Source organism: Epinephelus fuscoguttatus, linkage group LG1 (assembly GCF_011397635.1).
Source record: "Epinephelus fuscoguttatus linkage group LG1, E.fuscoguttatus.final_Chr_v1".
In the NCBI taxonomy this organism is placed as follows: Eukaryota; Metazoa; Chordata; class Actinopteri; order Perciformes; family Serranidae; genus Epinephelus; species Epinephelus fuscoguttatus.
In genome coordinates this window covers 44,645,764-45,652,998 of record NC_064752.1, presented here as the reverse complement: position 1 = coordinate 45,652,998, position 1,007,235 = coordinate 44,645,764, and the positions used below count along the sequence as shown (strand labels likewise).

Sequence of the window (1,007,235 nt, the reverse complement as noted above, 5' to 3'; positions counted from 1 at the left end):
TCATTTATGGGATTTTTGTTTTAACTTGATGGTCATGAAACAGTTTGCACTGTGGGAACAAAAATTAAACTATGAGCAAAATGTCTTAAAGCTTAATTGTGAGAGCTAAATAATGAAGACTTATGTTGACATGACATACGACCAATGTGCAAACCTCTTAACATGACTTGTAAATTTATAAAGTCGTATTTCCAAATTCGCAGTTGAAGACTTGGATCATAATTGGGAAATAAACACACACTTGGACAGCTATGAATCTAACTTGTGAAGACTTGTGAGAAACAGCACTTGACACCACAAAATGACATTCATAAATGCATATTCAAATGACCATGGCTGAAAGCTATGTGGCAAAAATGAGCTGCTGGGTGCCAGTTAGCCCCGTGCTTCTCCCAATGTCCACGTTAACACAGAAAGAACATGCTCACTCTACACAGAAGGTCCTAAGCTGGCTTGGAACCCAAAACCCTCTTGTCACCTCTGGCTGTGAGGCAACAGTGCTAACCACAGCTCCACAATGCAAACTCAAATATTCCAATTACATCTTTGAGTCTTGTGATTTGGATGACAGGACACATTAAGTCACGTTCAGGTACCTCTACTCCTTTTTTTTCAGTTTAGTGTTGTTGGGATGGCTGGGGCCTTTCTGTGTGAAGCTTGGATGTTTAACAGCTTGGCTTTTTCCAATATTATCCTGCAGAGCCAGAGAGCCACTGTTTTTGTGGCCACCTGTCTTTCAGAGACTATAGATGGGTAAGTATTTAAGCTAGTGATGATACTGGTATCATACAAAACTAGAAGACCTAAGGAACCCAGTGGTATCAACCAGGTTATAACACCTTCTCAGGAAGGGGGTTAAAAAACTCTCTAAATTTAGAATAAATTTTGGCAAAGGAAAAACAGCATAGCCATTTTCACAGAGGTCTCTTCAATCAGTCAATTTTATTTATAAAGCCCAATATCACAAATCACAATTTGCCTCAGAGGCTTTACAGCATATAACATCCCTCTGTCCTTTGGACCCTCACAGCAGATGAGGAAAAACTCCCCCCCAAAAAACCCTTGAACGGGAGAAAAAAAAAACCTTTAGGGACCTAAAGGTCCCACTTCCATGTAGCATATACTGTTGACCTGCTATCTCCCCCAAAAGATCCGATGACTGCCAGCATTTGTAAGCCTGATCAGCACCGGTGGAAGTATGAAATTGTACATAAAAGAGGTTGAACCCTTTTTCACGGCCTCTGGGGGAGAGACGTTCACCTTCAGTATGGTAAAATGTGTGGGTTCCACTTTCTTCCTTTTTTTTAAAAGATATTTTTTAGGGCATTTTGCCTTTAATGGACAGGACAGCCAAGTGTTAAAGGGGGAGAGAGAGAGGGGATCACATGCAGCAAAGGGCCACAGACTGGACTTGAACCCGGGCCGCTGAGGCAATAGCCTTGTAGATGGGGCGCCTGCTCTATCCACTAAGCCACAGACGCCCCATGGGTTCCACTTTCTGGTCACTAAGTGTAATAACACCCTCTGCCTCTCTAGTGTTTTATGGACAACTTTGCAAGTTTTCAGGGTTTTTTTTTAATCTTACAAAAGGTCAGTTTTTAAAACACAAACAAAATCAAAGGTACAGAACATTTAAAAGATACAGATAAGTTAAAAGCAAGTTTTTTCAAGCATTTTCAAAAGTATATTTACAAAATATCATTTCATGAAGTATATGATTAGTGCCATTATCACACAGCAGGTAAACCCTATGTTCAGTGTTGGCCGCAAACTGCGTCCCTATAGACCAGTCATCAAGAAGGAAATCAAATGCAAACAGGCTCCGGCCTGCAGTCTAAAACTGAATGTGATTCAGGTTGAATTTGTTGCTGATTATTAAAATAAAAACAAAAAACAAAAAAACAAGCCAATGCATTACACAGAAAATGGAGGGGCATGAAAAGAGAGTAAGAAGGATAAACACTTACAATGATCAGGCCCTTAAGAGCCAACAAAAGCAGCAGTAGCTTTGGAGTCATTAGTTCAATGCATAAAAATACAGCAGCAGACTATCTGGTCATTTAATCTGTCAGCACTTCTATAGCTCACTAACATCTGTTGTGACTGACAGAACTAGATAGTTTCTGTAAAAGAAGGCAGCATTTCCTACAATGCTACCTGCCCAAAATAAAAGAAATGAGCCACTTCAAACTTCAGTATATCTTACATGATACAGTGAGCTGTTTAAGGCAGGTAATCGGGTGACACATTTACATGCGCTACATCAGTGTGAATACACAGTTTACGTGAAGATACACTGGTTTATCTGCAAAACTGTTTGAAGTAATAATGCCCCTTGTGTGGAGGTGGTGGTGAAAGGCATTCTGGGAAATTAAACACTTCTAACCAAAGGAAGCAAGGCAAGTTAAAGGAAGGTTGGTGCATAGGAGTGGAGGAAGGCAGTGGACATCAGAGACTGACGCAGCCTCACTATATGTGACTAAAACTTTGATCCCATTCATTATGTATAGGAAGCAACTGATTGCATGCAGTATGCTGGAACACTTGTGATACAGACCGTGCTGGTGTTGAGAGGAGAGGGTGTGACAATTTGAAACATTTAAACAGTGCTCACATCATGACAGCCAATCACGCTGCAGGCACAAGCAACTGGTGAGACAGGGCGTACAAGAGTTTATTAGGACTGGGGGGAATAAAATTGATACAGTATAGTATTGTGATATTTTGTTTGGCAATATTGTATCAATACATGGATGTCAAGTATTGATTTTTTATTAAATAAATTATTAATATTCCAAACACAACTAAAACTTTTGATGGCTTACTAGAATAATTACATCAATTGCTTTTTCAGTCCTCTGGATACATTTTGCTGCAATAAAAATGACTTAAGTGAGAAACTTTATTATGTTGACAAATAATATTGTATTGTGACTTTTGTGTCATGATAACATCGCATCTTGGGGCCTCTGGTGATACCCACCCTTAGAGATTATGCGAACTGGTTGCGTATAGTGGGGCTGCACGATGACTATGAATACAAGATTATCAGAGTAAATGTTTCCTTTAATGTCCATAAGTCGAGGCTCATCAGCCAATCAAATCAGATTTTCAACAAAATATTTTACTCTATATTCTCTATAACAGTATCTATTTGAATTATTCCATATAAGGACATCTTACATAGTCAGCTTCTCCAGTACAGATCCAAATTGTTTAACACTGACTACTCAAGCATATCTGACATCTGGTTTATTGTGCTACATAATGCAGTCATTGTAGCAGTGCACAATATCAGGCCTGCATTAGATTTAGTAAAGGCAGTTTGATGTCCAGTCTGTCTCCTAATGTTTATCCGCACCACAAATGACTCAGTATAAAAAAAAAGTACTAACAGCTAAGGATACAAATAATAAATAAATACAAATCACCTTTAAATAAAATTCTGTCAACATTGTGACTCTGTTTGAGTTGAGTGTTTGTTTTCTTTTGGTTCAAACTTCAGAGAAGAAATTCCCAAACTCTTGATGTTAAAATCACAAGCATCATCACTAAATGCATCATCGCAGCATCAGTCGTGTATGTTAGTTACTGAAATATTCAAAACCACATGATCAAACTAATATTTATCTGGTCAATTTACAAGAAGCTGAGATGGTATTGTTGTTGCACCCCATTCAACACCGTTCAGCCAATCACATGACCTCTGTCTCGTAAGAAAGATGCCTCATCAATTGGGGTGGCAGTAACTGTCAGTGGGGAGTTGGCTTAGGGTCCTGAGGTTTGCTGGTTCAAGTCCCAGTCTGGATCAAGTCTGGAATTTTGACTGGTAGCTGGAGTGTTTGTCTCCTGGGCACTGCCAATGTGGCCTTGAGCAGGGCACCGAACCCCTAAGTGCTTGGGGCTCCATCCTGTGAGGCAGCCCACTCACTCTGACGTCTCTGATGTTCTGTTTGTACATGTGCATATTTGACTATACAGTGTATAACAACAGAGTTAAAGAAGTGGCTGTTGTAAGTGGGCCCAGTGCACTGACACAGAAACTCCCACCTCATATTATTTCTGTGGTCCCTAGCTATCAGGAGCTAACACTGCTAACACTGGCTCCTCACTTTGATGCTAACTAATTATCCAAGCTATTTAATATACCAGAAAAAGATTTAGTATGTGCCAATACACAATTGGTCCAATGCAGTATGCCAAAAATACCAGGATGTTCTGCTGCATCTGGTTGCATTTTACAGAATGCAAGCCCGCATGCTTTTCTGGCTATTCTGACCCACAGTCCTCAGGGCAGCGGAAGATGCGTCACATCAACGGAACCACAAACAGATGACAGCTCGAGAGCTTGTTGAAAGCTGACAGACCGACGGATGACGGCACATCCAAGTGACTGATGACCAGTTGAATAATAACAACAGGAATATTAACTGTTAAGTGAACAAAATAGCTAATTATACTACTAAAAACAAAATGACATAACTATGAAAAAACAACTACAGAGAAATGTTTATGTAATTTTACTATGGTGAATAAAAATATTTTAGAATCTACAATGAATGCATTTATCAATTAAAACTTAAAATTAATTACATTGCAAAGTATCAACAGCAGAGCTCTCAGAGTTGACCTCCATCTATGGCGAGCTTTGGTAAATGGCGTTTTCATATCCAAGTTTTTATCTCCATGGTAACGAACATGTAAGCAAGAGGGTCAGAACTCAAGGCCCAATGTCAGGATGAAGTAGTGTGATTATGTGCATACCGCATGCACCAGTATGTACTGTGTTGGGGCAGCTGCCGTACTGCAGGGAGAAAGTGTGTGATTTGGAGTACAGCTTTAGTTACTGTGTTTATCTGCAGCAGCAGCCTGTAGTAATGATATGAAATATGATAAGGAATTACTCTGACATTGTTGTTCATTCTCAAACTTTGTTCCACTAATGTACCCTCTTTGAAATATATATGTTTTTTTTAGGCAAGGACCCTCTGACCAGTGCAAAACATTTTGGGCAAAAACAGAGAGCACCAATGTAAATGTGAAGGTGATGGCCTTTGATGCAGCACTTGACAGTTTATGGCAGTTACTGAAAACAGGAATACTGAATATAAAATGTGGTTTATTAAACTAGGAATTATGCATTACTCATATTTTTAAATGAACATTAAAAAAAATCTCAAGTACCCCCTGCAATACACCAAAGAACCCCTAGGGGTACCCATACCCCCATTTGAAAAACAGTGCTCTAGCTAACAGGAGCTAGCTGGCTAAATGTGGCCTCAGTAGTTGAGCTTGCTGGCTCAAGCAGGGGATATGTGATTGGCTGAAAGGAGAGAGGGTGGTGACATCACGATTGTCATGAAAAGTGACTGCGATTGATTATGAAATACAAAAAAATCAATTAGGGAAAGGGCATTTAGAAATAAAACATGTCTGTAGTTTAATCAAATGAATAAAACTGATGATTAATGATGAAATTACATCTTTATAATAATAAGTTGAGTTTCAACAACCTTCAATTATTTCACAAATTATTGGTTCATTTATATATTTTACACAATGTATTCATAGGATTATTCATTTCATGATATATTTTTTTATTTATTCAATACTAAACACTGGGGTTTCATAGTGTGCTTTGTGGGCCCAGTGGCATCAGAAATCAGGAAATAGAACAGGTATGGCTTCATTGACTTTGTGATTTTGTCCAAACTGAGGCAGTGCAGCAGAATCTGCACTAGTGATGTGATGTCTTCATTTACAAATTGTACATGACTTGTGTTTCAAAAACACAAACCAAAGAAGGGCTGCAGCAATATATAACTGTGCTGATATATGATGCTGACAGTGACCTTTAATTAAATATTAGATATCAAACACTAGTGCTATCATTAGCAAGTGTAACCCATACTGCATGATTACTATAATCAATAATACTGTTCATATTTTGTCATAGTAAATGTTAGTGTCTTGTGAGAAAACAGCTTTTCACTCCCCGTTAACATGTTCAGTTTATACTTGGATGGGTGCCTTTTGAAACCACTGCAGTGTTCATTTCACTGCACCCTGTTAAAACATTAAGTACTCTATGCACTGTGAAAGGCTCTGTGGTTGATCTAATGAATGCCGTTGATGATGTGATTGTGCAGCAGCTCCTTTTCATGGTTGTGCAGGGTGGGGTTCACCTCCTCATCCCTCAGCCGAGCGTTCTTCCTGATCTCCTCCAGGGAGTAGTCCAGCACCAAGCTGCCATTCTCAAAAACAGTCACCAGCAGGTCCTGAAGAATACAGAGCCCACACGCACGTGCACACGTGCGCGCGCACACACACACACACACACACACACACACACACACACACACGTATCAACTGTAAATAAAAACAGAACACAAAGTACAAAGAAAAGATATTACACAGATATAAACACACATTGTTAGTCAGAGTTAAAAACAATATTGTCTGACTAACCTCCTCAGGCTTGCCTGCTCCTCTCTCTATCGTCTCTAAGAAGCCATCTGAGTTTCTCCTCAGTGATAATCGACCCCTCTTTGACCCCTTGGATGGATCAGTCACCGGCTGCTTGTACACGTCCATCTGGAAGAACACGTGCAAACAAAACTAGTTAAAAAAACTGAGGGAAATCATCTGCACCAAATTCTCATGAGCACATTGACAACCAGTCTCTGTGGGGGTAACTGTATATGTGCCATACAAGAAAACATCTCTGGTCTTTTTATTCATTTTCTCCAGATTTCATTTTCTATCAATATGCCCATTACAGATTGTACAGACAGTATATTAAGAATTAATACCATGAAAAAAACATGGTGGGTGTGGAAGGTAATGGTGTCTTTTAGCCTAATAGCGATGTATTACAGTGCCACACACAGACAGTACAGTAGCTTTAGAAGTGACAAATATTTAGTCATACAGGGAAGATTTTTTTATTGCTCCCTATTAATCTCTATCAAAAAATACTCACATGCCCATATATACACGAAACAGGTAAATATTTTCTTGTTCAGAAATGAGGGTTAAACTATAAGAGCCAGGCCCAGGTTAAAGGTCAAGTTACAGACTTGTTTTAGTCTATCAAGGATTTTTGTTAATTATTTCACTGGGCAGATGATGTCAGCAATTATCTGTAACTGTTCATCTGTTAAAGTCAGTAAATTAAGCTTGAAAATCACTCAAGCATGGTTAATGCTGCAGCGTCCATGTTAAGTCAGAACCCTTCCACTCACCCCCTTGCCGTTAGTCTCCACATAGCTGCACTTGAAGGCACAGCTGAGCGTGTCTCTGTTGAGTTTCTGAAGCAGAGCACTGCCACAACCAAAGAAGACATTTTCAGCACTCCAGCCTTCATCACTCAGCTTCTTAAGGATCTACAGAAAACAGAAAAAGGAAGACTTCAGATTTCTTAATCACTCATTTGCTAAACCTATAATTAAAAACATATTTAGAGATTATTTTTCTGGGCTTTTTGCCTTTAATTGACAGGACAGTGTGTGAAATGGGGAGACAGAGAGAGAATGGGGACTGACACACAGCAAAGAGTCGCAGGCCGGACTGAAACCCGCGACCACTGCACTGAGGCAATGCCTCTGTACGTGGGGCGCCGGCACTATCCACTACACTACCGACGCCCCATAATTAAAAACATTTTTAAACAAGACAGTGGAACTGTAACTATCTAGCTGGCAAGAAAACTGCAAAACTTTGCATCAGATTGACGTTATAAAACATACAAACCTTGATTTGAATCATTGTTTGGACCATGACAATCCTCTAAGTACATGATTCAAATAGACTTTGGATCTCGAGATCACGATTCAATTCAATTTTCTATTAAAACTTTTTTTTGTCAGCACTGAATGCTATGCCATTATTATACAACAGTTAGTTCCGACCGAGTAATTTGATTGGACGAGAGGCATTCCCTGAGTGCTGATATAGAGTATAACATCACTGGGACATGTAACAGTAAAATCACCCCGCTCACAGGTGTTATAAATATAAATACAACCGTTAATTAACCAACTGTCACACTCACTACATTGACACAAACTGACACTAGCGTAACACCAAGAAGATGGATATTTTTCCCAAAATTACATTTGAATTAAATTATGAGTGGTTGTCAGGAGAGGACGAGGAAAAGGAAAGCCAGGACTCTTCTGTGCAGACCTCCAGGTGTGTTTGAATCCGGCCGTGCCAACATCCAGGTTTGCCAGCGTTTCATCAGCCGAACTGGACGAAGTTACACAGTTGCAGATCAGCGTAAATACAAAGTAGCTTGTGAGTGCCTTGGGTGTGTGCTGCGTTGCCTGGCAACAGACTGAGGAAACTGTTTTTTTTTCACGGAGCTACATAACATACTTAAAATAATTTATTTCATCACCTTTTGTTAACATTTCCTTACTCAGCATTGCTGTTTAAGCTGTTGTTGAGGTCACGACGTTGTACTGTATATCGTCACGGCTGTAATTGCGGCCTCGTTCCTATGACCGAATCACAGCCTACGATATACAGTACAACATCACTCCCTCTCGTGTGATATTGCTTAATTAGACCGGAGTCTTGATTCTAAAACTGGCTTTTTATGGCTGGCTGGTTATGTGTCACACTAAGGCCATATGATCAAATTTAAATAATATATTTAAAATGTAATAATAGCTGATTTCAACAGTCCACTGGCAACAAAAAGAAGAGTCTGAGTTTTCTGTTTCAAAAAGGGAGGTAACTCACACCAGAGAAAGAGGGGTAACTCTAGCCTGTTTCAAAGAGAGAGGTAACTTAAGCTCTCGGTCAGTTACCGTCGTAACAGACTCTATGAACCTAACCTGGTCGGGACCAGGTTTTTCTCAATGAACCTTGAGTTTCTCTCTGCCCTCTTTCAGAGCCACACACATTTGATTTCCTCATTCATTCAGTCAGCAGGTGAGTTTTGGCGTAGCCTAGTTCTGCCGTCTGTCTTTTAAAAAAATCATTTAAAAAAATCAGAGTCAGTATATTAGAAGTCCATTAGGCACAGTAGGTGGCGACTTTTTTCACTAACATGGCATGTCCTTTTGATAACGATCCCGTGGATAAAGGTGCAGCATTACTGCGCAGAGAATTAAATATTCGTCGGGAGATGGTTATCAGACCGCGCATAGGTGTTCTAGCATTTCCACACAATAATCTTTTTGTGCTGTACGGTTTCACGTCACAGTCCATCATCCACATACACAACCTAATCCGTCCTTACATTTGCAACATTACCAATCGTAGTCATGCTCTCACACCCCAGCAGATATTGTGTGTTGCGCTCATAGACTGTATAAAAATGCGCTGTGTTTCTTTGCAAATGGAAGTTTTTTGTACAATGTCGGAGATGCTGAGCACTTGAGTAAGGCAACTGTATGCAGGGCGGTCAGAAAAGTGTGCTCGTTTTATGGGCATCTGCCTTCTTTCTGTTGGCTGAGTAGTAGTCTGTGTTAGTTTAAATAGGCTTAATTATTTAACAGAACATGATATAGATGAGAACACATTTATGTGTGTGAAAACAGCATTATGTTGGGGATAAAACAACTGCACAGTCAAACAGCCACTTAATATTTACTTTACAATGTAAAACATGATCAAAATGAAGTAACCGCATGAGATTATGCCGAGGTCTGTTTTTATATTTCATCCTAAACTGCTGCCAAGTGCACTTCTCCCCCGCGGGATTGCACCTAAATGAAATAAATTAATAGGCTACCATTCAAGCAGTTTTCCCCTGTAATATTATTGTGATTGCAAAGGACTACATTTAAACTTAATCACTGACCCGAGCAGCAATGTTCTCCCACGCCATCTCCCTCTCTTTTGCAGCTGCAGCGGTGTTGCACTTCTTTTTGAAAACGTGTGCAAACTCGCTGTATGAGCGCATTAAGATTTCTAATTCTAGTGGGGTGAAAAACGCAGCCCTCCTCTTCCCCGTTGCCATGGTGACTCATCGAATTGGGGCTCCATTGATGCTGGCTTTTTATAGTTGTGGTGCACGCGCTTAACTCCAGGTGAAACTACTCCGAGTTGATTACACTGATTCAAATCAGCTGTTCTGGAAGCGGAAACTCAGAGTTTCCTATCTCAGAGTAGATCAACTCAGAGTTCAGGATTAGACTCAGAGTTTGTTGAACCTGCTTTGTGAAACGGACCCCCTGTCAATTCTATCTGTTTACGCCTGAGGTGGCAGTATCATAACCTACAAACTGTAGTTTTTCAGTCAATCACGTGGTGGTTGTCTACATAACACATGGGGAAGGAAAAATGTTGCCATGCCGATGACTTCAGAGAAGCTACTGTTAACCTAGGCTGTGTCGTCTTCAAAGTACTGTTGTTGTTATTTTGTATTTTTTGGACGTGTGCAAGTAGGTGGTGGGAGAGGTCACGGATACTGCTTTTCATTTTGATGATTACAGATTTAGCATTGAAATTGTGACACCCCTTCTTTCAACACACCATCAAACGTAAAAATGCAGACCATTTAGAAAGACCTTCAAATAGAAATACAACCTGGGTTTTATTTTGACAGTTTAGGTAATCTTTTGTATGAGTTACATTTTACCTAATAACTTCTGTGCACAGATCTGGGACACAGAGACTATCTCAGACAGAGTTTCACATTAAGTAAGCTAGGGAGGTGCGTGATTAGTTGAGCAGTCACTTGAACGTTGCTTCCCTCACTAGTCGGCACCAGAAATACTAGTTGGTAAACATATTATTAAGATTAGGGATGCATGATATTAGATTTTTTTTTTTTTTGCTGATATCCTATATATAACATCTTATCTGGCCAATAACCAATACCGATACTGATATATTCCCTTTTCCCCACCTAATTTTACTGTTCATCAAGTCTCTTCTGTAATGGAAATAACATATTATGCATGCATACTCTAGTCATGATGGCCCACCAGCAGAAGGAGAGATGAAACACAACACTTTTCAATGTATGTAATATTCATTCAGAACAAGCATGTTGGCCGATTTTAATAGTTCATTTTAAAGGACAGGAGGGAAAACAAAAATATAATATACTACACTGAACAAATATTTAAATGCAGCACTTGTTTTTGCTCCCATTTTTCACAGCTTTAAGTGAAATTTTAGAGACCTTTAATGCACTCAATAGATAAATTTCCTACAAGTTTTGGTCACAAATTTGTTAGCGAACACACAATCAGCATCTTGATAAGCCACACTAGGCAGGAGGATGGATTAACTTGAAAAAGGAGAAGTGCTCACTAACACGGACTTAAACAAATCTGTGACCAAAATTTAAGAGAAATATATCTATTGAGTCCGTAAAAAAATTCTTAGACCTTTGACTTTAACCTGTGAAAAATGGGAGCAAAAACAAAAATCCTTGGTTTAAATATCTGTTCAGTATAAATAAGATATAATTATAAAGAAGAGTTAACCCTGGCCAGTACAACAACAAAACTTATACTCACCTCATCTACGGAGTTGAGGTCAATGCCATCTCCTTGAATTATTCGCAGGTAAGAAGGCAGCACCTTGTATCCCACAGAATTCAGAGAACAGCCAAAACACTCCTCCAAAATCTTGAGGACCTACAAGTGGCATCATAAATATATCCATTTTGGTGTTTGATTCATACAAGTAGGTATCAGCCATGTTTAGATAAAGCAGTCTGAACACCTTCAAACCTCAGTTTATGTACATTAAATAATTAATAGTAATGATTACAATACAAAGGAGGGCCAAGACGAAGCAAACGTTCCAAAATTCAAGTTAAAATACACTTTCATAATGGTTTCATTGCAGAAGAATTTCCAGGACTAACAGTAAGATAAACTGACTTGTCAATGACTACTAATTACCTACAGTGTCTAATTTAATCGATTCAAATCTTCACAGCCATCCATGGTTGATATAATGTACAAACTTAACAAAATCTTAAAAGGTAAAGGTAAGATAAAACGTTATGTGTAAACACAGTAACTGCAACTTGGTTGGTTGGAAATTTCACAATCTGCCACCTGCTGTCACCAAATTGAAATACCCCCTTTGCTTCAAACGTTTTTACAAAAACAATCGTTCATCCTTAGTCTGTGCTTCCTGACTGCTGAAGTTAATTCAAATGTAGAAAAGAAAAAATGAGGAACAATAGAAAAGTGGAAAATTTCACTCTTTGATTTTACCCAGTAGCTGAAAAACAGGCAAAAAGGTCATTTTATACCTTAAACAAGTGCTCATAGCTCAGTTAAAACATAAAAAATATCTCATATTACCTTGAGCAAACACCAGCAGGCTCTGCCGAATGTGCTGCTGATGTGTCATTAGTGGACACAATGTGAAGATTAAAGGATTTACTGAAACGTTAAAATGCATATTTTTGTGTTGACCAAAGAATTTCAGGTGTCAGTGTTAATGGGAGTGAATGGTAGAAGGTGAAATCATTTGCCGCACTTTGATGGTCATAGCTAATGACGTGTATTGTATGTCTTACTGCTTAGCTCGAGAAAAAGAAGATTGAGTGAACATTTTGAGGCGTAATTTGTGAATGAAGGACAGAGTTAAAAGTTTTTTTTTTCCTCATTTGCAAAACCAAAGTAATGCCCACATTATGCCTTTGTCATTGCAGGTGCAATGGACACCTGTCACTAAGTGCAAAACAGTATAAACAAAATTAACTTTTAAAAAGAACTGAAAGATAGCAAAAAGTGGTGGCCCCATTTTAGAAAGTATAATTGGACGTTTCTAGCTTCATCTATTAAGAATACTTCAAAAGTTTGAGAAGTCTCTCAGATCTTCATTGTTAAAAATAGCCACAAACATTTTGTTCTAAAAGTAAAATTTCAAGCCAAAAACCGCACCAATATCCCAAGATTTAGAAGATTTTAGATAACTGTTTTTCTGTGGATGTCCAACAAAGTGTAATCCAGCCCTGTTATTTACCTCGATAAGGGTCTCTGCAGGGTCTCCGGAGTCCGGCCGGATGACGAGGCATGAGTCCTGGCTGCGCTCCATGACTCGCTCCTTCAGCTTGTCTCCCCAGATGTGTTTACAGGCGTTAAAGATGTCGTAGCTGTCGCTGACCACTGACACCGGCCCTGAGGAGAACTGATCAAGGACTCGCTCAAACGCCTCTTTCTCCCTGCTCCTCCCCCAGGAGATGATGGTACTGCATGACAGGAAGGAAGTAATCAAATCAGTCTTGTAGGTCTATAGATATTAACACCAGTCCTAATATCTGAAGATACAATCCCTGAAGGTGTTCCCTCACAGTTAATTGACAACTCAACCAGCAGATTAGTAATACTGATTCTAAATCAAAAGTCAAAATAAAATAAAAAGGTGCAAACAAGTATTCGACCCTTTGGTGTTTTTTTCATATTTTGTTGTGTTACAACCTGTAATTTAAATGTATGTCTTTATTTGGATATCTTAAGTAATGAACCTACACCGAACAGTCAAAATTGCAAGTGAAATGGGGGAAAAAAAAAAATAGTTTAAAATTTTCAACAACAACAAAAAAATAAAAGAAACTGAAAAGTGGTGCATACATGTCTTCACCCTCTTTGCTATGACGCCCCTAAATAAGACCTGGTGCTACCACCATCAATAGGTACATAATTTATTACTCAAAGTCCATCTGTGTGCAAACTAAGTGTCACATGATCGTAGTACACCTGCTATGAAAGGCCTCAGAGTCTGCACCACCACTAAGCAATGGATACCACCTAGTAAGTAGCACCATGAAGACCAAGGAGCCCTCCAATCAGGTCCGAACAAAGTTTTGGAGAAGTGCAGATCAAGGCTGGGTTATAAAACGTCCCACTGAGCACCATTAAATCCTTTATTACAAAATGGAAAAAATTTGGCAGCAACAACAAACCTGCCAAGAGAGTGTCGCCCACTGACACTCAAGGACCAGGCAAGAAGGATATTAATCAGAGAGACAACAAAGAGACCTAAGACAACCCTGAAGGAGCTGGAAAGCTCCACAGCAGAGACTGGATTATCTGTTTAAAGGACCACTTTAAGCCGTACACTCCACAGGGCTGGACTTTATGGAAGAGTGGCCAGGAAAAATGCATTGCTTAAAAAAGAAGTTTGCCAAAGGCATGTGGGAGACTCCCTAAACTTATGGAAGAAGGTACACCGGCCATGTGAGGCCAAAATTGTTCCCTGTGGCTACTCTTTCATATTTTGTAATGGATTTAATGATGCTCACTGGGATGTTCAAAGTTTTAGATGCATTTTTATAGCCCAACCCTGATCTGCAATTTTGACTAAATAAATAAATAAATTCAAATAACCGGTTGTAATGCAACAAGATAGAAAAAAGTAAGGCGCTGTAGAATACGATGTTGCTGCAGACTACATTCATGATGTTCACTGTCTTATCTGCAATTTACATGTGTGTGTGTGTGTGTGTGTGTGTGTGTGTGTGTGTGTGTGTGCGTTATACCTGTGCTCTGCTGCTGGAATAGAGAAGCCAGCCATTGGGCAGCCATAGTATCGCTGAGCCATTAGCAGCCCAGCCACTGTGTCTGTACTGCAGAAATTAACCAGGTGAGCTGCTCCACCTAATGCTGCAGACTGGAGAGGAGAGGACAGGTGGGTTGATAAGTCACTGCTGTTTAAATGTTTTTTAGGTTCAGTTCAAAACACGGCACAGTGTAAAAAGTTAATAATTCAGCAACCACCAATCTATTACAGGATTATTATATCCTGACCATCATACTACCTGTCACTGTGACTTGGTGTAAAAAAAAATGTTAGGTTGGTGTAGTATTACAATAAAAACCCTTTACTCCAACAGACAGGGGGCGATTGACATTTCAGTCGATATAAACCAAGTAAAATCACAGAAGTGCAGAGCACATTATATTCATTTGAGTCATGCCCGCATTTTGGTTACTTTACACACGCTTGACTTGAATTTTACACCTCATGAGTGAGTATGAAGGGTTACCATTCAAATCTAGCTACAATGAAGAGGGAGCTGAGCCGGAAGGTCCATCTACATCTCAACCCTCATCCATGGTCATGAGCTCTGGGTAGTGACCAAAAGAATAAGATCACGGATAAATGTGGACGAAATGAGTTTCCTCTGTAGGGTGGCCAGTCTCAGCCTTAGAGAGAGGGTGAGGAGCCCGGACATCCGGACGGAGCTCAGAGAAGGGCCGCTGCTCCTTCGTGTCAAAAGGGGTCAGCTGAGGTGATTCAGGCATCTTATCAGGATGCCTCCTGGGCGCTCTCCGTTAAAGGTGTTCCAGGCACGTCCCGCTGGTAGAGGGTCCTGGGGCAGACCCAGGACACGCTGGAGGGATTACACATCTCATTTGGCCGGGGAACACTTTGGGGTCCCCCAGGAGGAGCTGGAAAGCGTGCTTGGGAGAAGGACATCTGGGGTGCTTTGCTTGGCCTTCTGCCAATGCAACCTGGCTACGGATGGATGGATGGATGCATGGATGGATGGATGGATGGATGGATGGAAATGTGCATAAAAAAGGTGGATGGAATTGCACCTCTTGTCTTCCCTTCAGTAATTTTGTATTTTTCATATTTATCAGCAGATCTTCTCAACAATTCTTACGAATGACTGCGTGACTGAAAGGTTTGGGTCCCTCTCATAGCCATCAGGGCTGAGCTGAGCTGATAAAGGTGCCTTCAGTTACCAGCGAGAGGAGCTCCAACTCAGAAAGCTACTGATTCTGTCAGCGACACTGTTGAATCAGTACATAAAATTCAGCTTCAGGAATAAGTGTTCAAGATTTGTTCCTGTATGTAATCAGACAGACATTAGGTTAATATTGCATTGACACTAGTCTGCCTTCATGATATAAACCCACTGCTGCTGTCTGCTTTAAAATATGTTCAATCAACCTTTCAGTTGTAAGTTGACCTATAAGAATCTCATTTCAAAACCCTCTTTCAATGAAACACTTTCACCAGCTCAGTGGCTCCACTGTACAAGAGCTTCATGCTTATTATGTAAGACTCTCCCTCTGACTTTCATTGAGTTCTCTTAATCTAACCTTAGGGCCTTTAATCAGTAACGTGACCAGTAAGATGTCATGCAGTCATTTGATATTAGCTACTTGGCCATATAGACCAAGTAGCTAAAATGCACACCAGTAACATGACACAATGATAAGAATGTTCTTTTAAAGAACTTCCCCTTTTCCAAAAAGATTCTTATTCTTGGTCATGCTGACAGTGATTACTAAGAAATAGTGCTGCACGATTAATCTAATCGCAATCGCGATGTCAGGCTGTGCGATTACATAACCGCATAAAAGGCTGCGATTTGCGATTTAATGTAGGCTAAATAAATGTTAACGTGTGCCTGTGAATGTGACTGCCTCTCCTGTACTGTGTGGAGTTTGTTGACATCACGACCACAAGCTATCCTGGTGCGTGCAGCTGGCGTGCAGCAGTGACCAACACAGACGCTGAAGAAGAGCATGAGCTCGACCATGAACAGGCTGAGTTGGTGGCGAAAAAAAACGTCTGTTACATGGCGATACTTTGGATTCAGGTACAGCGACATTGAACAGAAAGACGTGCTGTTTAAGTGTAAAAGTAAAGTTAACGTCCCGTGGCAACACGACCAATCTATATCAGCACTTGAGACGGGACGTGGCGACTTTAACTTTTAAACTTTTACACAGCACATCTTTCTGTCCAACGTCGCTGTACCTGAAAGATGTGCTGTGTAAAAGTTTAAACGCTAAAGTCGCAACGTCCCGCGGCAACACGACCAATCTATATCAGCACTTGAGACAGCACAGCACAGGGAAAAGTAGGAAGAGTGCATGCGAGAGAAAGCCGAGCCGTGTGACGTTAAAGACAAAGAGACAACTGAAAGCAGCCAGAGCCTCATAAAACAACATCCAAGCACAGTTAAGCAAACATTTGTCAGTGTCACAGGGAAATCATGGACTCCATAACAAATGAAAAATTGAGCAATTTTGCTCGGTTTCGGCCCACATGACATGCTGCTGTATTGTGCTATGGCCCTGGAATTTGTCATTTACGTGACAACGCCTGAACGCAACATATGCTCGCTCTGCTGTGTGTACAGTTTAAGTTTAATTTTATTTACTTTATTACTTTATTAATCCCCCTGAGTGGAAATTCAATGTTTTCACTCTTGCTTGTCAATTACACACAGGTCCAAAAGACACACACATCCACAAACAGGACCTATTCATGCACAAAGTGGAGAGATGTCAGAGTGAGGGGGCTGCTGGTGAGGCGCCCCGAGCGGTTGGGGGGTTCAGTGCCTTGCTCAAGGGCACCTCGGCAGTGCCCAGGAGGTGAACTGGCACCTCTCCAGCCACCAGTCCACGCTCCATATTTTGGTCCGGACGGGGACTTGAACAGGCGACAGTCCGGTTCCCAACCCAAGTCCCTATGGACTGAGCTACTGCCGCCGGACTGAGTTCCGTGCTGCGCTGCTGTGTGAGCAGCGTATTTGACTGTCCTCAGTCTGTTGATGGTCATTGACAAACTGTCTGTCCATAACAATAACTATGTCAGGTCAGTGCCCCCTAATATAATGTAGGGAAACACTGAATCAGGCAAAAAGACTCATGATACCATTTGTTTATTACATTTTATTGTAATTATATTGTAATCACAATCGCAAATCGCGATATTGTCCACCATAATCGCAATCGCACATTTTTACCAAATCGTGCAGCACTGCTAAGAAATTCTTTTAGTGCAAACACAGTACCCGTACATACACAATATCAGTAGTAGCAAGGTGCAAGAGACAGAAATTAAATGAGAAACTCTGTTAGGTTTATCAACCTCAGTGCTGGTTTCTCATTAAATAAAAACAAGGACAAAAAGTCCTCCTGACCTCCTGTGAAGAGACTCCTCTGTAGCCAAAGTCATGCAGCTTCAGGTCCAGACCTTCCAGGCTCCCAGAGGTGGCCTTCAGGTGCTTGGCCAGGATCTTCTTGAACTCTCTGGATATGGTGGCCACTGTGATAGGATACCACATCTGGACCAGCATGGTCTGCAGTCAGCAGATTGGGTTGGTTAAAAATAGCATGGGTGTGGGGAGAGAGGAGAACAGATAGTGATAAGTTGATGAGAAAAAAAGAGAAAGGGCTGTTGTTAATGACAGAAAAGGGAAGATTTAATGACAGTGCTGCAATACTGATTTTCAGTTTTTTTCTGATTTTAATCCAATTTTATTCACCATCATGATTTTGGCTTTCCACAATTAAATGAACATGACTGACTCCAATATTTGTGATGAAAATGCATGCTCCACTAATAGAAAACTCTTCAGCACATCAAATGGAGCGCTTTATTACATTGTAGACCTGTGAGCACTAAATTCCTTCGCCAAGCGCCTCCTTCACTGCTGTTGCTCTCTCTTTGTTTGTCTTGAGACTACTGCTGAGGAAGTGTGACTGCGCATCAGGGACAGTTGGTGGGAGTCCGCACCCACAAAACACAATGACAGAGCTAACTGTTAGCATCACACGACTAACATTACCTCATAGTTATTAATGGGTTTAATGACAGAGGCGAGGAGTTTCAGTATCAGTGTGAGTTTGTTGGGACTGTTAAATGGCTTGGTGTCAGGTGTTGGCCACTGCAGCTGTGTTAGCTTGGGCAGATGTTGAACTGACTGAGAGGAGAGAGGCGACGATGATGGTCCTTCAGCACTGTGTCTTACCTGTGTAACGGCAGCAACAGAAAGCTTGTTGATGTCTCTTAAGTTAACTTCAAACTTATGGTTGAATAGGCTAATTAAAGCTTGGTTGTTCAATTAATGAATTTCCAATGGATCTGTTTTTTGTTGTTGGCCAATATACATTTCTATTCTTCTGTAAGATTTTTTTTTGTTGCACCTACTCTAACTAACCCTATATTAATTTAATGTGAGTACTTGAATATGGAAATTACTTAAAATGCCCATCCCTAATAGCATCTTTATAAAGACTTTGCTTTGTCAAACAGGGATGCATTTTTTAACCTCAGTGATGAGTCTCTCCACAGTGTCATTTGCCATGTTGAACCTAACACCTTGTAAATTCAGAGAGATTTCGATTTGGCTGTCAGTGATTCTATCGTTAATCAAATCGCTCTGAAAGAGATCCCAACAATACAGTCACCACTGTTGTTGTTATTAAGGCCCAGACAAGCCAAACCGCCTTCAAAGAACTAGCGGCAATGAAAGCCAACTGTTGCGTTGCCTCCCGTTGCCTGTGTCTCAGTCATTCAACACGCTGAATTGGCTGAAAAAAAGCTGACAAAGACTGACGAGGGCTAATGGTGCTGGACACACCACAAGACTATGGCAACAGATGCTCACTGAAGGCCCAACATTGACTGATGGCCGATCACTGGCTTGGTGTGTCAGGGCCTTTATACTTGTAATTTTTAAAACAATATATTTATGGTTACTGTTATTAACATTCTTGATGTGGACAGCCCCTTAGTGTGTGAAACATTTTTTTGGTGAGATTAAATGGAGTGGACACTCCCATCTCTGTATATCTAAAGAGGTATTACTGGGATCTTTTATCCTGTGCCATTTAATCACTGATAGTCACATAATCAACATGCAATTTTTTGTGGAATTCTGTCTTTGAAATGTTGGTGTAGCCCCATAGGTAGTATGGAATATGTTATTTGACTGATCTGCTAATTCAACCCTTTCATCAATTGAAAAAACTAAAAACACATTCTGGGTTTACCTCAATGTAGTTGGTGAGCCAGTAGAAGTTAGGATCTGTGTTTTCCACAGTGAAGAGCACGTTGCCTCTCGGTATAATCCTTCCCTCGGGGACAGCTTTGATCCGGATAGGAAGACGGCCATCATGTTTCTGACATAGTAACACATTTCCTTCAGGTTAGATATACACTGATGAATCTGTCTAGACAGACTGAAAGTTGAAAATCTTTTTGGATACCTCAAGGATTTTCCTCCAGCTTTCCTCATTGAACACAGCCTGTTTGAAGTGCATCTGGTAGAAGAGCTTGGCTTCCTGAATCTTCTCTTCTGTGACCACTGGGCCTGAATAGAACAAACCAAGTTACTACAACCTCTGTCAAATGCAGAAAACACAAAGGGTTAACTCAACATCCAGCTTATTTTAAAGTGTACAAGTGTAGTTGATCTACTGCTTTATTTACACATGATGTTAGATTTACCAAACCATTTCAGCTGACACTTTTGAGGGGTGAGAGACAAAGTACAGCACAGACTATTTCTCCTGTGTCTACAGCAGTTTTATTACAAGGCACTTCATTCCCCAATTATCTCCCTAACAGCAAAGTGCCATTAAACAAGCACTTTTCTTTCCTCTATGGTTCTGTCAATTTATGTCTTAGATCAGCGGGGACGATGTGAACATACCTATGAGGTATTTCTTCAGCAGGTACTGAAGACCAAAGAACACCACTTCACTAAACTGGGAGCCTTTCTTGCGTCTGCATTCAAAGTAGGAGTAGATTTTGCTGACATTTGGAGGATACTGTTTGTAGTGTGTGATCTGAAAGGCAAGAAACAGAAGTCAAGCATAACCAGCCTGCAAGCAGAGTCCCCAAACAACTTGAGTTCTAATTAAAACACAACACAACGTAATCTTAAGAATCACCTTTAGTATGGGTAATGTTTATTCGTCACTTTTTAATCTTTTCACACCAGGGCTGAATTGTGAAATAGCATGAAATAAACCCCCAGTAAGCACACTAATGACAAGCAGAAAACTGTAGGATTGCTTGCTCAACGTGATGCTTGCGTTTACAGTAAACATATTTCCTGGATCCATGTGGGAGGTAACGATGACAGCTTAAAGCACAAGTCTCTCTTTGTGCTCCTGTAGCACTAATTGAATAATCAACAGCAACAACCAGTCAGTCACTGGGAAAAAAATAGCTTCAAGAGGCTATCCCTCTACATTCTTTTGCCTCATTCTGCCTCCTATTTCAGTTCCCTCTCCCTCCTCTCCTTACTTTCAATACCAAACAAGGAAAACAGGCGGTGTTTTTACTGAAAGCTATATCAAGATAAGTCCTTTTAGTAGGATTGATCAAGTAAAATGACAGAGCACAGGAGGGTATGAAAGCAGTATTTTACTTTACTTTAGTGGCAGGTTTATAGCTGACCGACGCGTTACATATTGTTACCCTAAGAATATGTTAGGTTACTCAAAAAAGCCATTATGTGGCATGGCAGTGGTGCTATACATGTCCTTTGACAGTTTTAATGAAAACAAAAACAGAAAAATAAAGTTCTGCGCAATGTGAAGTACAACCCCAATTCCAACAAAGTTTGGATGCTGTGTTAAGGGTAAATCAAAACAGAGTGCAATGATTTGGAAATCCTTTTTGACCTGCATTTGATTGAATACAGTCCAAGAAAGTTCAAACTGTTCATTTTTTTTTATAAATATCCACTCATTCTGAGTTTAATGCCTGAAACATATTCCAAAAAAAGTTCGGACAGGAGCATGTTTACTACTGTGTTATGTCACCTTTTCTTTTAACAGCACTCAGTAAGTGCTGAAGTGAAATTCTTTCCCATTCTTGCTTGATATATGACTTAAGTGACTTCAGTCTGGGTTCTCCATTGCTGCATTTTGTGCTGCATAATGCACAACACATGTTCAGATGGAGACAGGTCTGGACTGCAGACATGCTAGTCTCTTATCCACACTCTTTTATTGCAAAGCCAGTGTGTGAGTGTGTGTCATTTTCTTCCTGGAATAAGCAGGGACATCCCTAAAAAAGATGCTCCTGGATGGCAGCATATGTTGCTCCAAAACCTGTATGAACCTTTAAGCATTAACAGAGACTTTACAGATGTGCAAGTTATCCATGATGTCATGGGCACTAACACCCTGTCATACCATCACGGATGCCGACTTTGAAGTGTGTACTGGTAACAATCTGGATGGTCCTTTTACTCTTTAGTCCGGAGGACACGACATCCATGATTTCCAAAAACAGTTTGAACACACACTCGAGCTTGGGTCCAGAAGTCTGCAGTGTTTCTGGATGTTGTTGGTAATTTGCATGGTAGATACCTAACTTGCATTTGTAGATGGAGTGATGAACTGTGTTTACCAAGAATGGTTTTCAAAAGTGTTCTTGAGCCCATGTAGTAACACCCTTCATACAATCAAGTTAGTTTTAATGCAGTGCTGTCTGAGGGATCAAAGGTCACAGGCATTTAATACTGGTTAAGTGAACTTTGCTGGTTGCAGCAATAATGCACATGTTGTTATGGTTTAATCGGAGTTCATCTGAATTTTCATAATGATCTTTCCCAAGTAGCTCGAAAAGTACTCTAAAACATTCTAAAATAAAGTACGCTATATTTGCTAGTGTCAATTAATTAATTAATTTGTTGATTACTATCAGATTTGCATTGTTAAGCATCTGTGTTTTAGCAATTACAGTGAATTTTGTGACATTATTTTCATATAAAAAGTGACAGTTCCAGTATGAATGACGGGATTTTTGGTTTTGGAAAATTACAGATATGGCTGGAAACAGCAAATGAGGGACTGCATAAGTAAATCATTTGTATTAATCTGATCTATAGAAAACATTGTTCTTAGCCACAGTGGCTGATAGGTTTGACAGATTAGTAGCAAACAAAGCTAAGCACCGGTCACGGGTACTCATGATTATGCTTGGAGATGCCAGAATTATAAAGGATAAAATACCGGCTGCTCTGAGTCCTTGTGGCAGTGTGTGGTGTGTTCATGTGCTGATGGAAAAGTCTGGACATCTGCAAATCTTGGCTGCAGAACAGCATCGCAATCAACAGCTACCCAGTCACAAAATGGAACCCAAGACAAACCATTAGCAAACATGAATTTTATAAGATGGTATAATGTGGATTTGTAAATCACCAATTAATCTGTGGAAGGCTTATGAGGAGGAGGCTGTCTGCCTTTTAATGTGTTCTGGGGAACATATTATACATTAACAGTTCAATACCAAAAAAAAGTAATATTCATTTTTTGTAGGTTTGTTACATTTGTTACATAATTTATGCTAACTTCCCGACTGGAAATATAATTGTGGTTATTGGGCCTCTTGCTCCCTGATCATTTCAGATGTTTTTCAGTCTATCAAAAGTCAGTAATCAGTGATGTACTGTGGCACTTATCTGTCCTCATACTGATAATATTGATACTATAACTGCTTAAACTTTCAGTTATCCTCAGACAGTGTTTTTGGGGCACCTCAGGTGGGCTGGTGGGGGTAGGACCCTGAACACATCACAGAGACAAAGCACTGCTTAAAAAGAGTAGCAAGCAGCAGGTGTGTGCATACACCAGCATGATTATGGTATTAGCATGCTGTTAACAGCATGTCCAGCCCAGGGGTGTAGTAAAGGATTAAGAGCTGCACGGAGCAAGGCACCAAGACATATCAGACCTCAGAGAATTCCTCAGAAACTGTAAAACTGAAAGCTAAAGCTCACAGTGCTCTAAGACTGTGCTGCGGGTGCAGGCTGGATATAGTCGTTAATTATTACACAAGTTATGCAACCTGGAGTTTCAGCAGAAAACAAAACACACAGCCAAGTCACATGTAGACCCTGGCTAGTGCTAGAGTAAAAAAGCATGTAGTGATGGCATACGTCATAATCTGCGTTATACAACAGTAAGTCCCAAACAAAAAATTTATTTGGACAAGAGGCATGCCATGATAGCTGGCATCAGCTGTGGGACATTTAACTATGCACTGTAAACACTCCGCTTTACAGGTGCTCTAAACATTTTATTACATTCACTGTTAATTAGCTTACATTAACAGTCATCATAACAAACTTTGCACCGCAGTGATTAACATATTTCCACAAATAACATTTGAACGTCGTCAAAAGAGAGCATAGGGAAGGAAAAGGGCCTGGATACTTCATTGCAAACCACGAGTGCTGTGTAGTATGCTGCATGCTTGCAGTTTGCCAGAAATAATTAATTGATCACTTGAATACGGGCAGTTCTCTTCTGCATCCAGTGTAATTTGGTTTTCAGGCTCACCATTCAACAGAATCAGCCATCAGTGTCTTCTTAGAAAAGGTTAAAAACTGTCTTGATAAAAGTGCCTGTGTAGGAGCCGTCTTTCTGGATTTGAAAAAGGCTTTTGACACAGTAGATCATCAGATTCTCATTGCTAAACTGAAGGCCTTCTACTTTTCTGAACATGCTACATTATGGATGAAATCATATCTGTCTGAACGAAAGCAATATGTTTCTGTTGATGAGATCAAATCATCTGATCTTGAGTGTACAGTGGGAGTTCCATGGGATCCATACTTGAACTTTTTTCTTTATATATTAACTAGTCCAGTAGTAGGATGATTTGCCAAATGTCTGTCAGACTGTGGATATTTTGGTGTACGTGGATGATGCAGTGATCCTGACTAAAGCTAAAAGTCCACAAGAGGCCTCTAACATTCTGACTTCAGCACTGATCCCTATACAGAAATGGCTCACCAATTCATGTCTAATGTTAAACACTAAAAAGACTGTCTGTATGATGTTTTCGAAAAAAAAACCAAAAAACTGACATCCACCATTCTGGTATTTTCTTAAAGGGTGAAGAGCTTGAACTCGTAAATGAATTCAAATATCTAGGTGTCATTCTAGACCCAACTCTGTCTTTCGAAAATCATGTGAAGAAAGTCATAAGAACAGTCAAATTCAACTTGAGTAATTTTAAACACATAACATCATCACTAACTGAAGAAGCAGCGAGAATGCTCATGCACTCTATGATCTTCTCACATATTGAGTACTGCTTCACAAACTTGTCACTCACAGGCAAAACAGTACTCAAACCTATTGAATCTCTTTATAAAAAAACTTTGAAGATCTTTGATAAAAAACCCTTCTCTTATCATCACTGCAACATCCTAGTGCGCCACAATCTCCTGAGCTTCGACAATTTTACTACCTTCAAACTTGCATGTTCCGTATATAAGATCTTGAATGGACTTGCACCTCCACCTCTGAGTCAGTTTTTTAAACGGAAATCAATCAGTAATGCCTCCACTAGAGCAAGCTCAAGAGGAGACTGTGAAATCCTGTTCAGACGCACTTCCATTCTCTCAAACTGTTTTATCTGTCAAAGGTAGTAAAATCTGGCATAGCCTGCCAATCTCCATAAGAGATTTCTCCAGCTTTTCCATATTTAAAAAGCATTTAAAAGACTGGCTCAAGCACAACCAGACCTGTAACCATTGTTAATGTATGTAGCACCTTTATGATTATGTACATTAACATGGGCAAACTAGCACTTTAGTATGAATACTACACCGCTTTAAAATTATACTCCCTCTTTCCATTCCATCTCCAGCATCTTCATTATCCTCTAAGAATAAATGTACTGGTCTCTGCATTGTTGCAACCCCATTTTTCATATTCACCCCCAACAGATTTCTCCCTAGTCTAATTTTATTTAACTGACATCGTGGTAACTCAACTTTTTATATCAATAACTGAGCACTGCAGCACTCATACCAATACTCCCATAAATTATGACTATAATCATGAACAGGTTTTGCATTGCTTTGCCTCACTTTTTACCACACATTAAAATCATGCTGCACTGTATTATACTGCACTAAATGTATTGGTCACACTGTTTTGCACTAGATGTGTTGTCCTTGTTTTGTATTACTGTCTGTTTTGATGTCATTCTGTAGTGTTATATGGTTGTCCATGATTACCTGTATTTGTTTGATCGATTTTAATGACTTTGAGGTTTTTTAACACCATGCCAGAGGACCACAGTTGTGAATTAGCCTTTGGCTAAAACTGACACATTTAAAGAAATGTCCATTAATGTGCACTGTCCTCCTTCTAAATAAACACACAAATAAAAGAAGAAGAAATGGATTGGTGGGGATAATGTTATAGAACTGACTATAAACAGCAGGCCACTGTCCTGCCCCAAATATCAGCGACAGCTGCGGCTGCAGGGCAAACAGCTTATTTTCACACCTAAACTGGTGAATTAAGGGTTTATTATTTTTTATTTCGACCAAACTAGAGTTGGTGATGGTCAGAACAGTGGACTAAGTAACTTAACAACTAACAACGATAACCAAGATGGTTTGGGTGAGTTTTATTTTGTTTCTGTAAAGTTTGAATGAAGTGTGTTTTACAGTGAGTTAACAAGGAAATCAAGTTAATCTTAGTTAGGAGAGTTAAGAGAGAAACAAAAATTCAAAAAGGTGTACAGCTGTATTTCACTGTTTAATGGGGCAAAGAGGTGTAAGAATATCACCTTCTTGACATTTTGTGAGTTTATTTTGTTTACTTAGTAAAGCAAAAGAGCTGTGTGTGAAGCTGCCAGTCTGGGGTAAACCAGCATCGTGAACCCCGATAAAATTCCAGGGAGGTCTGAAGGTATGAAAAAATAGATGCTGCCCAAGCCTACAATGTAATACGTTCATGTGTACTCACAGAAGTATCGGATTTGAGACGCAGCACAAGTTTGCTTATATGACATCAGCTGATGTTGCAACGCACATCAAGCTGTTAACTCATCAGAATCACACATGCTACTAAAGTGACTATCAACAGATTTTTATTTTCTGGTTGCACAATGAATGGCAACAAACAGATAAATATACACAATACACTGCCTATGATCAATCACAGCCTTACTGATATTCATTACAAAAACACTCCCTCTTGTATGATACTACTTAATCATCCCTGCTGTCAGAATCCAATTTTGCCCTGCTGGCGGGGCTGGATGAACAGTAAGGGGATCACCAAAGTCATGAGGACGCGTGTCATGAATACCAAATTTCATGGGATTCATTAAATATTTGTTGAGATAATGATACTGGATTCTTGAGGGCGATACTGACACAGATATTTGTACCAATTTTATTGGGGAAACTGGTTAACAAACAAAGAAACCCAGTCAGTGATGCAGAGCATCAGCTTACTGCTGTGCATGTGGTTAAAACCAAATCAAGACCATGTGCTGTAGGTATGACTGAAGTACTGTGCTCATTTAAACAAATATTGCAAGATGAGTTAATAAAAAGCTTTCATCGTTAAGTCGTAGAAGCTGCTCAGTTTTCAAAATGAATGCCAGATACAAACATGAATTACCAGTTTTCAATGAATATACAGTATTTACTTTTTTAAAAATTCATGTGAAGTGCTGCCCTGTAAACCCAGTAAACCCAGTGGATTTTCAAAAGAGCTCATCACAATGTACTAAATCAGATTCTATTATGTGATTGTGATGACAGACACATTGGAGGAATCCTCTTGGCTGAGCTGCTGCTTTGGACTCATTTTCAGGGGTCGTTAGCACTAATAAAAAGACTGGTTGGTCATCATCCAGGCCTTTGCCATTTGGCAGCAGTGCAAACCTTTGAATGACATCTAACAGTGACATCTGACATTTAACTCCACTGAGCTGAGCATAAGCTACTGTATGTACCCACACAGCCAGGCGAGTCAGTGGACTGACTCACAACTGGGTTTAGGTTACAAACTGTCTGAAATGAAACTAAAAGCTTAACAGCCAATTACAGGTTTGGTTCTGTGCATTGCAATGTAGAAAAAAGGGACTGCATTGCAATGCAATTAATCACACAATGACTTGCACTTTAGAAGTTACGTTCACTATTACTGTCACTATTACATATGCATGTAAAAATCACTGTTTCAACTTTTGACACTGATTTCTTTCTATCTTGCTTTCTTTTTATCCAATTACATCATTTGTCTTTCACCTACTACATATACACACTTCACTTTACTGTTCTTTCCCATACATAGGAGGATGAACTGCAATTCAGTGCCAGGTTAAAGCAGTTTGGAGCAAGATTTCCATAAACCCCTGCATGTTAAATCTGAAAATGCCTTTAAGTGTTACAGCCCTTATATAATCCAAAGCAGACATGGATAGCAGGACAGACAGCTGACATACATCTGGTTCTGGTTATACTACCTTGGGTGTCTATATACAAAGACATGCACACATACAGTCATGCATTGTAACTAAGTGTACATGCCAGGCTCAGTATTACAGTATACCAAGATAATTACAAATCCCGCCGATATGGTTTTGTGTGTGTCCACCTCAGGTCCCGTTTATACGACAACGATTTCAACTGAAAACAGTAAACTTTACTTGCGTTTTGGCCGATTGTTTACACGACAGCGGCGTTTTGGGTGCCTGAAAATGCAACGTTTTGAAAACAGGTTCAGTGGAAGTTACTGTCAAGTACAGCAGGGTACACACATAACACAACACACCATTAAAAACATAGGCTTGGAACCCTAAATCAAAGGCCAGAAGGAGGCAGCTCAAATTCTGAGTATAGCAAATGCAAGGGATCTGCAGTTAAATGTTCAGCCTTCCTACAGTACAGCACTGACAAATATATAGTTGTTTCTGTGACTTGCTCATCACTTTCCCTGCAATGTTTAGAGAGCTTGTTTTAGCTCCTTGCACTCAAGTTGCTGTACCATGCTGTTATGTTATATGATAAAATGCTTTAAACCAGGCTTCTGAATGCCATTTCAAGTATGTGTTTTCCAACACCAAAAGCTCTTCAACTTACTGATTAAAAGCAATTGCTGACTGTCTCTCTTAAAAATGCTCACTGAGTTCTCATTAAAAGTTAGGGTCTGATAATTGTGCCCAAGTACTTAAAATGTTCAATTTTTCCTACAGGCTGGTTACAGAGTATGACAGGGAGTGTGTTATAGGTTCCTTCTGATTTTGTTTGTATACTAAGTTCTATTGCTCTGGCCATATTCGTTTCCAGATGACTTGCCTAACACCAGTCCTGTGGTACAGTGACCTGTCTAAAGTAAGCCACCTCATGTATGGCATTGTCTTTCAGAAACAGACCAACAAAAACCATCTCATTAGTACAGGCTGGTAGTCACAACTCACACCATTTAGTAACAGGACAATCCTGATTCATTTTAAGAGCCCTTTGCCATACTGGGCCCCTGAGCATGGAAATTGTAGATATGACATTTAACTCTACTGGGCGTGAGCTACTGCATGACACAGCCTGCTTAAACCGTGGACCGACTCACATCTGAATTTCGGTTGCGAATACACTAAAGTGAAACTGAAAGTTAACCAGACAATGAGGGGTTGGGCTCTGGACACAGCTACGCTGAAATGTAAGAAACGAAAAGGTGTGGATTACTAGCTATGCATTACAATGCAAAGAATCACAGGACAGGACATTCACAATTCATTTTAGGGCCCCTTGCCACACTGAGCAGGTGGCCCATGCACCTCGTTTATCTGGCCCTAACAGTTACATGTAGTACCCAGTCATCAAATACTCTAACGTTACTGAAAGTTGGCACCAAAATCTTGGTCAAACTATAAACTCCTTGAGCAGACACGATAAAATCAAAACTAGTCTGTTAAACACTGGTGCTAAGATAAAGTATGGTAAATGAGTTAAATAAAATGTTAATAATAGTTTAGGTATGGTGATTTCGAAACTTCGACATTAGCATCGGTCCAAATGTGAAGAGGTAACTTAGCCTAACGTTACTCAAGTTGCCGTGTCGTATCTTTTCAGATTAGGTTTCACGGGTTAAACTTGCCTATGGCTGGGACTCCAACGCTAACGCTACCCCATGTAACCCCTGCTCCTGGTTTCAACAAAATGTAGGGAGCACTTAACGTTATAAGACCATACATTACTCATAATACAGTGTCTGGGACTACTGCCGGTGCCTTCACTTACTGTAAGTTTACACACGGTCAGGTACGACCTGAAACGTCGTAACACAGTCAAGACATTTTATTTACCTAAAATGCAACGACTAACTTTACTCGTGTTACGCGATGGTTTGTGGTGAAACAGTGGAGGAATGCGTAGCATACGGTATCCTAGCACAAACTGGTTTCACTTCAATTTAATGGAGAGAAAACAAAAACAAAACCCGAAATACAACAGAAAGGGGAGAAAGGCAAGAAGAACGGCTCCACTCACCTTATAAGAATCCGTCGCGAGCAAGAAATTGAAATCCTGTGCTGCCATTGTTGTTGTGGATGAATGAATCAACGTAAATGTCACTTGAGTCTCCTCCTAGCAAGTTAACAAGAGCGCGACCCAGAGCCCAGACCAGTCAGCAGAGAAAATAAACCTCAACGTCGAATTATTATGATTTTAACACCTAAATTTCTCCAGTGGACTACTATTCGGATGCTACGGCAAAGCTAATACACTCAGAGGTACAGCAGTAGTCATTATGTAGGTTGGGGGTTATTGTAAAGGGGCGGGTTTCGGTACGCAGAGCCACGCGCATGTCCTCTCACCGCCTTTCTGATCTAGTACGTCATGGTGCATTCAAGGACAGCAGGTTTTTTTTGAAAGAAGTGAAAGGAACACTCCGACATTTTGGACCGTATGCTTCATATACCGTAGCCTATATAACGAACAATATGGCTTAAACGTCTTTGCTGATATCAAAAGGATGCATAGAAACTACACAGAAAAACAAAAAAGAGATAAATCAAAGATAGACAAGAGGCTAAAAATAAATGAAGGACTTAATTATGCTAAACAGTTCCACTGCAATTTTGTTCTTCACGAGTTTAAGGGCCCTCAGCTAAGAAAGAAACTTGTTATGAAACACACTAAACTTAGGCTTTACCTTCATATATTTGGATTTCTGTGGATAAAAACTTCCAAGAATGAGACTGTTGCTGACCAGATAGTCATCCTTGCTATTGTCGTTGAGCAGTCCATGAGTAATGTCCTTCAGAGATGTAAAGTAAAAATTCGATAGGCCTACCTCCCAAGTATTAATTAATTAATTATTAGTATTAAATACTAAGTACCTCAGTATTTATCTGGGAATATGATACCAAAAGTTGCTATTGTTCATAAAAGATTTTAACCAATTAATTTTCAAGGTTCCATTGATAAATTCCAAATTGATAGCTTGAAGGCCTCCATCTTTAAACTTGTTGGTCATCTCTGCTCTTTGACAGTGATTCATTTTTTTCCAAATATAATCAAAATGTATGTGATTGATCTTTTTGATAGCTCTCTTAGGAACAGCCATTGAGTATGCCGGATAGATACATCTTAAGATGATCTCTATTTTAGTCAAAAAGATTTGACCCCATAAGCTAGTGTCTCTCAGTAACCATGAGTTGAGTCTGTTATGTTTGCATCAAACTTGATGTCATACCTACGTTTATTAGGTCACGCAGTATAGTTTGCAGTGAACCTATAAGATTGCTAAAATCTCTCAGTCTGTAGGAGGCTTTACAGACTGGACGAGATTTAATTGTCAAAAAATCAATTTACTCATTTTTGTCAAAACAGCACATTTAAGTAAATCAAAAGAAATGGCTGGTTAATAGTGTAATATGTAGCCTGTGCTTGTACTCCTCTGATTTCATGTTTCTTATGGACCATTTTAAATCCTTAATGATAATGTAGTGTTTCTGTGTACATTTAGACTGATATGCTGGGCTGAATATCGATGTGCTAGTTCACCTTATTTATTGTTTTGTTTTGCTTTGTTTTTTCAAACACTCTCTGGCCTAGGTAAACCTGTTTTCAATGTCACAACGCTATGAATTGTGGAAATTTCCTCAGGCCAAGTCTGCAGAAATTCAGATTTAAAGGAAGTATGCATTAAGAGCTAAAAATGTCTGCAAGGTAGGCCCTATGTTCTTGACGATTTGACAGCTGGACAGCCCTAAGCGCTTACGCACTTAGCGGGAACGCGCCTCAATCTCTTTGAGTCCGTGAATGTGGAGGTTGGGATTGGGCCATACAGCGATGATCTGCTGTCTTTTATCTGCCAGCAAAGCACTTCATTAAAAAGGTGTAATGCCTGGGAGGTTCACAAAATGACTCAATCAGTTCCCTAAATGACTCATTATCTGCTTCCTACAGTAATAATGGTGTATTAGGCTTAAACATCTGGGACTTCTTGGTTAAGATTGGGGAAACATTGGTCAAAAAAAATAAATGTTGCTGTGTCCCATTAAGAAAGTCACATGTTGTTTTGACCCAATTATCCACCAAAACTCTTCCCTAATATGTTTTGCAGCAGTATAATGTCATGCTGCATCTTTGCTACATACAGCAGGTAATGACCAAGTGGCAATCTCGGGCTAAAAAACTGAAACCAACGCAGAAGTGAAAAAACTGCAAAAAGTGCAGTTCTCTGAATGGCCACCGGAGGCTGGCTCCTGAAGTGAGTCAATCCCCATAGGCCCCCATGTTAAGAGACCAACTTAAAAGAGGAAATAAACATGTTTACAGTCTTGTACAAAAATGATCTTTGTACATACAACCAATCTCCCTGATCATGACAACTGTAGAGTGGTGGTGGTTATATAACTCTCCTGTTCACATTTTACTGAGGCATAATGTTACACATATTTAATGCCAGGTTCGCTTTGAGTGACAGGCTATCCTCAGCTTCTCAGCCAGAGCCACCCCCTCACTCTTCCACAGCGCCAGCCTCTTGTGTGGTCAGTTGTGGCTCCAAAAAAAAACAAAAAAACAAGATGGCAATGGCTGACATGCCGAACTCAAGGCCTGTAAATGGGAGTCCACAAACCAGTGGGTAACATCAATACATCTACAATATCAGCTACATCCATAATTTTATTATTATTATTATTTTATATGGATGTTATTTTTATTCTATGGTAATTACTGTCACAACCTCAAGAAAGTGCTAATTGGGAAAAAGTAATCAGACCATTGACTGTATAAAAATAATGGCTGTTGCCACTGTGACATCACCCAATTGCTTGTTTCTAAAGCCTCAAATTTGGCATTTTGTCTGTCCCCATCTTGGATTTTTGAAGCCAATTTGACGCAGTGGCCAAACCGTGTAACTACAACATTTTCACAACCCCTGCAAAAATACTTCTTTCTCAACTGGGATTTGATCCATTTGGTCCAATACCATTTCAAAAGTCCAGAAGAGCCACATATTTAAATCACTTTGTAGAAATTAGCTGCTCGTCTGCCAGATGTTAGATGCTTAGCTGATTAAGTCTCTCTAGAGTGCTTGCTCCATAGGCCCCACAATTCAAAAGATTTTTATACATCCATAATGGGGATTGACTTGCTCTTGGTGCCAGCTTTGAGCGGCCATTCAAGGAACTGGGCACTTCTGCGCTTCATTTTTCAGCCCCAGACGTTGCTGCTGGAATCATACCAGAGGTTGTTAAATAACCTATGTGAACAGATGACTAATGCTGACATTTTTCTCCCTGTGGTGGCGGTGTGAAAAAAAAACAAACTAGGCCTCACAACTTCAGTTTCACTCTGATCCATAGCTCCTTCAGAGGAAACTCGGTGAGTATTAAATTAGACTTGGATTAAACCCGAACTTGAGTTAAGTTTAAAGTCTCTCCTCTTTTCTCCTTTTTTGTTTTTCATAATACTGGTCAGTGGAAGCTGGAAACTGCTTGATGATCCACTTTCAGCCAGTTGCGCTTGACTAGAAGTGGATTGGTCTGATGGTGGTGCAATGATTACCTTGTTTCAGCTATTTGTACATCAACATCACAGAAAACACAAAATAATCCGTGTGCAAACACTCAAAATAGTAAGATAAAGGGTAGGACAGCACTTTGTTTCACCAAATGTTACCTTGGGTAAAGGAATTTCTGTGACCAGCAAAGAAATATAAATTCCTGCTTGTACAATCATTTAATTTGTTTTTTTTTAGTTGCCCATACCCTGGAAATTAGTAGCCTATGTTGATGTTTAAAGCAGGTAAAAACATTTTAACATTTTTGTTTGTATCATGTCATGGGGTATAGTTTCTGTAAGATTGCAGCCTTAGCAAGTGTCCTTAAAGGGCTTAAAAGGTACACAAGAGATCCCTTGAGCACATGTTTTATTGTGAGAGAACTCTGAGTCAAAGCACTAAATTGTCTGAGTCCACGGGTACAGATACTGGGATTGGACCAAGTGCCTTTTCTAAACCTATAGTGACATCACAGAGTATGGGACAAAGAACAGTGATGCAGGTTTCAACACAATATTGGTGACTTTATTCCCTGCTACCCATTTTTCTTTGGGAGTACAAACAAAAAAATCAAATAATAACAATAATGATAATAAATTTTATTTGTAACACACTTTTCATAAAAAACAAATCTCAAAGTGCTACAGAAGGCAGTGCAGATATGCTATGCTAAGAGTTAAAAACAAACATGATAAAATACACCAAAAGGCTTTAGTAAAAAGGTAAGTCTTAAACTTGCGTTTAAAAGCATCCACAAGTCTTAGGTGCTCTCAGGTGGTCAGGGAGAGCATTCCACAGTCTGGGAGCAGCTGAGCAGAAGCCCCGGTCTCCCATGGTGCAGAGTCTGGTCCTTGGGGGGGTTGAGGAGGTTGGCAGTGCGGTGGGTGCATGAGGAAGTCTGAGGAGTGAAGAGTTCTTTGAGATTGGAAGTACAAACAAAAAATCAGATGTGAATTGAACACAGAAAACAAAAATGAGTAGATGTTTGTTATAAAACAAAGCTTGGAACATTCCAGGTGGGGGACAGAATTAGTCATCTAACAAGACGAAGAGTCTGCAGCGGTGCCAGTGGCTCTGTGAGGCTATACTTAGGCACAGCAGAGATTTGAGGAAAGTGCTAATGTCAGCATGACAACATTATAACAGCAACAGTGCTAACATGTTGGTGTTTAATAGGCAAAATGTATACAATCTCAGTTTTTTAGCACTACTGCCAAAGTACACCTGAGGTTATTATTGAACAAAACGTTTTGACATGTTTACCCTGATAATGGGGTGTTGGGATTCACTGGACCAGAGATGATTTGTCATTTGTGCAGATCTAAACTGGACATGTAAAGGTTCCTTGTTCCTTGTTCATCAAACAAAGAGCAGCCATTTGGCCCTTATCTCCACAGGATTCAAAAATGATTGGACAGTACTTTACAATGACATGTGACCCTGTGATGTCACCAGGCAAACGGTAGGAAAAGTTCTGTTGTCTTCACTCTCAGCCTCTTCCTTCCGAGCTGCCAACCGGCTCAGACCCCTGCCTTGCCCCTTAACCACTGAAGGGGGCACTTGCTCACCGATTCTTGCTCTCCTGCTCCTAAACCTGCAGACCACACAGGAGGACCTGCTACACCCTTCCCTGTTCTCTCCTCTACATGCAACAGCAGGAGCAAAACCTGGAGACCAAAGAAGTTAATGTGACCGACACAAGGTTTGCAATTAACTTTCCAGCAACAAGGAGAACCAACTTGAGTTAGCACTCCAACGTCTAACTCTGCAAGGACCCCGAGCGACCAGCCTCCTCGGATCTGCACCTTTGGAACAAGGACACAACAAAGACTGTACCTGGAACCATAGCTCTTCACAGCTTTCCTCTGCTGGCTAACAAAAGCAGCACACCACAAAGCATCTCTTCCCTACATCCATTCAAGGATTGGTAACGTAACAACTGGGCATAGCTTGATTGCAGTTGTACAGGCTAAGCAAGACTGTTTAACTTTGTCAGTTGTGATTTAATGCTGTCTATTGAGTCATTGCCATGTGAGACATAGTACTGTTGTTATCCACAACAAATGGTGTGTGAGGCATAGTATTATACATAGTTTTCAACAAATGGTGTCCCTGTGTGACATAGTACTATTGCCATTTCCTGCTATTTCGTACGGGTGCTAGATAAAAAGTCAGGGGATCACCAGAGCAGTTTATCCCGATGGGGACTTGGATATTGTATCAGATACCGTGGCAATCCATCCGATAGTTTACTCAAACCACAAAGGTCAACCTTCTGATACAAGAAAAGTCAGGTGATCACCAAAGTTATCAGGATACATTGTATCCCCACTCACCTAATAATTGTAGAGATATTTCAGTCTGGATTAAAGTGCTAGACATTCCAACACATTCTTACTCCCAGCTCGTCAAATATGGATGCTTGGTCAGTGACCTTACATGTCAAACCATGTCGGTCTAGGTACTCCACCCCACTTTTTTCCATGACAAACACGAGACGACGATAAGCTAATAATAGGTCTTGATAATAAAAACTAAGAAGAAATTTCATTTTCTCAAAAAAATGTTAGTGATGGACTATTGGATGCTGAAAGCCAAGAACGTCTGTGCTTGCAATAATCAGGCTGGTAAACTCCAGTAAGTAGTCTGCACCAGGATGTTTTGCTAGCCAGCAAAAACACTTACACTGAAGCAGTGTCGGCCATTGTTTTAATTTAGCAGTAAATAATCAGCTGTGTGTGTGTGACTGTGGATTGTGGAGCTGTTAAATGGTGTTGTGGAGTTTGGTAGTTGTAGCGGTGGCTGTTAGCAGTTAGCTCTGTTTGACAGACACTGAATGGTAGCAGAGCAAGCAGCCATCAGTCAGCAGTCAGTCTTCACAGCTGATCCCCACAGGAATCCACTCAGATGTGGACTGTCTCAGGAGGGTTTATGGGTTGACTGCTATTTGACAGGCAGGTAAGAGGCTCAGTTATCTGTGAGTGTGGCTGTGCTTTAAGTAAACAGTCTGAACTTTTCTCTAACAGCTGAAAGTTTTGTCTTAAACCACCAACTCTTTGAGACATGAGTGTAAACCTCCAGACTAACATGTTGCAGATTAAGAAAGTAAGTTATTTTTCTGCTTCTAAACAGTGAGATTGATAAATCAGAGTTTACAATGAACCTGGGTACAAATCCTAGTTGTCTCATATTAGTTATTTGTGGTGTCAAAGTTTTTGAGAGCATAAATAGAGAGATGTCGAGCATTTCAAATGATGATCAGTAAGTGTGTGTTCGTAAATCAGCCCTTAAACCTGTCAAAAAACTGCTGGAGAAATGACAGTTTGTAAGTGTGTATAAATTATTTGTAGTTGTAGAAAAAAACTGCTTAAAACTGTCATAATGATTCTAATTTCTGATACATGAAACTGGATTAGTTGAAGACAAAAAACAAAGAAATCATAATAACTAAAAGTTGACTAATAGGTTCTGAATTTTCGTTGACTAAAACCATGGGTGCAGATCTGATGACAAGTTTGGGGGGGACACAATCAGTTGTGATTTTTTTTAATTGCACGCATGCAAATCATGCCCACAGAGCACTTGAGATTGCCAGCATATTTCACGATTTCATAGAGGCTCATCACCATCACCAAGTCATTCAAAAAGCACTACAAAGAGAATCATATGCTTACCTTTACTGTTTATTTCTCTTAAACAGCCAGTAGTACATGGAACCAGCCATCACCCTCCTTTTCACTGCTTCGCTGTTAGTTAATGCTACTTCTAGTTTCAGGGTCTCAGGCATGTTATGTCCACTCACGTTCTCATCTCTCGCCTCTCACGGATTCACATTTCTTCTCATCATCCTCCCTTTCTCCCAGTATATAGGACTACTGTATACATTTGTTCAATTTCAATCATTTAGGCTATTTAGAATTGGGGGGGGACAATTTGTGTTTTTCAGAATTTGGGGGGGACATGTCCCCCCAATCCCCCCTGGGATCTGCACCCATGACTAAAAACTAGATTAAAACTATCACTATAAATATAGAATTAACTTAGAACATAGGTTTACTTCCTTAGGTTTAGGAAACAAAAATGTGTTGTTAAGTTTAAAGAAAAACCTTACTTTTGTTGATGTAATGTCACATGACATACATCACTAGTGAAGTATGCTACACATACTAGCACACTATGTTGTTAATAAAATCACCCAAATTTTGGTGTTACATGGAGTACAAACAGTGGTCTCTTAAGTGAATGTCCAGGAGTTTGTTTGACCCATCCCCCTCCTCTTCTACCTGCCCTATGCGGACTCTTTGTACTACCACAGTTCCTCGGAGCGTCAAAAAATACCAATGCCTGGTGCATCTCATATCGCCGTTAAAGGGTGCCTTGGTGCATTAGTATGTGATGCCAAGTTCCAGTAAATGACCAATAGGGAGTGAGACCAGCTTGGAAGTGGTGACAAGGCAGTGACAGGCTGATAGACACTGCCACTCCTAGAACCGTGCTGCTACTTTGGCTAAAAATTCATTTGTTACAATCCACATAGATCACTATTTACAAAGTGATGATCAGGAATTCTACCTTTGCGTATTTGAACAGGTGAAATGAATATGCATTCCATTTTAAGTGTAGTTATAAACCTATGCACACAGTCTCAATAGTTACACCGTAAGCTACGCTATAGACCAGTGGCTCCCAAATGGTCCAGCCATGGGGTTCAGATTTCTCCTTAGTCATTAGTTCAAAGTCCACACAGTCTAATATATTAAGTGTCATACTACCTTTGGCCATGTTGTCGAGCTAGCTGGCTGTCTCTGTCAAGTAGCTGTCCATTAGTTACTCACTCTACAGCAGGAAATAGCACTTAAGAATAAAAGCTCAGTGCTGAAAATTCACTGTTTTTCAAATTAAAGTGTGTTTTTGTACAAACTTGACACATTCATGAGTCAGTTGTGGTCCATTCAGAATGGACCCGTGACTCACTTTTGGACCACAGCCCATATGTTGGGAATCACTGCTATAGTTACTCCATGGGGACCACAAGGACTGTGATTGGTAAGCCTGGGCTGTGTTTACATGCTGGTGACTTAAAGGGTATTGGTATCTTTTGGCAGGACTCCTGTTAATCCTGTGCATTTATTCAATCTCAGTATAAAACCAAAAGTGAATTTCATTTTGTTTGGTTGTTATGTCCTTTTTACAACCTGCATATAAAATTGAACAAGTGAGGTGAAAAGGGATTTTTCAGTGATGGGCAAAAGATTGATTGGCCACCTACAAGCCACCAGCCAATGTCAGACGGTCAGTGCAGTACCCTGGTCTCACCAAGGACATCTGGCTTCAAACACATTGAGGTTTTGTCATTCATTAAAGCTGAAATTGCAGTAAACAGAAAACTAACCAAATGATCTTAAAGCTGCAGCGATGACAGCAGTTATTTTTAAAGACTGTGTAGAAGCCTGCTGTTAATTTGAATCAGCCACAGCAAAACTGAACAGATGCACAGGCTTAGTATAATACCTCTGTCTGCTGATGATTTAATATGAGAACAGTCAGGGATGTGTGAAACCTGTTACTTTAAATGCACTGCTGATTGAACAGACTTTATTGCCATTGTCAACTGGACAGTCATAAGGAGCATATGAGCTCCAAGCTGTGTGCCTATACCTCTGCAGCTTACTCTCTGTCTCTCTCTCCCTCGTTCTTTTCTCTTACTCTATTCTTCAGTCAAGACCAATGGTAAATCAGTAAATGCTGCTGTTCAACTAAGCTACATTTCCTTGTCTAAGTCAACAGAACATGGAAGCAAGCTAATTTTAGCTTTGTTTGACTCAGCAACAGTGTTGTTTCCTCAGGGCGAAGACCCACTGGTTTGTTTGTTCGCCTTTTGTTTTTCATGTCAATCCCACACACCAGCCGCTTCTTGACACATGGTAACTCTCCAGAGAAGGAGCAATGTTATCACACTCTGGCTACGGTATCTTGATTTCTTGTGTCTGTATGGTGTGTCCACTGTGTGCTGCACGCATGAATTGACTTGTGTCAAATACTATGTGATATGGTTAGTGTGGGGGGCACTGAGAGCATAGAGATGCACTGTTGGCCATTCTAAAGTGCAGCAGAGAGAAGTGGTTACGGAATAACAAGGGGCAAGGAAGAGACATTGGTTTGGACACTGGATGAGTAAAAAAAAACAAAAAACAAAACAGACCTTCGCCCAGGACTTTCCCCTGGAGTCCCATGTTTGGATCCGTGTGAACTTCGGGTGAACTTTGAGTCGTTTTAGGGTACGTCCTCACTATGTTTCTTTTCCTAAACCTAACCTCAGTAACTTTTATTGTCTAAACCCAACCTCTGTAACTTTATGTTATCTATACATCTGTATGTTAAGGACATAACGTCATTCGTGAGAAGCTAATTCATAGGATAATGTACAAACTGTGGTGCATGTATTTTCCATAGGTTATCATAAAAAACGTTCTATGGAAATATGCTGAAACATAACAGAGTGACGGCCCCAGGGTTGGCCAGTTGTGGCCCTATCTTTGTTTGCCTTCTGTTGTTGACTTTGCTTTTTTGTGTTCCAGGCAGTCAGAGGGCGGAACTGAAAACTGGTCAGAGATGCAATACACTTGGTAGGCTGATACATGTATACCAACAGTCGCACATGAAATCTACGCGACTGGCTCCTAAACAACTGCACCCACCACTAATACAAGACAAACCCACCAACACGACGTTGAACCCTGCTACAATGCGACGTTGTAGTGAATAAAGCTGAGGCCAAAAGCAAAGAGACACATTTAAAGTAGGTTAAGGGTAAAGATTACATCTTGTTACTTGTAAGACAAATCCAGTCTTCATGTATAGTAAGTAAACAAATAAAGTGGATTAACAACTTCTGGACCAAGGGGCCAAGGGGGCTGATGGTGTAGGTATGGTGGGCAAGTCATGTAGCTACTGTGCAGTTCATGTAGCTGCTCCAGCTGGAGCTATACCTACTCAGGTAGGCTGAGCTTAAGAGTCTATGGGCTTTTCTCATTTCCCAGTTTCTACCAAGGAGGTTAAACAAAGTAGACATCATGGCGTCATATTGCGTCATATAACTGGGGTACGACACATGCGCAGTAAAATCTGGTCTGCAATTGCTGAAAGGCTCAATAGCTGGCCCACTGATACATCATAGAATATAGGAATGATTAATTCATGTCACTGGGTGTCCTCAGTCGGCTTTAAATCTGAATATATCTTGCATGAAAACTGAAGATAAGGGTGAGAATTACAATTCTGCAATTATTAAAAAGGTTCTTAATAAAAGACAATAAACAAATGCTTTCTATATGAAAACACTCTGATGTATGGTATATCTGCCACCATCCATTCGAGTGCACACAAAAACTGCTATCAGGCGGAGCGCCCCCAAAGAGGCTAAAAAGAGCACATTATGACCTGACCGCAGGAGGACATTGTGACCACTGACATATTAACAATATTGTGTATGTATAAACATTAATGTGTGAATTTGTTTGAGTTGACACATGTGATATACACTCATTCTCAGATGCTCCATCCTTCTTCCTTGTCTCTATAGACATTCCTTAACCATATCATCTGTTTCATTTAGGCGGTGCCAGATTAAAAAGATTAATACATTCATTATAGCAACCTGATAAGACATTAAGAAGAAAACTCATTATAAAAGATAGCTTTTTTATGCCGAGTGTGGACTGTTGTCTGCTAATATTTTATCTACCTCCAGTACAGTTGATGTCTTTCCTCCTGGTGGGTGTTTTTTCACAAGATAAATCAGATGCTTTACATCTCTGTAATGGAGCAAGGTGGGCCCTCAACATGTTACACTGCTGCATTCACATATGACATGGCCAACTCTCACCTATCCAATGCACTCTTACAATTAATCTGTCTATTGAAGCAATCAGAAAATGATCAGCCCATGATGCTGCTTCATCTTTGTTTGGTAAATGTTTCCCAAACAGTCATTGATGCCGATGAGATATAACATCACTACCCAATCTTCCTCTTTGCATTTAAATCTATGCTGTGGGGATTAATGAGAGCACAGCCAAAATGCCAAACATGAAGTACACTACTGTACAGTAGTCTCATGTCAATAAACTTATTTTGTAAATTGACTGATGGATAGTGCTTATCTGATCTTATTCGCTAGTAAGTTGTCAGGTAGTTCTTCTGTTTTGTCAAAACTGATACTGTATGTGTTTTCTCAATTTCTGATCATTCACAGTGATCACGCAATCTGCCAAGTAAAGCTAAGTAATAATAGAGTTTGCTTTGTGTCCTGTGTTGAAGATTTGACATACCTCATGTGAAATTTTTTTTCGGTGGTCGAGGAGTGGCTCTTCTTTGTGGTTTCTTTGTGGCGTTAAAAGTAGGGGTGCAACGACACATTGCTCTGGATCAATATATCATTTAAGTGATTGATGATTATGGGCTGAAATATGTGCCACCAGAAACTGAATTTGAATCATTTATATTTGAATTTGAATGTCTAAACTTGAATAATTGCATTGAAAAACTGAATTTGAATCACTTAATTTGAAATAATATTGTTAATTTGAATCATTGCATTGAAAAACTGAATCTGAATAGTATAATATGAAATTGAATTTATTTCTATATATCTTCACATTCAGTTCTCACAATTCAAATTCTATCTATCTATCTATCTATCTATCTATCTATCTATCTATCTATCTATCTAATAGCAAGATGCATGTATTAATAATGTTAACATTATATGATATAAAATCATATACATTGTCATTCATTCATCTTCTAATCGCTTCATCCTCTTGAGGGTCGCGGGGGGGCTGGAGCCTATCCCAGCTGACATCGGGCAAGAGGCAGGGTATACCCTGGACAGGCTGCCAGACTATCGCAGGGCTGACACATAGAGACAAACAACCATTCATGCTCACATTCACACCTATGTACAATTTAGAGTTATCAGTTAACCTAGTCCCCAATCTGCATGTCTTTGGACTGTGGGAGGAAGCCGGAGTGCCCGGAGAGAACCCACGCTGACACGGGGAGAACATGCAAGCTCTGCACAGAAGGGCTCCCACACCCGGGATCGAACCAACAACCCTCTCCCTCATTGTTATGATTTATCATTGTCTTGCCTAACCAACCCAACCAACCAATGAAGGCAACAGATAGTAGCCAATCAGAGGGAGAGTAAACTGCAACAGGAGAGATCCTGGGGCTGCTGACAGCAGCTCTCCCTACAAATCCCCCATCATCACATGTAACTCAAAGCTTTTTATGTATAACTTAATATAAATATATTGATCACTATTATCCAGTGACTTAAAATTAGATCATCTTAACGTTACCCTAGAACAGTTCTTCTCAACGTCAATGTCCCAATTCACCAGAGCACAGCCAGTCAATACATGTATTGAGAGTAGATTTAGCACAATTTATTTGTTAGGAGAGGACTTGACATTAGCATTATTCCAGAGAGTAAATACAATTGAAGCTAGCCACATTAGCTGCGCAACATGCTAACGCCAAGTTCAGCAGGCTAAGCTGCAAAATTAACAGTAAAACAGCATAAAAATAGTGAAACTTACAGCCTCCATGTTTAAATTGGGGTCACAGACAGCCTGTATCGAGCTTCAGTGTTGAAGTGAATCCTGTTTTGTACTGGTACTTGTTGAAAAACTGTTTTCCAGTTGATGTGGAGACATTTCAGTTAGAAATAAGGTAATCTACTGGGTGTTAAGATATGATAAGGTCACATATACTTTAATGTCCCTGTAGGAAGATTTGACCCAGACTTGGTCCTGCAGTTTCACAGAAGCTAAAATCTGCATGCTACATAATAAAAATATCTCAAGGTCATATAGCTTCATGTAGGCTAACAATTTGCACATAAACACACACACACACACACACACACACACACACACACACACACACACACACACACACACACCTTCTGACAATGGTGAACTATTGCACAGCCTCATGGCCAACATCCTACATTACCTGTTAGCATTGACAAACTGAATGGACAGGAGAAGGAATGAATGCTTGTAATGGTTCAGCCCAGTAGAACCCTGAATCCCCTCCCAGATGGTAAGAGGGGGGACTCTGGATGGAGAATCTGAGCTGGATCAGATATTATTTTCCATGCCTGTCTGATAACTGACTGCTCATAGATTGTTCGTATGACCAAATGAGCAATCTGTGATTTCAGCTACAAGATACCATAGCAGGCTATTAACCCTATCTTCTAATGCTCTCTACGACTGTATGGTGAAACAGAAACATAAACTTATGCTCGACTTCATAGACCCTGAGTCTACATAAAAAAGTATATTTGCTGTTGCAGTCTAGAGCAGAGACTTTCAGCATGGACCCTCCATCTGAGTTTGTTTTCAATATGAACCGTCATCTGAGGATGTGAAGATCACACACCTGTAATAAGAAGGTCACAAAGCCAGCTGGCATCTCTGCATTTTTCCCAAAAATATGCGCAGAGGATCTGACTCAGCATAGTGCATCATCTTTCAAAAATCTGTGAATGATGATTTTAGGCTTTTTGAACTGACATCAATTATTATGAAATGCTTTGAGAGGATCATAGTGTCCTTGCTTAGATGGGAGGTAGATGTGTTATTAGACCCCTTCTAATTTGCTTACAAGCAAGGTTGTGGCCCAGATGATGCTATTAGCTGCACCACACATCTCGTCACAAAACACTTGGAAGATGTCTCAAGAACGCTTACTGTTTGTTGATTTTAGCTCAGCTTTAACGCTGCAGCTGCACATGTTGATTTCAAAATTGAAACACACAAAGGTTAATCCCTAGGCAGCGGTTGCTCAGTCCATAGGGACTTGGCTTTGGAACCTGAGGGTCACCAGCTCAAGTCCCCGTACAGACCTCCCGGGGTCCCACCAAGGCACCCTTGAAAAAGGCACTGATTCTCAGGCAGCCCCCTCACTCTGACATCTCTTTGTTTAATGAAGTTCTAGCACAAGTTCAGTCAGGAAGACAAAACTTTTCATGCTCAGGCTGTAAGTGTCTTGGTCACCCTGCCATTCACTCCTTGCATGCATGCTCACTCACTATCTCTAGGTGCCATTTTGTGGGTAGGTCAATTGAATCATCAGCTGATTCGCAATCAGCCAATAGCACAGCGACACACCTTCCCTGTCAGCCTATCATCTTACTGCTCCTCATTTTAAATAGGGTTCTTTCTCTGCTGTAGTTCTGTCTTGCTGCCCTTGAGCACGCCCTCCACCTCCCCATCACCACCTAGTCATTATGGATTCATCAGCCTCATACGCCTCAGCAGCCTCAGACTCAGCAGCCACCACCAGCACAAATCATCTGTTAATTTGTACACTCATATTCTGTATTAAATGTTGTATTCACTTCATTCTTCTGTCTCTCTTGATTGAAATGCATGTATAGGTCCTGTTTGATCATTTGTGTGTATTTCGAGTCTGTGTGCAAAAAAGTTTTATTTCCCCACAGGGATTAATATAGCCAATCTTCTTCTTATTATTATTTTAGTGAAGTGGTAGAAAGTGACAACTTTACTCTTATTTTTCTCTCTGCTCCATTGCTTTCTCTCTTGACCACACACACTCTATCCCCACACTATATGCTGAGCTGTTCCTTAAAGAAGCTACATCTTAACACCTGTTTCACAATAAGCGTGTGTGTTTTGTCAGATTATATAAATTGGCAGGCAAATTCAATTCAATTCAATTTTATTTATAAAGCCCAATGTCACAAATCACAATTTGGGCTTTACAGCATATGACATTCCTCTGTCCTTTGGACCCTCACAGTGGATAAGGATAATAATAAGCAAAATGCTAACATGCATCCCTTTTTAGTGTCCACTGGAAACAGTTTCTGGTGTCATGTGTTGCCACTTGCAGAGTGTCTCTGTATTGGTTGTGTTTTCTCTGTTTGCAGTTATGTGCTGTCAAATAGGTGAACATGTTTTCTTTTCTGTTTTTGTAAATAGCAGTGCACTGAGCTCTCAGGGCCACCATAGAAACTGGACTGTAGTTCCTCTATGAGTCACAGGTGCACAATTCATTTGATAATTTGCACATAAACACATCACCTAAACATATGTTGATGTAAACATAATGGCGCAATAGATGTTTTTCTTGAGCCAAATGTATGACATGATATCTAAATTTAAAAAAGACTAACTAACCGACTAACCAAGTACATTTGTGTTATATAGCATTGTAGTGTTTGTTGTGTTGGATTCATGCATCCTATTAATATTTAGCTTTACAGATACTGAATATTGTAAACAGTTAGATCTCCACATCCTAACATAACTGATGATAGGGCTTGATTTGGGACTCATACTTGAATCCCAGTCAGGTGAAGTCTATTGAAACATCATAGCTTTGCTCAATACATATTTTTAAAAGCCTTTTTTCCAGTATTTTTTCTTAAAATTTTTATACAAATGTTTGTGTGCAAGAGGTTCAGGCAGTTAATTAAGGTTTATATCACAGCACCCCATTCTAAGTAAGCAAACGGACAGACAGACAATTTAACAGATAATACGTAAAATTATTCGTTTAGTCACCATTCATTCGGTTATTTATTTGAAATCAGTGGTAAAGCTTTTATTGTGAAAGCCAAAGCGCTTTTATTCCGGTCTGGTGCTGTAACCTGTCCTCTTTTGACTCAGATGGATCATCAGGTGGCCGTTCATCTATTGTGCTCACAGCCAGATCAAACTGATCCCAGAGCAGTCGGGGATCAGGTTTCAGCACCGCGGTCAGCTCCGGGCCCAGCCCCCCCCCCCCCCCCAGTCAGCAGAGCACCAACACATCTACGTTTCCTCTTGTTTTCCCTCCCTGCGACCCCTCCCCCTTTATATCTGCTCTCATGATAAATCCCTCCTATGTGCCACTGACTGGTAGACTTGAAAGGCTTGGAAATCACGCAGCCAACTAGACTCTACAACACTTTCATTTTTCTTGCTGAGATTGACACGTCTGACGGCATTTTTTTTTCTTGAAAAGCAACAGTCATAGTCGCTCATCTGTCAGGTTTCTCGTCTCCACAGCGACTTCCCCTGGATCTCTCCCTCTGTGGCTGACACTCAAGCTGATCGGCATCTTTTTTTTCTACTTTTACAGTTTTACCTTTGCAGCAGGTAGCCTATATTCTCCATCCAAGCCTCGCCAGCATGTTGGACCCGTCTTCCAGCGAGGAGGAAGGGGATGAGATACTGGAGGTGGAGCGCAAAGAGGTGGCGGCCCCGAAGAGCCTCGGAGGAACCCGGCTGTCACCGGGCCGAGCCTCCGACGGCAACGGCGGCGGAGGGCTCCAGCCCAGGGGCCGCGGGAGCGGCGGTGGCCGACCCTCCAGCCCCAGCCCGTCGGTGGGCAGCGACAAGGAAAAAGAGGACCTGGAGAAGATGCAGAGAGAGGAGGAGGAGAGGAAAAAGAGACTCCAGCTGTATGTGTTTGTGATGCGCTGCATCGCCTATCCGTTCAACGCAAAGCAACCTACTGACATGGCCAGGAGGCAGCAGAAGGTAAGATCAGTGTGAAAAACGAGAATAAACCCAGACCCAACTTCAAAGCTGTTCTTTAAATACATCCTTCACTTGTAGAAGGTATCAGTGAGATGCATGACACCAACTGTTGCTTCTACAGTCGCACTATGTCGCCGGATGGTCGAATTTTCAAGAATGAAAAAATAGCCTGTAACTCAATTTACTCAACAGTCTCAGATCACCCCTCACATATTCAATTAATTGCACAGCACACGAAGATTTATACTTTTATTAAGGAGGTGAGTTGACTGTGACGGATGAAGTGCAGTCTGAGATGATAGTTACACTACCTCACTGCACATACAGCAGGAGCAAATGTCCACTTGATGTCTCTTTGGACTGAAAATATTTTCTTTTCTCCATTCACCCAACATCCCGGAACGATGACGACAAAGCTAAAAGGTACCAGAAAGATCTGAGACACAACGAAATGTGTTAATCTAAACTGAAGACAGACAGGGCTGGCAACAAAAAGGAGAGGCTGGAAGATGACATGAGAGAGATAGGGAGAGCGAGAGCGTGTGTGTTCATGTTGTTCCCACCCATTATAGTAGCTCTTGCATATGTGAACAACCTCTGAGCATAGAAGCATCAGCCGAGCTCCTATTACAGCAATCTGTTGCACCACTGCCACTGAATGACATCCTCAATATGAGAGGAATGTTTCCTCTTAGCCTACAGTCTATCAGCTTTGATGCAGCCATTCAAGAATAGCACTAACACCTATCTAACACAACCTGAGGTATATCAGACCAAAGTGACCAAAACCTGACATTTGTAAAGATACACTCTGTGACTTTGTTGTAGCATTGTTTCTGGGGTCCACAGACTCCCAGTGGTGTTTACTGGTACTGCAGGCCTTTTGAGGCAGCATGGCCTGCAAAGTGTCAGCATGCTTGAAATGAACTAGTTTGAACAATATGTCCTCTGACCATGTTGGAGGCACAAGTGTTTATAAATGTTCCAAACAGCTGCACAGAAGGGTGGAAAGAGAGGTATTGTGGAGTGGGAGAAGACATGATTGACATTCAGATAGGCAGACACAGACAATCATAGTCATAGTGTCGCATTACACGTAAAAAGTGATGGATGTAGTTCACACTGTTCTGAACTGGGGGACCTACCTGTGCTGACATTACAGGCATTCAATGACAGTATGGGTCTGAGCCTTCACCTTGTCCACACCAGTTGCGTAGTGAAAGCAGCATGTCAGCAGCTGTGGTCCTCTGTAAGTGTCTACGTTTGGCGAGCCAATCAACCACAGTGCTGTTTTGCTGCACTGCTTCACACACTCAGTCCAATACAGTCACAGTAGTCATGTACGTATTTCTGGCCATACACAAAACAACTTTTCAAGTGATTTCACTGTCGCATGCAAATTTCCAATGCTGGAATAAAATCCTGAGAGTTATACCTCAGTTGTTGTGCTCCCCTGGTCTCGATCGTTTGGTGTAAGGTGGTCATAAAACTCAGTCTAAGCTGTTTCAGGTCAGTCTTTCTCTTGTCTTGATTTTCCAACAGAATCAAACATATTTAATATTATTATAAATTTTTTTGCCTTGGCTTGTGCAAATAGTCAAGTTAAGTGACATGAACATTGTTAGGAACCAATAGCTGCACTCTCTCCAGCACCAAACAGGAGGCAGCAAACTGGGTAGGTGGTAAACATGGAGGGGACTCTGGGGAGGCGCACAAATGTGAACAAGTCTTGATTCTCTTTTAGTGTGAAATTGGAGGAGAAACTGGTGGAGTTGTTGCGTAAACAAGAGTTGGTGTTATGTATCTGATCCACCAACCTGCACTTATTTTGGTGAGAAATATTTGAATTTTTGAAATGGTTCGTCTCTCATTCCCACGGTGTCCTCCCTCTAATATAGCACAGCTAACAAACGGGGGCTGGCAGCAAGCTGAGGCGACAAGATCCAAAATAAGTTTGTACATGAATACAGTTTATCTTTATGGATTATATTGATGTGGAATTGACAGAAATACTGTCGAAATAGTATGCATTTATCTTGTGTACTAGAGTTATGTGTTTTTGTGGACATGGGGAATAGTTAATATGTCATATTTCTTAAAAGGAGCTTGGTGTAATGTTTTCCCCCAAGAGCAGGATGGGAAATAATCTCAAAAGGTAGCTAGAGTGACACTGCAAGATCCCCAGTCTTTGCAAAATCGTAAAGTGTGTGACTAGAAACTAACATTGTCTTTAGATGTTAGAGGGCGTCCGACCTCAGTCTTTTAGAAGTCTTTTCAAAGCCTTCTAGTGCATGGTAGGCATAAGTTGAAAGAGAATTACGTTAGGTTGCAGTTGTGGGTGCAACACGTGGTTTATTACAAGGCTGATGTAAGACAGCTATAACATATCCGTTACAACATATGCGCATGTGATGGACAACTGAAACTTGGGGGTGAAACATATGTGGTGTGTCTGCTGGATGTGGTTACATTGAACATTGCTGCCATGGTACCAAAGTGCACTGGAAGCATTTAACAAGCATATCAGTGCATCTGCAAGCAGACTGAATCTCAGGATAGATTCTGTGGTATTTTGTTAATTTTAATGTGGCATTTATTCTCTCTCTCTTCTTTCCTTCACATCGTATATATATTATAAGTATTAATGTCCTCCTAAGCAATCCCCCATTCAAGGAGGTCCTCGAGGCATTTTAGCTCATCACAAAGGGGTACATTACTCAAAGGTGGTTGAGAACCACTGTGTTACAGTAGCCACAGAAATATTTTTGACCATTAATATAACTCATTGTAACAAGTGATGATTGGCAGCCTCTAGTGGCTTCAGCAAAACACTTTACACACAGGCAGTATGAAATCTGTACGCCTCCAGCTGTAACCTGATTTATGAAGTCATGTGAAACCATATTTCTTTCATCAGGTTAACAGATAATGAGAATCTATGTTAACACACAACGGTTGGGCTTAAGGAAGTTGGTTATTTGGCCATGAACGTGTGTTTATTCCCATGACAAAGACCCAAGACAGGGAAGGGAAGGGAATTACTTTGGTAGCCAATAACTGAAATAAATGAAAAATCAATGTTTGTACCTTAGTGTCATTGTGTTGAAAATAATTCAACTCCTCCACAGTTTGAATTAACCCAAACAACGTTGTATTGATTCTGCTTTTCAACTGAAGCTGAATCAGTAATTCAGTTCAAAGCCCAACACTCAATGTATTTGTAAAATTAAACATGTGAAAAGTAAGTTTAAGCAGGGCACTCTTCCACATTGCAACAGCAGGTGCCATATCAAGTCTATTGAAGTCAAAGCTACGAGAGACACCTAAAAGATTTCTCATGTAAGAAGAAATAGATTATTAGAATAATCACAGTGTTGTAATTTATGTAAATAGATTATTTTGCGCACAGTAATATTGCTTTACAGGTAGTAGCAACATATGCACAGGATTATACCAAATTATATGATACCATAGTATAATAATAATCAACACCTTGTTGAAAATGGTAAAGGCATTAAATTGAAGATCGTGATCCAGCATCTTTGTCATAAACAAAAGCAAAACAAAACAAAAACCCATGAGTAGTGACCCTCACATACACAGATCAGTCAAACTAAAACAGCCTGTTTATTCTGTCCACACATCAGACAGTCACTCGTAAGTCATCAGTAGCAGACTTGTTTATTTTGTGCATAGTGAAGAAGATGTGACATCAGACTTACTGTAACTTTATAACCACATTTTGAGACTGATCAATAAAAACAGTTATCATTTCCAAATCTTCATCCTGTATCATAAGAACTGATATTGCTGGTTATGTTGGTACATGTTTTAAAAATTCATAATAAAAAGCAGAAAAACGGAGGCGTCGTGAGAGCTGAATGTTTAAGACACACATCACATCCCTGGTTTGATTCCAGTCAGGGACTTTGGTTGCATGTCATACCTCACCTCTTCCCATTTGTTTCCTGTCTGCCTTTATACTGTTTACTAACAATTGAAGGCAACAATGTAAAAAAAATAATGAAGAAAAAGAGTAATAAATGACCATGTTTGCAGCTGGAGGTGTCCTGTCAGCAGTTTCATAGCACCCTGATATTTATTTAGTGGACAAGAGCAGGATGGTAACATTAGGTAAGGCTGCCAGAGAATACTGGCAATAGTAATGGTAGACGGCATTGCCGTTTAAAGTTGAAATATTTTTACTTTTTGCCGTCCTCTGGGACAGAATTTATAATTGAATGTTACATAGCTCCTTAACACAAGAAGAACTTGAAGAACTACTGGACATTACTAGAAAAATTACATAAATTAATAAGCACAAAATAATTCTGCAGTGGATCCTTTCTTCCATAATAATCCGGATACCTTATTACTTGAGCGTTGTGTAGCCCTGATTGAGCAACATTATGCGCTCCAGTTGTTACACATCCGAAAAGACGGACAGGTCAAGGAAAGTCTCCAAAAATAAAATCCATCCACTTGGGACTTGTGACATCTTTCTCATTTGAGAGGCCGTGCAGTGATCTGTTTGATGCATTGCAGCCAGGAATGATGCATTTCATGGCCGAATTTTTTAGAATGGCAATCTAAGGGCAAAATATTATTTGTTGCAGTGGCGCTGTTGGTTACTGGAATAAACTGGCAGCAATGGTGACTCACCATGCTGTGTCATCACTGTGAGGTTGGCAACCAGGCAACCTCCAAGACTGCAGGAAGTCACCATGCTTGGTTGCAGTTTGCTGAGAAATACTTCAATGCGTAACTCTCAGAGAATCCATCAATTATCACTGAATTGTCTCTCTTAATGTTCTGATTTAACAAAATGAGATAATAAGTGAGTAACTGGTAGAGGCGTTGGTAGGTGTGTTTTTGAACTTTAGGCAGAGCCAGGCTCGTTGTGTTACCCTGCCTGCAGTCTTAACGCTAAACTAAGTTAAGCTAAGCTAAGCTAAGCTAAGCTAAGCTAATCATCCTCTAGCTCCTGTTCCAACAAACCGACACAAAAGTGGTATCGATCTTCTCTTTCAAGTCTGAGCAAGTAATCATATTTGCCAAACTGCCTACTCCATTAATATCAAAGAAGTCTGCGAAAACAATGTATATCTTCATAGATAAATACCTCGCGCTAATTACCTGTTTGTGTCCCACAGCCAGTTGAGCTTGCTGAAGCAAACTGATAATGGTCAGTCAATTGTTTGATCACCTATGTATATATGGCTGCATTCACTGGTTGGTTTGTACTATGAATATAATCCTCATCCAAGGAGGAATTCATAATTAGAGCACTTGCTTGCATAACTATCCATTATTTCCATCAGCATATAATGAAACCGTGCTTTCTAAAGCATGAAATAATACAATGGAAAGTAAATGGAATGTTCTTTCTGCATCTTTACCAGAGCATACCACAGAAAGCTCAGTCTCAGTCAGTTAGGGAAGGAGTGGTATAAATCATCCAAACTGAGGTGTCAGCCTGACTTGTGATTCTCATCGCAGAGAACAGGCAGTGACTGGCCATGAACAGACTGCTGTGTGTTTCTCAGAGGTCAGCAGACAGTCCTGGTTGGTTATATTATTCCATAAGACATCTAAGAATCTAACACTGAATTCTTGTCATACTAGAGTAACAATAGAACCAACCTGACAGCGTCATCATCACCTCGCTTCTGGGTTGTGCCAAAAATGGGAAACACACATGGAATGCTTGCAGTTTAAAAGTTTTTATTACAATAAAGATGCAAAAGTTAAAGGCAGAATGAGAAGGATTTGTCAAATACGTTTTTTAAAATCAACATTCAAATTTGGCCCCTTCTCATCGGATCCTCTTAAATGAGTGCTAATGATCTGGCACCTGGTCACCACCCTCCCTGCACGCTATTATTGACTTGGGGCTACACACCACTGTGTAAAGGTTAGTGCCCAGAAAAGTTCTGAACACTTTCAGATCACCCACTTCAAATGTTATCAACCGAAATGGTCCATATCAGCTGTCATCACCACCAATACGCTTTAGATGGGGCAAACCGCACCTTGACAGCAGTTTTATTATGTTGTAGTTTTAGTCCTGCCAAAACTACTTGGTTAGGTTTAGGGAAAATCATGGTTTGGGTTAAGATAAGTATGGTTGTTAGCGGCATGGTTAATGTAACTTAAATTACATACATAGGTTATCTTAGGCTACATACATGATGCAAGTTAAGTATACTGTGTAAGATAACCTACATATGAGAGTCAACACTGACTTTTGATTTCATACAAGACACGTACAACATTTTGGGTCAATGGCCTGTGTTTATTTGGCTATTCCTTTCAAAAAACTGGTAACAAAATAAGAAAATACAGGCAGAGGGCAGGGTCTCTGCAGATGAATGAACCGCTACTCACCTCTTGTGGGTCATAAGTGATGACTGGGAGGGATTACTTTTGTATGAGTCTTTACATTGTTTAATAGGAAAATCCTACTTTACCTTTAAGCTGTGAGGAGCATTAGTTAGTAGTTTAAGAGAGCTCTACTGTCTTCAAAACGGCCTAGTTCAGTTCTACTGCAGTTAAAAGGGATTTATAGTACATTAAGGAGCTGTCATTAACACCATGCATAAGTTATGAACCCATGCTACAGCCGCTGTAGCCATGCCATAGGCTATGCTATATCAAAAATTACTACATGCCAGAGCTATGGCACAAGGAGACCACAAGAATTCTGAATAAAACGTCTTTTATGTCTGGCTGAGCTGGAAGAGTTGGTTTATGGATGAAAGCAAAATTTGGGACAGTGCAACGGAAACAGATTAAGTGAATAAATCCCGATGTACTTAAAACTGTCACTAAAGCTTCGGTTCAACTGAAGAGACAAAAAAATCACGACCCTCCTCAAATTAACAAATGGAATGCACATTATGTCATGTTTCCATCACCCTTTCCACATGGTTTTGACTAGCACTCTTTAAATTGGTCACCTTGTTGTGCTGTCTTCTTCTGCATTTCCTAATATTTGCACAACAGAAGTGGATAGAAACACACAATAATTCACTTTTTTTAATTTTTTTTTGCTGATTTTCTAGAAATCAGTGAAAACATTTGGATGGAAACTTGACAACTGATCAGCTCGAGCTGCTTGTGTTTTCTCCTACAAGTTTCAGATGTGGATGGAGATTGGTGAGAGTAAAGACAACATTTAGCAATGGCTCGGATATTACGCATGTTTTAAGTAACAATCATCTAACAAATGTAAACCCTCTGCTCACCACAGTCACTGCTCTGTCCCAGTGAATGACAGAAAAAAAACTATGGCGGCTGCACGCATGCAGTCTCCTATACAGTAATGAGACAAGGCAGAACTTCTCACTGTTGCTTTATTTCAGAAAGCGCAGGAAAGCATGAAAACACAATTGCTGTTGGGAATAAAATAAAAGCACAACATGGGGTGGTCACATACAAACATCTAATATTGCCAGAGTTCTATGACTGGACAAAATCTTTCTGACACTGAACTATAAACCAAAAGTTAGGCTGTAGGTATCTGCAGTGGGACTGCTGTTAATCCCATTCACCAAGTCTAAGTCAATGAATATCTTTTATTTCTGTGTGCGTGTGTGTGTGTGTGTGTGTGTGTGTTTTAATATAAATATAGAAATAGCTATATTAGCCAAGACTCATTAGCAATAGCTTTGCTAGTAACTAAACATCCAGCCTTTGAACAGAGCCTTTCTCAACAGTAAGTTATGTGGCTCAATACATAGGCTTTTTTTTATTTTTTAATGACAGTAGGCTAGTTGTTTATTCAATGTATGTTTTTTAGTGGCCCTCCATTTCCCACAAACCCTAGATGTTTGCAGGCTAAATATCAAAAGAGACAAGTTCAGGGATGCTTCGACATGTCTGTAATAATAGTACAGCAGAGTGTCCATGGTAAGCCAAGCATAGAGCAGACCGACTTCTCTAGCACTGTATGCAACGTATTCTCATAAAGTAGTTAACATGATATCCTACGAATTAGCACCCCATGAGTCCATAACATAAAGTTACGTAATGAACATAAAGTTACAGAGGTTAGGTTTAGGAAAAGTAACGTGGATGGGCGTCTTCAGGTTTAGGCACGTAAGTTACTGTGGTCTAACCTGGAAATCCAGATGTCCCGCCCCTAGATAATTCTAATTTGCACTGCACAGAGATCTGGCCCCAACGAGCAGAGCCCGCTGAATCGCCTATCGGACAATGAATATGTCACCTTGTTTTTTGCTCTGATTGGCTATCATGCTATCCAATTGCGTGCGGCGGCATTTGAAATGCCTCAGTTAGTGCCACCCCTTGGGTAGGAAGGGTGTATCGGTGAGGGCCAGTCTCAAAATCTTTGTAGATTTGAGTCTGGATTTCCAGGCTAACTATGGTCAGGTTTAGGTCAGGTGTATACGAAATATAGATATAATATAATTATGAGGATAAATGTAGTATTAATAATTAAAAAAAAGCTACAAATCTTTGATCCATGTTGTTCAAAACTGGATTTTGAACAGTATTAACTTTGTCTGCAGGCTACAGCACAACAAAGTAGAAATTAACAGTAAAATAGACCAAAAAATAAACCATTTAATTATGTAACCAACTTACTCACTTAGGACAGAAGCACAAATATCAAATCAACAAAATGTGCAAGTCCACAAACCTGGGCAGGGAAAACACTTCACTTCTGAAATGCTCCCAGTGTCTTGGAAAACTTGTGGCCCCTACTGGCTGACTGGAAGGAGTGAGGAGTCAGCAGTCAATGATGATATAAAACAGTCAGTAAAAAAGATTTGTTTTTAACAATGTGAATCACCACAACCATGAGAAGTCCCTGAGTGAATAGTAGGGATGCACCGAATATTCGGTAACCGAAAATATTCGGCCGAATATTGCAAAAAACCACACATTCGGTATTTGGTGGAATAAGTGAAAAGCAAGGCCGAATAATAGCGGCGTGTTTGATGACGCAATCAAACAGCGTGCGGTGACGGACGGAGTAAAATGTTGGCAGTTTGGTGATATTTCAAAGAGTTGGGGAGTGATAGAAGAAAAGTGGTTTGCAAAGAATGTAATACTGAACTAGCTAGAGTAGTGTTGCAGGGTATACTGGTACCAACGGTAGACCTCGGTACAAAAACACCACCGTACATATGATACCATAATGTTGGAGTACCGTAGTACTACGGTACCTCAGGTACCACTATTGTGGGATACGTTCAAAGTCCAATCACAAGAGGGTGAGTGTCCATGCGCCGTCCAATAATGGCGTGCGCTGGCCACCTGGCACTTGATATGCTGCTGCGGCCATAATGCTCCGCGGTGCAAGATAATGGCTTACCGGCAACGGAGAAGGCTCCAGGTCTAATAATTTCCTCTTCTTGGTGTCATTACTGACCAAAAGTACCTGAACAGCCGAGCCGTGGCGGCACACAGGTATATGACGTGTCAGAGGAGAAACGAGCCATTCACATTTCTCTTTTTGTGGCAGGTAACGGTCCACAAACCTCACCGCACTTTAGGGACTGTTCTTTACTTGTCAGGGGAGGAGGGCGGCTTTTTATTTTATTTTGATCCCCCCTATGTTAATCACTTATTGATGCTGTTTTTGAAGTATGAATAAGTCAATAAGTAATTTATTCCATTGAAATATCATTGATGTATTATAGAAAAGTGATTTATCATTTTATAAATGACAAAAGGCACATCTGCCTAATTTTTGCTGTGGTATCGTGATACTACTCAGAACCATGATACTTTCACTGGTATCATACTGTGGGTCCCAATTTTGGTACCGTGACAACACTAATCTGGAGGGTGCAAAACCTAATGAAAAACTAAACAACGGCATTCGGTATTCGGTACTCGGTACTCGGTATTCGGTATTCGGCCAAGCGTTGAATTTTATTTGGCTTTGGCTTCGGCCACAAATTTTCATTTTGGTGCATCCCTAGTGAATAGTTTTAAATGTGCACAAAAAGTGTTAGGCTAATTGGTCCAATAGTTTGTAAGATTAGCTGCGGACAGACAGATGCACACACACGCTCACGCATGCAACAAAATGTGTGATTCCATAATAAAAGCAGTACAGTCAATAGTCTGTGTTTGGTTCACATCTGTAATGATGGACGTGTCCACCATTTTCAAAAATTGTTGCTCCTATGAGTCATTAAAACATGAAACATGGGAAAATAGGGTCTAGTTCCCCTTTTAACTTAATTAAAATCACAAAGATTTCAATGTCTTACAACTGCTATAATGGAGCCAATATAAAATATAAACCCCAGGAACATGCTTAATTGATTTAAGAAAGACAGATGAAAGAGCCTCCTCCTGTTTACACCATATTTCACACAGTGGGCACTGGTGAGAGCAGATCACCCCCACAGTGCGCACCAAAGTTCTTGTTATTTTCTGTTTGTGTCAACATGTTATTTTGGTGTCATCATGTTACTCTTCATCTACTTCATTGTCCCCATGAGATACTCCTCCACTCTGGGGAGTGCATGATGAAAGACACTTTGGTTTCATGTGCAGTGAGGGGTTTTCACTTCACTGTCTTTATGTATGAAATGATGCTTGAACTGACTGTAGTTACTCGCATATTTGTTGACTACACCCACTTGCAATCTAGTCTTTTAAAAATAGCGATAGGCTTTGTAATAGCACTGTGACAAAAACTGAATTCAAATGACACATTTCAACATCAAGTGCAATAGTGAATTAAATAATTAAGTACATGTACATCATCAACAGGGATAATCAACAATATAAAATACGTACAGTCACAAGCAACATGAGTTTAAAAGTCAACAAGGTAATGGCATGTATGTGCCTGTATAGCCTACACTCACTACAGTTGATATAGGGCATTCAAAACAGTAGTTTCCACAGTGCTGCTTATGTTTTACATCAGTAAGTCACTATTTCAGTTTCTGTTATGATTTTTGAGTTCCCAGTGATAACAGACCTCCCCTACTATGATTTCTTTTCATCATAATTAATAATTTTGTTCCCACACTGAACTAGCTCATATGAGAAATATTAGAAAAGCTGACTCATAGGTGCAAATACTCTTACTAGCTCAGGTAGACATGATGATACACACATAAGTAGCTTTCATTCATCATTTGTTCATTCATCCCTGACAAAAGACGAAACTGACTGATCTGGATTTTAGAAGCGAAGAGGAGATGCAGGGACAAAAAACATTTTTATCATCAGGTCACTGATCACTGCTATGAGTGCAGAGAACAATGCAAAAGGCTTTGAAAGGCAAGCCATTCAATAACACGACACATCACGGTTCAGACACAATGTCAGAATCAGTCTGTGTGTTACGAGAGGATATGTAGAGGTAGACAGAGAATGAAAGTCTAATTTGACATTCTGTGTTTAGATCACACTTTGGAGCTCATACGCCTTCTCAAACACATTTGCCAGTCAGCTGGGAAGTGGGTGGTACTGCGCTGGACTTGAGATGCTGTGGGCTGAAAAGAGATGAAGCCATGGCTGTTCCTTGTTTGAAAGACTTTTTTTAATGTTCAAACCTGTCCTCTGATAACTTGTAGTTTTAGGGCTTTAGACACTTCAGGGCTTCAAATATTTGTTGCAGGTAGAGTTGCTTTGAGAGCTGAAATAATCTCAGTGTCGAGCTAAACACTGATAAATCCAACACATAAAGTTGTTATGGTGAAGATGCTAGCAAACTCAGTAGCACTTTACATTACAGCTCAGCAGTAACATGGTAATAGTGGGATCATGGTTTGTTAATAAAGAGGTAATAATTAAGTAATAAAATGTAATTACCAAAGTAACTGAAATTTATGTAACAGGGTAATAAGATTTATATAAGATGTAATAAGATAAAACATTTACATTTATTTAAAATAAATTCTTTATATTGTGATACTACTGGAGATAACATACAATTGAGCCAACAGCAAGTAGCCTAGGTTGTTATTAGTGATGGTCATTTACCAGAAACTCCCAGCTCTCTGGGGATCTTGCACCAGCCAACTACCACCTTATTCTGGTTTTTGTAGGTATCGTATAGATATTTCCACATTTCAACTTCATGAATCAGCCATTCCTCATTTTTTCCAGTGCTTTCAGAGTGAACATGAGGAATAAATAGAAACAGGACAAAAGTTCAGCTCTAACTGGCAAAGCATGTCATTTGCAGCCAGTTAGGATACATTTTTGTTGGCTTCAAATCCAAAATGCTGCCATGTTGGCGCAGTTTTAGTTTTCTTGAGAGACAGACTCTGCCATGTTTCGTCTCATCACCCCAAAAACACATGAACTTTATAATAAACAAACACAATGTGTACCATTCATCCTCCCTCCCACCTCTACTGAAATGTATCTCCTTTACACACAACATTATGTTAATCATGTTGTCATATTGCTTATTACTAATGCAATACAAGTTGGATTTAGCGCTGTGATGCTGTCAGCACAGGTAACTGATGTACACTACTTTTAAAGTTGCCAAAATGTGTTATAATGACAAATGCCGGTTCAGCTGGTTTGCAGAAGCTTGTACACTGGACAAGACTGGCAAAACAAGAAATCAACCCAACTTTTCTATGTCTGTTGACATGAACTAGCATTGTTAGAGAATGCTGGACTGCAGTTCAGATTGCAAAAGAAATGCAAATGCAGTTTGAATTGTAAAAATCCGTTCAGCTACTGTGGAGGGTTAGGGTTAGACATCAATGTCTACAACAGAAAATTGTCTTGTGGGTGTAGGTTTCAATGAGTATAACATCAGTAGGCTATCTGTAGGTGGGTAACTTTAACATATTGACTAGGGGAAACATACATTGAACATCTGACCTAGGGAAAACATTGGTGAGAACATAAAACCCTTTTAAAGGTCTACTTAGTGAGTCATGTTAAGAGGAAATTCATAAGGACTTTATAATCATCTTAGCCTGAAGATGCTTTTGGGAAATGAGGCCTTGACTCTTAAGCTGCTAAATGCTCCAGTATGTTCACTCAATAACTTTGCCTGTTTGCCATTTGGTGCTGCACAGGTAGTGTACAGAGATTAAGCATTAACAGCTGCCTGCTGTGCCTGGAAATGAGGTTGATGATGGCTGTGAGAGTGAACCAAGTGGGCTGTAAAACTAAAACAAACTAAAACTAGAGACCATCTTACAGTATGGTGGGACACCCCATCTGTAACTCAGCTATCTGTGACTTGAAATTAACATTGATCAGACCACACCTATCTCACACCTATCTATCAACTCAGCTTTATCTTGATGTCAGCCACACATCTGTCTGTGACTGTATCTTGCACAATGGTGATACTATCACAGTGACAAAATCTGTCCACAGACAGACAGCCATATAAACAACTGGCAAAGTACTCCCGCCAGGATGGATGTCTCCAGGACCATGTGCCATGATGACACACACACACACACACTCACACACTCACACACACACACACACACACACACACACACACACACACAACATACAATGGGAAGACAAACAGCCATCGCCGCTTTGTTGAGGCTGGCTAGCTGGCTTTGTCATGGGTCTCTGTGAGGAAAAAAAAGGGTTAGGATAAAATTCATTTAAAAATGTGCTACTTTGGATCTGATGCATGAATATAGCCTAGTGGCTGCTGAGCCACAGACAGACTAAGACAGGGGTCTCAAACTCACGGCCCGGGGGCCAGACACGGCCCTCCGGACCATTCTATACGGCCCGCTATGTGATATCAATTCATAGTGAAATCCGGCCCGCTGTGGCCGTGAACGCAGCGGACCTTGAATACAGCCTTGTCACGACTGAGGAAAAATGCCAGATTTGTCTGTTTTTGACCCTTCAGCGCATCATCCTAGGACCCTTGAACGCATCACCACACCTGAAACCAAGTAGAAAAAAACCAAACATTTGGCATGCTGCTAACACTATGGCCAAAAGAAAGGTTGACGCTGAGTACAGAGTGTTTCAGGAGAAGTGGGAGACTGATTATTTCTTCGTCGAGTTTGAGGGGAACGCCACCTGTCTGATCTGCAATGAGAAAATTGCCGTGTTTAAGGAGTACAATCTAAAGCGGCATTATTCAACTAAACATGCAGAGCAGTATGCTAAGTACCAGGGAGATGAACGGACACAATGAACTGCACAGCTAAAGAAAGGACTGTCAACGCAACAAAACTTCTTCCAGAGAGCAAGAAAGGAGTCCGATGCAGCACTTGAAGCAAGTTACGTTGTCAGTGAGATGATCGCCAATCGAAATTCAATTTTTTTCAATCATTTTTTGTGGAATACTTGAAGTGGCCCCCTTGGGACAAGACTGGATGCTCAGCGGCCCTCAGGTAATTTGAGTTTGAGACCCCTGGTCTAAGAGAACTGAGCTGCTCCGAGCAGAGCTGTGAGATGAGGGAAAGGCAGCATACTTCTGAAGTAAACTTACACAGTGGACAGTTTTGGTCCTTTTCTTGTTTTAACATTAAACCAGCTAATCCACCCATAGCCATTTTGCTGGACTAGGTTTGGGCCATTCTCTTGTTAGCCAGCTACAAATGAAAGGTTGTCAGTGAAAGCTAATATGTGTGATGTCAGACAGAATTCTCAACTAGCTGACTTGATGGGGTGGGCGGATTCAAAGGTCTGGACAGTCTGCAACATAACCATGCTGGTGTATGCTTGCAGTGAGCTGAGGTGGAGTCTGCGCGGCATTTGATAATTATCATAGCCGACAGATGCCCCAGATCTGCGGCTAAATTTCAGCCGTGGACCACATGGCCAAGACAAAGGAGACTGATAAGGAAGAAAACTGATGAATGTCATTCAGGCTTACATAAAATCATATTGTGAACATAACTGTTCATATCGGCAATTTTTTGTCAACTAGGAAAGCTGCCATGGCTTTTGCCCTGTGGGCTGATATTGTTGTTTGTGTTGCAGCTGACAGTCTTGTGGGTGCTCCTGCTGACTGACAGATTACACTCCATTTAAACAGCTCTCCTGGCTCTGGGTGTTACGTGTTAAGTGGTGTACCGGTGTGCTGAAATGGAGCAGACCCACTCACTGGTTCTCATTCAGCCCTCACTAGCACAGCGCACACCCTTTGAACTGAAGAACGAGTGCTGCTGCACAGCGACTTATTAGAAGCCAACCCGCAGCGACAGACTCCTGGTCAGCAACAAACAGCAGCTAACCTTAGCAGAAAGCACACACCCATAGCAGTGAGCAGTAGTTGCTGATGGGAGGGGTAATAATAATAGCTTTATTTATATAGCATATTTCATGCAGAGATGCAGCCTAAGGTGCTTAACGAGACAAAATCAGATGAAAATAAACAGTAACGACAAAAAAGAAGAAAAATTGGAAAATAAAGCTACTGCATTAAGTGAAAGAAAAACAATCAAAAACAATCTGGTTGCAAAATAACACAACTTTAACAATGATATCAATAAAATTAGCTCAAATTAAAAGCCAACTTAAAAAGATAAGTCTTCAATTTCTTTTTAAAAATCAAGGGAGTTTGCCAGTCTAAGATCTAAGGGGAGGGAGTCTGTACCAGCTGACATTGGGCGAGAGGCAGGGTACACCCTGGACAGGTCACCGGACTATCACAGGGCTGACACATAGAGACAGACAACCATTCACACTCACATTCACACCTATGGACAATTTAGAGTCACCAATTAACCTAGTCCCCAATCTGCATGTCTTTGGACTGTGGGAGGAAGCCGGAGTGCCCGGAGAGAACCCACGCTGTCACAGGGAGAACATGCAAACTCCGCACAAAATGGTGAAAAACTCTTTACAAGATCTAGTCCACAATTCAGTACTACACAGTTTAAAGTCCTTTCATGTTTTCAACAAGCATTCTCTAACATGTATAATGTGCTAAGAAAGAAATCACTGATTTTGCTTTTCATAAACTTTAAACCGCATTCAAATAAACACAAGAAGTTTGTTCTCTAAAAAAAAAAAAAAAAAAAAAAAAGGGATCAGCACTCAGTGAATAACCTCCTAAGCCCTACGACAAGCTATTATGGCAAGGCTTAACTATACAGACCAGTGAGCAGTGATAACTAACATGTCTTTGGGGTCATCAGGTGGGAACCTCCTTTCACCAGTGTTTCGTCTAGTTGGTCCCACGACACCTCCAGGAGGCTAGACAGTGATCTCTGGCATCCCAGAGACACTCCCCTAATGCCAGGTCTCACTGCTCCCCACACTAACCGAACAACCTCCTTTACCTTACCTATACTACCACAGAGGAGGTAGACCCAGGGAAGAAAGCCTTGTTAGGCTATCACACTCCCCCGCCGGGTTAGGCTGTACAGTCTACCTCCCCAAGACGAGCCCTCACAACCATGACACCTCCAGGAGGCTAGACAGTGATCTCAGCCCAAACAGCACTGCCACCTTCAACCAAACTCAGGCTCCGTTTATGCGAGCTCCAGGCAGAAGCAATGCTGATACTACCTTTACTAGCACATTCACCATACTCTATTTCACACGCTACATAGCATAACTACAATGTAAGCTAAAGTTAAAGGAGATAAATGAACTCACAGGATCAGCAAACACACTCACTTTGCAGCATGGTCTCAAACAAAATGGATTCAGATAGGCCACTCCCACACTTAAATAACCTTCCTCTTCCTGGATTTCCTCCTTACTTACACATGGCTTTCTCAGCCCAAACAGCACTGCCACCTTCAACCAAACCCAGGCTCCGTTTATGCGAGCTCCAGGCAGAAGCAATGCTGATACTACCTTTACTAGCACATTCACCATACTCTATTTCACACGCTACATAGCATAACTACAATGTAAGCTAAAGTTAAAGGAGATAAATGAACTCACAGGATCAGCAAACACACTCACTTTGCAGCATGGTCTCAAACAAAATTGCAGTTCCACTTGGATTTCCTGGATTTCCTCCTTACTTACATATGGCTTTCTCAGCCCAAACAGCACTGCCATCTTCAACCAAACCCAGGCTCCAAGACACAGTTAACGCCCTGATGGTAAGCCGATGGAGCATGAAGAAGCAGATTCCTCTCAGGACCAAACCAGAGCTAAAAGACAAGTAAATATTGGAACTTTTTTAGTCGGGTGTCCAGAAATGTGTCTTCAAATAAGTGTTAATGTTGCTTTGTGTCTGTTGGATGTTTGTCATATCACTTTACTAACTAGAAGAAGATGATGCAACAGTGTTGGTGTTACAGCTTGTTGTGCTGTTTACAAGTGGCCAAAAAAATTATAATTAATACAGTGGTGTCTGAAGTCAATACTTAATCTGAGAAAATGGATAGTAGAGCCCCGGAACACAAACCGCATACCCTGATAAAGGATCAAAGATTTTTAAGTTTAGCATCAAAGAGCAGTAATAGTGGTCTTTGACGAGTTCAATTCTGAACTCCAGTGAAGCTGTGGTGATACTCCTACTTGACATTCTGTCTGATGAAAACATCTCCTTTAATTAAGCCCCCATGATGCCTCTGGTTCACTAATGTAATAAACTACCTCTAGCACTGCTGATTGTATTTACCATACCAATTATGTAAGACCTGGAAACATAATGATGATGCTAAAGATAAACTTCATAACAATGTGTCATGGATACAAACCAGAACTTGATCATAAAAGATTTATATAACTTACATTTAAGATTTTTTTTGTCTATAGATAATACACAGCAGGCCTACCTTAGGGTTTTCTCAGTGTAGTACATACACTACAGTACCATCTATTTTCTCTCTCAGGTGTCAGATGAATTCTTAATAGGACAAGTAAACATTTGTAGGCTAATGCTGTCTGGTTCTCTTTTGTTTTTTATTCACGTTGCTTTTCTTTCCTAATCAGGCCAGGGGGGATTAGTATGCCCAGGTGAGGCACTCAACGCCAACACAATCAGGCCATCTGTCTGCTTGTTTTCTGCACTACAATAGGTATTCTGATGAATCCACTCCACCTGTTCTGCTGCTCGACACCTCTTCTTCCTTCCCCTCTCATTCTGCTTTTGTCATTTTTCCAAATCAGTGTGGCCTTGAAGGGGACCTTCACAGATTTTACACATCAAAGTCTGTTTACAGGTATTAGGGAGTACCGCTGCCTGTTGTCTGAGTCATGACACTTGAGTCAGTGTTGGTCAGGGCTGAAGATTACAAGTTTGCTGTCTGAAGCGCTGCTTATGTCAGATTTTCCTGGATAACTCTTCAGATCTTGTGTAAGGTGTAATTTACTGTATATCTAAACTGATAGCAATACTAAAAAGATATGATTCTCTGGTCTACACTTTTGTGCAGTACTTCTTTCAGTCCAAGTGGCAACCTCCTAGGCTGAATAATGAAGCCAATGTGGAAGTGCCAAAAATTGCAGTTCCTTGAATGGCCACTTGAAGCTGGCTCCAAAACAGAGTCAATCCCCACAGACCCTCATGTTAAAATGCCCAACTTTACAGCAGAAATAAACATGTTTACAGTTTGGTAGAAAAAATAGTTTTTGTCTTCACCCTCACAGAGGGTGATTTTTTTATATATATAACTCACTGTTTACATTTTATAATTGCCCAAAGTTACGCATATTTATGGGACACTTGAGTGACAGACTGTGTGCAGATAGTGTCCTTGGCTTCTCAGTCAGATCCACTCCTCTACAGAGCCACTGTCATTTCTGGCTCCAAAGAAAACAAGATGGCAATGGCCAAAATGTCGAACTCCAGACTTCGGAATGGCAGACCACAAACCAATGGGTGACGTCACAGTAGCTACGTCCGTGACTGTGTACAGTCTGTGTTTTAAACACGTTTTGGTTACATTAACCCTTTTTACACAGAGAGCTCACTATGGGGCAGCTACAAAGTCCCTTCTTTATGCTGTCTTTGCATTTTTTCACAGCACTAAACAACAGCAGCATCATGCTGCTTGAGTGTGTGATTTTAGACAGCATGCTGGCATCATGGAAGCAAAAAGATGTGATGGGTGTGACATGTAACACGTCAGCGTCAGCCTCTAGTGTGACATATAACATACATGACGACAGTTCTGTCAATAACAATTGCATTGACATGGCAATATCAATCATTTACTGTGTCTGTCATATTGTGGCTGATCTCATCTTCTGCTTCTGGAGCTCCTGGAACCTTATTGTTTTTCCAATTTGTGGACATTTTCGGCTATTGTTCTTCTTTGAAGTAGCTGCTAACTGCTATCAGCTACTTTTTAAATCTCCAGCAGTGAGTCAAATGCATAACAAGCAGACATATCTCAGATGCCGCCTTAAAGATGAATTCTCATCGGCAGGATAAACATGAACTATAGTACCAGGCTTAATACATTCACTGAGAACTAACTGGCAGCAGGTACAAGCCTGAAGTAATCACAGAATAAACAACTAGCTGAAAGTTAATACAGAAAGATGTGCTTTGAGTTTGGATTTAAAGGCCTCAGCAGAATCATCTGATGTCAGCAGGGAGGTTATTCCAGAGAACAGGAGCTTGATATGAAAAGCAGCCTGCTGACAGCTTTTTAACTCTGAGGACAGCAGGAAGCCTCTATTCTGAGCGCGATGAGTCCTGACTGGAATATAAGGTTGAAGGAAATCTGATAAGATGGAGGGGGTGTGCCCATTCACAATTTTTGAAATCACCAAAGGCTAAAATCTTAAGTCTGATCTGGCACAGATAGGTCAGTAAGTGGCCCGAGCAACATGGGCATTCTTTAAGTCAGGTGGGAAAGCCTCATTTGATGGTAAGTCATGTTTCACATAAACCAATCATATCCAGGCCCTGTTGAAGAATTAAATAATTTCATCTAATATTTTGAAAACCAAATGTGAAGGTCTTGTTGGGGCCGCAGCTTTTATCAGTACAGCTGTATGAACTGGAACAAGAAGCCTGTGGTTTCTTAGCTTTGAGTCTTTCTGCTAAGCTGGCTAAACAGGTCCTGGACCTATATCTGCACTTGGCCCAGAGAGAGAAAAAGATATAAATCTCCACCTCTGACTCTGGGTACGGCAAAAAACAAAAATGGATTTAAAGGGGGCTCTATGCGATATTCCAGGCTGTTCCCGCACATTTTTAGTATGTTTTCCTATGAAAAGCAATGCACCCAAATTTGTACATATCCCACATATTCTGAGAGGCTGTGATCATGTGACCATCATGCTGATGGCAGTAAACAAGGAAGCAGTCCAGAGAAAAAAAACAGACTTTCATCCAGGACTTTCCCCTGGAGTCGCCTGTTCAGATCTGTGTGAACTTTGAGTTAACTTAAAGCCATTTTAAGGTATGTCCTTACCATGTTTCTTGTCCTAAACCAAACCACACTAATTTTCATTGCCTAAACCTAACCTCAGTGCCTTTATGTTAATTACATAACTGTACATCAAGGATGTAATGTCATTTGTGGGGTGTAAACTCATAGGATATCATACAAACTGTTCTGCATGCATTTTTCGTAGGTTATCATACGAACCGTTCTATGAGCATATGTTGAATATTCAGAGCATATGAGTTGCCTTAACACAGTTCTCAGTATGGAGGTGACTGAGCTGGCGGGTAGCAGCTAATGGTACTAACTCCATAAACATTGCTAAAGAAAGGCAACAGTGCCGGCAGAGCTGACAGCGTCAATTAGGGGGGTACCAGAGGGTGGGTGCTACGCTTATGCAACGATGCCATCATGATATCAGTGGGAACTGCGGTCCAAACGCTTTGTCAGTGAATACACACATGCAGTGTATAGTGGAGGGTGTATACAGGGTATAGCCAATGTTTTTTTCTGGCTGTTTACAGTAAACCTATGTATCAGCCCAAAAGCCCTTGGAATATAATGGAGGGTATACCCACTTCTTCCCCTGTAACCTACCCATCTACCTAGTAGCACACCCGTCTTATCAACTACCACTACACCTCTGCACACATGCATGCATGGCTGGACTGGTTTCATACAACAAACCACCTAGAGGCTCTGATTACAACACACGCAGAGGTAGTGCAACTTTATTCTCTGCTCAGGAGGCCATTAACCCACTATATCTTTACATAGCAAAAAGTGGTTTGCTGCTATATTATTGCTCTGAACATGTCATACAGAACTTTTAAAATTCCTTCAAATGCTTTGAATATACAAAAGGGAGAACCACAGTATTTAAAACCTATGAAAATGAACTGATTTTGGCCCTGGGTTTACAAAAAAGCTTTTCCACATCATTACTGGAGAACTTGGCTCTCACTTCCCCCCAGTCATGCAGAAAGGGACACAAACAAGGAGCAGGCCATAAAAATACACCTTTAACGAGACATCACTTCCTGGTCAACTTGCGAATTTTTGCCTCACGCTAACTACTTCACACTGCTTTCATTATCAGTGTGCATGGCAACACAAAACCAGCCAGTTAAAGAAAAAAACCTTTTTGAATTATGCCATCAAAGGTTTCCAGCACACTTGTGTGAATGTGTTGTAGAAACAGATCAATAGTGTCTGCATAATTCAAGAGGACAGCATGTAGGCTGCTAATGATGATGAAAGCCTTGTCACTTGGCCTGTTGTGTTCATGTACAAACACACCCACACAGATAAACACACACACAGCACACACATGATGCTTCAGTGTACGGGCGTCCTTTGACACATCCACTTTTAGAAGCAATGAGTGCAGTGTAATTAGGCTGGGGGTGAGTCATCATACCAATCTAATCTATTGAGACTCTAATATGATACTCATCATAGCTGTCTGCAGGGCTACAGGGCAATTAGCATGATGAGACCATGGCTTTTTAGACAGCTGGCCAGAACGTTCCCCACAAATTTTCTTTACCAAGAATGGAACTGGAAGGATTACTATTACAGAACTTCACTTTCAGCATAAACCAAGCAGCAGTCTCTGGGGCTGAAATGTGAAGCAAATGTAGACTGCTGTTCCTGGACTGGCCACTAGAGGCTGGCTCTAGAAGCCAGTCAATCACATAGCACCCCCATGTTAAATGCCCAACATTACAGCAGAAATAAATATGTTTACAGTCTGGTACAAAAAACATTTGATCTCTATAGCTAATTCTCCTATTCATGACAACTGTATGTGAATTTGTAACGAACTTACCCATTGAAATGTTATTAGCTAAAGTTACATGTTAAGGGTGTGCTGCTTTGAATGAGAAGGGGGTACAGTCTGTTGACAAGTCACTACCACTGTGACAGTCTTAGTTAGGTGATGTAACCGTGGCGTAACCAGAGATTGACAGTATAGGCCTAGCTGTAGCAGTTGTTTATTCAGTGTGTTTTCATTTCACGAAAGTTCATTGTGATATTTTGGTCCCCTCAAAAAGTCTTGTTCAGTATTTGGTTGTACTGAAAGCCCCTCTAAGGCACCAGATATTAAGTTTTTTCTGGTAACTACATTTTCTTTAAATTTAAGCCTGCCTGTGAAAAATTAGCACTAGCACTAGCATTATCACAGTTAACCTTAGCTGTATGTACCATGCTAACAAAGCTAGCAGATAGTGTTAGGGTTAGGTCCATCGTCTTGTTTAAATGTAGTCACTTTCGGCGACAACCAAAATGTTAGACTTTAAGCTTCATAACAAGAATCCACAAACCAATGGGTGATGTCATGGTGGCTTCTTTCATTATTTTATACTGCCTAAGGCATTTAATCACTTCTGTCACATAATCTGTTATATGTATTCATGTATGTATTCATGCATTCATTCAAGAAAACAGCACTCAAACGTTTTTGAGTTGAGAACAAAACCTAGGCTAATTAGTGCCCAGCTTTATTAATACAAGACAGGGTTCCTGCAACTCCTTAAAAAGTCTTTAATTGTCTTAAATCAAGGAAATTAGAGTCATAAATTTACAGTAAATTTGCTGTGGTTATTAAATTTGCAGATGGTGCTTTTAAGGCTAATGCTTAGTAGCATGTGCCTATTTGTCTGATCAACCTTGAGTTAGACAATGAGAGACTCCGCCATTATTAGTTAGATGTAGAGGTAAGTGTGTGGTGTGTTGTCAGTTGTGGTTGCTAGCCACCTTACAGGCTAGAGATGAGCCAAGATTGGGAGATGGAAGTTTAGTGACAAATGGTGGGAGGATGATAAGTTTCAGTGATGGTTGGTGGTGGCAGAAAATGAAACACAGTGTAGCACAATGTATGCCAAAAGATTTCATAATTTTTTTGGATCTTAAATTTGTTGAGGTCTGAAAAAGCATCGAATTTGACTTTTAAAATGGTGTAAATACCCTCAAAGAACATTGCTATTTGTTCTGCTTGGTATGGCAGAGTTGTAGTTATATCAGCAGCTTTAAAACCAAATTAGAGATGAGTAAAAAAGCTATCAAGCTCACTCTAGGTTTTGCACTGTACATCCCCTGATTGTAATTTCCCTAAATTTATGTTAATACAGTGTTTGTAATATACTGTTGTACTTACTGTAAATTCTCAAATACAAGCTGGTACTCAACAGAGGTGGGATGAAGTCATTGTTTTGAAAGCCACGAATAAGTCTCAAGTCCCAAGACAGGCAAATCCCGAGTAAAGACCCAAGTCAAGACTGACGAGTCTCAAGTCAAGTACCAAGTCCTTAATGCTGAGTTCTTAATCCTAAACAAGTCACAGTGCACTCTTCAACAAATGTAATGCCATTTTGAAAACACAGTAATAATATAATGAATTAACAAAAATCATGAATGCTTTTTACAGTTTGTATGTATTAGTTAAGTACAACCTAATCATAAAAAAGTAGTGCTGACATTTAACTTTCATAGCATAAAATACAATTGACCAGTACAACAGAATGCATTTTGTATGTTTCTGCCCTGCCTTACTGAATTTAGCTCATCCCATATTGGAAAAATGTCAGTAAACAGTAAACTTTTCTTCCCAAATTGGGAAGATACCAAGTATTTTCAAGTCAAAAGACTCAAGTCCACACCTCTGGTACTTATCACTGGATCCTACATTTCCCATAACGTGTATCACCTTTTTTTAGACCCCCCCCCGTGCCTGGTAAGTGCTCAATGTCAAGCTCCATACCCCAAGTTTGTAACGCAGGCTTTCTGTCAAATGTAGTATTCTCAGATTTGTAGAAGAGCCCCTTTTAAATGGCTGTCATCTGTTCTTAGACCATTGAGGGGCTTCACTGAAATCACACAGCATTATGGTCCAACTTACAACAACAAGCCAACCAGGTTGCTGAGACATCTGCAAACATCAATATAGCCAAGGTGCATTTCTTTCTGTAGTAATACATCTGTTAAAACCACTTTTAAATAACTGAGGCAAAGTCCATGAAGCAGGATGGTGTGGAGTCTAGAGAGCAGAAGACTAACTGACACAGGCAGATTTCCAAGCTGTCTGTGCCTCTAATTACTGATGACTCCTTGTACTAATCCCTGATCTGTCAGTGCTAGATTAGTGAAATCTATCTAAACCGAAAGGTTGACAATTCGTCTACAGTATGACATGAGCAGCTCAAGAAACTTATCACAAAAGGTGAATGCTACTGAATGGGAAAATTACAGTGTATTTTTTGCATCAAACGCCTGTTGGCAAGTGAGGAGAAGTTGGTTGCAGTTAAACTTTTGAAGAGTGACTAGCTAGCAGTTGATCCTGTGCCAGTAATGAGTGGGCGGCGTGTTTTGAAGCTGTCTTTATACAGCGTCTATACACTTTCAATCACAATGTCATTGCTCCAAGAGGAGGTTTTAGACAAGTTTCACATGAAAGATTGTGGTTTTGCAGTTTTTTACAGAGTGTTAAGGGCCCAACAGGGAGGAGACACAGCTGTGTGTGTGTGTGTGTGTGTGTGTGTGTGTGTGTGTGCTGTAAGCATTTGCCATTGCCCTGTATTCAAGTGAAAGCATGTGTGTGAGTGTGTGAACCGCAGCTCTCACCCTGATGAGCACTTTCTCAATCCTTTGTTGTTCTGCGGCACAGTGTGTAATCTGGGATTAACTATCCATTTGCTGTTACGTCATCACCAGGGAGCAGGAGCATATTCCCAGCAGCAGGAGGGAGAAAGGGTTAATGTCTGCGAGAGCATGAGTATGTGTATTTTGAACGCATATGTCCTTTTATATGCCTGTGCCTTTGTGTTGGTCTAGTGGATTTGACCTGGTAACTGTGTCCAAAACTGAAATATTTGTTGTTGTTTTTTTAATCCATATGTGTATTGGCCTGAGAGCAAAAATTTGTAAGATTTTTTTTTGTGAAAAGCTGATCAAATTTTGAGGCTGAAAACACTAAACGGGTATGAAATTGGCTGAACAGTATTTCAAATCACCTCACAGTTTAGTGGCAGGCAATTCGATTTTAAGCATAATTAAGCATGATGATTTTGTTTTGAATTCATTTTGTAAATTGTGCTTTGTCGATAACTGGTTATTTAGCCATTAAAATAAACATTTTATCATGAAAATACTGTAAGTGTTAAATCTAATGTTGATATAGCCTAGTATAGTTTAAGCTGACTTGGCAGAAAAAATGTTGGTATCATATATTTCGGCAAAACACGGGTAGGTTACACTTGTATGTTATGCAGCAGATTCGTTCAAACTTTACATTTCTTTATGTTTCAACAACACTGTGGTCAACATGCAGTACGGATTAAGGCACAAAGGCCACATGGTTATGGTTTAGAAAGGATCATGTTTTGGCATAAAATAGCCAGTTTTGGAGGCATAGTACCTGTGAAACACAGTGATGTCTTGGTAAAAAAACAACTGTTTTTAATGTTACTTTGCCTTGTGGATCAGCGACAGCAGTAACAGATTGCTAAAATACACCTACATTTGGTAACTAAAAAGACACTTGTTGGTCTCTCTCAAACAGTGGTCTGCAGCTTGACAGGCAGCTCACCTAGGTGTCATGCCATCCACCATCCTCTTCACCTCTGTAGCCTATGAAAAAGTCAGTTTATATATTTTGTCACTTTGGAATCATTGATATAGTATGTTTGAAATGTACAAATGTGATGTATTACTGGTTTGCAGAAAGGCACAATACCAACATTTTCTTCTGGCGACTGGGCTGTTTAGTTTTGCTTTTTGAGGTTAGATATCAACAAGTGGAACATTAGAAATGTAAGCAGATTTTGTCAGAGCCCGTAAGATTGCTTCTTCAGTGCTGTGTCATTTTAGCTGTGGGTTAAATAAGCACCACTTTATGCAATAGTAATGACAGCAATCCTACCAGGCTGGACCTAGTAACAGGACAAGTGTGAATGAAATGCCATCAGATTAATGTAAAGGTCACTGCAGCACAAAATTAAATAGACTGAGAGACATTAAATACACATCTCGTTCGTGTCATTGATGTCACTGTAATACATTTCCCATGTATCTTAGGCGTCTTGTGTCGAGGCACAGGTTCCTAAGAGCACAGTGGCCTTCATAACTCTTAAATGGGTGAAGTTTAGAACAACTAGGCCTCCTCACAGAGCTGGCCACCCTGACCAATCAGGAGAGAAAGACCTTGGTAAGAGTGGTGACCGAGAACTGGATGGTAACTCTGGCTGAGCTCCAGAGATCCTGTGAGGACATGGGAGAAACTTCCAGGAGGACAACCATAACTGCAACCCTCCACCAGTCTGGGCTTTATGACAGAATGGCCAGACGGAAGATTTTCATTAGTGAAGACACATGAAAGCTGCACACAAACGCTGCTTGGAGTTTGCATTAAAGCATCCAAAGGACTAAACCAAGATTGAACTGTTGGCCCTTAAGTCTATGTCTTGAGGAAACTAGGCATGCCTCATCACCTGCCCAATCCTCATCAAAGTTATTATTATTATTATAACTGTGAAGCATGGCATGGTGGTGGCAGCATCATGCTGTGGGGGTGTTTTTCAGCAGCAGGGACTGGGGGTTGAGGGAAAGCTGAACAGATCAAAGTACAGGCGTATCTTTAATGAAACCCTGGTCCAGAGTGCTCGGGACCTCCGATTTAAAGGTACACTTTCTAAAAGGATAATGACCCTCAGCACACAGCCAAGACAACACAGGAGTGGCTTCAAAACAACTCTGTAAATGTGCTTGGGTGGTCCAGCCAGAGCCTGGACTTGAACCCAATCAGTCATCTCTGGAGGGACCTGAAAATAACTGTTCACCGCCAGTACCCATCCATCCTGATGGAGCTTTAGAGGATCTGCAGAGAGGAATAGCAGAAAATCCCTCAGTCCAGGTCCTTGAGGCCGTGATCACTGCCAAAGGTGCTTCAACTAAGATTCAAGATGCAAGATTAACTTATTCAATCTGCAATGAGGCACTCTAAATCTCCTACCAGAGGGGCAGCAGCTTGTACTCTGTATGCAGAACATGAGATGAGTCATTGACAATCTTATTGGCTTGACTTAGAGTTGCCTATTCATAAATAGTCTGCAGGGAAATGTGCTCTTTGACACAAATGATTTACCATGCAGTATGGATCAACTGGAACAGTTTGTTTTTTAACTACACAAAGAGGTTACCGAACTAGCTGGGATACTGTACCTGGTTAGGCTCTCTAGAGGCCCGTTTCCACTGCAGGAACTTCGGGGCAATTTTACGTGGCCGGGGCCGTTAATGCGTGTCTCCACCGCAGGAACCACCCCCGAAGGACAGAGTTCCGGAACTTTTACAGGGGCTAAACAAGTCCCTGCCTCAGAATATGTACTCAGAACGGCCCTGAAAAACTCCTGGCCAGGGCTTGGGGTTTACTTGGTGCTGACTGGATATACTCAAAGAGGGATGTGACGTCAACAGAAAGCGACAAAATAGCGGGCATTTTTAAAATTCAGCAGACGAGGGTAAGCTCTTTCATGGCTTCCACCGCCATGTAAACGAAGAGACACGCCAGAAACCCAGCTCCTTCCATGTTGATTAGCGTCTTTCTTATGTCTGCTTTCTTCTTCTTACTTCTGCTTCTTCTTCTTTGTTTGTTTATTTGCCGTGTCGCCCCGGTTAAAATGGCACAACGATTACGTCACATCCAGAGCCCGGTAACTTTACAGGAACCTTCCTCCTACTCTGCTGCACAGTGGAGACACGGCGGTTGAGAGGGCCGAAAGAGAGGACGTTTCTGTAAAGTTCCTGCCCCCCAAATCGTACCAGGAACTTCTTCAGTGGAAACGGGCCTTAGGACTGCCTGATAAAAAATTAACATACATTTTTGATCAACACCATGAACTTTCAGATGACATAAGAAATGCAACCGTTGATGTAATCTGCCACAGACACTGTCAATATGCGTGTTTCAGGTTAGTGAGTTGTCAACAAAGATGATAAGATGTCTCTAACTACTGACTAAAGGGTCTGAATACTTATTTCAGTGTGATATTTCAGTTGTTCCTTTTTAACAAATTTGCAAACACTTCTAACATTCTGTTTTTGCTTTGTCATTGTTGCCTATCTATCATCTTGAACCAGTATGGCCATTCTCCTCTGATCTCTGGCATCAACAAGGCATTTTCACCCACAGAACTGCCCCTCACTAGATATTTTCTCTTTATCGGACCATCGTCTGTAAGCCCTAGAGATGGGGGTGCGTGAAAATCCCAGTAGATCAGCAGTTTCTGAAATAATCAGACCAACCCATCTGGCACCATCATCCATGCCACGTTCACTTAAATCACCTTTGTTCTCCATTCTTATGCTCAGTTTGAACTTCAGCAGGTCATCTCGACCATGTCTACATGCCTAAATGCATTGAGTTGCTGCCACGTGATTGGCTGATAAGCTGTTTGTGTTAACAAGCATTGTGTTAACAGCAGGTATACCTAAAAAAGTGGCTACTGAGTGTATGCTTTAATGCCTTCTCTCTTCACCCTTCCTTCCTGTTATATTAAAACTGATTCATTAACAAAAAGAACAAAAGAAAATGTCCACATGCAGTTGCATATTAATCATCAGAGTCATGCAGCGGTTGGTAACAGTCCCGTTATTTATGAGACTGAGGCACGTCATGATAGTATGCATTTTTACTGTAGACTTACAGCAGGGTGAAACCTCGCTGACCCTTGATATTATGGTCTTGTTGGAGCAGAGCCAAACTATGACACCTTTTAACATTTTTTTCCTCATGGTAATTCATTCTTAAAAGTGCCTGATCACTGAATGGCTGCATACAAGGCCATATAAGGCATCAACATAAATTTGAAGATTTCTTTAGAAGAGGCTTTTATCTCTGACCTCTAAGTGGTGGCCCAGGCGGTGCTCTAATTTACAATTATTTCTAAAAGCTCCCTCAGTAAAGCTGCCTTCAGGAAACAGTCATCTTGGCCCTAAGATGAATGTTTCAATAAAAGATTAGTATCAGACTGGTATATTGGCTTAGTCAAAGTTATCGGACAAAGTGAATTTGCTCCTAAAATACCCCCTGCTTTCAGGTCTGATGTCAGTGTGACCTCAGCTACGTGTAAGCCAGATCCAGCTTCACTCCGGCAGCCACACTGCCTGGAGCAATTACTGGCAGGTAGATAGTACACACACACACGCACGCACACACGCAAACACGCAAATATGCACACACACACACACACACACACAGCAGTGTTATCTCAGTTTTCTAGCTCCCAGATGGCAGCAGTAGTGACCGACCATCCTCCACTCACACCAGAGACTCTGCTGACACACAGCACTGCTTCTGCCTCTGTCTGTCTGTCTGCCTGTCTGTCTGTCTGGGCAGCAAATTGGAATATTAGGCTTTCATATATTTCCTGAAGGCAGAAAAAAGGAGCTAACATAGCTAACCTTTGATATGTTACAGTTTTTTCTACAATTGGTCATGCACATTTCTCAATACTGAGTGCACTTTTTCAACTGTTCACACAGTCACCACAACAGAAGTCAATGTGGACTAATTTCAATAAAATAGAGGGGATAGAGGATCAGGACGGGCAGGCTCTGTCGCTGACCTTTGGGCTGTCCACCAGAGGGCTCCCATCTTTGTCGCCGACCTTTGTGTTGTCCACCAGAGGGGTTCCTTCTGTCTTGCTGTCCTCCACGCTTCCCGCCACTGGGGTCTTGTCTATATTACTGTCCTCCAGTGGGGTCTCATTTACATCGCCGTCCACCACAGGGATCCCATCAATGTTGCCAACCTTCAGAGCGGCCCCACTTATGTTGCCGAGTTCCAGGTCATCCTCTAGAGTGGTTCCAAGAGCTTCTGGATCTTGACACTGTTGGGGTCAACATATATTTACCTCACTCGGCGGCACCATAAATGTTGGGGTCAACACACTAGGCTTCACACAGAGGCACCAAATATGTTGGGGTTTAATTGGCTATTGAAAATAATTAATAATTATTATTAATAATTAATAATTATGTTAAATAATGTGACTTAATTAACATTAAATCACCTCGTGGGGCACCATTCCCGTAAAGGGAAAAATAATAGCCAGTTAAAGATATCAGTCTCATAAAATATGCTAAACTATTAATTTGTTTGATTAATAATTAAATTAATGACAACAACCAAAATTAACAGTACCGCCTGAAGGATTTTGGAGTTCTTGACGCAGCAGAGGTTGACTATTCATTCACTCTTGTGCAACATTAAACAGACAGCAGGTATGATTCCAGAGAATTATATTTATTCACAAATTAGCAAAGCAAACCAAAACACACAAATTCTAACTAACTATCTACAAGCTTGGTGTGTATATATGTGTGTGTGTGAGAGAGAGGGAAAGAAAAGAAAGACAATGGTGGGTGTGGTGATCGAGGAGCCGTTTGGCCTACAAAACAAAATGGCTGACAACAGAGAACTACCAAAATGGCTGAATCAAGGCTGCTTCAGTTTTCGGGGGAGGTGTTTGTCTGACCGTGTGGTCAGGACAAAGACAAAGGAAAAGAAGTTTGAAATGCCTGTTTGGGTGTAGCTCTGGTGAAAGCCTGTTTATTAATGAGTCAATTTGTCGTATGTTGCAAACGGTCTGGATTAGTGCAGAGATTGTTTAGTTGTGTGCGAGAATCTGTTGGTGAACAGTATTAGCAAACTAAACACTTAGCTTTGGTGAATCCAGCTAATCAATGACCTAACTGCAACTATCACAACAATAACAAATCAAATCAGGTACAACAAGTTAAACAGTCTTGCTTAGCTTGTAAAGCTGTGATAAGCTATGCCCAGTTGTTACATTACTGATCCTTGAATGGATAGAAGAAAGAGTCACTTGGTGGTGTGCTGCTTTGTTAGCCGGCAGAAGAAGGCTGGGAAGGTGTGGTTTCAGCTGCAGTCTTTGTTGTGTCCTTTGTTCCAAAGGTTCTGATCCGAGGAAGCTGGTCGCTCGGGGTCCTTGCAGAGTTAGACGCTGGGTGCTAACTCACTTAGTTCCTTGTTGCTGGAAAGCTAGTTGCAAACCTTGTGTTTGCAAGAGAGTCTGTGATCAATTGCCCTCCCTTTAGTGGTTTGGGCTATGGAGCAGGGGTTTGGGCCTCTGCTGTTCCAGGCCCAGCCAGAAAGAGATGTTAGCTGCTACAGCAGCTGGAGCAAGAAGAGGGAGAAGGCTTGGAGGGAGCAGACCTTGTACAGATGCCTGTGACATCTCAGAGTCACATGTCACTGTAAAAGTACTGTCCAATCGAGTTGTGAGACTTGTGTCTCACTGAGGTGAGGTGAGACCTCCTGTGGAGATGGGTGTCGCATAGCCCTCTTTGTTTGAAGACAAAGAGCATGCAGAGGAAAAAGCCTTTAAATTGTCCAGTGATGATTTTACCAAATGATAAATCATCTGTGGTCCTGTGAATCCCAACAACACTCCAGAAGACAAGTTGCCTTCATAAGCGCATGCTTGTTTTATAGGTCTAAAAGCTGTGCTTTACTCTTCAGAGAGTGGTCAAAAATAGTGTGAAAGTCACCTAGTTGGCATATCTGCTAACCTTTTAACCATTTTGCCCTCACTCCACATTCTCATAGCTCCATACCAATCGACTGGCCCCTGTCAAGCTGGTGATATTAAACATGCTGCAGTCCTAGTTATATGGGTACTTCAGCCATCTAAATCTACAATATGCATCTTTTGCTTTTTATCATTGTCTCTTCTTTCCTTTCCATATTTCTATTTTTCTCTCTGTCAAATTACTCACTCCTTTCCACTTCTTTACTTTATTTTACTATCTACTCCCTTCCCTTTTTCCTTTTGGTGTCCCTCTTCCCTCTTCTTTTACCCAGAGAATGCTCTACCCTTCCCCCTCTCTTTCCTCCTTTTTTTTTGTATTCCCCTCTTGTATTTTCTTGTATTTCTGTTCTCTCTGACTTGTCATCTTCTCCTTGGAGTGGCGGTGGTAACAGAGCATGGCATTATAACAGATGCCTCTTGACATGCACAACTGGAGTGGAATGATATCTTCAGGAAAGAGAGTATAAAGCCCATGAGTGGTAGGCCTAAGGGGAAAATGGTTGTTGGAGAATAAAAAGTGCACTGCACACTACTATGTGTGTCGTTATACTATCATACTACTATGCGCTCAAGATACTGCATATATTGAGAATTAAAACCTTATATAAAACATATAACACCTCAGCTTGCATACTTGATGACTGCAAAACCCATTAACTCTTATAAGCTTAATGACTTACAAGTTTAATAACACAATGGATTCCAGCACTGTCTGCAGGTAATGGCTTCCTGGCTAACTAATCAAATCTTAATTGAACAAATAGCAGAGCTTACACTTAATAAACCAGTTTGGAAAATTCTGCTCCCATAAACATTTTTTTGTCAAAAATGTATGCAATGCTAATAGTTAGCATTAACTATTAGCATTGCATCTGGTCATTGGGGGGCAGCACAATAAGCTGTTATCATGACACTGACACATTATCACCTTATTGCAAACATGTTAGCCATCTCTTTTCAGCAAACATTGTAATCTGGTCTCATATGAAGTCATCAAAAACTGGCGCTTGGTCAGTGATTTCCAGCATCAGATACAGATGAAAAAAGCCATCCTTCCATGCTGGCATCATATGCGGCTGGTCACTGTTATTGTTAAACAGTGGTGTCAGGGGGAAATGCAGCGAAACAACAACATAAAGCGGCATGGTTGTGGATGGGTCCAACAACCTTCGACTTTCACCCGGGAGGTGGGTGTTTGCTTCCCATATGATTGTAAAACTGTTAAACCAAACCCTGATTTTTTTTAATCAATCCTAACCATGTGCTTTTGTTGCCTAAACAAAACCTAACCACTTGCATTTGTTGTTGAAGGAAAAAAAAGTGCGGTGTTGTATGGACATAGTGTTTTAATTTTGAAGGAGACTGTAGCAAACTATACATTTCCTTTGAAAACAGAAGTATATCTTGAAAACAGACAATGCATGTAACAAGCAGAGGTTGACACAGCATCTCGGAACATCAACAGCCACCACGGCCAGGGTATCTTGCATGTCATACGTTGATGTGGAAAGTCAGTGACCAAAGATTGACATGTGACGAGGTCGTAGTGGGAATATCTTGAACACTAACATAAATTAGGAGTTGTGTTTTTAACCACCTCAAACATGTGTCCAATATTTTCTCTCTTTGTAGCTCTGGTTTGGTTCACAGCATAAACTGTATGAAAATGATGAATGTAGCCACTGAGAAATCACCCATTGGTTTGTAGATTCACGTTTTGAAGCCTCCAGTTTAGGGAATTGGCCATCGTGAGCTTGGATTTTGGAGCCAGACTTATAGACTGTGGTGACGCCTTGCAGACAGTCTGTCTAAAAGTGGCTAATTATGCATAATCTTAAAGATGTGTTCACGCCAAATGCAAACAAATTTTTGTCTTGCATTATTAGTGCAAATACTGCTGGAGTGTTTCATGGATTGACAATGGTGACAATGAACCTTTATGGTGGGGAACCTTGGAGGACTCGTCCGGCTGAGAGCCTGGACCACCTTGAGAACCAATGGGATGAAGACGTAGTTGTACATGTTTGTGAAAATAATGTGTAAAGCAGTGCACAGCAGTGTAGCACAGCAGAAAGGAAACTTTCCTTAGGCCCCGTTCAGATGTAGCGTCTAAAAGCGTGTGGAAAACGCCAGCTGTGCCGTTTCCATCCTTTTATCCAAGGTGCTTCAGAGGTTGCGCTACTGTCGCGCCTGCCGTTACTAAGCAACCAAAACCGCCTGTCACTCACAGGGGGAGTAAAAAAGTTACAAAGTTTACAAAAAGTTAGGCTAAATGAAAAAAGAGCGTATCATCATGCTCACCAGTTATCCCAAGCTCCAAGCTGATAATTCTCCAGGCATTGTTCCTTCTGTTGGAATGAAAGTAGTACGAAAAAACAGGCGTGTCGCACTGAATGCGTGCTGTCTAATGGATTTGTGCGTGCAAAAGACGCTACATCTGAATGGCCCCTTAGGCCCGATCACACAGAAAGCGTTCTAGCAGCTTGAGGTGGCTTTTTGTTATTGTTTTTGATAAGAATTAAGCTTCTTGCACGTTGTTTTTGTTTTGCTACATGCCTCGCCTGTCTGCACTCTAGGCGCCTGGTGCTTTTGCTGGAGTGCTCTGAACTCCTTGAATTGAAAAAAAAAAAAAAAAAAAGTCAGCTCCCCTTTTTTCCAATTTTCTAATCAGATGATTTGAGAGGTGGGCTCTCTGTGGGTGTCACGACATCAAGTTTGCCGCTAGTAAACAATTGGAGGAGAAACTGATGGTGCTCAGTTGCTCGGCAGGACCAATGGACTTCCTGTAGTTAGTGTTCATTTTTGTTATGCAAGGCCCGACGATAGACAGCAGGTCATCCTAAAATACGCCTGGAAACAGTCATCATGGAGGCGAAGCTCCTGGACCAACTGTTGATACTCCCCTTGATCTACCCTTTTTTTCAGGGTCTCATGTACTCACACGGATCTCTGTTTCCCTGAGCCCAACAAACTATTTGCTGACAGCCTTTCACCCTCAACCAGAGCTACAGCAAGTACCATCTGCCCGTCCATTTTCATAAATAGCTACTAACTACTTTCAAATAAACTGAATAAATAGATGAGATAAGATAAGATAAGATAAGATAAGATAAGATACACCTTTATTTATCCCCCAATTGAGAAATTCCAGTGTTACAGCAGTCAAGAAGGGAAAGAATCAGATTAAAAATTTAAAAACAAGGCATGCAAAAAATACAAGATAATAAATAATAAAATAAAAATAAATAATAATGAGCAGCAATAAATAAACTGATTGATTACATGGGAGTGTTAGGGTACAAAAGTGATGGGGTGGTTGCCTGGCAACAATAAATAGGCGCAGCAAGCGTTTTTTACCAGTGGCATTCAATTTGAAAACCCCCCAAAACAAAACACACAGTGCGGTGCGCATCACACTCTCTGTTTCTCAAACACGCACACACTGATACTGATAATACAGCAACTTACTGTAGGTCTTGTGATTGGAGCCTGGAATAGAAATAAGGTTCCAGTCCATGCTGGCATGGTTGCAGCTGAGGCCAACTGACTTAGGGAGGTCACAGAAATGTTGGTCATTATTATTTGCAAAAAATCTTTTTAGATGGGTGAAACGATCCATTTTTATCATAAAGCTGTAATCTCTAACTCATGATTCCCAACAGTTCAAATGTCCTTTTAAATGACCCATGATTTCCTGAGAATGGATCTCTTAAGCTGCCTTCAGATAAGAAAATTTGCTCTTCGCTCACTGTGAGGGAGGGTGAAGTGCAGACATTTGCAGAGGCAAAGCGCAGCATCGGTATGGGTATGAGCTAACTTTAGCATTGCATTTAGTTTTTAAACTATATGCCTATTCACAGACCTGGGATGCCAATCTGACTACTGAATGCATTTGGTCATGCATTATTTTTACCTGCAAGATTGTGGTATGAATTTTTCTTCCATCACTCTCTGCTGTCCCTGCTTACATGTGTCGCTTCTGGCAACACCACATACAGCTGTGGCAAACAAGGTTGTAGTCCTAATATTTTGAAATTTGAGTGAAGTGTTTGCTGGCAATTTAGAGCTCCAAAGGTAGCACTTCTGCTTATTTGGGCGCTACCACTTTTCCCACAATACAATAAAAGCACAGCTAGCACAGAACAGTGTTAGCGCTGATTATGTGTGGGCATGATGATGACGGTCTTTCAGAAGCAAAGTTGTGTGAGGTTGTTATAGTGCTGTAATCCTTGTTGGGCTAGGTGACTTGTTGATTATTTTCAGCACATCTACAATGGAGTAATAGCAGTGTTTCCCACAGGTGTGAGATATAATGAGCCTGTGGAAAGGGCCAGCTTTACCTGCTAGCGCAAAAATAGTCCACTACATGTGCAACAACAACAAAGAAGTGTTAATTGTTAACAAACTATTTAGAGTTATTGAATATCTCTATTAATTTCATATACCTTACATCATTATGCTTCATTTCTAATCACACATAGAGCTAGTCTTTATGATATTTTTGTCCTTGTCTGTCTGTCTGCGTGCTACTTTGTGTTTCCCCCTACCTAAATCTAAACCAACGACAGGCACAGAACCGGCGCTTTGAGGCGGGGGAGAACGAAAGAGGGGGAGAAAGAGAGAGGGTTTTCCACAAATTACATAATTGCAGATGGTGTTGTTCTCTTGGATGGATAAAAGAATTAATATAACCAATGCTAAAATGGCTTGCTAAATATACTGAAATACACTGAACATCATTCAGTGATCTTAAACATTATTTAGGCTATGGACACTGGAAACTGAATAAGAGATGTAGTGGACCTGTCTTTGACTTGGTGGTGATCAGGAGCCTTTCCCTTTTGAGGTGATTCAGGCAGTACTTTACTGTGAGAATTTTTAAGTCATGACAAAATAAGGAAGGGGAAATTGAAGTACATCATGGTTACGTTATGCACCACAGGATGTTTCCCTGCTCAGGTTTAAATTCAAGGTAAAAGTTCTTGCAAGAGTTTGGTGCCCTGATACGACAGCATGCTGGTGTGTCTATGCCAACTAAAGTCACGTCACAGAAAACCTGCATCTGTATTAAGCTGCTAGGGTTTTTAAGACACATGACTTTCTTAAGTTAAACGTGTAGAGTGTAGGATTTAGTGGCTTCTGGTGGTGAGGTTGCAAATTACAAGTGTGTAGGAGCACCATGGTGGCCAACGCGAAACGCTAACAGCCCTATCTAGAGCCAGTTTTTGGTGTATTCTGGAAAGTAGATGTAAACAGCTTTGGTCACAGAAACACAATGATTCTTATTTTCAGGTGATTACACACTAATGAAAACATATTTATAAATATTCTGGAACTTTAAAGACAAAACTGAGGTAGTAACTAAACCAAGTCAGACAACACACTGACCTACAGTCTGATCACCAGCTGTACATACACCTCCTCTTTAACAATATATAGTCATGCACTGAATTATGGATCAACATTAGCACACAGCTGGCTCCACATCCAAGTTAATCTGAACTGTGAACTTTGACCCCCATTATGGAAGCTTTAATCTCACACTGCTTCCTCTGCTGCAGTGGCCATGGTAACAGTTACCAGGGCTGTGGGTGGAAACTGGCCAATGGGTGTGGAGTCTTCTAGCAGGGAGGAAGGCTCTTACGCGTCATATCATTGTAGAGCTATTGTCTTTGCTGAAGGATGACGCAGTGTTACATATGATAATGTATTATTTTGTAACTTCATTTATAAAACATGACAGCATGCACATGTATGATCCCACAGTATGTCTGTGTCTATGGTCTATGGTAGTTTGTAACTGGGAGACCATCACACAGTGAGTTGTAAACTATCATCACCTGTAGAAAAGCAATAGGCCAATGAAGACAATGCATAGACGGCCAATCTCTAAGGATACTAAAGCTCCAAAGCAGAAATTTTAAAATAAAGACTCAAAGCACAAAGCAGTTTTGTACAAAAATGTTATAATACTTATTTAAAGCATGCCTCCAAAAGGAGTAATCTTTAATATCAGCTACACAAAGTTTAATTATTAGGTTAAGCCTTTTTACTTACCTCTTTTTCATTCATTTGTCATTTGGATTTAGGTGACAAATCATACACTGGGCTCATAAAAGCTTAGTTTTGTAGTGAAGTGAACGGAACAGTTTGAACCAGCAACAGACCAAACAACCAGACTGAACTGAAGGCAGTCAGAAGCAGCGCCTTAACATCACACTGTTATGCAGGGTTGTGGGTTTCTTTTCAACATTGAGGGGGGGCACATATGAAACAGGGAGTTTGGGATCCTCAGCCAGAAAATTTTGAGCTTCAAACACTTATTTTCCTCCATTCTGGTTAATATTTATGCACCAATTTTGTGCCTTTCTGCATCAATTTATGGTGTAAATGTCTTTAATTTTGTCAAAATAAGAGTCCTCTTCTGTTTGGAATATTGAGAGAGACATGTACCCTACATCCCACTGAAATCTACGTCCGTGCTCTAAGAACAGTGATTTGATCGCTTAAAGATAGTGTTTAATTGGTGATGTAATAGCTTAGCAAAGTGGGATAAGTAAACAACAGCTAATACACAAATAGTACATTTTTCCATCTGTTACAGGCATTGCTCATACTGACACTGTGTCACCATTGCAAATGCTTAAGTCTATTGCTGACAAACTATATGTTAAAGTGAAAAACCACAGACTGTATAAAATAATGGATGTAGCTACTGTGACATCACCCATTGGTTTGTGGACTGCTGTTTGATGCCTTGGGTTCGACATTTTGGCCATAGCTATCTTGTTTTGGTTTTGTTTGTTTTTTTCGAGCCAGAAATGACCATATATAGACAAGAGGGTGGAGCTGTGGAAGAGTGAGGGGTAGATGTAACTTTTTTACACAGAGATTACACTATAGGGTGGCTATGAAGTCCAAGCAGCAGCATACCGCCCCAGTGTGTGACTTTAGACAGCATGCTGTCATTGTGGACGCAAAAGACAGGCCTCACATGTAACACAACGGTGTTGGCCTCTATTGTGATATAACAAACGTGTCCACTGTGCTTTATAAACAATAACAATGATTAATAGGGCAATAACAATCATTTCTTTCTTATTCTTTGAGTTAGCTGCTAACTGCTAACACCTACTTTTTAACCTGGCAGCGAGTCGCTCATATAACATGTCTTCAAAAATTCCCACCTATGGTCCCATACTGCTTGCTGCCCCTTTTACGCAGACATCATTTTGGTGCTGTTACAACCTGCGATGCTGGCGTAAAGTCAAGATCACTCTGTACCCCCATTCCATGATTGTACCTTTTAAACAGAATGGTGAGGCAGAAAAATGGTGTGAAATTCCCGCCTTGAAGAAGCAGTGTAATAGAGGCTATAGACTGTAGCGACGCCTTACAGACAGCCCGTCACTCAAAGCAGCTGTGTTAGATATGCATAACTTTAAGCCTTAATAAAATGTAATCTGATGAGTTACAATAAAAAACACCCCTGCACAGTTGTCATGAATGTGAAACAATGAAACATTTTTTTGTACCAGGCTGTAAACATGTTTATTTCTGCTGTAAACAGGCATTTTAACATGGGGGTCTGTGGGGATGAACTCTCTTTTGGAGCCAGCCTCAAATGGTCATTAGAGGAACTGCAGTTTTTGGCACCTCTGCATTGCCTTCATATAGTGAAAACTGTCCTCAGACCTGTACACCTGCTTTAACAAGAACACTGCCAATTCTCTGTGACAAAACTTTCTCTGTCACATTTGTTTTAATTGTGTTGACAGATTTTAGTACTTTCAAAGATACACTTCAGTTGTCACGCTGCACAGTAGCTCCCGGTACCACTGTTCCTCCCAGCTCACATTATTGTCTTCAAACAAAATTTTTAACTGTAGTGAATTTGAGAACATCAACAATTTGTTAGGAGGTGATTTGGGAATTTTTAGGTGCAATTAGGCATTTATAGAAAACCAGAGCGCCTTTAAACTAGTATTACTTTCCTTACTCCTGTAGGGTTTCTCATTGAGCAGATGCTGTCAGCAGTGGTGCTTCTCTGTTCTTGTCCCCGCTGGCTCCTTTCACTACAGTAGCTTTACTGAAGCATGAGACTACAGTCTGTTTCCCAGTTCATGCTGGCTTTGATTATCTTTTGGGCACCTCTGCAGCCAACATCTTCAGCTGAATCTCTGTAGACATGTGAGGTGTGTTTGAACATGTTTTACCTTTTATAGAAGCAGATTAGGGATTTCTGGCACAACTCCACCTACTTCCATTGTGCAGGGAGAAGGGAAGAGCTACTTTATTAGACCAGTGTGTTTTGGCTTGTGGCCTTCATCAGGGTGACCATAAAACACTTGACAATTTTTTTTAATAAAATGGGTTTGGAGCAAAATCATTTAAAAAATGTAAAAGACAAATAATCATATATACACACATACACATTAGTCAAGCATTAGTCAGACTTGTAGAAAGTGATTGGAAATGGTAAATAGACTTGCACTTCTAGTCTTCCATCCATTCAAAGTGCTTTTACACCACATGCTACATTCCCCCCTTCACACACATTTATACACTGATGGCTGAGGCTACCATACAAGGTGCCACCTGCTCATCAATTAAACATTCACACACACAGCCATTTAGTGCGACGTGGGGTTCAGTATCTTGCCCAAGGATACTTCCACATGCAGACGACCCACTCTATCTACTGAACTATAGCTGCCCTTAAGATGCACAGAGGATGTCAAAAGCCAAAATGTGCATATTTAATGGCATACTTAAAAATCACACTCGCGCACACACGCACACACACACACACACACACACACACACACACCACATATGTGTTTATAGCTGTTAATGCCGTTTGAAGCAATGCTGAAGGACCATCCCCATGAGATCCTAGCGTGAGGTAACACAGCACAATGTGATCATATCACTGCTCATCATATTTTGCCACCTTGGCAAAAGCCTTGTGGCAGTAATTAACATCTGCTACCAAACTGTTAATCTCACACTCTCACACCGACTTTGAAATGACTTGACCCTGTCATAAACCCGTTAATAACTGTTGGATAACATTAGCTTTGTCATGCTAACAGTTAGCCATGTCACTGTGTGTGTGACACTTTTTCCCGCGCAGAGCTCTGGTCCTGCAGCAGCAGCCTCATGAGAAACACAGAGAGAGAGGGCCTGAGTAAATCAATACGCTGCATGAAGCTCTACAATGAAATTAGATTTTTACTGGTTTTAAAAAGTCAAATTTGTGGTAAAGTTGCGATGATTGGGCAAAATCACAAGGTTGTGCAAAACTCAGGGGGTCAGTCAGTGTGCTCGTGATTAGAGGTTCTGCTCGAAATTGGGTCAAGTGTAGGGACCCTAGATGTATGGAGCAGGAACTTGATACTGAAGCTCTAATTCCAGATCAATGCGCAGACTGACTCCAAGAGTGTTAAATATCAATGCCTGTGCCTGGGATATTTTGGCTTCGTTTTTGTACAGTGGGAGGAAGTGAAGCAGTGTTGTCTATCTTTTATATACAGTGTAGGGGACCACAGCAGGCCCAGAGAAGCAAAGTTCAGTCCTGCTTCCAATTTTTTTCCCACTGGCCATATGTGGTATTGCAGTGAAAAAATCCGCTGTGGCCCAAAAAGCATTTCCCTATAGAATACCTTTGTATAAGATTGTAAAACTGTTGGCAGGACACCTAGAAATTCAAACAAGGTCAATTATAACTCATTCTATTATGAATTTTTGATCCATGGAGTTTTTTGGTAAAACTTTTCTTGAGCCAACAAAGAGCGATTTAAAAATCTGTGGCATCACCACAATGTAAAGTCTATGAGCACGGAACTCATGGACGGAGCCAGCAGAATAAACACTACTGCACATACTTAGCAGGCAACTCCATACGAGTAAATAGGCACCATCTTGGGGTCTGGTATGTAGTTATGAATATACATTTATAGACCACCATCAAACCAGGCATATTCTGCCCCACTTGAGATGTTCCCTAAAGGCCTCCCAAACACCACAAGCCAGGAGAGCACAGCAGATGTGCAAGGCAGAAGCGTGATTAAGTTTATAAGAGTGAAAAAAGACATTTCTTACTTAAGATATCAAAGACAATATTGAGTGGAGCTGGCTGTTTTGCCAGAAAGAGAAAACTGCAAGCTGTAGAGAAGCTGTTGAGAGAGAAGTCAGAATGAGCTCTGTCTGTTGTTTCTTTCCACCTAAGTGGATTATCCTGGTGAGCTGGTTAGCATTAAGATTTTGTTGCAATATAGTTGAATTGTGTGATATTTTACTTTGAGAAACCAGTCCTGAGAATGTGTTGTCCTGAAATCTGACTGAGTAAAACAAGTCAGGATACATATTGCAATATCTTGAAAATGTTAAAAATAAGCCAAAGGAAAAAAAAAAAGTCATAGAATGCTGTACCCCAGTGCCCACAGAAGAGGAATACCTCTGTTGCAAGGAATGGGACCGGTTGCAGCCTTATCTAAATTGTAAACAACAAACATGGCAGCACACCGGTAAGGTAAGACAACACGTTTACATGTCGTTTTTTATATATACTCTCTGACATTTATCCTAACGATATGAGGCGGTCTTTGTGGAGAAAAAGCCTGTTTAGTGGACTAACTTTGCACTGGAAAGGATGCCTGTTCACTTACGTTTTAACAGGTCTGACACTACGGCCGTATCCAGGCTAACTGCTAACATGCTAACTATTATTTCTATGTCACTAGTGACTTGAAACAAATTTAGGACGATAGGAGACGGGTTGAAATAAACCGAAATTTCCCTTTAAACAATGTTGCAGTGATATAAAATGTCTTCATATGAGGTTTTATCATCTTTCTTTACTTATAAATCTAAATAGGTGATGAAAGTAAATTGTTATGATGTATTATAGTCGTGAAAATCATATTTGATGTCTGCAGTGTACACAGGCAAAACTGTGTTCGGAAGAATCAGTGTCCAAACAGAATTCAATAAAGGACTGCCTATCAGCTGTCAGCTACAGCAGGTGATTATGAAGAGAGACTACACATCTGTTGGTCTTAGATGTATAAGCATACAACATTTCCACCGTAAAGCCATCAGTCTGCTCCTTGTGTCAGCTGTCATACCTTAAAAAGGTGCTTCCTCCTGACCTGTTTCTGTACAAAACTAACCACAGGATTGAAATCTAGGACTCTAAAGTAGATGACTGGATGCTAATGGCTATTTCTACACTCTGATCTGGTGGGGAGGCTTTGTTTTACAGATATTTAGAACACTTTTCAACCATAACTTCTGCTATTTGTACTTCTCATGTTGATCTTTCCCTTCCTGGTTTTCAGAACATTCCTCCATATTGCTCTCATGTGTCAGTACCATTAATTTGGGGAATCCACACCATCAAAGGTTCTGTTTTCGTGCTATCAGCTGTAACTGTTTTATGTCCTGTTGGTTGAGTTGCTAGGGCCTTTGTACGTCCACATGATTGGAAATTGAAATTCTTCTGGAAGTCAAGGATCAAGACTAATAAAGTGAAGAAAGACAGAAAAAGGAACAATAATAGAATGTTTTAGTTAATTCTTGATGAGCTCATATAATCTTTGCACAATCTCTTTTTTTTTATCTGTGCTTTTCATAAACTATAACAGCCTCATTGGCTCTTGTTTCCCACTGTCTCCTTCAGATCAGTAAGCAGCAGCTGCAGACAGTCAAAGAGCGTTTCCAGGCGTTCCTCAGTGGAGACACCCAGATTGTAGCTGATGAAGCCTTCATCAATGCTGTCCAGAGCTACTATGAGGTGAGTCTGTATCATCTGTCACACTCTGTCACCAGTATACTCACAAAACACACATTGAATGTATTTTTTTACCCTGATATAAAACCTTTTGATTAAAAGTGCACATATTGCTGGGTTTGTCAAGCCATTAACCCAGTCTTTGTGGCCTTATGCAACCTCTGACCTCCCCATAGAAGGCAAAAAAATACACTTTCTATGTACACTGTAAACCCCAATTCTGTCACTCAACTTAAAACATTTTTGGAAATGGCCTGCACTCAAAACTTTGAGTTTAGCACAATGCAGTAAGATAAAGGTTTTGAGTACACCAGACACAAAGTAAATGTGTCACATGACCCTTGTCTGAAAGGAATTTTATATCAGTTTAACATAACTTTTTTTGTTGTTTGAGCATTTTACTCTATGTTATATTACATATTTGTGTCATGGATGGATTAGGGTTTGCTGTGTAGAATCAGTTAAATACTTGATGTTAATTTTATATTATGATTTATAAATAGCAAATTTCTGCAATCTAATGCTGTTTCGGATGCCTAAACTACCTGTTAAGTTCCCCTTGCAAGCCTCTTCTTGTTTCAAATGAATCTGTCTGAGCAGGAAAACTAATAATGGGTAGAAAAGTGTCCAAACCTCAGCGGAGATAACTTGTCTTGGCTCTGATAAATGATGCAGAGTGTGCACTGAGCTCCGCAGGGCAGTCTTAATAATATGCTCCCAAACGACCAGGATTCAGTGGGCTGGATCTACCAAGAATAGAAGAGGGAAATAAAAAGTGATGATAGCAATACCAGCGCCTTCTCTGCATCTCACATTTCTTAACAGTCTGGTTTGTACTGCATTTACAACTCGACATTTGATACACAGTATCCGCAGTGACTCACAGTGAGTAGAATAACCTTCAGTTCTTGGATTGCCCACATTACAAGAAGCCAGTAATAACAAGTCAAAGCTCAAAGTGCTGTTACTGTAATACTGTGAATGGATAATTATGTTGAAGCAGGCAAAGAGACTGAGTGAAGGCTAAAGAGACAAAGAAATATAACTTTTGAAGTTGTTTTTCCAAGTTTACGTGTTGATTTTGAGATATTCCCCACAGATAGTACAAAAGCCTCATGGTCTGTTATATTTTGAGCATCAGCTGTCAGAGTAGCAACAGAGATTCTCTCTGGCACAATAGCTGAGTCATCAGCATCAGTCAGTTTACATAAGTAGTTTGTTGAACTCATGTATTATGTTATACAGAGGTCTTTCTAATGTTTATAAATAGCAAACATAGAGAGTTACTTGTGTTATTTAGCTTACCCTCATCAATATAAGTGGGATGGACACAATAATAAGAACACGTATCAGTACAATGTGATACAATTCAACAGCACCAAAAACGGCATCCTTCAGAATGATCAGTAAAGTCTCTCTGAAGCAGCTTCAAAAAAAACAAAAAAAAACAGACTTCCTCCCACCACCATGGTCGGGTATGGCGTTATCAGTGGTAACCAGTGTATGAGCACATACATAGCCATCATCTATCGCAACAAAAAACAGAGAAGCAGCTTGGATAACAACACATACACATAGGTTGTGGGCCTTTATTCACTGCTTAGGACACCCTTTTTACAGTGGCTAATGTACCAGTTTTGCATTTTTTGGTCTTATATACTTTCATTGGCCCAGCAGCCAAAAAAACAAAACAAAACAAACATTTTTCCTATAATTTTAGGTATTTATTTGTATTCAGTACAAAAGTGAAGTACCCCTTAGATTTAGCTGTTTTCCTTTAGTTATTGATTTGTAATGGCAAGGCAGCTTTATTTATATAGCACATTTCATACACCAGGAAAATCCAAAGTGTTTTACAAGGCAATAAAAAAGGATACAGATTTACAGTAAAAGAGTAAAGAGAAAAAACTTATTAAATGATTTACAATTTAAAAAATCACCATCAAAAATAGCAAAAATGCAGACAAGAATGTCTGTAATATTGATATACAAAGGTGTACAAAACATACCACAGGTACTATTTGTTTGAATGTCATTATATATGTTACTTATAGTTATTATAAACAGAAAAAGGTTAAGAAACTGCGCACGGTTGTTAATAACATTAAAAGCCTTGTGTTAACAAATGAAAGGATTCTGTTTACAGAAATGCTAATGGGCTTTCAATCTGAAATGAAAAAAGGAGGTGTTAAGTTAAAAATAACTCCTTATATATATTCTGTTCATTCATGTCTGTGGCATATTCTACACAGTAGATGTGTTGCTTTATTGACGACAACCATGATATTTAAAAATTAAGAATTGATATTGTGTAATAATAAATATACACATATGACATTGTGTCATAGTTTTGTGTAAATAATCCAGCGCCTCTTAAATCATTTCCCTTTCTTTCCGTTCTCACTTTGTCTCCCTCCCCCAACACCATCTGGTTGCTTTTTTGCTATCCATTAAGTTTAATTGCTCTAATTTTTGTGTGCTTTTGTATGGTTATGGTAATAGACTCTCTCTCCACCTCCCTACACTTGAGTGTAGTTCATTTGCCAAAAATGAGACAAAGGCAAGATAAACACATCTGAAGATGAACTTGACTAATAGCATCTTTAGATATCCTGATAATATTGTTATTGTGCACTCTTTTGGCCATGATAATCATATAGTGAAAATCTGATATTGGGCCAGCCCCACTACAGATATGGACATTAAAACTGTAGTGAAAGGTGTGATGTGCTTATGAGGGCAATGGATAAGAAGTGTTGTTAGGTCTCTGTGTTGTTCACATACAGGTAATCTTTGGATACTACAACTGTACTGTAGTGAAACTGGACTGCAGTGTTTCTGGTGAGATGACAATGTGTCAACAGGTCATTTTCACTGTCTATTTTTGCTGAGATTGAGAACAGTGCGTCACATGGAAAAAAAATAGGTGTCACACCGGCCGAAGGTCTAGATGAGCCACGCTGCTTGCATAAGCTGTGTAGTTGTTAACATGGGTGCTGAGATTCTGTGACGCACACACACTGCTCAGGTAGGCAGTGTTGCCTGTCTGCTGACATTTTTTTCTTTTGACTGCAGCCATTAACAGAGCAGAGATACTCCATCTCTGTAAAAGCCCAGTGAGCTAAGAACGCATCCCTCAATGGATTTTGCCATACCCACATGTATTTCAGCAAATCACAATGGATTTCATCTGTCACAAATCACTTTAAAACAATGACGCTGCTCACGTCACAGACTCTAATTCACTGTCTGGCCAATCAATTTCCTGGCATAAACTTTAACTGACCAATCAGCAATCAGTTTTGTCGACCCCTGGTGGCAGATAGTTGTTTGCTGCGATATTAATGCTCTGAATTTTGTATACAGCACATTTAAAAAAAACAAACAAAATAAATTCATACTATGTTTACTTGTTAAGCAGTTCCTCCAGGATTTTGTGGGCTGGTTTTGTGATTGTTGCAGCCTGAAATGCCGGCAGCTTTTTTAAAATAAATGTAGGCATTTTTTGCAATAAAATATAAATGCAATAAAAAAGTGAAAACTGCAAAAATAGTTGTGATGCTGAGCCTATTATTAGGAACATTCATTGTTTCCCACAGAATTAGAATGTATATGTGATGGTAGGTGGGTGGATGTAGCGCTGAAGGAACATCTCCAGGAGCTACTCTTTTCAAGTAACATCCAGCACTGAAACGTAGATGGTGACTCTGTCATTAACCCTGTATAAAAGATGCTAACAGTTAACCCCGTCACTATGTGTTTGACTCTGTTGCAGGCACAACAGAAGTCACATGATAAACAGAGAGAGAGGGTCATGGTGGGGCTGAGCGAATCATTAAGTTGTGTGCAGCTCTAAGACAGAAGAAGATATAATTTATTTTAACTGGTCAAATTTGCTGTAAAGTTGTGATGATTAGACAAAATTGCACTGAATGCAGAGGGGTTGGCTGAAATAATTACATTGTTGTATAATCCCTGCATGTCTTTTAAAAGCTGATCCAGAAACAAGTGTTGCAAGGAAGGACATTTGGAGATTTAAGGCTGCAGTTTGGTGCTAGAACAAAACAAAGGGGTGTATCTGTTGGGTTTGTGGCACTGACACATTGACTGACACTTCCTTATCAGTTAATGTGACAGCCCAAGCAAGCCAAATGAGAACGCTGTGATATTTAACAGATGAAGCTGGTGGCACAGGTTATCCAATTCAATTAAAACCCATAGCTCTCAGCTCGGCTTTAGCTTCAGGCTAAAACTGACGTACAGAGAGAGAGAGAGGGAGAAGGAGGGACAGAGTCGGGGAGAAGACAGAAATAGAAAGATAGAGAAAAACAGAGACAAAGGGTTACAAAGAGCATGGCTGTGTCGACAGTGGGTGACAGGTATTTACCACCCGTCAATCACAAGCTACTGTCCTTCAAATGTGAGTCAGCTTTCAGTCGATGTAAAAATGTTTGGTTTGTGATCGAAATTCTTTGTTTCTCTTTTTGGTAGAAATTTAACATGAAACAAAAGATATTAATGTGTAGGATATCTGGGTAGTGTTTCAGTTAATAAACAGATTTCCTCACTTCCTTCTACTGGTGCCATGTTTTGATCTGATTTTACCAGGTTTTAAGATATTTGTCTCTGGGATTTCTCAATACGATGGAGATGGAAATAATATTAAAAAAGATCAACAGCAGTGTGTCTTTCCAGAAACAGTGTCCCTGGGATTCTGTAAAATCCATAGATGTCACTGTCAGAAGTTTCTACTGACAAAGTTGCAAATGACATGCAATTCCTCAAAGTCTGTTCTGTCCTCTCATTCTGAAAATATGCCCTCTGCTGCACAGTGAAGTAGCACTCGGACACATTTATCAACTCCTTGATTCATAGTACAATATGTATATATTACTGAAGTGTATGTACTTATATAGTAAAATAGAATTTATTGGGAAAAATACATAAGCGCAAAAAATAAAGATAAAAATGCCAATGGTACATATAAATGGTAGAGCAGGGTTCTGGTATGCATGCAATAGATAACTGCTGTATGGTGCATCAGTGTTACTATTATTGGACAAATATCCCATCCCAAATGTTGACTGGACTGAGAGAAAACTAGACTTCTTCACCCTATATTGGCTCTGTTTTTAGGCTTTAGAAAATTAGTCACGACCAGGATGATAGCCATGAATTGACTGTACTTACAGGTTATTGTGTGAAGTGCATGTGTATATGCCTGTAGGAGGAGGGCTGTATTGTTTGTTTGTTGGTGTAGTGCTGGCTGATAGCCAGGATGGAACTCATTCACTGGTGAACTGTGGTGCTTAAGATGTTACTGTGTTCTTTCAGAGAGGCATTAAGGGGTTAAGAGGTATTTGTGTGTGATGCCGTAGCTTTAGCAACATCCTTCTCTCAAGATCAGCTTCCAGAATGGAAGCAGCTTTCTTGATGACTTAAAAATACATATACAAAATATGTAAATCAGAAATCCTTTCTTTAACTTCTTTTCAATTGATTGCAGGTCTTCCTGAAAAGTGACCGTGTGTCCCGGATGGTGCAGAGTGGCGGCTGCTCAGCCAGCGACTCTCGGGAGGTTTTTAAGAAGCACATAGAGAAGCGGGTACGCAGCCTGCCTGAGATCGACGGCCTGAGCAAAGAGACAGTGCTGAGCTCCTGGATTGCTAAATTTGACACCATCTACCGAGGCGAAGAGGACCCAAGGAAGCACCAGCAGAGAATGACGGCCAGCGCTGCCTCCGAGCTCATCCTCAGCAAGGACCAGCTGTACGAGATGTTCCAGCAGATCCTGGGCATCAAGAAGTTTGAGCACCAACTCCTCTATAACGCCTGCCAGGTCAGTCTTTAACTGTATTATATATAACTTTGCATTCTGGAATATGTGTGTGACGTGTCTGTCCCCTATATATGCCCAATCCCTGACCTAATAACTTTCTAAGAACTTGAGTGTGTCGTTTGACTTAAATTCTCAATGTTTAGGAACAAATCAAGATAGCTGTTTTACCATATTTTTTCACTTTCCCTGGGAAATTGGTGTTTGCGTCCCATAAGATTATAAGGCCAAACCCTGTTCTTTTTCCTAAACCTAACCACATGCTTTTGTTGGCTAAACCCTACCGCGTGTGTCCCAGAACATCAACAACCAACAAACCCAGGGTACCTTGCACGTCATATCTGGACGTGGAAAATCCATGACCAAACGCTGATATGTGATGAGTTCGCAGTAAGAATGTGTTGACCAGGAACCATCTTGCTGTGAAGCAACAATGCTAACCACTACATCACTATGCTGCTGCAAGGCCAGCCCTATAAATGCAAAAGTCTGATCATCACTGAGTGAGTGAGTGAGTGAGTGAGTGTGCGATGAAGTTACACCAAAGGTTGGAGTGCATGATGATAGTTGTTGTTTCCCCATTGCCTGCTGACAGAGCTGTGGGTGCTGACAGTTCTGTATTACTGTATTCTAGGGATGCACCGAAATGAAAATTTGTGGCCGAAACTGAAGCCGAATAATATTAAACGCTTGGCTGAATACCAAGTACTGAATACCGAATATTGTTGTTTAGTTTTTCATTAGTTTTTGCAGAGGAACCCCCTCCAGATTAGTGTTGTCACGATATCAAAATTGGATCCCACTGTACGATACCAATGAAAATATCATAGTTCTGAGTAGTATCACGATACCACAGCGAAAATGAGGCAGATGCGCCTTTTGTCATTTATGAAAAGATAAATCACTAAATTACTTATTGACTTATTCATACTTCAAAAACAGCATCAATGAGTGATGAACATAGGGGGGATCAAAGTAAAATAAATAAATAAAATAAAAATCAACCAGCCATCCTCCTCTCCTGACAAGTAAAGAACAGTCCCTTCATAAGTAAAGAACAGTCCCTAAAGTGCGGTGAGGTTTGTGGACCATGAATTTGCCTTTCGTTTCTGCTGCTGGTTGAAATCTGTAGGCTGCTCGCACAGCGTGCTGAATGATTTAAGCCTATTTTGCTCGCTCAAAATTATTTTTAGTCGCAAATGCGAGTGTCGTGACGGGCGGATCGCCACACTGCCGACATTTTACTCCGCGCGTCACGGCACGCTGTTTGATTGTGTTATCAAAACGCCGCTATTATTCAGCCTTGCTTTTAACTTATTCCACTGAATACCGAATGTGTGTTTTTTTGCAATATTCGGTCGAATATATTCGGTTACCGAATATTCAGTGCATCCCTACTGTATTCCTCATTTTCTGTAACCACATTATTAAGCTAGCTAGCTAACTAGCCAGCTGCAGTTGAAGTTGCAGTTTTGGACAGAGGAAAGAGAGGATCGCCTCATCATATTTGAGGAACATCTCTATCTGTATGACACACAAGCCTTAAAATGTAGATGTGATGTTACTGAATATTATGAACGGGTGCTGCCATAGTTATGAGGAGAAAGTGGAAATAACATGTCCAATTAATTAGTTTGGCCAATTAATCAATGCCAAAGACTGTTTTGCAAACTGTTGTTGTTCGTGGACCTTGGCTGTGCCACCAGTCACTCACTCAGTTGAAGAGGGGAGGGTTGTGTTAAATGGTCAGTGGGTACAGCTCCAGAGAAGGCAGGTCCCTTCTGCTGTGCAACTGTGTCTAAGTGTATTGTTCTTCATTTTAAGATGGCACTTCCTGTTTCATATTAAAAGCCCTCCAGTGTTTCATACACAATCCAGCCATATACTAGGTTCTGAGCTGTCTTGGTTTCATTTAAGAACTCAAAAAATAGCTTGGTAATCAGCTTGAATTTACATTTTATTTCGTTTCAACATTCAAGGCTGGCTAGTAGAGGCTGTTAGTTTGTTGTAACCAGTCAGTAGTGGTTGACATATCCATCCAGTTGGTGTTATATTCAGTTATTATAGAGGCTGTGGTGGTGGCTGGTATGAGCAGTTAAGGTTGTTTATGAAAGAAATCTGCTGATACAAGAGTTATTTCTGTAAGTGGACTAACAGCAGTAAGGCTCTGGCACAGGGAGATGACATCTCCATTCATAATCCTGCCTACAAACTCTGAATGGCTTGGCGGTCAGTTTACACACCGCCAGACCTATTAGAGTCAATAAAAAAAAAGAAAGATGTAGTCAGCGATTCTGAGGTCTGGAACCAGGCTGCTCCAATCACATAATTTCTGTCCTCTGGAGATGGAAAATGTCATGCTCACTTTTGTACACTGTTACTAAGATCACTATAACACTTGTGATAAGTTCTTCAGAGGTAGCCAATTATTGATTTATATTTTGGCCAAGCATTGTCTTGGAAGCCTGAAAGCTCTTACTTTAACTGAGAGAAACAGTGAAGGCTCCTGACAGCTAAATGTGCTGGAGTTGTGTTGGGTTCATATAATAAGGCTTTTCTTTTTATTTACTCTGTGGCAATAGCTTATTTCATACTGTAGAAAACTTGGCTTGGGAACTGGAAGGTCATTGGTTAAATTCCCCATACGGACCAAGCATGGAGTATGGACTGGTAGCTTGAGAGGTGCCAGTTCACCTCCTGGGCACTGCCAAGGTGCCCTTGAGCAAGGCACTTCCCCCGAGCTGCTCAGGGCACCTGTCTAAGGCAGCCCCCTCGCTCTGACATCTCTCTTTTTAAGGCGTGTATAGGTCCTGTTTGTGCATGTGTGTATTTCAGGCCTGTGTGTATATGACAACAGAGTGAAAAAAACTGAATTTGCCCTCTGGGATTAATAAAGTATATCTTCTTCTTCTAGTTCTTCTTGCGAAAACACTGCCTTGGAACTTGTTAATTTTTTAAATTCAGAGCAACCACTCCAAACTTCTGGATGAGTTTTTTAAGGAAACAAATCCACATTAAGGAAAGCTAAAAGAACCAGAGAATGCATATCAAAAGTAAAACATGAGTAGTGTGTAAGCACTACTGAGGCGTTCTGTCTGTTCAGTTTACATGGGATCCAACCTCCGTTTCATAGTTTCTATCCTCAGAAGCAGCTGTCTGTCAGCAGCAGCTCCTGAGGAGCTGAAAAGACAGCAGCTGGCCGAACAGTCTTCACCAGGCTGTGGTGATGTGACATGAAATAGGTAGGGTTGCAGAGGTAGAGAGTGTGCCAGGGCTGACATCAAAACCCTGAAGTTTAGCATCGCGCTGGTTCCCAGAAGAGAAAGTGAATGTGATTTTTGCATTGCGTTTTGGATTATGTCAGAAAATAAGCTCTGTGGCTAACACAAGTTTATGATACTTACAGGTTTTGTTCAGTAAGATAATCTTCACATATGAACACCTTTCATACCGCATTTGAAGCTTAAATGTGATCGCCAGAAGTAAAAAGCTAACGTTAGGCTTTAACGGACTACATGACTACTCCACGGTCGCATGACTCTTGATGTCACCGCCACTAAGCTTTCAACTGATTTCGGCCACTTTATTTTAAAAACATTGTATAATGGGGAAATCGGACTGTTTAAGCTAAATAAGAAGCTGTAATGGCGGACTCTTGCCTGTTCGGGGCTGATGACATTTAATGTCCCTGACAGGGTTTGTAGTCGTATTGAGCAACTTGTTAGCAACCGCCTTTTTTACGACACGTAAAAGCTTCAAAATTCACAAGTAGGGTATTTACTGACGTGTTTTATGTCGTAGAACAAAACCTGAAACTTGCTTAAGCTTTTGTTAACCACAGACCTTATTTGAGGCATTATACCAAAATCCCATTCAAAAAACGTTTTGACTTTTAGACGAGAGTTCCGGGTTTACCGGCACACTCTATATGGGGTTTAAGGTAAGACATGATATTAAAATTGATAGTTATCATACTGCGAACATTTGCCTATTTACGATATTGGAAAAAATGTAACTGGACAGAGAATCTCAACTTTATTTCAGTTATTTTCGAAGGGAGACTTTTTGCACAAACATACATTAAAAAAATGGTTTGAAGGACGGTTGCAGCGCTCAGTCTCAACTTTAGTTTAGTGTAGTTTGTTCAACCAGAAATAACCCTCTGCTTTCATTCCTTTACAGGCCAATTTGACTTATAATTATAATAATGATTCTTTTTTTTTCTTTTTTTTTTAATGATTTAATGATAATGATTCTGTAATACTGTGAAACAGTGAAACTGTGATATTTTCTGGGATGATTATCCTACCCAGAAAACATGTCACTCTTTTTTCTGTTTAATAAAGGGGGAGGGTTTTATATGATGATTTAGAGAGGAGTGTTATTGGTCCAGATTTGAAAAGTCACATGACACACATTTCGCTGCTGTGATTATATTTAATTGTGTCCAGTCTGCTCCATCCAGTGCATTGCACCAGGCTCACAAAGCACAAATCAAACTGTCAAACCAGACAGCGCTGATCAAATATAAATCAAGATTCTGTTACTGCACTGCATATTTCTTGTCTCACATGTTTTCAGAAATATATCTAGTGCACAGTTTAGATGTAAAATCGGAAAGTTTGTGACAAGGCCACCATTTTTTTCCTGCTTGAAAACTCACCGAGCACCACTACAACTTGGATGTTTTGCTCAGTGCTACGTCACACGTCTCGCTGCTCTGATTGGTTTTAGGTCACTTTTTGTTGGTCTGAGTTAGACTCTGTACATCATACCATTCACCCCAACTTCCTCCCCAAGATGTTCGGTGTTGCTTTATTAGCATCTTTGCTTTTGAGAAGGAACTGTCTGTATTCGTCACAGCATGCATGTGAACTTTTAGATGTGAAGCTGATGTGAAGCTTTCAGCGAGGAATATAAACTATAAAATGAAACAATTCAAAAAAGGTGGTAATTGTGATGAAACAAAAGAAGTCTGAATACAGAGAAGCAGGCTGAACACAGAGGAGGAGCAATACTAATGACAGGCTTCTATACATAGAAGATCCACTGTTTAAGAGCCAGGTATTGCATCAACGAAAAATGTGCTGCTGGATAGAAAATGAGTTATTAATATATGCAGAGTGTAATGATAATAACAGGGCAGAGAGCTGGGCTGTAAATGCAGATTGATGGTGTAATAATGTGTCCAGTCGTCAGCAGCTGGAGGCTGGCCTATAGGTACTCAGCCAGACTTTTGTCAGAGCTGAGTCCGTCACTGAGGATGCTGTTGGGGGTGAATCCTGCTCACTGTCAGGGCTCCTTTATCCCTTTATCTGTCTCATTCTGTTTCATTCCAAAACTGGTGGAAGGGGGCTGTCTCAGAGCACAGTAATGTCCACTTTAAGCCGACTAAATCAGAAAACACATCTCTAGCTCTTAGTCTTTCACCATGTGCTAAGACCAAGCCAGGGTTTTTTATACCCAGGTTTTTCATGGCACAAACGACAAAGGTGAAGAGGTTTAGCCATTTTTGTTTTGTTCAAATGTTTGGTGCGGACCAAGATCTTTAGAAAAAATGACCTGAAAATGCATACATTTTGTCTGCAGGCATAAACAGTGTTTTCAAATGACTTCGCCTATTAACCAGTACAATGCCACAGGAAGTGATGCACTCAGAATCAGAATCAGAAATACTTTACTGATCCCCGCGGGGAGATTGTTATTCGTTACAGTCACCTCGATGTAAAGAATAGAGAATTATAAGAAGTAAAAGTAGGAGTATGAAATAGAAGTATGTGAATTTAAGTAATAAAATACAATAAATAGCAAATTAGAGCAAATTATAACTTCCTTCATTTTTAATGTATTGATTAGTTTTTGATCAACCCATTATGAAGTAATTCAACACCCACCATCAGTTCCCATTAGTCCAAAGTGATGTTTTAGAGTAATTTTTGTTTGACTTACAGTCCAAAAATCCAAATATGTTTGAAATGCATCATGCAACGAGTCAGAGAGAATCAGCAACCCTCTCATCTGAGAAGCTGGGACCAGCTAACGGTTAGGATGTCTATTGGTTAATGCATTATCAAAATTGTTAACAATTTTTGATAAATGAACTGAAGCTCTGTGGAAGATAGGATTCAAAGATATGCTATAACCGTATACATGACAGCTAAATATGTCTAGTTCATCTCTAAAATATTGGGACCTGTAATGGGGTAACAGGTCCATTAGGAAAATAATCTTTGTAGTAAATGTAAATCACATTTGATTGATTGATAATCTCTGAACACCATCACATAGGCATGGTAAAAAATACCATATGTCTTGCCATATTTAAGCAATAAATATAGAAAAGAGATACAGGAAACTAATATTACACAATTTCAACCTTCAAGCCTGTTGTATAATTAATGTGACACAACAAACTGTGAAACGTTTGTAGGCATAAGCTGAAAAGCTTGTGGGAGGGAGAAAAAAAAAAAAAACACTAGAAATCTGGCAAGAAAATCCAAGGCTTAAATAAATGCTTTCCTTTTAGGACTACAAACTGTTACACTCTAAATCCTAGAATGCCAGCTTTTCTTGTGGTGTTTGCTGTTAATATCAGTACACTTCATTTGGATTTGGAAGGTATTTAGAATTTTTAGGATTTCGATACACTACATACTGCATTGGCAGCCAAAGAGATGTGTTACAGAGGAAACCAGTGGTTTGTCTGAAGTAGCATGGCGATGTAATCATATAGATAATTAGAAAAGTGCACTCAGCAGGGTGTGTCTGGGGGCATGTGGTTGGGGAACAGTGAGTGTAGTGCAGGCTGTGTGTCCACTGTATATACATGACAGTAGTGCAATGAAGGGAAGGCACTATGTAGGTTACATTATCAAGCTGTAACCAGAGTAGACAGGCTAAATGGAGACAAACCCCTGACATGATGGGCCATATTTAAACAATCTGTAGCGCATGGTCTAAAGTGGATGACACAAGTGCATTTAGGGCTCGTTCTTCATTAAACGGCACATAATCTGGGCACAAAGTAAGGCACAAGGGGCAAAGGGGTTGTAATCAGTCTCTTACTTAATCATAGGCGCAGTCTTCTGCTGAGAGTATTGCAGTAAGAGCAGTAATGTCACTGCAGCAAAACTGTAGTTATAACAGAGAAAACAGAACTAAACTTCTGAAATAACAGATGAAGTTACGCTGCTCCTTGTCTGTAAATACACACAGTGTGTCTCTTAATGGGGAGTCGGACAGCAGCCCTACAACTCTGCTCTGCTCTCTGCTATGTTCACATTTTAGAAAATTTAACTAATATTTTCCTCATTAATGATATTGTATGTTACCAATCCTCACGTCCCTGTGTGTGTGTAACAAGCAGAATGTACATGTGTTGTAAACCCACCTATGTAGGAGCATCTTACTATCTGAATAATGCAGCATTTAAATAACAGGAAAATACTGCAGCATTCATTCACTTTAGATTTTAGGTTTTCTTTGGTCAATGGCTCAATTGCTTTTTGCTGCCTCAAAATAGCAATACACAAATAATGCACCTGACCACACTTCCGACACACCCATGGGTGCACAGATGGGCGCACATAAATTTGCTACTAATGTCTACACACTACACAACATTTCTGCCCGTTCTGACAGTCACTATGTTACCTTGCGTGATTTTGGAGTCAGTAGTGGCGGTAGCTCAGTCCATAGGGACTTGGGTTGGGAACCGGAGGGTCGCCTGTTCGAGTCCCCGTCCGGACCAAAATATGGAGCGTGGACTGGTGGCTGAAGAGGGGCCAGTTCACCTCCTGGGCTCTGCTGAGGTGCCCTTGAGCAAGCCCTCACCAAGGGCAGCCCCTTCAATCTGACATCTCTCCACTTTGTGCATGTATAGGTCCTGTTTGTACATGTGTGTGTCTTTCGGACCTGTGTGTAATTGACAAGCAAGAGTGAAAACATTGAATTTCCCCTCGGGGATTAATAAAGTAAATAAACTTAAACTTATAAAATCGTGCCATGACTTGGCCAACAGACATGACACACTACACGATGGATCACTTTGATGTACCGTACGCAAACATACAAGTCACTGAATCCTCCGGAACAAGTTCCTTCAAATGTTTCACAATAAAAGCCTATTTAGAAAATGGAGGGATTCTCTCAGCCGAAGTTACAAGGGGCTTTTAATTTGAAGCAAATTCAGGAAGTCTTGAGTTTGAAATGACGGCGCGATACATTAACTTTATGAAGACAACGGAGCGGATAAAAAGTTAATATATAAAGATACAGATGGATTAATAAATAACGGACCGTCTATAATGTAGTTTGTTTCAAATGAAGCTGGGAGCCTCTGCAGTTGTGGTGAGTAAAAGCCCCGCCGCTATTTGTTAATGTTATTACTTTATGTCTGTCTCTATTATGAAGACATAACATTGTTTGCTAGCTTGATGCTAATGGCAGTACTCACCGGGTTGGTAAAGTGCCTCTGCTGTTTGACACCATCATTTTTCCCTTTTTACTCTGTGTGGTAACATCCCTAGAGGAAATATCAAACAGCCTGGGCTGTTGTTGTCGTACAGTTGTGCACGGCAGCAGATATCTCTGTGTTCCTATTGGTCAAAGTGACGGCTGTGACGGGAGCGGTCGCGAACGACAAAAAGAACATCAAACATGCTAGACTTTTTGGCGGAATGTCGTTGGTTGACGTTAACTATGACAAATTACATGAGATGAAACAATGGATTGTCGTGTATGACACTCATTGTTGTTTATGATCCATGCCAACATCGTACGTCACTGCGTTGTGCTAGAATTGGGCTGTATAACGTATAGTGTGTACCAGGCATTACGCAACGTGGGTGTTGGCCGTGAAAATAACAATTGCGTCACTCTGACATGAGAAATGGCACTGTGTGTGTCATGGTGTGCCTGGTTAAAGATAGGGCCCAGTATCCAATAAAATCAATATCATGAAACTAGGCCTAGGCTATATTCATCAATATACACTGATATCATGATATGAGACCAGATATCGTCTTAGGTTTTGGATATCGTAATATCATAAGTATTGTCTTTTCCTGGTTTTAAAGGCTTGATTACAGTAAAGTGATGTCATTTTCTGAACATACCAGACTGTTCTAGCTGTCTTCACCCACCTAACTGTGTAAATATTTTGTGAAAGCACCAGTAGTAAACCCACACTATTGTCGCAATACTGATATCGAGGTATTTGATCAAAATAAAAATAAAAAATATAATATGATATATATTTTATTTTCTCCATACTGCCCAGACCTAGGTCAAATACAATGCTAACTCCATCCACAGTTTCAAACCGGTTCATAGAACTGTTAAACTTATTCGTACATTAGTCTTAACAAAAGCAGTATCATTCTTGTAGCACATCCAACAGGTGTTATTTTCTGGTCACTCATGTGTCCTTGTATACCCTAAAAAACTCTTTCCATGTCAGACTTAGACACAAAATAGAAGGTTTTTTTTTATCTTCTCCTCTTGTCATGGACAATTGCCTTTTCTGGAGTAACCACTCTGAATTAATGAGCTGCAGGCTGAGAAATCTGTTGCTGTCTTTTGCAATACAGCTCTGTATGGAGACATGGGGGAAGGGATAATAGGAGGTCTTGTTGGCAAAGGCGAAGCTGTTTCTCTGCGTTTGTGATGCTGCTTTGCAATCCTGAATGAGTTATCACTTTAATGTGTGCTATTTTTATTTGTAAGTTCTCATGCATACGGTTATGTGAAAGGTTTTCTGTCTCAATCTATCCAACAGCTGTGCAGTATTCTTATTAGCCATATGGGCCTGAACTTAGGATGAATGAAAGGAAGCAGGCTGTTATTATAGAGAGGCTTTTATTTCTAAGTATTTTTATCATATTTAAGTAAGAGGCCTTATTTGCCATTGTTGTTGCTGCAATTTGCTTTGAATACATTGTTTTCAGATAAAAAGTGCATTCAAGCAGACATCTTTGAGTAAACTTATATTTGTGACCACTGTAAACACACATTTTAAACTTCCTTAGAATGATGTAGTCTGGACTTTTTACACAGCTACTGTACTTTCTTCCCTGAAGTGTGAAGACAACATTCTGTTGAAATGATAAACTCAGTGCAGCAGTGGTGGCTCTGTGTCATGACTGTATTATTAAACTGACGGTAGTGTATTGATGGAATTACCCATGTGACCATGTAGTAATTTCATTTTATACCCTGTTTTGGCCCAGCCTTTATTGAGGATGCAAATTCATTAACAGCCTGCATCCAAGTGTGAGCCATTTGAACCATCACTTGAACAGAAATAATTTGGCTTAAACTTAACCAAGCAAAAGCTAAAACAGAACTAAACAGTATATTTGACAAAAATACAGATTCACATGTATAGTGGTATTCTTATGCAGTTTTTGATAGGCAGCCATGGCCAGAGGCATTATGTTTTTGGGTTGTCTGTCCATCCATCTGTACACCTGTCCATCAATCCATACATTTGTCCGTCCCATTCTTGTGAACGTGATATCTCAAGTACGCCTCGAGAGAATTTTTTTCAAATTTTACACGAATGTTCAATTAGACTCAACAATAACTGATTAGTTTTTTGTGGTCAATGGTCACGGTCATGGTGTCCTTGAATGTCTCATTCTTATGAACATGAAAACCTAAAGAACAGCTTGAGGGGTATTTTCTCAGATTTAGCATAAATGTCCACTTGGACTCGAGGATGTACCAATTAGAATTTGGTAGTCAAAAGTCACTGTGACCTTGCATCCCTTATAATATCTCAAGAACACCTTGAGGGAATTTCTTCAAATTTGGCACAAATGTTCACTTGGACTAAAGAATTAACTGATTATAATTTTTAGGTTGATGGTCAAAGGTCAAAGTCAGAGTGACCTCACAAATATGTTTTGGGCCTTAACTCCAGAATTCCTACACTAATTATTACATTAACTTCACACAAATGTCTAATAGGATAAAATAATCCGCAAAACACTTTACTAGCCATTATTCAATGTCATATCTCAGTAACAGAAGGGGAAGTATTTGGTCAGAGAATGAATTGGGGACACTAATCCTGAGTGTCCACCTTGAAACTCCACTGATTGTATAGATCTGCTGTGCTGCCAGAGGGGGAGGATGTGTGCGAGGCATTCGTGTGTTCACAGACATGGATGTAAACTGTAAGAAACTTGACTGGTGCATGGAGGCATACCGTGGGGTGGTAGTTCTAGTTTTATTCCTGTAGCTTCTTGACCAAATCCACATTATATGACCATTGTTCTTTCTCTTAGAGTTGTGCAAAGTCATTCTAAGATATGCTATAGTATACAGAGATGATAAAATGGCTTTCAAAATAATTCCTATTAAACTACAATAACTCGTGATTAAAGCTACTTTACAAACAACCAATCAGAGCTAAGGGGTCTCTAGTGCAGCTGTCAATCATGTGAATTACAGTTTGTGACCCGACCACCAAGTTAAACAGGAGTACCAAGTAATGCCCACCAGGCAGACCATCTTTCACATTTTACAGCTTAACAGTCACTAAAATATGTTTCTGACAACATTTGAAATGTAATAGGCAGCGAAGTCCATTTTTGAAAACCCACACCGACTCATACACATATATATACAAAGCTCAGTACCAGAACTGATCCGTTACCCGTCACTATGTCTAAGTCAAAGTCGCACCTGCCTGCACCACTTGATAAATGTCCTGTGACCTGACCAACAAACACACAGGCTGCAGCCACTCACATTAAAGCCTCTGGAAACCCAAATCCACAATAGCCTTCTAACTATGTAATTTAGGGTCTTATGGGTCTCTTAGGGTCTCTTATAATATTAAACATGTAAAACAATTAGAAATCTGTTTCCATCCAAATTCGAAATATCTGTCTTTTAAGTTTTTGTACATTCTTGAAATTGGGTTTGATTTGGCTATGGTTATCTCTGAGATTTATTACGCAATAAATTCCAAACCAATCAGTCATCAGTCAGTTGTCTCATCCCGCCCCCCAGTGGCAGCGCAACAAAACCTTTCCGCTCCAGCTAAATATAGAGAGACGGCTGGCCGGCACCGGTCTCTCCCGCTTTGATGGTCGGTGTGTGTGTCAGAGTAAAGACATATTTAATCTATTAAGACTGGATGTGTTTGAATGAAAAAGGCTATTATCAGAAAAACGGAGCAGATTTATGTTTTCAATGAAAACATATCTCAATGAAGAAAGGCAAAGCGCTAGCCTCCCGTTGTCATTCATCTCAGCTAACGGCCGGGCTCAACCGGGCACGTCTGCAGCGCGAGCCCCGTAGCAGCTCGCCCCCCTGTTAATCAATTACAGCGGCTCCACCGGCAACGGAAGCAGCGCGACAACTCTATTTTACGCGGCTCTTCTATTGTTTATCCGTGACACTGTGTCCGTGGCAGACATTTGAAAGCGAGTAGATAATAAACAGGACAGTAAACTTGTAGATAACTCAAATATATGTAATAACTTAGGTGGAAAATGCTTTAACATTTCATGCAGCCTACATGTAGCCTCTCGGCTCAGCAAACGGTAAACAACCCCGCTGGCGTCTCTATGTGTCGCTTCCGTACGCAGTCAGTGGAGCCCAAATGAATACGCCGCGACGCTACGCTGTACGTTTGCAACCGGTGGAGCCTGGCCGTAACATTGCATGCTTATGTTATGCTTAAGTTATGCTAACTATTCTACGAAGTAACATTAATATGAATCACAAAACATTTTGAAACTTACCATTCAGTGACCACCTGAAAGGAATCATTTTCAGCTACTGCTTCGTCCTCTGAATCATCAGAGGGCTCAAACATGTACGGCTGGATTAAATTTGTGGCAGCCATTGCTGAGCCAGGGAGATGTCAATCAAAACGAGGGAGCTGTCAATCAGAGCGTTATCTGCCACGCCCACTCAGTCCTGGCATGTGGTCTAAACAGCAAAATGAGCTGTTTTTAAACCAGGTTTTCTAATAGTTATTAATGGTTATTTTCACTCAGACTTTTTTGGATGATTAATGAGACACTCGACTTTGATATAATATATGCATTTTTACTATTTCAAGCTGTGTTTCTAAAGGCTTTAAGCTGGGTTCTCTGCAGTTACAGAGTCTTAATTCATATTTGATCAGCACTGCCTAGTTTGACAGTTAGACTGGCGTTAACAGAATGACTGACATGATTGACAGTTGTGTTAGCGACTCCTCAACTCTGATTGGTTGTGGCGGATCATGCTGCTGTCTGATTCAAGTGAATGCCATTAGAGGCAGTAGCACGGGAGGAGGTGTATGATTTTTGCTTCTTTTAGAATATCATTACAGTTTCAGCAAATATGACACAAAGTTATTTTCAAGTTACCAACTGTCGCTTTAAAGAACATCTAAAGAGAACAGAAGGTCCAAAAAGCTATAATGATTCAACACAGGGCCTGAATCTCAGCACGGGATTGCAGGTATTGTACATAATTTCATTAATTCCTGCAAATGCTGCACTTACAATGCGGGAAATTCCCTCAGACATTCATGGCAATGTCTAATACATTTCAGCTGTTTGCACTGGTGTGTAATGTGGGACGACTGACCAGAACACTATGTAAGACACACCGACTTCTGCCCTTGACAACACACCTGATACTCTCTCTCCCTCTCTCTACAAAGCTCCCTCTGCTGTTGCACCATCTCTCAGCCAGCATCTATCATACAGACAGGTTTCAGTGATGTCAACTTGAAGGACTGCTGGACCCAAAAGGACTAGTGCAAACAGCAGTGCTAGTGATGTCAAAATAAACAGTGCTAATCTCCTCAGGCAGGTAATGTTACTACAGCAAAGCAGTAGTCCAAAGAAATGATTCAGGCTAAGTGTCTCGGAATAGATCTGTGCCTGGAACTTAATGGTGAAATGAGTTGCTTGATTTGTAAATTGTACAGTGCTGTGCCAAATGGAACAAAATGGAAAATGTACGTTGCCACCCAGATGGCGTCTCTCATACAGCAGGGAAAGGTAAAGAATAGAGCATGGAGACAAGAGAGAAGAGGGAGCCACCAAAAGAAAGACTTAGGGCAGTGATGCAGGTCAAAGAGATGACCACTAGACAGGAAAAGGACAGACAGACAACAAATTACAGTAATGTATACAGTTCAGAGAATCCTGAGGAGACTGATGAAATCCTAGGTAAGAATAAGACAAGTAATAACTGCGGAAAAGAAGAATGAGGGAAGGAAAGAGGAGAGAAAAGGGACAGTAAAATGATAATTAGGGTGTGGAAGGGAGAGTAAAATGAAAAGAGAGGAGGATGAGAGAGCTGAACTGTTTAAACAGGGGTGGTGATTAGAAGGAGGCAGGCAGGAAGGGAGGCCCAGGCATTACAACAAATAGAAATTTCCACCAAATGAGCCGTTTGTTTCCAGTTATCAGTGCTGAGAGTAAATATTGGCTTCTTGGTGCAGGAGCTGCACTCTGTGGCTAATAACTGCCAATTAAAATCTAACAGTACCAAGCCACAGTTAAATAACTAATCACACACAAGGCATATGGTTACTCTATAACTGAGCATTCATTGGGAATAGAGATGGCAATGATTGTTGAGACTACAGCAAGAAGTCATTGCACAGGATGTAAATCCTTCTGAAAGCACTGACAGATGGTTTGCTGAATTAAAAGATGATATGACACCAAGTAACTTCTGTGCAAATATTTTCTTACGTGCATCTAACACATGCACATCATTTAAACATGCTCTGAATCCAAACCCACAGCATATGAGGTAATCCTTTAATCCACATTGTGAGCTTGGAAATCCCTCTACTTAACGAGATGTTGCAACATCCTTTGCCACACGAGCTTATGTCTTCACTTTGGTACTACCCAGCAGGGTAATGCAGCGTGTGTGTAGCCTGGCGATGACCCTGGTTGGAACCAGTTAAGCACAGATGCAGGTTACGGCAGCTGGAATGGGATTTGTCCCCTGCTGTCATCTTTTGCTGCCTGTGGCTCTGGTCGTATGCTTTTGAAGAAGAGCCAGACAGCGCTCTCCCCCTCCCAACGTGTTTCAAAGCAACATGTTGCTGCCCTCATTAGTGGAGTGACTGCTGTCTGATCCATGCACAATGAGCCAGATGCTGAATGTCTCAACACAGTAGCTCAACCCAAGGGACATGCAAATATGGCCTGTGATAGTGTAAGTTTACTTAGTGCACGTTACTGTCAGCATTATCAAGCTCTTTTGCCAGTTAGTACTGCATGGCTGAAGCTGTGTTCCAGTTAAAGGAGGAGAAGATGTATTATTTTCTACAAGATTGTTGAAGTCTAACACTAGCTATGTTTACACTAAAAATGTGTACAATTCAAACAAAACTCCGTCATTTTGCCAAATTAAAATGCAAATGTATGCATGTTATTATCAAATGCCAATAGTCCTCACCACTAAACAACACATTGTGTTCTTTATCACTGACTTCAGTAATTGCCTGTATAAGCGTTTATCATCTGGTGCCCCTACCAGCAGGACAACAATGTTTGTCAGTGCATTCCCAAATTGCACGTGGCCATTACAAGATTTAATATATTGTCTTTTTTTGTATTAATGGGCAGTCACAGCTGGTATGTGATGAAATTTAAGTCTTGAGCCGTGACTCCTTCTATTCTGGCACCTAAACACAGCAAAACGACATTTATTTTTTATATAGCCACCAGCCCTGTGGTGGTGAGTTGTGTTTTGCCTCCAGCTAATAAAATTGCATCATTGTGATGTCAGCCCAAAGAGGGTCTTTTGGTACATCACATTTGAACATTAGGCAAACAGTTGGTGTGGAGAGGTGGAACACACTGGCTGAAATGTAGTCTCAAAACCCATCTGCTATCGTCTGAGGACGATTAAGCTTTATATAGCTTTTTTAAAAAATCCATCTGCATTCATGTGCAGAGATCTCTTTAAAGAGATTAGCCGAAATGGCCGGCAGACAAAAGAGGAAATCTTGGCTCAGGTATCAGCTGCACCAGATCCTCCCAAAATATTGGCCCTTGCCCCCAGAGGCCATAGTTATCAGATGATAGTCGATGGGTACCAAGATTGATGCTGCACAAATTAACACTTTTATCATAACAAAGAATCAGATGATTGTGTAGAATGTGAAATGTGTGACAAACCCAGCTCATTGTTTGGATTTAATGGTCTGAAACTTTACTGTCTTGGTTCAGTCTCATTTCTCTCATCATCCTGGTTTCCTGCTGTTTTTACTGAAAAAGCTCTGATAAACCGTCCACTACCTGCCCAGCGCTAAACAACAGACAGACCCAGTGGAGCAGTTAGCAGCAAAGTAAAAAGCTGTTTTTAGGAACATACTGTCGGATGAAAAACAGTTTAAGTGTAGAGCCTTATGTGAAGCAGAACCTAACCAAAAATTGTGGTCTGTTTTTTCATTTTCTAGAAATGAAGATGCTGAAACTTGTTTTATAAAAAAGTCTGAATGAATAACATTAGCATTTTGAATTAAACACATTATTTTTTCCAGAGTTGGAAGTACCTAACGAGTGAGCCATTTTGCCTCCTTCTCTTCCTACTTAACACAGGAGACTGCTGTACATGTCCCATGTGAAACCAAAGGTCAGTGTTGAGTTATTTTAAGTCAGGTATGTACGCAACGTCACTTAAGGTACTAAATGGCATGTGATGTAACATTAGGGCACACAGGGCGTAACTTACAACTTACTTAATTTGTGAGATACGAAGTGATGTGTCAGGATACATTGACATTTTTTGAAACACTTTGGCCATATCATCTTGAAAAGGTGATAAATGTCAGTATTTCCAAGTGGCCAAAAAACACATACCTCAGCTTTCAGGGTAGGAAGGCATTGTTAAAAGAAACAAATGTCGACTACAGATGAGGAGTTGATCCAACATATCCTCCTCCCTAAGAGGCTTTGTATTTCATACAACTTCTGCTTTTGTTTCTGAGAGAAAACTTTCATACTTTGCACTGCCACAAGAGGATCTTGTCAGGAAAAAGTAAAAGTCTAAAACTAATCGCACATACTGATAAGGTAGGTGTTGAAATACGCTGCTATAGTCACCTTTATTTTTATTTTTATTTTTATTAAAATATTGGCCCTTAAAGATATGTCCTAGATTTTTGTCAACTTTGTCAACTTCCTGGTTTCCAAAAAGGCGGGAAAGCTGCTCAAGTACTGGAAAGCGTTCTATTTTTTTTATTTTCATATATTCATCATATAATATTGCTATAGGATGTGTCTCAACCATAACAGGTCAGATTAGTAGCCCTTTCTAAATCCAAACTAAGAAGAATTATGGTTTTAAAATGATTATTTTTATTAGCATTAATAGAACTCTTAACAAATGTGAAAAATAGAATGGCTACTCACTACGATGGCTTTGAACTTAATAAATATAGAACTTTTTGTCAACTCTGTAAGACATCAACCCTTACCTCTGACATCCATCATGTATGCTATTTAAGAGAAAATTAAATCATTGGGAGGCTGGCCCATTACAAGGTTTAACAGTGAAGACTTTGATCTTTTAAAATATATTTTCCTAGCCTAATTAAAGAGTAAAAATCCCCCCCATTAAAGTTTTGTCCCAGTCCTCAAGGATGAGTGATGTAAATGAGTGATATTTGTAGAGGATTTGAAAAGATAGGATGGATAATCAAACACCACTTACTGTAATATGGTATAGAATTTTTCATTGCTGCCGTAATTGCTGGTGTTTTTCTCAGCCACAGCATGGATGGTGCCAAAGAGGGGTGACATGCAACAAGGGCACCTGTAGGAGAGTGAACCCTGAACAATGTGGTGACACACATCCCTGACACCCCAGCTCTTTCTCTTCTTTATTCTTTGTCCTCTCTGGAGGAGTGGAGCCTGTAACAGTGACTGGTAGAATGACATGACCATAACCAAACGTCAAAATGTGACATGTTTGGAGTTAGAATGTGTTGAACCTGATACTGCCTGATACGTCATATTGTGACTTTTATCCATGGAGTGGGCTTTTTTTGTATTGCCCTAAATCCTGACAGCAGCTTAAGATTATTCTGATGACTGACATCAAATCAGTTAGTTGTGCTTTTATTCTTTGTTTCGTTTAGTGGTCACTGGGAGCTGAGGAAGCTCAGAGAGAAATAGTTGTTTATGAGTCTAGCTACACTGCAGCCGGACTTCATCTGTCCTGTAAATACATTTCAGAAAATAGATTAAAAGTAACAATAACAGATAAAAGGACACACATAACATACATGCACATCTGTATGCCATGTTGGCTGTCGTAGTAGTTCAAGCAGGCCAGTGAACGCCCCAGAGCAGCAGCAGATGAGATGATTGTTCTCTAACAAACTGCACACATCATATAAAGAGCAGCGGGGTCAAAAAGCAAGGCACATCTCTTTTGATGAATGTGCCTTTGGCAGTAATGATGGCTGGAGCCGGGAGACAAATTGAATTGCAGGCCAACGCAGCGGATGTGTAGTGAGGGAAGAACAGAGTGGGTGTTCTTTCCTTTTATCAGATGGGTTTTAGCCATTAGGGCTGTGGTGGAGTCAGCAGCCACTGAAAGCCTCTAACTGGCCACAATGGACAATGGACTGGAGACAACACACTGTAAAGCATGTTGAGTCCTGGAACAGTCAATCCATGAACTGATAGAAGGATAATCAATGATCATTTCAGTAATCAATTCAGTTCGCACGAATTACCTCAGCAGCAGCAACTCTTTTCAGAAACAGTCCCTTTGCTACTAAGGATGAACCACCGTAAACTATTTTCAGTGGAACTATTTCATACTGAAGAAACAGACCTTATTGAAAACCCTATGAGTAACAGGGATAGTGACGGACATATTGCTGTTGAGTTTCATAAATGTCATTTTTCAATGCTGTGAGCACAACAAACACTTCATCTCCATTATATTTGGCTGGAGGCAAAAATCTCAGACACAGATATCAAATCTAGGCAGAGCAAACTAAACTATCTGTACAGTATAGATCAATACCTGTAGCATAAGGTAGAAAATCTGGTTTCAAATTTGGGTAAATTTACTCCTTAATCATTTGTCATTTGTCCAGTAAAAGTATCAAATATTAGACAGTTCCAGCTTCTTCCAGTGTAAAGAGTTGCTGTTTTTACCCAACAAACCTGAGGATTTTAGCTGTGTTGGCAGCATGCCTTTAGGGAATGCCAGTTAGTCCATCACTTTAGTCCATGCAGAAATAGTCTCGCCACCAGACAATCAGAGATCTCCGCCTTCTGATAGTCTGGGGACACTCCTTTCTAAAGCGTGTTTAACACACGGATGAAAACGGCTGGTAACAAAGCAACGCCTCTTGCATTTTTGAAAAGGACACGCCTTCTCAGAAATGTTCACTCCCCCTTTTCTCTTCCGCAAGGAAAAAAAACACACAGAGAGCTTGAAAATGGATGCCGAGAGATTTAACTCCGTTTTATCAAACGTGTGCTCAGTCCACAAGATTGTGGAAATGAAGGACTTAAGCGACTTGAGCCATTTTGTACCGCTACACGTGTTTCTAGTTGGACTATGTTTACAAGCACAGGAGTTCAGCGAGCCACCGAAGGACCGCCCTGCAGATTTACTGTTGGTTCTGCAACGTAGGGAGTTTTTTTAAACTCTGAAATTGTATCTGCCCATCTAAACACAAAATCAGGGAGAAAGTCATCAGTCTTTAGTTAAAGGCGCTGTATGTAAGAATGCGGCCAAAACGGTTACTGTGCTCAAATTCAAAATACTGCCGCGAGTCGTGTCCGCCACCCCTCCCCTACAGATTCAACGTTGCTGGACAGCGGCACGCTGGAGACTGATTTGTTTGCCCACGGACGGCTGCCGTGGCAGGGCCGTGTCGTCGCATCCTTGATCTTCGGTTTTCCAGCGGACCATTCGAGCAAGTCTGGTTTCTCTGCTGCTAACACTGCTGCCGGGATACAGCTGAGGAGGAGCTGGCTGCTCATGCTGGGACACTGCTAATGCTGCTTGCCGTGCTGCTGTAGCTCAGTCGTAACTGTAACTGATGCTGAGACTCTACTGACTGCGTGACTGGTAGATGGCGGTGGGTGGTGCAACAGGCCAAAACACAAATTCAAAACATAAACATGATTTGCAGACCGTAAAATATTTTTTTAAATGCGAATATTCTGGTTGTACTATTGTTGTCGGTGAGATCAGTATGTTATATGAACATTATTTCTTAGTCTCTGTGACATATTAGGAGGATTTTACGACTATTTGCTTTAGCTTTCTTTCTTAGCTCCTTTAAGCAAAGCGTCTAAAGACTGACTTGTGAGTCTAATGCAGAAATATCTGAGCAGTTATTGGACAGATTGCCATGATATTTTGTTGAGAAATTAATTATTAGAATAAGCATTTTAATAATGAAGGGAATATTGATCTGCAACAGTTCTGATAATCAGTTAATGGTTTATCTGGTTCCATCATTTCAGATGTCAGGATTTACAGATTTTACTGCTTTATTCCATTATAAATGTAACATCTTTTCTCAGTTCACGGGAAGCACTTACATATGTAACAACTAAGTATTAAAAAAAGAAGATAATTAGACTGACTAGGCTGTCCTCCCAAGAAAAATTACAGGATCAGGATGTTTATGTCTAGTGACAGTTCTACTTTGGACGCTGGAAATTATTTTTTCTAAACCAGTTTAAAAAATCTGTCACAAAATAAATAAATAAATAAATAAATAACAAAACCACAACAGTACTGTGAGACCCTCTAAAGGTGCATGACTCTGTACAGCCACACCATTCATACATCCTGTGCAGCAGTTCTGAGGAGGGGACAGGACTCTGTGAACTTTTGCTGAATTAAATTTAGAGGCAAGGTGCAGCTGCAAAGGCTGTGCCCTTTTGTCTATAATTTTCCAACAGCATCTCCCATTTATCTGAATGACAGAAAATGCAATTGCAAATGTGAGCCTGCCATTACCTGCAATTTTCTACAGCTTTTTCCACTTTGTAAGCTTAAGTTGTTTTTTTTTTATCTCATTCTGTCTATGTGTATAAATGATCTCTCAGCTTGCTGTTTGTAGGGGTAGACGGGGTAGGACATGTGCTGTGGTTGATAATCCAGTAGAAGCGCACAGTATTGCTGTGAAACCCTTGAGTTATCTGTGCATATTTGCTCTGATAAAACAAGTGACGGAAGGAAGACCAAATAACCTGCAACTGTGCTTCATCAAAGAACTGCTGCTGTCCTGGTCAAATGGAGACCCCGAATACTTTGAAGTGCATCTCCATGGTTAAGCGTGTGTGTGTGTGTGTGTGTGTGTGTGTGTGTGTGTGTGTGTGTGTGAGAGAGAGAGAGAGATAAAATGTGTGATGACGACGTGTACCTCAAACTCATTCCTAAAACATTTAAATGGTTGTATACACGCAGGCCCGGCACAGACACAGACACACAGACATGCACAAACACTCCCCGGTGCCCTTTATCCTCTTGTATGTGGTCACCATGGCAACTGTACACAGAGGCTACCGCTTATCCCCCTCCTCCTTTCCCTTGCCATGCCAACTCTTGTCCCCTTATCTGAATTAAGGGCGAGTGATTGCTTTTCTTGTAATCAGTATCAGGGTTTGGGCCTGTTAATCCATCCAGAGGAGATAGAAACTAGTTTAAATCAATGGAGAGAGGAAGAGTGGATTAGGAAGGAGGGGGACTGACTGTGGGAGGAAGGATGGGGAAGCAGTGAGGTTATTATTCTAAATTTGATGCTGATCATGGAGATCTATCAGTATTCATTACCTGTTTTGAATATTATCAGCCCATTAAATGCCCATTACCATTATAATACTTCAGATGGCGCAAACTATGCCTTCCAGTAAGCCAGAAAGTGCATATCCATTGTTAAGAAATGGTCACAGTTTAGGTTTTGCATTTGTTAGATGTAGGCACCAAAACTATTGGGTTAGGTTCAGGAATAGATCTGGTTTGGGTTAAAATAAGTATGTTTGTTATGGATCTTCAGTTATGAACATAAGTGACCTTACGTTACGTTTGTGATTCAACTTAAATACATTACTTAAGTGCATTATTATGAATTCCACTGCTTTTCTTAGCAAATATCTTGGGGTGTTAATTGACTCTAACCTTTCATTTAAGTCACACATTAAGAAAACCTGTAAAAGGGTATGATTCAATCTTGCACTCTATGATTTTCATTCATTTCAGTTACTGTATAACAAGCTGGTCACAGGCTAACCATAGCACTTTGAAACCACTTTCATTATTTTACAAACAAGCACTCAAAACAGTAGACAAAAAAACCAAAGCACTTCCATCACTGCCCAGTTCTAAAAAAAAACAAACAAACAAACAAAAAAAAAAAACAAGAAAACATCAGAGTTTAGGTTGGGATGACTTAATGAAATACGCATGTGTTTGATGCACAAAGTTTCCCATGGCTTAGCTTTACCAACACTTGTAGCTTATATCAGCAGAAGAACAAACATTAATTGTGTCAGATCAGAATTCACAACTGATGAACTTGTAGATGTATTACATATAGACTGGCAGTCAGCAATTGAATGGGTAATAAATAACACACTGGTTCTTAATGTCTTGCAAAAAGCATTGTACTGTATGTGGGACAAAGCATCTATTAAGACAAGAGTCTAAATGAAAGTTATATGTAAAAGATGTGGCAGTTGAACAAAATCAAGAGACCCAACTTTTAGGGGTAACATTGGATAGTTAATAATCTTGGTCTATGCATATTAATAAATTGGTTAATAAGATGGGGAGAGGTCTCTCAGTTATTAAGTGATGTTTTACATTTTTACCCCAAAATGTTATTGAACAAATAACCAAAGCACTAGTTTTATCTCATCTGGACTATTGCTCAGTAGTATGGTCCTGTGCTTCTATTACCCAGATAAAGGAGTTACAGATCGCTCAGAATAAAGTCATACCCTTCAATGCTCATACAGAATTTGTGTAGATACAGGGCATAACTGTTTACTATATAACTATATGTACTATATAAACAACTATGTTTAAGCTCAGATATGTACATAATTATCATGCCAGGCATGCAACTGGAGGTAGACTGACACTACCCAAAGTGAAAACCATTATGGTAGAGAACACAGCAATGTACTGAGACATGGTTACATGGAACTCTCCGTCTGTGCACATCATTCAGGAAAACAGTAAAGATAGCTTTAAATGATCACTTAAACAGCATCTCCTGGCTGAACAGCTCTCTAATGACATATAGTTAGTACCTACATGATTTCATATTACACAATATACAGTCAAGAGAATCATACAGTATACTGCATTGGGCATTAATATATGTTGGTTTTTGTTTATAGAATATTGGTGTGAGTTACTATAATGATGATAATGCTTTAAGATAATGGAAATACCATGATACTATTTTGAAATATCAAGGTCATTTTTGAGCACCATGATGATATTTGTCAGAGCTATTTATATATATATATTATATTGAGCTAGGTCTTGTGTGGTGTTGTATTGTGTTTTGTATGTTGTGGTTCCTGATGTTGTGTGATGGGTGTGTTTTTTTGTCAGTATGTACTGTCATGTATAGAATGTTGTATGTGCTGTGGACCCCAGCAAGAATAGCTGTTACTTTGGCTACTACTAATGGCGATCCTAATAAATGAAATGAAATGCTCTTGTGAGGCAATTCAATAGTGTTGATTTTGACCACAGCCGCAAAGCTTTTTCACTGCAGGTACTTTAATATATCAAGAAACATCATATTTTATAAACTCTTCATATGTGTTTTGTCTGCAAAAATATGGATGTTTTACTGAGACTGGAGAAGCAGTCATAGTGGCTGAGAGGAGGGCTTGCACAGCATGTTGGAGGCTCTACATCTACGGGTGTGTGGACACTGGAGGACAGCTGACAGTGGGGAACTTGGCCGTGGGCGCTTACCCCACGGACTTCCCACTCTCCCTCTGGTTTTGCAAAATGCTCTGCAGGCTCTGGCTCTTCTCTTACCCAACATGACTGCTTCTACGTCCAGAATGTGAAGCTTCCAAAATGGCCCTGGCTTGACTCTCAGCTTACTGGCTTGGTAGGGACTTTGCCCACAGCCAAGGCCCCTCTGTCGGCTGGCCATGCCCCAGCTCTTTTACCTTTTGTTCGCTTTGATTGGATGAACATCCATCAACCATGATCTTTGTCACATATTATTATACATCACCTGTCTTCCTCCTGTTATTATTACTACGGTTGTAGGAGGTAGCGTAGGGCTATACTACCTCAAGTCTTTACTCCTGATGACAACTGATTGATCTGATAACATTTAAACCAGGTGGCTAAATCATAAATTTTTGGGTTACATATGTTACAGTGACCTGTCAATCTGCTTAACATAGCTTTGCACCCAAACTATGCAACAAATAATTCAACAAATAATTTATTTAAACCTAAAGTCACTAGACTTACCTTTAATATTTGTGGGTTTAGTTGTCATTTTGGCCTCATAAAAATCACACAATGCACGGCCATAAAACACATGATAGAAACAAACAAAAGTTTGATATAGCAGTGATATTCTAAATTAGAGTTCTGTATCAATATCAGATCGTAAATATATACATACGTGCGCTTTGTCATCACTACCTCACTCATCCTCATCATCCCTGGCATGTGTACTGTCACATGCATCATTTAATGGCAAAGCAAGTTGTGTACATGATACTCCACATTTTCTATTATTTAGATAATACAGCATATTTATTTCACACTGAGAATTTGGACCCTCAACCAAAATGTCAGTAACTGAATGCAGTACACTATAGATAGCATACAGGGAGTGATTCCAGACACAGCTATGGTGTACAATCTAATACGCAACTGAGATACCAATCAGTTTGTCATGAATGCACACATTGCCATTCTAAACTGATTTGATACAGTCTGAGACAACTCAGATTTAATTTTGATCTATATCAGATATCATGTCACTGTACATAGTAATACCAACAACAAGGTATGAAATAGATTCAGTGTAAGTTGCTACTTGCCTAGTGTTGACTGATGGTGCAGGTGGCATTAATGTCCTGACATTGCAATCTTAATATGTAGTGCGTTAATGTGCAATATGCGGAGTATTGCAAAAACATATATTGCAATTTATTGTGATTTATTACTTTTTTCCCGACTGCAAATTATGTCCCCATGTTATATCTAACAATAAAGTTTTCAGTCTGTTCACCTCATCTTGATCATTGTTATTGCAGCAAAATGTATCTAGTGGACTGGAAAAGCAATTGATTTTATAATTGAAGTAGACTACCAAAAGTTTAATTTGTATTTGCAATATTAATCATTTATGAACTTAAAATATAATTGAGGGCAGCACGGTGGTGTGGTGGTTAGCACTCTCGCCTCACAGCAAGAGGGTTGCCGGTTCGATCCCGAGCGTGGGAGCCCTTCTGTGTGGAGTTTGCATGTTCTCCCCGTGTCAGCGTGGGTTCTCTCCAGGCACTCCGGCTTCCTCCCACAGTCCAAAGACATGCAGATTGGGGACTAGGTTAATTGATAACTCTAAATTGTCCGTAGGTGTGAATGTGAGTGTGAATGGTTGTCTGTCTCTATGTGTCAGCCCTGTGATAGTCTGGCGACCTGTCCAGGGTGTACCCTGCCTCTCGCCCGATGTAGCTGGGATAGGCTCCAGCCCCCCCGCGGCCCTCAAGAGGATGAAGCGGTTAGAAGATGAATGAATGAAAATATAATTGGTGTAAATGTATTGATACAGTATTGCCATGCAAAATAAAACAATACTATGCTGTATTGATTTTCGTGTGTGTGTGTGTGTGTGTGTGTGTGTGTGTGTCTACATGTACATACACGTCTGTGATAGAAAATATCTTAGTCTTAGCTTTAGCCTACATCTTTTCTTCTTACCAGGCTGTTCCATGATGATTACCAACACTATACGCATTTTTGGAATGTCATTTCAACATAAGTTATTTCAGGAATATTTTGGCTGCTGAAACTGAGACTGTTATCAATTATCAACTCAAAACAACAACAGCAACAAAAACAAGAACAACAACAACCTCAATTTATCATTGTTATCTCTAATAGACATATGCCTCAGCAGAAATTGAGTTGTCAAGTGGAGGAGTAATTATGTTTGCATTTACATTTATATGTTGCAGTTCCAGCCACTGGCATGGCTTACTAGCAGGCTATATGGTTACACCTGTGCTTTTCCTCCTATAACAGGTCTTCAGGTAAAGGTCAACTTCTTCATTCAGTGAGACAACAGTAATAAGCAGCTGCCATACAGTAATATAACCTGTTACTATCAGTTACCAATAATTAAGCAGTATTATCCCTCTATTTAAATGTAACGGTTGGTCCCCGAAGGAGAAGTAAGCAAGCTGACTAAAATCACTGACGGCTGCAGCCCATTTAATCTGTTAGTCTTGAGCATGTTGACTCACTGGCATGACTTACTCAGACAACACTCAGGAGCCATCGTTAATTTTAATTAGTTCCACCTGTGCTCTATCTGCACTGTAAAGTGAAAAAGTCTGACATGACCAATGCTTATTGTGCACAGCAAACTCCAACTGACCTATGGCTAAGCCACGCCCCCCTCCACTCACTCGGACAAACTATCAACATTCAGTGACCAGGCGCTATGGGAGGTGCCACAGTACACGGCATTTCACAGGAGGCAACTGATGGTTTTTGGAGATATAACGATCAGGTGTCATTGAGAAGTAACCAAAAGGGCCTAAACTACACACTGGAGGGATATATTAATCATTTTATTGTTGAGAAGGTCGATGAAAAGCTTAAATTACAAGCCAGAATTTACAGGTCCCAGTGTAAGCGTGATAAACCGCATCTCGTTGCCGCCACCATCAAAGACAACAAGATAGAGGATCAGCATTGTTCCACTGAAGTTAAAGCTTTTGGCTCAGAATATGAGAAAAAGATAACAGCCTTTTTACCATCTTTACCAAGAGTGTCTCTCCGTTAGTTTGGTGCTACAGTATTTACATTGAATCATTCAGCATAATGTTTGCCAACCTTTGTTATCTCTGCAATTACAGATAAATTAATGAAGCTAAGCTCCAGAAGTTAACGTTAGCTTAACTAGAGTCCTATGAACAACAGCTAACAATGATGTACGATCACCAAAGTACAAAACTAGAACAAAATAGGCTAATGAACTCCCAGCAAACAAGGTGACATGATGAACAACGTTAGGCTAACTAGCTAACATTAGCTAGAGATGTTAAAGATAACTTTATATTTCTTTCCAGCAAAGTGACAATATGTTGCCTCAAACACGATGTTGACTTACCTTAGAACAGATTAAGACATCCTTGTTAATCTTATTCACGTTGAGTTGATGTTGTGGTCTAACACAGAACTTCATCCAGAGGAGACACTTTTCTTGGTTGAGATGTGGTTTAGGAAAGAGTAAACAATACACCTCGTTGCCCAGCCTCTCAGGATACCTTGTGTCAGAGTTGCATGTACCCCATGCACACTGTTTCACCATTGTTAAACTTCAAATCTCTGAAAAAGCTCATAAAACTGAACAAAACTGACTTTCTGTAATGCATTTCAATGAACGTCCAGGCAGAGAATGTCTGAGTGTATGAGAATGGCTGTACGCACTGTGATTGGCTCATCGCGTTTGAGGACGGGGCTTAACCATAGGTCAATTGTTTAACATTTAAGCATTTTGATACAATAACAGAGTATGATATGTATGCTTAGGCATTAGCATACCAAATGACAAAATAGGTTCATGTTTATTCCTTGTTTATTATACGTAGCAGATCAAATAAGTACATGCAATGTTAAAGGTGTTACTCATAGTGATTAACTCAAAGAGCATTATCACCTCTTTTTGTTGTTCCCTTCACACTATAAAATGTTTAGGCATCTTTTAACTTATTGTTATGGTTTTTCAGCCCATACACTCTACTTCCATCAAACTCATTCCAGCAGCAGCAGGATGCTTTTAATAAACCCACTCTGTGCTACCTGCTCCGCACCGAACAGCAGGCAGACACAGTTAGAGACAGGCTGGTGAGCAGAGTGGTGCATTTAGCAACTAAACAGCTGGATTCAGGAGTTGGCGGAGAGCACGTCCAAGCCAAAATAAGAGGTAATATTAGACTTACAGACAAACAAAACCAAATGAATACTAATATTGTTCTGTGTCTGCTGAATGTGTAAATAAGCAACATGCTCGCCAGATTAACTTAATAAGGTGATAAAATGTCAGTGTTGTGTTTACAGCTTTTTCTCTCCAGTGGCCAAAAAAAAGAAAATCAATTAGAGCTGCACACTCACACGTCAGTGAAGTGGTCAGTGCAGTAATGACACATGCTTTAATCTGCACAGTATTTGTGTCAGTAAAAATCCCTCTGGGACCACTCTGCAGAGCTTACTGCGTTCTGAATGTTACAACATGTAGAGACAGAGGGAGTTTAGGCCTTTCAGTGTACACAATGATGCAGCATCAATCCAGGACATCTCATACAGCTATCAGTGATTGCTACTCATATGAATGCATCACTTTGTACCTATCTTTTTCCATTCAAGACAAAATCTCACAACAGCCCAGGACATCAGCAACAGTTACCCAGTGGTCCCTCTTGAACAAGTGACTGTAGAGGCTCTAGAGGGATGAGTTATTACAAAAGGAAGGTTATAAAAAAAATGCATAAGGTAGCAGCATTGACAGGCAGCATAGGAGAGTATGGGGTAGCAGCTTGGAGAAGCTGTTTTTCATTTGGATGAAGAGGCCAGCTTGCAAAGGCTCTACTGAGGGAATAAAGACAGCAGGCTGGTGGCACTCAGACCCAGGACTGTGGGGTAAAATCAGGACACAGGAACCAAAGGCTGACTTGATGGTGCCAAAGAGAGTCATTACAGTTAACAGCATACAGATCATTTTTATGCCTCCACACAGGTGACAGCCATGGCTGGAGGCATAATGTTGTTGTGTTGTCCGTCCACTGTCAGTCTGTTGCATTCTCCTGAATATATCTTAAGATCGCCTTGAGGGAATTTCCTAAAATTTGGCTCAAACGTCCACTTGGACTCAAAGATGAACGGATTCGATTTTTGTTGTCAAAGTTCACTGTGACCTGACAAAACATGTTTTTGGCTGTAATCCAAGAATTCATACACTAATTTTGACAAAAATATCAAACAGGAAATATAATGAAAAGTGATGACTAGGGATGTCAGTTTCAGTTGATTTTGGTTTCAAAAGGCTGACGCCCATTAAGCAGTAAATAACTTAATTTTTAAGATTAAAAAAACAGACATGAAATCATGGGTGCAGATCTGATGACAAGTTTGGGGGGGGGGACACGATCAGTTGTGATTTTTTTTCATGCGTGCAAATCATGCCCACAGAGCGCTTTAGATTACCAGCATATTTCACGATTTCATAGAGGTTCATCACCATCACCAAGTCATTCACACAATTATTGAAAATTTACATTAACCCTTCTTTCATCCATTTTCCACGAGGACTCAAACAACTTACTACTTGTAATATTACAGGGGTCACGTTTTTTTACTTACACAATGGCGTTTTGCCCCAAGAAAAAATTCCTGATGTTCTGTGGCTGTTTCCTTTTCTTTGCCATGCTTTCTGCCATGCTCTGTCATACTCTGACCTGGCTCACACACAAACAGGACACAAGTTAATGAAACAATATACTTTAGCTAACCCAACTTCACAGTAATATAGCTAATATAAACAAACACCTGAACAATTTAAGTTACATTATGTAACATTAACTAGCAGGCAACCTAGAGCAAGCTAAGCAACTACATTAGCAAACTAGCTAACTGCAAGCTAGCTAACATTAGCTGTGTAAACCAGAAGAAGGTCCAATACTAAGTAGCTAAAAGGGGGCATATCACCACCTATTGTAGCAGAGTCAAACATCAGCCAAGTAACTCAATTCCCCTCCCGTGCTTGTATACTGGGATAAGGACAGTATAGTGCAAGTAAATGGCCTAGTCGAGCTATAACCGTAACTCGACTTAACTGTGCATGTTGTACTGTTTAGGCTGTGTGTGTGTGTGTGTGTGTGTGTGTGTGTGTGTGGAGCAGGTGTCAGGGGTATGAGTTTTGAGTTTTGTTTCACTCGATATTGTTAACTGGTCAACTTTGGCAGCTGTACACATGCTGCTGTGTAAAGTAGGCTACGTAGTTCAAAATAAACAGTGAAAGGTCATGGACATTCTGAATAACTGCTTTTATTTTGGACTGAGATATGTGTAATCTAATTTGACTTTTGGCTGTCAAACAGTTTGTTGTTTTAGACATCTTTTTATAGGTGGTGAGGTTTATTTATGCTCTTAACCTAATAGTCTGAAAGCACAAAGTAATTTAAGGGTATAAATGACTAGATTGAGAGGATATATAAATATTTTAACTAAATATTGTGCAGTAATTATCAAAAAAATGTATCCTTAATGCTCTGTGTGTGTGTGTGTGTGTGTGTGTGTGTGTGTGTGTGTGTGTGTGTGTCTCAAGAAAGCAACTGGGGGACCTGTAGTCATGACAACAGGTTTAGGTTGTCTGTTATCTATTGAAGCAGAAACTCTTTGAGCTGGAGTTCCTCTGTCGAGGACCCAGCTCAGCTCACTGACCCAAACACTCCTGTCCCCATCATCACCTCTAGGTACAATGTTCTCGCATGCTGGTCAAACATGACATGGACAAAGTGCAGGCACCGGTAGCTCTGATGAAACAGAAAACTTTATGATCTAAGAACACTATTGTTTTATTGCTTTGGTTTGGTTTAAGCACAAACACACTTGGTTAGGTGCCAGGAAAGATCGTGCTTTGGGTTACAATTACTGCTTCATTAGAGCTTTGTAAGGTTAGGGGACCTACATTGTCATGGTTACAATAATAAAACAGGTTGTGAGGTTAGAGAATGGTCATGGTCATGGTAAAAAAAAAAATCCAACCTTGGCTGTCCATTGGAAGCACAAAACAGCGTTAAAGTCTGACATTTCTGTTGTCCCTTCATCCACCATGACCTCCTCCTCTGCAGACTTTGTTGCTCTATAGTGATGTTATACCACTTTTGCATCCAGTGGATGGGAGTCATAATTCTTATGGCCACTGGAAACAAGACTGATGCTGTGGTTTTTCTTGGGAGGACAGTCTCAACATTGCAGCTGCTTGTAAAGAGTGCACTGAGAAGGAAAATAAGGTCACTTTAGTCCACTACAATTCAATGAATGGCTTCCACTACCATCCTCGGAAAAAGATTTTCTGTCCACTGAGATCTTAGGTCACATAAAATCTTATCAGAGAATAAACTGCTGTTGGCACTGGCCGCTTCTTTCAGAGTATCCTTCAATGACACATTCAGATGTTGATGCTTTTGACAACAGTTGGACAGAAATAAAGTCAAGGTCCTCTTTGTGGAAAAAAAAACTGCAGTTTTGAAGAGTAGCAGAGGAGCTGAGCTTAGTCAGTAGAAAAAAGGCTCTGCTGGAATTCAAAGGAACATATTTGCAGTTACACAGGGGACTACAGAGTAACTGGCTTCGTTGTTTGGAGGCTTTCAGCGCGCTCCCTTTTTGTTCCCTGCTGATCAAGACTCAACAGAGAGCAAAATATTTGGTTGAGAGGGTTTACTGCACTTCACTGAACTTCCCTTTCTCATGGGATAGTCTCAGAAACTGTTACAGTAAGTGAAAAATGTCCTCTAAAGAAGTGCTTTGTGCTTTCTGTTTGTCTAAAGTGATCAGGTATCAATTCAGAAAGTGATGGCTTTGTTTGGAAATCATGAATGCAGCTCAACAACAGTGCAATAAACATAGAGGAGGGTGAAGTCTTGTGCTGTTTTGTGAAATTTACTGATATTGAAGTATGACACAAGACACATGAGAGAGTCAGGTTGCAGCAGTGAGACTGAGACTGAGTGGGGCAGAGAGACTATCAGAGCTCTCGAGGGAGTTGAATATAATTTGTTGGAAACGTCCACTTAGACTCAATAATAAAATGATTTAAATTTGGTTATTCAAGGTCAAAGGTCACTGTGACCTCACAAGACATGTTTTTGGCGATTACGCCAATAATACATATGTTATTATGACCTAATGTCAGACACATTTTTATTTATCTAATTTTTTTTCTTTTTAAAGATATTTTAGGGCATTTTGCCTTTAATGGACAGGACAGTTAAGTGTGAAAGGGGGAGAGAGAGGGGGATGACATGCAGCAAAGGGCCACAGTCTAGATTCAAACCCGGGCCGGTGTGGGAACAGCCTTGTACATGGGGCACCTGCTCTATCCACTAAGCTACCGACGCCCCCCTGATGTCACACAAATGTCCAATGGGATAAAATGATGAAGTGATGACATTTTATATTCAAAAGGTCAAAGGTCAACTTCTCTCTGACATCATAATGTTCTGCAAAAACACTTTTCTGACCATTACTCAACACCTTAACTCACAAGTGAAACATTTAGTCAGATATTGAATTGGTGACTCTATATTTGGGTGCCCACCCTGAAACTGCTGATTGTATAGATCTTCTGTGCTGCTGGGGGGAAGATGTGTGTGAGGCATCCATGTTTTCACAGACATAGATGTAAACTTTAAGTGCAACTTTACTGGTGCACTGAAGCATACAGTTGCAAGGCAGTAACTCTAGTTTTTGCTATTCTCCACCCAGGGAATGGGAGAAACAGCATACTCACTCTAACATATTTTAGATATTTCAGGACTGAGAGTTCGTCTCCAGAACCATTTTCCTCCAGGCGAACGGTCAGTTTAACATCTGCCCAGTTAGCTCAAGTTAACACAGCAGCAGAGGCTAACATCCAGGTTCCCCAGTGTAGAATTAATAAAGTCTTGTCTTCATTTAACTAACTCACACTGACACAGATAGGGCTTGACTATGTTGTTTAGTCTGTTAATAACCATTGGGTAATGTTAGCTGTGTGTGTGTGTGTGTGTGTGTGTGTGTACTGAGCAAATCAATACCACGCAGCTCTACCATGACATAAGATTTTACTGATTTTAAGTAATAATGTTGATATTGTGGCAGGCAGCCCCAAGTAAATCAGTATCTGGAAAGGGCTTAATGTCTGTTTTTCAAGCTGAGGGGCTCCATTTCTATTAAGAGAAATGTGTGTAAAGGGTCTGACAGCCAGTCTAAGATGAAAGGAGATGAGCAGGAGATTACATTTTTTCAATACCATAGATAAGCAAATGTACAAGGTATGATAACCGTCAGTTTTCATACCACAGGATATCCGGTTTCATGATATACTGCTGCAGCCTGACTCATTACAAAGTAGACAGAAAAGCAGGAAATATTTGCCGCACTTCTTTGAGGTAAAGGACAGGCTGCAGCTTCACTGTCATCTGTGTGATGTGAGCATGTTGCTTTCTCTGGATATTAGAAAATAACAACATGAGAGTGCATACTTGCTCTGCAAACTTTTTGGTGTGCATATTCTGTGGCGCAGATCAAGGTGTGTGTGTGTGTCTCATGCATGCCTGGAAGACAGCAGTAATTCAAACGTGCTCCTCAGTCAGTGGTAACAGTAGCGGTGGGTGTTCTGGCAAGATGTTAATGCAGGCAGTGGGAGAAAATCAATAGCAAGGACAGACGGGTGAGAGAAAGAGAGAGAAGGAGACAGAGTGAGAGACAGAACAAGAGAACAATTCCATCAGCCTTCTGTATGTACCTGTTCTCTTTTCTACTTACCTGTCTGTCACTACACTATAGCTGAGAATGTAGATTCCTTAAAGAAAAGTTCATCAGTGAATGGATATGAAACAATTTCCAAAGCAGAATATGAGTCCAGGAGTCCACTAAGGGGCGGCACGGTGGTGTGGTGGTTAGCACTCTCGCCTCACAGCAAGAGGGTTGCCGGTTCGATCCCGGGCGTGGGAGCCCTTCTGTGTGGAGTTTGTATGTTCTCCCTGTGTCAGCGTGGGTTCTCTCCAGGCACTCCGGCTTCCTCCCACAGTCCAAAGACATGCAGATTGGGGACTAGGTTAATTGATGACTCTAAATTGTCCATAGGTGTGAATGTGAGCGTGAATGGTTGTTTGTCTCTATGTGTCAGCCCTGTGATAGTCTGGCGACCTGTCCAGGGTGTACCCTGCCTCTCGCCCGATGTAGCTGGGATAGGCTCCAGCCCCCCCGCGACCCTCAAGAGGATGAAGCGGTTAGAAGATGAATGAATGAATGAGTCCACTAAGGTGAAAATGAAACATATATGGCACATTTATAAATCTGACCACAGCCTAGTACTGGGCGGTATGACCAAAAATGTGTATCACGGTAATTTCTAAGATTCTGGTGGTTTCGCGGTACGTCATGATTTTTTTTTTTTTTTTCATTTTTTGCATGACTGTGCATTTGTATAGATTTATAGTGGCTTATTATACTGACAGGACTACTGTACATAAAATACATATAACAACATTTTAATGCCATCATATGTATATTGAAGGCTTTGATTACTATAGGATTTGCTTGGCCCTGCAAAATTATACAATGATGAAGGAATCAGAATCGGGTGCAGAATGTAAACCGTTTTTATTGTGCAAACTACAATGTTGTAAAAACTGAACCTAAAAAGTGGATATGCCAAAAGCTTCAACACTAGTTCTTTTTCCATCCATCCATCCATCCATCCATCCATCTGGGGCCAGGTCACAGGGGCAGCAGGCATAGCAAAGCACCCCAGAGGCCCTTCTCCCCAGCAACACTTTCCAGCTTCTCCTGGGGGACCCCAAAGCATTCCCAGGCCAGATGAGATGTGTAATCCTTCACCATGTTCTGGGTTTACCCCAGGGCCTCCTGCCAGTGGGACATGCCTGAGATGTGCAACATTTAACATTTAGGTGCCACATTTAATATTTAGATTTAACTATTTAATATATTTCTAATTTAACAAATATTGCTGTAAATGTGGTAAAAGGTGACATTAAAAAAATCACAATACTTTTTTAAACATTGTTTGAAGCTAAATGTGGCAAAATGTTGATGTTATTTTCAGCGTGAGACACTTTACAAACGGCACCCCATAATGTCTGACACGCAGGTTTCACCATTGCTCTGGCACCACTGACGGCCTCAAATCTGACCACTGTACTCGCATATTTTGACACACATTTTTGGCTGAGGTGATGGTGCAGTAAGTTACTAGTGTTACCACCACTGTTGGAATATTTCTGATACAAAGCAGCAGCAGAAGGAAATGTTGTCCTCACAGGAAGCGTTACAGACACATTTTTCAGTTGTGTGTGGCATGTCTGACGGAACAGATATGCTTCTATTTTAATAAATATGGCTGTCTACCCAGGATCTGCACCAGCTCACATTTCACCTGTGCTATGTATGAATAACCACAGCCCCAAAGCATATTCTTACTCAAGTTCTTCTGTCTTATGTTTGAAACTGTGGTGATGTAGTGATGGCTCTGAGTGAAGCCAAAGTGTGGGTTACCTCCACCCAACGCTGTGCCTGAATGTGTCCTCTGTAGACCCAGATGGAAGACTGAAGCTGCTGCTGCTGATATGCTGCCTTTGCTACACAGGCTATTGAGCCAGTCAGTTCTGGTGTGAGACATGGCTTGGTTTACCCCTGACTGGTTGCCTGTTGCAGTTTGACAGCTCATCCATGATGCATCTCCTCAAAAGTTGAACTATTTTCACCCCACACTCTGCAACAAAAAATGTGACATGTTGCTGGAGCATTACATGTCGCATCCTTCTGCTCAAATACATGACTCAAGAGATTTTCTCCTCACTGTCATATCTGTGGGTGAACAGGCCATTAAGGAGGGTTCCACGGCTGTGGCAGTGGCAGAAGGTTTCTTGGGTAATCCAAAAATGAGCTTTTTGACCCTCCTAATAAACACTGTGTTTACTTGATATCAGCCTGGTGGTGGCAGCCTCATACAGTGGGGAGGCTTCTCTGCAGGAGCATTTGGAGGGGATGTGAAAGTAGGCAGTGATATAAAAAACCTGCCGCAGTCTGAAAAAGCACAGGACTTCAGAGAGATGTTACGACTCCAAACGTAAAGCCAAAGCTCCACAGTAAATTACTTCACATGTCCTGGAGTGACAGTCGAGAATTCAATTGAATCCAGAATTTGGCAGGACTTGAATATTGCTGCTCACTCACAGTCCCTAGACAGCCTGACAAAGACAGTTAAGAAACATATACTTTTTTTTATTTTTCCCCTTTTTCGTCCGTTGACTGTGTTATAAAAATGACCTGAACTGGATTTTTCTATTAATCTGTAATTTATTTTGTCTCAGTGTCGGTTGTGTGACGCACCGTAACACATGCTCAGACGGTGTTTGCTATGGTACCCTTATTGCCCATCAGCAGCAGCTAAAATTACTTTATTGACTCTGTGACTATGAGGGTCTCCAGGGCTGGCTTGGGAGATAAGCTGGATCTCAGTGACTGGACTTCACTGCTCTGTCTCTGCTCTGCCCTCTCGTCATACATCCCATCGTATTGCGTTTAATCAGTCTCAAAACCTGTGCACATAAAAACCATAGACTGTAAGAAAATAAAAAAAAAACAAGCATGTGGATGTTATACAAGTGCACAGAGCCATATTTGCAAGCGGAAAATTATAAAATGGACTTGCATTTGTATAGCACCTTTCTAGTCCACTGACCACTACGCCACATATCACATTCACCCATTCACACACACACACATTCACACTATGGTGGCAGTTTAATCATTTACACACTCACACATTAATGGCACAGCCAACAACACAATTTGGGGTTCAGTATCTTGCCAAAGCCACTGATCCTCCAATTATTAGACTACCGCTCTACCTCCTGAGCCACAGCCATCCCCCAAAATGTATTTAATGAAATTACAGTCATCAGGTAATTTTGATAAAACTGTAAAGCACATGTATTATTATGTATTCAGGGTTTGTCTCTTTACATGTTGTTCATGGTGGGTCATCTGTCAGTTAAAACAGTTCCTGGCTTCAGGTTGTTTCATCTTCCTCCCTGTCTGCCCACGCTTCCTGTACCATCTGCCCCCCATGAGGACACGAGGCAGTTGCTTAAATAGGAGGCAGGGAGAAGGCAGCAGCTCATAACACTGATGGTCAGTGGGACCTCAATTCTAGTTGAATTTATAATAAATACAGACAGTATTTATTTGTCTTGTGATCTGCTTTATTTCAAGAACTACAGCATTATTCTACCCCATGTTAACAGAAAATGTGCACTGGATTTATTAAGACAGTCTTAACAGGTAGAAGTACTGTATTTTACCCGTAATTCCTTCATTTTGCTCTTGAATGAAGGCTCTCCTATTCACCTTTTCCTTAATGTTTGACTCTATCACATATATTTTGGAGACCAAAACCACTATTTGTTTGTCAAACACCTAAAATGACCTGTATTTATGTTTTCCTGACCAGCAACCTCTTGTGGTCTTGCAGACATAGCTGGATGTTATCATACTGCTGCAAAGCCTCTTGGGGAGGATGTCAGGTTGGATGGTTGAATGTACAAAGTGACTTTGACACCAGATACTTTTGTTGACATTCCCCTTTTTTACCAGCAGTAAACACTGCTTCCTTTTAACCACGAGCACTGTCTGTCCCCAGCCTTAAACCTGCGCTAATCAATATTTTATATTTTATTATTATTTAGTATTTACTAATTACTATTGAAAGGTTCATTTGTAATGGCATACTAACAGACAATTAAAACGTCTTGAGTTCCCAGCTCAGAGAGATGTATTCAAATTGTTTCGAATCCAGGGTGCGGGGTTCGAACCCTGGGGGGGGGGGAGAACTTAGGTGTGGAGTTTGCATGTTCTCCGGGTACTCCGGCTTCCTCCCACAGTTCAAAGACATGCAGGTTAGGTTAATTGATGACTCCTAATTGTCTGTAGGTGTGAATACGAGCATGAATGATTGTCTGTCTCTATGTGTCAGCCCTGTGATAGTCTGGTGACCTGTCAAGGGTGTACCCTGCCTCTCACCCAATGTCAGCTGGGATAGGCTCCAGCATCCCCGCAACCCCTAACAGGATGAGCGGTTAGGGGAAATGAATGAATGGACATATATGTATATATACATATACACACACACACACATATATATATATATATATATGTATAAGCAACAACAAGCAAAATATATACAAAGTGTTAAGAACGATTGCTATCAGCATATAGTGTGTTATGAAGAAAAAAAAGGCAAGAGTGTTAAGTGTGCAATGTGTGTGTGTGTGTGTGTGTGTGTGTGTGTGTGTGTGTGTGTGTGGATGGTTTAGTGGGATTATTGTTCACAGCAGTCAGTCTTTTTCAGTCTTTGGCAGTGGGAGGTAACAGAGGGTACAGCTCTTGGAAAGTAGCTGTTTTCTGTCTAAATATTCTGCATTTTATTGTCCTGTACCTTTTAATACAGAGGAGGGGGTGGGAGTCTTTTATGATACAGCCGGCTTTCAGTCAGTTGGTATAAATGTCCTTCAGAGATGGTAGTGTAGTCCCATTGACTTGCAGAGCAACCTTTATAGCCAGTTGCAGCTTCTGCCAGTCTTCTCCAGTACAGCTGTTGTACCACACTATGCAGCAATAGTGGTCGAGGCTCTTGATCGTTGTTTGGTAGAAGTTAACCAGCAGCTAGAAGTAGAGTCTCTACTGGGCCTTCTTCCCTTGGTGAGAGATGTTTACAGAACATGGCAGATCTTCTGGGATGTAGACTCCCAGGACATTGGAGTTCTCCACCGTCTCTACCTCCTCTGAATGTATGCGGAGAGTAGAATGCTCACCTTGCCTTGATCCAAGTTGTTATGTCAACACCACTCAGCTAGATGATGGGGCTTTGACCCGCCATTAAATGCGTAGCAGAAGAAGAAACATGGCAAAATCTACATCCAGAGCCATGCATTTTTGGACGGATGAGGAGACACAGTTCATGCTGTATCAGCTGAAAGAGTTAAATATTTAAAATACATGGATGGGAGGAAAACATTGAGTGGTGATTGTATGGTCAACTGGAAAAAGGTCCAATACTAACAAGCTGAAAGGGGGCATATTACCACCCATCATAGCAGAGTCAGACATCTGCAATAAGTCGATTCCCCTCCCATGCTTGTATTCTGGGACAAGGACATTAGTCCACTTAAAAGGTCTAGTCAAGCTATGTCATCTGTTTCCTAGAAAGTGCGATGTTCCGTACTGTTCAAGCCCAAGTTGTGTTGGGGATTATGATAATAAATGCTGAGCTATAATTTACAAACAGCATCCTTACATATGTGTTCAGCTGTTCTAGATGTGTAAGGGCTGTGTGAAGAGCTGTTATGACTGCATCATCTCTTGATCTGTTGGTCCAATATGCAAACTGATGTTCTGAGCAGGGAGGATCTGACCTTGCGTTGAGGTGGTTTTATGGTCTGGTCCTTCCCTGTTGGTGCACGTTGGGTGCTTACCTCTCTGTGCTTAGCCAGTAACTGTCCTTATTCCCTTTCACTAATGCTGTGAGTTGTTGTAATAAAAGTGCTCATCTATTCATGTATTGTGCCTGCACTTGGCATTTCTGATGCTCCTCCTCAGCTTCTCTCATGCTTGTTTGGAAGCCTGAAGCCTGAACGCTAGCGCTGTTCATTCATGGTTTCTGGTGTCTAGCCATGGTTTCTTATGGCATTTTTGTTTTAAAGAGAATAAAGAAAGATTAACCATGATTTTTGTGACAGCACAGCCTGCTCCAGCCCCCTTCTCATCAGCAGGCAGGGCTGCAGAGGGAGTCTTGATCCTGCATCCAAGGGGGGGAAGCATCTGATGCATACCACATGGTGATCAGATTGATTCCTGCTCACGTCTATCAATTTGCCAACCCGCTTTAGATGAAACCATGCCAAGTTCCACATGACAAAAGCAGGCTGCCAGATGTCAAGGCCTGAGGATTGGCTGCCAGCCTACTGCTGCTATCAGCATCATTAACAGTGACTGCTTCTAGCATACCCATTGATGTAGGCCATGGTCCTTCTGCCTCTTTCAAGACTGCAGAGACGGAAAGTCTGCTGATCTTGCAAGAAGTTGCTCTGGCTATATTTGAGTTGCCACAGCCATGAAAGGTCTGTCTCCACCAAATATGACAGCTACAGCTTGTAATATGGGTAGTTAAAGGGAGACTGCCATTTTTTCAACCACCTCTGTGTCATTGCAGTGTGCTCTGTATGTTGCAGATAAAATGTGTTTGACCTTTGCCAGCGGACGAACAAAGAGCTTTAGGCACTGGTGTCACAGCACTAGGGCTGTAGTCTCCTGGTCGACTAGTCGATTATTTGGTCGCTATGCTCTCATCCGACCAAAGTCTCATTAGTCGAATAATTGCCATGTTACTTTCATAAGGAGGAAAGTGCTACATCAGTAGCTTTCCAGGATTAAGCCATTATTTCCTGTGGCGGGGGGACAGGCTAACTGTCTTCAAAACACCCCCGTTGTTGACAGAAAGTTGAACTCGCCCACCCTCACGCTCAGCGTCGTGACGCAGACCTCCTGTCAGTTTCTGTAAGCTGAAACCATTTCCCTAAGTGGAAACGAAGCTTGTATTTACTTGTATTTCACAGATACAAAACAATAAATTGTGAAGACAGTAAAGCCTCCACTAAAATAGCATTTTAAGTCGTGTGTGTGATTTTTCCTTCAAGGATTTATACGTGGGGATTTATCCTGGCTTCATATGAGCAGAGGAAATCTCCGCTCGTCGCTAGGCTAATTTAACATTGTGAAATGCCATAGGCTGGCACTAATACGTTAGCATGTTGTATATGCTTGGAAAACGTGTTTAGTATAACACACTTGTTTTGTCGGTGAATGTTGTGAGTTGTAATGGAGCCACACACACATTTAGGGCTTTTTGCCAGAAAACCCATGCTTGGTTAGGTTTAAAGATCATGGTTTGCCCTAACTGGTCCCATGCCCTAACTTGTCCCATGTGTCTTTGAGTCAGCAACTAACTTGTGCGCCACAGCAGTAGGCTGGCAGCTGGGTTTCATCATGCAGAAGAGGTTGTGGTTTCATCTGAGGGAGGTTTAAAAAATGATAGACAGTTTCCACAGTACTGTATCACCGGCCTCTTTTGTTGCCCCATGTAAGTGTTTTGGCCAAACATAACCTTGTGCAACCTTGAAAGAGAAAACATCAATTTGCAATGTTGTACCGACGTTGTGCATTTATTTTAAAGAGGACATGAAACAACGGAACAGACACCAGCATAGGAGATGTGTGCATTATCAAGACATACTGATGAAATAAAAAGTTGGAAAAGTCAGCCTATTTTAGAGAAAATCCACTTTTTAAATGCATTTACGATACGTTTTGGGCCGTGCTCAGCGCCATATTTATTTTACGTCACCTCCTACGTCATCGGAGTGGTTGGTTGGTTTCACGACAGTGTCTGTAGGCGGAAGAAGAAGAAAAGAAAGAAAGTCACAATTTTACGGAGGAGGCGGCAGCTGCTCTGGACGAGGATGGCAGCCAGGAGAGGGTCGGCAACACTGCATGGTGCATGTGCCAAAATTACTGTCCGAAACTAAAAATGAACCACAACCCATATAAACATCCGGGCCTGAGAGTTTTCACCTAAAACTCATGTTATCCCACACCATACAGTCAGCGGTCATAACAGCTGATGCAAACCGCTGAAGAAACACTACTTACCGTGACTCCACGTTTTCCAAAGCAGTCAGTGAGGAATCCAAACGTAATAAAATCCCCATACGTTAACTCCAATCCCCTTATCTTCCTCACCGTCATCCTGTGTATTCCTCTTGCCATGCATGCACTAAAGTTTTTTCTAGCTAGCTTTTCCTTCATATGGCTCGGCTGCCGAAAAGCCATCACACGCGTCTAGTGGTAAATTAAAAAATAAATATACATATACATATATGTCGGAGCCATCACGACACATCGTAAGGCACAATAATTTACTTTTTCAACCTTTTGACCGTCTGTCCAGCAATCCGCTTGAGGCCTCACTTGATGTTGTGTTTACCACCGGACTGGAATTGGCTCACAACAAAATTAGCATTTTTGATTGGCCGATGTTAGCGCTATCCGCTCGCTACTGCTAATGTTTAGTCATGACCAACATTACCATAACACTAAAAAGTCAACAAGAATAGTCGCGGTGGCAGGCCGCTCTCTTTTTAGAGAGCTGGTTCTTTTGGCTCGGCTCACTAAAAAGAGCCGGCTCTTTTGGTTCTCAAGTGGCTCCTCAGATTTTTGTTGCTTAAATGAATTAATTACCAACAATAATATAAAATAATTTACGAATGTAAAAAAAAAAACAAAAAACATTGCATCAAATGTTTACTATTCATATGGCATTATATACTCTACAGAGTGCTACAAAAATAAATTATAAAGTACAAGAAAACTTTTAACTATTTTAAACTTTTAGCTTTTTACTACACTTAACTATCTTAAACTTGTAACTATTTACAGTGAAACAACATAGAGAAATTTACAGAATCACACAACATAATATAACTAAAACTGCAGCAGCAGTTGCAGTAGACACACTGGCACCTTCATTAATAGCAGGTTTGCTTGCTTCCAATTGCACTGATGGATGAACAGTTCTCATGTGCCTGTGCAGGTTGTTTGGATATGAGATTTTAATCTTGCAGACTCTACACTCTGCCCTTGTATTGTCAGTGTAATTGAAATGATTCCAAATTTTACTGCTTTTCCTGCTGTATTCATTTTCTCAACTTTTTTTTTTTTTACCTTTCCAGTATGTTGTCTCTCTCTGTAGCGCCTGCTCTCTTTCTCTCTTCTGTCTCCCTCCCTCCTGTTCATGTGCTCACTGTGTTGTGTGTCCCTGTAACCCCCGCCCCTCCCCCTTCTGCTCACCGTGGACAGACAGACAACACCACGTATACTGACCAATCACGTGCGGCTTGAACAGAAAAAAACAAACAAAAAAAAACCCAAAGCAGCTCCCAGTCAGGAGCCGGCTCCCGGCTCCCGTCGTTCACTTCAAAGAGCCGGTGTTCTGAAAGTGTTCTGAAAGTGCGCTACTAGTCTGACAGACTTGTCTGATGAACTAAGCCTCTCACTCGTAATGACCTACCCTGGCAAAAACATTGTTTAGTAGCTACTCAGGTCAGATATGTGTAAGAAGCAGACATACAGCCTATAAATGTGGTTATAAGTAGAGTAGCTCATTCTGTCAGGTAGGAAATATCTATCAGAATGGACTACTACATATGATAACTATGTTTAGTGTTTCATGTCCTCTTTAAAGGAGACCGTATGCACACTGTACATTTCCTGTGAAAACAGAAGTGTATTTTGAAAACAGAAAATGCATGTAACAGGCTGAAGTTGACACGTCCCACAGCGTATTAACCAACACACCCAGGGTACCTTACAGGTCATATGTCGACATGGAAAGTCCAGAGAATGTGTTGGTGCAGCAAGCCTTCTCTCGGTCAACTGAAGGGAAGGTACTAACAGAAAGCAGCAATAATGTCGCCTAGAGGACATTCTTCACTGTCACTGGTAAAAGCTTGCTTGTGGGACAAAGCCCTTTGAGAAGAAAAATCACAAATTAACACTGCACTACACATTTAATGTGTCATTAACACACCTGTCTAATAAATATGAATTATTTGAAATCATCACATGGACATTGAGCTGCTGAAAGGTTAATCTGTCCTGTTTGTACAAAATATTCTTGTAAAAAAACAAAAAAATTAATGAATGGGCATCACAAGCCTCCCAAACATGTTTTTGTCTCAATTCCCTGTAACATCTGGCAACCCAAATGAGTTGCTAAAAGGACAGGTGCCAGACTGTTTAGGCTGTGTAGTTTGATTTGTGCTCTGCAGGGTTTTGTTGTTTTGTTTGTGATACTGATGCAGATCATAAGTCAGAGATTGTGAAGACGTTTTTTTATATCTCTCTAGCTCACCCTGTGCTTTCCTGAGCAGGCGGTGGGTTCAAGTTAGGTGACTCTTTTCGGGGCCTTTTTTTTCCCTCTGTTTCATTCCATTCATATTTTCATTTATAAATGCCACTTTTTATTAATGGACCCCAGCCCACAGTGCTCCTTTAAGTCACTATTAAGTAATACAAATCAGCAACCCACTCAAAAAAAATTGCTCCATTGCACTACAAGCGACCAAAAACTCTGCGTAGTGCCTTTTAAACACAACTGCAAATACATAATTCATGCCATTATGAGTGGATGTAGAGCAGAAAACATAAAACTAATGACAGTAAAAAATTCAGATACATTTTACACGTTTATTATGTAGGCATCACAAAAAAAGTTGACAGCAAAATTATGAGTGTGTAGTAGATTTGTTAATAAAAGAATATATTAATCTCATAGAAATTTTGTTAATAAAGACACTGCTTGAATCTGAGCAAACAGGTGCTACAGCAGCTGCATGCATGTGGGTTTTACCTTACATACGATATTCTGGTACATAAACTACTAACCTGCTCCAGGTATCTGGTGTCAGTTTTCAGTTCAGTTTTCCTTTTGTTATTAATTTTGCTTTTATTATTATTTTAGTAATTACTGTGATGTAAGAACATATATTGTTGTGGTTTGGCTTGTGAAGTGTACTGTGTGACTGTCTGTGTTTCCCCAGCTGGACAACCCAGATGAGCAGGCAGCTCAGATAAGGAGAGAGCTGGACGGACGACTGCAAATGGCAGACCAAATAGCTCGGGTAAGGGACAAGGATGAATGGACGGATGGAGGGAGGGATGAATGATGGATGAATCAGAGGTGGAAGTAGTTCACACATGCAAGTCATAAGCAAGTCTCAAGTCATAACTTTCAGGTGTGAGACTCCTTGCTACAAATCAAATAATTTGAGTCAAGTCATTAGTCAGGTCAAGCAAGTCACAAGTCAAGTCATACTCACAATCTCATAAAGATAATATAACATAAGCTGGACCCTGTGATAGAATGTAACTAAACACATTTACTCAGGTACTGTAAGTACAAATCTGAGTCTTTTCTTCTCATGCCACCTTCTACCTCTACTCCACTACATTTATCTGACAAATTAAGATTTTGCATTTGAAACATATGAACATATGTACAAGTACAGCTGGAACTATGAGTAACTTGAATTGTCAGAAAATAAATTTGCCACTGTTTTCATGATCCTCTGAGTTGTCTTATAATGCAAAAACATTTCATGGTTCCATGATGTTTTTTGTTTTTTTTTTCGCTGCTTTTGCTTTTTATTATTTAATCATTGTAATGTTGAGGTCTGAATTGTGGGTTGGACAAAATAAACATTATGACTGTCACTTTGGGCTCTGGGTAAATGTGATGCAATCTCTCACTATTTCCAGATTTTTTTTACAAACCAAACAATCAATTGATTAATGGAGAAAAAAAATCAATTATCCCATAATGAAAATAATCATCAGTTAATATTTTAAAATAAGCTCCACCTCAACCAACTCCAACAGTAATGAGATCATATATAGTGGTAGACTACAGCAGTCACAGTGCCACTGCAATATTAGCCAGCTGGCTAACATTGGCACATTTACAGAAATGTTGATCAATGTGTTCTTATAAAACAAATGAAATAAATTAAATGATATAAGCGTCATCATATTTTGAAAACAATAAGTAACTTCTCAATATCTAGAAAAATACAAATATTAAATAGAAAAGTCAAGTCCTTTCAAGTCATCTGTCTCAATTCAGTGTCAAGTCTCAAGTAATACCAAGTCAAGGTCAAGCTGAGTCTTTCACCATTGTAAGTCAAGCAAGTCTCAAGTCCTCAAATTTGCGACTCAAGTTGAACTTGAGTCAAGTCATATGACTCGAGTTCCCCACCTCTGGGATGAATGGATGAATGGGGAAAGATGGGTGTATGGACAAATGGACGGATGGACTTAACTAGATTATAGAATATTAAATATCAAATACTTTATCTGAGTATTGATTCAGGATTGATTTAACAAAAGTTTTAGACCTACAATATTCTGATTTTCTATATGATTAACTGATTCATTTTGGTGTTTACTCTTAACCAGAGTTGGGTATAATGCGTTACAAAGTAACACGTTAGAGTACTTTGATTACTTTTTGCAATAACGAGTAACCTAACGCGTTAGTTTGCTGTTTGAGTAATCAAATACTTAAGTACGTTTCCAAACAAGACATCAGTTACTTCCGTTACTTTTAGAACGCTGGTCCTTCAGCTCCGAAACAGCAATGGCTGTCTTGGTTCTAATAAAGGAGATAACGTTAAACCTATCAGTCCGAAAGAAGTCATGAAGCTTGTGGCTCGCTACCTGGTAGAAGAAATGCTGCTATTGTCTACGGTGGAGTCTAAAAAAAGGTGGAGGAGGACTCGCTGACAGACAGGTCAGACTCAGGAGGACTTTCATTATGCCTGGTACACACTACACGCCTTTTCTGCCCGTTCTGAATGTCACTATGTCACATTACACGATTGTGGCGTCATAAAATCGTGCGTGACTTGGCCGACAGACATGACACACTACACGATGGTACTCACCAATTATCCCCGGTCGTCTTTCACGACGTTTGTGATGTCATTGGGTTATTCTTGTCCTATTTTTATTACTGTTACTATTATTTGAGTCACTGTGTCTGTTCATGTGCCAGCCGACATGTTGTTGTAGTCACCTGAAAGCGTCAGCAGATGGCAGGAGCTCCATTTGAAGTATCGTAGGGAAACATTCAAGCTACTGTATCCTCCACAACCAAGTTCTTACAAATGTTTCAGAATAAAAGCCTATTTAGAAAATGGAGGGATTCTCTCAGCCGAGGTTATAAGGGACTTTTAATTTGAAAGAAATTCAGGAAGTGTTGAGTTTAAAATGACGGCGCAATGTGTACTTCATAAAGACAACGGGAGCGGATAAAAAGTAACTATATAAACACACAGAGGGATTAATAAATAACAGACCGTCTATAGTGTAGTTTGTTTCAAATGAAGCTGGGAGCCTCTGCAGTTGTGGTGAGTAAAAGCCCTGCCGCTATTTGTTAATGTTATTACTTTATGTCCAACCGTGAGGATGTACCATTGTTTGCTAGCTTGATGCTAATGACAGTAACGTTAACTCAGCAGGTTGACAAAGTGCCTCTGCTGTTTCACACCATCATTTCCCCCTTTTACTCTGTGTGGTAACATCCCTAGAGGAAATATTAAAAATGCTGGGGTGTTGTTGTCATACAGTTGTCTACGGCAGCAGATCGTTCTGTGTTTCTACTGGTCAAAGTGACGGCTGTGATGGGAGAATTGGATCTCAGTGAAGGGCAAGTGGTCCATAACTTTAATTTTGGAGACAAAAAATGTAGGCTTAGCGCCCTGTGGTCCATTGCCCAATAGGAAATGTAGAGTACTTGAGTTACTTTATTCAGGGAGCAACGCAGTAAAGTAACTGGTTACTTTTTTAAAAAGTAATGCAGTAAAGTACTTTGATTACTTTTAAAGTAACCCTTACCCAACTCTGCTCTTAACTTAATGTCAAAGTATAGAAGTCAGAAATGCCAGTACAGTATTTTCTTTTGTTTTTTTAATGTTGCAACACAATTGATAACTGGTGCTGTTATTTTTGCTCATTCCGTGGATCATGCTCATTAACGAATTGGCTGCCTTCCTGTTTTGGTCAGCACGGTGGAAGATTTCCCAGGTTTGCATCCAGAGAGATGGAGGCCATGTTCATTGAGGAGCTGCGATCCTCTGTCAATCTGCTGATGGCCAACCTGGAGAGCATGCCGGTGTCCAAGGGAGGAGAGTTCAAGCTACAGAAGCTTAAACGAGGTCACAACACCTCCATTATGGACATGGGCCAGGAGGACGAGAACACGCTGTCCAAATCTGACGTGGTGCTCTCCTTCACCCTGGAGGTGAGTGGACTTGGATGAACTTGTTAATGATGGTGGCTTACTTGTTAATTCAGTTGCATACATTAAACAGTGTAAGGACAATGGTCATTTGTGAGGGACATAGTTTACATTAACAATCGTCATGTGGTAAAAAAGAAAGGCACTCTTGCGCTTCAGCCAAAAATAAAACTGGATCGGTGCTCACAGCACAGGACAAAATAGTAGACAGTACGTCAAGTGGGCCACTTCAAAAATGACTGAACCCAAATGAAAGGAGGCTGGAGCACTTGATAAAATTGCAGAGCTTTTAATAAGGTGCAAACAGACTGACGTTTCGACGCTACTGCGTCTTCTTCAGAGTCAAACAGGTATTGGTAGAACAGTGGCAGTTAAATACCCACATCCTGAAACTCAAGCAGTATCTCACTGGTAAATGAGGATGAGGGAGAAATTAACCAATCCTGTTGAGGCACTCATCAAAAACAGGGTGTAAAGAATCAGCAATCCATAAACAGAAAACACTCACCCTAAGAATGATGAATATGAGAGAGGGAAAAAAAAAATATTTATATATATATATATATATATATATATATATGTATATATGTATAATAATTATAATAATAATAATGATATTTAATAAATAAAATATAGAAATAATAATATAAGTTATAAGTTCATTCACAATTCAGCCAGCAACCCATTTAACTCTATGATCCTCCTATGGAAACGGTACATTGATGACATTTTGTTTTTGTGGATGGGCACCACTGATGAGCTTAATGATTTCCTTGATTTCATTAACTCTACCACGGAGCTTCTATGGTTTACAGTTGAACAATCCAAACAAAAATCAATTTTTTAGACTTGACCATTTACAAAAACAAACATGGGGGTTTGGACACTACAATCTATCGCAAACCATTAAGTAGAACCACTCTCCTGAGAGCGGATAGCCATCATCCCAAGCACTTAATCAAAAATATTCCCACGGGACAGTTTCTGCGACTGAAAAGGAATTGCAGCACTGAGGAGGAGTTTGAGCACAAGGCAGTGGAAATGACGGAGGGCTTCCTGGAAAGAGGCTACGCTGAGAGGGATATATCGATAGCCTATCAGAGGGCAGTGCGCACTAACAGGGCCAGCCTTCTTGATAAATCCAAGCGCTCGTCTGCACCACGTCTCTGCTTCTCCACCGAATTCTCTCCTATTGCGGGAGAAATTAAGAACATTATGAAAAAACACTGGCACGTCTTACAAAGCAACCTTGCCCTCAAAAAGATCTGTGCTGAACCCCCTCTGATCTCTTTTAGAAGAGCGTGCTCATTAAAAGACAGACTGGTCCATACTGTCTTGAGTGTTCCCTCTCCCAGGTCTACGTGGTTACCCTCCCCACCTCTAGGTTTTTATAGATGTGATCACTGTACCCACTGTTCCAACTCAACTGATTCTAAATATTTTTGTCATCCGCGCACGGGGAAAAAGTTCATAATTAACTCATTTATCAACTGCAGCACAACCCATGTTGTTTACATACTGAAATGTCCATGCGGCAAGGTTTATGTGGGACAGACTAAACGCCCTCTTAAAGCCAGGATAGCTGAACATAAGGCTGCTATTCGCAATCATAACATGGATCTTTTTTTTTTTTTTCTCTCATCTTCATCATTCTTAGGTGAAGTGTATTCTGTTTATGGATGATTCTGATTCTTTACACCCTGTTTTTGATGAGTGCCTCAACAGGATTGGTTAATTTCTCCCTCATCCTCATTTACCAGTGAGATACTGCTTGAGTTTCAGGATGTGGGTATTTAACTGCCACTGTTCTACCAATACCTGTTTGACTCTGAAGAAGACGCAGTAGCGTCGAAACGTCAGTCTGTTTGCACCTTATTAAAAGCTCTGCAATTTTATCAAGTGCTCCAGCCTCCTTTCATTTGGGTTCAGTCATTTTTGAAGTGGCCCACTTGATGTACTGTCTAATCGTTATGTGGTCTTTGTTTTTGATATCTTATCTTTGTTGGCGCATTGCTGCGTTTCTTGGCATGTTACTGCCACCCACTCTCAGTCGGAGAGCATGAAACCGTCAGCATGAAAGTGTATTAATCATCCATGCCACATTAGCATGATACAAACAAAATGGGGACACATACATTAAAAACATTGCTCGGTAGTGCTATTACTGGTTAAAAACTTCCATAAGGTAATTTTGATGGCAGGTGAAAAATGAGCTTCTATTTCCTCCTTCTTACATGTACAGTCTTTCCACACTCATACAGTATTCTGCAGAACATGTGGCAATCATAACACCATAACTAATTGTACTTACATAGAAATGTGTTACACATTACATATTTCTACACACATTTAGATAACACAAAGGCCCTTAAAGGGCCAGTAACCCCAACAATCAAAAATACATATTTTTTTCTGTAGCGGTATTCGTTAGTCTAGATTGTTTTGGTGTGAGTTGCCATAGATAGGAGATGTCAATTGTGGGAGATGTCTGGCTTCTCTCCAGCTTAATGGAACTAGATGGCACCCAGCTTGTGGTGCTCTAAGCACCAAAAACTGTGTTTGAAAAACTTAACAGCAGTGTCTCTTTCCAGTAATCATGACTCGGTTATTCAAGATATTCCACAGACCATGTTGTGAGCAGTTTCATGTAGGAACTGTTTTCTTTCTACTGAACTACGCCTGCAAATCATATCCCTTCACGGAAGACAGCATGCGAGAGGCTTGTGCCCATAACAGTGTGAGATGTAAACATTAATGGCATCCATTTTGGCTGAGCTGTAATAACTCAGTGGTGCTATGTGAGCTAACAGTAGATATATGCCTTTGCTGTCAGACATTGCTGTTGAGTTTTTCAAATGTATCTTTTTTTTGGCACTTTGTAACCACAAGCCAAGTACAATCTAGCTCCATAGTATTGGAGAAAAGGCAGACATCTCTATGGCTGATATCTCCAACACTCAGCAACTCACACCAAAACAATTTAGATTGATAACAGCAACAGATGAAGAAGAGGAAAAATATGTATCTTTGATTGAACTTTTCCTTTAAGCAGGGTACTGACTGTCAGGTTGGGCCAGGAAAGCTGACAGCTTTAGACATAAAAGACATGTAAAGTGGCAATTTTGAAATCAGCCCAACTACTGTCATATTAACCCACCTCACAGTGAACTGTGGATGGATTCTCAGGATTAGCGTCTGGAGTTGCTAATGAGACGAAATGTCTCCCAGGATTTCCACTGACTGACAGACTTTCTGAACCTCACCTTAATTGGTTGACAGACCATTTCTATGTTGAAAATGAGATTGGGGCAGAGTGCAGTCTCTTCTTAACACCCACATGATAAATTACCTGTCCTAGAGTACCTGTTTATCCTCCACAAGGATCCATGAAGCCTAACAGTCCAGCAAAACCATTATTGTTTTACTGCCTCCCTGTTGATGGTTTCTAGCATCTCAGAAAATAGAGGCACTTTTCCATCTCTTCTAAATTATAAAAATACAATGTGGGTGAGGTGGGAGAAATTCTATCTTTTATACAATGACTGTTCTCTTTAGCCTGGCAGCACCTGCCCACAAATTGTGCCTCTCTCACTGGAGTCTGGCAAGGCTCAGTAGACATTTACTCAAGACAGGCTTCAGTTTCAGTAGGTCTGGACAGTCCTCATTCAGGTATCAACTTGTATCATTACTCCACCCCACTGGACAAAACATGCGGATGCTTACCAGTGACAAAAGTACTGAGAGAGTAGAAAAGCTTAAATCAATCTGCAAGATTTAAAAATTGAGAAGGTTGAGATTTACAAATGTAAAAAGTGGGTTATTTTTATTGTAGATTATGACGTGTTTGGTAAGTTTGAAATGTATTCTCACTCTAAGTGTGTAGCTGCTTGGGCAGATTCTGTAGGTGGAGTCAGACGGATTGACAGTGGAGCTCAGTCTGTTCTTGGTACTTCCAAAAAATGGCACAACTGAGTCTGAGCAGCTTTGAAGATAGCAAACAAATAAAATCCTCCTGCTGACTCAAATACAAAGACATAGTTACCCCAGAGGCTCAGCACATTGATTACACTCAACACTCCTCGCCTGCTCTCTACAATTGTTCTGTGATTGCATAATGCTGGACCATCTGTTTTATTTTTTTCTGGTTTTTAAACTAGAAAAACATTGTAGCCTTTGTGGCTACTTGAACACATTTCTTTCCTAAAGTAAGTCTCTACATGTGAGCTCAACAGGCAAGAATATAACCTTTACAGCACCATAGTTTAAATTGTTTTTTTCACAAGTTTAGAAGCTTCAGGATGGCCAATCGTGCTTAAATAATGAGAGTTACCCCTTTATTTTACTAAGAGGTGACACATATCTTGTTTGACTCAGTCAATCCCAAGTGATTTCATTAAGCCCCCAAGGCCAGCACAAGCAAAACGTATGTTATGTCTATCTTTAAGATGTATAAAACTCATAACATTTCAGCCAACAGCAAATTTGGCATAAATGTCCACTTGGACTCAAGGGTGAACTGATTAGATTTTGGTGGTCAAAGGCAAAAGTATCTGTGCTCTCACAAAATATGTTTCTGGCTATAACCCAATTAATTATGACAAAATTTCACACAAATGTCAGGTTATAATGATGAAGTGATGCCATTTTATATCCAAAAGGAAAATGGTCAACTTCACTGTGACATCTTAATATTTTCTGGCCATTACTCACTGTCATAACTCAGGAACAGAAGAGGAGACATTTGGTCCGATACTGAATTGGTGGCACAAATCTTGGATTTCCTCCTTGAAACTGTGCTGATTGTACAGATCTGTGCTGCTGATGGGTTGAAGATGTGAGTGAAGCATCCACATTTTAGAATTTGTAGCTTGTGGGGTGGGGCGGCTGTGGCTCAGGAGGGAGAGTGGGTTGTTCACCAATCAGAAGATAGGCTGTTTGATCCCTGGCTCCTCCAGCCCTCATGTTGAAGTATCCTTGGGCAAGATACTAAACCCCAAATTGCTCCTGATGGCAGTTCCATCACAGTGTGAGCATTGGTGAATGGTTACTGAGTAGCAGGTGGCACCATGTGTGGTAGCCTCGGCCACCAGTGTGTGAACGTGTGTGTATGAATGGGTGAATGTGACTCCATGGTCAGTAGAACAGAAAAGCAATAATGACAACATCATGAGTACATATGAGTCTGAACAGCAATGGATGGCAGTAGTTCTTGTTTAAAATATGTGTGTGTGTGTGTGTGTGTGTGTGTGTGTGTGTGTGTGTTGCAGGTTGTGATCATGGAGGTCCAGGGTCTGAAGTCATTGGCTCCAAACAGGATTGTTTACTGCACCATGGAGGTGGAGGGAGGACATAAACTGCAAACGGACCAGGCTGAGGCCTCCAAACCCACGTATGTACAGCACACACACACACTTTATGTGATCTTATTTTTCTGGAGCTTTACAGTTCAACTGCTGTGTTGAAAATGAATTTAGTAATCAGAGCTTTAATAATACCATACACTGCCATCTGCTGGTCAAATGCCTGTATCTACTCTGAAGACTATGCTGTGTGAACATGATATAATACTCTATATGGTGTGCTATGCATGTAGTGCAGGCGTAAAAGTCATTGAATACTTACATGTTCCATATACTGTCCAATCATATATGTCCATATCTTATCATATTCAACCTTGCAGTCCATGCAGTCAGGTTGGGGCTCATTGCATATACTCACAATTCTCTTTGACAATCCTGCTTTGCTACACCAATCAAAGTGGCAATGCTTCAGTGTCAGTTGTAACATCAGAGGTCACATCCTGTCTCCATGGTAGCCACTAATTTATTGTCTTGTCACTTACACTTCCTGTTTTTTTCTGGATTCAGTCTTGTTTGCTACTGTTTAATAGTCCAAGCTGTTTTATTAGTATAGTCAGAGTAAGTGATGGGAAAATGGCCAACACGGGAGAGCAGATCCTGGCTGGAAACTGTGCTCATTTTTCTCAACAGGCCAGCTTTAATACAGCAGAGCTTAACAGAATCTAGCTTTGTGTTCTGGCACACATGAGGACTGGGTAACTGTAACACAAATGGACCTTCTGAAAACACACTGCAGCTTTGTTGGCACTTTGGTACTTAAATTTGGAGAAATTTTATTAACATTTATACATGTACATTTACAGTGGCATGCAAAAGTTTGAGCACTCCTGGTCACAGTTTCTTTCACTGTGAATAGTCATGTTAGTAGAAGATCAACTCATCTCCAAAAGACATGACGTTAGAGATTAACCGTGCTTTTCAATATTTTAGTGTATTCATTTTGTTTTGTACTATTTTACAGTGAAAATGGGGAAAGGGGCACCATACAAAAGTCTAGGTACCCAAGACAGGTCTAAAGAGCTGCGTAGCACTCTGAAAACTAAAATAACTGATACCCACAAAGCAGACAAAGGCTACTAGAGGATAGCAAAGTGTTTTCAGGTAGCTGTTTCCTCAGTTCATGATGTAATTAAGAAATGGCAGTTAACAGGATCTGTGGAGGTCAAGTTGAGGTCTGGAGGACCAAGAAAACTTTCCAAAAGTGTGCTGCTTGTAGGATTGTTAGAAAGGCCCCCGTTTGACTGCAAAAGACCTGCAGAAAGATTTAGCAGACTCTGGAGTGGTGGTGCATTGTTCTGCTGTGCAGTGACACCTGTACAACTATGACCTTCATGGAAGAGTCATCGGAAGGAAACCTTTCCTCCTCACAAATTTAAGTCAGATGTTTTCAAAGGAACATCTAAACAGGCCTGATGCTTTGGCAGTGGCGTGGGGAACATTTCACAGGTAGAGGGAAGAATGGATTCAGTTAAATTCCAGCAAGTTCTGGAGACAAACTTTACACCCTCTGTAAAAAAGCTGAAGATGAAGAGAAGATGGCTTCTGTAACAGGATAGTGATCCAAAACACACCTCAAATCCACAATGGACTACCTCAAGAGGAGCAAGCAGAAGGTTTCGTCCTAACAGTCCCCTGACCTAAACATAAATAAAAATCTGTGGCTAGACCTCTAAACAGCAGCGTATACAAGACGGCCCAAGATTGTCACAGAACTACAGTAGAAGCCTTTTGCAGGAAGAATGGGTGAAGATCCCCCAAACAAGAACTGAAAGACTCTTAACTGGCTACAAAAAATGTTTAGAAGCTGTGATACTTGCCAAGGGGCAGGCCCTTTTAATTTTTTGTTATTTTGAAACTGTAAAACACTGAAATAAAAAAAAGCAATCTTGCTTAAAATATTGAAGAAATTAGTCATCTTTAACTAATTTTATACCAGCTGTAAAGTTTGGCATTGTAACATCAGGGTTTATGGAGATGGATCCCCTTTTGAGCAAGCCTCAAGTGACCACTTGAGGAACTGCACTTTTTTGCACTTCTGCGTTAGCTTCGTTTTTTAGCCCCAGGGTTTGCCGCTTGGTTGTCCACTAATCAGAATAGGGTTGGTTCAATCCCCGGCTCCTCCAGTCTGCATTTCGAAGTATCTCTGGGCAATTTACTAAACCCCAAAACTGCCCCCTATGGCTGTGTCGTTGATGTGTAAGTGTGTGAATGTTATACTGATGAGCAAGTGGCACCTTTAATGGTAGCCTCTGCCACCAGTAAATGGATGTGCAAGTGAATGTGGCGTGTAGTGTAAAAAGTGCTTTGAGTGGTTAGAAGACTAGAAAGGCATTAACCACATGGGAATCCATTTACCATAACTTAACATTAGTTCTACTATAGAACTCTACTCTGTACTCTCTAATCTTGGTGCTGTGTACTGTTTGTCTAATCAAAGGTTTCCATATTGAGTGGCACATTATACTATAGGCACATTATTAATTCCGATAGGAATTTTAAAAGCATATTGCAAGGACTTGTTCATTATCAGTCCCTGTAGGAACATTACAGGGACATTTTGTTTGGTAACAGTGACACAGCTTTAGGAAGTATCAGTATAATAACTGTTATCTGCTCATTTCGAATCTGAGTGGTAACATAATAATAATAATGTCTGCTAATTACAAATGATCACCACATTAGAGGCTGTAATGATCAGGAAAAGACAGCGTGTGATTTTATCTAATAGTCATTAGAGAGCAGTTTGGGTTATGTCAGTTATGAAATAACAAAGCTTGTTATGTTGAGATCCTTTGGGGATTATCTCATGATCAAATGAGAAAATAAAGGCTGTTAATGTTGAGATGACAACATAGACTGTTTGTTTTAGAAGACACAATCCTTAAGACAATCATAGACCTTAAGACAGAAACCTAGGGGTAATGCCACAGGCACTGCATCCATATTTTTCTACACTGGATGATTCAGAAAACATTTATGCGCAGATGTTTCTTCAAGGGACCTTGCAGACACCAGGCGAGGTTAATAGATTAAAAACAACCATTAAATCTCTACTGGTCTCTTCTCTAACTTTCACTTCACTGCCTTTTTCATCCACAATATTTATGTTACTCTTCGTCTCTGGTCATCTGTTTTCCTTGACTTTCTGTGTCCTTTGCTCAGTAGAGGATATGAGTAACATCTGAGGGGTGTGTGGGATGTTTAATGGATTTTGCCAGTGGAAACATCATTACGCTGCACAACCACAGGCCTCACACCAACATCTCTGCAAACAACAGGAAGCGTGGCACTGCTGTTCATGAAAAGCCTCAGTGGCTGTCTTTCTTTTTTGGCATTTTCGTCTTTATAGGACAGTGAAGAGGCAGAAAACAGAGGGGAGACAGAGGGGTATTAGAAGCAACAAAAGTCCTTGGCTGGAATAGAATCGCCTGCGGTTATGTTGCATGCAGTGTTACCACTACCAAGGCACTCCAGTGGCCGTATTTCTGATGAAGCACATACTGTTTCATACTGTAGGATTAACACACTAACATGGGTGCAGCAGCACACACTGCAACTATTGTGTTTCTCTGACTTATTACTTTTAGTCACTAGGGGCCATATTTATCTTATCTTACCACTACGCATCCTTCAAGTTCCTAACTAAGAGCTTCTTCTGGAGATCTACTCACAGCCCAGTCGCCAGAGGAAAATGATGGCATTGTATGTTTCTGTAAACCACGGATACATTACATTTGCATGTTTCATATCAGTTTTTCAAGTAGTGTAGTCATTGGTTGGTGGAGGGAGTGGCTGATGGCTTGATACCAATTCATGACACCTGTCAAGCTGCACACCACTGTACAAGACCAACAAACAAAACCAATTGTTTTTTTTTAGCAAATCATTGCTACGGTTTCAGTTGCTTGTCAGCTCCCTATATGGGTATTTTTTTTTTTTTTTTTTTTTGGCAACCCATCGCTGTGTTTCCTGCCTGACTTGTGCCACCATCAGTGGTTGTATTTTACCAGGACATTACTAAAATTCCAGCCAAGATTGTGCCAACAAAACTGGGTGTTTTAAGCCATAACATGATTTTTTTCTTAATCATAACCAAGAGGTTTTTGTGCCTAAACCTACCCACACATAAACCACACCACAGCTGACATGTTAAGTGTTAGTGTATACGCTACATAATAACATACAAATCTAATATAGCCTATCAGTGGTTTGTAGGAACATACAATGTCAACATTTTTTTCTGGTGATTGGGTTGATTATAGTTGGTTAAATGAGGTGTCCTTACATTTAGCTTTTCCTTATCCTCCGATTGGGTTGCTGTTCATAAAGAGAGGGGCTAAGAAGAACTTTTTAAAGGGAATAGAGAGAACTCTCCAGCTTAAAGAAGAGATGGTTTGATCCTGTTGCCATGGATAACATCCTGTTCCACTGGTTGACAGGTAATTGGTCTGGGTCAGTCAATTGATTGTGAGTAGGTCTTAGTGATCCACAAGTCATTGAGGCTACCTGTAACTTCCCACAAACTTGAGAGCTGGTTTATGTGCTAAAATAATTATAATAATAAAAAAGGTATTGAATTATTAGCTGTAAACATGACATTGACATATAATCCCCTTTCTAAATTGATATGACAATTGTTTTAGAAAGAAGTGTCTTATATACACACCCAGCAGACAGACAGCATCAGAATTTGTGTTTCCGTATGTAAGTCCAGTGTTCTTTTAGCTTCTGTTTTTGTCCACCATCTCATGAGAAAAATATCTGGCTCCTTACCTGCCAACTGACTTTGTCTGCTCTTTGGTGCTGGACCAGTAGTGTACACTGTACAGAGGGTTTATCACAGCTTTTTCATTAAAAACAGCTTGCCGCTGTAGCTGAAAACTAAGTTGATGAAAGTTGTAAGTTTGAACAAAAGCTGTAAAGATGTGATCTGTAAAAAGAAAAAAGCTGAATAATGCCAAAACAATCTGTAGAGCTGAGGAGTCAGGTGAGAATTCTTTGTGGGTTTGTCACTATGAGTGACACCTTTCACATTACACATAGTCATCATCTGACCCTTTGTTAATATGGCACTGCAATCAAACTTGATGATTGAAAACTAGATGGTATTTAATTTTTTTTACCAGCAGGGTGCAGCCATCTTTCAAAAAGCTTGCTGGTGTTATCATGAGAAGGTTGTTTACTAGGAACACTGAGCACAACGCTGTGCTTCAGAGTAGTTAAGCGTTGATACAACAGTGTTGTAGAGTTTTGATGAGATACAAAAACCATGGAGAAAGTCAAAAAACAAACAGCCTATGCTTTAAAGCCAATTAGACCAAGTATAGTGGTAGCACCTGTTCTCATGGAGCCGGACAACAGGATAGCAGAGTAATGTAGCGTATGCAGTTCAGTGCAGTCAGGAATGGACAGATTTGTGCACAGGGAAACAAAACAACTTGTCCATAAGCACATGGCACAGCACAGGAGAGCCAGGTCCTCAGGTCAAGACTCAGCTGTCCATTTACATCTGAAGAAGAAGGGAACAGTCCTTCGAGGACAGCAATGTACACATGTTGGCGACATAAGACAGATGGTTTGAAAGAACTGTGAAAGAAACCATCTATGCCAAACTGGAATGACCATCCTTAAACAGAGGAGGTGGTCTACAAAATCACTTATGACCCATTTACAGTGTGGTCTTGAGTTGCCTCCCCAGACAGCTTGACTGTTGGTCAAGAAGAACTGTTGGGGTTAAGTGCCGCTTGAACTTGTCCTTGACATGGAGACACTACCAAGGTCTTGCTGGCTCCCAGGTAAGATTGGTTGATGATGTTAGCCTCACCTTAGATTAGAAACCCAAAGTTTTACAGTGGTTACTCCCCACTGCTTTTGTATTGGCTCCTGTCATGCTTTTGCATATCCATAATGGTAATTCCAAACTCCAATTCGTCCATCAAAACTACAAGTAACAGTTGACCTGCACCAGCATTGCAACTTCTGTACCGCCTTTTGGATGCTACTGCTGAAAGGTGACTTCTGTACTTCCGTGCACTGCTCTACTCAAAACATCTCATAGATAACAATAACCATGTTGTCAGAGAACAAAACAGACATCAAAGGTGAAAACATGTTTTACAGTACCAAGGTTATCAAACGCACCTCAACAACTCCTACTGGTGAACAAAAGAGACGAACAATTGTCATGATGTCACCAATTAACTTGTTGAAAGATGGATGCGCTCTGCTGGCGGAAAAGTGAAATACTAGCTGGTTTTCTAGCAAGTCTTTGTGAATATCAAGTTTGATTGCAGTACCAGATCTTGTCTTAGGTAAAAGCAAACCAACCACAGTCATATTGTTTAATGACGCATCACCACTTTAAGGATTAGAACATCTTGGATCCATATTCCAAATAAATAACTAGGCTATGTTTAGTTCAAATAGTTAATTATCACATTTCCAAAGCATGAGATACAACTGCACCTTAACTTGCAAAGTCACCCAAACACGAGTTGTTTCTCCATTGTTAATATAGACTGTTAGACATTAATCACATGTACACACACTGAAACAAGCTGCAGTGAATAACAAGTGTGATCGTGTCTGAGCCAGTAAATGGACCCTTACAGCAACAATCAGCTGCTGTAAGTGTCAGTGCTGTGTCACCTCTCTCATCTTGCTAATGCATTTGAAACTGTTTTTGCACTTGATTGTAGGATGGCACAAAAATAGAAACTCGGGATGTAGGATGTAGTGGGTAAATAATAAAACAGTGTCTCGGTTATTTTCATAAAACTGTGCACATCATTTGGAGACTGGGCCTTTAACCGCTACAACAGCAGACTTGTAGCACTACAGTGGAAAAAGAGAGTGATTCATAAGATGACTCAGCTACTCTGAGAGTGAAAGAAAAACTCCACTCATCATACTTCAGTTCTTACTATTTACTTCAACTGTGTCTGAAGTCAGGGTCCTTTGCTTTTATCAGCAACCCTGACTGAAACAGGTGGAGGAAGTTTTAAACTAGTTGCCCTAAACCGCAGTATGTTGTCTTTAATCACCTTTGGTGTGAAAGTGCGATTTGTCAAAGCTTATCTCCTAAGGGCTTTTCCTTCAATCGCATGGAAGTCATCCTGAAGGGGTGAACAACAAAGGTGATTATCAACTTGTTTGTTAAAGGTGTAGTTTGGATCTTTTGAAGTTGGGTGGTATGAGGTACTTATCTAAAGTCAGTGTATTACGTGTTTGTCAGCACTACAAACACATTCAGTGGTTCGATAAGAGCAAAACCAACCTTGCAAATACTCACATTTTCTGCATCAGGAGTTCCTGTGGCAAACAACAACAATGTTTTGCACACAGTTTGTGCTGCTGTAATTGCACAGCTTTGTTGGGTGACACTGCTAATGTAACATTAGGCTCACTCATATTTAATTGTTTCCCTCTGCTAAGAATTTGCATCACTTATAGACTGACTATAAAGTATTATTAAACTATTTCCGAATGATATAGTGAAAGCCATGTTTTTCTTGCTGAGTTCAATCTATATAATCTGGTCCAGATAAGGTTAGGTCTGCACTGCATTTTGAAGTTACCATGCAGTGATAATACTGACAGCTATTGTAGATTAAGTCTTAGTCTTAAGACATTTTTTTTATTAGTTTAAGTCACATTTTAGTCATTTTCACCCTTTATAGTTTTAGTCTAGTTTTAGTTGATTAAAATTCAAAACATGAATTCTTGTCAACTTAAAAATTTTGAATTTTCGTTGACTAACATGACATTTTAGTCATTACTTTTAATTATTATGTTTTTTATATATGTTTTTCCTTAAACTAATCACTGTGAGGCAAATTCATGTATCAGAAATTAGAATCAAAGTGACAGGTTGTACCCAGGTTCATTGTAAACTCTGACTTTTCGATCTCACTGTTTTCTCACTGAAAAATAACTTCTGCAACATGTAAGTCTGGAGGTTTCAACTCATGCCCTCTCACAGAGTTGGTGATTAAAATTAATTTTCATCTCTGTTAAAGTTCATACTGTTTACTTACAGCACAGCTACACTCACAGATAACTGAGCCTCCTACTTACTTGTCAAACAGCAATCAACCCATAAACCTTCCTGAGATTGTCTGGACTGAGTGGAGTCCTGCGGGGATCAACAGATGTGGCTGCTTACTCTGCTGCCATTCAGCAGCTAACAAGCGAAGTTAACCACTAACAGCCACCGCTGTAACTAACAAACTCCACGAATTCATTCAAAACTTCCACCATCTATAGTCAGACACACCCAGCTAATTAATGCTGAATTACAGCTCACAGCTCGCACCAACGGCTAACGCTGCTGCAGTTTGAGTGTTTTTACTGGCTAGTGAAATATCCTGGTGCAGACTATTTACTGGAGTTTACCAGCCTGTCGCTCATGTGACATTACCCTCAGCTTTCAATGTCCAATAGTCCAGCACTAACATTTTCATGATGTCTCATCTTGTTGAGGAAAATGAAACATAGATCTTATCTTAGTTTTTATCATCAAGACCTAATTTTAGGCTGTCATTGTCTCGTTTTTGTTACAGGGACATTTTATTTCTTGTTTTTGTCAACAAAATTAACACTGTTACCATGGCGATCTATCCAGGTTATGAGAGAGCCACCATTGTGACCTTGAAAACTCTGGCTTTAGACTCAACATACCTCACTAAATCACTAATTCATGGTACAGCCCTCAGGTCCAGTTCAACATGCTGCTGCAAGTTCCAGTTAAACTCAGTCTGTTGTAAACGCCAGCTAAAATGTTTGGATGCTAAATGACAGAGCAACAGTCTCAGAGACATCATCGTCTCTAACGTGGTGCTTTCTTTCTTGTGTAACTGGCTGTTTTTGTGTGTGTGTGTGTGTGTGTGTGTGTGTGTGTAGTTGGGGTACCCAGGGTGACTTCACCACCACCCAGCCATTACCTGCTGTGAAGGTGAAGCTGTTTACTGAGAGCACAGGAGTGCTGGCTCTGGAAGATAAGGAGCTGGGGAAGGTATGAGATGACAATATAATGATACATTTTGGTCATTAAACAATTATACAGTATAAAGTGTACAGCATGCATTCATTATTATCATGTGACTGTTCCCAGGTTGTGCTCCACCCGACTCCCAACAGTCCCAAGCAGTCTGAACTCCACAAGATGACAGTGTCTAAAGGCTGTCCAGACAATGACCTCAGGATCAAACTGGCCATTCGCATGGACAAACCACAGAACATGAAGCATTGTGGGTAAGTAACAGTGAGATACTGCATGCTTATAGCCCCAGTGATTCTTATCAGATTTTCAGTCTAACAAATTTTACAGTTGTTTGTGTCATCACGGTTCTGTACACTACCCTAATGAAAATACCCTTGATCACTAATGTTTCAGCTGGATAAACTGAGACCTTTTGCGCACAGTTTGAAGTGAAACAGATTGAAATCAGAGCAGGGGCGGAAATCCCGGGGGAGGGGGGGGGCATGACTCCCCCTTCAGTAAAGCTGTACCCCCCTAGAATCATTTGAGACACAATTAATAATTTTTGAACAATGCAGCAGTATTTATTGAAAGCACAATGTAAGCGGTGCTCATTATAATCGCGCAATAATGTGCTATTTAAATCTTAAAAGATTGAGTCCCCCCTTCCCATTCCTAGTAGTGGTATATCCCACACTCTTTCCAACGGGCGGGGCTGCTTGGCAGCAGCAGCGTGTGGCTGGAACCGCTGTCCACATCGCGTATCGCAGGGTAAGATGTTCACTCACACAGACACAGTTTAACTTACACATGTTACAACACATCCCATTTACTGTTACAACAAGCCCCAGGCCCAGGCTGATAATATAAACTGTCTGCAACATTTCTCCTGCATTGTTCAAAAGCCTACTCAATTACAAGTGCTGCTAAGCTAAAAGCTAATGATTAAGCTCAGAGTTTAGTGATAGTCAGAGAGGACAGGAGAGGACAGGACAAGAGCAGTCAGTGGCGGAGCAATGGGTACCTGTCTGTAGGCTCTCCACCTGTCAGTGAGACAAACATGAGAGACGTGCAGTCTAACTGACGAGGAGCGGTCATTATGCATGACTATTACACACGGTTGTGAGGTGCGCAGCGGCAGATCTCACAGCACACTGTTTATAAACCAGTTTACCAGTTTAATTGCAAGACATGTTTAGTTGTTAAGCCATTTCTCATAAGTATAGACATTCACTCTGCCTGTTGGAGAGATAGAGAGAAGATTAAAGTGTCAAATTGCGGTAAAAGATGCTGTATAAAAGACAGGCTACAACTTTTTTCCCTTGTCCCCCCCTAGAATTCATTCATTCATTCATCTTCTAACCGCTTCATCCTCTTGAGGGTCGCGGGGGGGCTGGAGCCTATCCCAGCTGACATTGGGCGAGAGGCAGGGTACACCCTGGACAGGTCGCCAGACTATCGCAGGGCTGACACATAGAGACAAACAACCATTCACGCTCACATTCACACCTATGGACAATTTAGAGTTATCAATTAACCTAGTCCCCAATCTGCATGTCTTTGGACTGTGGGAGGAAGCCGGAGTGCCCGGAGAGAACCCACGCTGACACAGGGAGAACATGCAAACTCCGCACAGAAGGGCTCCCACGCCCGGGATTGAGCCGGCAACCCTCTTGCTGTGAGGCAAGAGTGCTAACCACCACACCACCGTGCGGTGGGATTTTCACCCCTGAATCAGAGACATTAAAGGGTGTTAATTTCACCGTAGCAAGACCACAAAATTCACACCTCCATTTTCTAACCGCTTATCCTTTTTAGGGTCGCAGGGATGCTGGAGCCTATCTCAGCTGACATTGGGCGAGAGGCAGGGTACACCCTGGACAAGTCGCCAGAATAGACACTCAGTGCCTTGTTATGCTGCCGGTCTTTGTAGCAGAGTGTAAATACACAACACTCCCATTACAAACACATAATGAAATATGCTGGCTTTAGGCAGGCCAGCCATTAGGAAATATGAGCAGGGTATCCAATGACTGAAAAAAAAAACTACTCAAATATTGGTAAAATTGTGTGCGAAACTGAAATAGTGCAAAGAGAATATGGCTGTCAACTCTCAGTTTTCCAGTCATACCCAATCTATGTCATTGCAAGACTGTTTAGGGGCCCTAGTATGCAGAAATATTTTTTTTTAAAACACAATGGTTCTTCTTCCCTTGCCAAAATTTAGCCTAACTTTGGAGCATTATTTCACCCCCTTTCCAACAACATAGCTTAACATGGCTTAACCTGCCCTCAGGAAAAAAAAATGTTTTGTTTTTTCAAACGACTCAAGGCAGAGCTGTGTTTGCAGCTGCACTTGTTGTCAGACAACAACACGTCTTCTATTATCGTGTCATTGTTCTTCCATGCTGGTAGGCCATCTCCTTCATCCTTTGGCATGTATTGACAGAATAGAACACTTGTAGCCTTATTTGCTGCTCTGTCTGGTCCAGAAGAATTGCGTCCCTCCCTACAGTAGTGGAGAAAATTGAGTAACATCACATTCGTAGAATGTTGGCATCGACTTGGTACCAATGGTTCCTGTGACATCTCTTGGTTAAGGTTAACCTCCAGTACCAAGGAATATATTAGTAGGTGACAGCATCTAGTGTTAAGCAACAAAAGTTACCTCTTTTGGGGGAAGTAGAACAGTAGGGGTCCTTGAACAAAATAAACACAACTTTTGGTTATCAACCTAAGAGGGTATTAAATTTTTCAGTCCTACGGTAACAAGACCACAAATCCATCTTGGTTTATTTCAGTTAGTTTATTGTTGGTTGGGGTCAGGAGGTCACTCATGTGAGGGAAAATCCCATAGAAACAAGTTTTCCTATGAAGCACTGATGCCTTTATATCTCAGAAGTATGTCAGATGCAGGCCTTACACTGACGTAAAAGTATACCATTTGCAGAGTGCTTAACTATCACTACACCTTTAATCGATGTGCACTATGTAATAGGTGCTCTACTGGAGATACTTTGTCTAAAACATAATGTTGTGCTTCCCTCTTGTGGTCAATTGCAGTTACTACATTGGCTTCTCTTTCCACTGCAGTGAAACCATGACATATGTTTAAGCCCCACTCCACTCTAAAATATATTTTTCCTTCTGTCTATGTCCCCTATACTGACTTATATTTGTGCAGTGTCCGCCACTAGAGAGATGTTCTCACATTCCTGTACTGAAGGGAGCAATGTCTGTGCACTTCCCTTAAATCTGAGATTCAAACACACACTGGGAGCCAGATGAGGTATGTCAATAATCTGAGAGCCAATCACGTTCTGGTATGGGAAGGACTCAGCTCATGTAATGACAAGGGTACAAAAGAAACCTGAAACCTCCAGCATTGGGCGTTAGTACAGAAAGCAGTGTTTGCAGCAAACATGGTGGAGTGTGCAGTCTTTGGATGTAAACCAGACCCTGGAGCTTCCTTCCTGATCACAGCTGGATCAGCCATCAGTCGGCTTTATTAACAGCTGTAGAGACTTTATGTGTCTGCATACACATAATGTAATATATAGACCTATATAATTAGCCTATACAGTTATCAGAGGCAGAGCAGCTGTGTTTGCTCTCTGTTTAACAAACAGCTGCACATTAATAACAGTCTGTGTTCTGTATATGTACTATACTCTTTCCCTCTCAGAGACACAGAATGCATTTATATGATTTATTAATTATTTGCATCTGTATTTATTGATATTCTAATTGTGAAGTCATTATTCAATGACCTGGAATATGATTACCATCTTATTTAAACATTGGAAATTATTTATTAGGCCACGTGTTCCAGGGAAAATCGAAATTCTGTAACTCATCAAACTGGACTCTAAGGAATGTTCAGCCTCGTGTGACTGAATGGAAATCACAACCAGTGATGTAAAAAGTGTGTCTTACTAACAGACAGACTCCCTCTGCATTTAACTGTCACCATAATAAAAGGTAATGGGGAATAGAAAAATCTTGACAAATGAAGAAAGTAGCTTGTGGTCCTTGCTCAGATTTTTTACTAGATGGTGAATCAGAAAATAAAGTATAAAACATTGGAGCGATACACTTGAGTTTAATCTCTTATCTGTCTTCCCTCCAACATGATGTGATGTATCAGATCAGCTGCAGCATCCAGTTAACAGCTGATTTCCAATAAGAAGTCGTGGTGGTCGGTAAAAGGTTTCTGCGAAGGCTGTCCTCATGTATCCTTGCTCATCGCTCCTCAGAGATCCCTCCTCACTCCTTGATGCTAGACTCCTCCAAACGCATTTAAGGGATGGGGACATCCTTCAAGATGGCGGATCTTGACTGATTTTGGGTCAGTTGATCAAGGATAGAGGAGTCGAGGAGGGATATCTGGATGGACCCTGAGTCTCTCAGATGTTTCCTCTCACACTAATGCTAGCTGTCTTGGTGCCCATAGCACTAGTGAACCTAGCACAAGCAGCGGTGGTGAGCAGAGTGCAGGCCAGATACAGAATTTCTCAACCATAGAGAAAAGGCAGATCTGCTTTCAGCCCATTTCTTTATTATGTGGGAAACCATTCTAACCAAAAATATTAGTATAAGTATTTTAAAGCATGTCTGGAGGGGGACTCTTTTTTTTTTGAGGATAAGCCTTCTGCAGAATTTAAGTGGTGGATCCACGGCAGACCAATTAAAGGCCATTTGGGCATTTTCAGTCATAGAACTGCCTACAATTTACATTGTGAGGCAAAGATGGTGACAGTGAAATATAATATCAATACTGACGATACTCATTCTTATACATGCTCAAATATTGAGATTTTCAAGGCAATAGACCTTATTTACTGCAGACATTCTGACATGTCATTGCAGCATCATCGCTGTGTTCCGAAACTGAAACAGCTTACTGTAACTCTTAATGCAACAGAGCCATAGTAATTATTTTTTTCTGTGTAGTACGTCTCAGATTTCAGAGCTTCTCATTATCGGTCTGCAGTAGACTTTACAAATGAACCTGCACTTTGCAACGGTGTTACCCAACCATGACCAATATATAAAACAAGACAATATATTCCCTGTGATGGGTTACCTACCTAGTGTACTGAAATAAAGTGAACCCAATAAAACAACTTGACACAGAAGTAAGTGTGGACTAAACTGTGGATCACTTTTCAATGCTTTGACATAAAATGCATTCAATTCAATCAATCAAGCAATCAATTTTATTTATAAAGCCCAATATCACAAATCACAATTTGCCTCACAGGGCTTTACAGCATACGGCATCCCTCTGTCCTTATGACCCTCGCAGCGGATAAGGAAAAACTCCCCAAAAAAACCCCTTTAACGGGGAAAAAAAACGGTAGAAACCTCAGGAAGAGCAACTGAGGAGGGATCCCTCTTCCAGGATGGACAGACGTGCAATAGATGTCGTACAGAACAGATCAGCATAAAAAATTAACAGTAATCCACATGACACAATGAGACAGAGAAAGAGAGAGAGAGAGAGAGAGATGCAGGTAATGACAGTAGCTTCCAACAACATTATTGAAAGTAATGATATTATAGTTATAGTTCTGGCTACTGTGGTACAATATGTTGAAAGTATGTATTAATATCTGGCAGTATACCTGTGTGACAATAGTCATATGTGTATAATAACAGTAGAAGTATGACTAATGACTAATGATGGCAGCAGCAGCTGGAGGCATCTGGCAGGACCACGGCAGCAGCACAACCACACACGTCACGCTGTCCAGGCACCGCTGCGATATGAGTTAATCTGAGAGACAGTGGAGCACAAAGGCTCCGGAGAAGAAGCCGAGTTAGTGACATCCAGGATGGCCGGGTTAGCTAGATGCAGTAATAGGATACGAGAGAGAGAGAGAGAGAGAGAGAGAGAGAGAGAGAGAGAAGGAGAGAAGGTGCCCGGTGTATTATAGGGGGTCCTCTGGCAGACTAGGCCTAAGTCAGCCTAACTAGGGGCTGGTAGAGGGCAAGCCTGAGCCAGCCCTAACTATAAGCTTTATCAAAGAGGAAAGTCTTAAGTCTAGTCTTAAATGTGAAGACGGTGTCTGCCTCCCGGACCATAACAGGAAGATGATTCCACAGGAGAGGAGCCTGATAGCTAAAGGCTCTGGCTCCTGATCTAATTTTGGAGACTTTAGGGACCACGAGTAACCCTGCGTTCTCAGAGCGCAGAGTTCTGGTGGGATAATAAGGCACTATGAGCTCTCTAAGATATGACGGAGCTTGACCATTTAGAGCTTTATAAGTTAACAGTAGGATTTTAAATTCAATTCTGGATTTTACAGGGAGCCAGTGCAGAGAAGCTAAAACAGGAGAAATATGATCTCGTTTCTTAGTTCCTGTTAGTACACGTGCTGCTGCATTTTGAATTAGCTAGAGAGTTTAAAAGACTTACTAGAGCTACCTGATAATAGAGAGTTACAGTAATCCAGCCTTGAGGTAACAAAAGCGTGGACCAATTTTTCTGCATCTTTTCGGGTCAGGATAGGCCTAATTTTCGCAATATTATGCAGATGAAAAAATGCAGTCCGTGAGGTTTGTTTTAAATGAGAATTAAAAGACAAATCTTGATCAAATGTTACTCCGAGGTTTCTTACGGTAGTGAGAATATCTTTCCAAATTCATGAGCAGTTTTCTGAATCAAACTTAACCACCACCAAACGTCTGTGAATTTACACTCCATTTCTCACATGTTAACAAACTACTGTAAAAACACAATATTACTTTAAATTAGACTGTAATTTGCTACATGCTGCTACGTGTACATCTAAAGAGAAACAAAAATTTAAAAACACAAACTCCCAATTAGGACATTAGTGATGCGTAAGTTGACCCATAGCCCACAGGGACCGCATTTTGACTTATGGGTTGGGCAGTTTGGGTTAAGTTTGTTAGAAAATGTTGCAGGTTTTGGGCAGACCAGTCCACCTGAAAGTGGCAAAGCAGTGTTCTGAGTCAGTAATTAATATCCTACAGAAACATTGTGCAGTTGTTCAGCTTCCACCCTTTCTGTCTCTCACACATCAAGTATCTTTATCACCAGCGCCGCTGCGCTTAAATGCTTTCTGTTATCCATCTGTTAAAGTCCAACATATTTCAGTTTTCTATTTATTTGTTTGTTTAAGATGGGACAGTGTATGTTAATCCACATTTTGAACAAAAATAAATGCACCTGAATTAGCTGGAAAGGTTGTTTTCATCGGTAGTCCCTTTGCCTGATGTTAATAGGGATCCTATGATAATAAAAAAAAAAAATACAATATGAAGAATACATTGTGTACAGTGGTTAAAGACATATAATACAGTTAAACATTAAACAAGATAAGCATATACATCACAATTAAACAGCGGGATTTACATTTATCTGGTCATAATGTCTGGTAAAAGTATTGCATATAGAGAATATTTAGGCCTTACACTGTGTCCTAACAGCAACCATGCAAGCTTCTGCAAGCTTCAGTCTGTTAAATATGCATTTCTGTAACATCATGTAAACAAACCACTGAACCCATCAGCTGTGCATTTATATAACAAACTATGTAGGAAATCATAAAGGACTGGGTTGGTGTGGGTTTTGTAGAACACTGACTGGCACATCACTAGCACCTATTACATTTTTTAGTCCTTAAAGACTTCTAGGGAAGACTTGCACCAGGTGAGGAAAGCGAGCATTTTGTAATTGACAATGATCAACAAACCAATAATATTAATGCAAAGTGAAAACATTAATACATACAGTATGGTCATCTTTAAGATGTTCCTATTTTCTTTTTTAAATATCTCTTGGCATGTCTGTGTCACCATTTCCGACCCAGTACACCTCATTCCTTAACATTCAAACAGTGTCAAACAGACCTAGCTCCAGACAGATAACGGTAAACAGCCAAGAAAAAGATGAGGAGGATATTCACGTACAACGTCTCATATCGATCACAGGCCCCTGAATTGAAGCAAATCAGAATCTAACAGCCGCAGACTTTGTGATATCAGCATATATAGTATCGTTCAAAGACTGGATATAATGTTGTATAGTGATGAAACTAGTGATGTACACCCCCAGTATGGCACCATGAGGTGTTTCATTGTTCTTAGCAATGACAGCCAATGACAGAGTGTCACATTTCCCTCCACCTTACTCTCCATTGCTCAGTCCCACAGAGGAAATCTTTTCCTCATGGAGGTTGAAAGTTTATGACATCCAGTCACATGATCAAATGTCCCACTTGGACGCAATGAATGTTGAATGTCTGGATATAACTGCACAGGATTGCCAGGGATGAAGCAGACATGCAAAAATATTCTTTGTCAGATGTGTTGTACATAAGATCTTTCATTTATTTCTGTCCTGTACTTTCAAACTGTACTGGGGGTACATTCTTGAAGTTTGGGGATTTAAATGTGTTTTCATCCTGGCCAGCTTCAGGACAGAGATTTAAGTTGGGTAAATGAGCTGGTTTTTGGTGGAACAAAGTCGAGGCATGCCCAGCCTAAGATGCAAAGACACATTTGAACAAGCAGCAACTGCAATTTGCATTGGACAACACGCACTATCCACCTCACGAGTGAGCATAAGCCTGACTGTAAGCCTGCAGTGGTAAACTGGACTGGAAAAGAAATGCTAACTCAAGTCATGAGGCAGTGTTTTACACACGCTGGTGCACACACACTGCCTGCTTCAGAGCATTGCTCCTTTGTCTGTAACCGTGTCCCTCCCTCCATATGCTTTCTTTTGGGAGCCTTGGAGGAGGCTGCTGGGCTGCCCTGTAAGATGCCCACACCGCCTCTGTACCATGTTACTGGCCCCACTCTCTGCACGGCACACCGGCAGGGCCCTCATGTGTCACCTCACGGATGCTGGTTTATTTAGGACGACAGGCAGAAGCAGCTCTGGGAGGGACCGGGGGGAAAGGCACACTGAGGCAAACTGAGGCGGGCTTACCAGGGAGACCCACAGCGAGGTTGGGAGCAGCAGAGCAAATCAAACTGGGGTCCTCACCCTCAGATGTTCTTTTACAACAAAAGCCCTTTCCCTGTCCTTCTCCTTCTGCATCATGTTTAAAGTCAAATCTAAAAGAAAACAACAAAACACACTTCGGCATACTAGATATAGCTTGCAGACTTATAGCTTTGGTGTTGTACTTCTCAATGAAATAATGAGAGAATCATCAGGGTGATTTTATTGAAGTCAAAGGTTCTGAGCTCGCAAGATTAGATTTTAGAAAATATCACAAGCAGAAGACTGATGCCGGTCTCTGTAGCTGTCATTAACTTTGATATGGTGTGTTTGATATGACTGCAAATACTACTTTTTCATTTATTTGTTTTCAAATATTAGTCTTTACTTAAGTAACCTAATTACAGTGCCTCTAAATTGTCATCATTTTAAATCAGTCTAGTCTAGATCTCAAGGTTTCCAGAGATACTGAAAATGCTGATTTGATGTAGAAAATGACATAGAATTTCCACCAAATGCACATTGATGCACCATAAAAATTGTGTTTTAGATTAGAATAAATCACATATCTGCAAATTCTATGCAGTTCTTAGTACTTTTAAGAGGAGATTTAAGAGAAATATATTAGCAAAGTGATTTGAGTCTGGGATTTTGACCAACTGTTTTCACCTAACTGACAATGTGTCAACGTTATGATTCCTGTGGTACATCTTAGCACTATGATCTTATTTTGACCCAAATTCGTGTTGATTGTTAGGCAGCAGTTTCTAGTGGCCATGTTAATTTATGACAGGAGCAAAGGAGGAAGTCAGGTGATGTAGTATAAAGACCAACAAAGTCAGTGTTGGGAGGAGATTGGGGTGGATGGAAGGGTCAAACAAATGCAGGACTTTGACCGAGGAGACTGCTGTTCATGTCCTGTGTGAAATCAAATGTCAGTGTTATTTTGAGTCATAATTTGCGTTATTTTCATTATGTATGGTACATGCATATTTGTTACTACCATTACAAACATAACAAATATACTTATTTAACAGGAACCTTGATATTATCCTAAACCTAACCAAGTAGTTTGGTTGCCTTTGGTTACCACGTGTAAAAAATTGCAACCATTTCAGTCATATATGTCTTTTTTGTGTTGATCTCCTGCCACTGGTGGTAGGGCTAATTTGGGAAACCCTCCTGTGGATCTTACTAGAGGGAAGAAATGACTGTTGGCATGTCACATTCGTCGGCAGCTAGAAAAAAATGTCACTAGTTAACAATGCTTCACGTAGCTGTGACTCCAGATATGAGATAATATGTGTGGTTATTTTATAACATTTAGCTTCACTGTGAGATTTCACACAGCCTGTATTAAAATAATACCTCACCCTTCAAATAACTATTTCTGTATCAAGGCCTAACCTCCAATTTAAGTTGAATTTGTGAAGAAAACTGTTATTCTCACATGCTTCCATGGTGAAGGAAGAAGCCAACTACTACTTAAAGTCTTGATGAATTAAAGTGGGTTCACATTTAACAACAACAAAACTATATCAACACATCCGTTTACAAACTCTCACAAAGCTCAGCTTTGGTGTTTTAAAGGGATGGTATGGATTTGCCAAACAATAACAAACAATTGCCAAACAATGTGTTCAGCGAGGCAATGGAGTCTGGCTTTGAAGAGAGTATAGGTAAGTTTAATTTTCAGTTCAGCTCCCTGTTGGAAAGGGCTGTCTTCATGGGAAGTACTGAGTATATGATTGGGTAAATGACACTAGGATTATACTGCACGAGTTTTGTGAGAGTTTGTAAACAGATGTTTTGATATAGTTTTGCTGTTGTTAAACGCGGACACCTGTGTCTTCAATTGATCAAGGATTTTCAGTTTTTTGATTCTTTGCTCACAGTGGAATCATGAAAAACAGTCTTTTTCACAAATTTAGTGCAACACAGGATGAGTAATCAATACAGACAGTCATTTGGGGGTTGAAGTACACCTTTAAAGTGAATCTTAACTTTATTTGAGTTATTACCGAATTAGTGCTTCTATCTAGTTATTATAACCACATCACTACTCTGCTGATTTCTCAAAAATCTCTTTGGTGCAGATAGTCTCTGAAAGTCCTTATAGCTATCACTAAAATTACTATGATGGGTATCATTGTCAAGGTACTAGGTCAAAAGTATCGTGAGTGATTTTCATAATACTACTAATAAGTTAGGAAGCAGTTCTTTCATTGATTTATGTAAATAAAACTTAATGTTATTAACTGCAGTTGTGCTTCCATCCATCACACCTCTGTGAAATAGCTCCATGAGAAGAAAATGGACACAGTTTGTACAGTCCACAGGTTTTTGTGACTTTATCTGTTCTCCAGAGGCTGCTTTACTCCAGTTCATGTTATACTGTCAGCAATCTAACAGCCCAAAGTTTTCTCTAAATGTCTGTTATTTCTCACAGCAGACATTTTCACCTATCTCACACAGGTGCAAGAGATCTGGGCATGCTGCCTGATAGATGGCCTACAGGCATAACTAAATGGAACAGAGGCACTATTAGTGTCACTGGTTATAGTACAGTGCTTTTACTGCCATGACAAATATCTGCCTCAGGTAAAGCCCAGCAATGTGATGCATCGCTCTGGGATTTTTCCATATGTGATGTATCTGGTTGCAGTAATCAGATTTCACCAGGAGAGGTCAGTGATGCACTACACCATCACTCTGTGTATGCTCTTAGCGCATCAGACTTCTGTCATGGCAGTACAGAAAGTAGCAAACACATTCCATTCAGGTTACAACAGCTGCTTAAAGGCCACACTGACAAATCTCTCAAATCTCTGTAAAAGTGTTTTTTCTAGATGACTGATTTTTAATATCCCACAGGTACCTCTGGGCCATTGGCAAGAACGTGTGGAAAAGATGGAAGAAAAGATTCTTTGTGCTGGTTCAGGTAAGCTCAGAAAATAAATGTATGCTCTCACTGGATTTTTTGTTGATTTTTTTGGTTCCTACAATATACAGTTTACTCTAAGACACAACCAGCCACAATAAATGGTACATCACATTCAGTGGGTTAGATGTTTTAATGGGCAGTAGCGTCACTTAAGTCTTTAGGCTGTCACTTTGACAGTCAGAAAAGGAAAACGTATTTCTAATGAACTTGGAGTCATTGCAGCTATGTTAGCAGTGCTCTCAACCTGAAGTTCTAAATCCTTTGCAATGCAGCATTGTGTCTCGTAATCAATTTGGAGCGGACTTAACATGGTATTATGCATAACCATACTTGATCCAAATACAACCTGCCACAATACCACTCATCCTCTTCCTCTGTCAGCTCAGATACACATTTTACAAAGATGAGTTGTCAGTTAATCAATTAGTGAAGTTAGGGCTGGGCAATTAATCAAATTTGAGTTTCAATAACAATTTCGGCAGACAGTTAGTTAAACAAGATAAAATGTGTGCCATGTTCCATCTGAAATGGCTCGTTCTGTCTTGTGTTATATCTTCAGCACAACCCTTTCCTTTACAGCTGTGTATTTTCACCCCTCCCTAAAAGCCCAAACTCACTTTCAGCCAGTGTGTTTTTACTTTGCACCTGTTTTTCATTTGAAATATATATATATATATATATATATATATATATATATATACAAGTTATATATATATATAAGAAGAGGATTTTTTTTTTACATAAAAAAAGCATGTTTCCACAGTGAATAAGTAAACATGTTAAATAATAGTAATTTCAGTACTGACTGAAATATTGTGATTATGATTTTTTCCATAATTGAGCAACCCTCAGTCAGGTGACAGAAAATTAATTTAATTAATTTTGAAGCCATTTTCTTATTTTTCTGTGATATTAAATTGAATACATTTGGGTTATGCACTGCTGTCGTGTTAAAACAAGGTATTTTAATATATCAGTTTGCACTTTGGAAAATAGTACTGTTCATTATAAATGCCAGTATTTCATAGACCTCAAAATACTTTTTAATGAACATAACTGGCAGATTCTTTGACAGTGAAAATATTTTTTTTATTTGCAACCCTTTATACTATTGGATTATATGTAAATTTATACACATTATTATTTTTGGCCAAATGTACATCTCAGGTTATTAAAAATGCGGGACTTTAAACTGAGGCTAAGGCACCAGAAATAGCTGAGAACTCAAAAAGTTGAGTTCAAGTTGTTGCAGATGAGGGAGGGTCATTACTTTCAATTTTTCAACATCTGCACAACCCTGTTGAGGAATTAGGATGTCTAACAAAATTATATCTCCCACAGCTGGATTGAGGCTTCTTAGATCCAAGTAAAGGCAGATATTTTGTTATATGTTGTCTGAGAGGCTACAGTGCTGTTTAGCAGCTTGCCCAATGTGACAGAGTAAATACATTTTCATAATTTCATTGTTGTTGTTATCTTTTATTATATATCCTTCTAGTCGGTATGAATGTAAAGTCAAGGCATTGCTGTAAAAGAGCTTTAATGCTTAGTTAGTTTCACTGAATAAACAATGGTTGATGATGATGATGATGATGATGATGATGATGATACAGTCAGAGGTCCAACCAAGTTTACAAGGTCACAGGTTTGGATGAACAACAACAGAAATAAATCCATGGCTTTATTTATTATAGCCCTCATATCTTGATCTATAAAAAGTGGAGAAGGTGCATCACTGACACACTGGTTAAGGTAATATATTCATATTTGTGGTGCCAATAATTATCATCTTGGAGGAAACTTCTGAACAAATGCTTGAACATGTTTTCTTGAGACTCAAAACCACAAGATCAAATTTGAATGGTGAGTTACAAAATGTGATCGCACCCAAGAGAGCACCCTGAGCAGCCTCCGCTCTGCTTTATCGCTATAATATTTTCATTGGCCACATGTTGTGTGTGCAGCGGGAAAGAGAGATGCAGCCAAGCTGTCTTCCCTCGGCTGTCAGAGGAATGATGGAGAGGCCAAGCAGGCTTTTGTCAGGAGATGGGGTGGTGGGGATGTGGAGGGTTGGCGGTAGCGGCCATTTCCTGGTGGCTCTGTATTAGGAGGTGGGCAGCAGGCGGGGTGGTGTGGGTGGAGGGGGGGCGGCCTGTCTCTTGTGCGTTGCAGAGGATATGTCTCAGAGCTACAAGTTGACAGGGGATTGACAAAGTCGAGTGAACACTAGCTGGCCTAACACTCGCAGCTAGAAAAGCCTGAGCGCCGCCAACTTGAAGCCTCCCACTTGCTCCCAGCTAAATATATAGCAAGTGACAAATACTGGTCAATAGACTGCGCACTCGTGTGTGTGTGTGTGTGTGTGTGTGTGTGTGTGTGTGTTTGTATTTATGTCTGTCTGTGTATGTGCATGGATGTTTGTCTTGAGGAGCAGAGACACTATCTGGTTATTGCTGTGTGTGTGTGTGTGTGTGTGTGTGTGTGTGTGTGTGTGTGTGAGTGTGTGTGTGTGTTTGAGTGAGCATGTACTTTTTGTTGCTGTTTTAGAGATATTGCATCGTTGAGATAACTGTGCAGTGTATTTTTTTCTCTGCTCACTGTCTGTTTTGCTCATGCAAAGTCCTGTAAGTAAGTACCGACTGTTGGCATTTCGTTACCCATGTTGGCCTTAGGGTTAGGGGTCACTGCACACTTCCTTTCAGACTAAAAGTTTTAATAGAAGTCAGTGTGGTCAGATCTATAAAAGATTTCTTCGGTATATAATGATATAAGGTATCCCACACTGGTTACTTCTAGTGTAGATAATAAGGAAAATACACTAACACAGACCCTCTTTCAAACAACAAGCTATATAGTACTGCAATACTTATCAGAAACATTTAAAAACATTTAAGCGTAGACTTATGAGAAACAGATAGAACAAACTACTATAATAAAACCAGCTAATTTACTACAAATCTAACAAATTATGTCAGTGACTGTGAAAGACAACTTCCAGATACCAGTTTTGATCAGAAGATATCCAGTGAACCTACTAATCCTTCATCAGTACCACAAGAAGGGGGCATTGTAACTACAGTATAATATATTTCCTGTTTAAATGTGAAAATGAAACACCTTGAAAGTTATGTATCACAGCTTTTATTGAAATTTCTTTTAAGGATGATTTCTTTCAATGATAGGAAATTGTTGCCACGAGACATGCAGTTGCATCATGTCTTGCATGTTTGAGAAGGCTTTGTCTACAATCAAAATTTCTTTAATACAGTAATTTTTGGACAACAAATCTGGCCGAATGTTTCTGTATATTCAGAGAAAGCAAGACTGGACTTTGACTTATATTTAGATGATCAGTCTTAAAAGGAATCAGTCAGATGTAAGATGTCTTCCCTTTGGGGGACTTTTGGGGAATAAATGATGTGGCAGTACAGCCTTTCACACCATGAAGGAGTCGTTAGATATTTTTAACAGTCGTGACAACTTTGCAATGTTTGGTATTGTTTTTACTTTGTGAGTCTGTGTGTGAGTGTGAGTGTGGGTGTATGTGTCTGTGTGTGTGTGATGATGGCAAAATGTGGTTCTGGTGGCACCATTGTAGCCTCAACTATCGCTCCAGTTTGAGTGTTTTCTCAGGTGTTTAGATGACAGTCTGTGGACAGATTTTGTCAGTGTAATAGCATCACAACTCTGCAAGATGCAGTCGTGAAACCTTACAGGTGTGTAGTTAAAAAGACCAAATGAAGGCAGAGTTGCTTGTTCAGCAAGGGGGCCAAAGTTGTTGGGGTAGGAAGTAGGGGAAAGGGTATGCCTTTACGATGGTGTATTAGGGCTATCGTAAAAAAAAATAAAGATACAGGGCCTGAACGAGGGGCATACATTTGTGAGAAAAAAATAGTATTTTTGTTTTATTTTAATTTTTTTTAATCTATTTTCTTTGGTCAAGGAGCCAAATGGCTTTACTTTGCAAGGTTGAGTCACCCTCGTCACATCACAGACACCACTGGTAAACAGGGTCCAAGCAAACATTGAGACTTTGAATGACCGTTGTCTGAATGTTTCATCAATATGTACAGTTAGAGCTGAAAAAAAGTTCCAAAATGAAAATCGTGCTGATGTGCAGGATGTTACTGAGCCATCAGTTGGATGTCTTTCCTGGATGTCCTAGCAATGGCAAAATATCACATTAACAAGAACAGACCTGTTCAGCTACTCTGAATTTCAGCTACTCTGAATAGGTTTGTACATTTAGCAGCTTTATAGTACCCTAACACCTGAAATAAGTCAACTAAGTCTAATTAACAATAATAAGACACACTGACTCACACGGGACACAAACCCCAGTCTCCTGGGTGAAAGTCCAATGCTTGAGCCATTTATCCAGCACAACCTCCTCCCTATGTGGGCTGCACTGCTCTTTATAATATATCACCTGACTCTGGCAGTTAACCTCAGAGAATATCTGAGTCTCTCACTTCGCATATTTATGACTTTATAATCTCAGAGAATATGCAAGTTTTTTTGTAGATTAACTCAGTTAATCTTGGAAATTTGGATTTTTTTCAGGGGTTTTTCCTTTGAATATTACACAATACATTTATGGAGCTGTTTGGTGGTACAATAGATACATTTACATACATTAAATTCATGGATTTGTTTGTGTAGTTACCTAAATCACTACAATGGCCTTTCTGCCTGAAGCCTTTCTGCCTGAAGCCTGCGTGCAAACAACATAAAAATACATTAAAGATGCTTTGTGATGGGATGTACAACCAACATGGTAAAGAGTCCATATTAAGCTTTTACAAGTTGACAAACTGAAAACACTGAGCTTTTAAGTTGTGAGGGACAAGATAAGCAAGGGGCGGAGAAGATGACACTGAGATCAGGTTATTAGATTTGTCAATGTAACTTTTACTCTCAGGTAGACATAAGGCACTAATCCTTTGGCATGCTGATATCTAATGTTTAAAGCAAGCTACAGCCATTTTGTTAGCGTTTAAGCCCTTGGTTGTATATTGATATCGAGCCGTTCAGCACCGCGGACAGTCGGACTAATGGGATGTCGAACCAATGGGCTGTCGAACCAATGACCTGGACCCGTCTCTATTGTACAGCAGTGCCAATGTAAAGAGAACTCTAACTTTCATGCACAATTACTGATTCTGTAGTATACTTAACTGTACATCTTGTTAGAAGTGAATATCCTCTGTAGTACAACCAAAATAGTTTGAAATAGGAGTCTACGACTCCTTCTACATCATAGCTATTCTTTTCCCACTGTACATGTAATCCCTCTGTCTCTTCTCATTCCTCCTCCTCTCTTGGTCCATTTCTCTTTCGTTCCCTCCTCACCATCTTCTACTTCCCCCGCATTCTCTCATCTTCCTCTCTCTTCTCCCTGTTGTTTATCACTTGCCTGTCATCTCTTCTGTTTTCCATCCTCCACACTTTCTCTCTGTCCTTAAATTACCTCCTCCTCCTCCTCCTCCTCATCCTCCTCCATCAGTTCATCAGTACAGTGGTTTTGGCCTGGGCCGCCCCTCCTCAGAGTGTCCAGGCAGATTACAGATCAGCTAAACCTTGCGTGTTTATGGTGGACTGAATTTTAATTGCACATGCGTCCACATCTGTCTTCCAGTTTGATTCAGGTGAATTCACTTAAGTTCAGTTCAGTTTAGCCAGTGAACTTGAGATCACTTTAGTTCAGCTCGGTTCACTTCAATGTATTTAAGTTCACTTTCATAGTGCAGTTTAATTCATTTTATTTCACTTCACTGTAATTAATTTCATTTTAGTTCAGGCAACTTAATTTGTATTCACTGCAATTCAGCTTCAATTCAGCTTCAACTCACTTCAGTTCACTTTAAGTTAATTCAGTTCTACTTCATTGTCATTTTACCATCCATTTGTTGAGCTGGTCAGAACTGCTACATACAGTTCAGTTTACGCCATCTATCTATCTATCTATCTATCTATCTATCTATCTATCTATCTATCTGTCTGTCTGTCTGTCTGTCTGTCTGTCTGTCTGTCTATCTATCTATCTATCCATGTGTTTCCTGTAATGATGTGAAAATAAACGACTGTACTAATCCCTAACACTCTCTCTCTCTCTCTTCACTCTTCCTTTCCCATTCTTCATCACCGTCTCTCCCTCTCTCTCTGCTCTGCTGACTGACAGCTGAGAGACAGAGAGAGAGAGCAAGCTGGTGTTTTGGGGAATGGGTGGAGGGGGGTCGGTAGTTTAGAATCTGATTTGCCTTTGTGGTGTCCTGGAGGCCAGGAAGCTGCTGGAGAGTGGGTCCCGTTCCCTCCACCCTTAACTTGGCCTCAGGTCTCATCAGTGCTGTTGTGGGGAATCTCATTTGTCACACACACACACACACACACACACACACACACACACACACACGGAATGCAGCTGCAGCTAGAGTGAGAGCTGCCACTTGCAGCGGCAGAGGTGGCGACAGCGGCAGATTGGCCAGGCCTGGTGATCTGTGACGACAGGCCGGTATGACTGGCAGCTACAGTAGCATCAGTCCAGCTACAGCTAGCAACAGTGTCACTACACTTCGTGTTGCCAACACAGGGAGCCGTGACAAGACCAAAGCAACCAACCTAAACCAGGGTTACACTGATATATGGGTCAACACTGGCCTTTTTTTGAACAAGACCAAACGTGTTAAGCCCGGTTAGCTTCCAATGGAGGTTACGTTATTCCACTCAGTATGAGAGTGTAGGAACAAACAACTCATTATGGTTTTCCTGAGGGTGGTGTTAATGGAATGTCCCCAAGCTCATTAGAATGAAAAATCCATCCTGTGGGAACTTGAATGTGTTCAAAATATGAGATACATGATCTTATTATCTACATTATCTTGTGGGTGGAGTTCATATGTAAGTATAATGGAGGTGCTAGCGAATACCTCATGGGAGTGTCCAAAATAGAAAGGGTCCATCCTATAGGGGGCATGAATGTGCTCAGTCAAATTCAGATCTTTTTAAATGTGATATTTTTTGGGGTGAGTTTGGGGTGATGATGACTTTGGAGGGAAGGCCAGGGAGCTGCTTAACACATAAAAATGTATCATCTGCGGTATGCCTGCAACACCAATCAACAAATTTTATGATATCATCCCTTAACCTGGATAATTGTTAAGACCTGATGAAGATTCAGAGACAATGGAGTGTATATTTGTTCATCTGGTTAGTACATTGACGTCAACCATTAAGATTTAAATGAATCCATGGGTGTTTTGACACCCATCCAAGAGGCCTCAAAAGTTTTGCTGGCTGAGTAAAGGTGTTTAAGTTGTACTTATGTACGGATGCCCTAAGACAAAATAAATCTGGTTATCCATTTTCGTTTTCTGTTTTGTGTTTGTGACTCAAGAATAGGTTTAAAGAAATGTATTTCCAGGATAATCTTTCTGAGGTCTTAAATTTGTTTTTTCATCTGTGAAACTGGCGGGAAAAAAGTTTTGTCAGGGTAATTTTTTCAAGTGTTTGTTGTTGTAATTTTGTCATACTTATTTTGACCACAAGAGGCTGAAGTGCACCAATACCCACCACTACCCCAAGTTCTAACATTGAAAAGGCCTAGAGGCATTTACGTTTTCTTCTGGGTGAGTTTTGATTCATCCATGCATTAGAAACAATACATATGTGTGTATATATATATATATATATGTATATATTGCGTTTTAGCAAGTTATGTAATATTGTCTTGTCTTTCTTTTGGCTAGAAATGTATTTTAATTGGTGCTAATCTGCTGTTAGCGTCACTGACATTAGCTGTCAGCCCACCAGCTAGCGAGCAGTCATAGTAATACAAACACTGCACCCCTTGTGAGTGGAATGTTTTACCAGTAAGGATAAAAAAAATTAAAAATACAAATAAAACCGTAATGAATATAACATTTGGGTAATCTTGTGTCTTTCATGATAGCTATACACAACAGAACAAGAACTTTTGATACATTTGGATTTGGCTATTCAAACATGGCTGTTAAAACTTGTTCATACACAATATCTGAATCGTGTCTTTAGAGTGCATGGAGGAAATAAAACACATCTGGAAGAAAACATGACTCATTTAAGTCCTATTTAGGACATGGGATAGTGATTCACTTCAGCCTCTTGTGGCTAAAATGAGTATTACAACAACAAATACTTGGAAAAATGACCTTGAAAAAAAGGGCCTTTTTAAAAAAATCTGAAATCAGACTTAGAAAAAAATTGATCATCTATTTTTTTTTCTCACTTGCCTTATAGGGCTTATGTACTCACATCATACAGAAGTGAGTCTAATTAGAATTTTCCTGGCCTTAAATTAGCATTAAAGTCAACATCTACCATAAAACTTGGTGTATAAGTCGCACTTTTTTTCCCTTTTCATCTAAAAAGTTGGGTACGGGTTATAGACCGGTGCGACCTATAGACCAAGGTAAATGCTGACATAGGTAATTTGACCCACAAGATGGCGCTACGTTAGGCTAACCAAACGTCCTCTTTTGCCCGGACATGTCCACTTTTCACGTCCCGTCCGGGGCGTCCGGGGGTCTTTTATAAACTGATGATAATGTCAGGTTTTCCATGTGTTTGTGTGTGTGTGTTAGAGTGCGGCACGGGCAGCATATTTCTGTCCGAACCGAACCGAGCCCGACATTATTTAATGACCAAAGCACTGAGTTTGTGTCACACAGTGGTTACAGGCTATTTAACAGGCCGGGCGTGCGCTGTGGGTGCTCAGCTGCGGAGAGGGAGACCTCCATGTTTGAGACGGGAGTGGGAGGCGGGAGGTCCGACGTTTCTAGTGAGAGGAGAGGGAGACATAAAACAAAATAAGATAAAATAGGAAAAACCTGTCTCCCTCTTTTATTTTATTTTCAGCGTTTAATCAAGGCTGAGAATAACGTAAATAACAGTGCCCAAGCAATAAACAGGACAGACAACAGGATTTTATTTATTTTTACACTACATTTTCACTGAAAGCTGACCGAATCCGACCCGAGCCCGAATACAATTTATAGCTACATTTTTGACCAAACCCGGCCCTATCCATACATATAAATTTTGAATATATTAAAATTATAAGGCATCTTTGAGTAAACTGCGAGTATCATTTAAGTAGGCTATGTCGTGGCCGGCCGAGTGTCCTCTTTTTTGGAAATCAAAATATGGTCACCCTACGCTACGTAGTAATTTAAACTCATTCATTTTTTGGGATTTGAGTAAGCATGTATAGTTACAGCCCACACTGTAATAAGGTACTGTAATGCTGTCTTCTTAAAAAAGAAAAAAGAAGTTTAATGTTAATTTAAACTCATTTTTATGGCTCAGATGTTGTTATACCCTAATTTTATTTCCTGAAGAGGTTGTTTGGAAAACTGCAATCTGAAAAGTAACCAAAGCTGCTTAAGAGGTTATTGTGTTTTCAATGTGTTTCAAATTAAAAATAAAGGGAAACAGTGTAGGAATAACTTGTATAACATTTTTATAAACAAATAGTAATATAAAACCTTGCTTTCCCTGTTTGAGACCTTAAAAAATAGACTGCGACTTACATGCCAGTGCGACTTATATTCCGAGTTTTACGTTAAGTCCTAACTAGGGAACGTCTGCTAAAACTCATAGTTTTCTTAAAGCTCTGATATATCCAACTGGATACTTTAAAATATAGACGTGCATGAAAGCTAAAAGCAGCTTAAGATTGTCAATCAAGGTTGTTCAACTTTATGTTATTATAGCTCTATACTGGCAATGCACAGTATTTTTTAATCCTCACAGCAACAATTCTGGAAACATACAACTGGCATGAGCTGTCTCTGTCTGATGAAACAGATAAAAATTGAATCTCTCATTGCAACATCTTGAACGTAAGATAAAATGAAAAACGAGATAAGTCTGTTCAGGTCATTCACACCAGGGTGTCACAGGACAGTCATTACCCCTTTCATTTCCATTAGAATACACATTTGCATTTGTATTAAAAAGTATGGTATTCTCACCATACTCACTGTCTGTATATCCACTCTCTCTGTTTCTCCTCCTCTCTGTCACACACACACACGCATGCAAGCACACACACACACACACACACACACACACACACACACACACACACACACACACACACACACACACACACTCTTGTACACATCCCCTCTACTCATTATTGCTGGTCATGAACGCACATCTGCAAGTTCACCTTCTTATTCAGCCACTTGACTTTATTATAATGTGATTATAATAACACACATGCACACATATTAAGAGGTAACACAGCTGTCACAGACAGACTCTCTCTGGCCTCATGCTTTCAATCATCCCTTTTAATGGATGCAGCACATATAAATAGTCTGAAGATCCTAATGATTATGTTTAGTTTGAGATACTGGTCTATCTCATCAACTATGGTTAGCCTTTAAATTTGGTAAACACATTCATGTACCCCTTAGGATTAAGTGTAATAATTTTGGTGTTCCTCTGACTTTTAAATACAGCGCCACCAGCTGGTCATTGTGTGAATTTATCCAACAACCTTGGTTTATGACAGAATATTTATCAAAACTAATGACATTCCCATCAGCCTCAGTTGTACTTTGTGTTTAGTGCTAATGATGGCAACCTAACACAGTAAACTAACCTGTCAAACTACAGCATTTTAGCATAATCATTGTGAACACGTTAGCATGCCGATAATGTGATTAAGTATCGCCTCACAAAGAGCCTCGGGCATGGCTGCAAACTCTTAGGCTGCAGCTGAATAGTCTTTTTTGCTTAGAGAGGTTCATAACGGAGTGAAACAACCTGGAAATATCTTATATCGCGGCAGCCGTGATAAGAGCTGGTAGAACTATCTAAATGCTAAGGAAAGGTAGCTTCAGTGCTTCCTTGTTTAACTTCTTTAACATAGGGTCCACTGGACCATCCTTTTGGATAGAAAGGTGATAGGCCCAATGCCATTCCACAGTTCCTTGCAGTAGCATCATTTAAAGAGATGCACCATTTGGCTGTTTATGAAAACACACACACACGCACACACACACACACACTATGCGTATATGCATAAATTTAACAATTATTTTTATGTATATGATGACATATGAGTGGACAGGAGGCTGAGTGTGAGAAGTTATCAGTGTGACAACCATTTTGTTTCACTTTTGTGATTGTCAGTCTATATTCATTTATGATTCAATTCAATCTTTATATAGCCTACATTATAAAGAATACAGTAAGAAAGTACAGGGCAATAGATCTAAGATGTGCTCTTAGTAGTCTATCTTCCAACATTGTAGCTTCACCACAACAGACTCATGTCAATAACATCTGCCCTCACATATTTATGTATGTGTAAGTGCAGTAGGATTCTTTATGCACTGTGGTTGTATTTTCCGAAGTCCTTGTAAATTCCATTACATTTTCCATCAAGGTCAAGTTGAAGTGTTTAGGAAAAGACATCAGACATATTTTTTTTTAATATTCAACCGCGGCCTAAGCCTTGATATTTCAGTTTCACTTCAGGAGTAAAATCAGGTTTGGGAAAGACACTTGGGTCCAACAGGACTGAAGAACAAAGCCTGGGCTCTTGATGCACAGGTGAATAATGTCAACAAAAAGGACAAAGGTGTCCCTGGAAAATCAAGGCAGCTTTATTGATGTAAAAGTAAAAGAATAAAATGTCTTCATTTACATTACTACATGAGTAAAAAAATAGACTGAGGTATTAACTGTATAGTGGTCTTACACCACTACATCATTTACCTCATGTTTAAAATGTTTCCTGATTCTTCCATATTCAGTAATAACATTGTTGTACATCTGCTAACCACTCAAATCCAGAATACCAGCCTTTAAACTAACTACAAACACATCTAGACATTTAATATTCTTCACATGCCACACAGCACACATATTTTTCACAGGTAAATTTCACTTTTAAATTAATAAAATAGCAACAAACAAAACTACCTAGATACAGATATCACACATATTAACACTGATGAATGCATTTCCAGCTTCTCTCAGACTTACAAATACTAAATGTTTTATGCACATGACAGATGTGAAAACAGAAATGTGAAACAGTTTCTTAACAGGCAGTGTTTAGCAGTAACGCCAAGTGTGAGGGTAAAAAGATCTAATGAGCTCCCTCTAAAAGTGTAACACAGGTGCTGAGATAAAAAAAATAGATACAATAAAATGTATCAGTGCAGTTTTCATTGCTAATTGTTTAAAGATGCAATATCTAAAATAATATGCGCTGCGAATAATTAATGGATACTGCACTGCATAAATTTTGTCTGGTATTCAACATTATCATTATTATTATTGTTAGAATGTTACTGCATTCTGGTGTTTGAAGGAGAGGTTTCTCCTCTCATGGTGTGTTTACATGTCATCCGATATGTAGGAAAAAATGAATTTCCTGTTCCTGTTATGTTTAATGGATGTAATGTAACGATTGGAGTGGTTAACAGCCAGAAAAAAACAAACAAACAAACATACCAGCATACATGCAGGCATTGTTTAATATATTCCTTCCTGAGTTGGCTGATGAGTAAACATGTCCTCTCGCTGTGATTGGTGCAGGTGAGTCAGTACACCTTTGCCATGTGCAGCTACAGAGAGAAGAAGGCTGAGCCTGTGGAGCTCCTGCAACTGGATGGCTACACTGTGGACTACACTGACCCCCAGCCAGGTAACAGCAACATATATCACACAGCTGTGCAGTGCATTGGTTAGTAGTTAAGTGCCAAGCGTAAACAAGATGGCAACACTCTTCATTTTTTTCATGAGCCGCATTTCCACCAAACAGTATGGCGTCGTTCGGTATGCGTTTTTCCGTTTCCACTGTGAAAAGTTGTGAATGGTACCAATGGAGCGGTTTCTTACCATCCCCATTTTTGGTCACCCCTCTGTTGGGGTACCTAGCACACAGATCTAGAAGGTGGAGCTAAAAACACTGCAGTCCGTTGACTGGTCAACAGAGAATTGTCACTTTTGCTCGACAAAGGACTCAATGCACAAAGCGCAAACCCAGCATCTTTAAATATCAAATCGATTGCAACGTACTGGAAAATACTTCAGCCTGTTTTTTTATTGCAAAATATTTGTGCACAATCCTGTTTTGTGGTCAATCAGCAAGGTGTAGACGTTTCTCTTCATCATCTGTGAAGAGGAAATACAGTGGGAGCTGGACAGAGCTGTTAGAAACTGTCAGTGGCAGCACATTATTGAGTCACTCCTGTTGTTCACCTTCCCGAATAAATAAAAAACAGCTGAAGTTACTCAGAGCTTTTTGCAAAGAAACAACTCAACAAAATAGCTCACAAAAGTAATGAATACATATTTTCAGAACTTACAATGTAGTTCTATGGCTTCGCTCAGTAATCTTCGACCCAGCTCCTGCTTTTCTTCTGTCTCTGTACAGTCCTGATGTTGAGTCAAAGAGCTCTGGGTGCCCACAGAGGACGACAATAAGTTTGTCCTCCATTATGGCTTTGGCATGTAAATTTCTTGTTCAAGTTGTTTAACTTTCACGTGACGGGCGAATTGTGTATGTTTGCTTAGCGTTTGATGTGACTCACTGATGCTTCCGGCACCTTTTCCAAGATCAAGGCGGGTTGGGCGATGGTCATCCACCATTATCTGGTTTAAAACAGTGGTTCCCAACTGGTCCAGCAACAGGGTCCAGATTTCTCCTTAGCCATTAGTCAAAAATCCACTCAGTTTTATACATTTGGCGCATAAACTGTAAAGATGGATGCATCTCCACTAACCCCCCTAGAAGTGAAGCTAAAATATCCTGGATATGGACACACCATCTTGTTCCGGTGATTGGGTGATTCCCAATTGTGGGCAGAAACAGAAACCATATTTGGGAAAAAAGTTATTTGATGTGTACTTTGAGTTTTTAGTTTGGCCCATGTCCATTAACAATGGAGTGGGCGGAGTTTATGACCTGTACTGCAGACAGCCACCAGGGGGCGATCCAGATGTTTCAGCTTCACTTTTGGATAGCTGTTATGTCGTTCATCTTTATATCACTTTCTATGAAGCAGCCTCATGCTTGCATTGAGCCATGTCGTCGAGCTAGTTTGCTGTCTCTGTCAGGTAGCTCTCCGTTAGTAACTCTCTCTACAGCAGAAAATGGCACTTCAAAGTAAAAGCTCTGTGCGTGAAATTCACTGTACTTCAAAATAAACCACGTTTTTGACAAATTTGACAAATTTGCGAGTCACTTGTGGTCCACTCAGAATGGACCCACAGTCAACTTTTGGACTGCGACCCACCAGCTGGGAACCACGTTTATAGCATTCAAAAAATGAACTAACATGATCAACAGTGTGACATTTTGCATATTTTTGCCCTGCTGTTAGTGTATACTTGGCGATCACTTCAGAGCATGTGGCCAGGCAGTACAAACTGCTTGTTTAAGTCAGAGAAAATAACCCTCATGATGTCATCAACACAGCTTTATAGAAGTGCAGTACTAACTCACTGGAATAATCCTTTCTGTTATGAGACAATAATAAAAGCAACAGTAATCTAATAAATGCTTATAAATGCTGTAAACATGCAAATAGTAATTTCTGTGCTGCTGCATTCAGTCAGATCAGCATTTTAGGATCACAAAGCTGTCAACCAAATTAAATACAAGTTTCTCACAACACCCACCAGTTCAATACTGCTTGTGATTAACTCATGACTTCCTGTGGCCACCTCATAATTAAGATTTATACTTTACAATTCATTCATGTGAAATGAAGGACCCACTGGATATTCATAATGGGTTACAAATAGGAACGTGCTATCCTGTGAACACATAAAACAATAACTACCTCTTTCTCTGTTTATTCTTCAGGTCTAGACGGCGGTCGGACGTTCTTCAACGCTGTGAAAGAGGGCGACACTGTGATTTTTGCTAGTGATGATGAGCAGGACCGGATCCTATGGGTACAGGCCATGTACCGAGCTACCGGCCAGTCACACAAGCCAGTTCCTCCCACCCAGGTCCAGAAACTCAACTCAAGAGGGGGCACAGCACCACAGCTCGACGCACCCATATCTCAGTTTTGTAAGTTTTCAACTCTTTGACTCTCATGTTTTCTTTTAGTTATTCTCCCACACAAATGCTTTGCCCTAATCAAGATGCGGCCATGCCATTGTCTATGATTTTTTTACTTTTTTTGGCTAACTTGATGATATAGCATCCGTTGTAGTTAGCAGTTAATCAGTATTTTTTTAGGAAAAATTATGGGTGTCAGGCAAAGACGCCAACAGCAAAGACTATAGTGTTTGATGGAAGGATATCACATTACATCGTGTATATATCCAAGTAAAACCCAGTTGCCAGAAAAAAAAATATTGGCATTGTACATTTGTACAGACCATACATTTGTTATATTTGTACATTATCATGTAGTAGATATGTTGAAGCTTTACATTTCTTTATGTTTCAACAGTGCTGTGGCAACATGTGGTTAGGTTTAGGCACAGAAAACTCTTAGTTATGGTTAGAAAAAGATGTTTCGGCCTAAAATACTCGCTTTTCGTGGTGCAGTTCTGGCTGGAAAAATGTGATGGGTTGCTAAAAAGTACCACATGTGGTGCCTGAAAAGCTGCTTGTGAAACAGCAATAGGCATTGCCTAGGCGTCACGCCATCCAACATCCCCTTCACCTACAGATTGTAAAGTCAGCTTATATACTACATCACATTAGAAACAATGATATGACACATATGAAACATACAAATGTAACGTATTTGTGGTTTGCAGAAATGTACAATGCCAACATGTTATGGTTAGAAACAACTGGGCTACCAAATAAATAACACCAAGTTACTCCAGGGTGGCACGGAGCCTTAAAATATAATAGAAACAAAGGAATGTTAGCCATGACCTTTTCTAGCTAACGATAATTCATGCCATCTTAAAAACATGTAACCAACCACCCTGTCCTTTCTTTTTAATGTTACCACAACAATAAGAGGAAGCAAACCATGTTGGTGATCTGACATTAGGCAAACTCCTCTTGATGTGACTATATGTTTGTTAGCTAGCTAGTTAGCTAGCATTTTGCTGACGTTAGCTTACTTAATATGTGACTATATGTAATGAAATGTATAAATGTCACTTTTACATGTCCCCCAGCAACACCTTTTAAGCATCTTCAAAATTTGGTTTTCTTTTCAACATACACAAGCCTAGCACATAGCATATCTAAGTATACCAGGAAAGGGGAAAGTTGGCCAAGGTTCTGCCAGGTAACAAGCTTGCTCAACCGTTATTGGAGCACAGAGTGATGGGGCTCATTGCAGCCTCATTTAATGTTTTTACATGAAGATAAATCATATACTCATAGAACGGTTCGTATGGTATCCTACATGTTTATGCCCCATTAATGATGTTTCGTCCTTAATGTACAATTATCTAATAAATGTTAAGTTATGGAGATCAGGTTTAGGCAATAAAAGTTATTGTGGTTAGGTTTAGGACAAGAAACATGGTGAGGACATACCTTAAAATGACTCAAAGTTGACACGGATCTGAACACGCAACTCCAGGGGAAAGTCCCAGTCGAAAGTACATTTTTTTGTGACCCATCCACATCTCAAACCTGCTTCCTTACAGGCGCTTGGGACTGCTTTCTTGTTAACTGCTGTCAGCACATTATGTGATCACAGCCTTTCAAAATACAAGGGGTATGTGCAACTTTGGGTGCATTGCTTTTCGTAGGAAAACATACAAAAATTTGTGAGAACAGCCTTAGAAGCCTACTCCAATTATACTCTTCATTCATATTGTAAAATATTAATAGGTCTAGGCCCTTATGTTCATAACTCACAGCTTCTTGTTCATGTGCTCTTACTGTACAGTTGTCCCTGCAACATTGTTTTTTTTTTTTTTTTACATAATCAGCCAATGATGTTCTTAGTTTGTCCTTCCCCTGGTCATTTAATGTACATGTGTTCAACTGTTACTGTTATTCTTTCTCTGTTTGCTGCTTCGCTCTTTGTTGTAGAACTGCTGTAGTGTTAAAGTGTTGGTGGCTTTGCTGTGTGTCTTTATGTTTCTCTGTTTGTTCCTTCTTCCTTTTCTTCTTCTTCCTTTTCTAAACCCTGACCCTGCTATCTTGTAGCTGGATTAAAGGGTAAGTGCTTTCCTCCCCTTTCTTTCTCTTCCATCCTATTGTTGTCCATCGTTCCTCCTCCTTTGATAACTTTCTGTTAGTTGTTTCCGTGGGAGGACAGAAATACAAGACATACTAACATGCATGCAGAAATATTTTGCTTTGGCTGTGCTTCTGTCTGCATATCTGACATCTGTACAGTAGGGATTGACTGGATTCATATGTCATGGATTAGCCTACAAAAGCATTGCATTGTAGGTCAGGGTTCAGTTTAAAAAAAAAAAAAGTGTTTTTGTTTCATGGGAATTTCATGTTTTTGATTGCTGCAAAGCTAAAGCATGATTATTTTTTAACAATGTGTGATGTTGCCATATCACTGCCATTGGAAAAAATCCAAAGAAGTCTGCATCATTCAGGATAAGACTGTACCATTTTGCAGTTGTGGTGTATTTTTATTCATGGAAAGGGTGTTTTTGATTTTATACATGAATGTTTAATTATTTTAAAGTTGCTTGCTCTGCAGACAGGGGGCTGCATTAGTCAGGGGCATTACGTAGGGTACTCTCTTTTTTTTAATTTTAGCTCAAGTCAGTCTAAATGTGGCCTATATGTTAATGTATCCATGTTTCATATTTGCTCGACATAAACTTATGACCAAGCAGTAGGCCTAACCTCTGGGGCTGAAAAATAAAGCTAACATGAAAGTGCTGAAAACTGCAGTTCCTCAAATGGCCACTTGACCCTGGCTTCAGAAGTCATTCTCATCTCCATAGACCCCCATGTTAACTTTACAGAAATGTAATGTTACATGTTAACTGATACAAAAAGCAGCTTTGGTCTCTATGGCTAATTTCCCCCTTCATGAGAACTGTATGGGGGATGAATTTTTGCATTACTTGCCCATTTACATTTTATGAAGGCTTAAAATTATACATAATTAAGGGTGGGCTGCTTTTAGTGACAAGCTGTCTGAAGATAGAGTCAGTTCTGGCTCCAAAAACCCAAGATGGCTATGGACAAAATGCTGAACTTAAGGCTTTAAAACTGGAGTCCACAAACCAATGGGTGCTGTCATTATTTTTACAGTCCATACTTATGACATGCATATATTGTCTCATTTATGGAGGTATTATCAAATTGCTTCATTTAGTTCATTTAAAGGCTACAAATAAACTTGTGCTGGAAGGCAGAAACTTAATTTTAATTTTCAAGAAAATTTAGATGGACTGTGTCCATAGAACTCATAATGCACAATATAATATAACTAAATTAGAGTTTATGTCCAGATAGTGTTTTTCTTCAGCAGAAAAGCGGTGACAGGGTGCCGGGGGGTGCTTCATCCCAGCGTTTCATAAAAAATAAATGAAAAATTTAAAAAAATGAATGCTCCAAGTGCTTTTTTTTTTTTTTTTTTTTAAATGCTATCGTATGCTTTTATGACAACAATACCTTGACACTGACATTAGCTAGGTGGCTAATGCAATGCTACATTAACAGAGGGTTGACCACAATCAGCATCAAGCTTATATAGCGAACAGTAACATCGGCAACATCTTGGGTCCACTGGCTGATCTGTTCCCAAAAAATGAGCTTTGGTGATAGTAGACACTAGCACATCTAAAGAGGTGGCAGTGACATCATTGGGACCTTTCTGAAAAGTTCTGAGATATTCAACTTAAAGCGCTTGGAGTGGCCGCACAAAAAATGCAGAGTGCTCTGAAAAATTACACTGGGCACCGTGCTTTTTCTTCAGGCGACTGCATATGCTCTGTCCTCATTAGGAACAATTGAAAAAAGACGATAGCACTGAGAAAAAAAAGGCTATGTAGACACAGGCCATTAAATGTCCAGTGTGTAGTATTTAGTAGCATTTAGTGGTAAGTTTGCAGAGCTGAGACTTCTCCCAAGTGCCAAGTGTGAAGGCCAAATATGGTGACCGATGCTAAAATGCAAAAACATGAATTGTTCTATCTAGAGCTAGTGATTGGTTTGTCCGTTGCATACTGATTGAACAATATGGTGGACTACGGAGGAGGACTTGCTACATATGTGGATATAAATGGCTAAGGAAAGCACAACAATTCCTATTTTCAGACAATTACACACTAATGAAAACATAATATTATATACCATTTCTGCCAATGTATCCCCCTAAATCCTACTCACTTAACCTTTAAAGGGATAGTTTAGATTTTTTTGAATTGGGGTTATATAGGATACTTATTCATAGTCAGTCTATTACCTTCAATAGATGTGATCGGCATGCCCTTGGAGAAACAGCATAGGCGTCATTTAGGTATGGCGAGGTATGGCAGCTGCCGTACCTTGGAATTGGGAGAAAAAATAAGAGAGAGGTTCTGTAGTCATCTTACTTGTGAGTGTCCTTCATATTTGCTGCAAGTGATCAGATGTGATATGTTAGATAGTCCGAGGCGGACTGGCTGGTTGTTTTCATCGTATTGCACTTAAATACTGTATATTTCCAAACAGTTGCCTGGTGGCAAATAGCCGCCGGGCACCTAATAGCTGCCGGGGGTTTGACCCCATTTTGCATATTAAACGCCGGTCCGATTAAATGCCCGGGCGATTATTTCCTCATTCATTGCCTCATGGCTGTCCCTCCTTGAGGGACTGTTTGCACCTTTACGCACGGGTCGGTGGTGAAGTGGTGCACATGACTCGTTCTATGCACGGACGGACGGACGGACGGACAGACAGCCACATATCTAAAACAGGTAATACATCTGGCTACATCTTTCCTACATCAAATATCCGTGATCACCTTGACCCGCATGTGTAGAAGCACACGCAATTCTGTGTCCTCTCCCTGGGGATGCTGTGATTTGATGGCCCGGTACTCATTGTAGCCCACACTTATAAGACCCAATAATAATAATAATAATAATAATAATAATAATAATAAGTTACTGTGAACCTGTATGCCATGCCTTTTAATAAAATTACTAGCAGAGTTCGCTGAAAAACAGGTAATGTCATGAATTACTCGCCTGAATTACTCACGTGCGTCCCGGTGAAAATCGCTGACTTGCATGGGGAATACAGCTTCTGCAGGCTCACCATAGCTTACTGTCAGGACTCAGGGACCAGAATTCGGGATGGCGGACCGTCGGGATGGCGATATTTTGGTGTGGCGGCCTGTAACTGTTGGTTAAATGGCCTGTTTGGTTGGTATTCGGATAACTGGGGTTTTACTGGTATAATGCAATAGCACCACCCAGCGGTGAAACCCATGTACACATGTCCATGAAAAAAATGACCCACTTTAAACGTTTAGTGATTTTTGTACACAAACTCACCCCTACCTTACAGTATTTTTGTACTAAAAACATACTGGACAGGAACTGCAACCAAATAACGGCCTGGTACAGGTTGGTGCAAAAAAAATAAATAAATAAAAAAAAAAAGAAAGCCTTGAGCAAATAGCCCCTGGTTCTTTTAAACGCCTGGGGTCAAAATCGATTTTGTGAAATAAACACCCAGGCTACTATTTGGAAAAATATGGTGGGTCAATAATATGCTCATCAGTGAATACAAGTGTTATTGAATCAAATTGTTCGCCACTTCGCTCCTCCGCGAGTTATGAGTTGTGTGAGTTATCTGTGTGTTGTAAAAGCATTTTGCTCTGCTGCTGTAGACAGCCTGTCTAAATGATGTCTTAAAGCCTGTCTGATTGTATGTGGGTTTTTTTCTTCATGTCAGCATGTTAAGCTTGTATTTTCGGTCTCTGGAGACACTCCAATAAATTCGCCTCTACAGTATTGTACCAAGTTGGCCTTCGTTTTACTGTGTTACATACACCAGACCCCTTGGTTATCTTCTAGAAATGAGCTTGTAATTAATTTATTTTCTTCATTTTCTGTGAAGTTAAACACATGACTAATGATAATTAAACGCCCGCTCACTGTCCGTGATGCTGAAATATGCACCGAAATAGGTCCAATGTTTTCACTGCTCTCACCTAGTCATGCATTACATGCAGACATGAGGTATTATGAATGTGAGAAACAGCCTCATGTCCTTTGAAACAGTTTTTAATAGCATAGTATGTACTTCTGACAGGTCAAAGACCAAAGTGAAGTTTTATATAAGTTCATATTTTTGAAACTCCATCATCAGTGGCTCTGTGACGTCATATTGCCATACCTTAGCTTTTGCTGAAATGATGCCGCTGAGAAACAGACAAGAGTACCACCATGGAAGCTATACAATGTACTGCTGTGGACGGAGGTAGTATTTTAGCCACCTAAAAACCTCTGTATCAATGTATCAAGTGTATGTTAGATTTAGAATATTTTACCTTGCATTTAGACAGGCCTTTCAACAGGAAACTAAAGTCATTAAATTGCTCTCTTCAAGGCCACTAGACTCCTTTGGCAATAAACAGTTATTTTACCTCGCAAAACACAGGAGTTGCTGGTCCACTGTTAGTGTGTTTGTCTTATTGCGTGACTTTAGTGTTTGAAAGGGTTAGTTTGGATTCACCAAAGTCACAAAATAACACAGACAAATTAAGTGATGACTGCAGTGGTAGATCAGCAGATCCCATGTTCTGCAAGGTAAAATGGCCATTTTTGTCAATGGGATCTGATGGTTTTGACGAGAGCATAGGTGTATTTGACAGCTTTAGTTCCCCATCTGAAAGGGCTTTCTCACCACAAGGTAACCACACTTAATCTGATATTGATATTATGAGGTGAGACTTCTTTTAGGTGACTAAAATACATTTTTGTTGACCCCTCCACAGCAGTACATTACAGAGCTTAAATGGCAATACTTCTGCGTGCTTCTCCAAAGTGGGGGCGTACCGACCACCATCTACTGTAGGTAATACACTGGCTATGGATACGTACGTACCTTATACAACCCCACTTCAGAAGAAATGAACTGTCCCTTTAAAGAAAGATGGGTGCAGACCAACAAACCCAATAAATGAAAAATTGCTTCCCGCATGCATTTGTGTAGGTGAATTTACTGAGAGAGCTGTTTTTTGACACAACCACTGGAGTCCTACTGTGTCCCAGCAGCTGGTAATTACCAAGTTAAAAGTGCCAGGCAATGAATAATACAGTGTGGTTGCTGCACAATTAAATCAGGCAGCAATCAGTCAATGTTACCAAATAACTACTTGTCAGTTCACACCTGGATTGGTGCAATGAATAATATAACATCATGTCACCGACACCCACCCACCCAAGTCATATCAAAATAGACTACATTAAAACATTGTAACAACAAAGACAGAATTAAGAGTTTTGTTTTCAGCTGCTTAGAGGTGAAGCTGATCTTCACAGTTTTCTCTTTCTTTTTGTGAAGACTGATAGTCAAAACAGTGACATAGTTTAGTAGTAGCTTTTTGTTCTGTCCAATTAAGCTTTGAAAGTATTCCTCTTTTAACGTTCATTTTGACTGATAAGCACATGGACTGATGTGAATGCTAATTCTTATATATCCTGGTTCTCCTATTGAATTGTACTGTGTAAAACTTTGTAGCCCTAAAACCATAACCCCACTACCAATGACATACATTTATATACATTGCATTTGCACTGGCCAACACATTTTGGAGGTGTTGTAATGATGCCTGGGTTTCCTTTATTTCTACACAATAAAAAAATGCTTATACTAAATGTACTGTTTTTGCAAAACATTCACTATCCTTATGTTTTATTAGATGTCCTACATCCACCTCTGGCAACTAAGGCTTGGTAAAGGTTTTATGGTTCTGTTTAGACAAAGGAGGAATGGGATAGATTGGCATTTTTTCACTCACTGCCATATTTCTCTGGCACAATTTTTGTTAGAACATTCTAACCAGCAGCAAATGAAAGGTTACTGTCTCAGCAATAAATGAATTAGTTTTAGTGTACACATATGTTTTCTAAAAGTAGGTGATTGGTGATTAAAGTCATGTTGTTCATTTCTGCCAACAAGCCCCTTGTAACAAGGCTTGTAACATGCATTAGTTACAAAAAGATAAATAGATAATTTTTAAAAAAAAAAAATGAAGCAACTAATAGAACCAATAGAAGCAATTTGAACATTTTATGCAAACAACAAAAAAACATTAACAATATTGACATTATTTTAAATCTGTCAAAATAGTTTCAATCTCTCAAAATAGAGTTACAGTCACAACTTTTAATTTTACAATAGGTTTACACATGTGCCAACCAACCCCACCAACATTTGACCCAACTTTGTGATGAAATTATGTCAGCCAGCTACCATAACTCATCACAGACTTTCAACACTTTGACGTTGCATTTTTGTTTCTGTGACTTTAAAGGACCAGAAATTAGCTATGTGCTGACCATCACCAGTCTCTCATACTGAAAGTGCAAAGGAATATGCTAGTCTTTGTTCATTATTAAAATAATCAACATTCTCTTTAACATATTACCCAAAGTAAATTAGCTTGTTGGAGTCAGGAGTTGGAAACAGTCCTCAGACTGTCAATGCTTTTCTACTAAAGGCCTCTCACTTTGTGTTGAGAATGACTGTACATTAAGATATACAAACATTTTACATTCTATGTCACAGTAGGCCTATCTCAACTTTGAATTTTGAAGACATCTAAATTTGTACTTTATTTATCCTATTTGGTTGACGGTAATGTGTGTTCAGATATGGTGCTCAAATTCAAGTTGCTGTAGACCTTAGTTTATTCACTTTGAAAAATTCCTTCCTTACGGAAATCTGCCTTTGGGACAGAATAGAGAGGGGCTTTGAACAGTTTGACCAGCAGTTACACAGCTGCTGTTTCTTTCACTCCTGTCTTTCATGCTCTTTCTTTCAATGTTCTTTTACATTCTTCATTGGCTGGTTATGAAATTAACGTCTCAGGTAAAGGTCAACACACACCAACAGTGGTCAAAACACCTGCACCCATTGTTTTCTTTGTAGGTCTGTGCATCAGCAGTGTGGACAGAATGGACCGGATGCTCTACTGTCCTATTTTCTATCTTACATATCAGTCAACTTATGGGAAGTTTACAAACATTTTTATTTCACTTAAGGCACTTGAATGACAACTCAACTTCCTTTCTGTACAATTAAAGGGATAATTTGGATCTTTTGAATTGGGGTTGTGTGAGGTACTTGTCCGTAGTCAGTGTATTACATACAGGAAAATGTCTGTTGGCATTCCAATCATTTGAAGAAGTAGACACGAGTCTGACATATTGATTTTTTTAGGTGGATAGAACACATTTTGCTGCTGCCCCCATCCACAGCAGTGCTTTGCTGCACTTATATTATTCCAACTCTTCAAAGTCATCCAGCTGCTCCTTTATACAAAGTTGGGGCAGCAATGCAGTTCAGCTCCCAGTCATTTCTAAAGCAGTTCTGTTGAGGTCCAAGCTGTGCATAAAGCAGTGAGGCTTAGCATCAACTTTTCAGCTGCAAGCACTTACTGTTGATGTTTTACAAACAGTTGTGTTGACTTTGAGCTTCAGCTGAGAGAAGCTTTGACAAAATGAGAGTATCTTCATGATTAGTGGTGCAGTGGTGTGGATTAGAGAGGTTACGGCATCAATGAGGATCTTCACAAGTGTAGTGACAGAAAGATCTAGATGTGTTTGTGGTCACTCAGTCCACAAAAAAAGCAAGCCACGTGCTAAATAGCCCCAAATGCTCTTGACCATCAAACCCAGGACCAGCAGTGTGTCCGCTGCCTCCCGGTTCCTCTCCTCTGGATCTATAAATGAATAGCAGCCATCAATCATTGTCAGGGCCGTCCTTCCCCAGCCCAGACGGACGGGGGTGACTAATGTCACTGCATGTTACTGTCCAGCCCTCCCGCCTTCATTCCCGCTCACTCACATCAAACAGACCTGACAGGCCACCAGCTACAGACCAAAGGGGCACCGCAATGTCACCTTTTTAGATTTTTGGGGGAGGGTGGGGGGAGACTTGTTGAGGGGACACAATCAGCTCCCAGCATCCCACTCTTTGTTTTGTTTGTTGATTGACAGCTGGGGTGCCTGCGTTGGGCAGCGAAGAGGACTTTGGCTGACAAATCTCTTGATAGCTGTGTAGCTCTGTATAACCTTCATTCACATCTGTCCCAGGTTTGTCCTGACTGATGGGATCAAATGTGTCCACACTCCACTGTCCATTCAAGATCAAAGTTTAATCGAATCTATGAGGAGCTGTGCAGTTATTGGAAAATAAGTACACCTTGTGGAGTATGTTATTCTACTAGTGTTAAAGCTTTTGTTTTGGGAAACACACTCTGTCGGTTGTTTCTGTGGCTTTGTACAAAATCACTCCCTCATTCACTCGTTCACAGCTCCCTCCCTGTGTTTTTAAAACCTCAATTACTTTTATTTATATAATGATAATTTAATAGGTTTAATTAAATGACCACAAACCAGTTGCCATACTAAAAAACCTGTGCTTTGACCAGATAGCTCAGAGTACTGGTTGGCCTTGGGTCTTAAAATATCTGTAACATGCTGCGTGCACTGGACTTGAAGAGAACTTGAACACAACAGGGGCCCAACAGCAAATCAGTGCTGTTATTGCACATTAAATTCATCTGTTAGTATTAATATTTCTTAATACTAGCAGTCCAACACATTCTCACTCCGACCGTGTCACATTGAAGTTTGGTCATGGGCACTTAGAGATATGACTTGCAAGGTACCCTGGGTGCGTTGGTTGTTGATGTTCTGGGACACCATGTCAACTACAGCCTGTTACATGCATTGTCCATTTTTAAAATACACTTCTGTTTTCACAGGAAATGTACAATTTCCATGCAGTCTCTTTTTAAAATAAACACACTATGTCAGTACAACACAGCAAATTGACTATTTTTTCCTTAAACAACAAATGCACGTGGTTACATTTAGCCAACACATGCACATGGTTGGGTTTAGGCAACATAAGCACATGTGTAGGTTTAGAAAAAAAAGAACAAGGTTTGGCTTTACAGTCATACTGGAAGCAAACACCGGCCTCTTGAGTGAAAGTCAGTGGTTGTTGGACCCATCCACAAGCCTTTCCACCTGCCTGTCTAGGACTTTCACCCTCTTAACTTTCGTTGTCCAGCGGCATTTCCTTCCGATGCCGCCCGGCCGGCCGCATATCATGCTGGCATTAAAGGACGGCTTTCTTTGTCGGTGTCACTGAGCAAGTGCTGGTATTCAATGATTTAGAGTGAGACCGGGTTGAGCAGTCTGGTTTAAGGTAATAATGCTAGTGTTTGGTAAGCAGAGTTGTGTGTAGGTTTCCTGGCTATGACAAATAAAACAACCATGTCTCTCTTAAGCTTCTACTCCAAAATGCTGTTTGAGCTGTAGGGCAAGAGCTATAATATGCCACACTGGCTCAGCATATTATCATCATCATCATTATATAAGATTTTCTAGTGTAGCAAAGCTTGACTTTGTACCCCAGCAAAGCCAGTTGGAGCCAGCCTGCAGGTTTACATGGATTTACTATCAGCAACCCTGCAAAATTAAAAAGAGAGATTCCTTAATCATCTCTAAGGTGATGCAGTATATGAGCTGACTTTGCTATCAGGAGCTGCAGGGCATTGTGGATAGTGTGACACCTTGGCTAGATGATAGGGTTGGGCCAGTGTAAAGTTTTTCAAACCGATTTGATTTGATTGAGAGGCGGCACAGACTGGACCAGTATACTGTATTTTCTGAACTTGATTCAGCAGACAGTCCTGAGTGGAACATAATGACACCAGCAAACGAGCATTCAGCTACCATCATGTTGCATCATGTAACATCAGAGCTCTCTGTCCACATTAAATACATAAATATACACTCCTGTTACATCATGTAAACAACCCACATAAATATCAGCTGTGCTCTCGGGATCAGACTGGATTTGTAACCACTTAATAGATGGGTGAGTAGCCTACTTGCTATCTTTCTGCGTTTGTAGCATTACTTTTTAAAACAAAAAACATGTTTTTATATCATTATAATTACTGGAAAAGACACACATTATAGGCAACAACAAGTAGCTTAGCTTGTTACTAAAATGATCATTACCTTAAGCAGTGACTTTCAACTCCCTGGCAACCGCTCTCAAGCCAGCTGACACCTATACTGGTTTTTGTAGTGAAATCAGAAGGTACTATGTAGATAACTCCTCAATTTAACTTTATGATTTGCTCAATCCTCATCCACTGTAGTGCTTTCAAAGCGAGCAACAGGTAGCCATGGTGCACCGTGTTGCCTGCAGCCAGTTAGGACACCTTTTTTGTCAGCTTCAGATCCAAGATGTTGCCATGTTGGCACAGTTTTAGCTTTCTCGAGAGACTAACTCTGCCATGTCTCATCTCGTCACCTGAAAAAAAACACAAACTTTTCAAGTTAACAACCACACGGTGTGCAGCTCTGCCCCTCCCACTTCTACTGAAAACTGATCTCTGTTGCTGTGCGCAGTTTACAGCTTTTCAGACACTCTTATCTCCTTTAGTCCCTTTATAAACAAACAAAAAATAATATTATGTTCATCACATTGGCACATTGCTGATTACTCAACCTCAAACATAAAGTTTCAACGCATCCTCCAACAATAATGTACTAATGTAACTTATCTGTGGTTTTCAGAAATGTACAATGCCAACATTTACTCTGGCAATTGGTTTGCTCATGTAAACATAGCACACCACCAGGAAAGCATGTAAAAACTTCAAAAAAAACCAAACAAAAAAAAAACTGTGTTAATCGATATTAGTGTGGGGCCACAACAACCTCTCCTCATTCTGAGATGTTCAATACAGCAATTATTCAGGAGCCACACAAGGGGTCTGGGGCCACCAACACTGCACTGAAGTGGCATTAGAAATGGGGACCGTTAATGGGAATCGTGAGAGTCAAGGTGGGTGGCTTAACACACAACTGGCCTATTAGTGGTCAATGCTATATCCTGTTTTATAAGGCAGTAGACTTGTAGAGAAGTGATAGAATTAGTCTTGTAAAGGCAGTCCATTTAGCTGTACAACGACTCCAAATCCTGAAGGCTTCTCTTTTATTGGCTATTAAAATGCCAGTAATTGCATTTTAACGAGTCCACTGGGAAAATAACTCTGCTAAGCTCTCACTACAGAGTGCACAGAAATGCTTTGAAGGCTTTTTGATGTCTCCTTTTTTTAGTAAAAGGGGAATTGATCATGTTGGTTTGCTGTTAATAAGTTATCACCAAATAAAAATAAAACACAATAATAGTGTTTGATGGTACTAGGGCTAATTGTGAAATAAAACTGCATTAAAATGGTGCTGAAATTGAAAGAGTATATGATTCAAAAGGGGAGTGATTATAGATCATAAACTATGTTTAAAGCCACACATATAACATATTAAACGGATTAAATAATGGAGTTGTTGAAGAAGGAATGTTTGTATATATTGTACTGTTCACTTATAATGCCATGTATGTCCTACTTCTGTTTGGGGAAATGCATATAAAACAATCATAGACCCTATAATTAAACTTCAAAAAAGAGCTTCTAGAGCAGGGGTCAACTTAAATTCAAAGAGGTCCAGTTAGAGAAGATTCCCTTAGACAAAGGTCCCGAACATGCCTAACTTGTGATATGATTTAGTTTGATATATAGAGTAATACATAATGCTGGTTATCGTGGATCTACTGATCAACTGTTGATTCATCCTATACCTGAAACCCTGATGTCTTAAATTTGAAACTATCCTCTGATCTTAACTACTTACATGACTGATTAAAACATTATCATCTAACTATCAATGTCAAGAAAACAGAATGTATGTATTTTCATGCCCCCCAAAAAATAAATAATTGTCTGACCCTTTTCATTTAGCAAATAAAACACTAACAATCACAGAAACCTACATATATCTTTGAGTATTCCTTGACTCACATCTCTCTTATCATCACCACATTCAGAACCTAACAAAAAAGGTCAACCAGATATTGTATGTCTATAACAAGATTAGACCATATCTCACCCCTGCTACACAAATAATCTAGCCATTAGATATTAATTTCAGATCCTAAACAACAACTCTAATCCTACACTTATTGCTCTACATCTAAGTCACAACACAAGACAGGAACACAACACTAGATTAATTTTGCATGCACTCATTCCTGTACCACCCTACAATATACATTATGGTCAGAGATCATTTTGTCACACTTTCATTAAAATCTGGAATGAGATCCCACACTACATTAGAGCAATAAGCTCTATTTCACATTTCAAACATACATATAAACACTATCTGCAACCTGCAACCACTAATTTAAATCTCATATCCCATTTTGTTCACTCCACTTAAGTCCTCTATTCTGTATTTAGCTGCTTATAATTTGTTGTTTTGCCTCTGTTGATTGTTTCTGTTTTTATGTATTTTGTATTGTAATGTGTTTTTGTTGCATAACAGGAACCTGCCGAAAAACCAATTTTTAACTGAGTCAGGCCAGTTTTTACAGTTACACAAAATGTTACTTTTTCCTGTATAAATGAAATTAAATGAAACTATCTGACTGACTGTCTGAAATGATGGTCTGTATTCTTTTATTTTTTATTTTTTTCATTTATGAAACATGTGAAATGAGAACCAATGTAAAATACAGATGTTTCAGTTTTGGGAGTCAAACTATGGAATGGACTCAGTGCATCTGTTTCGAAAAAGCCTTATAATGTAATATAATTACAAATCATAATGTAAAATTAATAAAACGTAAAAAAAAATAAAATAAAATTGAGGAGTATAATTTGGAGTATAATGTTTGTATTTATTAATTTCCTTTCTTTGGTTTTGTTGATATGCTGGGTTATCCTGATAGGCAAAAATAAGTCTTGGGCTTCAGCCTGTTTTTAAGATGTATGCAACCAAAATAAAAATTCATTCTTTTAAAGGTAGTACCCACTATAAGAGACTGTTAAGAGCTTCAAAGACTGGCGCTGATGCATAGACATGAATGTCTGAGTATGCATGAACACAACATGAACGTGACCCCCAGTACTCAGAACTAACCACTGACCTCCAGATCAGGAGTTACATCCTGAAAGCTGCCTGGAAAACTCTTCTATCCACCTTAACTCTACCCTACCTGTTGAGTCAAAACTGGCGACCCTCATGAAGGGCCCATAATGGTGTCAATGCTGGAAACACCACCTAATAACTGACTGGCACTTTTTTACTTGAGTGAGTAATTAAGTGCTGTTACATCAAAACTGAGATCTATCAGCAGTTTTACAGAACTTGGTCTCATTATAAATTATAGCTGTGGTGTCTTCTTACACTTCTCACAGTTATAAAAGTGTGTACAGCATTTCAGTATTGTGGGCACTTCATAAGATTATTTGTTTCATTTTTTGTTTCACATACAAATTAACTGAGTGCCACAGTTAACTTTATTCTTGTTTTTGACGCTGTCTTGTGTCTCTGTCTCTCTCTCTCTGTCTGTCTCCTCATTGGATTGGTAAATGGTTGTATACAGATGCTGATCGAGCCCAGAAGCATGGCATGGATGAGTTTATTTCAGCCAACCCCTGTAACTTTGACCATGGCTCGCTGTTTGAGCTTGTACAGCGCCTCACTCTGGACCACAGACTCAACGACTCCTACTCCTGCCTGGTAAGGAAAGGCTTTGGAATGTGACTGAGAGAAATTCACACCCTGCCTGCTCTCTCACCAGCCCAGTCGGCAGAAGAAAATGTTGGCATTTTACGTCTCTGCAAACAACTGATATACAACATTTACATGTATCATATGTATGTATCATATCAGCTTTTTGAAAGTGACGCAGTATATGGGCTGAGGGGTAGGGGATAGTGGATGGCACGTCACCGCAGTTGTCTGCCACGCACTCTCTCTCTGCTTTATTATCACTGCAGTGTTTCCTTTCTTTGTGATTATATGTTTTACCTCTTCATAAGTGTCCATGATAAGACGCTGTATGCGGCACCTGCCTTCTCTATTGCTGCATTGGTGAATCTGTGATCGATTTCAGGGTCTATTTAAGAAAGCACACTCACCTGAATAAGTTACACCTGGCTTATTGTGTTTGACAGAGCTCTCAGCTAATAATAGCCTGGCTCTTCATGCTCAACAGGGATGGACTTAGGGGAATTTGTCCAGCCTCGCTTATCCTGGATTGGTTAATTCTACTTTCGAACAGCATGTGTATTACATTGCTTGATAGTGGAATTTGCGGTGTCATGTGGATGGAGGTATTTTTATTACATTGCTCGTATGGACGCAGATTTTTTAAAAACTGGAGGCCAAAAAAGTTCGGTTTTAAAAATACCCATGCTCGTGTGGACTAGGCCTTAGAGAGACATTACTGCGTTTTCTGCTGCGATAGTGCTTCGAAAATGGAGTATTATTTTCATAACCATAACCAAGTGGTGTTTATACCTAAACCTAAACACATGTTGACCACAGTATTGTTGAAACACAAAGTTTCAGTTAATTCACTACATAATGATGTACAAATGTAATGTATCCGTTGTTCAGAAACATACAATGCCAACATTTTTTTTTCTGGGTTTTCAGTTGCTATCACCACCACCCATCTGACCAATCACTGTGCAAAGAGGGCATGGTCATTGGATTGTCATGATTAATCTGTTAGAAAGGTGTGGGAGAGGGGTTTCAGCAGTTACTGGACGATCTAACAAGCATTTAGTCCAAAGAACTAAGGTTCTAATACAGCTACAACTACATGTAACCTCTGTACGGTCTGTAGATTACACACAGACTGAACAAACAGTCCAGTGGCCAATATCGGGTGTATAAACCATGGTGAAGATATCAGTATTGTGAAACATGCTGCTCTTGCATGGTATTTTGTATGCAGCATTGTATGTGTGTGTTACCCACAGGGCTGGTTCAGTCCTGGTCAGGTGTTTGTCTTAGACGAGTACTGCGCTCGCTATGGTGTTCGAGGCTGCCATCGGCATTTGTGTTACCTGAGCGATCTGCTGGAGAGGGCAGAGAACGGAGCCATGATCGACCCCACCCTGCTACACTACAGCTTTGCCTTCTGTGCCTCCCACGTCCATGGAAACAGGTACAAATCAAGGCGCTTGCTAGTCTGGTGTCCTTCACTTTCCCCTCCAGTACAAACTATCCTTGGATGCTAAAATGATTGAAACAGAAAATATATATTCTTTCATCATCAAAACTGAAGTTGGAGCAGGAGCCCCCCCTCCCACCCCGTTTTTATGCTTTTAAGTTTTATGCTTTAAATTGTTTTCACTTTGCATGATGTTTGCATGTTCACTTTTCTTCCTTCTTTTGTCTGTTTTTTTCTGTACAACCTCCTTACCTTGTTCATTTTCACAAAATTACCTTCCCTTCACTGTTCCTAAAAACTTGCACTTTCACACAACCACACCTAGTCAGCGTGTGTCTGAGTTGTTAAACTGGCCAGTATGTGAGGCTGAACTTGAACGAGCCCTGTTCCCCTCTTACCCTGACCTCCCTGCCCAAACTGCTAAGAGAGAACTCAAAATCATTGAGTTCATGAAGAAAAAGGAATTCAGGTCCCCACTTTTCTCAGGAACTAGAAGGTAAGTTATCTCAGCAGTCTGTGTGGTGCAGTCTAACCAAGGGGAAAATATTAACACCTTCTTTTGTTTTTGCTATGCTAATGACAGTTTTCTAACAACACGAATGATCAGACAAGTTTTGAAACAAATCAGGTTTAATGTGATCATCAAAGCCAGGTTATGGATTGTCTGTACACACAGTCCCGTACACACAGCTTCAGTGAGTCCACGGTCTCGGGAAGTAGCTCTGCAACATGTAGTGGACAGAGCCCTTAGGTCAGGGCTGTCCAAATTTTTCTTGCCAGTGCCAGGCAACATAAAGATAAAAACAATATAGTCCTGGGCTATGAAGCTTAGTTCTGAAAAATGTATATAATAAGCTGTGGAAGGTTAGTTTAGGGTTAGTACTGTTGGAGTTAGATTAGGGAATATCAGCTAAACATACATTTTCTGGACTGGAAAACAAAATCCAAGTTCCAACACTATTCTCCCCTGTCATGCAATACTGTGGGGACACTGACTAAATGGAAGTTTGATCATGTCATCATTTTAAATAAAAAATATTAATTTGATGTCTTAATTATGCATTTCAGATAGATAGATAGATAGATAGATAGATAGATAGATAGATATGAACACAGCAGTGAATGGCTGTGTGTGTGTGTGTGTGTGTGTGTGTGTGTGTGTGTTTTCATAGCTTCCACCTTGACACCACAGTCCACCTAAAACTTAACCACTACAGTATTACAGCCTGCATGTCAAGTCTTTTGTGTTCCCTGTGATTTGAAATCATCTGATATGCACATCATTACAGAAACAAAAAAATTGCGTCCTGGTCAGACTTAAACAATAAAAGCTATAGTGCTATTATGGAATGAAGAAAAGACAGAAGAGAGTAGTGTTACTAGTGTCTGGTTTGCAAGTAGTTTGGCTGGCTTTACTATCTTCCAGCACCAGAACTGAGAGCAGCAGAGCAGCGAAGGATGAAGATAAATCACCCTTCTCTATTTCCATTAACTTAGGTTTACAGTAGTGTTGATTTTGATAGCTGTTTTAGATTGAGTCTTAGTCTTGAGATGAAAATGCTTTTTAGTTTAAGTCACATTTTAGTCATTTTATCCCTCATAGTTTTAGTCTAGTTTTAGTCGACAAAAATTCACAACATTGTCAACTTTTAGTCATTAGGTTTTTTATGTGTTTTTGTTTTTTTTCAACTATCCAGTTAGGCTACTTCATGTATCAGAAATGAGTTGTATTTTTTTTCTAAAACCACAAATAACTCCTGCACACTGACAAACTGTCATATCTTTAGCAGTTTTTGTCAGGTTTAAGGGGTGAATTACAAGTACACACTTCCACACACGTTTTTATTATCAAGATCTCATCATCTCATCATCATCTTGTTTTCATTATGGATAAAAAGTTTGGTCATTTTAGTTTGTGTTTGTAAAAGTTGTAGCTTGTCATCCTTTTTTCTTGTTTTGATCTTTGTACAAAATCGCGGTGACTAAAGGCAAAGGGTTAAAAAGTAAACATGGGAGTGAAATTGGGGGTTACTGGATTGATGACGTGAATCATCAAGGGAGCATCCCTAAAATATACCTCGTGCACTGACTTTGGATTCAATCAAAGTCTGATTTAAAATATGATAAAGATAGTTACTGTATGTGATTTTTACAGGTACCTGCCAATATATATATATATATATATATGTATATATATATATATATATTATAGATTCAAAGGTTTCTGGTAAATGCAAATAATTAGATCAACTAAATAAACATTTAGCAATTATAGCAATACAGTCAGATCATGAGTCTCCCAGCCATGCTATAAGCAAAAATGTGGTCCCATGATCTCCCAAAGTTCTCACCTTTATCATTGGCTCTAGCTAACATCTGTTCATATGACACGATATCCAAGATAGATTCATACATTAACTAACATACATTATGTTTTCAGGTTCATTTTCGTGTCTGTCTGTCCATCTGTCCCACTCTTATGAATAGAATATCTAAAACATACCTTGAGGGAATTTCTTAAGATTTGGTGCAAATGTTCACTTGGTCCCAAGGATGAACTTGATTAGATGACTAGATTTTGGTGGTCAAAGGTCAAAGGTCACTATATGCTTGTGTCTGTCCTTTTCGAATGAAAGTGATATCTCAAGAACACATTGAGCAAATTTCCTCAAATTTGGCACAAACGTTCACTTAGGCTCAAGGATGAAATGATTCGTTGTGGTGGTCACAGGTCAAGGTCACTATGACCTTTGTGTGATTCTCATGAACTCGTTAACAATGCCTTGAGAGTATTTTCTCAAATTTGGCACAAACATCCACTTGGACTTAAGAATGAACTGGTCAAATCAGTTTGATCCCCCAGTAGGCATAGTTGATACTGTCAAACCTACCCACTTCCCTTTGTATTGTAGTACTGTCTCCCAAAATGAGCAAATACATTTACACTTCCAAATTGCATGTAAATATGTCCCTGTTTCTGTCTGACATTTCAGTAGAATATCCTTAAACTTGGTTTTACATTATCAGTTTTCAGTCAGAGATCAAATAGTGTCATTTCCTGAAGGTTCTGTGGTATGTGACACAGGAGTCATCTGGCTTTCATTCCAGTATGTACCCTGTTATCTAAGTTGCAGTATTTACCTCTCGTCTAATCCGCCGTGATGTGCTCAGACATCAAATCTGTCAACATCGCAGTCGGCCGTCTGCAGATGAAGCGTAACAAAGATAGACGAGGGCCACTCCAGCGCTGAGGGCAAAGGTCAGGAAGGGCTGTCTGTCAGTGTCCACCACACACACACACACACACACACACACACACACACACGCACGCACACACCTCCCCCCATCCCTCCAAGTAACCCCATCCTCTATCCATCTATTCACCCATCCATCCCTCTGTCCAGCTGACAAACAGTAACTGAGGACTGAGGCCTTTCTGATCAGCATGGACAGATGGACAACACTTGCTCCAAGAGCAACAGAGACAAAAAAGAAACAGAGGGACAAATATGATGAGAAACTGAGTTTGATTGAAAGTTTGTGGAGAGAGAAATAAGAGGGTATGAAACTTTTTTTTTTTACTAAAAAAAAGGACATAAATGAGGAGCAGTTAAACTCAGACATGAAAAAGTTTGCTGCCAGAGGACAGAGTTCAGCACAGTTTATTATCAGTGTTGAAAATATATATACACACACATGTAAATTCACATCTAAATGTAAATTTTTCTTTTCAGAAAATCCAAAAATAATGAGTCCTATTTATTTACATATCCACATCCACACACATCAAACAGAGACCTGCTTTGCCAGTCCAGCCGACGCGCCTGGAGGTCAAGGCATGACAGGTTGACAGGTTGTCATGTGTGACGGCCGAATGTCTCCACTGCCAACGCTGCTGCGTGTGCCCCAGTGCACACACCTCATCCAAACCACCCCCCCATCCAAACAAGCACACACACACACAAACACCCCACCCCCACCCCTGCCTCCTAATAGCCTGCTGGCCTGGAGGTGTTGGTGCACCAAGTTGGACTCGGTTGCCCGGTCGCCTGCTAAAGTGTCAGGATTTGACTTCTGTCCAGCTAAATGTCGGCTTGGTTTAGATCGACTGTTTGTGAGGAAATGGCTTTGTAATAAACAACTAGAATATGAACTGCTCTTTATTTGATCTAAAATAAAGGTTAATTCAATTAAATTTGTTGTGACACAACAATGTATGTTTAAAATTTGCTATCTCACAGTTTCTAAAGCTATGGATTATGCTTTGGGGTTTTAAAGTGAAGCGCACTCTCAACAAATGGTGAGAATTCATGGCATTTTAAATTTCTCATGTACTGCAGGCGTTGAATTTTAAAGATTGTATCAGTCTAAGGATCAAAGAATTTTAAAACACTCATTACCTCGGTGAAAGTAGTAATGTCAAAGGTTGGAATCAGAGATGCAACATTTATATGTTTTTTTCTATGTAAAGTTTACCACTCATATGGATGGCATACAAAATGTGATTTGGATTTAAGAAGAAAATCCACAATAAGTCAATAAAATAATCCCAAAGTCAGTTTTAGTGCATTTCAAATGTTTTATATTTAAAAATAATCTTCATTTCAAATCATTTTTAAACAGATTTAGAGCAGCAACTTACCAATTTTTAAAAAATATTTATTTTTGAATTTATCAATTAATTTGAAAGTTATGTCCTCCAATAGGTGCATAAAATGTCAGAAAATCTGGAGTAAAACATGTTCATCGCAGGTCCCAGGAGTCCAAGCTGACATATTCAGATGTCCTGGGGTGTTGACCAACAGTCCAAACCCAATCAAAAGACAGACAAAGCCAGTAATCATTATACGATAGAGATAATAATTTACATTTTTGCCTAGAAAATGGCTTAATTATCAAAATAGTTAATAGATCATTTCAGCTCAAGACTGTAATTTTCCAAAAATTAAAATGTACAGAAAAAAGAATACACTCTGAAAATGACCAATTTAGGATTGCCCATGCTACGCATGATTCAGAGTCATTTCTAGTTAAAGCTGGATTTTTTTTAAATTTTTTTTTTTTGTTGTTTTTACTTTTTTAATTGAATTAGCTATTTCTAAAGCAAACATGTGACATGGTAATCTACCTCAAGGACTAGATGTGGTTGTCCCCCCTGCATGTAAAAGGAGATGTGAAAGTGTTGCTGGCTTGCCGTCTGTCTGTCTGTCACTGATGGCTCATTTGCTTGTTGTCGTCATTGGAGCTGTGAGGTCAGGAGGTCAAGCAAACATGAGGAGGCTGCCAAGAAACAACACTCGGCTGGAAGAAAAAAAAAAGAGAGCCCTGCAGGACTTAATTAGTGTGAAATTTTCCTCTTTCATTTTCTGTCACAATGTGAAAGGTGAGATGGCTTTTTTACTGCGAATTTTTATATGATGATTCCTCTCCCAGTTTTGTGTCATGCTTGTACAAAATAATATATATTTATAATGCATATAATCATCAGCCACTAAAAAATACCAAAGTAAAAATTATAAACTCAATAAATTGATTATTAGGTGTGGGAAAAAAATCAATCAACTAAAATTCAGTTGCAGAGGTGGAAATAAGCTTCCACTTGTATTATGGTAGCCTGTGAGTGACATCACATCCATCTAAAACAAAAACAAAAACAAAAAAAAAACAAGCCGAAGCAAGAAAGCAGACAATGGCAGACAGTCCAAGGAGACAGACCTTAAGCTGCTTGAATAACAAACTGAATTCAGCCAGCCCAGCACAAACTCCCTGCTGCATCAGCAAACTTTCTGTTGCTGCCGTTACACAAATTAAAAACATCCTACTGTGACCCCCAGCACCACTACGGATGGTCCGTCTCTAGAGCTTTTGCCCGCTCTCCTCCTCTCAAATAGTCTCCAAGAGGCAGGGAGTGAGACAGAGGGACTGTGGGGTGCATGCGATAGCCAATTTGTCTCATTTATGGTGGTCAGTGTTGATATTGTGGCAGCTGCCACAAATAATTCAATGTATGGAAAACTCTGCAGTAACATTTAAATGTAGCAGTTTAAGTTTACTTTAAAACGTATGTATTTTTTATGTGTTCTAACGTATATGTACATTTGATCAGGTAAGTAAAGTTAATCTAAAATAGCACCTTTAGTGGAGCAAGGTTACAAAGTGCTTAACTGGGCCAAAAGTTTTTAAAGAAAGATCATGAAAAAAGTTGTTAGTTTATTTACCTCTTTTCAGTTTAGTATATGATGCTGAAATAACAGTCAGAAAGACTGACTGATGTGATGTGCATTGTTTTTGAAATATGCTTCATGACATACAGTCTATACAACTGTATGATTTAACTTTTCCATGGTCTAGTGTTAAAAATTGTAATAAATTTTAATATTAAATCACAATACTTGTAGAATTGCAAACAAATGTTATTTAAATAATTTGTTTATAGTAGTGAAGTAACCTAACCACCATGACACTTTACTTTGCAGTAATACATCTGCTTCCAGTTGGCTACCTGAGACTGGTGCTGCATGTACACTGAAATAGTGACAGCAAAACTAATAATTTTCTTTCAATGAAAAACATAGTCTCCTTGAGGAGTATGACAAACTGCCAAAAATGGGCCAGCGAGATGCAGCAGTGTAACTTTATATGTGTGACTTTATATTCAATTGTGTGTAATATAAAAATGTCAGTTAGATGGTAATCCGTCTGAATAATTCATTTTAAACTGTAGTATCGAATGGGGAGGTAAGCATATTGTCCCAGCTTGACTAATTATATGAAAAACAGTCACCACTGAACCCAAAAACTCATTAAGGATCATTCAATTTAATTTCACTTGCCATCATTTTAAAAAAAAAATTAAATAGGCATCTCTTGTTACTGTTTTGGTTACTCCTGTAACTTTATACCATGCTGTTAGTGTTGTGTCTACTTAAACAATTATAATAATAAATAAAGTTTTGCTGTTTAATGGCTGGTGACATCAAAGCAACCAGTCTACAGACTCAAAGACTTCATGCAGTCATGTCCTCCTCAGCCTCATGATTTGCAGCAGCATGCAGAGGTATACATGTGACTGTGACACACTGACAGTGTCTGTTCAAATGCCCATGAAAATCGAGAGGAGTCTGGATGAGATGATCGCTGATGCTAAGCAAATTGGTGCTCTTCAAAATCTAACAGGCACTCATGGAGCAGTGCAGCAAATATACTACCCCCCACCACCACCACCAACACCACCACCACCACCAACACACGCATACACATACACACACATACACGCACACACAAGGAGAGAGAGAGAGAGAGAGAGAGAGAGAGAGAGTGTTTCTCACTGTCTGCTGAAATGACATGTCAAAAGGGGGGAGAGTGTCATGTCTCCTGCTTCTCATCATGCTGTCATGGCCACCAGTCCAACGCCTCTTCTGTCACATGCACTCTGCTCACACTCCACCCAGACCCAACCATGTCACAAATGATAAACACATTGCTCACATACACACACACACACACACACACACACACACACACACACACACACCTGCTTGAAAGCTGTAATTGCTATGCGTGTGTTCAAATAAGAATAATCTAATACTGATAATACATTTCAGCTGAGCATAGCCTATGTAAGTGTAATTACAATATGAAATTTGGCAAGCTTGCAAACACATTTTAATTGACTAATGATATTATTGACAGAGAGTAAATAGTGTGCATTTGTGTGAGTATGGCTATCTTTGACTGCTGGAATGTAATGTGTGTGCAGAGATGTAACAGGGAGCATGCCTCAACTTGCACTGCTATTACAGTATGCTACCTTTTAGAGGCCATGATACTTATGAACAGTCACATAGCTGCATTTCCTTATTGGCAAGAACTGCAAAAACTTAATATTCTTCTCTACTGAAACATCCATGAGACATTTGGTAACATTCCCAGAGTAATCCATTGCTAAGAATTTAAGAATGTCATTAATGATGTTAGAATATCCCCCCATATCCTGTGATGGTATGGACTGTGGTCAGTGGAACCTGTCTGACACTGTTTCATATGGATGGAATCAGGTTCAATTTCTTGGTCAAAACCAAAGTTCAGGGAAAGTTTTCTTATCACCAGATTTTAGGGTGAATCATGCTCAGATTTATACTAAACTGCCAATGTTAAAACACCCTGAGATAAGTGCTGAAGACTGCCCCAGGACTCACATTCTGAAAGGATAAACTGAGGTCCTGGATATGAACTAATCCTCACAAGCCTACCAAGAACAGCGCCAGGCTTTGAAGCCAATTTGACACTGGCCAAACCATGGAATTACAATGTCCAGGATGCCATCAAGACTTTTTCCCATAAACTTACACTGGGAAAGAAACATCCGTAAATTAGTGGATGCATTTTTTGTATGTGTTTTTGAGGGTCAAAACCCCTGTGAAATGACTTGTTGATTTAATCCCATTTGGTCTGACAACGTTTCAAAAGTCTGTAAGAGCCATTTGATTAAATCATTTTGGCCTCATTCAAGTGCTAAACTATCAGTTAGCCACTTGGCCGGCAAAAGTCTCTAGTGCGCCTGCTCCATGAGCCAAAAGATGTGGAAGCAGAGCAGAAGATCTGGGTTATTTTACACATGGAAGTCAAACTTTTGTGGCTTTCTGTGCCAATTTCTGTGGGCAAGTTCTATAGCAATGAACAGGGACCTGCCTCCAGTGTTGTATCCAGTTCTCTTTATACATCCATGATCTTAACCCAGGGCTCCAGGCTGTGACCATTTAGTCACACTTTGTGAACATTTTTGGAGTCAGTATTACTCATTTTTTAAGTAGAAGCACCAGTGCAACTTGCAAATTTCCCCCCCATTTTTCCCATCATGTATCGTAAAACATCAGGAAGGAGCGAGAATTGTCGTGTTTGTGTTGCTTCACTGGTGTCTTCTCTGCTCTACTCACTGAGACTGCTCTGCTCCGCTTGTTTCAGTCTCCAATTAAGCCGCGACTGGTTTGACCACAGAGATGCAAGTGATGGTGAGCTTGACTGCAGCCATTTGCTTGGTCAGCTGTGTTTCTCAGGTGGTTCAGTATTCTGACCTTTATGATTAACTCGATGAAGTGGTCCAGGATATTTGTCACTAAGCCTGCTTTTCAAAATATGGTTTTAAGGAAGAGTATAGAAAATACATATATGAATATAAGATTTATTTGATTGTTGTCACAGGACCTGTAAAACATGCTCCCTGTGCCCCTTATGAACTAAGGAATCCCACTAAATTCTGAGGAAAAATTACTTTGTTCCTTGATTTTGGGTTGCTGGAAAAACACCTTGACAATGATTACATTTCAATAAAGGACAACCCTGACAACTTACAGAGTCAAAATCGAGCATTTTTATTGTATAAATTTGGAAAATTGCCAAAATTAATGCCCACATTAGTGCAGCCTGAAATAGCTGCATTTCTAAATACTTGAGGTGTAAACATTGATAAATTGAGCAGCAAACAACAGCAAACTTCAGAACTAAGTAGCGAAGTGTTTGTGACTTTTTCCTTTTTAATAAAAAGTACATTATTTCTTTAAATAGTGTTTTTATTACCAAAGCATTTATTAGTAATACAGTGAAGACAGAAAAATATGGACATGTTGTCAATTTAAATGGTGCTCCTAAATGTAGTCCTAGAGCCCCTAACATTTTCAGTAGGGAACACCAGTGCTACAAGTGGAAAAAGGCACCCTGGAGGTCTGCCCTAACCCCATGGTGCTGGAACCTGGCTGCTGTTTTGGTATACTGTGTCCTACAGTGGTTTGTTGTGTTCCTAGAACCTGTAGCGATTCATAGAGGCATCAATAATGTGTAAATGTACATTTACTATTTTCACCAAATGTTTTAAAAGTCTCTCTTCTGTGCTCAGTTGGTACTGTAGACTACTCAACTCCCCAGCTCTGAAAGACAGGCTGCCTGGAGAGACTGCAAAACCTTTAATTGCTAGTATTTCCTCTTGTCTTTCAGGCCTGATGGTATTGGCACAGTGACTGTGGAAGAGAAGGAGCGCTTTGAGGAGATCAAGGAGAGGCTTCGGGTGCTTCTGGAGAACCAGATTACACACTTCAGGTAGGAACTGCGTACAACAACCATGTGCTGATCTCATGCTTAACTGGACTGATAAAGGTTAACATGAAAGTCCAACCTCTTCAACAGGTACTGCTTTCCATTTGGACGGCCAGAGGGAGCACTGAAAGCAACTCTGTCCTTGCTTGAAAGGGTAAGTCATCTTTATTGCTGGACAGATCCATTCAAGTTTTTTTCCAATTAATTTAGATTTCTATTATGAAATAAACAAGCTCAGAAAAAGTTGGCGTATGTGTAGCGGACATACTCTTGACTCCAAACGTCAAATAGCCTACTGCAGCTTGATCAGTGGCTGTAAGTTTCAAACCAAAGACACTTGGTTAAGTTTAGAAAATGATCATAGTTTGGGTCAAAATAAGTATGTTTTTTACACAAGTTCACTTTCATAAGTAAGTTAACGAGTATGTCACCTAACACATCATGTTAAACTCAAAATTGAGTCTTAGTTTCACACGGGCCACGAACAGCAGTCTTTTGGGTAAAAGTCCTGTTTTTGTTTCATCTTGGGAGTCGCTCCACCATCTGCCAGGTTAGCATGAGCTAACACAACAGTAGTGGCTAACATGCATCATTGAGCCATGCAACAATTCCAACAAACTCCCATCACCACCAGAATGGCTCAACTTTGTCAATAAACCAGTTATTAATCATTAGGTAATGTTAGCAGTGTGATGCTAACAGTTAGCCCTGTGTGTGCGGGCGGACTCTCAATGAACGAATATCCAATCACAGTCAAATATTCAGGTCAAGCCCTGATGTGCAGTTAGTTCAGAAAACAAAAACTTAATATCAGTGCCAGTATTCTTATACACACAATAAGTGTGTCATTATTTATTCATATAAATGTATAAATGTGTCTTCTGTGTGTGGCCCACTTTCCTTCTGATGTAATAATAGTTTTTCAGTCAAACATGTTGTTAGTGGTTGACATTTGTCATTATTTGTCTTGTCACGATAAGCTTTGCTGTACGCTGAAAATAAAAACTCTTGCTGTGTCTTTCTTAGGTTCTCATGAAAGATATTGTCACTCCGGTTCCACAAGAGGAAGTCAAGGCTGTGATCCGTAAGTGTCTGGAGCAGGCAGCTCTGGTCAACTACCAACGTTTGTCAGAGTACGCAAAACTGGAGGGTAAGTTCACACTGCTCCCGTGTAGTAGTGTAGTTAAAACGCAGCATGGGTGTTCTGTCTTGATTTGTCTCTTAATGTAACAACTCTAAGCCTTATCAGTCAGTCAGAGTTACTGCAAGAGTTTCCTGTCACATAAGAATTCAGATGTGAAAGCTCAGTGGGACAGAGTTTGTTAAATGTGGTTATATAACGTGGTTGTTACAAGAAAGCCAGTCAAAAGTGTTCTCCAAATGTAACCAAGCAAGGATAAAATGAATAACACTAACAAACACTGATGAAAATACTACTGTTTTTAGTACTGTTTTTATTGGCCAGGGTGTGTAGACATCATTGTCTTCCGACTGTTAGAATGAAAAGGTGAAGACATTAACTGTCTCTGGTTTGCTGCTTTGGGATTCACTTCTATAAGTTACAACTAGGGATGTCAAAGGTCAGCCATTAATCTGTTAACTGCTGAGAATATGGTTATACATTGGTCTATAAGTTAATTTTGCTACTCTTAGTAATAGCACTAGCACTATGCTTTACCACATTAAAGAAGCTATAAGGTATTCATGCTACACTGGTTAGCTAGCCTTGACCTCTCTGCACTTTGGACCACACAGCTTGGCTGAGCTGGCTAGCAACACTGCTTATTCAGCGTTTACCGCTAGTAACGTTGTCCTGACTACATGGTGTCAGGATGGCTTTGTTGTAAAAACATTGTCCCCATCCTTTGCCCCCCCCCCCCAAGCTGCCCTGGTGAGTAAGCAGTTTAATACTGTACTGCAAAACCTCTTAAGCATTGTTAAGCATGTTATTACTGTTAGCTCTGTTAACACTGTTAGCAGTGTCAACACAGCTAGTGATGCTAACATAGACTAGTTAACAATGCTTAAGAGGTTTGGGGCACAAAATGAAGCTGCTAACTCACCAGGGCAGTCTTGGGGGGAGACTGGGGGGTGGGCACGATATTTACGCAGCAATGCTGTACCGGTTGGGTCAGGACGGCATTACCAGTGGTGATCACCGAGCAAGCAGCACAGCTAGCAAGCTCCCAGTTAACCCACAAGGTGTGCAGTGCAGAGTGGCCAAGGTTGGGCAGTGGGCACCATGTTTCCACAGTTAAACTCAGCTTGTCACATGAATGACAGCAAAGCAAACAGAAAATAGAGGGCAAGACATTTACATCGCAATATTATTTAAATTTCACCACTTATTAATGGTTAGCGTTTTAAAATGTTGCACTAAAGCTCACTGAATCAATAAAGCAAATGACAACAAGAAAGCACCACTTGTACTTCTTGTTATTTTGCTTTTTTTTCCTTAAAAATTAACCACTTATTTTCCAGTTAATGGGTAACTGAAACTGACATCCCTAGTCACGACTAATGTACATAAAGCTACTTGCTGCAGATGTACGTTTTCAGTAGGGATCCTTAGAGTGAAGCAGCCATACAGTACTGTTGTTTATTTTACTGTGTTTACTAATTTTAAGTCTGAATTTCAAAACAAAGCCTAACTTCTAAGTTCTTCTTCACAGCTGCAGATGGCATGACAGTTGTTTTAATCCAAATGCTCTGTTTATTTTGCCTTACCTTCAGCTTATTTTAGTAGCAAATGTACAGTAAGTAAAAATGCATTCAATTCAGTCTTTACGCTGACTCCGTCCACCATGCCTCAGCTTCTTTTTCAGCCAAGTCCTAAACTGCCTCTGTCTCCCACTTTGACCTGCCTGGTAGCCGAAGTGATGCTCCTTCTCTTCCCTTTCTCTGCCTTCCTCTTCCTTGCTCTGTGATGATTTCCATACTCACTTTTCTCTTTCCTTTGTCTATTGGCTTTTGCTGCTTCTTGAAAACTGCTGCTGTTTGAAAACAGGAAGGCCAATAAACAAGACATTATGGGACTGCTTCTTGTGGCAGTTCAGTGTTTTTTTTTCTGTTGCATGGTCCAGGTTTACTTTTATAGGCATCATTAACATTTTGCAGACATCTGAAACATTTTATCCTAAACTGAGTCAGAACACTTATCTGGTATACCTATTTTAGTGCAGATTTTTTTCTCTTCTGTCATTTTTATGTTTTCTTTATTTCTTCTTTTTTTGTTACAGTTGTGATAATTCTTCAGATTGCACTTAACCTACTGTATCTGTGACTCTAAAGTTCTTTAGCATCACTGGCATTTGGGAAGTATGCTTTTTTGCTGTCTTAGCCAAAGTGATATCAGTTTCATACCTGTGTGTGCGGTACAGAGATAGGTCCTGTATGTGTTTAGACTAGCTTAGCACAAAGCTCAGCTGAAAGTAAAAAGCACACCATTAACAACTCCTGTCTTATTTACAAGTTGCATCTTGTTAATTAGGAAGCTAATCACCAAGCCATTCAAGAGCCATATAATTTGTTCACAGAACCAACCTCTAACCGGCCAAACTCTCTGTGAGGACTGGCTTTTTGAGATGCTGGGTGTAGTCACTGTGTGGTATTGTAATTTTTGACTCCATGCCAGCAATAGCGGTGGCACAAAACATGTTTTTTGCCATAACTCAAGAATTCACATGCTAATTCTGACAAAATTTCACATGGATGTCTAATAGGATATAGTGATGTTGTAATGATGTTTTATATCCAAAAGGTAAAAGGTCAACTTCACTGTGTCATTTATATATTTACAGAAGCACTTTTCTGGTCATTATTTAGCATCATAACTCAGGAACAGAAGGGGAGACATTTGGTCAGATACTGAATTAATTAACTAATCTTGGCTGCTCACCTTGAAATTGAGCTGATTGTATAGATCTTCTGTGCTGCCGGGGGGAATGTGTGTGTGAAGTGTCCATATTTTAACAGATATAGATGTAATCTTGAATTGCAACTTGACTGGTTCATTGAGGCATACTGTTGTATGCAAAGTGTCAATTCTAGTTAGAAAAAGACCTTGAAGGCTAAGTCTTTCTGAACTTGAACCTGAACCTGAACCCAAGAAGTGCATGCAGTCTATGTGCTAAGCTGGGCTAAACATATACAAGCTCTACCTGTACTGGACAAACACAGGTAAAACTGGTATCACTTGTCTCTGAGTAATATCCCTGTCATACAGGAGCGTGTGTCACTAGCAAACATGTTGGATTGCATTTAAATGAGATTGGTTTCACAAATGAATCCTGAAAAGTTGTAGAACTACCAAGAGTCACATTGCAACAATGAGGGTCAGAGGTTAATTTCTCTTTCTGACTTGTCCACCTATGCACTCCCTGTTTCTCTTAATCTCTAACTGTATGAAATGTCAATTATAGTAGAAAGTCTTGTTGAAAGCCAATAAGTGCCTGACCTGCATTCAGGTCACATCAGAGGCAGGTTGCCTAGCTAAAATCAGCTAATGCATTAAAAATAGTACAAGACAGCAAATAACTATATTTCCCAAAATACTGTTGTTCAGTTACCCTAATTGATCTACTTAAAATGGTCAATTTAAGACGATGTCTGTAAAGAAATCATTACCTCCCTGAAGACACTAAGGACGATGAACCTTAGTTTCTCAGTTGTGATTGTTGATTATCCCCAAAACCTCTTTCCGTCATACTGGTGTGCTTTTTGACCGATGGGAAAAAAACCTCTGGTATTTCAGATTTTACCTCTGCTTGGCAGAACGAATGGTTAATCCAAAGTAGACTGCCTGTAGTCTTTGAACTGTTGACTTTGGCGTATCAATAAAAATCCTGGTCATGGATCAGTCAGTGTCATCCAACTCAGATATGAGATGTGATGACCTGATGAAGTTTAAGGACGTGTTTGTGAGGAAAGCTGTCAAAGGTGCTTTATGTAGCATTTTAACTGATTATTACAGTGCTAGTACTCGACCTATTACTTTAGTTTGACACACCAGTGTTACTATGGTAAAAAAAAAAAATCATATAGTAACTTTAATCAGTTTCTTGTAAACAACATTGTAAAAGCAGACAAATAGTTAGTAAAACAAACAAAATAGAGTCATTACAGAGATATGTATCACATTACATCAGCTCAGTGTCTGTCTGTGGTTTAAAGCTCATCTGTCACTTTGTTGACAACAACTGTAACTTTTTTTGAAATCAAAAAGCAAATTAGATTTTGTTAATGTGTGATGTATTGATAATTCTGAAATGTTAAAAATTAGCTATAAAAAACTGTAAACAAAAGTACTACCTAGAGTATCCTAAAAATAAAGGAAAGTCAATATGATTTAATAGGAATCAATTCATGGGACAGCTGTAGAGAGTAACCTGAAAATGATTGGCACACTAAATAATTTTAAGGTAATATTTAACAGATGTGTATTAAAATGTACAGTCAGGTCCATAATTATTTGGACAATGATACAGTTGTCGTCATTTTGGCTCTGTACACCACCACAGTGGGTTTTAAATGAAACAATGAATACCTGCTTAAAGTGCAGACTCTCAGCTTTCATTTAAGGCTTTTTTTCAAAAATGTAGCATGAACCGTGTAGGAATGACAACCATTTCTTCACACAGTCCCCCAACTTTAAGGGCTCATAAGTATTTGGACAAACTAACATAATCATCAATTAAACAGTCAGTTTTAATACTTGGTTGCAAATCCTTTACAGTCAATGACTGCCTGAAGTGTTGGACACATAGGCATCACCAGATGCTGGGTTTCTTCTCTGGTGATGCTCTGCCAGCCCTTTACTGCAGCCATCTGCACTTCCTGCTTGTGTTTTGGGTGTTTTGCCCTCAGTTTTGGCTTCAGCAAGAGAAACGCATGCTCAATTGGATTCAGGTCAGATGATATGACTTGGCCATTGCAGAACATTCCACTTCTTTGCCTTTGTCTTTGGTTGCTTTTGCAATATGCTTCAGGTCAATGTCCATCTGCACTGTGAAGCATCGTCCAATGAGTTTTGAAGCATTTAGTTGAATGTGAGCAGATAATGTAGCCCCAAACACTTCAGCTTTCATCCTGCTGCTCTTCTCAGTAGTCACATCATCAATAAATACAAGAGAACCAGTTCCACTGGCAGCCATACATGGCCATGACATAACAGTACCTCCACCATGCTTCACTGATGAGGTGGTGTGCTTTGGATCATGAGCAGTTCCTTCCCTTCTTCCTTCTCTTGTCTTCCCATCATTCTGGTAGTTGATCTTTGTTTTATCTGTCCATAGTATGTTGTTCCACAACTGTACAGTCTTTTTAGATGGTTTTTGACAAACTATAATCTGGCCTTCCATTTTTAAGGCTAACCAATGGTTTGCATCTTGTGATAAACCCTCTGTATTTATTCTAGTGAAATCTTGTCTTGCTCACAGGAGCAGCAGGATGAAAGCTGAAGTGTTTGGGGCACCATTGTCTGCTCAGATTCAACTAAATGCTTCAAAACTCATTGGACGATGCTTCACAGTGCAGATGGACATTGACCTGAAGCATACTGCAAAAGCAACCAAAGACATTTTTAAGGCAAAGAAGTGGAATGTTCTGCAATGGCCAAGTCATATCATCTGACCTGAATCCAATTGAGCATGCGTTTCTCTTGCTGAAGCCAAAACTGAGGGCAAAACACCCAAAACACAAGCAGGAAGTGCAGACGGCTGCAGTAAAGGGCTGGCAGAGCATCGCCAGGGAAGAAACCCAGCATCTGATGATGCCTATGTGTCCAACACTTCAGGCAGTCATTGACTGTAAAGGATTTGCAACCAAGTATTAAAACTGACTGTTTAATTGATGATTATGTTAGTTTGTCCAAATACTTATGAGGCCTTAAAGTTGGGGGACTGTGTGAAGAAATGGTTGTCATTCCTACACAGTTCATGCTACATTTTTGAAAAAAGCCTTAAATGAAAGCTGAGAGTCTGTACTTTAAGCAGGTATTCATTGGTTCATTTAAAACCCATTGTGGTGGTGTACAGAGCCAAAATGACGACAACTGTATCATTGTCCAAATAATTATGGACCTGACTGTAAGTATAGCAGGGATAGTGTAAAATTATGTTAATTTTAATATGAGAAATGTTGTGTATTGTAAAAAGGGTAGACTGTAGCCTGACCTTGCAGCTTGGTCTAGGACTAAATACTACTAAAACAATATTCCTGTAAAGTTGCATTGTTGTCAAAGTACTCTTTTGTTGGGAGCAATTTTCTTTCTGATTTGCAAATAGTAATTTAAGATCTCAAAATGATACCAACAAGTCCTCCAACTCATATGACCTCATTGGTCACATGTTCCCACCCTTTCATGCAACCCACAAGAGTGGTTATTAGCGCCCCTTCTGGTGAGGTTAGATTTTAGCAAAAGAATCATGGTTGGACATCATCATGTTAGATACTTATTGTGAGATTATGTATTCAATGTAATGTGACTATGTGATGTTAAGTAATATGACTTCAGGTAACGTAATATTATGTATGTAACTAGAAATAATTTAACACCATACAAGTACAGCAGTCTGTTGGGTGAAAGTCCTGCGTCTGTTTGACCCATCAACCACTGTGATCTCCACCCTACTTTGTTACTCTTTATACTATGTCACCTGACTTCCTCCTGTGCTCCCATCATAATTTCTATGGCTGCTAGAGTTCACTGCCTACACTAAACATAAACATGGGTCATAATAAACTGCTCGTACAAACAACCTATGGGGCGTGTTTTCGGAATGGATGGGCTCAATGATACATATTGCACCTTTGATACAATACATTTAAGATTTTAATTAACTGAACACTAATACACCAATATGCTTTCATGGCTTGAAATATGTGAAATTGTAGGATACTAAATAGCAGCACAAGCAATGCAGGTAATGGCCCTGAAAACCTCATATTGGTCGAACCCTGGTGATCTCTGTACTCGTCTCTCTGACCCTGGCCTCTCGCATGCCTCGGTATCCTCCCTCTTTCTCTGTAGGGAAAAAGAGAGAGATGTATGAGCATCCTGTCTTCTGCTTGGCGTCTCAAGTCATGGATTTAACCATTCGTGAGTACCTTCCTCATTCCCCAGCCCCACCCCCCCCACCTCTGCACCCTTTTATTTTTCTCTACAACCAGTATGCACGCCAACCACAACAAGCGTTTTCACATTTTTGTCATCCCGGATGTCATTTGGTTCATTTGTATCTGTTGTTTTAGTCTGTAAAGTCTACCTGTTACAGCTTCTTGATGTCTTTCAAGATCAGTTTGTCTCTTAGTCACTTTAAACACATTCTAATCTTTCTGTGAGCTTTTTTCCGTCCTACCCAAACCACCTGTTCTTTGTCTGTCTGCGACTTGAATGCATTTTTACTTTGCTTGTGTGTAAATCTTTTAAGTGTTTAAGATCATGGTACATTCAAACAGGACACCTACATAATGCAGTTAATGAAAGGCCATCTTATTTTGTTCTCAATCATTTGAGTGACACATCTTTGGACTCAGGTTTAGATGAGTTGTCAAAGGAAATGTTACATGTTCCTATTGTGGACGTGCCTCTGTCTTTGAATGAAAACATCTTTAAGTGCTGATACTGATGGCATGTACAATTTTACAATGATTTTCACAGGTTTTTATGATTTTACAGATTTCATCATACTGGATTTTAGGTCAAAGTGATGGTTTGTTTCATGTGTTTTTTTCCCCCATGCCCCCTCTAAAGTTTTCTGTTTCATAAATCACACTGAAAGATGAAACCTTTTGATCTGAGGCTGAAGATATATTTTGAATGTGTTGTTATTGAACAGTCAGTCTAACCTCTACCTTCATTTCTGACTCGTCCTGTCACTGACCTCGTCTGTCCTCTATTACTCAGTTTATACTACCTATATTGAATAATCTCTTCTCTCTCACCCCCTCTACCTGACACTTTCCCACCTCTTTCTGCCTGCTCTCCATCCTTGCAACCTGTCCTTAAATTAAAAAAACTTTACTTAGTGGAGAAATCTCAAGAAAAACTGAAGGATCCAGGTGATGTTGTACTGTATGTCTAATCTCTGCTGTTAGCTCATTTCTCAGTCTATCTTAAACCATACCACCATAGACCCTGTCACTACCTTCCTGATCCCTGCAGCGAAACCTCAAAGAACATGTTTCAGGAACGCTGTGACCACCAATCTTCACACCCCCTTTGCGATATATTGCAAATATTTAACTGAACTGCAGTTTCGCAATGATAAAATAAGAATATTAAATACTACTTTAAACTGGACCTTGCACAAATGATACACATTTTTTAAAAGCATAAGAGCTGGTATAACATTGACAAGACACAACAAGAGAGCAGAAATGAATTAATGACTGACAAATGGAAAGAGCAATATTTAAGATGATTCACACGTTGTGAGTAAAAATCGCTTCTGCCAATGAGTAACCCAAGAGAGCCATAGAATGTGAGCATCCACACATGGTAGAAAACACTGTTTGAATGCAAGTGACATTTAAAGTATTTTAATCATAATAATAATAATAATAATATTAATAATAATAATAATAATAATAATACATAGGCTTTTCTTTCAGAAAGGTGTAATATACAAGAAATTGGATGTGGCTGATACTGAATTATTATTTCTAAGGTCACTTAAGATCTTAAACAACATCCTAGATTTCTGCATTAAAGTAATGGTTCACCCCAATAAAAAATATTTTCTCTTACCTGTAGTGTTATTTATGTAGAACTTAATTTCTTTCTACCAAACTATAACTGCATACCATATCACTGTGGAGAAAGAAGCATGCATCTACTGCTAGCTCACCTTGCACCACTGAGCTAGCTCAAGACCCTGACACACCAAGCCGACGGTCCGCCGTTGTTCAATGTTGGGCTGTCGGCATCTGTCGTTGTAGTCTGTGCTTTGTGCCCCGCACTGTTGGCCCTCGTTGGCCCTCGTTGGCCCCCATCTGCTGTTTTTGGCCGATTCAGCATGTTGAATCGACATTGGAGATGGTAGATCCTGTTGGTGAATGAAATCACTCTGATTTGCAGTTCAGCTCATCGCACAAGAGGAGAAACAGAAGTTAGGAAAGTAACCAAACAGCTAAAGTCAGGAGTGAGTGAGATCAAAACAAATTTGTTACATAAGGTAAGATTATTTTCTCTTGCCATTGAGCTCTTTAGCAGAAACTTTTCCTGATGGTTTGTGTTATTGTTCACTGGCTCACGGTATATATGATCTGTCCATTCAACATTGGATTGTGTTGTTAATGTGCTAACTAGCATCAAGACAGTTTTCTGGTTTTCCTTTTTGAATGACAAATACCAACTTCCGCCATCTGCTGGTGTGAAGAGTTATTTCCTCTAACACAGGCACAGAACACACATACTGTTTGGTTTTTGGCTGTTGTCTTTGCTTTGTGCATCTTTTTGGCTGAGACACAGGCGATGTGACGCAACAGCCAATGCAACAGTTAGCTTTCGTTGCCACTAGTTCTCTGAAGTCAGTTTGGTGTGTCTGGACATTGACATTACTGCTCAGACGAGGAGAGCACCTCTAGTCCGTGAGTAGATGCACGTTCCTTTCTGTGCAGTGATGAGGTTAGCATGTTTAGTTCGGTTGGAGATAAATAGTTCCTACACGTAACTGCTCACAACAAGGTCTGTGGATTATCTTGAGCAATTAGGTCATGATTTCTGGAAAGAGACGATGTTAAGTTTTACAAATAATGGTTTGAGGCATTCATAAGCTGAATGCCATCTTGTTCCGTTATATTGGAGAAGGCAGACATCTCTGTGGCCGATATTCTCAAAACTCTGCAACTCACACCAAAAGAATCTAGACAGATAGATAGCAGTACAAGTAAGAGCTATTGTTTGGATTTTTGATTTTGGGATTAATGGTCTCTTTAACATACCTAGCATGATACTAGAGCCAGTAGATCCTAAGTGTCTACTACACAGCAGTGACAAAGCACTTGATTCACTGCAATTGGACTTGTCAACAACTTAGACAATCTGTGGTCAAATAATACCTTTAAACTTCCAACATGCCAGAAATATCTGTATTAGTCATAAAATGTCAAATATCCCAATGAAGCATTTAATAGTGATAACCATCAAAACCTGAACTGTCCTGTCTCAAGTTGACATAATGACACTGTCAACTTGCTGTCCTGATTAGATCTTACAAGGTTGGAATCCATTAGTCTGACATTGCCAGATGAAATCATGAATGTGAGTTAGTCGGGAAACTTTCCGTTCATTTTCAAACTTCCAAGGGGTTCAATGGCTGTAGGTCAAAATGCCTTGGGACACAATCGAACAGACCTACAACCTATCAGAGCAACAACAGCATCAGTATTTTTACCATCGGAATTTAAAAATAGTACTTCAACAGAAAGTTCCACATCAGCTGCAGCCATCTTGGTCGGTTTCAAAAATGCCTCAATGGAGCTTCTCCTGGAAATCTGTCCGGACAGGAGGGGGACCTGACTGACAGAGCTAATGAAACATGAGTTTGCAGATTCGTCTCATTCCCAGGCTAGGAGTCCATTAAAAAACAAAAGGTAATCAAACAAAGTATAACTTGGTAGACAACAGTTACCCCTTTGTTGTCAACCCCCGCCCCCTTTAAACCAGTACAGAAGTCCTATTCTGTGGAATCTTTCACCCATGCAAGCATGACTTAAGCTCCAGCAGGCAATCGTCCATCATCCTGCTGTGTTGTCCACAACATCACTGAGCCACAAGAGCTCTGCCAGTGGGTGGACTGAACATAGTCATGACTCTGACGTGGCTAATTCAACCCCTGTAACACAGTGTGTATGTACGTGTTCTTATTCAGCAGGATGATGGTGCTGACATTAGAGTGAGACAGCATGAACCACAACATATACACAATTTGGAGTTTTTAGGACATGCACTGTCATTTCATTCTGCTCTTCAATCCTACCAGGACTTGGGTAATAGATACAGTCTTTTGCATCCTTGCAGCTGCTTTGTAGGATGGGTAATGCTTCAAATCTTAAAGTGATTAACTCGGACTGCTGAATTAATCTGCCACCCTCTAAAAAGCTCAAGCACTAATCTTATCCTGCCATTACTGTAAGTGATAAAGCACAGCAAGGTATCCTGGTATATGACAATGATGGATGAAGTGGAGGCACTATGCTTTAAGTCATGTTGTTTCCACCTCAGAATCAATTATCTTCCATATCAGACAGCCTTGGAGTGCATTATCATGCTTATACCATGGTCTCTTCCTAAAGTCTACCATATAACCTCCACTCAGTTGAACCCATCATAAGTTGCTGCCATTAAGCATCTGTCACCTAATTGGAAATGAGTATATCCTGCGGCTGTGGTATAAATTCAGTCCTCTCACTCAACATACTAAAGGAAATAGTATGCAAGTCAAAATTACCTTCAGTGCAATCTGTATTTACTCATAATCCAAGTACAGTGAGATGCAACTTCACCTCCCACACTGTAAAGTCAGATACTGTGGAGATAAGCAACCACCACATTACTGCATGATGAGTGTTTAATGTACATGCTGTTTGCATCCCTCATAATGTCCATGTTTTCTCTGGATGACATCATCACTGTTGTCACAGTGACAGAGATGCAATGCATTTGCTACATACCCAAAGCCATCACCACATCCAGCCACCTAACAGTGCTTTCAGCACTCATGGGGATAGTCTTGATTGCAAACATGCTCTAACAATAGGCTGCTGCAAGGATGAGTGTCTATTTCTGTAGGCTAACCCAGATGTTAACATCACCCTGGTTCCCTTGACAAAAAGCCAGTGGTATTTTTCCCTTGGATTTTGCAAATTAAAAGAAAGGAAGCTCTGCAGCAAATGAAAGTTTATGATACTTTCACGTTTTGTTCAGCAGGATAATATTTACAAATTAACATCATGATTTTGAAGTGTAAATGCAATCACCAGAAGTAAAAGCTAACGCTAGGCTATAAAAGAGTGAGACACTACAGTTGCATGACATCAAAGACTGAAAATACATAATTAGAATGACCACAAAAGCAGCTGTAAGTGATGTCATAACTTCCTCTCTCACTGAAGCCGTGATGCCTTTGTGTTTGGTACTGGGATGCACACGAGCAATGGGTCTTGCTTGTTCTTTCACTTCCTAGCTGATAAAAAGATTAGTGGCTTGATAAAACACATCAGTTAAGCTAACGTTACATTTGTGTGTGCTAAGTTACCTAGCTAGCTAGTGATGTATATTGTGCAAGACAAGAGATGTAGTTCATTCAGCAGTTTCACACCAAAATAAATTGTAGTATGACAAACCTATGACAAAAAAGTGCAGTTTTCTTGACTTGCAAAATTATCTTTTAAATGGACAAATAAGTATAATTCATAACACAATTCAAACAAGATCAGAATATTATTTGTCTCTCGGCAGTGACTTATGTTAATATTTTTCCCAAAATAAGGTTGAACTTCCCTTTTCTATAAAAACAGTGAGGCAGTAAATGTGGGCTAGTGAGCAGATGACCTTCACTGTTTGGCGTGATGACATTTAATGTTCCTAACAACCTCTGTAGTCTCATTTAGCTACTTATGAGCTACTGAGACACATAAAAGCTTCAAAATGCACGAGTAGGGTAATTACCTATTACTAATTATGTATTGGATGCTGTAGAACAAAACGTGAAAATATCTTGTGTTAAACAAAGACTCAGACATCTAACCAAAAACCCATTCTAAAAATCCATTGATTTTAAGACAAGAGAACCAGAAGTGCTAAAATGCCAACTCATTTCTGGGATTTAGGACTCATTCCTGCAGCACTCTATATGTAGTAACCCTGGAATTGCAATATAACTAGGGCTAGGCACAATGTGTTTAATGTTGCACTTGAACTTTGCTTAAAAAAGATATAGTATACAATTATCACAATTATGATTTCAATCAGCCAAAATCTGACCTTAATTCAAACTTTTCTATACTCCATGCCACAAACACAATTCAGTCTTTAGTCCAAAAGTACTAAGGTCTGATACCCAGCCCTAATTATAACAAGTTGATATTTCATGCTTGTATTTTTTATATGACCATGAGATTGTCCCAGTGATTTAGGCTGAGACTGTAAACTGGGCTAAGGATCACTTTTGCGGCAACAGCTATATCCGAAATTTGTGAGTGACTTTATCCTCCAGCTCCAGTGGTTAGGAGTAAGCAGGATAAGATGCATGCTGTGTACTTTTTTTTTTTTTTTTTTTTCTTTACAATCTAAGTACGCTATGAAACAATACACACTTTTCTATCTCAGACCAGGGATGTTCTTGCATACCTCAAGTTGCATGCATACAGTAGTAACAGGAGACAGGAAAAAGGAACAGATTCTGATCAGACTATGAGGCTGCCCATACTGACCTTTGACCTTTGTGCTCCAGAGAATGTAGGGCGGTTAGTCACCCCGGCTAAAAAACTGGAAGACACTATTCGCCTGGCTGAGCTGGTGATTGAGGTGCTTCAGCAGAACGAGGAACACCATGCTGAGGTCAGTGTGCCGCTACACGTGCATGCATCACAGACACACACACAGGCCTACATTTTTATGACAGTATGGGCTGGGGTCTGGCTGAAAAAGGCAGTGACAATGGCTATAGAAACATAAGCCCCATTTCCACCAAGCAGTTTAGTTCAGTTCGGTTCGCATATTTTCTGTTGTGGATGGTACCAATGGAACCATTCCTAACTATCCCCATTTCCGGTCATCCCTCTGTTGGGGTACCTAGCATGCTGATCTGGTACTAAAAGGTGGAGCTAGAAACACTGCACTCTGTTGATATGTCAATAGAGGATGGTCACTCTGCTCAGGTCTGAGTTGTTGCTGGTTTTGAAGCTTATGTAACCACAGTTCATACCGTGGCAAGTCTTACATATATTAGTAAAGTATTACTATAAAATGAAGGGATGCTTGTAACGTCTTTCAGCAACTGTAGTCTGGGAAAAAAAAAAACAAACTTGATTCACTGGGCCGACTCCCTGCAACTTTTAAGGTGGAACATTTACCTCAGTGCATGAGATGATGACATGAATCCATCAACGCACCTTAAATTTCAATATTAAAACTTTGACTGTTCCATTAGTTTTTGTTGCCTCTCTTGGATGGCATACACTTTTAATAATGAGTGGATCTTCAAGCATTTAAAAATATGCAGTAATTTCAACTGGGTTATGTGAACTGCATGTATTGTAATCCTTACTTAAAGTTAAAAAGAAAGAGGCGTGGAGTGTCCTTCCTGTGGGCTCTGACATTACCAAACCCATGCGCTTGCCCGAGAAAGACTAAATGCACAAACCTGCTGTTTTTAAATATCCCATGGACAGAGCAGTGATAGTTTGTGGTGGAAACACTAAACAGACCTAGGGCCTAGGTACCATTTCTGAGGAGTTCCTTTTGGTTCCAGAGGTACCCGATCCGAAGTGTTTGGTGGAAACAGGGTTATAGATGCCTCAATGGTCACTGAATCGTACGTCAGTGTTGATGCCATATTGGAGAGGCAAGACTTGCATATAAACAGATGCAAGTAAACGAGGGAGCTGTGTTTTTTCTGGATAAATTTTTTTATATTCATGGGTTTATGATCCACATGTAGTACTAAAATTGAATTTTGTCCCCACTTAATTAGAATCATGATAGTTTGGCTATAATTACTGCTGAGGGATTGTAAAACTCACATTTGTCAGGCATGGATTTATTTTTCCTTCATACTTGTGGAGACATCAATATATATATTTAATACATACATACATACATACATGTATATATATATATATATGTATACACATACATACACACTATGTATATATTTATATATATGTATATATATATTAATGTGGAAGTAGACAACTTTTCCGCTAGCTAGCTAACACTGACTGCTTATCCACTGATTATAACAGAATATAGTAACTTTTGCCATTGCTCATTTTAGAAAGGCTTCTGCATGATATGCTTGGTACTCCAAATTAAATCCATTTTTTTCCCCATGTTTTTGTGTGTGTAACTCATGGGAACGGCGATATTTGAAATTGGTCCAGTAATAAGAGAGGCAAAACAAACTAAGGAGGCATGTGCACACCATTAATGTACGTACGTACACTAAAAGTGTTTGTTTTTGCCACTGGGTCCATGTCATTGGTTCGACATCCCATTAGTCCGACATCCCATTAGTCCGACTGTCCGCGGTGCTGAACGGCTCGCGGCGGGCGTATGGTGCGCCGCAACCGGCTTGAGGCGGAGCAGGCTCACGGCTTATGAGTTTGTCACTTTCTTTTTCATTTTAACCCACACCATGATCTTTTCCTGACCCTAACCAAGTGGTTTTTGTGCCTAAACCTAACCAGACCTTAACCACAGGGCATCATGATGATTTCGGAACGGACTTCGGAACAATGAGTTTAATATGATCGGAACAATGGGATGTTGAACCAATGGGCTGTCGAACCAATGGGCAGTTCCCTTTGCCACTAACAGGCTCACATTGTTAGTATGAGTGTCTAACAACATCACGGAAAGGGTCCTACAGAGAAAAAAATTCTGTACCTTTTGCTTGTTCCACTCGTTGTGTGCCCAAGTCTCCCTAAAGGAGAAGTCTTGTCCTAAAATCAATGTTGGAGGGGCAGTAAAAGAAGTTGTCCATGCCAGCCTGTTCACTGTAATGAGAGCCTCATGCTGCCCTTTTTCTATATTTTGTTTGGTTGGAAACCTGTGTAGATATGCGGAATTTAATTTAGTGCAGTGTATTCCAGCAGCCATGGGGAGTGTTGTCTTCCAATTTGTTACATCAGATTTATCAGTCACAGAGTCTGTTTTATATTGGGGATATTGATTGACTTCAGAAATCCCATTTGTGGACTTTCCATTGAATATGTTTACCGTTGTCTCCAGTACAGTTTTTAAAATTATCAATATACCTAAAGGGGATCTAAAGATTAGTTTCAGAAGATGAATTGAACAAGTTATTTTGTATTCCTCCTGACTGGGGGTCTCAAAGGTTCATGTTCATTCATAAACACAAAGTCCCTCACCAGTGACCACCTGCTACTTTAAATCATCATACAGTGTCTTATCTGCACAGCGGGCCATGTCTGACACGAAGTACACACTCTAAAATGTAGGCAAGTTCGTAGTAGCAGGGGAGCGTTATCAATCAGGTCTGTCCTTATATCACAGCAGAGCAGCTTTTCTGTTTATCTGGCAAACACTGAGCTGTAAAGATACTGAAGGATAAGAGAAAAAATCATGAAGGCAGAGGGCAAAGAGATGCACATGAGGGAAACATGAATTTTAAAGGGTTGTTTAAATTTAAAAGATCTTAGTCTATTTAATCTTTCTCCTCACTTACTGTGAATGCTATGCCTTTTACTTGACTGTAAATCATATTATTTGTCACTTCGTAATTCAAAATTGACTTATTCCTTCTCTGCTTTTTATTTCAATGATTTTTTTTGGTTTGCTGGGAAATGTTTGAACAGGGAAAAGAGGTATGTGATTGTCTTAGTGCCATATGCCCCATCTCCTACCCTACCCTTACTGTAAGTCCTGTGCATGCACTCAATGATACGGCTATTGTTGTAGAGGATCATTAATGTTTCCCTTCTCAACAATGACCCAGAACCCCTTTCGGCTTGTGGTCACTGCTAACCAAGTGCTTGTGGCAGTGCTTGTTAGCTTCAAAGCTAGCAACAGTTTTGTCTTTGGTGACGAAGAACAGAGACAAGCACTTAAGCGATGTGTTTTATTTGTTGAGCTCATTAAGCCGTGCTCTGAGAAAACAAAGTGCAGAGTTGTGTCTTTTGACAGTGAATCTGTTAACTTTTTGTCTCAAAGAGTGCAACTCTGTACCTTGCTTTCTAAGAGTCCACCTCAGACCATCCCTGAATATGCGTTTTCCTGTGTTTAGCTATGTGTCATTTATTCTACCAAGTCCAGTAAGTAAGCTTGGGGAAGGTGTTGTGTCACCTTTCCTTCCCTTAAAGAAACCCATTCCTCTCCATTGGATCCTTGGGCACACACAATGGAGGAAATGTGAGGCATGTTTTTTTTTTGTGATCGCAGGTAACGTGATCACTCCCCTTGCATTTCAGTGACATGCTGCTGCTCAAATTATATGAGCAGATTGTTGAACCAGCCTAACCAGCGTTAGACTTCAGCCCTGGCAAATATTGGTATCAATGGCAGTTTTATTTTGGTCAATTTACAATAAAAATGCATCAGAACATGATTATAATTCAGTGCAATTTGCTTTTACTTATGTTTTACTCTAAAGCTGGTTATTGCTCATCCTTTATACTAGCCCCATGCTGTGGCACTCATGTGATCACCAATTTTAACTTCAAGACTTTCACGAGGATTACTACATTCAACCTACACAAATTACCTACAGTTTGGTCAAAAACTGAGGAGTAAAACTGCAGCAGATTGTTGAACAAAACTTGTGTATTTGTAATCCTATAAGACTCTTCTGTCCTGCCACTATAAACAAATATTCCTCCTGGTGTACAGTGAGTTTCATTTGGGGCATCTCGAAGCAAAATGGTGACAGGAAAGCAAACAAAGACGGCAACTGGACTAGCAAGCAAAATGGGTGTATTATCAGTTTTTGACACAGTGTCGTAACTGCTAAGTAGCTTTGGTGCTGAAAACATTGTTTGCTTTGAACATGAAAGTTTATTTTGAAAAGACACTGTATGCATGAGGTTGAAGTTGAATCCTTCAGTTTCTGCTGCTTCTTGCGGTGTAATGGATAAAGTATTTGAGTTGTTTCTTCTGAAATTTCAGAAATGTAACCAATAAAATCTGCTTGTTCATGACTTTATGTGATTGCGGGTGAGATAACAGCATGATATTGTCATAGTTAACATACTTCATTGATATCTTACTCATCAAGTCATCAAGGAACATTAAGGGTTTTTTCAGTTAAAGACAAAAGACTTACTGGCCCTGAAAACATCTGAGGACATTAGAATCCTGCCTGAAGTTGGTGAAATGCAAGATTATGTGTGCCCAATACTCTTTTTTGGTGTTGTTAATATATTGTCACATGCAAAATATCAATATCACTGCCAGAGCTCAGAGATGCAGTGCAATAGCCAGAATAATCTTGGCATTGTATGCATCTGCCAACCACAGATATTTTAAATTTGTATCTTTCATGTGTAGGTGATATGTTTAAACATTAAATTTCAATTCTCAATTTGATTTTGTAACACACTTGGATTGGATTAAGAAAACATCATGTTTTGGCTAAAATGCGTTACAGTAATGGGATTACTTTTTCCAGTAACGAGAAGTGTTACTAGTTACTATCGAAATTTCAGTAATAATAATACAGTTACTCCTAAACCAAGCAACTCGTTACGACATTACTTTTGTTATCACATAACTACTTACTTGAAATACAGCATCACATCAGCGCACTCATATTAGTAAACGTCCTTGCTGCGTACGCATGTAAGAAAGCAGCAAGCTAGTTGGAAACTCTTACCCTAGTGGCTGGAAATATTCCTATTACTTTGATTCTGTCGGGAGGAAAGATGACAAGAACACTGTTGCTGCAGGTACATCACACTAAAACTCTTTCCACTGCAAAAAACAAATCCTCAAACCTCCGGTCTGAAACACCTCTACTACTACGACCGACAACACAACAACATGAAGCTACACCCCACCAAAGGTGAGCCTTAAGTGGCCGTGGAGGTCGGCTGTAGCCCTGCGCTGGCTAAACAAGCAAAACTGGATTTCAGTTGTGGACAACTGGTACAAGTGATAAAGGTTGTGGCTGGAGATGTTGTAGATGAAATGTTGCTTTTGGGCAAAGCCTTCAGAAAATACTGGTCACAGGCAACTGAAGACCCCCAGGTAAACAGAAGCTACCTTGCCTTAGCTACACTTAATGGCAGTTCACACAGAGGCACACATCTGAACTTTGGGAATCAATTACCAAATTTATGGGTTGTAATGGAGAAGTAGTATAACAAGTAGTGTAATGAATTACTGTTGGCAGGGAGTAATAAGTAATTACTTTTTTCTTTTTTTTTTCTTTTTTTTTTTTAAATGTATCTTTATTTGGAAAGACAAGATTATAACATGACAGTAGCTGCATCTTCATTCACAGTGTAGACCTTCCCAGTTTTTAGTATATAAAATTTGGAGCAGGAAATTACACAAGAAACTATTTACATGGAACAGTGGGAGATAATGTTGCCAGCCAGGTCAGCTAATAGAGTGACAAGAAGTAATAAAACACAAGAAAATAAAGTCTAACGGACCATAGGCTCAGGTAAAGTCAGCTCTAATAGGGGTTATATATATGCGATCCATTTGTTCCAAATTAGATAGAATTTATTATTTTGGGTTCTTAAACAATATGTTATTTTTCCATTTTGAATATTTCTAAAACTATTCCAAGCCAATCATCTATTGTTGGCGTTGCTGGATTTAGCCATCTCCTAGTGATAGATTTTTTAGTTGTCGTTAAGAGAATTTGTAATAATCTTATATCCTTCCTTTGGTCCAAAAAGGAAACACGGCCCAGATACAAAGTTTCAAAGTCCAGAGGAACCTGTGTGCCAAGCATTTTACCTAGAGAGTCATGAATACCCTTCCAAAACAGTTTCAGTTTGGGGCAGTCCCAGAATATATGATAATGGTTTGCCAACCGTGAACTGCACTGCCTCCAGCATGGCATATTAGCATCTCTATATTTCTCTTGGTTGGGTGTCTTAAAGTACCTGGTTATGTTTTTCCAACAATGTTCTCTCCAGTCCATGTAGTTAGTTGAGGACCATTGAAATTGCCAAATATCCCCCCAGGCCTCTTCTGACAACGTAATTACTGTTTTCAAGAGTAACGAGTAATAATTAAAACATTACATTTCTAGAGTAACAAACCCAACAATGCCCCCATCACCTCCTTCTTCTGATGAGAAACTCATCTCATAGACATGTACTCTGAGGACATGCTGATATGTCACATATGAAATGTTCAAATCTAACATAGTGATGGTCATGGACATACAATGCCAATATTTTATTCTGATGACTAGGCTGAGAGATGTCATCACTGACCAGCTGTGCAAAATAGGAACACAATCAACTGTACAAATTAATGTCTGACTTAATGTGCAGTGTTTCTGTAAGGCTTTATTCACACAAATGTATCTGAATTTCACATCAGAATTGTGGTGCACACCCTGTGTACAATGACTTCAGTTTAACTCATGCTTAAAAAAAAAACTTTCTTCACAGTTTTACAGCTGTGCAGCCTGGCAGATTCATGGGGGGTGATAAGCAGCTATGATTTCTGGTTGCCGTCTTTGTTTGGGTTAGTAAATGAAAATGCAATTCATGAAACAAGTTGAAATCTGAATCTTTGCACACTGCAGAGAATTGGTTTGCACTGACCCAGACTAACCCAGAATGTTGAAAGAAGAGTTCTAAGACTTGGTAAGGTTTAAGAAACATCCTGATGCATCTTTCCAGTTTTACTTCTTATTTCTCAAATGTAAAAATGCTGATTACATGAGTTGGCACCAACTAGATATACCTTCTTGCGAACTATCTCACACCTACTACCCAATGCTACGAGCTCCCATGGCAAGTGCATGCCCCCACCCCTCCACCCCCTCCACCACCGCCACCTAAGCCCATGGGTACATTCACATTACAGTGTTGACAGCTTGATGTGAATGAGCAAACACCATGGTTCCTCAGGGGTCCCTCTTAAGAGGCCTGGCAAGAGTGGGGGTGCATGGAGGAAAGCGAGTGTTTTTGATGTGCATGAGAGAGCCCGGTCCCTAACAGTCACTCCACTGCGTCTATTCGATGGGGAGATATGAGCTTGACGCAGCTCGCTAGCTCCTTTCTTCTGATTGACTCACTGAAGGAGCTGCGGGTGAGTGTTTAAGTAGCTCCCTGCCATGCCTGTTAAGGAGCTGCTGCTGTTTCCTCTGTGGGCCAACAGAAAAGTGTGTGATTTTCCGTGCCCAAGCGCTGTTTTTTCTGCTTTGAGTTGTGAAGAATGCATCCCCGGAGATCACGCTGCGGGAACAACTTGATTTCATATGGTGAAAAGTGTGTGAGAGAGAGACAGAGAGAGCCAAGAACATTTGCTATAGATCAGTGGAGTTACATTACATCGTCAGCCTTTATGGTAAATGAGATTCAATTTGTTTACTGTAATTTCCTAAAGACGTACCTACAGGGAGCACATATATGTCCCCTCTCTTTGTCTGATTTGTCTCATTTCTTTCACCCTCAACCTGTTGCTTTTCTTCCACTCCTTGTATTCTGTCTCCCTTTCCTCTCTGTCTGTCCTTCTTTCCACCTCAAGGCCTTTGCATGGTGGTCAGACCTGATGGTGGAGCATGCTGAGACCTTCCTGTGTCTCTACTCGGCCGACATGGACGCAGCTCTTGAAGTTCAGCCGCCTGACAGCTGGGACAGTTTCCCTCTCTTCCAGCTGCTCAACGACTTCCTGAGAATGGACTGTGAGTAAGAAGTTATTAAAAAAAAACAACAACAACAATGAGCATGGGGACTGAAGTAGCTGAACGTGCCTTTCATTTGGTTTAGTCAGTCCTTTAGGGTGTTGATCAGTGAAGAAGTGATCACACAGGGGATGTAGGCTGATGAAGGGTGGAATGGAATGGAAAGTAATATCCACTTGCCCAGGTTAATGTAAATTGTGACAAAATCTCATAGTACACATCACATGTAAAAAAAAAACAAAAAAAAACACACTCCTTAGATGATCTCAGTTCCATTCAGAAATAATGCCAGTGATACAGAGTCAAAAACACAAACCTAAAAATCAATGTAACAGAAAAGTGCACATTAAGACAACACAACAAAAGTTCCCTAGGCCTCCAGGGGGAGCACTAAGTGGAACAGCTTGATATTTGGCCCAACAGAGAGGGACTACAGTATTATAGAAGAGCAATAGATTTGAGTAAAACGTCAAGGTTTGAGGTCAAATGTTACAAAAAGTGTGCATACGTTTTTATGTTACCTCTTAGCTTTCCATTTCAAAAATCTCTTGTCTGGTCTGTTTTCTCCCTTGGGTTGAAAATCAAGGTGTGGCACTTAGCGCTGCCCCTACAGGCCTGAAAAATGTCCATTGTGTTGACTGGATATGCAGTGTTTTGTGTTGTAATTGTTTTAATTTCTTTGTGCCTTTGACTTTGCATCTTCTCTGTATTCGCAGCATGTTTGAGTTTTGGTTTTCTGCTGTAGATTTTTTAAAAGTATTTAATTACATTTTTTTAATGTTTCTGTTTGATTTGGATTTAGTTTTAATGAAGTGTTGTGGGTAGTGTGCCCTTGTCAGCCACCGTAGGTTACGACCCCGGAAAAGGCATACCCAATGTCAGGTTTAGGGTAAAGCTGTTGCTTGACTGTGGGCATGTACTCTTGTGTTGGTATGCTTCTTGCTGGCACTCAGGCTGCTATCATGCACTGCTTGTATTTATACCTACCAAAAGAAATGCACTAGAATTCATATGTAAGCAACATAATCAGAAAGACAGCATCACATGACAAATGCACTGACGGGAGTGAAGATGGAAGTAAAGAGCAAAAGTCCATATAAGAAATCAGGTTGAGGTGGGGTATGGGTCAAACAAACATAGGTTTTTACCCCAGGAGACTCGTGTTCAGGACAGTGTGAAACCAAGTGAACTCTAAGTCATTTTAAGGCACCTCCTCATTTCGTCCTATTATGTCAAGTACATAGCTTTACATTAAATATGTAACTTGACAAAGACAAACCATATTTCTTTTCCTAAGCCTAACTTACCCTTTGGACAGTATACAGAAGTTTCTCATTTTATCATCAAGAAAATGTTTCAATGCTTATGTTGTTTCTAGCATCCAGCTCTATTATTATAATTAACCCCAAAAGTCAGGAACATTCCTAATGAAGGTTTACAGCTGTTGTTGCCTGTGCACTCCAATCCCCCTGAAACATCTCTCAAATGTCTCTGAAATCATTGCTGTCAATGTGAGATGTCTACTTTGGCCTGGAGCGGTTTACATACAGTACTGAACTCTGTGTGTGTGTGTGTGTGTGTGTGTGTGTGTGTGTGTGTGTGTGTGTGTGAACAGGGCCAGGAGTGTCTGATTGAAGATAATAGTCAGGTCTTGATGCTGGTTGCTGCAGGCCAGCCATCTCTCTAATGAACTGCATGCACTTGCCTGCAGGAACACTGTGGAGCTGTCCATGGTCTGTAAAGGAAACACTTCAGTGTTCACAATGCAGACTCAATCTGCGGGGCGCTAATTGTCCCTGGGGAATGCTTCCCCTTTTCAGTTTGTCAGTCGGGCGTCAAGGAGAAGGCAGAGCGTGGTCCACATATTCACTTGAACAGAGATGACTGCAAATAGCTTGTTATGCTCACTTGTTAGTGTCATCAAATTGGCCACCTTCTCATTTGCTACATATTGAGGCAATTGAAGTGCATTGCAGTGGACATAGTTACATCGGCCGGCAGTCAACTGCGGGAGGGAAGTTGTACAGCGCTGGCAATAACACAGTGACTAAAACAGACCCCTACTGTCTGTGTCAATTTTCCTGTGTGCTACAAATTGAGTGTAATTAATATAGATGGGCTCATGGATGCAAGATATAGGCAGTTAACCATTTCCTGTCAGAGCACAGTATTAATGATTAATAATTTTGTCGATTGCTTTGAGACATAATGACATTATGTTCTTTGTCAGCGTTAAAGGAATAGTTTAGATTTTTGTTAGTGGAGTTGAATGAGGTATTTATCCATAGTCAGTGTATAATCTACAGTAGATGGCAGTCAGCACCCTTCCAATTTGGAGAAGTGGCAGAAGTGTCAAACTTGAAGCTAAGCAATGCACTGCTGTGGATGAGGGTTAGCAGCGAAATGTATTTCATCCACCTAACAAAGACTCACCTAAAGAAATCTATATTCAGAGTATTTTCAAAGCTTTAACTTTCCGGCTTACAGCCAGTTCCTATGGGGAAGCCATCAATGGCTTCAGATCCACATCTATGCTATCTTCAAAGCCACCAGACCCCATTGACAAAAACAGCACTTTTGGCTTGCACAGCATGGGAGCTGCTGGTTTACAGCTGCCTCAATCAGTCAGTTAGTTTTGTGGTACTGTGTGATATAAGTGAATTCAAATGAACCCCTTTAAATGGCAAAGTCACACAACACACGCAAAGAAAAACTGGCAGTGGCAGACCAGCATTTCCTGCTTTCAGCTATGTTAAATCAGTGTTTTTCTCAGTGGAGTCTGTTTTTGTAGAGAGTGATAGACTTTCCTTCTTCATTGGTAGGTAACACAGTCAAAATACTCTCATTCGGCAAACACTAAAACTGATACTGCTTGTTGTGGGTGGGATTCTTTTTAGGTGACTAAAATATGTGTAACTGCTGCCCCTGTCCATAGCAGTATATTGCTTAACTTCTGTGCCTGCATCTCCAAACTGGAGGCATGCTAAGCACCATCTACTGTAGGTAATACGTTAGCAATGGATAAGTGCCTCATACGACCCCACTAAAAAAAAATCTGAACTATCTCTTTAATTCAGTCTTTCACCTAACCCAGTCTTCTTCCATTCCCACTATATTGATTTTAAGTGACACATTTATGTTATTCTCTATCTCTTTTGTTTCCCACTGTCAACAAGTCCCATGAAAAATACAAAACCAACCATGTGATATTTCATATTTTGTATTTTCTGACTTCCCTACCCTGTCTGTAGCTCTCAGCCCTGATCCCATTGGCTCCTACTGATGATGCAAGTCTTTAAAAACGAGTCACTCAAACAGAAAGAAATAGTGCATTTGTTTGGGACTATTTTAGTGGGAGATTAATCTGCATTTGGTGCTCCAGTAAGTATTAATGGCAGCAGGACGGTGTATATGGGATTAAGTCAAAATAAACTACAGTGTGTGTTAGGGGTGTAAATAACCAGTTCAATCTCAATACAATATTATATCAGTTCTTTGGACAGTGATACAATATTTTCCGATATTACAGAGTCTGCCACGGTACAATTTCGGTTCGATACAATTCAGGGATCTGTGATCTATGTTAGGCGAGATTAAATGCCCAATGAACACAGTGTTACAGAAGATGCTGCCACCCCTTTCTTTTTTACTTTTGGCCATAAGACACATAAACAACACATAAATAATAAGTGCAGTAAAGTTCACTTTAAACTGACTCCACTAACACAAATAAAACAGCAAATTGGACAAGTTAACCTACAGGGCTTTCTGTCAGAGAGACCTTTCTGGAAGAAATCTTTTGTTTTTAACCCAAATCATCATCTTTTTCTCTCGCAGATTAACAACGAGATCATTCAACAAAAGTATTAAATTCAGCTCAGTAATAACTGTCAAGGTTCATAGACAAAACTATTGTTTATTTCCAGTCACCCATTATTACTGTAGCTGTAGCATGTTTACACTGCATCATCTAACTTAGCAGCTAGCAGACATTTTTCCTCCGCTCATAGTTTAACAAATTACATGCAGCGTTATTACTTTTCTTACTTATTGTTGGTTTAAGTCACTGCATCTCCCGACAGAACAGCACAGTTGAATTTCAGCCTGCATGCACGTTTTTCAGCCGAACATTGTTAAAACAGAGCAGCTAATGTTGCTGTAGTGAGAAGTTAGCAGAGTGAGACACTTGTCTCGGCAGGTAATGTTACATCGTGTTTTATCTCGGAACATCATTGTTTGCATACGCCATGTGCTCTGTCTGTTGTCCTGCATTTTCTCTGGAATCCAAAATATTTCCACTCTGCTGATTTATTCCCGAATAAATAACGTTATCCTCATCCTCTTTGTCTTGGCTGCCCGCCATCTGCCTGCTGCTGTTTGACAGTGACACAGACTTTCAAAATAAAAGCCTATGCCAAAGATGACGATTATGGATTAATGTTTTCACTTCAACTTTCGTTGATCATTAAATTGATATATCAATCCAGATCAATGGATCGTTACACCCCTAGTGTGTGTTCATGGTAATGAAGAAACATGTCACCCAGTACAACAGTGTGGCTCACTGATGTGCTCTGAATAGATTTTTGACAACAGTGAACCTCTATGGCATAGAAGAAGAAGATATCCAGCTGTAGATTCACACACAGATAAGTGTTAGTAGATACATTATTGTTGGGATGGGTCTGTACATGAGAATAACACACAAATTGAGAGTATTATGCTTTAAAAGTATGCTAAGCAGGACTGTCAGTTACTGTTTGTAATCACACTGGCCAGCCAGCCAAAGTGACAGTAAAAGCCAATCCCAGATCAGACTATTGTTTGGGGTTTTGCCTCACTATATTTGCATTTTTTTCAGCATTGTGTCTCTTGGATGCTTGCTCCTTATGGTCTGGAACCTGGTCGTTACCATTTTATTAAGCCTTGACCTCACCTGTGCGCTGTGTGGATGCATGCCCATAAACATCCTGAACACAAAAACAAGAAGAAAATCAGAAGATACAGGTGGAGGGCAGGGTCTCTGCTGATAAATACACTGCCACACACATCTAGTGGGTCATAAGTAATGATTGAGAGGGATCACTTCTGTACGAATCTATACATAGTTTTATAAGAAAATCCTGTGTAGTACATCTTTAAGATGGTCATGTGTTCTATGCAGATTTTGGATATTTAAAACACAAGATCACAACCACATATGTCATATCATCACTGAATGTAAAGGATACATTACATACACTCCGTAGTAGTTTTAAATGTTTTTAAACAAAATAAGAGTCAATGCGCCTCATGCAACAAACAACATACAAACAAACTCTCTCATATTATTATCAGTATCCACGATTTGTTCTTGTTCTGTAAGTACTGACTGATTTCTGGAATTCACCAATGTTTTCTTATTTTTGCTCATCTTAGCTAAGAGAAAATTTTACAAGTGGTCGAGAGCACTCTTGCAAAGAAAATAAAAACAATATCTTATTTTCACAGTCCACAAATTGTTGCCCAGTAAAAGGAAACACAAAAAAATTGCATGAATTTCATATAATCAAACTTAGATTATGTTTTAGACAAATTATAATAAATTGGATTATTACATTTCAGGGCTTAAGGAATACTAGCCTACTGTATGTGGTCCATTGATCCCACATACTGTAATTTCAATGATTGTAAGTCCCTCTGCTGCCCAGTGCTGGAATGTAATTCAAGTACTGTACTAAAGTACAAATTCTAGGTACTTTAACCGTTACATGAGCATTTTAATGTCATGCCACATTTTACTTCACTTCACTTCACTTCACACAGAATATTGTTATGTTACTCTGCTACAAATATTTTTCATATAAAAAACATTTTACTGCTCCAGCTTCTCAAATGAGGGTTAAGTGCTTCTTCTTTTAATTAGTTTTATTTATTACAGTGTGGTATTAATACTTTTACTTAAAGGGGCAATAAGTGAAATTCATTCATTTCTAGATTGAAGGAATTAAAAAATCATTATGTGAAGAACTAGAGGTGTATAGCATGACCTCACACAACCTCTCTCTGTGTTGATCTCCAGCCCCTCGTTTACAAGCCGAGGCGAGGCTCAGTGACTAGAAGAGCTGGTAGAAGCGCTCCATAGCTGTAAGTTACTCCAGTAGCCGTAGTAGCTCTAGTGTTAACTCCAGGAGTAGGAACGTTAGCGTGGCAGCCAACTAGTGCCCACTTTGTTTTGGTCTACAGGCAGTGCACAACAGCAAACCTAGCGGTGAAACGATTTCGCTTTTTGCCCCTTTAAGTAAAGGACCTGGGGGGGGGGGGCTAATAGGTTACTTATGATCAAGTGGGAGCAGATTTAGATGGTTAAGACGTTTGGTGCATCTGGACTTGACGTCTCTTATTTTTCCACTCAATAGTTTTTTTTTAATTTTATTTTCATGTATTAATTTTTTTCTTTTAAAGAGAGAAATTCAAGATAATGTTGCTGCATGGGGCCTAATATTAGCCAGTATAATTTGTTAAAATGGAGACTGTGCAATAAGCAACTGTATAAAATGAAAAATAATAGTGAAATAAAGAGCAGAAAATAAGAATGACTAAATAATATTTATCAATAAGAAAGAGTGACATAGAATCAGGTTTCTACTGCACTTCCACAAAGAAAAAAATGCACGGCAGAGATTGACATATTCAGACTTATACTAGTATGGGTCAAGCTTCAAAACCACTAAATTGTACAATTCCCATAATGCACCAATGGCATCTTTTTGGTCAAACCCTCACTTCCTGTTAAAAGCTGATATCTTTTAAATTCCACTCCTCCAGTTTGTATTGAAGGCCTTCTGTTATAAATTTGGAATCTCCAAGCTAAAGTTAAGGTGACCCTGATGATGATCACAGAGCACTTCCAGAGTGACACGTGTTCACGATAGTGGCCCTCATGATGAGTAAACTGACTTTTGTGTGTAAAATCAGTGTAGTGCCCCTTTAATTTGGAATAAATGCAAGGATGCTATGTAAATACAAACAAGCTCATCACGTCCATGTGCCATCCTTCCTTTCCTAATGACAGCAGTCCACGCTGTTATTTTGTAGCGCAGTAAGATCAGAGGGTCCATCTTCAATATCAATATAAGACCCAGCAGAGTCCCCACTGCCCACACAGTGTAACAAGCACACACTTTAGTAAAGCGTATTATCATGGGGGCATCTTTTCCACAGAAGGTCATCTGCTCTGTTGCCCCACAGCGGTGCACTTATGTAGCAGTAAATAGCCTTAGCACTAGACAGGCGCCAAAGTCAGGCTGCCATTCGAGGAGTTAATGAGGTCTAAAGCAGTGGTAGCTGGGCCGCGGCAAGCCCTGCGAACACACTCCTGGACACAACACATCCAAGTGGACAGCAGCCGCTCAAGTGGCTAATTGGGAGAGTGGTAATCAGGGAACACAACAAACATCGCACCTACTGTGTATCATCGACCTTGACTCCAGTGCCAACACACACAAACACAAACACATACATGCTCAGAGGGGGAGAGAAAAACAAAGAGAGAGAGAGGGAGAGGAAAAGCAGACGCACTGCATGGAGCCGTGAGGCATCACATTAGCACACACTGGCCTCCATTTTATCTCCTGTGGTCTTTGTCAGTGTTGCCTTTTTACCAGTTGGGAGCCGGCAGAGACTGGGGGAAATGTGTGTGACGGGTTGGATTTAGAAATACCCGGAGACTCCAGCCTTTTGTCTAGAAAGACTGGAGAGTGGATGTGCTGTGTCATACCTGCTAATGAAAGTGTCAGCCAGAGACACTAACCTCACCTGTCATTGTTCATTATCACCATCTAGGACAGGGCTTTTCTATTAATTTTCCCATTGCCCTTCAGATTTATCCTACAACCCAACATACACATAAACACATAAAAGCTTAAAAAGCTCCTTTGGGTCACTGTTGCACACATCAAACATGAGTAAAACTTGTGGTGTTACACTGCACCTATGCAAATATCTGTAATGATTAATTTAGAGGTGTAACTGTTTAGTCAAATGCACATAACCTTAACCTGTGCCCATAATGCTGCACAAGAAGAAACTGTGAAGCTGGAAATGAGAACTCCTTCTTTATACCCGATGCACAAGGATGCACATGATGCAGGACACATTTCTGCCAGTGGTTTCACACTATTTTACTAATCAACAGGTGGCAGTAACATGCTAAGAAACATAGTAATGCACTAACAAAGAAGGGGAAGAAAGACTGCCAGCCAGTGAACATAAACACACACAAAATACTTTTAAAAATTCAGGTTTGCAAATATTTTATGAGGGAAACTATTCATTTTGACAGCTATTTTAGATTTAGTCTTAGTCTTGAGACAAGCTTGTTTAATGGTTTTAGTCACATTTTAATCATTTTTATTCTTCATAGTTTAAGTCAACAAATATTGAAAATGTTTTATTCAATGAAAGTTCATGACATTTTAGTGGACTTTTAGTCATTAGGTTGTCCATACTTTTTTTTTCAATCTTTAAACTAATCCAGTTAGGCTAATTTGTGTATCAGATATTAGAATCAAGGTGGCAGGTTGTATAAAATGTCATTTAGACAATTTTTTTCAGCTACAAATACTTTATTTATACTGCCAAACTGTCATTTCTCCAGCAGTTTTTGACAGGATTAAGGGGTGATTTCTGAGTACACACTTACTGATCATCATTTGAAAAGCTCAAGATCTTTCTCTTTATGCTCTGATTATGATTTGTACCCAGGTTCATCGTAAACTCTGACTTCAGAATCAGAATTTAAAAAAAGAGGAAAAAGAACTTAATTAACGGCTGAATTATTTCCTAATCTGCAGCATGTTAGTCTGCAGGTTGCAGGTGATTAAAACTAAACAACTGTCAGAGAAAACGCTGCTGAATTCAGACTGTTTACTTACAGCACAGCTACACTCACAGAAAACGGAGCCTCCTACCTGCCTGTCAAACAGCAATTAAACCATAAACCTTCTCGTGTCCAGACTGAGTGGAGTCCTACAGGGATCAGCTGTGAAGTCTGGCAACCGGTGGCTGCTTGCTTCACTGCTGTTCAGTGGCTAACGAGCAGAGCTAACTGCTAACAGCCACCACTGCAACTAACAAACTCCACAAATCCATTCAACAGCACCACCATCCACAGTCAGACACACATGGCTGATTATTTACCGCTGAATTAAAGCTCACAACTCACAACAACGGCTGACACTGCTCTGGTGTGAGTGTTCTTGCTACTGGCTAACGAAACATCCTGGTGCAAACTATTTACCAGCCTGTTGCTCATGCAGCATTTTAAGATAATTACAAGCATGGCCATTTTCGACTTTCAATGTCTGCTAGTCCACCACTGACAGACATTTTCGTCACGTGTATTCTTGTCAGTGAAAATTAAACATAGATTTCGTCTTAGTTTTTGTTATCAAGATCTATTTTTAGCTTGTCATCTTCTCATTTTTGTCGTGGAAAAATGGTAATTGACAAAAAATTTCTATCATAGTTTTCGTCAATGAAATCAACACTGGAGGGAAATGCATTCATTTGTTAGACCCTCTGGATACAAGCAATGAGTTGTTGCTGTGTAACACTGAATGTACCCCGAACTTTGTGTAGAAGAAAACTCCACAGGGCACCCATTAGCAAACTTAAACAGATTAGTTTAGTACTGTTAATTTTAATTGTCAGAGCCTGTATCACAAGACTGTTATGATAGCACACTGACTGAGCATTGTCTGCTCTGTGCTTCGGTTTACTCTGGTACTTCCATGTCTTATTTTTCCCATCCCATGCTCTCCCTCAGATAACCTGTGCAATGGGAAGTTCCACAAACACCTGCAGGACCTGTATGCTCCCCTGGTGGTGCGATACGTGGACCTGATGGAGTCCTCCATTGCTCAGTCCATTCACAGAGGCTTTGAAAGAGAATCCTGGGAACCTGTCAAGTAAGGATGCCTTAATTTACTTTAGCTATATTCACTTACATTAGGGAGGTCTTGTGTGGGATTTAGCCGTTTTCACTTTGCACATCTGTGCAAACATGTAGCTTTAGTTTGGGCTTTTTAAAACTATCACCAATTAATGTTCTAGTCAAGGCTTGTTGACAGTAGAGTTGAACAGGTAGGATATCAACAGATGGTTGATGAATGACAGAGGTAGATTTGCATTTGGCCATTTATTTACAATTTGTTCCCATGTGCTGGCAATAAACAAAGTTAATGAATGATGAAGAACCATCTGAACCAATCTTTACCCTCAGATTATAATTATGTTTTTTTAAAAAAGTTAATAAATGAGGTTCACTGTGATTTAAACATCCCTAATGAGACTATAATTAAGTTAACCTACTTACAGGCATATTCATTTATGTGTTGTTCGCATTCAATCTTCCATTGTTCATTAACAAACATGGCTAATTATACAAGATGACTTAGTTGAACTTTCGCTAGTGCATTCTCATGCGTGCACATACACAGGTTACTCAGAAGTCGAGTGAGCGAGCAGGAAACAGGAGAGATTGATTCATGTATAATTTGCACTTACGTTAACAATACAACACCACCATGAAACCCTGCCTACCGCACACATTTCACAGACAAGCCAACAGACTTGATTTTGCTTAGGTTCAGCACCATGGATAGCACCGCTGTCACAGTAGGTGGGGAGGAGGAGGGGAGAGGAAAAATTGATCAATTTCACCTTGCCTCTCAGTGCTTTCATAAAAACTGAATTGTAAAGTTTCAACACATCGTATCCGTGGTTTGCAGAACCAGAACGTACATTGCTAACTTTTATTCTGGCAACTAGATATACTGCTGTCTGCCACAGGGACACAAGTGTGTATCTTTACCTACAGTGTGACTTTATCTTCACTTTGTTGCTTTTCACAACTCATTTGCATCAGCTTTCATGTGCAATCTGTGTTTTCTGTCTGCCATTACTCTGTTTCTCCCCACAGGAGTATAACGAGTACTCTGCCCAGTGTCAACCTCCAAATGCCCAAAGTACCAAATCTAACAGTGTCAAGTGTTAACCTCCCACAAATGCCCAGCTTTACTCCACCTGACTGGATGACAGCTAATTATGACTCAGAGTGTGTATCAGCCTTGTACAGCCTGAGACATGCACACATGTGTTTGGCATGAATGTGGCATCTGGCATAAGACCCCAGTGCAGCTGGATTATATGTATTACTTTTATATATCCAACACAGGTTTCCTTAATTAACAAATAGTAAATTCTGTACAATACTTGCAATAATATTCAGTGTTCCATCATGTGTTCGAGTTAAAAATCAATAATACCATTTGTCAAAGAACACAAGGGTTTTTTAAAATATGTTTTCTGCATATTTGTAGCTGTAGATTGTGAGATTTGTACTCTAGATCTGTCAAATTAACTCAGCATCTGTATGTGTTTTTTGTAATTAGTTTTATCATGATTCAGGAAATGTATTACAGGTAAGCCTGTCAGTGCTTAAAGAGTGTCTAAAGAGAGACAAAAGGAAGAGGCAAAATGTTTGTAGAATGAGCATTTTAAGATGTTCATGCTAAGAAGTGTTCCAGAGCTGAGTAGCCACATAGCCCAGAGTCATTTTAACAGCATTTATAAGTAGTTACACCTTTTCATGAAGAGGAATAAGGAATTAACATTAGTTATTTGTTTAAACAATGTGTAAAAGCCTCCAATTTAAGTGAGGGCTTTCTATTAATATGTGTGTGATCTTGTGAGTGCTATCATTAAAAGCACTTTGCATATCTCTGCCAACACTTGAGACATTGTCTATAACACTTTGAAAACTTAAGCGAAACACACCAACAATGAGATTCAAAGGTGTAAAACTTCTTCATATCATCCCACAGAGTGTGACTCCGTCACCGTAGCACATTCATCCCTGTCTCCTCTTGTGGATACACATTTAAAATCAATACCAGCCCTGAAGTTTTCATTGTTAAAAAGACATAATGAGAACTGCATTTCAGCCTTCTCTTTATATTTAGCAACTTCCCAAAGAGAAAGTGCCAACAGAGATGGCAGACTTAACTCATTTGTGCTCTCCAAGATCAGGAGAGTTCTAATAAAAACTGGCTATCCAAAAGGACCTGTGGAGGCAAGTTTAGGAGTGCATACATTAATATTAAAGCACATAGCTGTGACGGTGTGTTGCCAGTGTTGGGGTTTTACACAGGCCCAAAGCCACGTTCATGCCAATGTCATGGCATGGTGTCTGTGGATGGATGAAGAAGGCAGTGACTTGAAAATGGATTCCCAACATTTTCACTCCCACAAATGTATTTCTGTATGGACTGAAAAGATGCAAAAGCATAACGAGGAGACACAAAGTACCATAGAGCAATTAAAAGAGAAATATCGTCCATGCTAACACTGAGGATATACTGTATGTTCTGCATGCTGCCTTCATTGATAGGAAGTGTTCTGTAGAGAAATTACCAACTAGCAGGTGTGTTGGTTTACTGTGTCATCATTTCTATACACATATCTGTCTTTATCATTTACTGTTTCATATGTATTTAATTCATAATGTTTGCCGTCTTTGCACTCAATTTATTTCATATTACTGTCTGTTCGGTATAGAAAAATGTTTTACAGATACAAACAGGCCTAAGTGTCTAAACCTTGCTGATGGCTCTGTGGGTAGATTAATGTTAACATCAGCATGCTTAAATACAATACTAACACTGACAACATCTGCTAATTAGAACTAAACACAAAGTACAACTGAGGTTCATGGGAATATCAATACTTTTGAAGGTATTTGGTCATAAACCAAAATGTGACAAGTTGAGATTTTGGTGTTACGATGGCACTATATTTACTGATATCTATACTAAATTTATGTGTTACTTGTTTTAACTTTAAGAATTATAACAAATTTGCTGGCTTAGACAATGTGGAAAGTCCATGACTAAACGTCGATGCGTGCAAAGTCGGAGTGAGAATGTATTCATCCACTGACTTCATCATAGATAACGTTATTTTAAGTCCTTTTTCCTCTCCTGCTGTGAGTGGCTATGAATGTCCACATTCATGCAAACATCAAAAACAATCGCTCAGCAACCATTTATCTGTTTTTTTTTCCTATTTATACACCAAGCAGCAACTTCCAGTATTAAAAAATTGAGCCAACATGGAAGTGCCAAAATCTGCAGTTCCTCTAATGGCCACTTGAGGCTGACTCCAAGAGCGAGTCCATTCCCAGCAGAAATAAACATGTTTACAGCCTGGTACAAAATAGTTTTGGTTTCTAGGTAATTTCCCTGTTCATGACAATTGTACAGGGGTGAATTTTAGAGTAAGTCACCTGTTTAAATGTTCTTAATGCTTAAAGTTATGCATAACTCAGGGTGTTGCCACTTTTAGTTACAGATTGGTGCTGTCTGTCACTACCACAGTGACAACAGGTAACCTAGTGTAACTGTGGTGTAACCCCAGATTCATAGATTCACCTATTCAGTGTTTGGTTGTGCTAAAAGACCCTATAAGGTTTCAGGCCTGTTTTTGCCAGCGAAGATTAGCATTATCACAGCTAACCTTCACTGTAAATGCACTGTACTAACTAAGCTAGCAGCTAGTGATAGGGTTTTTTTTCCACCCTCTCATCCAAATATGGTCACTTCTTGCTCCAAAAATCCAAAATAGTGACAACCAAAGTGCCAAACTCGATGCTTCAAAACAGGAGTCTACAAAACAATTGGTGATGTTGCATTAGCTACGTCCATTATTGTACAGAGTCTGTGGTTTACACAAATAAACCAAACTTCATTCTCTTCAGCCTCACTATTGCTGTTGTTGATACTGGTTAATTAATTTAGAACTGCAAACAAAAACCTGTGTTTTAGGTTTCGAGAATCCTCAGTGGCTGAGGTTTAATTTGTCAATACACACAACTAAGAGGATATGACATAGGTCTTTTCTAAATCATCTGATACATCTGGCAGCATGTTTCAACAACCAAATTTCCACCAAAACTTGAGGTATTTACACTGTAAATGCTCTGAAAAATATGCAAAGAACTGACCTCAGTGGTAGCTGCTGTCCTGGTTATAGATTTGCATCTTTTCATCTCTTTCCATTCAAAAGTTGTCCCCCCTCTTACCTGGTGTTGTAGCACCCTGGCTGTTCTCTACTTGCTGGGGGTAGATGGTTGCAGAGGGGCCCCTTGTGTCTGAATTTCTCCTTGCACTGTGGTTCAGTCTGCTGGGACTGGGCTGAGTGTGGAGCTGCTGCAGGAAGTAGTGCTGTCATTCAAGTTGTCAGTGGCAATACCATACCAGCAGCTGCATGGCTCTTGTTAATCCTGGTCCTAGCAGTCCTTCACTTTACCCTAACATGTGACCTCTTTTCCCAACTGAGATTAACAAACAAAGGGTTCCCACTCATCCCTAAAAATCTGCAGTTTAAATGCAGCATAAGTCTTAATAAGTGATCCAGTTTCACAAAAAGTAAAAATGACCTGGAAATGGATGACTTTAACTTTTAGGTGCAGATTATGAAGTTTCATAGTAAACTGCAGTTTCCACAGTGACTGATGTGTCTCTTAGAATACAAAATATCCCTGAAATGATTTCTGGAGTGGGGACCCTGACTCTATCCAGTAATATTTAAGACATGTATCATTTCCTCTTGTTTCTGTTTTTGTTAACTGAAAATGAAATACATATGCAAAGCATACGCAATCTTTTTTTTTTTTTTTTGAGCACACCTTCAGATGCTGTTTCCTGTCTGTTCTATGCCAGTGTTTTCACATACACTCACACACACACACACACACACACACACACACACACACACACACGCACACAGTACAAAGATGTGTATCCTGCACCCACGTATTCACACAGTCTAAGCTAATATTGCTTGGTGTGTAAATGACAGGATGGAATACATTTTCACCTTTACTCACAGTGCAGGGTGTACAGGAGTGTTAGCAAGGATCCTGATTCCCCTCAGCTCAGACTGTGTTGCTAAATGCTTACAGTCTGCACATGATGATACACGGTGTGCAAAGGTCCACCTGAGCAGAGTATATATAAAAAAGAAATTACATGTTTTGCAATGGTGGAATGTAGCTAAGAACATTTGCTCAAGTACTGTACTTAAGTACAAATTTGAGGTAATTAAGGTTTTTTGTTCTTATGCCACTTTCTTCTTCTACTCCATTTCAGAGGGAAATATTGTCCTCTTGACCTCACTGCAATTATTTGACAGCTCAAGTTACTTAACAAATGAAAATGTAATACAATACAATGAATGAAACAGTACCCAACAGTACTGCTGGAACAATTACTTGATAAATTAATCATGTGAATTAACTTGCAACTATTTTGATAGTAATTTCAGTCATTTCAATGCAAAATAGGAGGATTTGCTGCTTTTCCTTGTAGTTATTTTAATTAATTTTTATTAATTTAATATAATGTTGAATTTTGTATCATTGGTTGAACAAAAGAAACATTGTAAAGGTGTCACTTTGGCCTATGAGACCTTCTCTCTATTTTCTCAATTTTTACAAACTAGACAATCAGATCAATGAAGAAAATATTTAGCAGTTTAATCCATAGTGAAAACAATTATAGGCTAATAGTTAAAAACAAACTAACTCTGCCTGAAACAACTACAACAGTAAAATCCTGCTTTTACATTAATTGATGAGTCATAATAATCTAATGATAGTATATAATAATAAGACACATTTTTTTTACATTGACTACTTTTAATAATTCAAGTAAATTTTTGGCTGATCATACTTAACAGTAAATACTTCTACTTTAACATGCAACATTTTCAATGCAGGACTTTAAGTTGAAACAGAGTAGTTTGATATTGTGGTCAGGGACGGAAATTTGATTTCAATTTGGGGGAACAGAGTTGGTACAGACACAAATCCTCCAAAGGGCTTTGGTTTTTCAGATAGCCCTAACCGAGGCAGAACAAAATACAAACAAGTTTTCTTTCGGAATTTTGATATCACTCCTAATGAAAAGATGGTTTTAAAAAAAATATTATCATACTGTAAAAAGTGAAATTGATCATGATATTGACTTACTCCAAATGTGTAAAAGTGCAGAATAAAATCACCCTGGAGATGGTGGGCATGTTAATGTCACTTTGATGTAGTTCAAATTTGCACTGATATCTGCCCTTATATCTGCCATAGAGCCTTGAGGCTTAATACAAAGTTATCATAGAAATTTTACATGGACAAGTTTTTAAGAAATTGTTTTTAAAAGACTTTACTAAAAATAATATATGATGGTGTGTTGGCACAGTTCAGACCATCACACTGATTTAGAAACTTTAGAAACTTGCACAGAAACAATAAAGATGGTGCAATAAAACAAAATGTGTAAAGTGAGGATTAAATTGCATTTTTTTTATCTTAATACTTAAGTATTAAAAAAAATATACTCCAATAAGTCCAGCGGAGCTCTTGATATTAAAATGATCTCCTCCTACAATGTTTAAACCAGACACTCTACATATTTCACAGATTTTTTTAAATTTAAATTTCATACCTTTATTTTTCCGTACAACATTATTTTTTGGACTGTAAAAGTGGAGTTTTCCATATCTGCCCTCTAAAAAAGTGCTGGGGACATGTCTCCTGTGTGGCCTGATTTATTCAAAAACTCCAAGAAGCTATTTAGGCATTTGATTTAGGACCAGCATCTCTGTTTCCCCCTGGTTTTTTTTTAAAGCTCTTGTCTCTAAAATGCTTTTTTCTGCCCTGTGGCCCTGCAGTAATGGATCAGGGACGTCAGAGGATCTCTTCTGGAAGCTGGATGCTCTGCAGACCTTCATCAGAGATCTCCACTGGCCAGAAGAGGAGTTTGGCAAACACCTGGAGACCCGACTGAAGCTGATGTCCAGTGACATGATTGAATCATGTGTAAAACGGTAAGATACTGTTTAAAAACACATGGGTCTGGTTGCAAGCCTGTAGCATTCATAAATCATATGAATGTATTCCAGTAGTAACATGACTTGTTGTAAACTGGGTTTCAAAACTTCAGCAGAGAGCTTGGAAGACATATTGGGATCCAGTGAGGGGAGTGTGTCTTTAAAGGGGAACTCAACCCAGACTTTTTAACCTAGATTCTGTGCCTTAGTGACTTGTAGGAACAATTTCTGAAATTATTCCAGTATTGACCGCGTGTGCAGCAGCCAGCAGGGGCAAACAGGCTGCAATGTAACCACTTGGGGCAGGTGCGTCCTGTCAGCTTACATCCATTAAAAGTGCTTATTTTTGCCACTGACATGCTCAGATTGTTGTTTTGTGTACCTGACAACATTACTTAAAGGATTCTACAGGGAAATAAACGTTTTTACGTACCTTTCACTTGGTCTGCTCTGCTTTGTGTCCGAGTCTCACTAAAGAAGAAGTCTCTTTGTTTGAAATAAAAAGCCCTCTATTTATGTACACTTTCCAGCCGTATACTAGGTTTTGACCTACTCATGTATCTAATATTTTATAAATCATGGAGAAAGTATTTTGAGTATTAAAAAAATGCTTCACTGTAAAGTGTCTTGTTTCAAATTAAAAATGTGATTTTTTTTTTCAGCTCTCTCAAATATCATTTACAAGATACTCAAAAGTAATTGAAATACGTATTACAAATACAAGCAACAGAAATGCTGCTCATCTCTGAGCACAGTATAGCATGGAGTCCCCATACACAAAGTTAAGATAATATCATGTGCCTCAGAATCTCAGGCGTGTGTGGGGGGTTAAACATTCCACCACTGGCTACCACAGCTGCCACTGACACTATTTAGGTTTGTTTGTTTTTTTCTTGTTTTTGTTTTTTGGGTGGGGTCTACATTTTTCTGACTAAATATATTCAAATTCAACTAATTTAACTGAACAATGTGGTTCTCTGCAGTGTGGAAAAGGCTGTGAAACAGCATCTATAGCTTTATGTGTGGAAATAGGATCTAGGAGAAAGTATAAATGAACATTTTATTAAGGGCGTAAGGTGGGTTGGGAGACTAGTACGTACAACCTCAGTAATTCTAAAATCCTAGCTACAGCCCTGCACATTCCTTTCCTTCTCCAAAGGACACGAGCAGCGTTTGAAGCCAAGCTTCAGAAGAGCAGCCGGGCCACAGACTTCCGCGTGCCACAGTCCATCTGCACCATGTTCAATGTCATGGTGGATGCCAAAGCCCAATCAGCCAAGCTGTGTGCCATGGACCTAGGGCAGGAGGTAGGAGACGCTAAATATGTCATGTCAAATTCATTTTCTTTAACAGGTTGGGGGCAAATCATTTTATCTTGCCCAAAAGGTTAAGACCTGTGATGGACTTCTCTTTGACATCATACAGTTTCCCTGTTTAAATCTCGTATAATTTAATAATCACTACGCTTTGGAGCTGAATGAGAGTAAATTATTTGTGAATGGTCTTTTTTAAGTTTTTGTTCCTCAGATACTCCAGTTTTCTTTCTTTGTCTTTTACTTCCTTTGCAGTATTCACATCATTTTACATGTGCTATGTCACCTCTGTCTTTCTCCTTCTCTGCTGCTTTATTTTTCTTCTCTGTGTCTTGTGAAAGTTTGTTAGAGACTGGGTAAGTGTGGCTACGAATTCAATTGAAATCTCACCTTCCAGTTCCCAAATGTATAATTAGTCATCAGTTTTCCCTGTCTGTCTTCCTCCACTTGAATTGTTTGGATTTCATTAGCATATGTGTAGATAGTATTGAATATACATGGGGTAGAAGTGAGAGATCTCATATTTCGCAGAAGCTGGAGACTGATACCAATTACTGACAATGAATTAATTACTGCAAAGTCCTTCACTGTTCTGTTGGTGCTACAAGGCTAAACAAAAGGATTCCTCGTAGTAATACTGCGTCTGAGTTTCCATGACAGCAGTTCTTTAGCAGGAGTAATCATCCCAAAGTCCTTCAATGGGCTTTGCTTTATAAGGAAGGTCCTGAAAATGGTTCTATAGCATTTCATTCATTTACATGCGACTAAGAAAAAGGGCTTAACAGGAAAAAAGATTTCATAAATAAACAATGTAATGCATTTATAGGCATAAAATGATAAAGAAATGGATTAATCAATGAAAAATAATGTTTCAAAAGAAAAATTAACAGAATACAGCTGAAATCCTTCAACATTTATTCATTTAGGGGTTTGATTTATAATGACTTTTGACTGCAAAATCCAGTTACTGTATGCACTTTGGAGCATTACATACACTATTTATGTAGTGTGTAAGTGAAGAAGTGTGTGGTATTTATATGCACTAAGCTTACTCTAATCTGAAAATCTACAAAATCTAAAAACAAAAGGAAAAAAAAATGAAGTCACATTTAAGTCAAACCCTTTTTTCTTTTATTTTTTTATGCCTAATAAAATTATTGTAAACAATTTGTGTGGTGTTAGTGCTCTTGTTCAAAATCAAAACTTCATTTCCCCCAAAATATCCCAGTTCATTTGCAATGCAGGACGATATTGCTTGCCTCTGCCAAGTCTGAAATCTTTCTAGAACAGCTGGAGGAACACAACATCCTCAAAAAATTTTAGCGAGTCAAATTTCCCCCCAATTTTTCCTGGATAGACTGGTAGACGCTTACATTGTCCTCAGTGATGTTTTTTTTTAGTAATTAAATGTATTTCTCAAAAATAATGTCATGATATACTGTATTGATATTGCCAACTTCAAAACTGTTGACCGCTTTAAAGTAGGGATGTCCAATCTAATTTTTTGTTGTTTTTTATTTTACCTGATTAGAGTCTTTTAATATTGCCAGTAACTTATATTTGCCTAACAACAGAGCAGCCCAGTGTACACTCAATGAAATGGAAATGAAATGAGATAAAACTGACTTCATCAAGAAAGAAATGTTTTTGCCAAAGATGCTCAGTATATAAATACCTGTACATACAGTGCAGCAAAAGATATGTAACATTGATTTCATATGTATCTGACACATTGAACTAACAGCTGTAGCTACTAAATCTGCCACATTTTATTTTTCCTGAGCTACTCAATCCAAATAAAGAAGGTTCTGGTTCAAAACTATAACATTGATCAGTTTAAGTTACTGATGTATGAATTAAAGTTTATCTGGAGAATGTTACTCCTGAAACTCATGTGATGCAAACTGCTTATTGCCTCTGAAACTTGAGCAGAATGAGTTTATGTGTTAACTGTAGAGGGAAATTTACATGTATTTCAGCATTCAGCAATATGTTAGTAGCTCAAACATATACAACATATACAAATGATGAGTGCAGACATTCCCAGCAAAAGACAGACTGAAATTTCACCTGTCATAAAATTACTCACAGAATAATTGGTTATTTTAAGCATTTCAAACTGAAAGCGATGATCAGTGCTGGTTAAAAATAAAAAGCTGCTACCTGAAAATGTTATATACTTAGCTTTATTAATAAAAGAGGGAGCAGAGACAACAGATTTGGTCAGATTCTTCAGAGTGAATCAGTGTCTTGTCAATCTGGATGTCAAACTTTGTCACATTTCACAATGTTCACTTGCATATACAGCTAAATGCTGTACTATAGAGCCTGGCTGTATTAAAGGAGAGCAGCTTTGCAGCTGTTCCATGAAAATATGGCTTACTCTACTTGGACATTTTCAACTATTTACAACTATTCAGTAATTTTTATTGTAGCAACCATTAGTCCTATGCCAGCCCTGCAAAGATTTCAGACACATGGCAAATGGCACAAGCCATAGTTCTTTCCTTTCTACTGTTCTATCCTGGGTGAATTTTTCAATCTAATCAACAGAGTTAATGTTGGCATTGTAAATTTATTCTGCAAACCATGGATACCTTACATTGGTGTGCTATTATGTAGCAAAAACGTTGAAGCTTTCATCAACGCTGTGGTAAACTTGTGGTTAGGTTTTGGCATAAAAACCACTTGGTTATGCTAATAAAAAGATTATTTTGTCTTAAAATACAGGTTTTTTTGGTGGCACACTCCTGGCTGGAAACGCAGTGATGGCTCAGTATAAAACAGCCCCTTTTGTTGTTTGTTGTTCTCAAACAATGGTCTGCAGCTTGGCAGGCATCTCGCCTAGGTGTCACACTGATTCGATACATATGAAGTGTACTGTGGTTTGCAGAGATGTACAATGCTAACGTATTCATCTGACAGATTTTTTCTCATGATCTATTTGGTTAAATCTCCATCTATGAATTTCTGGTTGAAATAAATATCAATGTGTTTAAATGAGATAATGTTGAAATCACAAGCATTTATAAAAGTGACTTGTTCCAAAAGGCCAATTTACTGAGTTATCTGGATAACTTTACATTCTGAGTAATACTATGTGCTTTTTTCCCATGTTATCCAGAGTAAGATGAGAAGAGTGATAAAAATGTTATGTGCAACCGGTAGGTCTGGTACGTGTTTAGCCTAGCTTAGCATGAAGACAGGAAGCAAATCCAGGGCTGTCCAGACTAGAAAAAAACTTAATTCAGTACAAATGAATATAAATAGGATACTAATATATAATATATATAATATAAAAATGTTGAGTAATTTTTCCCTTCAATGTCACATTATGATAGGTTTGCTATGTGTGGATGAGATGAGTAACATGATGTTTTTCTTTCCTCTGTAGAGACAATACCATTCCCAAATTGACAACCTAATTGAAGAGACGGTGAAGGAGATGATAACTCTGCTAGTAGCTAAGGTACAGAATACTACAGTTTACATTTACACTGTAAATGTATTGTATTGTTGTGTATTTTGCATTTTATATTTATATTTCAAGCACAGGGCTCCATTTTTTGTATGCATAATATGTCGTTTCATTGTTATGCAGATGACATACAGATTTACCTCCCTCTAAATATAAATTGTAAGAACTCACTAACCCCTCTACTGGCCTGTTTGGCTGATATTAAGACTTGAATGAGCCAAAGTCATCTCAAGTTAAATGACAATAAAACTGAGGTTATTGTATTTGGACATCCACCATGTAGCATTAAATCTGTTGCTGGTATGGGCCCTCCAAAACCATCTTGCATATCAAAACCCTTGGTGTGACTCTGAAAACAACAGTAATTTCCACAAAATAATTGCAAAGGCAGTTAAGATGAGTCAAAAGGACTCCTAAGAAACTCAAAACGACCACAGAGAGACTCAAAATGACTACAGAGAGACTCAGTGAGACTCACAGCTACTACAGAAAGACTCAAATGACCACACACAGACTCAAAGAGCCTAGAGAAAACTGAAAATGACCACAAAGAGACAAAAAACAACAAGAATATCTAACAAGAGAAATATACTGGAGTATTTTCTCAGTGGATAGAGGACCCTGTAATCTTAATCTGATTTGAGAGTATGAAAATCTTTAAAAAGTGAGATACATGGTTTTAGGGTGACATAGACAATATGACATACAGCTGTATTTTAAACCAAACTGTAGAAGAATGAAGACTATTTCCATAAATTAAGTAATTCCACTACTGCTTTTTTCGTCTTCTCCTCTTTCTCAGTTTGTGGTCATCCTCGAGAGTGTGTTAGCCAAGCTCTCCAGATATGATGAGGGAACACTCTTCTCTTCCTTCCTATCTTTCACAGTAAGTAGCAAATATACTTCCAACACCATCGCCCCTTCTTTCTAAAACACATTCTGGCAGATACTCACCAGTTTCATCAGGAGATATGACAAGTTTTCAGTGCAGTGAAACAGATGACCATGAGTGATAAAACTACTTTGAAACAAGCCGACAGTGTATTCCTGTTATTTTAATTATTGATTAAAAGTGAAAACAACACAACATTAGAATTCAAAACTGTTGTAAATGTTTGATTTTTCTGAGTTAACTTCTAAGGTTCTTTATTAAATAAATGTGTACATAAATTGATGATGGTCTTTATTTATTACATTACATGAGATACCATGATTTTAGTATGGCCCTCAGCAAAAGCTCTCCTGTTCAGTCTATTCTGGATCTTGTTTGTTGAATCACAATCTTAACAAAAATGCATTCAAATTAGAATACCCCCCACCCCCCATCCACCCCAACTTTATTCTTTAATAGTCATTTTGATACAGTTTGACCTTTTTTGACTTCTTCCTGAGCACCAAATAGCTTAACACCTCAGCTGGTTTCCCACAATATTACAAAAGCCAGGTTATTGAATTTGTGAGTGCACTTTTGCAGCTAAAATCACCACATGAGTCACTGTTGCCACTTCAGCACTGAACTACAGGCTGTACAGTCTCACCACGGCAGCCTTTGTTCTGAAAAATGGTGCCACAGCTGGAGTGCTGACTGTTTTTTCACTCACTTCTCTCTCCTTTATGTCAAGGTGAAAGCTGCCTCAAAGTATGTGGATGTACCTGTAAGTGAGACTTACTTACTTTCTCTTTAATCTGTGTCTATGTTGTTAAGGCCTCAATGTCTTAATCAATGCATTTGCATTTATAGGAGACAGGCGTGCATGCATTTATCTATGTCTGCTTTTCTTTTGAGATTTTAGGTTAGGTTTGACAGCTAAAGCACTCTGTTAAGGTTTGAGAAAGATGTTGACTTTTATTAAAATATTTAATAAGTCACTATGCTGTCATCTGTCTAAACAGAGCCACAAAATCAATTCTGCTTTAATTTCCATGAGTGAGGAAGGAAAACAAATAAAATAACATGAGTAGATGACATGACTCACAGTGCACTGGAATAAGAGCCTGAAAATAGTGTTCCTTTTCTATTTATAATATTAAGAACTGATTTTGGTATCAAGAATCAAAATTGAATTGTGAAGCTGAAAACACACACAGTGCCGCAACGCGTCATATGGTGAGCGTCAAGTAACACCTATCGTGCCAATAGGAAGCGCCGTGCTGCAGTGCCTCGACAGAAGACCCCGCACAGTTATTATTGCATTTACAAACAGATCTGTAGCCTTCTTTCACCTCTAGGGTAAAATAATGTTTGAAGAGTCAGTCTCCTGAGCTGTGGATTGCCAGGAAATATTTGTTTTGCCATTGTTTTTACACTAACCAAATTGTGGGTTATGGTGCTTTGTTGTCACTCACTGCTCTGTCCAGCACTCACTGTATTTCCGGGCTCTTCACCGGTGATACAGAGAGAAGCCTGCACCTCGTTTATCATCCACAGAACGGGGTTGCACACCAACATTTTCAAAACAAAATAGGACAGGCTGCAGTGAAAGTCTCTCTCCATGGGATATTTAAAATAGTGGGTTTGTGCATTTAGTCCTTGTCCTTGGATTAGAATATATGCAGTTCATATCACCCTGGTCAAAATTAATATACCGTATTTTTCCAAATAGTAGCCCGGGCATTTATTTCACAAAATCAATTTTGACCCCAGGCATTTAAAAGAACCAGACGGCTATTTGCTCAAGGCTTTTATTTATTTTTTGTGGCAACCTGTACAAGGCCGTTATTTGGTTACAGTTCCTGTCCAGTATGTTTTTTAGTGCAAAAATACTGTATAATGTAGGGGTGAGTTTGTGTACAAAAACATTTAGAGTGGGTCATTTTTTTCGTGTACACGTGTACACAGGTTTCACCGCTGGGTGGTGCTATTGCATTATATCAGTAAAGCCCCAGTTATCCGAATACCATCCGAACAGGCCATTTAACCAACAGTTACAGGCCGCTACACCAAAATATCGCCATTCCGACGGTCCACCATCCCGAATTCTGGTCCCTGAGTCCTGACAGTAAGCTATGGCGAGCCTGTAGAAGCTGTATTCCCCATACATGTCAGCAATTTTCACCGGGGACGCATGTGAGTAATTCAGGCTGACATTAACTGTTTTTCAGCGAACTCTTCTGGTAATTTTATTAAAAGGCATGGCATACAGGTCCACAGTAACTTATTATTATTATTATTATTATTATTATTATTATTATTATTATTATCATTGGGTCTTTTAAGAGTGGGCTACAATGAGTACCGGGCCATCAAATCACAGCATCTGCGGTGAGAGGACACAGAATTGTGTGCGCTTTTACGCACGCGGGTCAAGGTGATCACGGATATTTGATGTGGGAAAGATGTAGCCAGATGTATTAACTGTTTTAGATATGTGGCTGTCTGTCCATTCGTAGCACGAGTCATGTGCACCATTTCACCACCGACCCGTGCGTGAAAGCGCAAACGGCCATTGACATGAGGCAGTGAATGAGGAAATAATCGCCTGGGCGTTTAATCGGACTGACGTTTATTATATATATCACCTTTATTTATTCATTATGCAAAATGGGGTCAAACCCCCGGCGGCTATTAGGTGCCCGGCAGCTATTTGCCACCAGGCGACTATTTGGAAATATACGGTATGTAAACGCTAGAAGGTCCACTCATTACTAGGTATCCCAACAGAAGGGTGACCAGAAATGGGGACGGTAAGGAATGGTTCCATTGGTACCATCCACAACTTTATACAGTGGAAATGGAAAAAAAAGCGTACCGAACTGAACTGAACCAAACCATACCATACTGCTTTGTGAAAATGGGGCTTTTGACTCGCCCTGATGGCAGGCCTGACAACAAGCCTATTTAAAGAACAATACATTGCCTACACTTGTTTATACAGAATACATAACACATTAAAACGGGATTGCTGTGGAACTCAAAATTTTACCTGTGCTGGTATTACTCCATGCACATCAGATAATTAGTAATAAAAACTGTAAAATTAGAAACCAAAGTATATCAGTATGTGATTCCTTAACTCTCATATTGACACAGTTTTCAACTCGCCTATATACGTTAACAGCATAATTGAATTAATGAAATACAGTTCAGGATTTTGGTTTTGGTGGCCTCATTTGGCTACCCCAATGAAAAATTTCTGGGGGCAGCACAGCAGCCAGGGGTTAATCCAGTCTATACATTTTTTTTTACAATACAAAACAGCAGTTTAAGGATCCCTTATAGATAAATGTTTCTGTTAAGTTGATTTAAAAAAATAGAATAGTGGCACTTAAGATTTCTACAAAATATGTTTGCTTATTCAAATTATAGGTGAATTTAATGGCTTCATTTTATTTTATTATGCAAACTAATTTAAATTTGCTCAGTAGTTCAACCTCTTTAGAATTAATGTTACATTAAACTGACAACCATTGGTCAATTACATTTCTCTTAAATCTTAAAATGAAAAGTTTAAAATGTTTTTAAGGATTAGAATGAAGGCATTTTGTCCCCAGTACTGCGTGTGTGTTTGTTTCTTGTGCATGTACAAATATTTGACCATGCTTTCACATGTAGAATCATAATCCAGATGGCTTTGGTTGTCATATTTCCACATCAAATGTCCCCATGTTTTCCCCCCCAAATGTCCATTCATATGCATGTGGCCAGACACTGACAGGCAGCCATGCCTCGTGCCTCGCTCACTGTGCAGTACACATTTTGTGGCCATGTTGTACAACACATGCCCATTCTGCTGTCAGGGTGGCGGTGGTGGGTTGTGTGTGTGTGTGTGTGTGTGTGTGTGTGTGTGTGTGTGTATGTTTGTGTGTACGCATCAGATCTGTATTAGCTGCCAACACTTAGACCGTAGCAACATGCCAAATTTCAAATTAATGCCTTGTCAGTGAATTTGACGAGGCACTGTGTACACTGGCAGGGGTCGCAGTTTCCAGCCCAGCATGCTAATTGTGTCCTTAATGTACAAAATTAGAGTTTCACTGGTAAAAAGACACTCATTTGCACATTGTAAGTGTCATTGCAGATGTGTTAACTAAGTTTAGGAGCAGTTAGCAATGAGTTCTTTGCGTGACTTTTTGTCATGAGTTGGAGAAAGGAGCGAGAAACTGAGACAAAAAGGTTTGTAGAGTGTTATCTTATCTTGAAAATGGTTGATGTAAGAAAGAGAGCTAAAGTGCGGGTTACAAATGCATTGTCCTCTGTGAATATTTTAGATGTCAAAATGGCAGGCCTCCTAACAATCTGCTCTCCCCATCAAACCCAACTGAGTGTCCCTAGTGCCCCTATTCACTTTGCACATGCCCAGACTGTGAGTGTTGTTTACCAGCCAAGCCGAACTCTGAGAGGAGCTGACTGAAGAGCACGGCTGCCCTGTGGTCCTGAATCTTCATCCTTGTAAATGAAACACTTCTTTGGATATTTCTCCAACTGAAAACTGAAAACAATAGAAAAAGATCTAATTTTATTTTTTGAATTTATGTAAAATTTGCTTTAACTTAAGTGATGTGAAATGCATTTGTCACCTAATGTACCTTTTCACAAGAGAAAGGGGCAGAGATACATACCACACTTAAATCACCTGGAAAATGCAAGTTCAGGCGCTGGGTGCTTCTCTTGTGGCTACTCTGTGCCACCTAGGTCACGTCAGAAGTTGCTATGTGACCATACAAGCACCATATCATAGCCTACTTACCAAAAATCCCAAGTTTGGAGCTGCTCCTCTTCCAGGTTTTTTTTTTTTAAGTGTGTATTTGGCCTAAAATGTCAGACAGATGTAAAGCTTAGAGTTGCCCTACACTAAAACAAACAACTTCTTCACCATATTTATCATAGACTAGTATTTACAGAATAAAGAGAAGATATCTGCTTGCTGTGATTGGTTGCTGCTCATCACATGACATGGTATGCATTGCTACGTTCTAACTGTCTCAGGGCATAGTGCTTGGGAATGCCTGTGTGCCACAACAGCATCCCTTTCACTTTGGAGTGTACCGACCATACGTCTACATTAAAAACAATTGATTTGAGGGCACAAACATGCTCCATGCGTACAGGTCCATACAGTCTGCAGGCATGCTGGCAGCTCTGAGTGGATGTAGTTAGGCACAGCACTGCTTTGAGCAAAATGCTAACATTAGCATGCTAACATACTCACAATGGCAATGCAATACATTTGCTAATTAGCACTGAACCAAATTTCAGCTGGTGGGTTGTCAGTTTAGCAGATATTTGACAAAAGGACAAATCAAACCCAGGTAGCCAAAATGACCTAGCCCAGCTTTGGACCTAACTCAACATGCCAGAAGGAATAAGTAGGTGACACCTGATTCCATCTGCAGACACCGATGTTACTTGGCCACTATCAAAAATGACCTGGCTCAGCTTCGGCCCAAACTCAGCACACAGGAAGATTTAAGTTGGGCTGCCCTCAGTTGCCTGATTCAACTGAGAGTCAGGATGAAGGATTCCCCCCAGAATCGGCCGGAAACTGGCCGGATCACTGGGAAATGTTGACCTGATGACGGCGCTGGATGAACAGTCAGAGGCTATTGCAATTCATCCTGAGGGGAACATGACTGTCTCAATCAAATCCATTGCAATCTATCCAACAGTTGTAATTTTTCACTCAAAAGTATGTCAATAACATGTCAACCCCCAGGTGGCGATAGAGAAAAATCATAAATTTGCTAAAGTCTTTAGGACATTTTGTCTGGGTGTGTATATATGTGTGTGTGTGTATATATATATATATATATATATATATATATATATATATATATATATATATATATATATATATATACACACATATATATATTGTCTGGGACAGGAGGCTGGCATCAGCAGACCTGAATGCGGGAGGGAGTCTACCGATGGAGGAGCTCAGACAGGTTGGGGGGAGCCAGGTTGTGGAGGGCTTTAAAAGTGATGAGTAGGATGCCTGTGGATATTCTCATTTATCAGGTCATAGTAATCTCAATGCAATTGAATCGAACGCAGCTAAGTCCAGTTGCGTTCGATTCAATTGCCTTGAGATGATGAGGAGGAGTTTGATGACCTCCTGACCCTTCCTTGGGCATCAAAGATTCTTGTGAACAAGATAGCTTGTAATCACATGGGCAGATTGAGATAAAAATTGGCTGAACATGTTCAGCTCCCCACTTCATTAACCCTTTTGATTTATTGACCCCCTCATCTCATCCTCTGGAGCCATTTCACATTTTCAGGAAGTTATCAGCCTCTTGTTCATTCTGACTGACACAGTGACATGATGGGATGCAATGAAAATTTTAGCCTCTAGGAGCCACTAGCACAGCTTTAGACCTTGAGTCTTGTTTTATCTGTTGCAGAGAGTGTGCCAAAAATACAAAAACAAAAATAACATATCTTGACATCCTCAGGATGATAATTGAATGCAAAATACTGAAATCAAAATATTAATGTGGACAGCAGGTTTAACAGCATCCCAACAACAACAGCTGGGAGAGTAATTCAAAGAGCATTTTAATAGTTTTTCATTGCTATTAAAAAACATGATTTAAAAAAGTAAACAAGCAACATTTTTATAACTCCCTCTGCATTCTTTTCTATTATTCATTTAGTTGGACATATTTGGTATCTTTGGCATCCCCACTAGGATTCACAATGAAGTTATTGGTTTTGTACTGATTCTTGTACTTTTTTCACTTTTGTATGTATAACTATATTTTCAACTTGTTCTCATCGCAACTTGCTGCTTTGTTAGTGGACTTTCATGTCCACATATGATACACTAAGTATCCTCCTGCATTTGTTGTTGACATTCCCAGACGCCAGATCGATTTACATGTGCTACATGCATTGTGTCTTTTTAAAATACACTTCCATTTTCACAGGAAATGTAGAGTTTCTGCTTGTTAGATGCATACAGTCTTTTTCAAAATAAACTTACAACACTGCTAAAACACCTTGTATTTATAGTTTTTTCCTTGTGCAACAAAAGCTCATGGTTAGGTTTTTTATCAACATCGTGGTTTGGCTCAACATTCACAGGGAAGCAAATACTGGGCTCACAGGTAAAAGGTTTGTTGGACCCATCCACTGCCCCTCCCGCGCACCCAATAGGGATTTTCCAGCTCCTTATGTAACGTTGTAACCAGCGGCATTTCAAACTGACTGAGTCTGGTTACATTTTTAATTGACACTACACTGCAGTAAAGGGTGCTCTTTTGTGTCAGTGTCTCACTCCTAAATCACTGACGGAGTGGCACTATTTGACAAGTTGTGAATGAGAATGGGCTGATATTTTTCATGTTCAGTCAGTAGCCCCTGTGTTTAGTCCCTGTTAGATCAAAGCTGAACAAATATATTTAAAATGTAATACAAACTATGGCCTAAATGGTGATTTAATGGACAACACTGATCAACACTTTATTGTGCTAACTTCGTGTCACTTCTTCCTGCTCTGACTCAGGCTCGCTTTTATAAAGATAGTTCATTAATAGCTCTACTTCCACCAGATTGAAATGGAGGCTCTGCCTTTTATTTTGCTGTAGCCATGATGAATTGTTATATTGGAGCTCCATTGCTGATGGCTTTTTTCTTAACAGCACACCTCAGAGCAAAACATACTCAGACTGAACAAACTCTGATGAGCTGTTCTAGAACCAAAAACTCTGAGTTTTCCATCTCAGGGTTAGTCATCTCAGAGTTCAGGCTTAGACTCAGAGTTTGTGAAACCTGCTTTCTGAAACAGGTCCCAGTTGTCTGAGCAATGGCTTTTTTCTCCTTTTGTCCTCTGCAGAAGCCAGGGATGGATGTTGCTGACGGTTATGTGACGTTTGTTCGTCACTCCCAGGACATGCTGCGGGAGAAGGTCAATGAGGAGGTGTACATAGAGAGATTGTTTGATGTAAGTAACACACAGCACCTCCTCTTCTGTCAGTGGGAGGCTTAGTAACAACAAGGTTTCATTTACTCCACCTGTGATCATCTGTAGGAGGAGATTAAAAAAAACATCACAAAGGAGAGTGAACCAAAGTCAAATGATTACAGTCATGTGATCTCCTCAATGTACACATGATCTTTAATCTGAATGGAATGCATGTGAGTTCAACACAGCCAGAGTGTGTACTTTTGCCATTTTCATATTGCTTAAAAAGCGCCATTTCAGTTATTTGAGTCATGGGTATTTATGATTCCTGAGCAAAAACTGATTTTCCAGTATGCATGTAACATGACTGAGGATATTGGTAAAGTTAAATCAAACATAGTAACAGTAAAATGAAGTAATAAAAAATAAAAAAAAAGTTTTCAGGATTTTTCTATTGCTGGATCATATTAACCAAGTGGAAATACTGTAGATCTTGTTTGCAAATTTTATAAGTGTATTCTGGTATCTTACATCTCTGCTACACTGTAACATAAAATTCGGTCCGTTCCGATGGATCTGCAGGTTTATAAATGTGAAGGCTGTTTTATCTACGAAACTCTAAGTACCTCACTCTGGTGCTTCGTGTCTGTCACTCTGCCAAGTTCTCGTGCAGACTCATGTCTTTTTGGGTCTTTGCGAGTCACTTTGTGAAGCTGACTGTACTTACGCATCAGTGTCCTTCTCCATAGCTGACAAACTGTAATCAACTCAAGCTGTAATCAACTTGCAAAACAGTCCCATGACACTGTTTGCCTCCATTACATGAGATGAGGTCAAGCAACACCAAAACAATTAGTAAATCTCTAAGCCTGGCCGCTGAGCCTCCTCTCAGCTCAGACTGGCGGATTTCTTCTGAAAATGTGCTAAAACAATCACTGCAGTGGGATGAGTTGCACATTGGGCTGTAGCTCTCTATAGATCCGCTTCTGTTTCTCTTTTCAAAGTCAGACGTATTTATACACCACTGTCCTCTGCTGCCTCGGCGTTTACTCTTTGTCTTGTGGTGTTTGTGTGCAATTCGGGCCGATCTTGAGGAGGGATTATCCTAAGCGGCGCTCTCTCTTTCTTAGTCAGCAAACAACAGTTAATCAATTGAAAAAGGGGCACAAAAGATCACTTTGTAAGATGGCTTAGCAGCCACCAACACAGGGCTTACAAACAGGTTGTCTCACCAGCTACCTTTAACAGCAGCATTAAATCTCTGGGGTCAGTCACTCTGGATTATTAGACAGAGCTGGTATGTTTGTAGTAAAGCGGTACAAAGTTTGACACACCAGCTGTAGCACACATTGGACACACCATACAGGCAGAAGAAGTACCTGAGGCACAGCACAACCCAATCACCAGAATAAATGTATGTTACTGCAGACCACTGATACATTACATTACATTGGTTATGGTTAGGAAAAGATTATGTTTTAGCTGAAAATACCTGGTTTAGGTTGCACAATTTCTCAGTGAAAACAACTGCTTTTTGTGCCACTACTCCCCAAAGTTGACCCTGGGTAATCGAGCACACCCTAAGGTACAACAGAAATGGGCTATAGAAAACCATTGGTTCTGGTATTCTGGCGTGTGTCACACATCACCAGTGTGTGTTGCTACAAAGATTCATTGATATACTGGATAATAGCTCTGGCTGAAAGTCCTGTGTTTGGGTTCCCAGCCAGCCAGCAGCTGGCAGCACCCAGAACAGAAGATTAAACATTTAATAAATGAAACCAGATCTCATAACAATCCACAATACAGTGCTCACTGCTCACTGTCACGCCTATCACTGATTCATGAGGAGTTTGTTTTAGGTCCCAGATTACTAAGTGTTTAGGCCATCATCTAGTACTTAAATTGATCAAGGGAGCGGATGTATCAGGAGCTGGCTGTCTAACCCCGTCTGAGGGACACCATGCCATGCAGTAAGGATACTGTCTGTACAGTAATCTGGAATTACTGACAATCTCCAAATCTCCAAATGAACAAAATCACACAAACATGTTTTCTTCAACTCCAAATCAAGCCAAAATCAAGTCCTTTCTAAACTTAATAGATCTTGGAAAAAATAAACACACCCTTAGAGTTTGCTTTATCCAGGGCTCAGACAGGACGCAGTCTCCTTCTTTAAGATGATCCAAAACACTTCTCAGTTGCTGTGCTGTGTTTTCATTTGATTGTGCCTTAATGTACTTCCATTCTAATTTCATCATAAAAGCAGTAATGTAAAGCTCATTGCCGTTAGATCTCAGTTTTGAGGGACTGCTTATTTCTGAAAACCGTTGCTTAACATATTTCTGACAGGTCAAGAAACATAAGCAGTCAGGTTGTAAACACAGCCCCAGCTTAAACTTGTCGATCCCAGCAATTGACTCGGTGAGTTAATGTGACCATAATCAATAAGATGATGGCCAAAAGTATGAGCATCAAGTGGAATAAACCTGGATGATCCTTCAAATGATTAATAGGGCAACTGAATAAATAGTTTAATGAATTAGCTTCAGCTTTAATTATTTTTTTTCTAATACAGGCTAAAGGAGTAGAGGACAGGGACAGGGACATGGTCCAAGTTGTGTAATCCTCTGCAACTAATGTAACCATCACCTCTTTATCCCGACAGTGTGTGCGTATTCATGTTTGAGTCTCTGCAGATTGAACAGTGTAGGCGTGTATACAGTTGCATCTATCTGTCTGTGCCATTGTGTTGAATCAAGGCCTTGAGGTGTAATCCGTCTCCTATCCTCTTCTTCTCTGTCCGTCCTGACAGAGGATGACAGAGAGGTGTCCGGTGCTGGATGTTTGCTGTTTGTTGCTGCATCTTGACCCGTTGCTTTGCCATGTATCCTCTTTTCCTCCACAAGAGCATTTCTGCTGCGATTTGTCTCACCCTGGCTCCTCTTTGTTGTCATTCCGTATTAGTTCTCCCCGCGGCATCACCGAGGCCGATGAAGGTGTCTCTGGCTGCTCTCTGCAGCTCTGTTGTGCTTTTCTTGTCACTCCACCCTTTTTTCATCTACTTCTCTCTCTTTCTTGTCTGGTGTTTTTTCTGGTGGCAACCTACAGCATGGAACATTAGTGCTTGAATCTGGTTTTCAGGCAGAGTAGTTTTTCTCTGTCTGATTTAAATCATTCATCAAGAATAATATTCTGTTTCATGTCTTTAGTTCTGCATCGTGTTCCAGTTTCTTTCTATAAAACAAAAGAACTAGAGTGGACACACAATGTACTAATGTTGACACCACACTATTACGGAACTACATTAACATATTTCACACTTGAGTAAGACTTTACCATGGAGATAGAGGATGCTAGGGCCCAAAAATGCTGAACTTAGACTGACATTTATTCCACCAAAGAGAAACGTTTAAGTATATAGTGTTTTCTTTTGTATTGTATAAGTAAAGTTTATATTGTGAATATGGCACAAGACTTTGGTTTAGTAAGAAAAGCTTATCCAGAAAATACTGTTCCTTTGCCATGCATAAGGATCTTAGTGTAGCAGGAGCAACAGTGTTTTCTTGATAAACTAACTAATGCCTGAATTTTTGTCATTGTCCTGCAGCATTTCCCCCTAACACTGTAAACAATAAAGGCGCCGATGTGAAAGAACTGCTTTTTCTGTCGGCATCTGACGCCGGAAGTCACTTGCCAAGTGCTGGTATTCGACAACTTTGGAGTGAGACCAGGTTGGTCACGCAACGTGGCCATACCCTTAATTACACATAAGTTCATTCCTAAATACCTAATAAATGGGTAAATTGTATATAAAAGTTGTCATGAATGTTGAATTTAGCTATAAAGACCAAAACCATTTTTTGTACCAGGCTGTAAACATGTCTATTTCTGCTGTAAAGTCGGGCATTTTAACATGGGGGTCTATGGGGATTGAGCCTCAAGTGGCCATTAGAGAAACTGCAGATTTTAGCACTTCGGTGTTGGCTTCATTTTTCAGCCCTGGAGGATGCCGCTTGATTCTCACCAACACAAGTTTTTATCGTATTTCATACATACTTTTTAAAAGTAGTTCAGAAACAGACAGTAAACACTATAGAAGTAGTGAACAGTTAAAAAGTAAAGGTTCATGAGGCCCCCGCAAATCAGACTGTCACAGGCAACTAAAGCAGATACCCCAGTGTGTGTGTGTGTGTGTGTGTGTGTGTGTGTGTGTTGGGTTTGGGGGTCGTCGTGCTCTTAAAATAAGGTCAGGATGGACTCCCCCTAATCTTTGCTTTGTTAGGCGGCCCCTCCCCTTTCCTTGGTGGGCTGCTGACTTAATTTATTTATCTGTTTTGTCCATCTCCCTCAGTGAGGATTACAACAATAAGGCAGCTCATTACACAAAATATTACTGATTATTGGTTTTGCTTAGGTCCTTTCCTATAATTATACCTCACCATGAATTTGTTGTAGACATGCTCTTGGAAAGTTTACAGTTTTGAAATATAGCTCATGCAGTCTGTTTTAGCAAGGCACTTTGTCTATTATTTAATCTTGCGAATAAAATTTGTCACTGGGCTAAGATTTCTATAATTCCTTAAAAAATGAAACAAACATAAAAATGAAAAAGGTGTAAACGAGAAAAAAAGAAGAGCAAAAATAAACAGCTGCAAAGACAACAAAGTGCCTGAAAAACAATTTTCACTTGTCTATGTATAATCCATTTGCTTTTTCAAGACTAGAGGGACATTTTATGATGTTTTGGTGACCCGCCAGGACACATCTTTTATGCCGTTTGACAAGATTAAAGTCTTTATATCTTTCAGTGGGCCATAATGTAGAATGAAACAACTCCATCAAGTCTCCCAATACCATAACAGTTCACTGTAAAGAGATTACATTTCAAATCACATCAACAAATCAAGTCCTTTAAGCATGTTTCATTTCACACATCCCTGCCAAATCTGAAGATGAACAGCAAAATGTGTTTGGTCCGGTTATAGCCGGCTGAATAGAACAGAATAGAGTATGATCCTGCCCATATAATATTGAAGGTTAAAGGTGGGAGATGAAACACAGGCTTAGTGAGGACACTTTGCACGTGCCCAGAAGTAATTTAGGTTTCTTAAACATGTTTGGCTGTGATTTTCCTTGAGAGACAATAAGCCTTAGGTCATGAGTCATTTTAATTGGGGTTATGACATGCATTTAGATGCCTTCTAATATCAGCGACAGTAAGCAGATTATTTCACCATGGCCGTATAATTTCAAAATATGTGTCAGCACTCACAATTTGACGTCTGGAGTGTCAGCAGACAGGCCCATATGTGGTCTAATGCTGATAATGTTAAACAAACAACAACGTCTCAAGAAATGAATCATAACTTAAGACAAATTAACAAGTGCTAATACCCTTGTTCTAACACAGAGTGGCGGGTAGGGGGGCTTGTCGGATTAGGACATTTTTAATTGATATTTGACCCACCCTTCTCTGACAAATCATATCGGGTTAGGGTGGGCTGGGGGTGTCCATGTGTTATTTTTGCTTCTTTATAAGCATAGAATGTGTTACTCTTTGGTGTTTAAATCAGATTTACTTTATGCTTTTCTTACTAACCACAATCTCGATCAGCAATCCAATCATGGAATTGTTTTAGTATTATTTTTTCTGCTGTTGTGGAAATTGCTCTGAAGGCAGGTGTCCATGGCATCATGATTAAACTTGCATGGAAATCCCCTATTGAGAGGAAGCTGTTGTGAAGTTGCTTGTATTTTCTGACCTGCGGCCGCCTCAGGTCATGTCTGTATTAAGCACATACATTTGAAAATATCTTGCATCTACACTAAGACAGCATTCTGCCTCACTGCAAGCAGAGCTCTCTCCAATGGCTTTTTTAGGAGCAATTTTATCTACCAGGTTTGTCAAGTCCATAAAATAGACTCAAGACCCTCTCCCTCCGACATGCACCGGGTTGAATCTGTAATATCTTGGGCAAAAGTCGTTTGGATATACATATATATATATATATATATACTCTTTAAAGTTACTGGGTCCAGTCAGAGATCAGAATGAATTTCCTTGGTCATTTAGGGTTCAGGTCTGTCATTTTAGACCCATGAAAACCTCTAATAGAGAGCTTTGTCTGCATTCTCCACAGCAATTAAAGCATGTCCTCATTGGGCTCTACCATGCAGGGTCATACTTTCTGTTCTGTTTTTGATTTTTATGGACAGAATCTGGAGGCCCAGCTGACGAAGGCAAAGTGATGGAGTTTAAGTATGTCAGTGTCTTTTTCACAAGTGAGGGGAAGACAGTACACATGATGGACAAATTGGTTTGTGTGGCGTCTGCAGCAATTTAGGTGCTGCACAGGCCTGTTGTGGAGAAAACGAGCCAAGCCTGAAGGTGAAGCTCTCAATTGAATGGTTGGTGTACTGTACACAAATGACCTTAATGAGTGCATTATGGGTGAGAGACAGAGAGGGGAGCACACGAATCTAGGAAGAGCTTGCCGTGAACCCCTTCTCCTTTACTTTGAAAGAAGCCCGATCAAGGTCTGTAATTAGTTTGGAGGAATTCTGGTCACATCTGTTTGAAACTCAGAGGCAGACCCAGAACACACTGGAGGAATTACATATACCATCTGAGCAGGTATTGCCTTGTGATGCCCCAGGAGAAGCTGGAGGGTGTATGTGGTGAAGAGGTTGTATGTGCCACCCTGCTTAGTCTGATGCCACTACAACCCAGGCCCAGATAATTGGCAGGAAATAGACAGATTGATGGAAGATCTCAGTTCATTTGTCCAGCAGTTATTGTTATGGGTTCATGTGCCTCAGTCAAATAGGTAATCAATACTTCTACTATACTGCAGTTTTGTTTTGTAAGTCACAAGTAAGTCTCAAGACCTCACAACAAGGTCTCAAGTTAAGCAGCAGACAGTAGCAGAGAGAACAGATTTTCAGTATGGTAGTAGCAACATAAATGGCTGAAGGAGCACCTGCAAAATTTGATTGGCTAACTAGGAGAGGGAACACCCATAATCAGGTTAATGGAGGAAGCTGTGAGGGTGGGATAGAGAGAGAATTGTGACTGGATATTGCATAAAGACAGTCTTCCTGACTGAACTTATGCTGAACTTCATTTCTTCATGCTTCTGTCCTACAATTTCTTTGGATGCTGTTGGATTGGTTCAAACAAAGTGATTCTTGAAAGTGAAGTGCCAGAATGAATAGTGTTAATCTTAGTTGATTCAGGAAATGAAAAGAAATGAATTTATTCGTTTAGGCTTGTGGGAAGGTATCGAGTATTTTCAAGTCAAAAAGTTCAAGTCCAAGTAAAGTCACAAGTTTTTGGGATTAAAGTCAAGTCGAGTTGCACGTCTGTTTGGACTTTGTTAGTCTAAAGTCATCAAATTTGTGACTCAAATCAGACTTGAGTCCAAGTCATGTGACTGGAGTCCACACCTCTGATTATTAGTGGGTTCATCAGTCTTGTTCCCAGAAACTTGTGTTAGGTACACTTTACAGTGTTTCTGTATTACTTATGTTTTCCCTTATTTGCAGTGCATTTATTTATGCTGTATAAACAGTATGTTGACAAATCAGAAAGATGGTTTCTTTATTTGCTTGTGTTTTGTCTACTTGCACTTATTTTATTAAGTTTCAGAGCACTGCAATCTCTCAGCTATACAAATGCATTGTAAATTACCTGTAGTTTGACATTTTCTTAGGTATGATGAGACGGGTGTGTGTGTGTGTGTGTGTGTGTGCGTGCGTGCGTGCGTGCGTGCGTGCGTGCGTGCGTGTGTGCGTGCGTGTTAGGGAAATAGCAAAAAATTAATTTGGTTCCCCCGGCACCCTCCCCCCTCCCTTTTGTGGTTTAGTTCTTGAAAGAGTGGCTGAAGAGGCCCGGATTAAGACAGATGTGCTTAAATGATACTGAAGGGGGGACTTAGCACGGCACAGCCTGGGGATCATTGATTAAAAAAAGCCATGTCTTTAGCCTGAGCCAAATCCAGTCCTGCACTGATATACCACAGCTTCCTGCCTCATGACACTCCCCCTGTACCCATCCCAAACAACCAACACACCAGCTAGGTTGGGAGGAAGTGGGGATAGGAGTGTAGAAAGAAAGAAGCAGACAGTGATGGTGCTGTAGAGCTAGTGAGTCTTGGAGCCACCTCCCCCTTTCCCCTTCCTTCCCCCCGGGGCTGGAGTTGCAGATACTGGGATTACACAGGTCAATTATACACTTAATCTGCCTTTGCCCGGAGGGGATTAGGAGCGTGGCTCATTGATTGATTTGAAGTATTTCCGTTGACCTTGGGTAGTTATCAGATTCACAAGCGTGGTGAAATTGCACTTCTGTGTGACGAAAGTTAAAGCGCTTTTTAATCGCTGCTGCTCCTCCCGTCTCGCTCTGCTTACCAACTGCTGGACGGCTGTGATGGAGCGGAGCGAGGGCAGGGGTCAGGTTGAGCTGCAGATTGGGGGATTTGAGAATGTTGTCGCCGTCGCCGCCGTTGTACTTTGGTCGCGGCTGCTGGATTTGTGGATGGGTGGGGTGTGGGGGGTTGTCGTGGTGACAGAATGCCTAGCGAGTGATGAAGCTGCCGTCATACCACTTGGCTGTCCGTAGACGTTTCACCACTTTGCTGGCTCCGGTCACGAACTGCCAGCCCCAGGGCCATGCCAAGTGAACAATTTAATCAACACTGAGCTCAGGCAACACGCAAACTTAACTCCTGCAGCCTGTCAGATGTCTTCTTCTGCTCAAATGACTCATTTATGTGAGGATAGATTAAAGAAAACAAGTTATTTTTTCTTTTAAGTTTCAACATAGAAAAAGTGAAACTATTATTCAAAACTCTGAGAAATAAACGAGAAGATGGAATCATTATTAACACTACTTATTAAGGTTTAAATGAAAGTATGATAATGGAAGTTGAAAAAGTTTATGATCAAATCATCTGTTTAATCAAAAGATTTAGATCAAAACAAGATAGATAGATAGATAGATAGATAGAAGGTACCTCGACAAAAGCTGTTGATTGACTGCTGTGGGTACAGTCATTGTCAAACACTGCACTATGTTTCATATGTATTAAAAAGTAGAAAACTAGAATATACTATGAGTGTTACCAGTCTGTTCTCACTCCCAACTCTTCAAATACCTCTGTTTAGCCAGTGGTCTGTTACAGATACTTCAGATACAGACACCCAGTATAATATGTGCAGGGCGGAGGCTATTTCTGATGCTGTCCAAATGTCTCCACTTTGTCAGTGGATGTCGGCATCAGATGCTGATGCACCCAGTCATTCTATGGTGGTATGATACGCACCAGGTAGCGGCCAATACTGACGCTGACGGCCACTACCATACTATAACACGTGAGGAAGTCTGTAGAAAGTGGGTGGAAGGGGAGGTGGATGGGTCAAACAAACACTGGACTTTCACGTAGAATCTCCCTGTATGTTTCCCATGTGAAACCAAAAGTCAGTGGAGTTATTTTAACAACAACGTAGTGTGCTAGTATGCGTAGCATGGTACACTTGTTACATATGTCACGTGACATGAAAAAACATAATAAGAGCCAAAATTTTTGAACCAAATCGTGATGTCTTTGTCTGAGCCTAACCATGAACTTGTGTTGCCTAAAGTAACCTTAGGTGTTTTACCTATATGTTGAAAGTTTATTGTGAAATAGACTGTATGCATGTAATGAGCAGAAACTGTACATTTCCTGTGAAAACGCAAGTTTATTTTGAAAAGACACAATGCATGTAACAAGTGTCAACTGAGATACTGTCCGTGAACGTCCAGAACTTAAGCAGCGCATCTTATTTAGCGTTTAGGTCCTCTGACAAAGTGGCAGTATTTGCCCAGTTGGGGTGAGATTGGGTTGGTGTTACATAGGCTGTATCACTGTCAATTGTGAAAGTTTTCGTTAAGTGTTAGTATTTCATAAATTTGAAAGTCATAGTGTATGCACAGAACCCAACCCAAAGTTAAATTAGTGATTATAGCCCTGGTTGTGAAATAATTACTTTGATCTGGTCAGACAAGACTTCCAACAAACAACCAAACTTTAAATAATGTTATTAGTTCTTCAATTGGAATTTGCTACAAATTGTTACTTTGTACAACAGAAATTTGTGAAATGACACAGAATATAATATAATAATGTCATTAAGATGCAGTTCCAATGAAGAACCAAAGTCTAATCATATATTGCATTTATAGACAATGAAAAACTTCATTATTGCCTGGAAACATCTGATCTGATCAGTTATTCACATTTTTTTCTTGTTGATACCCAATAATAAAACTATAACCACTGCAACCCATCACATTGACCTTTACGTCTGGAAAGTTTTGTTGTAGGATTGTCTTTTTCCGATGCTGTTGAGAAAATGACCAGATGTCCTTTACCTGTCATCCACAACAATATGAGTGCAATACTGTATTAACATCCCCTTGTTGTTTTTTATGCCAGTCAGTAATCTCTTTTAGGTTAAAGTAAAATATCTGTAAAAGGATTACACAACCAACAGGGAGGAAAATAATGGCCATAGTCATGGGTCACAATAATAACAATAAAAAAAGACCAGCCAAGCAGGATAGGTTAGATTGACTGTGTGACTGTTCAAAACATGCTCAGAAAAGGTTTCACTTCCGTTTAATGAAGTCTGTAAGCAGCTTAGAGTCCTTAATAATTACTGAGAGAGAGCATTTTGTTTCCCCGCTTCGTTCCTTTCGGGTCTAAATCCTCTGTTAGCATTCCCAGCGCCGTGTTGCCAGGAGGAAACGGCAAAGGACACTAAAGCCACGATCATCCCGAGAGGAGGGAAATACAAGTTTAATGGAGACTTCTCCTTTGTCAGGTCCCGCTGGTTTATTGATCGGGGCCGGCGGGGTGAATTGATCGAGGACACACATGTCATCTCTCGGGTCTCTATCACCCTTTTACAGCCCCCTTCTATCCCTCTTTCCCTCTGCCTTGTTAAAAAGGGAGGTATGGTGGCATTTGTTTGATTAACTTGTCTGACAAAAGTGACAGCTGCTCACGGGCGTATGTGGATGAGTGGCCCAGCGCCGCTCCCTCTTTGTACATCTGTCAGAGCCGGAGCAGGGCGAGCAGGGTGAAAAGAGACAAATTGGACCCAAAAAGAAGGCCATTCACCTTCCACAGACCCCCCTCTGCTGCTCCACCCCTCTATCCCATTCAGGTGCTCGGCGGGACCCTCAAGTGCTTGCTGGCTTATTCCATTTTCACTCCCCCTATAGAGTTCCCTGAGCCCACAAGTGTTTTAGCCCTCTTTTTCCTTCCCTCAATCCACCCCTAAGCGGCTCTTTGTAAGTAGAATGGCTCACTTTTCTCAGGGCCTGAAGCCGGCGGCTTTTTTTCTTTTTTTATTGTCCACCACAGAGCTTTTCTGTCGCTCATTGTATGTTTACTCAATGACTGGTCGCTGACCGTAATTCCAACTGTTTAGTTCCTCACAACATGGCCCCCTCCACCCACCGCCCCAAATATACACCCATCCCTTTTCCAAACCACCATGTTTTTATAAAGTTGCTCCTTATTTAGTCTCGCTTGTCTGTTGAACTGACACTTGCGGGTAGAAGGAGACGGGTGTTTTGTAAGAGACCCAGATTGCTGGCGTGAAAAGAAACCCAGAGCTGAGATAAACATTTACCTTTCTCCTGTGATGCTACGCCTGCGGTTGACTGCCATCCTGTTCCACAGCACTCCTTTCTTGACCAGCTGCCTGGTTGAAATGCCCACTGAGCCCGTTTTGTTGCTGTCCCAGCTGTGCTCAGACTGCGGTCAATGGTCAGCCGGGGTTTGCCTTTTGTGTCAGCGGCACAATCAAAACAGTTTGAGACCTGTGAGCTCGTTGAGCCCAAAACTTTACTTTAGTCCTACTTTCAGAGCCCCTCTGCTCCTTCCTCCTCCTCCTCTAACATACCCACTTCTTTCAATGAAAAGAGAAGGACAGAAAAAGGGTGAGAGAGAGAGAGAGTCAGAGGATGACAATATCCAAAGATGCTGAGCCCCTTTGAGCCTCTGTGAAAAGCCTCTTTCTTGTCTGTCCACACAGAGGCAGATACATTTAAAAACATGTTTATGTGTCCCTTCACACTTCCACTTTTACATAATTTTCTAACACACCAATGACCAGACAGGAGGAAAAGGGTTAAAAACGAGGCAAAAAGCTTGCTTGATCATCCTACTACAGTATGTCTATATAGGGGGAGGCTGAGTTAGATTTTGTAACTTTGCAACAAAGACAATCAGTCACTTAAGCCCACTTTTCACAGCGATCGGCCAGATGTGCGGAGGTGTTAAAGTGGTAGTGGGATGCAGCCAGGAGCACTCTGACAGCTAGTCTTTCTTCTTGCCTTTGAGTATGCTCAGAACACAAATATATCTTTCAGACAAGATTGGACTACATGTAATGTAAACTGAGGCCATAATGCAGCTCCACTGTAAGAAATAGGAGAAATAATACATGAATCCCCAATAGCTGTGTGTTACAAGACACCTAACGTTATACCTGACTCGTTACCTGACACTCGTAACGCTGGTAACTGTAACCTTTAACTAAGCTTTGTTATTTCCCTGCGGTGTGCAGTTGGACTTGAACGTATGTCTCACTTACCTAATGTTTGTTGATCTCTGAGCTGTCTAGGGGGTAAATGGGTTACTCACCCTTCATCAGACCCGACCGCTACTGTAGGCAGCCACCCTGACCTGACACTTCAGGCGTCCCCTCCAGTTGATGGCCAGGCTGGGCCAGCACAAGCAGCGTTGTTGTGATTTTAGTTCATGGGGGGGGGGGGGGGGTGTTGAACGCGACCCCAGATCAGGTGAGGTGTGTAGTGGCGTTCCCGGATCGGTGGATTTTGTCTCCAGATTTCTGAATGTCTGTTGGAATCTTCTGCAGAAATGTGGCGTGGCAGTCTGTCGGCGTCTCCAGCAGCCAGCCTTGACTCCAATCAACCGCCGCCTTTTCAGGTGTGTGAGCTCCTAGGAAGGGGAGTTACCCAACACCCCAAGTGGAACATCAGCCTCTCCCTGCTTCCTAACTCCACCCCTAACCGTACACCTAGGCCTCCTAATTATGTGCCATAACATCCTCCTAGTTATGTGGCATAACATCCTCCTAATTATGTGCCATAATACTGCAGACTTTATGCTTGATTTCAGCCTCCTAGTGCAAAAACTTTGGTTGCCATGGGTGTGTAGGTTTATTGCAGGTTTTGTGTTGCAGAAACAACTTTCATATCGCAACCATGATGTTTCTAGTTGGCGAACACAATTAGTCCTTTCTAAGTCCTGCCCCCTTTTGTTCTCTGCTCCAATAACTATTGAGCATGCCTTGAATCCAGCAGAACCTCGGTCAACTTTACCCTATCCTGTTATACTTAGATTTGCTATACGCAAGGCTCTTCTGTGTTAAAATGAAAACCTTATTTTGAAGATGGTTAAAACATGCGTCTGGGGGACTGTCATACACTTGACCACCATGAAGCCGTGCACAAGGTTAAATACACATTTCCTTAAGCTTAGCGTCTTGTCATTTTTAACTCTGCTGGGGCGCTGTCATATTCTAGGCTGTTGAATACGGAGGCGAATTCTATATTGAGCCCAATAAAAGATGTTATTAGTAAGACCTTAAATTAGGATCTATAGTGTTGATGAGATGTATATTAAAGACAGCAATACTCACAGTGTCACATCTGAAAAAGCTTCATTTACTATTGAGCACTTATGCAGTCATTTGACATGTCAGGGACAACACTTGGGAGTGTGTGATGAGCTATGCTAACATATAAAAAGAGTGATCACTAAACTGGAGGGGATACAAAGTTGGCTCTTTAGGGCCCTGACACGCCAGGCTGATGGTAGGCCATCAGTAAGCATCTGTTGCCAAAGTTTTTTTTCTTAAAGCAGCATGTTGAATCAGCATCAGAGATGACGGAGCCTTTCAGTGAATGAAATCACTCTGATTGGCAGTTCAGCTCAGAGCATTAGAAGAGAAACAGAAGTGAGGAAAGTAAACAAACAGTTGAAGTCAAGAAGGAGTGGGATTGAAACAAACTTATTTTATTAGGTAAGATTATTTTTCTTTAGCCATTGAGCTCTTTAGCACCAACATTTCCTGATGGTTTTTGTTATTGTTCACTGGCTCATAGTAAATATGCTCTGATCTTTCAAACTTGCATTGTGTTGCGAATGTGACAACTGGCTAATTAGCGTCATGACAGTCTTCCGGTGTCAATTTTTGAATGAGCTATATAGACTACTGCCGTCTTTTGGAGTGAAGAATTATTTCCCCTCGTGCAGGGGCAGAATGCACGTGCTGGTTGGCAGTGGTGTGTTCATGTGCAACTTTTTGGCTGAGACACAGCCAATGTTATGTTGTGTTCACACCAGGCGTGAATAAAACAATTTGCGTGAGTGAATTACAAGCAAAGTCAATGTAAAGATACCATGAGACGCAAATTCCCACCGTGTGGCACAATGGCTCTGATGGACGCAAATGTGATATACGCAAATTAGACAGCGAATGCTTTTTCGCAAGAGTTAAAAAATCTGAACTTCAGTGACCAATTCGTGCTGCGATAGCCAATCAGCGCTGAGATCCTCTGGGGACATATGACGTGGAAGACATACTGGCGGAAGTTCATTCATCAATTCAGCAATTTCACACATGCATGAAACAAGTTATTCACACATATTAAGCGAGTCAACACAAAATACTCTAGCATTCAAACTTGCGTGAGTAATGCCATGCAAAATTTTGCATCGCGAAAATTGGCGTCGCGTTTGATGTTAACACAACATTAGGCAATGTAACAGTCTGCTTCCATCGTAGCTAGCTCGTCGATGTCGGTTTGGTGTGTCCAGGCCTTAGGTGCTATGCGGTAGTACCCAATCACATCTGTTCAGTCTGACAGCTGTGTATTAGCATCCACATTTCAGCACAAGACCTGAGTTTTTAAATGTATCCACCTTGAACCAATATTTGCGTAAGGCTCTGGTTTATGGGGATGATATGCCATCTTAGTGCAAATAGAAGGTCAGGGAGGAAAGATGCATTTTCACATTATCTACATTAATGTGGACATAGCCTCAGAGATGACATCATCCAGTGCAAGATACTGAGCCCCATAAGCCTCCAGTGAAAAGCTCCATTTGTTCTCTGGGGGTCAAGCCCTCCAGCTCTGTGGTCAAGGTGAGCAAGGAGTTGGAGGGATTTGGACATGGTGGTGTTGGTACTGAGACTGGGGTTTGGGAGGGGGGCTTCCGACCGACCGTGTGAGTTACTATGGTAATTGAGTGTCGTCATCAATGGGCCCTCTCTGCTGAGCTGGTGAGCAAGACAAGAATAGGCCAGCGGTGGGCTCTGAAAAGCAGAGCAGGTAGGATTAGACGAGCCCTTTGTCCAAAATGCATAATGTCTTGCAGTCAGATTTAAAGCCTCCCACCCCACCCCACCTTCATATTTGTTTCCTTGTCTCTGTCTGTGTGTCATGTATGGGCTATGTGTGTATGCCAGTGTAAGCATGTGTGTTTGAAAGAAAAAGTAGTGTTGCTGTATGGCACTCAGTGGCCTCCCTTCTCCTTCACAAGGAAGACTGCCACTTGGCATTAGTGTTGCCGCACCAGCAATCATCATTCCATGCCTCCTGCTAATTGCAGACACAGCTGGGTCTCAGCAGGACACTCTCTCTCTCTCTCTCTCTCTCTCTCTCTCTCTCACTCACTCACTCACTCTGTCTCTCACATACACACAAAAACACACACAAAGTTTTCAGCTAAATGGTCATGTGGCAGTTAAAGAGGACTCCCAATCAATAGCCATTATTTCTTATTATTGGTTGGTAGTTACTGGTAATTAAATTGTAATGATACGATGAATGTACTTGGAATATGTTCTTTAATTTGTTCCACATTTATTTGAACATTTGCTGATATTTAAAGGGGAACACCACCTAAATTAAAAATTTCAATGCGTTGTTTAGGAGAGTTCACTCAGTATTTCTGAGCATGAGCTACTCTCTCTCAAAGCCAGAAACTAGAAAAGTAAGTCTCAAATTTTTTTTCAATTTTGTGGCCCCACGGAATGTTTGTTTTCTTTCTTATATCCAAATGATCTTTATTCTGTTGTAGTGTTCTCAGTTCTGAAACATAAAATGTACCCATATATTCATACATACATATACATTTATACATCTTTCCCAATTCATTGTCTACTCAGCAGCTCCAGACTTTATTCTTGATGACATCACAAATTTGAGGTTTAGTCAAGGGGTGTAGATTTCATTCAACATTGGTGGGGACACATATTAAGGGTGGTGGGGCAGGGATCCTCCCCCAGGAAATTTTGAGGGTCAAACACTTTATTTCCTGCATTCTGGTAAACTTATAAACACCATCATGGTGGAAATGTCTTTATTTCTGCCTTTGTGTCTTTTCTTTGGGGAAGTAACCTCTTTAAATGTGCATGTGGCAGTTATTCACATCAATTACATATCTGTGTTCTCTGAGAAGTCGAGACTGAAGTTATATCTGTTGCAGTATTACAGAAATAAACTAGTTATTTAATGTGAATATAGTAATAATGTACATGCCTTACTGTTCATTACATTATTGCTCTGCTCTCGAGTATCCCTTTCAGGCTGTCCGACAGATAGAGCCCCGTTTAGGACTCTCTCTGGATGGGACAAAGTTTGAGCGGCTGTGCTTTACTCCTCATCAGAGGTGGAATACTAAAACTAACTGAAAACACTTTTGATCAGGTGTAATACGTGACTGTTCCATACTGAAAAATAAAATGTACTGTCCCTCACTGAATTAATATAAGGTGCAATTTTTCATGCACAGAGCTGTTACAATAAGGATAATGTAAATGAGGGTGCTAAAATATTGATAGGGAAAATTCTGTCATCCCAAAATACTGGTAGGGACATGTCCCTACCGTCCATATGCAAACCTACGCCCATGGTTTCAGTACTCTAGCTTCTGGACTTTAGGAGAGTTGGTCATGTTTACCAATATTTTTGGACTTTGTTGGACCCTAGGAATAATTAATGCATTTTGACAATGGGCATAGTTCCCCTTTGAATTTTTGCAATCAAACACCTCACTAAGGTGTTGAAGCACTTTCAGGAGGGAATTGGACATATATGGAGGTGATGAGGCATCAGTTTCTTGTCATATCTTTCAGTAACAAAATACATATGTGCAAACCTCCACTGACTTTCTACAGGACTGTTATCGAGACCTCTTTTGTCAGATAAAAAAGAATGCTAATTAGCTAGTAGCAGTTCTTGTTTGCAACATACCCATAGCTGTACAGATAACTGTCACTGTATTATTTTAATGACGAGAACTTAAAAATGTGATGGTTCCTCTGTATTCACATATGTACATGTGTTAAGATATATTGAGTTATGACTGAGAGGAGTATGATTTTTGACTTAGATTCACCTCATGCAGTATCTTTATGTCAGCCTGTAACTCGCCTGCGCCCCCTTGAGAGGCTTATTGTCTTTCTCTGTTGTCTTTGTCCTGCTGAATATTCGTGTTTATTACACACTTTTCCCATCAAAACCAGCACATACTGTTTATGCAGGTTCTTTATACACAGCTAAACCCACAAAATAGGCGTTAACCATCTTCTCCATTGCCAGTAGACCAGAGCTGGCCCCTCATCCACACCTGGTGTTTTACATTCAACATCACAGATATGCTGGAAAACAGGTTAGTAAACTGTAGAAACGGTATAGAGGCTAGTGAAAATGTTCTTATTTATTCAGTCTCTCTTTTAAACTCTTTGTAGACTAAATTTGGAACGATGTGCAAGCGCTGCTTGGACAGAGAAGGACATTATTTTGCTATACCCCGTAATTGCATCATGCTGGTAAAGTGGCCAAAATTGGTGTCGAATTTCATTACTGGCGATTGGAGCTGATTGAAGCTGGAGCAGATAAATACCCATGACATTCGTCATTTTTCCCAGATATGAATGCAGATTGTAACATTTCCCATTAAAGACAAAAGCCAGATGTTAGAGAGTTTTTTTTCTGGTGGGAAAGGGGCTTTAAGGCCTAGACACACCAAAACAATTTAAGCAGCGACCTAGCAGCTGTCGGTCAAAGTTGGTCCATTGGTGAGCCAATGGACCAACTTTGACCGACAGCTGACCAACAGTTTGATGTGTCAGGGCCTTTAAAGATCACATCCTGTAATTTCACCATGGTTAAAATGCCGTCCAGAATGATTAGTCAAGTTTCAGAGGAGCACAGTGAATATTTCATTCCCCAGCTTCCCTTGTAATGTTAATCCTGTCATAAACGGGTTTTAGGTACTTTAGTATTGTCTATGTTGTGGGAACATCTTGGTATAATTTAAAAAAAAACATTAAAATTAAAATAAGAAAGAGGTAACAAGCCCTAAAAATCTATCCAAGCATTCATTGTCAGCTTTTAGCACTTGACACTTTTTGATACTAGATGTGATGCACTGCAACTAAACAGTACTGAGTGTTTATCAATTTGAATAAGTGTGAGCAGAAAAACAGGTGTTTGCATTTATCCACATCATCGAGGGCATAGCCTGAATCTCTGCTGATTCCTCCACTCAGAGTAAAGTTAAGGATTAGTGAGGGTCTGCTGTAGATCCAAAGTCATTAGCATACTAATAGGGTAGCTCATTAGCCGATGCTACATTCTGAGCGTAGAGGCTACTTTTGTCAACTACGTAACCAGCATATTAGTTAGCTAGAGTTCCAATTCCATATTTATGAATGTGTAAAGACTTTTATTGACTGTAATCTTAACCCTTTCATTTACATGCCAAACCTTAACCCTTGAAACAAGGATAAATATGAATCCCAATCTGAGGTTTCATTGTAGGCACTGTGTACGTGTTTTAATATTGGTGCCAATATCATATCTTTTTAATTAGTTTTATTACAAACAAAATCAGTTTTTTTCTCAACATCTTTCAGTGTCAGGTGTAAATATGTGCAAGAATTCACGCGTAAAACATGAGAAAATAAGCTCAATTGTCAAGTCAGTCTTAGTTAAAACAAGTGATCGACAAATACACAACTGACTAAACAGAATTTAATTCAAATCAGTAAGTATCTGAACAAACAATATGACCCAGGACTCAACATTCAGTTCTTTACAGTCTTCCCTCCTGGTATAATCCAGTCAGTGCCCACAACTATTATGGTTTCTCACTCAGCCCTAAATTTTGAAAGCACGCACACACACACACACACACACACACACACACACACAGGAGTAGCAGCAGAGGCAGAAAGAGGCAGAGTCCCAGGTTGCTTGTAATCCCTGTGTACCCCCTGTGGTGAGGCTCCTCCTCAGCTCCAACATTCCTGCCTCTCAGCAGCACAAAAGCTCCTGAGCGGCCCCACAAAAGAGGGCCTCTGACCTAACAAATCGGTTGGCTTTTTGGGGGTTTTGTGTGTGTGTGTGTGTGTGTGTGTGTGTGTGCGTGTGTGTTAATACACATGTCTTATTAGCTCCTTTCACTCACATGCAGTTTAATGACATTTTTATCCTACCTTTAATCAAGAGCATGGTCATCAATTTTAGAGCGTGCAGAAGTATCAGTGAGTTTGTTCATATCAAATTTCGAATGCACCCCGTCTGTGCTCTCACAATCAACTCCTGTTCGTAAATGTATGTTTGCACTTAGATATATCTCTTGCTCCTGTAGATTTCCTGTGCTCCTACTCCAATTCCTCTCCTTGCTTTCAGAAATGGTCTCCCAGATTTTTGTGTAACTACTGTAGAGAGCTTGTTTTTGACCTTAGCACACCTCTGGTGGGTAGTTGCCCTTCCTTAAACTGGGTATGTCCAGCCATCCTCTAGGGATTTATATCAATGTACTCCACTTCCACGGGGGATTTATTTAAATAAAAAAGCAGGTGATTCCTGCATGAACTTGCCATGTTCTTTTCATATTAACTTCAGCTTGGCAGTGATTTGCAATATAAGCACATAAGCAGTGCACTACAGGAAAAAAAAACTGTGTAATAAGTGCAATATTTTGATGTCTATATGTCTGTATATTGACATACAGTTTGGTTTCTAATCCTGAACCTTGAAGTGAGCCAGCTTTATCAGACAGGTCATGTCAGCTGTAGGTAGGGTTGGGCTCGACATGAACCAGAACGACATACGATGATGTCCACAGTGAAACATCCAAATGGGCGGGGGCAGGGTCAGCTGACATTAGTGGATATTGATCAGTAATGGTGGCAAATCCTCACAATGGCTGCTACAAAATTGGTCTTTATGGTTTGTTAAGCAAAGTTTGCGCTACACAACTTTCAAAGTGGTCAGATCACTATAATGCTCATGCTACACTTGTTATCACAAGTCTTAAAGTTGCTGTGGTTTTCACACTATATGAGGGCTCACACACTATAAGATCTGTCACCAGGAGGAATCCATAAGTCAAAATTATCGACTTGTAGATACATAGGCTCTGAATATTTAAAAGGGTTTCAGTACTTCAGTATTACTAATTACTCTTTCTTGTGACTACAAGTTGTTGTTGTCATGGAATGTTCTTGTCTTATTCATTCTTCAATAAAAAGAAGGTTGACTGATAGGGAGAGGAGGGGCTGTTTGTCTCAGCCAGCAGCTAAGTTTAAAAGTATTTTAAGATAAGTGTCAAACTAAGTTAGTCTACATACAGACAGCTGTCATTTGAGCTTATTAGTAACAAATCCTTATCAGCTGAATTAGCATGCTGTCCTTGTGTTAAACATAACGTTAGTGTTGGTGGATGAGAGACTGTGGACGGAGCATATTGAATATCGCTGTCCACATGTTTACATGTTCATGCTTGCTGAACACATGTATTGATAAAGTACTGGCTTCTTACCCGCTAAGGTTTAATGTCACTTACAGTAACGAGTGTAGCTGCCGTCAACTCCAGTAATTTTCAAGTTATCTTCACTTCGTTTACACTGCGGTCGATTGACTGTTCACTGGTTACCGTGTTGTAGGCGTGTGTGTGTGGATGTGGAGCAGTTCAGCCCTGGCACAGAGCACAGGATGAGAGAGGAGAGGCTGCAGGATGATAATGAATTAAACCAAAATGTGTAAAAGTACCGATAAAAGAACCGATACCATTAGCGCTTCTCAATACTATAGTCTTTGATAACTTAGCCCCGGGGCTAATTTAGTACCCAAAAACACAAACGAAGTGAAGCTTATAGAAATTAAATAAAAGTTGCAGCCACATTGGCACTGAAGTGCGGAACGCTAAAAGTGTGTGTTCCACCAGTCAGCGTTCTTCAGCAAACAGCCCCGCCCCTCAAGAATTCTGGGGAATCTGAAAAGTCCTACCCCCCTACTAAGTACTTTTCAGGCAAAGTTTGGGGTTGAGGGAAGGTTTTTTCCCCAGGTAATTTCGGTGGAAACGCACCGAGGTTTTTCAAAATGATAGAAGTTGGATGTTGCAGCTCTGCAACATAGCTGAATCAAATGAAATCATATCCACTTTAATCTCTTCTTGCGGTGCACTGAACACTTCCTTTTCTGTTGTACTACGGACAACAATTCCGGTGTAGGCGGGTGTAAGGCAAAGCTAATCAGCCGTTGGTTGAGGAAGTACAGAAGTACACGGATTTGTATCCAATCACATCACATCACTGCCACTGGGAGCCAGCGCTAGTTCTATTACATCTTTCCTATGGGAATGTCCACAGACGACAGAATCAGCCAGCGTGCTGATGTCATCGGCATCTGTGTAAGAGACTAGTGCGTGACAAGCTGCAGACCACTGTTTGAGACAAACAGACAACAAAACAAGTTTTTTTAGTCATGTCAGCAGACAACTTTCTGTGTTTCCTACGGCCCCCAATATGAATGTTTTTCGGGGCCTGTCTCTGTTTTTCCACCGAGACATCCCTGCATTTCCTCTGGGTATTTTAAGCAAAAACATGGTCTTTTCCTAACCATAACCAAGTTATTGTACTTAAACCTAACTACATGCTAAACAGCAGTGTTGTTGAGACACGTCTGTGGTTTGCAGAAATGTACAATGCCAACATTTTTTCTGGCAGTTAAGGTGATATTTGCCTCTGATCTGGGGCTTTAGTTGGGGAGCACCAAAAACTGTGGTGAGTGGAAAATAAGGGCTCAAGTTGTGCAGTATGACCTAGGCATTAGATGCAGTCAGAACTGCTCAGGATTGCATTTAAGTGACTTTAGGTTCTTACATTAGTTCCTGTGGCTCCTTAGTACCTGTAACTAACTTTTAAAAAGGGGCATTAGTGCAGTATGCCTGTAGGGCTCGGCAGCTCTACCCGCATCTATGATACATCATCATTTTAGTATAAAAAAAACATGGATCTATTCTGGTGCACGTTTCTGCTCGTCATTCTTAGCAGCAGTACTCTCAGAGTGAAATGAAAGTTGTCTGCTGACATGTGCACATTGCAGCTCTGGTGAAGCTTGAAGCCACAAGCTTTTATGTGTCTTTTGCCCTTGAAATCTAAAAAGGCCAGTTCCCGCTCATTACACCATACAGCAAATATATGCAAAAGGGTCATGAAAGAGGTGAGTAGGTGGATGGGGAGGGGAAGAAGGAGAGGTGTTCCATTTTTGCATCAGATCCTGCTGGTGGCAGGCCCCCCCTGCCAAGCGCCATGTGAAGACTTGGGTGTGAACACTGGCTTCAAGGCGAGGTTTGTGTGTGTGTGTGGCGGTGTGTGGGGGGGTTTCGGTGGGATGGGTGGCTTGGTGTCAGAAGGGGGCAGGAGGTCGCTCTGTCTCCCAACTCTCGCTCAAAGGGGGATGGACCGGCAGATGTATATGTGTGCGTGTGTGTGGGGGAGTGTGTGTGTGTGTGTGTGTGTGTGTGTGTGTGTGTTGTGTTGTGCAGGGCGTGCATGTCGCCTGTGTATAGGTAGGGGTTCATCAGCATGTTGTGAGGTGACAAAACACACACAAATGCACACGCACAAATAACCCAGTTGAAGGAATGGAAGCCCTTCCTTCAGATGGAACTCGTTAGAATGTCACAGATTTGATCCCTGTCGGGTTATGGCATTATGTATTCAGAGCCATATTACGCTTGTTTTGGCTGTCAACAAGCGCTAGCCCCCTGCTGATCCCCATGCAGCCTAAAAAAATAGAGCTTGGATGAATTTGTCTGTTCGGATGATTTTCTTTTGTTGGTCCCTGCCAAGAGGAACAAAGCAAGAGGGACCATCACTGTTCTTTTGACAAGCTCAACAAATGTCAAAGTGGCTTTCAACATGTGGACGCCACAACTTAATCCTGCCCTGAAGGACCATCACCTTGTCTGGGGGTTTGAAGTGAAACTGTGGCTTTTACATGTGGCTATTTTCAAATAGACAGAGTTGGTTTGAAGAGTTTGATAGTTGCGTGTCAGAGAGGGTGAAAAGATTGTTCCAGAAATGGTGTAAAGAATACCATTTGGTGGGGAAGGAGAAGTCATGGCAAAAGAAACAACCAGTCTATTTGTTTGTAATGAATGTGGATCAGGATGAGAAACCAACCAAAGGAAAAAAAGGAAGAAAAATCATACTAAGTTGAACAAGCAAGTGACAGATCAATATGAAGACAGAAAAAGTGAACGACTTGAGAATGGATTGATGCTCTCGGTTGTTGCAAAAGGGAAGGAAATAAAAGTTACGATAAAGGTAAGTACATGAGGGTAGGGGGTGGGGGTTAAGTTAACTATGAGTCTCAAAGTGCATTTCGTGCCATTCTGTCATGTATGCCACTAATGGCAGGTGGAAGCCTGAGATTGTAATGTTGAGAAAACTGTATTTTATTTCCAATCTACAGTTAATCAGTTCACCTTTAGTTTCTGGGTATGTTTTGTATGAATTCAGCAACTACTGCACTATGTTTTGTTTACAACTGAAATGCCTTTTGAATTTGCAACAACTTCACTATTTCAAGTTGTGCATCACAACAAAATGAACATATCATGGTTTCTAAGAAATGGCAGCAACAGTGAAATAATTGAAATCAGTGGACATAACATAAAGCTGTAGGATTGTAACATTATCCAGGAGAGTCACATGTCTTTATGTTATGCAACAGTAAGCATATTGATTAAAGAAACATTTGAAAAAGGAATAAAGAATCAGCAAAAAGCTGGAACCAATGGCCCCTCCTTTGCCAACTTGGTCTCCTTCTGAAGTCATCAAATAGTGGCGCTTGGACAGTGACTTTCAGCATCAGACACTGAAGAAAATGGCATCCTTTCACATCGGCACGATGTGCCGCGGGTCGCCATTATTGTATAAAGGCACTTGGCGGCATCAGGGGAAATGTTGCAGGACAACAATGTAAGTTAAAGGGGCAAAAGTACAACCAGGGCAGGCGGGAGTGGTGGTGGATGGGTCTGACAACCGCTGACTTTGACCCAGGAGCCCAGTGTTTCCTTTCTGTGTGATTGAAAAGCCTAACCCTGTTCTTGTTTCCTAAACCAAACCACGTTTTGTTGTCCAAACCCAACCACATGCGTGTGTTGGCTAAACGTAACCATGTGCGTTTGTTGTTGAAGGGAGAAAAAAACGTCAATTCGTGGTGTTGTACCAACATGGTGCGTTTATTTTGAAAGAGACTGTTTGCAAACTCTACACTTCCTGTAAAAAGAGAAGTGTATTTCAAAACAGATAATGCATGTAACAGGCTGAAGTTGCCATGGCATCCCAGAGTGTTAACAACCAACACACACAGTAGACCTTGCATGCAATATGTCAAACATGTCAAACCAAACATAAGTATGAGATGAGGTCAGAGTGACATTGTGTTGCCTTTGCAAACTTATACAGTGAAGCCATAGGGAGACTTGAGGAGATTCTTCAGAGTCATAGCAGGGCTGATACATCACATAAGCTCTAGTGTTCAGCACATGGCCAGCTGAAACAGCTGGGAAAATGAACAGCTGTGTACCTGATTGTGCATGCAATGTCAAGCACACAGCCCATCTGCAGGAAAGCATCTCTATGATTACTTTCTTAAGAAGATGACTCTTTCTAAGACAACTATAAAGCTCTCCACAAGTATGAGCCTTGTATTAATGGATTAGATAATCACCCTTGAATACATCAGAGACTGTGGTCTTACACACAGAATTCGATTGATGTGATTCATTTCTGGGATTATCAAGAGCGTGTGAGTCATCGTGGATAAACATACATATAATAATGACAGTTTATGCATTGGCAGTTGAAAAAATGGTATTGTCTGATTGTCTGAAAGGTTTGTTACACTGTATACTAAGTATAGTTTCAGTCAGTAGTTCAACCACTCTGCTAAACCACTGTTAAAGGTACAGTAAACTCTTCATTTTCCTTCACACTATGTGACTCACCACTGAAACCAACCTGACCATTGGTTAGATGGTTGAGTGCAAAAGGTTTCAACATGATCTCACAGAAATACATGAACTCCCCAACCACAAATTCTGACACCAGATTACATGGCAGTGGCATGAGCTGTTTTGAAATTATGTGGTGGAGGCAAAGTTGGGTTTAGACACCAAAACTACTTGGTAAGGTTTAGACAAAGATAGTGGACATTACTATATCACCTAACATAACATTACAACACAAAGGACATAAGTGTGTTAAGTTAAAAGAAGTCAATGCTGACATTTGTTGTCACACAGGACATGAACAGCAGTCTCCTGAGTGAAAGTCCTGTGTCCATCAATCCATCCACCACCCAGACCTCCTCCCTGAGTGGACTCTTTCGCTCTTTATAGTATGTATGGGGTCATGACATTAACCACTGCCCATTGCATGGCATCATTGAAACAGGGAATTTTTGTGTCGACCACGAGAAAGGATCCTAATTGACTTTCCATTGGCACTGTTTCCATGGTGGAGGCATGGATTTTTTAATACATTTCGTGCCACCACCACATAGTGTGGTGTTAAGAGATCATGGTCATTTCACGTATTTCTGTGAGACCAGTTACTGACTTTAAGATTGTGTCCTCTGTTTGCATCCTGTGTTCTATCAACTGTCATGTTGCATTCCTTCACCAATTTCCCAACCTCAACCAAGTACTTTTAGGGCCTTAAACTGAAGAAAATGCTCATATGAGTTGTTATGGAAATCACTGACCAGTGTCCTATTTTGTGGTTTAATTTTGAGGACTTGCTGGAGACAAGTTAACGTGGACGCTGTCCTTCATTCCAGATTGTCTACTTTTACTTACTGAATTTAATGACTGAATAGAACTGCAGCTATTTTAATTAATCTATTTTCTAAAGTAAGATCTTACAGAGAATCCAAGTGAAAATGGAACTAATGAGTTCTGTTCCAGAAGTAAAAAAACAAACAAACAAAAACATAATTTTTTTAAGTGTCGTTGAAATTTATAATAATTATTAAAACTAGTGATATTATTGGGCTCACAAAATCAGGCCTGGCCCTACATGAACCCACATAGTTTCTGTCCAAGCCCAACACAAGCTCAAATTATGGTACCAGTTTCTGGCCCGAGCCTGATTTAAAAACCCAAATTTTCACTATAAAAACAATATTTTCACTATAAAAAAAATATTGAAACATTTTTTACCAGTTTAAGGCTGACATTTTTCCTAGCACAGTTTCTCCTTTTTGGGAATTTTAAGACATCGAAGCCTGGCCTGGCCTGAACCCAGTGTTTGAAGTTTATTCCAAGGGCCAGATGCATAAACAATGTCTACACGTAAATAACATGCGTATGCCTTTTTACACTCATAAACTGGTATTTATAAAGGCAGAATATGCAGTGAGAATGTGATCACTCACGCATTCTTCAGAGGAGATGTACACACAGTTCTAGCTGAGACAGGTGTGTGTGATATGAGAAAGACAAGATTAGATATAAATTGAAAGACAGATGACTGTTTTCAGGTTGTCTGCAGATTTCACTGATTGTTTTCTTATTTCTGCAGGCTGCACAGCGCGCTCAAAAATGTCAGTCAAAGCTTGCTTATGAAGAGAATTTTAAATTATTAATGAGTGAGGAACTCAACATGAGCATTATGGATGAATCAGTGATCACCCCTCTGATATCTGATAATAATGATGATTGAGATTTTAATGCCAATGACAGTTTGCAGAAATGTGATGAATTATTGGTGTGGACAGTACAAATAATCACAGCTGTGCATAATGACGGCTGTTCTGGCACTGTTGGAGAACCTTGCTGATGCGACACAGTCAGTGAAATTGCACTTCTTTCCCAAAATCCTCATGAACAGGTCAAATAAATGGTGAAGGGGCACAAGCATCAATATGCATACACATGCTTAAGGGCTCTCTGTGAGTGTGGGAATGAGGCTCATGCATGTGTGCCCAGCACCACAATGATCGAGATTTATTAAACAGAATCAGGCTACTCACGGCTCTTTAAATCTGACAAAAAAATAATGCATACCCGCATTTATGCTTTTGTGCTTACGCACGGTTGTGAATCTACAATTTTATGAATTTGGCCCCAGATTTCTTGATAATGATGGGGAAATTAAAAAAAAGAAACGTGGAGTCAAATTTATTTTTTACTCCAAAAACACAAATCATAAATTTGCATAAAAGGGCTTTACAATCTATACAATATAAGACACCCTCTATCCTTAAACGGTAATGAGGAAAACTTTGTTGGATACAGGTAATGTTTTATGGCTTATATAGAGTTTCAGCAGTCTTTGTGTCCTGTTCTCCTGGTGAGAATTTAAACTAGTTACGCAGATACTGTATCTTCTGATTTAACAATAGTCACTTTCATTTTTTTTAAATGAAGAAACTGGTATAACATTCAAACTGGCATTAAAAAGATCTTAAAGTTGATGAAAATCACAGGCATTATGTGTACACAAGATGTCCCTGACAGACCTCCAAAATGCCAGTCATGGCAGCAAGAAGACTTGTGACATAGCTGTCAAAGCCTCTTTTTATATAAAATGAAGAGGAGTTAAGCAGAACAGGACACAAAATGGCTGCTGCAAAAAAATGGCTGCAGATGGGAGCTGTGTGGCACGGTGCAAAGTCTAAAGAAAAGGAGAAGTGGATGATGGAGAGAGGGAGAGCAGCCAGTCAGTGGATCAGTCACTCCAGGCCTGGCCTCTCAGCAGGGGGTTGTGCTCGGGGCGAGATCACAGGCCTGCTGCCACGGCGAAGCCTTCACAGGCACACAGCGACAGATAGGAAGCTGCTGGCACCAGGTCGCCTCTCTGATTCACCCCGGCACTGCTTCAGAACAGCCTTTCTCTCTTTCACCCATGTTCCACTGAGCTTGACCTACATGTAGACCTGCTCTCTACCTCTTCTTGCAGCCGCAGCAGGTCTGATCTTGGTGTCCCACTGAGCAGGTTTCAGTGTGGCAATTCAAAGTTGGACAAAGAAAATCCATATTTTTTTTGCACCATGATGATTCATTGTTAGTGCAGATGGGCAGTTTAATACTCTTGTTAAGTAAGATGCCAAAAATGTATTCCAAAAGTTCATCTCTAACACTGCGAAACTCTTGATCTGATGATACATCGGCTGTTATTGTGTCTCCTATGCTACGTTCACATTTATGCTCAGTTCCGATTTTTTCCCCAGATCTTTTCGCCTCAACTGTTCGCATTCATATATGAAGCAACCCATATCTGACATCAGTGTGAATGGACCTCTGCCCTCAAACACCTCAGATACAAGCAGTGACGTCACATACATGTGTTGGAACAACAAAAAAGTCGCATTTGCAAATAGAGGCAGTTGGGGGGAAAAATGAATGGCATATCAAGAAAAGTGTTCATCTCCCAAACAATTTGCTGCAGAGGTCAAATGACAATGTGTCACATGTTGAGGATGAGGGTAAGTAGAAGGAGGAATGCAAAAGCCATAGCCATAGCTCTGTTAGCAGCTGTTGTTGCTGGTTCTGTGGAGATAGAGAGTGGGTGCACTGCCGGGAGCCGTTCAGCGCCACATAGAGCTCCCCACACAACCCCAACCCCAGAGTTAATAACAGGAGGTTATGGTGTTTCACTCTCTTCTTTAGCCTACTTTTGTTGCGTTTGCTGATCCTCTATGGTACACAAATACAGTATAGCCTAGTATAATCACATATCGGAACAATGGGACGTCGGACTAATGAGAGGTCGGAACAATGAGAGGTTGGAACCATGCTACGGCACCCAGGTTGGGGTGGGGGATGGTTCAGACAAACACAGGACTTTCCCCCAGGAGTCCAGTCTTTGTGTCTAGTGTGAAACCAAGTGAACTTTTAGTTATTTTTAGGAACATCATCACCATGTTTGTTCTCCTAAACCTAACCTATGTAACTTAACACTTAGTATGTAAAATCCTGATGACACCATTCATGGAGTGCTGATTTGTTAGATATAATACAAATCGTTTTGTGTGCATTTTCGTAAATTATACAAACCTTTGTATGAGGATACAATGGACCGCTCTGTCACTCTATGGTGAGTGACCTCTGCAGTGAAGTATGACGTGAAAAACTATGGATGTATTTGAAAAATACATATGAATTCCAATATAACTGTTTGCAGTGATTGCTTTGCCAGTGATTGGATATATATTTGATTTAGAACCACATGAAGTGGTCTAACTTCTGTATCCACACTACCCTGAGACAATCAGATCTGTGTCTCATGAGAGCAAACAGATCTGAATTTGGCCACATTTGCTTGTCATGTGAAAGTAGCCTTAGTCTAGTATTTTTACACCAAGTCTGAACATGCAAGATATTTGTTTCTGTGGCCTCTTTCACACCAAATATTTTGAAATAATTTTTGTTATAATTTTTGCTATAAAAAGTTAAATGTATTTGTGTAGGGACGTTATGAGATTGAGTGCAAGGCTATAGCGTGAGTTTTTCATTGTTCCTGAAGCTACCCTGTCCACATCTTATTTAGTGAATTATCTGAGTATCTACCAGGGGTTGCTTATCATTGTGTGCGTTTATTTCTTGAAAATTTCTTTACATCTACACCCCTGGTACTGTTAAAGAAAGAAACAAGATTACTGTGATTAGAAACCTTTTCAGCTAATGTTTTGCAGGGAGAAAAATAATATACCTTTGACTTTCTACTTTGATAAAGTTGATGGACAATAGAGCTCATATTCAATTAATGTGAAAAAAGTTTCAAAGATAAAATCTATCTTGTACTACTTCTAAATTACCCCTTGGCATCTCAACCCTCTTTAACACACACACACACACACACACACACACTGCTACCCCCTTCCTTTTCATTTCTTTTCCCACTCTTCTCCAGCATCCACTCTGCTGTGACCCTGACTGTTGAAAGTCAGTCGGCTTCTATTAGTATCAGCCCCGCTCATCATTATCCATCAATTAGACTGGCAACAGCCAGGGCCCACAGAGAAACATCTGCAGCCTTTCGGCTCTCTTTCTGCATGGCTGCCATGCTCTGAGCTCACTGTGCCTCGCAGAGGTCACTGTTTAGAGAGGGCTTGTCTAAATAAAGCAGTGGGAGAATTTCAATGCTGAGGCTTGTAACACCTGTGGAAGCGGTAGTAACAGGGCAAGGACTGGCTGTGGTACCTCAGTCCTCCATGAGCAATGACTGAATTGTATTCATTGCATTGCAAAGCAAAAACAGGCAAGTACTGAAATTCAGGGGTCACCGAAAAGAGATGCACGTGGTTGGGACATTGTTGTTGTTGCCATGGTTATTGACTTGGCTGTCTTAGTGGTGTTGAGCTATGAGCTAAAATGTACTGGGCTGGGTATTGTTTTAAAGAATTATGATAATACTACCAATACCTGTACCCTTAAAACGATACTGATAATAATAGAGTAGCTCATGCGACACTCATAATGTGAATGGAGTGGCGTTTTGTATAGCCATACTTTCCAACATTTGGTTGCTTCCCACCACACAAACTATATGTATCAAATACACTATATATTGACTTTGCCACACCACAGACTGTATTGGTTGTAGCTGTTGCTGTGGGAGTGGGAATTCCGCACTGGGGACAGTTGGTGATTCCACTCGGCCGCACAGACATAGTGACAGGGCTAACTGTTAGCATCACACAGCTAACATTACCAAAGGTTACTAACAGGTTTACCGACAGACTCGAGCCATTTGGTGTCATGTTGAGTCTGTTGGGACCATTCAAAAGCTTGGTGTTTGATGTTAGCTGTTGCTGCTTTGTTAGCTTGTGCTAACCAGGCAGATATCGAACTGAGCATTTGCTAGAGAGTGGCTCTGGAGACAGCAGTTACAGAAAGTTTGTTGATCTGGCAGAGAGGCGGGACAGTTTAGGATCGTACTCCTGGTGCAAAAAGGATCAAATGCTGGTGTCCTTTGACTGGTAAAGTTTCTTGGCACCTAGTACTATTTTGGTTAATACCTTCAAGGTATCAAGTTCTAATACCCAGCCATGGAGTTTTAAAACTTTTTGCAAAACATGGTGTCAGTTTCTCTGTGACACTTCATTATAGTTTGTGCACGTTTGACAACTAGTGCTGCCAACCCCACAAATCTTCTCTTCTACTGTATGCATTACAAATCATGTATAAGTTTACATTCATAAAGGGAAAAATAATCATTTTAATGCACTGATAAAGCATCTCACTTGTATGCAGGTAGGCTATGTAAGCTCATTACAATGTTATAGAAATGTTTCTGACCAACGATCTGTTATCCTCTGAGGGGCAGGTAGCAGATGTCCCAGTTATCTCCACAGTCTTGTGCTGCATTTTTGTGGTGTCAGAACAATCTCAAAATGAGTTCCCAATCATACTTCATGTGGTTTAAATGCTCTGAGTAATAAAATATAACACATTTTCTTTTCACTTTACAACCACATTTCCACATTACAACTTAAAGCTCATGAACACACTGCAGTCGGTAGACTGGAGCATAGGTATATACCATTGGCCTTAACTAGCAGAGGTCTTGACTACAGTCCGATTTAATTGGTCCTTGCTTGTCCGTTCAGGGCCATTACTGCAATACGCTAAGTCACATTAAAGGGCCATGAGCACTTGGAACATACAGAACTCTTAAAAAAGTCTTTCAAAAAGATTTTGTCCATTTCTGCCCATTACTACAAGAGGTATGCATTCATCATTACACAGAGAGACAGCAATAGTCAAAGGCAACATAGATTGGAAGACACTGCCAAACTGACACCTAAAAGATTAGTTTTATGGACTTTGACATGTGCCCAGAGCAGAACATGCTGCTGTGCACGAAGAGCATCATAAGCCTTATGCTTTATCAAGATCCCCATTAACTGATGCCTCATTGGCTGCTGGATCTTCCCGGGGTCCACGCTCCAGACTTAAATAGATTCTAATCCTACGGGACTATCTGAGGGGGCCCCCACATGACAAGAGTAGAAACTGTTTTCTAAACTTCATAGGCAAAACTGCGTGGGCTTTGCTGAACTGCAGCAGAAGAGGAAGTGCCTGCTCTGTGCTATGTGTCATTTTGTAATGGCTTGATGAGGCCGTGCGGCCGTCACGACATGAACATCTTCAGATTAGAGACGTCATTCTGCTAAGGATTTGTTTGTCAGTTTTGTGCCTCCGGCCTCTCCCTCAGTGATCCACAAGGAAACTCTGTCACAATGATACACTGCAAGGATGACATCACATGCTTTTTCTGCCAAATACACCATGAGCAAAGTCGATAGATTACAGATACCTATTGCAATGATAATGGATTCATTGTTTTAAGTGTTGAAATGTTTTTTGATTTGTGTTTGTTCCAAAATGAACGAGCTTTGAGTGCATTTATTTCAGACAATCAGATAATGATATGTACTGTGTGGTTGTGTGTCTACAGCAATGGTACACCAGCACCATGAACCTTCTGGGAACATGGCTTACTGACCGTATGGACCTGCAACTCCATGTTTATCAACTGAAGATTCTCATCAGGATTGTCAAGGTGAGAAGGGCTGTCATTTACATTTCTAAACCACATTATCTAAATGCAAGTAAAATATATTATCACAGGAATACTCTCAAAAATCAATGACGCAGTTACAAAATTAAGTGACTCTTTTGTAACTTTGCTACATTATAACATTTCACTGCTGCTTCCCACCTCAATTGATATTTATTATTGTTAAAAATGGATTTGTCTCCTCTATTCACACACAGTGTGGTGTTTTTGTCAGTTGTACTTGTTACACTTTTTTTTTTTCATTTGGCCTTTCTGGTAGAGTGTAGGCTTTAACAGTGAGTGGCAGCAATACACTGATGTCCAATCTCCTAGTACATTTACTACCGGAAATAAAATAAATAAGTAGATGGAAGCAGGTTTTGCAGTGTTTGTATTTTATATTTGCTTTCTTTTAATTAATACATTAAAACTTTTCCAGCTCAGGAAAAAGGACAAAAAGAATGAAATGTATGGAAACATATATTATTGGTTTTGATTAAGTGGTATTTTTATCTACATATTTTACATTGATATTCTGTATTTTGGAAATACTGTCCTTTTTACTCTGTTACATTTGTTTGACAGAAATACTTGCTCATTACCTTGCAGATTTTATATGTTTAAAAAAAATCTTACAAAATGTATGGATATGGATTAGCAACCAATCTCCAGAATGAAAGGTGGCATTGTATATTTCTGTACACCACAGATACATTACATTTGCATATTATTATATAGCAGATATGGTGAAACTTTACATTTCAACCATGCTGTGGTAAACGTTATGGTTAGGAGTAGGTATGAAACAAACAAACAAAAAAAACGCTTGGTTATAGTTAAGAAAAGATCATATTTTAGCTTAAAATACCTGGTTTTGGTGGCACAGTCCCTGCTGGATACACAGCAATGTTTCGATAAAAAACACATGATTTTCTTGGCACTGTCCTCGCTGGAAAAACAGCCACCGGTGGCTAAAAAACACCCATGTTTGGGGTCTTAAAAGCCACAAGAAAACACAGCGATGACTCACTAAACACCAACTGTTTTGTCATTTGTTGGTCTCAAACAGTGGTCTACAGCTTGGCAGGCATCTTGCCTAGGTGACACGCCAACCACTATCCCTTCCACCCTCCAATGACAAAGTCAGCCTATATACTTTGTCATGGAAACATGGATATGCAGGCTTTTCTCATACTGTTTGTACGTATACGTACAACAAATAATGAACCACAATTTGTATATAACCCACATAATTATGAGCCAGAAATTTGTGTATAACTCACGTGATCGGGAAGGCTGTGATCACATGACCAATGCTCTGACAGTAGGAAAGAAGAGAGTAGACTGCAAGTCCATGTAGAAAGGTACATTGAGGTGGTGGAATGGTCAAACAATGCAGGACTCTTCCCCAGGAGACCGACATTCGGAACCATGTGAAAATAAGTGAACTTTGAGTCATTTTAAGGTACATTGTCACCATGTTTCTTTTCCTAAACCTGACCACAGTAACTTTACTTGCCTAGACCTTAACTACCTAACTTACCATTACGTACGAAACTTTAAACTAAATATGGAACATCGTGCGTGGAGCTCTAATTTGTTAAATATTAAACAAACTATTGTGTGAGCATATGTTGTGATGTGACATATAAAACATGCAAATGTAATATACCTGTGGTTTGCAGAAACGTACAATGCCAACATTTTCTTTTGGCAACTGGGCTGGGATTAGACTACCCAACAGAAACCTTAAAATACTGGGTACACACTAATGTATGAGAAATAATTATCAAATATGATGTAATGTATTATGATGAAGCTCAGAGAGGTTCAAGCTATTATTTACTATAGCCCACTCATTCTTCATGAAGGTGTCCTAAACTAAAAGTAAAACATGACCCATCAGTGGCTGCCCATTCACAAACACCACCAATTCAGGTCATTTTAATGCCTAGGGGAGAAGGATTTCACCCTGCACACACACACACACACTGACCAGGTAGCAGGCAAGAAGATGTGATTTTGTTTTAAAACTTGTCCCACATGATTCAGTCATTCATTTTTCAAGGACTTGTAAGGACCATCTAGCAAGGGGTCCACAGTACAACTGAGCCACTGTGCTGCCCACTTTAATACTTGTCCTTTTATTGGTTATCATTACTGGCTCCAAAACTCCCCAGGGAGTAAAGATAACACCAAAGTGAAATATGTACAATTGAAAGTCAATCATTTTAGCTGTAAACCTGAAGGAAAAAGGTGAGGTGACCAATTTAATCTGAACTTGGTGTGATACAGTGAGTGATTCAAAGCAAGGTGATAATATTACAACATGATGATGACACCATTGGAATCATGACAGGTCATTTCAATTCACTGTCTCACATATGTTGTTGTTTCATCTTTTTATATCCTCCATAAAGATGGCTGCCAAGTGTAGAACATACAGTATGTGTAGTATAAGGACATACAGCTGACAACCACATGCCTTCAAGGCAATGTGTTAGTCTAGAAAGATTCATCTGACCCGAAATTTAATATATAGAAGCTGTAAGGAAGGGAAGCATTGTGGATCACTGATTAACGGTTTAGCTTCAACGCAATGTGGTCATGGTTTAAATCTCAGCTGCAGTTTTTAAACTGTCTGTTCCGTCCCACTTCAGGTTTCACTTCCTCTGTCGTTTGCATGGTTATAATGACTCAATGAGCCTGTCCTATTCTGGATATACCATCTCATTCTGAGGGAAACATGCGCCATATCCCTCACTGCCTTAAGTATACTCTTAGAAATAACGGTGCTGACTAGAATTATATAGGATTCTTCAGCTTGTCCCCATAGTAGAGCCCTTTTTGGTTCCTGGTAGTACCTTTTATACAGGTTCTACCTTGAACCCTTTCAGAGGGTTCTACCTAGAACCCAACATAAAGGGTTATACTAGAACCATCTGTGAAAGGTTCCATCCAGAACTCCCTATGAGAGGCTCTACAGAGAAACCTATCCAGAACCCTCTCTGGGGTTCTATGCAGAGCCTTTCCACCTTCTAAGGGTGTTAACAAAAACCCATCCAGGGGATTCTACTGAGAACCCGTCTATAGTCCAAGGGTTTCATCTAACCCACCCAGGTTGATCTGAAAATAGTAATTAATTAACCATGGTTTTATTTTAACAGTTCACTTGAGGGCAATTCATGAGGCTCCTAGAGAGCCAAAGCTGATGTGGTCCAACGTAACCCACAACACTTAAGACACACCAAACCGACTTCAGTGAACTAGCAGTGACGAAGGCCCCCTGCTGCTTCACCTGACATCAACATGTCTCAGCCAACAAGTTGCACAAGAACACACCTCAAGGCCTTAGACGGCTGAGAAGGCTGGTGGCCAACCAGCATGTTGTTTCTGCTCTTGCATGAAGGAAAATAACTCTCCACACCAGCAGACGGCGGTAGTCTGTAATTATTACATTAACATCACAATCCATTGTTGAAAAATTGTATTTACCGTATGCCAGTGAACAATAACACAAATCACCAGGAAGCATTTCTGTTAAAGAGCTCAATGGCTCAAAGAGAAATACTTTTAAAATTTTTGGATGAAAAGGATGGATGTTAATGGAACACTTAGTCTTACAAAGAACCCTTGAAGAACCCTTAGTTCAATTAAAGAGTTCTTTGGAAGCAAATGAAGCAGATAATTCTGGCTCAAACCTCAGCCCATCAAGAAGAACCCTTTTGGTACTTATTTCTAAGAGTGTATTCCAGAATCTAGTGTACATGTCTGAGGCCCCGTTTATACGACAAAGATTTCAACTGAAAGCGGTTTTGGGTGCCCGAAACGCGATTCGAAAACGGGTTCCAGAGTGCAACTTTTTGGAAACAGCAGCGCCTCCGAGTTTACATAAATTGCAATATGCAGTTCCTCTGAAAACAGAGACTTTTCGCACATGCGCATTACGGTTCCAGTCACTAGGCAAGCCGACCGTCACAACAACAATGCAGAGCTCTGTTTGTGCTGCTCACCCTGTTGATTTGAAGTGAAGTGTAGATCTGTTACTGTAGCAACTCCACCTGGTCATCCATCCAGACAAAGTTATCTGTGCATGCTTTCACCATTGTGTTTTCTTTGTTTTGGTTTGTAATCACCGCGTTGTAAAGGAAGGCGCTTCAGCGCAGGCGCATGGCATAATGCCGTGGTGTTGCTTTGCAAATTTACACTCCCACCCATTGGCCTGGTGTGCATACTACAGTGTTTCCAGTAGATTTTGCGGCTCCGTGTGAACGGAGATTGTTTGAATAACGTCGTCATATAAACGCATACGTTTTTTAAAACGCAAAGGACAGACTTTTCCGTTTTTAGAGAAACCGTCGTCGTCTAAACAGCGCCTGAGGATAACGGCAGGAGCTCATACTGTTGTGTGAGGTGTCTGAATAGGAGGTGCAGCTTCAGTGTTTGTAACATGTATTCTCTCAGTCCAGACATCAAGCAGCTCAGATGAAATGGAGACTCTGATAACCTTTTCTTGACCAATATAATGAATCTTGAACCTTCTGATTGTTTTGTTTGATACAGAAAAAGTACCGTGACTTCCGCCTTCAAGGGGTGCTGGACTCCACGTTAAACAGTAAGATGTATGAGACAGTGAGAAATCGGCTGACCTTGGAAGAAGCCACTGCCTCAGTGAGGGAAGGAGGGATGCAAGGCATTTCCATGAAGGACAGTGATGAAGAGGACAATGATAACTAGATACAAGGGTCCTGAAAACTACAAGAATGTCAACGCTTTTCAGAGGGTGAGCGGTATACTGCCTGAGAACCCATGCAGCCTTTCCATGAGGTCAAAACAGATTGGCCTAACATCAAACTTTTTCCTTCCGTTATTTGCTGTTTCAGTTTGTCATCCCTGTAATAGTTCCACATTTCTGTCTGAATTGATACAAGAGGAAAATGCATTTTGTGTCTGTGAACACTTGCAATACGCAAGACTGTCCTATCAATGCTTTTCATTTCAAAATTCCCCATGTAGGCTCATTCAGCTCAAAACTAAAACTGAAATGTGAGCAAATGACTGCAAAATATCACAGAAGCCAAAATGGGACATTAGTGTCCAACAGGCACAAATGTGAGCGTGAAATTCTTGCAAAGCAGCCTTATAAATAAGGCTATCGAGACAGGCAGGTGATTGCATATATATGGAGTTCATCTTTTAAAGACATGAAAAATATTGTTGTACCTTCATGCTGTGCAACCCAAAATGACTACACTCTTTGTACGGGAGCTTTGCTGTTGCTCGTCACTGACACTGAAAAGTACATAGAGCACTCTCTTTACTTTAGGCAGTTCTGCTAAAGAACTTAGGACACGCTCAAAGGATCCAGACCACCATGTTGTGGTTCCAAGTGAAATTAATACAGTTTTTTTAAGCCTGCCAACAATTGCATGATGAACTTTTCACTGTTGAAGTCGTATTGATCCAAACGGCCCTAGGACTGATGGTTACTTGTTGGTTTAAGGTCAGATGAAACAGTCCAAAACAACAGAATCAGAACTAAAACAAATATTTAATAAATATTTCCAAAACTTCCCCTGAATGTTCTCAAGCAATATGGATGACTATTTTGTTCTCAACCTTATGAACAAGGCTCTACATTTCTTTGTATAGTACTAAAAAAAGTGCAGTGAGTAAAGTTACTTTATGTAGCATTGTTGTTAAGGGTGTGAATATGGGCTCATATTACTTTGTTTTTGGTAATGAGTTTGTATGTCTAAACCATAAAATCTAAACAAAATGTTTAAATTGATGTGCTGTGATATGATGTGACAGTAACGTCACGTAACATTTGTCTGTTCTCAGCCAGCTTCTCAAAGCCTATCTAATGTCTCTCTAATGGTCGCAACAACCGTCAGACAGCAAATAAAATCCAAGGCACCATCAACAGTTAAGTCTATGGGTGCAAAAGCTGAGTAATTTTAGTAAATTTGTGACAAGAATGAGAACATCATTCAGCCAATGTTTACCTCTCAAGGAAGCATTCTGTAATTTTGAAAGTCCCAGTTTTTGCCCTCTTACCTAATGTCATATGAGAAGGTCATTATCAATGTCATCTCTCACCTCTTTGATTGAGATCAATACAGTCTAAATAAGTCTGTATGTAAGTGTAAGTGTTAGCCTGAGTGGAGCATAAGTGCTGGATGGATGTTGAATGATCGCACATGTTTTTTAACCAAAGTTGGGTATTAGAGTGGGGTTCAGGCATCTAACATCTAAAGCCAACCTGAGCCTGAGGGACCAATAACCAAGCCCGACCCAAACCTGACACTTATTTTGTTTTTTATGTTTAAACCCAACCCGAGCCCGACGCAGTAAATGTGACATTACTGAACCTCAAAATCCAACCATCACAGTTTATTTGATGTCATCATGGAGGAAGAGAACTTAGGACCTAGCATTCACTGTGGATGGCTTCAGTGATGCTTCTGGTGCTAAGTGTAAAGGCCAGAATGCCCCCAGCAAGTACATCGAGCTCAGGTCAGTGTTAGGTGATGACATGTTTTGTTTGACATACTCTATCATTAGCTAGCTAACGTTAACCTACGTTAATATTAGGGCTGTCAAAATAATACGTTAATTTCAATTAATTAATCACAGAGAAAATAACGTGTTAAAGAAAATTAACGCTGATTAATCGCATTCCATGGTGCCCTTGACCCGGTGCATCATTAAACGCCACAGTGGCTTTGTCACATGATGGAGGCAGACAAGACAACGCTGCTTGGCCCTGTGAATGGAACATATACATTTATAAAATGCCCAGATGGAACCGCTGATAGGAGCACTGTTCTCTGCAATCTCTGCAGTAAGGAATTTTTGTGCCATTCAAAGTAATTTAAGCCTGTAATATCACTTTAATGCAAATAATGTAGTAGCGAACCCAGAGGTCCGAACTAGCACAGCCACTGATGCTAGCACTAGCAGTCAGCCTTGTCAAGCCACATTTGATGAGGTGTTCAGAGGCAAAGTAGTAGAAGTAGCGCAACACAGACAGCCAATCCGTCACTTTTAGGCTGAACCCGACCCAAACCCAAACATTATTTTATCCAAACTGGGTCCGACCCGTTGGGTCGCATCGGGTTCAGGTCGGGTATCCACACTCTAATGGGTTAGTCTTTTGAAACACCTTAAATACTAACTAAGCTGTCTTTGTCACTGGTCTTGATCTTCTGCTCTGACTCACAGTAAGACTCACAGGGCAGTTGGATGATTTACTGACATTGCCATCCCTAGGACTGACATCTTTATTAAAAAAAAATAAATAAATAAATAATGTAACATTAACATGTCAGTAACTTCAGATTAATCTGCATAATTGTGACAAGTAGGTAATAAGTCATTTTGAAACAAGCAGCTAAATGAAACACATGCTCAGCTTGTTAACCTGTAGCACATTTGCATGAGATGTGAAATTGTGCACACAAAATAAAGTGAAGGCACGCATTTATCAAAAAGTTTAAAAAAAAAAAAAAAGAAAAAAAATGTAAAACATGTTTGGGAAATGATGTTTGTTGTGTGCGGTGAAATTGAAAGATAGGATTTGAAATTAAAGAGGATGGGAGGTGTGTCTCTGTTACAATATCATCCAATGACTTCAATATAATCACTTATGGTCTCGAACTATACATTTGACTCTACTAACACTTTGTGTAAATGCTAAAAGTTCTTCCATCGGAGAGTGAGAAAGCTGCATGTGTCCTTTACAAAGAAAGTGAGGCTGTGTTACTAATACTCTGTGTCAAACTGCCTACATATGAGTCTACTGGTGACAACACAAGCTGTATGTTGCTGTTGGAGTAAACACTGACTGCTTGTGGTCTCACAGCGTTGATACTTTGATTTCCACATCAACCTAACACCTCTGACTTATCCTTTTTTTTGTTTGATAGATAAGTTAGCAAGGCAATACACATATCGTTTGGTTTTAAAGACACTAATAGCCTGTTTTCAACCTTTTTCACATTTTCAATTTTAGTAAAACAAAAGCTCTATTTTAGTCTAATATCATTTGAATAATGGAGTTGATTTGCCATCTATTATATATGTTCTTATATGTGCCCTGTGCTTCAATCCTGGATGTATGGTGGGGCTAATCTACATTTTTATAATGGATGATGGGAGGTGACGTCTGTCTGTTCTTTCCCTCTGTCAACTGTTTTCTATACTGTACACCTAGAGCTGTGTGTCACCCTGTGTGCAAGTACAGTATACTGCATGTCCCCAGTATTCACTCCCTTAAGTGTTTTTGCTCCGTATGTGAAGTTACCGGTGGGTTCGTCATGCTTCTGCCTTCTAGAAGAGCCCACCAAGGCCAAGAACATTTAAATAAAGTGAATGGCAAATGTGGAAAGAACTTGTCGCCTCATTCATTGTTGTTGCTGTGAAATGATTGAATGTGATGACAATTTGTTGAAAAATGGGTCTAGTATCTTTGAATTTGTTATGAACAGGTGTTAGTAGGGATGCACAGATTTATTGGCAGGGCAGCGGTATTGGCCAGTCCTTGCCTCTTGACTGCCATCAGCCTATAAAGCAAATACGATGACATTTACCAATAGCAGCAGCCGATTTTTGTCTGTTGTGTTATCAATTTTGTTCGGGCTAAAAAGCAGGGCTTACACTAACGTTGTCCTGCTGTCCTGGGTATAATAGAAATCGTGTTTGGGACAAACAAAGATGTTAACCGCGACACCGCTGGGACAAAAGGACACAGTAATCTCACTATCGTCAAATCAGCAGACTCACCCTTTTTATCCCCCTGATAATTCTACATTATGAGCAACAAATCTGTGTTGAAATAAGCACACAGAGAGCCGGTTATTGTTATTTGTTTGCTGTTAGCAGCCGGTGGCGGTAGCTAACAGCTCAAGGAGGTTGCATTGTGTTATATTATGATGAGTTCAGGCTCTATGTAGTAAAATTGGCAAGGTAAATAACAATGTGTTCAAATGTAATCTTGTAAAATGTAGCTTTTGGTGAGAAACTTGACAAAAATACAGTATTTTGAAGGTGACATTTCTTGATGTTTCCATAGCGATATACAGTGAGAGGGAATTATGATATGTGATGTAAAAAGGCTTTTGAAGCAGTGTTAAGTTTGACATTGTAGATTTAGTTTTAGTCTTGAGATAAAAATGATAATTAGTCACATTTTAGTCATTTTTATCCTTCACAGAAAAATAACCTCTGCAGCATGTTAGTCCGGAGGTTTAAACTTGTGTCCTCTCACAGAGTTGGTGATTAAAACTAAACTTTCATCTCTCAGAGAGGAGTTAAAGGTGTAAATGTCAATAAATGTCAGAGAACATATACAGTACAGGCCAAAAGTTTGGACACACCTTCTCATTTAATGCGTTTTCTTTATTTTCATGACTATTTACATTGTAGATTCTCACTGAAGGCATCAAAACTATGAATGAACACATGTGGAGTTATGTACTTAACAAAAAAAGGAGAAATAACTGAAAACATGTTTTATATTCTAGTTTCTTCAAAATAGCCACCCTTTGCTCTGATTACTGCTTTGCACACTCTTGGCATTCTCTCCATGAGCTTCAAGAGGTAGTCACCTGAAATGGTTTCCACTTCACAGGTGTGCCTTATCAGGGTTAATTAGTGGAATTTCTTGCTTTATCAATGGGGTTGGGACCATCAGTTGTGTTGTGCAGAAGTCAGGTTAATACACAGCCGACAGCCCTATTGGACAACTGTTAAAATTCATATTATGGCAAGAACCAATCAGCTAACTAAAGAAAAAGGAGTGGCCATCATTACTTTAAGAAATGAAGGTCAGTCAGTCCGGAAAATTGCAAAAACTTTAAATGTGTCCCCAAGTGGAGTCGCAAAAACCATCAAGCGCTACAACGAAACTGGCACACATGAGGACCGACCCAGGAAAGGAAGACCAAGAGTCACCTCTGCTTCTGAGGATAAGTTCATCCGAGTCACCAGCCTCAGAAATCGCAAGTTAACAGCAGCTCAGATCAGAGACCAGATGAATGCCACACAGAGTTCTAGCAGCAGACCCATCTCTAGAACAACTGTTAAGAGGAGACTGCGCGAATCAGGCCTTCATGGTCAAATAGCTGCTAGGAAACCACTGCTAAGGAGAGGCAACAAGCAGAAGAGATTTGTTTGGGCCAAGAAACACAAGGAATGGACATTAGACTAGTGGAAATCTGTGCTTTGGTCTGATGAGTCCAAATTTGAGATCTTTGGTTCCAACCGCCATGTCTTTGTGAGATGCAAAAAAGGTGAACGGATGGATTCCACATGCCTGGTTCCCACTGTGAAGCATGGAGGAGGAGGTGTGATGGTGTGGGGGTGTTTTGCTGGTGACACTGTTGGGGATTTATTCAAAATTGAAGGCACACTGAACCAGCATGACTACCACAGCATCCTGCAGGTCACCGGACCTGAACCCAATCGAGATGGTTTGGGGTGAACTGGACCGCAGAGTGAAGGCAAAGGGGCCAACAAGTGCTAAACACCTCTGGGAACTCCTTCAAGACTGTTGGAAAACCATTTCAGGTGACTACCTCTTGAAGCTCATGGAGAGAATGCCAAGAGTGTGCAAAGCAGTAATCAGAGCAAAGGGTGGCTATTTTGAAGAAACTAGAATATAAAACATGTTTTCAGTTATTTCACCTTTTTTTGTTAAGTACATAACTCCACATGTGTTCATTCATAGTTTTGATGCCTTCAGTGAGAATCTACAATGTAAATAGTCATGAAAATAAAGAAAACGCATTGAATGAGAAGGTGTGTCCAAACTTTTGGCCTGTACTGTAGAAAACGACATGTAAACGTGTTGTCTTACCTTACGGGTGTGCTGCCATGTTTGTTTACCCCTGAAGCTCTGCTTTCCAAAGCACAGCCGAAATATCGCAAGAACAAGCAGTGATCTCATACCGTGCCTGAAATCTCGCAAGCTCTAGATAAGGCCCAGCTGAATACTACTCCAGGTGGAGGTGTCTTGTCCTCGGTCACATCCAGACCTTGAAAATAAGGCTGCAACCTGTCCCATTCCTTGCAACAGAGGCATTCCTCTTCTGTGGGCATTGAGGCACAGCATTCACAGGTACACCACCAATCTCCAGAGCTACGCAGCCTTGCAGCAGCCATTCCTCCTCTCTCGTCCTCTACCTGTTGCACCTCTCTCTCTCTCCTCCTACGTTCTTCAATTTCACAAAGCTCGTCATCAGTGTATTCTGGCTCAAATAAATAAGGGTGGCCATCAAACTCTGTTTACTCTGTAGACTGTTTACTCACAGCACAGCTACACTCACAGATAACTGGTGCATGTCAAACAGCAATCAAACCATAAACCGTCTGGAGTCCTGCGGAGATTAGCTGTGAAGCCTGGCAGCCAGTTGCAGTTTGCTCCACTGCCATTCAGCAGCTAACAAGCGGAGCTAACTGCTAACAGCCACCGCTGCAACTAACAAATTCCACAAATCCATTCAACAGCTCCACCATTCACAGTCAGACAAACAGGGCTGATTATTTACTGTAGAATTACAGCTCACAACTCAGACCAATGGTTGTCATGGAAAAACGCAGTTTGAAGCAGTATTTTATTTTTTCTAAAGATGTTTTCAAATGAAAGAAGGTAATATTAAAGGTTGTTCATAAATTTGTGTTATTGAATTTGTGCTCTCTTTTATAGTGAAGATTTCATAAATAAATAACTAACAAATAACAACAAAAACAAAATAAAATACAACAACAAGAAAACAGAATCTGCTATCAGCCAAACTGTTATTTTAAACATCTATATCTGTATTGACCCAGAATTTTTCATTCGGTGCATCCCTTTTAATAAGTGAAACATTTAGATTCTACTATTGGCAGTTACTTGTACTTTTTTGTACAAAGAGCTGACCACTTGGAGTGGACGAGGATGTTGTGTCAGCAGACTGTAAAAAATACATATTTGTTAATCCGTGGCCTCCTTCCCTCCCCCGCAGCAGCGTTTTCTTAAGAAATAGAGTCTTAGATTAATGCTGAGGATTAAAGTATCAGTCATTTTAAGAGCTGATATTATCGTGGAGAAGGAGATTGAAAGAATTGCCAGAGATCAAATCAGCAATGACTGAAAAAATCAAATCAAGAGCCCAAGATGGAGGCTGAAAGTAAAGTCAGGAGGATTAGATATAATATAGTCCCAAATTAAAGGAAGACAGGATATATTTTAATTATGTTATAAAAGGGGGGAAACAAATCCTTCTTAGAAGAATAGAGAGCAAAACAGATTTTAGATGAGAGTGGAGGAAATGAGGTAAATCCAACTGCTGGTGAAATTTGACTTTCTCCTTGGATGACACTAATGCGCAATGCAAAAAAAAGGGTTTGTTCACATGTAGTTATTTGCCTAAAATGTTGTGACTTTTTTGCAAGTGGACATGGTTCGTACCACATATAGTTAACCAGCAGACAAACTAACACAATCATGTTATTTTGCTTTATCATAATGGTAGAACTTAGTGTGGTCGTGTCACAGAGGGGAGTTTCTTCTCTCACAAATGATCTTTGGCTGAGTACACCCACCTCATAACAGCCAAGTTTACAGTCAGTCTATCATCAAGTTACTCACAGATTAAATGATAATAAGTCACAGCTGATGTGACCTGTTTGTCATTTTAGCTGGTGAAAGTGATGGTCAGTGCCAGCTGAACATTGAACCTGCTACCTAACTCTTTAGTACACTGATCTTTGCTAGTGAGGAAGAGAGAGGGGAGATCTGTGCATTTTGCTAACCTCAACTCACAGTCACTCGCACCAGTGAATTTCCCAAATTCACACTTAATTTTCACTCGCATAGCCTGTAGTGAAATGCTTGCACTGTAAGACTAGCAGAGAAGCACTGCAACAGGCTGAGTTGCACAAAACTCAGAAGAGTACAGTAAAGACTTCATCGGCTTCACTTTACCCAGTGCAACCCATTCTAAGATCCCAGGATACCAATCATTAGGATCCACCTGAGACATCTCTATCAGTCTCACTTCTGTCTGTCCAGAGATAGATATTGTATTAGCATAAAGAATAGAAGTAGGAGGAACTGCTAGCCAAGCTCTGACAGAAGTGAAAGCATACACTTTCCAACAACTTTAAAGTTATTACTGCTGGAGCTATTTCTTGACCTACAGTTTTTGTGCTAAGCTAAATTTGTTCTTATCACTGAACTAGATATACAGAGTTACAACTGATAGAATTCTTCTCATCAGAATTGACTCAGAAAGGTAATAAGAGAAAACTGAAAATCTTTAAGTGATACTTTAAAGGGATAGTTTGGGTTTTTTGAAGTGGGGTTGTATGACGTACTTATGCATAGTTTGTGTATTACATAAAGTTGATGCCAGTCAGCACACCCTCAGTTTAGAGAAGCAGGCTGGAGTACCGGCACTGAAGCTCAGCAATGTCAATCAATCAATTCAATCAATTTTATTTATAAAGCCCAATATCACAAATCACAATTTGCCTCACAGGGCTTTACAGCATACGACATCCCTCTGTCCTTATGACCCTCACAGCAGATAAGGAAAAACGTCCCAAAAAAAACCCTTTAACGGGGACACAATGAGACACAGAGAGAGAGAGAGAGAGAGAGAGAGAGAGAGAGAGAGAGAGAGAGAGAGATGCAGGTAATGACAGTAGCTTACAACAACATTATTGAAAGTAATAATATTATAGTTATAGTTCTGGCTACTGCGGTACAATATGTTGAAAGTTTGTATTAATATCTGGCAGTATACATGTGTGACAATAATCATATGTGTATAATAACAGTAGAAGTATGACTAATGACTAATGATGGCAGCAGCAGCAGGAGGCATCTGGCAGGACCACGACAGCAGCACAACCACACACGTCACGCTGTCCAGGCACCGCTGCGATATGAGTTAATCTGAGAGACAGTGGAGCACAAAGGCTCCGGAGAAGAAGCCGAGTTAGTGACATCCAGAATGGCCGAGTTAGCAAGATGCAGTAATAGAATACGAGAGAGAGAGAGAGAGAGAGAGAGAGAGAGAGAAGGAGAGAAGGTGCCCGGTGTATTACAGGGGGTCCTCCGGCAGACTAGGCCTAAGTCAGCCTAACTAGGGACTGGTACAGGGCAAGCCTGAGCCAGCCCTAACTATAAGCTTTATCAAAGAGGAAAGTCTTAAGTCTAGTCTTAAATGTGAAGACGGTGTCTGCCTCCCGGACCGTAACAGGAAGATGATTCCACAGGAGAGGAGCCTGATAGCTAAAGGCTCTGGCTCCTGATCTACTTTTGGAGACTTTAGGGACCACGAGTAACCCTGCGTTCTCAGAGCGCAGTGTTCTGGTGGGATAATATGGCACTATGAGCTCTCTAAGATATGACGGAGCTTGACCATTTAGAGCTTTATAAGTTAACAGTAGGATTTTAAATTTAATTCTGGATTTTACAGGGAGCCAGTGCAGAGAAGCTAAAACAGGAGAGATATGATCGCGTTTCTTAGTTCCTGTTAGTACACGTGCTGCTGCATTCTGAATTAGCTAGAGAGTTTTTAAGGACTTACTAGAGCTACCTGATAATAGAGAGTTACAGTAATCCAGCCTTGAGGTAACAAAAGCGTGGACCAATTTTTCTGCATCTTTTTGGGTCAGGATAGGCCTAATTTTCGCAATATTATGCAGATGAAAAAATGCAGTCCATGAGGTTTGTTTTAAATGAGAATTAAAAGACAAATCTTGATCAAATATTACTCCGAGGTTTCTTACGGTAGTGCTAGAGGCCAGAGCAATGCCATCTAGAGAAACTATGTCATCAGATAAAGAGTCTCTGAGTTGTTTGGGGCCAAGAACAATAACTTCAGTTTTGTCTGAATTTAACATCAGGAAATTGGTGCTCATCCAAGTTTTTATGTCCTTAAGGCAATTATGGAGTTTAGTTAATTGATTACTTTCTTCTGGCTTCATCGATAAATACAACTGAGTATCATCCGCATAACAATGGAAATTTATAGAGTGATTTCTAATGATGTTACCTAAAGGAAGCATATATAGAGTAAATAGGATTGGTCCGAGCACAGAACCTTGCGGAACTCCAAAACAAACTTTAGTACGTAAGGACGATTCATTATGAACGTGAACAAACTGAAAACAATCACATAAATAAGATTTAAACCAGCTCAGTACAGAACCTTTTAGGCCAATTAATTGATCCAGTCTCTGCAGTAGAATTTGATGGTCAGTAGTGTCAAACGCCGCACTAAGATCTAATAAAACAAGTGCAGAGACAAGTCCTTTGTCTGAAGCAATCAGAAGGTCATTTGTAATTTTAACTAGTGCTGTCTCAGTGCTATGATGCACTCTAAATCCTGACTGAAATTCCTCAAATAAATTATTATCGTGGAGAAAATCACACAGCTGGTCTGCGACTACTTTCTCAAGGATCTTTGACATAAAGGGAAGATTAGATATTGGTCTATAGTTGGCTAACGCCTCTGGATCCAGGGTGGGCTTTTTTAGTAGAGGTTTAATTACAGCTACCTTAAAAGACTGTGGTACATAGCCTGTTAATAAGGATATATTGATCATATCTAATATATGAGTGTTAACTAAAGGAAAGACCTCCTTAAGTAGCTTAGTTGGGATGGGGTCTAAGAGACACGTTGATGATTTAGATGAAGAAATCACTGCGGTCAATTCTTGAAGAGAAATTGGGGAGAAGTAATCTAAATATATATTAGGTTTTACAGCTGTGTTTGAGGTTAGATAGGTACTATCTGAGGACAGGAGGTCATGAATTTTGCCTCTAATAGTTAGAATTTTGTAATTAAAAAAGCTCATAAAATCATTACTGCTAAGGGCTAAAGGAATACAAGGCTCAATAGAGCTCTGACTCTCAGTCAGCCTGGCTACAGTGCTGAAAAGAAACCTGGGGTTGTTCTTATTGTCTTCTATTAATGCTGAGTAATAGTTTGCTCTGGCATTGCGGAGGCCCCTCTTCTAACTTTTGAGACTGTCTGTCCAGATTAAACGAGATTCTTCCAGTTTGGTTAATCGTCAATTCCTTTCAAATTTTCGCGATATTTGTTTTAACTTACGGGTTGCTGTAGACAGAGGCAGCTGCAAAACCTATTTAAGCCACCAAAAAAATCAATATCAGTGTAAGTGTACACAATATTTAAAATATTTTTACCACTTTACCTTGCTATCAGATAGCCCCTTTTACTTTGGTACTATATTTTCTCAACACTAAATCTTCCGTACTCCCATGCATAAGCGCAACTGGCTGAGCACCGCATTATGCCGGATTCAGACTACACAATATCAGCCCAATTACAGCCCGATGCAGTGTAGTACAATGTCAGCTCAGATGGTGAACGACAATGAGTGTCATGCGCGATAATCCATAATTTGTCTTGTGTAGCGTGTCACAACAGACAACAGCTGATTCTGCATCTGGGATGCCTCATGACATCCCAACAGACAGTCTAGCATGTTTAATTTTCTTTTTGTCTTTCAAGCCTTCTTTCGTGCACTCCCACAGTAGTCATTTTGACCAATCAAAACACAGAGCGATCTGCTGCCGTAGACAACTGCATGGCAACAACATCCCAGTTTTCCCTCTAGGGATGTTACCACGACAGAGTAAAGATGGAAAAATGCTGGCGTGAAACAGCAGAGGCACTTTAGCAAGTACTGCCATTAGCAGCAGGCTAGCAAGGAATAAAATTCACAAATAGTGGCAGGACTTTTAAGTACCACAGGTGCAAAGGGTACCAGCTTCATAGGCTTTTATTTCCAGACACAGGCCTTTATTTCTCATACCCTCTGTATTTTTCTATTTTTTATTTTTAATGCACTCCTGTTTGCTTTATTAAAGGACCGTTGTTTCAAACTCAACACTTCCTATATCATTTTAAATTAAAAGCCCCGTATCCTTTAGGTAGAGAGAATCCCCTCATATTATAAAAATGACTTTTACTGTGAAACTTTGCAGGAAGTTGTTGTGGAGGATTCAGTGACTTTCATGGTATTCATGCAGCACTTTAAACGCAGCTCCTGCCATCTGATGGCACTTTTTTTTTTTTTTTTTTTTTTTTTACGTTACTACAAAAACAGTTTGGCTGGGACGTGAGTGCTCACAGTGACTGAAATAGTAAAAATAGGACAAGAAAATCAAATGACAATTTTTTTTTGCAGCAGGCCTTTTTTTCTTTAAGTGGCCAAAATATGTTTTGCTGCTGCCTCCATCCACAGCAGTACATTGCTTAGCTTTCCTGGCAGTACTTTAGTCTGCTTCTCCAAACTGTAGGTGTACCAACTGACATCTACTATAGGTAATGCACTGACTATAGATAAGCACCTCGTACAAAGCTGCGTCAAAAGATTTGAACCCTCCCTGAGACATTGGAAAGAAAGTGATTTCACTAAGACTTGTTTGAGTAGGGGAAATTGAATTTTTCTTTCAGCCCAACAGACACATGCATCAACTAAAAAAATGACTTTTAGGAGGATGGGGTTATTTAATGATATTTTGCTATCAATGATGGTATTTCACTGTAACAACACCCACATATGTGTTTGGCAGGTAGTTACCATGTGAATATCAGATTGCTTAGAACACCAGGTTATAACACAAACTGCATTTTTTAAATTTCATGTCACATTTATAGTGTAGACATTACAGAATGGAATCTATAGGGAACCTTGATATGTCAGTTTGGATTCTTGTGTATATCTCCTGATATTTTTAATCATGGCATCCTGTGGTTAATTGAAATACATATGAAATTAAAATTCAAATGTTAGTTCCTCCACATTTCTTTGTGTATTATTCTATCGGGGCCCTGTTAACCTATCATTCAACATCATGTTTCTCATTCTTAGTACTTCCTCTTCAGAAATAACCTTGATGGGAGATGTGAAACAGAATAGAAAAAACAAAGGGCTGTTTGAGTTAATGTGACGTCACATGCTCTTTACTGTCTCTGCCGAGGCAATTCCTATACATATGAGGATAATCAACAGCAAACGCACAAAGCACCCCACCTATTTTAACATCCAATCTGCAGTGTCGCCGAGCTGCCTTGGAATATCATTCATTTAATTTCCCCATGAATATCCAGACATGATTGGGCAGTTCTGTGCGAGAGACGACACCAGGATGGATTAATGGGCCTGGAGATTTATGCCGGCACGATCTGAGCTGCTTTGGCTTTTAAGCTCCAATCAAGTGGGGAAATGGGAAACGATAACTGTATCAAAATAAAAAGAATCTCCAACTGACCATCACAGTGAGAACTGGCCCCGAGTCTTAGCGCTGACAGGCCGCTGCTGTACTGTGGGGAGTCCTGCAGTGATACGGATGTGAGAACAAGCCGTTCCGACACATTGAGTCCATCAAGCCGTCTCCGACATGATACGTGTGGAAAATGACAACAGGAAAATGAAAAGATGAAGAGAGAAATCAGCCCATGTGTGGACATTCAAGCTGCCAAATAAATTGCTCTGTGATTTGTTGTGAAGAGGCATTTCATTTATGATGCTTTTCACAGTGTCCTTTAAGGTAAACAGCATCCAAACAGAGCAGGCCTACAGCCCAGGAGACGTGGTTATTTTTGTACGGCTGCTTTGCGTGCCAGAAGTGTCAAAAGTGCCCGCCATTTGAGAGGGCAGGTAGATGTCAGATCCTTTTAATAAAAGCGGCCCCCAAAGCCTCTTATGTTTCCCTCCCCGTGCACCAAAACCTTCTTATCGTGGCCTTAAGAGGGGACAACAAGCCCGCTGATTAATTTTAGATCTTTTCCATGAAAAGAGTAGCTTACAGTTTAAAGCAATCTCACCCAGTGTTCAGGCAAGACACGAGGGCAGATTGTGTTATACCTCAGGGATAAATATGACACAGGACTGTTTGTCCTGTTTCATGGTGGTATACTGTAAAAGCCCATATGGGGATCAACAGTATCACAGTCTTAAACTGGGACTGCTGAGGCCACTCTTATTATTATATGGATGTCAGGAGCTAATCCTCCCCCATGCAAGCACAATGGATTGTGTACACCCCTTTCTTTTTATCAGATATTTCCCCCCTTTCAAATGCTTTTCCACAGCTTTAACTGTAAGTGGTGAGACAAAATATAACAGTCCAGACAATGGCATAGAAAGGGAAACAAATCATTTTGGAATAATTTTGTCTGTCAGTCACTCTTTCTTTTTTTTTTTTCCCTTCTTTGCATAATGTAGGTATTCATGTAAATATTATGGCCGCTGAGGAAGTGTGAATGCCTTTTCTCACCATTTTGTAAATATTTCATAGACAACAAACAATCAGCCGAAAAAACTGGCAGATTAATTGATAGTGAAAATAATTGTTAGTTGTACTATAATAATAGCACAATAGTACACTACTATACAATATAAAGAACACTGTGTGGCAAGAGTTTTCAGTCCAACACTGTCCTTTTCAGTTCAATGCAACACTATTATTGGCAAAACCCCCTGATGTCTCCACTCACTACTCAGTATCTCCCACAGTAACTGCCATTTACGCTCTAGCAAATTCTTTGGGGGCCGTACACATGCTGCATTTTATGCTCAAACAAATTCATTGTTTTTAATGTAGACACGTGGCAGGCATACTCAAATGCCAGAGCGACACCATCACGACATGCACACGTTCCCAAGCGCCTATATTTCTGGGTGCGATGTCTGCGCCCAAATACAGCAGCACACACTGCATGTCATATGATCATCTTTCCCTTCTTTTGTATATATCAGTCTGTGATAAATATGGAGAAGAAGTTGATCACTTTAGTGTGGGGCTGCCAGAGCTTTACGTCTGTCCCACAGACAATAGGCCTACCCACAAATAGCACCTGGAAGAAGATCAGCTCTGCACTCAGGATTTCAGGTGAATAGGCTATGATATGGTGCTTTTAAAGGTTGCTTAGCAACCTGAGACGCAACCTGCCACCTTGCTCTTGAAAGCTGGTGCAGAAAAGGCACAAAAGTAGCACCCAGTACGTGACCTTGTGTTTCCAAAGACATGGCATGTGTATGAGCCCTTAGTATAGTCATTTCTAAAACTTGCTTTGGCTGTAATTCATTCCAGTTTGCTGCTCCTAGTGACTGGAACATGTTACAAAAGATGCTAAAACTCCACACCCTCATTCCATTATCCTCCTTTAATAACTCAGTACAAGCAATAATTTCTGATCACTGCACTTGTTTTTCAGTTTGCGTCTCTGGAACACAATACAAAGATCTCTGATGTTGCATATACCGTATATGTCATGATGTTGTGCTTGGATTACTCCACCAGCTGTATCTGTGTTTTAATGTTTTGTTTGTTTGCCTCTTGTCACTGCTTCTTGCCCAGGCTGGCATTGTAAATGACAAGTGGTTTACCTGGTCAAATAAAAGTAAAAAAAGAACAAAAAATATACCTACAATGGCATCTCCACTGTAAACCTCCTGCTTATATGACCCCCACTTACTATCATTGTAATTATGGTGATTACATGGAATAGTGTAAGATTTACTCCCAAATCAGCAATAAAACCAGGCAAATCTTCCAATTATCACTCATACTGTGTGGTGATATCAACAGGTGAAACCTGATGCTGAGCTATAAATTACACATAAATGGGGTTTTAGACTTACATAGTCAAAGTGTGACAGTGGTTCCACCATGCTGATGACACTGAGACACTGTATTGTGTATGAAAATAAAAAACAGTGTTAAAGAGTGCTGTGCATTATGCAGATGCAATACTGTTTATCATCATTATCCCATTACTACATTTTTGGTACATTTTTGTGTGAGTTCCAAGTGCAACTCCAGGATTTGCATTAAAACAAAACAAAGGGTTCACAAAATATATATAAGTAACTGAAAACCAGCTGCCTGTTGGCTTCACTATGAACAAACCAGACAAATCTCATACAAATTATGTTCATGTGCAACTCTTCTGTGTTTGCAGTTCAAGGTCATTATCAGCATGTAGAAGTATGAACATAGGTGTCATATACACTGAAAAATAGCTTGCACCAGGACATGTTAACTAATAAATGAGCACACTTTGAGAAAACTTTATTTGCTTCACAAGAATAGCAATACATTCTCACTTTGAGCTTGTTACATTTCGACGTTTGGTCATGAACTTTCCATGTCAAGGTATGACATGCAAGGTATCCAGGGTGCATTGGTTGTTGACGTTGTGGGACGCCAGGTCAACTTCAGCCTAGTGTCTTTTCAAAATACACTTCTGTTTTCACAGGAAATATACACTTTGCATACAGTCTCTTTCAAAATAAATGCACTACTTCTGTACAACACTGTTTTTTTCCTTCAACAACAAAGGCATGTGGTTACATTTAGACAACACACATACATGGTTGGGTTCAGGCAACAAAACCATAACCCTAAGCCTAACCCTCCCACCTGCCCTAGGCAGACTTGTCGGCCATTAACTTATGTTGCTGTCCGGCTGCGTTTCCCCCCTTATGCCGTCAGGCAACATTACAAACTGACTGCTACATATCATGCTGACATGAAAGGACAGCTTTTTTCGTTGGTTTCTGATGTGGAACTCACTGACCAAGCGCTAGTATTTGATGACTTTGGACTGAAACCGATTTTGGAAAAAATACAATACAATGTAAATACAAAAGAAACAGATTTGAGTAATGTAACCAAAAAATAAAAAAGAAGAAAAGAAAAAGTCCCTCCCAGACTACTGGTTGATCAGTAAGCAAAATAAATTCTTGACACATTTTTTTCTGGTCCAATTATCTACTCTCATACCAATCCGTTACGCTGCCTGAAATTGCATATGTTGAAGACAGTTTAGAATTTTTTCATCGGAGCCCTTATGGCCCGAGGTGTGTGAGGTGTGTTTGGAGCATGGTTGTCCTGGCTGTCAGAATGGTGAATTGGTGTATTCTGTTAGTGTTAACCTTTATTGGTGGGGTCATGTCCCATCATACTTGGATACAGCGATGCAATATATTTAGTCATGAGTTCCATCCCTAACCCTAATTAAGGTTTTAGCTGCAGAAACTTGACAGCAGAAGTGTCCGCAACTTACTAAATTTACTGACTTTAATGCTTCATACAAATACTGCTCGTGTCACTCCACTCTGTCTTAAGATTTAAGCCTCACATGAAAAAGTGGGCAAGTAAAAATGATATTAATGTTACATCCACAGTCTTGGACAATGTTTTTTACTATTTTATACAATTTGTGGCATTGGATGGCACAACTGCTGCTTTACAAAGCAACAGAGTGAATGTATGTAGGTACAACCATACATTTACAGAGAATAATGACTCCTTTAGGGCTCCCAAATGGCCTGAGCTGGTCCTATCAATGGAGCTTGAAGTTTTGGGAGATTCAAATGAACTTGGACAAGTGTGCATCATCTGCATATTCTCTGCCAAGTACAATAAGACCGTGATCCTTGGACCAGTCCAGTCATTTGTTTGCAGCCAGAGCCTTTAGACTCCTCCTGAGTTCTTTTTAGTGAGTTCAAGGGTTTCCTCTGTACCTCATGATTGCCTAAGGACTCCTGAGCAGGCTTGTCTTTACCTGACTCACCACAGAGCTAGAGGCTGAACAAACACACACACACACACACACACACACACACACACACACACACACTGACCTAATATAATTGAATAAAGCAGGAGAAATCATGGAGAGCTGCTTCCATTCTCCACTGATGCGGAAATGAATAATATGAGTCACAATCATTAACATTCAAACAAAATGACCTCTGGTACAAAATTCTCAAATGGCCAAACAGTCCCATTTTTCCAAAAATCATTACATTCAACAAGCTAATGCTAAGATGTTTGTTTTGTGAGTTTTTCCACAAATCCAAGTCATAGACTGCATATGGACAACATGCAGCTCCTCAAAAGTGAAGTCAAAAAATCTCAATTGCCCCCGGTGGGTGGCTACAACATAGGTCATTAACCCCACCCCCTCTATCTTAGCGGATGGAATGTGGGCTTAACTAAAAACTCTCAGTACAGGTCAAATGGTATTTTTCCCAAAGATGGTTTCTGTCATTTTATGTAGTTGTTATCATGCTGATGTGTGTTCAAGTGTTATTCTTTTCTGGTAGGTTTGGTTATAGCTAGTAATTTGATGTTTTAAAAAAAAGGGTTTGACGTCATGATTGACAGCTGTGTGTGCCAATCGGTGTTCTTGCGATCAACAGTGCTATTCACACTTGGTCAGAAAGGGTTATCGGCAGGAATCCAATGGTAGTGGAGAATGCAGCTGTGTAGACAACACATTCTTACTCTGACCTTGACACATATCAATGTTTGGTCATGGATTTTCCACGTCTAGATAAAACATGCAAGGAACCTTGGGTGCATTGGTTGTTGGCGTTCTGGGATGCCGTGTCAACTTCTGCCTGTTAAAGGCATTGTCTTCTTTCAAAATACACATTGGAAATGTATAGTTTGCATACAGTCTCCTTCAATATAAATTCACCATGTTATTACAATACTGTGAATTTACATTTTTTTTCTTCAACAAGTAACACAAGTGGTTGGGCTTAGGCAAAAAGAACAGGGTTTGAGTTTTTAATCTAACAGACCATGAATACCTCACTCCCGGGTGAAAGTCGCCTCTCCAACCCACCCCTCTTGGACTTTTGCTGCCTTAACTTTAGTTCGTGCAGCGGCTGTATATTTTGACTTTATATTTGTACAGTCGGGGTTAGTGGAGATTCGTTGTCCATCTTTATATACAGTCTACAACCCTGTTTCCACCAAACACTTTTGGTATGGTACCTTTGGAGCCAAAAGTAAGCCTTCAGACATGGTACCTAGACTCTAGTGTTTCTACCACAAAGGGTACTCTTAAATGTGGGTGGGTTTGTTGTCACTCACTGCTCCGTCCAGCAGTCACTATATTTCCTCATCACCGGTCCACCTTAGAAGTCGCTGACAGTCAGCCCAGTGAATTAAGTTTCTTTGTTTCTCTCATGAGCCTCAAAACCAGCCCCAACTCATTCCTAAGCAGAGTGACCATCCGCTAATGACCAATGAACGGACTGCAGTGCTCACAGCTCCACCTTCTAGTACCAGATCTGTGTACTTGGTACCCCAACAGAAGGGTGACCAAAAATGGGGAAGGTATGAAACGGTTCCATACTGTACTGTATTGCCAAATGGAAACAGGGCTTTTGATCCTGGTAAGACAGACAATCAAAACAACTACAGGGGAGCATATTCTGAATGTGCACTGTGCTGTTTACAGCAATGTAAAGGTGCATTCACACACCTCCACAATAGGTAGGGTAGATCAAACTTGAGAGAAGTAGGAAGGAAGTCGCTGTGAAAAATCAATCAGCCTTTCACACCCGATTAGTGGATTAGATGTTATTGTGAAATTATAGACTTCAGAGATTTAAACTCTTCTGATGAGGAGATCTTTTCTGTGATTCACCTTCTCTGTTAATTGACTGATGTGAGCACAATGTCTCACTCTAACACATACTAATCCCACGGTGACAAACTCCTCCGAGTCACAGGAACACAAGTGAAAGCAGTCTAACTAAAACCTCATAACATTTGACATGTCATCCTGTGTGCCACCTTGTAAAGGTGTCAGGGCAGCTTTGGATGTTCAGTTCTTTGTCTCTGGGCTGCATTCATCTCAGCATCAGCACTCAAGGAGGTGGGGGGCATCAAAGGCTGCCCCCCCTCACTGAGCCGGGGGCTAGTCCAACTAACCTCAAAGAAAAAGCGAGGGGGAGTGGGGGTCACAAAAATAGATGTGAACAGGGATGTTTGGGGAGAATATAAAGGGTCTGGAGTGTAAAAGTGGCCCAGGGGGTGAATGTTGAAGGGGGTGTGGGGAGGGGGATGTGTGCTGACAATCTGCTGAGGAAATAGAAGACTGAAGTGAACTGAGGGGCAGGTTGCTCAAGTGGTTGCTTTATTGAACCAAAGTCTGTTATCTCCACACTCTCACACTGAGCAAGAAAGGAATTCTGCAGAAAATACATTCCCAGAATATGTTACAAGTGAAAATGCGTGTGTGTGTGTGTGTGTGTGTGTGTGTGTGTGTGTGTGTGTGTGTGTGTGTTTGCATTTTTGTGAAGTGAGGTCATTGTGCTGCTTCTTACTTCAACAGGTTAAAGGTTCAATCATTTATTTTTTTATCCTATAAACATGAGGAACTGTATATTCACAAGCATTCAAGAGTTTGTTTCTACAAGACCAAATAATCAATTAAATTATAAGATTAATTTATTTCATGTTTTCAATATCATTTACCTGTAAATTTAAATTAGTTGCCTGGGCTATTATTAGCTTAAATCACTGAAGTCAACAGGCTGTTATTAGGGACAGGCATCTATATGGGACAGGCCTTTAATTGCTTTCACATAAATCTGTTGCTCAGCAAAGATCGGAAAATACAATGAACTTATTTATTTAAACTAGTATAAATATTACTTGTATAAAGATTTGTCTTGGAATAACATATCAATAACAAATCATTCATTTAATCTAGCTCCAACAGACAAGGTATCAGAGAGTGGGACACTCTTTTTACAGCACTCGAGGATAACGGCACCTGGCATACCGACACAGCACCACTTTATCCTGTTAGAACAATATTCGCAATAAGGATTTATTTATATGAAAAACACTTTTGATTCTTACAGACTGAAGGAATATGAATAACTTACCAGGTAATCAAGGAATGGACACATAATCTGACTTCATGACTGCTTCAGAGGAAGGAAGTCACCACTTCTTTTTCATCATGCCAGTTAATCTGAATGAATTAGGGTCTTCTCTAGTGCTCATGGTTTCAGTGAAATGAACTTAACGATTGAATTGTGGAGAATCTAACCAAGCTAACATTGTGTAACATCTCTATACTGACAAAAGTTCAAACCTCTATATTTGATCTGAGCAGTTACCTAAAGTTAGCTCCAGTGGGTAGCCAACAACCTTTTTCATACATCCAAAGAAGTTCTATAAAAATGAACTGCTTGGCAACCAGACCAGGAGTCTCAATGAGACAGGCGTTTATTTTAAAAATGTGTTATCACACCAGGCTAGTAAAAGAGACTAAGCGTTTCATTGGGACTAGGCTTCTAACTGAAGTTTTACAGTACAAAGACAAGCCTTCAGCAGCATCAGTAAACACTGATCATTATAGACATAGTCTACTCTCAAGGGTCACTCAAAAATGTGCACAGTTGCCAGTGTTTTTGTAGTTTTAACAAGACCAACAGAATGATGCATCCTGTCTAGTGAAAAGATCTAGTAGCATCATATCAGATTCAGGAGTCCCATTCTCTCAGTTATTTATAACATATCTAGAATTTAAGCTTAACAACTTCACAATTTTGAACAGGTCTTCCAGTGTTGAGACATTATTGAGAAATGTGCCAGAGTTAGTAGACAGCACCTCTTTATGCAATGTGCCAGATACAAACTCAACTAGAGAAGTGCACTCAGAGAAGTGCAAGTCTCTGCCAGGGCTTTGCGGCCACTCTGTACAATTCTGTTCCAGCAGACATGCTATAATGTGTTTTAGAAGCTAATAAAATACACATCTGTATTTTACAGAGCTGCAACAGAGCAGATTGAGTTTTCCTGCTAACAGGCACTGTTTGTGAAATTAAAAATAAAATGGAAGAATGTATTTTTAGTAACCATAACAGAGTTACAAATATTTGATCCATGTGATCCATGCAATTGGTTGATCCATTCATAACTGGACTTTTAACGGTATTAACTTTGTAAACAATCAATGAAGTAGTTAAAAACAACAACAATTACAACAGACAAAAAAAGAAACAATTTAACTAGACTACTTACTTACTTACTTAGGGGTAGAAGCACAAATATCTAAAAAAAAAAAAACAAAAAAAGATGAGATTAACAAAATCGAGCAGGCAAAATCCTCTGCTTCTGAAACCCATTTGGTGTGGTATGACGCCATGCAGCAGAACTAAACCGGGCGGCCGCCATGGGATCTGGAACACGGTGCAAGTGTACCAGGTGGAATTGTCCCTTCTGGCTCCCTTAAGGCCCTGACACACCAAGCAGACAATTGGCTCTCGGTAAGTGGTGGGCCATCCGTGAGTGTCCATGGCCGTCAGCCCTGCAGTGTGTCCCGCATCACTGACCCTCGGTGGCGCTAGATAGCTTTTTTTTCTCCACCGATTCAGTATGTTTAATCTATGAATTAAACCACTCTGATTGGCAGTTCAGCTCAGCACACAAGCCCCCCTCATTGATTAATGAGCTCATTTGCATCAGTTTCCACTCCAGAGAGCTAAAACACCCAAATAAACAAATTTAATTCTTAAGTTGGCATAATAAGATAATAATAATAAAAGTAAAAGGGTTATCATTTTATCTTTATCTTTATTCCTTTCACTTCATCAAGGTATGATGCTCTAGATGAGCGCAGACGAGGATGAAGATGGTGTCAAATATAACAAAAACAGCTGACTAACTACTATTCTACAAATGCTCTGGTTTAAAATAAAACCAAAGTTGTGCATGGACGTTGATGAAGGACAGAACGGTACCTGCAACAGACGGTAAAATGGCCTTTACATGATAAGAACAACGCGCTTTGCTCACCACCAAGTGCGGCGCAGAGGTCAGAGGTAAACTCGCTCAAAGTTCAAATAATTTCAATTCTGAGTGCAGCGCTCGGGCAGAAAATCCGAGTGGTGCACGATGCCAAGGGTAGCGGTGCCGCTTTGTCAGGCGGTCCTGCCCTCTCCATAGACAAACAATGGGACAGCCAGCGCAAAACGGTTTTACAGCTGATCATGTGTAGAGGCCTTTAGGCTTGTTGATTCTTAGCTAAGACCATTTCCAGAAAATTTGCATCCCCCAACGGCCATTTAAGAGGAGTGTGGTGTCAGCAGTTAATGATGGTATAAAACAGTCAATTAAACAGTTTTTTTAACAACTGTGAATCACCGCAACCATGAGAGGTCCTTCAACCTGCAGTCATAAATGTGCACACAAAATATTAGGCTTGTTGGTCCAGTACTTTGTAGTAGTTTGTGAGATTAGGTATTTACTTTTATTTTTACTTTTTTCTGTTATAAGGATGAGAAAAAAATAGAAACCAGAGCAGGAGTATGACATCTCTATGGAATACAATTAGACAAGTAAAAACTCAGGCTTTTAGTAAAAATTAATCAACTGTGATATGGTTAAGATTATATTATATTATATGTGAGGAAACCCTGAATAGAACCAGATAATGGAAGCTCCTCACAAATACAGCAAAACTGATCTGTATGTGTGTAGTGTGGCAAAGGCGAGTCAGTGTGACAGGCCACATGGCAGCTGAGGGTTGGAGGGTGTTGGGGGGGTGGTGGGGTGGGGGGTCAGAAGACCAGGTGAAGACATGACAGGCTGAAAAAAAACTCCACAGCGCTTCAGGACGGAAACTCAGGCTGACAAAAAGACTCACGCAGGAATCCAGTCAAACAGTCAGTTCTGCTGTTCCCAGCACAAACACGCCACATCGCCTTGACGCACCAGGTTTTCCTCTTTGTTGGCAGCCCTCTCCAGAAACTTTTTGTCTTCTTTCAGAACAGAAGAGGGAAGTAAGCAAACACTGAGTGCTGGGCATGAAGTCAGCACTTACAGTTTGTGCTACAGCAGTTTGGGTTTTGATATAAGTTTAATAACTAAACGTATGATTTGATATGAGCTAATGAGCATGCTAAATAAGATGTCACATTAATAGATTCCTTCTTTCCCTGTAAAATGTCAGCTTCATTAGTCTCAGTGGAAAAGACACAGTCAGTGCTCACACTGGAGATGCTGTGTCCCGGTCAAATGTGGTATTTCTACTTTCTAGATGACTGATCTTTGCTTTAGTTTCCTATAGATTGAATCACTGTTACAGCTCTGAAAATGGTTAAACTAAATATTGAGCCAACTCATTCATTTGACAGGCAGATGTAGAGTTTGTGGAACTGTACTTAAAACACACCAACCACAGAGGCTCCAAAAGACCCACAATACAGACACACAATTTTAGCAGAGCTAAAAGAGGCAGCTGAAGGCATTGGCACTGATGTCATGTTCTTATCCCACCTAATTTTTTCAAAATACATATTATTGTTAGATGTTTAAGTCCCAGGTTTGTTGGACCCATCTACCTCCCCTCCCGCTGATAAGCTCTTCATAAAAAAACGCCTCCACCTGAATTCGCAGCTCCTCCTCTTCACTCAGCATAGAACACGTCCTGTATCCATAATCTTATTATGAGGGTAAAAGTTGATAACAGACCTTTCTGGAACAGGAACCCCCGTACTCCCACTCAGTCATGGAGTGCACTCTGTTTGTAGTCACACTCACAGCTAAATGAAGCACCTTTGATAAAGTTTACAACAGCAAGCATGATAATGACCTGATAATGACCCAAAACACACCTAGTAGATGACAACTGCCTTGCTGAGGAAGCTGAAGGTGAAGGTGATGGACTGGCCAAGTATGTATCCAGCCCTAAACTCACCTGTGCACCTGTGGGGCATCCTCAAGGTGAAGGTGGGGTAGCGCAAGGTGTCTTCACATCCATCTGCTCCATGATGTCATCATGGAGGAGTGGGAGAGGATTCCTGAAGCAGCCTGTGAGCTCCGGTGAATTCCATGCCCAAAAGGGTTAAGGCAGTGCTAGATAATAATGGTTGGCACACAAAATATTGACACTTTAGGCACAATTTGGACATGTTCACTGTGGGGTGTACTCACTTATGTTGCCAGCTGTTTAGATGTTGATGGCTGTGTTTTGAGTAATTTTCAGAGGAAGGTAAATCTACACTACGATACAAGCTGTACACTGACTACTTTAAGTTATATCAAAGTGTCATTTCTATAGTGTTGTCCCATGAAAAGATATAATGAAATATTTACAAAAATGGGAGAGGTGTACTCACTTATGTGAGATACTATATTTGAGTTGTATGCGCTGCTATTGTTAACCTAAATTTGATCCTTCTGTCAAAAATAATAATATTAATAATGAAATAAATAAATGAAAAACAAAAACAAACAAATGCTTCAGAAAGCCAAAACATAGACCAGCAAACATGCTGCAAAGACAGAAACGATGCAATGTTAAAAACACACAAACTCTGAAAACAAATGCATTTTTCAGTACAGAAAAATACTGCATCCAGTCAACACAATGTAAGTTCTCCAGGCCTCTAAGGGGAGCACGAAGTGGAACAGCTGGATTTTCGAGAGAAAGACCAGACAAGGTGTGTGTTTGTTTTTGAAGCGGGAAGAAAAGTGGAGTAAAAAGGCGATATTAAAACGTACGTATCCTTTTTTACATTCTGCCTCAGTCTTTTACAGTATCATAAAAGACAACAGATTTGGATAGGAGAGACTGAGGATGACAAAGAGATGGTGCGATACGTTTTCATTACATTAAAAAAGACAAAATGGCAGACAAAGTTCCTTGATTTTTAATTTTTTTCTTTTCTTTTTTGGTTTTACATTTTGTGTTATTTTAATTAATCTAGGCTATTTTTTCAAACTAACACCATGAAGTATGATCTTTTTTTGACTTGGAACAATGATGAAACTATACCTGAGTAATCCATCTTTTGGGGTGTCTTCTTACCAGCACATAAAACAAAAACAGCTCATTATAAAAAATAAGTTGCATTACACTACCAAATTTAATCATACACATTTATCAAACAACCTTTGATATATTTACTTGTAACTCTGTGGTTTGAATGTTATGTGTTGTTTGTTACTAAGCTGCCATGACATTTTTTAATTTCCTGTAAAGGATTATTAAAGTTCTATCTATCTATCTATCTATCTATCTATCTATCTATCTAACCTTTCATATGAACATCTTTTAAAAAAAACTGCTTCAAAAGCCTTTTTACTACACATATTAAATATCATAATTCCTTCTCCAATATCTGTTTTATGTTTCTGTGAAAACATCAATAAATTTCTACTTCAAACAGCTGTATTTATGTAAGTTTCATGCCCAAGAAATACATTTAATAAGATTGTCTTGAACACCTCATGAGAACCTTATGACTTATCCTCACCCAATACTCAATTTTACTTTATTTTGTTTTCCAAATGAAGGTTAGGTTAGTAGCATGAGTTCAATGACTGCGTACCAAGCCAAAACTGAACGGTTCAATACGAATGCGTGTATTGTGACGCCCCTACAAAACACTGGTTTTCAGCATAGACTGTAAAAATAATGGTGGCCGCCATCGTGATGTCACCCATTGGCTTATGGACAGCCATTTTGAAGCCTTGAATTTGGCATTTTGGCCGTCGCCATCTTGGATATTTGGAGCCAGACATGCAAATTTTTGGACGAGAGGGTGGAGCTGTGGAGGAGCAAGGTGGAGCCAGAGGCTTGAAGTGCTAAGTTGCCGCTAACAAAGTTAGCTTCCATAAACTTTAGAGGTAAGTATTAAAGTAATGTTAGTGATGTTAGCTAACTGCATACCTTCCCACATTTGGCAAATATTACATATAAGAGGAGTAACATTAACCTTGTAACATTATAGTAGCGTTAGCTTAAGTTAGTGTTACTATGTATAAGTTAATATTTAAATGTGTGGTTAGTATAACTGCAGTAATGCGGTGGTTAGCACGTTAGATGTATTGGTGTGCTGATAGCTCAAAAGCTAGCAGATAAAATAAGCTTATTTAGAAAAGGCTAAAGCTTTATTTTAGAAAAAGGTAACAATACTGAGTGCTGCATCACTTCATGTTCACCCACACAAAGCCACAGAAGTGAGTAAAAGTTAATGCAGCAGACTTTTTTTTTTTTTTTTTTTTTTTACATCTAAACTAAAGGAATAGATTTCAGATAACAGTGTGGAGCTCATCTAATACATGCTGTTTCTTTTGTTATTTTTCTCTGTTGCCTACAATATGATACGTTCCTCACAATAACAATGTTGTTGTTTTTTCCATACAGCCACTGTCTGGATTACTGCAGACAGCTACGTCCGGTGTGGTGCTGAGAGAGCTACAGAGAGCCTTGGTGTTGATGATATCTACATCCATTGGTACTGAGGTGGGAGAGCCTTCTCCCCTTCTTCATCCAGTCTCCATGAGCCAGAGCAGTTCCAGATGTCCTCCTCATCCTCTGTGGTGGGAATGACCTGGGAGATGTCACAAGTGTCAACCTCATCACAGCAAAATAGGAGGACCTGCACCACCTTCACCTACAGCATCCAGACATGATAACCTCCTCTTGCACCACCCAGAGTCGCAGGTGGAAGGCTGCTGCCAGTCTGGGGAAGATTGACAAGGCCCACAGGTTTGTAAACAGTGTTATGGCTACTATGTTCATTATTTAAGTGGCAGCTTTGTGTGAGGGTGATGTACAGTTTATTTAACCACAAGGGGAAACAACTTTATTTTAGCTTGTTGGTGGTCATCACAGTCCTCATATTCTATCTGTTGCATTTACATTTAGTTTTCATATGTAACACTCAAATACATAGTTTTGTCATACCACATTCACTAAATGTAACACACAATTAAGTTCAGTAAGTGTGTAAGATTATGTAAAAACACTGAATGCAGTAGACAAGCTGCAAACGTTACATGTCAACGTTTCATCCAACAGCCAACCACTGTTTTAGCAATAATATTAATCTAAATAACAGTTTGGGTTTGTGGACCGTCAAATTTGATGTTAACTTGCAGCAAACGCCCGAATAACCAACTCTAGCTTAACCAAAAAAAACCAACATCTAGCTAGAATAAGGGTATTTCTTCAACCACGCTAAACTTGACATTAATATTTCTAAGTTACACAAATACACCTTAATGTAACCACACACAGTCTGCAACATTTTAACCTAACATAACTGTTACCTAGGAAAGTCTAGCATTAACATTACCTCAATTTTACATTGCCCGTATGGCAAGACTGTCACTGACTTACATAGCATAACTTTAGCTGACTAATGTCAAAGTGTGGAGCTTTATATGCTAACCGCGCACAGATGCCTTTTGTTGAAAAGTATTATCACCCTAAATTCCAACATTTATGTATGACGTTTGGACTGCAGTGCAAGCTGGTTAGCAGCGAGATAGCGAGATAACAAGCTAAGCTAACAAGCCAGGAAAAACAATGATACATGCTAATTAGCACTATCATTTAAATAATATAATAATAAAATGTCACTTGCCGAAAAACTGGAGCACTGGTGTCTTTGACGGTCAGCCAGTACAATGATCTGCACAGCAAGCCTTATTATTTGTCTGATATTTATACAAAAGAAAATCACTGACCAGCCAGCTCCAGCACTTCGAAACATGGCAAGGAGGTCAAGTTGAGTGGCCAGTCAAAATGGCCACGCCACGTCTTAATAACAACATTTAAACGGGATCATAATACAAAAATTCACCTTTCGTACAGTTGAATGATGAAATAAGACATAGTGATCAAAACCATTTTTTGTACCAGGCTATAAACGTGTTTATTTTACCTGTAAAGTTGGGCATTTTAACATGGGAGTCTGTGGGGATTTGCTCTGTTTTGGAGCCAGTCGATGAATTGTAGTTTTCGGCACTTCCACATTGCGTTCACTTCAGCCCTGAAGGTTGCTGCTTGTTTTTAAGACATGAAGGTAATTTTTTTGGACCAAGTCTATATTTACATTAGTAATAATACTGTTGATGTTAGAATTATGTAAGTTATAGACTACAGAGTGGTGTCTCAAGCAAAATATAATGCATTTCTTCTATGATTATTTCAAACCATCACGCTGTTAGAGCTAGCTGAACACTGGCTGACAAGGGTTGTAACCAGGGTTAGTTGTAACACCTTTTTTTAAAAAGTGTTACAACTAACCCCAACTAAACACATTTCATCTATCTAGCTATCCTACTCCTTTTTTCAGCATGGCAGAAGAGTTGGTGAGGAAAAACTCATAGAGGTATGTCTGCACAGCACAAGTGTAAAATCTGCATCAGATGAGGTGAGGCAGAGAAAGACAGGAAGGTCTGTCACTGAAGAATACTCTATCTGCCATGTGACAGCGAGTGGATACTGAAAAAAATTACAAAACCTCAGAGAAAAAGGATTAACATAGCTTCCCTGTGTGGGGGATCACAGCAGTCAGAAAGTCTTCAGTACGCAGCAAGAAGATGTCTTTATTGGTTACTTGACTGAGGGAGCAGATTTTGGACTTTCTCCCTGTTCAACATGGTGTCACAGAAATACCTGAAATGGGGGGCGTCGGTGTCTTAGTGGCAGAGCAGGCGCCCCATGGACAAGGCTGTTGCCGCAGCGGCCCGGGTTCAAATCCAGCCTGTGGCCCTTTGCTGCATGTCATCCCCCCTCTCTCTCTCCCCCCTTCACGCTTGACTATCCTATCTATAAAGGCAAAATGCCCAAAAAAATATCTTTAAAGAAAAGAAATACCTGAAATGGTTACAACCACTTAAGAACACATAACATGGCAGTGGGCACAAAATGTGTCGAAAACAATGCCAGTGCAAAGTCTAGTATGAACGGTTGCAGGATGTAGATTCAAACATGTCATTAACATGGTCAACATTGTAAAACAGTCACAGTTTGGTTTGGTTTAGAGAACAAACAAACAGTTAAGTTTGGAAAAGATAATGGTTTCACTTACATGGTTACGTTGTTAACTAACGCTCTAGTTAGGTAAAGTATTTGTCGTAAAGTCTCATCCAACCTACATTACCGCCTCAATCCTTATACTTAATTTGTGTGCCCACCATGACAAACAACCTGGTCTGATTCCCAACTCGTCAAATACTGACAATGCCCTTGGCATCAGATACAGACACACCAAGGCACCCTTTAGCTGCAGTGAAAGACACACAGGGCAGCAACGTCCTTTGATGCTATATGCAGCTGCCTAAGTGTGAAGAGCAGGACAGTTCACGCAGGGCAGTGGGGAATGGAGATGGATGGGTCAAACAAACTCTGGGCTTTCACGCAGGAGACTGCGATGAAATGTATTCATTTTTAGCTGAATTGTTTTTTTTGTGCCTAAGCCTTACCACGTGCTTTTATTGCCTAAACTTAAGGAAGTAAACTTGAAAACAAAGTTGTTGTTGTTTTTTTTTTAAAAAAAATGAGACTGTGTGCATTTAATGAGTTTTGAGCATTTCCTGTGAAAGCAAAAGTTTATTTTAAAAAGTCCCAATGCATGTAACAAACATGAATTGACATACTGTCCTTTGCATCCAAACTGAAGCTGGAGGGGAACCTAGAGCGTCATAGTTTGACATGTAGGGCCACTGACCATGTGTCAGTATCAAGTTGGGAATGAGAATGTGTTGAAAAAAGACCCTTATTGACTTTGCATTGATGTTCTTTTCACATTGCCAGCACATCATTTTTACACATTTTGTGCCCACTACCACATAGCCTAATGTGTTGTTAAGAGTTTGTGTCCCTTTATTTCTATGAGACTAAGCTGTGACATGAGGTAAGAGGCACCTGACAGGTACAGGGTAGTGACTTTGACCTCAGTAGGAATTGGCTATTTGGCTATATTTTTTATGTGATTTTTTAAATTTTTTTTATTTCTTCACTCCTATTGTTACAACTTACCCTTGTTTAACAGCTTACCGCTAGTAGGGCTGGTTGTAATAATGGAACTCCTCATGTCTGACATCAGTTAATCAATTCGTTGATATAGCTGTTAAAGTTAAAAACATTGCTGTTTGTAGTAGATAAATACAGATGCTTTGTGACATTATTTGAGAGCTCCACTACAAAAATTCAGCAAGCTATGGGTGCTGAGAAAAAAAGTGTTACAATCATCCCCATTCTATAGCATAAAGCAGATGCAGTATAACATCTAACTTTACAATTTATCACTACAATTTCCCTCACAAGTACTGCGTGGATGTTTAAGTGAAATCATCTGCAACACTGGCAAGAAGAAATGAGCACTTTCTGTGGGAGAATTCCTTCTCTAGTCACACGTTCCCGTCTCATTTCCTCAGGTTTAACGTCAGTGAAAGTTGTCACCACGGTTGGAAAGTGTGAGGACAACTGTCTGTGATTTCCTGTGCTGAAATGTGTGAGGTTACAGTTGGGCACATTATCAGCATGTTATGTCATCAGCAGTAGGTTGACATGGAGGCCTGTTGTACTTATTGAGGGATATATAGAGAGGTTCGATGTTTTCCAGGTGATTGTGACACTGGAAATGGGGGTTTGCATTCAGCTACTCCAAACACTGTGACATCAAAACATCAGGGTAGACTACGGCTGGACATCATTTTTCAAGGTACTTCAAACTGATACCAAAACTATCATTCTATTAAATACCCATACTTTCTGATATTTAACACAGGCCACACAAATACTTGGCCTGAATAAAATACAGTAAAATCTAGATAGCAAAAAGGTATTACGTTAACATGCCCACATCTAGTAGAGTGTAAACTTGGCAGCGCAGTGGGCAGAAAAAAATGTTGGCATTGTACATTTCTACAAACCTTGGATACGTTACATTTGTACATTTCATACTTATCAACATTTCTAAAATGATGTAGTATATGAGCTGACTTTGTAATTGGGAGGTGGAGGGAATTGAGGATACTGTGACACCTTAGTGAGAAACCTGCGAAGCTGGGACCACTTTTCAAGATTAACAAACAGCAAAAATGGTTGTTTTTTTAGCAAGCCATCGCTGTGTTCCCAGTGGCTTTTCTTAGCCACTCTTTGCTGCATTTTCTGCTGGGATACTGCCACAAAAAATAGGTATTTTAAGCTAATACATTATCTTTTTCTAACCATAACAGAGTGTTTTTTGTGCCTAAACCTTACCAAACATTGACCACAGCTTTGTTGAAATGTAAAGAAATATTAAGTTTCAACATATCCGCGACATAATAACGTACAAATGTAATGTAGCCATGGTTTGCAGAAATGTACAATACCAACATTTTGTCTAGTGATTGGGTTGAAACTTGTGATTCCTAACCAGGGGTATGTGTCCAGGGCATACTACAGGGCATTTAGAGTAGCTCTGCCAGTTCAAAAAAAGAAACTATGATTTGTGTAAAGAACATTATCCATATATTTATATTCAGGAGAAAAGTAAACACAGAAATAGTTAGGCTTAGAGTTGATTTTAAGGACATTAAGTCATGGCCATGTCAAGGATAACATAATTAAGTCATGTGGAGAAAAGATGCAGGAGTCAGGCTACAGAATACCTTTTAACAAACCAACAGGGTTTTTTCACAGGAAACAGTTTGACTTGAAATATTACTAATAACATCAACGACAGCTTCATCCTGTTCAAGTCAGTTGTTCCTTTAAGGCATAACAGTCTGACCCTGAAAGCAAAGCAGCTAAATAGAATGCAGCCGTCACTTAGTGTGTTATGTACACCTTTGCTTTTCCTACTGTGACGGGTTAAAATGACTTCTGGGAAAAACCTCCATAGACTTCTGTAAATGTTAACCTTCAAGAAACAAAGGAAATGTGGGGAAATACTGATGTACAGTCACACAGCTTTAAGAACCTGCAAGAGGTTAACACTTTCTGAGGACGACTGAATGTGATGACGAGTTCCAACAACCGCAAAAAAGCTTAATCTGGTGTCAGCACTCAGGAGGAAGTGGAGGGATGTTCATATAGTGCAGTGAAAAGTGAAACCTTATTTGAAAATCCTTCCTCTTTGCTATCCAGCAGACTGTATCTACTTTGAGTCATTTTAGTATTTGCTGTTCAAAAACGTTTATGCGCTATAGTGCAATAAAAAAGACACAATAAAACAAAAAAGAATCCCATAATGCAATGCAACATCCAGGATAGATTTAGCTTTGTTTAATGCAGCAGCGTTCATTAATGACCTTGTAAATGACATCTTAAGAAAAACCGGAACAGAGACAGGGAGACTGATCCCATTACCATACAAACTGTTATCACATGCAAAAAAATCCCAAACTCGGGTCAGTGATGACAAATAAGCCATTTCCATGACAACTGAGGAACTGCAGGAGGAATAAGCCCATACGGAAATGAAATATAACATGTCCCTATTTCAAGAGTGATGCTGCCATATATGTAACCTGTAGGATGTTATATTATTATCATACACATACATCCTCTGGATATATGAAGATATACATTTATAACATGTATGAAATGCCTATTGTAAATTTTGCATATGTATATAAAAAACAAGATGAATCCTTATATGGTATTATACGTTGCTGCCATATGTTATATTTATTTTATATATGCAAATTTGTGACTTAAAACATGCATACAGAAATTTGGTTTGCTTACATATATTTTTCATATTAATTTTTTACATACATATCAACAGATATTAATGGGCTTTGGGTTTGGGGGTGGATATATGTCTACATTGTAAGCATATATTATAGATGCAAATATATTTATATGATGAATTCTTATATGGTATTATATGTTGTTATGTTATTGATATATATTTAATTTAAATATGCAAGTTCATGTAGAGTAGAGTTTATTTGTACATTACACATATTCATTACTTATATAAATACATATGTTATATGTATAGTTACAAATGTGACATATAGAGTAAAAAATGTATTATACATACATAAACAGATATTGGTATGGGCTAGACATAAATGTGAATATATGAAATTATTTCATGTATAGTTTGCACACACACATATATATACACAGTATGTATGTGTTCAGGTTTTCTTTCTTTTTCAAAATGTGTCCAAACTCCCAATTTAGAATTCATTATTTATATTAACTCTTGTTAATTATGTAGCTAATTGTGAATGAGTGTGCGAGAGTGTGGAATGACTTAAACTGACTTCATTGTTTAGGTAAATTTAAGGATTTTAACAATAAGACCAACTTTTTCTTTCTTTCCCCAAACCCTCTGTGTATTTAGATTGCTTAAAAAGAATTACAAAAAAAATACATTTTATAAGCTGGTCAAAATCACCAAAATCACAAATGTTAATAGGTATACCTTTAATTTCTGTGCTGACTGAACCTTCCTGAAACCCTGAAAAGGACAAGAATTGATGTATAGAAAAGGCCTGACACAAAGCAGAAGAAACCCCCACTCCCCTCAGACACTGTGGGTCCACTGTGGATAGATCAATTAAGACTGTTGATTAAAACTATACGCTTGTAAAAAAAAAAACCTGTCATTGGCTCCAAATTTGGTATCTAAAATTGTACAATTGTTTGGAAAGAAAGAACAGAGAGCACTGAAAATAACAACAACAAATAAATCAATATATAAAAGACAGGAGGAAAAGGTTTGCCACATCCAGCCAGTATGTGTGACCCTTGCATGCCTGCAGGCAAGAAGCAAAAGTCCCTTAAATCAATGCTTGAGCTAATTGCTGTTAGAGCTGAATAGAGGGGCCTGGGTGACAGCAATGGGATCAATGTTTATTGTGTGGATGAGCCAGCAATTGTGCCTGAATAAACTCAAATTAGAGTATTTTTTCCCTATTTCCATATGACTAGCCCCAAGACAACAGGCATTAATCCCTCCATGCTGAGCTGCAGGTGTAAAACAAAACAGACTAGGGATGTTTCTTAAGGTTATTAACAGGAAAACTAGTGTTACAGGACAGTGACATGCTGGGTAAGTCTACAGGGCCGGAGGTAAATCATCACCTTCCTCCAGCTACAGTAAAACATGGACCATCAGTGATTACAAATAGAGGAAGATTAGTTCAGTTGAGCAGGGCTGGTTTTGTCAGACAAATACAAGACCTGAGTATACCCAGAACAGGTCGCTAGTCATTCTATGGTTATAAAAGTGTTATTTTGGTCCAGATGCTTTACAGCACTGTCAGTGGTCAAACAGTCCATTGGAGAGGTCTCCCTAATGTTTTAAAGGGCTTGCTAAAAAGACCTGCTGGAGCAGATCACAAGCGACCTGGTATCCCCTCAGTAGTTCCTCCTAATGCAAGCACATGACTGGTGTGTTAAACACAGGTAAATGCTTTATTACTCGCTAATTAAACCATTAGTTACCACTTATAAATCCTTTATTTAATGTGCCTCATTAGAGCCGGCAAGACTTTACGTTGGGTTTTGTTTCGGCTGGGCCGTATTTCAGTACTGTTGGTGAGTGTTGGGAAAGTTACTTTTGAAATATGATAGCTTACAGATCACTAGTTATCCTGTTAAAATGTAAAAAGGAATCTAACTATTTTCATATCAAAGTAATGTCACTTATTACATTTGATTAGTTTTTGATTAATTTTCTGAGAAATGTTTCAAACTGAAGAAGTGGAGAAGTCCTAACACAGATTTAAACCAGGCAGTGTAGCCCGCATAACAGCACCCAACACTGATTACTGTCAAACTTTTATTAGAAGTTCTTCAGTATAATGAAAAATGTTAGTTACTCTAATGGATTACAGTGACATTTATTTTGTCATTTCATTTGGTACTTCAGTTTCATATAACCAGTTCCCCAACTCTGCCAGTTTGGGGGTGTGGTGATAAAAACCTCACATGTTTAAAAAATTATTTTATCTATAGCCTTTAACATGGGATGCCTCAAATACTAAAGAACGCAATCATCTCTGATATTTTTTCTCATATCTTCAGACTCAGTAATATTAATTAATCAATTAAACCTTTAAATGAAATATGGCAGATCATAACAGATCCAGAGTGGAGTCAGGTAATCTGGGACACTGTTTGATAGGTTACCACAAAACAACTAAAACTCTGAATACTACTTTAAATGTTGATTTTAAAACTTGTTATGGCTCTCTGCTATATTTCTATGAAGAAAATATGTTGCTTAGTAAAACAATTCAGAAACTGTGGACCTCAAAGTGTTTTTCTCTGGACTTTTTTGGCTGACATGGACTCACTCCATCATCTTTAAAAAAAATTAAGCGACAAAAAATGTCTACAATAGCAATAATAACTCATGACTCTATGGCACCTGGTAATCTAAAAACATTTACTTCAGAAAAATGTCCCATTTTAACGTTGTCCCATTTTACCTGAATGCATAAGTGCTCACTCAAAACCTTTTCCTGTAAAAACTAAAGTGTATTGTGAAAGTATTTTGATTATAAATCAAACATTTAATAAAACGCAACATCCTACAACCATTTTTGCTGTTATACCTGTATTGTTTTACCTGCAGTACTCTTGTTACCAATAAGAGATAATCAACATGTTTGCACTCTAAAAAAAGAACACACTGGTTGAACTTAAAATTAAATAAGGTACAAATTTGCAACTACCTTTGTAAGTAGTTACAGCTCTGGTGTTACTGAGTAAATGCAGTCTGACAAACTCAATTTGGTTAGTACAACCAGCATGATTTCTTTGACCTTAAAAAGCTTAGGTTCAACCAACTTAATATTAATTAACAATATCAATTAACAATATGCCGATATTTAGTGGTCAAATTGTTTTATTAACATTCTTCTAACCTATTTATTTTAATGCAATCCTAGTCAAAAATGACCATGCAAATTGTTAACTTCAAGTAATTTCACTTGAGTCAGAATAAATAACACATTTCAGTTCCAGTATTTATGATCAGTTATTCGACTCTTAAACTTATTATCTCCAACCAATAAAAAATGGTTGTTTCATGTAAAGGACATTTCTAGCAACAACTCAACAACATATTTGGTGACTGGCTGTTAATAAGAGCCCAAGACATAAAACCTTATTTGTCGTCTGATGTCTCAAATTACCTGGCTTCACCCTACATGGAGACAAGGCTGTGCTAATTATCATAATATTCATTTTCTTCATTAGGCCCATTCACTCCCCACCCTTCCTCGTCCTCAGCAGACGTGTTGCATGAACTCTGTCCCCTCCCTCTGTCTTGATGGGAGTCCCTCAGGTAAAATGGCCTGCAAACACATGAATCCAACACGGCCCTTGTGGCGAAAAGAAGAGAGGCTGCTGCTCGTTGTAACTCCCACAACACTGCGGATTCCAGCAAACTTCTTGTGTGCCTCTTTAGAGAGGAAAAAAAAGCCTCTCTTTTCATTTGTCCTTTCTGCCCGAGCTAAGTCTTTTCTTTTTCCTCTCTCCCTCTTTAATCCGTCCCTCTATTTCAGGAAGAGAAAAAAAAAACACAAAACCAGGTTCACGCAGTGCTTTAGTGGCTAAAAGTGAAAGAGCTTGTGTTTTTTCTTTCTTTTTTCCCCTCCCTGCGCTGAGTTGAGCCTTGAATCGCTCTGGAAAATTGCTTCTTTTGAATGGAGGGAAGGAGGAACAACGTTTAATAGGATCCAAAGGGAGTCTCTGCTCTTAAACAGGTGGAAATTGGACGTCCTCGAATTTATACAAATAGTAAGTAAGTATATAAGCCGGCGTGGAAAAGGAGGGATCCCATCTCCGAGGATTAGCAGCTTTCTCCTGGAAAACATTTCCCAAAGTGAAAAAGAAAAAGATTACTGTGTTGTTAACCAAATGAAAGCTGGAGACTGATACAACTTTTCCAACGCGTGTTTAACGACCAGTTATGATGATAATATTTTCACCTGTTCTAGTGAGGGACATGGTTTTATATTTGATATGTCATATAGAGTAACCTGTGCCACCCCCTCTACAGATTTGTTTGTGAGGGCGCGCAGGTTGATGAAGGCGTCTCCCTGTCACCCAGTAGAGCTTGGGTGCCCGCTGATGTCAGGAGACAGTGATCCGCGCTGAGGAGGGGCGGGCGCTGCCAACATGTGACAGAGAGCAGTCGGCTGGTTTCTCCACACCCATCTGACCATTAAAGAGGTAACCTCCAACACCGACTCAACTTCATGCTCTCTCATTCTCCAGGAGCTCCGACTACAACATTTTTTGTCTTTTCTCCCTCCTCTGCCCTCTCCTTCCTCTTCTGCTTCCTAACGAGCTCTGTAATGTCCTGTTAATTTTGTGTGCACTAGTTAATGAGCATTAATCCATCACCCCTGGATGCTATTGTTGCAGGGGGGATGGCCATTTGAATGCAAATGCGTGACACTGTGACAGCAAGGTGCTTATTAAACTGATGTGTCCTCCTGTCTTTTCTGCTGGGAGCTCAGGAGAGTGAAAAGACGCGGGGCAGCTGGAGGAGCGGGTCGGACTATAACCGGGAGTTGCTCACACCAAGTTCTGCTCTGCTGCAAACAAAACAAAAACAACAACATCAACAACAAAATGGCAAGTTCTGCTTCCTTGGAGACGATGATGTCCTGCGGTAGGACCGGACCGTCCGCGGCTCCTAAGACCCTTGCCTTCTCCATAGACCGGATCATGTCCAAGAGCTCGGAGCCGAAGGGGAGCGCGGAGGAGCGCTCAGAGGGGAAGAAGCTGCTGGGGCTGTGCTCCCCGATCCCCTGCATGATCCCGCTGCAGCCTTTCAGCTACGACCTCCAAGCCAAGGCGCTCATGAACTACTCGGAGCTGTGGAGAGCCAGTTTCAGGGGGACTTTTTGCGGCTCGGCAGCCGCTCCGTGCAAAGGGAACTGCGGTATGTGCGGCAAAGCGGAGCCGGGCTTGAAACAGCCGCTGTTGACGTCGGGGAGCAGGGTGGTGAAACCGCAGGTCATCCACCAGGCCGTGGCCGTGCCCAGCGGCGGCTCGCTTTACTATCTCAACTACCTGGACTCTGCGTACCAGCAGTCGGAGCTGTTGGCCGGACACTGGTTCTCCAACCCGCAGGCCCAGGCCTCTCTGTCGGCGCACCACAGACTGTTGCTGCTGGAGAACGCCAAACTTGCCGGGGTGGGGGCCGACAAGCTGCCCACACCTCAGTACCCGCACAAGGAGCATCTGCCGGGGCAGCTGGACCAGATAGTGAAGGAGAACCACGGCCTGAGCGCAGAGAAGAACGGCGTCAAGACACACAGCAAACTCAGCAGCAGCAGCAGCAGCAGCGCTGCAGACGGAAAACCCAAAAACTTTACGTGTGAAGTGTGTGGAAAGGTACGCACATTTGCATACTAATATATATATATAGGCTACATATTTATATTTTATTTATTTATTTATAAATTATAAATAAAAGAGTTAAAATTTGAGTCAACATTTTATCAGATATGGTCAGTGAAAATAAAGGAATCTGCAAATGTTTTCCATTAAAACGAAAATTTCTCTTCAAACAAAGTTAAAAAAATGATAATTCTTTGGCAGCAATCAGATAAATATTTATATTCATATATATTTAGCTACATGTATTTGATCTAAATTCGATGTATTAACGCAGGCAGATTTCTGAGCCACTCTATAATCGCTGGTGTTGTTGTCTAAAATAACATCCTCGGTGTTTTTGTATCCTCCGCAGGTTTTCAACGCACATTACAATCTGACCAGACACATGCCGGTGCACACCGGAGCTCGGCCCTTCGTGTGTAAAGTGTGCGGGAAAGGATTCCGACAGGCCAGCACGCTGTGCAGACACAAGATCATCCACACACAGGTGAGACGCAGCGCATGAAGATTTGTTTTCTTAATCTGTTTCTGGCTTTTAAAAATTCCACATTTTATTTTCGTTGTAACTGAATTTTCTTCTCTTTCATTCCGCCGTGTTCAGGAAAAGCCTCACAAATGTAATCAGTGTGGGAAAGCGTTCAACAGAAGCTCCACACTCAACACTCACGTACGGATCCACGCCGGGTACAAACCTTTTGTTTGTGAGTTCTGCGGGAAAGGTTTCCACCAGAAAGGTAAATGCCATCTTTAAAACACTCATGTGCCGAGTTACAATGAGCATTAATATTCCAAACACTTTTGGCAGCTTTTCCTAGTTGTCTTTTTTATTTTGTATTTGTTTATTTTTGGCTCTTATTGTTGCCCCTAACATGGTTTAAATATTCCTATAATATGTCGATAGTTAGTGTGCAAGCGTGTGTATACAAAGCCAAAAAAAAAAAAAATCGTTATTTTGTCTGTTGTTGCGTCCTAAAATATATTCTCAAACCTAGAAAAAAAACCTCCGCGCATGGTGAAATTATCAAATCTTTTTCCACTGATGAACTTGTTAAGATTTTCAGGACTGAGAAACTAAATGCTCCGTGATTTTAGGAATTCCTACACTGTACCTCTGGTGATGTTTTTCCCGTCTCCTAATGTTACACTCTATTGATACAGTATTTTCTCGTTGTGATAGTATTCAGTGTTTCTCCTGCATGGTTTGATTTATTTTTGAAATAGATTAGATCACTGCGTTTAATTCGGCATGAAGAAATATGAGTTCTCCCCAGGCAATGAGAGTTTAGTGTTGGTGTTTGTTCTCAGTGAAGGAATCCTGGGATTTATAGGATTTGTCCGCTGAAACTAATATCAGGAGCAGTAAAAGCAGCTGCTCTGAGTGATCTGTGAGAGGGAATGAAAGGGTAAATAATTGCAGGCCCACCGATGAGCATGATGCGATCAGTGGAAATAAGACATGTCACTTTACACAGACTAATTCTCCCTTCAAGACGGCAGCATTTGCTCTGGGTCAGCTGCCAGACCTCGGCTACGTTGGGAATCGGGGCCTGTGTTTTTTTGTTAACTTGTCGCCGCGCTTGATTTTGACAAAGTTTGACAACTTCTTGACTCCGACGTACAAAACCCTGATTAACGAAGGCTCGGCGGAGCGGAGGGACAGAGGAGGCTCTAACTTCACAGTGAACTGCTGACCTTGGCGGGGAGGAAAGAAAAGAGGAGAAAAAGAGGGCCTCTTCCATCCTCAGTTTCTGAGGAGATTCCCAGTAAACAGCAGTGTCTCACTGTCCCCTCCTGCTCCTCCTCATCCCTTCTTAAATAATGATCCGTCTTTAGTTATTTCAACTGTGAGCTCACAGGGGAAACATCTGCAGTGGGGGTGATTATTCTGTTAACATTTACTGCTGCTTCATTTGTGTTTCCACATTTTCTTGGGAGTGCACACAGGTGGCATGAACTTTAAATAATCTAAATCATTTCACTGATTTCTAGGAATATAAGACGGACTTCTTACAATGCATATTGGCTTTATAATTCTACAGATAATATTTTTTTAATCATTTTTTGGTGGTGGAGTGAAGCTGCTTTTCTGTTTATATGCCGTAATAATTTTTATTGATCCCATGCATTATTTTGCAGAGAAAAGAAATTGAATCTGTCAAACATCTTAATTTTGGGCTGGAAAATGTTTATGTTATGGAATGTCATTTTCACTTGAAGTTACAGGAAGTTTGATGTGATGTTATTCACACTGTGAAACTGCTGAAAGGATGACTTACCGTTTTGATAAGTGCTTGTAAAAAAAAAAAAAACAACAACAGCTGGTTTGAACTTCTTCAGTCTGAGGATTTGCTTTTTTACCTTTTAATCCTTTTGGGGTTTTTTAACTGCCGGTCAGAATAAATTTGAAGACATCAATTTAGACTCTGGTGACTGAGATAAAATTGTATCTTCTTTTACATTTTAAAGATGAAACCATCAGTAATCAATCAGTAATGAAAATCATAGATGTAGGTTTCAACTTGTTGAGTTCAGTGACATTTCCTCATGTTTCTAATCCTCACTCTCTCATGCATCCATTGTTCCTTTTTCAATTTCCCAGGAAACTACAAGAACCACAAGCTGACGCACAGCGGGGAGAAGCAGTACAAGTGCTCCATCTGCAACAAGGCCTTCCACCAGATCTACAACCTGACCTTCCACATGCACACGCACAACGACAAGAAGCCCTTCACCTGCGCCACCTGCGGCAAGGGCTTCTGTCGCAACTTTGACCTGAAGAAACACATCAGGAAGCTGCATGACAACGTCTTCACCACGGCCACGGAGGCCTCCAGAGAGCTGCAGAGCTGAGGCTGCAACACATTCTGATATTCCACCTCAGACTGTTAGGCCTCAAAGAGACTGGCTTAGTTCCTCCACGTTGAACAGTTTTTCAAAGTCCAGAGGGAAGGTGGAGGGGTCCAATGAAATTGGACATAGGATCCTGCCCAAGTGTGCCAACAGTGACACTGTAGGAAACAGACCAGAAGGTACAAAGACACCTCATACTCACACTGGGTCCCATACTGTAGGATTATTATAGGGATGTTTTTCTGCCCAGATAGAATTTCTTCCTGTGTTGCCAGTTACAAGCATCAAACATGGGAGAAATTGTCTGTCTCCATCATGGAACTGTAAATAATAGGTTATGGAAATTTAAAAAATGATATTTAAAATGTGAATCATTGCCATGTTGTGTATTTCACAGGAAAAAAATGTTAATGTGAATAAATAAGTTATAACTTATAATGAAAAATGAATGTTTGAGCCATGTTGTTTGCATTTTTTGAAGGCATTTGAAAATAAAACAATGAATGATGAAAGCAACTAAGTTCAGAAACTTTGTTTTTTCATGTACGAGTTTCAGATTTCAGAAATCACACAAACAAATAGGGAAACATATCCAAAAATAAGAGCATGTCAGAACTTAAAACGAGTAAATACACAATGACGATTAACAAGCAGAACCAAACAGGAAACAGCAACATTTCAAAAACAACTGCAGAACTTTTGTGAGCCGTTGTTTTTTTATGAATTAACTTTTAATTTAATGTTTGATTTGTGTGTAATTGTATTTTGTTGAGGGTTTTAAGTGTTATTATTATTTTTATATTGTTGCTGTGTTTTAACCCTCAGGACCAGTCATCTGAAACACACTATGAGATGACACCTTCAAGATGACAGCTTTGTTTAAATACATAGATTTCATAAATTATATTTTTAAGCCAAATGACAGCATCACTAACTGTATTTACATTAAATATATAGACTATTAGATGATGCTTATATTTACAGTGACTTACAATAAGTGACTTTAACTGGTTTGCAACAACAAAAATTGCAAGAATCATGCATCAGCGTCATCAAATGTGCTGATCAAGTGCTACATTTAGCATTTTGAACAGATGAATCTTCAGTCTGCCTTGATGTCAGTGTTTGTGGCATCATTGTGGAGCCTGAACAACAAACAGTTGTGACCAGTTTAAATATGATGCCCAGTGTGGTTCAATGACAACATCACGGCATACGTCACTGTATATTACTGTACAGGCATCTGTCCGCTAAACTTTGTGGGTGTTTTATTTTGAAGTGTTGATAAACCACATATAGACTCAGCCTGGCTCTACTGTATGCTCTGCAGCCACTTTGTTTCCCCATTTATTGACAGACACGATCTTAATAATGGAGCATTTACACTTGACTCCGGCGTAATAGCGCAAATGATCAGAGATAACATGGGCCCTTGAAAGCGAATTACATTAACCAGCTAAACGGCTGGGGGACGCTTGATTGGGGAGGAGGGAGTTAGGAGGGGGGGTGCACTGTCGCATCCGGAGCCGTTCATCAGAACAGGAGATAATGGAGCACTCAGGCCGCAGCTCCTCATCTGGGCCTCCGCGTTAATAGACCACGAGTTATTCTCCTCACGGCTCCTGGAACAATATTATCCCTGCACACATTCTGTCGAGAGGCAGATCCGTGCTCCCAAATGGCGCTCTTTCTATTAACAGCCAATTAGCGCTCAGCCGGGCCGGCCAGGCCTGCAGAAGCCTGGCAGGGCTAATATTGCCAGATGAATGCCCTGCTCACCTATTTCCATCAGTCTGCAGTCAGCCGGCTGAAATGAAGGAAATATGTTGAGGGGGCGGTGAAAACGGACTTTTCCTGGCGGTATCAGCGCGTTATTGTAGCTCCAAATCACCCGTAAAATCGAATCAGTAATGTAACTATTTTAATTATTTCATCAAAGTAATTGAAGTCATTACGTTGGATTACTTTTTCTATAACTTTTAAAACAAATGCTTTAAACGGGGCAATAAAGCTGAGAAAAATGTCCAAGAGTAGGCTGAGCCAAAACAAGACATTCCTGCACATAGAAACTTTTTACAATTTATTTTAAGGGTGGGAGAAAAAAATCTATACATGATCCTATGGTGATATTTTTGTATGGGAATATTGTATTGGCACACGGATGCCAAGTATGGATTTTCTAATTATATCATTTGTTTATATTACAAATACAAATACTTTTGTAGTCAACAAGAATAACGTAATAATGAACAATAGGCTGAAAACAAATGTTTTTTCAGCCTGATAGATACATTTTGCTGCAATAAAAAACAATAAAGTGAGATGAACAGACTTAAAAACTTCATTATGAGATGAGGCAGATGCTGACAAAGTTTTCCTTTGGGGACAAAATTTGCAATTCAAAAAAGGTATAAATCACAATATATTTATTCTATCCCAATACTGAGCGTATTGCAATATGTTTAAAATCGCAATAATATCGTATTGGGACTCAAGTATTGTGATGATATTGTATCGTGGGGCTACACACACACACACACACACACACACACACATATATATATATGTATATATATATATACATATATATGTATATATCTCAGCTGGCACACGACTGACCTTCAATGTTGAAATGTGGTTGAAATTATGTCAGTCGTGTTTCAACATTAAAATAACATTGAAACATTTAATTCTGATAGTTGTTAATAGGTAAACAAAATTCCCATAAATCAGCATTGAAACTTCAGAAAGATCTGTTTCAACGTTGAAATAATTTTGAAACTATATGTTTATATGATACATAATTCAGATGTAACTCCTTTGTAATCACCAACATTTTGAGTAGTAACTATTTTTTATCAGTAAGTGTCACTGATTACAGTTACATTTACTTTGTAATTTAATTACATTTAACTAGTTACATGCCAACACTGGCAACAAAGCTGTTAAATTTCAATACTTTGGAAGATTTCACTGGATGGGAGTGGTAAGGAGCTATGGATGGAAGATGAGATGCATTTGTTGCAACTCCCATCATTAAAAAGTCGATTCAGGGTTGAAAAATTAGCACCAACCATCAGCCAAATGCTGGTAAAATATGCAAGTGGCTCTTAGATTTGCTTTGCTCACCAGTCAATAACAGACAATAATCTATTGACTGGATAGTCGATTTTTTCCAAAAAACGAAATGCAAAATGGCAAAACACAATCTAAAAAAATATACAGCCTTAGCAATAATTTTGTCAGTGTTTATCTCGTCGTGCAAATGGTTTCAAACGTAAATAATTATAGTGAAGAAATACATCTGGCATAGGTGAAGAGAGCCTAAAAATATTCACTCGATCTTTCTTTCTTTATTTGAAAGATGCATGTCAATCATTGCAGAATGAAATAAAAAAGAAAAACAAGTCCAAAGACATGTCCTTGGTGTAGCTACGCCCCTGACCATCTTGACATATTCCTCTGGGGCTGATAATCTGTAAAACTGCAGTTTCTGTGCGCATAAATACAAATAAATAACATGTATGCCGTTTTCAGCACTAACCACGATACAATATGATCTATTTGTAAAATCCATGTTTAATCCAAAGCATGATGTGTGTGGTGAGAAACACACAGACACACACACATACACAGCAGCCGTGTGTGCACATGAGTCCAGAGCCTGCAGGCTGCGGGACATGGACAACAATGTCGGAGCAGTAAACAACCTAAAGGCAAACAGGTTGCCCTTTTCTCTGCACTTCTTTCCCTCTCGCACCTCTTCAACATCTGAGCAACCGCCTCAGTATCCACAAACACGTTAATTGACGAACGGGAGCTTTAATTAAGGCGCGCCCACGCGGAGGGAGATTAGAGACGGGGGCCGGGAGGGGGAGGTTAGCGCGAGAGCGGCCGGGAGCGCGCGCTAATCGGCTGTCAACAACATGAGGACATCTTTCTTTTGCTCTCTCCGCCACCGGGGGGATCACCGGGGATTCAGGCAATTTACGGGCGACAAAGGAGCTCGTTTGAGACAAGAAGAGAAGAAAGGAGAGAGGCGGACTTTTTGTCTGGACGATTGAATTGATTGTAAATGGGAGATTAGCGGGAAGCTTCAGCAGCGGCCCGTAAGTGCCCGATCGAGGAGGAGGGAGAGAAAGGGACCAATTAAGTCTACCAAATGTTAACTTACATCAGTTTCCCCTCAGTTTAGCCCACATGAAATTCCAATTAAAGCGTCCCCGCGCTAGCAGCTTTTTTTCCTTTACAAGAGGATGGAGGGGTGACAGTTGTGTCACCACAGCCAGCAGACAAAGTTCCCACAACATCTGATACCCAGTAGGCTCTGCCATGTGCCATTCTGATAGCACTGTAGAATATGTAACAGTAGGCTAATATATTATTATATACTGATAAATTTAATTGATATCCTGCAGATCAATTTGAATCTAAAACAAACAAATCACATTACACAAGATGATGAATGCAACCTTATTCGAGAACTGTTAGCCTATCAATAAAATTCAGTTGTAACGCCAACATATTAATACATTTTAAAGTTTCATGCTGAAAACATGCAATAAAGTGTAGGGAATAAAATAAACTAAAAATGGGAAAAGCTTTCCGCTGAGTTCCTGAATCTGGAATCAGAACACCAACATTGAGCTGTTAAGGCGCAGAGGAGCATGTCATGTCTGTGCACCGTTAACCCCTTTCCACTAAAATTATTGCTTATATGCAGGTTTTTTTAAACATGAGAAACTCCGCTAAAGTAGGCAAAAGATAGGTATGCCTTTCTGTTTGTTTTTTTGTTAGTTTTGTTTTTTTTTTAATTACTTTTTTGCTGCTGTGTTACATTTAACGTCACCAACGCACTGAAAAATAGCAGTTGCGGGCATCATGGAGGTCAGTAAAAATGTCACGGTGTTACTTCCTGTTTATGTTTTTTATATGTTTTAAATTCCAAGCTGACTTCTTGGGAACAATTTTCGAGTGCTGCTCAGATGAAGATGGACAGAAGATGCAGCTGGAACATACCCATGACTACTGCAGAGCTGTTCCGGGAGTGAATGCCGATTATAAACTTTCCCACTAGACAAAAGCTGGATGTTAGTTGGTCTTAATCAGTTTTTGTACTGTGGGAAAGCAGCTATACAGTTGCATAAAATAAAAATGAATAAAAAAGGTGTCAGACTGTTCCCATGCACTGTTTGTATGTTTTCCTACGAAAAGTAACGCACCAAAATCCGCACATATCCCATGTAATGATGAGCCAGTAATTCATCCGTAACCCAAATATTTGGAAGGCAGCAATCACGTGACCACTGCACTGACAGGAATAAAGAAGGAAGTGGTCCTATTTTGAGGCAGGTTGGGATGGTAGATGGGTCACAAAACACAGGACTTTCCACTGGGACTTTCTTTTCCCAGGAGACCAGTATTTGGAACTGTGTAAACTTTGATTGAACTTTGAGTAATCTTAAGATACATCCCCACCATGTTTCTTTTCCTGTACCTAACCACAGTAACTTTACTTGCTTATACCTAACTTGCCTAAGCTTATGTAATCTTAAATAACTTTAATTACGTAACTTTACAGACTTAATATTATTCATGGGCTGCAAGTCAAAGGATATCGTTCGAACTGTTGTATGAGAAGGGCGGCACGGTGATGCAGTGGTTAGCATTGTCGCCTTATACTAGTGTTCCCCCACCCCAGGAACCCTTCTGTGCGGAGTTTGCATGTTCTCCACGTCTGGGTACTCCAGCTTCCTCCCACCATCCAAAGACAAGCAGGTTAAATGGTGACTTTAAATTGCCCATAGGTTGAACTTTAAGCGAACCTTGAGTCACTTTAAGGTACGTTGTCACCATGTTTCTTTTCCTAAACCTAACCACAGTAACTTTACGTTAATTATGTAACTGTGCATTAAGGACATAACGTTATTCGTGGAGCGCAAATTCGCAGGATATCATACAAACTGTTCCATGAGAATACGTTGAAATGTTTTTGTGGTTATTCAGTCTCTATTTCAAACCTGATGCCAACTTATATGAAATGACTTTTGACCTGCTTGGATGAAGATGGTTGGAAGTTGTGGCAGCACATCATTCCATCACACTGCAAAAGTGGTGAAAATTAGCGCATCCAACTGTGTTTCCATTACTGCCAATGGGAGCTGATAAGAGCTGGAGCCATTTGATACCCTGAACCACTGCAGTGTCATTTGTCCTGCGAATGTATTTGTAACCTTTCCCATCAAAGACAAAAGCCAGATGTTTGTGGGTGTTAGTATCCATGTACGTTAGTAATAGTAATGCATAATGTCTCTGATTTATTTGCCTGAAAATTTTAAGTGTATTCTCATAGAACGGTTTGTATGATATCCAGTGGAAAAGTTACAGAGGTTAGGTTAAGGCAATAAAAGTAACAGTGCTTAGGTTTAGGAAGAGAAACATGGTGAGGACGTACCTTAAAATGACTCAGAGTTCACTTTAGGTTCACACAGATCCAAACACATGACTCCAAGAAGCAGATTGCAAACTTAATATTGAGATACAATTCTGCTTAGGCACCTAAAAGACTTAGAATGGGCCCTGATGCTAAAGAAGCCCCCCCCCACCCACCCACCCAGCCCTCGTTAGGGAAGCACTGGCCCTTTGGCACAATGAGCCTCCAGGATTCATTGTAAAGTGCTGAGGGGTTAATGAGCAGTGGCTTCTCTTCACTCTTTGGCTCTATTCCTGCTTTAAATGAGAGGCAGTTGAAAGGATGGAGGATGGAACGGGCCACAATGGAATTTGGACACGTTGAGATGTCGTGTATAAAAACACATTTATGTTACATTTCTGATAAGCACATTTGACATGATCTTTACTGTAGAAAACGCTATCATTGACCCTGATTTGGCTTAAAAACATAACCAGAAAGCCCTGAATGTGTTGGGGCTCAGCTCTGAGGAATCCAGGGTGTGATGCATGGAAATGAGCCACTCAAGAAGCAGCCGAACACACAGATTAAAATGGAACAGCCGCGGCATTCACTCGCACCTCATTTAGATTCTTTTACAGAGTCAACCCCGAGCCTTTCTCCACCAAAACCTCATCAGAATGTCTTAAAGACAGCAGCGAGCAGCTTGTCCCTGGGATGTGCCTGCCCGCCTGCCTTGGCATGTCAAGGGCACGGCGGGCCAGGAGTGCTTGTGGCTGTGAGGGGAAGAGGTTGGGCTGCTGGGAACTGAGCAGGGAGGGAGCTCTCATCACTGATCTGCTGTCACACTCCACTCTCTGACCTCCATCCATCCCTTCATCTGGCTGGTCTGTAGCTCCAGGGTGAGGAGCTGAGGGAGAACCTCCAACTGCCTTAGGTGGAGGAGAAGGAGGGAGAGGAGGAGGACGGTGATGCAGGACTGACCCCACCAGGTTTTGCCATTTTTTCAATAAATTCAAGCAAGAATGCTGACAATAAAAGATTATGTTTTTATTTTGAATTATGTTTGACCATGACCAAAAAACATCCCAACATTCACTGCTTTACTATCACATTTACTCGTCATGGGGTATGATCCTCTAACACAGTACTTTGACCATGGTGCACTGATGCATGGATTTAGGCCTACACTGCATGCTAAAAGAGAGATTGAAATGAAATAATTTACCAACAATTTTGACAATCGATTACCTGTTTCACTTACTGATTAAGCACAAATGCTAAACATAGTTCTCTCTTGAATATCTTTGGGTTTTGGGTCAGTTGAACAAAACAACTCTGGGAAATTTGTCATCAGTGTTTTTCACTTTTTTAAACATTTTATTGATAATAATTATGAATCATATATAACTGACAGGTTAAAGAATAATGCAAACCGTGACACCTTTTCTTTCACCTGTGACAGAAATTTCGTTTGTAATCATTCACCTTTAGGCCCACTAAACATATGAGGCAAAAGAGGAATCTTTCATAAACACTTTGAAAACTGACAGTGAAACTTGACATTTATGATAAAATTCTCCCACGTGGAGAAAAACTTTGGCCAACATGGCCAAACTTAGAAGTTTTGCAGGATTCTGCCTATCGAGGGACCCCACAGGTTAAGATATATGAACCAAGTCTCTGCAGATGAACACAGAGAGGGCTTTTATGGCTAAGAGCATGTGTAAAACAAATCTCTTAATTTGCTCCCGAGCAATAAATTTGCACATTTCATAGCTACCAGCCCTGTGTTACTGTCTGATTTTTATTACTGACTCTATTGGCCCATTTTAATTTGTTTTTATTTGTTGCACACAGGCAGCAAGCCATGGATTTAAAGATGAAAAAAGCTATTAAGCTCATAAACAGTTCTTGTAAAGGCCTATTTTGATGCAAATCATATAAAAAAGTAAACTAATTATATGGTGGTTACAACTCTATGAATTGGACTAACAAAGCAATTTAAGTCAGCAAATGATTCATAATTTTCCCCAGTCCAGGCTGGCACGGCCTAAAACACAATGTGAGTGTATTAGATATACCATCATACAGGGACGTGATATTGGGTGTATGGGGTGATGAACAGATTCAGTTGGGTGTGCACAGAGCAAAAGCAAAAACTAATATTGTCCCATTTATTGGTTAAAAAAAGCAACTGTTGTTTAAAAACAAACAAACAAAAAAGCCTCTAAAATTATGCCCATGTAGTCACAGACAAGACAAATCAACACACACATAACATAGTCTATTCAAATATGCATCTCTTTGTCCAACTAATTATAAGCAAATTAATTTGATCATCTGCTGCTGCAAACCAGCAAGCCATTTTCACCATCACGCTCCGGCTGCACTCAGCTCTTTTCTAGTGGCATTAAAGCTGTGTGTCATTGTTAGGGAGGATCAGTTGATTTGGGGATGTCCGGTGCCACGGCTAATCCTTTTGACCTGACCTGGCCCTGCTGGGAAACGGCCTCTTCTCCTTCACTTTAGGCCACCGTGTTAATGATGAACCACTCTGCCAGTTCACACAATTAAAATACCCCCTCAGACTAAATGAAACTCTACATGATGCTAGACAAGCCGAGAACACTACAGGATGAGCATTCACTGTAAATAAATACGTACAAAATAAAAGCAAGAACATGTTTTCATGCTTTTGCTTAAAACTGCATATCAAAATAATGCTGAATACTAAGACAACCTGAGGAAAGTGACTGCATTCATTAAACTAATTTGAAAGACTTAAGATAATTAAACCTGTGGGCTTGTGGTTTAATTTAAGAATAGATTTGACTGCTGTACATCCATTTTGCATATCTCATTTTTATGTTTTGCTTGTGCAGGGCTCAACAGATCCTTTATCTTTTAATAAATTACCTCTATCTGGATTGATACATTTTATATGTAATTGGTGGTTTGTTACAAACACCATCTTTTTAATGAGCACATACTCTTGTTTGTCTTGTCAGGGATTAACCATCTTTGTGGGACAGATTATCCAGGATCACTGATGTTAGGTTTAGTTTAGCCAGGTTAAGTCAACAAAAGCCCGACTAATATGAACTCACTTAGCAAACAACCCACTGTAAATCTATGTCACATAAAGGTTGGCTGCACTCATTGATTTCAGCTCTCGATATAAGAAATAAGAGAGAGTCACACTAATCATGTCTGGACACAGTGTCAACACAGTCTCACAGGAATGCATGAAATGGACACGACTTCTTAACAACGCATTACATGATGATGGGAATGAAATGTGTTAGAATTACGTCCTGGCAATATGAAAATAATGCCAATGCGAAGTCTGTTATGAATGGTCACAATTTTGTTGTGAAAATGTCACAGTTTGGTTAGGTTCAGGGAAAGAAAAACACTTGGTTAGGGTTAGAAAACAAAAAATTTGATTAGGAAAAGGTTGTTGTTTTGATTTAAATAACTACATACAGGATGGAAGTGACAAAAAAATTACATACTACGCACAGTTACGTAAATTACCTACATAAAGTACTTTGCATAGTTAAGTACAGTACCTATGTGAAGTTCTTTGTGCCACATCACTACGTTGACCTTTGGTTTCCTATGGGACACGAACAGACAGCCCGTTCTCATTCCCAACTTGTCAAATACTGCCGCTTTGTAACTGATGTGGGTGTTAGATAACAAAAAAAAACACCCTTTGTGGCATGCTGAAACACAGACTGCAACATCACTGGCAACTACTGTACTATAAAGAGCAAGACAGTCCCTACAGGGTGGGCGTCTCCCGTGTGAAGCCAAAAGTTAATGGAGTTATTTCACTATCAACGTAGCGTGCTAGCATATGTGGGATGCAACGGTAGTGATGTATGTCACGTGACTTGTAGCACGTGAAATACGTCACATACAAAATGTAGCATCATGTAACTTATGTCTTTTGCTTTCACCAAAATGAGCTCAGAAGAACTGTTGTTCATTTTAAATGGATGAGGGTCATGATGTTTCACAGCAGCTAATCCAAGCACACTTAGTATTAAAATCCACTGCTTATATCAATAACAGCATGATGATGTAGAAGAGATAAATAGCCCGAGTCCATTTTAAATAAATGAATAGCCTTGGACACAGTGAGGGTCAGGCAGAGGATCAAAGTCTGATAACCATAAGATAGATAAATATTTGTGAGCCTATGATATGAGGTACAATAAACAAATGTTGAGGCTAGCACAACAAACGGTCACTACGACAAGGGCAAATGAATACCCTGGAGCTGGAAGACCCACCTGCTAGTTCCCAGTGTGCTGGTCAGCTACAGCAGCACAGGAGGAAGAGTTATGCATGCGAACAGGACGGTGTGTAGGCGTTTCTCTGCAGTTTTAGGAGATGTGAATGAAAACATATCCAACATATACTAACATCACCCAGATGTGCTGATCACCGGGATGAGGTAAAAAACAAACTGAAGGCCAGCTCCTTATTCCTGCTGCTTTCTAGCAGCTGTAGGACGCAAAAGCAAAATGGGATGTTGCAGGTGTATACACACTGAACATGGTAGTACCCCCTTCTATAATGCAGCCATGATGGTTTTTTTTTCAGAACTAACCATGTGCTTTTGTTACCTAAAGTTAAGGTAATAAACGTAAAAACCAGGTGTTGTAATTGTATTTTGAAAAAGACTCAATGCATGTAACAAGCTTAAACTGATACGCCATCCCAGAAAGTAAAGAACAGATGCAGAAGGGTACCTGGCACATCAAATTTTGCCATTTCGGTTCACCGACAAGGTGGTATTTGACAAGTTGGGATGAGAACGTGATGCAACAACATTCAACCTGGTTGAATGTCCATGTTTGTTTGACCCACCCACACTACGCTGAGTTTTTTGCTCTTGTGTGTGTCCACCACTACAAAAGATCCTCAGTGACTGTGTATTAGCATTGTTTCAGTACTTTCTGTAATCTGTTTTTCGTAACTTTTAATGCATTTCGTATCCATCACAATGTAATGCGATGTTAAGAATCTGTGCCCATTACAGTTAAGTTCTGTGAGACCCACAATACACACACAGACGTATACAGTCATACTCACTCGGACAGAGAGAGAGAAAGAAGGAGGGAGATAATATGCTTGGGTCCATTGTATCTTCTTTAATTTAGCCTATTGTGGGACCGAAGTCAGGGTGATGTATTAGGCCAACCAGGCACAAGTGTGATAAAATGTTCCTCTCTGCCTTACATTTCTTTTCTTGTTTTTTTTTTTTTTTTACAGTGAAACCCAATCAGACAGAGTGAGATTACCCATGTGCTTTTTCTTAAGTAAACCAATTTAAGTGTTTGCTTTGACTGGTGTGTGAGATAGTAAACTGATTAGAGCGTGATAAAGGCCTTCATTAAGAATCAAACACAACACGCTGGTGCCATGCGTGGATCCATGCCAAGGCAGAATCAATATCAACAAAAGGCGCAAGTACACAAACACAAAATTCATACGTGTCCTTTCAGCTGCCCACTTAATCCGTCAGTCGATATGAATAGCACCGCACATTCGGACTTCACCAGGCGACATCCGTGGAAGCACAATCGATACAGTGACTGAAGTGGAATTCAGCAAGCACACTGCCCCCCCCCCCCAGCTGCTCTAAGAGCAATAATGCAGCTCAAGTATATTCAAGACCAGCCAGGGAAGGATTCTCACATTAGCTCCAGAAAGCCTTTTCTGTTGGAAGGGGCTACAGGAGAGCCAAGAGGTATGCGATTACAGTGACACGAGTGAAGTGAGGGGCTGTTGGAGAGGGAATGTTACACTCATGCCTGTGCAGTCCACAGGGAGCCAAGCCAGGCTACCTTAAGGCCAGTGTTGCTTCCTCTTAGTGTACAACATGAAGCCTTCTATTTAATGTACAGCAACATGACAACAGTCAAGGCCTCTGTGACGGAAAAGACAAAGAGCTGGCAGCCTGGGCTCTTAAGTAGAGGTGACATCCCATGATCAAGGGACAGACTTATGAGCTTGCACAGGGTCAGAGGAAAGCCTCAAACAGCACCACCAGGCATAACATTCAGCAGCCACTCTGATCAGTGGCATCTGAATTCGGAAACTGAGAGAGAAAATAAAAATGTGTAACTCTTCAACAATAAATTTCAACAATCATTTGCAATTTAAATTGCATCAGTAGTTGATACAAATCTGTGATCTCTCCGAGCTCGAGATCCAAACAAATGCAACAGACTCAAAGTGTGAAATAACAGGCTGCAAAAACGCAGCACGCCAAAATATTTTCCCTCCTCCATTCTTTCCCTCCCCTTCACTTGCCCCTGCTACACCCGCAGCATATCACTGAATGAAATGCAGCGTGCAATTACCCATTATCCAATCAACTGGAGTCGACACTTAACCATTTGCACGGCTTTGGGCTCAGCCAATTATCTGTCAGGGCTCTCAGTGGGCTCTCAATAGCCGAACCACATTGCATAATCATATGGCTCCAGTTTATGCCACGCCACCAGAGACGGAGGAGGGCTGGAGGAGAGCCGGGCTGCTGTCTGAGGGGTCATTGTCAGCGTCGGTGGCTGGCAGGATGAAACAAGGTCTGGTCACTGACAACAGCGTCGACTGGGCTCTAGCACCCCGAGGCCTCGGCCATTAGAATACATAATGCAGGGCTAGTCATTTGGAAGGGCTCCAGATCGTGCTCTTCAAAACCCTTTTAGATAATTTGCTACATTGCATCTTCATCACCCCCCCCACCCTGCACACTCCCACTGACCAAACCTGTCACCCGTGATTGGACACATGGCCCTGATACCTCCCCCACCCCCTACGTTCCTTGATCCTGGCCTTGACCTCATAGCACTTGCCCCCTCTTCACTAAACCAGCACCCCACCACCCAGCCCCTACCAGTCCAGACTGGTCCAGTCAGTCAGTAGTGGCCGGTGGCTAGTTGACCCCTGAGGGCCTGCTGCACTGGGGCCCCAGCTGAGGAGCCAGGGCAGCTGCCAACCACCAGCCACTTCAACCCCGGCTGTCCGGATGATTGCATTTGTCAAGCCGCCACTCCGCGTCAGCCCAGCGCAGGTCTGATCACGGACAATTAGGGGTTAAAGAGAGAGAAAGAGAAATGGGGGGGTTGTGGGGGAGGGGGGGGTAAAAGTGAAGGGGTGGGTGGGTCTTGATCCACCCTGGCAGTGAAGAAGCAGGTGCCCTGGCTCTTTTTGCACTGGTGACAAATGGGTGGGACGTTCCTCTCATTACTCCTGTCGTTGCGGCCCGTGTCTCTTTTCTGTACGTCCACACACAACTTCAGTTCTAACAGCTGCATCATATAATGTGGGATGTGTTGTTATTTGACTCCCATGGAAGCAGTCATACTGCGTAGGATCATTTTGCAAATAGCTGACAAAGCCAAGACCTCCAAAACACTTTAGAAGGCAGCTCATAAAGCTGGAGGGCCACAGATCCTGAAGAATTTACCAGTGCAATACCTGAGCGTGATCTTGATATCAACATATTTATTTCAAAACCCTATTTATTTTGAATGTTAATAATGGTTCACAGATTAAAAAAAAAATTCAACCAAATCAGCAGACCTTCATCAGTGCATCACTGTTTAATGTCTCCAGTACTAAATGTATCTTAACAACGTAACACGTTTACAAAAAAACAGTCTTGAGAATAGACTCAAAGTCCAACTCCCACCCCCCTGCAGATATGGACTGCAGCCTGACGAGCAAAGTCAGAATGCCTCACTAAAAATCAGGAGCTTCTAAAAAAAGAGAAGCAAGGGTACAGAGAGAACAAGACAATGAAAGGTGCAGAGAGGCAATGGACAAATGTCTGGCAAAAAATTGTGAGGAAGCAGCAGGTATGACAGGTGGAGCTGATGGTGAGAAGTGAGGCAGACTAATATTAGTGAATAAAACCTGCTACATCGGGCTGAGTTTCAAAGTTACAGTGACTACACTGGTATCATATCAAACTAGGCCATCCACCGGTACCAACCATTTTAAACTATCTTGTTGGAAAGGGGGACAAATAACGCACCAAAGCTACATCAAATTTTCCAAGGCAGTCTTCTGTCAAAACCTTAAAAAGCCTTTAATCAGATGGCTATGTCATAGCAAAATACTAGAAACAAAGAAAACACATCACACCCCCTGCATAACAGCACAAACAGCCTTCTCCCCCACCTTTTTTGGACTTTTGTGTTCCCTACTCAAGAGAATCCTTCGTTATACTTATTAGAACTCACAAGCACTTTGGAATTTTTACTTCTTTTCCGTACAATGAATACTAGTTGAGTCCTGGCTGTCCAACAACATTAAAGGAATTTTAGCGGATGAAAATCAGCAGTGATAATGTGATGAAAAGCCTCCTTTGACAAATGGATTAGTTGACCCATTTTCAAATGCTGACACTATAATTATAAGGTTATTTCGGTGTTGTTAAGGTAGTTTCATAAGGATGATAAACTGAACTGAACATGATACTGTCAGTCATAATGAGAGACAAAGGGAGCGTGTGTTCTGTAAATATGAGTTTAAATCATGTATTGTTGCAAACAAGCTGTGAGGTAATTTCCTCAGCAAGGGTTTAGCTTTACTCATAGAGAGCTTTTTTTTCTTTGACACTGGCTCCCTCTAGTGGTTCTGAAATAACACTACAAACACTGACAGATATTTTCAGTAAAGCAACAGCACATTGATCGTCTACTGTCAGGATGGACACGGTTACTGCTCCCACAACATTAGCGTCATAGAATCATCATTTTGGTCTCAATACAAACAAAATAGGAAAAGGGATAAAATGAGTTACATAAATAAATGCAAAGAATTATCTATGATGATCATTTCGTTATAAAGAACAATAAATGAAATAAATAAAAAACAGGTGCATGTGAGTGCAAAACTACAATCAGTAGGCAATTTGAGGAGGGGCGAGGGGGCACCATCCCTCAGAGTCATCTCATGTGATGCTACTCAGCCAATCAAATCTGTGCATTCTGACAAGCGATTCAACAGGGGTGATACCGCCTACTCTACAGGGACTTTCTCCCTTTGTATAGTACGGTAATTGCCAGTTGCAAGACTTGCAAGAGACAAAAGTGGACAGTAAAAACAGAGCTTTTAATCAAGAATGGACAGACTCTTGAATGTTCATTCTTCTCAAAACTCATACTATATTCTGATTCCGAACAAAGCACAGGGCATCTCTGAGCAAACTTACCCACTCTCATCCCAGCTGAGGCCAGAGATATTAAAATATTTTGTATTATCAATCTGGGGCCGTCCCCCTGTTAGTAATAAACAGATCCCCTACTGCTATGATCATTACAAGCAGCAACATATTCTGTTTTAAAACTCTAATGGTGATCTAAACTGTTAATAGTTGCAAGCATGTGGGTCATCGCTCCTCTGTGAGCAGTGAAATGTAGATTGGCCATCAGCAGTGTGGGCAGTAGTGTCACTACAAGTAGCGATATTACTAATGTAACTGCATTTCTCAGTATTTCTCTCTCTAACGTCACTACTTTCTGAGTCAAGTAACTTTTTAGTAGCAAAGCTGATTAATTGACCAAGGAGATGCAGTAGTGTCTACAAGTTACATGCTCTTCTTCCCAGGAAAAGCTCTGAAGTGCAGCAGATTTTTTTTCTGCAGAGGTCTGGACAAAAGTAAGGATAATAAAAATGAGGATAAGTAATGTGACTGATGCCAGCGCCACACTGAGGGATGTAGACGAGGGAAACACTTCCACATCATATGCTAATCCTTCAGTTTTTTCTGCTCGTTAATTGGCTTTTCTTGGCACGAACCGCCCGACTTAATGCGTCGCTCACTTGTCTTGCCCATAGACTGTATATATTAAGTAAGTGGACAAAAAAAAGTTTAGGTCTGTTATTTTTATTGTTTATATAACTGTCTTTTATTTATTATGGTTTTATTGAGTGAAAAATATATTGTGGAATTCTGTTTTTGAATTATTGACATAGCCAGATAGCCTACTGAGGCAGGCCAAGACAGAGACATGCATTAAATAGGAAGAGGAGAGAGAAAGAGAGAGAGAGCAACAGGCCAACTGATGACGTCATATTTTTGGAAGACATGTTCAAATGTCACAAAGTCTTCCAAAGAAAATACAAAAAGAAGACAGCTTTCATTTAAGTCTGTTATTTTATAAAAAAAAAAGTAACTTTGCAAGTAGTGAGCTACTTTTGACATTTTCTTGTAGTTTCCCTGGAGATAGCTTCAATGTAGTGAAACATACTTTTGTTGGTCGTCAATGTAGTCCACTATGTACACTACGTACCCTTCTGTTGCACTAATTTCAAAAGGGCACTGCTGTTTAAAATCGCGTGCCGCCGTTTTGCACTTACTGGATGTGAAGACGGCTTTTTTTTTTTTATCACCTCTTTTTCTTCATCTTCCTTTTAAATGGTGAATTGCAAACAGACAGTGGAGTATTATTGCCAACATTTGACCACTAATCTCCGCCCAACATAAACCAAACTTACACCACAATGTCAATGCTGATTAAAATGTTCCACCATAGCTAGTAGCAAATTGGCTAGCTGGCAAGGCAAAAAACATGTAGAACACGTATAGCCTCTGCTACGTTACAAAGACAGCTACCGTTGAGGGACCGTTTCGAGTGTGCCAGTGGCACAGTGCATTTTCCCGTACTATGCAGCGTAAACACATGTAGCACACTTGTGCACCCAAATATTAAGTGTTTAGTACTTAAGTACGCAATCTGAGACACACTATGTATTCTGATGTAGAGTAGCTGGTTGCTTAGCTCAGTACATTTCTTAAGTAGCCTGCCCGAAACCATCAGCAGGTATTGGCTGTAAAAATATTAGATGAAAGTGGATTTAGTGGAGTGCATAGACATGTGTTTCTGATACCCCTCTCATTCAGGGGACAAATTTGATCCATTTCTATGAGACAGTCTGGACACTGCTAGCAGAGTTGCCAGCCTGGAGTGCAGTTCATACACTTTACTGATAACCCACAGCATTACACTGAATTACAGCAAATAATAATACAAATAATATGTTAATTATAAATAGTTAAATTTCACCTCTCAGTCAGTCCATATGCACTTTACATCTCTCTGGTTCCCCCCAGCACTTACACTTTTTACTTCTCGCTCCCTTTCTCTGTCTTCCTTTTTTCCCCTCCTCCCTCCCTCCTTCCCTCTTCGATGAGCCAGTTCAAGAACATTAAATGTCTGTGTCCCTGAAACAATTTTGTTTCCAGTTCGAAATGCTCGTTCACCGAAAGTCTCCAACCCTGGTCATGGAGAAGGATCTAACTTAGAGAATCAACAGGCCTTTGATCATCTGCATCATGTGACCATCAAAGCTGTCTTTCAAGCTACAGTGGCACTGTCAGCATCACCGCCCACCTATCGAGCAGTCCGGGCTTTTGGGCGAGGAGGCAGGCCCTGGTCTTTAGCTGTGCTGGGTTTCTGTTTGGCTCTCCTGGGTGGCTGTCCTGGACCATGAGTAGGGGGTGGGCCTTTACCCAGGAGGAAGTGCTCCCAGGCTGGGATAGACTCTTCCACAGACGCCCAATATCTTGTCTAGAACAGAGAAACAACATAAATCTCAGCGTTAGGGCCCACAACTCTGCATCACTGCACCTGACTCAATCAGGTCTGACTCAAGTTCAAGTCAAGTGAGGATTTCGAAGATCTACCACAAGGAATGGTATATTCAAGTGTCATCCTCTAGATTGGAAAACAACTTTGACTACTTTAATGTACAAAGCTGGGGCGGTACAGTGGTGCAGTGATTTGCACTGTCGCCTTGGCTTGGGTCCCTCTGTCTCTGTGTGTCAGCTCTGTGACAGTCTCTGTAACCTCTCAAGGGTGTATGCCGCCACCTTCCCAATGTCAGCTGGGACCGGCACCAACCCTGATGGGATAAGTGGTTGTGGACTGCATGGATGTGCAAAGCTATAAAAGATGTTCTTTTTCAGGAATATCTATTCACTTATTGTTACCTCTGCCAGGTATAAACCTGGAGGGGAGCATGCATCTGGTAGTTTGGTTGTTTGCTTGCTTACCGGTGTATCTGTCCACAGCCAATTTCGCATACTGCTGGACCCATCAGCCCAATACTTTTGTGAACATTTATAAATATGTTCAAGGACCTCTTGTGGTTGTAGTTGAATTTTTCAGTTTTCAACTGTATCATCACCGAACGATAACATAACTTGATAAAATGAAATTGAGAATCTGCATACACTGTATCCTAACTGGATGTGACGTGACTAAATCAGTGTGACGGCATTGTTTTCTATTGGACTGTCTAATAGAAAAGTAATGGCAATAAAAGATAAAGATAAAAACAATACGTAAATAATAAATGTAACAAATTTTACTTTAAACTGACTCTACTAACACACATACAACAGCACATGGCATTAGTTAACCTTCCGGGCTTTCTGCCAGAGAGCCCTTTCTGGAAGAAATATTTTCATTTGAACCCAAACCATCATCTTTTTCCTAAAACTTCAGGGTTATCAGGCTTACAGCCCTGAAGGAAAACTTCTACCAACAGCCATACAACATATAATAACAACTAGATCATTTGACAGAAGTGTAAAATTAAACTAACTAATAACCATCAAGTTCAGTCAAAACTGTTGTTTTTTTTGCCAGTCATTTATTATTAGCTAATGCATGTTCACATTGCATAAATTAAACGGCTAGTGGACTTTTTCCCCTCTACTCATTCCTTAATGAATTACATGTAACCTTATTATTTTTCTTGCTCACCTTTGGTTAATGTCAGTGTGTCTCCCGACAGAACATCAAAGTTGACTTTCAGTCTGCATGCATGTTTTTTTCAGCCCAACCTCATTAAAACAGAGCAGCTAATGTTGCTGTAGAGGAGTTAGCTGAATGAGATGCCATCCAAGCAGCTAACGTTATGTCGTGTTTTATCTTATAATGGCATTGTTTATGTAGGGCATGTGCTCTGTCTGTTGACCCGTACTTTCTCAGAAATTATAACATTTCCACACTGCTGATTTATTCCAGAATAAATAAACGTTATCCTCATCGTCTTTCTCTTGGCTGCTTGCCGTCTGCCTTTGATGGTGACACAGACTTTCAAAATAAAAGCATATCCTAAAGAAGACGTTATGGATTGATGTTTTCACTTTGCATTGATGATATTGGATTGCTGATCACTGAATCGATATATCGATCCAGATCGATGTATCATTACACCCCTACTTCCTACTACTCCAAGATCAGTTACATGTCGGCTTTAAAACAGGCAAAAGCAGCACTGGTCTGTAAAATTTATCTCTTAGGAAAATAATATATCTATACATGGAACTTTATTTTGAAAAGAAAACATTTTCCAAACCTTGCCATGAGCTTTCACATTCATTATTGCCATGATTGGAAAATTAATGAATCAAATGAACAATCTTAATATAAATTAAGATTAATTTAATTAATCAATTTAAGAGGACAGTCCTATAAGTTACATTTAGAACCTTCTCCTTCCTTGCCATATCAATATTGCTTATCTAAATCACTGGGGGCTACTGTATCAACAGTTTACAGATTAGCAGCAAGATTGACCTGAAATGTGAACTTGTGATGCAAGACACTGTCAGAAACATCACACTATTGCACACTTGTTACCTCCAGAGCCAGGAGATTTGGGCTCGGCAGCTGTCTTCCTCTGAGACGATCCTCTACCTTCCGTAAATCCTGCAGTAACAGAAAGCAGACACAGTTCTCTACACACTCTTTAATCTTTATGCTTTAATCTCTTGGTCCTCCGATTTAGTTGATACGTCATTCAAGCACACTCTGTACATGCCCACACAGGACAGTTTTATCAAACTAAGTGACAACAGCTGTGCAGGTGGATATTATGGCTCCTTCGGAGTATGTACTTTACAGCCCTTCCTACCTGCAGCAGTGTGGCGTTCCTGTGGTGAGCGGCCTCAGAATCTTTCACCTGCTGCTTCCTTTGCATCTTCAGCTGCTCTCTGCAACTCTCCATCTGCTCCAGCAGCTCTGCTCTCCTTCCTAAACTGATGTCATAGTGTGAAAGTAACTGTCAGAGGGATAACTCTGAATATGAACACAGGTTCAGTTTACACTGACTGCTCGGTGTTTCTCTTACAGCACAAGCACCTCTGCCAGTGTTAAGATTAAACACGGTGCTTTAATTTAATTCAATTGACAAAATGAAATGAGCACATTAAACAATAATATCAAATTAAATGACAAAGTTATATTCATCGTTTATGCCAAGAAAGAAATCTGAACTGAAGAATTGGTATTGAGAGAAAATCTAAGGATTGCCAAAGGGGACATGAGAAACAGTATTTTTCCAAATTCAGCTATCTGATGCACAGACAGTAAATCCTTTTAGTCTGAAGAAGCACCCCTCATGCTGTAACAGTCTAAACTTACTTTCATACAATCCTGTACACCTTAGTGCAGTGAAGCTGAAGCAGTTCAGTTGATCAATTTGATAACAACTGATCAGAAATACTTTTAATAACTGAGTAATCACTTATATTTTCAAGCAAACCTGCCATTCCCTGATTCCAGCTTCTCAGTTCAGAATGTTTTTTTGATCAAGACAATAATTGGCAAAATTATTGCTACTGAAAGTCTTTCTTGCAGTCTCATTAATAATTCACTTGCCAAGCAGAGGTGGAGGGAGGAGTGGCTCATGACACACTTTGTTTTGCTCTACAGGCAGTGCATAATAGCAAACCTAGTGGTGAAACGATTTCGCTTATTGCCCCTTTAAGGTAGAATAAACATAATTTTCCTATAGATTACTGACTGATGTACAAAAAAAATAAAAAATCAAGAAGAACATGATGTCGACACGGTTGCAACGGTATGAGATTTTCACAGAAAAATAATGGTCTCAGAAAATATCGCAGTTTAACGGTATCATGGTATTACAGAATTGTTATTATCAGTCAGAATTACCCTTAAAGGAATTCAACAAACAAATGTAAATAAATGTTTTATTACTCTATGTGAAACTTGAAACCATTTTAATGAAGTATGTGTAAAAAGTCTCTCCTTTGAAAATAACTAAAACAAAGTTAAGACTTTCTGCCCAGTTGCATTTTTTCCACCCAATATCATAGATAAGCACGTGTATGGTATGATAAGCGTCTATTTTATTATCATGGTATATCTTGAAACCAGTATACCATTGCAACCCTAGATGGAGATTGGTTTGTCTTTTTGAAGGCATATATAGCAGATGGCACAATTTTAGAGTTCTTCTTTGAACATGGGCATATTTCTGAGATGGCAGTCTGAATCACTCACCAAGGGCCCACTCTCTGCCTGTCACCTTATTGGAGGGCTCTCTCTCTCCCTAAGGCCCCCCCTGCAAACCCTATGGGCCAGCCGCGCTGCCTGTACTATCTATATTTACGCCCCTGCTGGTCATGAATGTCTTTCATGGTCTGATTTCAATAAACCCACGACACGTCTTCTGCGGGAATACAACCGTATATCTGTTTACATCTGTCGGAGCTCACAGCGAAACATGAAACGCATCCCCTGACAGTAACAAAACACGGAGCAAAATTAAAAATGAACTTCTAGTCTCTGAGCTGGCTAACTGGGTGGACAGGGGAGTCGCACTCGTCATGGAGGAACCACAGACCCTACTGGCAATGTTAGCGATCAAACCGGATCAATACTAGTTTATATTAGAGATAACAGACTCACATTTCTTCGTGTTTCTCAAGTAATTCCGTTTCTTCAGTAAGAGAAGCAGACATTGCTGACAACAACGGCACTTCCTCTGATCCTCCGGAGTGTAACATCAAGCTAACAACAATTTGCTATATAACCGGAAGTGAGTTGTACTTCAGAATAAAAGCGCAATTTGTTTAAGAGGAAAAAAGATCACCTTTTTTTTTTATTGTTTTTACTGAACACGTTTGACTGCTGCCGCTGAAACGTTGTGTAAATTATTCTAAAACACTGATTATTATTATATTAGAATGTAATTAAAGGTTTATTACTGTTATTTATTATTATTAAGCTTTCTGTTGAATTACCTGAAAACATATAGTGTGTTAATATGAAACTTCTGTTCGGAAGTTCTTCTTCTTATTTTGGAAAACTGAACAGCTACCCATAATGTTGCGGCGCTCAGTAACCATAGCAATCAAGACACGAGGGTGGCTACCTGCTGCCCTCTGCTGGCTCTATTTTAGAAAGCATTTGATGAATTCAAAGCAAATACGTTTTCCTTTTTGTCTGTTATATACGTTGAAGTCAACCAGGTTCTTATTGAGCAGGCTGAGTCACCATAGGTGTTAACCTTAATATTCTGCCCCCCCCCCACCCAAAAAAACCAAACAGATGCTTTCTTTATGAAAGCATTCTACAGTATATCAGCCACCATCCCCTTGAGCATATCCAAAAGTTCTGTCAGGCCGAATGCACCCAAGAGGGCTAAAATAGCGCACCCAAAAGAGCACCTGAGCGGACACTATCCCTTACATTGTGCTTGTGTTATACCCCATAGCTCCCATGAGGTCAAAGAGCGTGTCCCAGCCTTTTTGAAATAGCCTTGCAAGTCCCCAGGAACAGCGCCAGGCTATGAAGCCAATTTTACATAGTGGCCAAAGTGACATTACAATGGGATCCATCGAGTGCTACCATGGGAACTCAAAAGACTTTTTTCCATAGACTTACTTTGGGAAGGAGACATCAATAGATATATTTTCTGAGTGTCACAGCCCCTGAAAAATGACTCCTTTAACTATTTCATCTATTCATTCTGATAACATTTTTGAAAGACTTGAAGAGCTGCAAGATTAAATCAGTTTATACCCATTCAAGTTAGGGAGGAGCCAAACCGGAAGTCAGCATTAAGTTAGCTGCTCGGCCATGCTTGGTGGCAGTAAATCTCTAGTGCACTTGCTCTATGGGCCCCACAGTGCAGAAGATCTAACTTTATATCGTAGGGATGCACAATACTGGATTTTTTTAATCCAATATGCCAATATATAACAACTTTTTTGGTTGATAACCTATACTAATATTTATATAACCACTTTTTTTCCCTACCTAATTTTAGTGATCATCAAGTCTCCTCTGTAGTGGAATTAACATCATATTATGCATGCATACTCTTATCATGATGGCCCACCAGCAGATGAGACATGAAATAGAATGCTTTTCAGTGTATGTAATATTCATTCATTGTGCTAAATAAGAAAAAGCATGTTAACGGATTCTGAAAGTTCATTTTAAAGCTGATATTGGCCGATACCGATATTTTATTTCAAAGCCAATATCGGCTAATATTGATGAAGTTCCGATATTACCGTGCAACCCTATTATATGGCTTATCTGTCACAGGCTTTTTGCAGTATCTCACACTTCTACGTCAAACCTTTATAGTTTTACTGATGTATTTTTCCTGAATGCTTACACAGTTGTCCTACAAGAGAGTAGCATCAAGGAGAGCAGTCAGCTGAAACGGGAAGACCAGTGCCTGTGTGCGCCCATGATCACACAAACGCACTGCTTGAATGACACAGAGCACCCAAACCTTACTCTTTTTTTAAATTAATTATATCATATTATTTTTAAGGGCTTTAATGCATGAATGAAATGACACATTATTAGATCTGGGACTTTTTAAAATTATCAAGCCTATCCTCATTTTTGAAAATATATATCTATACAGCCTATATGAAACCGCAGCTATTTACAAAACAATCAGGCTGAAGCCTCAGACACCCAGGCCTGACAACACCACTGGTAGCAGACCCTGTAAAGAAAACCTAAAACACACAAAGCACAAATATTATCACAAAAATGATTTCAGAAAATTACATCAAAACCCATATTTTATTTTATGTATAGCAATACCATTTACATATTAAATAACACTATAATAGAATGCTTTGATATAGCTTTCAACCAAACAAAAAAAAGAAATCCATCTTCTTGTCTTATTTCATGTTACAAAAGAGGAAGGAACAGCCACCTTTTCAAAACGAGTCAATGGTGAGGACATTATCCAGTGACTTACGAGAGAGAGCTATTCTATTGTTCACGCCTGGCAACAGAATCATAGCCTCCAGAGGACAAAAACCAAAAGCAAAAGAATCAAAAGAGGGGATAACATCGTAATATCATAATCACTGCCTGAACATTAATGGAGGGCGTGAAGCTGGAAACTGGAATGCGATGATGACCACAAACTGGACACACAGACACCTGGCTTCCACACGATCCACCACAAACAGCGACGCAATGAGTGAATTCCAATGGAGGAAACAGACTGAATATTTTTGTGATTACAGACCAGACATGTGTCCGAATAGAAATCTTGAGAGAGCTTTGTGGTACATGTTCCATCAAGAAATGGTAAAAGAATTAATTGTGGGTAACAAAATCATCGACAAAAAAGAAATATGAAAAATGTGACATTTCCTCTGAAACAGTCAATACATACATAGTTTCCAGAGAAGGGCTGGGTTACAGAGGCAACAAAATATTATGTACATTTCTTATTGACAGTACAGCTCTGTGTGCGCTTGTGGCAACACAAAACACTTTTCATTCAGAATGATCACTGATCAGAATAGCTTAATTATGGAGACAGGAAAGATGATAGAGTGAGCATCTTAAGGGCCCGATCACACCAGAAATATAACAGCAATGTTTCAGACATCAGTACATTTGACCTGATCAGTGAATTTGACATACAAAGCCATGTCATTAAGCATCCGTTGACTAAGCTTTGAGGAAATGGAGATTCGGAGTTCAAAATTGAGGCAGCTATCATATTAGCTGTGACACACCATCCAATTTGATATCAACCTGCTTTGTGAGAGTAAACTGTTCCTCAACAGAGATGCAGCAGATTCCTTAAATTAACTGCTTTATTGTATTATCCTGTTAGCGACTGATAGCAAGCTAAGTACTCCGACTGACTACACATTTGGATGTATAAAGAGAACTGCATACAGCGTTAGAGGCAGCACCCCACTCATCCCTATGAAAGTTAAGCAGTGGCACATGAAACCCAAAAAGGTATAAAGTTATCTGGATCTTCCACATCATTGGGGCCATACAGCGAGTGCACCAGAGACTTCCACCAGCCGATCTGGCTACTTTCAGTTGAGCCCTTCACTAACTTGAATGGAGACAAATGATTTAATTGTGCAGCTCTTGTTGACTTTTGAAATGTTATTGAATACTCGATAGTGAAATAGGTCATTTTGTAGGGGTTCCACTGGTTTACCAATGTCTTTTCCCAACACAATCTCATCCCAGCTCGTCAAATATTGCTGCTTTGACAGTGGACTTTCACATCTACTTATGATGCGCTAGCTATCCTGCTGCTTCTATTGTTGACATTCAAGGACGGCGTGTCAATTTAAGTTTGTAACATGCATTGTGTCTTCTGAAAAGGCACTTCCGTTTTCACAGGAAATGTACATTTTCTGCTCCTTCGATCCATAAGTCTTTTTCAAAATAAACTAACAATGTCAGTAAAACATCTTGTATTTACGTTTATTTTCTTGTGCAACAAAAGCACATGGTTAAGTTTAGAAAAAAACAATATGGTTTGGCTCAACATTCACACCGGAGGCAAACAGTGGACTCCTGGGTGAAAGTCCTGAGTTTGTTGGACCTATACACCTCCCCTACCCTGACCTCCCCTCCCCCCCACCACAGGGACTTCCCAGCTCTTTCTATAATGTTGTTACTGTTAATACTGTTGCTGTCAAGCAAGTATCACACCTTTTTGCGTTGGTGTCTGATGCTGAAATCACAGACAAAGTGGTGGTATTTGAGAATGGGCTGCTCTTTCCCAGTGTAAGTCAATGGGAAAAAGTGTTATTGGGCACAATGGCATCAAGTGATGGACCAAGATGTTGCACTTACAAAGTTTGGCCACCATGTAAAATTGGGTCCAAAGTCTGGTGCACTTCCACAACTAGCATTAGCAAGTTATTGGCTAGCTATTAAAACTTAGCTCAGTAGTGGCAGAAGCTCGCTAATTTTTTTTAAAGACGCGAAAATGAATTTCGATGCGCCACGTTCTGGTGTGACCTGGCACTTAGGCAAAGTGTGTATGTTAAAAAGAAATAAAAAAAAAACAAGACAAGAAAAGTCCCAGACACAGAAAATGTTTTGTAGCATTCAGCTCATATGGTCGCATTTTAAAAGAAGATAACATTGCAATATAGCCAGAAATAGAGATCCTTAATGCTCCTCTGTCTGCTCAGTTTATCTCTTGATGCATCTCTTTATCCCAAATGATGGTGTATAACAATAACTTCAAGTAAGGACTTTAATGCTGAAGTCAAAGCAAACAGATACTAAAGTGAGACTTTGAAGCAAACTTTTGTAAGGACACTGATACAAATACAGATACAGCGTGAGGGTGAGAAAGGAGGGTTGGGCATCCAGTCAGAGAGAGAAATTGGACAAAAGAGAGAGAAAAAGCTTACCCAGCATGTTTTTCTGCACGGGAAGGATTCAAGTCTTTGGTAAAAGTTTTTAAAAAATCAAAATACATTTGCCCCCCCCTCGCATTCCACACACTATCTGTTTTGTGCTGTGTGAAAAAAAAAGAAACACTTTCACAGTTTCATTCAAAATGCAAAACCACAAGTGTTCATCTCACGCCATCAACATTACAGAATATCATCAAAATCAGCGGCTAAAGTAGAACATCCTCATGTCAAAGAAAGGTGTAAGTGTGGAAATATGTGTGTGTTTAGGAGATTACTGCAGCTGAAGCAGGAAACATTTCAGACTCTGCTCTTTGCTTGTAGGCCACAAAACCACTAAAAAATACATCTCTGGAGAAAAGGGAGTGAGGAACAGAAACTATATACACAAGGCCTTGAGAGGTTGGAGCGAGTGATCACACCTCTGTCAGCGAGCACGGATCTGGAACGGACCTCCACCTGTTCTGTTTTCTCCAAAATGCAGTTGTTTTTTGTTTGTTTTTTTTTTGCTTTACATCACTTTAATATTTCACACTGGACACAAATTGTTAAAGAAAATGATCGCTCTCCAGGATGTGACATATTAGAAACTAGCCTCTAAGGTCTGTGTACTATGGCAGATAAATCAGTTCTGGTCAGTGTCCTGGGTTTTAATGACATGTGGATGCTTTTGTCAAGACACTGATGATAAAAACACCTACATAAGTACGACTGCTTAAGTGTATGTTTCTGTGAGTTTATGGCTGGTTTAATGAGAAGAGCAACAGTTTGTCAGGCCACATGGTCAATGAGTGGTGTGTAAGTTGGCAATGGCTGCCAGATAGTTAGAATTCCAAGGGTAAGGCTGTCGGTACTATTGTCAACTAAGGAAAGACCAAAACCAAAACCAACAATGAATTGATTAGTGGCCCTGCATGTCATACTAAAACACTCTAGGTACTCCTGTAGCATCACTTTTGGACCAGCCCAGTCGCCAGAAGAAATGGTGGCATTGTAGGCCAACGTTTCTGCAAATTATGTTACATTTGAGCATTTTATGTCGACATTTCTTAAGTGACATAGTGACATAGATGACTTTGTCATCGGGAGGTGGAGGGGACGGTGGATGGTGTGACATCAGTCGAGATGCAGACCACTGCAGATCACTGTTAGAGACCAACAAGCAACACAACTGGCTGTGATTTAATGAGTAACAACCAGACGCTGTTTTTTCAGCAGCTATTTAGGCATGAAAAGAGACATTGCTGCTTTTCCTGCTGGGATTGTGCCCCCAAACCGGCTATTTTTGACCAAACCATGATTGTTTCCTTACCATAACCAAGTGTTTTGTGCCTAAACCTAATCATGCGTTAAGCATGGCATTTTGGATACATAACATTTTAACTTATTTGCTACATAGTAACGTGCAAATGTATTCGTGGTTTGCAGAGATGTACAATGCCAACAGTCTGGTGATTGCGGTATTTGGACACTTAGGAATAGCATGTCAATTTTTGCTTGTTATATGCATAAATCCTTTCAAAATATACTTGTTTTTACAGGAACTGTACAGTTTCCACTTGTTAAATGCATACAGTCTTGTTTCGAAGTAAACTTCCAGCATAGGTTTAGTTTTTAGTTTTATTTCCTTAAGTTTAGGCAATAAAAGTACCCGTCACTGATTTCCAATTTCACATGGGACACAAACAGCCGTCTTCTGGATAGAAGTCCTGTGTTTGTTTGACCCTTCCATCCCTCCCTATGTGGACTTTCTCACCCTTTCCACTATGGCTGTTGTTTAGAGCATCAAATAATGAAGTGACCCAGTGCGTCTCTAACAGATGCCATAGGGTGCCTTGGGGCATCACTGTCTCCATTAACCACTGACCAACCATTGGTATTTGACGAATTGGGAGTGAGAACAGGTTGCTAAAAATTACAGCGCCCAGCTGTTTTAGGAAATTACTGAGTATGGTTATTTAACATAACACGTTTTTTAAAAGATTAATGTTGTGTACAAATAAGTGTGCCACAGACAGAGTAGGGAAACTGTTTTGTAGTATTGAGAGATGGAGATGAACATCTTCTTGGTTATTTATTTATTTTTTTTTCTCCCCACAAAATGTGTCAACAAATAGACAATATAGAAAAATGCCAGACTTATCCTTCAAGTTTGACAGAGGAGTTGGATTAGGTACTGCTGGATGCTGAATAATCCGCTTATCGATTACATTTCTTTTGAAATCCCTTTTCAGATTATTGTCATGTTATGGAATTTAAAGCAAAATATGTTGAAAGCAAAAACACCTTTACTTTCAACACATTTAAGCAGCCAGTTACAATAATGTATCATGAATGATGGCATTGTGTGGTTCTCTTTCATTAAACTGAATGGGTAATTTTTTTCTTTATGTTGAATATGAATGTTGAATATTGACTATTTTCTACTTTTACTAGCTTGGGTTGAGACGCAGATGCATTTGCTGATTCTTAATATTATGACATTACCAATGCCTACTCCATGCTACAGGAAATGCTTTGCCACGTTAGACATATAACTGTAACACGACTGTGTTTTGTGAAATTTAGCCACCCCTGAGTACTATCATCTACCATTTTGTAAACACTGTACATGGGAGTTGGTGCCAACAGTGTAGATGGAAGATAGAAGTTCCATATTTCAGTGAAGTCAGGAATAGAAAGAGGAATCAAAAGGCATGTTTCTGAACAAACTCTAGCTCTTCATAACCAACCTCACAGACATCACAGACCAATGGGAAATGTAGTGACTTGTAATTAATCAGAAAATCAATTATAAATACAGTTTTGGTGGTCAAAGCACTGGCTTTAGGCTTCTAAGATGTACTATACAGTATATCATGCGATCCTTGAGAACCTAAAGAGCTTTTAAAGCAGGAGAATATGATCATTTAGCAGTTTTTAATCTGTCCAGATGACACAAATAAAATCAAAAGATACAAAATGCAAAAATTATAAAATAAATCTAAACCCACTGCAGTGAGACTGGTCAAATCTGGACTAGACTAACACTGAGAACCCAAAGACTGTTTTAAACCCTGTTTTGGATTTCTAAAACAAAATCAACTTGTTGCATAGAGCTTGTTTTTGAGTCTGCTGTTCCCCTGCACATTATACTGATTCCACCCTGTAATGACACACAGGTGCATGTGAGTTATTGAGGGCTTCACATACAGGCCTCTGTGTTCTGAATCCGTGCTTGTCTGTCAGAATGAATTTATGACCTAAAATAAATCCTTTCAAAACATGATTTTCAGAGAGATGGGCAATGTCACATTGTTGCATCATCTGTTGTAGTTGGTCAAACGTTTCAAATGTAAAATCACTACTGGTGACGTTTGTATGTGTGTATGTGTGTATGTGTGTGAGTTCAGATGATGTAGCAGCATACAGAAAGGTAGAGGACCGAGAAGGTCCGCTTCCAGATGGCTGTGGATCAGCTGTGAGTAGTGGGGTGGTAAACTATCAGACGCAGTGGAAATTAACCGGCCTGAGGAGGGAGGCCACAAAGGACATGTACAAAAATCACAAAGTTATTATGATAAGGATATATTTATATATGTATACATACAGTATTTCCATATATTAAAAAGCATAATATGAATTATACAAAGAAATAATAAAATTTCACAGTAGCAGTTGTTACACCACCTTATGTATTCTAACATGGGTGTGACTCGCTAATAAGAGGGAGAGTGAAGAAAACAAAGAAAAAAAAAACGGTGAGGAGGAAACTACTATTAGAAAACAAGCGCTACTTGTCTGTGGCAACAGGTTCCAAGATCTCGATTCTTGTGATAAATGAGTGGTAATATGAGTACTATAGATGAGCAGGGCAGAGGAGGTCACGTTGAGCTGAAGTTGAACAGCATTTTTGTTACTGAGGCGGAGAGTTCGTGCCTTCCTCCGTCCTCTGTCTTAAATCAACTGGTAGGTGGCAGGCAGAACAATGTCCTTCACAGAAGCAGTTGATTTAATTAGGGCCAAAGCCATGGAATGTCAAAAAAAAAAGAAAAAAAAAAAAGTCAGAGCTCGAGTGGAGAAAAGCCAAGTGAGTCAGCTTTAGTATAGGCAGTAACACTGACATTACATAGTGCAAACAAGAAAAGACAGAAAAGTGTTTCTCGTTGCCTACCGACGCCGTCGTGAAACTTAAAAACGCAGGTGCAAACCCTTCAGTAGGAGAACATTAAGACATAAAATGGCGAAAAAAATAAATATCAAAAACTTTTTATCAGTGTAAAAAAGTAATCAGGTTATTCATTTTAACCAAGAGTCTGGCAAAAAGGCCTCAAAAAGTCTTGTTCACAATAGTTCCTTGACGTTTTACAAAGTTAAGTGCCTCCTTGGTGGGCTTAGGGACCTCACAGGGTGTTTGGACCCACAGGACACCCTCAGCTCATCTCAGCTCTGGGCCCTTGAAGGGCCGCTCTCAGACCAGCGACTCCATGCTCTCTGCTTGGTCAGACTGGTCGGACATGGACGCCATGGTCCCGTTAATGTCCCTGGCCAGAAGACCCGAGCCGTTCTCCTTGGTGCTGACGAGGCTGAGCAGGGCTTTGTATAGGTACTGGTACTGGTCCTGTGGACAGAGACAAGAAAGACAGAGAGGAGAAAAGATGAGAACAATATACTGTGTGACAACCATTCTTTTACCTCCTTGAGCCCTATCCTGTATCATACTGTAGCTTAGTAGGTAGTAAGATGTTGCCAAATTCGTGTCAAGTTCACTGAACTGATAATATACTTACACTCCTTTTGAACAAGAAGCATTAGCATCTAGGGATTGTTAGGGAATAGAGTGTACATCTAGTATTTCTGGGTAATGTTAAGGGTTGCAGTTAAATCTCACTGACTTGAAATCTTTAATTGTTGCATGGGAGCATGGTCTATAACCAGCCTAGTTGCCAGAAGGAAATGTTGGCATTGCATGTTTCTGCAAACCAGGGATATGTCACAATTGCACATTTTATACCTATCATTTCAACATTTCCAAAGTGATGTAATACATAAACAGACTTTTTCTTTGGGAGCTGGAGGGGATGGTGGATGGCGTGTCATTGGATGAGACACCTGCCAAGCTGCAGACCACAGTTCAAATGTCTTTTACCAACACATCAAGGTGTTTCCCAGCTGTGTATGAACTTGGGTGTTTACAGCCAATTAGCCATTGTCTTTTTCCAATCATTTCCAAGTGGTTTTTGTGTCTAAACCAAACCACAGCTTCACCACAGCATTGCTGAAAAACATTAAGTTTCAGTTTACCTGCTACATATTAATGTACAAAACTATGTAACATGGTTACAAAACTTACAACGTGAACATTCCTCTTCTGGCGATGGGTTGCTTTTACAGTAGCTCATAATTCAAGTTCCTGACTCAGAGACATCTGGCAGCATGTACTGAACTTAACACACTAAGTGTCAACTAGCGTGTGTAATTAAAGATGCATGAAGGCGTGGCCTATAACATATTGGTTCATAACTTAAGTTGTACTTCTGAAACTTTTCCAGAGTGCACTTTTCTTTAGACAGACTCTGGTATTAAATCCAGCAGAGAGGAGCTGGATTGGAAGCTCCAGAGATGACTGTTCTTTCATCACTGACTGTAGCCAACATAAGCTATTCTTATTAGTTTTTCATTATATTGATATTTTTGTTTATTTTTATTTGTTTGAATGATAAACAAAAAAATAAACAATTACTGCTCTCTTAAGTATCCTTTAACAAATTACATTGAGATTTAACAAATAAGTTACAAAACACTAAAAAGTAATTGCAATTTGTACTTAGAATACACGTAAGAGAAATACTGTGACAAATATGTGATTGGTCTTACTGCCTCTTTAAACCGAATTAAACTAGCTAAGGTGACTTTGTGAAGCTTCATGACAACTGAAACCCGCTCAGGGCTCATGGCTGCTTTCAGCTTTAATTTTGGATGGTAAGAACTACTTGATTCTGTTACCTATGAAAGCTTTGAACCCTGAATCTTGGCTTGCGGCTGTATTTTTAGTTGCAGTTGGCAGACTCACAATGTCTGTGAAGACTCCTGGCCTCATGAGGTTGATCATCTTGGCCACTTGATAGACATCAACGGCACCTTCACTCTCCAGCTGCTGAGACAGTGTGGTGAGGGCACACAGCATGCCAGCTGACACGGATCCCAACCTGAGGGACACAAACACACAGCCAGCATCTGGGGTTAGCATGCATTTCCACAATGACTGCATTGAAATATCCACCCTCTAGACTTGCGGACTGAGCCCTCGCGGACTTTAGTCATACGTGCTGTGACAAGTTCACCATCATCACATAAAGTCTGCGAGGGCAGAGACCGCAAGCTGCTGATAGACAGCCCTCAAGACTGTTTTACTTGTTCCCATGGAAACATTCAAGTGACTATTACAATCATTGTAACTGCTGTCATATTCTGCAGATAACAGGATATAAATCTCATGAATAGGGTTGTTTTGTGAGTGAACACCGAGCTATGACCAAATAAATTGGGCAGGCCTATTAGTTACATAAGAAGATCTTCTCGAGTTGTTTTTTAGCCAACATATTTGGCATTACACTGTGCAACCTATAGGCTGCAATAATACAATGCATTTTAATTACCATCTATAGCTTACTGTATATTTCTACATATTTCTGGATCATGATGTTGTTGAATATTATTTCTGGCATACACTATTCAAGTATTGTTTTAATAGGCTACAGTAACTGTTTTACATACACATAAGTTTTTTTTTTCAGTCAGCTATTGCAAAAAAATAAAAGAAGAAAAAAGAAAGAAAAAAACCTATGTCCCATCAGTGTTGCAATAAATTGCGGGTTATTAAATCAGTGAAGTCTGTTGATGTCTGCATCCCAAGCTCTCTGGATGTCTGCAGCAAGTCCTTGTGAACTGAAAGAATCGTGGATTTGGACAGCCCTAGGCACTCCCAGACTTCCTGGGAATGGACCCGAAAATCCATGAGTCTGTAAGTGCAGATGTGGATCCAGCCCATAATATCAGAAAAGCTCATAGTATGTTTCTCCTCTACTACTGTAGTTTGACAACATACCATCGATCTTGCTGTTTTTACAGGTATAGCAGTAATGGCACTCACAGTGCACTCTTGGTAACTTGGTAACACATCATCTATTGCCATTATAAACTATGGAGCTCCTCAAGGTTCTGTCCTAGGCCCTCTTCTATTCTGTATTTATTACATGCCTCCTCTTGGTAGATTAATACCTAATTATAAAATCTCTTTCCAATGACACTCAACTCTGTGTGTCTATAAAACCAGAATCCCCACCAGACTGAATTAACAGTAAAAAAAACTGTTTAAAGGATATCAAGTGCTGGATGTACCTAAAGTTCCTCTTACTCAATGAGGAAAAAATACAAATAATATTATTTGGGTCACTGAACACCATCATGTCAATAAGGTAGTTCAGTACTGCTTTAATCAACACATGTACAGATGGATTATTTTTTTTATTATTATTATCACTATTAATGGGGCTGAAAACATGTTTGTCAAGAAGATGGCACAAGAGGAGAGGTCCTGAGATTATCCAAATTAAATCTTCTGTGTAGAGCTGACATTTTGGCTTGAGGGTGTCATTACAGGAAAACATCATGGAAGAGTGCAAAAAACAGCATGTGGTGCCTGTAAAATATGGTTTTGCCTCCCACTCACCATGGGCTATAAAACACTTAATGTTGTAGTACTAAACAACAGAAGACTACATTTTGAAAAGCTTGTAATGGCCAAAATGATTCACATTTCTATAAATACCAAACTCGTGGAAGATAATTATCATTGTCATCTACTGATTTATAACTCCTCATTATGAAACTGAAGTGCACCAGTTTTGCAAAGTAACAAACACTTCATTTTCACCCATTTCAGTTTTCATTTGTTTGCACTGTTTAACTTTACAGACACTGTGCTCATGGTGTGCCTCAGCTTTGTTGGAACACAAACTCATGAGTTCTATTTGAGAGTAGCAATATGCCAGAAACAACCTCCCACCTGTCATCAGATGTTTGGACTGCAGCTTGATGTACACGCCATTTTTATGTGTAACATCATCCCATCTCTGCTTATAAAGCTTCTAGCATAGGTTTAAGGAGAAATACAGTGTTGTCATCATGGTGGGTCTCTGTCTCTCAGTTACTAGCCAATGAACTCACTTGGATATGTTCACAGAAAAGTGAGCTGAAAGATGCTTTATGTCTGCATGTCTTCACTGCAACATTGACCCTTTGACCCACCAACTACCGCGCACTACCCAGGTCATGGCCCTATTTATTACTTTGCAGCTAGTTATGCCGTCCTTGCACCACACGACTTTTCGAGCCATTTTAATGTCATAGACAAATTTCCAATGTAGGGATATAAGTGAGTTTTACCTCAGTTGGTACGCGCTCTCTAGATCTCAATTATTTGGTGTAAGCTGGTCATAACACTCGCTCTAAGCTGTCTTAAGTCAGTCTTTTTTCTAATCTGAACATTCTGACAAAATCAAACGTGTTTAATACTATTGAAAGCTCATGCAAGTACTGAAGTTCGTGAACATTGATATGAACATTGTCAACAACTAATTGCCGCGCTCTCTCCAGCACCAGACAGGAAAGAGTAAACCAATAGACAGTTAACATGGAGGGGACTCTGGAAGGGAGCAAAAGCGTGAACAAGTCTTTGTTGTCTTGTACTATGGAAAACGCTGCACCGTGTATCTGATCCACCAACCTGCACTTACAGTAGAAAGAAATTTTCATTTTTGAAAGAGTTCAACTCTCATTCTCACAGCCTCCTCCACTAAAGTAGTGCAGCTTACCAAAGGAGGCTGGTAGCGATTTGAGGCGAAAAAATCCAAAATGTAAAGTTTGTATACAAATACAATTTATTTCTATACATTATATTGATGCCAAATCGACAAGATTACTGTTGACATATGACGCCTTTTATCTTGTGTTTCTAGATTTATGTGTTTTTGCGGACATGCAAGGAATTATTAATATGTCATATTTCTTAAAGGGAGTTTGGCATGATGTTTTCCACCAGGAGCAGCGTGGGAAATCATCTCAAAAGGAAGCAAGTTGTAGTCTTGCAAATCGTGACTCTGGAAGATCGCCAGTCTTTGCAAAATCTTATAATCTGTGACTGACACTCACATTGTCTTTAGATGTGAGAGGATGTCAGACTTTAGTCTTTTCAAGGTCATCTAGGGTAGATTTATTGTATGGCTGCCATCTGTAGAATTTTACCTCTTATAAATGGTCGCTCACCAAAGAAATGGTCTTTCAATTTCCTCTGATTGAAATCTGCTTTAGATTAAATCCACTGGCAACGGGAAAATCTCTCGGTGGACTCTTAAAATTCCTGATTTGGGGTGCTATGAAGACCTTTACAACTTAGCATTAGAGATGTCCTTGACAGCTGCTCAGCCAGGGAATGAAGACCCTCACAGATCAGGAATGTCACCTCTGAGATTAAAGATTTATTAGCAAGTGAATCCACCTGAGGACGACAGCTCGGCCCGGCATGAGGCTCCCTGGAGAACGCCGGGTCGCCTTCACAATGTGAAGGGTCTCCTCTTCCATTAGCAGCCCTGTCAGGAACGCAGCAGAAACCGCTGCTAACAACCCATGCCTGGCTGAATAATGAGTGTGCAGACAATTAGGACGAGCCTCTAACTGACAATCTCTTAGGTGCTGCAAGCCGCCTGCACCATAGCAACTGCATGAAGTGCTCAATTAGTCACTTTTCTTCTTGAGGATGCGACAAGCAGTCTTCATTATTCTAATGAATAAACATGAGCAGAGCTGCTGGATTAGAGTGTCGTTCAAGAGCACTAATGTGTGTCAATACTAAAGACACTTTCATTATGTTTAATTGGGCAGTTTCCTGGGGTACCTGTGGGGAAGTCGGGGTTGGAGGGACTGTCACTGGTTGTTTAGAAGTAAAACAATATGTGTCTTTCCTCACTATACTTGCAGGATAGTTGGGCTGCCAGTGTCACTGTGTGCCTGATGGAGCAAGTTTTTTGTTCACATCATTCTGTGTTCACAGACACAGAAATATATTAACCTGGGAGTGGACACAATGGAGTTAATTAATATTGGGGATAACAACCACGGTGTTCTCTGAAATCAATGTGATATGAGATTTAATAATATGGGAGAAGTAATTAAATCCTGCAGTGATTTAACTTCCAGCAAAGACTACAGTCAACATCCTTTGTCAACATTCATCCTTTTTTAGTACCAGCCAAAGTGTATATAATGTAATGTATCAGAGGTTGACACTTAAATGCTGGGTCAGACTTTAAACTTCATGTTTTGCAGATACGTATTCTCATATTTACGTTTTTGTTTGTCCCTAGCTGCTGAGCTGAATTTACATGAAGGGGTTTGTGGGTGAATGGAAATTAAAATCTGGCAGGTGTGAAGCTCGTGTTAAATGGCACTTTGATTGTAAAGACAAAACTAGTGCTGTAGTTCCCCTCATCCTATCATATCCAATTTAAGATGCAAATTGACCCAATGACATAGAGTGGTATCAACTGTAATTTTCTATTTTTACATTAGCTTTTCTAATTTGACACATCATAATTTTCGGCACCTACTTAGAAATGTACCCATCTATTGATATGGTGACAGAATATAAGAGCAAATGAAATGTATAACTGACTCATCGTGGATGATGGTTGGTCCATCACGGCTGGCTGCCTCCTCCTTGATGACGTTGATAAGCTCGAAGGTGCTGCTGATGGGTGCGTCAGGCTTCGGCCACTTAGGGCACTGAAAGTGACGAACCTCTAAAACATAGTCATCCTGGTGGACAGACAGAGGGCGAGACAGGCAGAAAAACAGCAAGAAAGAGAGAGTGAGAGAGAAAAAGGTTAGATGATGGACATTTGGTTTAGAACAGCTATAGTTAACTTGTCAATGTAACTTGAGCTTTGATTAAAATAATGGTACTGAGATTGCCCACGCTTCTGACAGGGCTGCAATTAGTATTGGTTCAATTCAAAACCAATGCTTTCATAAATAATCTTTGCCTTTTTTTCTATTAACCTTTAAATTCCCAATTTGACATAAACACCATCAATTTACCTCCACTAAAAGATCTTCAAATTTTGTGAATCAACAGATGTTGGGCACTGGAAAATGATAAAAGGCATGTATCATTTCTGTCTGTCTGCCAACTAGGCTTGGTTCAATTGAAGTCTGATGGAAAACACTGGGATATAGCCCCATGTTTCTTACAAGGTGTTACATTCAGGTCAGATCTGAGGGAGTTTGTTTTGCTCTCAAGTGAAATTTCAACACAAGAGATACAAGATATGAGCGCTAGCAGCTTTGAAGATAGTGAGAAGGCAAAGTCCTGTTTTTGTTCATATCTGCAGACCCAATTCCTCTGGAGGCTCAAAACATCGATTGCACTCAGCATTCTGTCATAAACCACTCTAAAAACTCAAGACATTTATAAACCTCTACCTGCATGCTTGCTCTCAAATCTGGAGTTGCAGACTTATCATTATTTAAATTTGCTTTGCTCTTTGTTGTCAATCCACTAACCCAAACGTAATTGTCACTGTGTTTTAGGAAGTGGAGGGAGAGGAGGTTAAGTATGTTATCCTTCCTGTTCTTTAAACTGACCACAGTTTTTAAAGGTTCTATGTGTGGTACTTCTATCTGTGCACACAGTATTACATTCACATTAATACAACTGTTGTGTAGTTACCTGTGTAGCTTCCAGGATGAAGTCGTGGATGCTGATCTGCTCCTCATTGGACAGACAGAGTCGGTCTTGACTGATGAGGGTGACAGTGAATGCCTCGCAGTTCATTGCCTCCTCCCGACTGGGCCAGTACACAAACTCATCCTCTGCCTGCAGAAAAGCACAGGGACAGTTTCATTCCCTTCATGTAACAGTGTGTCACATGATACATTATTACTGTAGTATATTATTATATTATATTATATTATATTATAAAAAATATATACTAGTGGGAGGAGAAAAGTTCACTCAAGGCAACATTTGAACTGAAATTGCCACTATGATTGAGTCCCCATGGGGACATTAAAGAACCTAACTTAACCTAACCTAAATAACAATAAAGTAATTACAACAATAAGAGGAAAATAACATATTTGAACATTATAAACAGCTGTATTGCACTCCCTGTTTTATTAAACTTGCTGCTTCACACCTCTGGTGCATAAAACCAAAGAGTCACTGAATCTGTGGTAGTTTGACCAGTCCTGCAGAATGTTTGTCCCCTGATGCTGCAATCAAGGGAATCCCATTTTCAAGATTCCCTGAATGCTGAAAATGTCGAGCTTAGCTGTGACCCAAGCTTTCAATTAAAGGCTCGTTAAAGGTGACCCAATTAGGCAATGTTCCAGTTAGTTAAAGCGCACCAACTGACCTACCATATAACTGCAATTTGCAAAGCCTCATTGCACAGCCTGAAGTGCTGGTCTAAAACTAATGAAAGCTTCTTGTAAAAGTGCACATCTTTTTACTACAGTTTTAAACAGCTCCACAGGTTATATTATTACCAGATATGTACTTATTTGAACCTTACATGGTTGTATGTTTGTGTATGTGTGTACAAAACAAATTGTTGCAGATTAAAACAGGTGCCCTGATTTATTTCTTTTCATTCCAGCCTGGTCCTGGGACTTCCATGGTTGCAATTCCTGTCTGGTCCTGATCATGTCAATCTTATTTCTACCCCTCTTGTCTGACTCAGGTTGGACAGTTTAAAAAATAGGTTAAAATTAATGCAGCAAAACCAAGAGTATTATCTGCAAAATACAACTGACAATATGGTCTGAGATCCAGGAGCCGTATTTTTAAGGCTTCCTGAAATAAAGAGTTGCTCCTGGAGATGAAACCCTCAGAAAATTCTGAAAATTGTGACGTTTTCGCAGAATTTTTATCACTTAAGACTAGGTCCAAGCAAAGATGAAAGTTATTCACAGAGCATCTTAGACCTTTAAAAAGCTCCTAAGGTGAAAAACTGTTACGAGTAGCAATGAAGACTTCTAAGGTGCTTAAGGGTTTCTTAAGCAGAGGAGAAAATGGTGGAAAGACAAATAGGTAGGAGAAATACTCTCCAAATGCTAAATGACTAAGTGAGTTCATGAAATGCAGCTTACAGTTTATTTTACAGAGAATTCTGTGGTTAGGCCTTTTCAAAGAATGTGTCATACCTAGCAATGGAGTCAACCACATGTCCTCACTGAGGTTAAGTTTCTGTCCCTTCCCTGCTCAGAGTTGCTCTGAGGAATAGGAACATTAGGGGGACTCCAGGTGATAAGAAGGGATCCTTTGTAAATACAGCCCCAGATTTCATATACAGTAGCTCCATCTGGAACCACCCGTGGCTTTAAACTACTTTGTTAACATATGCAGTGATCCTCCCCAACTCCTGTGAACATGTTGTGTTTTGTGGAATCAGTGCAGTTCCCCTTACAGGGCTAGATAGGAGTTGTTTCTGCATCCCCACAGATCTGATCTTGCAATTTGTGTAAATCAGCTTATGTATGCATTTTCTGAATTCATATTGCGGCAAACCCATCATTGTCCCATGCTTAAATGGCTGTGGCACATAAAACCACTGTGGGAAGGCAGATTTGCAGTACACTTCTGCCAACTCTTCCTCACTTCACAGGCTTTAAAAATCCCTACAGCACAATATAACAGTCCTGCTGTCCCATGGAGATCCTGCAGAAGCCACGGGACACAGGATCAATGAGCAGATGTCTGCCAATAGTGTGTGCATATGAACATGGATGCATATGTGTAAGGGCTGATATGTGACGTGTCACATAGGTGGACCAGAGCGGGGTTTTGTACCTGCTACACAGACTCTGTCTTTGCAGTGGGTGGTTGCTGCCAGTTATGGTGTTGAGGTCATTATTATGATACAGTGAAGATGACCTTTGACCTTTTTAGATATAAAATGTCATCAATTCATCATTTTGTTCTATTAGATATTTGTGTGGAATCTTGTCATACTTAGCATATGAAGTCTCCAGTTATTGCCAAAAACATGTTTTATGAGGTTATAGTGACTGGACAATGCAGGTATGGCCTCATCACCTCGGTGTCATATGACAACGGTACTGCGTTTATTGTCACAGCCCTATGACTGCCGTTGACCATAATTACACAAAATGATGTATAACGCTGGCTCATGAAAATGTGTGTGTGATTCATCATTCCTTAAACACAAGTTTAGGAGAAAATAAAGAGGTATGCATGTGTTTGTCAAAGTGGTAGGTGGCACTTATAACCCTCCAGTGTGTGTGTGTGTGTGTGTGTGTGTGTGTGTGCGCGCGTGTGTGTTTCCTACCAGTCCATGGTTGGCAGGCAGCATAACAATAATTTGTGCATTGTGGTCCCAGATCATTCTCCAAAAGTCTTTTGTGGTGTGGGGCAGAGGATGCTGGGTAATGATGAACTCATTACTCCGGTAGTAACCCTGTGAAAAACAAACAAAAAAATAGAATTACTGCCTTGCAGTTGTATGCTTCAGAGAACACATCGAGCTGCAGTTACAGTTTACATCCATGTGAAAACACGGATGCTTCACACACATCTTCCCCCTGCAGCACAGAAGATTTATACAATCAACACAGCTTCAAGGTGGACACTCAAGATGACCAAATGTCTCCCCTTCTGTTCCTGAGTTATGATGTTGAGCAATGGCCTGAAAAGTGTTTTTGTAGAACATTATGATGTCACAGTGAATTTGACCTTTGACCTTTTGAATATAAAATGTCACCACTTCCTTATTTCATCCTGTTTGACATTTCTGTCAATTTTAGTCACGATTAGTGTATGAATTCTTGAGTAATGGCCAAAAACATGTTTTGTGAGGTCACTGTGACCTTTGACCACCACATTCTGACCAGTTCATTCTTCAGTCCAAATGGATTTGTGCCAAATTTGAGGTTTCCCTCATGGCGCTCTTGAGATATCACATTAACGGATGGACAACACGAAAACATAATGCCTCCAGCCATGGCTATGGCCAGCACGGAGGCATAACAAACAGGTCATTGTGAGGGTTACACTACATTAATTTAGATTTTGGTTCCGCTCTAAACAGTGTAAACACATAGCATTTACATTTCTGTGTAAATCACCAGCTAATCGTCAGACATCCACCTGCACAGTTGGGATTTGGTTTCATTTAAGGGACTAAACAGAGCTTTGATGGTTAAATCTAATTTGTGTGAAACCTGAAATCTGCTGGTGAAAGGAAAATACTGAGCTGCTGTTAGCTGAGCTTTGATTTCACGCTCCAGAGGAAGAAGTGTCCTCACTGAACAGAAAGACCAGCCAAGAGCACATGAAAACTTAACCACCTGCTTTTCACAGGCTTTTGGGTTAAGGGTTGCTTTCAACTTCTTAGTCATGCCTTTAAGGGCCATTCCACAATTACAAATCAAGGTCAGTTTTCTAGCCTTGGAGAATCCTTCTCAGCCTGCTGCATAATGTCTTTTGAGGTTCTGGAGGAGATCATCTTTAACTTTGACAAAATGTCATAATGAAATCATTAGGGTTATCTCGGCCGAGTGCAACACTTCAAAGTTTTCTTGGAAAACTTGTATTACAAACTGGGTCATGCAGAAGATGTCTCCATTGTTACAAGAAACAAGTTACGGTGTCAGGTCTGTATATCAATATACCCAAGTGCTTCTCATAGTATTCACAACTAAAAGTCAGCATATCTGGGTCTCTGCTGCTTTGATTTTGACCATTGTCTTCTAAATCTGACTTTTAGAAATGCAAGTGCAACACTAAATTGCTGGAAAACCCTGTAAAAGCTACAGTCCCTGATTTTGTCATAGCATCCCTGATTCACCACATTCCTCACACCTGATGTCCAGAAACGTACTTTGTCATAGACTGAATCACAACGTTTATTAACAATAGCTTCCTGGTAGAGAGCCCCTGTGTTAGTCGATACGTTACATTTAGAAATTTTTCACAGCTTTACCTTGAAGCTTTTCAAACGGGGAACTGAAGCTGTTATATCAAAGCCACCAGACTCCGTTGACAATAACAGTAATTTTACGTAGCAGAACAGAGAATTGCTGGTCTGCCACAGCCTCGATTGGTTAAGGTTCAGTTGAGCAAATGTACAAATGTAGTGTACACTCAGAACGATAGATTTTTTTTAAGGTGGCTAAAATATGTTTTGCTGCAACCTCATCCACAGCAGTATATTTTTTATCTTCTGTGCCAGTAGATTTGATTTATCAAAGATGATAGCAAAGCAAGAAAGTACATAAAATAAGCACAGCAGAAATGTCAGATCAGTCAGGCCACAGTGTTGAACTATATATCTTTAAATGTTACAGCTACAACTGAAAATGACGACAACTCTTACATATCTACACAAGTGAAATCAATTGCTAGTTGTTAGCTTGACGTCACTGTGATTCAGTCTGTAACACAATCAGGAGGTGTATATTAAAACATGCAGCCAGTGATGCTGACTGAGTGTAACCTGCTCTGAGTCAAAACATCAAGGAGAGAGTGGAGAGATCAATGATTTGATAGAAGAAGTGGAAGTGCTGACCATGATGTAAGAGGCGTTGATGTAATCTGTGCCTTTGATGCCGGGCAAAGGTGCTAGGCCGACTCTTGCTCGCTCCGCTGCACGCACAGAGAAAGAGATAGAGAGAAAGTGGGGAGAAGAGTGGGAGAGGTGGGGACAGAGAAAGAATGGGCATTTACAAGATTATTCGAACAAACCAATCACACCGATAGGCCACTCTGTGTGCGTTCATTCTTCCTTTTGCTGTTATTGGTTGAGTGTAAACAGTTCTTGGTAATGCCTGACTGGTGATTCATGGAACTGTGGAACAGCCAGTGACTGTCTACAGATTGTGTAACAGCTGCAGATAACAGAGAGAAGCTGAATATTAATAATGAGATAAACAATAGATTAGTCAATATTAAAGCTACAGTTGGCAACTTAAATAAAATAACTTATACATCCACACAGCAGTCCATCGGACACATCTGTAAAAAAAATCATATTCCACTGCCTCTGCTTTTAACGGTTCAGTGGTAGATCATATAAAACACCATTAAAAGCACTACAAGGAGGATGCACTTGACTTTTCAAAAAAAACTGCTAGAATCCACCACACATGAGCAAAAACAACCAATAAGAGCAGAGGAGTCTCTACCGCTGCTGTCAATCATGCTCATGAGCTGCCATCAAATTGTCAAACTAGGCAGTGCTGATCAAATATAAACTGATAAATACATTCTGTTAATGCATTGCCTATTTTTCATCTCAGATGTTTACAGAAACATATTTTAGTATACTGTTTAGCTGTAAAATGATAATGTTTGTGACAAGGCCGCTATGTTGAAAGCAGTCAAGCTAAAACCAAGCACCACCCACCAGCCAGAGCAAAGTTTCTCATTTTACAGCTAACCAGTACACTAAACTATGTTTGCAGACTCTTGATTCCTATAGTATCATTCATTTGCCTAGTTTGACTGTTTGAGGAGCAGTGATTGACAGCTGTGTTAAACCCAGTTCGACCAACAGACAAGACAGTGTATCGTCTTCATAGACAACTCTCTGTACTTCTGTTGTGATTTCCAATTTTTTGGGCGTATTTTGTAGCTGAATATAATTTGCAAACACAGGGTTGTTCTTCACATTTTTTTAAACTGATGGCAACAAAAAAAGCTTTCATTTTGTGTACCAGTGTTACATTTTGTAAGTTTAACATTACAGCAAATCACACAAATGTATAGTGACATGGCCATTTAATCTTAAATAAGTTTTATCATGGCTGTCTGGAGGTCATGTTTGCCATATCCGAAGATGACCTGATTCCTAAGAGGAATTTCTAAGAGGATTTAGCAAAAATGTACGTTTTCATAAAAATTCCAAATGGCAGGACAAGCAAATCATAGAAAGCAACACACAGAAGGCTGACAGAACTTGACATGCATGATGATAAAAAGCATGAACCTTTCATTTAGGAGTGAAGCAGCACAGAAATATGACTCAGAATTAAGTTTCTCAGTGTAACATTCTTCTATAATGCAGAAGCTGTAAACTCAAAAACCAGAGGTTTCAAATTGCAACTGCTTTTACTGGGAGTTATTACTTTCTGCTGTGTGGTTATGACTGCTGGAGGCAGTTTCATTTCAAATTTAATATGTTTTTACATGAGTGTAACACTTACATGGCACCACGGAGGAATTTCGATTTTTTTCTTTGTTGCACTCCTTCTGAGCGTTGAAGCATTCCATGAATCTGGCATTACACTGTGTTACCAACTAAAAGACAAAAGGAGCAGAAAAGGAGGGTGTTACACTTTGTCAGACTTTCAAGTGGCGGACCAACTTCTAATGACCAGGTAGTTATTCAAATGTACACTCAACACTCATTTTAGGAAACATTTATTGTATTGTGCCTTGAATTCAGGATGAATTTTGTACTATAATCTATCAAAATCTACTTTGCAACTTTTCTTGTGATCAAAATGTATGTCCTTCTTCACAAAGGCCTATTATGTGTGTGTGTGGGGGGGTACCCAGGTGAGAATGTGAGAATTAAGTGCACTGTGTCTGTGGAATAAAGCTTTTGTTCTGCACATACTCTCTATCTGGTCAAAACCTTGGTCTCCATTGTTTATAACAAGAATTATCTTCCTGTCGTCAACACTTCCAACCAACCCCTATCATACCCACAATCAACCAGAGCTGGATGATGAAATATGGGCAATGAGATATTGCCCAGGTGAATGTCCATTTCAGGGCTAAAGGAAGAGGAGTGTAAGAATTACGAAATGCATGTAAAGCTGTGTTAAGGTTCATTTTTATAACTTACTGATTTGAGGAGAAACCTACAGTTGTGTCTTTGCTGGTGGAGTTAAGGTGGCACTAGATGGCACTAATCTACAACTCTGTCTCTTAGACATTAAGTTTGTATATTACTAAATTGCATTCTTAATTATGTTGTGGTGATAACATAAATGCTGCCTGGATACTTTTTTGGTGCATGGTGAAGAAGAGGGTAGAAGAGAATTTGGAAATATCTGGCATTTGCTGATGAGTTTTCTTAGCAGTTTTGTGTTTCTCACTCTGCATGTGTGATTCCACTGCCTTGATTACCATCGTAAGTTCGAGAAAATGATCGCAGAAAATACACAGAGCCTTGTTTGCAGTGCCCTGTACAAGTTTCAGCCATGCTGGCAAGTCTTAATTAAATACCAAATTTTCACTTCATTTGCACTGGTCCCACTATTTTGATCTGTGACACATTATGTGAGAGGCATTCGGTAAAATGTTGAAGAAAATTAGATGTTACCAATTATTTTTTAATAATGCAACGTCAAGAAAAAAAAAAAAATATGAAAATCCTACTGACATGTCTTAGACTTTTTAACACTTTTGAAAGATCAGTATAAGACAGTCTGATACTAATTAAGGCCTTATTTTTAGATTAACAAGGATCTACAGGAACCCCGTACATTTATGTACCCTTCACCCTGGAACTGTTTTGGAGGTGGCTGGAGTGGAAGGTGGCCTTTCAGAGCGCAGGACTGTGACACCCAAGAAAGCGGGGTTCACATCCAGACTGCTGTCTGTGGTTGGTGAAGGCAACTTAAGCACTTTGGTTAGAATTAGGGAAAGATTGTGATTTTGGTAAAATGTTAATAAAAAGGTAACCGTGACAAAAAAAAAAAAAAAAAGTTGTATAGTGTAATGCAACATTACTTATTATGGCGAAAATAGTTGAAACACAACAGTGAACAATTTGTTGAAATGTTAAGTATCAATGTTTTTTGGACTTGCCAGATATGTTAGCACTGGCATTGACATTGGCAACCTTTTCTCATTATGTTAATAGAAAACATATTTGACTCAGCATTATGTTTCCATCAAAAATGTATTTGCTGTTTCAAATTAGCTGAATATAAACTTTGTTTCTAGGAGACAGGTGTCATGGCCACGGCCATGTCACTTGTTTTTTTGCTGTTTGTCTTCTTTTTCCCCTTGTCTCCAGGGGGGTATTCCATCAACGTAGCTAAGAATATCCAGACTAAGGTGTAATCTTGAAGTTTGACTAAACGCCAACTCCCAATCTAGCTCCGACCCATTCCATCAAGTGAAATCAGCTGGCTCCAACTGACGCTAATCCAAGCCTCACCTGTTAAGCCTCAACTCATGCACGCGCCCAGGGAAAATAAAAAGCCCAAACTGGTCGAGTGCCGAAAATGTTGCAAAATGTCAAAAAGCAAAGGAAAGGAGTGAGTGGAAGCGTTTTCTGCGGCGGAGCAAATGCTCCTTATGGAAGTGTATGTGGACTATAAGGACATAATTAAGAAAAAGGCAATACTGCAGCAATTAATAAAGCAAGGGAGGTGGCGTGACGGAATATTGCCGAAAGGCTAAATGTGTAGGCTAAGTGACAAAGAAAATTCAGCATTTCAGCATAATATCATGTTCTATAAATCCTGCATCAAAGGGACAAAATATATGTAGATAAGAACACCTATTAAATCTAACAATTCAAGTATGCCTAATGAAATTCACATGTGTAAATTAATATTAGTGATAGACTATTTATCACATTTATCTACTGATTCCTATGCACATTTCAGATGATGCATTTAATCAAACTATTTTATGTGAATCATCGCATTTATCACATAACTGATTGTAGATTTTGACATTTCCGAAATGATCAGTTTATAGGAAATAATCACATTACATTAATCTATTGATTGTAGAAAATGACATTTAGCAAATCCATCAATTCAGTGGAGATGAGGAAACCTATTAAGTGAACGCAGGTGATAGTGAATCAATTATCTATTTCTCATCATTTGGAAGTCATTTGTAAGCTCTATCCCTTATTATATCAAAATAAGGAAAATCCCCTTAAATGTATGGAATGTGCTATAGGATGAGGAACAGACAAACCACAATGGTGTGTGTCCCATTTTAATGTGGCTGCTTTGTGTCATGGTTAATTCACAAATATAAAAGATAACCTATGTTAATGTGAACAAATCAAGCCCTATGCATGATGTATGGTGATGTTAGAAATAATCAAAATGAATAGAAAATACACCCTTTTTACCTCTCTGCAAACAGTTGTCTTACTTAGCCTCTCAGCATCACCAACACTATACAGGAATGTACCGCTAGCAAAGAACCTCAGTGCAACACAGACTGACTGCACAGTGGTCAGAGACTGGCTGCAGCGTGTGACCTTTATAATGTGTGGTTCCAGCAAACTGCATAGATACACTATGCTTTGCCTGCTGAACTGGTACCTCTCCCACAGATAGGAGTCTGTCTGTATCAATGGGTTGGTCCTGTCCTGGGAGACCCTTGGGGCTGGTGGTGGTTGGAAGGCCCTCTGAACAATGTGGGCCTCCTCATCAACAGGATCCTTGATGAAGGGGCATGCCATTATTTCCTAATTTACTCTCTCTTGCTCTGTCTCTGTGTCTCTCTGGGTATGTCCCTCCCCTTCTCTGTTGTCAGTTGACCTTAACTGGCTGTGAATTCGCTAGCCAATTGGAAACAGAGTGGGGTGGGGATGGGAGGGCAATCTCATATTCATGTACAATCTTTTTTTTTAATTTTTAATGCCTCAGTTTCATTTTATTATAGTTTTGTTTTTATGAAATTGATTTTGGCTTTACTGTTGTAAGTGGGTTTTTTTTAATTCTTATTTTTATTACATTTTAATTAGTTTTTTAGTAGTTAATTTTTTTTATTAATTATGTTATATATATTATGATCTACATATTATAATAATACATATTATTATTTATTGCTTTTACACACTCATGACAGTTGTGAGCGTGTAAAAGCACTGGCAGAACTGTCTTTTAGATGTCTGTTCTTGTCTACTGAACACTTTTTGATCATACACATTCACAGATGGAGCGGAAACCGGAGTTTAGCTCGATATATCAGGCTTAGCCAGAACCACGGTTTCCATGGTTACCGATGTGAGGCTAATCTTAGCCACTTTGATGGAACAGAACTCTGGTTCACATTAGCCAGACTTGTCCATTTAAGCCTGGATTTGCCTTTAGCCTGCTTGATGGAATACCCCCGTTTCCCCTCCCCTGTCTGTCTGTGTCTGTGGCTCTCACTCTGCTGTTTGCTGATTGCACTCATTCAACCCACCTGTTCCCTGCTGCTCACCTGCAATCCATCTAGTAATCAACCTAAACAGTTCAAGACACCGGCTCCTCATCGCCAGATCATTGTTTGTGTCTACCTGGTGGAACACTAGTCTAGGCTCCTGTTGAAATCTTTGTTGAACTTTTGCTCCAGTGATTTTTTTGCTCTGTGAATTAACTCGCCTGCCTGCCTGCCTGCCTGCCAGCCTGCCAGCCTGCCAGCCAGCCCCTGCAAACATTCTCACCTGCCATTGTCTGAAAAATAAACTCCCTTTGTTCACCTCAGTCCCCTGTAGTCTGTCCTGCATTTAGGTTCATCTGTTGCACACAACAACAGGGCTGCAATCTGAGACTAATATGAATATGAATCATCCTTTGACCCCATTTCTGTTACAATTTTAATCTAAATTTAAATAACATTAAGTATTTTGATACTTTAGTATAATGTATTTAAAGCAGCTGTGCCGAACTTTTTACCATTAATAAAACTGTCCCTAGTTCGTATCACCCCCCCTTGAAGATCCGCATATTTATTTGAACCCAACAGTGACAAAAAAGCCTTTACATGGCTATTTAGCGTAGCCTCACTCGGGTCGGACACACAGCGGAAGTCAGCAAACCAGAATACGGCACCCGAGGCGGAAGTGATTCTGCTCGCCCGCAGCGGCCGCAGCGATTAAACCATAGAAGAAGAAGCCGTGTTTACAGTGTTCTTCAAGTACGCAGTACGCAGCGGGCATTGCTGAACACATAACACCTGACAGTTTTACCAGAGATGTATCTATGAGGACCTGGTTGTACTTTTGATGTCATGGCGGATAACGAAGGAGCATCATGTAAAATTATCTGTGACTGTGACCATGAACACAAATATACAGCAGGCAGTTGTCCTCAGTTTATAAGAAATTCAGAGCTACAGCAGAACATTTATGAACAGGTCTTACTTTACTACTAACTTGTGTGTAACATTAGCATGTTAGCATGTTTCCACTAATTACTTGGACTGACCTAACGTTAGTAGCGTTAGCTTTGCAAGCGAAGGCTGCAGGTAACAGCTTTGCTGTGTTAGGATTATGTTATGTCTTCACTGTGTATCTTCACATAAAAGAATACTCTGATGATTTGGGAGTTATGCACTTTCTCTATCATTTTCGTATCGAGACAACATGATCAATATCTTTTTTGTGTCTGTACGTCCAGTGGCTGGGTCAGTGCGTCCTGCGCTGTGATCCAAGGAGGGATACACCGGTGAGCAGGCACAGACGTAGCTTGTAAACAAAACTCAGCTGTTTATTTAGCCTAGCGATATCTCAGGACTATAGTAGCTGCAATGGACGACTTTGAACGCGATTTTGAAGAGTTTCTTGTAGCGGACACAGACCCAGAGCCATACCTGTTTGAGCTGGAGTACACAGATGAGGAACTCCATGTGTTGGATGCTGAGCGGGCGAAAAGAGAGGCTGAATCCTCCGCTCCCATTTTGCCGCACAGAATGGGAGTCGGTGCTACCATCGTTGGGGAGATATATCATCAGGAGGAAAACCGCCACAGAGAGTGCATCACAAGGAGTGAAAACTTTGCAGCAATCACTAATCCTGGTGTGATTGAAACTTTTTTTCATGTTCCTAAGATGAACTGGAAAAAACGCCCCAGGCCTGCAGGAGCTGATGGACAGCTTTCAGCCGGGTCAGTAAGATCGTCCGTGTCGTCTCTTTGTTTGCTTTTACCGAGTGACCTAGCGTACCTGTCCCAGAGCCAGATGCAGCTGTTGCTCACCGGTGTATCCCTCCGCGCAAGATGTACTGACTCCCTACAAGTGCCAAGATATCCATCTTGTTGTCTCAATATGAAAATGATAGAGAAAGGGCATAACTCCCAAATTGTTGGAGTATTCTTTTCACATAATAACGCGGACTCAGCAGATGACTTCCGAACGTACACGGCTGCTTCTCATTGTTTCCAGTAGCACAACAACGGTTACTACATTACCAAGAATAACTTGTGGCTTACACTACTACGGTAGCCTTAGTAGCTCAAAATACACAACAGATTAGATTAAATCAGAACAGAAACACGACAGGAGAATTTACTGAGTAATTTTGCTGTTTCCACTAATCACTTGGACTGACCTGACGTTAGTTAATCCTCTCGCTCTCCAGAACAAATGCATGCGGAAATTGCCGGCTGCAGTCGGAATTTTACGACACCAAGCTGTGGGTGTCATACTGCTTCGACCAAAGGGGCAATATAATCAACGAAAACGAAAAGTTCCGCACAGCTGCTTTAAAGAAATGCATTAGCTAGTGAACTGGTACAATATGCTAGTAATAAAAAGCTAATAAAACAACTAAACTAATAATTAGCTGGTAATGGAACCTGATTTATGATGACAGCTGTTGTTGTTTTCTGTGACAGTGTAAATTGTTTACATTAAATGTTCTAATGTGGAATGACTAATAACCTTGAACTGTTTCTCCAGATGTGTCCGGCCGCTGTGTCCTGGTGTCGTGATGCTGCTGAAGTAGCAGTGAAGCTGGCTGGCTGCCACTTCCGTCTCTTTCCCCAAAATGGCTTCCATCAAGGCATCGTGGATGAAGATGTACTGCTCCTGGATCAGCCAAATGGTGACAAAAGACAAAAAGGATGCTGAGCAGCTGGTATGGCAGATGGTGTTTGGCATGCCCAAAGCATTGATTTGCTACTGCTATTCTGTAATAAAATTAAGTATTAGTTGTAACCACATTTTGGGTTTATTTGAAGACGTAAAACATGGAGTGCAACACAGGAGAAACTGCCTCTCCTTCCTGCGAAAAGGGTTTAAAAGTAAAGTGATGTATCAGTCTAACCACACACACAAACACACATACGTTCCAGACCATACGTTCAGTACACATGCTGACCACAGATAAACTCAACAGAAGCTGCCAGAGCAGACAGAGACTTCACAGTTAAAAAAGATATTGAAGTTATCCTACAACACTTTGTTTTTTCTTCCACAATGAAACTGTTCTGGCAAACACAGAGAAATACAGCCTTAACCTCTAAGTGACATAATGTTCTACCATATGGCAACAGTGTTCTTATTAAGCAAGTATGTGAAGCTTGCTTGAAGCACATCAGCAAGGACAGTACTCTATCAGAGATGGAGCTGCAGACTGTCTGCTAAGAAATGACAAGAATGTATTAATGGATCCTGGGAGAAGAAGTTTCTCTCAGCCTCAAACTCTGTTGAAGGATCTTGCCTGCTTGCAAGTGTGACAATGAACTTAGACACTCTGTGAAATTTCCAATTTCCACAACAAAAAGTGTTTGCTAAAATTAGTCATGTGTCCAAGGTAGATTGTTTGATTTGGTTCTCTGTGGTAGCTTTAGCATTTACTATGTTGAGCCACACAACTTTTATTTGTAGAAAAATTATTCAGACATTTCATCAGTCTTTTCAAGACTTTGTACAGAGCAAGATACTGTATACTACTGACTGTGGATATTTGTGGTCCCTAGAGGATGATTCCTAATGACTTTTCAGACTTCCTTAAGCAACACTATTAGGCTGCTGTTTCACTTTTACACTGCTGTTAATAACAAGATACCTAGAAACTGGATTTCTGCTGGAAATTCATGCTTCATCCCAGTGGATATTCATAGATGACTTTTTGGTGACCCCCTGACCTTTACTCAATTGAACCTTCCTAAGTCCTGCCCCCTTCTGTTACTGTTGCTAGGTTGGACAAGTTTGACAAAAAGGAAAGATGGCCACACCAGCTCTGTTGAGTGGGGTGCTGCAGTGCTTATTAAATAATTTCTGGGTGTCAGGCTTGAAGAAACCGACAGCAAGGACTACAGTATGTGATGAGAAGGACATATTCATTATGTTAACTATTGTGAACAAGGCAAAACAACTTGAATTGAGGCTTTTGGTATCAAAGAAAAGGGGGAGGTAAAGACAGAGGATGACAAGACTAGTCAGTCAACACTGCTACTACACTGCTGGGTATGTGTCCCCCTTTCCCCATCTAACGGATCTGTATTTATTACTGAATACAGATCACAGTGTTGACCAAATTTCAGTGACATTGGGGTAGCACGTAGCACTAAAGAGATAGTATAAACAAAGGAACATAAACATTTGATCATTTTTGGATGATGATAATTCATGTAATTTTAAAAAGATTTTAGCAACCAGCCTACCGGCCTTTTCAAAATCTCTTTAACCTTACCACAGAAATAAGGAGGGAGCAAACATGGCTGACATTGGTGATCTGACATTAAGCCAGCTCCTCTTGATGTAGATATACAGTAGTTAGCCACTTTCACATCTTTTAACCACCTTCAAAATTTGCTTTTCTTTTCAACATAGACAAGCCAAGCACATGGCATATCTAAGTGTAATAAGTAAGGGGAAAATTGACCAAGGTTCAAAGCTAACTGTTACTGGAGCACAAAACTAAAAGGGGCTGGACTTAGGAAGGGCTAATTGCAATTAAAGATACTCTTTAACAAAAAACACTGTATTACAAGCTGCGCCAATATTACGAAATGGTATACACTTATGGTCTCCTAAGTGGGCATGATCATCTCTACCTCACATACCCCCAACTTGTTTGGAAGTGTAATAAATGTCATGTGGATGGATGAAATCAGATTCAAACACAATTTATAGTACAAATTTAATGCTTGTTTTTTTACTCATTTTGCCGCTTGTCCCTGTTTGTCTAAATAGGGCACCAGGTAGCAGAAACATTATTTGTACTAAACCCACAAGAGGAAGTAATGAGGCACATGAATGTGTTCGATGTCCATACTTTCATAACTTAAGAGCTACATTTCCAAACAAGAGTCTCACAAACATACAGATACAGATATACAAACCTCAGTCTGGACTAGGTAGTTGCGCTGGGTGCGTATGTGTTTGAGGAAGCCGAGTACATTAACTGTGCTCTTGTCTTTGATCTGCTGCAGCATGCTGTCTATGACGATGTACGTCCCCGTCCGTCCCACTCCAGCACTGCAACACATGAGATTACAGATAAGAGGAAAGGTTTATGGATGGAAAATTAGAATTCAAGTGGACATAAAAATACTTTTAAATGCCTTTATTACATAGCATAGGTGACAGTAGACAGCTGTCAGGAAATGGTATTCAGACTTAATGTCAGTGGTAGTTTTGTGTCCTGGATGGATTATAACATAAAATCCCTTAAACTTTTATTTGTTGTTTCTTGTACAGTAGGTGGAGACCTCCATATCTGACAGCACAACATTTGAGGTCTCTATATGTATGAATCTATCTACAACACAATCACCATGAAAAAAGTTGGCATCGTACATTTCTGCAAACCACAGACACTTTATATTTGCACAATATTATGTTGCAGATACATTGAAACTTTATGTTTCAACAACGCTGCGGTTAATATATGATTAGGCACAAAAACCACTTGGTTATGTTTAGGAAAAGATCATGTTTTGCCTTAAAATACCCAGTTTTGGTGGAACAATCCTTGCTGAAAAACAGTGATGGGTTGCTAAAAGACACCCAATTTTTGTGGGCTGAAAAGCAGCTAGAAACACAGTAATGACTTGATACAACTGGTTTCTAACAGTGGTCTGCAACTGAGTATCCGACCAAATATCTCCCCTTCTGTTCCTAAATTGTGATGTTGAGTAATGGCCACAAAAGTGTTTTTGCAGAACATTATGATGTCACAGTGAAGTTGACCTTGTAAATGGCCTTTGATTTTGTCATAATGAGTGCCTGAATTCTTGAGTTGAGGCCAATAACATGTTTTATGAGGTCACAGTGACCTTGACCTTTGACCACCAAACTGTAATCATTCATTCTTGAGTCCAAGTGGACGTTTGTGCCAAATTTAAAGAAATTACCTTAAGTGTTCTAGAGGTATCGCTTTTATGACAATGAGACAGATGTAATGTCAGTGACCTTTGACAACCAACATTTAATAAGTTCACTGTTAAGTCCAAGTGAATGTGCAAAATTTGACAAAAAATTCCCTCAAGGTGTTCTTGGGAAATTGCATTCTCAAGAATAGGACATATGGATGGATGAACAAATGGACGGATGGACAGACATAAAACCAGAAAACACAATGCCTCCTGCCATGTCTATCACTGGCACAGAGTAATAAAAAATAAAAAAATCACTTCCAAATAAAAAATGTCATTCACAAATTGCAAACTCATTATCTACGCAACTATTTAGCGAAAACAAAACACCAATCAATCATTGTGCATGTCCAGATTGAAGAATGCACAGTAGCAGATTCATAAGTACTCAACTTTTGACAGCAGGTTAGGACAGAACTGTCAACTTGATGTTTTGCTGACATTCTCTTTAAAGTTGGAAGCAGATTCTACCACTTAGCATGTAATTATCCTGTCACATCAGACTGTGACTGTGTTTCAAAGTGTTGTTATTTCTCCACAGACTTAACTGTGAATTAAATTTGACCATTAAAAAGTAAAAGAATTGACACGCCCTTCACAGGCCATGTAAGCATGTGTTCTCTAACACTGACCAGGAACTGTATTTCATATCTGGAGGCTGTCCCTGTTGGTGATGGATTTTTTTTTACTGTTCAGAACTGAGGAGTCAAAACTAGGAAAAAAAAAGATTATAAAATTAAAACAACAGTGGAGAAGTGTTGTTGACCAGTGTCTGCATTTCTACAAGTTGACAGCATGGCCACAGATACTATTCACATCTGTACTGTACTTATAAATTCAGGACTTTAAGTTTCATGTTGCTTTAAATCAGCAAGGCAGCAGAGTGAATGTGAGTGTGTCTCTGTGTGCTGTTTCTTGCATAAACGAGTGGGAGGATGTCTGTGTGTGTATGTGCTGGTACAAAATGGTAGTAATGAGTGGTGTGTCTGCAGCCACAGCGGCGAGGCAGTGTGACAAGTTATTATCGACGATCACAGTGCAGATGATAGCAGAGAGCTTCATACTCATTCCCCCCGGGGCCACAGTCAGCGGACAATTACCAGTAATTTCCCTGCCTGCCTTACTGTAAAATGCCCTTAAATACAAGCTGGCAACTGTGACTGCAGGTTCAGTGATGCTGTTTAGATATGCAGCTCTGGTAAAAGCAGCTGTGAGTGTAGAAAAGCACAAAGGCAGAGGTGTATAGGCAATTTCTAATATGTCTAAAAGGGAACTGAATAAGACTGTAGCATTTGTTGGGGCAGTATGAAGAGTGTATTCTTCACAAACATACGAAGGATGAAATTGATGCCTTAGTTTATATAAAAGGTCTTTTTGGATTATTTCAAAACTAAGTGTACAAAAATGAATAGCAAAATAAAATAAACACAGAATGACCACACTCACTATAAACAGGAATTTAAAGGACAGTTCACCCCAAAATCAACAATTGGTGTTTCTCTTACCTGCAGTGATATTTATCAGTCTAGATTGTTTTGGTGTGAGCTGCTGTGAGCAGAGTGTTGGCGATATCAGCTGTAGAGATGTCTGCTTTCTCACCAAAATAATGGAACTAGATGTCACTTGGCTTGTGGTGCACAAAGCGTCAAAAAATTCATCTGAAAAACTCAGCAGCAATGTCTCTTTCCACATGACCTGGTTACTCAAGATAATCAACAGACCTTGTTGTGAGCAGTCTCATGCAAAAACTATTTTCTTTCTACCAAACTACACCACCGCCAACTGTATCACTGTGCAAAGGGAAGAGTGCATCTACTCATTGAGATGCTTGTGCTCTTGACAGTAGACTCACAAGTCAGTCTTTAGACGCTTTGCTTAACTAAAGACTGATGACTTTCTCCCTGATTTTGTGTTTAGATGGGCGGATACAATTTCAGAGTTTAAAAAAACTCCCTACGTTTTAGAGCCAATAGTAAATCCACAGGGCGGTCCTTCGGTGGCTCGCTGAACTCTTGTCCTTGTAAACATAGTCCCACTAGAAACACGTGTAGCGGTACAAAATGGTTCAGCCACGCTCGCAGAAAACGCCATCAAAGTTAGTGGATGTTTGCGTTTGCAGCAACACATTCTCGCCAACTAAAAGAAACAAACAAGGCCATGACTCATCCGTCCGGCCGGACTATAGAGGGAATCGCCTTGTTGTTTACAAATATTTCCAGGTAGAAAACCAGCAGAGCTTTTAGCTATATATATACATATATATACACACACACACATTTTTCACATCACTGTATTACTGTTTAGACTAATCTGATGTTTGTAAAGTCTATGAACACAACGATTGAACAAACATTACTATTTCTTAGCCGTTAGCGGTGTCTGTAATAGGTAATAACTCATTAAATGGTCCGTGAAAAAAATATCTTATCCAGCGGATATCTTAGTTACAACATGATTGAGCTAGCAAAGCAGTTTTGTGTTGCTATGTGTGGTAACGTTATTTATTCAGTTTTGGGAAATCACGATGTCTAGAAAGCATCAGTGGCTGCAGCTGACAGGGACAGCTAACACTAGCAGCAAAGCTAACATCAGGACGTCATCTGTTAAAAGCCTCCCGTTGTCGGATATGACATGAAACTACTCCAGTTAGCTCAATCATGTTGAAACTAAGACATCCGCTGGAAAAAATATTTTCTTCATGGATGAGCACACGTTTGATAAAACAGAGTTAAATCTCTCGGCATCCATTTTCAAGCTCTCTGTGTGTTTGTTTCCTTGCGGACGAGAAAAGGGGGAGCGCACATTTCCGGGAAGGCGTGTCCTTTTCAAAAATGCAAGAGGCGTTGCTTTGTTTCTGGCCGTTTTCGCCGGTGTGTTAAACACACTTTAGAAAGGAGTGTCCCCAGACTATCAGAAGGCGGAGATTTCTGATTGTCTGGTGGCGAGACTATCTTGACAGTGACAGATGTTAACATTAATGCTGTCCTCCGCGGCTGAGCTATGACGTTAGCTAGCTCAGTGGTGCTATGTGAGCTAGCAGTAAATGCACGCTTCCCTCTGAGCAGTGACATGGTTGAGGGGCATAGTTGGGTATTTTTATTTTGGTGCTTTGAGCACCACAAGCTGAGTGCAATCTAGTTCCTTTATACGGAAGAGATGGCAGACAGCTCTACGGCCTATATCTCCAACACTCAGCAACTCACACCAATATGATCTAGATTGATTAATAATACTACAGGTAAGGAGAAAAATGTGTATTCTTGATTTTTGGGTGAACTGTCCCTTTAACATGTGTACAATGACAGTACAAACACAGTAATGTAGCTGAAGGATGGATGGGGAACAGACTAATGACAGAAGTTAAAGTCAAGTGAAAGCAGTGTAGAGACTTTACCTGCAGTGTACAAGCATGGGTCCCATGTCAGGCATCTGGGCAGCTGAGGACCTGCGGACAAAGGTGAGGACAGGCAGGGTGTACTCAGGGACACCCATGTCTGGCCACTGGGTGTAATGATACTGGAGCACTGTCCGTTCACCCTGGCCCCGTGCCTTAGGGTTCCCCTTCCCCCCCTGGATGGAAGAGAAGAGGAAAAAGAGAGGAGGAGATGTTTGTCAGGTTGGAGAAAAATAAAAAGACAAGCTGATTTTGAAAGAGGGGGGACCTCTACAATAAGGTACAGTCCTTGTATTTACCCACAATCCTTTAAAATTAACTTATATATGAAACTAAAAAAAAAAGTTGAGTTATAAATCATAGCAGAGGAGATATTTTAATCTGTATTGTTATCAGTGCATTGTGTTAATCTGAAACTAATACAAAACCCAGATTGGTCTGCTTGCACTAAACTGTGCCAGGACACGTGTTTCCACAACAGCCTCACAGCAGGGGATAGCTGCACCACCCTGCTGTGGTCCTGCTAAGTAGAGGGGCTGACCATGGTCAAACTGTGATGGCCTCTGCCCAGTCTGTACAGCTTTGTGGCTGTGCCACTGAGTAGAGCAACCTTTGTTCCTGGCCCGAACACAGAATTCAAGGCCAGCCCCATATACGCCAGTCTGTCTGTGTGTGAGCGTTTTTTGTGTTTCCTCATTGGCCGTTGCTCTCAATAAATAGACGCTGACAGAGCTGTGGTGACGCAGACCTCTTGTTTATGTTTGTAAACTGAAATCCACTTTCCTTTGTGGACACAAAGGTTTTATTATTTCACAATAAAGCAAGATTTATGGATCCTACGCACTTCGCCTATGTTGTTGTCAGCATTTATACTTGTGCGGTAGTGTGTCTGTGTCACTCTGCAGTTACACCTCCAAAACACTAGTCGGCAGCGGAGGTTTTTGTGAAGTGCTATTAAGTTTAGTTGATTCAAAACACACCCAAAACACACATTTAATATGGCTTAATAGAGCTAATTTCAAACACAAGTACACAAATTGGCTTCACTATAACTCGCAACATTCACAGACAACACTTGTCTTTATCTGGACACATTTTCCCCACAAATACAACATGCTTACGTTATTAGTACAAGTCTATGGCATTTTACATTGTATAGATTAGCCTAGCGGCCAGTGATCTTTCCCTCTTCTCATATAAAGCCAGGGACAACAGCAACATTTAACAAAGGTAACGTTACAAAATTCGACTCTATTACAACTCACAAGGTTCACCGTCAAAACAACTGTCATACTAAACACGTATCCAAAGAAATACAAAATGCTAATATTATTAGCGCAAGCCTATGGCATTTTACATCGTATAAATTAGCCTAGCGACTAGCGGAGATTTCCTCTTCTCACATGAAACCTGTATATATCCCTGAAGGATAACACACAAAACTTAAAATGCTATCTGTGAATTAAAAGTAAATAAAAGCTTTGTTTCCGCTGAGGGAAATGGTGTCAGTATACAGAAACAGACAGGAGGTCTGCGTCACCGCGATGCGTAGTTACAATTCTGGGGAGGTGCATGTCAGGCTACGGCGTAGGTTACAGCGTAGGCGCTACATCGACGTGAAGCCTACGCCATACAGTGTTGATTCAACGCAGAAGTATTAAATGAACTTTAAGGAACAATAAATTGTGAAGACAATGAAGCCCCAATGAAAGCACGGAAGCATTTGAAGTCTTACGTGTGGTTTATCCTGGCTTCATATGAGTGGGGGAAATGTCTGGTAGCTGCTAGGCTTAGGCAATGGAAACCGTCACAGGCTTATGCTAATAATATTAGCATGTTGTCAGTGAACTTTGTGAGTTCTAATGGAGCCAAATTTGTAACGTCACCTTTGTTAAATGTTGCTGTTGTTCTTGACTTCATCAGCTAGAGGAAAAATAAAAGCACTAGGTGCTAGGCTAATCTATGCAATATAAAATGTCATAGGTATATGGTAATAATGTTGCCATGTTGTTTATGTAAACTACTATATATTATTTATTTGTCTAGCAAAAAACAAGTGTTAGTGAACCATGTGAGTTACAATTGAGCAGAATTCTGTAACCTTAGCTTTGTTAAATGTTGCTGTTGTTTTTAGCTTCATATGAGTAGAAGAAATCTCTGCTAGCTGCTAGGCTAATTTATGTAGTGTAAAATGCCACAGGCTTATGCCAATAGTGTTATCATGTTAATTATACAGGGAAAATTTGTCTAACAAAAGACAAGTGTTTTGTTGGTGAACTTTGTGAATTATAATTGAGCCACATTTTGTAAAATGTGTCTAGCAAAAGACTGATTGCTTTCATCCACACTGGAGCTGTGTTAAGTGACTGCTAAACTGAATATTTCTGACTGTTGCTGCCTCACATTAAAAACTTTCCACTGGTGAAACAAAGGGATGCTTTTATTGTGAATAAACTTTTTGGAAATGCAACGTGTTTGTCACCAGTTATGGGAGCTTCATTATATGTGTTGTTCTTCAACAAAAATTGATCTAATCAGATACAGTGATACTGCTCTGTCTGGTCAGCAGATCAGTTTTAGATATTGAAAAGAGTAAAAGCACAAACAGAAACAGTCACAGTGAGCTGAAAAGAGTTGCAGGTGACAGGCTCTTGTCATTGAGGTAAACAGCTTTACCCTGTTACACCACTTCTTTCCTCTCATTCTCACCTTTTTGACTTTAGTGTTGCGCAATGTGAAGCGGCGAACAGTGTAGCAGGCATGAACTTTCGTGCTCTTCAGTGTGACTACCATGTTGCCGTACTCTTCGCTGTTCTCTGTTGGCCAGTACTGGTCACATTTTCTCTGTAGCACAAACACACACATATAAATCTGATTAAATTGCTGTCAACAAATTGTGCAGGGTGTCAGGTGTGTGTATCAGCTTTACAAGCAGGTGTTGAACCAGGAAATATAAGTCACTGTATTACTTTTCGCATGAAACAGATCAAATATCTGTATTGTTTTTGTGGTGAGGTATTTTCTCCAGGGCTTAACTCATTCAAAGGGTAGTTTTAGTAAATTAAATAAATTTGGGAGTTACACAGTAGCATATGTGGTAGCATGTTAGCGCAAATAGCTTTCTATGGAGTGGTGCAGGGATGATGTTGTTTTGTACTAGGCCAAACTAGAAGTAAACATCCCGCTGGTTCCCTCAACAAAAAGCCTCTGGGATTTTTCCATTGGATTTTGGATTACTGCAGAAAATAAGCTCTGTGGCAAACAGAAGTTTATGACAGGGCTATTTCATTACAAAATCAACTGGGACAGATTTTAAAACCAGGATATGTAGAAGGACCATACATTTTCAGCAGCCTATTCAGACATTTAAGCTTTTGGTTATGGCAAATTTGAACAAATGCAAATGAATGCAATAAAAAATGGCAAAGTTTACTGTTTGACTTTTGAAATAAAAAAGTGACAGTCATACCTGACCCATGCACATCACAAAGTGCAGAAACAGAATAAAAAAGAGCTGTCAATGCACAGAGCCATAACAAGTGGCAATAACACTATCTCAAACAGTATGTCCCTCCCTCTCTCTCTGTTAAGTCTGGCCCGCTGGTGACATAAGCTCTGTTGTTGTTGTTGTTGTTGTTAACACAGGGGCTGTTGAGTGAGAGCAATGTTTCCTGTGAGACAAAGCTACACGTCTTTGAGTTTTCTCTCTCTTTACTGAGAGAACTTTACTCTTGTCTCCAAGCCACAGTGGAACATTATGGTAAGCATGTGAATAAACAAGTATGAATAAACGGATTGTCCAATCCAAAGTTGTAAAGTGTGTCCAAAACAAGTTCATCCGTTGATCCTTCAATGGCTTGTCTAGATATTTTCATTTTGTTGAAAGTTACTTCACTACAGATATGACTTACTTATTTTGACCATGTTTGCAAATGTGAATGTTGTATGAGAATGTGTGTGTATGTGTTTTTGTGTGTGGCTGGCTGTGTGTGATGTATTTGGCCTTCTGCATGACTCCTCTGTAAATATGAGCTACTGTGGGAGAGCTGCAATGACGACTGTGTAAACTGGTGACTGTTTTTTTTAAATGCATGCCATAGGCTGATCACAGTTTTATGGTGGTGCTGAATCAGTAAGATTTGCACACCAAAAACAACTCAATGAGTAGAGTACGTGTGGGCGCACATGGTAAACTACATACAAGCAGACAGGCAGATCTTGTGTGTACTATGAAACAAATTCCTGCTGCTGCCACTGAGTGGTGTCCACGGACATATTAAGAGACCTGGATACAGTGTTCCTGCTCATTCCTATGAAAGTTGTCCAGTTGTGCATGAAGCCATAACCCGGATGATCAGCGCTGCCTCATCACTGGGCCCATAGAGCAGGTGCAATAAAGACTTCAGCTGGCTAAACCCGCTTCTTCTGCAACTGTATTTTTTAAGACACACAAAAGCTTCAAAATTCACGAGTGGGGGAGCCTCTCTTCAGCTTGAGTTGATCACAGACCTAATTTCAGGCATCTAATGAAAAAACCCATTCGTAACTAATACAAATATTGTTTGACTTTTGAGCCAGCATACCAGGAGCCTTTTGGCTCATCAAAATAAATTCAGCCATTATTTTGCGTGTTTGACAAGACAAAATGTCTGCTGTGAGAAATGGCTACTGATTAAGTCCCTGCCACCACATGTTGCAAGTTATGAAACATTTTCAAGCCTCCGAAGAAAGACTATCGGAACTCAGCTTCCGTACAAGTACACCCCTCCCATCAGTGCTCCTTCAGAAGCTCCAATAATATCTTGTATCCAGTAATATGTTGTTATGTACGTTTCATAGTTATCACAGCATTGCTCTGTTCCTCGTGGAAGAGGGAGATTAGCCGGAATAGAGATCTGTAGCTCGGGTTTTGAGCCACTTTGTTGGTTTCCCATTGACAGAGTCAGAGATTTTTTTTACTGAAAATGACAAAAAAATGTATTGGAATAGAATCCCAGACTGCACCTTTAGACACCAATTTTGTGGTAGTGTCATAACATACCCGGCCTTTCTCCACTAGGTTGGTGATCATGACGATGATGCAGGTATTCTGCTCCCACACCATCCGCCAAAAGTCCTCAAAGGTGGACTTGAGAGGTCCCTGGGCTGCGATGTAAGCTTTAGGCTTATTATAACCCTGATGGGTGAATTATGAAGGGAAAGATGATTAGTTTGGCAACATGTGGCAAACAGAAATGACAAAACTAAACTATTAGAATACTATTACATATATAATATATTTTTACAGTTTTGTATTTCATCCTGCAGTCACCACCTTCACAATGATTCCTCCTGTCACAAAAACACACAGACATATCAGTATTTAAGCTATCCCAGTGGAAGCGCTTACATCCACATAGTTGGCATTGATGTAGTCGGTGTGTTTGGAGTCCTTCCCAGCCAGCGGCCTCAGCTTCACCCTGCTGTGGTCATCTGAGGAGGAAACAGAGCAGCAAAACAGTGAGTGTGTTTGAGTGACTAAAACCACGGCGAGAGCTAACCTTAACTCTAACCCTAACACAGTGCTGTCCATGTAATGTTGTTAGCTTGGTGCCCTGCCAAGGCACCTGCTCCCAACCAGGAAGCACATTAACCTTTGTGGTTGAAACGATGGTCAAACTGGGTTGTGTAGCTTTTAACAGACAGCTAAACAGCAGGGTACCTGCCCTTTGCTTCTAGCATGCACTCTAATAAACACAAGACTCAGCTGCTTTCAGACACAGCCAATGGTTGTATGAGACATGGGAAATATTTATTACAGATTGATGTAGTCAAGCACCAAGCCTGTATGTGGTGCTTTAATACTAGAAGGTTTGTGGTATGTCTTTGCTCTACTAGTGGTGGAGCCCATGAGTGGTGATGTTAGCTGATTGGTGTGCTTAACCATTTACACATACACTTTGGTTTAGAGAGAGATCTGTGATTTGTGCTTGAAAACATTCAGAAAAAACCCTCTCTGAGCCCCAGTTCAGCCAATTTCCTGAAAACACAGAAGACATCACTGTACAGTTTTTGGACTCTGCACCTGGACTAAAAATATGTGCATGTATTTTTGCTGCAAAGTTGAGTATTTGATCTACACTTACTATTTTATTGACACCATGACCTTTAGTATGGACCAAGCTTGAACAATCTTAACATCTAATGGGTACGTGACATTTAGGGAACTCCCAGGAAATCTTAATGTATTTTTTGCCACTATTTGGAAAAATCATCAACAAGGTAATCAATGAATAGATGACCAATTTGCTTTTTGTATTTGTGATCCCGGAGGAGGAACCCCACTGATTTAGGTGATCCAGCTGCCTTTCCTCTAGAGTTACATCTCACACCAATAGTTTCACTTGCACTCAGGATTCTGTACAGCTTAGTACCAGATCAGGGTATATTAACACTCTCCAGTGGTGGCACTCACTTTTAATGTTATCAAATCATTAAATGGCTGTTATCAGTGGTCATGAGGAACATAGATTTGAAGTAGTATGGCCCTACCCTGCCTCCTATATTTACATTTATTTGGCTAGCTCTTGTGGTCATAGTAGTTAAGACAGCAGCAAAGGAGGATCTCAGGTGATGTCGTACAAAGGGCACCAAAGTCTGTGTATGGAGTGGGTCGAGGTGGATGGATGGGTCAAACAAACAGTCTTTGTGTGAAAGCATTTTACATTTTAATTGATGTAATGTATATATGTTATATATAGAACATACTTAACTTCCTTCATACAGGTAATGCAAGTTAAGTTACATGCAAAACTCAAGTCACGTAACAAACACATTTATTTTACCCTAAACTAAGATCTTTTCCTAAACTTAACAAAGTGGTTTTGTCCCCTAACCCTAATGATACCGAAACCTAATGAAATTGCCATCATTTCTCAGTGTTTGATATGTACCCTCTGGCTTACTGGTCAGTGCAGTTTGCCCAATCTGAAGCATGATAATAGTTGAGATAACAACTGATAATGGTCTTTTGATGTGCTTATAATGTTGGAAAGGGGTGGAAGAAGAACACTTTGGAATTTGGTGATTCATTGACTTGTGTGTTTTCTCCCTCCACTTTTCTCATAACATTCACCTCTTGAAAGCTTTTTCCAGTCCCTCCAGAATATCGCGATCGCAACAGTTAATGCAAATTCAGCCAATGCCCATGAATTCTGTGTGATCTTGCAATTTTGTCTGTTCATTGCAATTTGACCACAAATCTGATCATGGTGATTAGCTGTCGCTGAAGAGGAATGCTGAAGAGAATTCACAGCTTTGAACACAAAAATCAGTTTAAACCAATCTGCTCAAATCAAGTTCAGAGAAAAACAGTGTCCACACAGCAGGTGAATAGAAATCGGGCAATAAAATGTTTTTTTTAGTAACTGAACTTTGCTTAGAAAACCTTCACACAGATTATATAGTATGGAATTAGCATTGGTTGCAACATGAGTGACAGCTTGGATGAAATCGCTGTGAATATAATTTCAGTGCTGAATATAGTAATATTCATTTCTGAGGTTGAGGGAAGACAGGCGGACATTTGGGAAGGAACAGTGAGAGAAGAGTCCCTGTCAGAGCTGTGACAAGTTTGAAATGAAGAGATTTGTGGACTGGCTGAACTAAACTGTAATTTTGGAGCAATTTGTCACATGAATATAGGGTCTGCTAAAGAGGTACAGACACTTTCATTCTGAAAATAACTTACTATAAAGTGTTCGACAGCAAAAATACATACAGTATATCCATTATGTTTTAAAAAGCTACCATCCATCCACCAAATGACCTGGGGTCGACTAAAATTTAGAGAAAAATTTGTCTGTAGAAAATATTAACATGTAAACACACTTGAATATGAAATATTGCATGTCTCTTTACATGTCTTAATACATACAAAACATGTCTGGCCCCCACATTGATGCAATAGTTTAAATTACATAAGGGATAAATGATAACATAAGAGTGTGTACTGTAGAAAGGACATAGGACAGAGTATGCATAACAGCGTGCTATGAAGTGTGTACTCACAGGCAACTATATTGATGTATCTGTTCTTGTGCTTGTTGTCAGGGTGGTTGGAGTGCTCTGACGTGATCTTCATATCTGCAGTGCACCGTTGAACCTCCTGGGAAAGGCCACACACACACACACACACACACACAGGCACAGCTCTACGTCATTCTGACATGTTTGCACACTTTGGTGAATGGCAAGGTATCTTGAAAATTACTGTTTGTATTCCCAAGAAATTTACTGTGGATGTCCCCAGAGGTTGAATCCTATTGCTTTTTTGGCAAAGTATCTTCAAACAAGCTATATGCTATATCCAACAAATTAGCGCCCAACAAAATAGCACCCCTACCAATTAGGTTAGGTTACGTTGTGGAAAAGAATCATGGTTGTGCGTTGCCATGTTACTTACTTTAAATTAAGTTACATAGGTTAGGTCTACTAAAGTAATGATACGTAGGTTAGGGAAACAAAAATGGTTGGACATCATTGCATTATGTTCTTTACATACAGTTTCGTACTAAGAACACATTCTCACTCTGACCTCATCACATATCAACATTTGCTCATGGACTTTCCTTGTCGAGATATGACGTACAAGGTACCCTGGGTGCATTGGTTGTCACATGGTTGGGTTTAGGAAAAAAAAAACATGGTTTGGCTTTACAGTTACAGTTTTGCATGGGACTCAAATACTAGTCTCCTGGGGAAAAGTCCAGTGTTTGTTTGACCCATCCACCACCCCAACTTGCCTCCTTACCTGGACTTTCCCTCTATATACTAGTTCCTTCTATATAGTGTACAGTGAATGACAACAGCCTGTTTTTGATGACCCCTCAGCTTTTGTCAGGTAACCATCACACCAAAATTTGAATGCAAAAAATACCAAAATCTATTGGATTATGTGTACTTGATATCTCAATCTAAAGCCAGACTACCATGAAGTTTACTGAACACGTTCACGATCCACTGAGGAGTAACCCCACCCTTTTGTTTTTTACAACACCATGACCTTTCCTTTAGGGATATATTTGTATTGTGTGGTGCAGCAAACAATGCAGCCTGTAGGGGCTGCTACCTGTGCTTTAGACTTAAAGCCTTGTCTTTCAGTCAATCGCTCATCATTGTTTTGATGAAGTATGAATGTATATATATTTGCAATATTTTTTTTATAATAATAAAAAATAAGATTGGCCTTGATCTGTTTTGCAAAATGAACAAAATAACTACTGAGGTTATTCATTTTTGAATATATCTTGCCTTGCTTTCCATCTTGAAGTACATGATTACTTGTCATGATTCACCCTAAAGTGTTTTTTTTTTTGTTGTCGTTGCTGATGCTTACTGGGCTTTTTGTGTCTTACATCCACCATAATCGTCTGTCTACACCTCTTGCACAAAAGCTGCTCTCCTAGTTCTACCTGTCAGAGCTGATTTCAACTTCCTCAACCCCACATTCTCTCTCTTTCCCTCTTTCAGTCTTCCTATTTGGCTCTAGTAAACGTTCCACCTTTTATAGCCTGTGCTGAAATAGGCTACATCCTTTGCTTGGCATAATCATTTATTTTCTTGACCTGAGGGCATGGTACAACATGTTGGAAAGTACCAGCAACAGTAAAATGACTAGTGCTTGAGTTATGGGCAAATTTAGACTGAAAATCAATTACAGGATTCACCCTGGAGATTTTTTCTTGTTTACTTCATATATTTTTTCCTAATTATTCTCCTCTGTGGATACTGCCTCATGGCTGTTGCTTACAGTCCTAAAAATGACAGAGAGCAATTCCAGGCTTAGCAGCCTGTGAATATATGTCAGTGTTTAATGTCGAGTTCCTGCCAAGCAAACAGCTGTTGGCTGCTAGCTCAGCATGGCCAACAGGGAAGGCAGGCGCTGGATTTGGCTCTGACCTCTCGGCCTCATTTCCTCTGGAGCTTTACAGGCTGACCGCCTTGTTTTAGCACTATTAAACATTGATTCATCATACTAATTGGGAAGGGGATTTAATCTGGGCATAGTGAGCTTCATGGTGAGTATGTGTGAGCAGATCAGGTTGCAGGTATGATGGGAAGAGACAGGATTTGACTGGAGATGATGTCACAGAAACCTATGATGGGATCAGCAGATGGTACATGAACTGGCACATATGCACTCATATGTGCAGACACATAAACTGAATGACATGCAACACACTCAGTGCTATTTGCAATGCACCCACATGCATTCAGATACATTATCACATCCCATTTCGAGCCCAGTTGCCAGAAGAAAATGTTGGCATTGTTTCTACAAACCATGAATACCTTACATTTGTACTTTTCATATGATTCATATCAACACTTCTAAGGTGATGTAGTATATGAGCTGACTTTGACATTGGGAGGTAGAGGGAATGGTGGAAGATGCGCTGTGATTGCAGTGGCTTTTTAGCCACCAAATATGGATGTTTTAAGTGACCCGCGGCTGTTTCTTCAGCAAGGATAGTGACATGAAGTGTTTTTTTGTTTTTTTTTTTTTACCAAGACATTGCTGCTTTTCCAGTGGGCACTGTGTCCACTTTACCAGATATTTTAAGCCAAAACATGATCTTTTCTAAACCATAACCAAGTGGTTTTTGTGACTAAGCTTAACAACAGCTTAACCACAGTTCTGTTGAAACATTATGACTTATTAAGGAGCCCCTACATAATAACGTGCAAATGCACCATATCTGCTGTTTCCAGCCAATGCCAACTTCCTTTTGTGATACTGGATTAACGTACAGGTAACTTTACTACCTTCCATATTGACGATAGTTTCATTATTGTGTTCTTGGGTTGGACTGCATTGTCGTAAAATATATGTGCTTTTGAAAAATGCTGCTGTGGCGACAGCCGAATTGCTATAGAAAATGTTGGCATTGTATGTTTCTACAAACCACAAATATTTTTTCTTTGCAGGTGTCATATGTATCATTTCTTTGTTTCTAAAGTGACAAATTATATAAGATGAGTTTGTCATCAGGAGGTGGAGGGGATGGTGGATGACGTGATACCTGTGCAAGATATCTGCCAAGCTGCAGACCACTGTTTGAGCCCAGCAAACAACAAAATGGGTTGTTTTTTAGTGAGTCATTGCTGTGATTCCAGTTGCTTTCTGACACTAAACGTGGGTGCTTTTAAATGACCCATTGCTGTTTTTTCAGTGGGGATAGTGCCATAAAAGGCGGTTGTTATTTTACTGACATCGCTGCCTCTCCAGCAGAGATTGTGCCCCCGAATCTGGGTAATTTAAGCCAAAACATAATCTTTTTCTCACTATAACCTCACATAAACCACAGTGTTGTATGTAAAGTTTCAACTTATCAGTTCAATAATGTGCAAGTGTAAGGTATCCATGGTTGTCAGAAACATACCAACATTTTTTCTGGCGACTGGGCCAGTGTAGAAGCCAACAGAAAGGTAACGTGCATGTCATGCTGTGTACTGGACGCCTCCTGTGTAGACTTCGTTTGTCACCCATCTTTATCCATGATAACTGCAGGATGGGGACATTCAAACCGAGCATGTTTTAAGTATATCATTAATTTAGTGGAGCATTGACTGATACTTTTATTTATTTGGCTATGTGACAACACTGCCATTACAATGTCGGCTAATTAGTGATGACTGATGCCGTCAGCCTCCCTGACTCCACTCTGTTAAAGGAGAAGAAACTGGGACAGCAGGGATAGCGAGAATGATAGTTTCATTTGAGAAGGGGCTCCCTTCCGAAAGCACTTTTCCTGTGTCCATCAAGCCTAAACCATAGGGGAGAGGGGGAGGGGCGACGCTGGAAGTGTTACCCTTTCAGGGGGTCCAGTCTAACCACTTTCTGGGAGTGGCATGGACCAGGAATGCAGAGAGATTGGAGAAAAAGCAGGAAACAAAGTGACAAGCGAGGATGGAAAAAAGAGAAAAGAGCAAGATATTTTCACAGACCACAATTGCAGAGGGAGCTTTGGCTGGTGTGATGAAGCATACAAGGGTTATAACTAAACTAAATTGCCCATCACTGAAACTTCCTTCTCGTTTTCTCTGCGAAAACCAGAGTCGTTGAGTATGCAGCTTTTTGGCTTGCATTATCTGTCTGCTTTCAATATTTATTTGGTGTGGGAGTGTATTTAGACACTAGAGAGAGCATATTTTATTCCCCCTATAAGATTAAATAGGGGAACACTTTTGATTAATGACTTTGCAATATCTCTCAGTGATCTGCTACATCAGAATGTTCTAGGTACATACTGATCTACTGTGAATAATACACTACTTAGAGCTTTACAAACACAGTTGAACAAAGATAATGGCCACCTGTGTTTTGACATAGTGGACTGTGCCAGGATCTGTGGTAGTAACCTGCTCTTGCACATTCTTTCATAAGTTTATCACAGCCTGGCCCTCAGAATCTGATAACGAGCGTGTTCATGTGCAGGTGTGTTTCCAAACTGTACTGAAGGACTGGTGTAGTCTGAAACAGCAAAGATCAGGTGACGAAGAGCTTAGGAAAAACAGATCTAAGAACTGCAACATGATTGCATTGTTGTATTTGGTTTGCAGTAGGGTTGGGGGGAAAAATAGATTCTCAGATGCATCGTAATTTTCTCTTAAAAGATTATGTCTCAGTGCAGAAAAGTCAATATTCTGAATTTCAGAGCCCAGTTCTCGTCATTATGATCACCTGAAACAATGTGTACAGTCCAGGCTGTACGCTCCTTACAGCTGTAATCTGACAGATCCAAAGTCCCACCCCCCTTACTGTTGCTAGGTTGCACGAGCTTGATAAAAAAGAAATTTGGTAAAACCTGTTCTGTTTATCTGCATACATTTTAATCCTCACTTGGAGAAAAAAAAAGCTTGACAGTGCATTGTTCCTGTGTGCTCCAGCAACACTAAGCCCCTGTGCTTGCCTGAGAAGGACTAACTGGACTGCACTAAATCACTATTTTTAAATATCCCATCGAGAGAGACTCTCACTTCAATGTTGTGTGTTACTACTATTGTATTAATAAAAGGTAATGCGAATGAATTCATCTGTTTATTTAAATTATGGATCATTACAAGTATGTTATGTTTTAGAAGTAGCAAATAGTCACACCGTGAGAAAAAATGAAGATAGTGTCTATATGCACATTAGTGAGAATAGTCACACCGCAGCTATATTTGGCTATTTACACCCAATGCATTATTAAGGATCCCACTCCATGCTGTGATTGGCTAGTACTTGTCACTATGACACATTGAGGTCAGAAGCGGTTAGAATTAGGAGCCCTGGTTAGGGCTAGTACTTTGCCAGTCTCGAATATCCTCTGAGATTAAAATGGTAAATAACTGCAAATATTTCCACTCCCGACTCAATACAAATCGCTGCATGGTCAGTGAACTTCTGATGTCTCCATATGTTACACTAGGTATCCTGGATGTGTCTGTTGTTGACATACTGGGATGCCATGTCATGTACAATATGCATACAGTCTTTTTCAAATCAAATGTACAATGTCAGTAAAACATTGTATTTACATTTTGTGCGACAAATGTGAAAGTGGCAACACAAGGCAACAACAACAAAAAAAAAACATCATGGTGTGGCTCAACATTTTCATGGGAAGCAAACACTGCACTCCTGGGTGAAGGTCCGGAGTTTGTTGGACCCATCCACCTTCCCTTGGTCCTGCCCTATGGGGACTTTCTGGCTCCTTAAGTTATATTGTTGTCTAGTGGCGTTTCTAACTGACACGCTCCAGTGGTGTTATGGACTGACGCCACTTGCAGCATATCATACCACCACAAAAGGTTGGCTTTAATTTCTCAATGTCTGACACAGAAATCACTGACCAAGCAGCGGTATTTGATGACTTTGGAATGAGAGTGGATGGATTATTGAGAAAAAACACAAATGTACTGCAATACAGTCAGGTGACTTAATAAAAGGGTGACACAGTCTATGGAGAAAGCGATATGTGGTGGGTGACTGTGGCAAGCTCAAGAATTTCAAACAGGAGACTGGGGTTTGTGTCCTGTGTGAGTTAACATCAGTAGTTAACCACTACGATTATTATTTTTTTCTGATTTTAGAATGTATAAAGCTGCTGAATGCACAAACAAAGACCCATTCGTGTTGTCATATTTTGAAGTTGCTAGGACGTCCTGGAATATACACCTGGGTATAAATAGCTACATTGGCTATTCCACACTGGGTGCAAACAGCATCTGCCAAAAATTGTTCATACATAATCAATCAAATCAAAATCCATTGCATCAAGATGCATCAATAATTGATTTAAAATCACACTGTAGCCCTCTGAAATGGAATGGAATCATGAGGTGCCTAGAGATTCCCACCCATAGCTTCCACATAAAAGACTTCACTTCTTACCTCAAAATCTTCAGAAAATCCATGTTGGTTATTTGAGTAGAGTTCAGAGACATGTTTGATGAACTGCTTGACTGGAATGGCTTCCATATCATCTGCAGAGAAAAGATAACGCCAGGGTTAAAGCGGCACCACTGGACACAACTTCGAAATTTGACAGTGCACTGCAGAAACAGAGCAACCTGCCTTTGAGAAATAAAGGTAAAGTACACAGGTATTATGTGAGGCTTGCCAGACCATAGCCATTGTTTTGTCAAATCCATTCATCCTTTACATAACAGTCTAGGGTTACCGCAATATGAGAATTAGAAGTGACCTTGGCAAGCCAGGCTACTACTACAGCTCACAGGCTCAGTTTCACGACAACATTCTGGATACTGAGAAGTGACTCACCACCACATGGCTGGCAGAGCAATCTGTGATGATGTGACTCAACTCTTCAAACACCTAAACCTTGTAAGCAAGTATTTATACTAAGTGTAACAGATATCAGCAACTCAATGGCCTATTTCTCACCTCACATTAATTGAGAAACTGATTTTGGCAGTCTTGGAGAAATCTGACATTTCCAGAGCAACACCATGTTTTACCAGTTTGATGATTTAACGTAAAGCCCATTGATTGCTCAGCACGTATGTGAGATGTAAGAAGAGTTGAGATGGTGATATCTGACTCAGGGAGAAAACAGTCAGTTATGTTGAGCAAATAGTCTCAACTAAGGTTCATTTATTGGCATTTGTATTGATCATTTTCCTCAGCAAATGGAGTTCCCCAGTTACCATGAAATTATACTGAAAATGCTCAAATGTCCATTTTTCTGAGCTGAAAGTCTATTCTTGACCTTCGAAACAGCAGCTAAGAAAAAATTGTTGTAGTGTAGAAGCTGTTTGTGTCCTTTGTTTTTTTTTTTTTTTTTGAGCCAACATAAGCAACTGCAAAATCAACATGATCTCACAGAAATATGTGAAATAGCCACAGCCTCTTAACATTGCATTATTTGAAGGTGGCATATTTTGTGTCAAAATCATGTGCATGCAATGGCAATGGAAAATCAATAAGGATCCTTTGTCATGGTGGACGCACTAATTTCCTGATTAGCAATGAGCAGTGTTTTTGTGCCAGCTTTGGGCCACACATGCTGCATCTTGCCTTAAAAATGCGAGGTCAGGCACTGGGTGCTACTTTTGTGCCTTTTTTGAGCCAGCTTTCAAGAGCGCAGCGGCAGGTTGTGTCTGAGGTTGCTGGGCAACCTTAACAAGCACCATAGCACAGCCAATACACCTGAAATCCTGAGTGCAGAGCTGATCTTCTTCCAAGTGCTGTTTATAAGTGTGTGGGTATATCATCCCTGGGACAGATGTAAAGCTCTGGTAGCTCTGCACCAAAATGATCAGCTTTTCCATATTTATCACAGACTGTTTTTTACGGAAGAAGGGAAAGATATCTGTCTGCCGTGATTGGTTATTCCTTGTAACATGACTGCATTGCCCTGGCATTGGAGTGCACCTGCTGTGTGTCTACATTGAAAACAAAGAATTTGAGAGCGCAAAAAACACAGTATGTGTACTACCCCTTAATGTGTTAAAGTAGTTACTTCACATTACATGATGTAGTTATGTCACTTAACTTACTTACATTCCATACAGAACAATACTACCATGTTATAATTTCACCGGACATCAGTGTGAATGAAGTGGATAAAGGATGTCTATAAAAGTCATTTCCGGGGCATCGGTAGCGTAGTGGATAGTGCCGGCGCCCCATGCACAGAGGCTCTGCCTTGCTGCAGTAGCCGTGGGTTCGATTCCGGCTCGCGGCCCCTTGCTGCATGTCAGCATGTCACCTGGTTGTGAATACTGAATGTTATAATGACGTGCTTAAAAAAAAAAGTGTTATTTAATGTTCACTGAATTTTTTGTCAACCACTGTTTTAAAGGTCAAGACTCAACTTTTTCTCTTCTCGTCATTAATTTATTGTGCAAATGATGCATTCATTCATTAATTCACTTCCTCTAACCGCTTATCCTGTTGGGGGTTGCAGGGGGGCTGGAGCCTATCCCAGCTGACATCGGGCGAGAGGCAGGGTACACCCTGGACAGGTCGCCAGACTATCACAGGGCTGACACATAGAGACAAACAACCATTCACGCTCACATTCACACCTACGGACAATTTAGAGTTATCAATTAACCTATCCCCAACCTGCATGTCTTTGGACTGTGGGAGGAAGCCGGAGTGCCCGGAGAGAACCCACGCTGACACGGGGAGAACATGCACACTCCACACAGAAGGGCTCCCTCACCCTAGGGTCAAGCCCCCCACTCTGGGTTAGAACCAGGAACTCTCTTGCTGTGAGGCGACAGTGCTAACAGTATAGATGCATTTTAGAATTTAGACTGATGGATATTGTTGAATTAAATTGCTAGGGTTAAGGGCATATGCTAATATATGCAGTCATGGTACTACAGTAAATGGTGTTTTGAGTAAATCCATTCCCTACATCCATCTCCACCAAGAATAATGCAAGATCAGCAGTGTTTCAGTTCCACTGCTTCACCACAGAGGAGCAAGCAATTAAAAACATACAAGAAAGCTTGCATGAGTAATTTTCTGTTGTTGTGATGTTGTGTTGCTCGTGGGAGCTTTTAGCAGGATGGCACAAGACTGGAGTGCATGTTTCATCAGCTGGCAAACACTTGCATACAAACGGTTGCAAAGTGGTAGTCGTTCTTCAGACACCGACAGCATAAAAAGCTGAACTCGACCCACATGATTGGAGGCCGTTCAGTGAAAAGGATGTAAAAACATTACACAACAGCTAAAACTCTCTCACAGCACCCCTCAGTTTAGTCTTCATCAAATATTAACAAGAGCATACACGCACTCGCTCTCACTTTGTGTCTTGCGAGACGCTCATTTAGGTATGCAAATATGTCAAAATGATTTGTGTGTCAGTAAACACAGCAGGCTGCTGAGTGTAAGCGGTCTGGAAAAGCCAATTAGCTACATGGAGAAGTGATGCAATCTCATTGTATTGCTTTGATATCTTTTACATAGCAGAGTACAATCACTTACACCAAAGAATGTATTGAAATATTTGTTATTTCGCTCCAGAATACATAAAGTATTCATTAGTAACGCAGCAGAAAACAACCTGGTTTCCTCAAAAACTAGAATTACTGCCTTGCGGTTGTAACCCCCAGCCAATCAGTCAAGTTACAGTCTCCATTCATGTTTGTCAGGATTCATATGAAGCCATGGCAATAAACAATGCTTCAAATATGGATGCTGTTGCAAAGAAACTACAACTTTTAAAACATGGATGCTCCACACACATCTTCGAACCAGCAGCACAGACGATCTATACAATCAGCACAGTTTCAAAGTGGACACCCAAGATTAGTGTCACCAATTCAGTATTCGACTTGAAATATGGTGTTCGATCATTCGATCATCATTTTTATCTTATTAGATATTTGTGTATTATTTTGGCATAATTAGCGAATTAATTCTTGAGTAATGTCAAAAACATGTGTTTTATGAGGTCACGCTGACCTCTGACCACCAAAATCTAATCAGTTTATCCTTGAGTCCTGGGGGATGTGTGTGTGCCAAATCTGACGAAATTCTCTGAAGTTCATGAGAATCAGACAGATGCAAACTCACAATGATCTTGACTTTTGACCACTAAAATCTAATCAGCTTATCCTTGAGTCCAAGTGGATGTTTGTGTCAAATTTTAAGAAATTCCATCAAGGTGTTCCTGAGATATCACGTTCATGAAAATGGGACGAACGGAAGCACAACCCAAAAACTTCACTCTGGTCATGGCTGTCACTGGTGCGGAGGCATAATAATCATCAGCAAACCAAATACCTACAACAAAGTGCACCACATGACTTCTTTATGTATCATTTTGAGTACAAAACCTGCAAGAATAATTAGGGCTGCCACTAATAGTTATTTCCATTATCACTTAATTCATGTTTCAAGTTTATTTGTCATATACACAATTATACAGGTACAATGCACAGGGAAATGCATATGTACCTGTTCCAGCTGATCACAAGTTAAAAACAAGCAACAATAACTTAACCACAAAGTTTTATAGTGTAATTGTGACCGTTTGATAACGTAAGGATGTGTTTAATACTATGACTGTTAGGACGGTAATACATGTCATTTTGGAGATGATCATATATGTCATTTTGGAGGTCAGTAAAATTTGACCTATTCTGTGTTGTCTAGGTGTGAGAGTGTTGATTTTGGAGAATATTAGCCAAGACACTTCCTCTTTATCAGGACAATTTTTTTTTTGTTCTTGCATTGTGTTTCTGGCAGATCACCGATCTGCAGGAAAACACCTACAAGCTCCGACGTAATAGAAAAAAGCTGTTAGAAAAACTAAGCTGAGTGAGAAAGGAGGGAAAAGTAATTCATAGTTTGTTTTCAGTCACATTTTCTAATAATTATGGTGAGTGCATTAAAACATAAGTGTAGCACTCTGTTAATTTAGCATTGCACTCCTGTAACGTCAGACTCACCAATTGATGACGCAGAACCATGTCTGTTTGTTCTATGCATTCTTTTACCTTGTCAAAAATGGATCCATCCTACATTACCCATGATGCGGCTCTAACAGCTGACCCTTCATATAGTACTGATTAGCAGTGCTCGGGAGTAATGTCTACATGTAATTAAACTAGGAGTTTAACTACATTTTGTAGTTATCACTGACATTTTGTCGTTATTCTGTAACCATGCCAGGCAGTGGCAAGAGGAAACGCAGCCAGACAACGTTGTAAGTTAAGGGGGCAAAAGTCAGAGTAGGGCAGGTGGGAAGGGTGATGCATGGGTCCAACAACCACTGACTTTCACCCGGGAGGCTGGTGTTCGCTTCTTGAAAGATTGTAAAGCCAAACCCTGTTTTTTATCCTGAACCCAGCCACGTGCTTTCATTGCTTAAACCCAATCAAGTGCGTGTGCTAAACGTAACCACGCGCATTTGATGTAGAAGGAAAAAACATCAAATTACAGTGTTGTACTGACATAGTGTGTTCATTACGACTGTATGCAAACTGTACATTTCCTGTAGGAGTATTTTTGAAAAGACACAATGCATGGCACAGGCAGAAGTTGACATGGCGTCCCAGAACTTCAACAACCAATGCACCCAGGGTACCTTGCACATCAGATGTCTTCGTGAAAAGTCCATTACCAAATGTTAATATGTGACGAGGTCGGAGTGAAAAGATGAGGTGTCAGCCACACAGTTCTGGTATAAGCTCACTTCTTTCTAACACTACGCCCTCAGATTTTTTTTCATTGCCAAACTTGTCTCCAGCCCAAAACAACTATGACTCAAATGACATCACTTGAGGACATTTATCAGACTTCACACAGCTCCCTCTGTAGACTCTAAAGGCTTCATCCTATAATGTTTTTATTATATTTATGAATTAGAATTGCTCAAACACACTTTTGATGCTTTACAATTGGTGGAATTTCCCCTTAATAACATGACTATGTCATCACTACTTCATAATCATCAATCTCATGGTTGTTTTAAACTAACTGTAATAAGTGTGACTTTTTATAGGTATGCATACCAAATAAGCAGTGTTTGATTATCAGATATTGATCTACCCATCCTAATGTAACACATCTGTAATGTTTGTCTGTGTGCGTGTGTGTGTGTTTTGACAGGAAGGTTCCGCAGTATAAGTGACTGCTGCCTGCAGGTTTTAAATCCAGCAGAAGGTCTTAAAGAGGATTATGGGATGTGCGAGGCTCTAGGTCTGAGCTTATTGAGACAATTAACACAACTAACATATGGTCACACACCACCCTGTCTGCACCAGTGGACTCTGATGTCCAAACAGTGTTTTCTGATATTTAGCCTCTGAAAGTCTGTAAAGCTACATGACACCTCCAGTGGTTATAAAAAAAACAAACAAACATATCATCACCACAGTGATGTGAAATCAATGGTACACAGAGAGCCTGTGTTCCTGCTGCTGGGGGATGGGGCATAAGCTCAATGGTAGACCCTCTTTTTGTCTGTGCTGGACTCTGCCATGCTGGGCACACTGGCCCTGGTGTGAATGGAGGCCTCTGGACTCAGCCAAGGCTCATTGTAAAGAGGCCCCACAAGCTTTTAATCGATTTGACGGGTTTGGATCCAAATCCTGGACCTGAGGACTGGAGCTGGAGCAGCCAGAGAGCAGTTTTCAAGCCCTGTAGAGGTTTTGTGTGTGTGTGTGTGTGTGTGTGTGTGTGTGTGTGTGTGTGAGAGAGAGAGGCTATGACCAATTACAGTGAACACACACACACACACACACACACACACACACACACACACACACACACTGACACAACACAGGTTGTAATGTGGCTACAGATCATATTTTTTGACTGAAGTCACCAGTAGTCTGAGCTGTGTAATCCAATAATCTCATTGCTAACACTCGGTTTTTCAGGGTGTCTTCCAGAAGTGTGGACTTGAGTCACATGACTTGGACTTGAATCACACTCCAGCCACGAATCTGATGACTTAAGACTCGACTTGACAAAGTTAAACAAGACATCTACCTCCAATGGACATTACCGGCAATGACTCGTGACTTCACTTGGACTTGAGCCTTTGACTTGAGAATACTCGATACCTTCCTGCTAAGATTAAAATATATGTTATTTAAAACTGTACCATGAATTACTTCATGTCACTTTATTTACTGAATCAACTAATGTTAACACTATGTATTTCCACAAGGCGGCATCAGCTTGTTTAACTTTATTCACACAAACCAGTCACTCATCTCAGGGAAAAGGTTTGAGCAACAGTCCTGTGCTTAATGTGGCGTAAAAAGTTAATGGTTTGTTAGTCAAGGGTCATCAAGCTTTACTGACAAAAGGCCGATAGGACAAGTTTTACTGCTGAGCATATGGTCAGCAAACAGAGATGAACACCACCTGCAACACTGATGGTGACTACAGGGCGTCTGAGACCGTTTAAAAGAACCAGGCTGAGGGAAAAGTTTCCTCAGCTGAGCAGATGTCCAACAGGAGTTATCATAGGAAGAAAGAGTGGACATAACGTGGATCATTTTAGCCAAAAACAGGTGCTCCAGTCAGTTGATAGTGCTTACAAAAGACAATGCGCTGCGTACTTTATGCATCCGTGTGTTTTGTTTTAGAGTTCCAAAGCAAGGTGTGTAAAGCAATCTGATTAGGGTCAAATACATTGTATTCAATTAATACCGGCCTCACACAAAAATGACTTTTCAAGCGATTTCACTGTCACAGACATATTCCTCATGTTGGAATAAAATCATGAGAGTTATATTTCAGTTGCAGCGCGCTTCAGTGGTCTTGATTGTTTGGTGTTAAGTGGTCATCAACTCAAGTCTGAAACTAAAATCTTATCTTAAGTTTTCAGTCTTGGCTTATTCAAATACTGAAGTTCAGTGACGTGAAAATTGTTAACAACCAGTAGCTGCGCCTTTTCCAGCACCAAACAGGAAGCGTCACCAGCTAGATAGTAAATATGGAGGGGGCTCTGGGGAGGCGCCAGAATGTGAACAAGTATTGGTTGTGTTTTGTGAACAAGTATTGGTTCTGTTTTGTGAAAAAGGGAGTGAAACTGGTGTGGCGTGAACAAGAGTCAGTTCAGTGTGTATGTGATCCACCAACCTGCACTTATTTTAGTGACATTTTTTTTAAATTTTGGAAACAGATCACCTCTCATTCCCATGGTTTCCTCCCTCTAAAATAGTGCAGCTAATCAACGGGGGCTAGTAGCAAGATCCAAAATGTAAAGTTTGTACACATATAAAGTTTATCTTTATGGAACATACTTATGCCCAACTGTTCAATACTGTGGACATATTACACCTTTTATCTTGTGTGTCTAGAGTTACGTGTTTTTGCAGACACACAATGACTTGTTAATTTGTCTTGCAAATAGCGACTCTGTAAGATCCCCAGTCTTTACTAAATCTAGTAGTGTATGACTAAAGACCCATGTTGTCTTTAGATGTGAGAGAGGGTCAGAATTTAGTCTTTTAAAAGTCTTTCCAAAGTCTTCTAATGTATGGAAGCATTACTCTGAGCTTGCACACATGCAAACTGCATTATATTCAACACATCAGAAGTGAAATAGACCAACTCATATAATGCCAAACAAAATATCTTATATCTACTTACAACAGCAGACGAACAATACCAACAAACAAATCGTCTGAAATCTTTTGTTATGGCAAGGTATACCAGCACATGAGGCCAGCAGTTTTGCATGTGGGTTTTAAGTGTGAGCAGTGGTGCGGTTGGTTGTTACCTGGAATGGGTATGACTGGGATCGTCTCATTGGGTACCACCCTAGGTGAATTGCTGTCTTCCACGTAGAAGTGGGCTGTCTGGAAACAGCGCCTGATGGGAAGGGAGAGAGAGGTTATAGTTTAACAATGCTTTTTTCCCCCCAGAAGGCGGGAGTTTAACAAAGTCCTGACTCATTCATGCTCTCGCTTTGCTCATGCAGTGCTTTCGCTTATGAGACTCTGTCTCCTTGCAACAGTCAACTTGGTAAACTAGTTTTTTTGACCATGTCAGCCATATTTCCCGAACCTTAAAGGAAATGGCCACTTTAGAATGAAAATACAGACAGTACTTACTCACCCTCTTTCCGACAAGAAGTCCAGCGTAGTTTTTTAATCCACAAAACTCGTTCGGGGTATTGGAGGATAACAGCTCACCGGTATAACAGCTACACTTGAAGTGCATGGAACCCACATTTTGAAATGTAATAAAACTCTGCTAATGCATTTCAGAAACTTCAGAACGGCTTGTCCGTTGTAATCCAAGTGCCCTGAAGCCGCGGCATGCAAAATTGACTTGAAAAGACGTAATTTACTCTACTTTTATAGCATCATTTCTCACCGTGGTCAGTTAAGACTAGCTGATGGCTGGTGGTGGTGCTAGTTTTCGAGTCTCGCGCAAGTTGCCTTGTAAACACAGCACGCCTGCAGGGCAGGCTAACTGACCATGGCAAGAAATGATGCTATAAAAGTGGAGTAAATTACGTCTTTTCAAGTCAATTTTGCATGCTGCGGCTTCAGGGCACTTGGATTACGAGTTTTATTACATTTTCAAAATGTGGGTTCCATGCACTTATGTTATTCCGGCTAGCTGTTATCCTCCGATACCCCTAACGAGTTTTGTGGATTAAAAAACTACACTGGACTTCATGTCGGCATGAGGGTCAGTAAGTACTGTCTGTATTTTCATTCTAAACTGGCCATTTCCTTTAAGCAAGGTTGTATTTGCTAAAATTGACTGAATGTTAACCAGAGAAATGGCAGACCAGAAAATTGTCTTATTTAATCATTTTTGTAACTGCTTTTGAAGTACTGATGATAGTGATTGCTAATTAGAAAACACTAATTTTGGTCATTTTGAAAAGCAACACTATTAGAACTATTTTGTTGTTCAGGCTGGAGGACTTTTTGCTCGAAACAAAACTTTTTTTTAAATGTTATTTTAAGGAGCAGGAGCAGGTTCAGTCCTCTCTCGTAGGCCAGATCTGTGTAGTGAAATCTTGAAAGGGACCTCAGCTACACACTACAATGATATTTTATCCACTCCGTGTACAGTTAATCTCTGAGCGAGAGAGGTGTGTTTGTGTGTGGAAAAAGAGAAAGAGAGAATACAGATTTCATCATCGCAGTCAGTAGTCCTCCTCCCTTCAAAGTACATAAAAATGGCACAAATGGACTTTGAACGTCACACAAATGGTGCGTAAACACACACATACACACACTTATGCGTCCACACACACACACACACACACACTAGAGTCTTTTAAGGTTGACAGAGCTGCCACTTTGCCACTTTTCTCATGAACAACGCCACAGCGTCCTACTGGTTTTATACCAAAATGACTTGTCTAATTTCAAAGCATTATGTACTGTAGCTGACACAAACACAAGCACACTCACACACAGACACAGAACGTGCCTCGCTGAAAGTGTGTTTGAAGTCACATAGATGTAGAAGCTGTCGCACAGAGAAGCTTTTAGGAGCAGATACATCAGAAGGACTCCGAGCGTGTTTTTAGTCTGTGACAGTGACTTTGACAATTCACAAATGTGATGTTTTGACAATCAGACTGCTTTGAAATGGAGATCTGCATCAGGCATTTATACACAAGTTGGAGTTTAAATACAGAGGTATCACATGTCTTCTCTCTCAGAAAACACTCAAAGATATAAAAAACCAATCCACAGACAGAGAGCATGAAAAAGAAGTAGACGAACTATGTTTACATCCAGCTGTCAGGCTGCTTTGAGAAAACTTAAAAAGGCTCTATGTGAAATTCAGAAAGTATGAGTTATTTGGACAAGGTTCTCAATATGGAGGTGGCTAGCAGCTAACGGTACTAACAGTGCTTAACAGTGCTGAAAGAGCTAATGGTGTTAATCAGACAGGAAGTGGAGGATGGGTGCTATGCTTTTGCAACAATGCTATTAAGAAAAGCTGTACAATCTTGTGGTCATGTAAATAATGACTGCTGCCTGCTGAGAACACAGGCGGAAGTAGCATGGTGTTGTTATAGTGCTACAGGAGAAGGGGTTTGATGTTTAGGTGCACAAAGTAATCCAGTAGCCCATGGGTTCTGAAATTGCTAATCACACTGCAAACAATGACCAGTGCATGGAGGTTAGGTTAGGTTATTGTAGGTGGGTTTAGGAAAAGAAACATGGTTCGGTGTCTTTAGGTTTAGGCAAGTTAAGTTTTTTGGTTAGGTTTAGGAAAAGAAACACGGTGAGGATGTACTTTAAAATCCTGAAACACCCCAACCTGCTCAGGACTGCTTCCTTGTTAACTGCCATCAGTGCATTACTCACTTTATCGGAGCTTTTCAAAATACCTGGGATGTGTACATATTGCTTTGTGTAGGAAAACATACAAAAAAAATGCTGAGAACAGACTGAAATATGTCACTTGAGCAAAGTTAGTATGTGACAGACTAACATTGGCTACATAATGTTATGTCAAAACAGCACTCACTTTTGGTTTCACATGGGACACAAACAGCTATCTCCTGGTTGAAAGGTTGGGGCATGACAAAGCTTCTGAAGACCTTGGAATGAGAACAGGCTAGCTCGCTACATCCGAATCCCTGACACATTGGTCCCCAGAGGCTAAATCTCCATCAGACTGATAGCAGATGGGCTCCAAGGTTGTGCACAAAGTGTCTGACTTTGACATGAGACTGCTATTGCCGTCCTGTCTTATTCAACAGTCATTGCTGGTTTCTTTCAACCATGACTACAGTCTTCCCTTAACCTTAACCAAGTAGTTTTAGTGCCTAATATTAAACAAACCTTAACCATACAGGTGGAGGATCAGAACATGTTCACATGAATTGATTTTGACAACAATCACGTGGCTTGGTTTAGAAAGCACTACTACATGAGCTTTATTGCTATTCAGGTATGGGCATGTTGCACTGCCCCTACCCCTAACCCAAAACCAAATGTTTTGTCATTTGGATGCAAAGATTTGTTGGATGAGGAATGATGGTAACCAGATTTTCAAATAAATACAACACTGTAAATCTCTCCACCAAAAAGATACACAGAACCCCCCCAAAAACACAGTATCAAAAAAGCTGCTGAGGCGAAAACGTCACTAATTTCATTTAAGTAGTGAAACAGCACTGATTTCACTCTGAACCAGAAATACACTAACGTTAAGTTATGTCATCCTGTGCCTTCTTGACACCAAACTAATTTGTATTTTTGTATGCACACTTGAAATAAAAACACACCTACTACACCTACCCCTACCAATTCCTATACATTTCATTCCTGATACAAGGTGTTAAAATGAAGGACAGCCACATGCCTTGTTTTAGAGTCAACAGTTCAACTAAACTTACTGACAGTGTGTGCTATCATCTATCCTTTATGGTGCCTTTGTCTGCTACTACAACTTCCACTGTCAACAACAGTTACCCAACACCTACTGGCTCTATTTGTGTGTGTGTGTGTGTGTGTGTGTGTGTGTGTGTGTGTGTCCGCGCGCGCGTGTGTGTCCAGACCCTCCCTACCTGTATTTGATACAGAGCAGAGAGCAGAACGTGTTCATCCTGGTGAACAAGCAGAGGTGGGAGGCTGCCGCATGCTGTAGCTGACATGTACTGAGAGCGAGTGTAGAGGGACGGAGAGACAGAAGGAGGGAAGGCAGAGGGAGGGAGGACGGGCTTTCCTAACAAGGCATGAAGGGGGTTGTTCCCTCTCTGTGACACCAACACACACACACACACACACACACAAACCGCAGGTCAATCCCAAGCCACTTCCTGGTGTGAGACAGCTGGTGTCGTGATGCGTTCAAGTCACACGGGACATAGTTGACAGAATTATATTGTGGTTCAAAGAAATTATCTACAAACTGAGCGGAGGTCACAGTAAAGAATATAAGATAAATCACCACTGTGAGCAAGAACTAAAAGCCAACCTTTGATACTTGGTAGTTTTCTGTCCTCAAAAAGAAGTTCCTGTTCCCAGCTCCATGTTAAAGTACTGCAGTCAGTGTGCTGGTTATTAGGTATGAAGGGTTTCATCTGGTTCTGAGCGGAAAACAGATGTTAAGAAATCACTCTGTACCTATAAATACGTTAAAAGATAAAGTCAGAATGTTTTCTTAAGACATGACTTTAGGAGATTCTGGGTTAAATAGAAGTCTTTCACACCATTTTACAAGTGTGTAAAAAAATCACAAGTGACATTTATGTTAAGTAAAAATGTGAATACTACCAAATTTTAAAAAATAAAATATCATCCCAATGTCCTGCATCCCTAGATATGACTTGAGCACTGCATAATGTTCCCAGATGTTCTTTATCAGGTAAGGTCCAATACAAGGTTTACAGTAAATATTGCAATATAAAGTAAGGTAAACTTTTTGTTGTTAGGAAGCTCATGTTTACCTTTTTCCCATACGACCTGAATGCAGCAGAGCAACAGTTTGGATAAAGAGGGCGCAGCAACTGCTATTGGAGGGCCAATGGGACGGCAGCAGGGGTGGAGTCTATGCGGAACACGGGGTTGTGACCTGAGCTTTGCTCCACAATAGGATTAAATACCCCACACTCCCCCCAGCACCTGGTGCCCGGCCTCTGGGCGTGTGTGTGTGTGTGTGTGTGTGTGTGTGTGTGTGAGGGTTACATACAATTTCTCCACACTTGTGGACCAGCCAGTGCATACCAGTCTTTTCAATAAGAACTCGGAAAGCAAGACTGGACTTTGGTCCAGAGATTCAGATCCAGATCAACTTTATTATCCTGCATGGGGGAATTTGTTTGGTCCATTGCTCCAGACATAGAAACACCATAAAATCCACAAAGGCAACAACAGAACAGCATCCACAATATGACAACAACACTGAATAAAACAAATCTGTTGACATGGAGACAGATAAATAGAATAAAAAGAACGTCACTCCAAAAGCAGTAAAATCCAACTTGATATAAAAGTGAAAAAGTGCAAGTGACCAGGTAAGAGACCTTTTGATAACGCTGTATGTTATACAGGCTGGAGAAATAAGAGAGTTCTTGTATGTACTATACTTGTACTTGTCTTTCTCCCTGGGTCAGGTTGCTGGTGCGATTGTATTTGAAGTGAAGGGGATGGGTATTGTCATGTTAATTTTTTCTAATTTTTCGACAGAGTTTGATATACAGGCTGGTGTCTGTTTCTTGGTCAATGCATATGATTTCCCCCGCTATCCCGATTTGTCATTGCAGCCTCACTTTGTCCTGTTTGTGCATGTTACCAAGCACACAGATGGGACCAAAAGACAAAACACCCTGAAGTACCAATATAGGAACCATATCGACTCAAGAGAATAATGGATGTAGTCACCGTGATGTCACCCATTGGTTTGTAGATTCCCATTTTGAAGCTTAGTTTAGCATTTTGGCCAACGCCATCTTCCATTTTTGGAGGCAGAAGTGACTATATTTGGATGAGAGGGTTGAGCTTGCTCTAACATTAGCTGCTAGCTTGGTTAGCAAGGTGCATTTACAGCTATTGTTAACCATAATATTGATGCTAATGCTAATTTTTGCTACCGAAATGTTAATCTTCTAGTAAAACTGTGTTACTTTTTGAGGTGACCAAAATGTTATAATTAACTTTCATGAAATGAAAACACAATGAAATAGTAACAGCTTCAGCTACACTTATACATTGTGAATTTGGGGTGGTGCCATTATCATATTTTCTAACCAACATTGTCGCCATAGTAGCGACTTGTCACTCAAAGTGGCCACACCCTTAAGTATGCATAGGTTTAGCCTAGTAAGTGTGAGTAGGAAATTAGCTTTAGAGATGAAAAAGTTTCTATGAGGATTGACCTGCTTATGGAGCCCACCTCTAGTGGCCATTAGAGGAACTGCAGTTTTTGGCATTTCTGCATTGCCTTCGTTTTTTCAGGCTGCACATATCCCACATATTTTGAAAGGCTGAGATCACGTGACCAATGTGCTTTTGTAAGGAGGCAGGTTGGGGTGGTGGATGGATCACAAAAAAACAGACTTTTGCCTCGAACTTTCCTCTGGAGTCACATGTTCAGATCCGTGTGAACTTTGAGATAATTTAAGGTATATCCTCACCATGTTTCTTTTCCTAAACCTAACCACAGTAACTTTTATTGCTTAGACCTAACCCTGTAACTTTATGTTAATTATATAACTGTACTTTAATTATGTAACGTCATTCATGGCACATCAATTTGTAGGATATCATACTAATTATTGTGCATGCCTTTTTTGTAGAATATCATATGAACCATTCTATGAGAATATGTTGGGGGTTTTTTTAAACCCCAGAGACTGAATAAAACCTATAAAAATTATTTGTAAAATCCAACAGTTTATATCAAAATGGTTAAGCATTTCATGATTTTGAAGTGGCAGTGGTCCCAAAGGTTAAATTTAATGTCTAGTTCAATTTTGAGATATTTGTATGTTGTGAGCACTTCCATCATTGGTTTTGTCTGTTGATTTCTTTAGCAGACAGAGTGGTTTTGGTCTTCTTTTTTAAAAATCAAATACCATCTCTTTTGTTTCCTTTGTTTAAATAGAGGACCACTGTGCAAAAGCTGTCATCTCTTCCTCAAAAGCACCAAGAGAAGAAAAACAAATCACAACACCCCTACTGACAGCCCAAACTATTTTCAAGAAAACTATTCTACTAAATTGGAATAAACAAGAAAAAAACCTCACCATAACCCAGTTGTTAAATCTTTTAACAGAACAGGTAACACTGGAACTATACTCAGCCCAAAACAATTTAAACACTTGAATGAAAGGTATTCAAAACATCCTAAATCTCTGAGTTGCCGCTGAGCTAATTTCACAACAAACTCAAACAAACAGCACCCATGTACAATAATATAAAACACAAACACATATAGACCATACACATGCACACACTATTGCAAATACATACACACTCTGTAGAGGCAGGAATACAGGTGGAGACACACAAATGCATTCATTTAATTTTTAAATGTATTTACTCATTTATCATTTTTATTGTTGTTATAATTCTAATAATAACGACAATCATCATCATCGTCATTATTTTTACCATCCTTTTGTTTGCTTCTGTTATTACTGCTGCCACAAATATAATTAATTTCTCAAATACTTTTATGAACAAACTGACTCCACACTGCTGCTTCCCTACAACAGTCATTCACCACACCACTTCATCTCATCTATTTCAATATTCTATAAACTATTATTCATCCCGACCCTCCTATCTGTATGTCATCCCTGTGTCTTTGTTGTTGCAATTAAAACTAAAATAAAAAAGCACCAACGGAAGCCTGATCAGGTGCAGGAGGCCCAGTATCACAGCATCATCCACATACATATACTTGTAAAATGCACACGATGGGTTATAATATGCCAGTCAGTGTTGGGTAAGGGTTACTTTAAAAGTAATCAAAGTGCGTTACTGCGTTACTTTTTAAAAAAGTAACCAGTTAATTTACTGCGTTACTCCCTGAGTAAAGTAACTCAATTACTTTAAAAGTACTTTTGAGTATTCTACATTTCCTATTGGGCAATGGACCACAGGGCGCTATGCCTACATTTTTTGTCTCCAAAATTAAAGTTATGGACCACTTGCCCTTCACTGAGATCCAATTCTCCCATCACAGCCGTCACTTTGACCAGTAGAAACACAGAACGATCTGCTGCCGTAGACAACTGTATGACAACAACACCCCAGCATTTTTAATATTTCCTCTAGGGATGTTACCACACAGAGTAAAAGGGGGAAATGATGTTGTGAAACAGCAGAGGCACTTTGTCAACCCGCTGAGTTAACGTTACTGTCATTAGCATCAAGCTAGCAAACAATGGTACATCCTCACGGTCGGACATAAAGTAATAACATTAACAAATAGCGGCGGGGCTTTTACTCACCACAACTGCAGAGGCTCCCAGCTTCATTTGAAACAAACTACATTATAGATGGTCCGTTATTTATTAATCCCTCTGTGTGTTTATATATTTACTTTTTATCGCTCCGTTGTCTTTGTAAAGTTAACATATCACGCCGTCATTTCAAACTCAACACTTGTTTCAAATTAAAAGTCCCTTATAACCTCGGCTAGCGAATCCCTCCATTTTCTAAATAGGCTTTTATTCTGAAACATTTGTCAAACTTCCTGTGGAAGATACAGTAGCTTGATAGTTTACTTATGGCGCTTCAAATGTAGCTCCTGCCATCTGCTGACGCTTTTAGGTGACTACAACAACATGTCGGCTGGCACATGAACAGACACAGTTCTGGCAGAGACTTAAATAATAGTAAAAGTGATAAAAATAGCACAAGAATAAACCGATGACATCACACACGCCGTGAAAGACGACCGGGGATAATTGGTGAGTACCAGCTGTAGCGTGTACCAGGCATAATGCCAGTCCTGAGTCTGAAATATGTCTGTCAGTAAGGCCTACTCCACCTATTTAGACTCCACCATAGACAACGGCAGCATTTCTCCGACCACGTAGCGAGCCACAAGCTCCGTAGCTTCTTTCAGACTGATAGGCTTAACGTTATCTCCGTTATTAGAACCAAACGACAGCCGTTGCTGTTTCGGAGCTGAAGGACCAGCGTTCTAAAAGTAACGGAAGTAACTGATGTCTTGTTTGAAAATGTACTTAAGTATTTGATTACTCAAACAGCAAACTAACGCGTTAGCTTACTGCAAAAAGTAATCAAAGTATTCTAACGTGTTACTTTGTAACGCGTTATACCCAACTCTGATGCCAGTACATCGGACAGTAACTTGAAAATTATATCTCCAACCTGAAAGTTTGTGTCAAACTAGGAAAGAATATGTAAACAGCCTTGCTTCTTCATAAAGGTTATCCTGTGTTCATTTCTTTGTTCATATGATCACTGGTTAAAAGAAACCAATGGTGACTGTCAGTAGGAGACACAATGCAAACAGCAGTCTGCAGTGTCAAAGCCATTTTTACACAGAGATTGCGCTAAAGGATGGCAAGGAAGTCCCTTCTTTATGCTGCCTTCACATTTTTACACAGAACCAAACAACGGCACCATCATGACAAGGCCCCTAGAAAGAGATTTTTTTATTCCATTCAATTTAGCAGAGCACTAAACCAGAAGTAGCCAGCCTGGCCGGCAGAAGTCTCTAGTGTGCCTGCTCTATAGGCCCAGTGACGTGGAAGCAGCACCAATCATCTGGGTAAGTTCATACCGCAGAAATAGAGCTTTTTTGGCTTCATCCACCACTGAGCAACTGTCATTGAAATAAATGGGGTCACACTGCCAATGCTGTATCCAAGTCTCTTAATACATCTATGGGTGTGACATGTATGACATACAGTATAACAGATGCGTCAGCAGCACTTTCTAAACAATAACAATGACAAAAGGTGACAATCATTTAACGTCTCTGTTAAATGGCAGCTTCTCTTGTCCTTTGCTAAGAGGGTAAGCAGCTCCCTGACCTCATTTTTTTTCCAATTTGCGGATATTTTCGGCCACAGTTCTTCTTCTTTGAGTTAGCTTCTATCAGCTACATTTTTAATCTCATATGGTGGGTCAGACGAATAACACGTTATCAAAATGTCACACCCATATATAGCTTATGATACCATCCTGCCAGCTGTCCTGTTTATACATCATTTTTGCGCTGTTACTACCTTTGATGCTGGCTTAAAGGTGAGACAAATCTGTCCCCCCATGCCTTGATTGTACCTTTTTATACAGAATGGTGAAGCAGCTGCCTTGACCAGGCAGTCTAAAAAGTGTAAAAGTCAGACACTTTGTACACTCTACCTTCGGTTGTGCATCATTATAATAATGTCATGCTACTTCTGCCTTTGCTTCTCCAATGATTATTTGCACAGCTACAGTCAAAATCAGAATCAGAAATATTTTATTGATCCCTAATGGGAAATTGTGATGTACTAGAAGCTGTATATTAGAGAAATACACAGCTGTTGTTTTTCTGGTGAGGCCAGTCTAATATAGCATGCTGAGTTTTTAGCATAATCAAGGATGCCTCTAATGGTTTTGGTGCATGTCAGACATCAGATGTCATGTTGCAGCATCTCCATCTGGAGCTGATGGAAGCCTCAGGATTTCATGTCAAAAAAGTTGCATGGGATGTTGTGACGCCAGGAGCTGGATTATAATTGGCTTTTTTGTTTGAAATGATCCCCTAAAAAACAGCACCACTGCTCTGTTAACAAATGAAAACATTAAGTCTATGCTCAGGTATATAATGTCATGATCTTTCATTACAACATGGCAGTTGACTACTGTCTTTGTACTTGCCAAGACTGAGTGACTCACAGGCAGAGTGGTGACAAAATTAACTTAATGTATCAGATGTTGCTAAATGTGTAATTCCTCACTGGTTTCATTGCTAGAAGATATCAATCAATCCTGAGAACCATATCTGGACTGGCTTTGTCTCTGCCTGAAATGGAAGTTATTTCTGAAAAGATAAATTTAGTTAATTCTTGGGTGTGATTTGAATACTTAAAAAGCTTATTAACTGTGCTAAATATTATCTTGAAAACTTGTTTTCTCCCCATAATAGGCCACCCTGGAGGTTTCAGGTAATACTCTTTGTATTTTTTATCATTTCATTGAGTTTTAATTAACATAACAAAAGATTTGGCATCCCTCGACACCATCACTCAGAGGACAAATTCACGCTAAACGACTCCCAGTGACTCTCTCTGTAATGAAGCTGTGCATTAATTGTATACAGTGCTGAACAAATGAAGAATGGAATTAATCAGTGTATTTTAAGGGATGAGGCCCCAGCTGATGCATAGCTCTTAACATCCCCAGGTTACATGTTGCTAACTCAGAGTTTGGCGATATACCCTGATATCCCCACTGAGATAGTTTTAAACTATTAGCACTAAGCTCATGCTTCAAAAACAAAGAAAAAAAAAAGAAATTGCAAAACATGAGGGTATACTTTGTTTAGCAGTAAAATGGGTTAGTAGGGCATAAAACATTTATCGAGAAATAGTGCACAGTGTTGAAATCTACAGACCTTTAATATAGATTTTAGTAGACATGCCAGAAAACAAAATGTTCAATTTGGGAAATTAACATGATTTTTTAGTTTAATGCACCTTCTGTAAGGCGCAAATAATAAAACAAACAAACAAACAAAAAAACAACAACCAACCAACAAACAGACAGAAAAAAACACAACTAAAATTCCCACCTCACAATTGACCCTTCGCTAAGCCCCGCCCCCCTTAGTTACTGTTGCCACGTCCGTCAAGCTTTCGCTCCTAGCATAAAAAATATGGAGTTTTCAGCGATATCAGTGAGAGATATTCCAAAGGAAATAACATCAAATTTCTGGAAAAACTGTTCGGAGATCAGAGAGAAGCCGACAGAAAGGTCTTCAATATTCACGTGAGAGCTACATTAACAATATCATATGCTGGCGGAGTATAAATCACGAGAACATTAAAATAGAAGGAAAAGCTCAGCAGTTGCAATGCAAGCGTCAGGCACCCCATGTCTTGACACTTCACGTTAAAGACAAAGAATGTTCTTGTACAGCAGGGTAAGTCAATATATGGTTTAAATTTAAGTGAATGTTGAGTTATGTTCCCTCCTTGGGGCAGACAAAGGGAGAGCAGCTAGCACACAAAGCTAGCGTTAGCTAACGTTAGTTAGCATCTCAACTTGGAACAAACGTAGGTGTTTTTATTGATCTTTGCTGTATTCAGCTGTTCGTGTGGTCTTCCACACTGTTTTAGCCATATCTTCCTTGGGTCTTGGGCTTGGGGAAGGGGAAAATTCAACACCACCTTCGACACTTTTTGGGTATCAGGTGTCGGACTTGAAGGTAACGTTACCGTATGCATGCCGCTTTGACATATTAGCTTCTGCTGAAAGCTTGACAGACCTCTCAGTTGCTATACACGGTTGCTGACATAGGATTGGACAGTGACTGATTAAGGGAGAGGCTTAGTGAAAGATCAATTGTATGCCTCTGCCAACCAGTCAGGTTGCAGTTTACATCCATGTCTGTCCAGAGTCATATACTGAAGACTTAGATGGAATTAAAAGATACTGAATCATGTCCAAAAACATTATGATTTTACAGTGAAGTTGACTTCTGATGTTTTGGATATAAAATGTCATCACTTTATAATTTTATCCTATTGCCACTTTTATTATGATTGGAATTCTTTAAAGTTGAGTTCAAGTGGCCACTTGTGCCAAATTTGAAGGACCCCCTTAAAGTGCAACTTGCAGGTTAAATTCTTTTAAAAATATATACATAACCTTGTCTGAAAATTACCATATGAGAAGTTAATTCAGAATTTATTATGGTTTACATGACATAAGGGCACAAATTCAGAGGAAAAAGTGGCTCTTTTTAGCCCCTCTTCTAAAAACGCTTTTTTTTTCAACATCGCCTGATACTATGTCATGAGAGGGACTCTGCGTCCTTGACCCTGCCTTGTCCAATGCGCAGTAGTAGGTGGTAGTGAGTCTGAGTGATAGTAAACTTGTGAGTTAGTATTTTTTTGGTTGTTAACAGTGCATTTCACCATTTGTGATTATGCCGAATTATTGTGTTTGTGCAGGTTGCACAAACTCGAGTCTGTCAAGACATCGAGTCCGCCGTTTTCCAGACAGAAAAAGGAGTGGAGGTAGTTTTTGTGCCTGGGTGCGTTTTGTGCAGGTGAAGAGGCGCGATTTCACGGCTTCATCTGTGACCAAAGACATGGTCGTGTGTGTGCAGCGCTCATTTTAGACAGGACGATTATGTTCCTGGCGGAGCCCGCCTGCCCTCGCACATACCCCCGAGGCTTGCGGCCCTGCACATACCCCTGTGTGGGGCCCCGAGCCTCGGGGGTATGTGCGAGGGCAGGCAGGCTCAGCGCAGAGGGAGGCCTCTGTGTTTGAGACGGGAGCGGGCGGCGTGAGGGTTGATGGGCAGTGTGAGGCATGTTATGTCTGGTATGGGGGTCAGATTCTCCACCAGAGCCCAGAAGGCATCCACCTCCCTGCAGCACATACTCTCCACAGTTGAGGACACAGGCTGGCAGTTCCCACACAAGCACCTATCATACAAAAAATTATCAGGAAATCTTCGTATCTCTCTCTCTCTTTCTCTCTGTCTCTGTCTCTGTCTCTCTCTCTCTCTCTCCCCTGCGGACGTCAATACACCGTAATGCGGAGTTATAACACGCATAGCAAGATACAGTCTGATACAAGCTGATATTTGCGCATTAGTTTCTAATACTGGCAGAACTATTGGTAGCTTTGTTATAACCTAATACGTGATGGCAAACTTAATGTTGTGATGTGAACACAGCGTTAGACATCGTTGGCTGTCGTTAGCTGACGCTGGTTGCTCACCAAGACACCTGCCCAGTTCTCCACTGGTTCTCCTCACACCACAGCTCTATTTCTGTGCTGTGGCCATTATTTCTCCTAAACCTGATCTGTTCCTGGTCTCTTGGACGCCTAGCAGGCTCATAATTATAATCATGTGGGCCGTCATATACATATGAATGTACATTTTCAACCTCTTCAGTCTCAAAACTAGTACTGGGATCCATGTTTATTAATGTTACACTCAATCGAACTCGGCTGGACTCCCTTATGCTACGTCACTTCCGGTTCGTGGGTTTTTAGATGCCGAAGCAAAATTCTCTCACAAAACCGACCCAAAAGTCACTGTAGTGTGTATATGTTTTTGTTTTTTGTTTTAATCGAGTTTCTACATCATTTTCCTACACATTTATTCACCATGGTCTCCAACCTGCAAGTTGGGCTTTAAGGCATTCCTTGAATACACAGTTATGATAATGGGATAGATGGGTGAACAGACAGGTAGACATAATGTCTCCAGCCACAGCTGTCGCCTGTGTGGAGGCATATAAACATTTTTCCGAATGCCAAGTAATATGACAGAAAAGTTGGGATAAGCACAGGATGTCCATCATATGTGGACAACCTTCAGTCGACAGTATGATGTAAAATGAAAATGGCTTCAACACAGTCAACGAGCCCACCTCCACATTTGATACCCTGATGACATAAGACAGTCCTGCCCTCTCTTCAAGCTGGCCTCTGCTCCACAAGCTTCTGCAACTGCATGGGTTTTCTCATTTAACATTAATTCTTGCATTGCTCCTTTTGAGAAGTTGAAACATACCTATGGTAGTTTAAGTTTAATAGATAGGCTATGTACTTCTGTCAGTAGAGTAACATTTGAACAATTTGCTATTTTAGCAGCACTTTTACTGTAGCATCTATTATTTTGTTATCATTTATCAGATGTTGTAGCTGTTCTGTTGACTGAGAACACAAACAGAAAAATATGTGAACAACACCAAGTCTATTGTGAATTCAGTTGCATTACAAAACAGTGTCACTGATGCCAGCAAGCAGGAGGGGACAGAGCAGAGGTTTAACAAGCAGTCTCTCTCCCTTGTTTTTCTCCTTCTCTTTCTCTCTCACTAGCTCCAAACGCTAGTTGTGCTGTGTGGACACAAAGTCAGAAACAAATTAAACGCTGGATGTTCATATTAAACATGGCCAAAGATTCAAACAATGAGGTAAATGTATGTAGAAGCAATTTCTGTGAGCAAAAACTTCAGGGAGACTGTTCTAAATACTCAATTTACAATGTTTTTTTCCTACTTTCGAGACAAGCTGACCTCAGCTCACGACAGATTTCTTTATATGGCCTTCTACTGCAGGCACACTATAGAAAGTCTCTACATTACATAGCTTACATTGCTACATGTAGCTACATGCTAACAGCAGGGAAACATGTAATCTTGACTGCCAATGTTCTTAGTTTCTCCCAGATTTCTGATCATATTCCTGCTAGAACATGTCCAGATGTGTAGATTTTGGTTTAGAAGCTTTTCTTGCCAATTTTTTTTTACAGTAGAAAGTAAGGCTATACTGTATTACAGTCATTCCCCTGGCTGCAATGAAAATGCAGAGCCGCATAGAGTGCAGATTTTTCGACAGTGGAGCTTAAATAAAGTGTTTTTTTTAAACACATAATCACATAAACATGTTCTACTAGAAATCCAAAATACAAGTATGAACCTGAAAATAAGCATAACTGGTCCCCTTTCAGTGAATTGCCAACAAATACAGAAATTTACAGAATATACATTCACACATGAATTTCATGCTTCGGGGACGTGAACTGCTTTGGCAAAAATATACCAGGCACTTAAACATAGTGGAATGGGGAAAATTGCTAGGCATGACATGTTCTGTGTAAACACACATACCAGCTATAATGGCAATGGAAACTGTGACAGAGCTGGAACACGATGCAACCCAATCCTGTGAACATCAAGCATTTACCTCTCTATATGATAAAAGCATTACAATGAAGCTGTGGTGCTTGCTTTTTCCTTTCTCAGTATCTTTAATGTACCAAGCTTGGCAATGATGAGTTTTCTCCTTACCATCCTCAACCATAAATGGATGCATCATCAGATTTGCATCCCTCCAGTTATCCATCCACCCTCCAACCTCAAGACCAACAACTCAAAAGTGGTTGAAAAGTGACTGTGTTGTTGTACCCACCTCCAGTAGACGAGCACAGCCAGCAGGAGAACAAGGCAGAGGAAAGTCAGAGCTGAAACCACCACCAAAGGTACCAGCCACTCCACACGGCCCAGCCCCGCCCCAGACCCAGGCCTTGCCTGGTGGGTCAGGTTGGTCACAGCACTGGGACGGTCTGGAAGAAAAAGATGGAGAAACTAGTGAGGATAATGAATGTCCACAGGGGGAGAGGCAGAAGGAAGAAAGTGGAAGAGATGGACATTTATGGAGGGTGAAATAGTAAAATTGAGTAGGAGGACCAATTCTTAAAATGTTATCTGCTTCTACTTTTAATATGTGTAAATCAGGACTGGACTGAAGTGAAATTAATAAAGTAGTAGCAAGAAAGGAAAAGAGGGAAGAAAGCAGCAGGAATGATAGCGTTACTGTAAATAATAGCAACTGGGTCTTGGCCACTGTAGATGCACATGCTCCATTGTTTCAATTATTTGTATTGGCATGACAATGGATGTATAAAAAGAGGAAGGGGGCAACTGAGACTGCATATGTATGAGACACAGAATTTTGGGCTACACCACTTTAGGAGTAAGTTAATTTTCACACGTTGATTGTAGAAATATGTCAAGCTAAAAGTTAGTTGTGTGAATTGACTGTCCAGCTGTGCCGATCTCTTTATAGCTTGTTGACATTTTAATGGCCATGTTTCTGTCACTGTTTTTCATGGATGTAGCTAGCTAGCTATGTAGGAAGAGTACATCCTGGCAGGGTGCTGGTAGCGTAGTGGATAGTGCCGGTGCCCCATGTACAGAGGCACTGCCTTGCTGCAGCGGTTGCAGGTTCAAGCCCGGCCTGCGACTCTTTGCTGCATGTCTGTCCCCACTGTCTCTCTGTCTCCCCATTTCACACACTGTCTTATCCATTAAAGGCAAAAAGCCCACAAAAATAATCTTAAAAAAGAGTACATCCTGGCTACAAGGCATTGATTGGATTTTTTTTTTTTAAGATCACATCCTCAAACTACGGTTATCTTATGTTGATGCTTCGACAAAACAGTGTTTTTGGACAGGTTTGAGTAACAATTAATTATTATTTTTTAAAAAAAGCCACTACTTTGGCTTTGGCACACAAGTGGTTAACACCTCCAGGTCGCACTTGACGTCATTCACCCAAAACAGCAGCAGCAGGCGCACTTGACAACAGGCAGGCTTGACAACAGCAAGCTGTTCAGCTGTCTTTGGGATGTCACAAAAAAAGATTTCCATGTTTTCCCCCCAAAGGTGGTCAGCAATCAAAGAGGTAATGGGACTAGAAATTATGTAAAAATGTATAATTTCGAAAAGAGTGTTGCAGCTGGAGCTACTAGAGGGAAGTAGCTAACATTAGCTAGCTAGCAGCTAGTTGATATTACATGGGAAAAAAATGATCTGTTATTATTAGCATCTGTCTGTAAATGCAATTGTAGTGTGTGAGAATTGTGTACCTAAAAATAATTAAGCTTGGGCTTCTTCTAGAGGGGAAAGTAGCTAAAGTTAATGTTAGGCTATAACGTCGAACCACCTTGTTTATTTTCTTTTCATGCATGATAGCAGCTAGCTAGCAGACAGGGATCCTGCACAGCCTGCCTCTTTTACTGTAGCTGCTAATGTGTTAAATGGAAAAACAATGTGTTGTTACCTAGCTAGCTAATGTCAGTACATGGGTGCAAACTAAATTCAAAATGGGTCATTCATTTGATGATCTGTGGTTATGGGATTGCATCGTTTTCACCTTTTTCACCGGTGATATGACAGGTTTGCAGTGCACCCCTGTACTTCACCAAGCATTCGTCTCTGAATGCAAGTGTAGTGTGAATTGTGTGTTCTTAAAATAATTTAACACACTTTTTCTCAGATGATGATAATCAAGATGGCACTGCTGCTGCTGCTTCTGCTGGTACTGCTGCTGCTGCCATCAGACAGACAAGCACAAGGGATGTTGGAAGAGGTAGTTAGCTTGTTTCTTAAAATCACTGTGTGATTATTCAAGGTGTCTCTCCACCACTAGGTGGTAGCATTAGGACAGGTTAACATGTTGTTCCCCAACGCTGGTTGGGTTTAAATGAAGCTGGACAGATGGGCAAAATAGAGGAAAAGTTGGGCGATTAAGCAGGAAAATAAAATATTTCAGATATGTCTTTTTTATGCTACACTAGAGTGGCGTAACTGGTCCAGTGTTTGGGCATGTGAAAATGCCATAAGTTAGTGGCAACTTTGCCCATAATTATTTGTATTAATTGCAATGGGATACCAATATTGACTATACGTACATTCATAAATAAGCTATAAAATGTTATGTTTACATTTAATTTTCAGGTATGATAGCAGATGGGGATGTGTTCAGGGATCCTGCAGCAGACCAAAGGGAGGACAATGAAAGAGCAGGTACCTGTAGGGTATGTGGAGAATGTTTCTATGTCTAAAAATTTTGGCGCGCGCTCTGCGCGCACATCTGCTTAACTCTTCTGGGCTAAGCCCCGGATGTGTCAAAATCCTAGAGACACCCCTGGTAGGCACAAAATGTGTTAAAGTCACATGTTGGCAACATGGAAACAATGCCCATGAAAAGTCAGTCAGGATCCTTTGTCATGACTGACCCATGATTTAACACTTTAAACTCTGCAATTGAAATGATCTGCCAGTGCACACATTGGTATGTTTGCTTATTGTGGTGTCATTTCCTGGAGTATCTTCAAATGTTTCATATCCCTAATATCTGTACAACCTAAGCTAAAAGGTTATGTAAGTCAATAGACCATAATAATTGATACAAGTATTGAAATTGTGTCACAAAAAATACTAAATTTGACCTTTTTTGTTTAGATTTTACAAAATAAAACAGAAAACATTGATCCATAAGATAGTATAATGTAGTAACATAAAGAAAATGTATCTTAGTACTCCGTAAGATGTTTGAACTATGTACATTATTTCGTTTTTGAGATACTCTCATTTTTATGAGCAGAGTGCAGAGGTGTTGTGATAGATTTATCGTTCATTCCTCTGGCATCACTGCGCATGTACCGTAGAGCAATGACATCATTGTGATCATATAGTGTGATGACACAGAAGACAGAAGCCTTAGCTTTCTGCTGCAAAAAATGTTCTAGCTATTATGTTTCTTCTTTTAGATCAATATATACAGGAGTGTGCAAACCATGATCTTCCGCGGCCATTGCGGGGAAATTCCTGGGAAAATTCCAGCGTAATTACTGCGTTTATTCTGCATGGAAGGTAGGGTAATGATGTGATGATGGGGGAGACAGAAGCCTTTGCTTTGTGCTGCAAAAAGAATGAATGGTCAAGATATTATGGTTTTTACTTAAGATCTATTTAAACAGAATCATGCAAACAATGATCTCCTGCAGCCGTCAGGCATGAGGTCTGTCTTTAAAGGGTTAACATATTAAGAGCGAGAAAGTCTGCATGGGGTTGTTGGAAGGAGTGGTGGATGGGTCAAACCAACATGGACTTTCAACCAGGAGATTGCTGTTGGTGTCTTGTGTGAAACCAAAAGTAATGTAATTATCACAACACAAGTACTTGAAAAGTACACAAGTTTATGTCACTTATGTCTCATGCACAGTGATTTTAAATGAAACCAAGAGTTTTCCCTTCACTTAGCCAAGTATGTTTTTGTTCTGGAAACAACAAAACTGCGACCATTCGTAATACACTTTGGATTGACACTTCACATGTAATTTTAACACATTTCGTGTCCACATCCACATAATTCATTGTTAAAAGGTCTCGTGCAATTCATCCATTTCTGTGAGACTGTGCTGGTGATCCACTAAGCAAACCATGGAATCAGGCTGTTCACATGTTCACTCTGTAAAACTGACAAAACGAAATCTACTCAAAAATGTCCGTATGCATACTTAATTCACTTGCTGTTGCTGCATAATACTGTCCAACAATACAATTCACGAAGGAATTAAGGGGCTAACTGACAGCTGAGGAGACAACAAAAAAAAATTGTGGATAGTAACGAGACAGGTCCCAAAAAAGTATGAAATCTGTGGAAAAACATGTTGCTTTCTCCATATAAGAGTTCCAAAGTTTGATTGGCATCTTTTGAAACATATCTTGTTTAATTTCCAGTTTATATTGCAATGCAGTACATAAGTTCTGCTATACTTTATTAGAATTTACATATTGTGTGAAATTGGGATGCAGCTTATTTGCTAGTAAGCTAGGCTAAACACATCCTGGACTTTGTATCTCTGTATGGGACACAGAAATTAAATGGATCAATATCTCATGCTGGGTAAGACAGCAAACAACAGGCATATCTACCAAAACATCTTGTTGTTCCTTTAACTTCATTTAACTGAAAAAACTGGAGGGGCTGCAGCAAATACAAACCATCAAATACAACAAGATGAATACAGGTCACAACAGACTGATACGCCAGTTTCCAGCTGACATCCTCCCTGCCCTCAGCCCTGCACACTCTCTGCACACTCTTTGAGGAGGTGCAGCCAGATAACTGCATCAAAACAACACACAGCTCTGGAACATTTTGAGTCATTTGTAAAATCCAATTTCCTTTTAGGTCCCTTAATCTACACCACAACCATCACCACTACCACCTACCCACTTCAGCGGCTGCAGCCGTGACGTTGCTGGAGCTGACGCCGGCCCCCATGGCCTTCAATCTGCAGCTTTGCCTGGAGCCGAACGCTACATCAGGCTGGGCCCCTGCACTGCGCCACAGCTGGCTCGCATCGGCACCCACTCTGCATCTCCTTCCTTACATACACACACGCACGCACGGACATGCACAGTGCACACAGAGAAACCCAGAGATGCTGCCTGCCTCTGTTCCCTTCTCTTTTCCTTCTGCTTTTCTCTTACGATTACGGCGGTCTGCCAAATATAAATAAATAAATAAATAAATAAACCCTTGCCAGCAGCACGCAAACAAACGCACACACACACACACACACACACACACACACACGGCAGTCACTAATGTGCAACGAGATACATACTGTACGGCCACTAACACAGCCAACACACACCATACACACACATGTAACTATAAATGAAGCAGAGGCTTTTTTTCTCCCTCCCCTGCAGCTGAGTCTAGCCTACAAGCCTCATCTCCTCTCGCCATGTCTGAAAGTAGGCCAGCACTCAGATCAGAGCGAGAAGAGAGGGAGAGGCAGAGAGAGGATGAGGGGGCGCTGGAGGAGTGAGAGGAAGGGAGGGGGGCAGTGGGCAGAGAAAAAGAGGAGAAGGACTAAAAGAAGAGATGGAGAGAGAGTAAAGAAAACAAAATGAAAAGTATGGAGAAAGTATAGCAAAGTTTGCTCAGCAGAGAAAGGGGAGGATGAAGGAGCAGGAGGGAAAGGAGGACAGATAGAGCAATAGTGATAGAACGAGAGTGAGGAAATCTGGGCATGAAAAGAAAATAAGTTTGGCTTCATTTGCAGATGTTTTTTTTACTGTATGACTGTAACTTTAACAGGCTGCTGAATCAGGGTCTCTACAGCGTGGTACCCAGTACAGGTCTTCTCTCTATACTTTTCAATATCACACCACTTCTACAATGTTATTAAAGCAAACTGAAGATTATGAACAAGCTCACAGTTTAACAGAGGTACGAAAAGTATTTACTGAAGTAAAAGTACAGTGGTATAATTAGCAAGATGCATTTAAGAATCCAAAGTAAAACACTGAATGGCCCCTTTTTAGACTGTTATGTTTTCTATATATATTAAATTATCAAAATATGATGCATTCATGTAATCAGCATTTTAAAAGTTCTTTATGCGACATTCAGAGCATTTATAAAGCAGCAAATCATTATTTGCTATGTAAGGATATAGAGGAGTAATGGCATCCTGAGCAGAGAATGAAGTCACACTCCCTCTGTGTGTTGTAATGTGAGCTTCTCTGTGGTTTGTTGTGGTAAGCTGGTCTGGCTGCGAGTGCATGTGTGTCTCCCACTGGCAAGCTCATCGCTGCCGCTTTACACTGTGCTCATACGGCAGTTACCGCTGATACTGGGACGTCATTGCAGAAGTATAGCGCCCACCCTCTAGTTCCCCCCTGGCTAACACCATTAGCTGTGTCAGCACTGTCGCTGACAACTCATACAATCTGAATTTTGCATAGAGCCCCTGTAATACTTTTTTTTCTGGTCTAAGTGAGCTTATTTTGTCGACTTTGTGGGGCTAGTCTGGTCTTGTGTTCCATTTATAAACTATATTATTTTGTATCTAAACCTCAATCTGCAAAGAAACTGCTAACTCCAATCTGATGAATGCAGTGGAATGAGTTACAAGCACCAGAAAACTAACTACTTAATGTCTTGTAACTGTATGGCCCCATTTCCACCACGCAGTCCATATGGTTCAGTTCAGTTTGGTACGCATTTTTTCCATGTCCACTGTGAAAAGTTGTGGATGGTACAAATCGAACCATTCCTAATGGTCCCCATTTTTGGTCACCCCTCTATTGGTGTACCTAGCACTCTAATCCGGTACTTAAAGGTGGAGTTGTGAACACTGCAGTCCGTTGACTGGTCAACAGCAAACGGTCACTCTTGCTCAGTGCTGAGTTGTGGCTGATTTTAAAGCTTATGTAACCACTGTTTATACTGTGGCAAGTCTTACATACATTAGTAAGCTATAACTATAAAATGAAAGGATGTTTTGCTGCCTCTAGCAGTAGCTGTGGCCTGTGAAAAAAATTAATTCACAGGTCCGACTGCTGGCGACTTTTAAGATGGAACATTTATTTGTAATGCATATCAACTCATGCAACTCATGCAACTCATGCAACTCATGCAACTCATGCAACTCATGCAACTCATGCAACGTGAATCCATCAGCACACCTTAAATTTCAACATGACAACTTTAACTAATGTGTGGATCTTCAAATATTTAAGAATAAATATTAATTTCAACGGGATTATGTGAACTGCATATATTCTAATCCTCACTTGGAGAAAAAAAACCTTGTGGAGTGACATTCCTGTGGGCTACAGCGACACCAAACACCTGCGCTTGCCTGAAAAGGACTAAATGCACAAACCCGCTATTTGAGACTCTCACTCCATTTCGTCCTAAAAATGTTGTCGTGCAACCCTGTTTTGTGGACAGTAAACAAGGTGCAGACCTCCATGTGTGTCATCAATGACGAGGAAATACGTCAAGTGCTGGAGGGAACAATGAGTGGTAACAACCCCGCCCACATCTAAGAGTACTGTTTGCGGTGTAGGTAGCATAGCTAAATGGTACTTTTGATTCCAAAGATACCATATCAAAAGTGTTTAGTGGAAATGGGGCTTATGTGCTACATCCTGCTAGTTTTAACCTAACCTGCCTTACTTAGCATAGTTTTCAGTGTGCAGTTAAATTATACAGTCATTAAATTAACACAACATGGGGGGGTACAGTGTGTTGAGAAAAAAAAAGATTTTTTTTTCATGGGCTATATGTAGTTATTATTACACTCAGATAGACTTCCACAGAATACATGTCAAAAATGGAGCCAGACACGTTTGTTAGGAGATTAGTTAATGCTTCTCTATCTTAAAAACTGGGATTTGTAGTTGTAGCTGACAGGCTGAAGATTGATGCTTTCTGAAGTACTGAAAGCATGCACTCATCATAAAAACACCTCCCACAACAGAGGTTCTGAGCAGAAATGTATATAGTTACCACTTTTATAAAGTTGTGCAACAACTTTTAAGCTTTTACCCTTGAGTCCCTCCAGCTCAAACTGAATAAAATTTGTTAAATGTGCTTTGACAAAGAGATTGAGAAAGCCATTTCCGGGGAATATCAGAAGATTGCTTTTGTTCATAATAATGTCTGGTCTTGCGCTTAGACTGTGTTTCAAAGCACTTGAAATTGAATTGATGTCCCATGGTGTTTGCTTGGCTAATGCAGTGCCCTGCTGAAAGTCTTGGCTGGCGGGGAGGAGGAGGGGGAGCAGGGAGAGGAAAAGCATTAGGTCTGCTCTCAGCTCCTGCTGCAACTCTGTTAACACTTTACTTTGCTCTACATCAGTGCAATTCATCCACTCTAAATTACCACAATTCATCACCACTTATTACTTTAAGACCTTTGCATGAAGACAGGCCTTCATACAAGAGCCCAGCGCCACCTCTTGCACTATATACAACACACTCAGCTCTCTATAATCCAGTTCTATTTTGCTTATGCCCCTGCTTCAATATCCTACATCAACCTCTCTTTACGATAACTCTAATCACAAACATAGACCATATGCTGTTTACCTTTGATAATGTTGTCTCCCATGGTCATCTCACTTAAAACTGTGCGAGGGGTGGAAACAACAGATTACATCTATCCCATCTATCCTTTTTTTTTGTGTACGTGTATTTGCACTTTGTATTTGTAAAAATAGGTACATAGGTACGGTAAATAAGGTAAGGTAAATAAGGATATAAGGTAAATCAGCAGTTGCTTCAAGAGAAGATGCTGCAGGTGTATGTTTTGGCCACAGGAGGGCAGAGGTCCAGAGAGGACACACTGCACTTGAACACTCTGGAAAACATATATGTTCTAAATGTAGGATGACAAAATTATTGATCAAAGTTAGCATCATTGTACCTCAGCACAGGTAAAAATGATTGCATCTATCTTAATCATTGATTTAATGCACCACCCTGGCAAACATGCTAATTGACTTATATGCACCAACAATGTTGAGTGATCGGCACGTGCCTGCTGTGTCTGGCTTCTGTGCTAAATGCTATCATGCTCATGGTGGATCCAGCAGTGATTTCTGCTTTTACTAAGAAACTTCTACCTTCAGTTATGTGTGTGAGGTTTTTCTACCGTTTGTGACTGTTACATCATATCTGTCACAGTTGAGACTACAGAGACTCAGTCAGCTCTAAGTATTAAAAACACACTTTGTGGAGCATGGTGGGATACAGCAGCTGAGTAGAGTGGTTACAGTGGGAGGTTGAGTTGACTGGCAGCCTGTTCTCATCCTGAAGTCATCAAATACAGCCACTTTGTCACTGATTTTGGCATCAGACATTGACATCAAAAGCCACCTTTGATACAATATGCTGTGGGGTGGCATCAGTTTGTAATGCAGCCTGGACAGAACCTTTTGTAGTGCTATGATACTCCACTGGCCGGCTGGATGGCACCAGTCATGGCAGTATAATATGCCCCAGGATTGGCATCACTTTGAAACACTGTCAGTACACTGCCGGTAACGTCATAATATAAGGAGCTGGAAAGTCCCTATTGGGTGGGCAGTAGGGGTGGTGAATGGATCTGACAAACCCTGGACAAGCCTGATGTCCCTTCCCACATGAATGTAGAGCCAAACCATAATGTTTTTTTTTATAAAGCTAACCATGTGCTTTTGTTGCCTTAACCTAACCATGGGTCTTTTTTTGGATATCATGGCGTTGGTACTGGTATCACGTAACGTCAACAGCAGATGCAAGAGTACCTAGCATGTAATATGTAGACGTGAAAGTCCACTGACAAAGTGCCAATATGCGATGAATTGAGATGAGAACATGGTGGGACCTGTTATGGTGGGACAGAGACGCTGAGTGGACTGGTTATATTGTTTTTTGTGCATTAACAAGCAAAAATGTTCAACCTAGAGCAGAATTTGTAGCCTATATATCTAAAGTCTCGGTACTTTTACTTGCACATAATTCTAATACTTTTTCCATCCCCTGGTTATAAGCCAATTTCCTAAATTTATTATGTTTATGTAGACAAACTTGTAAAGCTGAGCTGTAACTGGATAAAGACAATATTTAGTCAAAGTGTTGGTCCTTAGGTGTGGCTTAGATATTATGTATTTACTTAATCTTTATTCTTAGTTTTAATGAAAGAAACTATGAGATTAAATTTGGACTCACACATCATTTGCTGAGTGCCATAGACATTGCCTGAACCAGCTGATGTATTGGATTTTCTTTCCACATCCCTCTTTATCTTAATCTAAAAAGAATTGCATAACCATTGATCTCGCACCTCCAGGAGATAACGGTGGAGAAAATGAAATTGTGATCAAAGCAGCCACCCCTCTACATCATCCTGTTACTTTCCACTGAAACATGATAGCAGCAATAATGACATTTGAACATTATCTTACTGTTGGGAATTTTTGGAAACATTGCTTTGTGAAGAAAAAGAGTTTGTCTGTTAAATCAGTGGTATTATAACTTTACTTATTTGCACAAAAATACCCCATGTATCACTGCCTTACCACATTGAGATGGATAAAATCTGTGTGGACATAAACAATATCAATTCATTCAACACCTCAAAAATATGATGGTTTTGTCAGTGTAACCTCATATTAAGAGGTTCTTCCAGGGGACTCTGGGAGCCATAGATATCACATATTTGGATGAATTATGTTATTTTTGAAGGATTTCTTCAAATTGGACCCTTGACTGGAGAGTGCTTGATAAAGGAACAGCCTTTTACAAAGACAAGTACTTCTGAGGATTTTCCAAATGCTCAACGTTGACCTTATCTAGTTATTTTATTTAATGTTCACGTAAGAAGATTGGGATTCATCAGATTGCAGATATCTGGAAGCAACTAAAATTACAGCCCTGTGATTGTATGCTTCCTCCAACCAGTCAAGTTGCAGTTAACATCCACGTCTGTCCAGACTCATATGTAGCCATGACAGTACACACGCTTCACATGTCATTTCATCATTTTATCTTATGGGATATTTGTGTAAAATTTTGTAATGATTAGCTTATGAATTCTTGAGTTTTGGCCAAAAATGTATTTGTGAGGTCACAGTGACCTCTGACCCTTGGCTACCAAATTCTAATCAATTCATCCTTGAGTCCAAGTGGACGTTTGAAAAAATACCCTTAAGAGATTCCTGAGATATTTTGCTCACAACAGTGAGAGGGACATGAGGTCACAGTGACCTATGACCACCAAAATCGAATCAGTTTGTCCTTGAGCTCAAGTGGCAACTGCGCCAAATTTAAAGAAACTACATCAAGGGATTCTTGAAATATTGTGGATGCAAGGTCAGAGTGACCATCAGGGATTCCCACACATTCATATATATTTGTGGTGGCCCGCCATGATTAAAACATCTGAAGCTGCAAAAAGATTTTCTATTTTTACAGTTGGACCATTCATAAGGGGGCGGCACGGTGGTGTGGTGGTTAGCACTCTCACCTCACAGCAAGAGGGTTCCCGGTTCGATCCCGAGTGTGGGAGCCCTTCTGTGTGGAGTTTGCATGTTCTCCCCGTGTCAGCGTGGGTTCTCTCCGGGCACTCCGGCTTCCTCCCACAGTCCAAAGACATGCAGAGTGGGGACTAGGCTAATTGATAACTCTAAATTGTCCATAGGTGTGAATGTGAGCGTGAATGGTTGTTTGTCTCTATGTGTCAGCCCTGCAATAGTCTGGCAACCTGTCCAGGGTGTACCCTGCCTCTCGCCCGATGTCAGCTGGGATAGGCTCCAGCCCCCCCGCGACCCTCAAGAGGATGAAGCGGTTAGAAGATGAATGAATGAATGACCATTCATAAGGAGAGCTTTTGGAATATTTAAACCGTTCGGTTATTTATAGCACCATATTGTCGGAGTGCAGAGTGTACTCGGGGCAGAGATGGAGGGGCAGAATGTCAGACACATTGAAAGTGAAACTTAACCTTTCATTCTGGTGCATCTAAAAGTTTGCATTCACTTGCAGCAGCTGCTCCTCTCATCAGCTCTGAACAGACTGACAAATCAATGATCCACCCCGCAAGTCACAAACTGCTGGTGACTCATAGAGAGCTCCACCTGCACTGCATTCACAGACTCAACAAAACCTCCCAGTATAGAGACGGAAAACAGAATGATACAAAGGGACACACAGGCATATAAAAAGAAACAAAAAACAAAAGTTTGCGTCCCACCCCCGTCATCGGCGCTGCCACACATACACTCTAATTCTGTGGGAAACTCTGACCTTTGACACCAACATCTAATTGGTTCATCCATGAATCCATGTGGACATTTGTAACCAATTTGAGGAAGCTCCCTCAAGGTGTTCTTCAAATATCGCAATCACAAGAAAGGGATGGAAAGATGTACAGACAACCCAAAAACATAATGCCTCTAGCCACAGCTGTTGCCGGGGAGGAAGCATAAAACTGCAGACTGGGTCACCGAGCGAGATGAAACACAGTTGAAAAATAATTACATTTGTACAAGTAAAGCAAGGGTGATTATTCTGCAGTTCTGCAAATTCACCACATTTCTCTACAAATGATCAAAGCTAATTGTTTACATGAGGCTTTTGCGCATTAGTTGACTTACCGGTATGAATGGAGAAAGGCCAGTGCTTCCTGTCCCTCCCTGAGCTGGGTCTGAGTGTTGCTGCTGGGTCCTTGGGGGCAGGAAATTTGACCATTTCAGTGGCAGCCTCTGTGGTGGTAGTGGGGTTAGAGTGAAGTGGATTTTGAGTGTACACTTCCAATTGGTCTTCTACGTCAGGTGGTACATCAGTTGGATCTGGTTCAGTCTGTTCTTTCTCCTTCGCAGTAGCATCTGGTGTCTCTCTGAGCGGCTCATTCACTGCTGTGCTGTTGTCCTTCCTCCTTGCCTTGCCAACACCTCCTGATCCTTTCCTCTCCTTCTTCTCATCTTTATCTTCTTCTTCCTCCTCTTCATCCTTATCCTCTCCTTCCCTCTCACTGTCTTCTCCTTGACCCTTGCTATTCTCTCTGTCCTCACCCCCAGTGTCACTGTTATCTTTGGCTGCAGCCGTCGTGACAGCAGAGGCAGAGGTGGTGGCCTCTTTGGTGGGCTCGGTGGGTTCAGTGGTCTGGCGTGTGGGATTATGGGTTGGTGCTCTGCTTGGCCAAACTGAGCTGGGGAAGGAGGAGATAACACCGCCGCTGAAGCCCAAGCCGGCCAGTAAAGTACTGGTCACCACGGACGCCACCGTTGCTTGACTTCCACTGGAGGATGGGCCGATTCCTGTCGCCATGGAGACGAAGGAGAAAGGGATACCTGAGGAGGTCCAAGTAGATGAGCCAGAGGAGATGGGAGCCATATCAGCTGAAGAGGCTGGAGACACTGTCGGCTGAGAAAAAGAACAATTCACTGATTAGAATTTGGAATAATTTGTTTTTTTCCTCTTCACTCAACTTTCACATTTCAACTAAAGCTCACGCTATACTTTCTGCGTATCTGCGAGGGTCCACTTTGGTCCTTGTGATGTAAATGCATGTAAATCTGCCATGTCTGTGCAGACCCCTATGTGGGGGTTGTATGCATGGCAAATGTTGAAAAAATAACAGTTACAACATATAATCTCTTGTCCCACACTCCATTTGGTGGTGTATGCACCTCTAGCTGGTTTGCCAAGAAGAAAAAGTAAAAGAAGAAGCAGAGGAGGAAGAAGAGGAAAGTAAAAGGAGATTTAAAAGAATATTTTTTTTCTAGTTGTACAACCAAAATCAACAAACATTAGCTGTTCTTGCTGTCAACAGGTCGCCATTTCTATCCTAACAGACATGCCATTCTTCTTCTTCTTCTTCTTCTTTTTATGGCATTTAGCAGACAACATTAGGGTGCATTTCACCCACCCTGAAAACATTCAAACCACTTTATAATCTTTAGATTCACATGAAATGTTTTAGAAATAAGTAAGAAAAATAGATTTTATCCATCATCATCAGTGCTTATGTAGTGCAATTGCTTCATTTTAAGTATATTTATGCAACATTTTGTCAAAGTAAAGGGAGATTAAGACATACAATCATCAAAACAAACAGCTTGAGCATACCATACTTATGTCTAAATTTGCACACACAACTTGAAGTAAATTCTGGGTCTTGTGTTTTGCTTAATTTTATATTTGTCCCATAGTGTCGGAAAGGATCGGAAGGATTTTTGTTTTAATGTATTATTTCTACAAAACAAAACACTATTCTATTGTATCATAAATCCCTTTATTCTGCTACACGTGAACCACTGCTTTCTAATCCTGACTATAATTCCCTTTGAGACATTCCTGTCCACACAGGGAAGAACAATGCTAATATAGACACTGCTCTCTGCTGGATGAAACGTGAAAAGACAATATTGGTGATTCACCTCTGCTTCCCTTACCATTCCAGTTTTCACGATCCTTGTCCCCTCAAATATCCTTGTGGTGTTTGCTGAAAAACAGGAGAAAAAAAGGGATAATTCACAGTTAAACACAGGAGAGACGACCAAGCAACACTTCACTTGAAGGGGTGTCTAATAGACATCCGTGAGTGCATTGCAAGCCCATTAATCACAACATGACAGAATGTAAATGCAAGGCACTGAATACTTAATGGGGGCAGCCAATACACTAAATGTAGTTAGATGAAATTAATTCATGTGGCTGCATTTCATCTGCTTACTGTTAGTTCATTTCTTTCTTTCCCTCTTTCATTTTTCCCTTTAGCCTGCAGCTGTTGATATGAGCTCATATAAATAACCTGAATATGAGAGATTTTGTGATATTATGATCAAAGGGATCCTGACTGTCAGAAAACACTGTTTGTACAAATGTAAGACAATATGCAGAGCATGTTGAGAGAGGCCTGTGTACATGAAAGAGATATGCACTGAAGCCCGTACTGACGGTTATGATGACATTAGAGATAATGCGGCTGCAATTCATGGACACTTAAGGTCTAAGCGGTCTGTGTGTGTGAGTGTGTGTGTGTTTGTTACCTCTGAAGAGCATGCTCTGGCTGAAGTCACTGCGCATGTCATTCATGCAGACGGCCTGGACTCGAAACAGGTACAGCACATCGGGGGAGACGGGAGAAATGACAGCCTCCTGGACAACACACACAAACATACCACAAACAAAATCAGTAAAGTCATCTAAGTTTGTATTATATGTTCCAGGTTTCCCTCAAAAATGTTTTTGATGCTCTCAAATTCATATTGTTTCTGTTCACCATATTCCTTTTTAAGGGAAACAGTTTTTTGTCATATTTCCCCAACTTTCTATAGGTGGGTCAAACATAACCCACATGTACAATGTTCTTATATCCCTATTAGATCTCTACCTGGTGTAGACTCCAAACAGTTACATTAAAATCCAGGAAGTCTGGAAAACACACACACACACACACACACACACACACACACACACACACACACACACACACACAAACAGAAATAGTAAACTTAACAGGGGCTGACCCAGGCCCGAATTTAAGGAATAGGCGGACTTATTGGTTGTCTGGAGGAACACCAGGAGAAGGGAGAAAATAATGGCTTAGAATTCATTTATCCATCAACTTTTAAATGTCCTTAAACATGGCGTCCAAAATTTCCCACCTCTATTACAGATCAAAATGTATGCACAACTGAAACAGTTTTAAATAAAAGAAAAAGTGAAAAAAAAAAAAAAGTAGAGATCCGCCTTGAGACCAAATCAGACTGCAGTGTTACAGCTTGTTATGCAGATAGGGCACTGCGTTCTCCTAATGAAGCCACAGCGAAGGTCAACCAGGAAGGCCACTCATCCCCATACACACCATTATTTCTCTACAGCCTTTAATATAGTCAGTTTACTTCACATTCTTACTGGAGGTATCCTAACCCAGGCAATGCACCTCTCTTTCTGTGGTTCATCCATATCATTACATCCAAGCTGTATGTTTCCTTATACTCCCATGGTCACTCCCACATCATTATCTCCCTGTCAAATACAAAAGTTAATATGCGCTGAAAAGTCCACTCTTTAGCACATGCCCGAATGTGGCTCTTCAGTCATGCAAAAACAAGGTGGTTGTGTGTATGTGGGGAGCTGGTAACCCCTATCTCTGTTGAAAGCTCAGAGCGCTTAAAAGTTATTAGACATTTGAGCTAAGATTCTCATATACAGTTCCCAAAGGTCAAGACTGATTGTTCATGCTCAAATCAGCTCACCCCCTCATATTGTTAAAGCCCCCTGTCAAGCTTTCCAAACCAGTTAATAAAAAGAACTCGTGCTGCTTTAGATCAGCACAATGATAAAGTTATCATGTACAAGCAGTCTCCTCCGTTATCCATCTCTCTCACATAAGGGGGTGAGAATATAGGACTAATCTTAAAACTGGTCCAGCAGAGCCATGTTTTAATGGTATAATAGGCTCTCACACATTATTCCTCCACTGCTTTATTCTCTTTAGACGATGTCATTATATCACTAAAGTCTCGTTTTTTAATCAAGTCTGACGAATTTATCAGCCAGCCATTTTCATAAGCTGTTTTATCACTGCAGATAATCAGAGTCACACTGAGTTACAAAGTGCAAAGATACAGCAGGTCCATTGGAAAATAGCTTCTCTGTTTTATGGTAAAATGTTTAATTCAACAAATCAAGGGGACATTTTTTAATAATCCTTTACAGTCCGTCCTGTTAACTTACCCATTCATGTAGAAAAATACATGACGAACAGCCCAGGCTTCAGCGGAAAATGTTGGCATTGAACATTTCTGCAAACAACAAATTCCTTAGATTTGTACTGTATGTGTCCTATGTATCATATGTATGTTTCTAAAGTGACATGGTATATGAACTGACTCTGACTGCAGACCACTGTTCGAAACCCCCAAACAACAAAAGCAGTTATTTTTTAGTGGACTGCTTTTAACGTGGGTGTTTTTAGCGACCCATCCCTGTGTTTCCATGGAAAATAGTGCCATGAAATGCGATTGTTTTTTACTGAGACATCACTGCATTTCCAGCCAGGATTGTGCCACCAAAGCTTGTATTTCAAACTTAAACGCAATCTTTTCTGAACCATAACCAAGTGGTTTTTGTGTCTAAACATAACCACATTTTAACCACAGCATTGTTGAAACACAGAGTACAATGGGTTGGTGAAAAATGTCTTATTTATTAAAGCTGTAGCTCAGGAGGTAGAGCAGGCCAACTAGAGGGTTGGTGGTTCAATCCCTGCTCTCTGAGTTTGCATGTTGAAATGTCCTTGGACAAGACACTGAACCACAAATTGCCCACAATAGCTGTGATTGTGCATGAATATGTACAAAACTGAGCAACAGGTGGCACCTTATACAGCAACATCGGCCACCACTGTATGAATGTGTGTGTGAATAGGTAAAGGCCTGAATTAGGATAATGTAAAGTTAGACACAAGCTGAAAGCTGACAATTTTCTTAGTGGCAGTGCCATTTGGTTAAATTATTTACACAGCCATTGACACTGATGTGGCAATGATATACTATACTATACATCTTCAATAAAAACAAGCACACATTTTCTTTCTGAAAGTTGAACTGGGTTAAGTTTTTACATTTGTGTTGTGATTTGCCACATAACACCTTTAATCTCTGTCATGCATTCAGAGAGAACTAGATATCATCACCACAAATGCACCATAGGACTGCGCAGAAAATCTGACGTACAACTGATAGCTTTCATGAGAAGGCAGCGTTCTGTCAGACGTGGGTGTTGCTGTTTACACTAACGCTGTGGAGAATTCAAGCTTCCAGCTGACTCCTGCTCTCACACAGTTGGGTGGCAAAGATTGAGTAAATCAAGAGGTTTCATGTAAACATCTCAAGGCTTCAATGTACAGTGGCATCAACGGCAGCTGATAAACAAACAGGATGTCTGAAGAGTGTGGAATCACAACACTCTGCTCTACAGAACTGATCTGCACCGTTGCTCTATTTATACACTCATACAATGTGTAGTTTTGTATATAAATAAACAAACACCATACGCCTACGTTATTACTGCTGCAATAAGAGCACAGACAGTAGTAGTCTGTAGAGAGACAGGGTATTCTGTAAGTTCAGAATGAGCAAATGTTAAATGTCAAGACTGATGAATTTTGGTGTTTAATGAGGTAGTGATGATGCATGAACAACCACCAACTTTCATCCGGGAGGCCAGTGTTTGCTTTTCGAGAGACTGGAATGCCTGGTTCACACTACACGATATCAGCCCAGTTACAGCACGTCATACGCGATAATTCATCGTTTCATCTCGTGTAGTGTGTCATAGTAGACAACAACCGACGCCAAGCCTGGGACGCCTCACGACGTTCCAACAGAAAGTGGTAGTGGTAATAGTACTGCAATTAGCATCAAGCTAGCAAACAATGTAATGCCTGGTTCACACTACATGGGTGCAGTTACATGATGGCTTCTCATTCAGAATGAAATAAATCTGAATGAAATAGTTTACATGGGAAATATTCATTCCGAATGAGGTTTTACACTGTAGATCAGTTTAATCGCCTTTATTCGGGTCTGTGCAAGGTTTGGGGCAGGGAAGGTTTCTGATTGGATAGGGGGCGGGGCGGATGTTACGTGTTTACGTTTACCGGAAGAAAACACTGTAGTCCTCGCTCCGGATAACAAGATGCTTGACGCCACTGTTCTTAGTGCCTTTTTCGGGCTTGTTTTGCTTATATTCTTGAAGCAGCAGTACGACAACAACCTTGTTCTGCTAATGCTTCATCTGTTGAGGAGGAGAAGGGAGGTAGAAGGTCGAAGAAGGGAGATAGAAGACCGTGCTTTGGCGAATGGAAACCGGTTAGTGTAGCCATAGACATATGTCTGTTAGTGCAACGAGTCGCACGAGCTATATACGTCATCGCGCCAGAAGTGCAAGGAAACGAGCATGCGCAGAAAGGCCGGAATGGACTTAAAGAGGAATGAATGTATACATGCACACAAATTTCTTTCATTCGGAATGATGAACGGAATAAACCACCCCCTTTAATCGGATTTAATTTTCAATCGGAATGACCATTTACATGACCACTTCTAACTGGAATGGCCTTTCATTCCGAATGAAAGTGGAATTCACCTGTCCATGTAAACGTACTGCATGACATTTCTGTCCATTCTGACAGTCACTATGTCACATTATGCGATTGTGGAGTCATAAAATCGTGCCGTGACTTGGCCGATAGACATGACCAAATGTCGATATGTGACAAGGTCAAAGTGAGAATGTGTTGCATTATTACATGAATGAGGACAGACTAAATATTAGAAACACCACCAGGGGTGTTTTAGCATGGGGAAAAGTGGGATTGATTACCCAGGGCTCCAATGGGTGGAGGGCTCTTGAAAAGTCTTGAATGAAAAGTTTGGTTTTGTTTACAAGTTTTTTATTGTAAGTATTAAGTGCCATACATAAATTAGAATTTGAAAGACTTAGTATAGAAAAAAAAATAGTTGAAGCTCTCTGAGGTGCCTCTCACCCCTTAAAGGTGCAAAGTAGTTTCGTCCATCCTTGCACCAGGATTCGTCTCTAGACACAGCAAGAGTCGAGTGACTGCTTATGATGCTGGAGCCCCAGTGTGCATTGTCATGGGCCCCTAGTCCTTCCTCTCTTGATCCATGTTCTGCACCTTTTGAATTTTTTATTTATTTTTTCCAAAGTCAGTTTGCTTTCTTTCCCTTTTCTTAGTTTTCTCTTTCTCTTTCTTGCCCAGGTGGTTCTCTGCCCCTGAACACCACTCATTATAACCTAATACAATTGAGCAGCGCCACAAACTACATGCTCTAAAATGATTGTACATTTGAATCAAGACCTCTTTAAAACAGTTTCAACAAAAACTGAACATAACTTTTATGAATGAGAATTTATTGCATGACTGTTATTTTAAATGACCTTCACTTTAACTATTAATTCCTAATAAAACCACAAGTAAGTGTATGTTGTATGTAAGAACTTTCGATATGAACACCTTGAAGTTCAAAGGGAAAGGAGGTTTGTTGTGTAACCAACAAACACTGTAAACACAATATATTCTGAAATTTAAAAGAACATTCCAACAGTTTGGTATATTGCCTTATTCTTCATATTGCCCAGGCAGAAGAGGAGATTAATAACACACTCAGAATGATGTAGGGTGACAAGCAAAGTTATAACTGGTATTTTTTTGACCATCAAGTAAACAGACAGTTTTTAACCATACCATCAGGACAGAACTTTTGAGATGCTGCATTCAGTCACTGCTCCCAGATTATGATCTATTTCTACATGTGTTAGTACACAAGATACACTCACTTGCCTTCTACAGGTTGTGTTAGAGATAAGCCTCTTCCCTTTTCTACAGATCCTCTGATCCTCTGGCTCCCCCCTCCCCCTCCTCACAAGTAGTACGGGCCATTAAATAGTCCAGTCCAGAGTGCTTTATTACATGGGGATTCTCCATTGATTGTGACAAGGGGGACGTGTGTGGGATTTTGGGGTCCTAAAGCCATGTAAGTCCCTGTTGTGACCTAGATAGAGGCGTCAAGGGAGGATATGAGAAATAAGAGCAGAATCAAAGGGCTGACAGAAAGAGGGAATGAAAAATAGCGTGTGGGAAGGGGGCGTTGGAGGGGGAGAAGGCAAGGAGAGGAAGAGCAGGAGGGGTGAGGGAGAGTGAAGTAGATTTCAGAGGGAGGGATAGTCTCTTGAGTTAATGATGGGTGGATAAAACACTTCCCACCTCTCTCCCTCCATCTCTCATCATGGCAGAATCCCAGTTCTGAAAGCCGATGCTGCTTCTACAGCCAGGGGGCACTCTGATCCCTTTTTTTTGCAGCCGTTCCTGGTTTTTCTTTTTCTTTTTTTTTTTCCCACAGAGCCACTGGCCCAAGGTCATGCTTTTTGCACAGGCTGGCAGCCCTGCATCCCCTCCAGCTTAGCATTAGTATTCTGCTAGCCGATCGGCAGACCACAATGTAAGGGAATGAAACCTCCTGTCTGCTCCACAGCCTTCTCTCATAGCTCATTTTGGCTCCTGATGAGACCATTTGTAATGGAACTGATGGAGGATGTTACTTGGTTTGTGTGTGTGTGTGTGTGTGTTGGCATGTGTGTGTATGCGTGTTTGTGATCAAAAGCTTTTGTCCCCAGACAAATTAATAACTACTTTATTAAAACCTCTGCTGAGATATTTTCTCATTATGACTTTTATTTTGCCCACACTCTGTGTATGTGCCTTTGTTAAACAAAAAAAAGCATATTTTTAATGATGCAATCAGTGCTGATTTTGTACATGTCAAAACAGTTTGGTTGAAAAACAAGTTATTAGATTTTGCAAGGCCCTCGCAGTCATAGTTTTGATGATGTAAAATCCTCTGTATTTGTGAAATAACACACACACACACACACACACACACACACACACACACACACCCGTGTTCCTCCTAGTGAAGCTGCATTTGAATATTATTTAACTCTGTTAGTCCAAAATTTTCTTGTCATTATTTACAATAAATTTGACTGCGGCTCTGTTCAAAGTTCAGTTTCACTGTCTAATGAGAAGTTAATGTGGACAGTGATGTCTCTACACATGGCAATGTGCTGGATGATTAAAATGTGTTCAAAAGTGCAGTGTATCACAGTGATAAGGTTAAATCATAGTCCATTAATCAAGTTAACCAAATAACATATGGCTGAAGATCGGGGCAGTGGGTGGTGTGATTTCAGCTTGCAATGCATCAGCAGGGAGGGGATGAAGAAGGAAGAACGGAAAGTGGGGGGCATAAAAAACAAAAGAAATGAAAGGAGAGGGCAGTAAAGGACAAAAGAAAGTAAAGAAGCAAAGAGGACAAGAAGGTCAAAGAGGAAGTAGTAAATAGCAGATACAGTAAGAAATATGGAGCACTTTGTTATGTGAGTGGGTGCGTAGTTGGTGCTCAGGGAAATCATCTGATTATTTTCTGATGATCAGTTTATGGTTGGCTGATCTGGAATCTGGACTTTGATGTGACTCATTTGGGTTGTTCAAGACCTGTGCTTTTGTATTACATTTTTTATAACAGAGGTGGAGCTGTGGGGGGGCTTCCGGGGCTCCAGCCCCTGTCTTCTCAAAAGCCCTGAATCTTTTAGGTTTTTAAAAACCTTCAACTTTGAGTCATTCAGATATTAATGTATCCCATGTTGGCATACCAGCAGCCTTATAAGTGTCCCTTCTCCTCTGTTACAGTAACACAAGGCCCCTTTCAGCTTCTGTATGAGATGTACTGGGCTTTAAGTTTACTCCCATGTTATCCAGTCCCGAGCAATAATGTAGTAGAAAGAGCGAAAAAGTCTGAGTATGCCGGGACAGAGTGGTGGTGGATGGGTCAAACTCGTACCAAACTTTCACCCTGGAAACCAGAAGTCAACTTGAGATTTTTTAATCTTGTAACATAGTTACTTGTGTATATTTCATGACATAGTCATCACCTGACACAGTCGTCACGTGACATACTTTAGTTTAGTTACTGTAACAAAAGTACTTATTATACCGTAACTGTTTTTTAAACCTAACCAAGCAGTTTTGTTGCCTACACCTGAAGTAGTTTTGGTGGCGAAACCTACATTTCCTGTGAAGCCGATACAGAAACTGACACATCCTGCCAGAACAATCATTTTAAATATGTACCATCCACACACAATGGACCATTAAATAAACTTACATGCAGATGACATCCTACAAAACCCAACTCTCGTAACAAAAAATCATGACCTTATTAAAAAAAATTCTCTAAAATTTCAATGCACTTAATTAACTAGTCAAAACCATCACTATTAGAGAGGTATCATAGTTTGAAGCATAGGGCCACTGACCAAGCTACTGTACTTGGCGAGCTGGGAGTGAGAATGTGTTTTTTCCTACTCTGCTACTCCCTAAAAAAAAATCTAATATAGCTGAGTAAATGTCCTTCTGTTGGCCTAATATTCACAGTAGTGAAGACCACAGTTACTTGGCATTGTCGGAGATCCTTGTTTGCAATTAGAGTAGCCCAGATTATTATGGCAGGATTTAAATGCAGTAGATCTGTCAAATAAACATTCATTCTATGAACTCTACTCCAGCATAGTATAACAAAAATAGGTTTTAAGATTAATAACGCTGATTATGCCAAATTTCTTCCCGACCTATATTACTGTATGTAACTTAGGGATCTAGTGTGTAGGATTTAAGTGGCATCTAGTGGTGATGTTGCAGTAGCTCAGCCCATAGGGACTTGGCTTGGGAACCGGAGGGTAGCCGGTTCAAGTCTCTGTCCGGACCAAATATGGAATGTGGACTGGTGGCTGGAGAGGTGCCAGTTCATCTCTTGGGCACTGCCGAGACATGCCCTTGAGCAAGGCACCAAACCCCCAACTGCTCGGTGCGCCTGACCAAGGCAGCCCCCTCACTCTGACATCTCTCCACTTTGTGCATGTATAGGTCCTGTTTGTGCATGTGTGTGTCTTTCGGACCTGTGTGTAATTGACAAAAAGAGTGCAAAAATTGGATTTCCCCTCAGGAGGATTAATAAAGTATGTATAGAAATAACAACAGGCAATTATTGCCTCTTTTGAAGTGGCAAGAGTGAAAATCAGTTGACCTAAACATTTGTTGTGTCATGGTTTCAGAATGATAAAGACAGTTTGAGAATAATTAGTTAAAAAGGACATGTAGGCTCCACAGGGTGATTTTTGACTTTGCAATTATCATGTTTTTCCTAAAGTATTTACAGATTTTTAGGCATTTTATTATCTTAAATGGCAAATGCAGTAAATAGGAAAAAATCTCCCTGGGGGAGCATGTCCCAAGACCCCCCTAAGGTTGGGGCTGAGCCCCAAATGTTTATATCTAGATTTGCCCCTGATGCATAGATTAGGAGGCCCCATTACAGCACAAAAGTTTAAGCCCTAAAATCCCTAAAGCCCACAATATCATCATAAATTATCATCCATACAACATTATAAGCAAGAGGCTGTTCTTATCTCAACAGATGGCAGAACCACATCTCTCATGGAGCAGGGCTATAATACAGACACATCTTTATTTCTAATTTCTCATTTTTTAAGCATATTTTATCATACTTCTGCATGAAGCCACACTGATCATTTCTGAGCTGTCTGGAGCTGCAAAACATTTTAAAGCCTTATAATTAAAGTAACGAGTGACATGGCTGTTTAGGTCTAAGGTGGCCTATCAACATTACTATTCGGTCTAAATTAGCATTCATTATCATGTTTTACCACAAGGTGGCTACTTTACAGTGGGTATTTAGGATTATTTGGCACTGTAACTTGGAGGTGAAAGCAAACAAATCTGTCCATGCCCTACTAAATTCTCATTTTCCTGCGGCACTTTTCCTTTTTTCGATTTGGACTAGCTACAGAGACTCAAGACTAGCCAATATTGAGGGTCTGCAAAATTTAGAGGAAAAAGCACCAGTCCATAAATGTATAATGAACATTTTATGTTGTCAAAATGTTAAAGGTTACAATGGGAGAAAAAAAGAATTTCTTTCGGCCTACAACAATAATAAATGAAAATTAAAATGTAAAAAAAAAAAAAAAAGAGAGAGATGATTGATTTTTTTTCTGTCAAAGCCACAGGGAGCCACTGGAGAGGGGATAAGGAGCTGCATCCCAGCCATCATTTGTATGTGGGTAGCAAATGACCTGAAAAATGGGCCCTACAGGGATTGTTCAAGGGTTCCGTAATGGCCCCATGCCTGTTGCCCACATGAGGGGTTTTACTCAAGATAAAATGCCCCATTTTGGGCTTATACCCACTTGGTACCCAGGTAGCTGTAGCATAACCTATGTTGGACCCACTTGGGTGAACCCACCCATGTAGGCCCATTTTAAACTCATTCATTCATCACCCAAAAGGGCTCCACATACAAATGTTGACTGGGAGGTTTCCTCCCTCTGACATAGGCCTCCAGGAAAAGTTGAGTTTTAAAGAATAGGTTTAGAATTACTTAAAGTCTACCTTCATACAACACAAACATGTGGTATGTATACCTAGAGAATTATTGGCTTTTGTCTCCTCATGCTTTTATCATAATGTCCGTCAAGCAATTAGTTCATAGAGAGACAACAGAAATGAGGGACAAAATCCACAATCCTTATTCTGTGCAAATATATATTCCAAAATGTATCCCAACATAAAGTCAGATTTTAGCGGTCTGACTCAGTCATATTGAGTGGGTATTTTTGTCTTGGCAGTCCATGCAGGTTTATTTCTATTGTTTTGTCCCACTAACTAACCTACATGGGACTACAAGGGTGTATCTCTCCATCGGGGCTCAGCAAGAAACATTGCCTGAAGAATAACAAAGAGGGAATGCTGTGATAGAAAACTGTCAGTTTGGAAGATACACATTTGATGTGTCAAACTCAGACGGCTGAAGCCTCGCATGAGCCTCTATCAAACTACAGAATGTATTTTTTGTACAGAATAAAGACTGTTAATTTATCACAGTTCTATAAAGATATCTCTGTGTAGCCAGTATGGATAGGAGGGTCGGTACATACTGTGAGACTTTAACCATCGGCAACACTATTTAACATTTCTGGGTGCATAAGAACATTGTGGGCATGAGTTGCTGTTTTGTGGTCTGGATGAGGCCATAAACATTCACTGTCAAGTTACATTATTTTATCTCGTCTTAAATAATTCATCCTCATAAATCAGTAATATTGCAATATAAAATTACATATCTAATGATGTATGATTTTATCCATATTACCCACCTCTGTTTAGAGTGACCAATATTTTTTTCTTTCAACATATATGGCATGTGAGTGTCACATTAAGATAGACTTAAAAAAAAAAAAGAATCCATCTTATCTAAAATCTAATAGCCTGCCCAGTCACCAGAGGAAACTGTTGGCATTTCTGCAAACCATGGCTACGTTTTATTTGTAAATTTCATACATATCATATCAACATTAATAAAGTGTCATCTTACTATATAATGACGAAAACTCTGTCTGTGTGTCTGTTCCACGTTTTTCTCCTCACTGACTTGGTCAATCCATGTGAAATTTGGCACAGTGGTAGAGGGTCATGGGAGGATGCAAATGAAGCAATATTACATCAATTGGCCAACGGGGGGCGCTATAGCAACCGACTGAAATTGCAAAGTTTGAATGGGCATATCTCATACCCCGTATGTTGTAGAGACATGAAACTTTGCACAGAGATGCCTCTCCTCATGAGGAACAAATGTGCCTCAAGAACCCATAACTTCTGGTTATATAGATTTTCCGCCATGTTGGATTTTTTTGACACGCACTCTTCCTAGGAGATTTGACCGATCTGCATGAAACTGGGTGAACATAATCTAGGGACCACTATCTAAAGTTCCCTCTTGGCAAAAGTTGGAAAACTTACTAAAACTGAGCTTCTATAAGGCAATGAATATTGTGGAGGGCGTGGCTCATCACATAAAGGTGTATAACATCTCAAGGGTTTCACCGATCACCACGCAACTTTGTAGGCATATGACCACACATAATCTGAGGGGACCCCTCCATTATTGACCCCATCAAACAAAATGGGGGCGCTAGAGAGCTAATTTCTTATCTAGGCCTAACCGCAATATCGATTTTTACTAAACTTGGTAGATATGTAGAACAGGACGACTCAAGGTGACTGGAGAAATTTAACTCTAATTGGCAACTGGGTGGCGCTATAACAACAGATAAATGCTTAAAAATGGCTAAAATGCGACCGAGCGCTGTGGCTTCCCCTGTGGCCGAATGTTGTTGTTTTTTTTTTTTCCCTCAAATTTTTTTATGACTAAGTCATGGTATGGTATGCTGTACATAATCACGGAAACTGTCAGTGTGTCATTCTGTCAGTCAGTTATTCTGTCTGTACCACGTTTTTCAAAAACTCTGTCTGAATACATTGCTCTTCTTAATGGGTTCAGTTGACTATTTAATCTGCAGTTTCCTATGACCTGTATCCCAAACACACACCATGTGTAACTGTACGTGGGCAACTGTGCACTCAATGGGTACGGACTAGTAGTATATGAACTGACTTTGTCATCGGGGGGTGGAGGGGAAGGTGGGTTGCATGACACTTAAGTGAGATGCCTACCAAGGTGCAGACCACCGTTTGAGACCAACAAACAAAAGAAACTGATTGTTTCTTGGTGACCTATTGCCATTTTTCCAGCAGGAATAGTCTCACAAAAAGCGGTTGTTTATTACTGAGACATTTTTGCATTTCCTCCTGAAATTGAGCCATAAAATCTGGGTTAGCCAAAACATGATCTTGTCCTAACCATAACCAAGTGTCTATTTGTGTTAACCATAGCGTTGTTTAAATGTACAGAGATATAAAGTTTCAACATATCTGCTACATAATAATGTACAAATGTAACATATCCATGGTTTGCAGAAGCCTCTAATGTTAATGTTTTTAATTGTGATTTGGTTGCAATAGCAGCAATGACTGTGGGGGCTGTATTATTATTATTATTATTTTTTTAATTTTATATACTTTATTAATCCTCTGTTGTCAATTACACACAGGTCCGAACACACACATGCACAAACAGGACCTATACATGCACAAAGTGGAGAGATGTCAGAGTGGGCTGCCCATGACAGGCGCCCCGAGCGGTTGGGGGGTTCGGTGCCTTGCTCAGGGACACCTTGGCAGTGGCCCAGAAGGTGAACTGGCACCTCTCCAGCTACCAGTCCACGTTCCATATTTTGGTCTGGACAGGGACTTGAACCGGCGACCCTTTGGTTCCCAACCAAAGTCAGATATGCCGCCCCATATTGAAATGCATTTGCTGCTGCCGTTAGTAACCACATACATCACCAGGACTAGGACTAAAATCTCCAGAATTTGAAACAAGCCACGTCCAGTGGTTGTTACAGGAACTGCAGTAAGAAACCCAACAGCACTTCAATATTCATCATACATAGTTCATTCATTATTCAGCCGTAGCGGCTGCTGCTTGATATCAGTGTTATGAAGGTCATGGACTGGCAGAGTTCAAACAAATAGGTCCGCACACCAAGTAGCTCCTGTTAGAGGGATTTTAATGCTGTATAACGTTTGGAGCACCAGGCTCTTCCTCAGACTTCTCCATGGACTACCATGGCTGGAAGTTGAAATAAACTCCACTGAAACTAACTTCACAAGTGGAATTCCTCACAAAGCCTAAAACACAGTGGTATGATGAAGCACACTGAGCTGTGGACATGAAATCTGAGCTGTGTGTGAGGAAGAACTGAAAGGATTCATTGTTCTTCTGTATCTCTGCGGAATATATGGCAGTACAAACATGGCTATCGACAGCTAAGAGTCAGAAAAGTCTGAACAGAGCTTCTTCCTTTTATTTTTTCCTCACACAAACCAGGCCAAGAAAGCACATCAGAGAAAGACTGCAAATGTGTGTGTGTATCTGTGTGTGTGAAGAGAGGAGTGTGTGTTAAAAGCTCATTCAAAGACAATTTTAAGCACTGAGTTCATTATATATGCACACATATTTGATGTTTAACAAATCTGGTCCATGCTGGTGATTTCTGAACATGTTACACTACAGAACACTGTTATACTGGAAATGTCATGAGTTTGAATGTGCTTTTAAATGCATTGTTTTTTCTTTTTGACATACTTAAGCACTCTCCATATATATTGATATATTTTACTAATGTTAATGCAGACACTTATTGGATTGCACTGTTTTATAGCAAAAATAAAGTTTTATGAATCTGGGTTATTGGATTGCTGTGGATACAGACATATTTGGCACGCTGTGCGGGATTATTGGCATCTTTGCTTGGCCGAAGGGGATTCAGGCTCTGCCTTTCTATGTGAAAACTATCATTATTCACAAATGCTCTTTTTTAAATTGCTGCCTTAGTTTGAAGTCTGGTAATGATTTTGTTTTTATCATTTAAGAATCATGATGTTCTTATCTGCACAGAAGCCATGGGGAGGAAGTCAAGGAATATGGCTGAACAGCAGGGTCCCATGTATTGGTTTAGGCCTCTAATTACAGATGCTGCACCAGGGCAGCATGCTGTATTCACCAGACCAATCTTATAGATCACCATATATAGTAAATATACAAAATAAAACAAATACGTATTTTAAAATACTTTCTACAATTTTTGTAATACAGTATAACTCAATTCTATTCCATCACAAAATACTTCTGGATAAACCTGACTCATTTCTACAACCTAGTCTCACTCAGAAGTCACTGAATATCGGTGCTTGGGCAGTGACTTTCAGCATGAGACACCAACAAAAAATGCGGCCCTTCCATGTCGGTATGATAGTGGCCATTAGCTGTTATTGTGTAACAGCAGGATAACAACATAAGTTAAGGGGGCAAAAAGTCCAAGTCGGGTGGGCGGGAGCATCAGTGAAGCACTGACATTTTGTGTTCACTTCCTGTATGACTGTAAAGTCAAACCCTGTTCTTTTTTCCCAAACCTAGTCTCGCCACCAGACAATCAGAGATCTCCGCCTTCTGATAGTCTGGGGACACGCCTTTCTAAAGTGTGTTTAACACACCGGCAACGCCTCTTGCATTTTTGAAAAGGACACGCCCTCCCAGAAATGTGCGCTCCCCCTTTTCTCGTCCGCAAAGAAACAAACACACAGAGAGCTTGAAAATGGATGCCGAGAGATTTAACTCAGTTTTATCAAACGTGTGCTCAGTCCACAAGATTGTGGAAATGAAGGACTTACAGCGACTTGAGCCATTTTGTACCGCTACACGTGTTTCTAGTGGGACTATGTTTATGAGCACAGGAGTTCAGCAAGCCACCGAAGGACCGCCCTGAGGATTTACTATTGGTTCTGCAACTTAGGGAGTTTTTTTAAACTCTGAAATTGTATCCGCCCATCTAAACACAAAATCAGGGAGAAAGACATCCGTCTTTAGTTAAGCAAAGCGTCTACAGACTGACTTGTGAGTCTATCCCAAACCCAACCATGTGCGTGTGTTGGCTAAACCTTACCATGTGCATTGGTTGTTTAAGGAAAAAAACATTAATTTGTGGTGTTGTACTAACGTCTGTATGCAAACTATACATATCCTGTGAAAACAGAAGTGTATTTTGAAAACAGACAATGCATATAACAGTTGACACGGCGTCCCAGAATGTCATCAACCAATGCACCTAAGGTACCTTGCATGTCATATATCGACGTTGAAAGTCCATGACCAAATGACGATATGTGGCGAGGTCAGAGTGAGAATGTGTTAATTTCTAGGGCAATATCCAGTTGACCTTAAAACATCCATCATTAACTTAAGCTTCCTTATTATTTTAAACGCTTCCACATAAGCAGTGCGACTAGACACATGACTTGAAATCTACTCGTGCGTTCCATTGAGCTGAATACAAACATACATGCCTGCTCAGGCACACTATATGTCTGTGCGTGAGACTGTTTATGAAGAAACGATTTAAATAGCAAAAAATGCATGTGTTTAGTAGTGATGAGCAGACGGATTCTTTTCGGTTGCTATGAGTTGATACATGTAAATGTATTGATCCTCTCAAGTTTTGATACTTTTTGCAAATATGGAGTAGTTTCTCCGTGTCACTCCATAGTTCATGCATGTTGGACAGCTAGTGTCTAAAGTGCCCCACAAAACGTTACTTCAGTGCTTTACCAGTATATGTATATATTTACATTGATAAAGTTCAAATATTCATTTTACAAAACACTGATTTAGCATCGCACCTGTATGTAGGTAGGCTATGTAAGCTCAATACGATGTTAGAGAAACATCACCGACCAACGATCTGTCATTCTTTGAGGGGCAAATCAAAGAACTCTCATTTACCTCTGCAGTGTTGTGCTGCTTTCATGTGGTACTGGAATAATCTGAAAAAATGAGTTTCTGATCCAATTTTATGGCTCAGCTGATCCATTTCATTTGTTCTTTGTTATCAATGTGCTACCTGAGCACTCTGAACAAGAAAACACATCTTCTTTGTAGCGTCCATGTCCAGGAACAAGCAGCCAAGGACCACATGAACACACCATTGGCCTTGGCTGGCAGAGGTCAGGACTTGAGTGCGAATCAATTGCCTCTTGTTCATTTCCCCTAGCAGGCAGCGTGAACAGTACCCTATATTAACAGCGAGTGGTTAATAGTTGGGGATTCATGAGCACTCAGGCGTTTGTCAGACTGATCCGTTACATACCAGAAACAACGTTTTCTGTACGAATTCAATGTAACACTGGGTGGGTTATAGATATACAAATAGTCATTTTGTGGGTGAAGTGCTCCTGTGGGCAAAGATGGTGGTTTTGAAAATAAATAACTCAACACGCCCTGTCTCCTACTTCAAGTCACCATTTTTTAAAATACAATAAAGACCATTATCTTTCACTGACCTTATATAACTATAAAACATTCATGAGGCTTGAGCTGTGTTGAGTGAATTTGTTGGACAATTAATAAAATATGTTGTCAGTGAACATTTTGTGAGGGACAGGATGAGGTACTGACGCATTTAGGTCACTGTTCATCAATCAGCTACTATAGTAATGTGGTGTAATAAGTAGTATTTTAATCTGTGTATCACATGCACAGTGTTCCTGTTATTTTCCACAACAGAGTGCACTGACACAAAACTGTTCAGCAGTTAACTTTTACATATACATCATATATCTGAGCCTTTCAGTACCTGAATGCAACACAAGTCAGTGTTGGCCTTTTCAAACGAGCCTGCACTTTTCAGCTGCTTTGCCATGTAACAATAAGGTTAACTCACAAATACTTAACAAGACATATTCATACACTTATTACTGTTGTCACTGCAGTCCAGCATGTGGGCAGCATCTCAACTCAAATCCACATCCAGCCCACTCTGTCCCACATGCTGGGACGTACTGTATGTTATAGGTTTGGTTCCAGTCCCCTCCCAATCTCACCAGTTTGTGTTTGGCGTCAGTGAGGTGTGTCTCTTCATAGCTGTCGTCATGGGTCGTCCAGCTGTAGGACACCAGGAAGTGGAGGATGGGCGGGTGGTAGGTGACCTCTGGGCGGGCCCAGCGCACCACCAGAGCACTGCTGTTGACATGCTGCACCTTCATGTTGATGGGAGCGCTGCTGCACACTGGGAGGAGGATGGAGGCAGGAAGGAGAGACAGAAAGGAGGGATGGAGGGGGGAAGTGTACAGAGAAAGGAGAGAGGGGAGAGAAAGGTTAGTTGGAGAGAATAAAAAGGGGAGGTAAAAATTTACAATTGGGGGATGGAAGAGGAAAATGAGTGTGAGATGGGTCAGATGCAAAAAGGAGGGATGTGGAAGAGAAAATGGGGAGTCAAAGGAAGGGCAGAGGAAAGGAAGGAGGAGAGAAAAGATAAGGATAGAGGATTAAGGGGGCGAAGGCAGAAGAAGAAAGTATATCGAGAGGGAAAGCAGTGAGGAAGAAATATAAAAGCAAAGAATGGAGGAGGAAAAAAATGTAAGGGAGGAATTAAAGAAACCAATAAAGTGAAGGAAAGCAAGACATGAGGAAAGGAGAGACGAGAAGGGCATGAATAAAATGATGGTCAGGAAAGGAAGGAAAAAGGAAGGAAGAATTGGTGTGAATATAGAATGAAGGAAGCAATGACAATTAAAGGGAAAACACAAGGGAATACATCAGCTCAGCTTATCTTACAAATACACCCAGAGAAAGAGAGAAAGTGTGTGTGTGTGTGTGTGTGTTATGTGAGCGTGAGTTGTATTCATGATGTGTTATTAATATTGCTGTGAGACACTGAGTCATCCAGACACACACACACACACACACACACACACACACACACACACACACACACCACCGCATAATCCAGTTCACACAAGTCTATGTATGAATGGCTGTATTCTCCACACACGCAGTGTCACACACACACGTTTTGTCTAAAGGGTCCAATAACACCAGAGTTCATATATAGTCTCCTTCAGGCAAAATGCAGCCAACCTCCTCTGCCTTCAAATATCTGGCAGTGGGAGATATGAAGGAAAACACATAAACATTGTATGTTTTATTATGAATTTAACAATACACACTCAAGCATTCTAACGTCCCATTCATTCTGATGGGACCAACCCTGCACTAGCTGCCACTTACCACTAGATGTCTCTGTTTGACCAGTGAGGTTTTCTGCTCAGCTGGGACAAAACATAGAGTGTATTTGATTTCAAATATTAAATATTTTCTAATGATTACTGCAAATTCTCAAGTACTGAATGAGGACCAGGGCTCTGTCTGAAACAGGTTTACATAAGACAGAGAGCTTTTCTAATTTCCCCTGCATGTGTCATACACGCCTTCTCTTTTTGTGATCTGCTCCCGCTTGAATATGCTATAGATGTTCATGCAAACTCAATGCAAACGTCCTCCATGTTTATCTGATTCATAAAATTCAGTATAATATACATTTCCACAAACTAATTTCATCATTATGACAACAATCATCACAACAAAACTTCCCTCCTTCTCACGAGCGCCCAGATCTCCCTGCTCATTTGCCAGCAAAAAAATCCAACGGATGATCCAAAACTTTGGCTTGAACTACAGATTGTGCGTCTTCATTTTCGCACGCCTGCCGCCACTGCAGACACAAAGAGTATAGAGTTGGATTGAGGGAGGGACCTACTCCCCTCTCTATCTGTCTCAAACTCAGATAAAAGAGAACTAGAATTATCGCCCTGTGGTTGTATGCCTCTGCACACCAGTCAAGTTTTTCTTAAAGTTTACATCCATGTCAGTGAAAACATGAATGCTTCACACACATCCTCACCCCGGCAGCACAGAGGATCCATACGTGAATTCTTGAGTTTTGGCCAAAAATCTTACAAAAAACTTACTCAAGCAGTTCGTGAAATATTGCATTTACAGGAATGAGACAGACAAGGTCACAATGACCTTGACCTTTGACCTATGACCAGAAAATCTAATCAATTCATTATTGAGTCCAAGGGGACTTTTGTGCCAAAGAAATTCCTCCAAGGCATTGTTGAGATATTGTGTTCATCAGAATGGGATGGACATACGGTCAGACAGACAACCCAAAATCATAAGGCCTGTGGCTACAGCTATCACCAGCGGGGAGCCATAAAAACTGGGCAGTGCTCATCAAATATAATCAACATTTGGTGACTGCGTTGCCTATTTATCACCTAAATGTCTCCAGAAACATAATTTAGTGCACTGTTCAGCTGTAATATGAGAACTTACAGTATGAACACAAAGTGGGCACCATACTGTTTTCTGTATTGTGAAAAATGTTTCCAGAAACATATTCAAGGTTACTGCTGATCTTTAATGCAAGACCAAATTCTTGCCATATCGGGGTTTTTTGGACAGGTAACTCATTATAGCACCCACCAGCAGTGCACTGTGTTCTGGAAGTTGTAGGTTTTTACACCTCTTAAAAAGAGAATGCCACAGCCTTTTTCATCTGTTTTCTCTGGTCATGAAGTTCCAGTTTCAAATGTGCGTGCATCTTCCGACTGCATGGACAGCCCAGTATTATAAGTATTATACTTTTTCTCAAGCTATCACCACTGACATTGGGCACATTTTGTGCAGATGTTTCACATTAAAAGCCATCTAGCAACTCAAAGGGTATTATCCATGGTGAGCTTTTAATGCGACACATCTGCAAGAGGTATTAAGATTTACTGATGGTGACCTAAAAATAATCCAATCTAATAATAGTAATCCAGGTGGTGAAAATGACATGACTGTTGAACTAATGGAATAAGGGCTGTAGGAAAATATACTAAATACCGTAATATATACTGAATTTACTTTGTTAGCTAGTATCAGGTAATTCCACTGCTGGCATCTTTTTAATGCTGGCCACACACTTATTTCATTATTTATTTAAAAATCAGCTTTCATATGAAAATATACAGTCTTATTCTTATGTGGACGTTCTTTTAAGGTACTTTTGATCTGGGACTGGTTTTCATGGTTTAGACTGGGCCCCTTTGTTCCACTGAAGAGAACCCTTAATGCTACTTTATGCAGTGATAGGTCAGACAACACTGTTCTTCGAACTTTGTGACAGCAAATTAGAGGAGGCCCTTTTCCTGTGTCAACCTGCACAAAGACAGCTTCATTCTTAAAGATAGCAGTTAGCTTTGGAGGAACGTCACTGGCCTGGACAGAGCCCTGACCTCGACCCCATGCGACACTTTTGGGATGAACTGGAACACCGACAGTAAGCCAGACCTTATTACCCTACATCAATGTTTAACCTTGTGGATGCCCTCGTGGCTGAATTGGAGCAAATCCCTGCATGTTCCAAAATCTGGTGGAAAGCTTTCAAACAAGAGTGAAGGTGGTCACAGCAGCCGATTAATGATGGAATGAAAAGTTTAAACATCACATATTGTTGAAATAGCTGAGAGTCCACATACTTTGGTCAGTGTATATGTAATGTGACCATATGTTATACAAATTCATTACACTACTCACTGTTGTAAAAGAGGGAGTAGCGTAAACCATCGAACAATTCACATAATGATTATTCCAAACACTGTATCATATTATGCAAATGCATACACTAACTCGATGATGAACATGGGTTGATTGAGAATAGGGCTCACGTGCCTGGTGGAACCAAATTGATTAGGTTGCTCATAAAGAGCTGCAGTGGAGTTTTTCTATTCATAACCTGCAGTCGAGCCCCATGTGGCTTAGCATTACTAAAGCCATTAGTCACACACACACACACAACAGCACACACGCTCACAAAGTGGAACACACACATGCACATACACAGACATCATTTGGAAGTCAAACAGTGAATGACCTCTATGCAGGGAAAACGTATCTAACAGATAATATCAACCTGGGCCAAGTCAACCATGCCCTGTGTGTGTGTGTGTGTGTGTGTGTGTGTGTGTGTGTGTCTGTATTGTCACAAGTTAGAACAAGGTATTACTGTAGCATGTATGTTCACACTGTGACTTTTAGTTTAAAAATAAGATAAAATAAGACAAACTGACACGCCATCCTGGAACGTCAACAACACCCAGGATATCTACCGCGTCATATGTAGAAAATCCAAGTGTAGAAAGTTGAAGTCCAAACAGTGAAATGTGATGACACACTCACTAAACTTACACGATGTACTGAGTGGGAACTGCCCATTGGTTCGACATCCCATTGTTCCGACCATATTAAACTCATTGTTCCGAAGTCTGTTCCGAAATCATCATGATGCCCTGTGGTTAAGGTCTGGTTAGGTTTAGGCACAAAAACCACTTGGTTAGGGTCAGGAAAAGATCATGGTGTGGGTTAAAATGAAAAAGAAAGTGACAAACTCATAAGCCGTGAGCCTGCTCCGCCTCAAGCCGGTCGCGGCGCACCATATGCCCGCCGCGAGCCGTTCAGCACCGCGGACAGTCGGACTAATGGGATGTCAAACCAATGGGCTGTCGAACCAATGACATGGACCCGTACTGAGCTAGGGCTGATGCTGTATTCACACTGTGAGCGACATAGCAACAGGCTAGAAGTCATTTTCAATTCAATATAAGGCTACAAACAAACCGTGAAACGTCAGCCAATCATATATTTTTTTATCTAGCTGTGTCACTGTGCTAGTTAGCTTAGTTAGCTGACACGATGCTAGCTTTCTGTGCATTGCAGTGCACACAGGATGCAATGGGGTGGTAAACTGTAATGTTAAAATAGGTCTTAGGCATTGATCATAAGCATAGATATCTTATGATGAAATACAAACTTTAGATACATTTCAGTCGAAGTGCTTTGTGGCTGGTAGCAGACACACACAAGCTTGTGACAATGTAACAGCATAAACAAGCATTTGAGCAGCACTTGCAACTCTGCAATAATATAGCTGGTCACACTGATGCTGTGTCGCTCGTAGTGTGAGCACAGCATTAAAGGAGCTACGCTACTCTCATATCATATCCTATAGTATCAAACTGTGTCGACACCCTACATATATATGATTTAAACATCATGTTTGCAGCACATGCAGGCCTACAGGACAATATAAATTTTATAAAGAGAGAAAAAAAAACATTTTAGAGCTACATGTTAATTTGGAATTAGGCTTTATTCAGTGGAATTTTTCATTCATCCACACCATTTCACCTCTGCTAGTGCACCACTAGAAAAAACATCCCTCATAGGGTGCCGGTGATCGGCACATCTTGATGATGCTGTAATGTGTGTCATCATATTCAACATGTTTCTTTTAATATACCTGCAACTTCTACAACATATCCTGTTCTGCTTTTGCATCCTTATGCTGCTAGAAAGCAGCAGGGATAAGGGGCTGGTCTCGAGTTTGTTTGTTTTTTATCTCATCCTAGTGATCGGCACATCTGGGTGATGCCATCAAATGTTTGTTTGTATGTTGAGTATGTTTCCATTCACATCCCCTACAACTGCAGAGAAACTCTGGCACACAGTCCCGTTCTTATGCATAACTCTCTCTCTCTGGTGCTGCTGTAGCTGACCACAGCACACCAGGAACTGGTGTGTTCTTCCCCTCTGGTGTATTAATTTGAACTCATCATAGTGACTGACTCTCACAGCATTCTGTTTGTTGTGCTAACCTCAGCATTTGTTTGTTGTGTTTCATATCATAGGCCCACAAATATTTATCTATATCACATAATTATCATACTCTGATCCTCTGCCTGACCCTCCCTGTGTCCAAGGCTATTCATTTATTTCAGAGGGTCTAAGCTATTTAATTGTTCTATATCATCACACTATTAGTATTAATATAAGCACAGGATTTTAATACAAAGTGGTAAAAGCTGTATATGAATGCATTTATAGGTCAAACCAGCGCAGCACTGGATTTGGAATGAACTGTAAAAACCTGGAGCTTCTGTGCTTTGATCACCTGCTATTCAACATCAGCCTCATCCATTTAAAATGCCTAGTTGTTCTTCTGAGATAATTTTGGTGAAAGTAATGAAAAAATAGTGTAATCAGTAACTTATTACTCTACACAGAGTAATGTGGTAAAGTAACTAATTACTTTCAAATGAAGATAACGAGTAATATGTAATGTATTTCATTTTGAGAATAACTTGTCCAACACATGTTGTCGTTGGTAATTTGCCAATATAAGTGGCCCCTTTTCCAAAACATTTTTAGTGGGCCCCATACATTTGCCTGGCTTGCTTCTCCTGATGGTGCGCCCCTACAGTATGTGCGTGTGAACCTAGTCCTTGAAGTAGTTTGATAAAAACATCCCTGAAGTTGTTACTTCTGCTTCTCCTATTTTTATGCAAGTAGTGTTCCCTTGTTTTTTGCGCTAAGCTATTAAAAAAACCCTGTACCTCCTTTTAGTGGATTTAGTTATTTATTGGTGTATTATTGAATTTGCCAAAAAGCCATTTTTCATCTGATGTCCCTGGACAGATGTTACAAAGTCATTTTAAAAGATAATATAACACGATGCACAGAGATGAAGTTGATAGCTTAATCAGGGTAGGATATCAAAGATGGATGTTTGCAGATATATCTGAGGGTTCATTTGAGATCATGGTATCAATAATCTGCCAGAAAGCTTAATTGTGCTAATCTGAGATAAATTTCTGGAGTCTTCATCAGCGTAACTGTGGGGTGAGTCATGATATTTTCCTGGATCAAATTATTGGATAAAACTGTTACTCACATTGGCCTTTCACCTCTGTCTGAGGGGTGTGCGAAAATATGTATGAGTGTGTGTGTGTTTGTGTGTGTGTCTATCTGCATGTACTCCTGCTTTGCAGAATAGTCACAACTCATATTTCCTGCGTGTAACACAACTGAAAGGGTTTTGCAGTCCTGTGTGTTTGGCAGGGTGATGAAGTGACCCTCTTACGGCTTTCATCAAAGATAAGCGGGCCATCACACACACACACACACACACACACACACACACACACACACACACACACACACACACACACTCATAGGGGAGAGGTCTGGATGTCAGTGAGTGATGGAGACTATATGGCCCAATCACATAGAACAGGACATGGGTAGAGGGGATGTCTAACACAGGTGAAATCCACAGAAGACATCTCTCTCTCTCTCTCTCTCTCTCTCTCTCTCTCTTGTTCATAAGTCTCTGAGAGGCTATTTGGAGGAGGAAAGGAAATCTTTGGCCCTGCAGCATGTTGACCGCAGTTGATCGATGACCACGTCTTGATTGTAGCTCCGTCTGCGGGGCTTTGCACTTGCAGGGATCGGGTGGGTCTCACTGCTGTTAGACATGCACCAATAGGATCTGTGGTAGAGCGGCTACTGCCAAAGCCTGCTTTACATTGTAATTCGATGTCTACAGTTAAAGGTTTATGGAGTCCATGAGCAGCCAAAACCGTCTGTAGTGTTAAAGCACAGTTGGGAAGGACCTGTTTGACACTTTTTTCCCATTCTTCAGTACACACTGAGGTGCCCTTAACCAGGACACAAAAACTTTTACTGCTAATATTAAGCATCATGCAGGGCAGTGATCCAGGGAGGAAGATGAGAAGGACGTGAAAAAGGGAAGGCTAGTTCACACTGCTGACCATAAGTGAGGGTTGGGACGTACTGTAGACGGACCAGTAAATTGAAAGCTTGGGCCATGACATTATAGTGTGCTGCATTTCTTCATATGGTCATCTACTCCAGGTACACCACTGCAGTGTTTACATTACACATGTCTGGTTGTGTTTAGAAGCTTTAACTGGTGATTCTTCATGGTATGAAATGTTGCTATCTCCATTACAGTCATTTCCCCAGCTGCAAGTACACTACTAACGTATATGTAGCTACATGCTAACATCAGGTTAACATGTAATCTTGGTTGCTAATGTTATTGACATTAACATTAACAGACATAAACATTAACAAAGCCCTGGGCAGAAACTGTGGAACATGCACAGGGTGCCTTGGTCAGCTTTAGTCAGATGGACTGTATACATGCATGAGTAATTCAACTCCCAATTGTATTATCTGGGTGTGTTAGTCCAACTTTGAGAAATTTGTTTCAGTACGATTTCAGTTGGGCTACCATGTTTATATGTATTTTAAAAGTCCAGTTTTAGTCAGACTAACACAATAAATTGATTTTCTCTAATGTCAGGTAAATGTACTGACTGAGCAGTCAGAGCAGACTGGGCTATTTTTGGGAGGCGGGCTTAAATAGACAGGTGCTAAACGTAGCCCTTTCAGGCAGAGGGTGAATACAGGTGTTCCTGTACAGGCAGTATAAGGAAAATAAAGTGTGTTTTGAAGATTAAAGCATGTAAACATGTTGTAGTAGAAACCTTCAATATAAGTATGAACCTGGAAATAAGCATAATAGGTCCTCTTTAACAGTGAGTTTTATCCAGGGAAACTTCAGTCAGCAATAATGGCTGCACAAATGAAAGAAGACATTTACAGCACATCACTGATGACATGTCAACCAACATGTCAACTTTCCTGAATATAAACGTAATCAAAACTGTCAATTTATGTGGCGGGAAAATGTCTTGATGCAAAACATGTAAATGCTGCTGCATGTGAAGTTTATATCTAACCACCTCTCTGCAGTACAGCTCATCTGTGTGTTGTGCATCTATGACACAGTGTGTGATTGTTTCATAATAGGAAACCACTCGATGGCGTGAAGGGGTGTAAATTGAGTAGCACTCAGACTGGCACTTGCATTGCTCACTTGCTACTTAATATGGTACTTGTATCTTTTTGTTAAACTGTTATTGGTGCACCCCTAGATATTATGCAGGGACATAATTCAGCTCTTGGACATCTTAACCTCGACCTCAAACAAAATAGACACAAAAAGTGTGCAGAGAGGTGAAGAATAAGTACATTCAGGTTGCAAGCTAGTGTCATTTTGTGTTTTAGAAAAGGTAAAGGTCATTAATGTGCAGAGTAGATTTTTTTCTGAATAGCCTAAAAGATCAAATAAAACTCTGCAAATGGAATAGTCTTTTAGGGGAGCCAGAGGAAGCTTGCCTCCAGCAAAGCTGAGCTGTGCTGAAAGAAACACAAGCTTAAAAGCATTTACGTGACTGTATGTTCAGTAGCCAAATTAACATGAAAAATAAATGAAGGAAAAAATAATTGGCATTCCCCAAAAAGCAACTTTTTTTTTTTTTTTTTTTTTTACATCCCTGATTTATGTCGTTTAGGGAGTCATTGGCAAATGACCTATTCTGTCTTTTAGGTATAAGCTGTGTTGTTTTTAATGTTTAATTTTGCAAAGAATGTGCACTGTTGATTTGCCCCTATAGTGCTTTTCAAATGTGGTAGCTAATAATAGATTTTATGTCTTGATTTCTTCTTGCTCATGGCCTGTACTGGAAAACTCTTCTGATCTGGCCAGACAGTCAGTAATTTAGGAACTTGTGAGGAGGCAGAGGTCATTGTTACTTGATGCTCCTCTCCCTGCTGAAAGGTTTCTTCAAGTGTGAGAGAATCTTTTTCAAGAGGAAGCAAAGACACTCTGTAAGTGAGTAAGTAAGTAAGTAAGTTCAGAACAAACGCGAAGCAACTTTTTTGTATGGCACAATTACATGCGAAGTCAATACAAAGATGAGAATAGATGCAAATTTGTGCAGGGTGACTCAAATAGACACAAATACAAAAACAATTGTCATGATGCTCTGTTGCGAAAGCCTATTAGCGTTAAAATTCTCTTGATGTCATGGATGAATCAAAAATGGAGAACAAACTTATTGTCACTGTCTGTGGGCACCCTCAGCTCTGTGACTCAAAGTAAGTACTGTAGACAAAACAAAAAAGTGAGGACTTGAAGAAAAGTGCGCGAAGCCAAAGGACAGGATTGTGAGTTCTGAAAATAGCCGCTAGCCGCCTTCCCCAGTTATTAGCACAACAGTTAGCACAGCTGGCAATCCAGCAGCCATGCAAGTGAGGTCCGAAAATTTGCTTCACATTTGGTCTGAACACATTTCGAGACTCCTTGTGAGCAAAAGGTTGACACCCTGGACAAAATGCCTTTACTCTCTTTGGTCAGCAGAGGATTTTGACTTTGTTTTGATTAAAGTTGTTGTTTTTTTAAATCACAGCTGAATCCTATCATTGCTCCTTTCACCTTTTGACCTTAACTTTGACTCAACCCTATACCCTATTTTAAAAACAACTGACTAAAGATTCAGACTCAGAGCCAGATTAAAAGATCAATATCAATTCAGTCTTGGCCCAGACCATTTACAGGTCCAGGATGTGTTTTGATGTCTGCTTTGCACAAACAGTGAAAACAGGGGAAAACCACAAGCCTAATTTAAGAGAAAAAAAAAAAAAATCCTAAACCTGTCTTATTTGCAGAGACTGGCACTTCTGGGCTTGGATCAAACCTTGAAATCAGAATGAAAAAATCTAAAACATGCAAATTACTTCAAATTTCGCCATGAAACGTAGCATTGCTCAATAGTATGCTGCTCACATCATGTTTCTAGATAAGTATTGATTAATATTGTTGTTTGTTTCATATGATGAGGCTTTAAAAACCATGGTGGGTTTAAAGAGTTTAAAGCTAGTCCAGATCTGGCTGCACAACAGAAGGGCAGGGAGGGGCTATCAGAATTTTTGGACAATTTAAAACAAATAAAAACAGTAGAGATTTGCAGTTAAAATTTTGAGAAAACTAGGGCACCTGGTGCCTAGTGGGTAAAGCAGGTGTCCCATATACGAAGGCAATGTCCTTGCCACAGCAGCCGTAGACCCGATTCCAGCCTGCGGCCCCTTGCTGCATGTCATCCCCTCTCTCTTCCCCCTTCACACTTAAACTGTCCTATCTAATATCTAAAAGCACAAAAAATAATCTTGAAAAAAATTGGGAAAACCATGGACAGCAGTAATGAGATGTACTTTGCACACTGCATTGAAAAATTGAAAAAGAAAAAAAAAAAATAAATCACAGGAGCTGTAGACATGTGTTTGCTATTATACAAATTGTTAAGTTAAGTTAAAAGAAGCAGTGTAGTAGATAATCACTTATGTAACAATACAAGTAGTTATCCAGAAGCACCTTTCATTTTTTCAGAGACACCAATAAATTAAATCAGAATGACAGTGACTGGCCTGCAGGTGACTTGAGACTTTGCCTGTTCTTGTTGGTTAGGAAACAATGTGCCATTTTTTACAACTGCACTGATCCAGATGTTTAGTATGTAAATAGGAGAGATCACTAGCTAACATGATGTGAAAAAGACAGCTCTGACAGTTTTTGAAGGTGTTCCTATTTAGTTATAGTTTATACCCCTTTTCTACCAAAATTAGCGCGTGTACACAGGTTTTTTTGAAAACAGGAAAACCTGCTAAAAAAGGGGATAAACTTCCAGTCACACGGCACTGCAGTAGACAAGTATGTCTTTCTGGTTTTTTTTGTTTTTACTAGTGTCATGTGCAGGCCGCAAACAGGTTAGTAAACTGTAAAAAGCAGCTTGGAGGCCAATGACAATGTTACGGTGGTTACTTGTTTTTGTATATCTCTTACTTCTGTCTCCCTTGAAAACTATGTGACCATTTGTAATAATGTTTGAATGACGGATGGTATTTTGTGGTGGTGTGTCATTGCATCTCGCCAGTAAAGGGGCTAAAATTAGTGCATTCACCCGGGTGTTGTAATTCCATCACTGTCAAGCGGAGCCTGAGCCGATAAATACCCGTGACTCCTGGGGTGTGAATGCCAATTGTAACCTTTCCCAATACATACCAAAGCCAGATGTTAGCGTGCGTTTGTGGGTTTTTGTGCAGTGGGAAGAGTAAGCTAGCAGTTTCCCCTGACTCCAGTCAGTGTGTTGAGCTAGGTTTTTCTTCGAAACACAAGACATGTATATTTCTCAAAATGTTGGGATGTAGTTTGAACACCAAAACACCATTATCTGTCATTCTGCCTCACTAAATGTGAGGCTGCCAGTCATTCAGGGACACAAAAGTAAATGAACCATCATTGCTGATGGGAAACAATCACCAGCAGCAGGATGGTGTTTGGGCTGAGCCTCAGTAAAATGGAATAAATTAGCACAGGGAGGGGGGACAGGAATGAAAATGACTCATGCAATTCAGCTGCTGTATAGGTTTTGTGCAGGTTTTCATTTTACAGCACCACCTGTGTGTTTGAATGTTGTGAGGTGAGGAGGGCTTACAGACCAGGTGAACACGCACATACATGGACAGATTTCTAGCCCACTCAGCTGTAGCTATGGTTTTACTGCTCCAATTCTTCTCTTTGCTGTTTTCCCCAGCTGTCCTTCCTCCTCCTCCTCCTCATCTGCCTCTTCTGCATTTCCTCTGCCAGCCATATAGATCTGCTTACAGCAAACATGTCCCACTGCAGCGCTCAAGGACATACTGCACGAGTATGCAGCACACTGTGCCAGGACAACACATACACATATACAGTACTTGCGTGGGTTTGTGTATCTAGGTGATGCACCTCTCCCCTAGTCGACCATATGGAAGTGTGTATGAAAGAAGGGAGGGGACAAATCCTGCTAGGACGGTTGACACAGCACAGATGCTGGGCCACGCGCAAACACTTACAAATACACAGAGAAACGCATGCACACTCACACACATGCATTCATACACACACACACATACACAGACTGCGCACACTGTGTGGTGTTGTTTGAGTGGTAATGAGGCAGGAGTGGGAGGACGGCTGGTGTGCCTCCCACTGCCTTATGCTAGGGGAGTTACCCAGCCCGCTGGTGAAATGACAGAGAGCTAGCACAGACCACACACACATACACACACACACACACACACACACACACAGAAGACAATCAGCTTCCTCTGGGCATATGAGCAACACTGAATATCCCTCATTTATTAACATTAGGAAATGTCACTATCCAGGAATAATATGAGAATATTGGACCAGTTCAGAGAGAAAAGAGGGGAAACTTAAACAATGCTATCAGTGGGTAGAATAAAGAGATAGCACAGTGCACTGAGAGAGTGTCTTAGTGATAACGTTGGACATTTTTTCACGCGCAGATATAATAGGAATAAAGTGAACAATTTGTAGTCTTAAAACGAGCAATGTAGTCTGAGTAATATGTAGGAGCACATCAGTCTTTGTTTTTGTAAAACATTAATCTTGATGCATGTGTTCCTCCTTTTAGAACCTAAGATGTCAAATACATTTATATTTCAGATTAAAGATATAATTTGTAACTTTGTAACTATGTATTAACTTGATGAAGGATTTGGTCATTAGACATTTGGATCATAAGTTATCAGAGACACACGCTGAGCAAACGTTAGCATCAACCACTGCCATGCTGAACAGCAGGAAACACTGATATTTAACATAAAACTGCTTTATTCAGTGTTTTTACTGCTTCAAATCAGTGGCTCTGGTTTTTTTTTGGAGAGGAGGAGGAGACCTCTGCGAATAATATAGCTCACATTAAAAACCTCCTGAATGTCTGCATTTTAAGTTAAAAGATGTATAAAAGTGAGCGCACATAAGCACGTGCTGGGCCAGCAGCCCCTCTGAACAGCATCGCAGAAACACTGATTTTTAATGCAAAACTGCTTTATTTATTATTTTTACTCATGTAAATCACTGGGTCTGTTTGTTTTAGAGAGGTAGAGACCTCTGTGGATAATTCAGCTCCTGGTAAAAGCCTCCAGAACGTCTGGATTAGAAGTTATCAGTGACAAAAAGGTAAGCAACAGGAGCTGGGCTAGAAGCCCCTTCATGATGAGGTGAATAAGTGTTTGAGAGGCCCTGAATTTTAATGTGAAACTGCTTTATTCAGTGTTTTACCGGCAGTGTTGGACAGTAATAAAATGACTTTTTCCAGTAACGAGTAGTGTAACTACTTATTGATAAAATTTGAGAATCAATATTACAGTTACCCCGAAACCAAACAAGTTGTTATAACATTACTTTTGTTATTACCCATACTGACATTCATTTTTGTAACTGCCATGCTGCACACGCAGGTCTCAAAGCAAAAAGCTAGTTTGGAAAATGGAGAGTTTTTACAGTGGGTGATGGGGAATACTCTAAATACTTTGATTTCATTGTAAGAAAGATGACAAGAACATTGCTCCAAGTAGTGATACTAAGACTCTTTGTACTGTGAAACCCACGACCTCAGACCTCAATCTGAAACACCTACGACGAGGCTGAGTGTTACCTCATTCTATGTCAGCTAGTGGCATCGGTGTACAGTTTGAAGAGCTAAAACTTTAAAAATATAAGATAAATATAGATTGACAAGCACAACAACTACCAAAGTACACTGCTGAATATATGTATAATAAAAACTATCTTTATCATAGTGTCGGGTAAAAAGAGGCTCTGTATAGTTTCCAGATTCTTTTAAGGACATTTATGGAGATAGGGAAGAAGTCAAAAAGTACATTTGAAACTTCTCCTGTCTCAGCAGTCCTACCTTTGGAAGCCTCTGTGCCGTATGGCCCGCTGCTGCTGTCAGTCAGGTCAGGCAGCCAGGCATCTTTGACTGCTGACTTAAAGACGTGGCGGTTGTCCAAGCTCTGGATGGGCCTGAAGTTGCTGCGCAGATACTCCACAGACTTAACATGGTCCTGCTGCTCTGTGGTGAAGATGGAGTAGAAGGCCTCCAACTGGTGCCGGTGGGAAGAGAGAGCACAGCAGAGACAGGAGTGGAGAGAGAAGAGTAAACACAAGAGGAGTTAGTGCCAGGCAGGAATCAAATCCTGTGGTGATTTTGAGTTGGTAGTGATTTTTGCATCTATCATACAGCAGTGAGGAACACTTTAACTCACTCCACAAAATACACAGTATGAGAATGGAGCTCAGACATCTAATTGAAATCCAAGATGAGAAAAGATTAAATTTTAATGATCCCCATGAGGAAACTGGGTCACTGCTGCAGCAAAGTAAAGGCTCTACATAAAAACATAGAATTCAGAGGAGAATATTCAAAACATATGACCGATAATCCTAACATATGAGAAACATCTTTAATAATATATCCATGCGTCAATGAAAAATATGAATAAATACAAAATGCCATGAAGAACATCACCGGGACCCTTTTCAAATAGTATAGTCAACATTATTCCAACAAAATAATATTTCTCCAGCAGCACTGATAATTCAAAATGTTGATAAAGTAGTTTATTTTTTTTTTCCTTGAGTAATAATTTGATATTTCTGGAAATTCTCTTTCTTTCTGGATTTTAAATGAGATGATGGTTACTTCTTGGATCTTATATCTGTAGATTGAATGTGGAACCAGAGCAAGTAGCTGACTAACTTAGCTAAGCATGAAGACAGGAAGCAGGTAATCCTTAAACAAACAGGAATGTAAAAAGCACAATGTGTGGTTATTGGGGGAGATATGTAGTGTAAATATTTCTTGATGAGCAACTGCAGGGAGTGACTGCTCCCTGCTTTGATTTCAAGGAAATAATTTTTACATTTCTGTTTTTGTATGAATTGAACTGATTAGATAGGCGGACGCTTCCAGTCAGCTCTGCTATTTGTGCTAAGTTTGTGCTAAATTTAGGCTGGCAGAATCTATTTAATCTATTTTGCAAGTCTTGGTGGTGCTTTTTGTATTCGCCTTTGGTGTTTGCATGTAGTTGAGTCACTCATCAGGATGGGGACATCAACTCACCAGCCTGTAAACTCTCCTCCTGCTGACCTCTACTTTGCTGCCAGATAACCCGGTTTAGGTTTTCAAATGTAAACATCAGTAAACATTGCGGAAAAGATGGAGAAGATGGCATCAGCTGAACTAGCATCCTGCTAATCATTGTACGGGTGGAAAATAAACTGACAATCTCCGCGCCATTCAACCAGGAGGCTTTTTGTCTAAATGCCGAGAGGAGGCATGTGCTTAATGCTGAATAAGGACTGGTGTGATGGGGGGATTGTGAGGTGCTGTCCTGTTCCTGCTGTGGATCACTGCTGTACACCATTCAGAGCATAATTCCATGTGGCAAACTAGTGATTGATTGATTTAGTGATCTTTAGTAGTACTGGTAGGCGTATTTTTGAATTCTGAACTGGGCCATTTCCTTTTAAAACTTAATTCTTTACAAACATTTTAAAATGAAAACAATCTGTGTACACACTAAGGTCCTGGCACGGTTTCAGAAATAATCTCTGTCCATACTGATACGCTTGAAAATACATCTTGCATTCACATACACTGGGCATACACGTGCCGATATAAACAGAATGCAGATTGTCAACAATTAGTTGCTGAGTGATAGAAAATAGAAAATACTATGGAGATAGCAAAAAGGAAGACCAGAGATTTTTTTCCCATAAACGACGATGAGGTGGAACTGTTACTTAAAGTAACAGATATGGCAGTATCTGTTACTTTCAAGGCGTCAGAAAACAGATTGGGAGTGCAAAGCAAATATGGCTGGGAGCATTATACATTGCCAGAGGAAGCCATGGCAATGAGAGAGGAGTACCCACACAAGAAGGATGAACTCATAAAATGTATGTAGACATAGCGATGATGTTTTGACTTGGAACATGACTCATAAGACCCGATCAGGAGGTGGGTGTCTGCATCATTGTTTGCAAAAAGTCTTAAAATGCAGTCCCAGAGTTGTCAAATTAAATTAACATTTTCAAAGGTCTCTGTTTTAAGGGCTCCAAAACGCCTGAGTAGTGTGGAAGCTACATAAATGTAGCAATATCAATGTGTTTTAAAATGAAAACATATACAGTACAGGCCAAAAGTTTGGACACACCTTCTCATTCAATGCGTTTTCTTTATTTTCATGACTATTTACATTGTAGATTCTCACTGAAGGCATCAAAACTATGAATGAACACATGTAGAGTTGTGTACTTGTGTACAAAAAAAGGTGAAATAACTGAAAACATGTTTTATATTCTAGTTTCTTCAAAATAGCCACCCTTTGCTCTGATTACTGCTTTGCACACTCTTGGCATTCTCTCCATGAGCTTCAAGAGGTAGTCACCTGAAATGGTTTTCCAACAGTCTTGAAGGAGTTCCCAGAGGTGTTTAGCACTTGTTGGCCTCTTTGCCTTCACTCTGCGGTCCAGCTCACCCCAAACCATCTCGATTGGGTTCAGGTCCGGTGACTGTGGAGGCCAGGTCATCTGCCGCAGCACTCCATCACTCTCCTTCTTGGTCAAATAGCCCTTACACAGCCTGGAGGTGTGTTTGGGCTCATTGTCCTGTTGAAAAATAAATGATCGTCCAACTAAATGCAAACCGGATGGGATGGCATGTCGCTGCAGGATGCTGTGGTAGCCATGCTGGTTCAGTGTGCCTTCAATTTTGAATAAATCCCCAACAGTGTCAGCAGCAAAACACCCCCACACCATCACACCTCCTCCTCCATGCTTCACAGTGGGAACCAGGCATGTGGAATCCATCCGTTCACCTTTCTGCGTCTCACAAAGACACGGCGGTTGGAACCAAAGATCTCAAATTTGGACTCATCAGACCAAAGCACAGATTTCCACTGGTCTAATGTCCATTCCTTGTGTTTCTTGGCCCAAACAAATCTCTTCTGCTTGTTGCCTCTCCTTAGCAGTGGTTTCCTAGCAGCTATTTGACCATGAAGGCCTGATTCGCGCAGTCTCCTCTTAACAGTTGTTCTAGAGATGGGTCTGCTGCTAGAACTCTGTGTGGCATTCATCTGCTCTCTGATCTGAGCTGCTGTTAACTTGCGATTTCTGAGGCTGGTGACTCGGATGAACTTATCCTCAGAAGCAGAGGTGACTCTTGGTCTTCCTTTCCTGGGTCGGTCCTCATGTGTGCCAGTTTCGTTGTAGCGCTTGATGGTTTTTGCGACTCCACTTGGGGACACATTTAAAGTTTTTGCAATTTTCCGGACTGACTGATCTTCATTTCTTAAAGTAATGATGGCCACTCGTTTTTCTTTAGTTAGCTGGTTGGTTCTTGCCATAATATGAATTTTAACAGTTGTCCAATAGGGCTGTCGGCTGTGTATTAACCTGACTTCTGCACAACACAACTGATGGTCCCAACCCCATTGATAAAGCAATAAATTCCACTAATTAACCCTGATAAGGCACACCTGTGAAGTGGAAACCATTTCAGGTGACTACCTCTTGAAGCTCATGGAGAGAATGCCAAGAGTGTGCAAAGCAGTAATCAGAGCAAAGGGTGGCTATTTTGAAGAAACTAGAATATAAAACATGTTTTCAGTTATTTCACCTTTTTTTGTTAAGTACATAACTCCACATGTGTTCATTCATAGTTTTGATGCCTTCAGTGAGAATCTACAATATAAATAGTCATGAAAATAAAGAAAACACATTGAATGAGAAGGTGTGTCCAAACTTTTGGCCTGTACTGTAAGTGTGAATGTAGCCTAATGATTGTAATATTCCTTGAAAAGAAAATGCATCTGTCAAGTTCACAATGTGACATAATTAAAATCAGCTTGTAAAGGCAGAAGATAAGAAGATAAAAAGAGAGATGTGAAAAGCTGTTCATCAGGATGCCCAAAGCCAATGCCTCTCCCATGACCAGACTCCCAAAACATAACAGGAATACAGTATGTCATTGCAGGGAGGTCAGTACAAGCATAATTAAATCACATATGGATATAACAAAGAGGCAGTCATATTGAACTGGCCACAAAACACAATAGAAATACTAAAATCTATCAATCCAAGAGATGGATTTTTGTGTATTCGCATGATTCAAAAATTTCTCATTCTAAAACTAGTCACATTTCCAGGCTTTAAAACAGACAATTACATCACAGGAAAGAGGAAAAGTCACCTTCCTGATCTAGGCCTGAGGGAGAAGTGGCCCTGAGGGTTTTGATCCAAAAGGTCTCACACCATACGAGATGTTTGAATCTGTCAACTGCCAACCCTCCATCCACCTCCCATCCCCAGACCTGTTACTTCAAAAACATGAACTTTCAGTGAGTGTGGGTCCTTGTGGCCTGCATCTCTGAAGTGCTGTCCCAGGGGATAATTGCAGCTTTGGAGTTCTGATTGCATATTCATGTTCTGCCAGTCAGTCTTTCAGGCTGTGTTTTTTGTGGCCAGCATAAAGCAACCACAGACTCACTCCAAACGGCACTACAAATAGTGCTGGAGTTGGCCAAGTCCTTGAGAGAGTCAGTGTTTTGATGAACAAATTTAAATAAAGAGTTGTCACGAGTGATGTTGTCACAGTATTTGCATGAACTGCATCTGATAAAGCTGATCAGCAGTCTAGATCCAAATCTAGCTGCCAAACTCATGCCAGATGCGTGATGAATGGTGAATCGGAAATACCTAAAGTAGACTTGTGCAATTCTGGAGGCAAACTGCAGTTTAAGTGCTGCTAAAATGGGCTGATTCTCTGCCACAACTGGCACAACCCCCAAAACCTGGCCAAATCTTACAAAGATGTATGGGCCAAAGCTGTCTTACAATTGTGTTACACCTGGCTGGAATTGGCTGAATACTTGGCTGGGGTTGGGAAACTAGTTAGTACCTCTGGAATGACAGATATTTCAGAATGTTTATGAGCAGATAACCCCTTGAGATGACCCATCTCATTTTCAAGGGGGTCCAAAACAAAACATACTATACACTACATTAGAATGGACACACACACAACATACAGCATACATACATACAGCATTTACCAATCCACCCCCACATCATTCCCGTAAGGCCACAATACTTGACTCCAACAAGAAAGAATTTGTATACTGTACTTGCTGTAATTGGTGAAACTTAGTATTTGAAACAATAAAACAGTTCCCAAAGCTGTTTTAATCTGAATTTAGCTGCCATGTTATCAAGCTGTGAACATTTTGTACTGCTTGGGGTTGATGTTGAAGTTGGCCTCTTCCTGCATGTTGCCATTTGTCAAGCACGTGCTGGGTGGCAAGACGTGCGACCAGACATGGATTTGCACTGTGTGACTGAAGTGTCATCTTTCTGTCTGTGCTGGCAGATGGATACTCTGTACAATGTGTTTGGAAGCAATGCACACAGACAAACAGCTTGTGTGCAAGGGAGTGTTGGAAGGGGGAGGGGTTGCTTAGAGGCAGATTTAGTTTCATGAAGGTAAATGTGTCAGTGGGGAGAGGCCGGCAAATTCTTTCAGTAATGTCTTTGTGCTCTAGAACAATCAGGTGCTCTGTGAAAAAAAAAATACTGAAACTAAACTACAGCAAAATAAGGTGTCTATCTTTGGCTTGGGTGGTATTTTTCATACCTTCATACCTTTCTGAAATTTCACAGGGACATAGGATATCTGAAGGTATTTGTATACAGCACTGATGGCCCCCCCTGAAATGGCCAGTTTGCTTCATTACGCAAGCTCTCTTGGCTTTTTCAGTCTAATAAATAAACAATATAAACTTATAAAATATCAAGGAAGGTAATATTCTTGTACCTTTATTTCTTGATAAACAGAGAAATACAACTGTACACCTTCCGAATCCCAGTTTCTACTCAGACTAACGTTAGCTTAGTTGCCTTGTTAACTCATGAACTTTAATCAAACTCGACACAAATAAAATAAAACTCAAAACTGTCTCAGTAAGTCTTGTCAGTTGTCTACTTGGTTAGTCCACTGTTCCAACAATCACCAACTCTGGTTTGGTCTAAATCAACCCTTGAAGGTCTAGTGGAAAGGAATTAGTGGCATCTAGTGGTGAGGTTGCAACATTGCAACCAACTGAAACCTCCCGTTTGCCAAGTGAGTTGAAGAACTATGGTGGCCCAAACACGGTGGCCCACACAAAATGCAAATGCCCCCTATCTAAAGTCAGTGTTTGGTTTGTCTGTTCTGAGCTACTGTAGACTCAGTACACTCCTGTTCAACCAATCGTGAGCAGTGCAAGCTCACTGATTGGCACACACAGCTGTCAATCATGTCATCAAACCCCCTTTTTATGGCATCAAATAACTAACACTAAACTTATCAGAAAAACAAACATTTGAACACACATCAGGGTGATAAAAGCTACCTTTACTAGGATTAAATAACATGTGCCTTGAGTTTTTAGTTTGGCCCATGTTGCATCCTATAGAATTGAGGGGGCAGGGTTTATGACCTATACTGTGACCACTCATCAGGGGGCAAACAAGATGTTTTGGCTTCACTTTTTGGGCACTGTTGTGTATACAGTCCATGCTTTCATCATTGGAGTCTGACCTCTGGTGGCCAGTGGTGTGCATTACATACAATACATCCATGATACAGCATTTCCATATGAGACAGGAAATAGAGGGTGGAGTGCCTGTATTTTATAAAATCATACTTGATTTCTAAATACCTTATACTGCCATACCGTGAAACCACCCAAGCCTTGTCTATCTCTAGCCAGAGTGTGCATTTTGAATGAACTGGATTTAAGAGGCAACTCTGTGTCCTCTCCTCCAACCTACTGTAGCCATTCTCGTGGAAAAAGCTCCTCCGCCAGTTTGCCAAACAACCTCCCAAGAAAGAATGAACCACAGACCAAACCAGAGAATGAAAAACAAATTAAGAACATTAACTGAAGTAAAAAGACTGTTAATAGCCTTTCAAGAAAATGCTCATTAAACCTTATAATTTAAAAGTGTTGAATAAAAAAAGAGCAAATCTAACTTTAGATTGAAATGACAGTTTTAATCCATTAATCCTTTTCCTCAACAGCTGCAGTGGTTTAGTGTCGTGGAAGCCCTTTTTTTCTGATTCAAACACTGCTGTAATTCTCGGGGGACCATGAATATCCATACCAAGTGGACAGTAGGTGTTGGGCTATCTCACTTTTGAACAAAGCGTGATTCCTGGATAAGCCAACATTCATCCCCATTCTTAGGCCCCACCTTTTGCAAGGAAAAAATAACAGCAGATGAGGAAGTCAGCCAGTGTTTGTTTTTTTTTTTTTTCATGAGCAGAATGTGATTGCAGCAAATCCAAATCCCAAACCCCCCAAGCTGCTGCAAAACAAATGTAAAACGCCCATAAAACATCAGCCTGCCAGCTTTGGTGACCAGCTTTAGGGGTGACTTTCTGAGATGATGAAAGTCAAATCTGAGCGTCAAAGCAAAGGATTAATAAGAAAAAGCTCTAGTCTGATTCTACTGTTTACCGAGCCGTAGTAAACCCTGAGGGTTTAGGCTGGACAAAGACTGAGGATGGAGGTAACACTGCAAGACTGAAGGAATAAACACAGATCCATGCACAGCTGTGTAGCCCACTCCTTTGTGTTAGGTTTTCAATGCTTTCTTTGAGTAGCTTTGTTGTTAACTGCTGATTTATCTTTTGGTTTAGCCAATTTTCCCTTCTTCAGGTAGAAGGTTACATTTCCCATGCTTTGTAAAGCTTTGGAAACAGATGTTTGTTGTTGCTACTAATTGATTTAATGGTTCCTGGGCTCTGTGGTTCCAGTAAGTGACATATGTGTATGGGGATTGGTCAAACACATGCGCTAATGCAGCACTGGCAACTGCCATTTTAAAAAACCCATTAGTCGTGTAAACAACAGACAACACAAAACACAAACAACAGTAACAACAAAAAAGAAAAAAAAGAAAAGAAATGGAAGTTCTCGGGGAAGCTTTCCAGTGGGAAGCTCCTCACAGTAATTCCCTGTTTGGTCTGAAAACGCATGCAGCTATAGCACTGATGTATCAAGAGAACTAGATACTGAGTTGCAAGATGGAGACACAACCTTTCCAATGTTAGCAGTGCACTAGCATCTAGTGCATGCACCAGTGATGTTTTCCAGGTCTATTTAGGGCCTTTTCCACAAAGTGTTTTTTTTTCTCAGTACTGGCATCTTTCTCACCTGTTTCCAATGAGGGGAGAGCATATGTGACTGCATGTGGCCACCTGGAGAAAAAACACTTTTCCCAGTGTCTTTTTTCAGAGACACTGTTTTTTTTTGTGCGGCCTCTCCAACTGCTTCTAGTTCAAGTTTCCCAGAAAGGTGCTTGCATCATCACTGCCACTTCTTAAGCTACTGTCTACACCAAACTGTATGAAACGATCACAACAAAGAGAGAAAAGCCCATTTGTTGGAGCAGATTTGCCGGCCATGTCATGTTGCTGGTGAGTGTTGTGCTTTCATCGCCATACCGCTGTCAGCTTATTAGCAAATGTGTATTCAACCCTCAGCTTTACAGTGGCTAGCTAATGTTAATGTCAAGATGTTGTCACAGAAACAAAACCCATGTAAAGCGCATCATACAAAAAAATTCACATATTGACACACGCCCTTAGGCTTCCTTCCCTGTTGGCGTCACAAGTCCAACTGTGCCTGCTATGCCAAAACTGCTTTATAGCATAGTGCTGTTGACTTGACATCAAGTTCTTGACTTCCTAAAATATTTTCTGTTTGTCTGCATCCTGTATTCTTAAGTAACTCTAGTCGAAAGGGCGATAGGTTGTCATGAGTACTCAATCAGTTATAAAAAATAATTACAATTCATCAATTTGTTAAAGCAAAACTACTGTAAGGATAGTACTACCTAAACAACTCACTGAACATTATTTTATAGGTCACAACATAATTAGTTATGAACCAGGCTGTTGTCATCCCCCCAAAAAATGCTTTGTCATGCCCCTCTGCATGTGACATCAGCAAGACTTGACACTGAGATAAACTGTTGTAGTGCAAAGACCAAGAAAGTCCATGTAGGGCAGGAAGGAGGGGAGGTGGATGGGTCAAACAAACCAAGAATTTTACCCAGAAGGCCGCAGTCCATGTGCTGTGTAAAACCAAAATCAGTGTAGTTTTAATGTAACGTTAGGTAATTATACAATTGTTGGGCACTGACAGACCACTGTTGTATGAGCCTTAAACACATTTCATTAACCAAATACCCTTAAAACTGCAATACAATATCATATTGATGAAAGCAGAAAGGCTTAACCAGTAACACTTGAGCCAGAAAATCCAAAACAATAGGATGAAAGACACTAAACACTCTGCAGAGCTGAGGTGAACTGCAGAGTTGGGCGATAGTTTTCTATGTTCCCCACCACAGCGACACCTTTAACATTACACATAGTCATTGGATCCATTGTTTTCATAAATGCATTAATTAGTGCAGCCTGAAGGCTGGAGAAAGTCAGACTGTGATAACTGTAAGTGACTGTGAGTAACGCCTGTGCAATGTCCTAAAAAGTTGACTAAACTCTCTTCTTAAAGTGTGAAATCATCAGTGCCTCTAACTGTGTGTGCGTGTGAGATTAAGAGCATATTTTCTGAGAATGCTCATAACTGTATGGCTTTACTGTGTGCACTGAACTGTGTTTGTCGACTTACGCTGCAGACATCAAAAGTGTGTGTGTGTGTGTGTGTGTGTGTGAATGATTACTATTTATGGCCTGCCTCCAATCTGTGTTTCTCCTCACACAGTGGACTGCAGTAGTGAGAGCCTTCAGCCCTTCCTCCACCTCTGGATCAAATGCAAACAGTTCTGGCATACACACCACAGTGCAGACTCACACCAGGCCATGTTTTTACTCCGACCTCTACATCACCCTCCAATCTGAGTTGAAATCACTACACCATCAGAGCATAAAGCCTTGGTCACAGCAGAAATTAGCAGAGCGAGATTCCTCTGACAGTATAGGCAGATTATAGGCAGCTTGTATTTGTTGCTGTGGGGAACAACATAATCTATCAGAGGAACGGGGACACAGTGTTTTTCTCTGCATTGAGTTACCACCGCCTGGAGCTAAAGCTGTTTTTTACTTTTCAAGGCAATAAATAAGGCTTGTTTTCATGTCTCTAAAGCCAGAAATTAATAACTATATTTGTATTTCTGTAGATAAAAAATTATCCAACAGCCCTACATACATATGCGTTGATGTCCCTATGGCTTGGGGCAGACAGATTTGAAAGATTTATGAATCTGTGTTGTGGGCAGGGATCAGAATCACTGTGAGAATCACTTTCAGCAGATTTTTAGGCAACAAACATGAGTGTTTTGTATAGACCCTTGCTGTTTTTCCAGTAACTTTTTAGGTTACTAAAAATGGGTGTTTTTTAGCCAACCATTGCTGTGTGTCCAGCCACTTTTCAGCACCAAACGTGGGACTTTTGTAGTAAACTGTCGCTGTCTTTCCAAAAGCTTTATAGGCACCAAAAATTGGTGTTTTGTAGGCCCCTGTCACTGTATTTCTAGCAGATTTTTAGGCACCAAATGTGGGTGTTTTGTAGTAAATTGTAGCTGTGTTTCCAGCAACATTTAAAGTACAAAATGTGGTGTTTTATTTTTGCAGCAAACCATCACTGTGTTTCCAAGAGCTTTTCAGGCATCACACGTGGGTGTTTTGTAGTAAATTGTAGTTTCATTTCCAGCAGCTTTGTAGGCACCAAACGTGTCTTTTGTAGCGAACTGTCGCTGTGTTTCCAGCAGCTTTTTAGTCAGTCTCTGATTTCATTTAGAGCTGCCATTAGGGTGCCATCATGATTTCCGAGTTACTTACTGTGACAATAGACAAATAGCGATGGATTGGAATGGAACTGTATGTACACACTGTACAACCAAAGATGGGTATGTCTCTGAAAATACAAACTTTCAAGCACACTGAACTGTCATCTGTATGTGTCTATTACAGGGTAGCCTCACTAACGACATCTGGATCAGTCAATCTGTTGTGTTTGTCCTCATAAACAGGCCCAAGCTGCAGTTGTGCAAGAATGATTCCTGGAAGTGGACTTCCAGTAGTGCAGAGCTACTCGACTGTGAAAAAAGAGTTCGACTGAATGCTGTATAAACACAAGCTGAGGAAATGAATGTGAAAAAAGAGAGAAAAAAAGTACTGCACTGCTGGGTCTCATGGTTAATTTAAGTTCAGTTGAAATATAGTGAATTACAAGGGTAGGGGGCAATGGACAACTTTTTCAATTTTTTATTTCCTTTTAAATTCCTGCAGGTTAGATCAACGCTGGCTATATGTCAGCATTTGAGTACTCTAATCATTACATTACATTAAATATGGCTTTGTAATGCTCACGTTTCAAAGAAAATCACAAAAATACAAAGGTATGTACAATACTGAATGATGTTTTTGTGTACAGCTACACCCCTATTAGGTAAATGATATCTAGTGTTTTAACAACATTTTTCTGATTAAATCACTGTGTAATTAGGACCTGCCTCACACTGAAATATAATGATTAAGACGCTCTTGAACAACCAACATGTCCTCATACTTACACAACAGAATAGGTTGTTTGCCAGTGACTTCAGAAACAACATGAATGTTAGAGAGTATCAGCCACAGACACACATACTAACAGTCGCAGTTCTTACACATGTGGTTACCATTGTGCAACGGCTGCAGTCAGGCACAGAAAGTACTTGGTAGGGTTGATTCTTTTCCCCAAAATTAAGATTGAATAAATATGAAATGACACACAATTTGTTCGAATGAATTTAAATGTGTTTTGAGATTGTATCGTAACTTGGAATTTGATATATTGTGGCTCTAATTCCGTCATGAGATCCTAAGCCCCTCTTCAGAAACAATACCAACGGGCAACATTCTTCCATACAAATCTTACTGTCTTGGCTGTGATGGTATATTTACGAGAAGCTGACTTTGCTGAATAGTATGCAGTCAGATGAGGTTCGGTGCTCTGCTCGTCTGTGGTGCCTCCGCTTCCTCACTTGGTTAGCAAGCTAATGTTACCAGGTGAATCTGCAGATTTGTTATCATAGCTTTTCTATCTAAGGTGAAGAACCCAAAATACTTTAATACACTGCTTCTGAGATGCTTTGGTGTCGTGATTTTCCACTCAGGATGGCCCTGCTCGCCAGTGTCCTCCATTTTCATAGCAAACATCAACATTACCAGTTGAAGCATAGTTTACTGAGAGGTCAAGTGGGCAAGTGAAATTTTAGAGTGCCCTGAGCTGGATCACAAGGCAAACTACTTCAAATAGCCTGCTGGCTTACAGACTGCACATTTTGAATTCAAACAGGTCATTATTATTGTAAAATGACCTGCATTTGAAAAAAAAAAAAAAACATCAAATGCTGAATAACAGTTACAGCCCTTCTACCTGGTTAAGTTTAGAAAAAAGATCATGGTTTGGGTTAAAATAAGTGCATTTGTTTTTTAACTTCAGTTATATGTGTAAATTACCTTATATTATGTATGTAATGTAAGTTAAGTACTTTCTGTACAACCGGGTCTCACTCCGAAGTTGTTGAATACCAGCGCTTGGTCAATGACATCCTGCGTCAGACACTGGAAACGGTTAAATGTATCCTAGACATCTAAAAACATTTTATGTTTACAGTTCTTATCCCAGATTTAATCAAGATGTGTAAATTTATATGAACATGCAAATCATGAAATCAGTGCCCACCAAGGAGGTATTTTACTATCTAAGAGTGTTAAATCTTCTGAAAGACATCAAGGAGGAAAAAAACCCTATATGGCTGCATCTTAGCTGCTTTCTGGAAATGCTGGCACACTTGCTCACAATGCCAGATGGGAAATTATAAAAAAATTCCCACATGTCCCACTTGGAAATGCTACTAGGAGGCTGATCTCAACGGTACTTCCCAGTTGGCAGCTCATAGTTTGGGTGAATGTGATGTGAGACCAGCATGGCATAAGCCATCTTAGGTTGGTAACATCTGAGACACAGTTTACCTCTCTCCCACACTCGCACTCACACACACACACACACACACACACACACACACACACACACAACCACGTCAGGCACACAAATACAAGTGTGGCAAGTCCACGTCTGTTTGAAAGGAAGGCATTTTGGGTGAGTTGTTGTGTAAGAGCCTGAGCATCGATCCACTCTAAAAGCAGGCCCAAAGCAACGGCTGTCACTCCCGCTGACCTACTTCAACTATCATCCAAGACAAAAGACTAGCAGAAAAAGTGGAGAGAAACAAAATTTGAAGGAGCAGAGAGAGACAATAACTAGAGTCACCATCTGTGTTAATTCTCTTTCCAACCTCCTCCTTTTATCTTTCTTTATAATGTTTTCTCTGGAGAGTCGCACAACAAAAAAAAAAAAAAGAGAGAGAGAGAGGGGAAACAAAAAGACTTCAAAAGAGGCTTTTAAACATGTTGAGAAAGACTGGCTAATGGTCAGGAATCGTCAGCCAGAGAGCAGGAAGGATGAATGATGCCCCCATCGCTCGCCTCTTTGTTGATTAATTTCTCAGTTTCATATTCCGCTGGTCTTTGCATCATATCCTATGTGCTTTTTATCCTTTGCTTTTAATAAAAGTGAAGTGAAGTACACTGACAGAATTAACCAAAGTTGGATTAAAATTACTATCAAATGGGATCACACAGAAGCCTCTGTATCACAAAGAATTATTCATCATGGCTCTAATCTGCTGAGCCAAAATTAATCCTCTGAAACAATAAGTGTAGAGCTGTCATAGACTGTATAAAATAATGGGCGTAGCCACCATGACATCAGTCATTGGTTTGAGGAGTCCCATTCTGAAGCTTCAAATTTGGCATTTTGGCCAGCGCCATCTTGGAGTTTTGGAGCCAGAAGTGACCATATTTGGATGAAAGGGTGGAGCTGTGGAAGAGCAAGGAGTAGATCTGACTGAAGCGGTGCCAGGCAGAAAGCACTCAAAGTGCTATGACCTTAAGTGTACGTAACTTTAAGCCTTGATCAAATTCAAATAGGTGTGTCATATAAAATTAATCTCTTGTGCAGTTGTCATGTACTGGGAAATTGGCAATATCAAAACTGTTTTTAGTACCAGGCTGTAAACATGTTTATTGCTGTTGTAAAGTTGGGCATTTTAACATGGGGGTCTATGGGGATTGACTTGCTCTTGAAACCAGCCTCAAGTGGCCATTAGAGGAACTGCAGTTTTTGGCAGGTTTGGCCTCATGATTCAGCCCTGGAGGTTGCAGCTTTGAGTACTGTATGGCATAATTTTCACATCATCTATGGTGTTTACTGCAGACATTAGACTTCAGTTCTGAGAATTTAGCCTTTAAGGCAGTGCCCCCTTTCCAGGCAACAGGTGTACAACAACAGAGGCTGTTGTCTCAAGGTTTAACTCTGTGAACAACCCGATCTCTGAAGTCGTCGAAAACTGGCGCTTGGTTGGTGACTTCCAGTCTCAGACACTGACGATTAAAGCTGTCCTTTCACACCAGCATGATATGCAGCCTGTCGCCATTATTGTTTATGTGGCATCAGGGGTAAATGCTTCACAGCAACAACAAAAGTAAAGGTGGCGGGATCCTGAATAGGGTGGGAGGGAGAGGTGGTGGATGGGTCTAACAACCATCGACTTTCACCTAGGAGGCAGACGTTCACTTCCTGTAAGATTCTAAGGCCAAACCCTGTTCTGTTTTCCTGAACCCAACCACGTGCATGTGTTGGCTACATGTAACCATGTGCGTTTGTCACTGAAGGAAAATAAATTGTTAATTCACTGTTTAGTACTGTTGTAGTACATTTATTTTTGAAAGATCATTTTCTGTGAAAACAGAAGTGTATATGTTCTGTAAAGCTGGATTTTTTCTCAGACGTGTAACAACTTTGTACTATGGCAGCTATGGAGATACTAAACTGTGATTGGCCAGCTTGGGCTGCATGTGTTTTCTCATGTTGTTGTAACTGTTGATAGTGACAACATTATGCAAAGTAACAAATAATCAGCTTCTTATCAGTAATAATCAGAAATACTTTATTGATCCCTGAGGGAAATTATGAATGATGAATTATGAATAATGAAGATATTTCTACTAGAAGCCTTCTGTTGGAAGCAGTGAGCTTCAGTACAAGTAGGTACTGATGAAGTGCAGTTCAGGGGAGTGGCAGCATGCAGTCTTCACCTCTGTCTTTCTTTTTGTTTTGTTTTTTGTAATTCACCACTGGCTAGCCCAGAAAACCTGACTTTTACAGCTTTGATGTCATGATGAGTCTCAACAGCACATAACTCAACAAACCTTAGCTCTGTCATAATTCAGGCTCTGCTTCCTCTGTAGGACCTGGTCCATCAGGGGACTGATAGTTCAGCTGAACCTGCACCTCCTTGGAGGCCGTCTATCCACACAGACTGCATCCAGGTTCTTCTCGTTAAGTCAAAAGTTTCAAAGTTTATTGGCAGAAACTTGTCCTCACGTGGTCAAAATGTCTCTGAATGAAAAAGTCTTGATGACTAGTTCCAACATTTTTAATGCACAGCTTTATAAAGCCTGCTAGCGTAGGCTACCTGGTCTGACCTTCACTGCTGTCAACAAAATCCGGTCCAGTGTTTAGCCATGTTTAATTACTTCAAATGAACACAAAAGGCCTCAGGCTGTCTTGATGAATAACCATTTTAAAATTTGCTAAATTCATTTATGTTAAGTAAAGACACAACAGGAAAATAAATAATACACAGCAGAGGTGTAGATTCCACTTACATGACTTGGACTTGAGTCACAAATTTGATGACTTGAGTCTTGACATAACAAAATCAAAACACATTTTCAACTTGAATTACACTTTAACACCACTGACTCGTGACTTCACTTGGACTTTAGCCATTTGACTTGAAAATACTTGATACCTTCCCCAAAACCCACAGATCAAAAAGTGTTGTTTAAAAAATGTGCTATGAATCAAGCTATTCCCTTTATTTCCTGAATCAACTAACATTAACACTATTCATTCCCTGCAAGTTGATACTTAATTCTCAACCTGGTCTCATTCCAAAGTCATCGAAAAAAAGGCCTCCTTAAACGTTGGCATGATACGCAGCAGGTCGCCACAATAATTTATCAGTGTCAAGCGGTGTCAGGGGGAAACATGTCCAACTGGGGTGGGTGAGGGGTGTGGTGTGTAGGTCCAACAAACAGCGACTTTCACCCGGGAGAGTGGTGTTTGTGTCCCATAAGATTATGAAACCAAACCGTGGTCTTTTTTACTAAACCCAACCACTTGCTTTTGTTTCTCAAACCCAACCATGTGCATTAGTTGAGTACAAGAAAACATTGAAAGAGACTGTGTGTAAACAGTAAACTTCCTGTGAAAATGGAAGTGCATTTTGGAAGACGTCATTGCATGTAACAGGCAGAACTTGACACGACATCCCATGACATCAACAACCAACGCACCCAGGGTAACTTGCACGTCATATGTTGACGTGGAAACTCTATGACCAAACGTCAATTTGTGGCGAGGTTGGAATGAGAATGTGTTGTAATCCAGATCCACTTTGTTTGAACCAATCTAACAGTATCCAATCAAGTTGCAAGAGAGAACCATGACAAGCTAATTTTATGCTAGTGAGCACCAATTGGAACAAACACTTGCAACGCAATGGCTTGGTCCCATCTCTGTTGCACAGTTCTGTGGTGTGTCCCTAACAGTACTGTTTGTGAGTAGTTCTTCCTGAGATGCTGACGATTTCTGAAACTTCAGTTAAGGAGCAGAACTTTGATTAAAAAGACTGACTCTTATTGAATAAATAACTCACAGGTAATGATGTACCTCTTACCTAATTGACTTACCTCTTAAAAATTAAAACACAGTCGCTGAAAAAATAAATACAAGTTTCAAACCTAAATGAAAACCTCTCTTGGACACATAACTGTGAAAGAATGGCTACACTGTGTGAGATAGCACCAAACTGAGTTTAGGGGCATTCTGTTTGTCTGATTATCCTTGAGATGACTATTAATCTTGAATACAGTCTGAGAATGAGGAACAGAATGTTTTTGTTAAGGTCAGACAAAAATTCTGGTCCCTCAAAGGAACAGTGTGCAGCAGAGGCTTTGTGTCGATGCTTGTGTGGGCACAGTATTGATGTAAACAATTCTGTTATTGTTGCAAGAGCTCTGGTGCTTAAGCTGCGAGCAGACCTTAAGATCATTAAAACCTAGAAGTCTAGACACACCAAACATAATGACTTTTTCCCCTTACATACGCAGATCTTTTTAGTGTTGGCAACCATTAAGTTGCACACACTGAACAACTGTGGACAACACACTGGATGGGAGGAAGACTTTGATAAGAGCTGATTGTAGATAACCTCCAGTATTGTGCAACAAGTTACAACACAAACTTGGAGACAGGCGAGTGGCTGAGGAAGGGGGCAGAGTGAAGATTGTCCCTCGCTGCGGGTAGAGGAGAGAGGGCTTCCCCGGAGGTCAGGCCTCTTTACCCGGTCCCTCTCCTCCACACTTGGGCTTATTTTCACCCAGCCCAGCACTGGTACCTTGGAAAACGGTCCCTCGCTGCGGGGAGAGGGGAGAGGGCTTCCCCGGAGGTCGGCCTCTTTACCCAGTCCCTCTCCTCCACGCTTAGACTTATTTTCATTGTGCCGATGGTGGCTTGGAAAACCCCCCACTAACCGTGTCACACGAGCAGAAGGGAAGGCGGGCGGAGCTCAGCCGGTCCCCTTCTCCACACTTTGACTTATTTTATCCTACTTGGTTCTATTTCTCCCTCTCTGGGAGCCTGGGTTCTCCCTCACCGCGCAGCAGCCCACCGCATCCATCCACCCCTCCCTCCCTCCCTCGCGGCCCCGCACATATACCCTCGAGGCTTGGCTCTCTCTCATCGTGCAGCGGCCCTCCATATCCCTCCCTCGTCGCACCGCACATATACCCCCGAGACTCAGCTCTCCCTCACCGCGCAGCAGCCCACCGCATCCACCCCTCCACATCCCTCCCTCGCCGCCCCGCACATATACTCCCGAGCCTTGGCGCCTCTCCTTGACCAACTGACCTAAATACTATAAACACACTACTAACTGTAAAGCTACACTAAAATACACTCTGCTAACAATACAATTTGACAAATTACTAGCTATTCTCTCTGCTCTACTACTCTCTCTGCTCTGATCCAACCTACTCGCTATCAGTTTGATAACTGTGGACAGAATGGTTTTATAGTAAGGGGAGGAGGAGTAAAGGGAAGAGGGCAGGCTTTAGCGTGGACGGTTAGTGACGTCATTCGCCCCCAAAGAGTCATTCGCCTCCCATGTAATGTAATGTAAATTCAAATGTAGTAACCAGGTTTCAAGCTGTAGAGGGCACTCCATACCACATTTTTAAAATATTTTCAACAGTTTTGCACGAAACAATGATTATTAGCTGAAAAAAAATGGTTTTAGGGTTTAGTTACTCTTTAACGGTTATTGCATAAAAAATAAACAATATTTTATCTAACTGAATTTTAATTATTGATGCATTAATGTGTTTATTGTTTTATAGTTACAGTGGTAGAGGTGAAGCTCATTGTAATGACTTTACAGTAAGACTGTCAAACAATTTTTTTTTAAACGCTGAATTTCAGTGGCTTATCATGATTAATCACATTTTAATTTGCATGTCTAAAATTCAAAATATTAGGTATCTAATTTAAAATATTCTGCATTACAAAACAGTTTGAAGTCCATATTAAATGGGTAAAGCAATTCTTACTAGAGTGTCTTGACTGGGAATCAAATAAACCACTATTGTTCCCCATGATATGACTGGTCACAACATGCCAACCTGAGGACGTCCCCTAGACCGGAGTCTTCCACAGTGTTGACTGGTCTGAAGTCAGTTGCCACCCATTTAGCAAGCACAGTAGATGATTCCTTCAATTTAGTTTAATCCACAGTCTATTTAGCTGCACCTATTTGCTCAGCTCATAGTAGCTCAAACTCAAAGTATTTCTGGTGATATTTTAATTCTGTTTCACACAAGGTACTTTTGACGTGTAAACTGAACCTACTGGGAGTTTTTTTTAAGTGAAATGAACTGTTTGGATCATTTATATTGCGGGTTTCTACTCACGGCAATCCAAACTGTAGGCATTGTGTCAAAACTCACATCTACAGCATTATTTCTTCATTTGCTCCACCCACCCGCATCAGCATTGTAAGAAAATAACAGATATGGAAGGTCGTTATGGCCTTGTATGGTTGTGTGACATCACTATGGCTTTAAGGAGACTCGCGACCCTTGAGGATACGTCAAGCATATAATCCAGCATCATTCTCCCCTCATTCACTCAGGACATCCCACCCCTCCACTGTACCAAGATTGGTTCGTACTGGCCTGGAAAAATGACAAAACAGATATCTCAGTTCTAATTGGCCGAATGACCACCAGAATGCATGACTGTTTTGGCCACTGTTGGAAGAAGTTTGCCTTCACGGCTTTCTGCCAGAAAGGGACTTCTTAGTTAAGGCTGGAAAAAAAGAATCATGGTTTGGGTTACAATGAACAGATTTCTGCCAGGAAACCCTTTCTGGCAGAGACGCAAACTTCTCCAATGTGCGTTCCAGCCATGCTCTGACACAATTTTAACCTTGGCAATTTTGTTGGCAGTAAAAAGCGACTGGCTGGCAGATATGATGATAACTTCATCATGTTGAAAAACTAAACATTAATTGGTTCTTTCCTCTCTGATGTGAAGATTTTCAACATCTCTCTTTCATATTAGCTGTAATTTAAATCTCTTTGGGCTTTTGGACTGTTGTTAAGACTAAATATGCAATTTAAAGACATCCTGGTGGGAATGTGTGGGCATTTATTAGGGTCTTGTTTGACATTTAAACACAAAATCGAAAGATTAATTAATATTTAAACTAATTGTTGGTTGCTACCCTAACTATGTGTGGTTTGTATGTGCGTGTGTGTGCGTGTGTGTAAAATTGTGTGGGAGTCAGTCAGTTTTTGCTGTGCTTTAATTCAGCAATATTACACTTGAGGGTGCGCTTTATCATCATCTGTGGCATGACAGTGATGCGGTCAGGACCGAGGTGCTGCTACAAATGACTTTAAAGCGTAACCTTGTGTGTAATATTGTGATTATACAACTACTGCCAACAAAATAAATAAATAAATAAATAAATAAATTAATTAATTAATTAATATATATATATATATATACATATATATATATATATATATATATATACACATAATCAAAATGTATTCATGTTGAGGGGCAATGAGCTTTCAAAACAAAAAACTTTTTGCAACTGTTGTCTCTGTTTCCACAGAAATACATAGTGTCTGACTAATAACTGGCAAAGCATCAGTCGCGTCAGTAAACTCCTATATGTACTGAAATCTAGTACGGCAGGTAGGTTGAACCTTAGTAACAACCTAGCAATGGACCTGTTTTCTAGTCCCTGTTGAGTCTGCCAGCCAACATAAGCTTAATAATTAGAGATCGCCAGGTTTACCAAACTAAATGAATACCCTATATATAAACACAAAACTGCTTCACATGAACTTTTAAACTAGTAGTGCTGTGTCGCCGGCACAGCTGATGGTGGATGCCAGACATTTCCAATCACTCATGAGCATTCTAAAGTCTAAAAGTCAAAATGATTTAAAAAAAAAAAAAAAGATGTAATCATTTCCAGTGTTTTTATCTAATGAAATATTCTGCTTCAGTCCATATTTGATAGTTTTCAGCCTTTCAGAAACACCTTTTTCACTGCGGTCACATGCATTGCATTGACGGGGCGGTTGAGCAGCAAACAGCACCGTAAATTGAATGAATTAAAGAAAGTTGAATCAATACAAAATAAGAGTAAATCTTTTAATCCGATGAATCACTTGGCCTTTATAAGTATGTTGGGGAATTTCTGCCAATGCAGTGGTTAAGTTCAAGTTCTGAAATTGTTTTAATTAAGTTAATTATTCTATGAATGTTACTATAACGGCTGCATGAAACATAGGAAATAAAGGACAAAAAAATGTTTCAGATATGTTATTTTAATACATGCTGACTTCCTTCTGGTGTTTGCTCTGGCAGTAACAACGTTGCCATGGAACTGGCGGAGTAATATTTTTAGCGATGAGCCAGGTGTGCTGTTATGCTGATCTGAGCACATTCTTGTTGACCAGTCAGATTGCTTGGTTGAAACTACTTGTTGTATAATTTATATTGTTTGCTGGTTGTGAGGGGTTTGCTTAATAATTATCCCCTCACTCTCTGGGTTTCTGTCGCCCTGTCTGTGCGGCGTTCTTCACCATTCTTCCTCCATCTCATCAGTCTTTTTAACATCTCCTCACTGCCTGCTTTGCAGTGACCTGCTCTTCTCACTTCAAGGCGGAGAAGCTTCATCTCTCTCCACTGCTGCTCTTAAGCAAACTCATTTGGTCTTATTAGGGGACGAGTCTGCCAAGTGTTCTTAAGACTGGCTGAGGAAGATGAGGGCTTAGTTTTTTTCTCGATATTTTTGCTGCAATAAGATAATTCACTTGTGGAGCTCAGTGAAATTGTAGTGCTTTCATGCGATGTCCAACTCTGGTGGACTTGACACACTAACCTTTTTGCAACTGACCAACAGCAAACTGTCTTGACAGTGCTGACCGTTAACTAAAATGGAAGAAGCTATTATTTAAGCATTTAAAAACTTCATGGAAATTTACAGTGCAGAAGCTGTTGAATTTAACATGATCTTAAATAGGTGCTGTGACAGACAGCTTTGTCAACAGTGATTTAAAAAACATGGGGAGGAAAAAAGCGTGAAGTCAGCAGGCAGTGTGTGTGTACAAACCTGCCAGTGCAGCCCCATCATCACTCGAAAAACAAACGGGAACAGCTCTCACATCTATTTAGACTGTAGTAAACTGACAGAGGAGTAAAGGGAATGGATGCTGATGAGTTTACACTTGTCCAATATGTATATGAATTTATGTATGACACAAGTCTTATAATATAATGAAAAAAACCCCAACTATGATATTTTCATGTGATTATGTTTGTGCATAATGTGTAATTAGATGGGTCTGCTGCCCTATTGGACAGGCTAACCCATACCTTAACCCTCCTGAAAAAAAACTTGGTTAAATAAAAAGAAAATTAAATAGTAGTAATAGACCTTCAGAGGCCTGTACTATGAAGCCTGTTCAACTTACCCAGTATATTTCCGTTATCTGGTTTGACTAACCGTAACATTGGCAGTCTGGATAACCAGCACTACAAAGCTGGTTATCAACTAGCTCAGTCAACTCCAGGTTGAAGGTGTTAATTACAAGCAACATCATCAGAACCATGACTGAAGAAGGCTGCTTCATATCATGTGAGATGAAACTGTAGCAAAAGCGTCTGGGACTATGAGACAGGAAGATGTCAGTGTCATTAATCTTGTGTAATCTTATGATGGAAAATGTAGAAAATTGAAAATACTATCCAAAAAAACCCACAATTTATTGCACCATTGGCCAAGACTTAAATTACACGTGTGTATCACTAGGCTATATGTGACATTAGTGTGTAGAGTATTTTTTGCGATTTATTTGGTCGATGATGAATGTCACATAAAACACTTTAAAGTAATGCCCACTACTGAAGGAAAGGGTGGAAAAGTAGACTAGTTAATGAATGATGAGGTCTATCTGACCCAAATGTTGCATTTATAATAACACAAGCCAATCGACAGTGTGTGGATTATTTTACCAATAACATATCTTTTTTTTTTTTTTCCATTTTTTCTTTCTCTCTGGGGGCACCTATGGTGATAAACAGTAATTGCAGTGTGTATGTTGGCAGATTTGAAACCAGGCTGGTGAATTTATTTTTTTATCAGACATCCAGTTTCTAATACTGCAAATACAAGGGCTTCCATCTGTGAGCCATAGGCCCAGTTACCATTGTGTTTCCTCATTTGGTGATAGATAGTGACGTAACAGGCATTCATTTAAAATAAAATCGTCAAGATGATGACTTGAAATTTTGACTTTAATTTATCACTTTATACTAAAGTAGTTTCTTACAGTTGTAGCCCTAATGTTGTTTTCTATCTCTTTGAATAGAGCACTTAAAGTGACCCCACAGTGGATTAGCTGATGCTGGACCAGTGGCGTAAGGAAATTACAACGGGCCCTAGTGCATGCTATCGTGCATGTATTGTTTTGACACAAATAGGGACTTGACATTGGACAACATCAACATATATATATTACCCAGCAGTCATCATTGCATATCTGATGAAAATACCAAAGAAAATTAATCATTAAATTGAATGGTTCTCATAGTTTAATTATAGATTTTATAACTTAGGTAGAAAAAGCATATCATTTTGTTTCAGATAACTACTGACTATATGAAAAGATAAAAAAGTAAACCATGACGTAGATGGGTTTGCCTTTTTGAGGACATATTAAGCAAATTATAAACATTCTTCTGTCATTCCTCTTTGAACACAGGAACATAATCGAGGGTGGTGATGTGAATCACCACCCTCGATTATGTTCCCAGATTATGTTCCCAGGCCGCAGTGCAACTGCACTGCCTGCAGTGTATATATATTTACGCCCCTGTCCTTGACAGCAAAACATGGGTTTTGATCTGATCCAGATAACATTCTTTTAACACTGGACCCTAGAGATAACAAACTATGTTTCTGGGACAGAGAGGAATCTATTGCCCTGGCAGGAGACACTTCTCCTTATCAATGAGTTACCGAATCCTGTTACCCTGAAATGATAACACATAAGCCCCGATCACAAGATTACAAACTATTATATCAGGATAATGGACTTTAAATCTCGAGATTATGATAATGCCTTTATATTTCAGGTAACTAGATGATTCAGTTATGATCTTGAGATAGCAGGTCTAAGTATGGCTGCACTGAGGCTCCACTCTTTTCTACCTAAACAATACCCTAAATGTAACCTTATCCTTGATCAAATCATTTCAAACAATAAGTGCAATATTCTCCACCAATTTTTGTGTGATGTGTTTCTCACCTGTTTGTAGGAGACATAGATAGGTCTGCTGAAGATGATCCACTCCACCACCTTACTGCAGGGAGGCGTGGTCAGAGAGCCGGTGTAGCGATAGTAACTTCCCAACGCAGACGGCAGCAGGTCCTTCAGGACGAACGGCTCCAGGACTGTCTCTTTTTCTATATGAGAGAGGTCAGGACAAAGTGTTTGGATCAATACAACATGATCTACACAACACTCTTTGTCTCACTGCAAAATACAGTGACCAGGCTTTCTGGAGCAGATCCAAGTGCTACTGTTTCACAGCCTTTAGGTTTATGCTATCGATTTCATTTGCATTGTGCCTGCCTCGTTCAATGCCCCCCTATTGACAGACATAATTGCACTGAACACCTATAATTATACCTCTCTTGGAGTTGGATGGCATACACAATACAATCAACGCTATAACATCACATCTCTAAACCCAAATGTTGACACAGTGGAATTATTCACTGACTAACAGTGTGTGCCCCAAACAAAATCATGACTGGTATGAGGCACACTGTGGTCTGTGGAGAGGAAGGAAATAAGACTGTTCATGAAATGATAAAAGAGGCTTCAAGCAAGAAAATCTGTTTTCCTTTTATATTACACTTTCAGTGAGAGTGTAATAATCCAGATCCCCTAGAAATGGGCTTTTCAAACAAAACAATTAAGTAATCTGTAAACACATTTACAGTATACCTTCTGTCAATTTCTTTTCTCCAAGTGGCTGGCCTCAAGATACCACTGATCTCAGAGGAGATGTTAATTTTACAGTGAATGTAAAGTAAAAACACAACAACCTAGAATTGCCACCTTGAGGATGTATGCGTCTACCAACCAGTCTGTCTATAATATATGTAGTTAACTTTAAGGTGGGCACCCAAGATTACTGTCGCCAATTCAGCAAAACCAGACCAAATGTCTCCCCTTCTGTTCCTGAGGTATGATGTGAATAATGGCCCGAAAAGTGTTTTTGCAAAATATTTTTACCCCTTTTTGACAGTCATGGGCTGCTTTGGTTACCTTCTTGAAGGTGTGTCTTTAACTGATGACGGCTTGTCTTGAGTGATGATGTTTAAAAGCAGTGGGCTGATCCACGGCTAAAGTCTCTGGTTAGTGTTGCTGCATGTGTTTTTCCACAGTAGGGCAGGTAAAAGAAGTTTACCTGTTGGAGGTGAGCTGTTTGCAGAGGTGCAGTAAAAGCCTGTTGTCTGCAGCTCTTTCTCTAACATCTCACTGTGGCTGTTTTTGCTTTTACTTTCCTCCCTGCCATATTATTAGACTTGCCTTTATTGAAGAAAAGCTGCTGACAAAGTTCTGCTAATTCAGTTATAAACACATTTCATTTTACATGGATTCTTCACAATAAAAGTCCCCCATTATTTTGTTATGTAAAAACTATTACTGTGAGGCAGCAAAATAATGAAATGCTGAGTTTAGAGCAGCAACTTTACACAACTTCTAATACGGCTGATAGCAAACGTGAAACAGTAAAATAAAGCAGATATCTAAAGTCCAAACAGGATGCAGGAGAGAAACTAAACTCCAAATCACAGAGATTCAGTTAGAAGCTACAAAAGTACTGAGATCTGAACACACAATGACTTTCTCTGTGGTCTCCTGCAGACAGTGGTGAGTAAAGTCTTGCAACACATACGCTTGTTTGAGGGGGAGAAGCGGGGTCATAGGGTGTTGGCTGTGGTCAGTGAGCCCTCACCGCTACCTGCTTGAGGGCGGGTGGCTAGCTTTTGGACTTTCTTTGGAGGAGGTCCATCTTTGGCGCAGCATGGCATGGTGTGGCGTGTCTAAAGTGATAATGGAAACACAACTTGGCGCGGAATAGCTCAACTCAGCATGGCCAAAAGTAACAGTGGAAAACGGCCAAAATATGTCACACTGAAGTTGAACTTTGATCTTTTGGATATAAATTGTCATCTCCTCATCATTATTGCTATTAGACATAGAGTGAAATTTTGACGTTTGATTTCGAAATTAGAATCAGTTTATCCTTTCGGCCAAATTTGAAGAAATTCCCTCATAATTTTCTTGAGATAGAAAATAGTCGGAGGATGGGGTGTACATATGTGCGCGAATGTAGAGACGCATGTACAGACGAACCTTGAGGCATTAAAACATGTACGTATATATGTACATATATATTATATATATATATATATATATATATATATATATAGGTATATATATATATATAGATACACACACACATATATATACATACACACACACACACACACACACACACTGTATTGTTGTCCAGAGAATCTAGGTGATATTAATGAAACTTGTGATTTACGCCCCTAATGTGAGTAAATGCTTCTGTCCACTTGACGACAACAGAACAAGCTGAACACAATATCTGACCACTTATCTGACATGCTAAGCAAATATATGACCCAATAATTTCCTATGCACACATTCAGACGACACAAGGCAACTTAAGCATCAATATGGAGTCATGTCTCTGTCCAGCTGATGACTTAAGTCCAATATATACTCTCATTTTAGTGTTGTTGTTTTTTTTTCTTTTTTTGTTTGTTTTTTTTTCCTGAGAAAGTGACCCCTTTCACATTACACAGTCATTTGATCCACTGATAATATATAAGACATTGAAAAGGGCAGCTTTAACTGATGAATTACCCTCAACGTAACTTAAAACGTTTTATATGGTGGTCCCTCAAGACAGAATATCAGCTACCGGCATTTTTCAGCATACATAGTGCAGTAATTCTACAAAATCCTTAATAGCTAAAAATGAATAAAAGTACTTTCACAATTTTCATCAACACGCCATCATTCATCTCCCTCTGAACAGTTATGAATACAAATAAAAAGCTTTGTTGAAAAGGAGAGGAGGAAAAGGAGAGAAAGGAGAGAGCGTGACAGGAGGAGGGAGGAGTTGTCATCACGGAAGGAAGAGAAGGAGGAAGAGGAGGAAGTGAGTTGTGAAGCAAAGGGAAAGGTGGGGAAGGAGAGGATGAAAAAAGAAGAATAAAAAAAACAGCAACAAAGGGAGAGAAATTACGATAGGAGATGAAGGGGGGAGGAGAATACATTTGATCCACAGCTTCAATAAAAACATATGAGGATGAAGGGTGACAGGAATGGAAATAAAGGGCGAGGAGGTGTGTTTGAGTGTCTCGAGTGCGGGGTGATGCGTGCAGTGGGGCGGGTCACTTGACAGGGCCCGGGACGGGGCGAAGGGGGAGATGCACTGTCTTTATCGGCGACAGATAGAACCGCAGGCCCCCTCCTCCCCTACCCCTGCATCTTCCTCCAACTCCCCCTTCCTCCTCTTCTTTTTCACCCTCCTGCTGACAAGCCTTGTCTCCTGCTGCCTCCCCGAAGCCGAGTTCAGAGATGTATTTTCAGCTCCGTCGAATCCGTGCGACGGAGCGAGCCGGGGAAGGAGAAAGAGTCGGGTAGGAGAGGGGAGGGGTTGTTGATAGCAATGCGGTGGAGGTTGGTGGGGTGTACTTGGGGAACAGAGGATGACGGGACAGGCCTTCTTCAAGAGTTATGCATCTGAATTAGTACTCTCAAGAACCAAACACAGGCTTTGGCATGTCTTGCTTCAAACACAAAATTCAGGAATTGTCTAAACACATGAGACACAAACTTTTTCGCTCTTGTATACGCTCTGTGCCACATGCAAGCATACGGCACTTGAAAGAGGAAAAGGATGAAGATTTAGTGAGGCGAGGCAGCTCGTACAGTGACGGCCTGTGGGCCTTTTTTCTCTCACCAGCACCAGCAAAGACAGCGGAGAGGGGCCCAGGAAAATCTAACATTAGTCAGAGCAGAGTGAGGCTGCAATCAAACAGCAAGTATTTTAAGCTCTGAGCCTCCTGCAAGGCATCAGAAAAGCTGTCCACTCATCTAATCATCCATTAGCTTCCTTAGTTAGTCACTCAAGTCTTAATATTTTATCGCACAGCAAGGGGAAAGGCCACACATTTAGCACAAAGTCACACATGGGTGGCACTCAAGAACTCTGAATGTGTGTGAATGATATTTTGTATTGATACTGATCTGCATTTGTTACTAGTCTGTAATCATGTGGTTTCTGCAAACGACTCTTCATTATGTTGTGTATGAATGGTTATTGCAGTTTTGCTCATTCAAGATCACTTTTGGTTTGACTGCAGTGCAATAAGTCTGCAATAAGTCTTCCAACCTAAAAGACAAATCAGGTATCAAAATGACCTATATGAGAGTTTTCTGATGTAGCTGTCCTATCAGGATGACAGCATTATATGTCACTACCTCCCAAAATACAAGCAGCATTAATTCAAGGTCCATTTGCTAGCCTTTTCTAGAGCTTTCAACCACATCTGACTTTGACACTTGAGATCAGTCTGCTTCCAAGAGTTGATGTTAGGCTCGTCAACCATGACTACCATGTGTTCCTAAACTTAACCGAGAAGGGTGTAATGCCGGGTTCAGACTACACAACATTTTTGTCCATTCTGACAGTCACTTTGTCATTAGGCAATTGTGGAGTCATGAAATCATGAAATTATGAAATCGACAGACATGACAGACCGCACGTTGGTCCACGATCAATGATCTCAGGACGTCTGTAACGATGTCCATATCACTGAATTACTCTTGTCCTATTTTTTATTATTACTACTATTATTATTTCAGTCACTATGGCTGTTCATGTCCCAGCTGAACTGTTATTGTAGTAATGTAAAAAGTGCCACCAGATGGCAGGAGGTATATTTGAAGTGCCGCATGAAAACTATCCAAGTCACCGAATCCTCCACAACAACTTCCTGCAAGGTTTAACAATAAAAGAAAGTCAAGGAATTCTCTCAAGTTAAATTATAAGAGGTTTTAAATTTTAAACTGATACAGGAAGTGTTGAGTTTGACACGACAATGTGACGTATTAAATTTATCAGGGCAAATGGGAGTGGATTAAAAATAATAACAAAATACCGAGTGAATGAGAAATAAAGAGCCATTTCTAATGTAGTCTGTGTCAAATGAAGCTGGTACCCTCTGCAGTTGTGGTATGTAAAAGCCCTAACACTACTTTTTAATTTTATCCCTTTACGTCCTCCATTAAGAGGAAACAACATTCTTTGCTAGCTTGATGCTAATGGCAGTACTCAATGGGTTGCTAAAGTGCCTCTGCTGTTTCACGCCCTCATTTTTCCATTTTTACTCTGTCGTGGTAACATCCCCAGAGGAAATGTCAATAAAACTTGGGTGTTGTTGTCATACAGTTGCCCATGGCAGCAGATCACTCTGTGTTTCTACTGGTCAAAGGGACAGCTGTGACGGGAGAAGTTGTGGAGGACAAAAAGAAAATCAAACATACTAGACTTTCTGTCGGGATGTCATGAGGCATCCCTGGATTATTGCGTACAACACTCATTGACATTCACGATCTAAGATGACACTGTATGATGCCACACTGGGCTGTAAATGGGCTGATATGGTGTAGTCTGAACCCAGCAGTAGGGTTCATTCTTGACCTCATCCAAGTTCTGTACATCCCACGTAGCCTAATGGTAACTGACTAAATTCCATTTCCTTAAAAAGACCATAAGATACAACTGACTGATTTTAAGCCCCAGCCCCTCTAAGCTACTGTTGCTATGTCAGACAAGTTTGACAAAAAGAAGCATGAATATGCCCGTTCCGCTTAGCTGAATGCTGTACTGTTCTAGGAGTCAGACAATATGTGATGAATGGATATATTCACAATGTTAACTTTTATGAGTGAGGCAAAATGATGCAAATTGAGGCTTCCAGTCTCAATGAAAAGGGAGAAGTAATGTTGGAGACCAAGAATGAAACGACTATTGGTCCAGTTTGTGCCAGAGTGTGCTCCAGCATTCGGAGCTAGAATTTCTGAATGCATCCCTGAATTGCCAGGAAAGGGAAACTGGGCAATGGGCATGCACAACTGTTAGTGGAAGACAGAGTGAAAAAAGGGGCGGGGCATATTAAAGGCTTAATGAAAAGCTGAAGCTAGCATCAGCACCTTGGGTTGAGATTGTTGTCTACTGTTTCCAAAAGTGAACATGGTCAGTATTACCAATGCAATGGTTTTCTGGTGAGGACAGTCTCCCAAACGAGTCTGTCAAACTTGCAGCAACTACTTAAAACAGTTGCTTTAGGTAGGCCACACTCACAATGGCCACAATAACTCATCCTCAACCAATGACATGATGTCACCTTTTGGATGGGTGTCACAAACTAAAGAGTGTGCAAAAGCAATGCTATGCTATGTAGTCTGGTAGTGAAATGCATGGGAGATAGTATGAACCTTAAGGTGCCAACACATTAGACTTCAGTCATGTGAATAATAACTCCAAGAGACTGACTGGGTGAGTTTGGACTGGTCTTTAATCAGCAATGCCATCTGTGGTGAAAGTGAATGAAAAGGTTCAGATTTGGTGGGTTTTCAAGCAGGAAAGAGACAGATGGAGTTTTGTGATATCCAGAGAGTGTAATTGAAATAAATGAAGAGTGCAACAAAAAAGCCAGATCTGTTGTGTGGGATAAATTTCAGGTTGTTCAGTACGATCTTGTAAAATGTAGCACTTGTAAGCAGCATCTGTCCCACTGCAATAACATCTCATCAGTGATGATCAGTGTTTGCTTGTGTGCTGAGAAATGTTCTTTAAAAATGAAACCCTTTGAATTCCAAAACACAAGCAATTTTCTTTCCTCGGCAACGAATCCCAATAACACTATTTAGTCCAATCTTTTAACCACAGAAGCACTGCTTGTCATTTCGACATTTATAAACACATGTATTCTGAAACAAGTTGATAACGCGTTACAGCCGGTTTACAGGTGGAGACTGGACTGTGCAGTACATCAGAGTATTGTAGTCTATCTGAAGTGGAGTAAGTTCATACGCAGAATGGGAAAATGACAGTGCATATGTTGTTGATAATGTTGTGTTCTTCCTTAAGAAGCTTAAGGACATGGCAGTTTAAAGATTACAACGTGTTTCCAAAGCTCCTGTAATACAAGGGAAGGAAATTGAATTGGCAGTCAGCTGAAGAAGCGCAGATTGTTTTTTGAAGACAAATACAGATGAGGCCAGTAAGTAGCCAACCTGAGGCTTTGCTTTTTCCTGCAGAAAATAAACGTCATTTAACATGTCTGGTAACATCGGGACTTTTTTTTTTTTATCACAGTTTTATTGAATCCATTTTTAATTTTTGTGCCCATGCATGATTCGACAGCTTGAGATGAAGGAAAATAACAGGGCTTATCCTGAAAGACTGAAAAAACTCCAACCAGCATTAGCCACATATTTTGAATTTTGAACATTTTAAAATGTTTGATAAGACCAATATATTCCTCACCTGAGAACCATTTACGCAAATGCCCTGTTCATACTGGACAATTCTGCAGGTCACAATTTCTGTCTAATGGCAAGATCCAATGCCAGTGCAAGAAGTAGTGATCCCTCATGTAGAGACTCAGAAAGTAAAGGGTGTGGCAGTCGGGTGGTGGTTGGTTATGTAGTTTAGTATTCAGTAAAAACTGAACGGTATATGTGTATATCTGTATATTATGTTCCGATGCCACACCTAATTAAAGGTACAGCTCAAAAAATAGAAAAACCAAAACATGGCAGCAGATTTTTTAATCATCACAAACAATCAATGTGTGGCAAAACCCTGGACTTTGGTGATACCCTGTATTTTAATCTAGTGTCAGCAGGCCAAAGTTTGCACTTATTCAGTTAAATAGCCCAACATCTACTTGATGAAGTGGCAATACATTTGATAGACATTCATGGTTTAAATTGACACTGTTGTGTTACATGTAACGCCTGTCACACCTCTTTTTCTGTTGCGATGCCAGCATGCTGTTTAAAATCACACACAATGCTGTCTAAAATCACACACACCTTTGCCACATGCAATGGGACTTTGTAGCGGCCCCATAGCGTGATCTCTGTGTAAAATGGGCTACTGTGAGTATGTCAGTATATTGACAATAGCATTTAGCTCAAAGCACGTCTAACCTCAAAGTGCTGGTAGCACGGCTGTAGACTCTAGGTCAGTGTTTCCCAAATGGTGGTATGGGTACCCCTGGGATTTTTTGTGAATGTTTTTTTTAAATAATTACAGTCATGCATGTTTTCTGAACAATGATACAAGTTAAATAAAAAAATGTAAATGACAGTTCAATAAACAACACTGTTTAGTCAATATTCAACTTCCTACTGCAATTGTTAACTACTGTAAAAATGTCAAGTATTGCCATACAGCAATGACACTTTTTTTTTTAAAGTTTGACTTTGTAGATGATTGAGAGGAAGGACAGAGTTTCACACAGGACTGGAAGGAGTTTCAATACTGTATAATGACTTTAAAATATTCCCCGGTAAACCACTGAATGCCATGGTTGTGAAGAGCTGTTGAGACACAAAGATTTGATGACCCAAAAATCCCACATATGGTCTCTCAAAGTGTGTGGCCATTGTAATTTCATTTTCCTGTTTTCAGTGCAATCATGAGTTGATGTTAACTGTCAACTGTTGAAACAAATCTAATCAAGTTTATGTTTGTTTATTGTGTGTTTCTACCAAAAATGTTTGCACTGATCAGGCGTTCTTGGTTAAAAATATATATTTCAAAGGGGTTACATGACTAAAAAAAGCTTGAGAATCACAGCTCCTGATAACTGTGACCGCAATCTTTCCCCAACCTTTACCAAGTGTTTTGGTTTGCACTTAAAATGTTTTGCAGACTCATGTTGAGATTGTTGTTCTTGTGTGGTGATAGATTTGAACTGTCTCAGTTTTGATGGTCATCAACTTCCTGTGCTGGGGAGAATCACATCTCCTCACAGCTTGCTTCTTTTTCCCAATACAAGTTTCTCTTGTCTGAGCTATGATGTTGAAAAAATGATCAGAATAATGATGGGCTGTGGCGATCATCCTTATAAGGAAAGAAGGGAATGTGAGCCCTTTTCAATAAACATGTAATTAATGATTAGAATAATTACAATTACCATTCTACATGAAGTAGCAGTAAACAAATCAGGCCCTGCTTACATAACAAAAAATAGTGTGAAAATGATTAATGAAACAACATGTAGTTTTTTCTGTTTGACCTTTTTTGAGAGGGCATTATGTTTCATGCATGGCTGGAAATAATTAATATTCCATATCACACCGCCCCTGTTAGCAGCCTAAAATAAGTGCTGGTGTCAGAATGAATTAGTTGTTTGTTTGCCTCTGGGTTACCATGAGCACACAACCATTAAGCATATATGATGAAAGAGTGTAAATACAATAGAGTCTTAACTTATTTCTCCTTGATTTCTGAACTCCTGAACAGAGCTGCTTTGTGGAGAAAGTGGGTCTTGGAAAAGTCATACAGGGACAGTGACGCATGTTTTTAAAAAAGCTGAGATATTTCAGTTCCAAATCCCGAAGTGTTCGAGGGCAGTTTAAAGAATAAAAGAACCAGGGACTCATTTATCTGCACCGCAGTTAGATTGCTTCATTTGCACATGAAATGAGGTGGCATTTTATGCCTGGATGAGAACTTTGTATTTTGCAGTGATAAGTGGATTTTTACTGCAAAACACTGAGCTAGTGACTTCCTATCCAGTCTTATCAACAGATGGGAAATGTTGGGATTTATTGTTTGGATTTATTAGGATTTTATGCCGTGTTTTTATTTTATTGTGTGATCCTATTGTAAAACCTTGAACAATAATGTCTGAATTCATTTGAGGGCTTTATGGTCATGAATGATACTTCTCTCAGCATTAACGAATTAACCAAGGCATTTGTTTTACATAAATTAGTTGTTTTCTCTCATGAGATTTCCCTGTTTAACCTTCTTACGTAACGAAACAAGTAAGTGAGAGCATTTTGATGTAAGAACTAGTTATCTCAGTATGAGTGCAGAGGGTTAGTGCAAATATTCAGATATCTCTAATGTCTTTTCTCAAGTGTGTGTGCATGTAGTATTATAATACACTCCAAAAACAATGTCTATCCTGATGCAGTGTACAGACTGTAGAGCTGCTAACCTGGTGTGTGCCTAGGGGCTAATATGTTGTTAGTCATCACAGCTGCCACCTAATAATACTGAGTTGTGGGGACAAAATGCCAAAATGTTTCAATTACTGCATCTATTTCTACACTCTTTGGGGTGTATTTCTTTATTTTGCAGTGTTTTTCAAACTTAACTTAAAGGACTAACTTGACATTGTGAAATATGCTTATTTACTTCTTTTTTTTCCCAAGGAGATAAGGCCTTTGCATACCAAATCTGCATTTAAATCTGAAATTGTGCATGTTTGATAATAAATATGACCTCACATTGTGTCAATCTGTTTACAAACCAACTCCGAAACCTTCAAATGTCATTAAAGTTTTTGGAGCAGGCTTGATTATCCAAGATTTCACAGATCCGTCAAGACCCCTTAGAGAATTCTTTAACCAGTAAGCAGTGAAAAAAAAAATGTGGCATCATCAAACATCCGCAACAAGACAGAGGAACAGGGCAGAGGTGGACAAGGGGCCAGCAAGGAAAAGAAGTTCAAATATATGGAAGCAATGTGCCTCTTGAAATTTTCCTCGATGAAGAGAAGGTAGCCCATTCAGAGCAATGAACACATGAGCAATGATGAGGCTTAGAGCTGAGTGCAATTTAATTGTCCAAAACTTAAGTAGCCGCAAAACCAGATGCAACATGCAGACAAAATGTGGTGACAGACAGAGAAGTAACTCTGCTGGAGAAAGGCAAAAGAGCAATTTGTTTATTAATTTTGTCTTGTTGTCTGTTTTACACAGTGAGACAATAATAAGACAAACAATTAACAACAAAAGCATTAAAGTGACTCAGACTTCTTGTACAAGGTTTCTGTGCATAACTTTTATCTGATGACGGATTAAAAAAAAAAAGCATACGGAAAAAAACTTGGTGTGCAAAGGCCTTGAGATAACAAATCACAATCTCATGTCTATATTTTAGGTATGGAGCTGGTGCTGGAAGGCAATAATATTAACTTAGCATTAAGTTAGAAGCAGGGGAACACAGTTAGCTGTTCTGTACACAGTTAAAAAAACCCCCACACCTATGAAAACTTTTAAATCTCCCTAATCAACACTTATCTTATTTGTGTAATCCACTGCAGCACAGTAGTTCTGGGCAGAAACTGTTTGTAGAACAAGAAATTGTCACAAATGTGTGTCCCTTCTTCTAAAAGTCGTAATTGTAATTTTTAAATTTCTGTTTGTGCGTTGATTAAACCAGAGGTGTTGGCAGCTGTATTGTTTGATGGAGTCAGGCTAGCAGTTTCCCCCTGTTCCCTGTCTTAATGCTAAGCTAAGGTAAGCTTAGCTACAATAATAACCTCCTGACTTATAAAAACGTTTACGCTCATTTCTCAAGAATAGCAGTTTTCTCTTTTGGTCTACAGTGTTATGTTTGTTGTACCTCAGAGGAACAAGTACTCTGTTGTAACTACACCAAACAGTGATGTCCTGTGTAATGACAAACTTTCCCTCTGTGATGGCTCTTTTCTCTGGTTGGACACAGACAAATGGGCACAAAAATGACAAAAACAACTCTTAAATGAACATAATCTCTTTAAACTACGTTGTGCCCCTTGCTCGCCAATTTCAAAAAAGTTTTGCACAAGTGGTTCAGCATTGTTTTGAAACATATCCTGTGATAATGTAATGATAGGAGAAACAATATCTGATTTTTAGTCAGATTTGTGTTATGCCACAGCCATGTTTTTCATTTGTAGCGCCCCCTAGTGGTCACGTTAAAATAAACTTTCAGGGTATGTTTCAGGTCCCCATGTGGACATATCCTGCAAGTTTTTATCCTGCAGCAGTTGATTGGACAGTATCTTAAAAACGCAATGTGATATCGGCAAGCATTATGCAATGTTTGATAAGCTTGGTCCATCCAATAATGAGCCACAGAAAATCTGGTAGCAATCTGGGTTAAGGAGGAGATGTCAAAAATGTGTTGATTTTTTAATTAAAATGGCAGAAAACCTGCTCAGGTGGATTTAGGTAGTCTTTTAGTTGGATGTCAAGTTTCCTGTAAATGACACTTAGAACACTGGATGTATGACTTTTCAAAGTTGACCTCTAATTTCAGCGCCCCCATCAGGCTGATTGGTGTCACATTTCTTGAGCAGCATTTGGTTACAAGTTCCAATCATTGGTGAAGATTTCACATGACAACAATGTATTAGCAGAAACATTTCTGAAGAAAATTAATAAACCAGCACAAGAACAACAGGGTTTCAGCCTTTTGAGCTTGAACCCCTTATAATGCAGTGAAAAAAAAAATGTGTACACACTAAGTTTTAGCCATATTTTCAGGGGTGTCTGTGTTCATGTCAAGCCCTGCTGGGCAATGATTGGCCGATGGCTATGTCAGAGGTTGTGCTTTGAATCTAGCAGTTACTGTGTTCTCCTTTCTAAAGACTAAACCATGGATTCCTTGATATAAATAAAACAAAATATCTGATCTCTGTCACTTGAAGCTCCTTCAATCTTTGATCTGAGACAGGAACTGAATGACATCCCAGACTGTATCTGTCTTCGTAAGAAAGTGCATGTCTGCAGTTCTGCAAAGTGTCTGACACCCAGTCCAGTGAGCTGGAGAAGAGGGACATGAGCAAGCAAAGTACAGCACTACATGTCGACAGATTTCAGAGGATTATGCTTGAAGAAGTCTGTGTGTAGAGCATGTCCAGTACATTACAGTGTATGGAGGGACAGAGAGTGAGGCTTTTGGTGTGTTGCCATTGCTAAGGTGCTGCATATAACTGTATATTTACACACCCCTCTGTGTCAGCACAGTGTCATTTCCTCTGTTTATCTACTCAAGCGTCTGTGCTCCCGCTGCTCTCATGTCACAGTGCTGAAATGAAGCCATTCCTCCTCGCTGGCACAAATTACAAGTCCATTAATTCACTATCTCACTCACTGCACGGAGTCTCCACTGACTTGGCACTCTGCGACCCTGATTGGCAATTAATTTTTAAAGGGTGTACAAAGCTTATGGAGGTTTCCCCTGATTTGAGGTACTGTGTCGACTCTGTGGCACTTCTATAGGAATGCATAAAGAGAACTTCTGTGTTTCTCTCTTTTTCTCTCCGTCTGTACTACTGCACCAGTATGTCTACCATTCCTTTGCTGATGGGGGTTTAATCCCAAAGCGCGCTCTTTCACATCAGATCTGATGTGGCTCCACTGCACAGTGCTCGCATGTTAAGCTTCTTTTTCATCCTCTCCTCAATAGGATTTTCAGAAATTTGGGGCAGACACGTCTATTTATCTGTCCTCCTTTCTTTCTTGTGGTGTATTTTTGAGGATTTTATTCACAGTCTCTATCTTGATTTTATTGGATAGTTGAGCAGTTTTGGCATGATGGTAGTTAATTATGCCAATATTTTTTTTAGACCATCATTTTGGAATAGCAGCCAGGCTTTTAAAGTTATCATTTATTTATGATTTTTGGTTTGGTCAGCACACCTTTCCTTCAGACTTTCTGGTGCACTGCGGTGCATCTTAAAAACTTCTCATCTCCAGCTGTGCTGTGCATTATGTCAGTGTGAGGATAACTCTTAAAAGGCCCGCTGTTTTGGAAGAGCTTGGATGAGATGTGAAAACTCTCTGTGCTCCTGAGAATAAATCTCATGTGCCCTCACACTGAACAGACTCCTCATCCTCCAATTCAAGAACAAGATGAACTAACTTTATTTCCCTTGTGTACTGTATTCCTTTCTCTATTTCTCAACGACTACTTTCCAGATTGCTGTGCATTTTAGTGTTGATATTAATATTCATCAGTGAATAAATGCTCTGCATTTGGACACTCTATCACCACTATGACCTATCACCGTCCAATGGATAAGTTGTCATGCAATATGCTATGGATTTACTGTGGATGATCAGGATTGCAATAGCAAGTAAATTAAGATGCCAGTGATATTGATGATGTAAATGACACTATACACGATGCAAAAGCACAGTCTCATTTCTTATTTTTGCCCCTACCCTTCATTTTCGAGTGCCCTTTGCCCTCTGGAACAAAGTTACAAATCTTCCCCTGTGACATGATGCAAACATTCATGATCCTGATACATCAGTATTTTCATTGTCATTCATGGCGTTTACTTAAACAGACTTGACTATGGCAATACTGTTATGTTCACAATGACAATTGCCATTTATTTATTCACCGAAAGCTGAATCCACAAAGGTCCCTTCCTCTCTAAACAAACAGACCAGATGATAAAACCGCTAGAAACACAATATTAAGTAGTTTCACATTACGACTCAGTGGAACTCTGATGCTACACATTGCAGTTAGGCTTCTCACTATGGTGGCCGACACGAAAATGCGAAAACGTGAATGGCCTTATCTAGAGCTGATGTTTGGTTTGTCGGTTCTGGGCTACTAGAAACATGGCGAACTCCGTAAACAAAGACCCATTCCCCATAGATATAAACGGCTCATTCTAAGGTGGGGAGAACACACAGCAATTTGTATTTTCAGGTCATTATACACTAAAGAAAACATACTCATTACATTATATTATATTATATTCAATTTCTGCTTATATATCCCCCCCAAATCCTACACACTGGGCCTTTAAAGTGTATTGATATTGAAAATATATGATGTACTTTGTATATTCTGTCAATGCTGTTGACCAGTTGCCTAAAGACATACTGTTATTCATTTAATAGTGTTTTCCAGTCAACACCTATAGTGCTAATGATTGATTCACTTTGACAGTCTTAGTGCGAGGAATTGTACCTACTCTTTCTTTTCCAACAACTGTGAGTATTCTTGATGTTTGAACTTGCTCATTGTAAACATGATCTCTGCAAATAGTGGCGATAAAATCTCTAGATGATATACAAAATTCACTACAACCAACATTAAAATGAAAAGCACGAGAGCATGAGAGACCTATCACCGTGCTCCTCCTCCTCCCCCTCCTCCTCACCGCCGCTTCTCGTCTTTCCCATCATCCCACCACATCATTATCAGTCTTTGCATCTGCCTCCAAAGTCCCTGCAAACCCTGTGTAGACAATGGGCTCCTCTCTTCACCGCCGAAGCCTTTCATGAGTCCGCTATGTAAATCAGACTCAGCCTTTTTACCAGGCTGATTTCACAGGAATGGCGCAGAGCCGCTCACTGGCTAACTAGTCAGAGGGCATTTGTTCCAGCGAGGTTTCATGTAAAATGCAACAAGGCATGAGGTACAAAGACAGAGGAGTCAGACCTGCGGTGCATGTCTGCCAGACAAGCCCGGCAACAAGAAGAGAGAGCGCTGTGAAAAATTTAACCACCCGCTGCTCCATAGAGTAGCACTGGTGGAGACAGAGCAAATTAGCCAACCACCTTCCCTGTGGGAGAGATGGGAGCGTGGCCTTGATTGAACTTGAGTGGTCTTTGTGTTAGATGAATTATGGAGGCGGAGTAGTTTTTCCAAGACAGCTGAGCAGCAGATAAAGTGCAAGTATCATGCGGTGGGGTTTTATCAAAGTTTTATTTGTGTATGCCGAAGCTCTAAAATTCACTCTGCTGTTGCAAGGCAAGCGGGGCCCTTTGGGGGGGACAAGACAGAACATTGCTTTAGGATAAATGTTTTGATCATGACAGGGATGCACTTCAGGGCTGCGTGCAGGAGACAACTGTTTTTGACTGAGGGCATACAGTGCTAACAAAACACAATGTAAAATCTTCTCATTTGTTATGTGAGGAAAAATAAAACACCAGATCATCCCAGAAGTCCTAATTTATTGTGTGAATATACTGTTTGTGAGGCACTAAATGATGCAAAAGGCTACGGCTTTTTGATTAGGAGTATAATCAAAGCCAGAGCACCCTGCAGTTACAGTTTGATCAAACATAATGCATCAGATATTTAAGATCCCACTTACACTGAGTTTTCTTTGCATCTTTTCTCTAAATTGCAGAGCACAACATGTTATGGCTTCAACTAGTGACCTTGTCAGTTAAAGTAACACCTGATTCTTTGCTCTCCACATATATCCTATACTGTGCAGTTCCACTTCTTCAAATGCCCTGCCTATGTTGTGGGCCAGACACTCACTTTGTCTCCTGTAATTGATGGTCAGCTGTCCAGATGGGCAGATTGATGTTCTATATAAAGCTGCTCAGACTGTCATTCATGTCAGCTGTGCTTGGAAGTGAAAAGCTATAGTCTCTGGTTTCTTACTGACTGCTGCTTCTGAAGATCAAAAGGTTTTGTTTGTCAAACCAAGAATATTTAAAGGAGCACTTCACCCACTAAATGATAATTTGTGTATCAATTTCTCACTCAGTGTTACCTTGAATTCATGAAAAAATGTTGTTTTTCTTTCATGCCTGCACAGTGAACAAAGAATCCAAAAAAGGCAAACCTTCTTCATGAATTAAAATCATTGGGGGCCACATTTAACAAGCAAAACTATATCAAAAATCCCCTCACAAACACTTACACAACTCGACCCTCGACTCAACACAGTATCATCCAAGTCTCATTTACCCAGTCATATACCTAGTGCTTCCCAAATACATGTATTTTTCACTAAAACATTACAATTTAAAACTCGTCAGTCACATTTTTATATATATATGTATATATATCTATATATATCTATATATATATATATATATATATATATATAGTTTGCATCTTTTCATTCAGTTTCAATATTTATATTGGATCACATTAAGTTGCTGAAAATGTTAATGTTTAACCCTAACTAATTTTTTTTTACTACAATTTCCCATACCTTAAAGTTACCTTTCCTTGCCTTTCAAGTTTTGGGTCGCAGCAGTCAATAAAAACAATAATAATAATAATAATAATAATAATAGTAGTAGTAATACTAAAAAAAAAAAAAGAAAAAAAAAGAAAAAAAAAAAGAACATTTTCCCTATAATGCCACCATTGCTCAGAGTGATAAGGCCTTTGTTAGCAGAGCTAATTTACCATGCTAATTCCACACCCCTCCTGAGTACAGTGAGAAAATTAGCAAAGCAAATTTACAGTTCAGATACTCAGCCCCATCAGTGCATAAAGCTGCTCTGGACTCGTTCAGTTTTCAAATATATTATGGCTCGGGACAGGAATATTGTTATGCTGTAGTAGTCTGATAAATGCAGCTGGAAATTGAATTGAATCAGTCAAACTCAATGAATCTGAATTCCACACAATACTGGAATCTGATTGGCTGATAGCAGCATTTCACCAGATGTTCAGTCAATAGGGTAAACCAGTTTAACTGCTGCAAACTGGCCTGACAATATCATTGTGTGTGTCCCTGCGACTACCATGAACTCAGTCTTAGATGGATGAGACACTTAAGGCCATAATTCAGCACAGAATGTGTAATAGGTTTACATGGACAATCTACTCAGCTGGTGGCTGATGATAGGACCTTTAGTTTAGCATATGTGTGTATATATATATATATATATATATATATATATATGTATATTCTGGCCACTAGCAGAACTGTTATTGATATTAATGACATCTTTCCATCATCATTTTCCATCTTTATTGCAGATAGATTACTGTACAGGTCTCACTGAGCACAGGTCAAGCTGCCCCCTTGACCTGCACCTTTAAAAATCACACTCAAAGAGACAATGTACCGACACCTGAAAGAGACTCAAACTGACTACAGAGAGTTACAGAACAGCTGCAAAGAGACACAAAATGACTACAAAGAGATGCAAAGCAACCACAGATATTAAGAATTACTACAAAAAGATGCAAACAACTAAAAACAGACAAAAAAAAAAAACAACAGATGTTAATAATACAGTGACACTCAAAAAGATTACAAACAGACACAAAGCAACTACAGAGAGACCCAAAACTACAGAGGTGTGAAACAACTACGAAAAGACATTATAAAATCATAAAGTCTGTGGGCTCTAGTTTCCTGGCACAGCGCAGGGTGGCACAGGGTGGCGCAGGGTGGCAAACCCCGCACAGAGCTAGTTTCGAGCAGCGCAACCTGAGGCGCGCTCAGTTTGGTAGTTTGGCACGCGTAATGGAAACCCAACCTGATTTGATTAACACAGCTGCAAACTAATGAGTTCACATCCCTCTCAGCCAACCACAAACAGCCACAGCATCAGATAGGGAGTATATATTCAGCATCTGTCATCTTAGAAAAGCCAAAAGAAAAGAAACAGAGTGAGACTGCGAGAGAGTAAGAGAGAGCGCATGAGCGCACGAGAGAAACGTAACATTGATGTACAGTTGTGGTGACCTCCTCCCAGGCTACCTTTGCATCATCAGCCCGTGGAGGTCTGCTTGCAGTTCCGTATATTTGGACACTGCGAGCTTGGACCTCCCAGACCAAAACATCAGTTTCCTCCTGGGAGAAGTTTGGCCGTCTGACGCTGGTGCTCTCTTCTGCCATGGCGAACTGAGTAAACTCTCATTACGCCTTCGTGCGGCGCATTTAAGGGCGAGGAGAGGGGCTCATTTGATTGGTGTGATGTGTGTAAAACCCACTCCACGCCTTCTCTCCTCCCTCTTTCTGACTTGCGCAGGTAGGAGGGACTGAGGTGGGAAAGAGGAGTAGCTGCGCCAGGTGCACGGTGTGCCAAACTTACAAAATCCGCCTGGCCACACCCTGTTGGCAAAGCGCAGGTGCACTGCGCCACCGCCTCGCCCGGTCTGCAAAACTAGAGCCCTGTGTCTTTCTCCTGTGTAGGAGAGGTGGTGGGTCCCTCTGCATATCTGTGCCAAGGGGCTCATTGTCTCATAATCTGTCCATTATTCTTATTAGTTGATTTAAAAAATTTGCCTACCATCCAGTGAGTTTCACTTTTCTCAATGTAGTTCCTGGCACAGATTTTAAGAGCAGTGCTATGACTGAAGTGCCATCGTTATTCCAGTATGATGATCATGGACCAGGGCTGGATTTAACAAACTGATTTATGTTTGGGCTGGAGAAACCAAAACAATGAGCTAGAAGAGCCTAAAATCTTGATAAATAAATTGTGATAATAATAAGATTAATGTTTTGCATTCAGAAAACCATAACTTCTACAATCCCGGCTTTCTTATGAGTCAACTGGGACTGCCACTCACCATGATGGACCACACCCTTCAGGCCGTGGATTATAGGGTCGACAGCAGGATTGTCCTTCCCTCCCACCTGAGGAACACATAGAGATACAGCGATCATCACATGGCATTAATTTTCATATAAAACATCACAGCACACATTCAAGGTTAGGGACATAAAATTGTTTTGTGTATTTATGTAATGCTAATGTGTGAATGTATGTGGGTGCACACACTGCTTATATAATCTGTAATATGTAAATCCCACATGATACGTTCTTGTTGATTTTTTGTTGTTAAAATGAATCATTTCATTTCATGGTAAGGTTAATGACTATCATTTAACTTTATTTATTTTTTATCTTTGTGTTTGTTATATTTCATCCTCTGCTGCTGCAGTGATTCAGTTCCCTGCAGGCATGAAGTGTCCATTAATCTAGGCTTACATGATGCACACGTATACAAGTGTCTGCAAATATGACCGTTTAACTCAAATGACATATGAATGGATAAATACCTGTGGTTAAAAAAGCTTGTTTGGTGACTCATGCTTAGTGCCAATGCCATACATTTGTGCTAAATCACGGGATAGAAAAGGGCAATAAAAGTCACAAAGGTGGAGGGGACAAAGTCAAAAAGCTCAAAGAAAAGGGCGGTAAAACACGTTCAGTTTAATAATGAGGACCAAGCAGCAGCAATCAGCAAGCTCTTGAAGGCGCTCTTAATCTGAACTCAAAGATTGTGTTATGTCATAGTAACACATGCGTTTTCATTGCCTTCATTGTTGTCATGGAGCCAGGAAATCATTAAAGCATAAAAAAAAAAACACACAAGTGCCTTCAAAAACGCCACATATGACCACTCAAAAATGATTCATATGAGATGCATGTGGTTAAAGGCGAGTGTGTGGCAGGATAGACTGCACACAGCTCTCAACTAGCCGCACTGGTAGCTGAAGCTATTGGTGCTAACTCACTAAATGTTAACAATGGAAACAGTACAGACAGGGCTAACGTTGTTCCTTGAGGGGAAACTGGAGGGTGGGTGCTACAATTCTGTGACAATGCTGTCCCCATATCAGCACTAAGTGTCTGCCGTCAGCTAGCCAGTGGGACAGGGACTCACATGCTCTAAAATGCAAGCCTGGATGACACAGCTCAACAGAAAAGCTCACATTACAACACACATAGACGGAGCATGGCTTCATTCTCTGCTAAGGACACCAGTACTCTACTATATCTTTACACAGAAAAAAGTGGTTTGCTGCTTGATTAATGCTCTGAATGTCTCATACAAATTCCTTTAAGTGTCTGCTAAAATGCACAGAAAAGCAACCTGTTTTGTTGAATAGGTATGAGCACGTGTCACTCTGATTCAAGTCGCACTGACTTGTTCTGTAGAAAAAAATGTTTTAGACTACAAAAAGTGGATTTGTTTCACGGACACACGTGCACATTTTTACTTGAGAAAATGTTGTGTTTAAATGCATGTATAACATTTGGTATGGTTAGGTAATGGGCACAAAAACCACTTGGTTATGGTTAGGAAACACTCATAATTTTGCCTAAAACATCCACATTTTGAGGCTGGGAAAGCAAGGACGGGTCAGTGAAAACAAACACCAAGGTTCAGTGGCTCAAACAGCACTGAGAAATGCCAAGCTGTACCGCGTAAAGCACTCAGGCCTTGTAAAAACACCCAAGTTTGGTGCCACAAACAGAAATGTTGCAAGGGGTTACCAAATAATAACCCGTTATTGTTTATTGGTCTCGAACACTGCAGCTTGGCAGCTGACTCCCCTGGGTGTCTTGCAAGCTGCTGTTCTCACACACTGTTTGTTTTCCTATGAAAATTGATGCACCAGAATTCCTACATATCCTATTTAATCATGAGCCAGTAATTTGTGTGTAACCCACGTATTTGAGATTTGCAATGATGTGACCAATGCGCTGATGGGAGTAAAAAGAAAGGGAAGCAGTCCTTAAAGATGGCAAGTTGGGTTGGTGGATGGGACACCAAAAAATTGGACTTTCCCTAAGAGACCAGTGTTCTCAACCGTGTAAACTTTGACTAAACTTTGACTGAATTTTGAGTCATATTTAAGGTACGTCCTCATCATTTCTCTTTTTCTAAACCTAACCTCGGTAACTTCATGTTAAGTACGTGCCACCATTTGTGTGGCACTAATTTGTAGAACATCACATGAACCACTATGTGAGGATGAGATAGTGTTACGCAGTCCACCACCCCTTCACCACCTGATGACAAAATCAGCTCATATACTACGGCACTTTAGAAATGTTGCAATAGAGTCCTAAATATGTGGATGTCCCACAGTTTCCTCCAGCTTAACAGAGACAAAATAGAAATCCTTGTAATTGGTGCTAAGCCGCTGCAGCAGAAAATATGTTCCCATTTAGCCTCTTTCTCACTGAAAAGCACAACACAGGTCAAAAATCAGGGTGTCATTGTTGATTCAGGCCTAACGTTAAGAGCCATGTTGAAAATTTCACAAATAATTGCTCTCTATTTTTTAGAAGAATATATCCAGAGGAACAGGCCTCTTGTTTCAGGCTGAGGCAGAAAAACATACATGCATTTATTTCCTCTTGGTTGGACTATTGCAGTGCTCCCCTCACTAGTCTACCTAAGAGGACTGTGGGCACACAGCTAATCCAAAATGCTGCTTCCAGAATCCTTACTAGAAAGAAACAAACTGGATCACATCACACCTGTTCTCAGATCTGTATATTGGCTCCTCATTAGTTCCAGAATTGATTATGCATTTTTACTCCTTGTCTATAAAACCCAAGCAGCCTTGCTTGCCTTGACTTCTCTGACCTACTTTTCATTATGAACCAATGAATCAGGACTCTTAGGTCCACTGGCCCAGGCCTTCTGCTTGTTCTGAAGGGTCAAAGTGTATCAGATTGTTCTAGTTGTTTGTTTATGCACATGTTTGTTTTACGTGTGTCTAGGTATATGTTGTAGGATACAAACACGTGTTTTTATGTGATGCACAATGAAGGATGAATCTCCCCTGGAATGAAATGCACTATATAAAACTAGAATTACAGCCTCACACTTGCATACCTCTGTGAACCAGTCAAGTTGCAGTTACCCAGAGTCATATGTAACCAATAATTTGAATAGGCTATGGATATTGCTTAAAAAAACCTACATATTCTAAAACATGAATGATCCACACACATCTTCCCCTCCTGCAACACCGAAGATCTATACAATCAGCGCAATCTCAAGGTGGGCACCCAAGATTAGTTCCATCAATTCAGTATCTGACCAAATGTCTCCCCTTCTGTTCCTGAGTTATAACATTGAGTAATGACCAGAAAAGTGTTTTTGCAGAACATTATGATGTCACAGTGAAGTTGACCTTTGATCTTTTGGATATAAAATGTCATCACTCCATCATTTTATTAAACATACATGTGAATTTTGCAATAATTAAAAATGGGTCAGTGACGAGATGAAAATAGATCTTGATAGACAAAATCCATGTTTCATTTTCGTTGATGAGACGAAAATGTTAGTGATAGACTCACACCATTCACACCGGAGCAGCTTCAGCCATTGGTGTGAGTTGTGAGCTTTAATTCAGCAGTAAATAAGCAGCTGTGTGTGTGTGTGTGTGTGTGTGTGTGTGTGTGTGTGTGAGTGTTAATTGGATTTGTGGAGTTTGTTAGATGCAGCGGTGGCCATTTGCAGTTAGCTCTGCTCGTTGGTGCTGAATGGCAGCAGAGCAAACAGCCATCGGCTGCTGCCTGTCTTTACAGCCGATGCCCACAGGATTTCACTCAGAGCCGGACTGTCTCAAGAAGGTTTTTGGGTTGACTGCTTTTTCTTTGATTAAGTTATTTTTCTGCTTCTTAACAGTGAGATGGATAAGTCACAGTTTATAATAAACCTAGGTACACATCCTAGTCATCATAGATTACTTACTTATGGTGTCAATGTTTTTGGGAGCATAAATAGAGAGATGTCGAGCTTTTCAAATGATGATAAGCAAGTGTGTACTTGTAAATCAGCCCTTAAACCTGTCAAAAACTGCTGGAGAAATGACAGTTTGTAAGTGTGTATAAATTATTTGTAGCTGTAGAAAAAATGAATAAATGAAATTTTTTTACAACCTGTCACCTTGATTCTAATTTCTGATACATGAATTAATGTCACAAGATTAGTTTAAAGATAAAAAAACAAACAAACAAAAAACGAAACAAAAACAAACATAAAACTAACTAAAATGTTACGGCTTTTCGTTGACTAAATCATTTTGAATTTTGGTCAACAAAAACTCAACCAAAACTATCAAGGATAAAAATGATTAAAACATGACTAAAACTAATTGGCATTTTTGTCTCAAGACTAAGACTAAATCTACAATAGCTGTCAAAATTAACATCGGGTCACAGTGACCTCGACCCTTGACCTTTGACCACCAATTTTTATCAGTTTCTCCTTGAGTCCACATGGACATTTATGCGAAATTTGAAGACATTCCCTCAGAAGCTGCATACACCTATGACCACAATTACACCAAAAATCCTTATTATCACCATAATAAAGTATTGTTGTACACACTTTAAATGACAAACATACTTCATCAAAATGCAGCATATCTTATACCAGTTACAAAATGTCCAGAGCACTCCATGTTTCTCGTTAGTCATCGATGTAGAGGTGTTATGTCTTAAACAGTGAGAAACAGCTTGGTTGTGTATGATCCAAACTAACCCAAACTACTGCAAAGCCACTGCCAGCATCCATATCCAACATGTTGCATGAACAAATGAGAGACTGCCAAGATTGCTGTCACGTCTCCCTTCCCTCCCTAGACTCTTCTCAACCGCACCTCTCCTGGATTTCAAAGCACAAACTTGTTGGCTACCTGGATTTAACTGATTGTGGAAGCAGCTACATCCTCTCCCAAATTCTAACTGTCCCCGCTGCTCATCTCCAACTTCTGTTTGGCCGTTTGCCCAGGAGAACTGCACTGCTTCTTTTACTGGGTAACGGCTCTTCTTGGACAAGAGCAACATATGTTAACCTAATGTATTATCTCTTTCACAGCAGCTTTAATTTAATCTCCTGTTGGTGGCTTTTTGAAGGTGCTGCCCATTTACTCGTGGTGACTTTGCAGTTCATACATGAGGATATCAGCCTCTTCTTGGGCGGAGGTTTTGTAAGCCTGCTCCAGATTATTCTTGACATCACCAAGAAGTGTATTGTGGCAGCTTTTAAATGTACTACTGGCCTGATTATACTAAATAAAAGCACAGGGCTGGACTCAGCACATTCAGTACCCTATGCAAGAGTCAAGCTAATGTTTGATTTTTTGAATGTCAAAACGAGCACTTGCTAAAAGTGAAATGATCACAGTGGTTTTGGCTATGTGCAATCATCCTGCATGGTAGATTCCTCCAGACCCACACAAGCTGGAGGCTCTGGATGCAAAACAGATGAGTCACCATTTATAAGAAATGGCGCTATACACACAGGTATAATGGTAAATGCCTTGTTCTAACATTTAATCTGTATCTGGATACCTTACCCGAATGATCTGATAACTGGCCTTTGTCATTTGCACATAATCCAATAAGGGTTTTTGTTATCTTAAATCTGCCAACAATGTGATTGAATGCAAAAGTGTAAATTAGGTCATCAGAACTGGCAGGCTTGTAAACAAACATGTTGTATCCCTGGTCAAAGGAAGTGATGGGAGATACTCTCATGAGAAAGCAACAAAGTGCGAGGGGAGAAACAGCAACAGGCATCCAGTAACTTTCTGAATCATTTGAACGTTATGTGATAAATTGTCAGATACATTGGAGAAGCTCACTAGTGCTAGTTAGCTAACCAATGGCAAAGTTACCCTAATAGTTTAGGTTATAGCAGGCCCCTGCAAGTTTTGGCTTTTCTTATTTTTCCTTTGCAGTTAAAGGGCTCCTCTCCACCTCCAGGTGCAGTCTGTCCATCTCCTGGCATCCTGATTGCAATGTTAAGTGCAAATATTAATACAAGGTGGAAATGGAGGTCTTTGTCAGAGGCTGACTGACTGTGACACTGAGGAGCGTTTTGACGCACTGACTCCAAAAAACTTCTAGCCCTAGGAGACTGTATGGCAAATGAGGACTGCATTCCAGGCGGTCCTCCATTGGAAAAGAATTCTCTCTCATGATCTCCCCCTTATGGACAACAGGGGTTTGTGCAGCTGATACAGACGGTAAAACACTAAACAAGAAAGTAACCTGAGGGAAGTAGAAAAAGTTTAACTGTGGCAATGTTAGACACAGTTTCTAACTTAGCCTCACCCACACAAACACACACACACGCACATTGTGTAATCATTTCAAATAGCATAAGAAGTTAATAACTGGAACTGCAATAAAGAGCTTGTTTTTGGTACAAGGCAAGACAGAAAGTGGGTGAGGAAAAAAGTGTGTGTGTAAAGGAAAGAAGATTAAGAGAAATAAAGGCGGCCATGGAGACACAGAGAGAAAATGACATACAGAGAGACAGTGAGGAGGAGAGAAAGAAAGGAGGACAGAGGGAATTAGCGTTTCATTATTAATGTTTGTCTCTGAAAGCCCACAGGCTCGTCCCCTGAGATCCTCAGCCACCGGGCCTCACATCACAATGTCCTACTCTCTCTCTCTCTCTATCTACCCCTTTATCCCTCTTCAAATCCTGCATCTCTCGCTCTTTCTCTTCAGTCCTCCCCACAGCTCCATCTCTCTCCTCTCCAGGGACAGGCCACTGCAGTGACAAATCAGGAAAAAAAGAAACTGTGGTACAATGTGACATGTCCTCATATTTCTCTCCTCCGCCACTTTTCTCTCTCTCATCGCCTGTCCCTTCCTCCCACTGTCATCCATCCAAGATCCCTCACTATGTATTCTCTTTCTCTTGACTTCCTTCACCTCCTTCTGTGTCTTACAGAGAGTCATCTCTCCCCCCCTTGCCTTTGGCAGCACTAACTGCTGATAAATCAATGGCGTAATTGATGTAATGGTTGGACTTCTTTCAAAGAAGACACATTGGAGTGCAGAGTTACTAATTACATCAATGACCAATTCGTCAGTAGGAGGTGGAAGACAGGGAGAAAGGCAGACAAGAAACTCTGGCATTATTTTGCTGTTCTTTACTTGTTAGTTTTGGAACTGGCAAAAGGGGGCCTGGCCTTCATGTCTTTATCAGATCTAGGCAAAAGGATAATATGGACCTCTGATTACTATCAGAGCAAGATGACAGTAGACCAGTCTAATGGTCATTTTATGTATATGTGTATACTATAGGAACTGTGGCCTGAATGATCATTTTTAGTCCTACTTTAATACATACTGAACTTTCTTGAGATTTTTAGATTTAGACAAAGGCATTGTGGGTCTTTTGTGTATTTCTGTAGTGCATACAGGCTAAACGATATTGGACCTTTCAGGTCCGGATTAAAGGACACTGGTCTTCTTGTCATTCTAGACTAAAGGGTTCTGTCATTTCTTGCCATTCGTAAGGCTAATTTATACTCCCTTCATGTATTAAAATAGATGCATTTATTTCAAACGTTGTAAACGTCACTGCCCTCATACTTCCACGCGTCCTTTATGATGGCATAGATACAGCCAATAGATGGCGCGAGAGGGTGGAATCAAAACTTTCACACAACAAAAACTGAGGCCACAGTGGAGGAGATCATAATGTTGTACCTTTAAATGGAGGCAGCATTGTAGATGGTGGAGGTCTGTACAACCATTTAAATACATCCTGACACGAGGACAGGATCAGTCACTTAACTATGTGCTACTGCGCATCATTATATATTACCAATGTGTTTCGTTCTGCTATTAATTAAATTTCTTTGTCGTTTCCTATGGTCATATCTCTATTGAAATATGCGACACTTCCTTCCTCAATGATCTCCGATAGTACTGCTCTGTTTTGTTCCTTTCCGAAAGCTTTCCGGAAACACACAAATATGGATGAGTACAAACATCCATCTAACATCTGACATCTAACATCTATTGTATCTAATGTTGAGCATAAATGAGCCATTAGACCTATCCTACAGGAAACTGGGCCTTCTGGTCATTGTTTGATCTGGAGATTGGGTCACCGATCATTGCTGGGGTTTGCAGTTATTCTTAGAATTACACTATGCTGAAAGTTTCTGAATCTGAAACATAAATGTAAAGTTATGTGTCAAGCAGTAAAGTGAGTTCACTTCAGTTCAATACAGTGATGTCTAGGTAAAAACACAGCTGTTTTTCATGGCAACATCCTAGCAGGAAAAGCAGCTCTGTAAATAAAATGTCTCGGTAACAAAAGACAGCAGCCTTTTGTGGCACTGTTCTGACAAGAAAGGCAATGATGGCTCTGTAAAAAACAAGAAAGGATGGCAAAGGAGATACCCACACACCAATGTAACTGGGCTAGAAAGTCACAAAGAGGTCCACAGGCTGAGATGAATGCAAAACTAGCCTATTTATTTAAGACATATGTGCACAAAAAATGCTTAGAATGCAAAAAATTGATAAAAAAAAAGTGAGTAACAACCACAGCAAAAATTTCTGTCTTTGACTGTGAACAGTGCTTTTAAAAAGGAATGAAATATTTGCTGCTGTTTTTACTCACTCTATCATTTTTTTTGCACTTTGATCACTTTTTTGTGCACAGATGTCTTAAATAAATTTACTGTTTTTGCGTTGATCTCAGCCCGTGGACATGTTTGTGGCTTTCTATTCCAGTTATATTGGTGTGCAGGTATCTTCTCTGCTGTCCTTTCTTGTTTGTCTATTGTACCGACGCACCCAAGACAAACTCTTTTGTTGCCCCATGTAGGCACAGTTTCACAGCAGCCCTAAGACTCTGTAAGAAACAAATGGCACTATCCCGGGTCCACGTCTCTGGTCCGACAGCCCATTGGTCCGACATCCCATTGTTCCGATATGTGATTAGGCTATACTGTATTTGTGTACCATAGAGGATCAGCAAACACAACAAAAGTAGACTACTGGTGGAGATACAATTGTCATAGAGAGAAGAGAGTGAAACACCATAACCTCCTGTAATTAACTCTGGGGTCCGGGTTGTGTGGGGAGCTTTCCGCGGTGCTGAACGGCTCCCGGCGGGCGTATTTCTATCTTGATGGTGCGCCGCGACCGGCTCTGGGTCAGCTGGGAAAGGCTTGAGGCGGAGCAGGCTCACGGCTTATGTGTTTGTCACTTTCTTTATCATTTTAACCCACACCATGATCTTTTCCTGACCCTAACCAAGTGGTTTTTGTGCCTAAACCTAACCAGACCTTAACCACAGGGCATCATGATGATTTCGGAACAACGGGACTTCGGAACAATGGGTTTAATATGGTCGGAACAATGGGCAGTTCCCACTATCCCGGCATAAATGCAGTGGCGGATGGCTAGAGAACAGTTAAAAAGCTAAAAGCCAGACGGTGGTCTGCAGAAGTCCAGAGCTTGGCAGGCATCTTGCCTAGGAGTCACGCCATCCACTGTCCCCTACACTAAATCACTTTAGAATTATTGATATGACATGATGTGATGTGATATGATATGATATGATATGATATGATATGATATGATATGATATGATATGATATACAGTACAGGCCAAAAGTTTGGACACACCTTCTCATTCAATGCGTTTTCTTTATTTTCATGACTATTTACATTGTAGATTCTCACTGAAGGCATCAAAACTATGAATGAACACATGTGGAGTTATGTACTTAACAAAAAAAGGTGAAATAACTGAAAACATGTTTTATATTCTAGTTTCTTCAAAATAGCCACCCTTTGCTCTGATTACTGCTTTGCACACTCTTGGCATTCTCTCCATGAGCTTCAAGAGGTAGTCACCTGAAATGGTTTCCACTTCACAGGTGTGCCTTATCAGGGTTAATTAGTGGAATTTCTTGCTTTATCAATGGGGTTGGGACCATCAGTTGTGTTGTGCAGAAGTCAGGTTAATACACAGCCGACAGCCCTATTGGAGAACTGTTAAAATTCATATTATGGCAAGAACCAATCAGCTAACTAAAGAAAAACGAGTGGCCATCATTACTTTAAGAAATGAAGGTCAGTCAGTCCGGAAAATTGCAAAAACTTTAAATGTGTCCCCAAGTGGAGTCGCAAAAACCATCAAGCGCTACAACGAAACTGGCACACATGAGGACCGACCCAGGAAAGGAAGACCAAGAGTCACCTCTGCTTCTGAGTTCATCCGAGTCACCAGCCTCAGAAATCGCAAGTTAACAGCAGCTCAGATCAGAGACCAGATGAATGCCACACAGAGTTCTAGCAGCAGACCCATCTCTAGAACAACTGTTAAGAGGAGACTGCGCGAATCAGGCCTTCATGGTCAAATAGCTGCTAGGAAACCCCTGCTAGGAGAGGCAACAAGCAGAAGAGATTTGTTTGGGCCAAGAAACACAAGGAATGGACATTAGACCAGTGGAAATCTGTGCTTTGGTCTGATGAGTCCAAATTTGAGATCTTTGGTTCCAACCGTGTCTTTGTGAGACGAGAAAAGGTGAACGATGGATTCCACATGCCTGGTTCCCACTGTGAAGCATGGAGGAGGAGGTGTGATGGTGTGGGGGTGTTTTGCTGGTGACACTGTTGGGGATTTAGTCAAAACTGAAGGCACACTGAACCAGCATGGCTACCACAGCATCCTGCAGCCACATGCCATCCCATCCGGTTTGCGTTTAGTTGGACGATCATTTATTTTTCAACAGGACAATGACCCCAAACACACCTCCAGGCTGTGTAAGGGCTATTTGACCAAGAAGGAGAGTGATGGAGTGCTGCGGCAGATGACCTGGCCTCCACAGTCACCGGACCTGAACCCAATCGAGATGGTTTGGGGTGAGCTGGACCGCAGAGTGAAGGCAAAGGGGCCAACAAGTGCTAAACACCTCTGGGAACTCCTTCAAGACTGTTGGAAAACCATTTCAGGTGACTACCTCTTGAAGCTCATGGAGAGAATGCCAAGAGCGTGCAAAGCAGTAATCAGAGCAAAGGGTGGCTATTTTGAAGAAACTAGAATATAAAACATGTTTTCAGTTATTTCACCTTTTTTTGTTAAGTACATAACTCCACATGTGTTCATTCATAGTTTTGATGCCTTCAGTGAGAATCTACAATGTAAATAGTCATGAAAATAAAGAAAACGCATTGAATGAGAAGGTGTGTCCAAACTTTTGGCCTGTACTGTATGTACAAAAGTAATGTATTCAAGGTTTGCAGAACCTAACAATGCCAACATTTTATTCTGGTGATTGAGCTGAGTCATTAATACAGTGAGTTTAGACTACTCAGTAGTTGAAGACTGCCCTCTGTCATTGCTGGAGTAAATTGAAAGAAGAAGATCTAGGATAACGGGGGCTGTGCCATCTGGTGATTGTTAGAATTAGACTTAAGACTAACACCAATATCTTGTGTGACATCACCAAGTCAACCGGTAAATCATATCGCACTCCCATTAAACAGCATGTGTGTTCACATGAGCAACTTTCATCTGTGACTCTGATAAGCAAGTTGATGACTCGAATATTAATGTGAGAAAGAATTGTTCCTTTGAAAGTTGTTGGTTTTGATAGTTCTACAGATGAAAAGTATATGCAGCTTGACAGAAAATGTAATGTGATGCATTAAATCTGAATGGGATGTAAAACAGTCACGGCTGTTTCTGTCAGTGCATTCACTTTTCATAATGTGCGCCCTGGAGACATCAGGGTTTTGAACCACTTCTCAAGATATGTGTTTCTACAGACACACTATAATGAAACAATGTTGCATTTTGTCTTATTCGACTGGGTTTGTTGGTGTAATCATACCCACACCACACCATTTAACCCAATTGGTGCTCATAGTTTTAGCTACAGTCCTTTGCCTCTTAACACCACTTTCTCCTCTGATTTTCAAGCACATAGGGTTGGACGTCACTACAGGTCATTAAAAACAACCTTTGTTTCTCGCTTAAAGCATGATAAAGCTGCAGACATGGTCATAATTATGATATAGTGCCCTTTCTGTCAAGCATGGCAAAATGATCAGAATATGATCAAAATATAAAGGGATCTTTTTGTTTGGTAAGATGGAGGAGAGCGATGACAGTGGCTGTCGATTCGTCAGTCTGAGCAATGGTGTGTAATAAGTAGGGCAGCGGTCATGCAGGGAAGAGGCGGCCAAGACAAAGCACACTGGGACATTAGCTTTCATCACCTCATCACAGTGAAGAACAAATACTTCATCGATTGAAACATCAGTAATGAAGAAAATTCCTGACAAATTGCTTAAAAAAAAGACTGATGGCAAATGACATGTAATGAATTCTGTTTCGCTGCATAACTGCTGAGGCTAATGTTTCCTCAAGTGGTGTGCACTGTGCTGAATTGGAAGCAGCTCAGTGGTGGTTTAGCAGTGTCGGCATATACTGCCTAATTACCGTCACTGGGGGGTATTGGATTTTGAGCAGAATGAAGTGGTACGAGGTCTCCTATCTTCAAACCAAAGTTTTCATCAAGCTGTTCTTACTCCTGCTGAGCACCTCCACTTTGACACTGCTACCTTTAATGTGAGGAAAAGCCCCCCCGGAATGGAAAACCAATTCAAATGAACCTCAAGGTTGTCTGGGAATGAATAGATCCAGGAGTGAATGTACTGAGAATGTCTTCATACTATCCATCTTTTTATATACATATATATATATATATATATATATACATATATATATGGGTTTCCCTTATGCTTATGAGAGTTTTTCAATGGGTCATAAGTATCCACCTGAAAAAGAACCCTTCAGCTCTGTAACTTACAAAAAAGGTGGAGTTAATTTGAAGCGATGCACCAATTTTGCAAATATGACACTGTTAACAACCTCTGCTCACATACACAATACAGTACGATACAACTGTGCATTTACAAAGAACCACAGGGAAATCTAAGGTATGTGTTAACAAAAAAAAAAAAAAACCTAACATCCGCTACTAATTTTAGCCACTTTGCCAGTACGATGCAATGATGGGGCGCTAGAAAATATCATCAGTCTCTGACCAAGCAGTACTTGAACATCATTCCAAATTAGTCTGCATGGAGTTTGAAAGAGAGACTGAATAAATAAGAGATATAAAAAATTAGTAACCACTGTAACATTTTGACTGGCCACCAATTGTCTGCTACAGAGTCATGTACGCAGCTCTTGTGTTCATTCACAACCATCATCCATTACACATGGTGTCCCGCAGGGATCAGTGCTGGGACCGCTTCTATTCATCATATACATCCTCCCCCTTGGTGACGTCCTCCGTCACTTTGGAATTCATTTTCACTGTTATGCCGATGACACACAACTTTACATCTCCACTCCGCCCCGCACCCCCCCCGCCCCCCTGCTCTCACTGACTGTCATCCAGATGTTAATGGCCTGGAGACAAACAACTTTCTCAAGCTAAATGGAAATAAAAGCGAAGTCCTTCTCGTCGGCACAAGGTCCACACTCTTCAACACTCATCCCCTCAATATTTCCATCGACAGTCACCCGGTCCACATCTCCTCCCAAGTCAAAAGCCTTGGTGTCATATTGGACAGTGTTCTTTCTTTTCCCCCCCACATCAGTAACATGACCCGTACTGCCTTCATGCACTTACGTAACATCTCCAGACTCCATCCATCTCTCACCCAACACAACACCCAGGTCCTGGTCCACACACTTGTCACTTCACGTATCGATTACTGCAACTCAATCCTCACTGGTCTCCCCAACAAACTTCTCCATCGTCTCCAAATCATCCAGAACTCTGCCGCCAGAATCATCACCCGTACCAAATCCACCGACCACATCACCCCCATCCTCATTCAGCTCCACTGGCTACCTGTCCATCAGCGAATCCAATATAAAGTCCTTCTCCTCACATTCAAAGCTCTCCATAACCTGGCCCCCCAATACCTGTCAGACCTTCTCCACCCTTACACCCCCACCCGTGCTCTACGCTCCTCCTCAGCTGCTCTTCTGTCTGTCCCTAATTTCAAACTGACCACTATGGGTGGCAGAGCCTTCAGCTGCTCTGCACCCAGACTCTGGAACTCTCTGCCCCCCCATATCTGTCAGATTGACTCCATTGGACAATTTAAATCACACCTTAAAACCCATCTGTTCAGACTTGCCTATCCGGTTTAATTTTCTGTCATGTATTTTATTTATTTTTAATGTTGTATTATTAGTATTTTTGTATGTTTTTATTGTAAGGTGTCCTTGGGTGCTCAGAAAGGCACCAACAAATAAAATTTATTATTATTATTATTATTATCTTGCCTAGTCTATTACCTTCTTTTATATCCACCTCAGGAATGGCCCAGGGGCATTGGTGGCAGATAATTTGAGTCCTATTGGCGAAGCAACATTTCCCATAGCCAGGTCTTACCAGGCTATGAACACAGTCCTGTGGGTTACAAGGTGGGGTACCAGTACGTCGCCAAATATGCTCAATCAGACTGGGATCTTGGGAATTTGTAGGCCAGGTGGATACCTTGAGCTCTTTGTCAGGTTCCTTGGTTCATTGTTGAGCAGTTTTTGCAGTGGGGAATGGTACATTGTTCTCCTGGGTGGGGGCACTGCTATCTGGGAGTGGCATCACCATGAAAGGGGGTACTTGGTCTGCAATCGTGTTTGGGTGGTATGTGTCAACAGGCATCAGCATGAATGCCAGGACACGATGTTTCCCAATAGAGCATTGCAAGATGACCAATGTTCTCCTCACCAGTCAGTGGTTTTAATGTTTGACTGATTGGTGGAGGGTTTTTGGGGGGCACTTGCCCAAGTGACTGATGCTGTTGCTCTTTTTGAGAGGACAGTCTCTGTTAAACAAAATGAGAAATCCCTGCCCACTCTCACTTTTTGGGTGCAACATAATAAAAACCCAAAGTCTGCACTGTTGTCCCCAGTTGTACAATTCATTGTATCCCACATTCTTTTTGATCATGTGTGTCTTGTGACTCCTGCATGGATAGTGTTGTGAACAATAGAATTGCTTAAGAAAATCACTGCTTCACATGTACCATCACCTTTTTCATGATATCAATCAATGCCATGTGGAATTAGGCTGTTTTGAAATGCGCCTTCAGATTTATTTTCCTCCTTCCTACTCCTTGTCCTTGTCTAAATAAGCTCTTTTGTCAGTAAGCAGCAGAGTGTGTATGACTCACAATGTGGAGTTTAAGTCAAGTCCAAGAAAGCTTTTTCTTTATTCTCTTTGTTCTGTGCCTTACTTCTTCTCCCTCCTCTGCCTCTCTCTCTCTTCTCTGTAATATTAAATGAGGTACAGATGCCCCAAAATCATGTGAGATGAGACACAGTGGGATTTTCATGTTAACTTAAGGAACAAAAAGTAAAAAGTAGAGTGGATGCTCCATGTGATTTGCATCCCAGCTGGGCCTCTATAAAAAAAAAGTGGAGGCATGCAGTGCTGTAAATAAGCAAATAAAAGGGCAATGATAGCTGTTTACAACGGCCATCTATTTCAATCAGAGGCTGTGGTGCAATGCAATGCTGGGTCATAAAAGCGCGATTCAAGCTCAGCCTACATGATGGGCCCAATTTGTCCTGTAACACGAGCGTGATGATTTAATTAATACATGACACAGGAGCAACAATGTAGTTGCTGCAGAAACACACTGATGGAAGGGGAGGGAGAAGATTACATATGAATGGAGGCACAGTCGGGAGGAAAAGAAAACAAGACAGCCCTGACCATGTTGACACAGAATAAAGATGGAATGATAATTGGATTTTAACAATTATATGAAAAAGGCAAGACCCATGCAAGCAGAATTAAATGACTTCCTCCCAAAATTTAAGGCATACTGCTTTGTTCAAACTATTAACAGTTGTAAAAGAGCTGTTTTTTGACTTTGGTTGGACTTCATCACACTGTACAGTATGAGGGTTTCTATTCTTACGTTCAATGAGGGTTTTTCTATTAGTGAAAGCAGACCAGCTTCAACAAGTGTGATCAAGTGTCCCACTGAACATGGCAACGCAACACTTTACACCTTTTTAATGCTCACACATGTAGTATATGGACACTATAATTTTCATCAGTGAACCCAATCTATGATTCTTCTGACTACATGAAGCAAACAACATATATTGATTTTTTTTATCATATCTTAAAATGTGCTCTTTTTTTTGTTTCTCAGCTGATTACAATTGAAACAGGGGGTTCTATCACCACTGTTCTTAAAAACGTTAGTGATCCGACCAAACCATCAGCCGCATGAGTAAATACATACATACATACAAACTGTTTGAGATATTTTTTTGTTTAATTCTAACAACATGCTAAAGTTAAAGTCCCACTGATTGTCACACACCTGAGTGTGTGAAATTTGTTCTCCACATTTGACCCATCTCCTGAGGGAGCGGTGAGCAGCAGCAGTGTTGTGCTCGGGAATTATGTGGTGATCTAACCCCCCAATTCCAACCCCTGATGCTGAGTGCCAAGCAGGGAGGCAATGGGTCCCATTTTTATAGTTTTTGGTATGACCCAGCCAGGGATCGAACCCACGACCTCCCAGTCTCAGGGTGGACACTCTACCGCTAGGCCACTGAGCTAAAAATGAACAGCTTTCTAGAACCGTGGAAAATGCAGGTCACTCTTTGGCAGTATTGTGGTCAACTGGCCAGAAGCATGAAAGGACTGAGCCTGTGTAACCACTTAAAAAGTCCATGTTACAATTTACCCTACGTTAGGAGGTTGTCTGTGCTCCCCTAGACGTGTCGCTGTGATCACTAACACAATGGGATGAGATTGTTTGGGTTAGATTTTACAGTGATGCTCCAAGAAATTATTATCTGTTATTGTTATTATTTGTTAGTTTAAAAATCCAAATTCAACTGTATTTTTGAGTTAGTGTAGCAATAAGAAGACAACTATTTTGTCCCCATATTGTCAGCAGTTAATTTTGCATATGAAACAGTCAAACTGATTTGTATTAAACTAAAAATAATTTCAGATTTAAAGAGGCATTTTAAATTTAACCTTTGTTATATATATATATGGTACTATGGTGGTATTTAACAGCAAATGGCTTTTGTCTCTTCAGTGTCATATTGTCACTTTATCTGTATATGCTTTTACCTATGGCTTTACCAGGCAAGGCGCCAGGATGAAGGGACCAAGGGAGCTGTTAAAAATTGCGAGGGGGCATTTTTCTTCCCCCATTAAAGAAAGCTAATCAACCGTTAACCATGAAACAGCTACGGAAAGGCTAAATAACAGCGTAAAGCTATTGTTTCAAAATCAAATAATACATTTATTATTCAGAGAAGATATTATATGAACTTATAAACAGTTCCATAGAAACGGCTGTTTGCAGCTTGCAGGTCTCTCTCTCCTTCTCTCTTTTTCTCTGACTTCTTCCGTCTTTCTATCGATCCATCGGTTCCAGTACCATAGACAGCGTGGCCCCAACATTGAACTATGCAAATACAAAAGCCTAAATTTATTCTGGCAAAGTGATTCTCTGACATGCCAAACCAGCAGAATTAGTACAAAAGACGGGAACATAGACTGTGGAATAAAAGGCTGAGACATTTAAACTGCAGAGAGAGGTAAGCTGACTACAGACCTGTCCCCTATCAGTACAGGTCAAAAGAGACAGTGATCACTGACTGGAGTTACAATACTAGAGGCTTTGGATTACACATTACACACCACATTTCTTGTGGTTTTATATATTTATATTTATACATCTTTCTCATTACACATACATTTACTGCATTCCTCTTTACATTCAGTTTAGTTATTTTGTGATAACTGTACACTGTATACATATCTAATAACTTCTACACTATTTCACTACACTATTTTATGTCTTACATTTTCATTTTTTTTACTTCCTTTTCTGCATGTTTAATGAGCATTGTTGAAGGGGGCCTGAGATCTAAGATTTTTAATGCCAATGGCTGCTTGTCTGCAATCGTTGTGCATATGACAATAAATAATCTGAAACTTGTATGGATTTTGTTAACCAATTGCTGTTATGCACAGAAAAAAAGATGCCCGTAGAATCTGCAACATAATGTGAAAGATAACTTAAGGAAGAGCCATCATCATCTCTTGGCTGTATATTTGAGCTGCTGTATTCATACCTGAAATTCCCAGACAATAACATGTTTGCTCCTGATGGGGAGAGCCCTGTGTTTAAAGGGTTGAAGGAAGTGATTGGCCATGATGGCACAGTCTCTAACACACCCACCTATAATGTATGATAATGTATTCTTTCTCACCCCATCATGTATGCATGTGTGCCACAGGTGCGCCAGACGAGCCCACCCACAACATTACCAAAAATGTGCTTGGCACGCCCCCGGCACACTGAGCAGGGCACAGTTGACTGCAATCTGTGCTGCGCTGCCGAGTTAACAAAAATAGAGCCCTACTCAGCAGTGTGAAGGTAAACCAGCTTGAAATTTTTGGATAAGAAAAGTGTGTCTGCTGATATCAAAATGCAGTTAAATGTTTGTTTATTGTAAAGGAAAAACAACAACAACAACAACAAAAAGATTATTTTCATCACTTTTTTTTTTTAAAAAAATTCCAATTCTGCCATTTTATTTGGAAAAAGGAAGAAAAAAATGAACCCTTAAGCTTAAATGTCTTAGCTCACACTCACTGAAGTCTTAAGTCTTTACTGTCCCTGAGGAGTGCTGTGTGGGAGGCTGCTGTAGTACAGTAAGCCTATCAGTCCAAAAGAACTTCTCTCTGAACAGGACTCATCAGCGTCAACGCAAGCGGGCTCAGGAGACTGTCCCTCTCTCTCTTTCTCTCTCTCTCACACACACACACACACACACACACACACACACACACACACACACACACAGCAATAGTAGCTCACAAAGTTAAAATGTACAGTTGTTTTTTTCTTACACGACAAAAGCTATTCGAGTGATGAAAATCTGCAACATAGAAACACACTTTATCCACACGCAGTGACAAACTCACATAGATGCTGTGTTTGAACCAACAGAGCATATGATAAAAATGCATCAATGCAAACACCTGATCTACACAGATCCTCTGAGAGGTGTTTGAATATGTTGGTGCTGAGTTTCAATTTGACATGCATCATACAATATGTGCGTTTTCTGTAAAAACAATAAAACTATTGGCCTCCTGTATACACACTCACAGTCACACACAGATAGAGCCTGCCTTCTCAGGTCACCCAAGAAAAACTGAAGCATGTGTGCGGGGTGGGAGAACAAGTGGCATCTGGATGAATAAAGAAAAATGCACTTTTGAGGCTGGCGCCCACACACACTTCTCTTTGCATAGGAACAAACACACAAGCACAACCTGTCGAGATCTATCTGCGAGAGCCAAGTTATTGAGGGCACCGGGTTCAAATCAATCTTTGAGTTGCGAGCTGCAACTGCACAATATCATCACCAGGTTCAGAGGAAATGCGTGCGTACAGCTATATCATAAATCAGAAGGGTGGTGGAGGGAAAGAGAACCAAAAGAACAGATAGAATGTCTCCCATACCAGAGGATAACTGGAGTTATCTGTTAGGGAAAGTAGCACTTTTGGCTTCTTTTCAAAATAAAGCAGACTTTTTCTGCCATTTCTTCCGGCAGCTTTGACGCTCTGTCTACTCATCTCCTCTGTCTCGCTATAACTGCAAATCTTTCCATTCCAATTGCTTACTTATTATTTTGTCAACATATTGTCCTCTAGAGAATTACAGAAGATCCCACTGACCTCTCCTCAGGACAAGAGCTCTCAAAAAAACAAAACAAAACAAAACCTGTAAAAAACTGCGAAAGAAAAAATCTTATTGTTCACATTAATCTCTTGCTTTGGGCTTACTTTATAGTATCCATTTATTAAAATTCTTATCTTTCATCTTCTTGTAATGTAAACATATTTTACTTCCTATCATTTGTTCTGGGATAGATAGAGAAACAGAGAGATGTCTTTATGATTTAGTTGTACAAGTGTGAGCATATGTTTGTCTGCACAAGACATATGAGTCTGAGAGGAGGGGAGTGAAAGAGAGACTACAGACAGACAGAGAGAGAGAGAGAGACTGAAGTGAGAGAGGGAAATATTAACTGGGGGTTAATGATCCGAGTAAAAGCCCACTTAGGTAATCGATGGCCTCAAATGAACTTTTTATTCCTGCCAATTGAGAGTGATAGAGCTGACAATGATCCCAGTCCACCCACAGCTCCACTCAACAGGCCTGAGAGGTCTTTATTGGTGGCTGGACTTTGATCTTGATCTACAGATTTTATGGCTCATACTCACACACCATCACAACATGCAGACACAGAAGTCAGGGTATTTAGCTCCTGGAAAAACCAACTGATAAAATAAAACTGAGAGAGATAACAAGCAGTACACAGTGTGAGGGGAGTACACAACCACACACACTGACCTCTGACCTTAAACCTACTGCAGTCCTCATCTCACTCCAGGCTAAATGTTAACTCTGCTCAAATATTTTTTTTTTTACCTACCAAACTTAGTGTAATAAGTTCAATATGTTTTAGATCCTGAGGTGCAATTTTACATAACTATTATCAAAAGAACTCATCAAGCATAAATTCAAGAAAATTGACTTGCTGAGTGAGTTACTGCATTAGTTTTAATGGATTGAAATAAAATGAATTGGATAATTATTTCTATAAGAAGAAGAAGAAAAAGAAGAAAGAATGAATAAATATTGATTGGGTGAAATTAACGTTAACATCTTTTATCCAGTTTTTCACCCACAGTTCATTGCTCCATTTAAGGTACTAACCTTTGGCCACATTTTTTTTTTTTTTTTTTTTTTTTCTCAGTAACTTAAAAAAGTCGACTTGTTTGCCCAAGTCTCTGATACCTATCTGCTGCCTGCCGCAAAGCGAGGTACAGTGGCACAACTGTTGTCGCTAGTTTCCGACTGACACAATCATTTCCAAGTCCAGCAGCAAATGCACTTCCACTATTTTGTGGCAGCAGGAAGCGAATGTGCCATTGACCAACAAAAACCTGGTCTACAATCAGAATGGCGCGGTATTTTCATGCTATTCAAATGGCACATACGGGCCAGGATGCATTCCGTGTCTTTCACTGTCTGGAAATACGTGAGGTAGCATGGTGGTTGCTTGTCTTGTTCCTACTCTGTGCCAACTTTTAAAGTTGCAGACGCAGACGATTAGACAAATCCCAAATTCAGAGCTGATGTTCTGCCAGGCACTGATGTTCAAGTGTATATTAGGCCTAAAATGTTGTCTGTGGATAGACAGGTGTAAAGCTCTGGGGAGCCCTGCACTAATACAAACAACTTCTTTTCTGTATTTGATATTTATGGCAGAAAAGCAAGCCATTTATCAGCTGTAATTGGTTGTTCCTTGTCACATGACCTGCAGTACGTGTTGCTGTTTTCCAAAAGTTGAACTTTGTTTATCTCAGGGAGCAGCCACTGCTTACTGAAACATAGGTGCTTGGGAGTGCTTGTGTGCCATGACGGCATTGCTTTTGAGCACGCCTTCTCTGCCTCTTTATTGAAAAAAATGGATTTGAGGGTGCAAAAATCATGGCATGTGTATGGGCCAATATTCAGACAGGAGGATCACAACATGTGTACACACACAAAACTGTGCAGGTAGGTGCCTCTTACTGCATTACTCTCAACAGAAAGCTGCTCACTGCTCCAGTTTGCTGAATCCACCATGTAGATAACAGTGTGGCAGGTGCAGACACATCTGGCTTTTAAAGGGAATGGGAGATGTCACTCTGATTGGTTAAATTCATGTTAAGCCCAAAACACACCTATGATCAATTAAGAAACTAAACACAGCGCCTTACTTTGCACCCAGATTATGCACCATTTAACTAGCAAAGTAGAGTTGGACACAACCTAAAAGCACTTTAGACCATGTGCTATAGATCATTTAAATAGAGCCCCCTTATTTTAATAACCATCCCTCAGCCACATTGTTTAATCAATTTTGATCAATGTATTCGTGCTCAGTCAAACCCAGAGAACGTATGAACCAATTACAATTCAAACTTTTGCAGAACAGCTCGTCCCTAAATGGAGGATATTTCATCATTTCTTCCCTCTTCATCAGTCGAGTCTCTGCAGTCCACGTCCATCTGATAGACTTTAGCTAAATGAGGTTTTCAAAAAAGAACATCAAAACACTAAGCCCTGCAGCTGCACTGAGGGTCCACATGGCCTAGATTTCCCTTGTTAGATAATGAGACGGAACTATGAAAGCTCACTCTCTGCGTTTTGTTTAGTTGTCACAAACAACAAATAAACTCTGGCACAATGATAAACAGATAATGACAGAAGTTTAATTTTGGGCTGAACCCTCAAACCATGAACCACGAAATCCAAATCCCACAAACTGGCCACTGCCTCATTTTTTTTTTAAAAATACATGTACACACATACACAAACAGGCTCGGGGAAAAAAGCTGTTCCTACCTGGAAAAACACGGCCATGGCTGCAATGATCCTCTTCTCCCTCAGAGCTGCACTGAGACTGTCAAAGTCATCTGAGTTGTACATGTAGATCTGCATCTGTGAGAGACAGAAACATTGAGTTAGGCTGGGGGACACATTAAAGAGAACAAACCCTCAGTTCAAATTTAATAAACATCTCCCTCAAAATTAACAGCTAAGATTGTTAAGCTACTGATGACGCTGTCTCTCTTGGAATGTCTATCTGTGGCAAAACACGATGACATGTAGTAAGAAAAAAAAGACATACATGTATCAATGAATTCTGTACTTTATGTAGAATGATACTGCAAAATTAAAAAAAACTCCACGCTGCAGTTTTTCTGTGAGATTCTCTCAAAGTAATGTGGGCTAAACAAGCTGGCAACATATGGAATCAACAGCTCTGGGCTTCAAACTGGAAAAATGACTCAGCTGAAAATATGCACTCCACTGCTTAGTCAGTGTTTGGGTAATTGCAAGAATGAAGAAAAACTGCAGTTCATGATTTTATTGCAACTGGTGACGCAGTGGTAAATAGTGGTAAGTAGGAGATGAATGACCTATGACCTCTGACCAGTAGGCACTATGATCCATACAAACTAGGGATTAACCTGAACCCCAATAAGTTAACAGATATGTATTCTACCCAAAGTTGAAAACTGATATTTGGGGGACAAAAAAAATGTGATTGACATGTCTGTGTGTCTGCCATTATGTTTCTTCTGGTCGATTCATAACCCTGTGGATGAGCGCAAGATAAAAACACATTCTGTTTGTAACCCTAACACCACACAGCAGGGAGCGGGCTGAGAGCTGACCGCAAGTGAGGTGTGGGTCAGGGACTTTTAAAACTGCACCCGCAGACTCTTCAAGAGCTGACTTTATGAGACCCAGACAAGGACAGAGATAGAGCTGTTGTGCTCTCAAAGGCGTGTGTCTGTATGAGAGACGGGGACTGAGAGAGGCTGGGGTGTTTCTGTAAGTTATTAGTAACTTACTTGGAATGCTCAACCCAGTGTGCATCATAGCTCCTGGCTATAACTCAGGTAAACTCGGGAGTAGTGAGACAAAAGCCTAGTGTGGCAGCTGGATTTCTTTCAAACCCCTGCAACCTATACATCAAAATATAGCATAAGAGATGTAGTTTTTGGCTATAGTCTGTGTTCTTTCCCCATTTAAAATAACATGGTAGAAATACAAATAAAACTCAAATGCAGCATTGTCAAAATTTAGGACTGTTCCCTTCACTTGAGGGATATATATTCTATATATGTTTGCTGTAATTAGTTTCTATGTACAATGCAAAATAAAATCTTTTGATTTATAAACCTGTATAAATCCTGTATGCTGGGATTTGAAGCCAATTTTCATAGTCGCCAAACAGTGGTACTGCCATTTCCACAGTCCGTCACATGGTACCATTGGGCCCAAAAAGACTTTTCCCATAGATTTACATTGAGAAGAGACATCTATAAAACAGTGGATAAATTTTTTTGACCGTCACAACCCCCTCAAAATGACTCGTTCCGCTCTCAAAATTGAATCAGGTAGTGTGCACTCAGTGCAATGTGGCAACTTAGTTAAAGGCTTCCTAAACTTGAAAAGTTGTTGTCACATACAGCAAACATCTCCTCACGATCCGCTACCTACATGTCCTCTGAATATGCTGTAATAAAGTCCGGTCTCTGTAGGCAGCCCAGGCTCCGCAAATGGCAACAAAAACACTTCACTTCTGTTTACGTTCAACAATGTTATCAAAAACAACGGAGCTAGCTTGCCTTTTAGCCTCATTGTAGCCTGTAGCTCTAACTGCCTCTCTGGGCACCACGTTCATGCTTGCACGAGACAGTGAGACATGGGCACCGTGTTCATGTATGTGTGCTTGCTTTCGCTGGTCTCGTGCTGGCTGGTTGGTGCAGCCTGGACCACAATGTTTTTGTTGCCATTTGCGGAGCCTGGGCTGCCTACAGAGACCGGACTTTTTCACAGTATATTCGGAGGACTTGTAGCTAGCGGATCGTGAGGAGATGATTGCCGTATGTGACAAAAACTTTTCAAGCTTAGGAAGACTCAGAGAGCCTTTAATCTAGAGATAACGTGCAGATTTTTTTCCCCCCCATCCACCGATCAACTAGCTGAGGTCAACCAAGAATTTATTTGGTTGAATACAGCACAACTGATGTCCTATAAATAGAAGGATGCTCTGTGGGATTGAGTCAAAATAAACTACAGTGGGTTAGTTAATGAAGGAACGTGTCTCCCAGTGCAACAGTGTGGCTAACTGATGTGTTTTTAATGCTTTCTGGACAACAATAAGGCTCCGAGGCTCAGAGGCAGAAGATATATTAGGCTTTGATACACACACAATAATCATTAGTGGATACATTTTTTTTTATTATTTTTTTATTTATTCAATTGATTTTGGTCATGGGATTGATTTTTTATTATTACACCCAATTCCCTGATAATCCATTAACCGGACAAACTAATTGGACTACCACACTATGTGAGATTATATAAACACAGCTGTATAAGTAAAAGTGATAGTAAATTGTCAGTACTGTCAATAATACTGTGAAATGGACTTCGATGATGTGTTGTTGCTCAGTGAAAACCAATGAGAACCAACACACACACACACACACACACACACACACACACACACACACACACACACACAGAAAACTGGTCAGTCAGCCAGTATTCCGTTGTCATGGTGATATGGAGGCATGACGCATTTAGGCACACAGCAAATGTTGAAATGAAAAACACATTATTGTGCCTGTGTGTGTGTGCATTTATATAGAAACAGTGTTTATGTGCACATTTGCAGTGTCTAGGAACACCTTCGTATATGCCAAAAGCAATTCTGGGGTCTTTTTCCTTGCCAAGATCAACGCTGCCAATATCACTTGTCTCGCATTTTCTCCAGCTTGCTAATCCGCACATAAAGAGCCCCATGCATCGCTTTTTGATCTACTTGCAAAGTAAACAGTTGTCAAGCAGCCTGATATAGAGTCTGTTTGGTGAATTTATAGCGGAGACAGCTCAACTGGAACAACACATTCTCCCAAATGGGTATTAATTAAAGTCAACGTGGGGGATTGTGCTTGTGAATGTAGCAGTGAGAACAATTAGAATCACTTTAAACACAGCAGTATTTGCCTTTATGATGTTGATGTGTGCGCTCTCACATAGTGAAATGAGACAGTGATGACATAAAGAGGATGAAAGACTGCATTTCACTCTGCGGCTGATATGAATACAACATTTAGCCATCTGTGACAGTTAAAGCTGAGCGACATGATGCACATGAGTTTAAAGTGTGGTAGCTAGCAGGCCACTGAGGCCTTTAAACAGGCTGCTGGGTCCCCCGGCAATATGACAAATGCTTTTACATGTATTTCAGTGTCAGTGAATTCATTAGAAATTAATTACAACACTGGCTACTGGTATATGAATTAATTTAATATCATTCCATCACAAAACCTCATGCCAAATAGGATTACACACATGGAATTATATTAGTCTATGGATTCACCTGCATTCACCCTCTGTCTAAGACGCTTTGTTTTGGCATCCATCTATTCAAGGTCCCCTCCCAAAAAAACCCAGTCTGCTCTGATTGGTCAGTGTTTCCAGGTCTTCCCTATGTCAAAGCCTCTGAACCATCATTGCAGCTAAATAGTGGCACTTTTTATCATGGAAAAAATTCACCAATTAAAGCTCCTAAACAAGCAGACACGTTGCAGCAGAAATGTGATCTGAAATCTGAGAGAAATTTACAGCATCAGCTAACAAGATTACATGTTTCCTTGATATTAGCATGTAGCAACATTCCATTAGTGGTGTACCTGCAGCTGTAATAGAGAATAATGACACTCTTTTACTATAGAAAAAAGCTCTTAACGCAACTACACATGTTCCAGCAGGAATATAATCCAAAATCATGGGGAAATTTCCGATATCAGTAACTAAGTTTTTATGTTTTCCCGAGTTGGAAACACATTCAATATTAACATCCAACATTGTCCCAATGTATAAAACACAAGATACAGAAAAGCATAATAAGTCCTCTTTCAGACATGAATGAATATCAAAATGTCTACTAAAGATGCATATTTATTATCCACTCTTTCTTCAACAAGTACCCATTTACTGTAGGTCATCCTCTGGGTGAAACTTGTTGAGACATCTGTCATTTTAAGAGCCACTCCAATGATTTATTAAAGCACTTCTATGAAAATGGGGGAATTACATGAATAATGGTTCTAAGTAGGCCTACTGAGTATGGGTCAAGGTCCAAAAACACCAAATCTTGCATTTCCTATGATATTACTTGATATTGTCTTGCAATCCTCATTCTGCTCGTAGATACCCAAGTCATTTAAACCCAACACCTCCAGTGCCTTCCACAGGGCTATTTTTGCAGAGCAATAGAAGACATTGCACAACTGTGACCATGTGCTGAGCACTACATTCAATTAAGATTAAAGAAACCTTTATCTCCAGAAATCTTTGGAGTTCCCCTCTGCTCCAAATATGACCCTGTTTGAGCATTTATGTATTTTCAATGATTCCATAAGATTTTGACAATTAATATAGCAGCAAACAACTGTTTGTAAATATATAGTGGAGTAATTGCATTGTGTGGTGACAATGAGATACTAAAAAATACATAATGGAAATGTGGGAATAAAGAGTCTTTCTGAGACTCTAAGACTCTAATTCTGACTTGTGAAAACTGCAAAGCACTGTAAGATGCCACGTGGAAGACTAACAGCTACATACATTTTCTTACATCTCTAATTAAGTGGGAGATAAGCAGCAGACTGAGGGTTTCAGTATTAAGCTGGGACAGTTTACTGTGGAGTGTTTCCAGGACACTGAGCTGAGAACATCCAGCAGGATAAGACCCGTTTTGTATGTTTAATCATTTGAAACTCTTCTGCTTGTCTAGGCCAGGTCTCTCACAGTCTGCAGAAATGTACAATGCCAACATTTGAGTTGGGATACTGGGTTCTCTCTCTTGAACAGGATGGTTTCAGGTGGACTGTCTGTTGAAGTTAACTGTAGTGAACTTGGAATAGTTTCCCCAGAAGATCACGATAGCACCTTGGAGCAATCTAAGGAAACAGAATTTTTCTTAGTTTGGAGAAAGAGCAAGGGCAAGGCTGGATCACCGTTTTGGTGAAGTGAGTAGCTGCCCTGAAGCTCCAGACCCTCAAAGGCCAAGGTCAGTCCAGGTCTACTGTGTGGCAATTACATTGATGTATCTTGATAAATTACAGATTTGTTTGGTGAAATGCACCCCAAATCACAACCCTGAAACTGAAAACATATGGACCTTGATGGGGCTGCTGAATTTTACCTCATCTGGTGGCTCCTGCAGCATTTTTTTTTTTTTTTTTTTTTGCTTTAATAACTACAATGCAGCACTGCGTCAGTACTCACAACTCTTTGACATATTGGGCCCTATCTTACACTACAATTTGTCAATTTTGTCAATTTGCCAGGAGCAGGTGAGGGAGAGAATCAGACTGTGACACACACAGGGATGTACAGACAGTACAGGTGGGTGAAATGATCTTTTGTTAATGAGGAAAACATAATTGACATTTTCTAAAATGTGAACATAGCAGAGATCAGAGCAGAGCTGCAGATCTGCTGACAGACTCTCCATTATGAGACATGCTGTTTGCATTTACACACAAAGACCAGCGTAAGTTCATTATTTCAGAAACTAAGCTTAGTTCTGTTTTCTCTGTTACGTTTAGAATTACAGTTTTTAGTTTTGCTGTTTAAATTTGCTGCAGTGACATCACTGCTCTAACTGCATTACTCTCAACTGAAAACCACTTGCTCCTCCAATTTGCAGAATGGGCAATGTAAATAGCAGTTCAGCAGTTGCAGGTGCACTTGGCTTTTAAGACAACAGGAGATGACACACTGAACTGGTTAAATTTGTGGTATGCCAAAAACACATATATGATTTATTAAGGGACTGTATACAACCTCTTTGCCCCTTGTGCCTTACCTACCCAGGTTAGGTGCTGTTTAACTAACAAAGTAGAGTTGGACATGCCCTGAATGAACTTGTCAAAGGCAATTTTGACCATGCACTATAGATCTTTTAAATAGGGCCCACAAAGTCCATATAATTTGCAAACCTGATAGCCAGTTGCCAGACAGTTGCCTTATTACACAACCAAAAGACACACCGAGATTAGTACATTTAGGATCCTGTTTCATGTGTAAATCCAGTTCTCTCAGTTTTTATTCTGCTTTAACAATTAAGAAAATTTTTAGCTGCTAAATGCTCCACTATTTGCACCAGCTACTCACTATCTTTGTCTGTCTGCTGGTGCTGGGCACATAGTGAAGAGCTGGTTTATCAGCTTTTTAGCTGAAAACAGCTGCCTGTTACAGCTGAAAACGAAGTTGATGAGTGCTGTGGGAGTAAACCAAAACTGTGAAGTTGTGAGCCATAAAACCAGCCCTCAAGCACATGAATCCAGCCCAGAATATAGGAATATTTTCAGGTTAAATCCTTTTACTTCATGCAATACTTCATCCTTTTACTTCCTTAACCTAACTCCATCCAACCTAAGTCCTGTTCCATCTTCAAGTATTCACAATGCATAGTGATATTATTATTGTACCTTCAAGAACATGTTGGAACAAATAGATACTATGAAGTCTTACAGCACAGGAAACAAGTTGGGTCTTTTTTCTCAAGAATATAAGCCCTTACAAATGTCCAGTGATGAAGGACAAACTGTTCATCCATGTCGGTAAAGAAAAAGACACAAGCACCATCAAGTGCACATACAACTGAGACATCATTTTCTCATTCAATCAATTGTTTGTTTCCCCTCTAAATCAAGCCTTAACCCTGCTGCTCTCTCTGGATTGAGACACTGTGTTAGAGATATTACTTGTGAAGCAGTCGTTGCATTGTGGCCTGCCCTCAGCCTTCACCCTGCCAACACAAACCTATGTGTGTCACTGCTCATTTAGCATTTGGCCCACTGCACCACTTTCTCCATATTTATAAGAGAGGGAGGCTTCCAGCATGCAAACACAACTACAGGAGTGTCTGCCAAGACTTGAGGACAGACAGTGGAGGCGGAGGATTTCGACCGCCAGCAACAACATCATCGCACTGCTGTCGATTGGTCGATAGCTGCTTGATGATGGCTAGCTGTGGTACCAACTGTGCACAGATGGGACACATCACTGCTGTTACAGGGTGTCTGCAAATGGCCAGTCAAATTAAATGCATCATGAGGCTTATTTAAGACCAAACATGATAAATTTAAGTTTTGAACAATACACCATAAAAATGGGGGTGTTCATTTGCTGAGAAGGCTCAATTTCAGGCCTTACAATACAATATTTCAATCCGTACTTTTCTGTTTCTATTTGGAGCTTTTTTTCATGGTTTGGGCCCTTTAGTTCAGATAAAGTGAAAGCTAAATGCTACAGGATACAAAGGGCCCTCTACTGCCCTTTTCTTGGCATGCACAAAGCCAGCTCCATAAAGAAACGGTCCAGAAAGAAAAAAATCTGAGTTTTGTGTAGAAAAATATGGCTGGCCTGACCTTAACCCCATACAACACCTTTGGGTTGAACTGGAAAGCCAAATTCAAGCCAGATCTTATCATTCAACATCAGTGTTGGACCTTGCTATTGCTCTCTTGGGAATTCTGGTGAATGGGAGCAAAACTCTGCAGCCAGGCTACAAATTCTGTTGGAAAGCCCAAAACTGGAAGAGTGAAGGCTGTTACATGAGCAGGTTAATGACAAGAGTTTTATGTGGCACATAAAGATGAAGTTGGGTTCATATATGACTGCTAGATAAAGTCGTTTTTTTACATCTGGGGTTACAGGTGTAAAAAACTATTACTTTAGATAGGGTGGTGGATGAAAAGACACCCAAGTCTAAAAATATGGAGCTGGAGGCAAGCTGCGGCTCAGCACTGAAACTAGATGAACTGGATTTTAAAATAATTCTCAGTCAACATCATACTATTTTACCTTTTCTCACCTTTTTTTAAAATTCTTTTTTTGCTCTCCTGTGATATGATGCCAAAGGTCCCGATTTGCATCATTAAACAACAACTGGCCCAAATTGAAATGGACTGACTCCCATTTGGTCCAATTAGTCATTAGACCCAAATCATAATTATAATCGGCCTAACAATCATACTGTGTGACTGCACCTTTAGCTGAGAGCCAAGCGTGCCAGATTTGGAGACTGCTGAGCCAAGACATATGGCTGCTGGGCTGCTACATGGATAGATTTAAGCATAAATGACAAATCCTGTTTGTCCCCCTTCACTCAAAAAGTGTTTTTCTTATGTTTATGTACCCTTTAATATCTGACCATGACTATACTGACTCATATTTGTGCAGTTTCTTACCAGAGAGGTGTTTTCACATTTCTCTTCTGAAGGGGGAGATGTCTGTGCACTTCCCTAAAATCTAAGATTCAAACATACGCTGGGGGCTGGATGAGGTATATCACTGATACAAAAGTCAATTGTTTTCGAATACGGGAATCATATCTGTGGGGAAATGGACTTCAATGCAACATCAGCAAAGAAACCTGAAACCTTAAGTGCAGAGAGCAGAGTTAGCGTTAGCATAAGAAAAGTTTTGACAGCAAACTTGGTGGAGTGTACAGTTTTTTAATGTAAACCTGACACTGGACCTTCCTTCCACTATCTATCAAAAACCACATTGTGGCAGATAATACAGTATGTTTCACAACCATCAACACTGTATCAGCCACTGTAAGTCAGTCTACAAGCTAACAAGCTAACAAACAGCATAAACAAATAAAAGATGCTAACTACACTTACCATTCTGGTATGTATGCTGGTCACCAATTCTGGTGCAAAACAGACATGTCTTCTGAGTATGGGTCTGACTGAGGCTCTCCAATGTTTCCTCTTACTCTAATACTAGCCATCTTGGTATGCACTGCTCTTTCATTGGTCACCCTGAGACATGTATAGCTGCAGCCACATTCCATTTGGAGCCTACACAACATGCCCCTACAAACCTTGCCCACCAGTATAAGATGAATCTATGGAAGTATAAAGAGAACTGGATATAGTGCCTCATACAGCCATGTATAGGAATGGCAGGTGAGTCATGTAGCTGGTGTGCGGGTCACATAGCTGCTCCAGCTGTAGCTATATCTACTTAGTCTAACCAGCACACCTAGTGTTGGAGAAAGTGGGAAGCAAAACCTAATGCAAGCAGCTGTGGTGGACTGGGCAGAGACAGAGGGATTAATGAGGAAGAAAGTGTAGACATTCCAGCTCCTTTACAAAGGTTTTTTTTTTCTGACTAATATGTGAGAACACGACTTACAACAAAATATTAGCATCAGCATGAGTATGTAAAACGTTTCTGGAAGGGGACTTTAAGTGAATTCCACATCTAGCATTTCTTTCGTAACTGTGTCTAAGACCCGTGCAATTACTGTAACAGGCACAATAAATGCACTAATGTAGACCTCCTGACCTCCTATATATTAAACTCTTCTGTCCCATTTCGTAAATATCTTACAAATACAACATGACCAAATAGATGACAGTTCCACAGCACTGAAAGAACCCCTTGACACCTTGCATTAAAATGCATTTTGGGTGATTGAATTTCAATCGGATAGTGCTTGAACACATGAAAGAACAGGTATAAATGTACCTAAACTGCACGGATAATGATCCAATTTGCCAAACCATTTCGAGGCCGGTCAGGAATGCACTGTGACCACAAGTATAAATGCAAGTGCATTTTCAATCCACATACAACAGTTATGTGGGCGGTAATATGTAATCACATGCGACTGTTCCAAACCAGTGAGACAGCAGCGGCTGTGTCATCTGATACCAACAATACTGGGGTGTTTTCCTTATCGATAATGTATTCGTCTTGTTGGTCGCTGTCTTTGCAATCAGGCAGGTCTGTTTCATCCTTGTGGACTTCCTCCTGATTGGCACTGTTGTGTATAATAAAGAAAACTATGGACCAGCAAAGCATTTTAAAATATTTGCTTTATTTTTTTCAGCTATTATCAGCTCTGAAAATGAAGAAATTACAATAATGTACACCATATGAATGTAATATTCAAATATAATTATAAAAATAGTAAATTAGTTTACTCTAATCATAAGAGTTGTTAACTGGCGGGGATGGGGCCCAATTTGGACCGCATGTGGTTGTTTGAGCTGGACAGAGCGATCGTATCTCAATGTGGACAATACCAGATGTAAATGCAATTAGGTTAAATCATATCCAGATACAATCTGAATATGAAATGGGTTTTAATGCAAGGTGTAAAGGGGGCCAAAGTGATCAGTTTCTTGTTGTAATGACTTCATAGCTCAGCCCTGTTCAGTGCTGATGACATACAGAGCCACAGCACGAGCTGAAGAGGAAGGACTTGTTTCATAAGTTATTCTGGATAAATGTGTCATCAAAAATGTAACAGTCTTCAATCACTCTGCTGCACTGCTCATTAATCCAGCCACAGGCAGACATTTATGTGGCTCAGGTCTGTAATTGACTCCCTCTATAGTGAGCTCTATCATGTTGTAATGGTGGGAGTCACTACTTTGTGCTCATGTTTGTCTTTGGAATGTCTTTGAACTGAGTCTCCTTGCATATCAATATTCCCCACTGGCACCATAATAAGTCTGTCAAATATTTGAGTGCTCTGTCTCTCTCCTCTCACCTTCTTGTGATTCCTATGATCTGCCAGGATATTGAAAAAAAAAACCCTTATCAATAACAGGAGGCAGGAAAAACTATAATTTGTAGCAATGGAGTGAGGGGAAAGAAAGACAAAGAGAAAAAGAGAGAGTCAGGTAAATGGTGCACTGGGAGGAGGAGAGAGGGAGAGGGGGAGGAAGACTGCCTCCCTCTCGGCGATCAGCCTTAGGGGGCCTGTAACAGCACCTCTCCCTTCCTGGAGTTCAAAAGCCTGAGTGGGAGAGGGAGAGGTAGAGACACTGTTGAGCCTAGAGGCAAGCCATCTCAACACCAAACAACTGATTTATTTTCTGCTCAGAAAAACACTTTGGAGAGGAAAGGGGAACCCCCTGTCGCTCCTGAGGCAAGCAGGGTCCACTTTCCTACTTTTACATCTTCACAGCAGGCCAACAGACATCATCACGCAGCCAGTCTGAAGCCTGCCGTAGACTAAGCTGCAACCTGTAATCAGAGCTGGAGGACGGCTGATGGGCGAGTCAAGGCCTTGGTTAAAAATATCAACTCTATGCTCTGTCTGCCCTGAGTGAACAGGAACACTTTGGGTGTCATGTCTAGAACAACATCCCACAGTGACAATCACAGACACCTCAAAACACTGAAGAAGAAAAAAAAGTGAAAAGCAAGTGACCTGGCCAGCTCATTAGAACCAATCAGAACCTTCCTGTGCCACTATGACGCCTTTGGGTTATTGTGTACAGTACATTCAGAGAGGTGAAAAAAGAGAGGCACATACAATATCACTAAGGAGTCTCCTTTAATGTCCATGTTGAGATCACTGCTTTCCTTTTTTTTAGAATGAACTTGTCCTGTATTTGAACTTAGGTAAACTTTCTGGTATTCCATAATCATGTGTGGTAATGTTTAAAAATTACTGATGATTCAGAAACTTCAATCAGCATGTAGCCATGCTACTGGATTTGAGAGGCCATCCGACCATTTGGTTCCCTACAGTGAGCATCACTGTAAAGAAATCAATATTGTCTGATACATATAAATTGAGATCAAACGTTTGTTTTTGTTTTGTTAATTAAATAACTGAAGATACAGTTTGTCTTGATTGATTAGAATGGCCACTTAAAATAAGCACATCATTTTACTTTATCATTAACTTACAAGTTATGAGGTTTATTGTAGCTATGTGTGTGCTCAGTTTTTCCTGTCGTTCAACATGTTTGGCCAAAATCTCTCTTTGTGTATATTCGACCACAGTTGAGACATGAACATGAGCCCTAACATTTTGTATTTGTGGTAATAAATATATTTGTAAAAAAAACAACAACTTTAATTTCTGTACCATGTTACAGTTGTCAAGACTTTGTCTGGATAAAATAGGTAACTGAGCAGCAATGCTTGGCCTGGGTCTCTCTGAGTCACTGCCCACATCACTGATTGGTTCCAATAGATCTGGTGTTGTCCTCAGATGGCTTATTCAGCTCGCTGGAGAAACAACTGACCAAACAGAGCTGTGTAGGATTAAGAATACAGATTGCTAGTTACCGAGCTACATCCATGAAAAATAGCAACAGAAAATAGCTGCAACAGTAGATGAGATTGATGCAATGTGTGTGTCTGTGCGTTTGTGTGTAAATGTGTGTGATATCATCATCAAACACAGATGTGATGTAGTGTAATGTACTCAATGAAGCATTAATATGTGGGAAGGTAAGCACAGGAGACAGACTCTCACCATGAACAGGCTGCAGTGATGAATAAGGCAGCCCGCACTGCTGACACCTTAATGCATCATTATTATAGATGTTCTAAGTGGTTTCTGAGGGAGGGGAGGACGAGCTGATTTAAAGCTAACAACCCACCTGAAAACTAAATGCGCATGCATTCATTCTGTGATGTTACGAGATTCTATTATCTATCACTGTGAACAACTCTCCTCATGCAGGAACTCAGAGAACAAAGCCTGCGTCAGTCATCGCTTTGAAAAGTGGCCAAATCCACACACACACCCTGTAAAATGAAAGAGGACGCGAATTTCAAATATATTTTTGAAGTTAAATATAAAATCTCTTATCAAAGACAACATGTGTTCAACTTCCTGTCCTACAAATTACATTCATATGTGACTACTTAGTGTAAGCATAAATACTCTTTGGATGGTACAACGTGCTTGTCTTTAACTTAAGAACATTAATATTTCAAATGTGCTCACATCACTTTCACAACCAGCATTATTTTAAAAAACGTACTATCTCCATAGCCAACAAATAAAGCAACTCGGACAAGGTCAAATACAAATGATCGTCATGGTTAATTCATGAAAATGTTAAGTTTAAGTCAGGATGTGAACCTGGATAATTGTCTTTTTCCACCTAAAGAAATCCCTGTAGGTTAACTGGTCACACTCATACTGTATACATATTGTAGGCTATTGCATACTGTATGCAACCTGCAAAGAGGGATCATCTGCAATAAGCTGTGTAACAGGTAAAAAAAAAAAAAAAAAAAAAAAAAAAAAAAATATATATATATATATATATATATATATATATAAAAACAAATGAAAAAGACGTGCAGCATACGTGTAATGCTTTTACATCTAAACACTATTATCAAGCTTCAATTCCCTTTATTTTAAAAGTCAGTGCCCCAAGTCAAACCTTTGACCCCGTCCTCACATTGTCTTCGTCTTCGTTACCAACGTGGAGGACTCCAGCAATGAAACTTTGCAGCCTGAAGATGAGGTGGCATCCTACATCGAGTTCAAGACACCCAAGGAGGATCCTTTTGACATTCATCTACACTAACCTCTTTAGGAGCCACCATTGTTGTTTTACACAAACAGTTGCCTCTCCGTGTCATCACACACACCTAAACCACGCCAGTCTGCCAGAAACTTTTCAATGGACACAGACTGGTCAAAACTACTGGCGGTTTAGACTCAAATACACAATGTAGCCTGACAAGACAGATTTTTCATGTGATCTTGCGATCCCACAGTTCTCGAGTGAACTCATGATATCTCAAGATTCCAGCTGCAATGAAAGATTACTTAAAGGAAACGGCCAGTTTAGAATGAAAATACAGACAGTACTTACTGACCCTCATGCCGACAAGAAGTCCAGTGTAGTTTTTTAATCCACAAAACTCGTTAGGGGAATGGGAGGATAACAGCTAGCCAGAATAACAGCTACACTTGAAGTGCATGGAACCCACATTTTGGAAATGTAATAAAACTCTGCTAATGCATTTCAAAAACATCAGAATGGCTCCTCCATCGTAATCCAAGTGCCCTGAAGCCGCAGCATGCAAAATTGACTTGAAAAGACGTAATTCACTCCACTTTTATAGCATCATTTCTCACCGTTGTCAGTTAGCCTGCCCTGCAGGCGTGCTGTGTTTACATGGCAACTCGCGCGAGACTCGAAAACTAGCACCACCACTAGCCATCAGCTAGTCTCGCCTGAAGGGAGTTATTTTTCAACTGTCACCGGCTCACTATACATTATCCGCTTAGAACATGGCTTACTACTAAAACAAACATCAAGCGTTTTGTCCTCTCCAAAAATGTTAAAAGTGATGTCCTGAAAATGCTGCATTTTGCCACTCCGATCCTATTTGGCCTGTGTGGACTAACGTTAACTGATTTTGATGCTCCTCAGTCTAAGGCCGTTGCTATGGCGTCCCTAGCAACGGAGCAGCAGAGCAGCGGTGATACCTCAAGAAATAAACACAGCAGAATTTTGTTGATCAATCAGAATCAAGTATTTAAGAGTGCCATGTTCTGTTAAGATCTGGGTGGCAAGGTCTACCAATTCAGCCAAGGATGTCAGGAGATTGTTTTGTGTGTCTGGATCTAGATTCAACCAATGGGTTTAGCTTTTGGCCAAGGCTTCCAGGATCAGGAAGGGTTTGCATTCTTGTTATCTTCAAGATTGTAAGGATAACAGAAACTGTGTCAATATTTTGTCAAAGAGACTTGTAAACAAGAGTGTAAGGAGATAAGAGGGCAGAAAGTGAGCGACTGACAGCCTGATAAATGGTGTAATGGGAGGTTGGTAAAAGGAACACAGAGACAGTTCATTGGAAGTTCAACAGTTTTGATTTCAAGCTTTGAAAGAGACTTCATTTGAGGAATTCTTTCATTTTTAGTCAGAGGCCCAAATGGTTTATTTTTGAATAAAGTCTGAGTTTTGTCGTGGGGCGGGGAGAAGGGTCACTTGTTCCTAATAAAAAAAAGTTCTGGCTCCCATTTTGTGTACAGATTATTTTGAAAAAAGCACACACTGAAAATCTGGTTTTGAAGTTCATAAAGCTAGCATGACAAGTGCACCCAGAGGGGAGAACAGTGCTGCCTTGTTAACTCCAATCACATCACAGACTGTCTCTGTTGCCAAGCTCAAAGTTTTCAATACACTGGTCAATTGCATAAAACCTGTGGGACTCTGGACTCTGCTTATAGTGTTTGTCAGTGCTGTAGTCCCAGCTTTGTGTTTTACATATAAATGAATTCCTGTGGGGCAGAAATTGCTCAAACATTGAGTGGCATCACGAGAGGAGGAACAGGGACAGATGCACAGTGGCCTGACTTCATTTCACTCTGCCGTCTAACTCGTTCTCACTCCAACAATACAAGCCCCGAGGTTACCGATGGCGAGACTGAAGGTGATGAGGAAGATCAGTCACTAAAGGTACACCCTGTGGCCATGACCCTTCAGTCTTTACAAACTGCCTGTCTGGGTCGAGATAGTAGCCAGGAAATTGAAAAGGCCCACATATAAAGGTGCAGCAGTGAATAGAGTCAAGGAAAAGACAATGCAAACAAGGATGTACTTATGCTTGGTGAACACATTCTGCAGAAAAACATGCACATCACCAAAAGGTTTTTGTCATTTCAAAGCTAGGATTTGGGTATACCATTCACTGCCATTTCGGCAGTTACTGGGGGCAAAAAAAGGGAGGGAAAATCCCCCCTGCTAATTTGGGGGCAGAGGTTGAAAGCCAAGATGGAGGTTAAACGTTGCGACCACCTCAACTGACTTTTATATTTAAACATATGTCCATTAAGCAAACTAGCCAAAAACCCAATTTTCATCATGTTTGTGTACAGAGGACTGTGTAGACTCAAACTCTGACTCACTAAGTTGAAAGACAGACTCTTTGATTTTGTTCCCCTTGCATGGGCAACAAGATTTATACAACAATTTAATACAAAACTTAATACTTTAGTGTATGTAAAAACTGAAGAAAAGACCCATGCACCTTATCAGTGTTATTTTTTTTAACGAAAACTGTGATCAAAAATGTTGGTCAACAACCTTTTTTTTCCATGACGAATGCAATATATTGATGAGCTTAACGCCAGGGCCACACTGCCCGCGGAAGCGCAGCACACCGAAATTCTCGCGCGCGCCGGAGCACCTCCGTTCACATCAGACGCGCATTTCTCCACGCCGTCGAAAAGCGATTCTGCTCCCAGCTCTTGTTTTTCACTGCCTGGCTTGTCAGATTCGCTCACGGCTCGCGCAGAAAATAGACCAGACGCCAAACTGATCGCTGCAAATCGTGAGCCTGCCGCGGAGCTTCCCGGCGCGGCGTGGCCAGTGTGGACGACACAGTCGGTTAACATGGGCGCCGAAAGGAAACTGCCTTCTCTTCTCGGCGCTTCGAGGCTATTTGCGGCGCTTCCGCGGGCGGTGTGGCCCTAGCGTAAGATTGATCTTAAGCTCAAATCAAAACTGACTAAACAGGTGTTTTGACGGGATGAGACAGGACTAAAATGTTAGTAGTGGACTATCAGATGTTCAAAACAAGAGAAAATAACAGAATGATAGATTTTAAACTAGGAAGCTGAGAATGGCTGTAGATGCAATATTTTCAAACTTTCAAATGAATAAGCAGTATAAGATTGGAGTGCCAACAGGCCAAAGAACAGTTTGGGTCAGGCTGGTTTGCTAACCTGTCAAACACTCCCACTCTACCAGCATTAGCCTTCAGAATGACTTTTGAGCTGTAACGTTAATTTGGCAGAAAATAAGCAGCTGCGTGTGTCTGGCTGTGGATGATGGATTTGTGGAGTTTGTCAGTTGTGGCAGGGGCTGTTAGCAGCTAGCTCTACTTGTTAGCTGCTGAACAGCAGCAGAGCAAGCAGCTGCTGGACTTCACATCTGTTAATCCCCATGGGCCTCCACTCAGATCTGGACTGTCTTAAGAAGGTTTATGGTTTAATTGCTGTTTGACAGGCAGGAGGCCCAGTTATTTGTGAGTGTAGCTGTGCTGTAAGTAAACAATCTGAAATCAGATCTATAAGATCCATAACGCAGATTTATAAAAAATTCAGGCTGATATAAAAGCTTCATTACAGTGAGATCAATAAGTCAATAAGTTTACAGTTAATCTGGATACAAATAGTCTGAATTGGTTATTTGTAGTTTTAAGGTGAGAGATTTTGAGCTTTTCAAATGATGATCAGTAAGTATGTGCTTGTTAATCACCCTTTAAACCTGTGAAAAACTGGAACTGGAATTGGATAAAAAATATCTCTAAATGAAATTTCAACCTTTGATGATATTTCAAGCTGTCACTTTGATTCCAATTTCTGATAACTGTAGCAGCCCAATTGGATTTCTTTTAAGAGAAAAAACATTTTTGACTTAAAGTAACTCGACTAAAATGTTTGAGTTGACATAACCTAAAGTTAGATTAAAATTAAGCTAACTTTGTTAGGTCAAGATACAGGTAGAACTCTTCCCACCCCATCCATGTCTTTACATCAGCAGACTGGGTGGGCCCCACATAGGACAAAATTACTGTACATTTACTTTGTAAAGATAATGGGTCTCATTCATGAAATGTTAGTAAATCTGTAAGTAGACTGATAAAAAAAACCTTGCTACTAAAAAACTACACCAGATTCCCAGACAATGTGGAAAACTCAGATTTGATTGTACGCACATGTGTATGTTCATGAATTAATCAATCGTAAATTAACAGCAATTAGCATACATCCCTGCACATGAATAACCAGTGACCACCATATGTGGAGGTGATGATTAATATAGATAGGTGCATGCTGTTGACCTGCGAACATGGAGCTAACAAAGACAGAGAGAGAGAGAGAGAGAGAGAGAGAGAGAGAGAGAGAGAAATTCAGATGCTGAGACTTGACGCGGAGAAGTTATTTTGGGTGGAGTTGAGAAAAAAAAATCCAGTGGATCAGTCAATAGCAAACTCAGATGGTATGTTATGTACATAGTATATTAAGTGTTAAATCACTGTACATTCTGACAGCCATCACTGATAGCTCAGTGTTTGGTTAGTAACATGGGTCTCACAGTTCTGCCACTCAAATAGAAGATAAATGTGTGGAGTTCTCTCTCCTGATTAAATCAAGTGGGAACAGGGTGCCAGAAATGTAGAAATCACATGTGTTAAGTTGATTTAAATAACTCATTTACATTTCTAAGAAACCTAATCTGAAGCTTTGGAAGTCAGAAGCAGCTGTAGGTTTTGTTAGTGCCTACGACAAGATCAGAACTACTAACATATTGATGAATGCCGAAATACACATGCATTTCCTTCTGCAAACAGTTTACACGCAGTTCTGCTCACGTTTTGTGAATGAGATCCAATGTACACAAATGCCCAATGTTTTTTTTTCCCATTTCACAGAAAAATCAAAGCTGAGGAAGACAGCAACAGCTGGACAATTCCCTACACCTTATCCAGTCAATGAATTTCAAGTTCTTGAACTATTTCTCATTAGATTCAAGGGAACACTTCATCCCAAAGGGAAACAACTTTTCCACTATTTCTCACTGATCCATCCACCTGGAGAGGAGCAACATTTTCACCATCTCTCCCCAAAACAGACAGTCCACTTCCTCCAAAGAAAATATAACTTTTACTTATCAAAGTACAGGGAATACTTCCACTCAAGAGGAGTCAGCATTTTCCTTTCTCATCAAGTAATGGGGAAATCTGCAGATAAAAAATGTTTTATTGCCATTTCTCAGCTAATTTAATATCAGACAAGGAACAAGAGAGGCTTTTAGAATATCCAGCCTTAATGTGATGGTATGTAGAGGGAGTGATAACAAAAGAGACAGAGATTCATAGCTAATAAGATATTCAAATAGCCATCATCACAACACTCACCACTGGAAAGAGTTATTACCCTTATATGTTACAGCAACAACCTAATGAGGAGTGGACAGAGCAGAAGACTGTAACCCTCATGTCGAGACAAGATAGAGACTCATATCCTGATAACATCAACAATGTGCAGACTCAGTTGACAGAAGCTAGAGAAAAACCAGTCTAACTCCTGGATACACTCAACTCAATTTTGGAAGAAATACACCAGAGCTTTCAAGACAGTAAACGATAATAAGATCTGAGCAATATCGTGTGGGCCGCACATCCTAAATATAAACTGTTGCAGGTTAAAAAGAAGCTGTCCTGACATTGAAAATATTTTAGAAAAAGACTTGTGTCCTAACCAGAGCCTTCCACTGCAGGATATCAGTCATTTCTGTTTTAGCAAGACTATAGTTGGGAACCAGGCAAACAGTATTAACTTGTCTAATTAAAAGGCTCAGCCAAAATTACTTTGGCTGATACAGAATTGAATTCCTGGCGCCATGCCTGTGATCATGCCAAACATTTGGGCCATCCCACATGGGATAACAAGACACCATTTTAAATCAGACATCAAAAATAAAACAAGACATCTTCTGGTAAAACAAATGCAAAACCAGGAGAAAGAAAAGCATCAACCTTAACATTCTGAACGTCAACATCATTTAAGGAAACATGTTTATGTGCAATATTTCAAATTCATTGTACACCAAATGAAAGGGACAAAAGAAAAGCTGCAAACATGAGTTTATCATCTAAAGTTTTCTTTCTCGTTTCTCAAGCCTTCTGCAAGTCACCAGCTCACTTAATGTTTCATATGTGATTAGCCAACTTAGTCTTTGTGCATAATCCCAGGGCTAGCTGGGAAGCTAGCGAAGGCTAACTGGCTGTGCTTCCTTCCGGTCATGCTGCGGCCAACGCTCCGGTAGCTGCTCCCAGCTAGCTCCGGTTAGTTATTCAGGTTCAAGTGGGAAGAAGCAACGGATCTGTCTGGCAGCTAAGTGAAGTGGAGCCTGAGGAGGAAGCACCGGTTAGCCCCGGTTTCACTACAGGCAGATTCACTCGCTGCAAAGGCGGGGAAATAAAACCTAAACAGCCAATCAGAGTGATCTCTCTCACCGACAAGCTCCACCGCCGATTCAACGTGCTCAATCAGCCGAAAAGCCGCCGACGCCGAGGGGCCGACAGTGTGGGACACACCGCAAAAACTAGGGCGACGGACGCTCACCGACGGCCTGACTTTGGTCGACAGCCGACCGTCGGCTTGGTCAGGGCCTTAACCGCTAATTCTTACAACAGCAGATCTGTAAAAAAAATCTTTGTGAGGTGCAGTTACTCGCCACATAAGCAGGTGGCGACATTCCCTCATTTGAGATAACTGTACCAAGTAGGCTAATACAAAGAGCCTATCTAGCACCCGCATCCTTAACAATAACAACAACGACACAGGGACAAAAGTCAGCTGCTATTAGTTCATTTCCAGAGAGCATTGGAAATGTATGCCTGTAAGTATGAGCACATATTTCGTTTTATGTTAAGCATGTGAAATAAAAATGGGTCATTTGTAAGGATATTATTATCGCAATGCTAACTTTTAGTAGCGCATTAATGTTAATTCCTACTAAGTGTTCGCACCAAGCTAATGAACTAATTGGACACCTGATTGCAGTGGTGGAAGAGGTACTCAGATTTTTTTTATTTAAGTACAAGAGAAACAAAGAGTAAAAGTGCTAATTATGCAGACTGAACTATTTCACATAAAATAAAATTACTAATGCGATCATGTGTTTATCACTGTAATGATGAAGCTGGTAAATGTGGGGCTTTTTTGCAGGTAGCAGTCACGTCTTATGTTTATCCATTATCATTTATTTGTTCATTATATTTTTATTATGTTAATTTTATTTTTTTGTTCATTGTATTTTTTTTTTATTACACCCTCTGCTTGATTTAAAACGTGTGTTCACAATTACAGGCATATATTTCCTGTGCTCTGCAGAAACAAACTAATCGCTGACTGCACATTGCTAGCTTGCTAGCTCCTGTTGACTTTTTCCCTGTCTTGTCCCAGTCGCGTGATGAACACTAAAGTTGACTGCCATCTCAGAAGAATCCCACAGAAATCCCATGAGCCACTGGAATCCAAACTAAATGTCAGCCTCCACTGTGCAGTCCTCTCCTGGAGTGTAGTGTTGCTTTTCATTTTACCAGCCTCCACTTTGGACATGCATGGGGTCCATGTGCCAATTACTGTGCTGAAGAAAGTAATGTTTCCCTCTAACTTTTATAACTTTTATTTGACCCTGAAGAGCAACTGGGTTTTACAACAAGACATAGATACAAGACGATAACATAGCCTACAAGAAGCCTACATCTGGTACGTCAAAGCTGGCATGTTAATGAAGCATGTCACAAGCTCAGCAGTTACAGGCAACAGTAGTGTAAGAAACACTTTCTGAGGCAGACCTCTGCCCACAGGAAATGTCATGTAAGTCTGTCCTCTGTTTCAAACCAAAAGACAATGATTCAAAAACATATGTCCTGACAGAAACCTCTGAGAACTCCGTTCATTCTTTTCATCCACCTTCAAGTGTCTCCTGGGACAGCTCTGTTGCCTCAGGATGAAAATGTAAAGCAGTAGGTACTCAGGGGCTGGCAATGCTGCCACGACCCCGCACTGAGAGCTGCGAGACCGGGCAGGACGGCCTGTGATCCCCCCCTAAGGGACTGACAGATCTGAGGCGACATAAGCAAGGCTTTGTGTGAAAACAGAACAACAGAATGCGCCGCGTGGAGTGCACGTCCTTGCTGAGAGGAGAGAGCGAGGACATCAAGAAGAAGGGTTGATGCGGTCTCTCTCTCTCTCTCTCTCTCTCTCTCTCTCTCTCTCTCTCTCTCTCTCCCTCTCTCTCTCTCTCTCTCTCTCTCTCTCTCTCTCGATCTGAGCCACACTACAGGGTTTTGAATTCCCTGTCCCCTCTCGCAGCTGGAGAAAGGGCGTCCATCAAAGAAGGGCATGCGATGCAGGGTTGCCGGCCACTGATGCAACAAGCACGCTGCCTTTCATCTCCCTTACCGCTGCAGCTTTACAAAACAGATCGGAGATGCGGGGACAGGGCTGTGCAATCTGGGTTATGAGATATGTTTAGAGCACGCTATGACCTCGTGCAATCTATCTTAAAAACCCAATTGAAATGCATTACATGAGAAATGGCCCTGAACGTCAGCTGTGGCTTTTTCAATTTCATGAGTGTTACTTTTTCATAGAAGCAAGGTGGGGGGGGGGCAAAATATTGCTTTTGCCCAAAAGAGAAAAGGAAAAAAAAAAAACGCAAAAAAGGTGGTGGGGGCCGCCCCTGTCAGCAAGCCAGATTATTAAAAATGGTATGGAACAGGCTCGGCAACTGGGACAGCATCTATTTGCCCTCTAGGTAGCATTGGGCTTTTAAAGAATGACTGTTTTTTTTTTTTCTTTCAGTGTCATTGAGGACAGGCACTGGGAAATATAACATTATGTTAGGAATGGCATGTGTTCCCTATCCGGAGGGAAGGCCAATCATAAATAAAAGAGAAATAAATATAAAAAAACAAGGGAGTGCAGCCTGGCAGTCATCAGTTATCTTTGAAGGTTTAATGGAATGTAGCTGGCTGAGGGAGAGAACAAAAAGGAGAGGCAGAATAAGAAAGAAAAGGCAATAAATGAGGAGAGCACAAACAGCATAAAGGCAGAAAGGCTGGATATAACAATAACACGAGAAAGAAAAAACGCCAAGGATACCATTACTAATAAGATCAACAGCACAGAAAAAAACAACCTCCGTCACCATAATATGGTTATGCACAGAGCACCTCCATGTGTGAGCCTGCAACATCCAGTTATACTGATTTACTTACTTGTGTAGTGCTACAGGAGAGGAGAACAAATGCTGTTTTTCATCAGCTCTGTCTGTCTGTCAGTGTAACAGCACAGTCCCTCTGCAACCATCCATTCAATATTCCTTCTCTCCTGTCACTGATGTGCTGCTGCATCACTTAAGACATCTGACTGCTCACCTTTCCTTTCATACACAGATGCACACACACTCATTAATGCCCAAAGGCACTCCATTCATAAATATACGCAATAATTGCATGCACACAAGCTGTGGTTAGCCTCCATCTGTGCTTTTTATGTAATTATCAGTTTGTTATATTTGAGTTTTTTGAATTAATGCTTATGCTCCAGTCACACAAAAAAGCCACAGAATTGCCAAAAAGCAAAATGGAACACTTTTGAAAAATCCTGCTGCAATGAGGAGAGAAACCAAAGGCAAAAGCAGTAAATAACACTGCACTTGATTCAAAAGACAGTCTTTACTTGCCAAAAAGGGTTTAATATACATGTATCAGTCAGAGGAACAGGCAGACAAATCCAGCAGGGAGAAGACTAACACAAGGGCAGGTCAACAAGCAGAGATATATAAAAATAAATAAATAAATAAATAAATAAATAAATAAATAAATAAGAACTGCTGGAACACTTGATGGTGGGTACAAACACAAACTGGCACTGAGAGTGGGAAACAAATACACGGGGGGAAAGATAATGAGGGACAGGTGAAACTAATCAGGGTGAGCCAGAAAATCACAAAGGTAGGAAATGCACACAAGCACATATTTGCAATAGCTGTGACCATATACACACATGCATCCACACGTTGCCCTTTTTTTGCCCATTGGCATGAACAATTAGTCAGCTGTCCTTTGGCTCCAGACCAATCTTTCAACAAAATCTGTGGCAAGTCAGGTAATACATTTGGAAGTAATGTGGCTTTTTTGCAATAGACCACTCCCATTGCACACATACACCTTCACACACAAACACACTCGACCTCCAGGCCAAATTTCATTACAGAAGGTACAAAATAACGGCAACCTGCCGCTTATAATGCCGACATGAAAGAATGGCTCTTTTCGTCAGAGTCTGACACGGGAAGTAACTGATCAAGCGTAAGTATTTGACGACTTTGAAGTGAGACCAGGTTGTTTTTGTGGACTGACCAAGCAGCAACCTCCGGGGTTGAAAAATGAAGCCAATGCAGAAGCGCAGAAGACCGTAGTTCCTCAACTGGCCACTTAAGGCTGGCTCCAAGAGTGAGTTAACCCTATGGGCCCTAGGCGTTTTTGGGGTATTTTTACTGCTTTTACTTTTAAGCTCATATCACAGTCATTATAAAGGCTTCATACACATGCTATATTTTGTTTTGTTTTTTTTCAGGACAATGTGGGCTATCCAGATTTGCCATCATTTCATGTCCTTCTATGTGCCTGTATTTTATATTAATTTTTATATCAATGAAAAAAACAAATCTGTGTTACTAAATTCTTACATTTTTACATGTATCTCAGCATAGCAAGTTGGAAGTTGACATATTCTGCCATATATGAAGAGGGGAGACTCTCTGGAATCTTGCAATATAAGAACCATGATGGTGGGACATTCTGACACTTCACAGTTGTCCAAAACGTGGTTTGTGCCAGGCAGAGATGATTGCCAGTATTTTTTCATTATTGCAAGAAATTCCATTGACTCATTCACAAGTCAAAAATGTGTTTTATCTGAAAGAAACATGCAATATTTACATCTAAGATAATAGAAAAATAGTCAACCAAGTGCAATGGTGTCCTCCAAGATAATATTTGCCACTTTGTTTGCGGTAAACAAAGTTTGTTGTTGTTTTTCAGTTTCAGTTATATATTGGGGGGACATTTTGGGCACTGGGGGGGACACATGTCCCCCTCAATGTATATGGTGACTATGGCCCTGTCATGCATGTATAATTAGGCTACAGTTGTCTGGGTGCGCAAAGGTGAAGTACACTGGTCTTGTCATACAAAGCTGTATGAAAGCTCTGTTATACATCATTTTAGTTGTACTTTATCATTGTTTTCCGCTGTGAAAACATTGCATTACCGACAAGTGCTTGGCCTCGGAAAGCTACAATTCCGCTGTTTCACATAATATGCGTGGCTTCTCGCTATGATGCACGGTCGCGGAGAAAATCAATAGAGAAGAACAGGTGTGAATTTGGACGCACTATGCGTCGTTCGGGTCCATAGGGTTAATCCCCATAGTTACCCATGGTAAAACGCACAACAGGTAGAAATAAACATGGGTACAGCCTGCTACAAAAAAACTGTTTTGGTTTTTCAGGCTAATTTGCTCATTCAGGACAACTAACCCCATATTCAAAAAGTATAGGTGTAGCTGTAACCATTGCTATTTCAGTGTGATTTCAGCTCAAGAAAGTTAACTGTAATGTTTTGGTTATCTCAAAACTCTTATTTAGTGTTCGGTTGTACCGAAAGACCCTCTAAGGAGTCGCATATTCAGTTTTCACGGTAAGTTCATTATGTTTTAATGGTTGTTAGCCTGTTTTTTCCTGAGCTAAATTGAGTATTAGCATTATCACACTTAAATGGACTATGCTAACCAAACTGCTAGTTAGCATTAGGGTTAGTTCAACCCTCTCATCCAAATATTGCCACTTCTGACTCCAAAAATCCAAGATGGCAACGGCCAAATTCTAAACTCGAGGCTTCGAACCAAATGGCTGACATCATAATGGACACGTCCATTAAGTCTATGGTTTAACCCAATTGTGGCATTGAAAGTGGAGCATGAAAAAATTGGCGGTTCGCTCTTGGGCAAGATACCGAACCCCAAATTGCCCCTGATGGCTGTGCCATTGGTGTGTGAGTGAGTGTAAAAGTTTAAATGAGTAACAGGTGACACTTTTTATGGGAGCCTCACTAGTGTATGCATGTGTGTGTGTGTATGGGACATCTTGGGTGAAAGTGCTTTGAATGGTTCGAAGACTTCAAACGGGCTTTACAAGCACAAGTCCATTTACCATTTAGCAGATTAAAAAAAAAAAAGGACAAATTTTGTAAGTTATGTTCTGGAGGGCACTGATGAATCAGCTGTTTGTTGTGTTGTAAAATACTTGATCCTATTGTTACAAAATTATTCCTGAGGCAGAATTGTTTCACAAAGTGCATCTCCATTCCATCAACGCAAACAAAGATGCCAACTGGAGAAGTAAGCTGTTATGATTCTCAGTTGGCATCTTTATTTGAGTCAGTAAAGACTTCATTTTACACTCCAGTGTATTCTGGTGTCTGATTTCATATAAAACCTTGCTTATGTTGCCTCAGATGTGTCAGTCCCTCAGGGGAGGGGTAGATCACAGGCTGCTGTGTCCAGTCTCACAGCACTCTGAGTGGGGTTGAGGCAGCACCGCCGGCCCCTCAGATACTCCCTGCTTCAAATTTCTATCCTGAGGTATCTCAGAAAACACTTGGGAGTGGAGAAAAGTACAAATGGGGGTTTTCTGTTAGGAAATAGAAGAAATGTTGTATAACAGTTGGAAACAGAGGACTTAAATAAAACTTAAATGACATTTCCTGCAGGCGGAGGCCTGAAACTGCAGAAATGTCCTGCATAAATTTTACTTGATAGCCCTCATCAATGCAAAAGTCTCAAATGTAAATACAATGACTCCATGAGGCTCAGACTGGGGCAAGTGTAGAGCCAGTGATATGTAACAAGCATGGGAAGTGTTTGCAGCACAAAGTCTGCCATCACTCTTTGCTCCTGATAATAAGCAGCTCTTTATGTCCACAAGCCGTTTGGACAAGACAGTGAGTAAACTCTTCAGCTGTGTGTGCTGCTACTGTACAAGTGCTGAGCTCTGAGAATGAAGACAGTTTTTGTCTGATGTTGTAGCTCCAGCAATCAAGAAGACAAGGGCATCATTGCACCACTGTTAATCAAGTGCAGAGAGAGCATTCAACTGAGTATTCCAATCCCAAGAGTATCTCAGAGGATACCGAGAGGAGCCCAGTACCCTGAGGGATAGCAATAACAATGTACACAGTGCCAACAATCACTCCTTATGCCCTTTGCAGTCATCCATGAAGTGTCCATGTTTACTGGTTTGTCTTCCGGACTTTCCTTTCCTTCACCAGAACTCCCTGATGCTACACTGCTCAACAGCCAGCTCATACATCACATTTCAGAGCCTCTAACCAGCACATGAACTTTTAAAATGAGTCTGCACTTTTCAACTTTGTTAGCATGCAATGCAGGTTTGCTTTGACAAAAATAAAACAAGATATATTCACTGTGGTGGATTTCTCAACTAGACCAAGTTTGAAATCTCAAGTTGATTTTCACAGCGTTCTGAAATGGACTGAAACCAATAGAAGATAGGAGGAATATTATGCAACGCTTTACTAAAGTGCTGAATGCCTTGGAGGATGTTGGGTGGGTTAGTCAATGTTCACATTAATGCAATATTATATATAAACAAGATAAGATGTTATGTGTATTAAATTATGTCAACAACACACAAGACTGGCTTAACAAACTGGCAAAGTGGGCAACTGCCTCAGGGAGACAGACCCTTGTGACTCTGAAAAGAAAATAGTTACATTGTGTGTTGGATTGTGGCAATTGTGTTACTTTCCATTTAAGGTCCTGTAATATTCATCTAAATTCTAAACTATCCAAGGCACACCTAAAGTAAATTGAAGCTGTTTTAGTACATGTACATGCACGGTCTCATTTGAAAGATAACACTGAACTTTTTTCTCCAGCAATCAGAATCACTGTAAGTGCTTCAGTTACTGAGTTATATAAGTTTCAACACAATGAAATAAAAGTTTTTTTAATTTTCGCCTGAATATTTTCTTGATAAAAGCTGCTGCAGATAACTAGGACTGGGAGGCATTAGCTGAAAAACACAATGGGACCGTGTCATGAAGCCTCAAATTGATCACATTCAAAGTAGATAACAATATCACAGAAAATAAACATTTTCCACATGTTTTTGTAAGGTTTTGTTCATTCGCTTTTCAAGAAAAGAGGGTAAAACAATGTACTGAATGTGTGATTAAGAGTGAAAAACGAATCAACATTGACAGAAATGTCTATTTACGAGCTTACTTTATATAAAACACTCTCAGAAAACCTAAATAAATAAGAAAGACTTTTTCCTTAAGACAACATAGGAGCCATTTGTTTATAATTACTGTACATTTATGCCAGTAACCCATTCAAAAGTACAGTTAATGTCAGGAGTGTCATTAACTACAAGACCTATTATCCACTGGGCCCATCCCTGGCACTTTGATTGTCTATAACCCAGGAAATGTGATGAATGGATGTTCCCTCAACACAGGCCCTGGGTGGCTATTGATATTCATAGCAACAGCACTGGAAGCTCCTATTGGCTCAAGTGAGGTGTCAATGGAAAAGCCAGGAGTTTGCCTCCATTATGGCAGCTGCCTGGTCGCTTTGTTTACATGCAGAACAAGAAAGACTATGGATACTGTATGAAGAAATATGAACGTTTAAAACAGTTTGTGGATATCTGTGGATGTAACTACGTGTTTGGACTCAATACTTAGTGGGATTTAGATCATCTGGACTATCGGCATTGTGTGAGATATTAACCAATATCTGTGTGAGCAGTGATTCTGTCAGGATAATATCGATCTATGGATTCAATTTATATTCAAATTATGCTTCATAGGTGAGATATAACTGTTTATCTCTTTGTTTTTTTGTCTGAGAAGTGTTTATTGAGCTGTTTCAGAGGTGGTATCTTGAAATGGCCAGCATAAATATCATGACAAGGAGTGTAGGTTTCGAATGATATATTGTATGAGTAAACCACTTGAAAACAATAAATACAGCAGTTGTTTTACATAACATAAACATCAAAAACACCTTAGGAGGGCCCATAGGTGGACTGTTCAGAGCAATTCAGGTGCATTACGTTTAAGGTCAATGTAAAGACGTGTTCAGACTCAAATTGCTGCTGGGTGGTGCGATGGATGCAATGGACGTGATGGACTCAATGCAAATGACACAAAATATGTGAATTAAATGGCACGAAAGAAGCAAATAGCGCAATCTCGCATCATAAGTTTATTCGCAGAGTTAAAAAATTGGAACTTCAGCAACCCATTTAGACTGTGATAGCCAATCAGCACTGAGATCCTTTCAGGGACATATGACGCCGAGGATGTACTGGCGGAAGTTCATTCTTCGATTTAGAGATTTCACGTGTATCATGCAAGTTATTGGAGTGTATAAAGCGAGTCTACACAAAATATTCTAGCGTTCAAACTCAAGCAAGTAAAATAATGCAATGTGAAAATTAGCATCCCGTTTTAATGACAATGGACCACTAAAGCACAGTTACCTTAAACAATAAGGGCTTTCTTAAAGCTGTAGTTGGTGACTTTTACTAAAAATAACTTTTTGTCATATTTGCTGAAACTGTCACTTTATTCAAAGGATAATCCACAGACCTTGTTTTGAGCAGTTTCATGTAGGAACTGTTTTCTCTCTGGTGAACTACACCCACCAAGAAGGAAATGGTACTAGCTTACCCACCACCATTGAGCTAGCTAAAATTACAGCTTAGCCGAGCAGGATACCATGAATGTTTACAATTCGTGCTGTCATGAGCTCCTTGTTCATGAGTCGATACACACTTTTATCTGCAAGGTGATATGCTTGGCAGGTGCAGTTTGGTTGAAAGAAAACAGTTCCCACATGAAACTTCTCACAACAAGGCCTTTGGATATTCTTGATTAATCAGGTTATTATTGCTGGAAAGAGACAATGAGTTTTTAATTTTTTGGTGCTTTTAGCACCACAAGTTGAGTGCCATCTAGCTCTATTATATTGGAGACAAGGCGAACATCTCTATGGGCCATATCTCAAACACTCGGCAACTCTCACCAAAACAATCTAGATTGATAAATAGCACTACTGGTAAGAGGAAAAATACGTTCCTTTGATTTTGGGGTGAACTTTCACTTTAACGAAGCTGGTTCCCCTGTATTTCTATCCTCGTGGACGACTCTACATCACCGTACATGCCTTTGTTGATGTGATTTGAGCTGATGTAATGAGCAGTCATGTATGGCACAGTCAGGACGGCTGTAAAAACCTCAGAGAGTGCCATCTCAGGGAGGTGTTTTTGATTGTTCGACAAATATATGCCAAATAAAAGTTTATGTTGTCAGTTTACTGGTTCAAGTGAATAATGGTGTTCGTGCTGAGCATATTGATTCCAGTGCTGTTTCTTGGAACTCACAGGCAGGAAATGACTGCCAGAAACTATCAGGGAAACAAGTGGTACCAAAAATAGAGCAGTATGAATTGAGCTGTTTTATTATTATGTGTCAGGAAAGGTGTTGTATTTCTCATATTGGAAGTAAAAGGAGGGGATGTGCTTTTGAATTTTCTCCTCCTTGTAATTCTGCCTCTGTGTCAGTGCTGGGTGAATTAGGAGCTCACTGCCCTCCGGTGTGATTAAACAAGGTACAAACACGAGTTTAAACATCTGCACCGCAGTTTGTGGAAGCTCAGTATTCATTTTTAGCTGCAATGTGAAAAACACACACACACACACACACACACAAACACACACACAAACACGTGCACGTACACTACAAGCGCTGATAGAAACAAACAGTTTGCATACGGCGCTTTGCAGACAAATAGTGCGACAAAATGAAAACTGCTACCCAGTGTTATCATTATTCATCTGATGATTTAGGGGCCGGGATGCGCTTTCCATTTCCCACACAGCAAAGGTTGATGGGAAATAAAATCCCATTCATCAATGACACATCTTTATCTGCGATACCTGCGGCAAAGCAAAGAGAGAAAGTGTGTGTGTGTATATGTGTGTGAATGAGTGCACAAAACCACCAATCCACAGACACACACCGCCCATGCTCTCATCCCCCCTATCGCGTGTTAATTTACAGTGGCTCTCTTATCTAGGCAGGTGGGTAAAAGCTGGCAGAGCAAGTTCTGGAGCCACACACACACTCGTCCCTTCCTCCTCCATCTTTTCATCCTTTGCTCCTCGTTTATCACGTCTAGAAGGCTTGGGAGGGGGTGGAGATAAAAACGAGGCTTGGCAAGAGGCAGTCAGACAGAATGGATAGCTTAGCGCCTGGGCCAGCTAGCCCTGATAGCACTCTCACCTGCTCTGGGGGGGTGGACATGGAAGGCACCATAGTGGGAGGTAGCCTTCGACAGATACACTGGTTTGCTGATACACTGGGGCTGACATTTTAATAAATATCAGTGAAGTCAGTCTCTGATTTGATGTAGGTGAATGGTTCTAGATTTCATGACTGATGTCATGTTTTTGGTGGAACAGATGAATATCACTCTGATTGCCTTTGCAAAATCGTCAAAGCCAAAACCATTCCAAAGTGGGGTTTTGATGAGATTCCTGCCGATGGATTAGAGTTTTCCCATAGTTGTTGTTGTTGCCAATTATAAGAATTTTAGTACTTATGTAGGTACGTATATATAATTTTAATTGGGTCCAACAGTCATGGACATCTACGTATGATGATTAGGGCCACATAAGAAAAATTTATTTAAGTTCTAATTTAAATTTAGAATACTGAGAATAAAGTCAGACTTCAAGTTTTGACTTTAAAGAATCACAGTGTTTGGTTAAAATAACTTACAGTATGTCATGTAATAAAATTAAACTGCACTGAGTAAGTGTTGCCTAAATTGGTTAGTTTTTAGCCACCTCAAAAAAAGGCTCACCTAAAGAAAACATCAATAAATCACTGCATGACAAATTTGGAATATTTTCACCACTTTACCTTGCCATTAGATAGCCCGTTCCTACAGGGAACTGAAGTCGCTATTTCAAACACACGAAACTTCCATCCATCCATCTTCTAACTGCTTCATCCTCTTGAGGGGCTGGAGCCTATCCCAACTGACATCGGGCCAGAGGCAGGGTACACCCTGGACAGGTCGCAGGGCTGACACATAGAGACAGACAACCATTCACACTCACATTCACACCTACGGACAATTTAGAGTTTTCATTCATTCATCTTCTAACCACTTCATCCTCTTGAGGGTCGCGGGGGGGCTGGAGCCTATCCCAGCTGACATTGGGTGAGAGGCAGGGTACACCCTTCACATTGAGACAAACAACCATTCACACTCACATTCACACCTACGGACAATTTAGAGTTATCAATTAACCTAGTCCCCAACCTGCATGTCTTTGGACTGTGGGAGGAAGCCGGAGTGCCCGGAGAGAACCCACGCTGACATGGGGAGAACATGCAAACTCCACACAGACGGGCTCCCACACCCGGGATCGAACCGGCAACCCTCTTGCTGTGAGGCGACAGTGCTAACCACCACACCACCGTGCTGCCCACACACGGCACTTCTTTCACAAAAACAATCATTTTTACTTTGCAAAACATGGAGGTTGCTGATCTACCACTGCTTTGATTGGTTAGTGTGGAAGGTAAAGCAGAGAAATGTTTTAAATACATGTTTTATCTCATAATGGCATTTTTACGTATAGCATGTGTCTGTTGACCCGCACTTTCACTGAAATAGAAATTTCCACACTGCTGATTTATTCCAAAGTAAATAACGTTATCCTCATTGTCTTTCTCTTGGCTACTTGCCGTCTGCCTGCTGCTGTTTGACAGTGACACGAAATTTCAAAATAAAGGCGTAAGGTAAAAATGATGATATGGATTGATGTTTTTACTTTGCATCAATTATATGGGATTACTGATCACTGAATCAATATATTGATCCAGATTGATGGATCATTACACCTCTAATAAATAAGAGGTTTGGTTTGGTCTTCCAACTCCTGAGAAAAAACATCAGGCTGTTTAGTTGTTAAATGTTCCATTGTCTTCACCATTTAATTGCCACCATTTTCTGTCTGCTGTTAAGTTGGTTCGGTGGGTTTATCAGAAGGTGTTTGCAGCAAACTGTGACTTACCGCAGGTTGATTAGATCAATGCTCCATAAAACTAAAACAACAAACTAAAAAGACCAAAATACTGTCAAGAGCAGCAGAGTTGGCTGATAATTTTTGCATTTGCAACTGACTTTTCACATTACATAGAGTCATTTGAAGTGCCAATATGTGTTTTGTACACAGCTAGGGTAAATTAAAGCACATATCTGAAGGTGACATACTCCATTAAACTCATTATTTTAGAGGGTTTCTGTGCTAAATCATATTATACTTTCCCAAACTGAATCTGAGTGTTTAACCATGAAAAAATATTAAATCCTTTATGCAAAACTTTCTTTTATTCTTTGTTCAAGGCACATCATCTCAAAAAACAACTGAACACTGACTTCCTCCCATCTATAACACCCTTAACCCCTATCCTCTGCCCATGCTGTGATCCAGCTATTAAGTTAACCACTGAAAAACTGTACAAAACTCATCTGCATACTTCTCAGGTTAAATCAATTACTGACCTCAAAAGCAAAGAAAACACTTTCTCTGCCATTCAGGCTGAAATTGGCATAAATCTAATCATAGGCTATCAGTGTAGTGTTGTTGTTTTTGTTGCCAGATGTCAGGAGGTTTCGGTGTGAAATTGCTGCTGTTGGATAAAAACCTTGCAGCTTTGCTTTCAAACAAGAGCCGTGCTTGAAATCATACAGCAAGTTTAATTTAGAGTTTCATGGACTTTTTTACAGGGTGACCGAACCAATCATGAGATGTTTTAGACCAATTGTAAATAATTGAACAGTAGAAACTGGAGTGGGAGAAGTTCATCTAATTTGCACAGAAAAATATGAGGAGTAAGAAAACAATTTGGTGTCAGGTTTTAGCAAATATTTCCATTTTGATTAAACAAACTTCAGTCTTATTTTGACAGTGTGGGCTAGAAATGGTCCTAATACAGTGCATGCTAGTGTTGACTGGCAGTTAGTTCACTGACTGTAAACTGAAAGGAAGAAATATCAGTTTACTTACATAACATTTGTACATACATGTGCATGCTTTGACATAATTCAAGGCATGCACCAATTATGTACCATCAATCAAACTGCAACTTTGAGACAGTACAGACAAGTTCACACTAATGTAACTAAAAATGTTTTTCCAGGTATACCTTAGCTTTACTATTTGCTTTCTTGCTGAGAGTTAAATGAGAAGATTGACACCACTCTTGCACACTAAATATGAAGCTACAGGGAGTTGCCGGTAAAGCTTACCTTAACACAAACACTCGAAATAGGGGAAACTACAGTGCCCCTCTGGGGTCAAATAATGGGAAAAAAAACTCAGTATGTAAAGGCTCACTTATGCTCAGTGTTAGAGATGAAGACAGAAGGAGCCGTCTGTCCATACTCTGCATTTTTTTCATCTGCATTTGTGCACGTTTTCTGAGAGCTTATGGATACGGATGAAAACAGGGCAGCACCAGTGGAAATCATGGAGGCAGTGCCTCATAGTTCAAGGGAGATACCACCATAGGAGATGACAAAAATAAATAAATAATGGAAGAATGGAACAACAAGGCTACATAACAACATACATTACTGAAGTAAGTGAAAAGAATTCTTCGTTCTCATGTTGGTGTGTAATAAACGACTGCAAAGAGTGCTGCTGTCAACAATTCTGCCTCCATAAGGTAAAATATTACTACCTCCTCCACCGCTGTCTTGTTTATTGTGTGAAACTTATGACTCTGCCCTCTAGTGCCATCTATTGACTGTATCCATGCCATCATATAGTACGCATGGAAGCATAAGGGCGCTGACATTTACAATGTTTGAAATGGACGTATCTATTTTCATTCCCACGAAAAATAGGTAAAGAGGAAAAGAAAAAAATATAAGTAATATCCATCTGTTGGTAGAAATGTTATTTTATATGCAAATATTTTAATAAAGTATTTCTTGTTTAAGTACATGGGATCTTGGGATTTTTTTTACCGTGAGTTCGACTTTGGTATCGAGAATCGTGTAATTTTACTGGTATCGGCACAGACTACTGAATTTTTATTATCGTGACATCCCTAGTCCCCCCAGTGGTTCATGCCCAGGAACAAGGAACCCTTTAGTGTCTGTCTGTGATGCACAGCTGACTTCTGGGTGATACACACAATGTGGGGTTAATGTTTTCAAATGTAGTGGTTAGGGTTAGGCAACAAAACTACTTGGCTGGGTTTATTTAAAAAAAACAAAAAACAAAAAACAAAACATGTTTTGGGTTCAAATACCATAAAACCTCAATTAATAGCCCAGGCTATTATTTGCTTAAATCACTGAAGTCAACAGACCTATATTTGGGACAGGTGTCTATATGGAACTGTTGCTCAGCAAAGATCAGGAAATACAATCAAACTGTTTATTTGAACTTGAATGAATATTACTTGTTAAAAAATTAGGCTACAGATAATATATCAATAATAAATCATTCATTTGATCAAGCTCCGACAGACAGCAAATCAGAGAGAGAGTGAATTACAGCACTCAATGATTATGGCACCCTGTGTACCGACACAACACCACTTCATCCTGTTCAAACAATACTCACAATTTTTATGAAAAACCTTTTTGATACTTCTGAGCTGAGGACCGTAACGAATTAACAGAATCTAAATAATTTACAATGTAATCAAGGAATGGACACATAATTTGAGGTAGCCAACAACTCAGTTTTATATGTCAGAGGAAATTTCATTAAAAAGAAAACAAAAAAAGAATTGCTCTGCAACTGGACCAGGTGTCTAATTGAGACAGACATTTTTTTTTGTCAAAATGTGTAGCCACACCCCACAAGGGACTAGGCATTTAATTGGGACTACGCTTTGAATTGAAGTTTTACGGGAAGTACGTAATGTACTTTGGTAACTTGCACATAGCTAGTTTTAAACTTTTACTTTATCACGGGTCTCCTGGGTCAAAGTCTGTTTGTGATTGACCAATCCAAAACCCCTTGAATCCACCCTATATGGAATTTTTCATTCCTTATACTACATCATTTGCTCTCAGCGTGAAATATTGCGGCAGATGGGTTTACACTGGAGTCAGCCAAGTGCTTCTCATAAAGATGCCAAAGGGTGCCTTCAGCGTCAGTATTACATGCTGATGGAGTGTGACACGTCAGTATCTGACGACCTGGGAACGAGAATGTGCTGAGTATTTGCTCCTAATGCAGACTAAGTCTAAAATATGTGTTTTCAAAGACTCCAAACAAAGCCAGCCCTGAGTGAGTGTAAGTGTGCTTTTCCAGTGTCAGCTGACCTTGGACTTGGCTTGACAGTTCAAAAACGGCCACACAACCTCCTGGCTGAGAATACCTGTGGGTGAATTCCAACATGTTTGACTTTCAATGCAAAGCACACCACAGTGGAATGAGAATGCAGGTGCGCATACGCACGAAGGATGAGTGACACACTCCAGCTAAAGACGTGTGCTGTGCTGCCTGGCAATGCTGTGCTTGGCATATTAACCAGAGCATTACTGTTTAAAACAGCAGGTAGGGGAGCAGCAGGTCCCTACTTCATCATGCTATTCAAGGGCCCTATTAGGCTACAATTACTAAATGGCAAGGCTTGTAAATCATACATCATTCATGTGGAGCACTCTGAGAAAGCACAAGAACACTCCTCTTCACCAACGCCCACTGCAACATAGTGAGCTGCTGAGAAGTGGAGCGAAAAGGAAAGGGAACAAAAAAAAGGACGATAAAAGAATAGAAACAAAATGTACAGAAAATTAAAGAAAATAAAAATAGTACAAAGGAAAGAAATGGAGAAGAGAGAATGGGAAGATAGGGAATTGAAAAAAGCGAAAGGGTTCAAGTTTTGATAAAAATGTGTCTGGATTTTTACAAAATGGGCCATTTATGATCCTCAGAGGAGGAATCCTGTTGTTGTTGGCGATCCCTTATATGTCACCCAAAGCCATCATTATACCACTACGACACAAAAAAGTGTCAGAATCTAACAGGCAGCCTGTCAGAACATTAACTGAGACTTGATTTGACCTTCCAGAGGATGAGTCCTGTCCATTTTAAACTCTTCATGAGGTTTCATAGCTTTCTAGTGCCACCCTTAAGACAAAATGTAAGCTACATAATATATCTCATGACTGAAAAGACATATTGACATTCAACTGAGATTTTTATGATAGCAATTAATTTACATGCTCGCTCTCCTCTTCTGTGTATCTAACGTTACCTTGCCAACACCTACGTCTATAATGAGGACATAATGGAGGAGAGGGGAGAGGGAGGTGCAGTTGCAGGAGGAGGAGGAGGAGGATGGGACTTTGGAGGAAGGCGGGAGTTGTGGATGTTCAAATTTTTTCGAAGTGCTGTGTGAAATGCAACAACGGTAAGAGTTGATTTAAATGTTGCTGTTTGAGTAGAGGAAAACTCTGCTAGCCACTAGACTTCTTTATGTGTTAAGTGTCACTGGCTTATGCTAATAATGTTAGCATGTTGTGACTGTGGTAAAACCATGTCTAGCAAAAGACAATTGTTTTGTCTGTGAACCTTGCGGGTTACAATCCTGGTGTATTTTGAATAACAGAAACAAAACACAGTGGCATGGAAAGTCCACTGGTGAATAACGTTTTAGAGGTGTAACAAACACACCACCGCACAAGTATAAATGTTCACAATGGCGTATTCCACTTTTGTAGACTACAGTGCAGGCTCTGTGTAGAGCACAACTATGAATCAGCCCTTAGGCTGTGAAAGAAGGGATACAATATTCTTCATGACTCCTCTCATCCTGTTAACCATCTTTTAAACTTCCACCCTTGTTTTAAAGACTGAAATGTATTAGAACTGACAGCCTGGTTCTACAACAGCACTTAGAGATTGTCCGTTCCCTTTACTCCTAAATTACACATGTGCTGTTATTATTCCTGTCTGTAACACACTGTAAGGCCGTGTATTTTATATTACATCATAGCTGGATGTGGTGTCATTGCAACCTCATAGGAATGCCTGTTTTAATTATTTATTATTACTACTAATTAGGCTACTTAATTTACTTTAATGTTCCAAGGTGGTCACTGTCTGTGAGGCAGGGCTCTTGTTCTTGGTTTGTGTGGGTTCACCAAACCAAATTCCTGTATGTTGAAACAGCAGTTAAGTCTTGAATCTTGAATTTCAAAAGGTCATATAAATCACTCAGAACATATTATTCCACCTACCACTGGTGGCAGCTCAGCGTGCAGATAGTTTTGCTTTTATTTTCAGATTCTTTTAAATATGTGCTGTTGAGGTTTCCACTCAAATATAGCAGAGGAACCCTGTCGTCTCTGGGCTCACTGCACCCACTGTCTGCAATGTGTACCTAAGTGTGTGTGAATGCATGCATGTGTGTCCATATATTAGTTTTCCATTCTCTCCCTGCAGAGATAACATTGTGCAATGTAGCAGGCAGGCAATAAAGTTGAACCAGGGGCAAGACAGCAATCAAACTGTGCTCCTATCTCACTGCTGATGCTGTGGTTGTATGAACCAGCATCAGAGGCCATGCTGAGAGAGCTTTACAGTCTGATACTCCAGTCACTCACTGCCAGGCATCAGTAATGCACTGTAGAGAGCTTTTTGTCCGACCACAGATACACAAAACAACTTAAAATTTTTTCTTTTCATTTTAGCCTTTATATAAACTCATCATGTAAATCATGTAAAGTTCCCCTGCCAATAAATTTGCAGGTGGGCAGCAGTGTTTTGGAGAGAAATAGTGTTGGTGTGAAAATATTTCAGATGAAATTAAAAAAAAAACAAAACAGATTTTTCACAGTTTCAGATGTGTTCCTGCCCTGGAAACAATCAGCAAGAAACACATTTTCAGAAAAATATTAAATAAAGACATGTTTAGTGACTTACAGTAGAGACTAATTTGGTGAAATTCTCACAAATAATAAATGATAAAACTACACGAATAATTCATTCATTCATTTCCATAACCACTTATCCTGAATTACATGAAAGATGTTGGTTAATAAATGCAAAGCACATGTGCATTCATAAACTTCAACACTATAAGCCACTAAATCATAAGCCTAGCACGTCAAGTTTAACAATCCAACCGCACATGCAATGCGAATGTATATATCTTTTTTGCCAAACAGCAAAGGAGTAATTGTTAATCTAAGGTGTTTCAAAGCACACTTAATGTGTTAGTCCTGTAATATATCCTTTCATTTTGTTGTAATATTCCTGAAAAGAACTGTCATTTGGTACTGATTATTGGGAGAGTCTAGTCAATAAGTAAACATTATCAAGATCTGCACATTTATATGAGTCTGTAAAAAAAGAAATAGGATGTGAAACTATAGTTACTGTGCTAGGGTTGACTAAAATTCTAGCAGGAATGTGATCCAATATCTGGGAGAAATGGACAACATATGCAATCAAGATTACAGGTTTCCCTGATGTTAGCATGCGGCTACATGTAGCAGTGTACCTGCAGCCAGGGAATGACTGTAATGGAGTAACTTTAAAGTTGCACTTTCTACCATGGAAAATCACCAATAAAAGCCTTTAAAAACAACTCAACATGTTCCAGCAGGAATGTGCTCCAAAATCTGGGAGAAATTAACAACATCAACAACTAAGATTACATTCTTCCCTGACGTTAGCATGATGTTGGTGAAGATTCTCAGTCATCCAGGTCATGGTAATCTTAAATCTTGGGATCCCTCCCCAGATGATTTAACACCCATTCACACCTGGACCCATCTCATCCTAACAACACACATAATGGGCAGGTGGGTCAACGACTCATATGTGACCTTAAAGACTGTGAAACTCAGAGCTCACATGGGACCTAAATGACTCTGTAAGGGTTCACACCCAAACAGAGTTTAAAGGACAACTTCGGTATTTTTCAACCTGGGCTCTATTTCCCCATGTGTATGTGTGCGTATGATTCATGGGTACCACTCGTTCTAAAATTGGTTCAGTATTGAGCCGCGAAACGAGCTAAAACGGTAATGGGGGCAAATGCGTCCCATATAAAAGTGCTTTTTTTCGCCACTGACCGGTTCAGATCGCCAGTGCTATCTCTGTAAATAGCATATGGTAGCGGCCCTGGGGCAGTGGTGACTGTGAATGAGTGGAGTCAGCTGTCAGTCAGTGTTGGAGCAGAAAGGCGGAAGTTGTCCCCGCTTGGTAATGTAAATGAGTATGTGTGTGTGAAGTGTGTGTTATGCTAGAAGAGTCAGAGGACAGAGTCTTTTACGTGCTACCCCCTGGAGTGTTACCGGAGTTTTTGGAGTGCTCAAATAAACGGGCCTTTTTCCCGAATGCAAGAACAGGATGTCGCGCAACACCCCGTACAACTTTCATAGGCTGCCTTTGTTGGATGGCGAGATGCTGAAGCTGTGGCTAGTTGTGCTACAAATGGATGCTAACACTCCTGTCCAGACACTGCGCCTTGCAGACCATCGGGTCTGCAGTGCTCACTTCTCCCAAGATAACTACTGCCAGCTGAAGAAGAGAAGACATCCAATCCCGAAACACCTCTTCCTCAAGAAAACAGCTGTCCCATGAGTAGAGAGAGCTACAGACACAGTGGAGCAAAGCTCGTGACATCACACAGCCCAGAGGTAAGGGAAAGGCTAAGTTAGCAGGCTATTTACAGAGATAGCACTGGCGATCTGAACCGGTCAGTGGCGAAAAAACACACACTTCACACACACATACTCATTTGCAATACCGAGCGGGGACACCCTCCGCCTTTCTGCTCCAACACTGACTGACAGCTGACTCCACTCATTCACAGTCACCACTACCCTAGGGCCGCTACCATATGCTATCTACAGAGATGGCACTGGCGATCTGAACCGGTCAGTGGCGAAAAAAAGCACTTTTATACGGGACGCATTTGCCCCCATTACCGTTTTAGCTCGTTTCACGGCTCAATACTGAACCAATTTTAGAACGAGTGGTACCCATGAATTATATGCACACATACACATGGGGAAATAGAGCCCAGGTTGAAAAATACCGAAGTTGTCCCTTAAAGCCTGGGACTCCACACCAGTCAGGTCAAACAGAAGAAGCCTCTTTAATGACAAAAAAAAACTCAAGCAAGTCCAGTTGCTTACGACTTAAGATAAGTTGACATTAGCATGTGGCTACATGTAGCAGTGTAGACTACATGATGTAAATACTTTCACAAATGTCCTTATATGGTCATCTGCTCCAGTTACGCTAACATTACTGGAGCAGATGACCATATAAGGACATTTATCATGATCTGACATTATCTTGCAGCCAAATAAGAAAGAAGAAGTTGGAAACAAAGTATTCAGATGGGACTGAAGCCTGAGGTTTTTGTTAACACATTATTTTTACATACATTTACTTCATTATTTAAAACACATTCAATATGAACATACAACACTGTAACATCATGACAGAAAGTAAGCCAAAGCATAATAGGTAGAGTTGTACCGATACCAGTATCAGAAATGCCATCGCAGGACATGTGATGTTTTCTCTTTTTTTTTTAGAACATGTAAACTTTTGTTTTGCCTCAGAAAAGCAGCTCTGAAGCTCCGCTCGTTGCTCCGCTCAGCTCGCCTCTCTCTCTCTCTCTCTGACAACAGCAGCCCCTCCCCCTCTCATGCTCACGCTGCAGTTAGACCCTGAAAATGAGTGACATGCATGAGGGAGAAACTGCAAAGGAGGATTTATGCCTGGTACACACTACATGACTTTTCTGCCCATTCTGAAAGTCACTATGTCACATTACACGATTGTGGAGTCATAAAATCGTGCTGTGACTTGGTCGACAGACATGACACACTACACGATGGTCCACATCACGATGTGTGTGATGTCATCGGGTTATTCTTGTCCTATTTTTATTCAGTCACTGTTCATGTGCCAGCCGAAATGTTGTTGTAGTAACCTAAAAAGCGCCAGCAGATGGCAGGAGCTACATTTGAAGTACTGTATGTAAACATAAAAGTCACTGGTTTCTCCACAACAAGTTCCTACAAATGTTTCACAATAAAAGCCTATTTAGAAGATGGAGGGATTCTCTCAGCTGAGGTTATTAGAGGCTTTTAATTTGAAACAAGTTCAGGAAGTGTTGAGTTTGAAATGATGGCATGATGTATTAACTTTATCAAGGCAATGGGAGCTGATATAAAGTAAAAATATAAAAACACAGAAGGATGAATAAATACGGGCCCTTTTATAATGTAGTCTGTTTCAAATGAAGCTGGGAGCCTCTGCAGTTTTGGTGAGTAAAAGCCCTGCCACTATTTTTTAATTTTCTTACTTTAAGTCATCTGGTGAATTTTTTTTTTTTTTTTTAATACAAGCCCTACATTCTACTGTAGCCTTTAAAATGTATGTTTGTTTTTTTTTTTTTTTACCAAATTGTGTGGCTGCACTTTAACCTGTGTCTTGATCTGTGTCAACACTGGATAATAATAATAAAAAAAAGTTTTATGGCATTCATTCTACTATTACGTATTTATTTCTTAATATTTTACATAGAGTTTTAGGAGTTGAGACATACAACAATTCATATCCCATCCATTTTTTTTTTTTTTACGTGCTGGTATCGGATCGGTACTCAGTTTCAGCAGAATACCTAAGGTTCAGGGATCGGAATCAGTATCAGGAAGGAAAAAGTGGTATTGGTACATCTCTAATAATAGGTCCCCTTTATAATGAAAAAAAAAACCTGTCCCTGTCACTAGGTAGCAGATATGTGTTCTTGATAAGGAAGACATAGATGAAGAGAACTGGCTCGAACTGTATGTTACTGTCAAGATTATGTCCAGAGATCACGAAAATTTAAAAGAAAAGGAAAAAAAAAATCATTCATAGGGATGCATCTAACCCAAGTGAGCATTCATCTAGTGTTGTAAATTTTAATCTCCATGTTTGTTTGAATGTATACTATTTACAGTCACATAGAAGGACACATTTTAACAGCAGGCCAGCTGTGCACCGAGTAGCAGACTCTCTCAGTTTTGCCTTTAATTAGCATTTAAGTTAATCAGTGCTTGAAGTGGGGAAAAAAGTGCCAGTACTTTTTTTTATTCACATGTTGGCATGTGTATGGGAGGGCTGTTTTAATGCGCACTACAGTTGTAACATCAGCTCATTTGACCACTGAGATGCGAGTGATAGCTGGCTTGACCACAGTTATTTTTAGAACATGCTCTGTGAGTGACTCATTGGTTCCTTGTGGGTGACCAGGTGCTCATGGACACCATGTTGACCACCTCTGGCCCAGAGAATGAGATATGGAAAGGGCAGAAAAGTGTACTGGCAGCATGTGAAAGTCACTGTGCACTAGAGAGTAAAATGCAAAAGTGCTAGTACTGCATACCGGTGAGTACCAGTCCACTTCAAGCACTGGAGTTAATTAACTGGAAGTGTACCAATTGAAAACTGTCTCAATTTTCTTTATAATTAGTACCAAATAACAAAGTGTATTCCAGGACCCTTCCTAAGAAGTTACAGCTGCTTTACAGGTCCTATCTAGGAAATGATTATTATTAAACAATGTTACCCAAGGCAAAACTGTAAGTTTCTATTTTTCAGAGATTTCACAAAGAGACTGGACAAAAGATCCTTATAGGCTTGCAACACATATGACTGCATATAGCAATTTGCTTCTCATTTGTTTGCAAATTAACATTGTCGCAATGACAACTCATTATTTGAAGAGAAAATTCTGTGTACTTCAATCATATCAAGAACTAAATTGGAAGCTGAATTAAATAAAAAAGAAATTATTTTAAAAACAATACATTAAATAAATACATTAATCAAATTTGCAAGTAAATGATGCATTAAGAATCTCAAAGTAACATTAATATAAAAACATTTTTAATCCTGAGTCCATTGTTTTCGTCTTTTTATTGATGCATTAAAATTTTTATGTCATTAAATGAAATTATCAAATGAAATCATAAAGTCAATTTGAAAACGGCTTTTAAAATTCCCCTCATATTATAGTTAATCTCTGTGAAAGTCTTCAATTGATCTGTTCTCACACCTCCGGTGTCATAACATAATCATGTTTTGTTATTTGGACATGAAATGATTAAATTTGGACAAAAATCAGCATCAAATCTCATCTTTCAGCAGCTTCACTGCAGGAATATCAGTATCAGTTGCGGCCTTAAAGGACAGATCAGCTGAGCCATACTGCCAATATTGAATCTGGCACAAGGCACAGGTGGGAATGTATGTGTGTGAATGTGGGTGTATGTGTGTGGAAATAGTATAGTTGACTGAGAGGCTCAGTCAATATGTGAAAACAGGCTTGAATTTCAGTGGAACTTCATAAAAGTGCTACATGGAAACTTTTCTTCGCTGATGTCTCACTGCTAAATCAATTGTGACGGCATATTATAAATCTAGCAATTTAAAAACAGCAGTCTCAGAAAACTTCATGCATTCATATAGGAGGTTTTGTGTTTTCAGCAGAATCTTTGACTTCTTCTGCAGCAGACAGGTAAGCAATATTTCTGAACTAAGTAGTGAGGACGGACAAATGCATCATTTCCATACGGGGCTATCTCACCAACCACTAACACAAAGGCACCTTTATGCAACTTTGTGGAAAGGTTTGGGGGGGAAAATACTTTCGAGTGGATGGAGAAGATTACAATATCAAGCTGAACTGTCAGCGCGCTGATCTACCAAATGTCAAACAATACATATTCATCTGTTTGGCCAGCCACAGCAAAGAGGCAGTGCTCTAGGAGAAGTCCAAACAGAGATGGCTGACATTTCAGCATTCAAGAGTGACAGCTGCACATAAACAACTTGCAAATACACACACACACACACACACACACACACACACACACACACACACACAGACACACACTCATATTTACTGTACACATACAGATGCATTGAGTTTAGTTGGTTGACGTCGAAGGATGATCCTAAAGGAGTCTCTTAATGCCAAACGGGCAGTTTGAGAAGTGAGGTCTGGTCTTCACAGCCAAGATTCACTTGCTTTTGAGTAAAGCCACCTGTATAATCTTTTTCTTGAATCTGTCTCCTGAACATTAATATCGAAAGTATTTTTAGAGTGTTGTCTACCAACATAATTACATAGTTGTTTGCCCATTTCACGGACGTGAAATCACAGTGATTCTGACTTTTAAATACCAAAATCTAAACAGTTCTCCATTGAGTCCAAGTTGATGTTTGTACTGAATTTGAAGAAATTCCCTCAAGAAGTGAGATACTGTGTTCACAAGAATGAGATTGAAAAGGTCATAGTGACTTTGACCTTTGACCACCAAACTCTAATCAGGTCATCCGTGACTGTAAGTGGATGTCTGTGTCAAATCTGAAGAAATTCCCTCAAGGTCTTCTTGAGATATCACATTCATGAGAAGGAGATTGACGTCAGGTCACAGAGACCTTGACCTATGACCAACAAAACTAATCAGTTCATCATTGAGCCCAAGTAGACATTTATACCAAATTTTAAGAAATTTCCTCAATGTGTTCTTGAGATACTGTGTTCACAAGGATGGGAAGAACGGACCTATGTATGGTCATACACATGTGCGGATGGACAATCAAAAAACAGCCTGCCTGCAGGCTGTCATTATTTGGTAAATGCCCTCTTGGCACGTTTGAAGTACAGTTTTCCAGTAAAAGGTTGTTGAGCTCCAAAAATGGGCATATTTGTGGGGCTGTTTGCCTTGATAGACAGGTGTCTCGGCCTTTTACACTCAGCTTTGGCTGCTCATCCTGCAGCAGCTCTTATTTTCTGGCTCCAGTAACTGGCAAGGGCTATCCAAACTCCAGACTAACAGAGCTTTCCTCAGAGGCTTATTGATTGGGTCTCAAAATCTACACCCTTATCTTTACTCATGTCAAAGAAATGTATATACTCGCTCTCAGATATGGTTCATTCTTTAGTATGTCAAGGCTTGGTATTTTGTGCTTACCTCCACAGGGTAGCGGCGGCCATTAATGCTGTGTTCAGAGCCTTCAGATCCGTTATTTGGACCCCAATGGAACTCCACTTTTTCGGCCTTAAACCTCCCTGGTAGACCTGCTCCCCGAACAAAGTAATCATCCTTCAACATAATGGCCACTGGAAGAAAGACAGAAGGAAAGAGAAAAAAAAGAAAAAGAGCAAGAAAGTCATTCATCACCAAACATTGTTTTCAACATACATACAGTACAAATGTTATCATTCCTCTAAAATAAACAGAAGGCAGAAAATTGGTATCTGTTGTTGATGTGATGGCAAACTTCAAAGATGGCACAAAAACCTAATCAAAGGGGTGTGAGGACACATACACAGTGTGAAACCTCTTTAAGGTCTTAAGAACCACAGACAGAAGAATGCATTCTGAGGACATGCTAAAGTTAGATAAGTGTTTATCTTTTAAATTTGCTCTGAGGAAGACATGCCCACACAAGACCATTTCTGTCATTTTCCATCAGCCCCTAACGCAAGTTCTCAAATGAGGGGCTAATTTGCCAAGAAAAATCATTCTCTTCATCCATTGCAAACTGCCCTTACCAGGTCCTTTGTTATTATTCCATCAAATCTTTCTGAAATATATCGAGAATTAAGAGGGGGCCTTATTTTCACATCCACAAATGGCTTTGGAAGGATTCCTGTGTTCCATTAACCAGTGCAGCCAGACTTCATCACACAGCTCTGTCTCATTTATAGAGGAAGCACTCGAGTAAAGAGAGTGACCTGGTTCATCATTTTATCAACGCTGGCCACAACTCTGAGTCATCAAGTATCACATACACCTGATAAGACATTAACAGACCCAATTTACATACTCTGCGTTTATGAAATGTTGCTATCAAATAATATGAAATGGCACAAGTAAAATAGTGATCTGAGGTTGCCATATCTCTTTGAACTCTTCAAAGAATACTTTACTAAAGCTTGAGTCTAACTTGTATATTGTAGCTTTGTTTATCGTTTTTAACAATTATGATAACACTGTAATCAGCAAAGTGGTTGTTGACATCTTGGGAGAGAGGGACACAGCTAGAATTAACTTTATTTAGAGCAAGAAACACACGCAGTCACATGATCAGGAAGGTTTTAAACACAGCAACAGTTTATCCAGATCACTTCATTTGGAGGCAAAACTGGAAGAGAGCACACCTGAAATTTGACTTCTCAGACATTTCAGATCTCCTATCTTATCTCACCTAAAGAAATCCTCACTATAATTGGATATCTGATTCTTCATGTGGCACTCATCCATTCATGCCTGTATCTTTGTTTAGAATCTACCTGTAAACTACTTGAGATGGAGAAGCCATAATATCGACTCTCACTTGTCACTGGCTAGTTAGCTCACAATCCGGGTCCAGTCCAATTCGGGTGTTCAATTTCAGCAACAATGAGTAGGAGACACTCATCGTTATCAGTGGAGGATGTCAATCAAATTCAGAATTAATTATAAATTACTTTGATTATTAATCATGATCAACTAAATCATGTTGTCAGTCAATATGCAGTGGCATGCAAAAGTTTGGGCACCCAAGCTGGCACCCAAGCCAGCTAAGGGTCTTTCAGTTCTTGTTTGGGGGATTTTCCATCATTCTTCCTGCAAAAGGCTTCTAGCTCTGTGAGATTCTTGGGCCATCTTACATGCACTGCTCTTTTGAGGTCTATCCACAGATTTTTAGTGATGTTTAGGTCAGGGGACTGTGAGGGCCATGGCAAAACCTTCAGCTTGCGGCTCTTGAGGTAGTCCATTGTAGATTTTGAGGTGTGTTTAGGACCATTGTCCTGTTGTAAAAGCCTTTCTCTCCTCATCTGTGGCTTTTTATGGATGGTTTGATGTTTGCTTCCAGAATTTGTTGGAATTTAACTGAATCCATTCTTCCCTCTACCTGTGAAATGTTCCCAGGGTCACTGGCTGCAACACAAGCCCAAAGCATGATCGATCCACCTCCATGATTAACAGTTGGACAGGTGTTCTTTTTATGAAATTCTGCATCCCTTTATCTCCAAGCATACTTTTGCTCTTTGCATGCATAAAGTTCTATTTTAACTGCATCAGTTCACAGTAATTGTTTCCAAAAAGCATCACACTATTTTTGATGTTTGGTTTTTCTTCTGATGACTCTTCCATGAAGGTCATATTTGTACGATGTCACTGCACAGTAGAACAATGCACCACCACTCCAGACTCTAAATCTTTCTGCAGGTCTTTTGCAGTCAAACAGGGGTTTTGATTTGCCTTTTTAACAATCCTACGAGCAGCTCTTTGAGAAAGTTTTCTTGGTCTTCCAGACCTCAACTTGACCTCCACAGTTTCTGTTAACTACAATATCTTAATGACATTACGAACTGAAGAAACACTACCTGAAAAAAACCCTTTAATATCCCTTTATAGCCTTCTCCTGCTTTGTGGGCGTCAGTTATTTTAGTTTTAAGAGTGCCAGGCAGCTGTTTACAGGAGCCCATGGCTGCTGATTGTTCGGACAATATTTCAGGGGTCAGAATATTTTTAAAGCTTTGAAATTTGCATTTTCCCTAATGATGACTGCGAACAAGCCAGAGTTCAAACAAGATAATTATGGCCTGAGACCCTGGTAGGAGTTGTCAGAGAGCTCAAATGTCTTGGGGTGCCCAAACTTTACTTATTTAACTCTTCACAGTACATACAGTTTTGACCAGGGGGGGGGGCCCTGGTCCCCCTGTTGCATGCCACCATATACCTATTAATTTATTCAGGAAAATAAAATCATCATCATACAGTTTAGGAAGCATTTCATTATATAGTGGTGTTCATGTTGTTCCCAGTATTCATTGTCATAGTCATTCAGACCTAACAACAGTGCTGTTGCCATTTTTAGCAGTTCCTTTGAATTTAGGACAGGATCTATGCCACCCTAACTTAGGATTCCTAAATTGTAAATCTCTAAATTAGTTTGAATCTGTAATAGCTAAATTCCCATCCTAAGTTAAGAGTTTCTTCCTAAATGCAGTTAGAAAACATGTTTATGTAAAACCCCAAATCTTAAATGTCATTCTGAAATGAGATAAGGTAGGATTTCAGACTTTTTCTATAATGAGGCCCCTGGACTGTTCAAAACATTGCCATGGGCAACCACAATCTCAATTTTTATCAGCAGTTGAAGTCCATTACAAATCAACAGCACACAAACATTAGCTGTCTGGTGGCCTGAGCTTACTTCCTATTTAAACATAAGTTAGTGTGGAGGAGCTGAGGGAGCAGAACTCTGCTCGATAAGAGTAAAATAATTAAATGAGATCAATCTTAGCAACTTTGGATGTCAGTAAGGGATCACATTTTGCCCCAATACACTGTCTAAAGTAACAGTATGCTTATTTTAGATATTATGTTCTATTATTGAAGAAGCCTAGGCCGGCACAGTAGTGCAGTGGTTTATACTGGCGTCTCACAGCTGGAGGGTTCCAGGTTAGATCAGGTTTGTCAGTGTGGGTTTTCTCTGGGTTCCCCAGCTTCCTCTTACAGTCCAAAGTTAGGTTAAATGGTCACCTCAAATTACCCACATGTTTGAATGTGAGCATGAATGGGTGGTTGTCATAGCCTGCCAACCTGTCCAGGATGTACCCAGCCTCTCGCCCAATGTCAGCTGGGATAGGCTCCAGCCCCGAATACCTGAATCAACCCTGAATAGGACAACTGGTTATGTATAATGACCCAAAGAAGCTCAGCTTGGTGCAAACATCACTCATCTTTTCCTCCTACACCCTTACGTCATACCTTTTGCTGTTGCCTATTAAAGCTATAACATATTTTCAGGATTGATACACTGAAGGTGGTGCATTCTGTAGATCTGCTGATTTGGCTTCTGATCATGAACTGCAAAACTCTGACTTATTTCTGTAGTTGCAAGTTGTTATTTAGCATCTTCCCATGTTCCTTGTCTTTCTCCCTTTGCCCACCATATCAGGCCAAATTGCTCTCTAAGCTCTATAACCAAATTATGTTTGGATAAATTACTTTGTAAATTGATGGAACTGCAGATATTCTTCTTTACAGGCTAGTTGATACAGACATGTGAGTATTGTAGGTGCTTTAGTTGAGTTGTATGTACAGTTTGGATCACATGGTCTACGTAAATTAACCAACAATTAATAAGCAACTATTCTGAAAATGGTGTGAACGTTTTTTATTACCATCCTATCCATAACATTTTGTTGAGTCTGTATTCAAGGTCAAGAAGTTAAAGTTGAGCTGTGAAGAATTATCTCTCTGATTTAAGTTTGTTCTGCAGGAGGTAGGGGGTTATCCACCCCCTCCCTGCCTGCCTCCATAGCTCCTTCACAGCGTTCAGCAGTGTCTCCACCAGGTGATCCCTCCACAGATGAAATGCTCATCTGTCATTTAGAAACAGTGCAGAATCCATGCATAATTTGTGCCACAAATGCAGGGACATTTGTCTTGTTAGCCATGCATTATGTAGCGGGGGGAGAGCAGAAGCTGCGCGCCATTTTGTTTCGCAGCTGTTGTTTGTGTTAGCATTTTTACATGGCTCTCTACATGCTGCGGCATCCCAAATCCATTTAGATTGTGCTCTGCTGTGTTTCTTACTTTGCAGGTGGCCATCATCACCATCTCTTTTTTTTCTCAGCGAGCAGCCTGGGTGGCCATGGGGAGATGTTTCGAGTTGCTGAAGGCCTGGGGACACTCTGCATCAAACGTGTCAGGGAATTTTTTATCCTGACTGCGATGATGAGGTCTTCTCTTTCTCTGCCTGTGTCTCTCACTCTCATCTTTCTGTTTGTGCTAGCGGGTGTCAGCACTGGTGATCCTCTACCTGAAGGTCAGTTCGTCTGTGCTCTCCCACAGGGGATGACAACACTCAGTGTGTCCGCCTCGCCTGATTGAGCTACCAGCGCTCAGACAAACGGATGTCTCACATCTCAGCGACGTACTGCCACCCGCTCATGATGCAGTGACTGGGAGGTGGGCAGGACATTTACTCACTCTCTGTGACCTTAATCAGTCACTGAAAATTGGGAACAAAAACAGGTACAGCAACAAGCCTGCAGAGGGAATTTGCAAGCATGGAGGGATGCTTTGTTCTCCGGCTCTGTCCTTTAATGGCCACAGTGTGATTAAGATTATTACCAAGACAGGTAAATAATAATAATAATAATAATAATAATAATAATAATATATGGTCATCTGCTCCAGATGGGCTGCTGCAAGTGTTTACATTACATTACAGGGAAACTTTATGTGTTAATTTCTCCCCACTTTTGGATGATATTCCTGTTGGAACATGTCCAGTTGCGTTAAGAAGCTTTCATTGACTATTTTTCACAGTGGAAAGCACTGCTATCATCTGTAAAGCCAATGGTCCCCAACTGATGGGTCGCGGTCCAAAAGTGGGTTGGGGGTACTTTCTAAATGGACTGCAAGTGACTCATGAATGTGTCAAGTTTGTAAAAAACACACTTCATTTTTAAGTATAGTGAATTTCTGGCATTGAGATTTTACTCTGAAATGCAGTTTCCTGCTGTAAAGTGAGTTACTAACAAACAGCTACTTAACAGAACCAGCAAAGTGGCTTGACAACGTGGCCAAACGCAAGTATCACACTGAATGTATTAAACTATGTGGACCTTCAACTAATGACTCAGGAGAAATCTGAACCCTGGGGCTGGACCAGTTGGGAAACACTGTGTTAACCTGCTTTCACACCACCACATGGTTATGTCTCCAACAACCACCTACTTGCAAGAGAGTTTAAAGCGCATTTAGAAGCAGCTGCTGCCGCGAGAGTCCATGGCTGTGATGACAGGCAGGTGCTTAATTAAACACTGGCAGAAGTGCAAGCTAGTTTGTAGCTGCATACTGCAGCAACACAACAGAAATCACTGAAATTACTAAAGATTTTTATATATTTGGACAATTTACCAGTCAACCGGAGATTGGTCGAAAAATTATCCCAGGCCCGATTTTTCTTTTGGTTGTCTTTATAAGTTGCTTGCGCTGTAATTCTTGGTCTTTTGGCACCAACGTTATCGGCTCCTCCATCTTGTCTTTCTGCTTCCGCCAAGTTATATGAGGTGGTGTGAAAGCGCCTTTACAGTTATTCCCCAACTGCAAGTACATAGCTAACTTACTTGTGGCTACATGCTAACGCCAGTTAAACATAATCTTTTGGTTGCCAATGATAATTTCTCCCCAATTTTGGATCATATTCCTGATGGAACATGTTCAAATGTGTGACAGTAAGAAGCTTCTATTGTTGATTTCTCAAAAAGCGCCTCCATTCTCTGTTACAGCCACACACTAATATACATGTTTCTACATGCTATTGTCAGGGAAAGATGTAACCTGTTGTTGCTGATGTTGTTAGTGTCTCCCCGGTTTTGGATCATATTCCTGCAGATTTGTGCTGTCAGGAAGTCAGTCACTGGAGGTCAGTGAAGAGGCATCACAACAACAGGGTGAAGGAAAGGACAGATTGGCGCTGGTCATGAGCAGGCTTGAAACCACCTGTCCCAAGCACCCATTTTCTGAGTGATGGAAATGGTGTTGGACATCATCATCATCTCTCTCTCTCTCTCTCTCAAATCACAATGTTATATGAGTACCACAATGCACTGTGATGGAAGACAAATTCAAATAATTTAGTTAAAATAGCAATTTACAATATCACACTATAAAAACACAGGTACAAAGAATACTGGTAGAGGTGCAGGGAGAAGAAGTCCTGCATTCAAAAGTTACTGATAAGACTGTTGGCAACAGAATTTCAAAGTATTCTTCAAAGTAAAAGTATTCATTATTGGATCATTATTGATACTAGTACTTTCATGTTGTGACTTCATGTTTGTCAATGCTGAGGCCAATTAACGACTTCATATACTGTTTGGTAGTTGAATCTGCAATATCACAGTTAACCATAGCTGTGACTGCATCATGCTAACCAAACTAGCAGCTTGTCCTAATATGGTCATTTCTGGCTCTAAAAGTCTAATATGGCTACGTCCATTATATTACAGGCTGTGGTTCCATTCATCAGTCATATTGTGGGACGCAATTAATATCACAGCCTCAAGGAGCTGCAAGTGGGGCTCTACACTTCATTAGCCTACATTTGTTTTGGTCACGCCAAGCTTGACGTAAAGTAAAAAAAAGAATTTGGTCAATTGTGATGGAATTAGTGTTACGAAACTGAGTAACAGCTACTTCAACTTAGGTTTTCAGGGAAAATAGATGAGCATGTCAACTCTGTCTTAGTCCGTGTTAAATCAGGGCAGCACTGGCTGCCAAAGTAGCATTTGTTGCAGACATTTATTTTTGACTGTCTCCCAGCAATGATGCATTTAATCATTGCTTTTCTATTAGTGAAGCCTTCACCCTCACTTACAACTGAATGCAAATCAGTTCTCTACATCACATGACTTGAACTCAAGGAACTCATAAACAGCTGCAGGAGCCATATTTTTTATTTCTCTCACCATTTCCTCTGTGTAGCTGTTTTGACAGTTAGTTAACATTTGCCTGAGTGGATAACGATATAATTAATGCTCCGACTGTAACGACAAATGGCACGGTTATATGCAAGGCCTAAAAACAGCAAGTGCTATGGGGTGTTTTACCAAAACATTTGGCATATTCAAATAGCCTGTACAGGCTGATGTTGCAATAGAGGACCCCCGAGAAAGTACCAGTCTATCCTGACTGGAAACTCGACACATTCAGACTGACAGCGTATGCCCCACCATAAAGATGCACTGGGAATGAGTCACAAGTGTGGCTTCACTGCTGCCATGTTCAACAAATGAGCATCTATGAGGCAGCTGTGTGAGAAATAAGGTATTAATGACAAGACAGATGAACCCTACAGATATTGGATGATCTGTGCGGAGGGATGATGTAGTTGCTGAATAAATCCTGCCATAGCAAGCAACATCTTTATTAGAATCAAATATCCTGAAATGCTGCACGGTCAATCAGCATTTTACATGGGACTGTAATTGCAAGATTTAAATTTAAAGCTTTTTGACCAGCTCTCTCCAACATCAGGCATATTTTCTATTAGGGTTGGGTTTGACATTTTTTTGATAGTGCCAAAACTATGAAAACTATGCCTCACTGTAGGAAACCCTTTTTCTATTGCACAGAAAAAGCCAAAATTTACAAATGTTAAATGTTGTTTAAATAAAAGCATCATTAAAATAAAATAAATGCAGCGGGAAAAAAAGCCAAGATTTTTATTCAAATAAAATACGCTGTGACCTAACCAGGCTTGATGCCAGCTGTCAGTACTTGCCAGTTTTTGATACTCTTCATACTGAAGTTATTATAATTCAATATCTTTTATCCAAGTGAGGAATGTCTGTCATATAAAACATTGTTTTTCAACATATACTCATCCGTTATTATCTACATCATAAGACTGATCAATACACTATGTTTTTCTGGCAGCAGAGGTACAGTACGTATCTCTCTGTCAGGAGAGCAGATTTTACCTTTAACACTGACAGTCAGACACAGAGAAAAAGTGAAAGAGAGGCCATGGCAGCAGTTAGTAAGGAGCTGCTCTGTGTGACTGTTACAAGTTGTGCTGTAACGAAGCCCGGCAGCAGGTGGGGATGATTGACAACTCATTTCATCTGAGGATATCACAGTTTCTTACATTGGCCTAAAAAACTGCTGAAAATGAAGCGATGACTGGCTAAAATACAATGGTTTTTGAGCTTCTGGTATGCTGGTAGGCTGATTTTATTACCTTTGGATGAAGCCAGGCTAACTGCTTTCCTCTTTCCAGTCACTGTGCTAAGGTAAGCTAAGCTAAGCTAATGGGGTTCCTAATATTTAATGTGCAGACAGGAGAGTGGTATTGATCTTTTTATCTAACTCTCTCCAAAAGCAAATAAGTGCATTTCCATTGTGTTGAGCTGTTGCTTTAACCAGATGCTTTACATTATGATCTTTTTAGCCAGGCTATCCCTATGGCTCTAGGGATGGTGATGTTGAGCAGTTAATCTGTCAGTTGGGTGGGTCAGACAAAAATATCTCAATCACTATTGGACATTTAATTGCCTTTAAATGTTATGCAGAAATTCTCGGTCCCCACTGTTGAATGAGTGCCTTTGGTGATGTCCTGACTTTTTCTCTAACACAAGCAGCAGGTCAAAAATTTGGTGGGTATATTCAACAAATGTGTGATCCCTGGTGATTCACTTCACTTTTAATAGTTTAACACATGTCCAAACATGTCCATGTCCTCATACTTGTTAGATATGATGATGTCTTTGAAAGGATTAGAATGTTCTATTTGTTGAAGTCTCTCTTTTGTCATTAAGGCTAATAGGAATGGCCTTAATTTTACACAACAGACAATTTGGCAATTTATTCAAATGTGTCATCACATAAAACTCGCACATCCTTGATGCAAATGATGGGATGTAAAACATTATTGTGCGAATCACACAGCTGTGCTCTGGGCAGCACTCAAAGTGCTGTCAACAGCGATGCCAACCACCTGTGGCCTCTGCATCTCAAAAGCCTTTCAACTTCATTTCTCCACTGTGGGGAAAGGATCATCCATCTTAGTGACAACCTGGAATTGTGAAAAATACCTGTGGCTGACAAGGAGGGTCCTCGAGATGCCAAGAGAGTCGAATGCAGATGGCCCGGCGCTGAATCCTACAGGCAGTGACACCTGCCACGGCACTTGTACTAATATGGATGCAGCATGTCTGAGAGAAAATGGGATGTGTAATCTTCATCATAAATGACTTCCTGCATATTGCACCTGTCTTGTTTTATAATCATGTGCGGGGAAGTGATGCAACAGATGTTTGACATGCAGACACCTGCCAATATGAGCTGGGATTATTAGAGGTGTCACACTTCAGCTTTCATTCTCTCTGCACTGTGGTCCATTACAGCATTATGCAGTATGGTTACAAACATTATGTCATGAAAATCTAGCTACTTGTCTTTAAAGAACACGACCCTGACTACTGTTTTGAGGTTTGTATCTACATATTGTGATCTTAACTTTGCTCAATGTAATAGGCTATTCAGTGAAAGTGAAGTGGAAGATACAAATAAAATTAAAGACACAGAATATTTTTGGGTGTTGTTTTACACCATGGGTCTTTTTTTTTTCATCGTTTCTTTCACTTATGATAAGAATAAACTCAGAATCATTGCAGGGTTCTGGGAACACGATAATGCTGTTACAACGATAGAAGCAGTGCAACAAGCCAACAGTAGAGCGAGAATGTGAGCACATACAGATGTTGGCTCTCATCCCTCAATACAGAAGGAAACTGTGAGCACACGACTCTGGTAAAGACAGCACTTCTGTAAACTTGAACCAGGGAGTATTTTTAATATTACAGCCACGTTCCCAGACCTCAACTGTGTATCCAATTTAATTGAATGAATCTTTATTGTCCCCAAAGGGCAATTTGGGTGCAGCATAAAAAAACATGGGAGACTCATATGGCACAACAACAAAAACAATATTAACAACAAGTAACAAGAAACACTGCAATTAGTGTGGGTTCAAGAACGCAAAATCAAACTGGCACCACCAGTGACCCAACCTGGTCTTATTGGCTCAAAAATCATAGGCAATTGGTTTTTAAATTTGTAAATCATTCTTTATGTCTCATCAAAACTCTAAAATGCCCTGCTGGCGAAGGGGTGAAATGCTATCTATTTTCGAGTAGATGGATATATACTGTTGTTTGAATGCAGTGCCATACCTTGCCAAATGTTTCATCTCCACTTTACAGACAAGATGCATCTATAAAAACTGATATTTCAGCCTACTTCCACTACTTAAAAAGTATCAAAGAAAGAGTTCACATCCCAAACTTACAAGGAGACAACTCCCTGCATCAAGCAACTGCCTGTGGTTGTAGTTGTTGTGTGTGTTTTTGTGTTTTTGTGCATCCACTCTGGGTAAGAAATCCAAACAAGTCAACAGCCTTTGCTTGTTTACAACTGATGTATTAATGCCTCGCTGAGCCTCTGTATCTCTGTAAACTAATCACACATTATCCAAAGTGTTGTTTAAACGTAAAGAAACAAAAGGTTTCACCATATCTGCTACATAATAATGTAGAAATGTAGGACATCCTTGGTTTGCAAAAATGTACAATGTCAATGTTTTTTTTTTTTGAGCAATTGAGTTGTAGTGTCATTGGAAGGAATTTGGGATCATCCAATGGAGACCATAAATATTGAACCAAGTCTGATGACTAATAGATTGACTGGGAATTATCACAACTTCGGGATTTCCTAGAAGTGGGGCCAGTTATAAACTAAATAGCAATTTCTGTGAATAGTTGGGACCTACAAGGTGTCTGCTTTTCCAAAACTGTAGATAGGCTTCTTTTTCAACCTTTTTCACCCTTTGGCTGGCTCTTTTATTTTACAATGTCAAACATTTTCAGGCATTGTGAGTGTAGGAAAAAAGAGTATCCCACAGAAGTCAGAAAGCTATAAACAGGGATAAATCCAATCTGCAACAGGAGCCTGCATTGTCTTTACTGTACCTGTTTTGCCGGTGTTCTTCATAGATGTCTTATTGGAGGATTCGGTATCAAAGCCCTCCAGTGTCAACTCCTGATACTCTGTGGATACTTTGGTATCCTGGTCCACAATGTTGATTGGTGACTGGTTTCTCTCTCTGCATTCTGGGTAGGCTGATGCCCATCCTTCATCTGGCCCATATATACCTGAGGAAGACAAGAAAAGTAACAGGGTCCCATCACAAGGAGGATACATTTTGATGTGAAACTGAGTAGGCTTTAGAAGGATACATCAGAGAAAAATGACATTTCAGAACCATCTCATGTCCTCTGAAAACAGCTGACAGCGTACACTGCCAAGTCATCTGAATTCCAATTAAACATTGCTCACAGAATAAACACCATGAGCCCCAAACAGAGGCAGCTGCTGAAAAAGCAAAACATTTTCATTCATGTGGTAAATAGAGAATTTCAAAATGTCATTATTATGAGGCCATGATGTGTCCCGCTGCTGCCATTTGCCACATCTTATACATAAAATAAATTCTATATTTGGTTTTGCACTGCTGACCTCCCTCTCAACTTCCCCTCAGACAATCCCACTGCATTCAGTGTCAGTCACAATGCTACTGAGCTGACAGGGCTCCCTAAAACACCTCAGATGAGTTGCGAGGAAGCTAGTGTGTGCATGTATGTGTCGCCACAGTATGTGTGGAGAGACATCCTTTGACAGTAAATGTCCATGGAGTGAAAGCCAGAGGCCAGGGGAGCACTGGAGTCACTTTTTGCAGAGGCATGTGAGAGAAAGATAGTCAGAGGGAAGGCCAGGACTGAAATGTCACAGGGCTCTGCTTTAACACCTGAGTGTTTACTCAAAGAGCAGGGCTGTAGCTTCTGGGCACACCGGGGGCTGGATGTTGCCTGAGGCCCCTCAACCCCAACCATGGACACAGTGAATTTAACACTTAGAGGAATAGTAGAGCAGTTGAAAAATAAATGTCTAGTGAGCTTAATAGTATGCGTGTTAACGATTGGCAGTGTTATTACACATGTTAGTGGCTATAGGAAGTCAAAGTGATACTGGAACTTCTGGACCATGTGGCTAAAAGTTAAACCAAAATGATACTGATATTTACTGAATGTTACCCAAGAATATAAAATATTTTTAATTTTTTTATTTGTCAGAATAAAAAAAATGAAAAAGATCTATATGTGTAATATTCTGACATCTTAATCACTATAATCAAGCCACAACTCCTTTTATTTTGAAAGTCAATGACACAAGTAGAACCTTTGAACCTGTTGTCACATTTGTCACCGATGTGGGAGACTCCAGCAATGAAACTTTGCAGCGCGAGGATGAGGTAGCAGCCTACATTGAGTTCAAGACACCCAAGGAGGATCCTTTTGAGGTTTTATGGTGGTGGAAGGAGCATGCTAACATGTTTCCTAATTTGGTACATCAAGTGCAGCGAGTGAAAGAGACGTTTCCTCTGCTGGTTTTGTAATTCAAGAACATAGAACCTATTTTAATGGGAGTGACTGTAGCCTTTGTGTGTTTAGTCATGGCTGCTGGTTGGGTCATGAGACTTTTATGAACAGGTGGGGTTTTGACTTAGACATAATGGCCAGTCCGTTCTAGTACTGAGCTCTATGGGTATGGGCAGGAGCAGGTTTTCAAAAAAGGACCCATGCAGGAATCTGGTTTGTGTCCCATGAAAAGCCAAAAGTCAATATTGTTTCAACATAATGCTACATAAAGTACATACCTAGGTCCCTCGTACAACAAAAAGTCAGCATTGTTTTATTGTAAACTCACATAATTTACGTTTGGTCGTCGCACACTTAGGTAACTCATATGACATATTTACGCCATGTTATGTTATCAATATGTAACAAACATACTTATTTTAACCCAAAACATCTTTTTTTCTAAACCTAACCAAGTAGTTTTGTTGTCTTAACTTTATCATGACCATTTCATATTAACCATGTGTGTTTCAGCTGTGTGTCATGTAGGGAGGATGCCCTGGGCTTCACTTTGAGATGGCCAGCGGCATGCCACATAGTTATTTGATTTATAGTTATTTGATGACCTGGGAATGAGAGTGGGTTGAAAATATATGTGCTATTGTTGTTTTAATTTCTGCTAAGGCATTTAAAGGACAATTCACCATACACTCTAGACAATCAAGGGTTAAACTTCACCAGCTGGACAGAAAAGACCGAGTCAATGAGTCGAGTCAAGTTGCAGCAGCTCTTACACTGAGTGGGGGTGAGTAGCTGGATGGTCTTGTGGGTTAAATGTGTCTGATCATATAATGGAGCCATGAATGCTGGGTAGGAAAGGTTAAAACGGTCTAATCCTGACTGTAAATGGAAAACATGGCATTTCACAGCTGTTAGAGTAGCCCATATTATATATCATATATTATTATTTGCTTCTGAAACACATGGAACATTCAAGGTTGATATCACTTTCATAATGATGAAAGCTGAAATTACTGTTAAAGATCGTATTTCATGGTGTCTGCTGCTCTGTTTTTCTCTCTTCCCCATTCCTATTGCTGTGAGCTGATCTGTGTTAATGCATATGACCTTTACCTTAATGGTAACAGTTAATAATGTGCACCTTCTAGAATAGACCTGAAATGTAACAAGTGGATGCATTATCATTTGTTTATCGTTAATGGGTCTCCAAAATGCATTTGCTGTGAGCTTAATCACGAACCATTTTTAAATGTATTCAGTAAGTTGCAAAATGCTTAGATGTAGTGTCGAGAGGGGATTAGTTAGGAAAGCTGAAAAACACTGTATGACATTTTCTGGTTTTAAATTGGGTAACTTTCCAACATGTCTGATGAGTGTGGTCATAATAGTGTTTTGTCACACCTGTGAATTTACCCTCCAGTAATGTTACACTGTACTGACACACCTCAGTTCACTTGTACATCACTGCAGCAAGGTTCAACCCCCGCAGTTCAGTTTAAACTAGATTTGTAGATGCTGTTGAGTTGCTCATGCATTGCAGTTGTGAGGTTTTAAAAAAGACAATATCAGAAGGCAACAACCTGGTATAACAGATATACATGGGGGGGGGGGGGGGGGTCTGATTACGTGGTGGCATGTAATGTGATAAAATTGCATGCAAGCACCACAGTTACAGTGCCAAATGGAAAGTCAATGAGAATTAATTGTCACACACACATTCCCTAGTTCAAAGATGTCATGCAAAGGGCTGTAGATAAGAGAGCACTAATCAAGCCTCTTGGAGGTCAGCATTAACATTATTAAAAACTGCCCATTCTCACTTTAAACTCATCAATTTGTCAATGACCATTTGCCAATGAGTTTGTTGTCAAATACCAATGAAAAGAAGCACCTTTTGCAGTGGTATAATATGCATGGGGCATTTTTTTTCTAAACCTAACCACGTGCTTTTGTTGCGTAAACTTACAAAAATAAACAGAAAACCTTCTTCTTTTTTTTTTTTTTACTAGGCAGTAAGTTTATTTTGAACAAAAAAATTATGTGTGTAATGAGCACGAACTGTACATTTCCTGTGAAAATGGAAACGTATTTTGAAAAGACTCAATCATGAGACAAGCGTCAATTGAAATGTTAATGTCCAAAACTGACACAGGAAGCTACAAGGTGCGTCATATTTTTATGTTTTGGTCCTATGACAAAGCAGTGGTATTTAACAGGTTGGATTAAGAAAGGTGTGTATAAAAATTAGGCTAAATATTAATGTTAAGCATGTTCTTTTTGAGGTTTTGGTCTTTTGTCAATGTCACTCTCTTGACATTTTATCCTTTACTATTGCAATGACCTAGTTTCTTCTCATCTCAGCATTGCATTTTAACTCACTATATAATACAAATCACCCGTCCACTGCTATATTTCCCTGCATGTGCCCTGAAAACAACAATTATCCAAAGACTTGTGTATTTTCTCTGAATTAATGAGATGACACAGACATTGACATGACATTTGAAGAAGTTCATCTGATTTTGCTCTACTACAAACTGGTGTCCTGCATGTATGCTTTTTATGTGATTGCATCCTCATACCTGTCTCAGACTTGTATCATGAGATGGAAAACCTAGATAATAGACCACATGACCCTAATTAATTGCTCCACATTCAGCCCTACATTCAGATAATCTCATTTGTGTAAGGCCCAGAGCTGCTTTGCTTCAGCACCATTTCCCATTCAGGCAGCTCTGTGAGCGGCGCAGACCTATAATTCTCCTGTCAGTGGAAATGAGTCAATCTCTACGATGTGGAGGACGCGACGTGAGGCGTTAAAAGCAGTTTTCATTGAGACGTCACTAAATTTCAGGCAAGGTGTATTGCTCTGGCATTTACTGGAATACACAGAAAAACAGCTCAAATTGATGCGTTGATACCACTCTTAAAAAGGTAGTCATCTTTCCTCTGAAATACTGCTGCAGTGGTGTTTGAACTGCGTTTGACCATTGAAATGGTAGCAGATAACTACCCTGTCACTGGCATATTTATTGTGTCTTACTTTGAACTGCGGACAACTGCTATTTTATTTCTCTCCAAATTAGTTATGTGGTATAGCGCAGCTGTTGCAACCACACTGTTTAAGTTTGTTTAAAGGGGCAATCTGCTGATTTAACAAGCAAATGTGGCCCAAATCAAAATATTTTGCTCATATGTGATACAGATCTATTTTTTACAGAGTAGTGTGGGCATAGATATCTGATTTTTTTTCCCCAACACATCCGGGCCACTTTCCTAAATCTGACTGTGAGAACAGTCATATCAGAGTTCATACGTATTTTCCCATACAGCAAAGTGTTTACCACTTCATACTTTGCTACTCAGGAGGTACATAAGGTGTCAGAGCGGTTCGCTGAAACTACAGAAGACTGCTGTAGCTGTGCAGCCTACTGCAGCAGCATGCATGACTACAGCGTCTGACCGCCAGATGCTTTCTGACAGGGACAGCTTACCTAGATGCCCTAAAGCCTTGTGGTGAGGCACTGACAGAGATCCTGGAATGTAGCCCTGGACATCCTAAAGTTTTGGAGCAACTGTTCCCCCATGAAACACTCCACATTGTGGCTCCATCAATCCTCCTGCACCCACACCTCTCTCCATACAGAACTACCAGCAATAGCTGCAAGTATAGAGCTATGGCTTTTGCCATAATTCATAATTATCTTTTATATTTCTCCTATGCAATGGTGACTTAATTGTACAATTATTCCTTGCAATACTGCCTTAACTATGCAATACCGTGTGGTAATTAGTGCAATTACTGTATTCAAATATGCAGTATTCTGTAGTTTACTAAGGTATATATTTATTCAACATATAATGCACAGAACTGTACATATTTCTTATGTTTATTCTTATTCTTGCTTTTATCCTATTGATGTATATATTGTAGTGAACATTATAGCATAATTCGTATTTTACATTTCTGAATGTATCATACTAGTTTATGCATTGTAATGTAGTACAATACACATATTTGTATATTTTACACACTTACAGACTCAGCACAATAAACATATTTTTATTCTTAATATCTTAATATCTAAGTACTAGTGTTAAAAATTGTAGCAGAATGCACATTTTCTATTTCTATTTTTTATTTTATTTCATTGTTTTATTTAATATTTACTTTTTTCATACTAATATTCTTACTTCTTATAATTTTCTTTACATTGGAGCAACTGTAACGAATCACAGTTTCCCCTCGGGGATTGATAAAGTATTTCTGATGCTGATTCTGATTCTGATTTGTGTTTCTTTATCTTCTCATCCTCATGTCGTTGTTCCAATGGCTCATAATCCCAAGACTCAATAGTCCAAAAAATGTCCCACTGGATCGAAAGCCCATTTAATAACAGCCCGTTATCTTACAATTTTTTTTTATTTTTTATTTTTTTTTAAATGCACATTTCCTCATAAATAGCTTCACAGTCTGCCAAAAAGAAGCACATAGCTTAGCAGTATGCAGTATGACAAGGTCTGATGATGTCTCTCTCATCAATTCCTAGCCACGTGCTTCTTTTTGGGTGAGTACAGTGGAAAAAACTGCACTTCGGAAATCACGAATTGTCATCCGACCTCTGCAGCAAATCACTTAGAGATAAACGTTTGCACCACCATGTCATTCATTTTTCCCAAATACCTGTGCCTCGCAAATCCGATGTTGTGATGTTATGAGTTGCATGTGAGGCATTTCAGAGCAGAGGTTCATTCACACTGATGTCAGATATGGTTTACTTCAAACGTAATTGTAACCAGCACATGCAGAAAGATCAGATCTAGGGAAATGATCAGAACTAAGCACTAAGCCCTACAGCCTTCCAGCTGTGTTTGTGGTGATTGAACCTGGTATTTTTGTCCAAACCTGATATTTACCTAACTCTATTTTTTTTTTTTTGTTTCTTTGCCCAAACCTAACCACATGTTAACTAATGTTGTCACAATATAAAATTAAAAGGTAAATAAAGTTTCAGCATATTCACTACATATGAAATGTGTGGATCTACAATGTGCATGGTTTGCAGAAATGCACAATGTCAACATTTAATCTGGCCATTGGGTTGCCTATTCTCTGCTGCCTTCATTGAAATAATTCTTTTGAAAAATATGTCTCTTGTGAGTCCAACCAATTTCATGGAAGGCCAATACTAAATCACTGGAACAGCTCATTTACAACTTATTTGTATTTGTATTTATTAATTTGAAGATTGATGCAGTACTTATCATTGCTCCTTTGGGTTTTCACTATATGTCTTAATCACGCCCAGAACACATGCAATAAATGGGGCCAATCATATCTCAAAAGCTGTCAGAAAGAGGTATAGGAGAAGGTGGTAGAGATCCATCTACGCACGTCTGCTTCATCTGGCTACACTGCATGCGATCACTGGTAAAGTGTAGTCTCATTTATGATAGATAACACTTGTATCACATCAGTTTAAAACCTCAAGCTGTTCTTGTACTGTGGCATCATCACTGAAACAAATTGAAGCTAGTCTATTTCAGGGAGGTGTGAGTGTCCTAACCCCGATGCTACACTCCATTAGCCTTTAAATCTGCCAATGATTTTGAATAAAGGAGGGGCCAGTCCTCCATTTATCAGTAACAGAGAGGATGTAAATATAGTCTCAGATTCCCTAGACTTTCTGTAGCTAAGATATAACTGTTCATATGCAGCTTTTTTCTATATAATAATAATAATAATAATAATAGTTCCTATGTTCTTGATTTTAAACCATAGCATCTGTGACGTAGTTTATAGGTTTCTAATAGAATGTGTTAAAGCCTGCAATTTGGGTTTATGTGTTGCTGTCTAGAGGCAACATTAACATTAATTAACAGCACATTACATTGATGATAAGCTCATTGTTAGCAATGGCCCATGACTCCTCGTCAAATGAATCCATGATGTATAAATATTTAAATCTCATGATAATTACTATTTTAATAGCTTCATATTGTATTCACTGTATAAAGGCGTGTTTATACATGGCACTTTAGTTCGCCCTGCATGTTTTGTAGGTTTATGCTATTTTACATATGTGGTAGGGGGTCACAGTTGAAGTAATTATGACAATTTGTTGTTGTTTTTTTTTTCAGTGTTAAACTGCTGTTCATTAAACTAAGCTTCTTGTTGCCCCTTCACTGAGAATAATTCTGCTGATGAGTTAATACCCCCACGTTGCCCCCTGAACCCCCGAGAGCATTTGAGTATAAAGTAAATGGAGGAAGTGCTAAGGTTGTATCAACAGCAAACACCACATGGAAGCAGATCAGTTAAGATTTTCCATTAAAGGGATAGTGCACCCAAAAATGAAAATTCAGCCATTATCTACTCACCCATATGCCGATGGAGGCTCAGGAGAAGTTGTGTTGCTACGCCCTCTCCCCTTGGATCTCTGCAAGTGATGTGAGGACTCTAAAACTTCATCTGAGCCTCCATCGGCATATGGATGAGTAGATAATGGCTGAATTTTCATTTTTGGGTGCACTATCCCTTTAAGTCCTAGTTCCAGTTTCCTGATAATAAAATCAGTTGCTCTTTCTCAAAACACTCTGAAGTCTTCCCCTCAAGATTTCCTTAAAATGCCCACGTAAATATGGTTTTCTCCTTGTCTTGGTCTTACACTCAAGGAATCCTTACACTGTTGCACAAAATACCTTAACAACCAAAGCAAGGTAAAAAAAAAAAAACAAAACCCAACAACCTTTGACTCTATCTTAACTGTAACATAACAACCTAACACACCCTGCGAAGTGTGTTTTGCGAGTAGAAGACCCCAATGGATACACTTTTGATTTTACACTTCAGATCTGACTGAATTACTTTTCTCTATTCTGTTATGTGGAGATCAAATTTACTTTGTAGTTTGTGCTTTTTATGATTCCTCCAGAAGTGTAATCTCTTTCTCTCCTGACCAATGTGGTTTTCCTGTCTTCTTTTCCCCATTTTTTCCATTATCTAACTATAAGCCAACTTTGTGAGACGATAACATGCATCACAAGCCTGAGTCCAAACAAACAATCTCCATGGAAACTTGTAGTGCGTTCATGTTTTCCTTAACTAAGGAAAACTTTTTAGGGATTCTGTGCAACTGTGTAAGTCCCTCAGCTAAGGAGAAATTAAGTGTATTTGCAACTGGTCCCTGGATCTTTCTTCATTGGAGGTGAATAAAGGCCACACATTTATGCTTAAAACTGCACCTCTAAAACTAGGTTGTTACAAGAGAAAGACATGCTACTGAAGCTTAGCGAGCTTTTAGTATCCCTGTTCATGTTTAAAACCATGTTTTCAGGGGCTTTAAAACAGTGTCTAAAGGATTTATGTGTTCAAACACATAATGAGACATTTCTTGGAGTCTCATACTGAAACATAAACTGTTTTTCTAAGAGATGGTAGTGATTCCTCATGTAGACGACTGAAGGCGATATCGCATGTATTACTAGTTAAAAACAAAGGTTCCATATCTGGGATTGATTTACCTTAGAAAGACTTATTATTTCTGAGTAATGTAGTGAGAAGAAGGTTAAAGAAGGATAAGTTGATGAGATTCCAGTGATCTCTTGATACATCAACATGTTTTTAACCACAACAGTGGCTCCAAAACTGTGTTCCAGAGCTGGTGGGAGAGTTTGGCATTCGAGCAGAAACGCAGTTAAATTGCTTTTCTGTGAGAGAGTCTAATGCCATTTTGTCTGGAAATCAAATCCAAAAACAACTTGAAAAGATGCAGCCTCCATAACTGTTTTATTTACTGATAAACAAAAGCGCTGCTGGAGAATTGTCCAGCGTTGGTGGAGGTGTGTGCTTCTGAATTCGCTCTTGTTTATATTGCATTTTTATAGGAATTCATGCATGAATGCCACCTCTTACATCCCACTCACTTTTATTCTCTCACTGAAACATCATGAACATCAGTCCAAGTGTACAATATTCATAAATATGCATGTCTGACGGCAGCTGGATGACTGCATCTGCGGGGATGTTAATGGTCACATGCCCACACTTTTTTTATGAAAGCGTTTTGGATGTACAGGATGTGATGCGATGAAACACACAGCTATGGAAAATCATTAAATCTCAAAAGAGGAAAATGATACATTGTAAGAGCCTGAAGAGGAGAGCTGGATAGGTATACAAGGAGATGGAAAAAAAGGGCAGATGAGGTCAATGCCATGGAAACAGTGACAGATTTTTTTGCTCATACATACAGCCAGTGTCATGTGTACGTGGGTGCATGTAAATGTGTATCTCCAAGCACCTAAAACACCCGTAACTATCACGTTGACAGCTGCAGGACATATGAACACTGCCATTATGTTGAGCACAGACACCTTTCTTTTTATTCAACCATGCTCCGGCTTATAATAAGAACTTTCAGAACCTTTTGGTTACAAAATACAGTACATACACAGTAATTTTCACTGACTCTCACTGTCGAGCCAATTTCAAAGAGTGAAAGAATAAAACATCAAGGTATAGTCGGCCCAACAGCTCACAGCAATCAGATACATCAGGAAAAGTTCCCCTCCTTCTGTCTGAAGTACAAACTCTTCAAACAAGAAATTGAACATACACAAGGTGATATGGGGACTTGTTTCTCTGTCGATGTGGAGCTGATCCATTTTGTCAGTTTGTCTTTGGGGCTATGATGCCACATACAGATATTTCCTCAAACTAATGTAGCTTTGGCAAATCAATTTGGCTACAGTTGGTGTACTGAAACACTTATAGTTGAAACCTTTTAAAAATGTAGATTACAAAAACAACATTGTAGAAATACAGTATATTACTGGCAGTGTAGCAGTTTAAACTTCACATTCTACTCTAATAAATTTAACAGTAAGCAAATCTCAGTAGTAAGCCCGTAAAATAACGGTAGGATCCTGGCAGCTACAGCTGCTGCCAGTAGTTTACTGTAAGTTTACGGCAAAATTTGTCACTGTGATTAGTTTCCTAGTCTTTGTGAATTCTGAGCAGCACTGTTACCAGTTTGGATTCAAAACTTCCTTCCGCATTTTATTTCATTTCAGCATTTGTTTTCTAGCCACTCCATCAGCAACATCCCATAATTTACTTAGTGTCCATTAGTTGAAAAACAACAACAACCAGCCTCTTAGGGATGGATCATTGTGTGTGTTTCATAGTGAACTGGTTAGTCAAGCATTACACCGACTGCTGCAGCTGTAATAAATGCCTGAAGAAGACCTCGCCTACAAATTGGCAATGTCAACAGAAACTGATCCGAGCTCTGACTGGATCTCTCCTCCTCCGTCTCCCTCCTTCTCCTGCCCACTAACACCAGCTCCCACTATATGCACCCCTCTTGCTCTAAACTCTGCCCTTAATTGAAAGCAATACTGGGCTCCTGGGTTCTAAAATGAATTTGTCTATGATTACTCATGCCCTGGCGCGTTGCAAGCACCGGGTAATGTCTACTTCATTGAATTAGGCAGCATCCTGTTCTCCTTCCCCTCCCTTCCATCTCCGTCCTTGCCCAGGGGCGGCTATTGATTGAGGTGGTCTGGCTTTCGTATAAGGCTAGCATTACCTATGGATCCAGACAGCTGCAGCCTGGCCGGCAAATGCAGTGGAAGGGAGAACGTGAAGCGATTAGTCATTGCCTTAATACAGCTAATTTCTGCTGAAAGCAGCATTATGGGGGGGTGCAAAGGTAAAGGAGGGAAGGAAAGAGGAGACTAGCATGACTGCTAGAGCGCTAACCTCAATCACACACCTGGCTAATGGCTAAGAAGCTGTGTGCTGAATAGGCGGACTTACAAAAGGGCGCTGAACCTGGAAATCTACTTCCCTCTTTAAGTTTCCATTATGCTCCCTCCTGCACTGACTGTATGTGTTAAGAGGTTGTCGAGACCAACTAGTGCAATGCAAAAGAGCTTGTACTATATGATTTGTACAACTTAAACAATGTCCAATCATTTTTCAGTGACATGGTGCAGGGTCTTAAGTCTGTTCTAGGACTCAAATTAACTGGTGGGTGAATCAGCAATTAAGCTGCTCTGTAATCAGCAATCAGCCTCACAATGCTTTGTGCATTATGGTCTTGCAAGGCCATCAGTGATCAAATTCTGCTTCAGGCCCCCAAAAGGCCAGACCTGCTAGGACTCAGACAGCAAGTTTGAAAAATTTCTGAATGTTTGTTATTAAGTTCTCCTGGGTTTTAATTTCCTTACACTATTTCTGCACTGTAGTCTGACAAGTTCATCTTATTTGAAAAAATGTAGGAAACTGCCTTGAAAAAGGAAAGTAAATATAACTATTGGTCTTAAGTTTTGTTTACTTTATATCTAGTTATTAAGTTTACTTAAATGTGTTGTTGTTTTTATTTATTTTTGAGTTGTTGCAACTTAAAAATGTCAAGTGAAATGAACTTATTCTTTTAAAGTGTTAAACCAAGTTAGTCTGGTTTAACTAAACAGTTGTGTTTACTAAGAAGAATTTAGGAAACTGATTGCTATAGAAAAATAAAGTAAGCACAACAAAGACTGATTAATTTGCCTTTTCAAGGTAACTGGTTTCCAAGATTTTTTAAAGATCAACTAGTCAGATTTTTCAGTGTGTGGCCAACTGTTAAAATAACACTGTGACATCAGAAAATAGGCTTGTTTTCTGTCTTACCCAGAATCAGATGGGGAGATTGATGTAGTCTCCTTCTCTGTATATCTAGTGAAGAAATAGGTCAGTCTTAAAATGTGTTTAACCTCCCTTCGCACAAAGCAGGGGAAACTGCAAGCTTAGCCCAATCAGAGGTGAAAAGACTTCAATATCTGCAAAAAAAATTCTTATTTACATGCTGGGTCCTCTTATGAAGCTGAAGTGAAAAGGACTTCATTCCACAATGGATCGCTGAGAGGCATCCACTTGCCTAACAAGATCACAACCTTGGATTTGTAAATGGTAAAATGGACTGCACTTGTATGATACCCTTCTAGTCTTCCAACCACTCAAAGCACTTTTTACACTTCATATCATATTCACCCATTCACACACACATTCACACACTAGTCGCCGAGGCTACTATACATGGTGCCACCTGCTACTGCTGGTGTGCTGCTCTTGCACACCAATGGAACAGCCATTGAGGGTAATTTGGGGTTCAGTATCGTGCCCAAGGATACTTCGACATGTGTACAAGAAGCCAGGGATCGAACCACCAATCTTAATTACCTGCCCACATGTCTGCCACACTCTACCTCTGAACCACAGCTGCCCAGGTAGGAAAGTTTTTGCAGAATTGAGAGAAGAGATAGCCAAGATGAATTAAAGTTGAGCTCATCTGATTTGACTCCAAAAGTCCTCAGTGTCTTGCTTCTTGTAGTTCAATACTACCAGTACAATATTTACTGCTAGTGAGTTGTACATGCAACAGTCTGCATACAGTATGCAATTCACTATTTGATGCAAGATTAAAAGCCACCATAAACAATGCGCTAAAGGCAATCTTTTACACTCTAAATGTAATGTTTACTGTAAATCCCAAAATGGAAAATTTTCTTAACATTAATGAAAATCTTAAAAAAACAACTTAAATATACATTAACTTTTCAATCAAAATAAATTAAGATCATCAACTCAAAATAATAAAAACAGCAGATTTTTGATAAGTCTGTATCTATAGAAGTCATTTAACAGCTATAATTCAATCTAAATGAAAGCATCTAACTGGATTATTTTAATGTTGCCTGTAACTTTAATACAGGCTGAGTTAGGCTACTTAATGTTTCCAACTGTCCAGCATCCAGTACAGACAGTTGTAGGCTGTTTTTGTTTCATAATAATCATTATGTGGAAATATAATTTTGTTGAAAAAAATTTTGTTTTCTTTTTGTAATGGTAAAAAAAAGCAAGAGAGGGAGAGAAATTCCCACAGACTCCCTGCGATGATGCTAACTGGCATGTCATTCAACACAGTGTTGCTTACCTTCTTCAATGGGACGGGGAGAGGTAAAGTTATGGGGAGACAGGGCTGCTGCTTCTGACTCATCTGATGTTGAGTCTGGTAAAAGGGGCAGGGACAACTGATTTAATATGAACACCTTGCTAAGCATTTACCTGCACTGATTAAACGTAGGTTAAAAAGGAGTGAAATGTAGGCTAACACTAGTCTGTAGCTAGCTTATTTCACTATGGACATTAAGCTAACAGGTTCATTTCTACCACTCAGACTATAGGCTACCCACCTTTCTTGGAGAAAAACTGGCTCACATATTGATACCCTTTCTTTTGCCTCTCTCTCCTTTCTCTCTTTCCTTTTGTGAAAACCGAATTTTCTTTTAGTATGAGATAGCATGATGACGACTGTAGCGTTGTAGCGCAACCGCTGACTGCAACTAAGATTCGACCGTCACCGTCAGTGCGCTGAAGCAGGACCAAACCATTCCTGCAGATACAGGGGGGTAGTCAGTCAATATGGATGTTTACTTTTTGGTCAATGGGGATATTTAACGTTTACTGCCTAAAACAAGTAAAAACAAAGAGATGATTAATTTATTTCCTATATTTGAAAAAAAAAATCTTAATGATGATGGTTTAATAATTTTATATTACTTTTTTACCTATTGTTGACTGACCTATGGTTAAGCCCCGCCCTCAAACGCGATGAGCCAATCACAGTGCGTACAGCCATTTTCATACACTCAGACATTCTCTGCCTGGACCTTCATTGAAATGCATTACAGAAAGTCAGTTTTGTTCAGTTTTATGAGCTTTTTCAGAGTTTTGAAGTTTAACAATGGTGAAACAGTGTGCATGGGGTACATGAAGTTGTGCGGTAGACCAAAACATCAACTCAACGTGAATAAGATTAACAAGGATGTCTTAATCTGTTCTAAGGTAAGTCAACATCGTGTTTGAGGCAACATATTGTCACTTTGCTGGAAAGAAATATAAAGTTATCTTTAACATCTCTAGCTAATGTTAGCTAGTTAGCCTAACGTTGTTCATCATGTCTGGGAGTTCATTAGCCTATTTTGTTCTAGTTTTGTACTTTGGTGATCGTACATCATTGTTAGCTGTTGTTCATAGGACTCTAGTTAAGCTAACGTTAACTTCTGGAGCTTAGCTTCATTAATTTATCTGTAATTGCAGAGATAACAAAGGTTGGCAAACGTTATGCTGAATGATTCAATGTAAATACTGTAGCACCAAACTAACGGAGAGACACTCTTGGTAAAGATGGTAAAAAGGCTGTTATCTTTTTCTCATATTCTGAGCCAAAAGCTTTAACTTCAGTGGAACAATGCTGATCCTCTATCTTGTTGTCTTTGATGGTGGCGGCAACGAGATGCGGTTTATCACGCTTACACTGGGACCTGTAAATTCTGGCTTGTAATTTAAGCTTTTCATCGACCTTCTCAACAATAAAATGATTAATATATCCCTCCAGTGTGTAGTTTAGGCCCTTCTGGTTACTTCTCAATGACACCTGATCGTTACGTCTCCAAAAACCATCAATTGCCTCCTGAGAAATGCCGTGTATTGTGGCACCTGCCATAGCGCCTGGTCACTGAATGTTGATATTTTGTCTGAGTGAGTGGAAGGGGGCGTGGCTTAGCCATAGGTCAGTTGTCCTAACTTTTTTCCCCTATACAGCACCACTGTGTGCATACTCCAAACAGTTCAATCACAGCTTTCATTTCACTTTGGGTAAACCTTGGATAGGCATTTTGGGTGAATTTTACAGGAATAGCAAGAGTTAACAAACTGAGACAATGATTTTCTAATCTGCTGTGGATATACTGTGCTGCTTTCAGTCGAAAATGTAAAAGGAAGCAGTCATGGAATGTATAGAGGAAGGCTGTAATGCTGAGTCTTACAAATTATATATATATATATATATATATATATATATATATATATATATGTATATATATATACATATATATATACTTTTTTTTTTTTAAGAGAACACAGACATGTGGGCAGGTATTTCATGATTTACATCAAGTCTCCAAAAAGTACACATCCTGTATTAATAACTTCTCTTCAGATTAAGGTAGAGTCTACATGTATGTGTCTCGCAGCTAGTGGACAACACTGTTGTGCATTTTCACTGCAGGTGAGGATTTGAAAGCAGAGAAGGGTGATGGAGAGTCTCACGCTGGCTGCGTCCAGAGATTACAGCTAATACCCCTGCCTCACTGGATTGGTTCTCCTCCTGCGAATCCAGGCGTTCTGGACATACAGGCCAATTCCTCAGTGCATTGATTTCTGCCATTTCCTCAGTAATCCTGATGGAATCAGTGCAGGGAGAGAAGATCTCTTAGTGCCTGCTGAGAGGAAGCTTCCTGCCAATTGGAGAAAGGGAGCACACTGCTCTCCGTCCCTTTCTTTCTCCTTGTTTCCACGCTTGAGGAGACCTTCTCTGACGTGAGCGGTTAATTGTAGGAGATGGACATATGGCAAGAATGCGTCTCATTTTCCTGGACAGAACATGAAAGATTGCTCTCTGTTCTCTTCCCCCAGCTTCCCTCCTGTCCTTCGTCTCATTAGGCACACCTTGATTTCATTGTTATTCTTCAGTTTGTCAGATTTCTTCTGACAGCAAATTTCCCCCAAAGCTGTTTTTTTCCCTTTGTGTATAAAAAGTTGCTTTTGTCGTTAGAGGCTTGCAGTCCATAATTGTGATCTTTAGGCATACAGTTTCCATACAGTATCGGGTTTGTTTATGCTGCAAATTGGAATCGTGGCAGGCTTTTCAGTGAGAAGTGAGCGAGGTCGCCGGCACCGCATCTGCTTCAAAAATGGCTCTTAATTGACTGAAAAGCCTCAAACTCTCTCAAAGGTCAGAAGCGGCAGCCAGGTGTATTTACAAAGTAAATAATTGACAGAGATGAAGAGTGGGCTCTCTCTCCTGAGAGTTGCTGACAATCTGTGATGGAAGTTGCACAAAAGCAACAGGAATCTCAGATGAGAGAACAATGTCTTCCCCTCCCCTCCCCTGTCTCTTTGTTTACCTGAGTGGACAGTTAATCTTGGCTAATGTTGGCTTTCCTCACTGTGGCAGCACTTCCTTTATCGTCTGCTTCCCAATATGTTCAGCTGGACTGCCATCTCTCCATTTGGAGTGGTCAGTAGACAGAAATCAGTCCTGTCAGTGGTTGATTTATTCTCAGAAAGGGTTTTCTGTATCGTTTTCTCTTCTAGTGGCAGTCGCAATAAAGCCCCTTCATGGCTGGGAGCAAAATCTTTAAATTTGCTCAGGGGAAGAATGGAGATGACAGCCATTTTATTAAAAGGAAAAAAGACAACATTGTGATTTTTTGACATTATAAAATGAAATAAAAGAAAATAAGATAAAATAAAACAGAATAAAATAAAATAAATAAAAATTTTATTGGGGCGGCACGGTGGTGTGGTGGTTAGCACTCTTGCCTCACAGCAAGAGGGTTGCCGGTTGGATCCCGGGCGTGGGAGCCCTTCTGTGCGAAGTTTGCATGTTCTCCCCGTGTCAGCATGGGTTCTCTCCGGGCACTCCGGCTTCCTCCCACAGTCCAAAGACATGCAGATTGGGTACTAGGTTAATTGATAACTCTAAATTGTCCGTAGGTGTGAATGTGAACGTGAATGGTTGTTTGTCTCTATGTGTCAGCCCTGCGATAGTCTGGCGACCTGTCCAGGGTGTACCCTGCCTCTCGCCCAATGTCAGCTGGGATAGACTCCAGCCCCCCCGCGACCCTCAAGAGGATGAAGCGGTTAGAAGATGAATGAATGAATGAAAAATTTTATTGCAGAATGGGGAACACCGCCTTTAAGCTGTCATATTAGTGCTGAAATGGTGACAGTGTGTTATGAGAGCAACCCATGGTGGGAGATTTAAAAAGTAGCAGCTAGCAGTTAGCAGCTAACTTAAAGAAGAAGAACAGTGGCTGACAGTGTTGCAAATTGGGAAAACAATGAGGTCCGGGAGCTCCTTACCCTCCAAGCAGAGGACAAGATCAGTTGCCATCATGCCTCTTTTGATTCCACAATGCCAGCATGCTGTCTAAAGTCACACAATGGAGTATAACGATGTCACCGTTGTTTTGTTCTGAGTAAAAATGCAAACAGAAGAAGGGACTTGGTAGTGGTCCAATACCACAACCTCTACGTGAAAAGGGTTTTTGTCAACATTATAGTCTTAAAGAGGCTGTGGCATGCTCCTTTTTTTTACCATAAAGGTAGTGGTTTCTTGTGAAACGGCATCCAATGGTGGCAACCATGTCGGCATAGCTTGTCGGGAGGGGGGCTAAATAATGCTCCAAATTTGGGCAAAATTTTGTCTCAAGTCTCAACAAGTCTCCCCTAAGGCTTGTTCTCAGTAAATGTTTTGCTCCCCAGTCTACTCCCTCAAATTAAAGCTGTGTATTTGTCTTTTTAAGGAAAAGAACAACCAGCCTATTTGAAGACCAATGAATCACCTAACGTATAGATACACACAACATTAAAACAGGATTGTTGTAGAACTCAAAATATTAATTGCACCAGTACTGGTACACATCAGACACAGTACACATCAAATGATTGGTAATAGTAACTGCACAATAAGAAACTATATGCAGTTCATTAACTCTCATATTGACATAGTTTTAACTAGCCTTAAAACTATCTGCAAAAATAACATCATTCAGTTATGGCTTTTGGTTTTGATGTGCAAACCCATGATTTTTATTGGCCCCATCTGGCCACCCCTATGAAACATTTCTGGTGGCACCAATGGCCCTTTGGCTAGAATGTGTTCATTTTGAGGAAAGTGGTATCTGTGACAGCTCCAGATTATGCACAAGGCATGTAACAGCACATAAAGCACACAATCGACTATTTCTCTCTCCCCCTCATGGATCCCATTGGTGTTACACCATCAGGGCCTCACTGTAATGACATGCCCACTTTTCACTGATCAAATCAAACTTGTTATATCCCGCTTCCCCATCATGTTTGACTCAAAAATACGTCACAATACTGAAGCTAGATGCTTTCATGATGCAGTTTTTTTTTTCTTTTATAAAGATGTGTTTTGGGGCATTTTGCCTTTAATTGATAGGACAGCCAAGTGCGAACGGGGGAGAAAGAGAGAGAGGGGATGACATGCAGCAAAGGGCCACAGGCTGGACTCGAACCCGGGCCGCTGCGGCAACAGCCTTGTACATGGGGCGCCTGGTCTATCCACAACGTCCCATTTCATTATGCAGTTTTATCTGGACTTTAAGTAGCTTCTCTTTCCTTGGTCTCTCTCTAATTATTTGTTTTCTGTCAATGTTGGTGCCTTTTATGTTTATAAATGAAAGTAATACATTCTCTTCCACATGCTGCCCATTTTTCAGCACTTGGGTTAAAAAAAAGCAACTATGTAGATAATGCCAAAAATACACCGCCAACCAGCTAAAGTTCTATTTGCGTTTTGGGCATTCAACAGCGGTGATTTGTGATTTATGTATCATATGCAGTTGAACCAGGCAGTATAATGATCTGCATGGGCCTGAAATCAGTCACTGAAAAAAATCACCATTAGAGCTCATCCAGTTACACTGAGGACTGGAGACAGGCGTAGTAGAGGAGGGAGGAAGACAGAAACGAGAAGCAAAGCATGTACTCTGCTATGTGGATATGGGGGTTTATTATGCTCCCTGAACAAGGTTACGCAGAGTCATCCCATTACCTTACATTATTGCAGGACATACAGTATGTCTGTATGCTTTGTTCCTGAATCCATTAAGCCGCAGCATTGTGTGAGCATATGTCATAACAATCTGACACCAAAAAGAAAAAAAAGGAATGTTTTCTTCCATATCTATTTATCTTTCCGATGCCTCAGTGCTCAGTTTTGCAACACAAAAACTAGATCTGGAAATACACCCCAGATCAACCGAAATTCACTCAGTATTCTTAGTTTTCAATCAGTAATCAGTTAGTGATTAATATTCATGAATGTGTAATCTGGAATCAGCCTGCTAATAAATTTACCCAGTGATCTGCCCAGTGCAGCAGTTAATTGTGTTAACTGCTCAAAGTGTCTGTCAGCATTACGCTCAAAATGGCTGCCTCATTATCTCCTCTGAGACGTTGGTTGTCACTCAGCGTGGCCAATTACTGCACTCCATCATCAACACATGAGAGAGGAGCTGGGGAAATGTGCCCGCCGGCCATAATAAGACATGATCAGTGCCACACTAGTGTCAGAAAAATAACAACGCACCCCCTGCAAGGCCAGAAAATCACAAGGCTTTAGGGATCAATCCTCGGCAACATTCGACACATGATTGGAAATTATTCATGAACTTCTCATGAACCAATCAGAATTGCACGATTTCCACACTCAGAGCCTCATTAAATATAATGATGAACATATGGTGTGAAAATCCTAATTGGCTTTTTTTTTTTTTTTCAAATCACTAGGATTTTTTATATATTTATTTATTTATTTTGTGATGTCCCAAAAGGGGAAACTGCATTGTTGTTGTTGGAAACAACCACTACCACTTACAGTTCATATCCATGTCTGTGAAAACATGGATGCTTCACACACATCTCCCTCCCGGCAGCACAGATGACCTATTCAATCAGCAGAGTTTCAAGATGGACATCCAAGATTAGTGTCACCAATTCAGTATCTGACCAAATGTCTCTCCTTCTGTTCCTGAGATATGACGTTGATGACATAAATGTAAACACACACCTTTCACAAAATGCATAACATATTAAAACCATTTTCATTTTGAAAAGGCTTTAATAAACAGCATTTAAAACCATCCATTTACTTACGTTTTGGTCAAATGTATTAAAAAACTGTGACACTGACACCCTTTTCATCTTCATCAATCATTAATTAAAAATCAGCTATAAAGACAGAGTGTCCCCGTTTTTATTTTATAAAAATGTGCATATGTTCATTTTTAGCATAGGCATGAATGGCGAGGTTATATAATAGATTTTAGTGCACCGCCAAGCAGGTGTAAAGATAACATATCTAACTTTGCTAGAAGATATTGCAGTCCATGCCTTTAGGAGAGAAGGCATTAAAGGCTGACATCTTTGAACATGATTTAAGAGAGTGACGGACAGCTTATCAGCTGCTTGCAACTGCCAAGACATTCACAGACGCTCACTGACGGTCGACGCTGGTGTGTCAGGCACTAATATGTGCATAGAGGCAACTTCACTACTTTCTTCATGATACACCTCTGGGCAAAGACTTTTCCTTCTATAGAGAAATGGGGGCGGGGCAGTGTGCTGGTTGGTTTTAATTCACTAACAGACGCACAGTGCTAAGAACAAAATCAGCTGGTGCACATGTGTCATGAATCCAACTATAACTTTGCGTGCACTCTTATTGTATGCGCAGAATAAGAACATTTCTATGCACATATTAATAAATTAGGCCCATTGTGTTCACAAAATTGAGATGATACAAGGTCACATTGTGCTTGACCTTTGATGTTTGAAGATCAAAATCTAAATAGTGTATCATTGAGTGCAAGTGGACATTAGTGCCAAACTAAAAAAAAAAAAAAAATCCCCTGCGGTGTTCTTGAGCTATCACGCTCATGAGAATGAGACACACAAAGTCATGGTAACCTTGACCTTTGACCACCAAAACCTAATTAAAAATTCCTCAAGGCATTTTTAAGATATATGTTCACAAAAACTGGATGGATGGACAGACGGACAGGAACTGCCAATTGGTCCGACAGCCCATTGGTCCGACATCCCATTGTTCCGACCGTATTAAACCCATTGTTCCGAAGTCCCGTTGTTCCGAAATCATCATGATGCCCTGTGGTTAAGGTCTGGTTAGGTTTAGGCACAAAAACCACTTGGTTAGGGTCAGGAAAAGATCATGGTGTGGGTTAAAATGAAAAAGAAAGTGGCAAACACATAAGCCGTGAGCCTGCTCCGCCTCAAGCCGGTCGCAGTGCACCATCAAGGTAGAAATACGCCCACTGGGAGCCGTTCAGCACCGAAGACCGTTGGACTAATGGGATGTTGGACCAATGGGCGGTCGGACCAATGACATGGACCCCAGACGGACAGGCAGAAAAGCCGAAAACTAAATGCCTCCAGCGATGGCTATCACTGCCGCTGAGGCATGAATTGAATAAATAAAGCATAACTGACAACTGTAATTAGTCCAAACAAACCGCAGAAATAAATGAATAACGTGTGGACATTTTACGAAATCAAGCTGCATGAAGAAGAATGAAGAAAATTATTTGTGAAAACTAGAAAGCACAAAACATGAATGATGATTTGACTTCTGGAAGCAAACACAGCCTTCTGTGAATGTAGGTGCTGGATATAGGCTCCCATGGGTGCTGACTCCTGTCACCTTGAACATCCATTCCTCTATGTGACCGATGGGAAGAAGCTGAAGTGGGTGCACACGTGGGTGGAAAAATGCAGTCTGAAGAAGCTGAAATGGCACTCAGCCTTAATTAGATATAGTAAAACTGTGTGTGTGTGTGTGTGTGTGTGTGTGTGTGTGTGTCCTGAGTGAGACAACATGACGGAGACAGATAGCGAGGAAGAGAGAGTGTGTTGACAGAAGGCCACTGGGGCTCTTGGCTTGCCATGGGCAGTCAGTAAGTCTGGTTGAAGCCGCTGTCGCAGTCCATTTCACAGCTGTCCGATGTCACAGACACACACACACACACACACACACACACACACACACTCTATTAGGAAGCGTTAGATGAATTCAACGACAGCTTTGAGTGTTTCGCCATCTTGCAGCCCCCCTATAGGCTATTGCTGTGTACAGTACAGTGTCTGTTGCCTGCTGACAGTGACAGCAGCAAAGGTTATCAATTTTCTACATTATCTCAGCTAACTGATGACAAACTTTGGCATAAAATGTAGACATTACTGACTGTCCACCAAATAAGAGTAAAGTTTCCCTACTAAACACAGAGCTGCCAGTGTTTTGGTTTATCAACTGTGTGAAATGGTGACTTTTGGCCAAATGTGTCTGTAGTTCGTAAATGTTTGGCACAGACATTTAAGTTTGAATTTAAAATTGATTTAAGTAAAATTGAAGGCTTTTCGCAGGACACCTATATGTCATGTTCATGTTTTCAACGGGTACCATCATTACAAGCAACCACGATGCATTTGGCTGAGTCGCCAGCTAATACTCCCTCAATTAAACTGTTAAAGGAGCAATAAGCGAAATCGTTTCACCACTAGGTTCACTGTTGTGCACTGCCTGTAGAGCAAAACAAAGTGTGTCATGAGCCACTCCTCCCTCTACCTCTGCTCTCCAACGCCCCCCCCCCCCCCGTCTGTGCCGGCGAGTACCGCAGCATCTCCATAGACTATCATATCCAGACGGTCCCGGTGTTTCTTCCGCAGGCTCCGCTTCACTCAGCTTCACTCAGCTGCCCGATATACCCGCTGCTTCTTCCCACATTAACCTGAATAACAAACCAGGGCTCGGTGCTCCAGTTGGATTCAAACGGAGGCTGTGTTCACATGAACGTACATGAACACGCAGCCGGACCGGCTTGTAAACAATGGGCTGGACATCAACACAGAGAGAGGATGTGTGAGGTCATGCTATACTCCAGATGAAATTACACCTCTAGTTCTTCACATAGCAATTTTTTAATTCCTTCAATCTAGAAATGATGAATTTCGCTTATTGCCCCTTTAAAGTTATGACATGTTCTGTAATGCCAGCCAAATGTGGTCATTGGCCTGGTTGGAGTAACTAACATTATGTTTTACAATAGTACCATTATGAAGTTTGGATTTATTCTGTGGGATCACAGTAGCCCCTCGACTGGAACGCTAACCCACTCACGTTAGCTACGTTAGTTAAGCAGTGTTAAGTTAAGGCCAATTCACAGTTAATGCATCCACGTGTTCATGGTGTAAATGTCGTCATCCGCCCATGTCTGCAAGGGTCTGCATCGCACTACAGCATGCACATGCTCCAATCGCCAATCTGCAATACAGTCCAGTCCAAACACGAGTCCAAAACCAAACTGTCAAGCCAGCTGCAACTGCCTGACCACGGTTTTGGGTTGGATATTTGACACTCAATCTGAACCCAGCAGCATCTTCTTAGTTTCACTTTAACCTGATGATGGCAGATAGTAAGCTCACCTCCTAGCCCTCCTGTTTACAACCAGGGATTGACATTAACCATCAATTGTATTGTTTTTGAAGCATAACAATTTGCACTACATTTTAGATCATAGTTTTTTCTGAAGTGTTTTGAATTAAGTTGAAGGCCTTGTTACAACCTGAAGGACTCAACTGCAACAACAGAGAAAATAATTAAAAGTTGGAGAGCTTTGGGAAAAAAAACAACAACAACAACTGAGTGTTGAAAACATTTTTAAATCACGACCGTTGCCCAGATCATTTCAACTTCCCTTAACAGAGCTGCAGTTTCAATCAACTGTTAACTGAAAAATGCATTCAAAAAGTAAAACACAAACTATAAATTACTTTAATGATGGTGGCATCTCAGCTGTGTGTCACTGGGCCACAGAGAAGTGATTTCACACCCCGTCCTGTGTCCCACTGACCCCGTCACTCTGCACGCTGCCAACCATTAATCCCATCTGACTGTCCAACTGAGCGTGAAGAGATTGAAAAACAAAATGCTCCTTCCACACATGACAAGTGCGTTCACCTCCCGCCCACAACCACAGACACACAAGCAAAAACAAGAAGAGAAAATAAACTCACACATGCACCCAGATAATGGGCACCTCCCACCTCTATCATCTCTCCACATGACGTGCTGTGAAGGACGCAGAGGACAAACACTGATCCAAGCATGAATAGCAATAGCTCTGTGTGTTTTACTCTTCTCTTCAGCTGAACTTCATATTAAGTTTAAACCCAAAACCCAGACAAAGCCGTTCTGTTTACTCTCAGTCAAAAAGAAAAACAAAGTAATACGAGTTGTTCTGGGTTCCACGTTGATCTCACTCCTGTATGAAAAATGCAACTGTCTGTAGGCTATGTATGATTTTATGGGTTACACATGACTTGAAAGGTTAATGAAATACTTGTGTTACTTCAATGTGCTTTATTGCATGATTTAATTTACTGGCCCTCAGGATGATGATCATAGCTAGCAGAAATAAATTCTGTACGAATATTCATGATCTCCAGAGGAGGGCCGCATGTGCCTGAGAAAAAAGCACCACGCTCTCTTTATCTGTTTATTTTTTCAGAGCACTCCAGCTTTTATGTGCAGCCATTCTGAGCACATCTAGTTGAAAAACTTTTTAGAAAGGTGCTGGTGATGTTACTACTGCCCCTTTGGTTTTCAAACTTTTTTTTGCCCAGGGCACACCAAGGGGCAAGCTGAAATCTCAAGGCACACCTGTGTTTATATCTGTGCACATTAGCTTCTATAACGTGTGTTATTACTCTTATCATGACATAAGACGATAAAAATGAGAAAAAAAATATACAACAGGTAGCTTTTTGTGGAACTTTCGTCTTCGTTGGTGCTTTGTTGTTATTTGCTCCTTACAATAATGTGATCCATTGTCCCACTTATGGCTTTCTCCTTGAATTATCCTCCCTCACCAATGAGGGCTTTTGCCAATTAGGGCTTTTGATGTGTCACACATTTATAATTCCCACATGCAAACGGCAACAAATAGGTTCCCTGTGAAGGTTTTATTTTTAAATCAAATTCAATTTTATTTTTTAGCTTGAGTTTGCCTCTGTATTGGGAAATGGGTGCACACAACATACTGGAAAAAAAAATTATTATTCGTAACTTTTTGTATAGGCTCAGTTGAATATTGCCATAATAATGTGTGGTTATCACAAAATCCCACAGCACACCTGATTGGCATCACGGTACCCCATCTGAGAAACACTGAGCTACACTACTGTAAAAGACAAAACAGCCTATGTGTGGGAGCAGATCGGCCGGCAGACACTGGATGTTGCTGGTGAGTGTTGTGATCACCATACGCGTTCTAAGCTTGTTGTTAACTATGTAATCAACCCTCTGTTAACATAGTGTCATGTTAGCTAACTAGCTGACATTAATGTCAAGATATTGTTGTCATGAAACCAAACCCATACGCAATGCTGGAATGAAGCGCTTCCCAGCTCCCTGCCACCACTTCTCTGTCAAAGAAAAACATCATGTGGACATAGGCCCTACCTCATAAACTGCTGTGTACTTTCCAGATTAATTATGAATTGTGATGTTGAAAATATTTGTAGTTATTATCAATAATTAGCATTGATACTGAATAGAAACAGAATACATAAAACTGCTGTTATTACACATTCATTGACTAGAGTTGGAAACATAGTTTTTCAGTTTGGTCATGCTAACATTCATTTCATTTCATTTCATTTCATTATATTTTATTTCCGTGTCATGCCATATATTTGGCCCATCCCACATGGGATTACAAGACACAGTGGTGGAGCGTAATAAAAAAGTACTTACTTCGGTACAATTTGAGTTACTTGTACTTAACTATTTCCATTTTAAGCTACTTTATACTGTTACTCCACTATCTGAAGGAAACATTGTACTTTTTACGTATTTGTCTGCTTTATTACTTTGCTTGATTCAGATTAATAATCAACTAATAAATGGTTATGCATCATTTTAGATGTAGAACTACCCAGCAATTAGAATGAATTCCACCTTTACCAACTTCAACACTGAAGAGAAAAACACATTCATGCCCCAATAATTATAATCCAACAATAAAATATATATTATTTTGTAATGGGCCATTCTACATACTGAGTACTTTCACTGTTGGTACTTTTTATTCTGGCGACTGGGCAGGTAGGTGAGTATTAAATGGGGCATTGTATAGAGAAGTACCTTTTACTTTTAAATCATTAAATTACACTTTATAATGTGATACTTTTGTACTTGCACTTAAGTACATTTTCGAATGCAGGACACTTGTGATGGAGCACTTTTACATTGTTAAAGGATGTGGGTACTTGTTTCACTGCTCATGAGTCCCAATGATTGTTGTGACCCCTTGACCATCCCTCTAGCACTGCCAAATTTCTCATTTTTAGCTTTAAAGAGCATCTCCAGAAGCAGACAGTACCAAATAATGCAGACACTTTAACTCTCTATGAGGTAAGGAAAATTCTGTTGGTTCGATGCATAAACTCAGTCGGTTATCTACATGCATGCTCATTGGTCAAGCAATAGTGACAGCTTTTTTTCCCCCCTGAGAATCCTGAGGAGCTGGTATTTTGGTTTTTTTTCTTCTGACAGCAGCAACATGTTGCCTCCATCTATAAATCTGACATGTTAATTGCTTGCAGTGCATTGCTGCACATCTGGACACGTTTCTAGATTTGTTCTCCCATCTGCACACCTGGCACCAGTGCTCACTCACTCGCAGAACTGCTACAAACTGTAAATGTGTCAGTAATGATGTTTTGTTGATTTAATCAGTGTCATTTTCAGTACTTTGTCACAGTCATTCATACTTTATAGTGTGCCAAGTCTACACAGGGAATATAAATATTATGTTCTTCATTTATATGAATTTTTTTTCTGGAAAATAATAAATTATGATTAAATTGGTTTTCAAATTTTCCATATAATTTTAGTATAGCATAAAACCCTGCATTATGACGCACCAATAACACAGTCATTGTAATATTACATAAAACATGTTTGGCAAAAGATTCTAACTATCATTCAATTTCAATACTCAGTAACTATTGATCATTTATATCTTAACTACATAGAGCCCTGTCCGTTACTGCATGATCTGTGATTGATGGTCAGTTCCAGCATCTTTTCAGGAGAATCATCTGTTTGTTTGTTTTTCAGCAGATAATGCAGAGGAGCCAGGGGACTTTTATCATCCCCTAGTAATCTGCAGTCTTCATCACCAGCTGCATACAGCCCCAACAGCCTCCACCAACACTGTAATCACTTGCTACTGCTTGTAAAGCTGAAATGCCGTGAACGCATGACAATAACTGAAGGCAACTCAGATGAGCATTTTGATCAAATCAGAGCTTCTCCCGCCTGGACTTATGAGGTTGGACAGTAAGAGGACACGTTTTAGTGGTCTTTTAGTGAATGAATCACATCGAAATTGTAAAAGTGAGGAGGCAAGCATCCCCCTGATCCCAAGGAGAAATTATGCCCTTACTCTCATCAAAAAGCTTCTCTCTGCAGCTGTTCAGACCTGATTTCTCCATGTAGATGAAAAAAAAGGTAGATCAGGCTAGACTGAGCCACTTCTTTTACTAAAAAAGAAACCACAACTGAGATGCACAATGGCACTCAAAGTTGTTGATGCTGACTTTGAAATGAAGTCAAAAGAATGCAGCTGAACAAAATGCATGAAAATACAGTTTCTCAAACTGTCGTGGTCCACGTTCGGGATGTGATGAATGTGTAAAATTGAGCAAACAAGAAGCAACCATCAGAAGTGATGTCACCAGTGTTGGGACACACTATTACTTCACACTGTAAGAAGCAGAACTACAGCAGAGCTACCCTGAGAAGAAAAACTTGTTTAAACTGTCTGTAAAAAAATGATCAAATGACAAAATATAACACATCAAAGCCACACACGAGCAAAAAAAATCCACATAAGTGAGTTTATTGCAATAAGTGCCCACTTTTTCACAGGTCATACATAATACTCGACTATTCATGGGAAAGTGCAAGAAATATCAGCTTTGATTTTGTTTATAATGTCCATCCTGTATGTAACATTAAACTGTGGCTAACTCATCTAAATTTTCCCTAAATTGGCTAGCAAAGTCAAAAGTAATATATGTTCCTAGATTTTTTTTGTTTAACAGCTTTGTAGTAAAGCATGCACCACACAGAGATGAAAGTTCAAGTGTGTGATGTTGGCTGCCTGATGAATGCATTGCCTGATCATGCCTGATCATGCCTTTACATCGGTCAGGATGACAGAAAAAGGGTGCTAGGCTTGTCAAAGGGGGTTTAATTACAGTAGAGAAGCATTGGTAAAATGCTCGGATTTCCGCCTCTTGGTTGTATGCTTCTGCTAACCATCCAAGTTGCACTTATAGTTTACATCCATGTCTACGAAAACATGGATGCTTTACACACATCTTCCCCGTCAGTGCAGAGATCGATTCAATCAGCACAGTTTCAAGGTGGGCAGCCAAGATTAGTCATGAATTCTTGAGTTACAGTCAAAAACATGTTTTGTGAGGTGTGACAACTTTCCTCCCATGCCCTAGATGGCTCTGTTGCTGGTCCTCTTCTGTTGTGTTGCAGGAGCTGAGAGGGGGGTGTCAGCTGATTGAGCCACACCTGGACCCAGTGTGTGCTCTGGGGATAAATACCCCCTCCCTCCTTAGTCTCGCTCTCTCAGCCTGAGGATAACTCTCGGTCTTCTGTTTTATCCACATACATTGGCAAACACCCACGCATGCATTTCATTACTGATCTACTGATGGAACACAATATGTTGTTCTGTTAAATTCATGTTCTTTTATTAATAAATTACTGTTTACATTAGCCAGCTCATTTGGTCTCCCTCTTTTGTTACCACTTTTAAGCCAGGCTGTGACAGAGGTCACCGTGACCTTTTCAGAAATTCCCTCAAACTGTTCTTGAAATATTGCATTCATGGGAATGACATGGATGCAAGGTCACAGTAATTTTGACCTTCAATCTATGATAACCAAAATCTAATCTGTTCATTATCGAATCCAAGTTAACATTTGTGCCAAATTTGAGGATATTCCCTCTTGGCAAATTTGAGATATCACATTCAAGAGAATGAGTTGCCTTGACCTTTGACCGTCCAAATCTAATAAGCTTGTTGCTGAGTCTAAGTGGATGTTTGTGCCGAATTGGAAAAAATCCCCTTAAGGTGTTCTTGACATATTGTATTAATGAGAATGAGACAGATTCAAGGTCACAGTAACCTTGACCTTTTACCTATGATGGTCAAAATCTAAGTCACAGTGACCTTGACCTTTGACCACCCAAATCTAGTTGGTTTATCTGATTATCTTATATTGAGTCCACATTTGAAGAAATTCCCTCAAGGTATTACCAACATATTGCATTTACAAGAGAATGGGCCATGTGGATGTGAGTACAGACGGACGGACTGATGAACAAAACAAACCCAGAAACATTATCTCTCTGGCCATGGCTATCGTCAGTGCAGAGGCCTAAAAGTCATTCATTTTTCTTTCATGGTCAAAAGCTGTTTGTAGTTTCAGTAGTTAACTACACACAACATGACAGAGAGCCACACACACACTTGGATCTTTATTTGATTTTTTTTTTTTAAATTTGTTTTTAATTCCTTGTGACACCTTTGTAGCCAGCAGGGGGGCTCAGGTCTGTCTAAAGGGAGCTGCCCCCCCCCGGCTGTTCAATTACTTGAACAGTGCTGTTTATCATCACTAAGATACACAGGGTAGTTCATCTCATCTCCCCTAATCTGAATTTAAATCACTACTGAGAGACTGATGTCTCCAGAGAGCAGAGCTGTAATGGTTCATCGTTTAAAAAAAGAAGAGAATGTACTGGTTCTGTGATATTAAGGCTGAATACTAAACCACTGTAACTAAAAGAAGAACTGCAGTAGAGATATCTCCAGTCCCCAGCAGTCAGGCTATTATGAACGCACGCTGGCTTCCACACTGGATGAATTCATGGCTGCTGAGGAGCTGCTGAGGAGCTGCACCCACGCTGCCGTACGCTTCCCTCTCGTTGCCTCTCACCTCGACACAACACACTGCAAATGAGTGTGGGATGAGTTTTGTTGGAAAAGTTTGTGATAAACGGCTGCGTGGGCAGAGTTGGAGGCACTTTAAGTTGAACAATCATCGTTGGAGTAGATGTGTTGCTCTGACTGACAGAGGCCAGCCTGTTTCTGGCTTTAGGCACTCCACTCCAAACTGTTTGTCCACAGTTCCTTTTTAAGGTGAAAAAGCAAACTTGAGATGAAGGCAGCACAGTGTCAGAGCTTTGCTAAGTGATGTAATTCACACTGAGACAGATCTTAAGCTGGTCTTCTGCTCCTCTGCTTCAAATCACGACCACAGAGAGAAGAGCATAAATCTAATGTTGAGCCTGTTCAGGGCCTGTTTTGTCTTTTCACATTTATCTCTTTATACAGTGTCTCTCTTTTAATGATGTTGAAAACCATTGGTAATGTTTTCTTGCCCTGTTTTTGGTATTTCTTTTTCTAATTTACTAAATTTAATTCCCTGCCACAATTAGGTAATGTAAATGTTTAGTAAAAAAGTTTTGATGAATGTCAAATAAATCTGAGTATAAATATCCAGAATTGACCTTATAAGTAAGCTTTTCATTATCACATCTGCTTATTCCTCAACACAGTTCCTCAAAATAATCAGATTTAAACATATTTCATTTCACCTTTCAGTTCCTCAGCATCAGAAGTTATACACTGATTATACATTGTAATTACAATGCAAACAGTGGTCACTGGAAGCTAATTTTACATGCCCTTTTTTTTTTTTTTTTACAGTGCAGCATGCACACCACTTTCTGCTGAAAATCCTGCAATGCAATTCACCACCCTTAATAATTGCAAAAATTACAGCCATGCCACTCTACAGCTGTCACTGATGATGCAAAATGATAATGAAGCTTGAAGGGAATGCTGGGCTTTTTTACACATACATTTATTTTACAGAACTAAGGCTCAGAATGTCATTTACATATCTTGCATGCTTATAACACTGCCACTCTTCTCTTTCTTCTTTCCATAGACAGACATTTACAGATCTTTGCATGTCATATACAGATGAGTGTGTGTTGGAAATATGTGAGCAGAATTGATCTTACCTAAAAATTCTATGAAACCGACTGCCATGAAAAAGGTAAATAAATACAACTATTAGTTTTAAGTTCAGTTTACTTTAATTGTTAAGTTTACTTAAAATTTAGTTGTATTTACCTAATTTAGTTGCAGCTTAAAAATTATGTGCAATTTACTTGTCCTTTCAAAGCAATTTGGGTAAGTTTGCCTGACATAATGTGATCATGGGCGGCACGGTGGTGTGGTGGTTAGCACTGTCGCCTCACAGCAAGAGGGTTGCCGGTTCGATCCCGGGCGTGGGATCCCCTTCTGTGCGAAGTTTGCATGTTCTCCCCGTGTCAGCGTGGGTTCTCTCTGGGCACTCCGGCTTCCTCCCACAGTCCAAAGACATGCAGATTGGGGACTAGGTTAATTGATAACTCTAAATTGTCCGTAGGTGTGAATGTGAGCATGAATGGTTGTTTGTCTCTATGTGTCAGCCCTGTGATAGTCTGGCGACCTGACCAGGGTGTACCCTGCCTCTCGCCCGATGTAGCTGGGATAGGCTCCAGCCCCCCCGCGACCCTCAAGAGAATGAAGCGGTTAGAAGATGAATGAATGAATGAATGTGATCATGACAAAGAGGATTTTGCATGTGGTGAGATATCTGCAAATTTGATTGTATAAGATGTTTAAAAATATACAAATGTGACTCAACAGTTTGCAGTACAGTAAGCACAGTCTCACATAATGTCAACACCCACAACGTTGTTTAGTTTATTACAGTTCAAAGCACATGCATTATGCATAGTTTGATGGAATGTTTCATTTAGCTCTAAAGTTGGCTGAAGCTTGATTGAATATCGATATTTTGTGATAAAACTGTGGAGCTCTGTTGAAATCTTAAAGTCTTCAAGGAAGATTCTGAATAGTATCACGTGTTTTCAGATTACTGTATAAAGTTTAAAAGTGTTTTTTTTTTTTCATTTGTTTCCACAAACACCGGCCTTGTCTTGAAATGCTCAGAATGTTTTGTTAAAACAAAAACAAGAACCATGGGATTAATAATTCTTTGTTGTGATCACTCTTATTTATCTAAGGTAGTCAGTTTCCTAAATTCTACTGAGTAATCAGAACTGTTCAGTTAAGTCAGACTAACCTGGTTTACTTGCGTTGCTAACACTGACAAAGAGCAAGCTAATATCCTTGTCATTTTTAAGTTGCAACAACTTAACAAAATTATGTACATCAAGTAAACCTTACAATTAGATATGAAGTAAATGCAACTTAATACTAGTAGCTATTTTTACTTACCTTTTTCAAAGCATCAGTTTCCTGGATTTTTTTACATGAGAAACACTAGTCAGATTTCACAATGAATTTCAAATAGTGTATTTCCTTTTTATAAAAAATACTGTTCTTGAAAAAGTATAGTACAACGGACAGGTCGAATAATGATATATGAGTGGCCTTACTTATTCTGAAATTAACAAAACAGTATGACATGCCAAGCTAAAACATAAGGTGACTACCGTGAATACCAAGAAAAAACAACTTTTGATCGAAGTGTTAAAAACCAAAGAGTAGAGCCACATATCTCAGTCATTAATCAATATAAAACTCTATTAGACACAAGCATCCAATTTAGACTGACCATGATCTGACACCTCACATCTGATTTGGCCCTGCATTATAACACACCCAGCAACCAACACTGGCCTGCAAACAATGAAGAAAGAACACAGACTGTCAAGGAGACAAATGGCATGAATGTGATAACGATATTCATTTGAGGGAATGATTTAGTAATTCCAAGTCATGAATTATTAATTTGAGGGAATAATTAAGTAGCTTGTGCACAGAATTGATTATACCAAAGGTACAAATTACTAATTTGTGCTCCAGATTTACAAAACATTTTACCCTTGACGCCTGCCACGCTCTGTAGGTTTGATTACATGATAGTTTATTTAAAAAGTGGGACCAATATAAATATTAAAGTCCAGTAGTCCTGTGACACAAAGGCCTGACATGACCACTTGAACAATGTGAATGCTGAACCACAGCTACCGACAGCTGGCCAGTGATAAACAAGAAAAATACAGCAGTTTATTGCATAGCCTTCCCAAGCCTTCTGCTTTGTCTTTCTTTGTTTCATGAAGGTTGTTTAAGCAACCAGCTACTAACAATAGCTGGTAGTCATGTAATATATGTATAGGGCAGAAAACTAGTTGCAAAATCTTTATAGTTTCATTGTACTGCAACTTATTTACATGTAACTTTTCATCAAATTGCAGGAAATGCACAGCAATTCTCATGATGTTCAGTTGCATACAAACAAGTTGCACAGAAGAGTTCATGTGTATGGGCTTTTCCAGAGGCTCAGTTTATTCCTCCACCACATTTCCTCTCTTTTATACCTCAGGTACCCACGATGTAGTTCACACATTACATAAACCCACAAGACATCTCAACCCTGTCTTAAAAAACTCATAGTGATGTTGGACTTACAGGAGAGAAGGATATTTCATTACTTTGTGCAAAAACAAAATAAACTGCCACAGTGTCCTTGAGCAAGAAGTGAACTTAGTCTGTGCAATCAGTTCCCTGGTCTGTATGAGTGAATATAAAGTTTCACATATCGTAAAGAAAGAAAGGAACATAATAAGCTTTGTCTGTGTGAGGTTGATTAATACCACTGACTCAACCATTACGGGAACAGCTCCTGACGTTTCTCTATTTCAAAACCGACATTCTCTTCTTTTCTCCTTTTGATTTAAGTTGCTCATGGCGGGGCCTCGGGAGGCAACGTCAGTTGGTGATTGATATCATTTCACTGCTGACAGCAGAGGTAAAAACAGAATGATTTGAGAAAGACACACTTTCCTCCGAGGTGATGTTATGTGAAAGCAGGTAATATTTAACTTAACCAATGACCGGTTTGATGAAACGGCTTTTTCAAAACCGACAACAGAAAAGATAGAAGAATCCTCAGCTCCAGTGTTTTTATACGTACAGCACTGCAGCCAGGTGACTTCACCATCTGCTAACAAGCTCTGTCACATCACTAACGACATTGTTACGCCAGGACACTGTGTGCCACCAGCTCAAAGTCCTGTCAGTGTCAACCCAGATTTAGCAAGGATAGAAAGTCATATGATTCTGGATATTCCTCTTTTAGGAAGTCAGAATATATCATATATGCAGTAGCTCATGAATGTAGACTTCCTGTCCTTCTTGGGTTCTGGTTTTGTGTTCAAAATTTCCTCCCTTTGGAAAGTCAGTAAGATCCAGCTAAGATTTAGCCACAAAAACTATAGACAAGCAAGTCACCGTCGTTTTTCTTGTGAGGATAAAATCCTGTATAAATATTGTACATTTTCTTTGGATTTTAAATGCAGCCATAGAATATTTAAAGAACGAAGCTGTGGAACAAAATGTAGGCTATAATTACTCTGCTTGAACACCAGAACTTGCACAGAAGCCCAACATTACAAACTGTAATTCAGTTTTAAAGGGATAGGCCAGATTTTTTTGATGTGATTATATATGAGGTACTTATCCATAGTTAGTGTATTATCTACAGGAGATGTCAGCCGGCACGCCTCTAGTTTGGAGCAGCAGGCTGGGGTCTGACACAGAAGCTAAGCAATGTACTGCTGTGGACAAGGTCAGCAGTAAAACTTATTACAGCCACCTAAAAAAGTCAATTACAGTTCTGGAATGATATATTTAGAGTATTTTCATAGCTTTCCCTTACCGTGAGACAGTGATTTCCAACAGGGACATAATGGCTATCTTCAAAGCCAGACTCCATTGAGAAAAACAGTAATATAACATCTCTAAATGCACGAGCTGCTGGTCTACCAGTGCCTCGATCAGTTAAGCAGTTCAGTTCAGTTTGATATGCAATTTTTCCATTTCCATTGTGAAAAGTTGTGGATGGTACCAATGGAACCATTCCTTACCATCCCCATTTTTGGTCACCCATCTGTTGGGGTACCTAGCACACAGATATGGTACTAAAATGTGGAGCTAAAAATACTGCAGTCCTTCGACTGGTCAATAAAGAATGGCCACTCTTGCTCAGGGCTGAGTTGTGGCTGGTTTGAAACTCCTGTAACCACTTTTTTTCTTAGTAAACTATAACTATATAATAAAAAGATGTTTTGGTGTCTCTTGCAGCAGCTGTAGACTGGGAAAAATACTTTCACTGGGCCGACTGCTGGTAAATTTTAAGGTAGAATATTAAATTGTATGTTACGCAAAGCATGAGTTGACGATATGAATCCATTAACACACCTCAAATTTCAATATGCTTCCCTCTGTTCCACTAGTGATGAAGAAATACAGTGAGTGCTTGTGGAGCAGTGAGTAACAACAACCCCACCCACATCTATGAGTACTGTTTGCAGTGGACATGGTGAACAGACCTAGGGTCTAGGTACCATATCTGAAGGGTTACTTTTGGTTCCGAAGGTACTGTATTATACCAAAAGTGTTTGACGTTATTGTGTGACTTTGGTGCACTAAAGGGTTGGTTTGGAGTCACCAAAGTCACACAATAATACAAACTAACTAAGCAATCGATGCAGCGGTAGAGCAGCAATTCCCATGTTCAGCGAGCTAAAATTACTGTTTTTGTCAGTAGAGTCAGTTGTAGTTGACAAGATCATAGATGGGGCAGCTTGTTCTCATTCTCAGAACGTCAAAATATGTCCCTTGGGAAGTGTCCCTAGCATCACTATAATGATGCTGGGGTGATGTTTAGCATCTGTGTGAGACGCACTGGGCTTTCCACCAACACCCATGTAAACCAGTCAGTGTCATTATTAGACACTCAGAGCAACGGATGTAGTTTAAAGAACGTCCACCCGAGGGGGTGGAAGGTGAGGTGGATGGGTTCAACAAATACCACACTTTGAGCCCAGGAGAGCACTGTTTAAGACCAAGACATAACAACACTGGGTGTGGCATGTGTGGCACTCAAAGCTGGGTGTTATGTAAGCCACACACAAGTGCCTTTCTGACTAGTGTTTTTTGGTGACATTGGCGACCTCTTCCTAACGATAAAAAAGTACTTTTGTTGCCTAACTGCCAATTCCTTATTACCACCTTCCCTCTCTGTGTCAGGATACAATGCAAAAGGCTGCCCCTGGCATCATTTTAGTAACACTTGGGGCCCAATATGATAAGTAGGAATTAAATCTTGTTGACTGGGATGTGAGAAAGAGCCTTCTGACGATAAGGTTAAGTGGTAAAGATATTCACAATATAGCCCACACTTAAACCAATCAATCAATCATTTTTTTTCAAGTGGCTAAAGTATATTTTGTTGCTGTCCTCATCTACAGCAGTACATTGCTTAGCTTCCATCTCAGACTCCAGCCTGCTTCTCCAAACTGGAAGGGTTTTCAGACTGACATCTCCTGCAGGTAATACACTGACTACGGATAAGTACTTTACACAACCCTCTTGAAAATATCTAAACTATCCCTTTAAGCTTATTCTGAGAGAGAATTGTAATGCTGCATAATAAAATTGACATTTTAGTGGATTTACCTATATTTAACAGATGTCATTATTTGGCATGGAAACAGTAAAATACTTTATTTGAGTAGTGACTTTTCAATATTGAATATTGGTACAAAAGCTCAACTGCAAAAACATCAGCATCGTCCATCACAAAGCCCTAATCTGTATGCTGGCCGTGCTTTACCATTGTGTGCCTGAATGCATTGCGGGTGCATGTGGGTGAATATACGCACGCTTGTGTGTGTGTGTCCGTATCCGTGTGTGTGTGTGTGTGTGTGTGTCCGTGGGATGGGGGTTTTACGAGCCGAGACAAACAGCACTGATCCGGATTGTGGAAATAAAAACATTTCATTTTCATGGCCCTAAATCCCTTTGACCTTGCTTTGTTCAAAACCTCCTCATTGCACTGTTCCTGGATTGTTCCACTATTATTACTGTTGTTGTTCTTTCCTTTTCGTTTGCTGCTTATAAATAAAAGATAATGAAAGTCCCCTGGGCAAAAGAGAGTAGCATTTAATTCTAACACAGATTTAACTGAGATTCACTTTGTGTGTACTTTGTGTGTGTGTGTCAGAGGGAGATAGTCTGGAGTCAAGGAAAAAGGGAGAATAATTAATGGCCCCATAAACAAAGTTAAAATGAATTATCTGACCGTATTGTTTTTCTAAAACTAAAGTGACACTGGGAGTGAATTTGTGAGATGATCAAAGCTATTCTCCATAATGTGATAGAGAGGAGGCAGGCGCACTGAGAAGTTTCAGAAATGGGTCATAACAATCTAGTCAATATGTGAAAGGCCAAATCTAATGAAAGGCTTCCGCATATAGAATTTCAATATTATTCCATCATCCAGCTCCAAAGGACGCTTAGACTGAAATCCAAAATTACGCAGAATGTTCTTTATTAAGTTTCACAGGCAATATGTGGAAGTAGCCTTGAAGGGCTAATTTCACCAGGCAGGTCTCTCTCTCTCTCTCTCTCTCTCTCTCTCTCTCTCTCTCTCTCTACATAGGGGCAGTTCAGGCTGCTTAACCCCTTAGTATACAAGGTGAGATGTAATTCATTTAAAGAATTATTCAATAGAAACAACTTATCTTATTTACTCTGCCATTGACAGTTCAACAGTTTTCAGCTCTTCAACATCAACTGACATTTTAACGTTGTGAGGAGAAGTTTCAGGGCTTTCTGCCAAAAACCAAGAAAGTGTTCTTGGTAAGGTTCAAGAAAAAGATCATGGTTTGGGTTAAAATGAAGTGATTTCTGCCAGAAAGACAAACTTCTTCCAAGTGCAATTTCAACTGCTAGTATGCAAACACTTCAGCTACCTCCAACACGTCCACTTCGACTGATAATTCTCAAAAACACTACATAGTAGGACAGTCAAAAGATTTATTTCTTTAAATTGCGATTAATTGCTGAATTTCAGTTGCTAATCACAATAAATTGCATATTCTAATCACATGTTTAAAATTCTATTATTTTGCATTTCAATACCGTATTAAAGTCCATATTGACAAGGTAAGCAATTCTTACCAGAGTGTCTTGATTTGGAATCAAATTCATGCAAGGTTTGATGCTTTTTAAATAAAGCAGGGTGCCAGTCAGAGTCACGTCTGACTTACAGTATAATTATGAAATAGAAAGAAAATAGCTCTGTCACACTGTGGCCAGAAACAATAAAGCAAAAGTTCATTCCACTGACACTGTTTTTTGTTTTCAGTCTAGTCCCAGTCCAGTTTTTAACCACCAAATGAAAATACAACTCCGCTCTGGGTTTTATGGCAGATACCCATAAAACAAATCAGGAAATTAAAATGCAGCAGCGTGTCTATATTTACAATTCAATGACAGGGAATTATTTACAAGATATACACCTGGTACTCATGGCACCGCTGACCAGTTAGTGAGTCCTTTAGTCAGTTGGGTTTGCAGTGTCAGACTTAACTCTTTCAAGACTACAACTCCTGGAGAAACGACAGGGAAACAATATAGTGAACCTGGCTTGCTTTCCACAAGTGGACTAAACAGCACCGACGTACATTGCACTCTCATGCCGAGGGTAAAGCTGGCATACTCTTTTTCACTGACCAGCAGCAACAGACAAATATTTTTGTCTCTGCAGGTGCATAATACTTTTGACTTGATCCCTCTCAATCACCACTTTAGATCCACCTAAAGTGTGTGGTGGTGTATTTACCTGCAAAGACTCTGCCCCCTACCTGAATTTTCTTTTCCAGGTCCAGGTGCCATCGTAAGCAGCACACATCCAAGAGGAAGTAATAAACACTTTAAAGGCAAATCATCAAGCAGAGTGAATCTGGGGTTGGATTTCACTTTTGCTGGCAATGTTTTGACAAACAGTAATTAACAGTTCCTGCATAGTATACCTTTAGCTGCACTAAGAGCTTACACTTTAACTGAGATTTCAACTTTGTTATTGCTTACATACCACCTGACTTCAACTACACCTCAACCCCTCAATGCATCCAGCATCACCAAAAATTTCATCCACCTTAATCTTTCTATTCAAACGACAGTTTAACTGCTTTCATCACTTTCATGCCACTGACATTTAAATCATTTTCATAACTTTGACATGACAGCCTTTTCAGTTGTTACTCGTCAAATGTCAGTTCAAATGCTTTGACTGCTAAAATGAAAACTTACAAGTCAATCGCTGCAGGCCTTAAACTTGATACTGAAGTTTCAGATGCTTTCAGCACTGACTGACTGCAGCAGGTTTACGTTCTTAAGACTTAAATTCTAAAAAAATAGCTCGCCCCAAAATCAAGAATTCATATTTTTCCTCTTAACTGCAGAGACATTTATCATTTTAGATTCTGTTGGTGCACGTTGCCAAGTGTGGTGCTCAAAGCTATTAAAAAAAAAATTGAAGACAGTCAACAGCACTGTCTCTTTCTAGAAAATATGATTTGGTTACTAAAGATAATCCACATGTAACTATTTTGTCTCTACCAACCCATCAACCATAATAACACGCAGAAGGAAGCATGCATGTTAGCTCACCTAGCACTACTGAGCTAGCTAACTGTACAGTTCAGCCAAGGAGGACACCAATAATTTAACTTCTTGCACTGTCATGAGCATAAGCCTCTCATCCATGAGTAGATGCACACCTCCTGTGGTTTATTTTAAGTGTGTCATGGTTTCTGGAAAGAGACATTGCTGTTGAGTGTTTCAAATGTATTTTTTCAGCAACACAGGCCAAGTGCCATCTTGTTCCAGTATGTCAGAAACAAGGAAGAGACGTTTACAGCTGATATCTTCAACACTCTGCAACTCACACCAAAACAATCTAGATTGATAAATAGCACTACAGGTAAAAGGAAAAATATGTGTTTTTGATTCTGGGATGAACTGTCCCCTTAAAGGTCCTGACACACCAAATCAAAGTTGTTGGGCCATCGGTGAGCATCTGTCGCCTTGGTCTTTGCAGTGTGTCCTGCACCACTGGCCCTCATTGGCCTTTGTCAGCTGTTTTTTTTAGCCAGTTCAGCTTGTTGAATCAGCGCTGGCAACAGTGGGACCCATCTGTGAATAAAATCACTCTGATTGGCAGTACGGCTCAGCGCACGCAAAGAGAAATGGAAGTGAGGAAAGTAAACAAATAGCTTATATCCAGAGGGAGTTACACGAGTTGTTACACAAGCTAAGATTATTTTTCTTTAGCCATTGAGCTCTTTAGCAGAAACGCTGTCACATGGTAAATATGCTCTGTTCTTTCAACACTGGATTGTGTTGTTAATGTGCTAACTGGATAATAGTGTCATGATGGTCTTCCAGTTTCCCTTTTTGAATGACAAATTCAGATCACTGCTGTCATCTCGTCAGCTGGTGTGGAGAGTTATCCCTCTCACACAGGCGCAGAATGTATGTGCTGGTTGTCCAGCGGCTGTAGTCTTTGTGGTGTGTTGGTGTATTTTTAGCCGAGATACAGGCAACATAAGGCAACGCAACAGTTGACTTTTGGTATGCGTGGGCCTTAAAATCCTTTCAGTGCTTCAACTGTCACTTTAACCATAGCTGCCATACAATATTTCACTGCAGTTGCAATTTTTTCACATTTCTTTTTTTCCGAAGACCATTAGGCGTTTTGCTTTTGACAACCAGCAAGTGGCAAGTGTGAAAATGAGGATGCAGAAACCAACTTAATCATAGATCATCAACAAGGCTGATGTGTCTTAACAAGGCCGAAGATTCTGAATTCAAGAGGGTGACCTTGGATCCAAGGTACCAGAACAGGGCATATACAGTACTACTCCAGTCTGTAGCAACTATAAACACTGACAGACCACAGTAACTGTAGTGTCTCACAGACTTTTCACACTTTTCCTGTCACCTCCTCTTAATCTGCCATCCTGTTAGGAAAGCAAAGATGAACATTTTGTAATTCATGCATTTTGTGGTTCCCGAGTGTTCTACTGCATTACTTGTTGAACAAGGGTCAGCATCTGCCACTTAATTCACTCTTTTGTATTATTATAACGTCCTTGCCGTAAAGCAATATATTACATACTGTCTTAAGCCTCTACATTTAAGATTGTATCAGTATTTTTAAGTAAGGATTTTTAGTAATTTGAATGAAATCAGTTTTTGTCATTAATATGCTAATATGTAGCAACCTGCTCCAAAATCTAATCAGATCATCTGGAACCTGTACAGTAATATAGAGTTACTATCACTTATATTATAGTGTTTGCATTCTAATGACAAGAGTGTGACTACACACACACACACACACACACACACACACACACCAAAATAAACCCATAATATATTCCAACACATTTCCTACCTGCAGTATAATGTATTAATGTGCTGAAGATACTTTGATACATAACACGTAATAAATTGTGTACAATGTTTTTATATGGATTGCTTTAAGCAGCTGTCAGGATGCATTATGACAACAGTCATAAAACATTACACAGAGCAGACTGTTATTCTGCAGTCTCAGCTCCCACAGACCAGTCCACATGCCCTCATACAGTAGGAACATTATATACTATGTTTTTTCTTGTGGTTCCACATCAGTTTGCAAGTTAATTTGCTGTTTCCATAGCAACACGGTTCAATTTACACACTAATAATGTTTAGACTAATCTCTTAACATTTATAATTGAAAGATTCATTTTTTTTGTAATTACAGCAGCTTTTATCTCATAGTTATCAGATCATTTTTCTTATTTACGATAGATTTCTAATAAATCTGAGCTACAGATCTCATTATGAGGTGCCAAGTCATAATTGTGTTTCTCATCATTACAAGATGATAAAACAGAATTATTACATGTGGATTAAAGATGTTGAATGTGCTTGTTAGTGAAATGCCTGACATTTCTTACTCATTGAGCTGATAACTGAAAATAGTTTACTGAGAAGGAAAGGTGTCTACATATTTATGCATATGAATTATTGAATACACACCAGTGATGTAGTCAAGACGACGTAAATTGAGAACAAGTCATGACCAAGACTTTGAGGGGTCAAGAGCAAGACCACGGTACAGCAAGACTGAGTCCAGACCAAGACCAGACCAGTGGGATTCCCACACTGCATGACAACACTAAGGATAAAATGTGGAACATGCAAACCATCTATAGCACTCCTCAACTTCTCTAAAAGATCCACACTCCCATAAAACCACCCACAGGAAACAAATGACAATTCCTCTTCTTTCACCTATTTTATTCTCATACTACATATATGTGCATATACAGAAGTGTACTATGAGAAATGTCTTCATAAAATAAAAATGGCACTGCAGTGGTGAGTCTAATGTGTAAGAATTTCTTTGTTTTCTATGGGCAAACAAATACAAACATCAAGGAGCCGAAATCATCTTTTTTTGAAACTCTTTTTTTGCACAGGCAATTAAGTGATACCCTCACAACTGCTGGTCTTGAAATAAAATCCCCAGTCTTCTTTGTCTGAGACAAGACCAAGTGAAAATGAGGTGCCTGAGACAAGACCTTTAAAAAAGACCAAAACCAATGTCGAGTACTACAACACTAGATAAAAATGCAAATTTGGAATGCCACCATCAGTTCGTCTTCACAAAGACAAAGGAACATGTTTTACCAAATATGTAATAAGATTTTCTGTCCTTTCTAGAGCTGTGTCATCACTTCCCTCTTTCAAAATGTGCTTTTGTGATATTTTTTTCGCTGTACCTAACTCCATTTCCTTTGTGCACTGCCCAGTGGAAAAATACATCGGCAGCACATTAACACATTTTTTAAATACCTAAAATTTGTCACTTTGGCTGAATGACATAGAGTGTAGAATGGAACTGGGGCACAAAAAGATATAAGTCTATGGCAAATGTTTAGAAAGGTTTTAGCTTACACATCTATCACCATCTCTGTACTGCTACCACAACTGCTGAGGAGACAGGAAGGAGAAGACAAGTAGTATAATAAGAAGATGCCACAGTAAAGTTGTAGTCTACTGTGGACTGTAGAGAAGCCACCTTTTTTTTTCCAAAATGGCTGCTGTAAAATAAGACTGAACAAATCCTGTATGTGGGCGTCAACTTGGACAAAGCCATGTTTATTGTCCATTGTTTGTTTTGTGTCTACATAAATATTCAGTGCAAGCAAAAGTGTGTGGGCTTAGTATTGTCATATATTTTCCTGAAGCCACAGCAGGTGTGGGCACCTTCTACACAAGCTGTGGTGTGTGTGTATGTGTGTTTGTGTGTGTCTTGCTCCCATTGATTGTGCAAGTGATCTTAAGAGAGTTGGTTTAGTTTCCAGGCGTCCTCCTTTTCCTGTCAATATATCTTGTGCTCGGTTTCCCACCTCCTCTTCCTCTGAACCCCATTCACCCTTCTCAACCCCTCCCCCATCCCCCGACAGTATATCCGGGCTGCTGCTGTCTTTATGGGCTCTACCCAGTCCATGATCACCCAACCTTTTATTCCCCCCTGTTCTCCATTTTTATCTGTACCACTGTAATCGTGATACTGTAAAGTAACCAAGCATGCAAAGCCCTCACTTCCCACGCAGTTACACACTCACACAGACACACACACAGCATATCCCAGCTTGAGCTCAACGGCATATCAGCAGCTGAAGTAGATCCGTTGACCCCCTGCTTGTACTCTGTGTGACTGCTAAGGCCCAGGATAAGAGATCCTTAAGCCTTCCTGCCTATTACCACTGTGCTTCCTCCCCGGCCTCCATCCTCAGCTACCATATCCCTTGTGACAAGTTTTCAAGCTTTCCAAAGTATTACCATCATCCCTTGTTGTGTTTTCAATCTCGGAAAGAATACGCTGAGTTTTTGGAGGATCGTCTCATCACTCAACTTGAACGCTGAAAAGTGATGAGAGTGCAGACGGCGCCATCTGCTTGTCCCAAGAGAGTTTATTATCATTAAAGAAAGTGAAACTAGAAGCTAAAGAGTGAACTGATTTCATTAATTAGATACAAAAGACTTTTCCCTTTCTTGGGGGCGGCAGTAGCTCAGCCCATAGGGACCTAGTTTGGGAACCAGAGGGTCGCCGGTTCAAGTCCCCGTCTGGACCAAATACGGAGCGTGGACTGCTGGCTGGTGAGATGCCAGTTCACCTCCTGGGCACTGCTGGGGTGCCCTTGAGCAAGGCACCGAACCCCCCAACTGCTCGGGGCGCCTGACCAAGGGCAGCCCCCTCACTCTGACATCTCTCCACTTTGTGCATGTATAGGTCCTGTTTGTGCATGTGTGTGTCTTTCGGACCTGTGTGTTAATGACAACGGAGTGAAAAAATTGAATTTTCCCTCAGGAGGATTAATAAAGTATATAAAATTAAATTTAAAAAAAAATTGAAATTAAAATATCAAATTGAGACGCTCCTCTTATTGTCTTGGAGGCTGTCCTGCCAGCCTCAGCAGACAAATGGTTGCCAGTGGAGGGTTGTCAGCTGATTAAGCTCACCTGTACCCTCGGGCTATATAAACTAGCCCATGTGCTTCCTCCTGCGCTTCATTTTCTTACAGCTTGTTTTGCACCGTTGACATTTCCACAGCACACATGCCACACATCCATTCACTGCTTTCATTGCTGAACTACACACTCCATTATTTATTTGAGTTAGCTTTAGTATAAACTTTATCCTAAGGGTAATTTTGACTCCATTTTAATGCTTAATGGCTCAAAGCTCTAACACCTTTTCTTTTGATCCATAATTAATGACTTTTCCGAATAGGAAAAACATGAAATTAACATAATGATATGTTTTCGATGTCCAGTACGCATTTTGTACATATCCGTGTTCTTTGAGGGTCAATTTGACCCCAAACGGTTTTAGCTCTATAAAACATAGCAGGCCATCAGTAATTCCCAGGAATTACTGTGCTGTATTATGCAAACCCAACAAAAGGCACAACCATCAGCACTGTGGTCTTTGTCTGAGCTAAACATTTACCGATATCAAAATCAAAATGAATAATAACTCTATAAACTAGAAATACCGCCTTGCAGTTGTATGCCTCTGTAAACCTGTTAAATTGCAGTTACAGTTTACATCCATGTCTGTGAAAACATGGATGTTTCATACACATCTTCCCCCCGACAGCACAGAAGATCTATACAATCAACACAGTTTCAAGGTGGGCACCCAAGATTAGTGTCACTTAGTCAGTATCTGACCAAATGTCTCCCCTTCTGTTCCTGAGATATGACGCTGAATAATGGCCAGAAAAGGGTTTTTTTTATGATGTCACAGTGAAGCTGATCTTTAACCTTCGGATACAAAACATCATCACTTCATCATTCAATCCTATTTGTGTGAAATTTTGTCAGAATTACCATATGACTTTCTAAGTTATGGCCAAAATCATATTCTGTGAGGTCACAGAAACCTTGACCTTTGAACCTCAACCACCAAATTCTAATCAGTTCATTCTTGAGTCCAAATGGACATTTTTGCCAAAATTGAGAAAATTCCTCCAAGACCCTCTTGAGAAACCCAGTTCATGAGAATGAGATGTACGAACAGTCACAGTGGCCTTGACCTTCAACCACCAAATTCTAAGTGGATGTTTGTGCCAAATTTGAAGAAATTCCCTTGAGGTATTCTTGAAATATCACAAGAATAGTACGGGCCGATGGACATCCCAAATTCACAATGTCTCCATCCACGGCTATTGCCAAGGCATACCACTTCGACAGAAAGCTGTCATATTCGCATGTTTTATCCTGGCATCATATGAGCAAACACAGTATATAGTTAACTACAGTATATAATGAATAATGAACAATTTTGGACACAACCACGTATGCCCCAAGGCGAACATGTTTCAGAACCTTCCCTTTTATGGCACCATTCTCAGGCCACCCAGCAGCTCCTTCTCCCATTTCTCTGAGGCACCTTAATTAATCTACAGCAAATTTTAAACACATTATATTTAAGCTTCTACAGAACTGTGCCACTTGTTACCATTTGGCTGTGACAGGAGATGGCCATCTTTCCGAGACGCTTGCTGTCAGCCATTCCAAACCCTCCCATGAACTGTTTGCAAGTGGCTCCGGAGTGCATCACACCACAGTTGGACATGCTGAATAGCATCTCCATCTGGACAAATTGGCAATTTCCAGATGGCAATATGTCAGGCAGCATCTCAGCTGCCGGCAGACTGTCACCAAATGCTCACCAAATGATTTCTGAGTTGTACAACTTTTACTAAATCCCAAATCAAGCTCATAATCTGAATGTCAAAATATCTGCTCTATGGATTTGAACCTCACACTTATGACAATATTCATAGATATTTAAACATGTGCCAATATAGCAGCAAAATATTTTCAGTGATGATATTTTATCATCAACTTGAAGATTAGGTATTCCCAGATTCTATAGCGAACTCCTCATGGCAATATATATTTCAATTTTCATATGATTTAGGCCACTACCATGGATTTATGCAGCATACTTTTTCCATAATATCAAGCATGCAAAGGCATAAAATGTTTTTCAGCTCTTGAGAGCTCAGGCAGCACTCTTCTCTCTAACCAGGGAGCTTTAAAGTGTTTTTGTTCCTGCACAAGAGGTTGACTGTTACATTACCAGCCAATATCAGTCAGCTCACACGTGCAGCCCACTCTGTGCGCAGTAGGGCCAGTGTGTTTTTTTTTTTGAGGGCGTGCGTTTTGGATGGAGGTACATCAGGCGCTGTAGGCGATGGCTGTGTTTTCCCCAGAGAGTGTTCGCGAGGAACCAAAAATCAATGCAGGCAGCTTACGGGCCATTTGAAGGGCCTGACTCCCTGCTCTCATTCATCACCTAACAATCTGCCACCTTACTCGAGAACAAATCCTCACAGGGACCTCTCAGCACAGCTACGGTGTCCTGGATGTGTGTGTGTGGTAGATATGTGGGTTTTATTGGTCGATCTCAGTGCTTCATAACTCCCAACTCCTTTTAGTCTGTCAGTGTGTGTGAGTAAACCGAATCAGCCATTAGCTCTCATACACACGCACTCTTGATACCGCCCATGGTTGAATGTTAGCATGAAGCTCCATTACTGCTCATTTACAGGAAAACAAGGCAGCTTAGCTATTCATTTTTATATTGTTTATGATGCCCCTACTGACCCAGGATTTCTTTTCATTTTAGAGTCTCAAATGGAAACAAAACTTTCTAATGATAAACCTTTGATGATAATGATGTTTTGCAGTTAAGTCAATTATGTCCAACTTTTTTTTTTTAAACATACATTTTAAAATGTAATCTCTGATGAATTCAGCTATTTAAAGTTAGAGAAATAGTTTCTCTTGCTAATGATTTTAGTTAACTATTCTGCTGTGTTAAAGTAAAGCCAAATATTACACATAAGAAAAACGTTCTTCAAAAACTCCTCAACAAAACTTTATTATTTTTTTTTGGCTGTACATACATAATATTCATAGCGTTTTCAGTTTAATTAAATAAAGTATACATTTTTATCCATCCAAACTCCACAAGATCCCAAGCCTGGCTGGCAGATTCAAACCCAGAAACTTCTTGCTGCGAGGAGTGTTACCCAAAAAAAAACCCCAAAAAACAAAAACGTAGGACCCGTCAAGTTGCAGTTACAGTTTACATCCATGTCTGTGAAAACATGGATGCTTCACACTCATCTTCCCCCCACCACCACAGAAGATGAATACAATCAGCATACTTTCAAGGTGGACACCCAGGACACCAGAGATTAGTTTCACCAATGCAGTTTGTGACGAAATGTCTTCCCTTCTGTTCCTGAATCATTGCCAGAAAGGTGTTTTTGCAGAGCATTGTGATGTCACAGTAAAGCAGACCCTTAATGTTTGAGATCATCATCATCATCATCATCATCATCAGATGTTTTATCATATTAGACATTTATGTAAAATACATGTTTTGTGAGGTCACAGTGACCTTGACCTCTGACTGTCTACCACCAAATTCTAATCAATTCCTTCTTGAGTGAATGTCTTAAGTGAAAGTTTGTGCCAAATTTGAAGAAATTCCCTCAAGGTGTTCTTGAGATACACGTTCATGAGAATGAGATGGACTAAAGGTCCTAGTGACCTTGATCTTTGACCTCCAAAATCTATCAGTTCATCCTTGAGTCTAGGTGAACATTTATTCCAAATTTGAAAAACATCCCTTCAGGAATTCTTGAGATATCGCATTCATAAGATTGGGACGGGCAAACAACCTGAAAATATAATTCCTCCGGCCACGACTATCGTCGGCACAGAGGCATAAATATATGCCAGCATGAACCCGTGGTACACTTATGGTTTAGGTGTTTGACAATATGGTCACCCTAGTCTTAGGGGATATTAGCCGTATGATGCTGTTAGCCTGTCATTGTGTATGCAGGCGGACTCTCACCAACTGTATCTGGTGCAGATCTCACAGTCCTACAGCAGACCCCCCCTGTGCTGGGTGCTTTTAACTATGCATATAGCACTACAAACCTCCCTTTGGTTAAAAACAGCAACACATTTGGACCTTGCAAACAGAAACAAATTATGTGTTTACAAGTCCTCAGTGCATAATTTATGTCTTATTTTATGTGTTATGGCTCGTGATTTGGTTGCATGTAGAATATGTATATCTTCACCAAGCAATCCCTATAAAGCCCCATGTTATAATACCCAACTTTACAGCAGAAATAAACACATTTAAAAAACAGTTTGGGGCTTTACATCTAATTTTCCCATTCATGAGAACCATACTGCGGTTCAAGTTTTATATAACTCACCCGTTTACATTTTATTAAGGCTTGAAGTTACGCATAATTAAGGGTGCAGTTGCTTTGCGTGACAGGCTGTCCGCAAGACCACACCAAAGTCCATGATGGCGATGCCAAAAATGCCAAACTCAAGGCTTCAAAATGGGAGTCCACAAACCAATGGGTGATGTCACAGTGACTACGTCCATTACTTTATACAGTTTATGACCTTCACCAAGCTGTAGTAGCCATCAGTGGTGGAGTAAGATGCGATTCAGATCCTTTACTTCCAATACAGCACTGCTGAAATGTTACTCAAATAAAAGTATGAACAAAATATTAAAAAAAAAAATTAAAGTGATTAAAAGTAAAAGAAGCCAATGTAGAAAAATGCTCCCTGTGGCTTTTAAATTATTATTTATTGCAGGGATTCACTCTGAAATGTAATTTTTTTAGCTGTTGTATTGGACTGCAAGTAATGATTATTTTTACTCTGTAATCACCTCCTGATTATTTCTCGATTAATGAACTGATTTTTTGGTGTGTAAAAATTCTGAAAATGGTCTCATAGGCCAAAGCAACACCTTCACAATGCTTGTTTTGCACGACCAACAATACGAAATTCAACATTATTTTAAATTGAATTGAAATTATTGAAATAATTAAATTAAAGGAAAAGCAGCTAATCTTCACATTTGTGAAGCTGGAAGCAGAAAATACTTTTGCATGAAAAATGAAATTACCATCAAAACAGTTGCCAATTAATTTTATGTTAATTGACTAATTGATTATACCTAACCTCCAATTAAAATAGTCAGAGATCAAATTTTGCTGTGTAGGAAGCTTAAAAGGGAGCGTGGAAAGAGGGAATAAAAAAAGATTAAATTAAAAAAATACAAATTAATAGTGTGACAATCTGATAGCAAGTATATAAAAATGTATTTTATGGAGTGATTTAAAATGCTGTAGTGAGTAACACCTTCAGTTCCTCAGGCAGATTGTTCTGACTTGGGAATCCTGCCGGCGCTCAATCACAAAGCATAAATTGAAAGAAAAAAGTTAAACACTCGTGCTTTGGAGACTAAACTTCCTTGAGTAGGGGCGTCTGCATTTATGTGATGAAAATGACTGCGTATTACCGTCTAGACAATCTGACTAACTCCGTCCCAGGGCGCATCCCCTCCGCAGACTGAATATTTTATCACAGGCAGATGGCGGATCCACAGAGAGGAAATGACTTACAGAATGGCTAACCTGAGCTGGGTTAAGATGCAAAGACAATAGGATCCACCAGCTGGTTAACACACCAGAGACTCCAATAACAAAGTTTGTGTGCTAGCAGAGATTTCTAATTGATTTGTTTTTCCCCCGGCACACCAGCTGCTGGTGCCAGATTAGCTAAACTGAGTGTCAGCCTCCATCTGAGGAAGACTCTCAGGATAACACGGTTAGCTGCTCACCCTGAGCAACACAGGGGGATACTGTAAGGTCAGCCATGAACATTACAGCCTGGTGATGGGAAGAAATCTTTAAGAAAGCGAGAAAAGTTTCAAACCTTTGAGAAACTTGTTGTTTTAGTTAGTTTTCATACTTTTAAACTGAACAACAATCCTGGTGTCTTTATTGTGGTTTACTGCACAGAGGTGTGTCCACAACAGTTTACTTAAGTGTCACAGGTGTGGTATTGGTGTGAGGTATTCAAAATGATACTGAGTGTTGACAGCACTGTGGTGTGAGCATGTTGATTCAGATTCTAGTGAGATGAGAAACAAAATCCAGGAATGCCAGTTTCACTTATAAATTTGCAAGTTTAGAACTTATCAGATGCTAAAACACGGTTTATAATATTATGGGACATGATATATGACAACTCCAGAAAGTTAAAATCATTAAACCATTGATTTCATACTCCTTTTGAATGATTGGTAAACAGTAGGGCAAAGTGACCCGGATGCGTCAACTGCAGTGCATTAAAAAGTGCAACTTTTTTGTTGGATGCCCCTTTTTTCTGCATTACACAGCATTGTAGTTGTCTCATTGAAATTACTGAGAAGGCAGCGTTTCTTTTCACCCTGTGCAAATGCCTGCCTGAACACGCACCTATGCATCTGTAGCATTAACCATCCCTGTCCAGGTCCTCCTATCTTTGGAACACGCTGCTTAGCATCTCAGGCTAACAAAATATGTGTCATCTTTTACATTACTTTTACAAACTCACTTCTATCTGACAGCCCTTTAAATTTAAAACCACTATAATGTTGTGACTAAAATAATTCAGATCTAAAGTTTTTGTTGGATGGCACAATCCCGGTACAAGTTGATGACATTGACATATACTTTCTGTATTTAAGTATAGTGCACAATACATTGTGTCGTCTACACTGGGGTGCCCACACAGTCTGACACTGTGAAGTCTTCTCTGGCTTCAAATGTTAAGTATGTGAAATTTAGGGGGATTTACAGTGTATAACAGTATGCAGTATGCAACCCTCACAGTATAACAGTGAGGGTTGCATATTACAAACTTGAAACTTCTACAGGTTAGGTGTTCAGGAGGTTCTTACCGGGAGCAGAATCCTCTGCAGAGGTCTCCTCCTCTCCACAACAAACAGACCAGGTGATTAAAACCAGTAAAACCACTGAATAACAAATTACATGACAAATCAGTGTTTCTCTGATGCTGTTTGGCATGTCGAAGATGGCTGGCTCACCCACAACATGGTATTATGTGCTCATCTTTTTTTCTGATAACTTAATGTGTGCTCTACTTTATCTGATACAGACTTTCAAGAGGGTTTTACTGGGGACTATATCCGAAGAGGTCTCTTTCTCTCCAAAACTAACAGACCTGTTGATTTAAACCAGTAAAAACACTGAAAAAAGCACATTCACATTAAAATAAATCCGTGTTTCTCTGATGATGCTCATTACAGATGGGCTTTAACTAGCTGGCTGAGGCAAAAACGCAAATGGCCTTATCTTGATCCAGTGTTTGGTTTTGTCTGTTCTGGATGACTGTAGAAACATGGTGGTGCAACATGGCCATCTCCATAAACGAGAACCTGCTTGCAATGTAGTAATAACTGCTGATTCTATGGCAACAAAAACAAATATCCTCACTTTAAGATGACAAAAGAATTGTCCAGTATTAAGCTAGAGCACTGCGACACGGGCTGCAATGAAATCCTTTAAGGCAAATGCACACTATCAATGTACATCCACTATTTACATGTTTCTTACTTTTAGCTTAATCTCTTTGCACCATTGTCTTCCAGCAGCAAGTCACCTCTCACAAGATTTCAGAACTAGACTTCTTGATCGAGACTTGGGTACACACAAAACTAACAAACCAGAACAAGTGTTAGGAAAAGAAAAACAGTGCCTGTTACTGGACCGATTTTTAAAAGATGTTGTTCCCATAGTCACTACAAACCCATGGGAAATAGGGTCCAGTTTGAAAAATATCGACACCCCCTTTTTAGTTAAAGAAGCATTCGAACTTGACATTAATGTTCAGTCATTGGCCAATATACCATGAGTTTCTCAACAGCTGCACGTTAGGAATACCAATCTCATAACTTATCACCTAACGGATACAGTGGGGGGAGCACCCAATCAAATTCCTTGTGGAGCCACCACCGAACAGGCCAACGGTCTTCAGCTGTTGCCTCCACTGTAACTACATTTGACCCAGGTCTGTATCCCTCATGCTCTAACAGCTACTTCCTGTTCCCTTCAAAAGGAGTTGAATAAACAGCTAATATGGTCTTGTACCTCCTCTCTTCCCTCGACTGTGCCGTAGTTAAAACCCCATCAACAAACCACGCAGCTTCCTTCCCCAACGTGCCCACCTTTGGCCCTCTGCACTATACGTACCATAAATCAACACTGGCAACAAATAACATTACAATCATTCAGTAATGGATTGCACCTTTCACTGGGGGTATGCGCGATCCATTAAAATTCAATTTAGCCCCCACACTTATTTCTCCAAACAAGTAAAAGTGCCAGTCATCATTTTGTGATGCAGGCAGAGACTCGGGCACTTCTGGGCTGGGGAGATTGATGAGAAGAGAGATTAACACTTCATTTTCAACGCCACTGGAGATAGCCAGACCATAATGAGATAAATGGACTGAAAAGAGAGTTAGAAGAAAGAGAGAAGGAGCAGAGGGTGTATAGACAGAGTGAGAAAATATAAAGATCCAGTCAGTAGAGGAGTGAAGAGTGTTGGAGCACCAGGCATGTCTGACAGGGTTTCAGACCCAGGGCAAGAGGTGCCGGTAGAGGGCGGGTGGGGATGGATGAGGCAGAACATGGACTATACGGCTATTACAAGACAAGCAGGCTGACATTCATCTGGTCATTTTCAAGCCCCACATTCACCCTGTCTACCTTCTGACCTCACAAAGCCACCTCATATCTGACAAGTTATTTTCACAGATTTCAGTCTGAAAGAAATCCATTCAATAGCATTTAAGTTTGGCAGATACACCAATATGTAAACTACGAGCAGTAACTTGCTGCCTCTCATATGTCAAAAAATCACGAACATCAAAAGTTGGTGTTGCAGATACACTTATTTAAGAATCAAAATTGTGTTTCTTTTTTAAATTGCTCAATCATCCCCAAGTTTGTCCAAAATATGACACAATCAATTACAGGCTAGTATGTGGTGTATTTATTGAATCAAATACAAGGATGACATAATATAAGACAAGGACATGATGTCAGTGACAACCTTTGAATTTTGCATTGCAGCCAGACTTTGATGTCACATCTATTAGAGTTAATGGGGCAGGAATGTCAAATGACACCATAACTCATCATATCTTTGTTGTTTCACCTTTGACTGAAAAATACCTCTACCAAATTAAAAAACACACATTATGTGAAGTTGACTGATGTTTTTTTAAGTGTCAGTTTTCCTTGTTATTGGTCTCCAAACAGATCATGACTCTGTCCAGCAGCTGCATATAACTCAACCCAAGCCCCTGTTGGGTCAAGACAGTATTGTAGGCTATATGTAATTGATTATCAGTAACTAACCAACCTTCAAATTGTTAAAGATACTTGATAATATTCAGGAGGGCTCAGGTAAGCTAGCTCTATAATGCTTCCTAATGTTATCATTATGCTGTATTTTGTTATTTTGTTTGTCCATGATCTAAGTTTGCATTTGCACTTTGTTCAGCTAATGTTAGCCAGCAAATAACCTACATTAATTTTAAGGTAACACTGTAAACATCAGAACGACATTTCTGTCTGTTCCGACAGTCACGATGTCACATTAGGCAATTGTGGAATCATAAAATCCTACCATGACTCGGCTGACAGACATGACACACTACACAATGGTCCACACCAATCATCCCTCGTCATCTTTCACAAGGTGAGTGATGTCATCGGGTTATTCTTGTCCTTTAATTTCAGTAACTGTGTGTGTTCATGTGCCAGCCGAAATGTTGTCATAAAGTAAAAAAGTGTCACTAGATGGCAGGAGCTATATCTGAAGTACCATACACAATCATGCAAGTCACTGAATCCTCCATAACAAGTTCCCGCAAATGTTTCACAATAAAAGCCTGGTTAGAAAATTGATTCTCTCAACCAAAGTTATAATGGGCTTTTAATTTTATACAGATACAGGAAGTGTTGAGTTTGAAATGACAATGCATTAACTTTATCAAGGCAAATGGGAGCTGATAAAAGTAAAAGTATAAAAATACAGAGGGAATAACAGATGGGACATGCCCCATTTGGCCAGGGCTTGAGTTGAGTTATATGCAGCTAACTGACAGAGCCATGATGTGTTTATAGGCCAATAAATGGAAAAGGAATGTACACATTTAGGTAAAAAAAAAGGAAAGTGAACATTGTGTAATGTGTGTTTATTTATTTGGTGGAAGGATTTTCAGTCAAAGGTGAAACAGCACAGATATGATTGGTTATAGTGTATTTGCCATGCCTACCCCAAAGACTTCAATAGAGCTGACACCAAATTCTGGCTCCAATGCAAACTTGGAATGCTGTCACTGATTTTGTGTCCTTTCCTTGATCAAATATAGTAAGTACAGAAGTGTCAAACCAATCGCTCTACATTCTAATTCTAAGATTCCCTCACTCATTGCCAGACCACAATTAGTGCAGCTAAAATTGGTTTAGACATCAACATTGTTTACTTCATTTACAATAAACATCACTGTACAAAATTAAACTTTTAAGCTGCAAATACGTAAAATCTTCACAAAAAGCCATTATGGTATGTCAAGGTCTTATACAACATACAATAAAGTTCCATAAATACATTTTCTTTAAACACTTGGTGACAGTCATAGAGAGTATAAAATAATTTTCTGTAAAAAAATAAATAAAAATTATGGACTACTGTTTTAAAGCCTCGAGTTTTGCCTTTTGGTCATTGCCATCTTGAACATTTGGAGCCAGAAGTGACAAGAGGGTGGAGCTTCGAAGGGTTACTGGTGATGCTGACTGCGAACCCAAGAACACCGCTGTGGTAGAGACCTGTCAATCACAAGTGGCCACACCCTAAATCATTCCCCTTTTTGTCATCTATTTTGCCCTAGGCAGTATCATCATTTACAAAACAAACATCATGTCATATTGAAGACGATTTGAAACTAGTGTTCGAGACCATAAACTCATTAAGAAAATGTTTATTAAGGTGATAAATTCAGTGAGAAGTAGGATCATTTTCTTGCATACTTCCAGAGCCAACAGAGAGAGGGCACATTTACAGTACTCCTGCATTGGCTTCACTTTTCAGAATTGGAGATAACACAGTCATGTTTGAGTCCACCTGATGTATTTAAGTTCAATATTCACCCTTTTAAAGCTCTGTTTTGGTCTCCACCAGCTCCTGAGAAAAATATCTGGCTCTTTAGTTGATGGATGTTGCAGCTCAGTCAGCAGCTAGTTTTTAACACTCTGTCTTTACATAGATAATATAGCATATAGCTATGCAGTAGGTACCTGATTTACAGCCACTAGAGTATGAGTCACATTCCCTGACCTTGAAGCATTCAAACTGTATATGTTGAACACATATTAACACCCTTCACTGTGTTTACATTGCTGTATGTATTTGGTTGTTGCAGTAAAGCCGTCCTCCAGCAGAGTGCTTTGAAGGGGACTTCGTGTTTTTTTCAGTGATGTACACGGAGCCGCGTTCTCGGCTTGCATCTCAAATTACAAAGCTATTAGCCACAGAGTGCCCGATGTTTATAGCCTTGGCTCGTTAGGGCTCTGGCTCCCTTATGCTCCTTTATGCATTTTGTACAGCTTTTAGCATCTTAAATTATTAATGTGTGTGTGTTGTTCTTTACTGTTTAATGTGTAACCTTTCATATGCTGCTGTCTTGGCTTGAAAAAAAGAGATGTTCATGTCAGTGCAGATTAAGCAAAGGTCAAATGAAAGTAAAATAAAAATATAAATACAGTCGGCAGGTCAGGAGTTCAAATTAAGCATTTAAAGTGGTGTGATTTAGTAAGCTGGCAATAGCAGGGGGTACCGGCGCTCGGCAGGGGGTTAAGTAGGGGTGTCGCCACTCAGACACCACTCTTTCATCTAACTGCAGAAATGCATTAATGTGAGTATGTCTTTTTGCCCTGTTTCCCCCCACTTAATGAGGCTGCATGTTGCTTCTTCCAGATCAATATTCACCACTGGATGACAAACAGAATATCCTGTAGTCATTCCATTTAAATCAAAATATGCTGCACATCTTGGTACAGGTACAGGCTAACATCCCCCACCAGAATATATGCCTCATTTTGTGAAAGTGTATCTCTGAAAGAGTGAAAATTCTCAGAGGATTAAATATTTGAAGACTATAGCAATGTCAGCTGCAATGTCATATTCCTGACAGTAACTCAGAACTCTGTCTGGACAGAGGCACATAATTTCAACCTCATGACTTGCAATACCCTTACAAATACAGTACATTTGATTTTATCACATAATATAATTTCATGGATGAAGATTTCTCACTTGTGCATGTACATGTTTTTCAGACAGTACATGTTTTTTGGGGAAATTTAACAAAAACTCACATTATACAGACACGTGGGGTTCCTGGATATTTCCCTGTGTCACATATGATAAATATGAAAATAATTTAATAATAATTCAATACAATCTGAGTCTTAGCCATCATTTCTTTCTGTTATAATCAGGCGTGGATTAATGCACAAACTGGCCTAGGCTTCAGCTTAGGGGCCTCAATGTGCAAGGCCCCCAGACTGGCCACACTGTTTTGATTTATGTAAATATTCTTCAGAAAGGAAAAATTCTTGACCCCCTTTGGCCCATAAGAAACAATTAGAGTTAACAATTAAGCAGCTGATTAGGTAGGTGTGGGCCACATCTACCCAATCAGCTTGTGCAATAAGGTTTAAGGTCATAAGGTCAGTTATGTTTACAAATAATATGTTGATGCTACTGGACAAAATTTCAAAAAGAAGCAACAAATTCTCATGAAACAATCTGTATGATATCCTGTGGACAACATATGCATCCTATGAATTTGCGCCCCATGAATGACGTTATGGAGGTTAGGTTTAGGCAGGGCTTGACGCTAACTTTTTTCCCAAGAAGCACATGTGCTCCTAAGTTGAAAAAGTAAGGAGCGCACAAAGAACTTTAGGGGCACAATGTAAATTGATCAAATAATGTGTTTTCCGTAATAAACGTGATGCAAATAGACATTTACAAGCAAAATTATTTAATGAATTTGTATACAAAATGTGCAGAAAGGTAAAATCATCAAGTTTTGAAAAAGTATTGCAATTTAATTTTGTTTTTAATGTTATAATCTTATATATATTATCTTTGCAATATGATTATCTTATATAATGTTATTACTATCCTTAAACATTCTCCAGGTCCTCTGAAACTCTGCAGGACTCATTTCCACCCTGCCCAGCAGCGGTACCGTGGCTAACGGTCCCTAACTGCGGGGAGAATGGAGCAGGCTTCCCCGGAGGTCCGCCGCTTTTCCCAGTCCCCCTTCTCCACCACACTTTGACTTATTCCCACCCAGCCGACAGCCTGGCCGTGGAAAAAGGTCCCTAACTGCATCGATAAATGATTAACATAGGGGGGATCAAAATAAAATAAATAAATTAAATAAAAATCAACCAGCCACCCTCCTCCCCTGACAGTCCCTTCATAAGTAAAGAACAGTCCCTAAAGTGCGGTGAGGTTTGTGGACCGTTACCTGCGTCAAAGAGGGAAATGTGAATGGCTTGTTTCTCCTCTGACATGCCACACACCTGTGTGCCGCCACGGCTCGTTTGTCCAGGTATTACTGGGCAGTCATGACACCAACGAAAGAGGAAATTACTGGACCTGAAGTCGGACTTCTCTGTCGCCGGTAAGCCTTATCTTGCACGCTATGATCCTCCACCATGTTCCTGTCCGTGACCCCCGTTCAACCCACAACCGCCGTGATAATAGGGGCGCCCCAGCGCCCATTCCACTAACTTGATGTGGAAATGAGCGGTAGTCTAGAAAACTTTTTTGGTTTTGTTTTGGTTTTTTTTTTGGAGGGCGCTTGTGCGCCCTCACATAGATTGCGCCCTGGGCGGTCGCCTACATTGCCCATAGCAAAAACCGTCTCTGCCTCCGCCACACTTTACCACTGTCGGCAGCGTGGAAATAAGTCACTTATATTCATTGTGCCGACAGCGGCTTGGAAAACCGCCCATAACCGTGTCACACAGGGAAGAGGGAAGAGGGAAGGCGGCTGGAGTTCCTCCAATATTTGCGGTTAGATTATCATATTTTTTTATTGACAAAAATATAGGCTGCTTCGGCTGATTTTTTTATGCGCACATGTGCCCCTAAATATTTTTTACAGTTTGCACACACCTCTTTTTAGCCGCAAATGCAAGTGAAACGCTCGCACTGTCGAGTCCTGTAAGGCAATAAAAGTTATTGTGGATGATGTGTTTTCAATGATAGTGAGCATACCTGACATGCCCTCTGTAATCATCGATTGTACTGTATTGTAAAATGTGTACCCAACTGCAGAGGGTCAAACACAATACTATTTTATACCACTTCATCTTCTTAAGAAAACCCACATCGAAACAACTGTTGGGCATCTCCAACATGGCTGACACCAGCTCCACTGATGTAACACAACAGCTTCTCCTAGTCACGCTGTGTGAGGAACTTACCTACTACAGACTCTGGGGCCCCTGTGGGCTGGGTCTTAAGTGGCAATGGGATGAGAATATATGAAGATCCAGGGTGATTATATGTTTATGAGACATGGGGTGACATTCAGTGAGTCCCTGCTGCAGGTATAGAAAATGTGGTGTTGCATGTTAAATAGTACTTTGCACTGATGATCTCCTCTATTGTCTTTGTTTGCAAGCTTTTAATTTTCTCCCCCAACCTCCAGGCTGAGAACAGACTCACATATGGAAATCACATTTCACATAAGGATGCAGACAGATTCCATGGAGATGCTAACATTAGCATCCAGCCTGGCAGCAAGACTTGCTGGCAATGCACACTGTTAATACACACATGTCCATGCCTTCAGGGAATGATTTGGCTTTATGCACGTCTTGTCCTGTCTTGTGAATGTCACTTCATAGTACGTGCTAAACTGATCCTAATATATATCTGACCCCAGCGTGACATCCACTTATAATGTACATACACATATGCTGCAGAACAAAAGATGAAAAAAGATGACTAGATTTAATTCTTAATGTCAACAAAGGAAAACTGCATGGCATTACTGCAAACCAGACATGTGTTATGTGACTGTTCATACTCCTATTAATAATATGCAACATTTTCATCTAAACTCTTATATTTGCTCCCATCACACAGTGATCTGGAAGCAAAGAGGAGATTATTTCATGTTTCCAGATAGTTTGGTTTGCAGCATAAGCAGATAAAGAAAAGAGCGCCATCTGTGAGGAGTCCACAGAAACGAACGCTTGGCATCAAAGATGGGGACAGACTCAAAGGGAAAAAGCCGAGTTTGAGGATTATTCTTTAAATCCTTGTCCTTGACCGTTCTTCAGGCTAATCTGCGAGCCTTCACTTCTCAGAGCTGTCTTCTTCTTTCCAACATATTTTATGTGTCAGGAGTTTGAGAAGAAGCAACACAAAGTTTACATGTAGCTTCGGAGATCTTTTCAATACTTGAAGTACGTTGCTTGGCAGGAGGCTTTATGCGGTAACCTTGCACAATACCCTGTCTGACAGTCTATATCCAATTTGTCAGCACAGATTTATGTTTTATATCTTCCTTTGTACTCCCAGTATAGTTTCAGATGTGCTGCCTCTAAAATTATACACCATGGATAATTCAAATCTAATTACATTGTATCCAGGCTTGAAACATGTATTTAGCATGCTTTCTTTATTGTACTTCTGTGATACACTGCAGGCTTCATTTAACCCAAATCAAGGGGGGTTAGTTAAACTTTGGTGGTATCATGTGGATATCAAAGAAATTTATTACTGATGGGTTTGAGTTACTTGCTGAAGTTAACCGATATGAAATATTAGTATGGGATAACAGCCATGTGCAATGACTCAGTTCAAGCAGAACATCATTTCAAAGGACACTTTGACATATTGGGAAACCCTGTTGTTTGCAGTCTTACTCAGAGTCAGATGAAAGAATATGCTTATCTTAGCTTAGCACAAAGACCAGGGAGCAGCACCGACTGTTTGGCAATCTTGGTGTTGTTGCCACAGTCAAAATTGCATGTCAGGTGAAGTGCTTGGGCACAAAACACTTTTTTCCCTACTTTTTGCCAAGACAATTTACTGAGCATCACACACATTCCTTGTGTGGTATTATCACCATTTCAGTCATCGAAGCTAATAAAAAATCTGATATTGTCTTCAGTGTATGCACCTATTGGGCCTTTGTCACTGAAAGAAATAAGGAGGCATCTTGAACATGATATCTGGTTCAATTAGTGTATCCTTCTGCTCAATCTCAATCTTACCAAGAGGACTGGACTTTTCAGACACTTCATGCAGTATACAAGTGTACAGAGACGTCATTATCTTTACCTGTTCAACCAGCAATATTTTTTCTCTTTGTCTAAATATGGATAGAAGAGTGGAAGTGTTTGTGGTTTATACTGGAAGGAAAAGCATACAAGCACACCATGCGGCAAGCTTGCACTGCCACTGTGCTGTGTTCACTGAAACCATTGGCAGCACAACTCAAACTGTATCGTGTCTGAGAGCGCTTGAAGTAGGAAAGTTAATGAAATATGTGGGAATGTTATTGATGGTGGTCATGATATTTCCACATCCTCATGCCACCCCCCCACCCCCACTATGGGATGACATTTAAGTCAATATTCAAATACATACATGAATATAGTGGGTCTTGTTCACAAGTAAGGGTAGAATTTACTGGTCCATCTACGTCCCAGCCCTCACCTATGGTCATAAGCTATGGGTAATGACCAAAACAATGAGATTGCGGACACAAGCGGCCAAAATGAGTTTCCTTAGAAGGGTGGCCGGGCTCAGCCTTAGAGATACGGTTAGGAGTTCGGACATCTTGAGAGAGCTCGGAGTAGGCGCAAGTTGAGGTGGTTCAGGCATCTGATCAGGACGCTTCCTGGGCACCTCCTGTTAGAGGTGTTCCAGGACTCAGAAGACATTGGAAGGATTATATAGCTTGTTTGGCCTGGGAACACCTGGGGATCCCCCAGGAGGAGCTGGAAAGTGTTGCTGGGGATGTCCAGAGTACCGTGCTCAGCCTGTTGCTCCTGGGAACCCATCTTAGATAAGCGGTTGAAAATAGATGGATGGATAAACAGATATGCCTGTATGAATAATGTAAACATTCATTCATTCATTTCCATTGCTAGGTAGATGACATACAGGTCTACATCTCCACTAAACCTTCCACTGCCCTTCCACCCACCTCCCTCACCACCTGCCTTGAGGACATCAGGGGTTTGATGAGCAGGAACTTTTTGAAGCTCAACAGCAGCAAAACTGAGGCCCTGCTCATTGGCTCCAAAAACACCCGATCCAAAATCCAAAACACCCACGTCCCACATATTATCATCGATAACGTCCCTGTACCCTTCTCTAGCCACTTCAAGAGTCTTGGGGCTCTAGTTTCCCGGCGCATCGCAGGGTGGCGAACCCCGCGCAGCGCTAGTTTCGAGCAGCACAACCCGAGGCGCGCTCAGTTTGGTAGTTTGGCAGACCGAGGTGTGCTGAGATGGGTGTGGCAGCGCAGCAGGGGGAGGTGTCAACAGATCCAGCTTGGCGCAGTGACAGTTTTGTGCCAAAAGGCTTCGCCAAAGGTGCGCTAAAAGCTCGCCAGCTGAAACCACGTGTACTGTCAGTACAGGGGGAGTGCAGCCGGTGTAAGCCGAAGTTTGGCTGACCGGCGGACAGTGCGCACACGTCACCAAAACCTCACAGGAATATCAGGCAGCGAAAAAACCAAATAGCCACCATATTGATTAAAATGTATCTCTATATTGACTGTCCTGTCACATCTGATGTCAGATCAAAGGGGATTGGCACTGAGTTCACATCCCAACCTGATTTGATTAACACAGCTGCAAACTAATGAGTTCACACAAACAGCCACAGCATCAGATAGGGAGTATATATTCAGCATCTGTCCACATCTTGTTTGGCACATTTGGCACGCGTAATGGAAACCCAACCTGATTTGATTAACACAGCTGCAAACTAATGTGTTCACATCCCTCTCAGCCAACCACAAACAGCCACAGCATCAGATAGGGCTGTTTGACGCTGCTGCTCTCTTCTGCCATGGCGAATTGAGTAAACTCTCATTACGCCTTCGCACGGCGCATTTAAGGGCGAGGAGAGGGGCTCATTTGATTGGTGTGATGTGTGTAAAACCCACTCCACGCCTTCTCTCCTCCCTCTTTCCGACTTGTGCAGGTAGGAGGGACGGAGGTGGGATAGAGGAGTAGCTGCGCCAGGCGCACGGTGTGCCAAACTTACAAAATCCGCATGGCCACACCCAGTTGGCGAAGCACAGGTGCGCTGCGCCTCCGCCGCGCCCAGTCTGCGAAACTAGAGCCCTTGGTGTCATTCTGGACAGCACCCTTTCATTCCAACCACACATAAAAAACACTATCAACTTTCAAATGGAGGAAATGTCCCCATCGAGCTAAAACCTTCAAAGCTTCATGTTCATGTACTCTTTGCAGGGGTTTACAGAAATTCAGCTGCCACGCCAGACTTTTGTCTCGCTACTCCAGCGCATGACTCTTACTCTTCTTTATGTGCTGTCAGCATGCTGTGCACTGATGGGGGCAATCAGAACATAGCAGATTTTCTGTAATGTGTAAAATGACACCTGAATAATAACAAGCGACTTCTGTCAACTCTTACATCTCTTATATACATCCAGCTATTGCTAGCCATGAAACAATATAACTTGTAGATTAATAGCACATAAAGAGTTGTTTGAAGGTGCTTTTTTACACTCTTGACATAGCTCACAATTTTCCCCTGCCTCTACTGTTTGTGCTAAGCAAGCCTAAACATGTCTGTGTGCTGAACAAACAAAGATGAAACTACTATTGATCTCCTCTGTCTCAGAGTTAGACAGCAAACAAGCGTATTTCCCAAAATGTCGGAGTGTTCCTTTAACATGGCCTCTGTGACCCCGACTGAATGCAAGGTGCATGTTCCACTCTGTGGCCCATAACCTCTCTCTGCTGGAGTCAGAGCAGTGTTAAATGGACTACTCGCTGTGTCTGGGCGACCCTGGCTGGAGATCCCATGGAAAGAGTCCGACTCAGCTAACTGAACAGCAGACACTTTCATTATGCTGCTGTCAGGAGCACACAGGCTGGGGTCAGCCTCAACCGGCCACACACACACACACACACACACACACACACAGAAAGACAAGGAAGCCCGCATATTGCAGCCTCAGTGTTCTCTCGTGGCAGCAGCCCCTGCTTTAATTAATATTGTTCTTCATATTACTCAAGCAGTGATGACATGATCCCAAATATCATAAATACATGCATACTCAGCACACACACACACACACACACACACACACACACACACACACACACACACACACACACACACACCTCCTGCAGATCTTACATGCAGCAAGAAAGTCAGGCCATGTAGGTGCACATAAGAAACCAGGTTACTGAGAGAAATCAGGTCACACAGGTAATCGACCAACGGCCAAACATACAGCAAGTCAGTGATCAGATTTTACGTCAACTTATATTATGACTAAAATAGACTTAAAGACTACTTCAGGTCAGTTTCAGTTTCATCTGATCCTTATATTTAAAGATTCTGAATGCAAGGTTGCATCACAACGTGAGCTGATCTTTGCCTTCACCACACAGTGACATCTTTTCACTGTAAAATGACATTTACTCTGATTTGTTACCACTAATCAATTTGAAAAGAAACTGAATACAGGATTTTTATACATTTTAATTTACATTTAGTGTAACAAGGAAACATTTGACATGAATCAGGTATCTTTACAGTCACAAAATATCGATATTGGATGTGTCCGTGAGATTTTGGGTTGGGACATATTTTACATAATTTCTGCTCCTGGCACACAAAGTGAGATTAATGATTATTAATGATTATAGTTATGTTTGGATCTTGCCAACTTTTTTTGTCTTAAAATGCTGAAGGGTCCACTTGCACTGTCTCATCTTCAGCAACACATATCTACTGCTTGTATCATATTTTTCTGTGATTATTTTTAATACTGTTTCAGTCCCCCAAAGAAGATAAAAAAAAGCAGATATTTGTGGGAAAAAAATGACTTTGCGGAGGTGAAATACAATTTTTTTTTCTTTCCTGTCTTGTCATATTGCAACCCCCTCAGATTTATTTGACAACCCCGTGTTGTTTACACTTACTGGACTGAAACTCAGTGTTTCCAGTCAACACATGTAGGGCTGACACAATATTAGATTTTTACCACCCGATTATTGTGGCCAAAATAATTCATGACAACAACATTAATGGAATATCTATAGAAAATCTGAAAAAAAACCCATCCCACACTGGGGAGATAACTTTTTTGGATTAGGGTAGTTTCTCACTCTTGACTGTCACCTCCTCTGACACCAGCCCACTTAGCAGATGAAAATGTTGGCATTGTACATCTCTGCAAACCACAGATACATTACATTTACAATTCATATGTATAATATCAACATTTCTAAAGTGGCATAGTGTATGAGCTGGCTTTGTCATTGAGAGGAAGAGGGGATGGTGGATGGCCTATCACCTTGGTGAGGAGCCTACCAAGCTGCAGACCTCTCAAAACCAACAAACAACCAAACCTGTTGTTTTTTGTTACCCCACCCTGTGTTTTCTGTCGGCATAGTACCATGAAGAATGAGAATTGTGCCACCAAGAGTGAGTATTTTTACCATAACCATGTGGCTTTTTGCCTAAACCTAACTACACGTAAACACAAACCTAAAGAAACCTGCATACATTTCAACATATCTGCTACATAATAATGCACATATGAATTGTAACTGTGGTTAGCAGAACGTACAATATCAATATTCTGGCAATTGGGTTGCTGACATGATTCCATGCAGGAGTAGTAGCAGTAGTAGCCATACACTGTGGTACACTGACCCAAAAAGACAACTTTGGTGGCAGTATGATACACCGCTTGGTGGGTGAGTTTATTATCCCACCCAGCAGTATGAGTTTGAAACGTCACCAACAACAATGTATTATAAGGAGCTAGAAATCTCTATAGAACAGGTTGGAAGGGGTGATGGATGTGTCAAACAAACCAAGGACTTTTACCTGGAAGGTCGCTGTTTGCTTCACGTATGAATGTTGAGCCGAACCATGATTTGTTTTTTTTTCTAAACCTAGCCATGTGCCTTTGTTGCTCAATGAAATAAACATAAATACAAGATACTTTCCTGACATTCTAAGTTTATTTTTATTGACTGTATACATCTAATGAGCAGAAACTGTATCATTTCCTGTGAAAACAGAAGTGTAATTTGAAAAGACACAATGCATGTAACAAGAGCAACTTGAAATGGTGTCAAAGTCACCAATGTAGCAAGTCATATTTAGACATGAGCACATGTTCTCTGAAGTCTCTGTCATGCTGATGGGCACATAGAGGAATTAGAATCTTGGTTACATGTAGACATGGCTAAGTTAGTTAGTTTTCTGTAATGCTGATTAATGAGACAGAGTTTGCTGCACATACATGCAGTGAATGACACTAAATTTAAGACATTTCTAAAAGATTCTGATTGTTTCTGGAATCATTTTAAAATAATCTCACTCACTGCAAGATTGTTTTAGTTGTTTTTGATAAAATTACATTCCAGGACTTGGTAAGGTAGTCTTCATCTATCTCCCACATTTTACACAAGATTCTGTACATATCACAAAGGGTTGCAAATGAATGTGCTGAATTTTCAGGTGAGACGCCTACGCACAGAGAAATGCACAGTGCCACATAAATGCATGCTCACGCGCCACATTGTGCGACAGTCTTATTAGCATTTTAGAGCTGCGATGTTAACCATGAAATAACTGGAAGACATAAAAGAGTCTTCTAGCTGTCACCATTCTTGTATGTATGGTCTTTTAGCAAGAAGTTAACACATCTTTAAAGAGGGGCAGGAAAAAGCTAAATTCAAAATAATCCAGCAGTGTGGAAGAAAGAGGTGAGCTAGCTCAGGAGGGGTTAACCTCCGCTCCTGCTGCCTTCACCTGGAAAGGCAGAGGAAGTGACAAGAACATTTGAGTGCTATAATTCCTACGAACGGCGACAGCCCAAGCTTGTCTTGTCAACGTCAAGCTGTGGGAGAGAGCTGTCAGGCTGTGTGTGTGTGTGTGTGTGTGTGTGCTGGTTATTTGAAAATTAAAGGGAGGAGGGAGCTGCAGTGGCAGCAGAGGTGAGTCTGATGAGAATTGGCAGGCAGATTATGGATGTGGCATTTGTGGTCTCTGCACCGATGGCGGGCGGCTCGTCCACCCCCAAGGCTGGCGATGGTTTGACCCAACACTTGGGTGATGTCAGATGGCCTGAGAGGCACTGAATGACATTGCCCAAGACAGGAAAACCCTCTGGGCATGATTCTTTTCTACCTTTTAAGTCAACCTGAATTTCAAAATCAAACCATTGTGCCAATTCTGTTTTTCCTTTTGTCTCTATACTAACACATTTTTTGACTGGGTTCCCCATGCAGACAAGCATTTTTAAAGAGCTTTGGTATCTGGAGACATTTAATCTATTCAGACAAAAGCTATCAAATAGGTGGAATCTGCACTGTTGTAAAAAAACAAAAAAAACAACCTGCATTACAGACCTCAGATCATTTAGCCAGTTTTAATCCTTATGTCTAAAAAACAAGCTCTAAAAATTAAACAGTGACATTATTTTTAACTGATTTAATTGCCAAGCAAATTGTGAAATGCTTTCCTTGTTAAAGATTCTGAAACTCCTGACTTTAAAGAGTCAGGAATATACTATATTTTTACACTCAATTAGACTATTTTTATTTTCCAGGGTGCTTCTACACAGTCTTCAAGGGATCACAAGAGCATAGCTTATGATGCAGAGAGCTCTACTAAAAGGCTCTTTATAGTGCCATAAAGGTCTCTAATACACAATAAAAACCTGTTTTCAATGTTGGAGTGTAGCGATATATTGAAAGTACTGTTGTGATGCTACAAGTTTAACATCATTCCCAGTTACTTCCAGGTAGCATAGCTTCTTTCAAAACTGTTTTTAGTAGCAAGCTAGATGACAAGAGGTGACACTTACTGGTGCCATTATATGTTATAATTACTCATTCATTTATTATCCAAAACTGCTTATCCATTTCTTATCCCTGCACACCCTAGACAGGTCACCAGACTATCACAGGTCTTACACATAGAGACACATACCCATTCATGTTCAAACTCAGACTTACTGGCAATCTAGAGTCAACAATTAACCTAACCTGCATGTCTTTTGAGTGTGGGAGGAAGCCGTAAACCCGGGGAAATTCACACTGATACGGGAAGAACATGCAACCTCCATGCAGAACGGCCCCAGCCAGCCAGCAAGGTCAATGCCAGAACCCTCTTGCTGTGAGGCAAGTGCCACAGTGCCAACCACTGAACCACTGTGCTGCCCATTATATGCTATCATGTAATGTATTTGTGTAGCATTCCTTTGTCAGTGAGGTGTATGAAACTGCAATGCACTGGTTGGAGGACCTGGCTATTTTAATTACATCTGAAAATAAAGTAAATGTTTTTGTTCAGAATATTACTTAACAGTAGATATGTCTTGATGAGATAGCTTCAACATTTTAATCTCCATTTTTTTGGGGTAGACTGTAGAGTAGTCTGCTAATTTCAACAGAAGTACAATGTTGCTGTAACTGAGAGTCCCTCTCAGGCCCCCAGAAAAGCTGCTCAGCCTTGCTTCCAACTTTTCCCAGTGGCCACTTGTGGAATTGCAGGAAAAAAAAAAATCCCCCCACTGCCCAAAAAGCATTTTCTCCATAGACCACTACTGCAATACACACATCTAAAAAACTATTGACAGGATACCTCCAACTCCAAAATAATGTCAATTATGACTTTCTTTCATGACTTTTTGATCCATAGTGGCTTTGTGTTTGTAAAACTGTCCTCAAGCTGATAAATGAGACTTAAAAATCCATGACATCATCACAATGTAAAGTCTATAAAGGATAAACACCACTGCGCATCATCAGTGGGCCACATTCTAGAGCTAAAGCCAGAAGCTAAAAACTTTTTTTCGTGTGTATATGTCAGGCAAGCAACTCCACTGGAATGAATAGGTGCCATCTTCAGGTCTGGTACCTAGTTATTATTATACATCTATGCCCCCCCTCCAGACAAGTTTTAGGGTATGTAAAACTCTCTCAAGGGGATGCAAGCAGATCTACTTTAGAGTTGCTCAGTCTAAGTTGACTGGTGAAAGAGCAGTTCATGTCTGGATGGCTAACATTAGCATTAGAGGAAACAGAGGTTCATTCATGCATGTTTGAGCCTCAGCCAGACCCAAACTCAGATGACGAGTCTGTTGTGAACCAAAATCTGTGACTAGTGTATGTATTAGGATGGTAAGTGCATACCATAATATGTGATACAATGGTATGGTACAACGGTGGTAGATAGTGGAAGGAAGCCCCAGTGCCTGGAGCATTCTTTGCCAGTGTTGTATCAAAGTCTTTTCCCCTGGTAATATGTGTTTCCTGTATTAGACAGCAAATTGGCTTTGGTATTAGTGGCATACCTAATCTAGCTTGTCTGGGGTACGTTTGAATCTTAGATTTGAGGAAAGTGCACAGACCCCTTAAGTAGAGGTAACGTGAAAACACTTCTGAAACTCTTGTGACACTTGGCATGGATACAGGTCTGTTTAGTCAAAGTTGGACACTTTAGGGGACATAAACATTAAAAAACAACACATTTTTAGTTGAGGGGGACTTTAGCTGCTTCCAATAAAGAGATTGTAGCTTTACTAGCTACAGGTCACAGTAGCTTCCCAAACACTGCCAGTGTTTGTTGGAAAGGGAGCTTTTCTACTGCAGTATTTACATAGACACTTCAAAGAGCTAGCATACAGGGGAGCATTAATGTCAGTTATAGAAATTATTTTGGTAGAGGTGTAAATGTTTCCTCTGACCTCTCAAAGAACAAATTTTGTCCCCACAAAGAGTATACTTTCCTTTTCACCATATCCTTCTGTAATTCCCTTCTTTCCCTTTTTTCCCTGCTCTCATCTCTTGATGTCTCTTACTCTACATTCACTTCAGGGACTCCTTACCTCCTTTTGGCAGCAGGTAACCCAGTTTAGTGGTATTGAATCTCCTATGAGTGCTACACTTAAAACATGTAAGAAAGGCTGAACTTATGTCTTTCACACGATAGAATCTGCTGGTGAAAAACCAGGCCAGAAAAGAAAGTACATCTTCAGGAGCCAAAATTATTATCATTATTTTTTACATTCTACTATCTCCTTTCTCCCTGCTTCTCACCCTTTCAGCCTTTTCCCCCTCAATTTTCTGGGAAGGTTACCTTACTGGTAGCTAAATAAAAGACACTGCTTGTATCTTCTTTGTAAAGATTACACACAAAAAGTAGTGCAAGGGCATTCCTGTGTTACTGCAAGAACACAAACTGAGACTCGACTGATAATAACAGGCACATTGTGCTGTCATCTTAGTAACACAGTCATCTTCATTTCTCAAGGGCCTTCAGCCAGCGTCTCTGTAAAATGTACAGCGCTTGTGCAGCATACAAGCTCTGGCACGCTAGATCAAAGGGCAAACAGGAATTGATTTGGATGCGTCTTTGCTGCCTGAAAATAAAAGACCTTGTAATGAAGCGTGTTTACTGCCAGAGCCCTGCACAAATGTCCCCTAGGAACCATGTAATGTATAGAGAAGGGAGGGGGGTGGTGTTTATTGGGACACGCTGCCCACCCATAACATCTGCTAGAATCTGGCAATGTAGCAGTGTTTTCACATCGCCTACTTCAGATTCAACTCACAAAGGGGAGGCATCCGCTGAAGACAGAACTGTCAGGAGCATCCCAGAGCAAGTGTAGTACAACCCTCTGAAAATCTGTAAAGACACCCTCATGTTAGGGATTGGGGGAAAAGGAAAGGGACTCAGTGATATGATGGTGGGCCCAACACATGGACATGGATCTATTTTAACTCTACTACTATCATATCTGATGAGGGGCACTGCCTGACATTCTGTTTGTCTCTCTGTCACAGACCTTGATCATGACCATAGCAAGAAACCAATGGCCAGATTTTAATGATATTAACGGTAAATATGCATTGTTTCTACAGCATGATTCCAAATGCATTTGGTGCCTCCCCTGACCTTTCTTTCTTTCTGCATCACCAGGCAAAGTCTTCCCCTTTTGTACCCATGAAATATCAAAATGTAATTGGCACAGTAGATTACAATTGGATTTGCAAAGAACAGTCATTCTTTTTGTTTTACCACAGCCATGATCTTTTCCTAACCTTAACCAAATCAAATTTACAGATACAGTACAGTCCAGATGTTGTAAAAAGAAATAACTTTAAAAACTCTGTTGAATGTTGAAAAACTTTTACTGAACATGAACCAAGATTTCAGCGTTCTGTCAATTCACTGCTTGTAGTCAGTGTTGTAGTACTTAAGATAGGTCCTGGACTCCAGACCACTTTTTGAATGTCTCTGTGTCATCTTGGAATAGACTGCCCTTTTTACTTGGTCTTGTCTCAGTCTCAAAGAGCACTCTGGATTTTATTTCAGAACTGGTCAAGACTGCAACTGCATGGTATCACTAAATTACCTGTGAATTGTCAACCTGCTCTCATTTCTAGGTTGTAAAAAACTGATACTTTTTCACGCCCCCTCAGCTTCTCACACTGACGCGCAAGGCATCCTTTAGTGTATGTATGTGATGCACAGCTGTCTCCAGGAGAAAACACGGTTAATGTCGTCAGAGAACCAAAAATGTCAGCAATGATGCTAGGATACTTTTACCTAATTTTAAAATAAATATACTCACACTGTAGCAACATCATCTACTATTTGGATTGTATCCACTCACATTGTTTGTGTTGTAAATGCTTACCTTGCACATGTTAAACTGTGTTGTATGCTTTTTTTACCTCAATGCTGTATGTCTTTTACCATTGTACATATTTTATTCTTCATATTATATTCTTTTCATTATCCTAGGATGCCTATAAACATCTGGCAAAGGGACAACTGATGAAAACTAGCTCTCCAGCGAATTCAGGTGCATTTACATTTGATTACCGTAAAATTCGGTGTATAAGTCGTACTTTTTTTCCCTTTTTTTTCATGTGAAAAGTTGGGTGCGGGTTATAGACTGGTGCGACCTATAGACAAAGGTAAATGCTGACATAGGTAATTTGACCCACAAGATGGCGCTACGTAGCTAAAGATTTGTGACGGACATCATAGCCAGCCAGTGAACAAGCCGCCATATTGTTATGTATAGTTACAGCCCACACTGTAAGGGCTCATTTACGCTCAACGTTAAATACGGATCCGAATATGGACGGAGCCTTCTGTCCGTGCTCTGCGTTCATTTCGTCCGTATTTCTGCACATTTCCATAAAGCTTACGGATATGGGCCAAAAGGAGCAGTACCACCGGGAACCGTGGGGGCAGTGTTGCTGTCACTACCCAATACGTAGCTCTAGTGAGACACGAAGAAGAAATAACAATTCAATTTCTCTCATCGGCAGTACTAGAGAAAAGAATTCTCCGTCCTCCAGTCGCGATGTATTTAACGGCCTCACCGACCACCGTCTCCTACAACGCTGCCTCTGTTTTTGTCTTTTATGCAAGAAGTACATTATCAATATCTCCTCCACAGTCGCCATGTTTGTTTTTGTCATAAACTTTTGACACTGGGCTGCCTCCTGGTGGATATATTGGTTAACATCCATGCCAACGTAAAGGGCGCATGGAAGTATGTGGGCAGTGATGGTAACATCGTTTGAAACGGATGTATATATTTTCGTACGTAAAGAGAGCATAAATGAGCCTTAATAAGGTAAAACTGTCTTCTTTAAAAAGAAAAAAAAAGAAAAAAGAAGTTTAACGTTAATTAAAACTCATTTTTATGGCTCAGATGTTGTTATAATTTTATTTCCTGAAGAGGCTGTTTGGAAAATTGCAATCTGAAAAGTAACCACAGCTGCTTAAGAGGTTATTATTATTGTGTAACGTTTTTATTAACAAATAGTAATATAAAACCTTGTTTTCCCTGTTTGAGACCTTAAAAAATAGACTGCGATTTATATGCCAGTGCGACTTATATTCTGAGTTTTACGGTAAATGTGGATTAATGCAGATTGTCCCTTCTTAAATGAATAGACTGAAATCGAATTGGAACAGTTGCAGTTAGGTTTAGGCAACAAAACTACTTGGTTAGGTTTAGAAAAAAAATGATGTTGAGGGTTGAGATATGTGGGTCATGTGACGTAAATATGTCAGTGACATAAGAACATCATATACCTACATAATTAAAAATGATATTGAGGGTTGAGATATGTGGGTCATGTGACGTAAATATGTCAGTGACATAAGAACATCATATACCTACATAATTTATGTCACACTGTGTTAAAAAACATTGACTTTTGGGATCACGCGAGACACAAATATGGGTGTTCTGGGTGAAAATCTGTGTTCATATGATGCAACCACCTCCTTTCCATCCAACCCTATGTGGAGTTTCTCGCTTTTTGTACCACATCCATTGCTCTTAGCATTAACTATTGGCACAGTTGGAGTATACAGTATCATCATTGCTGCGGTTGAATGTCAAATTTCCTGCTGCGCATAAAACCAATAACTTGACTCATTTCTGGGCATACACACACATACATATATGGCAATACAAGAGGTGATGAAGAGGAATCTCCATTTGTTTTCTTTGGGTATTTCTATGGGAATGTGGATCTGTCAAATCAAATCAAGAAGTGCCATAGATGGTTGACATGTTGGACATTTTATCATGAGTGTGTCAGTCTGTATGGGACTCGCACTGCTCTGGTCTTGGTCTTGACTTTGTCTCAACCCTTCAAAGTCTTGGTCTTGTCCTGGTTTTGGTGGTCTTGATGACAACACTACTTGTAGTCACTCACAGTATTTGGTATATGGTATAATATGGTTTGTTAACTACCATGGTGTTTGCTGAATATGTCTCAAAGGGAGAAACCATTATGAATTTGGCAATTTTAAATCAACAAAAGCTACATTACAATTTCAGTCCCAATCTTTTGTTTCACTGTGGTTATTTAAATATTTGCCAGTATATTTACAAAGAACTAAATTATCCAGTTTTTGACTTGTCACACTATCAATGTCCTGTCATCACAAATGACGCATACAATGAAGAAATTGACACAGACACAGTAATTGCCTGGCAATTCTTAAGAAAGTATGAGTGTCTTCTTGCACACTTGCCCCTCTGAGGAAAAAAACACAAACTAGGGAATTTTACCAGGGGTTGTCTGCCTCGGCCCTGACAGTATCATGGCCAATTAGGCCGGCTGATAATGTGACTTAATTAACCATGCATTGCTGCTCTAAGGATCTTTGCCAGACTCTGAAGAGCAAAATGCGCAAAGCAGGACAGAGGAAAGAAAATGGGCATTATTTACTATCAATCCTTACAAAACCAACCTGTCATACATGACTTCTGTAATACGCAATGCTTTATTCATCTACTGGAGAAGAGTTGTGCAATGTGTTGTAATTTTGATGGACTTGCACTGAGGCTTACACTAGTCTGCACTAGTCTGTGTGTATTTTCTCAAAATGACAAAATGTTACATATTCATATCCATCAGAGAGCTTTTTAACAGTTTGTGTTTGAGCTGTGATCTCTGTCTCAGTGTTTCAAACATTGCATGGCTGTGGACACACTTTTAGGTACACTAAGTGCCATGTTCGGCCGTATACACATAATGCTGAATTGAAAGAAATATGCATAGACATAGGGACACAAATACCAGCAGACATACAGGGTAACCTGGTAGATATAGAAGGCTGTGGCAGCTAAGCCTCCTACGTATAGTCAATAGTTTTCATCTGGAAGGTACCCCTCTGCTGGGAATTGACATTAGCTCCCTAAATAGCCAAACTCAAGTCCAACTAATCCCCATAAGCATTTGCAAAGACTGGCATTATCTGAAACCCCACATACTGCATTTATTCAAGCTGTTAGCCCTGGTCCCCTGGAGCCTGCTTGCGATCAGTAGATGCACACCCTCACTGAGGATAGAGTATTGACTGAAATCAATTAAAGGCCCATTTACTTAATGAGCTTGGTCAACATCTATGTCGGTGTGGCCACCGTGTGCCACGCTTGATTGGCCAGCTTTTGACGATGGCCAAATCCAGCTCTGATGTTAACGGTGCACAGAAGCCTCTGAGCTGCCATCTATTGTGCTCTGTTTGGAGAGGAAAGGCTGTTCACTGTTTTCTCAGTATTAGCACTGGGGACATACTGAGCGACTAAAGCCTGGACATCACACAGTACCTGATGGGTATTCTGAGATTTATCAGGCTGGGTCATAAAGGCAACACAAACTTGGCAACAATGGCAAGAACCCCATGCCGGGAATATTAATTTGAGGAACCCATGACCATGTAACACACCATTAAAGGATACGTTGCCAATTTTCAACCAGCTCTGTATCACAACAATGCAGGTAGCATGTGTAAATTAGGTAAATTTCCCTCCATCTTACCAGCACCCAGATCTCCCTGCTCATCTCGCAGCTTAAATGAAATTTTGCAGGCTCTAAAGCAGGTACTGAAACTACAGATTGTGGTGGTGGGCATATGAAAATGCAGAAGTACACAATGAGTATAGAAGTGGATCAAGAGACAGAGACACCACCGTCTCTTGTCAGACAAAACTCAGATCAAACTGTAAAACTAGGCAGTGCTGATCAAACATGAATCATCTAGTTACTGTGCTCCCCATTTCTCACCTCAAATGTTTTCAGAAACATATTTTAGGTTTTAGTTTAACTATAATTCAAGATTGTTTGTCACCAGCCGGCTGCCATGTTGTTTCTTATGTCTAAACAGACAAGCTCTCATTAAGTCACCCACCACCAGTAGCATTTATTGGTCTGGTTCTGCGCAGTGCATTCTGGTAATAGTAGGTTTTCTACCCCTTGAGTAAAACCAGATGCCACAGCCACTTTTTCTCTGTTTTCTCTGGTCATGTAGCACCAATTTCAAAAGCTTTTGCATCTTTCTATTGGGCACAGACAGCCCAGTTTTATGGAAAGGCCATCTTCCCAGCAGTGAAATACTTCTTTAATGACCCATTGCATTCCAGGAACTAGTTGATGGACTTTTTTATTGGTTGGCCACCCACATACATTTAGCTCCATCTAATTCAGCTCCATCTAAAGAGACTTCATTTTAGTTTTTCGTCATTTTCTTTCAGAAGTCTGTTAAAATGTATTTGCTGACTGGTATATACAACCAAAACTGTAATAAAGAGTTATTTTACTGTAGTGTTGTCGTGGGTGTGAAAGTTTCCTTGGGCATTTACAGTAAACCAGAAAGGACAGGAATAGCAAGTCCACTGCAGGCCTCTTTCTGCAGGTACAGGTTGGTATTATCGAGGGGGGAAAAAAAAAAAAAACAACTTTTGAGGGACAGCAGAACAAGATGTTCTTTCTGATAATACAACATTTTTATCTATAGCGGTAAGAGAATTAACAGTTTTAATACAACTCCCAATGTCACTGAATTGATGATTGAAAACATGTACGGATGCAGGGTAAAAATAAAGAGCAAGGCGAGAAAAAGGTGTGAACGAGAGACAGAGGGAAATAGACGGAGAGAAAGAGGGAGAGAGACAGAATGGAGGACTAAGTGCTAAATGGTGTGAATAATTGAGTTGGAGGTGGCAACTTAATGAGGTGAGCAAGAGAGTGATCACGAAGAAGGCCAAGTCTCCCAGTGTGGCCTTCCCAGCAGGACTGGCTAACAATGCCTGGCTCATGCTAATAATGAGAGACTTCACACGTGCACAAGCACGGAACAAGTGTTACAAACACTGAAAGAGGAAGATTTCTCAAATTGGCACTTTGTTAAAAAAAAACAACTGAGCTTATGCAGAATTGGTCACGTCTGAGGTACAACTTTCACATTTGAGTATTATGCAAAGGTGCGCTCACACTATGTAACTGTGTGCATGGTGCTGTGCCCACAGACCTTTATGTCTTTACATGAGGAGGGCTGACTCTATCCAAGAAAACCACTGTCTACAGTGTGAAACAAAGACCTTCCAAATGATGTCAAAGAAGAATTGAATAAGATGGAGGGAACAGACATACAATACATTCAGCACTTTACATGGGCTAAGAGTGGAGATCTAAGACATCTGTCCATCCAAATGTGCATGTGTTTGTTTTTGCTCTGCAGAATATGCTCCAGTGGCCTTGATTTCAAGACATAAGTTAGAATCATGGGTGTGCTGCATTTGCAAACTGTGGAATGATTGATAGCTATGTAGTTGGTAGGATACAACGTGGTGGTGTCACGACTGTTGTGGCACCTTCGCATTGCAAGCGTGATGTGCTGTGCGGCGTTACACTGGTTTCACACCAAATGCAGATGCGCTACACTGCACAGGGCAAGGCAATTTGTTCCAACAGAGAGTATGGCTGCACTCTCTGTAGCAGCTGTATGAGTTGCAGTATATACATACTGCCCAGATGTTTTGGCAGGTTTTGTTGCCAAAGCTATTTTTTGTCATTGAAACGATGACCTCCATAACACAGGTCCAATAGCATTCCAGCTTTGACTGAGAGCAAAAGTTACAAAGGTGCCAGTTTCACTGAACAAAGGAATGGAGTAGTAGAAGTAGTGGAAGTAGTAGCAGTAGTAACAGTATTCTGTGCTTGTTTGAATACCCACAGTTATTTAAAAGTGCTCTTGAATCCTACTTAGACTTGAGTCAAACATCTCAAGCATGGAAGACAATATCAAAGAGAATGGGATATCAGGTTAAAAGATTGATGTTTTGTTTTACATATTCAACAGTCTGATCTCCATTTAGTTCATATCATCATAGTTCACTGCTGTACAGAGTGTGTAGCATAAACGATGGGTTCTAGCACATTCAAAGATGACTGATACAAAGATGACAACACAATGCACCTGCAGAGTCTCAGTTTGTGCTCCTGGTGTGAAAACTGGGTTAGGCAATTCAATGCTGTGCATTGGGTTTGTACTGGAAATAGTTCTGCACCACTGCAAAATAGAACTTTTGAGCATGTTTGAAAGAAAAAAGCACGTAGGAAACTTTATTTATCAAGGTAGCCTCATTGAGATCAATCTATTTTTCAAGAAACACCTGAGAACAAGAAACATCCATGGCCAAACATAACCAGCATAAAAGAAATAACACAAAGTCAGACAACATTCAAGAAACAGATTTAAAAAAAAAAAAAAAAAAAAAAAAAAAGCTGTAAAATCTTCATGAGGATTGAAGACTTCAGTGCAAGGTCTTTTTGCAGTTCATTTTATTTAAAAGGTTCATAATACCTGAGAGCAGTTCTGACAAATGGAAGACAAATGGATGTAAGTCCACATGGAATATCTCAGGCTGAGTAACATATTTGATTGTGTATTTTACTTAATTTAAACAAGAAATGAGATGTAAGATAATGTAACAGTAATCAGGGCAGAGAAAACACAAAGCAACCCAAGAGTACCAACTATGGCTCTTGTGGTCTCCACATAGCTAGTTTTTGAGGACATATGTGCAATCTATGGTTGGACTCACATCTGGGGTGCCATCACACATTTAGTTTAAGTGTAACAGCATGTGATCTAGAGGGCTATAAGACGATGGCAAAGGACAAAGCAAACCTGGAGTGCCTTGTACGGATGTACAGATAAAGCAAATTACAACGCGTTCTTGCCGTGAGCCGTACTCAGCCGAGGTTCACTTACGCCCTACAAATGCTGAGTTCATTTGTAAGGCTTTAAAGGACCAACCTTAAATAACGTTATGACAAGACGACAACATCTGCACAGTTGCCATATGGAGCCAAATCTACAAGTGAATAGCTATCACTAGCAACACAATTTTACACAAAGACAATGAATCTTTCACAAAAGTGTAAAGGCTCATTATGCTCAATGTTAGTTGTGGAGACAGACAGAGACGGATGGAGCCTTCTGTCTGTAGTCTGCGTTCTTTTCGTATTTGTGCATGTTTTATGAAAGCTTATAGATAAGATGAAACAGAGCAGAACCACTCGAGATTGAGGAGGCAGTGTAGCGTAGTTCAATCAAGATCTGACCATAGGAGACAACAAGGAAAGTTAAATAATGGTGGAACGGAATCTAATATAGTGAAAACAATTCTTCTCCATCCACATGTTGGGATGTACATGTATATAATGGCCTCACAGACCACTGCTGTCTACAACACTGCCTCCGTTTATAGGTCCAGTATTACGGCCTCCTCTACGTTCGGCTCATTTGTTGTTGTATGAAACTGATGACTCTGCCCTCAAGTGCCATCTATCAGCTGCATCTGTCATCATAAAGGATGCATGGAAATATGAGGGCAGCAACGTTAACAATGTCTGAAACAGACATATGTATTAATGTACAAAAAGGAGTATAAATGAGCCTTATGGCAAGTTTCATGTCTTGCGAAGTTGCTTTTCATAGAATACTAAAAGGACATTAAAATAAGTGTGAGCCTTGAAGGCAGAATCAACATTTGTAAAAAAATAAAAAAAAAACACAAAAGAACTTTTTAGACCATAAGAAAACAGTTAAATGGTAACTCCTACCCAGTCAATATGTACACACTTGCATGCAGGGCCCTTTTCCAGCTCTGAGTCATTCAAGGTTTCCCTCATGCAGAGGCTTAACTCCAGTAAACGGGTATACTTTCTCTTCTCTTTCTGGCTGTTTACAGTGTACCCACCTATCAGCCAAAAAGCCACTGGAATATACAAGAGAGTATATCCACTTCCCCCTGGATAACCTACTCATCTACCCAGTAGTACACCCACCTCATCAACTACCACTACACCACTGGCTGCACCTGAGAACCATTCAAGTCCATTTCATTTGTAGCAAATGAGCTAAAGCATGTTATAATATGAGAATGGTATTTTAAATTTCTTGGGAGAATGCACCAAAGTACAGCTTTCGAAAGGAAATGGAGGGTTGAGCTGTATTCTGTGAAAGTCCAAGTGAAATATCACTCAGGTTGACAAAGACACTTAGTTGACATTAATGGATAATTGGCTGCTTAGGCGCCATAGTTACAAATGTTTAAGTCTGTAAATGGGGAGGTCCAGAGAGGCAAACCAGGACTGAGAGTTTAGATAATGAGGCACAGAAATAGAGACATATTCTTTTTAATTAAAATATAGAGAGAAAGACAATAACCAGCATACAGCAACTTCTGTGTATTTGTGCGTGTGTGTGTGTGTGTGTGTGTGTGTGTGTGTGTGTGTGTGTGTGTGTGTGTGCGTGTGTATGTGAGCAGAGAGACAGAACTGGAGTGTAATTTATTCTGCCCTGAAACAGTGCACGTCTACACTTCGGAAAGAAAAAAAGAAGATACAAATAGAGATTTAACCTTGGCAAACTGATGAGAGGGAAAAAAAAGTAAGAGTTATTACGTCAGGGCTCTTTGAAAGAGAAGCTAAAAGTCTTGTCAAGATCTGTCAGCCTTGTCATAGTCAATTTGCTTGTGAGCAACTCTAAGCAGAGGTGGCATCTGAGACCATGACAGGCTTTTTTTTTTTTAAAACCATCTACTGTACAAGATCCAATGACAGTCTGTGTTTATCAATGTGGACTGCTGCTTTCCCGATCCAAAACACTTGCTCATCGTGCTGTGTGACATGAACACCTCTTGAATCCAAATGTGAACATTTTATTTTCACTGATCACTTCTCATTTTAACAAACTAATATGGCAGTTTTATGTATGAGATGCACAAAACCCTCAAAAGGCTACCATGGTGAGAGACCAAGCAGAATCACAGCTGTCTCTGAAAGTAAACTTAAATAAAGAAATTATTACTCCAGTATGATCCTACTCAAACGGTAGATATAGAATAGGCTTCAAAAACAGTGCACACCAACCTAAATGCTACCACCTTTGGCTCAATTTCCTAAGTGTATTAAACCCTACATAAGCTGTTCTGGTACTTTCAGTGTAAATCTAAACAATCTGGCTTATGTCACTTGGCCTAATGGGCTTTTGAAACTGTAAGTAGGACTGTAAACATTTTTACTAAGGCTGATTGCACTGGAAATTAAACCCAGAGGAATGAGAATATCAAACTGTAGTATTTTGTGGAATTTAGAGCACCCCGTCAAGCTAGCTTCATGTTCATACCTATCCAGTGGGGCCATGGTGATACATCAGCATAGCAGATATTCCATTGTCTGTAACAGCTTTTCCTTATCAGGGTCCCAGTTGACATAGGCAAGAAGCGGGCTACAACCTGAACAGGCTTCCAGACTGTGACAGGGCTGGCACATCGAGACCAACAACCCAATGGCCAGACAAAATGTTGGCAAGGTACATTCCTGCAAACCATGTATATATATTTGTACGTTATTATGTAGTGGATACATTGAATTTTTAGGTTTCAACAATGCTTTGGTTAACATGTAGTTTGGTTGAGGCCGCTCTCTGTGGCACAATCCCAGCAGGTAACACAGTGATGTATTGGTAAAAGACAAGCACTTTTTATGGCACTATTCCCACTGAAAACACAGTGATGAGTTATTAATAAACATCCACATTTGGTGGCTAAAAAGCAGTGATGGCACTTAAAAACTAAAGGCCTGTTATTGTTCTTTGGTTGCCCAGTGGTCTGCAACTTGGCAGGCATCTTGCTTAGATTCTGATATGTATGAGTCATGCAAATGTCAAGTGTCTGTGGTTTGCAGAAATGTACAATGCAATAATTTTCTTCTTGCGAATGGGCTGGAGCCAGACAACCATTCACATTAACATTCATGCCTATCAGCAATATAGAGCCAACAATTACCCCAACACCTGCATGGTTTTGGACTGTGGGAAGAAGCCAGAGAACCCAGACAAATACGGGGGGAACATGCAAACTCAACAAAGATGGGCCCGAGCTGACTAGCAGGTTTGAACATGGAACTCTCTTGCTGTGAGGCAACAGTCCTAACCACTGCACCACAGTGTCACACCCTGGCTGATATTATTGGACAATTCTAGATAAAAAAAATATAATCTAGTGTCAATAAATATTTTGGCTAACAAGTTACAGGAAATTGCAGTCAATAAATGTATGATCAGATAGTACAGAGACAGTGTCTCAATTACTTGTTTGGCCTAGTCAAATTTCTTTTAATAGGTTATTACCTATTCATGTTAAACAAAAATCAAACAAAATGCCGTTATCTTTAACTTTATATTATCAATATTGATGCCAGCCTCAAAACTCTAGTATTAGTTGCACTCTACTTTCTACTATCTACACCCCTTAATTTGTAGAGTTTGAAGAGCTGAGCATCTGGCTTCAGAGCACCTTAATGGTGCAGTAGTTTAGGAATAATGTGACACTCATCAACTCTCCCCATCCAGATGATCCTTGCAGCACTAGTTGTAATCCTAAACTTCTTAAGGCAGATTGGTTTTGGCTAAAGCCAATATTGTCACACGTTCCCATTAAGCACCAACTGTTGTGTACAGAACACACTGGGAAACGTTTAACCCCAACTGAAAAAAAAAGCTGGCATTTTCCTTATTTTTGTTATTGTCAACAAATCCCACATTTAACACTGCCTAATTTAAAAGTTGTCGCTCGTAGTGACAGATTCACAGAGAATTATCACCCAAATCTACAATTCCCCTCTGCTCTGTGGAGCATTTTGCTCAGTGCAGTGTTTTTGATTTACAAACTCTCCAGCCACAGCAGGCGATTGTCCTATGAGACAGAAAAAATAAGGCTGGTAAACCCAATGTACACTACCTGCCTAGCACTGTACTTATGACAGACAAAGTTAGCTTCCAAATGAATGCGACTGTTACTCCATATCATATCCATGCATAAAGTCTAAACGGGCAAATGTTGGGTAACATATTACAGTATGTCACCTATGTGCCTTTTCCTTGTTCTGCTGCCCCCAAGTGGCCAAAAAATCAGCAGCTGCACCAGTAAAAATGGCACACTGATAGACAATCAGATGGTTTGTTTTTAAATGGCTTTGCTAAAAGAGCTAGGCACTGTATGTTAAATTATATACAGTAAAAGGATTAAGCTGCTATATCCAGCTTTGATACATATACAATACTTAGTGCATCCATTGTTAGTTTGGGTCTTTTCATTGGATTTCTTATGAAAAAACACAGAATATTACTAGCCTGATAAACTAAATAGTTATGTTAAATTACAATAATGCACGTGAGAAGGCTGCACAGTTACCCTTAATATAGTATTGAACTAGAAAAATGCACTTAGTTGAGAACAGATCTCCACCAGGTGTGTCTAGGGCCATATGGATGGGGAGCAGGGAGTGCATGGCAGACTGTGTGTCCAGCATGTATGCTTGACAGTAGTGGAATGGAGGGGAGGAAGTATGCAGGTTAAAGTATCAAGGTGTAACCAGAGTAGACAGACTATATGGACACAAGCTTCTATAAAAAAGAAGAGTTGAATCTTACTCAATCGTCCCTCTGGACTCTCTTGTAGTCAAGATGGCAGTGAAGATAACATGAACAGAGATGTATTTATTTGTTGTATGGTGCCTAACTTTAGTTGATCATAACATATTGGGTATGAAATTAATCTGTGATTGCTCCCGTATGGATGTCATAAGTTGAGTAACGGCAAAGACCAAAATTTGGCCTGCAAGACAAAGTAAGTCTTGTTGTTTTTTGCCTAGCTTATTGGCAGAAATTCCATGTGCTATGTGATTTTGTTAACCACATTTTTGGCCTCTATGGGCCAGTTAAGAGAAGTGAGGAGTCAGCAGTCCATTACAGTACAAAACAGGCCAGTCAGTGAAACAGGTTCTTCAAAAATTGTGAAGCACTGCAACCAAAAGGGGTCCTTGAGCATGCAGTCATTAGTGTGCACTCAAAATATTAGGCTGATGGGTCCAGTAGTTTGTGAGAAGAGCTGTGATGGACACACAAACCAAGCACACATAAACACACACAGCCAACCACATGCTCCCTTCAACGCTGAGCCTGGCGGAGATATTAATAGCCAATAACTGGCTGCTTACTCTTCAACTCAACACATCAGACATACAATACATAAAAAGCGTATTACCTGTTGTGAGGACAGCATTACAGCACATGTAAGAGAACAGAACAGAGAAAAATAATTAGAAGGTTATTACAATTTACTTTTGCACTTTAACAAAGTACAGCTTTAGATGATGATGTAAAACCATCTACATAATCTGTAGTAATGCTGACTGAATTTGCTCTTTGTTCATGTACAAGACCAGAGGACAGAGAAAGATTGATTTGCGCTACAATTTCAGGTAATTGGCAACAACATATTGGGAACAACATTTCTGACACGATAATTGTTTGGCTTATTTTCGAGGCAAGTGACTGAAAATGATTTCCAATACACATGACCCGTAAATACAAAGCTAAAACAGGCAAAAGAATGAAGTGTGTTCCAGTAATTAGTGCAGTGACAGCCACCAGAATCCAGGAAAAAGCCAGTGTCATTTTCCTGATCAAATATGTGCTTGTAATAGGAGCATCCACGGAGCTGCTGTACTCTTTAAAGAACAACCTGCAGCTTGAATTTCTTACTGAATTTACACTCCTGGATTCAAGGAAATGATAAGCTGAAAATCATTTATGCATTTAGTTTTAAAAGTCACAGGACAAAGATGTAAAGGTATTAGTACTTTGAGCCATACCCCCCAAAATATATGCTGATGAAACAGTGGCTCAATAAAAGAGATATGAAAATAGATAGTAGACATTTATCATTCCATACACAGGAAATTTTTCTAAAATAATGTTGACAAACATTTTATTACAGCACTGATGGCACAAGACAATCAGAAAATAACAAGGACTGCCATTTTGTTTCATGTAAAGTACTGAACTTGTTTCTTGGAATCACAACGTATATAAATAAATACCATTGACATTGGTGACCACCTCACTTTTCCTCCAGTTCTATCATCAAGTTCAAATTCTACTTAAACTAATGGCATTCCCATGAGCCTTAGCTGCACTTTGTGTATTGCTAATTAAATATTAGCAAGCTACCACCATAAAATAAGGTGTGGCCATAGTACACAATATACTCCACCTGCTGTGTGACTATCAACATACTGTTGTTAGCCCTTTGCAAAGAGAGTAAAGCCCTTCCAGGAGTTTGTGTAAAATCTTGCATGATTTGACTTGACTGAGGCGTTGACTTTATCATTAAAAAAAATACTATCGTTATGGGAATTTATGTTAAACAAGAGATCGATAGTGTATTGCATTACAAATACAGTCAAAAACTGTTGCATCGTCTATCACAAAAATGCTGCTCAAATTCACAGAGACAGTTTTAAAGACAGGTATGTTCAAGTAGGTAATACCATGTGGCAACAGGAAGATTGGCAGCCCTACTGGCCTCCAAACTGTGTTCTATATTTTACATCGCCACTGGCAAGAAATCTGTTGGATGGTACAAAACAGGAAGATAGTTATCTTCACCTACACTAACTGTGCCATGAGTTTAACCCAATGCAGCTCAGTGTTTTTTTAATCAGAGGCATAAGTAAATGTTTGCATATGGGCTTTGACAGGAAGAAGTGGTTGACTGAGAGGCATCGAAACTCCTGCTGAGAGAAGGACATGCACTCTGATAGGCAGCTGTCAACCCATTGCTCGCTCTCTGCTGTCCTGAAATATGCAGGCGAGGTTGAAGGTTGACTTTAGAAGAGCTTGTCTTTTTTTCCCCTCTCCTCCCTCTCATCAGTGATTATTCAAAGGCTAGCACAAGCTACAATATTAAAAGGTCTGGGAGACAAGAGCTACCTTGTAAAACAAAGCTTAAAGAATGAGAGAGGTGTGGCATTGACAGAAGAATAATGTATACTAAAAATGGAAGGCCCTGCTAGTATTCCATAGAGACTACGATGATCATCTAACAAAAATTAAAGGAGTCTCTGTCTGTATGTATTGTATATAAATATATAAGTATCTTTAGATTTTCTTGACACACTTCATTCCATTGCATTCACACTTAGTGGGTGTATTGCCTTTGGAACCAAGGAAGTGCAGTGTAGAGTGCAAGCTTTTGAGATCTACGGGACATGTATATTAGTGAGTTACTACTGCCAGAAGTACACATGGTGTAGTGTATTGAGAGGGGACCCCTATTTGCTGTTACACCACTGAATGGCATGCTTGGTACAGCTAACTCTCTGTCCCTCACAACAGGAGAAGAACTTTGACTTCTCTAATCCATAAAATATTCCCCTGAGCTTTTGCACCCAAATGATATATATGCTCTTGCACTGCGAAGGGATGCAACTATGTTATGTCAGGGGTATTGGTCAGGACCCAAGGAAGCACAATGTTGAGTGTGAATGTGTATGAGCGGTTCTTGAGAAAGCTGCAAGCAGCAATATCGGACGCCAAGCAATCTGCCCGTTCTGGACATCTGAACAGGCAAAATACAAATACTCTAACAGAATGATCAACATTAGACGTTAGAATGCTTACCCCTGACTTACACTAAAAGAAAGGTATAAGAGTCATTTCCAGTCACAAAGTTCATTTTTTTGGGAACATGAACATGCTCAGAAAGTGTAATGGCAATCTGCATTTATTCTGTAATAAGATAATTAAATACAGCATTGTAAAGTCAGAATTTTGACTTCAGGGTGGTCATATTACAAAGTTCATGGAATGTCCAAACTAGAGAGGGTTCATCCTCTGTGGAACATAGGCCTTAATATAGTTTTGCAGATTTCATTGTGCACTCTCATTGTGTTTCAGTGTGCAAATAATAAAGTATTTCGATGGAGTATTTCTATATTTGATCTGATTTTAGGATCTGATCAAGGATGGCGTGTCAAGTTATGCTTGTTACATGCCTTGCCTTTTAACAAAATAAACTTAGGTCCCGTTTATACGACGATTTCAACTGAAAACGGTAAATTTTAGTAGTGTTTTGGCCGATCGTTTACACAACAGCGGCGTTTTTGGTGCCTGAAAACACACTGTTTTGACAACGGGTTCAAGAGTGCAATTTTTTGGAAACGGCAGCATCTCTGTTGTCATGTAAACTTGCAATATGCAGTTCCTCTGAAAACGGAGACTTTTCGCACATGCACATTACAGTTCCAGTCACTAGGCATGCGCAAGAAAGTCGACCGTCACAACAACAATGCCAAGCTCTGTTTGTGCTGCTCACCCTGTTGATTTAAAGTGAAGTGTAGATCTGTTACTGTAACAACTCCACCTCAGTTATCTGTTATCTGTTAGTTATCTGTGCATGCTTTCACCATTGTGTCTTCTTTGTTTTGGTTTGTAATCACCGCGTTGTAGAGGAAGGCGCTTCAGCGCAGGCGCATGGCAATTACTGAGGTATACACACTTGCTGTAACTTGGCAAAGAGTAACCATTGCCCCGTATCTTTAAAGTATCCAAAAGAATTACGCTCAAGATGGAAAATTCTGCACCTCATGATGCCTTGTGCCGACATTCAGTGCCATCACCTATCAACATTCAATGTTGGTTTCTCTTAACCATGACAATGACATTTACCTATCCTTAACCAAATAGTTTTAGTTGCCTGTTGTGTCATATAGGAATAGGGACTTGTTGACCATCTGACTCACTCTCCAACTGACTACCATTGTTACCCTAGGCCCTGCGGATAACTGGTTAAAAATCATTATTGCAGTGAAACATTGTCTTTTATCAGTAAGAATCCAAAGCCATGTTGAACCAAATGAGCTAAGATAAATGTAGGGTAGAGGAAGGACGGTGTGATAGTGGTGGATGGATGGTGGAAGTGGTGCTTGGGAGGGGGTGGGGGTAGGGGTTGGAAAAAAGAAAAAAAACCCACTTCCATTCAGAGTGGGGAGGAGAGGCCTCTACAGAGAGACACAGAGAGAGCTGAGGCAGGCACAGGGAACAGGTAATTAATGGTATTCAGGCCAGTCTAGGTGGGAGATAAGCCGAGTCCCTCTTATTGCACACTTTCCCCAGGCCTTCCCATTACCTGGACCAACATAATGACTTTCTGAGCACCTCAACACACAGCTTAGCCTCCATACGGCATTCATCCTCTTTCTCTTCCTGCCTCTCTCTCCCTCTCTCTCTCTCGGGTGTCAGGGAAATGGATGAGAAACATGAAAAGCAAAATGGCCACCGTCATCACTGTAGAGCATTTCAATGCTCTGTGGTGGTGCTAATTATTTCCATGTCATGTTTGTCCCCTCTCATAATGGATGTAATAATTATTTTTAAATTGGGTAATATAACAGCAGGGCGCAGCAGGGAGGGGACACAGAGACCAGAGGATTTAAAAAAAACATGGAGGAGGATTTGTCTTTCTTTTTTTTAGGTCAGATTTCATGTCGGACTGCGCAAAATGTAAGAGATTATTTGTTGACTGATTGTCTCCTGGCCAAGCGGAGTGCAGATTTTGGCATATTAGAATATGTATTTGCAACATGAACACCACTGCTGGGTAAGCCTGTTGAAATCCCCAAATAGCATGGAAGAGTATGACCTATTAAAGTTGACTCTCTGCAGACACATTTGAAGAAGCAGTGAGTCTTTGGAAGGTTGGGAGTAAATATCTCACAAGATGAGACTGGGGAAACGGTGCACTACATGCTGAGTGTGTGTTTGTGTGTTCCTGGTGATGCTTTCAGTGTCACTTTATTGAGATTTTTGGTCCAAAATACTAAGGATACAGTTTTCTTTCTGTTTGTCATTTTGTTGCAGGGTCTTTACAGAGAGGCATTTGTTTGATAAAGGCTTGTGGGAAGAACACACATGGCTGCCCAGGGGTTTTGTAATATAGGATTACAGGTTGTGATTCTCCTTGTCTTTGTCTAATTGTATTAAAGCACCATATGAGCATCATATGATTGTCAATATCATATTACATACAAGCAGCTGCTGCTGGATCTTCCTTTCCCTTTTCTGCATCTTACCTTCAGGGCACAGGTATACACTGTTTACCCACCGCTAAAATTCTGAAATAGTGTTTACATAGCTCCCTCTGAGCGTTTACACATTAACACTTTTAGTGCATTTAGACTCCTTACAACCCTTTGTCTCACAAATACCACCGCTTATTTGCTTCTCTTTTGAAAAGTGTATCCTCAGGTGAGCACTCAAACCATTAGTATTCTGTGAACCCTAAATGACCACTATCTTGTGCTGGGCATACATTAGGACAAAACAAAAACCAAGCCCAGTGGCCAGAAGAAATGTCAGCAATACATTACATTTGTACTTTTCATACGTATCCCATGAACGTTTTTAAAGTGACGTAGTATATAAGCTGACTATTTCATCAGGAGGTGAAGGGTATGGTGGATGGTATGACCCCCTAGTGAGACGCTTGCCAAACTGCAGGCCACTGCCATCCACTGTTCAAGACCAACTGGTCTGGCTATTTTAAGCCAAAGCACAATCTTTTCCTAATCATAACCAAGTGGTTTTGGTGCCTAAACCTTACTGTGGGTTGATCACAGTGTTGTTGAAACCTAAATTTTCAATGTATCTGCTACATATTAATGTACAAATATAACATATTTTTGGTTTGCAGAAACATACAATTCCAACATGTATTCTGGCAAGTGGGTTGAAAAACACTCCACTGAGACAGAGACATAGCTGCATTTCCTGCCAGAATGGTGTCATTAGCAGTGGTTGTTTTTTTACAGAGACATTGATGTGTTTCTGATACAGAAGAAGCTAGTACACAATCCCAGGGTGGACTCAGTTCCATGGGGGCAGACTCACAGTTAAGAGAATGGAAAACACTGTCTCAAATGTGCTGCATCAGATGATAATTCTGTCAAGTAAAACTCAGCTATATCAGCTCTTATGCTATACTGAAGATTTTTGGAATCAGTGGTGTTTAAAGCTTCCAATATATGAAGCTTGTTGCTGCATTAATGTATTGTAGCCCAACTTTGGTTAGTTTAAGACTGTTTTGATGTCAGCTTCATACATTTTATGTTCCCACAGGAAACAGCACAATTCATGCAGTCAAGACAGTGTCAGTAACACCCTGTCTAAATGTAAATGTATTGGGTTGTGAGCACTGTCACTGTATACAGCAGGACTGAGGCTTACTGCATCCAGTATAGATACTGATGGAGGACTGAGGCTACATCCAAAGTGATACATTAAAGTGTTTAAACACATTGCTATGTTTAAGCCTAGCGTCCAAACTACTCTGGCATTTTGAAACCCTTTAAATGGCAATGTATCCTCATACAATGTTTGAGTTGAGTTGAGTTACCTAACTAACGTAAAGTTCGGAAGCAACTTTTTAGCAATTAAGGTTACTGTGGTGAGGTTTAAGAAAAGAAACATGGTGAGGACGCACCATAAAAGTTCACAAAGTGCTCAAACACTCAAAATTCACACAGTACTGAACATCTGTCTCCTGGGGAAAGTCCTGTGTTTTGCAACCATCACCACCCCAACATGCCTTCTTACAGGTCGCTGGGACCGCTTCCTTGTTTGCTCCCATCAGCTTATTGGTCACATGATTGCAGTCTTCCAAAATATGTGGGTTATGCATGAATAATTGGCTCATGATCCATGATGATGCATAGGAAAATGTGTAAACAGTTTATAAAAGCACACCTTTAAAAATGCTGCTGACCCTGTTTCAGTTTTGAAAACCCCAGAGTTGCGTTTTAGTCTGGATGGACAGAAACTGAGACTTTTTAAAATGATGACATAGACACCCACATTTGCTTTCTGACTGGGTCTTATCAGTCATGACATGTCAAGTCACAGCATCATAGCTAGGTCTAAATATCTCCGTGATTTTGTCCTTGTTGTGTGGGTAATCCTTTCCCGTTGCCATGGCTTCCTCTGGCAATATAATGCTCACGGTACAGCTCTAATATTTTGCTGTATTTGGTTTGCAACGACTCCCATCTGTTTTCCACCGCCTTGACGGCCTTATACTCATGTGTTACTTTTAATATCAGTTCCACCTTGTCATCAGTCCAATTAAAACTATCTCTGGTCTTACTTTTCGCCATCTCTGTAGTTTTTCTGTAAGTAAGCAACCAATCGCATAGAATACAATCTGCTTCCTTTTTATATTTGCACGCCCAGTGTACATGAAAGGTCATGTGACATGTGTTTTTAGGAGTGTTAGTGTGGATGGTGATTATTTCTGAAATGTTGCTGAAATGTTTGTGTAAAAACACTCTTTCAAACTGAAAACATATCAGAGGGGATGTAGCCTGAAACTAATGCTGAGGGGCTGCTTTTACTGCAGCCACTGGTGACAAGGTAAAGGTTTTGCTTCTATTGCTGTATAAACCAGCAAACATTTTTAAAGAGATGCTTTTTGAGTTATTGTTCTGGTAATAGTTTTTTTCTAAAGGCACAAATTTGTAAGCCAAATATAATCAAAAGGGTAGACTCACGACACCAAGAGAATTCAAAACAGGACAGGAAGCATGCCGCCTACCACTCCCAAAATGACTGACAGATATTTCAATGCAGAACTAGCACAAACAACAACTGTGTTTAAACTATTCATGTTTTTTGATCCTGTTAAGGGGTTGTTTACATCCAGGGTACAAAGGGTAGTTTTGCATATGATCAGCTGAGAAACAAACAGATTTTTCATTTATATGTCGCTGTGCACTTCTGAACTGTTTTCATTTTAAGAACAGAGGCACTTTGAATTTTCCTTCATTTCTCTTGAGTCAGGAGCTATAAAGGCGTCTCCATCAGGCAGCGTGAGAACGCTTGGAATTAGAACAGAAGCAGAAAATGAAAATGTTCACTTTTTGCTTTACTTTTGTGATAAAACCATTTACATTTTGATTTGATAAACTTTAGTGGATCAGTTGCACATTTAGAGAAGAGTCAGGAAACTGTCTTTGTCTATTTGTATTAACCGTTTCCTGAGCTAAAAGGTTATGTATGTTACTAAAATATAATAAGGATGTGCACGATTTCTTGTGTCTCTGTTCCATGTTTTTCTCCTCACTGACTTGGTCAATCCATGTGAAATTTAGTACAGTGGTAGAGGGTCATGGGAGGATGCGAATGAAACAATATTACATCAATTGGCCAAAGGGGGGCGCTATAGCAACCGATTGAAATTGCAAACTTTGAATGGGCATATCTCATGCCCCGTATGTCGTAGAGACATGAAACTTTGCACAGAGATGCCTCTCCTCATGAGGAACAAATTTGCATCAAGAACTCATAACTTCCGGTTATATAGATTTTCTACCATTTTGAATTTTTTGAAAAACACTTAAAATCGATCTCTTCCTAGGAAGTTTGACTGATCTGCATGAAACTGGGTGAACATAATCTAGGGACCAATATCTAAAGTTCCCTCTTGGCAAAAGTTGGAAAACTTACTAAAACTGAGCTTCTATAAGGCAATGAATATTGTGGAGGGCGTGGCTCATCACATAAAGGTGTATAACATCTCAAGGGTTTCACTGATCACCACGCAACTTTGTAGGCATATGACCACACATAATCTGAGGGGACCCTTCCATTGTTGACCCGATCACACAAAATGGGGGCGCTAGAGAGCTAATTTCTTATCTAGGCCGAACTGCCATATTGATGTTTACTAAACATGGTAGATATGTAGAACAGGACGCCTCAAGATGACTGGAGAAATTTATTTCTAATTGGCAACTGGGTGGCACTATAACAACAGAAAAATGCTTAAAAATGGCTAAAATGCGACCGAGCGCTGTGGTTCCCCCTGTGGCCGAATGTTGTTGTTGTTTTTTCTAATTTTGGTATGACTAAGTCATGGTATGGTATGCTGTACATAATCACGGAAACTGTCAGTGTGTCATTCTGTCAGCCAGTCATTCTGTCTGTCCCACGTTTTTCTACTCACTGACGTGGTGAATCGATTGTACTTTCAATAAAGCAATCATACTATCAAATTCACAAACTCTGTCTGAATACATTGCTCTTTTTAATGGGTTCAGTTGACTATTTAATCTGCAATTTCCTATGACCTGTATCCCAAACACACACCATGTTAAACTGTACGTGGGCAACTGTGCACTCAGTGGGTACGGACTAGTTGTGATGGATTCATCATTCATTCCTCTGGAGCCACCATGCATTTTTGTGTGGTTTTGCACCAAGAATAACATACTGCACTGATGTCAGGAAGAGTGTACAAGATGATGATGGACAAGACAAAAGCCTTAGCTTTCTGCTGCAAAAAAGAATGAATATATATACAAGAACATTCAAACAAAGATCTCCCGCCACCATTACGGGGACATTTCTAGGGATATTCTGACAAAATTCTATGTGTGCACCACACGTAAGATAAGGTAACATAACGACATGACATCGTGATGGAGAGGATAATTAACACTATAGGTATTATAGTTCTTATTTTAGATCTTTCTATATAAACAGGATCATACAAACAGCAGTCTCCTGCGGCCGTCTGCAGGATGTCTATTTTCAAAGGGTTCATTATGTCCATGTATTTCTGGGGGATTATATCGTTATTCAATTCTCCATATTGTGTTTTAGTTTATCTATCATTGTCTTTTAGTTTGTAGTTTTATGGCAACACGTACACGTAATTAAATCATTTTACTCTTTAGTTTTTCTAGTTTTACTTATTTTCAATCTCAAGCACTCCTTTTACATATTATTCCTCTTTGATTTCACTGTTGCTCTGTCGTAGCTTGTTTTCTTCAAGTCCTCCTTAAAATGAAAGAGGAGCGTTTTTGTTGCTATTTGACACTTGTTTATTGTACAAAACACTTCAATAAAAAGTGTCTAAAAAAATACAGTGTTTTTGTCCCCTGTTGTGTTTGTATGTCACACATTCCTGCTTGTGTGTGTGTGGGGGTGCCAGCATATGACTGCAGCTCTGGGTTTTGGTCTCACAATGAATGCGCTCCCATCCCCTGTGATGTTCGTATTTCAGAGATTTGCTTTTTGTGAGGTGTGTCTGTGTGTATGCGTGTGTGTGTGTAGATGTGTGTAGGTGTGTGTGGGGGTGGCTGGCTGAGAGAAAATGGGTCATGGGTGGAACAATAACAATTTAGAGAAGAAAACAATGAATGTGACTGTGACAGTTGAGGAAAATACATGGCTTTGCTTTTAACAAACTCCACTGAAAAAAAGGACTGAGGAAAAAAAAAAAAAAGAACCAATAAAAAGCACATGGTGCTGCAGAGGGGGGATTCATGCTGACCCACTGCAGCGGGCACAGCTGCTTTATGCCACCTGAACAGAGGTTAATTAACTTCACAAGTATAAAGTAAATATTCAGCCATGCTTTAAATTGAGAATGTGTCAACACAAACTGATAAAGCTGGATGAAAGCATGTTTTATCTTGTGCTCTTTAGTAAATATGTGAAGATCATTTGCTGAATGTGACCCTGTACTTAATCCCTATCATTGGCTATTGTGCAAAATGTTCTGTTCTGTTTTTTAACAACATTGTTTTAACCCCATTTATTCATTTTATGATAACTGATGATTACAGACATGATTTTGAGCTAATTACATGCTTTACAACCCTGGGTTGCATCAAAATGGTGTAAACAAAATGGTCGCGTTAAGTAATAATAATTCTCTTGAGATTAACACAAAGGAAATGGAAGTCGTTGTATTCAGTTCACCATCTGACTATCACAAAGTTCCCATTGTTATCCATAATGGTAAAATCAAGCAGGTATTTTCATACAAATACTTGGGTGTAATGACAGACCATCTGTTATGCTGAAGAGACCACATGGAATCCTTCTGCAAAAGGACAAAACAAAGAATTTATTTTCTCTGCCGCCTTAGGTCCTTTGGCGAGTAGACAATTATTCTTTTGTTTCTTACTACTGTGATTATGACTGTTCTACAGTATTGTAATACTACATTATGCAAATGCTTGCCCACCACTTTCAGTCAAAACTGCTCCACCAAATGAAAGTCTGCTCAAAGATCGTAGGTCAACCCCTTGAGACTCAATGAATCACCCTATAATAATATAAAGACTGGCCAACAACATTGCCACCTACCCTGCCATGACCTGAGACTGATGTACTCTTTTGTGCACCAGCCAGTCCTAAAATCAAACATTAAACTTAATCCCAGATCACATGTATGTTAAAGGGTCTTGAATTTATGTTTGGTGTTATGTTAAATGTGCATATTTTTGTATATCGCCTTAAAGTTTTGTCTTTGTTGACGCTGCAAATAGAATTACTGTGATACAAAAAAAAAGGACAGCCTTTATCCGACAATAAAGTATCATTGTCATCATCAAAACCTTGTAAAGTACAAATGTTTTTGTGTTAGCACTACCTTTATACCCTTAAAAGCCATGAATATATCTGCATTGCTGTCTCACAAGCCCCTTTTACACTGCCAGATTTTCGGCGAATGTTGGGCCATTTTGCTGGCAAGCTGCACAGTTTAGACACACAGAGCCGGATTGGCGAGTTGATCCGAGGTGCCCAATTTTCCGCCTTGTAGGGTAGTCATATTGGCCGAACCCTTTTAGTTTAAAAACACTGAGGCGGCCTTCCGCAATGTGAGGGGCTGTTGATGACTTGTGGGAGGAGCTGTTGATGACGCTGCACATGCGACCCACTGGCGGTGGATAAACAGGAAACAGCTGATAGCAGGAATTAGCGAGCAGCATGAGGGAAACGCAAACCTGACAGACACTGTAAAGATGAGCAACTGAGGAGACAAGGAATTGCGCGCCCTCCTTGTCCTTGCAAACAAAGAGGCCATTAACTGTCACATGACGGGGATAGTGAAGAACAGGCCAACTTTGGGGCCAACGCCCCAAAAAAGGCGCATTCTGTATACACAAAAGTAGGCAGGCGACATTTTGCCGCACTCCTCAATTTTGTTTTTATACTGCCAATGCTGAAAGAAGACAGAGGTAAGGTAAGGTAACTTTATTAGTACCCGAGGGTAGATTTGGTTTGCAATTAGGTTAGATGAGTCAGCTGCTTTCACACAGACAACACTTAGGACAAAGATATAAGACATTTGAATTCATTGACATGACAGTGACATGACAGTGATAACACAGTGATGACAGTGCTTCAGACTAAGAGACATGTACAAATATACAAAAAACATATTAGTATCACCAAAAAAAAAAAAAAAAACCAGACTAAAAAACTGATTGGGCTTTCCTGTAAATTTAAACAATTCCTGTTTGCAAAGGGCTAAAGTTTCATGGTGGTTGTCTAAAATAAGTCACATATAAGTTAGGCAAGCAACAACTCAAGTACTCAGTTTGGACATTAGCATTCATTCAACATATGGTTTTCCATTTTAGTTTAAAATGAGTAAATCTCTTGCTCTCTTTGCAGTGCTGTCGCACTCTCTCTGTTTATCATGCAACTACTGCTGCGGGAGTGTGAGCGCCACACCAGGGACAGTTGGTGAGAGCCCGCCTGCACACACACAGTGTGTTAGCATCACAAGGCAAACATTTATTAATGGGTTTAATAAGAGAATTGAGCCATTTCAGTGTCAGTATAAGTTTGTTGGGACCATTAAGCAGCTCAGGCTCTGAAGATGTCCCTCAGCGCTGTGTCTTACCTGTAAAATGGTAATTATAGAAAGTTTAATGATTTGTCTTGTGTTAACTTTGAATGTATGGTTTAATAGGCTGTTTGAAGCCTGGCTGTTAAATAAATGAATTTCAAATGACACTTGCGTTCAGTGTTTAGCCAATTTGCATTTTCCTTTATTTTTGGCAAGTACTCGACTACTGTATGTTTTAGGGATGTCCCGATGCAGCTTTTTCACTTCCGATCCGATAGCGATATTACAGCCTTGAGTTTTGGCCAAACGGATCCGATCCAAGCGCATATTATACATATTCACTTATTTTGTTGTCAGTCATGTTAGAAAAGGTTTGATCAAGCGATATTACTCTAACAAGAACAACTACTTAATCAGGTTAGTTAGAATGATCCACAACAGTTGGTATGAGAAACTGACCTGTTTATTGTTAACAGGGTTAAATAAACAAACTTTAAACTTGAACATTAACATTAAATAAAAAATATATCTGGTTTGCTTTGGCTGCTTTGGCCCCTTAATAAACAGAAAATAAATCAACACAAGAAATCTTTAAAATGTCTAACATTGAAATTAAAATAGCAGCAAGACTCCACACACTTGTGCTTTGGCCCCCTAATAAATAACAAATAGATTAACACCAAAAGACATTGTTGGCATTTAACAAACAATGCAGCTTTTCCTTTTCAGTTATTTTTGTAGTGTCAGTGCCAGCCTGGTGCTGCTGTTTCCTGGGACCAACAGAGGGGACAAAAAACCACACACAATATTGTACAACTGTTTAAACAAGCAATAAACAAGCAGTAGTCCATCCATGCCTCCAGTTTCACTAATTGTGTCCAAAACAATGCCATCAGTGCTCTTTACTTAAACAGTAAGAGTGTAAACCAAAGAAAAATATCACTCTCAAAAAACCAGAGCAGAAAACAAATAGTTAACTAAATTCACCGCTACTCCTCCTACCCTTCCCTCCTTGTGTGTCTGCATGCTGGCCTGGTGGATTGATAGTAAGTGCTGGAGCAGATCACTGGAATGGACTGCTTGAATCACGGAAGCAAAAACTGGATCGTGAAAAACTGGATCGGAGTTCTGGGATCAGCATTGTTCCACACAGTCCGATCCAATGCCCATGGACATTTTTTGCTAATATCGGCGGCCGATTCGGATCCGAATATCGGATCGGGACATATGTTTACTTAATGTAAGTACTCAAATATGGAAGTTACTTAAAATACCCATCACAACAAGTAATGTTTGTGAGACCATAAACATTGAGAAGTAAACTCGGTGCCAACAGAACACAAGGACTTAGATCCTAAAGCGTCCAAAACCATGCTATAAATAAACTTCTGCAGACAGCTGGCACAAAGACTGACTGATAAGATTAGCTGTAGGGATTTTGTCTGCCTCCTCTAACTTATTCTCCCAGACTTTTAGATTCAGCCTGCAAATGCATTTCTGATAAATATCTGACCATTTTACCATCATCCTGATAAACACCATTGTATCAAACCAAATAGATGTGTGAGATTAAAAGATGGCCAGTATCATCTTTTAAATCTCTTCTTAGAATATCATTTGTTTTTATCTGAGTTCGCTTTTCCATTTGATGTTACCTCACCAGACTTTGGCTTCCCTGTTTTATTTTGGTTAATTTAATGTCTTACAACTTTTCCATCTGCTCATTATTGGTGGTTTTTCATCTCTTGACTTGTGGAGCCTTCTGTAGCCTGTTTTTTTGAAAAGTGCGCTGCAAATACTAATCCTTAATCATTATCATAGGAACTGTGTGGATATTTGCCACAGATAACCTTTCTGAAAAGCTTCTCCTGTAATGCTCATACTTAAATCAAATGTTAACAGAAGGTTTTCTTAAAGTTTAAAATGAAGTGATTATGTCATAGCATTTTATGCTTCACAATGTGCTTCTCATTCACCTATGCAAATGCAAAAACACTGAGCTATGGCATGAGGAAACTAACATATTGCTCAAGGACACCTGAACATGTGTACAGGAGGAATCAACACTGCAATTAACCCACTCTTCCTCCTGAGCCGGCAAAGTGAAATGCCAAGTCAAAAGAAAAACAGTTCATTTCTTCTTTACCTCCACCAGCTGGTACAGAGGGTGTTCACACGAATAGTGCAACGTGCTTTGACAGATATAACTGGTTACTGCACTTGGTCTCAGCAGGATGAAGCTGTGTTCTGTCTCCTCTGACTGACTGTGACTGTGTATCACAGGTGTTGTCTTTGACATTTTGTTGTGTCTCTGTTGTCAGACAACTATCCCAGTATAAAATATCAGGTGTATTCACCTTCATGACAAAGAGACTCACAGGCGACAGAGGGTTGCTACACGCTGAAGTGCTCAACTGTGTCTGTGGAAGGTTGACAATCACACATCTGGCATTTTCAAAAACCCAGTCCAAGTTCCTCCATTCAAAAGACCATTATCAAATAAATAAATAAATCCAAGGATAATAAATATAAATTAACTGGTTTGTTGACGTTACTGTCACACTTAAATAGTAATAAAGAGAATGTGTGGTTGACGACACGCCATCTTAATTATTTTTGGAGGAGGGCACCATCTCATGCTGTGTTACCAGTGCCTGCTGTGGTGGTGACGCAACAGTATTCAGACAATCTAATCATGATAATCACTATAGATCCATATCACTTGCAGCTCATGGCTGGATTACAGACCCCAGTGCACTACCTCCACTTACACACACAGACATTGCAAACTATCTTGCTTTGAACTGAGCACACACACTTTGGTAAGAGAGATAACAGAGTGTGTAAAAAAGATCAAAGATCAAAAGATAGCACCCCCATCCCACATGTAGTGATGAACCTTTGCTCTCGCCTAGGTGTCACACCATCCACCATCCCCTCCACCTCCTGATGACAAAGTTAGCTCATATACTACATCACTGACGGAACAGTGATATGATGCATACGAAATGTACAAATCTATGATATTCATGGTTTGCTTAAACCTACAATGTGAACATTTTCTTTTGGCATCTGGGATGCTATACTGTGTGTTTACAAAGATTTGTATGTTTAATATTGTATAATTTAATTTTATTTCATTTTGTTATATTCTAATTTAAATATTTGTATTTTCTACATGTATGTAAGATGAAGGGGCTACAACACACATTTCACTGTGCAACATATCCTCATTCAATGATTGGTATGACCTCTAACAAATAAACATCTCACAAATGATGTTACATACCTAATGTAAAGTTACTTTGGTTAGGTTTAAGCAAGTAAAGTTACGTAGGTCAGGGCTAGGCAAATACAGTTACACAGGTTAGGGTTTAGGCAAGTAACGGTACAGTACATTGGTTAGGTTTAGGCAAGTAAAGTTAAGTAGAGGTTAAGTTTAGGAAAGTAAAGTTGCTTTGGTCAGGGTTAGGAAAGTTAAGTTATGTAGGTTAGCTATAGGCAAGTAGAGTTACTTTAGTTGGGTTCAGGAAAAGAAACATAATGACAGTGTACCTTAAAATAACTCACTTGGTTTCACACGGTTCGGAATACTAGTCTTCTGGGGGAAAGTCTTTATACTACAGTCTTCTTTATGCCTGTCAGGGCATTGATCATCTGACCACAGATTTCCCAATTATGTGGATTATATACAAATTACTGGCTCAAGATTATGTGGGTACTATACAAATTGTGTTGCCATACTTTTCATAGGTATACATATGAACAGTGCATGAGAGCAGCCTGCATTGTGCAACCCCACTGTGTCATAAAATGACAAATAAATGAACCTTGTAATACTTTCATGAACTGGCTACAGAATATATTCAAAAGCAACTGCAAAGCACCAATCTGGTTACAGCGTATGGAAAATTATAGGTTATTCTTTTAAACAAAAGTTTTAAGTATCATTTAAATTCTTTACAGTACATTGAAGCATTCCTCAGGGTTATTCACTCCAGCTGTGTGTAACTTCATGGTTTCACACTGGCCACACACCAGACAGCTGCTCAGCAATGATTTCTAAATTCTAACAGTGTCATTTCTCTCCTCCTCTGCCTTCCCTCATGACTCTGAAAACAGTGTGAAGGCACAGCTCTGCCCCGATTGTCTTATTGCCTCCAAGAAGTGCAACGGCAACTGCACCTCATTGATTCCTTTATTATTGCTCTTCTCATGATGACATTTCCCATTTTGTCAGTTCAGCTTTTTTCCTCCCTCTGATTTCAATTGCTGATTATTCCGCATCAGTCGGCTCTGATTTGATGAGGGAGCCAACGGAGTTATTGCTTCCCTCATTCACAGTTATTGCTCTCTGCTCTCCCTCAGCTGGCCCGGCTCAGGCTGCACGCAGAGCGGCAAATAATATTGATGGAGGAGGCGACCGACATTTTGACACATCAGCAGAAGGCTGTGACTGACAGAGGATAATACAACCACCCATGGATCTGTGCACAAACACACACACATACACACACATTACACAGAACATACAGAGTGCATTCACTATATTTCTGTACTGAATACTCCAGTTTTTTTTTTTTTTACATTTGTATCTAACAGTTAACAAAGTGTTTCGGAATGGTTCAATCAACATTTCACTTGTTTATGCACTGGTTTCCTTTTTTTCTAATTTGACTATTGGTGTTTTTTTGTTGTTGTTATTTTTGGCTGTAAACTAGAGTTAAGCAGATTTATTAGAAGCAACAGGACCATAAATTCAAACCTTCAAAAGTGCAGTGTAAAAGCAAACCGTTAATTTAGCTGAATCATGATCTGCTCTTTGAAGTTCTCGTTTCAATTTACCCCATTTGTCATTTTAAGTTATACATGACATTTTCATTCTTACAGCAAAGTTGTTAAATGTCTGTTTTAGAAGAAAACAGCTTTTGAGAAATTCTTTTGGTGTTTGACTTTCATGAGTCCATTGTTAAATCATAGATAAATCATTTCAGCCAGATAGATTACTTCACTCAGGTAAATGGAAGCTGGTAATACCAAAAAAAACCCACATTTTTGAAATTGACTAAGTGCCTTTAATTGCCATGATTACAGTTACTTGAAAGGCTACAGATGCAATAAAGCACCAATTTTAAATAGAGGTTGATTCGTGTTTTACCAGAAACTTTGACATGCTTCATTCGATTGTTCTGTGTCTGGAGAGATAAAAGTCTGTCATCACAAGTGCCACGAGAAAATGTTGGCATTGTGTGTTTCTAGAAATCATTACATTTGTGTGTTTCATAAGTGTCATATCAACGTTCTGAGGTGATGTCATATATGAAACCTTTCATACATGCACTGAAAATTAAATCATCTAGACCCAAAGGGGCTGTATGTGAGAATACAAAAGTCCAAATTAGTTGGATTGTACATTTCACAGACTTTATCCTGCCAGCTCCTTTGTATAGTGTCCATGTCATGTCAGATTGAGCCCATGTGTGATATTTGCAGGTAACTGCCCACAAAATTCACAGTGAGCGAGTGGGCATATTGGTGATGTTTCTATCATTAGGCTTGCATCAAATGGGAAGAAAACAAACCTCCAAGGATGAAGAAGTATCAATTACTTCTGTCAGTAAGGGTGGAAGCCGAAATCATCACATTAAAGAAACAACAAGAGACTCCGTTGTTTGTGACCAAAGTACCAAACAGACTATGTGACCACAATGTACTGTAATCCATGACATGTCCTGCCTCCTGTATGCTCAACCCATGTGCTAACCCTCCCCTAAACCAAACGTGTGAAAGATAAACTCTAGACAATATTTGGGTCCTTTTGTCCAGACATTATATGAGAAATAGCTTTTGTCATCAGAGGGTGGAGCGGATGGTGGATGGCGGGTCACCTGGCGAAACCAACAAACTACCAACCATGTGGTGATTTAGCCACCAAATGTGGGTGTTTTGTAGAAACCTATCAATTTGTTTCCAGCTGGGATAGTGTGTTAAAAAAGCAGTTGTTTTTTTACCAAGACATCACAGCATTTCCAGAGGGGATTGTTTCACCAATACTGGTGATTTTAAGCCAAACATGATTTTTTTTTCTCATTTCTTAGAACCTAGTGGCTTTTGCGCCCAAACCTAACCACACATTGACCACAGCATTTCTGAATGTAAAGTTTTAACATGTCCACTACAAAATAATGTCCAAATGTAGCATATCCATGGTTTGCAGATCTTTATAATGCCGACATTTTTTCTGGTGATTGAGTTGGGTCTGTGCACCTGTTATGGACTGTGTAACTGTGGTTTTAAAAGGTGCTATGAACCAGAAGGAGTCAAGCAAATATATATTCAAAAAGTATCAACACAAGCCGAGCAATATGCAGTCAGGTAGCACATTTTTGTGCATTCACACAGAAGATTATGCACAACATCATTATACATTATTATGTTAAAACACTGTTATGGCTGAATTTCAGCACACAAATCTGTTTCCCTCTGAAGCTGGAGGACTTTTTTTAAGGGAACAAATAAATGTGTATGAGAAATCTATTCTGCCCTCAAACCTGCGAACACCCAACCATACGGTGTGCATTTCCACTCAGAGTGAACCTGAAAAGAAGTGACAGTAAATACAGCATCTTTGAGAACACCAAGGTGAACTGTCTGTGAATATGAGTACATTTCACAGCTCAGGCTGAATATGAGTCACAATTAAATGAAGCTCATTTGGGTGTAAAAATTGCAGCAGATGAGTCCACAAAGACATCTCCCATTCATTATTCATTGGGATCCAGGTTGTTCATCACAGTGGCACCACAAAGTGGAAGTTTGTGGGAGAGAGTTGTTACCTTTAACAAATGTTGATTTTAACCGTCCTAGCCAGAAGAATAATAAGCTGCAAATAACAAAAACTGCGCAGAAACTAAAATTAGCAAGGAAAAAAACCCGTTTTTTTTCCTCCACAAAGTCTGATTTGATCTCCAAAAACACTGCAAACTAACTGAAGCACCTTTAAAACCATCTGGAGTACACTGGAAAGTGTGTTCTACCCAATAAGAGCAGATTGTCCCTAAGAAGTTTTTGTTGGGCACCACGTTTGCTTTACAGGGTGAACAAGTTTTTATGTGCTCTACAAAAAAATCATACCATGCACATAAAAAATGGTGTGAGAAAATATTTTATGCTCATACAGCCTGTTCTTATTCCCAGGTCCTTAAATACCAATGTTTTATCATACCCTTCAGCATGTGATATGGATGCCAAAGGCTCCCTTTGACACATTAATGAGATGCACCAGGCTTTCAACTAACTCCGGTATAAACCATCTGCAGCAATACTTGATTATGAGAGCAACTGATGTAGCATTAAGAGTGAGAAAATATGCAGGGAGGGGAGGCTGATGGGTCACACAAAAGCTGACTTTTGTCCTGTGTTGAACCAAAAGTCACCGTTGTGTAAATGTAAGCTTGCTTACTGATGTCACGCAACTTATTTTAACCCCGACCATGATCTTTTTCTCTAAACTTAACCAAGTAGTTTTGTAACCTAAACCTGACCGCGACCCTTTCAGTCCTACATTACCCCACATGTTACAGTGTGTTTCAGCAACCCAGTGTCACTCCGAAGTCACCAAAATCTGACGCTTGGTCATTGACCTCCAGAGTCAGACACCAACAAAATAAGCTAGTCTTTGATGTCAGTATGATACACAGCCGTTGCACTAGGGGGCACACAACAATAAAAATTAAGGCGAGTGAAGTAAGGTAGAAGAGTAGGACGGGCGGGAGGGGTGGTGGATCGGTCCAGCAACCACCGACTTTCACCCTGGAGGCCAGTGTTCACTTCCCATAATATTGTAAAGCCAAACCCTGTTCTGTTTTCCAAAACCCAACCACGTGTGTTTGTTGTTGATGGAAAAACAACATCCACGTGTGTTGCACCAACGTAGTGCATTTACTTTGAAAAAAGACTGCATGCAAACTGTACGTTTCCTGTAAAAATGGAAATGCATTTTGAAAACAGACAATGCATGTAACAGGCAGGGCTTGACGGGACATCCCAGAACGTCCGTCAACAACCAACGCACCCAGGGAACCTTGCATGTCGTATCTCGACCTGGAAAGTCCATGATCAAATGTTGATATGTGACATGGTTGGAGTGAAAATGTGGTGGTTTTAGCTGTGCATCACATAGAGATGCGAACAGGTGCATCACTATGAGACAACCAGAGAATGAAATCTGGTTGGTTGATGAGAAAACTTCGATTAAAAGTGCACTGGAAAGAATTTCGCACAAACCAAAGAACCTTCTAATGCCAAGAACCCTCTGGTGCACAAGAAAGCAGTTTGTGGGCACAAAACCTTCAATTATCAGATGTTCAAGAATAATTTTTTTTTTTTGCCTTTCACAATTGACCGATTATTTTCTGTGTTTTATACAATATGCAAGTAGGTCCAGCTTCATTCATCATCTCAGCATTCAATTTAAAGACATTATTATGAGATATCATGTTATTTTGTACTACATCCTCATCTCCTGCAATTGCATGGCTAAAAAGCATAAGCCTTGAAATGTTTGACTATGCCAATAAATTAATCTGCGAAATGTTTTCTCTTATGCATGATATATAAGAGTTCCAGTGCGCACAAGATCAAAGATCAAATTGGGATCAAATAGTTGTTTGAAAATTGTTTGATGCGGATGCAGTGTGATTACGATCAATGAACACTTTTCTGCTCTACAAACTCCATTGCAGATGTACAGTACATAGCGTACGCCAACATGATGTGACGTATATAGTGAAGAAAAACACAGAATACACCAGCAGACCTCACAATGGAACCGGTAATGCGAGGTACATTGCTGAAAGATGGTTTTAACAGCAGTGAGGTGTTTTAGGGAATTTTCTTTTATGTCTGCACACACGTACCTCCAAAACACACAGAGACACAAACATGCTTACACTTAAGTTAGCTCCTTTGCAAATCAGGTTCCAAGTCTGCAGGGTGTAGAACAGACAGGGTAGAGTGTATTGTGTACCAAATCAGTGTAGCCGCATCCTCACTCTAATCCATTTAGCTTGCTTCCACCCCGGCTCTGCTGGAATGAGCTGAGTCTCAGCAGAGTGAAGCGACAGGCCAGACTGCATGCAGTATAACTCAAACTCTGGTCTAAAAATACCATTTGCAACTTTTGTCTCTCCAACACCACAGCTTTGTTGACGCGCCTTCCACATTCTCTGATCCCTCAAAGTCACATCTCACATCACAACTCAGACTCAGCTCTCTCTTTCCCTTTGACTGACATATTTAACACTCTGAATGCAAAAACTTGCAGTTATAACAAAGGGGGACATTTCTGGGACTTTGTCTCGCCCCGCAGTGTTTGTTATGGACACCAAAGGTAGCTTTTAGCATCTTCATGAGATGTACCAGGCTTTCAACTAACTCCATTGTGAACTCATCAGCAGCAGTAACTGACGCTGAGAGTAACTGACCTAGTTTAAAGAGCAAGAAAGTCAAAGTGCATCACAGAGAGATGCTAAAATGTGCAAGGGGCATGACAAAGTGTCGGTATTTGATGACCAGGGAATGAGAACACACACACACACACACACACACACACACATATTTATGTATGTATGTATATTATCCATGTCTGTTCAGACTCATATGTAGCCATGAGATTTGACAATGCTTCAAATATGGATGTTACTGCAAAGAAGCTTCATATTCTAAAATGTGGATGCTTCATACACATCTTCAACCCAGCAGCACAGATGAGCTAAAAACCAGCACAGTTCCAATGTGGACACCCAAGATTAGTGTCACCAATTCAGTATCTGACCAAATGTCTTCCCCTCTGTTCCTGAGTTATGATGTTGAGTAATGGCCAGAAAAGTGGACAGACAGAAAATCGTGATGTCACAATGAAGCTGACCTTTCACCCTTTTGATATGAAATGATATCATTGTCCTATCCTATTAGATATGTGTGTGTCAAAATTAGTGTAGGAATTCTTGAGTTATGGCCAAAAACATGTTTTTGGAGGTCACAGTGATCTTTGACCATCAAATTCTAATCAGTTCATTTTTGTGTACAAGAGGACATTTGTGCCAAATTTGAGGAAAGCGCCTCAAGGCCATCTCGAGATATCGCATTTACGAGAATAAGATGAATGCAGGATCATAGTGACCTTGACCTTTGACCACCAAAATCTTATCAGTTCATCCTTGAGTCCAAGCGAATGCCTGTGTCAAATTTGAAGAAATTCCCTCAAGATGCTTTTGAGATATTACGTTTGTGAGAACAGGACAGCCCAGGCCATGGTGATCTTGACCTTTGGCCTTTGACCACCAAAATCTGAACATTCCATCTTTGAGTCCAAGTCGACCTTTGTGGCAAATTTGAAGAAATTCTGTCAAGGTGTTCCTAAGACATCGAGTAATATCAACAGACGAATAGACGGATTGATGGATGAATGGACAGATGGATGGACGAACCGACAACCCCAAAACATAATGCCTACTGCCATGGCTGTTGCCAGCATGGAGGCATAACAAAATGCAAAAACACTGGAATGGTCCTCCAACCTGTCCTGCTTTGTAAGCCTGTATGCAGTTTTACTAAATATACACAGACCATAAGCATGCTGCCAACACTGTGACTTGATTTCAAAAGGACGTGCTAATTATTGACATTAAATGGAAAAATGAAGCATCCAGCCACTGTATTTAATGCTCTTTAATGCTTTTTATAGGTTTAAATGTTTTGGAATATTTAGTTCCTGTGGATGACCGGTCATTGGCTGTAGGTCCTGAATGGCATCTACTGGCTCCTGCTACTGTCGGCCTGGCCTCTCTCTCATCAGCCCAGATGATAAACGACTCGGCTCCACGCCTCATTTCACATTAAGCTCAGCAAATCGTCAGTGGGACAGATTAACGGGACGTGGGATGCCGGCACCCTGGGTGTAAACACTGTATTAATCACACCGGGCCTTTCTGCTGGACCGCCTCATCCCTCCCCATCTCCTTCCTGTCCCTTCACCTCTATCCATGTACACACACAGCACGTAAACTAACACAGACATTCACACGCGTACATACAGTGCAATGGTGTTGCTGTCTTTTGCCCCCTCCTGTTATTTCACGCTGTGTGCACCTGCCAATTGAAGGCCTGCGCTTTGGGGACAGGGCTGACAATGTTTGTGTGTGTGTGTGTGTGTGTGTGTGTGTGTCAGCGCGGAAAGTAGGGCAGCATCAGGACCTGAGGGCATGGAGGGCCGCCTCAGGGATACACAGCACAGACAGCAGGGTGTCTGAGGAAGAACAAAGTGTGTGTTAAAATAGTTGTGTGTGTTTTTGTCTGTGTGCGTCTTTGAGCATGCCCCTGTACCTTAATGTGTGTTTATGTGTTCCTTTGTGTGTTCATAGAGGACAGAAAGAAACAAATCATGTCTCTGTGTACTGTCATACTAAAGCCACACCTACAGCTGAACACTGAAGCTTTACGTCTGTTGAAAGGCATCAGTCCTCAGGACACATACAGTGTTCTCTGCATTTATGATTCACTAACAGTGGAAGCAATAAGGGGCATCATTACAATAAAGAATGAGTTAATTAATTACTGTTTTGGGGAATATGCATGAATATTTTGGGGGACTTCTGGGTCACAAAATTATCCACGTTTCTCATAGTAATGTCCAAATGTGTTTATTTTTATTGTTAATTATCTGTACAGAAGTTGATTCTCTCAGCTCTGCTGACAAATTATTTCATTTCACAAACAGTAATAACAACTTCACTACAGCCATGATGGAAGTACAGTACACTGACGGGCTAATCACAGAACATTTTTCCTAATCTGATACTGACAGAAACCTTCATGAAAGCCTTCACACTTGCCATTCTAAACTAATCAACAACCACCACAGCTGAAGGATCAAGCCACCGCTAAAATGGTCCTCGAGCTGCTGTTTTTTGACCACTTTGCAATTCCCTTTCTGAAATGTCCCTTCATTTACAGCTGAATTCACAGCTGCATATGTGTGTGTGTGTGTGTGTGTGTGTATATATATATATATATATATACATAACCCCCCAACCGCTCGGAGCGCCTGTTATGGGCAGCTCCACACATCTCTCCATTTAGTGCACGTATAGGTCCAGTTTGTGCATGTGTGTGTTCGGACTTGTGTGTAATTGACAACAGAGTGAAAAATTGAATTTCCCCTTGGGGATTAATAAAGTATATAAAATTAAAAAATGAAAATGAAATTAAAAAAAAATCTAAAAAAAACAAAAACAAAACAAAACAAAAAAAAAAACTATATATATATATATATATATATATATATATATATATATACATACACACATACAGATACCACCAATAATGAGCTGACAAATGGATTTATAATGTCTTTAGTACCTGTAGATGTAAAAAAAAAAAAAAAAAACCTAAAGGTTTTCTTTTTCTGTGTTTTTTTTCTATTATTTTATCTTAGTTCATCTTTTTTTCCTTCTCATTTAGATAAGGCAGATGGCTCCAATACTTAGATAACCATAAGCTTCAGTCTGCTCTCAAGTCAGAAGATTGCTAGAATCTGACATGGATCATGGGTGTAGCTTGATCATTGCAATAGTGAACAGAACACTGTTCGCAAAATAAAAATTAAGGTGAACTGATAATAAACTGCTAAATGATTCATCATTTTGCTCTCGGATTTATTGAATTCATGCCATATAGGATGGATGAAAGACATGGGAAAGATTTCCATGTTTATGCTTGTGAGTATTCGTCTCATTGGACACCTCAAAATGGTTGTATATAAGCGTGGTTAAAAATGTTGTGCAATGTCAATGTACATTAACTTTGGGTTTATTTAAAATGATTAAAAGACTTTGGCTGATGTGAAGGATTCATGCACTTTCATATAAGATACCATTAGGTCATAAATACTGGAGCTTTTTTTTTTTTTTTTTTAAAAAAAAGCTTTTTAAGTCATTCTTCCAGATATGGAGGGCCTGTTGTCTCCACTTTATTTAAAGAGAAAAAATCCTTGATCTGATAAAGTGAAACAGCCCTCTTCTTACTGATCATCTCCATCTTTTATCCTTATAAAATAAATTTGATTTGTGATGTGCCCTGTAAAGTATAGACAGCACTATAATTAAATGAGTACAGTTAAAATCTTCCTATATAGACCCCCAGAGAGGAATCTTAGCAGTCAAATGAAATGGCTGTCTGTGGCATGAAAATGTATGGGAAGCTTTAATGCAGACAGCAGTCATTTCTAAGAGGGCAGATGTTGCCTATGTGTGCTGCACACTACACCATCTTGCAGCTGATGCTTTAAGGGCAGGATATGTGATGCTAAATCATGTAAACCATGCTGTGAATGTTGACTGGGTAAAGGAAAAAAAAAGTAGTAATTTAACAATCGCTTAAGATGCCATTACTGATGAGAATGTTTGGTGTGGTCAGACACCAATCACTGACTTGGTCAATCCATGTGAAATTTGGCACAGTGGTAGAGGATCATGGGAGGATGCAAATGAAGCAATGTTACATCAATTGGCCAAAGGGGGGCGTTATAGCAACTGATTGAAATTGCAAACTTTGAATATGCATATCTCATGCCCCGTATGTCGTAGAGACATGAAACTTTGCACAGAGATGCCTCTCCTCACAAGGAACTAATTTCCCTCAAGAACCCATAACTTCCAGTTATATAGATTTTCCGCCATTTTGAATTTTTTAAAAAACACTTAAAATGGATCTCTTCCTAGGAAGTTTGACCGATCTGCATGAAACTGGGTGAACATAATCTAGGGACCAATATCTAAAGTTCCCTCTTGGCAAAAGTTGGAAAACTTACTAAAACTGAGCTTCTATAAGGCAATGAATATTGTGGAGGGCGTGGCTCGTCACATAAAGGTGTATAACATCTCAAGGGTTTCACCCATCACCACGCAACTTTGTAGGCATATGACCACACATAATCTGAGGGGACCCTTCCATTGTTGACCCGATCACACAAAATGGGGGCGCTAGAGAGCTAATTTCTTATCTAGGCCGAACTGCCATATTGATGTTTACTAAACATGGTAGATATGTAGAACAGGACGACTCAAGGTGACTGGAGAAATTTAACTCTAATTGGCAACTTGGTGGCGCTATAACAACAGAAAAATGCTTAGAAATGGCTAAAATGCGACCGATCACTGTGGCTCCCCCTGTGGCCGAATGTTTTTTTTTTTTGGCTTCAAATTTTTGGTATGACTAAGTCATGGTATGGTATGATGCTGTACATAATCACAGAAACTGTCAGTGTGTCAGTCAGTCAATTCTGTCTGTCCCACGTTTTTCTACTCACTGACGTGGTCAATCTATGTGAAACTGTATGTGGGCAACTGTGCACTCAATGGGTATGGACTAGTATTCATTATTTTTACTTCTTTTGCATGAAGAATTTAGCAAAAGTAATCAAAAACAATAACACATTTACATTTCAAGACAGTGCTACAGTTGATGAGATATTTGACACTTTTGACAGAGCTAAGCTAGCAGTCTCCTCTTGCATCTAACTTTTGACAACGCTGGGCTTGTAACTTTTTACAGAGGTACTTACATGTGCATGCATAGGCCTAACTGTGAGAGTACGTGAGAGATTTCTGTACTTAATAATAGTCTCATCTTCCTCTTTCTCCTTGACACAAACACACATAACCTACACATTTATACACAACAATTTATTACCCCACCCACACTGGAGTTACAATGTTGCATAAGGTGCTCGGCTGAAGTGTGTGGGTGTTTGAGCGAGAGAAAAAAAAAACTGTTTGTTTAATGGGTGTTTACATGTTGTTGTTTTTTTTACCACTCCTGATGCATCAATAATCATGGTGGGCTTTTGGTGTGTGTGTGTAAGTGTATAATGTGTGCATGTGTGTCGAGGGGGAACTGATGATTGTTCAGCTGTGAAATTCATGCAGTCCCTTTCAGACCCTCAAGGAGAAGCTGTAATTTATTCTCTGAAGCACTACTGCCACTGAAATCTCACACACACACACACACACACACACACACACACACACACACACACACACACACACACACACACACACACACACACACAGTATACAGAACACACACACACACACACACACACACACACACACAATATACAGAACACACACACACACACACTCACACAGTATACAGAACACACACACACACACACACACACACACAGATCTGACGAGCTGTAACTCCATCGTGCTTGACGGAGGAGAGCTTTCCTTTAACCAGGGTCTCCATTAATTAGCGGGCACAGGGTTCCCCGCCTCTCATCTCCAGGGACCTCGGGGCTCTATCGAAGGGACCCTTAGCCCCTTCTCCCTGCTGCCACCCACCCACCATGCGTCTGTCCCAGGCTTTACCAGTGCCTTGAATAAAGCCCTTGCACTGAAAATAAGATGACTGCTGCAACAACTGCACGTTATTAAAAAGAAAATTCTCTACTGTACACACACACACACACACACACACACACACACACATAGAGCTTTCATCATATTGTGTAATTAAAAGAGATTATGATCAACAAAAAAGAAAGAACAGAAAAAAAAACACTGAAGCATCTACAGTGCATACATTAATGTAACCTCCTCCCACCCTTACAAAGCGCCATTACACAACTGACAGTTTGTTATCTTATGCAACAACAACAAAAGGGGTGCTCTAAGGTGGGAGGTGGGAGGTGGTGGGCGGGTGAGGGCTATAAGATCAAATATGGACTCATTTAATGGAGTGTCTCCTTTCTCTTGCTAATTGGAGGAAACTGGTTTGAGAAAAGAAGAGAAAAATGAGCTGGAGGCTCAGGGAGGTGGAGAGGAACATGCTTATAAGAAGACATTCATACCATGAGGAGAAACAGAAAGAGGGCACTGCATCCAAATAATAAGTGAACTTTATTAAATTAGAGGTGATAGTATTAAAATTTTAAGTGAGTGTAATTAAATAGCGGGTTAGCTTAATCAAATCATGGCCACAGTCCGTTGAGGGTGTCTATCGATAGGAAATGAGGGCAATATTGATGCTTCAGTTTTGCATGAGTGAGCATTCAGCTGATTCAACGCAGGAATCACTGCCTTTTTCACTTCACGTGTTTCATATCTGAGAGCATCAAGGTCTAATTCAGATGGATTACATTTACAGATGACTTTTTAAAATGCTTTGCTGATATGCCTGCTGAAATTCTGTTTGCCTTGTAATAGCACTGACACTTAGCTGTGTCAGTGCTCCTGATGCTGGTCCAACTTCTTAATGCAGCTTTAACCTTTTTTTCTGGTCACCTGAGGACAGTAGAACAACCTTGAATACAACATTGACATATTATCACTTCACATAGGTGTTGTAGGAAATGCATTTGCAAACAGTTCCCCATTTACTCCAGCAACCACAGAGCATCACCTGACAAATATTAATGTATTATTTTCCACCAACTCGTGAGAAAGGATAAATGGCTCATCAGCTGCTAAATGCTTCACTATGTTCACGAGCTATAATCATAGTTTCTTAGAGCACTTTCACTGAAAACAGCTGCCTCCTGCTCGTTTTGTTTTTACAAGTTTTAAACAATCTGCACTAAGCCACTGTGACTTCTCCTCAGTCTTTCTTCCACTGCAGCTCCTCTTTAGTGAGGCCATTTTCACACATGCTGCGTGTAATTAGAGTAAAGGTTGGCAATCAAAGAAATGTCATACACACATCACTCCGATACTTTGGCATCAGATGGAGATGCTAGGACCCTCTTTACACCTTGCACTGAAATGCTTTTTGGGTGTAGGATTGCAATAGAATAGTGCTTGACCATATGAAAGTACAGGTGTGCATGTACCCACAATGCATGGAGGATGGATCATGATCTGAACGGTCAAACCATCTCAGGTGGTCAGGGACACATTATGACTATAATGTGCTTTCATACTACAATTACTTGGGCGGAAAAAAGCGATCGCAAAATTCTGCTTCCTACCAGCAAGGCAGCGGCCATTAGCCAGTTAGCGAGCTAAGCTACTAGCAAGAAAGCAGCAAGAAAGCTAATATATATATATATATATATATATATATATATATATATATAAATATATATATATATATATATATATATATACATATATATATATATATATATATATAGTCTCTCTGTTTTGTATTGCAATTAAATCACTGGTTGGTTATTTGTCTGTTTTTAGGTATTTTCAGTGTTTTAAATACTTGTTTTATTTATTTAATGTGTTCTTTTAAATTTGTTGTGCGGCACTTTGGTAACCCTGTGTTTTTAAAATGTGCTATATAAATAAAAGTGGATTGGATTGGACATTCATAGATGGAGTCAAGGAGCCCCTCTAAAATTTAGGACATTACAAAAGTCACATGATCAACAGGAAATCAGGAAGTGGCTTTGTTTAGGTCTCCTGAAGGCCAACGGGGGACCAAAAGTAAGTTCTTTCACTTTATAGGTGAACAACTACAAACGGCCCTGGTTGCAGTGGCAACAAATATGAAACATGAAAGTAGCATACAGAAATGCCATGGACAACAACAAAAAAAATGTCAGAGACAGGATAACTTGTCCCTTTTAATGAACTGGATGCAGTGTGGGGTGATCAACTCACGATTTGCCCTTATGAAGATGTTAACATGAGCATGGAGGGAACTGCCCATTGGTTCGACATCCCATTGTTCCGACCATATTAAACTCATTGTTCCAAAGTCCGTTCCAAAATCATCATGATGCCCTGTGGTTAAGGTCTGGTTAGGTTTAGGCACAAAAACCACTTGGTTAGGGTCAGGAAAAGATCATGGTGTGGGTTAAAATGAAAAAGAAAGTGACAAACACATAAGCCGTGAACCTGCTCCGCCTCAAGCCGGTCGCGGCGCACCATACGCCCGCCGCAAGCCGTTCAGCACCGCGGACAGTCGGACTAATGGGATGTCGAACCAATGGGCTGTCAAACCAATGACATGGACCCAGCATGGGCACCACCAACAGTAACAGGAAGGACAACAGGAATGAAATGATAATAAAGATGATGTGCTGTGATCAGATCTCAATGTGGACACCGGAGTAATAATACCAGGTTTAAATGCAATCAGGTAAATTTCATATCCAAATACAATCGGATACAAGACACATTCTAATGCAAGGTATAAAGGGGTTAAAAGAAACAAGAGTACAGACAGATTACTGAGTTGGTTGTGTTACAGAGACCACCCCTCATATTTAATTCTTCCCCTGCTTAAATATTCTTGAGCCAAACACAAACAGCCTTTTTTGAAACATGAACCAGTGGTGCATGCCCAAGCAACAGTATTCAGAGTGAGACCGGGTTGTCAGTGGGTGAAACCACATTGCGCAAGTCCACATTAAATTCTGAGTCAATGCTTTGGGGCATGTAAACGCACATCTTATCAGATCCCTTTATTTAGCGTCCATGCAAACAGTTAATGGGAATCTCTCATCAGAATTATCTAAATTGGGATAAAGAAATATTATCCATGCTAAAGCAACTTATGTCTCCAGGTTCTTGCCCAGAGAACTTATTTGACCTTTTCAGTCCTATTTTATTTTCCACGTTTCATGTTCCCTTTGCTTGACATTCACACTGTTTTCAATTTTTCACCCTCTGTTGTAATTACATTTGTCTCTTTGTTTTCCATGTTCCCATTTACTTTTCTTTTACAGGTAGTCTGTTAGTCTTCTGAATTGTATTTCATTTCCTTTTAGATAGAATATTTTTTGTTTCAGAAAGCTTTTAGTTCACATGCTTATGGTGTTTTACCTTCCTTCACCTTTACTGAAAATAGTACATATTATTATGACATTGGATAAACATAAATCTGATTATAATAATAAGTAATGTTTGTATTAAGTAACATTTTTTTGGCAAATTAAATAATTTACATAAATTTGATTGCTTTTCACAAGGTAAGATCAGTTTCATTATATTGTGCTTTACCACTGATGAGTCTACTGTCTACACAGACATCCTGAATATCAGTATTTAATAATAATAATTATTATGATGTAGTATTAGAGCTATAGTCTCAGAAATTCATATCAAATTACATTTAATCAAAATATATGCAACATGCCATGTTTAGCATGTAGGCTGCTGCCAACCCCTCAGAGGACAAATCCTTGTTTTGGGTCTTAAATATACAGCACTGGCCATTTGTTCGTTATTGTATCAATTATAACATTGCATTCACCAAAGTAATTGATGTGATCTGGCAGCGCAGCAGCAACGCTTCAAGACAGTCCAACAGGGCAACAAACCCGAGCCGTCAGACAATTGGGTTGTAAACAAGTCAACAGCTGGTCTGTAAACTGTGATGGATGTTTACAACAAACAGTTTGGGTAATAATTCTACCATCAATCTTTGTTTTCTCCAAAGAAGTTTGTCTAACTTTTTATGTCCAACCTGTCTGATCGTCTGACTGCTTTTCTTTCTTATCCCATCCGAGTTTCTGGTGATGTCACTGTTCTCAGGAGTTAACTTGATGAGTCTAATGTCATTATCAGAGACTGAGTTGATGGATAAAACTACAAAAAGAAGATGTTGTATGAAACAACATTTGTCCTCTAAAATCATGAATCCCAGCAGGATCATGGGCAGAACTACTGTGATTGTCCAACCAAAGCAAAAGACATAGGAATAAAAATGGTACAATGTAATCAAGTCTTCTGATAGTTTATAGTTAGGATAAATTCATTAATTTATTCATTTTTCATTACTGTTTACCCTATTTAAGGTTGAGGGGGGCTGGAGCCAATCCCAGCTGACACTGAGTGAGAGGAGGGGTACACCCTGGACAGGTTGCCAGACTATCACAGGGCTGATAGAGACAGACAACCCTTCATGCTCACATTCACACCTACGGCCAATTTAGGCCCTGTTCAGATGACATTTTCTCTAAAAATGGAAAAGTCTGTCCTTTGCGTTTTAGAAAACTTCCGCGTTTATATGACAATGTTATTGAAATGATCTCCGTTCACACGGAGCCGCAAAATTGAGTAAGGTAAAGCTGCAGTACCAGAGGCTGCAGTTTCAGGACCCTTTAATTTTCCGAGCAGAGGCTGCCACCTGAGGTTTATTTTAATTTTTTTGCTATACCCAAATACTACTTTCTTATTAAATAGTTATAATCAGTGTTGGGCAGTAACGCGTAATTTGATTGATGAAGCCCAGGTAATTACCACTGCCGCTCAAAGCGGGCCGACACTGTGTATCCCAGAATGGGTGTTTAGGTGTGAGTGAGAGGCTTTTTGAAAGTGGTAAATTTGTGGTCTCTGATAAAGGAAGTACAAAACCTCCAATATTTCTTTTTTAAATGAAGCAAATTTGAATGAGTTGAATCGAAGCCAACAAGTCCTTCAAACTGAACCACAAAAGAAGTCATTTGTCATTATCTTTAACAACAGCCCATATAATTGTTTTCTGTACTGAGGCCCCAGTCAGCAGGCTGACATTGCTTGCCAGCACCTTGAAAAACCATCAGAAATGACAAATGTTTAAAAAATAATTCATGTGGTTCTAAAAATAATTACCAATGAATAGTGTTTTCTGATCTGCCTTCTCTATGGTTAACACAAAATATGCCTGGTTAATGATAATGGTTGCAATGTCTACACCAAATTATACTGTAGTACAGTCCAATGGTTCTTTGAGCTAAATGCTAACATCAACAAAATAACAATGACTATGGTAACTTGATGATGTTTAGCAGGCATAGCAGGTATCATTTTTGTCATGGTCGCAATCTTACTTTAGCATGTTGGCCACTAATAATTGAATTAACCAAACAAGTACAGATGAAGCTGATTAGTTTTGCAGGTTCGTCATTATTAACTGAACTACAGGACAAAACGATGAAAAGGCAGAGGATCACCAGATCTATTTCAGTTCCAATTTTTTTCTGCGCCAAATATCTTTCCATATTTGTTGAAATATTACGGCCTGGGCCAACAGAATGACTTGTTGACATTGCCATTGCTAAAGCTAACCCATTAGTTGCGCTAAAAAATACTTGGTGTTGCTCAGGCTGGGCAATATGATATTTCCTCTTAGATTTTTGATGTTGTTATATAATCAGTTTGGACTTTTATCTGGTTTTAAAGACTGCATTACAGTAAAGTAATGTACTAGCTGTTTTATTATTTGCCTTTACCCACTTGCTCATATATCCTAGTCCATTCTCACCTGTTTCTAGGTTGGGCATGTGACATAGATAAATACCAAAAGGCACCCTTTAGCATCTTTATGAGATGCACCAGGCTTTCAGCTAACTCCAGTGTGAACCCATCAACGACAATACTTGACACCGAGAGATACTGACATAGCATAATGAGGGAGAAAGTCTGCATGCAGTTGGAGGGAGGTAAGGTGGATGGGTCAAACATGACTGGACCATGACATGCCCTTCACCAGGAAGACTGCATTTTGTGTCCTGTGTGAAACCCAAACACACTGTTGTTTTAACATGTTACGTAATTAACATACAATTGTTGCACATAATATCAAGCACATGCATATTTACGGCATCTTATGTGGAAAAAGTGACTTACATGAACTCAAAATATGATCTTTTATCCAAACCTAACGAAGTAGTTTTGTTGCCTAAACCTAACAATGCAACACATTCTCACTCCAACCTCGTCACGTATTGACATTTGGTCATGGATTTCCACCTCAACATATGATGTGCAAGGTACCCCTGGGCGTGCGTTGGTTGTTGAAGTTCTGGGACGCCGTGTCAACTTCTGCCTGTTACATGCATCGTCTGTTTTCAAAATACATCTCCATTTTCACAGGAAATGTACAGTTTGCATATATTCTCTTTCAAAATAAATGCATTACATTGGGACAACACCACAAATTCTGTTTTTTTTTTTAGCAACAACAAAGGCACATTTTGCTGACACACGCATGTGGTTGGGTTTAGGCAACAAAAGCACGTGGTTGAGTTTAAGAAAAAAGAACACGGTCTGGCTTTACAGTCTTACAGGAAGTGAACATCAGCCTCTCAGGTGACAGTCGGTGGTTTTCGGACCCCTCCACCAATACTACTGCCCGCCCTACTCTGACTTAACTACCTTAACTTTTGTTGTTGTCCTGCTGCATTTCCTCCTGACACCAAGTGCATCAAGTCTATTTTCTTCCATTTTATTCATGGAACTACATTGTTTGTGTATTGGGCTCTGAGCACTGCAACAGGTGATCTACCCTTAATACTGTGCCTGAACACATCCTGTGTGGACACAGACGGAGCAGTGAAGCTGCTGCTGCTGCTCTGCTAACATTGACAGTTGGTAGGAGAAACATCATAAGACATCAAGAGTCATGTGCTTTGTTGACCCAGCCTCCAACCCCAACTTCCTCCCCATCAGGTTTTCTTTTTTTCCCTCCCTTTAACTCCTTTCTTTACTGCTGACAGACATGAGCTGGCGGAGGTCTTTGTCAGGTATGTGTAAACATGGGTCATTTGAGGCATTTGAACAAACAACTAATGCTGCAGATTTTCTTGTGAGGACAGTCTCACTGAAGTTGTTTGGTATTTGACACTTCATCAGTGAGCCCCTGCATGCTATCTGAGTCACATGGAGAGCTGATCACATTCCTCCTTCTCTCCTCCTTCCGCTCTAAGTCTGCTGGAAAGGTCAGTGGGATAATTAGGGCCGTCTGAGGCCGGCTCATCCCTCCCCCTGTCTGTCCGGGACGTCAGCCGCATTTTCCAGTTGGCCCTGCTCTGTCCTTCAGCTACTGCCCATCACTCAGGTTGGCTTAGTTTGGATCAAGCCTGACCGGACTCACGGGAGGGAGAGTAGGGTGGGGGCGGGCTGGAGGGTTGGAGATACCGTAAGCAGCCTCAGCATTAAGACATTTCATTTTAGCAGGGTGCTAACCTAATTAGCCCTGCTACCCCGCCGCACATATCTGCAATCTAATAAGTAATTAGCATCCGGCACTGCTTCTGCTCGGCATGTGGGGGTAGAGAGAGGGAGAGACAGAGAGAAAGAAAGAAAGAGAGAAAGCCCCTGGCTATTTCTCCTGCCTTCTTTGCCATCCTTTTCTTCTTTTCACCACATCTCTCATTTCTCCCCGTCTCTCTCTCTCTCTGGCTCCTCATGTCCCTTGTTCTCTCTCCCCCTAATCTTTACACCAAACCCCACCCCCTTTCTCCCCCACCTCTCTGTCTCTCTCTTCGTGTCTCTTTTTCTCTCTTTTGCTCCCAGAAGAAGAACAAGGAAAGCGAAGGCAAGAGGGAGGAGGAGGAGGAGGAGGAGGGGGGAAGGTTGTGTTAATTTTTCTTTCATGTACCAGAGGGTTCTGGGAAGACAAAAGGGGGGCGAAACTTCCAAGAAATTTAGAGCGACAGAGTGAAAGGAGGGAGCCTTTCTGTAGTGGACACTGGAATTGATCTCGTTTGACTGAGGGTTTGGTGACTAACAATTACATGCACTTCTCTATGGGTTGGATTGTTCCTTCAAAGTACAATGTGTAAAATATTCAGTTCAAAAAATTGAAAAAATGAACTAACATTATTAACAGATTTGAGGTTGTGTCAAAGATGTTTATGTATTGTGTTGCAGACATACGCTACCTACTGAAATTAGCATGCTAACCAGCTAGCCCGGCCTGTCCTGTCTCTTAATACCCATTGTACCCCGAGAGTCGATAGTGACTGCCTCCAAACAACAAGCAACAGCTGCTGTTAGCAGGCAGCAAGAGACAGTAGAAAAAAACATATGTGCACATGTATCTAGAATATTTTTTACAACTAAGTTTGTGTTTTAAAGGGTAATTGTACCCAAACCAAAGTTAGTGATTGTTGGAACAGTGGAAGGATCAAGATGGTTTCAGTGAGTTTTATTTTGTTTCTGTCAAGTTTAAAGTGTGTTTTACTCAACAAGGCAACTGAAATGGTATTAGTTTGGTGAAAGAGACACACTTGAATTTGGATTGTTTAAAAATTACTACCTCCAAAAAGCATAAGTCATGCAATCAGTTGCTATAATGATCATACTGAAATATTACAATAATATCTGCAAATGTTTTTTTTTTTTTTACATAGTTCTTATGTCAATACAGAACATTTCTCTGTGCAATGCCATTTGCGCATTTGATGACGCGTCTGATGACGTTTCAAATGACGTTGCGTGCCCAACAACTTCCTGTTGGCCAGAAAATGTGGAAAAACGCGGAAAAATCACGGGACGTTTGAAAAATTGCAAGCCCCCGCAAATATTGCGGACTTTCGTTGAATTTGCATTAATTATCACAAATTCCTGATTTTCTGGAGAGACTGTTTAAGGTTAGTAGTGTACAAGGGTGGGTGGAGATGCATTACAAGTAACGCACATGAGTGAAAAAGTATGTTGTTTTTGTTTTTCTTTTAAAGTACGAGTAATGTTCATGTTCTCTTGTTAAACTGTTCTTCTGCTCTTTACTCAAGGATGCTTTTGAGCCAGTAATCTACTTTTACTTCGCTACATTTGCCATTTATACAGTCATAACAACTAGTTTGCTGTAAATGCTATGATTGAGTGTAGGTGGGAAGAGAATGTGAGGCTACATCTGGCCACCGGTGGAGTAGTGGTAGCTGATGAGGTGGGTTTACTACTAAGTAGATGGGTATGTTACTGAGGAGGAAGTGGGGATCCAGTGGCTTTCTGCCATTGGAATATAAACTAAACAAAACAAAACAAAAAACACAATTGTCATGCTAATAGAAATTATTGTATTGGCGGAATCCAAAGTCTGCCAATGTGGCTATGTTTCTACAGTAGCTCAGAATGGACAAATCAAACACTGGCTCTATAGGAATATTTGCTTTTCCACTATAGTTATTAGCCCCTCCATGACGAGCTGAACAGCATTAAAAAAAACATAGATTTTTAACATGAAACTGATATATTCAGTGTTGGTTTTAATCAGATGATCCATTTGTTCTGAAGAGGAAAAGATCTCTGTGGCTAAGTCGGCTCTTTGTAAAAATCCTCCTGAATGTCTGGATCTTAAGTTTTCAGAAAAAAATGTGAGCACATATTAACAGGTGCTGGGCTAGCAGCCCGTCTGTGATGAGCCCAACAGTGTCAGAGAAGGGAAAAAAAAGGTAAAGGAGGTGATAAACCTCCTGAAAAATGAATGTTGAAGGAATCCTTACCAGGAGTTTCTGCTAGGCTTATCCCAGGTATACACTATGTGATTTTGGGCTGTCCCAAATGAGAGATGACCAGTTTGAAAGAAATGTGGCCATATCTTTGGTTGTGGCTCTAAGACGGTGGTCCTATGTCACACAGTGAAAGAGGTTCAAGGATGGCCATTGAAATGTGTGAAATGACATACTAGCGATAAACCCAAACAGATAGCAGCTTGCCATGGAGTAGACTCACAAGTCAGTCTTTAGATGCTTTGCTTAACTAAAGACTGATGACTTTCTCCCTGATTTTGTGTTTAGATGGGCGGATACAATTTCAATTTCTACGTTGCAGAACCAATAGTAAATCCGCAGGGCGGTCCTTCGGTGGCTCGCTGAACTCTTGTGCTCGTAAACATAGTCCCACTAGAAACACGTGTAGCGGTACAAAATGGCTCAGCCGTGCTCGCAGAAAACGCCGTCAAAGTTAGTGGATGTTTGTCGCGTTTGCGGCGACAAATTCTCGCCAACTAAAAGAAACAAACGTAATCTTTTACAAGGCCATGTTTCATCCGTCCGGCCGGACGATAGAGGGAATTGCCTTGTTGTTTACAAATACTTCCAGGTAGAAAACCAGCAAAGCTCATCACTGTATCACCATTTAGACTAATCCGATGTTTGTAAAGTTTATAAACACAATGATTGAACAATCATTACTATTTCTTAGCCGTTAGCGGTGTCTGTAACAGGTAATAACTCATTAAACGGTCCGTGAAAAAAATATCTTATCCAGCGGATATCTTAGTTACAACATGATTGAGCTAGCAAAGCAGTTTTGTGTTGCTATGTGTGGTATTTATTCAGTTTTGGGAAAACACGATGTCTAGAAAGCATCAGTGGCTGCAGCTGACAGGGACAGCTAACACTAGCAGCAAAGCTAACATCAGGATGTCATCAGTTAAAAGCCTCCCATTGTCGGATACGACATGAAACTACTCCAGTTAGCTCAATCATGTTGTAACTAAGACATCCGCTGGAAAAAATATTTTCTTCACGGATGAGCACACCTTTGATAAAACGGAGTTAAATCTCTCGGTATCCATTTTCAAGCTCTCTGTGTGTTTGTTTCCTTGCGGACGAGAAAAGGGGGAGCACACATTTCCGATAAGGCGTGTCCTTTTCAAAAAGAGGCGTTGCTTTGTTGCCGGCCGTTTTCACCGGTGTGTTAAATACACTTTAGAAAGGAGTGTCCCCAGACTATCAGAAGGCGGAGATCTCTGATTGTCTGGTGGTGAGACTAGCCATGGAGGCAAGACGCGCTGGAAGAAATGTGTGGGATTCCAGCAAAGAGAAAAACCCTCTGGAGTTTGGCAGCAGAATCTCTGCCTGTATGATGTGTCCTCCAGCTCTTACCATGACTGCATTAAGAAGGATGAAGCATGGAGGGAAACTGTGGCGGAGTTGCAGCTGCCAAGTGAGCAACCTAGCAGCTGGCAAACACACACAGACATAAAGTTATTTAATAATGTGATCCTCTATGTTGTGCATCACACTTGGAGAAATTAAATTAAATTAAATAATAACCTGTGCAGTATCCTTGCCTACTCAGTCTGGAAAGCTATTGCATCGTAACCAGCAATTCAGTAGGCGCTGTCATCGTACAGTCTGCATACAGCAAACTTGATGTCGTACCCAAGTTTATCAGATTCATGTCACACTAGCTGACATCTCGCTGAACTAAACTTAAAGACTGCTTAAATCTCACAGTCTGTAGGTTGCAATTTGCAATCCTCACTACTAGATGTCACTAAATTCTTCAGACTGTTCCTTTAACCAGGGGCTGTTTTTTTACCTCTACTTAGATTTTAGTAGATTTCTAAAATTGTTATTCTCACTTTTACTTGAGTTATTTTTTATGGGATTACTTTAACTTGAGTATAGATTTTCAGTACTCTACCCACCACTGGTAGTACAGACTACTGTAAGTCACTGTAGTCAGTTGAAAGTCCTCACAAATCTAGCAGAAACATGACTGTGCATGAGGCGGGTGGTACAAGTGAGTGACTGAGCGAGAGAGTGAGCAAGAGAGAAAGGGACTCAATAGGGGTTGAACAAATAAATTCAATTCACATTGATACAGCAAGATGAAAGAATGCAATTTCTGCCTTGCAAAGGCTGCAGCATGGCTGTTTTGTTATGATTCATTTTTCAATTCCACCACAATTACTGACTCAAATGGAGAGACTGGAAAGGCATCTGGCAGATGAACCCCGCCGCATCCTAATAATAACACTACTGCGTGTGCACACACACTCATCAGGCTTCGTTTTCAATCCGTGTGGAGGAAAGAGTCGGCCTATCATCTCAATTATCACTACCTGCTCCCTGCCCATGGAACTCACAAACACAGCAACACTTAAACTGTGTCCCCAGATGCACTTATTCACTTAAGCACAAAAAAAGGATATGAAGCACAGCAAGGTCTCAGTGGGTGTATATCACGTAGTGTGGAGCAACACTAAAAGACAGGAGAATGATCATAGAAAATATTTGCCTTGTACAGCCTGACTGCATCTGGTGAGCTAAGTTTTTACCACAAGATCTGGAAATGACCAGCCGAGGTTGGATTTCAGCCGGATCAGATATGTACTAGAACATTTACTGATGGGAAATTCTTATTTATAGCAACTTGGGTCTCATTTTCACAGTTTTCGCAATCATTTCTATCAGTTGCGATAACATCTCAACAATTGCTTTGATCTGGAAACGTGGTTACATTACCACAACAACATCTAACAGGGCAAGAAACACAAGCAGAGGATCAGACAGCTTGTAAGCACACCAGTATCTTATCCAGATTATCTTAACCACTTCATTTGGAGGTAAAACTCAAAGGGAGTGTACCTGAAATGGTGAAACGGTGTTATTGGCCAAGTTTCCAGATCTCAGCAATTCAAATTATAATCCTTTCAAATTTGGGTCTGGGTTTGTCACTGCATATGAGTAACACAGGCTAAAAGTTATGCTAATTTTGTATAACTTCAAGCCTTAATAAAACTCAAACAGGTAAATTTAGCTATAGAGACCAAAACTGTAAAAAACAACTTTGTACCAGGCTGTAAACATTATTATAACTACTGTTAAGTTGGGCATTTTAAGATGGGGGTCTATGGGGATTGACTGGCTCTTGGAGCCAGCCTCAAGTGGCCATTAGAGGAACTGCAGTTTTGGGCATTTACGCGTTGGCTTCATTTTTGAGCCCTGGAGGTTGCCGCTTGGTGAGAAGACAGCTTAAGGTGCATTCAATGTTTGCTACAGGCTTCAGATGGCAGCCAGTGTATGTTGCTCTAAAGGGACCCAAACTCTAAAGAGTTACCAAAAAGTAGCAACTGAACTATTCCTGCTATATTTAGGCCAGCAGTCTTTTAGTTGGATATGAAGAGGTGGGACATTTTGTCAGCTGAAAAGACACTGCAAAGGCAGGACTCTGCACATGATGAATGCATCTATTCAACAACAGTGTTGAACAACTGCACTTAAAGAGCGTTCATGTAACAAGAAAATGGAAAAGGCCTCAGAGGTTTTTCAAGAAAGTGTCACACAAAGTGGAGAGGGATCAGTGCGAGAAGAGACAGTGGCAGACTGAGTGATGGAGGTGCACAAGGGAACAAGGAAAAAAACAAGGGGGAAGTTTCCTCTTTTTCACATGAAGCGAGACTCTGGCTCTCTATATTCAGTCTCAGTGGCTTTCTCTCTGTTTATGAACTCCAGTAAATGGTGCTTTCGAATGACTCGGACCCCCTTGTTCTGTACTTTAGGGCACCCTGGTTACATAAGCAGTGCCCGGGACTGATAAGTAGAAAGAGGGACTTCCAATTTAACGTGCTTACACAATATAGTTTTAAGAGCCTCACACACACAATTTTGACCAAACATCCTCTTCTCAGCACAGTCAGACATCCACAGTAGCACATGAAGCAACGTCCCTTAATTCATCCTCCTGTCCTCACAGCAACATCTCATAAATCAACCATCACTCGCGTGGCCCACCTCGCATTTCACAGCATTTAAATCAATTCTTCAGTGGCTCTGTTTCCCTGCCACTTTCTGTGATGTGAAATCCGTCGACAAAGTGCTTTACTCCTAGTCAAAGTGCCTAAAGAGACAGGGTTGTGTGATCAGAGATTCAGGCCTCCTGTCTATCTGCCGTGGCCCAGAGCCCCCTGTCCCCATGAATTCACTTCCCTGTCAGGCCCTGCGGCTCATCAGCCCCTTTGATTGTCCAACTTCAGGGAGATCTTACATTTTTCACCCATCGCTGCTACAAAAGGCTTCAAAAGCGCACGCCATAGCCGTTGTTTCTGCTGACTATCTCTGCTCTGATCAAATAGATGCCCAAATGTTTGGGGTTTGGGTTGAATCATGTAGGAGAGAGTAAAAAAATGAGTTATGCAAACTCTGCTGGCAGTGAAACTTGACATGACTGTTGAAGCTGAAGACATGAAAAGCATTCAGCTGAAGTAGCATCCTAGTTTAATATCAAGAGAATGGATAAAAGCAGAATACCGTTCAAGTCTCGAAGAATAAGCCATTTTTCTCTGACAAAAACACGGCACACATGACATCATACTCTAACAAGTCAAATATTTCAAGCGGCCGGTGATTTGAAAGCCCCCATTTGGTAAAAAAACAAGATCATGAAAAGAAGTTGTCGCGCATCAGATGATTACAAATGCAGTCGTACGGTTGCCCCTGAAAAACCACATCACACAGCATCAGAGCGTCACAGGACAGCGATACCAACCCAATTTATGCTCTGGAAGCAATGTTGTCAAGCAGCACTATCTCTCACACTCAGCTGTGACAACCCGTCATCTGTGATACACAAACTGCTACTTTTTGGGACTGGGAAGGATATCAAGGCAATCCTCATCCAGCCAGTCAGCTTATCTAGCCAGGATGACAGGGTGGGGGACTGCAGCAGCACAACCTGCTGTGGAGAGATCGGCTGGAAAAAGGATGGACATCCTGGTTCATTTTTTTCAAACAGTGATACATTCTCATATGATGAATGGTGAGGTGTTCTGTTGTTAATGTTTGCTCTTGGTGCTGTTGTTGTTTTTGGTAGTATCATAGTTTATTATTAAAGGTATTATCTTTTGATTTATCTGATGATTGATGCATGGTACGAATTTCTGAAAGGACAAATAAATGTCTGTCTATCTGAATATATTGTTCATAGGATCACATGCATGAAAGACTATCGTTCATCCACAGTTACCTCTCTCTAACGCACTCAAGCGCCAGCCAATGCAGAGGTGACAAAAACTGTAGTTGCTTGAATGGCCATTTGGGGCTAGCTCCAGAAGTGAGTCAATCCCCACAGACCCCCACATTAAAATGCCCAACTTTACAGCAGAAATAAACATGTTTACAGCCTGGTGCACAAAACAGTTTTGGTCTCTATAGCTAATTTCCCTGTTCTTGACAACTGTACAGGGGGTGATTTTTTTTAGAGAACTCACCCATTCTAATTTTATTAAGGCCTAACGCTAAGCATATATAAGGGCCAGGCCACTTGACCGACGGGTACCCTTTTTATGTTGAGTCAAGTTTAGTTTTTTTTGGGGGGGGGGTGTTTCTGCATCCCTGTTTGTACTTTAGATATCTGCTTTATTTCACTAATAAATGTTCGCTTTCAGCTTTTCAGGAGTCATGTCAAGTTACTGCTGATGAAAACCTAAAATTTCCTTATTATGCTGCTTCAAAATGAAAGTTCTTACATAACAAAATAATGGACTTTTATCGTGAAGAATTTAGAGGACATTAAAAGTGTTTATCACCAAATTCGCAGAACTTTGTTAGCAGCTTTTCAATAAAACAAGTCTACTGATACCGCAGGGAGGAAGAGTAAAAGCGAAAATAGTGAGATGTTTGATGATGAGCTACAGAAAACAGGCTCTTACTGCATCTTTGCAAACACTCACCTCCAAAAGGTAACCTTTTTTTACCTGCCATGCTATGTAATGGGAAAAATAATGCAGGACTTCAGCCATGGATCATCTGTTAACACCTTTATCCACAGTGTAGCTGAAATATCTCCGATATGGCTGCTGCCATCTTATGCTAGCCCAATAGTCATCTCCGTAGGTATCAAGTTCCCACCCGTACACCTATCCAACCAATAATGAGCAGCGCTATTGATCATGAGCACACTAACTGGCACAGAAAGCTGTCAGTTATGACATCAAACCCCCTTTCTTTAGCATCAAATAACTAAATATAACCAACCGTTTCACGGGAACAAACACTTGAGCTTACATCAACAGGATGAATCTAACAAAAATGATAGAAACCATCTTTGGGAATACTTATGTGATGTGTACTGCTGTCATTTTAGGCTAAATCACCATGCCCTGCTCCAGCCTATTCTCCTCTAGTCGTCAGTTACAATCACTAGTACTATAAGTACTGCTGCTACTGTGTGATATCCAGAGTTTGGTAAGGGTTACTTTAAAAGTAATCAAAGTACTTTAATGCGTTACTTTTTTTTTTTTTTAAAGTAACCAGTTACTTTACTGCATTACTCCCTGAGAAAAGTAACTCAAGTACTTTTAAAGTACTTTTGAGTATTCTACATTTCCTATTGGGCAATGGACCACAGGGCGCTAAGCCTACATTTTCTGTCCCCAAAATTAAAGTTATGGACCACTTGCCCTTCACTGAGATCCAATTCTCCCATCACAGCCGTCACTTTGACCAGTAGAAACACACAACGATCTGCTGCCGTAGACAACTGTATGACAACAACACCCCAGCATTTTTAATATTTCCTCTAGGGATGTTACCACACAGAGTAAAAGGGGGAAATGATGGTGTGAAACAGCAGAGGCACTTTGTCAACCCGTGAACAGACACAGTGACTCAAATAATAATACAAGTAATTAAAATAGGACAAGAATAATCAGATGACATCACACACATCGTGAAAGACGACCGGGGATAATTGGTGAGTACCATCGTGTAGTGTGTCATGTCTGTCGGCCAAGTCACGACACGATTTTATGACTCCACAATCGTGTAATGTGACATAGTGACTTTCAGAATGGGCAGAAAAGGCGTGTAGTGTGTACCAGGCATAATGAAAGTCCTCCTCAGTCTGACCTGTCTGTCAGCGAGTCCTCCTCCACCTTTTTTTAGACAATGGCAGCATTTCTCCGACCACGTAGCTAGCCACAAGCTTCATGGCTTCTTTCGACTGATAGGTTTAACGTTACTTTGTAACGCGTTATACCATACTCTGGTGATATCAGATTTACATCTTCCTGCAGTTATTCCTAAACCAGTTAATACATTCCACACCCTTGCTTACACACACTTTTTTGGCCTAATCCCCTTTATCTCAAAAATCATATTTATTCAAAATTTACTTAACCAATTTGTTCCATCTTTTTCTTTCCCCAAACCTACATAAAACAGTTATGTCCTCCCTGTCAAATATTACATGCTGTTTATGTAGACCATCAATGCTCATCTTCATATCATCGTCTTCCAGTATGCCAAAACAGCCCGCCTCCCACTCCACATTACCATCAGCAGCTTTCAAGGCTTGACAGGCACTGAAATTCACACTATGCTGTCCCATATGTCATAACGCAATTAATTATTAATACGTTATTCTGGGCTGCCTGTTGGTTTATTATTGCTGATTCAACACTTCTTCTGCTAACCACTATTCTCACCACTACAGGTAGACCTACTAACGCCAAGGCCACACTGCCAACGAAGTGCTGCGAAGCACAGTGCGCCGAAATTCTCGCGCATGCCCGTTCACATCAGACGCGCATTTCTCCACGCCGGTTGACAAGCGCTTCTGCTCCCAGCTGTTGTCTCCGTCACATTTGGGGCTGTTTTTCCATCATGGGCATCTCTCTCTCTGTTTGTGTGTGTGTGTGTGTGTGTGTGTGTGTGTGCCCCGGCCCTCTCTGTCTCTCTGTCTCTGTCTCTGTCTCTCTCTCTCTCTCTCTCGTGTGTGTTAGTGGGTGTGAGTGTGTGTTTTCTCTCGCGCACTCTGTTTAGATACCACTGACAAATATGTATATAAACACACACACATATATACATCGCATTTGTCAAACGGGGTGTTTTATTTTGAAATTTGTTTTATTCTGAAAATTGACCGGATGCTGTTGTTGTTCCTTTGTTTGACTTCCTGCCCGGCTTGAAACATTCGCTTGCGGCTCACCCAGAAAATAGACCAGATGCTGCAGTGCCAGCTGCAGAGCTGTGGATGACACAATCGGTTAACATGGATGACGAAAGGAAACTGGCTTTGCTTCTCGGCGCTTCGAGGCTATTCGCAGCGCTTCCGTGTCCGGTGTGGCCCTGGCGTTACAAATACTGCTCTTACTGCCAGTAACACTGATACTACAATAACTCTCTCACACACACAGCCCATCTTAAACTTAGTACAATAAAAAAAAGAATCAGATAGCCTGTTGGACTTGTTTATGTATGCACTGCACTTATCAGTATTTATTTGTGAGGTTTGCCTTACCAATATGGCTCCAACGTGTCCTAACGCATGACTTGATTGGTCTAAGGGCTCTATACCTGCTCTCTTGTGTGCGATGTATTTGTCATTTATTGATAGCTTAAAAGTTTTTTCTTTTTTTTTATCTGGCAAATCCTGCAAGGCAGCAGGACTGCATTAAGCAACAGTGACTTGTGGTGAATAATTCAGTGCAATACACACAGCTCAGCATGCACTGCAAGCTGTCACAGTAAACACACAAACACCTCACAGGGTCTTGACAGAATATCAAATGTATTGCTTTTTCCAACAGCTACTGTATGATTTTCAAAATTCAGATTTTCAATATTATTGTTCTTTTTTTTTTTTTGTAATTCACAGAGGGTTATCTACACCGTGGTGAATGTGTGATATAATGTGATCCACACTGCATGTCCAAACATGAAGATGGCATCAGAAATGGGTGTAGAGTCTGGGTGTAATCGGATCCCTCACTCCATCAATATGCTGACCTGCTAGCGGTAATAGAGTCAATGGAGAGATGCTGGTATGGATCTATAGAACACACACACACACACACACACACACACACACACACACACACACACACACTTATGTATTTCTGTCTTTATGAGGAGTCTAACTGACTAAATGTATTTATTCTAAGTTGTTAGTTTCTCAACTGCAAGGTGCTTACCCTGACTTGAGCAGATATGTCAACAGTAGCCCCTCGTACACAGCCTGTTCAAGGCGGGAATGTTGTGCTGCTGCTGTTTGGTTCAGTGTAAAAAAAGCAAAGCCAGCATAATGGTAGACTCTCTGTAAGGCAGTATTGTGGAATCTTTGTTTAAAAAGAAACTAATGTCTGAGACTGAAACATTGACATCTCTGTAATTGTTTTGTTTTTTTGACAAAGATAAATAAATGTGTTAGAAATCAGTCAACATTTATAAACTCCATTTGGAGCTCCTTGCTTGCTCTTAGAAATAGAACATTACAATACTCATCCATTTACTTATTATCTATAACCGCTTATCCTGAAACAAACTAGTAGGGTGGCTGGAGCATATACCCACTGACACTGAATGAGAGGCGGGTTACAGATCACATGTCTGGACAGGCCGTCAGACTTTGAACAAGGCTGATACATACAGACAGACAACCATTCACACTCACATTCACACCTACAGGCAGTTTCAGGTCAATTTGAAGTCCTAAATCTTTTGACTGTGGAAGGAAGCAGGAGAATGTAGAGGAAACTTATGCTGACATGGGGAGAACATGCAAACTCCACTCAGAAGGGTTCAAACCCGGAACACTTTTGCTGTGAGGCAACAGTGCTAACCACTGCACCACTGGGCTGCCTTAAAACATTACAATTTGCAACACTCAAATGCTAACAATTGACTCAGAGCTTCTTTATGTAAAAATCTTTTACACTAAAAATTGTATACTTCTTGAATACAAAAAATCCTGACTATATATTTAAAACAAATATGTACTTATTGACCATTTACCAACAGAATAGGCTCAAAATTCATTTAACAAATTTAAAACTCTTTGCTGCTGAGTTTCTGGAAAATCTGACAAAAAGTGTGATATTAAGCCAGAAAATGTTAGAAAACATTATATAGTAATTTCAACTCTTGCCCTAACTGTGAACTAACCCATTCTGACCCTAACTTTAAATTCAAGGCCTGAACCCAAATAAGCACTCAAAGAGATATGCGAAGCTGTCTTCCCTCAAGCCTGAACATGGGGCACTGGTTCTCACAGAGACAGACACATACAAACAAACACACACATCACATACAATGATCACTGCATGCTCTGCAGTTTGCGAGTTTATAAACCCATCAACTCCTAATCGAGCAGAGAAAGAGAAAGAGAGATGGAGAGAGATGTGTTTGTGTTGGTAGCACTAGCTGCAGTATCGCTCTGGGAGAAGGTGGAGAAAGGGAAAATTAGTACTATCTGTCAAGTCAAGTCATGTTTATTTGCACAGATCAACAGCAACAATGTCTAATGCAGTTAAGGGTCTCTTAGAAAACAAGGACAAAATTGCCCAAAACCTCGGCTAAATAAAATTAAGGAAACCTAATGACAGATACATTTACAACAATAATAGATTTATGGTATGTCTGTAATATATTTAATATTGATAAGAATAAATCCAATTCATCTTAACCAGAGAGACACCAGCAGTATCAATAAAAAACAATTTAGACCCTAAAAAGACCACCTTAAACCTGTTTGGACTAACCTCCAGGGCTAAAAAATGAAGCCAGCATGGAAGTCCCTAAAATTGCAGTTTCTTAAATGGTCATTTGAGGCTTGCTTAAAGAGCGAGTCAGTCCCTATAGATTGCTATGTTAAACTGCCCAACTTTACAGCAGAAATACATATTTAAAAAAAAAAAAAAAAAGCAAATTTCCCCATTCATGACAACTGAAGTCGGGGATACTTAGTTGTAGCTGTTCAGTGTGTTTTAAGCTGAAAGTAAATTTTAACATTTTGTTCAGCGTGTAGTTGTATTATAAAGGCCCTCTCAGCGGTTGGATATTTAGTGTTGCTGGTAAGTACATTTTATTTAAATGGTTTTATGCCTGTTTTTTGCTAGCAAAAAGTTAGTATTAGCATTATCACAGTAACTCCAGCTGTAAATGCACCATGCTAGCCGAGCTAGCAGTGAGCATTAGGGTTATCCCCACCGTCTCAGCCAAATATGGTCACTTCTGGCTGCAAAAATCTACAATGCTGATGGCCAAAATGTCAAGTTTGAATTTTCAAAACCAAATAGCTATGATTGGAATCATTTTAATTAGTGATGCAGAGAGGATTTATTGCTTGAGTATACTTAAGTCAGAACAGTCTGCTAGTAACAAGCTTCGGCCTCTGGGGCTGAAAAATGGAGCCAAGGGCCAAAAACTGCAGTTCCTCTAACAGCCACTTGAGGCTGGCTCCAGAAGTGAGTCAATCCCCATAGACCTCCATGTTAAACTGCCTAGGTTTAAAACATTAATAATCATGTTCACAGCCTGGTACAAAAAAATGGGTTTGTCTCTAAAACCAAAATAGTGAGGGCCAAAATGCCCAATGGCTCCAAAGTGGCAGTTCACAAACCAGTAGACAAAGTCATGGTGGCTTCCTTGATATATAAAGTCAATAGCTTGGACCCATCAATAGTCTTGTTTTCCATGCTGTAGGCTGTCAAATACGTGTTTCAGATCATGACCGTTTGACCATTAAATGATGTGTTTAGAAGTCAAAAGACCAGTTTAGACCATCAAAGTTCAGCAGCATGACCATGTAGGGCATCAAAACTAAATAATATTTTCTCCAGAGTTAGTCCCAGTGTTGAAAATCCAGCAGGCCAGAGTGAAAATATTATACCTGTTCTCATAGGGCTTCACTAGCATGCTGATCTGGGAAGAAATTGGCTGCCACCTGTGGAAGCTTTTTAAGCAGTTTAAGAAATGCAGTGAGTGCAGCCTGAAGTGTGCCCCCCACCTTAAGCTCGGGCCAACTATTTGAATGCATTACAGTAATCCAAGCATTTCACTATTCCAAGCAACCTGCATGCCTGCAGGCTTCAGATTAGCGAGGTGCAACTGTATTTTTAATGTTGTAAAAATTCCATATAGCGCAGTTTGGATTACAGCCCAGATGTGGCATGCATAAAATTCCAGCAAGTGCTCTTAGTGTGGTGGGGTTACAGCAGGTCACAGCAATAATTAAAACAAAACAAACAACAACAAAAACTCTCACTGATAATAGTGATAATGAGTTGACTTAGTTTACGACTTGTGTGAATTTTATAGGACATGGCATTTATGGCCGTACCCAACTGGCAGCACATTGGTCAATTAAACTTTCACACACTTGAGCAGCATCTTTCTCCTTCAGTTTACTCAAGCACATAAGCGCATATACAAACAGACTGAAGGGTTTATGAAAGATACATTAACACACACTTCAGGAGGAAGGTGTGGAGAGCCACTGTGATTTGTCGTCCTGCACATAAAGCCCAGGGGCTGGGGGAGGACAAACAAGCACATGGCTGCATCCCATAAAAGAGGAAATAGTTTTGTTGTTCTCAGTCAGTGTCTGCCGAGGCACACACGACCTTTTCCTGTTTTAAAGGGAGGAGCCGCGAGCGAGTCTTCCTCGTTAGTCTACAATAATAAGCAGAAGGTCACTGCTCCAGAGCGAGAAAGTTTACCACCAGTGACTGGATGCGAGCATTTCTGGAATCCCATTTTCAAGGGTAAAAACTCAGTGTCAGGATTCCTTTCCTCTATGCGTGGAATGAGATGCTAGAGGCAAAGTTCGCCAAGGAAATCCATCATATTCTGTTAAAGGACCCAGTTTCACCTCCTTAGTCCTCAAGGCTACAGAGTTAGTATGTACTTAGGGAAATGACAAATATGAACCCACGCTGTCTTGTGAAATAGATGTTACGGGGGTTTTTTTGTTGTTGTTTTGTTTTTGCATTTTCTTTCTGTTTGCCAATTTCTGTCATCTCTACCTCACTGGTTCAAAGCCATGTATCTTTATGTTATAGCACAAAGACAAAACTTTTTTTCAAGTGTGTTGCTTGTATTTCAAGTTGGCAGATTTATTCTATCCAAGAAGCAATTAGTGTTATTGTGCAGCAGACAAAGAGAAAGTTCCTCTGTTGAAAGCAGTTTTTCTGTATGCACTGTAAAGCCCTGACACATCAATATCTCTGTAGTTTACACAATGTAGCCTGTTAGTTCCATTTTTTCAGGTCAAGCAGACTAATTTGCCTCTCAGGGGAGACCAATGAGCAATTTTACACTGCTTTATTTTATCTGTTTCTACATTAACTTACATTCAAGTGCCACCACAATACAGTCGCTTCCCACTGAGACAACGATTTTAGTCTTCAGGCTGTGTTTTCAAGGTGTGATTTCTGTTTCAAAAAGTTCTCTATTTAAGTCGAAGCTGAATTCTCAGATGGAGAGGCTTCTCATAGAGCAGCTTCGTTTCTTAATTGACACTTTTGGATTACCATCACTTTTTTTTTTTAAACATAACACAATACTGGAGAAAAATACAATGGTACTATCTCTGGAGCATTCGAGATAGAAGAGACAAAAATTGATTGTTCTCAGCCTGAAATGATTTTACAGTAGATAAGGCAAATACAATAGTTGTGATACATTCAGCTGAAGTAACTGCCTCTGAAAGCCTCCTCAGTGTTGATAAAACACAAAGAATGAGTTTGGTTACACGAGGAGTACCAACTGTGCTACGTCACTGTGACCTTTTAGTGAGTTTATTTTGCATTATAGTCAAACTTGAAGTAACAACACATGCTACAAACTTTCTGAGCTCTCATGTATCAATGCTGCATAAACAAAAGGTTCTAATTCCACTATATGTATATATATATATCTATATCTATACATATCTATATCTATATATATATTAACATATATATACACACACATACATACATATATATTGTGGAATTACAACCTAATCAGATTTTTTCCCAATTTTCTCCCAAAATATAATCATGGTAATTCTCAGCACTACACTAATATTGTATTCCCATGAAGCTGAGAGACTTGTAAGGGACAGAGGATGGTCAGTAATGACATATTTCCTATCTTTTTGTCCCTAGCATCGGTCATGGATTCTACACTGATTTTCTAAGACTTTCGGAAGCAGAGCCAAGGAGGACTGCTTCACAGGCTAACTTGTACTCCTCATGACGAGTAAACTAATCCTAATGTGTAAAACTGATGGAGTGCTCCTTGAAAGCTGGTGATGCTGCTTTGAAAGTAGCCCTGGTAGTGTGAGAAGAGATGTCCTTCAGTCCCCATTCACTGTATTTATTCTCTCTCTGTCTCTCTCTCTCTCTCTCTCTCTGTCTCTGTCTCTCTCTCTCTGTCTGTGCGCTGATGGCAGTAATTAAGGAAGCAGTTCTGAGCACTTGTAAGCAGGCAGGTTGGGGTTTTGGATGGGTCATGAAAAACTGACTTTCGGCCAGGACTTTCCCCTGGAGCTGAGTGTCGGGATCCATGTGAACTCTAAGCGAATTTATTTTAAGATACGTCCTCACCATGTTTCTTTTCCTAAACCTAAGCTCCGTAACTCTCCATTAATAAGGCCTGGCCGAAAGTTAGTTTTTGTGACCCATCCACCACCCCAACCACTCTTGTTACATACCTTTGAGAAGTACTTGTCTGCTCTTGTCAACACATTGGTCATGTGATCGCAGCCCTCCAAAATATGTGCGTTATGCACCAATTACTGGCTTATGATTCCATAGGATATGTAAAAATTTGGGTGCCTTAGTTTTCATGTGAGAACATAAAAACAGCCTGAGACAAACATGTTCAGAGCTGAAGTTAAAGCAGTATTCTTTATCATTTGGCCATTAGAAGGCCAAAGCACTGCAAAACAACATTACAGACCCACATAGCTAATTGATTTTTAGTTGTGACTAACTTGTTAGCAAACAGCAGCATACATGTCAAAGGCCAGCCTTGTTTTTGCTCTCGTGTTTTTGTAACCAAGCTCAGAATACAGCCCACCACCAGGATAAATGTTGTACGTTTCTACAAACCACAAATATATTAAATTATTCTGTTTCTATGTTGATACGTTGAAACTTTAAGATTCTTTATGTTTCAACAACGCTGTGGTTAACATGTGGTTTGGCTTAGGCACAAAAAACAGTTATGGTTAGGAAAAGATCATGTGGTTTAAAATACACAGTCTTAGTGGCACTATCCCGGCTAGAAATGCAGTAATGGCTTTGTAAAAAACAAATGCTTTCTATGGCACTATCACTGGTGAAAACACAGCAACAGTTCACTAAAATACATCCAGGTGGCTACAAAGTCACTGGAAACGCAGCAATGATTTGCATAAAAATACCTCCTGATGACAAAGTCAGTTAGAATCCTACATCACTTTATAATACATGCAAACTGTACAAATATAACATATTTGTGGTTTGCAGAAATGTACAATGCCAACACTTTTGTTCTGGCAACTGGGCTGCAGAATAAATCTAGTTAAATAAATGATGCCCTTTTTCAAAAATATGCAGCCAATGTATAAACTAAGCTGCTTACTGGACAAAAGAAATCATCACAGATAAAATCAAAATCCAGATGATTTAAGCAGTGGCTGCAAAATGCCAGTGGTGCAAAAGTGAAGGCTATAGATTAGCAGCTATGGATTTATTATCTTCATCATAATGGCCTCTGTCCAACAACAGAAAAGACAAGCAATCCAAACCAACTGCGTGCTTGTTGCTCCGGTATCTCTCCATCACTGCTTGACACACAAACACACACACACACACACACACACACACACACACACACACACACACACACACACTTCCATAAAAAAAGGTATTGCCTCTCCAGGCTTTAACAGAGAGCTCTTGATGAGACCCATGTGGTAAAGAGAGAAACAGTAGAATAGGATACGGTCCAGAGCACCTCACAGCCACAGGCTGAGACTCCCTGCAGGAACAAAGCCTTTGACCTTGCAGCCTCATTTGAAGGATGAGAGTCAATGGCTTGTTAGTCTGAGCCAGCTGGAAGGGTGTCTCAGTCCTCCATTGTTACAAGCTATGGAGGTCTTTCCCATCTTCACACAGTGTCTCTTAGAAATTACATTTTTGATTTATAAATGATTTTGCTTAATACAGGAAGCAGGACTGTGGCACAGATTATCTTGAGATGTTTTGTTTTGTTCGACAAAATGCAGGATGTTGACATCAGAGACTTTGGTTAATCTAATTTGTCTCAGGAAAAAATAAAATAGTGGTTTTGATTGAATATTGAAAAAGTCAACACATTCTATGTTGTGTCACTGTTGACTTTCTCAATACTCAACCAATAACTCAATTTTTCCTGATGTCAACCACAGTAAAAGTAACCACAGAAATTAATCAAGAGATAAAAGCACTGAGATACTGAATCACTAAACCAAAAGATGTTTGCTGTTGGAAATTAGTTGTCTATACACATCATTTCAAATAAATTATGTTGGTGTAGCCTATGACTACTTGTGTTTTAGAAATTATTTCTACAAGACAGGGTTGCAGAAGAAGTCAAAATTTCCTGTTTCCTCTTGTACCTTAAAATCTTAACCATTACTGCTTTAAACTCATTAAACTATTTTTTTCTATAATTTCTCTCAGTCATAGTTACAAGTGCATGTATACATGTGATTTTAAGCTGACTTTAAAAGAGCATTGTGTAAGATTTAGGGAGATTTAGTGGTGTCTAACAGTTAAGACTGCAGATTGCTAACAGCTGAAACTTAAAAATTCTTCAGTGTTCATTGTTCAGGATGTTTTTTGTCAGGAGTTGAATTGTCCACAGAGGTCTCTTCCTCTCCAAAAAAAAAAAAAAAAACAAACCAAAAAAGCAGACCAGGTGATTAACACTACTAAAAACACTGAATAATGCAGTTTCACATTACAAATCAGCATTTCTCCACCACTGTTTGGCACTTTGCAAACAGGCCGCTCGCCCAGCGCCTGCTGTGTGTGCTCATCTTCCTTCTCTGATGCCTTAATGCGTGCTCACCTTGTTTCTGGACTTTCCGCAGCGGTCTCCTCCTCCCCAAAACAAATGGACCCAGTGATTAAAACCAGTATAAACACTGAATGCAGCAGTTTCACATAAAAAAAATCAGTGTTTTTCCAACGTTGCTCATTGCGGAGGGGCTGCAAACTATAGTGGCCACCGTGAAAATGCAATGGCCAACCAAAGAAAATCTTGGTCGACTAAAGTCGTACTTAATCTTCAACTAATCAATTAGTCATGGGGGGAAAAAAAAATCTGCATGTTAATTTTACTTCTGCGGTGGTGTGTCTGTGTCACTCTGCAGTTACACCTCCAAAACACTAGTCGGCGGTGGAGGACTGTGTTAAGTGCTGTAAAGTTTTGTTGATTCAAAACAAACATTAAACATGGCTTAATAGGGACAATTTAAAACACAAGTACACAAATCAGCTTCACTATAACTCACAACATTCACAGACAACACTTGTCTTTATCTGGACACATTTCCCCCACTAATACAACATGCTAACGTTATAAGCAAAAGCCTATGGCGTTTTACATTGTGTAAATTAGCCTAGCGTCTAGCGATCTTTTCCTCTTCTCATATGAAACCAGGGACAACAGCAACATGTAACAAAGGTAACGGCACACAGTTTGGCTCCATTACAGCTCACAACATTCACCCGAAGTATAAATCCCTGAAGGATAAATCACACCCAAGACTTAAAATGCTATTCTACTGTCTTCACAATTTATTGTTTCTTATCTGTGAAATACAAGTAAATACAAGCTTCATTTCCACTGAGGGAAATGGTTTCAGCTTACAGAAACTGACAGGAGGTCTGAGTCACCACGACGCTGAGCGTGAGGGTGGGCAAGTTCGGGTCCATGTCATTGGTTCGACATCCCATTAGTCCGACAGCCCATTAGTCCGACTGTCCGCGGTGCTGAACGGCTCACGGCGGGCGTATGGTGCACTGCGACCGGCTTGAGGCGGAGCAGGCTCACGGCTTATGTGTTTGTCACTTTCTTTTTCATTTTAACCCACACCATGATCTTTTCCTGACCCTAACCAAGTGGTTTTTGTGCCTAAACCTAACCAGACCTTAACCACAGGGCATCATGATGATTTCGGAACGGACTTCGGAACAATGAGTTTAATATGGTCGGAACAATGGGATGTCGAACCAATGGGCAGTTCCTGGCGAGTTCAACTTTCTGTCAACAATGGGGGTGTTTTGAAAACACTCCCATTTTCACAGGTAACTTAGCCTGTCCCCCCGCCGCAGGAAATAATGGCTTAATCCTGGAAAGCTGTGATGTAGCACTTTCCTCCTTATGAAAGTAACACGGCGATTATTCGACTAATGAAAATTTGGTAGGATGAGAGCATAGCAACCAAATAATCAACTAGTTGACCAGGAGACTACAGCCCTACTGGAAACAGTGTTTGGTTTCATCATTCTGGGCTACTGTAGAAGCATGGCATGTGTAACATGGCGATCTCCATGGATAAGGGCCTGCTTCCTTTGTAGTTATAAACTGCTCATTCTAAGCAAACGAAAACACAATTCTTATTTTCAGGTAATTATACACTAAATACAATTTAAACATTATGTTATATTCCATTTCTGCCAGTGTACAATCCTAAATCCTACGCACTGGACCTTTAAGTAGGCCTAGGAGAAAGTATGTTATCATAATATCTTACTAAATCACAACTGTAATACACTACAGTGAAACCTACACCACTATATAAAACAAGGCTAATAGTTATTAGCATTGTAATTATAAATACATTTTTTGTCATAATTCATCAGGTGAGGGAGAGCACAGTGTACCTCCAACAGCTAACATATATCCACCCAGGAAGTTGTTGTGAAAACACAATTGCATTTTCACTTGTGTTAAATATTGTCACAATGCATCCCTGTCCACCTCTGGAGGTAATTTGGCCAATTAGATCCCAATTCGTCCTCAGCGGGTCTCTATTGTGATCATTTACACCTGTACAAGCACTATGCAACTGCAATATGATCGGTCGAAATACATTTTAATGCAATGTGTAATGGAGTTCAGCCTCTGCTTGTGGTGGGAAACAAGTTGTGAGACATTAGAAGTAAGTTACAACATATCAAGACTAATCATAGCTTCTGAAACGCCTCCAAAACAAATAACATCAAGATAAGCTGCATTGGCAGAAATATCTACAGACACACTTAGACTAATTTAGATTTACAGCACTGCATTATGAATGCTCCCGAGTCCAAATGGCTACATTGTTACAGTAAATGTTTATGTGGGTCTTAAAGTGTTCTGTTAAGACCACTCACGATCAATAAAATCCATATGGTGTGCCTTGTAAAAGACAAACGCTGGCACCTAATGGCTTGGCAAAAACCACCAGAGTTAATACGCATAATTGACCCGCTGCTGAAATCAAAGGCACAAAAAGTGTTGCGGACACACAAAGGAAGCAACCTTTCAAGCTGCAAAGATAACACCTTTTACCTCAAGTAAAATATCAGTCATTCAGACTGTTTGCTAAAGAGGATGTCTTGAAATGGCTATGGAGTTTCTAATTCCTTTTAAGTGTATTTGGTCGATCATTGTCAGGTTCTGACCTTTTCAACACTACTTACTGGAGGGAATAAAATGCTGTGTGGTGGTCAGTTTTGCCAAATTGAATGTCTTGCCAAAGCTGTACTTCAGCGGGATCCTCATCAGAAAGTTTATTTACAGCCTGTAAAGTGTCTGTACCTAATAGATTTTTATGTTGCTGTAGCACTTGGCAGCTTCATGTTCCTGTGTTTGCCCTGGAGACAGAGATCACACTGTTTCAGGCCAGTGTCTCTGCTTAAAAGTAGAGCTGGAGATTTTTCAGCCCTCTTGAAGGCTAAATGCAATCCAAGCCCTGAGGGTGTTTCATCAAAGGAACTGTAATATCAAAGCAATACATGTGAACAGCTGCAGTGATTTTGCAGGTATCCTCAGTGCCCATGATTTGCAGCTTCATCGCTCAGGTATACAACCTCAAGGCAAGGCACAGAAACCTGGGAGCTTGGGGACTCCTTTGCCTGAGGGCAGCACGTATGTGTGCAAGCATGCATGTATATGTGATGATTGGAGGGTAACATCTTGAAGGTCAAAGTTTGTAGATGTCCCCCGTGAAAAAAGTGTGGTATAATATAAAATGATGTCTTCATGATGGCCATGTGCGAGCCTCTTATGCTGCATTTTCACTGCATGGTACACCATGGCTCTACTCAACTAGACATTTCCATTTCTGAAAGTTATGGATAGTACATGGTACTTTGTTCTTTGTTTGGTACCACCTTGGTCATGGTTCCAAGCGAGCTGAGCCAATACTAGAAAGTAGTTAAAACACTGCAGACCATTGATTGGTCAGTTTTAATACCCAAGCTACCATCTATAGTGCCATTGCAATTTTACCCAGATTTTAATGTACGGCAGCCCTCAAGCTACACTGTACACTATGCTGACTTTCCTCTGTTTGGTGTCTGATTAAAGGATTCAGTCAGTGTCACACTGAAAATAATGTCAGATGTAGTTTCACGCAGCATCTCTATGGCGATCTGCTGAGAATCCTGCATACACTGATGGTGTACCATCTGCAATGGTAAACAAAATGGACAAATGCATCTGATACTAAAAGTGGGTTGGGTCAAGTTGAGCTGTACCATGCAGTTGAAATGATTGACTGTCTTATGACTGGGGCAGATTCTTTTTCTGGCATAATATACAAAAATGTGTTTTCAAAGGTAACAATTTGCTAATTCGGATGCAAATCACAGATCATACATTCTCTGACAGTTCACAGTGTAAGTGAACTAAGTGACTTATGACAATAAAGACAACACTGGGCTCAGTTACATTTTTTATTTTCCCCTTCATTCCTTGTTTTTGAGTACTTTTTCCCTGCGGAACAGCTACAAGTGGTAGTCACTGAAATCCTTCCCTATGAAATGAAGCAACCTTTTAAGACCCTGACACGGCATCAGTATTGTCATCAATGGCGTTTACAAAAGTCATATCGTAACATTACTGTGTCATAAAATATCTTGCCACTATACACTATATGTAATCCTCTGCATTTAATCATAATGAAAAAGTTCAGTGTCTGCTTGTACATTTTAACTCAAAACTTTTGTGCTTTCAAATGAACAGCCTCCTTTGTTCTATCATAATAATCTGCAATATTCACTTAATAGCAGTTAATTTAAAATAATCACTCTGAAACTGCTATATTACTCATTCACTTATTCTAATAGAGTATATGAATGAAGGCAAGGGCCCATGTAATTAACACCAGATAAAGATGTTTAATATTGAACTGACCTTGAAGAAAGCATGACTGAACTTCATTTAAACAACTTTAAACTACTTAATAGTTGCTTCGGCTAAAATATAAAACTTAAGCACCAGAGTACAACCAGAACATTAAAGAATGATCACGTTTTATAAACAAAGGCGCATATTCTAGCTCCACCCATGAAGTCTGAAGTTAATAACTCTGTGTGTGATGCTGTATTATATTATATTATATTATTTTCATTCTTTATTTGCACACACATAAAACTGCATCCAATTCAGATTATATAAAAAAAAGTGTCAGGATTTGCTATCATCTGATGCTTTGTGCATCTGTGATACATGTATATATGCAGTATTTGGAAACTGACACAAACTCTTAACATTTACGTGCTTAAAAATGAACAATGCCAATGCAAAGTCAATGAGGATCCCTTTGTTAGGTGGACACATAAATTAAGTATAAACAATAAGGGAGTCTATATATGGACTTTTAACCAGGAGATCACTGTTCATGTCCCACATGAAGCCAAAAATCAACATAGTTACGTGTTTTTATGTAACTACGAAAAGTACATCAGCCTTTGCCACTTATATCCTGTATGTAGTTATTATTACCCCAAAAAAACTAAACCTAACTGAGTTTTATTCTTTCCTTGAACCTAACCAAACTGTGACCATTTAACAACAAAACTGTGACTATTTGTAATAGACTTTGCATTGGAATTGTTTTAATGTTGCCAGCACGTAATTGTATCACATTTTGTGCCCAACACCACATGATGTGTTGTTAAAGGGATATTTTGCCTTTTTATTAAAAAAAAAAAAGAAGTTAGTAGTATGTATAAATGAATTGTGGAAAAGTTCCCTTCATCTAACCACTGCCTAGATATCCCTCCACGTCCCGGCAAAACTGTGCCAGATGATGCAAGTAACGCAAAATGCATCATCCGGCACAGTTTTGCTGGCTCTCAGGCTGTGCTCCTGCATTTGCTCGTCACCCAAGCTGCCATTGTAGACACAAAGAGTATAGAAGCAGATCAAAAGACAGACCCACTGCTCTCTCTCAGAATATATAGTTTTTAAACTAGAATTCAATGTTGAAATCACGGTTGGTATCCACGGGGTTAGGCTCCATAATGATGATGGGCTATTAACTGCACACTGTAGAGGATGAACAATCTCAATCTTGCAAATCCCACTGAAATATGGTCTAAGTATAAATGTTCAATCAACATCTTTTGTTGCATTGCCCTGGTGCTGCTAACCAATCACTGTAACACAAAAAAGGTGAAATTCAGGTGAAATTCAGTGAGGGTTGAACGCTTTTACTTGTGGTTTGCAGTGTGTTTCAGCTACATGTGTCATGTAATTGCATGTAATGTAAGGTGCTGTGCAGAGGGTTGAAGTCATGTCACAAAGAGCCACTTCTCCTTCTCCACCCTGCACAACCAAGCCACTTTTAAGCTTTTACCACATCTCTTTTGTTCTTGGCCATCATAAACTCTATAAACTCTAAAGTATGTGGCCAGTCAGGGAAGAAAAAAGAGTCAGACAGAAAGAGAGAGAAAAAGACTGTTATAACACCGCATGTTAGATTCTAGCCTGATCAGATCACATTTTAATTGTCTAATCACACAAGCTGCTGTTCATGACAATGTCGTCTCCTAAAACAGGCAGGGTGTGAAACTCGACTTATCTTCAAAGTGTGAAAGTGAGCTAATATCAGCTGATTGCTGCTCCTGGCAGACAGGCAGAGGAAAGAAGGTGCCAGTGACGTGCCAGTAGTGTTCAGAACGAACAAAGGACGAGGGAGGGAAAAAAGAGGGGAGAAAAGGGAAACAGTGGACTTGTGAAATGGAAATCCAGTCAAGCCTGACTCCCCTTGGTCTCCAGTTACTATTTACAGCAATAGCTTTCCTGCTACACTCCAAGCTCAAGTCCATGAATATTGCAACAGCCAGCAGTTTACTGTAATGCCGAAGACATCTCTTTCCGCCCGGTATCGACGGGGATCACAATGATGCTTTAATGGGGTGAAAGGAAAAGGGAGTGAATGCAGAGCGGCTTCCTCGATGACCCCCGCGGTGAGCACCACACATAGTGAAACATAGTTACAAAGGTAAAGGAAAGGAAACAAGACAGGAAGACAGAATGCCTGGCAGTAAGAAAGGAGATGAATCATGAATAAAGGCATCCACAATACAGTCGCCGCCCTGGGACGTCCTCAAGCAAGTCCGCAGCTGCTGGCTAACACCTAAACCTTTCATCATCTCAACAGTCCAGCACAAAGTGTGGGCTGTCAAGCCTCCACATGCAGGGTACCAGCTGAGGTGACAGTTTGGTAAAAGAAGAGAAAAGGCAAAGAAAGAATCAAGGGTCTTGAGTTTTTCTATGAAATATTTTTATTTTACCCTTCCAAAGAGTTATCATTCAGGGCACAGCAATTCCCAGAAAGAGGTTCCTCTTAAACAGGTCTATTCATGATGCTGCTGACAGCAACATTAAGTGTGAGAAATTTGCATAGGCTACTATATGTAAGGAATGTGCACAACAACACAAAGATCAGTGCAACAAGTTACATAGCAAATGGTGTGAGCTTCAGTTGTGAACTAGAATTATCACTGCACGTTTGTATGCCTCTGTGAGTTGCAGGTATAGTTTCTGTCTCAAATGTAGCCATGAGGATTCACAGTCCTCAAATATGGATGCTGCTACAGGACACTCGGTATTAGTGTTACCAATTTAGTGTCTGTCCAAATGTCTCCCCTTCTGTTCCTGAGTTATGATGTTAAATAATGGCCAGAAAAGATTTTTTTACAAAATATTATGATGTCACAGATAAGTTGACCTGTGAAATTTTGGATATAAAATGACATAACTTAATTATTTAATCCTACGAGACATTTGTGTGAGATATTGTGTGAAATAGTGTTTTCTTGAGTTACAACCAAAAACATGTTTTGTGAGGTCATAGTGACCTTTGACCTTCTCCCACATAATTCTAATCAGTCCATTCTTGAGTCCAAATGGACATTTGTGCTAAATTTAAGGAATTACCTGAAGGTCTTCAGACATTGCATTCATGAGAATGAGACAGATGCAAGGTAACAGTGACCTTGACCTTTGACTTCCAACATCTTATCAAATCATTGTTGCATCCAAGCAGTGTTTGTGCCAAATTTGGAAAAAAAAAATCCCCCAGGTATTGCGTTCATGCAATATCTGAGACGGACCAGGTCACATTGACTTTGACCTTTGACCACCAAAATTGAATTCATTCTCGATTCCAAGTGGACATTTGCACCAAACTTGAAGAAATTCCCTCGTGGCATTCTTGAGATGTCGGGTTCACAAGAACGGGACGGACAGACATATGTAAATACAAAGATACATACATATGTAGGAATGGACAACCTGAAAACATAATGCTGCTGGCCCTGGCTATCAAAATAAAATTGTATTACTATAATGAAGAAGTCAGTTTCACTGTAATCACATGAACAGATGCATTGGTAAAATAAGAGAGCACACTTTATATAGTGCTCTTGACCTATTAAAGGTTACCATCTTCTTTCAAAGCTCTCTTTTTGGAGTAATGGGAGTTTTTTTTCTTACATTTCTCCACAGTGGCCATTCATATGCTAAGATAAATGCTAAGATAAAAGTCAGAGTAGACCTTTCTGAATGGATGACACTTCACTTCATGAGAGCCAATAGAGGCTAATTGAAAACAATATCATAATCAAAACTAGATTAGAAGTGACAAATTCCCTATGTTGATATTTTTCAAGGATATTTGCCCGGTTAAAAAGCAAATTGCCTGCAGCAACTGTATTGTATCCTATAGTGAATTAAAGTGACCATGCATCAAAAGTAAGCCTAAACATCCATCTTAGTGTTTACAAGTTTCTACTTAAAGAAGACTTCAGCATGTTCTGTGAACACAACTTCACACTGTGAGAAGACTGAGGGAGAGGGAGACAACAACTTTTGATGATTCATATGTACTGATGAATGCTTTTAGTGGAATGAGGCAGAGGCCAGGATGTTTCAGGAGCATGATTACACCATGTTTGCCACTAAATCATCCATAACTGAGTAAGAGTCAGTGAAAATGGGGAATGCCTGTGCCTCAACAACTAGTATCAAGATACTGATACTAAAATGGAGCTGAGTAAATTCCCCAGTTAAAGTTGTAAAGGGCTGGATATTTCTCAGAAATGCATGGTAGAGGTTTGGGGATTTTGGATGAAGCTCTCATCACTGCAGAAGATAGAGGTGCTAAAAGTCCTGAATTCATTCAGCCCAGTCACCAGAATAAAATGTTGGCATTGTATGTTTCTAGATATCATCTCATGCTTCCTATGTATCATGTCAACATTTCAAAAGTGATGCAGTGTGTCAGCTGACCTCTGTCATCTGGAGGTGGAGGGAATGGTGGGTTGGGTGACACCTATGTGAGATGCCTGCCAAGCTGCAGACCACTGATCAGGACCAAAACACATCAAAAGAGTTTCCATTTTAGCAAGTCAACGCTGAGTTTTCAGTGGCTTTTTAGGCACCAAATCTGGGTGTTCTTCAGGGAACTGTCACAGTTTCTCCACTGGAAACAGTGCCATTCATGAAAAGCAATTGTTTTTTACTCTTTCCATTCAGGATTGTGCCACACAAATTGGGTATATTTTTATTTTAGTGGTTTCTGTGCCTAAACCTAACCACACATTCTCCAAGGCATTGTTGAAATGTAAGGTTTCAACATATCCGCTACAGAATAACGTACAACATATCAGTCGTTTGCACAAATGTGCTATGTCAACATTTATTTTGACAATTGGTTTGACTTAGTTAAGTCAGATATATCCGGGAACACAGGCCGTTTTAAATATAGCACCAGAAACCACTAGAAAGTGGTCTCAAATGTTTTTGGAAAGTTTCCTGGGTGTGTTTATGAATTATAAACATCTCAGAGCCAAATAAGTTCACTGTAACTAATATTTGTTGCTCTAGTTGTATTTAATGCCTAATGAACGCAAGTGTTTTGTAAATATTTGGTTGGTTCAAGTAATCTGCTCCGGATTTGGTGCATGTAAACATGTCGTTCTCCTGACACCCTAGAAAGCCACCCACACTGTTTGTAAAAAAATAACCATGATAAATTAGCTGGAATCCTCTGATATTACTCAGACACTGAGTCATGTATACACCTTATTGTGTTTGTTTGTTTTGTGGCCTGTTTCCATGGTAGCACCCTCAATACTGGGGTACAGAGACACATATAAAGCACATTCCAAATAAGATCTTAACCAGTATTATAAATCATCCACAACACTAGATGCAAATATATTCAGTAAGTAGCAGCCCAGCGGCAATAGCACCTGATTTTGGACTGAAATTTATTGTCTTGCTATTGTTGATCTATTGTCTAAGCGTTTATTTATGTTCAGTTCTAGTGTCTTTTTTAGAACTACATTACCGTGTCTGGCTGCAGAGCTTCCTGGCATACTGAGTGCAGCCCCCAACAAGCAATCAAATTGCTCTTTTTTGGCCTAAGTAGAAAACACAGAATGTGGTGAGCAAGATGGAGCAACCCGCCACAAATAAATTTTCTATGGGTGACAAATTGTTGTCACAAGACAGGACTGAAAGGCAGCCAGGGACAAGCAAGTATTAGATGTTTTAAATCAGTGAGGCTAAGGTTTTGGTTTTAGTGTGAATAATAATTGAAGAGCATTCTCAGTTACATTATGATAGCTAAAGTAAACCACATGCATTTGCATGACTTTACCAAAGGAGCAGGTAAGATGAAAGTGAGATTTAAAGGTATTGAAAGTACCTGTGGAAAGTACCTCCAGGTGTCTGGGATTCATTGGCTATTAACTCAGCTAATGTAATGCTTGGTCAGTCAGGGCAAAGTTAACATGGAGCGAGCATGAGGGTTAATGGTTTCAGGCAGGCCCCTAAAGTGGCTCACATATGGTGATGCAGGTTCCTGGGTCGGGTCAGAGTAAGTGGATGGTGAAAAATAGCGGGCAGCCACATGGCTCCTGGCGGTAAGAGGGAAAAGGCCCGGACATGGTGTGACATCCCAGCCATCCATCATGTGGCAGGAGAGAGGGGAAGCCTTAACTACCCATAAATCACTTTCCTGGAACTCAGAGGGCCGATGGTGACATAGCACTTTTGTCTTTCCTTACCGGGTATGCCCAACATCCAACCTCCCCAATAAAAAAAGAAAGGAACAAAAAAGTTTGACCTGACTTTGTACTGTTAGAATGATATTTTACAGTTGACTTTTGAGAACATTTTTACATTTAGCATTTGTTTCCAGCCACCTCTTTGTACAATTAACACTTCAGTTATATCCAAATGGTCATCAGTCCATCCATCTGTCATCTATAACCACTTTCTTAGAGAGACAAACATTCCTGGAGGTACCCAGGATACCTGGAGGAAATGCAATAGAGACACAGGGAGAACATGTGAACTCCTCAGAGAGGGGGCCCAGCGTCCGGTAGGTTATAACCTGGGACCTTGTTGCTGTGAGTCGACAGTGCAAACTACTAATGCCTACCATGCACTAGAGGACTTTGAATAGATGCAGAAGCAGGATATGTATTTGGAAGACTACAACTAGATTCCTTTTAAGATTATTTCCCAATCTGCTCCTGGTGGAAAATATTATGCACAAAACCCTTTAAGAGATATGACATGGTCTATATACTCTAGAAACATACTCTAGAAACACAAGATAAAAGGCATCCTGCGGCAACAGTATTCTTGTCAATTTGGCATCAATATAATCTTTAAGGATAAACTGTCTTTCAGTGCAAATTATTTACATTTTGAATCAATTCAACTCAATTCGCTACCAGCCTACGTTGGTTAGCTGTGCAATTTTAGTGGGAGGACACCATGTGAAGGAGCATCGAACCATTTTAGAAATTAAAATTTTTCACTAAAATAGAGCTGGTTGGTGGATCAGATACAAACAGAATGAAACAAAGACTTCTGTTCACTCCCAGTTTCTTCTTCTTCTTCACAGTGCAAGAGAACCAAGACTTGTTTGAGTTCTTGCACCTCCCCGGAGTCCCCTCCATGTTTACTGTCCACGTGGTTTACTCCAGCTTGTTTGTTACTGGAGACAGTGCAGCTATTTGTTGCTATCCGTGTTCACTTCATTGAACTTCAGTGTTTGCGTGAGCCAAGACTAAAAGCTTATGATAAGAATTAACATGTTTGACTTTGTCGGAACATTAAGACAATAATTAAACAGACCTAACACAGATCAGACTGAGTTTTAGGACCACCTTTCACTAAACAATCAAGATCATGGGAGTGCCAGCAACTGAGGTATAACTCTCAGGATTTTATTCTGACATTGATCAACTATCAAAAGTGAAACTGCTTGAAAAGTGGTTTGGTGTAAAGCAGACATAAGTCAAAAACTCCATTCACTCCCTTTGCATCTGTGTGGAGGCAAAAAAATAGGGATACCTGGAAATCTGGGAAAATAAAACCAAAACTCTGCAACTGCAACCATAATATAATAAATATTAGTGAAATTACTCTTTCATAAAAAAAATAAATAAAAAACTAAGAAACAAACAAATAAAAAGATTATTCTTTTTTATACATCTCATCTTCCTAGATGTAATCTATCTTATTGAGCTTTTCACTCTATCAGTGAAGATGGGAGTGTCTGAGAGGTGAAGGTCATTCAACCAGAAAAAATTAGGTCAAACAGCTAGAACAACCTGATTGTAAACTTGCATTCATGCAAATAAATACTCTCCAAGTTGAAGGCAGAAGTGGTGGTGCAAAGTTATACCATCGCAAAACCTCATGGCAGGGGAGTCAGGGTGGATTCAGACCCCTGTTCTCATCCCCTCTCCTGCCAACATTAACCAATGGTTTTTTTTAACCACAACATTTCCCTCACCTTACCCAAGACACTGACACAGAAAATGCTAATACACAAATAGATAGAAGTTAGATGACTTGTTCTAACACCAGGGAGGGGGAGAAGAGAGATGAGTCACAAGATTTAGAAAGTATTGATTAGGTTATTCTAACTCCCCTGTTATTCACCACAGATGAATCCATATAAGCCATACTTTTTCTTGAGTCAGTATTAGAATGCAGCAGAAAATGTCTATTTGCAGACACGTACTGTACTCTAAATAAGGGTTGAATGAATACACCAAGTTGGTGTAATTGCTTATATGTGTGAAGCTCTAACAAAGCCGCAACACTGATTCCACTGTCATCCATGTGAATGAAAGCGGGAATGTCTTCTGTTGGTGCGATCAGCCATGAAGCAGTCCCAGTTCCTGATACCCGCGCTCTCACAATGGCAGTAATATAGGTGGCAATGAGCACCCACATTAACAAATATGGGTCAGCAGCACTTGAATATTATGATTTATTTTGCTTTTGTGAGCCTGAGGTCCTAATTTATCTGCCGCTGGCAGTTCCAGAGGGAATGCTACGCTGGCTAACTCAAATCTCCCCCGACACAATGTGCCTTTGAATGTGCTCTTGCAAACACAGACATAACCGCATGCTGAGCCATAATTGGCCTGCGTCATTTGCATTTGAATGGAGGGAAGCCATGCATGGGAGGCCTCTGCGAGAGAAATATCTACATGTCTCAGTGTAGCAAAGAACGCAAGAGAAAAAGGAAGACTGGGGAAAAGACAATAAATGAAAGAGGGGAAGGAGGCAGAGTTAACAGAGACAGAGGGAGGAAGTCGGAGGAAAGTCTGGAAAGGAAAATCAGGGAAAATGGGAAATGAACAAAGAGTGATAGAAAAAAGATAAGACAAAAATAGAAGGAAGGAAGGTTAGGCTGAAATGAGAGAATGTGAAAAAGAAACTGTGATTTTAGGAAATAAGAAATGGGAGTTTGAAAGAGATGAAAAATCAATTGGACAGTCATTTTACATCTGGCAGAGACTGATGAGAAACAGTTTAGGTTTTATTTATCAGCTGGACAAAGGTGAAGAGGGAAATATTGATGTTTTTGGCATAGAGATGCTTAGTTGTAGCCAAACTAAAAACACCCTTTTCTGCTGTCAAACATCTTGCCAAAAATGATTTTCAATACGTATTTATTTATTTAATTCATTAACAATAATAGGAACAAAAAGGTCTTTGAAGAACCTCCACCTGTAGCCTACAGGCCTCTGAGTGGGCAGACCAGTGTGCTGCTGGGGCCACCGAGGCAGGCAGCATTTTGTTCGCAGTGGTATCAGACAACAGCACTTAGCATCTACACTGACTGATTTTGATATGTGAAGGTACGTTTCTAAGCTGTTCAATGAGCTACAGTTGAGAAGCTAGTTACCTGCCTGGCATGGAAACAGACATTTGAGTGTACTCTATCTCCTGTGGATGTGTGCCTCATAGCTCAATCAGTGACCTAAGGTGCAACAGAAGACATGTCTATGCTTGTAGGTAAGAAGGAGACATGAATTAAAAAAGCTAACGTGGGTTGTTTAAAATCCGTAGTGCATTCTGTAATGTATTTGCAACCATTCTCTGGCTCACCGCCAGCCAATGGAATATACTGTAGACACAAGTTGCTTTACAGAAATACTGATAAAAATCGAATGATTTTATTGGTTATATATGGAAGCCCTGAGAGGTGAGGTGTGTGTTTGTTTGTTTGCAGGCAATTTTGGCCATAATGTAAATGTATCTGCTATGTACTCAGGAGATAAACTTGGGTTTTTCTTATTTTACTATAAATGTTTTTAAAATTTATTTATTTTTGCTGATGTTTTGATGAGCAGTTTTGGCCAAAACAACTTGTACATAGGAGCAAAAAAATAAAATAAAATAAAAATTTTGCCTTGAGAATTGTTAATTTATCCCATTGGCTATTTTTCATCAAGTATAACAGGACGTTTTATTTACATAACAGATTTGTATGCTGCAGCGGAAAACAAACAAACAAAAAAAAAAACCATGCAATTTGATCTCAAGGTTGAATTCAGCAGAATTGCAGACAGATATCATTAGAAAAGATCATTACTGACTCAGCCATTAGTTATTAGGTGACACCTCTCCCGACATATATAATTTGGGCATTGCATCACCAGGAAAGGCTCTTGCAGTTGAGACAGAAGTATAGAGTGTGTCAGTGGCAGAGGCTGGAAAGGAGGCCAGTGACGGCAGAAAACACCAAATAATGTCACAAGACAGAAAAAAAGACATAACAGCACTCCATGCAACTCAGCACAATTACTCACTTACACTGACACACACACGAGTAGCTCCCATGATGCCGTCGGCCAGCTGTTTAAAAGGTGTCCTCAGAGAGCGCGTCCTAACCCCCACCGCCCTACCCTACCAGCGTCACCTGGCCCTGTCACAGCCAATCAGAATGGCCATTAATCACGCCTCACGCGAACGCTGTCACCCCTGCTGCAGCTCCAGCTCCATCCCTCTCCTCCCGCCTGGCTCTCTCACTCGCCTTACTTCCCTTGACTCGCCAAGTGTACCCTGGATTCAGGAAATGTCGTTTCCTCACCTTTTGCTGCTGACATTGCTCTCCTTGCCACCACTAATGGCCCCCGACCTACCATACTCACATGAAAACGTTAGTCCTGCTTTGGGCTGCTTCAGCAGAGAGCTCCTCATGACTCTGGGTTTACACCAGCTTTCAAACAGGGCAAAGAGGTTTTAAAGGAGGAAACCCGTGACTGACTGTTGATGTGGATTGATGCAACAGCTGAGATTCTAGACATTTCAGCATACTGTAAACTACCTGACAGATAGCATGTGGACACTTACATATTCCAACCATATTTGACTGCTAAACATCCACTTACAAAAAACATTTGCAACTGTAACAGCCTCTTCTCTTTTGCACAGGCTCATTCTGGAATAGGAATTGCTCAGACTCCGCCACAAGAGCATTACAGCTACTCATGTTGGGCGATCATAGGCCTGCCAGTCAGTTTTCTAGTTCATCCCAAAGGTGTTAGATGGGGTTGGGGCGTCGGTGGCTTAGTGGTAGAGCAGGCGCCCCATGTACAAGGCTGTTGCTGCAGCGGCCCAGGTTCGAATCCAGCCTGTGGCCCTTTGCTGCATGTCATCCCTTCTCTCTCTCCTCCCTTCACACTTGGCTGTCCTATCCATTAAGGCAAAATGCCCAAAAAATACCTTTTAAAAAAAAAGGTGTTAGATGGGGTTAAGGTCAGGAGTCTGTACAAGTGCCTCTACACCACACTGGGAAAACTATTTCTTTGTGGACTTTGCTTTGTTCATAGAGGCATTGTCATGTTGAGACGAAAAAAGGGCTTTTTGAAAACTTTTGGGACAACATTGCATGCAGACATTTGTCTAAAACATCATTCCATTCTGTCGTCTTAAGATATCAAATCATATTCCAGTTCCCTGCACACTTGCACTGGGGACAAAATAGTACAGTAGGAAACACGACAACACCAACTCACAAAAGATCCTGTATTTACAAAATGAAAAGATGTAGGCTGAGTATGCAGCTTATTCCACCCACTGTTTGTACAACACATAATCTCTCTTGCAGCAAAGGTCATGGTGAACAAGAGTTAACATAAAAATGCTAAAATGTTTGTTTGTTTTTTTTTCCTGATAGTACACATTTAGGTTTGAGACTTCCTTGCTTTAACTCTGCCATGATTCACCCCTTCACCCCTTACTGCTTAAACAGTCATTTTAGCTGTCTATCATTTTATTTCCAATTTCTTTGATTTAACTTTTTTTTTTTTTTTACGTTTTAGTACACTGTTTTAAACCCTGCCCCAAGCCTTCTATGATTTTATACATAGTGGTTTAGTTATTTAAGCTATTCAGCTTTAATATCACAAAGTCACTGCTTTCCATTTATTTCATGGTAGTATGAAAATCAGCTTTAAAGGCCTTGAAACTCGTTTCACTGAGGTAATCAATCACAGCTGACATCGTGTCTGCTTTTATTTTTGTCAATGTTAAATTATTGTGGCATGGTAATGCAGCAGAAAGGGTTGATTGATCTGAAAAGTCAGCACTGTATTACCATGCAGCGCCAACCTTAACAAAAATAAAAGTGGACTCAATGTTCATTGTGATGGATTACTGGAATTAAACAAGTTTCAGGTCTTTTCAGGTCTTGATTTTTAGGCTGTAGTGAAAAGAGTGGAAACCATTGTGCTGTCTGGCAGGTTGGAACAACATAATCAGTTTCATCTGAAACACTGAGGTACACCTAGGAAAATGGCAGCCATGTAAAATACACTATAACTGAATAAAATAAATAAAATAAGATAAAAAAAATACAGTGCCATACACACTCCAGAAGCACCTTCTCGTCTATTTAAAATCAGTCAGTCAGGTGGATTTATTCACTAACTAATTATCAATCAAGGGAAACTCAAGTCAGCAGCTCCAAGATCTTTGATGAACTCAAGAATCCTCTTAACACCTTAGTGTCCTAATCAAAACAACTGAATTAGTTAATAAAGCTGCTATGATACTGAAAAACAGATACCCTCAGATATGACAAAAGCTTAATCATAATTGACTGCGATAATAACACAAAGCAAGGCTGAACTGCATTTTCTCCACTAGTTCATTATTCTTCATGAATGCACAATGAAGTACCCCAGAGGCTGTTACCACCTGTATATACGATGGCCACATACAAAAACTAGAATTACTGCCTTGCGGGTGTATGCCTTGATAAATCCAGTCAAATCGCAGGTAGAGTTTACCTCTATGTCTGTGAAAACATAAATCCTTCACACATATCTTCCCCCTGGCAGCACAGAGGGTCTATACAATCAGCACAGTTCCCAGGTGGGCACCCAACATTAGTGTCAATTCAATATCTGACCAAATGTCTCCCCTTCTGCTTCTAAGATATGACGTTGGATAATATGGATAATCGCTGATTTTTTTTTTATTTTTTTTTTTTTTTTTTTAGATTACAATTTTAGATTACAATGTTGTCACAGTGAAGTTAACCTTTGATCTTCTGGATATTAAATATCATCTTTATGATATAAAAAAAAACAGCAGCTGAAAAATTTGGCTAACATGGAAGTGTCCAAAACTAAAGTTCTGGGTTCTGAGTCTGTAGTGATTGGTAAGGGAAAATCAAATCCCCGTCTTCCACAGAAGTCAGTTAGAGTAGAAACATTGTCAGACCGAAGATGGAAATGGAGTGTGAAGAGTTGACAACTCTGTCTGATATCAGGCAATCATGAGTGTGCAATTTAGTGTGTGATGCATACCTGTTACCATGGACACCTGCATTGATTTAGAGTGATCATGAAGAACTATGTTTGAGATGCCTGCATGTTGAACTCCACTTTCAATGACTGTGCATTGGTATTAAGTTGCTGTAAATTTTTGTTTCAGTTTCTTTTTTTTCCTTTTAAGGTGGTAATCAGAAAATTATCAGAAATAAAATTATTTTTTTCAATTATTTAAGTACTGCACCCTTGAGCCTCAGTCACCTTTGATAACGGTAACCAGTCAGCCTAATTGTTGCAATGCAAATTAAACACTGCACCCCCAAATGGACCAAAATCAGAAAAGTAAACCAATCTTAACTGCTAAATGAATCTGGGGATTTATACTCCAGTTTCCCCTTACTGAAAGCTGTGCAGACAACAGAATTTTAAGCAAGGTGATTGGATGTTTCTTACTGAAGTACACCTTGGGACTCAACCTCTCTTTGTAAGTGTTCATGGTCACAGATTTGTACTTTCAACATTTATCAAAGACCCAGATATTTTCTAACACAGTGTCAGTCAATCCAAGCCTTGGAAGGATGCCAGCTGTCAGTCATCTTACCATGAGTATGAAAAAAATGAACATAACTTTTACTTCCACATCTCTAAATGTCTTTCCACTTTGCAACTTTACTCAGGTTGTTCCCCTCCTCTGGTCTGTGCATTACACACTGGTAAGATCATATTGCTCCAGTAAGGATATCCAACCTTTCCAAACCTTCCTGCCACACTAAACAGAAACAGAAACATTACTTTTTAGAAAGCTCCAGAGGAAACAGTCTTCACACGCTTTTTAAAAAATTCTCCAAAACACAAGAAGGCTTTCCGCAGCTTGCCTCCTCTCACCATGGCTATATCTGGAACTGTTTTCATTTCATCACTGTATAGGGCTGAGCCTATGTATACTAACAACAGAACTCAAACAACAGTTCTTTGATCTATACTAGGATTTAATTCACCACTTTTTTCATATACACTGAAAGGTAGTCAGCACTAGATGACATTAGTTATTAGGGTGGATATCCCACCCTCGTGTTTGCTCACATACAGAGAAAGGCTACATGCACTACAACACAAAACTCAATGCCCTCTGAGTTGCCTTAGTTATTCTCCTGTAGGAGAGAGGTAGTGAGGAGGACAGTGTAAATGTAATAAATAACACAGAGGTTCTTACCTGGATGTGAGAAGATGTCCAACAGGATCAGGGTGCATGGAAAACAAGAGAACAGAGGGAGACAGAACAAAACAAAGAGAGCATTAGAATATACTAAAGTGTGAGTCAGTAGATTTCTGTGGAAACAAAACATGAATACGAAGAAAGAACGAGGCCCATCAGCATCCCTGCACCCACAAATTGTTGTCATTTACCAAAACCCCATAACCACAGCACACAAACACCTTCAGGCTGATGAAACTCTTTCAAAACCTCACTGAACAAACTACAAAAACTGTAATTATGGAGTGAAAAAAGCAGCTGTTTTTGTTATCCGTTTGTTGAAAACTTTTCACAGATATGACAGTTTCATCCAGCTGAAGCAATGCAAACACACAGGCACGCACAACCAGGGGTGTAGCCATCATTTCAGAAGTGAAGGGGACAAATTGTTCAGAGGTCTATTGAGTGATTTATCATCCTCTCGCATTCAATTGCACCTCTCCTTAGCGGCTAAAGAACCACATAACCACAAACAGAACACAGTACAGCACCAGGGGACCGACTTTAGTTCTTTAAAATTATATACTATCAAAATCTAAAGTTTTAGCTGCCAAACTCTAGTTGAGTTGACACAGAATGACCCTCGAGCATCTACAGGGCAAGTAGCCAGACAATTAGATGCCAAATACCTGCCTGGTTTCTCCTTGTCCCTCTTCTATCTATTGCAATAATACAGATGCAAAGCAAAATTTATAAATAGAATAAGGAATAGTAGTGGTGACATAGCTGTGGAAATTAACCTCAGAGTCACTTTTATGCTATAGATATTTTCTCTCAGCCAGTTATAATCTCTCCTCACCTGTGAAGACCCTGCATGATCATCCTTGCTGGCCTCTGGTCCACTGTCTCCTCCCTGACCCTTTTTTATATTGTGGCAATAGAGATTAAAAAATATGTGCAAAGCAATAGTGAGCACAAGTTCTGCTCAGAAATTAAGGAGGAGTGGGTTTATTCCTAGCATGAAACTAGCTAGCAAGTGATTTAACAAAGGTAACAATAACTTTAGTATTCTTGTTAACTAGCTTAACTTGATATATTGGCATCTATTAATTAGTCATCATTTAGCGAACGTTATCTACATGCAACAGCATTACTCAACTTACATGGTTTGTTTGGAAGAAACTGTGCAAGGTTTTTTGCTTCTTGCTGACTGGTTTGCTGAACATAGTTAACACAGTGGCACTGCCCAGCGGCACACCTCTTGTTTGTCCAACTGATTCAGATCACAACATGACAGCATGTGTATGCCGCCTGACACCTACTCATGGTGCGTTTAAAGACAGCTCGGAAAAAAACATGTTACCACATGTTAAAAATGAATTGAACGGTTATAACAGCTGTAAAATGTGCGGGGGACAGAGGGCACACATACGGGAAGTGTGGGAGACATGTCCCACACTTAAGCCGTGTCCGCTACGCCCATGCGCACAACAACAAATCACACTGATAAATGTAAAGGTGCATTCACACTTTTCTGACAAAAAAAAAAAAAAAAAAGCTCAAGTGCTGCCACAGCCACAGTTTGTGTTGTTACTTAGGTTTTCCTGTTTAGACAGTAAGTGTCACCATTTGAGCTCTGTCATGTCTCAACAAAAATTGGAATTTTGAGTGTTAAACACTCAATTTCCTGCATTCTGGTGAAAATTCTAACGTAAGTCCACATAGCAACATTTATTCATTGTATAAAAACAGTAATGATGCTTGGGAAAATGATGACAATGAGGATGACCTTTAATTCAAATTCAGTTTTTTAAAGAGCAAAACACATTGTGATGAAAGGAGCATTGCGACAAAAGAGCATTCTTAGTCTTGAGGGTTTCTACTGAGCAATAATAAAAACTAATAAAACTATTAAAAACAATCAAAATGTAGTAAGAAACTCAACAAAAATGTTGAATGAACACATTTAATTTGTAGATACTTCACTCTGCCTTTGCAATAGTGTTTTAGTTGTGTCAGGTCATCCAAAGGCAAAGTACAGTATCTGCATTTTGGTGGTCAAAGGTCACATCAATGATCATGGTTTTTATCTATAAAAAAATCCTTCCTAAGAAGGCATTTCATGAATGTATTACCACAAATCTACCCACAACATTATTGGCTGGCTGTTGTAAAGGCGTTTTTTTCCATTTCAGTGTTCGCATACTGCACTTTACCTTTGTAGGGCGGTGTATTTCTCTCCAATGTAATAGAACTAGATGGGACACCACTTCTGGTGCTCAAAGCGCTCAAGAATACATTTGAAAAACTCAACAGTAATGTCTCTTTCCCAAAATCATGACCCCATCACTCAAGATGATCCACAGACCTTGATGTGAGCAGTTTTATGAAGGACCTTTTTTTTTTATTATTGAACTACACCAGCAAGCCGCAGGAGGAACTATCAGCAAACAGAACTGATTTCAAGCATTTATAATGCTATCAAAAAGTCACCTTGTTGAATTTGTGAATATTCAGTTCAAAGCACTGATGGCTATGGATGAAAAAGAACAGTTCCTCCAATCATTTTCTGTTTGCCTTGAAGTTGTGGTGCTGTGAGTAAAAGTGTGATCTCCAGTCAAAACATGGCCGACAGGTCACCATACTCTGACAGGCCTAGCAGCCCTCAGCTGGCATCTCTCTTTACCTTCCTGGGCCCTTGGTGTCTGGCCCCTTGCCTTTTAACCCCCGCTGCTCAGGGACACTCTGACACCAGAACCATCATAAAGCCAAATCGCCTCCCACACCTTGATGCCAGCTGGGTCTTAGAGAAAGATAGAGAACATACAGCGGCTCGCTTCAGTGACCACAGACTGTCTTTCTGCCTGCTGACTGCAGCTTGACCCCAAAGGAAGGAGACTGAATCCAAATCAGTAACAATGACTACAGAGAGGTGTGGAGGAAGCAACACAAATCACACACCATCAGGCTTAAACTAACTGGATTTGTGTTTTCCATTTTTTGTTCAAATCTAGTGACCTTAGCTCAGTAAGGTAAGTGCAGTGTATGTGAATGACATTAGCTAGAAGGAAGTAAAGATGGACCCAAGCTGTTGCCTAGCAATGAAATTCCAGTGAAATGGTTTATTGTTTGAACTCTGCTGTTAATTTTACCATTAAGTCTGTTTCAAAGACTGTTCAGATTAGATGTTTAGACAAATTACCATGACTATGGGCCCAGAGCCCACGTTGCCGAGGGCCCTTACCATCACATTCCATATTCACCATCTCCATCACCCTGAAGGCCTTTACACACCAGGAGTGTGACAAATAAACAACACAATTAAGCAATATCACACTCAAGCTCGTGATGTTATACTCGTATATCGTCACGGCTGTGATTTGGTCATAGGCACGAGGCCGCAGACACAGCCGACTCTGCCTTCTGATCTGACACTATGTTGCTCCATCGTTTTCTGCTCTCCATGGATGGCTTCCAGTAGCTTTTGAACAAGCTCTCAGACCGGCAAGACAAAAGGTTTATTTAGGGCTCGACTCCTAATTAGAAGACTAACTTTACACATAGGCTATGTTAAAACAACATCATACCTGAGCCCACTCACTGTCATGATCTCCCTCGCTTCAAGACCCGCATCTGACAGCTTCTGTATGGCAGTCGTCCTGAGGCTGTGATTGGTGTAGATAGCTGTTGTCCCCGCCTCTTTACACATCTTCGGCAGCATCTGTGCAAGTGAGTTTATTTCCAGTGGAGCTTTAGTGTACCAGATATTGTCTGTGTGAGCTGCCTGTCATCCTGGGCTTCAGATAAAGGGCATTTGCATCTGGTGAAAGTTTCTATTCATTGAACTCATTGTTTACACTCTTTTAAATATATTTACAATGTAGGTAAAACTGTTTCTATTGGGGTTTTTTTTTCCTTAGGTTTAGACAACAAGAGTCCGTGATCGTTTTCAAAGGGGTCCCTTGAACTCTCACCTCAAAATATCTGAATGAAATGGGATCTATGGGTACCAATGAGTCTCCCCTAAACTAGAGAAGGCTTGTTCCCAGTAAATGTTTTATTCCTTATAATCAATGTACTAATACACATTAAAGCTATATATTTGTCTTGTTAAAGAAAAGAACAATTTGAAAAACAACAAATCACCTACCACACAGAGAGATATAGGTATCAATCTATGCACATCAGATAATTAACTGTAACTGTTAACTGTAATTAACTGTAAAATAAGAAACAAAAGTATATCAGCATGTGATCCGTTAAGTCTCATATCGACAGTTTTCAACCACACTATATACTTTAAGAGCACATTAGAATCCCTGAAATTCAGTTATGGCTTTTGGTTTTGGCGTACCACCCCAAGATTTTCAGTGGCCCCATCCGGTCACCCCAATGAAAAATTGCTAGGGGTGCCACTGCACAGCTGTACACCACCAGTTAGTTCATGCCCTACTTTTCAAAGGTACTTCTGGAAAATGTCGAGGAAATTACTGATTGAAAGAGACATTCCTACAAGAGAAAACAAGTACAAGCAGATGAAAGAAGAAGAAGAAGAAGAAGAAGAAGAAGAAGAAGAAGAAGAAAAAGTAACATCAAAGAATTACACTTTTAATTCTTTTATTTTTAGAGCAGATGTGCCTTGAAGAATAAGCAGACCAGGAGACAGCTGTGAGTTCCTATTTTGGACCCCATTACCAAGGAATGGTTGGTCTGGGTGCCATCAGAGCAACTCTGGCAATTACTGCAATTAGTGCCCTACCTAAGGCACCATCCCAGTGGGGTCCATTTGTAAAATAAGGGACCTAAGATGTGACATTGTTGGGGATTGCATTCTAAGTGCATGAAAGCTCTCAATGAATCCATTTGGCTATCTCAGTACATCCTCAGAGCTTTATGTGGGTAGGGACACAGAACAGTTCTTGCAGATTAATACATCTTTCTGAGAATAGCATGTTCCAAGAAAGTCACACAGGAAATTGTGATTTTCACAGTTTGGGATATAAAACGTGCCAAAACCAGACAAAGCAGACACAGGAAATGGTTGTTGTAGCTGATATCATAGTTTTTCACAGTAGATTCTCATCCAGCAAAACTTGTTCCTGACAAGAGACGTTAGTGTTGAGTCAGGCTTCAAGCTGAATATTTAAGGGGCTTCGGCGAGAGTGGTTCTGCTAAGCACCTACAAACTGATCTAGTGGAGTATGTGCAGTGAGTATAGTGGTCTACTGGGATACATCTAGATTTTGACCTGGGCTGATGATCTTGAAGAATAACCCTCACAAAAAGTTTTCTTTCTTTTGAGTTATCAGTTTTGTATACCTTTCTCAGCACCACTGTGCCCTTGAGCAAGACAGACACTGGATCAATTAGGGGTTTATTTATTTTATTTTGAACTGATCAAACTTCCAAACATGGAATGAGGAATAAACCTTGGTTGTATGGAAGGTCTGAGAAAGGACTGACCAAGCTCTGCTTTGATGACCCTAGTTTCAAGACGCAAAGGTCACATCCTGATATGTGATGTCATTTCCCTTAGTCTGCCCCTCACCCCCACCCCCATCCCAGTGCAATCACAGTGTTTATTCAGAGCCCCGGACCATTTAACGGCCGAGTAAGTCTCCCTCGGCATCTGCTCAATTATTCAGCAGTGTGTGTGTGTGTGTGTGTGTGTGTGTGTGTGTGTGGTCATGTCAACCTCAGCGCAAGAAGCAGAAAAAAAGAGGAAGTGATTGTATGTGTGTTTGTATGTATGTGTAATTATATGAGTGCATGGAAGTCTGCAGAACAAAGAGAGTGCGATCTTTCGTGTCAATGTTTGTTTCCATCTGTGCTGTTGTTGAGGGTTACACAATATACAGTACTGGATACTGCACAGTTCATATGCGTGTTTGTGTGTGTGTGTGTGTGTGTGTTACATCAGCAGTGCAGAGGGCTGCCCAGGGAGCAGTAGAAAACAGGTTTGTTAGCTGCCAGACACAAACACCAATTAAGTCCACAGGCAGAGGCGGCTTGCCTTCAGTGGATTCACACTGGATCGCTGTGGCCACTATCCTCTAAACACTCACACATGCATTCACACGCAACTGGAGCTCAATCTACTGCACTGTCAAACATCATTTTTTGGCGCCATACTTATAATTTAACAGAAAAAATTGTATGAAAACATATTTCATTAAGGGTGTAACTCACGCGTTTCATCAAGATATGGTATTATATAAGTGTTTTGAACAACAATATATTATTTTCTGATATCACAGAGGTCGGGGCCTGCTATCAATATGTGACAATATCAGTAAATATCTTCATTATCTTTTTCTTGGATTCTTACCATGCCTGGCACTAAGCCGCTAGAATTGCTTAAATGTTCAGAGAGGACGTGTGCTTGGATGGAAATAGTGACACAAATGTGCCATGGGAATTTCAAAATAAAGGCATATCTTAAAGATGACAATATGCATTGATGTTTTTAATTTGCATCGATAATATTTGATTGTTGATCATTGAATCGATTATATTGATGAAGATTGATTCATTACACCCCTATATTTCACCACAGAAATGCGTTATTTTGACTGCTATCTTTACACAAAAACTTACACAAGTTTTAAAAAAACAACAGAAACACATGTCAATAAAACAAAACAAATTGATTAAAAGTTAGCTTTTATTCAAGTCTGAAGAAAAATGGTGTTAAAATAACTTTGTCAGAACCAAAATAATGGACATACAGTATAAGTATATTAAACAAAAGTGAGGTTGGCAAATTCTAAAATACTGAGGAGGAAATGAGACTGTGTAGGCTTTTTGATTTGGGTGAAGTGAAAAGTCAGCTCCATTTTCTCTTATATTGTACCTAATCTTTTAAGTGTGGCTCAACAGAACCCTGAAAGACCCTGTGCAGATAAACAAACTGGAATAGTGGTTTGATTTTAACATGTTCAAAAGTTTTCTGACTTGTAAATTTTGGACATTGTGAACATACATGCCACTATCTGGCTTGTATTCATTTATGGTGTCTTCCAAGCCCATGCAGCTTTACCGTTGTTTTGCATGACACAATAATGAAAACTACACTCATTCACTGACCAAGCATTTAGTGTCTACCTTCAGTACGTGAGAGATTGCCATACTAGTTAGAAGAGCCAATAAAGGCTTCCAATGAAAAGAAACACCTGTGGATTTTAAAAGGTGTTTTTATCTTTAGTATCTCATTGTCAGTTAATTGGGATACGTAATAACTATAATCAAACAAGACCATAGTGAGACAATTGACTCCTTTAACAAAAACGAAAGATGCCTCTATGATGTCTGCAGCCTATGACACCTGACTGTTTTTAATAGTATAGGCAAGGCATTGAAAAAGCATAATTAGATTCGATGGTTTTAGCAGGTCAGTCAAACAGAGATGAGTCAGACCGTAATCAAAATAAAAACTATATAATCATATAGTTTAAATGTTACAGCAACCCCAGGTTTGTTTTGGCTCATTTTGTCTGCAATAAACTGAATGTATCTGAAATGGGATCTTGCTAATCTAGTTTACATGATTGCAGTTTTGTTTTTCCTAAATATTATACCGCCTCTTTCCCCATTTACAATGCAAACTGTTGCACAGCAACAATAATCTGGCTCCATCATTACAGTTATCAACCTTCTAATAGTGATACGAGTGAATTAGGGGTAATTTTGTTCATGCCGGGGGTGATGATCAGTGAACACATTCAAAACCTTCTTTCAAAGGACCACAATGAACACAAAAATACAATACTGCACATTATCAATCAGACAACACTCAATCATTTTAATAAGAGATCTTAATGTTGGATGAATTTAGATTTATGATGTAGAACTTTGCATGTAAGTACTATTCTTAAAACGTGTGTGATGATGATGATGACTTTGGAAAATAAAATTGTCACTGTTATGTTTCCTCGTATTTTAAAATGGACTTTTCAGAATTATTATGCAGCTTTATCTTTCATGCATGCAATGTTTTTTTCCCCCTGCAATTTTAATCTTCAAATGTAGCTCTGCTACGGAGATGATTTGGTGTCAATTGAAAGCTTGGTAACTGTCCTGTTTCCTTTTAGAACAAGTGTGTCACCAGAATATTTGCAGACTTAAATGTTTTGTCAGCAGTGTGCCACTTAAATTCAATGAGGTTCAATCCACAGAGCAACGACAGAAGCTCTGACAATACCCTGTACATATATATATATATATATATATATGTATGTGTGTGTGTGTGTATATATATAATTGTAAATGTTGAAGTAGGAGATGAACTGATAAAAACTATCAATTCTATTTTATATATTTTTTAAAACAAAAATACATATTCTTTTAATTATTTTTTCTGTATACTGGGGCAGCTTACTTGTGGTGGAAACTTTTTTTGTTTGTTTGTTTTGTTTATTTTGTCTTGTTCTCCCCTTCTATGGCCTACATGTGTGCATTCACACATGTATAGACCCTTTTACTGTTAGTAAACAACAGGAGTTTTTTTGGTGGGCGGGGCTTAGCTGGAGGCAAACAATTCTCCACAGACAGTAGCTAAAGCTAGCTAGCAAGTTCTTTTAGCTTGTTTTAGACGATGGAGGAAGATGATGCAAGTGGTGCATTTAGAAATACTCATTCCGAGTACTGGAGCATACTCTGGCGCAAACTGGACTGTTCATAAATTCAGATTAAAGATTAACTTAACTGTTCATTAATTTATATAGAAATATAACACTCTGTGTCTTCAACCAATAGGCTCTCATTTTAGTGTAGACTGTCAGACTGAATTTGTGAACACACCATGTCAGGTCACTCCCTCTCTGGGACCAAGATTGTTACTTGAATAAGTAAACACTGACCAGCAGGACCAGACTGGCCGACCTGTATGCTCCCACTCAGTGGATGGATGATGTTACAGGAAGCGTTGTGGCTGATTACTATGCCAATATTACAAAGGAGGACCACACTTGAACAGTTTCAATATTCATTGCTAACTCAGCAAATGTTTCCAACGGAATACACTGAAGGTTTCTGGGCGGAACACACACTTTTGGTCCACACTGTGATACCTACAAATGCCATGAATTCTGTGCACCACTGCATGTACCAGACTATGACTCCTATATTGTGATGGTTTGGCATGAATACACGAGCCGTTACAGCCCAAGCGCTGGGATAGGTGTGGCGATTTCTGTGTGATTTCTGGTTAGTCCTCATGTTTAATTAAAATATGCTGCAAATTTTGCTTTGAACCTTCAGCCCTGCAGGTACTGTTTATAAAATTTAGTGCACAAAAACACCTGCGCAAAAAACTGTTTGCTTGAATTCCATTTTAAAAAGGGCCGATTCTGGAGTGTGAGAGAATGCAGATTTATGTTCTCCCACCTCTGTCTGTGTGTGTGTAACAGAGCTGTTTCAGTAATGAAAAGTGGCCCATTTCACCCACGTGAAGAAAGCAGTGTGCGCTCACAGGGAGAGAAAGCTGACAGTGTGACTTTCCGCAGAGGTCCTTCCTGCCCAGGGGCACAAACCAGAGTAAATGTCACAGTTTTCATCTCCCCCCGCATTGATCTCACACTCGGCTGTTCAAACGGCTACTGGACCCCTTTATGCCCTTTATGAAATCAATGCATTCCTCTGCCCACCTCATAAAAGTCCTGCAAATGGAAAGAAGGCTGGGCTCACACACACAGACACACACAGGGGTCACAGCTGACTTTGCCAGACTTTTTTTTGATATGGATCATTATCTTAATTAATTTGTCAGGCTATTTGCTGACCCAAGAGCTGGAAGCCGAAATGGACTTCTCGCCCTCTTCTCCTCACCTGACCTTTCTCTATGTCTCTTCACTTCTTCCCTCCTCTGTCTCTGTTGACTTCCTATTCTTTTCTTTTATGGCACTCCACCTCTATCCCTCTGCCCTTCATTTACTATTTCTTTTCATTTCTCCATCAGTTTGTATCTCCATTCTACATCACTTGCTTTTTTCCACAACCTTTCTACTTATTCAGACACCTCTAAGACTATTTAAGACCTTTTTATTGGCACCTGGAAGTAAATGTAAGACCTACTTAACAGCTAAAATAAAGAAACAAAAAGCTGGCAAAAGCAGCCTCTTTGCAAATGAATACAGTCAATGAAAGTGGAGAAAGTATTAACGGGCAGTTTAAGAGAAGGTACACTCATGCATTGGAACATTAAGTGCAATTACAGTGTGATTAGAAAAGCAGACAGGATGCATTTTGTACAAATAGACCTGCCATGCACACAGACACCTGCCATTACATGCTGGAAGAAACAAAATATGACTATTAAGTTGGTGTTTAAATCTGAATTATTTATTTTATGAGGAGTTTTAAAGAGCAACCAGTGCCGTGACTCTCCATTTCATCTCTCTGGCTGTCCTGTTAAATTACAGTCTTGTTTTGCCTCTTAATACAGCTCTCGCACCTTCCTTCACCCTCTCCTCCTCTTCTTCTCAGAACTCCTTCCCCCGACCACCTCACCTCTCCTCTTTCCTCCCTCCCCTCTGCTCCCCCTCCTCCTGTAACAAGCTCTCTAAGGCTTGCCTGAGGCTTCACTGGCCTCCCTTCCACACTTGAACCATTCCTTACACACATGCACACACACACACACACACACACACACACACACACACACACACACACACACACACACACACAGAGTGCAATACCACAAACTAGACCTCCAGACCTACACTCGACAGCCAATGGGAGAAAATAGAGTCGCACTAAAAACAAGAATCGCCATTGTTTTGCTGAATTATTCTTAACTCTGCTTCAAAAAGAAAAGTAAGGCGAACCCTACCCTGGTTTTAGGCTTAATTTTTACAAGCTTGAGTCCTGTTTGCTCACCATTTCAACAACCCAGGCATCAGAATAAATGTTGGCATTGTCTGTTTCTACAAACCACTGATATATTACATTTGTACGTTATAATGTAGCGTAAAGTTTCAACAGTGTGGTTAACATGTGGTTTGGTTTAGGCACAAAAAACACTTGGTTATAATTAGGAAAAGATCATGTTTAGGCCTAAAATACCTGGCTTTGGTGGCACAATCCAAACCGTAAACTCTGCAACGTCTCTGTAAACAAAGATCGCTTTTTGTAGCACAATCCAAATTGGAAACACAGCAATGGGACACTACAAAACATCCACGTTTGGTGGTTAAAAACTCCCTGGAAACGCAGCAATGACTAAAAACAACTGATGTGTTGTTTGTTGGTCTCAAACAGTGGTCGTCAGATTGGCTACAACAAGTGCCACAGGGCAGGAAATACAGCCAGGTTGCACAAACAAATACTGAAATGTCTCTACTAACCCTTGTATGTCTTTCCCAGTGAGACTTCTTTTTGGGGATGCTGCCAAATTCCCACATCTTTGCAATAAATATTGTTAAGGATGAGGACCAAAGCTATGAAAATAAGGCCCAGGTAAGAAAACAAATGCAACAACTAAGTAACATGTTTTATTTATGTTTTTGCCAATTCACAAGTCATCCCTATACTTACCCATTTACCAAAGCATACCATATATTAGATTTTTTAAAGTATTTCAGTATAGTTTGAACATCAACTTACAGGCAGGCCTATCAAAGTACATCTCATTGGTTTTGTCAAAATTGCACGTCCTTAGTATAATGCTTATCATTATTTTTTTTTCTATAGAAATTGTTCCTATCATACTTATTTGTCAGAGTTATGTTTTGTTTTTGTTTGTTTTTTGTTTTGTTTTTTTAATCTACTTAACAATTTGACAGCCCACCCATGGGCAATGTAAACAGCTGCTGTGTTGAAGTGGTTACTCATACGACACATAATTAGACAGCTAAGATTCTTGTGATTCAGTTGATACAGACCATTTCAATACACAACCACCCCAGCAGGGACAATCAATGCCATTGTAAATCACGATCAATAAAATGGCTCTGATACATTGGCAAAGGTCCAGACGATCCAAATCCAGTAAAATATTTAGTCCAATCACATTACTACATCCATAAAGATCCAAGGACTGATCATTTCAAATGTTCTGACGCAATGTCTCTCAACACAATCTGAACAAATAACTCCCATTACATGCAAATGTATTGCCAAAGCCCCATACCAAAATAGCTGCTGCACTCTGATCTTCTGATGATATACTGTTTCAGTAAAAGAAGTCATAATATTACATGAAAAATGCTGTAATTTATGAGCAAATGGAATATTATGTGAAAAATTGTAAATTTACAAGTGTATTCACATTTAATTACTTTTTTTCTTAAAATCGAATGACTCTATTTTCATTGAATTCTGATTTATTCTAGTTATTATTTTTTTTGTAAAGTTTTTCCTCAAAATTACAACTTTATTCCCGTAATATTATGACTTTATTCTCAAAATCAAAATTTTCTCAATGTGGCCCCTATACTCTGTCGTAATAAAGTATTCGAATCCTAAACCTAAACTTGAAGTCTGACTTCAGTAAGCCAGACATGAGGAATCCTGATTTCCTAGTTCAAGAACAGTTGATTCTATATTTCAGTCATTTTCACCCAATGACAAAAAGATTGACATTGTCATATTCTGTGACATTCAAATGCTATTATTTTCTATCTATGCTAATTTAGTTTTAGAGCTGTAATTCAGCTGAAACAATAACATCCCTTGTAGCCTCCATGCATGTGACATTTCATATAGAGAGCTGATCTGCATTTTGTTGCACCAAATTTATGGTTTTCCAAAATATGTCCATGATCAAAGAGCTGCAATAAGGACTTTTTCAAACATGAGAAAACATAGACCTGCTCTGTGATATCTGAGCCAATACCCCTGAAAAACACCGCCAGAAATACATCCATTGTCTCCAGTGCATCTTACTCTGCTAAATATGAATAAGTGCAAATATACGTGATTTTTTTGAAAATTTGAATACGTGAATTTCTGTCTTGGATTGTGTGAGTAGCAGGGCAGTATTATGGCTGCTTCTGTATGGCCAAGGCTACGGAAGTGACACCCAGGCTCCCACACAACCTCCTCCTGCTGTGTATGTGTGTGTGCTTTCACCTGAGTATCTCTCAGTGTGTGTGTGTGCTCAGTGTTTGAAAATGTGTGCGACTCTAGGGTCACTTCTAGGTCACGGCGAGGAGGAGGAGTGCTCTTGTGGTGATTTATGGCTCTTGCAGCACTGTCAGGCAGGCCCTATTTTCCCAGAGGTCTTTGCAACAGGAGCCAAAATAACACTCCTTTTCCTCTACACCTCTGCCTCTTTCCTGCCAGCCAGCCAGCCAACACCCTCTCCACCCTGCTCCCCCTGCAGCTCCTTATTATTTTCTTCCAGTCACTCATTTCCTGCTTTACATTCAGGGATGTAGTGGAGGGTAAACCTGCCTAAACTCAGTTCACTCACCTTTCTATTCGTAGAAAAGAGTTTGTCTGGACTCAAATAATTCTGTGTGGCCTCAATTCTTAGAGTACATCGTAAGTTGTGTGAAAGTGATGGAAGTCATTTGAGGATTACATCATTGTAGGTCTAATTTTGTGGTGCTGTAACAATCTGTCAAGCTCTGCCTAAGAATGTGTTTCCAAATTTACTGCTTCCACATTTGTCTTGTGTCATGTGATCCTAATCTCTGCTACATCTTAAGACTTACTGTGCATTTCAACCCACTAGTGGCGAGATCTAAGGATAGCAGTGTCCGTCAGTTACCTGTCAGTCACAGTGTTTGTCCAACACTTTGGTCCCGAAAGATATTCTCAGACTACTGGTCAGACTGATATGACATTCAAAAGCATAGGTCTTCACAGGTCCATGTAGTCCCTTGTTACTGACTTGACCAAGGACTCAAGTCTGGCTGAATCCAAATTATATTCAGACAAACTGGTGCCTCATCATGGTACTGCCAATGTTGGTCGCACCACTGTGTCTTCTTCGGAGTCAAAGAGAGCAAAGACAAACAGGCACACACATTCAACAGGTGAGCAGTTCTCATTGAATAATTGGTTGAACAGGTTCGATCGACCAACCATCATTTATTTGTCCCATGTAATTATACAAAGTAAAACGCCAGTAAAATGTGATCCCATCAGCTCCTTTAACATGTGCTCTGTCTTTTTTTGCGTCTTCTTACATTGTTGGCTGCTGCCTCATAATCATCCATGTTTCCTGGATTGTTCTGATAATCCATGATTTCTAGTTGTGGTTGTATAGTCATTTCCTCCGAACACGGGCAGCAACTCCATTCTGCAGCCCCCTCTGAATGGAGTATAGCAGTTATCAACAGCAGGAACAGGGCAGCACCTCACATTCCCACTGACACACCAGCCCTTATTCACATAAAGCATACACATTCTCTCTTTCTCTTGCTCCTCTGTCAGGTCAGCATATTGAAAAAAGAACTGATGAAATCTCAATCAAAGATTATTACAGCTCCTGATAACTGATGCAGTATGGAGTTTGTTACGTTTATTTTCCAACACCTGTATAATGGCTAGCAGGATGCTAGTTCAGCTGGTGCCCATAGTTCTCCATGTTTGCTTGGTCCAAAGCAAACCACTAAAAGTAGCGTCAAGCACTGACAGAGAGGCAACAAGAAACATCTGCACCTCTGTCATTTTAATATCACCTCAGGAACAAAAGAATACAGATATCTTTTAAAGTTACAAATATAAACATTACAAAATTAAAAATGTATAGAATATTTTTTTCTTTTTTTTAAGTACAATTTCTGCATCCATCACATGTAACAAAATGTAAGAAAACGTGACAAATCCAGGTCTTCATTTAAGCCAAAGAGCTCAAGTGTGTTAAGAGTATGAATCCAATATGCCCCTCTGTGGAGCAGTGAATTTAGAATGTCACCACCTCTAGGAGAGGGTGATTTCTTTCTGTTCAACAGAACTTAAATGATGCTGCAGGGCTAGCCTGTGCATAATGCTGGGCAACAGCATAGTCCATGTTTTGTGTGGGTATTGCAGTTTTGGGTAAAGATATGATAGTATTAAAAAAGTCTTTATGTTGTAACGTTAAGTAGTGATGGGCAAAGCAGTTCTTTAGATGTTACCGAATCACTAGAATCAGTTCATTAAAAAGATTTGTTCAAAAGATTCGTTCACCTGACTGCCCTGACTGTGTACTGCGTAGTCCGACTCAGTCTCTTTCCGTTGCTGCTGCTGCGTCTGCCCTGCACTGGTGAGTCTCATTACCAGCCAGCCTAACGTCTTAAGTTTGGAAACTTGGAGAAAACAGTCCCTATCATAGTGTTTCGCTGAGATTGATTTGAATCACTCAGGATTCAAGGTTACATCGTTCACTGAGTGATTTGTCATGCGGTAAGCAGTCCCTCCCTGCATAGTTCCACTCCCGGCTTGCATGCTCGCTGCTGAGCTCAACTGAACTGAGAAATGAATGTATCAGTTCTGGAAGTGATTCAGTTCAGGACGACGACGAGTAAGTACGTTCACTCAACAGATTCGTTCTTTTGAACGATTCGTTCGCTAACAACACAACACTAACGTTGAGAGATATCTGTCTTCTTTTGTTCCTGATGCAACTTTGGTGCGTGGGGTGTGTCATTGAAATTGACAACACCCACTTGTGGATTCACCATTGAAAAGGTTTAAAATCCTGTTTATCTAATTGTCCAATGAGAACTGCTCGCCTGTTGTAGGTCAACTATTTTTGCGTGTGACTGTTTGTCTTTGCTTTCTTTGTCTCTGATGAAGACGCAGTGGTGTTGAGACGTTAGTCTGTTTGCACTATAAAAGGCTGTAAATTGATCAGTGTGTTCCAGTCCTTTATTCTCCCTTGGAAGGTTTCTGTCCTTGAGCTGAAAGGCACCTGATTTGGCCACATGCTGTTGGACGATTTGCAGGAAATGCTGAGGGTCTTGGAATAAGATCAGATTGAGTTCCTTTTTTAATTTATGTGTGTCGAGTAGGTTTTTCATGGCTCAGATTAGATCCCAACCTCTAATGCATTGTCCTTGTGATTCCTAACAATTTTGCTGACCCCCTGACCCTCTGTCTGGTGCTAGCGTGAGGTCAAGGATAACATTTTCATGACAAAGTAAAATGAAACTGATCTGCATAATTCAATGTAATTTAAAGTTGACAGAGCCAACTCAAAAGGATTGAAGCCCAAACCATCAAGGTTGAAACTTAAGTGGACTGACCATGACATCTGCATAACTGTTCTTTGGGGTACTGACACGAGGCATCCTCAACCAAATAAGAGGCTCAAGACCTCCCAACACGTCACCTTGAGGAGGCTGAGCTGATTGGTCAAGATGAAGCAGATGATTGAGGTACTTTGTCGCTTTGCTGCTTCCCCGTTAATGCTGATACAATTGCCCATGTCCCACCTGCAATGGCATGTATACTAGTCAAAAGACAATTACAGATAAGCTTGTCTCTCTAAGCCCAACAGAAACAACCAAGACAATACTTTAGTGCTTTGTGGTGCACAAACATGGAAGCCTTTAGATACCACATGCAATGCTTAATTGTGTTTTCATGTAAGGTGCGATTGATTTGTGCCATGCCTAAGCACGACTGTCCCCCCCTTTCCACTTCCGGCTGCTCAACTTTCACATTAATAATACTGTTACATATGTGTCATCATCATTTGTTTAAGTTGTTGTTACAGTGTATAAAGGAGCTGCAATCACAAGATCCCAAGCCTGTACAATGGAGCCAGCCTTCACATTTATGCCTGTTTATATTTTGGAGACAATGTCAAGAATGACCCTGCCTTCCTCCTTTATTAGCCATGGCCGTTCAGTTGAGACATGCCTTTGCAACTCTACTAGACCACTGCGTCTCACATTAAATAGAAGTCCATTTCCGTGTTTTGGTTAAGTCAGTTTTCACACCTGATCCAAATCATGAGAATACATGAGCAGTACTGGAGACCAACTCAAGACATTGGCATGGTTTGTTGATGCATGTCCTAGTACAGTCCACAGTGTCCACACTAATAAAATTAACTGGACTTTGTGGTCAAGTCTACTCAGAGCTGATCCCAGTCCCCTGATGTGAAAGCCTCCTTGGACGCTTGGTCTTTGTGTGTGGTCTTTGTACTTGTGAAAACACAATTTATTTTGGATAATATGATTGGCCTTGTTATAATAATTACCTCAGATTTCCTAGTTTATGTAACAAGCTGTAATACTACTCCACTATTGAGTTAAATTATTCTATGCTCTCTCTTTTTTCTCCTCTCTTCTGCAGTCTCCTCCCAAGTCATCCTCTTGTTTTTGAGAGCATGTCACTCACCAGGTCGCTAACGCTCTTCAAGGGTCCTTCATATCAGATGACTATTAAAAAGCCCTTGACTCTGCACCCTGGCATTACCTGTTGCAATCTCCTCATTTATTTTCAGCAGCAGATTCCTCTCACAAATCAATATTAGAGGAAGACTGCGGGCCACATGAAGGAAATGAGTGACAGAGGTAATAATTACCATCTATCATCAAGACATGGATGTTGAAAATGTAATGAAAATGTGCGAGAAAACATCATCTCGGCAAACCATTTCATATTACCCCTTCCAAAACCAAAAAAAATCACCTAAACAAACAAAATCATTTCCTTTCTATTTTGGCTCCCATGACTGACGTGTTGCATTGACCCCAGCTACTGTGCCCCCATTCTGCAATACTTGGCTAACTCCAGCCTTATTAATTACCTCATTAGCAAATGAGAGGAAGGATAATGGAAGGCTGCATTTGCCGGGCACAGTGAGGTCGATGGAAAGCATGACGGTCAGTATCTGAAAGCCCAGGCAGCATTAACCTTTGCATTTATTCAGAAGAAGGGCCTGTCAGAGGAATGAGAATTTAGACTCTGATGATGGACGCCGACAGATCAGTGAGTATCAGTGGTCACGCTTAATGAGATGACACCAGGAAACGCTTTCCCTCCAGATATGTAGCACTTGATAAAAATTCATTAATTTACTTGTCCTTTCCTCAACTAATTAAGAGCATAATTAACCACTGGATAAAAGCTATTTTGCCCTCGTCACATACTGAGAACTGACTGAATAATTTATAAATGCAACAATGGTAGAATGCATGAATATGTAATTTGTTTTCATAGCTGCTCTGGAAACGTGATTGTTACATGACTGACATTAACAACAACAACAAAAAAAAAATCAATCTCAACTTCATGACTGCCAATATTGCCCTTACTTTGATCATTATATTATCCGTGACAATGGAAGAGTGCACTGGTGTTAAATATAATATGCAAACCACATAACATTTTTAAGAAACAGCAACCAATATTGTCCTTTCTTTGAAAGAAATGTTATTTCTGGACAAAAACAGACTGGAAATAAAATTCTACAAATTGATTGCTGTTTTTCAAATGTCGATCTCCACAGAGTCCACAGAGCCAAGCTCACCTTTTTGCGTAGTAGTATAGACTCATCCATAATGCAGAGCTCATCCCATATTCCAAATGTGATGGAGCCTGACAATCTGATGGTGAGCCCTCCATGGATGAGGCTTATGGAATTCTTTTGTAGGTTGCATTGCTTCTATTACCTATATAAACTACACTGGGCCATATAGAGATACTCAAACAGGGTCTTCCTCCACTGGCTTAAAGAAGAGCTCCAATCATTGTCAACCTGGATCCTATTTCCAATAATCATAATCGGTTCCTACTACAAATGTAATGTCCTTCACTTTATTGCTTCTCTAGTCAATCTGCAATACAATCAAAATGAAAGACTTCAAATCAATCCATGTTACACAGATCCCAGCAGGCAAAAAATGTGTGCAACAGTAGTAAAGTAGTAGCTACGCAGTAATGGCCAACAAGCAACTATTAAGTTAGAGTCAGTTAGACAGAGTGAAGAGCAGTTAGCTAACATACATTAGTACTGTCACTTTTTAAAATGCCAATTTCTGTAAAACCCAATATTTTTTTTTGACTTGCATGAGTTCATGACTGTGTTCTGGTGCAGCTTTCCTCTGTGAACATTTAAAATGTATTATGTACACAAAAACAACTAACAAATCAAACACATCACCAAGAGAATCAGCAATAACAATCAGCTTTTGGATCTAAACTCTGCTTTATACCCGTGGACACATCTGTTTCTGTTGTTTCCATGATATACGGACAAAAAGTGCCTTTGTTTGAAGGCCAATGCCTAGTGCTGCCTATGTAGATGTCAAAAGTCCACTAAGCAAGTAGTGATGTGTGACGAGTTGGGAGTGAGAATATGTTGTCTGGTAGCATCTTATCCAACTTAATGCTTCCATTTATATGATGGGTATAGAATAAAGAAGGGGGAAAAAGGTATCAAGTGAAGTAGTCTGTTGGAATTAGTTTCACTTTAAGGGTACTGGAATTGGTACTGGTATCATAGTTTTTCAAACGTTACCTGGCCCCAATCAGTACTGCTTCAATTTAAATGTAAACACTGCCCGTCATTAATTTTTCATTAGTTATTCAAGGATGCTGCACAAGACATAAGCTTTAAAACACAGATGTTTGGTTGTAATAAATCACTAAGAGGAAAATAGTGGGAAAGCAATTTCAAAATACAATGGTTTTGAGGTTGGAACACTTGTTTCCTAAGTTTGATGTAAACTCACTACTCCTAAAATCAATCCAGAGTTTAAGGAACAAAATGGTCAATTAAGTGAATTCAGCTTTAACTGACAGCAATTACCATGCCCTGTCGCATATTACTGAGATGGCACTGTGCAGGCATATTAAATGACCAGGGGACCGTACATTTCTCTAAAGCCCATTAGGTAATTGGGGCTGGTGGTGGTTAGGGAATTCCAGTGACATTGCTGTTCCAGATGGGATAAAATTCATGGTGGTGCTCAGGTAATAATTACAATCATTCAGCCTCCCCCAGTGATAGTAAAGTCATCCAGAGATGGCTCGTTGTATGAAGGCCAACTGAGTGTTACGACAGAATTAAAATGATTCCATCCAATACTTCTATGACCCTTGAGGATAAGTACCTCAGAGGATGGAGGACACACCACTTGAAAGCCCTCATGGAGATAGTCCTTTTTTATTGCTTAGGTGATTTCAAGTTGTATACCCACACATTCAGCACTTGGATAGTAAGTAATTGAAAACATATGACAGGTTTTTGGCTTCACGTGTATTCACTGAAAGACTGTAACAATAGCATAATAAACCAGTGCAGAGGTTCTTTTTCTAACGGTAATTAAAGTTTCCTTGCCGCATGGAGGTGGTCCAACCTTAGCACTGGTGCTCTCTAAGTTCAGAAGTGAACAAAGGATCAAGTGTTGGTTAAAATTTGATTAAACAGGGGCTGTTATGGGATTATGAAGGGTCACCTGTCTCCACTTAATTGCCATCTTGGGTAGGTTTTAATCTTCCGTACCAGTGGAAGTCAACGGGAAAAGGAGCAACCCTAGAACAACGTGGGGCTAATTTCACTGCCAGAAGAAGAGATGCGTTCCCTCAATGGACAGTCAGGGGCCTTATTACCTTAACGCCCCTCAGTAATGAAGCATGAAACTCATTCAGCACACACACACATACACACACGTACCTGATACAGAGCAGTAATTACTGTCCCCTGCCCCTGCTTTCCCCTGCTATTTGAATGTGTTAGCAGTCACTGCAAATATTCAGCAGATGCAGATGAGACGCATGGCATATTCCTGAGGCCACGGCCCTGGCATTACACTTTAATGGACACACTTAAGCTTCAGTTTGACAATGAGAGCATATTTTCATTCTCTCCATCCCTTCCCGCATCATTTTTTCTTTCATTTCTTTCTCTCTATCTCTGCCTTTCCTTTCTTCCTGCAGACATGAAGCCGCTGAGCCCAGACAGCCAAGGTGATCTTGACTGAGGCCAATTAGCCCCCCCTCTGCTCAGGCTGAGCTTCACAATGGAAACGCTTGGGGAGAAAAGCAATAGGTTTACTCTCTAAACATGCCTGGCATAAGGACAGAAATCAATAGGCACTCGTGTAATTCACTTTGCGGCAGATAACTGGGGGTGGGGGGGTGGGAGGAGGGAATTAATGAGGCTCTGACCAATGAGACGAGGAGAATAGACACTTACGGGCCAAGCCTCATCAGGGCTTTGCCAGTGCTCCATGGCAAGCAGATAGAGGGCTAGAAGGGTAGGGGCATACTGGACTGAACAATACTGAATTTCACTGATGCTACTTGACTTAATTATTATTAATTATTCTAATTTGAGTTGTGTTTGTATTTAAGTGGAAAGAGTAGTTCTGAACTAGGCCTGGACACATTACCACAGCACATTTTGACTGAGCTGCAATATTGGAAATTGTTACTTTCTAATGAGATGCTCTACTTTAATTTGGCTATTTGAACACAACATTAAGGGGACAGTTCATTCACGACAAAACACGTACCCCTAGTGGTATTAGGAGACATAGAGACAGTTTCAATTTGATGCCTTAAGGTTTTGAGAATTTCGCTGTTGCAAGTTGGATAGAATTTGGTTTGTTTCAAAGCATTGATATATACTTGATGTATATACTCTTTTTTTTTTTTTTTTTTTTTTTTTTGCTGTTAGTTCCAGTGGAAACTGTTCAGACTCAGGTTTACAGATTCAACTGGTTCCCAGGCTACATTTACTCCAAACCTATGTGTCATTTGCTCTGGCAGATACATCTGGCCCCACTTCTATTTAATCAGATTTCTAGCTGGCATTGCCCTGGTCAGGCCAATCACCACCATTTATCTAGGTTTTACACTATAATTGACAAAGGCGCATCCAAATTTGAAAAGTCACACGTCACACATTATGGTGCTTCTACAGCACAATGCACCAGGCTCACAAAACTCACATCAAACTGTCAAACTAGACTGAATCGTGATTCTGTCATTTCAAATGTTTACAGATACTGAGTTTATTTTACTGTTTAGCTATAATTTCAGAGAGTCTGTGACCGGGCCTTTTTTTTTTTTTTTTTTTTTTTAAATGCTTGAAAACGGACCAAACAGCACTCCAACTTGCATGTGTCGCTTAGCACTACTATTGCTTTGCTGCACCTGTTGATAACACCCCGTGGATATCAAAAACAAACTGAGAGGTTATTGGTCTGGCAATGCCAAGGTGGAGTAAATGTCTTTTAATGCCTTGACCACCACAAATGAAGTTCCAGTGACCTCCGACAGGTTGTTTTCACAAGCCGTTCAAGCCGTTCATGTTTTCCTACAAACTGCACCCAAATTCACACGTTTCCCAGGTATTTCGATCAATCACATGATTAATGCGCACAGAACACAGAAGCAGTCCCAACGGTCCTGTAAGACGGCAGGTTGGGGTGGTGGATGGGTAACAAAAACCCAGACTTTCCCCAGGAGCCACATGTTTGGAACCATGTGAACTTTGAGTGAACTTTGAGTCATTTTTAAGAACGCCCTTACCACATTTCTTTTCAGTTTGAAACCTCAGTAACCTTAGGTTTATTACGTAACTATATGTTTAACACAAAGCATCATTGGTCGGGCACTAAATCGTAGAATATCACATGAACTTTATCATACAAGCTGTACTATGATAATACATGTAGTAGCATGTTAGTAAGGTGTTAGCCCACTCTGAGTCTCCAGAACAGCCTCAGTGCTCTTTGTCATGGATTCTTTATGTGTGTTAATGTTCAACATTCTTCTTGAAGGTATTACCACTTGTGGTATTTTGATAATTGTGTTGAGGGAGAGTGAGATCTGGTGACCATGACAGCATACCATTCACATTTCTTTCTCATAAAAGGATTCAGTGAGCTCTTGCGAGCTGTATGAAAGTATCTGGAATGCATTATGTGTCTGGACTTATCTGTTCATGTTTTTCCTTAAATTTGTCATATGTCTATAACTGAGAAAATGCAGTTTGATGCTTTGTAAAAGTTTTGCTTATATTTGGGACATGGAAAAGAAAACTATAGGAAAGTATCAACAAAGGACTAAATCAATAAAAGTATCATTTTGGTTGTGGTAGTATAAGCCAAGTGTTGAACTGGCACTGTATCACAAGCCCTGAACTGAACAATGGGTCAGAAATTTAAGTGGTCATACTGGCCACACATTTAAGGTCAAATGAGGCTTGGATGTTTTTAATGTCCTTTGGCTAGTTCTTCACCACCACAACACCCTGTTACTATTAGACAGGAAGCACACAGTCATGGTGCACTGTGCTCCAGACCTGCTCAGTCCAGGGTTACACAAGAGCTCAGATTTAAGCGTTCTTTCTTTATATCAAAGGAAGAGGGTGCCTCACACTTAGAGCTGAGCTGAGGAACCAAACTGAATCAATTGCTGTACATCCTTGGCAATTCTGTTGGATCTTCACAGGAAGCCGCTCGACGCATATCTTCAGAGAACGAGGGAGAGATTGCATCTTTCTCTAATGCTCTCTTCTTACGTTTTTCTGTTTCTTTACCACTGTTCTGGAACAATCAATGAATGTTTCCATTGCCTGGACGGATCATTTTTGCCTGCATGGTGATCAATCGCCTCAGTATTCCACTGACCAATAACCCAATAATAAACCAGAACTTTACCCCCCCACCCCACCCCCCCTTTAACCACACGTCCCTCATTTTCAATTACACATTGCTAAACACGTGCAACAGCAAAGGAGCTTCAAGCAGTGGTATCCATCACAGGCCAGCATGGAGATAAGGCTGATAACACAGCTGCAGCTGATAGCCCACCAGCTGACACACACACACACACACACACACACACACACGCACACACAGATAAAATGTCTAGATATCCATGCATGCGTGTGCTCTATCTCTCTTTCACGCTTACACAGACATACACAGACCAAGACATGCACGCACACATTTTCTCTCTCTCTCTCACCCTTCCTCCCTCTCAACCAATCTATCTGAGGCAATCAGCAATGCAAAACAAAATAACACAAAACAAAAAAAGAAATCTCCATCTTGCATCATTTCATTATGAAGTCCTACAAATCTCTTCTTAAATAACAGTTTCAGAAATCTGACAGTAGAGATCATTTTGACCTTTCTGGAATTAAAGAGTCCTTTCTCTTCATTTCACTTGTCTGCAAAGATTATAACACCTCCCACAATACATGACAGATGCAGCTTTCTATGTTTTTTTTTTTGTCCAGCCACCTGACTTAGATGTTGTGGTTGAAGACACTGATTCGAATTACTAGAAATTTTATTTTCCTAGAAAAAGGTTGAAACATTCTACTGCACTGGCAGATCTTTTTCAATGGTTTTACTGCTTGCCCTTGTTTTCTCTTTTATTCATTCATCTTCTAACCGCTTCATCCTCTTGAGGGTCGCGGGGGGGGCTGGAGCCTATCCCAGCTGACATCGGGCGAGAGGCAGGGTACACCCTGGACACGTCGCCAGACTATCGCAGGGCTGACACATAGAGACTTTAGAGTCACCAATTAACCTAGTCCCCAATCTGCATGTCTTTGGACTGTGGGAGGAAGCCGGAGTGCCCGGAGAGAACCCACGCTGACACGGGGAGAACATGCAAGCTCTGCACAGAAGGGCTCCCACGCCCGGGATCGAACCGGCAACCCTCTTGCTGTGAGGCGAGAGTGCTAACCACCACACCACCGTGCCGCCCCGTTTTCTCTTTTAGCTAAGTTGAATTAATATGGGTGTTTGTTTCCGACCCATGTGATCATCCCACTACTGCTACTTGCTCCTTTTTTTTTTGGTTATGTTACTGTGTTTCCAGAGCTCATCTATTAACTTAGTACATTATCATTATTGCCATAAGATGACTAAAACTGAAAAAATACACCTACTTCATTCGGTCCAGAGTTTTAGACTTTTAAGTTTGATTGAAACCAAAATTACAGGTGTGGAACCTCCCCGGGACCATGGTCTAGAACAAACAACCAAACTTTGATTTGACAAAAAGAAGTGGTCTCGATCAGACCAGCACCTCTAGCTGAACGGGGTGGAATAACACCATCTGTAAATAGGTGGCTATTTTACCGTAACAGGTTTTCCTAACATTTGTTTTAAAGATTTAAAAGCATATGATGAGCTGCCTGTTGGGAAAAAAATATGAAAAAAGATGTTTAAAATGTTCAAATTTGATCAATTCCTTAAATCTGACGTGACAACATCATCGCATACGTTCAAAGTGCAAGGGTCAGGGTTAGCTTCTGGGTCTGCTTTTGAGATCCATACTATATTTTGGACATGAGCGACCGTGCGGGCGCTTAGCCACCAGGATGGCAGCTTGATGGCAGCTAATGATGGAGTGGCAGATGCAACATTATAATTTGCTCAGGGGACTTGAGTGGCTTCAGCAAAGAGACAACTGGATGTCTAACACCATTCAAAAGAAAGTATTAAAAATTTTGGCACATGCCGTCCAGAGACAAATTGAATCTGAGGCAAGGGCGTGCACACTTTTTGGACTAATGGAACCTCTAATGTAAGTAGCTGATGTCTAAGCAGTTTTCCTGTAGCTCGCCAAAATAAATGTTTAAATTGAATGGTTTTGCAAATGACAGATTGGTAACATTTGTAGTGTATTATTTAGAAGATATGTTGAAGCTTAATGTTTCCCTATGTTTCAACAATACAGTGGTTAACACACAGTTATGTTTAGGCAAAAGAAACCGATTGGTTGTGGTTGGCAAAATATCTTGCAGCTGGCTGCCATCTCACTGAAGTCATGCACGCACATTTATGGCAACACCCCTCACTGAAAATATGCTCCTGTACGCACAGTGGTAGTAAATGTACAGTGTACATTTCAGTTTGTTCATGACAACAACAATCCAAAATACCAAAATGAGCTATAGTGGCACATGGGGAGAGAAGGGGGCAACTGTATATAGAGTCGCTTTGAAATAAAAGATGGGATGAGGGGTGAGAGCCCGTCTACAAACCAATCAGTGTCAAGATAAGAAGATGCTGTTCACACAGATGATGACGACAGGACAGAGATATGTCATGTGTATGTCTTTAGTGCGCTCACATAATTGCAATGTGAAACCAGAACTTATTGAATCAAATGTACACAATGTAACAAAATGCAAACCGTAGTTCGGACCTTAGGTCCAACTTTCAGGTGTGAAAAGGTCCTAAGACTTCTGTAATAAACTGAGACAGTTTTTTTGCAGTGCAGTCCTTTTCCAACCAATATGTCCTCTCTCTCTCTCTCCCTGTCTTTGTTCCTCTCCTTTCACCGTCCTTTTCATCTCTCCATCTCCTGCTCTTTAAAGGCATCACTCCCTTTTCCCCATGCTCTCCATCTGTCACTTTAACTCTCCCTTCCTCTCGTCATGATCCACTAGGTTCATTCACTATGTAAACACACAGTGCCTCTCTCTGTCTCTTACTTCCAGCCCACCTCTAACCTACTCTACCTCTGCTGTGTGTCTTCAGGCGTTGTTTGTCCATGTCAGCGCTAAGCCGCTTGTCTCAGGGTATACACTCCATGCCGTCACGTGGAAGCTGTGTCGGGCATATTAAACAGGCTGTGAACTAATAAAGCCGGCCGGTGTGAATTTTAGCAACCACAATAATCTGCCCTGAGCCTCTGTAAGAGATTTACTGTGTGTTTTGGTTTCTCTGCCACACGTGTTTGTGTCTGTGTTGATCTGGTGGAGTCTCTCAAGCTAATCTGCCACTTAATTTGTAATGTATGCAGGCTTGGGGTGATGAGTGATGGTTTCAGGTGTCTGCAGCTTTAATCAAGCTTCATTTACAGCAGCAGCAGGCGGCAGCTACAGAAAAGAGCGTGTTATTGCAACTTTGGATTTACCTGACTTAACCAAATTTAATAGAGCAGTTTTTACGGTCAGTGGTGGTGATTTAAATATGAGTGAAATCCAAAAATGTTTTCTTACAGCATCAAGCAAGCACTCCAGGGAAGCTAAAGTCAGCCACAATTACCAACATCCAAATGGAGTTTAAAATGGAAGCAAACACTTTCTTTGAAGAGGAACTCAATGCTTTTTTAAAACACATATTGTGTGTAAAAACTGCAAGCTTTTATGTATGTGCTTGGATTTAAACGTTCAATTTAAATTCTCTCACTCCTCCCTGACCGTGACGAAAAAGAGCAAGACTCTGAGGTCCATTATGTAAGTTGACCTCCTTGACTGTAGCAGCTCTGGTGCAAAGTATAAAAAGCTGAGTACTACCTAACAATAACCCCAGTTTGGGCCTCTCAGCAAATTCTTGCCGTGATTTGGCTTAGTAGCGTGACAACTTGTTAGTCCGACCAATCAAAGCTCACAACCTGCAAGATGTCGTCGGTAAATAGGTGCTCACGACCAACTTCCAGAAGCAAAAATATACATAGACCATTGTGTCCAAAGAGGTGTGAATGAAACTGGCTGTCCAGTATTTAGAAAAGCTGTTACAAGGAAATAAAAAGAACTGTGACCTTTCCTCTGTTTCAAAGTTACATTTTGCAGGACCAACTACATAATTTCTTTCTACTCCTACACACACACACACACACACACACACACACACACACACACACAGGAAAGCCCTTGTAGTAGGGCTGCTAGCTTCGCTACAACACAGGTACACACACAGTGACCCTCTCAAAGGGCCATAAATGTGCTTCAACTAACTGTCAAAGCTCTGCCCGACTCCCTGTCTTTCCTGTGGAGAAATGGGGAGTCTACCAGAAGCTCATGGCTGGTTAGCTGTGACTACCGTGCTATACTGAGTGGTGGTCAATCAGTCTCCCCCGTGTCCCCTGACCCTCTGCCTCACGCACTAAGTACCTATGAGGCCATCCCTCTGTAGTCCTTGTTTTCTCATTCTTCTGCTTTTTTTATTTTTTATTTTAACACAACAGAGTGAGTGGGTTTTGGCAGAATTTGAGGGTCATCATTTACCCTTTGAAATGGCACAGAGGTGGATTAACATAATAATATCTAAATCAAAGCAGCAGGAGCTGAGATATCTTAACCTTTAGTCCCTAGACTGGGTCAAACTACATTTCCCATAATGCAACCAAATGCATCTTCATTAGACCCTCCTTGCCACTGTCTTTAAAACTCCACCCCCTTGGTTTGAATTGCAGACTTTGAACTCCTGGCAGGGCAACTCAAACTACTGTGAAACTACTCTAAATTGTGAGCTAATGGCTAACATTTTAGCCAACAGACATTGGTGAGTTGCAATAACTCTCTTGCCTGAATGACTTGCTAACAGTCAAGTTAGCGAGCTAGCCAATTTGTTTGCAAGTGGGACAATAGGTTGACACAGTTAAATCAAGAGACTTCTTTTATCATTGACTCATGTCTCATAACTGTCTACAAACCAGGTCTCTTGTGCTGGGTCATCTATTTACCAGAACAATAAAATACCATGGCAGGCTACAACATCGCTAATAAGCTACAATAGCGTTCTGTATTTCGTTCCCTCAGTACAGAGCTGCAGCAAATAGTCCTAAAACCCAATGAGTTAACATTCCTGCACTTCCGGTTCCCTCCTCTTGAAGTTAGCGTTTCTTTTTGTAATGGGTTTTTGGTTAGATGCCTATGGCTAACACAAGCTTAAGCTATTTTTACATTTTGTTCTACAGCATAAAATAAGTAGGCTAAGTAATGCCCCAACCGTTGTGTGTTGTCATTGATGTGGCAGCGTTGAAATCCTGTGGTCATCGAGTAGTTTATTTATAGCCATAAGCTTTTTACCTCCTGCCCTTGCATTTATGCTTCAAAAATCATAAAAGTGGAGTCCATTTGTGAAGATAATCTTGCTGAACAAAATGTATTAGTATCATTAACTTTTGTTTGCCACAGAGCTTTCCTCAATAATGCAAAATCCAATGGGAAAATTTCTTTGGCTTTCTGACAAGGGAATCAGGGTCGGTCAGCCTACAAAAAAACATAATTCCTGGGGCACTTAATAGCCCTTTTTAGATGGGAATTGTGCAAATTTGCAGGAAAGCCCAATCAGTCTTCTTTCAGCATTGGCAGGGAAGCCGCGGCTGGTCAGTCCTTCGGCGATTCTTCGGCCCGCTCTTCACCATCCCAATCATCTGATGGTTAATGGCCTCTTCGTTTGCAAGGGCAAGGAGAGCGCGCGATTCCTTGTCTCCCCAGTTACTCATCTTTACAGTGTCTGTCAGGTTTGCATTTCCCTCTTGCTACTAGCTGCTCGCTAATTCCTGCTATCAGCTGTTTCCTGTTTATCCACCGCCACTGGCTCGCACGTGTGGAGTCGGCTCCTCCCACAAGTCATCAACAGCCCCTCCCATTGCAGAAGGCTGCCTCAGTCTTTTTAAACTAAAAGGGTTTGGCCAATATGACTACCCTACGGGGCGGAAAATTGGGCACCTCGGCTCAACTCACCAATCCGGCTCTGTGTGTCTAAACGCTCGCAGCTTTCTGGCAAAACGGCCCAACATTCGCAGAAAATCTGGCAGTGTAAAAGAGGCTAATGGTTAGCGCTACCAAGGCGCTTTTTCTGTTTGTAGAGGCAGTTAATTATAAATTCACCTTAGCTGAGCTTGACACAGATTTGCACAGATTTATCTTGACCCTACAAGTGAATCTATGTGTTGTGGTGATTTCATTGAACTGAATTGATTTTGCTGCAAATTACACTGTTTTAAAAGCCTTTTCCCAACCTGACATTGCCACACCACATTGGAAATGCAAATAAGTGAATCTCTCAGTTCGTTTTTTTTTTTTTTTTTCGATTTCCAGAGCATTATCAACAGGCATATACCAAAATGCCTGTGGACACAACTGGATAGACCTACAAACAATTAGAGCAATGAAACATGTGACAAGACAATAAGCAATGGAAATATGTAAAAAGACAATTCTTTTGTCAGCAGAATTGAAAATAAAAAGTGTATCACTCACTCCACTGAAATATTTGAAACAACAGGAACACAACCGTTTTTGATTGACTTGCATAAAAACAACTATCTGCTTTTTTCAGGGGGATCATTCATGAAACGTTTGAAATCAAGGTGTGATACAATTCAAACATCAACATTAGATCACATCACCATCAGCACATGGCCACCTCCACAGCACCAGCTGGCTTGGCAGGCAGCTTCACAACAACATAAAACATGTTTCTACGTTTCCCTAACAGGATCACAATCAGAGCAGGAAAACACATTTTGTAGTCTTCACTAGAATATTATTTACTCATATGTCTTTTATTTGCATCAGATATTGAGGATAAAAGTTACTCGCTCTGCAATCTTTTCTCTTTCAGTTCACCTTTTGAAGTCATTTACTTTGTCAAACTGCTTCCTTTCCATTCTTTACCTTAACATTAACTCTACACTGTTTGGTACAAACTGGAAAAAAAAATATTCCTTCTTAGTCTGTGCAGAATAGCATTGGATATTTCTCAGGGTGTGATTGCATGTACTAGTTTCTATATTACTCAGAAAAATCAAAAGCAAAATCCTTTCACTTTGGTCTCACCACTGCTAGAATCACTTGCTAAGGTGCTCTGTATTGGAAAAGAAACACATCTGACTCTCATCAACACCAAGCCTAATCCTTACCAAATGAAAATGGCTCAGCAGTGTATCTGCTCGGCGAGCAGCAGTGCCATGTGTGATGTTTTTATGATGTTTCAATTTAACTGATCGCATTGTGGAAAGCAGGATCAGTTGAAGACAGACAGACTGCAAAGAGCTTTAGATCGACTTTGATCATAAGAAACCATGAGCCCTGAGCAAAACCAATCCACTTCATCTGCTGATGCAATGAAATCAAATGCACTGGAGTGGAGTGCGGCAAAGAGTACACCACAGCATGAACTGGGCATATTGGTTTCTCTGCTCTGATTTAAAGTGGGCTGAGGCCACGTGTATGCTAGGAAAAAATGAAAAGTCTAGGTTTGAAGTGAGAGCATGTAACTTTTCAAGGAGAAAATGACGCAGTTGTCCAAATTAAAGTTTAAGTAATTCGCAATAAAGCACACCCTTGTTTAACTCAGCACACAAATGCGTTCTCACTCCAATTAGTCGAATATTGTCGCTTTGTCAGTGGAATTTCATATCTAATTACAGCACACTATGTATCCTCCTGTGTATGTTGTTGACATGAAAGGATGGCATGCCGTGTTACATGCAATGTGTATTTTCAAAACACATTTCTGTCATCACAGTAAATGCACAGTTTTTGCTTGTTAGATGCATGTCTTTTTCAAAATACACCTAATGTCTACTTTTATTTCCACAGAAGCAGGTGGTTAGACAGCAAAGCATCATTGGTTCAACATCGACATGCCTGAATAAAGCATCTATCAGTGGCTGCTTGAGTTCCTTTTAAAATAGTAATTTTTAGCCTTGATCGTTGAAATTAAATCCATGCGGAGGGTGGATTGGTCTTATTGAAGCAAGGGCATTTTATTGTTCCTGTGATAATTTAGACTATGAACAAAGGATCTGGCACAGATCCAACGCGTTCTCATCCCAAGTCATCACATACCTCTTTGTCAGTAGCCATTTTATTCTCCCTATTACCTAGGTATCCTCCTGCATCTGCTATTGCCAGTGCTAAAAATATTACATCAAAAGCACATGGTTAGATTTAGGTAACAAGAGCATGTGGTTATGTTAAGAAAAAAGCACCATAGTTTGGCTCAACATTCACATGGTAGTTGAACAGTGGGCTCCCAGGTGGAATTCCAGGGTTTGTTGGACCCATCCACCTCCCCTTCTGCCTGCCTCATAGGGACTTTCCAGCTCTTTATATTACATTGTTACCAGCAGTTTCAAACTGACACCATCCAGTGGTGTTACAAACTGACACCTCCCAGCAGTGTTACAGATTGATGTCACCCAGCAGCACTTCATGCCACCACAAAAGTTGCTTTTTTGCTTCGGTGGCTGACACCAAAGTCATTGACAAGGTGACGTCATTTGACGAGATGGGAGTGAGGACAGGCTGACTACACTTACTTTTGCAAGTATGCTCTTAATTGATCTGGTATGACACAAAACTAATGTTAGCAAATGTTAGCTAATGTTAACAGACAAAACACTGAGGTTAAATTATAGTTATGCATTTACTATTGTCCTGTTATTACCACTGATGGCCTTTTTCAGCCAAAGTTAAACGGCAATCAAATTACCAGTAAAATGTTAGCATTACACTTTTTTGCAAACCACTGGAAAAGCAGCAATGTCTTCGTATAAAAAAAGAAGAAGAAAAGCGACTGGCTACTGGTCAAAAGCAGCTTGAAAAACAGTGACCAGAAACAGCAATGACTTGCAAGCAAGGGGTTTTGCTGTTTGTTGGTCTCAAACTGTGGTTTGTAGTGGTCTGGAGCTTGGCAGGCATATCGCCTCTGTAACACACCATCCAGCATGCCCTCAACTTCTGATGGCAAAGTCCACTCACACATTTACTCAGAACTATGTCACTTTAGAAATGCTGATATGATACATATGAAACGTAAAAATGTAACATTTTGTGCTTTGCAGAATGCCAACATTTTCATCTAGTGACTGAGCTGTAAATGCAGCTACTTTAAAGTCCAAAGACTCACTATCAGTCTCTAGAGGACGCAATGAATGTTAATTTTCTTCATCTCACAACACAAAAGTACTGAGCACAATGACACAGTGCCAAAATTGATATTCTAGATATCTATAGTAGTGGAGCCTAAAACATTACATTTGCCCCAAGGGTGGCATTAGAGCAAAGGTCATGGGTAAAATGAAATTTAAAGGGCTCATTTGCTGAAAGGCTAAATGTGCAAAGCATATTTCATATAAAGTGATCTGTTCATTAGACAATTTGATGTGTTGCATGCAAAGTTGGCGTTTGTCCTGAGGGGCCACGATGGACAAAAGGTCAAAGAGTCACCAAAATAATCAGGTATCATCCTCTGGAGACTTGAATTACTGCAACAGACTTACAAACGTATGTTGCTTTGCCACAATGCCTACCTCTACTTGTGGGTGACAGTGACCTTGCTGACCTGCTTTCATGCACGCATGTTGTGTTCACACAGATAGGGATGCTGCTGCAGCATTACTGCCTGTTAGACCCATCTTTCTACATTGAGTTTGCCTTTGCTAAAGGCCATCAATACTTTACAATAAAAGACTTGTGTTAACAGATGAAGAGATACCATCGCTGTAGGGTCCCAAGGGCCAGCTGGAACACATACAGGAAGTCCTTTAATCCCTATGCAATGCAGGCATTGAACACAGAATGACTGCAACAAAAAATACTCGGTATGTTATCAGATTTGCTCTCCTCTATTATCAGTGTAACCAGTGCTTCTACCTTTATATTTGCACTGCTGTATCTTGTAGATTGTATATTTGAATGCCTTTAATGATCTATTGTGTAATGTGTATACTATGTACTGTTGCAGGACTTGGGAGACACCAAAGACAAATTTCCACTGAGGTGGATGATAAAGTCTACCTATCTGTTCTGTCCACAGTAGTTCAAGAGGGCTTTCAATATATAACCGAAACAACAAGTGTTGAGTTAGAAATAAATATTTATATTTTTTCACCATAGTGAGATATTCTACAGATACAGACATTGAAACTGTATTTAAGGGTGAAATATTTCTCGTATGATGTCAATATGACTATCAACAGATCATTTTCACTGTCTACTTTTGCTATGAACCATGCACATCATGCAGAATAAACAGACAAGACTCCGAATCTCTAGATGAGGTGTACTCAGCCGAGCTACTCATGTAGGCTGTGTGGCTTCTCTAATCAGTCAACAAGGGCAATAAAATGAAAAGCAAGAGGTTCTGTGACGTACATGTGCTGCTCATGCAGGCAGTATGGCCTGAGCATAAGTCTGGATCAAGCCCCCAGAGACAGTGCCGCACTCGGACAGCGGAAGTAACATCTCTAGTGTGCTTGCTCTATGGGCCCCACTATGTGAAAGATTTGGGTAATTTCATACCGCTGGAATCACACTTTTTTGGTTGCATGTGCCACTGAACAAAATTCATAGAAATGATCAGGGTCCTGTCTCCAGTGTTCTCTTTACACACCCATCCAACTTTTTGTTTTGGGGTTTTAAAGTACTGGCATTAAGCAGCTTTTAGGCCACAAGAGGGCAGTGCATACCATCAAGATGTGCTTGTCTCGAATGGAATGGAATGCAATTTGTGCTTCTTTATCTTCCCCAGGTATTTGATTGTAGGCTGCATTTAACTACTGACTAATGAACTAATAAAGGTTTTTACGTGGTAATTGTGGTGATTCTTCTTGTACTGATTAAAATTGCACATAATTTTTCCAGTAAAGAAATAAAATTAGCATTCGTGTATGTTGTATAGTGAGTATAAATATGAAGTGATTGTAAATGAATTCAGTATTTCAATCAATATGCCAAACAATTCTTAAAATCAACAGGGAACTACCCATTGGTTCAACAGCCCATTGGTTCAACATCCCATCGTTCCGACCATATTAAACTCATTGTTCCGAAGTCCGTTCCGAAATCATCATGATGCCCTGTGATTAAGGTCTGGTTAGGTTTAGGCACAAAAACCACTTGGTTAGGGTCAGGAAAAGATCATGGTGTGGGTTAAAATGAAAAAGAAAGTGACAAACACATAAGCCGTGAGCCTGCTCCACCTCAAGCCGGTCGCGGCGCACCATACGCCCGCCGCGAGCCGTTCAGCACCACGGACAGTCGGACTAATGGGATGTTGAACCAATGGGCTGTCGAACCAATGACATGGACCCAAATCAACATGCAGGCTTGTACATGTTGAGATATCTTGATGTTAATTTACCAACAGTCTAAAAGACATCACAGTCTTTAGGCCTCGCCCCCAGCGGGCAGAGACCTGAGAGCAATTTAGATGACTAAACATGCATGCAGTGTTATGTGGTGCTAGCCAACAGGAGCCCTGCAGGAATGCCCCTTTGGCATCTCCACTGAACAGGATTCAGTGGAGATGAGAGGGCTAAAATCCTAATTCCATGGCGGATTAGCTATGTAGGGATGAAGTTAATTTGCTCTGCATGCAGAGGAGCTTGTGTAGCTCAGGGGATGATCCAGGATCCCATTCACTCTCCTATTACAGCATATGGTGACTATGGTTGGGTCATCTGCAGGAGTAAATGGGCTCTGTCGATAGGCCGAGTAGGAAAAGACACACACACACACACACACACACACATACACACACACACACACACACACACATACTAACACACATCCACTCCCTGAGGTGTGTTTGAAGAAGTGCATGTGTATGACAGCGACCCCCCTGTCCTTGTGTTGCTCCCGAGTGTAATTACAGCCCTTAAAGATGAAGGATCACTCACTATTAATTAATCAATAGACAACACGCAGGGGGGAAGAGAGGGAAAGCAAACGCAAGCAGTTGGTACATTTCCAGAATGCAATACATCCATTTTCGAGAGGTAAAAATCATTATCTGATGTTCAGCACCCCGTAAATCCAAAATGTACAAGGAGCAGTCTGTTAAAGCCGTATCATTCTGTCAGTCAAGGACATAAGTTACCTACTGTCCTTTAAAACGGAGGACAGTGGGTTTCAGTCTCTCCTCAATTCTGTCAGTCTTTGTGTGTGTGTGTGTGTGTGTGTGTGTGTGTGTGTGTGTGTAACTGTATTTAAAGACACACTAAAACCTGTATATTTCAGATAGAAGATGAATACCAACCAAGTAGGTATTTGATCAGTGTTTGAACAGTTTGGCATAATGTATTTAAATTCACCATCATACTACATGATATAAGATAAAAAAGACACAATGGAAAGGCATGAGCTGTACATGTAAATGGCAGAACATGTTATATTTAATGCAGACCTGACAACACTTGATGGTGAAGCCGTGACAAGTGTCAAGATAGTCTCAAGACTGGACTCATTACTGCAGTCATATAACAACAGCTGCCAAATATGTATCGAAGAGTAGCACATATTAAAATATCTTCTGCTGACGTGACGTGCATGACAAAAAAAAGCTCAGTAAAATTTCTTAACAGTTCAGTCACTCAGCTCAGAATTAAATGCTGCCTTTATACACCTCTGCAAACTACCATATGCACATTTCATATGTACTGCATTAATGTTTCTAAAGTGATATAGTACGTGAACTGCCTTTGTCTTTGAGAGGTGGACTGATGGTGTGACCCCCAGACCAGATGCCTGCCAAGCTGTAGACCTCTGTTTGACATCATTTTAGTGGTTGATGTTGTAGCAAGTCACTACTGTTTTCCAGCTTTTCTTTAGACACCAAGCAAAGGTGTTTTTCAAAGACTGTAAAAGTAATGGAGGTAGCTACCATGACATCACCCATTGGCGTGCAGACTCCGTTTTAAAGCCTCCAGTTCAGCATTATGGCAGTTGCCATTTTGGTTTTTTGGAGCCAGAAGTGACCATATTTGGACAAGAGGGTGGAGCCTGAAAGGAGCGAAGGGTGGATCTGACTCAGACTGTAGCAATGCCCCGCCGACAGACTGTCACTCAAACGGCCCCACCCTTAAATATGTGTTACTTTAAGCCTTAATAAAATGTAAACAGGTGAGTTTCATAAAAATTAATCTTCTGAACAGTTGTTGGGAAAACTAGCTATAGAGATTAAAACTGGCTTTTGTACCAGGCTTTAAACATGTTTATTTCTGCTGTAAAGTTGAACATTTTAACATGGGGGTCTATGGGGATTGACTGGCTTCCAGAGCCAGCCTCAAGCAGGGATTGTGACCCCAAAAACAGGTATTTTAAGCCAAAACAAGATCTTCTCCTACCCATAACCAAGTGTTTTTGTGCCTCAACCTAACCACATGTTTACAACACAACACAACACAGTGTTGTTGAAATGTAAATTCTCAACATATCTGCTACATAATAATGTGCAATATAACATATTCATGGTTTGCAGAAACGTACAATGTCAACTCTTTTTTTTTTCGGATACAGATCCAGCACTGCAAAGTGTTTAAGCATATTAACAGATCCAAAATAGAGAGTACTGGTTAAATATAATCAACCACTCTTAGTATTCAATTACAAACAGAAGACATGTAAGTATCTGTTCATTTGTCATTTGTAATCAACAAGATGCATATACACCCCTGATACGTACACACCCCTTACATCTATGTTTGGCACACCAAACCTACAGTATAATAATTGCTTTTACAGCAAGCATTACAGTACCAGTAACACATTGGCCACTTCAGCAAATGTTCCTCGGACACAAGTAAACAGTGCGTTGGTTTGGAACTATTTTCAGCTGCAGATTATTGTACAGTTGGTGCTCAGTAGCAGGATGGTGCAAATGGGACTGAGTCAAAATAAACAAGTGGCCATGTTCATCAGCAGCCTTATCCTATATGTAGAGCACTGAGTAAATTTGCTTGGTTACTTTGTACTGCTGCCTCATGCTAATGTGTTTGAAGGATAATTGTGGATGGAATTCTTGGACCAAAGGCTCTGCTACATGTCAGAGCTAAGGCCTTTCAAAGCTTGAGCTGCTTTCTTTTAATCAAAGAGGATCACCCAGTCCACACACATGAACACACACATACCCACAAACACACTATGAGCCATGACTAAGGGCACATCAATAACCCTTTAGATACGCTCATTAGACCCTCAATTAGCTCCGACTCCTTTGATTCCTGACATGATGTAGCAAAAGAAGGCGCAGTCATGCGCACACTCACATATGCATGCTGTGTTTCTAGGAGCAAAGTCTGCTGAAGTTCATTAACAACAAAGCCACTGAGGGAGCACAAAACAAATTCAAACTAAAAAATAATCTGCAAGTTGATATTTGACAGCGTGCAGGGACAGATTCATGAGAGCAGAACGAGTGTAGAGAGCGTGGAGGACGGAGTGCCGAGTCTGATCGATGCTCTCAGCCTCCAGAGGAACTGGGTCTCTAGATTTGGGGGAGCAGAAGGCTTAATTTGCTTTCTAGCATCAAAGCAGCTCGATCTTAGTTTTTGCAGTCTGTATCATTCGCATGCAAACTCCAGCTGAGAGAAACTCTACTGGATTTAACCTGAGAGTGAATCATCACCCTCTTAGACTGCACCTCCAAATAAGATCTGCATACTTTCAACTCAGCTTTGACTTTTATTGAGTAATAAAGGGTTAACAGACATGGTATCTGCCAGTTTCTTTAGATGTATATATTTTTACAGATACCATCCTGAACATTGGGGAAAAAAATAAAACCATATAATCCAACCACCTTTAGACTAAAAAGAAATTAAGGACACTACTGCTATTTCAAAGTCTATGTGAATAACAAAGGTTTTAGGTTTAACCTCAACATAGTGACCCCATTTTGTCATTTGACTGCAGTAAAAACAGCCTAAATGTCGTTCTTTTAGCCTAATATCTGATTACTTTTCCCAAAGTGAGTGTGCAAAAATGCAAATATAAAAAATATTTTATAGTTTTGTACAGGTGCTACTAATTTTTGTACAGTGAGACTCTTTCAGGTCAAATTTGACCCTTACCTCTTAAGGTGGCTAAAATAGATTTTTCACTTGTGTGGGTCAAATTAAGTAAAATGGTGTTCAGGCATCTTGAAACTGTGAAACTGTTCATGCCATGTCTGTGTGTATACTGTAATGGGACAGTCGTGACAGAGTTCAAGGGGGACCTTGACAGTGTCCAGAGAACTGCCTGCATTCCCACAACATTTGCCCAGGTTCCCACTGATACAGTCACTTGTTGGTCTGTCATAGAGGAATCTTGAAACAGTGAAAGAGTAAAACAGCATAGACATGGTCATATATGGTGCACATGAAGCCCAGTTCAGACCAATGATTCACAGTGTGATGAAACCGTTTCAGGAAAGGTTACAGAAAGTGAAAGAGAAAAGTTACAGTGGTGTGGACTGGCCAGTCTGAGCTCGCCTCACGCTGATGGTGTCATCTGCAACTCCACTGGTCAAATGGCCCATGGCTGGTTTTGGAACATAAAGCACGTCACCTGTTTCAACAGCCAAACGGCTTGTAGTGAAGTCTGCTGGTCAAGTCAAAATGACCACAGACGGTATATTTGCTTCCTGCTAAAGGTGCTCTGTCCCTGCTGAGCCCTCTGTTTCTATCCTCACGGTGTGCGGCTGTCAAACAGTGGGTCTCCACTGCTGCTCACTGACATAAATGGGTCCCTGGCAAATAAAATCATGTCTATTTAATGACATTACAAGATTAAAGTGAGACAACAGTATGTCATATCTTAATCTACTGCATCTACATCTCAATAAAGGTGAATGACAGGGACAGGAAACAGTCTGGTCATATACAATAAAGATTTAGTTTCCCAGCAAACAAATAGATTTGATCCTTCTAAAACACAGCCAGTCACTGAATCTCACCATCCTCTTGTGGCCTTTCAATTGCGTAAACTCTGAACATTCTTTACTTTTTTAAGAAGCATGAAAAGCAAAATATCATCATAACTGTTGGAGCTCAGAGACTTCATGCTGACTAGATGCTGGAAAAGAAAAGGAAATGGTTTGGGATTTGGTGAGCATTTTTCCTTTGGGAAATTCACGTACATAAAGATTTTTGTGTTTTGCATCATAGTTTCAGTGTGGACCTACTGTGCAATGACTTTGGGTGTGGATATAATATCTCTGTGAGGTGGAAACTTTTCCATTTTGAGTAAAGACAACATCCCATTGCCATTGGTGGTTTGGATTCTGGTTTAACTCAAACATCGAGATGTCTGACTGTTTGGCAGAGAATTTCCAGTTCCAGGGTCCTGATTGCAATACTTCAGAAAACTTAAGATATGATCTAAAAAATGACCAGAAATAATCTACATCATTAGAGGAATAAATCATTGGGCTTGATTTGTGAAAAATTAAAAAGCATGACCTTTTACTATCACTACAGAATGCTAAAATATGGGTGTGCACTTTTGACATTATCCTTCAGTGCTCTACATCTGACAAAAAGTTGGAGATATAAAACATATAAATCTCAACAACAAAAGACTTCAGAATCCAGTAGCCAGTTTTCATCCAACTGTGGTGGTCACTGAAGGAGGACACATCCAAAGAGAAACAAGCACACTGTAATTAGGAACAGAAGCACCCATGAGTAGGTGTGTGAGGGGAAGGGAGGCCGTGTTAGGGTTTAGGGATCACTTGTCGACTGATAGGCTTACTGTATGTGGCATAAGGTGCATTCGAGTGCTTTCATCTTTCCGATTGTGAGGGTTGTAAAAATAGAGAGGATGAAAACTAATGTATTTATACATTTTGATAACACAACAGCATGCTGTAAAATGAGTTATGGTGGAAAACATTAAAAGACTTAATCTGTCTGCTTTCTGGACTTTCAGGCTGGGCCCTAAAAGAATTTGGTAAAACATAACAAGTAAAGAAGTTATTCTCCTGAAATGTTGAACATGAATTCTGTTAGAAATATTGCCCTGCCCCCTGCAAACACACACACACACAAATGCTATGTTGTTTGTGAACATAAATCAGGCAGCACTTATATTTTGCCTCGAAACATAACCACCAAAATACATTAGTGGTACACAGTGATGCTGATAGGTTTTCAATGTAGTGAGTCCCTGGGACCCACAGGTGGTCATTTGAGTGGGTCCCATAGAAACTGATTGGGTCCCCAATAAAATGTGTGGGGTTTTTTTGACAACTTGTGGTGTTAAACTGGTGTGTGAAGTTTAAAAAGCTTTAAATCTCTGTGAAAAAAAAGTCTGAGCCGTCAAACACTAAAACTTGTTTAGTTTTTAAAGGGTGTTTTTTTTTTCAGTTGCTTGGCCCACTAACTTTATATATATATATATATATATATATATGTATATATATAAAGTTAAGGTTAAAATACTAGAGGGCCAAGCAACTGAAAAAAAACAGTAATGTATAATATATATATATACAATTATAACTATTTTTTGGAGCCTAAAATGATGGATTGAATGACATTCAATCCATAAAAATTTAATAAGCTACTGTATGAATTTAATGGTTCAACATTTTGGGACAGATGCTAATGAACAAAACAGGATATATAGATGAAAATATTTTTCATCACAGCGTGTCCCCTGGACAGCAAAGCATCATCGGGTCCACATTGACATGATGAGTGAATACAGCATCCATCAGTGGCCACTGGAGTTCCTTTACTCAGACCAAGTTTGTAGCCTTGATCGTGAAATTAAATCCATGCAGAGGGCACATTGGTCTTGTTACAGCAAAGGCATTTAATTGCTCGTGTGATGCTTTAGACTACAAACATCGGATCTTGTGCAGAACCAACACGTGCTCATCACAAGTCATCACATGCTGATGCTTTGTCAGTGGCCATTTGACTCTACATATTAGCTAGGAATCCTCCTGCGTCTGCTGATGACGCTCTAGGAGGCTGCTCCCAACGTCGACAAAACGTCAACAAAAGCACATAATGGGGGTTTAGGCAACCCCCTTGAAGTATCCTTGAGCAAGTCAATGAACCCCAAATTGCTCCCTATGATGCTTCCATCGGTGTGCGAGTGTGTAAAAAATGAGTAGCAGGTGGCACCTTGTATGGTAGCCTCGGCCACGAGTGTATGAATGTGTGTATGTGAATGGGTGAATGTGACTGGTAGTGTAAAAAGCGCCTTGCGTGGTCGGATGACTAGAAAGGCTCTATACAAATGCAGGTCCATTTACCATTATAACATCACTGAGCATATATGTGAAATTTATAGAAGACAGTCATGGTTACATGTCCGAAGAGTCCATGAGTTTGCAGGTGCAAGACAGTATGGACATTTGGGTTTAGACAGCATGAAATCTATTTTAATAGTATAAACAACAACAACAACAACAACAAAGAGCTGAAACATTTGTGTAGATTTCAAGGACAACTTGACTTTATTGCAGCTTCAGTTGCAGTTGGTCTGTGTGACTGACTGCCTGCTCATGTTTGTTGCCCCATTGGACCCATTTTTAGCAGTGTTGTGACACAGATTTCAGCAATTACTATGATGATTACAGTGCCATTATGACTGATAGCACTGATGGCAAAAGCCACAAAAATAACATCCAAGTAAAAACATGTAGATTTCAAAGGAAGACTTACATTTTACATTTACGCATTTTACTCTGTGAAGAGACAATACTCTTTAGTCAGTAAGTATGTTGAGTCTTGCCTCAAAGTTTTTCAGTGATTTTCAAAGTAATATTTCATGCTAACATAAATTTGGCCAACAAAATGTAACTTGAATTTCAGCTGCTGCGAGCTGCCGTCAGGATGTAAAACAAATACTGCATTTTGAAACAGCTCATATGTGATCAACATTATTGCAATGTTGTTGCACATTTTAAAACCTTTTCTAGGACTACTCGGGGAGGTCTGTAAAGCTGCATTAAATATTCCAGGTTTTCCTGATTTTCAAGGACGTGTGACAACCCTGTTGTACTAAAGTCCTTTGGGAAAATCTAAACCCAGTCGCACACACGAAAGGAGAAATAAGCCTCTTAAAAGATGTACATAGGCATGCATGCATTATCACACACACACACACACACACACACACACACACACACACACACACACACACACACACACACACACACACACACACACACATACACACACACACACACACACACACAGATGCACTTCAAAATCTGCTGGCAGCAAAAAGCTTTATATTTTGGCAGCAACAGAGCTGTCATCCATCAATGCTAAAACAAATCCTTCAATCCCTGTCGATACAATATTTATACTAGCCATTGCAGCGTATACTAATTTATTTACATTGCTGATATATCGATGTGTTTTGGTTTTTTTTTTTGTTTGTTTGTTTTTTTATTTATTTCAGCTGGAGCAGGTTGATAGATGGCTGAATGGGTGAAAGGAGGTGATTTGGTGATTTAAGGCCCAATTCTGGGTGCTAAAATTGGTTCCTGCCAGAGTAATACATCAAAGGGAATTAAAAGGTGATTGCAGTGTGTGTGTGTGTGTGTGTGTGTGTGTGTGTGTTTGTGTCTGTGGCAATGAGAAGAGAGGGGAAATGGGTTGGTTTGATGGTACCATGGTAACACAGTCACACACACACACACACACACACACACACACACACACACACACAAACACACACACACACACACACACACACACACACACACACACACACAGCAGAGGGATTAGGATGTGGACAGAAGGAATTGGAAGAAAAGAATGGGCAAGAGATGGAGTGGACGGCTTCAAACACTCATTGACCTTAGCCTGATTCAGGTTGCCCCTACAGATACACACATACACGCGTACACTCATGCACCCTCCATGTCCTAAACGGTGAGTGATGGGGCACTTGTCTCGTCATCATGGCTGTCATGTCAGACACAGAGGATAAATGATATCCAGGAGAGCAGGCCAGTTTGGCTCTGATGGGGGAGAGAGAGGGCTCACTCTAAGCTCCAGTCAGAGTCTGAAGCCTCAAATTCTCCATAGACTATGATAACAAAGGCAAAAAAAGTCCCTGTTCTTGACATCACAGTATCCATTCACATTTCACAAGCTACGTCTGCTCTAAAATCTAAAGAAATAGACACGTAAAATCTAAAGCCTCTAAAGAAATTGCAAAGTTCGTTCCACAACACAATGCAGAAACTGCTTTGACAATCTTGCTATTCTTCGTCCATCTACAAGTTATCAGCAGTATGAGCTGTGCTCACCATAGGGTGTAGTGCAGGACTGCATTACCAGTCTGCACCAAATATCTGGGAAAAGCACTGGGAAATTTCAACAATACAAACCTTGCAAAGACCATTGGAGAATATGACTTTCAGCTGAACACAAAAGAAGACACTAGCACTTATACTTGAAAGGGAATTAAGATGGGTATGAACCCAACCGTTAAGAGGGGTTAAGGCAGGTCTTTTAGGTTAACTTTACAGACAGCTCTAATTATATGGGTTTCACATTGAAGTAAATGAGGGCAAAGTTGAAACTGATTTAACGAATCACTGACAATGTATTTCAGTTGGTTTTCTACCTGCTCTATCTATATCTATCTGCTTCTTCAATAAAATTAGTGGTGCCCTCTGAAATATTTCACAGGGGTTCCCAGATAGAGTTATGCAAACTCTGGGAGTGGCACACCAAAACCAAAAGCCATAACTAAATATTGGTAACCTAATTATGCTCTTGTATGTAGGTTAGTCAAAACTATGTCAATATGAAGTGTAATGGAATTGCAGATTTGGTTTTGTATTTTACAGTTAAAGTGACTATTTATCCGATGTACATAGAGTAATACCGGTATCGTTAACATTTTTAGCTTTTTTAGCCTCTTTCCAACAAGCTATGATGATGTGGTTGATACCAACAGATGCCATAGGTTCTGTAGTTTCACAAGATAACACTACCTACCACTATCAAGTCATCAAAATTGTAATTGGTAAAAGAAAATTGCAGTATACTATCATAATTTCAAGGAGACTGGATTGTGTGTGTAAAGGTGGGAATTGTGGTCTGATGATGGCATCAGAAGAAAGTCATAAGTTCAGCAAAATATTAGTATTCAGATTAAATATTGGTCACAAAAGGAATGACGTGGGAACAAAAGGAAAGGTAAGAGGGACACTAAAATCAGTAGGCATCATCCTTCAGGGACCATCAATATCCCCAGCAAAATCCATGATGATCTGACCAGCAGTTATCACAGATTGCTCTGGACCAGAGTTTTCAATGGAAAATTTGAATGGGTCACCTCCTTGGGAATATTTATTTGCTCAGCAAATTTCATGGCCATCTGTTTGTTATATGATCAGACATTGTGTTTAAATTTGCACTTTGGCCTTGGGGTTGCACTAGAGACAAGCTCAAGAATGCCCGAAGTGGAAAAGACCCATCATCTGGAGAGCATGGTTCCAATCAAATCTTCAATTCAGTGAAGATCTTTTGAAGATTTTTTGAGATACAATGACAGAGCAATGTCATGGTGAAGAAGACATGTTGTTGCCGCTATAGGGAAAAGGTAGGAGGTGAACAGAATCATTAGGATGGGTCCTCTGGGGACCTTGAGTATCCACAGCAAATTCCATGACAGTGTGACAAGTACTGGCCCAGATGCATTGCTCTGCTCCAGACTGTTGGACGGGCAGACCAATATCTGACTGACATCTTTCTCCTCCTGCTATCAAGAGGGTGACAACACAACTCTTTTTGACAAAGCTGTCATGACTTACACTATCCATTCCTTGTCACACTTAACTTAAGTGACTCCTGCTCTCAAACGTAACAAAAGAATAAAAAATGCAGTTATTGATCCCCTTGTGGGGAATACATTTTTATTGTATCCTAGATCATATATCTATGTTTCCCAGGCCTTCCCAGCAGACTCTGAAAGATATTTCTAAACCAAAGCAGGCTGATGTACTGTTTTTGACTGGATATATTCCTTTCAGATCCTACCAGGATCCTCCAGTGGTCATGGTGGAATTTTCCTTTCCTAGCCTGTGAGAGTGATGTGTTATTTCAAAGTACTACACACAGCACTTTTTTGCCTTAAGGGGGCATGACAGGGAGTATGATTTTCACGTTGTTGCTAAAACCCTGGACAGTTTGGTTGGATCAGTAAAACCATGCAGGGATCAGAAGCTTCACACAGGCCTCAAACTCCAACTCTTTGTATCTGCCGGGTTTCTGGCTCAGAATGACAAAATAACACCTATTCTGACTGAAACACAGATTTCTGCAATCAAAGTGAAGCACGTTATTGAGTTCAGTATTAATTGCAGGAACTCTGGAACCTGAAACAACTCCTTTATGAACTCACATGTATTTAACAGGGACTAACAAGTTATCAATATTTTATTTTTCCTGATGCTTTTAAAACTTTATTTACACCAGTTCTATTTGTGAAAAGTAGTAAAACAGACTTACAGTTTCAGTAAAGATCAGTTAACAAGTACAAAATGTGTATTTTTCATCTAGAAATAAAACTTGATGTGTGAATATGAATGTCAACAGGCCTTTAAGAAAACTACATTAATTACAAACAACTAAAATAACAGATGCACAATACCACCCCATAGTTTTTTCTCTCTTGTGTTCTTATGGCCAGAAAAGACCATTGACAGTGTAAGTCACTGTCAGCTGTTACATCTTAAATAGCATGACATTTTGCTATTCAAAAACCACTTGGAGAGAAGATTGGGAGGAATGGTCGGATCAAAAATCCATCTGGTCGCCAATTAACAGTCAGCTTTCATTTATTTTACCTATTAATTGTAATTTTTTTTCAGTCCTTACCAAGTACATCAGGGATCATAAACAACTGCCTGTATCTCAAAACTTTTTGACTTCCCTACTCTGTCAGTGGCACAGTTGCATTTTTTCAAGGAGAAGTGCACTAAGTAGAGTGCAGATCTCTACCAGTTACTTAGGGTAGACTCATAAATATCAAGGAAAAATGACTAAATCAACAAAATCTGAAAGTCTTAACTGGCAGTTAAGATAATAAAAACGGGTCGTTATGTGCCTTAGTTTTGTAGATCATAATATATCAGGTGTGGTATTAATGTGCAGATGCTCCTGTTCAAAATGAAATAAAATATCTCTGTGGATTTCAGTTTTAAACTGCAACTAGGCTAAAATGTGACCCACAACAAACGACAAGGCTTATTGTTTTTAGCAGAACTAATTTTTGAAAAACAATTGGCCCCTAGAAGTGAGGAGTCAGTGGTCTTTGACGGTATAAACTGTCAATAAAACAGGTCCTCAACAGTCAATTCAATCCAATTTTAACAGCTGCTTTTGGTGCACTTGTGGGTTGCAAGTATTTGCTTTAAATGTGTATATAAATATTTTGAGATACAGTTAACTTCCAGACTTTCAGAGCGATACTTTCAGCGGCACTTGCTGCTGGAAACCTCGAATTTCTCCACAAGCTATCCACAAAAATCTGCTTCTGATGAAAAGTAAGCCATGCATTTGTTCTCATCTTACAGAATATATCTACAACAATAACTGTTAAATGGATAAACTGTGTTTTGTGATAAAAAAAAATAATAACAACAATAAAAAAAAACCCCACTGAATTTCTATTCCTGTCTATGTGAGCAGGTTTACCTCTGGTCTGTGGGGACAGGAACATTTTCCATTCCCATCTATATAGTACAACCTGTCCTGTGTCATCAAGGCCTTGTAGAGCATGAACAATAGTGACTAAGTGGCTCTGCAACAAGACCATTCATCCCCCTGTGAGGGAAATGTAGTTTCACTCTGGCAGGACCTCTTGTGATATCTGTCACATCTCCCAAGTAATAAGCACGGAGCACATTCCGCATGGTTGCTTGCAAACACATTAGGGTGTATGCTTCATTTTTATATATGTACACAAACACACATGTTATTCAATCATTACTACACTTGTGATACTTGTAGTATAACTTCAGCACCAATTAGATTACCCTTGTACAGTCTGTATTTCTTTAAGTTGTGACATTATTGAAGGTGCATTATACAATCATTAATTTACATATTGCCTTCTTCCAGAGGGAGAGGCAGTGTCATCACTGAACAGATGTGTGTTAAAGAGCAATATGCTGTACCGTATTTATACATTAATGGATTTTGGGTGTCCATGATCATACAAAATCAAAACTATGACACTTTGACACCACTCTCTCTCGTCTGCATGATACACCTAAAAGATCACTAAATCCATCAAAGATTATGAATTTATAATGTTAAACAAAGGAAATAATGAAGTTTCAGACAAAGGTGAAATTCAAGTTTTGCAGGAGCTTAAGTGCATCAATCATAAAAAAAAAAACAAAAAAAAAACCCCAATCCATATCTGAAAAGAAAATCTACAGCATTGAGCATGTCAAATTTGGAGATGAGGCGCTCATTTTGTACCTGCAGCCAGTGATGCTGCAATATAAAAAACAGAGTGAACTATGATCTCCATTAACTGATTATCATAAAGCAAATCAAATTCTGCTTACGGCTGTAAACGCTGGAGCTGCTGGTGTGAGCGAATACAGCTACAGAGCTGTATAATTCTGTGCCAAAATATGCCAATAAAATCATAAAAAATCTGGCAAGCCATGATGATGATGATGATGATGATAAGGTCAACAGAATATCAATTTTGCATTAAGCTTGTTTTATCTATCCATTTTCTTTTGGTTAAATTCAGTATCACATTTAAAATAATAATTCATTCTAATGAAGGCATTAATTATTGTTTGCTTTTGTCCCTGTGAAGAAAGGCAGGCTGTCCGTACATAACTGGCATGACAGAACTGGACTACTTGTGAATTTAATTTGCACCTATGAGAAAATTCTAAATACCAGACACAAATCTTCCTAAATCACAGACTGAGTACAGGAACATATCCTCAGAAGGGCTTTTGTTTTTTAGATACCCCAACACAAGGTAGAACAAAACACAACCATGCTTTTTTTTGTTGTTGCTGTTGTTACTCTATACACTAGACATATTATCCAAATAAAGTGTTGCCAAAATATTTTGTCCAGCAAAATGCAACAAAAATTGATCATTCTACATGCATTGTTTTATTCTACAAGAAGTCCCTGCCGCTTGTGCATAAACTGTTAGGGCAGCTGTTCCTTCTGAGTCACAGACACAATAAATGATTTCTGAAAAATCATTTTTCAGAAAATGAACAACAAAAAACAAACAGCAATTCAACAATGTCATTTTCTATGGCTAGCTAACTTGAAGAAGTGATACTGAGCTTCCAACATGATGTAACAATGAATATTCAAAACCTAATACTTACATTAATATAGACTGTGTCTGAAAAAAAATATGTATGTCCTCCGTCTCCTGTAACTGGGGGACTTGGATATTGCTAATTGGTCTTCGGAGATACTGGCTGTTTGAATCAGTTTGGATGAAAGCAGCACAAGAGAAGGGAGGAGGAGTTTGACCAGACACTGATTCTGCATGGCTCTATTGCATACAGTTTCTGATACTTTGTAATGCCCCTCGGCGTTTCACAGTGATGCACAGGGTACCCTTTGGTGTCTGTGAGGCACAGCTGGAACACATTGTGACACATGGTTACTGTTGTGAAACAGTCGTGGTTAGATTTAGGCAACTAAACTATTTGGTTAGGATTAGAATTAAAGATCATGTTTAAAAAAGTATGTTTGTTATGTAATGTGACATGGCATGAACAAGTAAGTGCGCAACAACCGTATGTAAATTACATAACGCTATGTTCAAACAACAGTGAATGTTGGATTCACACAGGACACAACAGTCTCCTGAGTGAAAGTCCAGTTTTGTTTGATCCATCTATCGCCTCCCTCTCCTGCCCTGTGCAGAATTTCTAGCTCTTTATACTTGTTTTGTTTTCCTCTCAGCAATAAATATTGCCATGGATGGGTTTGCATTGGAGTTCAACAGGATTTATAATTCTACATCGAACTAAACTAAACTGTATATTTTCTGACTGTGAGAGAAAACTGGAGCTCCCGGAGAAAATCCACACAGGCATGGAGGGAACATGCAAACTCCAACCGACTGGTGGATTCAGACCCAATGTTCTTGCTGCAAGGCAACAGTGCTAACCACTGCACCATCATACAGCTCAAAAGTGCTTCCTAGGTGACAGTATTTTATACATATTATCAAGGTCAAAAAGAAAAATTAGCAAATCAAAATACAGCTACGAGTGATTCAAAAGACAGCCTAAAGCAGTCTGTATTACACACACACAGACGCAATTTCTCACTCCCTGTCAAATGCGCACACACCTTGTGTTTACAGGGATATAACACCCTGCTTCTCACTACTGCAATGTTGTCACGGCCTCGTCAGATGATGTATGACAAGTCTTGGAAATCTTTAGCCGAGATGATCTGGGCCAAATGAATTAATAATTCATGTTTGATGGAGTCTTTTTAATATTTCAGGCATAATTAATAAGCAGGGGCATCGCTTCCCCTCAGCAGAGGAAATCACACTCAACGTCAACAGCAGATAAATGAGACAGAGCGTCCTGCCCCAGCCCGCTATCTCTCACACATACCCACAAACACACACACATATTCCTATACACAGACACACACTTGGATGGATAAGACAGGGGGCCTAGGGCGTAGCCTGGCTTACTATTAGTCAAAGAGCGAGGAATGAGCGTACACAGTCACACATACACCAGTTTGTGAGTGATGTGCGGCAGTGCGGATGTTGGAATAAAAAGAGACGGGGAGGAGGAGTGTACATCTAAGTCCCTATTAAGTTCAAATCCGACTCTCAGCTCATAGAAAATTAATTCACAAACGGTAGAGAGCGACTCTCATTCCCAATACACAGCAGCACTGGATCTTCTCGGGTCGACATGCACACACGCAGCGCTGCGGGGGGAGGCATTAGATAAAGTACAACACGCACACACACAGACAGTCCCCCGAGTGTATCACTGTGTGCGGTGGCGGGATATTATCGGGGAATAGTGATGAAGAATGGTCCCACTTGCTCTAAGTAAACCATAATCAGTGTCAGAAACGCTGGCCTTTTCAGCTAATCCATCCACCTCTGCCTGCAGCAGGGAGCTACTGTTGGGAGGGACGGGGGTGTGGGGGGTGGGGGGGGGTTGCTAGTTGAGCATCCGACTGGCTTGATTGCACCCTCCTCCCCAGTCACAGGAACGTATAAGGGGTCAGTGATGGAGGTCAGCAGAGATGGAAAGGAGGAAAAAAAGCCCCAAACAACATAATCCAGTGCCGACGGAGCGGAGCAACAGTCGGGTTAAAGACTACTTCACTCTCTCTGCAGCCCATGTGGTGATTTGCTCCTCCACCACCAGTATTAAGGTTCTGTAAGAGTTCAGACAATGAAACAGGATACCAATTGGTGACTGCATGGAGGGTTAATGGGCAGTTAGGAGGTTCAAGTATCGTGACTGAACCAAAATGGGATCTATGCCAAATCAGTCAGGGTGATTGAACTTTTCTGCAACAGCTGGTTTGGTCCAATTTTCACCAGATTTTACATGCCTTTATCTTCTATGTATTTTTCAATAAAAGCTCAAACATCATTTAAATACTACACTGACTTGTGCAATGCCCTGTACATCTGTTTCTCCAATGTGTAACTTCAGTGTGCATGTAGGATTTCTCAAGATAAAAGTGCAACAATTTACAGCACTAGCTCAACTTGCACTGTCCAGGGTGTACCCCGCCTCTTGCCTAATGTCAGCTGGGATAGGCTAACACTGGCAGCACCCCCGCAACACTCAATAGGATAAGCAGTTATGGGAAATTAATGAATGAAGTATTGATTTATGTGATATTCATGTGTTTTTTATGTTCATCAAATATGAAAATTATTTTTCTTTATGTTGGGCGACAGTTTGTGGATTGTGAAAACAAGCTTTCACAGATTTTTTCTCTTATCATGGTAAGACTGCTCTTGGCTACTGTACTTGTAAAAAATTCTCTTACTAAAGAGAAGAGCAAAAATAAGAAAATACTGGAAAGTAAATGGGTGCTAATAGTATCAGGACAAATCACAGATGTGAACCAAAAACAAAGCAAATGTGTTTGTATATTGCCTACTGCATGTGTGGCCCATCGTTTTTCATACACAAACATTTCTTTTGAGTATCCCTATATGAGTGACAAGTCATACTGAACATGTCATCTGCACATATTCAGGATAAAAGCAATTGTTTTGTATTGTTGTTGTTGTCATTGTTACTATGAAAGTAAAAAAAAACCCTTTATTTGGTGATTACGAAAAAATGCTTGAGCAGCTTCTAAATGCATGTTCAATGACCTTTGATGTACACTTGGCGAACTGAATGAAAACAGAGGAGGAGTGGTAAGATACCTTTACTAATACATAATCACAGTTAATTTCAACTCTTTTCATATATTTGTAGCTTATAAATTGCACAGAGCAACTTGTTTGTGTATAAAGTAATTGTAGTCACCAGTATTCACTCAGATCACTCAAGTGTTTTTACTTAAGGTTTTTCAGACTTGACAAACCTCCTCTTCAGCCACAATGTCATGTGTTCATGATCACATGTAAACTGGCTTTAATCTGTAAAATCAGCAGAGTACACCCTGAAATAACATTTACGAGACTCCACTGCATTCATGTGGCGTCTAGAGCTTCTACTGCATTTAAGACAAAGTTTTAACTTTCGAAAATTGTAAGTTACCTGCAGCAACATGTGTATTTGCATGCAAATCACAAAAAAGAAACTCACTCTCAGAAAATAATCCTCCTGCTTTTACGCAGTACCTGTCTCTGCTGAGTGATCACAACGGCACTATACTTTATGTAAAAGCACCAACATTTGCTCTGTAGGTACAATCCATCAGTGATTGTTACCTTGATGATTCTGTATTGGATGGACACTAACACTCCTCCTGATTCTTTTCCACACTGACTCGCAGCCAGTATAAGATGCAGCAGTAAAGAGAGCTGGCAGAAGTTGCCAGTCTCCACATCAGTGGCCTCATTTGTTCCCACTAATTATACTAATGTGTGAAAATTAATGTGTTAGTGATTTATTGACGCTAAAATGCGAGCACCTTTAGCTGTGGGGAACAAATTAGCAGCCAACATTACCACCAAATCGCATTTTGTGTTCACATGGACTCCTAACTCCAGCCAGGGCTGACCTTTTGTTTGGCCAGAAAGAGTGAGGAGGAAGTACAACAAACACCCAACACACATGCCTGCAATGGCTTTTTCATTGGTCCAACGGGTGAGACATTTTCCACTGACCTCGACCTCAACCCAGACACCTGGTAAATACAACTTGTGGGGATTCTGTGATGCTGAGGCCAGCGATTGATGTGGCATTACCACAAAGGGCGTGATTTCTTTTCATCTCAGATGACAAAGGATGTGACAAAAAATAATAATAATAGACAATAGTTAAATAATTCATCCAATATAAACCAAGGACATTACAGTGATATTCATGAAATTCATCACACTGGCAAGAGAATGAATGCAGGACAAAGGGAAGCAATCAAAAAAGGACAAATCCAGTTCCCTCCGCCCTCCATGTCTGTCTCTCAATCTGTCTGTCTGTCTGTCTTAGTCACCACCAAAGGTCAGTGGCTTCTTGTAAAGATGAGAAATGAGGTAAGAGCTGGACATGATGACAAGAAGAGGAGAGAAATACATATTAAAAAATGGGGGAAAGAAAACAAAGAGGAGAAAATAATACTTTATTAATTTATAATATTTTAAATAATAAATTATATAAATGTATCCTGTCAATTTTATATGATAAGTTATGATATATTAGTATTGCGCTTATAGCTTGTTGTGCTTTGCCAAGTGGAGACAAAAAAATCAGTCAATGCAAATTTAAAGTTTACATGATTCATTATTTCTATTTTATGTGCAGATTTTCATGTGTATTTCACTTCAGTGCTAATTGAAAAATTCTGAATCCTGTCTTTCCATCTTTAATCTTCCTCTCTTCAGTGAAGATTCAAGGCATCCGACAGAGTCATATTTGATCACAGTAAAAGGACAATAAATTATAACATCATAAACAGAGTAGAATGGATGTGTGTTGCTTTGTTTGCGTTTTTATTAAAGGGATAGTGCACACAAAAACACATAATTGAAACCAGGACACTTGGATCACTATGGACGAGCAGTATGGAGATATTTTGTGGTTTCAATTATGTGTTTTTGGACGTTTTAATCTGGGGCACCGTGAGCCTCCATTAGGTGAAGTTGTGTTGCTACCCCCTCTCCCCTTGGATCTCCGCAAGTGTTGTGAGGACTCTAAAACTTCACCTGAGCCTCCATCGGCATGTGGGTGAGTAGATAATGGCTGAATTTTCATTTTGGGGTGCACTATCCCTTTAAATTGTTTTTGGGCCTTTTGTTTGTTCTTCCTTTTTCCTATTTTCTTTTAAAGCTAAAATCTTTAAGACTGTTAGATGCTCATTCTGATACTATTTAAAGCAGCATTTTTCAGTAATGGGCCATTCAACCTATTTACATTCCATGCGAGTACTGCTTTAGCCATCTTTATTAAAACATGACGTGATACAGTGAATCTTGTTATCCTTTCCTTAAAAAGTCAGATGTAGAGCTTTAATGTGTAGGAGCACATTGCTTGTCAGGAACAAAACATTTACTAGAAGCAAGCCCTCTTAATTTTCATTCAGATATCTTGAGGTGTGAGTTCAAGGAACCCCTTTGAAACGTTGTGGCAGTTTTTCCCATCGCAAAAAAGTGCCTTATTTCCAAGCATTATTTAGCCACAACAAGTTTACCAACAAGATAGTATCAAGTGATTGGTACTAATGGATGCCTCACATTGTCTATTTTCACAGGATACCTCTGTCTGTATGCTAGCTTAACAAATGAGTGCACCACAGCTTCTTAAAGACAGTAATTGAGTTGGTCTCAGTTATTTCCACCAGTGGCGGTACAGCAATTGTATCACAGTAGCCATGCCCCCGATGCCCCCCTGGCTCCCCCTGGCTACGCCACTCGTCAGCCTTGACTGAAATCGTGTATCTTTTGAGTGATTTTGAGCAGCTTGTGTTCTTTGTATCTGTGTCTCCTTTGATGTGATAAAACTATTTTTTAAATGAAAACCACCTCTCTCTTTCTCCCTCCCTCTGATGGTGTGTAGCTGACTGATGATGTCAACAGCAAAGATCTCATTGCCAGAAGCCCGGCAGCTCAATGTGACCTACATGCTTTATCTACACAAGACGCCTTTTTACTCACCTCTCACTCTCACCTCTCCCTCTATTTCCCTCTGTCTGTCTCTCTCTATCTCTCCGCGTCTCTCTCTCCAATAAGGGGTCGCGGCATGAAACGAAGAGATTACTCAAACAGGACAAAGTCATATTCAATTACAGCACCGGGATATTGGCTGTACAGTAAATTGAACAATTATGTGGCAGCGGCTACAGTGGCAGATGTGCACAGGGCCCCATTTTAGTGGAGTGTGCTGTCAGCAGTGCTGGGTCATTCCATTACAGCTGCAGACTGGGAGGGAGGCCGTCACAGCATACTTATTAAACTACGTACACACACACACACACACACACACACAGTCAAGTGCTGGAAGATGGTGGGAAAAAAAGAAAGTACAGCACAGATATGTATCTAACCATTTCCACCAAACATGTTTCATTTACATCAATCATTCATTCATTCATTCATTCATTTTCCATAACCTCTTATCCTGGTGCACGGTTGCGCATGTGCTGGAGCCTATCCCAGGTGTCATGGGGTGAGAGGTGAGATATACACTGGACAGGTTTCCAGTCTCTCATAGGGCTGACACAAAGAGACAGACAACCATTCACACTCACACCTAAGGGCAATTTAGAGTCACTAATTAACCTGCATGTCTTTGGATTGGACAAAGTCATTTACTTTATGTCCCCCTTAATTAATGTAAATTCCTAGTAAAGTGACTGAAAAGAGGTATTAATGGAGAAGAATATATTGATTACATGGAACAGTTAAGCACTATACTTCTAACAAGAAGTAACAGTGACCTTAAGTACATTTATTGATATACTAACAGGGTACCTTGACCCTACCACTCTGTTTTGAGTGCTGCGGCATGGGGTAAGGCCCCGATCACACAGAAAGTGTTTTAGCAGCTTGAGGTGGCTTTTTGTAATTGTTTTTAATGAGAATGGAGCTTTTTGCTTGCTGTTTTTGTGTTGCTACCTGCCTTGTGTTACTGCACTCTATGTGCCTGACGATTTTGCTGGAGTGCTCTGAACTCCTTGAATTAAAAAAAAAACAACAAAAAAAACCCTTCACCTCAAAGCAATAACATTATCTCCACTTCTATCCCCATTGTCCGACCAAATGATTTGAAGGCGGGCCTTCTATCATGGTCACGACAAAAGTTTACAGTTGGTAAACAATGGAGGAGAAACTGGTGGTGCTCAGTTGCTCGGCAGGACCAATGGACTTCCTGTAGTTAGTATTCATTCAGTTATGCTAGGCCCTACGATAGACAGCAGATTGTCAAACTGTTCCTGGGTCATGGAGGCGAACCTGGACCAATTGGTGATACTGCCCTTGCCCCACCCTTGCCCCATCCTCTCATGAAGGTCTCATGTACTCACACAGATCTCTTTTTCCCTGAGCCCAACAAACTATTTGCTGACAGCCTCTCACCCTCAACCAGAGCTACAGCAAGTACCATCTGCCCGTCCATTTTAGTAACTAGCTACTAACTACTTTCAAATAAATAAAATAAAATAAACAGTAGACTGATTACACGGGAAGGTTACGGTAAGGAGGTGATGGGGTGGTTGCCTGGCAACAATAAAAAGGTGGAGCAAGTGTGTTTTCACTTTTACTTTCCTTTTTAAAGGCAATGTGGTGAGCCTCACATTTTGTAACCTTCAAAACACTTTCTGTGTGACTGGGGCCTGAAGGTGTCCCATTTGTTTTGTGGGATCAAGGGATAGTGGTCACCCAGCCCTTAAACCGGCCCACTGAATGTTTTTTTTTTTTTTATATGCAGACTCCAAACAAGTGGTACAAGAAATTTTACAGAAGTTATAACAAGCATTAATAACAAGCAACCTGTTAATAACCCTGTAATCCACACACAAAAGGCAGAATGAAATACTTCCATGCCTCGAAGAATTAACCCTTAATCGATGAATAATGAAAAATACTAACCTGGTATTATCAGTTTCTAAAACTAAGTGATTTTTATTAATCTTGATTTAATGGAAAAATTTCAGACCTTCTGGTTTATTGTGCACATCACATGCGATGTTTTTCTTTATGTGTCCTTTATTATTCTATGAAAAGATAACAGACTTTATTTTGTGTGTCTCTGCACTGCTCCCACACAACCACTGCAGTCATATTTCTAACAGATGTGAAAGAACAACATGTCAGATTTGGAAATACCTTGTGGAGACTTTGAGTCAAACGTTTAACAAGACGTGTCACAAATAATTTCAGGTATCAACACATAATCATAGAACAAACAAAACCAAAGTGAGAAAAAATAAAAACCAGCTGCCGTCCTACTGTGACAGCTGCATTTCAGTTGAGTGATGTCAGTTTCTAAGGTGACTTGACCTGTTTCAGCTAAATGAAATGAACAGTGAATGTCTCTGCCACATTCTTTGTTTATCACATCACATTTTGTATTATTCCACAGGCATATGACTAGACTATGAAGATGTAAATGTTGACTGGTATTAAAGAAGCATTAAACATGAGATACTTCAATAAATTATTGATATATGACTCAAACACAAGTAGTTCTCAGACCCATACAACCACATAAGTCATTTTTTCCTGCCCATAGGAGTGTTTCCCAAATTAACGCTCCTACCAGTGAATGACAAAATCATTTATATGTGACTGTTTACCATCGCAGTTTTAAACATGTGGTTAACATTGTGAAGCAGTCACAATCAGGTTAGGGAAAGATCAAAATTTGATTAAAATATTTACTCTGACCTCCTCCCCATGATGTTTTGCATTGCCATAACGTGATACATCCTGTTAACGCAAAGCAGAGGATTGCTTATTTGTGGGTACCCAATGACTGCAGGACCCTAAACAGCTACTCAATTTGGTTTAACTTCCAGCCTCAAATGACCAACTCATTCGTTAAAAAAAGAAAAATAAGCAATATATAGCAGATATGTAAAGTCAGCATCAGTTGCATGGAGGCTGTCCTTTTACACTGCAGCAACACTACAACAGCAAATTCTGATTGCTAGTTTCTTTGTGGGAAAATTTTAAAGAAGTGGTGGTCTTAGAGGAATGTAAAATATACCTTTCACATACTGTAAGGCTCTTAATTTTGTCTGATATCAGAATTGTCAACTGGTATACTTAATTTCCATCTGCAGTCTGACATTGCTTCCACTCTGGTTCCTGTGGAGGAGGAGATTTGATTTTCAATAACCAATTACTAGAGACCAATGTATCTGCCTGAATCTAATGCCATTTTAAGCCCACACTGAGGCATAGCCATGCCAACATACTGGTTTTGCTGCAGTTTCAAGAATGTCAAGGAGTGAAGTAAAAATAACTACAACATCAGGAAACATTGAGAAGATGTGTTGAAAAATAACAGCCTCAATAGCAGTGTCTTTCTTGCCTATACTGGTTGCCATTGTTGTTATTTCTCTTGGGTTCCAGCACACCTAATGGCAATGCTTGACAACAGCTTGATGATGGTGTTAATCCTGCCTGTGTTGCTGGTTGGACAGGTGGACTGTCAATCAAGAAACCAATGCAAGACAAATCCATCAACTCTGTGAAGTTGGCAGATTCAAAGGTTTGGACCCAGGCAAAAACAAACTTCAATTCAAGAAGAAAATCAATTCCAAAAGATATAGGTTGTCAGTGGGGAGGTGTAAGCATTGGACTACAAGCTTAATAGATAGTCAGAAGTTTCAGATGAGCTGCATTTTTCTATTGTAATTAGTGAAAGAAGAATTAAAAGAGTCTGAAATACCAGCAAAATGATGCATTTTCAAGTTGCAATTTCAGCATGTTTCTGAAAAAACTTTTGATTGTAGCTTTGACAACGGAGCCAAGCTATTTCTGTGACAGAATTAAGGTCACAGTCAAAAGTCAGTGACAGTTAAGCACATCACAATCAATTAAAAGATCCTCACTTATTGTCGACATGTTTTCACCCCTTTCATTCTTATTCTCACTTTGTCTCATTGGTGTTCACCCCCTGTCATGCTTCCTTCCCCATGTTCTCACCTAATGTTTCACTGAGTCCCACTGTCACTGAATTTATTAGCACACATGGAGGAAACGAATAAGAAACGTTGGGTGGGACCAAGAGAGAAAACAATTAAGATGGAATAAAGAGGACGTATACTCGCAGCAACAGGGATAACAGGGTTTATGGGTTATGGGTTAATGTATGAATGCATCTGTGTTATAGGTCTAAATCACAGAACAGGAGGTTTGAAGGTCTACATGGAGGCTGACAATGTAAATTGACTGTAATTTGCTAAATAAACTTGGAACAGGTATTATGACTGTAGCAAGACATTATTTCCACAGAGAAAGTGAAAATTAAGTGAAATCTCAACATGTCTGGTGAACAGCAGCTACTGAGGGATTCACATAAAATAAGAGAGACCAGACAAAACTGGAGTCACCAACAGGGATTAAACCTCATCACCTCTGAATATATCTCCAAATTACATTCATATGCAAATATATTCTGCATTTACATATTGCTTTTTTTGGTAAATGTAATACTGTCTTGATTCTGTTTTTCTTAAACATATTAGACAAAATGTTTATACTGATCAAATCCCAGTATTCTTTTTAAACAAAATTCATGTCCTCTTTCTTTTAGTGTTTTGTTCTGTTTTGGTTTTCTATTAGCAAAAGTTGTGGATGATACCTGGTATGTTTTTTTCTCTCTAATACATCAGTCAAGGTTCCAGGTGAGCTGAACTGATACTAGAAGGTAGACTTAAAATATTGCAGCCGCTGATTGGTCAGAGAGAGAACTGTCACAAGAATTGTCACTTGCGTGAGACAGGACATCCTGCACCACAAATCCATCACAGTTACATACACAAGCTTGTCAATGGCAACCACACTTTTTTTTAGTAACTACTCCCCCCAGATTAATAAAACAAAGAAAAACAAAATGTGACAGCTCGCAAAACTTTACTCAACATTGTGTACACTATACTGTACATAGTACAATTGATAAAAGTACTGCTGATGAAAGGATTCAGCGAGTGTCATAAACAATATCTTAAATGTGATAATCAGCTGAGAATCCCCCTCCACTGAGGAGCCACTAGCCACAGTGGGAAAGCACCTGGTACCAAAAATGAGCCATGTCAAGCCAAACTATGTACTGGAAATAAAACATTTGAGTGACAGAAACCAAGGCTAATGGGGAACGCCACCTACATTAAGAATTCCAACTGGTTATTTCCACGGTCTAGGAAAGTTCAATCAATATTTAGGAACATGAGCTACTCTCCCTGAAAGCCAGAAACCAGAGAAGTAAGTCTAAAAACTGTCACATCATCAAATACAAAGTCTTGATCTGCTCCATAACTCCCATTTTCACCAAGCAGTCCGGTTTGCTTCATTTCAGTTTGGTACGCATTTTTTCCATTTCCACTGTGAAAAGTTGTGGATGGTACCAATGGAACCATTCCTAACTGTCCTCATTTTTGGTCACCCCTCTGTTGGGTACCTAGCATGCTGATCTGGTACTAAAAGATAGAGCTAGAAACACTGAAGTCTGTTCACTGGTCAATAGAGGATGTTCATTCTTGTTCAGTGCTGAGTTGTGTCTGGTTTTGAAGCTTATGTAACCACTGTTCATACCGTGGCAAGTCTTACATATATTTGTAAATTAGAACTATAAAATGGAAGGATGTTTTGGCGCCTCTCACAGCAGCTGTATACCTAGAAAAGAATAATTTAATTCACTGTACTGACTGCCGACAACATTTAAGGTGGGATGTTTACTTGTAATGTTACTCAAAGCGTGAGTTGATGACTTGAATTCATCACCTCAGTTTAAATGTCAGAATGAGAATATTGACCATTCCATTAGTTTTTATTGTCTCTCTTGGATGACATACACTTTTTGTAATGAGTGGATCATCAAGGATTTAAAAATATATATACATTTCAGCTGGTTAATGTGAACTGCATATATTCTAATCCTGTCTTAGAGGAGAAAAAAGAGCGTCACAGAGCATTGTTCCTGTGGGCTCCAGCAACATTAAACCCCTGCGCTTGCCTGTGAAGGACAAAATGCACAAACCCGCTATTTAAGCAATATCACACTCGAGTGTGATATTGCCTTTATACAACAGTTCAACAACAGCTTAAACAGCAATGCTGAGTAAGGAAATGTTAACAAAAGGTGATTAAATAAATTATTTAAGTATGTTATGTAGCTTCGCGAAAAAAACCCAATTCCCCAGTCTGTTGCCAGGCAACGCAGCACACACCCCAGGCACTCACAAGCTACTTTGTATTTACATTGATCTGCAACTGTGTAACTTCGTCCAGTTCGGCTGATGAAACGCTGGCAAACCTGGATGTTGGCACGGCCGGATTCAAACACACCTGGAGGTCTGCACAGGAGAGTCCTGGCTTTCCTTTTCCTCGTCCTCTCCTGACGACCACTCATAATTTAATTCAAATGTAATTTTGAGGAAAATATCCATCTTCTTGGTGTAACGGTAGTGTCAGTTTGCGTCAATGTAGTGAGTGTGACAGTTGGTTAATTAACGGTTGTATTTATATTTATAACACCTGTGAGCGGGGTGATTTTACTGTTACATGTCCCAGTGATGTTATACTCTATATCAGCACTCAGGGAATGCCTCTCGTCCAATCAAATTACTCGGTCAGAACTAACTGTTGTATAATCTTAAATATCCCATCGAAAAAAAGACTCACTCCAGCCTGTTCTATTTTGTTTTGAAAATGTCGGCATGGCAACCTGTTCTGTGGATGATAAACATGGTGAGGACTTCCATCTGTGTCACAGGTGATGAGGAAATACAGCAAGTGCAGTGAGTGGACCCACAGAATGTTTGTTTATCTTTTTTTTATTTTCTGCATCCAAATGAGTTGTACTGTGTTGTCGTCTTCTCAGTTCTCAAACAAAAAGTGTACCAATACACTCAGAACATTTCCCTGTGTGGCAGTGTCACTGATAACATCTTTCCCGATTCAATGTCCATTGCACAGTTTCAGACTTTTTACCCTAGGACATCCCAAGTTTGAGTTTTAGCACCACTTTTGGATTTAAGAGAGAGTTGTTCATGTTTACTAATGTGCTTACTATAGGATTCTCTTAGACCATAGCAAAAATGTAATCATTTTGAAAATGTGTTAATTCCCCTTTGAGGTCAGACACATTTTGAGGCCAAATGCCTAAAATGTAATATCAGTTAGTATAGAATATATTTTTGTGTTTTCCTATGAAATACATTTTCTCGTACCAGTATTTTTTTTTTGGATACATTTGATGAGCAAGTATTTATAATTTGTAACAAATTGCTCATTTCTGATTGTTGAATTTACATAATGTCATTGCTGACACTGAGAACCCAGGACACTGGTGCCAATGTAAGCTTTCTTTTCAAGCCTTTCTTAATTTGAGCCTCGTTATGCAGTCTGCTTCTCTGTCAAAGGCTGCTATAGAACTTCAATGCAACATTTTTAATACTTCAGGACAACACTGCTGCAGCTTGGGGATACATTTTTCTTGACTCTATGAAAGATCTGTCATCATTGTGTGATGATTTAATGACTTAATGACCATGAAGCATGGTGCTCTACAAAAGGCCTCAGTATGATTATATAATGTGCTTGTCTTATACGCCCTTTCCGAGAACAGATTTGTGGAGATCGGCGTCCAACAATTTTTGTAACTTTCTGTAGCAGAGAATCTGACTTTAAAATGATTATGATAATTCTGGATGAAATATTATAACCAGTTTACAGAATCTGGGAAACAATCTCCCCTCAAGATCCTTTAGATCATACCACAGCAGATGGTGTTTGCCCACTTGTCACTTGAAAACTATGGATGTTCAAATTTTCAGTTTCGTAATATTGTTACCGCAGTCTGTTCTCAAGGAGATGGAGTTATATTTCATCCCCAATATACAATCATGTAAAATTATCCAAGAGCAAACTATTCAATAAAACAAAATTGCTCTGAACTAACTTGTTGCTGGAGAGAGTTTATGATGACTGTTTTTATCACCCTATCACCACACACAATTTCTGGATGATGATGTCTTCAAAAGTCAAACAGTTAAATGTTTTCTTCATTCTCTTAGTCACTTGACTGATCACAGCATCCACTCAAGTCAACTGTTCCCTTCTCTCACACCCACTGGGGGGTCTCTGTGTCATTTATTTTTCTCATTCCACGCATGTTAATATGCCGCCTTGTTTTTATCTCCGCTCATAGAAGCTCCATTTTACGGATCTTTGTCATATTTATAATTTCAAACACCCCCCAACCCTTCCTCCCTCCAAGCTGAAACACATTTCTGCACTTCATTTCCATCCGTCTCGCTGGTGTTCCCATCACCGCAGAATTATGTCTCCCATCAAGGAAAACAATGCAAGTCAAAATACTTCACACAGGTTGAAAAGTCAGCCAGCTCAGCTTTTGCAGACGATGTCCTGGAGATGCCTGGAGGCGCGAAGTGGGCCAGCACACTGAAGAGTACATTATGGGACATTACTGTCAAAACTGATGTCCCTCCACGCTTAAAAAATCCCCGCGCTATACTGAAAAGCAGGGAGTTTTTAAGCGTGTAAGAAGAAGTGAGATGGCAGAGGAGCTTAACTTTCAATAAATTCTGAGTATTCATCTCACAAGAAAGCCCTAAAAGCTTTTATTGTGTCAGCTAATGACCTTCCATGAGGCACCACTAAAATTACAGCTTTTTACAATATTTTATCCATCTTCTTTTTATGTATTGATTCCCCAGTCTCCAATAGCTAAAGCAGCATTTCCCCTCTGTGCCTCTGAGTAAAAGAGATTGCTGTGATTTTATGAGCTGGTACAGTCACTACTGTCCTTGAATGGTTGCAGCTCTGGGCAATGAATTCTCCTCTGTTTATTACTTTATTCATTCTGTTTTACTTTCCTTGTAGTTATGTATTAAGAGTTTCAGTATCCATGATAACTCAAACCTGTGCCATGTAGGCCCCTGGAAACTGGAAACATTTTACAGTTTCTAGTTTGTGGACTGTGTGTCCTAATGATTAGGAGGGAGACACTAAACAATTACAGTTAATAGATACAAGTGTCTGCTTATTCAAGCAACTATATGGTAGTAAAGTGGGATGGGCTATACAAAGCATCCAGCAGTAACTTTCTCATCAATCTCTATCATAGTAGGGTTGAGCAATACCACAAATGTCTGGTTTAGATACAGGGGCCAGAATCGCCTTTACATTTACATTTGATCATTTGGGGTACAATTTGTACAAAGCAACATACAAATGAGGTATACTCAAAGTCAGAGCAGATCAAGGAAAAGCCTTTGAGAGTAAAGGACCTTTCACACCTGCATCATTTGGTCAGGACCTTTGGACCTTTCAGTTTGACCTGTACTAAAATACAGGTTTGAAACGTTCCCCGGACCAAACAGTTGAACCATGTTTCAGTTTGTTTCTGATGTGAAAATACGGTTTGGATGCTTTGGACTTATGGGCCAATTACAGGAAGTTTTGGCAGGCTATTGTCAAGTGATGAGAGAAGCTGATGATCGGAACAAAGGAGAAGTTCACAGTATAGTTGTCAAGTGGTAGTAGATGTGTACAGTTTAGGTTTCAATTTGTTCATGGAAAATACAACATAACAAAATGAGCCATGGTAGCACATGGAAAGAGGAGGAGATGACTTTATAAAGAGTTGACCTCGTTGAACGAAGTTGGGACATCTGGGTTGTGAAAAGGCCCTACGTGCCTTAAATATTACTATTATCAATACATAGTCTTGTTTGACCATTCAAACTTGACTGACACAAACAAAAATATCAACCCTCTCACTCCTCTGTGCTGCATCCATTTCTATTTCAATACCAAATGTATCTCAGGTTCCATTAGTGGCTAAATCTAGTGTATGATCTGCTGTCATGTACTTCTACATGTTGAAATTTCCATGTTTTTAAACGCTTCTAGGACTTATTGTGGAGGACTGAGATGTGCTTAAGGTGCATCTCCACGACATTACAGTGTGGTAGTCACATTTAATCATGAAAAGTATCTGTACACCACCTTTCTTGGTCTGTTTATCCACTCAAATGGTTCACATGCTCACATCTCATGCTTTGCTGATGATACCCAGCTCTATCTTTCCCTCCCACTACATGACCTGACAGTCTCAGCGACAATCTCATCCTGGTTCAGTGATATCTCAGAATTAGAGGCAGTTTACACGTAAACGGTGATTTTGATAAACGGAGACATCTTCCTTCGTTTGTGCCCTTCGTTTACACGCAAACGGAGATTTCTCCTCTGAAAACGAGTCTTTCTAAAAACTCCGGCCAGAGTGGAGATTTTGGAAAACTCCGGTTGCACGTTTGCATGTAAACTGAGATAAACGGAGATAAACGGAGTTATAGGCAGTTGACGTCACAGTATGCGCCGTAACTTGCGCCTGTGTCAAAAGTGCGACCTATGTTGCTATGGTGACAATGGATACATGGAAGGCTTGAGCTTCTCGTTACACTGCCACCTACAGGTGTGGCGTGCTCTTGTGTATATATACACGGGTAAGTGTAAACGAAGATCTTTTTGAAAACGGAGACGGTGAAATGTCCGTTTATGAAAATAGCCGGCAACGTGTAAACGGCCTCTTACTGAAGGAACACAGGGCCATAAACAGCTATGTAACAAATTGTAGATCAGGGGTTCTTAAAGTTTTTATGACTGGGTGCCATTTTAGGGAGCCAAAGAGGGCTGCACAGGAAAAATGCAAAAACTATAACTTCTTTGATGACATTTTTTATGACATGCTATACTCTTACATTTTTATAACATACTACACTGCAAATTTTTCAATGATATTTCATATTGACATGTTAACACTTTTCACAATCAGTGATATAGCCTATGTTACATTTATATTGGATTTTAGTTTATCACTTTTTAATACATTTGGAAGTAATGAAATGGAAATATAGTGTTTTACATTGATTGTACCTACACACAGCAGTTGAGCAACGCCTTTTGCAGGGGTACGGCAACACCACCTAGACAAACCGCATGCAGAACTTAACTACACCATAATACTTTAATTTCTAATGATTATTATGGATGCCTACCTTTTGGATTACTGGTTGCCTGTCATAGCATAGTAATTTATTTTTATCTATATTTTCATCAGTACAATTAGGTGGACATTTTGAGCATATTTGAGGATTGGGGGAATGTTTTCCCCAATATAACTACAGCCTTGAACACCACCCGCAACTCAGTGTCTAACTTCTAAGTTCTCTGAGATTGAACTCCTGCTGATCCCAGCCCGTCCTTCTGTTCAGCACATTAATATCCAGCTCAGCTCCTCTTCTCTCTCTCTCCAACAAAGCAGACTTTGTTGGAGAGAGAGTATCGTGAACTTTCACTGCACGTGTTGCATCTGTCACTCTGTCATGTCACATTGTAACATTCAAAAGATCAAGTCTTATCTTACTGAGTACACCGCTCCACTCCTTGTACAGGCACTGGTCATCTGTTGTCTGTAACAGCCCTCTGGCATGGCTGCCAGCATGCACAGCAAAACCTCTGCAAATGGTCCAAAATGCAGCAGCGCATCTGGTCGTCAACCAGCGAAAGACAGCTCATCAGCTCATGTCACTTCACCTTTCATTACTCTCCACTGGCTCTCTGTTGCTTCTCACATTAAGTTCAACTCACTAATGCTCACCTTTGTGGATCAGAGTGCTGAGGTATTCATGCAGTCACCCCTATTCCATAGACAATGTTGTTGACTCATATGGGATCATTTCCAACTCTTGGATGGAAATTGACAGCACAATGGGACATTGGGTCATATAGTTTATGTCTCAGCTGAAGTAAGAGCAAGAAATACAGCCTTTTAATTTGATTTTTCTTCGTATTAATTTTTCAGCACAGAGATCATTGCAATAAAAATATTCCAATCAAATTATAGTGTGGTACACCTAATGATGTTGTATAGTTAGAGATGGAACTTTGTTGACAATTTTTAATCATTTTGCTTTATATTGAAAATAAGTTGAGGATGAAGCTTGAACTTGATGTCACTGCTGCAGCTGGACATTTTAAAAGTGAAGGTTATTTGAAAACAACTCGACAACTGCATTTTAAGTAGCTATGATTGAGCAGATGTCATACTGAACAACAAAGTTCTCTGTTTACACAACTTCATCATCCAGTTCAACCAGAGATGAACTGTTCTGTGTTCTTCAAACTGAGTTTATCATTACAGAAAAATCAAATTTACAGTGGGGGGAAATGCCTCAGAAACTAGTGGCTCCACTAATGCGGCACATATATAAAAGTAAATTGGTTTTGAAATATGTGTTTCTACAGACTTAATTTAAAGCTTCCCTAGCAGCTTTAAACACACAATTTTATAATACTGACATTCACATGACAAATTCTTGACTAAAGTAGAAAGGTAAAAACACCATTATTGCTAACACACCATGTAAAATACCACAGCTGAATCTCTCTACTGATTGCACATTACATACCATATGTGATGACAATATAATGAGTAGTAATGATTCTACATAGATCTGACAAGTGACTCAGATCCAGATGGTTACAAAATTTAGTCAGTTGGGTGTCAAAGTGTGCCAAAAAGCGTTGTGTCTCTTTGCAGGGAACTGTAAACTACTGCTGACAATGACTTGTTGTTCAAATGGAGGGTTGTTGCAGTGCTGTTGAAATGAACTGACCCAAACGACTAGTGCCTCAAGCTGAATGACAGACCTATTTTTAGGTGCTTCATGACTGCAGAGCCATCTTACCTGATACACTTGATGGATACTATCCTCTGAGTCCTCAATTGAAGTCAAGGCTACTCAAGGACTACTTGAGAGGTTTGGAAATATTATGATGTCTGCGAGGGCACCAAATCGATGCATTTTCCCAGAGAGTGAGTCAGTTTGATCCTGCATTAGACACGCAGCCACTGACGCAATCACAGAGAGTACTCGTATAATGCATCACCCCTCACACCTTGCACGGACAGCTCAATTGGCTGTTGCCATTCATTTAATCAACACACACACACAAACACAGGACTGTGTGCACACACATAAAAAGCTATGGGCATTTATGTGATGACAGAGGCAGTATGGAAGTGACAAGGTTGATTTGAGAGCAGCTTTCCTCGTCCTCTGTGTCCTCTGAATGTGTTGAAGTTCATCATCAGTTTGGAGCATAAATGTTGTCCCTGCATTTCAGCTTTATTCACTGTATTAGTTTGGTTAATTGACTATAGTAACAAAGGCAATGGATATAACTGTCATAGTCTTTAAACTTCACAACCAAAAGTGTGTGGGTACCCAAACATTACACCCATGTGTCATAGCCCAAAACCATGGGCATCTCTTCTAGTTCTAGCAGTTCCACCAGATGTGAGAACCTGGTTGGAGGGATTTGCTCGCATTCAGCCACCGAAGCATTAGTGAGGTCTTAATCTGATAATGGGTGGCAAGGCCTGGCTCGCACTTGACATATTGGTCCATGGTGTTTTTGCCTGTCTGGTATAGCCATGATTTTATCATGTCAGTCTGAACATGAAAAGTTATATTTTTAAATTTCAAAGCATGCAGACAGCTCCAGATACCCTCTTTAGTAATAAGATATATTCAAACAAATGTATTTTATTAAGTCAACGGCTGACCCCAGACATGCCCCCAAACCCATGGCGCTAGCTATTTGTAATGTATGAGAGAAGTGTAAGAGCTCATTTATGTTAAATGTTAGATATGGAGATAGATATAGCCTTCTGTCCATACTTTGCATTTATTTGCATTGCATTTATCCATATTAGTGCACATTTTCTGAAAGCTTACAGATACAGACAAAAGGGAGCAGTACCACCAGAGATCATGGGGGCAGCATAGCCTAGTTCAGGTGAGATATGACAGTAGGAGACAGATCAGAATTTTAAGTAACGGCAGAATGGAACAAGTCAGTAATATAGTGAAAAGAATTCTCCATTCACATGTCTCAATGTATTTAATAGCCACACAGACCACCACCTTCTACACCGCTGCCTCTGATAAAGGTACAATATTACAACCTCCTCCACTGTCACCTCATTTGTTGTTGTGAGAATCTTTTGACCCTGCCCTCCAGTGCCATCTATTGGCTATACATATTCCATCATAAAGGACACATGAAAGCATGAGGGCAGTGACATTTACAATGTTTGAAACAGGTGTATCTATTTTTGTACATAAAGGGAGTATAAATTAGTTTTAAGTCAGAATGCTAAGAAAGTCAGGGCTAGGTACAGGCCAGTAAAGGTCTTCCACACCTAACTGGCAAAAATCATTTCTTTACGGACCTGTAAGAATCTTTATTTCATCATGGGGACGTTGTCATGTTGAGACGAAGCAACAACCTCCAGGAATGAAAAATAAAGCCAACACAGAAGTGCCAAAAAATGCTGGCTCCAAGGGCAAGTCAGTCCTCATAGACCCCCATGTTAAAATGACCAACTTTACAGCAGAAATACACATGTTTAAAGCCCGGTTAAAAAAAAATGTATATAAGGTATGCATTTAAATCTACTTAGGCTAAAGTATCACATAATTAAGGGAATGGCTGCTTTAAATGACAAGCTATCTGCAAGGTGTCACTACAGTCTTTAAGTCAGATCCACCCCTCTATATGGTCAGTTCTGACTGCAAAAGAAACAATATGGTAATATGCCACAGTGGCTACATCCATTATATCCAGTCTATGGCTGATACAGGAAAGAGCCCTCCCAAACATGTTGTCTAAAACTGCATAAATGCTTTTTTTTCCTGAATTGGAACTAAGGGGTGTAGCCCTTGGACACTGGCCATATAGTGAATGTTTATCTAACTTAGTGTCTGAGTATGGAACCTGAATAATAATTTCCATGTTACAACCAGATTGTGCTCATTGGACCAAGACTGCTACAGATCTGACACCCAATACTTTGTCAGACTTTGGATCATGTTCAATAATATTTTAAACATGCATTTACCAAATCTAATTACCAGGACAGTTCTTGTATGGATGTTAAATGAGTGTGCATTTGAGAAGTTTTCTTTACCTATACCCCATTTATACTTAAGGTTTATTGAAGACAGAGTTAACCCACATTGAACCCATTGGCAAAATCACTGTCACAAGTAACTGACGGAGACTTCACTCTACAGTGTAGTTCCTTACTCTTCTTCTAAATCATAGAAATACACAACACTTTATAATTATCAAGTTAAGTTACATTTCAGTTTTACTTCGTCTTCTCAGAAAGCTTGATCACTCACAAAGACACATTTTGCGTCGCTCTCTGTCTCACTCACTATCTGTTAAATTACTTTTATTATCAAAGCCAGGTGGAGTCCAACTCTGTTCACCCCAGATGAGGAGGAGGGACAGATGACAAGTTTTCACCCATCCAAAAAGGCTAGATATAGATCTATAGACCATAGATATAGATTTGTCTGTGTTGGTTTTAATGGTGTATTAGTTAAATGTACAAAAATGGCCGCCTCAGTTGTTTTTATACTGCTCAGTTTCCCCCTCTGTCCCTGCCTCCAGCAAGTCATCACTTCCCTCATGCAGGCCCATGCATTTCTGAGAAACCTTTAAGACCTGCCACACGATGCCCTCTGACTTCCCCACCAATCCTGGTGAAGGAGGTTTTGAGGAGATTGTATTTCCTGAGATGCTGTGCAGATTCCTCCATGGTGGAGTCAGAGGTCAGAGGTCATGCTTAGCTACAGAGCAGAGCCCCTGAGCTGATAGGGATTTAGTGGCACGTCAGCAGAATGAGCTGAGTCATCCAGTTGTAACACTGAAATATATTTTCCTCCTTAAACTGGAATCTCGATGAAACACATAAAGCATCACAATAAACCAAATCCAGTGAATTATTTAGCTGCAGGTGTAGCTGCAGAACATCTTTTTCTGTGCAAGGTTGAATGTGTTGACAGTAAGAACCCCCTCTAACAAACACACTTCACACTTTAACTGAAGTTTCAAACAGGAACAGATAACAATCAGTGGGAAAATTCAAAAGTGAAAAGGTGAAGACAAAACGCATAACAATTTAGAATATGTTTTTTTTTTTTTTTTTTTTTGAATCGCTGCCAAATCTCTTAGATAAAACAGCAATTTACATCATCGGTGGAAGGCTGAATCGTGACCCATTTCCTAAAAATGCTCCTGCTGTCTTAATCCTTATTTCGTTCACATTTAGCATACTTCAGCAAAGCAAAGCATTTGTTGCACCATCTCATTCCCACTTTATACTACGAGCATCTGCACCTTTTACTTTTTGTCGGTGAATGTTTTAAAAAAAAACAGTGGCAAGAACAGTACAGTGCTTTGTTGTCTATACGGGATGGATGGTAAAGGAACTGTCCACCATTTGGGGAAATAATGTTGTTATTATGTGTTATGTGTGGGTAAAATAGAAACGTAAAAATAGTTTTAGCGGTAGTTAACATTGGAGCTGCATTTGCCCAATAATCACTGATTGTAGTTCTGTTCTTATGCTTGAGTTTGATAGAACTTTGTTCCAGCTGGTGACGAGCTTGCCTGCCTAAGCTTCAATCACACTTACTGCATCTACAGAGTTGCAGGCTCACCATGACCTGGATGACTGAGAATCTTCACCAACAAGTTGCTAAACAATTTGGAAAGACTGCCCTTTGGCTAGTACGGCAATTTGAGAGATCATCCCGGACACAGTTTAAAGCCTGCAACTGCACACCAGTCCGTCAGAAATGAAGAAGCCTCTTGGATGAAAGGTGAACTGTCTTCAAGGAACTCAAGCAAGTCCAGTTGCCTATGATTTAGCACTTAAGATCATAATGGCTGTCTTTCCAAGTACTTTACCTTCCACTAAGCTGAAAGGATAAGGCTGATGTTATTTTGTGTTTTTCTTCCCAGCACCAAAACCAACAATGTATTAGTCCTTATGATTTCCCTCCCCTGTCTGTGGCTCTTAGCCCCAAGCCCATTGCTTCCTAGGATATAACTCTTTAAAAACAGCCCACAAATATATAGTTGTATTGTATTTTCATAAATAGCTGGTCAGCAAATGTCACTCAAACAGGAGTAAATAGAAGTAAATGTGGATTATTCCGCTGGAGAAAACTGCAGATTAATAAACATATGCATTCTTGTGAGTATTTAGGGCAGTGAGACAGTGTCAGTGGGATTGAGTCAAAATAAACTAGTGTGTGTGTGTGTGTGTGTGTGTGTGTGTGTGTGTGTGTGTGTGTGTGTTCATGATTATGAAGGAACATGCATTCAGTGCAACACAGTGACTCACTGATGTATTTCTTTTTTCTTTTTTTTCAGTTTTTAGGCAACAGTGGAGCTCTCTGGCATAGGAACCAGGCTGTGATACAAACACAATACTTGCATATACATTCATTGGTATTCAGACTTTTAAAGGTCTTTTTTGACAAGAAAAAAATACGAGTAAATCCTATAATATTTTTTTCTGAATTCATTATTTGAATTAAGACACAATCTAAGATCTGAACGTAAATTAAATCATAGTTTAAACTTTGTTACTTAGTCTCACTGATGTGCTTTTCAACATGGTAGTGCCGAACAGACTATACTTTCATGTTTATTCTCCAATTTTAATGCTCTATTATGAAGGCATTTCAATTTTCACATGAGAGGGAAAAAAAGAAAGGACAACACCACTTACTGTCAGGCTAATAAAATTGCTTTCCCTCATGAGTAAAATGACTTTACAACATATCATCTATTTCCATCTTCATTTACCCACTTCAGTGCCGCAGCATATAGGCCTGAGCTCTTCATGATGTTGGCTGGTCTCGAATGGTAAAAGGGCTTGACAAGAGCACGCAAATTAGATTCGCCTCTGCCATCAGTAGCGAGCCTTGACACTGTGCAGGTCTGAAAATTAATTTCCAGTCAAGTGTGTGTGTGTGTGTGTGTGTGTGTGTGTGTGTGTGTGATATAGAACAGCAGGCAGTGGGTAGGTTTAACCAACATATGTATATTGAAATAAATAAATAAATAAAAGTCTTCCAAAACAGGCACTCTGATATTTCAATTGTCCTGCTGACAGGGAGGTAAAGTCAATCAATTTGACCTCTGAGTGTCAACCACCCTATCGCAAAAGACGGCTCATCTTAAAACTATACAGCAAAGCACTTGTAATTATGTGAAATGGGGAACATATATCATGGTTAGGGTTGTTTCATATTTTATATCATTTATATTGCATACATTAAGAAAAATCTTGGCCAAAGGAGTCCCTATGAGGTTAATGTGTGCAGTTAAACTTTGAGAATCAGCCTCATAATCTTCTTTCAGTTCAGTCTTTCAGTTAATATAATTAAAGTTATATTCACATAATAATAACTGTGATTCATTTGATTACAATGTCACTGGATAGCACCATGACTTCATACCAATAATTAGTAAAATAGTGCGCCAATAAATATTCATTAGTTTTACAATTTCTGTATGAGAAAGCTGTATATGAATTAGCAGTTTTTACAATCATCTCTAGAATACTAACTCTTCAGATTTGCTCAACAGGCCAAGCCTTGTGTTTCTGGCATTTTATGCTCACAATGAACTATACAAGATAAACATTTTAAATACAATCAGTTACATATATAACACCAAATCAGTATTGGTCTTGAGAGCAGTCTCTTTTTTAAAATTTTCAATAGTTGCAGTGAATTGAAAAAACTCTTAAAATGCTCAGTCCTATCCATTTTGAAATTCTGCTAATCTCCATACTTTTATGTACAGACTTCTTTTAAGCTTTAAATGGTTCACAAAGTAATACACATCACCCTTACATTTTCTCAGTCGACTCCTACTTCAGCATACTTTCAGCTACAGAAATCATGCAGACAGTTGTAGATGTCTGTTTTCACCTTTTCTCTACATTTTATGATTTGAAAAGTACAAAGCATTTCTTTTTTCAGCCTTTTCAGTTCTTTAGGTAATGCAGTTCAGCTTCCAACTCCAACAGCTTCACTGTCCAAATTTTTCGGCTGTGCAGTGCAAAGCATTGCGCATTAAAGTCCTATATTTTCAGCAAAGCTCAGTTCAGTTGAATGTTTCTCCCTGAAATGCTTCAGACACGGGGACTGTGCCATTACATGATGCCTTGAGATGTCAGCTAAGTTTGTAGTAGCATCCAGTACAGTTCACTTTGAATGAAATGGTTATATTTGCCAAAACAAAAAAATGCAAGCACAATTTTCCTTTTTAACATAACTTCATTGATGTCATATGATGCTATTTCACAAGTTTTGTATGTTTAATTCTTATTTTCTTCAAGTCAGATATTAATTACATGAAAAACTAAAACTGTCAAAGTTGCCTTTTGGTAACCGAGGCACACATACATTTCAGATTAACTGTGATCCCACATGATAATGAAGCACTGGCAGAGGTTGACTGTGTGAATCTTTGTCTCCTTCTGTCTCTTTGTCTCTGTCTCTCATTCTGGAGGTATAGGGCCGTCCCTAGATAACTCTTGATTTGTCAGCATTGTGCTGGGTTTTAATCTGCCACTCTGATCAGGCAGAGGGCAGAACAGCCACGGCCCGCTGAGGTCCTGATTCAAGTTTGTCAGACCTCTGGAGGACGCGATTAGAACAAGCTAATTAGGACAGACGGAAGTTTAGGAAACTTTGGAGAAGTCATCGGAGGGGAGAGAACAAGAGGGAGACAGTGTGTGTGCGTGTGTGTGTGTGTGTCAGAGAAGGTATAACTCAAAATCATCTATAATGGGAAAGAGTGTGAAGTGTGGCAGTGTAAAGGACTTTTTATGTAACAATCATATACTAAGAAGTCTTTAGCACTGATGAAAACTTGTATTCCTCCTAAAAAATGCATTAAGTTTAGGTTGAACTGAGGATTCTGTAAAACCTTGCCTACATCTCTGCTTTTGTCCACAGTCTCCACAATGACATTGATGACTACGGTCCTGTGCTATCCTTAAGAAATACTGGCCAACAAGACCAAGGTGAGAAACTTAACTTCTAATCTCCGTGGCTCCTTCAATGACTTAAAAATAAAACATACACCAACCAGTATGTCAGCCTGCTGTTTCTCTATTGTTTTCCTCTCTTGCCTGGATCCTACCCACCATTACATCAGCATCTTATGTAAGAGCTGTGATCAAACATGTGTGGGGGGGACAGCAGGAGAGCATCGGTAGATCTTAGCATCAGCAGCAGGAACACTAAGTGAAACTGTCACCGGCTCTGTTTTTACCCACAAGCTCCTGCGCTCTCGCAGGCACGACGGGCGACCAATTAGGGTTAGACGAGCGAGCGGAAATATTGAAATAAATAAACTAAAAGATCATTTGTGGCCTGAGGCTTGTGTCGCTTGCATGGTGAAAGATTAATGCTGCCCCTCTGAAAAACTAAAGCCTCTAAAGGGACAGCGGAAGTGGCTTTTTTCTCTTCTGAAGCACTGGTAAAATAAAAAAAGAGGGCCCGGAGACGCCTCCGGGCCAGAGGAGCAATGAGGAGAGAGGCTGAGAGAGGAAGAAAAAGAGAGAGAGGGGAAGGCAAACATATTACAGTGACAGTGGCACATAACTGTCTTAACTCTAAAACACACACACCCCCACATACAGCACGCTCTAAATCACACAGCTTTGTCATTTTGTACTTGTGAAGCTTACTGAAAACTCTAACATCTAATCCTGAGCCTAAACCAGGAGGCTTTAAACCTGCTGCAGGGCCCGTCATAGCCAATGGTCCAGTGGCCCAAGGCCAGTAAAGGTTTATGTCAGGCAAGTTGAGTGAAGTCTGTGTTCAGAGTCTGCAACGTCAGCAAAGTCATCATTTTCAAGACACATGCCCGATGAAATGCATCGTGATTCACTGAAATATAGAGACGACAAAATGCATACATTTTGGGATGTACCCTCAGCCTGCTAACCTTTTACACTGTGCAGCACTTATCCATGACGATGAGGTGAACTAGTTAGCTCACATTTACATAACATATTAGCTTATTAGCTGTATTATTATTCCAAGTGCATAGACATTCTTGTGAGCCACAACTTTTCAATCAACAGACTCTGCAATACGGTCCACCTCAGAAACTACTGGGGAAAGTGCAGATGAGGCTAACACACCTAGCCATGCTACTCAGTTTTACACAATGTATGTAATAGAGGTCCCTGGTAGTTCTCTCTGTGAGCTAATGGGTAGTCGGCCTAAATACTATTGAAGCGGCCTGATCCTGAGAATGGAAACATGGAAAACAGTGACTGGGCTATGTTTTGTATGGTTTTGTTTATCAACATTACATATTATAGGAAAGCAAACAAGTCTAAAATGAACTTCACTCTGTATAATAAATCACTAAAATGATGGAAAACAGAGTTACTCTCATTTCTTAACATTTTTTTTTTTGGCTTGCCCCTACTGGCCTGAGACCAGTGGGGGGTAGATGTTACACAAGACACTGTACTGTACATTTTACAATAAAAGCCAGAATTCAATAATGTTGGGTCTTTTATAATAGCAGGGGCATGCCAGGCACAAAGAGTAAAAGGCTGGTCCCTTATTTCTGCCAACTACTTTTCTATTCTTTCATTCATTGTTAAAATAAGCTGCTATCAATACACTTCCTACAGATGCTTCACATTAAAAGCCTCCAATGGCAGGTGATTATGCACTTTGAGCTGTAGAAAGGTTTTTAATGTGATGCAGAATGTATTGAGTTTAACTGACGGTAGCTGAACAGAGATCATAGAAACTGCTAAGTAGAAGCAAAGGCCCTTAATTAGTAGGAACAGTATTTGTAGGCTATGACATGTCTCTGTTGGTGTACTCATGAAATTACTACTGTGGAAATGTGCATTATCCTGCATTTATGAAGACAACACATAAATATGGAGGAAGTGCCAAGTTTGCATTGACAGTGAACGCCTTAAATATAGGCGTGTTTAAAATAGATACCTAATTGACCCTTTGCTAAGCCCTGGCCCTGACAATGTGTCAAGTTGTTGGAGGTAGCATGGAGCCTACGCTGTAACTAATTGCACTCATTTAAGAAATACTGGCACATTTTTGGAAAATATAATAATATAATAAAAAGAGTAATTTCAGTGAGAAGCAGACAGAAGGTTTTACAATTTGCGTACTCACTCAGCAGCAAAAAACAAATTAAAAGCTAAAGGCTCCAGGTCATAGCTTGAGAGTGAACCATCACATCACCTGGTGACCGAGACAGAAGACATTGACAGATTTTCAGATGGCTATGCATCATTGCATTGTGATTGACATAACACTGCATTTAACGGTGTTTGGCTTCCCCCTGTGCCGCCTCCACTGCCTGGACCGCCACCTGTGGATGTGCAGGGAGCTCAGGGGAAAGCCAAACACTGTTCATTTGCACACACTGCATGATACACAGCTGGTTGAATATTGGCAGTGATATTGACAGGGTTATCATATTTTCCAGGACATTTTTCCTCAAATGTCTGGGACATCTTGGTCTGGGGTGACACTTAATATAAAAATACAATAAAAAAATAAAAACATTTGATTTTGATTTCCTGCTCCTGTGAAATGCAATAAGTGGATAAAAACATCCAGGAAATGTCCTGTAGCCAGACAATTTCAAGAAGCCAGTCACCACGTCTCTACTATGTCTCCTGCTGCAGCTAAACAGATTCATCACTCTTGAAGAGTGCGAGATAAGGACAGATGCCTATTTCACAATAAATGTAGGGTTTCTTTGGACTTAAAATTGTCCATGCCTCTAATCTCAATGACAAAACTTAGCATTTGATTATTATTTTCTCTTGTAATAAATACAAACCACATAACTGAGGCAGCTGTGACATTCTACTGCTCCCTTTACCCATTGCATGATGGTTTGTGGGCCCATAATGACCCACTTCCTTTGATTAACATAAGTGACGTATTTACTGGCGCTGCGTTTTTGTTAACAAAACTGATGACAGTCTTATGACTAAATGTATTCTGTTTGTGCAGCTTTTACCATGTTAATGATCTCTTCTGGAATTTTCCTTTTTGGTATGTGGGCTGCTAGAGATTTTTAGTGCAGTGAGGATTTCAACCTACACACCTGAGACATCCCATGTGTTGGACATAACAAGAATGACAAAGTCACCCACTTCATCAAGATTGGCGTCTGTAGCAAACACATTTCTGGAAAGTTCGGACCCTCCCAAAGCTTCCTATTTAAAACACTTGAAGCATCTTATCTGAGTCTAAACACAGTGTCAGTATTTCTTACAATTTTCTTGGCAAAAGACAAATATGAAAATGGCAAAATAATTTCTCCTTAAACTTTTCTTGTTATTTTCAAGCTTGTTACCAGTACTGAAAAGTGTAAGGCTTTGCAAATTTTCCACAGCATGCTTGAACAACTGGAGGCTTGCCACAAATTCCACACCGGAAAGACTCAGGCTGGTTCTCACAGAGAGACAAGCACACAAGCACACAAGCACACACACACACACACACCTGAGTAGGCCCAGTAGGTCTCCTCGGTGGCGGCTCTCCGGAGTCGTGTCCCATCGGCCGTGGCTCTGCGAAGGCCTTGGATAGGGGCTTGGGACTCGGCTTGGCTTCCTGTCAGCGCTGCGGGGGAGGAGGAGACAGGGACAGGCAGGTTAGCATAAACTGTAGCAGAGCTGCAGCGGCACTCTGCAGCCCTGCCTGGACACCTGCTGGGCAGGATGACAGCCAACTGTGTCCTTAGCTGCCTTACCACGCAAGCTGCCTCATAATAACATTCACAGTAGGAACAAAGGTCAACAACAAAGAATAACTACGCTGTGGAACTTCACTGTCTAGAAAACAGACTGAGCTACCTCACATACATTTAAGGACAACCTAAGTCCTCAGTGCCTTGTCTACAGCATCACAAGTGAGAACTAAAGGATTTAGCAGATTCAGAAAAATACTTTCAAATATTAGAGAATACAGATGAGACAGACAATACAGGCTCTGGCTTTTCTTACGTAGGGACTAAATATTAGTAAGATAAATGACCAACTCAAATTTCTTTGGTTCAATATTTCTTGTCATGGCCATAATCACCTATTTCACACAGGGGCCATAGAGGGACCATTTTTAACCCATACACTATCTGCGACCCAACCCTCCAGGGTGGTCTGTGGGGAATTCTCCCTTAGGGAAATTTTGAAACAAAAGATAAGATTAGGTGTTCTCAAACCTTTGATGACTGATTGCCTTTTTAGGGAGGCAGCATATGATTGAGGGTGGCACAAGAAAAGTGCACAAACTATGACTTTTTAATTACATACTTAAACGTTTGATGATATTTCGGACATATTAAACTTTGACCAACCACACTACTTTTTTTGTGACTTTTTGACATACAATACTGTGACTTTTTATGGTACTTTTTTTAAAAATACTATACTATTACTTTTTATGACATTTTATGACATACTATTTTTTGACATTTTTAATGACATAGTATAATCAGGGGGGCGGCACGGTGGTGTGGTGGTTAGCACTCTTGCCTCACAGCAAGAGGGTTGCGTGGGGCGTGGGAGCCCTTCTGTGCGGAGTTTGCATGTTCTCCCCGTGTCAGCGTGGGTTCTCTCCGGGCACTCCGGCTTCCTCCCACAGTCCAAAGACATGCAGATTGGGGACTAGGTTAATTGATAACTCTAAATTGTCCATAGGTGTGAATGTGAGCGTGAATGGTTGTTTGTCTCTATGTGTCAGCCCTGTGATAGTCTGGCGACCTGTCCAGGGTGTACCCTGCCTCTCGCCCGATGTCAGCTGGGGTAGGCTCCAGCCCCCCCGCAACCCTCAAGAGGATGAAGCGGTTAGAAGATGAATGAATGAATGAGTATAATCAGGCTTTTCTCATATACTGTACATTCTCTAATGAAAATGAATGCATGCAAATTCCCAAACGTATTTGGCCTATAACAGATACCAATAACAATATAGCCACTTTTTTCTCCTGGCTAATTTTAGTGATAATTAGTTTTCTTTTGCAGTGGAAGTAACGTCATATTATGCATGCAAACTCTTATTGTGATGGCCCACCAGCAGATGGAGACATGAAACACAATGCTTTTCAGTGTATGTAATATTCATGAATTGTGCAAAATAAGAAAAAGCATGTTGGCTGATTCTAATAGTTCATTTTAAAAACAGATATCAGCCCGATAGCGATAATGAACCAATATTATCAGCATGTTGGCCAGTTCCGATATTGACTAATATCGATGGCGTGCTAATATTATTGTGCATCCCTAGTTTGAAGTAAGCCTGGATTATCAACAGGGCCCCAAGACCCCAGACATCGAGAGGCCCCAAAAGTCACAGGTTTACTGTATGTCAGATAGTTTTTGTAACTGCAAATTTGTAAGGGATTCTGCACCACTTCAGAACAACAGTAAATCCACAAAGGGAGAGCCAGCATTTTAGTTATTTTTTACACCTTGACTAGCCTACAAGAAAACCTGCAGCCAGTTTGTTTTATTCCAGTACAGGAGTACCAGTTCTTCTCTGGGTCTCTGAGCATACAATGAGGGTGCTGTGTGAGCTGGGTACCAAAGAGTACATACACAATTCACAGAGGGTGAAGAGAAGAAACGGATGGTCAGTCGGCCCCAACAAACTAATCTGGCCATGGTCTAAGAATGTCCTCAAAAAAAAAAAAAAAAAAAAAGCATATACCACCTTTTAAAAAAAACATAGATCACAGCATCAGTATTAATATAATGCTGGAGTTACGATTAAGTGTAGGATTAAGACATCCATTGACATTCACATTCACACCTATGGCCAATTTAGAATCACCACTTAACCTATCCCCACCCTGCATGTCTTTGGACTGTGGATGGAAGCTGGAAAACCCACGCTGACACGAGGCATGCAAACTCCGCACAGGCCATTTTCTGTCCTGAGGAGATACAAATAGTAGAAAAGCTGCTCATGGCAAACAATCAGCCTTCATTAGGTTTACAGGTTGCCCTCAAACAAAGTAACCTTAGTTGGTGCACAGACCAGTCAGACACTAGTAGATGCCTTAAGGCTCAAAGCATTCAAAACATAAAATCCCCTCTCACACTCAGACACATTACAACACAGCAGCCGTTTTCTTAGAATTTAATTTCTCCTGTGTTGCATTTGGGAGTAGTAATGTTCAAATGGAGAGAAATCAAGAATCTCTCCACTGGTTTCATGTGTGAAACTTTAAATCGCCTCCTCTCGGGCTGAGAGACCTCCTTGATCCCTGCTAAAGAAAAGGCAGAGATGGAACACTCGGCTTCTTTAAAGTGGAGGACAGGATTTCTGACAGTTTCTCTCCTAATGGCTCCACTGTGCTCTGTGATTTAGCCTTTTAAAGATCTTTCACAGGACAAAAATCATGCTAAAAGGAAATGACTGGGGTTTCTTCTAGACCTGCTGAAGGCCACTTTTAAATTTTAAATTTATAGCACGTCTTAAGCCTCAGTGAGAATACAGTACAAGTCAAACAATGATTTTTCTTCTTCTTTTTGACATTTTACTTTGAGTGAGGAATACCATGCACAAGTCATATATGTAAGCTAGATATACACAATGTAAACATTTCAACCACATCTAACCCAATTTTTAGAATCACCTTAACAGCTTTCAGCTGCAAATCACCAAAATCAGGCTCACAGAGCTTTGCTGTTTTAATCTGTTCCAACAGCAGTGGCAGACTTCGGAAAAACAAAACAAAACAAACAATACAATCTCCATGAAATCCTCATATTGTGTCCAAAACCATACTGTTTGAATTCTTCATTTCTAGTCCACAAAAATAACACACTCATTCAGAAGTCTTAAAAAACAATGCCTGGTCAGGGATTTCCGTGTCAGACACCAACGAGAAAAGCCATCCTTTTGCAGTGGTATGATACACCACCTGACAGGAAAACAACGTAACTTAAAGAGCTGCAAAGCCCTATGGGGCGGGCTAGAGGGGTGGTGGATGGATCCAGCAAACGCCAGACTTTTCACCCAGGAACCCAGTGTTTTCCTACTGTGTGAATGTTGAGCCAAACTATGGTGTTTTTTCTAAACCTAAAGCAATAACCAGACAGAAGATCCACACACTATTAAAAGCTCCCAGTAGTTTTTATTGTGCAACATTTCGATCCAACTGAGATCTTTGTCAGGCATTTTAAAATTTTAGGATTTCAAAGGTCATCTTGCATGAGCCAATGATTTGTGCATAACCTACATATTATGGAGGGCTGCAATCACGTGACCAATGGGAGCAATGGGAACAAACAATGAAGCGATTTGTAAGGAGGCTGGTTGGGGTGGTGGATGGGTCGCAAAACACAAGACCTTCCCCTGGGAAAACCAAACATGCTTTTCTAAAAGAAAAGTATGTTTGGTTGGACTGTGCCACCACAGTAAACGCCACAACACTGAACACTGCATCAACCACTGAGTTAATCTATAAACCCGGCTTAATATTCAAGATTAGAATCAAATTCTCTTAAATGAGTGGCGTGTGTTTATGTTTGAGTTCTGCATTTTCATTGTCACATGTGCTGGGATATGTGCTGTTGGGTTAAGTGGGGAAACTCACCTCAGCCCACCATAAATACACAGTGGCAGCATCTGGAGGAGGGAACTGCCATTTCACGTTTGACCCCAGTGGCTAGCTGTGATTACAGGACAGTGTGTGTGTGTATATGATTGTGTGGTGTCTGAGTATCAGCAGGGACAGAGCAAGTCTCATCGTGCATGGACACCAGGCAAACGTGAAGGCATCAATCATGTTGTAATGGAAAGTCAAAGTCTCCAGCATTTTGCCAGGCATTGTGGAGGAGATTGAAAACCTCAGGATGAACAAAGAGTGAGTCTTTATTTCAATGACAGACACCTCTGCCCCCCCTCCACATCCCCCTCCCTCACCGTCTTGTTCTAATTCTTTGGGATGTAAGCGTGCCTCATGTCTGTGAATGCCAATGAGAGGCAGCTCTATGGCTTTTCTATGAATTACATTATTGATTCCCAATACTGCTCAGAACAGGAAATGTAATTATGCACAGACCCCGCCCTAACCCCCTTCATCCTCGCCAAACACATCTTCTTCTTCCCCTTCCCTCTATCTCTTTCTTGTCTTTCACTCAGTGGCTTTTCATCAATTTGTCTTTTGCTCCCGCCTTCAGTAAACCCCCCCCCCCACCTGACCTCTCTAAAGCCTCTGAGTGCGTTGTCCTTCAATCATGTCATGACGGCCATGGCTTTCCCAAATTGCTCTGCAGCAGTATCAGCACTGCCACTGTCTCCACACTGCAAAAAAAACCCTCTCGTCCATAGAATTTTTTTTAGTGTGCTATAAAGTTTTGTGAATGTGAGTTTTATTTTATGTCATGTTTGTAAAAGTCAAGCAATTTATTTATATATACTTAATTCTGACCAGGTGAGAATCCATTTCTGCCTTCACATGTGGACCAAACCAGTTGGACATTTACATGCTAACCTGATTTGCTTCCCATCCAAACTCCCAAACCATGTTCCCACCTAGACACTGTAGCTATAACAAACAGTTGGCCAACAGTTTGAGGGTATTTAATGACCATTATGAGCTAGCTTAGCTCTGGTTACTGCATGCAGCTGTCCAGATGTTCCTTCAGGCCCAGACACACCAAACTGACTTCAAACAACTTGTGGTAATGGAGGCCGATATTGCATCACCTGACATCACCTATGTCTCGGCCAAAAAGTTGCAATTGAACACACCACAGAGTCTGCAGCCAACAGCCAACTGGCTGCGTCTGGGTGAGAAGAAATAACTTTCCATACCAGCAAGTGGTGGTAGTGTGTAACGTCACCCAAAAAGAGAATTCCAGTTTTTACTGTGCATTAGCAAACACAATTATGAACTGTCCCTGCTTATGAGCTCAGTGGCTAAAAAATGTAATTACCTTACCTTTCTATCTATCTATCTATCTATCTATCTATCTATCTATCTATCTATCTATCTATCTACCTTAGACACACTGGGTTGAGGGCAGGAGAGTTCAGAAGTAGTTTAGCCAACTTCACTGATACTCAGAACAGAGCTCAGAGTGTCAGAGCACTAGTTGCGCTCCCTCATGCTGTCTGGCCTTGCACTGCCCTCAGTTTCTACAACCCCTATCTCCTGCCATCACAGTTAGTTTTTTGGTTAGGTCATGGTGGGGCTCAAGTGTACAACCTGCTGTGCTGTTGCTCCTGCATTACTCTGTGTGCAATTACGAAGCTAAAAAAAAGTGCAAAGTGCTTCGACTGACAAAATGAGAGTCTGCTCAGGGTCATAGACTTTTAGTGGACAACCCTAATCTTTTCAGACTACAATAAGAGAGAAAATAAATGCTTTGCGTGAATAGACATTTATCATCTCTAAAAAAAATCCTTAAAGGTACAGTTAAGATTTAGTGGAATTTAGTGTTGTCTAGCACTTGGAACCAGCAGAAACTTCTCTCACTTAGAATTCCTTCAGTGTTCAGTAGTCAGGAGGTTTTTACCAGGAGTCGAATTATCCACAGAGGTCTTTTCCTCTCGACCACAAACAGACCAGGTGATTTAAACTGGTAGAAACACTGAATTAAACAGTTTCACATTACAAATCAGTGTTTATCCAACACAGTTTGGTAGTTTGTGGCAGAAAGGCAGCTTGCCCACCACATGTTATTGTGTGCTTATCTTTGGCTCCGATAACTTTAAGTCCAGACGTTCAGGAGATTTTAAGCGGAAGCTGAATTAAAGTGGTTTCACCTCAAAAAAAATCAGTGTTTTTACAATGCTGCTATCACAGACAGGCCTCTAACTCTCTTGGCTGATGCCAAAACACGAAAACACAAATGGTCCTTGCTGGATCCAGTGTTTGGTTTGTCCATTCTCTGCTACTGTAGAAACATGGCAAAGAAAATGGCAATCTCTGTAGACAAGGACCCACTCCCTTTTTGGATACAAATGGCTCATGCTATGGTAACAAACATAGGGTTCTTATTTCAGATGATTATACACAAGAAAATGTACTTACTCAGATTTAAATAATCATATTACACATACATGATGACATATCAGTACAGTCCACTTGGTATAAATATTACAGACCAGACTGTTTTCACAAACTCTGTACTGTTTGTTTTCCTACGAAAAGGCATGCACCCAAATTCATACATATCCCATGTATTTGGAAAGTGCTGTGATCACGTGTTGATGGGAGTAAACAAGGAAGCAGTTTTAAGTGGTCTCGCAAGGGGGACGTTGGGTTGGTGGATGGGTCACAGAAATGCAAACTTTCCACTGGGACTTTCCCCTTGAGATAGATGGAAATGAGTTATTTTAAGTTACTTCCTCACCATGTTTCTTTTTCTAAACCTAAGCTCAATAACTTAACATTAATCACGTGACTGTACATTAAGGATGTAATGTAATTTGTGTGGCGCAAATTTCGTAGGATATCATACGAATCATTCTTTGAAGATGCATTATACTGATATCCCATGAGCGAGATAGTCAAAACTACTTCTATGACTAGAGATTGATAAGATTTCTTTGTCGACCCTTTGAAACAAGTTGCTTTGAATTGGATGAATAAATTTAAACCCATGAACAGTCCATTTAAAAGGCTTTACTTATCCACTGCTGATGCATCATTAAGGGAAGCAGACAGGCCCAAACTGAATCCCATCCCAGGTAGGGAGGTCTCCAATGGGCTTCTACCACAAGAATAACAAATGTATAAGTCAGTGACAGCGCAAAGAGACAGCAGGCGGATTGGAAACAGAGGTGAAGGACATTGAAGGAGATGAGGAAGGAGAGGAATGACAGATGAGAATGGGAGGAGGAGGAGGAGGAAGAGGATAAGATGGGGATCAAAGCAAAGAGATGGGCTTAAAGAAAGCTAGAGGAGGAGGGTGACAGAGAAGCTAAAGGAAGAAGAATATAGAGTAAGGAGAGTGCATAAGTAGGAGAAGAATTAAGCACAAACGATGAAATTACATTCCTCTCCTAGCAACAGTTACCGGGTCACTGATGGACAGCCCGCTGCATGGCAACCACTCAGCGGCAGAGAATGAGAGGAGATGAACAGTAGCCTACTATTGGGCTGAGGGGGGGAGAATAGGAGAATAGGAAGAAACAGAGGGAGGGAGGGAGGGAAGCTGTAATAGTGTCAAGGGGAACATTTTCACCACAGAAAAATAAAATGTTCTGCACTCACTGTATGTATGTATAAATATTAATATTATAGACATTTAGCTGATGCTCTGCCTCACAGAGAAAGAAGCAGCTCTGGTAAAACAAAGAGAATAAGCACTGAGGAGAGTGTTGGAAGTTTGATTTTCAGGCTTTGTCACATTGCTGTGTCAGTCTCACTAACTTTTGAGTTCTCAAAAGCAGAGAACTAGAGGAAGGCAGAGCTGCTGTTATGACAGGAAGGTTTGAACGTGTTAACTACAAGGTCTATATTGTCAAATGAAGAAAGCCTGCTCACGATGAGGACAAGCTTTTATCATTATTCCACAGATAGATAGATAGAATCACTTTAAGAGGAGACATGGATCGAAAGGACTACACAACTAAAGACGATGACAAAACAAGCTTTCCTATAAGGAACAACGAAACATCTTGAATGTCACTTTGTCTAACCGAAGCAGAAATTTATCTAAGACAGCGCCTCAGAGTAGACAAGAATCCTACTTAGCGTCCAAATATTGACAATCCCATCCACAATGCTACACAAGAACAAAGACAATATTTCAGTCCACTTTGTAATACAATGGAAAGCTGCAGAACAGCTGAGTGGACCTTATGATGTGATTGTTTATGCCAACTATTTGTGGTTATGACCCATGGTTAGGTTTTAGTTTGTGGCATTGTGGCAGGAAACTGCAACACCTTTGCTATTGTTACTGGGAGTTCAACGTACATTGGGCACAGATTAGGAATGATGATGGAATTGTTAAAGGAGCTGTATGCAACATTAAGAGCGCATGTACCATTCAGAATCTGGGGCAAGACTGTCTGCACACACTTCTCAATATAAAGGAGGCTGAGCCAGTAGATAGCAGCTATTGGTGCAGATTCCAAAAACAGCGCTAACAACAGCAAATGTGCTAAAAGACGCTGTTAAAGGGATAGTTTGGATATTTTTAAGTGGGGTAGTAGGAGGTACTTATCCATAGTCAGTGTATTACATACAGTAAATGTCTGTTGGCATGGTACCAGTTTGAAGAAAGGGCAGAGGTGCCAACACAGAAGCTGACAGCTGGAATGCTGTCCCGATATTAGTGGTAACTGCCATATGAGGCTAATGGAGAGTGGCGCCAATAACCTGGAATCTCTACCACAACAACGAACAGAAAAGTTTGGATTACATTACACAAAGAAGGAGCATAACTTCATTCTCTGCTATGTTTATAGTGGAGTAATGGCATCCTCAAACAGTGGTTGCATACAGAATCTTAAAGTGGAACCAAATTTTATGTTTCAACACCTGCTGCCTTACATACAGCATGTTTTTCTCATAGAAAATATTTTGTTATGACCTATATTCACGTGTCATCCCTCACACACACACACACACACACACACACACGTTCTTATGCACTATGTTTAGTAGTACTGTTTTTCTGCTAGGTGGTACTGCAGGTTTAGATTCAAACTTTTCCTCATAAAATAGTAACAACCACTGTATTGGTTTTCTGCATAAAGTAGTGCAACAGTACCAAACTTCCTTTTTCTTCCCATCCATTCCTCTTCTCCCTTTACTGCCTCTGCCCCTCCACGCTCTCAGACTAAACCCCCCTCTCTGTCAGAGCTCATCTGCATCACCACACAGCACACACAGAGAGAGGAAGATATAAAACGTTCAAGCCATATATATGGAAATATATGTGCCATCCTCACGGTAAAATACCATACAGAGGACAATCCAGGGGCCCAATGCATAAACAATGTGTACACACAAAACCCATGCATACGCCTTTTTCCACGCATAAACTGGTATTTATAAAAGACTAATGTGCAGTATGAATGTGCGCACCTCACGCATTCTGCAGACCAGGCATACGCATGGTTTTAGCTAAACTAGCTGTAGGTGATATGACAAGGAAGATATTAAGTATTACGGATCAGATTCCTTAAGGAGCAACTCTGGAATCTGAGCCAAGGCCTCAAAACGAGGGTGCATTGTAGACGGGAGGTTCTAGATGTAAAAAACAGATTGAGACTGAAAACATTGTTCTTTTGGTGGTTTGCCAACTTCACTGATTGTTTTATTGTTTTTGCAGTCTGTAAAATGTCTATCAAAGACACATTAATAAAGCTGATCTTATTTTTATTCACCTTCCTGTCAGTGATTGTTTAATTTTGTCCTGTGGAGCACTTTGTAAAGTCAGTTTCCACATAACTGCTACAAATTAATCACTGATCACCCTTGTGACATTTACTAATAATGATGATTGAGATTTTACAGTGATGATGGTTTGCAGAATTGTAAGCAAATAGTGTTAAGGATGCTACAAATATCTACAGCTGTGCGTAATGATATCCCAGTCTCACTCCAAAGTCCTTGAAAACCACTGCTTGGTCAGTGACTTTCGGTGTCAAACGCCGATGGAAAAAGCTGTCCTTTCACATCGGCATGATATGCGGCCAATCAACATTACTGTTTAACGGCATCCGGTGGTGTCAGGTGGAAATGTAGCAGGACAATAACAAAAGTTAAGGCAGTGGAAGTCCAAGTAAGGAGAGTGAGAGGGGTGGTGGATAGGTCCAACAACCACTAACTTTCACACCCGAGGCCGGCATTCGCTTCCTGTAAGATTGCAAAGTCAAACCATGTTCTTTTTTATGAAAACCAACCACGTGCTTTTGTTGCCTAACTCAACCAGCTGTCGAAATAAGTAAAAGTCAATTTATGGTGTTGTCCTGACGTAGTGCAAACTGTATATTTCCTGTGAAAATGGAGGTGTATTTTGAAAACAGCCAAAGCATGTAACAGGAGTTGACACGGCAATCCAAAACGTCAACAACCAACGCACCCAGGGTACCTTGCACGTCATGTGTGGACGTGGAAAGTCCATGTCCAGACTTGTCCAAATATGATGAGGTCAGGTTGAGAATGTGTTGATAATGACAGCTGCTCTGGCATCGTTGGTGAACCTTGCCGATGCAACTCAGTCGTTGAAACAGAACTTTTTTACCGTATTTTTCATTGACATGTCAGGTGAATGGTGAAATGACACAGATATTTATATACGAACATATGTTTAAGCGAATTTCTACACCCATATATGGTGAACAGTGAGTGTGGGAATGAGGCTTGTGCCCGTCCGCGCAGTGCCACAATGATTGAGATTTATAAAACAGAATCAGGCGTACACACAGCTTTATCAATCTGGCAAAAGGAATGCATATGCACATATCTGTCTTTGTGCTCACAGTTTTGGTCACAAATCCACACAGCATTTATTTTTTTATGCATCTGGCCCCAGGTTTGCAGCATTTCGAGTGTTTTAAAATCAGGCATGATAATGTACACACAGGCCTGAGTATCTCTGAAATGTTTACAATGACACAGCCTAATGCAATATACAGTGTTCAGCGCCACAGACACAGTGGGCACAATCAGAAAATCAGGGTCTGCATCAGCACAACCTGAAAAAACATTTTAATTTAAATCAGATAAAATCTCTGATTAATAAACAAGTTAACAAGATTTGTTACCAAGCACCAAGTGTCAACTTTCAGTACCTGACACTTTTTAATACCTACTGTTATGGACACTATTCAGTCCACAGTAAAAATATATTGAGGTTCCATTCCCAGCCCAAGCATCCACACAGACAGCCATGCACAGTGGCCACATTTTATTTCCCTTTATCAGACATATTAAAATGCTCTTCCTCTAACACCACCACAGAGGCTCGTTGAGCTGTGCAGCATCCCAGTGCAGTGCACAGGTTGTGGGGTTATTGCTCCCACTACAAGTCCCCTGTGAAGTCACAGAGGCAGTGGTCAGACTCAGCTGTCGCCCAGCGGTTTATAGTGCTGTGGAGTGTTCTCATTGTACCCACATTAAAGGAAAATGCCCTTATAAAGGCAAAAGGGGAAAAAAGAGGTGACATTTTCCCTCAAGCTATCTGCTCACAGAAAAAAAGAAATCAATGATTTTTTTTTTTACAACAAAAATGCTTCTTGATACAACTCCAGTGCATTTCTGAGGAACATATTGTACTTTTTATTTCATCACACTTTACAGCTACTTGAAGATTACAACTTAACATTTGACCTGTTTATAAAATATGATGCACTGTTATAAATGAAACAAGCCAAGTCATTATAAAGTCATTTAGAGAGGTCATTCGGATATTTCTTTATATTGTGGCAATAAAGATTAAAAAAATATGTGCAAAGCAATAGTGAGCACAAGTACTTATTAAGGAGGAGTGGGTTTTTTCCTAGCATGAAACTAGCTAGCAAGTGATTTAACATAGGTAACAATAACATTAACATTAGTATTCTTGTTAACTAGCTTAACTTGACTTGATATATTGGCATCTATTAATTAGTCATCATTTAGCGAACATTATCTACATGCAACAGCATTACTCAACTTACACGGTTTGGAAGAAACTGTGCAAGGTTTTTTGCTTCTTGCTGACTGGTTTGCTGAACATAGTTAACCCACAGCAGCACTGCCCAGCAGCACACCTCTCGTCTGTGTGCGATTGATTCTAATCACAACATGACAGCGTGTGTCTGCCACCTGGCGCCGCCTACTCATGGTGCGTTTAAAGACGGCTTGGAAAAACATGTTACCACATGTTAAAAATGAATTGAACGGTTGTAATGGCTGTAAAAAGTGTGGTGAACAGAGGGCACAGATACGGGAAGTGCGGGGAACATGTTCCCTGTGTCCCCCCCCTCAAATTACGTCCGTGCCTGCAGACACAGATTCTAGATTAACAAGGGGGATGTTTTTTGGTCAATTTTCTAACAAAGGGGAAGGCACCCCCCCCCTCAATTCAACCACTGCTAATGTCACACAGCAAGGCAATGAAAGCATCAAGGAGTCTAGTGCACTATAACTAGTCTGTGCGCAGTTGGGTCAATGACTGAAATGAGTGCTGTCTTATATTGACTGGGTGAGTAAATGTGCTTGCGTTAAGACAAAAGGACTGGTCAGAGTCAATCATCAAAAATGCTTGCATTTGTAGCACACACTTTATATCAGGTTAAGGAAAAAGTATTTACTGTTGTAAGGATGACTATCATTATGTGTATGATGGGTTATCATGTCCACCTAATCAGATATTGAGAAGGTATTAGCAGGAATATTGGATTTCTCCATAATGCTAACTTTTTAGCGCGTTAGTTAACGTTAGCTTCTATAGCAAAACAAAACAGAGAAAACCATTCAAGTGTTGTCCCACCTTCAGCAATCCTGTGACATTATCCATCCACTGAGTGAGAGCATACGGATCGGCCAATCTGGTCCTGATGGTTAGTGTTTACTTATTCAAGTAACACTAGCGGTCCTGGAGAGTAAGTGACCTGACATGGTGCATATATAAATTCAGTCTGATGCTCAACACTAAAAATGATAGCTCTGTTGGTTGAAGAAACGAAGTGTTATATTTCTTCATGAATTAACAAACGGTTAAGTTAATCACACATTCACTCTGCTCTGCGCTCTACTGCTCCATCTCCCCAGACAGAGTGCCCAGAGTGCGCTCTACTGCTCCAGACTTTGAATTTTAACGACACTGTGGTAAGCATGTGGTTCGGTTTAGGCACAAGAACCCCTTAGTTATGGTTGGGGAAAAGCCCATGTTCCGGCTTGAAATACCTGATTTTGGGGGCAGAATCCCCGCTGGAAAGATAGCGATGGTTAACTCAAAATATACCCACATTTGAAAGGAAAGCTGCAGGAAACACAACAATGACTCATTAAAAAACAACCAGTTTTGTTGTTGTTGCTCTCAAACAGTCAACTGCAGCTTGGCAGCCATCTGATAGATATGATAAATATGAAAAATTAAAATGTAACACATTTGTGTTTTGCAGAAACATACAATGCCAACATTGTCTTCTGGACACTGCAAACAAGACCTTCTTTTTAGGAGGGAGGGGTGTTTGTACCATTCCATCAATTTGAATTTTTATTGCACTTGCATATTTTTTCAACACATTTCTCCTAAATTCAGACAGACAGATTTAGAATCTTTGGAAAGTTTGGGACCTCCACAAGAATTCTGAAAAAGTTCTATCCGTTTGAAAAGTTTGTAAAGACGGAGCGACGGCGGGTCCAGCAGAGTTTAAAACTGTACTGTTGAAAAGTGAAATCTTGCCTGTGTGGGTCTACAGTGGTGAGTCTTGGCGGACAGATTCCTGTTGCTGACACAGTACAAACACGCATCCACATGTACATGCACACACACACACACACACACACACACACACACACTGGAAGTGCATAGCAGATGCATTGGAGATGTGTACCAAGGTAACTCATTTTCTCTCTAACACTCTCCCTCTACATGTAGTGCCAGGAGTCAATAAAGCTTAAAGGAGCGAGGGACTTTGGCTGGTCTGGCCTTTTGTGTCCAAACACACTGCCGCTCGCACAAAAGTTCCTCTTGAGAAGAAAAATAGACAACACTGGTTCCTGTCATCCATCACAGGGGGCCATTTAGGGGAATTGCAGAGTGTTTGCTCAAGCCTTAATTAAAATGCACAGCCCATCATTGTGTTCCTGTGCTTAACCTTGGCTCGCCCACTTCTCACTTGCTCTCTCTTCACTTGACTTGAGAGAGCGAACATCAGGGTGTTCAAATGCATGGGAAAGCACTTGCGCGCGCGCACACACACACACACACACACACACACACACACACACACACACACACGCAGGCGCGCACATACACACACACACACACACACACACTAATACAGTGTATGTATGCCAGGGCTGGCCAAGTCAGTCCTTACTCTGGTGATTCACTTCATTAGCATTCTTTACATCTCCCTCCAATGCTCTTAGTGCTGAAGGACATCCACCAAACACACACACACACACACACACACACACACACACACACACACACACTGTTGCTAGCCTTAACTCCACCTCCGGTGTGGAGCTGCTCTCTGGACGAGGTGTGCTGCTTTATCGTACCAGCTGTCGTGCTACAGCAGGCTGGCAGGGAGGCGGGTGGGGGGTAATGGTCATCCTGCAGCCTGCTGGTGGCTAACTAGATACCCTGGCAGTGGAAACTGAGAGGAGGGGGTGTGTTTCCATGTGTGAGGGCGTGAGGATGATGGGGCGCGAGTTGCCATAAGAGATAGGGTCTGGGGTGAAAACAAAATTTTAAGTCTAAAGCTCTACTAGCAGCTCCCTCAAAACTGCAATGTTTTGGATAACAATTTATTTCTAGTCATTTGTTGGACCAAAACATTTGTAAAACATTTACACTGTGTGACCATATTGTGTAATTAAAATACATTTTCATTGAAAGTGAGTGAGTGATCATATTTAATTATTATTAAGCGATCAGCGCACTGAGTCTGAAACAAGCAATAAAAAAGTTGTACAAAAATTAGTAACTCTGTAAGCTAGGCATTCAAATGTCTTAATTTATAGTGTCAAATTAAGATAGCATTAAACACTGTTAAAATTTTAACACATCTTTAATAGATGTCACCATCATGATGTTTGACAGGTAAAAGAAAAAGTATATTTAATATATTATTATAACCTTTCCTGGTTAAATAAATGTATATTCATCCTGGTAATGCTGACCAAAATCACAACAAAGCTGGATTAAATTCAAATGGTACATTTAGATTAAATACTCTTGCTGTCACTGATTATTTTACAGTGCATTAGGCTTTCTAAATTATGATTTGATATGAATAAATTAATTCAGAATATGTTATATCTCAGTACAAAAAAACAGCTGCTAGCCTGCTGCTAACTTTCTAATGCTCCACCCCAGTGGGCGAGGTATTCAGATGATTAAAGTAAAAGCAGCTATGAAACAAAGTGAAATCATTTAGTACAAGTAAAAGTCCTTAAAACTAAATGTTACTTAAATTACAGTATGAAAGTATTACAAGAATAGATAGATTAACTACTCAACAGGAAAGCAAATGGCCCTTACAAACATTATATTATTGAATTATGATTATCACTGATGCATAAATATATAAGCATCATGTTCATGTTGCAGTTGGGTGAGTTGAAACTGATTTTAACAATGCTACTGACTGTAATCTATGTCCTGTGTGCAATGGACAAAGTAACTAGAAACTATAGCTGTAGAAGCATTGCTGTGGAATGATGAGTATAAATTAGAAGAACATGAAAATGTTAAGTACAAATATAATTGTACTCAAAAAGTATACAAGTAGAATAATTCCACTGCTCCTCCCTAACAGTGGTGGCCACAACAATCTAAAGCTTAAAGGGGACATGTGGTGTCCATTTTCAGGTTCATGCTTGTATTTGGGGTTCCTATTTGAACATGTTTACATGTTTTATTAGCCAAAAATCACTTTCTCGTCCTCATACTGTCTGTGCTCAAACACTTGTATTCACCCTCTGTCTGAGAGGTCTCTGTTTAGCGCCTGTCTCTTGTGCCCCCCTAAAAAAGCCCATTCTGCTCTGATTAGTCAGCCTTTCCTGATCTTCCATATCTTGGCATCTCTGCGCCATCAGTGCAGCCAGGAAGGTAATGACTGTAATGGTGTATAAAGGCACTTTCTATCATAAAAAAATCCAATCAAAGTTTTTAAACCAAAATCTTCACAACGGGACATGTTCCAGCAGGAATATGATCTGAAATCAGGAAGAATGAACAACATCAGCAATCAAGACTACAAGTTTTTCTGTCATTAGCATGTAGGTACATGTAGCAGTGTATGTAATGTAATCACTTGTAGCAGTGTGCCTGGGGCAGATGACCATATAAAGAAATCTGTCACGAGCCAATGCAACTTGTAGCCTAACCCCCAATTTCCACATACTCCGTCTGCGCCATGCAATCTGGAGCGACCGACGGCACATAGCCTCGCTTACTGGATGTGTTTCTGGAGCACCGCGCCGCGCAGCAGAGCCGCTAGCTCATGTGCATGTGGGAACTGTGAAATTATGCAACAAAAAACAGCATTCACTCCCAAAACTCCTGTAATTTCACACCACGTCTTCTCCTTTCGGTTTGTATCCTTGTAGAAAGGATGTGTGGTATCATACAAAATACTATGGTTTTCCACTTCAAGTATGAGTTTCTCCTCGTTCATCTTTCCACGGACCCTCACACTGACTGACAACTTGTGCGACAGGATGTGACATGATTTTTAAAAAATTGAGAGTTTACAATCCGTAGTCCTTGCATTGTGTTGTATTTTGGTGCGATCTGAGCTATGTGGCTTGACTTGCTATGGACGTGCAGTCACTGAAAAATAGACCTGGCGCGTATCTCTGACGAAGCAGAGCACCGTGGCGCAGACAGAGTATGTGGAAATTGGGGGGTGAGTAAAAAAAAGTATGTTCTACACAGAGTATTCAGAGCAGTCTGAAGCCTGAGGTTTTTGCTCACAGGGATTGCTGAAACAATCAAAATTTAAAATAGAACTGAAAAGATAAATTCTTCCTGATATATGCACGGTTCCATAAAGAGTGTGAGCAGAGGGGGGAAAAAACCTTTTCTGGAGAAAGAGTTTTTCTAAGGGTGGCAAAAGAGGAAAGCCAAGTGGGTCATTCAAATCAAAAAGGGTCATCCTTTGGGGGGCCTGAATGTGTTTAATTCATTGCAATCCCCTTGTAATAACGGGATATTTCTTACAGTCAAATTATGTTTGATAATTATGACACTAGAGGAAAGGTCAGAGGGTCACGAAACACATGAGGAATCCTAATCTACGGATGTTAGACATCCAATTTTAATTTAATTTAAATCAAATGATTTCACTGATGAGTTTTTGATCAAAATCAAAACAAAATCAGAACAAATTTGAAGTGAGATCATAATGACTATCATTAGGCCCTGCTGCTTACAAGCCAAAAAATGACAACAGCGGCTGAAGAAAGGAGAGACAGACAAAAGGTCAAGGTGATGCAGAAAGGGTTAAGACTATGGACCAGGGGAAAGGAAGATAAAAGGAAGAAAGAAAAGAGAGTTTTGAGCGAGGGTGGTTGGGGAGGGAGTGAAAGTGGAGGCTGTGGTGAGGGGAACAAGGAGGAGGAGGGGAGGGACGAGGGGTTGGGGGGCAGCGGAAAGGGATGGCAGGCTTTTGTGGCTGGCTGGACCTCGATCAGAGCAAAGCAGAGAGAAATCACTCGCTCATGGAGTCCGCCCAGCATGACTTCATGTTTTCTGGAGCCTCGGCCAAGGGCAGAGAAAGACAGTAACACACACACACACACACACACACACACACACACACACACGCACACACAGGAGCTATGAAGCCCAACAAGGCACATCATCATCTATGAAGCAGAAACACTGGGAGGCAACGCCATGCAAGGAGGATAGGGGAGACAGAGGAAGCATGGCCACAACATATAGCTCAAAGAGCTCTTTAATGTCACGGAAAATGCCCTTGCAGACACCTCGCCTCCAATGCACCTTCCTCCAGCTCATTGATCGTATATAGACAGCCAGGCAGGCAGGCTCTCTGCGAACGGATGCCACTCACACCCTCCTCCCCTCCAGCCACCCACCTATTACCCATCACCCACCATTTCACCCCCAGCACACACACACACACACACACACACACACACACACACACACACACACACACACATATGCTTGGCTAATTAATAGCCACTGTTCAGTGAGACAAGGTCACGCTGCCAGGGGGCTAAACACAATGCCACGAAGCTGACACCTCTGCTGGGACATGAGACAGAAGCTGTTAATGCAGTCCTCTATTGTCCTGTCCCAGTGGAGGCTGTCCCCTGTCCCCTGTCCCCACCCACCTCCACCTCCACCCACCCACTCTGTTTTGTTTTGTTTTTTTTGTTTTTTTTTTTCAACATACGCCACTGTGATGGCAGTAAGTGATTGTTTTTCTAGTGCGGCGAAGGTCATATCAGTCCCACACCAGGTCCAAGTGGGTGTAACCATCTGCTGCCTGCATGTTATAGTTCTCTTGTTTGTTTTTTTCTACCACTATATGTATTTCTACATAAAAGTACCTGCAGGCCCTGCTCTGTAAAAGCCTTTTCATGTAGAGCCTTAATTATAAACTACTATATTCTCACACTCACGTCTTGTCATCATATCACTGTGTAGACAAATGTAATGAATTAAAGAATCATGTTAATTAAGTTCATATACTATTAATTACCATTAACAGTCACACTTTGGGGGGAATAAAATGCAGAAACAAACATTACTACAAACATTTAAAACATTTTTTTTTATTTCATCAGTAAACTGATGTGGGAGCTGCAGTACAGTTAGTGAGCCTGTATAACTTTTGCCATACAGCAGCTACTATGGCTGCAAAGGACACTGACAGCATTGTGCTTTGCGGCCTTTGACAAGATCGTCATTCAACATTGCCCCTCTATGACCAGACATATTTCCCCTTTTCCCCTTCTAGGGATCAGTAAAGTACTTTGTCAGGCTATTGAATACAGACCATGGTGCTGAACTGGGGTCAGCCCTATGTTCCCACAGCCCTATGTTCCCACATTTCTAAGAATTTTTTTTTCACTGAAAATTAGGCCCTATGTTCCCACAGCCCTGTGTTTCAAATAGGCATCCTCCTTCCTTAACATTTCCTCCATGAGCCTATGACGCCTCCAGAGGGCTTGAAAGTGACTCCAGGCATCCCAGGAGAACCCCCTCTCTATGCCAACCCGGCCTCCCAGAGGTATTGATGCACTGCAAACTATGGTTTGCGTCCAGTTGCTGCACTTCATTCGACTGATCTGACCGGAAGCTAGTCAGTGTAATGCCTCTGTGCTACTTAGTTTAGTTTGTTTTTTTAAAAGGACAATGTGCACTTACATTAAATGTTTGTAATAAACAAAGAGATAGATGCACCAGATTTAGCTAAAAGCTACATTCCATCTGTAGTCCATTGCTACTGGATAATAGGTTGGGTGTAATTGGCTACCAAATTGGGAGAAAGGGGGATAAAATCTGATACAAATTTATGAAAAAGGAAATGTGGGAACATAGAGCTGTGGGAACATGGCTGACGTTGGTTATCTGACATTAGGCTAACTCCTCTTGATGTAGTTATATGTTAGTTGGCTAGCTAGCTAGCGTTTTGCTAACATTAGCTTACTTGAGATTGACTATGCGTGCATTTGGAAATACTAACTCCAAGTGCAGCGCGCACTGTGGCACAAACAGGACCGTGCGTAATTTCAGAGCACCGTCAGAATGCACTGTTTGGTAATTAAGAACACACTTTTTGAGTAGCAGAGCCTTCTCTCGGCACTCTGTCTGGGGAGACGGAGCAGCAGAGTGCCAAGTGGACTGAATGTGTGATTAACTTATTGTTAGTTAATTCATGTAGAAATAGAACAATATGTTTATTTAGAACATGGCACTCTTAAATACTTGATTCTGATTGGTCAATCAACAAAATTCTGCTGTGTTTATTTCTTGAGATATCACCGCTGCTCTGCTGCTCCATTGCTAGGGACGCCATAGCAGCGGCCTTAGACTGAGGAGCATCAAAATCAGTTAACGTTAGTCCACACAGGCCAAATAGGATTGGAGTGGCAAAATGCAGCATTTTCAGGACATCACTTTTAACATATTTGGAGTGGACAAAACGCTTGATGTTTGGCTAAAAAATGACATGACCCTAGCAAAAAAAAAAAAAAAAAAAGGAAGAGAAAATCGCAGGGCCGTCAAAAGCAAACCAGCAAAACAATTTTGAATCAATAAAACAAGCTTTAATCATTATTTTGTTACACATCACTGAATGTTTTAGTAAGCCATGTTCTAAGCGGGATAATGTATAGTGAGCCAGTGACAGCTGAAAAATAACTCCCTACTATACATTATCCCTGACTTGCACAACAGGGCTCTCACTTTTGTCTAAATCATCAAATTGGATTAACGAACACAACCTACACGATGTATCCATGAAGACTGTGACAGTTTGCAGCCACATGTTATAACTAACTTCAAAATTTGGTTTTCCTTTCAACATGGACAAGCTAAGCACATATCATATCAGAGACGGCACAGAGCAAAAAGCGGCAGGACTTGGGAAAGGTCAGCTGAACAATGGTCAATGTTATTGCTTATGAATTAAACTTTTTATAAGTAAGAAGAGGAATGTGCAATTAAAAATTACAGTTTCACTTTAAAGTACAGCTAAAAATGGGCACGAAAACCAGTTGGTTCAGGATAGCAGAGGGTGGGTATAATATCCTCCATTACAACAAACAGGAACCCAGCTCTCTACCAAAATAAAACTCAAACACCAAGGATTTGACACACGCCAAGACCAAAAGAAAATTCAATATTTACTTAGTGAAAAAACAGACATTGCTATGGAAGCAGCAAAATCTGCCAGAGTGTGCCACAGCCTGAGGAAAAACCAGCAAGACAATGCATGAAGCTGTACTGAGCTCTTTCAAAATCTCACTCCTCCACTTGATTTGATCTCTTTACTGTTACAGTTCTCAGCACACTCATTCTGAATTATTACTGTATCCTTATGGTTGCTTTGTGTTTCATATCATTCTTTTGGAGCTGAAACCAGACTGGCATGGAGTGTGTTCAGATTGATCAAAAAGGTCTTAAACCTTTAAAAAAAATGGCATTCTGAAACAGTCTGCATGGGGTTTGAGAACCTAATGTTCTAGCATCTATACTAAACAAACAAGTCAATCAATACAATGATTCAGTCATTAATCATAGAAATATCTATGTCAGATTTGAGTCTCAGTAAATCTAAAAGCAAAAGAGCAGGGTTGGACTTGCCCACACTGCCCTCTTGAAGCGGTGATACAGGCAGTAAATGATGTAGTGTGCACTCACTGAAATGTTTTTCACCCATCTCTGCTCTCTATACACGATGCTCCACTGAGTGCCACTGAAAAGGCTCCTAGCTTCAGCTGTGACTTAAATGACAGCCTGATGGAGTAGAGCGCAGGCCTGCTGAACTTTACCCAGAAGGCACCAGTCCTCCATATGAGTATTCAGAGCAGGGAACAGTGGGTGATCTTTAGTAATGTTCCAGCTGATTGGTGTAGGATGGCAGGGGTGATTTGTTGGCATCACCTTCCCACAAAAAAGGGAAGAGAAAAAAATCTCTGAGCCCATCTTGCGCATTTACCAAGGATGGGAGGCGAGGAAAGAGAAATGAGACGTACTCTTCTTTATCTCTTTCCTTCTCTTTTCTAAGTAGGCTTGAAGGTCACTGCGTATGAAACAATCCATAACAGATGTCGCTTTGCAGAATCGGAGAGGAGACAAAAGGCATCTGCTGCTCCGTCATGCTCTCTCTGAAATGGCCCTTTTCTCTTAATAACTCACCGTCTTCTCATGTGACATTTCAATATTCACAGACACATGCTCATCCTGCAGGCTTTTTATTGTCCGGCTACAGCCCGTGCAAAATGTCAATGCATTTGGTGCACTGACATGTTGTGAGGGCTGCACCCTCATGCTCACGTGGCCTGTAGCGCTGCTTTGCCCTCTTTTTTGATGCACCTTGTGGACGCTGTATGCACTCAGGACGCTTTTTAGGAGTAGACAAAGTAGATGATCCCACAGAGCACCACCAGCCACAACATATGATCAAAATGTATTTTTTAAACAAGTGCTATTTTGTTTTTGTGTTATAAATTATGTTAAGGATAGTCATAAGCCCCTTTCACACACGCACTGCAAACCTGAAATTAGAGGAGCTGTATGTAAGAACGCAACTGTCTGAATCAATTGGATTGGACATTTACTGTAACAGGCTTTATCCTGCCAGCTCCCTCATACAAAATCCATGTAATGTTTAATTGAGCCCATGTGTAAATAGAGCAGGTCATTGTTCTATTACGAGGCTTCGCAAAACCACAAAAAAACTAATATCCAAGGGGAAGGAAGAAGGGTCAGTTCCACAAAGACAGCAAAAAAATTGTCTAACTGGAGAGATGACGAGATTTGGGAACATTTGTCGATAAGGTCCAAGGCTTACTGTGATCACAGTGTAATTCATCTCACGCTCTACCCAGATGCCACCCCTCTCATAAAGCAAAAAGAGGATTTCCAATAGGTGAGAATGTGTTATATGTGTGAAAGAGGCACTCCAGATGATATCCAGACCTGATTCTCTGGACATTGTCAGGAGTTCATATAAGAAATAATAATGCCAGCTTGGTTGATGGCCCTACGCGGTGAAGTGTGATGCTTTAAGTACCCCTCTTGTGTCACTTTTGGATGTTCAAGGATGCTGGGATGCGGTGTTCTTTCAAAATAAACTTCTGCATTCGGAGGAAATGTTGGTTTCAGCAAGTACTTTAGGTTTAGGCAACAAAACTGCTTGTTTAGGTTAAGAATGAAGATCATGGTTTAGGTTAGTCAAGTACATTTATTAAGTAACTTTATTTATGTAAGAAACTTAACAAGTATGTAACTCGTATGTGACGTGTGTCACATTACAGTAATGTCACATGACATTAACTGTGTAACAAAAAAATAAAAATAAAAGGCTCAACGTCAACCTTTGGTTTCATAAGGTACATGAACAGAACCCAGGGTGGGGGAAACCCTTCTGTGTGGAGTTTGCATGTTCTCCCCGTGTCAGCGTGGGTTTTCTCAGGGTACTCCAGTTTCCTCCCAAAATGTAAAGACATGCAAATTAGGTTAATTGGTGACTCTAGGTGTGAATGTGAGTGTGAAATGTTGTCTGTTTCTATATGTCAGCCCTGTGATAGTCTGGCGACCTGTCTAGGGTGTACCCTGCCTCTGCCTAGGTATTCTAGGGGTGTTAAGTAGATGGGAGCATCATATCAGACACATTACTTGATATTTATACTGCAAACAGGATCTACTGATAGTATAATAAAGAGAATGTACAAAATATATCATTCCAAAAAAGCTGATATGGCGTTAAGTTAAACTTTTTGTTAATTTATGATTAAAAACATGCATGCAATAAGCACGCAGCTGTAGCAAATATTTTAGGAGTATTGATGTCAAGTCCCCACAATTAATTTAAAAAGGCTTTTGATTTGATTTGGATGTTTCATATTTTGTATATTCACTTTTTTTGGACTTTTTGTTTCCCAGCATGAAGGACTAAATTAAATGTTGTTTCAAAGGCTTAATTACACTGCTAGAAAAACTGTGTGCTTTGTTTTCATTTATTAATTACTTTTTGTTGGCCAAAAAGTACAACTGAGAGCAAAACCAGCAAGCTTATGTCAAACGTTACTCCCCTAAGGTTGGTAACCCCCCCAAAATTTCCAAAAGAAACAGACATGACCTCAGTGTCCTCAATGGTAGCTATGGCCCTGAGTGTTTGGCATTTAAACTGAAGCATAATGCCAAATGTGCATTATGTTATGGGGGTTGGGGGCAGTGGGTGTCTGGCTATGGGCACAACAACGGTGAGAGACAGCCCCAGCACCATGTGTCCATTGTCTGGTGTCTTCTGAACTCTGCAGCTTTCGACAGGTGTCTCTCAATATCTCAATGGAACTATTTAGAAACATAAAAGCTGCATGAGCTAATGCACACTGGGCTGCATTCAAGAAAGTGACAATATGGCGGATGTTATACAAAGCTCTGGCTTTTCAGACCAATGAATGTGCCCTATTAGGAGTCGCGGTTGTGTTTTGTCAGAGCTCCTGTGGTTAAGTGGCTGCTTTAATTAGGCAAACATTATTGTGCAGTCATTCAGTAGACACTGTTAAGTCAAACAACTCAGTTAAGCCTTGCACTCAGTACAAATGTGGCTTAATTGGGAGTTAAAAGTCTAGCTGTCGGGTTTTCAAATCTAATCAGTATGCCTTTGAAAGGGCAATCTGCTTGGAGCAGCCAATACTTGTGTTTGTAATGTCTCTGCTTGATACCCGCTTGATCTACGAGGCTGTTTTGGTTTGTTTTGGCTCGGTTGTAGCGCTGCAGCTGATTGTATTGCATAGAAGTATTGGGGGTCTTGCGGTCTTGATTTTCCCCCAACTAAGAAAAGCTCAAAGTGGAGTGATGATGGCAAAGTGAGTAGAACAGACCTGATAAAAACTATTTATTAAAAAGCACAACAGTCAGGAAACAGCTACAAGAGCAGCTATTCATCGATGTAATAAAGTCTCGAATTGGTTAATAATACAGGTGCTTGGCACTGAGATATAATAGACTAAATAAAAGATGTATAATAAATATATAATAATAAGACATAACAAGACATAACATGGAAAATCATTTAACAGACTAATATTCTACATGCCTCAGCTAAGATGCTTTTGCGAAGTAAAAAAGCAGCAGCCTTGGCCCTGGAAACACTTGAAAAATAAGTGAATGGATCTGAAATTATTCACTTCATGAAGGAATGGAGTGCAGTTTTGCTGTGATGATATGAGACTCAGAAATGCAGCTAATTCTCGCTTGAAACTTTTTTTTTTTTTTTTTTAAAAAAAGATGGAACCAATAAATTAATTCCTTAAATGTTTTTCTTGATTTAAAAAAGATTTTAAAAAAAGCCTGAAGGATTGATCAGTAACAAAAACTGACCACATGGCTAAATAAACAATTCATAACTACTTACTTGATCTTCCATCTTTTTAGGCACTTTTCCTGAAATTATGCATCTTAAAGGGCTATTTTACAGCTTTTTTATTTAGCTTTGTGTCAAAACAATGTGGGTAGTGTGTATAAATGAACTGTGGTCAACTTTGTTTTGGCGTGCAAGCGCCCAGATTTTCTTCCTCATTTGCCAGGAAATATCCACCAGACAATGCTTTTCGCACAAGTCAGCAGATTTTCGCTGGCTCTTGGGCTGTTGCTCGAACCACAGATTGTACTTCCTCATTTTTGTATGCCCACTGCAACTATAGACACAAAGAATATCAAAGTGGATTGAGAGAGGGAGAGAGAGAGAGATGGCCCTCTTTCTCTCAAACTTCAAATTCTGAACTAGGCAGATTCTGTTACTCTATGGCTTATTGTCTTACCTAAAATCTTCTTAGAAACATATTTTAGTGCACTGTTTAGCTGTAGTAGCAAGGGGTTGTGAACAGGAAGCGTGCACCATACTACATATAAACCAATATTCTGTGTCTGAGTTGCCCATTTCTCACCACAAATGTTTTCAGAAACATATTTTAGCTCACTGTTTAACTTCAGGCTATAATAAGAACCTTTGAAAACAATATTGCGGCTGGCCAATCACAGAGGGACAACTGGTATTACATCACACACACGCGATAGTATTTATTGGTCCAGTGCGGTGCGGTGTATTCTGGTAGGTGTAGGTTTTCCACCCCTTTAGCAAAAGGAATGCCACAGCCCTTTTCCCCTGCATGTGTCTCTAGTCATTTAATACTAATATCAAAACAATTTGCATAGACAGCCTAATTTTATGAAAGACCATCTGTCTTGGAAGTGAAATACCTCTTTAAGGCTTGACAGGATGTTTCAGCTTTATACATCTGTTGATAGGTCCAAGTAAACACATTAAGTTGGTAAACTTACAGTACGATAACACATTTCTTTGGTTATTTAGGGGCAGTGGAGATAAGTTGAACACAATACATACCACATACACATACACATACACATACACATACCACATTTTACTTTGATATGGCTAACTTGTTAGCAAACAGTTAATTACACATTCACCAGTTACTGAGAAACATTATATCATTCATTTAAAACATATCATTGAGTGCGTTTACATGGACAGTTTAATTCCTATTATAAGTGATCTTGTAAACACCTAATTCGGAATGAAAATGGCCAGTGCGATTGAAAATTCAATCCGATGTAAGGGGCTGGAATATTCCTTTTCTAATTCCGAATGAAAGAATTTCTCACACTTGTAAACGCTCATTCCTCTTTAAGTTCATTCCTGTCTTTCTGCGCATGCTCGTTTCCTTTCCCTTCTGGCGCGATGACGTATATAGCGTGCGCACAACTCGTTGCACTAACCGGTTTCCATTCGCCACAGCACAGTTTTCTATCTCCCTTCCTCGACCTTCTACCTCCCTTCTCCTCCTCAACATACGAAACATTAGCAGAACAAGGTTGTTGTCGTACTGCTGCTTCAAGAATATAAGCAAAACAAGCCCGAAAAAGGCACTAAGCATCACTCATCCACCCGTCAAGCATCTTGTTATCCGGAACGAGGACTACAGTGTTTTCTTCCGGTAAATGTAAACATGTAACATCCGCCCCGCCCCCTATCCAATCAGAAACCTTCCCTGCCCCAAACCTTGCGCAGACCCGAATAAAGGCGATTAAAAGGCGATTAAACTGATCTCCCGTGTAAACCCTCATTCGGAATGAATATTTCCCATGTAAACTACCTGGAAAAACTTTAATTCAGAATGCTTTCATTCAGATTTATTTCATTCCGAATGAGAAGCCATCATGTAACCGTATCCATTCATTATATCAGTCACTATCTGGCTAACAAGTAAAATTTTATTCTCTTTTAGCTCTGTTTTGGGTCTCTACCAACTGCTGAGGAAATTATCTGTCTCTTTAGCTGCTCCACTGTATTCATGAGCTAGTCACTAATTGTGTATATCTACTGTTTGCTGTTGAACTCTGTTTCCATCTTCAGTCTGATATTGCCTCCATTGTAACCCCTTTCTGTCAAGGAGGGGGGATTTGATTTTCCCTCACCAACCTTAACCCCTAACCTCTTTCCCTTCCCTGGAGATCAATCTATCCCTCTGAATCTGATATCATTTTATGTCCATACTAATCCATAGTCATGGCAGCTTGACGAAAGTATTATTCGTGGTGTGATATCAGTGTTAAGAGTGAATGATTCCAACAGCCCAATCCAGTGGACCAAAAGAGTGATTTGTAAAGCCTGCAACATATTTCCCAGTCTGCTGGAGGTAAGTCTGTCATTTTAGGGAATTTTTGTTTTTGATAACACATAGGCACACTGATGCAACCTGATTCCTGTTCTTCCTTAAACCATCTCTCACGTCAGACTGAATAACTGAATGCAGAGCTAGGTGAATGGATGCTTTCTATCCAATATGGTTGAAGATATGGAGATATGGTGTCACAGATGGCACTGTAAGCTCAGCCTCCCAAATTTATTTATTTTATTTTATTTTATTTTTTTATGAATCGGAGTGTCTAACTCAGGCAAACATTTGAGACAACAACTGTAGTGATGCAGGTTAGGTCTCTTTCTTCCATCCAGCAGGAAAACGTTCAGCTTTTGCTTGTCACAGGATCCAAACTTAGAGGAACTGAGGAAGACTGAGACGCTCTCGACTGATTACGTTAAGACTGTGTCAAAAAGTTTGGTTCAGTCAATTTTCTATCAATCATTGATTCGATCAATCGAATGCTTGTCTCAGGCACTAGGGTTAAGCCAAATACTCAGATGAACCAAGCATCTGGTACGGATAATGTACTTTTTACAAGTAAGGGTATCATCCTTTAAAGATGTGCCAATATCCATAATCATGATGAGTATGAATACAGGTACAGATAATTTAGTTGGCTGAACAGATACAGATGATGCTGTGCCCTCTCATCCCTACTCATTACTCTATGTCCATTCTTGGTAACTAAATGACTTTTAGAGGGGGTCAACATCTTGCTCATTGTAGCTCCAGGGCAAAATGTGAAATATAACGAATGGTATAACAGGCCGATAGTAAACAAGTCACAGAAAAACATTTGAGGAGGTGCATGAGCTTATTATATAACCATAAAAACATGTACTGAAGCCAAACCTGATCTGTGCGCATAAGGGAAACTAGATCAAGTCAAACAATAAGAGAGGTTTACCAAGAGAGAGCTGGCAACTGAGCATTAAAAGAAAGGAAAAGGGCAAAGACGCCAGCACTTTACTTGTGTGTGTGTGTGTGTTGTGGGCATTGAAGTATTGAACAAAGAGCTGTAGATCAAACCCCACACACGTTACTTTGTCCTTGCGTCATCTGGGATGGTGAACGGATTAACACCTATTGCATCAAGCCAAGACACCTTCCGCCCGGCAATTATCGCTCATTCAATTGAAGGGTAGGAGTGAATATGAAATTAAGCGGCTTACTTTTTCCCAGTTGAACAAAGGGAATTGTCAGGATGGACAAAGAGAAAGACCGGCACCATGTTAGCATTATAGGTAGGCAATATAATAAAAAATGTGATGAACAGAACTGCCTTTATCTGAACGTCCAAATTGACCCGGTTATTCACTGCCTAAAAGAAAAAGAAAAAAAGGCAATGCTACACAAAACTGTGCCTAGAGCTGAAAACAGGAGAGTAAAAAAGAGAAAGTGATGGAAAAGGAGAGAGGGAAAAAAAAATCAAATGCATACTTGAGCTGCTGTCGGAGTGGAAGATAAGGAAGGCCAAGCAGATGAGTGATTGTGAATCGATAGCCTCTGGGCACACCGCTCTCCTCTCCCTTGCCAAAGAGTTAACCTTGCGGGTCAGCACTGATTCAATACGCCTCCGCTACCAATATGCCTTTGAGCCCAGAGGCACACAAACCCCTTCATTAACAGCCCGGCATTAGTGAATCATTGCTTCTAGTCTCAATATTAGGCTCTGCACAGTGTTTTCCTTTAACCCTGCACATATACACCTGGATTTCCCCATCTCCTGCCCTTCCCTTGATGCTTTTCCACTGCTCAGAAGAGAGAATACAATTGTTTTCTGTCTCAGAAAGTGCAAAACAGTCCAGCACAGTTCAACAATGAGTATTTAAAGGCTGAAGGCATTTTTAGTTTCTATTTAAGCTGTTAAAGTTTAGTATTTCTCAACCTTTTTTTGTTTTTGGCCTTTGACCTCTTTGTTTTAGACCCCAAAACGCTCATGCCCCCAAGTACAGAACTGCCAGTGTGCCATTGAAATGAACTACATTGAAATGATATTATCTCAAACCTTTTTAAAATATAAAGTATTTAAAATTTATAATCAACCCACTCACTTTAAGTGACCAATGTGGGTTCTACAAACCAAGGTTGAAACCAATCCAATCTCCAAAAACATGGTGGCATTATACATAGTTGCAAACCATGCAGACACGTTACAGTTGTACGTTATTATGATGTGGATGCATTATAACTTTATTTTTCCATATGTTTCAACAATGCTATGGATAACCTGTGGTTAGGTTTAGATACAAAAAAACACTTTGTTATAGTTGGGGAAAAATACCCAGTTTAAGTGGCACAATGCCAGCTGGAAACGGAGCAATGTCTTGGTGAAAAAAAAACTGCTTTTTGTGTCAGTGCTAGTGTTGCACGGTATACCGGTACTAAAATAGTACCGCGGTACTAGAGTATTCCAAACGGTACTATACTGCATTTGGAAAATACCGGTACTTTGAAATTGATTCAATTCATTAATTTAGTTAATTTATTTTACTCATTTATGCACACAAACGCCTTTCTTGTTCCTATTGGAGCACAGATTGCGCAAGTGGTGTGTATGACAACACCTGTATCAACATTCGCAGCTGGCGCACGTGAAAAAAGACAAGAGAAAGTCTGCCTCGCAAAGGGAGACAACACAAAACAACACAAACTTGGTGGGACATTGAGTTACCAAACCGTGACGTCCGTACCGAGGTACTTACCGAACCATGATTTTTTTGGTACCGTTACACCCTTACTATTTATTGTTCTAAAGGTTTGTATCCAAAAGGACTTTTCCTTAGGAAAAGTACCGAAGAGTATTGAAAAGTATCGAAATTCATATTGGTATTGGTACCGAAACAAAGATTTTGGTATCGTGACGACACTTGTCAGTACCTCTGCTGCAAAAACAGCAATTGGTTGACACAAAACATCTACATCTGATGGCTTGAAAGCTGCTGGAATCACAGCGATGACTCATTAAAACAGAAACAGTTTTTTTGTTTGTTGGTCTCAAACAGTGGTCTGCAGCTTGGCAGGCATCTTGCCTGGGTGTCTTTTTTTAGACCCCAATTTCCCATGACCCCTGCAATTACACAACTCTCAATGTTCCATGTAAATGAATTACATAAAAATGATACCTCACCAAGTATTCAAAATAAAGAAATAATCGACACATTCACTAAAAGTGACCAACAGGGGTTCAAAAACCCATGTTGAAACCAACTGAATCGTTACAAAAAATGTTGGCATTGTAAATTTTTCCAAAATCCAACCAGTTTTGTTTGTTGGTCTAAAATAGTGGCCTGCAGTTTGGCAGCTCGTACACTATGTGACTTAGAGACATTGATATGATACCTTTGAAATGTACAAATGTAACATATTCATGGTGTGCAGAAATGTGCAATACTAATACCTTCTGGCAGCTGGATTGGCTGATGTTGTGAGTCAATTATTCAAATCTTAGTTCAAAGGTAAATTAATAGTGACATTTTGGTATAATTACAATGCACACATTAAACCATGTTCATAATGACAAGTGACCTCTATTTTAGGTGCTCTTACATTTACTGAATCAGATTTTTTTTTAATTAGATTGAATTTCATTGATTTTACCATTGTTCTTTAACCCCTTCCAACATCTGTCCCTGTGAGAAACTGGAAAATTATGATGAATCTGTAATATAGGTGTTGATGCGTGTTAAAATTTGAAAATATACAAGAAAAACATGAAATGCCAAGAAAACTTGAGAGACTTTGGGATGAATTATGTTCTATCTTATCTAATCTTCATAGGTCAAACAAATCTGGAAGAAAAAAACAAAGGCAAACTATAAAATTTAGTTTTTTAGCCACAAGTGGCTGAGATTATGCATCTAAGCTGTTGCTGACTGTCTGACTGCTTGTGTTACTTAGTGTGACCATATTTTGATTTCCAAAAAAGAGGACACTCGGCCGGCCACGACATAGCCTACTTAAATGATACTCGCAGTTTACTCAAAGGTGCCTTATCATTTTAATATATTTAAAATTTATATGTATGGATAGAAAATTCAGTTATATTACAAAATAATATCTCTCAAAGACAGAAATTCAGATAGGCCCCTATAGGGGACACATACACACACTAGAGTGTGGCGATCCGAGCCCGATGGTACCCGACGGGTTGGGCCGGGTTTGGTCAGAAATGTAGCTATAAATTGTATTCGGGCTCGGGTCGGATTCGGTCAGCTTTCAGTGAAAATGTAGTGTAAGAATAAATAAAATCCTATTGTCTGTCCTGTTTATTGCTTGGGCACTGTTATTTACGTGACAACACCTGAACACAACACACACAGACACACATTGGCTGTTTGTTTCTATCTCTCCCCTCTCTGGAAGTCTTGGACCTCCAGCCACCCGCCTCCGCCTTGATTAAACGCTGAAAATAAAATAAAAGAGGGAGACAGGTTTTTCCTATTTTATCTTATTTTGTTTTATGTCTCCCTCTCCTCTCACTAGAAGCGTTGGACCTCCCGCCTCCCACTCCCGTCTCAAACACAGGCTGAGCACCCACGGTGCACGCCCGGCCTGTTAAATAGCCTGTAACCACTGTGTGACACAAACTCAGTGCTTTGGTCATTAAATAATGTCGGGCTCGGTTCGGGTTCAGACAGAAATATGCGGCCGTGCCGCACTCTAACACACACACACACACACACACACACACAAACACACGGAAAACCTGACATTATCATCAGTTTATAAAAACCTCCCGGACGCCCCGGACGCCCCGGACGGGACGTGAAAAGTGGACATGTCCGGGCAAAAGAGGACGTTTGGTCAGCCTAGAGTTACTGTACCATCAAATTTCATTGTAGAGATGCTACCATGTTTCTAAAAAATCAGAAAATATTCTGATGAGTACAAAGTTATTGTAAGCAATGAAATAATGGACGAAACCACAAAAGTAATGAACCAGAATTAACCATTTAAGCCAGGCTTTACAGTGAGCTCTCTGGTTTGGCAGGGGTACCTGGACAGACATGACAAAACATCCATCCTGTCAGAGGTGGGTGACACTGAGTAACCAATATGACTAATCAATATCCATATCTTGGTAAGATGTGGATAATGGTGAATCATATTGGTTAGAGACTATCACTATCAACCCAAAAAATTGGCAAACCCATGTATCAATCAAACCACAGCACTGTCTTTGCCTCTCTAATTGCCTTCCTACTGGATTTGGCAGCTCAGCAGGTGTGATGCCTCATTGACACTGAAGCTCTGTGACTTCACCTGGTTTCAAGTATCCTTGCTTCCCCCATCTTTGTTTCTCACATCTCTTGCTCCCTTCCGTCTCTCACTCGACATATTTGACTATGGGGGAAGGAGGCAGAAAAAACAGAGACCTAGGGTGCACACCTCCTGACCAGATTAAGACACCTCGATGGATAAGAAGCAGCACGATATGCTGCCTCCGCTGCTGCCACCACTGCCGGGGCTTTTAAAGGTGCATTTGAAATTGCCTCGGTGAGCCGATAAACAGAGTTTTTGGCAGGCAATGAGAGTTTGTGGGGCATAATCTCTCACAGTGGGGATGCGCTTGAGTGCTGGACAGCGAGAAATTCGATTAACGCCCCCTCCGGGAGCCCCCCATCCCCCCAAAGCCCCATCCCCAACCCCCACTGTAGAAGGTGGATCCAACTCTGGATATGGACCCCGTCACCCACTACTGGCTAATGACAAAGCCACTGTTCCCTGGCTGGAAAACCATCTGTTGGCGACAAGGCTTTTAAAGCAAATATCATGCTGGCAAAGATGGCTGACAGGCTGGCTGGCTGGTTGCTGTGGGTATGTATGTTTGCGTGTCTTCATCTGTTCACAACTGTGCTTTTAACCCTCTTTACACCCGGCAATAACATGCATCCTGGGTAATCAGGTTCAGATCAGTCAGGCAGTGGGAAATAAAAATGCATTAATTCGAGGTGTAAATGCAAGCGAGACGCATGAAAGAGCAAATCAACCAAACCGCTTTTTGGAGGTGAGCTGAGACACGCTTTACCACTAGAGTGTGAATGCTACATGTCTCCAGTGCATATCTCTGAGATACAAAAACACAAATTAACTTTTACGCATGAATCCAGCCAGGGCCTGTGCAAAGTAGCAGACACCTCGCACACTAACTTCACACCTTACAGGTTTACCTCTTCAAATTTCCTCTCTTTATTGCTTTAGTCCAAGCTGGTCTCAAAAATTTGTGAAATGACCACAACCTCTTAAAACTGTATTATGTGGTGATGTCATGCTTTGTCTTGAAATTAGGTGTCGGCACCACGAAACAGTGCCAATGGAAAATTTGTATAATTTGTCATGGAGGATACACAAATTCCCTGATTGAACAACATCATGCAGTGGGCAGTGTTTAATGTTACAAACCCCTAGGTTGTATAAAGAGTGAGAAAGTTAGCATAGGGAGGTGATCTGGGTGGTTGTAATTGAAAATATAATCTTTTTATAAATCTAACCAAGTTGTTTTGGTGCCTAAATCCAGCACTGTTTAAATGTAAAGAAACATTATGTTTTAACATATCTGACACATAATTACCTACAAATGTAACATATTTGTGGTTTGCAGAACCATATTTTGCCAACATTTATCCTGACGATTGGGTTGCTCTTGTCACTGTTGGCTTTTTCAGTCTTAACCAAATGGTTTCTGTTGTCTAAAAAACATTAAAAAAAATAGAATTGTTTAGTTACCATGAACAGATATTGCAGGAAAACAAAAATAACATGACAGTGAACATTTTACAGATTTTTTCAATATGAAGTTGTTGCAACTTTGCAGATTATCTTCATTAAAACAAAACATTTTTTGAAAATGTTGATTATAAATGCAGTGCAGGTGACATTATGTTTCTGTGAAAACATATTTGTTGGTGCACCTTACAAGTAAGCCTACATAAATGCTATTTTTTTTCGAGACAGGGTTGACTATTGGTTGATGCAACATAGTGTAGCATATATTAGCTCAACTTGCCGTTGGTCAGTAGCAAAGATTCATATGTTGCCACACAGAGTCAACTTAATTGCAACTAATCTAATTTAAAAAATTCCTCGCTTACCAAGCCTATAGTATCAAATACTTCTGTTAAATCTGTAAGAAGCATAATTATAAAGCATCGTATGGTGCAGATAACTGATTTTACTTTAAGGGATATGTAAAGGAAAAATGTGTGTTCAAAAGGTTGAAGACAACCAGATTTTAAATATTTGAGCTTCATATTAATTTCAGAGAAAAATGCATTGCGGGCCTTCTTACACTAGGTGAGTATTTGAACTCAAAGCTGCAAACAGAAACCTGAAGGCTCTCATGTCTTTAAACGAAAAAAAAGTCACACTAAAAAAGATGTGCACGCTCAGCAAATTCCATCCCTGCATGAAAACAGATGCAATGGCTTGTCCTAAAAACATTAAGAGGGCCTTGATGTTGGTTGGTCTTAGGCACAGATGCCCTAATACACACAAGTGCAGGCACTTATCCACAGTAATTACGAAGAGATCATTAATCACCAATTACAGGCTGTAAATTGCCACACCACACATAGGAAGCACTTACTCAGTCGAAATCTTGGAGGAAATAAATATTAATACCAGATTTAAACAGGCTCTGTAATGATTTGGGGTGCTCTCCTGGCCCAAGCTTATTATCATTAATATACCAGTAATAACCCCAGTGATTTTCTGGACCGTCCAGCCTTAATTTGAAAAAGTAATTTGAGTTACAGATTCAGAATCTCGGATAAATCTGAAATATATTTCTGAGACGCCCTTGAAAACATCTGAAGATTTTGTAGAAAAATATTCCAAACATCCTTGCACCTGAAGTTAAGCCCTGTAACATAAAAAAAAATGTCTTTTTTTCCCGCAGCTATGTGTCGCGCCACGACACGGCTCTTGGACAAGTCAGCGGCCCCTCACAGCTAGACTGACTGGTGGAAATGCATAAATATTCTGTCAATTAGACATTTAGTGTTAACCTGCTCCCAGCAATTTGTGATAAGGTGTGGGAGTGGTGAGGTGAATCCAGCTAATAAATCACTAGAGCCACTGGAGCAACTCCTTGGAACGACAGATAAAAAAAAAAAAAAAGAAGAAAAAAAAAAAGAAAAGCTACCTGGCAAATGTATTTCTCTTGGGAGCAGCCCAATCTAATTATGGAGGGAGATGAGGGGTGGAGGTGGTGGCAAGGAAGGGGCCTGGAAGGTGGAACCACGTGTGTGTGTAAGTCGGCACCGGCAATCCTGTGGCACAGTTTGTGAATCATGGGCTCAATATGCAATTAGTGTCTCTTCCTCAGAAGTATCATTATGGTGTATCATAGATACTTAATGCCGGGTTTACATAAATTTGGAAAAGACAAAAAATATGACTACAGGCATATGTAGGGCTGGGTAATAAAACAGTAACGATAATCATCACTACATCATTTCCAATAGACACCAGAAGAGAGGGGTGCTAATGCATCTTAAATACTACTTGCCCACTGCCATTAAACAGAAGACCACCAGAGCAGCCACAAAGGCCTACCATCACCGAGGTAATGCATGCAGTGACATTATAAAGCTACAACAGTAATGCTACATAATGCTACCATCTTAGTGTGATTGTTTTGATCATGGAAAACAGCGCTGTGCTATCCTGAATCTGCCACACAAGAAATAGCCAGCTAGCAGCCCCACCATCCTGCCACCCTGCTTCCTGCCGGTGTGGTCTGCTTCCCCGGGGGGAGAGCGGGCAGCAGCATGGGAGACGGATCTTGGGTTGATGGCTGTAGTGGCTTGAATTCAGCCAGCGCAAAGCCCCCAGCCCCAGGTTGTTGCTAGCTGAAGCACTGGGTCCAGCCTAAGTAATGGCAGCAGCAGGCTCTTGCTAAAGTTAGCTACATAAACATAAGCTCCAAGCAGCAACCACAAAGCCTTTAGTTCTGGTTATCAGAAGGCCAAACTGTTAGCAGCAGTTTCTCTTCATCTCTGAAATGCTTTGCCACATGTTTTATGGTGTTTATTGTTAGACACTCTTTTATATTCTTTTTTCTCTGAAGGTAGCATAAGTTTTCTCCAGCCAGCGGGTGGTGCAAACTGTTTTCAAATTAGTGCTTGGGTCACCAACTTTCTCATTTTCCAGCTAAACATACTAAAATATGTTTCTGAAAACATTCAAGACAAGAAATAGGCAATGCAGTAACATAATCTTAATTCATACCTGATCAGGGCTGCCTAGTTTGACAGTTCAACCGCAGTTAATGAGCAGTGATTGACAGCTGATTTCTAAAAATGACCTGTGATTGGCCAAAGTCTGCCATCACGAGCTATTTCTCTAAAGCCTAAAAAAAACAGTCAAGAAGAGGTGCCCAAGAATGCCAAAATTAAATTGCCTACCCATGCTTTAAAATCAAGACGGCTCATCCTCTTGGAAACATGAACATGCACAGCAGATTCCATGGCAGTCTGTCTGTTAGACTGTAAGAAACAGTGTGTGCAAACTTAACATTTTGTGGACAAGAGGAATCTTGAAACAGTGTGGGTCTGTGTTTCTATGTTAAAGAAGCTTGGAGACTTAGAAACAACATACAAACAACAGTCAAAAAGTAGCCTACTGGAATTTCCACAATGGTAGTTGTTTACTACTAACATAAACACACCAGCCTTATCAAATGCAGTTGTATGGCTACTATCTTAGAACACATGAACACAATAGAGGCTACAGGTAACCAAATGTCACAATTAAGTTGAGAGGCAAAACAAAACAGGAGCTCAGTGAAAGTCCAACCAATTTACTCCACAACATCGGCACTGTCTGATGACGTTGCATCTCTCATATCTAGGCAACGTAGTTATGTTGTAAAGGTACATTTCACAACTTCAAGTGTTAAAATATGCAAAGTGGCGAGTTGCCATCCTCTGAGGAGCATGGACATCTAGCAAAGGTGAACTACCAACTGCATGTCATTTGAATTTCCTTGCTCTGAAGCAACATGTTCAACACTAACTAGGAGAAATATAAGTATAATTGAATTGTAATGAACTTCACAAATTGTCCAATGAGACTCCTACTTGCCTCAGATGCCTAAGGGCACATTTTCAGATCAACAAATCGGTTATACGGTTTATAAAATATTTAATTTCTTACATCAAATTAAACAAAAGACAGGTCAGAATTCAAACACAGTGAGGCTGGCATGTAAAGCACACTTATCGTGGGTACAAGTGAGCAAATGTAGGACTGTGGTTGGATTTTACTGAATAGGGGCTGAAGCGCTGCTGAAACAATTCTGCCTCAAAGGCATCATTGGGTAAAGTCTAGACAGCTAGCTCCGCAGAATGACAAAGAGTGGCTACACTGAATTCAGGTAATGGATAAAAACTGTCGTTTAAAAAAGGAGCCCAGATCAAAGCTGCCTTGCCTGTCACGATGTGAGCAACTGGAGTTTGGTGTTTCCAGTTTGATGTTTTGTCCGTGATGAAATCCCACCTATCAGTCAGCCCACCGAGTGAGCCGCTCCTCTGCTGTGTGTGTGTGCATGTAATCCTGTCTGATGGAATTAAACACCTCACATCTCACACTCAATGCCAGAGCAGTGAAGAGACTGATTAGAGGCAAATATCACACACACACACACACACACACACACACACACACACACACACCATATCTCTGTGTGAAGGAAGAACTGATGGGGGCTTAAATTCCACTGTCCCCACAACAACAGCACCGCAAAACACTAAAGCCAAGATTGGGAATAAGTTGACAATTGAGCTTACTTTGGTATTTCTCAAAACAAATCCAGCTATTGCAACCATATTTTAGTTTCTCTGAGGTAAAATGTGTCGACAGTTTTATGCGTCCATCTGTGAGAGGAAATAAACCATCAAACATCCAATTTGTTTAATTTACTAACAAAAGTGTTCTTGAAAACTGAGTTAGGATGGCACTGTTGCAAAACTGTAACTTTTATATCTCCTCAAAGTCATAAAGCCTCAAAGCTCTTTCTCTTTTCTGTTTATATCCCAACTAACTGATCAACAACATTTGTACTTTGTAACTTAAGGCTGAACAATCTTTGAGAAATTAAGTTTGTTTAACAGGTCATACTTTCTGCATTGTTGAACAAGAATGACCGCCTCATGTTTGTACAGCCTTTTTAGTAGTTCAGGCTACAATTGGTGTCACATTTCGCAATGATGACACAGACGCACACAGTGCATGTAGTTTTATTATTAAGGTCACTGACAAGGCTAATTACTCCAATTATTAAGAAATGATTCCTGGTTGAAGATATATATATATATATATATATATATATATATATATATAACTTTTGCATAGTATTGTGTTAATCTTTATGCAAATTCATGCAGCAATTTGCTCAAAATCAAATCAGATAGTCTCATACGCAGGAGGAACCTGGGGTGTAAATACACCGTTTCTATCAAAGGCTGATCTTGTATTGTGTTCACACGACTGTGACTACACAGACAGCCCCGTGATGACATAATATTCCAAATGACATGTTAACATGCCTGAGGGGGAAAGGAGGCAAAATCCCTTAATCACATTGAAAACCCTCAAAAGAAAAACAAGGGCTGGAGCTTGTCAGCAATAAAAAGAGCCATAGTCTCAAAAAGCATGTCTAATTAATAAAGAGAACCCCCCCTTTTTATTTGTTTGTCAAAAAAGTATTGAAATTCATAATCAAGTGAGTTTTGGCACATTAAAGTCAGCGTATCACATTAAGGAAGACTTGAAGTGATTTGCCCTGCAGCACTTGGTCCTGCCATGGACAGAGAGGGCTCTCACCCCTCTACATGTTAGAGTCTAAGGAACTCAAAGTTAGCTCTTTAATGTCACCTCTTTGGTCCCAGAGAAAGTTTGCTGGCAACAGTGGCCAAATTAAATATTTTTACATTAATGGTAACATATAGACATATGGTTCTGCTTCAAACTGCTGCACCCCAGATAAACCTCTCTTTCCATCCTGTACTTTGACACAGATGAAGAATTCTTACTATGGTATGTTTCAGTGAAACCAATTATCCTTACCATAAAATCAACAGCAGGGGTTCACCTTTTAAGGTTTTTTCAACAACTCAACATGAACGAGAAAATGCTCAATAGTAGAAGTTTGAACATTCATACAATTCTATGACAACTGGCCATGAAGACTGTGTGACACAGTGGGAAGCTCAAGAACAAGTAAGTGAATCTTGATAATTTTCAACTGCTGTTTTCCAATATCAGGAATGAACAGTAGCTACTTGGCTAACCATATGTAATGTCTTTCTTACAAGCGGCAAGCAGTCATTTGAATTCTGTCTTTCCTCTCTCAAAAGCAAAGGTAAATGCTTTTTTTGAAACCACAAAACCCAATGAAGTTACTTTCGCATTACACTTCTTATTAGCTCCTTCCCTGCAAACCACATGCACACCTGTTCTTCTCCATGGATTTTCTCCACGACCGTGCATCATAACGAGAAGCCACGTATATCACGTGAAACAGCTACCGACAAGTGTGGTCCAATGTTTTCACAGCGAAAAAAAATGATAAAGTTACACTAAAATTATGTATAACAGAGCTTTCATACAGCTTTGCACACACATTACTCTTGGATGGATTACTTGCGAATGCAGGCTCGCACAGAAATGCCACACGTATCACATGAAAGCACAGGAGTAGAGCTTTGATGTGATACCACACACATCATTGTGCTGTCATCCCATCACACTATAAATACAGATCAATTGTCTACAAAATAAAAACCTGACGAATTTCTTTACAGTCCATGATACAGATCTTGTTATCAGTCACTTCATATAGTGAGGAATATCGTACGTTACCACGTCTTAGGCTTGCGTGTGTTTCTCCCTGTCTATCCACATTTGTAGTCCGGCTTTCAAGATGCAAATATCTCCATATTGTCCAGTTGACACTCCATCAAACTTTGTATGACAAGACCAGCCACTTCACCTTTGCACACCCAGACAACTGCAGCCTAATTATGCATGCATGACAGGGCCGTAGTCACCATATACATTGAGGGGGACACAAACCACACGTTTTGGACAGCTGTGAAGTGACAGAATGTCCCACCATCATGGTTCTTATATTACCAGATTCCAGAGAGTCTCCCCTCTTCATATATGGCAGGATATGTCAACTTCCAACTTGCTATGGTGAGATACATGTAAAAATGTAAGAATTTAGTAACATGGATTTGTTTTTTTCATTGATATAAAAATTAATATAAAATACAGGCACATAGAAGGACATGGAATGAGGGCAAATCTGGTTAGCGCAGATTGTCCTGCAAAAAACAAGATATAGCATGTGTATGTAGCCTTTATAATGACTGTGATATGAGCTTAAAAGTAAAGGCAGTAAAAATACCCCCAAAAAAGGCCTAGGGCCCAAAATTCAAACACGTTTTCTGTGTCAGTGCAACTTCCAGACAACTGGCAGGTCAGAGTTTACCTTTGTTCAGATTTGACTGTGCATTTCTTCTCTGTGGCTCAATAGATACACTGATGCTCTGTGTTTGGAAAATTAATAAATCATGACTCTAACATATTCCATCACCGAAACTGGTACAATATAAACTAACCTTATCATCTCTCTTAAAAGCTGCTAAGAGTTCAAGATTGCTGTGCTCAGTATTTATTATCCACAACGGAACAGTGTTACTGGATCCTTTTTGTAGGGCTGAGTGTGGGGCAATTTTGCTGGACAGAAAGCTAATATGTATGTATCTTTAGGGAGTAGATCAAGACAGATATTTGGAAGTACCAAGTGTAGTAGTTTCCAACCACTTTCCTGCTGACTTTAAAACATGACTCCAATTTTCCTAACCTTGATCAAGTAGTTTTGGAGCCTCTTTGAACCTGGTATTAGCATGTGTTTCAGTGATCTGAACACGTGGTCAGCCAAGACACAACACTGTTCATTCCTGTGTGTATCTCCAACTGACAACTTGTTAAGATTTGTTACTACCTATGTCGCTTATACTAGAAGGTCACAGGGCCTGCGCACAGTTTCTTTGTCCACAGTCTTGTTAGCTGCTTGCTAGCATGCTAGCTAGTTGCTCACTTATTAAAAAGAGCAGTTGTAATGGTACAGCTCAGGATATTGCTTTCAGCAGCATCCAACAAGTCTCCTTCCATAAGACAAAATGATGGAGCAACAAGCAACATTTTGTCCAACACATCTTAAAATGAGCAGGCTAGAGCGTTAGCACTCTAGCTGTCACCATGGTGGTTGCTTTGGTGCTGATGTAGTCCTTGTCAGAGACACATCAAGACACATTAGCATCAATACTACAAAAGATATGCGGTCATATGCATCCCAGACCACCTCAGCAAGTGGTTTGAGTGATCAAATCACAATCAGAGTTCCCGCAGTCATGGAAAACCTGGAAAAGTCATGGAATTTCACAATTACATATTCCAGGCCTGGAAAAGTCATGGAATTAGTAAAAAATCATTGAAAGTTTGGCAAATTCATGGAATTTTGTTGTGTCTAAAGACATTGCTACAGCAATCTTCCATGGATACCCTTTCACATCATTAAACAAAAAGTCAGATTTTCTTTTTTGTAGCTGTTGATTTAACGTAGCTCTAATATGTTGTGTTTCCCATAAGGTATGTTTCTCTTATGCTAAAATAATATCAGCTAATTTCAGCTAACTAAATTATGCTTAAATACAATTTGAATCTGATATGTTTTAAATAAGCCAGGCAAGTTTGGCAAGAAAAATAAAATTGTCACTTGAAAAGTCGTGGAAAAGTTATCCATGAAAATGTACGGGAACCCTGACAATGCGTTTTGGTGGTTGTTTACACTTGCATTTAGCGCTGTCCAGCTGTGATTTTAAGACACATGGTCATACCAGGTATAAACAGGGTCTTGGTTGCTTAAAGGCAACTAAACCTTAACTGTAGTGGCAGCAGATCAGACAACAGCAGCTCCTGATGAGATCAGAAAAGGTTCATATGGCTTGTCCTGGCAAACATTACAAAATGTAAAAAAGTCCACTTAACTAGCTAATGTAATCAATGGATGGAGTTTGGTTTTGAATGTCCAAAAAAAAAGCTAGTAAGTGGACCTTGAGTTAAGATTTCTCAAGTGCACCAATCACACCAAAAGTTCTACTTGTACACAGGATGAACCTTTAAATCTAAATGTAAATGTTGGTTTGCAAAAGAATTTCTGTAGCACATTCATGCTCTCCAAAGGAGAAAGTCTTTCAGATTAAATGACCCTATGGCCTTTTCCTACCTTGAACAAACTAGGCCCATTTTACCAAATTTCAGAAACTACCCAAAGTATCTGTGCTTATTCAAGTCTGCATTTAGTCTTTTTTTTATGTGTGGGCAGGAATTACATCGCAGGCTGCTTTTCTCAGGTCTACAATTTACCATGACACAAACAACAATTACTGAACAAAAGACTCCAACTATTTGCATAAAGTTCAATATGGCCACAGACTGTGAAGGGCTCACCTTGGCTTCATTTGAATACCATTGGGCTCACCTCTATTTTCCATCTTCATTTGGCTCCTTGCATTTTCTCCCCCCTCTGCTATATACATATATAAATGGCTCACGCCCAAACACCTATCAGCTGCCATATCTCAATCTTTGTGTCTGCGGTGCGTGGAGTGTGGAGAAAGGAGAATGACGTCTCATTCCTGATTGGGTCAGACTGACAGGAGGGCCATATTTCACTATAGGTACCCTATACACACACACACATACTCATGCACATATACGTGCACACAAACCCCGACCCCTCTCCCCATTGAGACTTGCTGTTAAAGGAGAGATAAAAATGAGGAGATGATGAATTTACTGGAGGAGTGCTTTGTCCCCTATTCTGTTCCCATCATCGTTGGCTGAACACGGGACAGGATGATAGATGTCCAACCCCTCCTCAACCCTCCACCCCTCATCCCACAATCCTGCCAGCGCTTAATGGTGCATTCCAATAAACCTACATTCAATCTACACATTACTGGTACAGCTCCCACTTATTGACCTGGTCGGTTATTACTTTCTAATGGAGTCGGTGCCAATCTGAAAGTTAAATTTGAGATGGAATCAATAAGCGCAGGATGAATGACTGGGGGAGTAAATTATACACTTAACCTCATCCACTCATCCCTGGGACACTAAAAGAAAAGACAAGGAACAAAAGGATGGATTTGAGATATAAATATGATTCCAGTGAGAGGCATTAGCAGTGAGCTGGTTTTATTTTCCCCAATGGACTCCAGGATTATTAGGGCTTATCTCTGCGTTATGACAGCGTAAACTGAGGGTAATTTTTCTTCCGCACAAGCGTGTACTCAAACTCAGTTTTGTCAGAGTGCTGCCGAAGCAAATGTAAATAGCCATTAGCATCGGTCAGGAGAGACAGAGGTCAATAGTGGCCCCATACAAAGTCAGCAGCACAGGGACAGATATATTCAAAACAGCTCAAGTGTGTTCAATAACACAGAGAGATGCCCTCTAAAATACACACATTTACATTCTTTAAATCATCCCAAGCTCTCAGCTGACAACATATCATTTGGTGTAATTGGTGAAGTAGTTAATTATTGAATTAGCATACATCTACAAAAAGAACCAGTAATTATCAGCACAAATATATTTGGAGCCCAGATTAACAAATAAATAAATAAATAAATACCTACTTAATTAAGTCAAAAATCAAAAACAGCTGAAACATAATAACAGCAATGAGAAGAAGAAGAAGAAGAAGAAGAAGACCCGAGATTTAAAAAAAAAAACCTGCTTAATAAATAGCTATAAAGTATATATTCATATATATAAACACCAATAACTGAAAGACAACATGGATCTAATGTAAAGCCAAATTGAGTAATGAAAGTATAAGCTTTCATAATAGATAAAAACATAGAAAATAAAATAACGTAAGGAGGTAAGTTTTGGATATGTAGAACATGCTGGCACATGCTGTATTAACCATTTTCTTTGTGGTTGGGATCCCATTTCAGTATCAGTGTGACATGTACTATCTGTATACATTGTCTGTCTCATTGTCCTCTGACATGTGATAATGAGCCTGTACATTTACACCTGGAATTGATAAATGGCTGCATATTTTTAAATAGTGCTTGCATCCAAAGCCCTTTATAATTTATCATTCTTCTCTCTCACACACACACACACACACACACACACACACACACACACACACACACACACACACACGACCAGCGACCATCAGGAGCAGTGTGTTGCCCAAGGACACTTTGACATGTGAACAGGAGGAGCAGGGGAATAATGATAAGCGTTCTTGTTATCAAAGATTTGCTTGCATTTGTGATGCAGTCTCATTGTCTCCAAATGATTCTGCTTCATGGGCTTCACTCGCTTCTCCTTTGTCGAGGGAGGGCTTGTCTGTAGTGTTTCAACTGGCAGCCTCAGATAGCAGAAAGAGGCGGGGTCAGGTGACCTTTCAACACGTTGGGTAGATTGTTTTGCCTCAGAAGGTGGCCACATTGTACAGATGCCATTTACACATGTTTGAGATCAGATGACAATGTGTGCCAGACTGCCTCTGGATGTAGTCTGTGTGATCCATTTACATTCTGTTTGAAGTGTGAGCTGCGGCATTTACACCTGCATTAGTGTGTTTTTACTGATCGAAATTAAATATCCAAACAGAGATTACAGGTGGAAATTAATAAAAATGTGTGAATGAATTCATAAAAGCAAGTGGACGTGCAGTGATATTATACAACAGATAAGTAAGACTAAACAGCAAAATAAAGACCAAAGAGCAGAATATGCCATCAGTGCAAGCAACTTATTACAACCAATATTTATATTGACTGTTAGGCGCCCGCCTCTAGTGGCTGTAATAATCATGACTGAGGCAAAGGTGGAAGTCAGGTGACGTGGAAAAGTGACAAAGTCCGTGTAGGGAGTCTGATGTCCCTGCATGTGAAACCAAAAGTCAGCATTGACTTTGTTGAGGTACGTAAGTTGAATTTTGTAACTTCACTGACAAAGACACTAGACACTCATTTTAACCTAAACCATGATCTTTTTTTTTTAAAATCTAACCAAGTAGTTTCTGTGCCTTACTGCAACCATTTCATAATGTTGTAATGCTGCGTTTAAAACTGCAACTGTTAGTATGTGCACTTGTTGCTGGGACCCCTACACTGTCATTTACGTCATTTTGGGAGCCACTGGCAAACGACTAATTCTGTCATTTAGGTATAAGGATCTGTTGGCAAGGTCGTCTCATGCTAATTATTTTTAAAACTTCAAATACTACCTTGCGGTTGTATGCCCCCACCAACCAGTCAAGTTGCAGTTTAAATCCATGTCTCTCCAGACTCATACATAGCCATGACAGTAGGCAATCCTTCAGATATGGATGCTGAGTGTTGGTAAGGTTCCTTTTTTAATGTACTCCACTATAGATTACTGAATACCTGCCCTAAAAGGTCATTTGTAATGTATTCCATTGGATTACTCAAACTCTGTAATATACTGTAAATACCTGGGATTACTTTTGGAATACTTCAAAATTGTCTTTCTGCTCTCATTTTAAAATCTGTTAATAGAAAGTGCGCCTCATATGAATTCTACACAGTGTTGTAGCAGCGCCACTCTTTGTCCACACTGAATCCCTTTAATATGCAATTTTTCTTGTGCAAACGACATACCTGTCAGCTGAATAAAGACATTACCACTTAAAAGATGGGTGAGTACTTTCTGTCTATTTGTACTTTCAAAACAGAAAACACATTTTATATTGTGATATTTACTGGAAAAGACAATATAGCCAGCAGCAGGTAGCTTGTTATTAGCGATGGTCATTTACCAGAAACTTAAAGCTACCTGGAGATCTCCCTCCGGCCAGCTGCCACCTTATTTAGGCTTCTGTTGTTAGATGAGGAGGTGTTGTGTAGATAACTCCTCATTTCAGCTTCATGAATCAGCCATTCTTTGTCCACTGCGGAGCTTTCAAAGTGAGTGACAGGAATAGTGACACGGCTTTCAACAAAAGTTGAGCTCAAAACAGCAATGCTCCACAATGACACTTTGGAACATTTCAAAAGAAAACAATGCTATCAGGCTGAATGTGTACTGATTTTTCCTTGTGTCGCATTTGGTTATTAGGACACAGTGTTAGATAATAAAACAAAACAAACAAAGTAATCCCTCCGAGTAATCGATTTTAATGACAGTAACAGTATTGAAAACGCCACCAATTGAAACTGTGACTGTAACAGACTACAGTTACTCATTTATTATGTATTAAATACATATCTTAGTTACATTAGTATTCCATCGATGCCCAATCCTGTGGATGTTGCTGCAGAGCAGCCTAAGTAATAAAAAAGTTAGAAGTTTAAAACAATATCATTGCATACAGTTTAAGATATAAGATAAAAATATAGTAACAGGTAAACATAGCAACTCAAACATAAAAGCAGAGCAAGCCAAGACTCTACAAATAACAATTACAAAGCAGCCTAATTCACAAGAAACAAACATAGACTGTGACAAACAACAGCAAGACAGACATAAGCAAAAGAATATGGCAGGCAGGCAGTTGTTAAAGAGCGGACAGAGGCAGCAGTTGAGTATTAATGTGTACAGGTTTGATTGTTGATGAGCCATGATTTCAACTGTTTTGTGAACAACTGGTATGAACTGAGTTCTCTGATGTGTACTGGTACTGTATTCCAGTCCTGCAACGCCTTAACTGAAAATGCTGAGTTGCTAAAGGCACTTTTTCTAATAGGTATGACACAGTCTCCTCGGGTTGCACCTCTCGTTGCCCGGTTATTGCTTGACCTCTGTGTGATGAAAGTTTGAAGTGGAAGGGGAGCAGTGTTATGTATGATCTTAAAAACAAGACAAAGGTTTGTGTACTTGATTAAATTGTCCCAGCTCAAAAGTTTGTACTTTGTTAAGATAAGGCAGTAGTGGTAGTTATTTCATCTGCGATCCAAAACTTTGAGCGTTTGTTTGTACAGTGCTTCAAGAGGTTTTAGTGTTGTTTTATTGTCCTGTGCGTAACTTGTCAAACAGTATGTGAGATGTGATAGTATCATTGTGTTCATGTACAATTTGGCTGCGTTGGTGTTCATTGAGTTTCTGATAAAACGGAAGTTGGATAAGTTAAATTTGGCTCGATGACAGACTTTTTTAACATGGGATTTGAAAGACAGACAAGAATCGATCAGGATGCCCAGATATTAATATTCAGAGACAACATTTTTTTCCCTGACAGCATTATGACTGGTTCTGAGGTGGTAGATGGATTTTTAGAGAAAAACATGCTGACAGTTTTAGTTGTGTTGAGTTGAAGGCATGATTGGTTTAGCCAATTGTGGGAAATTTTTGCAATAATTAGCATATGAATTCTTGAGCCTGGGCCAAAAACATGTTTAATGAGGTCACAGTGACCTTTGACCTCCAATATATAATCAGTTCATCACTGAGTCTGAGTGGATGTCCATGCCAAATTTGAGGAGATTCTTTCTAGGGGTTCTTGAGATATCGTGTTCTCAAGAATGGGGCAGACGGATGAACGGAATAGAGGATCGATTGTTTTCCAGTGCAAAAGAGACAAAAGTGAAAAGAGATGGACAGAAGAGGAGGGAGATGCAGAGAGAGTGAGAGAGAGAGGTTGCGGTGAAACTGCCAAGTACATAAAACCCGCCTTCCATTTGAGTCTGCTAAATGCAAATAAACAAAGACTGGTTACAGCATGATTGATGAACGCATCAGGCTGCTGTCTCACACTCTTGTGCCCGTGCTTGAATGCGCTCACTCACACTCACATACACACACACACACACACACACACACACACACACACAAACACACGGACTAACACACATCTCACACTAATTGAGCAGCCTTTGTTTCTGTGAATCAGCTGATGTGACCAGATTTTGTTCTGTGTGTTGTGGTGTTTATGGAGGAGTGTGCCTGTGTGTGTGCCTGTGTGCATGCGTGCGTGCATGTGTGTGTGTGCTTGTACTGTATGTTGACAGAGGTGTAAACCGCATGACTGGTTAACAAGATGAAAACACACACTCATAGCAAATCCACGATGCCGGAGCTTCTATTACTGCAACCCAGCAACGCAACATATAAATATGAATATAAACAAACATGCACATACACACACATTCTTTAATCTTGCTATGCAAAACAGCAATGAGTCAGAGAGGGAAAAAAAGTTGAACTTCAAGGGCGCAGAAAGCCTTGAGCTTCAGAGCAAGTGGAGGAGACAAACAACAAGCCAACAAACACGCAGCCAAAGGGGAAGTCAAAGCAAATCCCTCTCCTCCTAACCTCTGACCTCCAACCTTAAGCTCGCACAGAGCTGATCCGGGGTCAGCCACAACGGAAAGCAAATCTCTCAAGGCAGTCTGACGGCCGGCTCGTGCAACACGCAAGAGACCAAACAAACAGAGAGAAGAAGAGGAGGGAGTTTGATTGGCTGGATAAGGAGTCAGAAGGCTCCTCCATATCTTCAACTAGATTTTAGCTGCTTCAAGCAGACCAAAGCAGCATTAGTATGGAAAACCATTAGGGTCAAAACTCATCTGCAAAGTTTTATTAGCTGCTGTTAGAAAAAGATTAGGTACATAGCAGCAGTACTTATTGCCTTTGCATTACGTCATTGTTATTGTTTTATCATCATCATCATTGGTTTTGCCATGATTATAATTTTTCTATATTGTTGTGGTACGAGGTCAAATGTCAAGAAGATAAAAGAGGGCCCCTGGAGAGATGTATGATTGAAGTAAGATGGCTAAAAGGGAAACAGGTCAGCGGGGCCACAAAACTGTCCAATTAGAGCTGAGCTCTAAGGGTCAGTGGCATAGGTGAAAGCATTTGTGTGTGTGTGTGTGTGTGTGTGTGTGTGTGTGTGTGTGTGTGTGTGTGTGTGAGAGAGAGAGAGAAAGAGAGAGAGAGAGGATAACTTGAACAGCTGTAATAAAACACAAGACATCCATCACCCTCTTACATGTAGTGACTGCTTCCCATTCCCATTTAACAGTCTTACAGTACAGAAAATCACCTCCTAACAACACATTAAGGGCACGGGCATTATGGGCACGTGATGTGTTGAAATATTTGGCTTTAGGTTTACAAAATAAAACAAACTAAAAATTTGGTTAAGTTTGGGAAAGGTTGTGTTTTTTTGTTAAAATAAACATGCATGGGACATAAGTGACATAAAGTTACGTGCTTTGCATGGCTTTATAGCTTTGTAAAGTAACTACATAATGTACTTTGCGTAATGACGTAACGTACCTGTGTAAAATCATGTAGCTAAGTTGACTTTTGGTTTCACATGGGACACAAACAGCAGTCTCCTGGTTGAAAGTTCATGTTTGCCCACTCTACACTAATTTTCTCGTTCTTTATACTTAACTTCATGTGTCCATCACAACAAAATATCCTCATAGACTTTGCATTGGCACTGTTTTTGTGTTGCCTGCATGGAATTTTAACACATTTTGTGCCCACCACCACGTAACATGTTTTTAAGACTTAGTGTCCATTTCACACATTTTTTTATGAGACCGGGCTGGAGTGTTATATAACACTTTTAAGCAGCGGTGTCAATATGATATTTGAGGTTCAGTAATGACATTTAACCAAATGAAACCATACCACACAACTGATAAAATAGTATTTACATTTAAACCCCATTAAATAAAATCGTTACATTTTAAAAAAAATCTTATCCAATCAGGAAAAAGTTACAATCAGGACACGCATGAAACAAATTGTAGTGGGGGGATAGTAACCTGCAGAAGTTTAGATCGAAGTGTGAACTGTCACATACACAGGTACACTGCTAGCTGGCCACAATGTCTGAACAGTGTATGCTGGTTGTTCATTATCTGTAACTGATTATGCTGTGAAGAGTTGCAAGGGGGCTGGGGCCAATCCCAGCTGACATTGGGCGAGAGGCAGGGTACATCCTGGACAGGTAGCCATACTATCGCAGGGCTGACACATAGAGACAGACAACCACTCACGCTCACATTCACACCTGCGGGCAATTTAGAGTCATTAGTTATCCTAACCTGCATGTCTTTGGACTGTGGGACGAAGCTGGAGTACCCAGAGAAACCCTGTACGTATATGTGTGTATATATATATATATATATAGATATATATATATATTTTTTTATATATATAGATATATATATATATATATATATATATATATATATATATATATATATATATACACACACACACGTATGTTCACATATATTATAGTACACACAGAGAAATAGGGGTATCAGTTCTGTACCTAAAGGTACATTTGTCAGAAAAGTACCCTGTAAGGTACAGAAAAGGTCCCTAAGTTGATAATTGTGGACCTTTGTTTAATTTTAAAGGTACAAAATCATTGCTGACAGCAAAGGGTACATAATTGTACTTGTAAGGTACAGACAATTATGCAGCAAATCAATCACAAAATCTTGATTTAAACAGAGGTTGGGTTTACTGAAATAAAACAGACTACTACTCCATCAAATTCTTGGTCTGTGTGGCTTGGGGATAATTTTATGAGCTTCATTAATATATTATTAATAGCTGGGTGTGTATTTTAGTGAGTTCAGCTAATCTTTACATTGCATTGTGGATATGCAAATGATAATTTAATAGTTTTAGAATATAATGTTGTAGGATCATTGACTGTAAAAGTGTACCATGATGGTTGTGTATTCCAAGAGGCTATCACCCTCATGTCATTACTTTGAAAGACCACCAGGGGTCAGTGATCTGGGTTCACCAACCGCCCCGCCCCCACCCCTGCTCCACTGCATCCCTTCCCGGGCATGAAAAAGCTCCACTGATGATTTAATCAAAAGAATAATTGAAGCTGGAATACAAATTAATGAAGAAGAAGCAAGGAAATTCAGGGGTAAGTAAGTTAACTGGACCTTTCATTTCTGTTCATGCTACTTATGCTTAGCTAACGTTAACGTTAGCTAACTTAACAAACCTAACTACTAGATTAACCACATTATAGGTTTGTTTCCAGATCAGCTAAGTTCCATTCTTATTAGCTATTTCAGAATGTAAACTGTTTAACTTTGTGACAGGATACTTTTTGAGCAATTTTGTTCATTTAGTTAATAAACTGTCAGTATAGCAGATTGAAATGCTTCCACTTGCCATCACTATTACTCCCTATTTTAATATATTTTTTATTTTTTATAAGTAACGTTATTACAAGTATTTACACGGTTTCGTTGAGCTCTGTAGGGACCATAGACTGTATAAATAAGGTAGGGACTTGTTTTTCCTGTAAGTTATTCATTGTCACTCCCTTATGGAGGCCCTGCAGACTTGGGTGTGGCAACCCGTTTGCCTCCCCGCAGTTTGCTGTGGCATGTGCTCGTGACATAGTAACGTTCTGCTCTCGTCCTCCGACAGTGACTTTACCGTGCGCTCCGATCCGACGGCCTGTGCTTCTGTCATGTAAGTTTTAAATTACATTTTGGCCGTGTAGCTTGTAGTTTTTTATGTAACGTTAATGCCAAATTGCCTTGAAATGTCCACGAGTTGAAACGAGCTTGGTGTGTTTAAGCTTCGCTTGGGATTTCGGATGCAACACGGCAGATACGTGCGCTAACGTTAACGTTAGCTCATGGTTTTAGCTAGCAAGCATTCATACAGTTAAGCTAACGTTAAAATGCCATTTGCCGATGGCTCTCCTAATCTCTCCCATACATTTTGTTGCACCTAAGTTTATACATGTTTTCAACACTTATTGGCCCATAACTGTGTTGTAATTTTGCGTGTGTGTGTGTGTGTGTGTGTGTGTGTCTGCGCGTGTCTATGTCTGTCTCAGAAAATGACGTGGATGGAGAAAGCGGTGGATTGTGGACTCACTGAAGCCATGGTTGGATACCTGTTTGATGGTTCCTTCAAAAAGCAAATAAAATTTCAACAGTTTGTGCACCAATACAAGGAGGGTGAGACCATCATTACATTGGAGCCAGTACCAGTTCAGTCTACAGCAGAGCTCCAGCCTCAGCCTTCAGCTGATCCAAAGTAAGTACATGAAACTTTTAAAAGGCAGTTGTGGTTAATTTCTTCAACACAATATAGATGTGCCACTGTCTTACAATATGGAAACACATTTTGTGTTTCTCTAACTTTGAAGCTACCAAAGGGGGGATTTTAGGGAAAATAAGTGTTCAAGGGGTTAATATGCCTAACGTAAAAATTAATCAATATTTTTTTAATGATGGTTGTTGTCTGCTCATTTGCATGGTGTGTGGTTCTGTTTTTTGATAACGGTATATAGTGAGACATTGTGAAATGAAACTAGAAATTGTGGGATTATTTTATTTTTTTTTAAGCTTAATCCTGGCTTTTCCTGGTCTTAAAGGCAGCTTTACAGTAAAATGTTTAAATTTCATCAACTTATTAGACAGTTGTATCTTGAGTGAAATGAATATTGAATGGCTTTACCTGTTTATTCATTATATCCACATTACTAGTGATTCTTTAAAAACATTTTCTTGTGTGAAAATACTTTTATAAAACCACTAATAGAGTAGTCATCCCAAAATAATGTCACATCTTTGCCGCATGTTTTTTAAACCTCATTCCTAGGCTTTCTTAAAAAAACAAAAAAAAACAGCTGAATGTTTTATCTGTTTTCCAGCAAGGACCACAATGGAACTGCTTTAGTACTTCATTATGCTATCCTCTGGGTTCAAATCCACATGTTTTATCATGTATGTTCTATTGTTTAACCCAAATAAATCCAAATCAAAGCCTGAAAGAAGGCTTGTATCTATTGTAGAAAAATGGGAGCTAATAAGACCCACCTATCATATTTTTTCTGGAGTTGTCCATACAAATGTGAACAGGAAAATGAGCTTGAAGAGCTTTGTCAATGCTAGAAGTTTTTGGTATTTAAGAAAGAGGTTTGATTTTGTCAATAATGCCAAACTCTAAGTTTCCATGTGAGCAGCGAGAACAGGTCTGAGCAAGAGCTTTCTGGGTGAAGAATTTCTATTATATGGTGTTTTCTCAGTCTTCTTGAATTTGGTTCAGCTTATAGTTTGTCACAGACTTGCACATATTGTGGCTGTCTGCTGGTCAATGGTCCATAATTGGGAAACACTGTAATCTTGTTGCATTGCAGTGGTGGACCAGCTCGCAAGAGACTACCCATTGTGATTGTCCTTCCAACCTTTCCCAGAGATGTCCAGATGAGGCTTGATGCCAAGGAACCATGTCACAAAGTACCAAAACTACGCAACAAAATAATCAGAGTGCTGTATGAAATGATGGCAGAATACACCCTGTAAGTATAACTGTAACCTCTGCTACTACAACTTAACTACTTGTGATCCTCATAGATTGTGAAATTATCTTTAGACAAAACTAAGAGGTTGTTTTAAAGTTTATGGCTACCTTTGAACTAGGTATCCAACCAACGCAGAATATATTCAAGTTGCCAAAGCACTGATTATGAAATACCCTTTCCTGAGAGATATGGAGGGGAATGGCTATGTAAGTTGCATTCTTGTTTTGTTTTAAATCATTGACTTATCTGTATGTATATATTTGCATAAGGTATTGTTACTTAATCCTTACCTGCTGAATTATGGCAAATAATCAAATGTGTTTTATTTTACTAGCACACCTGGCACATGTCCCTAAAGCGGAAATTTAAAGCAGAGCGTGCACCACTTCTCAGCGACAGTGAAGTCAGAAAGCTGAAAGAGAAGTTTGGCCACACAAGACAGTCCAAAGCCACCAGTGCATCAATGAGTTTGTGCGAAAGCCAGCTAATGTAACATTTGTAAGTCCATTGCCATATGCATAACTTATACTCACATTTTTAATCACTTTTACTTTAACACTTAGTGCAAGACAATATGAGGCTGATATTATAGACATTTAAATATTTTTTGTATATACTCTACTCCCATCCTTCCTCTGACTGGACACTACTGTATGTCTCAAATATTTCATGCAGTTCAGTGGATATTTTTTATCCAAAGCTCCTTAATGTAGAATGAGTGTGCAGACTTTTAGGATATATCTCTGTCATTATCTGTCGCTATCTGAGCATTATCTGTCTCTGTCCTTTTTCCAAAGGACATTTGTGTTGGGAGGATTCCGCATCTGTTGAGGCCCATGTGAGCGTGCTACAAAGTGAGTATCGGAAGACGCATCCAGACATCTCAACTGTCAAAGACCGCATGGCGCGAACATTTTCCTGGCGGCGTCGCGAAATCATGGAAGGGATGTCTGTGGGGGATGTACTCAACAAATACCCATACTTAAGGACGCCTGCTGGAGTATGTACAGTGAAAAAACTTGCATGTTACAGGGGACCATTATCAATATGTGTAATAATTTAGAATATTGTAACATTTGCAGTCACTGAAAATAAATAAATTAAAAGTCTGTTACAGTCAGTTACAGTCTGTAAAAGCCATAGTATTGAGGCTTAACAGCAATTGTATGACTTACAATTACTTTAAATGATGTACTTAATGTTAATAATAATGTCTTCATGTATATTCTACAGTTTTTGTGAGGTTGATCGAATCCATCCTTCAACAAGTAGCTTCTGTCATCGCTTCAAAGAGGGCTTTGCTCGAGTTTTGCCAAATGTGCTGAAACTTGCCGAGGAAAATCTCCCCTCGCAAAACAGTACACTGATGCAAGACGGGATGCATTAGCTGAGGATCTACCAGGTAGTGACAGTCACCTTGTTAATGAACCTGACAGTAGATCTGCTGTAATTACCACATTGCACACTTGAAAATGTGTGATCGTGAATGTAGGATATTTTTCTGCATTGCAGAAATCGACTTAAGGGCCGGGCTTATCCTCTTGCCATCCATCTTCAGAGAAAAGACTGAACACTACATCACAATGGGAGAGGTAGGCATCTGGATTGTCCTACTGTACTGGTAGACCTCATGCAAATACATGCTCAGGAAAAGATTGCTTGAATACAGGAATTAACTGCCTCATGTAGATATGCTTGATTTAAACATTAACTTTTAAAACTAACACAGTCTTCATCTGTATTAATATTGTGTTTGTTTGTAGTATGAAAAATATAAGGTTAGTGTAAAGCCCTTAAGCCCACCTCTCTGTTTACAGGAAATTTTCAACGTAAATTTGCTGCATTTATACAGAAAAAAATATGGCTAAACTGAAAGATTAATTGCATTTGAAATTTTGTTGATTCAGTTGTAGAATTATTTAATATGTGAATAGAAATACATTATATATTATGTGAAAAGTCTGGCATAGACTTAAATGGGTTATGTACCGATTAAACCCATGTCAGATTATTTAACATAATTGTTGATATATTGTACATGTTTTTCTTACCTAGGGGGACCCTGCTACACCCTATCCAACCATACAACTGATGGACAATGACTGGAAAATGGCGATCACAGGAAGAGGGCTTAGTGTGGTGAAAGTAGATGGAGTAGATGTGTGCCAGTGCACAGGCCTTGATGAAGCCTTCATAACAGCCTTCAGTATGTATTTTGCTTTCAACATTACCTACCCACTGCACCTGAAAAACACACTGACCTTCCTTCAGAGGCGCATTGTCAGTATTGTGGAAGAGGGAGACAAGCCCCTGCCAGTAACTGTACTCCGACTGATTAACCTTCTGTGTTAGATCATGCCTCAACTGCACCAGTGCCCAAAGTGCACTCGAAGGACATTTACTCTAGGGAAGCTGCTCCAACATGTTGGACTTGTTCATGCACATGAACCAAATTTTAGTATCACCTGTGGGGTAGGTGATTGCCTGTCAACTTTTCCCGTTTCCATTCTTTTAGAAAACGTGTACAGGAAGCACAGATGCTTTGTGTTTAGGCCTTCTGATAATAGAAATGATTGTCCCATTGAGTCCACAGTACAGCAACATAGCTTGAACCTGGATCAGCAAAATTCTGAGACTGATCCAAGTGCTTCTGATCCCCAAACAGTTGAGCCAAATTTAGATAAACTATTAGAAGATTTCAGAGATAATCTGTTTGGATTCATTCTTAAATGCAGAGAGAAAAACCTTCTACATTTGTCAGTCCAACAAGACATTACTGATGATGTGAAATTTCTCTTTGGTTTCTTCAAAGAAAACTATGATTCATTTATTTCTCACCATCTTGAAAAAAGTGGTTTTGATATTTCAAAGTGCCCTGAACTTCAGCAAGTTTTGCACTCATCTGATTTCTTTGATAAAGCTTATGAGGTGGTTCGTTCTCCACACATGATTAAAGAACACTGTAAGACCAAGATGGACTATACAGAACCTCTACACTACACACTGAGAGGCTCTTCAGGGCAAAAAATAGGAACCTATTCCTATGTTCCCATCTCTGAAGTTCTAAAGAAATACTGTTCTCATGAAGATGTCTGGGATCAAATAATATCTGAAAATAACGAGGTCAAAGATGAAGAGCTTCTGACGGATTACAGAGATGGTATTTATTTTAAGGAACATTTGTTTTTCAGAGAGCATCCAGATGCTTTAAGGCTTCATTTATATGAAGATGAATTTGAAATAGTTAACCCTTTAGGCTCCAAGAGAACTAAATATAAGTTGTGTGCATTTTACTACACTATTGGAAATTTGAGTGGAAAGTATCGATCTCAACTTAAGCACATTCACTTAGCTCTGCTGGTTCGTTATTCACATGTGAAACAATTTGGTATGGACGTCATATTGAAACCAATGATAGATGACTTGAAATGGCTTTCTACTGAAGGCTTAATTATAAGTGTCTGTGGAACAGAGCACAAAGTTTATGCTGCTTTAGCAACTTTTTCAGCTGACAATCTGTCAGCTCATATGATCGGTGGCTTCCGCCAGTGTTTTAACTCGGGTCGAATTTGTCGTTACTGTATGGCAACTCATTTAGAAGTTAAACACAAATTCCTGGAAGATAATTTTGTTCTGAGAACCACTGAAGTCCACGAATATCATCTCCAGTGTGTCCAGCATAACAAGGAAAATGCTGCTTTGTATGGTGTACATGGCCCTAATTCATTTGATGCTTTAGGTTATTTTGATGTGACCAAGTCTTTGCCTCCAGACATCATGCACGATATGTTGGAGGAGTTGTTCCACTGACAATGAAGCATGTTATTTGCAACACACAGACAAAAGCATATAACTATAACTGAGCTAAATGAAGAGCTTCAAAAATTCTGCATAGGTCAGAATGACAAGGCCAATAAGCCTGTGCTGTTGTCTGAACGACTTCTCCAAACTTCAGGGATTGCAGGAACAGCTACTCAAAAATGGTGTCTTTTTAGATTGTTGCCTTTTATAATGGGGCACCGTATTCCTCCTGGCAGCAGATACTGGCACGTGTTATTATTATGTAGAGATATTGCAGATATTGTCATGGCAGCTAAAGTGAGGAAAGATGAATTGGCATGTCTAGGATTACTTGTAACTGCATTCCTCTCTGAGATGACAGAGGTATTTGGAACCGTTTTAACACCTAAATGTCATTATCTTATACATTATCCAAGACTTATGTCATTGTATGGTCCTCTTGGTTCTCTTTGGTGTATGAGATTCGAAGGAAAGCATCAGTATTTTAAGAATCTGACTAATAACTGTCGAAATTTTATAAACATAACAGTGACCCTTAGTAATCGTCACCAGCTCAAACAATGTTGGGAATTTTCCCCTATGAATATCTTGGGTGATTTTGAAAAGGTGCCTGGTAGAAGTGTCAGCACACCATTATTGTCTCTACCCATTGACCTTCAGACTGCTCTAAAAGCAAGTGTCAACTTCAGAGATGTAGAATTAGAGGGAAAAATAATTCAGCGTGTCTCTGAAATGACTGTAGACAATATCAAGTATGCTGTTAGAGATGTGTTGACATTGGACCTTTTACATGTTGAAAAAATTCCTGTGTTTGGGCAGATCAAATACATTATTAACATTGATACCATGTGGGTGCTTTGCAGTAAAATGTTGCTTCCATTGTTCTTTGACTCACATTTTCATGCATATCGTGTAAAAGTAGACAGTGATTGGATTTTGCTCAAACCTGGAGATGAGTTGGACCACACATCACTTGACACATACACAGTTGACGATAATTTGTATGTTGGATTGAGACATTTTGTATAAATGCTTGCAAGGTTTTGGCAAGGGCAGATGAATGGAATGCTTCGTGTGGTGCAAGTATTACGAGACAGAATTTTTGCCCCTTTTTACACCTGCCATTAACACAAGTCTCCTGTCCAGATTGTAGCCAGATAAGTGATTTAAACTTAAAGTGCAAAATACAGATTGACACTCTGATCATCAGGTATGGCTGTTAATGGTAAGTGTAAACAGGGACAAAAGTAAATATGAAAACAAGTCTGCAGAAAGTTTCAGGATAGCTGGATGTGTTTAACTGCTTGAGTGTTTTGCATTAAAAGCTGATTAATGAACAGCTCATTGGGCCTGATGCTTTCAGTTTTGTGTTAAGCTCTGAAGGAATTGAAACGCATACCGCATGTTTTCATTTTGTTAATGTTGTGTTTTATGCAGAATTAATATCTTGTATGAGTTATAAATTTGAATTTTGTTCTGTACTTTATACTCAGATTTGAAGTGTTTTGCATTTAAAACTGTTTCATGAATGGCTCAGAAAAGCCTGATGTCTCCAGTTTAAGTGTCATAACAGTTAAGAAATTGAATCTTACCCTGCATGAGTTATGAATTTGTATTTTGTAAGTGTGGTTTTACTCAATTTTGTACTCAACTTTAACATGTTACGCAATGAAAAGCACTGTTTTTTTGTTTGGCTTAGTTTACATGTAAAAGTGATTTTGTTAATGGATGTAAACTAATTAATACTTTTAATAAATTTTGGTGAATAATTGCAAATGTTTGTGTCTCTGAATTTAAGGGTATGTTTTTGTCTCTTAAAGGTACAAAATGGCATGTCGCTCCAGCTGTACCTCATCAGGTACAAGTTCTGTACCTTTCCAATAGGTACATTTTTGTACCAGGACATGAAGGTACATTTTTATCGCTAGGGGTACAGAAATATTCCTTTAGAGGTACAGACAAGAAGGTACAAGTATGTACCTTGTTCAAAGGTACATACTTGTACTCTGCTAGGGTACTGCTGGGGCGACAAAGCATATGTACCTTTTTAGGTCCATTCTTGTACTTTGATTTCTTAGTGTGTATAAGCGGCAGAGGCAAGGACCCAGGTGTCACTAGCCAACAATACTTTTGCTCCCTAGGTGTATATTCCTGCTTTTCCTAACAACGTCAAAATACGATGTTAACTTACACGTCTTTTCAGCTGTTTAGCAGATGTTTATGTACACAGTTTGCATTCAGAAGCTTTATACATCCTAAAAACTGTCTAGACTAAAAAAAGTCTAAGAATAACAGCATAAGCCAACATTGACCCAAACTCCAGTCTCCTGTGCAATAGTCCTGAGCTTAACCCCTTTATCCACAACATCTTACTCCTTCCATGGACCACATCACTTTTTATACTATGTCACCTGACTTTCTGCGATACATTTGTGCTTTTTCCTCGTAAATTTGCCACTTCTCTCAGAGAATATCTGAGATTGGCTTTTAGAAGCCCTTACCATAATCTTTTCCCTAACCCTAACTGCCTCTGACCTTGCGGCACGTCCATCAGGGCTGGGCAATATGGTGACAATCAAATATCACTGTGTTTTTGACTAAATACCTCGATATCAATATTGCAATAATATTGTAGGGTTGACTTTTGGTGCTTTCAGGAAATGAAATAAGATTTTTGATAAATAATCAAAAGTAGATATGATGACTACGTGGGTAATGGCAAATAATAGAGCAGCTACAACAGTCTGGTAAGTTCAGACTGTCGAAAAGTCCAAAATCGAAGATATGATATTAGTGTATTGCCTAGCCCTAACGAGTCACAATCACGGCATGCAGTGGGATCCATTATAACCATGGTAGGGATGGGTGTAAATAGCTGTATGGCTGCAGAGTGACTTGTCTCAGCTAGGTGCAAATAGACACTCAAACAAAAAAAAGAAAGTCACTCTGAAAGCAACTTAACAGAGCAAGAATTCAACTTAGATAAAAGCATCAGCTAAGTAACGTAATGTAATGTAACCTTCAGTATCAGGTAGTTTTCTCTACTCGCTGACGTAGACACAACTCAGTCCTCAGAGTAGTAAGGTTCCATCCACCGCTCTACTTCTCATTTCTCTCCCTCTTTCTTCTTCACACACACACACACACATACAGGCTCCATTCATTAGGCCTGTCTACCTGTGGTTCACAGCAGTGTGTGATGCCAGACGTTCTCTGTGGGTTAGGATCTATTTGTAGCCTGGTGGAGGTGGAGGTGGTCTCCACAGGCTAATTACTCCATTTAGTGTTAAGGTGAGCTGCAGTTCAGGTGGAGCCAAGGAGGAGTAATTATGTCGACAAAAACAAAGGCCGCACGGGCTACTGTTAGACCAAGTTAAAAAACAATAACAGCTTTTAAAAGTTCCCCCTGTCGATGTTCAAGAGAGACGCCTCCGGGAGATTATCAAGTAGATGCAGAGAAAACAACCCAGGACAAAAAATATTAATTTCTACAAAGCCAATCGCCTTAGTCAGTATTAGAGGTGTACAAATACAACATTATCTGTATCTGTTTAACCAAAAAATATTTTCCGTATCTGTATCTGTAGTCGGATAGAAGACAGGAAGTGGGCTTGGTTTACACCAGAAGTCGCATTAAATTAGACAAATGTTCTATTTTCTAACTTAATATTCAATGGCAGTGCAATTGCTGTTGTGCCTTTAAAGGATGAACTTGGTGTAATAATGACAAAGAATTAAATATAGAATCTGTATAGCTATTTAAGTCAATAAAAAAAGAAAAAAGAAAAGAACAAATTTATACATAAATAACTAAATGTGTGAAATATCTATATATATATTAGATAGATGGACGGACAGACGGACAGATAGATAGATAGATAGATTTCTTTCCCAGTTTTTTTCTTTTTCTTTTTTTAATTTCCATCTCTTTAAATAACCATGAATTAGTTAGTAGGGTGTCAGTGGACAGTGAGTCAACATTCCTCAAACCTATAGTTGATACATAAAGCCATGGATGTATTGCTGAACTGGCCTGCCAGGCACAGGCCTAGGGGTCCAAAGTGTAAGGGCCCCCCTGGCCTTCACTTGCTTAATGTTACTCAAATTAACACCTCCAAGGTAGGACCAGGACGAGACTCAAACTGACCACAAAAAAATGCAAATGATGTACACAGAGATACAAAATAACTATACAAAAGGGGCAAAACAACCAAGAAGAGACACAGAATGACTGCAAACAGACACAAAATAACCACAATTGAAAAACGCACCTGAAAGAGACACAAATCAACTACAAAGAGACCCAAACAATTTTAAAGTACGACACAAACTTACCCCGAAGAGACACAAATGATACCTAATGACTACAAAGAGACGCAAAACCACCACAAAGTTTGTGTGTCTTGCTCTTATGTTGGAGAGGTGGTGGGGCCTTTTGTATTATCTTTGTCCAGGGGCCCATTGTGTCATAATCCGCCCATACATACAGCATGCATACAGTACCTTTAAACTGATGGATGTTCACTGAAATATAAGGCAAAACTCTTAATGTAAGATATTAACACATACAGTTAAAAACTGCAGGTTCAAGACTTCATTTTAATGTATAATTTGTTAGTGTTGGACAGAAATCCAGCTGCCACACTAGGCTTTTGTCTCACTACTCCTGGAAATGACGCTTCCAGCTCTCAGCCTGCTGCCTGCTGTGCGTTAACTCCGAGGGGGCGACAACAGAATATACTGAACACTTTTCGATAATGTGTAGTAAATGAAACAAGTAAGGTAGTGCAACCAAAGTCCTATGTTGCAAACAGAATGGGCATTTTAACTTGTGGCCATCCAGAATGATATGAATCGATTTGAAGGAATATAATGGCTGATGCACAAACATGTCAATCATGGCTTTTTTCCCTCCTGAATAAAAATGAGCAACTTTTCGTAGAATAAATATCTGTTTCCATTGCATCATTTTTGCTTTCCAGAAGTAACAGATTCGGGTACATCCCTTGTCAGTATGAGTGGAGTAGCAGGAGGTAGGTGGCAAAACACTTATCAAATATGCATGGAGACTTGTAAACCTGTATGTCATACAAAAATCTCATGTCCCTGTGGGACAGACTTCTAGAAATCATACAGAGATCATAACTCCCTATAGGCTCATCCTATCCTCAGGAGCTGATATTTCAACAAACATGAGATGAACCAGAGAACAGTGTCTCCAACACAGCAGCAGTTAGAGTTTTTCCCTCAGTTAAAAACTCACTCTACGTATCCATCATAGACCCTGGTATTAAACAGGTCGGCTGAGGTTAATCAAATGTACTAAATAAGAAGATGCTCACCCATCCTGCCCTCACAACACACACACAAACACACACACACACACACACATACACACACACACACATGCATTTCCTCAAAGTCGTAAACAAAGCCCAGTAATCCTGGCTGTAGCTTCTCCAGATCCTCTCATGTTCAACAGTCATTTGTAGCTGCAGGTAGGAGGGCGTGATTTGAAGTGTTATTTATGTGTTCCCTTTATGCTCACTGATAAACTCAGTCTGTCTGAGTCAGGGAAAGAAGGCAGTGGGAGAGACAGAAGGGAGGGACAGCAGAAACAAAACCATCATCTTCCTGCAACAGTCTGAAAGCGATTTGTCTGCTGCTCACCTTCAGGAATTGTTCCTCAGCTTCAGATTCACTTATTTTCAAAAGCCTGTGTGGGTTTACAAGCTCTGAAACATTCAGAAAGGCCATATGAGTCAAAGCCAAACGCAAGCAGCACAATTTACTTTCTATGTGACCGCCCAGCTCCCGCTCAATCAAAGCTAAACCTTGATAAGGTACAAACCCTCGCAAAGATTCCACAAGCTTTGTAAGGCTTTGTAATCAAACTTTAATTTAGCTTTCATGTCAGCTCAGAAAGTAATAATCGTAGGCCATTTCTGTCTATTCAGTGATAGATATACATAAATGCATGAATATATTTTTTGATCTAAAGCAAAGGCTTCTATTTACTGCCACATATTATGCAAATGGAAAATGCAAATGGTCATTAAAAACAGCAGAGCGAGCCCATGCTCACTGCTCTGCCACATTGTGCCGATGGCGCTTTCATGTCTAATCAAAGACGAAAAAGCCAAGTTGCTATCAGTGATATCAAAGGCCTCTTCTGAAACACAATATAATCTTATATCTATCCCAATTATGGGACTCTTTTTCCTCCATAATAAAAACAACTGGGAGCTTGCATCAAAGGGGACGATACATTGTGCAGGCTGTTAGTTGGAGTGTGTGACACAGAGAAACATCAGCCCACCACTACACCCAAATAATGTGTACACAGAGGTCAGAGTACAAGCGTTGTATTGTTTCTCTACTTCAGAGCCTCCCTTAGTGGCAATTTGGGATGAAAATGACAGTGACTGATGCAACCAGATGCCATGTGGTCATAGTGACATCTACTTTTTATTTGAATAAAAAAAAATTGTCTACCAATTCAGTTTGGTCTTGAATCTAGAGAGAGAGTCTGACAAGGGCTTGGAGTCATCTTATATTTTTCAGTACAAATTCTGATACCCAAGTTTCTGTAGTGACACAAAAAGTAAAGTATTTTAATACCTTATTCTGAGGAACAATTCTAAAAAACAGAAGCTGTCAAATGTCTTAACGCAAGCACAAGAATGAGCCATGGCAGTGGGGGCAATCATGACCAGGAATAAAATGTGGAATAGAACTAAAATGTGGAAACAATTAACCAACAAGAAAGTTATGATGCACGGCTACTAAGCATCTTAAGCCCAGTTCAGACCAGAAGATTGGGGATGAGATGAGTTGAAACAGGCAACTACTTAGAATGCGCCGTTCTGCAACGTTCTAACAACCTGCCGCTTCACAGCAATGTAATTAGATGAGATGGTGTATCATCTCTGTATCAACTCTGTACATCCATTCTCATTTCCAGCTTTTCAGGCTTATTTTGTGGTTGGTTCTTAAAATATAAATGAGGATAGTGATAGTGAAATACTTACTAAAGTTGCATTTGTAGTGGTGATGAAACAGCAAAAAACATAAACAAAACGTGCATCAGATGGACTGTATTCATAATATATCTGCCACAGTAATATAAGTAAGCGGAAACTATTAGTTAGCCAGTGAGAATGTAGCAGGGATGGGACTTGACTAGCAGACTTCAATACAAGCTGTGACAAGCTTTACGTTCTAAAACCAGCCACCGGCAGTTTGACCAGCTGAGTTGCAGGTGACAACATCAGCCGACCTGAGACAGCCAGTACATAGTGCTGTAACGTTTCTCTACAATGTTATACTTTAGTTTCTTTGGTGCTAGAACTGGGCCTTAGGTTAGCCCAGAGGTTCTTAATTGTTGATCCCCTATAAGATAGATTTTAGCAGGGACCCCTTGATATATTTCCCCTTGGAATAATCTGATGTAGCCTGTATTTCTTTTTTCTTTTTAACTTTTCCACAGTTTTATGTGAAAGAAAACCACAAAATAAATGTAATAGAAAGATATTTAGTCATGTATTAAATGTATTCGTGCTATTTAAAAAACAAAAAAAGAAAACCCATAAAAGAATGCAATTCAATCACTTCAATTGGCTGCAAGTAATACTGTATCTAAACAAAATGTCAAAGACAAACCACGACAAAAAGGCTATTTTGAGGTGGATTTTCAGCCGACTCGCCAGAATAAATGTTGGCATTGTATAGTACATTTCTACAAACCACAGATACATTCAATTTATGCATTATTATGTAGCAGATTTTTATGTTTCAACAACGTGGGGTTAACATTTGGTTAGGTTCAGAAAAAAACACTTGTGATGGTGAGGGAAAGCTCACGTTTTGGCTTAAAAAATCTCACTTTTGGTGGCACAATCCCTCCTGGAAAATCAGCAGTGTCTTGGTAAAAACAACCCCCATCTTGTGGCACTATCCCCAGAGGAAACACAGCGACAGATTGCTATAAATACCCACGTTTGGTTCCTAAAAAGCAGCTGGAAACAAAACAATGACTTGCTAAAAAATAACTGGTGTTGTTGTCTGTTGTACTCAAATAGTCATCTGCAGGTTTTGCAGGTGTCTCGCTGAGATGTCACATCATCCACCATTCCCTCCACCTCTTGATGACAAAGTCAGCTCAGATACTGCATCATTATAGAAACACTGATATGACACATATGAAACATACAAATGTTACATATCAATGGTTTGCAGAAATATGTAATGCCAATACACACACACACACACACACACACACACACCAGGAGAAGTGTTTTACTCTCGTGCATGCAAAGGCTTACTAGAACACTGAATCAGATTACGTATTCAAAATAATGATCTATGAACTATTTTAGATTTAACAGTTTCAATGTATATGTTTTATATCATGATAATTTCAATACATGAATCTGAAACTTTTCACAGGCCTCCTCCCAGATGGCCACAGACTTTGAGTCACTGGGTTACCCATCTGTGTCCAAGTATTGACTGTCTGCAAAGTTACCCAGGGTTTTAAAGTGAACGTGATCCACACCTGAAACAAAGACCACATCTACTAACGTCAGGAACTATATAGCAAATGGAAGGTCTTCTATTGTAAAGGCTTTCAACTACAAACTACAAGATAAATGTGGCAGGGTGAGGTTCATAAAAAATGTATTGGTTTACAAAGAGTGGGAAGTGTAATTTCTCTATCACTTTGTTGTCTTACTAAGGGAGGCACAAGAAAAAAAAGTTGGTGAACCACTGGGTGAGTCAATCTGGACAGAAGTCACAGCAGCATTCAACGGGAAAAGGGAAAAGGGAAAAGAAAATAAACAAGATGAGATTCTCTCATTTCCTCCAAATTTGTTGTATTTGTTAATTTCCAATGACTCCGGCAGTCCTTGTCTCTGCCAACTCCCTCTGCTGGCCTGGGGAGACTAGGTGAAGACCGCCATGTGCGTGCTCAAAAACACATGGAGTCACCAGCTGCTTCTCTTCCACTGACAGCCTGGACAACTTAGTTAGTTAGAGTTTTAGGACAGAAGGGCAACTGATTCATGAAAACTGGCTTAAGTGTCGACGGTGGTGGGCGTTAAGTTTTTGGCCTCCAAATTCTACACAAAACTTCAAATGATGCCATACAGAGAGAAGTATGTTCCTAAAGTATGTTCCTAATCGGCTTCCAGATTTCTTACATTTGACCAAATTTGGATTTTCTGTTTTCAGTAAGATAACAGTGAGCAGTCAGACAAAACCCCAGGAATGAAACCACAAAACCACAAATCACATCACAAACGCTGCCATGGTTTTCTATAGTGTTTATTGGCTGCACAGTCTGAGGTAACTTATAGTCAAAATTATCATAAAATAAAACCCACTGTGGTTACCGATTTCAAATCACTGCCCGCCCTTACTTTCCCCTTTGGTGAAAAATAATTGGAAGCCAACATTGCCGTCCTTAGGAGGCTGTGGCACACTCACTTTTTGTGCAAGCATGAGGGTAGTAAAACTAGACAATCTAAGGCATCCATTGGTACCATACATGTTGGCAAAGCTTGTCGGACTATGTGCCAGATTTCAATGACTTTGGAATGAGACCAGTTTGGCCTAACAGGTACAGATACAGTACACATCAAAACAGGATTGTTGTGTTACCTACGTATATTAGTCTATGCACATCATATAATAAGTAATATTAACTGGAAAAGCCAGAGTATATCATTGTGCAATTCCTTAACCCCCATATTGACACAGTTTTCAACCAGCCTGGATACTTCAACAGTATAATAGAGCACTATAGTGTCAGCTTGGGGTGAAAATTGTAGTCTTTTGTATGCTCTGTATAGCTGGCAGATATGTGGCTTACAAACAGCTAGAAAAGAAGCACACGGGGGAGCAACACCTCGCCATGGGCACTCTGCATGTTGTAGCTCTAAACTGAGCCTTAAGGTAAAAGCAAACACAGGGAGGGAGGCAGGGATGATTTACTGTATATCTCTTAGACAGTCTTGTTTTTGGTATTGTTTATTGTTAATTTTAGATTGTCATTTTATTCACAAAGCCCTTTTTATAGCAGTAGTTAATATCATTATTTTAGAGAAAATGCCAGAAAGACTAAAATGGTGGTGCACATGTAAGGCTGTCCACATCCTGTGGAAGGCGATTTCTGATGTACTTTAAGTTTTTAGGTAGTGCAGCTTATGATGGCTTTACCCATGTTTGTGCAAGATTTCCTCCTTTTTTATTGCCTCCAATATGAAATTCCATTACTTGGATTTTCTGGTTGCTTTCTGTATCGCTGTATGCTCTAATTTTGTTATATGTTGTATCTGTGGATTTTTCTCTTTTTCTCATGATGTGTGGTTGCATTAGAAAGCAGAGGTACAACCAGTTTAACAATTAGTGTGCAGTGGTTTTGGGGACATTGAAGGCTACAGAGAATACATCTGATCAGAATGGCCCCATTGTTCAGAAAACTCAAAGTGAATCTGACAAGGAAAAAGGCAGTGCTACACACACACACACACACACACACACACACACACAGAGCTGTGTTTGAAACAGTCAGTCCATCATTTAAAAGCAGGGAAAGGGACAATTGTCTACATTTTACTGCAGTTTAGTTCCAGCAGCTGAGTGTTGCTGATGCATGCTGTACAGCCTGACCAGTGACACAAGGCGAGATGTGAACGACCCGTGATTTGTTTTTCTCAAAAAGAGGAGAGTCTGCTTTCTGTGTGTGTGTTATCATAGTTTTGCTGATGTTTGTGCAGCTATATATATATATATATATATATACAGCTCCATGAAACCCCAGGGGTGTGGATGAACTACTTGTCACACTTTTATGGCTGACATAACTCTTGCACAGCATCACAGCACATACTCCATGGCCTAATGATCATCACCTCCTTTAAGTGCTACAAGGCTGCTGCTACAATGTATACATCATCTCTATGGATTGATACTAGTTTCTGATACCAGTATACTAGCATCATAAACTTCAAATATGAGCATGAGATACTCAGTTTGTTCACTCCTGACAGCCGAATGCAGATTTTCCAGCAGCTCCAGGCTATTTTCTATCATCTCCTTTCCTTTTGTTATTTACCTTGTGCTGTGCATTACGGTCAGAGTTTGTACAGTGTGTGTAGGGATTAGAGCTCTCTGTGTGTACATGAATGGAGCAGTGTTTGTTCATTGTCAGCGGTGAAAATCCAAACAAGCACTCCAGTCCTGGAGGGCCTGCATGCTCTGAGTTCAGCTGGTCAGCAGAGCAAAAATGTGGTGAAACTGTACAAAATATACTCAGTTTATAATACTTAAAGTGGATCTATTATGCTCAACCTCAGCTTCACACTCATATTTTTGACTTTCTTCTCGAACAAATTGAAACAGTTTAATGTTGAAAAACACATGATTATTATTATTATGATTTTTATGATTATTAGTCTGTGTGTCCTCATTTGTGCTCTCTGCATCTCTCCACCCTCATTGCAGCCAGGGAATGACTGTAACAGAGTATAGCAGCAGTTTGTACCCAGGGACCCAGAAGGTCAGGGGCCACTCTGGCCTTCACCTACAAAATGTCATTCAAATTACTGACCAGAAAAAGATTTGAAATGACCAAAAACAGACATAAAAAGTCAAAAAAGAGATACAAAGGAACTAAAAATGACAAAACATTATGTGAGACAGAGTAAGCCTATGGTTTGGGGCAGTGGTGTAGAGGTAGTTGATGAGGTGGGTGTACTGCTAGGTAGATAGGTAGGTTATCCATGAGGAAGTAGGCACACTCTCCTATATATTACAATGGCTTTTTAGCTGATAGGTGGGTATACTGTCACTGGATAGAAAAAGAAGTGGGTAAACCCCGTATACCTGAGTATACCCTCCACTACACCACTGGTACGGGGGCACCTTGGGGTCTGGGACCCTGATGCAGATGCATACTTTCGCCCAGTTGGTTAACTCGCTTACGGTCAGATGTCTTCTGATTACTTGTTTTGTCCAAAACCCAAAGTTTTTCAATTTACAACAGTATAAAATGGAGAAACACTGGAGGTCTTCAAAGCTCAAATGAGCTGTTTGTAATTTCTCTTTTGTAAATTACTTTAGCAATTACTGGATTTATTAAACAGTTATTGATTATTTTGTGTTGATCTACTTATTGTTTTCAGTACTTGTTTGTATTGTCAAATAAGAAAGAAAATACAACAATTTCATGAAATCTCATCCAGTTTTTAAACATGCGTAAATCCTTACATAGGAAATTGGCGATCATTGTTTAAAAAAAAAAACAGTCACAAGACTTAAGGGTTTTTGCTGAGCAATCAGCCACATTTACCCAGCACTGCACCTTTTAATGCCACTTGATTTCCATAATGGCCCCATGGCTCCCCAGTATTGATTACAGCTTCCAGCAAACCCTTCCACCACCAGCAGCACCAGCAGCACCAAAACTCAATTTCACTAGATTGAACCAGCTCGCAGTGATTATGCATATGAAACATAAGAAAGAGCTGGGAGTGAGGAAGACAGACAGTGTGGGACAAATGAGACGATGGAAAAGAGAGGAAGAGAAGCAGCTGCCTGGCTGAGAGTAATGAAGGAGAACAAGTCGACTCTGATTGGAGTGGAGTGGGGAGTGTGTAGTATGTGTGAGCGAAGCCAGTCTGTCCCTATTGATTTCACTGTGCAGTCGTACAGCCATGACACCCATACTGTAAGTAAGTGAAGCTCTGATTTTTTTTAAATTTGAGCGATAGCAGCCAATAATGTAAAACAGCAATGGGCTAAGGGCAGTCTGCTGTGAGGCTTGATTAACAACTGCAAAAAGCAGGCAACTGCCCTGCAGCCTCCTGCATCTGAGGCTCATCTTCATTGTGTGTCTTCTTTGTAGTATAATTCATTACTAACTTGGTGGGATATGAGTTTCACTTCGTTTTACAGGTCTGTACTTTAATTTCCTAATAACTGTCCAGACGTTTCCTGGAAAGACCTATGTAATTTGGTACTAATAATTGGGAAAATGAAGTGTTCAGTTGGTACATTTCCAATTCAATTACAATGAATTCCATTGTAACCATGAATATTTTAGTCAGTGCACAAGTCAACAGGACATGCAAAAACATAAATACTGGCTTCAGGCAAGTATCAACATATGGAGTAGTTCCCAAAAAATAAATAATGACTGAATATTTGCTTGAGTTTTGCTTGGGACCTTTTTCTTACAAGAAATGTCATACTGTTTCTTTAATAATTACCAAATTACATCCAGGAAGTAGATAGGAAATAATTAAGAAACTGGGAGGTCAGTAAAATAAAACAGGGGTCAACTGAGCTAATTTGATAAATGGAGACTCCAGCCTGATAACTCAGCAATGATCTCCTGACAGATATGACTCAATCCCAAACCAATGAACTGCTGAAAAAAGCATTCATGGACCTTCAACTTCAAGCCAGCAATAGAAGAAATTAATTACACTGACCTAATAAAAACTCGAAAAGTGCACTCAGTTAAGTACAATTCTCCACCAGGCAGCCACATTCCGGCTGCTATGTGGCTGCCTAAACAAGTTGCGGCCACTTTCGATAATTCCAGCAGACATGCCACACCACTTTTCAGACGTGTCCCAGAGGTACACACTTTTTTGCACTATTTTTTATGGAGCTGCTGCACATTGCACAGAGTAGATCAAGTTCTCCTGGTAACATGCACTGTATGTAAAATATAGATACAATATAATTATGAGGATGGGTGTATTTTTAATCACTTAAACACAACTACAAATCTTTGTTCCATGTCACTGATAACTAAGCTTTTTACATTATTAACTAGGGGTAGGCGATACGGTGGAAAAATAATATTAACATATTTTTAGGCTTTATTGTGATGTACGATATATCTTGATATTTTGAAATCTCTTCTAAACTACTGTAGACTGCTAAAATACAAAATTATTAAATGAACTTCAGTTACAATAATGTTAAATAAAGGAGCTGCTGTCATAATTAGTTTTTTTTTAAAGTACTGTTATAATAAATTTAAATACAACACAGTTATAATTAGGTTAAATAAAGTACTGTTACAGTAAAGTTAATTTAGTATTGTTAAAATTTCAAGAATCAAAGCGGAACCATTGGTGCTTTTATTTTGAAGCACTTGGCTCAGCTTCAGCTGGAAGTATTGATGTTTTTGCTGTAAACTTAAAGCTTAAGGTCAACAGTCAGATGTTAGCAATCAGCACAAAGTTATACTGTTGCTGCTGCACCTCTAATGTGAGGATTTATTCATTGTGAGCTGAAACTAGACTAACAGCTCTCAAGTTCATGTAGTAAGTTAGGATAGTAAGACAGTAAGTGTATGTTACAATGGTGCTCCATGGTCAGAAAATGTGACTCAACAATGGCAGTCTGGAGCCCTGCAGGTACAAAGAAATATGCTTAATCTGCTCACACTATTATTAATATCATTAAGTTAAACTGTTACCACAGTGCAGTTAAATGTGGTGATTTAATTACTGTAAGCTGGAAACAAACTAACAGCTCTCCAGCTCATATATTAATAATATTTGAAAGTCACAGTGGTGCTCCATGGTCACAAAATGTAACTAAATAGTAGCAGTCTGGAGCTCTGCATATGACAGACATGCTTTGCCTGTTCACACACCGTTGCTCAGGAGAAAGTGATCTGGATGGGAGGACGAGTGTGTGACGTATCCTGTTTGGGAGTCTTTCTATGTGTGTGTCTGTGAAAGGGAGAGAGCCACAGGAGAGAGCGAGAGAACTGAAACGCCGAAGCGAGTCATATGCTGTTGGCTGACACAAATGGGACCATTTATGCTGCATGTTCACTATATAGTCATTTTATACATCTCACATAGAACAAGCCATGATACCTCAATTATATTCAATATAATTCCCACTCCTATTATTAGCTTTGCAAATATATGGCCAGGAACAGATGATAAGGCATGTTGTATTTAGCCAAGGCGATTTCTGGGAAACTTAGAACCAGTTAAGAGGAGTGAAGAGTCAGCACTTAATGTCTGAATAAAACAGTCAATAAAATGCTGATAAAATACGCTGATTGGACCAATAGTTTGCAAGGTAAGCTGCAGGCAGAGAGATACAGACACTCACATGCACAGACATAAAACACATGATCCCCTCCAGGCTTATGCCTGTTTAAGATAATAAGGATATAATTTGGATTGCATGAGGTAAACAGTGTCACCAGTATCTCAGTATCTGCAGCAGTAACAGCCTCCACTCTTCTGACTTCAGGCTTTCCACCAGATTTTGGAGCCTGGCTGCAAGGATTTGCTCCCATTCAGCCACAGAGGTATTAGTGAGGTCCAACACTGATACTGGGTGATAAGGCCCAGCTCACAGTTGGCTTACAGTTACAGTTCATGACAAACTTGTTGGATGGGGTTGTGGTCATGAAAAGCAGTGTATCAAAAAGTATATGAACAGGGGTGTCCCCATTTTTATGGCCCGATAAGCAGACAGATGTTCAATTTATCAGTCATAAGTTAAGCAATGAATTGACATGCAATATAAATGTCAAACTTTTATTATAAATTATGAATAAACAGTATTTGATAGGATGTGATGGTTGTTTACTTGTTTTATAATAACTCTGGATAAATTTGAAAGTGTTACAGCAGCACACACAAACACACACATACACACACACATTTTGCACATTTCCTTCTGAGTCAAGTAAAACTGCACTTTTTTTCTGATGTTGTGAAATGAGCTCAGAGAGTTTAACGATTGTGTCTGACAGAAGAGAACAGAAGAGGATAGAGCAAGAAAGGTTAGGAGGACAGAGGACAGAGGGAGGGATGGAAGGAGGACAGAAATAAACAGAGGAGGACAGGTGGCAAGAAATGGGGAGTAAAGAGCCAAAGAAAGAGGAGGGGAGAGCTGTAGTTTTTACGCTTCCAGGTGCCAACTGGCTTTGCAAGATATCATAAAAAAAGGGGGCATCACAACTTTGGATTTAGTGATGCACCTAAGTTCTGTACCAGAATCAAAACCCATATCAGGGAGAAAATGTGCAATTGGCGCATTCCTAGTTGGATTGCTATGCATGTTTAAATATCATTTGAATTTAAAGAACACAATAATTGATAACCTTTTCTATCCGTTTTCACACTGAGGAAAAGAATTCAGTGTTGCAAAAGGCTGAAATGCAGATCAGAAATGGGCGACAATGTGTGAGACACAGCCATGTGTCACACCAGCTGATTTCACTGATAACCTTCCAACCAGAGAGGAGGTAAAAGCAATCAGTGAAATAAGCCTCTGTGGCATTTGCTTGAAATGAAATTCTGCGGAGCATGAGCACCCATCACTGATTCAACACGCCTGACGAGGGGAAAAAAAAAAAAAAAAATGGTGACAACGATGTTTACTGCAATGAAATCTCATGGAACAAGAGTGGTTCGCAGAGCTAGTTTGAATCTTGCACTTCAATCCATCATCCAGCCCCAGTGGAGGAGGAGAAGGTGTGTCATGTTAATTCTGTCTTGGCTCTGATTTGAACCATGGGATATAAATCCAATGTCAAACTAACACTCAAACATGCAAATACTAATTTAATCATATACACACACTTTTATGGACTACAGTGAAAACAGTGACAGTCACTTGAGTTAGTTGGCTTCCTAAAGACAACCAGTGTGATATATTGGTAAAATTACAGATCTACAATAAGAGACTATTTCAAGATAAACTCTCAGATCCTATTATCCACTTGAGAAAAGATCAGTGGGTGCGGTTACATGATGGCTTCTCATTCAGAATGAAATAAATCTGAATGAAATCATTTGGAATTAAAGTTTTCCAGGTAGTTTACATGGGAAATATTCATTCCGAATGAGGGTTTACACGGGAGATCAGTTTAATTGCCTTTTAATCACCTTTATTCGGGTCTGCGCAAGGTTTGGGGCAGGGAAGGTTTCTGATTGGATAGGGGGCAGGGCGGATGTTATGTGTTTACGTTTACTGGAAGAAAACACTGTAGTCTTCTTCCGGATAACAAGATGCTTGACGACGCCATTCTTAGTGCCTTTTTCAGGCTTGTTTTGCTTATATTCTTGAAGCAGCAGTACGACAACAACCTTGTTCTGCTAATGTTTCATCTGTTGAGGAGGAGAAGGGAGGTAGAAGGTCGAAGAAGGGAGACAGAAGACCATGCTGTGGTAAATGCGCTAAATACGTCATCGTGCCAGAAAGGCAAGGAAACGAGCATGCGCAGAAAGACTGGAATGAACTTAAAGAGGAATGAGTGTATACAAGTGTGAGAAATTATTTCATTCGGAATTAGAAACGGGATATTGCAGCCCCTTACATCGGATTGAATTTTCAACCGCATTGGCCATTTTCATTCCGAATTAGGTGTTTACAAGATCACTTTTAATAGGAATGAACTTTCATTCCGAATGAAAAGGGAATTAAACTGTCCATGTAAACCCACTCAGTCAGTACGTTTACATGGACAGTTGAATTCCACTTTCATTCGGAATGAAAGTGGAATTCCGATTAAAAGTGATCATGTAAATGGTCATTCCGATTGAAAGAATAAGGGGGGTGGTTTATTCCGTTTGTCATTCCGAATGAAAGAATTTTGTGTGCATGTAAACGCTCATTCCTCTTTAAGTTCATTCTCGTGTAAACCCTCATTCGGAATGAATATTTCCCATGTAAACTACCTGGAAAAACTTAAATTCCAAATGATTTCATTCAGATTTATTTCATTCTGAATGAGAAGCCATCATGTAACCATACCCACTGTCAACTTTATCCCTGGTAAAAAAGAAATAAATCTCACCCTGGTTGCTTGTCAAAGTTTGTTCTGGAGTGCAGCTATAATTGTCTTATTATTATTATTAGTGGCTGAAAGGGGTAAACACCAACAACAACCTTGGTTCTCACCAAATGCACTTGCAATGGGTATTTTCCATATAAAATAAGAGACTTTGCCACTGTGTTGTCACCCATCGGTTTATGGATTTCTGTTTTGAAGCCTCAAGTTTGGCAGTTTGACCTTCATGGATTGTCCTCCTGCATATATATGGTATTAAAATGATTTGCATATTACACCGGGCCAATGGAGGTTATTGGGCAGGAGGCCATTTCAGACTCAGGCTGCAGTCTTGACCTGTATTTGCCTTTCAGGTAAGTGAGGGAAACATATGTTGTTGCAAAGGCAAAATATGTTAGATTCATGTTAATGTGTACTTCCAGACATATTTTAACTTTTTAAAAAAAATAAATCTTACAATAATTTGGTGTAACTCTGAGGACCCACCATAACCCCCGTTGAAGACCCAGACTTTATGCTTTAATGAGTTTTGAGACATTATGTTGCAGTTTTACAAGAAGAATGACTTCAAGGATGAGGACTAAGTGGTTGGTAGCCACTAACCACTTTCCTACACCTTTTGATGGGATGCATCCGAGGCAATGGATCAGACAGTCCCAAATTACTTCTGACCTTACTCCACATCCTGATGCCCCAGGTTAATGCACTTAATTACATCTTGCAGACATGTGGCATTTATTTCTGAAGATACACACAAGAACTGCTTTGAGGGAATGCAAGAAATACGGAGTTGCCATCTTGCACACAAGAACACAAATTTTAAAGCAATAATATTAGCACTCTTTGTCTGAAAAAAAATAAAATGGTTAGGATCCATGAAAAGCTACCCAAATATAAGCTTCTCATTATCTTCAAACGTCTCATTTTATTTGACCAAAAGTCTCTAAAACTAACCTGGTTCCAGACGTCCTGAACAAAGTCTCTTCTTGTTTAGTAATTTAAACAGGTCTGGTGCTGGGTTCACTGACGGCTTATTTCCGGGTTGGATAAACAGAGCTATATGGGTAGAGCTCTAATTGGGCCCAAAGAATTAGACCAACCGTACATAAACTTGCACAGTTTCTGTCCAAGTCCAAGATGATCACAGCTCTTCGCTGCATGTTACACATGTCTCTCCCACTGCTGGGGAGGTAGAATCTATATCTCTCTCCCCCAGTTCTCCACTATATTACTCCATTGTTCCGTCACTTTCCCTCTCTCAGTGGCAGTCCCCCCCTCTTTCTCTCCTTTCCCCTTTTTATTTAGTGCATTCAAACTCCTGCCATGTATGCAGAGGAGCTGTCTGTTTCATTTAAAAAAAAATTAGAAAAAAAAACAAAAAACAAACAAAAAAAAATCCTAAAATGGCGAGGAACCCGACCCAATTCAGGTCTGGTGGCAATATGAAAAATTACAGCCCAGCCCAAACCCACTGAGTTGGGTCAGGCCCAGTAGGGCTCTGGCAGTGAATCAGAGCTTTGTGTAAGGGCAGATTGAGAATGGTGACTTCATCTACCTACAAAGCTGGCTAATAATACCTCTGACTTATTTCATTAATCCTTGTGAAAAAACATTTCAAGTAACTGCCAACTACTACCAACTGAGAATGCTACCGGTGGGAAATGCAACCCCTGCATCCACACAACCAACAGTTCAGCTTACAAAAGCATGACGTCAAGCTGAAAGAAAGACAAAGCTAAATGAAAATTAACTCTCATGTTTAGGGTACACCACACCTAAATGTAGATTGCACTTACAAAAGTTTGCAATTTTTTTTTTACCAGATAAATGAAATAAAACAATAAATGTAGTCGTGCATTTCTTCACGGAATCGACTCCCTACTTCACATTGACTTTTGTCACATTTTAAAAAGGCAGCAGATCTGAGCACTTTGCCATCTGTACAGGCTGGCTGCCACTGAACTGACATAAATATTCTGATATATTTAGGCCCCTTATATATGCAGAGAACTGCAATTAGTCACTTCACACATTCACCCCAAGAGCTTTGGTGGCATCTTTGAGTAGAAACTGCATTGTCGACACATTGGTGCTACTTCTCCATGCTGTCCTTGGCCTCTGTCATTGGAAGCGTGAGACTTGTATGCTGCGGATGCCTCCAAGAATCCTTAGCCCCAAATCCAACACCACCATCACCAACACCACCACCCACCCTATCCCCCCAAACACGGAACGCAATAAAAAACACCTACTGTTTGCTTAAGTGTGTATGTGTGCAAATGATCATTTACAAAACCAGCAGTGCATGTGTGTAAATGCATTAGCTTTAAAAGCATCTGCATCATCTAAGAACAGCTTCTGTGTGTGTGTGTGTGTGTGTGTGTGTGTGTGGCTTTTCCGTAAAGATCTCTGATCTTTTTTTTCTTAAATGCTATTTAGCTTTTTTTTCACCCATGTACTGTATTTGCTGACAGCAAGGCGGAAAGGAAATGAGAGATCCTGTTCCTTAAGTGAGAGTCTGGACTGCAAATATGCTAACCTCACCAAAAGGAATAAATTGGAAATCACTTGAGTCCTTTTAAAATCAGAGGGAACCTGAAGAGCAGATAATTAGCTGGCAAAAAAAAAAGAAAAGAAAAAAGAAACAAGCATCAGGTTTGTACCTTTATACATTCAGATGTGTAACTGTAAAAACAATAATTATAATAATAATGAATCAATAATTAAAAATAAAAGGTACAGACAGTTTTTCATCTGAGTTAGTTGGTACAATAAGATGTTTGACTGAAGGAGCAGTCACCATGGAGATGGTCATCAGTCCTGCTGGACCACTGTCCACAGAGGAGTCATTGTGAAGAAAAAATGTGATTTGGGGATGACTCAGTTCACCACTCCTCAATGACCTGCTCCCCCTGAGAGGGACACTATTATGTTCTTCTCGATGCATTACTAATGAATGTAATGAGGTTAAGGTGTGGCAGACTAAAGGTCTTCACAGGGTCCAAAATTCTGGACTCAATCTGAAACTAAACCAATGAAAAACCTGTTTGTCATGGGAACCCAGGGTCAAACCCAGGCAGAACAGACTTAGAATAAGACTGGATCCAAAATGTGGACAACCCAAAAAGACCCAAACTGAGTGAGAATACCAACACAGCTGAATGCCCCACCAACTAAGCAACACCTATGATCAAAGAGAAGCAATACGTCATTCTTTTCAGCACCTATTTTGACTTGTTTCCACGATTTTTTCTCATTTCATTAGTACCCACTGATATGTGGGATTCACCAATGTTTTCTTATTTGTGCTCCTCTCTTAGGTAAGAGAAAATGGTGTGGTCAAGAACACTTTTACCAGGATAAGGAAACTGTGTAACACAAGGGAACATACGTTTTAAATTTGAGGAACACAATTTTTACACAATCTGAGGCACTTTACTTGAGTATATTAATCTCATGCCACTTTATACTTCTATGCCGTTATACTTCAGAGGAAAATAATGTACTTTTTACTTCACTACAATTTTTTGATGACAAGTAAAAGAGTGTTTTTATAGTGCACTCATATTCAGGGATCTGAATACTTCCTCCATCTCTTCTGCTGAAGTAGCATTTACAGCAACACAAGTGTTTTGTCATTGCTGAGTTTTTGATTTCCCTGTAATACCAGAACTAATACTCTGGAAAATCACCATTACTTTGTTTCAGTTTATTCAGCATTCAATGCAGACGTTCTTCTTCTTCTTACAGCCTTTGTTTGGTTGCATCTCTCCAGTTCTTGGGCATAGACCAGGGTCTTTGCACACAGCTAAACACCTGCCTGATATAGTGTTAAGAGGGTGTTACTTTGCTAATAGGTAACTTATGATCAAGTGAGACTCATCATTCGACACACCTGGGTAAGAACAGATTTGGATGGTTAAGAACATTTGGTGCATCTGAAGCTGACATCTCTTATTTTTCACTCAACAGAAAATCAAGGAAAAATATTAGAGGCATGTAAGAGAATGTTGCTGGATGAGGCCCATTGACACAGGCAGGGCAGGAATTTCACGAGGGCCACGAGGGCCATGGCTCTTGCTCAGCCTTGAGCAAGCTGATATTGTAGAACTGGATTTTTAGTATTTTGCATAATCACAAATGTCAATATGATTTTGAATTTCCACACAATCATGCATGCAATATTATTTCTAAAGACAGGCATGTTAGCTGGGCTTTACACTGAATTACCCATAGGTGTGAATGTGTTATCTGCTTTTAACATGTCATCCCTGTCAAAGACTTGCTTCCTGTCCAGAGTGCACTCTCTGTGTCTGTGAAAGGATCCAACTCACTGTGACCCCAAAGCCCATTCAAGATGAGATATGAGATCATTTCATCTGCTGCAACCATTTGTGATGGGCATGTAAGCAGCAGTTTAAAACACAGATGTCTTGTCAGGATAAGCAGGAATAGATAACAGACGGATGGATCTTCTCGAAACACTTAATACAAGCAGCAGCAGCCTACATGACTGAGAGAAGAACCAGTCCCATACAGAAACTAAACTTCATCACAAGAATTTCCATTGCAAAAAGTCAGTACTGGTCTGACTTTTTGATTGACAAATGATCTCGGGGAGGTGCGGAGCAAAAACACCACAGCAATTAGCACTTAGCATCGCAGACAGGGGACTATATAAACAACACTTTAAATTCTGGTCCAGGACCTGTCAGACCTTTGCATATCCAATGTTTGCAGCTCTTGACAAATGAGGTCCAGCGAGTTTAGCTGAGGATGTGAAGTGAATCTTGCTGAATCATGACGGATGGCCGGTCCACTGCCAGCAGGGAAAGTCCCTGGGATCTGGATCCGGTCCTCATCAGCCTACAAATGAAGCTGCTAATACCGAAAACAGATGTGCTGCTAATCCACACACACACACACACACACACACACACACACACACACACACACACACAAAACACATAACAAGCTGATCGCAGAGTTTCAGTCAAGACAAGACATGAACAGAAAGGGAATGGGTGCCAAAGTGTCAGAACAGAACTTGCAAAGTTCACATCCAGGTCAAACAGGGCAAGTGACATATACACAGAATGAAGATAAAGCTGGAGAGGCAAAGTGTTTAAAGTCATTTTTTCCAGCCTTTCCAGGAACTTTGTCATATCTCGTCAGCACACGCCACACACCTATTCTCCAAAGAATCCAACGATAATTCCACCGTTATCTATTTCCGTGTGTTTAAGCCGTTGAGGGTTAAGTACCCTTGGCTGAGGGCACACCGGTGCATTCCCATGAGGGAGGAGGTTTGAGTCGATGGCTGCCGCAGTTCTGCTCATATGAGACGAGAGCAGCATTTCCTTGGGGATATTTCCCTTTTCTGCTCCGCTGTGGCACCAGGCAGCAGGAGGTAGGAGGGAGTCGGCAGCAGGAGCCCGTGGGACTCTAATTAAAATGGTGCCTGAAATTCCTGCTGCTAGCTGAGCATACATTAGAATACAGTATATTATAAAACACCTTTAGTCCTATACAGAATATATGTATACTTCATGCACCTTTAGGTGCAGTAATTGAGTTTTACATGGACACCAAAGAACAGATTCCTGTGAGAAACCAGGTTAAGGCATGAAATCACATAATGCATGTAGTACATGTGCTGCTTTAGACTTCTCTAGAGCCCCACTTTACATGCAGCTGGTCAGTAATCAGATCCCCCATTTACATATAGCAGTAGTTAAAGCAGCAATACTGTGATGGAAAAAAGACTTGTAATATTAATCTGAATATTGAAAACATGAATCTTGTTCCAGTGTTACAGTTTGTACCAAAGTATAATCAGTTCATCCCTAAGTCCAAGTGTATGTTTGTGTCAAAAATTCCCACAAGGCCTTTCCACAATATATTGCATTCTTGAGAATGAGATGGACGCAAGTTCAAAGTGACCTTGATTTTTGACCTTTGACCACCAAAACCCAACCACCTTACTGTTGGATACAAGTGGACGTTTGTACCAAATTAGAAGAAAATCCCTCATGGTGTTCTTGACCTATCACATTCACGAATACTGGACTGATGGATGGACTGACGGAGGACTGACAAACCAAAATAAAAATGCCCCTCACTACAGCTGTTTCCATTGCACAGGCTTAATCAAACTCAGTCATTTGATTAGTTGTTGCAGGTTGTGAGGCAGGAGTAGCGCCAAATATTGCAAGATTTGAGACTGGTGAAAACCGGGGGGGGGGGGGGGGGGGGTCCGTGGACATACAGCAGCTACCTGCATTATTTTTCAAGGCATTTGAGATAATTGAATACCTGTAGATCAATACATCATATGTGAAAAAACATAATGGTTGGCAAGTTAAAAATAGTCATCCTGTGGAACCTACATCCTATGTTGTATGTAATTGTTCTCCAACTGTCTTCATCATTCTGAAACTGAAACACGACAAATTGCTCCATTGATTTGTCGATACATTAAGAGAAACTGTGGGGGATTGATCCATAGCTGAGGGTATTTTAAAAACCTAAAAGATTCAGGGCTTTTGAGAGAGCATTCAGGACTGGAGCACCAGAAGCCACCCCTGTGTTCCACCACCCAGCGTTTGTCAAATTGGGCAGGTTGCATTTTGTCTACAAGTCTCTGATGCTGATTAGTGACAACAACTTGAAGCAGGCTGAGGATAGGCTCAGTAACCTACATCCACAGCAAACCTTTAACTCAATGTAATAACTGCTCTCAAGAGGTGAGCGATATGCCACAATGTCGTGGTATTGTAAAGTATTTTTGCAATATCAAAAACTAGACATACCACTTTGTAGTTGAATGCCTCTGCCAACCAGTAGAGATGCAGTTTACATCGCATCCGTCCAGAGTCATTATATAAAATGATGCCCAGAAAAGTGTTGACCTTTGACTTCTTAGATATAAAATGTCATAATTTTGTCATTTTATCCTATTACACATTTTGTGCCAGATTTGATCATAATTAATGTATGAACTCTTGAGTTATGGAAATATTTTTTGGGAGGTCACAGTGACCATTGACCATCACATTCTAATTCATTCTATAGTCCAAGTAGATGTTTGTGCCAAATTTGAAGAAATTCTCTCCTGGCATTCCAGAGATATTGTGTTCACAAGAATGGGATGCTATGTGCTGCTCTGGTTAATTACTGCAGAACAAATGTGTGATTGTTCAATCATTGTCACCTAAGCTGAATCAAATCCTACTTACTTACTTTGATGGTGCATGCGGCCTTTGGTGTGTGATGCAGCGCCTCTGCTCTTATTCTCTGAAGGTTGTTATCAAACTGCTTTAACACTTCCAAAGCTGTTTCTTTTTTAGAACTGAGTCCTCCGAAATAGAGCCAAGAGCAATGTTTGTCTTACAGCCATGTGTGTTTCTCTGCTCACGTTGACAATAAGGTTATTATTATATGACAACGTTTTTGGGATTAATACCTTTATCATGACACGCAAAGTAAAAAAAAAAAAAAAAATTATGTGGACAAGAATACTTTGGCCAAATAACAATTGCATAGCAGTAGTTTTAAGCAGTTAGACACAAATGAAATGTTCCCAATGTCATTTTTTTGTTTACAGTTATTATGCAGTTCCGTATAAAATTAAATCACAATATGGCATGGTGCCTTTTTCTTTCTGTCCCAATGTTTCCTGCCACTCTTCTTAACTACATATACATGCAATAATGGCTTAAAATAATCCTTAAAATAAGCACAATTACTTTGCTTGTAGTGTTACATTACACAAAGGTATTGCATCAAAATCCAACCTCCAACTGGGGTTTAGACCGTGTATATTTACAGGAAACTAAAAGCAGTTACAGTTTGCATGTGAGCAAGTAAAAGTGAATCCAATGCAGTAGAATACAGTTACAGTATATCCGAAAATGGAAATGCAATAGTAGGAGATAAATAGTTTTATTTAACTTCAGCCCTGAGGAAACTGATCTGTCTGGGTAGCCTGAGGCAGAAGGAACCACTGGACATACTGTAGACGCGTACTGGAAGCGATGCAGAGTGACATCAATATACTGAAAATGTTATTACCTCAGTTAGACTCCCATCCATAAAATAGTCAAAGGGAACATTTTAGTTTAGTTTTTACATTGTAAAGTATTAAGTTATATATCAGAGTGCCAAGGGAAGTATTATTTTGTTGGGTGTAATTTGGGGCAGTGGTGTCCTGTTGGTTTAACTGTGACTGAAAGTACACTGGTGTGATCATGGGACTGGCAGAATAAATTTGTAGGGGCAGTGAAAGAGCAGCGTGTACCCCTCCCTCATTACCACAGCAAAAACGCCACTGACAAAGGCAACTGCTTAGAATGTAGTCGGACTCTAAAAGGGTTGTTATGATTAATCTGCTAAAAGCTTTGTCATAATAAATAAATGTCAATGCTAGCCTTCTCATCAAATATATAATCCACAAAAAAAAAATAAAATGTAATTTGTTTTGCAGATATATGGAACTTAGTTTTGAATGGAGCAAAGATAAATGAACCAAATAGAGGTAAACTATCCCAATCATGCAAGCAAGATATTCTTCTTTTAGTATATCTTGGACACTTCTTCAAAGTGTCTCTACAACCACAGATCTCCACTGCCACAAAAGCATGGCTGTGAAGGCTCAAAGCTCAGTGCTCAGTGCATTCCTCTTCCTGAGACAGAAAAAAGGGAGAATCCAAACATTACTCGGCAGCTTTAGATGTGCAACGGCTAAATGGAAGTCTAAACAACCTATTGATTTTCGCTGTTATGACAAGATAATGGGGTTAATATCAGATAGAACGGAAACACTGTGCCTTCTACAGTAGTTTAGTGCAGAGAACACAGTGTATTAGGTTTGTGGACTATTAGTAAGACTCAGTTCTTATTTCTATGTTTTGTAAAATGACATAACATACCTAACTAATACTGTGTTATCAAGGTTTCTTACAGTAAAATACAAATGAACTTTAACAGCAGGATATTCCTACTGATGAACTCATATATAGATTAAAGGTTCTGTATGCAAGATTTAGAGCAGCACATTATTATTTGCTGTGCAAAGATATAGTGGAGTAATGGAGTCCTGATCAGGGAATGAAGTCATGCTCCCTCTGTGTGTTGTAATCTGAGCTTAAATGTTCTTTGTTGTGGAAGCTGGTCTGGCTGCATGAAAGTGCATGTGGGTCCGTGTGTGTATATGCTAATCGCTGATGTTCTGCACTGTGCTCATATGGCAGTTACTGCTGATAACGGTGGCCCAATCCATGTTTGCTGGATGGCGTGTTCGCAGAAGCGCTGAACCGCCAACACTGTTAGCTCTGTCGGTACTGTTGCCACTGACAGTGCTTTTCATTGAGTTAGCACTGTTAGCTGATAGCCAGCTCAGCCACCTCCATGTTGAGAGCCATGTGAAGACTGTCAGACTCTGAATTATAGATATGCTCTAAATGTCTCACACAGCTTATTTTTTTTTTTACTGCTCTCTTCTCAAACATTTAAAAACCTTTACAGGGTTTCCATTCTTTCCACCAAGTTATTCAAACTGAACCAAATGATTTCTGGTTCTTGAACAAGTTCTGTTCAGGATTCTTGGAATCTTGGTGCAAGTGAACTAGCCTGCATTTCCACCAGTTTTGCAGGGAACCATTATAATCAAGGATATGTCTTCAACAGAGGGTGCTGCACAATGCACAAGAGAAGTACATATAGCAGATTGCAAATTACAATGATTACCTGTGAATTTTGTTCTGTTACTAGAGATATTGTTTTTTACCCAGAAAACAAGCATGAACTGCATGAATTAAATGAGACCACTGCAGGCTCTTTTTTCTCACTTGACTTCTCTACCATTGCCTTTTCCATCCTCCCTTTCCAACCTGCAGAATATGACACACCCACTGATATTGTCACAGTTCGCACTTCAGGTCAAGGTATACCCACTATGTTTTGGTTCCAGATGAGAACCAACTTTTCAGGTTCTGAACCTATTTATTTTTGGTCAAAATGCTCTGAACAGTTGAAAATTAGGTGCAAGAACCAGAACAGAACCAGTTCTATATTGGTGGAAAAGGGGTATAAATGGCCAGCAAACTTAAAACATGCTAAAATAGCCACTATAATCGCAGTCATAGTTAAAGGAGCCAATGCTGACTGTCGGTAGAAAACGAAAAACTATCAAAGCATCAGTCAACTAATGGTCTCCACTGTCTGACACATTGTTGACTTATTTGTCCAGCCTGACCTTTTTCGCAATGAAGTTCACACTACTTCTGCCTATTTCCCATCAGGCAACAGTTATGATTGTCATGACCACTGCAGGTCCTGATCAGGTAAATCATTTAGTCCTTGTTCTTGTGAGGACAGTCTCTTCTTATCAAGATATAATGTCACAACACATTTTCCAGACAGATTCAATGACCTACCATACATGCAGACACAGCAGGCAGAAATGCATCACAAATTAAAGTGTGATGTCTTTTGAATTTAAGAAGTTAGACACAGTTTTCTGTGAGCTCTTAGGCTGCCTTTACTGTTAGGTTAACACTCAGTTTTACAGAACATACCTGCTGATTTTAAATCTACCTTATCCTTGCTCTGCCACTGGCATTCATCTCTTACAATCTGTAAACCAAGATGCTAGAAACCTGACTTGAATTTTGTTGCAAAGTAAAAACTAGGACAAGTTGTCCAAGGCATTTCAAACAATCTTAGCTGGTGTTAGCAGCTTGACTAGAAATCTACATTGGTCTTTGAACCTTTTTTGTTGTCTTATAATCTCTCATTTTCAGACCAGCCTGTATCCTCCAATCAATTTGGAGCTTCTGAAAAAGGTTTCACCAAGAAGAGAAAGCGGCCTTCACAGGGATCACTTCAACAACACACACACTTCCACAACACACTGTACACTATGATTTCTTTCCTTTGTTTTATTGGGGAACAGAGGATATGAGGGAGCAGTAAAAAGCCCTTGTTGTTTTTACTTGTCTGTCCCTGTCGTCCTCACACTGCTCCTTCCTGACTCACTCTCCACACTGATGCTCTGATGGGTATATTGTATACTGGTCCATAGGAACACTGGAAAACACCCTACGAAGCAATAGAAGCCAACACAACTGCAACGTTTTGATAACATGACAAGGAAAAAAAAGTTCATATCAGCAAGTTACATTTGTTGTGGGTATTGTCTATGCTTTAATACGTACACGCACGCACACATGCACACACACACACACACACACACACACACACACACACACATATATACATATATATATATATATATATACACACACACAGACACACACATATATATACATATATATATGTGTGTGTGTGTGTGTGTGTGTGTGTTGAAAGTTTTTATGTTATATTTTGAATTTATAGAATTTGAATTTGCACAAACAGGTTGAAAGGGGCCCCGATGGGTTTTAACAGATTTTACTATTCTTTATTTAAAAATCAGATGAAAATCCACTGTCCAGGACCCTGCCTTGTTACAAGGGAGAGTGGCACCGAGTGGAACTGAAGTGCAACCAACAGTTGTTTGCTGCTGGCTTGTCATCATGCCTTTACAAGCTTCAAAAATTGTATTCATTGTTTGAGTTTCATATTCTGAAAGCCAAAACTCTGTTAATTTAAAATCACACAAAACCCCATCGGGACCAAAAATTGAGAAGTTGACATGAATCCATCATTATCTAGAAATGAGCTGTTGCAATGTCAAACTGATTTTGATAGAGCACGCCTTATATATTTTTTTCCAGACTGAAGACACTGGGTTTTTGTTGCCACAGTGCTGAAACACCAGTATAGGCTTCAAAAGCTCCAATCAGTCAAAATTTAACACACACACACACACACACACACACACACACACACAGCTCATTTTGTTGCTGAGGTCTCTCATCATCTATCTCATGCAGCCATCACAACAATCTCTATTCACTAATTGGCCTATTAGTTTTGGCATTAGCCATGGGGGAGGGTCCTGCAGCCATTACTGCAGTAGCAGCCTCTGACCAGAGCACTGATTGACTAGTAGGCTGGCTGGCTGACCCGGGCGTGGGGGATATGAGGTGAGAGGACGACTAATGTTGGAGCAGCCGCACCATTAGCCAGCTAAAACAATTGTCCATACACTTTCTCCCTAATGACACACACCTCGCCTCTCGGACCAATTACTCATAAATGTGCAAGGAAAGGCCTGCATCTATGTCTCTGATTAGCACTTGCCATTGCCCTTCTGCTAAAGCAGCCTGTCACATGCAGAACGCCTGCATAGCATTTCAGGCCATTTTTCAAAGAGTGGTAAGACCTTTATTTACGGCTCTATGTCCAGTGCCAGTGAGTGAGACAGTGGGGGATTCCAAAGTGTACGCATTAAGTGACTGTGTCAATGATTTATCTTTTTTGGGACCAGGAGGAAGGCGTGGAAGAAAACGGGGTGCCGCTAACGTCGAAAGCCCACCACAAGCTATTAAAAGGAGTTATGGCATGAACACAACTCTCATTCAGTCTCAGTTATTGATTCTGGATCGTTTTTTGGCAGAGTGTATTTCATGGATGGGGTAGAGGTGGTGGCGGTGGTGAGGTGACAGCTGTGATGAATAAAAGCAACCTGACAAGATAAGGACTGGACAGGGGCACAGCAAGGCAGAGGTAAATAAAATAAAATGAAGGTAAGTGCTGTAAAGACAAAATGAGCAGCATCAGTTGCTCCATCCACAAGAGAAAAGAGATGCAGATTTATTTTTCTTTTTAGGCTTTCAAGAGTCACTTTTTAAACCTTGTGACTTTTTCAACGCTGCCTGAACTTATATTTTGACCAATTTATCTATGGGAATAAAAAAAAAAAAAAAACTAAATTAGAGCTACACAGTTGTATGTCTCTGCAAACCAATCAAGTTGCAGTAACAATTTACATCCATGTCTGTCCAGACTCATATGTAGCCATAACAGTAGACAATTCTTCAAATATGGCTTCATGTACACCTCTCTCACGGTTGGAAGGTGGACACACAAGATTAATGTTACCTATTCAATATCTCACAAATGTTCCTGAGATATGACGTTGAGTAATGGCCAAGCTGCAGAACATTATGATGTCACAGTGAAGCTGACCTTTGACCATTGGGTTATAAAATGTCATCATTTCATCATTTTATCCTATTAAACATTTGTGTGAAATTTTGTCATAATTGGTGTTTGAGTTCTTGAGTTATAGCCAAAAGCATACATTTTTGAGGTCATGGTGACCTTTGAGTACCAAAATCTAATAAGTTTATCCTTGATTCCAAGTTGATGTTTGTGCCAAATTTGAGGAAAATTTCCCTCAAGGCATTCTTGAAATATTGTGTTTATAAAAATGAGACAGACCAGGTCACAGTGACCTTGACCTTTGACCACCAAAGTTTAATCAGCTCACTGATGAGTTCAAGTGAACTTTTGTACCAATTTTAAAGAAATTCCCTTAAGGTGTTTGTAAGATAATGCGTTCACAAGGATGAAACAGACCACGTCACAGTGACCTTGACATTTTACCACCAAAATCTAATCAGTTCATTGTTGAGTCTAAGTGGATGTTTGTGCCAAATTTGGAGAAATTCCCTGGAGCCGTTTTTGAGATATTGTCTTCAAGATATGGGAGGGATGGACAACTAAAAGACATAATGCCTTTGGTACTGAGGCCTAAAAATGAGGAAACATACCTTTTTCTGAATAACTGTGGCTTTTAAAAGTGGCCAAAATATAAACTGGACAATTCAGAGTTGTGAAATGTGAAATAATTGCAATAATTTTTCATTAACAAATCTCTGTGGTCTACATTTGTAAGATTTAAACTCAAATGATGCACTACATGCCCTGATAAACCACAGATTTTTTTTTCATCTGCCAATGTCTGCAATTGTCTTGCAAACTGTATGATGGACAAATAAATAAAAAACATCCACCTATAAGCATACACCTAAGAGTTCTTCCTCCGGGGATAGCTGTTTTGGCAATCCACCCACTTGATTTTGACATTCTTCAACAAAAACCTTTAACCTTTCAATGTGACTGTAACACGAGGGTCGGGGAGTCCACATAATCAATGACCCTCTGGGGACAATATCTGTTCTTCATTTCATATGAATCTGAACCTTTGGACAGATGGACTACTCGTACCGATCATCTGCATCATCTCTATTGGGGCAAAAGCATTGTTTTACTCCGATGACACCAGAATTTACTATTTGAATTGCCATTTTCATGACTCCATCACACTGTGCTCAGTAGCAGCACTATTTTAGCAAGACTGAGCTGAAGAGGAAAAACAACAGAGTAATAAGACAAATCCGGTAAATATTGCTGTTGAGCCTTCTCACAGAGTAGCTTTTTGTTTTGTCTCCAATGGGTGACCCACTCTTCTTCTCTTGTTTCTCTTCCCTCCCATCCTCTTCAGGCTCTGGCACCCATCCTCTCCCACTTGCTTTTCACCGAAGGATCAATACACCCCCTAAGTGCTGTCTGACTAAAGGCATATTCCACATTTAAGTTCACTTCACACAGCAGTGGCTGTAACTCAATCTCCACATTACACCACTCCCTGATGATGCTCGGTGCCATTTCTTACAGCTCCTCTAATGTGGACTAATGTGTCTGTGTTAGTGTGCGTGTGTGCGTGCGTGCGTGTGTGTGTGTGTGTTGCAGTCTAATACTGTGTCCAAAATTCACTGTCTCATGTACATGAACACAAATACTTTGAATATCTGTAATCTTTACATTCCATCTTTAACATTTACATGACCGTTTAACATCGCATGACCTTAATTTTTACCAGATCCCCCATGTGGTAAACAGCACACATTTTTTATGCCCATCTAGTATTGATGAGGAAATTTAAACCAATTGCAATTTGGTTGCCAGTTGGGATGTCTCTGACAAAAAACAGAACTTGAGACATTGATTGACTCTGAGGTTTGCAGCTTGTGTAATCCAGTTTGTTCGTGCAGTGGAAACCAGCGCATTGCGTCTCACACCTGTATTTACAATAATCATTTTTGGTTTTTATTGTTATGACTTTATAATCCAAACTCATTTTGAATCCTCATATTAAGACTTAAGTCCTGCGTGGATGTGTTGGTGGATCCAAAGTTGCAACACACATTGAAGGAATTGTATAATAAATATATGGAATTTGTCACACAAACCCAGCAACGGAATTGAGGGGAAATATTGATGCAGTTACAAATTACAGTTACTTTTTTTTTTTCTTTCCTTTCAAATTACATAACAAATTACAGTTACTTATTAAAGGATGTATATCATCATATTGACTTCAGGATCATAATTCATAGGATTTATTTTCTAAGATTGAAACCATAGGTGTAGTGCTGCCGGAGTGCAGTGGAACGATGCTCGGCTACTTCTTTTCTTTAAGTGAGAAATGTTCGTTAACACTGTCCTCGCCACTGACAAGAGTTTTCATCATTTATGACAGAACGCTTCCCCACCATTGACGAGATATTCCTGCCATCCCTGTTTTCACTGTTATAAGATAGGGGGCACTGTTACACATCTCGTGAGATAGAACAGCACTGCCTTGTCCAAAAACAAACAAAGCAGTACACCGAAAAACGATGTAGCAGCTTGTAAACTGCACGAAAGTGCTGGCACTGACAGAAAGGTTTATGGTTGCGCAAGCCATGGAGATGTTGATCGACTCAGACTCTGACAATTCCTGTTTTCGGTCAACATTCTGAATCCAATTTGGATGAAGAAGAAAATGAGTTTGCTGGGACGAAATGGGAACTCCATGACAGACAAAGAACAAATTATTCTGTGGGTCTTGAAAGATTAATGAATATGATAAAAAATGCTGGTGGTGGCTGGCAGGGAAAGTGTTAAACATAAATGGAATGGTCAAAATTGTCACATTAACATTAAAGTGTTCTGATTGATTCACAACATCAACTCATGCACTATGTAGCATGCAAGAAAACAGCCCATCTTAAAAGCTGCCTTAAAAGTATGTTTCAAGCAGCACGGTGAACTACATTATTTTTTTTCCAACTATTACTTAATGTACCTGTACATTCCTGAGGAAAACCTTTTCTGTAATCTAAACGGTACAGTTTTGGTCACCAAGTAGTTCTTTAATCGCTATTAACATATATGTATGCAGAATCTGTTGGCACTGGGACAAGATTTTGGTATTGAAAGTATTCTGACTCCCAGTGTAGTCCATTTGTATTCCTTGTAGTATTGACCTATAACTTTTGAGCAGCAGGTAAACAGCCAATGTGAAGAGGTGGAGCGCATCAGCGGAAATGCAACCTCGGGACCCAGCAGCTATCATCTGATGAAAAAGTAGTGTTTTATAAGCTTTTTAAATGTTGCATTCATTTGCTGATATCTACAGATTAGACAAAATGGGCAGCACGCAGAAGAGAAGTCTTGGCCTGGACATCTGTTGGCTACACCCCTCAGAGGCTTATCGTCATCAGATCGATGGCCCATGGGTTCTGAGATTGGTGGATGTTTAACTTAATCTGAATATTCAACATCATTGTGATCTTCAGTTCTTTATTCAGGGAAGAGTTGCTTAGCTTGAACTCCACTGACCTGCTCTGACGTTCTCCATAATTAAACTAGAAGATGTCTGGTACAACCACAGTCTGATTCATCAGGTCACTGAATAGCCATGGTGCCTTAGTTTAAGGTACCTAAACAGTAAAAAATAAAGGAGGGGAAAGAGCTATTCTTTTATATCCATGCCTAAATCATTTCAGCTGGTTCAAGGATCAAACCATTTGACTTTTCTGATGCAATCCCACGATTCTAAAAGCTTTAGGCCACCTCTGCGCACAGTATCAAAAAAGTAAGCATGATAAAAAAGAGACACGCAAGGCCACATTTCAAAGTCAGCACTAAAACATCCAAAATCAATAAATACAGTCGAATCCAACACACTGGCCGACAAAAGTGCAATCGTTGGCTCATTGCTGCTGTCCAGGTACAATCCTCCCTCTAGCTGGGATCTGGTTTCCTCCGCCTCTTCCTACTCCTTCAGCCCTCGCCTTCCCCTCCCAGCAAATCTTAAGTCAGTCAGCCGGCCTCTTTGATGTTATTTTGGGATCAATATGTTCTGGAAGCTAGTGAGCCACTCTTATGCTACTGCAGGGAGGGAGGGGAGCGTGAACCAGATTTTGTCAAGCGCCAACATATGAGGAAGCATTGCATCTCCGTTTTCCTCAGGCCACTTCAAGGTGTCTGATGCCCTTTCTCATCATGTTCTGTAGTGTATGCCAACCATGGAAAATACATTCACGGTTTTAACAAGCAGATGAATGCTAAGGTGGTGTGTGTTTGCACATTGCAGGTTAATAGACTGGAAATTTAGTTTGCCTGTAGGAACTCTGCTGGAAAAGGCATATGGTGTCTGCATACAAAAATATGAATATTCATAAACCAAGAACCAACACATACACAAGCACATACAGATTATACATATCAACCATGCACTTGGGCTACACCTGAGGATTAATTTTTATTTAAAAAAAACCAACACTGAATAAACAGTTGAATTGTCAGTTGACGGAAAGAAGATGAAAATGGTCGAAGTGATTTGTGATTAAAGTTGTAAACAATGAAAGCAGTTAACTTTATCAAAATGCCCATGAGGTGAATGATTAATAAATTACTATAATTAAATCTGAAAATGTTATTGATAACTTTTTACAATATTTACTGTATTTTGATATAATGTGCGACATCATCGGGCCATGCTTTGCTGATGGACGGTTCTTCCTTTATTCATTTCATTTTTCAATTCTGTTCAATTAAATTTATGTCATATAAAAGGCATTAACACTGGTTGCATCAAGAAATATCTAAAAAAAAAATACTGTTGCTCAGAAACTGCAAAATAAACATCTGTGGCAGTCTCAGCCTTTGCAACCCCACATTAGCTGAAGCTCAACATGTGCCTGTACTTTCAAAAACACACATTTACTAACACACGCACGCACGCACACACATATGCACGCACTCCTTCATGCTATTACCTCAAGCCAAAGTCCCGCGGCCACATTTCAATCTGCATTCATATTAGTGTCAAAGCAGCCGAGCTGCTTGCCACCCCCATGAATAGCCATTACCAATCCATTTGGACTGGGTTATCATCAGCTGGCACTAGCCCCAAATCCCATTTCACCCCTTCTACAAGCTCTTACTCTGTCCCTCACTCTGCTCCGACATTATCTGTTATTGGCAAAAATAAAATCATCTCGGCATATACAGTTCCAACAGGTCAGCGCCTGCCGCAGATCTGCAGACTGCCACATTGGCTCAGTTAGTTCCTGTTCTGGCTGACACTATCATCATTTATATTTCACTCATCAATCATTAATGTCTCTAAATCAACATTTCTACTTGTGTTCTTCCAGTAGTTTTTAAAATTATAATCACAGTGTCTCAACATTCATATATCTAAATTGTGACTTAAGATCCATATGGGTCTGTTAGTGCCCTTGAACTCGAGGTCAGTTATTTTGTATCTATTGATAAGGGTGGGGGGTTAGGACAAATTTAATATGACATTAATTACTGAGCCTTATTTTGATATCAATTTTAAATGTCTTACAAGAAAAAACTATGGATGTACAACTGCAAAATTCTGGGCTGATACCAATGTGTTTTTGTTGTTTATTTTGTATTTTGTTTTTGTTGTTATCTATTTTCATTATATAATAATAATAATGATAATAATAATAGAACCTTTAACATATAAAGCGTCTTTTGTGAAAAAAATAAAATAACAATAACCATTTCAAAAGCTGTCTGAGTATATATAGTATATGATACTGTATATCATAATTTCCCTTCTAATATCTATTTCATATTGAAAGCATCAGCAAATATCCTCTTCAAAGGTGTATTAGATTAGATTTGAACACATCATAATAACATTACAGTTTATCTTCAGCCAATTCTCGATTTTACTGAATAGAACTTGAATGCATCATAATGTAAGTCAATACAACCTCTGTCTGCAGTTAGCTCCGGCCACCGGCTGCTAACAGCTAACAGCTAAAAGCTAACAGCTAACGTTAACTAGCGCAACTCCTGTTGATTTAAACACAGATTTGTTGTAAGCTGTGTAGCATTATTAGGGAAGAAATAAGGAGCATTCCCTGATGCGTCGATAGTTAATAGCATCCTACTGCCCCGAAGGTATCTCTGTGGCATATTGACAGTCTCAAGCCCTGCTTTTTAGACTGCCCAAAATGGATGTGTCACAACAGAAAAACATCAGCAGTCAAGATGACATTCACATCGCTGAATGTCATCTTGACTGCTGATAGGCCGATGGCCGTCAACAAGGTGTACATAAGTTGATACCGGTCTCCAGCCGCTAAATTGGTGCATCCCTAGAAAAAAGCTGTGATTGACTTAATCATTTATATTAAGATATGCGAACTGTGCATGACAATAAATCAATATGAACATTCAATATTAGCATTTATGTGCTCTTTTCTGATTGGCTGGTCTGTCAGGACACCTCAAACATAGCTTAATCCCAGTTCTAAATAGATGTTTCGGGTACTTTAGGTTCCTAAACATTAGACATAGCAACAACACTATATGCCTCAGTTCAGTTCAAGTTAACTGGCTGGTTAAAGTTACCAAACCATTGTTTAAACTATTTAAGCATTTTAAGACATGAAGGCCAATTTAAAAGCATAGGATAAGAGTGATAATGGACTACGAAATGTTCTGATTGACTTGGCCACAACACAGGTGAAACCACTTTGCTTTTTTGGCGCTCATCTCCTCCGCCTCAACCATTCTTTACATACACAGATGGATCACACATTTAATGAAAGCCTGCCATTCAAGGTAATTACACCCACATTTAATGGATATAGTGCTATATTGTTAATGCACAGTAAAATGCTCGTAAGCTGTAGACATTGGAATCTTTCCCATCTCTATAATCCATCCCACATTGTCATGAATGCAGCAATAGATTCTGTAAGGGTGTGGAACTCTATTGCAGGCATTGTATATGACCTTTAGTATGGTCCAGCTATGTTTAATCATTTAATAAGAGTTTTATTGTGGCTGCCTTAATATTTATTGTTATATTATTTATTGATTATAAAGGCTGGAGCTGGAGTAATTCCAGAAGGAGAAATAGAAAAACCCCAAAAAAACACATAGTGGAATGTCAAGAGTGTCAGCACAGTAAAATAGCCTGTTAACACTTGGTATTAACATGTGTCTCAGTGATCTGAGTCTACCATGCGCCTCCAGTTGACCACTTGTGTTTGGATTTCATTAGTGATTACGTCACTAACTACAGAGGGTCAAATGGCCCCTTGAAGAGTTAATATGTCCACACTCTCACTAGCTACTCGCTAGCTCACTAGTGACATTAGCGGTTGTGTAGGTAGAGCTGGAAATATCGCTGTCGGCACAGTTCAACACATCTCCTTCGATAAGGCAAAACATTAGGCAGTCAAGCAACTCTAACTCATCATGACATAGAGCAGGAGCACACGGTTACCAAAGCGACCACCATATTCTGTATTGATAACGTAGTCCTTGTCGGGGACGAGAAATTTACGTCTCAGCAAAGGCATAACCCACCCTACTCTCCCTCTGATTGCCTAGTACTCATTGTTTTCCTCGGTTGGGTTGCTTAAGTTTAGGCAAGGGGTATAAGATTGGTTAGGGTTTGGGCAAGAATGAGTGGGTTTACATGGACAGTTTAATTCCCTTTTCATTCGGAATGAAAGTTCATTCCTATTAAAAGTGATCTTGTAAACACCTAATTCGGAATGAAAATGGCCAATGCGACTGAAAATTCATTCGGATGTAAGGGGCTGGAATATTCCGTTTCTAATTCCGAATGAAAGAATGTTGTGTGCATGTATACACTCATTCCTCTTTAAGTTCATTCCGGTCTTTCTGTGCATGCTCGTTTCCTTGCCCTTCTGGCACGATGACGTATATAGCACGCATAGCAACGGGCTGAGATAGAGCAGTCGGACTTGTTGCACTCACAGGTTTCCATTCACCAAAGCACGGTCTTCTATCTCCCTTCTTCGACCTTCTACCTCCCTTCTCCTCCTCAACAGATGAAGCATTAGCAGAACAAGGTTGTTGTACTGCTGCTTCAAGAATATAAGCAAAACAAGCCCGAAAAAGGCACTAAGAATGGCGTTGTCAAGCATCTTGTTATCCGGAACGAGGACTACAATGTTTTCTTTTGGTAAACGTAAACACGTGACATCCGCCCTGCCCCCTATCCAATCAGAAACCTTCCCTGCCCCAAACCTTGCACAGACCCGAAAAAGGCGATTAAACTGATCTACAGTGTGAACCCTCATTACCCATGTAAACTACCTGGAAAAACTTTAATTCCAAAAGATTTCATTCAGACTTATTTCATTCCGAATGAGAAGCCATCATGTAACCGTACCCAATGTCAGAGTAATCTTATCAGAGGCAGAGTAAGGCAGAATAGGGTATCCTCGAAAACACAAATTTGTTTTATTTATATTCAAATGCATCGCAGACCACCTCGGCAAGTGGTCTCAGTGATTGGATCACAATGCGCTCTAGTGGTCATGCATGTTAATACCAGATGTAAACAAGCCTAAAATGTGCCTTTGGACCAAAGAGACATCTTGTACCTGCGTCCTGTGAATGTAAGCTAGCTATTCATTTTCCTAGGTTTATAATGCAACTGCATTTTATCATTGGAAGATTATAAGGCTACAGTGCTGTTTATGGTCGGAATGTTCTGAATTTGCTTTTCTTCTTAGCTCTGATGGTGTGATCACAGTTTGTTCATGGAGCTCATGGAGCTCATGGGTAAAGCTCTATGAGTCCTCAGTTGAATTATTACCTGGGATGCTACAGGCATGAACACCCAAAATGTATCATTTGGTGTTTTGATAGTGGTGGTGGATCTCAGATAGGTGTTCAGTTGGGTTGAGATTCCATAATTCACAACATTCAGTAAAGCCCTATGCCCTGTATTAAAGCATATGTATTCATTATGTTTCTGTACAAATATATTTAGGTTATTTCCTTTAATATGTCACTTGTCTATATATCAGGAAACTGTTTTGTATCTTGTTGCATTGCAGGTTAACATTTGCATTTTATCTGACCGTGATCTTCCCCTTATCTACACCATAAATCACGGTTTAGCTACCACATGTGCTGTTTATATACTAAAGGAATACCTGATTGAAAAATGTTGGCAATAAACATTTTGAAGACACACATAACATAAAGGTTGTGTTTATTGGAAAAAACAAAATCCAGACAGCATAATATTTCCCTGAAAACATATTTTGCTAATGCAAATAGTTGCAGACTGTGTGATCGTAACTGCACACGCAAAGCAACAAAGTGTCTTCCTCCCTCTTTATCCATCCATCCATCTTTCTGCCTCTCTGTCTGTCTTTCCTGCTCTGTAAGCACAGCTCAGACTTGCTGCTTGCCAGTTGCATAATAAATACTGCCTGCTTGGTTCACATGGGATCACAAGCGCCTGCATTAGCATTCCTCACGCATGCACACAAACACACACACATACACAAGCATGGCTGACAGCAGTGACATCACCAGGCTTGTCAACCTGAACACATTCTCAGCCTTTATACACAGAGCCAACTACAAACACCTTGATGCTTTCACTTGCCTGTCTTCACCTCATCTGTTGATTCCCCCCAGACTGCTCTACCATATACAAGATGTATACATACATTACAAATGGCTCTGCTCTCTAAGTTTGGAGTCAGAATTTCCAAACTCATCCCATACATACAGTATTAATATGTTGACTCAGAATCTAACATGACACATTTAAGCTATTAGAAGTCTCTCACTCAGTATTCAGTTGTGTTATTTATTGCTCAATTGTAGCTGTAAATGACCTCGTAATTTACTGTATAGAAACGAGGGCTGGCTATACTTGCAACTCTTGTTCTTCCAACACATCCTCAACCCTGAACGACAAAAAAGGGCATTTGCCAAAGACTCCCAAAAAGACAAACTGTATGACCTTTGGAAAGTACCAATAAGAACTGCATGTACTGTCAGAACTTGAATTGCATCCAGTGACTACTACTCACCGTTGTAAAACAGTTGCAGTTTGGTTAGGTTTAGGTACCAACACTACAGTACTTGGTTATGTTTAGGAAAAGGGCATGGCTTGGGTTAAAATAATTAAGTCTGCTGGCATAACTTAAGATGAGTCATATGATGTGTGTAGGTACATTATGTAAATAACCTTATATCCGTGAGTCAATGTTGACTTTGTAACAATAAACATCAATATGCATCATAAGCTGCATGTACAGACAACTTATACAACCTTTTCAGGGTGAGGACGATCTGCTTTTTGCTGCAAGGTCATTCTTTATTGTTAATAATTGATTCATTTTTAATGTCAGGTCTTTGAAAGCATTTTGTCCATAAAACAAAATGAAAGAGAGCAAAGGTAAACTTGAAAAGATGCAACCAACAAAGGCTGGTATTGTACTTATTGCAGCAGTCTCTGTCATGTATTGGTCGTCAGCTATTTCTTAACAAAATGTAGCAACACAAAAGGAAAAGGAAAAAATAAATTAAGAATGATTCAAAGCAGAACAAGAATCTGTAACAAGTCTGAGTAGTTTTATGGTGCAACAGACACAGCTGAACTGATGTTCTGAATACAGCTGGACGGTAGGATGTAAAATATAAATCAAGATCAAGTTGAAAATAGAGTAATGAATAGAATGATAACATGTTTTGTAAAGCATTAGTGTCACTTCCTCCCCCCTAATGACTGTGTTTGTTCCAATTAATTACAGTCTAATCAGTTAAAGATTATGGCCTGCTTGTCTTGACAGTCGGCTGATAGGCTGGTTAAAGTTGTGGTTAGATGTCAGTGGTGGTGTTGTTGTCTTTTTTTACCTGTGTGCCTATAAGTTTTAACCACAACCACACATATTTGTGTATGAATGATTGAAGGACAGGGTCAGGGTCAGAAGAAATGTTCAATTTTAGACAAATAAAAATGTGTTAATCAGGTTCATGGGGTTAATGCCCTTGAGGGATTTATAATAGGGTTGGGTGATTGGATGAATATATCAGCTATTGGCTGAGTACATCGTCGGCTGTTTTGTTGGGGGCTGGGAGGGATTTATTGGCCAATTTTTGTCATTTTATTCTGCTGATTTAATGGTCTGTCAGTGTGTGTAGAGCCAGCATATTTTCACACCTAACTCTTTGAATGAAAGTTTTATTTTGACCAAAAGGTGGTGATTGTTGGAAGATTATAAAGACTAAATTTTTTTTGATGAGTTTTATTTTGTTTTGTCAAGTTTGAATAAAGGGTGTTTTATGAGGAGTTAACAAGGCAATCAAGTGAGTCTTAGTTTGGCAAAAGAAAGAAACTTGAATTCAGAATGTACACTGTTATATTTTTCAGGAAAAACAGGTTGGTAGTGGCCGGTTGGAAAATTTTAACATATCGCCCAACCCTAATCCATAATGCTGGTAACTCAATAAATTGGATTTATTGTGAAGCCTTTACTCAGGAAGTATTGAGGTTCCATACTCAGCCCTAATGAATGACCACATAACTTTTGTCCACCTTCGAGCCGTCCATTTTCCCTTCATCCTCCTTGGATCTGGGATGGATGTGATGGGAGGGCGGAGGAGAGGAGGGGAGGCGCTGGCTAACACCGATGAGGCCTAATTAGAGAGATTAGAAGTGGAGGGAGTGACTCACACTACAATAGCAGCTCTGACCTAACTGCTAATGTTCTCCACCCAGCCCATTTAATCCAATTCACATCCATTATCTTTAGCCTCTTTGTGCTCGCTTCCCCTCCGTCCCGTCACTTACTGCTGAATGTCATCCTTTGTTTTTTTTTTTCCCTTTTCCCATCCTTGGACGAGGAAGAGAATCAGTGCCTATGTGACCGAAGGATGGTGAAAGATCTGGCCTTTTACTCTTTCTCATGTAACATCTAATTCATGCTTTTATCAAGGGCAAACTAAATCATTGAGACTTAATGATATAAAAAGCCAGAAATGTGTCCTCAGCTAAGTGATCACAATTAGCTGACAGCTAATTTTGCATAAACCCAGTGACACTTCAATACACACTTGGGTGAGCAGTGCAATTAAGTTGGCAACAAAACTTGGGAGGGAAAACTGTAGGCTGTGCTTAAGTCTGGCAAATGATTAGCTAAAGCTACTTGCTAACTAGGGTGTGGGGATTGTGTGTGAATTTGAGAGGAGAGGTTGAAACAAACTGTCCTACAATTTGAAGTTGACTGAATTTGAGTAGACAAGTTGAGGTAAATCTGTAATGATTCAACTTGTCTAAATATTAAGGCACCCAGGACTCTAACTTTTTATGGTTAAAACAAACAGTTTCTTTTTACAGTGTTTAGTATCAGCCTATATACAAACTGAAAATAAGATGAGCAGTAGTAGATATTGTATAAAAATGTCAATAACAAGAATCTGACTCAGTGAAATAGGAAGTGTAACCTGTTAACCTTTCTTCTAAGCTGCTTCCAAATACTGGAAGTCCTGACCCATAACTTTTTAAAATAGGTACAATTTTAATAGTAGGTTTAAATTATGATGTGAAGTTTAATTTTGTCCTCTCGTTGTTACTCAACAAGACAGACCAGACTATGTATTTAGTACAGCAGACATAATCTGATATGAAGTGATGGTGACTAACCTGATGAAACTAAGATACCAGCTAATGTCACCTACATGCTTTTGTGTTGCTCTGCTAATTAAGTAAGAACCAAGCAGAGAGAGGGGAAAAGTCCAAGTCCAGTCAAACAGTTTTCCATTCACAGTGTTACCATTGTGACTATGATTTATTATGATGAGACAGTGTTGTAATCATGACAAAACAATTTTAAATCTTGAACAAGATATGGAACTGTATGACTGAAAAGCACATCAAAACCATCATTTGCCTGAAAATGTGAGTCATGATTATAATGAAAACTGTTCATTTTCATTCATTTCATGAGAAAATGGCTTGATATTTTAAAATAACATGCTGAGACATTTTATGAAGACAATTTAGGGTTTTAAAAATAAATACCTAAGAAAATATCATCGAGTGAATGGTGGCCCCATTAATGTTTGATTTCTAACTTACTGCAGGTGATACGCAGCAGGGTTGAAGTGATTTCCATCTTTACAAAGACATGTAGACAAAATGCCTTTTACATGTGCAATATCTGACAGAGTTTTTGCTTTTTAATTGCTAATAGGAGTGCAATACTGTAGGTGAGAAAACTCTGAGTCAACTCAAGAGTGGATTCTTGCATTAAGAGTTGGAGGTTTTCATGGCGAATTCTTTATATGACACTAACTCTCACCTCACTTAAGAGAAGGTCTTTTAATGCAAGGCAAAGCGAGTATCAGCAGTCACCAGTCGGCTCCATCATCAACAGCTCAGACTAGCTGCAGTCCCACATCAGAGAGGGTCCTTTCAAAGCGCCTCTAAAGGCTCAGTAGCGCCAGACAGCCCAGTCGGGCAGCTGCAGCAGGCCGAGGTTGGGTCAACCTGATAAGGCGTTCAGGCTCACTCCCTGGCTAAGCAGGGAGTCCGGACTCAGGAGCGTGGAGAACGCCATGCCTTTGATTTGTTGCAATGGCCATACTCCTGTCTGCGATAGGAGCTCAAATCCAGCTAGCCTACGATCAAATAGATGATTTCACGGACACATATGTGTGCACAAAGTACTGCATGCACTCTGAAGCATACACAATACCAAAAACACTATTTCAAATGAACCCTCAGTAATAAAGAGCTGGCCCTATGTGTCGCACTTTGTAAATCATCAGAGCTGATGAACGTTTCAACAGAGACTTATAGAAAATAAAGATTAAGACACAATCAGGACCCACACAAACAGCTTAAAGATGACATTTGTGTGTTTCAGTTGATAAGCATGTCGACGGCTCCAGATGGCTTACACTGGGGTAGCTCAGGATTAGGGAAATATATATATATATAATATATAAAAAAGCACATCATCCTAGCAACAGCAAAAAGGCAATGTGCCTATCAATGCCTAAAATCTGAGCCTTGGAATCTCTCCTGCAGTTTGTGTACACAACATGGGGGCAAAATCCAGGAAGTAATCCTCTAAATAAGATGCATAAAGAGGAAATCCAAATGTCATGAAAAACATGACTGAACCTAAAAAAAGAAAAGGAAAAAAAAGGTACAGGACAGAGGAATGTACTTGCCTCCGATGTAGGGCAGGGCTGTCAAAAGGTCTACTTATAGAAAAATATTTCTCGAAGCAGCCTGTAACAGCTCATACAGCGATATAGTAGCAATATGATCATAAAGCCACTCATTGTTTTGAGCATTTATGGTAAATTTAAACATTGTTCAGGATGAATTTGAACTGTGATGCAAAAAGAGAGAGTTCCGCAGATTCTAGCAGTATGTATGTAATTTATTTGGATGCTATTAACATCTGTTTAATGTACATACTCTGCTCATCTCCAAATATAAATTAGAGTTTGGTTACAACCAACACACAAGTTGATCTCATTCACTGTTTCTGCCTATACCAACCAAAAGTAATGCACTAGAATAAAAAAACCCACATAATTGTGGGGGAATCATTCATATAATGACCCACGTTATCATCAGCCAGTAGGATCATGTGATCAATGCGCTGACAGGGATATTTTGTTTTTTGGACAAAACAAGCAGTTTTAAAGACCCTACATAAGAAATAATCAATTATCAACAGTAGAGTAGAGTATATTGATAGTCGGTCACCCCTAGTGGCCCCTAGTTATTATGACAGGAGCAAAAGTGGAAGTCAGGTGATGTAGTACAAAGAGCGACAAAGTACATGAGCAAGAGGTCAGGGTGGTGGATGGGTCAAACAAACATAGGATTTTCACCCAGGAGACTGCTGTTTCAATACCGGGTGAAAACCAAAGTCAACATTAACTTACGATGGCAAGTTAACTTACATATCAATGGGAAGTTATGTGGCAAACATACTTCTTCTAACCAAAAACATGATCTTCCTAAACTCTTCCTAAACTTAACTAAGTAGTCTTGGTGCCTAAACCTAACCAAACTGCGACTGTTTCACAAAGTTAAATAGTAGTTGTTGGTTTATTGTTCGGTGGCCACCTCACGTGATCTTAGTAATTATAATAGGAGCAAAGGCAGAAGTCAGGTGACATAGTATATAGAGCAACAAAGTTCTTGGTAGGTAGGAGATCAGGGTGGTGGATGGGTCAAACAAACACAGGACTTTTACCCAGGCAACAGGGTTTGTATCCCATGTGAAACCAAGATCATTATGAGGCCCAACCTTGAATCTTTTCCTAGATCTAACTGGTAGGAGCACTAATGTGTGAGGCACTGATTCACAAGATATCATACAAACCATTGTGCATTTTTGCAAAGATAACATATGAACTGCTGTATGGGGATATGTTGCCATATAATGCATATTTCAAAATTAATCATCAACCCTACAATAATCACAATGTGAGAATGTACTTATGCCTCTGAGATGATGAGTGGAACAGGATGAAGCGCTGACAGGATCAATCTTGACACCATCTCTCTGCAGTTCAGAAATCGGTCTCAGAGAGAACATAGAAGCCATTTATTTCACTGTTATTATTCCAACAATTATCACTGCACCTAGGAACAATGATTGTCTCTGCTGACAGAGGAGTGGATGGAGGGGGGCTTAAACGGAGGATAATAACTTTTGGTAGCCATGGTGACCAAGAAGATGACGGATGATGACCCCCCACCCACCCACCCACCCATTCCCTCTTTGACTCGTCTCCATGTGGTGTACTGTGGTGCTGCCTCTGAATAAAGCTGCTTTCAGTAAAAATTTTCACATTTATGTTTGAATCTAGTACGGTGAAGGCGAGAGCTAAAGAGATACAGCATGTTGTTATTGTACATATTCATGAGTTTTCATGTTTATGTTGCTTATGCTCTTGTATAATTCAGCTCATCCTTTTCAGGAAATATGAAAAACAGTCTTGTTTCAGCTGGATGAAGTGCATTTCTGACAATATCCGAATGATTTTTTAAGGATTTTATAAGCATAAACGGGTTGGAAGCTAATGAAAGAGCACGTAATCCTTTAGCTGATTTGAAAGCATGAAAATCACCCAAACTAGAGATGCAATGTTTTCACTCGACAGTGTCAATACACTTGTGTTATATCCTAAATGTTCATCACCATGTCTGTGATTGCGCTTCCTTTTGTTTTCTCTGTTCCTGTAGCCTTTGTTTTTCATGTTATATACAGTGATGCTGCTTGACACATTTTCTATTGATGTATGCCATTTACCACATCACATCATTTAGTGAGGGTGTGATGACAAAAAAAAGGGTGACACATTTACATTTGTCAAGCATGCTGTCAAATTATATCATACTGAGTTTAATTTGCATTTTGTACAGTCAATGGTCTCAATAGTCTGTGCAGTTTCCTGGCAATGTCTGTCAGTCTGTCTGTCCAACATTTAGATATGTCGGAAGCAGGTCTGTTATTGTAATTACATTATCAATTTACCGAGGTCAACAAAAATTATTGAGGTTATGTTTTTATATTGTACAATATTACCCTTGTGTTTACAGGCACGTATGTTTACACAGGAAAGTCACAAAAAACTTGGTCAACAAAATGCAAGAACGAATAGCAAGGATTTTGCTTCAAAGACTTGGGTGCGGCACTTAGGTGTTTTTTCACTGCACCTAACCTAAATGAACAGAAATAAAAAGCGATGCTGACACGTTTTTTATTAATGTTTTTATTATTTAGGATATTTTCATAATGCATTTTCTCATACTGCAATTCCAAGGTCTGAATATTCCTAAGAATTAAAAAGTATGTTGTTCTTTGAAAGGGTCTAGTCTACTTGCATCATTATCATATATGAAATGGTTTTAAAATGGCAAAAATATCACTCATTGCTGTTACTTCTGGGATGATATGTCATCCGCTAACAGTAGTTGTAGGTCTAGTTGGTGACACTTGTTCAACTGTCTTTTTTTTTCTTTTCTTTTTTGGACCCTTCACATCAAGGTTTAAGTATCCTTAGCCATTGCAAGCAATGGACTGCTTTACATCAAAATCAGATTGACAGGACATCACTGTGATCGGGTAATTAATTGGATTAGCTAAACTAAAAAGACAATACACTTCTAGTTTTTCAATAGAAATTCCAGGTAACATACTACAGTACCAGTTATATACATTGATATTAAAAGATATAATTAGATATGAAATAAAACGAGATTTTCATCAACATCACACATCCCCAATATCTAAATTAAATTTAGCAACATTTTCTCCCCCAGAAAATGACTCTTGACTGACTGGTGATCACATAAATCTAGTCCAGTCAAACAACAGATCGTAATTTCCTGTTGTCCAACACATTAGTCTAAACATATACCTTAAAAACTAAGCTCTAGTTGTAGCATAATGCTTACATAGCATACCATACATGTACAAAGAGAGCTGGATATGGCGTGAGAAGGGGCCCAGTTCATCCCTGTGTTACTGCTCAGTGGCGCATGAAGCCAAAAGAGTTCCACTTCCACGTGTGAAATTACTCAGATGTTCTGTTCAGCTTCCGCATCATTGGGCCCACAGAGTAAGCTCAATTCAGACTTTCGCCCTCCGAGCAGCTAACTTCCATTTAAGCTTTCCACTAACTTGAATGCAAATGAAATGATTTAATCGCGCGGCTCTTCTAGCCCCTTGAAACATTATCGTACCAAACGGATCAAATCCCGATAGTGAAACTAGTCGTTTCACGGGGGTTGTGACACTCAAAAATTTCTGTCTACTAATTTACAGATGTCTATCTCACAATGTAAGTCTATGGGAAAAAGTCTTTTGGCATCAGGTGACAGACCTAAAAGTTGTAATTCCATGGTTTGGCCACTATGTCAACTTGGTTTTAAGGCCCATCGCTGTTCCCGGGGGCTTGTAGCATACTGATTTTCTAAATGTAGCATATTAGCGAGCTAACCCTAGCATCAAGCTCATCATTTTCTCTGGTTCCAGCTTCTAAAATGTGAGTATTTGCTGGTTTTCTTTCTTATTGACTGTGAAATGAATATTTTTAGGTTTTGAACTGTTGGTTGGACAAAATAAGCAATATAAATAAGTCAACTCTGGCTCTGAGAAATGGTGATGGACATTTCTTGCATTTTTTCTTACAATAAAACTAAATAGCAAATTAATTGAATAATAAAATAACTGTAAATGATTACCCAAAAGTGATGCAAATACCTTTTTCTTCCCTGACTGCTGATGTTTTTGATAAAATATAACGCTGTTAATTCAGGCTACATACTTAAAATTTCAACCAGCCTATGGGTCATTATTGAATGGATAAGGATAAATTAGATACTACACCAGAATTTTAAAAAGGAAGTAGGTTATAGCAATTTATGATAACCGTGAAACACTCCCAGACATATTTCTGCACTGGTAATTTCCCTGTAGAGTGAAGCTGTGCGTTGTCTTCCCTGGATGATAACACTGTGGTCTGGTCTCCATGCTGCAAAGTTCAAAGTCTTGTTTTATCACCCAGCTGCCAGCACGAGTGGCAAGAGGAAACATGATGATATTGCGTTACCAGCCATCTGCAGTGCAGCTTAAAACACTTAGCCTGCAACCCAAAACGCCTGTGTGCGCATCCCTGCCTTTATTCCGCGGTCTCTTCCGAGTAGAACATGTAATGCATCGTCCTCACCCACCTACCGTACAGCTCAAAACAAGGTGGGATCAAAGCCTGACACACATCATAATGGACAAACTGTGTATCACTTGCAACAGCGATATCGGATTCAATGTGTGACTCAGGCAGCGTTACCAAAAGGGATGTAAGAAAACCCCATCTCGATGAGACAACATGCACTCCCTGCACCAAAGATTTCCATTGTCACCTCCTGAAAGTTGAAACAAAGTGAGGAGGAGTGTGAAAAGGGGGCCTGTGGCAAGGACAGATAAATGTGTGACTGTGAGGAGCCTGCGAGCATGGCAAAATGTGTGTTTTTAATGTGTGTGAGCGCGTGTGCTATTTTGGGCTAATAGGCCTGGGAATGATGTTGCTGGCTAAAGCGTGGCTCCCTGGTTTAATGGTAATTAGATTTTGCTTTTGGTTGGCTCGCCCAGCGCCTGTCAACATCATGTCACAGCAGTGGTCTTTGGAGTGACACCGCCTGAGAGGCTTTTTTCACTGGCCAGGGCCCAGAACAGGGCCGCAGGCATGAGGGCAGAGCAAATTACACAGCGCTACAAGACGCAGAACTACAAAGAGGGTGAGGAGAAGGGCAAAACTAAAAAGCAAGTGATGGTAGTGGGAGATGAAAGGAAATTTTTTTTTCAGAATATACTAAAAATAAGTGTCGTTTTTTTAGAGTTTGGGTACAGATATGAAAATGAGTGTGTGTTTAATGTACAGGATAAGGGTGTGTTTACAAGTAGTGCAACAATAATCACTTAGTGATACACTGAGTGAGGGATCAGCCAGTCTCCAATGAGAATTAGCTTTTGATGTTATTTTTGATTACTCTCACACAATCTGAATCAAACCAATGCCGCTTTATTCCTGACTGATGTATTGGTTTTTCAATACATCTGATAAAACAACAGGTTTTCCAATCTTTACACCCCTACCCATTCCATCAAACTCAATTCTTATCAAGGAAATTGAATTTCCCTTTCAAATCAGTTCACTCTATACAGTGACTAGCTGTCCGCACCACATCCCCAACAAAGAAGGTTATATGTCCTTGTGTGAGAGATACAGAATCAGTGAACATGGAGGACCTTTAACAAAATCCGCCCAGGAGTGATTACACATTTAGCTACACTACAGTGTTTCAACATTCTACCAGATCCACTGGCTCATTGAGGAGGCAGTTCAGTCACATGAGAGAAAAAGCAAAACATAAGTATAAACTGTGTACTAGTACTTAAGGGCAACATCCTTGATATCTAAAGAGAATACACTCACTTGCACAACCCTCACTGTCTGGGCCCTAGTGTGGTGCATCTAGACAGGTTGAAGTTGGAGGACTATACTCAACTGAAGCTTGTGTTGGGTCAAAGTGTAATAGAGAAATTTTCTGCAACTTCCCGTGTAAACTACTAGTATATTAATGTATGAAGTTTGCAAATCCAGACACTGTAGTATTTAGGGGTGCCTTCAACTAAGAATTTTCCCAGTTGACCAGTAGTCATCATTTAAGGCCATTAGTCAACTAGTTGCCCACATGTTAACGATATTGACCCAATTAATAAATTCTATATTTTTGATGGGGCAACATAATTGTTTGAGTTCAAGATCTGAGAAAGAATGGCATCAGTAACATTGTTAACACTGTGCTACATAACAAAGAAATACAAAACCATACTAATGAACCTTCATTAATGTAGGCCTATATTTTACCTACAGGTGCACGTCACACACTGAGCAAGCCGTCTGTTAGTTACGCTGTTGCCGAAGCAATAATGATTATGCTAAGTGGCTAATGGGCATGTAGACCGCGGTGGCAGGTTGCGTCTGAGATTGCTATGGTGCTTAACGAACACCATATAGCCTATTTACCTGCAGTCCTAAATGCAGAGCTGATCTTCATCCAGGCCCTGTTTATAAGTGTGTAGGCCTACCGTCGGTGGGACAGATGTAAAAGTTCTCTGAGTAGCTCTGCATTAAAATGATCAACTCTTCCATATCACAGACTGATATTTACGGAAGATGGGGAAGATACCTGTCAGCTGTGATTGGTTTGTAACATGACATCTGTCTGACTGCTGAGCGTGGCCTCTTCCTGTGTCTGTCCTTTCAAATTAAATTCTCATACAGTCCAGTCATATAGGTTTTGATTTAATTTGACTTTGAGTAGGTGCAGCTCTAGAACCAGTTTCATGTTTGCTGGGTTTTTTTGGTTTGCTTTGTTGTTTGTTTGCTTTTCCTGCAACTAAGCAACCAGTGATATCTTGCAGACTAATAACCTTTCTGGTTGACTAATGTTAGGTTGATTATTAGGGGACAGCCCTGGTAATATTGTGTTCATCTCATGCCAGAGCACCATCTTTTCTTGCATCAAATTTAATTAATTAGTATTCACCTTATTCTGTGCCTGAACAAGGCAGCCTTTGCTTTGTGTGATTTTGTGCTCTTACTTCCTTTTCAGAGCACAAGTGTGATTACTTTGTTCAACGTTGCCAGCTTCATCATCCTTCACTTGCCAAAAAGCTGTTTTTAAGCTTAAATAAAGCTGTTATAAATAAAGTAGCCCTTTACAGTATATTCCTAATATGTGATCAGTTTATCCAAGTAACACTTATTTCAAAATTTGCACCGACGTTTTCAGAGCTGCTGTGTGAGACCAGCCAGTTGACATAACAATACAAAAGCACATGTCAACAGTGTTTTTGTATGTTGTCCTCCCAGTCACTAATGGCGCGTAAACTTTAGTTGTGTTTTGGTCGATCGTTTACACGACAGCAGCGTTTTGGGTGCCCGAAAACGCAATGATTTGAAAACGGGATCCAGAGTGCAACGTTTTGGAAACGGCAGCGTCTCCGTTGTCATGTAAACTTGCAATATGCAGTTCCTCTGAAAACGAAGACTTTTCGCACATGTGCATTACGGTTCCAGTCACTAGGCAAGCTGACCGTCACAACAACAATGCAGAGCTCTGTTTGTGCTGCTCACCCTGTTGATTTAAAGTGAAGTGTAGATCTGTTACTGTAGCAACTCCACCTGGTCATCCATCCAGACAAAGTTATCTGTGCATGCTTTCACCATTGTGTCTTCTTTGTTTTGGTTTGTAATCACCGTGTTGTAGAGGAAGGCGCTTCAGTGCAGGCGCATGGCATCATGCCGTGGTGTTGCTTTGCAAATTTACACTGCCACCCATTGGCCCAGCGTGCATACTACAGCGACAGACTTTTCCGTTTTTAGAGAAACCATTGTCGTCTAAACAGGGCCTGAGTCTCACAGGTGCTTCTGCTATCCTAAAATGATGGCACGTGCCAGTAATAATTTAGGATGTATGTAACGTACTGATTATGCTGTCATTGCAGATTTTTTGGTCATTCACACAGGGTTGTCCATCCATCCATTCATCCATCCATCCATTTGTGTTTCACAGACACCCCTTAGTTAGTAAACCAATTGGATTACAGGCTCTGATTAGGTTACTAATTAAATGAGCATTCTGACACTGATGAGTCAATGAGCTGCAATTTCAAAACAACACATGATTATGATGTCAGTTTGTAGCTGTGCTGATTTACCAACTTCGACCACACCTAAACCGTCAGAGAATGGAGGCAAGAACATAAAAATTAAGGTTCTGGTTGCAGCTTGTTCAAACATTATTTTCATAACACATTATCTTTTGCTAATAAGACACAGTTCAGGAAAGGGCCAGTGAACTACTGAAACACACAGCACATAAGCAGGGGAGGAGGATTCAAACCAGCACTGAGCTGCACCCTCATTATCAGGGTTTTCTCATAGTTAAATGTGTTACTTGAAGGTATACCGTAAATACTTAGAGGGTAAAACTGTAGCCAGCTTCAAGATTATGAAAAGGTCATGGTGGTTCAAAGGAACCAATGTTAACTGGTTAACTGGTTAGCAAAAGACATGAATCACAGTCTCCTGTGTCTAAGTTGTACACTGTGTTGCAGCACACCAAAAGTGATGTCAGGGTATATTAAATATACTTCTATTTCATTTAAACAAGGTGTGAACTTCAGCTAGCACAGACAAACACTCATCTGGTTGTCTAATGTTGTGGAAAGTAAAATGGCACTGGTTTCCTGATCACCAATAACACATAATTACATGTACTTAACCTAACACCTTTGTTTTTTTAACTGTTTACCTGTACAGTCATCAGTGCATATTCATATCCACTTCTCTTTCAAGATTACAGCAAATCCAAATGCTAACAGGCTGTTAGGAACACTCTCTCTTTCTGCCTCTCATCGAATAATGAATAAGTATCCAAAAAACTCAAAAAAAAAAAAACAAACAAACAAAAAAACCCACTAATGGTAATGCCCTGTTGTGGAGGCGAACCCAAATGGCTCCAGCAGATAACTCCTCGTCCAAGACACTGTTCATTAGTACTTGGCGGTGGAGCGAGGGCCTGGAATGATTCGGCTGACATCATTACGGGCCCTGAACATGCAGCAACATCAACACATTAATCCAGGTTACACGCTGGTTTTGCTGTCCGTGTCAGTGGTGTTATCACCATATAATTATACATTGTTGCAAAATTGATTTTCAGGGCATCTGTTTTTTCTTGAATTATTGTCAAACCAAAGGGCGGAACAAAGCCTGGTTTACTAAGGCAACTGCAGGTGACCTCCAGGTGCCCCCTTTCTCCTGAATGCCCTTGATTCAGTATCTGTCAGTTGGTTTGTATAAATTAATCCCAAGCAAGTTTTTTTTTCCAACTTTGTGATTATGCACCGCAAAAATACAATATCAACTGTGGAGAGTCAACACCTAAATTAAAAGAATACTCCAACGATTCAGCCATGCACTCCTATAAAACTGTCACATTCAGAATGGACGGTGAAAAAAAAAGAATGTGCCTACATTACCCATAATTCAACTCGAACAATGATTTAGGTATTTTATGCTGGTGGCTGCTAATGTAGCCACAAGCCGCTGGCATCTAGCAGAGATGAGCAGCGAGCTACAGAGGTCTAGTACCTTACTTTTTCTAACTCCACCAATCGGTCCTCATGCCTTACTGGAAAATAACAACGCTTGGTCAGTGGCCCTCAGCGTCAGTTACTTACACACTCTTTAGTATGTGACCCAGTGGGCCACATCATTATCTGATGGTCTGACCAACTGCTGTAGCAAAGCCAGTAAAAAAGTATTCGTAGGGCAGATGGGTGAAACAAGCACAGGACTTTTACCCAGGAGATGAGTGTTTGTGTCTCATGTGAAACTAAATGTCAACTGTGAGTTATTTTAACAAAGTAGTGCAGTGTGTCTTGTGAACACAGAAGTCTACTTTTAAAAGATACAATGCATATAAGTGGAAACTGACACCCTGTCCCTGAGTGTCCATAAATGATGCTAGAGGGCTACCTGGAGCATCATAGTTTTGATGCCACTGACCGAGCATCTGTATTTGAAGATTGAGAATGTGTTGACTCTGATGTCTTGACCTTAACTTGTTTTTTTTTTTTTTTTTGCTATTTCAAATCAGTAATTTTTAGCTGCAACCAACACTGACTCAAGTGACATGACTTGAGGATATTTATCAGATTTGGTACAGCTCCTTGTGGACACAATGAAGCTTTACAACTTATTTTCACATATGCAGAGTAGTGATCCACCTGTAAATAGGCTGTAATGTGTACATTTGGTGGAGTTTTCCATTTAGAACCTCACTTTTATTTTCAGATAACACTGTTCTTATTAGTGGATATTAGGCTTGTCACGGTACCATAATTTCAGTAGTCGATACCAATCCCAGTGAATGTCCACGATTCTCGATACTCATTCAATACCACGATAAAAATAAAAAAAACAGAACTCATGTATTTCTAAATTCACTACTTTATCAAAACTGTTTCAAACTTTAACTCTAAGGCCTCATTTACACCGCAAGCAATGCAGCAGCACACATGTATTCACACCAAAACCGAACAGACACGTCGCACAGTGGCCGCTGCTGTCCCGTCAAAATACAAACCACACCCGAACAGATGGTGGCGGTAATATTAAGCACTACAAATGGGTAAGTACATGAAAAATGTGCCAGTTAGGTCTCACTTGGTCAAGGGGGAGATGTCTACGGTGGTCGAGAGGTCACAACACACACTAACTCATGTTTTCAGCATCTCTCCTATTTTCGAGCGTGCTCGCGAAAGCGGCGCGACTGTTAACATGCTCGGCGAAATGAAAACGCAAGTAAACAACAACCGTTCGTGAGCGCTACGTAAACACATTGCTTGCAGTGTAAATGAGACCCTCTCCACACACTACTCCTACTACCTGACTTTTCAACAAGCCGAGGTGTTGTGGCTCCAGCAGCACTTGTAAAAGCCATTGTTTCTAGCAAAGACAATAGGGAACAGCGTATATTGCCCCATCAGTTCCGACAGCAATCGACACGGCCGGCTGAGGGCAAAATTGTATCTGGTACTTACGGTACCGAAAAAAAGCAGGTACTGACATATTTATTGTGTGTTGGTATCGACTTGGTACAGAAGTATTGGTTCTCATGACAACCCTAGTGGATATTCTTTTTTTTTAAAAAAAAACAGCAAACCTTTGGCATGTAGTGCTGTCTATCTACCGAGTCTCCACAGGAAATAAAATGTTGTCATGTGTCATCAGCGGTTTGCACTTAACCAGTGGTTGGAGGGGATGGGACACGATGCCCAGGAAGAGGAAGAAGGTCAATGTATGGCCACCAATTTTGTTTCATGCCTCAGGGCCCCACACTGAGGCAATACGGCCATCAGAATCAGGTTTTTGGGGTTTTTCTTTTAAGTAATGAATCCCTGTAGTTCTTTGAACTGTCAGTCAAACTCAGTAAGGTGATTGCAGACATCCCTTCGGCCTCTGGTGACTTTGGTATTTGTTTTTGTTTTTAGAAATTCATAGATTAAACAATGAATTGCTTATAATGAAACCAGATGTTAATTGGAGCTCTGAATGAAAACAGAACTGAGAGACAACATACTGTGTGTTCAGGAGCCAATTTCAAATGATTCAATAATGTTGACCAACAGACTCCAGATTAAAGAAATATCTAGAAGAAATAAGAATTATTTATTAGCAGTAAACACTATTTTCTGGCCTCTGTTACACACACTGAATTACTTTGCTGTCCTATTCGCTCTCTCTCTTTCTCTCTCTCTCTCTCTGGTACCTAGAAAGTACTTCAGAAGCGTCAGGCTTGGCTGGTTTCCATTCGATTTCCCCTGCGGGTCATCCATCGGCCTGGGGACGTGGCGAGCCGGAGCGCCCAGCCCCGAGGTGATTAACCGAAGAAAGATGGCTGCAGTTCGCAGCGTAAATCCAAAGGCGTTTCAGGTGGAACACGGGTGCTTGTCTAGCAGTGAGGAATGGGGGAAGGCTTCACCCAGTCCCTCACTGAAAGCCTCTCTCCCTCTCTGTCCTTACTCCAGTTTCAGCAAACGTCTCAAAATAAAGGAGAGGCGAAGATGGAGAGGGGAAGTTAAAAAGGATTTTTTCTTTTTTTAAACAGACCACAAAAGGGTAACGCACGATAGAAAGCTACACTCAGAGAAACGACAGTAAAAAGAGTGACAGAGGCTGAGAGAGCTCGAGTGGAATCCTGTGCACCCAAGGGTGATATTAGTGAACCCCATCTGTTGAACATCTGGCGCGGGGAGCCAAACACCGAGTGGCCTGCTCAGGAAATCTTAAATTTAGCAGCCATGCACTCACAGAGGGCAGGACAAGCCTCAGTCCTGCTGAGACTAATGGTGACGACTCTTCATTCATCATTCACCTAACATGTTCTCCTGACAAATGACACAAGTATGTCTACATCTGCAGTTATTGGTTACTTTATTGTCTGTTGTTTATTTCTAAATTCCAAATTGATCTCTTAAAATGTATTCTGACAAACCGTCAATTAACCTAGAAGGTTTAATTCACAAAGTTACAAAGTTCAAAGTTTCTCATACTAAGGAAACTGGAAGTGACAAGTACAAGTGACCAAATGAATTACTCTAATGGCAAACTGCTGTTGCTTAAAGGCCAGTATGTATATAATTTTCATATCTCTGATTTTGCTTCCACCCAGTGGTGGGGCACACACAGTAGCACCAGTGTTGCCCCCATTAATTTTTAATAGGGGTGGCCGAATGGGACCACCTGGCTGGCACACCAAAAGCCTGCACACATGCCACAAAAGTTTAATAAGAGACTACATTTCGATCTTACTTGGATCTTTGACATATCAAAATGTTTTTGTAAGAGTTTGGAGGCATTACCCTTACTTCACTGGCACTGTTTTCTGATAGCCTTGCACTTAAGAGATGTGTGTATAATTACTCTCCATCTACACCAAAACCAAAAGCCATAATTAAATTACAGGAATTTGATTACGCTGTTGAAGTTTATAAGTTAGTTGGTGTCAATATGGAGACTTAATGAATCACATACTGATATATTTTAGTTTCTTATTTGGCAGCTAATGTTACTAATTATCTGGTGTCCATAAACTAATACAGGTGCAGTTAACATTTGGAGTTCCACAACAATCCTGTTTTAATGTGATATGTATCAAGTGTCAGGTAGGTAATTGCTCTTTAAATAGGCTTGTTGTCTTTTTCATTAAAATAAATAAAGAAATAAATAATATAGCTTTAATTTGAAGGAGTACACTGGTTGTAATTAACAAAATATTTACAAGCCTTCTAAAGTTTAACAAAAAAAAACTTGACAATAATGTGGTAGATGGGATGATGAGGTGCTCACTCTACACCAATGTGGGCATTAAATCTCTAATGGAGAAGTGTCACAAGGAGGTTTTGTAACCCATGGACTTGCTGTCCAACCAGCTGTGAAACACATCATGCAGAATTCACTTGTGTGAATGGTGTCCTGGATACAACTGTATAAGGTCACAAGTTTAACAACTATATCACCATCTCTATATTTGGGACTGTTGATGGAGTCTACGACACAGCCCCTTCACAGTGTTTGTGCTGTGTCTTGCCCTGTTGAAACCTCCATTCAGTGATTCATTATTAATATGTTTGTTTTCACAATTCTGGACTGGTCTATCACAGCTCAGACATAACTGGACTGTTGCATAAGATGATTTATCTGCAAGAATCAAATCACAGTCAGATTGAAGGTTTAATTGTCTCGCACAAACCAGTTAATTTGATCTAACGGTATAATAAATCCTCTTAGCTGATTGTTCAGTGGCAGCAGTCACTGACAATTTGTCAAGTTGCTTTGATACAGTAAACCACATAATATGCTTAAATTGCTCCAAGCAATATTTTTGGTCAATCATCATAACCCAAACTCTATGATTGATTTTTAATCCACAAATTGCTGGATTAGCTGTCAGGGTCTACTGTGTTTGTCCATATGTATCCGGTGGAAGGACAGGTGGAAGTGATTACAGGGAGTGAGAAGTCCTTGATAACTGGAGTGTGACTGCATTATAGGAAAAGTCAAAGTTGCTATTAGAACTTCAAACCTGTTCATTAGCCCAACCATGGCATGTCCATGTAACTGACAGGATTCATGCCTGACTTCACCTCAGCAGCCGGTTCGCTCTGCAGGCAGAGCTTTTTCCTTTGTCCCAATTTCAACTCTGCTACTTCCCTCTGCAAGAAGATTGACCATTTAATGAGACGTTTTTCAGACCAGAGGAACTTTTTCATAGTTCTAATAACCTAGTTCTGAGAACCACCCCTTTCTGTTGTGTCCGCACTGCAAGAACTAGGAATAATTGTAGTTTATAGCATGCCATTTTGAGTGACTTTTTTAGCACCTAAGTCAGAGTAGGTACTCTCCCAGTGCAAGAACCATGAGTGATGTAAGTGTATGGCGATTGGTCCAGACATAAATGCACATTGATTGGTCAAAACAGCCAAAGCAGCCATGGCAACTGCAATTACACAAAAAAATAAAATAAAAATAAAAAAAAGTTAGACAACAAAAAACTCAAATAACAGCTCATAACAGAATTAACGGAAGGAAACATGGACAACAGTGGGGTCCAGGTGATACTGAGCATTTATGCTACAGGAAAATGCCAATGCATATTTGACTTGGCAAAGCAAAAGTAACTGCTATACCATTGCAGAAAAAAAAGATCTGAAATGTATGTAGTTCCCAGTTGGCAGTTCCAGAAGTCCCCAGAACTGTTTGCTCTGAATGTTTTTTTTTTATGTCAGAGGAATTGTTGCATGTTCAGTTTGTTGTTGAACAGCCAATTTTTCAATGGGGCTAGTAGTGTGTCTCTCGGGACGGACATGAAGATAGGTGTGTTAGTTTATTGGTTGGTCCAGTCTAACTGAAATATCTGAACAACTGCCAGATGGATCACCATGAAAATTGATATATATAATTGTATTTAGGTTCCATGAAGAAAGATTAGCACACAATTTGTACAGACATTGATCCAAAATAATGTGTCCTTTAAAAACTTTGATCGTCCCTCAACTTTCTATTTAGTGCTACCATAAGGTTGATATTTTTATGTCAGAGTGAAACTATTCATGGACAACTATTCATGGATGGATTACTGAACAGGCCTACCAGGTCCATGGGTCCATGGTCCTAGCCTGTAAAAGTCACTCAAATGAACACATACTGACCAGGAGGAGACTCAAAATGACCACAAAGAGACACAAAAAGATGACTAAAAGAAGCAAAACAACCACACCCTACAACATGACTACAAAGAGACACAAAACAAGCACAAAGTCACAAAATCACCTCAGAGAGACACCAAATATCCTCAGGAAGACAAAAAAATGACCATATAAAAATTACCACAACAAGATTTAGTCTATAAAAACATGCAAAACAACAACAAAGAAAGAGACATAACTACAAAGTTTGTGTGTCTTGCCCCTGTAGGACAGGTGGTGGGACCTTTTGCATATCTGTGCCCAGGGGCCCATTCTCTCATAATCCGCCCATGCAGCTATTGGATTGATTGCAATGGAACTTGGTACAGATATTGATATTTCCAGCTGGATAAAATGTAATAACTTGATATTCTCACATAACACGTAGTCTTTTCTGCTTCCACCAGTGACTCAACAGTGAAATGTTTTCATGCTAATCTATGGCAAGACAAGGACCTAAAGAGGAATGTAAAATGAGTTGTACTGTGGCAAAAACCTCCACCACCCTTACAACTGGATCAGTGGGAGAATTGGCTTCAAGATTGAAAGAAACACAATTCACAAAGTCAAATAAGACAGCTTGATCAGGACAGAGCACCAAAGAGCAAAGAAGCTTAAAGCACAACAGAGATGTAAGACAGAGATAGGGAGAGGTCACTAGAGATTAAGAAAGAGGAGAGGGCATTGCTGTTTAAACCACCTCCCCCTGGAACTAAGACAAATTGGGCTATGCTCTTGTCTTGGTGGCCCCCAAGTCCCTGTCTCTCTCCAAGGAGGAAACCAGCATCTCCCAAGCATTAAAGTGGAAAAACCAACGCCACTGCAAGAATTTAATGAGGAGTTCTCTGCACTGTTCTGCGCTCAGTGTGACACAACACTTCTTGGCATGTAGTGATTTTCTCCCTTTCTCTCTTTTTTTTTTATTCACTGCCTTTATTCCCGCTGCCTACACTGGAGGAATGGAGTGGATATCCAGGCTTGAAACCAGCAATGGCCCACTCAGTCCTCACTGTTAGGCTGCAAAAATACCATGCTTCCCCTCGGTACTGAGTATAATACGCACTTTATCAACTCTACACACCAATCATGTAATACACCATTAAAAGTCATGAGTCCACTGTACACAAGGACGAGTAAATATTCAGTCACTCCTGGGTTGATATCATGATGGCATTTAAATTAGTAACTAACATGCCTGGGGATTTTTTTGTTTGCCTTAGACAGAGGCTGATAAAAAGATGGATAATGGCTGGACATTTCTAACAAAGACAGAAATCCAGAATGCATTTGGCATAGGCAAGGAAAAAGTGAAGATTAATTCGTCTGTCCAATAAATCTGCCTTTTTCTCTATATACAACATTAGGAAAAAGTTCAAAAGCACTCAACTGTGGTACAGCGCAACATCACTACACAGGTGGAGTGGAAAGAGCATGCGATCACCACTAGTTGATAAAGCAAACAAGATTATTTTCCTGGGTGCAGTTACTTTTCAGTGTTATCCAATAAGAAGCTTAAGACTTGTAAACAGCCCAGGTCAAAGGCATGATCACTTTACTCTGTGTACAGATTGATAAATGCACCTGCATTTTTTGACATACTGCCTCTAAATTTTGTGTCTTTTAACTTTAAAAACCATATTTTTTGTATTTTATTTGTCGTTTCATGCACATGATTTGAATTTACATTCATTTTTTGTGTGTAAATTTATTGTTCGTCGTATTTTTTTGTTTGTTTGTTTGTCTGTTTGTAAACAGGCTTTCCCCAAAAGTGAACTGTATTGATGCAATGTATATATGCTTTATATGCATAGCGTGCATATTTGTGGTCATTACCATGTAGAGTTGAGGCAAAAATCGAAGTTATTGTGACTTTTCAAATACTTAAATACTTAATACATTGCTGATGGTGGGTGGGTCGCACAAGCACTGCACTATTACATGGGAGGTTGCTGTTTGTTTCCTGTGTGAAACTAAAAATCAGTGTTAACTGTTTTTTTTAAACCAAAAACACTATCTCTTTGCTTCAACCCAGCCGTGATCATTTCACTAATTTCTTTGAAAATATGTTGTGACCAATGGTCGTAACATAATGACTTCCTAAGAAGGGATGCAGACATTGGAAATTTAGTTTTATGTAGGACACATGAAATTGCAATTGTGCCTCTTTTCCACCCAACTTTCCCACTAGCAAAAACACATTTACTACTGATCAACTTCCATGTCACTAGGCTGATGCTCCCGCATTGACTTTAAACAGATCACAGTTGAGTAGCTCGATGGAGCCATGCACAACACAAGAAAACTGAGCTGAGAAGAAGGTTTGTGCTCCCTTTGTAAATATTTGATCAAGGTACAAATCATGGGCAGCCATGAGATTGGAGTGCAGGCATCGACTTTTATTTTGGAGCTGCTTATGTGATATTGGTGGTGGAGGAGGAGGAGGAGGAGAGGGGTGCAAAAAATTAATTTAAGGAGTGGGAGGCAGGAGAGCTTGCAGGCAAGAGAAGGGGCGGGGGTCTATGTTGAAAGGAGGGGAAGGGGTTGATGGATGAACATTCCCAACACTGGTCTGATTGAGTGGTAAAACAAGCCTTATGAATTAATGCTTGGTGATAATCCAGAGTAAGCACACCGAGGGCCACAGCAGAGCTATGTAAGCAAAAACACATTCTGCTTTTTCTACTTTTCTACACACGGACCTCACTCACTACATACCCTTAGGGGAAAAATCAAACAAAAAAAACCCACTAGGTTTTGGTTATGGGAACATTTAACATAATTTCAAGTTTACCCAGGTTATCTAAACAATTTAAACAGAAGTCAAACCAAGACAAATATTAAATGTAAGCCTATTGCCCCAGCTGTTGGCTGTAAACATCAGATAGATGCTAGCAATCCATAGTTAGAACTCAACATACATTTAGTATTTAGCTCAGTGGCCTAGTGGTAGAGTGTCCACCCTGAGACTGGGAGGTCGTGGGTTCGATCCCCAGCCGGGTCATACCAAAGACTATAAAAATGGGACCCGTTGCCTTCCTGCTTGGCACTCAGCATCAGGGGTTGGAATTGTGGGGTATCACCACATGCTTCCCGAGTGCGGCACTGCTGCTGCTCACCGCTCCCTCAGGAGATGGGTCAAATGCAGAGAACAAATTTCACACACTCAGGTGTGTGACAATCAGTGGAACTTTACCTTTACTTTACTTTATGTACTTAAAACAAGCCTACAGTATAGTCATATAATCAGTTTAATGTAGTTGTTATGTCAGTGAACAGCAACATCTGTCTAAAGATTGCTAACTTTAAGCTACCAGCTCAAGTCATGCCGTTAGGCCTTGTCTGCATCAAGCTGTGCGGTTGTTGTATTGTTTGCGAGTTCATCATTGTCTTACTTAGATAATGAGATTGCTGCATCTTCTTTCAAACATTCATCCATTTTAAAATTGAGGGACCTCTCTGAGAGGCACATTAAGTAAAACCAATAATAAGAGTCTATATCTTCGTTAGACTCACAAGTCAGTCTTTAGACGCTTTGCTTAACTAAAGACTAATGACTTTCTCCCTGATTTTGTGTTTAGATGGGCGGATACAATTTCAGAGTTTAAAAAAACTCCCTATGTTGCAGAACCAATAGTAAATCCGCAGGGCGGTCCTTCGGTGGCTCGCTGAACTCTTGTGCTCGTAAACATAGTCCGACTGTGTTAAAAGTTTTAAACAAAGTCGCTGTAAGTCCTTCATTTCCACAATCTTGTGGACTGAGCACAGGTTTGTTAAAACGCAGTTAAATCTCTCGGCATCCATTTTCAAGCTCTCTGTGTGTTTGTTTCCTTGTGGACAAGAAAAGGGGGAGCGCGCATTTCCGGGAGGGCGTGTCCTTTTCAAAAATGCAAGAGGCGTTGCTTTGTTGCCGGCTGTTTTCGCCAGTGTGTTAAACACACTTTAGAAAGGAGTGTCCCCAGACTATCAGAAGGCGGAGATCTCTGATTGTCTGGTGGCGAGACTATATCTTCGCTAGCGTGGTGCTTTGAGGTAAGCGATTCCATCACAGTGCTAACATACTTACAATCAGAATATTAACATGGTAATGTCTAGCAGGAAATGTTTATCATGGCCACCATTATTATTTCTTGTGTTGATGTACTAAAACTTATTCATTAGCATTAAAGTGATTGATTTGGTAGAGTGGACTGAATAAAGGAATCAAACAGAGTATGTATAGAGTATAAGAGTATAAAGTAAAAATATCAGTTTAATAAGCTGTATAAAAAATTATATATGTATAAGAGCATAAACAGAGAGGTTTAGCTGTGGAGATGGACACTGGGGCAGAGAGTTGGTTTATGAGATCGATTGTGTATTGATGCGTTAGAATAAAATAGGTGCAGGACCAGAGAAGCAGTTTGCTTCTTTTTACTCCGTTTGGTAGATGAAATGCCCATTTATGTTGTATTTATGTTTTTTTGTTATTTTTTTGTTGTTGTTGTTGTTGTTGTTGTTTTTAATGTTTAAAAGAAAGTATATTCAAAACAACAAAAAGTAAAGGCCCACAGTGGTCTTAGGTGGCATTTATTTTTTTCATACCTTCATAATTTCCTAAAATTTCATATGACAGATATGACAGTATTCGTTTGATGCTGTTTTCCCTGCTGTCTCTTTCTGTCGTTAGTCAGTAGACAGTGGCTTCTAGCGGCGCTTTTTGTGAACTGCATACAATACATCCCTAATACAGCATATCTGTTTGAGTTTACTAGAAAGAGAAGCATCTATTTTCTTTACAACAATGACAATCATACCATTGGGATTTCTAAATACCCTGATATACTGCAGTTTTGCAGGTATTAGGTAATAAACCACACATATTCCAAAGACATAGCTGATGGTGGAACTAGATGAAAAAATAATTACCAAGGTGATAACAACTCAAATTAATGTCTGAATCAAATTTAATGGCAATCTATCTGATGTCAATAAATTTCGATCTGAACCAAAAGAGTGTCATTCTTGGTAGCACTTGATGAAAAGATGTGTAGAAGCTTTTAGTACCCTCTATGGATCAAGCTCCAAAATCACTGGATCCTTTATCCTTCAATAATGCAACTCATTAGCATTAATTTATTAGATCTCACTGCGTGGTAAACATTAACATCTTTCAAACTTAACACCTCCATTTTGTAACACCGGTTTTGTGTTAAAAATGTGTAGTCTCCGAGCGCAATCTGAGACCTGATGTCATTTTCTTGACCTTGTCTTGAGGTTTAATATTTGTTTTGTCTTGTATTTGTTTGAAAGTGGTTCAAACATCTGGTTGCTTGTATTGCTGTTTTACTGCACTCTGCTCCAGCAGCCAGATCTCAGCAATTAACCCGAGTAAAAGACGATTATCACTGATGGGAAGGATGGCCAAAACTACAAAAATAAGATGCTGGCTGTAAATAGCCAGAGTTTGGTTTCCTCCCAGTCTTTGAGTCTAAGCCAATGGTGGCTGTTAATCTTCATAAAATGATAATATGATATTTATTTCCTCATTAACAGCCAAGGAGGAGATTTTAAAAGGTGTCCTTATGTGTCTTCAACACTTTGCATCTTGATGCCGACTTTGAGATTCATCCTGAATCCTAATTTTCATTGCTTAATTCATTAATGACTTTTACTGCAAATGCTACTTTGTGAGCACTTAACAACTGTGAAATACTTGTGCATGTGTGTGTGTGTGTGTGTGTGTGTGTGTGTGTGTGTGTATGCGTGTGTGCACACGCGTGTGCGCAGGCATGTACATACATTTTTCCATTCTGGTGAAAAATGGGATTTTACTTTATGGCCATTAGTTTGGGCTGTGTTCAGAATAATAATCCATGGTTACAGAAACATGTTAATGTGACCAGAGAGGAGAAAAACCCAGGAGACCGGCTACAAGAAGCAAATACTGTTTTATGAATATGAAAGAAAGAAAGAAAGAAAGAAAGAAAGGACAGGGGGAGAAAAGAAAGACATGAGGAGAAAAAAGCAGAGAAAGAGAGATGATGAACAAACGAAGAACAGAAGAAGAAAGGAAAGGAAAGGAAAAAGGAAAGGAAAGGAAAGGGAAGGAAAGGAGAAATGGGAAGAAAAGAAATTGTTGGAAGAGTAGAAAGAGTTGAAGTACTACAAAGAAAGCATGAACAAATGAAGATGTGGGAAGAAAGGGAAAGAAGAAGGGGAGAAAAAGGATGGAGAGAACAAAGAGGATGGATGAAAAAGAGAAAAAAGGATGACAAAATGAAATAGAATATAAGGTGTTTTAAAAAGAGTAAGAGCAGAACAAAAAGACAAGAGCAGTGTGGGAAGAATGCATAATGAATAGTGTAAGGTAAAAATGGAAATAATAAACAGCAAAAAACAAAATGGAAGAAAGAAGAGAGAGGCCACAAAGAAAAAGAACAGGAAGTGAGTGAAGTGCTTGCAAAACTGTTAAGTAAAACCCAAGGCCTGTTGTCTAACTGACACACCAAATATCATAGTAAGATGGTGACATTTCTTTCACCTTTCTCAGGGAGAAAGCAGCTGCTTCCATTCCACTGTCAGCAGGGATGACTGATGGAAGTCGAGTGAAGTGCATTTCAACATTCAAAATGAGAAAGCGTTCTGGGAAATGGCAGGAACACCCATCTACACCTTTCACCGCTGTATCGGAGAGCTGTCACAGCTGCAGAGTGAATGGCCACCTATCGAGCCTGACAAAAGAACACAAAGTGTCTGAAAGTCCTGACATGTGCCAAGGTGGCGCAGAGGGGGGAGGGAGGAGGGCCCGTGGCCAAAAGAACCACCACCTGGCAACCGTCAGCCGCCTCTCTGTCAGGAATATCCCATCAAATTGCATCTTACAGCTTCCAAAACGACTGGTGGTGTCACAGGTTTCAATCTAGAGGGTAGGTGGAGTGTGAACTCTCTCTTTGGATTTTGCCGTGTCCATTTGTTTTCCCATCTCATCTCCTTCTTCTCTCACCTCCCGGTGTTTGTTTGGTGTCGCCGTTGGTTAGGCTCGTCAGCCTCCATGCCGGCCGACAGCCTGTCAGTCTAAGCTCCTTTTAACACACAACAGCCCTGCACAGTGACACAGAAGCTCCGCTGGCATCCCGCTTAGCAAAATGGAAAAAAGGGCTTGGCTGCGTACACCTCTCCACTCTCATCAGCATCTCGTGCTGTCTCTATGTCTTTCTCTTTTCTCTTTGTTTTTCCCCTCTCTGTGTTGTGTTTCTGCCTGCACGCAACCACAGCCTGCCAGGGTGTCTTGCAGCATTTATTGGTTTACCATGAGGGATGCAGACAAAAGAACAGGCTTTTTTGCCAGAAGTACATTCAACTAATCTTTTACTCTGTTGTTGTTGCCTGTAGGGCTAGATACTACTTGATATTTTTAATACCAGTGTCAATATGGTACTTGAGTTTTGCTACCAGTACCAAACTTATCCTGTTTGTGTTACCTCACTATGAGAAATAGACACATTTTTGACACACTTTTAACCCCTCTATTTTTGAAAAAAGAAATATGGGTTAAACAAGCAGAACCAGTCCTGCCTCACATTTGTCACATGTCATCTATCTCATCATCTCTCAAGATTTTGCTCTCCTGGATGGATTTGAGCTTGCTCTTTCTCCAAATGGGCCTCCATGCTGTGTTGTGAGATGAGCATCCTGCACCCAAAATGCTGTCAAATCTTTCACCTTAAATTGCCAACTCAGCCTCCGTAATAGACCGGGAAAAAGGCAGGAAAGAAACAAAAAAAAAACTAAATACAAACCCAAGTGAAAGAAATGCCAGTTTGCACAGGACTAACAGCCTCTGTCACAACTGATAATGCCACGGGGTTCCATATTAGGTCCTGTTTTACTTTCCTCATATATACTTACCTTTAGTATAATATTGCCTTCAGTTGTTATGCTGATGACACGCTGCTGTATCTCATATTGAAACCTTGTGATTCATGCAAGTCAACTCCCTTTTAAAGTGCAATGAAGATGAAAAATTGGGGATAGCTAAAAGCTTCCTACCAGCTTAACCAGAATAAAACTGAGGTCTCAATCTTAAGACCAGCAGTTAAATGTCCCACCACAATCAATAACCTTGGGCCTCTGTCATTGAATGTAAAGTCCCATGCAAAAAAAAACTGTCCTCTTTGATTCTGTTTTAAAATTTGATAACCAAATCAACTCAGTTGTCTACCATCGTAGATCCCTTGCAAAATTAAAACCATTTCTGCCCGTTAAATATCTGAAGACTTTAGTCCACACTTTTATTTCCTCTTGCCTCGATTACTGTGATTCTCTTTATGTAGTAACCAGTCTCTCTCACCTGCAGCTTGCTCAACCTGCAGCAGCAAGACTCCTCACAGGTAACAGGAAGAGAGACCATATCTCCCCTGTACTGGTCTCTCTTCACTGGTTGCCAGTGAAGTACAGAATTGATTTTAAGATTTGTTTTTTAAGCACTGCACGGACTGGCACCAGGCCACATCTCTAAACTGCTTAGACCCTATTTCACTTCCCAAACCCTCAGATCTCATGACCAATTACTACTCTCCATTCCATGCACCTAGTTAAAAACCAAATGTAATAGAGCTTTTTTGGTTGTTGGCCCTAAATTGTGGAATAGTTTGCTGCTAACAATGAGATCTCCTCCCTCCACTTATACCTTCAAAAGCCATCTTAAGACCCATCTCGTTTCTTTAGCCTTTTAATTATCAACATGATGACATGCCTGAGCATGACCACACTCTGATTTTTATTTGCTTCTATTTTTGTGTGCAATGCTATTTTTCGTATTATGATTTCCTCAAGATATTTTATGTTTTTATTTATTTATATTCTGAAATTTATGATTGTTTTTACTTGGTCATTCTTATGTTTTAATGTCTTTGTGAAGCATTTTGTCATCATTTGTTCTTTTTAAATGTGCTCTATAAATAAACATGACTTGACTAATACCACATGACCTATGTGTTTAGTGAAATATGGTAGGTAATTTGCAGTGGAATTTTTACTTTACAAATTAGGGACACAGCAAATTAAGATCAAAGACAACCTCCACATTTATTACTGATTACTAAAGGTCGCCAGATGGTACTTGTCCACGTGCAAATTGGTCTAAAGCCACAGTTATAACCAGCTCAGTGGCCTAGTGGTAGAGTGTCCGCCCTGAGACTGGGAGGTCGTGGGTTCGATCCCTGGCCGGGTCATACCAAAGACTATAAATATGGGACCCATTGCCTCCCTGCTTGGCACTCAGCATCAGTGGTTGGAATTGGGGGGTTAGATCACCACATGATTCCCGAGTGCGGCACCGCTGCTGCTCAGGGGATGGGTCAAATGCGGAGAACAAATTTCACAATCAGTGGGACTTTAACTATAACAGTTATCACCCAACTCTGTGGTGTCCCTTGCATCTACAGTTTAAAGTCTCTTGTAGCCAGTCTTTTCCAGCCCAAAAACCTCACTCTCAACCCTCAGCTGCGAGAAAGCCCTGGTACAGTAAACATCAAACAGCAGACAGTTTGCCACTACTGTAGATAATGAACACAGTGGAGCATTTAGTAGCTAAAGAGACAGATGCTTCTGTCATAAGTTGATGGAGACCAAACCAGAGCTAAAAGGAGAACGACTAACATTCTTCTGGTGGCAAGAAACATTAGTTAGTCATTAACTTTGTAAGTTAGTCACATGTCGTATGTCGAAATATTTCAAGATGTTCTCACTCCCAGCTTGTCAAATACCGCAGCTTTGTCAGTGGCTCCAATTGTGACATGTTAGATACCCCCCAGCATCAGTTTTGGACATGTCAGTTTCCATGTCAATTTCCCCCTCGCCACATACCACAGTGTCTTTCAAAATAAACTTCCATCTTCACAGGAATTGTAGGTTTTGCCACCAAAACTTCTACATGTTTAGACAAAACTACTTAGTGGCTTGGGTTTAAATAATTACTGTATGTTTATTACAATAACTTAACAAGGATGTTACTAAGAATGCTGACACAAACACTGGCCTCCTGGGTAAAAGTCATGCATGTGTTTGACCCACAAACTCTTTCTACTATGTTATTGCCATGGACGGGTTTACGTTAGCATTGATGTCTCTCATACATGCTGCGAGGTGGCTGGTGAGGTGGTAACAGAGGCCGAGGGCTGCTGACCAGACTGCTGTATTTGATGCCGTGGGAATGAAAGTTGGTTGATTAATCAGATTGCTGTGGACTTACTTTATCCCCAAGTGACCAAAAACTCTAACAAATAAATTCAGGTTTCTCAACTGTAGTTTAAATACAAACAATTAAAGACTTTTACCCTATTAAAACAAAAAAAAAAAAAGATTTGAATTAGCACCTTTCTGATCAGTTGAGTAAAACAAACGTACCTAGATGTAATGCCAGTGTTCCATACTACACATTTTTCAGTACTCAGTGGTATGATTACATTTCGGTGGGTGCCAAAAAAGTATTGGGGTTTGATACCCAGCCCCTGTTGCCTAGCTGAGAGAAACATCAAACTCAATGATGGGTACAAATCTGTCACACAAGCAGAGCAGTATGTGTGTTCTGCTGCTGGATTTTTCTTTAAAGACAATGCAACTGGAGCTATAGTGGAAAGAGACTACTTCAAAGTCTGTTTGATGCTCAATCTAGGCTTTTTCTAAGAACATTAGTGAGACGTATGAACGAAAAGCATGATGGTGATAATGGCAGAGGGAAGTAGAACATATGGCAACCAACGAGAAACCCTGCCGGAAGCAAACAAGACTTAGCAAAGCAGAATGAAGAAAGTGAGAAAACTGGAGAGACGTGGGGGGAGGGCGAGAGGGTGATGCTGTTGGAAAGCAGCTCTCACAGGCCTGACTGAGCTAAAATTCGGGAGGCACCTTCCAGAAAATGATAGGGGAACATCCCCTCCTCTTCTCCAAATAATCCGGCAGTGGACTTGATTAAAACAATGAAGTGGAACAATGGAGACGGAGAGATAAGAGAAAAAAAAAAAGTGAAAGCCTGGTGGTGGTTGAAGAGTGTGCCTTATTTTCAGCAGCCCATTAAGTCTGAGAGAAACCGGGACCGGCTTGAGGAGAAGGCCAGACATCTCCATCTTTCCCACCATTCTCCTTTTTCAAGCTGCACCGTGGGGCCATGAGCATATGAATTTATATATATATATAAAAAAAAAAATCTGACGAGAAACAGATTAAAAACCTAACAGGCACGCTCAGCTGAGCAGAAACGCTGATCGAAAAACAAAATAAGGCGATGCTCCATGCTCGGCTCCACTCATCGCATTCTTGAGATATCATTAGCGCCTCTGCACTTAATATCATCATTACTATTGTTATCATTATCAGACCTATTTATCTTTAGTTTCCCCCTTTGTGCAACAAAACAGCATCATTTCCCGCGAAAAATCAATAGCACAATAGAAGGGATGTTTTCTTTTTTCTCTCCATTTATCTGCTTCCCGATCCCTCTATCTCTCTCGTCTTGCTCTCTCAGGCAGCTTCCTCCTAATGACAAGGCGGCAGCTACCAAAGCAGCATCCCACATGGATAACTGCCACCCCTCCCACCCCCGCTGCATCTTACATATACACACACATGGACAAACATGACATGGTATCTTTTAATCAATCTATTAAGGAAAGCCGGGGTGGCATTGACAGGCCCCTCACTGACTGATAAAGTGACCCGTGAGCCAACGTGAGAGCGTTTTTCTGGCCACAGCGGAGGCCAGATAATAGCTCAGTGAGCACTGAGATGATGATGATGATAATGTTGGCAACCGAGGGCCACGAAGCATATCCAATCCCTTCCCTAAATGTCAACCTTCTCCCTATATCGCTGCGACAAAAAGGCTCAGAGAAAAGGTTTGTGACACGGGGGCCTGCTTAGAATGGTTAACAAACCGGCTTGTCTCGTTTGTTCCTGGATTTAAGAGGAGCAGAAAAGGTGCGCGTGTATGCGCATACACTCTCCAACAGAGAGGAAAAGGAGAGTGAATTTGATAAAAAAAAAAAAAAATAGGCGAGGAAAGAGACAGAGATAGATGGAAGGAGGGTTGTGTGTTTGTGGGGGTGAAAAGATGTGCTAGCTCAGGCGCTTGTTGTGAGATTACAATGACTGTTCTGTTTTTCCTCCTAGCCAGGAGCGACAGGGCCCATTCATTTTTCGCAGCACAGAGAGACAGATGGAAGGCCAGACATCTCTTTCTTTCCCTGTCTCTTCTGTCTCCTTCCTTTTCTTTCTTTCTCCCTCTCCCTTGTGTGTTTGGTTAACCCAGGGCTGAAGTGCAGCGCGGTGACAGGGGCGTGATGCCTCGACGCTGACACCGCACGCCGCAGACAGGAAAGGAAAAGTGATGCTCTGTGTCAGCTAGCGGACGCCCCGCAGTGATGTTCAGTGCTTTCCATCTCCAAAAAAACAAAACAAAAAAAAAAAAACAGATGTTTGCGTGGCTGCAAACCGGCCATTATGTGGGCGACTGGGGGCGTGTTGGCAGCAGTCGGGTCACTCGTGCGTGACACAACAGTGCTGCACAATCTTCCTGTATTTCTGACGGCACTTGGCTGAATCATTGCGGGTGTTGCTCCGCAGCAAGGTATGACATTACGAAGGTGGACTCCGGAGTAAACAGTGCACTCTACTCTTCGAAGGCTCAGAGGATGAAGCGCTCACCAGCGCTATCCCAACACCACAGGCTGGAGCCGAGGCCATAATTGCAGGCGTCATAGCCTCCCTGCTGAGGAAATCACAGAGAGCTGCTTCGAAGATGCGCTGTACGCTTTACGGATCAGCAGGGAAACACAAAACCACGTATACATGGAATGAGATAAATCACTGGCGTCGTTCTCAGACGACTTCAATTTGCAATTCTGAGAGCTCTTTTTTAACGTGTATGGTATGCAAATCTTAAAGCGAGTGGGAATCTTTAGCACGTTTCAGTCCAGTTGGTCGAATTAACAAACCAGACAATGAAGCCATTTAAAAGACTACATGCAGACTTTCCTCACAAGAGCAGGAAACAGCATACATGAGGAAAAAGAGAGACGTACTGTACTTCAACACTACTGAACAAGAGCCTCATTATGATCAGAAACGGTTCTGAATGTGATCATAACCACCTAGCTCTTTTTATTAAAGAGAAGCAGGACTGAAAAAATCATGCGCCGCCATTTCAATTATCTCCATTATCCTGTATTCCTGAATGTAATGTTATGTAATCTTATTATAAAACTTATTTTCCATTTCATTTTTCTTAATTTAAATGTGGTGATGTGTTTTTTTTCCCTGTCACAACACTGACACTCATTTCCAAGCTGATTTTGTATTGGAAACAGGTTTTTGTTTTATTTCAGCACTCAGTAAGGCTACAAAATGATTCAACACATATACAGAGAGCCCATCTACACAACTGAGAATCTCTATACAAAGAGGGAATCTTTTCAGAGAGTCTTCACATGACAATAAAGCAGGTCCAGTAAACCAGAAATGCTGAAATTCTTCTATGCCGCCTTTTTTTTTCTTTTTATAGCTGATTATACATCATCAGCCACCAAAGTGATCCACATTTGCATGTGGCCCATGGGTGACGTGTTTTGGTTTTTTTTCTGGAAAGCCGATCTTGCCTTTCCCTGTGCTTTTTCCAAACCAATCTCCTGGATAAGAGCCTTATTAATAGAAAAGAAGAGCGGGGCTGGAGGTAAGGAGAGCAGCGCTGAGAGCCTGCGGATGATGATACCCAGCAGGAGAGAAGCACACTCATCTCTGTTCCTACATCATCTGCCAGCCCCGTGAACATGAACCAGCCACCTTGGGCTCGCTCGAAGCCGGTATCATGACAACACGTGGTCGAGCCGAGGGGGGAGGGAGAGGAGGCAAAGAGGAGGTCAAGTAGAGAGAGACAGCGAGGGAGAGATTATCAATGTTCCACGTCCTGAGCCGTGGATTTGCCCTTCGGTGCCGGTGCCCATTTGCCCAGAAATTTGTCACGTCGCAAAAGCATCACAAACTGGCAGCTGAATATCTGTCCATCTGTCCTTTTCCTATGTATTTCCATAGCTTGTATTTTGTTGAAATAGATTTTCTCCTAACAAAAAAGACGTTTTGAGATTTTTCTCTTCATTTCTCATCTATTAAAAGACAGAGTGATATGCAGCTGATTTTAACATGTGCCATTTTGCTATGCAATAAGCCCCAGCTCTCCCATTTTCTCTCATAGCAGGCGTTTTTTAATTCTTTATTTTTAATCCCTACAACATTGTTGTTGTTTTTTTTTTTGATAAAAGCATCTGTTTGTTTCCTATCAATGAACACACTGGAAAAAGACTGTTTTACCTGCTAATGAGCCTGTTTTTAATTTAAAAAACGACTGCATCTTTATTCAAAGAAAAAAAAAGTGTTAATCCATTTGGTTTTACTCATCTTGAATATCTGGTCCGTGAAAAACAGCTGGCTTCATTTTCAGCAGCACAAACAATCTTGTTTTCATAGGCCACCACGGATAAATGAATCCTCAAACCATTCTTTCCATCCTTCTGTCTGTGCCTCCACCCATCCATCCATCCATCCATCCATCAGCACGATCCATCTCTCGGAGCTGCTCTCTCTTCGACTCCTCGGCTCACTTGACTTTATTTCTCTCCAGGTTTGTGATCAGATGGAATGCAAGATGATAAATAGAGGGAATGAGGGGGGCATGGCACGAAACCCCTAAATGTCTAACAAGAGCCACATTTCAAAAATTGAAGTCAGTATATCAATCCTAACGGTGTTTAAATACTGGGATGGATTTGTTAAAGCAGCGTCTGTGCTCAGTGGTCAACAGGGCATCTTTTGCTCTGCCTTTCTCTCATTCTGTGAGTGTGTGTGTGTATGTGTGTGTGTGTTCCAAGACATCTCCTAAGACTCATAAGACATATAAGAGCTAATCTAGGCAAGCTGAAAAGTAGGCTAATACAGCCCGACTAGCCGGCTGTGTGATAACGTGTCATATCTACAGACAGCTCTAGCTGACAGCTCCAACACGAGCTCGGTGAATTTTAACATCAGAATGGCCCCTCACACTTGGGGATGCTAATGGGGGCCAATACGAGTCCAAGATGTGATCAAGGGTCCAATGGATTCATTAATGCACTTCTCAGATTTCTTTAAAAGACAGAACTAGTAAAAGCCTGTTTTGCTCACGCCGCTGTTACGCACCGATTTGAGAGCAGAGCTGAGTAATATATCTGTATGCTATCAAACTAGGGTCGTGACTTTGCACTTGGACAGTGTTGAGGATTTTCGGTTATTGCAGTGTAAAAGGTTCTATTTGAAATTTGCCATTTAGTCGTTTTAGAAGCTGAATCACATTTCTGAGCTTATCTGTGTGCTGTGGCTGAGTCAAACAAACAGAGAAAACCTCTCCATCTCTCCACATTACAGATTCCCTTTTGCTTATCCTCTGAAAGCACCATTTGTCACAATGTCCCAGTATTTGGTTAGAAATATTGGGACGTTAACCATTTTTTTCCCATTATCGCCCCAACCTCGATTGAATCTAATTCTAATAGTACTGATTCATATCTAACGACAAAGATGCCCACAGAGGGAATTCCTTTATAAAATACGACCACATCTATATGCATATGGCTCTATTTAAAGGCTGGGTGGGTGGGTAACGGTGAACATGAGAACATCACACCTCCAGAATTTCACTCAGAGCTTTTGTAGGGTTGGCCAGCGTGTGTGAAATTGTCTTAGACGTTTCTTGGATCTTCACACAGCTGGAGAAATGAAGCGTATATGGACACTCTGGTCAAGGTCAAATGTGATTTGTTGGATTTATTTCCCAATTTGATACAAGAGATTTCTCCTCTTTACTGTCTGAGAGTGAGAGCAACAGAAAAGGTGTTGTTCTTCCTCAGGTATCGGCTCCTGAGGGTTTAAAGCCAGACCTCACAAACTGGGGTCCAGGGCCCAGGAGTGTTTGATTTAACTCTAAGTGAAGCATAGGGTTCCCTCTGCAAAGTGAATGTGGGAAATCGTTCAATTCTGTTATATAACAGCTGGAGATTAGCCCAATTAGAGAGAGGAAGCATTTAGGACAGTGTTTTCTTCAAAGTAGTCAGTGTTCCACGGCCATATGGTATCTAGAGTCCCATCTTCTTGTTTGTTGAACCCCTCTGAGGGGTCTACATGACAATCCCAAACACAGACACGAGGTCTGCTTTCCCCTCAGCACAGATTTGAGCCTCAACTGCAATTTTTGGGGGCTGTGTGCTTGAGTGTGTGAAGCGGCTTCACAGCCCTGCTGTCTTGCTCGAGGCGGTGAGATAACGGCTTTGGCGTACGCGCCGCCGGCTGACAAGGCATCACATCTTCCTCGTTTTATCTACCCATATTCCTGACCCAACTACCAGCCTTCCATGCCTGCTGCTCCTCTAATAGCATCCCAACCTATTGTGTCTTTTCCCCCAGTTTGATTGCTATTTAAAGGGTTAAAAAGAAATTTTAAAAAACGGTGGATTTGGAGAGCTTAAGAGCGAGTTCTACCAGAGGGAAGGAAGCAGGGGCAAATACGCTCCTGTGATGGAGTTGTGCTTTTAATGGGTATGAGGAGGTTCAAACAGGTCTCTCAGATGCATACTAATCCTTCCACTAACTGCCTTTTTTGCGTCTCCGACAGTTTGTAGTCGACGTGCCGGTGCCGGGGAAGCGCGTCAAGCCAAAAGGCACGAAATATTCCCAGCCAGTGACCCGTTACAGGATACTCCGTGAGGGGACCTGACTTCTATCAGCCTATTAGAGATGCATTGCGCTCTGACAGTGCCACAGCGATAACCACATTCCTTCATAGACACGAGCACAAAACAAAAAAAATCCCAGTGTTTGACTTGTAGGGGTATGAAACTTACCAGGATGACACTCGGCCCACAGGAGCACGAAGGCAGGCAAAATGAGAGAGAAAATCCACCAGCAGCAACAACACGATTGCAGTAGCCTCCACATGGTAGTGATATGCACGTCGACATGCAAACAATAAGCAGCAACAACTGTTGAGTTTCCCCCTTTTGCGGGCAAATCAGCGACGCCTTCGCTGCGTAAAAAGCAGCACCGGAGACGCAGCGCAGACGGAGACTGGGCACGGTGGAGGGCGGAGAAATTTTTAGAGGTCCAGTAAAGAGTCTTTCCGTCCCAAAATCCCCCCGATATCCCCGGATATCAGCATAACACTCGGGTACTGATGGTTGTGGAGGAGCGTGTATGTGCAGCAGGAGAGGGGGGAAAGCGGGTTATGGGAGACTAGCAGCGGCGGTCCACACAGCGCGTCGTCGCTCCTGCGGCTGCGGCGGTGGAGGCAGCGCTCGTCGGGCACACAGAGAGGGGAGAGTCGGTGTTGGTGTTGGTGTTGGTGGTGGAGAGGCGCTGGAAGCTTTCCATTCCTCCGTCCATCCAGGAAATAGCGTGTGAGCCCAAGTCTGGCAGAGACTTTAAAACAGTCTTGAGGGGAGAGAGAGAGAGAGAGAGAGAGTGAGAGGGAGAGGGAGAAAGAGAGAGAGAAGGGATGGAGAGAGAGAGAGGTCATTCCTCTGGATCCTAGCGCCGGCTATAGAACGCACAGTCGCTCAGGATAATAGCATGCACATGTCCCATAATAATGGGTAATAATAGATATGTGCTCTCCAGGGGGTCCTCCAGCTTTTTGTTCATATTAAAGACTCTAAAATAGATCCACGTTAGACAAAGCTCCTCCGTCTCACCATTCCTGAGGATTCTGTCCTAGAAGGAGCCCAGTGTGAAAGGGCTGTGTTGAGTGATCGGTTATGAAGCATATTGAATCAACCAAATGCATCAGTCAGTGCAATGCAAGGTGACATAGTCTCAGCTTAACCTAAATAATGCTGTGAGTCTGCATCACTGTAAAAGAAAGCAAAATTGTAGTTTGTTTGCAGGGTCGGAATAAACCTTTCTGTGGCCCTAATCAGAATCTGGCCCAGGCCACCCCTCTCACCCTCATGCTTTTACATTGCAGTGATGCATGTGGTCAAGCCACAGCCGGGACCCGTAGATTGGGCAGTTTGGGCAGGCTTGTTTGAAACATCCAAAACATTCTCGCTCAGACCTCGTCACATATTGACGTTTTGGTCATGGACTTTCCATGTCCACATCTCACGTGCAAGGTACCCTGGGTACGTTGGTTGTTGACATTCTGGGACACCGTGTCAAGTTCTCTACTTTCAAGATACACTTCCGTTTTCACAGGAAATTTAACTTTACATCAACATACTACGTCGGTACAACACTGGTGACGTTTTTTTCCTCCTTTAACAACAAACACACATGGTTAGGTTAAGGCAACAAAAACATGGTTAGAAAAAAAAAAAACATGGTTTGGCTTTAGAATATTATGTGACACAAACACCTCTCTCTCAGATGAAAGCCAGTGTTTGCTGGACTCATCCACCACCCCTCCTGCCTGCCCCACTTGGACTTTCGCCGCCTTAACTTTTGTCCTTGTCCCACAGCGTTTCCCGCATATCATGCTGACGTTAAAGGTCGGTTTCTGATGCCACAAGTAACTGCCAAAGTGCTGGATTTCGATGACTTCAGAGTGTGACCGGGCTCAAGCATCACAGGTTTCGGGCAGGCAGGTAACTTCCTTGCTCTTTATTCGGATCCACATTAGCTTTCACAAAGTGTTTGCCAGTCTTCCTGGGGTCCACTCACAAAACAACATTAAAAATACATCAATTTAAAATCACACAGTATCAGTGAGACGATAACATTCAGTATCAGTCCAAACTTAAGACAAAACATGAGTAAAAAAGAAAATTGTCACAAACTCACTGTACCAAATTAAAAAAGAACAAAAATTAACAAAAATGTTCCAGAACTGTCATAATAAAATTTACATGTGATTCATCAGTTTCAATTTTAGTGACTTCTTGAAGGAATATCTATTATTAATCTCTCATGCTGGTAGGGAGCACATTCCAAGTTGAGACCCCTCTATAAAGAAAGGCTCTCATTATAGTTTGTGTGTGGACTTGGTGCCACAGAAGTTCAGTGCTCACTTGACACGTCACGTACCCATGACAAAAAACACTATACTAGTTTATATACTTCTTTTTACTGTTACTGTACATTGTTCAATACTAATGTGTTCATTTTCAGCCAATTGGTATGGGTATTCAACTCAAGTGGTAGATTCTCACTCAGCCCTGCCATCATTGGTGATACATAGAACAAAGTGGCAATGTCAGCATACATTACAACATCAGCGTTCTTAACACCATAGTTGTCTCACCTTTAAGGCGCCATCAGAGGTAGTAACAGCACCAAAAGGGTGGGTTTCTGTGGGTGGCACAGGTGTGATGTTACAATGACATGTTATTCATGCAACCCACTGTTGGGAAATTTAAAAAGTTGCTGATAATAATTACCAGCTAACTTAAAGAAGAACAACAGCCAAAAATGTCTGCAAATTGGGATAACAATGAGGTCCTAGTGCTCCTTACCCTCTGAGCAGAGGACGAGATCAGCCGCTATATAACAGGGATGGTAAATGATTGTCATTGTCCTGTTATGCCATTGTTATTGTTTATGAAGCACTGCCAATGTGTATGATAAATATCACACTAGAGGCCAACACTGTTGCGTTACATGTCATGCCAGTCATGCCTCTTTTGATTCCACGACGCTGGCTTGCTGTCTAGAATCACACACTGAAGCAGCATGACGCCACTATTGTTTGGGTCTCTGTAAAAATGAAAAGGCGGTATGAAGAAGGAACTTAGTAACGGCTCTAAAGCGCACTATCTGTGTAAATAGGGCTACAGCGTCTCTCACACAGCAAGCAGATTTATCATCAGCACTGCTGCACTCAGGCTTTTTGTTATTAAGCTTCTGACCAGGAATATCTGTTAAAATAACACATTTAAATCTCTATGGTCATAATGTCCTGTTTTATAATATTTTTTAAGCTAGTTATGCTTTCAAAAACTGATGGGGACAAAATCAGCCATATTAAAGGATGGGTTGGCATGTCCTCAGCATCCCCAGTGTCCCCAGTGTCACCAGTGCAAATGACAGCCATGTTTGTTGGTGAATGAAATGCATCAAAATACCCACATATGTTGTTATATGTTTAATCTATGCAAGCCCACACTGATGGCATTGGTGGCGTGTCATTGTGGATTGACACACACTGGGTTACACCACGTTGTCAACATGCACCTAAAGCTGCAATTTTCACATTTGCTCTGCAGATCAGCACATCCCAGCTACCATACCTTGATCTAATGACTGTGTGACACATCCAGCGTGTGCTCTTGCACGTCAAATGACGCGAAGCAGACGAGTGGGCTACAAATGTGTATTTTTATCCAGATTCAACTGAGGATTTTAAAAAAGAAAATTCACAGTACTTTATTGTGTTAGTTTGGGAGTGGAGAATCCATTGAACAAGAACTTGATTTGTCACAAGGCTATACATTACCCAAAATACACAAGAATGAAGAAAAGGAAAACTACAGGTAGCCTATCATAGCTGGGATTTGCTCTTTGACAGAGAAAATATATTAATTTGGTGACAATTTCCTAAACTAATTTTTCTTCTTTCTTCTTTTTAAAAGGCAGCAATGTGGTATTCAAATCTTTTATTTAAGTAAAAGCAACAACACCAAACTATAAAATATTTTTTACGAGTAAATGTTCTACATTCAAAGTTCTACTTGTGTAAAAGTACAAGCAGACAAACTTAAAGTACCATAAGCAGAAGTAACCAGTGTGCAAAAATGTTAAATTACAGAGCCTCCAGTGATCCCAATAGATGATTTTTTTTTTCATCTTATTCAAACAAGATAAGTTAAAAGATGAAAAAAACATACATTCTGGGGGGACTTCAGAGATTCTCCTGTTATTTTAGTTGCGGGACAATTTACTCCTTTAACATTCTTCTAAATGCACGAGTCTAATCAGCAACATAACTGTAAGAGTCTGTTGGGCCTTTGATCTATCACTATGTGACATATTTAATAAGCCACAATCATATGTATTGTTTGTAAAATCAAAGTAACCATAGCTGTAAAATAAATGCAGTTGATTAAAAAGTACAATAGTTCCCTCTGAGATGGAATAGAAGTGTAACATATCATAGAATAGAAATACTCAAATTGAGGTCAAGTACCTCAAAATTCATTCAATTTATTATTTATTATTTGTCACATATTAGGGATGCATGATGATATCAGCACCTTATTGGTACAGATGATATTGGCTTTGAAAAAAAATATCAGAATCGGCGAACATGCTTTTTCTTATTTTGCACAATGAATGAATATTACATACACTGAAAAGCATTGTATTTCATGTCTCCATCAGCTGGTGGGCCATCATGATAAGAGTATGCATGCTTAATATGGTGTTAATTCCACTACAGAAGAGAGTGCTAAAATTAGGAGGGGGAAAAAGAATGAATATATTGATATCAATATCGGTTATCGGCCAAATGAGTTGTTACATATCGGCATATCAGGTATTGGTGTCCTGTATTGGATACATCATGCATCCCTTTCACAATATTCATATAAATACTATTTCAGTGAAATACAATCTGTCAGTATCTAAATTTGTGCATTTAAAACAGTGTAATAATAATCACGCTGCATCTGTAGCTTAGATGAAGCTTTGTTTGTGATCTCATCATCAGCGACAACCTTCAGAATCACCTGCTCACTTGCTATCCTACATTCCACATGGCAACTCTGTGCAAAATGCAGCTTTACTGACAAATGTCACTCATTCACACATCCACATTCTGGCAAAATAACCCTCAACATGAAGGGTATCATTACTTGTAATACAAAAAAAACCCATTTGTCCACGTGATCAAATGTCCCTGTGGCTTGGCCTACATATAGCAGAAAAAACAACATGGTGTCTTAAGACCTGTATTACAGAGCATGAATGTAGCATACGCACTAATGACCAAAAGAACCCTGTGGCTGTGCATTTAAATTCATTCAAACACAATATATCCACAATAAGATACACAAGGAATGAAAACCCCAGAAGAGGAGAGAACATCAGTATCATCTTTCTGAAAAGAGAAGCATGCTATATCTTTACTTCTAACATTGTATAACTAAGAGTTTGAATTCAAAATTTGACCTTAAAGCTTTTTCTTTATTTTGTAAGTGGTTAGAGTTGGAATAAAAAACATCAAAGTATGACTAACAGACCCTACTCTGCTTGATCGTGTTAATGTCTGTTGATGTAACCTCTTCCTTTTTCATTCTCCTCCATCTATAGTAAATACTGCCAGGCTGTACTAGCCTTTGGTGCATAAATTCTTTTGGGCAAGTATATTACTGTTTTCTATTTTTCTGGGTTGTATTTTTCCAAATAGTAGTTTCTTTGGTAATTGTTCCTTCTGGATGATTTATGTGACTCATGCTATACTTTCGCTTGATGTTTTGATGTGTTGGGTTTGGCCTGTTTAATAATTTATCTTGATGTTTTAATCTGTTTCGCCTTTTCTATGGAGGTATGCTTTTTCCCCTGTGTGGGACTATCAGACAGTGTTGTCAAGCTCTGCCTTGATTCATCCAGTTTAAGAGTGGACTGACTCTCTATCATGCAGATCACAACCACCTGAGTGATGAATGTGTCTGTTTATTGCTTGTTGTGCTTAGTGATGGAGATTTGACAATGCCTGATGGAGATCTCTGTTAGACTGAAATGTTGCTGTATTCAATTGAAATAGATGGGAGCTATCAGTGCAGTGTGCAGATCTTTGATCTGTGCTCCAAGATGGAGCACATTACACCAGTGCTTAATTCACTGCACTGGCTTCCTGTGTGTCAAAGGATAGATTTTAAAATCTTGTTACTTGTCTATAAAGCAATAAATGGGCTCGGGCCTAAATACATCTCTGATATACTTGTACATTATGAAGCATCCAGACCCCTCAGATCAGCTGGAACAGGTTTACTCAGTGTTCCCAGGATCAAAACCAAACAAGGTGAAGCAGCCTTTAGTTTCTATGCTCCCCGCCTGTGGAACAAACTTCCAAAATATCTGAGTTCGGCTGAAACTGTCAGCTCATTTAAATCAGGGCTTAAAACATTACTATTTACTGCAGCTTACCAGTGAACTAGATATGTAACTTATTGTTAGGATAATCTGTAGCTATTGTTTTTATATTTGTCTGCTGTTGCTTTTGCTTTATGTTTGCTTTTTAAATGCATTTTAGCTTTTGTTTTTAATGATCTATTTCTCCTTTAATGTTTTATTTTAATGTATTTCTCTTGTAAAGCACATTGAATTGCCTTGTGTATGAATGGTGCTATATAAATAAAATTGCCTTGCCTTGCCTTTCAGTCTATGTCCTGTAGAGGTTTTTTTCTAATATTCTACACTTTTGTTTATAAATGTGTTTTTCTAATATTGGGCGGGTTTCATACGATGACAAACAACTTACGGGGACCCTGTGCTTTACGCAAAGTACATTAAACAACCAAGATGGCTGCAGCTGATGTGGAACTCTCTGCTGAAGTAATTTTGAATTCTGACTGCAAAAATGGCAACCCTCATGGACAGACATTTTGATGATATACCATCACAGACTGTAGTCTCTTTACATTTTTCCGTTGCTCAATGCCACGTCAAATTTTGTTGCCCTGATTGCCTGTGGGTCCATCCAATTGCATCCAGAAAAGAGTATGGCTCAGGTCTCATGTTTCTGTCCAAGCCCAACTGAGTTAAAGTAATGTCACTGAAGCACTGAGTTTTACCGTGCGTCCCAGACCTGGAACACAATACCAAGTACATTACGTGAACTTCCAACTCTCACCTCCTTTACCAAACATCTCAAAGCATGGCTATTGGAAAATAAGAACTGTGATCATTAACTATGTTTTGAATTGTTTGTATTGTTTATTTGTCTATGAGGCAAATTGTTGGGACACTGTTGTCAATTTTATGCAGTAGTGCGTATAGACCTATGTATTCTAATTTTGCATTCGTGTGCTATGGGCATTGTGCAATTCAGTCTAGCACTTTACTATTTGGTGCAATTTTGAGCAATGTGCAATATAACAAGTACTTAAACAGGCAGACACTTTTGCACTCGACACTTTAGCACTTGTCGCTTTAACTAGCACTCAGGCACTTTCTAAATTGATATCTAAAAATTCCTACAGTCTCCCAACTCTTGGTCAACTATGTTTCTGTGTATGTTGTTTTGCTTGTCTTACTCTGTATACTTAGATTATTTTCTTATTGTGTTATTCTCTGTGTTTAACATCAACCTGCCATGGGACTGGAGATGGAAATTAGCCACCTGGCTATAATCTCATGTAATTATTTATCAATACATATTGTCCCATTTTTTGAAAATAAATAAAATCAAATCAAATTCCCTCTAAATCTAAAAAGGCAAAGGGTGCTGCTGTGGTGCGTCAGTTGATGCATGTCAAGTGCCCTCAGCGCACACCGGATGCGTCGCACTGCAGCTCATCAACAGATGTAGTATTGTTAACTCTTCCACCTCTGCATTAGCTTAAAATCATGTGTGGACACCCACTAATTAAAGTTGACTTCTTACCAGAAGAGCTGATCTCCAGAACTATGACTCACCATGAAGTATTTTTTGGGTGATTGTCTTTCATAATGACGTGATTGTGAGTCATTTAGCTTGGGATATTTCTCAACCTCAACAACGAGTCTCTCATCCATTCTTCATTCTAGATTTAATATTTAGATTTAACATTTAACATTTAGGTGCCACATTTAATATTTAGATTTAACTATTTAATATATTTCTAAGTTAACAAATATTGCTGTAAATGTGGTAAAAGGTGACGTTAAAAAATTCACAACACTTTTTTAAACATTGTTTGAAGCTAAATGTGGCAAAATGTTGATGGTATTTTCAGCGTGAGCCACTTTACAAATGGCACCCCATATCCAGCCATCATGAGTTATCATGGGGGAAGGTGACAGCATCCACTGTGGATGGCCTCAGAGCTCCCCTCCTCAGTTTGACGGTTCTTACAGTGATGCTTTAAGTTCTGTTCACTGCTGCTGCTAGCTGGAAAGGCCAGAATGTCCCAAACAAGAGCACCAAGCTTCAGGTAAGTTTGGGTGATGGTAAATTTTGTACATTTTTGAGATCTTCCATCCTTGGTTTGCTAACATTAATAACTTACATGAATATTTACTGCCTGAAAAAGCCTGTTGTGGTCATGTGCTTTCAAATAAACACCAACCCCCTGTACTAAACAAAAAATAGCCTAACACAGACAGTAGACCTGTGCATCATTTTTAGGATGAACCCGACCCAAAAACATCATTTGTAAATATTTGTCTGAGCCCGGTTTGACCCCTTGGGTCCTGTCTGGCTTGGGCTGGGTAGCCACACTGTAGTTCAAAGGTGTTTTGATCTACAGCCATTGAGAACACACCTTGGAAATTGCAAATGAACTGAAAGGTTCCAGACTAACAAAATGCAAATTGCTCTGGTGATGCCAGGCTAGTTAAAGATACATTTACATAACAAGTTGCACTTATGTAACAGTCTTTAAACAATGACTAAGCGTTAGTGAATGATATTTTTAATTCAATCCTAAAGTTTCCAAACATATCAAATATTTATGTCTGGATTTTGAGGAAAATGACATAAAGTGATGCACAAAGCTTCTAGAATTTCAGTATGATGGCGTGGTGCAACCATAAAACCACTCATCTATAAAAATATCTCTGCACAGCTCCAGCTGCAGATCCACTGATTCATACTGAATCCAAATGTGTGTATTGTGAGTGGTCTGCACAATGTCTTTCACAAAGCTGTATGTAGAAATGACAAGACAGTGAATACGACACAAAGCCGACTAGAAGACAAAGACAGCGTTGCCACTGGACATTCTGATCATCAAGACCACCAGGGTTGGTTTACCAACTGCAGAACTGTTGACATTTCGTATTGAAGCAACCCGAATGCAGCTCACATTGTTCTGTTAGATTGTTTTTATTTACTGCCCAAGGTTGTACATGTACAATAATGGCCAAACAACTCCAAGGATCTTCAACAGTGGAGGAGATGATGCAGTCTTGGAGCCAACTATGAGAAAAGTCTGACAAATTCAACAGTAATTAGAAGGGTACTCTGGAGAGTACAGACCTCTGCCAAGGCCAAATTCACTATCTCACAATGTTAACAAAGGTGAAAAATAATTTTTGTATCGTGACTTGGATCTGCTCCAAAATGTAATGGGTTCTTCTTGGCCCATGCTATACCCTTACCCCATGTTTCATGGAAAATCAGCTAGTGGTTTTTCTGTATCATGCTGACAAGCAGACAAACAAACAAACAAACCAAACCAAACCAAAAACGCAACCTCCTTGGCGGAGTTATTAGAGTTATTAGAATTACACTCTCTAGGGTTCATACGTGTACAAAAATCCATGTCATCCTGAATTACAAATCATGTTAAAATGCTGCTCTGGTTCTTGGGAAGTAATCGGTAAACTCCCACATCAAATCTAAAACAACTGTTGCAGAGGAGCTAAAGTGGACTATCATGGTGTCAGTTTGGGCATGTAATCTCTGTCAGCAGCCTGGCAGAGGAGCTCTATACAGTCTGAGACCATGGCTCATCAACAAAGACAGCAGAACAGAGCATTACAACAGGGCCAAATCCCAAGGCCCCGGAAGACTACTGGCTGTGGCTGTTATCAGCTGCCAATCACAATGTCCAGTCTGTCATTGAGTGAGCTGAAAGTAGATGTTGGAGTCAACAGTTGGATTTTCAATTTATTTTATTTCTATTTTCTATTTTACCTTTTAAAGATCCAGTTACAAAATGTATGTATTACAGTTCTGAGGGTGCAAATGTGACAGATCATTTAAAACATAAACCAAAACAACAGTGAAATGTGTGCAGTCTGGACTATAACTGACAGAAACTATGGGATATCAATAATGTCTAACATCAAACTTTAACAAAGTTACTTTTACTAGTGTCAAAGCATGTGACTAAACTTGCTTACTTCATAGGGGTAAAGAATCTGCAATTTCATTACATTACAGCAGCATCATAGAACCAATTTGCATTGCTACTGTATGTTTCCGCAAATCATGGATACATTACATTTGTATGTTATTATGTAGTACATATGTTGAAACTTCACGTTTCAACAACACTGTGGTTAACATGTGATTAGACAAAAAACACTTGTTTATTGTGAAGACCGGGTCATGTTTTCGCTTAAAAAAACATTTCTTTAGTTTTTGTGGCTTGAGAAGCTGTCGATGTTTTGGTAACGAACAACCGCTTTCATGGCACTAGGTTTGCAGGAAACAGAGCGACGTCTAGCTAAAAAAACAACTGTTTTTCATGGTACTGACCGATTAGGAAATGCAGTGATATCTACGTAAAAAACAGCTGTTTTTACTGGCACGAACCGCCAGGAAACGCAGTGATGTCTCAGTAAAAAAAAAAACAATAGTTTTTGTGGCCCCCATTGGAAAAAACAGCAACATTTGGTGGCTAAAGCTGCTGGAAATACAGCGATGGGTTGCTTAAAATACTCCAAAAAGTGGCACTACAGCATGTACATATTTAAAGATATGCTCTCGCGGACTTGTTCTATGGTAGGTCATAAAGGGTTAAAAACAACTAGTTTTGTTTTTCTTAAGTGCTATATTGTGGGCAACTGGACTTGCTTGAGTTTCTTGAAGATGTTTTCGCCTCTTATCCAAGAGCCTTTTTCAGAACTGACAAACAACAAAACTGGTTGTTGGTGAAGATTCTCACTTATCCAGGTCATGGTAATCTTAAGTGGTATATCATAGGCAATTGGACTTGCCCGCATTTCTTGAAGATGTTTCGCAAGAGAGTTTTCTATAGTAAAAAAGAATATTTATTAATGTGCACATAAGAATGAAAAATGTGTTAAGTCTTTGGCAATTAGACCCCATAGGGATGGTATGCTTTAAGGAGGGTGATGAACCCATAGTCGAATAGGGAACCTCAGGACACTGGTGGTGGTAGAGGTATTGAAGATGCAATGAGAAGAGGATGGAGAAGTGCTGATGATCTGGATGAGTAGAGGAATGAGCCTTTGTTGAGCCCTGGAATCTGGATACAATGGCTGGAGGTGAACGGAGTGGAGGAGGGCGCGACAGTTCTGCCTAAAATGATGGCTGACAGCAGCAGAAGAGAGAGCAGATTTAAACATTTGCAGAAGCATCCTGATTGGTTGATAGAGATCATGGCAAAGTTTGATTGGATGACTAGAAGAGTGAACACTCATAAGCTGTTGATTAGAGGAAGCAGTGGGAGTGAGATGGGGAGAATTGTGAATGTATGAGCACAAAGAAAGTCTTCCTGATTGAACTTACACTGAGCTTCATTTGTTCAATTTGTTGGTTTGCCTCACTGAACCAGTGGATGTAACATCAGTGCTCCAGTGAGACTGATACAACTAATAAGGAGAGTTTCATGTTCTATTGACAACACAGTAAGGGGGAGAATGCATCCAGAGCTCCTGAGAGGTTTTTGTTGTTGTTGTTTTGCATGTGGATACAACTGCTTTCTATGCATGTGCTGTGCATGAGAGCAGATATTTAAGCACTAAGGTGATGAATACAAAATTATAGTGTAGTTGTATTGGTCTTTATGGACTAAAACTTTGCAGCATGTTGTATTTCTAACCACATACTATTTAGACTGTTTTTCATTTCTTCTATTTCTTGGCATATCCAGATTGTATCCAGATTGATTTTGGAGAGTACAGTAAAAAGATCCAACACAGTCTCACAGAAACATGTGACACACCCTCTTAACAACATATTACGTGGAGGTGGACAATATGTTAACATTACATGCTGGCAACACAAAAACAATGCCAATGTAAAGTCTATTATAAACCTTTGCAGATTTATGTGAAACAGTTGCAGTTTGGTTAGGTTTAGGAAAAGAAAAAAAAAAACACTTCGTTAAGTTTAGGAAAAGATTGTGGTTTTCATTCAAATAAACCACATACCGCAAGTGAGTGATGTCAACTTACGTACTTTGTACACATAGTTACATAAATTCTGCAGTCACATAACTATGTTGACTTTAGGTTTAACAAGGGACACAAACAGTGGTCTCCTGGTTAAAAGCCTATGTTTGTTTGACCCATTGATCACCCCTCCCACTGGCCCTACAAGGACTTTCTCGCTCTTTAATTCATGATTTCACCACCACAAAAGATCCTCATTAGATTTGCATCGGTATTGTTTTCGTGTTGCCTGTACAACATTTTAATACATTTTGAACCCACCACCACACAACACGCTAAAAGTTAATGTCCTTTTTATGTATTTCTATGAGAGCGAGCTAAAAAAAAAAACAACAACAAAGACACATCAATTATGATATTTGCAAATTGGATCCAAATCTTTGGAGATGGTTTGAACCACAACTCCAATTGGATTTCTACAGATGCATCTCAGTCCAGACATCTGGACACTTAAATAGGGTTTCAAAGTGTCTTCTGCATCATTTGCTACGTGACACAAAATGACAACACTAAATCCAGAGTGATGGAAGTGCTGAGCAGAATCCATGCTGCTACTAGCAGACGACAATATGAAGTTCCAGGACAGCTGCTGAAAAAATTGTCTGCTGGTACTTTGCAAGGTGAAATGATGGACCTCCATTTCTTTTGTGTTGAAAAGCTGCATCACTAGCATACTTTTGTAGTTACTGATGACTATGCCGTTACCACAGATAGGTTGGTGATGTCTGGACACACAAATTTGATCTGATCTGATCTGATCACTGGAAATAACAGTGCGGGCAGTCTGTCTTAAAGATCTGATTTGAGAAACATATCTGATCTGCCACATACTTAAGTGACATCATAACAAATTACTTTTGACTGGTAATGTAAAACACCTGTTATGACATGCCGAGGTTAATTTATTGTGGCAGCTGCCTGTTGCTGATCAGCTGTTTTGTTGAAAAGCAGATTAGGGAGCATTCATATTACCTGCAACAAACCAGCATAACATCCTCATGGTAGAAACATGAAGAATGACTCAACCCTTACGTAACAACAGAAACACTGGATAAAGAATATCAGTGAAGCATTTCTTTTTCACTTCACTTCTGTGAAAATCAAAATTTGGCTGCTGTTGCACAGCTTTTTGTGCAAGACTTGGAGGTGGGGGTAAATTTAGAAATGGATAATCTGACGTTTCTTTGTGGGTTTACAGTCCAGAATGTTTCTTGTTTGCAACAACAAAGGAGACTCTGCGCTACTGATGCTTTCTCAAAGCTGTATTTAGAAAAAAGTCTTTGTGTTTAGATCAAGTAGCTTTAGAAAAAAAGACAGTTTGTGATAGGCAAAGACAATGACACTGTTTCTGATGTTCTTCTGACTTGCCTTGTATGGTAATTGTTCCTTTTTATATATTCAACATCTCCTCTATACATAGTTCTATCTTTATTTTTACCCATCAGGAAAAAATGCACACTGGCAAAAATTGGCACATTTTGCATAAAGGCATTTTATGGAAGGTGCACAGCTTCTGCCCCAAAAACTCTGATCTAAGTGGGGCCTCTTTAGCCACCATATGATAACTGGATACAATTAGGAACACCAGCTAGTTACCTGTAACTGTCATACGTTAGGTGTAACTGCCAGAGCCTCAGTTTTGATATAACTTTTTCTCCAGTGCAAAGTATCTCAACAACTATTGGCTGTATTACATAATTCAGCACATACTGTCTATCCACAGTGATCAGTATGATCAGTTTTAATGACTGTGGCAACCCCCTGACCTTTTGAGAAATATCTCAAAAATGACATGGATTGCCAGTTTTTATACACACTTAGGTCTCTCTCAGGATAAACTGTGATTGATAAATAATTTCTCCTCCAGCGCCACCTACAGGTCAGAGTTTTCAGATTTCTGGTAAACTGTCACAACATGGTGCCTATACAATGAATACTAACAACTTCCCCACTATATTTATCATCAATAGTGGTAACTTATTAATGGCATTGTATATACAGTGGCATGCAAAAGTTTGGGCACCCCTGGTCAAAATTTTGTTTACTGTAAGGAGTTAGTTAAGTAGAGGATGAACTGATATCCAAAAGGCAAAAAGTTAAAGATGAAATATTTCTTCAACATTTTAAGGAAGATTACTTTTTTAAATTGTAATCTTTTACAGTTCAAAATAACAAATGAGGAAAAAGGTCTTTCAGTTCTTGTTTGGGGGATTTTCACCTATACTTCATTGCAAATGGCTTTTAGCTCTGTGAGATGCTTGGGCCGTTATGCATGTACTGCTCTTTTGAGGTCTATCCACAGATTTTTAATAATGTTTATTTTTAATGATGTTTAGGTCAGGGGACTGTGAGGGCCATGGCAAAACCTTCAGCTTGTACCTCTTAAGGTAGTCCATTGTGGATTTCGAGGCCTGTTTAGGATCACTGTCCTGTTGTAGAACCATCCTCTCTTCATCTTCAGCTTTTCGATAGATGGTGTGATGTTTGTCTCCAGAATTTGCTGGACTTTAACTGAATCCATTCTTCCCTCTACCTGTGAAATGTTCCAAAAAATGTATCAAATGTATCAAAAAAAGTGCCAGGAGGGGATCCCCTGTACCCCCGATTGAGATCCGGGCTAAGCCCTGAATGTCCTCAAATCCAAGAAATGCCCCTGTGTACACCTGACCTGTGCAGGACACTGCTACTGGATTTACCTCTTGGCTAAGATGAGTGAGGAGAGCAAACACTGAAAAGTTAAAAACAGGTGATTTATACTGATAAATATCATTAATATTCGTTTATCAACTGGCCCCTGGTCTCTTGTCATCTCACAAATGTGGTCCCCTGGCAAAGCAAGCTGAGTATCCCTGCTGCAGACTCTTTTTCTTGTTATTACAAAACTGGTAGTAGGATTTCAAGGCTGATGTTTCACCCACAAAAGGTTTTCACTTTGGTCATAATATGATGATGATGATTTGTCATTGTAGCGTTTCACTCAGAAACTACTACTCATTAATTTCTCCTCCATTTTTAATTGCAGCACAGGGAATAGCCTTCAGCCGCTGGCTGTGCTTTGTGCAGCACACCCCATACATCACCAAAGGACTGGTGTGTCACACCGCATAGTTAAAGGACACATGTGCAAAAGCTTCTTTTTTTTTTTTTTCCCTAATTAACCCAACACAACATACAACTTAACTCTCACTGTTAGTGCCAATACAATTTTCAGATCATGTGGGGTGGAAGCTATTAAAGTTAAAGATTTGCATGATTACCATTTGCAACTCATGACAAATGCTGAACAATTCATGATTGCAACTACCAGTGTGAGTTGACTGTACAGTTATCTGGGACCAGTTGCACAAAACACCTTAAGTTTTCTCCTCATGTATGAAACTTAAGGCTTAATTTGTTCTTAGCTGAGGGACACAGTTGTACAGAATCCCTAAAAGGTTTTTCTAAGTTAAAGGAAAAATGTTAACTCATTTACTGTGTTGAAAGAGATGTCACATTGGTAAACATTTCCACGGAGCTTGTTTGTTTTGTTTGGATTCACGCTTGTGATGCCTCTCATCACCTCACAAAGTTGACTTATGGTTAGATAATGAAAAAAATGGCAGAAGCGAAGAAGACAAGGAAACCATATTGGTCAGAGGAGGAAGAGATTGTACTTCTGGAGGAATACAATCATAGAAAGCACATCCTACGAAGTAAATTTGATCCCTAAATACCAGAAAACAATAACAGGATGAAATTGCAATGAAAATGAATTCAGTCGAATTAAAATCAAAAGCACATCCATTGACATCTCCTGGTTTTAGAACACTCTTCTCAGGGTGTGTCAGTTTTTTTCTTTTCATTTATTACCATAAACTCAATCATGTTGTAGTTAAAATAGAGTCAGAGTCCTTTTTTATTTTTCATTTTACTTTGCTTTGGTTGCTAAGGTCCTTTGTGCAACAGTCTTTGGATTCCTAGTTTTCAGTTATTAGGCTCAAAAATGTTACTGAGGGATGTATCAATGCATTTCCAGCAAATATTGAAATAATAAAGGGTCTCAATGAAATATGTACAGTGTCACATGTTTAGTGTAAATTGTCACATGACCAGGGCTGTTTACTTCCTGGTTGCACCAGGACACAAGGATGGCTGCACTAAAGCTCCCACACACAAGTTTAGTAAAGTATGTTATCATAAAGATAGAAGAGACAGTTTTGGTACGCATTATCTTTAAGGTGTCTAGTATTGATATGTGTTTTTGCAATTTTTCAACATTGTGCAGTGGGGTCCAAGAATTAGTGAACATGTTGACAGCAACAGTAGTAACAGGTGGGATGACACATAGCATCTAAATGAACATAGTTCTAACCTTTTACTCTTCTTTTTCTTAGGTTCACTTTGAGTGAAGTTTTGGATATGTGGGATCTAGGTGACGGCCCAGACAAGGCATACAAGCTTACAGTTGTCCCTGAAAATAAAAAAAAGGTGCTGTCGTCAGTGTTTGTGATAGCAGTGGGTCAGATATAGACTATGTGGGGGAGACAGGCCATTTGTCAGCAAGGTTTTTGAATACATATGCTGAACTTATGCAAACAGATCATGACAGGAACAACTTTATCAGTGATTATGACCTCCCCTCCAGCCCATTCTCATTCCAAAGTCATTGACTACCACTGCTTTGCCAATGATTTCGGCATCAGACACTTGACACCAAAAGCCACCTTTCACAGCAGTATGTAATGTAGCTGGACATAACCTTTGGTGTTGTTATGATACACTGCTGCTTGGCCAGACACCACCTATCGGGGTGGTATGATACGCTGCTGGATGGGGTCAGGTTGAAATTCTGTAGGTAACAACGTAATATAAGGAGCAGGAAAGTCTGTATAGGGTGGGCAGGAGGGGTGGTGGATGGGTCCAACAAACCCTGGACTTTCACCTGGCAGCCCAGTGGTCACTTCCCAAATGCCAAACCATGATGCTTTTTTCTAAACCTAACCACATGCCGCTGTTGCCTAAACCCAATCATGTGCTTTTATTGATATCTCCGTATTGGTAGTGCGTCCTGGATTGTCAACAGCAGATGCAGAAGGATACCCAGCACATCATATGTGAATGTAAAAAGCCACTGACAAAGCAGTGATATATGTATGTACTGTATACATTTTTGATATGTAAAGTAGTCACTCTAGAATGTGATAGAGCATTCTAGTGGCAATGCTGGGGACTGCCAGTGACAAAGTTTTAAATGTATTAATTACTGAGCTGGGATATATCAGAATTTTGATGACTGCATAGGAGATTATGTGAATGTGGTCAATAAATGGTAGATACAACACATTATCCCACCTGTGACAGCTGTGGCAGACCATAAAACACACTTTTTCACCTACTTTTCCATGACAATTTAAAAAAAAAAAAAAAAAGATTGATTATTTCAAAGGGTTGTCAGTGACAGATAATTTGGATAGTTTTATGTCTGGGAAAAATTTGGGATTAAATGGATTAAGTATAAGACCAAGACAAGGAGAAACCATAAGTGAACATTTTAAAGAAACCTTCAGGGTGTGCAACCTTTTTATGTTGAGGAAAATTTAACAAGGTAAGGAAAATCCTAAACTCAAGGTGTTTTGTGCAACCTCTCAACCCCTGGCTCCCATCTACAGGTATACGTAGAGAGATTTACTTGTGTGGGGGTAAATTAGTTAGTTACCTTACCTTAGTGTAAGAAGTCCAACCTTCTCCTAAACACCTCTAAAACAAAGAAAATATACATTTACTTTCAGATACTAAATGTCTTAACCCTACTTTAAATAATAGGGAGCCAATGCAGTCTGTTACAGATTACAAGTACCTTGGCGTTGTGCTCGACGATACAGTAAGCTTAAATGGGCCCTGTGGACTGACCCTATAAGCACCAAGACACAAGAAAGAATGTACTTTCCAAGGAAACGCCTATCTTTTAATGCCCACAACAAAAGCTTCAAATGTTTTACTGTTCTTTTAATTGAAAGTGTTTTATCCCTCTTCATCTGCTGGTTTGGCAATGCTACTGAGGCACAGAAAAGACTGTCAGGAAAACTGTCAACAGCCAGTAAACTGTCAGGGATTACTTATCCAAGTATGGAATGCATCTACAGAGAGAGAACTATGCAAAAGGCACACATGGCCAGAGGCATCCCCTTGCCTCCTCATTTAAATTGTCGCCATCTGGGCTGCGATATTGCCCCCCTCTATTCACTAAAAATAGATCCCACTTTTCATTTGTTCCACAAGCCATTAAGTTTTTAAACAGGTAATGCACTGAGCACTGTGGCCACTCCTTCCTGGTCACAGATGATGTCAAGCTGGTTTGTTCTGTCCCACTCCTCCTGGTATGTGTATGAGTACATGTGCAAGTATGTATATCATGTCTGTTAGTATGTCTTGATGGATTTTGTATGTTAATTGGTGACCTTTATGATATGTATTCAGTATGTCTGTCTTTATGATATGATGGAATGTTCCGGAGCCCTCCGCAACAGATACGCAGGACTTCTATTTTTGCCGGATGCCGGAGCACAACGCAACAATTCAGCACAGAGCACAGGGGCAGGAAGTCATGCACAGAAACAAAATAAAACATCCGGTTAATTTTCAAAATAAAATACACAGTGCTCACGGCAGATCATATTTCCCTGCACTACACCTTGAAAATGTCATAATGGGTGGAGGCAGGCCTGAAGTCAACAGGTCAGAGGTTTTCAGACATCATTTCACCCCGTTGACACCATGGGCGAGGAGATACTAATCATGGCAGTGCACCGAGATGTCTTCCTACTACTCCTCTGGTTTTGTGGTTCTGTTTATAGAAACTACATCTTGTTATATCGTAATTATGCATGAATTCGCGAGCTGCACTGCTCCGTACAGCAAACGCAGCCGGTGGGTGTTGACGGACAGCGGAGCACGCAGCGGATAACCAGCGCAGCCGTTCCACAACGGACGCGCATCCAGTGGAATTCCGGCGTGAAAGTCTTCTGACAAAACAGCAATATTTGACAAGCACGAGAGTGTTGAGAACGTGTTGTACCTACTTGTTATATTTTGCCCGGGGGTTAACCTCCGACACCTAGATCTCACACAGAGAGAAAAACAGCTCGACTTTGTCATTAAACCTGTAAATAACCATAGGGCAATGTTAGCCTTGTGATGCTAATAGTTAACCCTGTCACTGAGCTGCGGTCCCATAGCAGCAGTCTTATGATAAACAGAGAAGGGGGGATGCTGAGTGACTCTGAAATGAGATGATTTTACCTATTGTAAAAAATAAAATTTGAGTCAAGTTGCAGTGATTGGAAAAGAAATGCAAGGTCGAGCAGAATTCACTGGTACTGACTGAATTTGCATTAAATTGTTGTGATTGCAACATTGTGAAATCCTAAAGGGCCTGTCAAAGGCAGTGTGCCTGCATATCACAACAGCATGTTCAATGCACCATGGTTTCTGTTTGAATAAATAATAAACATTGCTTTGTCGGGGCTGAACGCAGCCAATGATGAGCATGGGTCATTCGTGTGCATGTGTTCATGAGAGCACCATCCACGACCAGGAGGTAGTCATTACAAATCAAAGCAAAAAAGACATAAAAGAAAAACAATCTAACATGAAGATGACCTACAAGAGCAAATGTATGACTCAACTGCATCCAAAATTTTGTAGATAAAAACATATTATAGAACCGGAGGACAGATGTCTCAACTTATCACAATCATACCTGCAGTCTCTCGCTCTTCCCCCTGCTCAGCCTGAGACTCTCTGTCTTAAGGCTGAATTTTCCATTAAATGCTCTCATTGTATTTCACTGTTTGATTTTCACCACCAGTTTCCTCCATTCATTTATAAGATTGCTTATGTTGCCCAATTGCTGTAGCATTTTCTGTAAAGAGACACATTGCAATTCTATTTATGATTTGGGTGATTGGACCATGCTGGACCGAGGCTACTGCGGTCAGATCATCTAAATTTAGCTTTTTTTCTGTTTGTCTTTCCATTCACTTTTTGCTGTCTGTTTCCACTTCACTTCACCCTTACAATTTGTCTATCAGTTGTCCCCATGTTATTTTCACTTTGTTTTTCTCACATGCCTCAGTGATGAACAAAAAATCCAAGAACGGAGATGAATTAGAGTAAAAGAGGCGATGTTTGACAACAGGAAAACTATATCCAAAGATCTGTTGACAAACTCTCGCACAACTCATGTAGAATAATCCAAGTCTCATTAATCCAGTTTTATGCTGAGTACTTCCCAAATACATGCAGCACAATACAAGTGCACCTTGGTGAGCATGTGCATTTGGACTTTGCTTGTGCCCAGACACACTACTCACCCGTGTGTAACACTGTCTAGGCAGAAATGTTTTAAATAGTTCATAAATTTTAGCAAAAAAAACCCAAACAACTTTTTAGACAGTACTGAGTGTACCACTGGACAAATGAGACTTGGATTGTTCTGCACGAGTTGTGTGAAAGTTTGTAAAAAAGATGTTTAACAGAATCATCATTTGTGTGTCAATTACAGCAACAGCAAAACTATATTAAAGTATTCCTTTAACCTGCTTCTTAACTGACTGAATGACTGACTCCTACCTTGTTGTGCTTTTAGCCATGGGGCTGGTATAGGCATGGCAATGTTGGTCGGTCAACTACATTGGTCGGCATTGAAATCAGAGGTTATTGATTGCCATGGAGTTTAGTACAGGCACTCATGATCCCCAGAGGATGAATCCTGCTGAATATGGTGATTCCCTGACTCCCTCCCAGTGCCACCAGGTCATTCACATTTGTGGTTTTGAGTGAAATATCTCAAAGACTATCAGATAGATTGCCATAAAATTTAGTACACACTTAAGCCCCCCTCAGGAAGAATTCTTTTAGCTTCAGTAAGCCTTTGACTACTATCAGCAGGTCAAATTTCACTTTATCCAATACTCCAGCCTTTGGTTAATGACTGAAACCAACATGACAAACATAAACATTATATATGCTCATCTTTGGCACGTTGCATGCTGACTTCAGCACTAGCTTGAAGCACTGCTGTGCCACAGTACATCCTCACAGAGCTGCTGGCATGGCTTTAGATTTAAGTCTCATTGAGCTGCCTATTATTGAGCTCTCCTTAAACTGCCTTTAATTCTACCTGTCTTGTCTTGAGACATTCAAGTTCCACAGGGGAATAGTGTATCTCTTTTGAAAAAGCTTTCTGCTCATGAGGAGAGGAAGAAGTCTCAGTCCGAGAGTGAAAGGGTACCTTCAAGAAGGCAGAATGGCCTGGATTGATGATTAACCTACATTGCTAGAGGCACTTGCTGAGCGACAGCTCCCACTCCTTTGTCAGCATTATCTGCGCTGTCTCAGAGTTCACCAGTAGGCTCAGAACTGTGTTTCAGGTGAACGCTCTTGATTTCTGTTGGCCCAGTTGGTTCCATATCACAGAAGCAACAGTAAACAGGACCAGCACTGGTTCTCTACAACTCAGTCGGCAGAAAAATGTTGGCATTGTATGATTCTGCAAACCATGAATATGTTACATTTTTAAGTTATTATGCAGAGGATAGGTTGGAACTTTACCTTTTGACAATGTTGTGGTTAACATTTAGGCACAAAGAAACACATGGTTATGGTTAGGAAAAGATCATGTTTTGGCTTAAAATGTCTGTTTTTGGGGCACAGTGAAAAGCAGTGATCTATCAGTAAAACAAAAAAAAAAAAAAAACACTTTTTGTGGCACTATTCCCACTGGAAAAACAGCGACGGGTTGCTCAAAACGCCAGTGTTTGGAGCCTCAAAAGCCACTGGAAACACAGCAATGACTCACTAAAACGCAACCAGTTTTGTTGTTTGTTGGTCTCGAGCAGTGGTCTGCAGCTTGGCAGGCTTCTCGCCTAACCATCCCCTTCACCTCCCAATGACAGAGTCAGCTCATATACTACATCATACAAGAAATGTTGATATGATATATTTAGAACATGCAAATGTAATGTATTTGTGGTTTGCAAAAAGCATACAATGTCAACAATTTATTCTGGCAACTGGGCTGTTCTCCAACTGTGTGCTGGAAGCTATGACATAATTACACACTGTCAACCGTTTTCATAAAGACTCATTCTTTGGTAGAAAGTTCCAATGCAAACAGTTCAAGATGAGATCTGGGGATCATCTAGAGTAACAGAGATGCTGTTTCTGGGTTTTTAATGCTGTGAGCACCCCCTGTGAAATACCATTTACCTTTGTGGTACTGGGAAAGAGAAATAAATCTCAGAGATGGATATTGTAAAAATGGCAAAAACTGCAAAAACCTTTTTTTTTTCTTTTTTTTTTTACATGTTTGGATACAAAAAAAGGAGAAATTCTTAGGCAATTAGTTAATGTGGTGCCAGTGGCTCAAGAAAAATAGTGTCACCAGAATCAATAGGAATATTCTAGGGACTGTAAATATCCATACCAAATTTCATGGCAGTCTGGCCAGTAGTTGTCAAGAGATCCTGTTCTTGGCCAAGTGACAGACCAGCATCACCACAGATACGCTTCACTGCCAGCAGGGTCTCGAAGTAATACTTTAAACTTGTGGAAAAATTGAAAATACGGCCCCCTTAAAGCTTCAGAGGTGTTAAGATCTTTTGTTAGATCAGAATAATGATCCTCCTTCAGAGAGAGTGCTGTGAGACAGATATTTGACTGGGAGGATCGTGATTCTTTCAGCGGGGAGAGATTTTTAACAATGTGTCTGTCTGTCGTAGCGCAGATGCTGGATCATTCCTGTCCTACTTCTCCTCTCTCACATCTGGATGACAAATCATCAATACTGCTATCAAGCTCTCATGCTGAGGCTGACAAATTGTTACTTTTATATGACAGAAGTCTCTTATTGGGGGTTGTCTGACAATGAAAGGCTCTTTTTCACTTTCACGGCAATTAATTTACAACTGATATAAAAAGCTTCATAAACTTTGCAGCTGCTCATGTATAGTGCTATCTTTCACCCATTTAGGCAGATCCACAATACCCCTTTTCTGCCTAACTCTTTTTAAATTAATAGGGCTGTTAATGTGTCCCGTGATGACTGTCATGTGCAACTCTGCATGGAGTTAGATATTTTTTCCACTGACATGGTATGTCTTCTATTGCAGTATGACACCATGATGGCCTGCTCTGCATTGCAACAAACTGTACACAAAGGCTGAATGTTGGACCATTTGCAATCGGGACATTTTAAAAGTCCAATTCTGACTGGCTGACTCAAATTATGGAGTAGCACCATAAGAGAAGGGATCTTCATTGTGTCAAGACACAATGAATGGAGGGTATACTTAATAATAACACATCTGAACTGTTTGTTAAAAGGCTAAATAGGGAACATAATTACTGTGCTGAGTCACAGAAGGGGGAATTTATGCTGATGCAGCTGTAGATGAAACCAGTTAATATGTCTAAAACAAAATGTGGACAAGTATTACGCCCATCTGGCTGCATGAAGGCAACAGAGTTCATTACAAGCTATGATGAAGAAAGTTTTGTAACAGAGGAATTTTAGTGGTGATATAGTCTCTTTATACAGACTCTACATTCAGTGAATGTAGAGTCTGTAGGCAAACCCTGGAGATCTTGCCTCCGGAAGAAGAGCGAAAGAGCTCTGGTTTCCGGTTGTAGGCTCTTTGTAGTCCACGTGATATTGACCAATCACGTTTGAGCCGGCTGCAGTTGTTGCCAGGTTAAACAGTCCGTGCGGTGAACAAGCAAGGCGGAACATAATTGCCGTCACTGCAAACTCTGAATCCATCGCAATGGTTCAGCATATTTACTTATATATAAACGGAAGTTGGAAACGGAAATTCGCCTCCTCCGTCCAAATCAAAAGAAAAAGCCAAAAAGTCGGGGGTCTGCCCCCAGAGGCTGCATCACCATCTGCCGGAAGTCAGACACTGAATACAGCCGATGGGTTCCGAGAATGGTGGTGATAATGCCATAGCATAGACTGCATAAAATAATGGATGTAGCCACCTTGAGGTTGTCTGTGGTTTGTGGACTCCCATTATGAGGTCTTTAGTCAAGCATTTTGGCCGTTGCCATCTTGGATTTTTGGAGTTGTAAGTGACCATATAGTGTTGCAAGGATGATGTTTTTTTGAGGGCCAACAGAAAATA

General features: G+C 40.1%; 5 protein-coding genes across 11 annotated transcripts; 2 read left to right on the top strand and 3 right to left on the bottom strand.

Moving 5' to 3' along the window:
- Positions 1-1,551: 1,551 nt before the first annotated feature.
- nampt2 (nicotinamide phosphoribosyltransferase 2) lies at positions 1,552-30,299 on the bottom strand. Its single transcript, XM_049571242.1, has 11 exons — positions 30,005-30,299; positions 20,393-20,528; positions 19,947-20,050; positions 19,731-19,859; positions 17,876-18,034; positions 14,468-14,598; positions 12,952-13,177; positions 11,484-11,603; positions 7,245-7,385; positions 6,469-6,594; positions 1,552-6,278 (listed from the first exon to the last, which is right to left on the bottom strand). Exons 1-11 carry the CDS (start codon positions 30,050-30,052, stop codon positions 6,117-6,119), a joined length of 1,482 nt encoding a protein of 493 aa, XP_049427199.1. The 5' UTR covers positions 30,053-30,299; the 3' UTR covers positions 1,552-6,116.
- A 16,164-nt stretch (positions 30,300-46,463) lies between these two features.
- cadpsa (Ca2+-dependent activator protein for secretion a) lies at positions 46,464-307,558 on the top strand. 4 transcript variants are annotated; one of them, XM_049568453.1, is made up of 29 exons: positions 46,464-47,092; positions 90,649-90,762; positions 96,266-96,598; positions 141,286-141,366; positions 144,309-144,545; positions 149,810-149,931; positions 158,804-158,915; positions 159,015-159,154; positions 170,737-170,803; positions 183,404-183,512; positions 185,679-185,891; positions 201,420-201,556; positions 202,807-202,994; positions 212,991-213,092; positions 213,180-213,243; positions 214,116-214,239; positions 227,546-227,652; positions 230,634-230,642; positions 235,492-235,648; positions 245,457-245,598; positions 246,612-246,746; positions 252,416-252,571; positions 253,734-253,881; positions 257,282-257,356; positions 258,168-258,251; positions 258,988-259,020; positions 266,143-266,250; positions 299,074-299,178; positions 303,739-307,558. In XM_049568453.1, the coding sequence occupies exons 1-29, from the start codon at positions 46,742-46,744 to the stop codon at positions 303,910-303,912; spliced, it is 3,927 nt and encodes a 1,308-aa protein (XP_049424410.1). In that variant the 5' UTR covers positions 46,464-46,741; the 3' UTR covers positions 303,913-307,558. The 4 variants fall into 4 exon arrangements, with proteins under 4 accessions (XP_049424410.1, XP_049424333.1, XP_049424159.1 ...); XM_049568376.1 differs by lacking the exon at positions 230,634-230,642 and adding an exon at positions 221,119-221,187; XM_049568202.1 differs by lacking the exons at positions 230,634-230,642; positions 246,612-246,746 and adding an exon at positions 221,119-221,187.
- Positions 307,559-331,293: 23,735 nt separating this feature from the next.
- On the top strand, positions 331,294-346,423 carry fezf2 (FEZ family zinc finger 2). 4 transcript variants are annotated; one of them, XM_049571439.1, is made up of 7 exons: positions 331,494-331,532; positions 333,127-333,162; positions 341,797-341,969; positions 342,260-343,142; positions 343,501-343,635; positions 343,750-343,882; positions 345,748-346,423. In XM_049571439.1, the coding sequence occupies exons 4-7, from the start codon at positions 342,375-342,377 to the stop codon at positions 345,996-345,998; spliced, it is 1,287 nt and encodes a 428-aa protein (XP_049427396.1). In that variant the 5' UTR covers positions 331,494-331,532; positions 333,127-333,162; positions 341,797-341,969; positions 342,260-342,374; the 3' UTR covers positions 345,999-346,423. The 4 variants fall into 4 exon arrangements, with proteins under 4 accessions (XP_049427381.1, XP_049427402.1, XP_049427396.1 ...); XM_049571424.1 differs by lacking the exon at positions 333,127-333,162 and having other exon boundaries at positions 331,294-331,532; XM_049571445.1 differs by lacking the exon at positions 333,127-333,162 and having other exon boundaries at positions 331,294-331,532; positions 342,255-343,142.
- A 13,220-nt stretch (positions 346,424-359,643) lies between these two features.
- Positions 359,644-368,275, bottom strand: lg1h3orf14 (linkage group 1 C3orf14 homolog). Its single transcript, XM_049571927.1, has 4 exons — positions 368,172-368,275; positions 366,370-366,493; positions 366,096-366,164; positions 359,644-364,013 (listed from the first exon to the last, which is right to left on the bottom strand). The coding sequence occupies exons 1-4, from the start codon at positions 368,267-368,269 to the stop codon at positions 363,837-363,839; spliced, it is 468 nt and encodes a 155-aa protein (XP_049427884.1). The 5' UTR covers positions 368,270-368,275; the 3' UTR covers positions 359,644-363,836.
- Positions 368,276-376,168: 7,893 nt separating this feature from the next.
- ptprga (protein tyrosine phosphatase receptor type Ga) lies at positions 376,169-983,493 on the bottom strand. Its single transcript, XM_049566435.1, has 29 exons — positions 982,915-983,493; positions 847,929-848,045; positions 612,346-612,528; positions 600,773-600,921; positions 555,061-555,156; positions 532,561-532,627; positions 513,423-513,580; positions 489,195-489,387; positions 474,720-474,904; positions 457,765-457,873; positions 457,168-457,217; positions 455,368-456,136; positions 443,046-443,199; positions 427,214-427,305; positions 418,882-418,973; positions 412,512-412,608; positions 409,852-409,934; positions 409,504-409,638; positions 407,172-407,306; positions 404,463-404,638; positions 400,034-400,169; positions 397,626-397,772; positions 391,199-391,292; positions 389,563-389,639; positions 387,325-387,453; positions 384,702-384,848; positions 383,646-383,788; positions 378,987-379,122; positions 376,169-377,534 (listed from the first exon to the last, which is right to left on the bottom strand). Exons 1-29 carry the CDS (start codon positions 983,006-983,008, stop codon positions 377,385-377,387), a joined length of 4,293 nt encoding a protein of 1,430 aa, XP_049422392.1. The 5' UTR covers positions 983,009-983,493; the 3' UTR covers positions 376,169-377,384.
- Between the last annotated feature and the right edge of the window lie 23,742 nt (positions 983,494-1,007,235).

Excerpts from the sequence above, each read along its gene's own strand:
- nampt2 (XM_049571242.1), bottom strand. The coding sequence starts at position 30,052 with ATGGCAGCACAGGATTTCAATTTCTTGCTCGCGACGGATTCTTATAAG. Across the intron at positions 18,035-19,730 it reads GGCTCACCAACTACATTGAG|ACCATGCTGGTCCAGATGTG; the intron begins GTAAACCCAGAA and ends TGCTGACTGCAG. Across the intron at positions 6,595-7,244 it reads TGGAGACTAACGGCAAGGGG|ATGGACGTGTACAAGCAGCC; the intron begins GTGAGTGGAAGG and ends GTGTTCTTCCAG.
- cadpsa (XM_049568376.1), top strand. The coding sequence starts at position 46,742 with ATGTTGGACCCGTCTTCCAGCGAGGAGGAAGGGGATGAGATACTGGAG. Across the intron at positions 185,892-201,419 it reads CGCACCCATATCTCAGTTTT|ATGCTGATCGAGCCCAGAAG; the intron begins GTAAGTTTTCAA and ends GGTTGTATACAG. Across the intron at positions 213,093-213,179 it reads AACCAGATTACACACTTCAG|GTACTGCTTTCCATTTGGAC; the intron begins GTAGGAACTGCG and ends CCTCTTCAACAG.
- fezf2 (XM_049571424.1), top strand. The coding sequence starts at position 342,375 with ATGGCAAGTTCTGCTTCCTTGGAGACGATGATGTCCTGCGGTAGGACC. Across the intron at positions 343,143-343,500 it reads CGTGTGAAGTGTGTGGAAAG|GTTTTCAACGCACATTACAA; the intron begins GTACGCACATTT and ends TATCCTCCGCAG. Across the intron at positions 343,636-343,749 it reads ACAAGATCATCCACACACAG|GAAAAGCCTCACAAATGTAA; the intron begins GTGAGACGCAGC and ends CGCCGTGTTCAG.
- lg1h3orf14 (XM_049571927.1), bottom strand. The coding sequence starts at position 368,269 with ATGTTACACTCCGGAGGATCAGAGGAAGTGCCGTTGTTGTCAGCAATG. Across the intron at positions 366,165-366,369 it reads GGAACGCCACACTGCTGCAG|GATTTACGGAAGGTAGAGGA; the intron begins GTAGGAAGGGCT and ends CTGTTACTGCAG. Across the intron at positions 364,014-366,095 it reads CAAATCTCCTGGCTCTGGAG|ACAAGATATTGGGCGTCTGT; the intron begins GTAACAAGTGTG and ends TCTCTGTTCTAG.
- ptprga (XM_049566435.1), bottom strand. The coding sequence starts at position 983,008 with ATGTGGAGGCTACTGCAATCGTGTTGTTGCTGCTGGTGGATTTTCTCT. Across the intron at positions 412,609-418,881 it reads GATTTTCTGAAGATTTTGAG|GAGGTTCAACGGTGCACTGC; the intron begins GTAAGAAGTGAA and ends GGCCTTTCCCAG. Across the intron at positions 387,454-389,562 it reads TCAACGCCTCTTACATCATG|GGTTACTACCGGAGTAATGA; the intron begins GTCAGCACTTCC and ends TGTTTTTCACAG.